Below are 1,080,162 nucleotides of genomic sequence, written 5' to 3'. Positions count from 1 at the left end.
TACCAGCTCTTGGAGGCCACCATTCCCACCCTCCTGCACCACCACCATGCACTGCCCTCTGCCTGGCATGATGGCAGCTGTATTCCCTGTGGCTCGGAGTCCCCCGTCTCCCAGTGGTTGGTCCCAGGTGACAGAGGCACCCCTGGGGCTGGCATCTTGTGTGGCTGTGTCTTTGGCAGGGAACTGACTTCATCAGAGAATGCAAGGCCCTGTCTCCCCTTTCTGGAAGTAGTGGGCTAGTCATTAACTAAAATACCTATGTTTCTGGGAATGACCCCTGGCAGGCTGAACGCTCTTCTCTTGAGAAGTGGCCCGTGATTGAAAGAGGGGCTACAGTTGGGAGCAGAATAAAGACTGAGAGGTGGAGGGAGGTGCGGGACCCCACGAAGGCTCATCTTGGCTGTAACAGAGCAAACAGGCCCAAGGGCCCGGCGTTCCTCTCTCCAGCCCGCCCTTACCTATGGAATGAAAGGCTTATCAGGGAAGGAGCCCAAGAGTCCACGATTGTATAGAGCCATGAAACTTGAGAAGCAGACGGCTGACTAGCCTGAAAATCTGAGTTAAATATGATTAAGGGCATAGGCGGTGAATTTGCAAGTTCCAAGAAACATCTCCACAGATTTACAAAAAAGATTGATAAGATTTATGTAAAAAGAATAGATGGGGAAGAATCTGAAGATACTGATTACCCGGTTTTTCCAGCCCATGGCAGGGTTTATCCAGTTCTCAATCTAGTTTTTTTCTTTTCATAAATCAGACACCTAATGGTTTGAGGTTCAAGTGTGGAAAGATTCAAGACTGGAAATACCGGTTGTGTCAGTCGGACCAGCGCTGTGTTCCTATAATCACTTAACATTTTTTACTCTCGTAAAGATCAATCTGAAATCCAAAGTCAGGCCAGTTATACTGAGCAGTGATGTTTCAAATAGCCGCTTATCAGCAAAGGCAGTTTGCTGGAGCCTATGAACAAGGGTGGGACTTTCCCAGTGGCTCAGCAGTAAAGAATCTACCTGCAATGCAGGAGCCAGAGAAGACATAGGTTCAGTTCCTGGGTCTGGAAGATCCCCTGGAGGAGGGCATGGCAACCCACTCCAGTATTCTTGCCTGGAGAATCCCACGGACAGAGGAGCCTGGTGGGCTACAGTCCCTGGAGTCACAAAGAGTCAGACACGACCGAAGTGACTTAGCATGCACGCACGAACAAGGGTCTGGGTGGGTCTAAAGCCCTTCTGCAGTTTCTTGTGAGGAGGCACCTGGATGAATTTCGGAGCTGCTGTGTTGTCTGCCAAAGTCAGTGATGCCGGATCCAGGCCCCATGGCATAGCAGTGATGAGCAAGAGGTGATGGTGAGGCTTCATGGGTTTTTGACCTGATGGGTTTTTGACACTTGAAGAGCCTTCTCACAGCCACTACCTGTCCCCAACACATCCCCTAACCCTTCCCAGGGGAGAGCTGCAAATGTACCGCCCCGGTGTGCCGCTGAACTATTTGAATGGTTCTGTTATGGGCTTCCAGGATCTGATCCAGCAGTCAAAACCTATGTGCCAAGTGCTAGCCTGTCCTAAGCACGGTGCCAGATAGGGGAATCGGTAAAAAAGCCAGAAGACAAGGCTTCTGCCCTCAGGTTTTCAGAGCAGTGGGGAGGATGTTGTTCCCCAGCTGAACATGACAAAGATTCCAAGTAGATTTCCATGAGGCTCCTGTAGCAGACAACCAGGATTATTGGGGTAAAAACATCACTTGGTTTTTAAAAAAAATTTTTTTTAAATTTTATGTCAGAGTATAGCTGATTAACAATGGTGTGATAGTTTCAGGTGGACAGCAGAGGGACTCAGCCATACATATGCATGGATCCATTCTCCCCCAGGCTCTCTCCCACCCAGGCTGCCACATACATTGAGCGGAGTTCCCTATGCTGTACAGGAAGACTGGTTCATTCATCACTCAGGTTTTTTTTAAATTTATTGATGTGATAGATGTATGGCTGGGCTGGGTCTTCCCTGTTGGGCAGGCTTTTCTTTAGGTGTAGAGAGTGGGGGCTGCTCCCTGTTGCAGGGTGGGGGCTTCTCATTGCAGTGGGCTCTCTTGCAGAACATAGGCTGCAGGCTGCCGGGCTTCAGCAGCGGCCACTCATGGGCTGAACTGTTGTGACTCTTGGGCTCAAGAGCACAGGCTCGGTAGCTGTGGCTCACGGGCTCAGCTGCCCCGCAGCACGCGGGATCTTCCCAGACCAGGAACTGAACCTGTGTCTCCTTCACCGGCAGATGGATTCTTGACCGCTGAGTGACCAGGGGAGCCCATTGTTCAGGTTTGAAGTGTCCCGCTCAGCAGCTGCTCTCCTAAAAGGCCCAGTGGCTGCAAAAACGTCCCAGGGTTGATTCAGGAATGCAACGCCCGGGGGAGGCGGCGTTTCTCTCCATCTCGCTCAGGCCCCTGGCCCCCTCCTCCCTTCCCCGGGCTCTGCCGTTGTCCTCTGTGCAAGGAGACTCAGAGATGGAGAACCCCGACCCTGTGACTGCGGCCTGTTGCCTCCATCCTGGAGTCAGTCTGCCTTGAGGGTGCTGTGGCTCTGGGTCATGCAGGGCAGGAAGAGAATAGATCATAAACGCGTGTGGACGGAGGTGGCGTGTCGGGGGATGTAAGGGCTGCTCACCAGACTGTCACCCCTCACCTTTACTTTTCTCCAGCTGATTCATTCAACTGGCTGTGTCTTGTGGAAGAGGGCCCAGAGACCACTGTCCCGTGTGGACTGGTGTATTCTTTTGTGTGTGTGTTTTTTTTTAAGATTTTTCTTTTGGATGCAGATCTTTTTTAGTCTTTATTGAATGTGTTACAACACAGCTTCTCTTTTATGTTTTGGTTTCTTGGCTTCGAGGCACATGTGGGATCTTAGCTCTCCAACCAGGGATCTGACTCTCACCCCCACCCCGCATTGGAAGGTGAAGTCTTAAATGGGCCACCAGGGAAGTCCCTGAACTGGTGTATTCTTTAAGAAACAATTCAGGTAGCCTTCAGATAGCGTGTGTACTCTGTGTGCCAGGCCCCACACGTCTCATAGCTAAACTCTCTGCGGTCTCCAAGTTCCAGATGACAAAGCTGAGTCAGAGAAGTTGCTTACCCAGGATCACACGGCTGAACAGTGGAAGAGCCGGGGAACTGATTCACCACGGGCTCCCAAGGCTGTGTCCTTAACCATTCCAGGTTGTGCCATCCTGGGATGAAAAAGGATTGGGCATCCTCTTTGTCACATTCCCCTTGAATCTGTGTCAACCACCCAGCCAACCGAAGTATGCTTGGCCTCCACAGGAACCAATCGAGCTGCAGCAGTGGCCTCCCGGACACAAGTCAACAAGCGTGACCATGAGCCAGTCACGGTGCAACCGTCTGGTGTAGTGTGCACCTTCTAGGCTGGGGAGTCTGAAAGCAAAGTTGTCCAACCGGCTTATCCACTGACCACACCAGCAAGCGATTTTTAAGGTGTCTCTGTACTTTTCTTAGCTTCCTTGAATAACAGTGTTATTTCAGTGGTTGTGAAACACGTTTTGAAAATTGTTCTTTGATTTAAATCCCTTAAGACGTCATGAATGAAGCCAGGTCAGTTTTTAGAATCATTACACAACGTGTTGCCTTCATAAAGTGCACTTTGTGATTTGGATTGTGTCCATCAGTATCATGCTTTTAATGGAGAAGGAAATGGCAACCCACTCCAATATTCTTGCCTGGGAAAGCCCATGGACAGAGGAGCCTGGAGGGCTACAGGTCCATGGGGTTTCCAAGAGCAGGACACGACTTAGCGATTAAACAACAACATCATGCTTTTTAAAGGGAAGCCAGTCTCTGAAAATCATAAGCAGATTTACATAAAAATCTCCTGCTTCTTGGCCTCTTGGGATGCAAGTCTATCTGCCTTAGGCTCTTATCTGATCATTTTAGGTGCTTCCATCTTGTTGCCACATCTAGATTTTAAACTCTTTAAGGATACATCAAGACAGCTGCAGATATAGTATGTATTCAGTTCAGTTCAGTTCAGTTGCTCAGTCGTGTCCGACTCTCTGCGACCCCATGAATCGCAGCACGCCAGGCCTTCCTGTCCATCACCAACTCCCGGAGTTCACTCAGACTTGTGTCCATTGAGTCAGTGATGCGTAATACCTAACAAATATTATTGCAAAACTGAACAGAAAATATATAGGCACTAACTAATCATTAAATACTAAAAATCAAGGCTTCAGTGACAAAAATTGCAGAATTTTATCACAATTTCGAAAACAAATATTCTCTTTCACTGCCCGAGGGACCACAGATCCCCTTTTTTCCTTCTGTTTTACAGTTAGAATTAGATGACCCACCTAGACGACCTAGATTGTGGATATAATGGAGTAGCTATTGCAAAAAGAGATCATCTTTCTTTTATAATTCCACTTGTTTCCAGGGGTGCTGGGGCTTCATCGCCGCATGGGCTTTCCTCTAGTTGTGGCAAAGGGGCTACTCTGGCGTTGCTGAGCACAGGCTTCTCATCGCCGTGGCTTCTCTCGGGGAGCACTGGCTGTAGGGCACGCGGGTGTCAGTGGTTGTGGCCTCTGGGCTCCAGGTTTTCAGAGACAGGTTTCCCTTTCAAAAGCATGGCACCAGCTGCCCTGTCCTGTGAGGTCCCCTAGTGGAGGACAGGGCAGAGCGAGTGCTTCTTGTGGGCAGGGGGCTCCGGACATGGGGCAGAGGCAGGCCTGGGGGTGCCCTGCGCCTTCCCCCCCCCCCCCGCGACGCCCCCCCCTTCCTTGGTCAGCGATCACTCCTCCCCTCTGAACTCACTTCCTGTGCTGTGCTTGGTCATTCAGTCGTGTCCGACTCTTTTCGACCTCATGGACTGTAGCCCGCCAGGCTCCTCTGTCCATGGGGATTCTCCAGGCAAGAATACTGGAGTGGGTTGCCATGCCCTCCTTTGGGCATCTTCCTGACCCAGGGATTGAACCCAGGTCTTCTCCCGCATTGCACGTAGATTCTTTACCGTCTGAGCCACCAGGGAAGCCCGAACTTGCTCCCTACTGCTAGATTACTATTTATTTACCGAATTCCTTCCTATTTGGATGAAAGGGGAGTTTTTTGCCGCACTTCCCCAACAGAAGCAGGGCAGAGATGGGGACCCAGGAAGCAGGTCCTGCGTCACGTGGCTCCATGCGTCCCACCTGCAGGAGGGCCAGTGGTCCTCTGGGTTCTGTGCTCTCATAACTTCTCTGGCACAGCCCCCTTCGCCACGCTGTCTAACCTTTTGGATGTTGTTGTAGGTCCTGGGCGCAAAGGCGAGTTTCCCACCCAAAACTTGGAAATTGGGAAAACTGCTACTACAAGAGATGAGATACAGTGTACGGCCATAGCAACCGCCTGATCTCGTCTGATTTCGGAAGCTAAGCAGGGTCGGGCCTGGTTAGTACTTGGGTGGGAGAGATGAGACACAGATACGTCGTCTGAAAGACAAGGAACTGCCAGGCCGGCAGTGAGTTCACTGAGTGAATGGTCAGCCCTGGGCTGCCCAGTACCGTGGCCACTGTGGCGGTTTAAGCCAACATTAATCAAAAGACAAAATAAAAATTTTGGTTCCCTTTCACTTGTTCCATTTCACGTGCTCGGGAGACCACGTGGACCGTGGCCATTAGTTTAGACAGGGCAGATCATGGGTGCTTCCATCATCAGAGGAGGCTCTGATGATCAGCGCTGATCTGGAAAGGCCTCCGTGAACTGGTCCGAGAGCTGGTCGGCTGGTGGGCCTGCAGGCAGTGGAGTCTCAAGTTAAATGCTGGCCGCGAGGCTGCATATCTCTGGGTCCTGGGAGAAGTCAGATGGCCCTTACAGGGTTAATGGAAGAGACGTCAGTAAACAGATTATTGACAAAGACAGGGCTATGCTGACCCAAGAGTGAAGCAACAGAGCAGGTGGAGCAGCCAGAGCTTCCATACAGCGGGGAGCCTCTGGGGGAGGCCCGACAGGGGAGGACGCCACTGGGCCCCTTAGCCGCTGCCTGACTGATGATGGCCTTGCCGTGGGCAGTTTGGGGAAACACCGGGCCCTTCCTGCCCTTCACCTGTCTTGCCAGTGTCTCCGGCTGGCATCCGACTGGAATCCTGCAGGCATGAGAGCCTGGGGGTCCAAGCAGATCAGAGCCTGGCAGGGAAGCAGGAGAAGGGAAACGAGGGGCCAGGAGTGGGGCCAGCCCTCCCTCTAGCGCTGCCCGGGGCCGAGGGGATCAGACCTGGCCCCGCGTGTTCCGGGCTTTAGCTGGGGTCCTAAAGCCAAGAAGGATGCCAGAGGGCTGTACCATGCCGCCAATGGTATGGTTTCCACGTGGGTCTGGCTACGGAGGAAAGACCGTCCGTGGCCTGGGGTTCTCATGCCTGTTCATGGGGCAGCTTTTTTTCTTGAATCTTTTTATAAATTCATTTATTTTTAACTGAAGGATACTTGCTTGACTGTTGTGCTGGTTTCTACCAGATAGCAATGTGAATCAGCCATAGATTTGCCCATGTCCCCTCCCACCGTGGGGCAACTTTCTCTCTCGCAGTGAATGAACGTATCTGCAGTTTGAAACACCTGGTTGAGTGTCTACACAGCAGCAGGGCCCCAGTGCTCAGGCTAGGGAGAATTTACCAAGTGACGGGCACTGCCCTGTGAAAGCTGTTGGGAAAATCCCCTGAGAAAGACTCGAAAACATCACGTGGGCTTAAGGACAAACATTTAGATTCCTAAAATAGCATCTGCCCCGCGGAACTGCTAAGAGGGCTCCAACGCATGACTTAGGCGAAGCACCTGGCAGGCTACGGAACGCAGGAGGGCCCTTGCGCACAGTCGCCCAATGACACCCGGTGACCGTCTATGACGCCTGCCAGGTTCTGGGCTTGTTCGAGGCTCCAGGGATGGGGCAGGAGCTAAACAGACAACATGTCTTGCCCTCGTGGGGCTTTTGCAGGGGAGAAGGATGGTAGCAATGTAGATAAATACACCCTATGCTCTGATAGACAGCAGCAGGTGCTGAGGGCAAAAATAATGCGAGGAACAGAGATCCGAGGGTGGGGGGCTTTTATAGAGAGATGGAATGGCTAGGAAAGGCCTTCCTCGGACCGTGGCGTCAGGGGAAAGCCAAAGGAACGTGAAGAACAGTCACAGAGGCGTCTACGACAGTGGGGGAGCTTGTATGGGGCCCTGGCGGGGGGGTGGGGGGGTGGGGGGCGGGGCCCTGGCACGCTGGGGAGTGGGGGAGGGTGTCAGAATGATGGGGGCAGGTGAGGGGCTGGGCGGACGAGGTCAGAGCCACGGGGGGAGGCTGGTGGAAGGTCGCCTGGCCTTGCTGTGGATTGGCGCTCGTGGCTTTGCCACGTGTCAGCTCTGATTCACCCACTTGCGCGCTCAGGACTGGGCTCCCTGTCTTTACTTTGGGTTCCCCCTGATCTAAGAGACTTGCTCAGAGCACTCTGGGAGCTGGGCTCCGGATGTGTGTGTGTGCAATATCTGTAGGTGTGTGCACATGTGTGTATTAACCTGCTTTGCCAGCATAGTGCATCACGTCAAGCTGATACCCTATGGATGCTGACTGACGGACATAGAAATTCCCATGTGGTATTCAATTTTTTTTTTTTTTTAAGGAAAAACCCAATGATGTCCCTGTGCCAGCGTCATATGAACTCTTGGAAAAGATAGCGCAGCTTTCTAATTTGACAGCAGGAGCCACTTATCTGCACAGTAATAAAAATCCAGGCCATATCCTTCAGGAATGATATCTTAGTTCATCATTCAAGCAATAAAAGAAGACCGGAATAATTTTAGCGTCCGTTTAAGCTTTCCAGTAATCTTTGACCCGGGGCCGAAGCCATGTTCAGCAGCCTGACAGTAGAAGCTGAGCGTGCCAGCCACTCGAGATTGATGGGCTCAGAGCCGGCAGGGCGGCGGGTGTGAGACGGGCAGAAGGCCCTGACTCCGCTGCTCACCTGTCCCCTGTATCTTCCAAAGAAATGACAACCCGAGTGTTGTGCTGTCCTGAGGACGTGATTGAAATTTCTCCCATAAACCAAAAGGAACAAGTGTTTGCCCTTGGATCAAAACGGGGCTTCCTAGTTCCCCCAAACAGAAAGCAGGACCATGAAGCCAAACCGAAGCTGTCTGGTTTCCAGTGATGCTCGTGTGTCCCTGGGGGTTCTGTGGCCCATGGGCTCCCTGCCTTCCCAGGACGTCTTTTTTTATGTGGATGGCTCTCCCCGTGCCCTGTCTTCTCATCTCCTTCTCCTCCTTTGCCTAGTAGAACTCTGGTCTCCGTCCATTCATTTCTTGGTTTATGTTTATCCCCTCATCTGCAGTCTCCCAGACCAACGTGAGGGCAGGCACCTTGTTGAAGAGTCTACACACACCTTTGATGGTGCTGGACATACAGTAAATTCTTGTTGTTGTTTAAATCTAGATGTCTTGTTATACAGGTAATCATCTTGTTCAGTGGGAATTTGAGATGACTTAAATGGCAACCCACTCCAGTATTCTTTCCCGGAGAATCCCAAGGACGGAGGAGCCTGGTAGGCTACAGTCCATGGGGTCGCAAAGAGTCGGACACGACTGAGCGACTTCACTTCACTTCATAGAAATATATAAAGGGCTCTCTGGTTGCTCAGTGGTTATAGAATCTGCCTGCCAATGTAGGAGATTCAGGCTCGATCCCTGGATTAGGAAGATCCCCTGGAGAAGGAAATGGCAACCCACTCCAGTTTTCTTGCCTGGGAAATTCCACGGACGGAGGAGACTGGAGGGCTACAGTCCCTGGGGTCGCAGAGAGTCAGCCACGACTCAGTAACTAAACAGCAATATAGAAATGCACAGAGTTCAGCAGGATGCTTTTGATGGGGACATTGTGGAGGCAAATTGGAAACACGGGTCTTTATCCCAAGTAGGGCTCTTCCACGAGCATCCTCTCATGATCCAGCAAAGCCTCGGATCCCCTGAGGCCAGTGTCCACCTGAGCACTGCCCTCCCTGAATCCACCCTTGGTGGGAAGGCAGCTCACCCCGCGCGCCCTAATGCTTGACCAGAGCCCCGTGGGCATGCCGCCCTGGCTGCTCTCTGCAGTGGTTGCTTTGAGGTAGAATGTTCACTATCATTTAATCGGTTCGATTTCCAAGATGTTCCAAAAATGTTCAAGAATTTTTTTTTTCCCTTCTTCAGCACTGTGTCTGCAATTAAGGGGAAACAACAACAACAACAACAACAACTAACAAGTGAACAGTGACAGCTGGCAGGCCAAACTTTCTCACCTTTCATTTTGATGTAGTTACTTCAGTCACAAAGATCAAAGTACACTTTTCTAATTCAACTTTGCCCTGGTTTTAATTTATCTTATTATAGCAGGAAAAGTGGAGCACATCAGAAAGGAGATAGCCACCTACTACCCCAACTTGGGTTCCCTGGTGGCTCAGATGGTAAAGCGTCTGCCTACAATGCGGGAGACCCAGGTTCGATCCCTGGGTCGGGAAGATCCCCTGGAGAAGGACATGGCAACCCACTCCAGTATTCTTGCCTGGAAAATTCTATGGACGGAGGAGCCTGGTTGGCTACTGTCCATGGGGTCGCAAAAAGACTTAGCGACTTCACTTCACCCCAACTTGTAAAGTATAATTTTTTTGAACTTTTAGCTTCTGAGATTTTTACCAGTTGTAACAATAGAGACTTGAATTGTGCTTTGTTCATTGAAGTTATTATGCAGTAATTCTAATATCTGCATAACATTCTTTCTGTAAAGTACCATGATCACTCTGTTAGTTAGCACTCAAACTGCTTCCAGTTTTTCATTGTTATTGCTACTGCAGTGAGCAACTGTAAGCATCCGGTTTTTCTTATAGTTTGGATTATTTCCTTAAGACAGATTCCCAGAGATAAGGTTACGGGCCAAAGGGCTTTAATATTTTTATGATCCCTTATGGATAGTGCCAAGTAACTTTCCAAAGGGTTGGACAGCTTTTCAAAGCCACCATTAATACAGGAGGTAGTCAACAACATAGCTACCTGCCAACTCTGGAACTGCATTAAATCTGTAAACTAACGATGGGGGAAAATATTACTAACTTCAGACTGCTGATGAAGTAGTCTGTCTATTGTATATTGGTTGCTGTGCAGTTTTTGTTTCTTTGTGTGCATATATATGCATAAGTGGTATATATGTGTCTATGTACAGCCAGATGCAGTAAACGAGACTCTGCTTTGGAGCACAAGTGTCCAGAGTGTCCCCTCAGGAGCTTGGCCACCCATCCTGTGGGGGGTGGGTGCAGGTATAGGTCTATTCCCCACGCTTCCCACGTTGGGAATCTGGTACCTCTTGGCTGTGAGCACAACAACGAAGCCAGCCCAGCAGGTGACACCCTGGAACTCAGCGTGGAGTGGGGAGGTCGATCGGGTCGGAGCCCAGTTACCTGGCAGGCCTCCCAGGTAACTCTCACTGAAGGGCTTCCCCGAATCACTCCCCAGAGGTTCCCCGAGATCTGGCATTGGTGGCTCCGGTACCCCTGTTTAGGAGCGTGGAGGACCCTGGAGCGTGGTGGCATTGCTGAGAGGCCCCAGAGGTCCCCACCTCTGGGCTGGCCTGTCCCTGTAAGTCTGAGCTGCGGAGACCGACTCCAGGAGGCCCGGGTGGTGAGTCACAGCCTGCCCTTGGGCACCGTGCACCGCAGGCCTGTGTGGACAGGAGTCGGCCCTGCCCAGCAGGCGTCTTCCGGCACCAGCAACCCTGCAATGGGCTTCTGATACAGAGCCAGGAGAGGTCCTCCCGGTGACCTCTGCTGGCCCTGCCGGCAGCCATTCTGGGCTCTGGCCTCCCCAGGAACTCCCATGCCATCCGCAATCCTGCGGGCATTGCAGGTTCCCTGATATTATGAGATACACGTTTGGGCGAATGGGCATCTTTGTTCGGAGCAGGCCAGACCCTGGCAGTGCAGTGTCCAGGAGCCCCTGCCTGCCAGCTGTCCTCTCCCGGCCCGGCCCAGACTCGGGCAGCTCCCGGGGGCACAGTGCACTCTTGCTCATCCCTGGGAAGCCCTGCCCCGGGGCCCACGGTCTCCTTCCCCGGCTCACGTCTAACCAGATGCTCACATCAGAGAGTCCCTGGGGCCACGCGTCCCTCCCATCTCCTTGCCTTCTGTGTGTTCCCTGACTCTCCTCCTGCTGTCTCCGCCAAGTACGCCCGCCCTGGCAACAAATAAAACACAGTAACTCAGTGGCAGAGGTGAGATTGCTAGGGGCTGACTGGCGTACACGCACCTCCTTTAGGTCACACCCGCCTGGGATCAGACGGGCGGGGGTGTCAGATTCGCAGCATCGGCTGGCTGTTGCAAGCTTATGGCGTGTCCTCCGGGAGGCGTCCCATAGACTCGACGAGGATCTGGGTCTCCCTGGTGTGTGTACCTGGCCCACGGGTGCTTGCGGACGGATGGAGGTGAACGTGCTTCCTCGAGCCACGCGCTAAACCGTGCTCTGTTGCCTGCTCTGGACCAAACCCTGCGTTGGGGAGATGAAGTCGTTACCGAGATCTGAAGGGGGCGCTCTCCAACCACAGGCTTCTTCCCTCGCTTCATGCAGGGCCTCCAGGTGATGCAGGAAGCTTTGAGCAGGGAGTGATGCAAAGTGTTTCTGCCCCCAAGAGCGCTGGTTATTAAGCTTAGGGGCACCCTGAGGTTGGAGAAGCCACTGGTAGAACAACACAAGCAACATGAAGCCAGAAAGATGAGAGAAATCATCTTACGATGATGAAGATAGCCAAAATGCTGGTGCTCATATAGTTTTTACCATATAATGTGCTGTGTTGAAAATATATCACCTCCCCTTGATGAAAGTGAAAGAGGAGAGTGAAAAAGTTGGCTTAAAACTCAACATTCAGAAAACGAAGATCATGGCATCCGGTCCCATCACTTCATGGGAAATAGATGGGGAAACAGTGGAAACAGTGTCAGACTTTATTTTGGGGGGCTCCAGAATCACTGCAGATGGTGACTGCAGCCATGAAATTAAAAGACGCTTACTCCTTGGAAGAAAACTTATGACTAACCTAGATAGTATATTTAAAAACAGAGACATTACTTTGCCGACTAAGGTCCGTCTAGTCAAGGCTATGGTTTTTCCAGTGGTCATGTATGGATGTGAGAGTTGGACTGTGAAGAAGGCTGAGCGCCGAAGAATTGATGCTTTTGAACTGTGGTGTTGGAGAAGACTCTTGAGAGTCCCTTGGACTGCAAGGAGATCCAACCAGTCCATTCTGAAGGAGATCAACCCTGGGATTTCTTTGGAAGGAGTGATGCTAAAGCTGAAACTCCAGTACTCTGGCCACCTCATGCGAGGAGTTGACTCATTGGAAAAGACTCTGATGCTGGGAGGGATAGGAGGCAGGAGGAGAAGGGGACAACAGAGGATGAGATGGCTGGATGGCATCACTGACTTGATGGACATGAATCTGAGTGAACTCCGGGAGCTGGTGATGGACAGGGAGGCTTGGCGTGCTGTGATTCATGGGGTCGCAAAGAGTCGGACACGACTGAGCAACTGAACTGAACTGAGCAACTGAACTGAACTTAATCTTGCCAACCTCTCTGTGAAATCATTACTCTCACTTCACAGACAAGCACCCCGGCCTCAGACGGGTAAGTGATCTGCCCGGGGTCAGCAGCTGGGCCGTTGTCCCTGAGTCCTATCCTGAGCGTCCAGAGGTAGCTTCCCTGGGTCTGGCTTTCACTGCTCAGCTCTGCACCCTGGACAAGAAACCCCATTTACCACGTCCCATGCGGCGCGTGAGGTGCCTGAAAGGACGAGAGGAAGCCGGGGATCCAGTGCTGGCCGCCGAGACCCCATCCTTTATCCTCATCTGGGACCCTTCACTTTTGAACCTGTTTTTCCCTTCACCTCCTCAGCTGCTGGACCAGTAAGCCCATGAGGGTAGAAGCCAGACTTCGGGGCAAGGTGAGAGCTGCTGCCTCCAGGGAGGTACCCGGAGGAGGCTCAGGGCTGAATGGAGGGGACGGCGTGGGCCCGGGTACCTTCCAGGGCCAGCGGTGCTCTGGCTGGGGTAGGTCCTCAGGCCCCAGCCCGACTCTTGACCTCTTCTGTTTCTTTGGCCATTTTGCCCAGAAAATCAGGAGAAGACCACTGCCAATTTCCACCCGCTGTCCTTGGCTAACCCTGTATCCTCAGGACAGATCCTACCCCTCTTCTATGAGCCTGGTACCAAGCTCCACATGTCATTTGCTTTCTCACTGATGTCCCCAGCTTGGAGACCTCAGGCATCATATTTTTCCCATTTTACATGTGAGGAAAGATCATGTTCAGAAAGATTAACTCGTTTTGCCTGAGTTATCCAGCTGTTAAATGTCAGAACTGGGATTTGAACCCAAATCTCCCTTACTTTCCTTGGAAGAAAAGCTATGACCAACCTAGACAGTGTATTAAAAAGCAGAGACATTACTTTGCTGACAAAGGTCCATCTAGTCAAGCTATGGTTTTTCTAGTGGTCATGTATGGATGGGAGAGTTGGACCATAAAGAATGCTGAATGCCAAAGAATTAATGCTTTTGAATTGCGGTGTCGGAGAAGACTCTTGAGAGTCCCTTGGACTGCAAGGAGATTAAACCAGTCAATCCTAAGAGAAATCAATCTTGAATATTTATTGCAAGGACTGGTGCTGAAGATGAAGCTCCAGCACTTTGGCCACCTGATGTGAAGAGCTGACTCATTAGAAAAGGCCCTGATGCTGGGAAAGATCAAAGGCTGGAGAAGAAGGGGATGGCAGAGGATGGTTGGATGGCATCACCGACTCAATGGACATGACTTTGAGCAAGCTCCAGGAGATGCTGAAGGACATGGAGGTCTGGTGTGCTGCAGTCCATCGGGTCACAGAGTCAGACACGACTGAGCGACTGAACAACTCCGACTTCAAAGCTCACGTCCGTTACATTACCTTAGGCCGACATTCAGACCTGTTGCTGAGGGGGACAGAGGAAGAAAAGGAGTAGTTATACACAAATCCAACCTTTAAGGTTACTTTCAGTGGTCTGCCCTTGCCTTTTCGTTCAAGGCTGAAATTATCCAGCCACCAGAAATAGGACTTATCCTGAGTTATTTTTTTCTTTACCATTAAAAAAATTGAATTATAGTTAATTTACAGTTTTGTGTTAGTTTCAGGTATACAGCAAAGTGACTCAGTTATATGTTTACATATCTATCTATTATTTTTCATATTATTTTCCATTATAGGGTATCACAAGACATATAGTTCCCTGTGCTATGCAGTAGGTCCTTGTCGTTTATTTTATATATAGTAGTGTGTATCTGTTAATCTCAAACTTATAATTTATCCACCCTCTCCTTCTCCTTTGGTAACCATAAGTTTGTTTTATGTAATATTTGTGTTTGTCTGACTTACTGAGTTTGATCATCTAGGTCCATCCATGTTGCCACAAATGGCATAATTTCATTCATTTTTTATGGTTGAGTATTATTCCATTGTGTGTATGTATAGTTGTTGTTATTTAGTCACTGTGTCTATATATATACACATACTATATATATAGTTGTTTAATCCTATATATTTAATATAGTAGTATATTTTATATATTATATAATTTATTTATAGAAAATGTAGTTTTAAATTATATTTTCTATGTATATATTATTAATTAATTATATTAATATATTTAATTATATATATAGTTGTTTAATCATTAAGTCATGTCTGACTCTGATGACCCCATGGACTGTAGCCCGCCAGGCTCCTCTGTCCATGGAACTTCCCAGGCAAGAATACTGGAGTGGGCTGCCATTTTATTCTCCAGGGGATCTTCCTGGACCAGAGAGTGAACCGGTGTCTCCTGCATTAGTAGGATTCTTTACCACTGAGCCACCGGGAAAGCATATATATATATATATATACACACACACACACACACACATATATATACACACACATACATATACGCACACACTACATCTTTATTCATCTCAGACACATCTCATTAAGTAATACCATGGAACCTGAGGGAGGCTCCTGATCCTTCTAAAGAAATGAAGTGGTGTGGTAGTCTGGGAGGCAGGGGAAGGTATCTGGAGCACATGGATTTCACAGGAATCTCAGTCTCTGTGGAAACTTTGAGTAACAATGGAAGGACCTTCGATTTCCCAAATGTGCGTTTGAGAGCCAAACAGCCTTTGCTTGGAAGAACTCTAACACTTTCCCTCCCCAAACCACTGCTCTCAGCGGCGTTCTCAGCCTTGAGTTTCGTGGAGATTTTGTTATTGTTGCTGTTGGAAATCCATGCTACTGAAAAGGCTAACGAGCAGTACCGGTGTGGATGCAGAGGGCGGCACCAGCCTTCAGCCCCTGCACGGAGACCCAGCGGCAGCAGGGAGTAACCGGCTGTTCCAGCAGGCCGCGCTGTAGGACTCCGGGACCAGGTGTGTGCCCTGCAGTCATGAAAGCAATCTCCGGGTTTGTTTAAGGACAGGGTCGCTGCCCGGGGCTTTATCCTGGGACCCAGCAGCGCAGACGTGTCATCCTTCTACAGACAAGGCACTCAGTAAGGGCCCCGCGAGGACGGGTGTCCGCAGCCCTCTGGGGCTGTCGTCCTGGGCGGGAAGGGCAGGTGAACCCTTCCCTCCTCTGGTGCCCCGAGAATAATCGCTGGGACGCCAGAGATGCTGCTTGGGCAGAAACTGCGCTAACGGGGAAACGACAGAGGAGCCGAGTAATCCAAACAGCTTCAGTGCGAGCGGAGCCCCTGGAGATCCAGTGGTTCTTGATCAGAGGTTCGCTTCAGTGACACGCTGGGAGCAAAATCAGCATCCCTGGACCGCGCCCCTGGGCGCTGGGGGGCGGTCCGGGTGAGCTGCGGAGACTGTGTCCTCAGCCTCCAGGGCGATGCTGCGAGGGCTCCTGGCAGCTCTGCAAAGGTACCCTGCGTGGTGTCACCCTTGGGCCTCAGTGCGGGAGACAGATCACAGCTAGTGAGCTTCCACTCTTCCGAGTCAGTTTCCTCATCTGCGAAATGGACCAAATGGCAGAGAAGGGCTAGCTGCTCAAACCCAGAGACCAGACTTGAGCTACAAGGAGGGCCCAGAGCTCTTGGTGTTGCTCCCCCTAACCCCTATCTCCATTCTCCCAAAGAAGTTCGGGGACCTACTGGAGAGACATATCATTGCAGTTGAGAGCCAAGCCTTCGCCGGTAACAGTCATAATACAATGACGTCAGCAGGATGAGCTTGGTACTTTCTTTGAGGCTGGAAAGTATTAGAAAAAGGAGCCTCTTCCGTTTTAAAACTAGACATTTAATTTCCAAACACATAGGATTTTGTTTAAAGTACCTTTAATATTAATTTCTCACTGTGATACTAATTTCTCATTTAAATGCCTTCTTCTCTGCGATCACCCTCTATTTTTTTCAGCCTAACTTTATTGAGGTTTTGATGGCTAAACTGAAGATCTCTTTTGGTAAACGTCACATGGTGTTTGAAAATATATGGGTTAGTTTGAAATATCTTTTGATATTGATTTTCAGCATAATTCCACAGTGATAAGAGAGCACTCTCTATGATTTCAATACCTCTAGACTGTAAAGTTTTTGCACCTTGTTTCATGTCCCTGGATATGTTCCAATGTCTCCTAGTTTACAGTCTATGGGAAATTGAATAGAATCCGTATCTTACTGTTGTGTGAAAACTGTATACATCTTAATTACATTGGATTGGTTCATAGCGCTTTTCTGGTCTACTATATTCTACTTCTCTGTATATGCATTCTATTAATTTTTGAGAGTTTGATATTGAAACTCCAACTAAAAAATTTTAACTTGTCTACTTAAAAAATAATTGTAATAATTGTATAGTGGAACTATATGTAGCCTTGTTTTGTATTTTCTAATACTCCTATAAATGTGTTATCATACTTTCCTAATTTAAAAAAAAACCTACAGAAATCAAAAAAAGGATAGCCTAAATAAGAAATTAGAGAAAAAAAATAAAGCTCATTAATGCTGTATCTTGGTGTCTCTTTGCCACTTTCATCTCCCAAAGAAGAAAACCAGATTGACAGAAGTGAATAATTATTCTCAAGGTTGAACAGGTAACTTGTGACAGAGGGGGGCCTGGGAACCAGGTGCTGGGGCTCCACGCCCCCAATCCTGCAGGGCTGTATGGGCTCAGAGGAAAGGCCTGAGGGAAGGAGACCCCAGGGCCTGCAGCAGTCAGCTGTGGAGGCCAAGATCCCCGACACGCCCTTTCCTTCGGTCTTGTTTGAATCTGTTCCAGTTATAAGCAATGCAGAAGTTAGGTTACCTGAAATCCTCCGCTTCAAATACTTCACTGGACGGTACTGCCTGTTGCAAACGGCCCTTTCAACACAGAGCTGAATGTGCAGAGAAGAAAGGGGAGCTTGGGTGCTGAAAACCAAACGGCTTTGCCTCTGCCTCACTGCCCTTGGGGGTGCTGGCCTGAGTTGAGGGGGGCTGCTTCTGGCCCCACAGTGAGCGGAGATCTGGGCGAGCCCCCCACACAGGCAGGCTTGGCAGAGCTGAACCCACTCAAGAAGAGGAACATCTCCCTGGGAACTTGCCGCCCATGATTTATTCAAGTGGAAATTATAATTTATTCAGTAAAATTAGAAATTAATAGCAAAGTTATGTTTAAAAAAAAATCCTCTGCGTGTGGAAAGCTAGTAACCCGTTCTTAAGTAAATCTTGGTTAAGAGAAAATAAAGAAAATGAACAGAGGCTCATAATCAAGGATAGTGAAAACATCTGTTAAAATGTGTGGACCAGCTAAAGAATTGCTTTTAGGTGGAATTATAACCTTCAATATGTTTAGTGGAAAATTTCAAAAGGTTAAAAATTACAAACTAATTCTCCAACTTAAGAGTTTGGAAAAGGAGCAATGGAATAAATACAAAGAAACATCATGAAAAAAATAAAAATAAGGACAGAAGTTAATGAGCTAGAAAAGGAAAAAATACCAGCAGAGATGAACAGAAGCAGCAGCTGGTTTGTGAAAAAGATCAGTAAGAAAGGTGTCTGAAGGGGACAAGAAGGGAGAAGACGCAAGTAGGCAAAACACGTAATGAAAGCGGAGATAAACCACAGACACTTGAAAAACTTAAAAAGGTGATTACGAAAGAACACATACAAATGAACTTTAAAACCTACCTGAGTCAGATAAGTTCCTAGAAATGTAAAACGTAAAAATTGGCATGAGAAATTTAAAAATTAAATAGACCACTAAAATAAATAAATAAACAAATAAATAGACCACTATGTACGCAACGTTTTCCAACAGAATTAGCCAACTGTCCCTTTCAAGGTGCATGTTCAAGTGCATGCACGCGCGCGCGCGTGCGCGCGCGCACACACACACACACACACACACAAACTCCGGAGGGCAGCCTCTGAAGCGGTTCCCAGTGGCCTGACTCCGGGGATTGGGGCCCTTGAGTGTAGACCAGACCCGGTGGCTCTCTTTAAGGAATCAGATATGGCAGAGGGGTCCGGTGTCGCTAGGCGACTGCCCACATGGAGACAGCGACCCCCCACCCTTCCCTCTCCTCCTCTCCTTCCCCGTCCTGCTCTGGGGAAGCCAGGAGCCTTGTCAGGGGTTCCCTGAAGGAGACGCCCGAGCTGGGGACTGAGTCTCCCGCCAACAGGCCGTGTGGACCGGTGGCTCGTAAACAGTGTGCGGTTGGGCTGGGACGTGGATTTCCAGGCCTGCCAAGACCCACGCGGGCGAAATGCAAAGCAGAGCCCTGAGCCATGAGGCAGTCCGTCACTACCCGGGCGACCTGGGTGAGAGGCAACGGAGCCGCAAAACTGTCAAGTAACTCATGCGTGTGGTTTGAAGTCACTAGGTCCTGGAGTAGTCTGTCCCATGGGGAGACATAACACACACACACACACACAGCAAACACACCCGACTGGTTTTACAGGTAAATTCCACTAATGTTCAGTAAGCACAAGTTTCCTGTCTTGCAAAAGTTGTTTCAAAAAATAGAGAAGGAAATAATAATAAGACTCCAAAAAAGAAAAGGTTAAACCATGCTGTTTCATGTAAAAGGAGTTCGCTGCTTTTTATTACTACATTCCAAAACAATGTGTGTGTCCCACTGCTTCTTACACACATCGGCATTGTTCTCATGTTTTGATCCTGATGTACAGAGCTGCAATAACCATTCTTGTGCAAGTCATTGTGCAGACGTGTGTTTTCATTCCTCCTGGATAAATTCCTAGGAGTTGAATTACTGATGGATCTGGTAGGTGTCTATTTAACTTCATAAGAAATTGCCAAACCTATTAGTTTTCTAAAGGGGGAAACCATTTTGCTTCAGCCAGTAAAGTGGCAGAGATTTGCGGTTCTTTAACTTCAAAACACATTGGGTGGTGTTAGTTTTTTAAATTCTACCCACTGCCATGGATATGAAGTGGCACATGCTTGCGGTTATACTCTGCGTTCCCCGGTGACTAACGATATTTAGCATCTTTTCACGTGTGTATTTGCCATCCATAGACCCTTCTATGTAAAGTTACGTCAAGTCCTTTTCCCATGTTTTAAATTTGGGTTGTTTTCTTTATATTCTTGACTTTTGAGTATTCAGCTCCTTTGTATACATGTTTGTATACAAAGTTTGTAAGTTCAATTTATTTCATAAAGGTCAGTATCTATTTATTAGTTTTTTTTTTTTCAGTAAGTTTTGAATACAATAGAATTTCTTTACCTTAGTCAAGGTTGAACCCAAAACATAATTACATTTAGTGGAAAAACTTTGGGGAACATAAATCCCTTCAAGATAAAGTCCACAATAATTACACTTAGTGGAAAAACTTTGGGGAACATAAATCCCTTCAAGATAAAGTCCACAATCCCCAGTATAGTTCTGGCCAATACTGAAAGGAGAAAAGAGGAAGTATAAACCTGAAAGAAAAAAGAGATAAACTTTTATTATTCAAAGATTGTATAAACTTTGAATTATACAATCCATTTACCCAGTGAAAACCCACAGAATCAACATACAAATTAACAGAACTGATAAGAGAGTTCAGCAAAAGCAAACACCAGTAGACACCAGCAATAAGAACTAGATTCTTTACACCACTGATACAGAACTAGAAAGACATAATAAAAATGAAGTGTCATTCACATATTAACAAAGATCAGTAAAGAGTCCAGGAACTAATCAATTTATTCAAACAGGGTCCCAGCATAAAACAGATGATACCGTCAAGTTTGATAATAGAGAACAAATTAACGAAATGATGGTTTATCAGGGTTGCAGTAGGGTGCAGGGAAACCGCAAGGCTTGGTGAAACATTTTGGAGCATGTCATATCAGCAGGCATGTTACTCCTCTGCCTACTGTTTTTGAAGCTCTAATTTTGCTTTTTGTTGCTGACATGGTTTGTGGTTTATTTCCTTGTGCGTTTTGTGGTTAAGTTCAAGTGCCTTAGAAATTCATTTGTGAGACTTGTAAAAGGCCAGGATTTGACAATGGTTTGTCCTTCAGAGCTTGTTTCTGATGGGCACCTGTCACAGTAAGATGTCTTTAGACTAAATTTTGACTTTTCTCCTCCCTGAGCACAGCGGCTTCTGGCCCCAGACCCACCGTGAGCTGCCGTGGTTTGGAATTCTGAGAGCAGGAACATTTTCTGTTCGTTTTCTCCTTCCCCTCAGAGCCCAGGCAAATACTCCTACCCTTGCTGTAGCTGTGACCAGTACTGTGTTTTGCGTTTTCCAGTTTACTGCCTGGGGGAGTGGCCCTCTGCGGTGAAGCTGCCCCGACGTGCCTTTCTGATCTGATGCCTCCCTTTGCAGAGATCAGCCTCCTGGCTCCTGGTCGTCCAGGCGCATGCGAGGCCTCCTCTTCCTGGCTGCCCTTTCCCAGCTTCTGCTCCTTCCCATCCTCCTGAACTCCTTCAACGATCTGATCCTGGCGCTCCGACCTGGCCTCAGTCTGGCAACCAGTTTCCTTTCTTCTTTCAGGCAACAAGGATATCTAGCCCAACACAGGCAAAAGTTTTACGGACAGGATGCATCATTTCCCCACACTGGAAACCGGAAGGCATGGTGAGAGCGGGTGTGCCCACTTCCTCCTCTTGGCTCTCAGACCCATGCATTCTAGCTCACTGCTAAGGAACAGCATCTTACAATGGCCTTCAGCTCAAAACACATGCCTCGTCTAGGAGAGCAGCGCTGCACTCCCAGCCTGATGCCTTAGCTGCATGTTTAAGAGACACTCTCACATTCTTTCAAGCCAGCATCTTCTGTGTACAGTGATGAATGAAAAGTCCAGTGGATTCCATAGACACAGATACATTGCAACAACTCATTTGCCATAAAGTAGGCCCCTTGGTCTGAGGCAATGTCATAATAGGTTCCACTGATACAGAACTAGAAAGACAGAGATACTCTCTGAGACCTCAGTGGCCTGGCCAAGACCCTGATCTGTTCCAGTTTTGCTCTTATTTCTAAGGCTTAACTTCTTTTCTTAGAGAGTGTGCCTTACTCCAGGAAAGAGAACTTGTAAGTGAAAAACACATCGCTGGCACTGAGTAAATTAAAGAGGGAAAATCATCCAGTGTAACTATTTGCCATCCAATGGCTGATTGTGACCTTGAGAGACGGAGCTGTACTGTGGGGACTGAAGGTGAGAGAGGCATACCAGACTTGCACAGCAGTAGGAGCTAGATCAGCCCTGGTGTGCTAGAGTGCCACCTTCTGGAAACAAACGAGCGGCCTCTGGCTTCTAACCTGTTGTATCTGAGAATCAAGGAAAAACAAAACTTTACCTAAAGAAGAAAAGGTGTTTGCAATGTCAAATGCACCAGCAGAGGGGTAATGCATCAAGCACCACGAAAAATTGCAGTAATACTGTGTAACAAAAAGAAAACGACAATTTTCCAGAAACTAAACTTAAAGTCATGGGATATTGCAATGTAATGGATAGGGAATTCAAAATAGCTGTTATGAAGAAACTCAGTAAGCTATAAGGAAACCCAGAAAGGCCGTTCAACGAGCTCAGGAATAAAACTTATTAATAGAAGAAAAACTTAACCTAAGAGAATGAAAATCTAAAAACAAACCAAACAGAAATACTGGACTGAAAGAACTCAATATGCAAGGTGAAGAATGCATTAGAAAGCTTTAGAAATAGAGCAGATCATATGGAAGATAGAATTACTGAATTTGAAAATAGAAAACTACAAGTGATACAGAGAGAAGAAGAAAGAGAATTAAGATCTAAAAAAAATAAATAGGAAATTCTATGACAGCTATCTGACACTTTCAGGAAGTACAACATTATAATAATGGGTATCCCAAATGAGAAGAGAGAAAAGGACAAATAATTTATATAAAGAAATTGTAGCTGAGAACTTCCCAAACCTGGGGAAGGAACTGATATATAGGTCCATAAATTTAAGAGAATAACTAATTATCTCAATGCAAAAAAAATCTGTTCCAAGACACGTTATATTAATACTGTCACAAGTCGAGGACAAAAAAAAAGAAATTTAAAGACAACAGGAGGAAAAGGACGGAAACTTACAAAGGAACCCCCATTAGGTTATCAGCAGATTTCTCAGCAGAAACCCTGCAGGCCAGAAGCGAGTGGAAGGACATTCTCAAAGTACTGAAAGATAAAAGTTATCACCCACGAACACTATATCCAGTGAAGCTGTCATTCAGATACAAAGATTTCCCAGGTAAACAAAAGCTGAAGGAATTCATCAACACTCACCTTCCTTATAAAATATATTGAAAGCTCTACTACCAGAAACAAAACAATCAAAATACATAAACCTTTGAGAAAGAAGATAAATAGAATCAGAAAACTGCAACTCTACATTAGAATAGGTTTTTAAGCACCTAATTTTTATAGCATAAAAATTAAAGGCAAAAAAGTAGGAAAAATAACTATAGCTATTTCAGTTTGGTAACAAACACAACATAAAAAGGAATAACTTGAGGATTCAAAAATGTAAAATGGGAAGAGAAAAAGGGTGAGCCTGTATAGGCAAATGAAGATAAGATACCTTTAGCATAAAAAGGACTGTTTGGGGACTTCCTTGGTAGGCCAGTGTTTCAGAATCTGCCTCCCAATGCAGGGGACGTGGGTTCAATCCCTGGCTGGGGAACTAAGGTCCTACATGCAGTGGGACAACTAAGCCCATCCCCCACAGCTACTGAGCCTACAGCTAAGACCTGATTCAGCAGAATAAACAAATAGATATTTCTTTAAAAAGGACTATTTTATCTATGATATATTTTATACAAACCTCGTGTTAACCAAACAAAACCACATAAAACGAGAGCAGAGACAAAAACTATACAAAAGAGGAAACTGAGAAAAATAATATAGAAAGCCACCAAACCAACTGGAAAACAAAAGATTAAACGGGAGTACTAAATCCTCATTTATGAGTAATCACCCTAAATGCAAGTGTTAGTTGCTCAGTCGTGCCTGACTCTTTGTGGCCCTAAGGACTGTGTCTTTGTGACCCAGGGACTGTATCCTGCCAGGCTCCTCTGCTCATGGGATTCTCCAGGCAAGAATACTGGAGTGGGGTGCCATTCCCTTCTCCAGGGGATCTCCCTCCAGGGACTGAAGCTGGGTCTCCTGCATTGCAGGTAGATTCTTTACCATCTGAGCCACCAGGGAAGGCTGGATTTAATTTACCAATCAAAAGACACAGAGTGGCTGGCTAGATATATGCTGCCTCTGGGAGACTGATCTCAGCTCTCAGGACAAATACAGGCTCACAGTGGGCGGACGGAAGATAACAGTGAGCACAGGGCAGTCAAGACAAAGGCGCTGCAGCAGCACCTGCCGTCACAGCAGACAAAATAGGCTTCAGCCAAAAAGAGTCAGCAAGTGACAAAGACAGACAGTGTGTAGTGGTAAAGGGAACAACTCATCAAGAAAACAAACACTGATATAAGTGCATGAAACAGGAACAGTCTCAAAAATGACAGAGTGATCTCGGTTCAACATCACAGCAATCCAAGTCTATGCTCCAACCGCTCATGCTGAAGATGCTGAAGTCGAATGGTTCTATGAAGACCTCCAAGACCTTCTAGAACTAACAACAACAACAACAAAAAAAGATGTCCTTTTCATCATAGGGGATTGGATTGCAAAAGTAGGAAGTCAAGAGATACTTGGAGTAACAGGCAAGTTTGGCCTTGGAGTACAAAGTGAAGCAGGACAAAGGGTAACAGAGTTTTGCCAAGAGAACACCCTGGTCATAGCAAACACCCTCCTCCAACAACACAGAGATGACACTACACATTGACATCACCAGACGGTCAAAACCGAAATCAGATTGATTATCTTCTTTGCAGCCAAAGATGGAGAAGCTCTATACAGTCAGCAAATATAAGACCTGGATATGACTGTGGCTCACATCATGAACTCCTTATTGCAAAATTCAGGCTTAAACTGAACAAAGTAGGGAAGACCAGGTATGACCTAAATCAAGTCCTTTATAATTATACAGTAGAGATGATGAAATGATTCAAGGGATTAGATCTGGTAGACAGAAAGCCTGAAGAACTATGGATAGAAGTTCATAACATTGTATAGGAGGTGACCACAACCATCCCCAAGAAAAATAAACTCAAGAAGGCAAAGTGGTTGTCTGAGGAGGCTTTACAAATAGCTGAGAAAAGAAGAGAAGCAAAAGGCACTGGAGAAAGAACTGAATGCAGAGTTCCAGAGAGTAGCAGGGAGAGACAAGAAAGCCTTAAGTGAACAACGCAGAGAGAGGAAAAGAATAGAATGGGAAAGACTAGAGGTCTCTTGAAGAAAATTGGAGATATCAAGGGAACATTTCTTGCAAAGCTGAGTGCAATAAAGGACAGAAACAGCAAGGAACTAACAGAAGTAGAAGATATTAAGACGAGGTGGCAAGAATACACAGAAGAACTATACGAAAAAAGATCTTAATCATCTGGATAACCAAGATGGTGTGATCACTCACCTAGAGCCAGACATCCTGGAGTGTGAAGTCAAGCGGGCCTTAGGAAGCATTACTACCAACAAAGCTAGTGGAGTTGATGGAATTTCAGCTAAGCTATTTAAAATCCTGAAAGATGATGCTGTTGAAGTGCTGCACTCAATATGCCAGCAAATTTGGAAAACTCAGCATTGGTCACCAGACTGGAAAAGGTCAGTTTTCATTCCAATCCCAAAGAAAGGCAATGCCAAAGAATGCTCAAACTACTGCACAGTTACACTCATCTCACATGGTAGCAAGGTAATGCTCAAAATTCTTCAAGCTAGGCTTCAACATTACATGAACTGAGAACTTCCAGTTGTACAAGCTGGACTTAGAAAAGGCAGAAGAGCCAGAAATCAATTGGCAAGATCCATGGGCTTCCCTTGTGGCTCAGCTGATAGAGAATCCACTTCCAATGTGGGACACTTGGTTTTGATCCCTGGGTTGGGAAGATCCTCTGGAAAAGAGAAAGGCTACCCACTCCAGTATTCTGGCCTGGAGAGTTCCATGGACTGTATAGTCCGTGGGGTCGCAGAGGGTCAGACACGACTGAGTGACTTCCACTTTCCACTATTGGATCATAGAAACAGCAAGAGAATTCCCGAAAAACATCTTCTTCGGCTTCATTGACTGCACCAAAGTTTTTGACTGTACAGATCACAACAAACTGTGAAAAATTCCTGAAGAAATAGGAATATCGGAGCACCTTACCTGTCTCCTGAGAAACCTGTATGCAGGACAAGAAGCAACAGTCCAGAATCAGAACCTCATAAAAGAGTTCCATCAGAATGGAACAACAGACTGGTTCAGAATTGGGAAAGGTGTATGTCAAGGCTGTATACTGTCACCCTGCTTACTTAACTTATATGCAGAGTACATCATGTGAAATGCCAAGCTGGATGAGTCACAAGCTGGAGTCAAGACTGCCGGAACCAAGATATCAGTAACCTCAGATATGCAGATGACATCACTCTATTGGCAGAAAGTAAAGAGGAACTAAAAAGCCTCTTCATGAAGGTGAAAGAGGAGAGTGAAAAACCTGGCTTAAAACCCAACATTAAAAAAACTAAGATCATGGCATCTGGTCCCATCACTTCATGGCAAATAGATGGGGGAAAAATGCAAACAGTGACTGACTTTATTTTCTTGGGCTCCAAAATCACTGCAGCCATGAAATTAAAAATGATTGCTCCTTGGAATAAAAGCTATGACAAACCTAGACAGCACATTAAAAAGCAGAGTCACTACTTTGCCAACAAAAGTCCATATAGTCAAAGCTATAGCTTTTCCAGTAGTCATGTACAGATGTGAGAGCTGGACAAAAAACAAGGCTGAGCACTGAAGAACTGACACTTTTGAACTGTGGTGTTGGAGAAGACTCTTGAGAGTCCCTTGGACTGCAAGGAGATTCAACTAGTCCATCCTAAAGGAAATCAGTCCTGAATAGTCATTGGAAGGACTGATGCTGAAGCTGAAGCTCCAATACTTTGGCCACCTGATGTGAAGAGACAACTCATTGGAAAAGCCCCTGATGCTGGGAAAAGAAACCTGAATGGGACCCAGCAGACCAGAGAAATGGTTGAAGTCCCTAGGACGTCAATAGGGGTGTGGCACTATAAGGACAAGTGGGTGGAAATTGGAAAGCTGGCTACTGGGTCAGAGAGCCTGATGCTGGAGTTTAAAGTTTATGGATGGAGTCGTTGTGAGGACATAGCACCCTAGTTTAGGAGGCTAGTTACTGCGGTGAGGATGGAGGCTCGGAGCGCCCTGCTCAACACCTCAGGGGCTTCTGATGGAAATCCGCCACACCAGGCACCAGTCACCTCCTCATCATTCTTAGGGAGCGACCTTGCCTCACACGTCAAAGAAAGAATAGATGAGGAGGAAACACCCATTTTGCTATCATCAAACCCATAAGCTAACTTATGACTTAGCCTGCTCACTCTGCTTTCTCCTCTGTTACAAGGAATGCCCTTTCTCCTCTCCAAGGCCAGCCTCTCCTCGGGGATCCTGTGTCCCCTCCTCCCTCCCTCTCCCAGGACTGTGCCCCTACATGGATTGTTTCCCTCTTACATCAACAGTTTCTATTTACTGGGCTATTCTGATACACACACACACACATGCACACACACACATCTTAATATCAACCACTATTTTTGAAGAAGGTGTTTTCCTCTATCCCCATCCCTCTCCAGCACCATATCCCCCCATCCCCTCCACAAGAAACCTCCTAAAAGAGTTGTGATCCTCACTTTCCACTCTTCGACCCCTGTTCCCACCTCCACGCACACCACCTGGGTCTCCGTTCCCACCTCACCTCTAACACCGCAGGGAGGACCACCAAGGACCACCAAGGACCTCCACCGCTCCAAAGCCCATGACCAGTTCTCTGATCTATTTCCCTGCTTCTCCCCACACCCCGCGTCTGGGGCAGAAGCTCCTGGGGAACAGGAACTTTGTTCTGCCCGCCGCTGTGACCCGGAGCCTGGACAGGGCAGACTCCCAGCAGGTGACAAAGGTGTGTTCACCGCTGGCTTTCCTGCATCTCTCCCTCCCCAAACAGACACAGAAATCACGGCACGGGGTAGACCAAGTCGTTTCTCCTCCCTCCGTGCCTTTATCCTGCTCCCCCGCATAGCAAAACCCCTGGTTTTCTGGACTCTGATCGAAATCTAGACACCAGAAGGTTCTGAGTTCAGACAACAGTAGCGTTAATGGAGTCATCTTTGCTGAGTAGTATTTATGCCATGTCCTTGGCTTTTATCAATGAATTGAAGGAGAAATTGCCATATAAAATCTCCTATTACATTTGGTATGCTAGCATTACAGGGGGCTTTTTTCCTATTACGGCTCTCAGTGGCATTCATAAAACTCTTCCTCGAAACCTTTATTTTAGCACATAGCGTGAAGAAACGCTGATTTTCCCTGCGATGAACTGGTTTGCTTTCCCCTTTATGACAAACATTATGCAATTGCCCACGACCCTGTCTTCTCTCTGACTACCAAAGAGCTCAGAGCACAGTCAGATATCAAAGAATGCAAAGTATGGTGGAATTAAACTGTTCCTTGGGGACTAAATTTATTTTTCCTCTGGTTTTGATTTCTGTATGATACTTACAGTTTCCTTGGTCCCCATCTATCGTTTCTGCTTTATCACTGCATTAATGTATTCAATGTTGGTGTCAGCTGGCCCAACCTCTTTCTGGAAGGGGGTGGGACAGACAGAAAGAATGGAGTGGCACTGTCTCAGTGATGTCATTTCCCCTGGCTCCAAGCCGATTGACCGTGTCCTTCATGCTCTCAGAAGACTTTGTTCTCATCAAGCACAGCCTTCTTCACATTATCAAATACTGTAGTTAAAGATGTGGTGATGGTTCAATTACTGGGTCCACCAAACTATGTGATCTTGGAAAACCACCTCTGTGGTTTAGCTGTGGAACGAGGATATTGTTGACACTGTGCAACTCAGATTGGGTCTCGAATGCAGGTGGACTGGTCTCAAATCTGGCCAAAACCCAGACTGGGACTTGAACTGACAGTGTTGTAACTGAGATCACACCTGGTCTCAGGACTTAATGAAGCTCAGGTTCTCGATGTCTCATTTCAGAAAGAGTTTGGTGAGAGACAAACGGATTGGTGAGAAGTGGATTTCTTTTGGGAGAAACACACTCCACAGACAGAGTGTGAGCTGTCGGAGAAGGTGAGAATGGCCCCAGGGTATCGGGTTGTCCATAGTTTTTATAGGAGTGGGTAATTTCACAGGCTAATAAGTGGGAGGAGTATCTCACAGTTTTGGGGAAGGAGTGGGAATTTCCAGGAACTGGGCCACTGCCTGCTTTTTTTACCTTTATGGTTGGCCTTGGAATTGTCATGGTACCTCTGGGTGTGTTATTTAGTGTGCTGATGTGCTATAATGAGGCTTCCCATGGGGCACTGTGGTAAATAATCCGCCAGCCAATGCAGGAGACCCAGGAGACTCAGGTTCAATCCCTGGGTCAGGAAGATCTCCTGGAGGAGGAAATGACACCCCACTCCAGTATCCTTGCCTGGAAAATTCCATGGAGAGAGGAGCCTGGGATGCACAGTCCATGGGGTCACTAAGAGTCAAACACGATTGAGCACAAACACACTGCATGTATAAGTGTATATCGAGACTCAAGGTCTAGCGGAAGTCAACTCATTCAATGTGTCCACCATCTTGGAATTATTTGGTTCTCATCAATTTATGTAATGTCCTTGCACTATATTATTCTTTTAAAGGGTTGTTCCCTGCCCCCTTCCCTCCTGTTTCACTGATGATACCTACCTGGTAGGTGTACTGTAAGAATTAAAGGAATGGGTATGAAATGCTTAGAATGGTGTCTGAACTATATGAAGCACTCAGTAAAGTTACTGATTATTTTTACTGCGATTATGTTATAGTTACTTACGTGTTTGACTCTCCTGATGTGTCCTAAGTCCCTTTAGGCTAGGGACTTTGTCTTATTTATTTGTAATACACACTGTAGTGCCTGGGGCATTCAACAAATATTTGTAGAAATGATTTAGACGGAAATCAGACTCTGATTTAGGATTGTAGAGGATTAGGAGGTGAATTTAGAGAGCCACTATGGGAACAGATTTTGGAAGGCTTTAAAAACGAAGTCACATTGAAATCATGCAACGCAGAATGGGACTTGAACCCATATGGCCAGGACTCAAACCTGCCCTTCTCCAGGTCAAACCCCAGATTGGGACTCGAACCCCTAATCTTTTAATTAGATTCACTTACTTGGTGTCTGGACTTACTGAGGCTCAGGATCTTTGTATCTCAGCACAGAAGGAATTCAGCGAGAGGCACAGAGACAGGCAAGAAATAGATTATTAATACATTTATTAATAAAGGATGCTTGTGAGATAGGCAAGCAGGCAGGTGGGTGGCTCAGCCCTGAGACTAAAGTGGGCTACAGTTTTATAATCAAAGGAAAGTGGGGAGAAGAAAAGACCACCTTCTTTGAGGAGACACAAGGTTTATATCACTAGTTCCTCCTTCATACCTCGAAGGAGAGTGTCTGACCCTCTGAAGTCAAACCAGGATTATGATAGCACTTACTCAAATCAGTGGAAGGGTGGTGGTATTTTTCTTCCACCTAATGATCTGGGACATATCTCATGCTTTTATTTATGGTTTTATAGTTAACCAAGCCTGTTTCCTTCCATGATATTCTGGTAGCCTTCTTGAATGATCACTAACTCACAGTGGTCTCCTAAAGTTTCTTGGGTTTCCCTGTCTATAATTCCCTACTGAGACTTCTACAGCCGCCTGTATGTGTACTAGTTGTTCAGTTGTGTCCGACTCTTTGTGGTCCCCTGGACTGTAGCCCACCAGGTTGCTCTGTCCATGGACTTCTCCAGGCGAGAAGACTGGAGTGGGTTGCCTTCCCCTTCTCCAGGGGATCTTTCCGACACAGGGATAGAACCCAGGTCTCCCGCGCTGCAGGCAGATTCTTTACCTCTGAGCCACCAAGGAAGCCCAGATACCTGTATAACTTTCCCATTCTATCCCTATCAACATTTCCATTTAATGTTTCAGGAAGCAAGATCCACTCATGGTCTTTGAAACCCTGGTAGGAAAAGGCAGCTTGCTAATGAAGACTAATCTAACAACGGGTGTCCATATCTCCTTACTCGCAGGGTGGGACTGATCACCAGGAAAGAGAGCTACAGTCCTTGTCCACGAGTTCCCCGTGGTGTTTCCGGGGTTCACTTTGGTGTTGCGCTGAACTTATCAGGAAGGCCTTGGCTCTACTGAACTAAAGTGATGCTAATTATTTTCCCAGTGACGCTGCCTCTGGAGATTGGAAGGCGTCAGTCAGGGACCAGGCGTCAGTCACAGTGGACAGGCTTGTGAACGAGTGCTCCCTCAAATGGACTGCAAGCTGAGGAAATCAGACTCAAATCATCTCCTGGGGCAATGCCGAGGGAGAGGAGAGGCCGCTCGGGGAGGAAGGCTAAAGTCAAGTCACCCAGCCACGGCGAGGGACGTCGGTCCGGGAGTCGGGAGGCCTTCTCTTCAATCCGCTGAGATGCTTCTGCCTTGGAACTGGTTCCTTGGAGTTACTGCTGGGCCTCTGGGATCTGATTCCTGTGGGCGAGCTGGTGGGGTCGGGGGTTGATGGGGAGGGGGGACACGGACGGGGTGTGCGCAGACGTGCCGAAGGGTGACGGACTAACCGGCTAACGTCCGGCTCTGGAGGGCTGGTGATGGAGCGCCCAGGCGGTTTGGAGGAAGAAGGGAAAACCCGAGGCAGAATGAGAGGGTGGGGGTCAGCGCCTCCTCCCCACCCGGTGGTTCTCAGGTGGTCAGGAGGCACCTCGTCTCCTCCCCTCCCTGCCCCATCCCGTCTCCTCTCCTCCCCCGTCCCCATCCCCTCCCCTCCCCCTCTCCCCATCACCCTCCATCCCATCCCCTCCCCCTCTCCCCATCGCCCTCCATCCCATCCCCTCCCCATTCACCCCGCCCCGCCCCCTCCCCCGCCCCCCTCCCCCGCCTCCCTCCCCGACCCCCATTCAGCCCCTTCCCCACCCCTCCCCATCCCCTTCCCCGCCCCTCCCCTCCCCCTCTCCCCATTACCCTCCATCCCATCCCCTCCCCATTCACCCCGCCCCGCCCCCTCCCCCACCCCATTCAGCCCCTTCCCCACCCCTCCCCTCCCCCGCCTCTCCTCCGTCCCTCCCCCTCCCCTCCCCCCTCCCCTCCCCTGCCTCTCTCCCCATCACCCTCCGTCCCATCCCCTCCCCTCTCGCCCCCTCCCCCGCCCCCATTCCGTCCCTCCCCCACCCCTCGCCCACCCCCCCCACCCCCCTCCCCTCCCCTCCCCTCCCCCGCGCCTCTCTCGTCAGCTCCGGGCTCCTTCTCCGCGCTCGGGCCCTCCGGACGCGGGCCATCTCCGAGAGAGGCTCCGGGCGCGACTCCCGGCGAGGCGCCCCTGCAGCGGCCGGTTAGCTTCCGCCGGCCACCGACCCCCCTCGCTGCGGCCGCGGCCATCACCGTCACCGTCACCGTCACCGTCACTGCCGTCTCCTTCGCCCGGCGCCGCACCGTTGCCCGCGGGGCGCGTTCCTAACCTCCTTCGCCTTTTCTCCCGCGGCCCCCAGGCTTTTACTTGCGTCCCAACGACTCCTACCCAAATGGAAGTGCCCGCTTCCAGTTCTAGGTCCGCCCCCCGCCCCCGCACCCCGCTGCGTCCTGCTTCCGTCGCAGGAAGCAGGGGGGACGCTGCAGAGCCACCCCGGCGTGAAATCCACGGAGACCCCCGCACCGCCACCACCACGCGAGAACACGCAGAGCTGGCGGCGGCGCGGGAGGGGCGCCCGCCGCTGACCTTAAGGAAGCTTGCATACACGGATCCACATCCTTCCCATCGATCGGGCCTGGTTGCTGGAGGGATTGTGGGTCAGTTCAGTTCAGTTCAGTCGCTCAGTCGTGTCTGACTCTGCGACCCCATGGACTGCAGCACGCCAAGCCTTCTTGTTCATCACCAACTCCCGGAGTTTACTCAAACTCATGTCCGTTGATTCGGTGATGCCATCCAACCATCTCGTCCTCTGTCATCCGCTTCTCCTCCCGCCTTCAATCTTTCCCAGCATCAGGGTCTTTTCAAATGAGTCAGTTCTTATCAGGTGGCCAAAGAATTGGAGTTTCAGCTTCAGCTTCAGTTCTTCCAGTGAATATTCAGGACTGATTTCCTTTAGGATGGACTGGTTGGATCTCCTTGCAGTCCAAGGGACTCTCAAGAGTCTTCTCCAACACCACAGTTCAAAAGCATCAGTTCTTCTGTGCTCAGCTTTCTTTATGGCCCAATTCTCACATCCATACATGACGGCAAAAGAAACCATAGCTTTAACTAGATGGACCTTTGTGGTCAGAGTTCTATATTCACATAGTCTGGCCAGGATCCCTTTGTATACTGGCTCCCGGTCTCATCCGCTTCTGCTTCCTCTGATCACAGACAGACACACAGCTTCCCAAGTGGAAGCTGTCAGTGGAAGTTCTCAGTAAGCCCCTCTGTTCTAAATAAGGGACTTCCCAGGTGGTGCTGGTGGTAAAGAACCCACCGGTCAGTGCAGGAGATACCAGAGACCGGGGCTCTGTTCATGGATTGAGAAGATCCCCTGGAGGAGGGCGTGGCAACCCACCCAGTGTTCTTGCCTGGAGAATTTCAGGAGCCTGGAGGGCTATGATCCACAGGGTCACAAAGAGTTGGACACAATTGAAGTGACTTAGCTCGAATGCATACTAAATAAAGGTCAGCATTTTCCTATGAGAGAAAGCTTCAGGCTGTAGGCATATGCCTAGGGCTATGTCTCCTGGGCCTTCAGCTCTGTAATGCACATGGCAGCTGAACTCTCTGATTTTAAAACTGTGAACACAGAATCCCGCCGCCTCTTTAGTTCTGTTGCAGTGCAGATACCCAGAGGTTACAGAAATGTGTACTGTCCCTAGAGTCGTCATCTTCTCACAAACGTCAACTAAAAACCACACAACCAGGCTCCCTGCTCCACGAGTGGACAAGACAGGATGTGGTGGACGTTCTGTGGCCACCAGTTTGGTATGAATCAGATTCTGCATTCAGCGAGCCCGCCAGTGTCTTGTCTGCTATGGTCTGCTTCTGTGCCCGAGTTGTCCCCCCGGGGGTGAGATGTGCGGATGTCCCTCCGCAGGGAGCTTTGGAGCATCTTGCAAAGCCCGCTGGCAGTGAGAGTGAACTTTTGTCCTGATCTGCTCGCTCCCTGTGTCTAGTTAACAGCCACTGAATGGTCAACTGCTGATTCACTGGATGCTCTTTAGTTTGTTCTGTCAGCTGTTTATTCATCTGTAACTTCCTGTTAAGATGCAGGGTGTGCTTTTTAAAGAAGCCTTGCACAGCATAAGTTTTATTTTGGGACTGGATGTGCTAATATATAAAGAGGATCTCCGGGAGTTATTTAGTCCCATGGGCTATTTTCTCTCAGCAAAATTTTGTGGGCACTCCCTGGGTGCCAGGCGTGGTTCAGGACAGCGGTGGTGCAGCAGTGAATGAGACTGTCTCAGCTTCCAGAAGCTTGCCGTCCACTCCTGCGAGACGAGCATAAGTGTGAGTGCAGTGAAGTGTGGTACATGTGCAAGGGGTTTGGGGTGCAGAGCAGGGCTGGAAACTCCCAGGAAGCAAACTGAGGGAGTCCCCGCGGCAGAGGCCCTGGGAGGGAATTTAGCAACATTTCAGCTGTGGGTGATAGTGGTTTGTGTAGTTGCTGAGCCGTTTCCAACTCTCGTGACCCCATGGGCTGTAGCCCGCCAGGCTCCTCTGTCCATGGGATTTCACAGGCAAGAATACTGCCATGGGTTGCCATTTCCTTCTCCAGGGAACCTTCCCGACACAACCACTGAACCGCAGGTCTCCTGCATTGCAGGCGTATTCTTTACTGCTGAGCCAGCAGGGAAGCCTGGTGGTCACATGACAAAGATGTCACGTTTGCTGACAATGTGAGGGGAAGAGCTTGAACGTAGGAACGTTAATAGAGAGCTATTTAAGAGGCTGCTGCAGTGATTTAAGCAAGAGATGATAAGGGCCTAATTGAAGATGCCGTGGAGATCTGAGGATTTCTGCAGCAGGAGGGGATGGTGGGAGGAGAGGAAGGGTTTGAGGAGGCTTTTGTTTTGGATCCTCAGTTAATGGTGTTGCCATTGAGGAGAATGGAAGAGAATGAGAAGCCGGTGTGCTGAGTGAGGGTGGTGGAGACAGGCTCACTCTCCAGCCAGTTGCGATTTGACTAGAAATCCAACTTTGTAGTTTGAGAAAGAAGTTTGGGCTGGAAATGCAGATGTGAGCCACATCGAACAATTTGGAGTGTGATTCTCATGAGAACAGCTTGTGTTTTCTGTTTATGGTGCTTGACAAATGACCAGCACTTCAAAAGTATATGGTGTTTATTTTAAAATATAGTTTGGGGATAAAATGTAAGTGGATTCCAGATCACAGCTTTTTTTCTTTAATGATGTCAGCTTTTCTGGTAGGGGTTCAGCATATCAGGAGGAGAAGAGGGCAGTACAAACTGGACACAGTCTACAAAATGAACTTCAGGGTGTTAATGACATTAAAAGCGGTACTTGCCTTTTCGGGATTGCTAGTGGCTCAGTTGTGCAATCCCATGGGCTGCCATCTGCCAGGTTTTTCTGTTCATGAATTCTCCAGTTAAGAAGACTGGAGTGGGTTGTCATTCCCTTCTCCAGGGGATCTTCCCGACCCAGGGATCGAACCCAGGTCTCCCACATTGTAGTCAGATTCTTTACCATCTGAGCCACCAGGGAAGCCCTTTTAGGATTAGAGAGTTAACCTTCACGCTACATCATTCCAAGATCAAATGCAATATACAGTTTTCCATAGTTCACCAGAATTTTTTTTTTTTAATTTCAGGATTAGAGATTTAAAAAACATTCTGATGAACTATGGGCAACTGTATATTGCATTTGATCTTGGAATGCTGTGGGGTGAAGGTTTTTCTAAAGGTACTGTACTAGTTCCTGGGAAGTTGGTAAAAATGTGTCCTTAACCATACAAAGTAGAATTTTAAAGCACAACTTTTACTAAAATTGTCCTTTATATCCAGGAATCTAGCTTAACCCTAAGCTTAACTCCAACCCTAACCTGTCGCCTTAACCCTAAGCCTAGTTCCAACCCCCAACCTGCGTGTCACAGTAACACTCACTCTGCCATGATTCTGCATCTATACTCTAAACCGAGTCCTCCCCCAAAGCAGAACTTTTACTCTGACACTAACCACACCCCAGGTGTAACCTGAACCCTAAACCCAAATGCAGTGCTAACCCTTAACTCTAACCTAAACCCCATTTCTTGTGACTAGCCCTAACCTTTACGCTAGGCCTGGCCTTCTCAGGGGTGGACCTATTAGGGGAAACTGTGCTTAGGTCTCTAGATAATCAAAGCTGAGGAATGAATCTCAGACTAGATGAGTAATTTACAAGCAGATCATCAGTGAACCATCTTTCGTGATTAGGTTCCCTGACCTTTCTGATAAACATATCCATGTTCTGGGTCTGGTTCCTGGATGTCTCCAGGACTTCCTTGCCTCTATTCTCTGATTTCACTAAGTGCTTTACTAAATAAGGGTTACTGCAAAAATGCAGTGAAAGTCTCTGAGAGGCAAGATCCAAAATGAGAGTACATTTCCACAGACTCACAAAGGTGGATACTACCCTTGACCTGTGTCTTCTAGGACTCCCCAAAGCGTAAGGCTTTCCTACTCCAAAAGACTGACAGAAGGCTGGGAGGCTAAGTCCCATGTGACGCGAATCCAGCTGGAACTCGAGGATTAGGCCAGCAGTCTGACAAGGACGTGCTGTGTTGGACTCTGAGGGTTATGGAGGTGAGGCAAGAGACTGCATGGAATTCACTTTACAGGGAAGCTGAGGGAAAGTGATCACCATACATGAAACAGTGAGAGAGTCTGACGGGACAGGATGTGATCAGTGCTAGTCTGGATGGTGCAGACCTGGATACTGAACTGGTTCAGAGTGTGGATGGTGGTGGTTTTTCAGATGCTAAGTTGTGTCCAACTCTTGTGACCCCATGGACTGCAGCATGCCAGGCTTCCTTCCCTGTCCTTCATCTCCTGGACTTTGCCCAAGTTCATGTCTATTGCATCGGTGATGCCATCTAACCGTTTCATCCTCTGTCACCCTCTTCTTCTGCCTTCAATCTTTCCCAGCATCCAGGTATTTTCCAGTGAGTCATCTGTTTGTATTGCTGCTGCTAAGTCGCCTCAGTCGTGTCCGACTCTGTGCGACCCCATAGATGGCAGCCCACAGGCTCCCCCGTCCCTGGGATTCTCCAGGCAAGAACACTGGAGTGGGTTGCCATTTCCTTCTCCAATGCATGAAAGGGAAAAGTGAAAGTGAAGTCGCTCAGTCATGTCCGACTCTTAGCGACCCCATGGACTGCAGCCCACCAGGCTCCTCCTCCCATGGGATTTTCCAGGCAAGAGCACTGGAGTGGGGTGCCATTGCCTTCTCCCAGGTGGCCAAAATATTGAAGCTTCCAGCTCCCATTTGCATAGCACATAGCTGCTCACTAAACTTTTATGACACACATTCCATCCTTCTTAGGACTCTGGGAAGTTGACAAAAGGCAGGTATTAGTATAACAGTTTACCTTTACATATGCAGAAATGACTCAGAAAAGTTGACTCCCCCTGCCCCAAATCTCTCAGCAAAATTGGCAGAACAAAGCTTTGAACTCAAGTTGGCCAACTTCAAATCCAATGGGATGCTCACTCTGTTTCACGGAGTAAATGAGACCTGAGCTGGTCCTTAGAAGACCAAGTAGAGTTCGAAGAGAAGAGGGGAAAGAAGAATATTCTGCTTGGGCTACAGAGTTCAAGGAGGTAGCAGGAAGCCAGGAGTGGGGTGGGGAGCAGATAAGGAAGTAGGCAGTGAATGAGGAAGAATGGAAGGGAAAGTGGGCTTTGGGAGCTGGGCAGTGTTCTTGTTTCATGCAGGGCTTCACTAAGGAGTCCATAAGGCTAGTTGGGTGAGTGGCTTAAAGGAAGACCCATCTGGCAGTGGTGTGTGTGGGGAGGGGGTGGGGTGGGGTTAGAACAATGGGGTCCAGCGGCAGAAGCCCATCGGAGGGACTCTGGGGTGTGGCTACAAGGAAGAGGTTGGAACCGGGTGGCAAGTGCTGGTATAGAATGAAAACAAATGGGTTTAAAAAAAGACAGTTCAAAAGGACAGATTTACTGTTAGAGCATGAGATAAGGAGAAAGCGGGGAAAAATCAGATTCTGCATTTCAGACAACTAGTTTTGTGGCCTCAGGCAAGTGACAGAATCTGTCTGGGCCCCTCAGCTGACGGAAGTGTGAAGGCAGCTCTCACCTCACAGGGGACTGAGGCATGTATGAACAGGGAAGGACTGGCTTGATGGCTTTTTGTTGTTGCTCTTGTTTTTAATGTTTATTTATTTGGCCAGTTCATTTATTTATTTTGCAAGTTGGGGCCCGCGGTATCTTTAATTGCGGCACCTGGGTTCTAGTTCCCTGACCAGGGATGGAACCTGGGCCCCCTGCTTTGGGTACAGCGTCTTAGCCATTAGACCCCCAGGGAAGTCCCAATTGGTTGTTTTGACGAAGATGAAGAGGGAACAATTTTAAAATGTATAGAAAGACATTCTCAACAAGATCATTTAAAATAATGAAAAACTGGGAATATTGTAAGTGACTCCCATGGGGCAGAAGTAAATTCCCTATGAGAACTGTGTTGAAATTAAAACCACATTTGAAAAATGTGGGGATGTAAATACTTACAAATATAAAGGTAGGTGGAGAAAGGAGGACACAACACTCTCCGAATCTTATGAAGAGTAAATACGTGTAGAGAAAAAGAACTGGGAGAAAACACTGAGAATGATTATCTCTGGTTGATGGGCATGTGGTGGATTTGCATGATCAAGTTTTGTACTTTGGACTTTCTGCAATATCCAAGTTTTGTACAATGAGCCTTATTACTTTTTTTTTTTCTTTAGAAGGTAGTCTTTTAATTAATTTATTGATTAGGCTGCACCAGGTCTTCGTTGTAGCACGTGGGATCCAGGTCCCCGGCCAGGGATCAAACCTGGGCCCCTGCATCGGGAGTGCAGAGTCTTAGCCACTGGACCACCAGGGAAGGCCTCAGTGAGCCTTGTTACTTTTAAAGAGAAAAAAAATATTTAGGAAAAAGAACAATAAATGAGTTCTACTACTACTGAAACCATGAAACTCGGACTTGAACCCACAGTCTCTTAAGTGAGATCTCACACAACTGGTCTTGGGACTTAATGAGGCTCAGGTCTTTGATGTCTCATCACAGAAAGAACTCAGTGAGACACAAAGTGACAGATAAGAAGTGGATTTGTTAGCGAGAAGCACACTCCATAGAGAGAGTGTGGACCATCTCAAAAGGTGAGAGGTCTGAAATATGGGGTGACTAGTTTTTATGGACAGAGTAATTTTACAGGCTAATGAGCAAGAGGATTATTCCAACGATTTGGGGGGGAGGGATAGATTTCTAGGAATTGGGCCACTGCCCACCTTTTGATCTTTGATGGCTTCGGGACTTTCATGGCACCGTTGGGTATCACTTAGCTTATGCTAACATATTGCAATGATGCTAATGTGTGAGGCTCAAGGTCCAGTGGAAGGCAACTCTTCCGCCATCTTGGGCCTCGATGGTTCTAGCCCGTTGGGCCGTGTCATATGGCTATGTCATTCTCTTAAAGGTTGCGCCCTTCCCCTTCCCTCCTGCTTCACTGCCGTTTAAAATCTTTAGGGGGTGTTGTCTCCCTTATAATTGCTTCAAAAGAAAATAGCATAGAATAAGCAGAGAACGGGCAAGAAGTGGCACCCTTCTCTATCTGACTTGGAAAATGTCAGTGAGTGGAATAAATCCTGGGACATGGCAGAGAGGGAGAGGTGACCTTCATAAGAAAAAGGGAATAGAAGGCTGAAGAAGAGAAAATACTGCAGAAACAGAGCAGGGAATCATGCCTTCACAAAGAGGAAATCAGAGTTCCTCACTGTGAGGTAGTCTGCACTTTGGAAGCTGTTTACAGCTCAGATAAATACAAAAGCAGATAAGAGTGTAGTTAAATCACAATTGCAAACAATGCTTCATTGTACAGTATTTCATTAGGTTTCAAACCTCCAGGAGACATTTGCCAAAATTCCTCTTGGTTTTCCACCAGGCCTGCAAAATGTTTTCAATGAACAACCTGCATTCAGGCATAAATAAGAACTGACCATCCAGTGACATCATGAAACATGTGTTGAGAATGTTTTATGAATTTTCATGTAACTAAAATACTTCTAGGAAATACGACCATAAACATGCCCTGAGGAAAATAATAAGTGAAAACCAATAGGATAATTATCTTAGAATCTTGATATCGATCCATGAAGATTCCTGGCTTTGTGCTTAGTAAACAGATAATGAGGCTTTACCACCGATGCTTGTGGTAAAGAACCTGCCTGCCAATGCAGGAGACAAGAATCAGGTTTGACCCTTGGGCTGGGAAGATTCCTTGGAGGAGGACACGGCAACCCACTGCAGTATTCTTGCCTGGAGAATCCCAAGGACAGAGGAGCCTGGTGGGCTACAGGCCACCAGATTACAGAGTAAGACAGGACTGAAGTGACTGAGCACACACTCACACGCGCGTACACGTGCACGCACACACACACACACACACACACACACAGATAATGTAACATGACAGGGCTACTGACTGGAGGCAACATGAGGGGTAAAATGGTCATTGATGCCAAGTCTTCTGCTAAGTGTGCGGCCTCACATGACCTTGTACTAGCGCTTAAATGGAAAACCGCAGGAATCATCTTTAACAGGTGAGTTTCCGACAGGCGGAGCCTTCGTTCGTTCTTATCTTTGAATTTATTTTCGTTTACCTGTGTGTTGTTTTCCACCAAAGGCATGCTACGCAAAGTTCAGGGAACGCTCCTCAAATATTTCTTCTCCTGCCTACTATTCCACTGCCTTTGTCCCTTCAGCGTCTGTTGTGGATTTCACTTGACCTTATCACAGGTGACACGCTGGGCTCTGCCTGGTGGAGGGTCTGAGTTCTCTAAACACAAAGTTCCCCAAGCCCCAGGAAATGCCAGGTCTGAATGGGTGGGGGGCAGCCTCTCTCGTTTTCGTTTGGATTAGCTTGTTACTAATTTCCTGGCTGTGCTCACATTTGTAAAAATGGCATAAAGGAAAATAAACGAACATAGTAAGGATTGGAAGAACCTGAGCTTCTCACTACCACTCACCATCTGCCTATTTTATGTGGCAAACGGGCAAATCTGCTTTGGGGAGAGATGGAAGTTTTTTGTTTGTTTTTTCCCCCCCCAGTTGTAAGATATTTTTCAAATAGAGGTTGTCAGAATAAACCCTGTTATATCTTTTGCTTATGATATCACTGTAGAGAATGTCAGAACATTAGGAAAACAAAAATTCACGTGTCAATACTGATTGTTTAAAAGTTAAACCTCATTAGAGTACATTTACAACGTTAAAGTGTCTGCGAGGACGAAGGTAACACTGGGGAATAAGAACAGAAGAGGATAAGAACAGAATGGTGCTTTTGGAGTTTACAAAAGTGAAATAATTAGGCCTGAGATGGCTTTTCAGTTGGGGCCCTCTCATTCCGTATGTTCCCTTGAGTGACTGTCAGAATAAGCCACCAGTTTCCACACCGCGTGTAATCAGTGTGACATCTGGGCTCCATCAGAGGCCACTGTTTCTCCAGCGTTAGCCAAACCAGCGCACTTCCTGTCGCTGGATTAATTGTCAGAGCCGCCGGGTCTGGTTACCCTCCGGCTGTTTTCTCTCGGCTGGCAGGAGTGCTCCTGCCCACACTTGCATGTCATTCTCATTTTTTGAAAAAGCTTACTCCTTTGACAAATACTCACAGGCAAAGCGCTGCGGGGTTACTGCAACTACTTGAGGAAGCTTCTACTTCCTTTTGCGATCGATGACTCCTGCTTTGCCTGACACATGTACGTTTGACACCGTTTCCTGCACAAGTAAACGGGAATTGTGTGGTTTTCATCGTGGCCTGCAGTGAAGAAGAGGAGAATGAGGGAGAAAGTCATTTGAAGACTTTGCAGAAAGAAGGGATTGGGGTTCCGGCCTGTCATGGAGCCACGGGGGTAAACCCAGTCATAATACCAGGCAGAGGAACTGGCTGAATTTTATGCATTAAGCGTCAGACACAACCTCAGAGCAAAGTGGAGCCTCTCCGAGGCGCTGGCCAGATGCAAGCCTGGTAAGTCAGTGCTTAGGATTGAAACTTTCCTGTGAGGCAAAACACCAGTGAGAACACGCTTTTAGGAAGGAACGTTTGAGCCTTTGAAAAGTTTTATCCTTTCTATAACTGTGACTGTGGGAAAATAAGAATCCTCACGTGGTGGGGCCTGTTATTTGGGGTGTTTTGCTGGGCTGCTTTGGGGTATGTTTTCCTTTGGAGGAAGAGGAGTCAGAAAGATATGTTTGGCTTTACCATCTAAATCTCTTCTAGCATAAAATCAAATTGCCAAAGACTTGGTGTTTGAGGATCTAGGCAAACTGATGACCTTGAATTATGCTTTTCTTTCAGTATGTTCTGAAATGTCAACCGATTGAATGTGTAGAGCTCCCATGAACATTCACTGAGGGAAGAGTTTATTGGAAAACTCAAGTCTATTGTGATTTAAGGAGCTCTAGTTCTATAAAAAAGAAAGCAAGAAAACTTTGCTTTTTGCCCTCTATTTAACAACATCTTTATCATTAAAGAGATAAAACCATAACCAAAGCAGTTGATGACAAATACGTAAACAGCAAAAATATTAGAATGAGATCATGTATTTCCAAAGAAAAGTTGAAGATGTAAATTAAAAAAAAAAAAGAAAAAGCCAAGTAAAAAATATAACTTTTTACTTTTTGCTTATCCATAACAAATTGCCTCTGTAATTGTCGTCTAAGATGGCCTTTATATGGTTCTTTGCCCTCATTAAGCGCGTGGGGGAAATAACTAAATGTGAAATCACTGCAGTTTATTAAATGTCAAAGAGGAACTTGTTAACCAGACAGATCAGATAACCAGCTGCTGTGCAGAGCAGTCGCCAGCCACGGGAAATGTCAGCGCTGCCTTTAAAGACAGCCAATGACTACACAAAATGCATAGCCCGTAAATAATTAGGAAAAAAAAAAGATTAGAAAGCATGCCGCTTGTGTTAACCTATGTGTTCCTGAGAAGAATAAGTATCAGAATGTGTCGTTAGTAACACTGATTACATGTGGTTGAGTTAGAAACTGAGATGGTCAACTTGCGGCCTGATTCCACAGTCTCAGGCAGACACACGGGCAGGGTATGAGCAGAGCAGAGCAGTGGAATTCCGAGGACGCATCTTGCAGGAGGGGAGTCTGTGGGATATGGGGGTATGAACTGAAAAGACAAGGGTCCCAGGAAGAGGTCTTTGTCATGAAATGGGACTTTCCCCTTCTTTGTCCTGGGGATTTCTCTTCCCTGAAATGGAGGCAGATGGCGTCTGCTTTCTGGAAGCTCTCTCTTTGTCTTTGGAACGGAAGAAATAAAATTCCATGGAAAGGATTCTGGACAAGTTAGGAAACCCTCAGAGGGCCCATGGAATCCTTTAAGAGGTCCGTCCTTAGCTGGACCTGAGAAGGCCCGTGACCCTCTTGCAACTTGGCTGAATTGCAGGCTGAAGGAGCACTGCTTTGCGCGAGGAGCGGGTTTGAGGGAAAGGACATGCGCAGTGGAGGAGAGACGCCGCCTTGAGAGCTGAGCTCGTGCTGCCCCAGCACCACGCTCGGTATCTCAGGATATTTAGAAGAGCCACCCCTGTCCAAGACCCTTGCACTTTGTGTGTGCGTGTGGGGGTGGGGGTGGGGGTGGGGAGGGAGCTGTCTGTGTAGAGAGAGGGCAGAAAATGCTTCTTGCCCTGTGCAAGCAGAGACATGTGAGACGCCTGTCACTAGGTCTGTCTCGCCCAAGTGATGGTGGAGAGGGTCCGGACCATGGGAGACGCCAAACTTTTGGAGGTAGCCCTGACCTTGATCCTGGAGGGCTGAGATGGAGATGGAGACGGGGAGCCAGAATCTAGAGCGTTACCGGGCTGTGCTTAGTTGCTCAGTCGTGTCTGACTCTGCAACCCTATGGACTATAGCCCACCAGGCGCTTCTGTCCATGGGGATTCTCTAGGCAAGAATACTGGAGTGGGTTGCCATGCCCTTCTCCAGGGGATATTCCCCACTCAGGGATTGAACCCAGGTCTCCTGCATTGCAGGCAGATTCTTTACCAGCTGAGTCACCAGGGAAGCCCTTCCTGAGCGTTAAGACCCCAGTAAGACGAGAGGTGCGTGGCTCTGAGGATCAAGGCAAGCAGAGAAGTAAAGCTGGTGACGAGTTCCGACAAAAGGGGCAGTGAGAAGGAAGGAGTTGTAAGGGCTGGTCTGCTCATATTGTGTGTCCGGGGCCTGGGTGAGCTGGGCATGGCTATGGTGACCTGAAGGTGCTGTGGCACTCGGGCAAACAGGATAGAACCTCACGTGTGCCCGTGTGCTAAATCGCTTCAGTCACGTCAGGCTCTTTGCCACACCATGGACTGCAGCCCGCCAGGCTCCTCTGTCCATGGGGATTTCCAGGCGAGAGTACTGGAGAGGGTTGCCATGCCCTCCTCCAGGGGATCTTCCCAACCCAGGGATCAAACCTGTGTCTCATGTCTGCCGCATTGGCAGCTGGGTTCTCTACACTAGCGCCACCTGGGAGGCCCACAGAACCTCATATTATGGACTAAAGGTCACCCTAGGAAATCTTCTGTTCTGTCTCCCTCTTTTCACTCACATGAGTGGTGCCCAGAGATGAATCCAGATTCCATAAGCAGTCATGGCAGAGCCCCACCAAAGCCTGCCTCCTCCTTGCGCCCACAGACGGTCAGCCTGTGCCTCGAGGCTCTCAAGATTTGTCTCAGTGTTCCTTTCCCCTCGTTTGTATCTGTGAGGGTGTGTGGCTAGCAGACCACCCTCTCCTCTGTCCCCGCGAGGGTCCTGTGTCCCACCCTGTGCAGCAGGGCCCCCTCCCCCAGCAGAGGCAGGGAGGGGCTCACGACACTCATGACCCTTCCTTTCGGGATCCTTTGAGCTCCCGATCACTATCGATCCTTTCAGCACTTTTTGCTTGTTACCTGCTCTTGATTTCAGGGCCCCCGTCCGTGATCCTTGCTGTGCCCTGGCCCTCGGGTCCTCTCATTCCTGTTCCCCGTAATCCTGTCCTCCACGCTCGGCCAGCCGCTCTCCTCCCTGTCCTCACCTCCCCTGGCCTTCATCACCTGCCTCCCACTTCCCACCTCCATCCCTGTCGACCTGCCCAGCACATTGAGCCCAACAATGCTCTGATCCCAGTGGGAACTTCACTCCACGGACTCGGCCACCTGTTCTCCACCCCCATGCCCTGTCTTCCCTCTTCGCCCAGTTAAAGTTCTGCCGCCAGTTGGTACAGTCACTGTCTTGGGGACACCCTGGCCCTCACCTGGGTGTCTCTTCTTCATTCTTCTCAGTCAGCAAGGCCACAGGTCCGCCCCCTCCTGCCCTCCCTGCCCTCGTTTTCTCTGCTCCGCGACTGCACAGCTGAGCGTGGCTCCTGCACACTCTCATCACACCCTCTCACTCTGTGTTCATGACCAGCATCCCCGGGTGGGCCTCGAGGCTGCCTGGAGAACATCCTGTATATCCCTGGGGTCCATGCGCTCTCCTGCTGCCTACAGAGACCTGCTGTGCCCTTTTCTCTCTGGAACCCCCCGGCATCTTTCCCCCATGTTCAGTCTCAGCTGATGGCTTTGGGTCTGCTCACTGAGAAAGTGGGTCATCAGAAGGGACCATGCAGGCCCCGCGCACACATCTGGTCAAGAAGCCGCTAACCCTGCGTGCCTCCCCCTTTTCCAGGTGTCCAGGGTCCTGGGGCCAGTGGCCTCCCTGGGAACTAGCCCCATCAACATCACTGTCACTTCTCAAGACCTGCCTCCGGCAGTCAAGCCCCTTCTCTACTGGGTCATTCCCACTGGAAAGCAAGCAAGCTTTGTTTCTCCCATCTTAAAAAAAACACAACTTTTTATCGATGTTATTTCTTCCCTCACTATTTTTCTGCCCTCTTTCACGAAGAAATTTCTCAAGAGTTTTCTCCACTTTCTCTCACCCCGTTCCCTCTTCAGACTTCACTCATCCACTTCCGCAAACCCCTCTGGACAATGTCAATAATAATACCTTCAGGCACGCCAGTCCCGTCTCCAAACTCATCTCAGCTGACTCGGTTGAGCTCAGCCTCCTCCTGAGGTTCCTCCTTCGCCTTAAACCATGAGTGCTCAGGGTTTCTTTCTGTCTCAATGGTAGCTCTCGGTCTCCTTGGCTGTTCCCTCCTGCCCCTACCTCTGTACCATGGAGCTCCCAGAGCATTGGACCTCCTCTCCTACATGAAAGCTCTCTTTGGGTGATCTAACCCAGGCTCATGGCTTTAAATACCAGTCACATGGCAACAATTTCCCAATTTAACACCCATCTGGGACCATTTCCCTTGAACTCGAGACTCACAGCCAGCACCTACTCGGTACCTCACTTGGGTGCTGTATCAGAGTCTCATCAGAAGGGCAGAACCACTACGAGTGATGGGAGCTATTGAAGCATCTGTGAAGAGCTGCTGGCTTTGCCCCCGGGGTGGTGGTAGGGGAGCCCGTGGATGCTGTACCAGCGCTTGGGAAGAAGGGCAGAACCTGGAGTGGGAGTGAGCTGGACAAACTGCGGCCACGTCTGCCTCTCAGGGCCTCCAGCCTGGACCGCAGGAGGGCCTGCTGAAGAGCTGCAGGCACCTGAGCCCGGTCGGCAGAGCGGGGAGGGGAGGGTGGTGGGGTGGGGAGGGGCTGCCTCCTGCCTGGGTGCCCGGTGTCCACGGTGCAGGAGGGCCCGTCCAGACCCCAGATGCTGCCTCATCTGCACCTGCCAGACGCGGCACAGACTGTCGGTGACCCACCCGGGAACCCGGGGAAGCGGTCCTGGGAAATGGGCTCCATCACATTAATAGCTCGAGGGATGCAGCTCAGCGCCCTCGTCACCTCTAGTGACTCACACCACGCGCTCCAAGCTCTCCCCTTGAATCTTCTCCATCTACAATCCTTCTCCATGCTTCCAAAAGCCTCAGTGTCTTTCTTGACTCTTCTTTATCTCTTCACCCCGCATACCATTTTCCAGGAAGTCTGGTCAGCTCTTGGAGAAGGCAATGCACACCACTCCCGTGTTCTTGCCTGGAGAATTCCAGGGATGGGGGAGCCTGGTGGGCTGCCATCTGTGGGGTCACACAGAGTCAGACACGACTGAAGCAACTTAGCAGCAGCAGCTAGTCAGCTCTGCCAGAATCTGACCCCTTGGTCCAAGTGCGGGGGTTTCCCACCTGGACCTCTGTAGGTGGGGGATTGTTCTCTGCCCCGTCACAAACCCCCTCCCCCTGAATTTTCCACACGGCAGCCTGGGGGGCTGCTGTGAAGCTCAAGGCAGGCCCCACCACTCTGCCGCCCAAACTCTCCAAGTGCTCCTTGTCATTAGAGATTGTTCTCGTTGTTGAGAACTGTTGTTCTCATTCTTGGTCATCCTCAATTGACTTTTTTTTTAAGCCTAGCTTAATTTTAGGGGAACGATTAAAATTTCATGTCAGTTAAACAAATGCTGACTAGAAAATTCAGGCATTATGTCTCAGAGTTGTAAATTGGAGTGTGAGGCAGTTAGGTAACTTTAAATTACAGATGATGTGTATTAAGTCAACCAACATCTCTTGTGTTCCAGAATACATTTCTAAAACTTGAGGTGTTTTTCAGCCACCATTCCTGAGGCTGTTTTATTTTGATTTAGTTTAGTTTAAATGTAGTAGAGGATTCGATTTTTTCTTACTTTTTGAACAGGGATCAAAATCTCTTCCAGCTCTCTCAGTCAGCCAGTTCAGTCGCTCAGTCATGTCCGACTCTTTGCAACCCCATGGCCTGCAGCACGCCAGGCCTCCCTGTCCATAACCAACTCCCGGAGTTCACTCAAACTCCTGTCAATCAAGTCGGTGATGCCATCCAACCATCTCATCCTCTGTCGTCCCCTTCTCCTCCCGCCTTCAATTTTTCCCAGCATCAGGGTCTTTTCCAATGAGTCAGTTCTCCAGCTTTCTAGTGCTATGTGATAATTAACTCTGAAACTTAGCATCTCAAAACAAAGGCTCTTGAGTAGCATTTCTCATGGGTTTTGTGAATCAGGAACTTGGAGAGGCTCAGCTGAGTAGCTCTGGCTGACACTGTCTGGTGGGATCAGCAGTGTGTGGAATGTCTGGGGGCTGGCCAGGCATTTCTTCCATCACGCCATCTCTGCTTTTGACTAAGGAAGCTTGTGCTTTCTCATAGCATGGGTGTCTCAGACTTCTCCCAGGTGGCACAGGGCTCCAAAAGCTAGTGTCCTGAGAGGGAGAGACAGGAGGAAATTATGTTGCCTATAATGACCTTGCCTTGGAAGTCATCCTGTGTCATGTCTGCCATTCATTAAGACAGTAATCAAGTTCCACTCAGGTTCAAGGTGAGGAGATCTAGACTCCATTTCTCGATTGGGAGAGCTAAAAAGTTCTGCAAGGGCATGTGAGGGTCAGGAGTGTCATAGTGGCCATTTTTGGAAAATACAATATGCCACAATTTGTCCTCTGGTTGCTGTCATCCACATGCCCTCCTTATGCAAAATGCATTCAGCCCCCGCCCCTCAGAACACCCCCAAATTTTGTGCAATATGATATCAGGCTCAGGCTTGAGGTTCAGGATCAAGTTATTCAAATCAAGCCTAGGACTTCCTTGGAGGTCCAGTGGCTAAGACTCTGAGCTCCTGATACAGGGGACCTGTGGTCAGAGAACTAGATCCCACATGATGGAACTAAGCTGTTGCATGCCGCAGCTAAAGATCCTGCTTGGTGCAACGAAGACCAAAGGTCCTGCACTCTGCCACGAAGACCCAGCAGGGCCAAACAAATAAACAAGTACTTAAAAATAAGTAAATCAAGCTTAGGTGCAGCTGAGACTTCTCAAGGGCATTTCTTCACACACAGTTCCTTGTGTAACGTTCCTCTCAATCTTGCAGACTAGACAGGACTTATCTGCCCTCTGCCTGTGCAGCTCTCACTCGTGGGGCAGCATGGCATAACCTCTGTAGATGCTCCCACTCGAAAGGGGGTCACAGGAGACACACAACCATTCTAAACCCTGCACATGCCACTGGGTCCTTGATTAGCTCTCACGCCCATGTCTCTAGAAACAGCTCCTGACAGCTCTTTATTCTGTCCTCTAAGCCCGTAATTCCTCCCTGGGATTAAAGGGTAGTCATGTTTACAGCTGAGTGGTCTTCCCATCCTGCTTCTTGCTTGTGGGTCCAAAGGTCTTTTTATTTTACGTTTCTACCCTTCTCTCGCCCCGTTGATGTTATCTTCTGCTGCCACACTTTTCTTGAAAGCTTTGTGGGTTTCCTATGAATCATACAGAGGTCTGTTTGGTAGGAAAATAGTAACATATATAAACAGAAAATTTCACAGAAAAAATTATAGATGGCCTTCAAATATATGAAGGAAAGCTTACCCTTGCTCAGAGTAAGAGAGATGCAGTTTGTAATTCAATAAGTCAGCAGGAGGGGGTTTCCACGCTGCTAGTCATGTTTTCTATTTCTTCATCAGCGTGCTAATCACAAGGGTGTGCTCATTTCGTGAAAATTCACCATCTCCGCGTTTCTGATAGGTACACCTTCTGTATATACATTATACGTGAATAAGATAACAAGCAAACTGCATGGAAATACCACATCTTACAGATAAGTAAATATCCCAAAGACAGACACTATGTCCCGTAGAGAAGGCAGCGGGGAAACAGGCCTGCTTATCCGGTGCTGGTGGAGATGCCAACTGCTGCCACCCCCGGGGTGTTTCACAATGTCTGGAAAAATTAGGTATGCCTTCTTCCTTTGATCTGGCAGCCCCATCTCTAGGAATGGATGTCAAAGATACGCTGGCATCATTCCAAAATGACAGCATGCACATGGCTGCTTATTGCTACCTTATTTGAAATAGCAAGAGATGGTAAAAAATCCAGATGTCGGTCAGTAGGAGTCGGTTGCTGTTCCTTCCATACAAAGGGTCACCCTGTAGCTGCAAAAGGGATGCGAATGGTCTGTACACATCCCCCTGGAGGAACGGTACCCAGAACCCTGAGCCATGGAACAGTGTTGAAGAGAAAGACCTGGTAAAACAGTATATGGGTTCACCTAGAGTTTCAAAAAGAAACAAGTGAAGAATAAATAAAACTAATTAAAAAAATGCTTACCTTTGGGGAGAGGGGGATTAGGGTGGAGGGAACCAAAATGAATCTTTACTTTGGAAACATGTGATGTTTTACATAATTTTAAAATTTCAAAAGCACCTTTAAAACAACACAAAAGGAAGCAAATGAACCCAAGAATCGTATAGCAAGTTTGTGAAATTTAGACTGAGGGTGAGTACAGTGAGTAGAACGTGGGTCATCCTAAATGGGGCACTTTGAGGGTGAAAAGGGGTGATTTTAATAATTATTCCCAGACAACAGGTGTCAACTGGACTGACCTGGGCCCATCAGGACCTGTGAGTACCCTAGTCATGGTTGGATGCTCTCAGGAATTATTCTTATTTCTCTTAGGTGCAGCGATATCATCTAGAAATGCATACTGAAGTGGTGACACGACCTAACGTGTGGGATTTGCTTGCAGACATAGCTTCTCAAGGGCTTTCCAGGTGGCTCAGTGGTAAAGGATTCGCCTGCTAATGCAGAATATTCGGGTTTAGTCTCTGGGTCCAGAAAAATCCCCTGGAGAAGGAAATGGCAACCCACTCCAGTGTTCTTGCCTGGAGAATCCCATGGACAGAGCAGCCTAGAGGGCTACAGTCCATGGGGTCACACAGAGTCAGACAGGCCTGAGCGTGGAGTACGATTGCTCCTCAGAGTGTGAGTGCCTCAGAGTCACCTGGAGAATGTGGGAAAACACGGAATACTAACCCTCACCACAAAGACTGATCCAGTGGGTCTGGCGTGGAAAATTGCATTTCCACCAGAGTGCTGAATGAGCTGGTATTGCTGGGCTTTAGGCTCATTTTTCTTGTAGCAACACTGTAAAACATTTCAGTTCAGCTAGAGCGTAGGTCTCTCCACTAGGAACACTATCTACACACACAAACACATCAGCTGCTCATCCTGGCTGTCCCTGTGAGAGGAGGCGTGTGTGTGTCTGTGTGTGTGTGTGAGAGTGTGTGTGAGTGAGTGTGAGTGTGAGTGTGTGTGTGTTAGTGGGGGAGGGCTGCAGTGAGATCACTGTCGAGGTCAGGCCACGAGTCCCGTGGAGTAATTTTACTGTTCTCTCCACCTTTGGATATGTTTGAGAATTTCCTTAATTATACATTTATGTATGGTTTTCAATTCAGGAGATCTGTGTCCAACTCAAAGGGAACCTCTTATGTTACTTTGATTCCCTTATTCAGATCACACTGATTTTCATTATTATTATCAGAATCATGTTTATACTTCTACCAAAGCAAAATCCAATAAAAATGAAACACATTTGAAAAATTTACTCTAAATGCTATCATCTATGATCCACATTTTATGATTTTACATACAATTGTGACTCAGTGAGATAAAAAAAAAAACTATAGCATTTGATCAGGCAGTGAACTTGAAAGTAGGTATAGAAAATCATCGTCTTATTTTTCTCCAGTGCAGAAGGTGCGCTTCTAATCACTCTCCTGTACTGCGTTGTCTAACTGTTCCTCCAGTTTCGCTTCCTTTTCTGACGCTGTGCCTCTTCTTGTCTCTTTTTTGTTCACCCTCTTCTGCTCCTTTGTCTTTTCCTTCATCCTTTCTGCCTTTCTAAAGTCATTTTAGATATTTTTTGGCTTTAGGTAAGGTCCTGTATCATTTGCAAAGTGATTAGGTTATTTTGTATTTTTCCCTTAAAAACTGAATTGCTTTGAGATTCATATGCGGTCTTTGTAAAAAAAAAGAAACCTTTTCATTTTGTATTGGAGTATCGCTGATTCACAATATTGTCATAGTTTCAGGTGGACAGCAAAAGGACTCAGCCAAACATACACCTGTATCTGTTCTCTCCCAAACTGCCCTCCCACCCAGGCTGCCCCAGGACACTGAGCGGAGTTCCCTGTGCCATACAGCAGGTCCTTGATGGCTACGTGAGGTCTTTAGTTGGCTTTTTTTTTTTTTTTTTTTTCATTCTTAACTTTTATTCCAAATGAAGCAAACGCTGCTTTAATTTTTTAAGTATTTATTTATTTATTTAATTTTAAAATCTTTAATTCTTACATGCGTTTAGCTGGCTTCTTTTAAAGCACCTGAGTAAGGCAGTAGCTCTTCACAGGAACAAACTAACAAGCACCGATGTGGTGACAGTCCGCACCTTCTGGCCTCTTAAGTGGTTTGGTTTCTCCCTACATAGGCTCCTGGGAAGCCTGTGGTCCGACTGGAACATGGACTTTTGCACTAACCTCCGAAAGGCCCACTCAAGACAGGCTTCCCTGCCTGCTCCCTGAGTTCTGTGATCTAGTTCAGTAAGAGAAGATGCTGCAGCGTTTCACACATACATATATTTTTTACAAACTTCATGTTTTGCAGCAGTTACAAAAGAGCAGACTGTGACTCACACCGTTTGGCTGGCGCCACGTGTACTTCAAGTGCGCTCATGAGTGACGTGAACTCACCCGGTTCTTTGGGCTGAAACAGCCACCAAAGCTGGCAATACAGATGCTGAGAGATCTGTGTAGGAGGTGATGGCAAACATGAAGGCCCTCTAAAGCTCCAGGCAATCCTGGAGTGGATTACCGTGCCCTCCTCCAGGAGATCCTCCTGACCCAGGGATCAAACCCAGGTCTCCTCTGTCTCCTGAATTGGCAGACGGATTCTCTATCATTAGCGCCGCATGGGCAGCCCTATAAAATGTATATGGTATGTCAATTACATCTCAATGAAACTGCAAAAGTTAAAAAGTAGTCTCTTAGGGTCTTTGGACTAAAAGCCGGAAGGTTAAGGAAGGGAATAGGGAATCATTCAATGCAACATACAATTTGGAAATAAGAAAGCAAGACATTCAAAAGGAGTTAGTCACTCCATTGCCAGGGCAACTCTTTTACGACGGAACAAAAGCAAGACATAGCAAAGTGCTCTCCTCCTTACGGCTAGCGGAAGAGGAAAAAAGAGAGAGAAAAAACCATGGCTAGCTACAAGGAAGAGAACACTCGGGAAGGAAAATAACTGTCTCCCAGAATTTAGATTCCTGGGATAGTTAGGAAACAGATACTGTCCTCACAATTAGAAGAAGGAAGTAATTAAAAGCATGACAGCTGAAACAATGAGCCTTCTTGGCAAGTGAGGTTGTTCTGTGTGTATAATGTGTCTTAGGTAATTTCTGACTTCAAGGAAAGGCTGAGTCTTATCCCAGCATCAGACGTGTTGAACTTGAATTCTAGTTCTCTTACTACACAAATATACCTGGATATTTGAGATATTCAAGTTTCTTTAAATCTTGCTCTGTATCAGCTCATGTTGGTTATGCCTGAGTTAGTGAACAGTTTTTCCCCTCTCAGTATATTTTTGGTAAAGAAGAATTGGCTGGCTTGTAATTGAGTATATTACTTCTTAGCTAAGAAGTAAAGCCAGCTCACCTGTGGACCCAAACTTAAACACCACTCTTTGCCTGATGGAAACATAATCACTACTCTAGGCTAGTATTTATGTACTCAACTCTTCTGGGATAAGGTACATTTTAGGCTTAACATTTTATAGAGGATAGTCACCCGTGTTGTGTCAGTGTCTATATGGTCAGCTGAATATTTCCTTTCTTTTTTTAAAAAGATTTATTGGCCTGTAGGTCTCAGCTGCAGCACGTCGGCTCTTTCCTTGCAGCGTGCCGGCTTCTCTCTAGGTGTGGGGCTTAGTTGCCCTGTCGCGTATGGGATCTTAGTTCCTGGACCAGGGGTCGAACCCGCATCCCCTGCATTGGAAGGTGCATTCTTAATCACTGGACCACCCAGGAAGTCCCTGACTATTTCCTATTTCTAATAAAGCCCTGGCTTCTGGGAGCTTGCTGTTTTCTGCATGGGGTGGAAAGTCCCAGAAAGCTGTCACCTGTTACCTGGGGCTCTGCTGACACTATTTCCACGGACTCACAGATTGAGATTGGCAGTGTTTCCCTCTTGCCTGGGCAGAAGCCAGGAATTAGCTCCTCGACAGAGCTGAACTGTTGCCCTGCACCTTCCGAGCCAAGCCTGCAGACCAGGGACACCCATGGTGAGGCTGTGACGAGGCTCCTCCTCGGCAGTTCTTGCTGAAAAAGTCCAGGAATGAAGACAATCACCACCTCGCCTGAGGGATGTCCCTTTGTCCCTGTGAGAGCAGCTGAGACAAACCCGTCCTGTGTTCAGGCCGAAGGCCGCAGTCAGCCACAGTTTCTCTTCTAGAAAAAGTGGGGCTTGTGAATATCACTCTGCCACTGCCTGAGCAGCACCCTTCTCCTTGTGTTAAGCCCCATTTTACCAGGAAATGCAGTGACTGAAGGGAGACGTGTTAGATGAGAACCAGTTTCCATAGCGTCTCTGGGGCTTGTTGGGTAAGCTCCGTTTCCTCCTGTTCCTGTCCCCATGAGCAGGAGAAACCTGCTCCCTGGCCACTCAGAAGTTATCAATGAAAATAGTCAATAAACCATCAAGAACAGGACCAGAAAAGAGTTTTACTTGCGCCAAACTGAGGGCTAGCCCAGAAGCCCACTTCCCGCAGTTGCTCAGTTTTATGTCTTGTCAGAACAAAGACCATTAAACAAGTCAGGGATACAGTTCTTCAATGTAAAACAAGACAAAAACAAACAAAAAAACCCCCAAAACCCCTACAGACCAGCACATCACAGGGAGTCAGCGTGGCCTTGGCACCTGGGAAGGGGGCCTTGGCACCAAAGGAGGAACAGCCCTGGTATCCCAGGAGGAACCACATTTAATTTTCGTTTTTAACAAGGGCATTCTTCACTTCTGCTCATGTGCCCTTTTCTCTAATAATTAAAACAGGTGTTCAGTGTACGTCTGATAGGCTGCACACAGCCCATCTTAGTTAGCATAACAGTCGCGGTAACTCATGGACAAGCCAGAGTGATTCCCCATCTCTCAGCTCGTGGACATTTCTTTTTGCAGAAGCTGGGGGGCCTCTGTGTGCCTCCAGTTTCCTCTTGTCCACGCCCCCGTGTCCGTCTCACTCTCCCTCCTACTTTAGAGGAGAAGGGATTCCTCACGTCCCTCCAAAGCCGTCTGTTCTCATTCTTGCTGATGGTTGCTGTCGTCTCCCACTATTCCTGGGGTCGTGTTGCAGCCGCTCCCTGCTCTGCTTGTCTCTTCCATTTACTCCTCTCCACCCCCCACGCCTATAAACGTGCACACACACCCTCCTCACATAGGCCTTTCGGTCGCTTCCTTCCCATGTATCCCCCTTGTTTCACTGAGGGGGTCTCTCCCATCGCTGCCCCCTCTCCTCGGCTGTGCTTCCTGGAATCCTGGTTTCTGTCCTCACCACATGACTGAACTGTCACAGCAGAGGTCATCTGTGACCTCAAATCCAGTGTCCTCCTAAGCGGTCACCTTCCTGTGTCCCTCGACAGCCCTCTTTTCTCAAACCTCCGCCGACACCTCCCATCCCGGGGTTCATGGAGCTGCCCTTCCTCAACCTCTCTGCTCCCTACCAGGCGTCACCACAGTTCTTTTTCTCATCAGGGCTGGGGCGATGGGCTGGTCACAGGCTCCTGCTGTGTCCCCTGCACTGACACGCCCAGGCGTCGTCATCCCTTGGTTCTATTCCTCTCTTCTTCCCGGGGGATGGTAGACCCAAGAAGCCTTCCGAATATCTGACACTCACATTCAGAAGCTGCCACTTTTGTGTCCCTGCCTTGCCCTCATGAAGGAAGGAAGTCGCTGTTGGTGAGAAAGGCCTGGGTTGTTCTCTGCCCTGCACTGGCTATTGACGAGAGTCAGAACAAAAGGCTGTTTTATGAGGGTGTGTTAAAAATCAGGTCGGCTCTTGCTTCTGGCCCTTTGGTTTCTGGAAATGAACATACAGTACCGCCGTGTCCACCTGCTTGGGTGCATCCCGGCTCCCGTGGGGCTGAGGTCCACACTCCTTCCTGCATGAAATAGTTTTGAGGCACGAGTGCATATTTTCACTTGGGAACAGTTGTCCTTACTACAAGGCACAGGACACCTCTTCACACGGCCTTGAGAACTGACCAGAGGGCTTCCTGCTGCAGCCCTTCTGTGGGCCTGGGGATGGTCTCCGGAAGGCCAGGGCTGCAGCATCGGGCTGCTCTTGCTGCGGGTCCTGGGTGGGGTCTGTCGTCACGTGCTCATTTCTCATTTCAGAAAACCTTCCTTCCTCTTCTGCTCCCCGCCCCGCCCCGCCCGGCTTTCTGCCCTTACTCCCTTCTTGCTCATGGGCTATTTTATTGGAAAATGCAAATAATCCCTTAAAAATTGCATTTTTCATCTCTTTTCTGAAGAACAGAGGACACAATTGTGCAAAAGCTGAAGTAAAAGTAGCAAAAAAGCCTGAAGTGAGATGTGATCTTTGTGCTTCCCCTGAGGGAGAAGGAAGCAGAGAACCTATGAGGGAGGCCTTGGGATCCCAAGGCCCTTCCTGCCCTTGACATTTCCAGGTAACCAGAGGCAACGCACCTGGCCCCCCAGGGAGGTGGCTGAGAGTTTCAGAGCCTCAAGACTCACTCATGGGGCACTGGCCCCACATCTTTGTGAAGTTTATTTCCAGCACTTGTTAAAACCCCGATGTACTGGTTTTTGAAGGAAGTAAAAATACTGATTTTGTTTCATACCACCTTCCCTGATAGCTTAGATGCTAAAGAATCTGCCTGCAATGCAGCAGACCTGGGTTCAATCCCTGGGTCGGGAAGATCCCCTGGAGAAGGGAATGGCAGCCCACTCCAGTACTCTTGCCTGGAGGATCCCAAGGACAAAGGAGCCTGGTGGGCAAAAGTCCATGGCGTTGCAAAGAGTTGGACACGACTGAGTGACTGACACTCTCACTTTCAAACAGTCTTTTGGTTTTCTTTCTTTTTCGTTTTTGGATTAATTTTTAGAAGGGTGTGAACACCTGATAATTTTCCGTGGAGCACTTGTCCACAGTCACACTGTGAGGCTGGAAAGGTTTATCAGAAGACTCACCCTTTTGTTTACCTTATCTTCCACTTTTACATATTCTAGACAATTTCAAAGGTTTACGTGGCATAAAACGTGGCTTTAACTTAAAATGGAGATGACCTGGAGGGGAAGAGGCTGATGATACGTCACACCGTTATTCTTCTTGCAGTCTCCCGAATATCCCAGCCATTTTTATCCAAACAAAAAACTGCAGAATTCCCTGCCAGTCCACTGGTTAGGACTGAAGAATTGATGCTTTCAAATTGTGGTGCTACAGAAGACTCTTGAGAGTCCCTTGGACAGCAAGGAGATCAAACCATTCGATCCTAAAGGAAATCAACCCTGAATATTCATTGGAAGGATTCCTGCTGAAGCTCCAATGCTTTGGCCACCTGACACGAAGAGCCAACACATTAGAAAAGACCCTGATGTTGGGAAAGATTGAAGGCAAGAGAAGGGGGCGATAGACGGTGAGATGGTTGGATGGCATCACTGACTTAATGAACATGAGTTTAAGCAAGCTCTGGGAGACAGTGAAGGACAGAGAAGCCTGGCATGCTACAGTCCGTGGGATCGCAAAGAACTGAACACAACTGAGTGATTAAACAACCACCACCATCACCACCGTGGTTAGAATTCGGTGCTTTCCCTGTAAAGGGCCTGAGTTTGATCCATGGTCAGGGAACTAAGATTCCACAAGCCATGAAGCCCGCCAAAACAAAAACAAAAACCTTTGGTTTGTTCCTGTGTTGAGTTTTGCTTCACGTTTCCTTTTGGAGTCAGAGCCCTCACCAGTCACCGCTCGGGACAACAAAGTGCCGTCCAGCATCTGAAACTTCAGGACACCCATCCTTGAGGATAATCCACATCATCGGTAGCTCAGCTGCAAATGTTTTTTGGGGGGATCTGCAGAAGCTGAAAGGCAAACCTCAGGAAATCCATGGTTTCAGAATTCCATGCTCAGGGGAGTGAGTCCAGGATTTATGTTTTAGATACAAGTGGACACAGATAGTCACAAAATTATCTCTCTTGCTGAATAGCTGGTATGAGAACACGCCCCCAAAAGTGCAATTCCATGGTTTCCCTTTGCTTACTTTATAATGGTGTCACGGCAGTCTGTAACAAACAGTGACAAGGTTTTCCTTAAACTCTGCCTTCTGTCCGGATCCACTGGGGGGCTTGCATGCAGATGGTGGGCTGCACCTCCCGGGCATCCGAGTCAGGGGTCCTGGGGACTCCTGGGAATCTGCGTTTCTCACTTGTTCCAGTTCCCGGGGTGGTACTGATGCTGCTTGTAGGGAGACTGTGCTTTGAGAACCACTGCTTGAATTACCGTGTTACAGTGTGATAATTCCCCACTCCAGTACTCTTGCCTGGAAACTCCCATGGATGGAGATGCCTGGTGGGCTGCAGTCCATGGGGTCCCACAGAGTCAGGCATGACTGAAGCGACTTAGCAGTAGCAGCAGCGTGATAATTACGCAGGGGCATTGAAATCTGCTTTATCTCACTCTGCATATGCAAGAGAAAGGGCTTCCCTCTGATGGTGAAGTATCTACCTGACAGTGCAGGAGACGCAGGAGACGGGGGTTCGATTCCTGGGTCAGGAAGATCCCCTGGAGGAGGAAATGGCAACGCACTCCAGTATTCTTGCCTGGAGAATACCATGGACAGAGGAGCCTGGTGGGCTACAGTCCACGGGGTCATAGAGAGTGAGACACGACTGAGCGCACGCACACACAAATACACACACGTGCAAGAAAAACGGAAACATTACTGCGGACTTAAACTTTTGAGGAGGAACACCAACTAAGAAAAGTTGTCCATTTTATTTTTTAGTCATGTGTTTACTTATTTTCGGCTCTGCTGGGCCTTCTTTGCTCCACGTGGGCTTTCTCTAGCTGTGGCGAGTGGGGGCTACCCTCCAGGGCTCGAGGCTCCCACTGTGGTGGCTTCTCTTCCTGGGGAGCACAGGCCGTAGTTGTGCCCGGGGTTCCGTTGTCACGAGTCACATGGGATCATCCCCGACCAGGGATCGAACCTGTGTCCCCTGCCCTGGCAGGTGGATTCCTAACCACTGGACCACCAGGGAAGTTTGAAAAGTTGTATTTTTAGAAACCCGCCATCTCCTGTGATCTCAGAATTATAACACAGCACACACACAACGCCTGGGACAAAGAAGCCAAATCACCTTTTTCTCAGAGGTTCGCTGCTATGGGTCTACTCTCAATGGTTTTGCCTTTTTGCAAACAGACCAAAAGATTTGGAGTCAGATAGTTCCCCTTAAGGCTGGATCCCTTTACATAGAAAACCTGTCCAATCAGCAGCGCTGTAGACCTATCTGACTTGACCGGGTTTAGTTAACTGTCCTCCTCCTCACAAGATTAAATCACTGCTTCTCTTGCAGCCAGAGGAGAGGGTGCTATGCGTCTTCTCTGGAAATTCCACCTTGGGAATTCAAACCCAACTCAGATTCCCGGCATCACCATTCAAGGAAATGGTAACAGAGAACCCAGGATGGACATATCTTGGTTTGGGCTTCCTTTTTTTTCTTTTTTTTTTTTTAAGTTGTAGTTACCTGTGGCTTTTGTAGACTCCTCACAACACCAGTTTTCTCTTTTAATAACCTCCACGTGGTTTAACTTTTTAAAGCCGAGTGTCAAAAGCGGTACGAGATGGGAGAGCTGTTCAAGCCCAGCTCAGACACTGTAAAGGAAGTGAACCAAGACCCCACAGCTGGGCGCTGGGGCTGTGGGCGCCCTCCCGGAGCGGGAGGACGAGGGCCAGGGTGTGGGAACCGCGCTCCCAGGGGACCCTGACCCCGCAGGGGCTGGGAGGAGCGTGGAGAGGGGCTGAGTGCTCACGCACGCAGCATAAACAGCCGCAGATGCGCCCAAGTCGCTTCTTTCTGAATGCATGGTGTCCTGTGTCCTGCGTCTAAGAGGGGCTGCAGCCCTGCTGGTGGAGCTAGGTCTGTGTTAGCGGAGTCATCTTTGGGGAGCGAATCAGCAACATCACATTCGGTTCCGATATTCAGGTGTGTTGTTTCTCGACCTAGTCCCTTCCCCTCCTGGGGGAGCTGAGTGGACGGGGAACAGTCTGCCACCGGAAAGGGCAGAGAGGGCAGGGACGTCGCCCGGCTGGAAGCTCTTCACTTTGCTCTCTTCTTCTCTGCCCTAATTCTTCCTCTTCCAACAGATAAAATGGCCACCGATTTTACACTGATTATCCCAGCTGCATGTGACTAGAATTGTGTGTGTGCTTGCTAAGTCACTTCAGTCATGTCCAACTCTCTGTGACCCCATGGACCGTAGCCCACCAGGCTCCTCTGTTCATGGGATTCTTCAGGCAAGAATACTACAGTGGGGTGCCCTTCCCACCACCAGGGGATCTTCCCGACCCAGGGATCGAACCCACGTCTCTTACGTCTCCTGCATTGGCAGGTTCTGTATCCCTAGTGCCACTTGGGAATTCCGACTAGAATAGACCTATTCTCAATTATGTTGCCCCTGTTATTCATTCTCATAGGTTATTTGTTTGTCTTCATTTTTTTTTTTTTTCTGTACTGCGTTTTCTCAGTCTCAAAACCAGGTTCCCAGCAGACTCTCAGGGAACTTTCTTTATTGCCCAACTTTATTGCTCAAATAATGTAACTCAATACTAGCCTCTCCAAAATATAACTTATAAAATAAATGACCAGCAAGCATTTTATGCAAAAGTCAATATATATATACATGACTTTTAATATTATCTGTGATTTTAGCTTATGAGTGACTGATCTCTACAATAATAATAGATATTGCCTCATTTTTAGTAGGCACTAAATTATTGATTTCTCTCTGTCTTACTAGTTTAATGATACAGAAACTGAAAGATTATGAGTATATTTTTATGACTGTCCTCAACCCAGAGTTTTATTTAGTAAGCCATTCACTGATGGCTCAGACAGTAAAGAATCCACCTGCAATGCGGGAGACCCAGGTTCAGTTCCCAGTTCAGGAAGATCCCCTAGAGAAGGGAATGGCTACTCACTCTAATATTCTTGCCTGGAGAATTCCGTGGACAGAGGAGCCTGGTGGGCTACAGTCCACGAGGTCACAAAGAGTTGGACATGACTGAATGACCAACACTTTTACTTTATTATAACAAAATTTCTTTTTTTAATTTTAAATGTATTGCAAAGATTCATTAACTTCAGAGTAGCTGTGCAGGGAATTCTCTGATACAAATGAAATTTATATATACATTACAGCACATTAATACTGTAGTCTACATGAAAGCCTAGGATTATTATATGAAGATTCCAAGTAAACAAGTGCTGGTACTGCAATTAACATTTGAGAACAGTTAATTGGTGACTCATTTATCTTTTTTACCAAAAAAAGAATTTTTTTAAATAGTTAAAAACAAATTTTAAAAATTGAAGTATAGTTGATGTACAATTTAAGTTACAAGGGTACAGCATAGTGATTCACAATTTTAAAAGTTTGTTAGTCGGTCATGTTCTACAATCTGTGACCTCATGGACAGTGGTCCATCAGGCTCCTCTGTCCATGGGATTCTCCAGGCAAGAATACTGGAGTGGGTTTCCATTCCCTTCTCAGTAGGATCTTCCCAACCAAGGAACTGAACCTGGTCTCCTGCATTGAAGGCAGATTCTTTTACTGTCTGAGCCATAAGGTAAACCCACTCAATTTATAGCTATTATAAAATATTCCTGTGTTGTGTACTATGTCCTTGTAACTTATTTATTTTATATATAATAGTTTATGCTTCTTAATCCACTACCTCTATTACCCCCTTCCCTCTCCCCACTGGTCATCACTAGCCTGTTCTCTATCTGTGAGCTGGTTTCTTTTTTATGATATTTACTAGTTTGTTTTATTTTTTTGATTCCATATATAAGTGATACCGTACAGCATTTTTCTTCCTCTGTCTGACTTATCTCACTTAGCATAAAGCTTTCCAAGTCTATCCATGTTGTTGCAAATGGCAAAGTTTTATTGTTTTTTATGGCTAGCTGAATATTATTCCATTGTGAGTGTGTATATATATTTATCTCTATCTCACATCTTCTTTATCCATTCATCTGTTGAGTACTTAGGTTGCTTTCATATCTTGGCTATCATAAATAACACTGCTATGAACATTGGGTTGCATGTATCTCTTTGAATTAGTGTTTTCACTTTTTTCAGATGCATACCCAGTGGTGGAATTGCTGAGTCAGATCATAGTTCTATTAATATTTTTAATTTTTTAAGAAATACTGTTTTTGCGCCAATTTACATTCCCACTTATAGTGTATGAGGGTTTCCTATCCTCACATGCTCAACAATGTTTATTGTGCTCTTTTGAAAACATAAATATGTTGTATTTGTTTATTTATGGCTGTTCTGGGCCTTCGCGGCTGTGTGTGGGCTTTCTCTAGGTGGGGCGACCGGGGGCTCCTCTCCAGTTGCGGTTCTTGGGATGCTCGTTTCGGTGACTTCTCTTGTTGTGGACTAAGGACTCTAGGAGCAAGGATTCAGTAGTTGTGGGGTGCTGGGTTAAGTCACTCAGTCGTGTCCGACTCTTTGTGACCCCATGGGTTTCTGCATGGCTCCTCTGTCCGTGGGATTCTCCAGGCGAGAACACTGGAGTGGGCTGCCATGCCCTCCTCTGGGGATCTTCCCCACCCAGGGATCAAACCTTCATCTCTTATGTCTCCTGCGCTGGCGGGCGGGTTCTTAGGCACTGGACCACCAGGGAAATGCCCATAGTGTTCTTTTAGATCGTGGCCATTCTGACAGGTGTGAGGCGATGTCTCATCGTGGTTTTCATTTGCCTTTCTCTAACGATGAACAATGTTGAGCATCTTTTCACGAGCCTGTTGGCCATCTGCATATCCTCTTTGGAGAAATGTCTCTTCAGGTCCTTTGCCCATATTTTAATTGGTTTCTTTGTGTGTGTGTGTTTTTTTTTATGTTGAGTTGTATGAACAATTTCAATATATAACAAAATTTCTTGAGCATGACAAAAGGATAAAATATTTTATTTACAAGCTTCAGAAGCTATGGTTTTTAGTTATTTAAAAGCCATGTCATTTGAGAGTGCTAAGACTAAAAACCAGTAAGTGAATCAAGATTAAAACAGAAATAACATGAATTCAATCTATTAACACTCTGTTAATGAATAACTAATACCACTGGACTCATATATTTGGGCTTGAGGTTGAAAAAAGTCAAGTCAGGAAGTTCTCTTTCTTTCTTCAGCATTCATCTTTGTGACTGCATAAATATTCTGTAACAAATTCCATTTATCTCCACACAGTTTATAACCTTGTTCTGACTTGACTTCATACCCAAACAGTGACCCCTGAAGGAGTGATTGCTCAGGAAGGAGACCCAGCATAAAGCTCTAGCCTGTCCTGACAGTAAAGCTGAGAAACCCTGAGCAGCGGTAGGTCACTCCTGAGGCGCACTGGGTGCTAGGAGGCCTCCCTGGGCTGCTTAGCTGTGCGTGGTACCTCCACCCCACCCCCTGCTTGAGAAAGACTACCCTTGCACTCTCATGGAAGAGGGGATCTGAGTTAGGCTCAGAGATACAGACCAAGATTCTTTGGGGAAAAATCCCCAAGCCTTAAGAACTCCCCGAGGTGAAGGAGGGCAGTGTCAGATAGCCTGGAATTTTTTCAGAAGAGATGTTTTGGAGAAGGGCTCCAGGTAAGGACCAGGGGCTGAGGTCTTCGGGACCAAGCTAGCTCAGGTCCTGCCAGCTGCATGTGGAAGATACTGCTGGTCCTGCCAGCCTGTCAGGGTGGTGGCTTGTGACCTTTATAAGTTTGAGTGTGGCTTGTCGGAATGAGATACCGTGGTGTGACGCATCAGTACATGTTTCCAATAGGAAGAAACATCTGATGAGATGAGCGTGAGGTCCTGAGTTGTTGGGGATTAGACCTGCTCTGGTGGGGATTCGAATCCGAGTTGCCGAGCAACCAACACGACTCATCCATTGATTTAAAGGTACCTTGTCAATCAAGAAAAAAATCTGGAGTCCATTGGTTTGATGGCCAAAAAGGGAAAGGTAGAAAGTTTTGTTTTTATTCTGGGCTCTAGCGTAGGGAGAGACCATGAGGCAGGCTGATGACAGTGAAGGACGAGGAAACCTAACCCTCCAGAACATTTACATCCTGTGTTTATTTCATCGAGATGGAGACTGATGCTCGGAAGTGTTGCAGGTGGAAAGGAAAGAGCAGATTTTGTGCACTCATTATCAGAGAACGCTGCACACACAAGAGCTCTGCTGGCTCTTAAAAAGGAAAAGAGAAGACGTAGACTCTTGTCTTCTCCAGCACCACAATTCAAAGCATCAATTCTTTGCCGTGCAGCTTTGTCTATGGTCTTAAATAGGGCCACCATATAACTTATGGACCAGTCAGAACACTTCTGGGAAAGGAGGGGCAGTGACCAGTGACCTCACTGGACAACAAGTCCTGGACCAACTGCCCTGCATGATTAATGATGTAAGATATTCATTTTCAGCAAATTAGTAGCCGCTGGTAAGTTTGCAGCTGGACCCACAACTCGGTTTATTAATTACAGATGTTCAAGGAGTTTGAGTGTGTGATGCAAACCCTTCAGGGCGTTTTTGTTAAACAATTAGAGAAATGCATACTACTGCTGCTGCTAAATTGCTTCAGTCCTGTCCGACTCTGTGCGACCCCATAGACGGCAGCCCACCAGGCTCCGCCGTCCCTGGGATTCTCCAGGCAAGAACACTGGAGTGGGTTGCCATTTCCTTCTCCAATGCATGAAAGTGAAAAGTCAAAGCGAAGTCACTCAGTCGTGTCCGACCCTCAGCGACCCCATGGACTGCAACCTACCAGGCTCCTCCATCCATGGGATTTTCCAGGCAAGAGTACTGAGTGACCTTTAAAATAAGGGTTTCTTGTTGCAAAAATCATGTGTGGATAGGGTTACAAAAGCAGAGCTTCTGACTGCTGGGGAAAGAGCTTTGGAAACCAGAGGAGCCACAGTGCCTGGTTGGGAAGTTCTGGACCGCTTCTGGGAAGTTCTCTGCTGTCCACAGACGTGGTGAAGCTGAGGCACTTATGGGTGTTTGTCATTCGTGGCAGCATCACCCATTCCGTCTAAGTCTCGCACTGTTTTAATTGTCCAGCAGCCTGAGGAGCTAGCATTTGGGTGAGAAAAGTAGAACAAAAAATGTGTTTTTCGAATATTAAGGAGTATGCAGAGTCCTGATTGGAATCCACTTAGTAGGGAAGGATTGAAACTTCATGCTCGTACAGCACCGTGTACGTTGGCTAGAATATTTTTAAATGGGACAATGAGTTTTAGATTTTGGTTTAGAAATCTAAGTTTATTATGACAACATAATACTTGAGTTTTTATTTTCTTAACATGATACTTTAAAGTTCGATCGTATGTCTGGTATCTCTCTGGTTTGAACTGTGATCATATGCTGTAGCAATGCTAAAAATGTTCTCTACAGGGTTCTAAGGGGTATCAGTGAGGAATATCTAAAGGCACAGCGATTCCATCAAAAGTATTTCTGTCCACCGGCTATGCGCCGGGGATGCACAGATGTGGGCACGTGCGCCGTCTGCCCGCCCCGCTCTGCCCCGGGAGACCGACCCTGGCCTCCTGGCTTCCGGTGGGTCGGCTCCCCTGGGCAGCTGCGCCCATACGGCTTCCTCTGTTCCAGAAGGGCCCCAGTAAGGGATCAGGTCTGCGGGGCATGGAGGCAGGGGGTGGGGCTGGAGGGCGGATACTGTGCGATTTCTTTCCTTTTCTTAGATCCTGCTCTCGTCTTTGTAAATAGTCCCTTTGTTAAACCTGCTCCAAAGTATTACTTTGAGGGGCCAGGGCCCTAACAGAACATACAGACCCGCCATCAAGGAACTCATTCTAGCCGAAGAGACAGACCTGTAACAGCTAACTCTACATGAAGTGGAAACTTCCAGTAAATTCCTGTGGGAAACATGTCAGGGCCTGGGGGTGGGGGGGTGGGGTGGGGTGGTGATGGGTCTTCCCTGGAAAGGGAGGGATGCAGGGTGGGGATGGGTGGGCGGTCTTCACCCAGAGGTGGCATTTGGGCTGATGGGGACCCAAAGAGCGTGGTATTTCCTCGCCCCTTTTTTAATTTATTCATTTAGCTGGGCTGGGTCTTCATTGCTGCTCGGGCTCTCACTCCAGTTCCGCGGAGTGGGGGCTCCTCTCTCGCCGCGGTGCGCGGGCTTCTCACCGCGGTGCGCGGGCTTCTCACCGCGGTGCGCGGGCTTCTCACCGCGGTGCGCGGGCTTCTCACCGCGGTGCCTTCTCTTCTCTGTGCCTTGCTGCAGAGCTCAGGTTCTAGGGTGCGTGACCTCAGCTGTTGCGATTCCCGGGCTTTGGAGCAGAGGCTCAGGAGTTGTGGTGCACAAGCTTAGTTGCTCCGTGGCGTGTGGGATCCTCCCGGATCAGGGATCGAACCCGTCTCTCCTGCGTCGGCAGGCGGATTCTCTACCCCTGAGCCACCAGGGAAGGCCTCCTTGCCTCTTGATGGACCTCAAGACCTCAGAGATCTTGGCCTGTTCGGGTGAAGATGGCGGCACAGGCAGGAAAGAAAGAGGAAACTCCTGGAGACAGCGTCACTGTGGGATTTACGGAGTCCCTGCTTTAGAATAATGTTAACAGTTACATGAGTCACAAGCCAACGCCAAAAGCCATGTGAGTCCTGAATTTGTTGCTAAATGACTGTGTGAAGAGAAGTGAAAGTCGCCCAGTCGTGTCCGAGTCTGAGACCCCATGGACTATGCAAGTCCTTGGGATTCTCCAGGCCAGAATACTGGAGTGGGCAGCCTTTCTCTTCTCCAGGGGATCTTCCCAACCCAGGGGTTGAACCCAGGTCTCCCGCATTGCAGATGGATTCTTTACCAGCTGAGCCACCAGGGAATCTGACTTTGTGGATGGAGGGGATTTCCCTGACCTCTCTGTCTCCCCTGCTCCATCTGCCTACCATGGAAGACGGTTCCTGCCCTTCCCCTGGGAGCGTTGCTGTGCGCTTCTAGAAGCAAGAGTGTTTGTAGATGTGTTGGTACCAAACCCTTCAACCAAGGGGGCACATGCATCATTTCATTTACCTCTTAGCATCTTTGCCTCTCTCAATTCTAGAGTATTTCCTCAGGTCCTTTTTCTCTTTGATTGTATCTGACTTGTTATTTAACCGAAATTTTGAGTTTTTAACTTTCGTAACTACATACTTCATTTTTAGGTCAGTTTAGATTCTCCTGTATTCAGTGCCCAATCTTTCATGTGGTTTGTATTCCCTCTTTTTAACTTTTAATGATTTAAACACAGTTACTATATAGTCCCCTTCTAATATTTCAGTTTGGTGGGGAACACACATAGTTTCCTGATGGCAGTTTATTTTCTCCCGTGGTTTGTTGCTTTTCACTGTGAGCTCATCTTCAGCTGAGGTTGTTTTTCTTTGTGGGTGTCCCATGAGCCCCGTAGGAAAATGTCCCTACATGTTTGCATTTTCTTTTGCCAAGTGCTCCATGGGTTTCACTGACCTGGGAACCATTTTTGTGTTAATTATACAGTTTATGAGCCCGTAAGTGAGGACTCCACACTTGATAAGGGCTTCAGGATTGGGTTTGCATTATCACAGAATTTTTGGGGGTTCATTTATTAGACTTTTATTTGAAAATCAGATCCCTTTCAAGAAACAAGCCACTAATAGAGTTTTTCTGGAACTTCTTTCCAAGGACTTAGCTCTATTAGGTATTTCCCAGTTTCAGCTCCCTCCTTGGCAGAGTTTAAGACCACGTCGCAATGCCCTACCTGGAGCATTAAAATCTCTTTTGGACCTTTATTCAGGTCTATGTCTCAGGGGCCACTAGAGGTACCTTGTAATTCTCTCACCCTGCCAAGACTTTTCTGCCTTTGCTGATAACTCACAAAAATCCCCCCCTCTTTTTTTTTTTTTTCTAATATTGGCTATGTGTTTACATTCTCAGTTATATTTTATGTGTTTGTAGGTGGTGAAGTGAAGTGAAGTGAAAGTTGCTCAGTCGTGTCTGACCTTTTGCCACCCCATGCACTATACAGTCCGTGGAATTCTCCAGGCCAGAATACTGGAGCGGGTTGCCATTCCCTTCTCCAGATGATCTTCCTAACACAGGGATCAAACCCAGGTCTCCCACATTGCAGGCAGATTCTTTACCAGCTGAGCCGCCAGGGAAGCCCATTTGTAGGTGGGATGGGCCTATTTTAGTTCAAATGCCCACATTGCTGGAACCAGGACTCTGTCAGTTAATATCCTATAGATCAGGGGTCCCCAGGCCCCGGGCCATGGACAGTATTGGTCAGTGGTCTGTTAGGAAGCAGGTCACACAGCGGGAGGTGAGTGGTGGGCAAGTGACTGAAGCTTCATCTGTGTTTACAGAGGCTCCCCATGGCTCACATCACCACCTGAGCTCTGCCTCCGGTTGGATCAGTGGTGACATTAGATTCCCATTGGGAGCATGACTCCTTCTGAGAACTGTGCTAGTGAGGGATCTAGGCTGCATGCTTCTTATATAAAAAATCCCAAACCACTCCTTCCCTGTTCTATGGAAAAATTGTTCAACCTTTTTGCAACCCTGTGGAATGTAGCCCACCAGGCTCCTCTGCTCATGGGATTCTCCAGCAAGACTAATGGAGTGGGTTGCTATGCCCTCCTCCAAGGGACCTGGGCTGAGAGTCTCAGCCCAGAACCCTGGAATGGGATGTCTGCACTGCTTGGGGAGTGTTGGATTCTGACCGGCAGCCGTGGTCAGGAGCTTTGCAGATGGCAGACAGACTGTCCCTGACTTGTTCTAAATCTTGGTAGATGTCCCTGATGGACCGTGGTGTTATCTTCCTCTAACCGTTCACAACCTAGAGCTCCAAGCAGACTCGACTACTAAATTGGTGTAGGCTTGGTTGATGAAACCGACTTGTCGTCCCTGCTCTCATCTTTTTCTTCCCAGCCTAACATTTTCATTGGATGGCATCAAATCAACTGGCTTGAGGAAAATTCAGCTCTTGTATGAGAGGACCACACTTTAATTAGGGCTTCAAGTAATTAAATTCCTTAGGCAACCGGCTTTGCATATAAGTATTATATCAGTGAAGAAATTTGTTCTCATAATTTAGCACTGGGTAAACAAAGATGCAGTTCCCATGGAATGGTGGCTTGTGGAGAAAGAAGGAATAAATATGTTTGGACATCCCTTTAGCCCCCTGGCAGAAGTGCGGTGCAGTTACTCATAACACATGCGGTGATAATATTGTTTTTTCAGTTCTGAGTAATGGTGTTATTTGCATCTCCTTTGGGAGATTTCCATAACCTAATGGAGCTTCACAACATTTGGCCCTAATTATCTTTCACTTCATTTAATTCATTTGATTTAATTTAGATTGCTTGGCACCAAGCTAAGTTATCCCTCCCTTTCCTGTGAGTAGAGAGCAGTTATTGGAAGGCAGCTGTGACATCCGCCTCAAATGTCACAGCAGGGTGGCAGATTCTTCGAGGTTTGCATTATGTCGCCTACGCGGATGTTTGCTGCTCTGCCCAGAAGCGCTTGCACTGTATCTACGCTAGGATGCATCGCGTTACGTAAAGAAAGTTGGGTACGTTCTTGTCTCTTCGTCAACATAAAAAGTTTGCATAGGTCCTTTGAACTTTGCTTGGGAAACCTTGTTGAACTTCTCATATTCTTCTCTTCATGATAGTTTCTTCCATAACTCAGAGCAAGGACCAAAGGAGCGCAGGCTATGAGAATAGGCCAGGAGGAGACGTGCTTGCGTGAAGATGCGGCAAGGGCAGCGCTGAGAATGTCCGGGGCTTGGTAATAGTCTTCTCCTCTCTGGTTAACACTCCCACACGTGAGGAAGACGAAAGTTGTCCACGTCTGGGTGAAGAGCTCAGTGACTGGCCTGGGACGCCTTGAGCCAGGGGAACACTGAGGCGTCTGGGCCCGTCCTGGAACTGGCTGGGGCTGCCTGACTCACTGCAAAGCTAGTAAATCCCATGTGTCAGGGACTCTCACCGTGTGGGGCTCTTCCAAGACCCCGGGAGGGGCCCCAGCAGTGTGCTCACGTGGTCAGATGTTCTTGTAAAGTACGCCTCCAAAAGGGAAAATCAGCTGCTGTAAGCACGGTTGCCCCAGCCCTCTGTCTCAGTCCCCTCTGGGCGTGCCTCTGTGTTTTCTCTTGTGTCCAGGGTGTGATGAGCACGCGTGGAGTCTGGAGGCTCCATGAAAGGGGAAGTTGAACTGGGGAGGCGTGCAGCTGAGGTCGTGGAATATGTTTACGAGGCTCACGATCACATTTGTGCCGGGTTAAGTGACCAGGAGCCGTCTCGTGTAGGGCCCCCTGCTGCCACCCTGACTTGCCTGCTGCAGTGTGAGGGTGCGGGGCCAGGGTCAGGCTGTGATAAGGGCATGTTCCCTGGAGCCCACACTGGTACAGCCAGCTAGTGGAGCAGAAACTAGGATTTAAACATGTGGAGACAGAAACTGGTCCTTGGGAAATCTCCCAGTTATCAGATATGTAAGACTGTGGAGGATTCCGCTTGCAATCGCACCTGGTCTGAAGAGAACGTTCTTCTCTCAGGAATAGACACAATAATTCAGTGTATAAAATGAGCAAATCCCTGGGCGGTATTTTTCTCTGTTGGAAGAAACCAGTGGGATGCATTGATCAGACTTCTTGAGTGTGAGGACACAACCCACCCTAGGGGAAATGTCTGTGTGTAAAGGCTAGTGCTCATCCATGGAAACAAACCTCGCCCCGTGTGCAGCATCTTCTTAGGTCCTGCCCTAGCAGAGTCTGGTGATGACAGAGGGAACCATGTACCAAGTAGTCAAGGTCACAAGTGGTCCAGTGACAAAGCTCCTGAGCTCAACCCTCAGTCAATGTCTTTGGCAGAAGAGTGATTTGATTAAACAGTTACACAGTTCAGTATAACAAAGCAGCATCATGACCATTTAAAACTGCCTTTGAACTGCTCCAGTGTATGCCTTGATTTCAAATAAATCAGGCATTTCTTCAGATTTATTGTTCACACTGAAATTCAAATACAGTAAGAAAGAAGTAACCCAGTGGAAGCCCACATTGTTAGAAAGAAAGACAGATGGATGGAGGTTAAAATGTCATTCATTCATTTCAGCTGTTTCATATTTCAGTTCTGGAATTTCCAAATTATTTTTTTACTTTAGATTTCAATTCTCTGATGAAACTCTCCATTTTTTCTATACATTTTCTCAAACATATTAATCAGATTTGAAAGTTCATTCTAATCATTGCAATATTGGTAACCTATGGATTTACAAAACCTGTGATTTTTCTTGGCTTGTGTGAAATTGTTTTCTGGCACACTTGGTAATTTTGGAATAAATCATGATAATTGTGAAAAAAAAAAAAAAAACCAAAAAATCACACACAAAAAACCTCTCCAATACAGCTCTTTGGAAACTAAAAAACTCCCCAAACTTTAATAGTTAAAACTGCTGAAGATGAGGATATGTTAATAAAGACAAGAAAATAAAGATAATGAAAATGACACAGAAGAATGTTTAAAGATAAAAAAAGGTCAGGACACTTAAGTGGGAAAGAATAAAAGCAGAAGGAAGATGAGAATAAGAACAAAGTGAAAGAATTTGTACAAACAGCACAAACAATTTGTACAAACAGCACATAAAGGCCGACAGCTGCTTCATTCCAATGAATCCTTGACTGTGATAAATTCTGTGACCTCAGCTTGTTACATCGAGCAATAATTTTGGATGCCATTTAATGAAAACACTGTTATTTCCCCCCAAACCCAAATTATTATCCCGATAATATTTACAGAAAACCAACCAGCATACATGAGCACACACGCAAAGATGTTTTGCAAACAGATATTCTGGGGAAAAAATGTTTTTAAGGTTTTATACTTTAGAGGATATTTTTCAATTATTATCTTCATTTATTACTGATTTGTTTATTTATTTATTTGGCTGCCTCTGGTCTCTGCGGCATGCAGGATTTTCATTGCGTGCAGACCGTAGCTCTGGTTCGAGGTCTTAGTTTCTCTGAAGCATGTGGAATCTTAGTAATCCAACCAAGGGTTCAACCGAGACTCCTGCACTGCAAGGCAGATTCTTAATTACTGCACCACCAGGGAAGTTCCTGGAAAAATTTTTTTAAATAATCCAAACTGGCATGAGATTCTGGTTGGCTATTCCAAGACCGCCTGTATCATTTTATTTCTAAGTTCCTTTCAGAGAGGCAGATATTCCTTATGTAAGATCAGGTTTTAGACTAGATGGATATGTTAAGCACCTTCAAAAGTCATAAAGATTCTATAAAGCACTAAACGGCTATGTTTACCTGAATTGTACATTAATCAAATAAAAATGTTCTATGTCTCAAAGAACAAAGAAATACAATATTACTTTGGCTGCTTGAAAGAGTTATGTTTATTATTTTTTCATGAAAAGTTTGTTTTTCTGATGTTGCTATGAAAAGTGGCTTTCCTCAAATAAAGGAACTTTCAGGGAAATTGTTGAGCTAATTACTGAATTTGATTGACTTTTGTAGGAGCAATTGACAGTAAAAAATTTTTAAAAGTGGCTTGCTTATCCAAAATAGCTTATATTATATGAACAAAACTAACTTGAAATGTATATATATATGTATATATATATATACATACATATATATAAAAGAGTTAAGACCATCAAATAAACCAGAAAACAAATGGACTCCATCACTGTAAATTCTCCATAGAGTTGACAGGAGCTTTATCAGCTGGTGTGTTACTCCTGTAACAGGAAACCGGATGGATGATTTTTGGCTTTTTTTACCAATTGAAAATCACTTATCTGTGACTTTATTCAATAAAGTAAAAGAAACGGTCAGACAACACAGAGAAGGGGAATTCAGCGACTGCAAGCACTGCTTCAAAATAGTGAGGCTTCCCCAGCGGCTCAGCGGCAAAGAATCTGGCTGTGATGCAGGGGACGTGGGTTCAAGCCCTGGGTGGGAAAGATCCCCTGGAGGAGGGCAGGGCAACCCCCTCCAGTGTTCTTGCCTGGAGAATCCCATGGACAGAGGAGCCTGGCAGGCTCCACTCTATAGGGTTGTAAAGAGTCGGACGCAGCTGAAGCGGCTGGGCCCGCACACTCAGTACCTGCGGCACACACAGCTGGCTCCCCGATGTCTTCAGAGAGAAGGCTGCTCCAGCAGCATGAGTCCCTAATGACGGCGGCATTCTCGTAATAGTGAGTCTGTGTGCTCCACTGGTCTGTCCGGTGCGATGTGAGCCACTGAAATGTCACATGAGCTACAGTGAAACGTTTCCATGAAAACAAGTGAAAAAAAGAAAAAAAAAAAAGTTCAAATTTTTCAGTGATAGATTTTGTTTAACCTATGAACCTTAACATGTAACCAATAAAAATATATTTGAACATTTTATTTTTCTAATTTTTAAAGTACATTTATTTAGCTATTTTTGGCTGTGTTGGGCCTTCAGTGCTGCAAGCAGGCTTTCTCTAGCTGCAGCGAGCAGAGGTTACTCTCTAGTTGCTCTGTGCAAGCTTCTCACTGCAGAGGGTTCTCTTGAAGGGGCTCTAGGTGCTTGGGTTTCAGTCGTTGTGGTGCTGGAGCTTAGTTGCTCCAGTCATGTGGGATCTTCCTGGACTGGGGATCGAACACACGTCCTCTGTATTGCAAGGCAAATTCTTAACCCTGATAGACCACCAGGGAAGCCCACAAACGTTTTAAATTCTTTTTTTTTTTTTTTGGTGCTAAGTCCTTGAAATCTGAGTTGTATTTTACTTCATTTCACTCTCAGTTCTGACCAGCCCCATTTCAAGTGTTTACAGCCTGTGAGGTTAGTGGCTGCCCAGGGGATAACACTCGTATAAGGGGTATTGTGTTTCAAGCACAAATGACATCTCAGATTCTTCTTTAAAGGGTTTAAATGCAATGAAATTGTTTTCTCAACATACACTTGCAACAGGGGTGCTAGGTAGCAGCAAGCTGCATCCCCTGCAGACAGAGCTGGCAACTGACTCTTGGGTCTGGACAGCCCCCCACCCCCAGTGAAGCCAGTGGAAAAGTACAGCTCAGTGGGGTCCTCAGAGGAGCCGCCAGGGGCAGGGGCAGCCACAGGGGCCTGGGGAGAGCTGGCAACCGCAGCAGTGTGAGCTGCAGGCTCTCAGAGGGCGCCCGGGGCACTGACAAGTGACCAGGCCGGGAGGAGATGCTAAGCTTCCAGGGACCAGCTGACTTAACCTTCCTGGTCACCAGTGATGGGGCCCTGGGGCCCTGGGTCCGGCGTGGATGTGACAACCCCCAAGCCTTAGGAAAGCCCGCAGTGAGGCGCCGTCATCCTGGACTGACTTTTGAAAGTCTATTTGGTCTTGTAGGAGTATTGCTTTCTTTGCTTTCCTCTTTGCGTGAAATATCTTTTTCCTTCCAGCCCTTCACTTTCAGTCTGTGTGTGTCTTTAGACCTAGGGTCTGTGTGTTGGTATAGTGTGGATTCTATGTGTCCAAGGGAGGAGGTGAACTCGGAGTCTCCCTATGGCACTGTCTCAGGCCCCTCCCGGAGCACTTACCTTAAGCTGCTTTACATGACATTCTGCTTGAGAAACATCAGCTTTACACACCAGAGACTAGGCAGTGTAGACTGACAGAAACCATAAATTCTGCTCCTGGACCACAGCTGTGGCCACAACACTAGGTTCCATAGAGAATGTTTATGCACGCCTATGAACTACCCTCGTGCTAGGAAAGAATAAATAACACCACCTTTAAGAACCCAAAGTGGACCTACAAATAAATCAAGCGGTAGGAGATTTCCAAAGAAAAGAACTTACCCAGCACTGTGGCAACTTGGCAAGGGAGCTGACAACGTTTTGGAGCTGGCTTCAACATCACAGATGTCATATTTGAATTGAGTCTTATAGGATATGTAACAATATGCTAAGTGAGAAATGCAGTGTCAACCAAGCAAAGGGAAACCAACATGAACAAAGGCCTGATAGCATTTAAAGGACGAGATGTGCCGGAAAGGTATGGCTTCCCTGGTAGCTCAGGTGATTAAGAACCCTGCCAGGGCAGGAGATGTGAGAGATGCTGGTTCTATCCCTGGGTTGGGAAGATCCCCTGGAGAAGGGAATGGCAACCCACTCCAGTATTCTTGCCTGGAGAATCCCATGGACAGAGGGGCCTGGCAGACTACAATCCATGGGGTTGCAAGAGTCAGATACACTTAGCAACTGAAGCCCATTCAGGAAATGGAAACTCGGGGAAGGATTTAGGAGTCAATATGGCTGTAATTTAGGCTCTAGGTTGGGGGTCAGAACATCAGGAGACAAGTCCACGAGGGTAAACTGAACCGGACAGGCTGCTGGGGTAAAGCATTTGGACCTCTCCATTTAGTGAGGCTAGCTCCTGATAATTTTCAAACAAGGAAATACTATGAGCAAGTCTTTATTTTTAAAGATACAAAAAGATCAAAGTACCAGCTGAGAGAATCCCTCCAACTGTGTTAGTCAGAATCTGCTGGATTGTGCTGCAGGAATAAGCCCCAAATTTTAAAGGCTTAAACGAACGTTCAGTCCTCTCTGTCACGTGACATGCCTCACACGAGTCAGCAAGAGTTCTGCGACACGTAATCCCTCAGATTCTGTCTCGTAGCTGCACCATCTGGGTGGAACACAAGGCCTCCTTGTCCGCAAGGAAAGAAGGAGCTAGTCACACAGCCTTGCTTAACTGCAGGAGAGCTGGGATTACTGAGGAGCAAACATAATCCTTGGTGACCCTGCCTGTTTCTGCCCCACCGGAGACGGTTTAAAGGGAAGCTTAAACCTGCCTGGATAGGGCAGCATACATAAGAACCCCTGGAGCGGTGGCCGGGGGCTGGGGGTAGCACTGAGGACTGGGAGAGCTCAGCCGGGGCGAAGCAGTCATGGGAGAGTCGGCCCTTCTGCATCCACGTGTTCAGTGCCGTTCAGTTGCTCAGGCGTGTCTGACTTTGCGACCCCATGGACTGCAGCACGCCAGGCCTCCGTGTCCATCACCAACTCCCAGAGCTTGCTCAGACTCATGTCCATTGTGTCGGTGATGCCAGCCAACCATCTCATCCTCTGTCGCCCCCTTCCCCTCCCGCCATCAATCTTCCCCAGCATCAGGGTCTTTTCCATCCCTGCCCACAGATGTGTGTCCTCTAACTTCTACTGAGATAGTTGTGGGAAATTACCAAGGCAGCTGATCAAGATTCTAGGTCCCTGGGGCCAGGAGCGCGTGGTGTGTGGAGCTCCAAGGCCAGGCATGTGGATCCCACGGCACTTGTTTCCCTTTTCACCCCCGCCGCCCCCGTCTCATCTATGAGGCAAGGTGAACAGGACAACCTCTGGATGAGAGAGGGAAAGAAGGGGACAGAGAGGAGAGAGCGGGAGAAAGAATGAAATAATTATATCGGGGGGGAAGCAGCATGTTGATAGTGGTTTTCTGGAGGTGCTGAGATTACGGGTCACCTTTTATATCTCTAACTGCCTTCCTTTTCTATATTTGTACATATTAGGCAGTTTTAAGTGTTTTCATCATTCAAAGGTAACTTGACTTATTTCAAGGCCTTCCCTAGTGGCTCAGATGGTAACGAGTCTGCCTGAAATGCAGGAGACCTGGGTTTCATCCCTGGGTTGGGAAGATCCCCTGACGAAGGGAATGGCAACCCACTCCAGTATTCTGGCCTGGAGAATCCCATGAACAGTGGGACCTGGCGTGCTGCAGTCCAGGGGATGTCAGAGTCTTAAAATACTATATAGAAGTTTTCCTGTTTATTCAGACAGCGGCTCGTGAGGTTGACACTCTCAGCATTTTGATTTAATCGTTTACATTATGCAAGTGAAGATTAGAAAAGATTAGCAAAGAATTCTCTCAGCTTCTCTGTGAGTCAAGTAGTAGATCTGAGCAAGGATCTGAGGACAGTTTGCACCATTGCCTGGGAGGAGGGTCTCCGGGGAGGGGCTGGAGCCCGGCTTCAGCGTGGAATCTGCAGGTCACTGACTGGGGTGACAATGTGGCTGAACCTCCGGTGACAGAACTAGCCTCTCCCTCCCTGTCACCACGGGCACGTTTCTCAGAACTGGGTCGACACCAAGCCCTCTATTATGCGGAGAAAAGCCCCTCCCCTCTGCTCATGGCTGAATAATGAAAGTCCTTGTTTTTGACTGTTAGAAACTTTACATTGATATGAATACTTTTAAAACCCCTTTGTAAAGGCAAAAAGGATATTAGTCATGCAATAATTAGCATCGTTGCAGGAGGTGGCCAGGTGGAGCAATATTAATTTGAATAGACAGGAAGCTGAGAAGTGCTTCCCAGGTGGCACAGTGGCAAAGAATCCACCTGCCAATGCAGGAGACCCAGGAAACTTAGGTTCAACCCCTGGGTCAGGAAGATCCCCTGGAGGAGGAAATGACAACCCACTCCAGTATTCTTGCCTGGAGAATCTCATGGACAGAGGAGCCTGGTGGGCTACAGTCTATGGGGTCGCAAAGAGTCTGACACTGCTGGGCATGAAAGCTGAGAATGGATGAGAAAGTTGGGGTTCGTAATTTGTTAATTCAGTTTTTCCCTGTGTGAGTCAAGCCAGGCTGGTGACTTGCGGTTCTGTCACTTGAACATTCTTTCCCTCTGCATCAGTGGAGAGATTACACAGCCGTTCTGATCTTCCAGCTGTTTCTAATCAAATTAAAAGAAAACTTGGAAACAGGCTCTGAATGAACCCATATCATCTCCAAACAGGTCTTGCTTCAAGCAACCCTGGGGGAGTGGAATCTTATCACCTGTTTACATGCATTTATTTCATTCCTGATGCAGAGAAGAACATACTTAGATCCCTTAGCTAAACAGAAGATCTACTCTAATCACTGTCTGGCCCCCCATCCTTTGTAGGTCTCCCGAGATGGTCTGTGTACCCAGACTGTTTGAAGCTGGCTGATCAAACATGATAACTAAGCCCTTGGGAGACGCTGCCAGAACCTAGACGTGGTTCAAACACCAGGGTTAGGAGACATGTCCACAAGGAAAACTGCGCCGCAGCCTCACTTTTGAGGATAGCTGTAGCATCTCAGATAGAAGGCTGGCAAAACATCTTCAAAGATATAACAAAAATAAAGCCATGGTGTTCCATGTATTATAAATCAGCAAAAGTGTAACTGGTAAGACCACAGGAGAACTGGTGTCCAATCCCAGCTCCATTTACTGGGCGCCTCTGCACAAGCAGTTTCCCCTCTGAATATCAGTTTTCCCATCTGCATAATGGGAGCATACTCCTCTCATTGCAGTGCCTGGCTTATACTTGAGAAAGCAGAGCAAGGAAACTCCTCACAGTCAGTGATGGGCAGAACCAGGATTCTATCGTACCTTCCCCGGACTCAGAACCTGGCTCTTCACATTTAAGCTGTAAGGGAACCAGGAAGCAGACATCCAGAAAGAACTTTTTTAGGCATGTAGACAGATGCAGAAATCATAACAGAAAATGTACAGATTTAACCACATGAATTTTTTAAACTTTTTAATATAAAACTGTTGGCTGTGTCATCCCCACCTCACTCGGGAGAAGTCCAGGGGCTGTCCTTGTTTCTTCCTGATGGTCCCCGCCCCCAGGTGGACTCTGGGCTTGATGCCAGCCAGGCGCAAATCCAGCTTCCTTCTCATATCCTAACAGCCTGTCTTGTAATTGAAATATCCTACTTGGAAAGTCAGCATCTTAATGTGTCTTTTCTTTTCCCTTTGACATTTGTGTTGCAGCAATTTAAATTCCCTCGAGGCAGATGAAGGAAGAAGGTTAAATACAGTCACCCTACCCTGCCCCCTACAATTCCAAACATCAGCCCCACCCCGTGGTTTGGTGGTTTGAGTTTGTCTCCAAATTCACCCTTGAGCTCCAGGGACAGACTTTCCTGTTCATTGGGCTGGGCTCTGTTGAGATTCGTATCCCAGCCCTGCCATTTACCCTGCAATCTGAGACAACTTACCTATCCCGTCCGTGTTTTCATCTGTAAGAATACTACTTTGTGAGGTTATTTTGAGGATTAATTGATTCACAGGATGTTTTCAGGACAGTGTCTGGCACCCAGTAAGTGTTCAAGAAAATTGTACACAAACGTGGACTACTAATACTGATGTTGTTTTCAGTCACTAAGTCACATCCTAGTCTTTGCAACCCCATTAACTGTAGCCCACCAGGCGCCTCTATCCATGGGATTTCCCAGGCAAGAATACCAGAGTGGGTTGCCATTTCCTTCTCCAGGGGATCTTCCAGAACCAGTGTCTCCTGCATTGGCAAGTGAGTTCTTTACCACTGGGCCACCAGGGAAAGCCACCAATACTGTTAGCTGCCCCAAACTCAATCCTACCTTTGAATCTGCCTGTAAAGCTCCATGGAAATAAAAGGATTAGGCAGTAGTCTGTACTTGGCAGTCTTTTCCGAAATGTTACTTCTTTTGCTGACCCCATGGACTTCCTTGTGGCTCAGCTGGTAAAGAATCCGCCTGCAATGTGGGAGGCCTGGGTTAGATCCCTGGATTAGGAAGATCCTCTGGAGAAGGGAAAGGCTACCCACTCCAGGATTCTGGCCTGGAGAATTCCACGGACTGTATAGGCCATGGGGTCACAAAGAGTCAGACACCACTGAGCGACTTTCACTTTCACTTTCTCTTCCTGATGGAAAATTCTGCTAACTCCCTCTTCTCACAGGATAAGACTTTTCCTTACTGAGTGACCTACAGTCAGTCACCTGTAACCTACGAGGTAGAGTTAACTGATCCAAGAGGCAAGTTTGCAGAGGATGGCGTGGTTCCTCCAGCATTAACACCCCATTTGTGTGTGTTTAACTATAAAGATAAGTTCTGAATCAACCTGTGAGAAGATGAATAAAATTAGCTCCACTGGACTTTGATCAAAACATACATTATTAGGAGAAAAGTAGCTTTTCAGTCTGCAGAATTCAATTGTCTGGGTATGAATCTAAAAATTTTATGGAGAAAAAAAAGTGGAATCAAAGGATGTGGCAGCTGGAAAGGGCTCAGAGGTCACCCAGAGCCCACGCATTTTAAAGATGAGGAATGAGCTCGAGAGGCAGGAGGGGACTGTTCTGGAGCCCCAGGGAACTCCTGGGGCAGCCCAGAGCAGACCCAGTGTCACCGGGAGCTCCCTCAGGAGCTGCTACAGATGCCAAAATCAATCTCCTAAACCTGTTAATGCAAGATTGTACTGAAACCTCCTGGAGACCTAGAGATTATCCTAGAATCAACTGAAAGAAATCGGAGAGCATGCTTTCCTATTATTTTGATTTCATGAAAATGTTCTAAAGTCAAAGTTAAAATTCAGACTGTCAAAAGCGTCTGTGTAATTTCACCGGGTGTGTGTGGCCTGTCTCAGCATACTGTGGTAAAGGTGCATTCAGGGTTTCTTTTTAAAAAAGCGGAGTGTGTGGGTAGAGATGTTTTCGTAGAGATGTTTGGAAGGAAATTCCTCATTTCCAAAGCAAGGCTTCAATATGGAAAAAAGCAAGGGTGTTGATTTTTCTTTGGGGTTTGATGTTTCTCCTTGGCACTTGGTCATTGCACTGCATATGGAAAACTTGTCGGCCTTTTTTTAGCAAATGGAATAGTTATCTAAGGGGGGCAAGACATCTGGTCGGGAACCCAAGCCCCTGGCTCTCTAAGATTACGCTCGTTTGGTGGAGCTGTTCCCTTCCTTTGTGCAGTGTGACACGCAGGGCCCAGAACCCTAACTGCCTATATTTTCCTATAATTGAAAGTCAAGTCTATCTCAGCACCCCATTCTTCCCACATCTAGAAAATTTAGTCAGTTTCAACTAAAGCTATCCCTGCAGGGTTGCTCCAGTCAGTTCACGATCTCCCTGCCCACTTCCTTCTGCTCCGAGAATGATGTCAGCGCCAGAGGCTTGTCCACTTCGCAGCCGGGGCAAAGGGCACATCTGGGGAAGTCTTGAGAATTCCAGCTGCTCTTCGTCTGCAGTAGCATCCAGGGAGGAGCACACTTTGTATACGACTGGGCTTTCTTCTCCTGAAATAACTGAGCATGGAAATGTTGGTCCCTTCTAGATGTTGTGATTCGTCTGAGTCAGAAATGATCTCTTTCTGCACGACAGCCCTTGTATTTTGTGTTTCTTGTATTGCTGACCACACATTTTGTGTTTTGTTGGTGTCTTTTTCCAGTTTACCTTTTAGATGCAAAGAGAAAAGATGGTCTTGTTCATTAAAAACACACACACAAAAAATCCAATGCGTGGCAGTGCTCTTGTTTTCTGAGTGAATGAAGTAATGATTGTATCAGTCAGGTTTCACTGTGATAACGGTGTGTAAGGAAAACACCGGCAACTTCCAGCACTTATTTCTCCCTTGGAGTCACGGGCAGTCAGGCTGCTATTGGCTTCCGTTCTGCCCCACAACCTCCGTCTGATGGACTCGGGCTGAGGGAGACGCTGCCTGGAAGGTGTAGTCGTCAGAGGCCGGCGGGAAATCCCCGTGATTCTTCAAACATCCGCTTGGGATGAGCAGGAGCCACTGCTTCCCCCACTCCATTAGCCGAAGCGAACCAGCCAGGCAAACACAGCTCCCTGGGAAATACACTTCTCCTGGCATGGGGAAGGAGCGAGGTAGGTCAGACTTGGAGGCGAGAGGGGGTATCTGCTGAAAAACAATGTAACCTACCACAAAGACATCAGGAACATGGAATGGGACAGAAGCAGATCCGCAGGAGAAGTTCCTGCTGCAGCAAAGCTACCACCCAGACAGCCCTGACAAGGCTTTTCCCATTAACTTCCCATCCACATGCAGCTCTAGGCTGAACAGAAAATATACGCTGAGGACATAAAAGACCTCTCAGCTGTAGAATGACACGCAGGCTTTCCCAGGACTGAGTAGCTCCTTCCCACCCAAGAGAAGAAAGAGATGAAATGAAGCCCATTAAAGTTTTTAAACATTTTTATGGAGATTTAATTCATATGCCATAAAATTCACCCATTTAAACTGTAGAATTCAATGGCTTTAATATACTGCAAGAATTCTGCAACCATCATCACAATATAAATTTAGACCGTTTCGTCACTTCAGAAAGAACCCCCTACTCATTAGCCGTCTCTCACGTCAATCATCTTTCACCTCACGGCAACCACAAATCTGCCTTCGGTCTCATTAGATTCTGGACATTTCCCAGAAATGGAATCCTGTGATCTGTTGTGATTTGCTTCTGGCTTCTTTAATCAAGGCTCATGCATGCTGTAGCATATATCAGTACTTCACATCTTTTGTGGCTAAATAATATTCCATTGTATGGATGGAGCACATGTTGTTTATCCATTCATGGGTTGATAGATGCTTAAGTTGGTTCCACTTTGGGGGCTACTGTGAACACTGTGTGTAGACTTTTGTGTGGACACATGCTGTCATTTCTCTTGATTACATACCAAGGAGGGGTTGCTGGGTTGTATGGTAGCTCTATGTTAAAACTTTTGAAGAACTGCAAACTGTTTCCCTGAACAACTGCACTAACTTACGTTTTTGGTGGTGGTGTACAGGGCTCCTAATTTCTCCCATCCTCACAGACACTCATAATTATCTTTCCTGAACTTGGCATCCTAATGGTTTTGATCTGCATTTTCTTAGAGGCAAAGGATGTTGAACACCTTTCCATGAGTTTATTGGCTGTTTGTATATCTCCTTTGGAGAATGATCTATTCAAAGACTCATTTTAATTAGGTTTTTTATTTCTTTCTTCTTGAGTTCCAAGAGTTCTTTGTGTATTCTGAATACCAATCCCTCACCAGATAAGGGATTTGGAATTATTTTCTCCCATTCTCTGGGCTGTTTTTTTACCTTCTTGGTGGTTTTACAGAACGAAGTCAGTTTGCCTTAGGTCTTAAGCTTCTTTCATGCCAACACCGCTGAACTTTCTTAACTGGACTTCAGTGTTGCCAGAGCCTTTCAGCTTGAAATAGAAGTCTCACTGCTAGTTCTCCCCGGGGTCACAGCACCGTGAGAACTTGTTTTCTGTTGTGTTAAGGAATGATTTAACTCTCCCTCCAGCCCCAGATCATCTCACAGGGAAGACGCGCATCGAATGGACTTTAAATCCAGGGCCTCCCTTGGAGCGGTTCCCAGGGACCCCAGAAATTGTCATCAATCCTGATAAATGTCCCATGACCTCACCTGCGTGTTCTCAGTGCTCCTGATCTGCAACCTACAGATGAGAGATGACCTAATTGAAAAAGCTAAGCCCATAAATCTCCGAGCATGAATGTGCCTTTGTAGACCGGGACTCTCCTGAGAGCCCTTTGTTTCCGACACGCAAGAGGGCCCTGGTGTGCAAAGCCTGCTTTTAGCGCCAAGCAGGCTTTCAAACAGGTTTCCCCTGTGGCTCAGTGGTAAAGAATCTGCCTGCAGTGCAGGAGCTGAAGGAGATGCAGGTTCGGTCCCTGAGTTGGGAAGATCCTCTGGAGGAGGGCATGGCAGCCCACACCAGTATTCTTGCCTGGAGAATCCCAAGGACAGAGGAGCCTGGCGGGCTACAGTCTATAGGGCTGCAAAAAGTCAGACCTGACTGAACGACTTAGCAGGCACACGAGCAGGCTTTCCATCAGCCAACTGTAAGCGCGCACAGAGCTCTTATGGGTCAGCTGTTCTTCAGGTCACTGGTAAACTGACCTGTGGCACAGAGGGTGCAGGTCTTGGCTATGGGGCCCTTGAAACTGTCCATCTGCCAGATGGATTCACAGGTGTCAGTTTCACCACGCTGGCCTCCCCGTCTCCCTTTTTAACACATGGAAACTTGCTTAAAAGCGTGAAGAGGTATGTGAGTGCCCAGACTCCATGGACCAGTACGCACTGTCTTAGGTAGGGTTTCCCAGATGGAGACCGTGCCCCAGGAGGGAGGTTTGTAGGGAGGCCCTTAGGGGCAGCTCCCGGGAGCCGTGGTCCTGAGAAAGCTCAGGATGGTGAGCAACGCAGGTTCATGCTGTATCCTCAGGGCTGAGCTATGCTGAAACGTAGTCACAGTTTTAGGATGAGGGGTCAGGAGGTGGCACTGAGGTCTGATGGCAGTTGTGTCCTGCGGGTGGAGGTCTCTGTACTCCCTACAAGCGGGGTGAGGTGGGATGCTGCCCTTCATGGGAGAGGGTGGCTCGCTGCTGCGGGCCCAGAGGGTCAGGGGCACTAGGAGTTTCAAGGCTGAAGGGGAGCTGAAATCAGCCCAGCTGTCCTTGGTGGGATGTTTCCCCTTCTTGGACTCTGCTGTCCTGGTGGTTAGGTCCTGAGCCTGGGGATGTCTTCCTCTGCCTTCTCCGCCTGGGAGGCAGGGGGCCCCCATTGTTGCTGTAAAGATGGCCTCTGGCTTCTCTGACTCTCAATCACTATAAACTGCTCACAGGCTTTCATGACCTTTTCCAGAGGGTCAGCTGAGCTCAGCTATTGAATTCCACTATTGTAGTTGCTTTTGCCCCAAAACTTGTCACACTTCTGGCACCTTCCACCATCTCCATAGTCCCTGGCAAAATTTCCCCAATGAGACTAGTTTCCCTGGGCAGTGATGACAAACTGGAATGGTTACACCACAAATGTGCATTATCTCACGGTACTGGAGGCCAGAAGTCTGAAATCAAGGTGTCAGCAGACCGTGCTTCCGCCAAGGGCTTGGGGAAGACCCTCCCTCACCTCTCGCTGCTTCTCGTGGCTCCTGGCGTCCTGGCCTTTGGCGACAAGACTGCAGCCTCTGCCTCCATCTCACATGCCTTCTTCCTTATGTCTCCCAGTTGCTGTGTCTCCCCTCTCCCCCTTAGCAAGGATTCCAATCACCGGATTTAAGGCCAATCCTAAATCTTATTTTGAGGTCCTTAGCTAATTCCATCTGCAAAGACACTATTTTTAAACAAGGTCCTGTTCTGAAGTTCTAGGTGCACATGAATCTTTGGAGACACTAGTCAGTCCACTATTGAGAGCCACTTTGTGCCAGGGGCTGTTGGTGCTTAATTTACCACCAACGAGGGGTGGTCTTTGCCAGCCAGGTAGCACGCGAACCAGTTCCCAAACCCCACGCTCTCTGTCAGCCCACTGCTGATACCAGCTTCACAGGGTGGGTTCCCCAGAAAACAGACCCTGGGCAGAGTTCAGCCTGCAAGTTGTTTATTCCTGAAATAAACTGATATTCAGGAAAAGTTATAATGCTGTGCATGGGTGTATACTAAGTTGCATCAGTCATGTCCGACTCTTTGCAACCCCATGGACTGTAGCCTGCCAGGCTCCTCTGTTTGTGGGATTCTCCAGGTTGCCATGCCCTGGAGTGGGTTGCCATGCCCTCCTCCAGGGGATCTTCCAGACTCAGGGACCAAACCCACATCTCCTGCACTGCAGGCTGCTTCTTTACCTCTGAGCCACTGGGGAAGCCCTATATGCTGCTGCTGCTGCTGCTAAGTCGCTTTAGTCGTGTCCGACTCTGTGCAGCCCCGTAGACTGCAGCCCACCAGGCTCCTCTGTCCATGGGATTTTCCAGGCAAGAGTACTGGAGTGGGGCCATTGCCTTCTCTCTATATAATGCTATGTGACTATAAAAATGCACCTGTGGAGAAAATGTAATGACATGGAAATAAATTAATGACAGAATCTTTAGTGAAAAAGGCTAAACTGGTGTATATATATAGCTTAATATTATTTTAGAAAAAATAAAATAATCTGAAAAGTTATTCGTTGAACTGTTAATGGTCATGAAATTATGAATGGCTGATTTTATCTTCTTTTCTGCAGTAATATGTCTTACCTTTTATAACAAAAAAGGAAAATTATTTGACAATAATCATTCCAAGGGTTGATTTGTGTGTGATTAATGAGAAATAAGTCACCTTTGTCAACTGGTACTACGGTTAGAAGATCGAAAGCCCAGAATATTCATGACAGAATGGAAGGCAAACGCCCTCCCCACCGCACATCTCATGTCCCATTGTAGGCCAGAGGATGTGATTCCCAGTTCCTGGGGGTTATGGGCGCTCAAACCACATGGAGCCTCCAGGCTGCGTTGTAAACCCTTTAAACCAGGTTTATTTTTACACAAGTGGGAATCAAACTTGTGCTGACCACAGGAGTGTGGAGGTAAATGTAGGTGTTCTGACAGCTGTGAAAGATGTTATCTTCTTGGAAAAGAGGCCAGAAGCTTCTTATTGCATCAATTCAGTTCAGTCATTCAGTCTTGTCTGATTTTTTGTGACCCTACGGACTGCAGCACACCAGGATTCCCTGTCCATCACCAACTCCTAGAGCTTGCTCAGACTCACGTCCATCAAGTCAGTGATGCCATCCAACCATCTCATCCTCTGTCTTCCCCTTCTCCTCCCCTCTTCAATCTTTCCCAGCATCAGGGTCTTTTCTAATGAGTCAGCTCTTTGAATCAGGTGGCCAAAGTATTGGAGTTTCAGCTTCAGCATTAGTCCTTCCAATCAATATTCAGGGTTGATTGCCTTTAGGATTGACTGTTTTGATCTCCTTACAGACCAAGGGACTCTCAAGAGTCTTCTCCAGCACCGCAGTTCAAAAGCATTAATTCTTTGGTGCTCAGCTTTCTTTATGGTCCAAGTTTCATACCCATACACAACCACCAAGGAAGCCCAAGAACACAGGAGTGGGTAGCCTATCCCTTCTCCAGGGGACCTTCCTGACCCAGGAATCAAACCAGGGTCTCCTGCACTGTAGGCAAATTCTCTACCAGCTGAGCCACCCGGGAAGCCCTCCTATTGCATAGGGAATGTCAGGCATGATTTGAGGACACTAGCTGCTGAGTGAGGCACTAAGCAGAAGGCCCAGAGTTTTCTCCCAACCCAAATGAACTGGGTGTTCTCAAAAGCCAGATAAAGCCTGACCTCCGGGTGGCTCTTCCTGAGAGACGTTCTATTTTTTCATCACCAGGCAGACACACATGCAGGGTGCTTTGTGCAAAAAGCATAATCCTGAAAATTAGATGTAGAATTTTAATTTTTATTTAAAAGTTCACAAGTTATTTTTGCATGACATCTTTTCACACAAGAAATAAAACGCTGTGAACAGTGTTGAAACCTCCTTGTTTCTCTCCACAGATCCATCTTACCTTCCTTCTCCAGAGACAACCACATCAAGAGTCTGGTAAGTCTTCTTCCATCACACTTTTATATTCTTACCACAAATATGTAGTCAAAGCCATACTCTGGTATGCTTTGCATACTCTGTTTTCCCAAGTGCTATCACATTGTACATATTGTTCACCTTTTTTTCTCTTCGGTATTCCACGATTTTGAAGTTTATTCATGCTGACGCATGTGGACGCAGCGTATCCAGTTTAAAGTTGATTGTGCTCAATTGTGTGAAGGTATCGCAACTTATCTGTCCCTTATTCCTGGACTGTCAGAGTGTTCTCAGTTTTGCTAATGGAAGTGAGGTTGGAACCGCCACAGAGATGGTCTTCATACGCAAGTTCACTGTCCCTAGAAGGGAAGTGAAGGCTGTAAAGGTGCTCATTTTCCGCATCAGTAATATTGACAAATGGTGTTCTGAATGGTTGTACCAATTTACGCTCCTGGCAGAACTATACATGGGTTTCCTCTTTCCCAGAGTCTTGCCAATATTTAGTATCATCGAACTTTAAAATGTTGCTAACTTTAGGGTATGAGATGGCATCTCCTTTCAATCTGAATTTCCCAGACCACTAGTTGGGTGGAACTTTGTGTTATTCAGGGTGAAGTTGAGGTGGTGGAACAAAGAGGCCTGGGTCCAGTTCCCTCTTGCATCAGCACCTTGCGTGGGCGGTCAGGCTGGTGGGTTGGGGGCCCTGCCCCGTGCTTGGTCAGGGGTCCTCCCCGTTGTCACGTTGCCATTGCTTAGGTCATCCTCCTCGTCCCAGTGGCTGAAGTTGGGCAGTTGCCACATACTAACTTTTGGGGAAAAAATTAGAGAATTTCTGGGAAAGCAATTTTCTTATTGGCAAGTAAGGCAGAAACTGCACAGACTCCTTCTGCTAACGTTCCGCTGGCAAAATCTCGGCGCATCCTTAGACGGCACGGCCAGGGAGCCGTGGTCCCTGTGGGCAGCCGTGAGTCCAGGAGGACGCGGAGAGGGGGACCAGCTTTGCTTCCCAAGCAGATGTTTGCTTGGCTTCTGTCCTTTTCCGTGACAGCTGGTAAAAGGTTTGGTCCATTTTTATTTTGTCTGCCTTTTCTTGTTGATTTCTGGGAATTCCTTACATCTTCCAGTTTGCTTATCTAATTCACGCAGTAGATCTGATCATTTAAATGTACCAGTATCCATACATCAGGAAAGATAGCTTAAACCATTTTAGTGGGCCTTGAAAGGAGTTTGCTATTTAAATAAGTCATATCATATTCTTTTGATAAATTAAGATTCTTTTTATAAAATAAATAATTACAACCTTACAGAAAGGACTTGGGGTTAATATAAGTTACTCAAAGTGAACGCTTAGAGAGAGCAGTTTCTCAGCTTCAGCTGAACCTACCGAGCCTGTGAGAGAATCTGACGACGCGTATGACATTGCGGTCAATTTCGTAACCACTCAGAGTTTCCATTTTCTCAACAGTGAGGATGATGTTATTTGCTCTGCTTCCTGTGAGGTTGCTATGGGATCAAGCAAGATAATGTTGCTATGGGATCAAGCAAGAGTAAATGTCCCAGAGGCTGCAAAGTTTATGTCATTATTAGGAATCTGAATTACATTGAATAGCAGATGCATTGGATTTCATCTGAAGGCCCCTGAATCTAGTTTCAGTTCCCTTGACACTGTGCTGTCTACACTTTACTTCCTGCTCCGGACCAGGGTCCTGGGCGTGTCAACTGATGGTCACTATGGTCCTGGGCGTGTGGGCTGGTGGTCACTACGGTCCTGGGCGTGTCAACTGATGGTCACTACGGCCCTGGGCGTGTGGGCTGGTGGTCACTATGGTCCTGGGTATATGGGCTGTGTGTTTGGAGCATCCGTGTGAGATCTGAGAGGGGCTCTTCTCAGAGCCACTACTTCCTAAGGGCAGCCTGGCTTTCTAGCCCTCTTGCAAACAGTTTTCAGCTAAGCCTCTCATTCCGGGGGGGCTGTGGAGTCTCTTTCTCTCACGGTTCAGGCCAACCCAGCTTGTCTCCCATTCCTGCCCTCACAGTGGGGACTCAGTTTCCCAGCATTTTGCACCCAACCTGGCACACCACTTGGAGCCCCACCCACTGATCCAGCAGCACCTCCGCCCGACTGCCCAGCTCCCCTGCCCAGGTCTCTGTCCCAGCTCTGGCCTGCGTGGGAGGCCTCGGGCCCAGCCAAGGGAAAGATGGGGGAGAGGGCAGAGAGCTAATGGAGAATGCCTTGGAAAGTGATTTTGCTTTATTCATGATAAATCAGGTTTTAAAAGTGAGAAGGGAGAATTTTAACCATGTGTTGAAGTAGTTACTACTCATTCATTGCCTAAGCGTTCGCTGAGCGGCTCCGTAGACCAAGAGATGTCCCAGGTGTTGAGACGCAGCAGAGGCTGAGCAAGTGAGGTCCTGCTCACACAGAGCTTAAACTGTAGGACCAGAGACATTCAAAGACACACAGAATAATGAAGATAAATGTGAGCACATCAGTGAGTGGTATAGACTCTGGAGAGATCTTGAAAAGAAGGATGAGACAGGGACTAGGGTCATCAGGGAAGGTCTTTGTGAAAAAGTGACGTGTAAGCTGAGATGTGCTTGATAAGAAGGAGCTGCTGCTGCTGCTGCTGCTAAGTCGCTTCAGTCATGTCCGACTCTGTGCGACCCCATAGACAGCAGCCCACCAGGCTGCCTCACCCCTGGGATTCTCCAGGCAAGAACACTGGAGTGGGTTGCCATTTCCTTCTCCAATGCATGAAAGTGAAAAGTGAAAGTGAAGTTGCTCAGTCATGTCCAACTCTTAATGACCCCATGGACTGCAGCCCACCAGGCTCCTCTGCCCATGGGATTTGCCAGGCAAGAGTACTGGAGTGGGTTGCCATTGCCTTTTCCTAAGAAGGAACAACTTGGGTGAAATTAGAGGAGAGAGCACAAGGGCAGAGGCTCAGCTCCTACGAAGGACTAGAAGTGGGGTTGAGGTTAACAGGTCCCTGTGGGATGAGGAGGAAGACCGAGGGGCCCCGGGTGAGGGCAGAGGGCCAGGAGATGCTGGGGCCAGACCACGCAAAGCTGCCAGGCAGGCCTGACTCACAAGTCCAGCAGTTTGACCCAGAATGGGGTCTGCTTTGGGAAGAATGGGGCCATGAGGAAGCCAGGGTTTTCAGAATCAGGGAGTTTATCCAGGTTGGTTCAAGGACCAGCCTTGGGGGTGAAGGGCAGACACCAGGGAGGTAGGAGCTCTCACAGGAATGGTACCCACCTGGGAGGAAGAGACTAGCAGGTATTGGGTGAGAGGTGATGGGCTCAGCTGACTGAAGGGACCCCCAGGACAAAGCAGGGCAGATGGACTCACCCTGGATGAGGACTGAAGTGGGGGGCCCTCACTCCATGAGCATTCTAGAAGCATCGGCTCTGCCCCTTGCAGCCCGTGCTGTGGACCCGGGGCAGCACACCAGCTCCAGAGCCCACTCGCTTGAGTGTGGAGTTCTGAGTGGACCACCAGCTGTGATGCTGGTGGGCTTGCATCCTCACAGGGCTGAGCCTGAAGCTCGCAGGTCACCCTGGCAGGGAGGCGGCAGCGAGGCAGTGCTGGGCAGACAGGGAGTCACAAACAAGACGGAAAGAACCCTGCCTCAGGAAGAGTTAGGGTCAGATTCAGGGCTCTACACCTTTGGGTTGAGGCACCACCCAAGCCAAGCCTTCCACATTCTTTGAGGTTGCAGAGCGGCTACCTTGTCAAGAGTCACCAGTGGATTTGGTCGGGCATCTCAGGCAGAAGCACAAACGGAGCTTTCCTTCCCAGGATTCTGGAACACATCTCTGCTTCCAAGGCGACACCGTCTAACTACGAGGTCCTGACTTCCTGCAGCCAGGAAGAACTCCAGGCAGACCTGAATGAAGTCCATACTCTTCTTACTAGACTGTTCCGTTCTCCCGAGTAAGCATGATGCTAAACTTTTTATTTACAGTAAAATTAGACCATGCTCTAGGAGCTCAAATGAGGCATCAGCATGGAAAGATACAATATAACATTAAATTCAAAGTATGTTCCTGTTTCGGAGAAGGCAATGGCATCCCACTCCAGTACTCTTGCCTGGCAAATCCCATGGATGGAGGAGCCTGGTGGGCTGCAGTCCATGGGGTCGCTGAGGGTCAGAGACGACTGAGCAACTTCACTTTCACTTTTCACTTTCATTGGAGAAGGAAATGGCAACCCACTCCAGTGTTCTTGCCTGGAGAATCCCAGGGACGGGGTAGCCTGGTGGGCTGCCGTCTCTGGGGTCGCACAGAGTCGGACACGACTGAAGCGGCTTAGCAGCAGCAGCAGCAGCATGCTCCTGTTTGCTCCATGGAAACCTCACAGACAGATGACCTACGTGACTATGACATCACCAGGGAGTTTCTACAGACAGTGAACAACACAAGTGTGACTTCTGTCAGCAGCTCTCACCTCTTGGTGCCTATGTTCCCGGCGCTGTGCTGAGCACCCTGGACATGAGCTCACACTCCCTCTCTCGGGCCATCGTTTCTGAGTGAGAGCCGGGTACTCCAGGAATCCCTGGGCTTGGACGGTCATCTGGTCTGGTTACATCATTGACTTAGAGCAGATTTTCCATTAGTGCAATCTTCTGCACCTCTTGGGACTTGGGTAATCACTTATTTGTGCTTCTTTCTTTTTCTTGGGAGGATGGGTGAAATCACAAATTAACTAAGTGCTTGGATCGTAGGCTAGAAGGGGCTGGGAGAAGGCCTGAGCTGGCCTTCTGCCTTCAGATAGTAACTGAAAGTGGGGTCCAGCTGCTCGCCACTCAAAAGGCATTAAAGAGGCCAGATTGGTGGGAAGGAACTTTTGTTTTATTTTGGATGCTAGCAACCTGTGTGAGGGGGGCTGGGTAGGAGGGATGCCTGTTCCAAGGCCGACTCCTGCCACTGATCGGTGGACAAGAGGTTTTATGGAGGGAGGGGGCTATGTGCTGAAACAGCATGGTGAGCTCTGCCAGCCATCTTGAAATCGGTCCCCAGTGGTTTGATTGGCGTCATCTTAATGGTCTTAAGTACAGTTGATCTTCAGTTCTGGGGTCAGTTTTTTCCCGTTTCCTTGAGGCCAGTTCTTGGAACTGTGGCGGCCCATGTCACGGCTGCAGGGCGGTCATCAAGTACTTATCCTCCTCCACGTGTTCAGCAGCTATGACAGCTCACCGGATGCGGCTCAGAATGCTATCTGTGGTCCTTGGGAAGGAACTAAATGTCCTTGATTTTGCTTAATGAGTAAACTTATTATTTGGTCTCCTTTGACTGTTTTCCTTTGTTTTTGCCTGTTCTCACTTCTCTGATTAAATGTATTCTTTGGCTAACATGTTTCCACAGACAAAAGGCAGGTGGGAAACATGAAGGGCAAGGACTGCGGGGTACTGCTCCGTTTCAAGACGCGCCTGGGGGCAGGGGTGGTGGGCAGGAGAGGCTAACTCACCTCCTCCAGGCCGCAGTGGGGTCTCCTCCTGAGATCCAGGCTCCTACGCAGACCTTCTTCCCCTAAACTGAGCTTCCATGCGGCGGCAAGCGTCACTGCGTGCTGGGCTAGAGCACAGCTGCGCTCTTGCTTCTCTTTGACAAGCTGCACTTTCAAAGGGTGGATTGAAGAAGTGGGAATGACATTTAAAAAAATGATTCCTGCAAATGGTATATTGTGCTTTTCACTGGCCAACTGGGAAGAGTTTAGGAAAGGAAAATTAAAGCCATGGCTCAGAATGAGCATCACCCGAGGGAGAGGATCAGAGCCGTCTTCTTCCAGCCCCACCTGCAACAACATGCTACCCAGATGGGGAAAGAAACACGCTTCCTCCTGTTTCACTTCTCCTCAAGCGTATCAGCTCCCATCTGCTAATACCCCAAACCACAGGCCAGGACGCAGCGCCAGATTCAGGAGGGAAGGTGCTGAGGGGACCCTCCTGCCAGTCTCACGTGGCTTTTAAATTGCAGAAATGATATTTGACATGGAGAGGGCCCATTTCAGTGTGGGTGTGGGTGTGTAGGGAAAACACTCTCTGATGATTGCACCTAAAAGCTAGTCTTTCCTAGCTTACTAATGAAGTTTCCTGAATGGCAGAGAAGTAGCCTCTCCCACCACAAAAAGAGCCAGTCCCAGAAAAGTCTCTGGCGAGACAGAAAGGTCTGAACAAACACAGACCAGACACTGATTTCATGCAGATGCCGACTCCACAAGGAACTTGAGGAGAAAAGGACAGTTTGGGGAGAAACAGCAGCATCTCCTGAAAGAAGGGAGAAAGCAAAAGAATCCAAAGGACCAGTAACTGGCAGCATGGAATTTATCTCGCACCGCTCAGAACCCTGTCAGCCAGAGCGCATGGAGCAGTGACTCTGGAGGGGCAAGGAGTGTGGGGCTTTAGCAGAGGACAAAGAACCCCCCTCAAACCTGAAGTCTGCTCTATGCCAGACTGTGCGAAGCTATTGTCTTCCTGCTAAGAAGCAAAGAGGCTCAAACTGCACTCACGCTGGTGGATTTATCTACAGATAAATCATAGCCCTGTAATTAAGCACGTGGGGCTTCCAGGTGGTGCACGTGGGAACGAACCCGCCTGCAAATGCAGGAGGTGTAAGAGGCTCAGGTTTGATCCCTGGGTTGGGAAGATCCCCTGGAGGAGGGCATGGCAACCCTCTCCAGTATTCTTGCCTGGAGAGTCCCATGGACAGAGGAGCCAGGCAGGCTACAGTCCATGGAGTTTCAGAGTTGGACACGAGTGAAGCAACTTAGCACACACAGCACACGCAATTGAGCACACAGACTAAACTGAAATCTGTAGTCACAATATTACGCATCCAGGCTTGATGGGTTATACTTAAATGACCCCTCTGCATTTAAAGTACCATTAGGGAGCTGGGTAGTGGGGTTGTGGGGAGGTGGGGTTGGAGACTCGCAGGGATGAGCTGCATTCTGCCCGGTGAAAGGCCATCCTAGGCTGTGACTCTTTACCAACCTGCTGGCGAGCAGGGTGGGACAGAGTTGACTCCTCGCACGGAAGTTCCATCAGCAGGTCTGGGGGCACAGTGGGGGCTGAGTCAGCGGGTGAGTCACATCCCCGCTCCACCCTGGAGCAAACCCACAGCAGAGCCTTTCAGGGCAAAGGTGTGAGTCAGGCCTGAGCGTGGAGCTGGCAGTGTACGCGGGAGGTCACCCCTGCGATCCTGCTGGCCCCTCTGACGACTGGGAGCAGTGACTGAGTCTGAATCAAGCTCAGCTCTATTAAGTGAACCTCTGCAAGGTCAACATCTGCTACTTGCCTTTTGGCCAGCCAGCAATTGCAAAGTGAGCGTGGATGGCTTGGTTAATGAGGCTTTGATAATGGAAACTGGGACTTGATTAAATTTTGCACAGCCCGGGTTTGTGGACACCAGTGTATCCTGCTGGGTTTCTCAGACTTGTCAATTACACATCAAAAATCATAACAGCAAATGCCCTTTTAAAAAGTATCCTACAGATAATTAGCATGGAGCCTATATATGAACAGCTTTGTGTATATATACACACATATACCTTATATATACATATACATACAAATACATAGAGTAATATATGTGTATACAAACACATACTGTCCTTAACAATAATGATGTATATGTATATACAGGTGTATATATAGGTGTATATATTTGTGTGTATACGTTCACCAAGTTATTCACTGTAGCATTTTTTTATGGCAACCATCCAACCGTGAATACTCAACAGTAGCATGTCTTAGATTACGGCCCATGTATACAGTGGGATGTTATGGAAGTGCTAAGGAGAAAAAAAGTATACTGATTTGTATGTTAGAATTGTATGTTATTGTTACATGCTGTAACTTTTTAAACAAGCTTGCTGCTGCTGCTGCTGCTAAGTCGCTTCAGTCGTGTCCGACTCTTCAACCCCATAGACAGCAGCCCACCAGGTTCCCCCGTCCCTGGGATTCTCCAGGCAAGAACACTGGAGTGGGTTGCCATTTCCTTCTCCAATGCATGAAAGTGAAAAGTGAAAGGGAAGTCGCTCAGTCGTGTCCGACTCTGTGCGACCCCATGGACTGCAGCCCACCAGGCTCCTCTGTCCATGGGATTTTCCAGGCAAGAGTACTGGAGTGGGGTGCCATTGCCTTCTCCATAAACAAGCTTAAGATACATTAAATTAAATAAAACTACATAACAAAAAAAATAATGCAGTGAAGTGAAAGTCACTCAGTCGTGTCTGACTCTTTCAGACCCCATGGACTGTATAGTCCATAGAGTTCTCCAGGCGAGAATACTGGAGTGGGTAGCCTTTCCACTTCTCCAGGGGATCTTCCCAACCCAGGGATCGAACCCAGGTCTCCTGCATTGCAGGCAGATTCTTTACCCTCTAAGCCACCAGGGAAGCCCAAGAATACTGAAGTGGGTAGCTTATCCTTTCCCAGCAGATCTTCCTGATCCATGTGACAGAAAAAATAATGCAGCAGGGGCCCATTTATGTAAAAAAAAAAAAAGAGAGAAGAAGGATAGACATAAACATATGTTAAGGCTAAGCTCTGACAAACAGGAAATGCAGAGAAGGACTGGTGGGCTGGTAAAGGGGGAGAGGTGTGGGGTGGAATTTGTGAAAATGAGTCTTTTACTTTACGTTCCTTTCAAAACATGCCAAACACTAAAGGAAGACACAATAAATGCATCCAATATTCAGAGGCCAAGCTATCATTACTAACTCACTGGCTGCCAAAAAGATACTACACGGTGGTTCCAATTTTCCATGCATAAGGCTTCGAGGACCCCCACACCAAATCCATTGCTCATGGTTTATACTGCCATGCCTCCTCGTCAGCACCATTTTCAAGGAATTGGGGCATTCCCTTTCCAAACAGTCCCTTTCTCAAGAACTCGATCATTGATCTAATAAAAAAAGGAAGCTGTTAGAGATTCTGTGTGCCAGATATATTACTCATGCTGGATACATCGCATGCCCAAGGGAATATGAAAAAAGCACACCAACAAATGTAGGATTTAATTCACATTGATCAAAATGATGTGTACCAAACGGCTCTTTTTGTGGGAGAGAAAAAAATAGTAGCGAGTATCAGGAAATCTAACAACTGAACGTAGGGGCCAATGGCCCCGAGAGACTTGAATTATTCGGTGGACTTTTCCTGATTATTTATTTTGTATCAGGCATTATGCTGAGGATGAGTAGCAGGATAGCGAAATGAAAGGAAGAGAAAAGATAACGATAATTACAGTGCAAGGCAATAAGAGGCACTGCTGCTGCTGCTGCTGAGTCGCTTCAGTCGTGCCCGACTCTGTGCGACCCCAGAGACGGCAGCCCACCAGGCTCCCCTGTCCCTGGGATGCTCCAGGCAAGAACACTGGAGTGGGTTGCCATTTCCTTCTCTGATGCATGAAAGTGAAAAGTGAAAGTGAAGTTGCTCAGTCATGCCTGACTCTTAGCGACCCCATGGACTGCAGCCCACCAGGCTCCTCCGTCCATGGGATTTTCCAGGCAAGAGTGCTGGAGTGGGGTGGTGTTGGCACAGTACAGGCCAAAAAGAAAGTGCCTTTAAACAAGTGCAAAATCCATGAGGTCAGGTTGGAAAGGTGAGAACGGCACTATTCCTGTGTGAAGGGGCACACCTCGGGCTGCCTCTTCAACAGGCCCCCAGGGAGTGTCTCACACCTGTTGTGTTCATCACTCAGTCGGGCCCAACTCTTTGTGACCCCATGGACATATTTCTGTGTCTCTACTGAATCCTTTCTGTACCTCATCTCCAGAAGTGAAGTGAAGTGACGTCGCTCAGTCGTGCCCGACTCTTTGCAACCCCGTGGACTGTAGTTTACAAGGTTCCTCTGTCCATGGAATTTTCCAGGCAAGAGTGCTGGAGTGGGTTGCCATTTCTGTCTCCAGGGGATCTTCCCGACCCAGGGATCGAACCCAGGTCTCCCGCATTGAGGGCAGATGCTTTACCATCTGAGCCGCCAGGGAAGCCCACCCCACCTCATCTGCAGAGTCTCAGCAAATCCTTTTGGCTCCACTGAAAGGATCACGGATAGAACCCTATCACGTCTTACCAGCTGTGTTGCTTCCAGACTCATCCAAGTCTACCGCAGGTTTTGTTGTTCCGTCAAGCTGAGTCTGACTCTTTGTGACCCATGGACTGCCGCAGAGCCTTCAGTCTGTTCTCAGCCGAGTGAACTGGATGATCGATCCGTGTAAATGCTAAGACGGGTCATGTTGAGACAGCCCAGGCCACCCCGGTGATCCTCATTTCACTGGGTAAATGCTGAAGTCCTCGTGTGGCTGCCCAAGACCCTGAGTGCTCTGACACTCTCCCCCATCTCTCCTCCCCACCTCTACGTCCCCCCTGCCCACTCCCCTCCAGCCTCCCCCAGGCACACTTCTCTCCCTCCAGTTTGTAGTCAATGACCCTAATCCTCTTACACGAAATTGCCATCTCTCCTCTTACACCCCATCCACTTATTTTTTATTTTCTCATATCACATATAACTTTCAAACATTCTATATTCTACCTGTTTAGTTTATTTTCTGCCACCTCCGACCCATCCCCAGAATAGATGCTCCAGAAGACTAGACATTTTCGTTTGTTGTGTTCACTGCTGTGTCTTCAGAACCTACAAGAACACTCAGCATATCATAGATGCTCAATAAAAATTTGTGAAAATCATGAATGAATGAGTGGGGTCTGAATAGAGTATGATAGTATCAAAATTCGCCTGCCAATGCAGGAGACATGGGTTCTGTCCCTGAGCTGGGAAGATCCCCTAGAGAAGGAAATGGCAACCCACTCCAGTTATTCTTGCCTGGGAAATCCCAAGGACAGAGGAGCCTGGCAGGCTGCAGTCCACGGTGTTGCAAAGAGTTGGACATGACGAGCATGCGCACGTGCAATATAAAAATTGAGGTTGAAGTGATAAACAAGGGCCCAGCTCTTGAAGGTGCTATGGTAAGAGCTTTGAACTTGATCAGATGATAGGAGAGGACAGGAACTAGAGAAGTGTTTATACCGTCTGTTTGTATGTAAATATGTATTCCACATAAAGAATGCAGCGGGGTGGGGGAAAGCACATCTGATATTTTCACCATAAGCATCTCTGCTGCAGGCAGTGTCGCTAACTGGCTGCAGGACAATTTTGCTCTAAAAGATAAAGCAACTGGTTCACAGTTTGATTTCAGTGCCGTAAAAGACGATATAAAGGATTCGACTGGTAATTCACAGCGGTCTTCAAGACTGACTGATCCTGTGGCCGATTTAGATAGACCTGCCTGTTCTCTCCTCTGCTTTTCACAAAATTTATCAACAGTAACACTATTAGAAGTTGGAGGCAAAAGAAGAACCAAGGTCCTCCTCACTCAGAAGAAAGAGGGTTATGTGATTCCCGATGAGTGTGAATTTCTGGAAAATATGAACTTTTTCGCTATTTGATAATGTAGAATGTGATGTAGATGGAATTTTGGTATTTGGCACAGAATGTGACTTAGATGATTTAGTGAAACGGGGCTTCCCAGGTGGCTCAGTGGTAAGGAATCTGACTGCCAATGCAGGAGAGGTGGGTTCAAACCCTGGATCAGAAGATTCGCCTGGAGGAGGGCATGGCAACCCACTCCAGTATTCTTGCCTGGAGAATCCCATGGATGGAGGAGCCTCCGTCCCATGGGGTCACAAAAGAGTCAGACATGACTTAGCGACTAAACAACAATGACATAGACTGGGTAGGTGACTAAACACTTCAGTGTAGCCCAGATATGTTCTAGCAGTTATATATGTTCCATGTACTGATGAGAAATAGCAGCGTCCCTGTTTGTTTTCAGTTCAGTTCAGTTCAGTCGCTCAGTCGTGTCCAACCCTTTGCGATCCCATGAACTGCAGCACGCCAGGCCTCCCTGTCCATCACCAACTCCCGGAGTCCACCCAACCCCATGTCCATTAAGTCAATGATGCCATCCAACCATCTTATCCTCTGTCGTCCCCTTTTCCTCCCGCCTTCAATCTTTCCCAGCATTAGGGTCTTTTCAAATGAGTCAGCTCTCTGCATCAGGTGGCCAAAGTATTGGAGTTTCAGCCTCAACATTATTCCTTCCAATGAACACCCAGGACTGATCTCCTTTAGAATGGACTGGTTGGATCTCCTTACAGACCAAGGGACTCTCAAGAGTCTTCTCCAACACCACAGTTCAAAACCATCAATTTCTCGGCACTCAGCCTTCTTCACAGTCCAACTCTTGCATCCATACATGACCACTGGAAAAACCATAGCCTTGACTAGACGGACCTTTGTTGGCAAAGTAATGTCTCTGCTTTTGAATATGCTATCTAGGTTGGTCATAACTTTCCTTCCAAGGAGCAAGCATCTTTTAATTTCATGGCTGCAGTCACCATCTGCAGTGATTTTGGAGCCCAGAAAAATAAATCTGCAGAGACTCGCAGCAGATTTTTTTATGTGGTAAAGAAATTATGTCTAACACTAGATCCGGAATCCTTAATGATCAAATTTGAGGAAGAATCATTGCTTTCTCTAAGATATACCCCCAATTCAACTATAACCTTGAATCTATGTATTTTAAATGTATTCAAATATTTTTCATAATTCTATATTTTCATAATAAAGTCTAAAATTTTGTTGTTAATTTTTCATGGTTTATTATGTCCTTTTAATCTTTTTTATTATGGCCGTCTCTTTTGCATCAAATTTGTCTTACGGCCAATTAGTTGCACCGCAAAACTGCTTACGGTGAGGAGTCTTACCACAAAAATGCCTGGAACCAGGGAAAAGACAAGAAAAAGAAAAGTTTAAAAATTATTGCAATGATATTTGACAGTGAGGATGGAAAATGTGACAGACATCTCAGAGGAGAACGCGTGGCAGGCAGTAGCTAAATTAACGTGGATGGTACAGCAGAGAGAGGACCCGAGATAACCACATTTGTAGCCCGGGTGTTTGGGAATGTGTTTAAATGCCATTAAGTAAAGGTAGAATGCATGGCCCGCAAGGAAAGTACTCAAGGCTAATCAGGAGGAAAAGCGGGCTGACTGGCCTCTGGACTTTATACTTGATCTCATACTCTGAATCAATTTTTACATCTTGCACGAGTGACTTCCTACAGCAGATGGTGGACATCTGTCTGTCCTTTGGGTCATTCAATTCATATTCCCTAACATGAACTGGAACCTAAGGCTGGAAATGTGGGGAGATTAAAAATAAGCAGTTCAGGAATTTCCCTGGTGGTCCATAGTTAGGACTGCAAGCTTCTACTTCAGGGGGCGCTGGTTAGAGAGCTAAGATCCCACATGCCGTGTGGTGAGGCAAAAAAAAAAAAAAAGTAAGGCATTCACACTTAAGTTGGAGAAACTTGGAACTTATTATGTACCACTATGCTAGGTGGTTCAGACAGTAAAGAATCTTCTTGCAATGCGGAAGACTCCGGTTCTATCCCTAGATCGGGAATATCCCCTGGAGACGGGAATGGCAACCCACGCCAGTATTCTTGCCTGGAGAATCCCATGGACAGAGGAGCCTGGTGGGCTACAGTCATGGGGTCACAAAGAGTCGGACACGACTGAGCAACTACCTTGAAACTGATTATATAACACTACAAAATGTTGTGATAAAGGGCTTCAGGGTTACAAAGGGATGCAATGATTGTAAAAGCAGTTCCTATCCTGCTAAGTAGAGAGGGCAGGAGAAATAATAGATGAGGAGATGCTGGCATAACATCGCTACCATTGTCTGACATGAGGAGTCGGGTCACAATATTCAGGCTGGGCTTGTTTCATAAAGGCATCTTAGGACATGCTTTGAATACAGATAGACTTGTTTGCATAGAAAACACATAAACATAAGCTTCTGCAAAGAAATGTGCTTCTCATTTTTCCCGAGCCTTGCAACCCTCTCAGTCTGTCTTTTTCTAGCTTTTGATGAAGACTTGAATCTAAGAAATGCTTTACTATCTCTTCACTCTATTACAAGAAACATTCCAGTGGAATTAAAGACAAGAGGCGGCCCGGTGGTGAGCGGCAGCCATCAGCCTGTCTCCACGGCAGATGGGCTGCCCTGATGCTCCTGCTCCCGGGAATGTCAGTCCAGGGCTGCCAAGAAGAGACAGAAACTCAGGTTCCGTACAAAACCGCCTTTCTAAAAAGGTTGTCAGTCAGTTCAGTTGCTCAGTCGTTTCCGACTCTTTGCGACCCCATGAACTGCAGCATGCCAGGCCTCCCTGTTCATCACCAACTCCCGGGGTTTACCCAAATTCATGTCCATCGAGTCGACGATGCCATCCAGCCATCTCATCCTCTGTGGTCCCCTTCTCCTCCTGCCCTCAATCTTTCCCAGCATCAGGGTCTTTTCAAATGAGTCAGCTCTTTGCATCAGGTGGCCAAAGTATTGGAGTTTCAGCTTCAGCATGAGTCCTTCCAGTGAACACCCAGGACGGATCTCCTTTAGGATGGACTGATTGGATCTCCTTGCAGTCCAGGGGAAGGTTAGCAGGCAGGTAAACAATGGGAAAGTGCGTACGGGCCAGCAGTGTCCTTGGAACCTGAACTGGCTTGAACACAAGCTTGGGTCTGCTTTAGAGTTTACAAATCTCCTTCAGCTACATTCTCTTGCTTGACTTCACAGCCACCTGGTGAGGCTGGAATGGTATCATTTTCCTTTGCTGATGCGGTGGTGGCCTGTTGGCGAGCAGTGACCTCCACTACGTAAACCCAGCCTGCTCACGTCCGCGCCCCCCGTCCAAACCGAGCGCTCTTTCCTCTGCTCCACTTTGCTGTTTCAAATGTTGAAGAAGCATGAGCCACGCTTTTCATTCTGGCTACTTCCTTTTCCTTTCCTGGTTCTACAAATTATTTGAGACCAAAATAAGCTGTATATAAAAAAAAATAAGCTGTATAAAAAAAATAAGCTGTGTATTGGGAATGTAAACAAAGACACTTTGGGAAACAATATGGAGGGTTCTCAGAAAAGCTGAAAATAGAGCCACTGTACGATCCAGCAGTCCCACTCCTGGGTGTGTCTCAGGAAAGCTGCAGCACTCCCTTGAAAAGATGCATGTACGCCAGTGTTCACAGTAGCACTATTTACAATAACCAAGGTATGGAAGACCTGGGTTCGATCCCTGGGTCGGGAAGATCCCCTGGAGAAGGAAATGGCAACACACTCCAGTGTCCTTGCCTGGAGAATCCCCATGGACAGCAGAGCTGCCGGGCCACAGTCCACAGGGTCACAAAGAGTTGGCCACAACTGAGCGGCTAAGCACACCACCTTCAAGGTACGGAAGCAGCCTCTGTATCCATCAGCAGATGAACGAATAAAGAGGACGTGGTATGCATACACAGTGGGTGCTACTCAGCTGTGAAAAGAACAGGGACATTTTGCCATTCGCAACAGCATGAATGAACGTGGAGGGCATTTCCCAAGTGAAATAAGTTGGGCTGAGAAAGACAAATACTGTATCATATCACTTATGTGCAGAATCTAAACAATGCAACAAACTAGAGAATAAAATAGAAATGGGCTCACAGATATTGAGAACAAACTGGCGGTTATCGTCGGGGGAGGGAAGGGAGGCGGGCAGCGCAGGCGTGGAGCGTTAAGACATCCAGACTGCTGCGTGTGAAATAAATAAGCTACGAGGATGCCTTGTACAGTACAGGGGGTGGAGCCAACATTGCAAAACTATAAATGGAATATAGCCTTTAGAAAATCAGTTGTGTATGTATAGTTTCATTGAATTCACTTTATAGATTGTGAGAAAAAAATTAGATTAATCATGAAAAATGCAGCATTTTTCTTTTACTATTCTTTTACTATTATTATTATTTTACTAATATTTTACTATTCTTATACTATTTTTCAAAATCTTAGATAACTTGATTGGTTAAGTGCTTGCTATTCTTGTCATTAGCTCCAAGTAGATAAGTTAAGTCTAATCTTAGGTGAGTGATATGTGTATTTGTCTCTTCCTGTAACTTCTACATGTAAACTTCTGCCTCAAAAAATCGGCACCAGAAAGTTAAGGTATAGAGCTATCTATAAACCCTAAACCTAACCCTAACCCTGTCAAAAAGGCAAATGAGAGACTTCATATTACATTGCACTTAAGACTTTATAAACCCTTTCTACTTACATGATTGTGTTTGATCTCACTGATCCTATCTGAGGGTACTGCTATCCACTAGTGTTAGCCCCTCAGTCGTGTCTGACTCTGCGATCCCATGGACTGTAGCCTGCCAGGCTCCTCTGTCCATGGGGATTCTCCAGGCCAGAATACTGGAATGGGTTGCCAGGCCCTCCTCCAGGGGATCTTCCCGACCCAGGGATCAAACCCAGGTCTCCTGCATTGCAGTCAGATTCTTTACCTTTGAGCCACTAGGGAAGCCGTGTCCTCTGTTGGAAGATAAGGAAGGTGAGGCTCAGATACACATATTTGCGGAGTTTATGCTGCTTGTGAGCAGAGACCAGGAGACCAGCCTCCAGGCTCGGAGTTCCATACAAGTTCTGCCACTAGGTAGCTCTGTGACCGAGGTAAGCTGCCTTCCTCTGGGCTTTCGTCCCTTTTGTAATGATACAATCAGTGAGCTTCTTGGAGCGCTGGCAGTGCCGGTTCCTACCCCCAGGACTGGCTCCCGGTCCAGCCCTCTCTCCACCACCCCATCCTGCCGTCGTCGCTCCAATCTGGCAGGCTAGCAGGGCTGCTGGGGCTCCTACCACACCTGCACCCAGGGCACTGTCCTCACACCTGAGGAGCAGGGAGGTCGGGCCCATAGGAGACGGCTCCTCCACTGGTCGCTGCATCTCAGAAGAGATGTAAGTAAGATCCAGAAGAATAAGGGAGCAGCTAAGAACACTGGGCTGTTATTGTCGTGTAGTCACTCAATCGTGTTCGACTCTTGTGACCCCATGGACTGTAGGCCACCAGGCTCCTCTGTCCGTGGGATTTCCTGAGCAAGGACACTGGAGTGGGTTGCCATGCCCTTTTGCAGGGGATCTTCCCCATCCAGGGATTGAACCTGCGTTTCCTACATTGGCAGGTGGATTCTTTACCACTGAGCCACTAGGGAAGCCCCCAAACACTGGGTTAGCAGCAGTCAAAACAAGACAAGCACCGAACGCCGAAGAGCTTCAGCTAAGGCCGACAGTCCTATGGAGCTGCCAGCCAGGAGCTGGACGGGGGTCAAGAAAGAAGAGGGTCATGCAAAGAAGGAGCCATGTGTCCCAAGTCGAGAAAGAGAAAGGGCCAGATGGACGCCAGGTGGGGAGCTGACCTGTGATGCCAACAGTTCGATGTGGCCAGGCTGGGTCAGATGCCGGATCAGGACAAGAGTGGTCTCCTCTCTGGTCCTTCATATTACTTTTGATTTTTCAGAATGCAGGGTATAAGCTAAAGTGATCATGGGACCTTGGGAGCCCAGACTGTCTGGATACAGGAGCAGTGGCCTTAAGGTGCGGGGAGGACTGGGATTGCTAAGGTGATGGGGTTCTTCTTGCTTCCCACCCCCAGGCACCCCAGCCCACAGGCTGTTACAGCCTTCACGTGGTAGTGGCACCGGGGTGTGGTGGGGGGCTTGCTTGCACTCCGAGCTGAGCGGAGCTTGCTGAGGGTTTAGCACTTGGGTGACCTGCTTCTGTGGCAAGGACAGTCTTCCTTCCATTAGGGCCTGTTTCACCTAAGGTAAGCAAGTGTGGAGAAAGGCCCTGAGAATTCAGCACCTTGGGTTTATGAAGGAAGATTCGCAGTGATTGTGCAGTTACTTATGTATGAAGTCTGCTTCTTTGTGGGGCCGGGGAGAAATATCCCACATCCACGGGACATGTAGGGGTGTGTGGTGCCTGAAGCAGGTCCCCAGCCCTGTCCGTCGGCCCCTCCCGTCTGGGATGGATGAGCTCAGCCCCAAGCTGAGAACATCGTCAGGAGTAGCTCCAGGTGCTCCCTCCCCAGACCACCAGCCTCCACGGGGGCAGCCTGAGCCCAGGTCCTGCTGCCTGCGTGGGGCAGCCCGTGTCCAGTGACTGGATGCTGTGGGAGTGTAAGGGTCCAGTCCCCTCACTGCCGCTGGGGCCGCTGTAGCCCCAGAGACCATGCTGCTCCTGCCCAGTCTGGAGAACTGGCCGAGGCCATGGGGCCCTCACATTCCCACTCTGTCTGGCTCTGCCGCACCGATTTCCCCACGCGATTCTGAGAGTAATTCCAGCACGTGAATCCAGTAAGTCCGGCACGTGAATCTCCACCTTAGTGCTGGCTTCCAGGGTCACCGACCTGCAGCAGACGCTCCAACATGTGGAAAACAATGATTTAAAACAACGTTGACTCTTGATTTGGGATTTATCCAGTAATGCGACAGCAATAAACAGTAGTAATAATAAGTGAAAGTGAAAGTCGCTCAGCCGTGTCCAACTCTCTGCAACCCCATTCACTGTACAGTCCATGGGATTCTCCAGGCCAGAATCCTGGAGTGGGTAGGCTTTCCCTTCTTCAGGGGATCTTCCCAACCCAGCCAACCTGGGTTCGATCCCTGGGTTGGGAACGTGCTTTAATTGAGCCCTTACTACATGTCAGGCATTGTCTCTTATCCCATAAAATCCTCCTAACAGTGCTATTAAATACAAAGTAGTATCCCCATTTACAAAGAGAAACTGACGTCCAAAGAGGTGGAAGAAACATTCCCAAGGTTACAGAATTCAGAAGACCTGGAATTTGAGGTCGGGCCTGCTGGTCATAAAGCCCGCACACTAGCTCAATTCGGGTGTCCACACTGGAAGCACTTCCGCCCTCAGGTAGAACCCTGACTCCAAACAGTTATCATGCGGAGATCACCTCAGTACTCAGAATCACATTCCCTGGGAAAGCAGGCAGGGTAGGAGGGAAAGGGAGGCTAGGCAGTGTTTCCTGGGCCTCATTGTAATTGAAATCAAAGGTAAGCAGCAAAGAGATCCGTCAGTCCTAGAGGAAATCAACCTTGAATATTCAGCGCGGAAGGACTGATGCTGAAGCTGAAGCTCCAATACTTTGGCCACCTGATGCAGAGTCAGCTCATTGGAAGAAATCCTGATGCAGGGAAAGACTGAAGGCAAGAGAAGAAGGGGACGACAGAGGATGAGATGGTTGGATGGCATCACTGACTAACGGGACATGCGTTTGAGCAAGCTCCAGGAGACAGTGAAAGGCAGGGAAGACTGGCGTGCTGCAGTGCGTGGGGTCACAAAGAGTCGGACACAGCTTAGTGACTGAATAACAGCAAACAGGGTTCATTAAGATCTTATAAGGAACTTACTTACCTAACTCTTTTCTTTGTTAGTAATTGTTACGAGTTGAGTCGTGTCTCCTCCAAAGATGTGGACGTTCTAACCCCCAATGTGTGACCTACTGGAAATAGGGTCATTGCAGACACAAACAGTCAGGGTGAGGTCACACTGAGGTGAAGGGGTCCTTAGTCCAGCATGGTCGGAGTCCTCAAAAGAAGAGGATGTGAAGGCACGGGGCGGGAGGGGACACACATGTGGCAACAGAGGCAAAGATGCAGCTCCGAGCCTTGAAGCCCCAGGGACCAACAGTTGCCTGCAGGAGCCGGAAGAGCAAAGGACTCGTCCCTGAGCCTCAGAGGGAGCAGGGCCCTGCTGACAGCTTGGTTCCAGACTTCTAGCCTCCAGCACTGTGAGAGATGAAGCTCTGTTGTCTTCAGACACGCAGTCTGTGGTCCTTTGCTACAACAGGTGCAGGAATCGTGTAATTATTACATGATTACATTTACAGGAATCATGTAAATGCAGATTAAAAAGGACAGGATGTAGCATTTTCTATCCATCAAGATCATGTCCAGCAAGCTTTTTAATTGGCAAAATTCATTTCTGATAAAACCACCACAAACAGTAGTATATCAGTAAATATTTAACAACCAGCCCTGACAATAAAAATGTGTTTATAGGTCAGTATCAGTTCAGTTCAGTTGATCAGTCGTGTCTGACTCTGTGTGACCCCATGAACCACAGCACACCAGGCCTCCCTGTCCATCACCAACTCCCAGAGTCCACCCAAACTCATGTCCATTGAGTGATGCCATCCAACCATCTCATCCTCTGTCGTCCCCTTCTCCTCTTGCCTTCAATCTTTCCCAACATCAGAGTCTTTTCAAAAGAGTCAGTTCTTCACATCAGATGGCCTAAATATTGGAGTTTCAGCTTTAATATCAGTCCTTCCAAAGAACACCCAGGACTGATTTCCTTTAGGATGGACTTGTTAGATCTCCTTGCAGTCCAAAGGACTCTCAAGAGTCTTCTCCAACACCACAGTTCAAAAGCATCAATTCTTCTGCGCTCAGCTTTCCTTATAGTCCAAATCTCACAACCATACATGACTACTGGAAAAACCATAGCCTTGACTAGATGGACCTTTGTTGACAAAGTAATGTCTCTGCTTTTTAATATGCTGTCTAGGTGTTTATAGGTATGTGAATGTAAATATATGTTTACAACTGATTAAAAAATAACATACAATTTGAATATAATAAAATATAGAATGCTCTTTATTATCAAATCCATATAGCTAAATGATACAGAAAACTTCTTGTTGGTTTTACCAAATTCCAAATCCATTGTCAAACCAGAGTTACAACTGTTGCGTGAGTCATGACGAGTGTCACTGGTAAGATGGCATTTCATTCAAATTCTAATTAGCAGTCATCTTTCACTGGAATGACAAGGGTTTCAATAAAGGGTCACTGTGGCTGCTCTAAGATAATAGCTGGTAACACATGTGAGTATGTACCACGTGCTGATCTTGATGCCGGGCGCAGAGCATGCGGCAGCCCCCGGACAGAGTTTGCTGCTGCTCTGCGGAGCGCAGTCTAAGAGAAGACACTCGCTAGAAGTGTGCCCGAGATTCGTGGCATCGTTCAGTCTAGGATGCTAGAGGTGCTGAGAGTTTCCTCCCCAGCTGAGGACTAAGCTGGGAGACTGACACTGCAGTCCTTAGGAGGCAGGATGGTTTTGAGATACGTTCAGTGGGTTTGGGGGCCATAATTTGGTGATTGGATACAAACACAAAGGCAAAAGAGGAAGGATTAAATACTCAGGCTTGTGGCTTAAAGCACTTTCCTTCAATGATCACTGTAACAAATATTTGTTGAGCAACTCCAAGACATCAAGGGTGCGGTGCTGAGCCAGAAAAGACACACACGGGCTGGTGTGAGATACGGTACCTCTAGGAGGCCACAGGCAGGTGTACTCTTTCCTGAAGCCATGCTCAAATCTGTGGCTGGCATGAAACTGGGAGATGGGAGAAGCGGAGCAAGACTCCTGCTACCACGGCAGCTCCACGGGGCAACAGAGACCAACCCGTCCAAAGACAGAGGGGCTTCCAGCAAAGGAGCGTGAGGGTGGGTCTCCACATCCCTGCTCGCCTGCTGTCGGTAGGCCCTTCCTGCCTTCAGGTGTTGCCTTCCTGGGGTTGCAGAGTGGCCCCGTCCGTAGGTACCCTTGTCTGGATTTTCACGGCACAACTAAGATGATCCGTGCAGGTGGGAAGGCGGAGGAAACACAACGGGCTGGCGTGTAGGACTTCTGCGAGGGACACAGGGTTTGAAAGGCATGTCGTGTCTTGTGTGTTACCTAGGCTGACGATCCCAGACTTCTGAGTTTATACTAAAGCAGCGATACTCGAGAGCAAACAAATGGTAATTTGACAGATATATGACTGCAATCATTGCATAGTACAAGCTCTATATAGATTTACATATTTACACCCCCAGGGAGAAAGAAACGGAAAGATTTCTTAAAAAAAAAAAAAGAAAAGTATAATTTTTTGATTAGTTTTCTCATGTTCTGACCACGCAAAATGAAATTTAGGTTCAAAGACAGTAAACATGAACAAATATGCAACTTCCATCTGGGGTGGGATATAAATAGTCCCGAAGGAAATGTTTCCAAGAAAGAAACCATAAATGCTTTCACCAAAGCCAGATAATTAGAAGTGTTGTTAAGTGTAGGATTAAGGGGGGATCCCTGGTTAAGGTAAAGCAGATTTGATTATATTTTCGTTGCCAATGTTCATTCCAATCCTTAAAATCTTTCATGAAAATGAATTAAAATCATAATTATTCATAGGAAATTTGAGAACAATCAAGCTCTCTCAATAGATTAGAATGCTGCATGGTTTCGGAGAGTAATGTATAATCTTAACAAGAACAGAACGTGTCACACACCAGTCTCTTCTCCTAACTCACAGGATGCTTTTTCTCTTGGCAGTTATACTAAAAAAAGGTCCTCTATAGCCTCTCTCTGTTTTAGTTAAGTTCAGAGAGGGTAAATTTCATTTGCTGTCATTTCACATAGACTTGCACAGACCGGCTCCCATCAGAAAGAGAACACGCACATTACCCCAGGGTGTCCGAAGCGTATCTGGCCATCACGGTTATCCACCAAGTGTCCTTTCAGTTGGGCAGGATTAACTAAAGCACAGACAGGAAAAGTCACCCCGGGGTAAGTGCCCAGGTCCGGAGAAAACCCAGGTAAGGGAACACTCTGGGCTGTCTTCCTTCTGGGCTGTGATGCCCACAGGTAGGCTCACACTCCCTTCTTTAAAATTCACGGGATCAGATGTGTTTCTAAATTCCAAACGTTTGGGGCTTCACGAAGGCAATCTATTTCAGATGTGCTGCAGGGTAACCTCCCGAGGAGGCTGGGTCAGCAGCTCACAGCCCAACACAGCCACACACGTGTCGTTTCCGTATGTTCATCACAGTAACTGAGATAAAAGGACAGAGAACGGCCTCACGTCAGTTCAGATCAGCTTTCACCTTCAAATGAATTCTGAAAATCTTTTGGTTTTCCGGAATTTCCATGAGATTGTGGGTAAAATACTGCGCGTGCGTGCGTGCTAAGTCATTTCGGTCGTGTCTGACTCTTTGCGACCCCATGGGCTGAAGCCCACCAGGCTCCTCTGTCCATGGGATTCTCCAGGCAAGAATACTGGAGTGGGTTGCCTTTTCCTTCTCCAGGGTGTCTTCCCAACCCAGAGATTGAACCCACGTCTCCTGCATGGCAGGCAGATTTTTACTGCTCCTGCCGACTGGGAAGCCCAGAAGACGGTGAACCTGTAATTCAAGTAGGAGCCTGTGTCCTCTTCCCCTGCACGGAGGGAAATCCTCTCTCTCTGAGCTCTGGGTGGAAAGGCCTCTCCAGCGGCTCCTGCGTTCTGTCCCTCTTGAGCTTCACAGTAGAGTTTTAGCAAGAGGCACAGAGCCCCGTCTGTGAGCCGGGGTGGACTGCCATGAGTCTTGTAAGACGTGCCCTTTGCCTTCAGTCAATGCACAGATCCCTGTTAGTTACCCCCCAAGAGGAGGATGTCGTATTTGCTGGATCTGGTGTGTTTGAGTAAATATAATTTATAATTTATTTATAAATATACTGTTTATAAATAATCTTGGGGACTCTTTCACTCTATCGCTCACCTTTACCTAAATTAAGTGTATCACTTGTCTACACAGTGCAAGATAGTCTGATGATTAAAAAATATCTTAGTTAGGGAATTCCCCCGTGTTCCAGTAGTTAGGAATCTTGCCTTTCCTGCAAGCCATGTGGTGCAACTGGAAAAAAAAATCTTAATTTCCTAGTGAACTTAGCTTGCTAAGGATCCTGTCTGTCCTTCTGTTTGCTGCCTTTGTCTCCCCTCTGAGCCCTCTGCTCCCAACCTGAGTTAAAAGAGATTAAAAGTAGAGCAGATTCTGCAATACCTTATTTGGGGTATTGAGGTAACTAGCAGTTTGTTTTCAAGCTTAACAGATGTAGTCAGTATGAATTAAGGTCATCTTTTTGTCATGAACCAGTTTTTAAGTTTGAACTGACCAGTTAACTGGGAAGGGAAAATGCCATTTTCTTGGTCTTCATATCTACTCAGTGAAGGGAACCAATAAAGGAAACATAATGTGAGCTATACTTGCCACTTAAAAGGTTCTAGAAGCTGCATTAAAAATGTAAAGAAAAAGAAAGTGAAATGAGCTTTAATAATATATTTTATTTAAGCTGATCCCTGGTGGTAAAGAATCCGCCTGCAAGGCAGGAGACACAGGTTGATACCTGGGTCAGGAAGATCCCCTGGAGGAGGGCATGGCAACCCACTCCACTATTCTTGCCTGGAGAATCCCCCACAGACAGAAGAGCCTGGCGGGCTCTAGCCTATGGGGTCACAAAAGAGTCAGCTTAGCAAGTAAACAGTCCAGGACATTAGCTGTCTGGGATGTAATCAATATAAAAATTAACAATGAAATTTTTTACATTCTTTTTTTCACACCAAATCTTCGAAGTCTTGTATTTTTTACTTAAAGACCACCTCAATTGTCCCAGCTGCATTTCAAGTATTCAGTAGCGGCATATGACCGTCAGCTACTGTGCACTTCAGTTCAGTTCAGTTCAGTTTAGTCACTCAGTCATGTCTGATTTTGCAACCCCATGGACTGTAACACACCAGGCTTCCCTGTCCATCACCAACTCCCCAAGCTTCCTCAAACTCATTCATGTCCATTGAGTCGATGATGCCATCCAATCATCTCATCCTCTGTCATCTCCTTCTTCGCCCACCTTCAATTTTTCCCAGCATCAGGGTCTTTTCCAATGAGTCAGTTCCTCACATCAGGTGGCCAAAGTATTGGAGTTTCAGCTTCAGCATCAGTCCTTCCAATGAACACCCAGGACTGATCTCCTTTAGGAGGGACTGGTTGGATCTCCTTGTAATCCAAGGGACTCTCAAGAGTTTTCTCCAACACCACAGTTCAAAAGCACCAATTCTTCAGCGCTCAACTTTCTTTATAGTCCAAATTTTACATCCATACATGACTACTGGAAAACCACAGCTTTGACTAGACAGAACTTTGTTGGCAAATTAATGTCTCTGCTTTTTAATATGCTGTCTATGTTGGTCATAACTTTCCTTCCAAGGAGCAAGCATTTTTAATCTCATGGCTGCAGTCACCATCTGCAGTGATTTTGGAGCCTGAAAAGAGTAAAGATTTACTGAGCATGACCCTGCCCATCAGAACAAGACCCAGTTTCCCCCTCAGTCAGTCTCTCCCATCAGGAAACGTCCATAAGCCTCTTATCCTGCCACTGTTCAGGGAATGTAAAAGTTTAAAAGAGCTGGCACCCAAACTCTCAGCAATTTATGCTCTCCTGGGAAAAGAATGCTCCTACTTTGACTTCCTTTCACATTTATCCTACTATATATCACAGACAAAAATAAAGACTGACAACCAGTGAAAATAATTCCTAGTACTTCCAGTAAACTAATGAAACACACAGGCTTCAGACTGTAAATCACGTGTTGCTGCTTGACTAAGCAGAAGTCACAATTTGAACCCCAAACTGGAGGAAACGGTGCAATGGAAAAGTTTACCCATCGATTTTTTTTTTTTTTTTTGCAAGGAACTTTGCAGAACCAGGTATCTCTGTTGACTTTAACCCTGAACTTCTGCTGATAGCAACAGTAAACCATCATGAGGAAGGCAAACATGAGCATAGTAAATAAGTGTTGCAATGGCTCCAAAGTAACATTCAAGCAGCGTTTAGGGACTTAGGCTTCTTCCCCTCTGGAGCTGGGGAATTTCGATTTTGCAACCTTTAGAGCAACCAGTTGCATCTAGATTTTCACCACTATAAAATGAGGATGGTATCCAGCGTTTGTTACAGGCATTGTTCTCCGTGTATGATATGCGCTGATTTGCTTAATACTCACAATAATTGTATAAGGAAGACACTGCATTGTATTCCTACTTGAAAGATGAAAAAACTGAGACCAAAAATGTAAAGTAACTCCTCTAAGATCACACAGCTGAGGAGAAACGAGTTGGAATTCAAACTCATGTTGTTAGGCATTACTCTCTACCCTACTGGATTTACGAGGTGAAAATAAGGTAAAATGCCAGTATCTTAAACAGAAATGATATTGTAGATGCAGTGTGTCAATATTCAGAGATAACTCTATTGATGAAAATGACCTTTGTTAAAGGGAATCCTATTTTATGTTTAAATTATGTGCAGTCTGTCTCATGTTGTACCAAGACAGTTAAAGTTTAAACTCATTAATTCATTTCTTCTGTTCAAATATCAGCTCTCAGTGAGACTTTCCCTGATCACTTCAGGTAAAATAGTAACAAAGTCCCAGTTGTTGGTAATCTCAGCCTTCCTTAGTTATAATTTTATACATATAGATTCCTTATTATAAATATATACATGATATGTTTGTACATAAACGTTTTATTATAAATTTACTTTTATGTTTGCACTCTCTCTCCACCCTTATGATGCATGCTACACACAGCAAGACTTTTTTCTGTTTTGTTCACTGCTATATTGTCAGTGCCTCAGAACAAAGTGTGTGTGTGTGTGTCGGCGCTAAGTTGGTTCCATCGTGTCCGACTCTTTACGACCATATGGACTATAGCGTGCCAGGCTCCTCTGTCCATGGGATTCTCCAGACATGCCTACTGGAGTGGGTTGCCATTTCCTTCTCCACAGAACAATGTTTGTATCTTAGCAAATTTTAAATAAATATTTATTAATTGAACAAATGACTGATTTTTATATGTATTCATTCATTTATGCTGAAACAACATATATAGCAATTATGTGCATAGACTTATGTGCAAAATATACTTGGGTTAGGGTTATAGCTGCCATTTACTATTTGTAAAATATACAAATAATAATAAACATATCGACCTTGTAAAGTTATTTGAAAGATTACATAGGATACCATTTCCTAAAAGTCACATAGAGGCTGGCACAATAAATGTAGCTGTGCTGTTGCTTTGTAACACTTTTATTACTTATCTATGCCTTTTATTTAAAAACTCTTTTCGGCTACTCTTTGTTGCGAAGCGTGGGTTTCTCACTGCAGGGTCTTCTCTTGTTGCTGAGCGCGGGCTCTAGGCATGCTGGCTTCAGTAGTTACGGCTCCCAGGCTCCAGAGCACAGGCTCAGTAGTTGCGGTGCACGGGCTTAGCTGCTCTGTGGCATCGGGGGTCTTCCCCAACCTGGCATCCAGCCCATGTCCCCTGCATTTAGCAGGCAGACTGTTTGCCACTGGACCACAAGGGAAGTCCTATCCACTCCTTAAATACAGGGCCAAGCTCTATGCTGGATGCCGAGGAAGTCTGAGTTAAAGGAGACACCTCTTTTGAGACAGAGCGTAGCTGTGACTTCATTGCTGGACTTATAAGAAGTAAAGGAACTCTTCAGGACTCCACAGCCCATGGGGTAGAGCCCCACTGCAGCTGCTACACACAGAGTGAGCTGAAAGCAGTCAGGAGCTGGGAGCAGTGAGCGAACGAGAAGTGCGGGGTTCCCCCGGGAGCAAAGGCCAAGAGCTGTCCTGGCGTCGGGAGTTCCAGGGGGTGACTGACGTCAGCTGGGGTCTTCAGAGGGCGCTCACGGAGACAGGGCCAGTTTCAGTGGTAGCAAAGGCAGGCGCAAGTTCTCTCGGAAGAAATTTGCTCTCAAGCAAATACGAGTTCAAAAAGCTCACCAAAAACATAAACAAACATCATAGAAGGAGGTAAACAGATTTAGACCCCAAAGGAGTTCATATTTTTAAATTATCAGATAAAGAATACATAATTCTTAACTATGATGTATTTATGGAAATAAAGGATAGGGTCATAAATTTGATCAAGAAGCAAAATGATGGATAAATTTACAAAACCATCTAGTGGAACTTTTTTGTTTCATTTATTTACAATGTTAACTTTAGGTGTACAGCAAAGAGATTCAGATATATATATACATATATGGGCTTCCCAGGTGTTGCTAGTGGTAAAGAACCCGCCTGCCAGTTCCAGAGATGTAAGAGACGTGGGTTCAATCCCTGGGTCTGGAAGATCCCCTGGAGGAGGGCTTGGCAACCCACCCCAGTATTCTTGCCTGGGAAATCCCACCAACAGAGGAGCTTGGCAGGTTACAGTCCATAGGCTTGTAAAGAGGCAGAAATAACTGAAGCTACTTAGCATGCATACATACCTATATATGAATATATATATACTTTATACACTTTTTTTATATACTTTTTTTCTGTGCTATACAATAGGTCCTTGTTTATCTGTTTTACATATGGTAATATGTATCTGCTACTCACAAGCTCCTAATTTATCCCTCCTCCTACCTCTTCCCTTTGGTAACCATAAATTTTCCATGTCTCTGAGTCTGTTTCTGTTTTGTAAATGAGTTCATTTGTATCCATATTTTTTTAGATTCCACATATAAGTGATATTGTGTGATATTTGTCTTTATCTGACTTCACTTACTATGATAATCTCTAGGTCCATTCATGTTGCCGCAGATGGCTTTATTTCATTCTTTTTATGGATGATAATATTCCATGATACACACACACACACACACACACACGCACATATGTCATCTTTTTATCCATTCATCTATTGATGGACACCTAGGTTGCTTCCATGTCTTGGCTATTGTTAATAGTGCTGCTATGAACACTGGGGTGCATGTATCTTTCTGAATGAGAGTGTTTGTCTTTTCCAAGTAATATGCTCAGGAGTGGGATTGCTGGATCATATGGTAGCTCTTTTATCAGTTTAAGCCTCTATTCTGTTCTCCATAGGTGTTCAGTCTCTCAGTCGTGTCCAGCTCTTTGCGACCCCATGGACTACAGCGCACCAGGCTTCCTTGTCCATCACCTACTCCCAGAGTTTACTCAGACTCATGTCCATTGAGTTGATGATGCCATCCAATCATGTCATCCTCTGTCATCCCTTCTCCTCCTGCCCTTAATCTTTCCCAGCATCAGGGTCTTTTTTAATGAGTTGGCTCTTCACATCAGGTAGCCAAAGTATTGAAGCTTCAGCTTCAGCATCATTCCTGCCATTGGATATTCAGGACTGATTCCTTTTAGGATTGACTGGTTTGATCTCCTTGCAGTCCAGGGGAATTTCAAGAGTCTTCTCCAACACCACAGTTCGGAAGCATCAGTTCCTTGGTGCTCAGCCTTCTTTATGGTCCAACTTTCACATTCATGCAAGACTGCTGGAAAAACCATAGCTTTGACTACGTGGACTTTTGTCAGCAAAGTAATGTCTCTGCTTTTTAATGTGCTGTCTAGGTTTGTCATTGCTTCTCTTTCAAGGAGCAAGTGTCTTTTAATTTCATGGCTGCAGTCACCATCTGCAGTGATTTTGGAGCTCTCCAAAATAAAGTTTGTCACTGTTTCCATTGTTTCCCCATCTATTTGCCATGAAGTGATGGGACCAGATGCCATGATCTTAGTTTTCTGAATGTTGAGCTTTTTCACTTTCCTCTTTCATCATCAAGAAACTCTTTAGCTCCTCTTCACTTTCTGCCATCAGGGTGGTGTCATCTGCATATCTGAGGTTATTGATATTTCTCCTGGCAGTCTTGATTCCAGCTTGTAACTCATCCAGTCCAGCATTTTGCATGATGTACTCTGGGTATAAGTTAAATAAGCAGGGTGACAATACACAGCCTTGACGTACTCCTTCTCTGATTTGGAACCAGTCCGTTGTTTCACGTCCAGTTCTAACTGTTGCTTCTTGACCTGCATACAGTTTTTTCAGAAGACAGGAAAGGTGGTCTGGTAATCCTATCTTTATAAGAATTTTCCACAGTTTATTGTGATCCACACAGTCAAAGGCTTTAGCACAGTCAATGAAGCAGAAGTAGATGTTTTCCTGGATGTTCTCCTTTGTGGCTGCCCCAGTTTACATTCCCACCAACAGTGTAGAAGGGTTCCCTTTCCACCACATCCTCTCTAACATTTATTGTTTGGAGCTTTATGGATGATGGCCCTTCTGACTAGTGTGAGGTGGTTCTCAATGTAGTTTTGGTTTGTAAGAGAACTTTTTAAAAGTGAAAACTATAATTGTTGAAATTGAAAACTCAATAGATAGATTACACTGTGTGTTAACAGTAGTTGAAAAGAGCATATATGATTGAAGACAAGAAATCCATGGAAAGAGACAGAGGTTGTGGAGGGTAGAAAGAGGACAAGTGGAGTCCCGGGGGAGGAAACAGAAGGAGGTGATGACTGGGAAGAAAGGGGGTTCTGATAAGAAAAAACTCACCGCACAGAACAAATCAAAACAAAATTATTTGGGCACGCCATGGTGAACTATAAAATATCTGAACAAAGAGGAGACCTGATAAGCAGCTAAAGAGAAAAGGCGGGCTCTCAGAGAGAAATGACAGCTAAACGTAGAACAGAAGCTTCAACACGCGAAAAGGAAGCCAGAACTTGGAGTGATATCATCAATCACTGAAAAAAAACATAGAAGAACTGTTTTAAGACTAAGAGTGAAATAACAACCCTTGAAATAAAGGCCCAGTGTTCCCAGGAGCAGATCTTTACAAAAGAAACTTTTAAAGCATCTACTCCAAGATCAAGGAAAGTGATCCCAGAAGGAAAATCGGAGACCCAAGAAAGAATGGCAGGAAAAGAAATTAGAAACCATGCAAGTTTTAATAAGAATGATGCCTAATTGTGGAATAAAGCATTCACAAATTCTTATATTTGCGGGGTAAGAATAAGATATTGACTACAGTTGGGTTTTGTTTACTCAAGAAAGATCATTGACAAAAATAGTGGTAGAATATTTAGCTTCCAAACCAGAAGAAGAAAAAAGAGGATAACACAGACAAATAAATAGAAGTTTTGTTAGTCTTTTTTAAAAGGCAACGAATGGGGGAAAGAGAGGCATGGAAAAAGTAAGACAAAAATAACAACATAAGATGGTATTAACAAGTCTAATTTGCTTTTGAACTGTGGTGTTGGAGAAGACTCTTGAGAGTCACTTGGAACCAGTGCATTCTAAAGGAGATCAGTCCTGGGTGTTCATTGGAAGGACTGATGCTGAGGCTGAAACTCCAATACTTTGGCCACCTCATGCAAAGAGTTGACTCATTGGAAAAGACTCTGATGCTGGGAGGGATTGGGGGCAGGAGGAGAAGGGGACGACAGAGGATGAGATGGCTGGATGCCATCACCGACTCAATGGACGTGAGTTTGAGTGAACTCCGGGAGTTGGTAATGGACACGGAGGCCTGGCGTGCTGCAACTCATGGGGTCACAAAGAGTTGGACACGACTGAGCGACTGAAATGAACTGAACTGAACTGAAATATATCAATCATCGCAATGAATATAAATGCTGTCATCCTACGAGTTAAAACCCAAGTAAAGCAAAGACAGGGGAAGGGGGAGAATTCCAAGTACATGTTATGTATGAGACGTGCCTACAACACAAGAGCACTGCAAAGCTGAAGTATAAGAACAGACAAGGATATAACGGATAAACTCTAACCTAAAGCAATACAATATTCAATAACTTTTTGAATAAAGAAAACAAGACACTACCCCAAATCTTAACAATTATTTTCAGTTTTATGACTCTATCTTTCATCCCAAGCTCCATATTTTTATATTACTGTATTTGTGATATGCATTTAATTTTAATTCTGTTTTGTTCTTTTAAAAATTACACCACCATAATTTCCCAAGGTTTTATGTAGTTTGTATAATATAATTTCATAACTATTTTGACCTTTTTATAATTCAATTACATTTCCTGCATGGCCTTTCTAGTAGTTAACTTTATAAGTAATAAACTAACTCAGTGAAGTAAAAATTCATTTTATTTGTTGCTTAATTGTTAAACTTTGGAACTGAGACTTCCCTGGTGGAACAGAGGTTAAGAATCTGTCTTCCGATGCACTGGTTGTGGGTTCGATCCCTGGTAGGGGAGCTAAGCTCTCACATGCCCCAAAGCAACTAAGCCTGTGCACTCGGGGGCCCACAAGTCACAGTGAAAGATTTCACATGATACAACGAAGACACGATGAAGCCAAACAAATATTTTAAAAGACAACTTCAGAATCCATGCATCTTGTGAGCATGTCTAGATCTGGGGAACCCATGTTCCTCTTACCCAGGCTGCTCAGACCTTGTGGTCCCTCATGCAGCCTCTTACCCAGGCTGCTTAGACCTTGTGGTCCCTCATGCAGGCTGAAGTCTTGCCTTCTTTTTCACATCCTCGGTTAGCACCACCTGTCCTGCTGATCGTCTTATCTGACTCTTCCTGTTCTTTTTGAAGCAGGAAAAAGGCTGCTCAGCTGGTTGGGAGATAGAGTGGGGATACCAGGCCTTTGGGACTCACTGGAAAAGACTCTGATGCTGGGAAAGATTGAGGGCAGGAGGAGAAAGGGGAGACAGAGGACGAAATGGTTGGATGGCATCACTGACTCAATGGACATGAGTTTGAGCAAACTCCGGGCGATGGTGAAAGACAGGGAGGCCTGGTGTGCTGCAGTCCATGGGGTCGCAAAGAGCTGGACACGACTGAGCGACTGAACAGCACCAGGCCTTTGGACAAAGTCTGAAGACGGAGTGGAGACTGAAGCAGAGGCAGTCAACACACCAACACGAGAGACAACGAGCGTCATCTGGGCAGGGCTTCTCGCGCGCCAAGCACTGTTGAATCACTTTAGTGAGCGTTGCTCAGTGTGAGTCCACAAGCGCCTTGAATACTTGCGTGAATCCTTTCTCCTCCTCTCTGCTTTGTGTCCCAAGAAATCAGAGCCAAGTGACTAGGCCTTCAGGCCTCCCGCCTGTTTGCAGACGCTATCAAGCTGGCATCAATGCTTGCATTCATCTGCCTCTCTTCTGGGTCAAGAGGGCAGGGTGACAGTATGGACTGTGAAACAAAGGGGTGCTAACTTGGGGGCAGGAGGCCAAAAAATATCCAAATAAATAAACACAGAGGTCAATGCTAATGAGCAGAAGACTGGCTTGTAACTAAGATCCTCCCAGGCTTTGAGGAACTTAATAAAATTAGGTTATGTTTCAATGACTGGCATTGCAGCAAAGCTAAATAATGATAATACAGTTAGTGCAACACACAAATTACTTGTGTGTGTAATTACGGGTTTACGAAAACTAACGGACCAGCGGAACTCCTCCCTTATCTCTGACTGAAAGCCTTTGTTTTCTTGGGAGCTGGAAAAAAGTCAATGTGTCAGCAGCTCATCTATTTCTGCCCGTTGGTTCATCATGTGGAAATTAAATGCGGTGCATAATGTGAATTTAGATGTCAACATTCTGTTGAATTCTAGAAAGATGCATTAAGATGTTTAGTTTGCATTACATTTTAACAAATTTGTGTCATTCTGAGTCTGTTAATTTTGGATTATGGGACACCGAAGATTTGCATAAATCTAAATTCTACTGGGGACCCTGGCTAATACTTCCTTCATATTTCTTTTTCCATAGAACAAGCTTGATCTGTTCAGCCTTTAAAACCTTCATTATATACTCTGGAAAGCAATATTCTCTTCAACCTCAAGTACACCACCATTAAATCAATCTTGTGAATGGCCTTGATAGTTTTGTCTGGCAGGGTAATCATTTGACAACAACGTTATCATGATATAATAAAAACCAAACTGGATCAAAGCAGAACAACAAGAAAAAACTAGGTTCAGGCTGCCAATCATACTGCTGGGCTCTGTTAGAGTCCCTCAGGGCCTCCTGATAAAGGAATACATCTGAGAACAGAGGCTGGCCAGGCCAGAGCTCTGGAGCTCAGCCACGCACGGGCTCGTCCGAGTGGGCTGTCCTGGGCCCTGCCCAGCTGATAACGGCAAGCATCATGAGGACTATTTAAAGCAATCACGTTTTGACGCTGTGCAACGCGATATGCAATGCTGGCTTATGAAAGCAGCCACCAGAGTGTGCTGCACGCGGGCTCACGAATGTAACGCCTACCTTGAAACGAGCCCCTCACCCTCTTCCCGTGCCCACCCATCTCACCTAAGCCCCAGCCCCAGCCTGCAACCCTTCCCCCGCCTTTTGGCTTCAGCCTCATCCCAGCTCACCTGCCCTCTGCTGTCAGCCTTCCTATAGGAATGCTACTGTCCTGTCCTGTCCCAGCAGACCTGCTGGCGTCCCCGTGACTGCCATGCTGGCTCAGGTCAAAGCACCCGCTTGGCTTAAACTGCTCTCCCTTCTCCCTCCCTTCCCTCCTCCCTCCCTCTCTTCTTTCCTTCTGCTTTATTGACTGACAGTGTACACACAAGAGTGGATGCATCAGAAGGGGTTTACAGCTCAGGGTATTCCCGCAAACTGGACACGGCCAGGTAACACCCAGGCCAGGCAGGAGAGCCTGCCTGTGGCCCCCGGAAGTCCTTCTGGCCCCCTCCCAGATCCCCCCCATGCAGCCCAAAGGGAACCACCGTCCCGCCTCCCAAGAGCCGCAGTGAATTTGTTCGGGCTTCCCTTCACTCACCTTCCCACACTCGAGGACTCGGGGCACACTCTGACTTGAGGCCCCCCAGGCCTTGCCGCCTGGCAGCGAGTCTAATTGAGTCCCCGCTCTGATGGATGTGGACGTCCCATCACCTGCCTTCATCAGGACTCGCTCTGGGACTGCCAGCTGGAGGTGTAGGGGTGACAGCTGATGGGAGCTGGGCAGGGAGGGGCTGGTGATGGCTCCAGTTTGATGAGGAGGACGTGGAGCTAATGTCGTGTGCAATGTGGTCCCCTCCCGCCTCCAGCCCTGCCCCTCAGTCATCTCTTGGCCTCCCACACCACTGCACACCCACGAGCGAAGTCACAAAAGGCACCTGCCACAGTGGCATTGAACCCCTAGAGTCCCCAACTGACACCCAGGGCTTTACATCCACAGGGGAATGCCTCCAGCCTGGGGGGAGGGGGTCTCCGATGCTGCTCCTACCTCAAGAACTATCTCCCTGTCTTCTGGGAATAGAGACAAGGAAAGATTGTTTACCTGTGATTTTTTTAATCTTTTTTATAAATTGGAGGATAATTGCTTTGAGGAGGGTATGGCAACCCACTCCAGTATTCTTGCCTGGAGAATCCCATGGACAAAGGAGCCTGGTTGGCTACAGTCCATGGGGTCGCAAAGAGTCTGATGTGACTGAGAGACTTAGCACGCACACGTACATAATTGCTTTACAATGTTGTAATGGTCTCTGCCGCACATCAGCACAAATCAGTCAAAATTTATATCCTCTCCTTCTTGAGCTCCCACCACTGTTTACACTAGCCAGGACATGGTAGCAACCTAGACGTCCATCGACAGGGGAATGGATACCTGCGACTCTTTTTAACAGCAACTCAACAAATGCTTAGTTGTTGTCTCACTGTATGGTTGAGATTTTCTTAGGCATCTATTGAAAATGCCACATAAAGATAACAAAGACTGAAAAAAATTCAGGGGCAGGGGGGTGGGGTTGGTTACTCATAATCCCAACCTACATCTACAAACACTTTCATCTGCAGACCACTTCTAGGCCCTGCCCACACTCATGCCCACCACCTCTTACCCTGTGGTTCCCGTAGGGTTCACACGCGGAGACGGTCTTTAAAGAGGTCTTTGTTTATGCAAACAAAACGGATGCTTGACAGAAAATGGCCTCTTTACAGAAAGGATCATTTTAATACAGCTCATTTTCCTTTAATCATAAAATTCTACCTTTCTTTCCTGACCTAACCTCAGCCTCTTTGTTTGGGGAAGCCCGCGGAGCTGAGCGAAAACAGATGCAGTGATGCTGGTCCTTGCAGAGGCAGAGCCTGGAGCCTGTCCCTTGTCAGTTACTGTTTAAGTAAACGTGGATATCTGCCTAACCTCGTTATGCCTCAGAATCTCCAGGAGTAAAAGGCCCAGGATGAGACCTACCCCCCGCCCCCCACGCCTCACCGGATTTTTCCTTCACTTGGGAAACCTACACAGAGCCCCTGCCACACAGGTGCCAGGCCCCTCCTGGGGGCCTCGGACGTGGTGCTCCCGACACCTGCATTCCTGTTGGACAGGTACCAGCTCCGGTCCAGACGGGCGATGCCCCTCAGGAGGGCCGCGGTCAGCCCCGGCCCGCCCTAATCCCCGTGTTCTCTGAGAGCAGCTCCAGGCTGCAGGGTGGGCGCAGGGGTCAGAGCTCTGAGCAGACCCCCATCCTTTCCCCGGGTCCCCCCTATGGCCCACTCCCACTGTTCTCCTCACAAGTCCTCAGCTCTCCTTCACCAAAGCCTCAGGGGGGCCCAGCTCCCACAGCCTGGAACCTCCATCCTGGGCAACACAAAACACATTTCCTTCCCTGGAAGGGAAGTGTGGTGGGCCTTAGAAACGCAGGGTCCCCTTGAAGATGTCTGTGCAGAAATGCACGGGGAAAAAATTCTGCTGAGCAGGCGAAATTGTTTTGAAACACTCCATTTCGAATTCTGTATCTCGTTCCCCTGACATAAATCCAGAAGCCAGAGCGGCTGTTTCTGATCCAAAGCGTCTTGCAGGATTCTGCAGAAACGGCGGCTTTTGTGTCAAGCGTTGAAGACTGATGGGACTGAAGAAGGGCCTCTCCCGTGGGGGCGCTGAGGGCGGCGGGCAGAGATGGAGGACCCCAGGCAGCCAGCATGTGCTGAAGCCCCCGGGCTGTCAGGTCCGAAGCCCATCCTCGCAGCGGCCAGCGGCTTGTGACTCTACCAGTGTGTGCGGCCCGTGTGCGTGGGCCCGTGTACCGGTGTCCATGGGCCCGCGTACCCGTGTGCGCGACCTGTGCGCGCGGCCCATGTCCCGTGTGCTCGGCCCGTGTCCCGTGTGCGCCGCCCGTGTGCGTGGGCCCGTGTCCCGTGTGCGCGACCTGTGTGCGCAGCCCGTGTCCCATGTGCGCTGCCCGCGTGCGTGGGCCCGTGTCGCGTCCCCATTCCCGTGAGCGTCACCCACAGCTGTCTCGACAGGCCCTGCCAAGTCCGAGTCTGCCGGCTGCTCAGCCCTCTCCCCTGAGATGGGGAGGTTCTTTGAGACACCCCGCCCCCGGCACCCAAGGTCTCCTTTTCCTCTGAATTCCTCCTAATCAGGGTTGGTGGGGGGCAGGGGTGAGCCTTGCCCAGGTTTGCCGCCTCCGCACAGCTGTGCCCATTTTCCGGCCTGACCTTTGCCCCTGCTGGTCATGTAACTTGGACTCGCTTCCCGCTGTCCCCAGCCTCTTCCCCGTTCCCATCATCTCTCAGTCCTGGGCTTGCTTTCACTGGTTCTCGGGCTTCCTTCCTCTCCAAACTCCATCCTCGCTGTGGCTTTGATATCTCCTGGGTGGATGTCTAGGTTCCCCAGCACCTCATTTTCTTCACGGTCATGTCTCAAATGATCTTTTCTTTCTTCTTCCGCCCCTCCAACAGCTGCGCCCTGGACGCTGCACCCCCTTGAAAGCTCAAGGGCTGGCCTTCAGCCCCCAGACCATCCGCGTCCTTCAAGTTGCACTATTCAAGCGTCCCTCCCAGAGGGCTTCCCGTCTCATCAGGACTCACACGTCACTGATCCCCACTTCCTCCTTGTCCATGAATAGCCTCATAAATCTCCCTTCCTGCTTAGAGTCAGCCTCATCCTCCACCATTCTAATCACCGTTCACAGATGCCATGAATCCCTCTCTGTCACAGCTCCATGCATGGGCCATGGGCAAGGATCCCTAGCAGCAGTATAAGGGGTGGGTTACATTAGAAGGGGACTGCAGGAGAGCTGCTGGGAAGGAAAAGTAATCCAGCAGATAAAGATGTGCCACAGATAAAGATGTGTACCATAACATACACATTCATATGTTATGTGTTGTCTATTTATATACACATTTACTCTTTGAGACTGAACCTGTTAGCTGCTCAGCTGTGTCCAACTCTTTGCAACCCTGTGAGCTGTAGCCTGCCAAGCTCCTCTATCCGTGGGATTTCCTAGGTAAGAATACTGGAGTAGGTAGCCATTCCCTTCTCCAGGGGTCTTCCTAACTGAGGGATTGAACCTGGGTCTTCTGCATTGCAGGTAGATTCTTTCCCATCTGAGCCGTCAGGGAAGCTTATTTTTTATATATACACACACACATATCACTTCATGACAAATAGATGGGGACAAAGTGGTAACAGTGACAGATTTTATTTTCTTGGGCTCCAAAATCCTTGCAGATGGTGACAGCAGCCACAAAATTAAAAGACACTTGCTCCTTGGAAGAAAAGCTATAACAAACCTAGACAGTGTATTAAAAAGCAGAGACATCACTTTGCCGACAAAGATCCACATAGTCAAAGCTGTGGTTTTTCCAGTAGTCATGTACGGATGTGAGAGCTGGACCATAATGAAGGCTGTGTGTGTGTGCTAAGTTGCTTTAGTCATGTCTGACTCTTTGTGACCCTATGGGCTATAGCCCACCAGGCTCCTCTGTCCATGGGATTCTCCAGGGAAGAATGCTGGAGTGGGTTGCCATTTCCTCCTCCAGGGGATCTTCCCGACCCAGGGATCGAACCTGTGTCTCTTATGCCTCCTGCATTGGCAGGTGGGTTCTTTACCACTAGCATCACCTGGGAAGCCCAAGGAAGGCTGAGTGCCAAAGGATTTTCTGGTGCTGGAAAAGACTCTTGAGAGTCCCTTGAACTGCAAGGAGCTCAAACCAGTCAACCCTAAAGGAAATCAATCCTGAGTATTCATTGGAAGGACTGGTGTTAAAGCTCCAATACTTTGGCCACCTGATGTGAACAGCCAACTCATTGGAAAAGACCTTGGTGCTGGGAAAGATTGAAGGCAGGAGGAGAAGAGGGTGACAGAGGATGAGATGGTTGGATGGCATCACCGACTCAATGGACTTGAGTTTGAGCAAGCTCTGGGAGATAATGAAGGACAGGGAAGCCTAGTGTGCAAAGAGTCGGACATGACTTAGAGACTGACAATCACATTTACACACATATTCTTTAAAATGTAAATGGACTATGCAAATATATGGTTGAACTAACATATATAGTAATTAACTATATTCATCATTAAGAATTAACAGTATTTGGCTTGACCAAATAGTTCAGCCATGGATTTGTCATGTTCAAATGATTAGTCTTTGAACAACTGTCCCAAATTATCTCAGAATGTATTTATGCCCACAAGCTGTAAAACGTATGTAGTTTGTGGTCTGGGGGCTAATGGGGCCTGAAAGTATCTTTCCACAGTAATTGGAAAAAGCCTCCCATATTTGGCTGGCTATTCTTAAACACAGACAACCTCTCACTCCTTCCAAATCAGATCGCTTTAAACTTGGAAAACAAGGGCTCTTATTCAGGACATGTGTGTACCAGCTCTACAGTCCAGTTCTTTCAAAGTATCTGGATCGAAATAGTGCCTGGAAAAAGTGATTAGCGCAGCTGTGAGTTTTGAAAACATCAAAAACAGCCACACAGATTTTAAAGATGTATTTAAAACCAAATAAACAGAAACTAATTCTACCCAAAGTACCTGGAAAAAGAAAGGTGCCAGGAACAGCGTTACTCTAAATACTAGAGAAATGAACAGTGGAGAGGAAAGGTATCGCTGAGCTGAGTCAAAGCCAAGAGGCCGCCTCTGGCCAAGGGCTTTCGATGGCTATTTTATTCCTGAGTTGTCTCTAAATCCAAAACTATTCAGTGAAGCCAGTGCAGCAGGAGGGTGCGGTTCTACGTGGCTGAGGACGAGGTGCCGACCGCAGAGCTTGTGGCCTGCCGCACGGTGGGGGCATCAGGAGCCCACCTCAAAGGTGAGAGGGGGCGGCTCCTCTCTCTTTTCACCTCCCCAGCATTCCCAGCATGGTGCGAACCAGAGGAAGTGCTGGAGAAAGAACAAATGTGATGGAGCTCTTGAGAAAGGCAGCTGAATAAATTAGCTTCTGTTCTGTTAGGACAGAAAGCCTTGTATGAATCCCTGGTAGTTCTAGGACAGGACTGGTTTCTGTGAAGGAACCGCAGTGAAGAGAAAGGGAACAAAGGGGTTCTAGTAAAAGAAACATGACCGATCTCTGCCAACAGATATTCACGATTGAAGACTGGGTGACTCTGTGTGGGTCTGAACTCCATACGAGGACATGCCTCTGCCAGGCACTCGGCCTAGGGCCACCTTCTGGGGCGTCTGGATGGCAGCAGGTTTGAGCCAGACCTCTCCCTCCTCTGACTCCAGGACCCGGGATGGACAACTTCCGTCCTGCGATAGTTCTTTCCTCTCCTTAGACTGCCGTGTTGCCCCTGCCCTAGGAAAGGAATGTGAAAGTCGCTCAGGCGTGTCCGACTCTTTGCGACCCCGTGGGCTAAAGTCCATGGAATTCTCCAGGCCAGAATACTGGAGTGGGTAGCCGTTTCCTTCTCCAGGGGATCTTCCCAACCGAGGGATCAGACCCACGTCTCCTGCATTGCAGGCAGATTCTTGACCAACTGAGTCACAAGGGAAGCCTAAGAAACCCGGAGTGGGATCTTCCTGACCCAGGAATCGGACCAGGGTCTCCTGCATTTTAGGCGGACTCTTTACCAACTGAGCTCTGCGCGGGAAGAGCAACGACCTCCCTGGAACTAACTAGGAAGGAGTCTGCAGGCGTGGATGTGTCAGGACACAGCTGAGGGCCGGCGCAGCCTGACCTCATCCTTTCGGTACGCTTGTTCCGAAGCAGGGCCCACGAGAAGGGAAAGTTTGGATGGAAGTCTGAGCGAACAGAGGGCCAGGAAAAGCTGGCAAAGCACAGTAATGATTACAAGCACAGACATGCAGAAAACCCAGCGCCAGCTTCCCAGAGGTGGCCGCGTCTCCCAACGCGCAGAGCTAGAGAATGGAGACCCTGGAGCGGCGGACTTTGCAGGGAGGGCAGGGTCAGAGAATGAAGAGATACGGCAGAGTGCCAGCCCTTATTGAAGATTCACGGAGCACCTTGGCATAGTAAGTGTTAGTCGCTCAGTTGTGCCCGACTCTTTGTGATCCCCTGCACTGCAGCCCACCAGGCTCCTCTGTCCATGAGATTTTCCAAGCAAGAATACTGGAGGGGGTTGCCATTTCTTTCTCCAGGGGATCTTCCCCAACCCAGGGATCAAACCCGGGTCTCGGGCACTGCAGGCCGATTCTTTACCGACTGAGCTAGGAGGGAAGCCCTCGCATAGTAAAGGCTCTGATAAGTCTCGCAGCAAAGAAACAGGATTTCCTCTTTCATTTTGAACTGGCTGGACAATCAAAATGTTAAAGCATACGTTCGAAACTTTAAACCATGGTTTTGTTAACATTGCACCGAACACAATAGATAAAACGCTGCGCTAGGGAATAAAAACCCAAGCTCCCCAACAGGGCATGTGATGCCCTGCAGGGTCAGCCCCCTTTGCTGCCTTACCAGGGAGCCCAGCCCCCTGCGGCTCATCTCTGCGGTGAGCCCACACAGTCCTCGCGCTGCACACCGCCAGTCTTAGGGTTTTGGGGGGTGTGTTTTGCTGATGGCAAACACCGTTTCTGGCTTTCCTCTTCCTCATTAGGAGTGGTGTGAGACTCACGAGGGGCAGGCAGCTGCCAGGGATATTCTGTAACCTTGAGTGGAGCCGTCTACACCTTGGTACCCAGCAAGATCCACCCTCCACACGGCTTCCTGACACAGCATCTTGCTTAGTCCTCGCCTCTGTTCTGCACTGGAGACATTACTCCCGTCATCATTTTATAGATGAGAAAACCAGGATCACAAAACCCAGGGCCTTGCCCAGGATCCCTCGTCAGGGTGGTGGTGGGGCTGTTGCACTGAGGTGGCTCCCTGGGCTGGAAACCCTCGGCCCCCAGGAGCCACTTCCATCACAACTCAGGAAGCTCCTCCCCCAACATGGTCCTGCCAGCACCGCGGCAGCTCTGCTGACGTGGAAGACAGAGGACAGAGTCTCTGATGGAGGGAAGCTCCTTTGTATCCAGTGCGCGCGTCCTTCTCACAGCAGCTGCTGTTCCCAGTTTTCCCCTTGGCTGGAATAGTTTAGTCTTAAATGTGTTTTTTTTTTTCCTCTCGCTAAATGAAAAACAAACAAAAAGTGCAGTCACGTGAGTGAACACATGCGAATGTGTTTCTTTTAGAAGCAAATATTTGTAATAACAAAGAGCTGGAAAGGATGAAACGTCTTTTTTTTAATACATCATTTTCACTATCTTAAAAGAAGAAAGTGACTAGGGGAAGAGCCTCCAACTGCAGCTGGAAACACTGAGTCCATGAAACCTCTATCTTTCTCAGCTGCCCATGTCCTTGGCCTACCCGAGCTCCCTGGCAGAGAGCTTGTGCCCCCGCCCCAGCTGGTACCCATGGACCATCCTACGGATGCAGCTTAAGAAAGCCTCTTGTGCCTGAGACACCAGGGGATGGTGGGTTTGTTCCTCCCAGAGTGATTCGTGTTTTAACAGAGAAGCCACCCTCACCCCCCACCCCAAGGCGATGATTAACCCAGATAAATGAATCCATGTGGGCACATCTCTGGAGTCTTTGTCACTCTGACAAGTATAACTTGCAGGCCAGTAAGGCCTTCCTGGCGTCTTCCAAGCTGTTTCCCATGCAGGGACCTTCTCCTCTCCCCTGAGGACCAGAGGGAGATAAGTGGAGCAACGTTTTGAAAGGGCCTTAATGCCCATGTGTGTTAAATGGAATAAACAGTCATTTTCCATTATTTGAGCAGCTGCACCGACCTAATGAAAAGCATTCTGTTTCCTAACAGTTGCACTTTTAACTGCTTCTTTCTGCCGTCTACCCCTCACTCTTCTTGTACGTGATGTGGCTTCTCAAGAAAAATCAGTTCTTTTTTCTGCTGTTGCAAGAATTCCCCCCTGAAAGGCAGACAGCATGTGTGAGAAGCAAATCCACATGTACCCAGTCGAGGGTGCGGATTCTGCCTGGTCCTCCAGGTGAAGGCGAAGCAGACTGGCTCGGCAGGGCTGTGTGCCCTCCACCGCCCGGGGTTCCTTGCTGGCTCTTCTCTTAGCTATTTAATATTTGGTAGTTCGCGTCTCTTAGTCCCTCACCCCCATCTCCTCCCACTGGCAACCACTAGTTTGCTCTGGAAGTCTGGGAGTCTGTTTCTCTTTTGTTACACGCATTCATTTGTTCTATTTTTAGATTCCACATACAGTAATGTCTTCCTCTGATTAATTTCACTAAGCATAATGCTCTCTAGGTCTACCCATGTGGTTGCAAATTTGAAATTTTCATTCTTTTCTTGTGGCTGAGTAACAGTCCATTGTGTGTGTGTGTGTGTGTGTGTGTATGCACCATGTCTTCTTCATTCATCTGTCAGTGGACACTTGGGTTGCTTCCATATCTTGATCATTGTAAATAATGCTGTTATGAACATTGGGGTGCATGTATCTTTTCCAATGAGTGTTTTCATTCTCCTTGCATATGTACCCCAAAGTGGATTTACAGGCTCATATAGTAGCTCTGGTTTTAGTGTTCGAGAAATCTCCAGACTGTTTTCCATAGCGGCTGCACTAATTCACGTTCCCACCAGCTGTGCACCAGGGCTCCCTGTTTCCTCCACATCCGTGCCAACATTTGTTATTTATGGACTTTTTGAGGCTGACTACTCTGACAGGTGTGAGATGGCGTCTCACTGTGGTTCTGATTTGCATTTCTCCGATGACTGGTGATGTGGAGCACCTTTCCATGGACCTGTCGGGCATCTGTGTGTCCTCCTTGGGGAAATGTCTGTCCAGGTTCACTGTGATGCTTCTTACTACCTGCAGTTCACACGCATACTAATCCACTTAACATACAACTGCCTGGCCACACCCTGGGTTCTCTTCCAAACACTTTCTCATTTTTTTTTTTTTTTTGTAAGATGAGATTTTTTTTTCTTTTCTTGGTTTATAAAATATTTATTAAAATAGGAAACTGGGGGATTCCCTGGGGGTCCGGTGGGTAGGGCCCTGAGCTTCCCCTGCAGCGGACCTCGGTTTGATCCCGGATCGGGGAATTGGGAATGCTCAAGCTGTGTGGAGCAGCAGCCCGTAAAGAAGCTTAAAAAAAAAACTGTTTGCTCTTCAGTCCCAGAAGCATCCATCCAGTTGTCTGTCAGCTGTTAAGATGTGTGATTGCTGTCGCAAATGCCCTTGAGATCTTCAGGATAACAGAGTATCAACCTTTGCTTAGAACTCCTTGTTCCCAGCATTGCATTACCTCTCTTCACACTTGCAGAAATTTAATGAGATTTAACAGGTTATAATAGGTAGATTCCAGAATACTGTTGGCACTGTGAATCTTCGAGTTCTAGTTCCTTTTTGCTTAGTAATTCTATCTTCAAACCATTTTTCTCTTCTTACTCGCATTTTACTATAAAAAGTCAGAAGGAGCCAAGTTGCTCCTCTAACAATTCACTTAGAAACCTCCTCAGCTAAATATCCAATATCATCACTCACATGTCCTACTTCCCACGAAACACTAGGGCAATAACACAATTCAACCAACTTCTTTGTCGACTTGTAACAAGGATTGCCTTTTCTCCTTTGTCCAATAACTCTTTCCATTTGCATGAGACCTTGCCAGAATGGCCTGTGCCATCCATATTTCTGCTGATGTCATACAGACATATAATTATTTATGTAACCTCTAAGGGAATGGATGTGGAACAATGGACTGGTTCCAAATTGGGAAAGGAGTTCATCAAGGCTATCTACTGTCACCCTGCTTATTTAGCTTATATGCCGAGTACATCATGAGAAATGCGGGGCTGGTTGAAGCTCAAGCTGGAATCAAGATTGTGGGCAGAAATATCAACAACCTCAGATATGCAGATGATACCACTCTAATGGCAGAAAGTAAAGAGGAACTAAAGAGCCTCTTAATAAGGGTGAAAGAGGAGAGTGACAAAGCTGGCTGAAAACTCAACATTCGCTTTATGGTATCTGGTCCATCACTTCATGGCAAATAGAAGGGGAAAACACAGAAATGGGGGTAGATTTTATTTTCTTGGGCTCCAAAATCACTGTGGAAAATGATGGTAATGAAATTAAAAGACATTTGCTCCTTGGAAGAAAATCTCTGACAAATCTAGACAGCATATTCAGAAGCAGATACAGGAGGAAATGGGGGCAACAGAGGATGAGATTGTTGGATGGCATCACCGACTCAATGGACATGAGTTTGAGTGATATCTCCCAACTCCGGGAGATAGTGATGGACAGGGAGGCCTGGTGTGCTGCAGTTCATGGGGTCGCGGAGTCGGACACAACTTAGTGACTGGACAGCAACAACAAAGGAGACGGAAGCTCTCTCTACAGGCCTCCTTTCCCTTTTTGAACTCTTACCAGAATTGCCTTTAAAAGTCCCTTTATTGCCCAGCTTCAAAGCTGCTTCTACATTTTTAGGTATTGGTTATAGTAACATCCCATTCATCTCTGCTCAGGCGTCTGTCACTGAGTACTGTAAACTGAGTGGCTTATCAACAACAGATGCGTATTTCTCAGAGCTCTGGAGGCTGGAAACGCAAGCTCAAGGTGCGGCCAACTTGGTGTCTGGAGAGAGCCCGCTTCCTGGGTGTGTCCTCATGTGGCAGGAAGAGCGTGAACTGCCCTCTGACCTCTTCTCGTGAGGACACTAATCCCACGAAAGGGGCTGCACTCTCATGAGCTGATCGCCTCCCAAATGCCCCACCCCCAAATACCATCCCACTGGGCCTAGGTTTCCACGTGGATCTTGGAGAGACACAAACATTCAGTCCATAAAGGCCATCTTCCATTGATCTCCCTGCTTTGAAGTCCCTTCTGCTGAGCCCTGGGGCCGTTCGGCTTCTCCGCCTCTAAGGCCGCTTACTTGCTTGTATGGCTCGCACCCCACTGGGTCTAAGCTGCTTTGGGCATTGATCTCAGACTCACCTCTGTGGTCCCTGGCACACAAGAGACAGACGCGCAATAGCATTTGTTAAAATAGGAACTTATGCCACTTCTTGGCATTGACGTAGGTGCCACTGATGTTAGACACAGCAGCTGTTCAATCGATCTGTCTTATTACCTTAAAAGAAAGCATCAGGATTCGAGTTCTCCTCCGTGGTCCTAACACGGTAATTATTTAGTAATACCCTACAGTAAAATATGTTCAGTAATGTTCTGAAGTTAAAAATCTAAAAATATAAATCATTAAAAATTTGTACACGCAGGAGTTAAACCCTCACCTCTGTGCCCCTGGTAAGGAGTGAGGCAAGCACAGCAGCCAGGTGCACGGCCTTTCCCTGCCATCGCTTTCTCCAAACCAGAGCCTAGGCCTGTCTCCAGGGACGGTGGGGGGGTGTTCCTTCAGCCAGAAGCTCTCGTCAAGAAGTACAGCAGAAGCTGGGAAATCCCGAAACAGAGGCAGGGAATCTGTTCTGGACACGTAGGCATCCCCAATATTATCCGGCCTCACTGGATTCTAGACTTCTCCTCCCTGAGCCTTAACTGATCACATGCCATCTCTGTGAAACAGAGGTTCTGTTTAACACTGGTCCAGCCCCTGGTCCTTGACTTCTGGATCAACCTACCGGTTCGAAAAGGAATGAGGGAGCAGAGGATCAGTGTGTTTTCCCTTCAAAGCTGTCATGCAGGGCTGTTGCTGGAGGGTAAAAAGAGTGTGCTCATCATACAGATGTGATTGTTCCTTTTAAAACCTGAGAAAACCTCCTTCACTTCTAAGTAAATGGTGCCTCACTGTGCAAATATCGCAGACATGTAGCTTTCCAGACTCACTGCTGAATTAGTCATATTTTGGTAGCATCTCAATACCTTTGACAGCCTGTGGCCATTAAAAAGTGACCAATAAGTAGTTCTGATCTGAGTTTACAATTGAGCCTACTATTTTACTTATGAGAGAAGAGTTGCAACATTAAAATATTTTGAATGACTTTGGAGACTGTGTCAGGAGTTAGAAAAAAGAAATTTTCTAAAGCCTTTTGAAAATGTCTTTCTGTCTTTTTCTTTCTTACTTCCACCATTGGCATCAGAATGCATGTGATTGGCCGAAAGTGCTAGAAAGGTGAGGATTACTGAGGGCCACCATGTCTGGCCAGAATATCAGAGAGATGGAGGGATCTAGCTGGGACTTCAGGAGGCGGGTTTGCACAGGTGGGGAGGGGAGGGAAGGGAGGGTTTGGCCAGGGTCCAGGGGGAGGCTTTGCAGGCTTGGGGAGTTTGTCCTGCCTGAGGGGGCCCCCACAGGGGAGCAGTGGGAGGAAACTCTGGAAAAGCAAGGATGGCGCAGGCAAACTGCTGGCTGTGGCGTCGACCTGATATTGGAGACAGCGGCGACCACACGTCATCAGTGTGCAGACCTAGGGGCTTGGAAGACAGGGCAGGGCGCCGGTACACGGTCAGCTGACTGGGACGGGGTGAGCGCTGCCAGGATGCGATGGGGTGGCTGGGAGTGCAGCCTGGGTGTGTCTGGGAGGCACCGGTGCCCTCGGCGCCCTGTGTGCAGTTAGAACTGAGGACTGAGGACCGGCTTTGCCTCTGGTCAGCAACAGCAGACAAGGTGACCCGTCTCCCTGGGCCTGAGCTCTGCATCCCCAGGGGTAAGCAGGAGAGCAGATGGGAGGCACTCGGCACCCGGGGCCCCAGGATCAACAGGATCTTAAAAATGTGCACTTGACGCCACCCCTGCTCAGCAGATCAAGTGTCTGTGAAGGCTGTTCCCAGTGAGGACAGCCTCCCCGAGGGACCATCAGAGAGACCAGGTGAAGTCCGTCCAGCCTCCGGCTCTGACCCGGGCCTCAGCGAACACAGACCCCAAAGCCACTCCTCCCCCAGCTTCCCCTTCCACGCAGCCCAGCCCCTCGGGGGAGAGGCCCTGCCCCCTGCAAGGCCCCCCTCTAACAGCCCAGCACTCCGTGGCAGGAAGAACCTCAGGACCACGAAGGAGGAGACAGCTGTCTGGGCTCGACACAGGACAGAGCGATCAAGTTTCTCAGGCCGGGGCTCTGATCTGTTCATGAACTTTTTCCTTTACTTCAAAAGTATCAGCCTGTGTGATCAGATGCCAGGGTAGACATATAGCAACTTAACATACAAAGAACCGCACAGAACACCGCCCGCCCCCATGTGTGTCTGGGGCCTGGTGGCGGGCAGCAAAGGAAACAGAAGCAGGATGGAATGAAAGACTTTCTAATCGGAGCATTTCCCAAGCGTCCCATCTGGTTCCTCCATAAATAGTCATCACCAGGGGATGCTGACATGGTGTCATCTCCTGAAAAAAAAAAAAACACAACAACTAACTTGGCTTGCTTCTGGAAGAGAGAAAAAAATAGTCACAGAGGAGAGGGTTTGGAGGAAGTAAGGGGTGGAGGAGTTGAGGGGACCACGTGTCCTGGAACTCAGGGAGGAGACGAGAAAAGTTTTCTTTTTTTACCTCTCCAAATCTCAAGTCTTTGTCTGTAAACTGGAAGATAATGTTGTCCTCTAAATACATTAGTTGGAAGGCATCTTGAAACAGGCATGGGCTGGAAAGACCTGGGTCCACCGTTGCTGTGTTGCTCTGGGAAAGTCATGTAGCTTCTGCACATTTCACGTCCCTGTCTTTGAGACAGAGTCTAATATTTGCTTTATTCTGAGGATGTGAAGTCGCATGTGTAAATTGCCCTTGGCCATGTCAGACATATAAGAGACATTCCATAAGTGATAACCCTCACTGTCACCAGCATCAGGCTCACTTTCAGGCAAACGTCTTTACAATAACGGAGGGAACCAAGCTCTGACAGTGCAGCTGTGTTTCTAACCAGTAGACAGAATGTCCTGGAAAGTCCCGAAGCCTTATTTGTGTGGCCCGAGCAGAAAGGCTTGGTGCAGATTCCCGGCATCACTTCCCGTCTGGTGGTTCACAGCTCAAAAATCAAAACCCAACGAGAGGCAGTTGCTGGTAGAAAGGGAAAATGCTTTCATCAGGAAAGCCAGCAACCTGGGGAGAAGGTGGACTCATGTCCCAAGACCAACTCTGAAGATTCTGCTCAGCCATGACAGTTTTTAAAGGGGAAAAGGTGGGGGGGGGCAGGATCTCAGTTAATCATTGAGATGGGGGGTCAGCTTTGTCACCATCCCACACCGCGTGCAGGCTTATCCGCTTCTTGTGATTTTCCTTAGACACCATCTTGTTCACACAGTCTGTTCACGAGGTTACTGAAGGGGAGGCTAGGCAAGAGACGTGGCCACCTGCTAATTATTTATTCTTCATTTCTACTTCTTTGATCTACAGAAACGATCAACAAGTTAGGCAAAGTATTGTGTGATCAGAAGATCTGGAAAGTGTGCTTGGACTGGAGATGAGCAGAGCCTGGGGGCACCTGCTTGAAAGTTAGCTACAATGAAGCTTTGCTGAAATGACAAGAAAGGGGGTTTCTTGCTGAGGACATGTTCCTACAAAGACCTGCTTACAAATCCACCCGTTAGATATTATTTCATTTCAAAGGGATTAGGGACAAGGTGCATCTTTTGTAACTTCTTCATGCTGAGAAAGGATATTGGGGTCTTAGAGTGGAAGATTTTGACATGGGTCTGTGGCATCTCTTTGCTGACAGTTTTAGTTGCCTGCTTATGTATATGAGCACAGCAAGCTACAATTACTTTGATGCCCACAAAAATATAGATGGTCATGAGCGACAGTGTTAATCCCATTCTCTGGAGGCCAGTTCTTGGAGCTGTGCTGGTCACAGACTCAGTCCTGTTCAAGACGGAGCAGCAGCAGTCACGGGTGTGGTCTGGTCATCATGCAGCCAGCTTTTTCCTTCCGGCGGAAGTTACAGTGTGTGTGAAGCAGCTCAGGGGCATGCAACACACATAGGCCTGTGTCTCTGTTGTCCTAATCTCTAGCTACTTGCGTGTGTGCTAAGTTGCTTCAGTCATGTCCAGCTTTTTGCAACCTTATGGACCATAGCCCGCCAGGCTCCTCTGTCCATGGGACTCTCCAGGCAAGAACACTGGAGTGGGTTGCCATGCCCTCCTCCAGGGGATCTTCCCAACCCAGGCATTGAACGTGTGTCTTTTGCATCTCCTGCGTTGGCAGGTAGGTTCTTCACCCCTGGTGCCACCTGGGAAGCCCCCTTTAGCTGCTTGAGCGTGCTCTCTAATGCTCAGGGAAATCTAGGAGACTTGAGATCTTCAACCAAGAGGCAAGTGACATGGAGGGGCCTTTGTACTTGGGGACCCCAGAGAGCTCTGCTCGGTTCCACTCTGACTCTGTTCAGCAAAGGCAGCACGTGTGGGCAGAGGGTCTCTCCGGGAGCCCAGGTCTGGAGAGAGGAGCAGAGGGGCTGGACCCGCTGTGTGTACTGACCACTGGTCTAGAGGAGAGAGCAGGGAGCCGGGCTCAGGTGACACCTCCTGCTGCTCCTGAGCCCCAAACTTGCTCTCAGCAAGTCCCCTCACCTCCCTTGTCTCTTTCTGCATCTCCGGAAGGGGGCTCAGCTGCCGACTCCACGAGGCCGTCATGAGATTGGAGCCAGAGATGTCCTGACGTCTCTCCCCAGTGCCCACTCCCCTCTCCGCCTGCACTAAGGTTCTAGAATCTTCTCCTTTCTGTTTACAGGTGATGAGAAGAGGTCATTAGCAGAAACAGAGTACAGTTTAAACTGTCCGTTATTTGCATTCACACCTTATGAATCTTGAAGGTCAGTGTGGTGAAGAAATATGAAGTCAACTTAGAATCCTTTCAGACAAAAGTCCTGAGTTTTCACAGAAATCAGAGACAATGGTTTAGAGTTGTTATTCATGCTACTGTATTATAACAGGCAGGCTGACATCCATGGGGTCGCAAAGAGTCGGATACAACTGAGCAACTAAGCAGAGCGCATCCTGACTTAAAGACTTAATAAGTATTAATTTTGTGTTTACAGAGTACATTCACATAGATAATCCCACTTGACCTGAAAAGCAATTTTGTAGTGCAGGAAGGGCAGAAATTAATTTTGCTCGGCTAGGTCCACTGAGGGTCAGAAACTTGCTGTGAGTCACACCTAGTAAATGACCACATCAGGACTCCAGACGCCAGGTTCGCTGCTGCCTCTTCCCTCATCCCAGTGACTTCTTCAGTTCTTACCCATCCGATAGGAAGCATACAAACGTGTATGTGATTGCCATTGTAGGTTAAAAAAAGATATCACGCAACAGCTCAAATTGTTCCATTGGGTCAACCTGGTTTCTTTTTTTTTAGACCTCAAAAGTGTGTGTGTATAAATTCTAAGAGTTGCTAGCATTTATCAAGGAACGTTTCCATGCAAGATAGTATGCTAAATAAGGTTTTGACAGATACTTCCACTTAATCCTCTCAACAACTCTATGCAGTGGGTATTGTTAACTCATCTTAGAGAAGAGGACACATTATCAGAGAGGTTAAGTGACTTGCTTAAGGTCACACAGCCACACCACGGACTCAGAGAAGCGTCTGCCTGGCACCAAAGCTCATGTTCTCAGTTCCTATGCTACTGTACATCAGAGCAGACACCCATGTTTTCCTGGCACCGGCCCCTATTTCTCACACGACCCCAGCTCCCTAGAGGACCCCCAGTACTGAGGAGGTGTCTTGTGCGTGTCCTCAGGTAAGCCCCTCAGCTCTCCTGCCGCTTGCGCAGTGGCAGCCCTGCAGTTTGTTTCAGTTGCTCAGTCGTGTCTGACTCTGCGTGCCCATGGACCGCAGCACGCCAGGCTTCCCTGTCCATCACCAGCTCCCAGAGTTTACTCAAACTCATGTCTGTCCAGTCGGTGATGCCATCCAACCATCTCATCCTCTGTCATCCCCTCTCCTCCTGCCTTCAATCTTTCCCAGCATCAGGGTCTTTTCCAATAAGTCAGTTCTTCGCATCAGGTGGCCAAAGCATTGGAGTTTCAGCTTCACCATCAGTTCTTCCAGTGAATATATTCAGGACTGATCTCCTTTAGGATGGACTGGTTGGATCTCCTTGCAGTCCGAGGGACTCTCAAGAGTCTTCTCCAACACCACAGTTCAAAAGCATCAGCTCTTCCGCACTCAGCTTCTTTATGGTCCAACTCTCACATCCATACATGACAACCAGAAAAACCATAGCTTTGCTTAGATGGACCTTTGTTGGCAAAGTAATGTTTCTGCTTTTTAATAAGCTGTTTAGGTTGGTCATAGAGCTTCTTCCAAGGAGCAAGCGTCTTTTAATTTTATGGCTGCAGTCACCATCTGCAGTGATTTTGGATCCCAAGAAAAGAGTCTGTCACTGTTTCCATTGTTTCCCCATCTATCTGCTATGAAGTGATGGAACCAGATGCCATGATCTTCGTTTTTTGAATGTTGAGTTTTAAGCCAGCTTTTTCACTCTCCTCTTTCACTTTCATCGAGAGGTTACTCTTATTTACTCTCCTCCTTTTTTTTTTTTTTGCCATTTGTTTGCCTTTTTTTGTTTGTTTGCCACTTGTTTCCGTGGCAAGGCTTGCAAATAGAAAGTCAAAAGAGAGGAGTGGCCTGAAGTCATCCCTCCACCACAGTCCTTTGGAACATTGTTCTTTCTGCAGGTTGGAAGTTGAAGTGAGACTTCTCATCTGATGGTTCCTGAAGCCCCTGCCCATCTGGGGCAGTTGTGGTAAAAAGGCAAATATTTCCCTTCCCTGGTGGCTCAGACGATAAAGAATCTGCCTGCAACGCAAGAGACCAGGGTTCGATCCCTGGGGCCAGAAGATCCCCTGGAGAAGGCGATCCACTCCAGTATTCTTGCCTGGAGAATCCCATGGACAGAGGAGCCTGGCTGGCTGCAGTCCGCGAGGTCGCAGAGAGTCCGATGTGCCTGAGGGATGAACACTTTCACTCCTCTGCACTCCACCTCCTCACCTGCGCAGTGGATTGGGCTGAACTGTGAGTGATGAGGCCTGCGGAACACCTGCTGTGATGTCCACACCCCTGAAAGCTAAAGCAAGACAGTGGTTCTTCTTTCCAAATCTCTGTTCTGTAGGAAGACAGAGCTTCTCCGCTTACCAGCAGTACATCAGTTAACCAACTAGCACTTGCTGAGTGATTGCAATGTCCAAGCAAGCTCTTTTATAGGAGAGTGAGCAAGTTACCCAGATATTACTCACACGGGATTTTTGTTGAAATTAAGTATAATCAGATCAACACATCATTCTTTCAATGGATGAATTTGAGACATGGAGGCATCTTTGGCTGAAATTCTCTCTGTCACGGTGGCTGTTATAAAGGGGCCACGGAGTCCACAGCCTGGCCCAGGCAGCTCTGGGCACATGTAGGCTGAGTGATTCGTCAGCTTGTCTGGAAACAAGGAGAAGCCTCCATAAACTTGGGAGGAATTGCTGTGCAAAGACGTTTAAGGAGGAGAACGAACTCCCCACCACCTCCTCTGAGAGTTTCCAAGCAGCCTCGCCCAGGCAGCGGTGGTCAGCCAGGGCGGGCCTGGCCACTGCAGGCGTGCCGCCCGTGTGATGTCAGGGGGTCAGGGGGCCGAGGCTCAGGCCCGGGCACTGCCTGCTCTCCGGGCCCCTGCCAGTTTGTCTCGGAGGATGGCTTCCTGATTCCCTTCCAGTCAAGCTCAAACTGATAAAGAAAAGATCTTTTCCACCCACTGCAGTCCTCTTCCCAGGGTCAAGGCCAGCGTGCCTTTCCTTTGGAAGGAATACTGAGCCTGTTCATCTCAGTTGCTCAGTTGTGTCCGACTCTGCGACCCCATGGACTGTAGCATGCCAGGCTTCCCTGTAGTAACCCTCTTAATCTGAATTACTGGATGAGTTTTCAGGTGATTTCCTCTTGTTCTCAGAGTGTAGGAAAACTGATTTTAAAAAATAATTTAGCAACCCTCCTGCCTGATTTGTCACCTGGATAGATTTTCTTATTTCATCTTTTTCTCTTTTTTACTTCTTTTTTATTTTCTCTTTTTCATCTTTATTTTAACTATTTGCATGTGTGTACGGATGCCTAGTATTTTTCTGTGGGACTCTGGGACTACCCTGGGGAATTCCTGAAAAATCACGGGATTTAAAGAGGAACTTGATGAAGACATCAAAGTTGTTTACAACTGTGCGTCACCGATGCAAGAGAGGTGGATGGAAAGTGAGCTTCTAAGTGTCCTGGAGATTTAACTTTCCATCACACCGGCCCCAGGGTCAGACGTCAAGCAAGAGGTGTCGCTAATATGGAGGTTAGGATAGACAAGGAAAGCAGTAACTTTAGTGTCATTTCAAACACGAGGAGGGGGCCGGATCACAGGACAGAACTCCTCAGACCCCGTCCCCAGGCAGAGGGCAGCCCAGTCCCCACCGCCCCTGCCAGCCGGGGTCCCCGCAGCCCAGTCTGTTCTTGCGATGCTGAGAACTGAGTGCAGAGCCCAGACCCGCGGCTGGGTCAGCCCCCTCCACACTCCCTGAAGACCCCCCGGGGCTGAAGGTGTGTCCTTTGCTTCCTCAGGGTCAGGCCGTCGTGGAGCCATGAGGCCAGGTCACGCCCGCCCACCGCTGCCGACCTTCGCATCCCTGGAGATCTGAAGCCGGCCCGGCGGGACCCAGCCGAGCCCCCCGGAGGCCATGGCCGAGCGGCACCAGCAGACGAAAACATCCTTCCTCTTCGTGCAGCTGCGGGCGCCCCCTGCGCGCGTGCGCCCCGCCCCGGCTCCAGCCCGGACCGCGGCCGCGGGGGGCCCGGAGGAGGGCCGCCCTTTCCCCGGTCCCGGGGCCGGCTCCTCGGCGGGCGGGGCCCTCGGGCCCCCTCCCCGGGCTGGCCCTCCCCCGCCGAGGCCGGGCCGTGGGACCGCGGCGCCAGCTGCCCCCTGTTGCTCGGCTCCCGCGCAGGGCGAGGAGAAAACCCGGGCCCTGGATGCGCGGAGGGGGCGCGCTCGCGGACCCCCCGGTCGCAGGCGCTCCCCGGCGCCCGCCTCCGGCGCGCGTGGACGGCGGCAGCCCCGGCCATGCAGACCCCCTAGCCCGGCTCCCGGCATGGCCGACGGCGGCCGCAGCCCCTCGGCGGGCTGGACTCCCTGGCCGGACGGTCCTGCCCGTCCCGGCCCGCAGGCTCGGGACGCCTCGGGGTGCTCCCTTCCGCAGGCCCAGGCTGCCGACGGCGCTCAGAGCCCGGGGTCCCGGGGCGGAGCCGAGGCGTCGGCCCGCAGCCCCGCGCGCCCGCGGAGCACTCAGGGCGCGGGCACCCCCGCGCGGGCCAGCCGCGCCAGGCTCTGCAGGCACCGTGCGCCCCTCCAGACCAGCAGGAGCTGCGCCGCCCCGCCTGCCGCCCTGCCTCTCAAGGTAAGAAAGTGTGTGCGGCGCAATCCCTGAGACCCGCGCTCTTCCCAGAGAAGACAAGAGTGGACGAGGCGGCCGATGTCCCGCAGGGCCCCCAGCTCCCCGCGCTGGGGTCGCCTGTTCGCTGTGCACGCCTGGCCTCTTCCCCTTTGCTCCGCCTGCACCAGCAGCTTATTGTGTGGAAGAGGAGAGTGAATAGCTCTTCCCAAGATTCTGCCAGGGAAAGAGCAGGAGAGCTGGGTGGGGATGGGCAACCTTTATGGGGAACCGAAAGGATGGAGGAGGCACTTGTTGAGCCTGAGCCAGCCTTATCCTGGGCGCTTTTGCCTATATCCACTTAGCTGCATAACCTCCTGGAAAAATGCAGGCTCCTATCCCCAACTTCAGATGAAGGAATTGGGAAGTGGCTAGGCAAAAATACTCCTCTTCCTTCCGAAGTGGAAAAGACAGAAGCAAAACCTATTCCCCAGAATGGGCATGGAGACTTGGGGAGGCTTCAGGGCGGGGGTGAGGGAGTGGGGGATGGTGGAGGTGCCAAGCACCCTCTGTACCTACTGGACCACCTTCCATCCCTGCCCACAGGTGGATGTTCGCCCTGGGCGTCAGCCTCCAGCCCCGCACTTTCCTTCCCACTAGCCAGGCCTCCTCTTTGCTATTAGCATTTTATTCTCAGCATCTCCACTCAGCCTCCTCACCAAGCTGGTGTCTGAGCCCCTCTTCCCGGCTCCACCCAGCTCAGGTGCCCCAATGCCAGAATGGGTGGACAGAACTGAAGGGTATGCTTCTGCGTTTCCTTTCCTGACAGCATGGACAACTTGCTATACTTTGCACACATACAGGCAGTGAGGGTGAGCGTGAAGAAGAATGTCGAGGGCAGGGGTGGTGGGAATGGGGTGGAGGAGGGGCCCTCCTGTTGGAGTGTGTGGATGGTCCCCGTGGAGGGGGCTCCTGGGGAAGTCACCGGAGAAATGCATGAAAGTCACATCAGAAGGCCCAAGACTTGGCCTTCATCTGGAGCCCCGTCTCTCTCCCGTGGGCTTCTAGGGGCTTCTCCTTGCCCCTTTCCTCTTAACAGGCAGCCGGTAGAGTCATGGTGGAAAATCAGGGAGAGGATGAGCTCAAGTTCTCTTTGGAGCGAAACTCTTGGAAGAAGAGAGATGCTAGCGTGCTTCCTTAGGAAACGGTTTACGTTCTATCCTGGTGCGTGTATCAAGCATTTCCTACAGGGATTTAAGAGGAATGGCATACCGCTGCGTCAGAGCCCAGGCTCTGAATCCAGGGTCACAGGCAGTTGTTTGTGTGCTTGGAGGCCGCTCTGATGACTTGAGAACTCCTCCTCCCCGCCTTTCTCCTCCATCTGCTGGGTGTAAGAAAGCCCCAGAGCTGCAGCCAGTTCTCTCGGGCAAGGCACTGAGGGAGCTGGTCCAGATGGGTCGGGTTCTGCCTCATCTGCCCCATTTAGCTACGTGTGCTAACGGGCCCCAGACCTCTGGTCCATCTAAAGCAAGGATGGCAAGATTCCTGGCTAAAAACTTGGAAACCCCAGGTTCAAGTCCTAACCTTGAGCAAACCACCAGAGCTCTCAGTTTTCCCATCAGAAAGCACTGTGGACCCACCTGCCTGGCAGTTGCTGTGGGGCCAGCGAGGGTCTCTCGGTCACCCTGTCTTAGGGGAGAGAAGGGAAGCAGAGTCCATGGGGCCGGGTAGGGCCAGGAAGCGTGGAGTCAGAGGGGTCAGTGAGGGACTCCAGGGTCGGGGGACAAAGCAGGGCTAAACTTAGCCTCGACCGAGCCGGTCACATGATGTGATGCTCTCTGCCCCAGGGAAGATGTGAAGTGTGAGTCACTCAGTCGTGCCCCACTCTGTGCGACCCCATGGACTGTAGTCCGCCAGGCTCCTCTGTCCATGGGATTCTCTAGTCCCGAATACTGGAGTGGGTTGCCGTTTCCTCCCCCAGGGGATCTTCCCGACTCAGGGATCATACCCGGATCTCCTGCATTACAGGCAGATTCTTTATCATCTGAACAACCAGGGAAGCCCAGAAGTCAGCCTTCAGAACCCCAAGATGCTTGGGGCTGTTACCAGCCAAGTGACTCTGCCTGGTCTTGGTGTTAGAGAAGGGAAGAGTCAGCAGAGTGAGGTTTCCACCTGCCCCGCCCTGGGCACGTGAACACGCCCTTGGGTCTGACAGATTAGTGCCTGAGCACTGCCCAGTCTGAATGCGTTGGAATTTAGCTATTCAGGTCACAGCAGAGTGGCAGCAGACTTCTTGTGAACCATCAGTTGAGGGGCCTTTCATTCGATACATACATAGAAATGTGACCAATTACTCTATTTATTGGGAATTTCCTGGTGGTCCTGTGGTTAGGACTCTGTGCTTCCAGTGCAGGGGACATGGGTTCGATCCCTGGTTGGGGAACTAAGATTCCCGTATGTTGCGTGACATAGTCAAAAAAAAATACAAAAGACTTACTACATTTATTAAAGCGAAAGGTTGCTTATATGGGAGCAAAAATCTTTTCCTACATGTGTGTCGTAGGATGGAGGTCCTGGTATCAAGCAGACAAGTCTAGATCCTAAGCGTCAAGTTTCTTCCTCCCTGCGCTCTAAATAGCCATGTCCATTCTTCCCTGGTGGCGCTAGTGATAAAGAACCCGCCTGCCAAGGCCGGAAACATAACAGATGCAGGTTCGATCCCTCGATTGGGAAGATCCCTGGAGGAGGGCATGGCAAACCACTCCAGTATTCTTGCATGGGGAATCCTATGGACAGAGGAGCCTGGCATGCTATCGTCCATAGGGCTGCAGAGTTGGACACAACTGAAGCGACTTAGGAAGCATTCTTTCATTGTTGAAACAAACGGAGTCCAGAGTAAGGAATTCTCATCCTGAGTCCAGAGTGAGGGACTCCCGTCCTCCCATCCCTGCTGACTTACATCTTTTCAAGGAGTGGCGGCAGCACCCAAATCACTTAGTTCTTCATTCAAACCATGACTGGGCTTCAGTAAAAATGACTACAGTGCTCTGTGCCCCACAGAGGGCTTCCAGAACATGGTCCCCTCTGATCAGAACCTTGCAACACTGAGGTTGTACTTTATCACTGTACCCACTTCGTGGATGAGGAGACAGAGGCTTGAGCATGGTCAGTGACCCAAGGCCAGGAAACAGAAGTGATGGGGACAGAGTTCCTGGGGTCCCCGCGGAGGTTGGAGCCCCGCTCTCCTTGCCTTCCTGGGCAGACAGCCCACTGCCCCTGGGACTGGGGGGTCTGGACTCACTCCTGGGGCTTGGGGGAAGGGGCCTCTGGATCCTCAGGTCTAGAGACCTGGCCTTGCCGACATGTGACTCAAGTCTGGGGCTAACGATATAAAGATGCAGAAAACAGACACGATTCGAATGAAAAGGGGAAAAAACCTTTCTCTACAATCATTTTGGAGATTTTCCATGCTACTGTTGTGTTTTACTAAGTCTTCCTATCTGACCTATTTTATGCTTTGACATAACAATTATTTTTGGTGTGTAGATGACGTTAGAAAATTGGTAGTTAGTAATATTAAAAATCTGCCCCCAAATGTCAAACCCCATGCCTACAAACCCCATCTGTACCTTTAAATTTTCCAGGAAATTTACCTCTTTATTTTGGTTTTCGTCTTTCTCTTCCTCTCCTCTCTCAAAAACAATCAGCTTTTTGAGTTTTCCTCACCAGCTGCTAGGAGTGTTTGGGGTTCAGAAGGGAGGGTGAGAGTGAGCAGGACGGACAGGGTCTCCCCTGGGGCTGGGGGTCAGGGCCTGGGAAACAGAGGACAGTCATTCCCTGAGGTGTTGAGGGCAAGGGGGAGGGGTTCCATTTATACACAGCAGGCTGGAAAGAATAGCTCTAACCCTCTGTGTCTCGCCTTGAAACAAAACCGGGGTCTGAAATATGTCTGTAAAGTATATTACATTTTAGATCGAGAGTTCTTATATAGAGCAAAGGTCCCTGCCCCTGAGATTTGGGGAGTGAAATGAAGCTCTGGTTCTGCCAACCAACTAGCTAAGCACCCTGACGACTCACTAAGCAAAGCAAGGCTACCCCGTCTGACCCCTGAGGCCTTTCCAGCTCTGACCTTCTAGGATAAGTATGAATCTTCAGATCCAGAAAGGGAATGAGGTAAAAGGATGAAACTAATCTAATTTCTCCTCGTCTCTAAAGTTTATTCTGTTAAAGGGCTTCACAGCAGGGAAGCTACATGCAGTGGGCTTGTACGTCTCGGGCGATGGGGAATTTCAGCCAGGGCTTGGGACCCTCTCTACAGGATCCGCAGTTCACGATCAGCTGAATGAATGAAACCTGGGAGCAGGGTTAACACCCAGTGACAGAGTCAGCGCCTTCTTTGGGCATTAACACAAATCCCCCGCAAAATTTAGGGTCATGGTTATTTGCCGCCTCTCCCCTAAAGACTAATGTTTCTTTCTCTGACCGGATGCAAGTTGAATGAAACTCCCTTCTGAAGTTGAATACTGACCCCCAGGTATACCTCACCCCCAGGAGGAGTCATTGATCTCATCTGGAGTTAATGTTTAATTCCTCAAGCCTGTTTGACTTTTTTGGCCTGTTGTGAGTTTAGAAACTGTTCTGCACACAGAATGATAAAAGTCTAGATAATCCTATCTTTATAGTCATCATTCTTGGTGAGCAATTTAGAATTTTTTTTAAAAGAAGCTAGAACAAAGAGAGAGCTCACACAAATGCCATATAGTAATTTGAACAGTGATGTAGATAAATGTGCAGTGGGGTCCCTTTTAAAGGGGGATTTTAGTGTTTAGAAGACTGCACTGACTGGAATCAAAAGCTTATCTTTGGTCTGTTTTACCCTGCATGGCTGTTGACATAGATGCCTTGATTTCTTACTTGGATAAACAAAGCCTGAGATAGCAGAATAGGTTTCAGCTCTGTTTCATCTTGTGGCCGCGTTCCCATGACAACCTCCTCTCACTCTTTTTCTCTCCTTACCCCTCCCCTTTGACGTTCGCACAGACGTCCTGTGGTCAGTGTTCGGGGCCCCTCTCGTGGAACCACACCCTTTTCTGCACTTTGATGGGAGAAGAGGGCAGAGAGCATGTGGACCACTTGACGTGGTTCCCCCCAAGACGTGGAGGGAAGATTCCCAGTGGGAGCTGGGGCCCAGGGTCTGGTTCAGATTAGCGAAGTGATTTGGCTCACATTAGCTAAGTAAAGGTGTTCTCTTCAGCCTGGGTCTAAATTCCTGAAACATGAAGAGATCAGACTCTGGTTTCCTACTCTCTAGCTCAGGATTCTAAATTCTTGCCAATCCATTTGCACTCATGTTTGTGAAAAATCCACCAAAGTATGGGTTTTAATGATACATCTCTATAAGTCTATCGTGTTTAAAGTCCTTACTGTTGGGAAATTCCTTTGTGGGTAAAATTAGATGCCTCCCCAGTATCCAGAGGATAAAGAGGAGCTAAAAACACATTTTAAAACATTATATGCCGACATATATCCTATTTTCCAATCTCAAGTGTTAAATTTTTTTTTTTTTTTTTATAAAATATTGGTAGCACTCATCAAGTATTAGGTTTGGCCTGAGAGTATTTGGAGAAAATATTAAATTGAGTTGGTTTTTTTTTGTCACTCAGTCATGTCCGACTCTTTGTGACCCCATAGACTGTAGCCTATCATGCTCCTCCATCCATGGAATTTTCTAGGCAAGAGTACTGGAGCAGGTTGCCATTTTCTTCTCCAGGGGATCTTCCCAACCTGGGGATCAAACCCGGCTCTCCCACACTGCAGGCAGAGGCTTTACCGTCTGAGCCCCAGGGAAGCAGAGGTTGTGTTTTGTTTTCCTCCCATGCTTAAGGGAAATACATCTGCTGAAAGGGATTGTTTGATGTTTGTAGTCCCATGAGTCAATTACTCAGCAAAGAGAATACTGGAAATGGATTCCAAAACTGAGACCCAGAATGACAAAGAGGCTGGCCCTCGCTCAGCCGGTTGGAATCTGTTCCAGGCGTTGCCTCACTGTAACTGCCACGTTTTGTGTCCTTGAACAGAAGTGCTCTATTGCTTGGGGATTAGCTAGGATCCTTGGTTGTGTGTGATAGAAACCCTCAAGGCCACTTCACCCCCGAGGGGGAAATTCATGAGCGGAAGCGTCCTTGCCTGCAAGTGTCGGGCGGGTGGACCCGCGTGGAGGTGCAGCTGGGCCTCCGACCCCCCGAGGGTCCAGGTGTCTTTGCATCCCACCTGCTGGCCTGTGCCCTCCCTGCCCTCTTCTCTGACTGGCTCTTCCTCCTTCTGCACGTCTGCTTCCTCTCCTCCCTACTCCCCGGGGAGGAACACGGTCCCCCGCCATTCCCAGGTGTGTGTCTCCTCTCGTTAATGATCGGGGTCCTCGGGCCTGCCTCCCTGTCCCCCTGGGCGGAGGCTTCTCAGCCCAGTGCAGGTTGGGGGTTGGTGCCCACCCAGCCTGCTCTGTGGGGGCAGGCCCGAGGCAGCTCCCATGGTGAGGCCAGCTCTACTGAGAGCTCAAGCCTGTCACAGCCCCGTAAACCTGCGGGAGGGAAGGTCCTAGAAACTGACCTGCAGCGAAGGGGGCCGCTGTGGCCAGCCAACCCAGTAGGTGACAGACACTCCCAGGGAGTCTCACCTACAACTTCTAGTCACTGCTTTGTGTAGGTGTCCTACTTGAGCCCTCTCAGATTTTAGGGAAGCCAGTTCTTATAGCTTTTAGAGAGATTTTTTAAAAAGAAACTCTGAAGTGAAAGTGTGAAGTGAAAGTGTTAGTTGCTCAGTGGTGTCCAACTCTTTTGTGACCCCATGGACTGTAGCCCGCCAGGCTTCTCTGCCCGTGGAATTCTCCAGGCGAGAATACCGGAGTGGGTTGCCATGACCTCCTCCAGGGGATCTTCCCCACCCGGGGATCAAACCTGCGTCTCCTGCGGGAGATCCTCCCTTGGCAGGTAGGTTCTTTACCCCTGTGCCACTTGGGAAGCAAAAGAATCCCTGAAGAAGCAATATATTAGATTCAGATTACTGCCTGATATGGCTTATAAATAGATTTATTTCTCTATAAATCTATTTGTAAACCTATGAATATATGCTACTGGGCATAATATGGCAAGTTTTCTCTTTCAAAGGCTTTTTTTTTCCCCTTTTTTTCCTTTTCCTTTGGATTTTTTTTTAAAGAATTGTGTACTTCATGTACACAACTGAGTCGTCTATGGCTGCGCTGGGTCTCAGTGAGGTGGGCTGTTCAGTGGTGGAGCACAGGCTGTTGGCATGCAGGCTCAGTCGTTGTGGCTCTCAAGCTTAGTTGCTCCGCGGCGTGTGGAATCTTCCTGGACAGGAAACTGAACCCGTGTTCCCAGTATCGGCAGCTTCTTAACCACTGGACCTCCAGAGACATCCTCCTTGTAGGTTTCTGGAGATTGTAAGATGCTACGAGATTCACACAAACCTAAGTCCTCAGGTGAAACCTCCTTAGGTGAGCTTAGCAGGGTTCCTTAGCCCTTCAGGTTCCATGTGTGATCGATGTCGCAGCAACTCCTGGATGCCCACAGGATGCCTTGAGAAGCAAGGACAGTGCGGAGAAGTATGGCTCCTTGAGCTGAACTGTATCTGAAGAGCTCCCACTCCCAGGGGTCCCCGCCCCGGGGCGCCGAGGCCTGCCCGGCGAGGAAGGCCGCTTCCCTTGGTTCCAAAGGAATCAGCAGCTGTGGCTCCTTTCTGGCTGCCCTTCGTGTTGTGCACATTTCCTGTGATTATTTTTCAGTCGATTTTAACTTTTCGGAATCTAACTTTCAATTTTCAGGATGTGTGATTTTGCATTAACCTTTCAATTACCAGTTCCAGCAGATTATGAGCTAAAAAGCCCCAGGGCCCTATTCAAGCACTTACCCTGTTCTGTCATTTGAAAATTCCATTTTATCTGCAGGGAGCTTGGTTACCCTTCACTGAGTACTCAGTCTGACTATATGACAAAGTAACAATTAAAACGTCACCCCATCCATCCCATGCCCTAAGCAGAGCGATCTCACTTAATCTTTGTCTGTAAAGGATTTACAGTGCCCGACAACCAGAGCATGATGAAGAATCTGCCTGCAATGAAGGAGACCCAGATTCGATCTCTGGGTCTGAACTATCCCCTGGAGAAGGGAATGGCAACCACTCCAGTATTCTTGCCTGGAGAATCCCATGGACAGAGGAGCCTGGAGGGCTACAGTCCATGGGGTCAAAAAGAGTCAGACAGGATTGAGTGACTATCACTTTCACTTCCACAATTAGAACATACAAAATGAAACTCTTGGTGAAGCTAAATTAGTGATAAAGAATCAGTTCCAGGAAAATATAAGTAAGTGGCAAGATGAAGAAAAGATCAGGTCGAGGTCAGGAAAAGAACCCAAAAAAACATGCCACAATGGCAGAGAGAGAGCCATGTTTGAAAGTCACGTTTGATCGTGTGACTTTCTAGCTGCTCAGCTACACAGTTATAACTGTGGGAAGGGATGGGGAGGGAGGGGGGAGGAAGAGGTCCTCTAACATGTTCCACAGAAATCAATTATCTTAGAAAACCAAATTTCGCTTGGCCTTTAAAATAGCACTTTGGACAAAAATTTTTCGAGGATCACTTAGCATTTCCTGTTTCCTTAGACACATGTACGTGTGTACAACGCAATTAATTTCCTTGATACCTTGGGCGGTCACCGTGACAGCAGTACTGCTTGCTGGCAGCTGCAGATCTGTGAGATCATTTGCTTCTATACATGATGCCCCAGATCTGCTGGCTGAGTTCTCTTTGCTTTTCAGTAATGCTTCCGTTTCTTCCATGCTGGCCTATCCCTTCTTGGTGCTATTAGCATCTACCTCTAATATAGGGCTTCCCTAATAGCTCAGCTGGTAAAGAATCCGCCTGCAGTGCAGGGTGACCCGGTTTGATTCTTGGGTCGGGAAGATCTCTTGCATAAGGGTTAGGCTACCACTCCAGTATTCTTGGGCTTCCCTGGTGGCTCAGATGGTAAAGAATCTGCCTGCAATGTGGGAGACCTGGGTTCGACCCCTGGGTTGGGAAGATCTCCTGGAAGAGGGCATGGCAATCTACTCCAGTATTCTTGCCTGGAGAATCCCCATGGACAGAAGGGCCGGGTGGGCTACAGTCCATGGCGTCACAAAGAGCTGGGCGTGACTGAGTGACTAAGCACTGCTCAGCACCTCTATTATACTTCTTTTGATCCACCAGAGGCAGGAAAATAGACAGCAAATGTTTAAATTGTAAGGCACATTTGTTAATTGTGTAAAGTAAAAGTAGAAAGACTATGTGAAGGGTTCAGTGGCTTATCTGACAGAAAATCTTGCAAGTTTCAAAAAGGATTTTTTTTTCCTCTGAATTTTGTGTGTTCAGAGATGAAACTGTTGTAGTCACACTGAAAGTGAAAATGAAAGTCTCTCAGTCATATCTGACTCTTTATGACCCCGTAGACTATACAGTCCATGGAATTCTCCAGGCCAGAATACTGGAGTGGGGAGCCTTTCCCTTCTCCAGGGGATCTTCCCAACCCAGGGTTCAAACCCAGGTCTCCCACATTGCAGGTGTATTCTTTACCAGCTGAGCCACAAGGGACGCTATGGATGGATAAAGTTGCTGGACAAATAACTTCTGGATTTACTTATTCAGTAAATATGTCTTGACCACCAGCTACAGGGCAGGCACTGTTCCAGGCAGTGAGTAGACAAAGTGCTTGCCCCTACAGGGAACGGTAAACAAGCAAATGATACGCAAGCATAGGATTTCAGGTCATCACAAGTACTTGGAAGAAACTATAACAGAAGCGGTGGTGAGAGGAGGGTGCACGAATGAATGGTTTGTCTGATGAGAGAAGGCGACCTCAGAGTTAAGCCCTGAGTGACAGGCAGGAGGCCACGTGGGGAGAACAGGGAGGGAAAGTTCTAGACAGGGTTAGCAGAAGAGTCTTGTGTACCTATGGTAAAGAACCCACCTGCCAATGCAGGAGACATAAGAGAAACAGGTTCAGCCCCTGGGTTGGGAAGATCCCCTGGAGGAGGGCATGGCAACCCACTCCAGTATTCTTGCCTGGGGACTCCTATGGACAGAGGAGCCTGGTGGGTTACAGTCCACGGGTTGCAAAGAGCTGGACACAACTGAAGCAATTTAGCATCCACCCTGTGTATTTTGGGGGCCATCAGGGGCATAAGTTACTGGGGAACTTACTCAGAGCCATAGGTAGGCAGGGCCAGAGCACACAGGGTCTCTAACTTCTCAATAAGGAGTTTGAATTTTATTCTAAATACAGTGGGAGACTTTGGTGAGTTTTAAGCAGAAAAGAAACACAGCAATTAAGGGAAGCCTGTGTGTGTTTATGAAGAGAGCTCCCTACTGTTACTATGTGGGTTATAAGATTGAATGCCCCTGTTTCCCACTTCCTAATCTTGTCAAAGAAGCCTTGAGGGCACACAGCTTAACTCCCTCTGAACATTGGGGGCTCTGTATTTTTTTTCAAAGTCCTTGAGTTCTGAACTATAGAGGTTTGATGAGGTCCTGGGGCCTTCAGTGGAGAAAGGTCCAGTTACTCAAGGATTTGAGATTTCCCCAAAGGAAGTTGCCTTCTAATGGTAGACAGAAGAGCAGATCTTTTCCATATTTGTAACCTCAGAAAGTTAAACTTGTTCTAGTGCATAGTGTTTAGGATTTAGATAGATACTCCCCTTTTTTGACTATTATAACATGTGTTGCACATAGTTGGTGCTCCCTAAACATTTCTCAACTTTGAAGTTATGACGAAACCACACTAAGCGAGCTTCTCTTTGACCAGTTCTTTCTCTTCTTTCCTTACGCGATCTCATTCCTCCCATTCACATTTGCAGGCAGTGAACTGTGGGGTGTCCACGCCAATGACTCAGCAAGCAAGGGCTGGTTGTCGACGCTGGAATCAACCCAAAGTAGAATAAAATTTCAAACTATCTTCGGGGTCATAAATTTAGCATAGTGGTGTTTTTATGAAAATGTATTTATCTTGTGACTTGGACTAATATTTAAGGAGTTCTTGGGTGGGCCCATAGCCAAAGAATTACAGTAATATTTCTGGCTGAGCTTGGTGACCTAGTTTTCTGAATCTATTTTGTGAGTAATGACCCCCCCACCCCCACCCCACCGACAATAGCAGTAACTGTTCTCCTCAAGAACTAGGTTTACTCCATGCTTTAAATAACCTCTAATATTTTCAACTCAAATAAGTCAGTCTACTTTTCAGGCCATTTTAGAAGCTCATGGCAGCATTTTCCCCTTCTCATCCTGTCTGTTTTAATAAGTGACAAGATGAGAACTGTCCTCACAGTTCTCTGCAAGCTGCGCTCCAGCCACCTCTGTGCTGTTTTGTGAGCCACTGAGGATCGGCCGCCTTTGTTTATTGAGTCAACTCGTTCCTAGCCTCTAGAGCCCTTTGAGAAAAAAGTGCCACACAAATCCAGTTACAAATAATGGTAGGACTTACACTGTTGACTACGTGTAACCTACTTTAAGCATTATTAAAAGAATTTACTAAATGTTTCCATGGGTCCTTTATAAAACATGAAACAGAGGCAGAGGTTTCTTTTCCTACTTTAAGCTTAATGTTTGAGGCAGACAGATGTGTATGCAAAGAGGCAGTTTTAGACAGATACATATGCAAGAAACATCAGAATTAAAGGTTTACTAGTAGGTCACCCAGAGAAGGCAATGGCACCTCACTCCAGTACTCTTGCCTGGAGCATCCCATGGATGGAGGAGCCTGGTCGGCTGCGGTCCATGGGGTCTCTAAGAGTCAGGCACGACTGAGCGACTTCACTTTCACTCTTCACTGTCATGCATTGGAGAAGGAAATGGCAACCCACTCCAGTGTTCTTACCTGGAGAATCCCAGGGATGGGGGAGCCTGGTGGGCTGCTGTCTCTGGGGTCGCACAGAGTCAGACACAACTGAAGTGACTTAGCAGAGCAGAGCAGAGTAGGTCAACAGTAGGGTAATAGCTGAATAGGCAGGCTGTGCAAGTTACTATTTGCACATCATAATTTGAGGAGAAAAGTTACCATCTCTGTTCCATTTAGTCAGGAGAAGATTCTTGATGGAGATGGGCCCTCTGAGTGAAAGGAGGAAGGCTTGGTGGACTGATAGAGAGGGTTTGCGTTTGTGGTTTCTCTGAGTCCGGAGTGAATTTTATGATTCATTATGAAGGAACATAACAATTATGTGATCATATATATATAGAGAGAGCGAATGTTTTCCCAACTGAAAAATTAAGATTTCTGGTTTGTTAGTTTATATCTTTTATTCGAAAGTATAAAAAAATAAAGTTAAAATAGTCAGCTCTATTTACTGAAAAGAGTAAAATACCCGTGAGAGAAGCACATATTCCAGCATCAAAAAAAAAAGTAGGCGTCATTTAATACAATCTTGGAGAATTTGAAAGCAGAACCAGAAAGTCTGGACACAGAGTGCCATGTCTATGCGTTAGAGGGGATCCTAACCTGCCCTGGCTAGTTCTTTTTCTCAGGAGGCAGGCTTGCCAGCAACTGAACACAGCAGCTTTGGGAGGCGTTGCTAAGAGACGCAGAGACGCAGGGAGGGGTGCTGGACCAATCAGTGACTAGGAAGCTCTTTCTAGTAGGGAAGTGGGGAGACGGATGCCTCTGGGAAAATTCTGTGAATGGACCAGCGTGCGGGGGGGTGGGGGGTGGTGGTGCTGCACCTGCCGTTGGCAAATCGAAGCAGGTGATCCAGGCAGGGAGCAGTCCCTATGTGGCTCCTGAGCAAAAGTGACGTTTAGAAATTTGGGGCACTAACACGACCTTCTCAACAGTCACCTGCAGACTGGCTTTCCCGCCTCTTTCCCTCCCAGACAGAATCCTCATGGTTATTAAGACCCCTCAGGCCTCTTAGTCCCAAGACCAGCTGGAGAACCGTTCCGCTGCCCCCGCAGTGTCCCTGGGCCTGTCTGTGCCGCTGGTGGTACTGTCTTCGCCTGATGAGAAAATAGGTTCCTAGACTGTTAGCAGCAGGAAAAGAACAAAATAAGTTATTCCTGACTCTAGCAGGCATCAAAATCCGTCAGCGTGCTCAGAGCAAGAGCCATTTCATTCTCGCGTTAAAATCACACTAAAAAGCCCGCTGCAAACCCCCATGCTCCTGGCCCTCAGCGGTTCTCAGGGCTTCCTGTAGAGCTGCCGCAGGAGCCAGGCTGGCGGGAGGGGGGCTCGGCCTGCACCTTCCTCCGGGCGGCCTTAGTGAGTTGCTTACTCAGTCTCTCTGTGCCTCCATTTGCTCCTCTGTAAAACAGAGGTTAAATGAGGGCCTGTTTGATAAAAAATGAGGATTAAGTGCCCATGGGCATTTAAAGTACTTGGGAGCATACCTGGCACGGACTTTGCAGATACTGGGGACCCCGTCTTGGACTAGTTCTCTGTCTTCCAGAACCTTCTCCAAACTGCGTCTTCCTCCGCAGCGCCACCCCGCCCTGTGCTGCTTCTGTGGCCCAGGCTAGTGAGGGGGGTTGGACTCTCTGCTTCTGGTGGAGGGACAGCCCAGAAGTCTCTCCCTCCCATGGAGGGGAATGGGGGCTTCCCTCTTTCTCCGTAGCCGAATACCCTCAGGCCATCTCTGCCTAGAAAGACAGGGGTTATGTGTTCTTTGCTTAATCATAATTTCTGTTATATATACACTCAACATCTGAATTCCCTGTGATTTCATCACTCACTCTCCAGAACCGATGGGACCTGGAGAAACAGGAAAATTTAAGCTTAGAAATGTAGGAAACAGGAGAGCTCTCTGTAGTTGAAAGAGTGATGTCAGGGGCCTCAGGATCCTAGAGACAAGGCTGGGAAGTGGTGGGCCGAATAGAAAAGCCTGGTGAACAGTTTTCTGGCATCGTTTCAGAAACACAACCGCCTCTGCTTCATCCCCGCCCCTTTATTCCCCTCCTGCCACTGAAAACTCCCCTTGCACCCACCCTCTCCCCGGGGCTGCCCCTCAACAGCCCCCGGGAGACACAGGGCTCCCTTCTTCCCTGTCCTCTCCCCAGACACCCAGAACCGCTCCTGAGTGTGTCTGACGGATGGGAAAGTCCTGACAGGACCTGGTTCCCAGCACAGAAAACTCCTGGGCACGAGTCCGTGTTAACAAAGGATCCTGCCCCTCAAGAATGTTTTGAAGAGGTTTTCATTGTTAGACCACATACTCAAAACACTTAGGCCTGGTCTACCTAGAGTTAAAAAAAAAACAAAAACACACACACACACACAAAAGAGTAAAAGAAAATTTGGATTTTACACAAATGCATTGGATAAAACTCTGTTGAGACTCTGGGTTCAACTCTGCTTAGTTAGTTCCAGTGTCCTTTTTGTTTTTATTTTATTTATACTTGGGTTCCAGTTCAGAGGTACCTTAGAATATATGGTGAAACAGGAAGAAGCACATATCCTGTGGTCAGGGCTCAGATTCCAAAGCATATTGACTGTGTGACCGCAGGCAAACGTCATCCACAATTTCTTCAGTAGAAGGGGGGTGCATCTCCCCTGCCTCCAGCGGCACCTGCCCTCCCCTCTCCTCCCCCCATAATATCCCGCAGGCAGCCCGGCTGTGAGAACGCACCTCTGCAGGTCTCCGCTGGCCAGAGTGGGACACAGGGGGTCCCTGCGCCTCTGAAGTAGCCCCTCACCCCAGTGCTCACCAAAGGCAAATGGGGGCTGGTGAACTGGTGCAAGGACCCCGGGAGACAACTGCGTGTAGATGTTCACTAAATCTTAGTGATTATGAGTCTTGAGAGTGTCTAGCAGTGTCCAGAGCTTCCCTGGTGACTCAGATGGTAGGTGAAGAATCTGCCTGCAATGCGGGAGACCTGGGTTCGATCCCTGGGTTCGAAAGATCCCCTGGAGGAAGGCATGGCAACCCACTCCAGTATTCTGGCCTGGAGAATCCCCATGGATAGGGGAGCCTGGCGGCTACTGTCCATTGGGGTCACAAAGAGTCTGACACGACTAAGCCCAGCATAGCAGCAGTGTCCAAAGTGGGTGGGCAGGACAATCCTTTGGGTATAGAAAGAAGGAGGTGCTACTCCGTCTGTACTTTTATATCTTACCTTAAAAATTTTTATTTTGTGTTTCAAAATGTGCAAGGTATATTAATATGAGCACATTAACACATCAATCATATACAAATATGTATATTTGGGGAACAGATGCTCAAATGATTTTGCTGATGGTGTTGAGGAGAAAGATTTAAACATGACAAGGCTTACCACCCTCAGAACTGTCAAAAAACAAGATTCAGTTTAGTCAACTGTAAAAATCTTAGTGTTTCGTTCAAGGATTTCATGAATCAGGCAGCATCCATTCTAAGCAGATAGGGTCTCCAAGGAGCTGCAGAAGATGAAAGACTTTTACAGTCACAAGGAGGTGAGAATGAGGAAGTGAGACCGGTAAACCACGGGCTGCGTGTATCACGGTCAGTCCTGAAGGGGGTGCAGGGGTCCCTCAGGCAGATGACCTCCACTAGTGCTGACCAGGTGATCGATGGACTAGTTTAAGACTCTATTGCTTGGAGAGGCTGAAACTGCAGTCAAGTCTGGGTTTGGTGATGGGAGGCTCAGCCTAAGTGATTCCATTTGGGGCCCCCTGCCTTGTGTTTAACAGAACAAATATTAAAAACAAATAATCTTTTACATGACAGTTTTGTCTATGCCTCGTAGCCACTGTGATTCATCTAAAACAGGGCTGGCATGCCTATTTTATTTAATGACAAGGTTACTCCTGTTCCAAATTCCACCGTGGGGAGGGTTTTCAATTTAATGTGAATGATACATCTTATACATGGGGTGGAACCTACTGGGCTATAAAAACTGAGCCATTCTTAGACACCAGCTGGGTGCTTACAATTCAGTTCAGTTCTGACGCTGCCTATGTGGAGATGGCATCAGATCCCACAGGTTAAGGCATGGGTCCTGTAAGACTGCCCCTGTCCTTCCTCGGACATACCTCACAGGTCTAGACTGTCACTGGTGCCTCTGACCCACCAGCTATAGGTGGGAGGTTCCACTGGGCGCCTGCCTCAGGTTCAGTTAATTTGCTCAAGTGGCTCACAGAACTTAGAGAAACATCTACTTGCTAGATCATTGGGTTATGATAAAGGACATAATTCAGGATCAGCCAGGTGGAGGAGATGCAGAGGGCAAAGCCCGGGAAGAGGGCGTGGGACTTCCATGACCTCTGGGGATGCCACTCCCCGAGACCTCCAAGTGTTCACCAACTGGGAAGCTGTCTGAACCCAGCCTTTTGGTGGCAAGGTGCAATTGAATAAATCATTGATTGAACTCAGTCTCCAGCCCCTTTCTCTCTATAGGTAGGGTGGGGGAGGGAATGAAAGTTTCAACTTGGATCAGTTGGTTCCTCTGACACCAGCCCCCTCTTTAAGAACATCCCCAGAGTCATCTCATTAACATAAAAAAGGGTGCCTCCTTGGATCTTCTGATTAGGAAATTCCGTGGGTTTTAGGCGCTCTGGGCCAGAAACAGGGCAAGATACATTTCGCAATCTCACATATCAGCAATAGTCCATATCACTCCTAACCAGAAATCCATTGTACCTAACAGTAGCTGTCAAGGATGAGATTTGGAGAAGAGTTGCCAAATTTAGCAAATAAAAATAACAGTATTTGAGACATACTTAACACTTTTTAGTATAAATATTTGTTGTTTATCTAAAATTCTGAAAGAGCTGTAAAAGGGCTTCCCTGGTAGCTCAGATGTGAAAGAATCTGCCTGCAATGAGGGAGACCTGGGTTTGATCCCTGGGTGGGGAAGATCCCCTGGAGAAGGGAATGACAACCCACTTCAATATTCTTGCCTGGAGAATCTTATGGACAGAGGAGCCTGGCAGGCAGCAGTCCCTCGGGTCCCAAAGAGTTGGACATGACTGAGCGACTTTCACTTTATCTGAAATTCAATCTTAAGTGGTATACTGTGGTTTACCCAGCAGCCCTTGTTTGGAGTTGGGGCTGGTGTTGAAGTCCACTAGCTGAGTGACCTTGGGCAAATGACTTCGCTTTCCTGGCCTTACTTTCTTTGTAACTTTCTGGCCTCCGTTGTTGTGAATTTTCTTTTTATGGTGTCTTCTTATGTGGATATCAGCAATTAGCATGGTTCTGCCCAAAGGAGATACCGGTCCAGATTACAGGTATTATGAAAGCCTACCCTGTGACTTGCAACTCAGATTCAAGTATTTATGTATGAATCTTACCTCCTATACTTGAAGGTGGGATCCACGTTTGCACAGCCTTGCTCTTAATGTGGACATAATTTGTTGAATTTTGCATAAGTCCAGCTCCTGCCCAGGCACTTCCATTGAGTCTGGCTGGCTCCTTGGCTGCCCTCTCTTCCTAATCTGTTAGTCCTCTTTCCTTCCCCCTTAGGAAGAATGAAGCTTTGTTCTTAAGTTTTTTCAAGCAGGCTAAGCCCTCGTGGAAACTGCTTCACATGGTTTCACAGGCCGGTAGGTCCCACGGCATGTATAAGATGTATCATTCATATGACATTGTAAAGCTCCCCCGTGTAATTCTTTGAAACTACAGATGGAAATGAATGGCATTGACTACAACCGTAGTAAAGATTTAATGACATTTGGATTCAAGCTGCTGAAAGTAAATAATTATGATGCCAGTGGCTATTCTTTTTGCTGAGTTTAGACCTTTTAGAACAACTTGCCCAACATTAGCTTGGTGTTAATTCAGGGTGTGTGACATGTCCCCCTGGGAGCTGTGGGCTGAGTATGATGCAAAATTAGACATTTCTACACAGTTATGAATCATATCCAGGACTGGGGGCAGGGGACCCAGGACAGCGATACGGAAGGTGGGAGAGACTCCCTGGAATGCTCAGTGGTCCAGAGCAGCCCTGAGAGGAAGCAGAGGTGCCAGAGAGGAGAGGCTGGCCCTTCCTCGTGATTACAGCGAGCCGGCCCAGGGGCTCGATGTGTGGCTGCACTGAGGTGCTTGGACTGCCTTTTGCTTGCTGTCCAAGACTAAGTTCAATCTCTCAGTGTTGTCTGACTTTCTGTGACCCTGTGGACCGCAGCACGCTAGGCCTCCCTGTCCATCACCAATTCCTGGAGCTTGCTCAAACTCATGTCCATCGAGTTGGTGATGCCATCCAACCATCTCATCCTCTGTCGTCCCCTTCTCCTCCTGCCTTCAATCTTTCCCAGCTTCAGGATCTCTTCAAATGACTCCAACACTAAAGCAAGAAGTAAAGACTCTCTGAGTCAGACTTTGTTTTTAAAAAGTCCCTGACCTTAGCGCCACCCATTTCAACTCTGCTATTATTGATACTAAGCATCCCTGGGGGCCACCCGCTCTGCTCAAGTGTTCTGGGGGCTCTGCCAGGTAGGTGTCCCCACATGAGGCTGCGGAGGAGCCAAAACGGGGGCACCTTTGTCCCCAGCGTATGGGCCTGAGTCATGAACGGATGGACCCAACGTTCAAGTGTGGGGAGGCTCATTTTCTTCCACGTGATTTTCAGAAGGTGTTTCCTGTGTGCCAACCGATGGAGGGATTTTCCTTTGGCCCTGGGTGTTCCCTGTTGGGAAGCTAAAGGGAGGTGTCTGCAGTGGACAGAAAGGATAGATTGCTGGCACGCTTCTCCAAGCTGGACAGACAATACACAGCGGGCCAAGTCGGTGGGCCCAGCAGTCACCCATTGGCTTAGATGGGGGAGATGAGTTGCCTGCTGGCAACTGCTGTGGGTCCCTAAAAGGCAACTCTTGCCTGCAAGGCCCCAGGGGTTGTGGTTCATGTCAGCATAAGATAAAGCTCTCACCCCGAGCCTGGAGCATCGCCACTTGTCTGGAACATCAAACTATTGTTCCCCCTTCTAGCTCCATCTGCCCATTTTTGTGCAATTTCTTTTCCCCTCGTGGGCTTCCACAGTGGCTGAGCTGTAAAGAATCCACCTACAATGCAGGAGACGCAGGTTCGATCCCTGGGTCGGGAAGATCCCCTGGAGGAGGGCATGGCAACCCACCCAGTACGCCTGCAAAACCCCACGGACAGGGAGCCTGGTGGGTTGCAGTCCCTGTAATCGTGAAGAGCTGGACACGACTAAGCATACAGGTGCAATTGTCCCCTCACAAGCTGTGATTCAAGCTTCTGAATCATACAACACGTGGTGAGAGTCCAGGGGCTTCCCCAGTGTCCAGTCTGTGGGAGGCGTTTGGAGGATGTGGTGACTCTGGGTGAAGCGATAGCCTTCTGCTTCCTCATCTCTCACATGAAGCTTTGGATGAGATGGCTCTGTGAGCCTCTGAGGTGTAGTAATAGGTATGAATATACTATAAAGCAGAGAGGGTTTGTAAACCTAGGTACCACTACTGTTATTAATTTTTTTTTCAAATTATGTCACAAACTGAGGTGTGGCACCCTACAAATTTCTCTCAATTCATAATTCCTGCAAATTGACCAGTTTTTAAAACTGACGATTGAACGTCTGTCCAAAGAACTCATCCATCTCACAGCTTCCGCAATCAACTTTCACTTAACAAATTTTCCGTTGCAGGCTCTGCACCAGACACTAGGGATTAAAAAAAAAAAAGACAGACCTACCTCTGCAGTATATAATCTAGCTGAAAAAACAGACATTGTATGGGTCGTTAAAATTATGATATGTGTTACTAGGAAGGTCAAGATGCTATAGACGTGTGTAGTGGGAGTACCCGACCTGGTCTGAGTGGGTGGGAAAAACCTCTTGCCCGGAGGGTTCTCCAGGTTAATAATAAGCGCTGACATGTACTGAGCATGTGCTATATGTCATCATACGTGTCATTATATATGCACAGGTGCTGTGTGGATTGTTTCATTTCATCCTCACAAGAACCCCATCAAACAGGCTCTTTTTTAGTTCCTGTGTGTGTGCGCTCACTCGGTCATGTACGACTCTGCGACCCCATGGACTGCTGCCTGCCAGCCTCCTCCATCCCCTGGATTTCCCAGGCGAGAAATGTGGACTGGGTCGCTCTGCTTACAGACGAAAGACATCAAGGCACAAGAGGTGACAGCCACGCCCCCACAGCTAGTTGGGGAAGCCCCAGGTGTGGGCTCAGGGAGCTGTTCCCTAGTCTCGGCTGAGTCCGTAGGAAGGGCACCGGGGCGAGCCGGGGACAGTGGTGGGAGGCAGGCCCCGGGCCAGCTCACAGGCCTCACGAGCTGGCACTGCAAGGCGCTCCAGTGCCGTGCGGCCCCTCTGTCCCAAAGATGGCAACATGTTTGCGAAAGGAAAACTGCGCTCTGAATCAGCAGTGGTTGCACAGTCAGAGGTTATTGGGATTTATGCGAAATAAAATCACCTTCAAGTCAACTTTTCTCAGAAATGAGATGGGTGTGTAACCTAATTTTCTAATAAGCCTCGACTTCCCTGGTGGCTCAGACGGTAAAGCGTCTGTCTACAATGTGAGAGACCTGGGTTCGATCCCTGGGTTGGGAAGATTCCCTGGAGAAGGAAATGGCAACCCACTCCAGTCCTCTTGCCTTGAAAATCCCATGGACGGAGGAGCTTGGTGCAGGCTACTCTCCATGTGGTCGCAAAGAGTCGGGCACGACTGAACAACTGAATGACTTCACTAAGAAAACCCTGTAACGATTTTAATGCAATTCCACCTGGTATCAATTGGGTGGCAATAAGAATAGATGTTCGCTGTTTAAATAATAGAATAATTCTAGCCAAAATCACAGTAAGTAAGTAAGTGTTAGTCGCTCAGTCATGCCCAACTCACAGAGGCATGGGTTATAGTAAGTTTTTTTTTTTTTTTACTCAATTCTAGGAATCACATATTTAGGAGAAATGCAGGAATAAGGAAATACTGTAATGGCGGGAAGGTGGACTTTTCGTCCTGACACCATGAGCAGTTGCTCACGGTTTATCTGGACGTTTTTTGGCTCAGGAAGACCTCCAAACATGCAGGAGAAGGGTCTGCTGGGCCACGCTTAGGTTCCTCCAGTGTTATTAAAACGTTTCCACCTTAACTTCAAAAGAAGCAATTTAAGCATGACCATGTCCAATATTACTTTTTCTGAGCGCACATAAAAGCATCTTTAATTATTAGGAATTACAAACTATTAAAGTTTAATTAGCTGGAGTTCAGTCACCTGGAGTTCTCAATGAACTTGAATAACTTTTTGTATTGTATCTAAGGCTTAAGGGAAATTGGCAGATTACAAAGTGTTAAAAGAAAAATAAAACCCAACTCAGTCATTTTAAGATGGAGTGTCATGTTGGCAGTGCACCTCAGGCTGGGTGCTGGGCACGCCCGTTCCACTACCCTTGGGATTAAGAAGTGAATTTTGAAATCAGATGGGCGTGGCTGAGAGTCCCTGTCACTTTTTGTCTCCAGACGAGTTATTGCATTCCTTGATGGTTCAATTCGTCCATCTGCATAAAGAGGATAGCAGTACCTATCTCGCTGTAATGTGGTGATTGCAGAATGAAACCCCGGCAGTAAAGCTGAGGGCCACTCAGAGCAGGTGCTCAGGAAATGGAGATCGTTGACAAGGTTTAGCCTGGGCCCCCACGGTATCACAGATCATCAGAGAAACATAACAAATTATTCCTTCATCTTTTCAAAAGTGTTTTTACCAGGCACCATTAAAATTAAACTATTGTCTGGTAACCCTTGGTTAGCTATAACTAAAGTCAGCTAACTAGAATGTCCAATTTAGAAAATACTCAGATTAGTAAAGACTTCATTTTTCCTGTATTCAGAAATTACTGTTTTTTGGTTCTTGCTGCATATCTGTTAGCACGTTTACTTTTGTAGGGCTAATATACTTTTTTCTTGACTAAGTTAGAATGGTAGAAAATTTTCTTTTCTCTGGCATTTGGGACAAAGCAGATCAAATCAGATAAATATGACTTCTTTAAAAAGATTGATTTTTCAAATGTGCGTCCCGACATAGGCACATAGTAACATCTGTGTGAAATGCAAGCTAATCTATCTTATTGGTCAGTGTGGATTTTGATGTAGTATGATGTTTTCCAATAGTGTGGACCTTAGGTAGTAACACAGCTTTATTATTTTCATTTTAAAAATTGCATACTAATATTTTACAGAATATTAGTATATCCCTTCTATTTCCAGGAAATGATACTGGTTTGCCATTTTTTGATAGTAATTCTAAAGATTCCCTTTAAAACCATTTACGTTAAAAAAGTGTTAGGAATTGAATAGATGTTATTCGTATGCAACAAAAACTGGGCAGAGGGTGTGAAAGAGGGTAAAGCTGGGGGAACAGCGGTTCGTTGCTGGTCTGTTGCTGTATCCTGAGGAAAGAGACGCCTTCTACCCATCTTCCCCTCCCACCTAGCAGCGCAGAGTGAGGACCGCAGCAGTGCAGCTGGAGGCAGGACCTTGAGATTCAGCGCGCAAGCTGGCCCCTCCCCTTCTGCCATTCGCGGGACCCCTGTGTCTAGGGTCGTCAGCTCTTCCGTTTTCTTTTCGGTTGTCTACTCAGATACATGGCGTAGTCACAAGCTTGAAGAGTTAACAGATGATTCAGTTTGTTTGTGCCCTGGATGTCTGAGGTGCAATGAAGGAGAAGTGTCAGGAATGGTGACTGTCCCCACGGAGTTTGCAGGTCTCTTGGGGAGACACGTTGGAGGGCAAGTTAGGTGAAGGTCAGCTCACATCACTGGATGCAGTGAATCTTACCCAGGATGGGGGAGAAGTTATGTCATTGGCAAGTTTGGGGAGGAGATGGGACATGACTTTGAAGAAGAGGTGTTTAAAATAAGGGAAAAGGTGATATCTCTGGTGGTCAGTGGTTAAGAATTCACCTGCCAGTGCAGGGGCCAGGGGTTTGATCCCTGGTCTGGGAAGATTCCACGTGGCACAGAGCAGCTAAGCCCACACACCTAGAGATGGTGCTCCGCAACACGAGAAGCCCCCACTTGCCACAACTAGAGAAAGCCCAAGCACAGAAAACAAGACCCAGCACAACCAAAAATAAAAATAAAATAAGGGGTGGGAGGACATTCTACGTTGTGTGAGCATTGTGAGTAAGGTCCACAAAGTGATGTTTTTAATGTGTATCTAACAAACTCACTAGCCGGCAAGCACAATAGTAATGACTGTCTCCTGACGGAAGCTCAATACTGTGATCTAACGTTGTTGTTCAGCCCTAAGTCATGTCTGACTGTTTTCGACCCCATGGACTGTAGCACGCCAGGCTTCTCTGTCCTTCAGTATCTCCTGGAGTTTGCTCAGATTCATGTCCATTGAGTTGATGATGCTACCTAACCATCTCATCCTCTGCCACCCTCTTCTCCTTTTGCCTTCAGTCTTTCCCAACATCATGGTCTTTTCCAGTGAGTTGGCTCTTTGCATCAGGTGGCCAAAGTACTAGAACTTTAGTGTCAGCATCAGTCCTTTCAGTGAATATTCAGGGTTGATTTCCTTTAGGATTGACTGGTTTGATGTCCTTGCAGTCCAAGAGACTCTCAAGAGTTTTCTCCAGCATCACCATTCGAAAGCATCAGTTCTTTGGCGCTCATCTTTCTTTATGGTCCAACTCTCACATTCGTACATGACTACTGGAAAAAATCATAGCTTTGACTATACGGACTTTGTTGGGAAAGTGATGTCTCTGCTTTTTAATATGCTGTCTAGGTTGGTTATAACTTTCCTTCCAAGCAGCATCTGTTAATTTCATGGCTGAGTCATCGTTTGAAGTGATTTTGGAGCCCAAGAAAATAAAATGTCACTGCTTCTACTTTTTTCCCATCTATTTGCCACGAAGTGATGATTCAACCAATAAGTATGTGATCTAATATACTTACTGAGTTATTTTGTTAATTTTGTCTTAATTAAATTATTGACCATGCTCTCCCCCCCCCAATATTCTGTATCTATATGGCTCTTGATCAACTAGATTACTCTGTCTCTTTGGCTGGTTTGTTTTGTAAGTGTGGTATGATTGTGTGTGTGTTTATTTATAAAGACTGCCAGCTATGATTTCACTTATTTTTTCTTTTAGGAAGTTCTGTGCTGTGATGGAAACGGGGGAACGGTGAGGACGGAGGGGCTGAGCATATGCCTGGTTGGGGCAGGCACCTGGCTGATGCCTGGGAAGCCTGCCAAGGCCATGGAGAAAGCCCAGGCTGATGAAAGTTGCCTACTGTGTTTCGCGGCTGATTGAAAGGGACCAAACAAAGTGCCAGTCAGAGCAGGTACAAGACAGGAGCCTGCAGCAAAGGGCAGTTGTCGCCTTGCCAAAGAGACATCTAGGCGCAGGGGTGGGCACCTCTGAGCCACCTGCCATTCCTCAGCCCCCGGTCTTTGCAGGCCTGTTGCTTCCATGTATCAGCTGTCCTGTCCCTCTTTCCTCCGGTAGTTGACTTTATAGTTGAGGAGTCATAAAGGAGAATCCCATCCTAGAAGTGAAAAATAGGAGTGAGATGAGGCGATGGTCAGTGGGCTTCAATATGGACACACATGTGATAGTGACAAGCTCTGCCGGTTGTATTAACAGGCTGATGTTGAGCTGCACATAAAAACCCAGGTCTCCATGACAACAGGCATGAGGAATCAGTTACCCTACACGTGAGGCTGCAGTGTTCCACATATTAATAAAAAAGAGATAGTGACAGAAAAATCCAGCTTCCCCAGTGGTTCAGCCGTAAAGAATCTGCTTGCAATGTGGGAGTCCTGGATTCGATCCCTGGGTCAGGAAGATCCCTTGGAGAAGGGAATGGCTACCCACTCCAGTATTCTTGCCTGGAGAATCCCACGGACAGAGGAGCCTGGAGGGCTAGAGTCCAAGGGGTCGCAAAGAGTCAGACACGACTGAGCAACTGAGCTTGCACACATGACAGCAAATTATGTAGACGTACCTACACCTCTTGGAAACTCCAACTTTAAACTTTTTTTTTTTTTTAAAAGATTTCCTCTATTCACCTGAAACGTGTATTCTTTAAATCTTCAAACATCAAACTTCGGGCACTTCCTTTGGCCACCATTATTCATGAAGAAAGTGGAAGACAAACCCCATCTCCACAAAACCTGAGGTTGCAGGAAATCAGGGCCCTCCATGCATCACCTAGAATGTAGAGGTTGTCACCTGAAGTCAGCGACACGGAGGACTTCTCTGGTTGAAGGCACTCAGGTCAGGCACGGGGGGGACACAGCCCATGCACCCTCATCCGCCCATCGGTTCTCAGGGGCGTGGCTCAGGATATGGTGCTGGGCACAGAGCAAGGCCAGAGGTTTCCATGGTTACAGGAGACAGAGGCTGGCTGGGTGGGTACCCTGGATGGAAGGCCAGCCACGGAGGGCTGCCAGGGACTTCAGCTGGCTGGAAACAAGGAAAATGATCCAAGAGAAAGGAAAACTGGGCGCTTGCCATGACTGGTTGTTTCTTTCCGATCTTTCGCTTCTTGTTTTCTCCAGAATCTCTTTCCTAACCTTTCTTCTTTCTGTCATGAGAGTGACTGAAGATCTCAACTCAGCATTGCACAAGCCTCGAACATTTTTAGTGGTTTTGAATAGCTGATCATAAACACGTTCTCATAATCTCGCTAGGTACTGGGGCAGGCAGGCAGGGGATTCTGTGTGATCTCATTGAATAAAGGACTTCCGTCTCATCTGATCCTGGTTTAAATCCTAGACTTTTCTGACAGCTTCAGCCTCTCTCCGTGCTGGTCAGGCTAGTTTTCTGTTCGGGAGCAGCTGCTGCTCTGTGTGGATAGAGTCTCAGAGCCTGGCGTGCCCTGCTTTCCTCGTTCTGCTTTTCCTTTGAGCAGCACCATCTGCAGAAGCAACGGTGGAGCTGGAGGGCAGGGGACCACCTTCCTACAGAGTCCAGCAGCCTGGGTGGCCGCTCCTCCGTTGGCCCTGCTTTGGATCTCGGCAGGGTGTGCAGACGCAGCCACAGTTGGGTACCGCCTGGGTGGAGGGACGTGCCTGTGACTTAGACCGCCATCATTCGGCTTTTAATGGCCTCTGCTAAAAGGGAGATTTCAGTGTCGGAGGCATACAGGGTTTTCAGCGTCAGCATTCAACTCCGATACAGTGAAACCTAAAGAGCCTTGGAGGGCAGTCAAACTTTCCCATGGCTCCTGCCAGCAGGATACGTTGTATCCTTTCAGACTGGCAACTCTGCTTTGCAAAATGATCATGAGGGCGAGCTGTTGGCTCCCATCCCTCAGTTAACCTCGCTCAGGTTTTTGCCAGGATCCCCAGAGCCATGGTGAATGGGACGGCCGCGTCCTCACTCTGCCTTCCGCAAGCGTGCCCCACCCTGCGTCCCCCGTCAGCCTCCTGGCTGAGGTACTGAGCAGTCACTCGCCATCAGAAACATGTAGGTGAGGAGCCGGCACCTTTCCCTAATTTCCAGAAACATCTGCAAACTTCAGAGACATTTTATAACAAGGTGCTTAACACTTCAGGGAAAAGGGAGGAGTGCTGCCGTTATTTCAGTTGGTCCTCCCTGCACTTAAAAAAATTATCAGAAAGTAAAATTAGCATGTTTGCATGTGTGTGTACGTGCGCAGTTCTGTGAATTTTTATGTACATGTATAAGTACAAGAGCTTCCACGGTGGCTCAGTGGTAAAGAAGCTCCCTGCCAGTGCTAGAGATTTGAGTTTAACCGCTGGTCTAGGATGATCCCCTGAAGAAGAAAATGGCAACCCACTCCTGAAAAACTGGAAAACCCCATGGACAGAGGAGCCTGGCAGGCTATAGTCCATGGGGTTGCAAAAGTCCGACACGACTTAGTGCCTGAACAACAGTACATACATAACACAAACACATACACAAATAATTGTGCAAACACACTCAAAAAGCACATGAGGTCCCTTTATACCTACACGTTTCTCCGCCCCTAGCCCCTGGAAACCATTTATCTGTTCTTCAGTACGATAGTTTTGTCTCTCCAAGAACGTCATAAAGTGTGTCGCCTTCTGAGACTTGCTTCTTCCACCCAACTTCCGCAACTCTAGGTTGTCCAGTTTGCTGGTGTATAATTGTTCATAGTATTCTCTAATGGTTTTTTTGCATTTCTGCATTTTGGTTGTTATTTCTAGTCTTTCATTTCTTCTTGGGGAGCCTCACCAGAGGTTTGTCAGTTTTGTTTATCCTTCCGAAAAAAATCGGCTCTTGGCTTCATTGTTTTTTCTATTGTTTTGTTTAAACTCTGCTTTATTTATTTCCTCTTCGATGATTTTCCTCCTTCTGCTGAGTTTAGGTTTTGTTTGTTCTTTTTCTAATTCTTTTAGGAGGTGTGTTAGGGGTTTTTTGGGTACTTACCTTTTTTTTTGGAAGAAGGACTGTATCGCTGTGAACATCCCTCTTGGGACCGCTTTGGTTGCCTTCAGTAGACTTGGTATGGTTGTGTTTTCATTGTCATTTTTCTCAAGATATTTTAAAATTTCCTCTGATTTCAACATTAACCCACTGTCTTATTTTAACTGCTTTAAAGTGTGCGTCAAATACATTTATGATATTGAACAACAATTAGCCGTCTCTATTTCTGGAACTTTTTATTACCCCCCAAATAAATGGTATTGTATTTAATAGTTCAGTTTTACATATTGTACATTTTATGTAACACTTGAAGTTATACAATGTGGAAATATGACTTGTGTGTGTATACTTTGAATCTTGTGATCTTCCTAAGTTCCCTAATTAGTCCTGAGAGTTTTTTATAGATTTCTTGGGATTTTCTACATAGATAATCATGCACCATACAAAGAAAGAAAGTCTCACTGATTCCTTTCTATCCGTTGAGTTTTAAAATTTAGATTATTTTACTTTCGTTTTTTAAATTCCTAATTGAGTCTGCTTTGATATGTTTGACTTACTATTCCTTTTGAGAATATTGCCAGTTACTTATTTGAGCACTTTTGTAATAGCTGTTTAAAGTCTTTTGTCAAATATTCCAAGGTCTGTGTCATCTTATTGTTGTCATTTGTTGATTACAAGTTAAGATTTACTTGGTTCTTTGGCAGTCGGGTAATTTGGGGTTGTATCATGGGCATTTTGAATATTACTTGATGACGCTTGAATTTGTTTGAATCCTATGGGGAACATTAGTTTCGTTTTAACAGGTAACCAACCTAGGGAAGTTCTGTCTGCAGATTCCTCTTTTTGCGGTCTGCGGTCGCAACGTCAGGTCAGTTTGCAAAGCCCCTGAAGTGATGCTGCTTGAATCTGTCCGCCTTGTGCGGCACTCGTATCAGTGTGGGATCTGGGTAAGGGCTGTCCTTTAAGTCAGCTCTCCAAGTCTTTGGTATGCTAATTAGCAGCAAACCTGGACACAGGCAAGTCAGGCTGAGCCTGAGCATTTGTAAATAACCTTTGAGGTCAGTTTCCCAAGATGCGCCCTCCTCACTCTCTCTCTGACATTTCCCATTCACTCGTCTCCTCTTTCGGGCCCCCAGCCAGAAGCTATCCACTCCCACAGCTGCACCGCATCTGGGCCAGGTGGCAGGGGGAATGGGGTGGGGTCAGGGAGCCCTGGATTTGGTTCCAGCTATAAGAGGGGGCTCAGTGGTGAGGAATCCACCTGCCAATGCAGGAGACTCGGGTTCAGTCCCTGGGTCTGAAAGTTCCCACTCCAGTATTCTTGGATGAAAAGTCCCTTGGACAGAGGAGGCTGGCGGGCTACATTCTGTTGGGTTGAAAAGAATCAGACACGACTGAGCAACTGAACACGAGCACGTAGACCCACCACTCCACTGAACAGACAGGTTCCTCTGCTTTTAAGTTTGAAGTTCTTTGAAAGCCTGATAAAGAGTGCGTCTCCCAGTCTTCCTGGGGCACATGCAGTTTCAGCTGCCTCACATTCAGGGCTGGGGGTGGGATGCTGAGGGGAAAAGAAACCAAACTCACCCTCAGTCCAGCTATGCTGTGCTTAGTCGCTCAGCTGTGTGTGACCCCATGGACTGTAGCCCGCCAGGCTCCTCCGTCCCTGGGATTCTTCAGGCAAGAATACTGGAGTGGGTTGCCAGGCCCTCCTCCGGGGGATCTTCCCGACCCAGGGATCGAACCCAGGCACTAGTTTGAATTCTAGCATTTGTTCCCGATCTGCCTGTGTGTGTATACTTTCTTTGTAAGGTCTTCAGACATCTGAGTCAGGCAGTCTGTCTAGGTTTAATAGTTGCATTCAGTGAGAGAGAGAGTGGCATGTGCGTACCCCATCACACCTGGAACCAGAACCTCTGGCAATTGTTTTTGTACGACATGATTTTTTGTTTAACCCAACCAATTTTGTTTTGAAGTATTGTTAATAAGGCATCATTATGTTGAATCAAAATAAAAAAACACTAGATCCAACTGGAAGCAAAAAACTACTTGATCTACAAACTCTTCATCCCTCAGCTTTCTCCTGTAAAGTGGGAATAATAGGAATTAGAGTTGCTACAAGGTGTAGATGAGATAATGTATGTGCAGCGCTTAGAACTGTAGCTTCAACATAGTGGAAAAGACCTTGATGCTGGGAAAGATTGAAGGCAGGAGGAGAAGGGGACAACAGAGGATGAGATGGTTGGATGGCATCACCGACTCGATGGACATGAATTTGAGCAAGCCCCAGGAGCTGGTGATGGACAGGGAAGCCTGGCATGCTGCAGTCCTTGGGGTCACAAAGAGTCAGACACGGCTGAGATACTTAACTGAACTGAACTGATAAATAGTATCATGCAGGCACTTGAAATCATCATCATACAGCATTAATCAGAAAGATATTAATCATTTTTGTAAGATGAGATCTATCTTTGATATTTCAAATATATATGCAATGAGAGATAAAAAGACAAGTTTTAAGCAACTAGATTACAATCTACATAAAATGTAACACAAACAAAATGTCAATTTTGTACTTTATGCGCGAAAGCTAAGCAAGTAAAATACAATGGAATGTATATGTGAAAGTTATAGCAACTAAAACTAAAATGTGGAGTTTTCCCTTTACTGTAGATGCTGATTTATAAAAACAAACCATGGTTTTCCTTGAACCTCGCTGCAAGTGTGTTTTCTTATTAGATGAATATATAAATTCCCATCATTTCTCTGAAGAATAGTTTAACCAGAACCCGAAAATCATTCAGTTCTAAATGCAGAAAACATTAGGATTCCCTGTTATCTCTCCTCCGATTTGGGAAAACAATAACAGACTTACTTTTCAAACCTCCGACAGTTGTATCTGCTTAGTTGCGTTTCCCTAAAGGTGGTCCGTCCATCTACTGTGCGGAGTCCAGCTCCCTCCGCCGATGCCCACGGTGAACCTGGACACGATCACAGCGACAGTTTTCTCTCTAGTCACTCCATCTGCCGCTCCTACGCTTTCCTGGGTGTTGATCTCAGCTGAGATGCAGAACGCTGATTCGCTAACCCATTAAATCTCCAAACTGTGCTTATAGTGTGAAATCGTAGTGGGAAAACGTGACCGATAATGGCAAAAACGCCCAGACACAATGTAATTTTGGAGTCTGAAGGGAATGCTTGCTGCCTGTTGAAATTTGAGAATGATACGCAAGTGCCTTGCTAACCTGGACTCTGCTTCACCGTAGCTTGGTCTGCCCATACATTCCTCTGTGCCCCCTGGATTGCATACATGGAATCTGTCCAGTCTTCACATCAAGAGTGTTCTCTTTACCTTGTAATTGTACAGTGAATCAAAATGCTGGCTTACTTCTCTTCTACTGAGAGGAGCAGTTCCAAGACACGTTTTACTTTCAGTACAAATATTCCCAGTAATACAGACATGTAGATTCTGCCTGGTCTGATTAATGATGGCAGATGAGGGTCCTGTTTCTTTCTTTCTTTCTTTGCAAAGCTGCAATACAGCAAACTGCCCAGAGACTGGAAAAGGTTTCCTTTGTGGCTCCTGAATTTTAGATTTTGCATTGAAATAACATCTTTTGTTGGCCTGCATTTGAAAAAGATGAAAGGGAAGGAAGTTATCCCATGAGAAAGTTGCTGTAAAGGATCACATTTGAATGAGATTAAAACTCAAAGTAACAGTCACAAGAAGTACAGTATTTAACATCAAGGAAGAAAAAAAAAATCAGACCAAGAAACACAGATTTTCAAGATAATAGAACTGCCTTTCATAGACTGTTTCTTTAATAAAACAATAGGGGGGGAGTAGCAGAGTCAGACACGACTGAAGTGACTTAGCAGCAGCAGCAGCCTTTTTATGAGAGCAGGTGATTTTGGGAAGCAGTGCATTCTCCTGCCACACTCATCGGCTTGGAGACTGAGGCTGACTTGTGTTGCGTTCTGTGTCTGCCTTTGTTTTCTGTGTCTGCCTTTGTTTGGCGGAACGGCTTTTGGTCATATTCAGTGTAATCTGAACACAGAACAGGGACCATTGAGACGATTAAATCTCCATGCCCACAGGTCAGAGGATGAGAGGTGGATTCCTAATTGTGTGGTTTTGCCTTGTCAACATTCTTTACCCTGAGCACCAACTCCACTTAACCCTTTCTGAACCCTTGCCTTTGCTTGCTGTCTCGGGATTGAAATACATAGCGTGGGGCTTTCAGCCCAGGACCAGGGCTGTAGGTCAGTGACAAGGCTGTAAGTCATCCAGGACTGGGGTCCCCATCTTCCGGGATCTCGTGCCTGGTGATCTCAGGAGGTGCTGATGGAATGATAATAGAAGTGAAGTGCACAGTGAATGCAGTGTGCTTGAGGGGCTTCCCTGGTGGCTCAGCAGCAAGGAATCCACCTGCCAGTGCGGGAGACATGGGTTCGATCCCTGGCCCGGGAAGATCCCTCATGCGGCAGAGCTACTGAGCCCCTGCACCATGAAGTCCTGAGCCCACACCCTAGAGCTCCACAGCGGGAGAAGCCACTGCGATGAGAAGCCTGTGCACCAAACTCGAGAGTAGCCGCCAACCACCACAAGTGGAGAAAGGCCCAGGCAGCAAGGAAGACCCAGCACAGCCAAAAGCAAACAAATAAATACACGGAAGGCACTGAAATCGCCCAAAAACCTGTCCCCTCCGCCACAGCCCTGGGCCATCTGTGGGAAAATTGTGTTCCATGAAACGAGTCCCTGGTGCCAAAAGGGTTGGAGATCACTGACCTCGGATGTAAATACATGTCCTAGGTTATGTATGAACTCTGTCTTCAGCTGTTGCATTAGTTAGGCCAGGCTAAGCCGTTCCTTTGGCAACGCAGCAACCCCTGAATCTCAGCGGATCCACACACTCGAGGTTTACTTCTTGCTCACGCAGAATCCAGTAGGCAAAGAGAAGAGGGATCAAGAGGTCAGGCAAAGGCTTTTCACTGACACACACCGGGGAGGGACACACAGCTCTTCCACTCACATGACCTGGGGCTCGTCCCCCGGAACTGCCTCCCCGGCAAGGAGCTGCATGGGGCGTCTTCCACGTGCCCGGGAAGGAGGACGGAACAGGGTAGAGAAGCTTTCAGCGTAAATCAGTGTATCGCATGCATCTACCATAGACAGTGTGTGTAATATCACATACATCTATCATGGACAAGGTACATACTATCATACATCTATCATGTACTATGTGTATAATATCACATACGTCTGTCATGCATAATGTATATAATATTGTATATATCCACAACGTACAGTGTTTGTGATATCGTGTATATCTATAGTGTATATACTGTTACATTCATCTTCAGTGTAAAATGTCTGTGTCACATACATCTACAATGTACAGTGTGTTTGTGCTCAGCTGCTCGTGTCTGACTCTTTGTGGCCCCACGGACTGTAACCGCCAGGCTCCTCTGTCCATGGAGCCTCCCAGGCAAGAATACTGGAGTGGGTTGCCACTTCCTACTCCAGGGGATCTTCCTGACTCAGGGGTCAAACCCTCATCTCTTGTGTCTCCTGTACTGGCAGGCGGATTCTTTACCACTGGGCCACCTGAGAGGTCCACAGCGTGTCTAATATCACTTATCTCTCTAATGTATATCATATCACATGCATCTGTAATGTACCATGTATATAATATCACATATGTCTACAACGTATAATGTATGTAATATTCTTGCTTTCTAAATTATTTAGTTCCAAAGATCTCAAGCCTAGAACTGCAGGTATAACAAGATTAAAAATTGTTTGCATTATTAGATGCTATTAAGGGGAAATTTTATTGTCATGATTCATGCTTGAGAATAGGCCTTTTTAAGATCCTATTTTTATAAAAAAGCTTTAGAGTCATTTAATTAGCTCATTATTAGAACTAAATATACCAAAAATATGAATTCTCAGACTGCATTTGGCCAGTTCCCAGGTGCAGATTCTCACTGCTTTATTCAGCATAAAGAGAAGTGGAGGAGAGGGGACGAAGCTAACAGACGCACAGGAGGCAGAAAAGCTAGATCCAGGTGAGATGGTCCCAGAGCTCTGGAAGTACAGTTTCCTCGCCTGCTCTCTCCCTCCTTTTTTTCCTTTCCTTTCTTCCTTCCTTCCTTCAGCAGATGTTATTCAGTCTCTGCCACATGCCCAAACTCTGCCAGGCACCAAGGAGATGCTCACAAACAAGTAATCATCATTCCTGGATGACTTAGGGTAACACTGGGTGTTTACCAGATAAATCCCCAAATCCTTGTGACTCAATCCCAGTAACATTTACTTTTAATTCATGTGCAATCCAGCATATACATGCAGGGCAGGGGGAGGCTGTTGTCAGTCATATAATCCGCTCAAATGGCTCCCTGAATATTACATAGAACTTGCAGATATTACGTGCATGATTACAACAAGCCAGCGGAAAGGGGAATAGCGTGGACAACCCCAGGTAGGAGATTTCTGCAGGCCTGGCCCAGCAGGACTGCACACCTCTCCCACATCCCAGCGTGAGTGGGAGGGTCAGAGCAAGAGACACACCCAAAGGAGTTTTGTTTTGGTTTAGGGAAGCAAAAATAAAATGTTATTCATTCACTTGTCCAGCAAACAATCATTTGCCTTCTTTTTTCTTTTCCCTGCCTCCCTCTCTCTCTCTTTTGTTAAATAGCATGTTTCTAATTTATTTTTCCCTTTATGTGTTTATTTTTGGCCGCCCTGGGTTTCTGTCTCTGCCCGTGGGCTTTCTCTAGCTGTGGAGAGTGGGCGCTACTGTCTGGTGGGGTGGCTGCTCTCACTGCAGCTGTCTGTCTGGTTGCGGACCCCGGATCTCGGTGTGGGCTTCAGGTGTCTCGGCTCCTGGGCTCAGTTGCTGCAGCTTGTGGGCTTTGGAGCACAGGCTTGGTAGTTGTGGTGCGCAGGCTTAGTTGATTCGAGGCATGTGGGATCTTCCTGGACCAGGGATCAAACCAGTGTCCCCTGCAGTGGCAGGTGACTTCTTAACCGCTGGCCCGCCAGGGAAGTCCCTCTCTCTCTCTTTCTTTCTTCTCTTCCAAGCAGTGGTCTCAGTACAGGGGCTACTACAGTGAATAAAACAGACAAAATCTTTCTACTGTTCTTAAATTCTGCTTTTAGGTCTTGTACATGTAAGTGGGGAAATCTTATACATGTAAGTGAGGACCCATGTACAAAATGTTCATGACATTATTGTTTGTAAAAGCGAAAAAAAAAAAAAAAAAAAAAGCAAACAAATGGCCATCCATGTAGGGAAAATGGATAAATAATAATACTTTCATTTCATAGAGTAATACTATAAAGCAGATAAATGGAGAAAGTTGTGCTACAACTATCAACATCTCAAAAACGATTTAAAAAATCAAAACAAATCCGAAAAACAATCTCAAAGAAAAATTCGAAACCAAAATATTGTGAGAAAAAAAGCAAATTGCGTTTTAAAAAGTTTTAAAATCCCCAAAAGCAATATCGCATACTCGATGGATGCAAATGTATAGTAAAAGTTAAAAGCACGCATGAGCAGAATGAACAAAGGATTCAGGATAGTGGCTGTGCCTCCGAGGAGGAAGCAACAGAGAGAAATGCGTGAGGAAGAGGTACGTAGAGGGTCTTGCTGCTGCTAAGTCACTTCAGTCGTGTCCGACTCTGTGTGACCCCAGAGACGGCAGCCCACCAGGCTCCCCCGTCCCTGGGATTCTTCAGGCAAGAACACTGGAGTGGGTTGCCATTTCCTTCTCCAATGCAGGAAACTGAAAAGTGAAAGGGAAGTTGCTCAGCTGTGTCTTAGGTTATCTATAAAGTATGGTCTCCCTTAGAAAAACCTGAAGCAAATATGGCATAACGTTTCGACTGGATAAACCTGGACCTTGGCGTGTGATGTTCACCATACTGCTCCCTAGTTTGTTATTACATTGGGAATGTTTTTGGTTCCCTTTTAACTAGACCCATTTCCTTCTAGCCTCTTCCCAAAGAGTCACCCCTCCCCAAACAGCATCCTCCATGTCTCCTGATTGCGTGTGTGTGCGCTCAGTTATGTCCGACTCTGCATGACCCCATGGACAATAGCCCGCTAGGCTTCTCTGTCCATGGGATTCTCCAGTCAAGGATACTGCAGTGGGTTGCCATGTCCTCTTCCAGGTGATCTTCCCGACCTAGGGATTGAACCTGCATCTTCTGGGCCTCCTGCATTGGCAGGCGGATTCTTCACCACTGAGCAACCTGGGAAATGCTTAACTATTGGTCCTGACCAGGTGAGGCATTTCCCCTTCTTGCCCTCAGGGGATGCATCTGAGGCAGTGCAGAGAGGCGCTAGTGAGAGGGAAGGGGGAGAGACCGAGAAGAGGGAGGCACTGGCTTCCAAGTGGGGAGATGGGGGAGGCGGGAACGGAGTCGTGCAGCTGACCTCCCCGTCTGGCTGTGAAAAGGATGGCTACCAAGGTCTCTGATGCATTTGTCATCCATCATCCAGCACTCTCCGTGCTTCTCAGTTCAGTGCAGTTCAGTCGCTCAGTCGTGTCTGACTCTTTGCGACCACATGGACCACAGCACGCCAGGCCTCCCTGTCCATCACCAACTCCCGGAGTTTACTCAGACCCATGTGCATCGAGTCGGTGATGCCATCCAGCCATCTCATCCTCTGTCATTCCCTTCTCCTCCGGCCTTCAATCTTTTCCAGCATCAGGGTCTTTTCAAATGAGTCAGTTCTTTGCATCAGGTGGCCAAAGGATTGGAGTTTCAGCTTCAGCATCAGTCCTTCCAATGAATACTCAGTCTGATCTGCTTTAGGATGGACTGATTGGATCTCCTTGCAGTCCAGGGGACTCTCAAGAGTCTTCTCCAACACCACAGTTCAAAAGCATCAATTCTTCTGCAGTTAGCTTTCTTTATAGTCCAACTCTCACATCCATACATGACCACTGGAAAAACCATTACCTTGACGAGACGGACCTATAACTCTTCTAATGCAAGAGACCCCATTAATTTTACTGTTTTCAAAGGGATTCAACAAATTCAAACCTCTGTGAGTTTAAGAGGAGCCAGGCACAAGCTTGGGTTCACATCACCAGGCTGTTCTTAGAAAATCTATCTTTTCCCTGGGCGGGTGTCAGACCACCAGAGTCACCTTGACTGGAGGTTAACTCTTGTATGAGCAAAGCGAGTCTAACTCCCCATCTCTGTCCCATAACCATTCTCCTTGACACCACACACACAAGCCAGGTGACTGAGGTAAATTTGTGGGCTGACCTCAACTGACCAGCCCCAGCTCCAGACAAGTGGACTAACTAGACTAGGATCAGCCAAGAAGATCTTGGTTCAAGCTGCTTCTTAGTAACATGGTTTCAGCATGGGATATGTTCTTGTTGATTGTGCTTTGGGTGTTTTCCATTGTACTATGTATCTTTTTGTTAACCTTAATCAATTTATTTGGCTGTGCCCGGTCTTAGTTGTAGCATACAGAATCTTTGATCTTCGTGTGCAGAATCTTTAGTGGTGGTATGTGGGATCTAGTTCCCTGACCAGGGACTAAACCCCAGTCCCCTACATTGGGGACTGGCCCACCAGGGAAGTCCCATTTCACTGTGTATCTCTTTATATCCTTACTTCATCTCTAAATCTTATAAGAAACTTGCCTTTCTTTGTATAAGTCTGTCCCAGGATTCCCTCCCATGAGAACCTCATGTTCTCCTTGTTCCCTCTGTTGGAGGAGAGGACTGTGTGTGTGTACGTGTGTGCATATGCCTGGGTGGCCTCCTCCCACTTCCCAAGGACCGTCTCTGCGCTCCTGGAGTCGCTGGACCCCTTCCCCAGCTTGGATCCCCTGATGAGCTGTATTAACCCTGAGGCTCCTCCCTGCTCATCCAGCTCTGAATTGAAGCACAGCTGAAGAAATCCCAAGAAACTGTACACATATGGCAAACCAGTTCTTGGCTCCTGACACTTGCTTTCACAACTTTCTATATTTTTTTATGAACTTTCTGGCTTTCTTACTGTAGCTTTCCCAGACAGTCTCTGCTCTCTTCAAGCCCCTGTCTTTCCCCATCCAACCTCCCTCCTACTCGAGGGTCTCCCCAAGGAGAGGCTGGAACGAGGCAAGGTGGATACGTGGAGCTAACGCCCCGTGCCCCGCTGCGTTTCCTTTGATTTCTGCATTGGCTCTCTCTTCCTCTGTTGCAGGATCAGAGGAGGAGATTTTTCCTGTTCCTTCCTGGAGTTCGTCCCGCTCCCTGTGCTCAAAGCTTTGTGACATCTGAGCTGAGAGGCCTTACTCCTGTATCGTGCCGTTTCTTTCAAGCACCTCCTGCAGCTGCCATTTTCATTTAGCTCTTTGTATTTTTCCTCCTTCAACAAATGTGTGCGTGCCTGCACTGTGCCGGGAGCTGTGCCTTCTAATAAAGCGTAAAATATGGCCCTTGCCTTCAGTCAAGTAGGGCAAGGTGGTAACGTTATATTCCGACCGTAAGTCAGCGGGACAGAATGACAAATAGCACAGGTGTTCCCGGGAAGGAGCAATTATTCCGATGGGGGATTTTAATTTCCTCAAGCCCTTCGACTACTCCAGAGCCAGTCTCCCTATCCCAGCAGCAGAATAAATAGAAAAGGAGAAAAATGCACACAAATGCGCTCATTAATCCATTCGGAAAATTTCTATTAAGTGCCTACTGTGTGTCAGCTCCAGTGGGGTGCTGGAGGCCCCCTAATAAGTGAATACAATCAAGGTTCCTGGACTCATGGAGTTCATAGACAATCGGAGAAGACTAGTCTCAATCACACATACACGTATGAGCAGTGGAAAGTGCTGGAAAGGAGATGCATAGTAGAGGATGTGAAATGGAGCGAGACTTTATGGTCCTTCCCTTCCCTTCCTCCCTCCCACCCCTCCCAACCCTCCATGTCCTCTCTCTGCTTTGTCTTTAGTCAAAGAAAGCTTAACACCTTAGTTTTACGTTTAGTCAAAGAATAAGTTTAATGAGAGAAACGAGAAATGCAGAAACAAAGGAAAACAGTCGAAGGAGACCAAGTGAAAATGGCGTGGTCACTGGGCACAGTCAGGGGCCTTCAGTTCCTTCTCAAGGGCCGTAGATAATATTCTGAGCACGGCTTGTGAGCTGTCTCATAGATGCTGAAACGCCAGGGTGAAGAAGCTAACTCCTTGATGACCAGACTGTACCCACGGCATACGCTGCCACAATCCTAAGAACTGGCCTCAAGGAAATGGCAACAAGCTGACCCTGGAACTGAAGATTAATGGTACTTAAAACAATTAAGATGATGCTGGTCAGACCACTGAGGACCAGTTTGAAGATGACTGTCAGAGCTGACTGCTGTTTCTGCACGTAGCCCCCTTCTTCTGTCTATAAAAGATCTTGCCCCACTGGTTGCCCGGGGTAGGGGGTGGGGTGGAAGTCAGCCTTTGGACAGATGTCCATCCTCCCTCCCCATACCAGTTACCGCATCTGAATAGAGCAAACTTTCCTTTCCACCAACCTGGCCTGTTTATTGGCTTTTGGGTGGTGAGCAGCCAGCCCCCATACACCTTTCGGTAACAGGTGTGGTTTAGTCCCAGGAAGCAGAGAAGTCTGCCCTAGGCCTGGGACAACAGAATTAAGACCTGAAGGATGAGTGCTGGTCATCAAGGGAAAGTGGGAGGCCAGAGGGCCGGCCTGCACAGAGCTCTTGTGCAGGAAGAGGGTTCAGGAAGGGGGTTCCACAGGCCTGGGAGAAGGCCAGTGAGCAGAGAGGGGTGGCAGAGAAGGCGGGGGTGCAGGCATGAAAGGTGAGAGATACCACAGAGGGGGACCTCACGGTCAGGACAAGAAGCTGTGTATTTACTCTTGAGCTGTGGAGCTATGGAAGGGCTTGAAGCGAAGAGGCGGCTTGGTTGGATGTGGGTATCAGTGAGTGCTCCAGCTGCCGGTGGGTAGAGGGTGGGGGCCTTGGGGTCAACTCTGGTAAATTGGAAGAGCACTGGGCTTGGAGTTGGGTATCATAGGTTGTATCCAAATCGTATTAGCCAATGTTATTATTTAGTCCCTAAGTCCTGTCCCACTCTTTGTGACCCCATGGAGTGCAGCACACCAGGCTTCCCTGTCCTTCACTATTTCCCAGAGTTTGCTCAAGCTCATGTCCACTGAGTCAGTGATACCATCCAACCATCTCATCCTCTGTTGCCTCCTTCTCCTTCAATCTTTCCTAGCATCAGGGTCTTTTCTAAGGAGTGTTTTTCGCATCAAGTGGCCACAGTATTGGAGCTTCAGCTTCAGCATCAGTCCTTCCAGTGAATATTCAGGGTTGATTACCTTGGGCAAACCCTTCGGTTTCATCCTCTGGACAGTGAAACGGTTGGGAGAGGAGGTGTGGGCCTAGGTCCTGGCTCACAGGAGGCCTTCAGCCCATAGGTTTAATCCTCAGCCTTGTCCAGTGTTTCCTAAGCCTCAGAGTCATTATTCATCTGCCAGGAGGGGATGTAGGTAAAGGGTGCATTTCTGTCTGGTTCAAAGAGCACATCCAGGCTCATCTCACAGGCCCAGGGGTGGCAGGATCACTTAAATTAGATCACTTTCTTTTTTCTCATTTGCAAATTGCTGACCTTGAAGACTGAGCTGACATGGTCTCCTTGACCTGCGTTCTAAGTAATGAGCTCTAGATCTAAGAATTATTTGTGGTCTCCATCACACATTGGCTGGCTCCTGTGAACTACACTGTTATGCGTTCAGAGTCCTGGCACAGATGGAGAGTTTCGACTCTGGGCTTGGTGCTGGCTGCAGCTGGGGATGTCAGTTGTTCCGTCCCTCCCTGGTCCTCACTGTTCTTCCTGAACGGGTTGGGTGTTAGGGATGGGAATCAAAAGTGGGCAGTCTGGCTTCATGCCCTGTGTTTTGCCAGGACACCCTGCTCTCCCACTGTTCAAAGCACGAAGGTTTCCACCTTTTAATTAGAAGAGGAAATAAAGCTGCTTTTGCCACTGTCTTCTCTCAGAGATCCCAGAGTCACAGGAAGGTCTTAGAAGCACCAGTGGACCACCGTGTACTCACATTTAAGTGTAAGGGGTTCCTGCTACGGTGATGGGGGTGTTCTCCCTTCTCCTCAAGAGTGTCCCCTGCTTTTAGGGCCTGAAGTATGTTTCCCCCCCCCCCCCCCCCCCCACCAAGTTCACATGGTGAAGCCCTGACTCCCACTGCCTGAGAACATGACTATCGACACAGGGCTTTAAAGTGGTGATTAAGATAAAATGAGACGATACGGGTAGACCCTAATCCAACTGGTGTCCTTAGAGGAAGAGGTTAGGACACAGACAACACAGAAGCAGGGGGCAATCTTAAGAGGACACAGGGAGAAGGTGGCCACCTCCAAACCACGGAGAGAGTCCTCTGAAGAAACCCACCCTCTGAGACCTTTGTCTGGGGCTTGCAGCCCCCGGGACTATGAGACCAGGCCTGTCTGTGGTCTGCAGTGCTTTCTCGCTGCAGCCCTAACTGGTACAGGGCCGAAGGTGGCTCTGCTGAATCTGTGGAAAGTGGGAAAACCTGGCTGTTTCCGTGCTTCCCTGCCCGTGTAGACTTGACTCTCGCCGTGCAATTTCTCTGTGTTGTGAAGGAGGCTGCTCAAGAGCTCACAAGCGCCTTCCAGCCTAGCGTCTCACAGGTCTCACATTTACCCACCACGTGGACGAGGTGACGTCTCCTCCCTTTTTCCTCCCTTCTCCACAAGGATATATGAGGACAGAGAGCATCCTGGCAGCTAAATTGCCTGGAGTACATAAAGTATTAATTCGGCAGTTGAACACCTTTCACTGTGTTATCCATTTATCTTTGTATGCTAAATGGTTTTCACATACTCAGGGCTATAAACCACTTCTCCAGGAACCTGACTTTCAAAGGCGTGGGCTTTAGGTGGGGAGAAAGTACACTCTGCCCTCATAAAAGATCCCATTAAAAAAAAACGTCTCCAACTCTGTGCCCGTGGGAGAGGCTGGGGCCACTTCGCTTTGAAGAGCCGAGAGGGCAGCTCCATCGTCCCACCTGGCCCACCGGCATTGACTTGGGTTCATTTCAGTCCTGGGGGGAGGGCGGCCATCAAGGGTGGCCTCACCCTGGCTGCCACTTCTGGCGAGGCTTTGGGGAATGAGTTAGAGGCCGTCTGCCCTGTTCTGTGGGGCCTCTGCATGTGCCCATGCTTCTTGCCTCTGGTTTGGGGCAGCCGAGGGTGCTGCTGAGTCCTTCAGTGGAGAGGTCGCATTATCAAGGATAGAGGGCGAATTGGCATGCAGCGTCATTAAAAGAAAAATCAAATCGCAGGCACTCAGTGACACCAGGCTGTGAGTAGATGCCACCCGACAGCAGCAGCTACAGAGCAGGGGGCCCACCGGGTCCAGCATCGGCCCCAGGGAAGCTTCTGCCCAGAGCATGGGCACCGTGGGATCCTTGTTCTGGGGGGCTCCTGTTCTTAGGCAGGAGAGGGCTGTTAAGTCACATTATTCAGCCCGTGCCTACTGAATACCTCCCTTGTGCCAGGTATTATGCGGGGAGTAGCTGATAGACGTGCTCCCTGCCCCTTGGGCTCAACAGCGAGGTTGTGCGGGCAGCAGAGGCTGTGTTTCCTTCCCCCCACCGCACTCCTTGTCTCCCTCTTTTTTGCCCTTTCACCCATCCCCTGAGCTCTCCAACTCCCGGAGGCCTGCATTGGAGGAAGAAGCCGCAAGAAGGATGCTTATCTCAGGGTAGGAATCCCTAACGGCAGGATTATATCATCTGGCTAGGAGATATTTTACTCTAAATGACCGGCTTGTGGCCTCTCCAGTGACAGGATCCTGAATCCCTTGCTTGCAGTGAAATCCTCACAATGCATCTTATTGCTGTAGCCTGGAGGCACATGGGGGCTACCCCAGAGGACCAAGAAGTGCAGAGTTAGAGAGAGACCTCCAGGCTTGCAAATCAGCAATGCATTTTGTCATTAGCAAATAAACAGCTGAGTGGCTCTGCGCTGCTCTGCTGAGGCTCTTAAGTACTTCATCCACTCAAGCACCTAGCTTAGTTCCTGCTTCCCACAGATTTATGTCCCCACATACAGGGCAATAAGAGGCCTGCTGGCAGTGAGCCCCAGAGAGGTAGTGGGGTTGCAGAGGATATGCTAACAAATGTAATTGCTGGCAGCTGTTGGTCCTGGGCTGCCAGCCCTAGGATTTAACCCCTAACTCTCCAGGTGCTATGTGAGTTGAGGATGGGCAGAGAGCATGCTCACCGGAGGAACTGGTCTCCATTCCTATACAGTTTAATGCCTTTTCTTCCATTGCCCGACTAACCAACTATTTCACTTCCAAGACTTGAACAATAGTAAGCTTCACTATTAAATACTGTTTAAAAATGTCAGCAGTATTTCTTTGAAACTTCTTTTGTCAGCTTTAACAAAACCCCACCAGATCTTACTAAAAGGATTAGCATCCTGGTGTTTTACTTGGGTAATCCAGTATTGTTCAAACTTGGAAGGAAAAGGAGGTTTAGCTTGCCCTGCAAATTCAAGGCAAGGTTACACTTGGGTGACTTAAGAGGCAGAAATGACAAGGGGTACAGTGCCAGGACTGAGTGAGAAAGAGCAGGCATGGCCCTTTGCTAAGTCTGACCTCAGCCAGATGCGCGGTGCCAGGAACTTAGCTCATATTTGCTGAGTGACTAAGTGATATCCCAAGAAAGGAAGTTGATACGATGCTAAAAATCAGAGTCCCTACCACATCCCACAGTGGAAGATCTAGTTATTTCATCCTTGTTCTTCACTAATTTTCTTATTTCCTGTGAATAATTCCAGTAGAAGTTTGCACCCAAATCAAACTTGAACAGAATGTGAAGGATGATGGTTATGGACAAAAAGAGGATTGAAGGAAAGTATTTGAGAAACTAGTTATTAGGCTGATAGTCGGGAATAAAAAGTGCCTACATGGCAGGTTATCATGAGGATTAGATGAGATCATGTGTATAAAGCATCTGGCACAGTGCTGACACCTAGGAGGTGCCCAACAATTGCTAGCTGCCTCTCTCAATGCTCCCTGCCCCTCCACACACACCTTAGTTGTTTTGGGGCTAAATCAGATGACTGGTTTCTTCTCCTGTCTTCCATTTCTAGGATTTCCTTCCCTTCTTAATGGAGAAATGTTACCAAGGTAAGGGATCATTACCTTTCTCTTGTTCTATAAAGAGACTTCACTCTTGCAAGAGTGAAGAATTTTCTAATCACTTGCGTGAACTTCTGTTGAATCAGTCCAAGAAAACAGCTTCTGGGAGCTACTATTTTCAGGAGCTTTGTACTGTTGCCTAGAAATGCTTATTATTTTTCCAGGAAAGGTACTTGGCTGTGTTCAAGGGAGGTTGGCTACTGTCAGTCTCGACTCCCTTAACATTTCCAGTATATTCAAAATAAAAGATATAGAAGAGAAATATCCATACCCTTTGGTGAACTTTTTCCATGGAACTCTAGTTTTCCGTGAATTTTCTGTGAATCTCTTGTTTTCATATCATTCTCTCCATAAAAGTAAGTAAGTAAGTAAAGTCACTTAGTTGTGTCTGACTCTTTGTGACCCCGTGGACTGCAGCCTACCAGGCTCCTCAGTTCATGGGATTCTCCAGGCAAGAATACTGGAGTGGGTTGCCATTTCCTTCTCCAGGGGATCTTCCTGACCCAGGGATAGAACTTGGGTCTCCCACATTGGAGGCAGACGCTTTAACCTCTGAGCCAGCCTGTAGGAAGCAGAGCCCAGTAGCATTATAATGGCATTTAAGGGTTTTCACAGTTGGAGCCTTGACTTCCTCAGAAGCCTCATCTCCCTCTCTCCCGGGAACACACCTAAGCCCCCAATTTTCCTGTTCAGTCTCCCCATTTCTCCACCAAACTCGTGCTGGTCCCTAGAGAACCTCTTCTGTGAATCTTTGTGAACCACAGAGCAAGGTTCTCATAGAATGTCCAAAATTCTTTTTCTCTTGTAGTATATTTCATGTTTTATTGTATTTCATGTTGATATAGTGGGCTTGTAGATATCTAGTATCCAGTTGACACTAACTCCATGTTTGTTGAATAAATGTTGTCTTGAACTTGGTGAAAAAGAGGGCAAATACACACCCCTCCTTTTTTTTTTTTTTAACTGCTTGCACCAGGCTGCAAACTCCTAGAGACCAAGACTTGGTTAAAGATCATGGAGTGAGTTGACAAAAGACAGTAAATATAGTGAAAAAAAAAAAGAAAGATGATTATTTACATTTATCTAATATCTGCTATGGGCTTCCCTGGTGGCTCAGATGGTAAAGAATCTGCCTGCAATGCAGGGGACCCAGGTTCAACCCCTGGGTTGGGAAGATCTCCTGGAGAAAGAAATGGCAACCCTCTCCAGTATTCTTGCCTGGAGAATCCCATGGACAGAGGAGTCTGGTGGGCTACTGTCTGTAGGGTTGCAAAGAGTTGGACACAACTTGCAGACTAAACAGCAACAAATATCTGCTATAAAATGGGTGCTAGATGCTTTCAAGGATATCCTTGATATAATATTATTTAATCTATTTGATTACCATGTGGGGATTTACACACTTCAGTTCAGTTCAGTTGCTCAGTCATGTCCGACTCTTTGCAACCCCATGAATCGCAGCACGCCAGGCCTCCCTGTCCATCACCAACTCCCGTAGTTCACTCAAACTCACGTCCATCAAGTTGGTGATGCCATCCAGCCATCTCATCCTCTGTCGTCCCCTTCTCCTCCTGCCCCCAATCCCTCCCAGCATCAAAGTCTGTTCCAGTGAGTCAACTCTTCGCATGACGTGGCCAAAGTACTGGAGTTTCACCTTCAGCATTATTCTTTCCAAAGAACATCCAGGACTGATCTCCTTTAGAATGGACTGGTTGGATTTCCTTGCAGTCCAAGAAACTCTCAAGAGTCTTCTCCAACACCACAGTTCAAAAGCATCAATTCTTCGGTGCTCAGCTTTCTTCACAGTCCAACTCTCACGTCCGTACATGACTACTGGAAAAACCATAGCCTTGACTAGATGGACATTTGTTGGCAAAGTAATATCTCTGCTTTTGAGTATGCTCTCTAGGTTGGTCATAACTTTACTTCCAAGGAGTAAGAGTCTTTTAATTTCATGGCTGCAATCACCATCTGCAGTGATTTTGGAGCCCCCCAAAATAAAGTCTGACACTGTTTCCACTGTTTCCCCATCTATTTCCCATGAAGTGATGGGACTGGATGCCATGATCTTCGTTTTCTGAATGTTGAGCTTTCAGCCAATTTTTTCACTCTCCTCTTTCACGTTCATCAAGAGGCTTTTTAGCTCCTCTTCATTTTCTGCCATAAGGGTGGTGTCATCTGCATATCTGAGGTTATTGATATTTCTCCCGACAATCTTGATTCCAGCTTGTGCTTCTTCCAGCCCAGCGTTTCTCATGATGTATTCTGCATAGAAGTTAAATAAGCAGGGTGACAATATACAGTCTTGACATACTCCTTTTCCTATTTGAAACCAGTCTGTTGTTCCATGTCCAGTTCTAACTGTTGCTTCCTGACCTGCATACAGATTTCTCAAGAGGCAGGTCAGGTGGTCTGGTATTTCCATCTCTTTCAGAATTTTCCACAGTTTATTGTAATCCACACAGTCAAAGGCTTTGGCATAGTCAATAAAGCAGAAATAGATGTTTTTCTGGAACTCTCTTGCTTTTTCCATGATCCAGTGGATGTTGGCAATTTGATCTCTGGTTCCTCTGCCTTTTCTAAAACCAGCTTGAACATCAGGGAGTTCACAGTTCACGTATTGCTGAGGCCTGGCTTGGAGAATTTTGAGCATTACTTTACTAGCGTGTGAGATGAGTGCAGTTGTGCGGTAGTTTGAGCATTCTTTGGCATTGCCTTTCTTTCTTTTTACACACTTACAGATTAGTAAATGGGTTTAAGCATAGAGTGACTTGATTAGAGACTTAATTAAGCATGGAGCCTAGATCTGAATCTCATCTGTTGCTCCAAAGCCCAGGCTGTCTGCCTTACACCAGTCTGGCTCAGAGAAGGGAAATGCTACCACTGAAGCAATTGGCTGGCATTACTAGCAGCATGGGTTTGAGAGGCGAGGGAAGGCAGCTAGGAGAAGAGTAGACTAATTCAATCGGGAGGTCATGAGGGCCTGGGTGAGAGTAATAGACAGAGAGCAATCAATACGAGTGATTGACAAGGAGGAGCCAAGCAGAACAGAGCATCTTACCTGTCTGAATGTGGTTGTCGGGGGTGGCAGGGGGGTAGGGGGCCCTGCAGTAGGGCCTGGGCACAGTGCTTGGCACAGATCCCCAGATGCAGCTGCTCTGGGTCCTGAGTGGGTGCCTGGCCAGCAGTATGTGGAGCAGGAAACAAAAAGACTCAGGTCCTGCGGAAAAATAATAACGTGCTTTACGCTTACGTGAGCGTCAAGCCCTGACGTAAGTGGTCAATATGGTCCCCCCTACCCACTATGAACCTAAAGGTGGCCTGCCAGAGTAATAGGTTGGATCCCCCATTATGCTCCTGGCTGGGAGGGATTTGTCAAGTCCACTGTCCCACAGAAACATTTCCAGATGACAGGGCTGTGTGTGAACTCTGTTCGGCCAAATATCACAGTATATGGAAAGGTTTTTGACCTTGAGCCTCCACTAAAACTTTGAAATCCTGTTTACGTAGCATGATTCCACACATGTGAATTCTTAGCACAGCCATTTGGGCCAAATATGCTGTCTGCCAGCCTATGAAATTTGATAAAACGTGCTGTCTGATGCTGAACATCGTATTGGCCTCCTGGTTAATGTACTTCAAGTCCTGGGTCTTTATTCTTTTTTTTTTTTTTCCTACTCTTTTTTGTCCCATCTATTTTCTATAAGGTCAAAGCTGTTTACACATCCTGGGAAAAGGCTGTAGAATAAGTAAAGACCTTTCTTTCTGAAACTCCCTCCCTCCTGCCTGCATTCCTGGCCATCTTGCTGGCAGAATATTCCTTTTTTCAATTTTACTAAGACAGAAGTTGTATTTAACTGGAGATGAGCGTCATCATTCTTCTCTTGTAAAGTTGTGCTTTCTTTTTAGGAAGTATGATTCCTTTATAGGCATTTCATTCAATTAAAAAGAAAGAGAAGATCAAACTTTTGGCAGCAACATCAAGTGTTATGAACAAAATTAAAACACCCAAGCCAGTGCTCAAGCCTATTACGTGGATTTATGATTCTCCTTTGAACTCTTCATAAATTCAGTGATTCTGAGTTTCAGTGACCCATGGAAAAAAAAAAAAACAACCCAGTTTCAAGAGGTGCTTTAATGTCCCAGACTCTTTTAAAGAAAACTAGAAATTCTACTGGTGTCTGGATATGGTCAACTTATAGACAACCTACTTTGCTGGCATTGAATGGAAGGTTTTTGATGTTTCGATCATTGATACTCTGCTGTGACATATGATTTTCTTCACTTTATATATTATAGACCTAGATCTATCATGCCTGGCATTTTGGTTTTGAACTATACACCTGGGTTTGCTTGGAGAAGAACATACTGGGGTTCACTCATCACTCCCCCTCACAGTTCAGGAAGCGTGTGGAGGGAAGTAGTATGTTTGCAGAATGTAATCCTAGAAGCTGGGTCATCTGTGAAGTCGCTTTAGAATCTGATACCCTTTAAAAGGTGGGGGGCGGGGTAGGGAGTGCTAGAGGGACGCAAAACCATATGTTAGGTGCATTGTGGGAATCTCGGTCTTTCCCTCTTTGATTGTGTAACTGTTTTGAAGCCACATGTTCCTCCAGCTGTTTCTCATCAGATTTGTTTTGTTCCCGTATAAACACATACACACAAAACAGAGCCATTTTCATGGAAAGAGAAATTCTTTTTTTCCCTTAAAGTTTCTTTGATGATGAAATTCACGTAAAGCTCTGAATTACGAAAACGTGCCAGTGAAAGGATTCAGAAGAGAATTAGAACAGAAGGCAATTTTGATTGTCTTTTGTCTCCCCTTTTCAAATATGTTTCTCCATTCTTTTTACTCTCTATCAACCCACATAGGAAAAGCCCAACTTTGGAATAATATTAGTAATCACGGTTTTTGGTTTCCGTCTCATGAGAGAAGATAAAATGGCAGAAAAATTGTGCTGATGACATCCAAACAGAGGAATACTGGCTGTTCCAAGCGTGTTGGGACACCCTTGCTTCTTACTTACTCTGACTCTTGTCTCAATTCTGAAAAGTTGCCTGGGCGCATGGTCCAGTGATTTATCTGACACGTACCGACTTTGTATACAAAGCTGTCTTTGGTTCTGGCCCAGCAAGTTCAAGAGTTGTAGCATTTCCAGAAGTTACAGCTTTACAAAGTGACAGAGCACATTATAAAACATCTTATTATACCTTCTGTGTTTAATTTCATTTAAATAAGGATAGTAGCTTAGGTTTCTATAAAACTATACTTTTTAGTAACTTAGATTTCTATAAGCTTTATAGAAGCTTATCTTTTATTTTATTTTATCCTCTCATTTAGCCTTCATAATTTATACCCCTTTGACCATGAATTTAGGGCTCAGGGGATTCTGACTCCATGTAAATAACTAAAATATGTGTCATACCAAGAGGCCAATACGCTATGGCGACGCATCCTACTACACCAGGAACCATGAGCTGGATAAAGATAGGATAACTTGCTAGACCAGCTCCAGTTAGCTCTGACCTCTGTGTTAATGCCTGTCTCTTTTGGCTTCTGACTTACAGGGTATACGGGGCCATAAAAAAGTAGATAAGAAAATAAGAAATAAGAAAATAAAATAAAAAGTAAGAAAAAATGGTGTCAAGTCTCACAGCCTGTAGATTTATGATATTAATGAAACCTTGCCTACTGTGTTGTCCAAGCCTGACTCATGGACACCACCCCTGATTCCCCACCTTTCTAGGATACTTCTAGTAATAAGGGGCACAGCCCCTTATAGGTAGCTTTTTTAGCAAGCTCACCACCTGCTGGATATTCTGGTCCGAGCCACGAGACCCTCTTACTTGACAGCTGAGTCTTACAGGTCTCCCTGCCATCACTCTTGTCCTGCCCCGAGCTCCATTTTCCACATAGCAGCAGGCAATCTCTTAAAGGGTCACCAGGCCCCGTTATTCTTCGTGAGGTCAGGACTGTGTCTGGTTCATCTTCCACTGTGTTCCCCAGTGTTGTCACCCATCAGGTAATCTATAGAATTAGTGAGCTTAAAATTAATTAGTTATTAGAAAAATCTCCTTTCCATTTCAAGACTGAATTTATGTGGGGGTGAAAGATGACACTAAGGTTCCATCCCCGGCTGCCTGGAAGAGTGATGGACGTGGGGTGTGAGGAACCAAAGGAATGCAGAGTGGATGGAATCTGATGTCACCACCCCACCCACTTACTCTGGAGATACGGGTGGATGATGACCTCAGGTTCACAACCAGTGAACTGGAGTGTGTCCGGGGTGGAATCTATGTCCTCTCAGTTCCCTGCCTTGCGTTCTTTTCAGGATGTGACACCATCTCATCTGCAGGAAGTGAGGTTGGGGTACAAACGAAGGAAAGATGATGAATTCAGCTTTGAACATGCTGAGCTTGAAGTATCCCTGATACATCCAGCTGTTAGAAGTAATAACTGAAACTCAGAAATGAGCTCAGATAACCTGACTGATTTTGTAATTGAAACTTATGGGAAAGGATGAGATTGCCAAGGTAGATAAGGAGAAAAAAAAATCAGAAAAGGGAGAGAAGAAGGAAAGAAAAGGTAGCAAAGGTCATGTGGAAGAAGTTTGCAGAGGAAAAAAAGGGACCATCCGGTCTCATGAAGTGAAGGAAGAAAGGTCAACAGAGGGAAGGTCAAGAAGGATGAGGCTGAGGCAGGAGGAGGGGCAGTTTCAGCAGTATGGGGTCAAAGGTCGGAGGTCCTGAGGATGAGGCCTTAGTGGTTAAGAGCACTGGAGTTAACCTGCCTGGGTTGGCACCCAGACTTCAGCATTAACTGAAGGCCCTCAGGCAAGATTTTTAATCTCTAAGCCTTATTGCCTCATATATTAAATGGGGAGAAAATTATCTATCATATTAAAATATTATAAGAAATAAATGAAATAATCCACCATAAATTGTTTAACCCCATTCCTGATACATAGCAACTGCTCAATAAGTTTAGACATTATTTATTTTGGTAAGAGTTTGGAATATAAAGGAGGATTAACTGAGTTCTGGAGACCTCCTAAGTGAACAAAATCCTGTAACGAAAGGAAGAAGAATCGTAAACGTAGACATCGGACTTAGGGAAGAGAAGGTAACACGTTGAGATAGGAGCACAGCATGGGTGGCAGGGATGAGAAGAGAGACGGGTGTTTGGACAAACAGTAGGTCTTCCACTGTCGCCCTGTTGGGTCAGCCCATGGCCCCAGCGAGTTGAGAGCTTGTGGGTGCCTCTTTCTCACAGTACCACCTGGGGCTGATAATTCCAACTTCCCGAACTTCTACTGTTCAGTAAGCACTGCCAGGGCTCAGGATGGTGCTCTGCAGACCCCATAAGAAAGCCTCTCCCAGTGGCCAATCCCCAGCCGTGAATCAAGCTGCCTTTCACTCAGCACAGTCTTCAAGAATCTCAGGGCTGGAGGCATCTGAAAGGCCACCTGGCCCAAGGTCACCTGAATTCCCTCCATGGTATCCCAGCGGGCAGTTACATATAAGCTGCATTTGAACAGCATCCCGTTTGGTATGTTGCAAGCCAGACCGTTCTTTCTCAGGTTAGATTCTTCAGCACAGAAAGTTCTCCTGCTGATCTGCCGTAGACTTGAAATTGCCATTTTCAATCATCCCTTAGGCTTAAGAGACTGAAGGATTTTTTTTGAACCACAAATACGTAACCTGGATATGGAGACCCTGGTGATGCCTTTTATGTAAGGGTCCCTTGTCAGTCGCAGACGATGACTCCCAGGAGGGGTGTATTGAACGTACGGTGGGAGAGCAGCAGATGGTAACATCGGAGGATGCTTAGCATCTGGGGATATTAGAGATCGTGAGACACTGCTAAAAAAAGGCAACATGCAAGCACAGAGACTTCAGAGGAAGTAAAGTATTGAAGTTAGGTTCATGCTTTGTCTTATTCTGGCCTCAAGTAGACACTGGGGTGAGCTCTTCTTTAGGGGAGCCCAGGCCTGAGCATTCACTCCTTGCCCTCATGTAAAAGAGGCCATTTCAATTACTGGCAATGAAGTGGTCTATCGAACCCATTTAGATGGACCCAGCCAGAGTGGGGCCAGATACCCAGGTGGCTCAGTGGTAAAGAATCTGCCTGCCAATGCAGGAGACACCGGAGATGTGGGTTCTGTCCCTGAGTCGGGAAGGTCCCCCGGAGTAGGAAATGGAAACCCACTCCAGCATTCCTGTGTGGGAAATTCCACAGAGAGGGGATCCTGGTGGGCTGCAGTCCATGGGGTCAGAAAGAGTCGGGCACGACTGAGCCACTGAACAAGTCAGGTCAAGAGATTCATGGATCTGGTTTAAGCTAGGATAGCTGAAGGTGTTCTCAGTCCTCCTTGAGGAGAAGACTTCAACCCAGCCACTTAACCTGACCTCGATCCAGACAGAGCCCAGCCCAGCACCCTGGGAGCTCAGCTAACTCTGAGCCTTGTGTTCCCTCACCTGGGAAATATCTTACCTGTTAGAATGCAGGGAGCTGAAGTAGAGGGCATTGGCAGGTCTTCTCATTTCTAAATGCCATGATCGTAGCTCAGCTGCTGGAGAGGTCATGGCAGGAGGCAGGTGGGAGAGGAACAACGGCAGCTCCAGAATTTCAATGTAGAGCAGGCCTGGGGCCCGTCTGCTTGGTGGTTTGACCGTCTGGAGAGCTTGTTGCGTGTAACAGCTCCATCTGCGTGCCAAGCGGCTGCTTTTACTTCAGTGGCATAAGCATCAAGGGGAGATAGGAGAGTTTGACAAGCTGTCTGCGAACAACCACTTGTGCCATTTTGGGAAATAGTCCTGGCAGGTGATGTGACCATTCCTCCCACTCCCACTCGGGGTGAGCTCCACCCTGCGCTCAGCTATCGGAAACCAAAAGGCTGAGCAGTGGCATTTGAGCTTCGTCACTGCCGTCAGAAGATATTTCATTTTCATCAGAAAACTTTGGTTATCATTATGCGTCAGTAATGCCTAATGTGGCTCCCGACATCCCAACTCCCTCTCCTCATCTCGCAGGCACGGCCCCTGGATGAAGGAATTACGTGCGTTAATTTTTTCTTCTGCCTGAGTGTGTAATGTCAGTTGGTTAGGATTTGGCCAAGAGAAGCATAAAAGAGAGACTAGACAATTTGTTAAAAATAAGAAGGTGATAAAACTCAATGATGAAATTATGGTGGTTAAAGGAAAATGAATTGGTCTGCTCCAGCCATAAGCACTTTGCTTTGATGTTTTTCACACTAGCATTAATACCAAACTCTGTGCATCTATTAATAGCAATTTTCATCTCCCCAGTGCTTTACCAACAACTAATTAATTAAGCTAACCTATTTTAATTGGTTGCCATGGTGGTGGAGATGCGCAGAAATGGTTGTATCCATCAAATGCACTCTTAGTTCCTGAAATATAATTCAGTTGGGGCCATTAGTGATCATTATGTGGCTCTATAATGTATTGAGAATGATAATCGCTATGTTAGTAATGAAAAGATTTGTACATACACATAAATACGTACAAGCAAATATCTGTAGAGATAATTATTGTGTTTGTCACCTCTAAAATCTTTTCCTTTACTGAATCTGAGAGCCAAGCATGAGAATTTCATCTGTAATTATTTGCTCTGTTTATACCTGATCTGCTGTGTCTGTTCCTTGGTACCCATCCTGAGAAGATGGTCCTCTGGATGAAAGAGGCTTCCAACACTTTGCTGTTTAATAATAGTGAGGAGTGGAGTGAGGGGAGGGCGGGGAGAGGACCGTCTCCACCTCCACGTGTCTGAAGGCTGTTGGGGTGGAAGAGGTCTGGGGGCTTGTCCTCTGGGGTCCGGACCAGAGTGAGTGGTGGCAGCTGCAGGGAGCCGGTGTGACCGAGGGCCCCACGGCACAGGGGAGGCATTGAATGCTCTGGGGTCGGACGGGACCTACCTCCAGACCTCATCCCTGCTGTGGTGGGGGTGCCTGCTCTGAGCACGGGAGGGCCTGCACTGGGTCATCTGGGGATGCCCAGCTACTGCACAGAGGCCTCTGCCTGGCACAGAGTAAGTGGAGCGTGAGCGTTTGCTCTGTGTTAGTGGAAGACTTTTGTCTAAAGAGTGATTAAAAATAGAAAGGGCTGCTTTGTGAAGCTGTGACTCACTTTTCTGTCTGCGGAAGTAATGAAGCAGAAACTGGATGACCACCTGTTAAAGCTGTTGTGTAAGGGCTTCCTGCCCTGAGGGTGAGGTTGAAATAGATGATTTCCAGGTCCATGATGCCGTGAATCTGGGGAGGAGGGGAAGGAGGAGGGACTTCGATTTTCATCCTTCAACCTTCGCTGCGCTGGACTCTCGCTGTGATGGGACATCTGGGGGAACCTATGTTTGTGACACGGTCGTCAATATTAGTGGTAAAACGGCATCGCATGGAGCAACCCCCTCTCTCAGACTTTTGCCCTGAGTTGGCCTTAATTCCAGGAAAAAACAGTCACTAATTTTGACTGTCCAGTCTCAGCCAAGTTTTCCTTGGAGACCTCTTAGGTCCTTTTCAAATGGAGATATTTTTTTCCAACCAGTTTCCTTACGCCTTTGGCTCGTGTGTTCTAACGTTGCGTTATGTCCTTATGCATATTGTTGTCTGTCTATAGTCACATTTCTCTAAATATTTATTTCTATCGTCGCCTTGTCCTTTAACTCCTCATCAGCGAGCAGGCAATGAACCAGTCTAGTTTTCCCCAGCGTGGAGTCTTTCTCGTTTTTCTTTCTTTCTCTCTGACAGCACTGTATGGTGACAGCTCCGGCCTAGCTGCTAAATGTGTGCGGAGAGCTGCCGGAATCCGCACAGTCACAGGCTGGGTTTTGGGACCTGGTGTCAGGGCCATCTGGACCACGCCGAGACTGCCGCTCCTGGGAGTGTGACTGTGACGGCAGCTGAGAAGGCGGGGATGGACTGAGAGCCTTAGAGAGAGGCTGCGGGGAGCCGGGGAAAAGGAAAGAGAAAATGACTCCTGGGGAGGTCACCAAGGCCAGCGTGCAGGGCTGGGTGTGAGCAGTGCAGGGGGAGAAAGGAGATGGAAGGAGGAGGGCAAGAAAGGAGATTTAAGATCTGTCCTGCTTCTCACTGTTAAGCCCTGCATCTACCCAGATCCTTCAAATGAAACAGAAACACTACTCCTTACAGGAGATAGAAATGAAGCTTTGAAAAATGAAATGTATTCTAAAAGAGAAAAGAAAAACGTTCCTTTATAGATGCCATTCTAGAATTGATTGTTTATTGTAGAAGTACTGTAACAGCGTCAACAGCATAAACTAGTATAGGAGCTTTCTTTTTTAAAAAAATATTTATTTATTCATTTATTTGACTTCACCTGGTCTTAGTTGCAGCTATATCTTTGATCTTTGTTGCAGCACGTGGGATCTTTTGTTGAGGCATGTGGGATCTAGTTCCCTGACCAGGGATTGAACCCAGGCTCCGAGCATTGGGAGTGTGGGGTCTTAGCTGCTGGACTGCCAGGGAAGTCCCAATAAAACACAAAGAAAAAAAAATTAAACAGGAAAACTATCTCGTATCCAAAAATATGATGATTGTGTATCTCTATTAAATAACTTTAAAAAATCACGCAGAGCGTCTTCTGTCTGAATAAAATAGATTTGAAGATAAGTCCTGTTGTTTGTTTGTGTTTGACATCAACATGACATTTTTACCAAATTACAAATTTTAGAGCGCTAAAATCTTGCTCCTTCTTAATGTTAAAAGTTTCAAAGTTCTTTAACTAGAATATGTGCATATTCAACTTATATTCACAATAAAACAAGAAGCGAGTTCTACAGTCTGACATTAATGTTGAATATCCATCAATTACAAATCACTAATACTTTTTTTGGAAAATAGTTTTCAGCTGAAAAAAATCAGTAGCAGGTTAATGTAAGCTTGTATTACAAAAGAAATCAACTTGGCTTTCAATTTCGTTTATAAGTGTTATGTTTAACAAAGAAACATAAAGGATAGATAAAGCCACATCTCATTTCTGATGTGTGTGGGTCTGAGGTTAGCATCAGAGGATGAAATGTTGATTTTTTTTTTAAAGAATATCAAATTGCTCTACAAATCTGAAAAGCATTTTATGTGTAACTCATTTGACAAGTGAAGACAGTGGCTGGAGTGAAAGGCCCAGACAGGACCCACTGGCCCCAGGTTGGCCTCCTCCAGCAGTCCCCTCCCCCAGGTGGCCTTTGCATCCATCCCCAAGTCACGCTGAGTGGCAGGAAGCCCCCCTAGAAGGTGACCACTGCTGCAAAATAGAGCAGATCATGGGCTGTGTCCGCCTAGGACATTAGGAGAGTAAAATACTACGATGACTGTCCTCAAGCAAGTGTCTTGCAAGCTGTGCCAAGAGTCTATGAAGGATTTCCTCGTCTGTAAGGTAAAGAGGTTGGTTTAGACCATTTCTAGTGTCTCTCCGGGTCCCGTCTATGAAGCTGAGACTTCTGCTCATGGTTTTATTTCCACCCCTATTTAGTTAACATGCAAAAAACAAATCTATCATCAGAGTGTTACCCACATTCCTCAGAGGTAGCACCCACCTGTACTATGGTAAGTCTAATATGCTTGCTGTTAAGAAACTTTCATCCTCAGTCTCCATATTGGAGAGCTTTTCAGCCCATTTGCCTGTCAGCAGAGAATACCCCCATCCACATATGTGTTTGGTACATAGTCAGCTGGTTGTTTTTAAAAATTCATTTATTTGGCTGTGCTGGGCCATCGTTGCCGCACAAGAGCTTTCTCCAGCTGTGGTGAGCAGGAGTCCTCTCCTGTCATGCCCCACCAGCTCTTGGTGCGCAGGCTCAGTGGTCACAGCACACGGGTTTAGGTGCTCCTGGGCATGTGGGATCTTCCCAGATCAGGGACCAAACATTGGTCCCCTGCATTGGCAGGCAGAGTCTCATGCACTGGACCACCAGAGAAATCCAGTACTTTTCTAGCTTGTTCTCAGCTTTGCTATGTCAAAAAGCAAAGGTCAATTCAGCAGAGTATAAAAGAATGACTTGAAAGTTGTTGTATTATTTTTCTGTTCACTGCGGTGCTTTTTCTCCAAAAAGTAGTACAAAAACGTGACCAAGTTGATTTTGCTGTTTTGGGGATGCATGATTCAGATATCTTTGAACAGCGGAATTCTCTTCCAGGTTTTAAAATAACATGCCTATTACTGATATTTGATTGTGTGTAGTCTGAGGTAGGCGTAAGTGATGTTCCTAGTGTAACAGAATAATCCATGCATTTCAATAGCTTAATAAGATACAAGTTTATTCCTCACTTTACTTCACAGAATATGTGTTGATGAAAGTTCTGCTTGCTCTGAGCATTGATGACTCTCCAGAAAACAGGAAGAAGAACATGGCAAGTGTCCTGGAGATTTTAGGTGCTGGGCCTGGCAATGGGCATTCCATTGACCCGAACTAGTAATACGCCCCACCTGCTGGGAAATGCAGCCTACCTGCTGTGCCCAGGAGGAGATCAAAATGGTCTGGCAAACGCATAGAAAGGCTTCTGCCATATATTCTATGGTGATGAGCCATGCTTAGCAGGGAGCTGAAGAAGAGAGACCGGAGGGAGAAGCCGCCCATCCAGGTGCATTTTCCGAACAGACAGTGGGACTGTCCTCAGGGATCACGACAGTGGCCACGTTGAGCTCCTTCTGTCTCAGTGACTCAGAAACGAAAGGGTGGGAGAAGAGCAGAGGCTAAGTCGATATGGCAGGAAAGAAGAGCACTGAGTCGGGAGAAGGTGCGCTATTCTTCCACGCATTACATGTATTGTAATTGTGTAATATTACATGTATTGTGTGTGTATTGGAGTATCTATAGAATCTGGAGGTATTATCTGCCAGGCCCCACATCTTTTTCTGGATGTCTAGTCAAGGCTATGGTTTTTCCAGTAGTCATGTACGGACATGAGAGTTGGACTGTGAAGAAGGCTGAGCGCCGAAGAATTGATGGTTTTGAACTGTGGTGTTGGAGAAGACTCTTGAGAGTCCCTTGGACTGCAAGGAGATCCAATCAGTCCATTCTGAAGGAGATCAGCCCTGGGATTTCTTTGGAAGGACTGATGCTAAAGCTGAAACTCCAGTACTTTGGCCACCTCATGTGAAGAATTGACTCATTGGAAAAGACTGTGATGCTGGGAGGGATTGGGGGCAGGAGGAGAAGGGGACGACAGAGGATGAGATGGCTGGATGGCATCACCGACTTGATGGACGTGAGTCTGAGTGAACTCCGGGAGTTGGTGATGGACAGGGAGGCCTGGCGTGCTGCGACTCATGGGGTCGCAAAGAGTCGGACACGACTGAGCAGCTGAACTGAACTGAACTGAACCGCATCTTTTCCGTGGTCTGGAGCTGCTTAGAATCTACCCTGTCTTCTTTGCCATTAGCTTAAGCTCTTTCTAGGCTACAACCTTAAGAAGCTAGAAGCAGAAAATCAAAAGAATCCAAAGGAAGCAGAAATATGGAAATAATATAAGAACAGATACCAATAAAACAGAAGACAGGAAAACAATATAGACAATCCATGAAACAAAAAGTCGATTCTGTAAGAAGATCGGTAAAATTGACAAGCCTCTAGCTAAACTCGGAGAAGGCAGTGGCAACCCACTCCAGACACGACTGAAGTGACTTAGCAGCAGCAGCAGCAGCTAGCTAAACTGATGAGGAAAAAATAGGCAAGACACAAATGACCAGCATCAAGAGCGAAAGCAAGTGCATCACTAGAGATATAAAGACATTGGAGGATAATAAGGGAATACTATGGAAGGCTTTATCCCAATCATTTTGACAATACGGATGAAATGAGCGAATTCTCCAGAAGCTCACTCAAGCAGAAATAGAGAACCTGAATAATTGCATATATGTGTATATTTTGTGTCTTATTATTGCATATACTTATATATGTATTTTTTAAGAAATTGAATTTGTAATTAAAACCTTCTCACAAGAAAACTGCAAGTCCAAAGGACAGCAAGGGTAAATTATACCACACAGTTAAGGAAGAAATAGTACTGATTCTACACAAATTCTTTTAGGAAGTAGGAGAGGAGAAAAAGTTTCCCAGCTCATTTTATGAGGTCAGCATTACTTTAATATTCAAACTAGAAAGATACATCACAAAGAAGGAAACCATAGACATAAGCATAGGTACAAACATTGTAAAAATTAATCAACAAATTGAATCCAGCAACATGTAAAAAGAATAATTGTTATGAACTGAATTATGTCCTCCACCCCCCAAATCATATATTGGAGCCCTGATCCCTCAATTCAGTTCAGCTCAGTCATGTCTGACTGTTTGTGACCCCATGGACTGCAGCACACCAGGCTTTGGGCTTCGCTGATAGCTCAGTTGCTAAAGAATCCCTTTATCAAGGGAAAGACTACCCACTCCAGTATTCTGGCCTGGAGAATTCCATGGACTATATAGTCCATGGGGTCGCAAAGAGTCGGTCACGACTGAGCAACTTTCACTCACTCCTAATCCATCAGTGTGACTGTATTTGTAGATGGGGACTTCACGGAGGTGATTAAGGTTAAGTGAGGTCATTGGGATGGGGTCTAATCCAGCGGGACTGGTGTTCTTATAGCAGAAGATATCAGAGATGTGTGCACGCAGAGGAAAGGCCATGTGAGGTCACAGAGGGAATAACTATGTATCTGCAGGCCAGGAAGAGAGGTCTCATTGGAACCTTGCTGGGACCACTTCTAGCCTCCAGAACTGAGAGAAAATAAATTTCTGTTTTTTAAGCCTCAAAGTCTGTAGTATTCTGGTATGGCTGCTTTAGCAGGCTAACACAATAATATATCATGATCAAATGAGGTTTACCTCAGGAATGTAAAATTGGTTTAACATTTGAAAATCAACCAATGTAATTTACCAAAATTACAGCATAAGAAAGAAAAATTATATGAATATCTTAATAGATGCAGAAGAAGCATTTGACAAAATTCAACACTCATTCCTTATAAAACAAAACAAAAAACAACCAAACAAGAAAAAAGCCTCTCTACATACTAGGAATAGAAGGGAACTTTTCTCAACCTGATAAAAGGCATCTACCAAAAACTTACAGTTAACTTCATACTTAATAGGGGATGACTAGATGCTTCTCCCTTGGACCATAAACTAGGTGAGGATATCTGTGTCAGTTCTACTCAATACAATTCTAAAATTCTGACCAGTGCAATAAAGCAATAAGTGAAACTGTATTTATTCACAAATGACATGATCAGCTATGTAGAAAATCATAAGAAATTTGTTTAAAAACTAGTAGAATAAATGAGGTGACAGTAAGAATTGGCAAGGTCATAGGATTCAAGATCAATACACAAAAATAAAATTTATTTCTTTATATTAAAAAAATAAAAGGATAAAATAATAACATTTAGAATAATATTAAAAAGCATGAAATACTTCTGTATAGAACTTAATAAAATATGTGCAAATTCTATACACTGTAAACAGCATAACTTTGCTGAAAAAAATCAAAAGAGACTAAATAAAAGGATGTAAGCCACATGTTTATGTTTCAGAAGACTAGATGTTGTTGAGATTGTCAGTACTCTCCAAACTTACCTATAGATTCAGTACAATCCCAATTGAAATCCTAGTAGGCATTTGAAAAGAAACATTACTTTGCTGACAAAGGTCTGTATAGTCAAAGCTATGGTTTGTCCAGTAATCATATATGGATGTGAGAGTTGGATCATAAAGAAGGCTGAGTGCTGAAGAATTGATGCTTTTGAGCTGTGGTGTTGGAGAAGACTCTTGAGAATCCCTTGGACTGCAAGGAGATCAAACCAGTCCATCCTAAAGGAAGTCAGTCCTGGATATTCATTGCAAGGACTGATGCTGAAGCTCCAATACTTTGGCCACCTGATACAAAGAACTGACTCATTAGAAAAGACCCTGATATTGGGAAAGATAGAAGGCAGGAGAAGGGGATAACTGAAGGCAGGATGGTTCGATAGTATCACCAACTCAATGGACATGAGTTTGAGCAAGCTCAGGAGATGGTGAAGGACAGGGAAGCCTGGCATGCTGCAGTCCATGGGTCACAAAGAGTTGGACATGAGTTAGCAACTGAACAACAAAATATACATCAATAAAGCCAATTTCGAAGGAAAAAAAAAAAACCTTTTCTCCTCGGTTACTGACTGTGGATTTATATGAATAACTAGGCTAAAATAGCTCTGCTCGCAGGACTCAGGAATGAAGTGATTTAAAAAGAGCCAGTGTCAGAATTCACCCCTAAGAACTTGTCACCTCTCGCAGGTAATTAGGCAGGTAATTAGGCAGGTATGTCCAGAATGAGAGCCTTTAGTAGGGAATAGAACGGGTAGATTTCTCACCTTTCATAAACATGGTTACGGAAACTTTGAAATGTCGGGGTGCATAAAGCTGGGGTTTTGTGGTGAGAGTTCTGTCAGAAGTCCTCCTACCTGCTTTGCTGACAGCGCTCGCCAACACTTCCCTCTGTAGAGCCGCTGACGTCAAAGGACTCCCTAAACACACGTCAAAGGACTCCCTAAACACACGCTAGTCCCTCCCAGGATGAGGAGAGAGAATTCATTCATCTGTGCATTCAGGGAGCATTTGACGGGCGCCTCCTCTGTGCTGGGCACCGTGCACTGGGCAGGAGGCACCTGAGGGGTAGTCTGCTCTGAGTTTCTTGGGGTCACAATTCAGAACATTTACAGATCCAGCTTCTGGGATCTGCCATTATCACTAAAACCCTGCCAGAAGGATGGTGAGAACTGTGACGATGGAGACTGCTTTTGAACGCCAGGGCGGTTTTGTGGTTCTTCTTCTTGACTGTGCTGAGTCTTCTTCACTGTGGGCAGGCTCTCTCTTGGTGAGGAGCACGTGCTGTATGTAGGTGCATTGGATTCAGGAGTTGGGCACGTGGGCTCAGCAGATGTGCTGCGTTGATTTAGTGCCCCCCGGCATGTGGCATGTGTGATCTTTCTGGACCAGGGATCTAACCCGTGTCCCCTGCATTGGCGGGTGGATTCTCGCCCACTGGGCCACCGGGGAAGCTCGCCAGGACACTTTTACAAATGTGAACACACGCGGGCATCGGTAATTTCCATAGGTCATTTCTACTCTGGAAAAAAACTACATGTGAAGTGCTTATTTCAGCAAAGTAGTTTTTATGTGGAATCCCCCTTCAATAAAAACACTGCTTTTGCAACAATTCCTTTTCACTGGAATAATCCTGAAGAAATAATTCGTTTTTTGAGGGAAGTGGGGACTTTTTCCCAAACATTTTCAGTAATTATTTGGATGGTAAAGCATTTGCTAGTGGAGTAGGAGGATGCAAATAGGTTTCCAAGTGTGAAATAGAAAAGCAGCCATACCCATGTACCTAAGTTTTTGTTCTTGATGGTTGAGTCAGTACTTGGTACTATACAAAAAGCTTTATATTTTCAGAAAATCAAACCAGGGCAATCGTATGGTATTGTTAGAGAACTGTTGACTGAAACCACCCACCTTGGCCAGGCATGATAATAACCACTTGCACGAGCTGTCTCACAAAAGGCAGTCTTAATAGGGAACACGGTGCTGCCACCTAAAACTAACCAGGAGAATTTGGGAGGGGCTGAAAGGAGCGAGGAGATGCCAGCCCATAATATGTCCCACCAATTGCCCAGAAACCCTCATGCAGGAAACCATCTTGTCTGAGAGATGCGTGTGCCATCAGGAAGGACCCTGAGTCAGACCAAATATGGGCACAAGCAAGATGACCGGCCCGAGGCAACCCCAAAAGCTAGTAACCCCGTCACCGTCAAACCCGAGAGACTGTGAGCCACGTGGCAGAACAGTCCTCCTGGGGTCCCTCACCCTGAGGCTTTCTGCCTGGGTGCCCCTTTCCAATACACTCTTTTCCTTTGTCATCACGCGTTTCTCCTCAGACAGTTCCTTTCTGGTATTAGACAAGAGCTCACTCCTGGGTCCCCCTTCTAGTAACAGCATCTTGGGACCAAACTGTGGCTTGTCATTTATTCAATGCCTCCGATATGCCAAACCCCGTGTGAGGCAGGGCTGCCCCACAAAACTCTGAGATGGTGAAAATGTTCTATGTCTGCTGTCTGACTGTAGTGGTCAGGCTCAGAAACTGGGCTTTAATTTAGTGGGATTCCTTTTACATTTAAATGGCTGCACATGGCTAGGATTCATCAAAGTGGACAGGACAGGAATGAGGAACGGGTCCTGTGAAATGTTGCAGTATCCACAGTGCAGTTGTGGTGGGTTGGGCGAGGTGTGGATGGAGGAATTTTTCAGTGGTTTCTGTCCACAAGGGACCCAGTCTTTCAGAATCATCACCTTGAAACATGTGAACCTACAGTGGAGGTGACTGAAAGCTATATCCAGAGATACAATACGTAAGGAAATGGCAACCCACTCCAGTATTCTTGCCTAGAGAATCCCAGGGATGGGGGAGCCTGGTGGGCTGCCGTCTATGGGGTCGCAGAGTCGGACATGACTGAAGCGACTTAGCAGCAGCAGCAGCAGCAGCATACTTAAATGTCCATGTAAATATATGTACTCATGTATTTATAGCAAGAAAAAAAAGGCTTTGACTCTTTCAACTCAAGAAGTACAAGAATATGATAAGTAGAATGGGGCTCTTTCTGTCTCAGGTTCTATACTGAGGTGTGAACGCATTAGATATGAAAGTGGATCAAAGTAGATGTGAAACAGACCTCCTCCCCATGTGCAGAGTTCTAAGAAGATGGTTCTGGGATCCTGGGCCACAATCTTGGATCCCACAATCAGATCAAAGCTATAAATGGAAGTGAGTGTGAGGAGATTGGGCTTTCCTGGTGGCTCAGATGGTAAAGAGTCTACCTGCCATGCAGGACACCCAGGTTCAATGCTTGGGTTGGAAAGATCCCTGGAGAAGGGCATGGCTATCCACCCCAGTGTTCTTGCCTGGAGAATCCCATGGACAGAGGAGCCTGGCGGGCTACAGCCCTTGGTTTGCAGAGTTGGACACGACTGAGCGATTAACAGGAACGCTATGAAGAGACTGGGAGCAGATGGTGGCTAGAGCTGTCGCCTGGTCCTGCTCCCCATTGGGGGAAGGTGGAAGGTTCTACTCTGTGACTCCAAGCCTAGTGAAGGGACCCACTGGAGACATTTGAAACTGTCCTCTGTAGCTGGAAAGCACTGAGGCTGGTGGTCTCACTCAGACCAGAAAGCTCACAGAGACTGTTGCCCCCCAGGAAACTCGGTGTGAGGGAGGGCTGAGTGCTCCTGGGGCAGGGCGTGAAACCCCCTGCTCTGTGGTTGGGGTTAGCTTGAGCTTCCAGAGTTGCTGAGCAAGGGCCACAAGTGTTCTCGTGGACCAGACATGGTCCACATGCGAGAGAGCTGGCCTGGGGTCAGCCTCATTGGGGTCTCTCCAGTGGGGTGGGCTGGAGCGTCTCAGGAAGAAGAGGAGGTGTCCCAGAGGTACCCAGAGCTGAAGAACAGGAGCAGAGCTTGTCACCCACCGTCTCCTTCCAGAGCACACTTGCTGTTGAGCAGCGAGGAAGATCTGGTGCCAGGCGAAGTCTGGGCACTCTTGGACAGGACCCTTTAATTACTGAATCGACCCTGTGTCTAGAGTGAGCTGGACGATTTCCGGCCCTGCCAAGTTTTCATTTAATGGAAGAGAAGAGTGTCTCCCACCGAATGAAACAATTGTGGAGGACAGTTCTGGTCACACCAGGATGGAACTTATTCAACAACCTGGTTTTAATGTGAATATTGATTCCATTAGCTTTTCCTTGTTATAATTCCTAGAAGCTGTGGTTGGCAGTTCTTTTCTTTTGTAACAAAAAATAAATTAATTACAAAATAACTAATAATTAATTTCTATCAGGTTGGAAACCCTCTGTATGAACCAAGTATCTTTTTAGTGAATTCTAGAAGTAATTATTTTTGTACAAAAATAGCAAATGTTAATTAACTAGGTCAGGTATAACAAATTAGCTTGAGACAAGGTGAGAAACTGCTAGTTTAAACACTCTCTTCCATTTCTCTTGAAAATGATGGAATGCACATGGTGATAAAAAAGAGAAGTGATGATTGCAGGGGGCAGGGCGTGAAGACAGAGAAACTACTAATTGAAAACTTGGGAGAGGAAAAAGTTTCATGTAAAAATTACCTGAAAATATTCCTTTGAAGAATATCTATTTGCTTTCCTCCTACTTTGTCAGCCTCCTCTGCTGGTTCTTACCCATCTCTCTAATTTCTTAGCTTTGCACGAGACTCTTCTCTTTTCTCTCTACCAATCCATTCCTTTGGTAATCTCCTCCCATTTCATGGATGTAGATACCATTTCTACTCTAACTTCCGAATCGCTCCAGCACCAGCCTCTTCCCTGAATTCTGATCTCCAGCTGTTTATGCAGCACTGCCGCTGGCTGTCAGTCTAAAAGGCGCCCGTAACTCACCCTGTCCAAAGCTGAGGGCTGACCTCCCTTGCCCAGTCCGGCTCCCCCTATAGTCTTCCCAGCTCACTTCACCAAATCCATCTTTTGAGCCGTTCTCTCCCAAATCCTTGTTGTCATCCTTGGCTCTCTTTCTCTTCCACCCTCCATCTATCGGCCAGTCCTGTCAGCCCAGCCTTCAAAAACTAACAGATTCTGAACATTTCTCATCACCTCCTCTGCTTCCACCCTGGCCTTTGCCACTCTCATCATTTGCCACTTGGATTGTTGCGTTAGCCTCCTAATTATTTTCCCTGTTTCCAACGCCCCATATAAGATAATCCTTGTGGTTGTTCAGTCGCTAAGTCGACTCCGACCCTTTGTGACCCCTTATGACCCCATGGACGGCAGCACGCCAGGCTTCCTTGTCCTGCACTATCTCCTGGAGTTTGCTCAGATTCATGTACATTGACTTGATGATGCCATCCAATCATCTCATCCTCTGTTGCCCCCTTCTCCTCCTGCCTTCAATCTTTCCCAGCATCAGGGTATTTAATGAGTTGGCTCTTTGTATCAGGAGGTAAAAGTATTGGACCTTCAGCTTCTGCAGGCATGAGTCCTTCTAATGAATATTCAGGGTTGTTTAAGGTTTATCTCCTTGCAGTCCAACGGACTCTCAAGAGTCTTCTTCAACCCCACAGTTTGAAATCATCAATTCTTCAGTGCTCAGCTTTCTTTACAGTCCAACTCTCACATCTGGGCGTGACTACTGGAAAAACCATAGCTTTGACTATATGGACCTTTGTCGGCAAAGTGATGTCTCTGCTGTTTAAAACGCTGTCTTTGTTTGGTAATCCTGGTAAAACACAAATGAGATCGCACTGCTCCTCTGCTCAAAAGCTTCCAAAGTCAGTTAAAAGCCCGGATCCTCACAGTGGCCCATGAGACCGCGCATATCACACCTCCCGCCACCACCAGTCACTCACACAGTGCCCTGACATCGTTGCAGTGGCCTCTGCACTGGCAGTTTATCCCCCATCTGCAAGGCTGGCATGCTGGCCTCCTTCTTGTCCTCACTGAGACTTCCCTTTCTCAGCATGGATAGCCTTCCCCAAACACCCTTTGCAACCATCCACTCCCCACACCCACACTCCTCACCCCTCGTTGCTCTTGCTTGTTTTCTTGTTCTCTAAAATACTTATCGCCATGTAATGTCCTATAAATATTAACCTACCTTACCTATTTTCTGTCTTCTCAAACTCATGAGACTGTAAGCTCCGTGAGGACAGCAATGTTTCATTTACTGCTAAAGTCCATGAACTATACCTAGTACAGTACACAGTAGATGTTCCAGAAATACTGGTCATAGGAATGAATGAAAGAATAGCTGTCCATGAGAAAGATCATAAAAAATAAGCTGAAATCTTTGTGTTTCTTTGTTTGTGTTTCTTCTTCTCAGAGATAGCTGACCTATTTGGATCCTGGGGAAAAGGTGAACTGGGTCCAGCCTGTGAGCTAACGTTTCTGTGCGTGCACCACAGGGGGTCCATGTCACTTCCCCATTGACTCCTCAGATTCCCTGCTCTCTGAAACCACCAGAGCAGACAGACCGCATTTATGTTCTTTGCTTCCTGTCTGCCAATCCTCTTATCCATCCAGCATCCATTCAGTGTTCATTAGAGTCAAATGCTCGTGAATTTCGTCCTAGACATACCCTCTTAGTTTCACTTTGGGCTACTAAAATTCAAGGACAACATGATTGCAGGCTGTGTATTTGTGATGAATATTTGTTGTGTATGTGTAATTGAATAGTACATAAATAACTGGATATTCTATCTTGGATAATGGCAAATTTCAACTCAACAGTTATTCACTGAACCTTTACTATGGACCAGACACAGTGCTAGAAACTATTTGATAGTAAACAAGATAATGTTCTTCAACCTAACATATCCGTTATATGTATACAATTGATAATATCATTAATGTATAAGATGTCTTTTAGTTGAAAATACTGTAGAGGTTAGAGTTGTTTCTGTATTTCAAATAAAAACAAAAAAAATGCACGTTCTAAGACTCTTTTATTGTTTGAGAATTCAAGTAATAAAGAGGAGTGAACCATAGATCACAATGAAAAATTTTCTTTTGACATGAAATAACTGACATCTAGGAAATGAAAAAACACAATAATATTAATAAAAATGGATTTAAGAGCACTTAATGTTAATCATTGCCTAAAAAACTTGAAATGTCCCCAAATTCTACAGTTCATATATGAAATAAGTATGAGATGTTTTCTTAAATTTGACAACACACTAAAATCATGCATGTTATTTTCAATAATGAATGTGAGACAGGAACTTTTAAAATGTAAAAGAAAAAACCCCAACAATGTTTGATCAATTATGCTGGAGAAAACACTCATTTTACCCATAGAAAATGTTGTTACAGTTATACTACTACCTCACCCACTGGAATGGCTATAATCAAATTCAGACAATAGTCAGTGTTGGCTTAGGATGCGGAGAACTTGGAACCCTCGTACATGGGAATACGAGATGGTGCAGCCACCGAGATGCACAGTTTGGCGCTAAAATTAAACAGAGTTACATATGACCTATGAATTCTCAGCAAGAGAAATGAGAATATAACATCCATACAAAAACTTGCAGGAGTGTTTATAGCAGCAGTGTTCATGAAAGCCAAAAAGTGGAACAACACAAATGTTCATCAGCTGATGGATGGGTAAACAAAATGTGGCCTAGCCTTACGGTGAAATATTATGTGGCAACAAAAGGAGTGAAGTTCTGATATATGCTGATCATGGATGAGTACTGAAAATGTTAGGCTAAGTGAAAGAAATCACTCATGAAAAGACCACGTAGTGCATGATTCCATTTACATGAAAAGTCCAGAAAGATGCAAGTCCATACAGATAGAAAGAAGCTTAGTGGTTGTGTGGGGCTGAAGGGATTAAAAGGAAAGAGCAGTGACTGCTAAGCATATAGCATTCTTTCTGGGGTGATAAAATTTTTCTAAAACTGATTGTGCAACTCTGAATTTACTAAAACACACTGAACTGTACGGTTTAGGTGGGTGAGGTGTATGAGTTACATCTCAATGCAACTGCTAAAAAGAAAAGTCATTCCAAAGAAACTGTCAAGAGTATGCAGCCAAAACACATGGGGGAAAAGTACTGCAAAGGTATTTTAGGAAGTTAATAAAAATATGTGATTTTTCTGGATTTGGTGGTGCGTGTGAAACTTGTCAAGTTTTAGAAATTTGTATTGAAGTTTGTTTCCATTCTAAACAGGCCTTCATTCTTGTACCAAGAAAAAAGAAAGAAAGAAAAAATATACAATCTGATACTTCAAACCGGTCTTCAGAAATAGTGGGGATTAACTGTATGCATGAATCATGCATGAGAGAATTTCAATTTCCTTTTCATTTCTTCTTTTGGCCTCCAGTACCTCATGCCTGGCCTGTTATCTTTTCTCTTTGCACAATACACCGCGGGGCTCATGGGCAGAGCTGGTGGAGGAAGACAACATGGGGTAACGGCAGAGCAGCCCCCGCTGCTTTCCTGCTGCTCCCTGGCTGGATGCCTCCTTCTACTTTTACAAGGTGGATGTTTGTGTATTCTGACAATGAACTTGAGCACCACTGTGAAACTCTGAGCTGGGTGCCTGGGATCTCTCGGGGCTAGAGTAGTGAAAATGGGAATTCATACTTTATTTCCAGTCTTTCAAGAAGCCTAACAAAACATTTACACACAAAATACAGTCTGGCAAAATGAGATGTCAACCTTTTCTTGATTTGCTTTGGAATTTATCAACTCAGAAGTGGCAACACTGGCTAATTTGTGCTGATCAGAATCTCCAGCCATTATGTCTTTGATCATTTAAGGTGGGAGAAACGAATGATTATTTAATAGAAGTGATCAGCTTTGTAAGTGAGATCTTAAAACATGTTGGATTCAGGGAGGAAAAAAGTTTCCTTTGTGATGACAATGTTTCTGTTGCTTAACTTTGGAAATACCTCTTTTAAAAAGTAATTTCATTAATTTATTTTTGGTATGCTGGGTCTTCACCGCTGCATGGACTTTGTTCTAGTTGCGGAGCAGGGTAGGGGGGTTGCTATTCTCTAGTTGTGGTGTGCGGGCTTCTTATTGTGCTGGGTTCTGCCTTTGCAGAGCAGTCCCCAGGGCGAACGGGCTTCAGTAGCTGCGGAGCGTGGGCTCAGTAGTTGTGGCTCCCCAGCTTTAGAGCACAGACTCAATAGCTAAGGCCCATGGGCTCAGTTGTTACGCAGCACGTGGGCTCTTCCTGGATCAGTCAAGCCCACATCTCCTGCATTGGCAGGTGGATTCTTTACCACTGAGCCACCAGAGATGCCCTGAAATGCCTCTTTAACACTTACCATGGACCAGGAACTTTACATAACTTGTCATGCTAATAACAATTCTTCATGTTATTATTACCCTCTTTCTATAATCGAGGAAACAGTCTCCGATTATGTGTGTCTATCCCCAGTTCCCTTAACTACTAAATTCCTGCAAATCTATGTCTGCTCTGCCTTTTCTATGAAGTTATGCCTGTGGTTTTACATTCAGCTCAAAATGCTGACTTTCTTCCATTTATGAGTGTTGGTTGATTTTCCAGGTAAAGGCCACTAGGTCAGTGTTCATGCCCAAGGTGGAAACTGCATTTCTTACTTGGTTTTACATCTGATTGCCAACAAAATCATCAGACCTCAAGGTTCAAGGAAGGTGGGAGTTTATTGAGAATAGGCACACAGGTACTGTCTCTGTGTCATTCTGTAAGAGGGGAGGATCCATAAGGGAGAAATACGACCAAGTAAGTAAAAGCGAAGTGAAAGTTGCTCAGTCGTGTCCAACTCTTTGCGACCCCATGGACTGTCCATGGAATTCTCCAGGCCAGAATACTGGAGTCGATAGCCCGTTCCCTTCTCCAGGGGATCTTCCCAACCCAGGGATCGAACCCAGGTCTCCCGCATTACAGGCAGAACCTACACATCTGATCAAACTTCTTCCCTGGCAGGGGAGCATGAACTAAGATCATTTTCAGACGCTGGAATGGATCTGTATAAATGCATGCACCCCCTCATTCTGGTTCCGCTGGTGAGTGCCACTGCTGACAGGTAGCTGTGGAAGGGGCGAGGCAAAGTAGGGGACGCAAGGGCCCCCTGCACCCTGACCTGGTGGGCGGGCTCCTCGGGCCACCAAAGAACCTGATCTTCCATGTCCGACTCACAGCTCGGCCACCTTAGTCATTCCCCTGTCTTTGCGCATCTTCTACCACCGGAGAAGCCAGACTTTAAAGCCCTAAGACTCTTACGGAGCACGGAGCCGCCGGCCGCGCGGGGTTCTTATTCAGGAGCCGAGCGCGGTCTTTGCAGGTAACAGACCTCGCAAAGGGGTTTAGGTCCGCCCCTCTCTTTCCCAGCGCGGGTCTCTGCCGCTCAAGGCTCGAGGGGAAGAGGAAGAGGGCCTCGGCCTGCGGCACTCCGGTAGGAAACTGCAGTTCAGGCCGGGATGCCCCGGGAGGCTCCCATTCGGGGCGGCACGGCCCGAGACCCGTCCTCCGTGGCCTGAGCGCGGGGTCCACCTCGAGGGACCGGACTCGGAAAGGGTTGGTGGGTCGCCGGCGAGCAACCCCCTACACTGACCCCCGAGGGCCCCCGCCCGGCAGCTCCGACCCAAGGGGGAGCGGGGCCGCGTCGGCGCTATCCCGGGGACCGCGCGAGACACCGCCCCCTTCGCGGCTCCCCTCACGGCGCCTCCTGACTGGAAACTCCGTCGGAAGCGCCGCTCGCTTTCCTCAGGGAGACGGCGAAGCAACAGGCAGGCTTCCGCTGGCGGCCGGCGACCGCGAGCGCCGCGCGGGACCCGGCCCGGCCCCCTCTCTTCCCGCTCCCGCTTTTCTCCCCCTTCCCCTCTTCTCTCCCCTTCTCTCCGAAAACTGCCCACCTCCCGGCACCCCTATCCCTTCCCGCCACCCGCCGGGCTGCCCCTCCACGGGCCCCGCCCACCTCCCCGCACCCAGCCCACCTCCCCGCACCCAGCCCACCTCCCCGCACCCAGCCCACCTCCCCGCACCCAGCCCACCTCCCCGCACCCAGCCCACCTCCCCGCACCCAGTCCCTTCCCGTCCTGCCCCACCCCCGCACTTCCCCGCCCCCGGCCTGCCCCGCCCCTTCCCGCGTCCTTGTGGGGCACGCCCCCACCACCCGCGCCCCTCCCACCGCCAGCCCCACCCCTCCCCACTATCTCCCCTCCCTCTCCTCCCCGGGGCCCCGCCCCCTCTCCCGCCCCTCCTCCTCCCCTTTCCTTCCCGGGGCCCCGCCCCCTCCCTGCTCGTCCCCTCCCTCTCCTCCCCCAGGGCTCCTCCCCCCCCCATTCCCCCGAGGACTCCTCCCCCTCTCCCGTCTCTCTCCCTCCCTTCCCCTCCCCCTTCCCCGGGCCCCGCCCCCGTCCTACTCTCCCTCCCATACCCCTCCCCCGAGGGCCCCGCCCCCTCCACGCTCGCCCCTCCCCCTCCCCCCCAGGGCTCCGCCCCTTCCCCGCCGTCCCCGTGCCGCTGACGGGCCGCAGCCTCCGCCAGGGAGCGCGCTCCTCGCCCGCAGCCCGCCGCCCGCCGGCGTCCCCGGAGCGCGACAAAGAGCGCGCCGGTCGCCCGCCCTCTCGCCGTGGCGCCCGAGGCTCCGGCGGCTCGGCGGGCGATGGGAGATGGAAGGAAGAGACGCCGCGGTGAGGCTCGATCCGGCGGGCGGGCGGGCGGCCGGCGGCCGTCGGGCCGGCGGTGCTTCGTGGCGGCTGGGTCCCGGGTCCCGGGAACGGCTTCCTTTCTGCCCCTCTTTGTGAGGGGCCAGGAGGCTCGCTTGCGGGGTGTAGGCTCGGAGGCTTCACGCCGAGCCCCGCTCTCCATCCTCGAGGCCGGGGCGGCACGGGAAGCGGGAGGAGCCGGTCGGCGGAGCGCCGGGCGCTCCAGCTCGCCTGGCTTGCGGGGAGCCCAGCCGCGATCGGCGCGGGACGGGGGCGGGTTCCGAGCCTCGGAAGGCGTCGCGGCCCTCAGGTTTTCCTTGCCTTTAACTTTGCCCGCGGGTTCATGCCGGGGGCTCCGGCAGATGATGCTGCGAGACGTGAAAAAACCGGGCGCCGCTCGGAGGACGTGGGTTTAGAGTGCTGTCGAGGGGCCTGGGGGGTAAATGTGTTGTCTGTTGGTCCGCCTTTCACGGACACGGGGGTTTCCAGGCCGGACTCACTCCTGAGTGGGTCCAGGCACTGGTGTAGGGAAGAGGAGGTCTGGAAAATGCCCCTCCTTGGGACGGATGCTGGCAGCACACGCTTCCATTCAAGAGCTGTACCTAGATACCTGCAAAAGATTTTGCAGAGCCCGGTAGCCGGGTGAGCGCGACTGGCTCTCTGCTGTCAGGGAGCTTGCTTTCTAGGACGGGAGGCTTGGGCGGAGATGTGAAGGAGGAAGCCAGAGGAAGGCTTGGTTCTGGGAGCCGAGTGCCTGGACGGCCTCTGCTGGCAGCTTTGGGTGGACCTTGAAGGGGAGGGTCGGGTGGGGGCGAAACGATGCTCCTCGCAGGAGAGCAAATGCGCTCTCTGGCTTCTTCCAAGAAATTACTTCACCATCTTTCCTTAGAGTATTAACAGATCAAGGGATATTCTTTTTAAAAGTCGTTGATTTCGTCCTCACAACACAATAAAGCAAAACCAGTGAACACCTTCCCAGACTATTTTTAGAAGCTCTGTCCTTCTATATCTTTCTATATCCACTTACGAATCATGTAAAAAATCTATGAGATTGTTTGTCAGATACTTCATTAATATACACTTCGTACTAAATAGAGCAGAGTGGGTTTGGTGAAAATTACTTAAGACACCTGGCTTGTAGATTTTGTCGCTGACACGGTGAGTTTCAGCCTCTGTCTAGGGCACATCGTTTAACCTCTGGAACTGAAATTTCCTCCTGTGTGGGATAAGAGGATTGGGTAGATAGATGCTTTCTCAGAGCCTTCCAGCCCCAGCATTTTATGGTTTCATGCCTAAACATGTACATGCATTCCTTATTCAGTGATGTACTCTCAGCTTCACCTCTGAACATCTCTCAGTTCTGTGAATCAACATTCATCCTGGTCATTAAATGGGGGAGATATTTTAAGGTGAAACTCCACAATTGAATGTTGTTTTTAAAAATGCAAGTGTAAGAAGCTTTATTTGCAATCTGAGTGAGTGCTGGCTTTATAAAAGGTTTTGTTGACACTGTTCATTTCATTAATGACCAAAGAATAATACATGCTTTGCTGTCTACGTTGTATTCAGTTCAGTTCAGTTCAGTCGCTCAGTTGTGTCCGACTCTTTGCGACCCCATGAATTGCAGCACGCCAGGCCTCTCTGTCCATCACCAACTCCCAGAGTTCATTCAAACTCACATCCATCGAGTCGGTGATGCCATCCAGCCATCTCATCCTCGGTCGTCCCCTTCTCCTCCTGCCCCTGATCCCTCCCAGCATCAGGGTCTTTTCCAATGAGTCAACTCTTTGCATGAGGTGACCAAAGTACTGAAGTTTCAGCCTCAGCATCAGTCCTTCCAATGAACACCCAGGACTGATCTCCTTTAGGATGGACTGGTTGGATCTCCTTGTAGTCCAAGGGACTCTCAAGAGTCTTCTCCAACACCACAGTTCAAAAGCATCAATTCTTCGGCGCTCAGCTTTCTTCACAGTTCAACTCTCACATCCGTACATGACTACTGGAAAAACCGTAGCCTTGACTACGTATTAAGAGGTTAAATTTTGCTTTTCATTAAATACCAGCTCTTATAAAAGTGAGATACCTTGGGAATTTGGAAATAAAAATAAGACAGTAAATTAGCTCGTTGAAAAAGAAAACTTCAGAGAAACCTTCCATCAATGGCTCTATTCACTTTCTAAAACCTTGGTATTTATCTGTTTGCTGACCGTGATGGAAAACATGAGTGGGATTTAGCCTGGCATTATATTTTAAAAAGTGTCCAAAGCATTATTCCTTTTAGAGTTGATTTCCCTGCCCCCCCACCCCCCTTTGGACATTCTGGAGTCATCTGACATCATTCATAAACTAAGACTCCAGTGGTAATGGATTAATCCCAGTCTTGGTTAAGAAGTGCCGAGGCAAAAACCGTGTGAATGTTAAAGTATGTATGTACTTTGGCCTCCAGGCTGGTTTGTTTGAGGTTTATCTGAGGTGATGTTGTCATTTGGCAATTCTGAAAAGATTATTTCTTTGGATTTGGGTTCGGTTAGCAGATGAGTTGGAGAAGGCAATGGCATCCCACTCCAGTACTCTTGCCTGGAAACTCCCATGGATGGAGGAGCCTGGTAGGCTGCAGTCCATGGATGGGGTCGCTAAGAGTCGGACACGACTGAGCGACTTCACTTTCACTTTTCACTTTCATGCATTGGAGAAGGAAATGGCAACCCACTCCAGTGTTCTTGCCTGGATAATCCCAGGGATGGCGGAGCCCAATGGGCTGCCGTCTGTGGGGTCGCACAGAGTTGGACACGACTGAAGCGACTTAGCAGCAGCAGCAGCAGGAGATGAGTAATGGATGGTAATCCTTCTCGATTTTTTAGAGATGAATTCAGACATGACTGAAGTTTAGACAGTCTGAGAAATAATCTAGTGATCAGGAGGTGACCAAAGCCCCCTCACCTGAACATGTGATTCAGGCTCATAGGCCTTGGGGTCCAGTCTCACGTCCCGTCGCTGCTGCTTCTGTGGTTCTCAGCATTTAGGACCCCCCTGTGCAGTCGTGGAAACCCACTCCAGTATTCTTGCCTGGAGAATCCCACGGACAGAGCAGTCTGGCGGGCTCCAGTGCATACAATCGCAAAGAGTTGGACACGACTGCCTCGACTTAGCAGGCATGTACCGCGTAGTTGGATCAGGCAGAGAGGCCCCTGGCTTCCCTTTGACGTAAGTGGAGGTGTTTCCACGTTGAGTACTGCCACTCAGCTCTTCTGGAGCTCTTTCACAGTTAAATCAGCTGAACCTCAGTGTCTCGTGGTGCACGGTCCAGATGAAATGGCCCAAAGCGTTTGTTCTTGGCGTCCCTGCCTGGACAGCTTGTGGTATTCTTTGCAGTTTCAGAGATTTGCTGGAAAGAATTTTAGCAGTAGCATTATTATTATTGTTTTTTGTGAGTGTGTGTCCCTTTGTACCTTTCCGTGTTTCTGAGTTACATGTCCATCTTCCAAAGACGTTTTTCACAGACTCCAGTTTAAATAGTGTTGGTTGTAGTGGTTGCAGCGGTACTGTGAACTGCTGTCACACTTTGCAGAAAGGGGTAGTGGGGAGACGGGAGAGGAAAGAGACTTCCATCATGTAGTGAAGTTGTTCTTAAGCTCGTTTACTGGATTCCCATGCCTCATTCGAAAATAAGGCGTTAACTCCCAACGCTAATAATGAATCTTTGCTTCTGCTATCTTATTTGTATAAAACAGCGAGTGTCCCTGCAATCCTTGTTTTCCACTGTGCCCAGAAGGTCAACTAACTGGGGCCCTGTTGGTGCCAGTGGATAGGATTTTGTTGACACTCCAGGACACAGAGGTGGCGGGGTGCCTTCCCTCTTGGGGACACCTGTGATGTAAGGAAGGGAGTTACCAGCTTCTCTCCCCTGCCTCTGTGGGAGCACCAGGCCCTGGCCGTGGCTGACCACTCATTTCTCCTGGCTTGTTTAACTGGGAACAGCCATCTGTTATTAATAGTTTGAAACTCGCTTTTCTCTGGTCACAGACCAGTAGATAAGTCAGAATAGTTTGTACATTTTGATGGACATTATGGGAAGTTTATCTTTGAGGTTAGGGTAAGTGGGAGAATGAACACTTTGACCTGAGCTGAAAGCTTTTTTCTTACATAGTAGTTTCAGGTAGGTTGTCTGAGAGGCAGCATTTTCCTTTAAGGTTCAAATGATGGCCTGACTTTTGGGAAAATGCTAATTTTATGTGATATTTTCAAGCATGATACATTGTTACAGTCACAGCTAATGTTTATTGAGATCTAGTCACTGTTTTAACACAGGTTACCTGGAGTCCCCATGGCAGCCCCATGTGGTCAGTAGTGTCTGCAGTCTGGAGAAGTTAAGTAACACAGCTCAGTAAGCGGCAGAACTGAGATTTAAACTTGGCAGTCGAGTGATCTTCACCACCACTCTGCTTCTATGTCCTCAAAGTTAGCACTGTGTGCTGTGGGACTTTGGCTCTCATATTCAGATTCTCTGGGTCTTGGAATCTGAAACTGGATGACTGATTTGTCAGCAAGCATTATTTTAGATGTCTATTGGCTTAAATAGTGGAAGCAGGATTGTTGTTTGGCTCAAGAGATGGAAATTGTATATTTTTCCTTCAAAAATACAGTGTCTAAAAGGATACTAAAGGGACTATGTAAGGAATTCCATATATTTATAAGTACTTAATTGGAATTCAAATAAAGCAGATTCACCGTTTAAAATTGAATGTAAAGCTCACTCATTTTGACTTACAGTTACGTCACACGATGGAAGTGACCTAGACTTTTCTATACGTTTGAATATCAGTATGCTTTTCCTTGTTTTTTTTTTGTTTTCTTCTAGGGAGCTGGGATTTAGGTTGTTGAGAGAGGGGTCTGAAACAATAGGAGGAGGGTGGGGGGCTGAGCCGAGGGCAGTCATAAGAAGGTCACGTGGCAGTTGCTCCCCGATTCTCTTGCCTTCTGTTCCCAGACCTCTGCTGAGAAAAAGCGACTTACAGAAATGAAGCAGGTTGGTTCTTCCTATGGCTCTTCAGTCTGTGGACAATGAAAGTGGAAACGTTTAAATAGACGGAGCTGTAGTTTCTTTTGCTTGGCCTTCACGTGACTACTGGTTAAGGACCAGTGGAACTGCTTTTCTCAGCGTATGATAACTTACAGGCTGTTTTGAATTTCATTTTTCAACAACTCTTACTTTCCAAGAAGTTGTTTGGTAAGCACAGTAGCATAATTGAGTCATAGGACTCTGGCGGAAGGGGAAATCTGGGCGTAGCAGTCGGCGGCACAGACAGTGTAATTGGATGATTGCTGCCTTTGTGATTATATTATTTTCTAGCAAAATTATATTGGGAAATGGCAGTAGGTTGTGTGATCTTCCAGAGCATGGTCTCTGACTGGACCTTCGTGCCTCTAAAAGGCACAAGTAGTGAGTGTTTGAAGAAGCAAGATGTGGGTCTGAAACTTCTCACTTGAATATCAAAGTTCCCTTTGGACAGATGTTTATGCTTTTCAGCTTCATTTCTTTGCTTCTTCTTCTTCTTTTTAATGTTTTGGTTTTTTTTGGCCACGAGGCGTGTCGGATCGCAGCCCTCTGACTAGGGATCGAATCCACACCTCTTGCGTTGGAAGGCCAAGTCTTAACCACTGGGCCACCAGGGGTGCCCCTCAGCTTCATTTCTATTGGCTCCAAAGGGCCCATGAGCTGCTGCCCCATCTCCTGATGCTTATTTCTTCCCATGAAAGTCTTCCGTGGAAGAAAAAAAATCCCATTGTTTTCCACGAGCATCTGTAAGTATATGATGGCAGAAACTGAAGTATAGATATTAATATGCTGTTCATTCATTCATTCATGCAGCAGATATTAAGTATTGATACTTACCATGTGCCAAGCTCTTTGTTGGGCTCCAAAAAGCCTTGTCTACTGACCGCTAAGAAAACCTGCCAAGAACATTTAGAGGTTAACCAGGGCCATATTTTTAAGTGTCAAACCTCACAGCATATAAATATTGAAACTACTGTATTTAAGAACTCTTTCATAGAATCCTCTCTTAGAATCAGTGAGTTGCCTCCAAATCAGTATTGTTCAACACGACTTTCTGCCGTGATGGAAATATTCGTTTATATCTGTGCCGTCTCATATGGCAGTCAGTAGCTGCCTGTCGCCACCGACAGCATTTGAAATTTGGCTAGTGAGAGTTAGGAACTGAATTTTAAATTTTATTGAATTTCCTTGAACTTGTGGCTTGTGGCTAATGTATCGGAACAGCAGCTGTAGAACAGAAATGCTTTACGCGGTGGCAGTGGTTGTCCTAGGCAGACATCTCCCACTTGACCATCTGGTAGCTTATGGTATGTTTACTGACTGGGCTTTGCTAAGCTTTTACTTCTGTACGTGTTTACGCCATCATGTCTGATGGGTCCCAGAGCAGGGAGAGGATACAGAGGCATGGGATTTTAATGGAAATGAAAGTGAAGGCAGAATCACTGCAAGTGAGAAGAAGAATGTATTCAACAGGAGGAACCATTCTGAAAAAAAAAAAAAAAAAAAAAAAGAATAAATTGTGTAACAGGTAGCCTGCAGTTGACAGCCCTCAGCAAGATGGAGGAAAAGTTTTTGATAAAATAGGAAAATGAGTGCCTGGCTGAGATTCACTATTATATACATTCAAGAGCTGGCTGTGAGTTGTTGGAGAAAGTAACAGAGGTACTGAGAGCACAGCCGTTGGCCTCTTCGTTGCAAGCTGTGGATCGCTGCATAGCTCCCAGCCCCCCTTGAACCTGCAGAGCATCACAGTCTGTCTCCGGGTGGGGGGTGCTGAACCTCCAAGTGGCTAAGGCCTTTCCTGGGATCCCAAAGCGATCTTGGAGGTCCAGTAGATTTTCGATGTAGATAAAGCTGAGTAGGAGAGAGTCTTGTATAGCATGGCAAGGGGTGTGCTTAGTTTTAAAACTGCATTGTTAGCAGAGGTGTTTCAGACCATAGATTAGAGAAAGAAAACCTTTTTTTTTTAAAATCCCCAAGCACTTCTCAGTCTGGAGGTAGATAGCCACATTTATAGACGCTGGGGTTTCTCCGGGGTCAGGCATGTGGGAGGTAGCCTTGAGTATAACAGCAGGTGTGAAACCATGAGAGGATTCTCAAGGCTATGCTTCTGTTGGAATACATGATTATTTTGAGTTTTCTAACTTGTGGTGAAAGCACGGTGATACCAAGGCATAACATTGCAAAAATGTGGGGATAGGAGGCGGAGAAAGAATAACATGCTTACATTGCGCCAGACACTGTGTGAAGCGGGGCGTGTGTTTGTGTGTCTGTGTGTGTGAATTTACATCTTTTTATATATGCTTTACAATATTGCAAGCTAGGTAGTATCCCCATTTTCAGAGTATGCATTTGAGGCTCATGGAGGTTAAATGGGATTCTCTTTTTAAAACAATTGTACGAGATAAAATTCCCATGCCACACTACTCGTCCATCTAAAGTACATGGTCCCTGATTTTCAGTACCTTCACAGAGTTGTGCGTTCATCCTCTTAGTCGACTTCAGAGTACCGTAGTCACCCCGAACAAACTTGGGATCCGTTAGCTGTTGCCCCGTAATCTCACTGGTGCCCCCATCCCCTGACCCAGGGATCACTGCCCTGTTTTCTGTCTGTGTGGATCTGCTTCCTGTGCACGTCACACGCACGGAACCACACAACATGTGGCTGTCTGTGCCTGGCCTCTTTCACTCAGCAAAATGCTTTCAGTGCTCAGCCGTGCTGTAGCATGTATCAGCACTGCTTTCCTTTTTATTGCTGAGTGATATTCAAATGAATAGCCAGGACATGTTTTATTTCTTTATCAGATAGTGGTCCCTCCCCTCCTGCTGTGAACGTTCACATACAAGTTTTTGTGGGGATGTATGCTTCCATTTCTGTGGACTATGTGGCTAGGAGTGAACTTGCTGGGTCGTATTGTGACTCTGTGTTTGACCCTTGGAGGAGTCACCGAACTGGTTTTTGTGGGGGCTGCACCACTTTCCATCTCTATCAGCAGACTCCTAGAATCCCCCTTTCTCCACACGTGTCATCATTTCCTGGCTTTCTGACTTCAGCCATCTTAGTGGGTTTTAAGTGGTATTTCTTCATGTTTTATTTCCCTAATGTTGTTGAGCATCTTTTCATATGCTTTTTGGCCATTTGTGTATCCTTCTTTGAAAAATGTCTATTGTGATCCTCTGCCCTTTTAAAAATTGGTTTGTCTTTTTTATTATTAAATTGTAAAAAGTTCTTCATATATTCTGGATGCAAGTCTCTTATCAGGTATATGCTTTGCAGATATCTTCCCCCATTCTGAGGGCTGTCTTTTCATTTTCTTGTTCCTGTCCTTTGAAGGAAGTGAGTTCTTTATCTTAAGCTTGGGTAGGCCTAACACACTTCTAGGTCCTCGCATATTTGCTGCAGTCCGTCAACACACTAACTTGTAAAGTGATTTGTGTAACGAATATCATTCTTCTGGGGTTTCTGGTTGGAAAAAGGGATGGATTTAACTTTTGTCTAAGCTACTTAAGGGAAAAGTAAAGCTCAGGATTTGAGACCTTTATGTGTCTTGAAATTTTGGAAGTCGTTTCTTTGGAGTCTTTTATGTACAGAAAACGGTGCTTTCCTCTTGGATTAGAGAATTGCTTGGAAGGAAGAGGACAGTCTGCCTAGAAGACTGCTCCTGGTCTTTTTGGGGCCTGTCATTTTATGGTCTGAACAGTGGTTCCCAAACTCGCTTGTCACAAGAGTCACCCGGTTTTAGATTGCTAGGGCTGCCTGCAGGTCTGGTCCCTTAGTTCTGAGGCGTTCCTTTTCATAACCACCCCAGGTGATTAAGATCGAGACACTTGAGAAACTCTGATTTAAGCTGGCGATAATCAGGACCTTTTAGTGGGTTCCCCCAGAACTTAATTAGACTCTTCAACGGGTGTGGTCCCCGGTGGCAAACATCCCTCACTGAGGGTGATTCTGGAAGAGCTGATCCAGCCTGTCTGACTGCTTTGCTTGCAGGACTGCTGATCTTGATCCAGCGCAACCGACATTCTCTTCCCTTCCTCTCTTAGAGTAGAGATGGTTCCACGATCAAAATTTAAACCAGCTTCACAGACACTTTCAAGTCATAGGGTTGCCACCACCCTCCCCTTTTCCTCCCCTTTAAGATGTGCTCCCATTGCCTTACCACTGCTGAATCCCTAGCGGCCTCCCATAGCCAGACAGATCTCCATATAACCCAGGGGGGAGAAAAAGTCATGGAAAGAAAAATAGATCAAAGTTTGTTGTTGTTTAGTCGTTAACTCGCGTCCAACTCTTTTGTGACCCCTTGGATTGTAGTCCGTTAGGCTCCTCTGTCCATGGGATTCTCCGGGCAAGAATACTGGAGTGGGTTGCCATGCCCTCCTCCAGGGGATCTTCCCGACCCAGGGATGGAACCTGCGTCTCTTGCTTGGCAGGCGGATTCTTTACCACTGAGCCACCTGGGAAGCCCTAGGTCGAATTTTACATAATCATTACTTACACTTCGCTTGTTTTGCATGGGTGGTCAGGGTCTCCTAAAGGATTTGATGACTGTGAGGTTGGGCTGGCTCTGTTTATCCTGGGCTGGGGAGACTCCCATGCCTAGGTCCCTAAATGAGAGGCAGGATGTGGTTAGACTGTGGCCTTAGTAATGCTCGAGCAGAGCTTAGTGCCTGTGGAAAAGCAGTCAGTGGACAATAAGTGTGACCTGGATGGCAGGCTATAGCGGCTTTACCTGGGTGCGAGGTGGACTTATCTTCGTTCTTAAAATCACACAGGTGTTAAATGGTAAAACTGGTCTTTCTTGTTCCCTATGTGTGATTGCCTGTAGATAACGCAGTGTTGCAGCCAGGAGGAAAATTCTGGCGCTTTGAATGGTGCTTTGGCCCATGGTAGTCACTCGATAAATGTTTGTCCAATGAATGAGTTAAACACCACAGGCGATTGAATTGCTAAGCCTAAGAGCCTTTCAGGAATGTATGGACAGACGAGGTGCTCTGATGTTGACCCTGTCACGTGGTGGAGTAGAATTTCCAGAGCTGGCAGGCTTCTGACCCGATCGGCGTCTGCTTTGCTGTGTGGTCTTGTTGCGTCTCCTGCTTCGGGGAGATGGAATTTTTCCCACTTTGCTGACAGCGTCCATGGGCTGCATTTAGTGTGCCAGGTGTGGCTATTATGACAGTTTCTTGCAAATAACAGCCTAGGGCACAGAAAATAAGAGTGTGTAACTGAATTTCCTCACACAGGTCTTTCCCTTTTGGCAGACACGTTTGATAGAAGTGGATTAAAGGTGTGGACTCGGTCTGCGTGGTGTGGTCATTAACGGTCTCAGGGACCTGATTCATTCATTTGTTTGATTTCATCATATTTGTTTTTCATTCTTGACTCATTTCTTCCTACCTTCCTTGTGTGGCTTATATGTCAGTTGACTGTCTTCTGTATTGATGAGTTCTATTTGGGGAAAAGAAATCTAATAAAACAGAGCATAATATTCTAAAGCTGGAGCTTAAGTAAAGATATATTTACTTTAAAAATACTTATATATTTACTTTTAAAATCCTTATATATTTTAATAAATATATACTTTATATATTTAATTATATAAACACTTATATAATTTAATTTTAATATAAAAATACTTATATATTTTAATACTTTAAATACTTATATTTTAATTTTATTTGCATACAAAGATATTTATATATTTAAAAGAACTTGATAGCTTCAGAGTAGTTAAGGTCTATATTTTAGAAACTCTCCTAAAATAAATATATCTGTGATTAGTTAGAAAATGTTTTAATTTATAATGTCATTATATATCAAAAGAGTTCACAGAATGATTAAAAGGATAATGGTAATAATTTCTTGGTATGCATGCTTGCTGACTTGCTTCAGTCGTGTCCAATTCTGTGTGACACTATGGACGGTAGCCTCCCAGGCTCCTCTGTCCATGGGATTCCCCAGGTAAGACTATTGGAGTGGGTTGCCATGCCTTTCTCCAGGGGATCCTCCCAACCCAGGGATAGACCCCGCATCTTATATGTCTCCTACATTGGCCGGCTGGTTCTTTACCACTTGCACCACCTGGGAAGCCCTATTCCTCTATTTAGTAAAAGCAATTTAAAAATAAACCATTTTTTTTGGTAGAATTCTCTTATGGTCATTGAATATCTTATTTCTAAAGCTTTTTAGAAATTTAGCTTTTGTGGAAACAACTCTTTCTTGTTATAGACATATATAATTGCTTTACGTACTATTTAATTAGAGTACTATTAATTTATTACGTACTATTTAATTTAATTAACAATTTCACAATATTGGCATAAATCAATTTCGTTCAATTCAGTTCAGTTGCTTAGTCATGTCTGACTCTTTGCGACCCCGTGGCCTGCAGCACACCAGGCTTCCTTGTCCATCACCAACTCCAAGAGTCTTCTTCAACACCACAGTTCAAAAGCATCAATTCTTTGGTGCTCAGCTTTCTTTATGGTCTAACTGTCACATCCATACATGACTACTGGAAAAACCATAGCTTTGACTAGATAGACCTTTGTCAGCAAAGTAATGTCTCTGCTTTTTAACATGCTTCCAAATCAGTTTGGAAACAAACACAGTTGATTCTTGGTAACCATCAGCTCAGTGATGGGAGCAGAATTTCAGAAGCTTGCCAAAGCCTCAGTCACTAACCATGAGCACTGAGTTATGACGGGTTTCGTCGGGGATGTTTTACAGGTGCCTGGGCATCCCAGAGTGGGCTAAGTGCAGGGCGGGGAGAGCCTCAGCTGTGTATGTAAGTTTAGAAACAAAGGCAGACCTGATGGAGGACGTGAGAAGTGATTAGGGAGAGAGGTTAGGGCTCTCTCCATTTGTTTTAGACTCACTTTTGGCTTTTATCATACTACTTCTATTTGTATACAGACTTACTAAACTCACGAATAATTTATTTCTGCATCTAAATTTTTTTGAAATAAAATTTTTTCCTTTTACCTGGAAGAAACTTTTAAGTACTTTAAAACTGTGGTTTATAAAAATACGACCCACCAGTGTCTATCTATTAAGTGATGCATTATCAAAGTATGGGCTTCCCTGGTGGTTCATACAGTAAAGAGCTTGCCTGCAATATGGGAGATATGGGTTTGATCCCTCGGTCAGGAAGATTCCCTGGGGTAGGAAATGGCAACCCACTCCAGTATTCCTGCCTGGGAAATCCCATGGACAGAGGAGCTTGGGAGGCTACAGTTCATGAGGTTGCAAAGAGTCAGACACGACTGAGCAATTAACACATTACTGAGGTACAATATAATAATAGAACAACTTTTTTCTGTCTCATACCCAAGTACAGAGGTTCACTGAAAACAGGTTACACCCAGATTTTATACATCATTAAAACATTAAGTGCCTTGTACTTTGGGTCATAGTTTCTGTGTCACTTAAAGAAATCAAAGTCCATTACATTGGCCTGCTTCAGCAAGGGTGTGCGTGTTGAGACCCATCTTTCAGTGTGTTCTAGTGAAGTAAGAGGTAGAGGTTGTATATCAGAGTGTTTTAGAGTATCTCTCAGTTTAGAGAACTGTTTCTTCACAGTTATTCGGGTTTTCTATGAGGTTAATTTAATTATCAAGTCTCGGCAGCTTCGTTTTTTTCTACAATATCTGAATATGTATATGCATACGAAGTGTCCTATTAAAATAAAACCGTTTTGTAAGGCTGCAAGATACACTACCCTAGATCATATGCAGCTCTGCATTACTGTTGTTTTCATTCATTCACATATTCATTGGACACATAGTGGCTGCTTCCTATGTGCCCTGCGTTATTTTCGTTTCCGAGGATGCTGTGGGCAACAGAGTACACCACAAATTCATATTCTTGCAGGGTGAGACAGATCGTATGTGTATGTGTGTGTGCACGCACACGCTCCTGTATGTGTGTGTGGTAATTTGGGGAAAAATAAAGCAGAGGAGGGGGGTTAGGAGTTGGGCGGAAGTTGAGTTTTTAAGTAGGATGGTCAAGAATGGGCTTCCTGTGGTGCCTTGGGATGAAGGCCTGAGGAAGGTGAAGGGAGTCATGTGACTGTCTTGGGGGAGGAGAGGCCAGCAGGTGCTAGTCTTGAGGCCTAGGCATGTTTCCCACCTTCTGGGAACTTGCAAAACTAGAGTGGCTGGAGCGGAGTAGGCAGGGAGGAGAGCAGATATCAATTCCTGTAAGGCCCCTCGGTCCTGTCGGCTGCTGCAGGGGCTTCGGCTTGTTAGAGTGAGCAGAGGAGCTGGCGGAGGATTTCACGTGAAGACGCGACAGAGTCTGGCTTATCTTTAAAGAGGACACCCTGCTATTGTGTCTCGTGAGATTAGATCTAAGTGGAGAAGGGCAGAAACAGGCAAAGCAGTTAGGCTGTTGTAATAATCTAGGTGAGCGATGGTGATGGCTTGGACCAGTGTGATTTGTTTTGAAGATAGAGTATGAAAGATTTCCTGATTGACTGGGTGTGAGATGTGAGTGAGAGGAGTCAGTGATGAATAGCGAGGTTTTGGCCTCTGCAGCCTGAAGCATGGAGTTAGATAGCATGGGTAGGGAGAAGCTGATTTGGAGGGAAAGACCAGGAACTCAGTTTTGGAGATGCCCCGTGGGCAGCAGTGATGCTAGTCTGGATTTCAGAGGAGAGATCTGGCTGGAGATAAACATTTGGGAGAGTTCAGAATGTATGAAATGGATGAAATTGGTTGAAACCCATAAGGGGGTGAGTGTAGATAGAAAAGAGGTTCGAGAGCAAGAACCTGGGCCACTTCTGTGCTGAGGTTGGGGAGGTGAGATGGAACCAGGAAAGGAGAATGAGAAAAAGCTGTTGATGGGATAGGAGGAAAACTAGGAGAGGGCCGTGTCTCAGGAGCCAAGTGAAGAAACTGTTTTAAGGAGGATGAGTCAGATACTGAAGAGGGAAGTACAGTGTCAGTCGAGGTCTAGAATTGACTTAGGGATTTAATAATGGGAGGTCATCGGTAAGCTTGACAGAAGCACTTGTGGTGGAGTCGTGGGGACCTACAGTTGATGGTGAGGAATCAGGAGACAATAGGAGTAGGAAATGGAAACATCAACTGTGACAAATATTTCAAGATTCTTGTAAAGAGAAGGTGATTAAACATAGCTGAAGGGAAAAATGAGGTCAAGAAAGGTTTTAAAATGGGGAACATAGCAGCATGTTTGCTGATAGCAAAGACAGTCAAGAGGAAGAAAGGAATGATCTTTCATGTAGTAGCATAATCCTTATCCAAAATCAGTCAGTTCAGTTGCTCAGTCGTGTCCGACTCTCAATCATGTCTCAATCTGTCCCCATGGACTGCAGCACTCCAGGCTTCCCTTTCTAACTCCCAGAGCTTGCTCAAACTCATGTCCATCGAGTTGGTGATGCCATCCAACCATCTTATCCTCTGTGGTCCCCTCTTCTCCTGCCTCAATCTTTTCCAGCATCAGCGTCTTTTCCAGTGAATCAGCTCTTCGCATTAGATGGCCAAAGTATTGGGAGTTTCAGCATCAGTCCTTCCAATGAATATTCAGGACTGATTTACTTTAGGATGGACTGGTTTGATCTCCTTGCAGTCCAGGGGACTCTCAAGAGTCTCCTCCAACACCACAGTTCAAAGGCATCAATTCTTTTCTTTATAGTCCAACTCTTACATCCATACATGACTGCTGGAAATGTTATGCCCAGAGTCCGGGTCCCCAAAACTGAGAGAATAAGACGTCCACAGCAATGCAAAAGCATAAAGGGGTTTATTGCCAGCTTGAGCCAGGACCCATGTCTCATCCAGCACAGTGGAATCAGACAAAGGCCCTGAGCTCTGAATCACATATACTTTTATACAGATGGTTCTTTGTTTCTGTAACAGCATAGCTGATTGGTTAAACCCTGCGCGCGCGCGGGACTTTTAAACCTCGCATCCCTATCCGGATTGGCTCAGGTCTGGCACAGGTGGGGGGCTACGGGGATTTTTTTCTGATTGGTCGAGCTACACTGCCTGCGGGAATTCCCAGAGCCTCAGCTTTTCTCAGGCCTAGCCTGCCCCTTAGAGCCTGTCCTGGCTTCAGTTTGGTCCTAACAGGAAAAACTATAGCTTTGGCTAGACGGACCTTTGTTGGCAAAGTAATATCTCTGCTTTTTAATATGCTGTCTAGGTTGCTCATAGCTTTTCTTCCAAGGAGCAAGCTTTTCTTCCAAGGAGCAAAAATTAACTCTGGTTTAATTTAAAATTGCTAAAATCATTTGGCTTTTTCAGTGTTTGTTAATATAGTCTGTATTTTCAGCATACAAAGTTATCTTTCCATCTCCATCAAAAATCAGACCTTTTACTATTTTTTAAATTTTTTTTTTTTTTGGTATGGATAGTGTCTGTTCTTCTTTTTCAGCCTAAGGGAGTTCCTAGTTGTGCACCAGTGAGCATGGGCTTGAGGTACACTCTGCCCACACACTTCAGTACCTGCTGACTCTTTTGTTTAGACTTCATTTTTTTAAAAGCAGTTTTAGGTTCACAGCAAAACTGAGAGGAAGGCACGGAGATGCCCCACGTGCTTCCAGCCCTACACACCCATGGCCGCCTCGTCACCAACATCCCCATCCCGTGGCACGCTCATTGCAAGAGATGAACCCATGCTGACACATGGTCACCCAAGTCCGCAGTTTACCTTCGGGCCCGCTCCTGGTGCTGTGCATTCTTGGGTTTGGAAAATGTATAATGACATGTACCCTTCATAACAGCAGAATGTTTCCACTGCCCTAAAAGGCCCTCTGTTCTACTTCTTCATCCCTCCCTTTACCCCAGCCTCTGGCAACCACTGATCTTTTTACCATCTCCATGGTTTGGCCTTTTCCAGAATGTTATTTAGTTGGAATCATGCACTGTATAGCCTTCTGCAGATTGCCTTCTTTCACTTAGTAATATACATTTAAGGTTGCTTTGGGCTTCCCTGGTGGCTCATCTGATAAAGAACCCGCCTGCAATGCAGGAGACCAGGGTTCTATCCCTAGGTTGGAAAGATCCCCTGGAGAAGGGAATGGCGACCCACTCCAGTATTCTGGTCTGGAGAATTCCATGAACTGTATGGTCCATGGGGCCGCAAAGAGTCGGACACGACTGAGCGCCTTTCACTTTCACTGCACATGTCTTTCCATGGTTCGAGTGCTCGTTTTTTTCAGCCCTGGATAATATGCCGTTGTCTGATGTACCCAAGTTGATGTGTCCATTCACCCAGGACAGTGTGGTTGTTTCCAGGTTTTGGGCGTTTATGAACAAAGCTGCTGTAAACATCCTTGTGTAGGTTTCTGTGTGGACATAAACACCAACGAGCATTGCATGGATTGCTGGATTGTCTGGTTAGAGAGTGTTTAGCTTTGTAAGAAAACTGCCAAACTGTCTTCCAAAGTGACGTTCTGCATTCCCATCAGCAGCGAACGAGAATTCCTGTTGCTCCATAGCCTCGTCAGCATTTGGCGTTGTCAGCGTGCTGGATTTTGGCCATCCAGACATGTGGGTAGTGATGTCTCACTGCTCTCCTGATTTTATCTCAGACACAGGTTTCCCCCCATCCTTTAAGCAGATATGGAATCCCCTGGGTTTTCCAAGAATATATTTAGTCAACAAAATAGTCACTGCATACACGATGGCCCTATGTTTACAGATAACAACCACAGGGCCACAGAGGGGTGATAAACAGTAAGAATTTAGGGAGATAAGGTCTCCGGCTCTTGTGTGGGTTGGTAGTGGCTTCTGTGCGTGCTGTGCAGATCAGTGCGGACACTGTTGAAAGACAGATTGTGACTCTTTAGGTTTGGGGGGGGCCTGGGATCCTGCATTTCTGACAAACTCCCAGGTGATGACCGTGCTGCTGGTGCATTTCATTTTGAGTAGAAAAATATCGGAGGCACTGCATCTGAGCTTGTTTTTCCCTTAGGTTTTTGTTCTCTTCTTCCTCTCTAGTGGGAATTCTCGGAAAACATTTCAGTATCTTCTGCCTTCTGGCTTTGCATTTTCATTGATCTCTGCAGAAAGGCTGCTGGCTTCTGGATGTGTGTTTAGTAATTAGGTAGTAATGAGGCAAGTGTCATTTGTTTTATGTGTGGAAAGCCAGGCTCCCAGTCTAATGTAGGCCGCGAGGCCCTTTGCTCCTGGGCCTGTGAGCATCAGCTTCTGCGCTTTGAAGGCCCAGAGGCTGGCCCCAGCACCGGCGCCCAGCTGCCAGTGTGAGTGCGCTCAAGCACGGTTTGCTCCCTGATGCTCTGGACACGTCCATGCTCCGTCTAGTTCTCCTGATGAAGGTTAGTTGCTAAATGTGTTATAGAGGTAGATTTTGTCAGCTTGTGGAAAATAAAGGAAATCTTTTAAATTCAGCACATGCTGATAAAAAAAGCTTCTCAGATGGCTCTAGAAATGAAGAGTCACTAATCAAAGGTAATTTGTGAGGGAAGTTGGGGAAGAGTTTGAAATTAAATATATATAAACTAAAAATTTATTTAAGTTCTACATAGTTTATGCTGTAATTTAGACCATAAATCTTGTCCTGAATTTAATTTTCATGAGGCATATTCTTAGGCTCATCTATATCATTGCTGCCCAGTAGAAATACAATGTGAGTCTTATGTGTATAATTTAAAATTTTCTAGTAGCCACCTTAAAAAAGTAGAAAGAAACAGGTGAAATGAATTTAAAGAATATATTTTATTTAACCCAGTTATGCAAAATATTGTCATTTCAATATGTAATAAATATAAAAATTATTGAGGAGATAATCTGATTTCTTCTTCTTTCTATTCTAAGTCTTAGAAATCAGACATGCATTTTATATTCATAGCACATCTGTCGTATTTCAGGTGCCAAATGGCTCCATGTGGTGCTGTTTTGGACAGTGCTAATATGCAGAGCAGTTGCTGGTGTAATAAGGGCAGTTTTGTTTGTACCTTTCTTTCATCATTCTCTGTGAATATCAGCATACTGTTTGCTATAGTGATAGCATTTGTGGCTAGCTAAATATTAAAATTAGGATGGAATTTTTTATATCAATTTAAAAAATCTACCCTAAAATGCATAGCTAAATGATATATGGAAAAAACAGAAAATTATAACTATGCAACCAATGCTGACCTGCTGACTGACTTGTGTGTCAGTCATGTCTGGCTCTTTGACACCACGTGGACTGTAGCCCAGCCGGCTCCTCTGTCCATGGAATTTTCCAGGCAAGAATACTGGCGTGGTTGCCATTTTCTCCTCCAGGGGATCCTTCCCATCCAGGGATCAAACCCACATCTCTCGGGCCTCTTGCATGGGCAGGCAGGATGCTTTCCTGCTGCGCCACCTGGGAAGCCCGTGAGCAGAGGAGCCTGGTGGGCCATAGCCCGTGGAGTAACAGGAGCGTCGGACACGACTTGGTGACTAAACAGCAGCAGAGGTGGGGGTCTACATCAGTTAAAAACGGCTGAGACTTTCAGACAATACGTTTAAGCAAAATTACTCAGGATGATTTGCTTCTTCAGATAACTTCTGAGAAGTATTTATAACAGCAACATCAGGAAGAGATTTGAAGGTGGAAAGCGCCCTTCTGAACATGCTTCATCGCCCTTTTCATTTGGTTCCCACAGATCCCTCTGAGATAGATAGATCTGTATTGTGATGACTCCCATTTTGCCGACGGGGAACCTGAGACCAGAAAGGTGTAGTAATTTGCCCCAGGGCGCCCGGTAGCTAAATTGTGGATCTAGGATTTGAACTCGAGATAGTTTGAGACCAGAGCTTAACTTTTTTTCAGGTCTGTGCCAGGCGGTTTCCTCAGTGTATCTCAGTGATGCCTCCTTAAATGGTGTGATTCAGGGGTAAAGAGTGGGGATTGTTGGGTTTACGAAATCCTTGTGGTCTGAAACCTTGAGTATAAATTAACTGTTTAAATAAATCCTTTGCCATTAATTTGTCTTAATTTCAAATTGCTTTATCTTGACTTCTGCTGATCTTCAGTTTGAGCTGAGCCTCAACGCTTTATTTCTCTGCTGAACCCTGGCTTGGAGGGAAAGCAGCTAATGATATGTATGGTAAACCTCCCATGTAGGAGAGAACTAGAGCTTACAGCTCTATTGGGGGCATTTGGTTCTAACGTACTAATAAAAGATTATTGTAACGTTGTTAACTGCAGTCTAAGCAGCAGTCATTTATTGAGTGATTGTCATATGCCAAGCATTGTGCTAAGACTTTACGCTCATTATCTTTTTTTAATCATTAAAATGATGCTATAGGGTTGGTTTTATCTTCCTTGATAAATAAGTGCCAAAAGCATTGCCACTTTATCTGAAACAGACAGTGCATTCAATTCTGGGTGTCACTTTCTAAAAGAGACATTAACAATGAAAGGACAGCTAGGTATCTGAGTGGTGGGTGAGTGGTCAGAAAATCGTGTGATGTTAGGAGAGATGTAGAAATGCTAGTCTTTGGTTTAAGGAAAGAAGATTTAATGGACAGAATAATTGCTTTTAAGTGTTTGGAGCAGGGATTGTGGTCTAAAGAGAAACCTGCCTACGAAAAAGGAATGTGTACGCTTATTCCATCTTTCTCCAAAGAATTAGAAAAGCGCCCAGAAAAGCATGTTTCTGCCTCAAAATGGTAAAGAGCTTTTCCCCAGATCTGTTTGAAAAGCTAAGCTCCTTTCTGTTTACATGTGTTTGGATAGAGACCAGGCCTCTACCTGGATATTTAGATTAAATGCTTACATTTGGAAGATTTGGATTATAGGAATTGGCTGTTGGGTGAGTTATCCAATTGGTCAAATGAGAGACCCTTTAGGTTCTTTCCAGTATTGGGGGTTGGAGTTTGTTATAAACTGTGTTCTAAAATTAGACTTTTTTGTAATGTAAATAATGACTACCTCAGTTGTTTTGGAAAATTAAGTTGGAGATTGTGATTTACTAATAGAATGTCAGAGCTAAGAAGGTCCTTAGAAATCTTTGCAAAATCTCATTTTGTAAATGAGGAAACTGAGAAAGTTAGAGAAAATAAAGACCCAGTTAGACAAGCACTCAGCTTGTGTTAATTTCAGCTGCACTGTGTTTGTTTGTTCTTTCTTTTTTCTCACTATATTACTAATGTGTAGGTGGAATAGACTGAATGACCTACAGCACATTTTAAAAGGTTCTTTTTAATCTGCTCTGGCACTAATAGAATGAAGCAGCCTTAAATTCATTTTGTTCTAATTGGGGCACATTCGAGTCCTTTTTTCGTTATCTCATCTGAACGTGAAGCCCAGTGATTTTCCTGTAGACAGGCTTTCTGTTTCTTCAACTTATTTAATGCCACGGTGTTTTATTTCCCTGAAAACATAAGCATCTTTCACTTTGAAGGCGGAAAGAAAGCACACAGTGGCTCTGATAATTCATCATTCCTTAAACACATGTTTACTGAAGGCCTCCTGTGTGCCACATGCTTTCCTAAACACAATTGTAGGGTTTTACTCTGAGCTGGGAAGTCATCAGATAGTGTGGAACAGAGGAAGAGGGGATCCGCCGTTCTTTTCAGTAAGTATCACTAACAGTCTAAAAGGATTCTCTGGGAGTTTCAGCCAGCTGTAGTCTGCTTTGATTTAGGAAAACACACACCTTTTGTCCAGTTGGCACACACTGGAATTACTGCAGTTACAGCTTTGATCCTTGTTAGTTATATAAGCAAGTTATTCTGCCATTTACTGATTTGGAAAACATCATAACTTCATGATGGAATCAGACAGTCCTGGCTTTGAATGCTATGTCTCAATGGTGCTCCAATTCTGAACAGATGTATTAATTCTGAGCTTCAGTTTTGTCATTGGTAAAATGGTGTTAAAACTGTTTTTTTTTCTTTTTGTGGGACTTTTTTTGATGATGAAAGGATTACAAGGAGACCGAGCTTGTGAAATGCTCAGCTCAATCATTGCATGTTGTAAACTTTCAATAAAAGCACAGCGATTACTATGATAGTTTAGAAAAGGGGATTTTAAGAGTGGGTAAGTTATTTTAAAGATAGATTTAGGGTGCTAACTCAGCCTTAATTTATGTTTAGTTTAGACTAAATGTCTTAAATGCCTTTGTCTAAAAGTCCTGACATTGAAACAGTTCTTAAAATAATACCTCTGTCTTAGCACTGTTTGTTTAACGTGTGTATGAATTCATTCTTTTAAATGTCACTGGCTGCTTCTGTAGCGTCACAGCTTGACACATTCTCAAACTCTCTTCCCATTCCACAGGCATTAGCAGTTTTGGACAATTCTGGAAATTTGACTGTTGATTAAAACAGGTGAAGAGGTTCCTGTCTGTGGGTCACCCAAGGACACCCCTGAAATGGTTCACTGTGAAGCTTCCCTGAGTTTTAGGGGCATGCTTGTGTGTGTGTGGTGTGTGTGTGGTGTGTGTACTCTGTTACCCAGAATCTTTCTCCTTCCAGAGTGAGCACATAGCACCTTTCGATTCTGCAGACGAGTTCACCTCTGCTGTTCTTTGTTTGCATATTTTTACGCTTGGAAATTCAGTATGACTTTTATTTAGTTCAGCATCATATCTAATAGCAGAGCCTGGGTAAAAGCATTACAGAGTCGGCTTGCCAGCCTTCAGGTGATGCCAGGAGACAGTGCTATGTGTAACTGGACTGACCTCCCTAAAAGTTGTCTTTATTGCTTGGGTGATGGCCTGCTCATTTCTGCATCGCATTTTCCTGGGGCTTTAGGTGTCACCTAGCTGATTTGAATACATCCAGGTTATTTGGAGAGGAATAGAGGACCGTGTAGACATTTTAACTGTCTGGGGAGGCGGTATTTTATTTCCCTCTCCTCAATTATTTGAAAGTACTCTGGCAAGATAAGGCCACTCTGTTAATGTGATATTTCAGCATTATTTTCACTTGGCCCATGAGTGAGTGTGAGCGTTATGAGAATTCTAAATCGTGGAAAGGGCAGGCCTCTGGTAAAGATGTGGGCATGTGCACCTTTCCTTCTTGGACTGTGTAATTAACTTCTTAAAATCCCTCTTAAAATGTAAAATTTGAAATGTTTTTCTGATTATGAAAAAGGGCCAGGTGACTGTAAACAGATTGAGATATACGGAAATATCTAAACAAGAAAACAAAAGGCATCTTTCATTGCTCTCAGAGATAAAACTGTTAACTTTTTGTGAGGCGTCTCCGTCTCTTTTCTTATTCTGAGCATGTGTGTTCTGTGTTTGTATTCATATAGTATATGTAGTTTTACATGTTGCTTTTACTTTGCTTAATACTGTATTATGGACATTTACCCATGTCCCTAAAACTGTTTGCAAATATGCTTTTTTAATGGCCGTCTAGTATTGAATGTTACTGCTCTTCTATAACTTATTCAACCAATTCCCTATTGTTGGCTACCTGGGATATGTCCAGGATTTCATTGTGGTTTTATTTCTACATATATGTATATTAAACACATGTACGCACGTGTGCACACACACACACACACGCACACTTCATATACAAACTTTTGTCTGTACTTCTGATTGTTTCCATAGAATTTTTTCCTGTAGGAGGAGTTTGAGAGTCTTAGATGTGAACTTTTAAAGTCCTCCACGTCTGTATTTCTATCTGTAAAGGTGGCACCATTTATATTTACAGTTTACCCACCACAGTATAGCCTCAGAAGGAGACTTTTGTGGTTTTTAAGTGATACATGTTAGGACTGGCTTTGTTGTAGCCATTATCTAAGTTCACATCTTTAAAAGGTTGTGGAACCACCGAGCTGGAATCTTGAGATCTAAATCTAGTGCAGATCGAATCCTAGTTTGATATTTTGCAGATGAGGAAACTGAGGCTACAGTAGTTAATTAATTGATTTCCCCAAGTGCATGTAGTTGGTGATAGGCTGAGCAGGGTTCCAGACTTTGACTCCTTGTCCTGAGTCTTTTCTTTTTCATTTCGATCCTGATGCACCAGAGATAGTTGGCCCCCAGGACTGAATTAGAGAGGAATAGAGCCTGTCGCCAAACACTTTTTTGCCGCAGCGTAGCCTCTGCTGGGTGTATGGTCCCACTCGTTACCCATCATCTGGCCCAGCACATGCCTCTTCCCTGTATCTCCCCCCAAATCTCTGGGCTTTGTTTTGATAGGCCTGGCTTGAGTTATGTGTCTATCCCTGTGGCCAGTGCCTTGGCTAAGTCTACATCACATGCCCAGATGCTTGACCCTGCGTGGAGATGAGGGAAAGATGTCAATTTAAGCCTAACTCATGGAGTGAGAATGGAGGAGAGATTATTTAAAGAAGAAAAGGTTTTCTGTTCTAAGAAGAAAGAGTGCTGGGCCGGCAGAAACAACAGCTGTCCGAGGCTGATGAAATGGGGCTGGCCAGAGGAAGCGTATGCCATATGGAGGGTTGGCAGTGTACAGGCCAGGGGCAGGCTAGAGCTGAGCGCAGGAAAAACCAAAGAGGCCTGCAGCCCAGCCAAGAGAGGAGGGAGGAAAGGAGGACAGGGAGGGAGGGAGGGGAAGTGGAAAGGTGAGCTGAAGCCAGACTGTGCAGTGGAGTAGGCTGCTTGGATTTTGTCCTACAAACATGGGGAGTCAAGTCGTTGCAGGGGCTTACACAGTCTGTGCCTGTGTGCGCGCTCAGTCGCTCAGTCATGTCTGATTCTTTGCAACCCCATGGACCCTAGCCCCCCAGGCTCCTCTGTCTATGGGATTTCCCAGGCAAGAATGCTGGAGTGGGTTGCCACTTCCCGCTCTGAGGGATCATTCTGACTGACCCAGGGATAGCACCCAAGTCCCCTACTTTGGCAGGCAGATTCTTTACCACTGCGCCACCTGGGAAGCAGTTTAGCCTTTAAAAACAACTGTGCTCCTCTCCTTTCTCCAAGGTGGGAAGGAAGAGAGAGAACACTTAGGAGGCATTTGTCGGAGAGACATGGAAGTCGTTTGGATGGGAATACAAACAAGTGGAAAAGTGAGTGAGCCACGGTCTGTGTAGGTCAACACAACCTGCTGAGTGGTGGGATGTAAGGAGAGGAGGGAGGACAGATTTCCGGCTTCCTTAGCCCAGCGGATGGAGCTTCTGGAGTTGAGATCCAGCTCTCCCGTTGCATACTGCTTCGTGTTACTTGGTTCTTCCCACCCAGCCTGTAAACTTCTTGAGAACAAGAATGAGACCTGTCTCCTTTTTCTTCTTGATTCTTGCATTGTCCTGCCACGTATAATAGGCACTGGTTGAACATATTAATAGATCAGGGGGAGCTGAGCCTAAACCCCACTCCCAGGGTGGGCCTCAAGAGGAGGTTTACAGGAATAACAGATCCCATTTGTTAGGGTTTTTTTTGTTGATGGTTTTTAAACTTGTTTAAAATGATATAAATTATGTGGGAAGAAGGTTTCGCAAATGGCATTTCATAGAAAATAAAGAAATCTGCCTTAGATAAATTTTTTTTAAGCGTTATTCTTTTCACTTTATTTTTAAATTAATTTATTTTTGTTTGCGGTGGGTCTTCAGTTGCTCGAGGGCTTTGTCTGGTTGCGGAGAACAGGGCCTACTCTGTGTTGTGGCGCAGGGCCTTCTGATTGCTGTGGCTTTTCTCATGTGGCACCTAGGCTTAGCTGCTCCTCCGCATGTGGACTCGTCCCAGACCAGGGATCCAGCCCGTTTCTCCTGCGTTGGCAGGTGGATTCTTATTCACTGCCCCTCCAGGGAAGTATATGCCCTCGATGATGTTTTGATAGAGGTTTACCATTTTCTAATTCCTGGTGGTTGTTGTTCAGCCATGTCTGACTCTGGGACCCCATGACCTGCAGCACGCCAGGCTTCCCTGTCCTTCACTGTTTCTCAGAGTTTGTTCAAACTCATGTCCATCAAGTTGGTGATGCTATTCAACCGTCTCATCCTCTGTCATCCCCTTCTCTTCCTGCCTTCAGTTTTTCCCAGCATTGGGGTCTTTTCCAGTGAGTCAACTCTTCTCACCAGGAGGCCAAAGTATTGGAGCTTCAGCTTCAGCAGTAGTCCTTTCAATGAATATTCCAGGTTGATTTCCTTTAGGATGGACTGGTCTGATCACCTTGCAGTCCAAGGACTCTTAAGAGTCTTCTCCAGCGCTACAATTCAAAAGCATCAGTTTGATGCTTTCAAACTGTGGTGCTAATCCCTGGTATTCTCATTAAATCAGCTACCTGCCTGAAACAAATTGTTTCTTTTTTCTTTGATGTTATTTATTCCAAATAGTGAAATCACAACAAAATGTCAGATAACTAGCCACGTCCTCTCTTCTGGGGTCTCTGCACCGTTGGTGCTGCTTTCTCAGTTCCTTGGTCTCTCTTTTTGTTTCTCCTTTACTAAAAATCTTACTCTGAAGTGCTTATGAAAAGAGGCCCAAACTGGGAGAAATCAGTCCAGTGGCCCAGCTCTCTGAGGTTACAGGGCAAACAAAGCCTCTTCCCAGAATGTGCTCCTGGCCTGGAAGCCCGCCTCACCGGGCTCAGGAGGCGCTTGGGGTACCGGTCTCTCTGACTCGGCTCACCGCTGTGTTTGCTTGGCCCAGCCTGGCAGGCGGCTCTGCAGGCCAGACGGCCGGCTCTGCCCCAGCACGTCCTGACCACCTGGGCTACAATGCTTTTTGTTCTCTCGTTTCTCCGTTTACTACAGATTTTAAAAATGGATGATTAAAAGATTCTCAGAAACCAGAGTTATTTTCCATACTCTTTGCATGCTTCTGGAGGCCTATTAACTGTTAGTCTGTTCCTTAAGTTTCTCAGGAAAAAAGCCCCTACACTTTGGGGTTACTTTTACATCAGTCCTTGCGTTTAATATGTGGTCGCGTCATTAAATGTTCCCGCGACAGAACTGTTTAAGGACCTAGAGCTGTGGAGGGGCTTGGCCTACGGGGGTTGGGTGGACATTCTTGACTTGGGTAATTAGGCGGCTACAACCATGTGGAACAGAAGTGGTGATTAGACTAATTAGTTAAGCCATTTTGTAAATGCCATGTCAGCCCAAGGGTAATGGCCTAGAAATGCTGCCTTCCCTGATTTATTTGATTGGTGAAAAGCAGGCTTTACACTTGGGAGTTTATTTTTAAAATTACAGATTTTTTTTTTTTTTTGCTCGATTTTCATGTTTCAATTTCGTTCCTCTGACAACAGAGAGGCGGGCTGACTTGGGAGTTTGGGGACGCCCTCCTCTGCTTTTGTTTCATCTTCGCACACTCTTCTAGTGGAGCAGGGTTAGCAGAGCACCTTTAGTCAGGTCTGTTTACCTACCATTCCGTGTTGCCTGCTGTGTGTCAGGCACTGTTCGGTGCAAAAGGTCCAGAGATATCTAGCAGTTAAAGACTTCTGTTTATTCAGTGTTACTGCCCCAGCTGCTTGGTGCATGGTAGGTACTATGTAAATAATTTTTGTAAGAATGAGAGGGTTTTGTTTGTATGCTCAGATTTAGCTCATGCAATGGTAGCTCCTTTTGCAAAACAGATTTTTTTTTTTAAAGAAAACATCCTGTAAAAATCCCATTTCCCTGTAGTTTTAAAATATAAACTAAATCTCTTCAAAGAGTTTACTTCTAAAAATACTTCATAATAGCAGGAATGCTGTAGATCCTTCAAAATAAAAATGCGAAGTGAAAATGTTTTGCCGGATTTTAACACGGTGCTAAGTGTAATCTGCCAGGTTCTTTTACCCATGCTGTGATGTTTGATCGTGCCATCAGCTCCGAGGTAGGCAGGGTGAGCATTGCCGTCCCCGCCGGGGCGCTCGTGTGGTGGACACGTTGTGTGGCTTCAGAAGAGTTAGCGGGTGTCCGCAAGTGTCCGCAGCCAGTACAGGATGGTGGCAGTGCAGCCCTCCTCTTCTCCCTGCTGGCCCCGTTGTCTTCCCTTCGAGGAACAGCCTCGCAGATGGCGGGATCAGGCCCACTGGGGTTAAGGAATCCTTTAAAGCAGGCACTCAGCAGCAAGTAAAGCGTCTAACTCTTCAAAAGAGCATTATATCTGTGTATGTGTGTATGTGTGTATGCACACTCTCACACACTAATCCGATAAACAGAATATTTAAAGATGGCTTTTGAGACTTTTTAAAATGTTGACTATTCTGTGATGATTTGACTACTCTCTTTACCTCAGATAAGAGCTGATGGGCTTGATAAAAATGTATAGTGAGATAAAGAGCCAGACAGGCCTGTCTGAACCCTTTCATCCCTGAGTATATTTTATAATGTGTAATGGGGTAATAATACCAACCATGCTGAAATGCTCTGAGTGTTAAAGGAGGTAATCCATGTAAGTATAGTACTACCATGCTACCATAGGCACTCAGGATCTGATAGCAGAAACAAAACAAGACAAAAATAAGAAAAGAATCTAAATACCAAAGGGGAAAATAAAACCATATCCAGGTGACTTTGTATATGTTGTAGTTAAATTTTTAATTACAATAACTTTTATCTACTTATTAATGCAGTTTCTCCAAGAAACCTAAGGACCTCTACTGTTAACTTAATTTCAGTTAGTCTATGTATATGAAAGGATCAAAATAATTTTCTTTTTAAAATAAAAACTACCTGATTCTGTGTGACTTTTCACAGTTAATTAGCCTTTATTGCGTTATTATAGTTGAGTATTTTAAAGACCTATTGTTGTACCTGCCCATGGGTGAGGGATTAAGGCACAGCTGGAATTTCTTCGTCTTTAAAAGAGAACTTTGGGTAACAAAATGAGGCAGATTATCGAGAACAAAGCTTGATAAAATGTGATTATTAACTCAGAGTCATAAGATATTCATTAAATCAAACTAATTAGGAAAATTTAATTAAATATGTGATTAATATTTAATTAGGAAGAATAGAAGATGTAATAGAATGAATTGTCATCCAAATTCAGGAACAGAATAGAGAAATAGAATTGACTCTGAGACCTTCACATGCTGTTAAAACGCATCATGCTAATATTTTATTATTTTAGAGAGAAAACTCCAGAATAATTCTTTAATTTGTCATCTGGTTCAATTCCTGGGTCGGGAAGATGTGCTGGAGAAGGGGTAGGCTACCCACTCCAGTGTTCTTGATTTACCTGTGGCTCAGCTGGTGAAGAATTTGCCTGCAATGCAGGAGACCTGGGTTCCATCCCTGGGTTGGGAAGATCCCCTGAAGAAGGGAAAGGCTACCCACTCTAGTATTCTGGCCTGGAGAATGCCATGGACTCTATAGTCCATGGGGGTCACAAAGAGTTGGACATGACTGAGTGACTTTCACTTGTCATCTGTCTTATGGGATAATAATGAATAATTTCACTATTTGGATAATATTTTTGGATAATGTAGAAATTTTAAAACACTTAACACTTTTTACGGGCTTCCTTGGTGGCTCAGATGGTAAAAAATCTGCCTGCAATGCGGGAGACCTGGGTTCGATCCCTGGGTTGGGAAGATCTCCCGGAGGAAATGGCAACCCACTCCAGTATTCTCGCCTGGGGAATCCCATGGGCAGAGGAGCCTGGCGGGCTATAGTCCGTGGGGTCGCAAAGAATCGGACATGACTGAGCCACTGAGCATAGCACATAGCATAACACTTTATATAGCTACAATTACGGAATTATAATAAAATTCAATAAGATGACAGAATTCACAAACATTATCATCTCAATAAAAAATTGAAATGTGTGTCTTCTAAAGCTCAAATGGTTCCTTTAGATTGTATTTTGATGGAATACTTTAAAAGATAAATTATTACTCCCTTTTTCTGTATTTTAATGCATGGACCTAATGTTGTTTAACTTCTTAAAGGATCTATGTTGATTGTTTTCCAGTACTAAAATACAGTGATATTGTCCTCATGGGCTGTAGGTCTGTACCTAATCATGTCAAGGCATTATGGTAAATTAATGTATGACCAGGTTTTAAATAAGAATCTAATCACAGTTTTAGTCTAATTATGCTGTTTAACAGCTAGACATTCAGCCTCTGTTGTAAACATGTAGACAGAATCTTAACAAAAAGTGTTTTAAGTGCTGCTCAAGTATTAGCTTATTTATTCCTTATACTAAAGTAATGAGGCTGTTTTGTTATCTTCCTTTTCCAAAGTCACAGGGAAGTTACGCACTTGGGGAAGGTTGCCTTCTGGTAAGCAGGGAGTCAGACTTTGAAACCTCTCTGTCTGGCCCAGAGCCTGCCTCCGTATCACCATGTCGTCTTTTTGTTCTGCAGGGAAGGGACTGTTTTTCATCTGTGGCCTGTTTTGCTTTCATCCTCATTTTTGTATGTTTGATACTTTTGTTCACTTTTTTGTTCATCCAGCAAATGTTTACTGAGCACCGGTCATAAGGTGCACAGTGAGCTGGGCGGCCCCGGTGGCCAGCAGTCCTCGTGCTGTGCCTGAATGCCGGGGAGGGAGGGCGGATGGAACAGAGCGAAGCTACTGTGTTACTGAGAGACAGGGACCCAGGGGGTAAGCAGGATGCAGCCAGACTGGGAACAGGTGTGAGGAGAAGTGGGGTCGGGGGGAAGGAGGGCATTCCATGTAAAGGGAGCTGCTGCTGCTAAGTCACTTCAGTCGTGTCTGACTCTGTGCAACCCCATAGACGGCAGCCCACCAGGCTCCCTGGAATTCTCCAGGCAAGAAGACTGGAGTGGGTTGCCATTTCCTTCTCCAGTGCATGGAAGTGAAAAGTGAAAGTGAAGTCGCTCAGTCGTGTCCGACTTTGTGCAGCCCCATGGACTGCAGCCTACCAGGCTCCTCTGTCCATAGGATTTTCCAGGCAAGAATACTGGAGTGGGGTGCCATTGCCTTCTCCGAGTACAGGGAGCAGCTGGGTGCAAAGGCCAGAGGGGCTGTGTAAGATCTTCAGGGAACTGCAGGCAAATCCACTATGGCTGAATTCCAGTGTCCGAGTTGGAAATGGAGTGATGAAGAATGTGTAAGTAGTGTTGAAAGAGTTTTAGGATCAGATGGAAGAAAGAAAGGATTGATGAACTTGATATATTTTATTGTAATTTCTGATGATAAAAGAAAAGAAACCAAGTGTATAGCTTTCAAACTTGTGGGGACATGGGATAATTTGCCATAGTTGTTCAGTTTCTAAGTCATATCCGACTCTTTGTGACCCCATGGACCACAGCATGCCAGGGTTCCCTGCCCTTCACTGTCTCCTGGTGTTTGCTCAAGTTCATGTCCATCGAGTGAGTGATGCTTTCCAGCCATCTCATCCCCTGTCGTCCCCTTCTCCTCCTGCCTTCAGTCTTTCCCAGCATCAGGGTCTTTTCCAATGAGTTGGCTCTTTGCATCAGGTGGGATAATAAATCACTTCAAAAGGAAGCCAGAAAGGAGATTAAAGTAAAATAGATGGGCAGACAGCACAGCATAAGTTGATAGATATAAACCCGTTGTGTTTGTAATTACTTAAGATGTGTATGGACTAAATTCACCAAAAAAAAAAAGATTTTCAGACTAATAAAAACCAACCAAACAAATCTGCAAGGCCCTGGTTTTACTTGACAGAAAAAACCGCAACACAGGAAATGGCCAGAGTTGACCGTGAGATGCTGTGCCCCCATCTTCTCACCTCTACCTTTATCCCGATGCCACCTCCTTCCTAGAAGGGCACCGGGCTTGCCCCCGTCAGCGCAGTGGAGGTTGTCCTGAGAGTTGGCAGGCTCGATGTACCTGGGTCCCGCGGTCCTGGTGCCCCACCAGCTTGTGAGAGCATTGCGGCAGAGGTGGGGTCTCACTCACATCCCTAGCGAATCATGTAGTGTTCGGCAAACATAAGTATGAATACCTAACCTAGACTTCATTTTGTGTATACATTGATTTTCCTGTGCGACTGTGAACTCTTTGCAGGCAGGGAACCTGTTATACTTTTGACTTTTCCCTAATATCTGCTACACCATATATGAATAAATAATACATATTTCTTATTTAATTAGTTGAATCAAGGCCAAATCTGATGTCTACGTAGGATATTATTCTACCTCTCAGTCCATTGGAGATTTGTTTTCATAGCGGAGAAAAAGATTTTTTTATGCAATTAAGGACATAATGACCTACTTTCTTCATGAATGCATTTTATAAGGTAGAAGAGAGTTCTTTTGTACTTTGAAAAGCGTGATTTATTTAATACCAAAGAAATGCTTTACTCATAAGAAACTCATAAAAAATATTAGTAGTAAAATAACACAAATATTTTTCTTGGAAGAAAAATTGGACAGAGCATATCAAAACAGTAGTTTCTCTCTTTTTTGGAGTGAAAGACATTCTTGATTCTATTAGTCCAAATGCCTGGACTTCTCTTTTCGAGGAAGAATATGCTGCTGAAGAAAAGACTCTGTTGACCTCACATAAGAGGTTCTCATTATGAAGAGAAAGAATGACAGAATTCTGTTTTTACTTACAATGTATAAAAAATAAAAATTAGAGCCAGGATCTAAATGGATATACTTCTTTGCAGTATATTTGGAAACATTTAGTGAGAAATAAAGAGGCTTTCAAACTGTGGTGCTGGAGAAGACTATTGAGAGTCCCTTGAAAAGCAAGGAGATCAAACCAGTCAGAGGAAATCAACCCTGAATACTCTTGAAAGGACTGATGCTGAAGGTGAAGCTCCAATACTTTGGCCACCTGATGTGAAGAGCCAACTCACTGGAAAAGAGCCTGGTACTGGGAAAGATCTAGGGCAGGAGGAGAAAGGGATGACAGAGGATAAGACAGTTAGATGGCATCACCAATTCATTGGGCATGAACTTGGGCAGAGTCCGGGAGATGGTGAAGGACAGGGAAGCCTGGTGTGCTGCAGTCCATGGGGTCACGAAGACTCGGACACGCCTTGGTGACTGGACAGCAACAGAGATGCTGTATGCTTTTCCCCTGGTTGGTTTTCTTGTTTGGTGACCTTAGTGAGCGGTGGTGGAATCACAGAATTTTGAAGGCAGTTACCAGCTGATACCCAGCTGCTGGGTATCAGTTGTGTTCTCAGGTATTAACATGGTATCTGACTTACAGGTCCTCAGGAAGACATATTCTGTTGACTTGTTTTTACTCTAAAGTCCATCTCTGGTTCAGTTCAGTTCAGTCGCTCAGTCGTGTCCAACTCTTTGTGATCCCATGGACTGCAACACGCCAGGCTTCCCTGTCCATCACCAACTCCCAGGGCTTGCTCAAACTCATATCCATTGAGTCGGTGATGCCATCCAAACATCTCATCCTCTGTTGTCCCCTTCTCCTCCTGCCTTCAACCTTTCCCAGCATCAGGGTCTTTTCTAATGAGTCGCCTCTTCACATCAGGAGGCCAAAGTATTGAAGCTTCAGCCTCAGTCCTTCCAATGAATATTCAGGACTGATTTCCTTTAGGATTGACTGGTTTGATCTCCTTGCTGTCCAAGGGACCCTCAAGAGTCTTCTCCAACACCACAGTTCAAAAGCATCAATTTTTCGGTGCTCAGCTTTCTTCACAGTCCAACTCTCACATCCATACATGACTACTGGAAAAACCGTAGCCTTGACTAGATGGACCTTTGTCAGCAAAGAAATGTCTCTGCTTTTTAATATGCTGTCTAGGTTGGTCATAGCTTTTCTTCCAAGGAGCAAGCGTCTTTTAATTTTGTGGCTGCAGTCACCATCTGCAGTGATTTTGGAGCCCAGAAAATAAAGTCTGTCATTGTTGCCATTGTTTCCAAGGAGTCAGATATGACTTAGTGACTAAACAACAACAACAACAACACAACGTAGTGATTTGCTATTTCTATAGATTACAGAGTGATCACTGTGATAGGTCTAGTTGCCATCTGTCACCATACAAGGATGTTACACAATTATTTACTGTATTCCCCACCTGTACCTTTCATCCCCCTAACTAATTGATTTTGTAACTGAAATTAATACCCCGTAATCCCCTCATCTGCTGTGCTCATCCTTCTCCCTCCCGTCTGGCAGCCAGATGTCTGTTCTCAGCATCTATGACTCTGTTTCTGTTTTGTTATGTTTGTTCATTGGCTTTGTTTTTTAGATTCCGCATTCAAGTGAAATCATATGATATTTGTCTTTCTTTCTGGCTTATTTCACTTAGCATAATGCCTTCTCGGTCCATCCATGTTGTTGCAAATGGCAAGATTTCTTTATTTTTCATTGTTTATGGCTGAGTAATATTCCGGGGTGTGTGTGTGTGTGTGTGTGTGTGTGTGTGTGTGTGTGTGTGTGCGTGTGCATCACATCTTCATCTTTTGATGGTACTTAGGTTGCTTCCAAATCTTGGCTATGGTAAGTCATGCTGCAGTGAACACGGGATACATTTATCTTTGAATTAGTGTTTAATTTTCTTTGGATAAGCATGCAAAAGTGGAATTGCTGGAGCATCAGTTCAGTTCAGCCGCTCAGTCGTGTCCGACTCTTTGCAACCCCACGAATCGCAGCACGCCAGGCCTCCCTGTCCATCACCAACTCCCGGAGTTCACTCAGAGTCGCATCCATCGAGTCAGTGATGCCATCCAGCCATCTCATCCTCTGTCGTCCCTTTCTCCTCCCGCCCCCAATCCCTCCCAGCGTCAAAGTCTTTTCCAATGAGTCAACTCTTCACATGAGGTGGCCAAAATACTGGAGTTTCAACTTCAGCATCATTCCTTCCAAAGAAATCCCAGGGTTGATCTCTTTCAGAAAGGACTGGTTGGATCTCCTTGCAGTCCAAGGGACTCTCAAGAGTCTTCTCCAACACCACAGTTCAAAAGCATCAATTCTTCGGCGCTCAGCTTTCTTTACAGTCCAACTCTCACATCCATACATGACCACTGGAAAAACCATAGCCTTGACTAGACGGACCTTAGTCGGCAAAGTAATGTCTCTGCTTTTCAATATGCTATCTAGGTTGGTCATAACTTTTCTTCCAAGGAGTAAGCGTCTTTTAATTTCATGACTGCAGTCACCATCTGCAGTGATTTTGGAGCCCCCCAAAAATAAAGTCGACACTGTTTCCACTGTTTCCCCATCTATTTCCCATGGAGTGATGGGACCAGATGCCATGATCTTCGTTTTCTGAATGTTGAGCTTTAAGCCAACTTTTTCACTCTCCTCTTTCACGTTCATCAAGAGGCTTTTTAGTTCCTCTTCACTTTCTGCCATAAGGGTGGTGTCATCTGCATATCTGAGGTTATTGATATTTCTCCCGACAATCTTGATTCCAGCTTGTGTTTCTTCCAGCCCAGCGTTTCTCATGATGTACTCTGCATAGAAGTTAAATAAGCAGGGTGACAATATACAGCCTTGACGTACTCCTTTTCCTACTTGGAACCAGTCTGTTGTTCCATGTCCAGTTCTAACTGTTGCTTCCTGGCCTGCATACAGATTTCTCAAGAGGCAGGTCAGATGGTCTGGTATTCCCATCTTTTTCAGAATTTTCCACAGTTTATTGTAATCCACACAGCCAAAGGCTTTGGCATAGTCAATAAAGCAGAAATAGATGTTTTTCTGGAACTCTCTTGCTTTTTCCATGATCCAGTGGATGTTGGCAATTTGATCTCTGGTTCCTCTGCCTTTTCTAAAACCAGCTTGAACATCAGGAAGTTAACGATTCACGTATTGCTGAAGCCTGGCTTGGAGAATTTTGAGCATTACTTTACTAGCGTGTGAGATGAGTGCAATTGTATGGTAGCTCTATTTTAAATCTTTTGAGGAGCTTCCATATTGTTTTCCATAGTGACTGCACCGGTTTACATTCCCACCAGCAGTGCACAGAGGTTCCCTTATCTGCACAAGCTCTCCAACACTTGTTTTCGTTGTCCTTTTCACGGTAGCCATTCTGACAGTTGTGAGGTGGTATCTCACTGGTTTTGGTTTGCAGTTCTCCAAATACTAGTGATGTTGAGCATCTTTTCACACACCTGTTGCCATTTTTATGTCTTTTACAGAAAAATGTCTACTTGGTTCCTTTGCAGTTTTAGATTAGATTGTTTTATTGCTGTTGGGTTGTATGAGATCTTTATATCTTTTGGATACTAACCTCTTAGCAGATATGTGATTTGCAGATAGTTTCTGCCATTCCATAGGTTGCCGTTCCATGAATGGTTTCCTTTCCTGTGTGGAAGATTTTTAATTTGATGTAGTCCCAATCGATTATTTTTGCTTTTGTTGTCTTCATTTTTGTTGTCAAATCCAAAAAATCATCACCAAGGCTGATGTCAGGAAGCTTACCCTCTATGTATTTTTCTAGGATTTTTATCCTGTTCATACAGCCGAGACTTCAGTCCATTTTGTTTGTTTTTGTGTATGGTGTAAGATAAGGATCTGATTTCACGGATAGTTTTTTTTCTTAATGATTTTTATGAGCTCTTCATAAAATAAGAGTATTAGCCCTTCAGCTTTCCTATGCTTTGTAAATATTTTTGCAGCATAAGCATTTTTAATGACTGTGTGTGTATTTTCCATTATATGGACTGTGTGTTTTCCATTATATGGAAATACTGAGATTTACCTGAATGGTGGGCCTGTGGCTTCCAGTTTTTCATTACTGTTCTGTCAAGAATATTCACTTAGTAGTTTCTTAGAAAATTTCCTAGAATTGTAAGTGGTGGATGAAAGGGAATCCACATTTTTAAGACTTTGATTCATATTGTTCTGTTTCTGTCTGGACAGATCGTGTGTACCTCGATGGCAGAATATAGAGTACTGTGTCCCAGCAACTGATGACAGTACTTGGTGTGATTTAAAAAACTTGGCTAAAATGTACTCCTCTGATTATTAGTTAGAGGTGCGATTACTTTCTGTATGATTATGAGGATCATTATTATTATTTCTTCTTTTGTGAATTGCCTCTTCATGCCTTAAGGAAGATTTTGACCTTGTATGATTTTTTCAATTCTGTACCCCCAGTGATGCAAGCTGCCTTCCCTTCCTATCTCTGATGGTGTTAGAGCAGACATCACAGATATTAGAAATGTTTAAGGCTGGGGAGTGAATCCTTATAAACTCACAATTAAAAGTCAGCCTTTAGGCCTGTTCCTTCTTTCTGTTTTAATCTTACACATAAAGCAAGGCTTGGATAGGCCAAGTAACTTATCCAGGCTCCCCTAGTTGTACAAGGCAGAAAGAGGATGTGTTCTGCCTGACCTCACAGCACAGGTTTCTCCCACTCCGGGGGCTACCTCACTCCGGGGGCTACCTGTCTAAGATATTCTTACCTTCAGTGGAAAGTTAGCTGGTTGAAACCTAAGGTGCGTTTTGACCAAACAGAATTTTCAGGAAATATCTAAGTAGAAATATTCTAATGTGATATAGAATACTTCGGAAATTTGGTGTTTTTTTAAGTCGGAGAATAATTGCTGTACTACCTTGTATTGGCCCCTGCCATACATCAGCATCAATCAGCCGCAGGTAGGTGTGTTTTTATTTTTACTTTTCTGCTGACTCTCCCATTAAGAACTCTGGTCTACTAGGAGCGTAGACAATGAGCAGGGATTAGGCTGAGACCTTTCCCTTAGTTCTGCGCTCTCCCGCGTCCCCAGTTGCAGCTCCTGTGACTCTGCACAGCTTTCCTTCCCTCCCGCCACCCGCCCAGGACTGAAACCTCTGTGCCCTTTGCCCTCTCCTGCTGCTGTGTCTCTCTAGGCTCTGGTGGTGGGATGCCTGCTGCTGGTTCCCCAGCGCCATGGCAACAGCGCACGGATAATGCCTTTCCTTGCCTTGAAAGACGAAGGCTTCACACTTTTCTTTCTCTTTGACCCCTCAGTTAGCGCTGTGGTCCACCCCTTCCTCCAGTGAAAAGCAGGGAAGTACTGAACTGTAGTCGGGACGACAGGACTTGCTGGATGTAACAGCTCGCAGGCCTGCAGTGCATCAGTCTGTTTAGTCTTTCCCACCAGGAGGAGGGTCTAGGTGAGCGGCATGTACTCTGCTTTCTGCATGTTCCCTGGAAGCGGAGCAGCGGCCCTGTTAGTATTTGTCAAATGGGCCACAGGACCTGGTGGAGGAAAGCCTGACTTTGTTTCCTAGGACTTGCTCTTCTTGGCTCTCTTGGCCTTGAAGGCAGGTTTGGATGATACCACCCCTCCCTGTGACTTGTGGTCCAACCCCCAGGTCTCAGGACCTGAGCCAAGGAGTGCGCTGTAGGAGTGGAGTATGCTGCTGCTGCTGCTGCTGCTAAGTCGCCTCAGTTGTGTCCGACTCTGTGCAACCCCACAGACGGCAGCCTGCCAGGCTCCCCCGTCCCTGGGGTTCTCCAGGCAAGAACGCTGGAGTGGAGTGTAGTTGACGTAAATGATTTGCATGCGCAATAGCCTAGGCTTTGGTTTCAATTCTGACCCCAGATGTTCTTAGTCCCGGTACAAGTTTGAGGAAGGCTTAATACCACCTGCCTCCTTGGTGTGTGGTGAGATGAACTCTGACCCTGTAAGGAAACAGCTGGTCTCTCGGAAGAAAAATAAGCATTGGTGATGATGTGGTTGCTAGTGTTTAGTTCTCTTCTGGGTGATTTTCTGGTGATCACTGGAGTTATTTCCTCAGTTGTACTTAACTATATTTTACTAATTTAGGGGAGGCTTTTCAGGTTAACGTTCAAAGCTGAGTGGGTGACTTTGGCATTGGACTGTTTGGGATCCGGGGCTCCTTCTGCCCCTGGCCAGCACTGGGACACCGGGCAAGAGGGAACCTAATTTATAAAGAGCAACGAATGGCCATAATAGCAGCACTTACCTCAGAATGGGTGTAAAGACTCAGTGAGATGGTACTTAGATCAAAGTTTGGCCCATCAGAAGTGCCCAATAACTTATCCTGTAAATGATGATCGTTGCCGTAAGTGTTAGAGTTGAGAGAAACTTAGACTTCATCCAGTCCAACTCTTGTCATCTTCCCCTGTTTCTCGTTTTGCCTTATAGAGTAATAGAGGCTAAATCAGGTTCACTTTCAGTTAGTCCTTCATGTACTTGAGGTTGGACTGAATGTGGTCGCCCACCAATTCATATGTTGAAGCCCTGACTCCTTACGTGACTGCGTTTGGAGGCAGAGCCTTCAGGGAGGGAATGAAGGTTGAATGAGGTCATAAGGGGGCCCTAATCCTGTAAGACTGGTGTTCAGAAGACAAGAGCCGTGGAGATTTCTCTCTGTCTGCAGGGGCCCTATGAGGACAAAAGTGAGAAGGTGATTAACTGCAAGCCAGGAATAGAGGCTTCGCTAGAAACCAACCGATGGCACCCTGATCTTGGACTTCCAGCCTCCAGAACCAGCGGGAAGTTCTGAAGCCTGGTTCTCAAGCCCGCAGCCTGGTGTCTCTTTGCAGCAGCCTGAGGGGACTCACGCTCGTCCTGTCTCTTTTCTTACGGCGCCGTCCTTGCCTTCTCTTGGGTCTCCTCCTACGGCAATTTTCACGTCTTACCATGCTGGTCACTACTGTCTAGACACTCACGTGTGCACGTATCCTTTTAAAATGGGCAACACCATGGTGAACGCAGGACTCCCATGTACTGGCCTCTGCCCTTCTAATGGAATCTAAGATTGGGTGGGTAGGTAGTCACCTGAGCAAGCCTTGAACACTCACGTCTACCCCATCCTCTGTTAGTTACTCAGTCGTGTCCAGCTCTTTGCAAGCCCATGGACTGTAGCCCACCAGGCTCCTCTGTCTGTGGAATTCTCCAGGCAAGAATACTGGAGCCATTCCCTTCTCCAGGAGATCGTCCTAACCCAGGTCTCCTGCATTGCAGGCAGACTCTTTACTGTCTGAGCCACCAGGGAAGCCCCATCCTGTATTTGGTCTATTACTTTAGTACTAATTCAGAATTTTATCTTGTTAATCCCACCCCTTTCCCCCCCATCCCACCCCCGAGATTATAGAAATCATTTTTTTAGAGCCCAGGTTGGATAGGACTTTAGAAGTCTGAACCAACTAGCCTGCCTCCTCAGTGCTGGCAGCTTTCATGCTGTTTTAGTCATTTGGGGCTGCTATAATGAATACCTACCAGGTGGCTTAAACAATAAACATTTCTCACCTTCCTGGAGGTTGGAAGTCCCAGATCAAGGTGCTTGTATGGTCGGATTCCAGTGAGGGCTCTTAAACTGGTTCACAGGGGCTGTTTCTCTTGCCTTGTCTTCATGTGGCAGGAAGGGAGCTACCTAGCTCTCTGGCCACTTCTTATAAGGGCACTGATTCCATTCCTGAGGGCTCTACTCTCCTGGCCTAATTACCTCCCAAAGGCCCCACCTCCTGATACCATCCCATTGGGAACTTGGGGAGGACACGACATACCACGTTGCGTGCCTAACAGTAGCTGCCTGATCTGCTCCTATACTTCCAGTGGTTGTGAGCTTGCTGCTTTGCCATGGAAGTTACTCATTCTGTCGTTGGGTTCCTTCGCGTATTTGGAGGAGTTATGAATGTTGAGTCAAACTCTGACTGTGTGGCTTCTATCTGTGGATTCCACGTTTGTTCTCTTATCAGAAAATGTCTGTTCTGCTTGCACATGACAGTTTCTTATAGATTCTCCCCTTCTCTCCTAGTCTTTGCTCTAAATATGATAGCGATATTTGACTTGGTATCATTGGGGAAAATCAATGCACTTGGTTTTCACGTGCCTAAGTTAGGTAGATAAATGAATCTAATAAATACATAAATAAAGGAGGAGCCTCACTGACAGATGAATCCTGTATTTCATTTGTTTTAATGAGTAGCTTTCATTAGATCATTCTCCGTGAAAACAGATTGAGCAAATAGGCTGTTCACCGTTTGTTGTTTGTATCAACATAATTCACACCTTTCTTCTCTGTTTAGTGTGATAAGCATTAAATCTTTATTGCAGCTCTTCATAGTACATTTGTACTGGAAGATACCATACACGTAATTTCTTCTGGACCCTTCTGTGGCCGACATTTGTCTTTCTGTGCCTGGTCTCCTTCCCTTTTCATGAGAATCAGAGGCAGGTGAGAAGTTGGCTGAAGCCCCAGGCTGGCAGACCCTCCCGGGCCTACCTCTGGCCATGGGGTTGCACGTGTTGCCTCCCCCTACATGGAGTTCTCAGGAGAGGGGTGCCAAGCTCCGGCCTGTTTAGCCTGTTGGGCAGTGGGGCCAGGTGATGGGCCAGTATCCTGTGGACTGAGTCTGTGGTGCAAGCCCCGGTGAACGAGGTGACTGTTCACGGTGGTGAAGCAGGGCTCTGTAGAGCTCCGCAGGGGAGGCTGCCCTGGGCTGGGACCTTGGCTGGACTTTGCCTCGCATGGCCCCAGCCTGAGCCTGAGTTTGCAGCCCTCCTGCAGGCAGTAAGCTACCCACAATCTTGCCGGTAAACAAATACTTTTCTGCCTAACCTGACCTGAGTCAGTTTCTTGCTTTTAATTGGGAACCTGGACAAGTGCATCCTTCCTTGACTGTTCTCAGGTCGTGGGAGAGGGTTCCGATGCTCAGTCCTCCTCCCCAAGCACATCTGAGACTTGCAGGTACTTATTGAGGGGCACCCTCCCTGGGTGGGTAATGCTATGTATGTGGCAGTTAGGAGTTATTTCTTCACATCCTTAACTGATTAATTTTCAGAGGACTCTTCTAGGAAAGATTTAACTTTTGACCATTTCAAAGCAGGTACTGTTAAAAAAAAAAAAGAGTTTAGACAAGGAACTTGCCAAGATGTTGAAAGCTAGGACGTGGGAAATGTTTATGAAAGGATAAAATCATCCCTGACTGGCTGATAGAAAGGTTACAATCTACTTAGAAATGCTGAAGGTTTCACTGAGCCCCACAGAAGTTTCTCTAATCCCAAAAGAAAATGAGAAGTATTGGCTTATCAGCGACTGGATAAACTGGGGGAAGAGGGTGGTTTTTCTTTATACTTACGTGTATTTGTATTTCTCATTTCAGAAAGCTAGATAGTTATGACTAATTAGGCGTCATGCGTATATATACATATATATGTATGTATGTGTGGGTATATACATATATATATATACACATAGTATTAGCAGTAATAAACTTAAAAATTGTTAAAGCTCTATATAATTTGGAGAGTTTAAAAATAGTTTCCCGTGGGCCATTCCTATGGAGACTATGTGGTGCCTTTAGATCCATTATAATAATCCATCCTTTCCACTTGAATGTTTATTCCTTGTGACTGTAATTTTCAAATTTTGGGGGATTCCTGGGTTTACTTTAAATTACTCCGATCTACTTTAAATCATGGGCTTCCCAGGCAGCCCTAGTGGTAAAGAACATACCTGCCAAAGCGGGAGACATAAGAGATGTGGGTTTGATCCCTGGGTCAGGAAGATCCCCTGGAAGAAGGCATGGAAACCCACTCCAGTATTTTGCCTGGAGAATCCCATGGACAGAGGAGCCTGTCCATGGGGTCACAAGGGTTGAACACAACCGAAGTGACTTAGCATACACACACGCAGTTTAAATTATAGGTAAGTTAACAGGGATTCAGGTCTATACAGTCCATGGAATTCGCCAGGCTAGAATACTGGAGTGAGCCTTTCCCTTCGCCAGGGGATCTTCCCAACCCAGGGCTCGAACCCAGGTCTCCCACATTGCAGGCGAATTCTTTACCAGCTGAACTCCAAGGGACGCCCATGGAGTGTTATAGCCAAGACTAGTAGTAATTAGAGAGCCCTTAAAACAATTTGGATTTTGAATTTTCCTTGAAGATGAACATTCAGAATATCAAATTCATTTAATTAATGGGGTTTTCACTATATTGCTAAAAATCTTAGCTGGAATTTTTCTTGCTTGCTAGTCCATTTCTGTGAATATCACACACTGAACAAATATAGTGTGATCTTTCTTTAGAAAAGGCCATGAATAAGATACCATTGTTATAAAATAAATTTTAAACAAGGCCTAAAACAAACATGGATCGTTTGTGTTTCATTACTGAGTCTGCCTGCACCAGGAATTGGTAATGTTTTGTGGACATCCCACAAATTTATATTGTGCTCTGGATTTCCATGCAGTTGAAAATAATACTGTAGTCATTTTTTTTTTTTTTTAACTGACTGCCTGTTGAATCTAAATTTAGCTGTTTAGTTTTCAGGATATAATTAAGATAGTGTACTTCATGGAACTTCATGGGCTTCCCTGGTGGTTCAGATGGTAAAGCGGCTGCCCGCAATGTGGAAGACCCGGTTCAATTCCTGGGTTGGGAAGATAACCTGGAGAAGGAAATGGCAATCCACTCCAGTACTCTTGCCTGGAAGATCCCATGGACAGAGGACCCTGGTAGGCCACAGTCCATGGGGTTGCAAAGAGTCTGACATGACTGAGCGACTTCATTTTCACTTCATGGAACACTTGAACAAAAAATATTCATGGGGAAGGGATTTTTAAAAGATTGTATAACTGTGATGTAACTTAAAAACTTAGATCTGTTAATAAATGGATCAAAATGGAACAAAAGCCACTCTGGAAGGCATTGCACATCCCAAGTTTATAAACTAAATACATTTTGTATTGAAACTTAAAGATTTAAATGAATGTTATCCTTCCAGAGTAGGCACTTTGGGAGACTGGGTACTTATTTTTCTGATGTGGTAGTAGCTCAGCATGTTAGTGATCTTTTCCCTTTGGAATTGCATTTCTATCTGCCATTACATTTTAAAGACTTATCCTCAGCGGTGACAGACCTTTAATTTTTTGTGGATGGATTTTATTTCTGAGTCAGGCCATAACTTTTAAAGCTTGCTCTGTAAGCCATGTGATAGCAAGCTGGGAAAAGTTTTTCTTCAGTGAGACATGAGGTCTGTCTATTAAGAAACTTCCTGTCTTATATGATGTGAAAACTCTTTTTGGAAGTTATTTCAAGATAGGATTTCTAAATGACTTGCTCTGGGTTCCTTGTGTGGTTTCCCTAGGGTGACTGTTTGAATGAGGACAGTTCCTTTAGACATAAGCAGTTTGGTTTTTGAAAATCAATTTCTGTACTTTACTGTCTTCTTGTGAAACCTTCCTCCAGGTCTGAGTGTCCTCATTGGTGAGAACTGGACTGGGCGTGGTTTCTCTGAGTTGGGATGGAGAATCTGATCTTAGCTGAGGAGTGTGGGAGTTGTGCTTGCTTTCCTGGCCCCTGAGAAAGGGACTGTGTGTCTGCCACCTTCTCTAAGGGGCCTGGGTGCGAAGACAGTTGAGGACCTAGGTCTTCTTCCTTCAGTTTCAGAACCATGGACGTGTGTTTCTGCCTCCTGGTTCTTTCATAAATCTAGAACTGTTTTAGGAGCCCAGATGAATGTCTCCCGAGGTCACACTTGCTCTGTTAGTTCCTCAAAGGGGTTTTCAGTTTAGTGTGGGTGATTCAGGCCTAGATCGTCCACTAGCTTCCTGCTGAACTTCTTGGATATGAGAAGCAGCTCCCCTAGCGCTTCAGGGAACATCTGAGTGGCCCCGAGACCTAATCCTGACTCTGCGTTTTCAGGTTCCTTTTACGTGCCTTCATCTTTGGTTACTAACCTGATGGTGTGACTGTTCGGCAGTTAGTGGGTGTTTTTAGTTGGTGTAAAGGAATTAACTGCTACCAGCGTATGTGGTCATTTGCCTTTCCTTTATTTACTAACTTTCCACTTGAAATAGAGCATGGTCCTGGGAGTCAAAGGCCTTGGCAGCTGAACCTGGCGTACATTAGGCATTTTAAAAATTGTTAAATGAACCAAATAAGTGGCTTTTAATGTCTGGGTTTAATGCGGGTAAGCACACGTCACTGGTAGTCTTAACATACTTTTATGAAGGGCTGAGGTGGAATTCTCCTCTGAAGATCTGAGTCTCTGTGAAAAGAAAGCCAAGTAAAGCCTTTGTGGAAAGATGTCTTCCCATCCACCTGGCATGTTTAGGCCAGGCAGGTAGATTTGGAAGAGTTTTTTTTTGAAGTCTCTTAGCTCTATTTTTCAGAGTTTCTCAGACATTCTTCCTGAACTGTCCCAATTAGCAAGATACCAGTGGACCCTCCCAGCCCTCCCGCAGCCCTGCTTGCCGAGAAGCCCTCAAGCAGTGCTCCTAAGGGCAGCGTGTCTTGTTTGACTCATTTAAGAAATTCTTGCCAATCTGGTATTCTATTTCCAAAAATGTAACAATTTTAACATAAAAATCAGGTTTTAAGTGACCGTCCGTTCAAATGGAGCTCCAAGAAAACATGCCTGTTGGTCGAGGCGTCGCGTACCCCTTGGCACGCTGCTGAGTCACGCTGAGGCTCGGAGGAGTCCCTGAGGAGAAGCGGCTTTAGGGCCTAACTGCAAGCTGAGCCGTCTGAGGAAGTGTGCCACTTTAAAGACTACTTTGTTTGAGAGTCCAGGAGAGCGGGTAAACACCTTGTGAGAAGTGGAACGGCAGTGGTCTGGAAAATGTATAGGCTGTAGCTGCCTGTTTGGGAAACCCATGTTCTCCCGGGGAGAGGCGTGTCCTTTGAAGTAACCAGCCCCGTGCACTCCAGCCACTACGGAGAGTCACGTCGGCGGTTCCCGGGCTGTGGGACTGTGTGCCGGCTGTAATCCTGGGAAGGGTTACACAGTATACTTTTCTCTTTTTTCTCATTTTAACAAAGAAGATTAAAATGCTTGCTGCCTCCTCCCCTTGTCAGGTGGTGTAAGGATTAGTGAGATCATGCTAGTAAGGTGCATTAGCCTCTTGGAGAGAAAGGGGCGTGGAGAACACCAAGTGTTCAGTCAGCAGGAGTTTAACCCATCTTTGGCCGTCAAGCTTCCATTGTTCTGTTCTGCTCTACACAGCACAGTGCTATATTAAGCCCGAGGGCCATCTATAGGCCACAGATAGCCATGTGTCGAAACGCAGAGGAGGCCTTGCTGCTTCGCATGTTTTAACTTGCCACCCAGCGTCCTGGGAGCTTGGCTGCTGCGTGTTGGACTGGACGCTTTCCCTGTAGACCTCCTACCGCATTTTACAGCTTCCTGTCTGTCTGTGGGGACTGTTTCTGCAGTAACTGTGTGTGTGCGTGTGCGCTCAGTCGCTTCAGTCGTGTCAGACTGTGCGACCCTCCGGACTGCAGCCCGCCAGGCTCCTGTGTCCGTGGGATTCTCCAGGCAAGAGCTCTGGAGTGGGTTGCCATTTCCTCCTCCAGGGGATCTTCTGGACTCAGGAACCGGACCCACGTCTCTGAGGCCTACCTGCTCCAGCAGTTGGGCTCTTCACCACTAGCGCCACCTGGCGAGCCCCTCAGTAGCTGTATGGGTGGTCCCAGTTTTTCAAACTGTAGTTTATTCCTGTGCCCTCCATAGGGCATTCAGACAGCGGGAGGGTCATTCTCGTCAGGGGGTATGCCGCTTGCTGTCCCTGCAGAGCGGGAGAGGACCCAGCCTTGCCAGTAAAGCTTGTGGACCCAGTTCTGTCAGTGGCCCGGTAGGGATGGTGGTTCCTGAAGGGTATGGCCGCCTCCTCATAGGTAGATGTCGCCTGATTTCAGTTGGAAAAGCTGCCCCTGGGCTTTGGCAGGATGTGGTAAGCAAATCCTGACTGTCATAACTGAGTTTAAAAGTCAGATGCTGGAGTGTTTTGAAAGACAGTATTTCTGAAGGACCAATGAATGAAGCTACTGTAACAGAAAACAGCAAAGTTTAAAATAATGTTGATACTCAGGATGGCAGAATTGGGGGAGGTGGAAAGGAGATGGGAGAAATATAATGTTAAACATTTAAAAGTACACTGAAATATAATGCTTAATTGTCAGTGGACTCTAAGCAGTGAATTAAGTACATTTAAAAATAGCTTTTTAACATGAATGAACCTTTTTATGAGCTGAGCTTCAATGACGAATAAGTTGGTCATGCAAATCGCTTTTTAGTGGTCTGCTTTTAACATTTTAGGGCTGGGATTTAAAAGAAATATTTTGAAGCAAAAAGTCTGACCTACAAGCAACACTAATTATCATAATAGTTATGTTATGTAGCCCAATGAAGAAATGGGCATCGTTTTGTAAAGTTATGTTTTCTTTGCATTTCAAAATAAGCCAGAGGGTGGCCTGGATGTAAAATGGAGACCTCTGGCACTGAGGGAGTTGGGAGTATCATAGACACAGGAGTCTTTTGTGCCTCTCTGGAAAAAAACAGCCAGTTCTGAGCCAGTCAACACTTGGGCAGCTTTGGAGATCAAGGGACTCGTTGCTGAGAGAAGTTAAAGCGTAGCTTGTTGCTCATGAGGTAGCTTTAAGGAGAAGCCTGTGCTATGACTTGGATCTGAGGCAACCCAACCCTTGAAGTAAGAAAGTAAGTGCTTCAGGTTTTAAGGAGTAGAACACTGTTTTGTTCAGTGTAAAGGAGTTATTAATTAGGATTAGAAAATGATGTTTCTTACAAGTAAGTCAGAAAGAGAAAAATAAATATCTTATATTAATGCATAGAAAGGTCCGTCTAGTCAAAGCTTTGGTTTTTCCAGTGGTCATGTATGGATGTGAGAGTTGGACTTTATTATAAAGAAAGCTGAGCGCTGAAGAACTGATGCTTTTGAGCTGTGGTGCTGAGAGGACTCCTGAGAGCCCCTTGGACTGCAAGGCGATCCAACCAGTCCATCCTAAAGGAGATCAGTCCTGAATATTCTTTGGAAGGACTGATGGTAAGCTGAAGCTCCAATACTTCGGCCACCTGATGCGAAGAATTGACTCTTTGGAAAAAACCCTGATGCTGGGAAAGATTGAAGGCAGGAAGAGAAGGGGATGCCAGAGGATGAGATGGTTGGATGGCATCACCAACTTGATGGACATGAGTTTGAGCAAGCTCCCGGAGTTGGTGATGGACAGAGAAGCCTGGCGTGCTGCAGTCTGTGGGGTGGCAAAGAGTTGGACATGGCTCTTTATGTGTATAAAGAGTCATGATATATAAAGAGGACACAATTCTATATATATATAGAATCTAGAAAAATAGTACTGATGAACCTATATAGAAGGCAGCATTGGAGATGGCTCAGCAGGTGAAGAATCTGCCTGCACTGCAGGAGACACGGGGGATGGGGCTTTGATCCCAGGGTTGGGAAGATCCCCTGGAGGAGGGCATGGCACCCCACTCCAGTATTCTGGCCTGGAAAATTCTATGGACAAAGGAGTCTAGTAGGCTATAGTCCAAAGAGTCACAAAAGTGTTGGACATGTCTGAATGACTGAGTGTGCATGCATGTGTTTGCACACACACACACACACACACACGCACGTGCACAAGAGATGCAGACGTAGAGGACAGACTTGCGGACACAGTGGAGGAAGGGGAGGGTGGGATGAATGGAGAGAGTGGATGGAAATGTGAATTACCGTGTGTAAAATAGATATCCAGTGGAATTTGCTGTATAACACAGGGCTCAAATCTGGTGCTCTGTGACAGTCCAGAGGGGTGTGATGAGGCAGGAGGGAGTTTCAAGAAGGAGAGGACGTATGTATACCTATGGCTGATGTGTGCTGATATACGGCAGAAACCAGCACATTAGAGCCCTTCTCCTCCAATTGAAAATTTTTTTTAAGATGAGGAAAAAAAGTACTTCTTAAACTCATTTTGAGTTATTTTGCCTGTAAATACAGGCATATAAGGTAGAAGCTGTGCATATATGTGCCATCTTCTCAATGAGCTATTTTTTCTTTTTTTTGGTAGCAAGTACTGAAATGTGTAAGTTCCATATTTTTTGTAACTTTCTTTCCTCTGTACATGAAGAAGGCCTACTTAGTGGGGCTAATTTGCCCGAAGCAGGTCTCAGCATCCACCCAGAGACAGCAGGCAGGCGCTCCAGGTATGGAATACCTGGGCTGAGCGGCCCCTCTGATGGGGCACCTTGACCTCTCCTGCTCTTTCCAGTGACACGTGCACATCATATTGCAGCGATGCGGCCTTTATGTTTTATAAGCAAAACCTTCAAACGACTGCTATCCCATTTAATTCGGAGTGCTGTTAATAAATTACTTATGCCTGGAATATTGCTACTGCCCGTTCGTTTCTCTTGTCCCCTATTTCTTATAAATTCCTGGGCAAGATAAATGTAAGGAACTAGTCACTGATTCTGATTTTTAAATGTTTTGATGGCCTTTAATTACCTTTCTGAGTAATTTTGAAAAAAAAGATAACTGAGTTTGTCTTGTTGATGCTTTGCCCTTTGTTTGCTGCTGGTCAGGTATGTGTAAAATAATAAGAAAACACGACTGAGGTTCATAAACTAGGGACACATGAGAACATGTTATGTTCCTAAGAAAAGCTTTGAAGGAACTTTTTTGTTTCAGATGCAGAATTTTGGGGGTCAAACTCTCTGTGGTTTGTAATGTATGGAAAAACATACCGTGTCTAAGCAAAGCTCTTTCAAAGGTCATGCAGATCTTGGCTCCACTGGTTGCCTGCAGTGGCCTTTAACCCTTTCATGTCTTCTTGTCTTTGAGACAGGAGTGACAATAGAACGCAAGGGTTTGTGAGGGTTAAGGTGATAAGACATTTAAAGTTATTAGCCTGGCTCATAGCTTGCAGTCATAAATAAATTTTTTTATTAAAAAAATCTTTTTAACCAATAAAAGCTGTCTAGGCTAGTAAGTTCTTCAGCATTTAAAGGTGTCTGAACTTTAGGATGCTGTGGAACGGTTCAAGTACCAACTTGATAGTCAGACCGGAATAACTGTATCACCCAGTTTGAAAAAAAAAAAAAAAGACATCTCTTCGGGGATCCATTAAGCAATATGACTTGCCACTTTTTCCCATGAAAACACTATTCCTCATCCCCATTCCCCCCTCATCCCTTTTATTGTATGTCTTGTATTGTCATAGATTCCCAGTTTGAAAGCAAAGCCAAGGTTTCTGGGTGTTTTTTTAATCTTGGAGGGTTTTTAAAAGGGAATTCCGGATAGGTATGGTGGTGTTTTAAGAATCGCAAGTGACCTGTCTTCATTTCGAAGCTGATATAAAATGTTTGTGAAATGAAACTCAGTGTTGTCAGTTTTACATGGTTCCTCAGGGAAGCGGGCCACGCCAGTGCCCTGAAGGCGTGAGCTCAGGGCCGTGGAGGGGCCGTACCCCACTGACTAGGACTTAGAAACAGTTTTGTGGGGCAGATACCTGATTTATCATGCTGTTTGACTCGGGACAAATAAAATGCCTTTCTGGCAATTTTAAAGACCTCTCCAAAGGACGGTTTATATCTACAGATACCGTCCGTATATATATAATTTTTAGGACTCTTCTGTTTTGTGTTTTCGTCTTTAGAGAGTTTAAATTGTAACCTTCTCTGTCTTATGTTGCTGTTCCATGGTATCGACCACCATGTAAAGGAGCTGACTAATTAAAAAGGATAGTTCTGTTTCTGTCACTGCTTCATTAACAGTGCTTACCCTTAGGGAGTTCTCTTTCGTGTTTAGCTGAAGTTCCTTTTTTGCTGAATTTTTCCATTTTTGAGTGGAGCTGTAAAATGTCTGTTAATATGTACTGTATTCTCTCTCTTAGTCTTTAGGAGTACGATTACCGCTCAGAATTTTTTTACATTTGCTAAGTCCTTTTACTCCCTCCAGAAGTCTCATTTTCAGCTTCTTAAATCATCTTCATTATTCTTTTCAGTTAGGCTTGGAACTCTAATATGGATCTAACTGAATGTGTTAGTTACGTACGTGGAGTGTAACAGTGGCTTAGCACCCTGCATTTGTAACAGCCCTGTTCTGTTAGCGGCGTCACGGAAGGAGCATTTGATTGTCAGCTAGTGATCAACGGTGATCCATAGTGTACACACGCATTTCCTGATCTGTGTTCATAATTTGTCTTTATTTAGGTTAGTTGGTCTGTATTGGACAGCTTTCCATTGTTTTATGATTTCCCTTATTTTATGATTACTCTGATATCTGAAGAACCTTTTGCAAATCACATCTGCACAGCTGCAGTTTCCCTCCCGTGTCATGACCTAAGACTCTTTGCCAGTGCAGAGGTCGCTGTGTTTCTCAATCATGCTGGCTGTACCTATTCTGTGCCCACGTGCCAGCGCATTCATTATTAACTGGGTGATCTCATGAGCTTCGGCAGGCAGGGATTTCCTGCTCGAGAGCCTCGTGGGAGCCTTGAAAACTGCTGGGTATTCTGAAGTATTGCTGTGAGGATGAGAGGATGTCCTCCACAGTGGTTGAGATCCATATTGAGTTCAGCCTACTTCCCCAATTCCGTCTCTCCTTTACAGCCCACCGCCCCCACCCCCATCTGTTCCCAGGCTGTCGTGAGGGAGTGGAAAGAAATTCTGCAAGAGCTGGCTTCTGGCCCAGTGCTCGTGATGGGTGCAGAGGGCAGAGATGGGTGGGCTGGCGTGGGAGGAGCTCTCAGGGATTTGGACCCCGCTGAGGCTCTTCTTACCTTTGTGTCTCCCTAGGTTAGAGTCATTTCTCCTTTGTGTGCAGTCGGTCAGCCTACTTTCCTGAGTCATTGTTTACTCGGAGGATTAGGCGTGTTGAGGTGGTCGATGCGTGCTCCGTATCGTTTCTTACTGAGTGGCGCTCCTCTCTCGCTGCATCTGAAGCAGCTGGAGTTGGAGTGGTCTGGGAGTGGGGACATGGTGAGGGAGACTTGGCTGTTGGTAAATCCTGTGCCATTTTTATAAACAGGACCCCTGGGTTGCCACCAGAAGCAGTGATAAAGCGGTGATCAGTAGCTTTAGAGGCATGCCCTCTGCTGAGTGGGCCAGACAAGGTAGGGGTGGGGAGGTCAGGGAAGAGCAAAACCCTCGTCCTTTTGTTTTTATTTGTTGATTGTCTTCCATTATTAAAACATAGTCTAGAGAGGGATGCATATGAAGCACTGATACTTGGCCAGAATCACCTCAGGTTCGTATACAACGTTAACCAAAGTTGAGAAAATATCCAAGTGACAGAACAGAACAGGCCATCTCCTAAGAAAGGCTTGGTAGGTAACTGACATCAGGACTTTTCTCTCTTGATTTTCCTCTGCTGATTAGATCTCTTTTGCTCAGAATCTTCTAGTATATCCCCCCACTTAAAACCGACTATCAAATAATTGAATACAAAAGTCCAAACTGCTCAGCTTGACATTTGAAACTCTTGAGTGCTAAGCTTCCTCTCTGTGTCATCCGCTTCTTTCCTACTGAAGTCCAGCCCGTGGGCCAGCAGCTTCGGCGTCACCTGGGAGCGTGTTAGAAATGCCCACTCTCAGCCCCTACGTGGACCATGGCATCAGCACTAGATTGCAGCAAGGCCCGCATGTGTGTGGAAGCCCGCCGCAGCGGGAGAATCTCTGATCTGCCTCATTCTCCTTAATCTCCCTTTTCGTCCCACAGTCAGGCTAGCCAAACATGTTCGGCACTTCCCCAGTGGCCTGCCTTTCTTCAAATGCTAACGATTTCCCAGAAAAGTCATTTTTCTCAACTTCCTCTCTTTAGTTCCATTCATCTGATTGACTCGGTGTCTAAATATGCCAAGAACTGGTTTGGATTTCAGACATGACTGGACACACAGACCCGACACTGTTTGTACAGGCTCCCTGGAAGACAGCTCCTTTGACCCCCAATTCTACTTCTAGAAGATTTTCCTGAAATAATTATCAGAAAAGAATGTAAAGAAATGTGTATAAAGTTGATCACTACAATATTATGTATAATAGTGAGAAATTGATAAATTAATAAATTTTGTTATAGTCATATGATATACTATTGCATATTCAAGATGGTAGAATATATTACTGAAATGAGAATACATCAACAATGTCCCTGAATAACAATTATGTTATTAAAACAAACACACTTAATTCCTGTGCTCCACGGGCTTATAGTTGAACAAGTAAGAGAGGTATAAACCAAGAAGTACAGAAATAATGTAGTAATACAGTAATAATGATAATGTTAACAGCGGCAACTGCCATCTCTTGGACACTTAAAATGTTCCAGACATTTCTAAGTGTTTCACTGTTATCTTCCTTTATCTTTTCCAAAGATAAACTGCTGTTGATTCTACATGAGAAAATTATCTTATTGTCACATATTTTAACCTTTTCCATTATGATGGGTAAAGTTTGGTAACACTTTAAAAATTGGTATTTCACTGGTTTGTTCAACATCGTTTAATATATTGATCATTTTAAAATGTGTATTTCTTAAAAAGGCTGTTTTTGTCTTCTGCCTATTTTTTCTATTTGTCTTTGACCATTCTGAAAAATCTACTTTCTGTCTTTTGAATACGTGTTTGCTGGATTATGGTGTTCCAAATAAAGGAAGTATTAATACGATCACTCCTTATGTTTTTAATTAATTTTTTCTTATACAGAAAATGATTATTCTCAGCAAAATTAGGGATCTGTAATCGGTGACATCAGTAATCTTTGTTCATAAATTGGTGTGAGCTATCGGCCTCAGGTGAATGTGTCAGTAAATAGAATATGTAGGTAATCTCTGACTTTTCTATGTGAATTTCAAGTTTGTAATTATCTGGAACTCTGCCTTTTTTTTTTTTTTTCCCACAGAAACAAGTCAGTTCCTAGGTTTCCAGCAAGCCCAAACAAGCATTCTTAAAACTAAGTCTTCATAATAATAAAGCACTAAATATTATTCGAACTCAGCATAAAAAATACTGCTTATCACATTAATTTTATATTCCAATTATAGGTGTAAAAATAGAACAAGCCTCTAATCTTCAGAAGCTCTGGTGATCAGACTGTGGGATACGTGGGTGGGTGGGTGGGTGGGGAGAAGGGTGAATGTCTTTAAAACTACAAAGTGCAGAAACCTTTGGTGAATCATTTATTCTCCAGCGTTCTGTGCCTAAGAACAGGAACAAAGGCAGTTTGCATTCACTCACTATTCTTCAGCTCACGCGCTATCTGTTGAGCATCCAGTGTTCGTGAGGATGGCTTGGCCTATCGAGTGCAGCAGGAGAGTTTACCCACGCTGTATTCCTTGCGTTACTTGGGTCCGAAAGCAGTGTTATGACTTTATTGTTCTCAGCCACTGCGCAAGTTTAAAACCACTGTTAAACCAACAGCTTTAACATCAGTTGTAAAATGCCCACGACAAGCCAGGGAGCCTCCGAGTGCCTTTCCCCAGGTATTCTGTGCTTGTGGTTTGTGTCGTAGGGGTGGTGGAAGCGGCCTGAGAGGGATGCGCTCCGTTCCTTGCTGTTGACTGTCCTGCTGTTACCTGGTCTTTTTGAGGGTTCACTTGTATACCCCACAGAGCTCCGGAACAGTAGCTCTCACACTTCCGCACACCTGAGCATCTGCTGGGGGCATTAGGTACAAAGTCAGCTTCCCCTGCGCCCCTTCAGGAGTGTGACCAGAGGCCTGAGGCGTTCCGCAGCCTGCGGTGTGTCCACAAGCACCCCGGGGACTGTGTTGCAGGCCCCCCTGGGCCTGCAGAAGTGCTGCTCTAGAGAGTGTCCTCCTCCGTGCTCTCTCTCTCTCGAGTGTGAATCAGACTAGACAGTTCTCACACCCCTGGCTCCTGTGAGCGAGCCATCACCCCGATGGACTCTGTCCCGGTACTGTGTGCAGCTCCATGTCCCTGAAGAGGTAACTGACCTAATGGGACCTAAAAGTCCTAAAGTCCTGGAGGAAATTGTTTACTTTGTCATGTTTCTGTAAGTAGGTGTCTCCAAGAAGCTCAGTCATGTTCGCTTATGATGAACAGTTTATCTTTGTAAAAACTAACTTAAAAAAATATAAGATGAGCACATTTTGGTTAGTGTTATGGATAGTATGGGTATCCTGACAGTGTTTAAGTTTAAAGAGTGGAGAGCTTCTGAAATAAAAAATCCAGGTCCCCTTGTCAGTTTGGGCCTTTTACCTGTTGACTATCCGTCAGACTTGCCTGAATCTGGGATGCTGAGCAGTCTGGAAAATTGGGCAAATTCCTAGTCAAGACACTGAAAAATGCCTCTACTGGTAATTAACAGGGCTATTAGGAACCTACATAATGTGTTTCACTTTTCTGTATCATTTTAAAATGAAAAATTTCTTTAGGATGATTGAATAACTAGTATTATTTATCTGAAATTGGACTTGGAATTTTTGTTCAGTGTCTGTTTTTAGGACTTTATTCTGTGTTATCTTTGGTGTTCTTTTCCTTGGCCAGACAGATACGCACTTTGTAGATCCTTTGACCGCAGTGGGTGTGCATTTCTTCACAGTGGGCATCTGCTAACACCAGGCAGGAGATGCTTGTGTCATCTGGTCAGGCTTTATGTCCTGCAGGCAGAGCCAGGTGCTTCCCACGGGGATGACATGACTCTTCTAATTTTCTCTGTGATGTCAAACTCATGGTCGTTCAGTGTCTTTTAAGAGGGGCCCATACTTGGAGATGGTTTACTTTGGTAAGATTTTGGTGGACCATATATTTTCTTGTAGAAATTAATGCAATGAATATATTATTAGTCTACAATAAAGACTATTATTTCTAATATTTCATGTGCTCACTAAACTTAAATTACAGGCCAGATTTTTAACTTTCAGAATGTTTGTATTTGCCCAGAGGCACTTTTTTCTCCATACATGCAGTAATTTTCTATATACATACAGATATAAATGTATTTATTGGGTAAATAACTTATGCTTGGTGTATAGAAACTGATGTATCTGATTGCTCACATATCTTTTTTGAGAAGAAAGTTATGGTTGGTTTTCTTACCTTAATCAAGAACAGTCTTTACCATGCTTATTGCAAGACCCAGTTCTAGGTATTACATTTTCCCCTAAAATACATAGCCACCATCCAGGGGTGACTTTCTACTTAAGGGAAATAAAGCTATAGCAAACCAGGTGAGAAAATACTTACTTTTTCATGATGCCTACCCTGAATTCACAGTTAGCACCTATTTTTCCATCTCATCAAAGTGCCAAATGACATTTAAAAAAAAATAGAGCGAATTTAATTTCATCTCAGAAGTTAGTGGAAAATTTGAAATAACTGAAGATAGCACCATGTTTGTGAAACTTAGTTTTGGTGATGAGGCTGATACTTCGTTTTCATTTATGCAATTTGTGGTTATTTCTGCCAAGGTTTCAGGGCTTTTTTGAGGTTGCTGAGTTTATAAAGACTCAGCAAAAATACTTAAGAACACTCGCCGTGAGCCTGTAGTCTCTGACGGCTTTGCTACCCGCTGTGATTGTTCTCAGTACCGAGCCTTCCTCCGCTGTGTGTTCTTGAGTCTGCAGAGAAGCATTTGTGAGTGCTGGTTGACTATTCAGAGTCTGGTTGATTTCCTCCCAGGGGTCCCAGTTATGCTGGGCTGACTTTCAAAGTTTTCTGTGGCTTTCCAGCTTTCCCTCTTCTTACCTAGCCTGAATCCTGACTTACTGTCAACATATGGAGGGTGAGACCTGTAGCAAGTAAGAATTATGTGTTCTGAGGCTTAACATGTGTTTTTCTTTTTAAAACCTGGACCTTTATGTTGTCCGTTTTATTTATTAGTTTTAAAGACTATCAGATCCAGAGCCCGAGGAAGGTAGGTGGGAGTCAGCAGGGCAAAGAGAAAGGCAAAAGGTAGACTTCTATCCCTGGGTCCGCACACTTGCCATCAAGGGTCTCGCCCTCTGTCATTACTGATTACAACGTGGTGGGAAAGGCAGAGGGTGTGTTGTGAACATGTAATGGTTGATTGCTGGTTTTCTTTTAAATTCTTTCTTTGAAGTTCTCCAACACCTTCGTTACTTGGTGCCTTCATGAAGAAGCAGTCAAGAAAACTTGATCCCTGTGTCTTATTTTAGTTTTATGGAGACTGTGTTACAAAGGAAGGTTTATTGTCCTAGTTTCTTAGCCCCTGACTTTCTACATCACATTAAAAAAAAAAAGGCACTGTTCCCATTTGTAATAAGTCATAATATATTGTGAATAAGCCAGGGCAGGCTCAGTTCCTAGAAAGGGCAGGTAGTATTTCCATTTGCTTAGAAGACAACTGAAGATGGGGCCCAAAGATACAGATGATCCAGGGAAGAGTCCTTTGTGTTGGCCAGCGCCTTGCTCACATACCCTTCCCTTTGCCTTCAGTTTTAGTGGCAGGCAGGGTGGGGACTCTGCGTCTCTGTGCTGGAGCCTCCTCTCCCCCTGGCCCTGCCCTTCCCAGGGGAGTGTGCTTTCAGGAAGACAGCTGAGTAGGTGGGTAGCAGGTGGTGGGAAAATGAGAATGGGCCTCCAGGGGCTTTTAAACGGGCCGTGGATTCAGCTCTTCCCTCTGCGCTCACACAGTTAAAGCAGGCTGACAGCAAGTCTGCGTGGTGATGAGGTGAGTCCTGCTCCCCGCACCCCCTCAGTCTTTTTCTTAGCCTGGTGGTCTATGCCTGCTTTGGCTTCTGGTTTGGATGTTCTTTCTAACCTTTCAGTTCAGTTCAGTCGCTCAGTCATGGCCTGCAGCACACCAGGTCCCCCTGTCCATCACCAACTCCCAGAGTTTACTCAAACTCATGTCCATTGAGTCAGTGATGCCATCCAACCATCTCATCCTCTGTCATCCCCTTCTCCTCCCGCCTTCCATCTTTCCCAGCAACGGGGTCTTTTCCAATGAGTCAGCTCTTCACATCAGTATTGGAGTATTAGAGTTTCAGTTTCAACATCAGTCCTTCCATTGAATATTCAGGACTGATGTCCTTTAGGATGGACTGGTTGGATCTCCTTGCAGTCTAACCTTTAGAAGATCTGTTGTCTCACTTGTTTCTTGGCTGTTTCTGGCCTCTCTCTGCTCTTGAGAGTCTGCCAGTCCCACTTTCCTTTGGTTACCTTTCCTGGCTTTTGGAATATCTATCCGATTAGCTTATCATGGGAGGAGGAGCTGGTTGTAGGGAATTGCAGATTATTTGGGCAATTACTTCCTCTCAAACACTGATGTTTTTTCCACTGGCTTTTGTGTAGGGACATGTCAAATATATTTCTAAAGGGAAAAATGCTGCACGTGACGGGATTCGAATCTCTCGCTATATAGCCTGGCAGGCTGAAGGAATGGGTGATTTTGCTTTTGTCTTTCAGCTATACAACTTTCTTAATTATAGTGGAAGAGCAAAGTATGTTTGAGTGAACTTCAGTTTAACAGAGGGCAGTATAGGTGGGACAACAATTACTCATTAAGTCTTTGATTATTTCATTAGTAACTCATTTGTAAGTGAAAGCATCAGAGATATACTTATGGCAAACATGTCCGTGTGAACTCATGGTTTTTTAATTAGATACAGAAATAAACATGGGCTTCCCAGGTGGCTCAGTGGTAAAGAATCTTCTTGCCAGTGTACAAGTTTGGTCCTTGGGTTGGGAAGGTACCCTGGGGGAGGAAATGGCCACCCACTCCGGTATTCTAGCCTGGACTGAGGAGCCTGGTGGCCTACAGTCCCTGGGGTCGAAAAGAGTCGGACATGACTGAGCGACTAAGCACGGCACAGCGTTTCTCTTGTATCTGAAGTGGGTAATTATCATCAGCAACATCCTGAGACTTGGATGATATTAGGTGAAAATTGTTTGTAAATTTGAAAAGCTGTGCAAAACATAAGGTTGAGTTTTTTTTTTGTCCTGTCCAATTAAAGGTGGACTGCTAACTTTAAATGTAGGTAGGGCATGTTTTGGTGACCACATCATTGTAACTGGATCACAAGGCAAAAGATTTGTGTTATTCCTCTTAATAAAACATCTGTGAAGGTGGTTCAGAAATGTGAAGAATCACTGTGTTTCCAAAATAGAAGGGGCCTTAGAGATGCATTGGAATAACTCGGTTTATCAATAGGGGAGCTGAAGTCCAAGACTGAACGTTAATGTGATTGGGTGGCAGTCTCACTTGGGATTCAAGCCTAGTTCAGCTGACAGTCTGTTTACTTAATGTTATTTCATACCCTAATAACATTTATGTTTCTAAAATGGCTGTGATAAAGAATGTATATTATTCAGTTAGTAAAACAGAAGAAAAAGTAGCGCTGAATATTTCAGCTTTTTTGACCTGCCGAAGTTTTGTAGAAGTAGGTGGCTGAAGATTTGTAACCCTTGACGTGGGAGCAGGATATGTCAGTGGGGCACCCAGCTTTAAGAATAGCTCATGTAAGCTGAGCACGTTTTGCTTCAGTGGGCAGGTCAGGGGAATGCTGGGTTCTGGGGTTCCCCACAATTGTCAGAGGATGTTGTGCTTAGCTAGGGGGGAGCCCTGGTTAGAGCATCCTTTTAACAGGTCTTTCTCTTCTGTGAGCGTCTGAGTGTGCTTTGAACACCACGTCACCTCCAGGCTTTAGCACAAGTTCGCCCTGTGGACCAGTGGTGTCAGCATTTTCTGGGAACTTTCTAGGAATGCAGTCTCAGGCCCCATCGCAGACCTGCTGATCTCTATTTTAACAAGATTCCCAGGCAGTTCATACAGCAAAGAATGAAAAACACTGGAACTGAGGTTAAGCATGTTGCGCGAGACGAGCATCTCTTTGGAGAATAGTTCCCAGGCTTTTAGTGGAGAAGGTGTGTCAGAAACTTACCTTCCTGGAATTTCTTACAACTGGTGCTTCATCAGTGGCATCTCTTCTTACTTTGTAGCACCACAGTAATGGAGTTCTGTTTTATTTTTTTTCCTTATCAACAGGGTAGACAGTTTCCCTTTTCTCGACATCCTTACCGACATTATTTGTATTCCTTTTGATGATGAAGGCCATTCTGACAGGTGTGAGGTGATATCTCATTGTGGTTTTGATGTACATTTCTGCTGATGCAAAAATCAGCATTTTAAGGTTTGATTTAATTGAAAAATTTTAAAATTTAATTTTAATTTTATATTAGGATATGATTGATTTTTTTTTTTTGCATTTCTTTTCCATGGGGATGGTCTTGATCCTTGTCTCCTGTACAATGTCACGAACCTCCATCCATAGTTCATCAGACACTCTATCTGTCAGATCTAGTCCCTTAAATCTATTTCTCACTTCTACTGTATAATCATAAGGGATTTTGATTTACGTTGTACCTGAATAGTCTAGTGGTTTTCCTTACTTTCTTCAATTTAAGTATGACTTTGGCAATAAGGAGCTCATGATCTGAGCCACAGTCAGCTCCCGGTCTTGTTTTTGCTGACTGTATAGAGCTTCTCCGTCTTTGGCTGCAAAGAATATAATCATTCTGATTTCGGTGTTGACCATCTACTGATGTCCATGTATAGAGTCTTTTCTTGTGTTGTTGGAAGAGGGTGTTTGCTATGACCAGTATGTTCTGTTGGCAAAACTCTATTAGCCTTTGCCCTGCTTCATTCTGTACTCCAAGGCCAAATTTGTCTGTTACTCCAGGTGTTTCTTGACTTCCAAAAGCAAAATGGCTGTCTGGGGAGGCCTTACAAATAGCTGTGAAAAGAAGAGAAGCGAAAAGCAAAGGAGAAAAGGAAAGATATAAGCATTTGAATGCAGAGTTCCAAAGAATAGCAAGAAGAGATAAGAAAGCCTTCCTCAGTGATCAATGCAAAGAAATAGAGGAAAACAACAGAATGGGAAAGACTAGAGATCTCTTCAAGAAAATTAGAGATACCAAGAGAATGTTTCAAGCAAAGATGGGCTCGATAAAGGACAGAAATGGTATGGACCTAACAGAAGCAGAAGATATTAAGAAGAGGTGGCAAGAATACACGGAAGAACTGTACAAAAAAGATCTTCACGACCCAGATAATCACGATGGTGTGATCACTCACCTAGAGCCAGACATCCTGGAATGTGAAGTCAAGTGGGCCTTAGAAAGCATCACTATGAACAAAGCTAGTGGAGGTGATGGAATTCCAGTTGAGCTGTTTCAAATCCTGAAAGATGATGCTGTGGAAGTGTTGCACCCAATATGCCAGCAAATTTGGAAAACTCAGCAGTGGCCACAGGACTGGAAAAGGTCCATTTTCATTCCAATCCCAAAGAAAGGCAATGCCAAACAATGCTCAAACTACCGCACAATTGCACTCATCTCACATGCTAGTAAAGTAATGCTCAAAATTCTCCAAGCCAGGCTTCAGCAATACATGAACCGTGAACTCCCTGATGTTCAAGCTGGTTTTAGAAAAGGCAGAGGAACCAGAGATCAAATTGCCAACATCCACGGGATCATTGAAAAAGCAAGAGAGTTCCAGAAAAACATCTATTTCTGCTTTATTGACCATGCCAAAGCCTTTGACTGTGTGGGTCACAATAAACTGTGGAAAATTCTGAAAGAGATGGGAATCCCAGACCACCTGACCTGCCTCTTGAGAAACCTATATGCAGGCCAGGAAGCAACAGTTAGAACTGGACATGGAACAACAGACTGGTTCCAAATAGGAAAGGGAGTATGTCAAGACTGTATATTGTCACCCTGCTTATTTAACTTCTATGCAGAGTACATCATGAGAAATGCTGGGCTGGAAGAAACACAAGCTGGAATCAGATTGTCGGGAGAAATATCAATAACCTCAGATATGCAGATGACACCACCCTTATGGCAGAAAGTGAAGAGGAACTCAAAAGCCTCTTGATGAAAGTAAAAGAGGAGAGTGAAAAAGCTGGCTTAAAGCTCAACATTCAGAAAATGAAGATCATGACATCTGGTCCCATCACTTCATGGCAAATAGGTGGGGAAACAGTGGAAACAGTGTCAGACTTTATTTTTTTGGGCTCCAAAATCACTGCAGATGGTGACTGTAGCCATGAAATTAAAAGATGCTTACTCCTTGAAAGGAAAGTTATGACCAACTTAGATAGCATATTGAAAAGCAGAGACATTACTTTGCCAACTAAGGTCCATCTAGTCCAGGCTATGGTTTTTCCAGTTGTCATGTATGGATGTGAGAGTTGGACTGTAAAGAAAGCTGAGTGCTGAAGAATTGATGCTTTTGAACCGTGGTGTTGGAGAAGACTCTTGAGAGTCCCTTGGACTGCAGGGAGATCCAACCAGTCCATCCTAAAGGAGATCAGCCCTGAGTGTTCTTTGGAAGGACTGATGCTAAAGCTGAAACTCCAGTACTTTGGCCACCTCATGCGAAGAGTTGGCTCATTGGAAAAGACTGATGCTGAGAGGGATTGGGAGCAGGAGGAAAAGAGGACAACAGAGGATGAGATGGCTGGATGGCATCACCAGCTCAATGGACGTGAGTTTGAGTGAACTCCGAGAGTTGGTGATGGACAGGGAGGCCTGGCGTGCTGCGATTCATGGGGTCGCAAAGAGTCGGACACGACTGAGCGACTGAACTGAACTGATGGTTGATTTATAATGTTGTGTGTTTCAGGTGTACAGCAAAGTGATTCAGTTATACATATATACATTTTTCTTTTCTTTCTTTTTTTTTTTTGCTGCAATGCATAGCTTGTGGGATTGTAGTTCCCTGACCAGGAAATAAACCCAGGCCCTCGGCAGTGGAAGCACAGAATCCCAGCCACTGGCCCCCAGGGAAGTCCCCACATATCCATTCTTTTACAGATTCTTTTCCTAAGTAGTGGAGTTTTAAAAATCTTATTCTCTGTTGTTTTCCTGAGGTTACCTAGGCCCAAATCCAAGCTATTGATAGTGTATCTTCTCCAGTCTCCCCCGTTCCAACACACCACCCAGCTGCTCAAGCCAGATTCCTAGGTGTCATTTTCTGGGCCACGGGTTCTAGATTCAGGATCTGAATCTGGGATCCACAGTTTACCAGCTGTGCCAGCTTGGACACGTGACTTATCCACTCGTGGCCTCCCTTTCTGTGCCTGTGAGGCTGGGATGGCAGAGTGCCCATCCAGCAGGACCGACCTGCGCGTTATGTGAGATGCCTCATGTTCTACATGGGAGCAGCCTGGCCTGGGGCGAGTGGTTAGCCAGTGTTAGCCCTTACGGCTGTGCTTGGTTTCTTCCTTTGTCTTATTCCTTAAACCCGATTTATTGGAAAGTTCACATAGGTTCTTCCTACAAAATATGTTCCGCATTTATCTACTTCTGTTCCCTTGCCATCATCTGGCCTGAAGCTTTCGCAAATTCTAGTTTATACTTCCAACTGGTATCTCTGATTCCTCCCGACTTACTCCAATCTGCTTCCCTTATTTGTTGTTCAGTCGTTCAGTCGTGTCCGGCTCTTTGTGACCCCATGGACTGCAGCACGCCAGGCTTCCCTGTCCTTCACTATCTCCCAGAGTTTGTTCAAACTCATGTCCACTGAGTCAGTGATGCCATCCAACCATCTCATCCTCTGTCACCCCCTTCTCCTCCTGCCTTCAATATTTCCGAGCATCAGGGTCTTTTCCAATGAGTTGACTCTTCACATCAGGTGCCAAAGTATTGGAGCTTCAGCTTCAGCATCAGTCTTTCCAATGAATATTCAGAGTTGATTTCCTTTAGGGTTGACTGGTTTGATCTCCCTGCAGTCCAAGGGACTCTCAAGAGTGTTCTCTAGCACCAGAGTGCTAGATCAGTTCTTTAGCATTCAGCCGTCTTTATGGTCCATCTCTCATATCCATACACGACTACTGGAAAAGCCATAGCTTTGACTATACAAACGTTTGTTGGCAAAGTGATGGAAAAATTTCCCTTATAAGAACCATATAATTTTTTTAAAGTGTAAATGAATGATCTTTTGAAAATGTTAATGAACCACCATAGGTTTAAAACCTTCCAGTGACTTCCTTTCAAGCCTTTCCTTGGCCTGCACATCCTGTGGTTTTGGCCCCTGGCTCCTCTTCAGTGTGTCTTCCTCCGATGCTATTCCCTGGTCCACCTCTGCGCTTGCACGTGAACCCACTGTTCTGTGACGACATTGGTCTCCCTCAGTTGTTGGGGTAACCTGGTGCTGTCATACTTTGAGGCCATTGTGTGTGACCCTCCCTCTGCCTACATGTATGTTTCTGTCCTTTCCCAGCTCTCATCCTTCTCGTATCTGCAGGTATATCTGCCTAATTCGCCTAAATTAGGCCACCAGGTTCCTCCTTTTATCAGCCTGAAGCTCCCTGAACACATCAAAAAGTTAATATTGCCTGTCCACTGGGGAAAAGGATAATTAACAGCCTGTGGTTATAAAACATGCAACTCCAAGAGGAGTGTGCACCTTTTCCAGAAAGAATAATTTTACATGTTGCGAACATTAAGTGATTATAGAGCTATTTTAAGAAACTGCTAGAGCTATTTTAAGAAACTGCTATCTTAAAACTGTTCAAGAAGGTCTTTGATATTGGTATTCAAGGACAGCTGTCCACTGAACCTGTCTGCAGAGGGTGAAGGTGCGTGCTAAGTCGCTCAGCTGTGTCTGACTCTTTTTGATCCAATGGACTGTAGCTCGCCAGGCTCCTTTTTCCATGGGATTCTCCGGGCAAGAATACTGGAGTGGATTGCCAATTCCTCCTCCAGGGTATCTTCCCGCAGAGGGTGAGGAGATATTCATAACCTAGCCATGGGCCTCCTCATTGCTGTCAATCATTTCTGCTACAAAAGATAAAACAGACATCGTGAAACTCTCCTCTTTGAAGTAGCTGCCTGGTTTCTGATAAAACTCTTCATGCTCCTCTCTCCTAAAGTGAGTGGTCAGTTGCTGCTCGGACGTGAGAAGGAAGATGTCTCAGAATTAGAAGACAGAGGTCACGTGTGATAATATCTGTATCCTGGTTAATTTTTGAGTTCAGAGTGAAGAGGCAGAAAGATGACTCCCTGGTTGGCTTCAGTCTCATTTCTTTGTGTTTTGAAATTGCTACCTTATTACTTATTTTTCATTAATTCTAGGCCAGAGAAAGGAGGCTCTCCCGAGTTTTGGCAGCTGCTTAAAGCAGCCAGGAAGAGAGTGATGGGAACTGAGAATCATGGTGTGAACCACTTTCAGTCACCTTGTAGTTTTCTTTCAAATGAGGGACTTTTAGGATTCCAGAGAACACGGGGACAGATGCTTAAATTTAGGATAACAAATGTAAGTGGGATGCTTGGGACTCCTGTTTGCCTAAATTTAGGCAAAAAAGACCCTAATATGGTTGCTTTTGGGGAAAGATTACTTTTTGTTGACATACTTTAGCAGAACCCATTCATAGAAATATTCCTGCTATGGGCTGTGGGTGATGATAATCGTTTGGAAAATGATGTGCCTAAAAATAAAATATAGTTTTCTCATTGCAAAAAAGTTATTAAGAACATATACTTAATTTTAAAAAATTCTACCATAATTGTGCCCTCCCAATCAAGCCCAGACTTTACAAGTTTCTCTTGTTCCCCTATAGATGTTTGTATGTTTCTCTTTTTATATGGTTGTAACCTTGCTTGTATTCCAATTTATGTCCTGTTATGTTTTTTCATGTTTCATTTTTAATGGCTGTATAGTATTCTATCCAGTGGGTCTGTCATAACCATTCTCTTGTTGGTTGATTTGCTTTGTGATGTATTTTGTATGATGTATTTTTAATGATGTCTTTGTTTTGCTCTGATTTTGCAGGCAGAGACATTTGTTTGGGTTAACAATGCATCAGCACATTCCCAGAGTGTTGCCAAGGCCAAATATGAATTTTTATTTGGCAGATCTGAAGAGAAAACTCCAGATACTAGTAAGTGTTTCCCTGCCTTCCTCTTTCAGGTAACAGATAGAAAGAGATATTAAAATTTCAAATCTCAGAAGCTGAGAATTCTTCAAACCAAGAAGTGACTTGAGATTATCTATCACAGGCTCCTAGAATCACATCCTGTGTTTGTGAATTCTACACTTGGAAAGATGTAGAATTATTTGATGAATAATGAAAGCAAACAGGTTTCACGGAAGTGGGAAGGCAGCTATGCAGATTGAGAGGTGCTCACTTAGTCCTCGATGGGAGGTGTTAGTCCTGGGAGCGAGGCAGGGAAGGGGTACTGCGTGCAGTTAAGACCCCGGGCTCTTGAGCTCGACTTCTTCAGTGTGAACCTAGCCTATAACTTAGGAGATGCGTGGCCCTGAGTGAGTTGTCTACGCTCTTTTTGCCTCAGTTTTCTCAACTGTCAAATGGGATTATAGTGAGACATATCTCAGAATCCTTCTGAGGATTAAGTAGATTGATGTATGTAAAGGTCTCAGAACCATGCTTGACATGTAATAAATGCTTTATGAGTGTTTGCTGCCATTATTATTTATTGTGATCATCATGATATTCCTGACCTTTGAAGCTGATGTTTAGAGAAAGTACAGTCCTTACTCTCCTCAGCTCCATCACTGTCTGATACTGATTTCTGTTTTGGGTAGACAGGGAATCTGACCTAATGTAGCTATGGTTCAGTTGAAGAAGTCAAATGATAGCTGTTCCTTTTGACTCATATGTTAGATAAGATTATATAATGGGCTCCATAATATCTGGGGATAGCAAGAATGCAGCGTATATTAATAATTCCTTTTACCTTAATAATGAATATTTCTTAAATATTTCAGTAGTTGGAAGTCTTAAACAGCTAAATTATTAAAATATTCTGCTTTTATTATGTAGCATAAATACTGTTCTAAGCTTGAGGTTTAGGATACTTAATCATTTATTCATTATTTCTCCAGATGGGAAATACTGATTGTGATCACCCCAAGACTGTTTAAATCTCCTTTTTGGCATAGCCTTAACTTTGTGATTTTGTGCTGACTAAAATTTTTTTCTTTTTAACTTTGATAAAACATGATTTTTACTTTACTATATAGAAGTAATGTCAGAGCTCTACATAGTCCTTTGACGTACTGGTGGGTGAGTTTGGGTCTTTGTTACTCATAGGTTTTGAGTAGTTTTCCCAGTTTACCACAGGTGAATCAAAATAACATTTTAAACCTTCTGTTCCTTCTTTGCCTTGGTAAAAATGGTTGGTATTGTTAGTTTCTAGTGTGATGTTATTTTGCAGGGGTATTAGGGTGCATGCATTTATTAAACAGATCTATGTAATGAACACTTCTTATGTGCTAGTCACCTGTGTTGGGCACTGTCAGGGTGCAGAGAAATAGAAGACAGTCCTTGCCCCCTGGGGGCTAATTCTTTGGTCAGAGCAAGGCAGTGATCACTTCAGCTGTGCTGGTGAAGGCTTCATGGAATAGGTAAAAGCTGCACTGTTCTCCAAGAATGACTAGTATTCTGGTTAATTGAGGTTTGGGGGAGGGCATTTCAGACTGGGGGAATGATGTGAAGGGTATGGTGACAGAAAACACAGATTGTTTGCAGAATAGGGAGGAAACTGGCCAGGTTGGTTTGCAAAGCTTATCAGTGAGAGAGAGATTTAGAAAAATAACCATTTAGAGAGGGGCAGAATCATGGAGAGTGAAGAGTTTGCATTTCATTTTGGTATGCAGAGACAAAGTGCCAAGTACTGTTTTAGAGAGATAAATCCAGATAATTGATCTGGAAATTGGAATGGGCAGCAGAAATTGTTGCTTATTGTAGCAGGGGTATAAGAGGCAAGTTTATGTTAATTTTTGAAAAGTACTTTTAAAAATCTTCAGAAAGAAATGGCACATTTTTATCACTTCAAGAATACTCTTGAAGTTTCTTTATATTGACCATTCATCTATCACTGAAACATGGCCCAAACTCAAAAGACCACAGGGGGACTTCCCTGGTGGTCTAGTGGTTGAGACTCTACCTGCCAATGCATGGGACATGGCTTCTGTCTCTGGTCTGGGAAGATCCCACAGGCTGCAGAGTTGCTAAGCCTGTGCGCCACAACTACTGAACTTACATGCTGCAACTACTGAAGCCCACGCCCCCCTCCCCACCCCGAGCCCAAGCTCTGCAACGAGAGAAGCCCCTGCAGCAAGAAGGCTGTGCAGCACAGCCAGAGAGGAGCCCCTGCTTACAGCAGTGACAACCCAGAGCAGACATAAATAAAAAATTATTGAAAAAAAGACCATGGGGAAAGGTAGTAGACAGAATAAGACAGCGATTTTATTTGCTTGATAGGCATACCTTTTCCCACTTGTTTTTGTTTTTCCAAGTGGATTAAATAAGTGGCTGAAACTGTCTAAGTGCTGCAGAAGCAGCCTGCTGGGAAAACGGAAACGCTGACAGTGCCTGCTGAATACATCCCCAGTATCAGTCAGGTGGTCGCCGGTAATGACTCAGCCAGGTCAGGGGCGGTCTGTTGGTCCAGGACCCCAGTGAGGCCCGAGGGAAGTGCCCCTGCTCTAGGACAGGAGGCTTAGGCTTTGTCAGTCAGCTGGGAGTTCACATGGGGTGAGGGTGGGAGGGTCCAGAGAAGACAGTTTAAGACAGTTTGCACAGTGTTGCTTATTGCAGGGGTTTTGCATCTGTGACAAGAGTTTAGGGTGTTGGATGGGGTATGGGGGAACGTGTGAACAGTGGGAGGAGTCCCTTGGCTGGGAACTAAGATCTGGATTCTGTGATCTGTTTATCAATATAGTGAAAGAAGAGAGTCGATCTTGCTTCTCTGGTGTCTGTTCCTTGCTGCTTTCTGGGAGCTGTCGCAACTTCATGAGCTTTTCAAGGGCGAGTCCAGAGTTGATGATTGCTGAGAGGCTTTGGGCTACACATGACATCCTTTATGCTGTGGCTTAATGAGGGGTTGGGGGTGGGGGGTCACCCCAGAGGTTGCCTTGCTTCTACTCCCGTCAGCTGTTGGAATATTTGTGGAGCTGCGCTGAGCTGCAAGGAGAGAAAGAAGGTGGCACACGAGCCCACCCGCGCCTCCCAGACTTCCCCGGTGTCACTCGTCCTCTCTTACTGGATGCAGGGGCTTCTCTCAGCCAGTCACACGGGGTCCACTCTGACAGGAGGGGCTTCATTTTTGGAAAGTACAGTCTTTGAAGTGTTCCTGAAGCGGTATCAGATGGCTGAGGTCAGTCAGTCTTTTGGGGGAAAACCAGAGGGAGGAAATGCTTGAGGTCTTTGAAGAAAAGTGAGACTGTTCTTGGCCTGGGGGGAGGACAGGTGACTCGTGGAAGCATATGAGGAAGCGAGGGGCCTGTGAGATGCTGAGAGCTGAAGCGTCCAGCAGTTAGGAGGTGACCAAATGCAGTAAAACAGAGACATAGATGTGTGTGCGTTTAGATATCTCCGTCTGCAGGTGTCAGATATGGGTGTGTGTGTATGTATGAAGTTGTCTAGGTCAACAGCACGATCTGAAATGATCATAATGACTGTTGAAATCACTCAAGGTAGATGGCTGCAGACCTCTACATGTGGGGTTTGCCTGCCCTGTGTCCCTCCCCGCCTGGCACCCACTTTGGACTTTTGTCGCTGTGACAGGACAGTTACTGGGTCTCTCAAGCTAAAATTCAGTATGTATTTACCGCTAAGTGAGGATGTTTTTATGGGTGGTGGGGAGGGTAGGTATTTAATTCAAGGACTGGCATGCCTTGAGCAACAAGGTATAGTTTAAAAACTGTGAGGGCTTCCCAGGTAGCTCAGATGGTAAACAATCTGCCTGGGAACCCTGTGCGGAAGACCTGGGTTCAAGCCCTCCGTCAGGAAGATCCCCCGGAGAAGGGAATGGCAACCCACTCCAGTATCCTTGCCTGGAAAATCCCATGGACAGAGGAGCCTGGCGGGCTACAGTCCATGGGGTCACACAGAGTTGGACATGACTGAAGTGACTAACACACACACACACACACACACACACACACACACACACACAGAGTGTGATGAAATTAGGGACCCAGCTGCCACTGTTCACCCGCTTCTTTGGACTCCAGCATTAGGCATGAATGAGGCTGGGGGTTGCTCAGGACAGTACCAGGCCTGGCCAGCTGGAGCTGGACCTGGTGCCCCTTTGTTCCTTCTCAGGCTGTCTTGCACCCAAGGGTGCGACAGGTTCTTTGGCACAAGTAATCTTGAAAGTCGCTCAGTCGTGTTCGACCCTTTGTGACCCCATGGACTATACAGTCCATGGAATTCTCCAGGCCAGAATACTGGAGTGGGTTAGCCTTTCCCTTCTCCAGGGGGTTTTCCCAACCCAGGGATCGAACCCAGGTCTCAAACCCAGGTCTTCCACATTGTAAGTAGATTCTTTACCAGCTGAGTCACCAGGGAAGCTCAAGAATACTGGAGTGGATAGGTTATCCCTTCTCCAGGAGATCTTCCCAACCCAGGAATCAGACCTAGGTCTCCCACATTGTAGGCAGATTCTTTACTAGCTGAGCCCCAAGGGAAGCCCTTGAAGATCTTGGAAAGGTGGACCATACTTTGATATCATTTTAAGCTAATTATGGATCCCTCATGGCAGATTTCTAGATTTTTCTTCAATTTGTTTATATATATATATATATATATATATATATTTTTTTTTTTTTTCTTGAAAGCTTGGAAAGAAGTTCAAGTACAAAGCTGCAGGTCTGAGTTCTGTTACTAGTTAAACAACACCTCTCTCTGCTGGACAGAGTGTGTAACACATTTTTGTAGCAGTTCTCAAACTGCCAAGTGCTATTTGCTTTTCCTGCTGCAGATTTCTTTCAGACTTGTTCTGGAGGTCAGTTAGTATGCCTTTGTTCTTTCTGCTTAATCTAATCTGAAGGTTTATAAAAATTCCAATGGTGTACAAATATACATTAAATCTGTGGTATTTTAATCTCATTATGATGTTACAAAATTAAAGATTTGGAATTTTCATGGTAAAAACATTTATGTTTTTGAAATAGAAATATTAACCAGCTATATTCTCAGATGGACACGCTCTGATAATAATAATGCTTGAATATAAGATGCATTAAATAATATATGAGAGCTAGTCTGGTCTTTTTTTCCTCATATATAAATTTTACAAAAAGTTTTGAAGAACTGAGTACTATTGTCATAATTGAAAGACTAATATGGAAGATCCATGAAATTAAAAGACACTTACTCCTTGGAAGAAAAGTTATGACCAACCTAGATAGCATATTCAAAAGCAGAGACATTATTTTGCCAACAAAGGTCCGTCTAGTCAAGGTTATGGTTTTTCCAGTGGTCATGTATGGATGTGAAAGTTGGACTGTGAAGAAAGCTGAGCGCGGAAGATTTGATGCTTTTGAACTATGGTGTTGGAGAAGACTCTTGAGAGTCCCTTGGACTGCGAGGAAATCCAACCAGTCCATTCTGAAGGAGACCAGTCCTGGGATTTCTTTGGAAGGAATGATGCTAAAGCTGAAACTCCAGTACTTTGGCCACCTCATGTGAAGAGTTGACTCACTGGAAAAGACTCTGCTGCTGGGAGGGGTTGGGCGCAGGAGGAAAAGGGGACGACAGAGGATGAGATGGCTGGATGGCATCACTGACTCGATGGACGTGAGTCTGAGTGAACTCCGGGAGTAGGTGATGGACAGGGAGGCCTGGCGTGCTGCGATTCACGGGGTCGCAAAGAGTCGGACACGACTGAGCGCCTGACCTGAACTGAATGTGGAAGATCATAAATTGGCTGTTTCTGGTAACTTTTTAGTGGTTGCCTTGTTTTGTCCTGTGTTAAATTATGGCTGACAAAGTGAATGGGATATTTCCCTTAATTTTTTGGTTCAGTCTTGAGTTGGGTGTGTTATATGTATGTGTTGTGTGTGTGCTCAGTCACTCACTCCTGTCTGACCCCTTGTGACCCCATGGACTGTAGCCAGGCTCCTCTGTCCATGAGATTTCCCAGGCAGGAATACTGGATGGGTTGCCATTTCCTTCTCCAGGGGATCCTACTGACCCAGGGATTGAACCTGCATTTCTTGCACTGGTAGGTAGATTCGTTACCGCTGAGCCACCTGGGAACACACACCTATTATGTAAAAGATACTCTGCCAGGAAATTTTTATATTGGTTGTTTTTTAACCCTCAGAAGAGTCCTCTGATGCTGGTTCTCCAACCTCTTTATTTCACAGATGAGGCTCAGTGAGGTTTAAATAATTTATCCTTAGGTAACACGTAAATCATGGAACTGGGATGTCCGTTTGAGCATAACTTCGGAGCCCATGTCTTCCCACCCCATCCTATAGCATCACAAAGAATCAGAGTGTGATGCCCTTGTACCCCAATTGCTAGCCTACTGACTTCAGATGAAATTGGATTGTGATTATGACTTTGTCATTAATCAGTAGTATGATATTGAGTAAATGACTCTTCTGGCTTCACTGTTTAAAAAAATCTTTAAACTATGGTCTTTGTGTTTCCCTGAGCATTGGGAAATGAGGTGATGGTGGTATGAATCCCTGCCCTACTCCAGTTAACCAAAGGCACCCCCTTTTTAAAAAAAAATGTTTACTTTTGGCTGCACTAGGTCTTCATTGCTGTGCGAAGGCTGTCTCTGTTGCAGTAACGGAGGCTGCTCTCTGTTACAGCGCTTGGCTTCTCACCGCGGTGGCTTCCCGTTGCGGAGCATGGGCTCTAGAGTGCGGGGTTCCCTAATTGTGGCACATCGGCTTAGTTGCCCCACAGCATACAGAATGTTCCCCGACCAGGGATAGAACCCATGTCCCCTGCGCTGGCCGGTGGATTTTTAAATCACCGGACCGCAGGGAAATCCAGCACCCTCTCTTTGTTTTACATATTGGGCTTCTGTGGCAACATCATTCTGAAGGCACAGTTTTACTGCTTAAAAAAACGAAGCTGTTGGTCGATAAGATTTCCAGTTCATTCTTTCGTTAGGGACGTAGATCAGCACAACAGCTCCTTGTAGTTTTTCTGTGGCAGGAAAAGCAGGTGTGGCCTGAAGCACCGGATTGCTTAGTACCTGTTCCTTTCGCTTGGCAGCATTAGGGCAATGAAGTTGGAGGAAAGCAGACGCTAGATGGGCAGCGTACTGAAGTGTCTACATTTTTTACCCACTGTGATCAGAGCACCCAGCCTGCTTCCTTTCCTTGGAGTATAATTTTCAACAACCCACTTCCCACATTTAGGCAGAGGGAAATTAAAATGCAAGGAAGATGACAGAAGTAAAAAATACATAAAACACTGAAACATAAATTAAAATTGCTATTTGCATTCAACATTGTAGAATTAGAGGTTTCTTGGCAAGAGGCAGGGTAACAGTAGACAAGACCTGGCACCCTTTTCCATGGCTGCCTTGTCTGTGCCTCCCCCAAACATTGCTTTTCTTTATGCTCTTCATATATTGCAGAGTACCTTCAGGCTTGGTTCACTGATAAGACAGTCGTGTCCTTGAGGCCAGGGTCAACTCTTAAACATTTATTTCAGTGCATCAGAAACATTGCAAACTATTTTAAAAAAAGTTTCTATTGGTTAAAAGGGGAGTAGGGACCAATACTTGGGCCACCTCATGCGAAGAGCTGACTCATTGGAAAAGACCCTGATGCTGGGAGGGATTGGAGGTGAGAGGAGAAGGGGACGACAGAGGATGAGATGGCTGAATGGCATCACTGACTGGATGGACATGAGTTTGGGTAAACTCTGGGAATTGGTGATGGACAAGGAGGCCTGGCGTGCTTCGATTCATGGGGTCGCAAAGAGTCGGACACGACTGAGCGACTGAACTGAACTGAGGGACCACTCAGCGCATAGTCCAGCTGTACCGGGAAAAGCAGTTTAGAGAGCTACCCCTTCCAATGATGGATTGTTAAAGATCTTAAGTATGGCCCCTCAGCTGTCCCTGGAACAGCTGTATGGTGAACTCTGAGTCCTGTCAAAATGAATACAATTGAAATTGAGACCCTGTTTTCATTTTCTGGTTAAGGAAAAAAAAAAAAAAAGATTAGAGACTTTGTTGTGGAAAGTTCCCCAGAATTCTTTGGGAGCTGAGATTCGTATAGGCTTGGTTCTTATATCTAGATAGTGTGCGGGAGAAGAGGAGGGGCAGGAAATGAGTTTTTCTTGTTTAATACATTTGGTTAATTTCTGCAAATAGTTACTGAGTATTCGCTATGTACTCGACAGTGCTAATCGCTGATTATGAAAAGCCAATGAACTTTACAGGTAAGATAACAGTCATGCTTGGAGCCATTAAGTAGATCATGTGTGATTGAGCGCCAGACAGTCGGTGTGAATCTCATGAGCCAGTGACTCACTCCACGCTGATGACCACGCGTAGGCTCTTATCAGGGGGCAAACTGTTGAAGGCAGGAGCAGCCTAGGCGGTCAGGGGTGTGTGGTCCTACTGTGTACAGTACAGGGCGAGCGCAGCAGGGCGTGACGGCGCGCGCAGAGGCTTCTGGGAGGGACGCTCGTTCGTTCTGTGCCTTGGTGAGGGCACGCGCAGAGCCTTCTGGGAGGGACGCTCGTTCGTTCTGTGCCTTGGTGAAGGCGCGCGCAGAGGCTTCTGGGAGGGACGCTCGTTCATTCTGTGGCTTGCAGGCTAGGCAGTGTTTGAATATATGGAAAGAATTGGGAGGATGTTCTGTTCTAGGAGGAGATTAGAGTGAAGTTGTGGAGGACGGCGGAAAGGGGCTCGGATAAAGTGAATTAAGCGGTGATCGTTAAAGTGAAACTCGCTGATTCGTGTCCGGCTCTTTATGGCCCCACAGACTATACAGTCCATGGAGTTTTCCAGGCCAGAATACTGGAGTGAGTAGCCTTTGCCTTCTCCAGGGGATCTTCCCAACCCAGGGATGGATCCCAGGTCTCCCGCATTGCAGGCAGATTCTTTACCAGCTGAGCCACAAGGGAAGCCCCAGAATACTGGAATGGGTAGCCTATCCCTTCTCCAGGGGATCTTCCCAACCCAGGAATCGAATACGGCTCTCCTGCATTGCAGGCAGAGCTGTGATCCTGGAAGGCTTTAAATAAGTTCAGCGGTCATGCTAAAGCTGAAACTCCAATACTTTGGCCACCTGATGCGAAGAGTTGACTCATTGGAAAAGACTCTGATGCTGGGAGGGATTGGGGCAGGAGGAGAAGGGGACGACAGAAGAGATGGCTGGATGGCATCACCGACTCGATGAACATGAGATTGGGTGAACTCCTGGAGTTGGTGATGGACAGGGAGGCCAATGGACAGGAAGGCCTGGCCTGCTGCAATTAATTCATGGGGTCGCGAAGAGTCGGACACGACTGAGCGACTGAACTGAACTGAACTGAAGTCACCGCCATTGAAAGTGTATATCTTGAGAAGCTTTATATAACCCCTATCAACTTGACTGATGACCACTGTCTTTGGTGGGGGTTCCCCACTGTACCTTACAGTCTGTCTCTGTCATTGAATTAGTGATTCTGAAAGGCTCAAGTTTATGAAAGGTTTTTCTTTCACTAAATGTTACTGAGATCATAGCTGGTTACCTTGATTGGAATCTGGTTGTTTTGGCAATTCCAAATTCATAAATTTACCTATTCAGAGTGGGTTATTACCTCTACAGACAGTTTGATTTTAACCATTTTATAGTGTAATAGTAATGGTGTTACTGAGTCCCAAGCTCGCTCCGCTCGCTTCAGGACAGGCCAAAAGAGAGGAGGTGTAGAAGCAAAGAGGAGACTTTAATCAGAGAGCAGCTGACTGAGAAGATAGCACGCTAGCGCCTCAAAATAACCGTCTTATTGGGGTTTGGATGTCAGGTTCTTTTATTGATCAGAGGGAAAGAAGCAATGAGGAATTCAAGTCGGAAGGCAGAATAGAGAGGGAGAGGCAGTGGGGAGGTAAAGTGAAAGGGTCTTCAGTCTTGCAAAACATCTCTGAGAGAATGGCCTGCCTTTGAAAAGGGTGTGTTAATCTCTTCTATTCACAGGTTGGTAGGGACAAGCTATCTCTGAGCTGAACAAAGGCTAAAACTTTAGTTTATAGTCATGCAGAGGGGCAGGATCCTCCAGGCGAGGCATTAAGTATGATTATAATAATAAAAGCAGCCAAAAGCAAGTTGAAGAAACAGTTTCCAATAGTCAGAATTGAATTGCCTTCCTCCCTGAATCAGTAGGGCGTGGCTGAGTGCAGATCTAAGAACCACCGTTGCTCTGTCTTTAATCTCCTCCCCACCCGCCCTCACCCCAGCCCCGCCCCTCCCCCGCCCTCACCCCACCCCCGCCCCGCCCCGCCCCTTACCTCGTAACAAGTATATATGCTGCTCAGTCAGGTCCGACTCTGCGACCCCATGGACAGTATCCCGCCAGGCTCCTCTGTTCATGGGATTCTCCAGGCTAGAATCCTGTATCAGGTTGCCATTTCCTTCTCCAGAGGATCTTCCCGACCCAGGGATCGAACCTGCATCTCCTATGCTTCCTGCACTGTCAGGCAGATTCTTTACCACTGAGCCACCTGGGAAGCCCCAGCTATTTTAATGTTCGGTCTTAAAATTTAGGTTTTTGTGACATCTTGCTCTCATTGTCGTGTGCTGAGTGCAAAAGATATAAAAATTAAATCCGATTTAGCAAAGCATTTAACAGATTAGTTTTACTTAAAAGGGAATTACAGTTCAGCAGCTATGTATGTATCATTAATATTATTTATTTACAGTGTGTGTGTGTGTTACTCCCTTGGTGTTTATTTCAAGAACTCATTTTTATTTACGAATTTGAATTTTAAAGAGACATTTTATAATTAGTTGCTCCTGCTGATTTTCTCAGCATGGGTGTTTTAGGAGGTGGAATTGCCGCTTCTGCTGTGCAGGGTCTTGTGGTAACGTGTGTGGCTCCTTCTGAGTGATGTGTGTCTAGTCACCACGCTTTTCTTGCAGGCAGTGACGTGAAATGAAATCTCTGTCATTGCTGTCATTTCCCCCTCCCCTCCAACATCTGCTAATTGGGATATAGTTCAGTTCAGTTCAGTTCAGTTCAGTCGCTCAGTCGTGTCTGACTCTTTGCTACCCCATGAATCACAGCACGCCAGGCCTCCCTGTCCATCACCAACTCCCGGAGTTCACTCAGACTCACATCCATCGAGTCAGTGATCCCATCCAGCCATCTCATCCTCTGTCGTCCCCTTCTCGTCCTGCCCCCTTGGTGCTAGGTCCTCTTGGTGCATTGAAATTTGAATAACGTGAATTAAAAGGAAAATTTCTTAGGTGAGTGAGGTCTGTGAGTGCCTAACATGAAGGGGGTTTCTTAACTTCAGAGGGTCTGTAAGCCCCCAGACATTTAATGCAAAGTTTGTAAAAATATTTATCTGGATGTTTTATTGGGAGAGGAGCCATACCTTTCTCAAAGAGATCCATAATGCCAAAAAAGTTAAGAACCACTTCTCTGAGGATTATATTTTCCTAGTCCTACAGATTCAACTATTATCCTAAATCAATGACATTAAGGGGGTGTTTCTCATAAAATAAGCTCTTTTAAGTACTTGAATTAGTGAATTTATAGTCATTATTGTTTTTGCAAGAAGTACCTCATACTGGAAAAGTCAAAGGGATTGACTTAATGCTTTTAGTTTCTTTCTCCATTAAGTTGATATATTTACTATACAGAGACCACCTGGTATAATCTGTATAAATGTGGGAATTGATGAGAATGATTTTAGGTCCATATATCCATGGATTGCCTTGTACATTAACATCACCATCCTAGTGAAGAATGAATGAATATGAATGAATATCTTTTAACTTCTAAATGCTGCAGTACTTACCTAGTCTGTGAAGATGCAGCATAAGTAGATGGGGAAGACAGTATGAGATCATGAATGCTTTGTTGTTGTTCAGTTGCTGAGTCGTGTCTGATTCTTTGTGACCCCATGGACTGCAGCATGCCAGGCTTTCCTGTCCTTCCCTATCTCCTGGAGTTAGCTTAAACTCATGTCCAGTGAGTTGGTGATGCCATCCAACCATCTCATCCTCTTTCTCCCCCTTCTCCTCCTGCCTTCAATCTTTCCCGGGGTCAGGGTCTTTTCCAGTGAGTCGACTCTTCCCATCAGGTGGCCAAAGTACTGGAGCTCCAGCTTCATTATCAGTCCTTCCAATGAATATTTAGGGTTGATTTCCTTGAAGATTGACTGGTTTGATCTCCTTGCTGTCCAAGGGACTCTCAAGAGTCTTCTCCAGCATCACAGTTTGAAAGCGTCAATGTATGAGGACCCAAAGAAAAGAAGCAATACCTACCTGCTTTAAGAATAGATGAGAGGGAGTGGTCACTGTGAGTTGGGTCAAGCCTGGAGGACTTCAGTGAGAAGGGGGATTTGCGTGGGGAGATAACAGATGGTCAGAGAGAGTCTGGGGAGGAGGGAATAACTGGTTGAAACAAAGTCCGCTGTGATTTTGCCCTTTGGGGGGACGCTGAGTTGACCTACAGAGAAGCAGCAGTAGGTCGTGGCTCTTTTCCTGGCTTCTGGTCCTGGCTGGAAGCTGCTTCGCCCCTCTGTTCTCAGTGTTTTAGTTTATAAAACTGTACTTTTCTTATAGCATCCTTAGTTTTACTTGCTATATGTTTGTTATGGGTCTTCCCTAGTGGCTCAGCGGTAAAGAATCCACCTGCAATGAGGAGACGTGGGCTTGATCCCTGGGTCAGAAAGATCTCCTGGAGAGGGAAATGGCAACCCACTCAAGTATTCTTGCCTGGGAAATCCCATGGACAGAGGAGCCTAGCAGGCTGCAGTTCATGGGGTCGCAAAGAGTCAGACACAATGTAGTGACTAAACAACAACAGCAATGTGTTTATTTTAAAAGAAAAATCTGATACTTAGTGCCATCAAGATGGCAGTATGGGAATAAGGTGAGGGTAGTTAGTGGCCAGGTTGCTAAGGGTCTTGAGTGACAGGGTTTATAAAGCAGGAGTTGGTAACCTATGGCCCTTGGGCCAAATCCTGCTTATTTCTTCTCTTTGTATTAATAGAAGACGTTTTATTGGAACACAGCCATGGGTTAATTTACGATCGTCTCTGACTGTTTTTGCTATAATGGCCGAATTGCGTATTTGCATCGAGACTATATGGCCCATGGAGCTAAAAATATTTGCTGTTTGGTCCTTTACAGAAAAAGTCTACCGATTCCTGAGTTAAAGAATTACAGCTTTAGTTTAGTTGCACTGGGGATCCATTTAAAATTTGTTTTGTTTGGGGGAAAGGATTAGATATATAGGGGACAGTAGTAACAACAGTACCATTGGAAGAGTGTGTTAGGAAGATTAATCCAGTGAAGTTGCTCAGAGTGCGTTAGTTAGTTAAGTCGCTCAGTTGTGTCCCACTCTTTGTGACCCCATGGACTGTAGCCCACCAACCTCCTCCATCCATGGGATTCTCCAGGCAAGAATACTGGAGTAGGTTGCCATTTCCTTCTCCAGAGGATCTTCCTGATCCAGGGATCGAACCCAGGTCTCCCGCATTAGAGGCAGACGCTTTAACCTCTGAGCCACCAGGGAAGCCTGAATTCATGTTGAGGAGGGTAGGCTGTTTAGGATCGGGAGTTAACTCCTGAAGCACCCTGGAGAAGAGATGGTATCTGTTGTAGGAAGAGATAGTAATAAGAATGGAGGGGTAGTTGCATGAGACTGTAAGAAAGTAATAGTCTTGGGGATGACAGATACGGCAGAGACGAGGACCTGAAGGACGGCACTAAAGTGACTGGAGGGGAAATGGTGAAAAGGAGAAAGGAATTCTCTCCCTGGAGCTCGTTTTATAGGGACGTCCGCTGGTTTCGGCATGCTGGGTGTGTAACATGGGACACGCGTCAGGTAGTTAGAAGTTATCGACTCCGCTTTTTTCTGCTTCTCTGCTGCTGTTGCTGCTAAGTCGCTTCAGTTCTGTCCGGCTCTCTGCGACCCCATAGACGGCAGCCCACTAGGCTCCCCCGTCCCTGGGATTCTCCGGACAGACCCAATTTCCCGATAATGGTAGGCCCAGTTCAGAGAGTAGGCTGCCCTTGATTGCTCACATGCCTTGCAGGTTCCTGAGAAAGAGAGAATCTGTTTGCTTAGTCCAGGTTCCTTCTTCTTGGCAGTGCCTTCCAGGAGTGACAGCGGTGGGTGAGGTGGTGTGGGTGTGTAGCACGTGGCTTGTGAATGGCAGGGACTTGACCCTGTCTGTGGAGAAGGGTAGGGCAGCTCCCAAGGGCTCTCTAGAGAGAGCCCTGAATCTTCCCTCCCACTCAGCCTGAGACACGCATCCCTTCTGGACTCCTGAGACCTCTACCAAGGTGAGCTAATTAGACTGTATGGGACCTGCTTCTAGCTGTGGGTATGTGGCATGTTTTTCTCATTATGTTTTCATTATCTTAAGATGAGTGGTCTTTTTGCCAACACAAATGGGAATGAAGCCTTGTTGACACCTAATTTTACTCGGTAAGATTTACTTTGTTTGGCTTTCTCCACGCTGTAGTTAAAGAATACCAACTGGCCTAGAGTTTGTTTGTCCTCCTTGTCCTATCATCCCAGTCCAGCTCTAGGCCTTTGCCTCGTGGTCTGGTTTGGCTGATGGCATTTTTCTTCTAAGATCCTGACGTCTTTCCCTTTTCCTGTGTGTGGACACATGTGCTCAGTTGCTCAGTTGTGTCCAGCTCTTTGCGACCCCATGAACTGTAGCCCGCCAGGCTCCTCTGTCCATGGAATTTTCCAGGCAAAAATCCTGGAGTGAGTTGCCATTTCCTTCCCCAGGGGATCTCCCCAAACCAGGGACTGAACCCAGGCCTCCTGCGTCTGCTGCTTCACCACTGGACAACCTGGGAAGCCCCCTTTTCCTGCCTGGTGGTCTGCATACGATGAGCATTTCCGCTCAGCGGAAGTGTGAGATGGACTGGGCTCAGGTGGATGTCAGATCTGGACACCGTCTTGTAGTTTTCAGGTAACTTTTCCAGGCAGCCTTCTCAGTGTAACCTTACAGCACCCCCTGAAGTAAACATCTTGTTTGTCTACAGTAATTAATTGTTCAAGTCATGTTCAAAATTAACTGCAAATTTTTATTTTATTGAGTACAAAAGGCTGGAAAACTTGACTTTACTGTTAAAGTAATACGTGAAAACTGAGGCTCAGGAAAGCAGAATTCCTTGTCCAAACATGGTGAGCGTTTATGAACAGTATCTCTTACTGAAAGAAAAAAAAAAGAAATAGGAAATAAGTAAAGGAGTTTCCAGGAGAGAGAATTACAGTCCTAAGTTGACTAAAGGCTGGCTTGATGAGTGCGGATCCTAGGGCCCTTCGGGCTACTTTAGTTACTCCCTTAAATGCCATTTGGATTATTACTGGCTTTTCTACTTTGGGGAAGGTTCAGTTCCTCCGAGAATTCGCTTTTAAGTTCCGTCTTTGGTGCGGTCACCGCTTTAGCTGGACTCTGAATCATTCCTTCTATGCTGGTACCCTGGGTCCTGTTTCACCGCAGCCCCAAACACGAGGAAGGCATTTTCCCAACTGACCATAGAAATTCTCCTTGTCTACTGCTTAAAAAAGTTCCCTTGAGTATTTTGCCATCGTGACCTGACTTTGCAGTCTGACGTTTATATTTCCTAGATGAGACTACAGGAGTGAACAAGACAGACACGAATCACTTACTTTGTGGAAGTTGCCTTTGAGGCAGCGAGGCTTATATTTTGATTATATTCTGAGTAATATTGATTAGCCAGTGTTCATGTAAGAGTCTACCTAAGATAATATTGGGAATAATCAGACTAGTCAACGATAACTGAATTATATTACTATTTATAAACGGCATGTTGGATATTCATTATAAATGATGTTTACATGGTTTATGTAATAAAAGACAAGGTAAGTATTATTGTAAATAAGCTAATGGGAGCAACAAGAGAAAATGTTTAAATTTGCACCATGTGGTAGAGTAACAGACAGAGATAAAGTACAGCCCAGTGTGAAGTAGAAGCTTTGTTTCCTTCTGCTCTCTGCATTCTCATGTTTGGGCTGCCAACTAAATTCCTTTTCCTTTTTTTTTTTTTTTTTTTTTAATTTTGGTCTGAGGGGTATTTCTTATCCTTCTTTTATCTTCTAACTGTGTGTTGGCTGGAGGCTTAAACTCTGTCTGTGCTCTTATCTGTAAAAGGGAGTTAGTATCCTCTCTATCCTGAGAACCCTCTTACACTGTAGCTGGGACTATAAATTGGCACAGCCACTCTGGAAAACAATATGGATGTTCCTCAAAAAACTAAAAATAGGGCTACCATATAATGCAGCAACCCCAGCCCTGGGCATATGCCCAGACAAAACTAGAATTTTTGATACATGCATTCATATGTTCACAGCAGCAATATTTACAATAGCTAAGACCTGAAAACAAACCAAATGCCCATCAATAAGGACCTCCCTGGGGGCTCAGATAGTAAAGCGTCTGCCTGCAGTGTGGGAGACCTGGGTTTAATCCCTGGGCTGGGAAGATCCCCTGGAGAAGGAAATGGCAACCCACTCCAGGACTTTTGCTTGGAGAATTCCATGGATGGAGGAGACTGGTAGACTCTAGTCCATGGGGTCGCAAAGAGTCGGACACGACTGAGCAACTTCACTGGTTCACTGGTCCATCAACAGACGAATGGATAAAGAAGATGTGGTACGTATATGCAATGGGATATCACTCAGCCATGAAAAAGGATGGCATAATGCCATTTGCAGCAGCAGCATGGGTAGACCTAGAGATTATCACACTAAGCAAAGTATGTCAGAAAGATAAAGACAGGTACGGTATGCTATCACTTATATATGGAGTCTGAATGACTCGCATGAACGTATCTATGAGCCAAAACCACGCTCACAAATATAGAGAAGAGATCTGTGGTTGCTGAGGGGGAGGAGGGGAAGGGAAGGCGTGACTGGGGGCTTGCGACTAGCAGATGCAAACTATTCTGTCAATGCGTAGGATGTTTAAACAGCAAGGTCCCACTGTATAGCACGGGGAACTGTATCTAATAGGGTCTGATAAACTGTAAAGGAAAAGAATATAAAAAGAGGATATTGCAGCAGAAATTAAACACAACATTATAAATCAACTGAACTTCAATAAAATTTAAAAAAATTCTGTATGTCCCCACACTAGGGTAAGGATGTTTTCCTTAGAAACTTATCAGCAAAGGAGTGACTTTGTATTCCGGTTTCTACCATTTCTGAATCAGGGATGTTCTGCTTGTTTTTGAGTAACAAAGAACTTTCGGAGAATACGTATTAGCTTGAAATAACTGCAGATAATTCTCATTGGGATGCTTACAGAGATCACTAAAATAAGTTAAAAAAAAGAGGAGAAAGCAAACTCAACACACAATTAGCAATTATACCTGAAGAAATAATCCTGGAGTTGTCTGTGTTGGATGTCCCTGTAAATTGGCTTTTAAAAGTGACTTTTACGGGCCAGACGGTGAGTTTAGCACTCTTAGTGAATGGATTCTGTGCATTAGGATAGAATTTCCAGCTATATCATCACACAGATTTTAAAATGGCTGTGTATCAACTTAAGGCAGAACCCAAGATGTAATATAACTCAAAATGATACTGTAACAAAGATCCTAATGACAAATTGCATGTGAAAAGCTTTACTAAGATAATTCTCTGAAACTTAAGTGAATAAAAGCAAGTGTTTTTATTTTGTGTAATATTTGATTTTGTATAGGTATACTATTAACATAAAATATTATGAGAAGCTACTTGGTTATTTAATCTACATCCCTAAAGTGTGTGTATTCAGTGTAGCCAACAACTTTTTGTCCTTTGGATTGCCTTATATTTAGATGTACCTGATCTCTACTTCTTAGTGGATTTTAAGGATTAAGTGAAACAATTAATTGGGTGTGTGCTTTGTAGTAAAGGGCTCCCCAGGTGGCGCAGTGGTAGAGAATCTGCCTGCCGATGCCAGAGATGCAAGAGACACGAGTTCAGTCCCTGAGTCAGGAAGGTCCCCTGGAGGAGGAAATGGCACCCCACTCCAGTGTTCTTGCCTGGAGAATTCCGTGGGCAGAGGAGCCTGGTTGGCTAACATCCATGGGGCTGCAAAGAGCCGGACACAGTTGAGCAGCTGAGCACGTGGTAGGAACAATAGACTAATAGGTAAAAACTAAATTTTTATAATCCTGAAATTGTCATGAGTATTTTTTGTAACATCTAACAATCAGAATTAAAAGATAAATAACTTGAGGTAGGAAAACTGACTTCTTATTTGTTGAAATTTGCTCAGTAAAAGAAAGTTATTTCAAATAAGAAACTATTGTTACCAGTTCTGATAATCTTGTTGACTCCTCATGGATTTAGTAATTAATAAAAGCAAATAATAAAATTTCATATGTAGTGGTGATAAAATTGACATTATACAATTTTTTACAAGTCTTAATTTGTAAAAATTTTTACTTCTAAAATCTTGGATTAAATTGGATAACAATTAGTTTGCTTGTCTATGTGTATTACTTTGTTAGAAATTTTTGAGAAATAATACGTTATATCAAATAGCAATTTATTACCTATAGAGCTTGTCAGCACTAGTGACTATAAAGTCTAGAAATACATTGAACTTACTTGAAATTTTGTTACTCAAGAATAATTGATTATTCATGTCTCCTAAAACTTTCTTATGGGATTTGAACTTAGGATTTCTTTGAAGTCAGGTATGGAAAGTCAAACGGACACATGTGATTTCAGGGGTTAAGGTCTATAGGGGTGCTTCCTAGTTGTCCAGCTCCAGGCCCCGGGGTGATTTAGAGCAGGGAATGACTCATGAAGGAGAGGCTGGGGGAGGAGATGCTCCGGCTGAGGCTCTGGGTTGGTTGGCTTGTGCATCAGAATTGTGCTTACTCCCAGGGGAGTCCTTCCCTGTCTCCAGGAAGTAGTTACCCTGGGAAAGGCTGCCTCCCAAAACCAGAGCCCAAAGTGCCAGAGCATCAGAATAGAACATAAGAAGATAGAGTCAGTATAAACTTAATGTTAGCACTCAAAATGCTCTTATGATTTACATTTCATTCTTCATTAAAAAACATTTGGTTGTGGTTGGCTGTTATATAGTTTTATTTAATGAAAAAGTACATTTTATAAATCTAGCTTTCTTGATTTTGTCAGTGATGTTTCTAGAAAAATGAGTTGCTATCTTTTATAGAAGACATTTAAATAGAATATTGGTTGATAAACTTTTTTTTTTTTTTAGAAAGCCTGTACAGTTCTTATTTGTTCTGTAAATTTTTTAATGGTCCTTTTGTCTGAATATTGTTGATACTATCTGTCTTTCAAGGGTAATGGCAGCTTTATTAGATTGCATTGCAGAAACAGATCAAAACCAGACGGTCGAGGACTTCAGCATCCTCTCTCTGTGCCCTGACGCTGCCTCCCACTAAACCCTGCTGCCCTTCTGCTCTCTGTGGTTGGCGCTGCCAGCCCAGTTGCAGACTCAGGTGCTGTTTCCATATGAATATTTTTTAAAGATAGTGTACACGAGAGACTAGAGACTGTGTAACTTGTTTATTTTCGGACTTTACTTTTTTTTACTAATAAAATGGTGGGTTTTAGGATCTCAGTCAAAGATACCGTTCATTAAAGCCTCATGTGAGATGCTAGACACTTGGAAATGAGGCCTTCATGTGGTTGAGATAGTTGTCCTTGCCTCACGGTCACTGGTAGTCCCATTCAAGGGGATCAGCTTGGTTATGTTGCGTTATGTGGTCAGAGTAACTTTATTAAGCGCCCTCAATCATGTATTTGAGTTTCTTCCCCCGTAAGGAGCTTTCTTGGAAAGCTCACCCAGCAGCTTTGGCTTGTATCTCACCAGGAGGTGGGGTTTCATGGACGGGTTAGGGTTTGTATAAAGCCAGCAAAGTTGTCCTTTCTTGCTTTTCCTACCGACTGGGGAAAAATTGCAGCCCTTCTTGAAGAAGTTTTAGAAAAGGGAGGAAGCTGCCAGTTGTAGTTTAAAAATGAGATAATAATGCTAAAAGTAATGATTTATAGTATAAATAATGATAATCTTGAGCTTTTATTGTATGCTAGTTATGATTGTGGGCGCTTTATATATTTATATGAATAGTTAATCTTCAGGACAACCTCACTGTTTTCTTTACTCTTTGGATGCGGAGACTGAATCCCCTCAGGGTCGTTAAATAAACTGCTAAAAGGACATAACTGGAAAGTGATGGAGCCCAGACTGCAAGTTTGGGTTGTATGCTCTAACTGTGCTTTTATAACTTAAATAAGAAGTGAGGAAACTAAAGCTGAAAGGTTTAGCCATTGGCCCAAGGTCACTGGAGCTGCGAACACTGAAATTCCTCTCCTGGGTGTCGTTTTCACTGTCTTCATGTGCTTCCTCTGGGTGTTCCCTCTGCCTTTGTCCTCTCATATTTGAGCCAGGCTTTTTGGTGTTTTTGACTTGCTGTGGTTCCATATCCTGAAAACTGTTCTTCCTCTGGAATTCTTTTACTTGACAAGGACGCCCTCAGGGGTCAGTGCTGCTTTAGGACCTGAAAGAGCGGATTTTGCAGCCTCAGTGTCTGCCTCTGAATCCTGCCTTTGGCCACGTTAGCCAACCTCATACAAGCTGCACACTGTGCCTCGGTAGCCTCACCTGTACAATGGGTTAGTTATGGCGGCTATCCCACAGAGCTGCTGGGAGGAACAGAGGAGTCAGTACAGTAAAGCGGCTTAGTGTGGTGCCTGGCACTAGGAAGCGTTTGATAAATATTTTCTATTCTGGTTATATTATTTATCAGAAATATATACTCTGAATTAAACTTAGCACATTATCTCGCACTTGTTAGGTACTCAGTTAATGTATATGGAATGAATGAAAATAACCATCAGTTGCTTTGTATTATTGGCCTTTGCTTTTTTAAACTGGTTGGAATATTAAGATTATAGAAGATGAGATATTTTTAATGTTTGTGTTATCCTCCATTACAAAGACCAAGGACCAGTATTATTACATTATGCTATGTGTCTTGTGCTGGTTTTCACCTTGCTTTTCTCGTCTGTAGAACTATTAGTTTTTACATTTAGTATTTTTATTGAGATTGAAAGGTACTGTGTCCATCTAAGTTACCATTAAGTGATGTACAAGTTTATGTCATTATATTTAAGATTAGATGTTAATGTCCTTGAATTTTATCATGTCACATTTTCCAACTGATACCAATTACCCGTCAAATATGAATTTAATCGCAGGAATCGTAATGCAGTCGTCAGTAAAATGACTTTAGTTGGCAGCATCATTTAGCCATGAGCCGAGGAGAAGGAACAAGCCGAGGAGCAGGAAAGCAGGATAGAAATCCTCCCCATGGCAGTCGTCCCACATGACATTGGCTTTTGCCTTTTCTGTTGAAGTAACACAAGAATTAGAGCCTTTCAAAGGGAGCTCCTCCATAGCCTTCCACGTGTCATCCTCGCCTCCGAGAAAATGCTGCGTGATCCTGATGACAGCCCCACCTCTGATGTCACCCGGGATGGTACAGTCCTCTCAGCCTTTGCTGGGCTCCTTGCTGCTGCACCGGGGAAATGGTTACATTAAAGCTCACTCCCGTCAGCTCCATTATCTCCTCGGAAGTAGTTTTCACAAATATAGAAAAGCCCTACGGTGCTTGTTTTCGGTAAGCTACCAAGGTAGAGAGAGCGCAGAGGCCGGCAGGGAGAGCGAGAGGGCAGGCTGCGTGCCTTTGTGAAGGGAGCGGCGGCCGCTGGCTCAGCCGGGCTCCTGAGCTCAGAGCGCCCGTGGACACCACCCCGCGCGGTGCGGGGCCCCAGGGCTGCCAGGACCTTTGAAACTCACTTGCTTCCAGTTGACTGGAACGGCAGATTTTGAATTAGCCAGCTTCTCTTCTAGCTAACTTTTCTCGAGCGTTAAGCTGATGAACGGGGCATTTTCTATGATCAATGGGTAACTGCTGGAGCTACAGTAATCTCTGTGAGTAACCTCTCTTTGTAGGTCTCTGCAGGCAAATTGATTTTATATATCGCTCTCTTGTAAAATGCTGCTGTAAAATGATCCATCTGTATGGTTGACTGCTTCTGCTTGCTGGTCTTGTCTTTCGACCATCCCAGTGCGAGACTGCTGGGGCTGGATGAGGTTCTGCTGAATCCCGACCAGAGAAGCGCCTTCCGCATTTATTCCGGGCTGCCCACGCCAGCTGTTCTTTAATTCCCCAGCCGCCCTCCTGCCCTCCGAGCGCCATCGCCCAGTCCCTCCCCTGGCTTTCACCTGGAATGTTTATTTTAGCATCTGAATTGGATTTTTCAAATTATTTATTTTTAGGTAGAACGCAGAATATTATGCTTACCTGTAATTTTATTTCCTCTCATTGTCCCTCCCCCCGCCCCGGGAAACACAGAGTGCCATCACCCCGTTTCTCCCCATTTTTGGACGTATTATATAGAAAGAAAGAGGAACCGGCTACCCCTGTAGTTTAGAGACCTGATGTGGAGGCTTTGGATGGGAGTAGGGGCGGAGCTTCTCTTAAAGAGCCCAGACTGCTCTCCTCCCGTTCTGCTTGGGTGCCTGGACAGACTCTAGCTTGCAGAGCACCTGGGCAGAGGTGGTCTCTGCTGGGGGTTTATTTTTCCTCAGTTTACACACCGGGGTGTGTTCTTCTCATCTGTTAAAGAGTGTCACCCTTAAGAGTAATTAAAGATTTATTTCTCTCTCATCAGGGAAGTTGACTTTGCTGAAATTTTCATTTTCAGAGATACTTGGAACCATTGCTCATGTTGACTTGCAGCCTGAATGCTTAGCACAGCTGTGGGATGCTCTTATTGAGCATAACTACTGACCGCGAATATGGACCTGCTGGGGCTTGTGACAGGCAGGAGGCTGACTGGAGCTGTTGTTTTCCACTGTGCCTGGCGTCTGTCTTGACACACAGCGGTTTAGGGAAGTCCACAGCTGTACTGGCTCATCATTGCTGGGCACTCCAGCTGCTTAGCATTTGTGATTTTAAAACAAGAATTAGTACTTCAAATGTCAATGTCTTAAGTATTAAATTTCTTTAATATCAGTTTCAAAATTAAAATATTTAATAAAATATGTAAGAATTGATATGAGTACTACCATACCATATCTGTGCTGACTTTAGCAGGAGAGAGCCTGCTATAAATAAGACTATGGAGTTCTTTAAAAGTTTAAACTTTATTTGCTTTCAGGAATAAAATTTTAAAAAGTGAAAGTCAGAGAAATTTAAAAATTGGATTTCCAGAGAGTAGAGTAGTGGTGACCAGGGGCTGTCAGGTAGGGAGAATGAGAAGGTGGCCCAAGGGTGGAAAGATTCAGTTAGAAGATGAGTGAGTTCTGGGGCTCTAATGTACATCGTCGTGATTACAGTTAATAATATTGTATGATATACTTCGAAGCTGCTATGAGAGTCGATCTTGAATGTTTTCACCACAAAAGAGAAGTAATGATGTGATGTGACCGCGGTGTTAGCTCAAGCGGTAGTGGTGATCAGCTTTCAATCTGGTGTGTCAAACTGGCATGCTGTACTCCCTGACCTACCCAGTGCTCTCTATCAGCTACATCAGCAAAGCTGGAAAAAATGAAAATGTAAAATTGGGTTTTTGAAAAGCATGAATTCCTAGCAGGAAGAAGTAGGAAAAGCTGGGATGTTTGCAGTCAGAAGAGCAGCGGTGATCAGAAGCGGCAAGTCTGGTAGGAGAAGCGCAAGGGCAGACGGAAGAAGACACAGGAGAGTGGGTGGTGTGGATCAAGAAGCTGCTGCCTGAGAAGAGGAAACCAGCTTTAGAAACAGTGATTTTAAAGTCAGACCTGAATTCAACTCCTGCAGCTTAGAATTTCGTCTTGGGGTGAGCGCCAGTGCTCTGCACGAGGGCGGAGAGCTGGGGTTAGGATCCCTGAGCCGCTCTTTAGCTCATGTTTTTCCCTTCCGGGTGCTGTGAGCTGCCATTCCCAGCTCATAGAGAGCTCCTCTGCAGTTGACCGGAATGGGAAGCTAGTCTCATTTCCCCCGGGATTAGACTCGAAGGAGAAACATTGGGCTCTGATTCATTAGTATATAAAATTGAGTTTGTGGTGAGCACAGCTGTAACTATTAATCACTTGGGAAGAAATGTCCAATTAATGGAGCAGTCTCTACTTGCGTGCGCATGCTAATAGTTTGTGTAGTGGTTGGGAGACCTTTTCCTGGGTCTTGTAGTACATAAATACCTTCTCTATCTGTGCTTTTTAGAGAGTTGCTAGCGACCAGATAATAGCCAGCAGCCTCAAATACAGCCTTCTTCAGTGTGACTTTTATTAGAGTGAAGCTGCTGCTGCTGCTAAGTCGCCTCAGTCGTGTCCGACTCTGTGCGACCCCATAGATGGCAGCCCACCAGGCTCCCCCGTCCCTGGGATTCTCCAAGCAAGAACACTGGAGTGGGTTGCCATTTCCTTCTCCAATGCATGAAAGTGAAAAGTGAAAGTGAAGTCGCTCAGTCATGTCCGACTCCTAGCGACCCCATGGACTGCAGCCCACCAGGCTCCTCCATCCATGGGATTTTCCAGGCAAGAGTACTGGAGTGGGGTGCCATTGCCTTCTCCGTTAGAGTGAAGGGTGTGTACCAAAATATAATATACTTAGATTACTCACTTAGCAAATTGTCATTACTCATACTCATTTTGTGTCATTTTCTCATACTGAATATGTTTTCTGTTGCTTAGTAAAAATAGATTATTATTCTGTTTTCTTTTTTAAATACAACTTTTCCTATTCCATTGCAAATTGAAATCCTAAATGCGTCTCTGTATTACTGGAGGGGTTTATTGATTATTAGACACAAAAGCATTGATCCTTATTATTCACAGTTATGGATTATAACTTGTTGTTGTGTTGTTCAGTTGATAAGTTGTGTCTGACTCTTTGTGACCCCTTGGACTGTAGCCCAATAGGTTCCTCTGTCCATGGGATTCTCCAGGCAGGAATCCTGGAGTGGGTTGCCATTTCCTTCTTCAGGAGATCTTCCCAGATCAGTGATGGAACCTGTATCTCCTGCATTGGCAGGTGGATTCTTTACCACTGAGCCACCAGGGAGGCCAAGAATTGTGATTACTTATAGGTAAAATGTATTTGAGATATTTTACTCTGCAAGGCTTATTATGTTGCTTTGTAAATTGGACTGTCTTCATTTTTTTTTATTAATTTATGAAATTTCAGACTAAAGGGGAAAAATCAGTCACCCTCTGTCTATGGGATTGAATTCTTCCTTGACAGGCCAAGGGCAGTGTGTCTTTAAGCCTGAAAGTTCTGTCCATTTTCCAGTGTTGAAATAACTTAAGAATTTATAGTTCTTTTATCATAATAACTAATTTTTAAGATGTTTGCTAACTGATATTCATTAGAGAACAGAGAGCACCATGGATGTTATTGCATTTATGAACAACCTACAGGGAAAGGAGAGAAGCGGACTTCTAGTGGCTAGGTTAGCCATGACTTAGAAAGGACTGAAAATCTGCTGAACCATGCTTACAAGAAATAGTATTCTCTTGAAAGTGCTGTACGAAAGTGAATTTGCCTGTGCATTTTTATTTCACAAGTGATCTGTTGGATGGCATGAACATTCAAAGTCTGGGAAAATATCCCAGTTTTTAAAAATAGAAAAACCTTACCTTTCCCTCAGCTCCTTTCCTTTCAGCTCCAGTGTAATTTCTTTCAGGCTACGTACAGATGTTAATGTACAGGCATTTACTAATGCTCAGTATTACATTTGTAGTCTTTTTTTTTTTTTTTTTTTTTAGAACTTTATGGTCTTCTGTGTAAGGGTAGAGTTGTTGACCATCATTCATTTTGAGAGAAATTCTCGGTGAGCTATAAACTAAAGACAGGGTCCCATCATGGTCTAGGTGGCTCTCTTCCTCTGCTGAAAGGATGCTGGATCAGCTGGAAGGCAAACCCAGACCAGAAGGCACAGCCTTTCTCTGCATAGGAAGGAGAGACTGCCTCTTTTCTTTACTTGTTTACTTAACTGAACACTTGGGCCTTTCAGTCAGGAGGTAGGAACTCTTGAGATTATCTTTTAGAGTAAAAACCTACTATTTAAATGTAGTCAGCACAATTCAGAGATATTGAAGTCCTTCTCTGGAGGAGTGTTTCTGTATTTTAAATGTATGCGGATCACCCAGGGTTCTTTTTAGAGATTCGGATTCTGATTAGGAAGGTCTGAAGTGATACCTGAGTCTGCATTTTGAACAAACACCTGGGTGCTGCTGCTGCTGCTGCTCCGTGGCCACACTTTGAGTAGAAAGGTTCTAGGTTAGAGCTTTCAAATAGACTTCTCCTGAGCATGGAAAAGCATTCTCTGTATCTGCTGCCATGTTGTAGCCAGCTACATATGGAGCACTGGATTTTCAATTTTATTTAATTTTAATTAATTTAAATTTAAGTAGTTTTATGTGACTGTGACTGCCATATGGAACAGCATAGCATTTGGAGAGTAAGATAATCAGCTGAGAAATTTAAGTTTAGTGGTAATTGCCCATGTAGGATTATGGTGAATTCTAAAACCATGGCCAAGTTGTCCCCACTTCACTTGACCTCTGCTTAAACTTCGTCTGAGTAGACAACACGTGCAGATGGAGTTGCTGGACTACAGACTCCGTGATGGCCTTGCTTGTCGCTCTGCTTTCCAGTGTCCAGGATATTCTTGGCGCACAGTAAATGCTGGCTGATGAAGTGGAAGAATTGGGTAGTTCCAAAGTTAGGAAGGACCTCCCCGCCCCCCACAGTGTCTCCAGCATTCTGTTCAGCCTGTCCTTGGGAGCAGGGGACAGAATTTGAGTGGCATTGGCATGTACTATTTTGCTTATGTTTTGGGAAGCATCTTTCCGTTTCTGTTTTGAAATTCTATTAAACGGTATCCTGTTGGTTATAGGACAGTCTTCATTCATTCATTGATTCAACAAATATCCATTTTGCTTAGTACTGTTATTCTAGGCTCTGGGGATATAATAGTGGTAAAGATATCAGACGGAGTTGTTTTGGAGTTTATGTTCTAGTGGCAGTACAACAAGACAGAACAAAGGAAGAACCTTTTCCTAAAAATGACTCGGCCCAGTTCCTCGGGAATGTGTGACGTGTATATTGCTGTTTCGTGGACGTGGCCATCATAGTCTTTTGGGAAGCCTGCATCCAGTTGCTCAGAATCCCTCATGATAAACTTCTTTACTTCACATTTCTACTGTGAAACTGTGACCAAGTCTGCAGTAGGCTTGCCAAATCATTCTTTTTCTTTTTTCTTCCTCCCCGCCTCCTCCATTTCAGCCCTTTTCTTTGAAGGAGTTTGTCACCCAGAGTAGAAAGAAATCCATTTCATTTGCTGATCCTCAGACAGGATCATTCTTAAAGGGCCAGGGCTTTTCTGAAGCTCATCTTTTGGAGCAGGCTTGTTTCCCCATGATCCTGAGAATTTTTTTGAGTCTTAATTGACATACACCATTAAATTAGTTTCAGACATACAGCATAATATTACATATTTTATAATGTTTGTATCCATCACCATCCATAGTTATAAAAGGGTTTTTTCTTGTGATGAGGACTTTTAAGATTTACTCTTTTACCCACTTTCAAATATGTAATACAGTGTTATTAACCATGACTCCCAGGCTATATATTGCATCCACTTGATTATTTTGTAATTGAAAGTGTGTAACTTTTTGAACCACTTCACCCATTTCACCTGCTCCTCACCCCTACCGTCTGGTAACTTCTAGTCTGTCCTTTGTATCTGTGATCTTGTTTTGCTCTTTCTTTTTAAGATTTCACAAATAAGAGTGATCATATAGTATTTGTCTTCCTCTGACTTACTGCATTTAGCGTAACGCCCTCAAGGTCCCCTCGTGGCTCAAATGGTGAAGAATCCGCCTGCAATGCAAGAGACCTGGGTTCCATCCCTGAATTGGGAGGATCCCCTGGAGAAGGGAATGACAGCCCTCTCCAGTCTTCTTAGAGGACTGTAAAATCCCATGGACAGAGGAGCCCGGCAGGCTGCAGTCCATGGGATCCCAAAGAGTCGGACGCAACTGAACACAACTGAGTGGCTAACACTTTCTGAGCTGCCTTGGTGGTTCAGTCTGTAGAGAATCCACCCACCAATGCAGGGAACCCGGGCTTGATCCCTGGTTGGGGAAGATCCCCTGGAGAAGGCAATGGCAACCCACTCCAGTATTCTTGCCTGGGAAATCCCATGGACAGAGGAGCCTGGAGGGCTACTGTTTATGGAGTCGCAACAGTCAGACATGACTTAGTGACTACACCACCACCTCAAGGTCCAATCATGTGTTGCAAATGGCAAGATTTATTGCTTTTTATGGCTGAATAATATCCATATTATTCCATAATAATATCCTTTTATGGATAAGTTCAGAGAAGGCAATGGCACCCCACTCCAGTACTCTTGCCTGGGAAATCCCATGGATGGAGGAGCCTCGTAGGCTGCAGTCCATGGGGTCGCTGGGAGTTGGACACGACTGAGTGACTTCCCTTTCACTTTTCACTTTCATGCATTGGAGAAGGAAATGGCAACCCACTCCAGTGTTCTTGCCTGGAGAATCCCAGGGACAGAGGAGCCTGGTGGGCTTGCGTCTCTGGGGTCGCACAGGGTCGGACACGACTGACACGACTTAGCAGCAGCAGCATGGCTAAGTTAATATATTAATATGTTAATATTATATAGACATATACTATGTGTTAATATACACACAGTTTCTTTATCTGCTCATCCATTAATGGACACTTAGATTATTTCCATTTCTTGGCTGTTGTAAAAAATGTGAACGTAAGGGTGCCGATATCTTTTCCAATTAGTGTTTTTGTTTCCTTCGGGTAAATCCCCAGAAGTGGAATTGCTGTATCATATGTAGTTCTGTTTTTAATCTGTTGAGGAATCTCCATAGGAGTTTGCACTAATTTATGTTCCACCGACAGTGTACTCAGTTCAGTTCAGTTCAGTCGCTCAGTCGTGTCTGACGCTTTTCGACCCTATGAATCGCAGCATGCCAGGCCTCCCTGTCCATCAGTAACTCCCAGAGTTCATTCAAACTCATGTCCATTGAGTCGGTGATGCCATCCAGCCATCTCATTCTCTGTCATCCCCTTCTCCTCCTGCCCCCAATCCCTCCCAGCATCAGAGTCTTTTCCAATGAGTCAACTCTTCACATGAGGTGGCCAAAGTACTGGAGTTTCAGCTTTAGCATCAGTCCTTCCAATGAACACCCAGGACTGGTCTCCTTTAGAATGGATTGGTTGGATTTCCTTGCAGTCCAAGGGACTCTCAAGAGTCTTCTCCAACACCACAGTTCAAAAGCATCAATTCTTCGGTGCTCAGCTTTCTTCACAGTCCAACTCTCACATCCATACATGACCACTGGAAAAACCATAGCCTTGACTAGACGGACCTTTGTTGACAAAGTAGTATGTCTGCTTTTGAATATGTTATCTAGGTTGGTCATAACTTTCCTTCCAAGGAGTAAGCGTCTTTTAATTTTATGGCTGCAATCACCATCTGCAGTGTTTTTGGAGCCCCCAAAAATATATCTGGTATAATAAAAAGCAGAGATTTGGATTAAGCCAGAGCAAACAAGAATCATTTGTGACAGGAAAACATGGGACCACTGGGACCATAAGGTTCTCTAGAATTGATTCAAATCATGATTATTGTGGTTTTAATTTGGATTTCTCTGAGGATTAGTCATGTTGAGCAACTTTGCTTATAGCTGTTGGTCATTGTATGTCTTCTTTGGAAAAATACCCATTCAGATCTGCTCATTTTTATTTATTTAATTTTTTTCCTCCTCATTTTTAGATCAGATTTTTTTTTTTTTTGCTAATATGTAAGGGAGTATACACAGGAAATATAAATAAATGTAAATTTAAATAGAGTTCTTTATACATATATTTACATTTTGTATCTATTTCTGTGGTGAGTCTTCATTGCTTTGTGTGGACTTCTGCTGGTTGTGGAGCGCGGGGGCGTCTCTTCGCTGTGATGGGCAGCTTCTCATCGTAGTCGCTTCTATTGCCGAGCCCTGGCTCGAGGCACGAGGGCTTCCGTAGCTGTACCACGCGGCTCAGTAGTTGCGGTGCGCAGAGGCTAGAGCTCAGGCTCAGCAGTTGTGGCACACGAGTTAGTTGCTCTGAAACCTGTGGAATCTTCCCGGACCAGGAATCGAACCTGTGTCTCCCGTATTGGCAGGCAGGTTCTTATCCACTGCACCACCAGGGAAGCCCTGTTTATATATTTTGGATATGGACACCTTATCAGATACATGATTTGCAAATATTTATTCCCATTCAGTAGATTGCCTTTTCATTTTCTTGATGGTTTCCTTTGTACAGAAGCTTTTTAGTTTGATATAGAAGAACTTCTTTTAAATCACATTGCATTTTATTACAGTTCTGTATCTGTGTTCCAGAAATGGATGGCTAATATACAACCCAAAACACTCCTGAAATTGTTCTTCTTAACTTTCAAAAGTATCCCATTTTTCTCTATATTAAATCAAAATGGAAAAAACTTAAAAAAAAAGGTGGATTTTGTGCATCACAGGAAAAGCATCAGGAAATAACAGAAAATAATTTGTTAGGAGTCTGACCAAATACACAAAGTAGCAGATACGACTCCACAGAAAAGGGAATATAAATAGATACCCCTTCCCAAAGTACATGTGTTTCACATGAGTGTGACAAGCTCTTCTCTCTCCCTTCCCTTCCCTCCTACGCACTTTACACTACATTTTAATTTCTTTAAGGGGGAAAATAAATGCAGAAAAGCTATAAAAACTCTTATTAATTCAAATTCTACTAGTGTGTGGTTTATATTTAGGTAAGTGCTAAAATCTTCTTTTTTTTTCTTTTTAGTACTTAGCAAATCCCATTGTCACGGATATGAGACCAAATTTGGGCAGGCCTAATTCAGCGAGACTTTCTAGAGGAGAAGCAGCTATTTTGCTTTTCAGCTAGATTCTTACATTAGTAGCAGATGCAGACTGACAGAAGGCAGGAGCTTCCACAAGTGAGGCCTAGAGCCCACAGCAGCGGCACAGGCTGGGCACGGCCTCAGGGCAGCAGGTGGACTTCAGAGAGGGAAGACGGAGGCTGGGAAGGTGGTAGCCTTCGCACCTTTGCCCTGTCCGTTTGCTTTTGTCCTGCCTGCAGGGTGCTCCATCTTGCCCGTGCTGTCCCCCGTGGTTGGTTCTGTTTGTGCCCGTACTTTACCCTGCTCATCGTTCACGCACGGCCAGCGTGAGCTTTTAAACATGGGAAAGAGACTAGTCACGCGCTAGCAGCGTTTAGTTCTCAATACCCTGTGTTCAGTACCTAGCAGGTAATTAATGAATGTTTGCTGAATGGATTTTGGAAACGGTGGTCATTTAATGGCAAGTATCCATGGCCTGGTTTTAAAAGGGAACAGAAAAAAAGTCTTAGGGTAAAAGAAGAATTTGTCCTTTCTTTAAATCTCCCTAGCATGAATAGCTTCTATGTTTTAAACATAAGGAAGACATCAGAAATTCTAAATAAGACAGTCAAGATTAATATTTTATGAAGCTTCATTTGTTGTTAAAGACAGTTCAACTGGTGAGAAGAAATGCAAATAGCAAAATTAGACCACTGTGCACGCTAACATAGAGGTACTTTAGGTGGAAGGAAAGATTTGATGTTACGCTGAGTTCTGTAACAAATGCTAGGATCAAGAGCCACCTGGCATTTAAGGCTATTTCTACCCAGAACCTGCAACTAGAAGACTTTTTGCTTTTTATTTTTTATGCTATTAGAAATGACAGTCTGACAATTCAGATACCTCTTAGTTTTCCTTAGGAATTTACTCCTGAGAGATAAAACACCAGGAATCTAGTTCTGACTTTTAATTCTTCTAAAATACCTTATTGAACATCAGTTTGTTTACCTTGGTCATGCCACTTAGCCTCTCAGAACATTTACCCGCCCTGGTCTGTACTAGTCCTTATCTAGGTGAAAAGTGAACAAAGCTCATTAGACCAGTTCTATAATGCAGGGCAGGAGGGCTGGTTGGAGTAGCAAAGCCGCCTGCCACTCCGGGCACGCTTTGCGCTCTGCCTTTACTCTCTGTCTTGACCAGATGCCAAGTTGCTTATCAAGACATCACGGGCTCGGTGGTTAAAGAATACGCCTGCCAGTGTAGGGGACATGGGTTTGATCCCTAGTCTGGGAAGATTCCTCATGCCCCGGGATGACGGCCCATGTGCCACAACTACTGAGTCTGAGCACCCTGAGACTGTGCTCCACAACAAGAGAAACCTCCGCAGTGAAAACCCCACCTGCGACAACTACAGAGTCCACATGCGTCATCAAAGACCCAGCGCAGCCACAAACAGATTAAAAGAGACATCATCACAGGCATTACATCTTAATGAAAAGTGTTAGAATGGGAGTGGAGAAATTACTTAATTTCTTTGCTGTCCCCCCGCTTTTTTTTTTGAATTTGTAGTCATTTTTCTTTGGGCCAGTGTGCCTATGTTTACACTAGTGGTTGTTTTATAGATGGCAATTTAAACTGTTAGGAACTAAGTGGGTTCTTAAATGATGAAGCTTAACTTTTCTTCCTTCTGTTGAATGGATTTCATGATAGTATGTTTTAATGTTAAATGCACATTTGACTTCAGGAATAAATGCCACTTGATCATGGTGTATAATCCTTTTTGATATTTTGCTAGATTCAGCTTACTAAATTTGGGTTAAATATGGACAGCTTTCGGAGAAGGCAATGGCACCCCACTCCAGTACTCTTGCCTGGAAAATCCCATGGATGGAGGAGCCTGGTGGGCTGTAGTCCATGGGGTCGCTAGCAGTCAGACACGACTGAGTGACTTCACTTTCACGCATTGGAGAAGGAAATGGCAACCCACTCCAGTGTTCTTGCCTGGAGGATCCCAGGGATGGGGGAGCCTGGTGGGCTGCCATCTCTGGGGTCGCACAGAGTCGGACACGACTGAAGTGACTTAGCAGTAGCTTAGCATGGACAGCTTTCATGGAACACTTCATCATAGATTAAAGATTATAGCCTTTTGAAGCTTTAAAATTTGAATATCCTGATAATTAATTTTATGTGTGTATACCAGATATAATATAAAGTTCCCTTGACATTTGTAAGCAGGTGAGTTCAGCAAGGGCTGATGATTAAGGGAACAATTAGTTAAGAGAGCAGATTTAAGTTAGATCTTGAAAGATGAAAATACTCTGATCATATAGAGGTGAGAAGAAAAAGTGTGTCATATGCAGAGAAGAGATGGACCGAAGCCAAAGGAAAAAGAGGCTCAGAGTGTTAGCTTGATTTCTGGTGTATATTAGAGAGGACCTTTCCAGAGCGTTCATGTGCTGCGTAACCCTCAGTTAAACAAAAGTGTATCGACAAGGTTGTTGAGTGAGAGGAAAGAGCAGATGGGAAAGATAGATCGGGGCTGGATTATGGATCTCAACTCCTGGATGAAGGAGTTTGAATTTTGGACTTTATTCTGTAGGTGGTGAAGAATTACTGAAAGCAAGTGAAGTTTTTGCTTTAGGAAGATTATTGTATGTAAGATGAAGTGAGAGATGAGGCTGGACTTTGGATAACTGTTTCGGAAGATGCTTTTAAATTTCAGGGAAAAGACTGAAGACGCATGCTAGGTCAGCTCACTTCCAGTAAAGATGGAGGGAAGAGGACGCTGTAAAGCTTAGCGGAGGTCGATGAATAAGCTCTGGTTTTTGTTATGTTGTGTTGGCAAGTCCATCGTTCTGATGGGCCTGTTTTCTTGCTGATCATGCAAGGTAACTGAATTAATTCTTTGATTCCTTTGACTTTTGCCAAAAGTGTACTGTATGATCTTCAAGTGTTTGTAGAGGCGTTTGTTATTGTTTGGTCGCAAAGTGGTGTCTGACTCTTTTGTGACCCCATGGACTGTAGCGCGCCAGGCTGACCTGTCCATGGGATTCTCCAGGCAAGAATACTGGACTGGGTTGCCATTGCTTCTCCAGGGGACCTTCCTGACCCAGGGACCGACCCTGGGTCTCCGGCATGGGCATGCAGATCCTTTACCTTTGAACCGCCTGTGAAGCCCCTTGTAAAGACACACTCTAACTTAAACAACACATCTAGAGGAAATATTTCCCCCTGTGAGCTAAGTACTTTTCTAGTAATTTAAAGCTATTTTACTGTGTTAAAAAAGCCCGTGCTTTTGGATTGTATAATTTTTTCTTTCTTTGTATTTTAGCAATAAATTTATAGCTTTTAAACTACCAGAAGAATTTTAAGTCCCCCATGTGATTAAGGAAGAAACAACTGTTAAAAGCCTAAAAAGTGTAAAATATGAAAACTGTTTTTAAAAACGTGTAAAAAGATGTAAGCAAGTGCCAGTACTTCCCAAATTATTTTGTGATGCAGATGTTACTGCCCAAACTAGATAGTGCTTGACAGTTACAGCCCAGTGTCGTTTATGAATATAGGTGCAAAGTCACTAGAAAGCTGAATCTAGCAACATGTAACGGAGAAGGCGATGGCACCCCACTCCAGTACTCTTGCTTGGAGAGTCCCATGGACAGAGGAGCCTGGTGGGCTGCAGTCCATGGGGTCGCTAAGCATCTGACACGACTGAGTGAGTTCACTTTCACTTTTCACTTTCATTCATTGGAGAAGGAAATGGCAACCCACTCCTGTGTTCTTGCCTGGAGAATCCCAGGGATGGGGGAGCCTGGTGGGCTGCCATCTATGGGGTCACACAGAGTCGGACATGACTGAAGCGACTTAGCAGCAGCAGCAGCAACAACAGGTGAAAAAGGATTCTATAGCATGAGCAAGTAGCATTTATTCCAAGAATGCAAGGTTGGTTCAGTATATAGAAGTCTGTTGACGTAATACACTCTTACCAGAATAAAAGACAGAATCCACATGGGCATCTCAACTGACAGAGAAAAAAACATTTGACAAAATGTGGTACCTTTTCATGGTAGAAACACTTGATAAACTAGAGATGAAAGGGATCTTCCTTATCCTGATTTATAGGGCATTTGTGAAAACCCTACAGCGAACATCATACTTCATGGGGGAAGACTGAAAGCTTTCTCGTAAGATCCAGAATAACACACAGACGTCTACCTCTTACCACTTCTGTGCAGCATTGTACTGGAGGTTCTGGCCAGTGCTATTAGGGAAGAAAAAGAAATAAAAGGCATCCAGATAAGAAAGGAAAAAAGTAAAACTTCCTCTGTTCACAGATAACATGATCTCGTATATAGGAAAGCCTAAGGAATCCGCAAAGAGACCATTAGAACTTGTAAGTTCGGCAACCAGCTGTATTTGTATATGCTAGCAGTGAAAGACCTGAAATGAAAAAATTCTGCTTATAATAGCATCAAAAAGAAAATACTTAGGGGAGTCAGTTTAACAAAAGTAGTGTAAAACTTGTACATTTGAAACAAAAAGATGTTAAAAGAAATGAAAGAAAATTAAATGGAGAGACATCCTATAGTCATGGATCAAAAGACCTGATGGTAATATTAGGATGCAGTGCTCTACAGATTCATCCCAGCCTCTGTGACAGTTTCCGCTGTCTGGTAGCTGATCCTAAAAGTCATACGGGAAATGCCAGGGGCCCAGAGTAGCCACAGCAACCGGGAAGAGGGAGAACAGAGCAGGAGGACACACACTTACTGATTTCACTTCTGCGCAGCTACGGTAATCAAGATGGCGTTACACTGGCTTCAGGCTCAGTGGAGTAGAATTCAGAGTCCAGACGTAAACCTTCACGTTTATGGTCAGTTGATTTTCTTCAAGGGTATTATTGCAGTTCAGTGGGGGAAATAATAGGTTTTTCAACAGCAGTGCTCGGACGAGTGGATAGCCGCATGCGACAGAGGGAAGTTATGTCTCCACACCCTGTAAAAAGTTAAGTCAGAATGGATCGAAGGTCTGCGTGTAGTAGCTAACACTGTAAAACTCTTCAAAAAAGAATAATAAATCTTTGTGACCTTGGATTAGACAATAAATTGTTACTTATGACACCAGACACCTAAGCAACAAAATAAAAACATATAGATAAGTTGGATTTTATCAAAATTTAAAAAAGAATTGTGCTTCAAAAAAGCACCATTAACTGGAAAGACAACCCGCAGAATGGAAGAAAATATTTGCAAAGTATATGTCTGATAAGGAACTTCTGTTCAGAATATATAAAAGACTCTTCAGTTCAGTTCAGTTCAGTTGCTCAGTCATGTCCAACTCTTTGTGACCCCATGAACTGCAGCATGCCAGGCCTCCCTGTCCATCAGCAACTCCTGGAGTCCACCCAAACCCATGTCCATCGAGTCGATGGTGCCATCCAACCATCTCATCCTCTGTTATCCCCTTCTCCTCCTGCCCTCAATCTTTCTCAGCATCAGGGTCTTTTCCAGTGAGTCAGCTCTTTGCATCAGGTGGCCAAAATATTGGAGTTTCAGCAGCAACATTAGTCCTTCCAATGAACACCCAGGGCTGATCTCCTTTAGAATGGACTGGTTAGATCTCCTTGCAGTCCAAGGGACTCTCAAGAGTCTTCTCCAACACCACAGTTCCAAAGCATCAATTCTTCGATACTCAGCTTTCTTCACAGTCCAACTCTCACATCCATACATGACCACCTGAGAAACCATAGCCTTGACTACATGGACCTTTGTTGGCAAAGTAATGTCTCTGCTTTTGAATATGCTATCTAGGTTGGTCGTAACTTTCCTTCCAAGGAGTAAGCATCTTTTAATTTCATGGCTGCAATCACCATCTGCAGTGATTTTGGAGCCCAGAAAAATAAAGTCTGACACTGTTTCCACTGTTTCCCCATCTATTTGCCATGAAGTGATGGGACCAGATGCCACGATCTTCGTTTTCTGAATGTTGAGTTTTAAGCCAACTTTTTCACTCTCCTCTTTCACTTTCATCAGGAGGCTCTTTAGTTCTTCTTCACTTTCTTACAACTCAAAAATGAAAAGAGAAGTTACCCAGTTATAAAATGGGCAAAGGATTTGAATGAGTATTTCTCTGGAGAACCGATACAAATGGCCAACAAGCATTTGACAAGATTCTCAACACCGTTAACCACTGTGCATGTATGTGCTAAGCCGCTTTAGTCGTGTCCGCCTCTGTGCGACCCCATGAACTGTAGACCACCAGGATCCTCTGTCCATAGGGTTCTCCAGGCAAGAATACTGGAGTGGGTTGCCATTCCCTTCTCACTAGGGAAATGCAAATCAAAACTGCAGTGAGTTGGCATTTCACACCCACTGTGACAGCTGTGATGAAAAATATGGACAGTATTAGAACTCTCAGACTTTGCAGGTAGAAATATAAAATGGTGCAATTGCTTTGGAAAACTGGCGATTTCTCCAAACATTAAACACAGAGTTACCATGTGACACAGAATCCACTCACAGGTGTGTATCCAAGAGAACTGAAAATAAATGTAGACACAAAAACGTGTGCACAAGTGTTCGTTGTTCATAATAGCCAAAATGTGAAAATAACACCAATGCCCAGCAGCAGATGAGTGGAAAGAAGGTTCAGGGATGAACCTGGAAACCACTGTGCTATAAAAAAAAAGGCAGTGTCGCATGTTGTGCGATTCTGTTGGCATGAAGTAGAACGTGCAGATCTATAGAGGCAGAAGGCAGGACGGGTAGTCAGGGCGATGGTTCTCCCAGTGGTCATGTACGGATGTGAGAGCTGGACTGTGAAGAAGGCTGAGCGCCGAAGAATTGATGCTTCTGAACTGTGGTGTTGGAGAAGACTCTTGAGAGTCCCTTGGACTGCAAGGAGATTCAACCAGTCCATTCTGAAGGAGATCAGTCCTGGGTGTTCATTGGAAGGAATGATGCTGAAGCTGAAACTCCAGTACTTTGGCCACCTCATGTGAAGAGTTGACTCATTGGAAAAGACTCTGATGCTGGGAGGGTTGGGGGCAGGAGGAGAAGGTTTCGACAGAGGATGAAGTGGCTGGATGGCATCACGGACTCGATGGACGTGAGTCTGAGTGAACTCCGGGAGTTGGTGATGGACAGGGAGGACTGGTGTGCTGCAATTCATGGGGTTGCGAAGAGTCAGACACGACTGAGTGACTGAACTGAACTGAACTGAAGAGAGGCAGTTAATGGATAGAGGTTTTCTGGTGGTGCTGGGAGGCGATGAAAATGTTCTGGAGGTAGATAGTGGCGATGCTTGCACAATTTTATGGTATATTAAAGATAACTGAATCTTAAAAGGGGAAAAATTAGAAGTCCTATCACATTCTTCATTGAAATATCTAGAGTGTCAATATACCACAGGAAGAGAAATCTTTATTGCTTTTAACTCCGTTCCTTTTCAAAATCAGAGTTTGAAACTTACTCCCTCCTCAGATTTCAGCAAGTCATGTCCTTTGAGGTCTGTTTTGTGAAGGTGTTATAAATGCTACCATCACAGAGAAGTGCTACTTGGATCTCATCAAGGTTGATTCAAATTTAATTTAAAAATATATTTCAAATTATTAAAAAATAAGATATGAAACAGAACACACTCTAAGATGTATTACTCTTTATCAGTTTTTCCGTGCTGTGTATACCAAATGTTAACTCACGTTTCCAAGTTAACGTCATTTTGCATATATGCCTTGGAATCAAGTCTTTCATGTCATTTCATTCTATATATTTAGACAGCTGTCAGATGTTTCACTGAATAGAAAGGTTGTCGCTTGCAGTGCTTGAAAAGCAGTAACAAAAGCAACAGGTGTCCTCTGTTATAAAGCCGTCTAGGCGAGGACACTGCATTTCCAGTGCACATGAGAATATTCTCAATTCAAGGTAACCAAAACCAAGTTCAGAAGGAAATTGGATCCTGGGGTGATAGGACTGTAACTGTTATCCAGAAATCCTCAATTTAAAATTGTGTTTGTCAGAATGTCTTCATCTTTCTCAATGACTGCCATTGTAATAAGAAAAGGTTGTTAATTGGATGCTATATAGTACATATATACTGCTGTTTTTACTGCTTCGTATATTGGGGTTCTACATAAGATGCTGCTTAAATTTCATGCAACTGGGATCCTGGAACTCTTTGCTTATACATTAAGTTTTGTATTCCATTTTGACTTCACTCGCATTCCCCAGAGATGTTCTGAGAGCATCTTTTTCCCCCACAGAAATCCAACAGCGCAGGGGAAGTTTCCAGCTGAAAAAAGTATTTACTGACTTTAAATAGATCATGTCTTTTTTCCTTGGGGCTCCGTCTCAGAGATTGCACGGCAGCGATCCTGTTAGTTCAGTCATAAGGCAATTTGTTGTTGTGCCCAGTATAAATATTTTAGTTGCTATTTCATGAGCGATATTTGGAAAGGGATGCATATCCTTATTTTAATCTGTTTTTGCATATGCAGCAACCGAGTTGCATGTGTGGGAAAGAAGCTGGGTTAGATTGGATTGCCTCTGTCTATGCCAGAACCTCTGTGGGTTCTCATGTGTAAGCCCAGTGGAGGGGACCCCCTGGCAGGGTGTCGAGCAGCTTGTGTTGCAGAGGGTGGGGGAGGAGCCAGTGAAAGGGTCACCTGAGGATGACTGAGCGCCTGATACGTGTGGGAATTGATTTACACACACGGGAATGTGCCGTTCAGAACAAGTCACGTGTCTCTTCTGTTCTCTTTGTAGGTGATCATGGAGGAAGCACTTTACTCCCCCCGAACGTCACGAATGAGTTTCCGGAGTATGGGACCATGGAAGGAAGTGGAGAAGGCTTGAGAGCCTCTCTGGAGTTTGATGCTGAGTCTCTGCTGCGCTGCCCAGGGGGCCCGCAGGGGGCGCAGCCCCTTGCCAGCCGTCACTCTGGGCCTGTCACTGTCACCGGAGGACCAAAAGACATCAGAGGGCTCCCATCTCAAAGTCACTTCAAGGAACCGAGTTTACAGCCCATTGACTCTCTGATCTCAGCTCTGAAAGCCACAGAGGCCAGAATAGCTTCAGGAACGTCGCAGGCTACAAAGGTACTGGATGGAGCTGCGGTTTCTACTTTTTCAGCTCAGCAGGGCGGGCAGGAGCCAGACACCGCCAGTCATAAAGCACGGAAGGCCCACGCGCTGTTCCCTGCTGGCTGCGAAAAGTCGCCCGATATACCTCTTTCAGCCAAAGTTCCGACTGAGGAACATTTTTATTTGAGCATCCAGGAGGATTTGACTGCACTATTAACTGGAGAGACTCAAGCAGAGCCATCCTTAAGAGCTAGTAATGGAAGAAAGGGGGCTGTCCACGTGCAAGAGCCAGCTGGTCCAGCATCCTCGGTGGGCAGCCCTGCGACCCCCAGCTCAGCAGGCGGTGCCAGTTTGTTGAGAGAGAGGAGGTCTGACCAGAGAGAGCACCCCGGGCAGTATGCTCGAGGACGCCCAGGCCAGGGCAAGCATGTGGCATTTCAAGGGGTGGAAACACCGTGGACTGGAGGGGAGGAGGGAGAGAACAGGCACCCTGAGGGTGTTCAGATGCCGCCGGGAAGGACAGCCCCTCCCGAGAGCAAAGAGTTTTCCAAAGTGCCCAGCCACCTCGTCTTGTCTGCCGCTCTTCGTGACTCTGCAGCTCCTCCCGAGAGGCCGTGTCCCGCCGAGCCTCTGCTTGAGACGGTAGAGGACGAGGTCTTCTTAAGGGAGGACAAGGAGCACCTGGAGAGGAGAGCTGAACCGGAGAGGGCTGGGGAAAGGTGAGTTCCCTGGGCCCTGCTGTCTGTGAAGTCTGCTGTGTGTTCTCCACCGTGAGGTTCACAGCATCCTCCGCAGAATGGAAGGGAAGTGACCATGTACTGCGGTGCTTCTAAGGTCTCAAGATGTGTAAAGTGGTTGCTATAAAGTTTTCCATATGGGGAGACCATGAACCTCAAGCTGGGCAGACCCATTTCTGATATATATATTTTCTTGTATTTGACAGGTTTCAAGTTCTCCAGCATCACTATAACAAAACACCCCACAGTTATCTTTCATAAGGAAAGATAACTGTGGAAAGGTCTGGACTCTCTTGACACATCCTGTAGTTGTTACTGCCAAGCTCAGGCCCTTCTTCTGGGTATAGCCCCGTTGTCTACAAACAGCCCCTGTGCGTGTAGGAACACAGAGGCTTTGGTGTGGGCTGCCTCAGTTTTCTAGGTTGAGAGAGGCCGTGAGGAGGTCAGAGTTTAGCTGTTCCGTGGCACTGACGTGGGACTCCCTTCTCGCAAGCAGCTTGTTTGGATTATGGCCCTGATGACTAAACCTGGCATCATATGGGATTTCCCAGGTTTTCTCTGCATTTCTGGCGTCCATACCAGCTGAGAGCCTGGAGAGATGGAAGCCGTGCCTGTCCGCCTTTACTTCTTTGGTCGTGGTCTGGCCGTAGAGCCCTCCTTTCCGCAAAGTCATTTCAAACGTGTGCTTTCTCGTCCCCCATCACGTGAGCTTTGGTAGTTCACGTGGGAGAATGTGCGTCAAGCCTGAAGGTCTTGCTTGTTCGCTGTAAGGAGGTGCCCTTTGCTCTGCAGTTGACTAGCAGATGCACTGTCGGAACTCCTCCCCCTGCCCTCCCCACCTCACTGCACAGAACGCCCCCAGACTCCGCTCGGAAGGCCCCCTGCTATGTGGCACAGGGCTCCGCAGTTACCCTCCCACTGGGGTCTGTGCGTCTGCGGTTCATTCATTCACTCCTCCTGTCCTTCCTGTCTTTCCACAAATGGTTTTCCGTTGTCTGCTGTGTCCTTGATAATGGCTAGAGATGCTGGGTGTGAAAGGAATGTTCAGAATGGACGTGGCCCTGGGGATCCCCTGGTGGCCCCGTGATTAGGCCTCTGTGTCTCCTCTGCAGGGGCGTGGGTTCCTTCTCTGGCTGGAAACTCAGATCCCACGAGCTCTGTGTCGTGGCCAGGAAAACAAACAAACAAACATGGAAAATAGACATGACCTCTGGCCCCTGACCTCATGAAGTTTACTGCTAAAGGTCGACACGTTAATAATGATAGGGCCTCCAATTGTGGTGGATTCTATAAGGGAAAAGAAGGGACACATTGCAGGAGAGAGGCTGATTCAATTGATGGCTTGGGGAAGGCCTCTCTGCGTAAGTGGTAATTAGGCTGAGCCTTCAGGATTCAGTAGGAGTTTGCGGGGCAGAGAATGGGGAGAATACTCTAAGCAGAGGGAGCCACACAGGCTGGCAAAGGGGGGCTGCTGTCGCTAAGGGAGTGTGCTTCCTGGAACCTGCGATGCGGAGGCCTCCAGGCTCCTTATAAGGTGCAGCACTCCACCTGCGGGTGGACTCTCGAAGCTGGGGGCGAGTAGGGGGTGAGTGAGCAGGGGTGGGGTGAGGGCTTCATCCCTGAGCTTCCCGCCGAGGACTTGGGACCCAGAATGCTATTTGGTTTGAGGTGGACCGGTAATTTGGCTCCCCTGGAGGCTCAGACGGTAAAGAATCTGCCTGTAAGGCAGGAGACCCAGGTTCGATCTGTGGGTCTGGAAGATCCCCTGGAGAAGGGAATGGCTACCCACTCGAGTGTTCTTGCCTGAAAAATTCTATGGACAGAAGAGCCTGGCAGGCTACAGTCCACAGGGTCACAAAGAGTGGGACACACCTGAGCAACTAACTCACTTTTCCAGTAACTTAGAAACAGCAGAGGCAACTGTAGCGTCGAATGTGAATCCTGGTGACACCTGGGAAGGTGGGTTACTTACCAGGTAGCTTTATTCCTGTTCTCTATTTTATTTCTGCTTACAGATATCTGAGGCTTGGCTAGTCCTTGGCACATCCAGATTCAGCTCTTTTTTCTATTTCTTATCTTCTTTCTCATACTGAGACTTAAAATTTTGTTTTGTTGTCTTAATGTTCATTTTTAATATTTGCAAAACAGGCCACATATTAATTAATGTCCCAAGGATATTAACTTGTATGTTCTTCCTAAGTTTTCACTGTTTAGTTTATTAGCTTAGTAGTAAACATGTTTGTGGGCTTTTTTTTTTTTCCTTCAAGGTCATTCACTGGCTGTTTCTCAACCTAACTCTCTCTGCAATGTTGTCTTATTGTCACCAGGGGGCAGCCCATGAGTTCTTGAGGGCTATTGGTCTTATTTAATCAGAAAATATTAACATATGAAAGCTTATGTACAAAACTTATGAAATATGAAAGCTTAGTGTATATTTTGGGCCTCCCTAGTGGCTCAGACGGTAAAGAAACTGCCTGCAATGCAGGAGACCTGGGTTCAATCCCTGGGTTGGGAAGATCCTCTGGAGAAGGGCATGGCAACCCACTCTAGTATTCTTGCCTGGAGAATCCCATGGACAGAGGAGCCTGGCGGGCTGCAGTCCATGGGGTTGCAAAGAGTCGGACCCGACTGAGTGACTGAGCATAATTGTATTTTTAGTCTGCCAAGTTTACGCAATATATTTATCATCTTCTGTTAAAATTAGGACTGATAGTAGCTGTTAATTTGAATTTGTGGAGTTCAGTTAGCTAAATGAGAATTTAATATTTTATTCAAATGTTTGTTGGACTTGGTGTATTCACATACTAGGAGCTAGCTTGAAAGTATATTAAATTGTATAGAGGATAGCCCAGCATATGTGTGCTAAGAGTTTTTCCAACCTGAACATGTTTCTGTGATATCTTCCTTCCCAAATGTATTGGCATTTTGTTGTTGTTGTTGTTCACTCACTAAGTTGTGTCTGACTGTTTGAGAGCTCATGGGTTGCAGCACGCCAGGCTTCTCTGTCCTTCACCATCTCCTGGAGCTTGCTCAAACTCATGTCCATTGAGTCAGTGGTGCCATCCAACCATCTCATCCTCTGTTGCCTCCTTCTCCTCCCACCTTCAATCTTTCCTAGCATTAGAGTCTTATCTAACAAGTCTAACAAGTCTTATCTAACAAGCTCTTCGCATCAGATGGCCAGCGTATTGGAGCTTCAGCATCAGTCCTTCCAATGAATATTCAGGACTAATTTCCTTTAGGATTGACTGGTTTGATCTCCTTGCAGTCCAAGAGACTCTCAAGAGTCTTCTCCAACACCACAGTTCAAAAGCATCAATTCTTTGGTGTTCAGCTTTTTTTATAGTCCAGCTCTCACATCTGTACATGACTACTGGAAAAACCATAGCTTTGACCATACAGACGTTTGTCGGCAAAGTGATGTCTCTGATTTTCAATACATTGTTTAGGTTGGTCGTAGCTATTCTTCCAAGGAGTAAGTGTCTTTTAATTTCATGGCTGCAGTCACCATCCGCATTGATTTTGGAGCCCCCAAAATAAAGTCTGTGACTGTTTCCATTGTTTCCCCATTTATTTGTCATGAAGTGATGGGACCGGATGCCATGATCTTTGTTTTTTGAATGTTGAGCTTTAAGCCAGCTTTTTCACTCTCCTCTTTCACTTTCATCAAAAGGTTCTTGAGTTCCTCACTTTCTGCCATAAGGGTGGTGTCATCTGCATATCTGAGGTTATTGTTATTTCTCCCAGCAATCTTGATTCCAGCTTGTGATTCATCCGGCCTTTCACATGATGTACTCCACCTATACGTTAAATATATTGACATAAACCAACTGAATACAGGTGCTAGCTCTACAGAATGCTGCCTTTTTCATATGGTTGGAGAGGAGAAAGTAAAATGAAAAAATTAACCTAATATTGAAATTATTCACTTCGATGTGCTTTCCAGGATTCTTGAGCAAGTGGAGCATTTTCGGGGTGGAGATGATGACATCCTTGGGTCCGGATACGCAGAAGACTCCACTGATGTGTACAGCTCCCAGTTCGAGACCATTTTAGACAACACCTCTTTATACTACAGTGCTGAGTCCTTGGAGACTTTGTATTCAGAGCCCGACAGCTACTTCAGCTTTGAAATGCCCCTCACTCCAATGATACAGCAACGCATTAAGGAAGGCGGGCAGTTCCTCGAGAGGACGTCGGCGGGAGGACAGCAGGATGTCCTGAGCATCTCGGCAGACGGCGGGATAGTGATGGGCTGTTCCAGTGGGATCGCCAACGGGCTGAGTGGCTCCAGTAACTCCATCTACTCGAAGGGCACCCCAGAGATCACTTTCTGGGGAAGGTACTGGTCCCGATTTCTTAATTTCATGCTAGCGGTTTTTGTAGCATTTTTTTTCCCCCTTTGGGAAATCTGAGTGTGGAACCTCTTTGGAAAGCACTGGGCTGGTTTCTGTGGATATAAGTGAATGATGTGAGTGAAAAGCAATTTGAGTTTTCAGTGCAGGTAGAGTACAGGGTAGTGGTTTGCCAAATTGGCAACCTCTGGACATTCTGTTTGGTGGTATGTCTTGTATTCCCACAGGTAAACTGGGTCTTGAGCAGATTCTGTGGGTGGTGAGTGGGTGTTAGTGCCTAGGAGGCGGCTTTGGTGGCCACAGCCCGGCCCGGTGCTGGAAGGGGCGTCGCAAGAGCTCTGCTTGCCTTCTGCCTCTGGCATTGCTTGATTGCTTGGGGTGGGTTTTTGACTAGGCCAGAGGTTCCCTGATTGTCGGTTGAGGGTGTTGGTTTAGACGGTGACTACAATCTCTTTTGGCCCTTGGCTCTGTGAGGTCCCATTCTTCTGGGACATCCTCCTGAGACAGTGCCAGAGGATCCAATGATAAGGAGGCTTGACAGGCTTGATCCCTTGGTCAACGCCATGTTTATTTTCTCTCTTTTCTTTATGTTTTAAGTCTGCTTGGAACACAAAATGGGAAGTTACGTAGGATTTACGTGTTGTGCTATCCTTTAGTGATTCCCTGTCTTTTTATGGATTATCCTGCATTTCATCTCTTCTTCTTCATCACTCTGGGGTCATTGACCTGTCCTTTAGCATCTCTGTAAGTGGGCCGAGAATGCTAAACCTCCTAACGATTTTATGAATTTAGTTTTACTATCTTTTTCCTGATTGGGGCGGTGAAGGGGAGGGTAAATGGGGATAAACTATTTGAAAATTGTATGAAAAAATGTCAGTGCTTTTTTTAGGAGGCAGTATTCATATTGAAATGGCACCCCACTCCAGTACTCTTGCCTGGCAAATCCCATGGACAGAGGAGCCTGGTAGGCTGCAGTCAATGGGGTCTCTGGGAGTTGGACATGACTGAGCGACTTCACTTTCACTTTTCACTTTCATGCATTGGAGAAGGAAATGGCAACCCATTCCAGTGTTCTTGCCTGGAGGATCCCGAGGAGCCTGGTGGGCTGCCGTCTCTGGGGTCGCACAGGGTCGGACACGGCTGACGCGACTTAGCAGCAGCATTCATATTGCAGCTTTCTCCTGAGCCTGTTTTGATGATCAGTCTGTCCTGTGTTAAGCATTTCCTATTAGCAGCTTATAGGTTTATCGCCCACTGGACGGCACATTGAAGACTGGCGCGCGTAGCACCGCAGCTGTGCTTCACCGTGTGAAAGGCCACGCGTGTTCGCTGTCTTCTTGGATCACACAGTCTCAGAGGCAGAAGACCGTGGTCTGAATTTCTTGGATAAGCCACTTATTCTCTCTGAAACCCCTTTTGTTTATTTGCATAGCGGGGTCAATGATATTTAGTATGCTGTGTGGCCATGGGATTTAAAGAGTTAATATGGATTAAAACACTAGCCATAGTACCTGCTACAGAGTAGGAGCCGGAGCAAATGCGTGAATTAGAACTGGCTGATGAAGCCGCGTTTAGACTTCCTGGATCTATAAGAGGGGGTGTCCATGAGGGAAGGGTGCATCTCTGAGGGGGATGTTTCCCGAAGGGGCCTGAGAGAGGAGTGTCTCTGGGGGGACCTCCCTGAGAGGGGTGTGTCCTTGGGTGGATGGTGCCACTTCAGTCCTTTACTTTCAGCATTGTCTCTGGTAACTATAAGTTGTGATAAAATGCAGATAATTTCACTGAAATTCTAATCCAGCTTTCTGGAGTGAGTTGAACTTATTGATATTACAGGTCTGAAATAGGTTGGAGCTGAGGTATTTTGGGCTGAGAGGCTTTGCTGCAGAAGCCACAGGGAGGGTAAACTCTGCAAGGAGATCCAAACAGTCCATCCTAAAGGAAATCAGTCCTGAGTACTCACTGGAAGGATTGATGTTGAAAATACTTTGGCCACCTGATGCAGAGAACTGACTCACTGGAAAAGACCCTGTTGCTGGGAAAGATTGAAGGCGGGAGGAGAAGGGGACGACAGAGGATGAGATGGTTGGACGGCATCACCAACTCAATGGACATGAGTTTGAGTAAACTCCAGGAGTTGGTGATGGACAGGGAGGCTTGGCATGCTGTAGTCCGTGAGGTCGCAAAGAGTTGGACATGACTGAGCGACTGAACTGAACTGAAACTCAGCAAGGGTTTCCCTAGTAGTTCAGCTGGTAGAGAATCCACCTGCCATGCAGGAGACCCTGGTTTGATTCCTGGGTTGGGACAATCCCCTGAAGAAGGGTTAGGCTACCCATTCCAGTATTCTTGGGCTTCCTTGGTGGCTCAGATGGTGAAGAATTCACCTGCAATGCGGGAGACCTGGTTGCAATCCCTGGTTTGGGAAGATCCCCTGGAGGAGGGCGTGGCAGCCCAATTCTTGCTTGGAGAATTCTGATGGACAGAAGAGCCTGGAGAGCTACAGTCCATGGGGTCGCAAAGAGTCAGACATGACTGAGCGACTGAACAGGGCACAGCACAAACTCAGCAAGGCAGTGGTTTGCAGAGACCTGGAATAAGAAGCAGCCATCGTTGGCGCCAGCATGAGCGCCAGTCCTTAGTACAGCAGAGCTGGGGGGTTAAGAGAGAGTACTGGGGTGGGTTCTATTATTTTAGTGCCCCAGATTGAGGCAATACTGTTCTTTAGGCCAACTTGAGATGAAGTTTCAGCCGCATCACCTGCATTGTCAGACTGTGAAATCTTGCCCAGCGATGAGATCCAATTCCAGTACTGAATGAGAAGCATGTTAGAGACGAGCTCTGGCACCGTCTTGACTTCCTTGAGCACAACCAGCAATGTGGATAGACGAGCTTGGCAGGAGGCTTTTTGGGTTGTTTTTATTTTGTGTGTGTGTGATTCAGGGTTAAAAAGCATGATGGACTCAGTGATTCTAAGAAAATTTAGGGAATCTGGAATAACTTGCCTATGTTTCTTTACCTTCTCTGCCTTCTTGGTGCTTTGGAGAAATTGTAGCACCAGAGGTCAGAGAGTCATAACATTTTCCAGCGTGAAGGGGGCCTTAGCTAGCCCTGTTTTGCGGTGAAGAATCTGAGTCTGAGTCGGGTGGGGTAGCATTAGCTGGTGACGGATCTTGTACCAGAATTCAATTCACCTGACTCCCAGTCCAGGCGCATTCACTGTTCTAGGCTGCCTGGTTTCATATGTGTATTCTTTCTAATTTCCCTGATTTCTCTCATGCCATATGTTTATGGAGCCAGAAGTCTGAGCTGGTAATTATAGATGTGGTGGTGGTGGTGGTGGTTGGTGGCGTGTGTGTTCAATTTCAGAAAAAAATTTTTGCAGATCGCTAATAAATGTGTCTCCATAAATTTTTAAGGTAATCAATGATCAGACTTCTAAAAATTTCTTCTGCATTAACCATCCCTCCGCAGAGGTAAGGCGTAGACAAAGGCATTGAGCTTGTTAAGGAAATCCGGCCTAGGATGCTGACAACACGGCTATCACCCCAGTTGGCCTTCCTTAGTCAGAGGCGTCAGGGCTTCAAGGAGAAAAACGTTCAAAACTTATTCAGAAATGTTGTGATAAAACAACACAGCAAAAATGGTACAGAAACCAAGTGTGTGAGCCTAACTTTCCATCTCTGCTCACTGGCCTCTCCTGTTTCCTTGGGAGTGGACTGAGGGATCTGACTCTGTTGGATAAAGTGAACTCTGAAGAAGGCAGGAAGGAGAGGGCCCGATAAGACTAAGCTACACTGATAACACTGCTTTGATTCCAGCTGGACCTGAACCAAAAGAATTAAGCCCGTTCCTGTTGAGGTATTGATGTGGAGGCATAAAGTGTTAGAGAATATTGCAAGCTGACTTTAGCTGGTCTCCAAACACCGTCTTGGGTGCTGTGCACCACATGTATGCCATAGGTTTTATTTCTTTAGTAAAGAAAAGGTTCTTAGTTCTCATAATAAGCTAAGAGAAAGGAGCATTAGTGTTCTGGTTTTCCACATAAGGAGACTAGGGCTCAGAGCAGTTGAGTAACTTGCTCAGTCACAGGAGTGGTCAGTACCACGCCCAGGATTTCCACCCAGGCAGTCGGGCTCCAGAGACTATTTATTTTCGGTCTCAAAACAGCAGTATTTTTGCTTGACCTTGCCTAGATGTATTTTTAAATACTTTTCCGTATCGGCGTATGCTTTTTCTCTGTCAGCCAAGATGATTTCAGCGGTGGTTTCTGACAGTGATTTCTCCTTCTGAACATCGGATGACGCTGTTCTCTGTTGTTTTGCTTCCTGTAGGAGGCAGCGTGGTTGGGGAGGGTGGCCGGGACGCGCGGCACTCCAGCCCAGCTCCGTGCCCTCTCTGGATCGCCGCCTAGGCCTGGGTATAGCCGGGCTTTGTGGCCAGAGGGGGACTGAGCTCCACTCACATCAACGAAGAAAGTACTTGAAAGCTGTAATCCTCTAGAATCAAGTTGGGAAGGACATAAAGAGTGTGTGTGCTTATGCACCTTTGTGTTATCAGATGGATCTGAAAAGGCCGCTTAAGATCCTGGAATCGCTCTGGCAGGAGTAGTTAGATCCTCTCAGGTGCTTGAACACTGATGTTGAGCGGACAGCCGCATGCCCGTCAGGAAAGAGCTCACCCCGTGAATGGAGCACGATATTTCGGTGAAGGAGCAAAGCGTAGCATCCCCTCCCTTTGTGGTCCAGCTGCGGAGCACCCGGGCTGACGGGGTCAGCGGTGCTGTGTGGAGTCCAGTCACATGGCTCCCAAATTAGAAGGGACAATTAGAGACTTTCAGTTACACGTGTCCGATGGGTTCCTTTGTGTCTGGGTGCTTCTTCACCAGCCCATCCCCTGAGGACTGCGGCTCCCGTCGGTGAGTCCTGATCCAAGGCCTGCGGGGCACACGTGTGGCTGCTGTGAGCATGAACAGGGCTGAGTGTTGTTTATTTCTGTTGAGCTTGGGTTCAGACAGAGAGGAAAAGAGGGACAGCAAATACAGCCATATGGCAGGAGCTTCTCTTTCGGTTCTCTGAAATACACAACAGAGCTGCCTTATAAAATTACTTTTTCGGTGTAACAGGTACGTTTGATGTCTGGCATCCCAGTTGTTCTATCAGATGGCGCTCAGGGTCCCAGGAGCCCAGCAGAGGGGTGGATGACATCTGTGTGCAGCTGTTATGCCTGGGGAGTGCTCAGTCGGTTGGTCCCCTCCAGCTGGACCTGTGGTTTTTCTGCCTGCCTCTTTCTCCCCTTTCTCAAATGAGATGCTGACGTTGGAAGTGCTTTTTTCTTCCTCAGTTTTTCTTTTTCTTTAGTGTCTTTCTGTCTAGGAAAAGGTCACATGAAACAATGTTTAGAGAAATTTGTTGAAGTAAATTTCAAATATTTTTTGACATTCAAACTTAAAACCTGCAGGTATTTAACTAATTAATTAATATTATTTTTGGCTGTGCCATGCTGCTTGTGGTGTCTTACCCAGGGACTGAGCCTGGGTCCCGGCAGTGGAGGGCTTTCCTGGTGGCTCAGGTGGTAAAGAAACTGCCTGCAATGCAGGAGACCCAGGTTTGATTCCTGGATCGGGAAGACCCCCTGAAGAAGGAAATGGCAACCCACTCCAGTATTCTAGCCTGGAGAATCCTATGGACAGAGGAGCCTGGCGGGCTACAACCCATGGGGTTGCAGAGAGTCGGACACGACTGAGCGCCTACCCGAACCTGGCGGTGAAAGTGCTGAGTCCTGCACTGGCCTGCCAGGGACTTCCCTGAAGGTATTTTAATATAATGTCAAATATTAAAGTCGCGTGACGCTAGTTAAGCTCTTGATCTCGTGAACTTGTCTTGGGGGATCAGGTGGGGCGTCCCTGCCTGCTGGTTCCTTACTCCTGCTCTAGTGATGTCTTCAGACTTTCCTCTCAAGTTTTAGAAGTTTTTCTGTAGAAAGTCAGTTTTCATTTTCTCTTTGAGCCTCCTAAAGCAGTTGTGATGGTGAGGTTTTCTTTGTTTTTGTTTTTAATTCTAAAGGAGTCCCTGCTCGGTGCTGAGGGTGGAGGCTCTCCAGGGTTTCAGAGCCAGTCATATTTGGGTTCAGATCCTATTTCAGATACTTACTAGGGGTGTGACCTTGAGTAAGTTACAGAGCATCAGGGAACCTTTCCAACTATAAAATGGAATGAATAACACCTATTTAGAAGCAAATGACATTAAGTGAAAAAAAGTCAAGAATAGATAATTAGGTGGTTTCACAATGCCTGGCATATAGTAGGGTATACATGTAGACTAGTAATACTGTCAACAGTAATAACCTGAAGAAGAGCTGTCTGTAACACCTGTTAATGGGTGTCCTGAAGCTTCACTTTCTCTCCTAAAATTCAGTGTACATTGGTGGGGTGGTATAACTGTGGGGATTTTGGACCGGAAGACAGGAGGTCAAGTCATCCTCTCTGCTGGCTGCCTGGTCCTGGGCAGACTGCTTCACTTCAATGAACCTCCCATTTCTTATTGGTCAAATGGAAATAACCTTGTTGCTCAGTTCACATTTCTCTTGTAAGAATGTGCTAAGTTATAGTTTGTGGATATTCATTTGAAACCTTTCATGAGCAGTAGTCTGAGTAGAATATAAGAAGGAATATAAGAAAATAAATAAGAAAAAGCCTGAAAATTAAGGAAAAGACCCAAGGATTTGGTGAATCTTTGAATCTAGGATGTGTGGGCTGCGTCAAAGTGATTGTGAGATGGTTAGATGGCATCACCGACTTGATGGACATGAGTTTGAGCAAACTCCGGGAGTTGGTGATGGACAGGGAGGCCTGGCGTGCTGCAGTCATGGGATCACAAAGAGCTGGACATGACTGAGCAACTGAACTGAACACGTCTGGATGACTTACAAAGTCTGGAGACGGCAGGAGTCAGGGAGAGCAGCAGGGTTTGTAGGAGGGCTCCTGGCAGTGGGGTCTGTTCACACAGATTGTTTGAGGAGAGGGAGGACCCTCGTGTGTGGGGACTTGGAGTCCCATCTAGAGGGAGGCTCGCCTGAGTTCAGGAGGGCGAGGGCAGGGAGGCTGGGCTGGAGAGGGGCTCACAGGAGCCCCGGTGCTGCCCATGTGGCTTTCTGAGGCCCCCCGGGCAGAGCATATGCCCGCCTCCAGTCCCTAGCAGGGTCTGATTGTCAGGGAGCTGGCGTGGTCGTCCTCTCGACAGGCCTCTCCCTGCTTGCTGGGGTCTCTTGTGTAGATCGGTGATGACTTTAGGAAATGGTCCTGGATTTGAAATGGGGCTTCCCAGAAGTGTTCTAAGTCTGTAGTTTAAACCGTATGACATACAAAGTAATGTCCCGGGTTTTGGTGTGAAGAGTGCTGGGGAGTGCTGGCTAAGTGGATGACCTTTCATCAAGGACCGTATTGAAAGACTTCAAATGACAAGGGACACTGGGGTTACATGTTGTTACACGGACAGCCGTAGCTCGAAATAAAGACTGATCGGCAGCTAGTTTAGCTGGTCAGGGTGATCCCGCAGTCTGTTCCTATATCAGTGCACTATTTCGCTTTTAAAGAAACTAACAGCTTCTCTCATCAGACCTCACTTAACATAGCATCTGCAACATCGAATGAGAGATTCTATCCATTGATCCAATGGGAAAGAAAGAAGACAGAAACCTTTTCCAAATAAAGTTCTTGGAAAGCATTTTACATACAAGTATCCATTTCTCAGATCCCCTCATGGGTGTGTTTCCAATGCTTTAATCTTGTTTTTCTTTTTCTCCCCTGGATCTTAGAAACTGTCTGTAAACTTCAGTACAGAGTCTTTGCTAAACTGGCACAGGCTCCTAGCAGAGGCCCACTGTTCAGTGCTTGAGTGGCCAGGTGAGGTGAGGGCCATCTTTCTCACGAGTGCTAGTGAGGATTGATGTAAACCCCATCTCCACCCTCTAATCCTGAACGTGAGAGAAACGCTTCAACTTCGTAATCCCCACACCTCACCTGGCGCTTCATGTGCCTGTTCCTGAGCCTCCGTCCGCGGGTACTTTCCTCCGAATCTGGAATTGTGGCAGGGAGGAGCTTTTTAAGGTGCCGACTCCCCATGCTTTACTTCCCCAGATTCCGATTCTGTTGGTTTAGGGTGGCGCCCGGCAATGCTAGCTTAGACCGACACAAGATTGTGTGTGATTCTGATGTTCAGCCTAAGTTGTCAGCCTCTCATCTTGGAGCTTGTTGGAAATGAGTACGCAGACCTCACCTCTGAGCTGCTCAATCGAAGTGTGTATTTTAACCAATTCCTGTAAGCACTTTACAGTTTGAAAAGCATGGGAAATTGTTAGCGGCAGAATGCAGACCCCAGAGAGTCAGTCCCTGTTCGCAGGGGGACAGGCCTGCTGTAGATCACTGCTGCTGGCAGGGAGAAATCTCTTAACAGAGGTTCATAAACGTGAGCGGTCCTGGCTGTGAACCTTGAAATGATTTCTTGTGCCACCTTTGATGCAGTGACTTCAAGGTGCCCACCCCTGCTCTAGAAATACAGAGAGCCATAAAATGAGTGTTACGAACTCTCTGTACTCCTGCAGGGAATCAGTGTGGTTTCCTGGTGAAGAGTGTGGGTTATGTCAGGCTGCCTTGACTCACATTTTGTAAATTATCACTACTAAACCTCAGCTTACTCACTTACGAAAAGGGGTAATAATTTACTACCCCTTGATGGCTACTCACACAACGTTGGCTATAATTATCAGTAATAACACTGCTCGAACTGTTGTCTTTAAAACTTCCTCAGAGTCACCTGCTGTGAGTGTGCCACGGTCAGATCAATGTAGGATGCTGTTTATCTGTAATAATAATTCTGAGAGCCTTAGATTACTTGAAGGTGAGGAGCTTTAATGATAGTTCATTGTCCGTATAATTACCCTAGCTAGCAGCCCCGCCTCGATGCAAAGAAGGTAACATTTTCTAGTCGAGAGTAGTAATATGAAGTCTTTAGTACAGAGAAATTAAGAGGTATTGAATGATTATTATCGTGAAACAAAATTATAAATGTTCCTCATTCACAGTCCATTCACTTAACATCCATTTTATGGTTCATTATATACTATTACCCTAAGTCAGCATAGACCTGTCCCTCCTATTAGTCAGTGAAGCTGGCAGGTCTTTGGATTTAAGGCTCAGAACCTCTGTATCAGAGTCCAGCACATCCTGGATGACCAGTTCTGTCGGATGAAGAGCTTAATTAGTTTTTCTGTACTAGGTACTAGAAGCCGCCCAAAGAGGAGGCAGACAGCTTGACATGGGATGCTGCATGAGCCGGACAGCAGGGCTCACAGGCCGGGGCTCCCAATCTGGGCTCTGGAGGACCCGCGGATGCGTGGGCGTGGTCGTGGGCAGGGAAGCTTGCCAGATAGAGGCACAGTTAGGAACAGCTGCTCGGGCCTGGGGACTTGGGAGTTATTAATCTCCTTTCCTCCTGGTGTGTTAATTTTCTAGGCCGAGCCTACTGAATACACTTGAAAGGCAGTCACGCAGTTGACTTTCACAACCTCTGCACATCCAAGGCACACCCAGAAGTGTTAATAAGCGCCTCTGATCTCCCCAGCCAGTTTGAGAAATAAAGCACTGCAGAGCCTGCCTCTCTCTGTGGTCCCATCCCTCTCGTTGTCTTCTCCTACTGAGGACCACATCCTGTGGGTGTGTATCGTGCCCTCATAGGTGTGAACCCATAAACAATACCGTGTTCATTCACATGTTTGGAACTTTATATAAGTGCCATCTTGTTCCCTTTTGTGACTCACTTATCTGTTCAATATTTGAGATTCTTTCTTACTGATTCATAAGGCCCTAGTATATTAATTATTTGCTAAATAGCATTCATTGCATGAATATGCACTGTAACTAATTTTCCCACTTGCATAGTGTGAACATTTTGGCCGTCTTGTATTTTTGTTGTTTAAATGGTGTGGCAGTGAACATTCTAATTTGTGGCTTCTCGTGCACACATGGAGCGTTTCTTTAGGTATATATTTAGGAATGAAGTTGCCGGACAGTAATCATTTTCTGGGTGAACCAAAGAATTCTTGAAAGGGCATATTGCATTTTCTTTGAGAGTATGTAATTTTATCTACTTGCATTTATAAAAAAGCTTTTAGTTATTTTACTTCCTCATCCTTATAACTCCCAAATCCCAACAAAAATATCAAGAGCCCAAGTGAAAAACACGGGAAGTGAAATGCAAAACCAGTGTCCTTTTTCTTCAGGAGCTGGGATGGGGACTCTGTCATCCACTAGTTAGGTCTGGTGCCTGTCCATTCCGTCCAGTCCCTCCGAGTCCGTTAGGTCCCAGTCTCTCAGATGCCTTGGTGGCAGTTGTCGCCTGCATCTGACGGCTGTGAGTGTCACCTGTCCACTGCTGGCAGTCTGAAGCAGGGTTTGAACACAAGGACAAAAGAATGTGTTCATTTCACAGGAGCAGAAAGACAGCAATAAAACTGGAAAATAGGAAAAACGCAAATCGCATAAAATTGAGCATGAATGTAAGGAGTTTTATTAACACAGCGGAGGTTTACGTAATAGAAGTGAATCAGATCTGTTTACTGCGTATTTCAGTGATTCCTTGATAGCCAGAACGAGTGCTGTAGGAAGTGACGGTCTTGCAAAATAGTACCTCAGAAACCCGTAGTGCTATTTAGGAAGGAAAAACAAGGCTGAGAGGAGCACTTTTTTCTTCTTCTTCTTCTTTTTTTTTTCTTTGCAAACGAGGTCGGACAGACTGTCTCACAGAAGCAGCGGCCACTCGGAATAAGCCAGCGCAGCTGTCTCCCCGCAGTCCGCGGGCCGTCTGGCTTCCGAAGAGTTAAGCTGGAGCTCTGTGAGGTCACGAGTGACCTCACTGGCCCCGGACTTTTGAAGCGGTCTTGGAGGGAGAGGGGAGGCAGGGCGAGGGGAAGTGACTCCCGCGGCTTCTTCGCGTTCCCAGCGCGGCCCTGAGGGAGCAGCGTCCCCCCGGGAGCATGTCTCCGCGGAGTCGGGGGGCTGCAGCCCGCGCTCCCAGAGGCAGCGGCTGGAGGCGGGCGCTGGAGAGCCCTGGCCCGTGACGGGGGTCTGCGGAACAGAATGCCCGTCGCGCCCCTGACAGCCTCGCGGCAGGCTGCGTGCTGGCGGAGGAGGTAACTGGAATCCGCTTTATGGTCTTTGTCTGGTCCCAGGCAGTGCTGGCTTACGTGCGGCTGTTCGGGTCAGTTCAGTCGCTCAGTCAGAGTGACTGTGGCTAACAGGAAACTCCCTGGATCTCCAGCTGTTTTGTTTCAAGTGGAAAACATCGTAAGAAGTCTTAGAAACTTAGGAAGATGAGAATCCCTGGATAGTGCTTTGTAAACGAGGACGACTGAAGCGCCCAGGGTGTGTTCCTGGGGGCCCTGGCGCTGGGCAGCGAGGGGCTCCCCTGATGGGCTCTGCAGCCCTTTGGGGCCACAGGCATTGCTCTGCGCTCCCGCCCCCAGGGCGATGCCGGCCCCCTCCTTCTCCACTTCAGGTGCCCGGAGGTCAGCAGCTTGAGCTTTGTCATCCAGACGGCCGCACCAGGCGGCCACACTTATTTCAGCGGTATCGGTGCTCTGAAGGGGAGTTGGCTGCGCTGTTAGTGTAGAAACACGATCTGTCTGAGAATTGGGCGTTGGTTTTGAAACTTCGAAGGCCAGTCAGTTATCTGTAGAAGAAAGTGTAAAGGGGTTTTTTTCTGGAGCTGAGGGAACTCCAGCGCCACAGCTCTCTCTGGGAGGGTCTCTGTTCATGTCAGGGGTTTCCCTGGTAGCTCAGACGGTAAACAGCTCCCAGTCTTCCCTGGCACCCGGGTTCGATCCCCGAGTCAGGAAGATCCCCTGGAGGAGGACATGGCACCCCACTCCAGTGTTCTTGCCTGGAGAAGCCCATGGACGGAGGAGCCTGGCGGGCTGCCGTCCACGGGGCCGCAGAGTCGGATGCGACTGAGCAACTAGGCACTTTACCCCCTGTGCAGGTTCAGGCCAGGGCACGTGCGGGACACCGTAGGGTCAGATGGTGGACCAAGGCCGAGTCAGTGTGTGGACGTGATTTCCATTTTTGAGGTGCTTGGAGTTGAAGCGTTCATGGACACTCCCAAAGCCGGTGAGAACCCCAGTGCTTGGATGTCTGGGGTAATCAGCTGAGTATGGCAGGTGTGTTGGTGAGTGTATATTGTGTAAGCTGGTATTTCTTGCCTTGAGTACAGGTAAGTTTTAAATTTTAAGTTCGTATTTCCAACATATCATCATGTCATTTATCTTACATAGCCTATCAGCATAAAATATTTGTCTCTTTCTAAGTGGCTATTTGGGGCTTCCCTGGTAGCTCAGCTGCTAAAGAATCCACCTGCAATGCAGAAGACCCTGGTTCTTTTCCTGGGTCGGGAAGTTCCCCTGGAGAAGGGACGGGCTACCCACTCCAGTATTCTTGGGCTTCCCCAAGTGGACATTTCCCCAAGGTTTCATAACTTTGGTAATAAAGGAGAAAGAGAATGCTTGGAAAAAAGGACGTAAAGCATATTTTTGGAAAGCGTCAGAGCTCAGCGGTTATGAGCCTGGGCTGAGGTTTCAGTTTTGCCTCCTTTTCTTGCAGGTTGACCTCTAGTGAAGCGCGCAGCCACGTTTGAATCCGTCTCTTCCTATGTGTGGTAGGGATGATGACAGTACTGAACGAGGTGGGTGGGTGGTGGTTGTGACTGTTAACGGAGGTGCAAGTGTGTGGGAGCATTTAACAGCATTTCTCCTGCATTAATAAAAAGCTCAGCGAGTGTGAAGAAAGCATGGCTGTCATTATGTGGAAGTTATTCTTCCTAACGTCAGCACACGAGAGGACTTGGCCTCGCAGACTGGTGGTCATGCGTGTGGGCTATGCAGTGTGGTCATTGCTCGCGCAGGAAGTGTCAGGACTTCCCTGTGCCGGCTTCCACGCAGCTTCTCCGCAGCGCCTGCCCCTGCCCCTCCCTGCTCGCTCCCCCCAGACACCTCCCGTGAAGCCTTTGGTGGTAGGAAGGCTGAGGGGGGAAGATGGATAGTGAGCACAAAACCATCAGCGCTTGGTGAACACGTCTTCGTGCTCACGTCCTTGTAGCGAGTGTGTGTTTCGTCGTGGTAGGATGTGGAGAACAGAGCTGTGCACACAGGGGCCCGTGACCCATGCTGGGGGCACAGCTGAGACATTGTCGGGGCCTGGCCGCTCCTTCTGGCTCTTCCCACAGGTCAGGTCATGCGTGGCCTGTAGCTCTGCCTGCTCTTCTAGGGTTCTCCTGTGCTCCCCGGGTTGGCCTGTTCTCTCTTTATGCTCCAGGACTTAGTAGCTGTGCAGTTGTGTGAAGCCTCTTAGCTTGCATTTCCTGGGCTGTAACTTGTGGATGATATCTTTTTTCCCATGGTTATTGAAGAGATTAAATGAGATAAAATATGTGAAAATGCCTAGCAATTTTTTGGCTCCTTTAAAAGTTACTTTTTTTTTTTTTTCTGTTACTATGAGGTGAAAAATTCTTACAATTCATAAATGAGTCTCTTTTCCCTATTTTGCTTTTATAAAGATTTCATGTCTAGATTCCTTCTTCTAAAGCTTTAGTAATTTAAAAGTGTCAGTTTCCATTTGCATCCATGATTTTCCAGTGCCGTCTACTATCCTTATAGCTTTTAAACTCCATTTTGAACTCGTTTTCAAGAATATGGAAGGAATGTGTGCTGATGGCAGAATTTACACTGAAGACCCCTTGGTCCCACTTTGCCGAGGGGACCTCCTGATGGTTCCGAGTGGATGCTTGCAAGGCATGGTCTGTGCAGCTCTGTGGGGACCGATTTTAAGCTGCCTTGCAGCATGAAAGGACAAAGGACGGGAAGTTCTGTGGGATCAGCCGGCTCCCTGAGGCGTGCGTCCTGTCTCCAGCTCTGCCGCTCGGCCCTGGCGTGTTTGGAAGCCCCTTGAAGGGTGCCCACCTGCACAGCTGGGTTCTGTCACCAGAGCTGAGTCAGGTGACGGGGCCGGCTCTGGCCACACCGTGGTTCCTCCCCTCAGGTCAGTGTTCCTGCGGGAGAGCTAGCCACAAGGGCGCTCTCAGCAGAGGCCGGGCTGACCCTGCTGCAGAAACGCCCCGTCCTGAAATTCTAGGGGAGGCAGGGCCTGTGCTGGGTTCCAGTGGGGATGTCAGTGATCCAGCGGGAACGTTCGTGACTGTGCAGCTGGCCTGAGGGTGTGGTTCAGTCCCTGCTCCAGTCTACCGTGGGGTGTGGCTTTTTGTCATTTGTGACGTCGGATGGAGGGGTTGTATGAGAGGAAGGCGTGGGCCTGGCTGCTGTGGTGGCTGCCCACCAGCTGTGGGACCCAGCAGAGCGTCTTTGGTCCCCAGTTTCTTTACTTGGAAAATGAGACTTGTGGGGGTGAAGGCAGGAGAAAGTGCTGGGGGGCCTGCAGGGTGCTCCGAGGATGATTGACGTCCCTCCCGTGTTTAATGGGTGCCCTTGACCGCCCCCATCGTCTCTGTGAGCAGTGTGTGTGCCCCCAGCTCCTCAGAGGTCCCGGCGTGCCTGCAGCCTGTCTTCAGAAGCGGGGCGGGCAGCAGAGTGTCCCTGCTCAGAATGCACTTCCCCCAGCCACTCCCTTTTGTTGGTTCAGCTGGTGCTCTGTGAAGGCCCTGCCTGTTGGCCAGGGGAGCCGGGACCGAGGCCCAAGCACCTCTGCTGGCCTAGTCCTGAGCTGGTCCCGAGACCCAGTTGCTTCCTCTCTTGCTGGTCCATTTCCTCGTCTGTCAGACATTTGTACTTGACATGGAAATGATGACTCTCTTCCTTTTTCTGTCATTTCTCCACCTTGCTGTATCCACCATCCACTGAACGATTTCTGCTTCCTCTTTTAAACAACTTAAGACAGTTATCTACAAGAAGGTAGGTAAGTAATGAGGCTGAACACCAAGCTGAGGGATGCTGTGTTGACTCTGAGTCCTAAGTGAGGAAAGGGTGACTGGGCGTGTTCAGGGTAAGTATCAAATTGCCCCACCCACAGCCGCTGACCTTGACATTGGTTTATTTGGCATTCATCCAGCCCTGGTCACCTTTACTTACAGCTTGCCTGTCTCAGGCCTGTTGTTATGGGAGCTGTGAGTACCTGAAGGGGTGAGAAAAAGGATGCCTGGCAGCTGAAATGGACATCCCCCCACTCGGGAAGATCTGGAGAGAATGTTCCTGCGGCAGGAGGCAGTCATCCCGGCGGGCCGGGGAGGGGCCTGTGGCCAGGCTGTGGGGGAGACGTTTGCATCCTGTGGTTTAGTTCTTGCTGTTCATCCCTCCTGGTTTCCTAAGTCCTTTGTCTAAATATTGTTGAAGAGAGGAGCTCAGCTACCATGTGTGGACATTTTAGTCCGGCTTTCCCAGGACAAGACTGTGGCTCCGGGTGACGGAATGACAGGGAAACATTTGTATTTCTTTTGTATTTCGCTGCTTAAAAGGTAAACAAAAAAGACAATTAAAGACTGTCTCTGCAGCTTACAAATCAGAAGGCTCAGGCCTGGCTGGGCAGTGGAGATGGTCGCTGACCACTGGAACATGTGTCTCTAGCCAGTCCCCTGGGGGACTCCTCAGGTGAGCCGGCTCTTAGGCTCATGATACGTCCTCTGGTTGACACAGTTCACCCAGAGGATTCCAGCACTCCTGGCTCCCAAGGTCGATGTGAGGAACACAGATTTGCATGTGATTGGTGCAAAGATCTGAGTGTGTGACCATGATGGAGGAACCACCTCTGGACCCTTCCAGTTACAATGTGGGGAAGGATCCTGTTGCTCAAGGCCTGACCCTGCTCGCCACATAATGCAGCGCGGGGTCTCAGATGCTGACCTGGTGTCAGCTTTGTGGCAAGCAGGTCAGTGTCTGTCCAAGTGTCAGGATCCCAGGTGGGCACGTGGCCCACAGGTGTAGCAGGCAATGGGGAGTCAGCTGGAGGAGGAAGTGGGTGGAGGGTGGGCTTTGCCTCAGATTTTCTGGCATCTTGACCTTGAGGAGCCAGGTCAAGGTCTAGGGTGTGGTAAGCAGTCCAGGGTGTGGTCCCATCCTTGGCTGCGACTTTGCGGTCACCATGGAAATTACAGAGCTGAGCATTTCCCGAAACTTGAAAATGAGGGAACTCAAAAGTCTCCACCTAGAACACAACCAAAGAATACCAGTTGCAGCATTCACCGTAGCGACAAACTGCCGAGTCCGCGGCCCCAGCTTCTCTGTGGGCTTCTGTCCTCTCGGGCTCCTCAGGGTGAACAGTGTGGACTTCCCAACCCAGTGCTGGGAAAGTCACTTCTTCTTTTCAAAGGAGAGCGACATTTTTGCTAACTGTTTCACTGGGAAATGTAGATTGAAATTTGTATAACACACACACACACACACACACACACGTGCACACACGCTCACACACATGTGCACACACACGCACACAGACACACGTGCGCACACACATGCGCATGCACGCAAGCTGCCGTGTGCCCTGCTGCTCCTCCTGGGAGCAAACCGCCCCCCCCCCCCCCAGCCCCTGCCCCGGATCAGTGGAGCCCTGCCTGTGGCTCCGGCTCTTTTCGGGAACCCTGAGGTCCATCTGCCGGAGCTGCCCAGGGTGTGGTGAGGATCCGGACCCACCCAGGGCTGCCTGGTGTGGAAGCAGTGTTTATCTTGCATTGAGCTCAGCTTTAGGAAAACAGCTGAGGACACAGCAGCCAGCGTGTGAGCCAGTTTCGCCAGCTTGGTTACGGACGCGGCGCTGAGAGGAAGCGACAGGGCTCAGGTCTCGCAGGACCGCGCGCTGTGTGGCCAGGAGGCTCCCTCCTGCGCTTGGAAGCCATGCTGCTCACGTGCCGCCCTCTCCCTCTGCCTTCAGGCCTGCTCCACTCGTCCCGGATCTTCTCCCGCCCGCATGTTTCTCCAGCCCCTGTTCCATCTGGCTGAGCGATGGGTGGACGGGGCCTTTGAGTGGCTGCTTGCCGTGGCTGTTGTGTGCATAAGGCCAGCGTGACTCTGACCACCCCGGGGAGACCTCCTGACCTGTCCGTGGAGGGAGGCCTCTGCGGTTGTGCCACGTCTGCCGGTGATCCCGGGGCCTTAGGAAGAGCTGTGCTGAGAGGTGGGAGATGTGGGCTCTGGCCCTAGTTCTGTTTACATTCAGAGTCTTAACCTCATGCCGAGGCTTTTATTTACTCTTTGGGAAAATAAGATTAAAGTAATTCACGAAGTGTATTTTCAACTCCAAAAATTCATTACTTGCTCTATGTTAGAGTGTTAGTTGCTAAGTAGTGTCTGACTCTTTGCAGCCCCATGGGTCCTCTGTCCATGGAATTCTCCAGGCAAGAATACTGGAGTAGGTAGCCATTCCCTTCTCCATGGGATCTTCCCAATCCAGGGTTGAACCCAGGTCTCCTGCGTTGCAGGCAGATTCCTTACCAGCTGAGCCACCAGGGAAGCCTTGGCTCTGTGAAATCATACGAATTCTGGCTCCTTAGGTTAGCTCTCTGTGACCAGTTAGGATCTTCTATACAAGAACAGATTGAAAAGCAGTTAGGAGCCTGGAGTTGGAGTAGGTAGAGGAGCTCCTGGGTTGAGCAGCCATGGGTGCCGCTGGCCGCATGGAGGCTGGATGGAGGCAGGCGGCTTGAGAGAGCTGGTTTCATTCTCCCACTGTCTGCCTTGGGCTGTTTCCACAGCCTGACATCCTGCCCTGTAATTCTGTGAAGGCAATAACGACTGGTTACCCTTCGTCAGCCTGAATTGGTTGAGAAGAAGCACTTATTTTGAAACCCAAATTCGCCTCTTCCAGGAAGCCGAATGCAGAGATGGCAGCAGACTGTAACTCTTTTCTTGGCTGCGTCAGCGGTTGAAGGTTGCGTCAGTGGCTGAAGGTTGCGTCTCCTCCAGCCCTCGTCAGAGGGTCCTTGTCTCTCACCTGAAAGCAGAAGCGGGAGCCCCAGCAGCTGAGGTGAAACCAGGCTGGAGAAACCCCCGTCCACAGGACCCTCTCCTGACTCTCAGCGTCCGGCGTGCGTGAGTGTGTGTGTGTGTTGCAGGCCTTCCCGACTCTCAGCATCCGGCGTGCGTGTGTGTGTGTGTGTGTGTGTGTGTGTGTGTGTGTTGCAGGCCTTCCCGACTCTCAGCATCCGGCGTGCGTGTGTGTGCGTGTGTGTGCGTGTGTGTGTGTGTGTGTGTGTGTGTGTGTGTGTGTTGCAGGCCTGTACGCGGGGCCACGTTCCCGCCCTTTAGAGCTGAAGCGGCGTGCAGGGGCCTGTCCCGAGGCTGGGCTTTCTGGTGCCTCTGATTCGCTCTGTGACTCTGGGCATGTCCCTTACTCCTTTCTGAGCTGACCTTGTGTTTCAAATGAGGGAGTTGGGCTAGCAGGGCAGTATTCAGGGCTTGTTCCAGAGCCAGTGTGTGCCAGGAACTTGAGATGCCCCTCTTCATCCTCAGGACGTGGGAGAGGGGCGGCCGAGCGAGGCAGGAGGGAGCAGCCAGCCTGTGCAGACGCCCCACGTCCAGCCTGGAACCCAAGCGGGCAGGGGCTGCCTCCTGACTTTTGTGCAGCACGAAGTCCCAGTTACCACAGAGTGCCTTGCAGTGGACGATGCCTCTGGTCAGTGTGCTGGTTTGGACATCTATTTATCGAGGCTTCATAGCCTGAGGCGCCCTGTTAGGAGCTGTGCCGCCCAGGAACAGGAGAAGCCTCCCAGTCTGAAAGGTTCCCTCACGGCCATGGCGCCTTTGAACTCTCTGTCCCTTCACAAGGATTGTCTCCGTCCAGGGGTGGCAGAGCCGTTTCTGCGCATCCCTCTCATTCTGTTTCTTTGTTTTGCCCCGGACAGAAGCCTCAGGGCCTCTCACCAGCCAGCCCTTGTTAAGTGTCTGTTCACATTCAAGTTGAAGACCCGCTGGTGCTTTTGAGCCTTGAGGGGAGGTTTAGCAGGAACATCTGTGCTCTTCCAGGGGACCGCCTGCCTTCACTGTCTTGTATTCGGTCTGTAAGCCAGCGCATGCATTGAATGGCTTATTGAGAATATTTTCTGCTCAGAGGGGATCTGAAAAATCTTCTTTTCTCGTCCATATACATTCAGTCCTGCAGGGCACCCTTAGAGATGTTGAATTGCCGTGTTTAAAATACATCCCAGCTTGGTGAGGGATCTGGCTCTTCCTATCCTGGAGAGGCTTTTATTGAGGCTCATCCCACTGACTTCAGTGAGGGGGTTCAGTTCAGTCACTCAGTCGTGTCTGACTCTTTGCAACCCTATGGGCTGCAGCATGCCAGGCCTCTCTGTCCATCACCAACTCCCGGAGTTCACCCAGACTCATGTCCATCGAGTCGGTAATGCCTTCCAACCATCTCATCTGTCGTCCCCTTCTCCTCCTGCCCCCAATCCCTCCCAGCAGGTGTTACAGCTGCTTTTAGTTATCTGTGCTATTGGGCAACAGAGATATAAAGGATTTCTTTATATAGTTTATCTCATTGAAAATGATAGTTTCAGTATTTCCTCCTGTCACAGTTTTAGACAAGGGGATAGTTTGATGTCATCCAAGTTCCTGCCTTTCGACGTTTCCTGGCTGAGGTAGCGATGAGGCCTCGGAACTTGCCCCTGTGGGAAAAGCAGGGAGGGGGTCCAGGGAATCCGGGGAGAGGAGTCCCCCGCCTGCCCCGCGGACACAGCTGGCAGGGAGCCGATGTGGGGACTCCAGAGCCTGTCCTTGGGGCGCTTGTCCCCTAAAACCCTGTCCTGTGAGCCCAGACGTGGCGGCTGAGGAGAGAGCTGCCGCCCTGCTTGTGCCACTGCCTGTGGGACCACGAGCAGGGCCGCATCGGTGGCGTGCCCGCCCGAGGAGATGGCGACAGTCCTGGCTCATTCCCACCTGTGAGCCTTTCCTCTCCCGTCCTCGTCAGGATGATGTCTGTCTACATGTGGACGGCATCACTGACTCAGTGGACACGAGTCTGAGCAAACTCTGAGAGATCGTGAAGGACAGGGAAGCCTGGTACGCTGCAGTTCATGGGGTTGCAGAGTCAGACGTGACTTAGCCACCGAACAACAACATCAAGAGGTGCCAAGCGCCTAGAAGTACTATAACCTCCAGTCAGAATGGTATTAGTAGAATACGATATTTACTCTTGAGGAAATGTTCTAATTTACGAAATCCTGTATTTTTATCTCATGATTTTTTTCCCTTTTGAACAAACTTACCCACAAGTGAAAACTTTATTTAAAAACAACAAGGTTTTAGAAAATCTAGGCTAGTTTCTGAAATTGTATGACACGCTTTGAGTCTCCCGTGGTTGTACATTGTTAGATTTGAGAGCAAAGTTTTCCCCACCAATTTGGAATGAACTGGGCATTGTAGCTGGTTCTGTATGAAACAGTTGTTTCGGATCCCGACTCTAACGACGTCATTTTCTTTATACCCAAAGTAAATGCTGTTCAGGCTAGATTATTTTGGAATTCGACTGCTCTATTTTTCTCCTGATTAAAATCTTCTGTTGCAAAGGAGCTCTGCTAGTTTCCCTTATAAGTTACTGTTTTTGTGCCTCTAACTTTTCTAGTAATAAATCTTATTTTTCCATGAGAAAGCAGCCCGTGCTATTTAAGGTGGAGTAGGATTTGTGGTTGAAACTGCAAACACATCCAGTGTTCTGTTTTGATTTTCTAACTTCAGAGTGTCTTTTCAGTGGAAGTGATCCAGTCTCAATCGTTATTATCTTCAGCCAAGATAAAGTATACTTTAAGTTGTTTACATGCAAGGCCCTGACGCAGAGGGAGAAAAAGTGCTAGAGCCCCAGGGAGTCTTTAGTAGAATTTTCAAGTTTCTGAGGGAAGATAGAAGTGTATCCACTTTTAATTTTTTGTGTGGGCATGAGAAAGAACAGTGGAGAGATGGACATGTAGGAAATTCCACCCACCCTAGAAACCTCATGGGCCGGATGTAGGGCCATTCCTTTCCTTTCTTTCTCTGACATCTCTAGATTTCAAGAATAATTATTTGCATTGTTTTCCCCTGTGCATCTTAGCTTAACTCTTAGATGATTATAGATAACTTATATGATTTAAAGTGTATTAGTGCTGGCACCCCACTCCGGTACTCTTGCCTGGAAAATAATATGAACGAAGGAGCCTGGTAGGCTGCAGTCCATGGGGTCGCTAAGAGTCAGATACGACTGAGCGACTTCCTTTTCACTTTTCATTTTCATGCATTGGAGAAGGAAATGGCAACCCACTCCAGTGTCCTTGCCTGGAGAATCCCAGGGATGGGGGAGCCTGGTGGGCAGCCGTCTCTGGGGTCGCACAGAGTCGGACACGACTGAAGCGGCTGAGCAGCGGCAGCAGCAGTGCAAGTCTTTGGGCTTCCCTGGCGGCTCAGATGGTAAAGACTCTGCCCGCAATGCGGGAGACCCAGGTTCGATCCCTGGGTCAGGAAGGTCCCCGGGAGAAGGAAATGGCTACCCACTTCAGTATTCTTGCCTAGAAAATCACAAAGAATTGGACACAACTGAGCGACTAACACAGTGCAAGTCTGACTGTGATTATATTAACATTTGTAATCCCATCAAGCCAGCTACTGGACCTCTTTTAGGGCCAGAACTACCTCTGCAGTGGGTGGCATTGTGTATAGAGTTAAAAGCCTGGTTCTTTACCTGTGGACTTGTCTTCAGAGCCTAACCTGACCATTGCCTGACAGTGTTACCTTGGGCAAAAAGCCCTCTTTTCTGTCCTTTATGCAGAGGTCACAGCAATACTAACTTCCTGGAGGCATTACCAGGATCAGTTGAGATGATGTTTTGAAGCGCTTGACACAGTGCCCAGAGCTAGGAGGTGTTCTGGAGATGTCAGCCACTGTCAGCGCCTCTGCTGCCACCTCCCTGCCAGGCCCTTCCACAGAGTGTGCACGCCTCTGCTGCAGCACGCCTTTCACACGAACCCCATCACGCCCAGAGCTCAGCTCAGCAACAAGCGGCAATGCTCCATGCCCGTCCCCTTTCTACTGTTCCGCAAGCTTCCACCCTTTTTTGGCATGCTCCTGTCTGGTGGCTCAGTTGGTAAAGAGTCTGCCTGCAATGTGGGAGACCCGGGTTCAATCCCTGGGTCAGGAAGATCCCCTGGAGAAGGAAACGGCAACCCACTCCAGGACTCTTGCCTGGAGAACCACCATGGGCGGAGGAGCCTGGTGGGCTACAGTCCATGGGGTCACAAAGAGTCAGACACAGCTGAGTGACTAACACTTTCTGTCAGGGGTCCTAGGTGAGCATGGAGGTTATATTTTAAAGCTGTTATTGGAAGAGGAAAAAGAACTACAGATCCTGAATACAGAATCTCTGCAGTATCCTTCCAGGATGAAGGAACTTAAAAATGCCTCTTTATTGTACGAAGAGAAGAAAAAAGAAATCCGAAGAATGTCTGAGTCTCTTCCTCAGATTTTTTGATATGGTGATTCTGATTCTTCATCCTGAAAGTTGGCTTATAGAAAATTAACTTTTACTAATGGATTCCTATGGGACTTCTCTTGTGGCACAGTGGTAAAGAATCTGCCCACCAATATAGGAGACACAGGAGAGGCAGCTTTGAACCCTGGGTTGGGAAGATCCCTGGGGAAGGAAATGGCACCCAGCTGCAGTATTTTTGCCTGGAGAATCCCACGGACAGAGGAGGCTGGCAGGCTACGGTCCACGGGGTCACAAAGAGTAGGACACGCCTGAGCACGCGCACATCCTTCTGATGATTTTACAGTTTAGTAACAACTATGGCAGAGACAGAGTCTTCTAGAGAGATGCATTGACAGTGGGGAAGCCAGCCTGCAAACAGCATCTCCTGATAAAAGTTAGACTAACAGGAGCATTCATGGGTCTCTGCTCAAGTGCAGCCTGTGCCTGGCCCCACGCGTCCTGGCAGAAGGGGTCCGTAGAGGAGGGCTTCACTGCCATCGTGCCGTGCCAGCCTTTCTTCAGCACGTGGCCTCTCCTCTGACGTAAGCATTGCTGAAGAGCGCCCGCTGACTGAAGAGCAGCAGCCTGTGATAAGTAAACCGCACCAGTTTTGTGAGCTCTGACCTCATCTTAGCCAAGGAGACGGCTTAGCATTCGACTGTTACCTTAAAAATTTGGTGACATACGAAATTTTAATCAAGTCGGATAAATACTTCAACCTCGTATTGTTTGTCTATTTAAAAAATCTTAATAGAAATTCTGTATATAACCTAACAAACTACATGCCTACACATGTATATACATACAAAAGTGCGTGTGTATACACAGATACATCTTTGGCCTTGAATGAATTTCTAAATGGAGATAAAGTCAAACCTCTTGTTTAAATATATATATACAATGTAATCCGGGCTTCCCTTGTAGCTCAGTTGGTAAAGAATCTGCCTGCAACGCAAGAGACCAGGGTTCAGTTCCTGGGTTGGGAATATCCCCTGGAGAAGGAAATGGCAATCCACTCCAGTATTCTTGCCTGGAGAATCCCATGGACAGGCTACAGTCCATGGGGTCGCGAGAGTGGGACACGACTTAGCGACTAAACCACCAACCTTGTCTTTAAAGAAAATGAAATGAAATACCCAGATGGCTGTGAAAAAGAACCGACAAAAGTTTTTTCCACTTAAGCCCCCGGTGGGGGCATTTTTATGTCAAAAATAAACTACCTCTGCTAGATGGCCTCTAAGCAGATTCTGCAGCCCAGAGGGATTACAGAAAGGTCTGTGCCTTTGGAAACACATGGCCTGGAGCGGGTTGGGTTCACGGGGATTCACACAGTGATGCTGTAGCCGTGGTTTAGGTCCAGGGAGCCCGGGTTGTGGGCTAAACCCTAACTGGATGATCCTTGGTCTGCCGGCTCAATACTCCGTGTGTGTCAGCAGTGGACTCCAGGTACTTACCCCTTTTTAGAGCCTAGGAATTTTCTTAAAATTAATTTTAATTGGAGGCTAATTACTTTACAGTATTGTGGTAGTTTTTGCCATACACTGACATGAATCAGCCATGGGTATACATGTGTCCCCCTCCCAAACCCCCCTCCCTCTTCCCTCCCCGTCCCATCCCTCTGGGCCATTCTGGTGCACCGGCTTTGAGTGCCCTGTTTCATGCATCGAACTTGGACTGGTCATCTGTTTCACATATGGTAATATACATCAGTTCAGTTCAGTCGCTCAGTCGTGTCTGACTCTTTGTGACCCCATGGACCGCAGCACTCTAGACCTCCCTATCACCAACTCCTGGAGTTCACCCAAACTCATGTCCATTGAGTCGGTGATGCCATCCAACCATCTCATCCTCTGTCATCCCCTTCTCCTCCCGCCTTCAATCTTTCCCAGCATCAGGGTCTTTGCCAGTGAGTTAGCTCTTCGCATCAGGTGGCCGAAGTATTGGAGTTTCAGCTTCAGCATCAGTCCTTCCAATGAACATTCAGTACTGATTTCCTTTAGGATGGACTGGTTGGATCTCCTTACTGTCCAAGGGACTCTCAAGAGTCCTCTCCAACACTACAGTTCGAAAGCATCAATTCTTCGGTGCTCAGCTTTCTTTATAGTCCAACTCTCACATCCATACATGACTACTGGAAAAACCATAGCCTTGACTAGATGGACCTTTGTTGGCAGAATAATGTCTCTGCTTTTTAATATGCTGTCTAGGTTGGTCATACCTTTCCTTCCAAGGAGTAAGTAATATACATGTTTCAACGCTATTATCTCAATTTTAAGTTCTGGCTAAACTGGGAGAAGGAAGGTGAAGCCCGCCGGGTTGTTGGAAAGAGCAGGGGAGGAGCCCTCTGCTGCCCTTCTGCTCCTGTGACTCGCAGGCAGGCTTCTTTATCAGATGTACCTGTTCTGCCCCTGTTTTGGTCTCGGGTCCTCTGCTCACAAATAGAGTAGTTCTGATTAAACAAAAGTAAGGACAGGTACCGCTCGTTTTAAGCTTTTAAATTCATTCTTTACCCTCTTACACTGAATCAGGCAGGGCTTTCCTCCTGGTGCTGCGGTTCATTTTGGTAGGTGGCCTGCCTTGCTCTTCCTGAGACTTTCTGAGACGAGCAGCAGGCAAGGGTCTCTCAAAAAACGCAAAGAGCCGCGGCCTTCTTCACAGTTGAGTCATCCAGGCATGGCTGGTTGATACCAGCTGGCCGGCTGGAACCCAGAAGAACCCACCCATTCAGCAGCGTCCTTTCTCCCACCCAGTTCAGACGACATCTGTACTGCCTCTCTTCCTCACACCTGGGACCCAGGGAACTCTTTCTCTTTATGGCAAATAAGGACGGTTTCTCCATGCTGGCGAGTGTTAAGACCCATGTATTTGTGTGCGTGTGTAAATAGACTTCTTTTTTTTCTGAACTAAGAGATCACAAAGAACTGTCAGTGTTGTCACTTGGTTGGAACTAGACCTGCTTTGTCAGACGTTTGACTGGGGGTGACACCGAGCTCTGCTCCGGGTATCGCAGCACTCCCAGGGGGCTGCCGTAGTGGATTGGCCTTACAAGAACACCCCCCATTTCCATGCTGGGCTGTGAGCGTGCACACACACAGGTACCAACAGGCAGGCCATCCAGCTAGTGTGCGTCCTACCTGGCTGCCTTGGGCATGGCCAGGGGTTCGCCAGGCCGTTTAGGTAGTAAACCTGATTTGTATCCGACAGAAATCACGAGACTTATTTTGCTTTCTGTTCCCTTGTTAGCGTCTTGACTGTGGCTTCGTAAATGTCACACAGTGATCTAGTAACTTTATCAGGCCTAGCAGACTGCTGCGGAATTTTAGAGGTAGAAGGGATATTCATCTGCCCCTCCCCCGCTCCTGCAGAGTTGTGCAGACGAATGAGTGTACTGAAGCCAAGGCAGTGAGAGGTACTTGCCCCGAGCCTCACAGTTAGTGACAAGAGCCGAACAAGATCTCACCTCTCTGCTTCCATACATAGCCGTGCCTTTCACATCTGACCACTGTTGGTGAGTGTGTGTGCAGCAGTGCACTGGACCACAGGTACCCCCAGGGGGATGGAGCAGTGGGTGGCGTATGGAGCCAGGCCACAGGTACCCCCAGGGGGATGGAGCAGCGGGTGGCGTATGGAGCCAGGCCACAGGTACCCCCAGGGGGATGGAGCAGCGGGTGGCGTATGGAGCCAGGCCACAGGTACCCCCAGGGGGATGGAGCAGCGGGTGGCGTATGGAGCCAGGCCACAGGTACCCCCAGGGGGATGGAGCAGCGGGTGGCGTATGGAGCCAGGCCACAGGTACCCCCAGGGGGATGGAGCAGCGGGTGGCGTATGGAGCCAGGCCGCCTGGACACACATCCCAGCTCTGCCATTCTGCTCACCTGTGCCCCAGCCACCCCGTCCAACAAGGGGACGTATTAATAATACCTGCTTCGTAGGGTTGTTATGAAGATCAAACGCACCGGTGTGTGTAAACGTCTCAGAACCATGCCTGGGACACTGAAAGTGAATACATACTGACTGTTGTTTTGGCCTGAATGATTTGAACGGCAGTGGAGAGGAATTACGCAGAGGCCATTATGGCCTAAACACAGAAATGTTTAGCTCAGCCTGGCAGACCAGCGGGGGATCATTTGGTTCATTTAGTGGCAAAATGTGCCCTCGCTGCCCAGGTCAACTCTGGGAGCCATCGTGCTTGTCACAAGCGTCTTGAGACGTTTTGGCTTAGCCTGCCCTCCAGCAACCCGCTCCGAGTGGGTTACTCAGGAGCGACTGGGGAGCCTGAGGATTCGCTGTCAGCATGAATCTGCGGGAAGTTTTTCAGGCGGAAGGTGGTCCTCACCGAGTTCTTCTGGTCCATTCCCTTAGTAGTGACATTCCTTTGAAATTATGCAGGCTGATTTGTCCACGACCCGGAGGACGAGGGCATCCTCAGTAGGATTCTTCAGGGTCCATGGGATGACTGGTTTCTGCTAAGCTCCAGCCCATATTTTGTTCCTCAGTGTAATAATGTAAATTACGGTGTGGAGTTGAAGAGCATGTGGGTGGAGAGGGAGAAAAGTTTTATGGAAGGATGGCCCTGCGTTGTCTGTCTGTGTGAATGACGTGGGGGTGAGATAACCGCGGAGCATTGCTAATAACCAGCCAGTCTGCCTGTCCCCTGCCACAGGCCGTGTGGGCGGCCGGGCCATGTCCCTGCCGTGTCGCGGGTGAGCTCCCCTGGGCTCCGGTCTTGCCTTGAGTGAGGTCCTCGGGGACAAGCCCGGCGGTACTTGGGGCTCAGCGTTGAGTCGCTCTCCCGTGGGTGCCGCCTCTGAGAGAGGATGTGTTCCAGGACCACTGGAGCTGCAGAACCTCCCCAGGAAGCGGCTTTTGCCTCCGGGTGAGTCGCCCTGGTTCCCGCTCCATTTGCAGAAGTGGGCCTCCTCTGGTGTTGGCCGGAGCCTGACACCCGCCTTGCCTTTCCGTGCCAAGCGGAGGCGCCACCTTTAAGGGCCCAGAGTTGTGTGAGGAAAAGCAGGCTCAGGGAGTGAGGTGAAGAGGTGACTGTCTGAGAGAGGCCAGGGGACTCTGCCTTTTGACAGAGGCTCTTTAAAAAGGAAACCTCTGCTCTACTGGTTTTGGTCTTTTTTTCCCCCTCTCTTTCATGCTTAAGAAAATATTTTCCCTCAAAAGTGCAGTTAGACTTGTGTATGGAAAGTTCAGGGAGAGAACGTATTTGGACTCGGGGTGTCTTTTCTGTTTATGCCCTCATAAAATGACAGTGTCAGAAACTGATGGATTAAGTGTTTCTTCTCGGGATTTGTGTTTCTTCTCCTGGTGAGAAGGTTGTTGAGAGAGCTGAGTGCAGGAAGTGGTGTTTTGAGATTTAGTTCCCTTTTCAAGGACCTCTCCCTTCTGTTTGTTTTAAAGTGGGTTTTCAGTTTTCCATTTCTATGATAAGGCCATTTCCTCTGGGTCATTTGTAGAATATTCAGAGACAGATTGAAATTGCTGAAAAACAAACAGGGCCTAACATCAAAACATTTTTGAAATGCAGTGAACTGAAATAGGTTGTCAGCCACTGAAAGCTTACATTTGTTTTACTGAACATTATCATTAAAAAAAAAAAAAGTTGAGCTTCAGCTTGCACATAGAGTTTCCCCAAGTCTTTAGTTTTTCTTTTTTTTTTTAATAAAGAGGCCAGGACATGTTTATCAAATAATGATGTTTAGACTTAATATCCAGAAGTGCTTATGGAGAACATAGGAACTAAGGAAGGGAGGGCCAGACCATTTCCTTTCCAGGAAATCCATGTTCTCTCACTTGTTCAGAATGGTTCGACAATGCAGACCTTTAGATCATTTTTCACACTTAATGTTTCTCAGTGTTACCATGAAGCCGTAGCTCTGTGTGACATCAGATCTGAAGCCCTAATATTATTTGCAAAAGATTGTTTTAGAAATGAAAGCCCTGCTCAGGGCTGCCAGGCGATTCCAGGTGTGAGCTTTGTCAGATGGCATTACAGGATTAACTAGCCGGGCTATATGATTCATCTGACACACGAGCCAACTTAAACCCATTCATAATTGTGCTCCTTATCAGAGAGACGGGAGAGCTGCGTCTAAACACGACAGGCCTGGAAAGGAGTCCTCTCTCCTGTCTCTCCCAGAGTGACTCTCCCACCCCAGCAGCCGCCTGTCTGCCCAGGCACAGCGCATGTCTGCAGACGGAGCCAGCTGTGGATCTGATTAGGATAGAGAAGAGTCATCACTGCTTTTAAGCAACGTGGAGGATTACTTGAAAACCTCAGAGCATGCCAGGGCCCTTTTAGTCTCATTTCATTTACGTTTGTGGTCTTCTGCAAGTTAATAAGAGCCAGGAACAGTGACACTTTGATAAACCAACTAAGTGGTATGACCTAAAAAGCTTCACTGAATCCTAGTTACCTATGAAATGACACCCTTGGGACAGAGATGGAAGACACAGTCAATTTCTTTTAGAGGCCATTCTGATTTTCATTGAAATTGCTCTATTCCTCTTGAGGTCTGTGTATGCATAGGTATGTTTATTTCACCTGGGTGATGTGTTAGGTGACATTTATGTAGAAACATTTGAGCAGCTTATTGAAATATGCTGTCATGGTGTTAAGATGTTCCGAGCAAACTTGTCTCCCACAGAGCAGCGGTGTCTCGCTGGAGCGCTGGTCCCCAGTCCAGTGAGGGCCCAGGAACTCGCTCGTGGCTGATTCAAGAGCGCCTCACGATTTCTAGCTTCTGCTTTCCGGATCTCGGTTCTTGTGTGTTGCATGCTAGCCACTGGGCTTCTAAGATTTTATGCACTATGGGTGTCGCTGCTGTCCGGGCCTCTGGTTTCGGTTTCTGAGCGTCTTTCTTCATTCCCGCCTGGTAGGTCTCTGTTCTCTACCTTTCTCTCTTTCTGAACGTGTCGCTAAAAGCCTTATGTCAGATCAAACCAGAAACTAAGAACTTGATCTGAAACTAAGACCTGGAGTTGACCCTTGAACAGCAATGTTTTTTTTCCCACTGAATATGTTCTGCAGCACGAGATGTCCTGCAGTTGAACCCACGAGCGTGGAACCATGGGTACGGAGGACCGACTATAAAGGTTATATGCGGATTTTTGACTGCTCGGAGGACTGGCACCCCTAACCTTCATGTTGTTCAAGGGTCAAGTGTGTATTAAAAAAGTCCCATCCACTTAAAGAGAAGTCTGATTATAGAATGAAAAACATACTCATTTAAAGACGATTTGAAAAGCACAAAGAAGTAAATAATCCAGGAATGATCACCTAAACGTCAGTTACTGTTGCCGTTTGGTATCTGCATTTTCAACCTGTGTGTGTGTGTGTGAGAGAGAGCGCGTTTAGTCACAGACAGGGAATGTATCAGGTTTCTTTAAGGAGTGCCTCCCAAAGGCTGGAGCAGACGCTACTGGTGGCACATGAAATAGTTTAGGAAATATGTGAATGAGCATGTTTTGGCAATGGTTCTGTATTCTAATACGTATTATAAAATGATAACAACACATCAGACTTATGATTCTATGGTAACAGTGCCTCTGGATGACCTTCAGGAGTAGGGGATCCTCAGCCCCTCTTCAGCAAAACACCTCATTCATTAGGTGATTTTACCGGGTCTTCGGTATCCAGCATATCAGCAAACTGGTCAGCTCTGCCTTCAAAATATGTTCGTAATTCACCTCTTCCCCACTCCAAAGGCCACCAGGAGTCAAGTGACCCAGGTCCCCATGGTTTATGTCCTTTTAACCAGTGTCCCAGGTCAGTCTTCTGTTGGTCTGATGGTTTCCCATCTCAGAGTAAGAGCCCGAGTCCTTACGCGGCCGGAAAGCCCCTGCACGATCTGCCTCGTCTCTGCCGCCCCCACCAGCGATCTCGGGACCCCCAGCCCCAGCCGCCTTGCCCCTGTGCTCTGTCGCGCTGGCCTCTGCCCGTCTTCAAACACGCCGAGCCTGCTCCCACCTCGAGCCCTTTGCTATTCTATGGAATAGGCCTGCTGTTCTGTCTCCCTGGATGCTCATCCCCAGGCCCTCCGCAGCCAGCTCCCAGCTTCAGGTCTGCAGAGGTGCCTTTCCAGCGTTTTGCTGTTGTTCAGTCACTTAGTCGTGTCCTGCTCTTTGTGACCCAATGGACTTTGGCCACCTGATGCAAAGAACCGACTCATTTGAAAAGAACCTGATACTGGGAAAGATTGAAGGCAGGAGAAGGAGGTGACAGAGATGGTTAGATGGCATCACCAACTCAATGGACATGAGTTTGAGTAGGCTCCGGGAGTTGGTGATGGACAGGGAGGCCTGGCATGCTGCAGTCCATGGGGTCGCAAAGAGTTGGACATGACTGAGCGACTGAACTGAAGTGGACTGCCACCTGCCAGGCTTCCCTGTCCTTCACCATCTCCCAGAGCATGTTCAAACTCATGTCCATTGTGTGGGTGATGCCGTCCAACCATCTCATCCTCTGTCGTCCCCTTCTCTTCCTGCCTTCAATCTTTCCCAGCATCAGGGTCTTTTCCAATGAGTTGGCTCTTCCCATCAGGTGGCCAACATATTGAAGCTTCGAGTGTTTACCTTCTTCAGAATTCTAACTTCTCCCCTCACAAAGCCACAGGTTCCTTTTGCCTGTTTTATTTTTCTCCCTAATCATGTCATTAATATGATTATCTTATTATTGTCCCCCTACTAAAATAGAAGCTCTGCCAGGCCAGGGATTTTTTTTAATTATTATTTTAGTCATTACTGAATCTATAGCACAGAGCATAGCTCCTAGGCATACAGTAGGCACTCAGTAAAAACTTGTTAAAAGAAAAGCTGAAATCCTCTAGAACCAGGGATCGAACCCCCGTTTCTTATGTCTCCTGCATTGGCAGGTGAGTTCTTTACCACTAACACCACCTGGGAAGCCCTGAAATAAAGGTAATGGGCTGACTTAATGAGCAATATTGAGTGAATCACTACCTATAGCTCAGGGATATGCAAAAGCTGTGAAAGTGATGAGTGAATAATGTTTGAGAAACACTGATTTAAATAGTTTTTGAGTCTGTTTATGTTCATTATAGATAGCACTGCAGTAAATATCCTTTTAGTAACTTTCTTGTATATATTTGTGATTATTTCCTTACAATAAATAGTTAAAAGTTTATTTACTTCTTCACGGGATCTCCGTAATTTTAAGGCTTACTGAAGCTAGAAGTCTTACCAGTTTACACCCCTCTGCAACCTGTGAGTGCCTGTATTTCTTCCTAACCTTGCTGTGCACCATCTCAGTGCCTTTTTGTCTTTGCCAGTTTGATAGCTGAGAAAACTGAGTGCCTGAAGAGCTTCATTGTTAACTTATATATATGAGCATTTCCCCACATGTTTAATTTTGATCTTTTTGTCCTTTGTTGTGACTTGCTTGCTCTTGTCTGTTTGAGCTTGCTCTGATTGCAGGGGATTAAAAACCTACATGCGCTGGTTTTATTGAATGGATGTCACAAGCGCTCAAGTTCACGTCCAAGGACAGGCAGGCCTCAGAGACAAGAACGGGAGGGTCTGCTTCCTGGCATATCCGCTCTCCTGCTTTTCCTTGCCCGCTGGGTTTCCCTCTTCTCGAGGCCTCTTCCCTTCCATAACTGTGTCCCACCTGGCTCTGGTCTGCTGTGTCCCTCAGTTGAGATGCCCACTATCCTCCAGGTGCCATGGGCACCTGAGGCCCCATTTTCCAGGAGTGAGCAGGCGGTTGGCTCTGCTTCACTGTGAGGTCACTTCTGGTCCATCCAGCTGAGATTAGGATGGGAGGTTGAGGCCCTTGGGGCCTGCTCTGTCCAGGGGACGGGGATGAAGCAGCTTTTCTAGGAAGGATGTAGTGACTCGAATGTTCAGTAACACGTCTTTTGACCAGTTTTTCATATGATGTGTTCATCTTTCTCTAATGGGTGCAGAGAAGTCCATTCACATGAAGACTAGTTTTGCCTTTTGTCTCGTGGCTGTTTTTCTCTCCAGTTACCATTTTAATTTTGCTTGATATTAAGCCATGTAATTAAGCCAGTCATTTAAATCATGATTTTTCGCTCCTGTAAAGTTTAGAAATATCTTCTCTATGGGGAAGCTATATTTTCAGCTATGCTTCCTTCTAGATCTCTTTGGTTTTATTTTCTTATGTGCCCCTTGAATAACATTAAATTTTAAGGGAATCTGAGAGAGAAATGGCATCTTTGCCTAATTCATTCTAGGAGGATAGTGTTTATTTAGTATTCTTTCAGCAACAGTTTTATAGTTTGCTTTATTGTAGTCCTGAACATTTCTTAAGTTTATGCCTAGATACTTTATAAGTTTTATTCTTATTTTGAGTAGAATTTTTCTCAACATGCTTTCTAACTTGTCCTTCATTGTTTATTAAAGCTGTTGTTTTTGTATTTTTGTTACTGACCGCCTTACCAGTTCTAATAACTTTTTTACTGAATACTTCTGAGCCTTGTATGTAGACAGTTAGAACATCTGCAAAGAATTATTTTTGCTTTTTTCTGTCTCTTCTTTTTTTCTCATTTTATTGTGGTGGATCTTTTCGGAAGAGGAAGATGGTGATTATAATGGAATGCAGGGCCTGTCTCACACTGCTGGGATTGTTAGGAATAATCGTTCCGATTAGATAGTCAGAATATTTGGGAACATAGAGTTAAATGGAACTAGTGGAAAACTGGTCTTTATCCAAAATGTTATCTCTACTGGTTCGTCTTGGAGCCCGAATGTTTCACTTGTTACTCCCTTTCTGACCAAACCATTGCTTCCAGGAAGTTCCTGTTAAGATGCCCATGTGACCCCTCCCATTAACACATAAAACTTGCTAGTATAGCAAATCACTGACGTGCTAGTGTAGCGGGTCATCGAGGTGGTTCTCTGACTCTCTGGGAATTGATACATACTAGTCTACCATTACGGAGAACGGGAACTAGACCTTGAACAGATGGGATAGACGTGTTTAGGTGGTGATGGCAGCCTGGGCCCCTGCAGTTAGCAGTTGCTTACTTGTAGCTTTATCTTTTTTACTCTCTGTTCTGTGCCCCTCCCGCTTCTACCCCATAAACTCAGCCACGCCGAACTTCGTTTTTCTTTGATGTGTTTTATTCTCTTACTTTGAGCTTTCTTGTTCTTACCCCGACAGTTAGAATCCTTGTCCTCAGGGTCAACTTAAGTGTCACTTTCTCCACGATTCTGATTTCCGTAGAGGAGCTTATGGTCCTGCCACGTGCCCTGGATGCGCCGTGTATTTTCTTTGAAATGACATTATTATAATTGCTTTTAAAAGTAATCTCTCTTAAAAATTGTTACAGCTATTCGACTATAACCTCAAATTGCGGTGCTAGAGAGCGTGTCTCGCTTACCGATCATTGTGTCTGACACCCAAGTAGTCGCTCAATAAATGCTTCTGAAATTAATGATGGACGGGGGAATGGAGGACAGTGAGCCGGGGTGAGAACGCAGGGAGCTGCCTTGATGAGCGGAAGTGGTAGCAGGAGGGCGTCAGAGGAGCTGGAAGGGAAGGCGCGCGATGTACGCCTGTGCCAGAAACGCCGAGTTTAATCTGGATCTGAACCTGTATAGAACTGAAGGGAAGGCCTGCCTCCTGTTACTGAACTCGAACAGAGTTTTGAGGGATTTGAAAGGCAGTTTCATACATGGGTGAACTGTGTACCCTTGGACACAGAGAAAAATACAGCCCTATACTTTATGCTCTTACCCTTTAATTTCTTTGCTTTCAGGGTTGAAGTAGTAGAGCCACTAGGCAATTTTTACAGCATCTAAACTGGCATACTGGCTCATAAAGTTTACAGCCGCACCTAGATAAAGACCATGTTTAAAAAGCTAGAGTGAAAAAAGGCAGGAGGAGGAAGGAACAGGAGCCTGTACCGAAAAAAATAGTACTGGGTGCTTTTCCACTGGCAAAAGAAAGTTTGCTTTTGTGAGCCTGGATACTACCAGTGTATAAAAATATTTCCATTAGTGAAGAATTATCATACCGTTTCATTGTTTCTCAAGTTAGAGTACACTTGCATTCCTGTACTTCTGTTTTCATATAATTATTGTTATAAATTATGAACTGTGAACTCAGAGCTGAATGTAAATAGAAGACCAAAAATATTTTTATTATTATTTTATCTCATTTATTAATCTATGTATTTCTGAGGAAAACTGCTCCTTGACATATGTTAAAATGAGGGTTGAACTTTGGGTGTTAATACTTGGAGTGTTAAAAACAAACCTGTGTCAGTTGAGCTGGTTTTACGTAAGATTACTACATGACTAATAAATTAAGGTTGAGGTGCTAATTTTGGCAGGTTGGGTTGTGCTGATGCTCTCTTTAAGTTTAGAGCAATCTGGCCATTTTTCATCCCCTTGAGTCTTCCTCTGCCCCCTGCCCAAGTCTTCACACTCCTACCTTTTTCCTTGCTCCCTGCAAGACGACGCTGGCCTCACGCGTTGCACAAACCCTGGGTTCTTGCCCCCCTGCAAGTCGCTGTGCGTCCCCTCTGCCGGGAGAGCCTTGCTGTCATCACTGCCCGCCTGGCGCGCGCCTCCTTTCGGTTTAGGATTGTGCGGGAGGTCATCTGCTACCTGCTGGAGTGCTGAGGGCTGTGTGATTTGTCTTGTTTGTAGTTGCCTCCACAGGGTTTGTCTGCGCTAACCTAGACATTAAATCCCTTGGTCTTGGGAGCTGTGCTTTGCTCCTTACTCTCTTTATATACGTTTTACCTACGGTGAAGTCTGCGTGCTCAGTAATTGATTTCAGGGAGGGACTTTTGTAGGTGGTTAGGCATCTTTGTCCTGTCAAGCCTCTGCTCTTTATTTGTTGAATTGCCGGATGGTTGGTTGACAGTGTTGTTTAGCTTCTGGTGTACAGCAGAGTGATTCCATTTTACATATATACATATGTATTCTTTCTCAGGTTATTTCCCGTTATAGGTTGTTACAAGATATTGAATGTAGTTCCCTGTGCTGTGCACTGGCCCTTGTTGTTTATTTTATACACAGTGGTGTACATCTGCTAGTCCCAAACTCCTAATTTATCCCTCCCGCCTTTCCCTTTGGTTCTCTAGGTCTGTGAGTCTATTTCTGTTCTGTTAAATAAGTTCATTTGTATCAGTTTTTAGATTCCACATATAACTGATAACATGACACAGGTCTTTTTCTGACTGACTTCACTTAGTATAATTAACCTCTGGGTCCATCCATGTGGCTGCAAATGGCATTTTTCCATTCTTTTTATGGCTGAATGATGTTCCGCTGTATATACGTAACACATCTTCTTTATCTGTTTTCCTCTTGATGCACATTGAGGTGCTTCCATGTCTTGGTTGCTGTGAATAGAGCTACTATGTACGTTGGGTTGCATGTTTTTGGATTATAGTTTTCTCTAAAAACGTGCCCAGGAGAAAGATTGCTGAATCATATGGTGACTCAGTTGTTTTTTTTTTTGTTTAGGAATCTCTTTACTCTTCTCTGTAGCGGCTACACCAGTTTGCATTCCCGCCAACAGTGTTGGAGGCTCGCCATTCCCCCACACCCTCTGGAGCATTTGTTATCTGTAGCCTTTTTGATGATGGCCATTCTGCCTGGTGTGAGGTGATACTTCACTGTAGTTTTGATTTGCATTTCTCTGGTAATTAGCAATGTTGACCATCTTTTCGTGTGCCTGTTGGCCATCTGTATTGGGAGAAATGTCTATTTAGGTCTTTTGCCCATTTTTTTTGATTGGGTTGCTTTTTTGATATTGAGCTGTTATGATATGCTTATATATTTTGGAGATTAATCCTTTGTTGGTCACATAATTTGCAAATATTTTCTCCGTCATGTAGATTCTTTTCAATTTGTTGATGCTTTCCATTGCTGGGCAACAGCTTATAGGTCTGATTAGGTGCTATTTATTTGTGTTTATATTTCTTTGTGTTGGGAGACTAACCTAAGAGAACATTGGTATGATTTATATCAGAGAATGTTTTGCCTGTGTCCTCTTCTGGGCATTTTATGGTGTCATGTCTCATATTTAAGTCTTTAAGCCATTTTAAGTTAATTTTTACGGTACGTGGTGTGAGGGAGTGTTCTAGTTTCAGTGATTTACGTGAGTTGTCCAGCCTCTGCAGCGCCACTTGCTGAAGAGACTTAACCTTTTCTGTATTGAATACTCTTGCCTCCTTTGTTGAAGATTAACTGATCATGGGTATGTGGATTTATTTCTGTACTGTCTCTACCGTCCCATTGATCCACCGGCGGTGCCAGTTGTTGCTGTTATTTAGTCCCTAAGGTGCATCTGACTCTTTTGTGACCCCGTGGGCGATGGCCTGACGGGCTCCTTCTGTCCATGGGATTTCCCAGGCAAGAATACTGGAGTGGGTTGCCAGTTCCTTCTGCAGGGGATCTTCCTGACCCAGGGATCGAACCCATGTCCCCTGTGTTGGCAGGCAGATTCTTTAGCACGGAGCCAGCAGGGAAGCCCAGCACCACCGTGCTTTGGTTACTGTAGCTCTGTAGAACTGTCTTAAGTCTCGGAGGGCTATGCCTCCAGTGTTGTTCTTTTTCCTCAGGATTGCTTTGGAAATTCTGGGACTTTTATGGTCCCATAGAAATTTTAGGATTTCTTGTTCCAGTTCTATGGAAAATATAATGGGTAATTTGATAGGGATCATATTACATATATAGATTGCTTTTGGCAGTGTGGCCATTTTAACAATATTCTTGCAATCCAAGAGCATGGGTTATCTTTCTGTTTCTTTGAATACTTGTTAATTTCTTTCATTAGTATTTTACAGTTTTCGGCATATAAGTGTTTCACCTCCTTGGTGAGGTTTATTCCGAAGTACTTTATTTTTCTGATGGAATTTTGAAGTGGATTGTTGTACTTTCTCCTTCTGACTTTTCAGTGTTAGTGTAAAGAAATACAATAGATTTCTGTGTGTTATTCTTCTATCCTCTACCTTACTGAATTTTTAAAATCAGTTTTAATCATTTTTGTGGAGTTTTTAGTGGAGTCTTTAGGGTTTTCTATATGCAGTATCATGCCTGCCAGGGCAGGAAAAGCAAGAGACAAAGGTTCAACCCCAGGATCAGGAAGATCCCCTGGAGTAGGACATGGCAACCCATTCCAGTATTCTTGCCTAGAAAATTCCATGGACAGAAGAGCCTGGCAGGCTAAAGTGCATGGGTTGCAAAGATTCGAACATGACTGAGCACAAAGAAACTGTATCGTCATCTGCATATAATGACAATTTTACTTCTTCCCTTCCAATTTGAATACTTCTGTTTCTTTTTCTTGTCTGATTGCTGTGGCTAGGACTTCTAATACTATGTTGAAAGCAAGTGGGTAGAGTAGGCATCCTTGTTTTCTTCCATATTTTAGTGGGAAGCTTTTCAGCATTGAGTATTGTGTTGGTTGTGGATTTGTCATAAATAGCTTTTAATAATGCTGAGATATATACCCACTTAGGCAAGAGTTTTTATCATGAATGCATGTTGAATTTTATCAAGTGCTTTTTCAGCATCTATTGAGCTGATCATGTGATTTTTATCTTTTTTGTTGATATGATTGATGCAATGTATCACATTGAGTGATTTGTAAATGCTGAACCATCCTTGGGACTCTGGAATGAGTCCAGCTTGACCATGGTGGATGTATTTTTTTAAATGTATTGTCAGGTTCAGTTCGATACTTTCGCATACTCGCGTGGAAAGAGAGTGACTCTTGGTCCTTGCTTGTTGCAAGTCTTGGTTAAAGAGCTGGTGCTGGACTGGGGTAGCCAAGGGCACACTGTGGTTGACTGCTGCTCGGGCCTGGGGTCCGTTTGTCTCTCTCAGGCGTCCATATTCACAGTCAGGTGTGTGGTGAACAAAACCTTCTGGTTCTCCTTTTTTTTGTGTGTGAACTGCTGCCTTCAAACACCACAGCTTTCTTTGGCACATTTATCGTGGATGATGAAGTGTGTGCTTTTAGGCATTGGTACTTGGACCCTAGATTTATTCTGGGGAATTGTGAGGAACTTTTCCCCTATTTTATAAAGTTAAGGATTCTGGAAAAAAGGAACCCCTGAAATCTTCTTAAAAATTTAACAGTAAATTCTGTTTTTGAATGCCTGGTTTTTTAAGGCAGGTATTATGATCTTCGTTATTTGCAGATGTGGAAACAGAGCCTTGCTGGGGCTGAGACCTGAGTCTAGGTCTTTTGGAGATTCCAGACCCATAAGTTTTTTCCTTAATGGCTTTGCCTTTCACTTTTATTCAAGGTTTATATGGGTACAATGGATTGTTTGCTGTGGAAAGTTCTTTAGGACTGAAGACAGGTCTTGGTTCGATTCCAGTTTTATATATAAGTATCTTTGTGTCTTTGGGAAAGTCATTTAGTCTCTCTCAGCCTCACTTTTTTTTTTTCCTCTATAAAATTGATATGTAGTGGTTTCCCAGCCTTATCCTCAGTTATTAGGAGACATTTTGAACATGGGTGTGTGTAGTATAGAGCACCATCTGTGACTGTTAAGGGAGAGGGCAGGTATCCTCATTTGTAATAATGAGCTCTCCCCAAACTTCGGCATGTGTTAAGTGGCATCAACGGGAATTACTTCTGCAGGTCTTTTGGTTGCTGTGAAGTGACTAGCATGTGACAGCACCGTGACAAGGTGCAGAAACGGCAGCTCTTGGGTGACTCGGAGCTGGGGGCATTGCAGCAAATTGCAGAGTCTAGAAACTCCCGTGGTGACAGGACCAAAGAGCTGGGCTGATCTCCAGTAGGGCAGGACCTTTAACACCTCTGGTTGGTAAAGGGGAGGGGAGAAGTCACACCTTCGCTGTTATTGCTACCTGACTGGTGTTTTCTTTTTTTAAATGGTTGGGGTAAAGATCTTTTGAGAGGACTGGCGAGACTGACTCAAAGTATATTTAGGTTTTATTTTACCAGCCCTAGTTTTAAGGATAGGAATTCAAAATGTGAAAGTAAAACCGCCCAGGTGATTTGGATACAGTCGAAAGACAAATTTTAAAATGAATTGTAAGAGTGGTGCCAAAGGGCATTTTCTTTTCTGCAGACCCCAACGGAAGGAGTGTATCGTCCGAATGGATGCCCCAGACTGGTAGGTTGGTTGGTTGGTGTTTCCTTTTAGGCTTCTTGGGAATTTTTTCTGGCTCTTGGCTTAGTCTTTCTTTTCTTCGTCCTCTTCTCCTCCCTCCTTTCACCTTCTCTCCCTCTTTCCTGCCTCTTGTTTTTTTTACTGCTTTATAAAACCAGAATAATATTACTTATCATATCCGCCAGAAACAAAACTAAAGAATAAAGTGAAATAAAACTTCATAGAGCTGAGTGACTGGGTTGAATGATCATCTTGGAGTGAGTGTATATGCTGAGATAGGAGCCAAGAGGTGCCAGGACTCAGGAGAAGGGTGGGTGACCACATGTTCTTGTTCTGTAAACTTTAAAATATCTGAACTTGGTCATCTGACATGTGTTTCTTTTTATTTTAGAAAAAAGACAAGATCTTTACAGAGTCAGTGTACTAGGGAGGACTGTATATATTATATTTCTCCGGTGAATTTCATTCTGAAATGGCTGTGTTCTCTGAAAGTCGCACAATGTAAGTGTCTGCTGTTTCCGGGTTCGTCTCTGCAGGGGCAGCTCCTTGCAGCACGGCGTTGGGAATTGCTGCGTGCATCACACCTGCACCTCATCGTCCTGGGTGAGGGGGCAGAGGGACTGTTGCTGGGGGATGTTGGCCCAGGACATCACAGCTGGGTCATTCCCTCTTGCCAGTTTACAAGTTGAATTTGAGGACGTTTCTGCCTTTTCTCCTACACTGGGCGTGGGCTGTTGCTCTTAAGAGCCTGTATGTCCAACTTGGGTTGGTGTGAAAGTGCAGTAGGAACATACCCTGGGGGATGGCTATGGCTTTTGCCCCCTCCTCTCAGTGGTGCCCTTGGAGGAACTGGGCTGGATAGACAGGTGCTGTCTGGGCTCTGCGTGGTGCTTCTTTTGAAAGGAGGTGTGTATATGACCAGATCATCTCCTTCTGTTTGCTTTTCTTCTTTGAAGTCTAATCCTGACTCAGTCTGGGCCACCTGGTGGATTCAGGCCACCAATGCCCCTCGTGGCTGCTCCTGAACCAAAGCTTCCCTGGTACAAAAGCATCTTAATTTGTAAATCTACCAGCTTCATGGAAGTTTGAATGCATGTTTCACAGAGTGTATATCATGCAGGATAGAAAGTAAAAGTTTTATTGTAAACCAAACAACAAAAGTGATTCTAATAAGGTTAAACAAAGTAATACGCTTTCTGAAGAACATCTAGGTCTTTAGTATTCAGAGTAACTCACCTGCCTTGTGAATCTACAGAGGGTGGGTTTAGAAGTTTAGAATTAGAATGCTCAGCTCACTTGCCATTCCTATTTTTATAGTATGAAGTGTATTTGTCCTTGAGAAGAATTTTCTTTTCCTGCTATGCCTTCCTTGAAACAAACATTTGAAGTCATGAAATAGATTATGGTTCAATAAAATATTTGAAGCCATGGGTATGGAGGTTCATAAGCCGTATGGAGTTATAGCTTTATTGGTATGTGTGTGTAGCTGAGGTATTTGTTTGTGTATATGTGTGTAGAAGTCTAGATTTTTGATATGAAAGGAGCGTAAATATTTAATATCTAGAGCAATGTTTGAATTACCTGGGGAAATATTCTTCATTTCCACAGAAACTGGTCAATGAGTGAGAGAAATTATTAACATTCAGTTATTGTAAAATTGAATTATAATTGACTTACAGGGTGCTAGTTTCTGCGTACAGCAGAGTGATTCAGTTATATTCAGTTATTTATCTTTTCAGATTATTTTGTGTTATAGGTTATCACAAGATATTGAATACAGTTCCCTTTGCTATAAGGAGGACCGTCCATCTATTTTATATATAGTGGTGTGCATCTGTTTTTTCGGGAGCCTTTAAATGAATTCGATTCCTTTACTTTTGGCTGTGCTGGGTCTCCGTTGCGGCGTGGGCTTTCTCTAGTTGTGGGGGCTTCCCTTCGTTGCGGTGCGCAGGCTCCTCATGGTGGTGCCTTCTCCTCTTGCAGAGTATGGGCCCCAGGCGCTGGGGCTCAGCAGCTGTGACTCAGGCTTAGCTGCTTTGCAGCGTGTGGGATCTTCCTGGACCAGGAATCTAACCCATGTCCCCTGCATTGCCAGGCGGATTCTTAAGCACCGGATCACCAGGGAAGTGCTGCTATGAATCTTTTAATCCCAAACTCCTGAGTTCTCTCTCCTCCTCTTTCCTCTTTGGTGACTGTAGGTATGTTTTCTGTGCCTGTGAGTCTATTTCTGCTTTGTAATTAGGTTCGTTTACATCAGTTTTTCAGATTCCACATCTGAGTGATGTCTTGTGGTGTTTGTCTTTCTGTGACTTACTTCACTTCGTATGATGATCTCTGGGTCCGTCCATGTTGCTGAAAACGGCTTTATTTCATTCTTTTTAAGGGCTGAATGATATTCCGTTGTGTGTGCACACACGCGCGCACATCGTGTCTTCTTTATCCACTCCCCTGTCGGTTGGGCCCTTAGGTCGCTTCCATACCTCGGCTGTTGTGAGTAGTGCTGCCGTGGACACTGAGGTGCATGTATCTTTTCAAATTAGAGTGTTCATCTGCATATATGCCTAGGGCTGGGATTGCTGGACCACATGGTAACTCAATTGTTAGTTTTTAAGGAACCCCCAAACCGTTCTCCATAGTGGCTGCAACCAATCTGCATTCGTGCTAATGATGCAGGGGATTTCCCTTTTCTCCACCCCCTCTCCCGCATTTATTAGTAGATGCTTTGATGATGGCCATTCTTACCGATGAGACGTGATACTTCACTCTAGTTTTCATTTGTGTTTCTCTGATAATTAGCGATGTTTAGTGTCTTTTCATGTGCCTGTTGGCCATCTGTATGTCTTTGGAGAAATGTCTATTTAGATCATATGCCCGTGCTTTGATTGACTTGGTTGCTTTTTTTGTTTTGTTTTCTTTTTGATATTGAGCTGTTTGTCTGTTTTGAAAATTAAGCCTTATTGGTCACAACATTTGCAAATATTTATTCTCGTTCAGTAGGTTGTTTTTACATTTTGCTTTTGGTTTTCTTTGCTGTGCAAAAGCTTATAAATCTGATTAGGCTCTATTTGTTTATTTTTGCTTTTATTTATTTTGTGTTGAAAGACTGACCTAAGAAAGCATTGGTATGATTTTTGTCAGAGAATCTTCTCTCCCAGGAGTTTTATGGCCATGTCTTAGGTTTTAGACCATTTTGAGTTAAGTTTGTGTATGGCACGGGGGAGTGTTCTAACTTAAGTGATTTACATGCAGCCCTCCAGATTAACATTCAGTTTTGTTAATGAAAAATCAAGAGTTTTTATTTGATTCTGTTAGTTACTGAGTATAAAGACCGGTCTTAAATTCACATAGCTCCCTTTAGTTTGTTATTTTTCTCATAAGGAATATTAACCTATAATCTTTAAGTTTAGCATTTGGAACTTGGCATGATTATGCTTTCTTGAAATTGGAGAAGTGAAAATTTTTAGTTAATTTATTTAGTAATTGAAGGATAATTGCTTTACAGAATTTTGTTGTTTTCTGTCAAACCTCAACATGAATCAGTCATAGGTGTACATATGTCCGCTCCCTCTTGAACCTCCCTCCCGTCTCCCTCCCCATCCCACCCCTCTAGGTTGATATAGAGCCCTGTTTGAGTTCCCTAAGTAGACCCCTGTTTGAGTTCCCTAAGTCATACAGCAAATCCCCATTGGCTGTCTATTTTGCATATGGTAATGTAAGTTTCCATGTTACTCTCCATACTTCCCACCCTCTCCTCCTCTCTCCCTGTGTCCATAAGTCTGTTCTCTATGCCTGTTTGGAGAAGTGAAATTTTAATACTAATTATCTTAAATGTTTTCTTGGTGCATTGGGATTTAGCAAAGTTTTAAAAATATTAGTAAACTTAAAAGTAGTATTATAAAAGGCATTGGTTAGAGAGTGTGTCAGTGATCTTTTGAATGGTGATGTTTGAGGAGTTGGCCATAAACTTCTAGAATTGAATTTAAAAACCAGGATTAAAAAAACAAAAACAAAACTCTAGTCTTCTCCAAAGCAGAGGAAATTGAAAGCAAAGAATCTTGTGCCATCCTTATTTTGCTACCAGCCATGTGGTGGGCGTGCTGGCAGGAGAGAGACCTGGGCGCAGATATGTGGTTCTGAGCACACCAGGGAGGTGCCGCCAAGCCTGGCACTGATAGGACAGTGGGGACGGGTGTTTGTAAGGATTTGAAGAGATGGCAGAAAGCATTATTAGAGATGGTGAAAACTCAACAGTATCTAACCACAGAAAGTATCTGTAAAGCGTCTTGTGCTTTACAAGATGGAAGAGTTAGAAGAGAAGAGAACAAGAGGGGAGCAGAACCCACGTGGTTCTCTGGCTGGAAAATGTTACTTAGAACTTGATGTGCATGTGATCAAGCTAACTTCATGCTTACAAGTCTACTTTTAAGCACTTGTAATGTTTTGAACTGTGGTGTTGGAGAAGACTCTTGAGAGTCCCTTGGACTGCAAGGAGAGCTAACCAGTCCATTCTGAAGGAGATCAGCCCTGGGATTTCTTTGGAAGGAATGATGCTAAAGCTGAAACTCCAGTACTTTGGCCACCTCATGCGAAGAGCTGACTCATTGGAAAAGACTCTGATGCTGGGAGGGATTGGGGCCAGGAGGAGAAGGGGACGACAGAGGATGAGATGGCTGGATGGCATCACTGACTTGATGGACACGAGTCTGAGTGAACTCCGGGAGTTGGTGATGGACAGGGAGGCCTGGCGTGCTGCGATTCATGGGGTCGCAAAGAGTCGGACACGACTGAGCGACTGAACGGAACTGAACTGAATGTTTGGTTTAAGGATACAATACTTACGTTAATGAGCTAATTTTTACTTGTTTACCCCTAATAATTGCTGTGCAGTGCTGTGCATAGCCGCTTAGTCGTGTCTGATTCTTTGCGATCCCATGGACTGCAGCATTCCAGGCTTTCCTGTCCTTCTCTATTTCCTGGAGTTAGCTTAAACTCATGTCAATTGAGTTGGTGATGCCATCCAACCTTCTGTTGCCCAGCTCTGGTGCCCAGTGAATATATACTAATACTAATTCTACTCAGCAAAAATGTGGACAGAAAAGAAATTTTTACATAAAAATTATTCACTGCATTCTAAAATGTACGGAACATCCATTAAATGTAAATATTAACAGAAGATATTTTGAGATCTGATGGAAGGTAATTTAGTGCTGCTTATTTTTAAAACTGAAATTGAGTATTTTTAATCCCCTTGGGGTAGGAAGGTCCAGAATATGGTACTTTAAAACCATTATTGTTTAGTCATAACTTTCTCTCAATAACATAACCATAGTGATAAAAAACTGATTATTTCAAGTATCAGATAGTCACATATGAAAAAAATCTTAAGAAATCAGAAAATTTTAGATAATTAGGATTTAACCAATAATAAGGCGTATATTGAGTTTCTAAATGGCTGTATGGGAATTTATTGTTCTTGAATGACTTTTTTTTAATGATAAACTGGGAAGCTTTAATGAGCAGCGTTGTTATAAGCACTACAGCAAAACAACCCCTGTCAGTAGTTTTCTTATATAGGAATTGCATGTGACCATTATTCATCTGTATACTCCTCTCGTTTTATTCGGTAAGGATTTCAGAGAGAAAAAGAGGAGCTAGCCTAGGCATTTTTTTACTTTAAAAACCTGTGATAAACCATGATGTAAAAGAATATGAAAAAGAATGTATATGTGTGCACTGTGTGTGTATATGTGTGTGTATATATGTGTGTGTGTATATATATATGTGTGTGTGTATATATGTGTATGTATATGTGTGTGTGTATATATGTGTGTGTGTATATATATATGTGTGTGTGTATATATATGTGTATGTATATGTGTGTGTATATATATGTGTATGTATATATGTGTGTGTGTGTATATATGTGTGTATATTTATGTGTGTATATATGTGTGTGTGTATATATGTGTGTATATATTTGTGTGTGTATATATATGTGTGTGTATATATATGTATATGCATATATATGTGTGTGTGTATATATGTGTGTGTATATATATGTGTGTGTGTATATATTTGTATGTGTGTGTGTATATATATATATGTGTGTGTAATTGAACCAGTTTGCTGTATAGTAAGAATTAACACAACATTATAGATCAACTATACTTCAATAAAATCAATTCTAAAAGATTTGGCATTTCTATAAATTTTCTTTGGGAGTTAAACTTGATCTCATTCTGTGTTACAGTGAGTATTCTGCCTGAGGGTATTAAGCTGTCTTGATAATAGTTGTATTGAATTAGGCAGCGAGAGGCAGTTGGACCTCTTGCATTCCTTTTTTCTTGAGTTGTGAGGTCAAGTAGCACCTCCTTTCTTCCTTCTTACTTGGAGGAGGGAGGTTTCCGGCGAATCTTTAATTAATTGATTGACTGGCTGATTTATTTATTTATGAATTACAAAATCTTCCTGTAAATAAAATATTTTAAAATTAGATAATTTTAATTGGAAGAGACAGGAAGGGATGCGGTACCTTGGCTTGGATGAACAAGTGTTTTTCTGTGTTGTCTAAATTCAGACTGTTTTGTTTCCTGCAGAGTATGTAGTATGTTTTAATCACATTATTAAATGATATAATCAACTGCAGACCGTCTGCTTATTAATTTACAAGGAAATGAAATGTAATTGCCTCTTTATTTTCTTTTGTCAGGATGGAGAGTGATATGATGTCATTAGAAATTTTAATGCCATACCGAGGCCGTGAAGTAACATAGCCAAAAGCTGTTTTTTATGAACGTTGTAAGCTTAGAATTCCAATTACATTTCAACAGTATTCCAGGAAAACAAGTTAGTCTCTCCGAAAGTTATCTAGCCTTCCTTTCCTGTCCCCTTGGATTGAGATTCTTTGATCCCACTTTGTACAAAGACTCTCCTGTGCAAATAGTGAATGAGTAAATGCTTTTGAATTTTTTCTCTAGCTTAGCCATCAAGTTCAACATCTAGAAATAGCTGCTTTACAAATGATTCATCTCAAATTTTTATAATGTGGTTGTATTAAAGTTGACTTGATAGTATTACAGATACTTCCTGCTCAGTTAAGAGCTAGCTGGCCCAGAAAAGCTGCATTTTAATACAGAAAGGCAAAAGGAAACGAAGAACCCCCCCAAAGCAAAATGTGGAAACCTGTATCTTCTGGATCATGCCCCTAGATGAGTCTGAATCTGTGGAAGGATGAGGAGTCCAATTATTTACTGAAATTCCTGTTGCTAAGGCAAATTCATGCTCTCGGTGAGTAGGGTCAGACTCTGTAAACCGCCTTGCACACTGGTGCCCTCTTCTGGAATACTGAATGCAGGACTGGTAAAGTGAACCAGGTTAAATTCTGAGGAGGCACAATCTCTTGGTGTCACTAGAATTCTTCATTGGTAAATACTTAATTTTGGCTTTTGTGCTGAAGAGAGAAATAGTGTTAAGGAGTTCTGATTATTAGGTTCTGTTTATGGTTCTCTTATAAAGGCCCCTAAATCATTTATATTAGTAGGTAAGAGGTAGTCCCATCTAGAGAATTATATTCTATATAAATGTCAAAAATGGGTTCATTTGAAGTAATTTTCTTTAGAAAAACCAAGTATTCATTTCTACTGAGAGCCAACATTTATATATGATTACAAATAGCACTTTACATTTAATAAAATACTATCAAATGTAATTATCTCAAGTAGTAATCTTAATGATGTGGGGGGGAGGGTGTTGTAGTGATGAAAATGGGTCTGATGATGGCAGCTGACATTTATTATTTACTGTGTACCAGACCCTGCACTGACCATTTATGCAAATCTTCTCATTTAATCTTCATAACCCCTCATTCTCTTCACTGTGCAGGTGAACAAACTTGAGTCTTACGGAGAATAATGGATTTGACCCAAACTGCTGATTGATGGAACCTGTGTTTGAACCACTCCAGTATTCTTGCCTGGAGAATCCCATGGACAGAGAAGCCTGGTGGGCTACTGTCCATAGGGTCACAGAGAGTTAGACATGACTGAAGCGACTTAGCACAGCACATACGCAGCACAGTCTAGGGGGAGCTTTGCAACAGATACTCACTTTTAACATCTTCTAAATACAGTTGTTCCTTACTGGCAAGCTGAGTGCTTGCATGGAGAATCTCATTAATGAATTAATGGAACCTCCTAATTCTTTCACTGCAATGGCATTGTATTCAGATGAATACTCTGCTAGACTTTTTTTTTTTTTTTTTTTGCTGTTGGCACATAGCAAGGTTCCTTGATCAATGGGTGGCTGCTGTGCCTGTGCTGAGTTCCCACCTGGATATGCTGTGGGATATACTTACCACGTCTTCAAGTCTCTGAAGCAAACTGAAGCAAACTCAGGATCTGTTCTGTCTCCTGTTTTTCTCCATATGCTTACGCACCCTCTGCTCGCTCTCTCCTTTTCTAACCCCCCCTCCCTTCTTATCCTTCCCACCGCTCCCTTCCCTGCTTCTCCCTCTCTTTCCTCTCTCTCCTCCCCCTCCCCCTGGTATGCATTCCTCCTTATTCCTGAGGGAAGAAGCCCTTCCTGAGGGAAGAAGAGTGCTAAGGCCTGCCTCAGGCCCACAGTTTGCCTGAGACAACCTCTGGGAAGCATTACTTCCAGGCTCAGCCAGAATTAGATGCTAGTAGGAAATAGTACCACTGGAGATGCTGTAGCTGTTCTGAACAATCTTACTGACGATTCCCTTGAGATTAGATTGGGTATAGAAAGCTCCTAAAGTTCAGCAATGAATTCAGTAAAATTGCAGAATACAGAATAAATAGATAAATCTCTTGCATTGCTATACATTAGCAATGAAAGATCAGAAAGATAAATTAAGGAAATAATCTCATTTACTTTCACATCAAAATGAATCAAATACCTAGGAATAAATATACCTAAGGAGGTAAAACTCAACGTTCAAAAAACTAAGATCATGGTATCTGGTCCCATGACTTCATGGCAAATAGATGGAGAAACAATGGAAACAGTTACAGACTTTCTTTTCTTGGGCTCAAAATCACTACAGATGGTGGCTGCAGCCATGAAATTAAAAGATGCTTGCTCCTTGGAAGAAAAGCTATGACAAACCTAGACAGTGTATTAAAAAGCAGAGACATTACTCTGCCAACAATAGTCTATCTAATCAAAGCTATGGTTTTTCCAGTAGTCATGTATGGATGGATATGAGAGTTGGACCATAAAGAAAGCTGAGCACTAAATAATTGATGGTTTTAAACTGTGGTGGTGGAGAAGACTCTTGTGAGTCCTTGGACTGCAAGGAGATCCAGCCAGTCAATCCTAAAGGAAATAAGTCCTGAATATTCATTGGAAGGACTGATCCTGAAGCTGAAACTCCAATACTTTGGCCACCTGACGTGAAGAACAGACTCGTTGGAAAAGACCCTGATGCTGGGAAGGATTGAAGGCAGGAGGAGAAGGGGACAACAGAGGATGAGATGGTTGCATGGCATCACTGACTCTATGGACGAGTTTTAGAAAGCTCCAGGAGTTGTGATAGACAGGGAAGCCTGGCGTGCTGCAGTCCATGGTGTCTCAAAGAGTTGGACCCAACTGAGTGACTGAATGGAACTGAAGGAGGTAAAAGACCTGTACTCCAAAAACTATAAAATGCTGATGAAAGAAATCAAAGATGGTACTAATAGATAGAAGTGTGTTCTTAGACTGGAAGAACTAATATTGTCAAAATGGCTATGCTACACAAGGCAATCTACAAATTCAGTGCAATGCCTATCAAACTACCAGTGGCATTTTTCACAGAACTAGAAGAAAAAGCTTTACAAATTGTGTATGAAAAAGCAAAAGACCCCAAAGAGCCAAAGTAGTTATAAGAAAGAAAAATTGAGTTGAAAGAATATGGATCCCTGACTTCAGACTATACTGAAAAGCTGTAGTAATCAAAACAGTATGGCATTGGCACAAAAACAGAAATAGGAATCAGTGGAACAGGCTGGAAAGCCCAGAAATACACCCACACACCTAGTTTTGATTACTATGACAAAGGAGGCAAGAATATGCAATGGAGAAAAGACTGTCTCTTTAGTAAGTGGTGCTGGGAAAACGACAGCTATATGTTAAAGAATGAAATTAGAACATTCTTTAACACCATACAGAAAAAATAAGCTCAGCATGAATTAGAAACCTAAATGTAAGACTAGATACTATAAAATTCCTAGAGGAAAGCCATGGCAGAAGATTCTTTGACACAAATTGCGGCAATATGTTTTTGAATCCATCTCCAAGAGTAACAAATATAAAAACAAAAACCAAATAATGGTATCTACTTAAAGTCAAAAGCTTTTGCACATCAAAGGAAACTGTAAACAAAACAAAAAGACAGCCTGTGGAATGGGAGAAAATGTTTGCAAATGATTGAACAACAAAGGATTAAACTCTAAAATATACAGATTATGTGCCCCAAATCGATAGAACAAACAACCCAATTAAAAATGGGCAGAAGATCTAAATACACATTTCTTCTTCTTCTTATTATTAGTTGGAGTATAATTGCTTTACAGTGCCGTGCTGGTTTCTGCTGTGCATCAACATGAGTCCCTCATGGGTGTACATACGTCCCCTCCCTCATGAACATCCTTCCTGCCCCCATCCCGTCCTCCTCTCTAGGTGTCACAGAGCCCTGGGCCAAGGTCCCTGTGTCCTAGAGCAGGTCCCCACTGGCCATCTGTGTTTGCACGCGGTAATGTGTGTCTCAGTGCCGCTCTCTCAGTTCGCCCCACCCTCTCCTTTCCCTGCAGCGTCCACAAGTCTGTTCTCTATGTCTGCATCTGTACTGCTGCGCCCAGAACAGGTTCATCAGTAACGTTTTTCTAGATTCCATATATGTATGTGCTAATGATATTTGTCTTTATGACTTACATCACTCTCCGTAGCAGGCTCTGGGTTCATCCACCTCACGAGAATTCACTCAAATTCAGTCATCTTTATGTCTGAGTAGTAGTCCAGTGTGTATATGTACCACAACTTCTTTATTCATTCATCTGCCGATGGGCGTCTAGGTTGCTTCCATGTCCCCGACTATTGTGAATAATGCTGTAATGAACATTGGGGTACATGTGTCTTTTAGAATTGTGGTATATGCCCAGTAGTGAGATGGCTGGGCCAGATGGTAATTTTATTCCTAATTTTTAAATAAGTCTCCACACTGTTCTTCATAGTGGCTGTATCAGTTTATATTCTCATCAACAGTGCAGGAGGCTTCCCTTTTCTCCAAATCCTCTCCGGCATTTATTGTTTGTAGATTTTTTGATAATGGGCGTTCTGACCAGTGTGAGGTAATACATCATTGTAGTTCTGATTTGCATTAGTCTAATAATAAGTGAGGTTGAGCATTTTTTCCATGGGTTTATCAGCCATCTGTCTGTCTTCTTTGGAGAAATGTCTGCTTAGGTCTTCTACCCATTTCACGATTGGGTTTTTCGTTATTCTGATATTGACCTACATGAGCTGATTATATACTTTGAAGATTAATCCTTTGTCAGTTGCTTCATTTGCAGTTATTTTCTCCCATTCTGAGAGTTGTCTTTTCATATTGTTTATTGTTTCCTTTGCTATGCAAAAGCTTTTAGGTTAAATTAGGTCTTCTTTACTTTTGTTTTTATTTTCATTACTCTAGGAGGTGGGTCATAGAGGATCTTGCTGTGATTTATATCAAAGAGTGTTCTGCCTATGTTTTCTTCTAGGAGTTTTATAGTTTCTGGTCTTGCATGTAGGTCTTTAATTCATTTTGAGTTTATTTGGGGGCAAGATGTTAGGAAGTGTTCTAACTTAATTCTTTTATATGTAGCTATCCAGTTTCCCCAGCCCCATTTATTGAAGAGACTGTCTTTTCTCCATTGTATATTCTTGCCTCCTTTGTTAAAGATAAGGTGTCCATAGGTGTGTGGGTTTCTCTCCTGGCTTTCTTTCTTGTTCTATTGGTCTGTATTTCTGTCTTTGTTCCAGTACCATTCTGTCTTAATGACTGTAGCTTTGTAGGATAATCTGAAGTCAGGAAGGTTGATTCCTCCAACTCCATTTTCCTTTCTCAAGATTGCTTTGACAATTTGGGATATTCCGTGTTTCCATACAAATTGTAAAATGTTTTGTTCTTGTTCTGTGGAAAATGCCTTTGGTAACTTGATAAGGATTGCACTAAGTTTGTAGATTGCTTTGGGTAGTATAGTCATTTTCACACTGTTGATTCTTCCAATCTAAGAACATGGTATATCTCTTTATTTGGTTATGCTGTCTTTGATTTCTTTCATCAGCATCTTATAGTTTTCTGTATACAGGTCTTTAGTCTCCTTTCATTGCAGTGGTAAATGGGACTGATCCCTTACTTTCCCATTCTGATTTTTCATTGCTAGTGTATAGGAAAGCAAGGGATTTCTGTGTATTGACTTTGTGATCCTGCAACTTTGCCAAATTTGCTAATTAGCTCTGTTAATTTTTTGGTAGTATGTTTAGGGTTTTCTATGTGTAATATCATGTTGTCTGAAAACAGTGAGAGTTTTACTTCTTCTTTTCCAATCTGGATTACCTTTATTTCTATTTCTTCTCCGATTCCCATGTCTAGGGCTTCCAAAACTATGTTGAATAATAGTGGTGAGGGTGGGCACCCTTGTCTTGTTCCTGGTCTTAGAGGGAATGCTTTCAGCTTTTCACCGTTGAGAACATGTTAGCTGTGGGTTTATTGTCTATGGCCCTTATAATGTTGAGTTACCAGGTGATGCTAGTGGTAAAGAACCCGCCTGCCAGTGCAGGGGGTGTAAGAGATGTGGGTTCAATCCCTGGGTTGGAAAGATCCCCTGGAGGAGGGCACAGCAACCCCCTCCAGTATTCTCGCCTGGAGAATCCCATGGACAGAGGAGCCGGTCAGGCAACAGTCCACAGGGTCAGACACAGTCAGACATAGCTGAAGTCACTGAGCACAGCACACACATAGGTTGCTTCTCTGCCCATTTTCTGAAGTTTTTTTTTTAAAATCATAAATGGGTGCTGAACTTTGTTGAAAGCTTTTCCTGCACCTATTGAGAGTATCATATGACGTTTATCTTTTAACTTGTTAATATGGTATATCACATTGACTGCTTTGGATATATGGAAGAATCCTTGCATCCCTGGGATAAATCCAACTTGATCCTGGTGTATGATCCTTTTAATGTGTTGTTGGATTCGTTTGCTAGAATTTTGTTGAAGATTTTTGCATCTATGTTTATTAGTGATATTGGCCTGTAATTTTCTTTTTTTGTGATGTCTTTTTCCAGTTTTGGTATCAGAGTAATGGTGGCCTTGTAGAATGAGTTTGAAATTGTTCCTCCCTCTCCAACTTTTTGAGACAGTTTGAGAAGGATAGATAGTGAAGTTGCTCAGTCGTGTCGGACTCTTTGCGACCCCATGGACAACCAGGCTCCTCCATCCATGGGATTTTCCAGGCAAGAATACTGGAGTGGGTTGCCATTTCCTTCTCCAGGGGATCTTCCTGACCCAGGGATCGAACCTGGGTCTCCTGCATTGTAGGCAGACGCTTTACCGTCTGAGCTACCAGGGAAGTTACACTTGAGAAGGATAGGTATAGCTCATCTCTGAATGTTTGATAGAATTTATCTGTGAAGGCATCTGGCCCTGGACGTTTGTTTTTTGAGAGATTTTTAAAATCACATTTTCAATTTCTTTACCTGTGATTTACTTGTTCGTAATTTCTGTTTCTTCCTGGCTCAGTCTTGGAAGGTTGATCTTCTCTGCAAACCTTTCCATTTCTTGCAGGTTGTCCATTTTATTGGCATATAGTTGCTCTTAATCGTCTGTTTTAATCCTTTGTGTATCTGTGTTGACTGTTTTAATCTCTCCCTTTGTGTCTCTAATTTTCCTGATTTGAGCCTTCACACTTTTTTCCTTGATAAATCTTGCTAGTGGTTTTGTCAATTTTATCTTCTCACAGAACCAGCTTTTAGTTTTATTGGTCACTGCTATTGTTCCCTTCATTTATTTTTCATTTATTTCTGCTCTGATCTTCTGTGATTTTTTTCCTTTTACTAACTTGGGGTTTTTCTGTTCTTCTTTTTCCAGTCACTTTAGGTGTAAGGTTAGGTTGTCAATTTGATGTTTTTTCTTGTTTCTTGAGGTAGGATTGTATAGCTATAAACTTCCCTCTTAGAACTCCTTTGCCTGCATCCCATAGGTTTTGAGTTGTCATAGTTTCATTGTCATTTGTTTCTATGTATTTTTTGACTTCCCTTTAATGACTTGTTGGTTGTTTAGAAGCCTATAGTTTAATTTTCGTGTGTTTCTATTTCTTATACCCTTTTTCCCCTATATTTGAATCTAATCTCATAGGTGGCTCAACTGGTAAAGAACCTGCCTGCCAGTGCAGGAAATGCAAGAGACATGGGTTCGAACCCTGGATCAAGAAGATGCCCTGGAGTAGGAAATGGCAACCCATTCCACTATTCTTGCCTGGAAGATTCCATGGATAGAGGAGCCTGGTGGGCTACAGTCCATGGGATCACAAAGAGTCAGACGCAACTGAGTGTGCACACACACACACTCATAGCATGGTAGTCAAAAAAGATGTTTTATATGATTTCAGTTTTCTTACATTTACTGAGGCTCGATTTGTGACCCAGTATGTGATCTCTCCTGGAGAATGTTCCATGTGCACTTGGGAAGAAAGTGTATTCTGCTGTATTTGGATGGAATGTCCTGAAGATATCATTAGGTCCATCCGGTCTAAATGTGTCATTTAAGGCTTGTGTTTCCTTATTAATTTTCTGTTTCATGATCTGTTCATTGGGGTAACTGGCTTATTAAAGCCTGCTATTATTATTATGTTACTGTTAATTACCCTTTTATGTCTGCTAGTGTTTGCCTTATGTATTCAGGTGTTCCTTTGTTGGATGCATAAATATTTATAGTTGTTATGTCTTGTTGGGTCGATCCCTTGATCATTATGTAGTGTCCTTCTTTTCCCTTATAATATTCTTTAAGATCCATTTTGTCTGATATGAGAATTGCTACTCCAGTTTTCTTTTGATTTCTGTTTGTATGAAATGTCTTTTTTCATTATCTCACTTTCAGTTTGTATTTGGCTCTGGTTCTGAATGAGTCTAATATAGACGGCATATACGTGAGTCTTGTTTTTCTATCCATTCAACCAGTCTTTTGTTTGGTGCATTTAATACATTTACATTTAAAGTAACTATTGATATGTATGATCCTATTAACATTTACTTTATTGTTTTGGGTTTATTTTTGTAGGCCTTTTCTTGTTTCCTGTGTGGGGAACTTCCTTTAGCATTTGTTGTAAAGCTGCTTTTGTAGTGCTGAATTCTCTTAACTTTTGACTATCTATAAAGCTTTTGATTTCTCTGAATCTGAATGAGACCCTTGCTGGATAGAGTAATCTTGGTTGTAGATCTTTGCCTTTCATTATTTAAAATATATCTTTCTGCAGAGATCTTTCTGCTGATAGATTGGCTGTTAACCTTATGGGGTTTTCCTTGTATGTTGCCACTGCTGCTGCTGCTGCTAAGTCGCTTCAGTCATGTCCGACTCTGTGCGACCCCATAGACCCTGGTGCAGCCCACCAGACTCTCCCATCCCTGAGATTCTCCAAGCAAGAACACTGGAGTGGGTTGCCATTTCCTTCTCCAATGCGTGAAAGTGAAAAGTGAAAGTGAAGTCGCTCAGCGGTGTCCAACTCTGAGTGACCCCATGGACTGCAGCCAATCAGGCTCCTCTGTCCATGGGATTTTCCAGGCAAGAGTACTGGAGTGGGGTGCCATTGCCTTCTCCTTACTTGTATGTTACTTGTTGCTTTTTTTTTGCTACCTTTAATATTTTTTCTTTGTGTTTAATTTTTGTTAGTTTGATTAATATGTATCTCGGCATGTTTCTCCTTGTGTTTATCCTGTATGGAACTCTGCATTTGATGGAATTGATTGATTATTCTTTTCTCATTTTGGGTAAGCTTTTGGCTATAATTCCTTCAAAAAATTTCTCAGACCCTTTATTTTTCTCTTTTTCTTCTAAGACCCCTGTAATTCGAATGTTGGTGGATTTAATATTGTCCCAGAGGTCTCTGAGACTATCCTCAATTCTTTTCATTCTTTTTTCTTTATTCTCCTCTTCAGCAGTTATTTCCCCCATCTGTCTTCCACCTCACTTATCTTTTCTGCCTCAGTTATTCTGCTATTGATTCCTTCTAGAATATTTTTAATTTCAGTAATTGTGTTGTTGCTGTTTTTTCTTTATTTCTTTTAACTCCTTGTCAAATGTGTTAAATGATTCTTGCATTTTTTTCATTCCGTTTTTGAGAATTTGCAACATCTCTACTGTAATGACTGTGAAATCTTTTTCAGGTAGTTTGCCTATTTCCTTTTCATTTCTTTTGTCTTGTGGGTTTTTACCTTATTCCTTCGTTTGCACAATATTTGTGTCTTTTCATTTTGTGTGACTTGCTGGGTTTGAGGTCCCCTTTCCCCAGGCTACAGGCTCATAGTGTTTCCTACTTTTGATCTGTGCTCTTGGTTGGTGACATTGGTCCAGTGGCTTGTGTAGCCTTCATGTTGGGCGGGACTTGTGCCTGCATTCTGGAGGCAGGAAGTGAGTTTTCTCCCCCCTCTGATGGGCAGGGCTGTGTGAGGTGGTATGTTTTGGGGTGTCCGTGGGAAGCCTGTCTGCTGCTGACTGCGCTTGTGTTGTCTCGCTTGTTGTTTGCATGAGGCATCCTGTGTGGGTGCTGTTGCCAGTTGGACTCAGGGTCCTGGATACAGCTGGAGGCCTTTGTGGGTGTTCTCACTGATTAATACCACCTGAGGTCAGGAGTTGTCTGGCAGCCTAGTGTCCTGGACTCAGCGCTCCCACCCCCAAAGCTCACGCCTGACCTCTGGTTGGGGAACCAAGACCCCACGAGCTGTTTGTTATGTCAATAAAAGGGAGTAAGAGAAACAAAAAACAGAAAGGAAAATAACTGATAAAATAAGAAATAAGCAGAAAACTCAAGAGCCAAAAAATAAAGCCCAGACAAATGGTAAAAGCAAAAATCAGACAAATAGAAACAGAAAGAACGGAACATACACCTGCACAAACCCCAAGCAGACCAAGCTAAATAAGGGGCAGGAGAGTGGCCCGGCGAGCACAGGGAGCCAAGAGTGACGCCAGCCAGCCGAAAACAAAACCGACAGCAGCATGAAACAGAAAGCGAGGCCACGATACAGAGCCAGCTGAGGAGCAAAGCAGAGAGAGCAAGACAACCCCGCGCCACGGAAAAAGGGAAAGACAGGAAGGCAAAGCGAGACCACGATATAGAGCCAGCTGAGGAGCAAAGCAGAGAGAGCAAGACAACCCCGCGCCACGGAAAAAGGGAAAAATAGGAAGGCAAAGCGAGACCACAATATAGAGCCAGCTGAGGAGCAAAGCAGAGAGAGCAAGACAACCCCGCACCACGGAAAAAGGGAAAGATAGGAAGGCAAAGTGAGACCACGATATAGAGCCAGCTGAGGAGCAAAGCAGAGAGAGCAAGACAACCAAGCGCCACGGAAAAAGGGAAAAATAGGAAGGCAAAGCGAGACCACAATATAGAGCCAGCTGAGGAGCAAAGCAGAGAGAGCAAGACAACCCCGCACCACGGAAAAAGGGAAAGATAGGAAGGCAAAGTGAGACCATGATATAGAGCCAGCTGAGGAGCAAAGCAGAGAGAGCAAGACAACCAAGCGCCACGGAAAAAGGGAAAGATAGGAAGGCAAAACGAGACCACGATATAGAGCCAGCTGAGGAGCAAAGCAGAGAGAGCAAGACAACCCTGCACCATGAAAAAAAGGGAAAAATAGGAAAGCAAAGTTAAGTAGTATATAAAAAGATCTATATTTAGTACAAAAAATATCAACAAGAATAGAACAAAAAAAGAAAAAAAATACACAAAACTGCAGAAAGCCAAAGTGGAACTATATAAAGGAAATTAAAAGTCTGATTAAAAAACAACAAAAAAGTTCTCAAAAGCCAAAATGTAGATAATAATCATAATGAAAACAGCAACCACAGCAACAGAGGAAAAAAAGAGGGGAAAAAAATCCAGAACCAACTACAGAATGAATCAAAATATAAGAATAATAATAAATGTTTTTCTCAGGTCTCAGCTGTCAGCGTTCTTTCCCCCACTTTGAGCCACAGCCCACTTCTGCTTCCCTAGGAAACCCTCCAGTAATGAGGAGTCTGGTCTCAGGACTTGCTGTAGGGACGGCTCAGACCCTAAGTTGGTGCTACTCCTGCGTGCCCCCACCTCCAATGCCCGCAGCTGCCAGAGCTAGGGCGTTTTCTTTTGTGAGAACACTCATTGTCCTTTTATATATTCCATAAACACAGAGTCCACCTACCTGATGGTGTGGATATAATCTGCAGCTTGTACAGCTGCCGAGAAGGTTTTTGATCCTTTCCCTTAATCACTCTGCCTCTGGAGCTCAGCTGTGGTTTCATCCCCACCTGGCCCTGAGGATCATCTCTAGGAGTTTGGGCCTGAGGCTGCCCTGGAGGGCTTGGGTCTGCCTCGGTGAAGACTGGGCCTGGAGGTGGTGCAGCTGCTCGGATCATGGGGACCCGGGCTGAACCAGGTACACAGGGAAGCACACACAGGCGCTGGACATGTGGTGCAGTAAGGATTCTTTCCTCGTCTCTGGCAGCTCTGCCCCAGTGAGGACCTAGCCTGGAGCTGGCATGGCCGCTTGGATCACGCAGACCCCATTGGTGCCTCGGGCACAGGGAAGCCAGCAGCCACAGTTGCCGGAGACAGGATGCTATAAACATTCTTCTGTAGCCTCTGTCGGCTCTGCCCCCATGAAGACCGAGTGTGGCAGTGGAGCTGTTGCTTGGATCGCAGGGACCCGGCAGCACCAGGTGTGCAGGGAAGGCAGTGATCATAGGTGTAGAAGATACGGCCCTATTAGAATTCTCTTCTGTCCTCTGGCAGCTGACACTCAAAGGGCCTTCCTGGCTGGTCCTTCTGTGTTGTTTGACATAGGAGTTCCTCAAGGGCACCCCTGGCCGGGGGCCTTCTCTAGTGCTCCTCAGGTCAGGCGCGCAAAGGGCCGCCCTCTCTGGGGTCTTTCACTATCGGCCAGCTGCCTGCGCCGCATGTGGAGGAAGGCCACAGTGACGGCTCCACCTGCTGCAGTGACTCAGCAGTGGCGCCCTGCCTCCTCGGCTGCCCAGCGTTCCTTCAAAGGCATTCCGTGCAGGTCTCCTCCCTCCTGTCCCCTTGGGCCATCATCTTCCCTCAGTTAACAGCAGTGCTGGCCCTGGGACTGCTCTCCACTCCCATGCTCCAGCTCCCAGCCGCCGCACTTTCAGGTGGACTTGTGTCCTCGTCCGGGGTATGTAGGACCGCAGCGTGGATTGTCCGTGCGGTTGTCGCTTCCTTCAGCCTGTCACTGGTGAGCTGCTGGTACTCTGACGGCCTCAGATGCTTCCCCTCTGTCTCAGCAGACCGCCTGGGATCTCACCCTTGCTTCACCTCCCCCACTTCCCGGTGCAGGTCAGGTCCTGCTCACTCTCCTCCTCTTTTTCTCTTCCTTCCTTCATCCCAGGGAGTTCTGCGTGCAACTGTATATTCCCTTCTGGTGGTCAGGGGCTCCTGTTAGTACTCAGCTGGTTCTCTGTGAGATCTTCTGAACCTGAAGATACATTCCTGATGCCTCTGTGAAAATAGATGTACTCCATTTTCACCTACTCCTCCGCCATCTTGTGTGTCTTTTAAATAGACTGTTCTCAAAAAAGACGTGCAAATGGACAGCAGGCACGTAAAACGATGCTCAGCATCAGTGATCACTGCTGCTAAGTCGCTTCAGTCGTGTCCGACTCTGTGCGACCCTGTAGATGGCAGGTGACCACTAGGTAAATGCAAATCAAAAGTACAGTGAGGTATTGCCTCCACAGTGATCAGAATGGCCGTCACCAGAAAGTCTACAAATAATAAACGCTGGAGAGTATGTGGAGAACTCTCCACATGTTGGAGAGTATGTAAGGCAACCCTCCTACATTGTTGGTAGGAATGTAAATTGTTACAGCTACTATGGAGAACAATGATCCTGCAATCCCACTCGGAGGCAAATATCCAGAGAAAACCACAATTCAGAAAGATAGAGGGACCTCAGTGTTAATTGCAGCACGCTTACAATAGTCCAGACACAGAAACAGTCTAAGAGTCAGCTGACAGAGAAGTGGATAAAGACGTGGTACACACACAGTGGAATGCTGCTCAGCCTTAAAAAGGATGAAATGATGCTATTTGCACCGACATGGACAGACCCAGAGATTACCACACTAAGAAGTAAGCCAGACAGAGACATATGTAATATCCCTTATACGTGGAATCTAAACAAATAAAAGTGATACAGATGAACTTAAAATATAAAACAGAAATAGACGGACAGACAAACAAAAACAAACTTAGGTTTACCAAAGAGGAAAAAGCAGAGAGGGGTGAATCAGGACTTTGGGGCTAACATATATACGACTATATATAAAATACATAAACAGCAAGGACCTACTGTACAGCACAGGGAATTAGACTCAATATTTTATAATAACCTATGAGAGACAAAAGCCTGGAAAAGAATATAGATATATGTGTGTGTGTTCCTGAATTGCTTTGTTACCTGAAACTAATACAGCTGTGCAAATCAACTATCAGTTCAGTTCAGTTCAGTTCAGTCACTCAGTTGTGTCTGACTCTTTGCGACTATACGTCAATAAAAAAAATAATAATTAAATTTTTTTGATAGATTTTTTGTTTTTAAAGATTAGTTGGTATCTCTGCTCTTCCTGAGAAATAAGTGCCATAGATAATGGAAGCCAAGCAGATGTCCTTTCCTTTCTCAGAGGATGTTTATGCTTCTGGGTTCTAAGTGTGTCTCACTTGTGCGATTGTCCTGAGAGCCCTTCCTGACCGCCTTCATTCTGACTCCCCTGAGTCCGATAGCCTCGGGCCTCGGTGACTGCATCCTCAGCCTACATGGTCACAGCGCCCCCTCTGACCTTTTATTCCACTTGTGACTGGAGTCATTTCCTCTTACTCCTTGGGATTCTTCTGACTTGCCTCTCTGACTTGCTTATGTATGAAACTGAAGTAGGTGACTGTTCATTGTTGTTTTCTAAATGCAGGAGGTGTACCTTGGCCTTCTTAATTTGTTTAACCTAGTTCTATTATCACAATTATATAAAAATTTAAAAAACATTTACAAAACTTAAAGTAAATATGAAATGAGATAGTGTATCTGGTACCCTCTGCTGATATCAGTCTGCTTGGAACTTTTCGGGATCAGTTGTATTGAACCGTTAGGTTGGTGCAAAAGTAGTTGAGTTTTTGCATTGTTAAACTTTGCCGTTTGATATTGGAATACGTTCTTAAGTGCGGTTATGTTATACATCATTTTAATGTGCGTTTCTCGCTTTGTGTTTTTTTGCTAATGACTTATTACTTGCTGTTTATATTTATTTTAGACTATAGAAATGATGCTAGACAAAAGCAAATTTGAGCAATATGTTTATTTGAGTTGAAAATGGGTCGTAAAGCAACAGAGACAACTTGCAATGTCAACAGTGCGTTTCGCCCAGCAGCTGCTAATGAACACGCACTGTAGTGGTGGTTCAAGAAGTTTTGCAAAGGAGAAGGGAGCCTTGAAGATGAGGACTGTTGTGGCTGGCCTGTGGAAGTTGACAACAACCAGTTGAGAGCATTATCGAAGCTGATCCTCTTACAGCTACACAAGCTGCCGAAGAACTCAGTGTCAGCCATTGGCATTTGAAGCAAATTGGGAAGGTGAAAAAGCTTGATAAGTGGGTGCCTCGTGAGCTGACTGAAAATTAAAAAAAAAAAAAATTTGAAGTGTCTTCTCTTATTCTACAACAACAAACCATTTCTCAATCAGATTATTAGGTGTAATGAAAAGTGGATTTTATGTGACAGCCAGTGATGACGCGCTCAGTGGTTGGACCGAGAAGCTCCAGAGCACTTCCCAAAGTCCCATTTGCACCAGAAAAGGGTCACGGCCACTGTGGTGGTCTGCCGCCCAGCTGATCCACTGCAGCTTTCTGAATCCTGGGGAAACCACACCATCTGAGAAGTATGCTCAGCAAACCGATGAGAAGCACGGAAAGCTGCAACATTTGCCGCTGGTATTGGTCAACAGAATGGGCCCAATTCTTCTCCCGACCACACGTTTCATAACCAGCGTTTCAATTGAATGAATTGGGCTACAAAGTTTCATCTCATCTGCCATTTCACCTGACATATTGCCAACTGACTACTGCTTCTTCAGGCATCTTGAAAACTTTCTGCAGGGAAAATGCTTTCACAACCATCAGGAGGCAGAAAATGCTTTCCCAGAGTTCATCAGATCCTGAAGCATGGATTTTTTTTGTTTTTTTTTTTTGCCTTATTTCTTCTTGGAAAAAATGTGTTGATTGTGATGGTTCCTGTTTTGATTAATAATGATGTGTTTGAGCCTAGTTATAGTGATTTAAAATTCATGGTCTGAAAACGCAGTTACTTTTGTACCAACCTAATGAAACTCCAGTACTTTGGCTACCTGGTGTGAAGAGCTGATTCACTGGAAGAGACCCTGGTGCTGGGAAAGATTGAAGGCAGAAGGAAAAGAGGGTGGACAGAGGATGAGATGGTTGGATGGCATCACTGATTCAATGGACATGAACTTGGGCAAACTCCAAGAAATGGTGAGGGACAGGGAGGCCTGGCCTGCCACAGTCCATGGGGTCGCAAAAGTCGGTCACAGTTTGGCAGTTGAACACGATAGAAAGTTAGTGTCCCATGTTGTTCCTGTTGGAGCACAGAAGACATCGAAAGGCGTGGATACAGTTGGTTGCTCAGTTCTATGTTCTTTTAAAAGATGGCTGTTGGCTAATTTCCGCCCACTCTTGTGGATACAAAGTGAAGTTTAAGATAGTGGTAGGTGAGAGAGGTGGGACTTTGAAAATGCAGAGCTGTAATAAAGAAATAACTAGGTTTGCTCTGAGAATGCAGCCAGGGAGTTGGAGGAAGATTCTTAGAATAGTTGTTATTTCCCTTGGGCTCTGGTAGGATCACGAGTTTGCAGAATTTGTGGACTACAGGATCTTGGGGTAGGGGTGATGGGAGTGGCAATGGGAAGGACAGGGAAAGGGATGAGAGCACGGCTGACGTCTCCGTGTGGCCCAAACACAGAGGCAATGGCGGTGACTAGTGTAAGCGGGCAGTCGGGGTCGGCTTGTGGAGGGCTTACCGACCTGCCACAGGATATGGGCTTTCATCTTGTGCAGGATATTTGTAAACAGGGGATTTTATTTTATCACACGCATGATGGCAGTGTGCAGGCTGGGGAAGAAGGGTGACAGTGCAGAGAAAAGAGGGTTTTCCTTTTGTATTTGCAGGACATTAGGGAGGAATCAGCAGATCACAGTCAACGGAGAGAAGATAAAACAATAGAAAAATAGTAGAATAAAAACTAAATCACAGAAGCCAGTCAAACAGACCTGGAAGGAATCTGATTTAGAACAGGCATTCATGAGATAGGGTTCTCAGGTAAAATCAGGATGCCCAGTTAAATTTGAATTTCAGATGAATAATGATTTTTTTTTTTAGTGTCCATATGCCCCATGAAATTATCAAGACATACTTTCAATAAAAACTATTTTTTGTTTATTTGAAATTCTGGGTATGCTATTAATTTTATTCGGGAAGTGTTTTAATCCTAGTATGCTACAAAGGTTGTGAAAAGGCTTGGTGGTCAGACTCAGTGATCTGGTCCTTCTTTTGATGATATTGAGATAGGATATAACCCTATTTGTTTTGTGGTGCGCGTTTATATATATCAGAGGGAGAACCTTGGGGGAGTCTTTTCTGTATTTAAATGACTAGTAAGGATTTTACCTTAGGAGATTTAAAGTTAACTTGATCAAGAAGAAAAAGGGGAGCTACAAAGAAGGGAAAATTCAGACTCCTGAAAGCACCTAACACTCAGCAGACTAGCTGGACAATGTCTTGTGTATTCCAGGAGACAAACGGGGGTGTCACCCCCGCCGAGAGGGGTCATCAGTTGCTTCGTCGAGTGTGAACAAGGCCGCGCTGCCATTGTTGTTTATGCTCTTGATGTACAGTGGCCCCTGTGTTCTGGCTTCTGTTTTTATTAGCTCTGTAAAAGCATTACACCCCCCCACCCCCACCCCGCAACAATAAACACTTCCAAGAGTGTGAGGTCATAGTAATATGACCTCATAGGGAGCCAGGTCCTTGGAAGCCCTGTGAACCAGCAGACAGTGGCTCTGGGGGCGTGGAGGGTCCTGGGGAAGGACCGGGGAGGAAAGGATGGCCTGGGTGCACCCTCAGCTCCAGGATGGCCTCTTGGTGTCTGTCATACTGCTGGTGAGTCGGTACTGCCAACACACTTCCAGGCTTTCTGAGTTAGAAAGCGCAGCCTCTGCTTGTTTGAGTTCTCTCATTAACTCTGAATGGGGTGGAATGGAGCCATCTAGGACTGGAAATGCTTATCTTCATTTTATTCCTTCCTTCCCTCTTCTCTGCATTTTTTTTTTTTTCAAGAAGATTCAGAGTATTCTGATTGGTACAGATTTTTAAATCACCTCTTCCTGGTGAATGTGAGGAAAATGAGGTGAAATAGACTGGCCAGGTCAGGAAGAGAGGCGGTAAACATGAGAAATGAGAAACGTAAGGAGTAGGAATCAATACTGCACTTTAAAAATTCTTGTATTTTTAAGTACGTGTAATGGATATATTTGTTAGGATAAGCCTCTTGTATCTGAACAGCATCATTGCAGTACCATGTATGTAGTATAATTACGCTGTTTTCATGGAGTGATTAAATGCACGCCCTGAGTTTGCCCTGAGAAGTAAGCAGTAATAAGTAGCAGTTTATTTGAGAAGAAAAATCCTTACTTTGACATTGTTTTCTTCTACACAGTCACTAATATGCAGAGTAAGAGAATGTATCGGGGCACAACTCCAGGGGTTTTCTTTTCATAATTATAAAGACTGCTTGACTGTAAATAAAAGAGTTCTTAGAGTAAATGTTTTACACTTCCACCATTTATTTGGGAAAACACAAAAGGTGAGGTGACCTTTAAAAGAAATAATTTTCGATGAATTTGCTTACAGGTTTACTGTATATAATAATTAAATAATCCAATTGTCTGGTAGGATACATTTCAGAAAACCATTTGGTAATGTGAGCTTTATAAAGGAAGGTTTATGATGAAAACAATACTTAAATGTATTTACATGAAGATTTTATTGTAATAAGGCAATTTATTTTAATTGATGGGTCCTTCTGTTGGAAAATTGTTTAAGGTGGCTGATTGTTTAGGGAGGGTTACCAAATGTCTTGGTTTGCCTGGGTGGATTTCTGTTTGTGTCTGTTGTCTTGGCATGGACTATGGTTTAGCATCTGACTTTGACTTTAGAAAAATGAAGTGTTATTATCAATGATTACAGTAAAAGAAGTCAGCGCAGGTTTGCACACCTCCACTTTAAACTTCCAGCTTCTCCACAGTCGCGTCTGAAGTGTGTGAGCTGATGTGTTGAACAGAAATTTCACATGGTTTTGGTGTAAAAGACTTGTGCAGTGCTTGCTAAGTGGGCTTGGCGAGAGGCTGAGAGGGACAGTGACCCCTTCACGTCCGGCAGTGGCTGGGGGCGCCGGGACCCTGCAGCCCCAGGAGCTCCTTGGGCTACTGCCGGCTGTGCAGAAGCTACCACGTAGCTGGTGGGTCAGTGCGGCATGGGATACTGTGACTTAGGTAGATAGGTGCCAAGGCAGAGCTTGAGCAGTTCTGCTTACAAATGTCTTCCCTTTGCTGTAAGGATTTTTTGTAAGTTTACAACTAGTTTTTTTTTTTTTTTTCTTGGTAACGCCTTTTGCCCCACATTGTAACAATTGCAACCACGTATTTAATGATTTTACCATCTCTGTTTCCTTCTCAGACTGTCCTGGTTTGGACAGTCAGTGATTCTCTGCTTATAATTCAGGACAAGTTAAAGAGCTGTGGAGTAGGGCTGGGCAATGCAGACTAGGATTCAGGGTCTCCTGGAATGGCTTTTACATCACTGAAAGGCTGTGGAAAAACAACAAAATCAAAAAAGCATGTGTGACAGCGAGCTTGTGTGGCCTGCAAGCCTGAGATATTTACTCTCTGGTTCTTCACAGAAAAAAAAAATTTTGCTTTAGAGTCTACAGTAAGTGTGCTGGAAGGCTCCTTAAGCACAGTTGTTTACCACGGGCATAGCTCTGCTTTGCTAGACGTCAAAATGAAGGTCTAGGAATCACAGCGTTATTGATGCTGGTGTTATAGTGTGTGCTGTGGCACCAGCGAGAGCTGAGGCTCTCACGGTGTGGTTGTGCAGCTTCCTGAGACCCTTTCAGTGGGTTTGTGAGGCCAAAATTATATTTTTATAACAGTGCAGCACTGTTCTCTTTCACTCTGTTGATACCAAAGTTGATACACGCTGACTGAACAAAAACAGTGATAGAAGCCCCAGTACCAGTTGAGGCAGTGGCACCATGCTGGTCCAGGTGTTAGACTCTTCTCAAAAATCTCATGGACGGAGGAGCCTGGTGGGCTGCAGTCCATGGGGTCGCTACTAGTCAGACATGACTGAGCGACTTCACTTTCACTTTTCACTTTCATGCGTTGCAGAACGAAATGGCAACCCACTCCAGGGTTCTTGCCTGGAGAATCCCAGGGACGGGGGAGCCTGGTGGGCTGCCGTCTATGGGGTCACACAGAGTTGGACACGACTGAAGCGACTTAGCAGCAGCAGCAGCAGCAGCAGCTGTGCATTCAGAATAAAAATGAAGGCCGGTTTCACCTAATGATGTCCTTGGTAAAGCAGTGCCAATTAATTACTTTTCAGCCCTTGGCTACCTGCTATTTAATTTCACGTGCTGTGAAATGGAAACTCTACTTGAAGCACTCTAGGAAAAGCACTCACGTAGTTTGAGTTGTGAGCTTTATGCTAGTCACTTTTTTCATGGAAATGCCATTTTCTTTCAAAGTCTAACTGATAAACTGGCTTTGGCAAACATTTTCTTGAAAACTAATGGAGTGAGCCTATTTAAGGAAAACAACTGTCATTTTTTGTTGTTGTTGTTGCCAGTGATAAAATTTAAGTTTCAATAAAAAATTAGAATTTTGGAAAACTTGTATCTACCACCACGTTTGGCAGCTTCCCAGTACTAGCAACTTTTCTGAGGATGTTAGTGGCAATGTTAGTAAGTGGGATTTCTCTTTTAAATAATGAAATGTATCAGCAAATATTCTTCAACTGACCGATTCCTGTTGCAGAATCATGCCTGGGTGAGATGCATTCAAAGTGTGGGACATTTTTAATGTAAGAGTACAAAAAACTCACTGATACAAGTTTAGATTCTATCAGTATATTACAACTAACTTTTAAGAAACTACCACTTGTTTTATTTTGGCATCATATCAAAAAGCAATATCCGCAATTAAGGATATTAAAGTGCTCCCTATTTTTCTATTTCTGTGGAGGCCAGGTTTTCTTGATATTTTCAGCCACAATGATGTATTGTTGATGATCTAATGTGGAAGTGGCTGTGAAGTCCAGCTGTCTTCCAGCTGCATCAGACATTAAAGAAATATGTAAAAGAAGTAAATCTCTGTTGCTTGTCTCTTTACAATTTATGCTATTGTTTTAGAAAATATAGTTATTTTAAATTAAATATGTTTGTCTATATTTGTGAAATGGATTTTTTATTATTAAATGAATATTTGAATTTTTCCATTTTAATTACTCATGCAATGAGTATAAGTAGACATAACCCATATACACAAAGGTCTTTGAAGTCTTCTATACTTCTAAGAATATCAAGGTTTGAGACCAAAAGGTTTGAGAACTGCTCATCTAGGGTTTAAGCAATCACTTCTCTAGTATGTCAAAATAGTGTAACTGAGAATATTTTTATTAATAATTAAGCATAAGGTATATCATTTAAAATAGTTTTTCATTTGTTCTACAATATCGTGATAATTTCCTTAGCTATTTTCCTTTTTGCCACACAAGAGCAATCTTTTCTATTTTGTTTCCTTCTTTATCAATTCTTACAGCAATGCTGGGGTGAAGACAGCTCTGCTAGAGGCTCATTCTGAAATGGGGAGCACTGAAATTCTGGAAAAGGAAGCCTCAGGGGGTCTCAGTAATTGTACCAGCAGCAACATCGAAGCAGCCAAAAGGCTGGCCAAGCGCCTTTATCAACTCGACAGGTTCAAAAGGTCGGATGTGGCAAAGCACCTAGGCAAGAAGTACGTTCCGTTCCAGGGCTGGTGTCTGAGTGCATCCTTATAAGCGTGCAGGCGCATGTATGTGTGTGTGTGTGTGTGTGTGTGTGTGTGTGTGTGTGTGTGTGTGTGTTCAGGTGGCTTCAATTTTAATAACCAAGTCTATTTTGTTTTCTTACAGCAATGAATTTAGCAAACTAGTTGCGGAAGAATATTTGAAGTTTTTTGATTTTACAGGAATGACACTGGATCAATCTCTCAGGTATGATTAAACATCGCCTGTTCTTTGCTTCTAAATAATTAATTCTAAGAATAGAAAATGATGTGCTGAAGGTAAAGTCTGATTTTTACTTTTTTAGACCCACAGTTACTTTGTGACCTTAGCTCAGAGTGTGTTATGGAGAGTAAACGTTGTGGAAAGTGGGGAAAATGTATTGTTTTTGTGAAATTATACATGAATCCATATTCTGCATCAAGTATATGACAGAGCAAAGGATGCTGGGAAAGTAGGGCTTGGAGAAATGGAATCTATGGGAATTGGGTTTTTGAATGATCAAAATTTTTTAAAGGCATAGTTTATAGACTGCAGAATTAAAGACTTTTTTCTCTAATTATTTGTTTACAATAGCCAAATAGCCTTTTCAAAGAGTACTTTGAAATTACCTAATGAATGGGATAAAAATCAGTATCAGGATAATCAGCAGGAAGTTATCTGTAAAACTATTTTAGTCAGTTATTACTTGTAGCTGATCTGTTCAAATGGGTTTGGAGACACACTGACCCTCACGTCTCACACCGTACTGTCCTGTCAATTTCTAAGCACAGCTGAAGGTAAAACCCAGGCCGCATTTAATCTTATAAACTCTGTGGTGTGTCAGAGCCTGGAGGAGCTCTGAGACCATCTTGGGTAACGCTCTAGTTTTACAGATCAGGAAACTGAAGCCTGGGAGGTAAAGTGAGAATGCAGAGCAGTGTGTTAGTCTCCGGCTCTTTGCATGAATCAGGGGTACTTAGAGGTTTTCTGATGAAAACAGGTAAAGGTAGGGGAAAGATCTGTATTTTTGCTTTGCTTTCTCACATGGTTTATAAAAAAAAGTTTAAGAGACATTAAAGTTAGGTCACTATAATTTAGATTAACTGCAAGTAAGGAAGACAGCAATATTTTCATCATCAAAATATGGTTTATGATATGTTTCTTTCAAAAGTAGGTTTTCTGAGGACATTATAAATAATTTTTTTCTGTCTCATCTCATGTTTAGGGCAGTGCATGTACTTTGTCGAGCAAGAGTCCTGGATACATCTCTAATAGACCATACTCTTAGTGACTCTGATCTAGACTAACATTCCTAATTTAAAAAATAAATTAGGGTTTTATTTTATAATCTCTTCCTCATGTACCAAGTTAAAGATAGTCTATGGTGATAATAGGCAAAATAAAATGAGCAGATGTCTACTGTGCATAAGACAGTATAATTGTAATTTTAATAGTGGGTCAGTGGTGATTACCGTCAAGTAACAAAATGACAAAGAAACCCTGTGATCTTTGTCAAGTTTTAAGACATAGATCCCGTGGTTATGTATCCAGACTTCAGTGTTCCTTAGTTTTTTCTGACTCGTCTTTAAAAATGGCTTCCTGACATCATGTGTGGAAATCACTCACCTTCCCAAGCCTGTTTTTTTGATGTATTGGCCACCATGCTGTGGCTCTGTCATCTTTTATATCGACCTTTCCTATAATATTAACATCAATATACATTTATGTTGAATAACCATCTAGTGATTTTTAAAGCATCACTGTAAAATATCTTACTTTGTATTAGTTTCTTAATTTTATATGAATTAAGTTTAACTGTCAGAGTATAGTCACGTTTTCTAAAAATTCACCTTTTCCCTTTTAACTCTTTTTTAGGTATTTCTTTAAAGCATTTTCTCTTGTGGGAGAAACCCAAGAACGAGAGAGAGTTTTAGTACACTTCTCCAATAGATATTTTTACTGTAACCCAGATACCATTGCTTCACAAGGTAATCTGATGGAAAGCTTAAATTACTTTTTTATAACAAGGGCTATTTTTCTCAACATAAAGGTTGCATTTTATTGTGGGAAATATGGAAAATTATGCAGAAGAAAATGAAAAGCATCGAGTTATGTCCAATTACTTAGAAATAACTGTTAACAGTTTGATTTACTTCCTTCTAGTCTATTTGTAAAATATTTTATGTCAAGTTGGAATCAGGACAGAATTTCGTTTCCTACTTTTCTTCCCTTGCATGGTGAGCATCTCTCACGTCATCAAATATTCTTTAAAAACCATGATATTTAATGACTGCTTGATGTCCTTTACTCCTGTGGTTTCACTGTATTTTCCATGTGCATAGTATGACAGTATACTTTCTTTAAATCGCTTATGGTTTGTCACTGAGATTTTAATGTCTGTGCACATTGTAATAAACGAAATGCTGCTGCTGCTGCTGCTGCTAAGTCGCTTCAGGCTTGTCCGACTCTGTGCGACCCCATAGACGGCAGCCCACCAGGCTCCCCCGTCCCTGGGATTCTCTAGGCAAGAACACTGGAGTGGGTTGCCATTTCCTTCTCCAATACATGAAAGTGAAAAGTGAAAGTGAAGTCGCTCAGTCGTGTCCGACTCTTCGCGACCCCATGGACTGCAGCCTACCAGGCTCCTCCGTCCATGGGATTTTCCAGGCAAGAGTACTGGAGTGGGGTGCCATTGCCTTCTCCAAAATGAAATGCTAGCTTTCCTCTTTCTTCTTCCCATACGCCTGATTTTCTAAGCTTCTTGATGAAGTGCACGTGTAGTTTTATGGTTAGTTCCAGAAACATTTGCAAATCTCACTGGAGTGTGTGGTGTCTATCTCTAGTGCTTTCTTTGGGCATTCATTTTTACAACACTGCCCACTGACTCAGGTTTATGACTTTAATGACCTATATTTGTGTTTACTATTTTAAAGAGCAACTTTAAGCTATTTAATTTTTGATATACTCTATGAAGAGAGATCATTTCTCCATTTCAATTCTTATAATAAGGCCAAGCTTTCAGGGTTTAAAATAAAAAAAAAATTCACTTCCAGTTGGAGTGTCTTTCATAAACTTAAGAATTCTAGACTAAGTCATTGAGACTGGATGCCCTAGAAATTATGATTGTCTCTTAAGTTCTGTGTGCCAGTTAACAATGAGTTGGTGTTCTTTATATTGACGAAAGTGATTGCTCCTGCTGCCTATGCCCTGCCGGCTATAGCTAAATTAATCATCTGATTGTTAAAGTCATATTGTTTTCTGTAAAATGGGAACTGTCTTCCTTTATTCTTATGATTCTGCTAAGACCATCTATTCACTGTATCACTGTTGGTCTTGACAAGAAAATAAAAGGTATAGAAGTGAATTGTTTTTCTTAGAACCTTCTTCAAATCTAAGAAGATACTGACATTCCTAAGTGAAGCAGGGACTATGGATTTGTGTACTCAGTTGGCTGTTGATAAAGATATTTGAGAGTTGGCTGCAGAGTTTTATAAATACTTTCAAGAACTTGTTTTTATATGTATTTAGAATACCGGAATAAATGAACTTTTAGGCATTTAGCAGCATCTGCTTAGAGATATTCTACTTAGAGAAATCACCTACTGAACTCAAAGGCATATTTTGGAAAATGAGGCATCTTTAATTCATAAATTCAGCAGTTGGACAAACTTTTTTGTACATTTAGTATAAATTAATAAGATGTTTCTCCTATGTGCAACTGCTGTATGATACTTGGATTGAGAATTGCAGGGAGACAATAGTGCTTTTTCTTTCCCTTTATAAAATAAGAAGAGAAAGTAATGTTTCCATGTAAGTGTGAAATGGTCTTGCTGGTTTGGGTAACTTATTTCCTTTAAATAGTTAGTTTTTACATCTTCAGTGATTATTTCAGTATTTCACTTTTGTCTGATCAGTTGTATCCTGGGCCAGTCAACCTAAATGTTGCCTTAGAGGACTGGTGAGTGAGAGGATAACTATTCCCGTCTATATGTTTTTAGCCAGAGAACTAATACCCAAAGGGTAAGCAGTGGAAGATACACATCTTGGTTTTCTTTACCTTTTGCTTCTTTCCTAATTCACTTTGTTTCTAGAAAATAAAATTCAAAAAATAAATTAAATAAATTAAATAATTTATTTTCTTTTCCATATCTTATAGAAAATTGAGAAACCATAAGTAAAAAGAGTAAAATTATAATTTTATTATCCAGAAATAATGATATCTTTTAATATTATATTATAGATCATTCTAGATGTATTATATTTAAATAGAATCATACTAGATATAATTATTGTGAAATATCTTTCCATTTCAATGTGTGTACTTGGACCACATTTTTAATGACGTCAGTGTAACAGAATTGTATCTTAGGTGGGTCATATTCACTCACTCCCATTGTCGGCAAGCTTCCTTTAGATATTCTTGTATTTTGTATTCTTCTTTTATTTCATGAGTATTAATATGAAGTCCCTGAAGTAGATTTGCTGTGTCAAGGCACACTGTTTCAAAGCTTTAGACATTTTCTGTCAAATTGTCCTCCAGAGGTAGGAACAATTGACTTCATCACCAGTAGAGTTCAAGTCTGTGCACTGAGATTCTTTTAATAATGTTTTCTTCTCTATTTTCTGTTTCCCCAAATGAATATGATTAATTGTGCCTAGCCACAGGATTGTGTTTTCATAGGTTCTTAACTAAGCATAGGTATGCTGTTTTGATAATATTGAGTGGTCCAACAGGAGCTAGTGAATTAATGCTTTCTGTCCTTGTCTCTCTTCCATTAGATGGAGTCCATTGCCTTACCTGTGCAATGATGCTTCTTAACACAGATCTCCATGGCCATGTAAGTGTAGGGGTGTGGAGCTGTCTTACAGAGAAAGCTCCAGAATTTCCTGGGCTTATCTTTGCTTTTGTGTTCATACATGTTTACTTTCTGCGTTCTTTTATCTCATTCTCTACATGGCAGGTAGGTAAACATAAATCTTTGGAAAAAGAAACAACTGTTTTACATGCTAGCGCTGAGCATAATTTTAAAAAGTACCATATTATCTGCGCGTCTGGAGTTGTTCTAGCTGTAATGCGTGTGGTCTGTTATCTTCTTTGTCCACTAGATGGCAGAGACTGTGCTTTTACTTTTGGTTTTGATTTTTGGTTAGCTATGAGGGTTGACACAGGATTGCAGAAAGAGGATGTTAAGTTAGATCTGAAAGTGTTGACTATGTTTTCACTAAATACAGTAGCAAGTGTTAAGAGCTAAGGTTTTCAAACACCCCTCAGCTTACCTGGTCTTTTGCTTGTTGAAATGTCAATATAGTCTACTTAAAGTATAGGATGAACTTATTAAATTTATGATTATAACTATACTTTCACCTTTCACAGAGGTGGAATTTTAGCTTTTACTTAAATTGTTCACATTAGAGAAAATAAATGTTTTAGTTAAATATAGATCAAATATAGATAGATCAACATGTACATAGCACAAAAATTATTTCATAGTCCCACGTCCATTTATTTTGAAGATAAAATCATGTTTCTTGTAATTAGCCTAACATCATCCCTTGATTTGCCATATGGTTTTTACCTTGCAATTAAGAAGTCACATTAAAAGAACTAAAACTTAGGTAATGGCCCTGATTTGTTCTTCTGTTCCAAAAGGTCACACCTTATTGTAAACAAGAAAAAGGATAACTCCTTTTCTTGTTCTCCTCTTTAAGAAAGGCGAGCGGAGCTGTATGGGGTCCTTAAGATGGACTGAGGGGGACAAGCCTCTGTTTAACAGGGCAGTAAAATGTCTTGCGGAAATGAAGGTACCGGGGTTCAGTCCCACAGCGTGAGCCTTGAAGTGAGTGTCAGAGTCTGACACTAATTCAGCTTGGCGTGGGGCCGGCCAGCCAGCATGCCGTCCTAGCCTCTGTTTTCCTGTTACCAGTGAAGCAGGCTCTCACTGCTTTCCTCTTTCATCCTGTGACCCCCTTCTCCCCTCACTCAGTTTCTTAATCTGACTATCAGCTGAAGGAGACACTTTGATTATGCTTGTCCACACGTGACATTGACCCAAGCCAGTGGGTCCCAGCGCCGGGGATCTTCTTCACGTCGGCTGTCCTGCGGTCCTAGCCATACACGATACTTGTGTGTTTACTCTGTTCAGACTGAGAAGATGTGTGAGAAAGAAGAAAAGAATCTAGTAACAGTCTGACTCTTTTTTCCAGGTTGAATATGTCATAGAACTTCTGGAGAAGTAGCCAGAGTTGCAGGCATTTGTTTCTGTTAAGGGGGCCTCCCTGGTGGTTCAGTGGTAAAGAATCCGCCGGCCAGTGCAGGGGATGTAGGTTCAGTCCCTGGGTTGGGATGATCCCCTGGAGAAAGAAGTGGCAGCTTGTTTCAGTATTCTTGCCTGGAGAATCCCACAGACAGAGGAGCCTGGCAGGCTATACAGTCCATGGGGTCGCAAGAGTCAGACATGACTTAGCGATTAATAAACTACTACCACCATTTCTGTTAAAACTGGATTGGTTTCTAAAAAGCTAATATTGTTTTAATAATACTTTCAAATAAACATGTATCTTATTAATCACAATAATTTGAAACATAGCATTAAATAAAGGTGTGAGGTTTGTTATTTATTCAGATAACTCCACATGCTTGATACACAAACAGGACACCCTGGGGTATCCTGTGCATGGGTTCAGAACCCCAGGTCTTGGATTCGCTCATCTTCCATGTTTAAAGAATTGAAAAGAGATTAAGAGATTACCACACTTCTTTTTGGCAATTGGAATATAAGAGAGAGTTTATATAAATGAATGGTTTAGTATTATCTTGATATATGCCAATCATACATAATTAACAACTAGTTATAGTGGCAGAATTACATATGAGGGAGAAAATGATAAATACAAATCTCTCTGTATCTTCAAAATCATGTTTTTAGTGATTATTAGTTCTCAGCTTTGTTTTGAAAAGTGTATGCTCCATATTGGAGATTGTCATTTAAGTTTTGTATATTAGACTTTTTAATTCTTGTATACAATGAATACTGTTACAAGACTGTTGAATATATAGTAGCTGTCATAAAAACTAACCGTGTGAAAATGTGTTTCTCTTCTTTTCCTCCTCTGGATTCTTTTTAAAAATAAATTTTCCTTCCAGGTGGTAAGTTTTTAATCCATAATTTTGGATGTAGTGTCTCTTGCATCATGATTACCTGAATTATGGTGCAGTGTCTGACTTACTAGCATGGCTCCTATGAAAGTGAATCATTCATAAAGACTATAAAGTGAATTATTTCTAATATCTCCACCTTTCACCCTCTCCTTATTCACCTCTCATTACTTAGTCCAGAGCCAGAGTAATCCTCTTGGGAATGAACTAATAATCCACTTCCCTTTTCTTCCCTGCCATTGTGTCTTAACCGCAGTGTAATGGCATGACCTTTCTAAGAAGTGCTGAGACAAGCCTGCGCTCACGCTCTCGGTGGGGAGGGTGTAACCTGGGAGGTTCTCTTAAGGCCGCTCATCGGGAATCTTCCTGTGCCATGGAACGACATGTTGAAAACGCATTGGCGTGGGCCTTTGTTCTTCCTGCTAATCTCACTAATGAAATGGGGGAAGGCGTACTAACAGCGAGTCTAATACCGTGCTGTATGTTGGAATGCTTTCCCAGCTTCCCCTTTTCTAGTTTATTCTGTCGTTAAACAAACACTTTAGTGTTCATGCTCCACTCCAAGTTTGCTGCCATCTGGGTAAGGATCAGAAGTCAGATCGAGCGGTGTTGGTAGGCTCACCACCCTTCGCCAGGTTGCCTACAGAGGTGGTGAGGGCTATCTGAGGTGCTGCGGTGGAGAAGCACTGGGGGAGGGGGTCTCTTAATTACATGCATTTCACTAAGTGGGCCGCAGAAACGCAGTCTGCAATATATACAGTATTTTTGGGAGAAATTCATTGCGATGTTATAGTCATTTCATTGGAACTAAAGAATAGTGATTCCCTCTGTACCTACTTTAAAAAATGTGAATGATTTTTATCATTATTATACCAATAATATGGACTTACTTTTACTTACCTGCAAGTGGTTTACTAACCTTTTAAGTAAGTATTTTCTAACTGTGGTCACTTTTGCCAAGTAATCTCTTTTTTTTTAAATGCCCCTTCGTCTATGAAGTCTGTATGTGAGTTAGACTTTTGTACATACAGATCACTTTCTATCAAAACAGTAAACATTTATTTTTCTCTTGTTCTGTTGGACAAGTTATACTGAGTATTGTTACTATCAACAAGCAGAGAATTGAAACTCTATTTTTTAAAGCCTTACATTTTATTGGAAATAGTGTGAATAAAATGATTTATCCTGTTAGAATACATTCATACCTTTTCCTTTTCTGGGCTACTCTGCAGGTATGCTCTATTAACTTAGAGTATCTCTCTTGTCCTCCATTCATATTCAAAATCCAGCCTCTTGAATCCAAGACTGAAGGCAGGCAGCAGGGCTGGGACAGTGGTCGGGAGGACTGGACCCTGAAATGGGAGGAAGTTTCAGAAGAAGAACTGAGATGCAGTAGAGAGTGGGGTAGGCGGAAGCATAGGAGTTGGCCAGTTTCTCAGCTGAAGGTCCGAAGCAATCCACAAGACAGTGCTGCCCAGGTCAGGCCACGGTCAGAGGCAGCAGCCAAGGCATTGCTGTCGATCAAGATTTTGCGACAAAATCCGCCCTTTAACACCACAGCTCGGGATTTTCAGTGACAATTTTTATCTGAAGTGTGTCTGTGCTTTGTGGCAGAGCCAGGCCCCCAACCACCCCACTCCACCCCGCCCCCACCATGCATGGGGGTGGGGAGGGGGGTGTGGTCCTTCTGGAGCCTGTCTGGGCTGGGCGCCTGCGGATGCCCTGTCCTTGGGATCCTCGGCCTGCTGCTCATTACCTTCAGGTTTGTTGCACAGGGCAGGACCTTACTGGTTTTTTGAGGGGTTGAGTTATGGGTTAGATAAGGGGTAAAACCACAGCAAGGACACTGTACTGGTATAGGAGAGAAAGAAGTCAAGGAATACAGTACAGCTTTTATGATAGGATAATGTCAAAAAGTTGTGTAGTTCCATTGGAGATAGCTCTTAGGAACTCATTATGTTTCAATTTGTAAACTGTGTGAATAATTGTGATAATTCAAAGATGGGCTCTCTAGGACACTGAAATTTTGAAGGCTGGGTTAAATAAATATTTGGTTATTATCAGAAGTGGAAAATGACTGTTGTAAGACTTGCAATTGAAGAATTTTAATGCTTTTCCTTTTCATGTCGTGCTGTCTCATCTCTCCACCCTCAGGAGCAGCACAGATCTCCGTGAGGTTGCTAGGTAGTCATTTTACACCTCAGGAAACCTCTGTGGGCGCCTGCGGTTGCCGTCCTGGTAGCTGACATCTGCCCCCTCCTGTGGTGCGGTGGTCTCTGTGGACCCCTCTTCGTGTCCCTGCAGCCTTGTTCCTCGGTCCCTCTTCCAGGAGAGCCAGCCCTGGCTGCAGTTTCTTTTTCTATCTGACCCCTGTCCCTCTGTGGACCTCCAGCCATGGGTGATCTTTATCTCCAGTAAGCCTCCTTGCCTTGGAGTCCTCTTTTACAGCCCTTGGTGCTGCGTCCTTCCTTTTCCGGTTGGACTCTGCAGCCGCAGTGACTCTTCCAGGCTCTCATCACTTCAGACTGGCAACTGCCTGGAATTTTAGTAGGAATCCTTACTTAAGTGCGTCAGAGTCAATCACGCACGGGGGCATCTTCCTGGCTTTCCTCACTCCTCAAGATGACGGCCTCCCTTTCCATTTTCCTTCCCTGCATTTCTTCCTCCCTGTCCCTACCCTCTTCTCTTTCTTTTTGGCAGTTCTGCTTTTCTTAGAATCGGGTCATACTTATAAAACACAGCGGGTGTAGCTTTCCAGTTGAGTCAGTGGGGCTCATTTAGGGACCTCAGATCCTCTCACTGGCACATTGTTCAGCCACTCCACCCTTCTCTCTCTTACCAGGATGTGTTTTCACATTTGCACAGATCATTAGTACAAGGTGATAAAGGAAAGCAGACTGAACTCTCATTAAGGCAGGGTTGGCTCTTTCCTCCCGCAGATAGTTTGGGGAAGAGGGGGAATGAGGAAGAGGAAGGGGATAGGAACCTCCGACCTCTGACCCTCTTATTTACTTTAATGTCTGTCTTTCTAGACAATCATGTTAGAAGCAGAGATCAGTCTTTGAATTAATAATGAGAACAGTCTATTCCTTTATCTTCTCAAATTTTAGAGAAACTAATTTTTATGAAGCAGTAATAAAGCCAGCTACTAAATAATTCTCAAGCTTTTTGTTCTCAGGTCCCTTTATACTCTTATATTTTGAGGGCCACCAAAAAACTTTTACTTATATCTGTTAATATGTACCGTATTAAAAACTAAAGTTGATGATTTAGAAAATTTATTGAATCACTTTAAAATAGCATTAATAAACCAATTAAATGAATAATATACTTCTGCCAGACCACCTGACCTGCCTCTTGAGAAACCTGTAGGCTGGTCAAGAAACAACAGTTAGAAACGAACATAGAACAACAGACTGGTTCCAAATCGGGAAAGGAGTATGTCAAGGCTGTATATTGTTACCCTGCTTATTTAACTTATATGCCAAGTACATCATGAGAAGTGCTGGACTGGATGAAGCACAAGCTGGAATCAAGATTGCCGGGAGAAATATCAATAACCTCAGATACACAGATGACACCACCCTTGTAACAGAAAGTGAAGAAGAACTAAAGAGCCTCTAGATGAAAGTGAAAGAGGAGAGTGAAAAAGATGGCTTAAAGCTCAACATTCAGAAAACGAAGATCATGGCATCTGGTCCCATCACTTCATGGCCAATAGATGGGGAAACAATGGAAACAGTCAGAGACTATTTTGAGGGGCTCCAAAATCACTGCAGGTGGTGACTGCAGCCATGAAATTAAAAGATGTTTGCTCCTTGGAAGAAAAGCTATGACCAACCTAAATAGCATATTCAAAAGCAGAGATATTACTCTGCCAACAAAGGTGTGTCTAGTCAAGGCTATGGTTTTTCCAGTGGTCATATATGGATGTGAGAGTTGGACTATAAAGAAAGCTGAGCACCGAAGAATTGATGCTTTTGAACTGTGGTGTTGGAGAAGACTCTTGAGAGTGCCTTGGGTAAGGAGATCCAACCAGTCAATCCTAAAGGAAATCAATCCTGAATATTCACTGGAAGGACTGATGCTAAAGCTCCAATACTTTGGCCCCCTGATGTGAAGAACTGACTCTTTTTAAAAGACCCTCATGCTAGGAAAGATGGAAGGTGAGAGGAAAAGGGGGCAACAGGATGAGATGGCTGGATGGCATCACTGACTCGATGGACATGAGTCTGAGTGAACTTTGGGAGTTGGTGATGGACAGGGAGGCCTGGCATGCTGCGATTCATGGGGTCACCAAGAGTCGGACACGACTGAGCCACTGAATTGAACTGATGAGTAATAATTATACTTAAACAAAATTTAGTGAAAAAATAAGCATTTAAAAATTTTTGAAAATCTCTTTCATGTTTGGTTTAATAGTAGACTGCTAGATTCTCTGCTTCCACATTTTGTCACAGTATATCACAAGTCAGGTAGCTTCTAGAATACTCCACTGTAACTTACGAGAGAGACTGAAAAATGTTTTTAATAATTTTCAGTTATTATGAAAATAGGTTTGACTTCATGGATATCCTGAACAGAATCCCTGAACCGTTCTTTGAGAATCACTGTGTTACAATAGTATTTTCAGTTGCCGTACATATTTCTTTTCTTCATGCTATTTCTGGCTCCTTTTTCAGTGGCAATGTATTATAGAAGTGCTGGGGGAAATCCCAGTAATATTTCAGGTATCTCTAAAGGTTGAACTTTTAGCACACTAGCTTTGTGTTTGGGGTTTATGAATGAGTACTTTGAATATCACAGTTACAGCTTCCTGGTTTGTAAATTTACAAAGGATCCTGTTTTTTGCCAGCTAATCATGTGCATTAAAAACTGGACACCTGAGGGCAGCAGAACACAGTTAAGCTTGTTTGATAGAGACGCACAGGAAACCCAAGCCAAGAAGCAGCTTTCAGCAGAGCTCCAGAGCTGAAGCCATTACCAAGTCAGCAGCGTGCTCTTTCAGCACTTACTGTAACATGCTGGAGGAGGTGGCGTTGCCATGTGGGAGGGTATGCCTGCTGTGTCTTAATATCTCAAGATTTATGAAGCCAGATTTTACCAATGGACCAAGAGAGCCTTCAGTTTCTCCGAAAGCATGTTTTCCAGAAAGCTTCCGGACTTTATACTATTAAAAATGAAAAATTCGAGGATTGCTTTGCTAATTCTTCAACCTTTCGGCCAGAGTGTAGACTGTGGGCTGCTTCCTGGTGAGTGCAGAGTCGAGATGCCACTTCAGCAGCAGCTCACCCTCAGGCCTGAGCGAGGGTCAGGTCTTGGCTGGAGCTGCATTCTCAAGGAAGCGGGCTCAAAGCAAAGCCGTGGTCACGCTTAGGCTGTAAGTCCAAACGTACAGTTTTGGACTGTAGCTTGTGTGGTGCCGAAGACGGTGCTAAGAAAGAAACTCTCCATCTTACCTTTCGTCCTTCACTCTCAGTTACCTCTGAAGTCCGGAGCTGATTATCTGCTGGGGTGGGGAAAAAATGCCACCACTTTATCAGAGGATAAACCCAAAAGTAAAGTCCAGAGTGTGTCAGATGCCTGACCCATTTGCTTACCCGTGACGCGTCCTTGGGACCGGGGCTGCCTCCTTCCATTTTCCTGCAGCCTCATGCTCAGACGCTCCAGTCGTGTGCAACTCTTTGCAACCCTGTGGAGCCTTAGTGCACCAGGCTCTTCTGCTGTGAGATTCTCCAAGCAAGACTGCTGGAGTGAGTTGCCATGCCCTCCTCCAGGGAGTCTTCCCAACGCAGGGATTGAACCTGTGTCTCCTGCATTGCAAGCAGATTCTCTTACCAATGACCCACTGGGGAAGCCCTTCTTATCGACTAAGGGCCTGCAAACTATGCCCCACAGTCCAGCTGGTTTTCCTGAACACGGTCACACACATTTGCAGACTAAAATGACAGTGTTGAGTAGTTATAACAGGGATCTTACAGCCTGTAAAGCCTAGAATATTTCTTATCTGATCCCTGACAGAAATTTACAAAACTTGTCTCTTGCCCTGGTCTATGAAACCTTCTACTTCCTCCCTAAACATAGTAGGTAAGGCTGAGGAGGATCCTTTTACCTAACGTTCTAAATGAGAAACGTGTTTACATCCAAGTTATATTTTTCATTCATCAAATGCTTTATCTCTAAAAGGAAACAAATGGAGAAAACACTCTTTATTTTTAAGAAAATATATTTTTAAATGACTATTTAGTCATTTTGGGAGAATAACCTTAAATTTATCTGGGAGTGAGAACCCCCAGTCTGGGTTTTTTTTTTTTTTTTTTTTTTTTTAACTTTTTGACTAATATTTTCTCTCAGTAAGGATAGTACCTTAATTGGCTAAATTGTCAAGATTCGGGCCTGACTGGTATTTTTGGGATTTCAGATAAAATTCTTTTTGTGGCTTCTCCATTTTAAGTTTGATTAAAAATGCCTCCAGATTTTAAAGATATGATCTCCAGATTTACATTCTTTGAACATCTCAGATTTGATTGGAAGTACTGTATTGATTCCAAAAAATAATTTTTGTGCCTTTCAGTGCATAGGAGGCCTTTTCAAATTTCTGTGCTTTATTCATTTAATGGGAAAGAATTCAGAATATCAGAAAGTTTTATGAAAGTGCTGCCTTGGCATGCAACTGCCAGCATTTGTTTCCGAGCAGGCCTCCTCTTGCCCAAAGTCATGATTCAACTTGAAAAGAAAACAAGACTAGAACCATGATGCCTGTGAACTGTTGGGATACAAAGTCAGTGATTAGAGTGAGCTTTGACAGTATTTGTTTGAATAATAGTTTTTCAAATTAACTGATACAAATTGGTATAACGAGGTCTCATAAGTACTTATAAGGACTGTTTCTTGATGACAAAGACCATTTTCCTTTGACTCCCTGATAAAAATAGCATAAAGACTTGGGGACTGTTTAACTATAGATGTCAGCAAGACACAAAGTGGACTGATCTGACCCTTTGCTTTTGCTCCTAGACCTCACCGGGAAGAATTACTAGTGAGGCAGAGGAGGACAGTAAGTTGCAGGTATAAACAACCTTGACTATTCAGGAAGTTAGCTTACAGAAATAAGAGGATTATAAGAGAATGCTGTCAACAATTGTATGTTAACAAAAGATCACGCAAGTGAAATGGACAGGTTCCTAGAATGATAAATACTGTTGAAACTGAGTCAAGGAGAAATAGAAAATCTGAATAGACCTATAGCAAATAAAGAGACTGACTTAATAATAAATAAAACTTTCCTCAAAGAAAAGCCCAAGACCAGATGGCTTTATTTGTGAATTGTTCTAAACATTTACAGAGGCTTTGGTATAAATCCTTCACAAAATCTTCAGAAAAAAATAAAAGGGGAGTGATTACTTTTCAAAGCACTCTATGAGGACTATACTACCCTGATACCAAAACCAGACAAAACTATCACAAGAAAACTGATATCCTTTATGAATAGCCCTGTGAATATAGACTCAAAATCCTTAGAGAAAGGAAAACATAGTCTAGCAATATATAAAAAGGACTATATGTTCTAACCATTTGAGATTTATTGTAGGAATGCAGGATTGGTTCAACATATGAAAATCGATCTAATCTCCTTATTAATGGAATAAAAGAGAAAAGCCATGATTATCTCAGTAAACACATAAGCACTGCTAAAATCCAACACCATTTTATAACTAAAGGGAAAATATCTAATATGCCAGGAATAAAAAGGAATTTCATTAATTCCTAAAAATGAACATTTATTAAAAACTCACAGCTAACATCATACTTTCTGGAAAAGTTGGAAGACTTTTTGTGCCCCAGATCAGAAACAAGGCAAAAGTGTCTACCCTTGCCACTTCTTTGTTACATACTGAAGATTTTATCCAGGGTGAGTAGGCAAGGAAAAATAATAAAACACGTCATGATTAGAATGAAATAAGTAAAATTTTCTCTGTTTGCAGAAGACTTGATCTTTTATATAGAAAATCCTAAGGAATCTACAAAAGGAAAAAAATGATTAGAGTCTAAAAAACAGTTCAGCAAGGCTGCAGAATAAAAGTTGAATATACAAAGATCATTTGCATTGCTGATACTGTCAATGAGCAATATGAAAATTGCATGTTTTGTTTACAGTATCATCAGAAATACTAAGATACTTAAGAATAAACTTAACAAACTAAGATGAATGCATTGACGTTGAAAACTACAAAACATTGTTGAAAGAAACCAAGTAAGTGGAAAGTAATTTAATGGTATTGGATTGGAACCCTTAGTTTAAAGTGCCATGCTCTCCAAAGTGATCTTCAGATTCAACACAGTCATCCTCAAAATGCTAGCTGACCTTTCTTCCCCCACAGAAAATTGATAAGCTGCTACTGCAATTCAATTACAATTTCTATCCATGTCCCAATGGCATTTTTTTGCAGAAAAGAAAAATTTATCCAAAAATTCACATGGAATCTCAAGGGACTGTGAATAGCCTAAACAGACTTGAAAAACAACAAAACTAGAGAACTCACACCTCCTGATTTCAAAACATATTACACATCTACAATAAAGAGTGTGATACTGGTGTAAAGACAGGCAAATAGACACATGGAATACAATACAGAGCCCCAAATAAACTCTTGTATATATACTTTTTAATGATCTTCAACAAGAGTGCCAAGACTACTCAATGGAGAAAGGATAGTCTCTTCAACAAATGGTGCTGGGAATAAAGGACATCCAAAGCAGAAAGTGAAGTTGTACCCTTATACCATATAAAAGATTAACTCAACGTAGATTAAAGGCCTAAAGTGACAAAACTATGAAAATAAAACATAGAGATAAAGCTTCATAATGTTGGACTTGGCAATGATTTCTTGGATCTGACATTCAAACCATAGGTAGCAAAATTCAAAGTAGACACATGGGCTTACTTCAAACTTGCAAACTTTTGCACACAAAAGGACACTACAAAGTGAAATGACAACCTACAGAAAGGGAGAAAATATTTGCAAATCTTACATCTGATGAGTAATTAATATTCAGAATATGTAACAAACTCCTACAACTCTACAACAACAGTAAAGTTAATTACCCCAATAAAAAGAGGGAAAAAGATTTGAATTAGACATTTATCTGAAGATATTATACAAATAACAAAGAAGCATATGAAAAAATTCTCAACTTTCACTAACTGTCAGAGAAATGCCAATCAAAACTACCTCATACCTATGAGGATGGCTACTGTTTTTCTTTTTTTAAAGCAAAATAACAGAAGGTGGCAAGTACAGGGAGAAACTGGAATCCTTGTATGCTGTTGGTGGGATTGTAAAATGGTGCACCCCTATGGAAAGTAACACGGCAGTTCCTTAAAAAATTAGAAATAGCGCATGATACCCCTATCCTATTTCTGGCTATATATCTAAAAGATTTGAAAGCAGGATCTCAAGGAGATATTTGCATACCCATGTTCATAGCAGTACTTCACAAAGCCGAGAAGTGGAACACCCCACATGTGCATCAGTGGATAAGCTGTTGAACAAAATCGTAGTCTACATCTAATGAAATCCTCAGCCTTAAAAACGAGGGACCTCTGACGTATGCTGCAGAATGGACAAACTTTGAGAACACTGTGATCTCCCTTTCATGAGTTATCCAACTATTCAGAGTCCTTAGAACAGAAGGTAGAATGATAGTTTCCAGAAGGTGGAGGGGAGGTGGATGGGAAGTTATATAGAGTTTAAGATTTGCAAGATGAAGTAGCTCTGGAAATCTGTTTCACCACAGTGTGAAAATACATAACCTTACTGAACTGTGCACATAAAAACCATCAAGACAGTAAATTGCTTGTGTTTTTTTAACCATAACAAAAAGAATGCAGAGGTGAAAACAACTTGCTACAAAGCTATGAGAGTCAAGAAGAGTGTTACAGTGGCATTAGACCGAACGTCTCGATCTGTTCAATGGAGTTAAGAGTTAAGCAGCAAACCCTTGCTTTCCAGTTTGTTGGTCTTTGGCAAGGATGCCAAGGCCACTCATTGGAGAAAGAATGCATATGGTGCGGGACAGCTGGATAGTCATATGCAAAAGAATGAATCTAGATTTTTCTTTGCTGCTCTGTACAAAAATTAGTGCGAGATGGATCAAATATCTAAATGTAGGAGCTAACAGTATAACGTCTCTTAGAAAACATAGGAGTAAGTTTTTGTGACTTTGGATTGATTTGACATTAATTGGTTACATATGACACCAAAAGCACAAGCAACCGAAAAAAAAAGTAAATTGAAATGTCATCTAGATTAAAAATTTCCTCTGCTTCAAAGAACACCATCAAATGAGAAAAACATAATAGGAGACAGTATCTGCAAAGTACATATATAATAAGGAGTTTGTATCAAGAATATATAAAGGACACAACTCAAGAATAAAAGATAATAATAAAAGGACAAAGGATTTGAATCAGGATTTCTCCAAAGAATATGTACGTGTGGCCAGTAATGCATGAATGTATGCTGAAAATCACCAGTCATTGCTGCTGCTGCTGCTGCTGCTGCTAAGTTGCTTCAGTCGTGTCTGACTCTGTGCGACCCCGTAGACGGAAGGCAGCCTACCAGGCTCCTCCGTCCCTGGGATTTTCCAGGCAAGAACACTGGAGTGGGTTGCCATTTCCTTCTCCAAAGCATGAAAGTGAAAAGTGAAAGTGAAGTTGCTCAGTCGTGTCCGACTCTTTTTGACCCCATGGACTGCAGCCTACCAGGCTTCTCCGTCCATGGGAGTTTCCAAGCAAGTGTACTGGAGTAGGTTGCCATTGCCTTCTCAGTCATTAGGGAAATCCAGATCAGAAGCACAGGACACCAGTTTACACCCACTAGGTTGGCTTAAATAAAAAGGACAGATAAGTGTTAGAGAGGATATAGAGAAACTGAAACTCTCACACGCTTTTAGTGGGTATGTAAACTGGTGCCTGCAGTTCCTCAAATGATTTAACACAGAGTTGCCATATGACCCAGCAATCCCACTCCTTGGTTTTACACATAGGAGGAATGAAAACAAGTCCACCCAAACTTGTATGCAAATATTTTTAGCTATATTATAGGAACCACAATGTGGAGGCAGTCCAAGTAGCCACCAGTTTCTGAATGGATAAACAGAATTTAGTATGTTCATATAATGGAATGTTGTTTGGCAATAAAAAGAACTTAAGTACTGGTTAATGCTACAGTATGGGAGAACCTTGAAAGCATTATGCTAAATGAAAGAAGCCAGTCATAAAAGACTGAATTTGTATGATTCCATTTATGTGACATGTCCTGCATAGGCAGCTCCGCAGGGCTTAGTAAATAAGAAGTTTGTTATTGGTGTTCAAGAGAATGGGTAATGAGGATGGGAGAGAGGTCTAAGAGTGACGGCTAGTGGATATAGAGCGGCTTTTCGGGTGATAAAAATGGTCTCAGTTTAGACGGGTGATGGCCATACTGCTTTAACAATATGCTAAGAATTATTGAATTGTATTGTTCACAAGAATGAATGTTATATGAATTACATTTTGATAAAGCTGGTGTTTTTTTTAAAAGTTATAGCAAGTTGACGCTTGTATAACTGACATATTGACACTTACAGGTAACTTACTGGCATATTTTTTAAAATCTTTTTTTTGCTCCTGGTATTTGTGATTTTGTCTACTTTTCCATAGTTTTATTTTTGTTTGTATAACATGTTTTTATATTTGGGAGTCTTGATATTGTTTTATTTGATACTTATTTTAACAAAAATTACACAAATTGAGATTAAAATTTCAGTTTCTTATTACCAAAAGACTCAGGTGTTTCAATATAAAGCATTCTAAAACAAGTTTTATCATTATTAACATTGTAAGGATTAAAAACAGATAATGTCATTAAGTGAACCCATGGACTGTAGCCTACCAGGCTCCTCCCTCCGTGGGATTTTCCAGTCAAGAATACTGGAATGGGTTGCCCTTTCATTCTATAGGAGATCTTCCTGACCCAGGGATTGAACCCGGGTCTCCCGCATGGTAGGCAGACGCTTTACCATCCGAGCCACCAGGGAAGTCCCCTGACAGGTCGGCATAAACCCCCGACAGGTTTCTGCCATGAGCTGTATGAGGTCACCATGGAACCGCAGAGCAGGGCTCCTCCCTTGCTTCGCGCAGAGCGTGTCATTCATTCACACAAGCACACTATAGAGTTAGTAAAGTACAGCAGAAAACATGTTCACTAGGAGAACAAAGAGCTAGAGCTCCAAGCATCCTTACCTTGTCCTCAAGGATCCCGGATGAGCCCCCAAGATGAAAAGTTGCTGCTGAACCATAAAAGACGCCAGGATTCTTGACCTCCAGAGGAGAAGAATTCAATCCGGGGCGAGTGATGAGGCTTGATCGCTCAGAGCTTTTGTGTAATAAAGTTCTATTAAAGTATAAAAGAGATAGAGAAAGCTTCTGATACAGACATCAGAAGGGGGCAGAAAGAGTGCCCCAGTGTTATCAAATCGCATATTAAAAAAACATTTTTGTTTTTAAGTGATGATTAAATTATGTCCGTTTTTAATTTTGTTAAAAGCAAACAATTGTAACCACCTAACTTGGAAAAGAATTTTTTACCTAGTCATTATTCATTCATTTTCTCAAATCCTTGAATCATATCCCGGAAAAGCCTTGCCAAATCATATCAAAATGACTGTTGATCATACTTGCTAGTTTTTAGCTTAGGTGGCACCCTGTTTGATCTGATACACTTGATAAGGGAAAATTGAGCTATTGTCTTTTTCAATATAATGTTAGGAAACAGTATTTTCCATTAAGGTTACTTTCTGTGCTTTAAATAAATTTCCACCGAAACTTGGGACTGCAGCTGCAATTTATTCAAGTTATAGGAAATATCTGCCAAATACATTAATTGGCAAAGCCAGTTCTCATTGTTAAAACATATTTATGCAGTCTTTCCTCTAAGTGTGACTATCTATGCTGTCTTTCCTGATGGAAGAGGCAAGGTTTCAAACAAAAGTTATAATTAATTAGCAAGCACTGGACAGATTGTTTCATGGTTTAAGGCAGAAGGGCAGTTGTGGAAAAGGAAGTGAGAAGCGGTGACTTTGAAGACACACAGGTGACTGTTCTCAGGCAGATGTATACTTTTTAAGTTCTGTATAAATATTCCCTCGAAACTGTCTATGGTTTTGCATTCCTTTTAAAGTCTTTGTCTCCAGAACATTCTGCACCAGCTTGCAGACTACTGTTCTACCCTACTCCTAGTCTCTGAATGAAATGAAATTGCGGGGCATGCATTGTCTTTGCCCACGTGTTGTGTGCAGGGCTGCATGGTGTTGGCACACTTTGCGTTCACTTGGACCACATTTGCCAGAGAGCCCCAATCTCTGCACTTTTGTTCTGCGTCCCCTACTCACGGGATGGGTTTCTGTGGGAGTCCAGACTCAACCTCAGAATCCTTCACAACTGGCAACTTTTATTAGCCAGTTGGAGCTGGCACTAGAGGCAATTCTGTCTCATAGCAATTTTATTAGTTTCCTCAGCATATTTGCATCTCGCCTCTTTTTACAGTTCACATTTTCTGTGTGTTTAGTCGCTCAGTCACGTCCAACTCTTTGCGACCCCGTGCACTGCCGCCTGCCAGGCTCCTGTGTCCATGGCAATTCTTCAGTCAAGGACATTGGAGTGGGTTGCCATGCCCTCCTCCAGGGGAATCTTCCTCACGCAGAGATTGAACCCAGGTCTCCTGCATTGCAGGTGGATTCTTTACTGTCTGAGCTATAAGGGAAGCCCTCACATTTTCTAATTTTTGTTTATGAATAAGATCATCTTTGGTTAAACTTAATATCCTTAAGTCAAGTTGAAAACGAGTTTGGAAACAGTTCTCCAAGGATCTCTTGCTTTTCTTACATTTTGTGAACTGAAGCTTGGTTGCCTTTGTTCTGGTCTGTCTTTTCAATGTTATTTCTGTGGTGAGCAGCATTGGAAAATTGACTTAGTGATTCCCAGAGCAGTGGTTAGATTTGTGTTTGACCTTGAAGGATACAAGCTGGTTTCTCTCTTTACAGCCAAGGGGTAGATGTACTTAGTTGTCCCGTTGTGAGGATTCAGGTTCCCAAACCGCAGCGCTCCTCCTCTGTGTGCAGGTGTCAGCTGGCCCCACTCAAGGTGCTCTGAGTGTTGGGACTCAGGGAAGTGGAGCAAGAAAGCGCTGGGGTTCTGGCCACTTCCGTTGTGATAAATTCCTGCGGTCCTGCTTCTGACTGCATTCGGCAGCCTGTGATAGACTAAGTTCTTAGCTTGAAGTAGCAGCCTGAAATCTCAGGTCCTTCATCACTCTTGGCAGTAGGTAGGAAATACAAATAAAGAAGCAAATAGCCATCAGAGTTCAGCTAAGAAATGTCATTTTATTCATGCTTTCCTGTAAAAACTACATTATATATTCTTTTCATAAATGTAGCAAAGGTTTTTCAGATTTTTTCTTAGGCTAAAATAAAACCTTGACATAATTTTGCTATTCATATTTAATGACAGTTTTCAAAGCATAATAAGCCATCTGGTTTTTTTCATATGCATATAAACTTGTAGGTATATATATACACACACATATATTGGAGTGTTTGTGTCTGGTTTTGAAAAACCAAATCAATCTTATTTTGTTTAATCATGTTTTCAAGAAATAATCTTAATTCCACCTATGTCATTGTGATGTGTTATTTGCCTCTGTTCCAGAATATCGGAAAGAAGATGACCTGCCAAGAGTTCATCGCAAACCTCCAAGGGGTAGATGAAGGTGGTGATTTCTCCAAGGATCTACTGAAAGTAAGCATTGAAATACTGGTATTTATGTATTTACTTACTAAAGTAGAGTTGATTTAAAATATTATGTTAGTTTCAGGTATATAACAATAATTCAAAATTTTTATAGATTATACTTCATTTGAAGTTATTATAAAATATTGACTATATTCTCTTTGCTGTATAATATATTCTTGTAACTTATTTTTTATACTTAGTAGTTTGTACCTCTTAATGCCCTACCCTGAAATACTGGTATTTAAAATATGTTTATATTTTCTATTTACCTTTTAATGTAAAATAGGCTACGATCACTTAAGTCTTTTGTTGTTGTTTTTTTTTTTAGTTTTTCTGGTGAGGTTTCTGTTGGACATTATCCTTGACATGTCAGACTGCAAACTACCCTTCAATTAATAATTCCTAGAAGTCCACATTATAATTTATAATACTGAGATAATCAGTAGATTTTGAATAATTTGTGATACAAATAGTGGGCATTTTTTAATTTATTTGACTGTCAGAACTTGAGAAAGATCACAATGGTATATTCACTATGGACGCAAAAGAGCATTTATCAGACAATAAAGGAAGCAGTTCTGACTATTCAGTCCTCAGAAATCCACTCAGGTCATCTTTGGAAAGACATTAAATGAAAATCTGAGTAATTGTGGAATGCCTGAATTACTTGCACTGAGCTTTATTATTGACAACAATTAGCATGTTTTCCCTCTAATCAGCTTTGGAATTCATAACATCCTGCAGCAGTATACATAAGATGTGCGTTTGACTCAAATACAAAATAGAGATTGATAATGGATATGGATATTTTTGAAGTTCAGGGTAAGATGTGTGTGTTGAGAATGTGATTTTTACAGATTTCTGTTTGATTCTAACTTTCTTTTTAAAAACTTTGTACACATGTATATTTCTTTTGACATCAGTTCCTTTGACTGAATTTGCTAAGAAGGGCAGCACATTTGAATCGTGGTATAATATGGAAATGTATGAGTAGAAAGTCCTTATGTTTTCTATGACTTTTAAACTACATAATATATAGAATTGAGTTCTGCCAGATTTAGAAAGACATATATACTCTGAAAAATGAAAAAAGGTGTAAAAATGGTATTACGAGATTCTGAGTCTGACTGGCTTTAATTGCAGCTCATTAAAAAATTATATTATGAAAAAAGCAAGAGGAAATGTATCTTCAGCTTACTATATAAGGAAGGTGTTTTTTAAGTCCTTTCTCTATGGAACAAATGCTGCCATTTCTGAAGCTACAGTTCCTAATGGGAATGGGAAGTAAAAAATGGTGGATTGGAACTTGATATATTCTGTATATCCATGAAAGGCAGACAGTAAACACATGGAAACAGGCCTTTTCTCATTCTAGTGGTGTTAGCGTGAAATGTAACCGTCTTTCCAGGAGAGGATTTGTGAAGCCTTTATCAAGTTAAGCCAGAAATGAAAATTGACAGGTAGAATTTCTATAGTAAGCTTTTAGACTTTTGTGGTAGGCTGTGGTAACATGCATGACTGTGGGTTCATCAGCGGGCAGCTTTAGAGCAGGTTTGAGGGAGCTTTCCGAACCGGATGCCGTGAATGTACAGTCCAGTGGCTACCATTCACCTTGGGCAAGCACATGTTCTTTGATTTACTCTGCCAAGAATTTGCTGGATGATGTGTTGCAGTCGTACAATTGAGATCATGCTTAAAAATCTCAGGGGGAAAAATAAGGGTTATACTTTTTTTTATTTACTGTGGGAAGTTGACAGTGAAACGATACTGAAAATGACAATGGCGTTTACATGGGAATTATCGAGTAAAGTATTGATCTCCTTCTATACCAAACCTCAGCCACTCACCCACCCAAGAGGAGGGTTTTCTGTTTCAGTAGGAATCTGGATTTTACTGCAGATTCTAGCAAGAAAAGATTTTCTTCAAACTGTTTGTTTCATTTCACTCTTCTCTGTGACCAGCCCTCTTAATTGCTTCTCCTTTCCTCTCTCCCTCTGCCTCCCCTTCTCTTCCTCTCAGTTGCTTTTTAATTCTGGCTATGACTTTCTCTTTTGTTTTCTCTTAGTCTCTTTCTTATCTTTCTTTCTCTCCTCCCCTCCCACCACAACACACACACTCTCTCTCTCTCTCTCTCTAGAATAGCTATCTATTCATTCCCTGTTGAGACAAATTATTAGGTGGGATATGAATAGGCCTTTAGGGAGGCAGTATTACACACATGCCACACAGATAGATACATATGTCCAGATTAACACACACACATTTGGTATCATCTTACAGGTTCTAGATAACTCCTTTCTCTCTTCTGCCACCCCTTTCCCAACTTAAACATTACAGGCATATACTCCATTCAGTTTAATTTATGAGGTGAGCCGTTTAAAGTTAAATGGACGGAACTGATAAATAGTTATTGCTACATATTGACCTTATTACTTTAAGATTTCTTTGGAAATCTTAAAATATCATTTGGATTTTCTTTTTGAACCAGAAGTAACATTCTGACCTGTATCTGTTGTTCAGGGTAGTTGCATAGTCAGGAATATTTATTGAAGACCCACTCTGTGTTCAGGTGTGGACTTGGAGAACATATCAGAACCAAATGGGCCCCTCGTCTCAGAGACCGCAAACTACTGAAAAAGATGGAGGGTCCTTTCTCCCTTAAATAGACAATTATTCCATATTAAAATAAAAATATAAAATGAATTCTGCTTGTTGTTAGTAGGAATGATAATAAAAAATAGACCTTAACATACTTAAAGGTATGCACCATGAGGGACTTGTTTCAAACTTTTAATTCAGAGACTTGAGTTAATATTTAGCTGTTAATTTGCCTTAGATTACATGGAAAGGATAGATAGTGGTATATTGAGCCCTTTTTCACACTTTACAATTTACTGCTGTTTCCCTGCTATTTACTCAAATGACCTAAACAGATACATGAGTGTATAAGTGCTTTGTGCAAATAAGAGTTTTCCCCAATAAGTTGCGTAAATGATGATAAGTAACAGGTATCTATGGTATAAAATGGAAGAAGTTGGGTATCAAAAGACAACCAGTGATAGAATATCATTTAGGTTCTTTAAACTTGAAATCTGGTTGGGAGGACGTGCTGTTTGAGAGAAGCCTCCATTTAAAATATTAAGTACAGTTTTAGTAGGAGACTGATTTTGATTTAGGTTAATATTCCACTTCAACTCCTATCCCCTTTCTTCTCCATAAACATTAATGCTCTTTCTTCCTTCCTTCTTCCCTCCCTCTCTCTCTTTCTCTCTCTCTTTCCTTCTCTCTTTCCTTTTTTCTTTCTCTCTCTCTCTCCCTCCTGCCTATTTCCTCACCAAATCAAGACCAGACTCTGCCAGACCATCTGATGTGTCTGTGGCTCCGCTGGGCGTGCCAGTCCCAATGCTTGGATGTGGTTTGCCTTCAGGTGTCATTGGGGGTGAGGGGGAAGCAAGGGGAAGAGGGAAGATCTGCTTTTAGTTCTGATGATTTAATAGGACATCCCTAAGAGTCTAATAAGTAATAAAGCTCTTAGGACTCAAATAGAAGGAGATGAGAATGTGAAATGCAGGCCAGCTCTGGGTTGGAGGATGAAGTTCCTGAGAGACATGATACATGAGGATTAGGACTATTGTCTTGGGAACTCTGCTGACTGGGTTCCAATCTCAGCTCCCCTGTCTGAGGGGTTATGAGCAAATTCACTTAAACTTTGTCTCTTGATTGCCTCATCTATGAAATGGAAGGCTTTATTAACACCTACCTCACCTAGTTGTTTTAATAAGTTAATATATCTAAAGACTTCAGAGTTCTAGTATGTGTTAGCTATTATAACTTTTTAAATTGAAGTCGCTCAGTCATGTCCAACTCTTTGTGACCCCATGGACTGTTGCCCACCAAGCTCCTTCATCCATGGGGATTTTCCAGGCAAGAGTACCGGAGTGGGTTGCCATTTCCTTCTCCAGAGGTTCTTTCCTACCCAGGGATCAAACCTGGGTCTCCCACATTGTAGGCAGACGCTTTTACCCTCTAAGCCACCAGGGAAGTCATTATAACTTTTTAGTATTGTTTTAGTCTTTACCTGTCTCAAAGTGGACTGGACAAGGACTCCACCCCTTCCTGCGAGTACTTGGACTCAAGGTATCTTACTGGGCAGAGTGGATTAGTGTCAATAGACAGGACTTCTGTCCCGAATCCCTTTTCAGCCTAAACACACCCATCATTTTGTTCTTAGAAGGGACCATCTGTGACTTTGACCTTGAGCATTTTCTCCTGTTGTGGTAAGATTTTTAATCCTCATCATCTGTGGCTTCTTTTCTTTCTAAAGACTTGCTGCTTCCAAAGAATGGCCGTTGAAATCCTTCACAGAAGGCATTTGTGCGGTGATGCCTGTCTTGACATAGTGTAGGCATGTGACAATGAACCTTGGTTAATCCGGTATTTTCTGCCTTCTTAACCTTGTTAAGCAACGTGCCTCTTATCCATCTTGCTGCATTTTTGTATCTTATCTTTGGTTTGGGTCTTTGATGCTGCAAGAGTGCAGGGACTAAGGAGAATTTGGTCTTAAACTGGTCCTGAGATCATGAAGAAACTTTGAGGAAGCAAATTAGTTCTGGTCCTCTTTAAAGATCCCAAGAAAATCCTGGGATATTCATGGAGATGTGGATTGTTTGAAGTGACTACAAACCCTGGGAAAGAAGAAGTATTGCTTGCTGTGTTCTCCAGATGGAGAGCTCCGGGTCAGAAGGCTCATGGGTTTATTGGTCAGCTTTTGTAGATTCTAGACTGTTATCCTGGGAATGAATCTCTTCCACACAGAAGACTGGAGTAGGTTGCCATTTTCTTCTCCAGGGGATTGTTTCCCAATTTCTCTTTCTGATCTTTTGTTGTTAGTGTGCAGAAATGCAACAGATTTCTATGTTTTAGTTTTGTATCCTGCAGCTATACTGAACTCATTGATGAGCTCTGGTAGTTTTCTGGCGGTGTCTTTGGGTGGTGGTGATGTCTTTTATATGTATAGTATCATGTCATCTGCAAAGAGTGACACTTTTGCCTGCTCTTTTCCTATTTGGATTCCTTTTATTTATTTTTTTCTTGTCTAACTGCTATGGCTGGGGCTTCCAAAACTATGTTGAATAAAAGTGGTGAGAGTGTGCATCTTTTGTCTTTTTCCTGATCTTAGAGGAAATGCTTTCAGCTTTTCACTTGTGTGTATGATGTTAGCTGTGAATTTGTCATATATGGTATGACCTTTATTATGTTGAGATATATTCCCACTATGCCCATTTTCTGAAGAGTTTTTATCAGAAATGGACATTGAATTTTATCAGAATCTTTTTCTGCATCTATTGGGATGATCATATGGTTTTTATTCATTAGTTATTAATGTTGTATATCATACTGATTGATTTGCAAATAACTGAAAAATCCTTGTCTATGTAAAAGAATGAAATCATAACATTCTCTAATACCATACACAAAAATAAAATGGATTAAAGGCTTAAATGTAAGACTGGATACTGTAAAACTCCTAGAGGAAAACCTGGACAGAACACTCTTTGACATAAATCGTAGCAATGTTTTTTTTTTGTGGATCTCTCTCCTAAAGTAAAGGAAATAAAAGTAAAAATAAACAAATGAAACCTTTAAACTTAAAAACTTTTGCATAGCAAAGAAAACCATTGAGAAAATGAAAAGATAGTCTACTAAAGGGGAGAAAATATTTGCAAATGATATGACCAATAAGGGATTGATACCCAGCCTTTATAGACAGCTAATACAACTCAATATCAAAAAAACTAACAACCTGATTAGAAAATGGATGGAAGACCTGAATAGATATTTTTCAAAAGAGGATATGCAGATGGCCAATAGGCTCATGAAGAGATGCTCAGCATCATAAATCATCAGGGAAATGCAAATCAAAACCACAGTGAGCTATCACCTCACACCTGTCAGAATGGCTGTCATAAAAAATAACACAAATAACAAATTTTGGCAATTATGTGGAAAAAAAGGAAATCTGTACACTGTTGGTGGGAATGTAAATTGGTGCAGCCACTGTGGAAAACAGTCTGGAGGTTTCTCAAAAAATAAAAACTAGAACCATATGACCTAGTACATTCGCTCCTGAGTAGACAATCCAAAAAAACAGTGATTTGAAAAGATACATGCACATCATTGTTCATAGAAGCATTATTTACAATGGCCAAGATAGAGAAGCAACTTAAGTGTCCATCAGCAGATGACTGGATAAAGAACAGGATGGAGTGCTACTCAGCCACAGAGAGAGGGAAAGTTTGCCATCTGCAACAGGAATGGACTTCAGCGAATAAAGTCAGAGAGACACATCCGAACACTGTATGATGTCACTTACATGTACAATCTAAAAATAAAATACAACAAAGTAGTAAGAAAGCACAAAAGAAGGAGATTCACAGATTCAGGCAACAAACAAATGGTTACTAGTTGGGGGAGGGGGGCCGCAGTGTAGGTGGGGGGAAGTGGGAGGCACAAACAGTTGAGTTTAAGAAAGACTCAAGGGTGTTTTATACAGCACAAGGGATATAGCCAATATTTGGTAATAGCTATAAATGGAAAGTGACCTCAAAAATCATATAAAATTTTTTTTAGAAATTAAAAAAATTGTTACATATTCTATTAAGTCAAATCCCAGGGAATGTTCTTGTTCAGATGTGTGTGTGTCTCCCTTGCTTTCCCCCAAATCAGGATTTAGATGTGGACTAGATTTTAGAATTTGAAGACGTTTCTGAAAATGCGTATCACCTGTATCTATTACTTAACATATGTAGTCGGCTGAAAACATTGTATGTTTTATTTCAAACATAATTTTCTTATTTGGTATTCTTAGGCAGCAGTAACCTGTGAAAATGATGGGGAAGTTAGCCAGGAGGGTAACATAAATGAACAGATCCTAAAGATTGACAACAGAAAAACACATTTTAAATAAAGATTAATGTATCTTGTAAAAAGAAAGAAAAAATAATTAGGAAATATAAGAATTATGCTAAGCAGGTGTATAACCATAATCACAGTTGTATATAGGGGTAAGCAAAAAAAAAAAAAAAAAAAAAACCACTAAAAAACCAGAAACAAAACACAACAACCCAGCCATTAAAGATTCAAGCAATTTGTTAAAAACTTGAACTCCGAAAAGTGCCTTTTTGCACAAAGTTGACAACAAGAGTTGTAGGCTTTTTCTTAAAAAGAGAGCAAAGCCAACTCAGCTTTCAGGGTTCCTTTGACCTATCTACTTTGACACTTTCAACCAGGAAGGAGATTAAAAATTTAATGCTGACAGTTGTTCTTTTCTTTCTACCAAAAGGCTGACCTTAAAAAACATTTCTCCCCCATTTTGCCCTCTCTTCTTTCATCTTTGCTCCCAGTATTATCAAATGAGGACAAGTATATAAATGGAGCAATCTGGTGAGAGTTTTCAAAGTCGGTGTTGTGGTTGTAAAATACTATGATGTACTGTAGTTTTGCAAATGTTACCATTGGAGGAACCTTGGTAAAATGTATTTTAAAAATCTCTTGTTTATTATAACTGCATGTGTTAAGTGTTAGTCGCTCAGTCATGTCCAACTCTTTGCAACCTCATGGACGGTAGCCCGCCATGCTCCTCTGCCAGTGAGATTTTCCCAGGCAAGAATACTGCAGTGGGTTTCCATTTCCTTCTTCAGGGTATCTTCCCAACACAGGGATCAAACCCGGGACTCCCGCATTGTAGGAAGATCCTTAACTGTCTTAGCCACTGCATGTGAATCTACAATTATTTCACTAAAACTTGCAGTGAAAAGGAAGTTCCATTTCTCTGCATTCAGCCGAAGATTTAAGCGTCATGTAATGAGTTTAATGAAGTTTTCATACCCTTTCAAACTTTACTACTCTTTGATTACTCTTCCCAGCAGTGAATATCATGATTGTTAAGCTCAGCTGCAATTGCATAGCAGTGGTGAAAACTATGGTTTTAAGAAAAAGGCAATAAGAATTATTTTAAAGAGTTGGAAAGCTAGAGAGTCACATGAGTCCATTTAAAAAGGTTATTTTTATTACTCTGGGGTCTGTGGAGAATTTATTGGAAGGAAGTTCTAGTGGAAATGAGGAGACGGTGAAGAAATGGTTGCAGCTGTGTATTTGAGAAGGGGTGACGGCTTGGGCGTGGCTGGTGACAGTTAATAACAGAACGATTTCATATTGTTTTGAGATACTAGCTTTTCTGTTGCTAAGTTATTTTTCAAATTGCCCCACTATCCCTTCCGATATCACCTGGGTTCTAAACTGCATGAAATGGAAGAGTGCCCAAAAGTAGGAACACCCTGACTGCTTCTTCCAAGTTAAGGCTTGATCTTGGTGTCGCTGTGCGCCGCTGTGCAGGCCACGTGTGTAACGCGGGTTGTAAGGCGGGTAGTAATGACTTCCTCCAAGAGTGACTGTGAAGATTGGAGAGTGCATCCCAGTGTTGGGGTCCTGGGTTCCGCGCCCGTCCTCTCGCTGCTGATGACAAGTGACGGTGCCTCAGTTATGGTTTCTTGGTTTGTAAAATGAGAGATGTGGGCCATGCCCATAATTTTCAGGTTTTCGGTTCAGGCTCCTAAAGCTGACAGTACCTGGCGCCCCTTGCCGTGTCCCGACTCCCTACGAGAGCAGAGCTACTCCCTCTGTTTTTTCTATCGGGCTCAAAGCAACTCATGAGCGATTTCTTTCGAGCAAAATATTTTGTGGCCAAAGAGAAAGCTGGATTAAAAACTATACATGGTCTTTATGGATCCTTTCAGTCTAAGTATTAAGAGTGTTCTTAATATCATTTTTTTCTTTGTAAACTCAAATTGCATCTCTCAAGTTTTAACTTTTCTGATGTATTTATTGGTTTAGACAAAGAAATGTGTGCTTAGTAGTGAAAGTTCAGATTTAAATCCAAGAAAATTAACCTCTGTTTTGTCAGTGTCCTCAAAGGATTACTCCTAAAGAATTATGTGAGAGGAAGGAACGGTCCACAGTCTGAAAAAAGTCGGCATTTTTTATAAATGAAAAGCCTGAAGTGAATTCTCAAAAATACTTGATCTGAGTTATATTTGGAGTCTGCAGTTGAAAATAGGAACTGAGGGGTGGTATTTAAGTGTAGCTAAAAAAAGAGCATCAACTGTTGCCTGGAGTAGGTGAGCTGTCTTCAAGAGAAGGTCCTGGAGACCTGGTAGCAACAGTCTCTATGGAGGAAACCGGCTTGAGTGCTTATCCTGGTAGAAGCAGGCGAGCCTTTCGAGAGAAAAGCTGCCTTCTCGAGCTTTTAAAGAGAAGCTTGAAACGTTTTGGCTTAAAATATGGGATGCAGCTTCGTTCAGTAAAATGCACCAAGCCGAGTTGTGATACAAGGTTCGTGGTGTGTTTCTGCTCCGCTTTCCCTGTGGAGATCCGGATGCAGGCTGTTGCTTCCGGTCAGGTGCTGGCCTGGACAGACAAAGCTGCTGCTTCTGGTCTGGTTCCAACCTTGAATGAAGACGGTGATGATGAGAAAGGGAATACTTGGAAACAGCTGAAGGTCTACATGTCATGTTCATGCTTTAGGAAAAAATCTATCAGAAAGAAGTCTGTTAGAACATTTTGACAGAACAGATGCTGCTTAAAGAGTACAAACAGATTTTTAACCAAAAAAAAAAAAAAAGAGAGAGAAGAGTTTGAGTAGGAGAGAGGGGAGGTAGTAATCATTACGGGTCCTGTAATGGAATATTAATGATTCCCACATAGAGTTCATTTTAATTTGATCATGAAGAAGTGCTACAGAATTTCACATTCAGATGCATCCATGGAGGTTAGAATGTTCATATGTTTGGAAGGTTTTTACATTTCATGATACAGTCCACCAGGGTTGGCACTCCTGTCCCTCGGGTATGGGCCTGTGGTGTTGACATGAATGTCGGGGGTCACACTGTGAATTTAAACTGTCCCCCTTTGCTTATGATGTACCAGACAGGAATGGCAATGATGGACTTCTTTTAACAAGCCTGCAAGTCAGTGGCTAATAAAGTATCACAGTGGATACAGAGACATGGATTTTAACTTAAAGGCATTTGTAGCTGTACAATTAAAAAAAAAATCACAGAGGAAAACAATTCGACTTGTGGTTGTATTAATGCTTCACTTATGTAAATGTCTGTTGTCTGAAAAAGACCCAAAAGCTGAAAATGCAAAAAATTTAAAATAACTCTGAAGGGCCAGAATAAATGGGTGTTGTGGAGTCTGTGTAACGCACATTACAAATTTCACTCAGACCCTCACTTATGGCCTATTTTAATGATAACCAAAATTGTTACTTTGAAATTTTGGCCTCATCTTCCTCCCTGGCTTTTCCAAGCCAATGGCCGTGTGGATGCCTTTTTACAGATAGCTGCCTGAAACTAGGGGTCTGGACCTGGGCACCTCCCACTGCTCATCTCCAAGCTAGCTCACCTTTCCTGAAAAAAAGTTAAGAAAACAGAAATATTCAGATTGCTATTTAAATTTTAAATTGAACTTATTTTGAAGAAACAGTTGTTTTCCCAGTTTAGCCAGGAACTAGAAGGGTGACTTGCAGGGAGTGCTATCAGTCAGGTAAATGGACCTTACCAGGTAGTGACTTGATAATGAGGCAAAGAGAAAGAGGAAACCCCAAAAGCCCTGGGTCTCTGCCTGGAGCAGCTGGAGTTGTTTTGGTGAGGGGCAGGCCCCCGTGGGTAGTCAGCAACTTCTCAGAGTGCGCTGTAGCACGGCGGAGTAATGGATGGGCTGAGTGAGTCATCTGAAACATTACATCATGTTTACTTAGTTTGATTAAGGGAGACCAGGAGTGTGAAATGGATTTGGGAAGATTGCCAGCAACTGTTTTATAAAGATTTTGCCTTTTGAAAAAATTAACTTCAATCAGAAAATCCATTAATATAGAATAATTCATTTCTCTACCAGGAGACATTCTTGAACTCCATTCTCTGTCAACGTTGGATTTTATTGTTGCTGTTTTAAAGTTTTTGTTTGCTTTAGCTGTTTTAACATTTACCCTTCTCTTCACACTTCCCACAGACAGCAGCGTCATTTTTGTGCCTCAGACACGCTGCCCTTTGAGGAAGCCACCACAGATGGTAGTCCCGTCTTCCGGGGCAGGTCATTTCACCATGAGGTCCCTTAATGCTAGAAGCATTTATCCCTTGAAAATGCAGCGTGGATAGATTGTTACTCTTCTTTCCTTCTTTTTCTTTCACTTCCAGAAACACAATTCAAAGCTAAAACCTCTTATACCCAAAGTATTACCTTGAAGGGTTATCTGTGTTTCAGTTTGTTGGTCATATGTTGTAGACTTGGGCAAGTAAGTCATCTTTAAAAAGAGTTGTCTGACTTTGGATTAGATGCTATTGCTGGTCAGTAGTATGTGACCACCCCCCGCCCCAACCCCTGTTCTTCAGCAGAGACTCTTGCCATTATACATAGCGGTGTTCCAGGACAAATCGGATATTCAACAAATATTGGTGGAAGAACTGATTGCAGTTTTATATAAAACCCAAGTGCTACGGCTTCTGACCATGAGCACCATGTGACCAACTTGATATGTACAGAATTCTGAATGTGTGTAGATGTATACGTACATCTGTCTGTTTTGGTTTGTTTTTTTTTGTTTTTGTTTTTTTTTGAGGGGGGAGATCCATAGTTTTAATCAGTTTTTCAGAAGGATCTTTATTTCCCCCCAGTATTGACAGCTGTAGACCTAGGACTCTCCCAGAGTGGAAACTTGTAGTTTGTTTTAATTAAAATACAAAAGCGCAGGAGAAAGGGTGTTTCCCTCCCCTGTGCATGTTGGTCATTCATAGAGGCCCCGATGGGCGTCTCTGTGCTGGGTGCATGTGTGCACAGGCCACACTCTCTTGGAGCTCGAAATTTGATAGAGAAAACAAGTATTGGACCCGTGATTATTCAGATAAGGAAATTCTTTACTCAGAATCACAGTACTTGTGTTTCATTATGGGAGACTAAAAAATGTTGGCCTAAAACTCAACATTCAAAAAACTAAGATCATGGCATCCAGTCCCATCACTTCCTGGCAAATAGATGGGGGAACGATGGAACAGTGTCAGACTTTATTTTCTTGGGCTCCAAAATCACTGCAGATGGTGACTGCAGCCATGAAATTAAAAGACACTAGCTCCTTGGAAGGAAAGCTATGACCAACCTAGACAGCACATTAAAAAGCAGAGACATTACTTTGTCAGCAAAGGTTTAGTCAAAGCTATGGTTTTTCCAGTGGTCATGCATGGATGTAAGAGCTGGACTATAGAGAAAGCTTAGTGCTAAAGAATTGATGCTTTTGAACTGTGGTGTTGGAGAAGACTCTTGAGAGTCCCTTGGACTGCAAGGAGATCAAACAAGTCAATCCTAAAGGAGATAAATCCCGAATACTAATTGGAAGGACTGATGCTGAAGCTGAAGCTCCAGTACTTTGGCCACCTGATGCAAAGAACTGACTCATTGGAAAAGACCCTGATGCTGGGAAAGATTGAAGGCAGGAGGAGAAGGGGACGACAGAGGACGAGAGAGTTGGATGGCATCACTGACTTGATGGACATGAGTTTGAACAAGCTCTGGGAGTTGGTGATGGACAGTGAAGTCTGGCGTGCTGCAGTCCATAGGGTCACAAAGAGTCGATCATGACTGAGTGACTGAACTGAGCTGATGGAAGACTCACTTAATAAATTTGCCATATATGGCAACAGTCAGAAGCTGGATCAAGATGAAATCTGATAGGATTCATGAGTTCCTGCTTTGCTAAAGACTATGCTAAATATATTGAGGAAAGCTAGGATGAGTAAGATGTGCATCCAGCTCTGGAGGAATTCTTAATCTAGTCTAGTGGTTCTCAAATCCTGCGACACATTCAGATCATTTGAGATGGGAGAAAAAGTGGGCTGACATATTCTCACTCATGTAGAAACTCTTAAAATGGCATAGACACTTCAGAGAATGATCTTTAACTAAACACACATTTACCCTATGATCCAGCAGTTCAAGGGAAAGGAGAGCACGTCACCAAAATATTCATAGCAGCTTTATTCATAATAGCCCAAAACTGTGAACCACCCAGTGTCCATCAACTGGGAATGGATAAGCTATAGTGTAGTGTTACAGTGTGTGATTCTGAATAAAAAGGAGTGGAGTGCCTGTATACACAACAGCATGAGAAAGAAACCTTACACCAGCATATGCAATGCATGGTTCTGTTATGGAGTAAGTAACCTTCAGTGGAAAACCAAAATCAGAACTGTGGTTAACTCTGGGGATGTGAGGATGGGAATTACCTGGAGAGGGGCTTGCAGGAACTTTATGAAGTGATGCTAGTATTAAAAAATGTTAGAGAAAATGTCAGAGAGCGATAAATTAAAATTTTGATGTTTTCTCCCTTTCTTGGCCTCATCTTCCTTAGAAATTTTATCTGGGAATAGATTATGTGCATTTTAAAAGCTTCTCGGGTGATTCTGATCTGATGTCCACTGAAATGTCAACTGGTAAATAGGATAAAGTACAGAAGAAAGCATTTTAGTTTTCCATTTCTGTTGTTAATAAATTTTGACAAATGTAAACAACACGGCTTGAATATCTTCACCATTGTATAGGTTGGAGGTTTGGGCTGGCCTGTATTCTTCTGGGTTTCACAGGAGCAAAATCAAGTGCAGAGAGGCCCGTGTTGCTTTCCGTAAACTCTGAGGGTGGATCTACTTGTAAGTTTATTCAGGTTGTTGACAGAAATAAGTTCCTTGTGGCTGTAGGACTGAGGTCCCAGTTTCCTTGTTGGCTGTGACCAGAGGGCGATCACTCCCAGCCTCTGGAGGCCACACACAGTCTTTGTCGTCCATCTTCAGACCCAGCAACGACGGAAGGGTCACGGGCCTCTCACTCTTCGTGTCTCTCGCTGCCTCTTTGGCCCCATTTTTCCTATTCCCTTCTTTTGGCACATCTCCAAAGTGACAGCTCTGCCTTCCTCTTTGCTTTGAAGAACTTGTTTAAATACTGATGCGTGAGCCCCACCCCCCCGTCCCCCACCATGCAATCCAAAATAACCTTCTGGTATTAAGGTCAGCTAATCAGCAGCCTTAATTCTACCTGCAGAGTTCCATCCCAGTAGCACCTAAGTGAACGTTTAGCTCAGTATCCAAGAAATGAGAACCTTGGGGGCCAGTGTCTTTCGAATTCTGCCAGTAGTAGAGAGTTACATGGAAAATGCTGTGGGTTTTCAGAATAAAGAGAAAAGACTTCCAACAGGAGAGCATCCAGGAAGCCTCTTTCGAGGAGGGAGCACTTAGTTGTCATTCAGGGCAGTTCTAATGGATGCTGCGGAGCCAGAATAAAAGAGAGGACCAGAATAAAAGGGAGGGGGTGGTGTAATGGTTTAAGTGCTGGAGTGGAGGCAGGAAGCATGACCACCACCTGTCATGCCCCTGGAGCAGCCTTTATCCCAGAACCTCTGCTGTGTGTGCTAGTTATTGTTTATGCTGAGTCATTCAGGCCTCTGTCAGATTAACAGGAGATAGTTTTAGGTCAAAGTAGAGAAATAGGAGGAATGTCAAAAGGTTGCACACTTAATATATACAAATATATATATTTTTAATAAACCTAAATGTAACACACACACAAAAACACAAATATTTTTAAAAGGCCTGGGGCAGTTTTGTAGTATGATTTTTGTATCACCTTCTGTCTGGCTATCATAAGCAGAATTACGTATGAAAGTCTAAAAACTTATTTAAGTATTTCTAAATTTTTTAAAACTTCGTCTAACTGATGCAAACCAGGGAATGTGGCCTTCCTTTGTATGTCACCAGAGTGGACCTTTGTGAGTGGACTTTGTATTCTGCTTGAGTAGACAGTGACATCAGTAACATTACAGCTTCTGTGGCGAGTTGTGGTGGGCCTGTGGCATCTATCTAAAAACTGTGGGCTGTCAACTGATTGTTATGCTGCTGGTGAGTCGCTTCAGTCGTGTCCGACTCTGTGCGACCCCATAGACGGCAGCCCTCCAGGCTCCCCCGTCCCTGGGATTCTCCAGGCAAGAACACTGGAGTGGGTTGCCATTTCCTTCTCCAACTGATGGTTATAACCACCCACATAAAGGAAAAATCCCATTTATAAGCATTAACTACTGTATACCACTTATCTTCTTCTGTATCTTTTTACCTATTGGAATATGATTGTTTTGCAATCTCTATGCCACTTATCTTCTTTTTTTTTTTTTCACCGATTGGAATATAATTGTTTTGCAATGTTGTGTTGGCTTCTGCTGTACAACGAAATGAATCAGCTACATATATCCCCTCCGTCGTGGGCCTCCCCCACCACCCCGATTCCATGCCTCTAGGTCATCACGGAGCGCCAAGCGGAGCTCCCTGTGTGATACAGCAGCTTTCCGCCAGCTGCCTGTTCTGCACCTGGGAGTGTATACATGGCAATGCTTCTCTCCCAGTTCATCTCTCCGTCCGCCTTCCACTTTGGGTCCACAAGCCCATTCTCTACCTTTGAGTCTCTGTTCATGCCCTGCAAACAGGCTGTTAGAAAGGATTGTGTTTTTATTTTGAAAGGAAGGCATACATCTCTACAGAAAGTCTTAACAATACTTCCTGCCAGCCTTTTAAAAATACAAAGGTTATAACTGCCTGTGGTCATTTTTATTCACCCTTCGAAAGCATGTGTACATCAGGGCTGAAATACCGAAACCAGCAAGCTAGCTGGGGTTTTTTTTTTTTTTGCCAAAACTGGATACGAGAAATAGAATGCAGATGGGAAGCCCTGGTAACAAAAAGCCAAGCAGTCTTTTCATGGGGATCAACAAATTATGCCTTTCTCTGGTGATTTGCAGTTTGCTCTTTAAACTTCTGGGGCCACAAAGCCTTCCAGGGTCTTACCAAACCTGTCTTCCTGTCCTTTGCCAGCATTTGCTTCTTTTCTTCTCTTCCCATCTTGGACCCACACCCAAAGTGTTGGTCGTGATGATCAGAGGTCTGCTAGGGGGTAGGCCCATCGTTTCTGGGAGTTGCTTTATGAGTCCTGACTATGCAATGGAGAGGTGACCCAACGGCGGGGCTGATGAGCCGTCTGCGCCTGTGCAGGAAGCCCTGCTTCCTCACCGTGCTTCTGTCCGCCATGATCCTGACCCCTGGTGCTCTGATTAAAGCTTTACACTTTCATACTCAAAGATTCCCCAGAACTGCTTCTGATTTCATCTTCTTCCGTTCATTTTCTGCTTTAGTATGCTCAAGTATATTTTCTGATAGCTCTAAGAGATTGCCACTGCTTCACTGATTTCTTCCTCTTCATATTTCCACATTACTATTGACTTTGAGGGGAGATATATATATATATATATATATATATATTTTTTTTTTTCCCCCTCCACATCAGTTTCATGTTTTTCTTTAGGAAAAACTCAGTTAAAAACATGTCAAACCAAACCTTTGGAAACTCCCCTACACAGATCGTTGAGGTTCTTATATTTTCCTTGTTTGTAGTACTAAGTTAAAAGCTTAATTTAAAGATCCTTCTATTAAGTGGTGTTAGTACTCCTAAAGGTACCCACCTATATTTTTATGAAAAGGCCAAACTCAGATATATGGTGTTTTTATGTTATTATTAAAAAGTAGAGAATTATTTGGCAATATTTGCATTTGAGGAGAAATTCCCAATCTTAAAAAGTCAATAAAACTTCACATTATTTCCTGTGAGCAGAGGAGGCTAAGAGCTGGCTGCTGCTGCTGCTAAGTCGCTTCAGTCGTGTCTGACTCTGTGCGACCCCATAGATGGCAGCCCATCAGGCTCCCCTGTCCCTGGGATTCTCCAGGCAAGAACACTGGAGTGGGTTGCCATTTCCTTCTCCAGTGCATGAAAGTGAAAAGTGAAAGTGAAGTCGTTCACTCGTGTCTGACTCTTCTCGACCCCATGAACTGCAGCCCACCAGGCTCCTCCATCCATGGGATTTTCCAGGCAAGAGTACTGGAGTGGGGTGCCATCGCCTTCTCCGAAGAGCTGGCAGTTGAGACTATAACTCTCTGCATATACTAAGATTAACACATAAGCAAATAAAGTACATACGGTAAGAGCCAGGTATCTATATATTCAGTCACCAAGTTGTGTCCAACGGTTTGCAACCCCATAGACTGCAGCACACCAGGCTTCCCTATCCTTCACTATCTCGTGGAGTTTGCTCAAATTCATGTCCACCCCCTTCTCCTTTTGCTTTCAATCTTTCTCAGCATCAGGGTCTTTTCCAATGAGTTGGTTCTTCGCATCAGGTGGCCAAAGTATTGGAGCTTCAGCTTCAGCATCAGTCCTTCTAATGACTGTTCAGGGTTGATTTTCTTTAGGATGGACTAGTTTGATCCCCTTGCAGTCCAAGGGACTCTCAAGGGTGTTCTCCAGCATCACAATTCAAAAGGATCAGTTCTTCAGCACTCAGCCTTTATTACGGTCCAGCTCTCACATCTGTACCTGACTACTATAGATTTTAATGTATAGATGGATGCAGAGAGGCAGCTGACTTGTAGGCATGAGTTAGAGATTTCCTAGCTCTGCCTGCTAAGGGGCTCTAGAAGCAGTGGCCCCCAGCAGCCATGACAAGTTGTAGCTAAACCTTGGTTTTTAAATACCATTTACCAATAAAAGGACCAGGTCTCTCTGAAGAAGTGTTTGGCTCTCCGTCTGGGGCAGGGAAAATACAAGAATCACAGAACATCTTGTGGTGCCAGAAAGAGGGTGGCCTGTCAAAAGGGCACTCCAGCCAGCTGGAGGGGCTCTGAGTGGCCAGCCCTGGGCAGTCAGAGCAAGAAGTGATAGTCTCAGATTATGCCCCACAGAGCAAAAGGAATGTCCACCAAATGTACTTAAATGGTGCAGAAGCGGCAGCTTTCGCTTACAGAAGAATTTCAGTTAATGCCTATAACAGCAAAGAGGGAAACTGAATATCATCATTAGGCAAATACCACAGTGATTGTTGCACAGGGGATCATTGATGGATGCTCAAGTTTGTGGGTGAAAGTTTGAGGAGAAACAGGATATTTGCATAGTCTCAAATTGTCTCTCCCAGATATTAACTACAAAGGGCAAAATAGGAACTTTGCAGTGTAGACACCAGCACATAGCACCTTGACCAAGTGATTAGGGTTAACCTTGCCAGTGGTAAGACGCGGATGTCACAAAGCCTATGATGTGAGATACTGAGAAGGACACAGCATCACATCTGTGCTGTCCTTCCCCAGATGCCTGAACTCGGTGTGAATGTAGGAAACACTGACCAAACTCCTACTGAGGAGTATTCCACACTACAGCCGACCAGCCCTCCTTGGAGTGTCATGCCCATAAAAGATGGACCAGGCTGGAGGAGACCAAGAGAATGGCACTGCTAAATAGAGCAGAGGATCTTGGAATAGAAAAGGGCAGTAATGAAAAACCAGAGAAATTCAAATAGGATCTGTAGTTTAGTTAATAATACAGTACCAATGTTAATTTCCTGGTTTTGATAATTATAGTACAGTTATATAAGATGTTAACATTAAGGGAAGGCTGGGTGAAGGGTATACAGGAGCTCTGTACCATTTGTATAACTTTTTTGTAAGTCTAAAATATTTCAAAATAAAAAGGATGCTGGATACTTAAATGTACAGAGGTACGCATGCAAGGACACTAATTGCAGTGTTGTTTACAAGAGCAAGAAATTAAAAATAACACAGATGTCCATCCCTCAGAGATTAATTATGTTATATTCATAGAATTAAGAGTTATTAAAAAGACCTGCATAGCAGGATGTGTCCTTGATACAGTTTTCACAGTGCTGAAAGGGGTGCAGAGTGTGACCCCACTGGGCTGCCTGGACTCTCATCCCATCTCCAACAGTTCATGTGAATTTTGTGACCCTGGGAAAGAATCATTCCTCTTCTCTCTGTTCATCAGTTTCCTCATTTGTGAGTTGGGAATAATAATAGTGTCAACTTATGGGCTGGCTATGAAGATTAAATGTGAAAGCCCATATAAAGCACTTGGGATAATACTTAGCATATAGTATTGATACAATATTAATACTTTGTTATCTTCTAGGAGCAAATGGGGAAAACCCCCAATATAACATGAAATAACAAATGATGCCATTTCTGGTAAATTTTGTATGTATGTATGAATCTTAGAGATTAGATAATAATGTGTTTAATGATAGTAGTGTTGAGGGGCAGGGAACTTCACTTCTGAGTTAAATATTTAAAGATTTATTTTCCATAGAATACACAGAGAAGTATATATGGCAGTTTTTAGAAGAAGCTTGCTATTCAATAGAAATAATTAAGAAATAAAATGGTACCTCTAAGGCTAACAGAATTAGATGGTTATCGTAAAAGAGTGTCCAAGATCATATGACTTAGAGGAAAGTACAGGGCCTGACTCTGCTCTTGGAAGCATCTTTAATCCCTTGGAACATGATTCTTGATTTGGAGAATGACAAACTTAATGACTCTAGCTTATAATTCTAGGCTGTGAAAGGTTATTGTGGGAAAGGGTATAACAAGCTCTTTGTCTCCATGGGAGATAAACCAAAAGGCCTAAATTGTTGATTAGTCAGAAACAAGTAAGTCTGGTAATTTCCATTTGAAGAATTAAACCCTGAGTAGGGCACCAACTTGATGTGCTCTCCAGGCTTATAGTCATAAATAGGAGAGAGATCAAATGCTTCTTGACCCCTGAGTAATGGTGGCCCACCTTAGTTAAGATGGGAGCCAGAATTCACTAATATCTTAACAAAAGCCATCTATAATTAGGTATAGCATAAGATAGAATATGTGGAAATGTATATGTACATGACTGCATATTTTAAAAGATAAGCCTATATCCTTAATTTGGTTATGACATCAGTTACTTGATGATTATAAAGTCTTGTTTTGTTTTTCCCATGCTTGCACCAGTGCCTGTGGTTCTTTGTAGTGCTGGAGCTCTAAGCCTGACCATCCTGATTTAACTGTGTTGAGGTGGTGGCTCAGACAATAAAGAATCCACCTGCAATGCAGAAGACCTGGGTTCAATCCCTGGGTTGGAAAGATCCCCTGGAGGAGGGCATGGCAACCCACTCCAGTATTCTCGCTTGGAGAATCCCCGTGGACAGAGGAGCCTCGCAGGCTACAGTCCATGGGGTCACAAAGAGTCGGATGTGGCTAAGCACAGCACACACAGGTCCCTGCCGTGGATTTCAGGCCCATCTGTCTGTGCGACTTTGAGCAGTCCGGGCTTTCTAAAAGGACTGCAGGTGGAAAAGGATGCAATGTCAAAAGTAAGTGTGTGCTCGGGATATAGGAAGACCATTCCAAGAATGAGGATAAGAGGTGAAAAACTCTTCTGTTCTCTTGTATTTGTAATTCTCTGTCATATCTTTCCTATTAATAGGCTGCTCAAAGTTGAATCACCAAAGCTTTCCAAGGAAAAAAGTGATCATGTTGAAAGCACATTTTCCTCACTTGACTCTTGATAATGTTTTTACAGATTATTTATCCTTTTTCCCCATAACGCTTTTGTTTAAATATATAATGCTGGTTGACCTATTTTTTGAAATCATTTAGATTTCGTTTAAGTTTCACATTTTCCTTTGGGACTCCACCTGCTTTTTTCTTCTGTTTGCAATCTTCACCGTTTCCTCGTTGGTAACTGGATGTCAGAACATTTGCCTTTTATGATTACGTTAGGTGCAATGCTTTGAAGCCCATATTGTTATATTGTAATCTCCGGAGAACTTAAGGTAGATGAGAGGGGCATTCCAACATTTATTGTGCTGCTAATGCTGCTAGATAATTTTAGCACAAGATTGAATTTTAGGATATTTTGTTTTAAAGGTACCGCTATATACAGCAAGTGCCAACATGTAAGTGTAGAGTCGGTACATTGAGCAGCACAGTTCCAGGGTTTGTGGAGTTTTTCCAGATATCTTAGTTTCCCAAATTCTAGAATTTTAATATCAGATAAAATTGGCGAGCTGCAGTGAGCACTGTTCTGAAGGTGGATCACGACAGTAACTAGCCCCGGGGAAAGAGCAGTCGACTCTAACCCTGCCGCTTGTTGGACAAATTAATGAAGCATAATCTGAGGCTCCTATCTCCAGCTGCAACATGGAGATGACATTACCTCCTTTGAACAGTTGTTATAGGATTAAGTTAGATTGCATATGTCAAAATGTTTAGCACATCCTCTGGCTTATCACTTGTACCTATAAGTCTTTCCCCTTTCCTAACTTGTTCTAATCGACTTTGTGCCCAGTGTCTTCTAAGATGTAACAGACGACAGAACACATTCTCTCATGTATCTGAGTCTGAACCTTTTTATGAGCTTTTCCTGTTCCTTTCACTCCTTTGCTCGTTGTTCACTGTACAGAACATCTTTCTAGAGGGTGGAGTCAGGCCTCTGCTCCGAGGAAGCACCTCAGCTTTTGTTCACACTCAGGAGACACTGTGGGTGGGGAGGGTGGCAAGCAGGAGAGCTGGACCCCACGGGCGCCCAAAGGTGTGGGTACGTCATGACCAGCTTCACAGGGGAGGTGGAAGTGACGACTGAGCAAAATCAGGAGGAGTCGGAGACAGAACAGTGGGGATGGAGGAGAGTAGTTTGTTCATTGGTTCTGGGGGTACATGAGTGAGAGGGTTTCTGGGTGACTCCTGGGACTCGGGTGTCAGGTGGGGCCATTTCTCTGAAGTCAGTAATTGTTGTTATTGCTTAGTTGCTCAGTCATGCCCGACTCTTTGCAGCCCCATGGGCTGTAGCCTGCCAGGCTCCTCTGTCCTGGGGATTTCCCAGACAAAAATACTGGAGTGGGTTGCCATTTCCTTGGAAATTCTTCCTGGACCAGGGATTGAACCCACATCTTTTGCATTGGCAGGCAGATTCTTTACCACTGAGCCACCAGGAATACAGAGCCCTTTTGTTTAGAGCTGGAGGTAATGTTAAAAAGAAACTTCCCTGTGGCTCAGATGGTAAAGAGTCTGCCTGCAGTGTGGGAGACCCGAGTTCGAGCCCTGGGTCAGTCCGTGGGGTTGCAAAGAGTCGGACACAACTGAGCGACTTCACCTTCTAATGTTAAAAGGTGGTCTAGTCTGATATTCGTGCATTTTTAGATGAGAAAGCCGAAGAACTCTTAAGGATTGGCTCAAAAAAGAATTGAGGCGTGTTCGGGGGTCACTCAGTTGGCCTCTCCCTGCTTTAATAGGAGTTCAGTGATTTGATTGCTAGAAGAGAGCCTGAAAAATAGGACTCAAGGTGTACTGCACTCTACTTGAGAATTTTACAGGGGAAACGGCAAGGCATTTCTGTCTTGGTAGCAGGAGAAGGTCACTGCAAGCTGTCAGAATTGAGGGGAATAGTGAAGTGGAAGAAAGGGATACAGCTGAGGTCAGATTCTGGGGAGACAATGAGTGGGTTGCCAGAACCTGGTCCTGGCAGCAGCCCTGTAGGGGACCCAGGCCGAATTAACGCAGCAGAAGCCTTCAGAGATCAAAGCTGGGAGCAGAGGACAGGCCAGCGGGGCCCGCTGTGCGATGAATCCGGAGTCGGGCCGCAGAACGGCCTGGACCGCAGCTGGGCGTGGCCTGAGGACCCCGCGAGCTGGCCGCCTTCTGGAGGCTTCCTTCTTTGACTCATAGCTTACAACCTGCCCTTTAGTTTCTCTGAGTTTTTTCATGAAGAAGAAATTTACCAAGCTGTCTACTATCCCAGATTTGGTGTTACATCATGAGTGGTGTCTTGAAATTTATTTTGGAAAGAACCTATGTTCTAAAATTAACTGATAGCATTGACTTCATCTCATCTCTTATATTCTTTAAAAGTACTTGGTTTACATTTTTACTAATAAAAATGGAATATTAAAGAGTTCTGTGACCATGTTTATTAATAGTGCAAGATTCTGTATTTGTAAAATGGACCTCTTATCTGTAGGTCATTAGATGCATGAAAAATGAAAGTTTAAAAAATAAATTTCAGGGTCTTCCCTGGCAATCCAGTGGTTAGGAATCCACCTTCCAACATAAGGGATGTGGGTTCAATCCCTGGTCAGGGGACTAAGATTCCACATGCCTTAGCTACCGAGATCATGACATGCTTGAGAACCCACACCCCACAGCTGGAGAGAAGCCCATGGCCGACACAGCCAAAAATAAATATTTTTTAAAAATAAATAAATTTCAAAGTATCTAGTCCTCTTCTTCATTTCCAACCCTATAATAAAGCACAGATGTTTTTATGTGTTCCATAGAGTTCAAACTTTAGGGTTCCATAGAGTTCAAACAAATGCACTGTATTTACATTTGATGTTTTCCAGGTTAGCCCAACCCTTTGTTTCTTTAAATACTCATGGTATTTCAACAGTGAGCCTATAACTAATAATTAGGCATAGGAACACCCATTTTTTCCTTTTATATCTTCGTCTTCTTTCTTCTACACAGATTTGTTTATTGCCTAAAGCTTTTATTTCTGCTGGAGAATCATGTGCCTCTTTGTTACTATTTATAACTGAACATAGTTTTCAATTTAAATGAATTTTTCAATTGCTTAATATTTTCTTTCTTAAAGATATTTATCACTAAATTTTCATCCATTTGAATTTTTCCTAGTTTTCCATATATGCCTTGCAAAATGATTTTTGAAAATTGAATTTGTTTATTAGATCACCAGATAAAACCAGCATTTAGATTGAGCTGTTCTCAATAATCTATGATATCTAGGTATCTAAGGACCTTCTTAAAAGGAAAAAAAAAATTCATTCTCAGGGTAGTTTTCACCTTGTGTGCCTGCTTAGTTGCTCAGTCATGTCTGACTATTTGTGACACCACGGACCATAGCTGACCAGGTTCCCCTGTCCATGGGATTTCCCAGGCAAAGTTACTGGAGTGGGTTGCCATTTTCTTCTCCAGGAGAACTTCCCTATCCTGGGATCAAATGGATTCTTTAGCGTTCTTTACCAACCAATGGATTCTTACCATTGAGCCACCTGGGAAGCCCAGTTTTCATCTTTCAAATACATTAAAATACACAGTTTTAGAAAAAAAATGGCTAGCATTTCTCATAGAACACTTTTTGGGGGGGGGGGCTGGGCAGGGGTAAGGGGATGGTCAGAGTTCTTGTTTTGTGTAGAGCTGAATATTGTCTGCTTTTTAGCAACCCAAGAAAACCATTTCTGGGAAATGATTTGATCACTAAAGGCTAACCCTAACCCTGTCACGTTCATATGTCTCTCATGGAGCCCTCCTCCTAGTATGTCTTCATTTGGGAGCTGTGAGAAAGGTGCCTTTTTGTCATTCAAATCTATTCATGTTACTGTTTAATCTGTGACAGAATTTAAATTTTCAAAATTTAATTGGCGGTATATGTGGCAGGTTACCTTTATAGTACGGGATACTGTATGGATTCAGATATATCACCTGGTGGATTGTGTCCCCAGAAGAAGCAGCTGTATGCACTAAAGCGTGCTAGACCAGCCCTGTTGATCTCGATAATGAGGGTTCCATCATCTTCTAACAGTGAGCCCTAATTTTCCCATTTGGGAGCTGATACAGTGTTTCTCAACTGTGGCTGTATGGTTGCATCTGGGGGAATTATAAACAGAACACAAAGCAAACTAACGAAGCAGTGCCAGCTCACTTCAGAAAGACCTGGTTCTACTTGCTCTGGGTTGGCACTGGGATTGTTCTTAAAACTCTCCAAATTATTCTGATGGACTGTGAGCCACTAGGCCAGATAACTTTGAAGTCCCTTTAAAGATCTAATATTCTGCAGATTTGAGAAGTTTTAATGTCGTTTGGTCCAACAGCTCACTCAGCATAACCGTCTCTGGTTATTTGAAAGGCAGCCTCTTTTTTTATGTCAACATTCATGTTGAAAGACTACTCATTGTTTTCAGAAATCTTATATTCTTTAAAAGTTTATTCTCCAGCCAAATTTGTACTTGGAGCAACAGATAATAAATCTGATCCCTTATATATCTGATGACCGTTCTGATATTTGAAGAATTATTTTATAATTCAGCCAAGTTATCTTTTAGGGCAAAATACCCCCAATTTCTCATCTCTGTTTATGTAACATTATTTCCATATTCCAGCATCCTGCTTATGTTCCTCTGGGGATAAACTGCATTGCCATCATCTCTATGAAGTGTGTTCTGAGAAGTGAACACAGTCCCTTGATAACCCAGGGGTCTTTGGTGATTGTCCTTCTGTCAGTCCAGTTCTTACTGAGCCTTTAGTTTTGGTAAATAGCTACTGATCTACTGATAGTCACTGGTCTGTAGCTACATCCACTGATAAATACAGTTGATGACATAATTCCTAGCATTTTTGAATTCTTCTTATGTACCAACCATGGTTCTAGTGTTTAAATATATAACACATTCGATTCTTGCAGTAATCCCATGATCTAGGTACCATTATTGTCTTCATTTTAGGGCAAAAAGAAGAAGCATGCCAAGGAGCGGGCCAGGCAGGTCTCTTGTCTCTGATTTCCCAGTGAGTGGAGGGCTAGAGGGTGAATGATGTGAAGTATCCCACTGCAGAAGGCGCCTCCTCATCTGTGGTATAAGAATGGCCATTTCTAAGTTCCTTGCCCCCTCCAGGTCCTTATGATTCTGTGTAAATATTCCAATAATAGTGTGTTTATAGCAGTCACTTTAAGGTACTATGTCCAAATAAAACAGTCTTCAGCCTCTTGGGCCTGTTTCTAAAGTAATAACAAAGCCAGGAGTTTCTCATTGATTTTATTCTAAATCACAAATACTACTGAGTGAATTTTCACAGGAAACTAGTCTTTTTTATTTCATAGTGCTACATACATGTGTACAGACATAAAATCACAGAATTTAGGTTCTGTTCATTCATCTGTCCTCTCAAAGTCTGAGAGAGTCTGGTTTGAGCATTGATATATTTTGTAGAATTCTAGAACTCCAACGTTTAAGCCTTGTGGTTTATGAAGTCAGTCACCATTGGTGCATATGAGTGGAAGTTGGAGGTTGGAGAGATTATTTGGGGGAATAAGGTTTATTACGCTTATGCTTAAATAGGTAAACTAGATTGTAGGAGATGTGCTCAAATTTGTTATAATTACATGCTGTTTTAAGAAACCTAAAAGTATTATGGAGGCTACTTTCCATAAAAACAATTTATATGCTAATTTTGTTGTTATTTATTCTTTAAAGTAGATTTTTTTAAATGAATTCTGCTAGACAATTTTATTTAATTTGCCAAATAAATTTCCTAAAGCATAATTTTATTATTCAGATGCGTGTTTCTTAAATTGACTCAAACAGAAAGTGTCTGACTATATCATTGCAAAACCATTTGATGAACCCATGTTGATAGCCAGTGATTCTTTGTGTTCTCACAGTTTCACCAGCCTGAAAAATATGTCTTGACTCCAACTCTTTATGAATATTATTTCTTAGTCCTTGTCTGGTTCATTCTGGAAGGTCAGTCTTTCTGTGTAAGACTTTCACACTTGAGGTTGCCAGTAAAAACCATGCTGCAGGCAACGTTTCAGAGGAGAACTGACCTGGTGGACCCTACTTTCCATCTGATTGCTTTTAGCTTCAGATATGTTTGTATGACGGATAACAGAATGTAACGTATACAGGCTGCAAATGAACCATGTCTGTCCTCTGTGAATCTTAGCCTGGAGGGCAGTGTGTCTGCCCAGGCTTGTCTGTGGTCCATTTGCCGGCTCGGCTCTGAGCCCATGCTGTGAGGAACTCAGTCATGAGCTGTGATTGTGTATGCTGAGGCTTGGTGGTCAGTATTGCTCTCTAAATTACTGGCTTCTGAGTCTAAAGAATAGCGTAGTCTTTGATAGGAAGATCAGATTTTCCCTTTAACTGCAGTAAGTTTTCCCTTTAACAGCAGGATTTTAGGTTTTCATCTCGAAGGAGGACTTGCTTTCGTAGTACAGACAGACTTTGTAATGACGCTGCTCTTCTTTGGAAGTCTTTAATTTTTAGTTTTAGGAAGGATGATTTAACATCTTACAAAACTTCAGAATGAGACATTATTACCATCGTTTCTTTTTGTTGACTTTCACTGTTACAGTCACAGATTCATGCACTTGGGGGGAGGGTTTGAGGATATCTAACCCAGCCACCTCATTCTGTAGATGTCAGTGTCCAGCACTATGTGTTTGTCTCTTTTCCATCTCCCCAGGATAGGGGACGCTCTGTGAGGGCAGGGACTTGCTTCACCTTGGCCACTGCTGTGTTCCCAGCAGGTACCCAGTCAGGATCACCAAGCTCTGAAGAGCCTAGGACTTGGGGAAGAAAAAGGGCCATCCTGTCAGCCTTCTGTACCGTGTGGTGTCTGGCCCCACACCGGGGGCCATCAGTACGTGTCTGTGAATGGGTGGAGAGAGGCCAGTGGATCTGACGGTCGATATGGCGTGTTTCTTTCTCTTCCTTCTGGGAATGGAGAGTGCGCTTTGTTAAACATCAAAATACTAGTTTAGATATGAACTATGGCAGTCTTACTAGTATGCATGCATACAGGGTCTTTATGTTTCTTCCAAACAGTGACAGAGATCAAAGCTGGATGCGTTTTTAGTTGTGTTGTGGAGTGTTGTGTTTATGTTGAAAAATACTTGCCCCTTACGAGCCTGAGAGAGAAACACGCTGACAGACAAGGCGTATGGGGAGGTTGGTGATCACACCACCCCAAAATGTCAGGTCCTCGTTTTGTTGTCCTGTGGTTGTGGAATTAATGTGGCTTTCAGAGTTGTTCCAGAGTAACATTCCATATTAAGAACATCTCAAAAGAAGTGGTACATTTGGGAAATGTACAGTGTACTACCTGTAATTAGAAAAAAACAGCACTTTATTGTATTTCTTACTTTTCAAAGTCAAGAGCTGAGATTCCAGATGAGGCCCCTATTTTAGGAAGAGGAGAGCTTCTGTGCTTTATGATGCTTTCTTTTCTAGTCCTCATGGAATTCAGGTTTTGCTATTTTATGAAAGAGGAAATGAGTAATAAGTGAGATTAATAATGAGAGTTGTTTTTACTGGGGGGAAGCATCATTTAATGCAAGGTAGTAACATTACTCAGAAAATTTGCATTAGCACCATCCTCACAAGGAAAGGTTAGCAGGGTTTTATTTCCCTCTCCTGTGTAGCATGCTGGAGACAGGGTATGAAGAATTTCTCCCCAGGATGGCATCTGTGGTTTTTCTTAGTGCTTTCTTCTTGTTCATGGTCCAAAGTGAATGCTGATTGTTTGACGGAAGGACAGTGTTTAAAGGTAATGTATGAGACCACGCTGGGTGGCTCTTCTTAATGTGCTTTACTAAAAAAATCACCTGAATAGTCATTGGAAGGACTGATGCTGCAGCTCCGATACTTTGGCCACCCGATGTGAAGAGCTGACTCATTGGAAAAACACCTTCTTGATGCTGGGAAAGAATGAAAGCAGGACGAGAAGGGGATGACAGAGGATGAGATGCTTGGATGGCATCACCGACTTGATGGACATGAGTTTGAAAGATAGAGGAGGACAGAGAAGCCTGGCGTGCTGCAGTCCATGGAGTTGCAAAGTTGAATGCAACTTAGTGACTGAACAACAGCAAAAAAGCATCTGGTTAAAATCCATGCCTTTTCTAAGCCATACTTAGAAAACTAATTTGAAGCAAAAAAGGAAGGGAAATCAAAACCAGTTCAAACTATTTCTTTAGCTCATTCCTTAAACTTTACAAATTGCCTGGTAATTTTAAGAACTTACAGGGCCGTGGATTCTGAGGGGAGGCCAGTTCAGAAATCTTGGCTGTTTAGCAAAGGAAGTTCAGAGTCTCAAACGGAAAAATAAAAACTTAAGGTTCATATGGTTGACTAAATCTGCACTTAAAATTGTTTATGGTCTCTGTTTAATGGCTACATTTTAAAATTACTCTCTTCCTTTCCTTTGGGATGGCAGGGGGCAGGAAGAATCAGAGTTTTCAATCAACTTTTTGAACACTGCGTCTTTTCAGCAAAGAGACCTAAGGAGTATATCCTCTGCCTTTTTAATGAGTTTATTCTCTGCACGAGAGACAAAATGGACACATAGGCCTTTTCCTGCACCCCTTCCCTGCTTTCTTTTCATATCTGTTTTGATGGCTGGTGCTTTTCTTCTTAGCTTGGGAAAGGGTCACCCAGAGGCGATGGCGGGCTCATCAGACTCTGGTTCCCAGACCGTCCCACTCTCCTTCCGGCCCTTCACCTGCGCTCTTCCCTCTGCTTCCGGCCCTTCACCCGCCTGTTCCCTCTGCTTCCGGCCCTTCACCCACCTGTTCCCTCTGCTGCCGCACTCCTCCCTGCTGCTTGCCCGACTCACATTCGCCCTGCACAGCCTCCCTTAGCTGGCCCCTCCTCTGAGAAGCCTTCCCTGTTGAAGATCAGCTTAGGCAGAGGCCCTGTCTGATGGCGTCACCAAACCACCAGTGCCCAACACAGAGCCCGGCACATACCTGGCCCCGGCTCCTCACTGGGCACTTGGAATGAGTGTTGAAATGTGCAGAACGGTGTGACCCGAGAAACCAGTGAGGGAAGAAATGGCCCGTGAAAGTGGGGACTGACCTGAGTGATGAACGTCTTCATGGGCGGATTTCAATAGGCATGCTACCTCTTCCCTTCTGTGTTTCCCTTTTTTTTTTTTTCACAATAACTAATTCATTCATCCAGCAAATACATTTTGAGGGTCTGATACGTTTCAGCCTTATTCTCAGTGCTTAGGATAAAGCAGTGACAAGTCCCAGCCCTTGTGGAGTCTACATTGTTAGTGGACTAGATGCATAAAAGTGGGTGAAAGGTGAATATAGACATTAGCTGGCAGGGCAGTGAGGAGGCCAGCTTGGTTGTTAAGGTAGGTTGCAGAGTCAGACTTTGAATGGTTCCCCATAAGAGCATAATTTTACTTTGGAAAGTAGGTGGGTAATGGAGAAGTATATATAGCTTTGAGCAAAGGAGACTTTTAGTCCCTAATTAGTATGCAAAAACTGAAAGCAAAAAGACCAGCTTACACAAGATTGCCAAAACAGGGGGAATGATATCCAGCTTGGAACAGGGCAGTGGCAGAGGTGAAGAGGACTGGGGGGGGGGGGGGGGGTTGTGGTGTGTGTGTGGGGAGGTGGGGGGATTTCTTTTAAATTCAACAATATAGTTTCTAAAGAAAATTTCCTAGATGGTGGACTGTCTGAATAGAGGTGATGAAGGAGACGTAAATGGAGATTCTTTAGAAACCAGAGGAGCAGCAGCAACACCAAGAAAGACAGGGGCAGTAGTTTTGGATGGAATTAAAATACTTTGTGTTAAGTTGCATCTGAGATTTCATCAGAGTACGTTCATTCAGTTGATGCTTACTAAGCTCCTGGGAACTTTCTGTCAAGCTCTGGAGTCGGAAAGACACTAGACAGACGAGGTCCCTACTGTCATGAAGTTTATGTTCTAATGGGCACACAGACAAGGGGATGGGCTAGCAGGTCAGAGCTGGGAAATCTTCTATGATAGCAAAATCTGAAGTCATGGGAATGGTTGGGGGGTTTGGGACTATGTCGCAGATAATCCTGTATGTGTAAATTGTTTTATCTAGAGTTTGGTATAATCGGGCAGTCACTGCCATCCGTTATACAGCAGTTGATAGCAAAATAAAGAGGTAAGAGAAGATCAGGGAGGTGCTGTGGATCTTTTAACCGGCTGTAGTCCTTTTCTGCATGTGGTAGAAAAAGCTGATTTCTTTGTCTTTAAATTCTAAGCTGTCATTTTATTAAAGTTCAGTAACTTAATGTTTCTGCCTGCTTATTACTTGGCAACATCTCCCTAACTCATTGATGTCAGTTTAGGCTGGTCTCCAACAAATGCATGAAGGGAACAGAGGCCAGCAATTGAGATGCTTTTTAAAGCAGGTTTAGCCTGGGAGAGCCTGAAGGGAGGTGGTGCTGAAGTCAGGGGAATCTTGAGTCAAAGCTTCTCCGATGGTCCCGGTCTCAGTAGCGGTCGTGAACTGTGAGGTTAGCGTCTTGGCTCAGAGGTAAGGATGATTTGGCATCAGCTCCTCTGTTGCCATCTCAAGCTGTTTTTTTCGTCCCCAAGAACAGCACTTTCAGTGGGTGTGGAAGTGGGTGGGCCGTGAAGCAATGGTTTGCATCGCATTGCCTGGCTACCGCTTGGCATTTCTTCCTTTTTCTCTGCGTCATCGCCACTGGTGTCACTAATTTTACCTTCCCCTCCGCCGTTGTTTCACCAGGAGTAGCCCAGAGTCTCAGCGTGATATTTTCTTTGGAATTGTGGCAGTGGCAGTGTTCTCAAGCTATAACCTGTCCCATCTTACAGGCTGAATGCTAGAGAAATTCATTAAAAAAAAAAAAAAAAGTCCCCCTCACTGGAACCCACTTTTGAATAGATCCTAAATAAATATGCACCAGGTGCCCCAGTCGCCAAAACAAGAGGTAATGGAACCTAAGATAGGAGGGCAGAGGAAAGAGTGCCCTCCCCATTGCCTCCAGTGATTCCAGAAATCAAAAGCCGGCCTCCGGCTTTTACCCCCTTAGGGCAGCCTGTGATTGAGAGACCTGGTTTTCATCTTTCTTCAGATCACAACCAAGGAAATCTGTCATGTTAGTTTCTTCCAAGCTCTGAGCCTACTTCCGTCTCCTCCTTTATCTATTTCTGTCCCTTGTCTGTTTGTAGTGCATCTTTTCAAAGCTGAATGTTTTCTGGTTTCCCAAAGAAGAAAGAGTTATTGGGGCTTGTGTTGAGTTAGGCCTTAAAGGACAGGTAGGATTGGGGTAGGGCGGAGGCTTCTGCCAGACGTGGTTACAAAAGAAATAACATGATTGGGAGCCAATAAGTAGAGCATGTTTTGTATCTTGAAAGCTTAATGAAAGGTTATTTGGCAGAAAAGAACTAGGAAATTAGGTTTTGCTTGATGATCTCCTGCATGGAAGAATTCAGTTCACTTTGTGTCTCCTATGATTTTTTAATATTTGTTTCCTCCACCCCAAGCTGGCACCTTTGCCCAAGCCCACCTGCCCCCTCCAAGTATTACAGTGTTCCTGTCTGCTGATCAGGGTGGCTCTTTTCTGCTTATTCCCCTTTTCTCAGGAGCTCATACTATTAGCCATTTGTCCCCTCACTTCTCATTTTATCCACATATTCATTTATTCTTGTCTTCATTCACCCATAAGTTCATTTGTTCTAGAGACACTTGCCAAGCAGTATTTATCTTTCTCACATTATCCTTTTTATGTCTATTATTATTAGCTTTCACATCAAACTTTTACATATCAAAAGAATGATTTTCTGTGTAACTTTCTTTACATGTATAAGTGTACAGTCCTTTACTTGTGTTAATGTGGTTGTGGGGACCACGAGCTTCCAGAGGTGTTCTGGTGTGTAGACACAGAAGTTGCCTTTCAGATTAATTCCTGCCTCAGGGAACACAAGAGATTTTAAAAACCAATAAACGGTTTTTCAGTGACAGTGTGTGGGAGAATCAACTCTTCTCCAGAAATTAAGTCAGAAGAAAAAAACTTGTTCTTAAAATATATTAATTTATTTTTATGCACTTGGCTTTCGTATGATTGTTTGTTTATAAAGGGCTCCTGTACTTTGCAGTGTTTATGCCTAGAAATTTCATTATTTTGTAAACAAAACAGTGCCCTGAAACACTGTGAGCTATTATTGTACCTGGAGTGCCAGAGGGGATGGTGTTGGACACACAGAAGGAAGGGACTTTGCTCCTTCCTCGAGAATTCTGTGTGTGTGTGCACACGAGTGTGTTTAGGTGTATGTGTTTGTGCTTCTCTAGGGTATGTCTTGTATACCTTTCAGGATGTTGCTTGGTTGGACATTTAATAGATCTTCAATACAGAAATGCCTATGGAGCTAACTTGTATTACACTGAAACAGCTGACTAAAGGATCCTCTTAACAGCCTTCTGTAAAATGAGAAAGTGCACTCGATGATGAAATCCAAGAAAGAAAGAAACATTACCTCCATGTATCTACAAAGGCATTTGAGGAATGAGCCTGACAGCTCGTGCCTAAGTGTTCCTGTTGGCACTTAGCTTTCTCTGCAGATGAATAACAGCCACAGTCATGTTGGTGACTATATCTAGTCTTTTCCAAGGGGCTGGAGCACAGAAGTCATTTATAGTCATATACCTTCCACCCTCACCTGAGATGGTGCACAAAAGAAGCGATGTTGTGGGTCAGTTCAGAGAGGCAGGGCTCTGTGGATTCGACACAGCAGGATTTTTTCCGCCTAGGGCCTATTTGTCCTCTTGCATGCCAGTGTGATGGAAAACATTTTAAAAGCATGAGTTATGGTGTATGCCCTTAATCTTACAGTTTGAGTGGGAAAACAAAACTGCTAACATGTATACAGCAACTAGCAAAGGACACAAGACATTTTGTAATTGGTGGAAATTATGGAATTTGCATAGCAGTGCTTAAGAGTTCAGAAAAGGAGAGCTTGGCGGGTGTACTGCACTCCAGGGAAGCTCTATGAAGGGCATACATTTGGACTGGGCCCTGCAGATAGCCGGGTTTAGACAGAGGGAAAGGCTGCCTGTGGCCAGGAGGGAAGAGAAGAGCAGGGTGGGGAGCTGTGAGCTCCCTGCAGCCACCCAGGGGATATGGTAGGGACCCTGGGGAGCCTGGGAGAGCCTGGGGACCCTGGAGTGCGGAGACTGACGTGGTCTTGCCCTGGGTACAGCTGCTGCTGCTGCTTCCTCCTTGGTGAGTGAGACTGAGGACTGTCTCATGATTTTTAAATACATTTATTCACATCTGTACGCCCTCTGGGGGCGGGTGGTAAGGAGGTTGGAGGGGGAGGGGAGGGAGGAAAAGATTTAACATTTGTCCATTTCTTAAAGATCAAGTTTGTTCTTGGTGTAACTCCATTCTTATCCAACTGAGGGGAAGCCTTTTAAAGGCCATCTAGAGGAGAGAAATCTCAGGTTATCAGCTGTGACTAGTGTTTTTACTGTGCTGGAAAGAGAACCTATGAGAACGTGTACATTTTAAAATTCAGATTAACTTTTTAATTGTACCTGCCACCTCTATAAAGTCGACCAAGCAAAAGAAGAGTGAGCGGGGTTTCTTTAAAAGAGGGAACAGCCCGCTCCTTGTCGAGTTAGAGCATCTCTAAGACACTGCCACATACATCTAAGTCCCCCTGACATATTACTCCCACATCCTTGTGGGTAGTAAAGTTAAATTTTAAAAAATGTTCTTTGATCTTCCACCCACTGATCTAGTAGACATTTAAGTTCAATACTGCAGCTGGGAGAAAGGGAGGCTGAAATATAATTTCTACTGTAAAAAAAAAAAAGCCTCAAAAATCACAGTCTGTATGTCTGCACTGGTTTAGAAATTATAACAATAAAGTGGCTTCCGTTTTAGAAGGTGTTGTTAGTCATCACGCTTTAAATTACATGGCATTACTATTTGTGACCTACTTAAAATGGTTGGCCCTGCTGTGGGAACAATAAGTGTGCAGCCCTGGGCTGACTTGTAGGCCTTTTTTTGAAGTTGTCTTTTAATTGCAACCAAGAGGCTAAATATGCATTGCTGTAATTTTCTATGGGCTGGATTTTATTGGGTGAAGACATGAAGCAAATCTTAGTCCAGAGGAACCACTTAGTAAATAGTTACCATAGTAGTTAAGTAGCTCTTCCCCGGAAGCTATCCTTAAGATAGGACCCATTGTCCAGAGGGATCACCTGTTTATGCAGAATGATTCCTGGAGCAGGAGTCAAGAAATCCAGGCCCATGTGTTGACCAGCTGATGCAATGCTCCATGGCCTCACGCAAGTCACACACAGCTTCATTTTCCTGGTATAAAATGAGACATTGCATTATCATCTTACTAAATATCATATTTTTTTAACTTCTAAGGTTTTTATGGTCCTAGCTATGCTGCAGAACTTGGAAGAATGTAAAAGGATAAATACAGTGGTCCTTGGTCTCCTGGTTTAGGGCACTGTTGATTCATCCAGGTAGACCTTTGTTAGGCATATCTCAAAATGAATCTTGTATCAGATAATTCTGTTGCTTCCCCCAAACCCTTTGGAGCCACTGTAGAACTTTGGCATATTTGATTCAGAAATAATTGATCCTGAAAAGAAACACATTAAGTTTACTTGACAAGCATACCAGAAATTGTGTTTACCTTGTTTTACCAGAGTGAGTGTTCTGAGAGGGCGCTTGCTGGTGGGTGGAAGTAATATGATTTGCTGGGACTCTTGGGCCAGGAGGGCTTTGCTATCAGAGGGTCATGGGGAGTGAGCAAGGGCTTCCTTCCCCAGGAAAACTAGCAGAGGTAGTAATCATGTGTATGTGAGTACACTACATGCGTGCGTCTGCACCCCTGCAAGGGGTTGTGAGCCATCTGCAGAGAACTCCAATACTCTGGCCACCTGGTGCAAAGAACTGACTCACTGGAGAAGACCCTGATGCTGGGAAAGATTGAAGGCGGGAGAAGGGGACAACAGAGGATGAAATGGTTGGATGGCATCACTGAGTCTATGGACATGAGTTTGAGCATGCTCTGGGAGTTGGTGATGGACAGGGAGCCCTGGTGTGCTGCAGTCCATGGGGTCGCAGAGAGTCAGACGTGACTGAGTGACTGAACTGAGAGTGCTGGGCGGGTGGTCAGGTGGGAGGAGGACTCTGTACTCAAGGCTGGATTCTTCCGTCAGTTTTCCTAGCAGGTTTAGTATGCACTTCCTCAAGAGTCTTTCACTGTTCATTTCTTCTTTTGATCAGGTTGCATATGATGTTTTAAATTTCTATCCCAGTCAGGAGCTGCTGAGTCTGGCTACTTTTTGTCAGTTGTGAATAGCTGTCAACATGCATAGTTCCAGGTAGTTTGAGGACGTGGATATAGTTTTTTTTTCTTTTTACTTTTTAAGAGTTGCTTCTAGCATTGCTTGTTATTTGCTCAGTAAAACTGTTTTTCCCCCCAGAAATTTTATTAAACACCTGGAAATTCAGAGTCTTCTTAGGAGGTCATAGAATGCCTTTGTGCCCAATTGTGTGATCCAGTAAACACCTGGTATCTCAGGTAGGAAGGAGTGAGAAGTATGTGCCTAGTTGTTTGATGCCTGGTCCAGTGAAGCATGGTTTTGTTTTCATACCACACCCAGAACTTTGAGCTCCCTGGGGTTCTCGGGCACACAGGCCCATCTCTGCAGGTTTTCTCTATACATATGAATTCTGCTCTGTGGGCATAGCAGTAGTCCTTAATGGACATGTCACAGGATACAGTCATAATCGTTTGTAGGTTTCTATTTTACACTTTTGGGTATTGAAGATGAGAAAACTTACATAGCTTTGCTCCTCTGACATTAATGTGAGATTAATGTACTACTTATATCAAGTAAAGAAATATGACTCGTACTTTTTAATCCTGTGTGTGAGGATACAGTTTATGGTATATAAAATACTTTCTGAGCTATTACCTTAAAAATCTTTGACAAAACAAAATATAAAATGTTGAGTTTTGCTGTACACATGTGCTAGATGCCAAAAGGCTGTTTGGTTAAAATGAAACTACGTGACCAAAAAATTGTGGATGTAGGCAGTTTTAGGAATGAACATCAAATATCTTGGAATAAGAAAGTCAGTCTTTCTAGAGCTGGAGGTGTCCATAGACGAGACGTGATTCCTTCGCCAGCAGGTGTCCAAGCAGTAACTGGGCAGTTAGTCTGTATATTGAACAAGGGGTTCAGCTAAAAGAATATTTGGACTAAATGACTTTTAAAGTCTTGTTCAAATGAGCTTCTGTGATATTTATTTTGTTATGGTTTAGCACAGAAAAGAATGTCATTTTAAAGCAGGATGACCAGTTCAGTTCAGTTCAGTTGCTCAGTCGTGTCCGATTCTTTGCAACCCCATGAATCGCAGCACGCCAGGCCTCCCTGTCCATCACCAACTCCCGGAGTTCACTCAGACTCGCGTCCGTCCAGTCAGTGATGCCATCCAGCCATCTCATCTTCAGTCATCCTCTTCTCCTCCTGCCCCCAATCCCTCCCAGCATCAGAGTCTTTTCCAGTGAGTCAACTCTTCTCATGAGGTGGCCAAAGTACTGGAGTTTCAGCTTTAGCATCATTCCTTCCAAAGAAATCCCAGGGCTGATCTCCTTCAGAATGGACTGGTTGGATCTCCTTGCATTCCAAGGGACTCTCAAGAGTCTTCTCCAGCACTACAGTTCAAAAGCATCAATTCTTCGGTGCTCAGCCTTCTTCACAGTCCAACTCTCACATCCATACATGACCACAGGAAAAACCATAGCCTTGACTAGACGGACCTTAGTCGGCAAAGTAATGTCTCTGCTTTTGAATATGCTATCTAGGTTGGTCATAACTTTTCTTCCAAGGAGTAAGCATCTTTTAATTTCATGGTTGCAGTCACCATCTGTAGCATATAGTAAAGCGATGCCTTTGAAGATGTCTTCTGCTTCTGCCCATGTTGCTTGTGTGGCTTGAGCAAGTGCTTTATCTTTGTCACTGTTGTTTAGTCACTAAGTCACGTTTGACTCTTTGCGACCCTATGGACTGTAGCCCGCCAGGCTCCTCTGCCCGTGGGATTTCCTAGGCAAGAATACCGGAGTGGGCTGCCATTTCCTTCTCCAGGGAATCAATGCATCTCCTGCCTTGGCAGACAGATACTTTACCACTGCGCCACCAGGGACTCTTAAAAACGAATAACATAAAGGCCTGCATTTGGTCATTTCTTCAGGCCAGATACTTGATTTCATATTTTTAAATTGTTCATAATTTGTCCTTCAAACAAATTGTCTTTCAGACTTTGTCTGATACCCAATATGGTCTGGGTCAGAGGAACTTTAGAAGTGCTACACCTCGAACTTACCACTTTGACAGTCTCCTTGGAGCCCATTTGTATTCCTCATCAAGTCCTTCCGGAAGCTGGTTGACCAGGCAGAACAGGGCGGCAAGTGTGAAGCAGGCTGCTTGACTCTCGGGAGTCGCAGCCACTTAACTTGCAGTCTCTGTCTTCATTCTCCCTTCGCCGCCTGCTCCTCCTGACCTAGAATAACTCTGTTATCACTCACGCTCCTTTATCCTTTATGCTCACGGATCTTCACGTCAGCTGCCTGACAGTTTTACAGATGTCTGTGGCAGTTGGGTGGATTCTGAAGGTCTGTGATATCTGCTTTTGCACATTGTCTAAGGATTTGTGCTAAACTCTGTTCTCGTCACTTGGCCTTTTTTCTTTAACTGCTTTTCCCATTTTAGGTTGTTTTTTTTTTTGTTTTTTGTGGTTTTTTTTGCATTAAGCCCCTTTGCTTTAAAGCTCATTATATCTCTAAATGAGAAAATTTCTCTGACTTGGTACTTTCTTGTCCTGTCATTTCCCGTTTTCCTCTCACCATCATCTTTCATCTCCTCAGGGCTTTTAGGGATTTTTATTCAGGTGGAATAACGTTTCAGGTCCTGGAGGAACTTGTACCCAAGGACAAGGCTAAGATGTCGATACATGCCATACCCAAACTGTTTTTCTGTTAATATTTTTTCTGATTATGAAACTTATTACATGTTTGATAAAGAAATTCTTTAAAGTTTTAAAAATGCTTTCAGGACTCCTATATCCCGGAGGTCATTAATATTTTTGAATATTTTCTTCTAGTCCTTTTTATCTGTCCATGAAGCTAAATGACCTGACCTCTGTAATCCCTGTTCTGGCCTGCTTCCTACTAAAACAGAAACGGCACACATAACCCGCATGCTGAAGCTAAAGGTCGTCTTTTGTAATTCCTTATTGGGGAGCAGGGGGCTGCGAGTGCGGGGCGGACCACATGGGGCACATGTAAACACCGCTCTGTGATTCTGGAGAACTGGACATGCGTGAGCGGAGGAGCCGATGAAATAGGAGGGTGAGGGTGAAAGGGTGTTACCTGCAGGATAACCTGTGAGGTGCTCTGTTGGGAGACAGAGGTGGCGGTGTGGGCCCCTGCAGGCAACAGGAAACGGCCCAGACCAGCCCACAGCGGAAGACACGCCAGCACCTCTGGAAAAGATGTGAAGCAGATCTCCTTTCTGCCAGATCCACTTACACAGAGTCTATCTGTTAAACCTGCTGTAGCAGTGGGGAGGGACATGCAAGGATGGAGTCCCCACGGCAGGCTTCCTGGTGCCTCTTGGAAGCTGACTGCCACTCACCCCTCTGAGCTGTCTCTGGCAGTTAATCCACCCCTGTGGAATATTACTTGGTGTATTTTTGTTTTGTTTGTTTACTGGATCTCTTAGGGGAGCTGAAGCAGGTGAAAGTTAGTGAAATGAAAAGAGAAGATTTGGTTCTGATTTTATTAATGTGTAAGCAAAATCACCAAGGCAGTCTGTATGGAAAGGAAGCAAAGGAATTAATTAAAAAAAACTTTTTTTTTTTTGTTTTTGTTTTAAAAAGGTTTTTATTATTTTTTTTAATTTTTTATTAATTTTTTATTTTTTTAAATTTTAAAATCTTTAATTCTTACATGCATTCCCAAACATGAACCCCCCTCCCACCTCCCTCCCCATAACATCTCTCTGGGTCATCCCCATGCACCAGCTCCAAGCCTGCTGTATCCTGCATCAGACATAGACTGGCGATTCAATTCTTACATGATAGTATACATGTTAGAATGTCATTCTCCCAAATCATCCCACCCTCTCCCTCTCCCTCTGAGTCCAAAAGTCCATTATTCAGTCACAGTGGTGGTTGTTGTTTAGTCACTGTTGTGTCTGACTCTTTTGCGACCCCGTGGACTGTAGCCCACCAGGTTCCTCTGTCCATGGGATTCCCCAGGCAAGATTACTGGAGTGGGTTGCCATTTCCTTCTCCAGGGGATCTTCCCAACCCAGGGATTGAGCCCGTGTCTCCTGCATTGCAGGCAGATTCTTTACCACTGAACCACCAGGAAAGCCTAGTCCTAGTGGTAGGAATTCATTAAATCCAGTTTGTGGCTGCTTCAGAGAAAAAAGTAAAAGAAATTATATAAATAGCTAATATACAAACACTTAAAGTAGACAAGGGATCGAGTATATTTAATGCTGACTACCTTTCTGCAATTTCACTTTACGTTTTCTTTTAAAATTGGAGTAAAATATGCTTGGCTCAAAAGTGCAAAACATTATTACTGTGAAAATAAAAGCACAATTAGAATGTTGAGACCACAGTTATGATGTGTGACCTTCAATCTGGCAGATGGCAATTGCTAAACTAGGTTCTATATTCTCACCACAAGTTCCCCTTACTCCTGTTCTGGAATGTTTTTAAAGATTTTCTTTTAAATGTCTCCTTATAAAAAGTAAGTCTGTTGTAAATGGACAACATGGAGTGAAATGCTTACTCTCTGAAGAATAGTAGGGAGAAAATGGTTTCCTTTGGTGATTTGTAGCTCAGTTGGTAAAGAATCCACCTGCAAAGGGGGAGACCCTGGTTCGATTCCTGGGTTGGGAAGATCCCCTGGAGAAGGGAAAGGTTACCCACTCCAGTACTCCGGCCTGGAGAATTCCATGGACTGTGTAGTCCCTGGGGTCACAAAGAGTCAGATATGACTGAGCAGCTTTCACTTTCTATTGTTTTGGTTTTATGTTATATATTGGAGATGAATTTTTAAAAAAATCCTAGATCTTGGGACTCTTTTTAAAAAATGCCTGATTTCAGTGCTGTTGGCTAACTTTCATTTTCTTTTCTAACTAGCAGCATTTTATTCACATTTGAAGACCCTCAGATTTTCTAGGTCCAGAAGTCTGAATTTATTTATTTAAAAAATTTTTAATTTATTTTTTGGCCATACCTCACACTATTTGAGATCTTAGTTCCTGGGTCAGGGATCAGACCCTTGCCCCCTGCAGGAGAATCACAGTGTTAACCACTGGACCACCAGGGAAGTCTCTGAATTTTGTTTTTAGGAGAAGGTGCATCTTTGATCGGCCTCATCGGTTTGGAGTCTGGAGGGAGGTGTGTGCCTGGGGCTGGCCCCCTAGCTGCGTCCTGGGGAAGGTGAAGATGGTTGTGTTCACACACTGTCTGCGCCAGCATGGAAGCCTGCAGTTACCTTGCCGGCCTTTCTTTTGATTTCTATAGTCCTCATTCTGTACAAGATCACATAAGCTGTTTTACTGATTTGACTCAAATTGGATGAAGAATAGTTACTATAACTAGACTGGTCTGTTCCAAAGGTTCGTCTGATCATGCTACTCCTCTGGTTAAAACCCATCTCTCTATAACTTGCCTCAACACATAGACAGTAAACGTCAGCTCTTCATCACGGCCTGCGAGGCTCACAAGGTCTGGCCCCCAGCGTCCTCGCCCCGCTCGTCCCTTGCCAGCTTTTCCCGCGGGGCCCCGGGGAGCCCCCAGCCTTGTTTCTGGTAGGTGAACGCCCCAGCTCCTTCCTCTCTCGCCGCTCCTTGGTGCGCAAGCCTGGGCCGTGCTCCTTTCGCTCGCGCTCCTCCTCCGTAGCCCGGGGCCCGCCTGCGTCGTGCCCCGCGGCTCTGCTGCGGCAGTGCCTGGAAAGGTGAAAGCCACTTCCCTCGCCCCTTCCGCTGTGGTTTCAGTTTGTGGTTTAGGTTCCGCCGTCAGACACACAGAGTGAAAGATACCTGGTGTAGGTGGGCCACATAGAGGCCACGTCCACTTGGGCTGACTGCTGTCTGCTGGGATCCCACTTCTCTGTGGCTTCTGTGGCAGACGTCCGTGTGCATTTCCGAGGCCGGATGCTTCTGGAGGCCTCTACATCCTGGTCGTGGGCTCCCCACCCTAGTCGTGGTGGGGCCGGTGGCTCCTGCAGCAGTCCACTTAGGCACTACAGCTTCGGGAGACTTTTCCGGCAGCCTTTCTGGCGATCTGAAAACTATTTACTGTGATAAATCACAGTCTTGAACTAGCTAAGCAGGTCCTGTTCTCCCTGCTGACACTGACCAGCGTTGGCACCCCGTCTCCCCTCCCAGCCAGCCCTTACCCCCACACTCCACTCCCTGCCATCTCCCCACTGTAGTTCTCATAACACATCAACAACCTGGAGTGATGAATGTTCTTGCTCATTCTCTTGTGGGCTGTCTCCTTCACTAAAATTGAGCTCCGAGAGTAGATGCTTTGTATGTTTGTTTATGGCCATGCCCTGCCAGACCTAGAACAGTGTCTGCACCGGGTAGGGTCTTAGTACATATTCGTTGAATGAGCTTATACACCTGCTCAAGCTTAAGGATAGCTGCCTAGAGAAATGAGATGGACACTGAAGACTGACTGCCTGGGGTCCAGTGGAAGAATGGGGTTATGGGTAAGCGGCACTTGTCCTGTGCTGTAGAGCAGCAGCCAGGCCGATTGTAAGCTCTGAGGCAGGGCATTGACACCTGTGTCCAGAAACACTTCCAAGTGGTTTTCCTTTTTAAAAGTTTTGTTATGTTTAACATCTGAGACTAAGACTAAATAGTCTCTAGAAATAAGTGGCATTTTAAAATTGCTGTCACTTTACAAGCTAGGTAATTAGAATTTACAGAGTGCTTACAAAGTGTCTGCCTGCAATGCAGGAGACCTGGGTTCGATCCCTGGGTCAAGAAGATCCCCTGGAGAAGGAAATGGCAACCCACTCAAGTATTCTTGCCTGGAAAATTCCATGGACAGAGGAGCCTGGTGGGCTTCAGCCCATGGGGTTGCAAAGAGTCGGACACAACTGAACGACTTCACTTTCACTTTCACTTTACTTTACCTTTCTTGAACAATCTGAATTAGAGTGATTCAAAGAATAACAAATTATTATCTTTCCTTAAAGTGTTAGAATTTGTAGATGGACAGTAGACACATACATGAATACATTCTAAAATAAATGTCTTAAAACTGAGTTTTTTTAGATCTGAGTAAACCAATGCTTCCCAAGTGACAAGTCAATATCCATTATTAATGATTCATTAAATTGATCTAGTGCCTTGTGGCTAGCATTTCTTTTATTAAAGTAAATAGAAAAAGCTGTAGTCTACATAGGACTGGTGAGTAGTATTTCCTAAAACTTTCATTTTAGATACATAGAAAGTGAAGTAAAAGTCACTCAGTCATGTCCAATTCTTTGTGACCCCATGAACTATACAGTCCGTGGAATTCTCCAGGCCAGAATACTGGAGTAAGTAGCCTTTCCCTTCTCCAGGGGATCTTCCCAATTCAGGGATCGAACCCTGGTCTCCCACATTGCAGGCAGATTATTTACCAGCTGAGTCACAAGGAAAACCCTTTGGATACATGTGTGTATCTTAAATGTACTGGGTCTTGGTGAAAATGTTATTCGTTACTGAAGATTGGAGTAAAAACTTGGAAAACGTAGAGACACAAGCAGATTATCTACAGCTCACTAGTCATGTCTCCACCCAGCAGTGCTGCTAAGGCTGAAAGTTACGATTTTGTCTATGGACAGACCTAATGTATTGTTTTTTAAAACCATGGGCCTAGAGCCAACACCTGAAACCATTCTGGACACCCACTCTAAGAGAACATATTTACTTAATGAAAAAGACTAAACATTACAAATAAACCCACTGCCTTTGAAGAAAATATACCTTGACAGACTGATGTGTATATACTTTTAAATGCCTCGGAATTTACTGTGCTCTATTTGGAAGACTTTTTTTTTTTTTTTGCATCTTTCTACAACAAAGGACTTCACTCACCTGGTGACGACTAGCACACATATATTCTATTGAACTGGCCGTAATATCAGTGATCAGCTGTGCTCTCCTGATGATCATCATGATTCTCTGTTGCCCGGTGTAGAGGTTCCTTGCGATATGCTAGGTTTTCACTGTGGTCCTCACATAGGGGCTTATTAAAATAGGTTGCTGTGCATGGGTTTAAAATTTCTGGCACGCTGAAGGAACCTTGTTTTGTTATTGAAATCATTTATGCCGACTCGAGATCTCTTTTTTAGTTCAGTATTTAAAAACATGTAAAATAATTTTGTGAAATCATAGAACTTGAAACATAGTGGAGGATCGTTGCTGCACAACATCGTGTGTGTCTCTGCTGTACAGCAAGGGGAGAGCTTTAAGGGTAAAGACGCCCCCTCTTTCCTTGGGTTTCCTTCCCATGTAGGTCACCACAGAGCCGAGTGGAGTTCCTGGTGCTGTGCAGGAGGCTCCCGTTAGTCGCCTCTTGTCTACAAGGTAGTGTGTACATCGTGTCCGTAGTCATGTCAATTCCGGTCGCCCAGTTCACCGCCCTCCCCCACCTCCCGCCTCCCTTGCTTTTCATACATTTATTCTATCTGTGACTCTCTTTCTGCTCTTAAAATCCATTCATCTGTACCATATTCCTGGATTCTGCTTAGAAGCAATATTACATTCGTCTCTTTTTGCCTGACTTCACTTTTATGACAGTCTCTAGGTCTACCCACATCTTTGCAAATGGCACAATTTTGTTCCTTTTTATGGCCGAGTAATATTCCATTATACATGCATGCCAGAACTTCTTTATCTGTTCCTCTGTGTATGGATACTTAGGTTGCTTCCAGGTCCTGGCTGTTGTAAACAGTACTGCTGTGAGCACTGAGTGCATGTGTCTCTTTTGAGTTGTGTCTTTCTCCAGGCAGCTGCCCAGGAGTGGAATTTGTTGGGTCATATGGTAAATCTTCACATGTCAATATATATTTCAATAGGATGTTAATGCTTGCACTGTACTTCATTATACATGCAATAAGTCATTTAACTTATAAGTTAGGATTTTTATTTTTTCTAATTAATGTCTAAAATTTGTACTTTAAGGATAGTTTTACTCTTGCCAGCAAATTTGGAAAACTCAGCAGTGGCCACAGGACTGGAAAAGGTCCGTTTTCATTCCAATCCCAAAGAAAGGCAATGCCAAACAATGCTCAAACTACCACACAGTTGCACTCATCTCACATGCTAGGAAAGTAATGCTCAAAATTCTCCAAGCCAGGCTTCAGCAATACATGAACCGTGAACTTCTGATGTTCAAGCTGGTTTTAGAAAAGGCAGAGGAACCAGAGATCAAATTGCCAACATCTGCTGGATCACAGAAAAAGCAAGAGAGTTCCAGAAAAACATCTATTTCTGCTTTCTTGATTATGCCAAAGCCTTTGACTGTGTGGATCACAATAAACTATGCAAAATTCTGAGAGAGATGGGAATACCAGACCACTTGACCTGCCTCTTGAGAAATCTGTATGCAGGTCAGGAAGCAACAGTTAGAACTGGACATGGAACAACAGACTGGTTCCAAATAGGAAAAGGAGGACGTCAAGGCTGTATATTGTCACCCTGCTTATTTAACTTCTATGCAGAGTACATCATGAGAAATGCTGGACTGGAAGAAACACAAGCTGGAATCAAGATTGCCGGGAGAAATATCAATCACCTCAGATATGCAGATGACACCACCCTTATGGCAGAAAGTGAAGAGGAACTCAAAAGCCTCTTGATGAAAGTAAAAGAGGAGCGTGAAAAAGTTGGCTTTAAAGCTCAACATTCAGAAAATGAAGATCATGGCATCCGGTCCCATCACTTCATGGGAAATAGATGGGGAAACAGTGGAAACAGTGTCAGACTTTATTTTTTTTGGCTCCAAAATCACTGCAGATGGTGCCTGCAGCCATGAAATTAAAAGACGCTTACTCCTTGGAAGAAAAGTTATGACCAACCTAGATAGCATATTCAGAAGCAGAGACATTACTTTGCCAACAAAGGTCCGTCTAGTCAAGGCTATGGTTTTTCCTGTGGTCATGTATGGATGTGAAAGTTGGACTGTGAAGAAGGCTGAGCACCAAAGAATTGATGCTTTGGAACTGTGGTGTTGGAGAAGACTCTTGAGAGTCCCTTGGACTGCAAGGAATCCAACCAGTCCATTCTGAAGGAGATCAGCCCTGGGATTTCTTTGGAAGGAATGATGCTGAAGCTGAAACTCCAGTACTTTGGCCACCTCATGCGAAGAGCTGACTCATTGGAAAAGACTCTGATGCTGGGAGGGATTGGGGGCAGGAGGAGAAGGGGATGACCGAGGATGAGATGGCTGAATGGCATCACTGACTTGATGGACGTGAATCTGAGTGAACTCTGGGAGTTGGTGATGGACAGGGAGGCCTGGCATGCTGCGATTCATGGGGTCACAAAGAGTCAGACACGACTGAGCGACTGAACTGAACTGAACTTACTCTTGCCTGTCATATATGCTGCTTATATTTTTCTAGCTTGCCTTTTAATTTTATACGTATTATTTTTAAAATTTTCAGCTCTTAAATATTAAGCCAGACAGAGATATGACGAATGGTATACTGCACAAAAGTAGAATAGGGTACAGTGGAGATAATGGAAGCAGCAGAATGGAGGTGGAAACTCAGAGAGAGCAAGGAAGCATGATGAGATGCTTTGGTTTTCCTTTACCCTTCATATTAAGGTTTCCCACTGTTGAAGTTCATCTTCCTGTAACTGGTCCTCTCACAAAGAGTAATTCTGCATTTACAGTCTAGTAAGAGGGAAAAATGATCAGAATAAAGCAAATGATCAGGACTTCCCTGACGGTCCAGTGGCTAAAACTCTGAGTTCCCAGTGCACGGTATGTGGGTTCAATCTCTGGTCAGGAAATAAGATCCCACATGCCGCAACTAAGACCCAGTGCAGTCAAATAAATATTTTTTTTTTTAAATAAAGCAAATGATCTTTATTTCAGTGGCAGTACAGTCAGTGTTTGAAGAGAAGACAGGAATGTATCTGTTTTCAGCTGGGAAGCAGCATTTTGGTACACGATGCTTTGCTTTGCTTTTTGCTTTTTCATCCTTTGGGCATCTTTGTTTTAGATCTTATCTGCCAGGAAGTTCCTTTTTGATGAATCAGCTACTTGTTGAAGTCATTGCCAGAGTTTTAAGAACAGACCATACCAGTGATGTTGCAGTGTTTTCAGGGTTAAAAACACTTTGATTAATATGAAATTCATTGTCAGTATTCTTCAGGCCAAATTCTGAAAATGATTGCTTTGATTCAGTTGAATTATTTTCTATTCATGTAGTTTTCAAATGCAAGGTTCACTTACTAATTTTTAGGCTTAGTGTTATGTATTCTTATTAGAAACACACTCATGTTGTTTTACTTTTTATGTTCAAAAAACCCCTGAAGATTAGCAACTGACCTTTTAGAAACAGCAGCCATTGTACTGTAGTCACCTGACCTTCTCTGGAAGTCATTTCATGTTGTTTATTTTAACCAAGAATTCTGCTTCCAAGGGAATTCTCTACGTGGGAGTCTATTTTCTGTGGGTGACTATTTCCACCAACAAAAACGGCATATAAATTGTTTGTATTATTAGAGGTTTGCTTTAAACTTTTCCTTGAAGTGTGTATGTTTGATCCCCTCTGAGTTCAAATAGTCTAGTGATAATGAAGGATTGAAGGAAAACAATTTTGATTTCAGGCTCTTTAAAGTCTGATGAAGCACCTTCACGTGCCAAGGTGAGGCCTTCCTGAGTCAGTGGTCTGTGTAACTGCAGGATCATTCACACGTTGGTCGGTGAGCATTACTCTCTCTTACAGGCCGCAGAATGTGCACCAGAAAAATCTCTGTCTTGGTCCGTTCTTCAAAGGGAGAGACCCTGTATCCAGGGGAACAGTGAGGGTACTCAGGCCCTGTGGTGGTATCATCTTCTGATTGGTGCCGTTCTAACAGCAGAGAATTAAAGGACACTTCACCCAGCTCTTGACACTGGCAAATGCCAGAGTTTCTCCAGCTAGGATTTCTTAGAAATCCTCAGAAAAAGCACCAAAATCAAGACAGTCTCAGAAAGGAAAGACCGTTTAGGAGAACATGAAAATTGCCCTGGCAAGCAGTGCATGAAACAGTAAAGCTCCTCTTATAAAGAGTGCCACCTAAGGTATAGGTGTATACCTTAGCATTTTACGTGATTTCCATCTTGTAACTCTGAGAACAACCCATACGTAGGTTACATACATATCCATACATGTGCACGTACAATTTCTCTGTTCTGTAGAATTGAAAACTGGAGCTTGGATGGTCTAAGTAGCGGGGGTTCCCCAGACAGTAGGTGGCATGACCCCTCTCCATCTTTCATCACTGCTGTACTCTGTGGCCTCAGGATAGTTTATTGAACTCTCTAGGTCATGTTTGAAAATTACTGGGGAGAATATGGATCAGAGAAGGAGACTTACTAGCAGTCCCATCTTTTTCCAGATGATCGTAAACAGGTAGAAAGAATGATTGGTTACAGGCCGGTTGTCTCAGCTTCCTCTGCAGATGATTGAGTGGTGGACAGCAACGTGCCTGAGAGAGGTACCCGGCACAGAGTGTACTGGAGATCAGCCTCAGAACTCCAGGAAACCCTCTGCCTCGGGCAATAAAATACTAATGGGATCTTAAAGAGTTTGTTTGTTTTTTGCTTTTATTTTCAGTTCTTTCACATAATTTTCATACAGTTTGTAGGCAAAAATCTCACACAATATACACGGTCCTATGAACATTGTATTTCACATCAGCGACATTTTCATGGTTGTTTTTTGGCCAGATAGAAAAAGACTGAGGTGAAATATCATTCATAAGTTTCTAGTTTGTAAGTAGATTTTTACACCCTTGGGAAAGCTGTTGGCTATGCTATTATAAAAGGTCTTACAGTTGGTGAATAATTCCACTTTAAGAGTAAATATAGGCTTAAAGAGGCACGCTATACATTACCAAATAAGCGCCGTGCATTTGAAGGAAACACACCTTAACAGATTGATATGTTTATCGTTTTAAACATATTGGAATTTACTTGCTGTAAATTCTGTGTGGAAGCCACTTTTTTGTGTTTTTCTACAACTTCACTCACATGGTGATGTCCTGGAGCAGGAAATGGCAACTCACTCCAGTATTCTTGCCTGGAAAATTCCATGGCCAGAGGAGCCTGGCAGACTACAGTGCATGGGGCCACAAAGAGTCAGACACGACTGAGCAGACACATGGTGAATGACATTCGCACACATATATTCGGTTTAATTGGACAGTAATGCAAGTGGTCAGCTGTGCTCGACTGACAGTCATGATTCTGTTTTACCCTGTGTAGGAGGTTCCTTGCAATATGCTAGGTTTTCCGTTGTGGTCTTCACATAGGGGATTATTAAAATAGGTTTGTGGGTTTAAAATTTATAGCAGGCTGAATGAACCTTGTGTTGTCATTGAAATTATTTATGTCAACTTCAGATGTATGTCATTTCCTGTGACCGACAAATCTTCTTAATACAATATTTAAGATAAAATGCAATTTGAAGAACTTGTAGACCTTGAAAGCTGCAAGGACCTTAGAGCCCATCCATCTGCACAGGTGAACACACCGAGGCCTGGGGACCTGCAGGGACCCTGTGAGCTTGTGCCGCGGGGGCAGTATGGCTACAGCCTCAGCAGGTCTGTATCTCAGGCCAGCACCCTTTCTGTTGTGCTGTGGCCTCAGACACGGGGAGGGAAAGACAGAAAAGAAAGACAGAAGGAAAGAAGGGGGCATGCTAACACGCTGTCCTGAGGGCCGTTGGTCTTGAAGCCCGGCAGCCTAGAGGCTTGGCTTCTTTCCTGTTTATGCCCTTGTTTTGGCGTTGTGGAATAATTATTTAGCTTTTTGTTCTGTTTTCCTCTTAAATAAAAATGAAACTGCTTTTTCTGCATCATATTATGTCTCTGTTTTTGTCTTTGTTTTTCGGTGAGGAAATGAGACTTTGCCATTCTTGTTTTGTGAAATGAAGTTTCTTTAAGTCTTTATGCTCCAATGTTCAAGCGACTTTTGAACAGGTAACGACGTCTGATGATAAAATTACAGACCTGGAAGCTCTCATTCCGTCCTGCAGGACTCGGGGGACTGAGCGACCACACTGTACCTCTGCTTATGGCTAGCTCCCGGAGCACATTGCAGATTTTCTCAAGTGTTGCAGCAAGGTGTAAGATGACGCACGTGGATATAGCCTCCAGGCAGTGCTCACACTGTTTCTGTGGTGTTTTATATCCTTAAAGGCTTGATCCGAAATAAAACACCATACTCTAGAAACTATACCATGTTTCCTATTATTAATATAAATACATACTCTTTTGATGCCTCATTCATGAGAATATAAAATAGGCAGGGTTCTAACAGCGTATAATGAATTCTTGGATATTAGGTCCCTTTTATATCTAATTAAATGCTTAAATTAAGAAGACAAAGGAGAGTTGCGGCATTTATATATATATATATATATATATTTTAAAGATATATTTTATGTTTAATGTTAATAGGAAGCCCAAAAAGATGGTGGTTGATTTCAGGTCCCATTTCGCTAATTCTTGGCCTAGGAAAATGAGGCAAGTTTGACTCAAGCAAGATTCCATCAAGTGCCCTTACAAATAATGAAGCCTCACAATATTGCAAGTTTCCAGGAATTTGGTTGTTGATTAACTTTCTGTAGGGAAAATTGTATTCTTGGGAAGAAGTCTGAAAAGTTAACCATTTGCCAGTGGACTTAGTAAAGAAAGGAAAAGCAAAATCTATAGCTTGATTTTTAAGGTCTGCTTATAATTTTCAATCTGTAGTACCAGGAAGAACTTAGATTTAAATAATGGAAATAATATAAAATTCCACATATTGCTTTTTCCCTGTCTTACTGTACACCCACTCTGTATCTCAGTATGCTTACCCAAAAGTTTATACACCATTTGAATTCCTTTTATTTTTCTCCTCTTATCATATGTTGACCAGTAGTCTTGACATTACCTGAAATCTTTACCAGGAATTACAAACATCTCAGCAAACATTTTCTGAGGAAACTCTGCTACATACAGAGTAACTGACCTAGTAAGTAGAAGATTTAGTCAGTTCACTACCTACAAAGCTACGATTTTTACCACATACTGTGAATTATCACCAGGGAAGTAAACTCAAGAACCAAGTGTTGGGTCATCTTTCTTAATGGTAAATATACTTGTCAGTCTGAGTGGGCTACAGTTGCTGTAGTAAATGATCCCAAGTTGTATTGTGGCTCAAACACAGCTGAGATGGATTGCTTGCCTGTCCGGTTGTGTGAGGCAGACATGCCTGGTGAGCAGGTTGCTTCCTTCTCTGCAGAAATGTAGCAGCCTCTCTCCATGCTGTGCCGTCCTCCCCCAGAGACATCTTCCTTGTTGTGTGTCTTGCTTGTAAAAGGAGGGGCAGGAGTTCTGAAGGACCTGCAGGAGGCTCGGGTTCTGTCACTTACACTCTGATGGCAGGTGGGGCTGGGAACAATCTTTGCAAGATATCTTCCCACAGCAACCCTGTTCCTGGAGAAGAAGAGGAGTTTGGGTTGACAAAAGGATCTCTCTGCTGTTCCTTGAATCTTTTTATCCATTTCCTGATGAGCCCTGTTTGAGTGAGGTTTTCGGCAGGGAAGGGGAATGGGGATCTTCAGAAGCTCACAGATGCCTTGGCGTTAATATAGACTTGCTGTCTTCATTAATGGTAATTTAAAATTTTAATATTTCTGCATATTTTCCAGAAAGAGAAAGTGCTGTTTTTTAAATTAAAACTTATATACTGTTCTTATTCTCACATATAAGAATCAACATAAAACCTTTCAACTCTAATGAAACAGGAAGGTGAGTTAGAAATCAATGCATCCACTTCTGATAAAGAAGGCACATGGTATGCCGTCTGGGATGAAGTTTGTATGGTATATAGATGTATTAGTCTCGTGTTGTGCTGTAACAAATTACCCTAATTCCAGTGTCTTAAGACAACACAAATGTGGTAAGCCCCGCCTCTGTTGTTACGTGTCCTCTGACTCCAACCTCCTATATCTCTCATGTAAGAACGCTTGTCATTCCACTGTGCCTACCAGGATAATCCAGGCCAGTCTCCTCACCTCAAGATCCTTAAGGTAATCACACCTTCAAAGTCCCTTTTGTTGTGTAAGGTAACATATTTGCAGTGTAAATGAACATCTTCTAATGCAGGGATTAGGATGGGAACTTTGGGGACCAATATTTAGTTTAACACTAATAGGTAAATAATGTGCAACTTTTTCTCAGGAAAAAGCAGGACAACAAAGAAATGAATTTTCGGCTGGTCTTCAGAAGACAGCTTACTCATCAGACTCTCCCAAGTAGTCACAAAATGTTGATTCTGGAAGGAACAGTAGAGATTTCTCATTTAACATCCATCCCTCATAGGTGAGGATTGCAGGTCTGTAAAGAATGGAGATTTGCTGAAGGTTATTCAGATCTCAGAAGCAGAGCTTTGGGATATTCTGAGTATTTTAATATAAAGGAAGAGAGAAGGGACCTTGTTTCTATTCTTGAAACTTGAAATGCCATTTAAGAAATTTTTGTTTTTTAATAATACTAATAAAGTGTGAGAGTTGGACTGTGAAGAAGGCTGAGCACTGAAAAATTGATGCTTTTGAACTGTGGTGTTGGAGAAGACTCTTGAGAGTCCCTTGGACTGTAAGGAGATCCAACCAGTCCATTCTGAAGGAGATCAGCCCTGGGATTTCTTTGGAAGGAATGATGCTAAAGCTGAAACTCCAGTACTTTGGCCACCTCATGCTAAGAGTTGACTCATTGGAAAAGACTCTGATGCTGGGAGGGATTGGCGGCAGGAGGAGAAGGGGACGACAGAGGATGAGATGGCTGGATGGCATCACCGACTTGATGGACATGAGTTTGAGTGAACTCCGGGAGTTGGTGATGGACAGAGAGGCCTGCAGTGCTGTGATTCATGGGTTTGCAAAGAGTCGGACACAACTGAGCGACTGAACTGAATAAAGCGTTCCCAAGTCTACTGATGGCAAAGACATGATGTCTTAGTCTATCATGGACCCCATACCTCAATAATATAAATAAAAGAAATATCTCTCTTGTTTAAATAGATCAGCAAGGAGACAGGCTTCAGGCTTCATATTTGAGAGAAGAGTTTTCATGATGAGTCTTACTGTCAAGTACTTTTATTGTTGCCTAGAAAGGAGTGTATTGTATTATAAAAATACTGGAAACTCTCACCTCTCGTCATCGGCCCTGTGTTTCCTGCTCTTTCCCCTTTGTGCTGAGCACTGAGTACGTGGCGAGGATGAGTGCCCACAACATAATCTGAATGCTGAAATGCTTCCAGATTCCAAAGACTTGGTACACAAAGAGGATTTTAATTTATTACGAATTTTTGTATCGATTATATGTTAAAATGATGATGTTTTAGATAATGTCAGTCTAAGTAAAATATATTATTAAAGTTAATTTCACCTGTTTTCTTTTTACGCATTTTAATAAGGTTACTAGAAAATAGTAAATTATATATGTGCCTTTCATTGTATTTCTATTGAACAGGACGGCCCTGAACTTTCCCATGTAACTAATGATGGTGTGACTTGAGGTTGAACAGCTCCCCTTTTATCCTGATCAGAATGAGTAAAAGTGGCACAGCCAGATTTTTCAGAGCTCGCTCAATAAAAATAAAATATTTATTATTTAATCTTACACTCAAAACCAGTAGACTCACCAAGACTTGGTGAGTGAGCGTGATGCTGTGTTACTGTAATATAGTAAAACCTTGATAATTCTGGGGGGAAATTACAATTAGGACTTAACTCAAAGAAGGCTTTAAAAGAAATGCACATCTCTTTGCTTCTAGGAATGTATAAAAATACAAGCTCATCTCAGGACACACAGAGTGATGGTAAAAACATAGTTTGTGGGAAACTCAGTAGATTCGGCAGTGACTTCAATTCCTGATTTCAGCTGAATGACTTTAGGCAATTCAGCTAACTTCTCTGAAACCCGTCTCTACAATGAGATTGACAGTATCTATCTAACAGCACTTATCCTAAGGATTATACGCGATAGTGTAAGTGAAGTCAGGGCCTAGGTCAAGATCCCTGGGCAGCAAACTCTGAGTCAAATATTAACTTGTAGGAAGTGTAGTGGGGCGTGACCTGCCCAGTTCATGCCAGGGAGGGGTAGGGAGCACTGTGGAAGGGAAAGGGAAGGAAGCTGGGCTCTGATGCAATCTGTATGGAGGCCTCTGTTGACGTTCTCAGAGGCCTGAAGCGGAGAAGTGTCCCTGCAGAGCTGTCCTGCAGGGCCTGAGGGAGCAGGCGACTCCCCTCAGCTCTGGGCGGCTCCCCTCAGCTCTGCGTGGCTCCCCTCAGCTCTGGGCAGCCCTCCGACGCGCCAACAGCCGAGGCCAACGTGTCCTTCCCTCCTGAGGGGCCAGCGGGGTGGCCCTCCACAGTGTCCACCCGGGCTGTCCCCTGCCCTTTCCCTCGCAATAGGAAGTACATGCTGTTGTGTTGCATAACGTCATCATAATTAATTTAGCCATGTGAGTGGTTTCCCATGCTCTCCTGTTACAAACAATGGCAGATTTTGAACTCATCTCCTGGAGCATATATATATATACACACACACACATATACACAAGAGAACTAGCAGGTCACGTGACAAACTCTACTCTGCAAGGTAATACCAGATTGTTTTTCAGGGCATTTAGATAGAGGAAGAGCATAGTAGGTGAGATGGGACCCCAGGAAGTTTTAATGGCCCTGTTACATTCTGTTTTACATATCGGGGATGGGAATTTGAAAGGTGTTTAGTTATTATTATTATTAGTTTAATTAATATACTAATTAGTATAATTAGTTAATTAGCATGAATATTGCTTTTATATTATTTTCTACATCAATTAGTACTTAGTAAAAATAACCCTGAGGAGAGAATAGACAGAAGGTGCCCAGTAGGCCTGTGAAATCCCTCAGGATTTTATCCTAAAGTATGTGGAAGAGGACTAAGAGTGTGTTTTTAGGTTATTTGGTGTCTTGCCCAGTTGTGTTTCTACCCTATTAGGTCGGGAGTCATGAAAGATGCTGTTAGCCTCCTTCTTTCTCTCCTCAGTCCTGCGCTTTCCTGGGGCTGTCCGGCACCCAGGCTGTGTGTCTGCACTTCCTCTGAGAGACATGAGGTTTCCTTCAGATTCTCAACCCAGGTTGGGGTCTCAGTCTCACTGTCACGCTGACGCTCCTCAGCCCTTGGTTGCTGCTCTTCTTTGTAAGGAGGTGTCTTCCTTCTGCTAGAGATTTTTAGTCTTCTTGGGGTGGTTTTGTCCTTGGAGAATTTGAGAATTGCACAGCCTAGCTCTGACCCCTTTTGAATGTTATTTGTCTTAGATTCTGTTAGATTTCCATTTATTGGTTCCTCTTACATAAAAATGTGTGCTGGACTGTCTTTAACATCCCAGAGGTAGCATTTTTATGGGGGATGCTATAAATTTCTATCATATACTTGACCAGCACTAAAGACCCCCCTATAGCATGGCTATGTTGAAAACCATTTCATTTATCAGAATAATTTTAATTTATTACCTAAGAAATAAAAGATTTCATCTAGAGGAGGGACCTCACTGTTGAGTTAGAGTTCTGTAGAATGTTTCCTCCAGAGACTTGGGGGGCAGTATGGTGGTGGGGACAGAGCAGCTGTGGGAAGTGGAGATGGGTTGGGAGCAGCAGAGAGATGTTTAAGGCACAAGAAACAGGAATGTTTTATTGGTGACCATTTACTATTCGGTGGCTTGGGCTTAAATAGGAACCAGGATCTTCTTAATCTTTGTTACTGAAGCAAGGCTCCAGTTGAGCTCTTGTATTGTTCATTTCGTGAAGCTTGGGCAGGAGTGTCTGGATCTAACTCTGCTCCCCAAGTATCACGAACGTGCCACTTACACGTCAGACGCGGTGCCAAGGGCTGCATCTGTGCTTCTTTCCCACCATCACCGACAATGTCATTTCTTGCAGCTGGGATTCCCAGCTACAGAATAAACGGAAACTGACACTGCATACCTGAAGGGTAAAAGGAATCTCCTGGGAAGTCATCACGTAGCTCACAAACTGGAGGGGGGAGGCTATTTGAGAATCACAGTGGGACAGCAGGGTCCCACCAAGAAAGGCTGACTGCAAAGGAAATGCCAAGTGGCTTCCATGGGAAAGGGGAGGGCAGCCACCACAGCTGCCACCACTTCTGCAGCGTGGATGTTCTGACCTTGTGTCTCTGTCACTCCCTTGGGAACGTCAAGTGGCCAAGCTCAGGTCCCATGGCCCCTGATGCAAACGTACAGGGACCGGGACGAGTGGTCCCCTCTCTGGCACATGGTGGGATTTCCTCTCAAATAGGAAGTTGTTTTTAGTGAATAACCTGAAATCAACAAATGGCCATTGAGTCACGTTTTCCCCATTTTTCCTTGAGATCTGGAAAATTTAAGGAACTTACCCAGAGGTGTATGTTCAGTCAGGGACGAAGCCAAGATGTGAACAGTCTGCTTGGCTCAGAACCGCTGCACTTTGCTGCCACTTTAGCGCCGTTAACCTTGGAGACGCCACCGCTACAGTCTCGGCCCCCCTGGAATGTGGAGAAGGCAGAGAGTGTTAAGTAGAAATCTACTGGGTTGGTTTGTTTAGGGTGTTTTTTTTTTTTTTGGTTGTTTTTTTTCTTTGAGGTTGCACATTTCCAGCTGATCTGGTTCCATAGAAACCATGCAGATGTTACTAAGGACTCCTTTGGGGGTGTGGCGATAATTTAACCAACAGTTTAGGGACACTGTGTTTGAAACAGTCCTGTATCTTCCCAACGTCAAAAAGTCTGACTCGGTTTGCGAAGCTAATCGTTTGATCCCCTATGGTGTGGATAGTCCAGCCTGTACTTGTTTTAGAATGGACCAGACTCCTGAATGTGCTCCCAAGATTTTTCTAAATCCTTCAGGAGTTCACTTGAGGGTAAGCTGCTGTCACTCCAGCCTCCTCCCTAGACCTTCTGTTCCTGGAAATGTTCTTCTGAAGCCGTGGAGTATAGCTTTGGTCTTACAGGGATTTACATGGTTTCTTTCTGTGTTACTTTTTTTTTCCTTTGGTTGGAATTCCAGAAAGACCTTGCTGATTGAGAAGTTTAAAATAATATTCATGTGGGATGGGCAGTTTGGTGAACTGTTCTTTCGAGAATGAAAGGCAGCGGTGAGTTTGGAAACACAAGCAAAAATGTCTCTGAATGAGCCCGCTCCCCTTGTGACCCACACAACTGCCGCGGCCGCTCCGAGGCTGCGTGTGCTGGTACCCTGGCCCCTTCCTGAGCACCCTGCAGGCCGCGGCCCAGTGTGGTCCCCGCGTTGCTCAGGGAAGCCTGCCTCGACTCCTGATGACCAGGCCTGAACCTGTGGAGACACGGCGTCCATCGTGGCGGCACATTACCGTTCTACATTTGCTCGTGTGATTATTCGATTATTTTTGATGAATAATTCTTTGGTCACTGTCTATCTCAGTGCAAGACCAGCGGGAGGAGGGATCTATCTGGTTTGGTTTAACATTGTATTTCTAGTGCCTGACGTCAGTAATGAAGGAGATCGTAGTGGCGAATGGACTTAAAGGGGTGTTTTGTCTTTTGCTCTATAGAGCTTATAGTTACTTCCATGTAACACCAAGCGGTGACCATTTTTGGTGAAATTAAATATGATTTGAAATTATTAAAGACTGATAGACACTGAGAAGTGACCCAGAATACTAAGTGAACTAATCAGTGAAATGGAAAATGAAAATTTGTGGGTTTACAGGACTTGCTGATAAGTGAGAGCGAGGCAGCAAAAACTGGTGCTCTCTCTGCCCTAGTCATTTTGGGGTTTTTTGGGGAAAAATGTACTGTGATTGGCTTTGCTTCTTACTTAGAGAATAATTTGTCATTGGTGTGAAGCTCCACAAGGGCAGCGATGTCTGACCTTTCATTTCCTCCTGGACACTGTGCCTGGCCTGCCTTAGGCACTTGGGGGATATTTGTTGAATTGGCACGAAATGTTATTAAGCGATTATCATGGCCAGGTTTATTGGACTGGCTTCTGGAGCAGCATGTTTTCTCAGCACTGACCATCGTGTCGGCTGCTTTACTCACTAGTGCTGGTTTGCTGACTGGCCCCATATGAGGAGGACGAGGAGAGACTGAAGGAAGAGGCAGCCACTGCGGGCTGGTAGGGGCTGGTTTAGTACGCAAGGGAACTCACCAGGCTTGTCTCGAGTGGCCGAGAGACAAGCCGATCTCTGCGCCTGCCCCCAGGATCTTAAAGCTTATAAGGAGACTTACCTGAGTTCATCAGGAAGGCTGTCCAGATGGTCCCAACACCTCCTGTCTCACGGCCAAGTGCTGGGGCAGCTCCTAGTGTGGGGAAGGCAAGCAAAAGGCACATTTCAAGGACCGGGGCTGGGTGAGGAGTCGCTGATCGCCTGGGCCCAGCCCCAGGGTCAGCCAGTAGACATGTGCTTTCGATGACCTCCTCCAGCAACTAGAAGAACAGCTCTGGGGGCTCCGAACTGATACCACTTCTGTACCTGCATTTCATATGTACTTTGAGTTGGAATAACAAGACCTCCCTTCCAAGGATTTAGTGTCTTAGTTACACACGGTAGATTTCTGCCCCTCCGGAAGGTCTAGTGGCTTTCAGACAAAGCGCTGTGTTTCTTTTCCCTGTGATAGCTTGGAAAGGTCCGAGCCGAATGTGGCAGCGTCAGCTACACAGAATTACGTCTTATGAACACAAGGATGCAGCTTTCCATCTTTGTTTTCCTGGGCTTCTAAATAGGAAGTGTAATAGATGACTCTTGTCTAAATGTCTTACGTGACTGGCTTTGGTTTATGAGGGATAAATAATGATTTTTTTTTTCCAAGGTTGGAACTATTTCATGCTTACAGGGTGTTTTCTTCCCCACCTGGCAAGAATGTTGTTTAATTTTAAAGGTAAGAAGTTTCTATTTAAAGACTTTTCCCCGTCCAGTTGCTTTGTATGTTCGAAGAACAGATGGAACTAAAGCCTGTGAATATACGGGCCAGGCTGAAGGCTGCTGGAAGGACGCAGCTGTCGTTGAGGGTCAACAAGTCAGAGGTACTTTGACCTCTGGCTGCCCATCCCCGGCAATTGTTCATTAAGTTCGAGCTTAGTTAATATTCCAGATAATGACTTCTGAATGAAGGAAATCTTTAGCCCCGCTTCTGGACAGAACTTTTTACTTTTGTGTCCACCTAAACGGGGGAAGGTAAGCACTCATCATGCCTCTATGAAAAGAGTCAGCAGGTAAAAGGAAGGGGCTGTGAAGCCAGCTCCGCAGGCTGGGATTGCAGGACGGAGGGGCCCGAGGGCAGGTCTGTTCTGGTGGGGGGTGGTGGGGGCAGTCTGTGAGGTGTGTCTGATCTGCCAAGGTGATAGATTGGTGACACGTGGCAGCGGGGTTCGGGCTCAGACTGAGCACAGGTGGGGGCCAGGGGAGCCTGCCTGAGGCCTCCTGTGGCCGGACCATGGGCCTCAGCATCCGATCCTGCCTTGGAGCGCTGGAAGCCTGCCTCCTCTGCTGGGTTCAGAATTGGTCCTCAGACTGGAGGAGGATCAGCAGGAAAGCCTGGAGAAATAAAGCAGGGAGTAAATTTTTATCTAATCTATTTCTGAAACCATTTGTTGTGGGCATGTACTCTCAGTGGCTAGGGTAAAATAGATACCATTTTCCGCAGGGTTCCCTAGCTTGGTGGTCATATTGCTGAATGGGAAGAAATAGGACCCGAGGATGGCAGGATGCCTCACTCCTGCCACATCATGGGCAGGAAGCTTCCACACGTATTCCAGAGCCAGGGCGAGCTCCTGAGCTGCTGGGAGAGTCGATTTTTCAAGCCTCCTCTCTGTTCTTATTCCATGAGTGGGCTGACCTCCATTCACTTCTAGAGTCAGTCTCCTCACACTGGATTTCCCATTTCAAGGTGACCATTTTAAGCTTTATGGCAGTGTGAAAAGATGTGTGGCTGTCGAATGTTTAGTATGAAGAAGCAGATGGCACAGGAGGAAAGCAGCTCATATTGGACAGAAGTCTCAGTTCTATTACTTGTTATGATGCCCCAGGCAGGCCAGCTTGATGTTTCCTGGGTCTCGGGAATCTCCATCTATAAAATGAAGAGACTGAAGGGGATCATTTCTAACGTTCCTTCCAGCTCTCCCAGTGACATGAAGTGCACATGAATGGTCCAGAAAATAAATCATTTATCAGCACCTTCGTGACAGTAGCACCAGCCTCTTGAAGATGTTGGACTCTGGGATCCTGGCTCCCAGATCGGGGCTCCACACTTTACTCTGCTCAGAACAGGCCAGTGTGATCGGAAGAACCTGGGAGAGCCCAGAGACCCTTTCACATCCATCACCCTGTTCAGAAAGCAAGCCCAAGCTGGTTTCCTTTTGTACCCCTCCCCCGCCTCTCTTCCCTCCCCAGCCCTCTGTGGGTTGAGGACAATTGGGATGTAGAATTCTCGGCCACTTTGGCTTCTCTCCGGAGTGCATAAGCCAGCCTGCAGCCTTTCCACTAATGTTTTCGCAAAGAGGAAGGCGCATCGGCCCCGTGCCAGTGTTGTCGTCGTCTGCCTCATCCGAGCTCTGTGAGCCCTCGGCTCGCTGACACCCCGAAGGCGCTCGCTGCTGTGCTTAGGCTGGTCGAATTTCCCATTGCCCCTGCCTCGCACCCCCAGCTGTGTGCGAGCTGTATGCTAGGGGCCTGGTAGCTTCGGTGCTGACTATACCCCGGTGCCTGGTACCTAGCAGGCACAGGTGAGCGATGTAGTACCGTCGTCGTTTAGTCGCTTCAGTCGTGTCCGACTCTTTAAGACCCCTGTGGACTGTAGCCCGACAGGCTCCTCTGTCGATGGGATTTCCCAGGCCAGAATACTGGAGTGGGTTGCCATTTCCTCCTCCAGGGGATCTTCCCAATCCAGGGATTGAACCCATGTCTCCTGCACTGCAGACAGATTCTTTACCGCTGAGCCACCTGGAAAACCTGAAGCAATGTATTAAATGGAGTTGAATTCTTGGGGGCTCTGCCTTTTAAGAGCTTTAGAGCTTTTCTGTTGACCATTAACTGAGATACTTTTTAGAAGCCTGTTAGGACTTACATACCCAACAGTGTCTTCAGTCAGAGAAAACCTCAGAAGATGAAGTATGGATTCACAGCCTTCCAGTTAATGGGCGTAATTAAATCTCTCCTACAATTTCTATTGGGTGTGGAAGTCACCTTTATTTTCTGCTAAAGCTTTTATGAAAAGCTCTTTTGTACTTTATAAACAGCTGCTGCTCTCCAGGAGGCCTGCCTCTGTTTCATGGCAGGCAGGCTCCTCTGAGAGGCTGGCTGATGTCTAAAGACAGTCAAGGCTTCTCAGAGCAGGACGGTCAGGACAAGGCCAGAGTTAAATACTGCATCTAGTTGGGAACCCCGTGTGTGCCCAACACTGCAGCTGTGTGTGATGGAACTGAGAGGGGAGGAAAAGTAGACGTGTTCAGAAAACAATCGGAAAACCACATTGTTTAAATGGTTTTCAAGACATGCTGCAGTACGTGTTCACCGTGTCCTTGTTTATGGAGCAAAGACTGCGAACAAAATGCCCAGGCTGATGCATCTGTATGCTGGAATACTATGCAGCTCTGAATCAGGGCGAGGTAGGTTTATGTGTGCTAAAGCAGAATGCCCAGTCTGATGCATCTATGCTGGAATACTATGTAGCTCTGAATCAGGGTGAGGTGGGTGTTTGTGTGCTAATTAGAACGTTTTTTGATGACCAGAAAAGAAAGGAACAATACCGTATCATGCTTTCAGCGATAGCCGTAGCCCATAAGAAGGAAGAGGGTGCAGGCACCCTGTCCATGTGCGCAGCGTGCATGGACGATTGATCTCGGAGAGGATGCCTCCGAGACCGGCCACATGGCGTGTTTCTGGGCAGAGGCACTGGGGGCTAGTGTGGGGAGGAAACTTCGCTGCCTGCTCTATTTTACCTTTAAGCAAGAAATCTGTTTTGCATCAACCGTATTCATTTTTCAGAAAATAAAAATTATGCTGAATTTTCTTAAAGTGACATGAAATACAGTGGAGAAGGGAAACGTCCTGTGTATTTAAGGAGTTTGTTCGACAAGTAGTCACGGAGCTCCTGCTCTCTGCAGATGCTACTGTAGAGGCTGTGATGCCAGGGCTGCCCTGCCAACAGGAGATGGCAGTCACGATGGACCGTGGCGGGGTGGAGGGTGGGGCTGTGTTAGGAGGGTGGCCAGAGAAAGTCCCCTGGAAAAGGTAACGTTTGAGTTGAACCCCAAATGATGAGAGCCGGGATCGGGGTGCAGCAAGAGAGTGCCGGCAGGAGGAACCCTGTGGGGACCATTCAGGGGAGCCTTGGCCGGTGGGCGTGTGCGGGTTGAGCGGAGGCTGCCATCTGCGGGGATGAGGACCCGGCCTGACTGAAGGGCTCCGTGGTGCTGGGCAGGAGCAGGATGGAGTCCCGGTTGGCAGGTGGGGCTGAGCGCAGGGCTCCCGCCAGCTTGCGCAAACGCCTACCGTTTGCTGTCCTGAGGCTCGGGAGGCGGGCTTCTGTGCTCTGTGTCCGCAAGGAGACCGGTGGAAGTACTGGGGGTGCAGGGAGGGCAGAGGAACGCCGTTCTCTCCAGACTCGGTGAAAACATCCGCCAGGCTCCTCTGTCCACGGAATGCTCCAGGGGTTCTTCCCACTGCAAGGACCTGCTGGGTCTAAAAAGCAGCCCCAGTGTGAGGAAACGGCGTGGTCTTGATGAGGGGTCTGCCCTTACCTCGCAGGCTGACTTCTCCCACCTGTGAGGTGGGGGTTCTAGAGTCCACACTAACCCGGCCCTCACGGAGTGGTTGAGAACCAAAACGAGGTAACACTTGCTGCCGCTGTAAAGCAGGTGTTCAACAGGGGAGGGTGGTTACTAGGAATGATGCTGCAGGAGTAATAGTACCAGCTGAGCCCTCTTTGGATAAAGATGACACATTTGGGCTGAGATAGGATATTTCTGCCAAACTCCCCAGAAATCAGGTTGTATTGTCACAGATTCCATTCCTGCCCATGCTAGCACATGGCTCCCATTGTTTTTATGTAACCTTTTCAGTGGAGCAAAGAAAATGAAGTTCATCGGGAGGCATGTTCTAACTCCTTATTATGGCGCCTGGCAAATACCCAGACCATGCGCTGCTTTTGCATCCTGTTCCTTGTTCGCGTTTGTGACCCGCTGAAGCAGGGTCTTGTGTCTTCCACCAGTACCTTAGACTTTATATTTAGGCTCTGCTTGTTGGTTCCTCCATGGGCTCCACCTCAAGATTTTTTGTGTTAAACGGAGACACTGGTCTATAGAATCATCATATGCTTAAGTTAGAATTTTGCATGTTCTAATCCAGCGACTTTATCATCACTTTTTATATCTTGGGAACATGCTTCGTAAAGTATAAAGTCACTGCAGGATGTTTTTAATTTAAAGGATTCAGTAGCTTCAGATTACCTGGGAAGAGAGGCAAGTTTACCTCAAAGTAGCCAAAAATGATGTCATAGACTCTAAACTCGGTGTATTCCTGAAGGAGAGGAGAGCTCCACGATCTTCCAAAATCTGCTACCTTATTTTAGACCAGATTCTAGCAAGATTCTCTGATGTCTTTGTTTTGCGTGTTGCAGAGTTAAAGCATCACATGCTTCAAGGGCAGGAGATGGGGAGTGAGGAGGCCGGAGCGGGCTGCAGGGAGCGATGCTGTGGGGCTCGGTCCAGGCAGCACCCGCCAGGCCCACTGCCAGCGGAGGCAGAGGCCCCCAGAGTGAGCACTGCTCAGGCGCCTTGGGGCTCTGCTACGAACTGGACGAAATTTGTGTCCTGAGTCATCAAAGGAAAGATCAGACTTGAGGAGGGGGGTCGGTTGAGGCAGCATTGTCTTTCCAGATTGGCATTTTACAGACCGTATTAAAATGGCATTTATATTAATATTAGCTCTGAGACCTCCTTTATTTGGAGGCTTCTGTGGCCGATGCTCTTAGCCATGGGATGTCAGATAAGTGAGGTGTTGCAGTCCTGAGTATTATACTCGGAACTTCACGTGTCAGGAACTATCATCCTCCGCTCTTCTGTTAGCTTCTGGGGTCTCTCACTTGGGGGGCTACTAGCTCTTGGGAAGGCCTCTTCTTATTGATCAGAGCTGGCTTTATCTGTCTCGTCCTAAGCCATATTTAAAGCTAACCTGTGCGAACCAATTGACTTTTTTTTTTTTTTAAACTTTCCAGTCTTAGAGGGAGGTGGCATACCATCTTTATTCTGGCTTTCTTGTACGGGCTGACCACATTCCTGGTTAAATGTCTGGCTGTAGTAGTAGTCTGAGGCTGTAAGAAACATTTAATTCTTCAGAAAGCAGTGCAGTTTGAGTTACTGTTAAACAGCGCGTGGCTTGAAAGAGGGAAGAGAGGAAAAGCAATGTTTATTGGGATGGCTTTGTGGCTGTCATCCTTGTCCTCACCTGGAACTGACTGACTGAGCTGCTCGATGCCCAGCGTTGTTTGTTTTTTTTTTCTTTCTGGAAATTCATTTCTGTTACCACCCCACACGGTGCCTCACATTACTCGAGACTTTGATTTGTGGTCTCTCTATTTTGTTGTTGACGTTAATGAGCTTGCTGCACAATCGCAGGAGAGATAGTGTTGCTATTTGGAATGTTAATGAATTGCTCGCCTGGCCAATTGCCATTTGTTCTAGTGTGTGAATATGAATGTGTGTGTGTGTGAGTGTGTGTGTAACGGGGAGAGACGAGTAGCGAGGCTGGGACTGCATTTTTTTTTTCCTGTTCGCAGCCAGTGACGTGAGCTGTGCCTGGAACAATCAGACCCGCTGCAAACGGGGTAGTTGAAGATGCTGGGGGAGGCAGCCTGGTGTTTCTTAGGCTGAGGCGATCTCGGCGCTCCGAGCTGCTCAGGCACGACCCGGCAGAGCTCCTCCAGCTTTCAGAGCCGTGCAGCGGCTGGAAAGTGCCTTTGTATTTCTCCAGACCCCTTCCCCAGGCAGCCTTCGACATGATTGGGGTGAACAGTGTTCAGAGTGCCAGCAAGGTGCGGGTGAGGACCTCGGGCTCTGTGAAATACTCCCGCGAGGATTCCATCCGGCGGCAGTCACACCGCTCAAAGTCCATGAAAATTTCCAACTCCTCAGAGTTTTCTGCCAAGGAGACCAAGGTAAAGACACACCGCGTTCAAGCGTGCGGACGGTCGCGTGTTAGGATAACGAAACCTGCTACGGTCTTTGCCAGCGTCAAATGTGCCGTGACAAAATGAGCAAGTAAGGCACCTAAAATGGCTCTAGAATGATCAGGTGGGATCAGGTGAGGGGGCAGGTGTCTGGCATGAAGACGGGGGCGTGGGTCAGTTTGGTAAAGAGCCAGTTGGTGGAAGACGAGGGTGAAGCAGGGCTCAAAATGAAACGAGAGCGGGGAAGTGCTGGTCGGCAGATCGATCGTGGCCTCGTCTCAGAAAGGTTGCCTTGACAAATGACTTGTCAGTGCAGGGTATTTTTAGAGCATCAGGAAGACAGAGACAGCGTGTGTGATTTCATCGTTCAGACAGGTCCTCCTGCCCTCCCTCCCCCAGCTCCCCTCTGAGCGTGTGGAGGGCAGACCTGGTCCTCTTGTACTCCATCCTGAGCTCGCCCAGAGCCTCAGGTGTGTGCAATGGGGAGGACGGTCCTCTGCCATGTTCCTTACACACATGTATGCCGATGCTGTGCTGCTGTGAATCACTTGTCTTCTTGCGACTGTCTGTAAGATAACATCATCTCTGCTCGGCTGAGATGTGAAGGGGGTGATTACGTAGTGAGATGGGCTTTTACTCCATGCAGTATATTCTTGAGAGTCTTCCCACCACCATCTGTGTGAGCAGGGTACTCAGAAACACTCCCACTCCACAGGTTTAAAAATGGAATCGTGGAATCATGGGATTTCAGAACTCTGGCTGGAGCTGTAGACGGTTCTGCTGGGGACTCTGAGGTTTGAGGTGTGCAGGGGACGCTTCAGGGCAGAGCTCAGTGTCAGTCTGTCCCCTCACAGAGCCTGCCAGCCCCCGTCTGTGGCGTTTACCTTCTGAGGGACTTTAACAGTAACAAATTCCCCTCCACATATGGCCAGGGTGGAGGGAGGGGGCGGAATACCTCATGCAACTTTAAAAACATGTTGGCTTCTTAACGTTCCCCCCAACCCCTTAGACTGTGGCACAATGGGCTTTAACCCCGGCTATCATCAGGAGATTTTCTAGTTAGAGTGTCTTCAAATGTAGCTCTCTCCTCCTCTGTATCTTTTTAAAGCTCTAGCTTTAGGTAGCAATGTGTCTTCTCCGTCGTGTTAATGTGACCTGCATGAGGATGTATCGCATTCCACTGGAGCTGTTAGGAGTGGTGTGATGAATCGGTTTCCTGCTGAGACAGACCTGGACAGCTTATTCTGTTGTTAAGTAACTTAATGTATGTGGGCAGGTATGTGACTCTTAACAAGCCTCTAAGACTGGCTTCTAATTGAGAGTGTTAAGAAGCACCTTTAGGTTTTGTTTTAACATGGACGTTACCCACAGTATCAGACCGTCGTCATCTGCCCCCAGTCCCGGTGATAATGTAAGCATGGACGTATTAGTCTGTGTGCCCAGAACTCTGGCTGCGTGCTGTCGTGTTGGAGTCTGGCATACATGCCAAATGGAAGGGCGTGCTATCGTCTCTGTATGTCACACAGCACAGGTTTTCCTGTTTGATTTGATTCTAGGCAAGAGAAAGCCAAGCATTATTTTTTTTTGTGGGGGTGGATATTGCAAGCATTTCAGAAAGTGGAGACTCTAAGAGAGATCTGGTAGAACTGTACACCATCACATGGTGCTTTGGAGATTAGAGTCAAAGTCGTTTAAATTATGCTTTTTGAGGCATACGAAGTTCTGGAGAGTGCCTTAAGAATGTTCCCACTATCTCACAAGAGATATTTTTATAGCATTATGATTATGTAGTCTTTTAAAATTGAGTCCCAGAAGTAGGTGGTTAGAAAGTCATTAGAATGGGAAATTAGATAGATGAAACTTAATCTTTCTCTAGCCATGTTTTATTCCCTACATGAAGTAAACTGAACAAGACTATAGGCTTATACCCTGAATATGCTGAACCAGACTACATTACAGATGTGTATAAATACATACCAGGATGAACTCCTGTCCACAGGGTACTCATTTTACTCCCGGGGTTAATAATCAGAATTCTCATCCACCTTGCCCTTTTTTTTTTAGCACTTAAAATCAAATCAGTGTTTCTTCCTGCTAATCATGTGAATAGCACCTTTTCATTATCTCGACTTCGTCACCCAAAAGGCAAGATGTCTAATCTAATAATCAGAAGAAATACCAGCAACCCCCTGAAAAGCAGCCCGTAAGGCACCATCAGCTTGTGCACGCTCCTGGGGTTTACCTTTGTGACTCTGGGACTCGGGCTATTTCTAGAATCGGTGCCTCATTGTTGTCCCTGGTCAGAGTTGGAGCTCTAACATATTTGGTGCAAGCTTTAGAAAAATGCGTATGGCATTCATTAAGTGTCCCAGCAAAGTCCGGCTTGGAGCCTGTTTCTCCTGGAAGGGCCTGCTGTTGGGAGGCACTCGCGAGGCTCCAGGCCACGAGGAGGCAGCGCAGGCCTCCCAGCTGTCGGCCCAGCTGGTTGCTCCGCTTTTGACAGAAGTAATGTTTCAGAATTAATTTCTTAAAGGCAAATACTGCAGAATTTGGTATGTGCCGTGAAAGATGATGCTGATGAAGCCTCTGCCCTGCCAGTTATTTCCACATTTCCCCCTGGATCCAGTCAGACCTCAAATGGAAATTATTTCACTATTGCTTAGTCTTTAACTTGAGTAAGTCAACCCTAGGCTTAAAACAGAAATCTGTAAAAGTTCATGCTAATAATATCACTTTTTTCCTTCCATATCTCTTGCCAAACTATGCCATACATCACTGTGTGAGTGAATGTGACATGCAAGGTTGAGCTCCTGAGGCATCCTTTAGAAATAGTATAGGCTGGAGATTAAACCAGGAGTTCTCTAGTTGATTATTGCCTGGATTCAAACGAACCGTTTAAAGCTATTCAGTAGTACTGCAAAGAAATAAACTTCTCCAAGAGCGAAACTGCAGAGTAAAGCCCCTAGTCCTTTGGGTGGTGCCAGCTGGAAATGGCAGCATTTGCTCTGTGCTGGGGGCAGTGTCCTGGTGGCTGGCTGGGGTTTTGCTCACTGGTTAGCAGTGTGCCCCTGGAAAGGTCACTTCTCTTCCCCAACACGTACCTGTGAGGAGCAGGGGTTGGTGAAATGATACCCTAGTGCTGAGCAGTGGTAACTTTTGAAATCTCATGGGCATTGCTGAGGGTTCTTCCTCTGAACAAGGAACCTAAAGACTTGTTAGATGCAGGGAAGGTGGGTTTATATGTATTTTGAATAAACTTCTCCTTTTGCTAGGAGTTAACCATAAAGGCATGAAAGGAAAATGGAAGTGCCTAACTCATGGCTTTGTGAAATGCACCGCAGTGGCGTGAAAGGCACGATCCATCCTGTCCTCTCCTTCTGCAGGACCTTTGCACTAGTGTCGTGAGATAGATGTAAATGTTCGTCCTCTCTCCCTTTGGGAGTCAAATCTATGCACAAAGGAACCTGTAAAAAATCATTACAGTGCCCCTTCGCGACCTGAAATTTTTCTTGAGAGGCTTGTGGATTGTTGTCATTCTTCACCCACTCTTTTCTTGTTCTTTAGACTAAGGCTTAGAGCCTTGGGAAGGAGATTGTGGTTAAATGGGTCATTTATATCTGTCTGTTCAAACATGCAGTTCTCATATAATACGGGGAAAATCCTTACTCAAATTGAAAATTTTCCTGCAAGTGTTTTTTTATACTTTTTAATTCTTATATGGAAGTAGCTCATCTTTTGACCTTGTAGATGCATCCTTCCAGTTGGATCCTCTCAGAAGGACAGTAGATCTAAGCTGTCAGAATTAGGGTCAGAATATGAGTAACATCCCCCGTTACTAGTTATCACCGTGGCACATGAGAGAGTCTGAGCGGACATGTCTTTTGCAAAGTCAGTCTGGTTGTCCAGAAATACAAACAGCTTTGTCTCCAGACTCTCTTTTTCTTATATTGGGTCTATGATCTTCACGCCAGAGTCACTTCTTGTGATTCAAGAAGTTCTGCTTTTCCCTCAGGTGTGATTCTGCCAAACTGATACATTTTGACGTTTTAATGTGATCTTTACTCAAAGGAGGTCTTAAAATAGCCAGCGCCTTCTGGAAGGTCGTTCTGCAGACTACATAATTATCAATAGCTGTTTAACCTTTTTAAAGACTTGAGTCAGCCTTGTCCCCAAATAGAAACTTCACCAGCTCTAGTTTTATTTTACATTATAAAGCTAGCACAGTGATATTGGTTTTTGTTGTTGGGTTTGCTTTTTGGATTTTCTTCCAGCCCCTACCTCCCCCTTCCATAAGCCCAAGTTGTTTCTGAATTCCTCTGATCCTGCCAGTACTTCCATGTAAACTAATATCTTTTTAAAGGATGGTTGTTTAGGGTGTTAAGCACACTGTGCTCATGAGGAGGGGACATTTGTTGACCCTGAATGAAATTAAGAGCAGATCTTCACTATTCTCCTGTCAACCAGGTTTCACTTGTTCAAGGTGCTGGTGGTTTGGACTTGGTTTGCACGTTGTTAGAATGATCCCAGTGTCTCACCGCATTCTTGCTCTGCTGCGTTTGTGCCTTTCTGTTTGAACACATTCTCCCAGGGATGGTGTACTCAGCAAGTGTTTCAGAGCTTCCAGGCAGTATCTGCACATTGTAAATGAGATGCTGGTCCGGGCCGTCATTCCTGGCAAGCTAGTGTAACACTCCTGTCAGAATCAAGGGGAAAGAAAAAAGAAAAATCTATGATATAGTGTTAAGAAGGGGGTTAAGGGAGACAAAAATGCTTGCATTTTTAAGATAGTCCTTGCTGAAGATGCTCATAGGTTAGTAGCGTGGTGATAACCTGAGGTTAACCATCAGGAGCTCTTGTGTGGGAACGTGCAAGGCAACCGATGTCTTCCATTCTCCAGGACCACGCCTTCTTTTGTTGAAACGTGTTGTTAGGTTGTGCTGGTGGCCTGCTTTAGATGTCAGGGGTTGCATTCAGCTTAAGGACTAATGGGGATGCTTTGGAGAATGTTTTTTATTTACTCATCCCTAGTGATACAGAAACCGTGAGGAGCCAGCAAGGTAGCTCCTCAGTAACTTATTATGGGAGTTTCTCTTCTGTCTTGGACTTGGACTTTTAGTTAAGGTTTTTAAGCCTTATCTTATCGTTCAAGCAATTCACTTTTTGAGAAAATCTGATCTGCCATGTTCTGACGGTACAGCCTTTAGGTTCACACACAGATCATCGTATTTCAGTGAGATTTGTTTTTTCTAGGCAGATTATTCCGAACGCTTCATGTCACAGTTTTTAGGGAAGTAACTAGATGAGGCCCTCTTCATACCCTGGCTTTCCTGACGTGACCCTGGATGTAGCTGGCGGTTAAGTGTTAGAATGCGATGCACACAGTGGAGCTGAAGACATTAGTGTCTCCTATACTCCTATCTGGCAAGCCACGTTTGTGTTTGATTCTGGTAAATCAGACAAGGTTCTATAGCCCTCCCACAGTTGATAATCTCCTCCTTGTATCTAGGTGCCGTGTAGTGGGTCAGCCTCAACTCCACAGCTGGAGAACCAAGCAGGGTGTCAAGGGGTTGACAGCAGGCAGCAGAGCTCCCCCCGGACACTGGAACCCCAGCAGCCCTAACGAGAGAGTTCTGCCTGTTGAGCTTTTATTAGTGTTTTCTCCTAAGACATCGTTGCATAAGTGAACCAGGAGGGTTGAGGTCTAGCTAACTGACTAGACCTGATAGACAAGGGGCGTGCTTTGAGAGAAGCAGCTCTTTTCTGCCACTTAGAGGCACTGATAAAGTGCCAGCTTTGTTCTGATTTATGACAGTTCTCTTCCTCAGAACGCTTTCTAAAAAGCAGGTGAAATAGAAAGGCTCTGCAGAATGCTTTTATTGTGATTGGGCAGTGCTTTGAGGGGGTTTTGTATGCCTCATCAACCCCCTGCTGTGATCTCTGAGATCATGATTAAATGGTATTTATATGCTGCAAAAGCGTAACTCTTAAAATTTAAGATAACAATGTGCTTTTATCTCTATGCCTACATAAATCCCACTAAAATGACAGTAGAAGGGTAAGTCTTCAAGGCCACAGGGAAGGAAACAGAGTCTCTCAAGGAGCCAACAAAGTTCAAAGGATGTGCAGCAGATAGACTTGTTAACCGCAGCTAGAGCTGAAACTCAGGGCCCGCGGACCTGGAAGCCCCACAGGACACAAGGAAGGCATAGGGATCAGAGTCATTTCTGAGGGCAGTGGGTCAAACACAAGGATCCCTCTAAATCCTCCAAAATTAGTAACTGGACCCTCTAGTCACCTCCTGCATCTTTGTAGAGCCTAGAGACCATGTCCCCCATCTTCTGAGGCTCCTCTCTGAGACTCCGGGCTTAGAAAGTCAGGCTCAGTTGGGCTCCACAATCACTGCAGATGGTGACTGCAGCCATGAAATCAAAAGACACTTGCTCCTTGGAAGAAAAGCTATGACCAACGTAGACAGCATGTTAAAAACCTAGACAGCATATTAAAAAGCAGAGACGTTACTTTGTGAACAAAGGACCATCTAGTCAAAGCTATGGTTTTTCCAGTAGTCATGTATGGATGTGAGAGTTGGACCATAAAGAAAGCTGAGTGCCGAATAATTGATGCTTTTGAACTGTGGTGATGGAGAAGACTCTTGAGAGTCCCTTGGACTTCAAGGAGATTCAACCAGTTTATCCTAAAGGAGATCAGTCCTGAATATTCATTGGGACGACTGATGCTGAAGCTGAAACTCCAATACTTTGGCCACCTGATGCGAAGAACTGACTCACTGGAAAAGACCTTGATGCTGGGAAATACTGAAGGCAGGAGTCAAAGGGGACAGCAGAGGATGAGTTGGTTGGATGGCATCGCTGACTTGATGGACATGAGTTTGAGCAAGCTCTGGGAGTTGGTGATGGACAGGGAGGCCTGGCGTGCTGCAGTCCGTGGGGTTGCAAACAGTTGGACACAACTGAGCGACTGAACTGAACTGAGGCCAGTAGTGGGATTCCCACACTGAAAATAGAAGGCAATGGCACCCCACTCCAGCACTCTTGCCTGGAAAATCCCATGGATGGAGGAGCCTGGTGGGCTGCAGTCCATGGGGTCGCTAAGAGTTGGATACAACTGAGTGACTTCACTTTCACTTTTCACTTTCATGCATTGGAGAAGGAAATGGCAACTCACTCCAGTATTCTTGCCTGGAGAATCCCAGGGACAGGGGAGCCTGGTAGGCTGCCATCTATGGGGTTGCACAGAGTCGGACATGACTGAAGCGACTTAGCAGCAGCAGCAGCAGCAAATGAAAAGTACACACATTTCACAATGTGCAGTGTCTTCCTTCTCTCCTCACCCATGTTACTTGAAGTTACTTGAGAAAGGGAAGGCATGGTATCCAGCACACAGGAAATTTAATGGCAGAGACACAGAGGGGACCCCTGGGTGACAGGAAGGGAAGCCTAGAACAGCAGCTGTGCACAAGACAGACACCCACTGGTTGAGCCTGGAAGGCAGACTGGAGGGTCCCCAGGATACTCCCAGCAGCACCACTCCAGTCTAAAGTGGTGGGTTTCTGTCTCCCGCAGAGCTGTTATACTAGAGCTGCATGGAGAGGCGATTCCTCTAGGCTCTTAGAAAATGAAGTCAACCACAACAGCAAAATGAGGTGATCATTAACTTTAGGAAAATCATAAAGTTCACAAAGAAGCGACTGTAGCCAGGTGCATGCATAGCTCCGGAGTGAATTGTGTCTGCATCGTCATAACAAGGTGGGCTCTGAAAATCGTTACACCTCTAAATTGTGATTGCGATATTATTTTAGTGGGAGGATTGGGGATGGAGTGGGGAGGAAGAATGTACTGTGTAAGAGAGAGAACAGAGAGCTAAATGCTCTTTTCCAGAGTTCCACAATTGAAGGTCAGTAGTTCATATTGAAGATAGAAAAACAAAAAAGGAATTGAAAGCGGTTAGCCCTGGGTAACAAAAATCTAAAGCAAATAAATCAAAGGATTGTTATTCATTACATGTTGTTGTTTAGTCACTAAGTTGTGCCCAACTCTTTGCGACGCCATGAGCTGGAGTATGGCAGGCCTCCCTGTCCTTCACTATCTCCTGGAGTTTGCCCTAGTTCATGTCATTACTCAGTGATGCCATCCAACCATCTCATCCTCTGCAGCCTTCTTCCTCTTTTGCCTTCAGTCTTCTCCAGCATCAGAGTCTTTTCCAATGAGTCAGCTCTTCACATCAGATGGCCAAAGTATTGGAGCTTCAGTATCAGCAACAGTCCTTCCAATGAATATTCAGGGTTGATTTCTTTTAGGATGGACTGATTACATTCATTGCATGCCTTTTGGTAATTTTGATTATGAAAATAATAAAAGTTTGAAAATGAACACGTGAAATGGATAACATATAGAAGTACACGTGAGACTGGAATAGTTTTCATTGACTAGAATGATTTATGTCTCTTACCTTTGTGTTTAGCAAATACTAAATAACAGGGGCTTCTTTTTTGAAAAGTACATCTTTCCCCAGAAACTATATTCTAGCAGTTATAGAACTAAACCATGTTCTGCTGGTTGCTGCCAGAATTTTCACTCTGTAGTGGAAATGTTAAAATACAGTCCTTTCTTGGGAAAGAGTGCATTGTCTTGAGGTTGCCCTTGTTACTTATTTTTATGGAATAATTTCCATAGAAGATGTGTTTTGTTTTCATGAAAATCCTGCAGTTCTAGGTGGGTTTTCCAAACCTCTTTTGAAAATTTTCCAATTCGTGAAATCCCAAAGCCTGGTAGCCAGTACGTTAGATTATTTAATTTGCCTGTATCGATTGTTTTGGATGAAATCTATTTCCATTTGGTTTGTCATTACTTTGTCTAATGCATGGAAATGACAGAGAACAAATGCCATGCCTGGGGTTCTATCTAAATGTCACAGTCCCCCAGGAATCATTTTTACAAGCCAATTATAAAAAGAACTCTCCATGTTACTCAGCAGTTTTTAAACTGCATACATTAACTTTATCATCATGTCCATAATTGTTAAATATAATTGATCATTTTCTCAAGTGTTTAAAAACATACTGCATGTAATTTACGAGGTCACTTAGAATTTATATTTTCTTTATGTTAGAAAATGATGAAGCTTCCTGCACTATGGTGCGTGCCTGCAACTTCCCAAAAAGTAAGGCTCACCAGCAAGGGGCTCCAACAGCAGATCTGGCCAGTACCATCCAGAATCCTCTTTGAAAATATTGGTTATTGTTACATTTTTTTCAAAAGCATGGCTTGGCTATCCAAAATCCAGACAAATTTTTGAGATGTAAATCAGAGGATTAGTTCAGTTCAGTTGCTCAGTCATGTCCGACTCTTTGAGATCCCATGAACCGCAGCACACCAGGCCTCTCTGTCCATCACCAACTGCCAGAGTGCACCAAAACCCATGTCCATTGAGTTGGTGATGCCATCCAACCATCTCATCCTCTGTCGTCCCCTTCTCCTCCCGCCTTCAATCTTTCCCAGCATCAGGGTCTTTTCCAGTGAGTCAGCTCTTTGTGTCAGGTGGCCAAGGTATTGGAGTTTCAGCTTCAACATCAGTCCTTCCAGTGAACACCCAGGACTGATCTCCTTTAGGATGGACTGGTTGGATCTCCTTGCAGTCCGAGGGACTCCCAAGAGTCTTCTCCAACATCACAGTTCAAAAGCATTAATTATTGGGCGCTCAGCTTTCTTCACAGTCCAACTCTCACATCCATACATGACCACTGGAAAAACCATAGCCTTGACTAGACGGACCTTTGTTGACAAAGTAATGTCTCTGCTTTTTAATATGCTGTCTAGGTTGGTCATAACTTTCCTTCCAAGGAGTAAGCGTCTTTTAATTTCATGGCTGCAATCACCATCTGCAGTGATTGTGGAGCACCCCCAAATAAAGTCTCACTGTTTCCACTGTTTCCCCATCTATTTCCCATGAAGTGATGGGACTGGATGCCGTGATCTTAGTTTTCTGAATGTTGAGTTTTAAGCTAACTTTTTCACTCCCCTCTTTCACTTTCATCAAGAGGCTTTTTAGTTCTTCTTCGCTTTCTGCCGTAAGGGTGGTGTCATCTGCATATCCAAGGTTATTGACATTTCTCCCGGCAATCTTGATTCCAGCTTGTGCTTCTTCCAGCGTAAAGTATAAGAATTAAAGCAAAATCAAGAGATGGCTGTGAAGGCAAAGAATTTGTAAATCATGGTACTTTAACAGATCAGAGTATATTTACAGATGCTGAAGAATACTTCGGTTATTAACCTAAACTCTTATGGAAGAAGGTGGTGATTTACTAAGACTGTCATTACATTAACTCTTTGCAAGCTATCAGGCTTTAAGAATTGCTACATTAAATCACACCTACATAATGTTTTTGGACATTAGTTTTTGTGGTTTTTTTAACTTTTTATTTTGTATTGGGATATAGCCGATTAACAATGTTGTGATACTTTCAGGTGAATAGTGAAGGGATTCAGCAGTAATATGGGGGAAGGGATAGTTAGGGGGTTTTAAATGGATATGCAACAAGGACCTATAGTATAGCACATGGAATTCTGCTCAGTGTTATGTGGCAGCTTGGAGGGGAGGGGACTTTGGGGGAGAAAAATTATTAGTTTTTAATGCCTGCATTGGTTTGAAGATGAGGGTCTTTTCAGAATACATAGTATAATCTTTCCATTTGGACTTCAGTGAATTCTGCTTGTGATACAGGTCCTCTTCCCAGCAGGGTTTTGATGTAGTCACAGCAAGTCCACCTTGGGAAGGACATGAGTGTAAAGCAGGGAATAAAAACTTGGGCTCTGGAGGCAGCTAGGCCTACGTGTGAGTTCCAACTTTATCGCCGGGACTCTTTCACTGTGGAGAATTGCCAGTTCAGCAAAGATAAAATATGAAATGCTCAATTAAACTTGAATTTCAGATAAGTAATAAGTAATGTTTAGTATATGTGTGTGTGTATACACACACAGCTGCACACACATATATATACACACACACACACATATATATACACACAGACATGTATACACACACGCATATATATACACACACCAGCTGCACACACATATATATACACACACACATACACACACATATATACACACACATACACACATACACACATACACACACATATACACACATATACACACACATATATACACACACAGATATATACACATACACACACACACACACATATATATATATATATATGCTGTATATGCTCAGTTGCATCTGACTCTCTGCAACCCCATGGACTCTAGTCCTCCAGGCTCCTCTGTCCATGGGATTTTCCAGACAAGAATACTGGAGTGGGTTTCACTTTCTCCTCCAGGGGATCTTCCCAACCCACGGGTTGAACTTGCATTTCCTGTGTCTCCTGCGTCTCCTGCATTGGCAGGTGGATTCTTTACCACTAGCGCCACCTGGGATGTTTCATGCCAAGTTTGGGGACATACTTATGCTTGAAGAAAGTAAGTCATTGTTTATCTGACTTCACATGTAACTGGCTTCCTGCAGCTGGCAGCAATGTGCCTACTCTAGAGCGCTGATCTCGCTGAAATGGAGTAAATCAGATGTTTCATAGGTTGTAGAGAGTTAAATAATAACATAAGTGCTCAGCATGTCACAGCTCAATAAATGTCATCTGTCTGGATGGTGTCCTCTCGCTTGTCAGACACCCATCCTGGCACGTCTGAAGCAGGACCAGCACTGCAAAGCGCTGTTCGCCGTCCAGACTGGATTTGTCTTGGGAGGAGAGTCTTCTAGCCTGAGTGGTCAGAGATGTGTACCCCTGTTGTTCTAGGTTTTGGAAAAAGAATTATATAACTGAGACTAGTTCCTCTGTCCCGAAGTGGAGACAGGAAATGAAAGCCTAGATTTTTTCAGGGGAAAAAAGGTCAAGGATGAAACTTTAAAGGCTTTGGAATTATATTTTGGAAAAAACTTAAAAGACTTTACAACCTCCCACCTAATAACACTGTCTTTACCCTCTCCGCCCTCCCTCCCCTCCCCCAACATCTGTAAAGCGGGAATAATACCCCTGGGTGGTAGTGAAGAGTAAACAGTCTAATACACTGCACAGGTCCCAGCACTTGCTAACTGCTCAGTACACGTTGGTTTTTGGTATATCTGTCTGTGATATCCACTTGCCAATTTGATTCAAAGGGAGGGATCTCCCCAGGCCCCGTGTGGGGTGGGAAATGGAACCGCTGGATTCTAGGTACTTCCTCTGTGTTCTGTAAAGCTGAGCGGGACAGGCACCAGCTGCACAGAGCAACATCCCTTTCACTATGCATCGCTTTATGAAGTGCAGATGTTTTCACGCTGACGGTTTCATTTCATCCTCATGATTCTGTGAGGTAGATTGTTGCTATCTTATTTTCACAGATGAAGCCACCAAAGCCCTCAAGTCACACAGCTGATGGAAGGGGCCGGTTTGATGCAGTGCCTCAGTTCTGGTCCATTGTCCCTTGCTCTGCACTTAGCCTCCCATCAAAATCACAGCGTCAGGCTCATCACCACCGAGCTATTGTCGTCTCAACACCTGTTCTTAAAACACATGCTGTGGTCAAGACAATCTGTGAGGCCTTGCGGAGACTAAAGAGAGAGAGGCTTGATCACACTTGCAAGGAGTACAAAATATAGTATCATCTAGGTTTTCCCTCTTCATGTTTCAGAGCCTTGTTGTGGCGAAGGGGCTTGCATAACGCAGTGAAGGTTTAAGCCATGCTCTGTAGGGCCACCCAAGGTGGACGGGTCATAGTGAAGTTCTAACCAAACGTGGTCCACTGGAGAAGGAAATGGCAACCCACTCCAGTATTCTTGCCTGGAGAATCCCATAACAGTATGAAAAGGCAGAAAGGTACAAAACAAGAAGAGGAGTCCGCCAGGTTGGAAGGTGTCCAGTATGCTACTGGGGAAGAGCGGAGGGCACTTGCTAAGAGCTCCAGTAAGAATGAAGTGGCTGGGCCAAAGCGGCAACAGTGCTCAGGTGTGGGTGTGTCTGGTGGTGGAAGTAAAGTCCGATGCTATAAAGAACAGTGTTGCATAGGAACCTGGAATGTCAGGTCCATAAATCAAGGTAAACTGGATGTGGTCAAATACAGGAGATGGCAAGATTGGACATCAACATCTGAGTGAACTAAAATGGACAGGAATGGGCAAATTTAATTCAGATGACCATTACATCTACTACTGTGGGCAAGAATGGAATAGCCCTCATAATCTGATGCTAAAGCTGAAGCTCCAATACTTTGGCCACCTGATGCTAACTCATTGGAAAAGACCCTGAGGCTGGGAAAGATTGAGGGCAGGAGGAGAAGTGGGCAACAGAGAATGAGATGGTTGGATGGCATCACTGACTCGATGGACATGAGTTTGAGCAAATTCTGGGAAATAATGGCGGACATAGGATCCTGGCATGGTACAGTCCTTGGGGTTGCAAAGAGTCAGACATGACTTAGCAAGTGAACAACAACTAGGTTTTTAGTTGCAGAAGTTAGACATTCGTGGTGTGGCAAACATTCAAATAGAACAGCAGCTTATTCACTGAAGATTCTGTCTCCTGCCTTGTTCCCCCAGTTGTCTTCTACACAGGAAATCACAGGCAGTGGTTTCTTCTGTATCTTTTCAGAAACATTGTGAGAACAAATGTATATACATTTTTTCTACAAAGTGGGAGCATAGCAAACAGACTGTTTTGCCCCTTTGTTCCTTTAACAATATGTTCTAATATACCTACCCTATTTTTAGCTTAAACGACTCAGATGCTAATGGATAGCAGTCTTATCTCTGGTGCGCCTGTTGAAACTGTCTCACCCGGTTTTTTATTTGTGCCTGAGGTATGCGGAAATGGGGCATCCTTCTCTTGCAGTTTAGGGAGATGATCTGAAGCACCCTCAGTCTGCACGCTGGCTCCCCCAGGCCCGGTCACACCAGCCTCACCAGACCCCCCAGTCTCACTACAGCTCCTGTGGCTCTCTTCAATCCTTCCCCCATTCAGTGCCCGGCAGGTCACCCTCCTGCTAAAATCCTCCAGTGGTTGCCCAGCACACGCAGAAATGACCCTGTTCTCTGGTTGAAAACCATGTGTGACCTGACACCTCTTTGCCCACGGCACTATCCCCGCCTGGCCCCGGTGCCCTGGCCACGCGGGCATCCTTGGCCCCAGACCCACCCGGCTGAGCGACACCAGAGTGCCCTCCCTGTGTCTCCCCACGCTGCTCTGTCTCTCTCACCCTCAGTTTCCTTGCAGGGAGGCTTTTTTAGCTATCTAGACTAAAGCTACTTTTTGAGTTACCTTATTTGTAATTACCTTATAATTATCTGGCAACCTCCCAGAAAATGAGAGAATCATTTTTTATATTTTTGTTTTCTTATTCTTCTCTGTTTCTACCCTCACTGAATCTAAGTTCTATGCCTGCGTTGTTCACACTAGGCTTTCAGTACCCGTGTTAATATCTGATGCCCTGACCACCTGACAGGTAGTAGAGACTCAGCTGACTTGAATATACAAGTGAATGGGTAAATAACTTTTTTTCTTTTTCAAGATGACTGCTTCTTTAAAAAAAAAAAATCCTTGTTGCATATCTATTTTATTTGTTTTTTCAAAACTTTCTGACCATACCACAAGGCATGTGGGATCTGAGTTCCCAGGCAGGGACCAAATCTGAGCCCCCTGCATTGGAAACGTGGATTCTTAACCACTGGACTGTCAGGAAGTCCCAAGTAAATAGTTTTAAGAGATTAATTTATGCAAGATCATTACCAGTATTACAACTATTATGTTATATTGCACTATTCATGTGGCAAACAGAAACTGGTCTTCTAATAGTTATGAAAAGTACTATTTTGTTTAAGTCCTTATAATACACTATATACAATACTATTATAGAAAAAAATGCGCTCTTATCACTGTGTAGTAGTTATAAAAATTACTTTCCCCTGGCCTACCAGCACTTGTTAGGATAAAATGTTTGTCGTGGTTACTGTACCCTGGAGCCCTACAGTAAGGGCAGGTCAAGCAGGCATGCCCCTGGGCCGTCGACGACGCAGATGGCAGACGCACGGCAAGTCAGAGGAGGTGGGAGGGCTGACTGTCAGCACAGGCACGCCGCAAAGCTCAGTTTTCTCAGCTAAGAATGCAGGATCATGGATATCTTTCCTGGTGAAAACATCACTTTTAAATTAGCTGAATAACAAGTCCTGAGCTAATAGAATTGAAACTAAAAGGCTATGGAATGAAAGATTGTGAATAACATTGTATTTAAGCTGGTAAACTCTAACATCTAGTAAGTTTATAACAACAAAGCATTTATTGAAGTTGTAAAATATATTTCTCAATTTATATTAACCTAAAGCATTACATGTATACTGCATATATTCTTGGTGCAATATGTCTGTGTATGTCAGTATTGCGTTGTGATTGGGCAGGCACAGGCACAGACTGGCTTCAGACAGGTCTGTCTTCAGGCCCTCAGCTCTGCGGTGTGATCTTCGACAGGATTACTTCACCATTAAGAGCATTAGGTGTGTCATTTCAAAGAGGAGGGATAATAATACCGCATTAATACAGTTGCTGTGAGATTAAATGGAAGCAGCTCTCTTAGCTCGGTGCCTCACGAAACACGGCCTCGTAGACAACTGTCTTATCATCATCACCGGGGCATCAGTACTGAGAAATGGCTTGAACATTATCACAGAGGCACAGAAATCTCTCCAAGGGAAGGATCGCATACTCGAAGCGTCAGTTTCCAATCACAAACCAGGACGTTTTGCTGTTATCTTTCTCTATCTAGGACTCCCATGGATCCTTCCCTGCAGTTTTCTAATAATTTCAGTGCTATCCGAATTTCAGCCCTGATGTCCTGTTAGATAACACAAGTTTCGTCTGCCCACAGTGGGCTTCAGCCCCGATGTCCTGTTGGATAACACGGTTAGTCTGCCCACAGTGGGCTTCAGCCCCGATGTCCTGTTGGATAACACGGTTAGTCTGCCCACAGTGGGCTTCAGCCCCGATGTCCTGTTGGATAACATGGTTAGTCTGCCCACAGTGGGCTTCAGCCCCGATGTCCTGTTGGATAACACGGTTACTCTGCCCACAGTGGGCTTCAGCCCCGACGTCCTGTTGGATGACACATGTTTGCTCTGGCCACAGTGGGCTTCAGCCCCGACGTCCTGTTGGATGACACATGTTTACTCTGCCCACAGTGGGGTGTTGTTGTTGTTGCTCTTTTTGTTGTCACACTTGAAAATTCGTGAGCCTTGTATAATTTATACTTCTAGCTACTTCTGAAAAACAACCAGAGCCAGCCACAGTGAACCCACATGCCCACCTGGGTGAAGCCAGGCTATAGCTGGGTCCCCTGCCCCTCGGGGTGTCTCTCCCTGGCTCCTGCACTCATCCATGTGACCTGCTTACTGATGAGGGTTAGTCAGGTTTTGATATTGGACCAGCGTTTAGACTTGATATTCAAATTAACTCATTAGGATATGATCACAGGTTTTTTGGTTAAATTGAGGTGTGACTGACATATATTATTACATTAGTTTCAGAACCACAACAATTTGATCTTTACATGCATCGTGAAATGATCACTGTTATAACTGTAGTTAAAAACCCATCACCTTAGCTTGCAAAATATTTTTTTTTCTTGTGAGAGGACTTTTTAAAATCTACTCTGTTAGCAAGCTTTCAAATATGCAACACAGTATCATTAACTCTAGTCACCATGCGGCACGTACCTCCCATGACATCTGTGTTAGGACTGGAAGGTTGTACTTTTTAACCCCCTTTGCTCATTTCTCCCAGTCCCCCATCCCTACCCACCCTCTGGCCAATCCTACCCATCTTTTCTTGGTAAGAACTTGAGGGTTTTGTGTGGTTTTGTTTTGTTTTAGTTTCCACAAATATGATATCACATGGTATTCATCCTTCTGACTCATTTCACTTAGAAAAATATGCAGAAAGTTCATCCATCTTGTTGCAAATGGTGAGATTTCGTTTTTATGGATGATTATTTTCTGGTGTGTGTGTGTATGTATGTTATATATATATATAGTTTTCCAGGTGGCTCAGTGGTAAAGAATCCATCTGCCATCACAGGAGACACAGGAGACATGGGTTCAATCCTTGGGTCAGAAGGATCCCCTGGAGTTGGAAATGGCAGCCCATTCCAGTATTCTTGCCTGGAAAATTCCATGGACAGAGGAGCCTGGCGGACCACAGTCCATGGGGTCATAGAGAGTCAGACATGGGTGAGCACACATGTGTGTGCGTGTGCACACACATACACACAGAGAGAGTAGTTTTTATCTGTTCAGGGGAATATGCATTGTTTCTATATCTTTAATATTATGAATATTATCAGTAATGCTACAGTACACATAGGGGTCCATATATCTTTTCAAGATATGTTATAATTAGTGTTTTTGTTTCCTGCGATAAGTACCCAGACATGGAATTTCAGGATCATCTGACAGTTCTAGTTTTAATTTTTCTCAGAAACTCCATACTGTTTCCCCTAGTGGCTGCATCCGTTTACATTCCCGCCAGCAGTGCACAAGGGTTCCCCTTTCTCCACATCTTTGCCACCACTTGTTATTTCTTTTCTTTTGATAATAGCCATTCTGACAGGTCTGAAGTGTTGTCTCACTCTGGTTCTGATTTGCATTTCCTTGAATTTCCTTATACTCAGTGATACTGAGTATATCTTCATTTTTTAAATTTTCATTTGCCTGTTGGTCATCTCTATGTCCTCTCTTGAAAAAAGAAAAAAGTCTATTCAGATGCCCTGTCCATATTTTGATTGAACTCTTGGCTTCTTGGTGATTGAGTTGTGTGAATTCATGGGCTAGTTTAGATATTGACTCCTTATCAGACATATAGTTGGCAAATATTTTCCCCATTCAGTGCATTGCTTTCTCATTTTGATGACTTCCTTTCCTGTGCAGAAGCTTCTTAGTTTGAGCAATCTCACTGGTTTACTTTTGCTTTTGTTGCCCTTACTTTTCGTGTCGAATCTAAAAAATCATCACCAAGACCAACATCAAGGAGTTACTGCCTGTGTTTTCTCCTAGGAGTGTTATGGTTTTAGGTCTTACATTCAGATCTTTAATCCGCTTTGAGTTAAATTTTGCATCTGGTGTAAGTAATTGTCCAGTTGCCTTCTTCTGCATGTGGCTATTCAGTTGTCCTAACACCACTTATTGAAGAGACTGTCCTCGCCCCATTGTATGGTCAAGGCTCCTTTGTCGCAAGTCAGCTGGCCGCACGTGTGTGGGCTTACTCCGGCCCTCTGTCCTGTTCCATTGGTCGGGATGTCTGTTTTCGTGTCACTGTCATACCGTTTTGATTACTGTAGCTTTGTAATATGCTTTGAAATTGGGGAGCATAATGCCTCTAGCTTTTTTCGTCCTTTCTCAAAATTGCTTTTGCTGCTTGGGTCTTTTTCAGTTCCACACAAAGTCTAGGATTGTTTATCCTATTTCTGTGAAAAATGACACTGGAATTTTGACAGGTAGTACACTGAATCTGTAGATTGCTTTGGGTATTATAGCACATTTTAATGATATTCACTCTTCTAATCCGCGAATACAGAAAGTCTTTCAATTTATTTGGTCATCTTCAGTTCTTTTCATGAGTTTCTTATAATACAGGTTTTTTACTTCATTAAATGTATTCCTAGACATTTTATTCTTAAATATGACATTACAAATGGGATTGCTTTCTTCATTTTTCTTTCTGATAGTTCATTATTAGTGTTTAGAAATCAACAGATTTTTGTATATTGATTTCATATCCTGCAACTTTATTGAATTTTTAAGCTAGTTTTAAAATTTTAACTAGGTTTTTTTTTGTAGAGTCTAAGGTTTTCTATATATAATATCATGTTATCTCAAAGTAGTGACAGTTTTACATCTTTTCCAGTTTAAATTCCTTTTATTTCTTTCCCTTGGCCAATATCTCTGGCCAGGAATTCCAATATGATGTTGAATAAAAACAGTAAGAGTGGACATCCTTGTCTTGTTCCTGATATTAGAACAAAAGCTTTCAGTTTTCTAATGTAAATTGTTACGACCTCTATGGGTGTTAGCTGCGGGATTGTCATGTATGGCTGTTTTTTGTTGAGGGATATGTTTACAGTATTAACAGGGGGAAATTATTTCTACTTAAATTTTGGCTCACCAGGGAGTTTAGTACAAATAATAAATCATTATGTTGTGTAGCTGATCCTAATGTTGTATGTCTGTTATGTTGTTGTTCAATCACTGTCGTGTCCAACTCTGTGACCCCATGGACTGTAGCACACCCAACTCCTCTCTCCTCCATTGTCTCCCAGAGTTTGCTCAGATTCATGTCTGTTGAGATGGTGATGCTATCTGACCATCTCATCCTCTGCTGCCCCCTTATCCTTTTCCCTTCAGTCTTTCCCAGCATCAGGGTCTTTTCCAGTGAGTTGGCTCTTCGCATCAGTTGGCCAAAGTATCAGAGCTTCAACTTTAGCATCAGTCCTTACAGTGAATATTCAGGACTGATTTCTTTTAGGATGGACTGATTTTATCTCCTTGCAGTCGAGCAGACTCTCAAATGTCTTCTCCAACACCAAACATTTTGAAAGCATCAATTCTTTGGCACTCAGCCTTCCCTATGGTCCATCTCTCACATATATACATGATATTCAAGCTGGTTTTAGAAAAGGCAGAGGAACCAGAGATCAAATTGCCAACATCTGCTGGATCATGGAAAAAGCAAGAGAGTTCCAGAAAAACATCTATTTCTGCTTTATTGACTATGCCAAAGCCTTTGACTGTGTGGATCACAATAAACTATGGAAAATTCTGAAAGAGATGGGAATACCAGACCACCTGACCTGTCTCTTGAGAAATCTGTATGCAGGCCAGGAAGCAACAGTTAGAACTGGACATGGAACAACAGACTGGTTCCAAATAGGAAAAGGAGTACATCAAGGCTGTATATTGTCACCCTGCTTATTTAACTTCTATGCAGAGTACATCATGAGAAATGCTGGGCTGGAAGAAACACAAGCTGGAATCAAGATTGCCGGGAGAAATGTCAATAACCTCAGATATGCAGATGATACCACCCTTATGGCAGAAAGTGAAGAAGAACTAAAAAGCCTCTTGATGAAAGTGAAAGAGGAGAGTGAAAAAGTTGGCTTAAAGCTCAACATTCAGAAAACTAAGATCATGGCATCCGGTCCCATCATTCCATGGGAAATAGATGGGGAAACAGTGGAAACAGTGTCAGACTTTATTTTTTGGGCTCCACAATCACTGCAAATGGTGATTGCAGCCATGAAATTAAAAGACGCTTACTCCTTGGAAGAAAAGTTATGACCAACCTAGATAGCATATTCAAAAGCAGAGACATTACTTTGCCGACTAAGGTCCATCTAGTCAAGGCTGTGGTTTTTCCTGTGGTCATGTATGGATGTGAGAGTTGGACTGTGAAGAAAGCTGAGCACCGAAGAATTGATGTTTTGGAACTGTGGTGTTGGAGAAGACTCTTGAGAGTCCCTTGGAATGCAAGGAGATCCCACCAGTCCATTCTGAAGGAGATCAGCCCTGGGATTTCTTTGGAAGGAATGATGCTAAAGCTGAAACTCCAGTATTTTGGCCACCTCATGAGAAGAGTTGACTCATTGGAAAAGACTCTGATGCTGGGAGGGATTGGGGGCAGGAGGAGAAGGGGACGACCGAGGATGAGATGGCTGGATGGCATCACTGCCTCGATGGACGTGAGTCTGAGTGAACTCCGGGAGTTGGTGATGGACAGGGAGGCCTGGCATGCTGCGATTCATGGGGTCGCAGAGTCGGACACGACTGAGCGACTGAACTGAAACTAAAACTGGAAAACCATAGCTTTGACTATACAGTCCTTTGTCAGCAGAGTGATGTCTCTGGCTTTTTAATATGCTTTCTAGCTTTGGCAATTATGCCTTAATTAAAAAAAATGGAATATAGTGGCTATTTTATATTTAAATACATTTGTACTTTGAATAATGTTATTCAACCTTACGTAAGACACAGCAGCCATATATATAATTGAAACACTTTGCTGTACACATGAAAATAACACAATATTGTACACTAACTATATTCCAAGATAAAATAAAATTTAAATTCAAGAAAATAAAAGGACACAGCAGACAGTCAAGTGGAAGGTAATTTTAAGGTGTAGCAAAGACATTTTAGGAGGAATGTGCTCTGTATAAATACTCATGACACCTTATTGACCAATTCTACCCTCATAATGAATGAAATGGAAAAATACATGTGCGTGTGTGTGTGTGTGTATGTGTGTATATTTATGTTTGTATGTAAGGGTTTGGAGTATTGTGTCAGCATAAATGATAATTAGAAGTTGCATCTTCATTCACTCTCAGGTTTGGTTTAGTACACCTCCAGAGCTGCTCGTCAAATCCTGTGGGAGGTGTCCGTGTTTAGAATTATCTGTGGCTGCATTCCTCCCCCTCTTTGGTGATAATAAAGTTTGATCAGGGTATGTGAGTGTTGGATGCATTTTCGAAACAGATTTTCTTTTAGTAATCAATTATCATAAAGCATTAAAAAGATTCAGGAAAATCCCTTTGTAATTTTGTCATTGAAAATGATAAGGATTAGATTTGTTGCCATATATATATATATACATACACATAATCACATACGAACAGGACTTTGGCTTCTGGTATAACAGGTTTGTTGAATTTTACAGGATCCAGTATAATAAATTTTTGTTGTGTGATGTATAGCTGACAGAGTAACAAGAATATTCCACTTTGAAACTGAGTTATCTCTTCAAGCAAAATATTCTTAAGAGCAAAACATTTGAAAAAGTTGATCTAGGGCAGAATTGAATTTATTTGACATTTTCTAGTTGCCTAGATATCATTTTCTACCTTTATAAATAGATAGTCTTTTATCTTTAACAATTGTTAAATTTCTCCGGTTAGTATTGTGTGTGTTAGTATATAAAGAACCATGAATGATCTGTCTCTTCTCAAAAACCCACTATTACTTGTGGGTTCAAGGCGGCTCTTACAAGTAGTAGAATCCACTTAAAGACACTTAGAGCAAGAGTCTCCTGAGGCTGGAGCCAGACATTGACCCTGAACTTCTGTACGTGCAGCCTCAAGAGACATTAACTAAGGTTGTCCTACTTCTTCAGTAAATTTGAGTTCTTTGAAAAGAGCATTCAATTTATAACACGGTCTCTGTGTCTTGATTTGCCCCTTATTTCCTTTTGCTGTTTTACCATTTCTGTATTTGATGACATGATAATTTCTGTATTTGATGTCCTGATAATGCTGAAATGTGTCCTACATTTTATTAGCTACCCAGTAGTTAAACTGACTACGATAGCCACACTGAAGAAATCCCGTGGAGTCCATCAAGACGTGGCTAAAGATGCACGTATTGCATCTTAAGTAACGTAAAATCTGTACCCAAGCATCTTTGTCCTGAATTGCAGTGAGTTTTGCTAGAAAGGGGCTTTACTACCTGTGTGCAGTCTTTCTGATTACACACACGTAGACTGCCTCTCCCACTTAGGCCAGACGTGTTAAAAGGCAGAAAATAGTCCACATGGCAGCTCTGCTCTGCTCTGCTCTGCTGTGCTACCCGGGGAACAGTCTGACCCTGCCATTTCCTCATTTGGAAGATGAGTTCTTTGATAGCATCTCATCCCGCTTTTCCCATCTTAAAGTAAATGAGATGAGCCTAATAAGTCCAAATCTCTCTTTAAAAAAAAATGCTCCGACTCCTCATACTGTTATTCTGCACCTATTTACCCTTTCTTCAGTGCAGTTTGCAGCTTTGGTTTTATGTCTTTGAGATGCACTTGTGTTTTCTTACATTATAAACATCTTACTCAAAATTAAGAAGCTAGAGGTGTGAGGCAGTTTTTTCTTAGGTTAGTTGTCTTGGTGGAACAACTTGATTACAAAAAGTTTAATGTGTTGATACCAGAGCTGGAGCCTGGTGAGGTGGTCTTACATGCTGTCTTGTCTATGATTGTCACGGCCCTAAGGGAACTTTCTGTCTCCCCCTCCACCACCTCACACACATCAGGGTAACACTCACTAACTGTAAGGCAGAATTATGAGGTGCGACCTACAAGTTGCCCAAGTCATCGATATAGAAACTCTGAAATTACTCTGAGATAGTTTCCCGTAATTGGGCTTCAGTCTCCCTTCCATTTCTCTTGCTCATTAAGTTGTTATGAAAACTGTTATACCTAGTCCATTAACGAAAAGGTATGAACTGCATCTTAAGTAACGTAAAATCTGTAACCAAGCATTCCAAAGGCAGTTTGGAAGCTGTAGTTTCTAAAGTAGTGAAGCTATATGACCACATTTTGAATAAGAAAAGTAGACGACGTGATGTAAAGTTCTAGTTCGTCCTGTGTTTTGCTGTGGTAGAACGCAGCCCGGTGTTGTGTGTCGTAGTTATGAAAGACGTTTTCTGCTTCGTGGGACGTCTCTGTGTAGCTCTGATGGCTGCCTGCCCTGTGTCTTTAGCTCACCTGTGTCTTCCTCGTCTCCGCAGCACCAACGGGATGACCTGCGAGGGCCCTGGGAGCCGCTGGCTGACTCAGTCAAGCCCTTCGGCTTTTGTCATTTGCTGAGTTACCAGTGTAGAGCAGGATGAAGAGAGTAATCCCATCTTGTTTTCTCTCCTTCCAGGCGCTGTACAACTCAATCAAGAACGAGAAGCTCGAATGGGCAGTGTGAGTATGCTGCATGCCCGCCTGGTAGTGAATGGACTGCGTGCTCTTTGCTTGCTGCTTCTTTGTGCCTCATCAGTGACCCTGGAGAAGGGTTAACTGCACAGCCAGTTCTCATTTTACACCACCAGGGTCTTATCCTTTCTGTATAAGACGCGTAAACCCTGAGTATTCCATGTCTTTTTCTTGGTACCAGCATGCTCCTATTCTTATTTTAAACTGTTTGCTATGCCTATCTACAATTAATTATCTTTTTATTTTAAAAAAAAAATGGCATTCAGAAAGAAAATACAAGTAAAGTAGGTAAAAAATTCCAAATTTTTTTCCGAAATCTAATATACATGATGTGGGTGCCATACACTTATTCTAATGATCTCCTTCTTATCATTATAGATCAAGATTTTCTAATCCTATTTCCTATGACACTAATTCTACCAGGATATTGATAGATAAGCTTTGGAGGAGTATAGTACTTGTATGTAATGAAGTCCACAGAAAGAATAGCAACAGCAATGCAAGAAGTCGCGTTTCCTAAAAGATTTCGCACAATTGTGTAAGTTTAGACAATAGTTATAGGAAAGGTGCTGCTGGAAAATTTGTAGGATAATATTCACTTGCATAGGAGGAACCTTGGTGCTCTTTTATTTTATTTTTATTCAAGTATACTTGATGTCCAATATTATATAAATTACAGGTATACAACATAGTGATTCACAGTTTTTAAAGGGTAGATTCCATTCTTAGTTATTAAGTTCTGGCTGTGTTCCCCATGTGGTACAATATATCCATGTAACTTATTTTGTACCTAGCAGTCTGTACCCCTTAATCTCCCCTTGTATTGTCCCTCACACCTTCCCGCTCCCCACTGGTTTGTTTTCTGCATCTATGAATCTGTTCCCTTCTTGCTGTAGTTAGTAGTTTGCTGTGTTTTTTAGGTTCCACATTTAAGTGGAATCACACAGTATTTGTCTTTCTCTCTCTGACGTGTCGCTTAGCATACTGCCCTCGCGGTCCATCCATGTTGCTGCAAATGGAAAACTTCATTCCGTATGTGGCTGAGCAGTATTCCATTGTGTATACACATCACATCGTCTTTATCCATTCACTGATTGATAGACACTTAGGTTGCTTCCATATCTTGGCAGTTGTTAATAGTGCTGCTAGAAACATTGGAGTGCATATATCTTTTTGAATTAGTGCCTTTTTCCCAGATATTTACCCAGCAGTGGGATTACTGAATCATATGGAAGTTCTAGCTTAAGTTTTTCGGGAAATCTCCGTACTGTTCTCACAGTGGCAGCTCCAATTTACATTCCCACCAACAGTGTCTGAGGGTTCCCTTTTCTCCACATCCTCACCAGCATTTGTGATTTGTGTTCTTTTTGGTGACAACCGTTCTCACAGCTGTGAAGTGATAGCTCCTCGTGATTTTGATTTGCATTTCCCATATGATTACTGGTGTTAACCATGTTTTCTTGTGCCTCTTGGCCACCTGCATATTCTCTTTGGAAAAACGTCTATTCAGGTCTTCTGTCCATTTTTTTTTATCATTTGCAAATATTTTCTCCCATTCAGTGGGTTGTCTTTGTGTTTTCTCAGTGGTTTGTTTTGCTATGCAAAACCTTTTAAGTTTAAAGGCTTCACGTGTTTATTTTTGCTTTTATTTCTTTAACCTTAGGAGATGGATACAAAAAAAATATTGCTATGGTTTATGTCAAACAATGTTCTGCCTGTGTTTTCTTCTAGGAGTTTTATAGTATCTAGTCTTCCATTGAGGTCTTTAATCCCAACGTCGACTTTATTTTTGTGTATGGTGTTCAAATGTTCTAATTTCATTCTTTTACATGTAGAGGTTCAGTTTTCACAGCACCACTTATTGAAGAGACTGTCTTTTCTCTATTGTGTATTCTTACCTCCTTTGTCATAGATTAACTGACCGTGAGTGTGTAGGTTTACTTCTGCGTTTCTGTCGTGTTCCAGTGATCCGTGTATCTGTTTTTGTGCCGGTGCCATACTGTTCTGATTACTGTAGCTTTGCAGTGTAGTCTGAAGCCAGGAAGTGTGATTCCCCAGTTCTGTTCTTCTTTCTCAAGATTGTTTTGTCTGTTTGGACTCTTTCTATATAAACTTTAAGATGCCATTAAAATGCCATTTAAGATGCCATATTTTGAGAGGATTTACATTGAGTCTGTAGATTGTCTCAGGTAGTATGATCATTTTAACAGTATTAGTTCTTCCAGTCTAAGAACATGCTGTATCTCTGCATCTGTTTCTGTCATCTTCAGTTCCTTTCACCATATCTCATGCTTTTCCAACTACAGGTCTTTTACTTCCTTAGGTAGGTCTATTCATAGGTTTCTGACTGGGTTCCATGGAGCCCTAGGGTTCAGGGAGATGTTTGGGGACCTCCCTAGGTGATGTGAGTGAGGGGAAAGGGAAGCATGACCGGGACCCACTTCTACCTCACACAAGCATGACACCTACTTCAAATAACCAAAGTAGCCCCATTTTTATCTTTTTAAAATATATAGAGTTCTACTGAATAGCAATCCATACTGAAGAAAAATTTTTTGAAAAGTACATTCCAGCATTCCCATTTCATGTACTAGGTAAATGAAGCCAAGAAGCATTTATTAACAAATCCAGAGTCACAGAGCTAGTGTAGAGACAAAGCTAGGATTTGTTTTTCTAGCAATCCTGGCTCCCCTTGGCAGTACCATGTTGCCTCACTCCTCTGTAGCCACACACTCCTCTTTATTATTATTATTTATTTTTTAATTGAAAGATAATTGCTTTATAATATTGTATTGTTTTCTGCCATACATCAACATGAATCAGCCATAGGTATACGTATGTCCTGGCTTCCCTGGTAGTTCAGCTGGTAAAGAATCTGCCTGCAGTGCCGAAGACCCTGGTTCAATTCCTGGGTTGGAAAGATCCCCTGGAGAAGGGATAGGCTACCCACTCCAGTATTCGTGGGCTTCCCTGGTAGCTCAGATGGTAAAGAATCCACCTGCAAGGTGGGAGACCTGGGTTCAGTCCCTGCTTTGGGAAGATCCCCTGAAGGAGGGCATGGCAACCCACTCCAGTATTCTTGCATGGAGAAACCCATGGACAGAGGAGCCTGGCGGGCTGCAGTCCATGGGGTCGGAAAGAGTCGTACACGACTGAGCAAGTAAGCACAGCACAGCACATACATATGTCTCCTCCCTCTCGAACCTCCCTCCCACCTCCCACCCCCTCCCACCCCTCTAGGTTGTCACAGAGCACCAGTTTGAGCTCCCTGCATTATACAGCAAATTCCCACTGGCCATCTGTTTTACATAGAATAATGCATGTGTTCCAGTGCTCCTCTCTCGACTCGCCCCGCCCCCTCCTTCCTCCACTGTGTCCACAGGTCTGTCCTATGTCTGCATCTCCACTGCTGCCCTGCAAATAGGTTCATCAGTACCGTCTTTCTAGATTCCATGTTAATGCACGATAATTGTTTTTCTCTTTCTGACTTACCTCACTGTGTTTAATAGGCTCTAGGTTCATCCACTTCATTAGAACTGACTGAAATGCGTTTCTTTTTGTGTCTGTAGCCACATACTCTTAGCAGATCTTTGCTAGGCAGGGATCACATCTGAATGTATATTAAGAGAGATTTATGTTAAATTTATAGTCTCATGAAATGCTTCTGGTCATTCATCTATTCCACAAACAACCTTTGAAGCAGCTGTTTCTGTGCCTGGCCCTGTGGTAAAACCTAGATACACATTTGAAAAGGACAGAGGTTCTTTAGCTAATAAGAACGTAACATGGGAGCAACTGGAGCGGGTGGACTGTACCCGGACAGACACATAAAAGCCATGGTGAGGGACACAGTCAGCTGGGTGCCCGTGGAAGGCCTCGGCGCCCTCCTGCAGGACAATCACTATTTCTTCCCCACTTCCTTTGTTAGGTTGTTCTTAATTCATAAAGCTTCTTTGTACTAGACAGTATGCTGGAAATTTACAGAAAAGAAACGGCAGTAAGACATTTTCCTTGGCCTAAGAAATCTTACAGTCTAATAGACAAACATGTATTTGGTTTTTTTTATTTACTTATGTTTTTAAACAAGGGGTGGTTACTCTTTCTGATTTGGATGGGATGGTAAGGTGAGTTGAAGTGGATAAGAGGCACTTATAACTTAAGTTAGAATTGCTTAAAATTTAGCTACCAGTGGGCCTTCAGAGAATATAGCAATTAATAGAAAACGGAAAATAAAATGACTGCAGTATCGTTCAGAAGGAAAATTAATGGTCTTCTTCTACTTTGGACCTTCATATGTGCTGCTCTTATTGTATTTAGGATTAAATGCAATACTTAATTGTAAGAAGCATTAAAAATTCATGTATCCAGCTTCGCTGTTAGAACACACAGTAGAATTAAATGTAAATAGTATACTTTTGGGCCCTCCACTCTCCTGCTTCCCCCAGGGTCTGGGTTGCAGCAGCACTGACCTTGCTTTCATTATGTATGGCTGTTCTTTAACTCTGAGTAAGCATTTTTACAACCTTGTATCATGGGATAATCTGTGCTATTTTATATGACTCTATAACTCAATTTACCAGAATAGTTCAATGCCTTTGTTTTTGCTTATAAATTAAATTGTTTTCTGTCTACCCTCCTATATCGGATTGTCCTGGCTGACCTGTGATGTCCCGGCACATGGACCTTTCTGTCTTTTGGATCCTATGTTGTGGAAGCCTTCAGCTTTCAGAGGTGTGGTTTTAAATACCAGTAGGCCATTGTTTGGGCTCTTTACCATTTTGTAAATGAACTTTAGTTTGGCTAGTGTTCTCTTCATGCATCCCAGCCTTGTTGTGGCAGAGGGGCTTGTGTAACTCCATGAAGCGCTGAGCCATGCTGGGCGGGGCCACCAAGTTGGGCTGGTCATAGTTTAGAGTTCTGACGAAACATGGTCCACTGGAGAAGGAAATGGCAGCCCACTCTAGTATTCTTGCCTGGAGAATCCCCAGACAGAGGAGCCTGGGGGGCTGTAGTTCATAGCATCACAAAGAGACGTATATAACTGAAGTGACTTAGCACCCACACCCCAATAAGAAAGAAGTGACTGGGCCAAAGAGGGAATCTTGTGGATCTATCAGGTGTATCTGGTGGGGAAGGTAAAATCCAGTGCTGTAAAGAGCACTACTTCAGAGGAACCTGGAATGTTAGGTTCATGAATCAGGCTAAATCGGATGTGGTCAAGCAGAAGATGGCAAGATTGAACATCGACATCTTTAGGAATCGGTAAACTAAAATGGAATGGGAGCATTTAGTTCAGATGACCATTATGTCTACTTCTATGGGCGAAAATACCTTACAGGAAATGGAGTAGCCCTCAGAGTCAACAAGAGTCCAAAATGCAGTGCTTGGGGGTAATCTCAAAACTGCAGAGTGATCTTGATTCATTTCTAAGGCAAACCATTTGACATCACAGTAATCCAACTCTGTGCCCCAACCACTGATTTCATTGAAGCTGAAGCTGAATGGTTATATGAAGACCTTCTAGAACTAACACCAACAAAAGATGTCCTTTTCATCATAGGGGATTGGAATGAAAAAGTAGGAACTGAAGAGATACCTGGAATAATAGGCAAGTTTGACCCTGAATACAAAATGAAGCAGGACAAAGGCTAACAGTTTAGTCAAGTGAACACGTTGGTCATAGCAAGCACCCTTTTCCAACCACACAAGAGATGACTCTACATATGGACATCACCAGATGGTCAATACTGAAATCAGATTGATTATATTCTTTGCAGCGAAAGATGGAGAAGGTGTATACAGTCAGCAAAACCAAGAGCTGACTATGGCTTAGATCCCGAGCTCCTTAGTGCAAAATTCAGGCTCAAATTGAATAACATAGGGGAAACCACTAGGCAATTTGGGTATGACCTAAATCAAATCCCTTATGATTATACAGTGGAAGTGATGAATAGATTCAAGGAATTAAATCTGGTAGAGCTCCTGAAGAACTGTGAATGGAGGTTAGTAACATTGTACAGGAGGCAGTCACCAAAACCATCCCCCAAAAAAGAAATGCAAGAAAGCAAAATGGTTGTCTGAGGAGGCTTTCCAAATAACTGAGGAAAGAAGTGAAGCAAAAGGCAAGGGAGAAAGGCAAACATATACTCAACTGAATGCAGAGTTCCAGAGTATGCGAAGGAGAGATAAGAAGGGCTTCTTAAAAGAACAATGCAAAGAAATACAGCTTAACAACAGAATGGGGAAAGTTAGAGATTTCTTCAAGAAAACTGGAGATATCAAGGGAATATTTCATGCAAGGATGGGCATGATAAAGGACAGAAATAGTAAGGACCTAACTGAAGCAAGTAAAGTAATGCTCAAAATTCTCCAAGCCCGGCTTCAGCAATACATGAACCGTGAACTTCCAGATGTTCAAGCTGGTTTTAGAAAAGGCAGAGGAACCAGAGATCAAATTTCCAACATCCGCTGGATCATGGAAAAAGCAAGAGAGTTCCAGAAAAACATCTATTTCTGCTTTCTTGACTATGCCAAAGCCTTTGACTGTGTGGATCACAATAAACTATGGAAAATTCTGAAAGAGATGGGAATACCAGACCACCTAACCTGCCTCTTGAGAAATCTGTATGCAGGTCAGGAAGCAACAGTTAGAACTGGACATGGAACAACAGACTGGTTCCAAATAGGAAAAGGAGTATGTCAAGGCTGTATATTGTCTCCCTGTTTATTTAACTTCTATGCAGAGTACATCATGAGAAACGCTGGGCTGGAAGAAGCACAAGCTGGAATCAAGATTGCTGGGAGAAATATCAATAACCTCAGATATGCAGATGATACCACCCTTATGGCAGAAAGTGAAAAAGAACTAAAAAGCCTCTTGATGAAAGTGAAAGAGGAGAGTGAAAAAGTTGGCTTAAAGCTCAACATTCAGAAAACGAAGATCATGGCATCCGGTCTTATCACTTCATGGGAAATAGATGGGGAAACAGTGGAAACAGTGTCAGACTTTATTTTTCTGGGCTCCAAAATCACTGCAGATGGTGCAGCCATGAAATTAAAAGATGCTTACTCCTTGAAAGGAAAGTTATGACCAACCTAGATAGCATATTCAAAAGCAGAGACATTACTTTGCCAACAAAGGTCCATGTAGTCAAGGCTATGGTTTTTCCTGTGGTCATGTATGGATGTGAGAGTTGGACTGTGAAGAAGGCTGAGCGCCGAAGAATTGATGCTTTTGAACTGTGGTGTTGGAGAAGACTCTTGAGAGTCCCTTGGACTGCAGGGAGATCCAACCAGTCCATTCTAAAGGAGATCAGTCCTGGGTGTTCTTTGGAAGGACTGATGCTAAAGCTGAAGCTCTAGTACTTTGGCCACCTCATGCGAAGAGTTGACTCATTGGTAAAGACTCTGATGCTGGGAGGGATTGGGGGCAGGAGGAGAAGGGGATGACAGAGGATGAGATGGCTGGATGGCATCACCAACTCAATGGACATGAGTTTGAGTAGACTCCGAGAGTTGGTGATGGACAGGGAGGCCTGGCATGCTGCAATTCATGGGGTCACAAAGAGTTGGACACAACTGAACTGAACTGAACTGAAGCAGCGAAGATTAAGAAGAGGTGCAAGAATACACAGAAAAACTATACGAGAAAGATCTTAATGACCTGGATAACAATAGTGTGGTCTCTCACCTAGAGCCTGACATCCTGGAGTGTGAAGGCAAATTGGCCTTAGGAAACATCACTACAAACAAGGCTAGTGGAGGTGATAGAATTCTAGCTGAGTTATTTCAAATCCTAAAAGATGATGCTGTTAAAGTGCTACATTCCATATGCCAGCAAATTAGGAAAATGCAGCAGTGACCATAGGACTAGTAAAGATAAGTTTTCATTCCAGTCCCAAAAGAAGGGCAGTGCCAAAGATGTTCACACTACTGTACAATTGTGCTCATTACACATGATAGTAAGGTTATGCTTAAAATCCTTCAAGCTCAGCTTCAGCAGTAGGTGAATCAAGACCTTTCAGATGTACAAGCAGTGTTTCAAAGAGGCTGAGGAACCCGAGACCAAATTGCCAACATTTGTTGGATTATGGAGATAACAAGGGAGTTCCAGAAAAATGTCTGCTTCATTGACTACCATAAAGCCTTTGACTGTGTGGATCACAACAAACTGTGGAAAAGTCTTAAAAGGATTAAAAAAAAAAAAAAAGGACCAGACCACCATACCTGCCTCCTGAGAAACCTGTCTGCGGATCAAGAAGCAACAGTTAGAACCGGACGTGGAACACCAAACTGGTTCAAAATTGGGAAAGGAGTACATTAAGACTGTAGATTGTCACCCTGCTTATTTCACGTATATGCAGAGTACATCATGAGAAACGCTGGGCTGGATGAATCACAAGCTGGAATCAAGACTGCCGGGAGAAATACCAACAACCTCAGATATGCAGATGATACCACTTTAATGGAAGAATGTGGAGAGGAACTAGAGAGCCTCTTGATGAAGGTGCAAGAGGAGAGTGAAAAAACTGACTTGAAATTCAACGTTCAGAATCTAAGATCATGGCATCCGGTCCCATCACTCCATGGCAAACAGAAGAGGAAAAAGATGAAGCAGTGACAGATTTTGTTTTCTTGGGCCCCTTCATCATCACTCGGCTGGTCACACTTACATGGCTAACGGAAGAATACTAATCATGCTGGAATCTTAATAATAGTTCTAATGTTAATATTAGGTGGAACTCACAAATTTAGAAGATGATCTATGTGAGCACTAGGTAAAAGTATAAAAGGATATTATTGGTTTGATTGTTCTGTTTAGAAGTTCAGTGAAAATGCTTTGAGTATAAGATAAGGAACAAAACAACAGCAATGTCTTAGTCATAAAAAGGTGATTATTAACTTGAATTAGATTTTGAGCTGGAGAGTTGATTTTGCTTAAAAATTTGTTGGCTAAAAATGATACTGAGTGTGAATCCTGGATTTTGATATTTAAAGGAAGATTTCAGGGTGTAGAATTAAGGAAATTTCTCTCACTTGACTTTTTGAAGTATAATTTTGTGAAGAATCTGAATCATGGCTCACGCTTAGCATTTAATCTGTAAGTAGCTATTTTTCTCAGCCAGCTCAAATATGTTGAACTCAGGTAGATAGGAAACTGGACACATTGTCACCCAAATTTAGCTTTAAAATTAAGAGCAAGTTAAAAAAAAAAAAAAAGATGTCAGCTTTCTATGTAAGTGGCATCTCAATGATGAGATTGAGATGGATACTTAGAATTTTTAAGAATTTTATTCTTATAACAGCTTTAATATCCAGAAAAACAAGATGCAAGCAATATAATTTACAAATATTATCTTTAACTGCAGAATATGCTGAGCAAACAGATTGGAGAGCAAATGGACTGTGGCTATAATGTCAGTAGCCCACTCATTCCAAAGTAACTTTAAATCCCTGAGATACAAAAAACTATAGAGGCTGGGATATAAGGAAAGATTTTTCCTAATATGCTGATGATTTAGAATTTTATATCATCTATATCAATTGCTAAGCCTTTGCTTAGAAGGAAATATAATAAATATAATTTCTACATGAATATGCACTCAATGGCTAACATAGTACCTGGGACATTTTAGACCATAGTTGTTTGGATTCTGCTGAGCATTTTGTATGTGTACATGGTAATATACACAAAAACCTACATTTTCCTAGGTGAAAAATTTAGCCTGATCAGTAATGAGGAAGTTATTTTTAGTTTCCCATTAAAATTTTCATAAATACATCTTTTGAAAACATCTAACATCAGTCTTGACCCCAGTATACTTCCAACTATGTTTTTTTTTAACTGTATTAATATCTGCAGTTAATTTTTTCTTAGTTTGGAAAGGATGCTATAGCAATGGTACATGTAGTCAGATCCTGTATTTCAGAAAACCTACCTCCTCCTCCCATCTGGCAGCATTCTTGTTAGTGTTAAAGGGCTAATAATGGAGCTTGACATTTTTAATAAAAGCATATTCTCTTTTTTACAGGTAAGATATCTGTGTCAGAATAAGGTAATTTTAGAAAACAAAATATATTTCCTGTTTTCATCAGAATTTTAAAATTGAACTTCATTTTTTTTTTTTTTTGGTCAGTGACAAAGACAGGTCCGTTTTAAACTCAACCTGCTTGTGCCCCAGGATGTAAATTCGAAGCCCCATGACAAGTCAGCACATTTTTTATAATATTATTCTTCACTTTATTTTCCAGCAATCACTTGATCACAGTATTGGGTTTATATTCAACTTAATGTTCTGTCCCTGTGCTCAACCACTGTATTCATTTTCTAGGAATGGATTTACTGAGGCGTGACTTTGTTGTTCACAGTTGCTCAGTCATGTTTAATTCTGCGCCCCTGTGGACTGCAGCACCCAGGCTTTCCTGTCCTTCACCACCTCCCAGAGTTTGCTCAAACGCATGTCCATTGTGTTGGTGATGGCATCCAACCATCTTGTCCTCGGGTGCTGCCTTCTCCTCCCACCTTCAATCTTTCCCAGCATCAGGGTCTTTTCCAATGAGTCAGCTCTTCACATCAGGTGGCCAAAGCACTGGAGCTTCAGCTTCAGCGTCAGTCCTTCTAATTTGATCAAGGTTGATTTCCTTTAGGACTGACTGGTTTGATCTCCAGTGTAACTTATATACTGTAAAATTCATCTATTTAAGTGTCTGATTTCATGGTTTTTTTATAAATTTACAGAGCTGTATGATGATCACCACAGTCATCACCCCACTAGACTCCATACACATTCTTGTTGCTTATTATTCAGCATGTTTGATATGAACTCTTCCCTTCTGGCTGGTCCTACACTGGTTTGTGCTCACCTCTATCAAAGTCTGTATTATAAGACTCCTTTTTATAAAAACTTACTGCTCATTATCATTTGTATTTTTCCCCTTGCTGGACTATAAGTCCTTCAAAGGGCCTTAATTGTTCTGATCTTCTCACTGCCTAGCACACTGCCTGGCAGGCAAAGCCTCCTTGTAATCATTTCTGAGCTGGCAGTGACTCCCTCCTGGAGACAAGCAAGGGCTTGGCTGCTCACTGCCTTCTGTGCTCAACAGGCATCCCTGTAGATGGGAACTTTCAAATCTTTTTAATCAGGGAGGCCCCCCATTACCTGCCCATGAGAGGCTGACCTGTCTGAACCTTGATTTTTCACTGCGTTGATAACCTGTATCTATTTTGGGTGGTTGTGGGATTAAGAAATTAAGTTAGGATGATGTTCGTGGTAATGACTAGATGCTCAAGGTGGAGGACCTAATTCATACCCCACTCCTGTTTTCAGTGTTCTGGCAAGAGAAGTATGAACACAAAATACTGAGTCAAATGAAGTGAGTCATCCACTTTATAACCCTAAGTTCAAGGCACCCTAGAAAGTTGGATTGGAAAATGCAGTGGGGATCTGAGTGACTGCCGGACGTGCTAGGCTCAGCACACCCTAACCTGAATGTAGGCTGAGAAACCAGAACTGAAGGAGCAGAGACAAGCCCGACCCTCTGGGTTTGCTGAGGGATGCTCGGGGTGGGCACTGAGAAGCACAGTGAAGTTCACAGTTCCCAGGCGCAGGCCGTTAAAGACCGAGACCAAATCCCAGATCTGTGGAATGCTTCCCTTCCCCACGAGAGCCCTGTTTGTAGCGGTTGTTTTTACTCAGTACATTGATTCTGACTTTCAAGAGAAAATTGCAAGCCATACTAAAAGGTGCATGGTTTGGAAAGACAGAGCCATCATCAAAACCAGACTCAGACATGGCTCGAAATTTGGAATCATCAGACCAGGAACTTAAAACAACGATTACTATGCCATGGGCTCTAATGAATACAGTAGACAGCATGCACAACAGATGGACAGCGTGAGCAAAGAAATGGAAATCTAAGAAGAATCAAAAAGAAATGCCGGGGATCAAAAACACTGTAACAGAAGTGAGGAATGCTTCTGATGAGCTCATTAGTAGACTGGTCACATCTGAGAAAAGACTCTCTGTGAGCTTAAGAATATGTCAATAAAAACTTCAAAAACAGAAAGGCAAAGAGAAAAAACACTTGGGAGAGGAGAAGGAACAAAATATCCAAGAACTCTGGGACAATTTCAGAAGATTACGAACATGCACATGATGAGTGCCAGAAAGAGGAGAGAGAGAAAGAGAAAGAGAGAGACACACACACGGCCTGGGGAAGAGGGACCAGGAAATACTGGAAGCAGCAATGGCCGAGAATTCTCCCCAGGTTCAGGCCAGACACCAAGCCATCAATCCAGGAAACCGAGAAAACCAAGCAGGGTAAAAATTGCAGCTGAGGGAAAAAAAAAAAGTACAGCCGGGCATTTCCTTTACATCCTGCAGAAAATCAAAGATAAGGAGAAAAGTCTTGAAAGAGGCTGGATGAGAAAAGCACCTTACCTTTGAAGGAACAAACCCAAGAACCTCTGACTCACTATGTAAGCAGAGAGTATAGCGAGACATGTAAAGTGTTGAGAGAAAAACGTCACCAACCTAAAATTCTGTGTTCTGAAAAATTGCGAACTCAAAAAGACGCATGCTGCCCACTGTGCTTAGCAGCACTGTTCACGGTAGTCAAGACATGGGTAGAGCCTGAGTGTACATCAGCAGATGGACGGATAAAGACGTGACACGCCCATGCACAAGCGTGCACACTGGGATAGTACTCGGTCATAGAAGGAAGGAAATCCTGCCATTGGCGACAACCTGAAAGGACTTGGAGGGTACTGTGCTCAGGAAAATAAGTCATACGGAGAAAGGGAAACACTATGTGATATGCCTTATATGTGGAATCTAAAAAATAAAGCAAACTAGTCAATATAACAACAACAACCACAACAGTCACAGAGAGAACCAGCTAGCGTTTACCAGTGGGGAGAGAGAAGCAGGGAGGGGCAACAGAGGGTAGAGGGTTAAGAGGCACAGACTACTCTGTATAAAATAAGCTACAAGGAAACATGGTGCAGCATGGGGGGAGGGTATAAGCAGTATTTTATAATAACTATAAATGGAGTATAACCTTTCAAATTGTGAGTCACTATATTGTACACCTGTAACTTACACAATGTTATACATTAACTATACGTCAATGAAAAAGAAGTAAGGACGTCATCCAGATGGCAGCGCAGGTTGTTCCCGACTTTACTCCCCCTCCTAAGAACAACAAGTAACACACAAAAAAGACACTCCTGAGAGATTCCTGGAGCAGAGAGGAACTGGAAGCACCCCTGGACCCCAGAGTCAAAGCAGCCAGCGCCAGAAGGGCAGGAGGAGAGCTGCGTGCTGACTGCATGGCCCCTTCTCCAGGCTAGTGCCTCCCGCCCCACACCATGCAGAGGGGTCTCCCTTGAGCTTGTGGTTCCCGCCGTGAGAAGAGGGAACCAGCTGCCAACCAGAACCGCCCCCCACCCAACCCCGCACTCAGCACTGTGCATGTCTTTATAGGAGTCCCTGCTCTGATCTCGCACTTGGGAATCACCTGGGAGCCTTGGAGCTTGGTCCTGGGTGTCTGACATGGGGGGAGGAAGAGGGGCTTGGCAGGCAGCATTCCTACCTGCATGACCAATTGTTAACCCAACCAGCAGCTGTGCTCATGCTGACCCAAGTCAGTGGCCCAGGCTGACCAGGGCAATTGAGCAGGGTGTAGGTCTGCCTAAACGAGGTCCCCGATGAGGAAGTTCTGCGCCCTGGAGCCTGGTTGACTCCAGCCCAGACAGAAGAGCGGAGTCATAGTCATCCCTGTTGCCGAGTATGGCCCCAGCCCCATCTGACAGGAAGGGCTGCTGTGAACTCCTGGAAGTTGCATAACCCAGCAGTGTTCAAGCCGAGAGGAGGGGAAGCAGAGTCGATCGCCCCTAGAGCCAAAGCTGTCTGGCCAGGGAACTTGAGCCACAGGTCAGCTGGAGTCAGGACCGCACACAGACCGCATCAGTGGCCTTGGAGCTGCTCTTCTGGCTGAGTTCAGGAAGGGGGACTAATTCATAGCCCCACTTTTTGCCACCTGCAGCTTGCACCCACCCAGCCAGGGAACCTTCCCAGCATGCCCAGGAAGCTAAGCTGCCCATCAACAGCCCTGTTCACAGTGGTGCTGAACACAGAGCACACCCCCAGGCTTCCTCCATCTGCAAGGCAAAAGCAGTAAGTTCACCTAACTAGGATGTCAGGGCACACTCTGGATGGATTCAGGGTCCCAAACAGGGAGCCTTGCAGACCCTGGGTCCCATCCAGGCAGGCAGCATCACACTTCCTGATTTCAAGCTACGCTTATAAAGGCAATGCAATGAAGACAGTGTGGTGATGGCATAAAACAAAGAGATCAACGGACCAGGACTGAGGTCCCAGCGAAAGCCAAGCGCATGCGGCCAACTGACACCTTACGAGGGACCCGAGAATACTCGATGGGGAAAAGTCTCTCTAATCTGTGTTGCTGGGGAAATCGGATCTTCACATGTAAAAGAATGAAACTAGATAACTATCTTATACCACTCACAAAAATTAGGTCAAAGTGGGTTAAAGACTTGAGTGTAAGACCTGAAACCATGAAATTCCTAGAAGAAAACATGAGAAAAAGATCTTGATGTGGGTCTTGGCAGTGGTTTTTTAGATACAACACCTAAAAGACAAGCAACAAAATGAAAAACAAGTGGGAATACATCAAACAAAAAGCTTCTTCACATCAAAAGAAATAACCAACAAAGCGAAAAAGCAAATATAATAAGGTAAATCGACTATACTTCAATTAAAAATAAACTTTAAAAATCAAAGATGCTAGAGTGAAGAACAGAGATTCAGCCACTTTATTTAGTAACTTGTTCTGAAGAGATAGAAGTAAAATAAAGTAAACCCCCCCCCCAAAAAAAGCAACCTGTGAGAGAGGAAATATTGTATTTTTTCTGATAAGGGGTAATACCCAAATATATAAAGAACTCATGCAATCCAATAGCAAAAAAACCCAAATATTCCAATTAACAAGTGGGCATAAGACTTGGCTAGACATTTTCCCAAAGAAAGTGTACTTAAAAGGCCAGCTGGCACACAAGGATATGCTCAGTATCACTAATCATGAGGGAAATGCAAAACCACAGTGAGAAGTCACCTCATGCTTCTTAAGGATGCCCATCATCAAAAAGGCAAGAGACAATAAGTGCTGACAAGGATGTGGGGAAAAGGAAGCCCTCCTGCCCTGCTGATGGGCTTGTAAACTGGTATAGCCACTACGGAAAATAGTATGGAGGTCTCTCAAAAAATTGAAAACAAAGCTACCGTACAATCCAGCAACTTTACTGCTGTGACGATATCCAAAGGAAATGAAAATAATAACTTCAAAAACTATTTGCACTCCCATGTTTGAAGCGGCACTGTCTATGGTAGTCAAGACCGGAAACAGCCTAAGTATCCATCCTGGATACGTGGATCAAGTTGTGGAGTATATATAATGGGATGTTATGCAGCCACCAAAAAATGAGAAAATCCTGTCATTTGTGATAACTAAGTGGACCTAGAAGACATTATGCTGGATGAAATAAGCCTGTCATAGAAAGACAAATGCTTTCCACTGATAACACGGTAGAAAGAGTCCTCCAATTCATAGAGACATAAAGTGGAGTAGTGGCTGCCAGTGTTTGGGGTAGAGGGAATGAGAAGTTGCTAATTTAATAAGTTTAGAATTTCAGTTTGAATGGCGAAAATTTCTGGAGCTTACCTTTATTGTCCAGCTCCAATATCATAGTCTCCATGATTGTTTCTGAATGAATTCAAGTTAAGTAAATATTCCAGTTCTGCTCTGGAGGTTTTTGTTTTCATTTCAGCTATTACTCCCTCCCTTCCCCAGATGCAGACACACATAGACATCCATGAAAGTCCCACCAATTTATATTTAAATTCAGAATTTAGATTTCATGTAACTAAGTCCCTTCAAGATAGCTTACTTTTTGAGTTTGGTGCTAGCGTAACAGCTTTGATATACCACTATGCTAAGACTTGCCAAATGGAGTAGTTCAAAATCTGTTCAGTGGCGGGGTCAGTGTAATGATGTTGAGCTCTTGCCAATTTTAAGAAGCAGTTGTTCCAGTGAAATATAAGACTTGGGTGGACTAGTATGATTCCTTATCTTTTTTGTTTAAAAATAAAAGTCATAAGTAATATAAGATACAGTAAATTTTTTCATTTACAGTCGATCTTAGGACAGAGAAATAGATTTATCTGCTATCAGCAACAGAGCTTTTGTTGTTCTCAAAATAAACTGCATCTTAAGTCCTGAACTTAGACCACCCAGTGGCACATATGATCACACAGAGGACAGAATGAAGGATGTGTTGGGGAATTTTGTAGGTTGTAAGGTATTGAGATGTCTGGTATCTCAGTAGAATATATTCTTCCAGGGTATTTAAATGTACAAAATATTCATATATGAATCGTTCACCTCACAAGTAAGACAGAGAGCCCTGCTATGTCTCGTCTTATTTTAACAGAACTATTTGTATGTCTTAGTGGTTCACTGTACACAGAAAAGTCCTAGATAGGTGGGCAGTTTTCTGTAGAAATGAGTTCACTTTCCCAACACATTCTTCATCCTGTCCTCTGTGTAATCATGTATGAGCCACTGGGTGGTCGAAGTCCAGGACTTCAGATGCAGTTTATTTCGAGAACAACAAAAGCTCTGTTGCTGATAGCAGATAAATCTATAGAATTCTTTTTATCAGTAAATTGGGTTAGTTTATATCTGCTCCGATCTGCAGGGGAAGCAGCCTCTGTCGTGGGAAAACACTGAGGTTTATGATGTCTGTAAAAGCAATGAAACTCTGCAGCGACACAATAAGGAATGAAGCAAATCTGACTGTAAGGTGCCGTGGTCTTTCCATTAACTTCTGTGATATGAAGAAGACCTGTTTTGCAGGCTTGAGTACTTTCAGCCCTCATTTTACTGTCAGGGTTTTACTGAGCGGTCTTGTGTTGAACATTTCTCAATTATCATTCTCCTGTTTTTGTGTTTGATTTTAATATGTCTTAGGATATACAAGCCTCTCTAACAACAGTCTTTCCAAACGAAATGAGATGCATGCCACATAAGTAATTTTAAAAAAATTCCAGTAGTTACATCATAAAAGTAAAACAAAAAAGATAAAACTAGTTTATTTTATAAATTATTTTTTATTTAGCCCAGTGTATCTAGAATATTATCATGTCAATATGTAATAGGCATAAAAACTGTTGAAATATTTTCCTTTTTTGTACGAAGTCTTTTTGAAATATGGTATATTTTCTTTTTTTTACTTGTTGTATATTTCGATTTGGACTACCCACACTTTAAGTTCTAAGTAGCCGTGTGTAGCCAGTGGCTCCCATATTCGTGTAACTACTTCTTTTGGCTAATGTTTATATACAGAGGAAAATCATACTTTCATCCAAAAACCTCACTATGTGCATGCTAAGTCACTTTAATCATGTCTGACTCTTTGTGACCCCGTGGACTGTAGCCCACCAGGCTCCTCTGTCCATGGGATTCCCCAGGTGAGAATGCTGGAGTGGGTTGCCACTTCTTTCTCCAAAAACCTCAGTAGAACATTTTAAAAAACACTGTATATGGACTGAAATAAAGAGGACTTCAAATAAATTAGAAGTGAAATAGAAATTATACCTGATTCCACAGAAATGCAAAGAATCATAAGAGACTTCATTATGGCAACAAATTGGACAAAGTAGAAGAGAAGGATGAATTCCTGGAAACACACAATGTACCAAGAGCGAACCATGAAAAAACAAAACATAAAACTGAAGGGACCAGTTGCTAGCAATTACTTGGACAGGTATTTTATTACTGATCAAATAGACAAAACAACAAATAAATGTCCAAGACCAGATGACTTCAGTGATAAATCCTACCAAACATTCAAAGAAGAATTAGTGCCAATCCTTAAGCTATCGAAAAAAAAATGATGAGGAGAATCTCCATCAGACTCATTTATGAGGCCATCTTCACCCTGAGACCAAAACCAGACAGGGACACTTCAGAAAAGAAAATCACAGATTAGGATTTCTGATGAACACAGATGCGAACAATCCTCGACAAAATATTAGGAAGCTGAGTTCAACAACACAAGCAACATACGTCAAGATCAAGTAGGGTTTATTCCAGGGATGCAGGGATGGGTCAAATCTGTAAACCTATAAATGTGATTCACCACATTAATAAAACAGAGGATAAAAATCTTATAATCTCAGTAGATGGAGAAAAAGCATTTGACAAAATTCATCATCCATTTCTAACGTCTGTGTGTGTATTAGTTGCTCAGGCATGTCCAACTCTGCAGCCCCATGGACTGTAGCCTGCCAGGCTCCTCTGTTCATGGAATTCTCCAGGCAAGAGTACTGGAGTGGGGTAGCCACTTCCTTCTCCAAGGAATCTTCCCGATTCAGGGGAACCTGGGTCTCCATTTCAGGCAGATTCTTTACTGTCTGAGCCACCCAGAAAGCCATTTGTAATAGACTCTCAAAAAACTGAGTATAGAGGGAACATACCTAACATAATAAAGGCCATGTGTGACCAGCCCACAGTGAACATCATGCTTAACCTCAAAAAATATTTCTTCTGAAATCAGGAAGAAGATAAGGATACCGTGGCAATTAGGAGAGAAAAATGAAAGGCATTCGAATTGAAAAGCAAAGAGTGACGTTGTCTTTATTTATAGGTGGCAAGGTAATATACACAGAAAACCCTATAGAGTCTACCAAGAACTATTAGAATTAATAAATTAAGTGAATAATATAAAATCAATATATAAAAATCAGTCACGTTTCTATATACCAACAGTAAACTATCAGAAATAGACATTAAGAAAACAGTCATTTTTACAGTAGCCTCAAAAACAATGAAATGCTTAGGGATAAATTTGACCCAGCAAGTTAAAGGTGTATACCCTGAAATCTATAAGGCATTGATACAAGAAGCTGAAGAGGCCACAAATGAAAAATATTCTGTGCTAATGAATTTGAATAATTAATATTGTTAAATGTTCGTAATACTCAAAACAATCAAGATTCAGTGCAGTCCTTATCAAATCCCAATGGCATTTTTCACAGGAATAGAACAGTGCTAAAATTTGTATGGAACCACAGAAGACCCCTGAATAGCCGAAACAGTCTTGTGGAAAAGAACAAAGTTGGATACATCACAAATTCCTGGTTTCAAACTATAAAACAATCAAAACAGTATGGTACTGACATAAAAACAGACACATAGATCAATGGAACCCAGTAACCCAGAGATTAATTTACAAGGTAGTTAAGCATGTCCAGTGCAGAAAGTGTTGTCCCTTCAATAGAGTTAGGAAAATGCGTATCTACACACAAAAGAATGAAACTGGACTACATCTTACACCAAACACAAAAATCAACTCATAATGGATGAAAGCCTTGAATATAAGACCTGAAACCATTAAACTCCTTGACATTGGTCTTGACTGATTTTTTTTTTAATTTGGCAGCAAGCAAAAATAAATAAGTGGGGCCATTTGTCAATGAAACCATTGACAAAATGAAAAGGCAGCCTATGGAATAAGAGAACATTTTTTGCAAATCTTATATCTGACAGTTGGTTAATTATTCCGCAGTATACAGTGACTTTCTGTAATTCATTAGCATAAAGTCAAATAACTCAAAGTTTGGAAAGGACCTAAGTAGACATTTTTTTCCAAAGAGACATGAAAGAAGTTGCATTGCCTTCTCCAAAGAAGTTGACAGGTGCATGTACAGGTGCTCAACATCACTTATTATGGAAATACATCAAAACCACGAGAGATATCGCCTGTTAGGATGTCTGTTATCAAAAAGGGAAGAGGTAACAAATGCTGGCAAGTCTGTTACAGAAAGAGAACCCACAAAAGCACTGTTGGTGGCAATGTAAACTGGCCCAGCCACTCTGGAAGAGATTACAGATGTTCCTCAAAAAGTTAAAAATAGAACTACCATATGTTCCAGCAATCCTCCTTTTAGATAAATAGCCAAAATAAAGAAGTTGTTTCAGAGGTTTCTGTACTCCCATGTTTAGAGCAGCATTGTTTACAATAGCCAAATATGAAAACAACCAAATGTCCAGCTGTGAATGAGTGGATGAAGATCCCACATACAAAGAGAGAGGTATACTATACAGCCCTAAACTAGGAAAGAAGTTCTGTCATTTTTTACAACCTGGATGAACTGGAGGGCATTGTGAAATAAATACAAAAATGAAGTGAAATGAAAAGGTAGATACCACAGGGCATCACGTATACCTAGAATTGCTTTTAAAGTTTCAGTTCAGTTCAGTTTGGTCACTGAGTCGTGTCTGACTCTTTGTGACCCCATGGATTGCAGCACGCCAGGCCTCCCTGTCCATCACCAACTCCCGGAGTTTACTCAGACGTCCATTGAGTCAGTGATGCCATCAACCATCTCATCCTCTGTTGTCCCCTTCTCCTCCTGCCTTCAGTCATTCCCAGCATCAGGGTCGTTTCCAAAGTATTGGAATTTCAGCTTCAGCATCAGTCCTTCCAATGATATTCAAGACTGATTTCCTTTAGGATGGACTGGTTGGATCTCCTTGCAGTCCAAGGGATTCTCAAGAGTCTTCTCCAATACCACAGTTCAGAAGCATCAATTCTTCGCCACTCAGCTTTCTTTATGGTCCAACTCTCACATCCATACATGACTACTGGGAAAACCATAGCTTTGACTAGATGGACCTTTGTTGGCAAAGTCATGTCTCTGCTTTTTAATATGCTGTCTAGGTTGGTCACAACTTTTCTTCCAAGGAGCAAGCGTCTTTTAATTTCATTGTGCGTCACCATCTGCAGTGATTTTGGAGCCCCCAAAATAAAGTCTGTCACCGTTTCCACTCTTCCCCCATCTCTTTGCCATAAAGTGATGGGCCCAGATGCCATGATCTTGGTTTTCTGAATGTTGAGTTTTAAGCCAACTTTTTCACTCTCCTCTTTCACTTTCATCAAGAGGCTCTTTAGTTTTAAAGTTTAGTTAAAAGTTTTGAAGTTAAGTTTAAAGTTTAGTTTTAAAGTTTAACTTACGGAAACAGCTTCCCTCATAGTTCAGTCGGTAAAGAATCTGCCTGCAATGCAGGAAACCCGGATTCGATTCCTGGTCAGGAAGATCTCCTGGAGAAGGAAATGGCAACCCATTCCAGTATTCTTGCCTGGAGAATCCCGTGGACAGAGGAGCCTGGCGGGCTACAGTCCACGGGGTCACAAGATTCAGACACAACTTGGCGACTAAATGGAAACAGAGTAGAAAAGTGGTTTCCAGGGCCTGTGGGGTGGGGGAAATGAGGAGAGATTGTTCAGAGGGTACAAACTTGATGCTGAAAAGTTAGTAAATTCTGAGCAAATAATGGAAAGCATGGTGACTGCAGTTGGTAACAGTGCATTGTATAACTGGAATTTACTGAGAGCTATACTTAAATTTCTTACCAAAAATAAATACATCTGTAAATATGTGAAGTATTACATTTGTTAGTTCGATATTGGGGAACCTTTTACAATGCTTGTGTATATCAAATGATCAGGTTGTATACTTAAAATACCTTAGTAAATTAGGTGATTCCCTGGTCTTACAGTGGTTAAGAATCTGCCTTGCAATGCAAGGTACACCAGTTCAATCCCTGGCCCGGAAAGATTCCCACATGCTGTGGGGCAGCTGAGCCTGCGTGCTACAGTTGCTGAAGCCCACTCGCCCCAGAGCCCCTGCTCTGCCACAGGAGAGACCGCCGCGGTGAGGAGTCCTCACACCCCAACTACTGAGTAGCCCCCGCTCACCACAACTCAAGAAAGCCCACACGCAGCACCAAAGACCCCGTCAGCCAGGAATGAAATAATAAGTATCAAGCTAAATAAATCAGTCTTGCCTCAGTAAAGCTGGAGGTGGGGTAGGGGAAAGTAAGTGCATAAACTGTATGTCTAGAAAATAAGATAGTACTCAGCAATAAATGGGGACAAACTATTGATTCTCGCAACAGTATGGATGCGTATTAAGTATGTTTTGCCAAGTAAAATAAACCATTTATGTGACATTTTAAGAATGCCAAAACTGTTGGAAAGGAAGACAGACTGGTAGTTCCAGGAGCTGGTCAGGGAGAGGAATTGACTAAAAGAAGGTAGCGAGGGAATGGGGGTGGCCGAACCGTTCTGTCTGGCCCTGTGATGGTGGATACAGGATGCGTTGCGCATTTCCACCGAACTGTGCATCTCAAGGAGTAGTAGGTTTCGTGTCTGTTCATTTCTTAAATATTGGCCACAGTATGGGGAATGCAAGATATAGTTCAGACCATACCAAATTAATTTGTTTTCCAAATGACTTGTGTAACCATTTTGTTATATATATTTATTAGGGTTGAACATATAAATAAATTAAGTATATTATAGATAAGAGAGCCAGGTTTCTCACTGTTGAAATACAGAGAAGCAAAGGGCAAAGGCTGGAATGAGTTTTGTCTTGTGTTGGAGATATCACTGTGTATTCACATGAACTCATGAGAGGGAGGGAGGGATAGATAGCTGGATGAATGTATATATATATGTTTTATATATTTATATATATATATGTATGTGTATGTATATTTATTACACACACATTTCCCTAGGTGTTTCTGTTGAGAGGACCTAGAGGCAGTGAGCACACCTAGCACCTAGATTTGGTTTCTAAGTACCATTCTCCAGTAAATAGGACTGGACTCCTTGGAGAGTGGTTTCTTCCAGGACTGAGACAAGGAAAATACAAGATGAGCTTGGAGGTAGCATCTTGTGGTGTCTGAAAGAAAGGATGTACTTACAAAACAGGAAAAATGATGAGACGTTGCTAGGACACGGGAGCCTATTTCGTAGGTCATCCAATGAGCAAAGCTGGAAAAATTTGAACAAAAGAGTAACTGTGGTATTTGACTATAATCCAAAGAATAAGATAAATATCTATGTGTCCATACTCACGCAAGAATTCCAATTAGTAATGAAGAAATTAGGGAAATTTTTAAAAAATCACCATTAGATGACTAAAATATTATTGTCATAGGCAAGATCCACAGATGAATGCTAAAATTAGTGGTCAGAAGCTTAAGGAGAAACAGGATGTTTTCATAGTCACAAGGGATCTCCCCAAAATCATTTACAAAGGAAAATAGTAACTTCACAGTACAGAAACTTGCCCCTAACCACCTTAAACAAGTAATCCATGTTCATCCCCCTAATGATAAAACACTTACCTCCTGATGTGGTGGGCTGAGAGGGCGTCACCCATGATATCCTTCTCAAGAATGTATAGCCCCAGTCTAATCATGAGAAGACATCAAACAAACATACAGAACCACCGACTAGTACTCTTCCAAGTGTCTAGGTCATGAAGGGCAAGGGAAAGCCTAAGAATCGTCACTGTCAGAGGTGACAAAGGACTCATGACAGTTAAATGTGCTGTGGGGTCACGGATAGGATCCTGGAAACAAAACATTAGTGGGAAAAAAAAAAAAAGGTGGAATCTGAATGAAGCCTGAAGTTCACTTCTTAGTATTGTATTAGCGTCTTAATTCCGACAGTTTTGTTTTGGTTATGTAAGGTGTTAACACTGGGGGGATTCCATGGGGTCCAGTGGCTAGGACTCCACGCTTCCACTGCAGAGGGCCTGGGTTCCATCTCTGGTAAAGGAGCTAAGATCCCTGCTGCTGTGTGGTGTGACCAAAACAAAGAGTATTCACACTGCAGAAACTGATTGATGAGCATAAGGGAACTCTGTACTTTTTGCAAACCCAAAACTGTCTATTAATTAAAGTTAAATTAAAAGTAAAATACAGTTACCTGAGTCCAGTGATATTTTCATATATTTCACAATTATTTATAAAATACCAATGAAGGAAAAAAAAAAAATGCTGTTTTTCTCTGACAACCAAACAAGCAACTTTGGTGATTATTAAGCTTGTGGTTTATTTTAAATATATTTTGGTGGTGGCTATTTTGGTTGAATTTCTTATCATTAGTTTTTATTTTTCATTGGAGGATCGTTCCTTATCATATTGTATTAATCTCTGCTGTCTAACAGCGTGAATCAGCTATGCTTATATCCACTCCCTCGTGAGCCTCCCTCCCACCAGCCGACCCCACCCCTGTCGGTCATCACGTAGTCGGAGCTGAGCTCCCTGCGCTACAGGCAGCCTCCCCCTGGTGTCTGTGTATCAGCGCGTCCCGCCCTCTCCTTCCTCTGCTGCGCCTATAGGTCTGCTCTCTATTCCTGCCCTGCAAGGCGGTTATCAGTTCCATTTTTCTAGATTCCATATTTTGGTAGAAATGTTCATGAAAAAAATTCAATATTCAAAGCTTAACAACAGTGAAACCAGAGGTGATTCAGGACACTGAAACAGGTGACGTAAGACAAATGCTCCTATTCTGGTTGTGTTTTTCAGCAGTATGTCAGAGCTTGTTAACTTTCTCCTCCTCTTCCCCCTCTTTATTAAGTGATTCTGACCGCCTCCGTCTTCCTTAATGTACATTGTAATGGCAGAGGTAAACCTTCCCTGCTTGGAGGAACAGGGGTTCCACAGGCAGGGCTGGGCAACCAGGGGCTTGCTCAGTTGGTGACGGGATGCGTGGGAAAGCCGAGGCACTGTGCGTGAGTTACCAAAGCACTGTGTGTGGTGCCCCGTCCAAACCCACTGACAGCTGTACCTGAGTGTTATTAGTAGAGATTACCTGGTTATCTGGCAGGCATAGTCTAACATTGTTTACTGGACTTAGTCTCTGCCTGTCATCTTCTACACGCTTGGCACTATACTAGGGCATCCAGAAATCAAAATCACGGTCTCTGCCAGAGAAGCTCCACTTGTTTTGAAAGCAGACAAACCCGAGGGTTCTGTAGTAGATGGAAAGGCCAGAGGCTTTGGAGCCTTTGCAGTCATATCCTCTCAGCCTCTTCCTGTAATTCCTAGGACTGTGCTTTGGCATATTTATCTAAACTTTAGGTCTGTTTCCTTACCTGTGGTGTAGGATACTAATGTCAGTCTGCCAAGCCTGCATGGTCACTGATGCCTGACACACAGGAGATGTTTTGGGAACCGCAGCTGTCCTTATCGTGGTCCTTGTCATCAGGACCCACAGGCCATTAGAAAGTATGATCATTTCTTACACCAGATAACCGTTCAGTGAATATTGTGTTACTCAACCCTTGTGTTCCATCTTTGTTTTATCCTTTTAGAGACGATGAAGAGAAAAAAAAGTCTGTGTCCGAAGGTGCCGACGAGAAGGCTAATGGAACGCATCCAAAGAGCATCAGCCGCATTGGGAGCACCACCAACCCATTCCTGGACATTCCTCACGACCCCAATGCCGCTGTGTACAAAAGCGGGTTCTTGGCTCGGAAAATCCATGCAGATATGGATGGAAAGAAGAGTAAGCATCATTTGTTGACATTTCCTGTCTCCTTTATTTCATCTTTAAGATAAGCTCAAAATTAAAGTGAATTTATCTGAAGCAAAGGAATAAAGACAAATGATCTTTATTTAGAGAAATATTATTGAAATTTGATAAAACCTCTAACCCTAAATCATAAATCCCTTATGTACTCGATCTTCTGCGAATAGAACTTTTCAGAACTTCAGAACCAGAAGACTCACAGATTATTCATTTCTAACCTCTTATTCATCTATTTATTCCTGCCTTCAGCAAATAACTTTGAGTACCTGCCATGCGCTAGGTGTCAAAAATACAGAAGTATATAGAAAGGACAAGGGCCTTATCGCCATGGAGTTTCCATTTCTGGTGGTTGAAGGAAAGGTTCAACTTATAACACATAGAATAATAAATGGCACGAGGCCCTGGAAACAAAGCAAGGAGGGACAGAATTGTGATCCAGGCACACACGTGGAGCGTGGACGTCTGTGGAGGAGGGACAGGTGTGTGTAGGCAACATGTGTGCTTGGTCCTGGGAAACGGAAGGAGGCCCATGTGACAGGATGGCCTGCTGACGTGTGATGTTGGGAGTCCAGGTGGAATGGAGTATGTCTGTGTCTAGAATGGCCTTTGCAGAGGGTGAAAGGGCAGTTGCATGTAGGCAGTACAGTGGATGGACTGAGATAGCTGCTGCGTATGCGCAGCTTTAGGCTGCTCCTGCAGACACAGGCTTGCGGTGTTGGGATGCACAGTCCCGCTGCTTCCGTCTGCACTGCGCATATTTTCCTTCATGTGCTAGCATATTCTAGCACGCTCTGCCAGGGTGCAGTCAAGAGAAATGTTGCGATAGTGTGGCTTTGACGCTGGCTCACAATGCTCCCCCAGTTCTGTAGGACTGCCCCACCACCTTTTCTAGGCGCCCTGCGCACTAGCCTCCCCAGGCTACTTCGTCTTCTCCAACAACATTGTGTCTGCAAGCCAGTTGCAAGTGAAACTTAAGCCTAACAGATTAGGAAAAAGGGGCAAGGAAACACCTGAAGATGAAGAATTGTCTCCAGGGCATTTCCTGCATTTCTTTCTCTTTATTATTTTGTGTATCATATTTATTCTTTTCTTATTGAGGTACAATTGATTTATAATATCTTCAGGTATATAACATAGTGATTCAAAAATTTTATAGGTTATACTCCAGTTATAGTTGTTATAAAATATTGGCTGGAATTCCCTGTGCTATACAATGTATCCCTGTAGTTTATTTACTTTATATGTAGTAGTTTTTACTCCTTAATTTCCCACCCTTATATTGCTCCTTCCCTGTCCCTCTCCCCATGGTAGACACTGGTTTGTACTATATATCTGTGAGTCTGTTTCATTTTTGGAATGTTCACTCATTTGTTTCTTAGATTCCATGAATAAGTGGTGAAACATAGTGTTCATCTTCCTCTGTCTGCCTTATTTCACTAGCCATAATGCTCTCCAGAGCCATTCATATTGTTGCAAATGGCAGAATCGCATTCTTCTTCATATCTGAGTAATATTCCATTGTGTGTGCATGTGTGTGTGTGTGTGTGTGTCTCACATCTTCTTTATTCATTTATCAGTTGATGGACACTTATCTTGGCTGAAAAGCTGGCTGATAGCTTATAGGAGCTCCTTTGTAAGTAACTCGTTGCTTTTACCTTGATGCTTTTCATATTCTGTCTGTAGTTTTCATTTTTGCCATTTTAATTGCAGTGTGTCAGTGCCCCCTTTGGGTTGGTCCTGTTTCAGACTGCGGATTTTCAACCACGTAGTCTGTTTCCTTTCCCAGGATGGGGAAGTTTTCAGCCATCATGGATTCAAGTATGTTGTCGTCCACGTACTCTCTTCTCCTTCTGGTGCCCCTGCACTGAGAACGCTGGTACCCTTGATGTTGCCCCCAGAGATCTCTTAAACTATGCTCATTTCTTTTTATTCTTTTGTCCGTCTTCTAGTTCACTGATCCTCTGTATCATTTCATCTACTGCTGATTCCCCGTAGTGTATTTTTCCATTTCAGCTACTGCGTTCTTCATCTCTGTTTAGCTGTTGTTTGTATTTTCTAACTCTGTGAAAAAGCTCCAACTTCTGCCTCTGTTCGTTCATTCTTCTCTCGAGTCCTTTGGTCGTCTTTACAGTTGGTACCCTGAACATTTCTCAATTAAATGGCGTATCTCCACCTAGTTCTTCTAGGGCGTCTACTTGTTCCTGTATTTGGAACACGTTCTCCTGTCATCCCATTGTGCCTTATTTGCTGGTTTCATTTCTCTGTATCTGATACCTTGGTTACGTTTCCTGACCTTGGAGAATGACCTTTGGCAGGGACTTCCCACGTAGCCCAGCAGCACTCAGGGCTCTGTGCTCCAGGGGTGCCTCCTAAGACGGCTTTGTGGGTCCTCCCCTTGTGGTGGGCTAGCTACGCTGGGTAGTCTCGTAGGCATGGCTGGCCCTGGTCTGGTTGCTTGCCAGGCCCTCCTTGTGTAGAGGTTGCTGCTCACTGGTTGGTGTGCCTGAGTCGCAGGGTGGCTGGCTGCCTCACTCCTGGTGAGCCCCAAGGTGCATGCTGGGCCAGTGACGGGCAGAGCCAGGTCCTGGGGTCTAACTGCGGGACCCAGTGTCCCTCAGAGCTGGCGTTGGCCTGAAGGTAGGCAGGCCAGGGCCCAGCTCGTGGGTGGGCTCAGTCTTCAGGCTCCAAGGCTACAGTTTTCCTTGGGTGTGTCTCTGCCTGCTGGTGGGTGATGCTGGTCCCAAGGCTAGAAGCAGGATCATGGGGAGTGGGGCCAAGGCCCAGGAGATGCTAGGGCTGGTTCCTGCTCACTCTGTGTGGAGCTGGGTCCTGGGGTCTATGGCTGCAGGGCCCTGGGGCTCCCAGGCCTGGGTCCTGGGCGCTGGTGTGTGCAGCCAGGTCCTGGACCCTCTGGTGGACAGGGTGTGTTCAGGGCCAGCTGTGGACTCAGGGAGGCCTTAAGGCAGCCTTCTGGTGGGAGGGACTGTGTCCCCACCTAGTTAACTGCCTGGCCTGAGTTCCTGGTTCCTTCAGGTTGGTGGGTGGAGGTGTAGCTGGCTCCCGAGCCTCGTCAGTCAAGAGGAGGACCCACAGGGCGCTTGCCAGCCCATGTCCTGAGGTAGAGCGGGCGTCTGCAGTGGCTGGCTCCTGTGTGTCCCAGGAGGGCTATAGCTGCCCCAGCCTCTCTGAGAGGCTCTCTGACATCAGCAGGTGGGTCTGACCCTGGATCCTTTCAAATGACTGCTTCAAAGCCTTAGTTATCTCCTTTGAGAATTTCTGGTTGTTTAGGACAGTTTTAAATATCACAGGCTTTTTCTCTTTAGCAACATAAGACGTTCTGCCTGGTACCTGCCTCTGCTTCACCCTGTTTCTGATCCCGCCTCAGAACCCAAAATAGGTGGGGAAACAGATGGCTCAGGTGAGATGGGGCCGACTGGGCCCGGTCTGCAGACTTGACTCCTACGCTTGCGTTGCCACTCAGGGCTCTTCACCTCTGCCTTTGAGAGAGGGGTTGCACAAGGAGCCTTGAAGGTTCAGGCTGTAGTCCTCAGGCTCGTCCCAGATATTCCCAAGTCAACTTTTCATGGATTTTAAGATCACCTTAGTATGGACAAGATGATTCAGTGTTTTTAGTACAGGAAAGTGCGTAATTTCTAACGATAATTAGATAATCAGTCATGTCTAATTCTTTGCAACCCCAGGCTCCTCTATCCATGGAATTCTCTAAGCAAAAATACTGGAGTAGGTAGCCATTCCCTTCTCTAGGGAATCTTCCAATGCAGGGATTGACCCATGTCTCCTACACTGCAGGCAGATTCTTTTATCAGCTGAGCCATCAACAAAGCCCAGTGATAATTTATATCCACTATTTGCCAACAAAGGTCCTTCTAGTCAAGGCTATGGTTTTTCCAGTGGTCATGTATGGATGTGAGAGTTGGACTGTGAAGAAGGCTGAGCGCTGAAGAATTGATGCTTTTGAACTGTGGTGTTGGAGAAGACTCTTGAGAGTCCCTTGGACTGCAAGGAGATTCAACCAGTCCATTCTGAAGGAGATCAGTCCTGGGTGTTCTTTGGAAGAACTGATGCTAAAGCTGAAACTCCAATACTTTGGCCACCTCATGCAAAGAGTTGACGCATTGGAAAAGACCCTGATGGTAGGAGGGATTGGGGGCAGGAGGAGAAGGGGACGACAGAGAATGAGATGGCCGGATGGCATCACTGAGTCAATGGATGTGAGTTTGAGTGAACTCTGGGAGTTGATGATGATGAACAGGGAGGCCTGGCATGCTGCAATTCATGGGGTCGCAAAGAATCAGACACAACTGAGTGACAGAACTGAACTGAACTGAACTGAAAGTTTATCAAGAAGCAGCAGTTAGAACTGTGAAACAACAGACTGGTTCCAAATAGGAAAAGGAGTAAGTCAAGGCTGTATATTGTCACCCTGCTTATTTAACTTCTATGCAGAGTACATCATGAGAAACGCTGGGCTGGAAGAAGCACAAGCTGGAATCAAGATTGCCAGGAGAAATATCAGTAACCTCAGATATGCAGATGATACCACCTTTATGGCAAAAAGTGAAGAAGAACTAAAGAGCCTCTTGATGAAAGTGAAAGAGGAAAGTGAAAAAGTTGGCTTAAAACTCAACATTAAGAAAACTAAGATCATGGCATCTGGTCCCATCACTTCATGGCAAGTAGATAGGGAAACAATGGAAACAGTGTCAGACTTTATTTTTCTGGGCTCCAAAACCACTGCAGATGGTGACTGCAGCCATGAAATTAAAAGACGCTTGCTCTTTAGAAGTAAAGTTATGACCAACCTAGACAGCATATTAAAAAGCAGAGACATTATTTTGCCAACAAAGGTCCGTCTAGTCAAAGGTTTGGTTTTTCCAGTAGTCATGTATGGATGTGAGAGTTGGACTGTAAAGAAAGCTGAGCGCCCAATAATTGATGCTTTTGAACTGTGGTGTTGGAGAAGACTCTTGAGAGTCTCTTGGACTGCAAGGAGATCCAACCAGTCCAACCTAAAGGAGATCAGTCCTGAATATTCATTGGGAGGACTGATTTTGAAGCTGAAACTCCAATACTTTGGCCACCTGATGCGAAGAACTGACTCATTTGAAAAGACCCTGATGCTGGGAAAGATTGAAGGCTGGAGGAGAAAGGGACGACAGAGGATGAGATGGTTGGATGGCATCACTGACGCAATGGACATGAGTTTGAGTAAGTTCCCGGAGTTGGTGATGGACAGAGAGGCCTGGCATACTGCAGTCCATGGGGTCTTAAAGAGTTGGACACAACAGAGTGACTGAACTGAACTGAAAGTTTATCAACTTCAAGCACATCGTCTGAGTTCTAAAAATGTATACAGTTGTGTGACTGCCATCACAACAAGGCATATAACATTTCCATTAGCTGAAAAAGTTCTTGTAGTTAATTCCTTCCACTTTACTCCCAGTGGCAACCCTTTCTTGTTCTTGGGCACTGAGCTTTCTCTTTCCTATAATTTCAGTGAATGGAATCCTGCATACCTTTTTGTGCTTGGCTTCTTTTGCTTGGTTGTGTTCTTTGCAGATCCATTCCATTGCTGGGATATCCCACAGTTTACACATTCACCAGTTTGGCTTTTGTGTTTTCAGTTTGGGGCTTTATAAATAACCTTGCTTTGGATATTCTCAAACAAGTCGATGCATATACAAATGGTTTCATCTCTTTTCAGAAGGGACCTTAGGGTGAGGGAGTGAGCCTGCTGGGATGTATACTAAGTATGCATTTAATTTTTTAATAAACTTCTAAACTTTCCAAACTGTACTGTTTTGCATTCCTGAAAACTGTGCATTTTATGTCCTCTTGAAAAGACCTTCCTTATTCCCGGTCACATTCCTTAGTTTGAAGTCTACTTTGTCTAATATTAATATAGTGACTGCTTTATTGACTATGGCAAAGCCTTTGACTGTGTGGATCATAATAAACTGTGGAAAATTCTGAAAGAGATGGGAATACCAGACCACCTGACCTGCATCTTGAGAAACCTCTATACAGGTCAGGAAGCAACAGTTAGAACTGGACACGGAACAACAGACTGGTTCCAAATAGGAAAAGGAGTACGTCAAGGCTGTATATTGTCACCCTGCTTATTTAACTTCTATGCAGAGTACATCATGAGAAATGCTGGGCTGGAGGAAGCACAAGCTAGAATCAAGACTGCCAGGAGAAATCTCAATAACCTCAGATATGCAGATGACACCACCCTTATGGCAGAAAGTGAAGAGGAACTAAAAAGCCTCTTGATGAAAGTGAAAGAGGAGAGTGGAAAAGTTGGCTTAAAGCTCAACATTCAGAAAACTAAGATCATGGCATCCAGTCCCATCCCTTCATGGCAGATAAATGGGGAAACAGTGGAAACAGTGGCTGACTTTATTTTTCCGGGCTCCAAAATCACTGCAGATGGTGACTGCAGCCATGAAATTAAAAGACACTTACTCCTTGGAAGGAAAGTTATGACCAACCTAGACAGCATATTGAAAAGCAGAGACATTACTCTGCCAACAAAGGTCTGTCTAGTCAAGGCTGTGGTTTTTCCTGTGGTCATGTATGGATGTGAGAGTTGGACTATAAAGAAAGCCGAGCGCCGAAGAATTGATGCTTTTGAACTGTGGTGTTGGAGAAGACTCTTGAGAGTCCCTTGGACTGCAAGAAGATCCAACCAGTCCATCCTGAAGGAGATCAGCCCTGGGTGTTCTTTGGAAGGAATGATGCTAAAGCTGAAACTCCAGTACTTTGCCCACCTGATCCGAAAAGCTGACTTACTGGAAAAGACCCTGATGCTGGGAAAGATTGAGGGTAGGATGAGAAGGGGTTGACAGAGGATGAGATGGGTGAATGGCATCACCGACACAATGGACATGGGTTTGGGTGGACTCCGGGAGTTGGTGATGGACAGGGAGGCCTGGCGTGCTGCGGTTCATGGGGTTGCAGAGTCGGACATGACTGAGCGACTGAACTGAACTGAATATAGTGACTCTAGCTTTCTTTTCAATTTTTGCATAATATACAGAAATTTTTTCTAGCTTTGTTTTCTTACTCCATGATCTTGTCTTTAAAATTGTTTTATACAGTGTACTGGTGGTTCTTTTCTACCAACTGTCTTTTAATTGGAGTGTTTACATTTATAATAATGGTGGATATTGTTGACTTTAATTCTGCCATCTAGCTGTTTGATTTTTATTTTTTCCTCTTTCTCTGCCTTTTATGGGATTGCGTGTGGATGTGTGTGGTTCAGTCTTTCTTCACTTGTTGGCATATTAGTTATACATCTTTAATAATTTTCATTATTGCTGGAGGGTTTACAGTATAAGGTTTAACTTGTCAGTTTGCCTTCAAATGTTACTACTTTATGAGTGCTTTGAAACCTTTATAACAGGTTTCCCCTTTCTCTTTACTAGCAACGTGCTATTATCATACATTGTAATTATGTTTATTAAACTCATACTACATTGTTATTATTTTTGCTTTAAAAAGAAATGTGTTCTTTTTTTTTTAGAATCATTTTGTTTTTTATTTACATAAAAGTCAGAGTGCAGACATCTGTTCAAGCAAGTTGCTTTTTTACACCCAACCATGCTTTTTTTATTTTTTTTTTAACTTTATACATTTTCTTTAAATTTTATTTATTTTTTTATTTTTTAAATTTTAAAATCTTTAATTCTTACATGCAGAGAGATGTTATGGGGAGGGAGGTGGGAGGGGGGTTCATGTTTGGGATCGCATGTAAGAAATGTGTTCTTTACATTTACTCACATACTGACCATTGCTGGTGTACCGGGTTCCTTTTTCCAATTTCGCATTTCTGTTTAGTATCTTTTTTTTTCCTTCCTGAACAATTTCTTTCAACATATCTTATAGTAAACTGCTGGTTCTCATGTTTTACTGGCTTTTAAAATAATTTGTGCTGCACCTTAACCTTAGGAATTTGTATTCACTGGTGTAGAATTCCTTGACAGTGCTTTCATTTTTGTTTAAAATTTTAATATATTGTTCTATTGTTCTCTGCCCTGTGTGGCTTAGACAAAGGTCTGCTATCATTTTTTGTTCCTCTATACATAGTGTGGATTTCTGCCCCTCTGGCCACTCTCAAAATTTTTCTCTTTATCTTTGATTTTAAGTAGTTTTATTGTGAGGTGTTTTACTTTATGTTTTCCTTGCCTGGTGATTATTTTTCAGTTCTTGGATTCATTGGTTTATGTTTTTCACCAATTCTAGAATTTTTCCAGTCATCATTTTTATAGTACCCACCCTTCTCTCTGGGACCCTAGTTCCGTATATGTTGCACCATGTTACATTTTTTCCAACTCTTTTTTTGTTTGTTTCTTCAGTACTTTATTTTAATAATTTTTATTGTTTTTTCTTCAAGTTTACCACAGTATTTTTATTCGACATATAGTATTTTTATCTTAGAAACTGCAAAGTGAAATTTTTTATCCTGTTTCTCTCCTTATCAAGTTTGTATCTTTCTTAATATCCTTGAGCATATTTTTCATGGTGACAATAGCTGTTTTAAGGTCCTTCTCTTCAGATTTCATTCTGTCTTTTCTGGGGCTGTTACAGTCTTTGCATCCCTAACAATTTTTGTTTGGATGCCAGACAGTGTGACATTTTTCAGGGTGGATTTGGTTCTATTTCTTTAAAGAATGTTGGATTTTATTCCATTGTCCAAATGAGTGACTGCTGATTAGGTGAGCCCGTTAAAGTCTTGCCTTTACCCTTTGTTCCAGGAGGGCCGGGCTCCACAGGTGGTGCCAGTGGTAAAGACCCCGCCTGCCAATGCAGGAGACTTAGGAGGCTCAAGTTCAGTCCCCGGGTCGGGAAGATCCCCTGGAGGAGGGCATGGCAATCCACTCCAGTACTCTTGCCTGGAAGATCCCAGGGACAGAGGAGCCTGGCAGGCTACAGTCCATAGGGTTGCCAAGAGTCGGAAACAACTGAAGCAACTTAGCGCACATGCACACGTGATAGGTCTGGAGCAGCCTTTGTGTGGGGACTCACTTAGCTGCATTCAGTTCAGTTCAGTTCAGTTCAGTTCAGTCGCTCAGTTGTGTCCGATTCTTTGTGACCCCATGAATCGCAGCACGCCAGGCCTCCCTGTCCATCACCAACTGCTGGAGTTCACTCAAACTCACGTCCATCGAGTCGGTGATGCCATCCAGCCATCTCATCCTCGGTCGTCCCCTTCTCCTCCTGCCCCCAATCCCTCCCAGCATCAGAGTCTTTTCCAATGAGTCAACTCTTCACATGAGGTGGCCAAAGTACTAGAGTTTCAGCTTTAGCATCATTCCTTCCAAAGAACACCCAGGGCTGATCTCCTTTAGAATGGACTGGTTGGATCTCCTTGCAGTCCAAGGGACTCTCAAGAGTCTTCTCCAACACCACAGTTCAAAAGCATCAATTCTCCGGCGCTCAGCCTTCTTCACAGTCCAACTCTCACATCCATGCATGACTACTGGAAAACCAGAACCTTGACTAGACGGACCTTTGTTGGCAAAGTAATGTCTCTGCTTTTCAATATGCTATCTAGGTCGGTCATAACTTTCCTTCCAAGGAGTAAGCGTCTTTTAATTTCATGGCTGCAGTCACCATCTGCAGTGATTTTGGAGCCCCAAAAAATAAAGTCAGACACTGTTTCCCCATCTATTTCCCATGAAGTGATGGGACCAGATGCCATGATCTTCGTTTTCTGAATGTTGAGCTTTAAGCCAACTTTTTCACTCTCCTCTTTCATTTTCATCAAGAGGCTTTTGAGTTCCTCTTCACTTTCTGCCATAAGGGTGGTATCATCTGCATATCTAAGTTATTAATATTTCTCCTGGCAATCTTGATTCCAGCTTGTGCTTCTTCCAGCCCAGCGTTTCTCATGATGTACTCTGCATAGAAGTTAAATAAGCAGGGTGGCAGTATACAGCCTTGACGTGCTCCTTTTCCTATTTGGAACCAGTCTGTTGTTCCATGTCCAGTTCTAACTGTTGCTTCCTGACCTGCATACAGGTTTCTCAAGCATTACTGAAGCATTATTACTCTTCTTTAGACTCTCTTCAATGCCCTGGTGTAGTAAAGTCTTTCCAGTCTGTCTGATGAGAATATAGACTGTTCTTAGCCCTGTGTGAGCTCTTAAAACTACTCATTCTACTCCTTATCTGTGATGCATCGGTCCATTTCTTTTCATGAGTGTTCAGATCAGTGCTCCGGCCAAGATCCTGGGATTCCTCCACAGATCTTCAGAGCTGTGTCTCTGTGCAGCTGTCTCTCTCTCTTTGTCTCTCTGTCTCTGCTCCATAAATTACAGCCACCTCAGCCCCACCAAACTTCCTCTTCAGCTCATCAACTCAGCACACAGCTCCAGGCACCCTCTTTACTGCTGGATCTTAGTTAAGACACCTCCTCCAAGCAGGAATCTGGGCTTACCTTAGTTGTTCCTCTCTCTTCAAATTTCTCTCCTTTCAGTTCAAATCTGCCTAGTGTACGGTGTTTGAAAACTATTGTTTTATATATATTGTTCTGTTTTCTAGTTGCTATGGTGTAGTTTCTGCAGTGGTTAGTCTTTAATGAGCATACAGCTACAACTACCCTGATTATTGATCCCTGTTGTTAAGAAATTTCTTCCTAGTTGCCTCAGTCCTCAAGGCCTAGTATTTAACTGAATTGAGAAAGTGACAAGGAATTCTAGGTGTTTAAGTGTGATCAGGTGTTTATGTGGAGTGCCAGAATGGGATTTGTCTTCTTCCCAGCTAATCTCTTCCATAACCTCCCCACCCCTCATCCCTTTTATTGGACTTCCAGTCATATCTGCTTTAACTGGTTAATCTCGCTCCTGGATGGCTTACCACACCATCGCCTGACCCACTTCTGAACGCATCCTTCTGTTTTGAGAGCTGGTCACCATAAGCAGATTTAAAATACGTTTTGTATTACTCATATCTACTGCGTTTTAAAACACATCCCTTGCATTTCTGATATCTTAGAAGAGTGAAAAGCAGTAGTGGAGCTTTCCTGGAAGGGAAGAGCTGAATAATTTTTGAGAAGTTTGCATAGTGATGCCTCTTGGGCACATTATTCTGCTAAGTCTGCAGAAACTTATGTGGATTCATCATATTCACTGTAGCCATCTCAGGTGGCCTGTAACGTCCTTGGAGCAGGGCTTGGGTTCCCAGCCACAGACAGGGGCCAGATCACAGCAGTGAAAGCCCCAGATCCCAGCCGCTAGACCAGTAGTCAGTGACAAGGGCGCTGGCCCTTCGGCTTTGCACAAAAGAATTTCCACAAAGACAGAAAGTAGTGAAGCCAGTGAAGTAGTTATTAAGAGGAAAGAGTCCGGTACGTCTGGATGGACAGACAGGCAGACTTGGAGCGAGCGTCCCTTAGTTGCACCCTCGTAGCAGTTTAAGTCACTTACATGGGGCGTTTCTTTCGGTTTTCCTTTGGCCCATCATTCTGATGTGCCCGGCTCACAGTCCGTGTTTGGTGTGTTATCAGGATCCTTCCCTGTGTGCACATACATCTCTTAGCCAAGATGGTTTCTACCGCAAGGGAGTACAGGTAACTTTCGTTAGTTGACATCACTCCCTTTGACCTCCAAGGAGCTTTTCTGCGCACATGTGGTTGAGGAGACCTCCTGACTTCAGGAATGAGAAATACGTGGGTCTGGGCAGGGCGCAGCCTCCTCCTTTAGTTGTCCTGCTGTTCTCATTTTGGAGTGGTCAATAGGGAATGAGTGTCCCGTTGCTTCACGCCGAGGGGTGCCCGTCTGCCTCCTGCCTCAGGACTCCGCTGCATCTATGCGTATGTGTATGCCTGGGTGGGTGCTCTGGTGAAAGTTTTCCATAAGTGAAGGTTTGGGTCAAAAGCCTGTGGAAAGATTAAAACCTTGGTTAACTTGTCTGTAAAGGACCACCTGTCCAACTCAAGATTTATTTCTTTCATTTTTAAAATTTATTCTAAAGTACTAAATTTGTCAGAGTATTTCAATTTCTCATATAAACATTTTTTTTTTAAACTTGGAGATTTTCTTTCCTCTTATTTATTTAGTCTTTTAAAGACATGCTTTCACTTTCACTTTAAAAATATGCTTAGCTCAGAAATTTGTCCAGGAAACAAATCATGATTAAAAGCAAATGTTCTGTCTCATAGAAGTATATGTGTTCACCAGACCCATTAAATCTGACACTGAGGGCAAGCTTTGAACAGTCAGGTTTAGAAAGCAAAGTGTATCTTCTGGATTTTGTCAAGCAGAATGAAAAATAAAGTTCTATACATGCTCTTAGTTTTATTAACCAATGCAAGATATCTGTGGAAATCAAAAAAAATGGAAACAAGGTACTCTAAATATGAATGTGCTAAATGATGATGAATTAAGAAAGATAATCAAGTGATTACTCAATATTAGTGCTTTTTCCTAAGCACTTCATTTAATCTTCACCCTATGAAGCAGGTATTACTACTATTATCCCCATTTTACTAAGGAGGAAATTCATCTTAAATTTATTAGCCAAAGCTATCGAATGTCAGGAAATCTGGTAGAACTAAAATCTGATTATACCAAACTAACTATGGCACATTATTAAAAGCAGTGCCCATGAGAACATATGCCTAGAAAACATTCAAGTTCTCCATGTCTGTGCCATCAGGACCGGGGCATGTATTTAGGTGACTAGAGGTCTCAGCCTGGGGCCAGCAGGGTCTAAGCATGCCTTTTATTGGGGCAACCCGGCACTGTTTGGTAAATTGAGTTGTGTGGATTTATCTGCATTTTCTGGCTGGCCATCCTTTCCACAAGTCCCCGTCCCATCGTGCCAGGCCTCCTCACACACAGTCACTGCTTCTCTGGCCCCCGAGTCTTCCGACATCGTGGACCACCTCCCCTGCCCCCCACCTCCCACTGAGACTGGCGCCGCCTGCAGGGACAGGGGCAGACAGAGGGGCAGAGGCCCTGCCTAGCACTGTGCTCCCACCTCAGTGTCAGCATGGCGAGAAATAAGCGCCACACTCTACATCAGTAGAGGTGCAAGAGATGAACTTTTTTTCCTCCGTGAATTAAACACTCCTCAAGCGCCTTAAACTATACACATACAAAGACTATCTTACATATAGCCTCTCTCCACTTAGGCGCTTCCCTTTAGGTGTACAATACATACCATACAGGTCATTACAATCTAGACCCCACAGCACAAATTTTTAAAGACGTATATTGTTAGCTAAGATACCGCATAAGATGTTCAGAATTGAGAAGTGCAGCTGGACCGTGCTGACCTTCTCCCAGATGACGAGATACCCAGAGGACAGTGGAGCAGATAGGAGGGTCCAGAAGTAGCTGTGTTAGTGTTTACGGTAACGTGGTCATGAAATAGAGGCAGTGAGTGAGATCATTTGAAGACTACGGAAGTGTTTCAGCAAACGGTGCTGAGGGTGTGTGTAAGTGTGGTAGGTGACTGGGTGATGTGTGTGCTGTGGGGGCATGTGGTTGTGTGTGGAAGGGATGAGGTGTGTATGGTGAGTGTGTGCGTATGGAATGCAGGTGGGTGTGGATGGGGGCTGTGGGGTGTATGTGCTTCTGAGTATGTTCCCCCACCTCAGCCCAACTGTAAAAATCAGTTTCAGATAGATCAAAGGTAAACATTTGAGAGACAAAATCCAAAATGTTTAGAGCAAAATGTAAACATCTTCATGACCTTTAGGTAAATAATGCTCTCTTAATAGCTGAGTAATATTGCAGTGTCTGTGGACCACATCTTCTTTATCCGTGGATCTGTTGATGGACATTTAGGTTGCTTTCATGTCCTGGCTATTGTAAACAGAGCTGCAATGAACACTGGGGTACACGTATCCTTTCAGATCCTGTTTTTCTCTGGGTATATGCCCAGGAGTGGGATTGCAGGGTCATAAGGTAGCTCTGCTTTTAGTTTTTTAAGGAACCTCTATACTGTTCTCCTAGAGAAGGCAATGGCAACCCACTCCAGTACCCTTGCCTGGAAAATCTCATGGACAGAGGAGCCTGGTGGGCTGCAGTCCATGGGGTCTCAAAGAGTCGGACACGACTGAGTGACTTCACTTTCACTTTTCACTTTCATGCATTGGACAAGGACATGGCAACCTACTCCAGTGTTCTTGCCTGGAGAATCCCAGGGACGGCGGAGCCTGGTGGGCTGCCGTCTATGGGGTCGCACAGAGTCAGACACCACTAAAGCAACTTAGCAGCAGCAGCAGCATACTGTTCTCCATAGTGACTGTACCGATTTACATTCCCACTTACCATGTAGGAGGGTTCCGAGAAAGCTCTCTTAAGATTTAGAGAAACAGAAACAGTGAAAAGGATATATTGTTAGAGTGACTCAGGCAGTAAAGAATCCACCTGCAGTGCAGGAGACCCGGGTTCAGTCCCTGGGTCGGGAAGATCCCCGGGAGAAGGGAATGGCAATGCACTCCAGCATTCTTGCCTGGAGAATCCCATGGGCAGAGGGGCCTGGCGGGCCACAGTCCATGGGGTCGCAGAGAGTAGGGCATGACTGCAGTGGCTTAGCATGGCATACGTAAATGTATGAAGAGATCCTCAGCCTTACCAATAATCCTCAGATCGCCAAGGATCCTCAGATTAAACATGCAGTGAGACATCATCTCACATGTCACATTGGCCAGAATTTGGAAGAGTAATATACCAAATGTTGGCAAGCATTTTAGAGCAATGTGAGTATTGATAGCCTCCTCACTTTGGAAGACAGTTGGCAATAATAAATAAAGTTGGAAGAATTTACATCCGTGTCTCAGTTAATCCCGTCCAAAGTGTGTATTTACAGAAACTCTTGTTGTTTTACATGAAAGGGATTGTTCATAGCAACCTTACAATAGCTCAAAATAAAACAACATAAATGGCCCTTGAAACCTTGGAAGGGTTTCATATATTTATGTAATAGAAACCTATGTAACTGTGAAAAGCAAATAACTAGAGTTACGATTTTTAACGTGAATGACTCTCACAAAAGGTAATGTTTAATGAAAATTTTAACTTGCAGAGAAATGTGTACAGATGGTAACATCCTAAAGCATGCAACACAGCACGGTTTTTAATGGGACTACATTCGTATACAGAAATTTGTTCTGGCAAGGGGAAGAACATGCAATCAACGAGGCGTATACAGCAATTCAGCTGTCACGATATTTCTTCAACGTTTGGTACGCGTGTGTTTATTGCTCCAGACAACCTTCTGACCTCTTAATGTTCCATCATAAAATTTTTAAAACTTTATAGCATATCTGATTGAATGGGAAGTTTAGAAACAATTGGTATTTTTCTTGAAACTTGTTCAGGAAAAATAACAATTATAAAACCCAAACCCCCAAATTAGTATTCACCAGTGTAACACTTTAAACCTTCAACACAGTAGTAAGATTGTGTTGATTTTTCACATTGAGAGATGCAAAAGATTTAATTACACCAGTGAGAAATCTTTTCACAAATGTCACATTGGCCAGAATTTGAAAGAGGAACGATACCAAATGTTGGCAAGCATTTTAGAGCAATGTGAGTGTCAGTGGTCTCCCCACTTTGGAAGACAGTTGGCAATAATAAATAAAATTGGAAGAGCCTTTATACAATGGGATGTGAATATGGTTTCCCTTAACCCTGTGAGAGTCACCTTAACGCTGTGAGATGCAGATGGAAGAATTTGGGATATGAAAGCAGAGATCAGAGAACCCAAGGGACACAGGAAGAGAACCATCATGCTACTTAGTTTTTTTTTAACATAATCAAATAGTTTTATTCATTTATCTAAGCCTATAACAGATCAAGAGGAAAAAGGTATAAATTACATTTACAGAAATAGTTTCTATGCATGACTGCATATATATATAGTTACATGTATAGATAGAGTTACACACACAATTCTACACATCATGCTGCTCTTAGAAAGAAGTAGAAACAGGCTGCCTAAGACCCAGGACATAGGAAATAATGCACGTGCTTGAAACTGCTGGGGCGACACATGGTGGTTTAGTCGCTAAGTCATGTCCGACTCTTGCTTCCCCAGACTGCAACCTACCAGGCTACTCTGTCCATATTCTCCAGGCAAAAATACTGGAGTGGGTTGCCGTTTCTCTAAGGGGCAACACCGTGATGCAAATAGAAGCCATAGACATGCACTGGGCAGGTGGGGTGGAGCAGTCACATGTGCTGAAGCCTCATCTCTCTCAGCAAAAGAGCAACAGGGAATTTTGCAATCTGTTAGCACACTGTTTAAGGGCATGGTGCAAATTAACTACCCTGTGTTAGTCGCTCAGTCGTGTCCAGCTGTTTGGGACACTATGGACTGTAGCCCACCAGGCTCCCCTGTCCATGGGATTCTCCAGGCAAGAATACTGGAGTGGGTTGCCATGCCCTCTTCCAGGGGATCTTCCCGACCCAGGGATAGAACCTGCATCTCCTGCATTATACCCTGAGACACAGTAAATGTTAAAAAGTGGTTCCTTTTGGAAAATGGATTGGCAGAGTTGGGAGAAGTGAATTAAAAGTGGCTAATTATGTGGACCTATCACTTTAATAATTTTGAAATATTTTAAATACATTTCCAGTACAGATTCTTCAGTGATTTTACCCATCTGAGATTTGTTTCTATTTGAAATATGGAAATGTTCATTGCTTTTTAAGAGTGTGGGAGCCATATTTGTTTCACATTTTAAAATCTCATTTTGAGTGCTTCGGATCTAAGGAGTGCTGGAAAGTGTCTTGAGAAGGTTAGGGGGTTTCACCCACTTTAGAGGGATTTGCACATTGCCTGTCAGCGAAGGTTTTGAAAATTCAGTCCCACACGTCAAATTTGAGGAAGCAGACATTATTCTGAGTCACCCATACTGAAAATAGAGTTGATAATGGCAATACAGGCAGAGATCTTTGCTATTGTGTAACATTGGGAACAGCGACACTATAATTAAGAGCTAATAAAAGTGGGATTTTTTTTTTTCCCCCAGAAGAGAGCGTCTCCTCCTGTTAGAGAAAGACTCTTGAAGTGGAGACAGTGCAAAGCAATTATTTTAGAACCAGGCTAAGGCGCCCCGCCCTCGCCACTTTGCCGTGCAGCGGGGCTGTTCTGTGGTGCGCTTTGGCATGGGGACACGGCAGTGCCATAAAGGCAGCCGTTCGCGTGCCCTACAGGAGTTTGGCAGCAGTCTAGTTCTGGGGACGTTTTATCTGTTTTCAATGAGGAGTGCCTCTTCACAGTTCTGCATTTAGACTAAAAGAATAAGGTTTCGGTTTTTAAGCTCCATTTCATGGGTCTTGTCCTTCCTTTACAATCCACTCTTTCCTGCAATAAAGTTGATTAAAACAGGTTACCCACCATTCTCAGAAGCAGTGCTTTTGACAAGGGCTGTGGAATAGAAACTGTAATCTTTCAGCACCAAAAAAAATCTGTTTGGAATCTGAATATTTCTTTCTGAAAGAATGCAGTCTTCATTACATCTGATTTTTAGAAATTATTCTGTGTGTACTGTTGATTCATCCTGTTTATAGTTTCAGTATAGTTGACATTTAGGAGAAAGAAGGAAATAATCTTGGAGTCTCTGTGTTTCTATATCGTAGTTTATTAAATTCCTCACCAGCCTGATGAAAATTTGAAATTAAAGGTACAATACTGATTTCCTCAAGGAAATATTTATGGTGATAGAAATTTATGTACAAAAATTTTATCACTGGATAGTACAGAATTAAGAATTTGAGCTTTGAAACTAGATAGATCATTGATTCATTTTAGAAATTCTTTCGTGCACCAGCTGTGTGCCAGTGCATTCACTCTTGACGGGGAATAATTTATGGAGAGGAAGGGGGTATATCTGAGCAGGTGTCATTCAGCTAACGACAAAAGGAAGTCCATACATCTTTGGACAGAGAGAGCTTGTGTAAGAATATTCCAGGGAGGGCATTGGATCATGCAGAAACCTCACAGTGGGAATGACCCCCTGTAAAGATGCTCAATGTCTGGCACACAGAACGAACTTAAGTGTTATTTAAGATCTTAATTTTTAAATTTTTGTTTATTTGTTTTGGCTGTGCTGGGTCTCCGTTGCTGCCTGCAGGCTTCTCAGCGCGGTGGTTGGTCTTGTTGCCGAGAGTGGGCTTCAGGTGCGTGGGCTTCGGTAGTCGGTAGTCGCAGCCTGTGGACTGTGGAGAAAGGGCTCAGCAGTTGTGGTGCACAGACTTGGTTGCTCTGCGGCATGTGGGATCTTCCCAGACCAGGGATCGAACCCAGCTCCACTGCATGGGCAGCTGGATTCTTAACCACTGGACCACCAGGGAAGTCCCTAATAACTTAATTCTTATTTTAGGGACAGAATATTAGCAGCAGCAGCACCATCAGTATCTTCAGTTCAGTTCAGTTGCTCAGTCGTGTCTGACTCTTTGCGACCCCATGAATTGCAGCACGCCAGGCCTCCCTGTCCATCACCATCTCCCGGAGTTCACTCAAACACATCCATCAAGTCAGTGATGCCATCCAGCCATCTCATCCTCTGTTGTCCCCTTCTCCTCCTGCCCCCAATCCCTCCCAGCATCAGAGTCTTTTCCAATGAGTCAACCCTTCTCATGAGGTGGCCAAAGTACTGGAGTTTCAGCTTTAGCATCATTCCTTACAAAGAACATCAAGGACTGATCTCCTTTAGGATGGACTGGTTGGATCTCCTTGCAGTCCAAGGGACTCTCAAGAGTCTTCTCCAACACCACAGTTCAAAAGCATCAATTCTTTGGCGCTCAGCTTTCATCACAGTCCAACTCTCACATCCATGCATGACCACTGGAAAAACCATAGCCTTGACTAGATGGACCTTTGTTGGCAGAGTAATGTCTCTGCTTTTGAATATGCTATCTAGGTTGGTTGTAACTTTCCTTCCAAGGAGTAAGCATCTTTTAATCAGTATCTTGTAAACAGCTTAATGACCACCAAGAGCTATATAGAGTCACTCTTGGAATCAGTTTTTAAATGACATGTGATTATATAAGAAGTAGTGTTTAAAGGAAACAAGTATGATATCATAGTTTTGTGGCAAGTGTGTACATAGTAAAATGATTAGAAGCTTATATACCAAACTGTTCTCTCTGATGTTTAGACTAATGATTTTATATATATTTTTCTGTGTGTGTGTGTATTTCTGTTATTTTCCTTATTCACTTAAAAATTTTTTTGCCATTAATGAGAATAGGTTGAATTAGAATGGCAGTAGTAGATTCTGCATGTAAGCGATATCATATGAATGAACTACTTACAAAGCAGAAACAGACTCCCAGACTTAGAGAATGAACTTACGAGTACTAGGGGAGCAGGCTAGTGGGAAGGGATAGATTGGGAGTTTGGGATAGATGTGCACACATGGCTATATTTAAAATAGGTAACCAACAAGGACCTACTGTATGGCACGGGGAACACTGCTCAATATTCCATAATATGTATAACTGGAAGAAAATAAAATAGATAACCAACAAAAAATTTTTGTTATTGACACTGGACAGATGTAACTTAGTTATCAGGAATAATCGATATTTTATGTTAAACATTTGTTACTTAAAATATAACATTAAACAATAGAATATTTAAAAGCTTAATGAAATATACTGATGTCTGAAATACAGAAAAATGTTTGTTAAACAAAGACAAATTGGAGAAGGTACAACAAACACATAGAATGATTATCAGTAAAAAAACAATGACTGTTCAATAACAAAAATACAATGAAACAAATTTATAGGTATAATTGGCTTTATTAAACCATCGGTCAGCTGGGCAGCATTCCGCCTTGCCAGCAGAGAGGAGCTCGGAGGAGCTGTATAAAACGGAAGGCTTTTCTAGGCAGGAGGGAAGGGACGAGGGGATGGTGGTCACCTCATGTTCCTTTGGGGGGTGGAAAGGGCCTCTGTAGCAGATTTCCTGTCGGTGCTGACAAGAAGCGTCCAGACTAGGTGGCGAAGACCATTCCTTGGGAGAGGTTGCATTAATAAGCCTTGGTCTGGTGAGGTGGGCTGAGCGCAGGTGACTCCATTTGGGGCCTGTTGTCTTTTTTAAAGATCACTTATGATAAGGTGGTGGGTATGAAACCTCCCTTTAAAACCTCTTAGCATAAGTAAGTTGCGGGTGGAGTGAGTTGATAAATGTTGCAGGTTGTTTTAACAGCACTTAGGCTGCTTGTTGCAGTCCTTGTTGGAATGCGGTCCTGTTGCCCGTGTAGAGTAAAGTGGGGATCGGGGGAGCTCTTCCAAGCACTGGCAGTCTAATCGAATGGAGGAGGTTGGCCTGACATGGAAGAGCTGAGAGCTAAACACTGGCGGCATCACTTCAGATGCAGTCCGTGCAGAGGGCTGTTAGCTGGCCTCTGTGTCACGGTCTCTACGGGTGGCCAGGGACCGCATTTCAGAAAGAGGAGCTGGCAGTAACTCCCGAGGCTGTCAAGTGGGGAGAACATCAGGCTGCTGTCACCCTGAGAACAGACTCTGCAGGCCGCTCTTCCGTGCCACTGGGAATTCTTTTTGTCTGACCTGCAGTAGCTTTTGCCCAGGGGCACTTTCAGGGTGCCAATGGGACTTGGGCTGTTTTATCATTACAGTAGCCTGTTTTAATTCTACTTCTAGAGATGCACTCTCAGCAGAATCTTTGACTGTGAAGTTTCCTTGTCAGAAGGTGCTTGTGAAGTTGAAGAAACTTGATTTGGTGTCACCTGGTGAGCCAGATTCAAGCTTCTCTGATTCTGCAGTTATCTGTGCTCCTCAGATGGGCTGTGATAATTTACCCTTACATTTTATTTTATCTCTTTATCAGTTTTTAAAATTTATTTTCATTGGATAATTGCTTTACACTGTTGCGTTAGTTTCTGCCATACATCAGTGTAAATCAACTACAAGTATAACATATCCCTTCCTCTTGAGTCTCCCTCCCACCTGCTTCCTGTCCCTCTAGGTTGTCATGGGGCTCCAGGTCGAGCTCCCTGTGTGGTATAGAAGCTTCCCACCATCTGTTTTACTTACGGTAATATGTATATATCAGTGCTACTCTCTCGATGCATCCCACACTCTCCTTCCCTGGCCGTGTCCATAAGTCTGTTCCCTATATCTGCCTCTCTAGTTCTGTCCTGCAAATTAGGTTCATCAGTACCATTTTCCAGAGAAGGCAATGGCACCCCACTCCAGTACTCTTGCCTGGAAAATCCCATGGGCGGAGGAGCCTGGTGGGCTGCAGTCCATGGGGTCGCTGAGGGTCGGACACGACTGAGCGACTTCACTTTCACCTTTCACTTTCATGCATTGGAGAAGGAAATGGCAACCCACTCCAGTGTTCTTCCCTGGAGAATCCCAGGGGAAGCAGAGCCTGGTGAGCTGCCTTCTGTGGGGTCGCACAGAGTCGGACACGATTGAAGTGACTTAGCAGCAGCAGCAGCAGCAGTACCATTTTCCTAGATTCCATGTGTATGTGTTAATGTATGATATTTGTTTCCTCTTTCTGACTTAATTCACTCTATATAACAGGCTCTAGGTTCATCCACCTCAGTTCAACTGACTCACATTCGTTGCTTTCCATGGCTGAGTGATATTCCATTGTATACATATACCACAGCTTCTTTATCCATTCATCTATCAAAGGACATCTAGGTTGCTTCCATGCCCTAGCTGTTATAACTAGTGCTGCTATAAACATTGATGTAGACATGTCTTTTTTATGGTTTTCTCAGGGTATATGCCCAAAAGTGGGATTGCTGGGTCATATGGAAGTTTTATTCCTTGCTTTTAAGATACATTTTATTTTAGTACATTGGTTTAAATACATTTAATAAATGAGTTCTGTAAATTGTGTACAACATTGTTAAAAAAAACAGTATGCTTGATATTTCTTGGAGTTTGGTGTTCATACCTTTCACATATAATGAAGTTATTGAACTTCAGTGACATTTTGCTATTGGCCAACTTTTTAAGATGGCCAACTATTTATTAAAAATAGCAAGTTCTCCAGCATCTTCCTCCAGTTTATAAGAATTGTGAGCATGGTGACTATAGTTAATAGCATTGTATTACATATTTGAAAGTTCCTGAGAGGGTAGACCTTAAAAATCTTCATCGCAAGAGAAAACAGCAGTGTATGGTGATAAACGATAAGCCTTATAGTAGTCATCATTTTGCGATTTAGGCAGATACCGAATTATTATATACCTGAAAATCAGATGTTTCATTAATTTTTGTTGAGTTGCATCACCTACGTGTCTGTTTAGGACGTCTGATTCTCTGCTTCGTCTTTTTTGAGCTTTTAATCTTCTCTCTGGACACAGTAACAAATCAAAGCACTTGCCTGGAGACCCACTTGCTTGGTCCCACTGCAAGTGCTTGCTTGGAGGTAGTATAAGGGGAACTCAGTGGTAAACATCGATAGTGGTATTTCAGGCGACTGTTGAGTGACCGAGAGGACAGTAAAGCCAAGATGGGGAGACAGTGGAGGAAGTGAGCAGCCGCAAACTGCAGCGCGCGTGGGGAGGCTCTGGGGAGGTGACGTCTGAGCAGAGACCTGACTGAGGCAAAGGGTCTAGTACCTGGAGCAGCTGGAGGAAATGGGAGGTGTCATTCATCCATCAAAATCCTAAAACAGTGTATGTGACTCTAGTGTGTGTTTGTCCTGGAAACATAACTGTGTTCCGAGTCCTTTCTGTCTTTGCTGCCTGCTGCCTTTCCGGTAACCGCTGGCTCCTGAGGATGCACGCTTTTAAGTCCTGCCCTCTTCTCCGCGCTCATCAGCCTGAGACCCTCACGCCCTCCCTGTGCCTCTAGGGATCAGGGAAGCCATCTCCTGGCCAAGCAGGGAAGGTGTTTGTTTGTAAGTGGGGTCTGTGCATTTTTACAGCTTTTTATTAACACTTGGGTAAAACTCCTCCACCAGCTTTTGTCCCTCCTGCCATTGTTCACTTTCACTGTTGGCATCCATGTTTGATGTCTCCAGTGTCAAGACAGGACAGGACCTGGGACAAAACAGAAACCACGGCTATGCTAATGAATGTGCTGCTCTCCATCCTCCCCCAATTAAATTAGGGGTGAAAGGGTACCCTTTTCTATTAAAAATGTGTCAGTAATGTCTGGGGCAGAGGATTTCTTCTCAAAATACTGATTCTAACAAAGAAAAATTTCTGAATACATGAAAGATATTTTAAAAAATTAAGTCTCTGTGTTTTAGCATAGAAATTGGGTGCATTTTCTTTTAGCAGACATTATCCCTAACAATAAAAATATATACTTTAGAAAGATTCACATACATTAACTCATCTAATTTTCAGAAAACCCTTATGAAGTAGGTATCAGTTTATTATTATTTTACCGAGGCAGTAAGTGACGTGTGGAGAGACTGACCTTGACCTGCCCACAGTCACTCAGGTGAAATCAGAATTTCAACTATGTTCTCTCTGTGAAAAATGTTGTGCTGGCTTTTGTCCAGAGGTCATCCTGATAAAGGATGGTGGTGAGCAGTGTTATGAGACTTATGTAATTGAGATCTATGCTTTGATTCAGTGTCTTAGTCCAAAGGTACTGTAGAGAAGGTGGAGGTCAAAAGAAAACTCCTCGTTTTTCCCCTTCAAAGTCTTGCTAAAAACTAAATCCTCACTTAAAGCCTTCTCTGACTCCTCAGTCCTACTCACTTGTAGAATCAGTGGCTTCCTCCCCTCTTTACCTGCTGCAAACCCCCGTGGTGATTTTTTGGGGTTAGTGCCCTGCTACCATTTGGTTTATATGGCTTATCATGTTATATTAAGTTTCACTGATAAGGTGAACTCTTTAGGGGTAGGGCTTGTGTCTTAATAACCTTAATGAACAACATCATAAAGTAATTATGGTGTGTTATGGTGTCATTTTAGATTGTATAACCAGAGATGTTAGGCAACTTGTTGAAAATCAGAGAAACAGTAGACATAAGGGTGTGAACAAAATCCGGGTTTCCAGGCTCTCGGTCCAAAGTACTTACTGCCATTCCAGAAAGATCGATTTAGGGTAAGAGTCTTGACTTCTTAAAGGAACAGAATAACATCCAGAGTCAACCTCAGCCTGCCAGGGGCATCCTGGGAGGAGCCTATTCTTCCAGTTCTTGTGTTTCAGGTTCTGTTCTCTACCAATCACATAAACCTGTTTCTGTTATGAAAAGGAGATATTTTTTCATGGAAAAACCATAGGTATCTGTTATACTTCTTGTTCCTTTAAGGCTGCCCCAGTTTTCCCTTCTATAAAATAGAGTTGATGGCATACAACAGCTCTCAGTCGTAAAGAAAGATGATAAAGATTAACTGATATTTTTGAAATGTGTAAATTGCCTTAAATGTTTCAAAGGTAAATTATTTAGAAATATAAGATAGTAATAGTACTGTTTTATTTCTACCACTCTGTTATAAACCTGGGGATAATTAACACTATCACTTGCTTAATAGTGTGAGTTTTCTCCCAAAGGTAACTTCTGTTGTGCATGGCTGGGACTCAATGCTTTAAGTAGAAATCTGAGTGTCTGAGTTACTCAGTTAAGATTTAATAATACTTCTTGTGGTTGGAGAAGGAACTGGCAACCCACTCCAGTATTCTTGCCTGGAGAATCCCATGGATAGAGGAGCGTGGTGGGCTATAGTACATGGGGTTGCAAAGAGCCAGACACGACTGAGCGACTAACACACACTCAGAAAAATTAAGTGACAGACTTTATTTTCTTGGGCTCCAAAATCACCACAGATGGTGACTGCAGCCATGAAATTAAAAGACACTTTCTCCTTGGAAGCAAAGCTATGATAAACCTAGACAGCATATTAAAAAGCAGAGACATTACTTTGCCGACAAAGGTCCGTCTAGTCAAAGCTATGGTTTTTCCAGTAGTCATGTATGGATGTGAGTGAAAGTGAAAGTACTCAGTGGTGTCCAACTCTTTGTGACCCCATGGACTGCAGCCTACCAGGTTCTTCCCTCCATGGGATATTCTAGGTAAGAGTCCTGTGAGAGTTGGATCATAAAGAAAGCTGAAGTGAAGTGAAAGTCACTCAGTCATGTCTGACTCTTTGTGACCCCATGGACTATATGGTCCATGGAATTTTCCAGGTCAGAAGACTGGAGTGGGTAGCCTTTCCCTTCTCCAGGGGATCTTCCCAACTCAGGGATCAAACCCAGGTCTCCCGCATTATGGGCAGATTCTTTACCAGCTGAGCTACCACGGGAGCCCAAGAATACTGGAGTGGGTAGTCTATCCCTTCTCCAGGGATCTTCCCAACCTAGAAATCGAACTGGGGGCTCCTGAATTGCTGGCCGATTCTTTACCAACTAAGCTATCAGGGAAGACCAGCTGAGCACTGAAGAATTGATGCTTTTGAACTGTGGATTTGGAGAAAACTCTTGAAAGTCCCTTGGACTACAAGGAGATCCAACCAGTCCATCCTAAAGGTAATCAGTCTTGAGTATTCACTGGAGGACTGATGCTGAAGCTGAAGCTCCAATACTTTGCCCACCTGCTATGCATACCTGATTCATTGGAAAAGACCCTGATGCTGGGAAAGATTGAAGGTGGGAGGAGAAGGGGATGACAGAGGATGAGATGGCTGGATGGCATCACTGACTCGATGGACATGAGTTTGAGCAAGCTCTAGGAGTTGCTGATGTACAGGGAAGCCTTGCGTGCTGCAGTCCATGGGGTCGCAAAGAGCCAGACATGACGGAGCGATTAAAGTAACTGACTGAACACATAAACAGTACTTCTTATGGTGGTGCCTGAGGATATTTTATGAAGGGAAATTAGGGATTAACATAAAAGGATTACCCTTAACTTCACATAATGGTTTGTAGGGAGGGCTGTCATCCCTGAATTTATCTAAATCCTTTGCACACCCATCATGGAAAGCAAATCCCACCCCCAGCCCTGCCTGGGTGGACCTCCAGCTGCCTCAGTGACGTAGAGCAGAACTCTGTGTCAGCTTGCTTCCTGCCAAGGTAGCATATCTCTTCATGCCGTAAGAAAGATACTCTAAGAATTCTGCCCAGTTTTCAGATAGTCACTAGGGAATGAAACTTTAGAAATGTCGTGTACCTTTTTCAAATCTCATACAGATGTGTCCCAGTTGTACAGTGTAGAAAGGCTTTTACTGAGCATGTCTTTGTCTCCAAGTTCAGCAAGGTACTAGATTTATTTTGGAATGGCCTCATTGGTATGCCATCATATATATGTGTGTGTATATATAAATATATGTATGTATAAACTTTATTTTTTTTTTAATTTTTACAATGTTGTCTCAGTTTCTTCCATGTGTGCAGTCAGTCCAGTTGTGTCTGACTCTTTTTGACTGCTTGGACTGTAGCCCACCAGGCTTCTCTGCCCATGGGATTTCCCAGGCAAGAATACTAGAGTGGGTTGCCACGCCCTCCTCCAGGGGATCTTCCTGACCCAGGGATTGAACTTGAGTCTCCCGCGTCTCCTGCACTGCAGGTGTGTTCTTTGCCACTGAGCCACCCGGGAAGCGCAGCAATGCAAATCGGCCATGATTATACATACATCCCCTCCCTCCCTATATTTTAAATGTATTTCTCTATTGCCATACGGAAATTAAAAATATTTTACGTGAAATTGTTACGTCCTTAAATTTCCCTTGTGTCCTAGCCTGGCAGGGCCTGCATTGTTATCCTTCAAGCCATAACTTAAGGAATTCTTTCTCATCAATGTGGATATGGCTTACTGACCTCCTCTACTATTTGGGGGAAAAATGATATTTTTGTCATTTTACTAGGGCAATGGAAGAACATTTTTCAAGCCAACAGACAGGAAAGAAAGGTTAACTGTATTAAAAGAAAAGAACTGTACCTACTATGTCTTTCTATGCTTCTTAAGTCTGTCTGATATTAAACTTGAAGAAAAGAAAAAAGTAGGTAGTCGGGGAACCCGCAGTGAGGAGTGGTCAAAAACAGGCCGAGATTCTGATGAAAATAGAAACAATGGAACAGTAAGATCTTAAGCGCAATCTGCTCCCAGTTGAGCTCAGAAGAAATTAGAGAACAGCATGCAGATAAAACCTCTGCATGAAGCTTACACCTTTTGGTGAATTAATAAAATAAAACAATAAATAAAAATACATAAATACATAAATAATACATAATATAAAAATACATGAAAAACAAATAACTATCTACCATCATTAATCTTCACTGAATATTTCATTGCTTGGGAGTATTTCATACCTTCCTCTTCATGAAAAAAATGGTGACAGCTGTGCTTTCATTCTGAATTGTACATTTAACTGGTTTTTAAAGATCACTGGTAATAACTGAAGCCAAAATATTGTTCACTGTACTTTGTATTTCCAAGAAGACTTCTTCAAATATATAATAGAGATGAGATCAGGACATTAAGAAGAACTGGTTTATAATGCTGAAGATTTAATGATAGTTCCACTACCACTTAGGTTTGGAGCAACTGCCAGTTTCTCTTTTGCAGTAGTGTGTGCGTGTGTGTGTGTGTGTGTGTGTGTGTGTGTGAGAGAGAGAGAGAGAGAGAAAGAGAGAGATGTAGAATAATCAGAGGCCTGTTGACTTTTTTGTTTCTTGTATTAATTTGAATATCACCCCTGTATCTCAGCATTAATCGAGTCGCTGTTGCTGAGTCTGGTTTGACCCGTCTTTCCCTGCACACAAACCAGAGTAAAAGTGAGCAGGGCACTGGGGCACCTAGTGCTACAAGTTAGTGAAATCTCAGAGTCCATGTCTGCGAAATGAAGAATATGTAGCCGTGGGCTTCAGTTTTGGACCGTTTTCCCACACATCCAGTTTTGGAGCAGTGCTTAAAACAGTCGTGTTCTCAACAACGTCAGCCGCTGCTCTCACTGCTGCTGCAGCCGTTACCGCTCTGCAGAGTGCTGAGCCAGTAGCGTCCAGAGCAGACGCAGGGCCCTGCCTCCGGTCCGAGCTTCATCGTGGTGAGCCCGGATGCTGTAAGGCGTCCGTGAGACCAGAGGACACACCTGACTCGCCCCCCACCCCCACCCCCGTCCTGTCTTCTCGGTCCCTGCCCACTGTGTTTATTTAACTGGGGTAGCAGCCCCGACCTTGCAAAGGATTGCCACCAGAAGTTTCCCCTGAATGTATCCATAGAGCATACTTTCTTGTCTAAACTGCGCTAATTGGCTGCTTTGAAATCCAAACACAGGTAGCCCGCTTGGTAGCTTCCTCCTCTCAGAACTGCAAATGTAGTTAATGGAAACCACAATGTAAAATAGAAGCAGGGAAACCTAACTGAAAGGATTGTTTGGATTGAATAGGGCATCTACAGTGCTTGCCCTGTGCTCAGAGCACGTGGTGTGGCTGCTGAGTTATCACTGCCGCCGCCTCTCCCTGTCCAGCTCTTCGTCTTGACTGTGCACCTCTATCCACACTGTGGGCTTTTTCTCTCGTGTGGGTGGTTATAGTAGCCTCCTCACTGGTGTTCCGTGTTCTAGTATCGCTCATCCGGTCTGCACCTCTTATCTCCTTCAGTTCAGTTCAGTTCAGTCGCTCAGTTGTATCCGACTCTTTGCAACCCCATGAATCGCAGCACGCCAGGCCTCCCTGTCCATCACCAACTCCTGGAGTTCACTCAAACTCATGTCCATCAAGTCGGTGATGCCATCCAGCCATCTCATCCTCTGTTGGCCCCTTCTCCTCCTGCCCCCATTCCCTCCCAGCATCAGGGTCTTTTCCATTGAGTCAACTCTTCACATGAGGTGGCCAAGATATTGGAGTTTCAGCTTCGGTATCAGTCCTTCCAAAGAACACCCAGGGCTGATCTCCTTTAGAATGGACTGGTTGGATCTCCTTGCAGTCCAAGGGACTCTCAAGAGTCTTCTTCAGCACCACAGTTCAAAAGCATCCATTTATCGGCGCTCAGCTTTCTTCACAGTCCAACTCTCACATCCATACATGACCACTGGAAAAACCATAGCCTTGACTAGACAGACCTTTGTTGGCAAAGTAATGTCTCTGCTTTTGAATATGCTGTCTAGGTTGGTCATAACTTTCCTTCCAAGGAATAAGTGTCTTTTAATTTCATGGCTGCAATCACCATCTGCAGTGATTTTGGAGCCCCCAAAAATAAAGTCTGACACTGTTTCCACTGTTTCCCCATCTATTTCCCATGAAGTGATGAGACCAGATGCCATGGTCTTCATTTTCTGAATGTTGAGCTTTAAGCCAATTTTTTCACTCTCTTCTTTCACTTTCATCAAGAGGCTTTTTAGTTCTTCTTCACTTTCTGCCATAAGAGTGGTGTCATCTGCATATCTGAGGTTATTGATATTTCTCCTGGCAATCTTGATTCCAGCTTGTGCTTCTTCTAGGCCAGCGTTTCTCATGATGTACTCTGCATATAAGTTAAAGAAGCAGGGTGACAGTATACAGCCTTGACATACTCCTTTTCCTATTTGGAACCAGTCAGTTGTTCCATGTCCAGTTCTAACTGTTGTTTCCTGACCTGCATATAGGTTTCTCAAGAGGCAGGTCAGGTGGTCTGGTATTCCCATCTCTTTCAGAATTTTCCACAGTTTATTGTGATCCACACAGTCAAAGGCTTTGGCATAGTCAATAAAACAGAAATAGATGTTTTCCTGGAACTCTCTTGCTTTTTCAGTGATCCAGCGGATGTTGGCAATTTGATCTCTGGTTCCTCTGCCTTTTCTAAAACCAGCTTGAACATCTGGAAGTTCACGGTTCACGTATTGCTGAAGCCCGGCTTGGAGAATTTTGAGCATTACTTTCCTAGCATGTGAGATGAATGCAATTGTGCGGTAGTTTGAGCATTCTTTGGCATTGCCTTTCTTCGGGATTGTAATGAAAACTGACCTTTTCCAGGCTTGTGGCCACTGCTGAGTTTTCCAAATTTGCTGGCACATTGAGTGCAGCACTTTCACAGCCTCACCTTTTAGGATTTGAAATAGCTCAACTGGAATTCCATCACCTCCACTTGCTTTGTTCATAGTGATGCTTTCTAAGGCCCACTTGACTTCACATTCCAGGATGTCTGGCTCTAGGTGAGTGATCACATCATCATGATTATCTTGGTCATGCAGATCTTTTTTGTACAGTTCTTCTGTGTATTCTTGCCACCTCTTCTTAATATCTTCTGCTTCTGTTAGGTCCATACCATTTCTATCCTTTATCGAGCGCATCTTTGCATGAAATGTTCCCTTGGTATCTCTAATTTTCTTGAAGAGATCTCCAGTCTTTCCCATTCTGTTGTTTTGCTCTATTTCTTTGCATTGATTGCTGAGGAAGGCTTTCTTTTATCTCCTTGCTATTCTTTGGAACTCTGCATTCAGATGCTTATATCTTTCCTTTTCTCCTTTGCTTTTCACTTCTCTTCTTTTCACAACTATTTGTAAGGCCTCCCCAGACAGCCATTTTGCTTTTTTTGCATTTCTTTTCCATGGGGATGGTCTTGATCCCTGTCTCCTGTACAATGTCACGAACCTTATCTCCTTATCCTGCTACAAATGAATTCTAGATTATAAAGTTTGTGAATAAATTCTTTAAATAAAGAACTAGAAAGTCCTTTGCTGATATGATGGCCTAAGAATTCCAAAACTCGTGCATTGTAAAACATCTCAAAGTGATTGAAACATTTTTAAACACCTTTTAAACCAGTAGATGAGCCAGTAACAACAAGGCGGGAATGAATGCAGATCTAGCAAGTGAGCTACCCCTGGGGCGGCTGAGCCCTCAGGGCACCTTTGGGTCTGGGTGCTCCAGGAGGACTGGAGGTGAAACCCGCAGCTTGTAGTACAGAGGACAGAAGGATTGGGAGTGGGAAGCTGCCGACGGGATAGACTGCAAAGTCAGCGTAGCAGAAGTTTCAATATAGGAGACAGTGGAGAGACTGTGTTCAACATATGGTCACTGCAAGTGTTTGGAGATGATAAATGGGAAGCCCAAGCAAGCTGAACCTACACGTGACAGAAAGTAATATCCTCATAGGAAAAGTTAATTGTCCACCTACAATTTTTAATGAAAGAAAGACATGTTTATATGAAAAATAAAAAATATTTACCACCAAAAGACTCTCACTAAAAGAACTTCTAAGTGTAGATTCCAAGAGGTGGGTGAAAATGGCCTCCAAAACCAACCCGAGATACAGAAGTAACAGATGAAGGTAACAGTAAACGTGAGGGGAAATCCAAAGAGACGGTGCCCATTCGTGGAAAGTGTCTATTAAGGTAGCCTTAAACAAAAGCAATAGACCCTGTTTTCATGTTAGGCTGGAGGCAGTTGATGAGAGTTAAAATATGCCACGATCCTCTTATTTTCGAGAAGGAAAGCGGTCTTTGGACTCCAAGTATGCATGTTAAAAATAGCCTTGAAAGCATAGACTAGTGCACAAAGTATCTTTTGATCAAGTTCAGCACACACCTTTTCACAGTAGGCACCCAACTATTTGTTAAAATACATCTGCCGACTGTCCTGGTGTTGGAGTCCATCAGTAGGATTCATCCAGGGCCGAGCCAGTAACCCACTCATTCCTCCCACCATGTTTGTTCCAAAATGAGTTACGACTCTTTCCCCAGCCTTCTGCACTTAATGATATGTGTGTTGTGACATCAGATTTAACTCTTTTGCGGTCATCATCTTGAGGAACAGTGCTCCTTGTGAGGATTTAAAGCCATAGCCACACTCTGTGCGTGTGTGTGTGTGTGTGTGTGTGTGTGGCTTTACAATCAGGGCCACTGAGGCTGCTTCTAAGCCTTTCCAGCCTGATCTCGTGCACCGTGGCCCCTTTCTTCCCTGAATTCCACCCATTTGCACCCATACTGTTCCAACTGTAAAATGGAAATAATAATAGTGTCTTATTCTTAGCATTGTGGTGTGGACTGAACAACTAAGTTATAACTGACCAAAAACAGGGTTAAGTTTTAAACCTCTGTGGGTACTGGACAAGTAGAGCATGGAACACAGGGTTACTGCTCCCTGACTTAGCATCTGTCACCCCCAGGTGACTTTAGATCGCAGTTTAGCTGGGATCCATTTCTGATCGGCTTAGTGTGGTAACGGTGAAGACCTGTTAAAAGTTTTCGTGAGCAGGTACATGAATTTGGAACCAAACTGGTGCGCTAGACCCACACTGGGTCCTAACCCAGATGGAGACTCCTTGTCTCCATCAAAGAGGTTCTTTATCTGCTTGGGTTCGCACAGCCGTTAGGACGTTAGGACAGCTGTTGGGACAGCACAGGCTTTATTCAATGGCCAAAGAATGGAAAGAAGCCAGAACTTGGCTAGCAAACCAACTTCTCAACCCCATTCAGGCAGATACGATGTATACAGGAGAGTCGAGGTTAAAGGTAAGACTGGAAAGAGAGGGAGGAGTATTCATAAACAGGGGTGTGGTTTGTATCCCAACCTGATGCAGCCCTCCTTTTCTGTCCTTGTAAGGGCTTTGCAACAGTTGTTGCTGTTAAGTCTTTCAGTCGTGTCCAGCTCTTTGCGACCCCATGGACTGCAGCACGCCAGGCTTCCCTGTCCATCACCACCTTCCAGAGCTTGCTCAAATTCACGTCCATTGAGTCGCTGATGCCATCCAACCATCTCGTCCTCTGTTGACCCTTCTCCTCCTGCCTTCAGTCTTTCCCAGCATCAGGGTCTTTTCTAATTGCAGTTGTTGTCATGGTGATTGTCAACTGTCCTGGCGCCGGTGGGTGTGTCATTTAGCTAATATGGCTCAAAGTCACTGGAAGTCAAATCTTCCACCATCTTGGGTTTACTTGGTTCTACCCAGTTCTGATTTTTGTCTTTGGAGCCTCCTCCTGAAACTTAGATGAGAAGAGTTGGTTTCCATTTGAGGGGAGGGGCAGAGGTCTGATTCTAGGGCAACAACCTTAGTAACAGATTAATAGATTTCTACCTGAAAAGCAGAAAAATTGATTTGTAAATCTTTGAATGGAAGGAATCTCAAAATGCCACTAAATTAGTTTTAGGGCTTTGGGAACAGCCTTTCAAATCCAGGCCCTCCATTCTTCCTGTAGAAAACAGAAGGGTTTGTCTGAGTTCTTTTCCAGCATTAAGCCAGTGTTTTATTTTAAGTTATATGAATTATCCGCATTTTAAAATGAAGCGGCTGAGGTCCTGAGAGGCTGGGGGACTGGTCAGGAGTGATCAAGTGAGGGCTGGTGGGTGAGAGGAGAGGTCTGAGACAAGGGCCGTGGACCAGCTGGTCGGCCTTCCAGCCCAACGGCCCAGCACACCAGCCGCCTCTCTCCTGCACTGCAGCAGCTCCTGCAACCGGCGGCCACTTCCGGGTGCACTGCTCTCACACGGCCCGGGTCAGAACCTGACGTCTGTTAACAGTGCACCCAGCCGTTACTTCATGTATACGTAGAGTGATCTGTGGCTTTCTTTATAGTAGCCACTCTTTCCTTTATAAAGAAGATTATGGTATACATTTTTTGATCATTTATTTTTGAGTGCACATTTTTAAACCTTACATGGTGGAGACATATGGGATGTTTTTTTTTTTTTTTAATTTCCCCTGGAAACCTGCAGAGCGGATGTTTTGAGTCCTTTTTTTTTTTTTTTTAAATTTTGCCAGGTGGATATCTCAGTATGGTATTGGCAGGAGCACCTGTATTCTGTAGGTGGCTGTTCACCTGGTTTCCAAGCTTAAGGTTTCTTCAGTCAAAGGACATTTAAAAGATATGGTTGAAAATAATGCGCTTTCTGATTTATTCACCATCAAGGTTAAAGGCAGTCAAATATTTGATAACAGAATAAGAATAAATACCCTTCCTGCATGTTGAGTAGACACGTTTAGAGAAATGTAATAACCTTAGAGAAAAGGTAGTAACCTTTTCTGGTTACAGATTTTAATTTTATTAAGATTAAGAATAAATAGTAAACTGTTTTGCTAATCTGTGCTTTTACTTTAGGATAATCTGTAAAGTTTTATGTAAGTCAATACAGAAATTCTACTTTATACTCCAGGAAAATACAAAGATGGGGATTGTAAGGACTTCTGGAAGAAAATTCGCTTGGAGAATTTTTATAAAGGTGCCTCATGTCTGCCTTGCATTATACTAGGTTCTGTGAATTCTGAAGATAAAGGATCTTGTTCTCAGGTTATTCACAGCCTACTCAGAGACATTTAGACAAAAAAAAAAAAACAACCCACAAAACAAAACCATGTTATAGTGTGGCAGCACCTGCTGGAGAGGTCTTACAGGTTACCACAGGAGTAATAATTAAAGTTACAATTGGGCTGGTGGATGTGTGGGAGAAAGGCCAGGAGGAGTCCTTTTGTATTCTGAGACTTTCTTCTTATGGCTCAGAAACTCTGATGAAGCCTTGAAGGCGCTGGTTCATGAGCCCTTAGATTAACATGTGTTTCCAACATGCCACTTGCTTTCCCAGTCGTTAAGTTATCTCTACCGGAGCACGAACCGCAGAGCCTTACTGCCTGGGTTCAGATTCCTACTTCTCTTCCTAGTCATGTGATCATGAGCAGGTTACTTCTCTGTGCTTCAGTTTCATAGAAAGACAAGAATAATAGTACCTACCTCACAGGGCTATTGTGAGGATTAAATAAAATAATACTGCCTGTTACACAATGAGGCTCAAGAAAATTTTAGTTATTATTAGTTTCGTGCATGGACGCTAAGTCACTACAGTTGTGTCTGGCTCTTTGGGACCCTGTGGACTGCAGCCCGACAGGCTCCTCTGTCCACGGAATTTTCTGGGCAAGAATACTGAAGTGGGTTGCCATCTCTTTCTCCAGGGGATCTTCCCAACCCGGAGCTCAAACCTGAGTCTCCTGCAGCTCCTGCATTGCAGACGAATTCTTCACCACTGAGCCATGTTAGTCTCGGTAGCAAATAAACCAGGAGCGTTGGAGAACAGTTACCACATTGATGTTTCAGGTTCTCTTTCTAAAATGCAAATTTCTGTCAAATTAAATTTTCCCATTTGTTTTCCTTTTCTAGCTCCAAGAGGCAAGCGAGGATGGAAGACCTTTTATGCTGTACTAAAGGGAACAGTGCTTTACCTGCAAAAGGTAAAAGTAGAGACGTACGAAAGGAAGCCCACAGAGCTTAATGGAGTGAGATTTAGACAAGTTGCCTAGAAAATGCTCACTTTGTACAAAGAGGCCACATCAAACAGAAAGACTGTTTAATTGATGTCTAAACTGTTTTGTAGATTTTTTTTGTTTCTGGTGAAAAAAGTTGTTTTGGAAATTATTTATTTATATGTGTATATATTACATTTTATAAATATAAAAGATTATATACATGTATATATGAGTGTGTGTGATCAGAGGAAATGGATGAGCTGTGTTCTAATACATTCAATTAGAAATGCTGAATATAAGTTGATACGTTAGACTTCATATTGTCTGTTCAGGTACAGATTGTGCTAACACTTGTTTCAATGGATATTTATAATATGAAATTATATCCCTTACATCCCTATTTAGTTATTTATCTTCGTTTGGATCCTACCTAAATCGAGAAACACATTTTCATTCAAGCCCTGATATTTAACAGTGCAAGCGTATTCCACTTACCTGGGTAAGTGTTTGACCAGACCATTTCCTGGCAGGATCCTTTCTGCTAGTCCCCAGATCTGGAAGTTAGTTTGGTATCCAATTGGCATGTTCTGGCCTCTACAGGATAGTCCCTGGAGCCCATCCTTGCTAGTTCTGTGTGTGGAGGTGGGGAAGTCGAGTCTTGACCCAGAGAAGGTGCATCCCCTCCCAGGGCCCAGCCGGACTCTAGCTCCGCAGTGAAGGGAGGCTCAGAAGTGTGAGAATACTGCCCTCAGTGGTGACTGTTAGGAAATATTTTTTCTTTTTAATGTGATTTAAAAAAACATAACATGAGATCTCCCTCAATCAAATTTTAAGTTAATAGTGCAGTGTTCTTAACTTTATAAGCACCGTGTCGCGCAGTAGGTCTCTAGGCATTTTCCGTCTTGCCTGACAAACACCACCAATGAATGGCCCCTGGCAGCCACTGTTCTACTCTCCATTCTGTAAGTTTGACTCCCTCAGATGCTTTACGTAAGTAGCACCAAGCTGTATTCATCCATGACTGGCTGATTTCCCCTAACACAACGTCCTTAATGTCCAGCCGGCATGTGACGGGATTTTCCTCTTTTTTGCGACGAGCAGCGTTCCGTTGCTCACTTCCTCTCCTTTTTCTGTACATCGTCTGTAGCTGTTTATGTTGTTCCCACCTCTCGGTTACTGTGAGCAGTGCTTCAGAGACCATGGTGTACAGATGTCTCCTTAAGATCCTGATTTCAGTTCCCAGAAGTGGAGTTTCTGGGTCGGATGGTAGCCCTACTTTAAATGTTTCTAGGAACCTCTGTGCCGTTTTCTGTAGCAGTTGAGCCATTTTAAATTTACACCAGCGATGCCCAGGAGTTGCAGTTTCTCCACATGCATTTCAACATGTGTTATTTTTAAAACACTTTGTTTAACAATGGCTATCCTGACGAGTGTGAAAGGATACTTGATCGTGATTTACACTAATCCTAATGATTAGTGGGGTTGAGCATTGTTTTCATATCCCTGTTGACCATATATGTGTTGTCTGTTCAGATCCTTTGACCATTTTTTAATCAGGTCATTTGGTTTTTTGTTATTGAGTCATAGGAATTCCTTACATATTTTGAACATTAATTCTGTATCATATATATGGTTTTCAGGCATTTTCTCCCATTCCATAGGTGGCCTTTTCACTCTCTCATTTGTTTCCCTAATTAGGGTTAGGGTTGGGCTTAGGGCTAGGGTTTAGGGTTAGGGTTAGTTGTACAGAAGGTTTTTAGTTCTATGTGCTCCTTTTCTCTATTTTTGCTTTTGTTGCCCGTTGTTTTGGGGTCATATACCAGAAATCATTGCCAATATCAATGCCAAGAAACTTTTCCCGTGTTGTCTTCCAGGAGTTTCTTAAGGTATTAAGCATTTAAGTTCACGACGAGTTCCCTGTTGTGTGTGGTGTGTGTTAAGGATGAACTTGCATTCTTTTTCACATGGATACCCAGTTTTCCTGGGACTGTTTGTTGAATAGACTCTCTTTTCTCCTTGGTGTGCTTTTGGGACCCTTTGGAAGATCAGTTGATGGCATTGTTTCTGGAATCTCTATTCTGTTACAGTGGCCTACATGAATGGCTTTATACCACTACCATAAGTTTTTATTATTATAGCTTTGTAATATGTTTTGAAGTCAGGGAGTATGAAGATTCTAAATTTGTTTTTCTTTCTCAAAACTGAGTATTTAGGATCCTTTATAGCTCCATATCAATGTTAATGTAAATTTTGCAGTTTCTTCAAAAACTGCCATTGGGATTTTGATAAGGATTGCATTGAATCTGTAGATGACTTTGGATAGTATAGGCATTTTGACAATATTCAGTCTTCCAATCCATGAACATGGGATGTCTTTCCATTTATTTTTGTCTTTATATTCTCTCAACACTGTTTTGTATCTTTTATTGTCTAAGTTTTTCACTTCCTTCATTATGTTTATTCCTAAAGTATTTGATTATTTTTGATGCTGTTATAAATGGAATTATTTTCTTAACTTCCTTTTCACATTGTTCATTGTTAGTTTACAGAAGTACAATTGTTTTTTGTATCCTACAACTTCATTGAATTCATTTCTTATTTATAACAGTTCTTTTGTAGAATCTTTAGAGTTTTCTGTATTTAAAGTCATGGAATCTGTAAACAAAGATAATTTTACTTTTTCCTTTCCAATTTGGATGCCTTTAAGTTTTTTCTTCTCTGATGGTGGTGGCTATATTAAATAGAAGTGCCAAGAGTGGGCATTTTTGTCTTTTTCTTTTATTAGAGGAAAAGACTTCAGTTTTTTTTGCCATTTTAAATATGATGTTAGCTGTGGACTCTTTATCATAGTGAAGTAATTTATTTTTATTCCTAGTTTGTTGAATGTTTTTTACCATGTGAAAGTTTGTTGAATTTTTATTAAATGCTTTTTCTGTATCTATGGAGATGATCATGAGATTTGAACATTTATTATGTCAGTGTGATTTATCACACTAATTGATTTTCATAAGTTGGAGCATCCTTGCATTCCAGGGGTAAATCCCACTTGGTCATGATGTATGCCTCTCTCATAATATGATGTTGGATTTGGTTTGCTGGTATTTTGTTGAGAATTTTTGAATTTATATTCATTAGAGATATTGACTTCTAGTTTTCTTTTCTTGTAGTATCTTTTTCTGGTTTTTATATCAGGCTAATGCTGACCTCATGAAATGATTTTAGAAGTTTCTCTCTGCTTAAATGTTTTTTGAAGAATTTGAAGAAGATTGGTTTTAATTTAAATTGGTCCCATTTTAAAAGTTGGATAGAATTTATTGTGAAGCTGAATGGTCCTAAACTTTTCTTTGTTGGCAGGTTTTTGATTACTGATTAAATCTACATGCTTGTTTTAATTCCACTCTGATTTTTATTTATTCATGATTCAGTTTTGGCAAATCATGTGTTTCCAGGGATTTATCCATTTCTTCTAGATTGTCCAGTTTGTTGGTATGTAATTGTTCATAGTTGTTTCTTATGTTTTTGCTTCTCTGATGCTAGTTGTAATGTCTCATTTTTCATTTCTTATTTTAAAGGATTGTCATTTTTATTGTTATTTTGAAAAAAAAAAACCCTCTTAATTTCATTGATTTTTTTTCCCCTCTTTTGTTTTCCAGTCTCTATTTCATTTATTTCTGTAATAATCTCTTTTTTGAGGGAAATGAATTTTATTTAGCTGCTGGTATTTTGAAGATTTACTCTTCTTCTGCAAAAATGTTTTTAAGACAATTTCATTAAGATGGACACACTTGAAGTATGATACTAAAATTAGTGTTTTCACATCTAAGACATTATTTGTAAATCAATAAAAATTACCACTATTTAATGTTTTTATTTTAGCACAAAAAGATAGGTTTTTGTTTTTAAGACAAGTTATCTCAAATGCGTGTTTTAAAAATATAGTTCTACTTTATGCCAAACTTGAAATTTTTAGCAAAAATTAGCTTAAAGATCAGTATCCCAGCTTATTATGTCTTCATAATTTGATTCTGTGGTGCAAGATGTTGATGATTTTTTTAATGTTATGTTGCAATGAATCCTTTATGTGTATAAAGTCCCCTTGGTAACAAGGGCTACAGTGAAGCTATGTAAACTCCCTAATGATTGTATCTGTGTCATTGTATTTGGCACCAACGTTTTATAGAAAGGGCTCTGAGCAACTTTGACAGATATTGGTTGCTGTCCTGATTTTTCTTTTGCAGTTCTCCCACTTACTATTTTTCTTTTGTTTGTTTTATTTAAATATAGTTGACCTACAGCACTACGTTAGTTTCTAGTGTTCAATAGAGTAAGTTGATACTTTCTGTATATTACAGAATGAGCACCACAATAAGTCTAGTTTCTGTCACCCTGTAAAGTTATCATATTTTATTGACTGTATTCCCCTTGCTGTACGTTTGATCTTCGTGACTCGTTTATTCGGTAACGAAAGTGTTACCCTCTTAATCTCCCCTCCACCCTTTGTCCCTCTGGCAACCACTGGTTTGTCTTCTGTGTCTGTGACTCTCTTTCTGCTTTGTGATGTTGGTTTTGTTTTTTAGATTGTACATACAACTGAAATCATTTGTCTTAAATATTTCAGTTAGCATAATAGCCTCTAGGTCCATGCATATTGCCACAAATGGCAAGATCCCATTCTTTTCTACTGCTTGGTAATATTCTGTTCTGTATGTTTTTGTACATGCCACATTCATCTGTCAGCGCACCTTCAGGCTGCTTTCACATCTTGGCTATTGTAAATAACGCTACAGTGAATCTAGACGGGCATGAATCATTTTAAAATAGCCTTTTTGTTTTCTTCAGAAAATTATCCAGAGATAGAATTGCTGGATCTTATGATCGTTCTAATTTTTAAATTTTGAGGAATGTCTGTACCGTTTTTCATAGTGGCTATACCAGTTTACATTCCCACTAGCAGTGCCCAAGGATTCCCATCTCCACACCCTTGCCAACATGTATTTGTTGTCTTTTGGATTACAGCCATTCTGACAGGTATGAGGTAATATCTCATTGTGATCTTGATTTGCATTTCCTTGATGATTAGTGATGTTGAGCATCTTTTCATCCATCTGTTGGCCATCTGTATATCTTCTTTAGAAAAATGTCTTTTTAAACCTTTGTTCATAATTCAGTTTGTTGTTTTATTTTGTTCTGATGTTGGGCTATATGGAATCTTTGTATATTTAGGATATTAACTCCTTATCAGAGACTATTGCTTCAGAGATCTTTTGTAGTTCTTTTTTGTTCCTTTTTCTTCTTTTGCTTTCTTCCCTTGTGATTTGGTGACTACCTTTGTGTTATGCTTAGAGTCATTTCTTTTTTGTGTGCATATATCTGTTACAGATTTCTGCCTTGCAGTTACCATGAAGGTCATATAAAACATGTCTATTTGTGTTTGTGTGTGTGTGTATGTTTGTTTTAAATTAATGATCACTCAAGTTTGAATATATTCCAACAGACCTGCAGTTTTAGTCACCTCTCACCACGTTTTATGTTTTAGACATTTCACATCTTTTCGTGTGTGACTCCCTTAACTGCTTCCTGTGGATGTAGATGACTTTACCACTTTTTCTTTTAGCATTCCTGCTAGTTTTATAACTGTTTGATCTACTACCTTTACTATCTGTTTGCTTTTACCAATGAGAATTTTCCTTTCATAAGTTTCATATGAAACTCATGTTTTCTTTTTCACTTTAAAAATCTGTCTGAGATTTAAAGCCAGTTAAGTGGTGATGAACTGCTTAACTTTATTTGTCTGTAAAAGTCTTTATCTCTCCTTCAAATCTAAATGAAACCCTAAAATATTCTTGGTTATAGGGTGTTTTCTTTCTCCCCTTTCATTACTTTAATTATCTCATGCCACTTCCTTCTGGCCTGCAAAGTTTCTGATGTAAAATCAGCTGATAGTCTTATGGGAGTTCCTTGATACATAACTGGTAGCTTGTCTCTCTCTGATTTTAAGAATCTCCCTTTATCTTTCATCCTTGCCGTTTTAATTACGATGCTTCTTGATGTGTTTAGGTAGGTTGGTTACACTTCTTAATCTTAGAGAAGGGCCTTATTTAGGAGATGTTCTTTGGGGCTCAGCGGCATACTCCTCTCGTCATGAGAGCTGTGTGCTCTAGGGGTACCCGCTCTGTGAGCTGTTGGGCCCTTCTTTAGTCGCAGAGTCGGGTACTGTGGGCGGACTGGAAGGCAGGGCTACCCCTGGCCTGGTTGGCTGCCAGCCCTGCCTTCTGTGGTGGCTGCCTAACTGCTGGTTTGTGGCCAGTCCCCAGTGCAGCTGGCTGGAGGGCTCGGAGGTGGTCCTAGGGGTTAGTAACATCGGCCTGCTGGTGGTGGGGCTGGATCTCAGGGTGGCTGGCTGTGGGACCTGGGTGGCCTGATTTTTTGCGCTAATCTTAATGTTTCCTTCCTTCTACTAATTTGGGCTTAGTTTGTTCTTTTTTTAAACTTCTTGACACGTAAATTTAGGTTGTTTGTTTTTTTAATCTATAAAGTTGCTTGTACTATAATCTCATAAATTTTGTTACGTTGTGTTTTCATTTACCTTTATCTCAAGATATTTTCTGATTTCTCTTATGATTTCTTTTTTGACCCATTGATTATTCAAGAATATATTGTTTAATTTCCATATACTTGTAATTGCTGTTTTCTTTCAACTATTAATTTCTAGTGTCATCCTGCTGTGATTAGAACACACTTGGTATGATGTCAGGTGTCTTAAATTTGTTGAGGCTTGTTTTATAAGCTAATTTGTAATCTGTTCAGGAGAATGTGCTGTGCGCACTTTGGAAGAACTTGTATTCTGCTGCTCTTGGATGCTTTGTTCTTCATATGTCTTTGAGGTCCCTTTTGTCTACAGTGTTTATTTTATTCTTTGTGTCCTTGTTCATCTTATGTTTGGATTTTCTGCCTATTATTGAGAAATTCCCCAATATTATCGTATTGCTATCATTTTCTCCCTTCAGTTCTGCCCGTATATGCTTCATATATTTGTGTGTTCTGGTATTAGGTATATATGTGCTTTTAATTATTACAGCTTCCTGGTAATTAGATCCTTTTATCATTATATAATAACCTTCTTTGTCTTTTTTTGCAGTTTTGTCTCTAATAAGTATGACTGTCTTTTGGTTACATTGTGCATGAATATCCTTTTCCATTTCTTAATTTTCAGCCTATAAGTACCTTTAAGCATAAAGTGAGTGTTACAGACAGCAAACAGTTGGGTCTTTTTTTTTTTTCTTTTAATCCATTCAGAGACTCTGTATTGATTAGGGAATTTGGTTCATTTACAGTTAAAGTAATTATTGATGCAGAAGTACTTACTATTAGCATTTTGTAAATTATTTTCTCTTTCATAGCTTTTTTGACAGTTTTCCTTTGTTATTCTCTCCCTTTGTGTTTTGTTGATATTTTATAGAAGCATAATTTGATTGCTTTCTCACCATTGGTACTGTCATTGTGGTTACCATGAGTCTGACGTAGCACAGGTTATAGTTCTAAGTCATCCTTTATAAGCTGATGACAGCTTAACTTTAATCACATATAAGAACTCTACACTTTCCTTTTCCGTCCTCTCACATAATTTATCTTGGTGTGAGAGTGTATTTCTTTTTATACGGTGTTTCTGCTAGCAGGTTTTGTATTTACAGTTGCTCTCATACTTTCCTATTGTAGCGTTCGTGCTACAGTTAGATGTGACTTGCTCACTGCTCCTACCGTATTTCATTATCCGGTCTGTGTCTGTATTTACCTTTACCAGTGAGATTTATGTTTTATCTTCTCTCCTTATATTTCCAGTGCTGCTGCTTCATTTCCTTTCATTTCAGTCTTCTGTCTTCATTACACTTTCTGTAAGTCAGATCTAGCAGTGACACATCCCTCAGATTTTGCTCACCTGGGAAATTCTCCGTCTGTCTCTCCCTTTTAAAGGAGTCGTTTGCTGGGCACCGTGTTCTTGGTTTACAGGTCTTCCGTCTCCACTCACCAGCTTTCTGAGTCTGTCCTCCTGCTCGCCTCTGCTTGTCTGCAGGGTGTCTGCTGAGCAGCCCTACGACCCTCTTAAGAACGTCCCTTGAATATGACAAGTCTCTCTTTTCTTGCTGATTTGAAAACTCTGTCCTCACTTTCTCCTTGACAGTTCGATGGCAATGTGTCTTTGTGCAGATCTGTGGGTGAGGGTGTCTTAGCTGAGACTGTTGGACTCCTGGGATCTGGATGTCCATCAGGTTTGCTGAGCGCTTGACCACTGTTTCTTTCAGGAAGCTCTCTGCTGGTTAGTTTTCCTCTCCCCCTTCGGGGACTCTGCTAATAGGTATTTTGTCCAGCTGATAGTGTCCTGTAAATCTCTTAGGCTGCTTTTACTCTTTTATGATTTTTTTCCCATTTGTTCCTCTGACTGCCTAATTCCAGTTTTTCTGTCTTCAGTTACTGATTCTTTCTTCTGTGTGTAAGTCTGCTGATGAATGATTCCCGTGAATTTTTCAGTGTGTCATCGTATGCTTTAGGCTCAAATTTTCTGTTTTAGATTTTTAAATATTTTCTTTGTTGATATTCTCATTTTGTTCATGCATCATTTTCTTGAGCCAATTGAGACTCTTTATGATGGTTATTTTTAATTTTTTATCAGATACATTATATACCTTTCTTTTTTACAGTCAGTTTCTGGAGATTTATTTTGTTCCTTTGATTGGGCCTGGACAATGATTGGGTAATATCCAAATGACTGGACATTTTGACAATCCTTGGACAATGATTTACTTTTTCTTTTACTCTACTTATTAACAGAAACATTTTAAAATTAAAAGTTCTTCAGAAGCCTATTTTTTGGTCAGTCTACTATCTGATGACTATGAAATTGAAAGTCAAATGGTTTTATGTTTTCCTCTTTACAGAATTTGCAAAAACATTCATTTGCAATTGCTTACAGTATTTTCCATTAAATAGGTTTATCATAATTTAATTTTTCCTATTTTCAAGCATACCCTCATTTCAGCTTTTTACAGTTACAAATAATGATATACTGTGCACATCTCTGTTTATTTCTTAAAAATAGATTCTTGGAAGTATCATTGGTCACAGGGACAAGTGGGAACTGTTTGAGATTATTGAAACCTATTGCTAAATTAACTTCAAGGAATACCGAACAGCTTCCTCTCTCAAAGTAATTTCTGACAATATCTGTCCCACCACAGCCTTTCCTCACTGCAGTAATTATTAGCATTTGGATATTTAAACATAAAGGCCTCATTTGTTTTAGGCTTTTTATTTTCAGTGCACAAACACATGCCCTTACACACTTGCCACACTCCAAAGCTGCCTTTCCACACTTGTGTTTCAGTGGGGAAGAAAATACACCTGAAATCATGTCGGCAACACTGAGTTGGGCGGCAGCCTATGAGAGGGCATCCACATTTGCACCGTTGAGATAATAACCTGCTTGGGATGGAAACAGAAGTGTTGAGGGGACATATGTGATTTATTTTCATTTTAAACATTTCAAAATGTTATCATAATGACCTATATAATAAAATTGAAAGCATTATTCTTTTTTCAGACCACTCTTTCTTAGGAGTCACCCAGATCAATATTTAAAAGGACCTTGACAGTCCTATATCAACATTTTACATACCGCCAGAGCAGCTTTGTAAGGAGCACTGTTATAATTCTCTTCTATGGGCACTTTCATCCAATGTCTAGATTGAGAACTATGTCTAATGTTAACAAAACCTTTTGTTTTCTTCCTTTTGGGATAGGTTAGGTAAGGAATATTAGACTATGGGATACTTCACCTTGGACTAGAGCTCTTTTTGTGGTTAAGTTCCCTTGCAAAGATAGGTATGGAGACAGCTGAAACCCAAAGATTGTAAAGAAAGTAATCTGGGACATCCTTCTAAAAGGTACCCATTACTTGGTGGGATCAAACAGCTGGAGGAATGGAGACTCTGATGTTAGGTGATTATTCATGTTCTTAGGGGGCCAGATATCTTTGTCTTCATTTCCCTATGGAGCCAGCACGGCTTCTAATTTATAAGTCAACTGCTTTGGCCTTTGCCAAACCACGGTGTGCATACATGCTGGGCCCACCCTGGTCCTTTCAGCTAGATTTGTCTCTGCAGGGAACGGCCCTTTGAAATTAAATTTCACATATCACAGCTGTTTCCCCAGCATCAATCCTATTCTCTTGGCTTATTTTGTCATTTTCTCTAAAACCTCTATGAGGGGCCGAGTTGTCTTTGGCAAATCATTTCATTGAATACCTAGTCACAGGATTTCCACCCACTCCATCCCAGGGTGAGCCTGGGAAGAGAGAAAAACATTCTTGCATTCAGCCTTTGACAGAGGTGATGCACAGAGAGAGGCTGTTTCCAAGTCAACAGCGCTGCCTTTCTCGTTGTCCTCTCCCTCGGATAAGGGAATTGAATTGTTTGACTCGTCCAGACATCAAAGAGAAAGGGCTATATGTTGACAAGGAACTGACTTTGTGAGTTTGGAAGTGTCAACATCAGTTGGATTAAAGCTACAAAAGTAGGTTGCACCTCCATATTGATGGTGCCTCTGGAGTGTGGCAGATGGGCACTTAGGGAAAACTGGGTGAGGTTCCTCTCGTAAAGTGGAAAAGGGGACCCAGAGGCAATGATGCGTTCGTTCAGGAGCATGCGGATCGCGCTGTGGTCTCCTCTCAGGCTGCACTCTGTGCTCAGACGGAGAGTAGCCTGAGAAAGGGCACCCTGTCCTGTATCCAGGCCGAACTCCCTTCTTGTTGTTGTGACTGCTCTTTGAAAGAAAAGGAGGGGCTGAAAAAATGTGACAAGTGTTTAAAGTCTCATCATAGCAGTGATCTAATATCTGTGCCCAGAACTTTGCACAGATCCTAGAGCCCAGCCTAATGGTGATGGTTCCATTCATCAACCTGTGGAAGCGTCATCACAGTAGGCCAGGTTCTTGGATGGATATATCTGCTCTGGTGTTTTATTAGTTTCTTCCTAACTTGTAAGGTTAAAAAAAAAAAAAAAAAAGAGGCTATGCCAATGTGAAGACCCAGTGGGCCTCTACATCTGGAAATGCCAAGCACTGTAAGGTTAACAGGGAGCTGTCTGCTGTCCACTGCCCCAGGGGGAACCCGCAGGACACTCAGCTGCCTGCCAGCATCAGCATGCGCCAGCTCCTAGACCTCTCCCTCTTCAAATTACCTCCAGAGGGTAGACTGTATTGGAGGCTCCACACTGGTACCACATGTGTCTGACAAGGGGCTCCTCTCGTCCCGTTGCTGGCTAATCCTGAGCCTTGCTGGAGGCCTGACCTGCTAGCATGGGGTGGCAGATGCTGCACAGAAAGAAAGTCACATGATCACAGGGTAATCAGGGGTTTGCACAGTTTGGGGGTTATGTCTTCACACAGCCGTTTAGAGCTTGGTACTCTGCTAAATGCTGCACTTCCAGCGATGATGAAGATACAGTCTCTGCCACACAGAACCCACAGAGCAAGACAAGGAATGGCGAAATTGAACCTTGACCTTCAAACAGTGTATAAACTAATAGAAGAATGCAGAGTCTCACCGAATAAGGCCCCGATCACGCTTGCAAAGGTCAGAGAGTGCCTCCCTGAGGAGTTAACACACCTTGAACCCACCATACATCAGTGATGATCAGGCATTTGCCAGGCAGGCAAGGTTAAAGAAAAAGGAAGTAGGGGGGTGGAGGGGCACATTTTTAACCAGTGGAAGGGGAATAACAGTTTGGGGAGACTTGGTGTGGTCCGAGAATGGCAAAAACAGCTTTTTTAAGATGACTTTTTAAACGTGGACCATTTTTAAAGTCTTTATTGAATTTGTTTCAGCATTTCTCCTGCTTTATGCTTCGGTTCTTTGGCCTCAAGGCTGTAGGATCTTAGCTCGCCCACCAGGAATCATACCTCCACCCCTGCATTGGAAGGCAGAGTCTTAACCACTGGACCAGTAGGGTGGTCCCAAAACAGCTTTGGACATTTGTCTCACAGGCTGGACAAGAGGGTAGCCAGGAGTAGAAATATAATGAAAAGTTATGCTTCAAGTAGCTAGTGAATCATGAAGGTGAAAGAAATGGTGTCACGGTTCAGTTTGTGAACTGTCTGTTTTACCAAAGAAGCAGTTTTCTCCCCCAGAAGAATGCCAGACCCTTTGAGGGTGAGCTATGTGCTGCCCTCCCCAACACCCAGGCCCCCAAAGGATCCAGGCAGCGCCCCGCTGTGTGCCAGCTAGTCCCCCTCGCAGGACCCGCTGGGTGACTGTGCTCCCAGGAGGCATGGTGCTCTTCCATGTAACCTGGGATTCAAGTACAGCTGAGAAGACAGCTCACCCCTTCCTCTCCTTACCTCCTGTAGCCACTTCTCTGTAATCTGGATGAAAGATTATGAAAAAAAGGTATATTTTCCTCCAGCCCCAGACTGGTTTGGTTCAGCGTGGCAGAGTCTCGCTCAGCCTGGGTCAGGGTTGGGGCCATGCCTGGCGGGTGGGGAGAAAATAATCAGACAGAGCGTGTTCTCCAGGGTCTCGCCAGCACACACATTCTACCGCCATCCTCATTTTCCACGCCTTGCTTGCCCAGATCAGATTCTCAGCATCAGAGCTTCCCATCCAGAGGTTCCTCCCGTGTTCTCTAGGTGGGCAGCTGCTGCACCTCAGCCCCCGCCCACCGTGGCTGCCAGACCTTGGCTCCTAAAAGGGGGGCAGCATTGTGAGACGAAGGAAGCAGGGCTTCTGCTCCCCTAACTAAAGGAGTCAAATAAGTCTCCCGAAGACATCGAAGCCCACCCTGCTTTTACTCTGAGCACGTACACACCTCACACACACAGATCGCCTCTGCCACTGCAGGGCGGGCGGCTTGGGGTCCCATTCCAGTATCGATTGCTCATCAGTTACTTGAAACTTTTCAAGATTGCTCAGCTAAGAAATAGCTTAGGGACCTCCCTGATGGTCCAGTGGTTAAGAATCTGCCTCCCAAGGCAGGGGAGTCGGGTTCGATCCCTGGCCGGAGAACTAAGATCCCACATACTGGGGGGCAGCTGCAATGAAAGATCCCACGTGCTGCAACTGAGGCCCTACATGGCCAAAAATAAATAAATAAATATGTAAAAAAAAAAAAAAACCTAATGATTTTTACCCAATTAGTATTTCCTCATTAAGAGTGAGAATAGTAGTAAAAATCACCACCACCACCATCCCCCCCCCCCCAAAAAAAAACCCATAGTCACCAGAAGGAAAGCCAGGCACGGCTGAGCCTACACCAGGCAGATGCTCCGAGCCTCTCCACCCCCACTCAGCCAGGCTTCCCCTCCTCCTGTCCCAGCACAAACAGGCTCACGAGGGTTTTCAGTGACTCCTTAGGAAACTGAAGACTTGACGAAGATCTCATGCCTCTAAGGTGCATATCCCTGCCTGTTTGCTTACAACTCTCTCTGTTGCATGCCCCCTGAACACACAAAGACACACACACACACACACACACACACACACATCTTTACAGGGCATTGCTTTGGATATAATATCTAAGGGAACAGTCATCCCAAATCAGAGCATCCCACCTCATTGAGGCAGGAAGGGACTGGCAGGCTTATTGAGCCCACTTACTGTAGTGACCATTCAGCCAGAAATAACATGGGTTTGTTAGTATGATGTAGTTTTGGGGGTACTTTTTATATTTGAGCCCTACAACTTTATAGGAGGATATTGTCTCCATTTTTTAAATTAAGAAGCTGAGGCTCAGAGTTTGATTTGCCTCCTCAGGCTTCTGAAGGGTGGTCGGAACCATGCTAGGGTTTTTTCCATTAGACTCCTCTTGTATAAGCTGACTCATTGGAAGAGACTGATGCTGGGGAAGATTGAAGACGGAAGGAGAAGAGGGTGACAGAGGATGAGAGGGTTGGATGGCATCTCCGACTCGATGGACATGAACTTGGGCAAACTCTGAGAGATGGTAGGGGACAGGGAGGCCTGGCACGCTGCAGTCCATGGAGTTACAAAGAGTCAGACACAACTTGGCGACTGAACAGCAAGCAATTCTTACATAAACACATAGCTCTATTGTATGTCTTTTTTAACTACTAGAATTTTAAAACAAGTGATTTTGGAGAACTTTTTGTTACCCTTTACCATATCAACCAGATTCCACTAACTTCTGGCTTCCTTTCATCGTTTAGTTGCTAAGACATGTCTGACTCTTTGCGACTTCATGGACCGTAGCACATGAGGCTCCTCCGTCCATGGGATTCCCCAGGCAAAAATACTGGAGTGGGTTGCCATTTTGTCCTCCAGGGGATCTTCCCCAACCAGGGATCAAACCTACGTTTCCTGCATTGGCAGGCCGATTCCTTACCACTTGAGCATTAGAGAACCCCTAACTTTTGGCTAACACTCAGCAAGTATGCAGGAGCTTCTTTCTGAAGGCAGCTTCCTGCTCTGATCAGGACCATGATCCTCCTCTGTCCGTCATGGTGCTTACCTGATGCCACCTCTCCTCTGTGGGAATGTGAGGCTATCTCTATTACCTTCCATACTTCGTGTAACTAACCTTTTAAGATTTTCTAATTCAGACCCACTTTCAGATAGTCTTCCTTTTTGTCACCAGGAAACATGAACAATCATAGAATTGTCAGCATTTCAAGCATTTCATGATTCCCAGATCAGCACTTAAAAGCCAGGCGTCTATTATCAGCTGAGCTTAGGTTGACAAACTGTCATCCTGACTCCGACCCTCACAGGAAGCAAACCAGTAGTGCACGCATCTTCAGGTCCGGAGTGCCGTAGTTTTCTAGAACGCTTGCACTGCACTCATGCCTGAGAGCAAATAAGCCTCTAGAGGAGCTTACGCTCTGTCTAAAAAGGTCAACAAATAAAGAGCCATTTCAAGCTCTTCTCTCAATTCGTCCCACCCTCCCCTCCCCACACTGCGTCCAAAAGTCTGTTCTCTATGTCTGCGTCTCCACCTCCGTCCTGCAGATAAGGTCATCACGATCATCTTTCTAAATTCCATATATATGCGTTAATGTATGGTATTGGTCTTTGTCTTTCTGACTTATTTCACTATAACAGGCTCTAGGTTTATCCACCTCATTAGGGCTGACTCAAGTGCGTTCTTTCTTATAGCTGAGTGATATTCCATCGTGTATATTTACCACAGTTTTTGTAGCCATTCTTCTGTCGATGGGACATCTAGGTTGCTTCCATGTCCTAGCTGTTGTAAAAAGTGCTACAAAGAGAATGGCATAGAAACATATATATTACCATATGTAAACAGATAGTGAGTGGAAATTTGCTGTCTGACCTAGGGAGCTCAACCTGGTACTCTGTGACAACTACAGGGGTGGGGTGGACTGGGAGGCGGAAAGGGGGTTCAGAAGGGAGGGGACCTGTGTTTCCCTGTGGCTGATTCAGGTTGATGTACGACAGAAACCATCACAATATTGTAAAGCACTTATCCTCCAATTAAAAAATAATCCCAAAAAGTGAATAAAAGAAGTAAGAATGGGGAAAAAAAAAAAAAGCCATTTCAGTGCAATTCAGTATGTGCTACCAAGAAGGCAATGTGCCGTGGAAGGACAGTTCACTGAGCCTCAGGAAGAGCAGAGATGATCATGGAAGGATTCACGAAGGAAGTGATGTCTAGACCTCCCCTGAAAAGACACACAGAGGTTAGTCGCGTGAAGGATTCAGGCAGGGAGGAACGTGTACGGATGCCCAGATGTCAGAGACCACGGCGCGTCCAGGGAGCTGCAGGTGCTCCAGAAGGCCGTGCTTGGGAGCTGAGCTTTTCTCCTGGAGCAGTGTGGGAGTATCCAGGGATCTTTAGTGGGGCGTGACACAATCAGATGTATATTTTAGAACGATCAGTCTGGCTCTAAGATGGGGTGTGGGTTGGGGGCGGTGTCGGAGTCATAGAGACCAGAGTAGCTTGAACTATGGTAGGAGTCGCGGGAAGGGGGAAGCACACTGCCTGGGCACTTCAGTTCCTGGTGCTGAAATCAGCGGTCTGGCACAGAGATGGATATGCAGATCAGGGGCCGAAGGGTTTCTGGAGAGTCCTCCAAAAAAAATACACAAGAGGTGATGTTGCTCAGAGCTTGTAAAGCAGGCAGAACAGTGGGACACAGACCTTTCATGTGTGCCTGGAAGGGAGGGACCTTGAGAGGGGCCGGGCAGTGTGCTGGACCTGGGGGACAGTGCGGGGCGGCAGGAAGAAAGAGAGATGGGGGGGTGGGGAGGGCTGCCCAGACCTCAGGGCCTGGAGCCGCACTCTGGGCTGGAAAGAGGTAGCCTAAGGTGGGGATCGGAAAGTCACTCTGGAATCCAGCAACAAGGAAGTTATTGACAAGGCAGCTCCAGTGGAGTGGCAGGCTTGGAAGCCGGAGGGGGTGAGTGAGGACACGGGCAGAGAGCCTGCAAACAGCTGCTTTTAGGAGGTTCTTCCCTGATTGCCCCTCCGTGCCCCTGTGACACCCCCTTTCCTGTGACCTGCAAATCCTGGATCCCCAGTGTCTGTTCTCTCACAAGTGAAACAGATCCGTTTCTTTCTTCCTCTCCCCTGGACAGTTCCTGACATGGTCCTGAGCCCTGGTCTTGCTGCTCCAGCTTGTACACCACCTGCCAGCCGCATGACCACCTCCTTCCCATTCTGGCCCCTCCCCTCCCCCTACTTCACCGTGTTTGCCTCTGACTTTCAAGCAAAAAGGAAATCCACAGAAAATTGCAGTAGTGACATCAGAACCATTTACAAAATGTCATATTGGGAGGAACGAGAAACCGACTTGGTGTCTACCCCCCAAAAGAGCTTGGGCTTACAGTGATAGAGGTGTTATGCAATGAACGGCAAGTAGCACAATAAAAACCAAGTGTATGGGTGAACTGGAGAAGACCGGGTGAAGAGGGGAAACGCTGTGTGAGTAACGGACTACGGTTTCTAGAACTTCTCTTCGGCAGAGCACAGTGCAGCGTCTGTGGTGAAGCAAGTGGTTTTGTCTGTTTTCCAGCTGAGCAGAAATGCACTCCTGTCCATGTTTGGTTATGGTACTTTCAGTGCCCCTGAGACCGGGCTTGAGAAATGTATTACCTGATAGAGTGCTATTTATTTTTATTGGAATATAAAGTGTTCGCAGCAGAGGAGTCTAATATCATTTTAATATAACAGTTTATATATGCTTTGAAATTTTGAAATTTCTATGGATTAATGATAAAGCGATTAAATTCTTGGTGGGGAAATTCCATCACTTGTCCACATACAGGTATCAGCTTTCTCCCGTTTTGTTATCCAGGAGTGAGTCATCTGCTGATCAAATGCTGAGATGCGTCTTTGCTGTCACACAGCTTCAGAAGATCTCTGTGGGTTTCAGTCAGGGCTTTGTGTCTGACCCCACTGGGTCTGTCCTTTTCTTGCAAGTCTTTTTTGGTAAGCTTTATGATGGTATTTTTGTGACAGGTCTGGTTGTGACAAAAGTGAATTATGTTATCCTTAAAATAAATTGTCAGGTGATTGATGGAATGGTTAAGGGAGAGGGGTGTGGGTGGCTGCTGAGTGCGTGGCTCTGAATTAGCAGACTATGATAGCCTCTACACCAGGCTCTGGAGCATGTTCTGTTTTAAAAACAATAGTGTCTATCTGGCTGCATCGGGGCTTGACTGTGGCCCGGGGGTCTTCGTTGCCTCGTGAGGGATCTTTTGTTGCAGTGCTTGGATTCTGTTGTCAGTGCCTGGACTTAGTATCTGTGGTTCATGGACTTAGTTGCTCTGTGACACGTGGGATCTTAGTTCTCCAGCCAAGGACTGAACCTGTATGTCTTTTTTATTGCAAGGCAGATTGTTAACCACTGGACCACCAGGAAAGTCCCTAGAGAATATTCTAATGTCTTTTATCTCTAGAGTCTAGAAAACAGGTATTCAGACCAGAATATATTTGCCTTTGGCATGTCTTTCAAATGTAAAAAGAAAAAAATGTTGGTTAACTAAAAATTTAGTTTCCTGTCTTGGTTCGCGGGGAACCCTCTGTTCTTAATGCAGTCTTCCATTGTTTCCTTGGATATCTTGAGAGAGAGATTAGTTCCAACTGCATGTAAGCGAAGGGAGTTGTTTCCTGCAGTGTCTGAAGTACAGGTGGCAAGTGCGGAGTGGGCCTGGGCCAGGCAGAAGGAGGCCCTGAAGACCAGGCCCCCTGACTGATGCCAGGTGCCGGGAGCTGGCCGACCTGACCGGGACCCTGAGAGCAAAAAGCTTTCCTATGTGCTCAGGGCACTTTTATTTATTAATTTATTTGGTGAAACTGCTGGTTCTGTGCCCTCTCACACCCTGAAGGGGCCATATGGACCCCTCTCTCATTCTCTGAAACAATGGAAAGTGCATGAAACAAAAGTTCACTGGGTTTTGAGGTGTTACATGACCATATCTGATGTTAGTTATAAGTCAGATGAATGACCCATTTCAGCAGAGCAATGTGACCATTACATAAGGCATATTTCAAACATAAGCAGAATTTTTTAGGACTATCAATTCATGAAAAGGCATTGCAACTGAAAACACATGGTATCTGGAGTTCAGGACACAGGCTGTGCTCTGAAGGTTTGTTAAAAAACACGTTCAGAGGGTCTGGCAAACAGAAACTAGTTTATCCTATCAGTTGGCTGTGCCCTTTTCCAAGCCACCCGAGTGTGAGACGTGTCCAGAACGCAAACCTCTCCTCCTGTTTGCTCCCTGGGGCCTAAGCAGTGCCTTTCTCTCCCTGTCTCCCTCCCCTCCTCCCTCCCTTCCTTGCAGTAAATATTATACCCACACCAGTCACATGAAAATCATAGCAGGAAACACGTATTCAACACTAAGTTGCTTTCCAGGGCTCTGCACTGAGGGGTAGTGGGTGGGTGATGATGGGCACGCAGCACACAGTTGCAGACAGTGCCAAGTCAGCCTTTCGCAGGAACCCAGAGGAAACCCTGGTCACTGTGTTAGTTAGAGATATTCAAGGAGTAAGGATGAGCTTCCCTGGTAGCTCAGCTGGTAAAGAATCTGCCTGCAATGCAGGAGACCCCAGTTCAATCCCTAGGTCAGGAAGATCCGCTGGAGAAGGGATAGGCTACCCACTCCAGTATTCTTGGGTTTCCCTGGTGGCTCAGCTGATGAAGAATCTGCCTGGAATGCGGAGACCTGGGTTCGATCCCTGGGTTGGGAAGATCCCCTGGAGAAGGGAAAGGCTACCCACTCCAGTATTCTGGCCGGGAGAATTCCATGGACTGTATAGTCCTTGGGGTCACAGAGTCAGACGTGACTGAGCAACTTTCACTTTCAAGGAGCAAGGAAGGTGCTGAGATGTTTCTTCTTTTTAAAAATGTTAAGACCTTTTAAGTTTCTTCAGATACCGAGTCACAGAATCCTATATGCTTTTTCAAGGGGCTATTGTTGTTTAGCCACCAAGTCTTGTCCAACTCTTTGTGACCCCATGGACTATAGCCCACCATACTCTTCTGTCCAAGGGATTTCCCAGGCAAGAATACCAGAGTGTGTTGCCATTATTTCCTCCAGAGAATCTTCCTGACCCAGGGATCGAAACTGCCTCTCCTGCATTGCAGGCAGATTCTTAACCTCTGAGCCTCTTAGGAAGCCCTTCCAAAGGGCGACTCGTGGTTAACTGTCTGCTCTAACTCTCTTCTGGTTCAGTTGTGTGATCATTAAAAGATGGATCCTCACTTGCTGGTTCACTTACCAGATTTGTCCTAGAAATGTCCTGTGTGTCCCTGAAGTCAGAGGCCTGACTGAGAAAGCATCCCAAGTGCTTCCAGTCCCACCAGGCCTGTGAGTGTCCCCCTTCTCATGTCCGTGCAAACAGGCCCAGTCCGCTGCTAGGGCCCATGTGTCTTCATCCGCACAATGTGGAGACGGCGCAGTGTCTGCTGTGACCAGACAAGCTAATATGAATGAATATAATCCTTTCAGTTTAAGTTGCTTATTTCCTAATTCTCCTTACAGAAATAGAAGACATTTTCCTGACTTTAAAATCACTTAATCTAACATGAGAAAATTAGTTGAAATGATCCTTGAAGCTCCTTTCAGTCTTAACATTCTATGAAAAAGTGACTTTCAGATATCTGATTATTTGAGTGATGGGCTAAAGCATGCCTTCATCTGATTTCCCGTTATGCCTTCCTCCCAGATTTGTGGGAACACAGTGTGCTCTCTGGTTAAAAAAAAAAAAATGAAACTGACTAATTTTTAGAATGACATCTAACCAGAAATACACAGAATTTTTTAAAAAGATAATCATCAAATTATGAAAAATGTTTTCAATGCCTTTTTAAAAATCAAGAGTTAATACACAGCTTAGGGTCCAGTTTAACTATGGACATTTTTATTAAATCCTCATAGGGTCTCAAGAACGTCTTCACTTCTCTCACAACTATATTCTCTCAGTGGAAATCAAGACTATTTCCACTTTATTTTAAATTGTTTTAATGAGGTAGAGCACTTGTGCCTTGTACTCTGTAAACTGGAATCTGAGCATTTTTAAATCGACATTGGTGAATATCAGCTGGCATTTGGTCACTTTCCAAGCTGGACTTTATTCTCACCTGAGGGCACAGATTTTCAGACTTGCCGCCAACCTATTGTTTGTACATATGTAGATAATCTTTGCGTTAGTGTGTTATGATCCAACTTCACATGACGTTTAATTAACAAGCTTCTTAAGAAAAAGGAGAAAGCTTTTAATTTCATGCTTTAAGTGCATTTTAAATAAACAGCATTGTGAAATAACATGGTTGGTGCTCATTAGGGTGGTAGAGAGCTCCAGTGAGTCATCCTGGATAAAAGACGTAGATTGCAGTGAACACAGAGGAGTAGTAATGTGTTTTTAGGCATCATTTTCACCCTTCATTTGTTTGAGAAAATAGCTAGTAATTATTAGGTGTCATAGAGCATTTTATTTTTTCATAGAAAATTTCTTGATTGAATTTATCTTGCTCTCTTTTCTCATTTAGTTTGCATAGCCAAGAGTCTTAGGTTTGAAATGGTTTGATTACGATAATTTACCCCTTATTTCTTCTTTCCCAGTACCGTCATTAGACACCATCTTCAACTTTAAGAAGTGAAAAATAAAGATGTCAGAACGAGCTCTGCAGAATAAAGTTTCTTCCTTTTATTCAGGTGTCAGCTCTAACTTCTCCAGTCTGTCCTGAGTTTTCATTTTGTATGGACTTGGAGCTACATTTTCTAATAGGAATTCAGAATCCCAAACGTGTTTTGTTTGTATTTTGCCCTTTTTTTATAAAATGATATTACTATTAACTAGAAGAGCGGAAGCCCATGTTGGACTTGAAATCCCTAGACTTTGGTGTCATCCTAGTTAAACAGATCGTATCTTCCATTTCTGTAATCTGTGCAGTATTTTCCTTCCAGTATCAGAAACCTTAGGGTTTAGGAAGCTGCCTGAGAACAGAGTCCTCTTCAGAAACCATGGTGCAGGTCTCCCAAGCTGATAATTACTGTCCGCTTCTACTTAGAGCTGTAATAAATGTTCATCTTAAACCTCTTAGCACTTTTAGAGTGTTCCAGGAACATCATCCTTTAAGCTTGGTTTTAAGCTTGAAGAATGAGGTCAGAGAGGATATGCCCCAGGGATAAGTATAGTTGCTCCAAAGGTCCGAGTCACCCAGTGCTAATGGCTAAGGGTCGGCCTTTCTCTCCCTATCCATCCGCAGCAGTGCGTCAGGCATTGTGATGTAGATAGGACCTACACTGCCGAGAGGAGAGTTTACCCCTGAACACCGCAAGTTTGAACTGCACAGGTTCAATTGTTGGCGGATTTTTCAGCCGTGAGCTCTGCATACGGCGTGATTCACGGGAGACTGAATTCGCTAATGTGGAACCGTGGACACAGCGGAGCGGAGGATGGGAAGGAACTGCATAAACGGGGGGCAGACGATAAGTCTCGGGTGGATTTTCAGCCCCCCGCCCCGCGCCACGCGACATTCCAGGGTCACGGGCAGTCGTGGTCATTCCAGGGGGCACCTCCGGGACGAGAAGGGACAAAGGCCAACAGCTGAATGGAAGCCTGGTGTACGGCCGGACGAGGAGGTGCCGGAGCCGCGGTCAGAGCGGAGAAGAGGCGCCGGAGAGAAGTGGGAGGCGGAGCCGTGGAGAATTTCCAGAGAATTGCTGACTCCCTTGGTTGCTGTGAGATGAAAACGAAAGAATCTGTAAAACTTTGCAGTCGGGAGGTCATTTCTGACCTTTGCTAAAGCAGATTCAGTGAAGGGTCAAAACGGACTCCAGGCCCCAGTGGGTTAAAAGGTAAACTGGAAATTAATGTATAAAAATAGTTCACGTGGACCCCTGACTAGTTGTATATAAAGGAAGAAGATAGGTGAGGGCTAGAGGAGGAAGTGATACTCAGGAGGGACTATGATCTTACAAATATGAGAGAGACCCTGAGCCCATAGACAAACAAGGATTTAAAGTATAGTGGAAAGATAGTAACCAGGGAAATAAGATCCTAGGAGGGGTTGGTGGAGGTGGATCTGGAGTACAGGGTCAACCCTAAGCACGATTCCTCTGTGTAAGGAGGAAAGACGGTAAAGGTGGTTACGAATGTGTGTTTACAGTCTATGTAAGCAGAAAGTTTGATACTCACAAGTTTGTCCTTATGAAATACAGGTTCAAGCTATATGCTACTAAAAATTATTATTAGAAACTATATCAAGTAACATCTAAGTGCTTACTCTCCTCTTTGAACATTATTTAAAGTTTAAAAAATAGGATCTCATGGAATTTCATCCTACAGCTCTATGAAGAAGATATCACTCCTTCTCAAAGAAAATGAACTTAATGAGTGAATTAATTAATCTAAGGTCGTGGAAATGAGGAAGAGATGGGTCCGGCTCCAGGCACCTACCTGTGCGCTTAACCTCCGCTGGGGTAGGACAGGCGTACTGAAGAGAATAGGGGACGCTTGGCAGAATGGAGCAGAGAGGTCACTGTGGACGGGAAAGCCATGACCGTTGGCTCTGGCTGCAATTACTGTTGATGTCAGTTCTTAATTGCCAAGGCTTAATAGAGTTGTAGCAATCTTAGAGTAGTCATTTTACCATTTAGTATTATAAACTGTGTGATTTTTATGTTGCTGTTGGTATGTACTGAGTGTCGTAGGTTTCCCCACCTTGGTGTCGACACCATTACTGACATCAGCAGCTGCTGTTTCTTTCTGACTCACTTTGAACTGACGGCAAGAGTACCCCTGAAAAGCGTGATTTGTGCTGGGGCCGCGGGGAAGGGAGGAAGAGATATGGGAGAGTATAATTATTTTTTTGAAAACTTGTAAAATGAAGCTGATAATAGAATATACTATATCTGCCTTTTACTACTAAAAGGCTTTTGCTACTAATTAGAAGGAGTATGTGTTCTTTATGGAAGAAGTGCAAGCTTATAGCGTTATGTTTGATATTATAAAATACGGGAAGAGGAGAGAGGAACTTAATAGTAAAAAATACCTCCTATAACAGTTTGTAATGTCTACTATACTTAGACTGGTTTTCAGGTCTTTTTTATTCTTATGGACCCACGGAAACGACTAGATATAATAATAATAGTACAATAATAATATCACATTTTTCTACTAGTTGTGCTTTTTTCCCAGTTATGTTTAGGTGGAAGCTATACAGAAGAACCTTTGTAAACTCTATGAATTGTGTCTGGGTCATGCTCAAAGATAAAATTGCATCTATCCGTTGCACCTTCCTTTTTAATATAATTTTACTCATTTTTCAAATTTGACAATAGAACTAATCTTTCTCCTGACTTAAGATTAAGCTGATTTTTCCTCTTGTCTTTCAGAGTACATCTGGAGAAATTATTTCATTTTACTGTTCATTTTTTCCTTCATGTTATTAGCCTCAAAAGAAAGTAGCAGGAAAGCGTGGAGTCTTTAGAGCAGACACAGTGGCCCGGTTTTCACCATCAGTTCACTTCTGCTGATGGGTGTCCATCTGTTTCTGAAACTAGATCGCCCTATGAGACCTCGCTTCATTTCAAATCACTATAAAACGTGTATGATAGATATTTTATCTTTGACCTTCCTTAGCTCTTTAATTATTATATATCAGCTTTTGCAAAAGTGAGCCTTTGGTAAATGTACATTTTCTCATTCTGAGAATACTTTTCTTTTTTTTTTTATTCAGATTACTTTTAATACTTTTCAAAGAACAGAATGTTTGGTGACATTAATGAAGTAGCATGGAGTTGTTTTTACCCGCCATTCACTTCAGCTTTTTTCATGCACCTTCAAGGATTTTCCAAACTTTTTCTTGCAGTTAATAGGTTTTATAAAGAGAAGAGAAGATGAAGTCTGAACATGTCTTTGCTTTCTTCGTATCTGCCTACAGGACGAATATAAGCCAGAGAAGGCCCTGTCGGAGGAGGACCTGAAAAACGCCGTGAGCGTGCACCACGCGCTGGCGTCCCAGGCCACCGACTACGAGAAGAAGCCCAACGTGCTCAAGCTGAAGACGGCTGATTGGAGGGTCTTGCTTTTTCAAGCCCAGTAGGTTTCATTGGTTGGGTTGGTTTGGGTTTTTAGTTTGCAGAGCACCACTTTACACCAAGAAAGAGAATCGGGATCTAGAGTGCACACTTGCTGAGTCAAAGTCATTAACCGGCTACAATAGAGAGACAATGATCTAAGGAAACTAGACTGAGAAATGGAAACCCTGGGGCACGCTTTCTGTTTCCGTGGAGTCACCCTGTGACCCTCTGTCAGCCCCTTCCCAACTCTGGATATAACATCCTCATAACGGAAACCAGGGTTTTAGTTTAGCAGCAGGCTGGGACTCAGATAACTGACCGTTGCCTGAGTCTTTGTCACGGCCACAGCTTAACCTCTGTGAACCTCAGCTTGTCCCTGGCGCACCTGTCACAGGGTTCTGGTGAGAAGCGAAGGAGATCAGGTATGCAAAGAGCCTCGACACAGTGCCTGGCACATAGAGGCTGAGCAGTCAGTGTGGATTTCATTTCCTTCTCTCTCCTCTCTGCATCTGAGCTCTTAGAGTCTGTGATCAAACTAGAAGGAAAAGGTAAAATCATTCTGTGGGCACGGAAGCAGGCTGGATTGCCTGTGTAATAAGTCCGTGACAGCCTTCAGATGAGGGATGGAACACTCCAGGTGGAGAATTCTGGATTTATGAAGTGAGAAACTCGGGATTTTTGGAACTGAGCCTCTAGAACAGGCAGTTTAGTCGCACACGTCTCATCGGTGTCCGTGGCAGGCACTGTTAATTATTCACGGCGTGCCTTTTACAGCCTGAGCTTGACTTCAGAACCACTCTCAACCCAGCCCTGCCAGGTGAGCGCATTTGGCGCTGGCATGACATTTGACGTCAAGATAGTAAACACGGGTGTCTGCGCACTTGTTGATGAAAACAGTGGAAGATGAGAAAGGGGAATGAGAACAAGAGCAGGTTCTCTGGCGATCTGTGGATGCTGAGCTTGCAAAGGTGTAAAACTGCTGACATCCGGTGAGGAGGAAGTTGCAAGGAAACCCAAGTTACATAGGATATTTTTAGTGTGGGAGTAAGACAGTTAACACCCGAGGGAACCACAGCCAGATGCGTAATTACGGCTATTAGTCATAAATGTCCTTCAAATTATTCTGTTCCCCAGCATTATTGTTTTTAAATGTCTAAAAGTGCCGGATATGATAACTCGGGAGATCTGATTACTCCAAATATAACTGATGAAGAATTGAGTCCAGTGAAAGAGATAGTCCAGTGTGTGGGGGGCACGGTGGGGGAGACCCCTGGTGTGCGGTCAGCTCAGCGTGATTGCTGTCAGGGGAATCACGCAGAAAGGGACTTTTAGATGGGCTGGCTTTTTGTCCAGCTTTGTACTGACTGTGTAGCCGGCGGGTATCTCACCTAGTTTGGATCTGTTTCTTCCATTCGTTGACGAGTTCACAAGCATTGGCAGTGCCGGGCTCTGCCAACATGGCGTGCAAGTTCACAGCGTGACACTGACCTCAGGAGATTGCCACGTCCTCTCAGGAGGATATTTTTGTGTCCTATTGAGGTGCACCTCACATACTCAAAGTTCACAGTGACATTTAGTAAGTTTGCAGAATCGTGCAACTCTGTCCAGCTTTAGAACACTTCCGTCACCCTGCAGAGGCTGAGCCCCTGTGCCGTTCTCACCCCTAGCCCGGACACCACTGGTCTCCTGTTTGTCTGCATTGCCTGGATTTCCCATAGTCCTGCAGGCGGAGAGCATGTGGGCTTTCCTGTTGCTCCGCATAAAGGTCTGGGGTCGTCCAGACTGAGGCCTGGCTCGGCTCTCCACGCCTCTGCTGCTGGGTGTGATGCTCTGTTAGGATACAGACTTCACCGTGTCTATTCCTTCACCAGTCGATGCGCAAGAGTGTTTCTCCTTTTTGACGCTCATAAATAATGCTCCTGTGAATGTGCACATACAAATCTCTTAGGGCCCATATGTCCTTATTTCCCTTGAGTAAATATATACCTAGGAGTAGAATTGCTGATAAATTTATAGTTAATTTTGTAAAAAAAAAAAAAAAGAACTGTCCAAATTACTTTCCGAAGTGGGTGTATATACCTCTTTATATTCTATCAGTTTATCCCTCAGTTGCATTTTAAAATCAAACTATGTGATTAGAAGAGATGAGTTAATTTTTAAATTAATTTCTGACTAGCCTAGTATCAGCATCAACTAGAAAGCAGGGGGTTTAATGAACACTTGCTGTGGAGTGAGTGTGCTTTGTTTCCCCTATATCCTCGGGCGGTAGTCACAGTCTCACTCCTTGATGATCATGGGTTCCAGGGCCTTTTGTTGCCATGGCGAGTGCTGTTGAAAATGTTCCTCTCCAGTGAAGCTTTGCCAGGGATTAATTCGTCCCAAGAAGAGTGAATGATTTTATATGTCATTTTAGATCAGTGGTGAGAAATGGGCAGGATGTCATACATGCAGGTGTGGAAATACCCCGACGTAAATATACCTGTGTCTCCTAGGAGCCTGGAGGAAATGCAGGGGTGGATAAGCAAGATTAACTGTGTCGCAGCTGTGTTTTCGGCACCGCCGTTTCCAGCTGCCATTGGGTCTCAGAAGAAGTTTAGTCGCCCGCTGCTGCCTGCCACCACGACAAAATTGTCTCAGGTAAAGGCGTTTTGATCTTTACACCTTGTCATTTCCCGCTTTGTAAAGTAGTCTTGCTACGTGTATTTGAATGATGCCCCCTATTCTGGGGGCAAGGATGAGACCTCGCCCCGGAGGGCCGTGCTGTCAAGGGGGCAGACGCAGCGCCCGTGGCCTCTACACGTCCCCTGGGAAGCAGACACGGCGGACTCGAGACGGGGTGGATGCACGTGGGCACACGCTGTGACTTCGTTTCTCAAGTTAGGTTACTACTCAGTTACACCAGCCTCACTTTTACTTGTGTTTTTTGTTTTGTTTTTCCTAATAGTTCATATTCTTTAAATACCTGGCTAAAGGTAGATGTCCTGCCTTGGAAACCAGCTTTTTATTCACTCATTGACTTAACTCTTCATTTCATTGAGCTTTCCCCATATCCCAGACTGTGTGTGATGCTGGAAGCATTCCCAGGGACCCACTGCGAGGCAGGGCCTTCCCCACCCTCGGGAGGATCTGAGTGGACCCTGGTGGTTTTCCCAGAGAATGCAGGCAGAGCACACGAGAACCCTCTTGGGAGGTGTTCACTTGAGCTGCTCTCCTTTTATCAGGTCGATGTTGCTGAAGGTCACATTCTATGGCGCTCCTTTCCTAGTTACATCTCTGTTCTAAGGACACCGCATACAAGCCACTCTACCAGTTCTAAACCTGTCTGCAGGGCCACTATTTCCACTGACTTGTTAAGGCTTTTGGAAGCTACTTTGACATCTTTGTGAATTTCTTATCGGTACAGTAATAGAGAGAATTTCATCTGGCTGTGATCAACCAGGTCTAGATATTAACTAGCTCCTCCACACACCTGACATCGTGGTCATCAACAGGACATTTACTAAAAAGAGCATATCGTGTGCCTATGGTACCTCAGAGACTATTGTTGGCTCTGGAAATAGAAAGGCAGGTGAAACCCAGGCAGTGTCTGGGATCCAACTGGCAAATGTAAACAAGCGAGTAACTGTGACAGTTTGAGCAGAGACACAGGTATGATAAGTCCAGGGGGCTTCGGGCTCCAGGCAGGGCCTGGCCTTGGGGGTGAGGGAGACGCTCCCAGGACGGGCGGCAGGAGGGGTGTGGGAAAGGCGGCCGCCCAGCAGAGTGAAGCCGAGAGAGAGGGGGCGGCGCAGGTGTGGGAGCCGCGCGGCTCGAGCACCCAGTGCCGTGAAAGGCGGGAAACATTCCTCTGTGGAGCTGTGTGTGTGTGTGTGAGTGTGTGTGCGCGTGCGCTGAGTTGCTTCAGTCGTGTGTCCGACTCTCCAACCCCATGGACTGCAGCCCGCCAGGCTCCTCTGTCCATGGGTTTCTCCAGGCAAGAATACTGGAGTGGGTTGCCGCGCCTTCCTCCAGGGGATCTTCCTGACCCAGGGATCAAACCCCCACCTTTTTAAAAATAAATTTATTTATTTAATTGGAGACTAATTACAGTATTGTGGTGGGTTTTGCCACACATTCACGTGAATCAGCCACGGGTGTACATGTGTTCCCCGTCCTGAATCCCCTCCCACCGCCCTCCCCACCCCATCCCTCAGGGTCACCCCAGCGCACCAGCCCTGAGCACCCTGTCCCACGCATCGAACCTGGACTGGCTGGCAATCTGTTTCACGTATGATAACATACGTGTTTCAGTGCTATTCTCTCAAACCATCCCACCCTCGCCTTTTCCCACAGAGTCCAAAGTCTGTTCTTTACATCTGTGTCTTTTGCTGTCTCGCATATAGGGTTATCGTTACCATCTTTCTAAATTCTGCGTATATGCGTTAGTATACTGTATTGGTGTTTTTCTTTCTGACTGACTTCGCTCTGTGTAAACTCCCACCTCTTGCGTCTCCTGCACTGAAGGCAGATTCTTTTACTTGCTGAGCCGCCAGGGAAGCCTCTGCGACTGGTGCCGAGCAGAGGCCAAATGATGAGAGGTCTCACTTGGTCACATGGAGGATTTGGGATGCCTCACCAGTCCCCAGCATCCTTAGGAAAGTAGTGTAAGCAGGGAATTAATGTGATCAAATCAGTGTTTCAAAATTTTTTCTTTTTATAATAGGAAGAAAGTATCAGAGGTGGAAACTAATATAAGAAAAAGGTGCTTTCAATAGAAAGAGGGAAAATGAGTTAGTGAAGGAGGAGATGGACGGAAGTAGGAGGGGTTGGGACCTCCTGATGGCCCCGTTTTCTCCCTGAAGTGAGGGACAGGGCTGTCCTTGGGCGTGGGCTCTGGGCACTGTGCTGTCCCCTCTGGCTTTGGGTTCCCCCTCATCTCCTGCTTCCCTCTTGACGCTTCTTTCCAGAGTCCTTCCCTGTGTCCTTTCTCTCTTTTTACCTCCAGATGTTGCAAGGAGTGCTCAGAAGCAGAGCCAGACAGATACTTGAGGAACAATAGTTTTTAAGTTAGTCAAGAAAAACACAGGGAAAATGTTAGGCCAAGAGAAGGGGGAGAAGATCGGGTACAAACAGGACAAAAAGGATCTCCGGTGAAGTGGCAGGAGGTGACTGGCCCCTGCGGCGAGAGCAGCGTTAGGGGCTCCGGCTGGAGCAGTCACGGTCAGCTCCCTTGGGGGGATGCAGGCAGTAAGGACGTGGAGGAGGGACGTGTGGGGGTCCTGCCCAAGTGCGTAGAGACAGGCTGGTGCAGAGAGCAGAGGAGACGTGGTTTCAGGAGACATTCTTTCATTTCTGTAAGTTCATCATTATTATTGACGTGGTTTGGCTGATGCTCCCCACGTAAGCACTGCTATTGCTGTCTAGTTCATGGACTAACTACCAAAAAAAAACTGTTAGGAATAGGAAGGACCAAACAGCTCACTTTATAAGGCAAAATGGCATTTAGCGTTCAAGGACAATAAATATCCTAAGAGAAAAGGAAGGCTTTACTGCTTATTGGCCCGACTTCTTCATCCACCCAACTAAAATATGAGCTCTCAAACCAAATGCATTTCCCCACTTTAATTTTGGGTACTTAACATAAACAGTAAGCCACATTATACAAGGTTCAGTTCAGTTCAGTTGATCAGTCATGTCAGACTCTTTGCAACCCCATGGACTGTCCTGTCCATCACCAACTCCCAGAGTTCACTCAAACTCATGTCCATCAAGTCAGTGATGCCATCCAACCATCTCATCCTCTCTCATCCCGTTCTCCTCCTGCCTTCAATCTTTCCCAGAATCAGGGTCTTTTCAAATGAGTCAGTTCTTCACATCAGGTGGCCAAAGTATTGGAGTTTCAGCTTCAGCATCAGTCCTTCCAATGAATATTCAGAACTGATATCCTTTAGGATGGACTGGTTGGATCTCCTTGCAGTCCTGGGACTCTCAAGAGTCTTCTCCAACACCACAGTTCAAAAGCATCGATTCTTTGGCACTCAGCTTTCTTTATATTATTATATTACACAAGGTTAGAGGAGAGAAAAACAGATGAACAACTTGAGGCAAAAATGCTTTCAAAACTTGAGTTTTATTTTATTAATTTCACTAGGAGTTTTCCAGTTGGTATTTTTCAATAGATTGGTTTGGGGTAAAAGGTGGTCTGAAGTTAAAGAGGAACATTAGTAACTTGAGAGCAACATGTGAGCTTTTCCTTGCTCTTTTCTCACTGTGGAACCTACATTTCTATTTATTTTCTACTTGGAAAATGTGAGTGAGTGAGTGAGTGAAAGTCGCTCAGTCATGTCTGACTCTTTGCGACCCCATGGACTGTAGCCCACCAAGCTCCTCTATCCATGGAGATTCTCCAGGCAAGAATACTGGAGTGGGTACCTGTTCCCTTCTCCAGGGGATCTTCCCAACCCAGAGATCAAACCTAGGTCTCCTACATTGCAGGTGGGTTCTTTACCCTCTGAGCCGCCAGGGGAAAATGTGCTTCTGTCCTGTCTGTGTATGGACTATACGTTGGTAGGGCTTCCCAGGTGGCTGTAGTGGGAAAGAATCCACCTGCCTGCCAGGCAGGAGACACAAGAGACCTGGGTTCGATCCCTGAGTCGGGAAGATCCCCTGGAGGAGGGCCTGGCAACCCACTGCAGTATTCTTGCCTGGAGAATCCCATGGACAAAGGAGCCTGGTGGGCTACAGTCCATGGCGTCTCAAAGAATCAACGGCTAAAGTGACTATGTATGTACGTACAATGGCTAGTCACTCACATGTGAAAATGAGTGTGTTTATTCATCTGTATATTTTTACCAAAAGACCCAACCACCTTTGTCATGGCAGAGTCTCTTATTTTAACCAAGTGCCCTACATTGGAATTTAAAATGAAATGCATAACACTTTTTATATTCTTCCTCATTTTGAACACAGAAGTGTAAAAAATACATATGTAATGTGATCAAAATGGTGAGTTCACAATTTTAAACAGGCAAGTAGTGACCAGCAAGAAGTATTCTCTATGTCTCGTAAGATGACCAAACCCTTTCAGGAATTTAATTTCTTTGTTAAAAAAAATTTATATATATATACGATGATGCCACCCCCCTCCCCCAGACAAGTGAGTCGCTGAGACTTTGTGAGCCTCAGTTTTCCTTCCGGAAAGTGAGGAGCTTGTCTAGAATGTTTTTTAAGATTCTTTCCATCCTAGCTGTCTACATTTTCTGCCCAGGTCATCATGTTTGTTTACTGTCTATGGAGAATGTGCTTTGCCCTTGAGAGTAACAGGAGAATTAGAAGCAAATATGTGGAAGCCAGCTCGTGATCAAGAGCAGGTTAGAGAGGGGGAGGGTGCTGGTGTGCAGACTGTCTGCTCCAGGTATCTGGGCACCTTCCTCTTTGCTGAGTCACAGTCACCCTTCGCGACCCCGGGAGGCATGTCTGGATGCCCCCGCAGGCCTCCGCGCCTTCAAGGCGAGGCTCCCCCTTCACCGCAGGCAGGTTCTCAGCCGCAGCCCTGCCGACCTGGGTCCTGAGTGCTGCATTGCTGTGGGTTGTAGGGTGCTGAGCAGTATTCACAGCCTCTGCCCACTCGATGCCAGTGTCACCCCGCTTTGTGACAACCAGGACTGGCTCCGGGCACTGCCCGGCGCCCCGCGGGGCCGCGGCCCCCACTGTCTGCAGCCACCACTGCAGCCCAGCCATCTTTCCCTCCTCCACAGCCTGCTGCCCCTCCCCGGCACGCCGGACCACTTGGATAATTTCAGTCTACAAAATAGACACATTACCAGGGTGAGAGCCCTGCTGGGAAAAAAAAAAAAAAGTTAACCAGTATTAGGAAAAAATGAAATATTCAATTAGAAGATAGTTTGGTGCTTTTAAAGACACTGTTCATCACCCTGTCATTTGCAAGCTTCTCTTTAATTTTATTCTTGTCTCCTCTCCAAAGCGTATTAGCCACCGTTCCTGAAACTGATGATTCTCAGTGCGGCATGGTTCTTTCCGAGCAGCTCTGCTGTGTGGGAGGAGTTGCCTTCTTGTAGTTGTTTTCGCGGCCGTGTTGCCAGAGCTCATTTCTCTTCCTGTCGCAGGTGGAGAGACTGGTGTGAAAGTGTTCTTAGTTTTGCTTCTCCTTCCGTGTAGCACTCCAGACCTAGGACTTCGTGGCTGGCCGTCTGTAGGATCTTTCGGGCCTCCTCTTCTACTCATCGGGTAGTCATTTTCAAACATTAACACACATAGGAATTACCAGGAGACTTATCTAAAATCCACCTTTCTCATCTCCGCCCACTCCTCCATCCATCAGGTCTGGGCCGAGGTCCCCAGGAGTGTGTGTGTTTCTAAGACCCACCCTGTGTCCAGCCACCTGCCCTGTAGATCAGAGACCCCGCCCTGCCACACACCTGCCCCCCTCCCGCCGTCCCCTGGAGACCCACCTCCTGCAGGGGTGGCCTCCCCCACTGTCTTGTCCTGTTTCCCTCTTTGACTCCCAGCCATGGTCCCGTTAGAGGCTGGCTCTGGATGGCCAGTGAGTGCTCCCTGTGGAGGGCCAGGCCTCGCGTTAGCACAGAGCACAGACAGGGGAGTGCTGTGTTTGCTTCCAGCCTCGTGTTATCCATCCCATGGTTTGACCACGGGGCAGCCGTGCGGAGGCCCGGGAGAGGGGGCGGCGTTGGTTCACAGACTGGCCCTGCGTGAGGATGGCCAGGGGAGGCCAGAGGCAGGGGCAGCCACCGTGGGCTGCTCGGGGCGGGCTTAACGCGCACGGGAGCTTACTGATGAGTCTGGAGTGGCCGAGAGACAAGCCGACCCTGCACCTGCCTCCAGATCTTGAAGTTTTTGAGGAGCCTTGACTGGATTCAGTCATTCGTCCAGATGGTCCCAGCACCACCTGCTGTCTCAGGGCCATGACCTGGGGCAGCTCCTAGCATGGGGAAGGCAAGGAGAAGGCACATCCCAAGGTCGGGGGCTGGGTGAGGAGCCTCTGATGGCCCAGCGCCAGCTCCAGGGTCGCCGGCAGACCCGCCCGCCCTCTCGGTGACCTCCTGCACGGCGGTCATGAGGAGCGGAGACCCCCGAGGATGGCGTCCTTCTCCGGGCATGTTCCTTGCTGGCTAGAGCCCTGCCTGCCCGCCCACTCGGGGTCACGCTCTCAGTCCAGCCACTCCTTCTTCCTAAACATCTTCCTACCATTCCCATGTCCCTCAGTCCAGACTCTGGTCATCTTGACCTCTGGTGTTCTGATTTTTTGGATCCTCTGCCTTGTCAGTACTAAATATTTGAGTAGGTATCCTTCAATATGCGCATTGAATCTTTTTAATAAAATGTCTTATGTGTCCTACTATCAATATAACATAAGAGTGCTGAACGGCATTAGTTATCAGTTCAGTTCAGTTCAGTTCAGTCGCTCAGTCGTGTCCGACTCTTTGCGACCCCATGAATCGCAGCATGCCAGGCCTCCCTGTCCATCACCAACTCCCGGAGTTCACTCAAACTCACGTCCATCGAGTTGGTGATGCCATCCAGCCATCTCATCCTCTGTTGGCCCCTTCTCCTCCTGCCCCCAATCCCTCCCAGCATCAGAGTCTTTTCCAATGGGTCAACTCTTCTCATGAGGTGGCCAAAGTACTGGAGTTTCAGCTTTAGCATCATTCCTTCCACAGAAATCCCAGGGCTGATCTCCTTTAGAATGGACTGGTTGGATCTCCCTGCAGTCCGAGGGACTCTCAAGAGTCTTCTCCAACACCACAGTTCAAAAGCATCAATTCTTCAGTGCTCAGCCTTTTTCACAGTCCAGCTCTCACATCCATACATGACCACAGGAAAAACCGTAGCCTTGACTAGAAGGCCCTTAGTCGGCAAAGTAATGTCTCTGCTTTTGAATATACTATCTAGGTTGGCCATAACTTTTCTTCCAACGAGTAAGCATCTTTTAATTTCATGGCTGCAGTTACCATCTGCAGTGATTTTGGAGCCCAAAAAAGTAAAGTCTGACACTGTTTCCACTGTTTCCCCATCTATTTCCCATGAAATGATGGGACCAGATGCCATGATCTTCGTTTTCTGAATGTTGAGCTTTAAGCCAGCGTTTTCACTCTCCACTTTCACTTTCATCAAGAGGCTTTTTAGTTCCTCTTCACTTTCTGCCATAAGGGTGGTGTCATCTGCTTATCTGAGGTTATTGATATTTCTCCCGGCAATCTTGATTCCAGCTTGTGTTTCTTCCAGTCCAGTGTTTCTCATGATGTACTCTGCATATAAGTTAAATAAGCAGGGTGACAATATACAGCCTTGACATACCCCTTTTCCTATTTGGAACTAGTCTGTTGTTCCATGTCCAGTTCTAACTGCTGCTTCCTGACCTGCATACAGATTTCTCAAGAGGCAGGTCAGGTGGTCTGGTATTGCATTAGTCATCAGGGGAACACAAATCAGAATCATGAGCTACCATTAGGGTGGCTATACATCTTTAAATTTTTTATGAAAAGTAATGTAGTGGTGAGGTTATGGAGAAACTGCAGCTCTCATATATTACTGCTAGGGGTGTAAAACACTTTGGTGGTTTATCAAATGATTAAATATAGACGTGTTTAACAGCAGTTCCGCTCCAACTCTGATAACAAGAGAATGCAAACGTGCACTCACATAAAAACTTTATACAACTGTTCACAGCAGTGTTTTTCTTAACAACCTAAGGTGGACATGGGCACCGGCTGATGCTCGGATGAATGAGACGTTACATAGCCACACAACAGGGCTTGCTTGATTCAGCCGTTAAATAATGCAGCGCTGACACCCCAGTGTGGACGAGCCTTAGGAACCATGCTACGTGAAAAGCCAGCCACAAAAAGAGCCTGTCATGTGATTCCACTCCAAAAGGTTCCTTTTAGGAGGACTAAAATGTCATAAAATTAAATGCAATGGTTTCACAGCCCTGGGAATATATTTAAGAGCTCAAAATTGTACATTTCACATGGGAGCTTTGTCTGGTAAAGTGTGAATTATGCCTAAATGCTCATTTAAAAAATTTCTCCCCAGTAGGTCACCTTGTCTGGGGTGCACACACCCTGCTTTGGAGAGCTCTGGCAGCCTGTTCCTAGAACCGGTTGAGGTCCCTCTTGTCCAACTCTTGTTTCTCTCCAATCCATCCTGCACAGTGCTGGCTAAAATAGGATTCCTTCGATGTCATGTAACCAAAACTGGCTCACTATTAGCAACAAGACACAGTCTAGACTCCTTGGCATGAACTTGGACTACAGTGTTCCACACCTTTTCAGAATAGACGGCTGTCATATTCATTTATTAGAGAGCTGTATGTAACATATGGGTGGGCTTCCTCTGTGGCTCAGTAGTAAAGAATCCGCCTTCCAGGAGATGCAGGTTTGCTCCCTGGGTCAGGAAGATCCCCTGGAGTAGGAGATGGCAGCCCAGTCCAGTATTCTTGCCTGGAAATGCCATGGTTAGAGGAGCCTGGCTAGCTATAGTCCCTGGGGTTGCAAAGTCTGATACAACTTAATGACTAAAACAACAACAACAATGTAACATATACCAAGTCCTCAATCAAACAATTAGCTTATTATGCTGAAGCTCAGTAAACACTCCTTAAGGTCTTAAAAACCCCTCTTAAAAGTGAAACAATGAAACAAAATCTTTCTGATGGGGCTTTCAGCAATTGTCCCTTTGGACCACTTTGAAAGCAAGTGTTCTGTAGTCTAAATTCCTGCAGCTCAGGTTTGATGAAGCTGCAGCACTTGGCAATTTGAATCGTTAATTGCCGGGCAGATTCCTAGAAATGCCATTATCTCCTAAATCGTGTCTACTTTAAAACAGCACGAGCACACAGTCTGAGGTCTCCCTCTCTACCTTCGCCCTTAAAAAAAAAAAAAAAAAAAAAAAAGTCCATTTATTCAGCTCTTGTTTCCGAAGGGGACCAAATGGCAGGTGCCTTGTGAGGTGTGTGGACATTATAAAACGAGCTAAGACTCATCCTCTGCTCCTAGGTGCTGGATGTTGGTTAGGTGACCTCTACAGCCAGAACCATGCCTCTTGCTCTCCCCCAGCCCAGCACCGTACTAGACCCCCAGGAGCTGAGAGAAGGGGAAATGACCTCTCTCTGACTTCAGAGAGCTTGTAATCAGTAAGGAAGATAAAAATTTACAGAGGTTCGGGTGTGTTTTGTTAATAAGCATGTGGTGTGGACATTTAGGGCTTACTCCAGTGGTTCCGTGGTAAAGAATCTGCCTGCAATGCAGGACCCATAGGAGACACAGGTTCAGTCCCTGGGTCAGGAAGATCCCCTGGAGGAGGGCATGGTAACCCACTGCCGTATTCTTGCCTGGAGAATCTCCATGGACAGAGGAGCCTGGTGGGTCACAGTCCAAGGGGTAACAAAGAGTTGGACACGACTGAAGGGACTTAGCATGCACACACATGGACATTTAAGTGCTACAGATGGAGAAGTGGAAGAGGCTGTGACATCTGAGGATTCTGGCTTTGAATGGAATTTGGAGAAAGGATCTGGGTTAACACCTGGGTGTCTGGGAGCTGCAGGAGAGAAGGCAGATGAGGACAGATGAGTTTACTGACAGCCTTGACAGCTGAGGTCAGCGCTGATCCAGGAGGGAGCAGACAGTTTTGAAGCTCGTGTTTTCAGCAGCTCTTTGGGTTTTAAACAGTTGTCTAGAGGCTCAGAGTTGGGAGAATGGGGCTGCTGCTCCTCTGCCTTTACAAACCCTGGGGCCTCCAGCAATGACTTGATCTTTTTGGATCTCCACAGCTTCCAAGAGGAAGAGGTTAGAAGGGTGATGAAGGCCAGGGTCTCTTTCACTATCGAGTTCCTGGGATTGTATATTCCACAGAGAAAAAGGCACTGAGCACAGTGCAGGAGACACAAGAGATGCAGATTCAGTCCCTGGGCTGGGAAGATCCCCTGGAGGAGGGCATGGCAACCCACTCCAGTGTTCTTGCCTGGAGAATCCCATGGACAGAAGAGCCTGGCGGGCTACAGTCCATGGGGTCACAGAGAGTCAGATAGGACTGAGCGCATGTGCGTGTACACACACACACACGTATACACACACACAGTGTGTGTCACCTAGTAGGTGTGCAGCTGGACAGCTATGTCCACCTCAAGCTTCCCTCCCCTCCCTGAGCCTTGTGCTTGATATAAAAGGAGGCAGAGCTGACTTGTGCCTGGCTGGCAGCAGAACCGTCCAGCTGAGCCTCAAAGGGGAGGCTTTGGCCCTACTCAGCCCCGGACTCACTGCAAGGTCGTGAGCAGCTAGGTCACCTGTGTTCATCACCTCATCAGCTAAGATGTCTCTTCATGAGATTAGAGTTTGATGTTTTAAAGGAGAATATGAAATTTTCTTCAAACTACTATAGAAGTAGGAAAAAATTCGATATTAAGTGACGTCATTTGAAACTTGCCTTTTGGATAAAATTTCATTGTATGTGCGATCAAAAGTACTACCAATGTACATCTGTTGACAGATAGCAGTGGTTTTTCCTGCACCCTTTATTTAATGCCGATATTTAAGTCGTGACTTCCTAATATGAAACAGTTTCAACAGGTGCCTGCCGTTCCCTCTCTGTTCCTTTTTTGTTGAACTGTGTCTGGTGTGTTTCTGCCTTCTGTGAAATCCCTTTCATCAGTGTTGTCCCATGAGAGTGGCCTGCCCGCTCCCCTAATGGATTGCAAGGGCAAAGATAAAAGGGAAGAAAACAGGGAGGTTCCTGCTGGTCCGTCTTCCCTGTGGATATCACAGATATAACCGTCCGTGTGAGGCTGGGAACACGCTGCACCTTGGCCTGTTGCCTTCCTGCTCCTCTGTTTTTACCTCTGTTTTTATCAGGAAAAACCCTCTGCTGTGGGATTCTAACCTTGGGGTAATTTGCAGTCTGTACCTATCTATGCCCATAAGAGCCACTAGGAGTTTTTATTTCATTAGTTAAAATAAGATTTAAGGAGCATAATTTTCTTTTCTGCTTTCCCCTTGACTTTAATGATCTTGACATTTTTAAAGATTACAAGCCATTTATTTTATAGAAAGTCTCTTAATATGGATTTGACTGATATTTCCTCATGATTCTATCTAGGTTTTGCATCATTGGCAAGAGGTGATTTTAAAATATTGTTATTTTGAGATCATTTCCTTGATTCTTCATGAAGTCAGTGAAGTTGGAATAAAGCACTACACATTGAATTTTGACATTTACTTGACTGGGAATAAATTATACACTGGCTTCCGTTGTAGCTCAGTCAGTAAAGAATCTGCCTGCAATACCAGAGACCAGGGTTCGATTCCTGGGTTGGGAAGATCCCCCAGAGTAAGAAATGGCAACCCATGGCAAACCAGTATTCTTGCCTGGAGAATTCCATGGACAGTGGAGCCATGGGGTCACAGTCAGACTGGACATAGCACCTAAACCACCACCACCACCCAAACTATCCACTATAAGCTATAAACTACAAATCACTATCCTTTACAAATCCGGACTCAGTAGAAAAATGGGTCCAGTATTTCAGCAGCCAGATCACAGAAGAGGAAGTCCTGTAAACATATGAAAGTGTTCGTCCTTACTTGTAATCAGGAAAATGTAAATTCAGATCATTTTATACCCATGAAACTGGCAACAATTTGCTAGTTTGATGTCACATCAAGTTTTGGCAAAAGGGTGTAGGACAATGGGAATCGTCAAGCCTACTGTGGAAATCTAAGCTGGTAGAAACCCTTGAAAAACTGTTTAGCGTTGTATTAAAGATGTGCATGTTCTAAAACCCAGAAACTTCACCTCTTGGTGACCACAGATTTCAGAGACTTTGTTGATTTGGTTTCAGACCATTGCAATAAAACAAATCTCTCAATAAAGCAAGGCACATACATTTTTGGTTTCTCAGTGCATACAATGGTTATGCTAACCCTATACCCCAGCCTATTAAGTGTGTAATAGCATTGTGTCCAGAAAAACAATGTATCTACCTTAATGAAGAAATGTTTTATTGCTCAGTATTAACCCTCATCATCCGAGGCTTCCATGAAGCTGTAGTGCTATCAGCAAGGATCACTGATCTCAGACCACTGGAACAAATTAATTATAAAGAACAGGTTTGAAATTTTTTGAGAGGTACCAAATGCGGCACAGAGACCCCAAGTAAGCAATGTTAGAGAGATGGCATCAGTAGACTTGCTCCACACAGGATTTCCACAAACCTTCTGTTTGGAAAAAACGCATTATCTGTGAAGTGCAATAAAGTGAGATGTGCCTGAATGCTATAGGAACACCTTGCACATATTCGCTGGGTGACATTTATAAGGATGGAGCATCATTTATAACAGCCCATAGAAACCAGAAAACAAGTTAAATGTGCCTCAGTAAATTTGTAGTTGAATCCCGTCAGAACCTCTACTATTTGGGAGGGAAAAGCATAGGTTACTAGGTTACTACAGTTTTCAGAATAACAGTCTTCAGAAAATTACTCTTGAAGGCATTGCTTGTCTCAAAAAGGAAAATATTGGGGTAAGTCTTCACCCATAGTGACAGGACGGCCCTGCTAAGGTCATGGCGTGAAGTCTGATCATGCGGCCGCTTAGCACGGGTGGTCCATGCCGCGCCTGTTGCAGTCTCTCTCGGGAGACCAGGGGCCTGGCTGGGGAGGCTGGCCTTGGCCCTGAATACCATTTTTCCAAGTGAGAAATGAAATATTTCCTGCCCTGTCAGTAAACAAGGTTGTCACAGTCATCAGCCATCCAAGGTGAGCCTAAGGATACTCGGCAAAGAGAAGAATGCCTGTGAAATAACAGCCATCAGAGTACTGCCACTCCCTACGGGGAGCCCAGGGTTAGCTCAGGATGTGAAAAACACAGGATCTTGGCCCAGGATAGCTGAGACGCAATGAAAGAAATGATGTCAGTGGGTGGAGACGCCCGCATCTTCCCATACCTAGAAAAGCGCTAAATTCCTTAACTTGAGATATCTGGTTTCCTTTAACAGTAATCTTTTGATGATAAGACTATCTGTCCTTTGTTGCAAAACTTGTATATGACCTGACTCCTCCCCTGACCTCCTCGGAGCAGTTCTCTCAGGGTCCCTTGAGATGCTGTCTCCTGGGCTTGGAGTCCTAAAAATTCCCACCAACTCTCAGCTTTTAGGTTGTGACTATCTTTTTCAGTGGACAGAAGGTGCACGTGGACCCTGGCTGAGGAAGCTGGTGGAACGTGGCAGCAGAGGCACGTTGGATGAATGAAAGTCATTCATCCTGAGGGGTCTTTTAAAACTGCACTGCAACTGTTTACTGATTTCATTTTCTGCATGCTCAACGCCTTAATGCTCCCCTGCAGGAGGAGCAGCTGAAATCTCACGAGAGCAAGCTGAGGCAGATCACCACGGAGCTGGCGGAGCACCGCTCCTACCCGCCGGACAAGAAGGTTAAAGCCAAGGAGGTGGACGAGTACAAGCTCAAAGACCACTATCTGGAGTTCGAGGTGCGTTGAGCCTAAATGTCACAATGCCTGTCACCTGAGCTGTCTTACAGTGCTTCCAGGAGGCAGGTGTTTTTTTAGCTACCGTATCTGTGAGCAACGCACCTTGACCGTCCCTCTCCCGGAGCTCCGGCCGGGGTCTCGGGCACGGTGGCCCCTCCTGTTCATGGTTCTATTTAAGCATCAAAGAGTAACTGTCAGTTTTTATGCTTAAAAAGCAAATCGCCTGCTGGTTGGAATAGCATGTGCTGGCTGTGAGACAAAAAAAACAACAGTCGCTGGACCTGCCGGGGTGGGCAGCCGCTTCTCTATTTCTGCATGTCTTCCAGCAGAGTCTGAGTCAGAAAAAGTACCGCGGAGGAAACGAGCTGCGGGGTGCCGTGGCGCATCTTCCGTGCGCGCTCTGGCTGCTAGGCAACGGAGGCAGCTCTCTGCCGCTCAGGCCCTTCGCGCGGAGGCTGGGGAACCAAGTGGCGGCACAGTCAGTAAGCCAGCACGTGTGGCCGCTGAACGGAATGGGGAGGGTCCGCGCAATCTGGAAAGACAGAAAATGTAAAAGCGAAGTGAAAGCACTGTGAGCAGTAAATGTGACCTTTGGCTAAGGGGCTTCCCAGGTGGCGCTAGTGGTAAAGAACCTGCCTGCCCCTGCAGGAGACATAAGAGACGCAGTTTCAATCCCTGAGTCAGGAAGACCCCCTAGAGGAGGGCAAGGCAACCCACTCCAGTATTCTTGCCTGGAGAACCCCATGGACAGAGGAGCCTGGCGGGCTACACAAAGACATGACTGAAGTGACTTAGCATGAACGCACCTTCAGCTGCATTTTCTCCCCAGTGAGTGTCAGGGTTAGGTTTTAACTGTGACTACCCCAACAGCTGCCACTTGAAGACACTGACAGGATCCTTGAGGCTAAGTACATGGGCTTAGTTCAAAATAAAGAACAGTTATCTTTTAATTTTTACATCATTTTTTTTCTGCGGAGTGTGTTGAATCTGTCTTTAGCTCTTCTTTTGCTTTGTAGATCTGGTCTCTTCATATTCATCTTCTTTCCCATCTTGCAATCATGCTTCTTCCTTGGGCTTGAAACACAGCATCATCTGAGCGCCCTCGCCCTGACCCACTGCCCCAGACCTACTCAGACACCAGCGCCCAGCGCCCGGCGCCCAGCGCCGCCGCCTCTCCCGCCCCTCTCAGCTTTCCCTTTCAGCCCCCTCTGCCCAGGACCCAGGGTTTTCACTGCTCCTGAACCCAGTGGTGCTTCTGTCTTCAGCCCATCCTACACACTCCTGGCGGTTTCCTAAGGCATGCTTCTGTCAACTGCTGCCCTTGGTTTTCCCCTTCCCCTACCCCAACAATTTACCTTCAAATAAAGTCCAGTCCTTAATCTGAGAGGATCTGGGTTCCTTCTGTCTGTCCACAACACAGGTCTCCCCACCACGACCTCCATGAAATCAGTCATTTTTCTGCTACTTTGCCCTCTCCAAACTCGCTGTTATGCCTTTGTTCATCTACTTTGAAAAGAAAAAAGGAAAGTGAGCTGCTCAGTCGTGTCCTTCTCTTTGAGACCCCATGAACTGTAGCCCGCCAGGCTCCTCTGTCCATGGGATTCTCCAGACCAGAATACTGGCGTGGGTTGCCATTTCCTTCTCCAGGGGGTCTTCCTGACCCAGGGGCTGAGCCCCGGTCTCCTGCGCTGCAGGCAGATCCTTTACCCTTTTTGAGCCACCAGGTGCTTCATTCTGCCCCAGCTGCTCTTCCCTCCTTTCATTTCTGAGAGGCCTGTTTGTCTTTCAGGGTGCAGCCCAGACCCCTCCTGTGAAAAGCCTGCTCTCAGCCTGCTGGCCCCCATCCTGCTCGGGGCCTCCTGTTGGGGTGGTCTCAGGGTCTTTGCATCTGTGGCCAGTCCCACAGCGTATGCCCCCCGAGACTGTGAGTCCTCGAGAGCAGGGGCCTCGGGTCCTCTTCACATCTCTGCCCTGTGCTTGCTCGTTGAATTGGACAGGGTTTCATGGAAGCTTTTAAAAGTCTTAGATTTCGGAGTTATAAAATGTGGCATTTGGTGCCATGAAGATCCATGTACCAGTTTTTTTCATGGTTAAGTAAGTCCTTGCTCTGTTCAGATGAAGAAAAATCTTCCTTTTGTTCAAGATGAAAGTTTATTAGCTAAAACTTTGGAAGCCTTCCCAGCCAAAGACTTCTTGAAAAAATACTTAAAAAAAAAAAACAGATTTACTAAGCGGTTCATCTTTGTCCACACCTGTTCGTTCTAGGGAAATGGGAGACCTCAGAAAACTATCACAATTCTTCACACGTCTGGAGTGGCTTTCAGCTGCCAGCCTGTTAGTTTCACACATGCTGATTAATTTCCCAGCTCCTCAGGCCCCTGCTGCCAGCCCGCAACACCTCGCTCTGAGCCCTTGGCTCCAAGGCTGCGCGTCTGCACCCAGGAGGCCGGGGTGGCCGCACGACCAAGGAAGGGTCGCCCCTGCTAGATGCTCCCCCTGCTTTGAACCTCCTGTTGGGACCCCTTTTCCAAAAATGTAACCCAGCCAAAGCCAGCATTTCCATTTCCTGACATGAGCTTTAGACCAGCCTCTGTGCGGGTAAGTCTTACTTTCATCAAATCATCACGTCAAGCAGCACGAAGGTTGCGTTCCAGGACTTTGGCTCATGAACACCTTCCCATATGGTGACACATCGGGCATGTTGAAGTGTCTGTCAAGCCTCACTGACCTGTGTACCAGAAAGGCGGATGGTCCCCTCGCTTCTTAGAGGTTATCTAAAAAGGTAACTATTTCACTATTTGTGAAATAGTCTCTCTTTTTTAAGTGAACCGTTACTTCTCAGTAACTGAAGGTTGAAGTAGTGTATCTCGTGGGGTCCACTCTGCTGTTATTTCAGCCACAGGCTTTGTCTTGTACAGGTACCTGCAGCCCCGCCCTCAGAGCATCCAGGCTTCCCCCGCAGGCTGCCCTGTTCCCCGGATGGGGGTTCTGAGCGTGGCGGACCATCCCCGCGGGGTAGGGGCCAGGGTGTCTGAACATCAGGGACCTTCCTGTGTACTTGTTCATTGCTCTTTCCTCAGCTTCTAGAAGATGGGCCGAGTGCTTGTACATATTTGTTGAGTAAATGAATGGAATAAGGCAAATCAGAGGAAAGCTTAGTAGCTCCCCTGAAAACAAAAGTGATACACAGACAGCAGTGTCTGCAGTTCCCTATGACCCCAGACAGGCAGGGACCGGAGGGCATCTTGAGTCCCACCGATGTCCCTATCTCCGGGGAGGAGCCCCAGCCAGGCCCGCTCTCTCACCTGTTCCCGTGGTAGGGACTCCCTGCGGTCTCAGAGCAGCTCTTGTAACTTTCACACCTTGGTAAGAAAAGCACCTTCCTTCTGTTAGAATATTAAGCCCTTAGTGGTAACACAGTTGTTTCTAACTGGATGCATTTCAGGTGTTTATATCCCAGGTTGCTCTGAGTGCAAACAGTTCTTCAGGTGGGCCAAATTGGCAGCACTTAGAAGTTCTCTTAACCCTGACTGCCAGTAAATAATCAGAAACTCGTAAATAAGAAGGTTCAGGGGTGGTTTTGCTTGTTTGTTTGGAGTTGAACTTTACTGAATTACACTGTCTGTTTATTTGGGGCTGTCCTGGGTCTTCACGGCAATGTACGGGCTCTTCTCTAGTTGCAGCGACCCGGGGCGCCTCTCCAGTTTCAGTGCCTGGTCGTCTCACTACAGGGGCTTCTCTCATCGTGAAGCTCAGGCGCTAGGGCGCGCAGGCTTCAGTAGTGGTGGCACCGTGGCTCAGGAGTCGTGCCTCCCGGGGCCTAGGCACGGGCTCAGGAGTTGTGGCACACGAGCTTAGTTGCTCCTCAGCGTGTAGGATCTCCCTGGACAAGGGATAGAACCCACGTCTCCTGTACTGGCAGGTGGATTCTTTACCACTGAGCCACCAGGGAAGCCCTGTTTATTTTTGAAGTCTATAAAAAGTCTGCAGAGAACAAGGAGACTTACACCAACTTCAGCCTTAGCCTGTAAGAAGATGGCGCACTATTCCTGAAGACGGCAAACTCCGCTCAGAAAGCCTGTAGTTAACCAAGTTCGCATCTCTCTCTTTACTGCCTATGCAATGGGAGGTTGGTGGGGGGTGGGGGCGGGGTGGCATTGCTTTGTTCTCGATTGAATTGGTTCCCCAAAGTTGTGGCTATCGATTGCTTACAAGGGTTCACGTGGAGCCTAGTCTCACCTTTGACAGGGTTGTTAGGCATCACAAGTCTATGTAAGAAACTCACTGTCATTTCCCAGTTTTCAAAACACAAATATCAGAAATAACTCCACTTCCTTTTGACTTATTTCTACTCTATTCAGTTCCATTTTCACTTAAAAATGTTGAATCAATTTCCGTGTTTTTGGTACATTTGGAAATTTATCAGGATGTGGGACAGGTGGGTGGTGTTTGCCACATAAAAACTTACAAAGCTCCAGCCGCTCGGAGCACAGGAGCCTGGGCTCTGCCCGATGCCCCTCGGCCCTTAAAGGAACAGCCCTGATACAGGAGTTCCCTCGCCAGCACTGAACTTGGCCCCAGAAATTTGGCTTTTTGTTTCTTCGCAGTTAAAGTGAAGATACTGTTTGCTCCAGGATGTTTTTCAAGCGACAGTTAAGATGTTTTCAGTGGCATAAGTTATTAATAACTCTTAGATGTGGGTACGGAAAGTGTAACTCCAGCGGTTCAAACCTATTAGAAGGGCTGGGCTTCTTGAACTGGGCTGTCAGAGGCTGACTGAGGAGCGAGTGCCGAGGGCAGGCTCCCAGCAGCTCCCGGGTTCACTGTGGTGCCATGGCGACCTGGCGGGCAGCACAGGGCACTTCACGAGCCAGCAGACCTAAGGCTGGAACATCGTCTTTGGCCCTCGCAGTGCTGGATTTGTTGGTGCTGAGATTTGAATGCGTTTAGGGAGGATCAGCAGGGTCCTCCCCCCACCCCCAGTATACCCAGCCTGGCAGGGTCCACATCTGTGTTGTCAGCCTGGCTCCTGAATGCGGTTGACTTTGCCATTCCTGTATAGATGCTGCAGATGCTTGGATGTGCTTTATGCCTTAGATCTTTGAATATGGGCTTTGAATCAATTGTCTCTTCATGGTTAGAAAATGGGTACTTGCAGGTACATGCGTTCCCAGGTTCCAGTCCAGCAGGAAGAGAAGTCCGTGTCCCTGAGGGCTCAGCTTTGTTCTGCTCAAGTGCAGAACCAAGGCCCCTTGCTGAATGGGCTGGAATTCAGCCGCATGCTCACTCCTGAATTTCAGCCTGGAGCAGAAAGTGCTTACGGCTTAAGGCAGGCAGGACCCACACCAACCACATGGCTGGAAGTGCAATTTTAGCAACAGCAAATGTCCATTCTAACAAGACATGTAAATCTCTCTAAATTTTAAATCAGAGAAAAATCTAGGACATTCTTGAGGCACGCTGCATCTTTTTCTGAATTTCTAATTTTTGGTGGCATGTGAAATGGCATGGTTCCTTCTGAAACTGATGTGCCTGAGCACAAGAGCACATTCCATACCGTGCCGTGAAGGAGACGCAAGACAGCTCGTATAGAGAAGTGCATGTACATACGTTTCTGGTTGTAGGCCCTCAGCCTTACTGTGGGGTTATTTGTTGGCTGGAATGGTGGGTGGGCGGTTTGATGTATTTCTTTTTGAACAGATTCTCTGACTGTGATCTTAGCTCTGTTCCTTCAGATGGCACAGTTTTTATCTGTCAACATCACATAAGTAATTTTCACATGATGGGCCGCTTCTCCTCTCACAGGAGCAGTGAGTGCAAGGACCTGTCTCAGGGCCCTGCCAGCTGTCCCCGAGCAAATGCGTCACTGAGACAAGACGATCTGGCTGCTAATTTGTGAGTGGACTTGGTTGTAAATGTACAGAGATAGCCATGATCACTTGCTTCCTCCAGAGTGAAAGTAAGGGAAATTTCCCCACCCTCCTAGGAGATTAGCAGCCAGTCTCAGTCTCAGGAGCAGAGTCTAGCCTAAGTCCAGTGACATCTCCTTTACAGAAAAGAGCACAAAGGTGGTTATGTATGGATCTGAGAAGCTAAGATGTGGCAGGTTGACTGACTTCTTGGGGAAGTTTAGGAATTTTCTTTTTCTTGTAGAAGACTAAGTGTTAAAGAGTCCAAAGCTAGAGACCCAAGTCCAGCAGTTGCCCAGACATACAAGTCCAGTTCACATCAGAGGCAGGGGTTTTGCTTTGCCATTTGGAAATGCATTTTGTACAGCACGCTGAGTGAGGGCTGCAGAGCTCTGGGTTTTCATCTGTAAAAGATGACGCACGCTTTTGAAGGGAGGAGAAGCTTAGCAACAGGGAGCCTTTGAATCACATTTTAAACAGATGATTGAGAAGCAGAACAGAGAGTCAGTCATGGGCCCTGCAGTGACTGTCCTTAAATCCATCCTCACGCCTGAAATGTCTGCTCTGAGGAGCGTCACTGCTTGGGGTAAAGGTACTGTCTGCGAGAAAAGGGCACAAAAGCTTGCAGTTATAAAACAGTGAAATGAGGAAAAGGGATGGCCTGGAAGTTAGGCCACTTTAGTCTCGTCCTTCTCTGGACCTTGGTCTCTAGCTATGAAGATGAGATGAAACTGGGTGAACTAACCTTAAGGCCCCTTCTGCCTCTGTATTTCTGCTGTAACATACTGACCCTGATGCTGGGGAAGACTGAGGGCTGGAGGAGAAGGGGGCGACAGAGGACAAGATAGCTGGATGGCATCACCTACTCAATAGACGTGAGTTTGAGCAAACTCCCAGAGATGAGGGACGGGAAACCTGGCGGGCTGCAGGCCATGGGGTCGCAGAGAGTCAGATACGCCTGAGCATCTAAGCAGCAGTGTACTAACATCAGTTAATGTGTGAGATCAACTCACTCTCACGGTATCTCCAAGGGCGTTATTAAACACAAAACAAGAATATTCAGTTTGGGGCTCTCAGGGGATCTAGACCATCTCTGTCCGATAGAGATACAATGCAAACCACATGTGTGATTTTACGTATTTGGTAGCCACATGTAAGAAAAAGAAATTCATTGTAAAAAGATTTTTCAATTTAACACAGTCTGTCCCAAATGTTGTCATTTCCATGTGTAATCAATATAAAATATCACGACGTCTGACACGTTTTTTTCTCCCTAAGCCTTCAGACTGTAGTGTCTCTGTACACTCGGGGCTCAGGAAGCCACGCGAGGCGTGTTCTCTGGCTCCTGCTCGGCTGGTCTAAGAGCCAGGAGCGGAGGTGCGCTCCCGGGATCACACTGCACGTAGGTTTCTCGCGTAATCGAAGAGGCCCGGCTGTCGCGTAAGACCTCTGTCTGTCCTGCTCTGGCCGTGCCTTGCTTACTGTTTCAATCGTTACTTCTGGATGGGGCTCTGGTGTGAGCGCTGTCACCAAGGGACCTGGGAGAATAGAAACCGCTGTCAGTCGCCCCTCAAAGCAGTTCTCACGGGAGCAGCGGGGGTGGCCCGCTTCCTGCTCCCCTTAGAGCCTTCGGTACGTGACCCTCCCGTCCGTCACTTTTTGCTGAGTGCTGGTGCCATTGGCCCTTTCCTGCGCAAACTATGCTCTTCTTTTTCTCTTTTTACCCAGAATGCTTTATCTCTGTCTAACTACATTAGGTTTCTTCCTACTGTTGCCTATAATAATCGGTACGCGTTTGACCTAAGAGTTTTAAAAACTCGTTTGCTTGAGTCCCCAGTCTGATTCAGGGACTTCTCCGAGGGAGCAGGCTTCTCCAGTCCTTTCGGTGGGTCTAAGTTCAGAATTACTCAGTAGACTTATAGTGGAAAACTAATGTTTTCAGAAATGTTTTTCTGAAAATATTAGAGAAAACTCAGATGCAAAAAAAGCCTGTGTTTATACCAGGACCGTCAGCCCAGCCCTCCCTGGAAGGCTGGGGGCCATTCCCCAGCACAGGCTTGTTGCAGGAGCGCCCGTCCGCCCGGCGGTCCCGGGGGCTCGGCTCACACGCAGGACGGACGCGTGGGGGCTCGCACGGGACGTGTCCGCCCTGTGGCCGGGTCACCACGCCGGCTTTCCATGTGCTTCCGCTCCCTGGAGCGGTCCTGTGTCCTCGTCCGTGAGTCGCGATGCCCTCCTTAGGGAGGCCTGGGAGTTTCCCGCTGCCGCTCGCTCCCCACGTGGACCGGAGGCTGGAGGGAGTGAGCAGCCTGCCGAGGCCTGGTCACTCCTCCCTGGGACCTCCGACTCCACGGGTCGAAGATACTTTACCATGGGGACAGGCTCGCCATTGGCCACGGAGCCCGAGAGGGTAGAAGGACGTTTGAACCGGGCCTGCAGAAGGTGCAAAACAGCTTTAAGCTCAAAAGCCGTCAATATAGTTAGGGATGACGTGTCCTGGAAGGTCGATGGGGAAGGTGGTTTACCTTCAAACTTCCTCAGATCCTACTTTAAAAATTTTCCTGGAAAGACCGGCCTGTCCCCTTAGGACTGGCATTGCCATTTTGGGAGCCGCGGTGTGACAGGCCGCCTAGTGTGAAGAGTGCCACGAGCGTGCTCCTGAGGGAATCCCCGGACAGCCAGAAACACAAACAGAACAGAAACCAAGGCCGAGGAGCCTGGCCCGTGCAGGAGTGCTGTCACAACAGACTAAAACTTTGTTTTAGATGCGAGGTCCCGAAGGAAAAACTTAGAGACACGCTTTATCCCATGGGAGTTAAATTTAGCTTCTCATCCAGATAAGTAGTGTTTCTTCAGCTCAATTACTTATCTTAGGTTTGTAGAAACTCGACTTCACATCTCTGTGCCTCAGAGGACAGATTTTTTTTTTCCATTTTGCTGAGCAGCAAATTTGTTAATCCCACGGATGTAGAGTCAATTTTCTTCTTCCAGTTAATTTCCCACTCAGCTGTTGTAAAAGCCCTCACACAGGGCCACGCCGGGCGGGGCCCCTGCGGCAGGAGCCCTGTGCTGGGCTGGTCAGTAGGACTGAACCCCCGCTGGGTGGGAAATGGACAATTTCCGCCAAGAAAGCAAATTGTGTTCTCTTTGCTGAGTGAGCTCTGTGGACTTTTAAATTGAGGATTTGGGGGTTTCATTTCTTAAGAAAAAAAGTCTGGGTACTGATACAGACTGGGTTTATAGAAAGAGTTTCGAGAGCTCGACAAACCAAGTGTGAAGAGTGAGGGAGGCAGCAGCATTTCACAGGCTAGCTTTGGGAACTGGGGACGCTCTCCTGGACGCCCGCTTCTGTCTTCTCACAGAGACGGGGATGCTGCAGACGTGAAGCGCTGCAGGGAGACTGCGTGCCCTGCCTGGGGAGGGGTCCTGGGAGGGGGAGATAGGATGAGGGTGGCCGATTGGCCCTCGTTGCCCCGCCTCTGAGGGGCCTACGGGGCCTCTGGGGGCAGCGGCCTGGGCTCACCTGTCACCTGGCAGAGAGCGGGCGCCTTAGGATGGAGACCAGGACACTCCCCAAACACTCTCTACAACCCCAGTGCTTTCTGTCTGTGTTAGAACTTTTTTTTTTAACCTCTTCTGCTTATATTATTATTAGAAGTAAGCTTTTTATTTAAGTTTTGTTTTTAATTGAAGTCAAAAAGTCCATTCAGAGAACAGTCAAGCCAGAAGGCAGATTGAAATGAAACAGTAGAATTCACATTGCCTCAGGTTTTTCCAGAGAGCCACGACTACAAACTGTACAACCTAAAATTGTGTCTGTCTGCTCTGTCTTGGCAGTGGGTTACCACTGCATGCAGAAGCCTGATAGGGGAATGGCAGAGGGGGAAAACGTTGAAATTTTCTTTTTAAAATGTAAGTCCTAGCATAACTTTCAGGTAAGAACTTATCAGAAAGCTCTGTTTTGAATGTATTGCTTCCCTAAATTAATAGGTAATAGAAGGTGAGCCTTGGAGAAGGCAATGGCACCCCACTCCAGTACTCTTGCCTGGAAAATCCCATGGATGGAGGAACCTGGCAGGCTGCAGTCCATGGGGTCGCTAGGAGTCGGACACGACTGAGCGACTTCCCTTTCACTTTTCACTTTCATGCATTGGAGAAGGAAATGGTAACTCACTCCAATGTTCTTGCCTAGAGAATCCCGGGGACAGGGGAGCTTGGTGGGCTGCCATCTATGGGGTCGCACAGAGTCGGACACGACTGAAGCGACTTAGCAGTAGCAGCAGCAGCAGAAGGTGAGCCTACTGATACCTACCTATTAATACCTAACTACTGATTTACATAGCTTTCAGGTAAGAACTTATGAGAAAGCTCTGTTTTGAATGTATTGCATCCTTAAATTAGTGGGTAGTAGAAATTGAGCCGGAGAAGGCAATGGCAACCACTCCAGTACTCTTGCCTGGAAAATCCCATGGACGGAGGAGCCTGGTAGGCAGCAGTCCATGGGGTCGCGAAGAGTCAGACACGACTGAGAGACTTCACTTTCATGCATTGGAGAAGGAAATGGCAACCCACTCCAGTGTTCTTGTCTGGAGAATCCCAGGGACAGGGGAGCCTGATAGGCTGCCGTCTCTGGGTTCGCACAGAGTCGGACACGACTGAAGTGACTTAGCAGTAGCAGCAGAAAGTTGAGCCAGCAAGTTAGGGAGAAAGTCTGCAAATCCATTCGGCATTGTCCTATAGAATGCAGAGCCTTTATTTGAATAATCAGTTCCTTCAACAGCACCCTGTTCTGTTGGCTTGTTTTAATTGTTTTGGTTTCTTTGTTTTCCAGTGTGAAGCTCTAGGAGCAGAAACTGTTTTGCTATGTGTACATCACTTTATCGCTGTTCCTCTCATTTCATCTTAAGCTGGCCTTTTACCCTGCCTTCATGAGAAAGGGAAATGTCAGGAGGAAATGTATTCAGGATTTGATTGCTGGAGCAGCGAGGTCTGAATACTGATGGCAGTGCCCAAGTTAGGATTGCCATCACAGTTTTCATTTAGCCTGTTACTATCATATTCATGTATCAGAAGTCAAAAGGAGATAGTGTTATATTAAATGAAATGAAAAATGGTATGCAGAGCTCAGGAGAAATGAAACTGCTCAATCAGATGCCTGTACATTTATATGTAGATGTGGTTAAACTTCTTTTCAAATAATAATGTTACATATATAATATATATGTATATATATATATATATATCTTAGCACTTAACATTTAACCTGAGCCAGAACTCTTGTGGCCTTAGACACTGTATTTTTCATTCCCCTCTAGTAGGCATTGCTGCTAGTGAAAGGGATGTTTCCTACCTGTTTGAGAAGTACTCTTACAGGTGATTGAAGACCCACTTAATAAATTTACATTGCACAAAATGTAGTAAGGAGGTTTCCAAGCGAAGAAAGAACTTGATTTTAAGAAAGAAAGAAGCTGTTTAGCATTTGAATTGTCTTTGGCTCTTGGTGATCAGGGAAGGCTTCATGGAAAGAGCAAATCTTAAAAGGAAATTAAGGGCAAAAGCTTGCTGAATGGACAAGGCCTCAGAAACAGTGTTCAGGTGCTTCTCTGCAGAGAGTAGCCACTGAGCTTGGATTTGGTCAAGTCCCATCTCAAGTTTTCTGACAGTGGGACCAGCTTACACAGCTGTCCTGCGAGAAATCTGCTCACACTGTTGGAGATGCCCGAGCAAGGAAGCTGAAGCACGTAGCTCTGAGATTTTTAAGAACTGACCTGAGAAGGATCCACAGAGACCAAAACAAAACCTTTAAGAAGGTGACCAAAGGCAGCAGTTGCCCCCAAGTCACCTGGCATTCTCAAACTCCCTCTGTCGTTCCATGAAGGACACGCCCCAGAAAGGCCACATCATGACTGCCAGCCAGGATCTGGGAAAGTGAATCAGTGCCATCCTGACCCCAGGACAGCACTTGTCACTGCCAGCTTGCTTCCCACAGACCCGCTTTCTGCAGCCCGTCTCATGGTTCATCTGGAGCTGTGTCCGCTCTTACGCAGTGGTTACTCTGAGACGTGAAATGTATTAATTAAACATTCATTTTTAATTAATGAATTTTTTGTTGTTTACTCTTGCCTTTTTACCATCTGGTTATAAACACTTTTGTCAGAGCAAAGGTGTAACACCTACGCAGTGTTACTACTTTACTTACTTTACTTGTTCATCGTCAGCAGCAGATTGAAAGTGAAAGTCGTTCAGTCGTGTCCGCTTCTTTGCAACCCCATGGACGGTACAGTCCATGGAATTCTCCAGGCCAGAATACTGGAGTGGGTAGCCTTTCCCTTCTCCTGGGGATCTTCCCATCCCAGGGATTGAACCCAGGGCTTCCTTGTAGCCAAGCTGGTAAAGAATCTGCCTGCAATGCGGGAGACCCTGATTCAATTCCTGGATCAGGAAGATCCCCTGGAGAAGGGCTGGGCTACCCATTCTAGTATTCTTGGGCTTCCCTGGTGGCTCAGCTGGTAAAGAATCCACCTGCAATGTGGGAGACCTGGGTTCAATCCCTGGGTTGGGAAGATCCCCTGGAGAAGGGAAAGGCTACCCACTGCAGCATTCTGGCCTGGAGAATTCCATGGACTGTGTAGTCCATGGAGTCACAAAGAGTCGGACACGACTGAGAAGCAGATTACTTCCCATAATAATATTGATGAGACTGCTGCTCTGACCCACAGAGCTCAGAGTCTTGGGTGAGCACTGAAGGATTTACCCAAGGGTGAATGTGATCCTGTAAGTCACATGCAAGAGTCATCAGGCAAAGAAATTCACATAGAAGTGGCCATTGACAGACACTATAATGAGTACTTTTGTTAGAAGGTAGATTCAGAGGCTGCCCTTCACATCAGAATGAGAGCTAGTAACTACCAGCTGGTAACCACCACGCTCCACATACACTGGTCCAGTTTCTGTTTTGTTTTGTTTTTTTGCCAAGGACAATGCTTTTTAAACAAAGTTTGGCTGTGCTGGGTCTTAATTGCTGCACAGGGGTTTCCCTCGTTGCAGCGAGCAGGGACTCCTCTCTGGTTGCAGAGCACAGGCTTCTCATCGCGGTGGTTTCTCATTATGGAGCCCAGGCTCTTGAACACACAGGCTTCCATAGTTGTGGCACGTGAGTGCAGCAATCACGGCTCCCGGGCTCTAGAGCACGGGCTCAGCAGTTGGGGCAGGCACATGGGCTCAGCAGCTGGGATCTTCCTGCACTAGGGATTGAACCCATGTCTCCTGCATTGGCAGGTGGATTCTTTACCGCGCTGAGCCACCAGTGGTGTGGTCTAAGCTGCTTTTCTTTCTCTGTAGAGAGAGAGCCCCAGTCTTAAGCAGGCAGCCTCAGCTCACTCTGCAGGGTTTGCGTGGGTGGTGTCTTGACAGCCGTGGTTGACACGCGTGGATGAAGGGCATAAACGAGTCTCTGCTGAGTGGTGTCCCTCAGGGCCAGACCATAGCATATTGACAGAAAATGTTGAAATGTGGACCACTGGAGGAGAGAGAGTGTCCCCAGAGGCAGCCAGCGCAGGGCTCATCAGGCGTCTACCTCTGCATCTATATCCATGGTTTTATTTTTCTAGAATTTGCCACACTGAGAGTTCAGAATGTTTTCATTAGATGTGAGAAGTGTTGTTTACTCCACGTGTGCTCCGTGTTCTCCGTGCTGGGGATGTATTAACAGACAAAAGCCAAGTCCTTGCCCCCATGTGATTGCCTTCTAGGACTGGCAGGGGAGAGATAAACAAGGTCGATCCATAGGCAAACTCTGAGGCTCATGGTGAGAACGCCAAGGAGAAGAATAATTCGGTGACCGGCAGTCAGAGCAGACGTGGCCGTTTTCGGTCCGGGTGGCCAGGGAAGGCCCCCACGTAAAGGAGACGCTTGAGTGAAGGTGGAAGTGGGTGAAGAGGCCAGGGAATACGCCCTGTGGGTTCCTGGGGGCCATGGTTCTCGGGCAGAGAGAAGGCTCCAGACGTCTGGAACAGCAGCCTGTCTGCTGTGTTCAAGGACAGTCAGGAGGCGGGGGACCTGTGCACAGCATTCCTGGGGAGGGCAAAGACCCCAGGCGGATGGAGGGGGTGTGGGGCGGCACTGGTGGAGGTCTCCTAGGCCAGTGTAAGAGTTTGGGGGTGGGAAGCATTTTTAAGGATAAGAAGCCATTGGAGAATTTTGAGCAGAGATGACACATTCTAGCCTGCAGTTTAGCCCATGACTGTCTTTGGAGAAGAGTTTGCTTGGCGGGGGGGGGAGGTTGCAGAGAGGGGCAGGGGAAGCTGTCACAGTAACCCAGGCACAAGATGACTGCAAGTGATAGAAGCAGAGACATGGTGCGATTCTGAATTTATCCTGAAGACAGAGGGACGGGAGAGCTATTGGAGAAAGTGGAGTCAAGGAGCAGAGTCTTTCTTGTCAAGTTTCCCTCCTCATGTTTGTAGACCCATCTCTACGCTGCTCCCCTAGTCATCACTGGCATACTAACCAACCATTACCCAGACCCAGAAGCTGCTATAGGATAAAGTGAAAGTGAAGTCGCTCAGTTGTGTCCGACTCTTTGTGACCCCGTGGACTGTAGCCCACCAGGCTCCTCCGTCCTTGGGACTGTCCAGGCAAGAATACTGGAGTGGGTTGCCATTTCCTTCTCCAGGGGAGCTTCCCGACCCAGGGATCGAACCCAGGTCTCCCACATTGCAGGCAGACACTTTAACCTCTGAGCCACCAGGGAAGCCCAACTCCAGGGTAAGTGCTGGCCAATTATACTGGAGTGGGTAGCCATTCCCTTCCCAGAGGATCTTCCTGACCTAGGGATCAAACCTGGATCTCTTGCCTTGCAGGCAGATTCCTTACCATCTGAGGCATCAGGGAAGTCCAGTTTCCTGGGGACAAGAGCTTTGCAGCTGGAGCTGTAAAATGAGTGGATGAAATGTTTTTTCTTCATGTATTTTTAGGTGAATTTCCCCAATAGTGTCAGTGTCTTCAAAAACTAGTAGAAAATAGCGTAGTCACCTTTTTTCCTTTTGTCCCCTTTCAAGTCATCTCAGAAAATTGTCCTTCATACCCCTTTGATTGTATAATTGCCCTAGCTTTGTGAAACAGTATGCCTTACATTGATTTTCTGAATCTATTTTTAAACTGTCTTTAGATCATTTTATTAAACCTTGTTCATATCAGGAGTAGTTCTTTCTTGCATTTTAATCTTGCCACCAAAGCAGTTTATAGAGACAGATTAACTCTCTAAATTCCTAGAATGAATAGATTTAGATTTCACTGATGATAGACTACTATGTAATACTGATGATGTATTTTTATTAGCAAATGCCCTTATTAAACCCTTGTGTAGCTTTCTGAGAAAAGAGTAGCATTTCGTTCCTTTGTTACTTCTTTACTAAAATTGGAATATGTATCAATTAGTGATGCTTTCATCAGCAATTAGCAGGACCTGATGCACTTGAAAAGGTGCTCAGCATCACTAATCATCAGGAAAATGCAAATTGAAACCACAGTGAGATACACCTCATACCTGTCAGAATGGCCATCATCAAAAGGAACACAGACAACAAATGTTGGCAAGGATGTGGAGCAAAGGGCACCCTCCTACGCTGTTAGTGGGATTATGCGCTGGTGCAGCCAGAGGGGACGGATAAAATGGGAGTTTGGGTCTAATAGGCACAGACTACTGTAAGTAAAATAGACAAATAGTAGGACCTATTGCATAGCACAGGCAGCTGTGTTCAGTATCTTGTAATTACCTATCAAGAAAAAGATATTTATATAAATATATAATTATAAAATATATTTATGTAAATGTATTTAGGTAAAAATATAAAGATATTTAAATAAGTATATATAGATATTTTGGTAAAATTTATATGATCATAGCTCAGTTGGTAAAGGATCCGCCTGCAATTCAGGAGACCCAGTTTGATTCCTCGATTGGGAAGATCCCCTGGAGAAGGCATAGGCTACCCACTCCAGTATTCTTGGGCTTCCCTTGTGGCTCAGCTGGTAAAGAATCCACTGGCAGTGCAGGAGACCTGGGTTCCATCCCTGGGTTGGGAGGATCCCCTGGAGAAGGGAAAGGCTACTCACTCCAATATTCTGGCCTGGAGAATTCCATGGACTGTATAGTCTATGGAGTCACAAAGAGCCAGACACAACTGAGCAACCTTCACTCATATAAAGATTTATATAAAATATTTATATGAAATGGAATCACTTTGTTATAGACCTTAAACTAACACAAGATTGTAAATCAACTCTACCTCAATTAAAAACAATGGGGGCAGCCACTGTGGAAAGCGCTAGGGCAGTCCTCAGAAAACTAGAAATAGGACTACCACGTGATCCAGCTCCCACTTCTGGGTGTACATGCGAAGAAAATGAGCACACGAACTCAAAAAGATAGTGCGTGCCAATGCTCATGGCAGGATTATTCGCAACTGCCAAGACAGGGAAGCAACATCAGTCCAGCACCAGACGAACGGACAAGGAGGTGTGGTCCATGTACAGTGGGAGACCACCCAGCAATAAAAGAGGACGAAGTCCTACCATCCCTGACAGTGTGAACGGACCGAGAGGGTGATATGCTTGGTGAAATAAGTCAGGAAGACACATACTACGTGATTTCACTTATAAGTGGAATCTGAAAAAAGCAGAACCAGTGAAAAGACGAAACAGCAGAAACAGAGCCATAGAAACTGAGAACTAACAGGTGGCTGCTGGAGGAGGGAGGGCTGGGGTGCGGAGGGAAACAGGTGAGGAGGGAGGGCTGGGGTGCAGAGGGAAACAGGTGAGGAGGGAGGGCTGGGGTGAGGAGGGAAACAGGTGAGGAGGGAGGGCTGGAGTGAGGAGGGAAACAGGTGAGGAGGGAAACAGGTGAGGAGGGAGGGCTGGGATGAGGAGGGGAACTGGTGAGGAGGGAGGGCTGGGGTGAGGAGGGAAACAGGTGAGGAGGGAGGGCTGGGTAGGGAGGGAAACAGGTGAGGAGGTCGCGAGACACCGACTTTCAGTTGCAAAATAACTGAATCAATAATTGTGTGATATCTTTACACGGTAACAGATGGTAACTAGACTTATCATGGTGATCATTTGGAAACGTACAGAAATGTTGAATCACCGTGTGTGTATAACAGGAACTAACAGTGTTGTAGGGAATTTCTACATAGAAAACAAACAGATGAGCAAACAAACTCATAACAAAAGAGATCGGCTTTCTGGAGCTCCGTTAGGGGAGGGGAAATTGGACGAAGGCAGTCAAAAGGTACAGACTCCCAGTTACAAAGTGAGTGAGTGCTAGGATGCAGTGAAACACAGGATAGATAAAACAGCACTGCTCCATGTTGTATGTTAAAGCTGTTAGGAGGGTCAATCCTTAAGGGTCCTCATCTCAAAGAAAATCCTCTTTCTTCTATTCCTTTAGTTTTGTGTCTGTATGCGACAATGGATGTTCACTAAACTTCCTGTGATCACTCTCTCATGATGTATAGACATCATATCATTATGCTGTACGCCTGAAACTTACACAGGGCTACGTGTCAATTATATCTCTGGGGAACTGGAAGAAAAAAATGTGGGGAAAATACCACTACCTGATGAACCGTGGAATGTACGATTCACGCCTAACGAGACAGTCGGAGGAGGCGGGGACAGTGAGCGCTGGATCCAGCCACTTGTGCTCAGGAGCCGGGGCGCGCTCTGTCTTTGCCTCCCCTCAGGCCTTGCATGCCGCCCCTCTGCGGCATGCCTGCTGCCCGTGTCATGGGTCGCAGCTTTAGGAGTACGAGGGAAGGGCTGACACCAGTGATTCTCCTCTTAGCCCCTCTTTATCAGAAAGCAGGTCTCTCCCCCAGGCATGTTCTCCTTACACCTCAGTGGCCAAAGCGTCACACAGCCCGTCTTAGCTGCAAGAGAGTCTGGGAAAGGCAGTGTTTGGTTTTATCAACCTTTGTACTGGGAGGGACGTAGGAGAGGAGGGGGGTTGAAAGTGGCTTTTGATTGGCCAAACCTTCAGTGTGTGTCAGAGTTGTCATCCTAAAGTACACGCTCACGTGTGTGTTTTCATATCCAGGGAGGACATAGAGCTTCAGACTGTGGGTTCTAAAGTCAGGTTCCTGAGTCCAGATCCTGACGCCACTTTTGTATCTCCTGGACTTATCGCTGCCTCTCTTTCCTTTCCTGTAAAACAGGGATGATAATGGACCAGTTGTGTATGATTCTTGTATTAATAACCTGCAGTTAGCGTGTGGGTACCTTATAAATGTCATCTTCACCAACCAAAGCTTGGCACCCCAACATGGATGCTGACCAAACCCAGAGCAAAACCTAAGGGCTAGTGGCTTTTCCCTACTTTGGAACAAAACAACTTGAAAAAGTAGCTTCCAGTAGCTTCAGCTTCATAATTATTAATTTAAAACTGAGATATACAAAATCTCAATCTAACCTGACAAATCTCTAAAAGATTTATTGTTGTAACAGACTTTGCCTGCCTTTGTTGAGACAGTTTATAACCGATGTGTTCTTTTGTTTAGAAAAAAAATACTTTAGGCCTCTGCAAATCCTTCCTGTGTTGAATCACTGTGATGGGAGACTTATTTTACAGTCTATCAAACTGAGAATCTGAGACCCTTCTATAATTTGCAATGTATATAAAAAATAGTTCTATATAGTGATTTGGATACAAACTTTAAAAAACAAAAAGCAGCAACATCAATTAGGATTAGAGAAAAAAAAATCTCTACAGTGTTCTTCTCAATTATTCTTAGAACAAGATACTCAAGACAGGAAAATCAAGGAGTCGTTTAAAACATAGCAGACACTCAACGAACAGTTGATGAAAAAAATATAAATGTGCAGAATGAAGAAAAGCGTCAGGGAATAATTTGAGGTTTCACAAGAAGGCAGCTCTGAGAAGTTGGTAATCCTAGCAGAAACGCAGCCACAGGAAACCAGGGCAAGCTTCCAGGAAGTGTGAGTGGTCCTGTCAGGTCAGGAGCTTAAGTACCAGGAAGTGTGAGTGTTTCTGTTGGGTCAGGAGTAGAAGTCCATCACCAGCTGCTTCCTCAAGCTGGGAGTGGAGAACTGGGAGCCCCCGCCAGGTTCAGGGGAGGCTTTGCCCACGGCCCACGTGGTGGCCCCAGTGGCTGCAGGCCTGAGCAGCTTCTGGCCCCCAAAAGTCTGGTGCTGAGAGTTCAGGAAGCACGCTTCCTCCATCTGCACGCCATTCCTGCAAAAATGCAGAACAAAGGAGAACCCACAGTCTCTCCTCAAATCGGTGAACCCCTCGGTCAGTCTCCCGAGAGCCAGCCCTTTCCCGGGCCGCGGGCTGGCTTGTGCCCTGCGCTGTGGCAGTGTCCCTGACCCCTCTTCTCTGACTCCCCGCAGAAAACCCGCTACGAGATGTACGTCCGCCTCCTGAAAGAGGGGGGCCTGGAGCTCCTGAGCGGCGGCAGGGGGGGCCCCGCGGGCCTGAAGAAGTCGCACTCCAGCCCCTCGCTGAACCCAGACACGTCTCCAGTCACTGCCAAGGTCAAGCGCAACGTGTCGGAGAGGAAAGAGCACCGACCTGAAACGCCGAGCATTAAGCAGAAAGTTACTTAGGATCCGTCTGCGGCCAGGAAGTGCTGGTCGTGGAGCAAAACAAGAGGTTTTCAAGATCTTTCTGGTAAATCCATGAATATATTAAAAAAAAAAAAGATGTCTGTGACTAAATGGTGCGTTGGTAACCTTTCCCACTGTATATTTCTGTTAGTTTCTGTACAGGTCATCTCTGTGCTCCTGACTTCTTTGCTCTGATGACTTGCTACCTGAGGCCTAACGCGCCTTTCGTGGGGGGCGCGATTCAGGCCGATCGTGGGTCGCTGCCCCTCCGGTTTCTCTCGTTTGCACTCTGCTCTGTTCTTCTGTGTGCTCTCAAATCAGCTGTTACACTTTTAAGAAAACAAACAACATCGAATCCATTGTGAAACACTTAACTGGACAAACCTTTGTAGTTTAGGAAATTCTAGCCAGAGTTGGTAGGAGCCTTTTCTTGTGAAACCTTGCCCAGTCGCAGAGGCGGAATCACGCTCAGAAGTCTGCTGAAGAGCTACCGTGGAGGGAGGCGCCGTTGCCCTGTGACCCTGGGCCTCTGAGCACTAGGTGTTGAGTCCCAGCCCGCCGGGGGTGGGCAGGGGGCGAGGACCTCAGGACTGGGAATGCAGGAAGCGCACTAGCTCGCTGCAAGCGTGGATTCCATTTCAGCCCCGCAAGGAGGAGGGAAGTGGAGTCTCAGAGGCTGAGGCAAGACCGCCGCAAGTCCATTGTGTTTTCCAAACACAGCGTCTCAGTGGCGATAACGGACGGACTCTCGGGGCTACAGCAGCAGGCATGTGTTTGGTCCGCAGGAAATCGTTACCTCACCCCCGCAGCGTCCAGACAAGGGATCCGGAGCCATCTGCGATGGACAGCCTGCCAGCCAGGAATTAGATTCTTTTATATTCATGAGCACGGCATTATCTCCTGGTTGTAAGAATTGGGGGTCTTCCTAACAATATCAAAATAGAGCCCTTCTCTCCTTAATCAAAGCAAAATAAGAAAGGGAGAAGGAGCTTTTCCCTAGAGTTCCTTGGCAATAGGATGTTGCTTCTCCAAAGTTAAATCTGAAAGGAGTAAAGTCTGAAGGAATTATGGCTGCAGAGCTGAGGACTCTGCCTCCTGGTGGCAACGCAGCATCCCCTGGTCTGGTCTTGCCTCTGCCCCTGTGACCACCACTTTGCCCTCTGCTCTGAACTGTCCCCAGAGCAAATCCTTGATTCTAAATCATTTCTTCGCCTCTGCTTCATACGCTTGTTTGAGGGACAGTCCCTTTGAAAACCAGGGCGATAAACAGAAGAGTATGTTATTGAGGAGGAGAGAGGGATGAAAAGTGTGCCCACTCTGAGTTAGAAGTTTCTGATTGTGAAACTTGAAACCTTGGCGACCCTTAGCCCTAGAATCTCCGCAACTTCGGAACTAATAGAATCACTCTGAATATTCTTCTCTCTCCCACGGGCGTTTGCTCTGGGTGTGCTCAGTTTCCTAGTTAAGGTACTATGACCGGAGATGCAGGGACTCTGTGCGGATAGCCCAGTTCCAGGGAGTCAGAGAAAACCCACCTTTGAACCCTGCAGTTTCTAGTGGTATCTTGTCCTGATACACGAGCATTTACACGGGACTATTTATTAGCACTTCCGTCTGCTGGAGAAATGCCCATGTTTGTTGGTGCCCAGAGAGAAGCCCCTCTCTAAGGTTATAGCTGCTTGCTTTGTGGCATTTTTGCCACGTCTTTGAAAAGCTCCCTCTAACCCTCTTGTCTTGTTTAGGTAAAGGCAGTAACTGAATTTGTTTCAAGAAACCTAGAAACCAACAGGGTGGTTACCAGCATGTCCCATGTACCTGACTCTTTCTTTGTAGTGCTTCTGACTGAACCCACGGTTTCTACAAGGGACTAGTCTTTCTTCCTAGAATTGGAACCATCAGCGTGTGTGTTTTCTGCCTAGATCTTTATCCTAAGCAGAGGGGAGAGAGGTGCCGAGACCACGTCATCTCTTCAATAACTAAAGAAAAAGAAAACACTTGACTGGCTTGAATGTGTGTGCTCCCAGTCCGTGTGTGTCTGTGTGTGTCGAGTGTCTCCATGTGTGTCCCTTAGCGTCTGTACCGGACGTGGAATGGTACTTGCTGCGGCATTTAGGCAGCGTCGCAGCTCTGAAATCCTGGTCAGTATTGGCACTCACTGCGTGACTCGCTGACGCATCTCCAGAGCTCCTGGACGTGCTGACGGAGAGATAGCTGAGCGGCGCGCTTTGCAAGCTGCCGTATGTGCTGTGTTCCCACAGTTGGTCCCGGGAAACAGCTGCAGAGGTCATGTTGTGGGCCAGGATCCCAGACTGTCGTCGCTAGCTCAAGAGCTGAGAGCCGCCCCCCACCCGCCCCGAGGCCTCTGGACTGTCTGGCGCAGCACCCCTTGCAGGCCAGGAGCTCGTCCTGTGGGAGGCAGGGCCTCTCCTGAGACTGGACTCTCCGAGGCTTGCCCCTAGCCAACCGTGACTCCTCTGTGAGCACTACTTCCCTGGGGTGTCTCGTCAGGGGACACTGAAGACCTTCCCCTTCCCGGCTCCCCGTTCACGGTACAGGGGGCCCAGCTTTCTCCTGAAGGTCCTGCCCCCAGCCTTCACCCATCCCCTTACCCATCCCAGCACCAGAGCCTTGAGGTCAGCCTCCATCTAAAGGTCCTTTTTACAGAAATACACCTCATATCAGCTTTTAGTCTAGAAAACCTTGAGAGTCACCAGAATACCTTGGTGACAGTCGTGTGGCAGAATTGCCTCTTTGAGAAGCGGCTGTCTCAGGGTGTGTACCCCCACCTCATGTGTTGGCATTTCCAGGGAAGGGCCAGGAATTCTCTTTAGCAATCAAGACTGAGTTACTAGGGTGCAGGGTCCTTATCTTACTACCAGCCGTAGACATCATTTGAAGTACGCTTTTTTAAAAACCCATCATCTGCTGACTCTTAGTAACGCCTGATTAGACCAAGCAACATCTCTGTGCGTCTGATTAACCTCAGTGAAACCAGCGTGTGGAGAGGCGTCTGGGGACTGCAGCCCTGCGGACCTTTCCTGTTGATCTCAGCTAGAGAGGACGGGCGACCGTGAAGGGCCTTTGTGTTTCTCCAGCTGCAGCCCTCGTTCCGAACACGAGGCGTGTTTCCTAGTTAGCAGGGAGGTGAAGGAGCTGATTCTGGGAGAGAAAATACACCCGGCTCCCCAAGGCCAACCAAGGATCAGCCTCCAGAGGGTATGTTTCACCCTGTGGCCAAAGCAGGACCCCCGAGCCTGGAGAGGGAGGCACCTGCCCAGCAGGGGAGGCGCCTCCTGCTGGCCCTGGCCTGCCCCCCCTGACCACAGAGACTAGGAGATGCTCTCACATCAGGCAGGGCTGGCTTTGGCCGCCCACTGCACCTCTTCTCTGCCTTCACCCCAACCGTAGACAGCTGGGGAAAAGTTGACCTTCGAGAGGCTGCTCCATGGTCTTACTTAGAACCCTTCCTTGGGTTTAGTTACTAGGTCACTGGAATTGGATTCTTTTGGTGTTTTTCCTTGTAGTCACCCGTCAAGCTTTTTTAAGCCTGAGTTCACAGGGCGTTTCCCAGTCTTGAGGGTCCGGAGCTCCACAGTGGAGCTTCTTGGGGACCCAGCGGGGGCTCGGCGGTCGGGGAAGCCCGCTTCCTCGGCTGCACCAGCGGTCAGCCCCTGCTCTGCTCGCTTTTCAACTGAGAGTCTTTGCCGTTGATGCATTCGCGCTGTTAAGGGGGAACCAGAGTGTCAGTGAGGACTGGCTCAGCGTCGAGCCTGGCTAATGACGAGGGTGGCCGGGCCTTAACCAGCACCCGCTTCTCTTCACAGAGCATCTGAGTTCCTCTGACAGAAGATCAGTCGGCTTGTAAGGAGCCGGGCCTCCGCGCCGTCCCAGTTCCAAGGCTCTCTGGCTGGCTGTCTCCCAGGCCAGCAGTCCGCCCCGGGCAGTCACCCCCGGAGGACCTCTGAGATGAGCAGCTCACACTGTGGAATAACCCCACGGCCGTGAGGGGGCTCTGCCCCGCCTCTGCTCTCTCACCCGTGTCTCACTCTCTAAGGACCAAGGTCCAGAGCCATTGCCGCTTTCCTCCTATGCCCAGAGCACCCGCAGCCCAAGTGGGCCACCTCTGCCTGGGGCCGCGAGCGGCCAGTGCCTAGGGAGGGCATCCTCAGAGAGAGAGAGAGAGAGTCAGGAAAGGCGTGGCTCTCCAGGGCGGGCTGCGGGCCTGACTGCCATGGCCTGGTCATATACACCACAGGTCAGGAAGTTGTATATACGGAAGGTTTCCTAGGTCCCTCTGGCTCATCCTCTGTGATTTACATGCGCATCTGTAATGTCGCAGGCTTCTGGAGAATGTTTATATTAATAGTACGTCCGACATTAAAGAGTATGCTTCCTGTCATCTGCCAGTGTTGTAATTGTGGATATTTATAGTTGTTTGTACCTATATGTATCAATGTGTAGGTTGTACATCAGTATACAGTGTATGTACATCAAATTTATTTTTGTCCTTAAACAGTGTGATATGACAAGCAAGTAAAAACCTCATAGGATTGAATATATAATGCAGTTTTTTGAGAGTCTATATTAGTGGTACTGTTTTATTAAACTTAAATTCAAATGATATTTTGATTAATTTTTTTTAATAATAAGATTTTATGCTAGAAAATTTCATCTTTGAGCTTTGACTCACCAGAGCCAAAAGGACTCTGAACTAACTTTGTTAAACTATTTCAGTGTACTGTGTACAATACTGGGGTGGGGGTAGCTCATTATAATTTGAAATATACAGAAAGAAAGAAAAAAAAAAAAAAACAGGCAACCTGTGCAGTCTTAGCAACTTCAGTATTAAGAGCACTTAAAGTCAAACCGACAATTTGGGGCTCATTACAAAATGTGATGCTTTAGAGCACACGTTCTTTATTGTTGTAATTAGTCCAGAAAAATAGAGCTTTCAGAAGAGTCAGCTAAGTGCCCGGCATATCACTTACATGCCTGTGACTATTTTACAGCAGCTCACACCACCCACCCTCCCAGCCCTGCATCCTCGCCCTCTTCACCCTGAAGAACATCACCAACCCCTGCAGTAGGTCAGGCTCCCCGAGACCCAGGACTGCCCTCCGGGTCTACGGCTGCACCAGCTAAGCATCAAGTCACAGGTAAAAGAATGTCAGGACAGACTGTGGACCAGGTGAAAAAATATTTTTATACTTAGGTCTCTTTTCCTGCCTCTCCCCAAAGAAGAGCCGCCGGCCTTAGTTGTCTGAGCTTACTGCTTATCTTAACAGTATATAAATAGATCACTAGAGCGTAAAACTTTATTAGCCAGCATGTTGGTGTAATTTAAAGCAAAACTGAGTGTGTGTGAGTGAGTGGTTGAGTGCAGTGCGTCTGTCTACGCTTGCCTGTCGTCCCGCGGGTCCGATTCAGAGCGTGGGAGCCGTGGGCTAAAGGGCTCAGCCTCGGCCCCTGACCGCAGTGGTGGTGGTTTCACTTGAGTCGTTTTCTTAATTAACTGTAGTCTCAAACTATTTTTGCAGTTGTATCCCATTTCCTCATCAGTCCTTGACGTGCAGGGCACTGGCCCTGCGTCCCTGCGGGGTCTCTGTTCCACTAGGGTGTTTCCTCCTGAGAACCACAGTGATTTGCAGAAGCATCCCTTTGATTCAGAAGCCACATACAGAAAGGAGTAGCAACCTTTAAAATTTTAATGTGGGGTCTTAGTCATTTGGACTGTTGGGACTTTTAATGTAAAGTCAAGTAACCCTTTGACCTGGATAATAATATCTCCTTCGGGGAGAGTATGTATGCACATCGACTCTAACGCCCTTTGGATACTTTTCTAAGTTGTAGGAACAAGAGTTAAAGGGGAAGGTGTAAGCCGCCGGCCTCTGCCGGGGGGAGGCCTGCTGTGGCCTGTCCTCTGCCCTGAGAGCTCTGGTACACGGGGGCCTCCGGCATGTGTACACACGCTTGCACACGTGTACACAGTGAGTGCCCCAAGTCATGTAAACTCAAGACGCAGAGCGCCGGAGCGTAGCTTCGGGTATGGACCGAGGTGGCCGCGGCCTGCAGGCCCCTCAGGGCAGGCAGGACCTGGAGAGACGCTGCGCGGGGAGGGGCTGGCTGGCAGGTGGGGGCCCTCGGCTCCCCAGCATCCTGGGTGGCGGGGCGGCTGCTCGGTCGCGGGTTACGTTGTGAGGGGGTCACGGGGAGGAACACAGCCCTCCAAGGCCCGAGCTGTGCGGAGCCGCTGGACAGGGGAGGAGCCTGGCTGTGATGGGTTTCCCTTTGCAGGCTGGAGGCTCAGCTTTCACCAACAGTGTTATAAAAGAAAAAGCACCTTAGTGTCAATTCCTGGAAAATGTTGGTTACCAGGGAGAATTCTGGAGGTGCCCTCCGGGAGCCCCAGGCACAAGCTCGGTTCGGGCCCCACTGGGGCCTGGGCTCCTGCTCGGACCCCGCGGAGGCTGGCAGGTGACTCTCCGCAAAGCTCCTCGGAGCCCAGGGCTGGTCCGCGGGCGCCTTCCCGGGCTGCAGGGACCCAGCTGTTCACCCGGCCGACCCCGCCAAGGGTGCCCGCGTCCCCGCGGTGACACGTGACCAAAGTCAAGACCGCGTCCTTTGTCTTGGCGAGAAACAAGGTGGCCCTCTGGCCAGTAACCGGGGACGGATGATATCTTTTCCTTTGCATCCGCGTTTCTGGAAGCGGATAAGGTTTCATTTCCGCGGAGGGGTAAAGGGAGGCAGCCCTCTGCGGCGAGGTCCCGCTGGGGGCCCGTGAGAGCTGCTGGGCAAAGGCCCCAGCACGGTCCTCCGGCTTTCTCTTCTCCCGGGGTTCTCCGAGGCTGTTTCCAGAGCGGAATTGACGCAAGCGGAGAGCTGGTACCGCAGCCCCGCTTCCCCTAGGGCAGGCGGAAGGGCGGTGATGTGCAGCCTTTACCACATAAAACGAGCCTTGAACTTGGCCGGCCTATGAACCGGGTTATGTTTACTGGGGCTCAGATCCTCCCTTCACCGTCAGGGTTTCCTTCCCGGTCCCTTCAGCTTCGTCGAGGTCCTGGTGCCATAGGTCCCTGCACATTGTGAAAAGTAGTGATCAAATGGCAGCCTACTCCTTTTCAGTGGCCAGACCGTCACACTGGCAGACTCGGGCGAGCTCGTGGTCCCGACCCCTGTAGGAAACCTGTTCCTGGTCGCCCACCAGACTCAAGAGACGCTGGCTCCCCGAGGAGCCTGGCGCTTGTGGTGGTCACCTTTTGAGGGGAACAGTGATTTCTGTGGATATTGTTAAAGTGTTGGAAGAATATTTTGAAAATTAAGTTTACATTTTACAATCACTTAATTTTTTATTAAAATAGTTGTATATAATATTGCCCTATTTCACTGTTGTTGCGGTAAAGCTAAACCATGCAGACCCGTGAGTCACCTGAAGTGTATAGAAGCTGTGATGTGTAGAGTACATTTCTCTCCTGTGTAAATGTTCATGAACATAACTGTTCCTGTGTTTTTCTAAGTTGGAGATAATTTGTTGTTTCACAACAACAGAATTTATTGCATTTAAATGGTTTTTATGTAATAGAAATCATGCAAAATAGTGAAGGATTTAAAATATGTATATGCTATATGTAAATGTACAAACTTTAGAGAGAAATAAATCCAACCGATTTCAGTCATTTTGGAGGAATGTTATTTGCTTATTTAGTAAGCGGCTGGAATCATAGCTAATAATCTTAACAGCTAACACAACACAACACACCCCGTCACATGAAAAGCCAGCCACAACCCCACAGCAAGAGCTTTGGCCTGGGTAGCTGGCTGGACGGGTGAGACACTCAGACTGTTCACCCCGCCACACCCCCGCCGGGCTCTGTGAAAGTGTGCTGAGAAGCCTGCCGCCTTCATCAGGGGCTCTGGGGACAGAAGGATGACGCTGTCTGAAGTAATTCCAAGAATGCGCGTGTTCCTGTCCACTCTAGCACTTCTCATCAAGGCGGAGGGGCCAGGAGGTGACTGCCGCCCCCCCCCCCCGGGCAAGAGGCTCAGATGTGCATGCGGGCCCTGGGAACCTAACTCAATGCCCAACATAACATCTGTTGACCTGGAAAACGAGAAAAATAAAATTCCACCCCAGTCACTTAACTTCTGAATGTTAGAGATGGAGAGGACTGAATCTCACAGGGGCGGGTGGCTGGGGGTGGGGGAGGGCCTTGGCTGCCACCAAAATTCCTCCAAATGTGAATCCTCTTGTACAAACACTGAGTCATATCTACACATGAAACTAACGCATATGTGTTGATGAGATCTTGATTTTAAAAATCCAAAAACAAGGCAAGAACCCTCATTGCCCAGCTGGGTGTCTGCTGGAGGTAGGGGTTTTGTGTATCTTGTCATATTCTGGTTATTGCACAATTAATATTAGAACCAACAGAACTAAAGAGACCATTTCTGAAGGATGAACGGAGGAAACTAAAATGCAGGGCCAGTTAAGATATTATAATGAAAACAGCAACAACTCTAAAAACATCTCTGGACTAAGTCTCTTCTGCGCTGTGGGCGTGTCCAGAGAGACTGCTGAGTCAGACCTTATTGAGCACCTGTGAGCAGCAGCAAGTCTGGGAGGCAGGCCCAGACCCGTCTCCTGCTGGAGCCGGCGGAGCTCCGGGCACCCTGCGCAGCCAGCTTGCCTTTAACTCCAGCCGCGGCTTCAGAGTGATAAGGAAACAGCAGGTCTTGGATGCCGACAGGGTTTGCCAAGAACAAACCACTTCAGACACATTGATTTCAGATTTTGTGTTAATAAAATTAGGCAGATAAGAAGACTACTGTAGGCAGAATATCTGAGCCCTAACAAAGAATTTAACAGGGTCTTTAATGAAATATGTCCGGGCAAAATGGAGAAGTCTGATCTGGACCTTAGTACAGCTGGTGGGGTGTCACCACTTGAATGGTGCTAATTAAAGGCACAATAACACCTAGATGATCCTGCTGTAAAGCTTGCCTTTTGGCCCCATCTGTTCAGCATTTTAATGAATAACTTGACTAAAGCTACAGAAGGCAAGTTTATTAAAAATGTGTGTGTCCTAAGGCTGAGAGAGAATGATTATACTAAATGACAGAATTTTTCAAAAAAAATCTCAACAGGCAGAAAAAAATGGGGCAGATGAACTGTGTAAGATTGTAGGATCTTACACTGCAGTTATTAAACAAACAAACAAAAAATTGTACAAGGTCAAGATAGACCCTGGTGCTGCCTCGTGTAGAAGACACCGGGGAAGGAAGGCCTGCGGCCTCCGTCCCAGCAAACAGGGTGACAGCACTTGGGCCTGGGGGTCTTGGGGTCCCGTCTCCCCGGCAGCCTGTGCGGAAACAGCGTGGTTCCTAAGACGCTGCCCTAACCTGGAGGCAGCCGCAGAAACTGCCCTGAGGCTTGGGAGCGGACGCGGCAGAAAAAACGGTATAAATGCAGCAGGCGGGAGGGCAGAAACATGAACAGCGAAGCGAGAGGAGCCGGGGGCACGGATGAGCTGGGGGCGGCCGCCCAGCAGACCAGGCCGCTGGTTTAGAGCCTTTCAGTGAGTCGCACTTACGAGACAGAAAGGGAACCAGGCTGTAGCAACCCAAGGAGAGCGGTGTCCAGGGTGGTGAGTGAGCCTCCGGGAGGAGACACGGCAGCGCACCCAGAGCTTTCCAGGCAAAGCTGCCTCGATGGACTGGTCCTCCGGCCTCAGGTGAGTGGGGAGGTGGGCTGGGGGGTCGCTAGGGGCACCGGGGCCCGAGAGAACTGCCCGCAGAGGCCGGCCTGTAGCGACCAGAGAGGGGACACCGCTGTTCCGGATCCCCGCGCTCAGACGCCCGGCGCCCGCCCTCCTTCCGTCCCCCCCGGGCGGGGGCCCAGCTCCGCCACCGCGAGCCCCCAGGCGCCCCGGTGGTGCCGCGCAGCCGGCTTGAGAACCGCCCCACCGGCCCGGCCGCGCGGACGAGCCCGGCCTCCGACCCTCCAGGCCCAGGGGTCCCCGGGCTCGCGCGCTGGGGCCTGCGAGCCCGGAGGCCGCCCCGGAGCTCAGCGCCCGGCCGGGCCCAGGACGACGCCGCCGTCACCCGCCAGGCCGCACAGGCCCCTCTCCCCCGGGCCCGGCGGTCGGCCGCGGCCTGCTCGGTGGAGCGCGGCCTGGTCCACGCATCCCGCTCCCGTGCCCTCGAGAAGGGCGGCCGCCGGGCTGCACCCCGCGAAGGGAAAGGTGTGCCGGCGGCCCCGGGGGTGGGCCCTCGGAGGTGGACGAGGGCCCTTCTCAGCGCTGGCGGCCTCAGACCTGAGCCGGGCCTCCCTGTCCCTCCGTCAGGCCCCTTTCCCACTCGCCCCGTCAGGACCACCGGCCCCTCCTGCATCGACTAGAGTTACCTCCACCCCAGCTAGGACGGGGTTCTGGCCGCGCCAGCAGCAGCCTTGGGAGGAGTGTGGCCTGGAAGAGGGCGTCGTCAGGGGACCCTTCATCCCCACGGGGTGCGCTAGAACAGAGAATGCCCAATTATATCCGACTTGCAGATAACTAACAATACTTTTGGGGTGTAAGCAGTATTTGGGACATAAGCTGTAAAATGTTTTGATTGTTTACCAAAAGTTGAAATTGGTAAAGACCCTGATACTGGCAAAGACAGGGCAGATGGAGAGGGGGCGGGGACAGAGGATGAGATGGTTGGGTGGCATCAGTGACTCGGTGCACATGAATTTGAGCAAACTCCAGGAGACAGTGGAGGACAGAGGAGCCTGGAGTGCTGCAGTCCATGAACTCACAGTCAGACACGACTGAGCTACTGAACAACAACCAATACACCTGAGCATCCTGTTTTTTTAATCTGGCAGCCCTATCCAGGGACTCCCTCTGGGTAGCATTTCCTCATGGAATTTACCCTTTCTTGGCCCAAAGCAGGATCTTGCCAATATCTTTGAGTTAAACAGACTTGTGGAAACTCATCCATGCTGACCAAGCTCGTGAAGGTTAGAAGCGTAAAGCCGAGTGCTCAGCACTGTGTGAATGAAGATGAATCCCATGGCCGGAAATGTTGCTGCAGTGGAGACAGGGCTTCCTCACTCAAGGATCTGCTGTGGAGCCAGATTATAACCCTCATTGCACTTTGCTCCTCGGGGGCAGAAGCTATACCTTGCTCAGCTGCCTGCCAGGTGCTGGCCATGAACCTGGATCCCGACCAGCTGTTTAATGAGTACGTGTCAGATGGACTCAGAGAGAGAGGCAGTGAGTACCATTAGGTGTTCTCAGCCATGGGCTCCGGCCCAGGTCATTTTCAGCGCTTCTCCCCGCTGAGGGGTCATCTTGCCAGCAGAACCACAGGGTCTGAGGTGGACGCTACCCTGGGCAGTGCTCACTGTACGTGGCCTCACAAGACCCCTGCTCTTAAACAGATACGAACAGGGATTCTGAGGTCCAGAGGGGCTTAACTCCTTTGTTGTTGCTTAGTTGTGAAGTCATGTCTGACTTTTGCAACCCCATGGACTGTACAGCCCGCCAGGCTCCTCTGTCCATGGGATTCTCCAGGCCAGAATACTGGAGTGGGTTGCCGTTTCCTTTTCCAGGGGATTTTTCTGACCCAGGGATCGAATCCACAGCTGCATTGCAGGCAGATTCTTTAGCACTGAGCCGCCTGGGAAGTCCCTTGAACGCCCTACTCTGCCCCTCACTGGCTGTGTGACCTTGAGAGACTGGCCAGGGAACAGTTACGTTTTAGCATATATCTTGGTTCCTCCCCTAGGTGCTGATTTTGTCTTGTGACTCAGAAGAATTTTATCGAGGGCCGCTTAGACAGCCCCCAGCCTGCATGTAGAGGTCAGCAAGTGTCACTTAGCACGCCTTCATTAGGTCTCCATCCTTAAGAAGAGTGGCTACTGATGTGGTGGCCACTAATCACACGTGACCATTTAAATTCAAGTTAAATGCAATGAGAAATCCCGTTTCTTAGCTGCATGACACACGTCTCAACATTTCCGCCATCTATTGGATAGCACTGCTCTAGACTCATATTAAGCTGAGATTTTTCCACACATTCACACAGCACATGATAGTGGATCAATGAAAAGTCATCTACAGGTCAAGTCTCCAGCACACCAACCACCCAGAAATGATTCATTTACCCAATAAATACGTTTTCTTCCGACAGTAATAGTGCTTCCCTGGTGGCTCACCTGGTAAAGAATCCGCCTGCATTGCAGGAGACCCTGGTTTGATTCCTGGGTCAGGAAGATCCCTTGGAGAAGGGATAGGCTACCCACTCCAGTATTCTTGGGCTTCCTTTGTGGCTCGTGGGTTCAATCCCTGGGTTGGGAAGATCCCCTGGAGAAGGGAAAGGCTACCCACTCCAGAATCCTGGCCTGGAGAATTCCATGGACTGTATAGTCCATGGGGTCACAAAGAGTCGGACACGACTGAGAGACTTTCACTTTCACTCCCAATAATACCCACAAACAGCATAGCCAAGTATTACTTCAACCTGTATATGTAAGACAGTACTGCTGAATAGCTTCAGAGAAAAATTCCAATAAAAATAATAAAAAGTATGACTGGGAGCTAATTGAAAGTTATGAATTAATGAAAAGAGTGTGGTTCAACCCAAAGAGCAAGTCTGTGCTGAATTTTTGTTTTGGCCTCTTCCTTTGAATCAGAATCTTAATTCCTCTCCACCTGCTCCCCCAGAGCTGTTAAAAGCAAGGTGATGGGATGGCAGCCTGGGTCTCCTTCCTGCTTGTCCCCTGGGTGACCTGGAAGCAATCTGCCCCCTGCAGCCCTGTTTTAGAGTTTACCCCATGGAGAGCTTGGCTGCTGGGCAATCTGTAGTTGGCTGATGACACCTTGTCGATGACCTCAAGATTTCCAAATAGGTTCTACCCCCATAAGAAGGGATATGCCCATGGACAGGAGGCTTCCCCTGTGGCTCAGTGGTAAAGAATCCACCTGCAATGCAGGAGACGCGGTAGACTCTGGTTCCATCCCTGGGTTAGGAAGATCCCCTGGAGGAAGAGATGGCAACCTACTCCAGTATTCTTGCCTGGCAGGCTACAGTCTATGGGGTCACAAAGAGTCAGATACCTCTGAGCAACTGACCACACACACACACACACACACACACACACGCCCGCACGCACGCATGCACACACACACACACATGCTCAGGGGTAGGTGAAAGCTCAGATCTGGAAATTTTGGTTCTCCTTGAAAGCACAGCCTGGGGTGCCGCAATCCATGGAGTCACAAAGAGTTGGACACAACTGAGTGACTGAACTGAACTGAACTGAAAGCATCCATAGCCCACCTTCCAGGCAGCATATTCTCTTCAAAGCCCTACTCAGTTCTAGAACTAGACAGTTGTATCTGCCTGGATGCCCATTTACCTAACAGGTGCTTTCAGTTTCGACTTTTGAGGCTCAGTAGGCTGGTTGGATAAAATAATGGTGCAAGCAACAATGGTGAAAACTAGTGTTTGTTGGAAACAATCTGTGCCAAACATTCAGATACATTATTTCTTTTAACCCTGATAAATGACTTGCCCCAGGTCGCACTTAAGTGATGGAGCCAGGTTGTGAACCCAAGGTCCATGCCCAGAGCCACAAGGCTAATTATTATATCAGTCAGGGTTCAATCAGGAAAGAAAAGACATAGTAATTCCATCAGGGAGAATGTAGATTAAAAATGACTCACTGTAACAGAAGGTTGGAATAATACGGAAAAGGCAAGGAAAGCGCGAAAGAAACCAGAAGTAGCAGAGGGAAGGTGGAGCCGCTACCCTGAGGCTGAGGAAGGGGAGGAGTCCTTCTCTCCCCCGGGGTTTAAATCCAGACCTTAGGGAGATACAGCGGTCTGCTCTGTGCCTATGGAAACTCCTGGACTTGCGTGTCTAGAACGTGCTGGACAGCTGTCCTTTGGGCGAGCCAGGTAGAGTGTCTCATGGGGCAAACGGCCCAACAGGATTCTCGAAGAAGCTGCTGCCCACTGCGTGCTGTGACCACCGTGGGCTGTAGGAGCCGACACTGACGAGCCACCCGTCCCGCAGGGGCCGATGCAGCCACCCCGGAGCCAGGCTTCCGCGGAACCGGGAGCTGGCGGGGATTCAGGCCCTAGGAGGCGGGCGCTGGGCCAGCACATGGCCCGGCCTGAGGGAGGAGCTCGTGGATCCAGAAAGAGTTCTCTCTCATCTTCCTCCAGCTCCTCCACGGAGCTTCGTGCCAACCTGGCAAGGAAAGCTGCTTCACAGAGCGGGCAGGGGAGGTGCGCTCCGAGCTGGAGCATGCGTGATGCCTCCCGCACTGCTGGGTCAGAAACCGTCTCCCCGGAGAGCGGAGGAGTGACATGGCGTGGGGGCCAACAGCTTGAGCTCGGAGCCCGAGAGACCCCGGCCGGATGCCGCCTCCGCCGTTCTCTGTACCCGCTCTGTGACTCTGGACAGCGCTTCCCTATTGCTTCAGATCCTTTTCTCCCAACATTTGATTGCTATGAAACCTTATATCTTTGAAAAATTTGAAGAATTAATACAGTGAACCCCTATCATTTCTTCCCCAGCTGTCATGCTTCTGCCGGTTTTCTCTTGCCTGATTTCATTGGTTAATATCCACGGTTGCCAAGACTGAGATATAGGATGCGTAATTAAATTTCAGGTAGCAGATAGTTTCTCAGTGTGAGCAGGTCCCATGCAACGTTTGGAGAATTCTAATCAAAGTGGGTGTCTTGTATTTTATCTGGCAGCTCTCCTTCCTAGAACACAGTAACGCTGCCCGTGGGCACCTCCGACTTTCCCCTCACAAACGTTCCCACAATAACTCAGACTTTGACTTCAATCCCAAGGTGTGTGTTTTCTATCATGTTAAAGTTTCTGCAGTTCCTATTTTATTAAGTCTTCTTATCAGCAAGAAATTTTGTTGTGAAGCCTTTTGTGTAACCATGGAGATAATCATAGAATTTTCCTCCTTAACTTTATTTACATGTTGTATTATGTAGACAGATTTCCTAATTTGTAATCATTTTGTATTTCTAGGACAAACCTAGATAACTTGGTCACAATTCATTCTTTTTAAATAAGTTGTTAGTTTCTATCTGCTAATTAAAAAAATAATTTTATCAATGTTTATAAGTGAAATTGGTTTGACTTTCTGTGTTTATTTATTAGTGTTATTCTTGGTTCACAGAAATAATTTGAAAACTCCTTTTTTAAAATATTTTAAAATATTAGAATTATCTGGACTTTGAAAAATTCCTGATAGAACTATTTGGATCAGTACTTCTTGTGGACTAGATCTTTAAAAAATTCCTCTATTTCTTTTAAGGACACTGGTTACATACAGTGTTGGGGTCAATGTTAATAAATTGCATATTCCTAGGAAATTATATATTCGGTCTGCATTGAAATTTTTATTTGCATAAAATTATACAAATTAAGTTCTTACAGTTTTTTTTTTTTTTAACTGTCTTTAATGGCGTTTTCCCCCTTAACACTTCTTATTTTATTCCCAGGTGTCCTTTGATTTGGTTAGATACTGGTTTTTATATTTCATTGCTCTTTTCAAATAATTTGTGACTTGATGTATGTTTTTCTGTTTATTTCCTCTTTAATTTTTTATTACCATCTTTCTTTTGCTTTCTTTAGATTAGTGAATTTTTTGTTTTCTACCATTTGAGCTGGAAATATAATTACTTTTATTCTCAAGTATTTACTCTTATTTATTAGGTATTTACCCTTATTTATTAAGTATTAATGTTATTACTTTTTCCTCCTATCCTTTTTCCTTTCCTAAGTGTGAAATACAGTGATATATAGCATTTCCATCATCATAATTTAAAAGACATTTTGCAGTTAAGATTTCCATTTCTGCTCTAACCAAAGACTGACTTACCATCGGTATTTATAATGATTGAAGGGCCTGTTGAGTGACTGTGAATGCTTGGTGTCAGTGTCCTGCTTCTGCTTATTAGCCCCTGTGACCATGTGAGCAGTCTCCACGGCGGTTCCCTGCGCTCCTGAGAAGAAGGGATTTTTCTCTATTATAGTGTATACATTAAAAATATATATATTTTAATTTTAATACTGTTGATTTGCAAATTTAAGTTAATTTCAGGTGTCCAGCAATGCAATTCAGTTTTGTATGTATTTTTTCAGATTCTTTTCCCTTATAGGTTATTACAAGATATTGAATATAGCTGTCTGTGCTATGCAGTAGGTCCTTGTTGCTTATCTAGTTCATATATAGCAGTTAGAATCTGCTAATCCTGTTCTTACAATTTATTCCTTACCCTCCCTCCCTCTGTTAACCACAAGTCTGTACGCCACACCTGTGAGTCTGTTTCTGCTCCATAGATTTGCTCATTTGTGTTGAATTTTAGATTACACAGAAAGGTGATATCGTATGGTGTTTGTGTTTCTTTGTCGGACTGACTTCACTTAGTATAGTGATCGCTAGGTCCGTGCATGTTGCTGCCACTGTAGTGTTCCGTTCTTTTTTATGGCAAGTGATATTCCGTTGTATACGGGTATCACGCCTTCTTTATCCATTCCCCCAGCAATGCACACTTAGGTTGCTTCCATGTCTTGGCTATTGTACATGGTGCTGCTGTGAACATATGCAATTTTTAGTTTTTTATTAGGGTGTAAATTTTGATATATAGCTATGCCTTCTACCTGATTGACTGTGGCTTGTTTTGTTTTAGTTCTTCTGAATTTTTCAGTGTTTTCCACTCATGATCTGTCTTGGACTATGAGTAGCATATTACAGTCACCGACCAGTGTAGCCTCTGCTTGGTGAAGGCAGTGCCATTTTATTGAGACGCAGTTACTGATAGCCCTGTCTCTTGTGCATGTCATAGCACTGGCTTTGTTTTGTAAGCCACATGGAAACCCTTCTCCTTTTAACAGATGAGCCCATTCCATTTATATTAGTTGATGTGAGTAATATCTTTGGTGTCAAACCCGTCATATTATTTTAGGTTATATTCTTTGTGTGTATGACATTATGTATTTACTGTTTCTTTGATCATTTTAGCATTTAATTTATAGGTGCTTTTAAAAATTGAGGTAAAGCTCACATAATACAAGCTCAGCCACTGGAAAGTGACGGTCGGGCGGCATTCACTGCCTCTGCCCAGTCCCAGGAGCTTCCTCCCCAAAGGAAGCCCTGAGCTCAACCAAGCGCTGACTCCCCACCCTGCCCTCTCTTGAGTCGATGGCAACCTGCAATTCAGTTTCTGTCTGGATTTTAAGTTGCTTCTGTGAGCGCCTGGTAAAATTCCTACCAGCAGAAGAGCTGCCGTTGTAGTGGCTTTAGGTGTACAGTTCAGTGGCAAGCGTGCAGCCCTCCCCACTACTTCTGAAGTTCTCTGAAGCCCCAGATGAATGTTCTGTGCCCTGGAGGCAGTGGCTCCACTTTCCCCTCTGCCCCAGCACCCACTGACTTCTGCTCTGCCTCTGTCCCCGTGAGCACGCCCATCTGAGCACTCGAGTGAGTGAGTCACAGCGCCCGTCCTCTGTGTCTGATTTATCTCAGCACGATGACTTCAGGCTTCACCCTGCTGTGTCACAGCTCTATTCCTTTTTATGGCTGAATACTGTTCCATTGTATGTATGCACCGTGTTTTGTTTATCATTCACTTCTTGATGGACGCTTGGGTTTTTCTCACTTCTGGGCTGTGGTTCACTGGCATGAACATTTGCATGTGAATATCTGTTTCAGTTGTTTAGTCGTTTTCAATTTATTTGGACTTTCCTGATGGTTCAGATGGTAAAGAATCTGCCTGCAATGCAGAAGACCCAGGTTCAATCCCTGGGTTGGGAAGATCCCCTGGAGAAGGGAATGGCAGCCCACTTGCCTGGAGTATTCTTGCCTGGAGAGTTCCATGGACAGAGGACCCTGGCAGGCTACAGTCCATAGGGTCACAGAGAGTCAGACATGACTGATTACACTGCTTTGCTGCTACTAACTCCTATGGTAACTCCATGTTCAGCTTTTTGAGGAAACAGTTTCTATGGAGGCTGCGTCATTTTTATATTCCTGCGCTTAGTCTCTCAGTCATGTCTGACTCTTTGCAACCCCATGGACTGTAACCCACCAGATGCCTCTGTTCATGGGATTCTCTGGGGAAAAATATGGGAATGGGTAGCCATTCCCTTCTCCAGGGGATCTTCCTGACCCAGAGATCGAACCCAGCTCTCTTGCATTGCAGGTGGATTCTTCACCATCTGAGCCACTAGGGAAGCTTTTGTTTCTATAGGATCCTTCATTTAGAAAAATCCTTTAACAGAAAGATCCCTTAATAGAAAGCTTTGTTTCAATGAGATCCTTAATTTCTACCTCTTGCTTCATCCTCCCCCGTTACAGCCAAGTTCCTCCCCGCTTCTAGAAAGTGCTTTCCCCAGATTTCCATCTCAAATTCTGGACACTCTCACGTCCTTCCTTTCCCGTCCCTTTGAGCCAGCGCTTAGCTCCACCAGGTCTCGGAGCGGTTCTCAGAATTTCCTACCAGATGGGCCCCTCACTCGGGTGCTGGTCTCTCCTGTGTCCCCCACAACTAGCCCGGACCCCACCCCTCTCCTCTGTTCCCTGAGCAGTTTCTGATTCTCGCCTTCAGCAGGGATTCTAGAGCTGCCTCACATTTGTCCTGATACTTCTTTTCCTACTCAATGTGCAATTTAAAGTTTCAGATCTCTCTTCTCCTTTCAAGGACAACATGCCGTATCGTGCTTTTAAGAGTCATTTCACTTGAACTCCCTTGTTATTTGAATGGTTTTGTAGGATGTGTGGATATACTCTTATCTGGATGGCTGACATTATTCCATGAGAGCCAGGAAGGCTGTCTTCTTTACCCTTTATCTTGAAGCAAGGACCCTCGGCACTTAGCTCTCGGTGTTATTTCAGGGTCAAATGAAGTAACAGAAGAGACAGTGTTCCTAGCCTGGCACATAGCACACGAAGTGCTCAGCAAGTCTTCGCTGCTGTTTTCATTGCTGTTGTTATTCTGATTCACTGCATGAGTCATCCCCAGAGAGGATGCTTTCCCAGGACTCTTCATGTGACAAGGATCCCAGAAGAAGGAAAGTCTGAGTTTTAGTTCTTGATTCTCTCTTACTAGCCCGTGTTTTCCTTCCTGATTCAATTTGAGCTCGGCAAACATCTACCATTTCTAGAAATGTATTTTTAATACTCTGATATTTTTTTCTAGTGAGGCTAAACGCTTCTGCAAAAGCAGTTAGCCGTAAAAGCAGGCGGGGTGGTGATGGACACGAGCGCCAGTGGGCTGGGGGGTGGGGTGGGGTCGGGGGCGCCCTCCGTCGGCCTGAGCCGTCTGCACGTGGTCCCCAGCCCTCCGGTGTTTGGTAAGATTCTCTTTTCCAAACCGAGCAGTATCCCCAGTCCCCTCCTCGCCTCCGTCCCTCCCGTCTCCCGATGGCCCCTCCTTTCCTTTCTGTCTCTCCCATTCTCTCCCGTTCTGCTCTCTCCCCCACACGGGGGACTGCTGCAGCGCATCACTTGCGTGAACAGCGTATATTTAGAACATCCCTCCTCCCAGACTGGAGTTAACATGGCCCCTCTCGCTCCGTTTCCACCTCGCTCTCCAGCTGCCTTCGCTAAACCCCGGGAGCGCTCTGTAGGACACCGGACGCCTGCCGGCCAAAGGCCTGGCTCGGGGCGGGCCCCGGAAACGCTGGCCCTGGACCGCAAGCCTCGAAGGCGCGGCAGCGTTGATTCTCGCATCACCCCTCGGGCTGTGACACGCAACAAGTCAGGAGCCGCCGTGGCCACACAGAAATCAAGAATACCCAGTTGTTACAGTGCAGGAATCCATGGAAATTGCTCCGGTCAACCTGCTGACTTCAAAGCGGGAGGGTCGCTCTTTCCCCGGGATCAGGGGAGGGGGGCAAACAGCCTGAGTCCCTGGAAACGTGGGAGCTGAGCCAGGGCCTCCGAGATGCCCCGTCCTAGTCCTGGGACCTGTGGGTGTTGTCTTACACGTCAGAAGAGATTACTGCAGGTGTGATTAGGAGTCTGGAAACGAGATTATCCTGGCACTTGTGCGACCTCCGGGGCCTGATCAGGTGCGGGGGAGGGACGGGGGGCGGCGCTCAGACAAGAAGCGGGGTATGGATGGAAGCAGGAGGAAACGGTCACAGCGAAGAACGTGAGTGGCCTCCAGAAGCCAGAAAAGCAAGGAGACCGGTTCTCCCCAAGGGATTCTGGAAGGAGCCAGCCCTCAGTTCAGTTCAGTTCAGTCGCTCAGTCGTGTCCGACTCTCTGTGACCCCATGGACTGCAGCACGCCAGGCTTCCCTGTCCATCACCAACTCCCATAGTTTACTCAAGCTCATGCGCATTGAGTCGGTGATGCCATCCAACTGTCTCATCCTCCTGCCCTCAATCTTTCCCAGCATCAGGGTCTTTTCCAGTGAGTCAGCTCTTGACATCAGGTGGCCAAAGGATTGGAGTTTCAGCTTCAGCATCAGTCCTTCCAATGAATATTCAGGACTGATTTAAGATGGACTGGTTGGATCTCCTTGCAGTCCAAGGGACTCTCAAGAGTCTTCTCCAACACCACAGTTCAAAAGCATCAATTCTTCGGCACTCAGCTTTCTTTAAAGTCCAACTCTCACATCCATACATGACTACTGGAAAAACCATAACTTTTACTAAGACCTTTGTTGGCAAAGTAATGTCTCTGCTTTTTAATATGCTGTCTAGTTTGGTCATAACTTTTCTTCTAAGGAGTAAGCGTCTGTTTAATTTCATGGCTGGCAGTCACCATCTGCAGTTTAGCCCAGAGAGACTGGTTTGGGACCTTCCAGACCTCCCAACCTCAGACCTGTAAGGGATCCATCTGTGTTCTTTAAAGCCACTGAATTTTTACTGATTCATTGCAGTAACAACAACAACAACAACAAAAACTAATACTGTCAGTGATAATTCTCTCTTAACAAAATGTATTTACTTTACACTTAACATTTCACCCCAGTAGTTAAGGGACTCGCCCAAGTTCACAGGGATGGTTACAGGCAAAGTGCCGATTAGAACTAGGGTGACCATATATGTTTGTTGGCTTCTGACACATAACCAATAATCCTGAACTTACTGCTTTAGAACAATGAGCCTCTGTTCGGCTAACAACCCTACTCAGCAACCATAGCTGCCTCACCTGGGTGGGACCTCTGGTGTTGGTTGGACTGAACCACACGTCTCTCCGCTCACTAGATGAAGGGTTGGTGGGCTGGGAGGGGTCCCCTCTGCGCCACCTGCCCCTTCAGCTTCTGTCAGACCGTCATCAGGGCAGCTGGGCGGGGCCCGAAGAGAAGCCCTGAAAATACATGAGGTGGGCTGAGGCCTGGGCTTGGAAGGCACACGCCACTCCCACAGGAAGGGGCTTCCCTGGTTGCTCAGACCCTAAAGTGTCTGCCTGCAATGCAGGAGACCTGGGTTTGATCCCTGGATCAGGAAGATCCCCAGGAGAAGGAAATGGCAACCCACTCCAGTACTCTTGCCTGGAAAATCCCATGGACGGAGGAGCCTTGTAGGCTACAGTCCAGGGGGTCGCAAAGAGTCAGACAAGATTGAGTGACTTGGCCTCTTCACTTCACTCCCACTGCAGCTTATCCGCCTCAGCCGGGTTGTATGAAGAGTCCAGATTGGAGAAGGGGAAGAAGTTTCCTCATTTTGTGCAGAAGCTGCAAAGTCGCACTGGAGAGGACAGGGGCAGGCCGGGAAGGGTGTGGGTTTTTGCAGAGTATCTCTTGGTATAATTCACATCTTAAAACTTTGAAAATAAAAGGGGGTGACTTTAGGAATTCCCTGGGAACAGCAGATGGAAACCAGGGCTGTGCCAGGTATCAGGCTGCTAGGGGCCTCACCCTCCCTGTCACTCCCACCCCTGGGCGGAGTTCTCCCCTCCCACACTCAGTTAAGATTAAGATGCTGCTTCGCTGACCTGCTTGGGGAGGGGTATAGTGCAGAGGTCAGACCTGGGATCTGAGTCCAGGCCAAGATAAGCATGACGGCTGTTACTGGTGTCCAGGGAAGCACCCCAAGAGACGTTGTTTGCCCACCTCTCCCTGTAACCAGGGGGGGTGTCTTTTTCTCCCCCGGGACCCCCATGTCCACATGGTCGTGAGAGTCACCATCAGCGCCCTCAGTAGCCGCTGTCACATTCTGTGCTGGCTGCTCCTATGAGTGTGTGCACCCTGCAACCATACATTTATAAAGAAAAACAATTTACAGAGTCCCCACTGGAAGCTTTTCCTGGAGGCTTGAATGTAGCAAGCTCACCTCAGGGACTTGGAACCTCGTCACAGATTTCTGTTGACCTGAACTATGAGGGATCTGGCCTCTTTTTTTTTTTTCTAATCCTGCCAGCCTTTTCAAAGCTTATTTCAAAAGCCCATTTTATGGCTTGGTTTATAAAAAGCTCTATTTTCCCTTCAAATAATATAATATCTTTGAAACATGAAGACTTTCTCTATCAAGTTTAGAAATGTTTGTCCTATGGTTTGAAGTCAGGAGCTGGAGCATTTAGAAATGTATTTAGAAAGTTAGCAATCCTAATATATGGGAGGTGGCTTTTTAATAACCTCCCAGCAAGCAAGCCATTCTTGGAGGTCATTCAGCGGATAGCAACTGATTGGCCTGCTTCCGTCTTAAATAGTCTTGTTAAAAACTTTCTCTCTTTGGCTGTGCTGAGTCTTGCTGCCACCCAGGCTTCCCTCTAGGTGTGGCGAGCAGGAGCTTCTCCCTGCAGCGGCTTCTCTTGTTGCAGGGCGTCTTGCAGGGCTCTAGGGTGCGAGCGCTTCAGTTGTTGCCCCGCGTGGGCTCGGGAGGTGCAGCCCCTCGGCTCTAGAACACAGACTCAGCGGTTGTGGCCCACAGGCTTCGTTGCTCCTTGGCGTGTGGGATCTTCCCGGATCGGGGATGGAACCCGTGTCTCCGGCACTGAGGCACCAGGGAAGCTCTGTCTGGTTCCCTCTTAACGTTCCCAGATTGGGTTTCTAGAAGCACTCCCCTCCCTTTTGGTGAAGTCTAGAGCCCCCGTTTGGCTTTGCAGCGCCTGTCTTCACAGCCCACGTGGGCAGGGGGCAGGGGACTCCACTTTGCCCACAGGCTGCACTGGCCTTGGCGTGTCTGGGCCCCTCAGCTCTTGCCTTCCCTCTGGTTCCTGCCAAGCCATCGTCCCTACCTGTTCCTCAAATGTTTGTCTTCACACCCCCTAATGTGCAATCTGGGCTGCCCTGGTGGCTCAGCTGGTGAAGAAACCGCCTGCAATGCAGGAGACCCCGGATCATTCCTGGGTCGGGAAGATCCCCTGGAGAAGGGATGGGATACCCATTCCAGTATTCATGGGCTTCCCTGGTGGCTCAGATGGTAAAGAATCCGCCTGCAATGCAGGAGACCTGGGTTTGATCCCTGGGTTGGGAAGATCCCCTGGAAGAGGGCATGGCAACCCACTCCACTACTCTTGCCTGGAGAATCCCATGGACAGAGGAGCCTGGTGGGCTACAGTCCATGGGGTCCCAAAGAGTCAGACACGCCTGAGCGAGTACGCACACACACTGAGTAAGCTACGTACAGAGCATACAGGCATCATACATGACGCCCCTTCCCAGGTAAGCAGCACCCGGGCTGAGAGACAGACGCTCGCTGGAGCCTGACGCCCCCTCGCACCCCTTTCCACCCTCTCTCCCCTCGCCTCCAAAACTAACTCCTCTGCGGGTTTCTACGTTTTGTCAGTTTTCCTCTGACATCGTGCAGTCTGTGCTCTTTCGGCTGGCTTCTCCCGTCGTGGTCCTGGGTGTGGGCTGTTCATCCCTTCCCCGCACGGTGTTCCTTTCTGCAGATGCACCGCAGTATGGGCTGTTTCTGTGCATGGCCTTCCCCGTGTGGGGCTTTAGGGGCGGTGCTGCTGGGAGCTTCTGTGTGGTGTTGATGGGCATGTATGTGCGTTTCTGTGGGTGCAGGCCTGCAGGGCTGCAGGGTGTGGGGCTTCTGGGTCACCTGGGCTGCGGGGCTGCAGTTTTATCAGATTCTGCCAACAGTTTTCCAGGGTGGTTCTACCCATTAGGCAGCGGGGGTGGGTTCTGTGTGGCCCACATCTTATTGATGCTGAGTATTTTCTCTTTATTACAACTGCCCTGAAGGATACGAGTGGCGTGACATAGTGGTTCTAGTTTTCATTTCCCTGTTGACCCAGGAAGTTGGGCCAATTGAGCTCTGGTGGGCCCAGAGCTTGCCAGCTCTCCGTCATGTTGGGGCAGTCCCATGGGAGTGGAGGGGCCAGTCATCCAGGCTCAGCTGTGGTTGGGAACTGAAAGTGTTAGTTGCTCAGTCGTCTCCGACTCTTTGCAACTCTGTGGACTGTAGCCCGCCAGGCTCTTCTGTCCGTGGAATTTTCCAGGCAAGAGTATTGGAATGGGTTGCCATTTCCTTCTCCAGGGGATTTCCCTGGCCCAGGGATCAAACCCAGGTTTCCTGCATTGCAGGCAGATTCTGTACCATCTGCGCCACTAGGGAAGCATTCATCCCAACTCTAGGACCCAGAACACTTCAGACAGCCCTGGAATCTTAGGGAAGAGCCAAGTCTGATTCCATGATGGGCCTGTTTCTTTGACTTTAACTTTTGCTTTTCATTGCTTTTGTTATTATAATCATACATAATGACCTGCTTCAGGGAACCCTGCCTGTCTATCTGAAGAGCTTAACACAAACTCTCCCTCAGGTTGGGGCTTCCCTGGACGTTCAGATGGCAAAGAATCTGCCTGTAATGCAGGAGACTGGGGCTCGATCCTTGGGTCAGGAATACTCCCTAGGGAAGGAAATGACTACCCACTCCAGTTTTCTTGACTGGAGAGTCCCATGGACTCAGGAGCCTTGTGGGCTACAGTCCGTGGGATCACAAAGAATCAGAACGGCTAATGCTTTCGCTTTTTTCCCTGAGGTTTGCCATTCCAGGAGATATTTGCAAGATAAGGTCTTTCCTTCCTCAGCTCCTCCCCCTCTTTGTCCTATAAAAGATCCTGGCATTCAGACCCTGACAAGATGGTTATTTTGAGACATTGGTCTGCCATCTTCTGGGTCAGCGAATTTTCCAAATAAAGTTGTATTCCTTGCCTCGACACCTCTTCTCTAGGCTAAATGGCCTGTCCGTGCAGCAAGAAGACCGAGCTTGGACTCAGTAAGAGCAGGGGCAGCAGCCAGGAAGACCAGAGGCCACTCCAGACAGATACTGGGGCTAGAGGGCAGGGTCCCCGTCAAGGTGCCTGCCCTCCCAGAGAGCCTTTGGATTAGACGGAGATGGCTGCTAACCAAGACGTCATCAGCACAGGCTCCGCTGCCCCTGGAAATAGCTAGTTCATCCTCTGACCTCCGTCCTAAGGCTCCCCCACGGGGTGCCCTCAGATAAATTTCCAGACAGTCTTCCTCATTTTGCAGAGGAAGAGACCCAGCTCAGAGGACTGACTCCATTTAGCTCTCAGTGGCCCTGTGAAGTAGGTGCTGTTGTCGTAAGTACCCGGCAGACACAGCTCCATCAGAGTAATTGCTACCATTCCAGCAAGGCTGCCGTGCTCAAAACCCCGTCAGGCTCCTCTGAAGATGGATGAGCAAACTGGATAATCATCTTTGCAAGAGAAACTTGAAGTGCTAAGCTTGGGTTTTTTTGGATGGGCCCAAAAGAGCCACTAAACTTTTTTTTTTCCCATGCTCTAACCCCTGACCCATCCACCCACCACCACCACCCTCCATTTCCACTGCTCTGGAGAGTGGCTCTCTTGCAGCTATTTGATGTCCGTATGTCCTTGGAAAGGCATCAGGCTCCCCCTTCCTGGGTAAATCGTCTTGTCTGGAAGCAGAGGCAGCACCTCCCTGCTGGACACCTCACGTGGCTGCCTTGTCCTCCTGTGGGTCGGACCTGAGCCCTTGATTGTTCCCAAAGCCCTCGGCCACCTTCCCTTTTCCTTGAGGATTCAAATGGAACAGTCTAGCTCCCAATGGCCTTCTGTCCTGAGCACATGCCTCTTTGTTTTCTGGTGTTGGTGTTTTCACAGCCAACAACAAGATTATGAGCCCTTGTGGGTTGGAGCATAGCACTCAGCCGCATGCCCACTCAGGTCACAGGACAGAGAACCCTTTCCTACTGATTATTTCAGCTGTGTCCTCAGTCTTATGAGCCAGAACATTTAGCTTTTACAGTGTTCTGATCATTTGGCATGATCATTTGTGTGTGTGCACCGGCTTTTTCCCTTACGGAAAATCTTTTTCTCTGGGTCTCAGGGAAGGGGGTGCATCCTTGGGAAAGGGGGTGTCTGCCATAGTTGTATGTGATGTGTATTTTCCCTTTAACTCTGGACACAGCTCTAATTCTTCTCCTTGTTTCTGGGAGTCTTCCACGCTGATGGTTCAGAGTCTTGGAAGCAGAACTTCGTATCTGTTCTGCAGATCTTAAGCTCCTGTGTGAGTTCTGAGGAATAACAAGCTTACACCAGTTGGAGTCAGTTCACACAACTGTCAAAATCCATGGTGCTATTGGAAAAGCAAACACTCTTCCCAGCTCTCCAGGCCCTCAATCTGAAAGGCTGACATTTGACTGAGGTGCCCTGTGTATAGCTGTTCACCACCATGAGCAACAAATTCCCCCAGATGTAGGAAGAACCAGGACGAGAGGCAAGGTCCAGATCATCCAGCCCAGCCACTGGCTCCGAGATATTTGAAAGCTAACCTCTCTACCTCTCTTTGGTTCAGTTCAGTCGCTCAGTCATGTCTGACTCTTTGCACCCCCATGGACTGCAGCACACCAGGCCTCCTCATCCATCGCCAACTCCTTGAGTTTACTCAAATTCATGTCCATCGAGTCGGTGATGCCATCCAACCATCTCATCCTCTGCCATCCCCTTCTTCTCCTGCCCTCAATCTTTCCAAGCATCAGGGTCTTTTCCAATGAGTCACCTCTTCGCATCAGGTGGCCAAAGGATTGGAGTTTCAGCTTCAGCATCAGTCCTTCCAACGAACACTCAGGACTGATCTCCTTTAGGACAGAACCTCTACCTCTGCTTTCTCTGTCTCTCTCTTTCCCATTAACTGTAGTGGATGCTGTCATTTTTCAGAGGTGTAGACCTAGGTGGCCCACGGCAGTTGACGACAGTTCTGTCTCCTGAGCACCTGCCTCAGGAGGGGAGCCCTGGGACTGGGCCCCCAGACGCAGCGTCTCTGCCCACCCAGCTCCGGAGCCCATGTCACTTCTCTTCCATTTGTCCCTCGGCTTTTCACTTCATTATAGATTTCAGTTTTCCTTGCACTGACTTTAACAGTCATGTTGACACACCAAGCTTTCCCGATAATTCCATTTCCTCTGCCGTGGAAGAGACTGTCCTCAAAGTCACTCTGACCTTGAATAATCACCACGTGATGGTTATTTGATTCTGTTTGCATGTGGTGATTTCTGTTCTTCACAGACACAGTAGCCTTTTCCCCTGATTATGTTTTCCTTGGGCTGATCTTAATAATGTAAGCGGGAAAATTTTTAGATGTTCTCATCTAAGAAGAGGCCAGTTCTATAGAATGAAAGCTTGCTACATCAGACCCCCCCCAACCTCTCTTCATCTCTCTCTACTCCTCCCCAAGCAGCTTGCAGGGAGAGAAAGGGGTCTGAGCAAACTCAGTGCTTTGCTTTCTGAGGGCAGTGTGGCAGCTGGAGCAAGAGTGGAATGACTTTGGGGGTGATCAGAGGGGAAAAAAATTCCATCGTTAAATTGTTAAAACAAAGTCAGACTATCACTTGTGAAAGATGGCAATGCAGACTTTACTTGGCCATCGCCATGGATATCGAGGTCACTGTAATGGGACTTTACGGCAGGGAGACAGCGGGTTCCCAGGGAAATCACGTGGTCAGTTTACAGCTGAGGAGCAAAGGTCAGCGGATGGAGAATTCCTAAGAGGAAGCAGCTGGAGTCGGGGGATTCTGGCCAGAAGTCAGGGTGGTCAGAGATGAGGGTGGTCAGATACTGAGGGGGGCGCTCCATAAACGCCTGGCAGAGTTGGGCGCTTTGGGAAGCAAATAGTTTAGCACTGGGTATGACCTCAGGGTGGGCACAGGGCCTGGGGTGAGTTCAGGTAAACTGCCCCCCGCATGCAGGGACGGAGCACAGTGGGAGCTGGCCTGCCACAAGTGCCTTGCTGTCCCCGAGGTTGCCGCGGGGGGGTTCCGAGTCCCCTCCCTGTGGCCGGGCCACGATGTGGGGTCTGAAGGGTCCCCAGGAAAGGGTGCTCGAGCCAGGCCGGTCTTGCTCACCAACATGAATCACCCGTTTCTGGCTGAGCCCGAATGGCTGGACTTGGTTGATGTGACTTTCCCGCCACTTGCTCTGTAACCTTTCTACACGTGCTGGCCAGATGAAAGGGGAAGAGCTCCAGGGCAGCGCTGTCCAGCGGGCTGTGACCTGGATTCCGGTCTCACGTGCTTGGAGCGCCTGAGACTCAACAGTGAGAGCCTGGGGGGCAGGAGGGGGTGCTGACGTGCATTTCTTGAGGAGCAACTATGGTGCCATGACCCTTAAGTCCGGGCTCAGAGCGGCCTGGCACCCTGTCACGTTTCCGTGTTTCATCAAGCAACACAATTCAGACCCACGGGGTGGGGCTCAGCCTCCAGCCTTGATGGGAGGCGGGGCAGTCACCTGGCCAAGCGCGTGGCTCAGGAAGTGCTGAGAAACAAGGCCACTGAGTGGGGGAGCTGCTGGAAGGCCCGGGCACCACAGTGATCTCAGCCAACGGGATCATCAGGATTAGCCCGACGTGTCTCGGGGTTCCGGAGCCTCTCAGAGGCTCCTTGATGTCAATAAGGGGAGCTAAGCTTATGGGGTGAGCTGGAGTCTGTCCCCAAGACTCCTAGGGAATGTGATGCCAGAATTTAGCAACAGCACCTCTGTCTGACATTTTACCTGGAGCCCCTGAGGTGAACACTGTTTTAATTGCACAATAATTTAGCCCTCCCCCGCATTAAAACATTCCAGGTAGAACTGGCATCTTCTGGAGATGAACCAGCCTCCCGGGTGGTTCCGTGGGCAGCGCTGCAGCCTGTTGCAAGCTCCGAGGGTCAGGCTGTATGGAGTCTGGACCCAACTGAAGGTGGCAAATAGTTCCCTCATTTTTCCCCGTAGCTGGAGTAGTACAGTTATAATCATTGGTTTTACATAGAACCAGATGTTGCCTACTCACCATCTTATCACAGAATCAGTCACATGCAAGAAAGAGCAACCTTGTAAAACAGTATACGAGTTGCGCAGCTAGTGGCATTAGTAAGGTAAGAATTAGCAGGACTTTAAGCCAAGAGCTTCTATTAGGTGCGGCCTGCTATGTTCACAGGTCATCTGCCCCAGTCTGTCCCATACCAATCCCTGTCTTTCAGGGAAAGGATATATAGGCATTGTTCGTAAGAAACCCAGTCCTATTTCCTGGTTTTAGTAGGCTGATTATCCTTAGTATGGTTTAATTGTTCCCAACATAAGGAGGGTAAGGTTAAATTGAAATGACTGTAGCCTGGTGTTAACCATATAAATTCATCCCATGACTGAGAGAGGTTATAGTCTTTGACTAAAACTTAACACATTGCTCTGATGGAGCTTGAGTAAGTTTAAAACAAAATTCACATTTATAGACATGGTCAGAGCAAGCGTGATTAATTAGCCAAGTGAAGGAGTCCCATCTAGTGCTATTGACAGTGGCCCAAACAGAACTGTAACTTCTTTCTTCCAAGATAAATTTCCTAAGGGCCATCCAGTTAGAGCCTTTGAGAGGAGAAATCCACTAAGGTAACCCAGAAGTAATGAAAGTTGGTACGTGATCATAAACCCAAGGGTTGGATTAATTTTTATACTCTGCATGGGATTGTGCTCATGACAGGAAAAATATTAGATTCATATGCAAAAGTTCAAGAAATTAAGACAACACTATAAAGTATCATGTGGGCCAAGTCCAGCTTCTTGGGTCTGCTCTCTGCTCTTGATGCTGTCCTCTTGCTCTGGTGTGTGTGTGCAGTTTCTCCTCTGTTTGAGCATTGTTTCACTGTAATTTTGATGCCAACAGTCCTTTCTAGATACCAGTCTAGCTTTCTCAATGGGAAAGAGTCAACTCACTTCAGTTTTGTTGTGCTCAAGCTAGTTAATAGAACCTGGTCAGGGTCCTTCCATGTAGTTTGGAGGTAGTCTTTGAGTGATGTCTTTTTCAGTATCCTAGTTACAGGCCATGGGGCATCTAATCTTCATCCACAGATTACTGGGATAAGCTGAAGAAACAACCTTACAGTGTCTTTTAATAACTCAAACTTTCCAATGATGTAACAGCAGCAAGGAGCCTTCTAAGAAGTGGGTCTTAGACAAAAAACACTAGAATTTAATATCCACAAAGATATATTGCTGAAACATAATTCTTTATCTCTAAAATTGCCCTGATTTTTTACCAGCTATCACCAAATTAAGACTGATTTGTTTGCGAAGTAAGTCTGACTTCAAGAAATGCCTGATTATTTACATGCGTGTAACTGAGCATGTATGGATATGAGAGCTGGACTGTGAAGAAGGCTGAGCACTGAAGAATTGATGCTTTTGAACTGTGGTGTTGGAGAAGACTCTTGAGAGTCCTTTGGACTGCAAGGAGATCCAACCAGTCCATCCTGAAGGAGATCAACCCTGGGATTTCTTTGGAAGGAATGATGCTAAAGCTGAAGCTCCAGTACTTTGGCCACCTCATGGGAAGAGTTGACTGATTGGAAAAGACTTTGATGCTGGGAGGGATTGGGGGCAGGAGGAGAAGGGGACGACAGAGGATAAGATGGCTGGATGGCATCACTGACTCAATGGACGTGAATCTGAGTGAACTCCGGGAGATGGTGATGGACAGGGAGGCCTGGCGTGCTGCAGTTCATGGGGTCGCAAAGAGTTGGACATGACTGAGCAACTGAACTGAACTGAACTGAACTGAGCATTTCCTGTTGCCCAATCTCTTAAGTTGTGTCTGACTCTGAGGCCCCATGGACTGCAGCTCTCCAGACTTCCCTGGCCTTCACTATCTCCTGGAGATTGCTCAAACTCGTGTCCGTTGAGTCGGTAATGCCATCCACCCATCTTATCCTCTGTCTCCCCTTTCTACTCCTGCTCTCAATCTTTCCCAGCATCAGGGCCTTTTCCAAAAAGTCGGCTCTTCACACCAGGAGGTCAATGTATTGGAGCTTCAGCTTCAGCATCAGTTCTTCCAATGAATATTCAGGGTTGATTTCATTTAGGATGGACTGGTTTGGTAAATAAAGCCTTAAAAGAGATTTAAGTCATGTGCTTCTGGAGCCAAACCAACTCCCAAAGTTACCACCAAGATTAAGAAATGAAACATTTAAGGTAGAAATCTGATTTTTTTTTAATGTGTCATTAAATGCACAATATTAGAGGATTCTTCTGGTATGAAAATGGAGCATTTAGTCCGAATTATAATACAGGTGCCTCCTTGAGATGCTGTCAGGGTATGGAGGGCCATGTGACTTTGTAACACAACTTTCTTTGTCAAAGAGACCTTGCCTGGTTACTATCATTTAAGGTCTTTTGGGTGAATTCTGTTAAGGCTTCAGTGTGGGCATGGATACATCCATGTACACAGACAGAGGTCTCACGGGTTTCAGTTTAAAATGTAGTCATGAAGCGGGTGTTACAATATAAAACTCACTGATTTATAAATAATGGTTTGAATAAATTAGGTTTGCATGCCTGAGTTTAAATTAAAAGCCACTCCCCACCCCCAGCCCTGCTTTCGCCCCTCAGTCTGAGGAATCAGGGTTGGCCCTCTTCACAAAGTCGTGTATATGCTGGTCTCCCCTTTATCCCTTGGCAGAAGTTCCCAGGGCTCTCTGAGAGGCCGTCGCCTGCACCGCAGCCCTCAGTCAGGCCCCAGTAAAACTGAAACTCATAGCTCTCATCGTGGCTTTGTTTTCTCAGTATTGATTGATTACAGACCAAAAGTGTTCCAAGTGAAAATCAACAGAGAATGTCCCAAATATGGTCATACTGTGGTGAAATCTTTCCAATGGAATATCAAACAAAAAATCCTGTAAGGAACTGTGGTGAAATCTTTCCGATGGAATATCAAACAAAAAATCCTGTAAGGAACTGTGGTGAAATCTTTCCGATGGAATATCAAACAGAAAGTCCTGTAAGGATTTAGGCAGGAAAAATAGTTTTTTAATATATGATCAAAATCAGACTAGTTTCAGACATCTTTAGAACATTTAGCACCTGAAAAAATTATGGTAACTAATAGTTTAAGAAGAAATGATACTTATCTGAGAATTTATTCCTTAGTCATGTGATGTGTGAAGGCAATTAAAAGATGGACATGAAAGCATCTTTTATTTTAAAGAGGTAAAGCAGTTTTCCTTCAATTAAAACACAAATTTAAAAAAAAATGAGCATAAGAATATATACCAAGAAAAAAAACAAGAAAAGCCAAAGTTGCTTGGAGACGCACCACTTAAGGAATAGTTCAAAATTAGCTCAAGAACAGAAAAGCGCATATAAAAGACGCATGGTCTTCTCCTTCTCAGTTCAAATAAAAACCTAGTGGATCGCATTGTCAGCGTGAATTCTCCTGCAGTGCTTCTTTTGGGATTTTCTTTGATTGACTGTATTTGTTTTGCCATCTCTGCTTTCTTAATACAAGTAAATTTCTTTCTTGATCACTGCATTCAGTTGGAATTTTCCCCTCACATTTGATTACTATTTGAAACATTAAATGCTAAATGACACTAGGGCAGCCATTCCAGATTGTGCTTACAACTAAACCTACAAGCTTGAAATGTTTTGCTAGAGGAATCACTAATCAGAAAGATTAACAATTTGATTTTTTGCAGTATCAGAGTTTTCCACAACAATTTATTTTAAGCTTGGGATAGGCCAACGTTTCTTAAGACCCAAAGAGTGCTTAACATAAAGGAAATGATCAATAGACTGGACAACATTTAAAATCAGGAACCTGTTTTCATTGAAAAACACCATGAAAGGAATTAAAAGACAAGTCACAGAGTAGGGGGAGAGTTTTACAACACAAATAACTGACAATGGGCACACATCCAGAATATACAGAGATTTTATTTCAAATTAATAAGTAGGAAATTGCCTAATGTAAAAATGGTCAATAAAGGTGAACTGGACAGTTCACAAGAAAATAACCAAATGGCCAGTACATATATGAAAAAATGCTCTCCTTCGTTAGTAACAAAGGAAATGGAAATTAGAACCACGGTGAATACCACTGCAGATTCCAAGCACAGCAGCAACTGAAGACGGCCTTGGTGGAAGTCTCCCACCTGAGAAGCGTGTGGAATCATGGAGCACTCACATCCTGCTGAGAGTGTGCAAACTGTTAGTATTTACTGAAGATGAAAATGCAGATACTCTGTGGCTGACACTTTCACCTCTAAGTTATTGTGTTGATACTATTGGGTGAGGGATGCCGGAGATGTAAGAATGGTAGTCTGATTCCATTCACATAAAATCAGAAGACCAGAGTTCAAGTCAAGGGGGCTAGGAGTTGCCTTGGAGGAGGAGGCTGTTGTAGGAGGGTTGGGAGAAGCTCCAAATACTGTTAATATTTTCTTTCTTAAACTCGGTGGTAGGTATAAGCTTGTGTTCACTGAGTTCTACGCTTGGGATTTGTACACTTTAATTTATAGGTATACTTCAATAAAGAAGCCAAAGAGTAAAAGCCAAATATGCCTAGAAAAAGCTATCCACTTTCTTCTTCATCTCTCACCCAAACGTCACCCTGTCTTCCCCAATGGTGCTCCTGCAGGTGTCATCTTTGAGAAGCACAATTCTAACCTCAAGGTCTCACTGCTCATCTGCCTTCAGGGACCCCCATGGCTCAGGGTCCTTGGGGTGGCCAACTAGGTCCTCCTCACACTGACCCCACAGTGATGTACTCAGCTCCTTCTCCCTTCACACTCCAGGGACCCCTAACACCTTGTCATAAGTGTAGCACGGTGCAAGGCCTAGCTGAAGCTTTATCATGCACACGAAACAGTTCAGTTCAGTCACTCAGTCGTGTCCAACTCTTTGAGACCCCGTGGACTGCAGCACGCCAGGCTTACCTGTCCATCACCATCTCCCAGAGCTTGCTCAAACTCACATCCATTGAGTCGGTGATGCCATCCAACCATCTCATCCTCTATAGTCCCCTTCTCCTCCTGCCTTCAATCTTTCCCAGCATCAGGGTCTTTTCCAATGAGTCAGTTCATTACATCAGGTGGCCAAAGGATTGGAGTTTCAGCTTCAGCATCAGTCCTTCCAATGAATATTCAGGACTGATTTTCTTTAGGATGGACTGGTTGGATCTCCTTGCAGTCCAAGGGACTCTCAAGAGTCTTCTCCAATACCACAGTTCAAAAGCATCAATTCTTCAGCACTCAGCTTTCTTCATAGTCCAACTCTCACATCCATACATGACCACTGGAAAAACCATAGCCTTGACTAGATGGACCTTTGTCAGCAAAGTAATGTCTCTGCTTTTTAATATGCTGTCTAGGTTTGTCATAGCTTTTCTTCCAAGGAGCAAGTGTCTTTTAATTTCATGGCTGCAGTCACCATCTTGGAGCCCAAGAAAATAAAGTCTCTCACTGTTTCCATTGTTTCCCTATCTATTTGCCATGAAGTGATAGGACAGGATGTCATAATCATAGTTTTTTTAATGTTGTGTTTTAAGCCAGCTTTTTCACTCTCCCCTTTGACTTTCATCAAGAGGCTCTTTAGTTCCTCTTCACTTTCTGCCATAAGGGGGGCGGGTTATTGATCTGAGGTTATTGATATTTCTCCCTGCAATCTTGATTCCAGCTTGTGCTTCATCCAGTCTGACATTTCGCATGATGTGTTCTGCATATAAGTTAAATAAGCAGAGTGACAATATACAGCCTTGACATACTCTTTCCCAATTAGGAGCCAGTCCATTGTTCAAGAAGCAACAGTTAGAACCGGACATGGAACAATGGACTGGTTCCAGATTGGGAGAGGCTGACGTGAAACAGCTTCTAATAAACTGGGTAGGTGCAAGTAATGTCTTTCAAAGTGTTTGTCTTTCTGGTTTCATAACACTTGGTATCTGTTTCATGGCTTTCATCATGTTCTGCAGTTATACTTTATTTTTTATTATTTTTAATTGAAGTCTAGTTGCTTTACAACATTTGCGTTAGTTTCAGGTGTACAGCGTATGTTTAGTGTTTATTCTGATTACATGATTTTTTTTATTATAGTCCATTATATATTATGACAAGATAATGAAATAATTCCCAGTGCTAGAAAGTAGATCCTTGTTGCTTATCTATGTTATGTGTAGTAGTTTGTATCTGTTAATTCTGTACTCCTAATTTGTCTCTCCCCACTTCCCTCTCTGCTTCAGTTACATTTTAGACTCTCTGATAGATGAAATACTTTTGAAGGTCAAGTGCTGTGTCTTTTTTTTTTTCCTTTTAAGTCCTGAAAATTTTTGAATTTCATTTATAGAATTATGTATTTCATTCTTTTGAGCCTGGCAAAATTAACTAATATTTTTTGTATCTGTCTACCCACCCCCAAGTCTCTTTGCAAATGGAAAGAGAAATCATTAAAGCCCTTTCATCAGGATGTAACACAGAAATATAATTTCATTCAGAGTACTCCTTAAAAGAAAACTATATTTTAATTTAAATTTTAATCCTTGAGGAGACATTAGATGTTCCCACTGTTTAATTGTTACAGCTAATGTCACCCTCTGTGTAATTTATTTTTCAAAATTGATTTAACCATTTTACTTTCCTTGCTTTTAAGTTTTAAATTTTGCAAACATGATGAGTTATTGAGTTGTTTTTCAGCCGCAGTAGCCGTATTTCATTTCAGGCTCTAGTCATTATATGATCTAATCACACGTAAGCACAAGCACTACAAAGACATTTGTTTCCTTGGACATTTGTCTTTAACCTGCTGGCTATTCTAAACCTTTTATGCTTTCTTTTTGGCTCAAACTGGCCATTAGCCCACTGTTCTTCACAGATGACCTTGTCTTCTTTCTTGAAGGGATCAATGCCATCTGTCTTGACGTCGCCCTGTTTCTAAATGTCCCAAACTTCATCCATCCCAGTGATCCAGGAAACAGTGCATTTGTCTAAGGAAGCAGTCCTTTATCCCTGGCTGCACAGGAGATCATCCCAGCGCCCAAGTCAGAGCCCACAGGGCTGCTGATCACATGGACTAGAGTGGAGGCTGGAGACCTACAGGTTTGCTGTGTGATTCTGTGGCAGCCAGGGCTCAGAACGCGAGTCTGAAGAGAGCCCTTCCACTCTCACCTGGACTTACCCCACGGAGGACGTGTTCCACCTGATCGCTTGGCCTCTCATCCTCTCCAGACTAGAACACTTTCCCTCCTCAGGCTTCTCTTAAAGCTACCATCTAGCCCTGTTCTTCCCTTCTTGCCAAAGCGAAAGAGTACACTCTTGCTACCACGCATGGACTCCCGGATTCTTGCTAACGACTCCACGCCCCTCTAGTGAGAATGCTCCCTCAGAGCCGCCAGACAGCCTCTGAATCATCGCTGATGGAGTGGTTCTGTTGCAGTTCTTACTCATCCTGTCTGAAGCACTCCACGCTGTATGTTAGTTAGTTCGCTCTTTTCCTGTGACTTCCTGGAGTTGGCGTCTTCTCCTGACCCACTGACTTTGCATTCCGTCTTTTCTAACTGACAGATTGGCTTTTAAACAAGGGTTCGTGGCTAGCTATAGGGATTGCCAAGTGCTCGGTGGTAATAGAATTTGCCTACTGGTGCAGGAGCCACAGGAGACCCGGGTTTGAGACCTGGGCCGGGAAGATCCCCTGCAGGAAGAAATGGCAATCCACTCCAGTATTTCCCCAACAGTAAAGCTCTTTCGGGGCCTTGATAAAGCCTCGTGCCCCCTCCCCACCAGCAGCCTCACTAAAGCCAGTGGGAAGGCACAGTCCACACAGGGAACCACATGAGGTCTCCTGACTCGGGTGCTCAGAGGGGCTTGTGCTTCTAGACCCTCCGGGACTGGAACAAGTGGAAAGATGGCCATTCCCAGGACGCAACAGAACTCTTGATGTCCTAGAAGAAAGCTTACGTGTTAATCTCCTCAATGTCAGGCTGCGATTGCTGTCACTCAGTTGCTCAGTTGTGTCCAACTCTTTCTGACCCCAAGTTTCAGGAGCCTTGTCCAGCACCACAGTTCAAAAGCATCAATTCTTTGGTGCTCAGCTTTCTATATGGTCCAACTCGCACATCCATACATGCCTACTAGAAAAACCATAGCTTTAACTATATGGATCTTTGTTGGCAAAGTAATGTCTCTACTTTTGAATACACTGTCTAGATTTGTCATAGGTTTCCTTCCAAGGGGCAAGTGACTTTTAATTTCATGGCTGCAGTTGCTATCTGCAGTGATCTTGGAGCCCAAGAAAATAAAATCTGTCACTACTTCCACTTTGTCTGCCTCTATTTGCCATGAAGTGATGGGACTGGATGCTAAGAATTTAATGTTGAGTTTCAAGCCAGTTTTTTCACTCTTCTCTTTCACCCTCATCAAGAAGCTCTCTAGTTCCTCTTCACTTTCTACCATTATTGTGATATCATCTGCATATCTGAGGTTGCTGATATTCCTCCTGGCAATTAGTAATTGCCCTCCCCTCTTTCCCAGTAGCATATTGGTATCTTCTGACCGGGGGGGCTCATCTTCTGGTGCCACAGATCCCCTTCTCCTCTTGTCTTCAATCCCTCCCAGCATCAGGGTCCTTTCCAATGAGTCAGCTCTTCGCATCAGGTGGCCAAAGTATTGGAGTTTCAGCTTCAACATCAGTCCTTCCAATGAACACCCAGGACTGATATCCTTTAGGATGAACTAGTTGGATCTCCTTGCAGTCCAAGGAACTCTCAAAAGTCTTCTCCAACACTATAGTTCAAAAGCATCAATTCTTTGGTGCTCAGCTTTCTTTATAGTCCACCTCTCACATCCATACATGGCTACTGGAAAAACCATAGCCTTGATTGGATGGACCTTTGTTGGCAAAGTAATATCTCTGCTTTTTAATATACTGTCTAGGTTGGTCATAACTTTCCTTCCACGGAGTAAGCGTTTTTTAATTTCATGGCTACAATCACCATCTGCAGTGATTTTGGATCCCCCCAAAATAAAGTCTGTCACTGTTCCAACTGTTTTCCATCTATTTGCCGTGAAGTGATGGGACCAGATGCCATGATCTTAGTTCTGCATGTTGAGCTTTAAGCCAACTTTTTCACTCTCCTCTTTCACTTTCATCAGGAGGCTCTTTAGTTCTTCACTTTCTGCCATAAGGGTGGTGTCATCTGTGTATCTGAGGTTATTGATATTTCTCCCAGCAATCTTGATTCCAGCTTGTGCTTCCTCCAGCCCAGCATTTCTCATGATGTACTCTGCATGTAAGTAAAATAAGCAGGGTGACAATATACAGCTTGACATACTCCTTTTCCTATTTGGAACCAGTCAGTTGTTCCATGTCCAGTACTAACTGTTGCTTCCTGACCTGCATGCAGGTTTCTCAAGAGGCAGGTCAGGTGGTCTGGTATTCCCATCTCTTTCAGAATTTTCCACAGTTTATTGTGATCCACACAGTCAGAAGCTTTGACATAGTCAATAAAGCAGAAGTAGATGTTTTTCTGGAATTCTCATGCTTTTTCAATGATCCAGTGGATATTGGCAATTTGATCTCTGGTTCCTCTGCCTTTTCTAAAACCAGCTTGAACATCTGGAAGTTCATGGTTCATGTACTGCTGAAGCCTGGCTTGGAGATGAGTGCAATTGTTTGGTAGTTTCAGCATTCTTTGGCATTGCCTTTATTTGGGATTGAATGAAAACTGACTTTTTCTAGTCCTGTGGCCACTGCTGAGTTTTCCAAATTTGCTGCCATATTGAGTGCAGCACTTTCACAGAATCATCTTTCAGGATTTGAAATAGCTCAATTGGAATTCCATCACCTCCACTACCTTTGTTCGTAATGATGCTTCTTAAGGCCCACTTGACTTTACATTCCAGGATGTCTGGCTCTAGGTGAATGATCACACCATCATGATTATCTGGGTCATGAAGATCTTTTTTGTACAGCTCTTCTGTATATTCTTGCCAACTCTTCTTAATATCTTCTGCTTCTGTTAGGTCCATACCATTTCTGTCCTTTATTGAGCCCATCTAGGATATTGAAAAGCAGAGACATTACTTTGCCAACAAAAGTCCATCTAGTCAAGGCTATGGTTTTTCCTGTGGTCATGTATGGATGTGAGAGTTGGACTGTGAAGAAGGCTGAGCGCCAAAGAATTGATGCTTTTGAACTGCGGTGTTGGAGAAGACTCTTGAGTGTCCCTTGGACTGTAAGGAGATCCAACCAGTAAAGGAGATCAGCCCTCGATGTTCTTTGGAAGGAATGATGCTAAAGCTGAAACTCCAGTACTTTGGCCACCTCATGTGAAGAGTTGACTCATTGGAAAAAGACTCTGATGCTGTGAGGGATTGTGGGCAGGAGGAGAAGGGGATGACAGAGGATGAGATGGCTGGATGGCATCATCGACTTGATGGATGTAAGTTTGAGTGAACTGCAGTAGTTGGTGATGGACAGGGAGGCCTGGCGTGCTGTGATTCATGGGGTCGCAAAGAGTCGAACATGACTGAGCGACTGAACTGAACTGAACTTACATGAAATATTCCCTTGGTATCTCTAACTTTCTTGAGGAGATCTCTAGTCTTTCCCATTCTGTTGTTTCCCTCTATTTCTTTGCACTGATCACTGAGGAAGGCTTTCCTATCTCTCCTTACTATTCTTTGGAACTCTACATTCAAATGGGTATATCTTTCCTTTTCTCCTTTGCTTTTCACTTCTCTTCTTTTCATAGCTATTTGTAAGCCCTCCTCAGACAGCCATTTTGCTTTTTTGCATTTCTTTTTCTTGGGGATGGTCTTGATTCCTATCTCCCGTACAATGTCATGAACCTCTCCATCCATAGTTCATCAGGCACTCTGTCTATCAGATCTAGTCCCCTAAATCTATTTCTGTGTAGTGTGTACAAATATCAAATTATTATGTTGTACACCTAAAACTAATGTTGCACACCAATTTTACCTCAAAATAAATAAGTAAATGAGCAATTATTTAGTGAAAGCATATTAGAAAGCTGTTTACAATTGGATACACACACACACACACACACACACACACACAAGTATATTCAGACATGTTCTTATTTAGGAAATTGACTTAAAATCATCAAATGTTTACAGTGGTTTTCTCAGGATGGTAACATTATGGGTGCTTAATTTCAACACTAAACATATATTTTATATTAAGAATAAGTAGTATGAAAAAATGGTGAATGATTCTCTCTTGCCTTCAAAAGAAAATTTCATCATCTTAACATTCTCTCCAAACTTTTCCAGTGACTCTGAAGTGTCTTTTCCTACTACTAACTTCTCTGTTGTCCACACTGGTGATAAACTGAGCCACCTACCACTCCTAAAAGCAGCACAGTGGCAGACTCTTAACGGTATTTGTTTCTAAAGCTCCTGTCCTTCCCGTCTCCACCTGTTTAGAAAATGTCCTCTTGTCAGGACCTAGCTATCCTGACACCAACTGTTCTGCATGCGCGCATGCTCAGCCCAACTCTTTGCAGTCCCGTGGACTGTAGCCTGCCAGGCTCCTCTGTCCATGGAATTTTCCAGGCAAGAATACTGGAGTGGGCTGCCACTTCCTACTCCAGGGGATCTTCCCCACCAGGGATCAAACCTGAGTCTCTTACATCTCCTGCATTGCAATACAGTTCTGGCACTAGACACGAGTTAGTGTGGACCCCAGAAGATAAAGTGTGTGCTCCCCTGTAGGGAACAAGGTATAAGGAAGGTTGAGAAGTGCTTGCAAACGAGACTCTCAACCAGGGCTGAACATTCTTGCAAACGAGATGTTCAGCTAAGAATCCTCTGTTTGTTCCCGTGGGAAAAGAACATTTCTTGCACACAAGGATGTTTCTCTGATTCCTCAAAAGGAACAGACCCAGGGACAAAACGGATTCTAAGTTGATAAGGAAGTTCCCCAAAACAAAGTCTTAGCTGCAGTAAATAAGTTAAGGTAAAGGTTATCTCGCCCTGCGCCTGCGCACTGTATAGTCGCTGAGTTATGGTGTTTGGCAACTTGCCCTGTAGATTGTTGTGCAAAAGATATAAAATAAAGCAGCTGTAAGAAGCGAGAGTTAATATACAAAGATTAAAACCACTCTGCAGTGTCGCCAGCACTCCCCGACAAGAATGCCGTATATCAGACACCAGCCACACTAAAGGGTTCCCAGGCCACCGCATTTCTTGGCCAACTGGGCTCTAAAATCTGAGGTTCCCACAGGTTTGGCAATTTGCTAGAATGACTCAGAATTCAGGCAAGCACTGTTCTTGGGACTGCAGGTTTCTTTCTAAGGATATAAATCAGAGCTGGGCAGGTGAAGAGGGCGTCCCGGCTGTGGAGCTTCCATATCCTTTCTCCATGGAAACAGTGCATGTTGCCCTCCAGAGTGTCGAGTGCTCACCAGCGAAGAAGCTCCTCGCAGCTCTGGTGTCCTGACAGTTCAGTGGTGTTTCATTACACAGGCATGACTGGATCACTGGCCACAGGGCTAGACGCAGTCCCCGGCCCCACCTTCCCGGAGGCTGGGTTGACGTGCTCTAATCATACGGTTGGTCCTTCTGGTGACCACCCCATCTTGAGTCATGTCTTTAGCACAAATGCAGGAGTAATCCAAGGGTTTAATTTAATAGTTTACTTTAATCATAAACAGCTTAGGAAATCCCAAGGGTTTCAGAAACTCCATGCAGGAACCCAGGACAAACACTAGACAAACCCTTCGTTCTGTGATGCCTGCTCAGAGGCCAGCCTCTCCTGTGACGTGTCCCTGGAAACACTCGATCCAGTAGCGCTTTGCCCTCATCACCCTCTCTTACTGATTAGTTAGTCCTGTGTATGTCCTTTTTCCCTTTAAGCTGAAAGTTCTTTGAGGGCTGAAAACATAACTTGCCCATCTTTCTAATTAGCACCAGTGCAGTGGCACTGTGGTTCATTTTCGACCAGATTTAACTTGGAGGCAACATTTCTCTGAGAAACCTTCATCTTTTAACTTTTGTGAAGATCTGTTCTTGTCCAGGAATGTTATGAGCAGACATGAGAGCCATTGTTTCTCACCTTCTCGAGGATTACTTGTGGATGAGAAGATTTTCATCCATACTTTATACTTTGTCAATTATTAAGCTAGATATGCAGTCAAATGCTCAAATCAATGTAACTGAAGCCATTCTTGTGTTTCCTTTTGAAGGTAATATCTTGACAGTCATATCCTTTTCATTTCAAAGCTTTCTGAGCTGTTCTTGATTCTCCAGTTTTAGGTAACTCTTCGTTTAGGCCTCTTGGATGAATTCCTAGATTTATTGCAAGGAATTACTAGTCTTTAGAAAAAATATATATATTCTTGGGGCTTCCCTGGTGGCTCAGTGGTGAAGAATCTGCCTGCTAATGCAGGGTACAGGGGTTTAACCCGTGGTCCAGGAGGATACCACATGCCCCTGGAGCAACTCAGCCCAGGTGCCACAATTCCTGATGCCCACGTGCCCAAAGCCAGCGCTGCAGAACAAGGGAAGCCACCGCGGTGAGCAGCCTGCACACCGAGCCCGGATAGTGTGTTCCTAGAGAAGCACTCGCTGCAACTAGGGAAGACCCACGTGCAGCAATGCGGATTGAATGCAGCCATAAATGAATGAGAAGAAGATTCCCAAAGCAATATACAGCTGCAGTGCAGTTCTTATCAAGATCGCAATGTCATTTTCCAAAGAAATAGAGGAAAAGCCATCCTAAAATTTTTTTCGAAGCACAAAAGACCCCAAATAACCAAAGCAATCCAGAGAGGTCTTGCCACCTTTGTTCCTGTCAGCTTGTCACTTCTCTAACTTAAAAGCGCTAGCCATAAGTAATGAGAGAGGAGAAATTCCTGTGTTCTCGCCTCCAGATCATGTTCATAAATATTAAGTATTTATTCTTTGTGCCTTGTTCACTCGTTCAAGACATGGGGAGCACGGCGAATTCCTCCAGCGGCAGGAAGTATGTGAAGGAGAGAAGTGCCCGAGGTGGGATGATGGGGGTGGGTGGGTCTTGGGGGCTGCAGAACTGGGGCCAGCTCGGCTGCTGGGAGCCAGCATAGGGAATCCCGCCCGTGGCAAAGGTCATGAGGAAGGGGGCCTGACAAAACGCAAAGGCAGGATCAGGCCTCAGGGGTCCCCCCTGGATTTTCTCAAGCATCTGCCCCCAAAACCAGAGTCTGCCTGCTTTACTGTGTCATGCTTTCCACCTACTCTTCTGACATTAACAGGGGGCTGTCCCTCCACCACCTTTTTCTGGAAAAAGTTAATTTAGAGCTTTTAGATAATAAGTCTCCTGGGCATAATAAGAGTGTTTCAATCCAAAAACCCCTCTGATGGCTTTCCAGCCTGCCTGCCGGACTCTTACAGATGCACATGTGATTGTTTGCAGCCTCCCGACCTCAAGAGGCACAGGAAGCTTAAAACATCCTAGGAATGTAGGGGCTTCCGAGAAGTCAAAATCATTAGAATAGGACTGATTAAGGGTTTCATTGTTGAGCCAACACTTGCTGCCAAGTTTTCATATCGTTTATTTGTTGATATAGTTGGTATGTAGAAAAAACAGGTAGTAGCCCTGATATTAGCAACATTAGATCTTTGAGTTAAGTACTTTCTTTGTTATAACCCACTGCACCTTTCTTCTACGGGAATGTAACTTTATTTAGTACTTTGAGGGTGATGCGGATTAAAGAAAAAACACTTCAAGGGAAAATGAGTTTTCTGGTTGATAGAAATTTATCTAGGAAAAGAGCCATAAAAATGTTAACAGGCCGCCTGGCCAGAAGATGATGTAAAACCACCTAAGACCTTTTGTATACAGGAAGGTATGCAAAAGGAAAGCCTGGTCTCAATAAGGGTCAGGACTGCTGCCCCTGCATAACTCTGCATATTCCATTATTTCTTTATGTACAACTTGGGGTATATAAGCTGCTTTTGAAAATAAAGTTGTGGGTCTGGCACCAGTGCTTGGCTCCCCCATGTTGTTCTTTTCTCCCCTTATCAGGCTGAATTCCCATCTGGAGCACAGAGGCTCTCCATGTCTACTTATTTGCCCTGGCTTCTAAGACCCATGTGAGAGGGAGCCCAAGGTGGGGCACTCTCCGCTATTCAAGCGGGCACCGGTGGCATAACATAGATGGTGCAAGCTCCTTGTCTCGGAGCTTTATTGGTCTCCTGTGTAAACCAAGTTATTCAGCCTCTTTTCTCCACTAATTTTCCTACTACACTATTCTTTCCTAATCTCTCTTTATATCTCTAATAAATAAGTCTCTCTTCACCGACTCCATCCCCGCTTCGAATTACCCTGGATCCACCGGGGCTGGACCCCGGCACCCAGACCCTTCTCATTTTTCAAGACCAACCCAGATTCAATTCTTTAAATAATTTTTGGAATTTTTAGGATTCTGTCTGAGGCAAACTAAAACATCTGCAGGCAGATTTGACCTGTAGTTTCCAACCTCTGATTTGAACAATTTACTTATCCTTGACAAAATTTGCAAGCCCTATAATAATTTAAAGGTTTAAACAGCCTTTTTTAAATGAAATCCTGTAACACATTTTTTTCAAGGCTGAATATATTATGTGTACGTCTTTGCCAAGGTCTTCAAGGTAACTTTTAAACTTCTAATGAGGTGAAATTCCTTTTATCAAAACAACATGGCCTTTATTTTAATAGATATGTTGCTTTGTGTTAAACATGTAAGTATTTTTCAAAAGATAGGTAGCAAAGATTTAGAAGCTGTCACTATAAAAGGGCTTATAATTTGCTTTGGCTATGGCTGCAGAGACACAAGAAGATTATTTTCCTCAGCTTGACTAATGTAACTAAAAGGTATGAATCCAGTGTCTGTGTAGATGTAGCTGAGTGATAGATACCTTTTACATGATAAACCCAGCTAAAAAGTATTTAGGCTCTTAAGTAATTGTCCTTAATGTATTGCTTTTTGATTTGTGGGTAAAATCACATAATAGTGGGCTATGAGAGAAAGTTATTGAACTCAATGAGTGCAACTCACTTTTCAGCCACAGAAAGTGAGGTCCTGATGGGGACAATATGTTTGTCAAATGATGAAGGCTAGTCCTAGAACCAGACTAGAATCAGCCTGGAACCCAGGCTTCCTGGGTTTTGACTCTCCTATGTCTGAAAATGCAGGCTTATATTTATGTAAAACATAAGCATATATCATTCATAATTTTTGGAAGGCAATTTATTGAGATGTGAAAGTGACTTTTTTGATTAATGCTTTCTGATTATTCCATTTAAAATTTTGAATATAAACTCAAGATATTGGGGTCTACTGTGTCTAGGAATGGGAACATAGGGAAGAAATTCCAGTTCTGATGATTCTCCAGTCCTCCCTGCTACAAAAACATTCAACAGAAAGCAGAGTTTTGTAGATGGATGTCAGGGTTCCTAAATCAAAATTATTTTCACTCTGAGTCATTTGTAGGCCAGAATGTCTTTTTTCTGCTGCTCTGAGCTCACGTTCAAGCACTGTCATCATGCCCCTTGATGAATATGGACAGAACTGAACTGGGTAACTTTAAGGGCACCACGACATGGAAGAGAAACTGGGACTAGTTTAGAGGCACTGTGTGCCAATGCTGGTCAAGGGCCTTCTTCGGCCCAGAAAATCACCAGTTTCATAAGGAAAAGTCAAATGGGGTGAAATGTAGAAGTATAAAAATCTTTCTGTTAAAGTTAGTGAATCTCAGGGTCTTTCCTGGTGGCTCAGACAGTAAAGAATCTGCCTGCAGTACAGGCAACCTGGATTTGTTCCCTAGGTTGGGAAGATCCCCTGGAGAAGGAAATGGCAACCCACTCCAGTATTCTTGCCTGGAGAATTCCATGGACTGAGGAGCCTGGCGGGCCGTTGTCAGTGGGGTTGCAAAGAATCAGACATGACTGAGTGGCTAACGCTTTCGCTTTTTTCTTTCAGTGAATCTCAGGAGTTCTCTGGTGGCCTAGTGTTTAGGACTCCAGGCTTTCACTGGTGTGGCTGGGGTTCAATCCCTGGTAGGGGGACTGAGATCTTGCAAATCACATAGTGCAGAAAAAAAAAAAAGAAGTTAATGAAATCTCTTAAGCATATGTGAGATGACAGTGGGCACAGATAGACCGGGCCTGGGTGTAGAAAGTTGGGGTGCAGTTTTGCCTGCTGGACATAGAGAATGAGTTTGTTCTTGTACCCCAGTCTCTCCATCTCTCAAGGTCACTCTCCCACCTCAAAATGAGTGCGTGGGATTCAAGCTTCCTACCTGATCTCCTTTCTTATACAGTCTCATCTGAGGGGACCGCCATGGCACCCAGGCATGCAATTTAGAGGGAGGCCTATTGCCACTTGTCGCTGTTTCCTGTAGTGTTTGCAGACACTCTCGAGTGCTGAGGACGACTGGCAGTGCCAACACAGGGCTCAGGATGCAGTGGCTGGATGCTTAGTTGCGGCTCTCTGGAGCCTGCACATGTTACCTTATATAGTAAAAGAGTCTTTGCAGATGGGATTGGGTTAAGGGTCTTGCAATGGGGAGGTCATACTGGAATACTGGCCCTGAATACAACTGGATGTGTCCTTCCGAAGGAAGGCAGAGGCATATTTAATTAGACAGAAGGTGGCAAAGTGACCACGCATGCAACACGGCTCTGAAGGGACCACGAGCTGCAGAGTACAAGGACTGGAATCTGTAAGAAATCGGAAAAGGCAAGGAAGCCATTCTTCCCTGGAGACTCTGGAGTGAGTGTGGGCCTGTGAAACTGATGCCAGACCGCCAGCCTCCTACTGTAAGGGCAAAGGCGTGTGTCGTGTGAAGCTACCAAGCTCGCAGTAATTTGTTACAACGATCAAAGGAAGTGAGCACAGGAGTATCCTGGTTTTCAGGAATCTTGCCCGAGAGAGAGAGAAAGATTTTCTGAAGGAGAGCATTATAGATTCGTAAAGATTAACTGTGGGGCTTCCGCGGTGGCTCGATGGTAAAGAATCCACCTGCCGAGGCAGGAGACGCAGTTTGGTCCTTGGGTTGTCGGAGGAGCCTCTGGAATAGGAAATGACACCCTGCTCCAGTCTTCCTGCCCAGAGAAGCCCATGGACAGAGAAGCCTGGTGGGCTACTGTCCACGGGGTCGCAAAGCGTCAGACACGGCTGAGCACACATGCGCACATGACACCGGGGCTGGGCCCCAAAGGGGCCTGGGGCTGCACTTTTGTGCTGGTTTGACGTTTTGTCCTGATGCGTGAGCACCTTGCTCAGAGGCTTGGTCAGCTCTGAAGGGTTTGGAGCCGCACTGCTAAGCTGGTTTTGCTCGCTCCCGTGTGTGCACGTGGAAGCCTGCACTGGCCACGGCTGCCTCCTCGCTGGTCAGATTCCATTCTGTCTAAGCGTGCGTGGAGGTGCGGTTGGCAGCGTAGACTCTGCCTTAGCGCGGAGCAGCACCAGCATAAGAGGGTCCGGAGCAGAAGCCCGGTGCTGGGGCGGGCCTGGCCAGCTGGCCGGAGCACCAGGCCGTTTGCAGTCGGCTGCCTTCATGCCATGACTTTAAGCAAGCGGGTCTCAGTTTCTTACAGCCCTCCAGTAAACCCCCTTGGTTTTCACACCGGGTTGATGGGCTTGTTTACTGGATGTCTGGCTGCAAGGCTGGGTTGCCTAATATGTGGTTCAGATCCCTTCATCCTCAGGGACACTCCCTGAGCCTGCGATACCCTTGCTTGTCTGGGTCACGCACTAGGTGTGTGAGTCCCAACCAGATCGCCTCTCCTCTCTTCCTACCAGACTCTGTGTGGAGTTTTCTTTACAGCTGTGATTTTAGAAGAGTCATTTTATGAGTCTTCAGGCCAATTTCCCTGAGAGTCGTTCTACATGTCGTAGTTTTGATGAGGGCAGGTGAGCTTCGCCTCCTCCCGCTCTGCCATCTTGCTCCACGTCCAGGCCAAAGATGGAAACATGAACTAAGTACAATTAATTCAACGTGAGATTAAAAAACAAGACTGACCCCTTTCTCTTCCGTTTCTCAATATAATGAGTGCATTGCTTCTTTTTTTTTTTGGTCAAAATTAAGTCAAAAGCGACATTTCCCCTGATTATTTCTTTTTCTCTTTAAATCTGGCCCTATGGCATAGTTGGTAGCTGAAAACATTCAGCATTTGTCGACCTTATATTTACATCAGATAAAAACAAATCTAAAATATTGTCTATAAAATATTATCTGAATTGAAACTTGTGCTTGAGATTCTTGGAGCACACATGATGTCCCCTAATGTCTAAGAATCTCTTAATGATAATTCTCTTCACTGTTGTCTATGCTAAGACGCCCTACATTTGGGTAATGAAAAAGAATGTCAGTCGTACTGGGGACAATGGGCTTTCTAATGTCATGGCAAAAGCAAGAAAAACAGACCTTTGTAACTAGAAGGTTTTTACTTTTTGAATCCGGAGATCAGAGTACACTGAATGAGCTTGATTGTGACAACATTTGCTTTCATTTTCTTGTGTACCAAGTTTTTTTTTTTTTTTTTTTTTTAAGTGCCCCACCTATCATTCTGGGTCCTTAGCAGACAAGGCCTGTTAGGGAACGGTCTGGAAGGTTTCTGTGATTTCCTCTCCCCTGCCCCTCCCACATCCTGTCTTTGAGACTGTTTCCTTCTGATACACGGTGACTTAGTCAAAGTTCTCCAGTTTAGATGAGACAAAACAGTCCTTTAGATCTCTACTACTTAATGTCTGCTCAGCACAGTGTGACAAAGAATTGATAGAGTCCCACTGTTTGCAAAATTCAGATAAATCTTATGGATCTAGAACTTAGTTTCTTTAATTAAAAAAAAAGAGCACATTTTCCTAAGTCAGGCAAGATTCTGAAGTTTCAAAGTTGTTATTTTTTCATGAATCTTTCCAATACTAGGAAATCCAATGTTCTTAATAACCATCACCGTATATGCATGAAGGGAATGTTTTGATCACAGCCTCGAGTCTTTCACTCTAGGTTTTCATTCTGAGGTGACTAGCAGGTCTAATCACCACCTTTAAGTGGACGTGGCCTACTTGGCTTGGCCAGATTGCAAAAGGAAAGATGGATTAAACAACAACCCAACTGGGAATTTGTAGTAATTTTTTTTAATTAAAATATAGCTGATTTGCAAAATTAGATTACTTTTAGGTATACAACATAGTGATTTTTACAGATTATACTTCATTAAACGTTATTATAAGATAATAGCTACAATTCCCTGTGCTATATATTGTATCCTTATTGCATATCTATTTTATACATGGTAGTTTGTGTCTCTCAATTCCATACCCCTCACCTCCCGCTCTGGTTCCCTCTCCTTTTGATAACCGCTAGTGTGTTTTCTGTGTCTGTGAGTCCACTTCTGGTTTGCTACCTACATTCATTTGTTTTTAGATCCCACATATAGGTGAGGTGGATAGTACAATATCATCTGAATTGATACTTGTGTTTGAGGGTCCTAGAGCACGCATGACCTCTCCTCATGTCTAAGAATCTCTAATGATAATTCTCTGACTGCTATATTTGTTTCTCTCTGACTTATTTCACTAAGCATAATATTCTCTAGGTCTACCTATGTGGCCAAAATGGCAGAATTTCAGAAATTTTTACCGCTGAGTAATATTCCATTGTGTGAATGTGTGTATATGTGTATATGTGTATGGCTGTGTGTGTGTGTATATGTGTATGTCTGTGTGTGTATGTGCGTATGGCTGTGTGTGTGTATATATGTGTATGTCTGTGTGTATGTGCGTATGGCTGTGTGTGTGTGTATATATGTGTATGTCTCTGTGTGTGTGTATGTGTATGTCTGCATGTGTATGTATGTGTATATATGTGTATATCTGTGTGTATATGTGTATGTCTGTGTGTGTGTGTATATATGTGTATGTCTGTGTGTGTGTGTGTCTGTGTGTGTGTCTGTGTGTGTGTGTGTGTGTGTGTGTGTGTGTGTGGCTTCCCCAGTGGCTCAGCAGTAAAGATTTCACCTGTGACACAGGTTTGATCCCTGGGTTGGGAAGATTCTTGCCTGGAAAATCCCACGGGCAGAGGAGCTTGGTGGGCTCCAGTCCATGGGGTCACAAAGATTCGGACACAACTGAGTGACCCGCCACCACCATCAATATATATAACACACTAAAGGCACGAATGAGTGACTTCACTTTCCCTTTTCACTTTCATGCATTGGAGAAGGAAATGGCAACCCACTCCAGTGTTCTTGCCTGGAGAATCCCAGGGACGGGGGAGCCTGGTGGGCTGCCATCTATGGGGTCGCACAGAGTCAGACACGACTGGAGTGGCTTAGCAGCAGCAGCAGCAGCAGCAAGCAGAAAGTTGGACCATAGACCTTTGAGAGCTCTTCCAGTATTGAGTCAATGAAAGCCATGTATTGAAACTGGATTATAAATCCGGTTGAATCCACTTGAAACTGGATTATAAGTATATTTCATCAAGACCAGAGATTTTTCCCGAGAAGGAATGTGGAAGTGTAGTCATGGATCACAATTTGGTCTCAAATGGCTTCATGCTGGGGAAGAAAGAATATGTGAAGACGGCATGATGACAGGCAATAATCCTGGAGAGCAGCCCCATGGCCCTCAGAAAGGCTGTGGACAGTCACTATTCTCACCCTTCATGGGTTGGAGGAAGCTGGCAGGGCTGAGAGTCCCAGGTTGCAGGGCATTGTGTGGGTATGAAAGACAAGGCTTGCTGTTGTTGCAGGAAGAGGGACCCTTTCCAGGACCTGGAAGTGGGCTCTTGTCTAACACTTGGAGATGAATTGTCCAAGGAGACACATCTGCTGACAAAGCAAGAGATTTTAGTGGGAGCGGGCGCCCGGGTGGAGAGCAGCAGGGTAAGGGAACCCAGGAGGACCGCTCTGCCATGGGGCTCGCAGCCTCAGGTTTTATGGTGATGGGATTAATTTCCGGGTTGTCTTTAGCCAGTCATTCTGACTCAGAGTCCTTCCTGGTGGTGCAAGCCTTGATCAGCCAAGATGGACGCCAGAGAGGATTCTGGGAGGTGGCTGGACGTGTGGTGTCTCCTTTCGACCTTTCTCAAACTCTTCCGGTTGGTGGTGGCTTATTAGTTCCGTTTTCCTTACCAGGACCTCCTGTCTTAAAACCACACATGCAGATGGTTACTATGGTGCCTGGCCAGGGTGGGCGGTGTCAGTCAGCGTGCTTCCTCTAACGCTATGGTTTCCACGGTGACCAGAGGGTGTAATTGTGGATAGCTCTTCTTCTGATGTACAAATATCTGTTCTGTCTACAACCACAAGCAAGTTAATTTGCCTGGGTGTTCAAAACAGGTTTTTACAATCACTCTCCAGGGCCCCAGACCCTTCGTTTATAGATTTTAGGGTTAATCCAGAGAAAGCTAATGGTCTTGTTTGCCTGTTTTATTGATGTGGGTATCTTGGTTATGTACCTGTTATGTTTTCCTGTGATTCCTTCTTTCCTCCCTTCTCTCCTCCTCACTTTGTTCTCTCCTCCTTTTTCTCATTCTAGGAATCAGAGAAGGATCTTTCAAAGGAGGGAATATATAAGAGGATATATTCATTAAAGTAAAGATTCAAAAATCATTAAAGATTTTTGAGAGCAGGGGATTAGGAACCACTTTTCAGTTTCATTTGCCTCAGTGGTGAATTCATGGTGGAACTGTCAGAAAGTGAAATGAGCAGGCACTATAAATTTCCTTGGTTGAATACGTTTAGATGTCTTATCAAGAAGCCGTGATTGAATATATATATGGAGGAGATATTGAGGAGAAGCAGTTAATTTTTAAATAGTTTGAGAACAAAGGGAACCTGACTTTGTCCCTCTTTGACACATGACTATTTGTTGTTTGAGCTTGGGAGATGAGCTTCACAGATAGTACTCATTTCATAGGAATATTGTGAGGATGACATGAATGTGATGGTTAATTTTATGTGTAAAATTGAGTTGGCCATTGGGTGCCCAAATATTTGCTCAGACTTTATTCTGAATATTTCTGTAAGGATGTATTAGATGAAATTAACTTTTAAATTGGTGGTTTTTGCATAAAACAGATTGATCTCCATAAATGTGGGTGGGCTTTATTTAGTCAGTTGAAGGCTGAATAGAAAAAAAATTCCTTCTTGCTCTCCCCTGAGCAGAAAGGAATTCACCAGCCTGCCTTCAGCCTTCATCTGCAGCTTTAGCTCTTTAGTCCCACAGGCTCAATCTAGCACACTGGCCCTGCTGGGTCTCCAGCCTGCCAGTCCGTCCTGTAGATTTTGGACTTGTCAGGCTCCATAATCACAGAAGTTAATTCCTTATAATGCTGTTCTCTCTACACACCCACACACACACCCACACACCCACACACACCCAGACACACACCCAGACACACATACACAGCCTATTCATTCTGTTTCACTGAAGAACTCTAATACAATGAGGTAATATTATTATCTAGATTTCACAGCTATGGAAACCGAGGCTCAGAGAGGACAGACAGCTTGTGGCAGAGACAGGATTCAAGTCAGATGTGTCTGACTTCAGAACTGGGCACTTATCCACTTTCCTGCCTCACGGGAGAGGGAACCATCAGAGACATGGTAGCTCCAGAATTACATAGCCAATAAGTCCGGGTTTCGAGTTCTGGCTTCCAGTCCCGGCTTAAACTCCATCTGCTGCTGCTGCTGCTAAGTCACTTCAGTTGTGTCCGACTCTGTGCGACCCCATAGACGGTAGCCCACCAGGCTCCGCCATCCCTGGGATTCTCCAGGCAAGAACACTGGAGTGGGTTGACATTTCCTTCTCCAATGCATGAAAGTGAAAAGTGAAAGGGAAGTCGCTCAGTCGTGTCCGACTCTTTGCGAGCCCATGGACTGCAGCCTACCAGGCTCCTCCGTCCATGGGATTTTCCAGGCAAGGGTGCTGGAGTGGGGTGCCGTCACCTTCTCCTAAACTCAGTCACGCAGCCTCTATCATGTCTTGCTGCCGTATTCCTTTTCCTCCTTCCTTTCGGTTTGGAGAGAACCGGGGGTGCCAGTTCAGTAAGGCCCAGGGCAACAGAGACAGTCCAGCCCCACCCATATTGATAAGGATCCTGTTTGTGGTTGACTGCATCACCTGGGTCCTCTGTCACCTGTATAAACAAACACAGTGGAAGTTCCTCTCAGGCATTTCCAAGCAGTTTGCAGCCTCTGTGAGGTTATCAGTCAAACAGTATATTTGGTTTACAAATCAAGACATCTGTGAAAGCCGATTTGTAAGTCCAATAAGTGCAATTCTGGGTCACAAAGCCCTTCGAGAGAATTGGAGCTTTGAATTAGTTTAAAGGCTTCATCTCCAGCCCCCAGAGGAAAAGCCCTTTCCTCCCCCTCAAGGGTAAGATTCATATTCCTGTGATTCATATTCATCTTTCAAGATACAAGGTTTTTTCACAGTTCTTTCCTTTTTGAAAGTGGGCGTCATTTTATCTCAGGTTTAAACAATAACTGCATATCTCCAGTGCTTGACTGTTTCTGGAAATCTATTTAATTTCACAAAACAAGTTACCAAAGCATACAGTCTTGCACAATTTCCATTTTAATAATATTAAGTCTACCTGAAATTTAAATTTAGATGACTGTAGTCCAATGCCTGGAACGTTCTGTCTTTTGAACGCTGCTCCTTTGTGGGAGGAATACCTATTGGACTAAAATAGTTTTTTTATTTAGGCTTATTTGGGGGAAATATTAAAGGGGGAAAATATAAAACTTGAAAATCATTCCCACCCCTATTGCTTTGCGTTCGTCAGAGAAATAGATGAGTACAATCAAAAAATGACTGAAACCACAAGAAATTCATTTTGGATAAAGAGTTATATGTTCTGCTAGATCTTAAGAAGGAGCTAAGAGCCAACAAATTACCTGAGGGTTCTACAGCTTTTTTTTCCTGCCTCGATTGCCTTGCCTAAAATTCTTTCCAAAATCAACTATTCTTTTCAACTGTGTCTTAACCTAGATCACTTGTGTTCAGCCATTCACCTCTCTCTTACTCCTTTAAAGAAGAAGGATGCATTACTTATCTGTAAGTGCATTTCTTTTCTGTTAGTGAGCAAGTAACTTCTCAGAGAAGATATTTTAGTGATTTTGAAAAAGCATTTGCTTTTTACACTGATGGGATCTCGTGGATAACAGATGGATGATGGCATTTGCAATCAGTTCAAAATTTTGCTCTACAGCTTACTAATCAGGTGCAGATTCAGCTCACCAGTTCCAGCTCTGCGCTCAGTTCCACCTGCGGCAGTTCCTCCACACCATCAAGCAAGTCCCTGACACCAGCTGGGTACCCTACAGTTCAACACAATTCTGACACGACCTAACTGGAAACAGCGTCAGACTTGGTAGGTGAAGGCTGCCCTCCCTTTCAAATGTCAATTACAAGTCCAGGTTGTCACTTGCGCTTCTGACCACCGACTATAAATCAGAAGACCCCATGACCCTCTCTTTGGGTTTGGTTAATTTACTGGAGTGGTTCACAGAACTGAGGATTTTTACTGAATAAAAACTTACTCACTAAATTGTAGATTTATTGCAAAGGATCGAGATGTACAAATCAGCAGCCTGATGAAGAGTTACATGGGATGAGGTCCAGAAGAGGAGAACTTTTGTCCTCATGGAGCATGGGTCCGGCACGGTGGCATGGGGACACATTCTGGCTCTCCAGCCTGGAAGCTCTCCAAATCCAGGCCCTTGGGGGTTTTATATGGAGGCTTCATTACACAATTGACTAAATCACTGGCCATTGGCGACTGAGTCAACTTCCAACCCTGCTCAGCTTCATGGAAGTCAGGGGAGTGGACTGAATGCGCCCACCCTCTAATCACATGGTTGGTTCCCCTGGCAACCAGCCCCCTTCCTTAGCGTTTTCCAAAATTCATCTAATTTACATAAACCCAAAGGTCATTGAAAGGGGCTTACTATGAATATTGAGACAGCTTTATTGTTCCCATCACTTAGGAAATTCCAGGCATTTTAGGACGTCTGTGTCAGAAACTGCAACAAAGACCTAATATACATTAATCACTTACTATTAATCACAGTACCACACCAGGTAATTTTAAAATTAAGGTAATGAGTCCTCTGAACCTCAGCCTCCTCAATTGTACTTTGGGTGTAATGATACCTCCCAGGATAATTTTGAGGAACAGATGGACTTACAAAGTGCTTAGTACAGTGGGTCTTGAATGGAGGTACTCGATACTCCACAAAACACATTCAGACACATCATCTCATTTTTACCTTTACAATATTTCTGTAGATAAATGCCTCTTCTCCCATCATTCTTTTTACTGAGAGAGGAAACTGAGGCAGAGAGGGTTTAAATGCATTGCTCAAGGCCACAGTAACTAACAGGTCTAAGTACGACATCCCAGCTTCTTCCTGGTTTATTTCTATGATTTGCTTCTGAGTCCTTTTAATTAGGAAAAGAGCCTGGTCCACTGAAGGAAAACCCCTCAGTGTGTCTTTATCCGGAAAGGTCTGTTGCAGGAAGGGGGACCCCTTCCAAGGCCCGAGAGTGGGCTCTTGTGTAACACTCTGAATTGAATTGTCTGCGGAAGCACAGAGTCTGACAAAGCAAGACTCTACTGGGAAAGGGTGCCCAAGCAGAGAACAGTCAGGTAAGGGAACCCAGGAGGACTGCTCTGCCTTGTGGCTCACAGTCTTGGGTTTTATGGTGATGGGATTGGTTTCCAGGTTTTCTTTTGCCAATCACTCTGACTCAGGGTCCTTCCTGGTGGCGCACGCATTGCTCAGCCAAGACTGATGCTAGCGAAAAGGAGCACCTGGTGTTGCTTTTTGACCTTCCCCGAACTCTTCTGGTTGGTGGTGGCTTATTAGTTCCATGCTCCTTACTAGGACCTCCTGTCATGAAATAACTCACGCCATGGTTGATATGGTGCCTGGACAGTGGACAGTTTCATTCATTGTGCTTCCCCTTTCAGGTCCAATAGACCCAGGTCTGTGAAAGGGAAACTAACTCTAAATGTCTGTTGTGATTATTTTGTAACTTTTCAAGATTCCACATTTAACCAATTGACTTCTGCTTCTCAGTTTCTGCCCTTGGTTTCTACGATTATGTGTATTGTTCTGTTCACCTTTCCCCCTGGATAACTTTCCTATAAAAGTTTCTTAGTTATTGACCTTCATCCTAGCTTCCCAACTCATTCCCTCTGTGAGAAGATAATTGTTTCTTCGATGCACAAATAGGTACAAAATATTTGTGGATTAAAGCAATGGATGGATTGATCATTAAAAAAAAATATTACAGCTCGTTCAAGAGAAAACTTGCAGAGGAAAATTGAGGTGGAGAAGGTGATGGTGTAAGAGTGAGACATGAATACCAACATAAATATGATCCGGTTCTTGCCACCAATCAATTTACAGTTCAGTAGGCAGAAAAGTCATAAATATTTAACATCTTGAATATCTTTTGCATCTTTGCTCCTTTAATAAATACTCCTATATTAGAGAAATCAGCAGAGATGCTTGTTATCCTTAAAGGGTTTGTTTCTTAGTTGGGGCAGCCTCTTGAAACAACAGTGAGTGTAAGTACTTGCAGCTTTTGAGAAACTGGGCTTTTTGTTGTTGTTTATTCATTAATGAACTTTCACATGATGGATGTAGTGTTAGGTGCTCAGGGTGCTGGGTGGCTGTTGGAGTCATAATCATCTTTTCTTGTGGTGGTGTTAGGGGAAGCACGCTGATTGAAACCGCCCACTCTGGCCAGGCGCCATAGTAACCATTTGCACGAGCTGTTTTGTGACAGGAGATCCTGATAAGGAATACGGAACTAATAAGCCTCCGCCAACTGGAAGAGTTCAGGAAAGGCCTAAAGGAGACACCGTGTGTCCGTCCACTTCTCAGAATCCCTCTCATTAGCATCCATCTTGGCTGAGCGATGCGTGCACCACCAGGAAAGACTCTGAATTAGAATAACTGGCCAGAGACCACCCGGAAACTAATCCCATCACCATAAAACCCGAGACTGCGAGCCACGAGGCAGAGCAGTTCTCCTGGGATCCCTTCCCCCACTGCTCTCCACCCGGGCGCCCTTTCCCAATAATCTCTTGCTTTGTCAGCAGATGTGTCTCCTTGGACAATTCATTTCTGAGTGTTAGACAGGAGCCCAGTTTCGGGCCCTGGAAGGGGTCTGCCTTCCTGCAACAGTGGTGGGCTCCCACTCAACATGGGTCATCTGGTGGAAATAACAGATACGATATGGCAGAGGATAATTTTTTCTTTCTTTCTTTTTTTTTTTAAGGAAAGAAGCTTCAAGCTGCTGTAGATGTAAGAATGAAGAGAAAATCTGCTTAAATGGGTCTTTGTTCTAGGAAGAATCATTTGCATTGCCCTTCTTAGAAATGCAAATGTCAGGCAAGTAGGCCTTGGGAAAAGATGTAATGGTTATGTAATTGTCTTGATAAATACTGTTTCAAATAAAATCTCTTAGTAGGCACAGGAAGTCTGAGAGTTCAGCTGGTCAGTTCACCTAATACCTGAGGCTCTTCTGAGATGGTGGGACATAGAACCCAAACCCAGCGATTTGAAGTCAGTGAAAGCCAACTTCTTAGGTGGCTCGGCCTTAGCCAAGACACTGAAGGTGGAAAAGGATGCCGAAGACCCTAAACAAAAGAAAGGGGAGTCTGGGTTGGTGATCGAGATTCACACCAAAGGCCTGGGTTCTTGGAGGAGGAATGATTTGGCTGACATTGAAAGCACCTGTGAACCTACCTTTACTAACAGTGATAGTACTTTGTGGAACAATGGCTGATCAAGGGAATGTAAACTGAAATGATCCAGTGTTCGTATCATGAACTCTTTGTTGCAAAATTCAGACTTAAAGAAAGTAGGGAAAACCACAAGCTCATTCAAGTATAAGCTAAATCAAATCCCTTATGATAATACAGTGGAACTGACAAATAGATTCAAGTTATTAGATCTGATAGAGTGCCTGAAGAACTATGGTTTGTAACATCGTACAGGAGGAAGTGACCAAAACCATCCCCCAAATAAAGAAATGCAGGAAGGCAAAGGGGTTGTCTGAGGAGGCCTCGCAATAGTTGAGGAAAGAAGAGAAGTGAAAGGCAAGGGAGAAAGGGAAAGATATATCCAACTGAAGGGAGAGTTCCAGAGAATAGCAAGGAGAGATAAGAAGGCCTTAAATGAACAATGCAAAGAAAGAGAGGAAATGTTAGAATAGGAAAGACTAGAGATCTCTGCAAGAAAATTGGAGATGTCAAAGGAGTACTTCGTGCAAGGATGGGCACCATAAAGGACAGAAATGGAAAGTACGTAACAGAAACAGAGGAGATTAAGAAGAGGTGGTAAAAAGGCACAGAAGAACTATACAAGAAAAGTCTTAATGATCCAGATAACCATTACAGTGTGGTCAGTTACTTTAGAGCCTGACATCCTTGAATGTGAAGTCAAGTGGGCCTTAGGAAGCATCGCTATGAAAAAAGCTAGTGGAGGTGATGGAATTCCAGCTGAGCTATTTCAAATCCTGAAGGATGCTCCTGTAAGTGTTACACTCAGTATGTCAGCAAATTTGGAAAACTCAGCAATGGCCACAGGACTAGAAAAGGCCAGTTTTCATTCCAGTCCCAAAGATGGGCAATGCCAAAGAATGTTCAAATTTCTGTACAATCCCACTAATGAATACTATCTGCACATGCTAGTAAGGTTATGCTCAAAATTCTTCAAGCTAAGCTTCAGCAGTATGTGAACCTGAACTTCCAGACTTACAAGCTGGATTTAGAATAGGCAGAGGAACCAGGGATCAAATTGCCAACAATCATGGGATCATAGAAAAAGCAAGGGAATTCCAGAAAAACGTCTACATCATTGCTTACAAAAGCATTCAACTCTGTGGATCACAACAAACTGGGAAATTCTTTAAGAGATGAGAATCAGTTCAGTTCAGTCGCTCAGTTGTGTCTGACTCTTTGCGACCCCTATACCAGACCACTTTTCCTGTCTCTTGAGAAATCTGTATGCAGGTTAAGAAGCAACAGTTTGAAACAGACATGGAACAACAGACTGGTTCAAAATTGGGAAAGGAGTACAACAAGGCTTTATATTGTCGCCATGCTTATTTAACTTGTATTCAGAGTACCTTATGCAAAATGAAGGGCTGGATGGCATCAAGATTGCCAGGAGAAATATCAACAACCTGAGCTATGCAGATGATACCACTCTAATGGTAGAAAGCGAAGAGGACCTAAAGAGATTCTTGATGAGGGTGAAAGAAGAGAGTGAAAAAGCTGCCTTAAAACTCAGCATTCAAAAAGCTAAGATCATGGTATCTGGTCCTATCACTTCATGGCAAATGGAAGAAGAAAACATAGAAGCAGTGGAAGATTTTATTTTCTTGGGCTCCAAAATCACTGCAGATGGTGACTGCAGCCATGAAATTAAAAGACTCTTGCTCTTTGGAAGGAAAGTTATGACCAACCTAGCCAGCCTATTAAAAAGCAAAGACATCACTTTGCCAACAAAGGTCCGTATAATCAAAGCTATGGTTTTTCCAGTAGTCATGTACGGATGTGAGAGTTGGACCATAAAGAAGGCTGAGTGCCAAAGAATTGCTGCTTTTCAACTGTGTTGTTGGAGAAGATTCTTGAGAGTCCCTTGGACTGCAAGGAGATTCAACCAGTCCATCCTAAAGGAAATCAGTCCTGGGTGTTCATTGGAAGGACTGATGCTGAAGCTAAAGATCCAATCCTTTGGCCTCCTGATGTGAAGAGCTGACTCACTGGAAAAGACCCTGATGCTGGGAAAGACTGAGGGCAGGAGAGTGGGTTTTGACAGAGGATGCGTTGATTGGATGGCATCACCAACTCAATGGGCATGAGTTTGAGGAAGCTCCGGGAGATGATGAAGGACAAGGAGGCCTGGCATGCTGCAGTCCGTGAGCTCTCAGTGAGCTGGATATGACTTAGCAACTGAACAAGAATTTGTCCTGTTGTCCTAGACAGAAACTGAGGCTATTCATGCACTAATTCAGCAAGTATTTACTCAACACCTACTTGACAAGTGAATATGGCAGAGCCCCAGCCAGCTGTGAACCTGGTCTGAACTTCCATCAGGAGGGAAACTCTGCACTTGAGTCTAGGGTGTCTGGGTATATCTTGGGAGGCCTCTGGACAAAACTACCCTCACCGTGAAGGAAAACCCTTAGATAAAGTTTTGTTAGCTCCCATGGGGCTGTAGTCTTCTATAAGAAAATAAGTCTGTTTTTTGGTCAATTTTAACCATTATGAAAATCACGGCAGAGGCATGTGGGGAATCCAAAAGCCCGGAGAATAAAGGCCAGAAGCATGGAAAGAGCGCCCGTGAGATGGGACTGAGGCCCCCCAGGACCTGGCCTCGGGCCCTGCTGGGCTGCAGACCTTTGATGGACCGAGGCGTGCTGTGCGCTCTTGCTCGCCCAGTGGTGAATGGACCCGGACACAGTGGTGATTTTTCACTCGTTTCACTGTTGCCTGTGGAGTATGTCGGGAAAGGTAATTTGTTATGATGGTTTACAAGGACTCCCACCAAGAAGAAAGGTACTCAAAGAACCGTACTCACAAAACTGCACCTGAGAAGCCTTCTCTGCATCTGCCCTGGGGACACGATCCTGGACTTCAAGGCTGAGCCTGACGCCAGATTGGAAGGAGACACGAATGTAAATTTTTGCTGCCAGAGGGTTGACTGTCAGATTATATTTTCCAAAGATGCCTGTGAGAATATCTTTGAAACTTTCCATTTCCGCATCAAGAAGTGAAGTCTCGGGGCTTCCCTGGTGACTCAGTGGTAAAGAATCTGCCTGCCAATGTAGGAGACACAAGTTCGATCCCTGGTCCGGGAAGATCCCACAAGCCGTGGACCAGCTAAGCTTGTGTGCCACGACTGTTGAGCCATGCTCTAGAGCCCAGGAACCACAACTACTGAGGCCCTCAGGGCTAAAGCCTGGGCTCCACGAGAGAAGCCACTGCAATGAGAAGTCCGTGTACCCCAACTAGAGTAGCCCCCACTTGTCCACAGCTAGAGAAAAGCCTGAGTTACAACGAAGACCCAGCACAGTCAAAAATAAATAAATGCATGAAAAAACTGAAAAAAAAAAAAAAAAAGGTCCATGTAAAGCAGATCTTTAAGAAAAAAATAAAAGTGAAGTCTAGTTCTTGCCCCTTGAATCCGGAAGGCCTCGTGTCTTACTTATAACCAACAAAACGTGGCAAAAAAAAAAAAAAAGCTATGTGACTCAGATGCTAGGTCATGACAGGGAATTTAAACTCCTCAGCGTGTGTGGGGTCTTATTTGGGGGGGAATGAAAATATTGTCAATTAGATGGAGGTGGTGTTTGCCCAACATTGTGATTGTAGAGAAATTTCACTTCACCTGAAATCATCATTCTTTTTTAAAGGTGCTTTAATTTCCACCGTATAAGCTAGAACCCTCATACCTAGCATTCCGAGCCCCTGGTTGAGACCTGTGACTGCCCTGAGCCTCCCATGCTGTGAGGACGCCCAGACCACTTGCAGAGGCCACATGCAGCTTGTCCCTTTGTGGGCCCAGCTCAGCAACACAGTGCCAGAGAAGGCGCTTCTACATGGTTCTAGCATGCGGCCATCCAGTAACCACAAGCCACTGGAGTTCTCTCAGCTGAGATGGGACACTGGAGAGCAGAAAAGAACCATTCCTCTGTGCCCTTCCTAAAGGACAGACTCACAGGATCTGTGAGCAAACTAAAATAATTGATTTAAACCACTAAGCTTCAGGGCAATTTGTTATGCTGCAGTAGTAACAGGATCAATAATCATTAATCCACAGAGAACACTCATTTAAATTTCCACTGGAGAGAAGTTAACATTGCACAGAAAGGCACACCTGTTCTCTCTGGAAGCTAAATTTTATATCCCTAAATATCTTTCAACTATTTTGCCACCCCCCCCGCCGACCCATGTCATCAATGTATCCAAGAAAAAACAAGTGGGTTCCTGGATGTGTGTGGATATGTTAGGTCGTGTCCAACTCTTTGCAATCCCATGGACTGTAACCCCTCTGTCCATGGCATTCTCAAGGCAAAAATACTGGAGTGGTTTGCCATTTCATTCTCCAGGGGATCTTCCTGACCCAGGGATCGAACCTGGATCTCTTGCGTCTCCTGCATTGGCAGGTGGGTTCTTTACCACTGAGCCACCTGGGAAGCCTGGGTTTTAGGATACTCATACAATGTGACTTGGACTCATTTGTACAAAACTGCACCTTGTTTCTTGAGCCACAGTTTGATCTGGGTAATGTAACTTGCCACCACCTCCTCCCTTGGCATGGTCTTTTCAGAATGTGAGAAAACCCTTTCCGCCCAAGAGTACCAGGCGTGAGTGACCCTACTGCAAGATAAGGCGGCAGAGTCGAACGAGGCCCATCGGGAGGGAGGGAAGATGGTGCTGTAGGTCTGACACGCATTTATCCAGGCAGGGCCCCACTTGACCCCGAGGAATAGCAGCCACAGGCTCATCAAGTGATTCACCTGGTGTCCGCAGGATTGAACTCAGAACTACATACTTTGAAGCGCATAGCCTTTCTCTTACCATAAAGAGTAAAAGGAAGTAAAAGAAAGAACTGGGAGACAAGAAAGATGATTCAACAAAGACTCTACAGCAAAAAAAGAGCCCCATTAATAACCTAACTTTTCAAAAAAAAAACTTTGAGACTGATATTGTATTGGCCAGTAACATTTTAATTAACATATTTTTCAACATCTAGATCTTACAGGTAATACGTTTCAACTTTTAGTACTAGACAAAAATACCTAGTTCCCAAACTTGAAAATTCCAAATATCAGTGTTTGAAAAAAGGTATTAAGAAAAAAAAAAAGGTACATGTAAAAAGCTTACATGAAGAAAAAAAATTTTTTTAAGAAATTAATTAAAGAAAAAAGGTACATGAAGAACTGTGGTTGCAAAAAGAGCCCTGTAAGAAATTACTGGCTGTGTCAATCTCTCGGTACTTGTGTTGACAAGTGTTGGTTTATGCTTTGTCTTGAGAACTATTAGGTTATTTGGAAGCAATATCATTTCTCATTTTTCTTGGTTGAATTATAATCCCGTTATACATGTGGTATTTCTGCTCAGATTTGACATTGGATATATGCTGGGAGAATTTAATAAAAATTAATTCCTCTAATTCTAGTTACTGAATGATGGTTAAACATGTCTATGAATTCAACATTCAACCAACATGTGAAGTTTTCTAACACATATCACTTTTTCCTCAAGAAAACCATAGGCCATCATTAAAGCGTTTTAAACCTTTGCTATTATAAGTCTGGAAAAGGCCCCGTTCAGTTCAGCCACTCAGTCCTGTCCAACTCTTTGAGTCCCCATAGACTGCAGCACGCCAGGCTTCCCTGTCCATCACCAAGTCCTGGAGCCTACTCAAACTCATATCTATCACATTGATGATGCCATCTAACCATCCCATCCTCTGTCGTCCCCTTCTCCTCCCGCCTTCAATCTTTCCCAGCATCAGGGTCTTTTCCAATGAATCAGTTCTTCACATCAGGTGGCCAAAGTATTGGAGATTCAGCTTCAGCATCAGTCCTTCCAATGAATATTCAGAACTGATTTCCTTTAGGATGGACTGGTTGGATCTCCTTGCAGTCCAAGGGACTCTCAAGAGTCTTCTCCAACACCACAGTTCAAAGGCATCAGTTCTTTCTTTGGTGCTCAACTTTCTTTATAGTCCAACTCTCAGATTTTTTAAAAAAATTTTATCTAATGATACATGCTGACATTTTTAAAGGGTGAAATGATCTGATGTCCATGTTTTTCTTCAGTAAAATGTGGGAGTGTTGAGAAAATATGATAGATAGGCTTCTAGTTCCTAGTTGGTAAACTGAGTGATAAGTAATGGAGATTTATTATTTCATTCTACTTTTATAGACAGGCTTCCCTGGAGGCTTAGTGATAAAGAATCCATCTGTAATGCAGGAGAAGCAGGTTTGATCCCTGGGCCAGGAAGATCCCCTGGAGAAAGAAATGGCAACCTATTCCAGTATTCTTGCCTCGGAAATCCCATGGGCAGAGGAGCCTGACAGGCTATAGTCCATGGGGTCGCAAAAGTCAGGCACAACTTAGTGACAAAACAAAAACAATAACAAAAACAACTTGTATGGACATTTTAATTTTTTGTGATTAAAAAGTTATAGCACCAGAAGTAATCATGAGACCATTTTTACTGCTTCCTCTAAATGGTAAAAGATTTATCACCATGTTTGGGGATAAGCTTTTTCTCCAAGGAAATATTAAATATGCTTTTTAGATTTTCTTCTATTTCTTTCTCATTCAGTGTCTTAAACTCTACCAAATCTGTATTGTCCTTATAATTGAATCTCCTGTAGGTGAGGGTGAAACCCACTAAGCAATGAACACCTTCTGGGGTCTGTAAGGAGCAAAATGACTTACTCGTAAACACAGATGCTGGAGACTCTTGGAGGTATGTATTCACAGACTCAAAGTCTTTAATCGTTCGAGGTTCAAGAGTGAAAGAGTAGATTTTCCGATACTCGTTCTTTTCCAAGAGGTCAGAATCCAGAAACTCTTGGTTTGGGATGTACTGCTCTCTTCTAATTTGGTCCAAGTACCAGGTTCCTCTCTCTTCAGTCAAGCGGAAGATGCAAGGCATCTGGGGCTGGTACTTCCCAGAAATTAACTCTAGAGGCTGCCACATCTGGTAAGAGCGTCCAAATCCAGCATCAGCTATGTAGTCCCTGCCATCGATGGTCACCTTCAGCAGAAGGTGAATCATGGCATTGCTGTATTTGTCGGCGAACGTGTTGTAAACATATCCTCCCAACATGGTGGTCTCAAAACCAATCGTGGTCAGAGCCCAGTACAGAAGGTGGTTGACTTGGAGACACCACCCACCCCGGTTCCTCCTGACAATTTGATCAAAAATGGCCTCTAAGTCCAATTCCATGGCTTCCCCACAGTGGATGTTAAGGTTCTCAAAGGGAATGGCTTGAACCTGATGCTGAAGAATATCAGCTAATGTTTCCAAGTCCAGTTTGTCCCTCGAGTTCTTATAACCAATTCTTTCAAAATATGCTTCAATGTTCATGGTTCCTTAAGGAGAGGAAAACAAAACAAAAGCAAATATATTACTTTTATACTTGGATTTCTTCGATTAGCTTGATTATAAGAAATGTATTTTAAATATTTAAATAAAATATTTTAATATGCCTTTAAATATTTAAGGCATAATTATAAGCCTTTTGTGTGTATGCTTTTGCTGTTTTAATGCCTTTTGCATGTACGAGTTCACAAAGGAAGAAGAAAAGTATCCTTTCTTCCATGTTTCGAGAATGAGAAGTTAGAAATCCAGATGAAGTGATGAGCAAAATCATAAAGAGCTTACATGTGGTTTTCTTGGTGATGAGTAAGGAGAGGTACCAATTGGCATCAATTAAAATAGAGTTTACAAACCATTTCTCATATAAACAGGAGAATGATATAATAGGGTACTTGACCCACTCAGTTTCCTCTTTAGCTGAACTTTACAGAAATTTCCCTACTCAACAAGTCAGTTTGTTCACAAACTGATTTATTCATTTATTCAGTAAATGGTTTGCTTAAATTTTATTATGTATAAATTTCTAACCTAGTGGTTGCTTGTCTTAAAAGAAATCCTACATTTTATGGGGGCTGGTATGACACAGACAACGAAATGAACAAATTTTAAAAACACATACAGTTTCTTAGATTGGGATCAGTGCTCTGGGGAAAATAAAGCGAAGAAGGAAGAGAAGCCACGCACAGAGAGACCTTCAGTTTCCAGTAAGGCGGGCAGAGAAAGCTTCACTGTAATTTCAAGGATGGGAGAGAAGGAGCCGCGTCCATATGTGTGGGAGGATCACTCAGGAAGAACCAGAGGATTTTTAAAAAGTCTTAAACTGGAACCTGCCTAGAGTGTCCAAAGAACATTCAAGGAAGCCGGGAAGAAGGGGGCAGAGGGACGGAAAGGAAGCGTGGGCCGAGATGAGGCCTGGCCTTCCGGCTCTTCCTCTGAAATGAGGAATCACTGTGAGAAGGGCAAGGGGAAGCCTGCGGGCTGGGCAAAGCGCACCATCGTCCGGTCGATACGTATGGACAGGGACCCGCACTCACGGAGCTGAAAGAAGGCACGTGGCTCAGCCAGGAGCAACTCAAGCACCTTTGCTCCAGGACCAGCGCTTTGCTCACGGATGGCGCGTGGCCCAAGGCAGCTCTCTGAGACTCTGCTGAGGGACTCTGCTGGAACCTCAGCAGGTGCTTTTCCTGCGGGGCCAGAAGCTGGTGGGATATTTGCCCGAAGTAGTGGGCTGCCGTCTATGGGATCGCACAGAGTCGGACACAACTGAAGCGACTCAGCAGCAGCAGCAGCAGGAGATCTTGCTGAACAATAGCACCCACCAAGAATTTAATGAGCTGAGGAACGAGAAGCAGGAGAAGGAAAGAAGAGAACAGACATCCATCAGGTCTTAAGCTAGATCATGCTTTTCTGGTAAGGTGAGTCAAACAAAAAGTCCTTATTTTGTAAAATTCCATGTCGAAAAGGTTTCTGTCCATTAATCACTGATTGTAGCAGTGGCGTATTACCGTTGGTAAGATGACATGGCCTGAGGTGAGAGGCTTCAAAAGGCCTGCCCTAGGTTAATGGTGATAAGCTATGTATTTCTGTTGTCCTTCTTAATGTCTTTTCTTTCAGATTCACCTAGTTCTTTTTTTAAATCAGTTATTCTTCCCATTTTGCTAGTGTGTCAACTTTATTCTTGGTATCTATAATCTGATCTCCAAATCTCTTAAGCTTATTTCGTTTCTTCTCAACGTTATATCCATCAGTTTCCTTTCTCAACATCCATAGAAGCCCAAAACTCGACGTCAGACAGGGAACGAGCAACTGGTACTGAGCCAGACCACCATAGACCCTCTTCCGCTTCTATATCCAATCAGTACTGGGTAAGTAAGGAGGGCAGGTGATGTGGAACAAAGACATATGATTTGGACCTGCCTAACCATTTCCTTTATGGGTGGGTTAACCCACCTTCTTTTATTTGGAAATTACTGTATACTTTTTAAAGCTATATTTTGATTTTCAAGTTTTTTTCTTTGTTCCTTCTTTATTTAAAGATATGATGCTAACTTAGAATTTAGTAACCTCAAGTCCATTGAGAAGAACCCAGTATTGGAACCTGAATGCAAGCAGCATGTGATAGCCAAATTATACGTCCATGACTAAGTATAAGAATGATGTACTACTGAAGTTGAGATACAAGGTGAAATATGGAGGCCCTAGAAAGTAGGTGTCAGGATGAAACTGGATGAGAACTCTGCAACGTTTACACATTGACTTGTAACTTAGATGTGCACTGATATATTGATTTGTTTCACTTGATCATAAATACGAGAAAAGAGTAAACGGAGGCAGAGAGAACACGCTTGGGGAGTCAGCTGAGATGCCCCAGAAAAGCAAACCTTTCTTTGGAAGTTCAATGTAGATGGAGTCTCAGCTTTAATTCAAAAGACTTGGAATGCTTCTTCTTCCTGGTTCACAGTCTAGAAATAATAGAAAAATAGTTTTAAGTATATCATAGTCTTCCTTGAAAACAAGAGCAGTAGTTCTGCTGGGACATGAATAGGAAGAATGTTTTAAAATCACGAAACAGAAGGAAAGAGAGTGAAATGGCCATCTGCACTACACAGGGGACAGAGCTGGATGTACAGTCACAGGCAATGGGAGCAACATGGGTGGGCTCTAGGCCCGCTTCCTGGGGTTTAGGTCACAGGAGGACCCGAGCACAAGGGCCAGGCAGTCAACAAGGATGGGTGAACCCTGTTCCAGGCCCCTGATCGATACTACAAGTTTTACCAAACCCATCAAAGACCAGCATTAAGGTAGCACCTGTCTTCCCTTAGCTATTAAGTATAATTGCGATGGCTTTCCAACCCTCTCCAGTATTGCCTGGAAAATCCCATGGACAGGGGACCCTGGTAGGCTACAGTTCATGGGGTCGCAAAGAGCCAGACATGACTTAGTGACTTCACTTTCTTTCCTTCCCAGTGGTGCAGCGGTAAAGACTCTGCCTGCCAGGGCAGGGCGCTCAGGAGACCCAGGTTCGATGCCTGGATCAGGAAGATCCCCTGGAGGAGGAAATGGCAACCCACGCCAGTATTCTTGCCTGGAGAATCCGGTGGACAAAGGAGCCTGGCAGGCAACTGTCTGTTCAGTTCAGTCCCTCAGTCGTGTCCGACTCTTTGCGACCCCATGGACTGCAGCACGCCAGGCTTCCCTGTCCATCACCAACTCCCGGAGTTTACTCAAAGTCATGTCCACCGAGTCAGTGATGCCGTCCAGCCATCTCATCCTCCATCGTCCCCTTCTCCTCCCGTCTTCAATGTGGCTACAGTTCGCGGGGTCACAAAAGAGCTGGACGTAACCGAGTGACTAGACGGCAGCAGCAGCCGACACACACACATTTACAGGGTTAGCTCCCCATAGCCTGTGCAGATGCAAGTCACAATGAAAAACTAAGGAAGAGAAAGGCAGAATCGACTCCTTTCATTATGGGACAGAGTAGAAAATGGGTAAGAATTGTGGCTAAAGTACTTTAAACACATATTTTACAGGTGACTGAAGTGAAAGCCGTTCTACCTGCTGACCTCTGCCTCGGGTGCGGAGGGTAAAGAACAGAGCGTGCTCAGAGCTCTCTGCTCGGGCCAGGGCACCGCGGAGGACTCGGGACCGAGGCTGGTGTGGGTGGATGCTGAGTGTCGGCCACAGGGTCCCCTCAGGTCTCTCTGACCACCTGGCTGTGCCCCTGACCAGCCTGGCTTCAGGACCAGCACACAGACTCTTTGGCAGACCTCCTGGGGGCTCCTGGAGTGGCTCTGCCCTCCTGTGTGGAGAATCAGACATGTCGGGGACTTCGTGTCCTCTCAGGACTGCCCTTCATGGGGACTTACCGGCGAGATGTTCTGAAAACCCCGGTGCCTTGCCTTGAATCGAGAAAAGACTTTTGAGTTGTGATTCCCACCTGGGCTGGCACTGGGGCTTGCCCAGGCACCCTTCCTTCATGAGGCACTTGCTCACCAGGCTGGACTCAGGTCTGAACCTGCGGAACCTGACAAATCACGTCAGTGGCCACCGGGGAGAGCTCTGTGGGAGAAAGCTAAGATGGACAGGATGAGGCAATTTCTAGAGGGCCCTGAAAGGCAGGCCAGAGAAACTTCTCTGTCACCGAACAAATGCCTGTTGCTTCACTGAATGGACAAAGGCCAACAGTCACCTGGCTGCTGCAATGTACCCCTAAGTGTCACGGTTCTTCAGTTACCGATTACCTCTTTGATGTAGCCCCGGAGAGCGGGTTGAGATGAAGACCTCAGCTCCCAGCCTGGGGTCTCTACATCTTTCATGTCCTGCAGTGGTTTCAATTTTATTTTACTGTATATTTTATTTTTGAGCTAGAGAAATCCTGATTCTTTCCCCAAACAAAATTGTAAGCCAAAGTATAAAATAGAATAATTGAAAACAGGTTGGTCCAGAGGCCATCCGGCCCTGAGATGCTGCCCTCATGGCTCAGGGGTGCAAGCAGCCGGGGCGGTCACGGGCCGAGGTGGTCATGGGCCGAAGTGGCGTCTTCCATCCCAACTGCCCGCATTTCAGACATGACCGCCTGGAAGAGCCCGAGACGGTGCGAGCGAGTGGATTTTCCTCCTGTGTGTGTTTCATATCCTGTCTGTTTCCTTTGCTCTGTTTCAGTGATGGCATCCCACTGGACTGACACTAAGACTCACTCCCAACCCCAGGGCAGAGGGGCGTCTGCCTGACTCTGGGATGGAAGGGAGCTGCAAGGCCAGCCCTGCTCAGAGGCCGTCGGACACCCCGCCTTAGTGCACAGAAGGCCCGTGGCTCCGCCAGGGCCCCGCGCTGGAGCCGCAGAGTCTGGCAGGTACTGCGGGGACCGCTGAGCAGGCCCCTGGAGCCCGGCTAGACGGCAGAAGCCGAACAAAGCCAGACTCCGGGACAGAAGTACGAGGGAGTTGATAGTTTAGAAAAACAACCCTCCTTTTGAGGGAAGGAATGGAGGAGGAACTAAAGTGAGGTCCCAGGGGCAGGGAGTGAGGCGCCGAAGTCACACTCTGGGCCACAAGCAGGGGCAGTCTCTCCCACCAGCCTTTCTGCCGTGACTGAAAGTGTTAGTTGCTCAGTCGTGTCCGACTCTTTGGACACCATAGACTGTAGCCCTCAAGGCTCCTCTGTCCATGAGGTTCTCCAGGCAAGAATACTGGAGTGGGTTGCCGTGCCCTCCTCCAGGGCAGCTTCCTGACCCAGGGATGGAATCTCTGTCTCCTGCATTGCAGGCAGATTGTTTACCGTCTGAGGCACCAGACGGGAAGTCCATCATGACTGAACAAATTATTAAAAATTGGTGTGACAATCACACGACCTAAATAAACTATTTAAAGTGAACAGTTCAGTCCTTTGGTACCTTCACAACTTGGTGCAGCCACCCTTCTGTTCAGTTCCGAACTCTCTCACTCCCCCAGTAAGACCCCAGACTCGTGGGCAGGTACTCCCCAGCCCCTCCCGCCTCTGCAGCCACCAGGCACCTTCCTGTCTCTCTGAGGGCTTCCATCTTCAGCCGCTGCGAACAGTGCTGCAGACAGAATCTGTGCCCAAGTGCATTTTCCTGTATCTGATTTCCATTCACTGGGTATGTGCTTAGACTAGAGCTGCCCAGCTGAAGAGCTGGATTTAGGGACGCTTCCATGGCTTTTCTTTCCCTGTGCTCTGGGTTTCTTTTCCTCTCCTTCCCACCCCCTTCCCTTTGATGTTCAGTCGCTCAGTCGTGTCCGACTCTTCGCTATCCCATAGACTGTACGCCACCACACTCCTCTGCCCATGGGATTTCCCAAGCAAGAATACTGGAGTGGGTTGCCATTTCCTTCTCCAGGGGATCTTCCCAACCCAGGGTTCGAAACTGTGGCTCCTGCATTGCAGGTGGATTTTTTTTTTTTGCCGTGAGCCACCAGGCAAGCCCTCCCTTCCCTTTTCTTACCTGTTTTTTTTTGGTGTCGAAGCTTACTGCAAGGACCTGTGAACCAGCCCAGTCCTAGGGGGTAAGTGGCCAGCCCAGTAATCTTCTGGATGAAAAAAAAGAGGTTGCCTGGCAAGCCAAGCCCACAGCCCCTCTTCACAATGCTGAGAGCGCAGGCAGCCTGCAGAGCCGCCCGTCCAAGGAGAACAGCCAAGGAAGGTCAGACTCCGTCAGTGGAAAGGTCTGAGTGTTTGTTTCGCCTTTTATTCTCTTTTGAGGAGAAGTAGAAACTCAGATTTGTGGCTGTAATCTGCCTGTTTTTACAACTGGCTCTGAACAGTTGAAACCTGTCAAGGCCAAACAAAATAAGTCTCTGGGTGGGATGGAACTATATATACAGTTGGCAGGTTTTCTGAGTGTGTGTGGGGGGGTGGGGTCAGCTTTTGTGTGGCTGACAAGATAAACAGTGACTCAAGGGAAGGGAGAGTTCGGTGATCAGAGAGCAAGCAGACATATGGTTTTCGTGGGTGCAGGGCAGGGCAGGGGAGCAAAGTCCAGAGCAGGGAGCTCACAGGGCCCCTGGCTTCAGAGCCGTCCGCCTCCACAGGCTCCTCTCTCCTGCAGAACTCTGCGCATCAGTGCCCAGGGAATGCTGTCGCCTGCCTGATGGTGAGACAGTTGTTCCTGGCGTCTGTGGCCCCTGGAGACCCTTGGGCCCCTCCTTCTATCCAGAGAAAACCTCCCCAAGAATTCCCTTATACTGTGCAGACGACGCAACCCAGCCTCCTTGGGTGTTTTGGGACCAATAGAGAACTTCTGATCCCTTAATGCCAGAGGAGCCGGAGGGGTCCTGAACTTGCAGCCTGCAGGACCGACTGAGCCCTTTGGGACACGCCCAGTTAGGTTCAGAGAAGGTGGACATCACTGTGGCAATTGTCCGAGAGGAGGACCCTGTCCTCTGAAACACGTGTTGTATGCATTAGCCATCTTTTATATATTCCTTTAATCCCCACAACAGACTTTGTAAGAAAGCTCTCTTATTAGCCCCAGCGTTCTGAGGGATAAACTGACATTTAGAGATGCTTCTGTGTCCTGCCGAGTCTTCCCAGCTGGCGTGTTGGGTGGCTGTGACGCTAACCCTGACAGCTGCAGTGGGGGTCTGTGACCCCTCTGTGATCCTGCACAGCACTTACGGCGTGAGCACGTGCCAGGCAAACTTCCTGAACTGTCCCGAGACCTGAAATTCAGGCCTGTGGAGTCTCCAGTCTCCGGGACTCACATTTGAAACAGGATCAAGCCCCAATTTCCAAGCATAAACAGGTCACTCACCGAGCTCTCTGGGGCCCACGACCAGGAACCAGGGTGACAGCCACCCTCCCACTTCCTGGCCCAGCCCAGGAAGAGCCCTCCTTCCTGCCTGCGAAGTGCTCCGCCCCCTGAGTCTAGTTACCGGCACCCCGGAGCTCTGGGAAATGTAGTCTTGGGGACTTGGGTTGACCCTGTGCCCCTCCTGTTCCAATGTACCCTGGTGAGCCAAGGCCCCAGGGTTCAAAGGGGAGGGACCTTGTAGTCCAGACAGTTCTTACTCTCAGGCAGCCTGAACATGGATGTCCTGTGTGTGCTGTGGGAGGTTAGGGTTTTGAGAGGCTCCAGGAAGTGCAGACCCATTAGCCTAGAGGAGCAGGAGGACATGGATGTTTTAAATCACCATCCCCCCAGGTTATGACAGCATTTCCTCATCAATTGCCAGGAAGCCCCTAACTTTCTATTCTTTCTCCCCCAGAGGCTCTGTGTAACGTGGTCTACATTTGTCCACATAGAAGTTATGGGAGTGACATACAGAATATACTTTCGCTTCTGTGTTTCTAATTTATGTTAATGACATTAGCCTATCACTCTTGCTGTCTCTAATGCATTTCCCTCTGTGTTATTGTTGCTTAGTTGCTAAGTTATATAAGACTCTTTTGAGACCCCCATGGACTTGTAACCTGCCAGGTTCCTCCATCCATGGGATTCTCTGAGGCAAGACTACTGGAGTGGGTTGCCATTTCCTTCTCCAGGGGATCTTCTGGATCCAGGGATCGAACCTGGGTCCCCTTCGTTGGTGGATTCTTTGCCACTGAGCCCCTCAGGAAGCTTCATTGCCCTCTACGCTTTATTTCTGTGACTATCTTCATGACACAAGTGTTGCCTTCTGCTCTCTCAAGCACTGAGAGTTCTAGTCCGTGCCTCTGGTATGACTTAACATGAACTTGGGACTCTCTGCCTGAAGGCTTTCTCTTGGCCTCTGCTTGGGCAGGTCAGATGGGCCTTCGACTAACAGCCCTGGAATACCACTCAGCCCTGAAATGGGAGTGGGAGCATCCGTTTCTAAGCGTAAGCAGGGCCTGGCACTGATATTTCCGCTGCTCTAGACAACTGCATGGACACTGCATCCAGAGCGTGTGTGTGTCAGTTGCTCAGTCGTGTCCAACTCTTTGCGACCCCGTGGACTGTAGCCCACCAGGTTCCCCCGTCCCTGTGATTCTCCAGGCAGGAACACCAGAGTGGGGTGCCCTTTTCTTCTCCAATGTCTATTCTATATGAGGGTAACCCCATTACTTTTGGATGCCTCATATCCACAGAGCATCTGCATCAGGTATAGCAGTTAAAAAAAAAAGAAAAAGAAGTAGCTTTAATGTGTTACTGACAAAGCACTGTGATTAAAATGATGTATTTTATACAAAGCAGAATCTCCTGAATTCGCAGCTTATGTTACTCAAAGTGTCGCAGACTCACTTGCATCATTATCACCTAGGGTTCCTGTTACACGTGTAGGTAAGCGGTAATCACTCACAGCTGGTGAGCCAGAATTGGATCTGCAGGTTTAACAAGCTCACAGGCTGAAGCTGATGCACGCCGATATCCTTTGGTGGTTTCCCTTTAAGACGGCTAACGTTCAAGTTCAATCCAGATTAAGTGTTAAAAAAAAATACATCTCAAATTCTTTGGAGGGTTGACGGAAGACCTTTCCACATCCTAAGATCTGGGTGTTTATTTCCCCCAGTATAATTAGCATACCTTAATTCAATGATGAATAATGGCTGCAGTCTCTACCAGCAGGGCTAAAAGTATGCAGTTTCTGTCCTGTGTGAGTTAACACATGTGGAGTTAAAATTGTTATAAGTGAAATTCCTTGTATTCATTACATTCAGTGGGCTCTTCTCCAGTGCAAAATCCTTGTTATTGACAAGGAAGAAGAGACCTGTGAAAAATCAGTCACAGAATATTCATGCAGTCATTTCTCTCCATGTGAATTCGACGCGGCTCCTTCAGTGACGGTCTTCATTTGAAATCTCCCCATGTTAGTTGATATTCACAGGCAGTGTTGCTTTGCTAATTCACATAGATTGTCTATCTTGTAGCCCCTCAGTGGTCATAGCTTTCTGATTAAGTTTTAGATCTTCTTTATGTTTCAAACTCTTTCATATCCATGAGCTATGTTAAATCAATTACCCTTTTATTGAAACTCAGGTCGCACTTTGACAAGAGTCCTCAGATTGTTCCTTCCTTCATTCAGTTCAGTTCAGTTGCTCAGTCTTGTCCAACTCTTTGTGACCACATGGACTGCAGCACGCCAGGCCTCCCTGTCCATCGCCAATTCCCGGAGCGTGCTCAAACTCATGTCCATTGAGTGGTGATGCCAGCCAACCATCTCATCCTCTATCGTCCCCTTCTCCTCCCGCCTTCAATCTTTCCCAGCATCAGGGTCTTTTCCAACAAGTCAGCTCTTCACATCAGGTGGCCAAGGGATTGGAGTTTCACCTTGAGCATCAGTCCTTCCAATGAATATTCAGGACTTACTTCCTTTAGGATGGACTGGTAGAATCTCCTTGCAGTCCAAGGGACTCTCAAGAGTCTTCTCCAACATCACAGTTCAAAAGCATCAATTCTTCGGCACTCAGCTTTCTTTATAGTCCAACTCTCACATCCATACGTGGATCCTGGAAAAAGCACAGCTTTGACTAGACGGACCTTTGTTGGCAAAGTAATGTCTCTGCTTTTTGATATGTTGTCTAGGTTGTCCAGCTCTGTTGGTGTCAGCCATGTGACTGGGGTCTAATTTTAAGACGATGACACTGCTGCTTGCTGATCGCTACTGCGGTGTCCGTGTCTCTTGGGTAACTGTTTCTCTGCGATTCATTTCATCTAAACCTCTGTCTTCTCTCATCTAACCTGTGTCTGCTCTGAGGGAGATTCCTGGATTCTCTCTTTAGGGTCTTTGAACCTAATATTTAGGTCTTCCCTGTAGCTCAAACAATAAAGAGTTTGCGTGCAATGCAGGAGACCTGGGTTCAATCCCTGGGTGTTGGGAAGATCCCCTTGAGGAGGGAATGGCAATCCACTCCACTACTCTTGCCTGGGGAGCCTTGGACAGAGGAGATTGGTGGGCCATAAAGGGGTGACAAAGTCAGACATGACTGAGCAACTAACACTAACCTAATGTTAATCAAGAGCATCCTGTCCCACACCCTAAAGGGAGTCAAAGCGAAAAGAGGAAGTTAGTCACACAGTCGTGTCTGACTCTTGGCGATCCCATGGACTGTAGCCCACGAGGCTCCTCCGTCCATGGGATTCTCCAGACAAGAGTACTAGAGTGGGTTGCCATTTCCTTCTCCAGGGGATCTTCCTGATCCAGGGATCAAACCCGGGTCTCCTGCACTGCAGGAGGATTCTTTACCATCTGAGCTACTAGGAAAGCCCGACTTGAATTCAAATTCATGACCCTGATGTACAGGCCTCAGGAAAACTTGAGAACTAAAAATTGTTCTGTTTTTAGAGGTGGGAGGTAAGCCATTATGGTCTATAGGGAAAATTATTGGGCTGGGGGTAAGCAGCTGTATCCTACCCAAATCATTATAGATATTTCCCTTCTCTTAAAACCAACTTCCAGTTTTCCTGTAGATTTTAACAACCTCAATACTGGAGTGATGAGTGGTGTTACCCACCCTGGTGATGTGTGGAGACCAGTTCCCACGGGCTGGTGTTATTTATCACGAACATCCAAAGTGAGCCTGGCTGACGTCACCTGCACTGATCTAACCAGCTGTGTCCTCCCACTGACACAGGCTATTTGGCCTCTAAATCCGCTGTGATAAAACCACTGACCAGGTCAACAAGGTGAATTTTAAAATGTTCTGTAACAGCCCACGTGGTTTGCCTTCAGTCAAGGTTTGACCCACTGGGGTTCAGGCCATGCTTTCTTGTCAAGGTGTCCTTGCCTGTGGGGTAGGTCCAGACAGTTACCAACTCAAAGGAAACATTATCTTCTGTGTAGCCAACGCTTTTCACCTTCTGCTTGTGCAGCCTTTTCTTCAGCTGCTGTTACATGTCCAGCCCGGGTGCAGCGTGGGAGGAATCCTTTTAGACAACAGTAATAGTTTGCATGAAGTGCATAAAATAAAGAATCTGTTCATTTTGTTAAAAACGGAACATTTGTTTCTGTATAACTGTCATTTCACAGTGGATTTTAGGTGCAGTCTTTGAACCAGGAGGACAGTTTGTAGGTCAGTCTTCCTTACATAGTTTTAATTTAAAAGTCCTCCCCTTGCCACAGTTTCCTCCTCATCCAATAAACACACAGAACAAGGCATTCGTTTTCCAGAGAGCTATGGGTAAAACAGTTTGCTGTATGTGTTAGGAGCTCAGTTGTGTCTGTTTGCAACCCCACGGACTGGAGCCCACCAGGCTCCTCTGTCAATGGGATTCTCCTGGCAAATATAGGAAGGGGATTGTAATGTCCTTCTCCAGGGGATCTTCCTGACCTAGGGATCAAACCTGGGTCTCCTGCCACTGCAGGCAAGATTCTTTACCATCTCAACCACTGGGGAAGCCCAATTTTGTCACAGATTAAGGCTTTTTTAAATTGCTTTTTTGTGCTGGATTTTTTTTTTTTTCATCAAATGAATGAAGAAAGTAGTGTTTCGACCTTTGGAACTGTAAGTTCGTATACTTGGTCTTTCTGTGTGAGTTTAAGCTGGTTTGAATCTAGCAGACTGGTTCCTGTGTCTGCTAGCGGGGCTCTCATCACTCAGGCCCCACAGCCCATACCTGAGACTCCTCCTGGACGGCCCCGCCCCAGACTCCTCCCGTCCAAACACCGAGTCCTATTGATGCGTCCCGTCCGTTCACCCAGACAGTTTGCCTTCTGGATCCGCTGTCCTGAGGCCACTTTTCCTCCTTGCTTCTCTCTCGTTCTCCCCTCCCGCCTTATCTCACACTCTTGTCTCCAGTGTTGACTCTATACTGGGCACTGCCTGTTCTTCCAGCGCTCGTTATCAAAAGCGTAGGTGGTGTTTGTGGAAATGGTGCCAGACAGGAGACCAAAATTTTGGTGAAGTTCCTTTATCCCTAGCTGTGATTTGCTCTGTGGCCTTGAAAAAGTAAACCCCTTACTAGACAAGATGCTTTTCTATTCATTGGCCATTTCAGTAACTTACGCACAGGTCTGGGCCTTCCCAAGATTCATTAGCGGTAAAGAACCTGCCGACCCATGGAGGAGACAAAGATGCAGCATCAATCCCTGGGTCGGGGAAGATGCGCTGGAGGAGGAAAGGGCATCCCACTCTGGTGTTCTTGCCTGGAGAATCCCATGGACGGAGGAGTGGACTACACACAGTCCATGGGGTTGCAAAGAGTTCGGACATGACTGAAGTGACTTAGAGTGCACGCGCAGCGTAGGTCTAACTGTTGACTGAAGTTGGCTGATCTAAACCGGACTTGGCTGGATTCGCGCGTCTGCAGGTCAGCTCATCCGGGCCGGGCTCCGCTGCAGCATCTCTCCTTCTCCTGTCTTTGTCCTCCTCGGGAGGATGGTCAGGATTCAAGTTCTCAGGGTTGATCTGTATTTTCTCACTTGTCGAGTCCCTGACCTGGATTACCATGTCTCATTTTCCATCTCTGCCCACCCCCTAAAGTTGTTCTTTCTGTATCTCCCTCCCAATCTATCCTTCCAACAGTAGAAAATGTTACTTTCTATAAATGAAGGCCTCACCCTTAGTTTCTCCTTACCATCAGGCTCAAGGTTCCTGTCCTTCCATGAATGTTCTTTCCATCCCCTCACTCGCCTCCCAGCCATCCAGGACTGCTTTAGCTCCTTGCCAATATGGCTTTCCTCTGATCCCAGGGCCTTGTATATGTTCTTCTCCTGCCTATAGAGTTCATCTCCCTACCCCTACTTCAGCCACCTCCCCATCAGATTTCAAGTTCAGTAACACCCTTTCTTCAGGGAAGTCTTCCCTAACTCTCCCCACTGAAAGGGTGCTGCTGTGAGCCATGTGTTATATCAGGATTTGTGATCTCCGCAGGAGAAGAGTTCGATCTGGGGTCAGAGATGAGGCTGACATAGACATAAGTAGGGAAAGAAAGTGTGTCCGCTTGCTAGTTTTTAGCAAGGCATTTTATGTCTGTTGGCAAGCTGCTAATCAGATAAGAGAGACCACAAAGCTGAGGGAATTTCACCCGACCCTTCTCCCACAAAATGCACTTTTGAGACAGCATGGCACAAGGTGTCCCACAGCCATAAACAACTGACATGAATACTGGTTTGTTGAGCCATTATCAGCCCAAGGTTTGAGAAAAGGAAAAAAAAAAAAGGTTAGTCTTAGGCAGAACCGAATTCATCAACAGAGAAGGAAATAAAGCATCTGCCCCTTGCAATTTATTTCCTCCTGCCACTTGGACACCTCTGGCCTTCCTGCCCGTTAGCCTCTCACCATCAGCTCCCAGAGCACCTCTGTAATTCACACGTATACTCATCAGGCTTCCTAGGTGGTTCAGCTGTGAAAAGTCTGTCTGCCCCTGCAGGAGAGGTGGGTTTCAATCCCCTGGAGAGGGGAAGGCCATCCACTCTTTATCCTTGCCTGGAGAACCCATGGACAGAGGGGCGTGGCAAGCAACAGTGCACAGGATCGCAAGAGAGTCGACACTGCTCAGGGGCTGAACAACAGCATTCGTCAGGTGGTCAGTTCCTATTTGATTTCACTGCTGGGCTGAAAACTTCATGAAAGCAGGGTTGGTGTCTCGCTCATGGCCCTTTCCCAGTACCAAGAGCAGGTGGCTTCCAGTCACTATTGACTGGATGATTGAAAGGTGGTGGAAGGGGCCTGGCTCTGGGATAATCCCAAGATGCCGATATTTCCTCAGGATTTGGAGAAGGTCTGGACTGCAAGGAGATCCAACCAGTCCATCCTTAGGGAAATCAGTACTGAGTATTCCTTGGAAGGACTAATGCTGAAGCTGAAACTCCAATACTTTGGCTACCTGATGCGAAGAACTGACTCACTGGAAAAGACTCTGATGCTGGGAAAGATTGAAGACAGGAGAAGGGGGTGACAGAGAACAAGAGGGGTTGGATGGCATCACTGACTTGCTGGACCTGAGTTTGAGCAAGCTCCAGGAGATGGTGAAGGACAGAGAAGCCTGGTGTGCTGCAGTCCATAGCCATAGAGTTGTGCATAACTTAGCAACTGAGCAGCAATCTCTAATGTTCATCTGCTCTGACTGATGTGTTTAGTTAGTCATGAGGGCTTTCCAGGCGGCTCAGTGGTAAAGATCTCCCTGTCAGTGCAGGAGACGTGGTTCGTTCCTGGGTGGGGAAGATCCCCCCGCAGGAGGAAATGGCAACCTATTCCAGGATGCTTGCCTAGAAAGTCCCATGGGCAGAAGAGGAGCCCAGGGGGCTACAGTCTTATGGGGTTGCAGGAAGTTGACCCCATAATAGACAATGGATGCACTATTGCTCGAAGTTTTAAGGAATTTGAGACAGGATTATAGAAGATGTTAAGAGACCACAAAAAGCACTTGATGGACTGGGCTTTACACATCCACTTTAAAGAAAATTTATCTCTGAGAAAATAGAAGCTTTTAAATTATACATAAGTGATTGAGGAATATGAGATAGAAATGAAATATGAACCTGGATATGGTTATGCAGAATCATGGGGTTCTAAAGAAAGCTTTTTATATACTAATATCAAATTATCAAACAGCAGTGGAAAACCACCCCCCACACAGGACATAGTGGCACCTCAAAGTCATACTATTGTTTAACAGAAGCTAAATATTAAACTGTGTGTAAATAAATGTGGATGTGAAAATGTTTAAATTATCCAGTTTTTTAGGTACTTTTAATGCAGGATGAACTTGATCAACAGTGTATATTGTCTGTATTTAAAAAATCACTTTCCATGTACAGAGCCAGCTCGTCATAAAGACTGAACAGTATATTTCAGAGTCAAACAAATGGTAAGTTACGTGGGAGGGAAGAACAGATCTCCATCTAAGGGTTGAAGACAAACATGCCCCACAAATAACGAAACCCTGGGCGCACTGTTTTCTATTCCAGTCACTGGAACATTCCTTGAGCACTCTCTGGGTTTAAGCCAGTCTGGAAATCAGTTTGTCCAAAGCAAGTCATAATTTATGCCAAACTCATAGAAAAGACATGTTTTAATTAACTTGGCAGACAGTATTCTCTCAGGAGAAGAAAATGTACATTTTATTCTCAAAAATCGGTCTGGGCCTGTTCTATCATGGATGTTCCATGAAAAACCAAACGCCAAAACCATACAAAAAAAATGAAACAAGTTTTGCGTACCTGAAAGCTTCCACTATTTTAGAGCTTCCTCTTTTTCTGTCACTGTTCAACAAGCTCTAAAATAACTACAGTCAAGTCTGCAGTAGGAGCTGCTGCTCAGGGTGCTCTGGGCTTCGGTCATTACTAGGAGTTGAAGTGGCAAAGAGCATCTTTGCTCCAGAACCCTGCAGGCATTTTGGCATTGGGCAATTGGGATCTAATGGAAATCACGCTAACCCGACACTGTCTTATAATTTTAAATGATTTTCAGTGTCTTATTCTGTAACCAGAGGTTGAAGAATGTCAGGGAGAGAGCATAAAATATAGCTACGTAACTCATTACAGACAGAATATAACTCGGAAGATAATTAGATGCGAAGACAATTGGAGTCTAACTTGCCATAATACCCTAGTTCCTCTGGCTCTCAGTCAGTAAGGCCGACTGCATTCCTTGGGCAGTTTCTACAGGTGGGGCAGCAGGTGGCACCTTCAACCTGTTTAAGAATCAGTTCACTGGCTGGCTAGTTTGCTTGCTTTTTAAACCAGACACAACTTAGTGACTAAACAGCAAACAGCAGCAAACCACACTTGGGCAGAAGACAAAATCGCTGCTATTTAGTTGTGTCTAAATAGACTGTAGCCCACCAGGCTCCTCTCTGTCCCTGGGATTCTCCAGGCAAGAATACTGGAGTGGGTTGCCATTTCCTCCTTCAGGGGATCTTCCCAAATCCAGGGACTGAACCAGTGTCTCCTGCATTGGCAGGTGGACTCACCACTGAGCCACCAGGGAAGGCCTAGAAAGCAAAATAGTTAGATGCCTAAGTTCATAAAGCAAGGCCATTGCCACCAGAAAGTCAGTTTAGCAGAGCACAAAGCCATTTAAATAGAGCTATATAAAGAAGCATTTACAAATAACAACAGAAAGAGACGCTGCCTCTCTAGACCCAAATTATCCGGTAATAAAACACTTTCGGGCTTCCCAGGTAGCTCAGGAGATGCAAGAGGTGCAGGTTTGATCCCTGGGTTGGAAAGATTCCCTTGAGGAGGAAATGGCAACCCACTCCAGTATTCTTACCTGGAAAATTCCATGGATAGAGGAGCCTGGCATGCAGAGTCCATGGGTTTGCAAAGAGTTGGACACTCAGCAATTGAGCGCATAAAATGCTTTTAGGGTTTTACAGAAGTCTGCCTGGGACTGGCCTTAAAGCAATTTGTCCAGTGACCCTGGCTGGACACACAGATTTTATAAAGTTGGGTTTGATTGCCTGGAAACTACCTTACCTAGCTTCTCACAAGTGGAAAACAAACTGTTGCTGTTCAGTTGCTCAATCGTGTGTGACTCTTTGCAACCTCACGGACTGCAGCACACCAGACTCCTCTGCCCTCCGCTGTCTCCCAGAGTTATTCTGGGAGACATTCACTGAGTCAGTGATGCTATTGAACCATGTCATCCTTTGCCACCTGTTTATCCTCCTGCCCTCATTCTTTCTCAGCATCAGGGTCTTTTCCAATGAGTCAGCTCTTAAGATAGCCAAAGTATCGAAGCTTCAGCTTGAACAACAGACCTTGCAATTAATAGCCCAGGTTGATTTCCTCTAGGATTGACTAGTTGGATCTCCTTGCAGTCCAAAGGACTCTCCAGAATCTTCTTGGGTGCTGAGTCTTCTTTATGGTCCAACTCTCACATCCATACATAGCTTTGACTAGAGAGACCTTTGTCAGCAAAGTGGTGTCTTTGCTTTTTAATACATTGTCTAGATTTGCCATAGCTTTCCTTCCAAGGAACAAAAAGCATCTTTTAAAACAAACTACTGAATTTTAAAATGATCCCGTAGAGTGCAGGTCAAATACTCCTGATGCTAGCTACTTGATGGGATCTTTTTAAACCTTTTCAGCCATCAGACTCTCTTGATTCCAAAGGCTTAGTTTACTAACCGCTTTGGGCATGAGGAAATCCTGCCACCCTGTGGCCACACCCCAAAACAGCAACCATAGTACTTTTTGCTCATCAGTACTTAGTATCCTGAAAACTTGTTGAGATCTAAATGACATGACCTCAAGAATTAGACATGGGAAAGTCAAAATGACACAGTGGTATATCACCATGGAAAAGTCAAAAACATCACTCTCAAAAAATTTACGAACAAGAAATGCTAGTAAGTTGAAGGAAAAAGACACTTGAGGTGCTGGTACAATTTTTTTGGTAACAGTTATTATGAGGACCTTCCTAGATGTGCATTTGAAAAAAAGAAACAGACTTACCATATAATCTGACAGTCCCACTAGTGAGAGTATATGTGGAGGAAACCAGATTTTCTAAAACTTATGCAGCCGAGCATGCACTACAGTGGTGCATAAGCAATAGGCAAGACATGGGCCGAGTAGGCGAGCACAGTGTACACGGACTGATGAATGGTGAAGAGAAAGCCATGTGTGTTCACAGCGAAATATGGCTGACTGAAAAAAAGGAAGTCATGCCGTTTGCAGGGACTTCAGTAAATGAAGGAAAAATGAAAGTGCCAGTTGCTCAGCCAACTCTGTGAGACCCCATGGACGGTAGCCCACCAGGCTCCTCTGTCTGTGGGATTCTCCTGGCAAGAATACTGGAGTGGGTTGCCATTCCTTTCTCCAGGGGGTCTTCTTGACCCAGAGACTGAACCCAGGTCTCCTGCATTGCAGGCGAATTCTTTACCGTCTGAGCCACCAGGAAAATATAAAGTAAGTCAGATTGAGAGAAAATATTGTGCGATGTCAGGTACAGGTGGGAAACAGGTACTCATTATTTGAAGCTTATTTTCATGTGAAATAAATACACAGTGTAAGGTAACAAACTTATGGTCACCAAAGGTAAGTGGTGGAGAGAAAGAGGGTGGATAAGGAAGAAGGAATTAACTCACATCCACAAATACATAAAGAGTAATCAACATGGACCTACTTTGGAAAGGGGTGTACCAAATGTTCTATAATAACCTACATGTGAACAAACTCCAAACATCAATAAAAATATAAATAAAACTGGATAAGATTTGGCTACCTACCAAAGAAAACCAACTTTGTAAGTATTTTATTTTAATAAAAAATACACATTACTTTGGAGGAAAACAAGTATGAAAGCTTTGGGTGGCTTCTGCTCACACATTTCACCCTAGTTTACAACCAGTAGCACCGCGCCTCGAGCCCCAGACACCAGAGTAACAAGAGAGAGCATGAAGGCCTTCTGTCGCCCTGAGCCCGTTTCCAAAAAAGCAACATCAAAACCGTTGTTCATGGTGACTTCATATTCCAAGGACGCTGGGCCCTAAATGATACCCGCACCTCAAATTTTAAGGGAAATAAATTGAAAATCACAAAAACTGGGCTGACAATCAAGAAAATTTCTAAAGTAATTCAACTCATTCTGTTTTTTAAAAAAAGAGTCCACGAAAAGTTGTAAACTTGGTGAATTATGACAGACATGCAAATCACACCTTCCACAAAGCATGACTTGGCACCGCTGTGAAAGGCTGTCGTGAAAAATCTTCAAAGGATAAGTGTCCAGAAAAGAATCCTGTAATGGTGTCTGTGACATGGAAATGGTGAAGGTCCCTGGAGAGAAGTATGGAACCCCTTCACATGACAAAAATAGACCGACATAAAAATCCCGCAGAACCACACTGAAGAGTGTTTGGGGAGGAAGCAAGACTTGCAAAGGGCACATGCAGCCAAGTGTGGATTTGCAATAGACAACCAAGGAGGCACGCACAGTATTTCTGGAGAGGCGAATGGATGAAGAAGATGTAATACGATTCAGCCGCAAAAAAGGAATGAAATGACGAAATTGGCAGGAACACAGACAAAACTGAGGATAATCAAAGTAATCGAAGTCAGAATCAGAAAAAAAAATATAAATGTCATATTACATAGTTAGAATCTAAGAATGCACACCAGTGAACTAACTGAGAAAACATAAGCAGGTTCAGAGACTTAAGAAACAAGCTCGTGCTTTCTAAAGGAGGAAGAATTGGGCAAAGGATAAAGTCAAAACTGTAGATGTAACAAATATAATCATTCCATATAAAATCAATACTCAACAAGGACCTACCTATCAATGGAGTTCTATTGACAATTTATAATAACCAATATGAGGAAAAGTCTGAATGTGAGTATATATATATACATATATTTAAAATTAAAGAAGACATTTTGAAAACCTATAACTCACAGCACCTTACATTGTAGAATGAGTATTTAAATATATTTAATGAAAATTACAATGAGAATTTAAAGTATATTTATTTTTAAAAAATTGAAAAAAGGGCGCAACTTTTGGGTGTTGTTCTGATAGACTCCACTCTATCAATACAACCCCAATGTCGTCCTTTCACTAAGGCTCTTGACAAAATTTTCTGGGCTCTAAACTGCATTAAAAAAAAAGAGGTAATTATTAAAAGAATGTAAAATAGGGCAAACTATCAGAACAAAATATCAAAAGGCAAATAAATTTACAACATTTTTTAAAAATGAAGAGCAGATGAAAAGTTACTCAGGGAAGTAAATTATTAGAGATACGAAAATCAAGACAACGAGAAGACCAATATCAAAGGAGAGTCAGCAAGACCAATATCAGAAACATCCACATTCTGGAAACGCTGGGGTCGGGTTGAGAAAAGAGGAAACGTTTATGAGGCTGGTGGGATGCAGTTGGTAACAGCCACTATAAAAACCAACTTTTAAAAGTGAAACTAGAGCTGCCACATGATCTGGCAGTCCCATTCTTATGCATATAGGCAGAGATATCAGAATCTGAATAAATTATGCACCAAAAAGTAGACTCACAGGGTATCCACTTGCCAAGGCAAGGAAGGAATCAAAATGTCCATGAACACAGGAGTGGATGAAGACCAAGTCACACGTGTACACACACAGTGGAATCATGACTCGGCCAGGACAAAATGGACTAATGTCATTTGCAACAATAGAGATTAATCTAGAGACGATCATAGCAAGTGAAGTCAGAGCGAGAGAAAGAAATACCATATGATATCACTTGTAGGTGGGAATGAGAAATTCTTCCCAAAGAACTCATTCACATATGAAATAACCAGACAGTCTTAGGAAACAAGCTTACCAGGTGAGGGCAGGCGGCTCTCTTGCTGGGTCAGATGGTAAAGAATCTGCCTGCAATGCCGGAGACCTTCCTTGGGTCAGGAAGATCACCTGGAGAAGAATATAGCTACCCACTCCAGTATTCTTACCTGGGAAATCCCATGGGCAGAGGAGCCTGGCGGGCCACAGTCGAAGGGGTCGCAAAGAGTCGGACACGACTGAGCGACTGACACGCTCGCAAGGACGGGAGGAGGGTCTGCCGCTACTAGGCAACGCTAGTGGTGAAGGACCCGCCTGGCAGTGCAGGAGACGTGAAAGGATGCGGGTTCGATCCCTGGGTCGGGAAGATCCCCTGGAGGAAGGCATGGTAACCCAGTCCAGTATTCCCCCCGAGAGGAGCCTGCTGGGCTACAGCCCATGGGGTCAGAAAGGACTGAAGCAACTTAGCACAAGGGTGGGTGGAAGGATTCAGAGGCTGGGATTAAGTTATAACAATGAGATCTATAAAATATATTATCAACACGGATCCACCTTTCCAAGGGTGTTTTACCAAACACTCTAATAACCTAACTGTGAAAAACAAAAATACAAACCTGCGAGGATATAAGTGAAAAAGACTCCATACCACTAGAGGAAACACACGATCGTAAGTCAAAGTTACTCCAGTAAAGGATACATATTACTTAAAAAAAGACAAAGAAGAAGTAATGAGATCCCAGGTTTGGTGGCTTCTACTCTCATATTCCCCTCCAGTTTACAATGAGAAGCCAGGACTTATCCAAGGCTCCGGTTACCATAGTAACAAGAGGACGTCATGAAGTAATTCTGCCACTCTGCGGCCCTTTCCAAAACAGCAAGCATAAAACTATTGTTCATGAGCACTTCACATTCACAAAATGCTGGGCTCTCAATGATACCTGCACTGAAATCTTCATGGGAAACAAATCGACAATAATTAAAAAACAGGACAGACGATCAGGGAGAAATTTTTCTACGATACATTGTACTCACAGTGCTTAAAATCAGCCCATGGAAATCTGCCTAACCCTGTGAATTATGCCGGACATAAAATCAAAATCACAACAGGAGAGCGCTCTGCACCAACATGAGAGGCCATGATGACAAACTTAAAAGAAAGAAATGGTAGAAAAGGCAGGAAGGAAAGCGAACCCCGTCATGGTGCTGGTGGCTTGTCACTGTAGAGGTAAGTATGGACCTGCGTTTAGGAGAAGGAGGTGAAGTCCCATAGATGCCTGCAGAACCACTCCAAATGAGCATTTGAAGAGAAAACAAGATTTTTAAAAGGCTCGTGCAGCCAAGTGCACCATGGACTACACTTTATAGTATATAACAAGTGGAAGCATACAGAACGTTTATGGAGAGAGAAATGCATAAAGAAGAAATGACATGTGTACATAGTCCAGCATGACTCAGCCAGAAACAAGAAGGAAATAATTCTGTTTTCAGGAACACAGACAAAACTCAGGACGATCAAGCTAAGTAAAAGTCAGAATGAGAAGAAAAAAAAGAATCATATCACTTATAGGTGGGACCTAAACTTTCACACCAATGAATTAGTTAAGGAAAACATAAGACTCAGAGACATAAAAGATATGCTTAAAAAAGGAAAATGTAGAGGCTAAGATTGGAGAAGGTGATGGCACCCCACTCCAGTACTCTTGCCTGGAAAATCCCATGGATGGAGGAGCCTGGTGGGCTGCAGTCCATGGGGTCACGAAGAGTCGGACACGACTGAGCGACTTCCCTTTCACTTTTCACTTTCATGCATTGGAGAAGGAAATGGTAACCCACTCCAGTGTTCTTGCCTGGAGAATCCCAGGGATGGGGGAGCCTGGTGGGCTGCCTGCCGTCTATGGGGTCACACAGAGTCGGACACGACTGAAGTGACTTAGCAGCAGTAGCAGCAGAGGCTATGATATAAGCTCAAAAATTTAGATGTAACTAATATAATCATTCCACGTAAAATAGATAATCCACAAGGAAATAGGTATACCAAGGGAATATTCCATCAACACTGTAATAACTTATATGGGAAAAAAATCCAAATGTGAATGCATATATGTATTTTTAAAATTAATAAAAACATTTTGCATACCTGCAACCTATATCAACTTGTATATCAAGGTTACTACAATGAGAAATAAAGTTATACTTAATTTAAAGAAAGTGGGAAGGAGACACAGTCTTTGGTTGTCTGTTCTAGTACCTGCATGCTTGCTAAGTCACATCCGACTGTTTGCAATCCCATGCACTGTGGCCCATCAGGCTCCTTTGTCCATACAATTCTCCAGGCAAGAACACTGGAGTGGGTTGCAATGCCCTCCTCCAGGGGATCTTCCCGACTCAGGGACAGAACCCACGTCTCATGTCTCTTGTATTGGCAGGAGGGTTCTTTGTCACTAGTGCCACCTGGGATGCCCCATCCTGACTATACATATAAAATACATAACCAACATGACCTACTTTGCCAGCGGTGGGTACTAACCACTGTAATAACCTTTATGAGAAAGAAACCAAGCATGAATAGACACGTGCATGGGTAAGCGTGAGCAGGATTCTGTACTTCCAGGGGAGGCACAGCGTTGCAAGCCAGATTTACTCTAATAAAAAGTGCAAATTAATTTAAAAGAAAACAAGTATTAAAGAGACAAACGTTTTTGGCTTCCGCTGTCACAATCCACTCTAATTTGCAACCAGGAGCTAGGACTAACGGTAAGACTCCAGTTATCACAGTGATAAGTGTACAGATAGAAGACTTTCTGCGGCCCTTTGAACAGCAACAGGGATCAAGTAATGCCATTTCCAGCCCCAGGGAAGAAAGTAGAGATGACCATTCTAACTGAAGTAAGGTGGACAGGAGAAAACAAGAATCGTACGACATCACGTCTAGTGAAAAGTCGCTCAGTGGTGTCCAGCTCTTTGCGACCCCACGGACTGTACAGTCCATGGAATTCTCCAGGCCAGAATACTGGAGTGGGTAGCCTTTCCCTTCTCCAGGGATCTTCCCAACCCAGGTCTCCCACATTGCAGGTAGATTCTTTACCAGCTAAGCCGCAGGGGAAGCCCACTTCTAGGTGGAATATAAAAATGGATACAAATGAACTTCTTTACCAAAAAGGAATAGCCTCACAAACTTAGAAATTTATAATTCCCAAGAGGAAAGGATGGGGGCAGGGAGAGATTAGCTGGTTTAGGTTAACATAAAAAAAAGGTGAAAGTCGCTCAGTCCTGCCTGACTCTTTGTGACCCCGTAGACTAGGGGACCACCAGGCTCCTCTGTCCATGGAATTCTCCAGGCAAGAATACTGGAGGCTGTAACCATTCACTTCTCCAGGGGATCTTCCCAACCAAGGGATTGAACCCAGGTCTCCTGCATTGAAGGCAGATTCTTTATCACCTGAGCTGCCAGGGAAGTCCAGATTAACATATACAAACTACTATTTATAAAATCGTCCACAAGGATCCACTGTATAGCACCCTACTCAACTCAAGTAACCCTACTAAACTCTCTGTAATAACCTAATTTGGCTCAAAAAAGAAAGAAGAAGAAGAAGAAAAAAAACAGTCACAATCTGAAAGTAGAGTGTCTTTTTTTCTGTGGGAATGTTCAAGATTTCAGGCCCGGGGGGCAGCGTCTCAGGCAGCCCTGAGAAACTGCTCCAAGGTGGTGTGAAACGGGTCAGGATAATAGAAGTTGGTAGCAAATCAGGGCAGACCATCTGAACAAAGATTATTGTTGATAGGGCCTCCATGGAGGTTCTTGGTTGAAATGGCTCATGATGCTGGCCTTGCAAACAAAGAATAAAATCTCAGTGACCCTTGAGACTGACCAAATTGCCCAAACAATCTGTCCTCCAGCTGGTGCCTACCTTCTCAAAGTAACGAGACCATTGGATTCCAAACCTCTGGCTACGTGACTTCAGGACTCAGCGATAGGCTAAAAATTAACCACGCCTTCAGAGAATTTTTCATTGGCGGGGTATAAGAAAGACCCTGTCAGAAAGGGAGGACACTGGCTCGCCTTAAGGGCCAGTCACCAGGAGTTGGTGATGGACGTGGAAGCCTGGCGTGCTACAGTCCATGGGGTCGCAAAGAGCTGGACATGACTGAGCAACTGAACTGAACTGAACCCTCCCATTTTCCTCTCTCCCAGCTCCCAACACACCTCCCTACCTGTTCCAGAAGCAAGTTCTGAGACCTCAGCCCCACCCTCTACCCCGAGGGTCCCAAGGCTTTACCCTGACCTCCCTAGATCCCCTCCCTGTACCCGGTCTGAACAACTTTAAAGCAGGAAGCTTCACCGCAGGACCCCTCTCCTTTCCCAGCTCCAGGCCTCCCTTTAGGGGAAGCAGCTGGAACAGAAGGCGTTGTTCTGTTCAGGTCCCATTCCCCCTCACCGGTCCATCTCAGATTGAAAAGCATCTTGGCTCCTTCTCCTTGGACCCTGATATATATCTAAAAGAATTCCAGTATCTTCAGTCTTAGGACTTAACCTGGCATGATATTTACATCATCCTTCCCTCCACTCCTCTCCCAGAAGAGAAGGGATGAGTATGGCAAGCCTCTCGGACACACGCTGATGAGATACACAGGACGGACGACGCTGAGCCTGTAGGGGCCACGGCTTCCCCCCAAGATGATCCCAACTGGGATTTTCAGGCAGGGAGACTGGGACAAGCAGCCCCGATTACTCATCTGGTCGCTTGCCTCAGTGTGGGCCTTCAAAAGGCAGCACAGACAGCCGCCAACTGTGATAAGCTCCAGCTAATAACTCAAGGACTAGATGAAAACCCGGCACAATTTCTAGCCAGGTTAACGGAAGCCCTACAAAAATATACAGTATTAGACTCCACTTCAGCAGAGGGCACCATTGTCCTTAACATCCATTTTATCTCCCAATCATCCCCAGACATCAGAAAGAAACTAAAAAAGGCAGAAGAAGGCCCTCAAACCCTCAACCCCTCAACAAGACCTTTCAAATTTAGCCTTTAAGATTTTCAATAACCGGGAAGAGAAGGCAAAGCTAGAGAAGGCCCAACAAGATCAGGCCAAATGCCACCTTTTAGCCACTGCCCTACATGGCTCGAAACCTCCCATCAACCACACAGACAGGAAGCCCCCTGGGCCCTGCTTCAAACGTGGCAAAGAAGCCTCCTGGGCCTGCTCATGCCTAATGCCGAGGCCGCCTCCAGGCCCGTGTCCCAGCTGTGGAATAAAGGGACATGGAAAGTCGACTGCCCAAATCCCCTTCCAGGGATCCAGACATCCCCTCTTGGTCCTGAGCAGGAGTCCTCTGACCCAGCTCTGCCCAGCCTCCTCAGACTCGCCACTGAAGACTGAAGGTGCCCAGGGCCCCAGGCCCTGACTTGCATCACCTCTACAGAGCCCAGGGTAACTCTCACAGGGGCAGGTAAGCCAATCTCTTTTCTCATTGACACGGGGCCACTCACTCTGCTATTGCCTGCCTGCTCTGGAAAAACTACGGTCTTCCAGGTCTCTGCAATGGGGGTTGACAGTTATCTACACCACGGATAACCGAGCCTCTACTTTGTGCACTTCAAGATATCCCGTTTTTCGGTTCTTTTCTCATACTCCCAAAATGCCCCACTCCTATTCTTTGGAGAGACCTTATCTCAAAATTCAAAGCCTCTGTTACTGTTCCAAGCCCACCCTCCGGCCTAGCCTGGCTGCTGCTCCCCACCCCATTGTCCTCCTCTTCCATAAACCCCATAGTCTGGGATACAGACAACTCATCTGTAGCCTCTCACCATGCTCCAATTCATATCCATCTCAAAGACCCCTCTAAATGCCCCAATCAACCATGATACCCCTCTCCGGAAAACATCAACAAGGGTTAAAGCCTACTGTCACTAAACTCCTACATCCGGGCCTCTTGCGCCCAACTCACTCTCCCTATAACACCACTATCCTACCCGCCAAAAAGCCAAATGGCTCCTACAGCCTGGTCCAGGACCTGAGACTTATCAATGTGGCTGTTATCCCCATACACCAGTAGTGCCAAATCCCTATATTCTCTCTCTCATTCTCCCTTCACTGACTTCAAAGATGCCTTCTTTACCATCCCTTTACACCCAGACTCTCAAGACCTCTTTGCCTTTACCTGGACTGACCGAGACAATCATCACTCCCAACAGCTGACAGGGACAGTCCTCCCACAAGGCTGTCGTGAAAGCCCTCATTTCTTTGGCCAGGCTCTCGCATCAGACCTAACCTCTCTTGACCTTACTCCCAGTACTGACCTCCAATATGTGGACGATCTCCTCCTTTGTAGTCCTTTGCTTACACACTCTCAACAACACACTATACAACTCAATTTTCCAGCTGATCGAGACTATCGAGTATCTCCCACCAAAGTTCAGCTCTCTCTTCCTAGAGTCACCTATCTCAGAGTCCTTTTAACACCAACGAAAAGATGTATTACTAGCGATGGAAAGTCCCTTATATCCACCCTGCCACTCCCTGCATCAAAAACAGAGATCCTGTCCTTCTGGGGGTTAGCTGGATATCTACACCTCTGGATTCCTAATTTCACTGTCTTGGCATAACCCCCCTATCAAGCCACCCGAGGAGGTCTTTCAGAACCCCTAGAGCTAAAATCAGATATCCGTTCAGCCTTTAACAGCCTTAAGCAAGCCATTCTCTCAGCCCCAGCTCTCACACTTCCTGACCTTTCTCACCCCGTTATACTCTGCTCTACTGAGAGACACAAAGTTGCCCTAGGAGCTTGGGGACAAAATCAGGGCCCTTCCTTCACCCCTGTCGCTTATCTCTCACAGCAAGTAGGTTCCACAGTCTGAGGATGGCCAACCTGTCCACGTGCTCTGCCGCAGGGAGCTCCTCACTCAGGAGAGTAAAAAACTCACTTTTGGAGCACCCACTGTCATTCGTCCCCTGCATGACTTTAAAGGCTTACTTTCTCACAAATCCATGACCCTTCTAGCTCCTTCTCACATCCAACTAATTCGTGTCACCCTTCTCGAATCTCCCGAGTTCTCCTTTGAACGCTGTCCTACTCTCAACCCTGCCACCCTTATCCCTAATTCTTCTGAGCCCCCATCCATAAATGCAAAGAGGCATTAGAAGACCGAATGCCCCCATTTCTCCCACATTTCCTCAACCCCTTTAAATACCCTGACTTTCCTTGCTATATCGGTGGCAGCTCCTCTCTGACCTCAGAAGGGAAAAAAGTAGTAGGATATGCAGTTGTCTCTGACATGGAAATTAATGAATCCCAACTTCTCCCCTCAGGAACCTCTTCCTCAAAGGCAGAACTTGCTGCACCAACTAAACCCTTATCCTTGCAGCTAACAAGAGAGCAAACAACACACTGATTCTAAATAAACTTTCCACATCATACACTCACATGCTGCCATTTGGAAGTGTTAGGTAGTTAGAATAAGAAAAAGGAGTCCAGAATGGCAGTGGCTAAAAGACAAAAAAGGGAAAATCCCATGAAAACAGAGCAAAGGAAGGTCCAAGGCCTGGAGTGAGGACCTCAGGCAAAACAAACAGCACTCCTGGCTAGCCCAATTTACGCAGGACAGGCCCAGGAGGAGGAGAGAAAAACATACAGAAAGAGGGGCCAAAACTGAGCTGGGGGCTTCTCTTCTCTTTGAGTCTTTTGGGTTAGCCCACCCTCATGCCTTGAGGATGTGTTTTCCTTTACTTTCTAAAGAAAACTGAGCTGTAATATGGAGCTGTAACACTGATCCATCCAAGGAAATTCCATGGGGTTGTAACACTGGTCCATCCATCACTTCAAATTTTTGTTGCAATGAGACAGAACCGAGGAAATTACAAACTCCCCCGACAGAAGGAGCGAGGGCTCCTATCTACTAAAGACTCTCCCATAACTACCACCCTGCTTAGACTGCGACTTTTAAAAGCAGCTAACGTCACCTGCAGCAGGTGTCGTACATTGCCGAGGTCACCAGGTGGCCTCAGATCCCATTTCACAGGGCAAAACACCGCAGACAGAGGAGCAAAATGAACCTCACTCCGATCTCCAGCTCAACGGCTCACATAATCCCCAGCCTAGAGCCCCTTGGAAGAAAAGCTATGACCAACCTAGGCAGCATAGTAAAAAGCAGAGCCATTACTTTGCCAGCAAAGACTGTCTAGACAAAGCCATGGTTTTCCCAGTGGTCATATATGGATGTGAGAGGTGGACTATAAAGAAAGCTGGGCACTGAAGAATTGATGCTTTTGAACTGCAGTTTTGAAGAAGACTCTTGAGAGTCCCTTGGACTGCAAGGAGATCCAACCAGTCCATCCTAAGGGAAATCAGTCCTGGGTGTTCATTGGATGGACTGATGGTGAAGCTGAAACTCCAATACTTTGGCCACCTGGTGCAAAGAACTAACTCATTTGAAAAGACCCTGATGCTGGGAAAGATTGAAGGCAGGAGGAGAAGGGGACAACAGAAGATGAGATGGTTGGATGGCATCACTGACTTAATGGACAGTTTAAATAAACTCCAGGAGCTGGTGATGGACAGGGAGGCCTGGCGTGCTGCAGTCCATGGGGTCGCAGAGAGTCGGGCACGACTGAGTGACTGAACAACAACAACCCACACCAGGATTCTTACCTGGAGAATTCCATGGGCAGAGGAGCCTGCTGGGCTACAGCTAATGGGGTCGCAAAGAGTCGGATGTGACTGAGTAATTAACATACTTTCACTGTTTAAGAAGTCATCCTCAAGGAAACACTGGATAGCACCAGAATGCCTATTCCACAATTGTAATAACCTATACGGGGGGAAAGAACATGCACACGTCTATGTATAGGTGAATCACGTTGCTCTACATCAACAAGAAAGAAAAAATAAGAGTATACTAGTAAAAAAAAAAGAGGGCAAGAAATCCTTACTGTATTCCCCTCAGGCCTTGGTGTCCTGGGCTGGTGTCACAGCCCTGGAGCCTGAGCAGGCTTGGGTCCCAAGGCTGGAGTGTCGTGGGGCTGGGGAGGGTGGCTGCCATGTGCTCCTCCGCCCCCTTGGGCCTGGAGTGCCTGCTGTCCTCTGCATGAGCCCATTACCTCCGGATCCAGGCGGGCGCGCCTGCAGTGAAAAGAGACTGACTCCTTCCCGTGGTGGAGTCTCTGGGCTGGAAGAGCTTTGAAAAGTCCCTGGTGCTCTCTGGTTCCTGGTGGTGGGATTCCCACCTTCAGCCTCCTTCCTTAGGGTCACCCCACCTATGGATGGGAGCCCACGCCCCTGAGACGGTGTTGCAGGAATTGGGGTGCCCCAGAGATAAAGGGTGAGAGGGAAGAAGGAATGAGACACAAGCCTTGGGTGTTGCTTTGGGCACATTCCTCTCCTGTCGACAATCCAGGAACAGGCTTTCCCCCAGGCTCTGATTGCCAGGGGAACCAGACTCGGGTGTGAAGAAAGGCTGTCGCTGTGTGGCCATTTCCTGTAACAGCAACTTTAATACTAGTACTCATGGGCTCTTAATATTCACAAGGCCTGTGAAGCTGTGAGTAAAAAACAGCTGCCCTTAATTAATGCCTGGGGTAACATCTGAAAAGAATTCATAACAGCCGACTTTCAAGAGGCCAATTTCAAGAGGCATATTTTACTCACAACTGTGCAGCATCAGAAAGCCCCTGGAAAGCGACTCCTCCTCTCTCAGTGTTAAGTTCTCAGTCACTTCAATCGTTGTCTTTGCGACCCCGTGGACTGACTATAGCCTGCCAGGCTCCTCTGTCCATGGCATTCTCCAGGCAAGGATGCTGGAGTGGGTCGCCATGCCCTTCTCCAGGGGATCTTTCCCACCCAGGGGTTGAACTTGCGTCTGTCATGTCTCCGGCATTGCAGGTGGATTCTTTAGCCACTGAGCCACCTGGGGTCAATGCAAATCAAACCTACAGTGAGGAATCTCGTCTCACTGGTCGGAACGGCGAACATCACAAAGATCTCTAAAGAAACTGCTGCAGAGGGTGCAGGGAAAAGGGAGCCTCCTACACGCCGGGCGGGGGTGTAAATAGGTGGAGCCACCAGGGCCAACAGCGTGGAGGCTCCTAGTCACCTGAACACAGAGGAACCGTCTGACCCGGCAATTCCACTTCTGGGCTGAGATTCGGAGAAACGAATAACTGGGCACGATACGCGTGCCCCCTGTTTTCAGGGCAGCACTGTTTGTAATAGCCAAGACATGCAATCAACCAAAACGTCCAGTGACCGAGAAATGAGGACTAACTGGTACACCTATACGTCGAAATACTACTCGGCCAGAAAAGAGGACGAAATAATACCCACGGCAGCAGCCTGGACGGGCTGAGAGATTATCGTACTAAGTGGATAAGTCAGAAAGGTAAGTTTCAAAAGATATCACTTCCAGGTGGAATGAGAAATTCATACAAGTGAACTAATTTAACAAAACAGAAGCAGACTCACAGACTTGGAAAAGCAGCTTATGATTGTCCAAAAAAAAAAAAAAGTTGTGGGGAGAGGTAATTTAAGAATTTGTGATTATGGGATTAGTATATACACACTCTGTCTGTCTGTTTAGTCACTCAGTTCAGTTCAGTTGCTCTGTCGTGTCCGACTCTCTGCGACCCCATGAATCGCAGCACGCCAGGCCTCCCTGTCCATCACCAACTCCCGGAGTTCACTCAGACTCACGTCCGTCCAGTCAGTGATGCCATCCAGCCATCTCATCCTCTGTCGTCCCCTTCTCCTCCTGCCCCCAATCCCTCCCAGCATCAGAGTCTTTTCCAATGAGTCAACTCTTCGCATGAGGTGTCCAGAGTACTGGGGTTTCAGCTTTAGCATCATTCCTTCCAAAGAAATCCCAGGGCTGATCTCCTTCAGAATGGACTGGTTGGACCTCCTTGCAGTCCAAGGGACTCTCAAGAGTCTTCTCCAACACCACAGTTCAAAAGCATCAATTCTACGGTGCTCAGCCTTCTTCACAGTCTAACTCTCACATCCATATATGACTACTGGAAAAATCATAGCCAGACTAGACGGACCTTTGTTGGAAAAGTAATGTCTCTGCTTTTGAATATGCTATCTAGGTTGGTCATAACTTTTCTTCCAAGGAGTAGGCGTCTTTTAATTTCATGGCTGCAGTTACCATCTGCAGTGATTTTGGAGCCCCCCAAAATAAAGTCTGACTCTGTTTCTACTGGTTCCCCATCTATTTGCCACGAAGTGATGGGACCAGATGCCATGATCTTCGTTTTCTGAATGTTGAGCTTTAAGCCAACTTTTTCACTCTTCTCTTTCACTTTCATCAAGAGGCTTTAGTCCCTCAGCCGTGCCCAGCTCTTTGTGACCCATGGACTGTAGCCCGCCAGGCTCCTCTTTCCGTGGGATTTCCTGGGCAAGAATGCTAGAGTGGGTTGCCATTTCCTTATATCAGATAGATAATCAAAAAGGACCTACTGAACAGCACAGGTAACTCTACTGAACACACTGTAATAATCTATATGCTAAAAAAAAGCCGTAAAAAAGAATATTCACACTTCTATGTATAACTGAATCAAGTTCCTATATACCTAAAACACAACATCTGAAATAAAATCTGCTCCAATATAAAGTAAAAATTAAATTAAAATGGAAGAGTTGGAGAAGGGATTAAAGGAAAGAGGGCCAATAATATTTAAACTTATTTTAACCATGATCGCTCTGCCACTTTCGTTTGAGCTGATCTACGAAGTGAAGTGAAAGCCTCTCAGTCGTGTCTGACTCTTTGTAGCCCCATGGACTATACAGCCCATGGAATTCTCCAGGCCAGAATACTGGAGTGGGTAGCCGTTTCCTTCTCCAAGGGATCCTCCCAGCCCAGGGGTTGAACCCTGGTCTCCCACATTGTAGGCAGATTCTTTACCAGCTGAGCCACCAGGAAAGCCCAAGTCTACAAAGTCCTAGCCATATTAATTAGGTGAAGAAAAGAGTTGAAAGGAATTTGATGGCCCAGGAAAATGCAACACTGTCACTGACTTTAGATGACATGATCCTAAAGACAAGACTCACAGCCCAAGTGCTTTAGCTCTGCCCACGTCACAGGGCAGTTCAGAAACAGACCTGGGGGCTTTGACTCCAACAGCAATGGAGCACCCCCACCTTCAACACGGCAGGGAGGGCCACAGAGCAGAGAGGAGCCCCGCTCAGTGTCCAGTCCAGGCGCTGATCATCAGAACGCCGGCCACAGACAGGAGAAGAAGCGGCAGGCATCCGTGCTAAACAGCCCTCACCCCAAAATCATAAATCCAAGCAGTCTACACCCGGATGTTCCCACATGAACACAGCCCTCCAAGACCACAGCAGCTCATTGGTTCTCCTAAACTCACAGAGTAAGACACATATAGGTAAAATAAAGCAGAGGAACCACTCCCAACGGAAAGATCAAGAGGATTGTTCCAAAAGAACAAATGATGAAACAGACCTCTTCAGTGTAACAGACAGGGAGTTCAGAAAGGAGATAATGAGAATGCCGAAGGAATTAAGAGGGGCTATTTATCGAGATGCAGATTATTGTCAAAAAGCAACTGGAAGCCATAAGGAGAAAACAAGAAAAAGTGGAAAACTCGTTCACCAAGGCAAAAGCTGAGCAATAGACAGCAGAATGAGTGACGTATAAGAGCAAACACATTATCTGGGAGACAGGAAATCCCCCATCAGCACAGGAGCCAGGAAGCCGATGTTTCTTTAAAAGATTGTAATATAAGAGACCTATGGGGTAATATAAAGCTCACTGATCAATATATAACAGAGGCCCCAGAAGGAGAAGAACGAGAAAACGGATCAACAATGTATTTGAAGAAATTATGGCGAAAACTTCCCCAAACCAAAGAGGAAAGCAGATACACAGGTATAGGGAGTTCAGGCCCCCCGAAAGATGGACCTGAAAGGACCTACACCAGGGCAGAGCGGCGTTTTTCTTTCTGTAGATAATACTGCATGAACAAAGGCTTCTCTGACCACCACATGAGCAAATATTGGGACGTTTCAGTATTGTCTGTGACATCTGGACGGCAGATGTGCATATCGAGGGCTGCAAGAAATCCAGCCATTTGTATCCGTCAATATTCAGTTTTTATCACAATATTTTCAACTGTCCTACCTCCTTTCAAAGAGAATGGGCTGCCTTGCTGGGTGCCTGGTGACCTCCGCCAGTGTTCAGAAGCTGTTTTGTGGAAGTTGCTCAGCATTCAAATGATCTTTTGTTGAATTTGTTGGGGAGAAAGTGGTCTCCCCGTCCTACTCCTCCACCATCTTGAACTGCAAGGAGATCCAACCAGTCATTAGTCCTGAATATTCATTGGAAGGACTGATGCTGAAGCTGAAACTCCAATACTTTGGCCACCTGATGTGAAGAACTGACTCATTGAAAAAGACCCTGATGCTGGGAAAGATTGAAGGTGGGAGGAGAAGGGGATGACAGAGGATGAGATGGTTGGATGGCATCACCAACTTAATGGACATGGGTTTGGGTGGACTCCGGGAGTTGGTGATGGACAGGGAGGCCTGGCGTGCTGCGATTCATGGGGTTGCAAGGAGTTGGACATGACTGGGTGACTGAACTGAACTGACTTTCAACTATAGCAGTTAGTCTTGATGTCATATAAACTTTTAAAAATAAAAAAACTAGCTTTCTCCCCCACAGTTGTCTAATTCTCAATCAGAAATAAACTTTTTAGTTTAGAAAGATGTATTAGCTTTCTCCTGCCCTTCTTCACTTACTGATACACAAGTTACTCTCATGGTTTACTTGTGAAGGTTTGGAATAAAGCTGCAATTCGTTGAGCATGTAAAAAATAGGCTGCGGTGTGTCTATTTGTGCTCCGGCAAACACACACACGTGCAAGCATATTACCACAAGGGGGCAGCTTTATCATAGTTTATTTTTCTCTTTTCTTGTCCCAGAAAAGGAGCACAGAATTGCCAAGTGATGTTTAAGCTGCATGAGACAAAGTGTATTGAAAATGTAACCAGAAATAAAGGTCTATTCAGATCTGCCCATTATTAAATTGGACTACTAGTCTTTGGTTGTTGAGCTGTGTGAGTTGTTTGTATATTTTGACCTTAACCCCTTATTGGATGTATGCTTTGCTAACACTCAGTAGGTGGGCTTTTCTTTTTTTTTTTAAATTTTGTTGATGGTTTTCTTTCCTGTGTAGAAGCACTTTAGTTTGATGGTGTCCCACTTGTTCTTTGGTTTTGCTGCTTTGCTTTTGGTTTCAATTCAAACATTTATTCCTAAAACTAGTGTCAAGGAGCCTATGTTTTCTATTAGTTTTACAGTTTCAGGCCTTACATTCCAGTCTTCAATACATTTTGAATTAACTTTTGCTTATGGGGTAAGATAGAGATTCATTCTTTTCCGTGGGGCTGTCCAGTTTTCCCAACACCATTTGAAATGACAATTTTCAGATGCTTGCGTGTCAAGGGATTTTCACTAACCCTTGTATCTGGTTGGTAGTTTGGCTAGATGTACTATCCTTAGGTTAATGTCATGGTCCTCCCAAATTTGAAGGCTTCACTTTAGTCTTCTAGTGTCCAGTTTTGCCCTTTAGAAATCCAGGGCTGTTCCTGTTTTCATTGCTTGATGAGTGAGTTGTTCATGTCTGTGAAAACTTTTAGTGTGTTCAGGGTGTTCCCTTTACCCATTGCTTTGGGTAAAATAAGTCTCTCTTTGTCTGTTAGTGACAAAGGGAACTCAGTTGGCTGGTTTTGCTCTTTTCTTTTATGGTGTCTGGAACTAGGTGTGCTCTTCAATCTGAAGACTTAAAACCTCAGTCCTGGGAATTTTTCCTGCATTGTGTCTTCACTGCTTTTCTTTGCTCTGCTTTCTCTTTCTGCTTCTAAAGCTTCTGATAGTCTTCAGCTCAGTTCAGTTCAGTCGCTCGGTTGTGTCTGACTCTTTGCAACCCCATGAATCGCAGCACGCCAGGCCTCCCTGTCTATCACCGTCTCCTGGAGTTCACTCAGACTCACGTCCATCACGTTGGTGATGCCATCCAGCCATCTCATCCTCTGTCGTCCCCTTCTCCTCCTGCCCCCGATCCCTCCCAGCATCAGAGTTTTTTCCAATGAGTCATCTCTTTGCATGAGGTGGCAAAAGTACTGGAGTTTCCGCTTTAGCATCATTCCTTCCAAAGAAATCCCAGTGCTGATCTCCTGCAGAATGGACTGGTTGGATCTCCTTGCAATCCAAGGGACTCTCAAGAGTCTTCTCCAACACCACAGTTCAAAAGCATCAATTCTTTGGCGCTCAGCCTTCTTCACAGTCCAACTCTCACATCCATACATGACCACTGGAAAAACCATAGCCTTGACTAGACGGACCTTTGTTGGAAAAGTAATGTCTCTGCTTTTGAATATACTATCTAGGTTGGTCATAACTTTCCTTCCAAGGAGTAAGCGTCTTTTAATTTCATGGCTGCAGTCACCATCTGCAGTGATTTGGTATGGTATATTCCAAATTATTTGATTTTTTAAATAATTCTTCTCTTAGTTTTCAGTTCTTAGTACTTCAGAGTTATTTTTGCAACTTTATTTTCTAGTGATCGTACTGACTCTTTAACTTTGATAATCATATTTTGAATTCCCCCACTTTGTTCTTTATTCCATTCTCATGGAATTCTACTTTTATTCTCTCTCAGGTTAGTATATACTTTCCCCTTTAGCATGCTGCATTGCGTCTGTATCTTCTGGTGCATCTCCCCGCCCCCCGCCCCAGTTTTATTTGTTCTATATTTTTTATTGTAGATTTTGCTCAAATATCTGTTGATCTAAGCTGGCCCTTGATACTACTTATAAGGACCCTGAAAAGGCTGTTGAAAGCTCTGTGTGTTCCAGTTAAGGCTATTATCTGGTGGACTTCATTAGAGCACAGTGGAGATTTTCCTTTGGAAACCCAATCATGACTTAAACTTTTTCAATATAATGCACCCCCAACATCTTGCCTGAAGACCCTGATGCTGGGAAAGATTGAAGGCAAGAGGAGAAGGGGATGGCAGAGAGCATCATTGACTTGACGGACACGAGTTTGAGCAAACTCTGGGAGATGGTGAAGGACAGAGAAGCCTGGCTTGCTGCCGTCCATGGGGTTGCGAAAGTCAGACACGACAGCGGCTGAGCAAGGATATCTTGCCTGAGATGATGGCCATGTGTCGGCGGTCATTCGGTGTGGATGAAGGGGTCTCAAGGAGCCACGTTCTGTTGATAGATTTTTACTGAGTTTCCACAATTCAGCCCCCATCTGCTTGATGTCTTTCTGGTCCATTTTTTTTTTTTTTTTTTAGAAAATAAATCACTGTTTTTCTCTTAATGACAAAGGGAACTGGGTCTACTGGTAACGCCATGTGTGGGTTTGGAGAGGGAACTGAGGATCTCACCTTAATTTCATGTTTTCCCCTTTTTACTTCTTTGGGAAACACCCTGGGCTCTACCTGGGCTGCTTTTGACCCTTCCATTCTCAGACACATGAGTTGGGAATTCTACTCTTTCGTCTGTTTCCCATCTTCCAAAAATTCACTGGAATATCTCATCCTCTGTTGTCACTAAGAATATTCTCATGGTCCCTCTGAGTAACTTTTCAATGAAAATTTCTTTTCCTTCATTTTAGCAAGGTTTTGAGAACTAGACGAGATAAATGCATAGAGTCAAACTACTCTTTAACCCAAATGGGCAGATAAGTTACATTTTTAAGTCTACACGTTAAACTCAACAAAATGTCCCACTTTCATGTTTACCTTCAAACGTTAATAAAAACATATATTTTTATTTGTACTCAAGTTGTAAAAGCTTTTTATAAAAAGTTACTTTATTTTACATGGAAAAGCCGACTTAAAAAATTTTTTTTATTTTGCCTTGCCTCTCTCATTGTTATTCTGCCTAACCTTATTCTTATTACTATTTATTCTTATTGCTATTTTATACTTAGGGATTATTCACTTAAAATTTAAGTTTTCAAGACTTTATAGCTTTAAGTGTGGCAGTATTTTTTTAGTTTTAAATAAAGAAGCTGTAATAAATCTCAGAACAAAATCTTATCCTGGTCCAGTTTCTCTCCACTAAAGCAATTATGTGGACGGAGCATTGATGAATTGCTATTACTTTCAATGACTATAGAGCAAGATGATAACCCACAGACATCTGACAAGATTTTTACAAGATTTTAAATAAAATAGTGATGATACATGTTTTTCAGTATCTATCACTATTGATAGTGTCCCCTATCACTGTGGACATCATAGACTCTTCACTTTAAGAGAAGTTATGGTTAAATTAAAATCTTACAGCACTGATTTGAAACCAAGTATTTAAGATTCCCAGATTTGAGGGGAGGTTTAAATAAAGTTTAAATTTATAGACACAGTAAAAATAGGCTGTGGTGTGTGTGTGTGCACATGGGCACGAAAGCCTATTTCCACAAAGGGGCAGCCTTGTTATATTTTATTTTTCTTTTCCCCTGGGCTAGAAGATTCACTTATTCCCAGCAAAGAAGTACAGAATTGCCAAGTGATATTTTATCTGCATGAGACAAAATGTATTGAAAATGTGATCCGAAACAAAAAAAAAGTTTTGAAAAAACTAAAATTTCCCTGTTCTTTTTTCTCAGTGTAGGTAAAGTAGATCTTTTAAGAGTAAGGTTAGTTTGCAATTATTTACATTTAAGTGTACCAGCTGGAGTTTGACCTCAGGCAGCAGAGGAGAAGGTCATAACATCGTTGTGGATGTGTGGATTTACAGATATGGTATCTAACTTAATGTCCAAATACATTTTCCTTTAAAAGACTCTTCCTTTTAATGACTTGTGCTGTGAAGCTTGCCCTGAATTTCCCTGCAGCCTGGGAGTCCACACAAAGCAATGGGTCCTGACTGTGGCACAGAGGACACTGGCACATTGGGCAAAGCAGAGGGTTTTCCCCAGTGCCACCACCTGCCCAGTCAGAGCCACCCTGCGCCATCCCACCACAGGGGAGGGACTCTGAAGGAGGGGCTCTGCTGACAGTGAACTTGCCTCTGAACCCTCCGATTTACATTCAAGATCTTTTCAGATACATGTGTTAATGTAAAACTTGCACGCTTCCTTTCTCCCCTGATCCCAAATAAAAAAGAAACAGGAAAAAAACATAGCTTATTCAGTTGGAGATAATAGACTCCACGCATGAGCTTTAGCGCATGACTCAAGAGGTCACATGTTTATCCTGCAACCAAACAGGTCGTGCATATTTCTAGATGTTTCTCCAGTGACACGTGGCTGTTGCTCCTGGTCATCACAACAGGGGCAAACTCAAGTCAATGGAACATTTATCAAAGGTTCAAATGCTCACCAGATGCTCTCGTATGCCACGCATACAGGGGTGGATATGAAATGAAAAACATGGCCTCTGTCCCCTGAGTCTTATGGGAAAGACTTTCAATTCTTCACTCAGAAATTATTTTCTGAGCTGCCACACATCCTACGGCGAACAAGACAAGTGTGCCAGACATGATCACTATCTTCAAGGAGCTTATAGCTGTCCCACAGGGTGATAAAGGCTAAAGTATTGTCTATGCAAAATACTGTTACATTAGACAGGATGGGCCATGTAATGCTGTAGTAACAAGTAACTCAGAAGTCTCGGCAGCTTAAAACAGTGACAGACTACAGCCTGTGGGTCATATCCAGCTGTATTCAGAAACCAGGCTGGCTGAAGCCCCGCATACCTGCTTCCGCATCGGAGGCAGGGAAGAAAGAGCCTGGAAAAGCATACCTTGGCCCTTAAAGCTCTGCCCAAGAACATCACATGCTACTTCTGCTCAGGGCTCAGTGGTCAAAGCAGGCCGAGTTTCCCAGGGTGAGGCTGTGTTCCTTCTTCAGAGAGAACGTGAGCGAGCAGCTAGATTTTCTCCCGTGATTCTCACACACAGGGAGAGATGTGACCAGCTCTGCCTGCGGGCGCCTTCTGGTGTGGAGCTGGGCAGGACAGGTCACAGCGTTTCGGGCGTCAGTACAGCAGACTCAGAGGATTGGAGCTCCAGAGCAGCACAGTGTGCCTGGGGACCAGCAAGATCCTCCGTAGAGGCTTGGCGGGTGAGAGCTGGGGCCCTGGACTCTGTTCCAAGACGTAGCTTCAGGGTTTCAGACTGGAAATAACGTGATCAGGCCTGGGAAAGGGAGATTGTTGTATGGCAGGTGGGGAACGACCTGAGACAGACCTCCAACTTAGGAGATGGATCAGTTAGGGTGTGTTTGGGTGTGCAAAAAAGCCAGGATACCAATGATTTCATCCTTGAGAACATGTGGATATCTCATAATGAGAGGACTGAAGATGGGTGGTCCCAGGACTGGCTCAGCAGCTCAAGGAGGTCAGCCACAGTCTAGGGTTTTAAAAAATCATTTCTCTATATTTTTCTCTGCATCTTGGCCAGATCTCCAGGCATCATTACCAAATTCAGAGGCAGGAAGCAGGGAGGCAGCTAGAAAGAAGAAAAGGTTCTCTGCTTTGACCAACTATCCCTTTTATCATGAAAAAAAAAAATCTTTCACAGCGGTTCCTGTGAGACTTTTTGCATTCTGCTGGCCAAAGCTGAGTCATGTGACCACCCTGGCTGGATGGAGACTCTGCAGGTGACCTCCCAGCCTCTGCAGCTGGAGATGAGAAAGGGAGGTGAGGGTGGCCAGCGGCTCTTGGAGAGTCAGCTCGTGGTATTTGCCACTAACAACTGTTACCATTGTCTGCAAAGACATGGTGTAGATTTTACCTGTAGCAGCAGGAGAAGAGGATATGGCAGAAGGATTAGATTCAGCAGTTTCTTTGTGGGGACCCAGAATTAATAAAGATTTGCTGGCCAGTTAATGAGGTGTGAGAACAGTTGGGAAGGAAAGAGTCTGAGTTTGTGAGATTGTGATATTTTTGGCAGAGAATTGGGAGAGGAAATTTAAGGTGTGGGATTGTAAACATACTGATTTAGAAATCTCATTCTATCCATTCCTGGTTAAAGCGCTTCACATCGTGATAGCTCCCCTTGATGTTTAAGAGACAGTTTAGATTCCGTAGGGCACTGAAGGGCCTTTCTTCCTGATCTTACCTTTGCTCTGGATTCATGGAACAGATGGCTGTTTCCTGAGCAGACCGGGCTGTGGTTGTAGTCCTCTGTGGCTTTCAACCTGTTGCTCTCTGTCCAGAAGGCCCTGTTGCCACTCTCTATGAATGCCAGTCCTTCAGATGGCATTGTCAATGTCCCCATCCAGTGGGTTCTGAGTCTGTGCTCCCTTCGTACACTGAGCTTGCCTTGTTCATAGCACAAAAGACATTGGTTTATTACCATCCCCTCCTTGAAGTAAGGGAAATCAACTTTCTTGACACTCTCCTGTGAGGATACAGATTTCTCAGCAGCAGTTGAGCCAAACAACAATTCAAATTCTCTAAACCCTCTAGAAACAAAATGCTAAGGATTCTGGCAATATAAGCCAGGTCTAATTTGATTGTCCCTCTGAAGAAGTGAAGTGAAAGTCTTCAGTCACATCCAACTCTTTGCAAGTCCATGGACTTTAGCCCGCCAGGCTCTTCTGCCCATTGAATTCTCCAGCAAGAATACTGGAGTCAGTTACCTTCCCTTCTCCAGGGGGTCTTCCTATCCAGGGATCAAACCTGGGTCTCCTGCATTGCTAGCAGTTTCTTTATTGTACTTAATAAATATGTTTTCAATAAATAGATAGAAGAATGAATGAGTAAATGAATGAATGAAGTTTAATATTGATAATATCTTAATATTGATAGCCAAGGGGTTTCCCAGGTGGCACAGTGGTAATGAATCCTCCTGCCAATGCAGGAGACATGGGTTTGATCCCTGGGTCAGGAAGATCTCCTGGAGAAGAACATGGCAATCCTCTCTAGTATTCTAGCCCAGAGAATCCCATGGACAGAGAAGCCTGGTGGGAGTCTGTGGGATCGCAATAGGTGGACATGAATTAGCAACTGAACATCAACAGTAATAGCCAAGATTGCCTGAAGTGGGTGATTTAATGCAAGAGCAATTGGGGATAAATGTGGAAATCAGGTCCATAAATGGAGAAAGATGCATGCAGGTCCCCAGGTCATGTCAGCAAACAGTGTAACCCAAAGGTGTTTAAGTGAAAGATGTTACTCTCTTGAATGCCTCCAACGTTTGAGAAATTAGACCTTTCTTGTATTGCCAGAATCCTTGGCATTTCAATGGTTTCTGGAGGATTAGAGAATCTGAGTTGTTACTGGTTGGCTCCACTGCTGCTCAGATATCTGTGTCCTCACAGGAGAAAGGAATTAATTCTGCTCTTCTGATAGGGAACTCAAAGTCTTTACATGGACATTATCTACAGGCCGGTAAAAAATATCCTGGTAAATATGTATATGATGACTTCAGCTGTGCTTTTTGTGGGTCTCTTGACCCACCTTGCTTTGAACCTGTTCTGTGGTTTACTTCCTATTAACCAAATAGTGTCTACTTGAGTTTGAGCTGATACAGAACTTCGAGTGCTCTCAAAATACTACAGAACATTGAGTCACTTGTTTTGCGTACCATCAGAGCATCTGTTGTTGGAAGGGCAGCCACAGAATTTCTGGCGTTTCTCTCATATTGCTTTCCTGTTACTAAAAAGAGCAAGTTTCCTTATATTACCATTGGGTCATATAACACGAAGAAAGGCTCAAGCAAACTCAGTCAAATCCAACTTCTAAAAATGTCGTATAATATTCTCACACTGTTAGTGGGTCACTCTGAAATTTGAATAGCACTTGCTTCAAGGAAAAGATGAGAACAATAGTGGAGAGAGAGTTAGAGCAGGGCAGGTCCCTAACCCTGGGCTAGTTGATTGATAGGTTTTTCTGGTGAGCCAGTGGGCTGAGAGGCAGAATTGAAGGTATCAAATCTTTACCACCTCGGAAAAAATTTGGAAATAAAAACTTCCCAATGTTTGGGTTATAAAAGCTTTTGGGTATATGTGGCCATATAAAAGCACTGAAAATGAGGGATAATAAAGCAGAGATTATTTCAGTGTGTGTGTTCATATGGGCACAATGGGATATGGTTTAGTCCTCTGAGAACTTTTTAACGTAGGGAGTAGAATCTGATGTGTTCTGGACACAATATATATATATATGTTTTTCATTCTGTGAATTTTCCCAAAGCGTGTTCTTTGAAGCAGCATGGTGAGTAGGCGGGAGTGTCTATTTTTACAGAGACTAATTCAACAATGTGTGGTACTACACATCTGATTGTCTGATCAGTCTGCCCGCCTTCATAAGGAAATAACCAGAATTAAAATGGCTGGATTGTAGGGCAGTTTAATTTTTAATTTTTTTGATGAACCGCCATACTGTTTCTGAAGTAGATGTACCAATTCACAATCCTGCCAAAATTGCTCAAGGTTTCCCTTTTCTCCAGATTCTTGTCAATGCTTCTTATCCTGGCAGGTATGAAACAATGTCTTTTATGGTCTAATTTACATTTCCCTGATGACTATTGATGTTGAACATATTTTCATGTGCCTGTTGGCCATCTGTATGTCTTCTTTGGAAAAATGTCTATTCAGGTCTTTGGCTCATATTTTAATGGGGTGGCTTGTTTTTTGATGTTGAGTTGCCTGAGTTATTTGTATGTTTTGGACAGTAACTCTTTATGAGATATTGTTGGCTTTGTCGCTCAGTCGTGTCCGAGTCTTTGCGACCCCGCGGACTGTAGTCCATCAGGCTCCTTTGTCCATGGGGATTCTCCAGGCAAGAACAGTGGAGTGGGTTGTCATGCCCTCCTCCAGGTTATGAGATATATTGTTTGCAAATATATTTTATGTTTTGTTGATAGTTTCCTTTGCTGTGTAAATCTTTTTAGTGTGATGTAGCCTTGCTTATTTATTTTTGCTTTTATTTCCATTGCCTGATGTGCTGTGCTAAGTCAGTTCTGTTGTGTCCAACTCCTTGTGATGCTATGGACTGTAGCTGGCCAGGCTTCTCTGTCCATGGGACTCTCTAGGCAAGAATACTGCTGTGGGTTTCCATTCTCTCCTCCAGGGGATCTTCCTGACCGAGGGCTTGAACCTGCACCTCTTAAGTCTCCTGCAGGTTTTGGTGGATTCTTTACCACTAGTACCACTTGGGCAGCCCTTTTGACTGAGGAGACATGTAAAAATATATTTCTAAGACCAGAGTCAGAGTGTCCTGCTTAAGTTTTCTTCTATAAGTTTTATGCTTTCAGGTCTTGCATTTAAATCTTGAATCCATTTGGAGTTGATATCTATATATGATGTGTGAAAGCAGTCAGGTTGATTTTTTTTGCATGTCATTGTCAAATTTTCCCAACACTATTTATTGAAGAGGCTGTCTTGTTTCCATTATGTATTCATGTATTTCCACGTCATAGATTAATTGACCATATAACCATAGGCTTATTTGTAGGATCTCTAGTCTGTTCCTTTGACCTACTGTTTGTTTTTATGCAAGTAGCCGACTGCTTTGATAACTGTAGTTTTGTAGTATAGTTTGAAATCAAGGGACATGAGGCTTCCATGTTGTTCTTATTTCTTAAGATGCTTTGACCATTTGGGATCTTCTGTGGTTCCAAATAAGTTTTAGAAGTATGTGTTCTAGTTTTGTGAAAAATGCTTATAGTGTGTATAGGAATTGCATTGAATCTGTAGATTGCCTTTGGTATGATTATTAATAATAACATACTTGGATAGTATGTTAATTGATTCCTCCAATTCACGAGCATGGTATATCTTTTCATTTGTTTGTGCTGTCTTCAATTTCTTTCATCAGTGTCTTACAGTTTTCAAAGTACAAATCTTTCACTTTTTTAGTGAGATTTACTCTTAGGTATTTTATTCTTTTTGATGCATATGTAAATGGAATTATGTTCTTAATTTATTTCTCTGATAGTTTACTATTACTGTATCAGTTCAGTTCAGTTCAGTTGCGTCTGACTCTTTGCGACCCCATGAACCGCAGCATGCCAGGCTTCTCTGTCCATCACCAACTCCCGGAGTTCACTCAGACTCACGTCCGTAGAGTTGGGGATGCCATCCAGCCATCTCATCCTCTCTCGTCCCCTTCTCCTCCTGCCCCCAATCCCTCCCAGCATCAGAGTTTTTTCCAATGAGTCAACTCTTTGCATGAGGTGGCCAAAGTACTGGAGTTTCAGCTTTAGCGTCAGTCCTTCCAATGAACACTCAGGACTGGTCTCTTTCAGAATGGACTGGTTTGATCTCCTTGCAGTTCAAGGGACTCTCAAGAGTCTTCTCCAACACCACAGTTCAAAAGCATCAATTCTTTGGCTCTCAGCCTTCTTCACAGTCCAACTCTCACATCCATACGTGACCACTGGAAAAACCATAGCCTTGACTAGAAGGACCTTTGTTGGCAATGTAATGTCTCTGCTTTTGAATATGCTATCTAGGTTGGTCATAACTTTCCTTCCAAGGAGTAAAAGTCTTTTAATTTTTTTTTTGGGGAGGTGGGGAGGCAAGAATACTGGAGTGGGTTGCCATTCCCTTCTCCAGGAGATCTTCCTGACCCAGAGATTGAACACAGGTCTCCCGCATTGTAGGCAGATGCTTTACCGTCTGAGCCACCAAGGAAGTCACTATTACTGTATAAATATAACCAATTTCATATATTAATTTGTATCCTGCAATGTTGCTGAATTCATTTTTTTAGTTGTATTAATTTTTGATAGCATCTTCCCTGATAGCTCAGTTGGTAAAGAGCCTGCAATGCAGGAGACCCCAGTTTGATTCCTGGGTTGGGAAGATCCACTGGAGAAGGGATAGGCTACCCACTCCAGTATTCTGGCCTGGAGGATTCCATGGACTATATAGTCCATGGGGTTGCAAAGAGTCAGACACCACTGAGCAACTTTCACATCTGGAATGAGTAACATTTTTGCTTCTTCTTTTCCAACTTGGATGCCTTTTATTTCTTTTTCTTATCTCATTGCAGTAGCTATGACTTCCAATACCATGTTGTATAAAAGTGATGAGAGTGGGCATCCAGGTCTTTTTCCTAAATTTAGAGGATAAGCTTTCAGCTTCTCATCACTAAGTATGAGGTTGGATATAGGTTTGCCACATATGGCATTTATTATGTTTTGGTATATTTCCTCTATACCCATTTTTTGAGAGTTTCTATTACAAATAGATGTTAAACTTTGTCAATAACTGTTTTTTGCATATTTTGAGATGATCATATGATTTTTATTCCTGAATTTGTTAATGTGTGTATCGTGCTGATTGTTTTTGGGATATTGAACCATCCTTTCATCCCTGGGATAAATCCCACTTGTTTATGATTTATGATCCTCTTAATGTATTGTTGAATTTAGTCTGCTAATTTTTTGATGACCTTTTTGCTTATGCTCATCACTTACCTTGGCTTGTAATTTTCTTTTCTGTGTGTGATATCTTTGTCTGGTTTTAGTATCAGTATGATGTTGGCCTTGTAGAATGAGTTCAGAAACACTTCTTTCTCATCACTATTTGGGAATAATTTGAGAAGTATAGGTTTTATCCCCTCTTTAAATGTTTTGTAGAATTCATCTATGAAGCCATCCTTTCCTGGACTTTTGTTTGTTATGAAGCATTATTACTATTATTACTCCTGGTTCAATTTTATGACTAGTAACTGGTCTATTCACATTTTCCTATTTTTCCTTGTTTCAGTTCTGGGACGTGGTGTGCTTCTAGGAACTTACCTATTAATATATTTTCTAGTTTGTCCATTTTATTGGTGTGAAATTGTTCATAGTCATCTTGATAATCCTTTGCATTCCTTACGGAAGCTTGGTAAACAGTGCCATGAGCAGCAGCAGTGAGAGAAGCAATGAGATCTCAGTGGGTTTGCCTGCATGGCCGTGCCTCTGCCTTAGGGACCAATATAACACAGTACAGCCTGTAGAACTGGACAGCCTTGGTCTAATCCTGACTCTGACTTCCTGTTTGGATTTGAATAACTTAATATTTATAAGCCTCCATGTTCTTACTTGTAACTGAAAACTTGGTGGTGATAATGATAGTTCCTACCTCATTGGGTTGTTATGAGGATTAAAAAGACAGATGGATAGATAGATAATAGAGATACATAGGTAGATGAAAGATAGAAGTAGATAGCAATAGCACTGGAGTATAACAGTGATTCAGTAAAGATTAACTGCTATTATGTTGGGAGCAACAGACTCATTTTTTAGGAGAAAAGCTCTTCTGCTCCATACCAAGTGAGTCCCATGCTTCAGAAACCTTGCCTCTTGGGCCATATTTGCTTTGCCCAGATTCACACTTGTCCCCAGGTTGGCCGGCTCTAGCATTTCTGCCCTTGTTGCCAGAAATGCCAGGAGTATTTCGTTCATTCAAGCAGATCTAATTAGAAGACTTTGCTGAGAATGCATTTAGCAGAACTTAGTAAAAAAATAGAGCCGGAGGTTATAAGACCCAGGGCTGTTTGGGGGCCGTGTTTGTGGCCGTGGAGGAGGTCCGCCTGAGATAAGGAGGCTAGCACTCAGGGAAAAGAGGTGAGGGAGTGAGACCGCGTGCTGCCCTAGATTCCATCGTCCTCCCCACGAGACCCAGCTGCAGCTTTCTTCTTCCTGCACTGGCAGAAGCCTCTCGGTAAGTTTCTTTATTGGGCTGACGTGGCTGGGCTCCTTTCGCTTGTCTCTTCGTTCAGGTTGCCCCCCCACAGCACACTCAAAGATTCAAGGGCAAGGAGTTTGTATCCTAGAAAGCAAGGATGGGGGGTGGGACCCGAGACAGGGAAGGGAAGGCAATTGACAAGGAATCCCTTGCGGCAAGCTACATCTGTGAGCTCAAACCTGCTGGAGCCAGTTTAAATGCATAACTCAGTGACCCACCTAAAAGGAGAGAGTGGGGTGGTTGTACAACAACTCATTCCCCTCACTGGGTAAGGGCCATTTTAAGGCTACATGAATTCACCGACATCTCAGGCCTGCCGAGGGCTTCCTTGGTGGCTCAAATGCCAAAGAATCCATCTGCAATGCAAGAAACCAGGGTTCCATCCCTGGGTCAGGAAGATGCCCTGGAGAAGAGAATGGCTACTGCTAAGTCACTTCAGTCATGTCCAACTCTGTGCGACCCCATAGACAGAAGCTTTTCTCCTCCATCCCCGGGATTCTCCAGGCAAAAACACTAGAGTGGGTTACCATTTCCTTCTCCAATGCATGAAGGTGAAAAGCGAAAGTGAAGTCGTTCAGTCGTGTCCGACTCTTAGTGACCCCATGGACTGCAGCCCACCAGGCTCCTCCATCCATGGGATTTTCCAGGCAAGAGTACTGGAGTGGGGTGCCATCACCTTCTCCAAGAGAATGGCTACCCACTCCAGTACTCTTGCCTGGAGAGTCCCATGGACGGAGAAGCCTGGTGGGCTACAGTCCAAGGGGTCGCAAAGAGTCAGACACGACTGAGCGACTAGCATCTTCAGGTCTGTCGAGCTGTAGACAGAGAAGGTCCAGAGAGAGAAAATCCTCAGACAATACTGCTAACGACTGGCAATCAGGCCAGTGTGCTCTGAAGTTTTGAGGGTAGGGGATGTGGGCAGGAGACCTACAGCACCTGCTTGGACTGACCAGGTGAAAAGCTCTAACTGCTGCATTTCAGGCGTTCTTACAACATGACCTCACAGCCTCCGAGTGAGCCAGGCGGAAGCTGTTTGTCTCATCCTCTTCAGTTCTCTAAAGAAATCTAAACTTTCCCAAGTCCTTCTGGACATCTTCTTCCATGTTGATAATTGGAAGTCACTAAAGAAATCGCTGACAATTCTTTTTAGAACTTCTTACAGATAGATGGAGTTGAGAACTTTTTCTTTCAAGGTCTCATCCAGAGAAATTTTCTGCCGCCTATAGCTCTGGGCTGCTGCTGCTGGCACTGACTTTGCAAATAAGATGGCAATATGAGCTTGATGATATAATGGTCACTTAAAAATAGATGTGAGAGTAATAATTGTAAATCACCAGTAGATAAGAACCTTCCCCCTGTGACAGCCTCTGCTCATAGACTATCCATGGTTTACTTGGAAGTTGCCTGACTCCTTTAAAAAAAAAAAATCAGTGTTTAATTATTAAGGAACCAGAATTTGGATTTTTATGTGACTTTATTTTTAGAGAAAGACAGTTGTATACTGATGTATTGTAATTGACAGATTATATTATCCTTCTTTGTAAATCAGTGTAATTATTTAGTTATGTACTTGAATTTTAAAAGCTGATGATATTCAGTTTGAATACAGATATAAAATGTGTGACGTCAACCTATATGCCAGCTATTTTTTAATACATTGTTAGAGATAAGCAAATGGAAGTTGATGTACAATCAGAAATTTCAAGGCTGTTGGATCTAAATTTAATTTGTATTTGTGACTCAAAGTAGGCAGTGCCTGATAATCATGAGGGCTAGAGTGTAATCACTGGGTAAATGTAATCCATTTGTTTAATTGCCCAGACTCCTCACTGTATTTACAGTTAATTGGTTCCCATTATAGGCCTCTTAATAGAGACTATAAAGCAGCAGGATTAGAGAAACCTGAAAAAGGCCATTTAATTTGTGCCCTCTCACCACAGATCCTCAACTTTCCCTACAGCAGTTGAGCTTCAGGCAATTTGGAAAGAAATGTGTTTAAAAATAAATTGGTTGTGGTGATAATGTAATCAAAATAAGGAAATTACTATAAATTAATATTTTTATCACTGATTTCTAAAATGTATTGGTAATTTGCAGAAATTTTTACGTTTTTTGGACACAATCTTCTTTACTTATATTTAAATTTTCCTTTTGTTCCTCTGTGTACTTAATATTTTGTTTAATTCATTTTCCACTATTGTGGCCATTTTATAGTGAAATGGGAAGCTGATTAGGCTGATTAGATAAATAATGGTAAGGGGTAGTATATTGCTGTGTCTGTTGAAACATATCTGCAATATATTATTAAGTGAAAAGATAAGTTACTGGTGGTATATAAATTATGATCCTATTAAAAGCAGAATTATCTGAAAATATTTCTAGAGGCTTCATGGGCAAAATGTTAAATTAAAACTGAAGGATGATAGATAAAGATGAACAAAACAAACCGAAAGGCCTCAACAAAACCCCTATATCACAGAAAATTTCAAAACTTGCTGATTAAAGTTTCTTTTGTTGTTTCTTTCTTATCGAAGCAGTACATTCCATTGACCTGTAACAAATCGACTGCCATATGTTTCGCAGCAAAGATAGGTTTATTTAGAATCAGCAGAAAATTTTAATTCAGGGTGTGCAACAATGTTGAGCCACACAGAAGTCCCCCTACAGCAAGGGAAGGAGAAGAGTTTTATAGCAGGGGTGGGGTGGGGACAGGAAGTTGAGAGGGCTATGGTAAACGAAGAGTCCCTGGCTTTTCATGGGCCTGGCCAGGCAAGGAGGGGAATCTTTCTATTTTGGGGGGTCTACTATTGATGAAGGGTGTGAGTGTATCCCCTTTTGGTCCTCTGACACTATTTTAAAATTTTTATTATTTATTTAGTTGTTATTTAGTCTACACATTCATTTTATTACTAAAGATAACTGAGGCCAAATAAATTTAATTCCTATTTGAGGTCTCATCTTGGTTAGTCTAATCTACAGGGACTCAAGTCTAATGAGAATAAATAACAATTGCTGTTCAGTCGTGATGTCTGACTCTTTACAACACGCAAGACTTCCCCGTCCTTCACTGTCTCCTGGAGCTTGCTCAAACTTGTCCATTGAGTCAGTGATGCCATCCAAACAGCTCATCATCTATCACCCCCTTCTCCTCCCATCTTCGATCTTTCCCAGCATCAGAATCTTTTCCAGTGAGTCAGCTCTTTGCATCAGGTAGCCAAAATATTGGAGCTTCAGCTTTAGCATTAGTCCTTTCAGTGAATATTAAGGGTTGATTTCCTTTAGGACTGACATGTTTGATTTCCTGTTACAATAATAAACACAAATTGATTGTCAAAATGAAGTGTCACTGCAGTTTCTTATAAAATTGGGAAAATCGATATGTTTGTGATTCGTACTAAAAGGATGCAATTGGCTAGCTCAATGGTTCTTCACAAAACAAGCAACACATTAGTATCACTTGAGAGCTTTTAATATAGTCCTGACTCTATTAATTGAGGCCTCTGTTTATTAACTTTTTAAAATAAATTTATTCACTTTAATTTTATGCTAATTACTTTACAGTATTGTAGTGGTTTTGCCATACATTGCCATTATTTATTAACTTTTATACTCTCATTGCCAAAAATAAGAAAAAAGTTCAGTTAAGAGAATTCACAATCCTTCTAGCCCAGAGTGTGGAGAAAACTCATGGAGAAAACTTGGTATGCTAACTTCAATTCTTTTTCTATGCACACACATGCACACACATTGGTGTTAATAAATGCTTCCTTGTGTCTTTAGTTTTAATATCTGTATTAACTATAATTAAACTGTATTAAAATATTTGTATACATCAGAATTATTCAACCAGTCTCCCTTTTAAAGATATTCAAATTATTTCTGGCTTCTCCATAATTCGTACAACAGAAGATATATATGAGTGGCTAGAAAAAAATTATAAATAAAAAGGCAAAAGTATTTTTTTCAGCAAAATAATTAGCAATATGTGGAAAATCCAAAGGTTGTGAATATTAATTGCTGATCAATTTCATATTTTCTTAAATTTTTATTTTTACCAGAGTTTTTTCTTGACCATTGAAATAAAAACAGCTAGCTCAAAGTTTCTATACATTTGTATGTATCATTTAAATGTATCCTATATATTTATATCTAGCAGTCAGAGTTTAAACTAGGTCAGTCTTAACTTGAATGCTTTTTGTCTAAGTAGTTTTGACCAAATTCTTAGCCACTGGCAAAGTAGCCATCCCTATGACACCTCTCCAATTAACAAGGTCTCTCCCGCTAAACTGGAGAAGGCAATGGCAACCCACTCCAGTACTCTTGCCTGGAAAATCCCATGGACTGAGGAGCCTGGTAGGCTGAAGTCCATGGGGTCGCTAAGAGTCGGATACCACTGAGCGTCTTCACTTTCACTTTTCACTTTCATGCATTGGAGAAGGAAATGGCAACTCATTCCAGTGTTCTTGCTTGGAGAATCCCAGGGACAGGAGAGCCTCATGGGCTGCCATCTATGGGGTCGCACAGAGTCAGACACGACTGAAGCAACTTAGCAGCAGCAGCAGCTCCTGCTAAACTGTTCAGATACAATTAACAAAAGATTTTAATTATCCTCTGTCCTCTTGTCATATGAATAAAATTATGTTTTCTTAGTTATGGATATCACCTACCTAGGGATATATATTTTCAAGTTTTGCATTAATGAATCAATGGCAAATAATCTGTGTTTTGATGGAATCCAGTGTTTATAGCCACCCTCTCTCTGACACGTTGATGGGGTATGGAAGAACAAGCCTGGTGAAGAACATGAGTGGTTGAAGGGGCTTCAAGAGGTTAGTGAAATGAGAAACATGTGCTGGAGGCTTGTGGGAAGGAGATGTTTGACTAAGGAAGGTTTGGACTAACAGCAAGAGGGAGGAGTTTCAGTTTTACCCTTTACACTAGTGACTCTGCTCCCTGCTTCACTGAGAAACTGGGAGCTATCAGAAGAGAACCTCCATGAGCCCTGGGCCACACCGGCCCAGCTGCCTGCAAGGTGCCCTTGGGTGCTCAGCACTCCCCCCAGGTGCTAATTGCTCCCCCGGGTGCTCAGCACTCCTCCCAGGTGTTCTGTGCTCCCCCTGGGCACTCAGTGCTCCCCCCGGGTGTTCAGTGCTCCCCCCGGGTGCTCAGTGCTCCCCCTGGGTGTTCAGTGCTTCTCCTGGTGCTCAGCACTCCCCCTTGGTGCTCAGTGCTCACCCCTGGGCGCTCAGCGCTCCCCCCGGATGCTCAGTGCTCTGCCTTGGTACTCAGCGTTCCCCTCTGGGTGCTCAGCGCTCCTGCAGGCCTGGGTGGGGACCAGCCCTCCTCCTGGGTCTCCATGTCCTCCTGGCCCCACTCTCAATTCAGTGTCACTAATTTCTCTGCCTGCACTGACTCATTCCTACTAACTGATGAGCATACTGTCGTGTTTTCCTTTTAAACAAATTCATATTCTCCTCTCTCTCTTCCAACTACTGACCCACTTTTCTCTGCTCTTTTGTAATGAAATTCTAAAAGAAAGGACTTGGCGCATAGGAGGTGCTTAGTAGACAATTGCTCAGTGAATGAACAAATGAAACACTAAAGGGAGTGAGGCTTTTGTGATGACCCAGGTGTGGGCTGATTTAAGCCTGCTGTTAATAAGAGCAAAAGACAAAGGGAGCCTGGGGGCCCAGCTGCGTGGGAAATCCCCACGACTTCCATCCAATTTGTGGTAAACTAAAAGTGATATAAAAATAGTCTTTTAAAAAGGGAGAGGTGGGATATAAACTCAGTGGGAAAAATTTTAAATCCATGGTGACTTATTTTATATACAGTTGACCAACTACATGGGTTTGAACTGAATGGGTCCACGAAGGGGTGGATTTTTTTTCAACAGAAAGCATTACATCACTACACAGTGCAAAGCTGGCTGAATCTGCAGATGTGGAATTGTGTATATGGAGGAATCAAGTATCAGTTCAGTTCAGTTCAGTCGCTCAGTCGTGTCCGACTCTTTGCGACCCCATGAATCGCAGCACGCCAGGCCTCCCTGTCCATCACCAACTCCCAGAGTTCACTCAGACTCACCTCCATCTAGTCAGTGATGCCACCCAGCCATCTCATCCTCTGTCATCCCCTTCTCCTCCTGCCCCAAGTCCCTCCCAACATCAGAGTCTTTTCCAATGAGTCATCTCTTCGCATGAGGTGGCCAAAGTACTGGAGTTTCAGCTTTAGCATCAGTCCTTCCAAAGAAATCCCAGGGCTGATCTCCTTCAGAATGGACTGATTGGATCTCCTTGCAGTCCAAGGGACTTTCAAGAATCTTCTCCGACACCACAGTTCAAAAGCATCAATTCTTTGGTGCTCAGCCTTCTTCACAGTCCAACTCTCACATCCGCACATGACCCCTGGAAAAACCATAGCCTTGACTCGACGGACCTTTGTTGGCAAAGTAATGTCTCTGCTTTTGAATATGCTATCTAGGTTGGTCATAACTTTTCTTCCAAGGAGTGTCTTTTAATTTCATGGCTGCAGTCACCATCTGCAGTGATTTTGGAGCCCCAAAATATAAAGTCTGACACTGTTTCCACTGTTTCTCCATCTATTTCCCATGAAGTGACGGGACCAGATGCCATAATCTTTGTTTTCTGAATGTTGAGCTTTAAGCCAGCTTTTTCACTCTCCTCTTTCACTTTCATCAAGAGGCTTTTTAGTTCCTCTTCACTTTCTGCCATAAGGGTGGTGTCATCTGCATATCTGAGGTTAGTGATATTTCCCCCAGCAATCTTGATTCCAGCTTGTGTTTCTTCCATCCCAGCGTTTCTCATGATGTACTCTGCATAGAAGTTAAATAAGCAGGGTGACAATAAACAGCCTTGATGTACTCCTTTTCCTATTTGGAACCAGTCTGTTGTTCTATGTCCAGTTCTAACTGTTGTTTCCTGACCTGCATATAGGTTTCTCAAGAGGCAGATCAGGTGGTCTGGTACTCCCATCTCTTGAAGAATTTTCCACAGTTTCTTGTGATCCACACAGTCAAAGGCTTTGGCATAGTCAATAAAGCAGAAATAGATGTTTTTCTGGAACTCTCTTGCTTTTTCCATGATCCAGCAGATGTTGACAATTTGATCTCTGGTTCCTCTGCCAAGGAATCAAGTATATGGAGGACCAATTATAAGCTACGTGAGGATTTTCAACTTTGTAGAGGCTCGGGCTCCTAACCCCCGCATTGTTCACGTATAAACTATATATGGCTGTGAGAGTTGGACTATAAAGAAAGCTGAGTGCCAAAGAACTGATGCTTTTGAACTGTGGTGTTGGAGAAGACTCTTGAGAGTCCCTTGGACTGCAAGGAGATCCAACCAGTCAATCCTAAAGGAAATCAGTCCTGAATAGTCATTGGAAGGACTGATGCTGAAGCTGAAACTCCAATACTTTGGCCACCTGATGTGAAGAGCTGACTCATTGGAAAAGACCCTGATGCTGGGAAAGATTGAAAGCAAGAGGAGAAGGGGACGACAGAGGATTAGATGGTTGACAGCATCATCAACATGATGGATGTGAGTCTGAGTAAACTCTGGGAGTTGGTGATGGACAGGGAGGCCTGGCATGCTGCAGTCCATGGGGTGGCAAAGAGTTGGACATGACTGAACTGAACTGAACTGAACTGAACTGAACTGAAACTATATATGTTGTAACATAAGGGAGGGAATATAGGAGAATTATAGGAGGGGGAATAACCCATAATTTTAGAATTCTATGTTTGAGGAAAGGATTAATTGGTGGTGCAATGGATGGATATACTTGATAGAATAATTTTTTTTTTTTGCTTCAAGTATTTTCATCTTTTATATATCTTTTCCTTCTAAGAATAAAAACCCTGTTACATTAAAACATATTTATTTATGGCTGTGCTGTGTCCTGCTGCTGGGCTCTCTCTGGTTGTAGCAAGGAGGGGGGGGTCACTCCCCAGCTGGTGCGCGTGGGCTCACATGCTTCCGTTGCGGAGCACGGGCTCTAGGCATGTGGGCTAGAAGTTGTGGTGCACAGGCCCAGTGTCCCCAAGGCACGTGGAGTCCTCTTGGAACAAGGATCAAACCAGCGTCCCCTGCATTGGGAGGCAGACTCGTAACCACTGGATGACCAGGGAAGTCCCAACCCCCTATTATCTTAGAATTACGGATACTTGATTACCAGGTAATCTAAGATTTCTAACTACTGATTCATGCTCAGAAGTGAAGGGTCCCTCATCCAGGAAGATCTGGCAGAGCTCCCTTGACTGTATTTTACCACTAATGGCCAAGTTCCAAAGCTCTCCAGTGGAGACCTGCTGCACCAGCTCTTTTGCGTTCCAACTCCTGACTCATAAAGGTTTGGCCAAACCCCAAATCTGGTGGATTTTAGATCTTTGCCTCCTGTCTCCTTGCTGTCAACCTGTCAATAAAGCTGTTTTTTCTCCCCCCTCAAAATCTGGTACCATGATGTTTGCTTGTATGCATGTCCTTCCTTGGTAACACCAGGAGTTAGAATTTCAACATATCTTTTGGGGGACACAATTAAACTCACAGCAGATGCTATGTAATTAGGCAAGACATTGGGAAGGACTGGCGAAGAAGGGGAAGTGATTAATCTAGTTTTGAGTATGTTGAATTTGAGTTGCCTGCCTTCCCAGGTGGCACTAGTGGTAAAGAACCTGCCTGCCAATGCAGGAGACTTAAGAGACACAGGCTCAATCCCTGGATCGGGAAGATTCCCCTGGGATCCCACTCCTGTTTTCTTGTCTGCAATATCCCATAGACAGTCATAACCTGGCAGGCTACACTCCATAGCGTCGCAAAGAGTTGGACAAGACTGAAGTGACTTAGCACAAGGCAGTAAGGTTGTCATGCCCAATAAGCCATCCAAATAGGAGTTTTGGCTGGTGGAGGAACATAGAGTCATAAGCAGCTAGGTGGGTCTGGCTGTGAAATGGACAAGTGCTGAACCAGGGCCTGAGAGGCCCGGCATTTAAGGGGCAGACATCAAGAGAGGAAACCTTGGGGAGACGTCAGCAAATAGGAGGTGGAAGAAGAAAAAGCCAAGAGGAAACGGTGTCAGATGAGACAGGAGAACTCTTTTGAGAAGGAACTCAATGCCTTTTTTTTTTAGGTCAGTAGCACCCTAGGCTGCAGGAAGACTTAATGAGGATTTTCATTTTCATAGGATGATTTCGTGGCTCCGTGGAAAGAACTGATGAATATCCCTTGGATTTGCAGATAGGCATGTCAAGAGTAGTTTTGGGGGAACAGCAGGGTCTGAGGCAAGACTCTGGAGGGGAGGGGAGGTGACAAGCCAGGGCAGACAGAACTACAGCGAGTAGAGGAAACGGCTGTGGAGGAATGTGAGCGCGAGAGGCATGGCTAGAAATCAGGAGGTGTGAGCAGGTTAGTGCTCAGAGGGGAAGTTACAGGTGAGAGAGAGCTTCGTCTGTTGGGGTGAAGAACTCGGAACTCAAACCTCCTACTTCAAACAAAATGCCTTCGTTTGGATCTCTTCTATACAGTGGGTTTTTACACATTATTTAATAGGAAGAGAGTTCTGAAACATCTTTGAAAACTTGAATTAGATGTTTCAGCTCTAAAAAACAAGTCTATTATTAGGTATAGCTCTACGCAGGGTAATTTATGGTAACAGCTTGAATGAACTCATTCAGACAATCTTGGTTTATTTAAGGCCATGTTTTCAAAAGGACCTTAACCACAAGAATAACTATTATAGCTATGATGATTTGCATTTCAGTTCCTGACTAGCACTGAAAATTTGGGTATATGTAAATTTCACCTTTAAATATTGGCTTGCATTTTAAAAAACAGCTGAGCTATCAAAAACACCTGTGAAGATTTAACACTGAAATGAGATTTTTAATAGTGGTTTAATTTTTTTTTAAAGCCCTTTGTTTAGGTAAATTCATTGGTCATGACAGACTTTGGAAAAACATATGTATTCTTTATCATTATAAATAAAATTATGATGGTTGGAAGAAAAAAAGTTATAACTCTACCATCTAGCACTAACCAGTACTTCCATATCTTAGATTCATTTTTATTGTGAAATGTTTCATAAGTTAACAAACATCTGTTTATGCACACTGGCTTTGATACAATAATAGCTTTATTATAGTTACTTAAATTTTTTGAAAGAACTATCTTAAATGTTGAATTGAAGGCTCCTCCTCACTCTATTTTTCCTTCCTTCCCAGAGGTAACCACTATTGGAAGGTTGGTGTATATCATTATTCTCTATGTTTTTATACTTCTACAGTGTGTAACTGTTCACTAAGAGTATGCAGAGAGTCACCAGCCCCGGAACATCCCTCCTCAAGTCAAGGCTTCTCACAAGATGGTCTCTGCTGGGGCTTCTGGAAAGTGCAGGAATGCAGCTGTGTATGAGAGCATGGCTGATTGGGGTTGGCAGGCAAGCTGAGCTCTTCACTGAAGCTCTCTCTAGGAACTGTACCACGCTGGCAGGGCACCGAGTCTGGTGTGGGGAGGGCAGCTTCTTCGGCAAAGCCTGTGGTTGGACCCGAAAGACCACATAGAGGATTTTGGCCTTGAGGAGCTTTACTCTTCAGTATGCAACGGCACTCCACTCCAGTGCTCTTGCCTGGGAAATCCCATGGGCGGAGGAGCCTGGTGGGCTGCAGTCCATGGGGTCGCGAAGAGTTGGACATGACTGAGCGACTTCCCTTTCACTTTTCACTTTCATGCATTGGAGAAGGAAATGGCAACCCACTCCAGTGTTCTTGCCTGGAGAATCCCGGGGACGGGGGAGGCTGGTGGGCTGCAGTCTATGGGGTCGCACAGAGTCGGACACGACTGAAGCGACTTAGCAGCAGCAGCAGCAGCATGGTAACTCCATGTTTAACATTTTAGGAGTTGTCTTCTAAATTGGCTGCACCATTTTACCTTCTCAGCAGCAATATCTGAAAATTCCAACCTCTCCCCATGTTTACCAACACTTGTTATCCGTCTTTTCGACACTAGCCCTCCTAGTGGATGCCGTCTTGATCTGCATTTCCAACCAGTCCATTCTGAAGGAGATCAGCCCTGGGATTTCTTTGGAAGGAATGATGCTGAAGCTGAACCTCCAGTACTATGGCCACCTCACACAAAGAGTTGACTCATTGGAAAAGACTCTGATGCTGGGAGGGATTGGGGGCAGGAGGAGAAGGGACGACAGAGGATGAGATGGCTGGATGGCATCATGGACTCAATGGACGTGAGTCTGAGTGAACTCCGGGAGTTGGTGATGGACAGGGAGGCCTGGCGTGCTGTGATTCATGGGGTCGCAAAGAGTCGGACACGACTGAGCGACTGGACTGAGCTGAATGGCGCTGAACGACTTCCTCTTTGCCCATTCACAGCTGGACTATTTGTGTTGTTAGTGAATTGTGAGAATTCCTGTCTGCATGTGTGCTTGTGTGAGTGTGTGCTCAGTCGCTGAGTCGTGTCCAACTCTTTGTGAACTCCTCCATGACTGTAGCCCGCCAGGCTCCTCTGTCCATGGGGTTTTCCAGGCAGGAATACTAGAGTGGGCTGCCATTTCCTCCTCCGGGGGATCTTCCTGACCCAGGGATCAAACCCGTGCCTCCTGCGTCTCCTGCATTGGCAGACAGATTCTTTACCATGGGGCCACCTGGGAAGCCCACTTATTCTGATGCTAGACCCTCACCAGATGTATGTTTTTCAAACATTTTCTCCCACTCTGTGGATTCTTTCCTCCATTTCTTGATAGCGGTCTTTGGGGTGCAAAAGTTTTTAAGCTCAATTTGGATGCTGTGCATAAGTGTCATATTTAAGAAATAGTTGCCAAATCCAAAGTCACAAAGACACGCCTATATTTTGTAGTTTTAATTCTTTTTTGGTTCAGGATCCACTTAGACTTAATTTTTATGTGTGATGTAAAGTAGAGGTCAAATTCATTCTTTTGCATGTGGGTGTCCAGTAGTCAGGGCACTATTTATTGAAAAGACTATCCTGAAATAAGCTCTGGAACTTGTGAATATGTTATAAGATAAAGGAAAATTAAGGTAGCATATGGATTTGAGACTGCTAATCCCAACATACAATAAGTGTTTTCAAATATGAAAGGGAATCAGTGGAGTGTCAGAGTGATATACTGTGATAAAGACTCAGGTGGCCACTGTTGGCTTTAAAGATGGAAACGACCATAAATCAAGGGATGTGTACAGTTGGTACAAGCTGGAAAGGGAAAATCAAAGAAATGGATTCTCCCCTAGAGTCTCAGAAAAGAATGTACCCTACTAAAGTTTAGATTTTCGCCTACGAAGAAACATTTTTGAACCATCCAGAACTGTAAGATGATGAATTTGTGTTTTAAGCCACTGTTTGTGATAACTTGTTACAGCGACAAGAGGAAAACCTAACCCAGCTATCTTAAGAGTATTAATTCTTTCAATAATTGAACATAAGATGACTTTTATTTATTTAGGTCCTCTTTCTTTCAACACTATTTTCTGATTTTCAGTGTAAGGTTGTGTACTTCTTCTGTTACATTTATTTCTAGTTTTTATTATTTTTGATGCTAATTTAAATACAATTGTTTCCTTAATTTAATCTTGGATTGTTTGTTGCTAGTGTATAAAATATAATTGATTTTTGTGTATCGATCTTATGTCCTGCAACCTTGTGGAACTTGAATATTATTGGTAAATTTTTTGTGGATTTCTTATAATTTTTAAATTCATCTGTGAATAGAAATAGTTTTTGCTTTCTTTTTACCCCAGTACAAATGCCTATTATTCCTCTTTCCTAACTGCCCTAGAAACTTCAGTACAATGTTGAATAGGAATAGTGAAGTCAGATACCCTTGTCCTATTCCTTTTCTCGGGGGGCTGTTAGGAAAATCTGGATTAAAAAAATTTGCTGCAAACCTAGACAAACACAAAAAAGTAGAAGAGAAAGAAGACAATTTTATTACTGAATAAACTTAATGTTTCTTGGACTCCAAAATCACTGGAGATGGTGACTGTGGCCATGAAATTAAAAGACACTTGCTCCTTGGAAGAAAAGCTATGACAAACCTAGATAGCATATTAAAAAGCAGAGATATTACTTTACTAACAAAGGTCCAACTAGTCAAAGCTATAGTTTTTCCAGTAGTCACGTATGGATGTGAGAGTTGGACTATAAAGAAAGCTGAGTGTTGAAGAATTGATGATTTTGAACTGTGGTGCTGGAGAAGACTTTTGAGAGTCCCTTGGACTGGGAGGAGATCCAACCAGTCAATCCTAAAGGAAATCAGTCCTGAATATTCATTGGAAGTACTGATGCTGAAGCTGAAGCTCCAATACTTTGGCCACCTGATGTGAAGAGCTGACTCACTGGAAAAGACCCTGATGCTGGGAAAGATTGAAGGCAGGAGGAGAAGGGGACGGCAGAGGATGAGATGGTTGGCTGGCATCACTGACTTGATGGACATGAGTTTGAGCAAGCTCCGGGAGTTGGTGATGGACCGGGAGGCCTGGTGTGCTACAGTCCAGGGGTCACAAAGAGTCGAACATGATTGAGTGACTGAACTGAACTGAACTTCATCACAAAAGAGAGTTGGGTTTTGTCAAATGTTTTCCTGCATCTACTGAAATGATTTCTTTCATCCTCTTCATCTGTGTGTTATAGTTATTGTCTTATGTTTTGAACCAATCTTGTGTCCCTGAGATAAATCCCACTTTGTCACCATGTATAATCCTTTTAGATGTGGCTTAGTACAGTATGCTAGTATTTTGTCGAGAATTTTTGCGGCTACCTTCATAAAGAATATTGGTCTGCAGTTTTTTGGTATGTCTTTGTCTGGCTCTGATATCACGGTATCTTATCTCAGGCGCTTCCCCGGTGGCTCAGTGGTAAAGGATCTGCCTGCAGTGCAGGAGTTGCAGGAGGTGCAGGTTCGATCCCTGGGTCGGGAAGATCCCCTGGAGAAGGAAATGGTAATCAACTCTAGTATTCTTGCCTGGAGAATCCCATGGACAGAGGAGCCTGGTGGGCTACAGTCCACAGGGTCACAAAGAACTGGACACGACTGAAGTGACTTAGCATGCTTGCAAGCATCTTATCTCAGACATTAAGATGCAAGTCCTATTGTTCTTCTGTTTCTTAAAACAGTTTGTGAAGGACTGGTGTTAGTTGTCATCCTCATCTCCCTCCCCCCTCCTTCTCCGTACTGTACGATTTCATTTCATCTATGCTGGTAGATGGTTGTTCTTGGGGTAGAGACTGATGAGGAAGGGATATAATTGATCATGCAGGGGATTTTCTGAGGTGTTGGTAAGCTTATGTCTTGGTTAGTCTCATATATTTTTAATTTGAGTGTGGTTGGTTTACAGTATTCTGTTAATTCCAGGTATGCGGCAAAGTGATTCAGCTATGTACATATTTTTCAGACTATTTTTCATTATAGGTTATTGAAAGATATTGAAGATGGCTCCTGTGTTATAAGTAAATCTTTGTTGCTTTCTATTTTGAGTATATCTGTGTATCTGTTAATCCCATACTTGTAATTTATCCCTGCCTCCTTTCTCCTTTGGAAACCATACATTTGTTTTCTGTCTGTGAGTTTATTTCTATTTGCATATAGATGAGCTTTATTTTTTTCAGATTCCACATGTAAGTGATATCATATATATCTTTCTCTGTTTGACTTACTTCTCTAAGTAGAATTTTTTTACATCCATCCATGTTGCTGCAAATTGTTATATCCCATTCTTTTTTTTATGGCTAATATTCCATTGAAAATGTGCAGGACTTTTGGGTTGCATCCCTGTCTTGGCTATTGTAAACAGCTATGGATATGGGGGTGCATGCGTCTTTTTTTAATTTAGAGTTTTTATTATTTCTGGACACACATCTAGGAATGGGATTGCTAGATCATATGGTGCCTCTGTTTTTAGCGTTTTGAGGATGTTCCATACTGTTCTCCGTAGTGGCTGCCACAATTTTCATCCCTACCAACAGGATACGAGGGTCCCCTTCTGTGCACCCATTTTTGTTTCAGGATACCACTGAGGAGGCCGCATCACACTAGCAGACTTGTCTCCTTAGGCTCTTCTCGGCTGTGACGACTTCTCAGATTATCCTTATTTTTAGCAACACTGACAGATTTGAGGCTCACTGGTTAGCCTTTTCATACTTTTGTCAATTGGGATTTGCCTGGTATTTTTCTGCAATGTGTTTTGGGGAGGAAGATCACAGATGTAAAGTGCCATTCTCCTTACAACGTATCACAGGTACATACTATCAATATGACTGATCACTGTTGATGTTAACCTTGATGAGCTGGCTGGAGACAGTGTTTGTTAGTTCTATTATTAACTTACTTGTTTCTCCCTCTTTTTCTATAAGCTTCTCTTTGAAAGAAAGTACCTACATGTACCCCAAACATAAGGGAAGTTATAGCTTATCATCTACATTGTTTTTTGTTGCATTTTTCAATATATTTGTCTATTTGTTCCCCATTTACTTACTTATTCACTCATTTATTTATGTTGCATTGCAGGCGGATTCTTTACCAACTGAGCTATCAGGGAAGCCCTTATTTATATTAGCATTGACTACTAAATATTTATTTTATACTCTGAGTTGTAAACTAATAATACTTTCTAGGGACCAAATTGTGCCCCCCTCCCATTCATATGTTAAAGCCCTGAATCACAATGTAATGGTATTTGGAGATGCGCCTTTGGGAATTAATTAGGTTTAGATGAGGTCACAAAGGTGGGGCCCTCCTGATGGGGTGAATGGTCTCATAAGAAGAGACTCCAGAGCGCTTGCTCAGCCTCTCTCCATCCCCCTCTAACTCTGCCACGTGAGGGCAGAGCAACCATCTGCAGGCCTGGGAGAGGGCTCTCACTGGGGAACAGAATTAGCCAATGCCTTGATCTTGGACTTCCAAGCTTCCAGAATTGTAAGAAACAAATGACTGTTTATTGATGTTTAAGCCACCCAAATTTGTATCAATCTGTTATAGCAGCACAAACTGACTGATTCACTATTTCCTTTTGTTGCTCGAATTGGTCTACATTGGGCCGCCGGAAGCCCTGTAAGTTGTCTTCTGTATCCTTCTGACACACAGTTCCCACTGTGAGCTTTGTTTTGTTTTGAACACTACCTTTCTGGAACTACAAGGTGCTGCAGGTCATTTAGAGTATTTCAAGCCCCAGCCCTAGAATCAGCAGCTTCTCCCAAGGTCCTGATTCTTCTTATTGGATAGTGGTACTAAAGGCCAAACTCTACTTCATCAGGACTGACTCAGATGTGTTCTTTTTTGTAGCTGAGTAATATCCCGTTGTACACATGGACCACAGTTTTTGCATCCATGCGTCTGCTGATGGACCTCTAGGTGGCTTCCACATCCTACCTGTTGTAAAAAGTGCTGCAAAGAACAGTGGGGTGCATGTGTCTCTTTCAATTATGGTTTTCTCAGGGCACGTGCCTAGTAGTGGGATTGCTGGGTCGTATAGTAGTTCCATTCCTAGTTTTTGAAGGAATCTCCATACCGTTCTCCTTTGTGCAGGGCAGCGATGGAGACATGGACATGGAGAGCAGACCTGTGGGCCAGGTGGGGGAAGGAGAGGGCGGGACGAGTTGAGAGAGGCGCCTGGAAGCGCATCCATCACCGTGTGTGCGATAGACGGCCGGTGGGGATTCGCCGTGTGACACAGGGCGCTCAGCCCACTGCTCTGTGGCACCTCGAGGGGTGGGGTGGGGAGGGGCGTGGGGGGAGGTCTAAGAGGGAGGGTATATGCATACCTCTGGCTGATTCATGTCGATGGATGGCAGAAACCAGCGCAATATGTAAAGCAATTATCCTCCAATAAAAACAAAAAACAACCACTATTGCCAAGTGTGTTCATTGCTACCAGGATATCATCATTTCTAGGCCTTTTCATCCGACAGAACAAGGAGATATATGTGCATACCAACCTGTGCATATACACACATCCATAAATATTTCTATATGTAACCATCTCTATCAATATTAAGCTAAACATGAGTTTACACTGTTGTCTCCAACTCTAATTTTTATTACCCCCTTATAGGGTAATATAATAGTTTTCTCGAGTACTACTCCTTGAGTATCTGTAATTTTCCATTTTAATGGAGAGAAACCTGGCTTTTGCCTTCTGCCATCCATTTACTTAATTGTTCAGTTTTGGTATACATACATAGCAGCATCAAAGCTGTTAGTCTTTACCCCTAAGGGGAACAATTTTATTAACTAGAGTATACCAAAGAGTGTTCTGCCTATGTTTTCCTCTAGGAGTTTTTAGTATCCAGTCTTACATTTAGCTCTTTAATCCATTGTGAGTTTATTTTTGTATATGGTATTAGAAAATGTTCTTTAATAGCTTTTTGGAGTCCTCTCCTAGAGTAAGGGGAAATAAAAACAAAAATAAATGAATAGAATCTAATTAAACTTAAAAACTTTTGCAAAAACTTTTGCAAAGCAGGGGAAAGCATAAATAAAGCTAAAAGACAACCTATAGAATGGGAGAAAATATTTTCAGATGATGTGGCTGACAAGGGATTAATTTCCTAAATACACAAACAGCTTATACAGCTCAATATTAAAATCAGCCCCATCAAAAAGTGGGCAGAAGATCTAAATAGACATTTCCCCCAGAGAAGACATACAGATGGTGCAACATGAAAAACGTTAAACATCACTAATGATTAGAGAAATACAAATTAAAACTGCAATGAAGTGTCATCGCACACCGATCAGACTGGCCATCATCAAAAAGTCTACAAATAATAAATGCTGGAGGTGGTGTGGTGAAAAGGAAACTCTCCTACACTGTTGGTGGGAATGTAAATTGGTGCAGTTACTATGGAGAACAGTATAGAGGTTCCTTAAAATCCTAAAAATAGAGCCACCACAGGATCCTGCAACTAACGAGAGTGTAGCCCTCGTCCACCACAGGATCCTGCATCCTCACCTCTTGCTGTCCTGTTATTGCCTCTAAAGTGTGGAAGGCTTTGCACATTTGCACGTCGTCTTTGTGCAAAAGTCATTCTAAATCTTCATGGTCATTCTAGATTCTGTTTGCTGGATCCTCCCTGTTGCTAATGAATCCGGATAAATGTAATTAAACTGCTCACCTCCACGATATGTTCCTGTGCTTAGTCGCTCAGCTGTGTGCAACTCTCTGCGACCCCACGGACTGTAGCCCGCCAGGTTCCTCCGTCCATGGGATTCTTCAGGCAAGAATACCGGAGTGGGTTGCCATGCCCTCCTCCAGGAGATCTTTCCAACCCAGGGATCGAACCCAGACGCCTGTATTGCAGGCAGATTCTTTACTGTCTGAGTCACCAGGGAAGCCCATGATATGTTCCTATTCTCTGCTATTTCTTTTTTGGAAACGGCCTTAAAAATTCAGGAAGGCTCAAGAGATGTCAAGACAAGGGTGCTAGGTTTACTCACCTAATTTCTCTCTCTTTTGGGGGGCATTTGAGCGCCACAAAGAACAAGGGATGGTAGTGCAGAGAAAAAATATGGGACATTAATTATTCTGATTTTGTGGTGTTGGGCAAACGGGACAGTTCCCTTGGCTACTGGTCTCTACAACTCTGGGGCTAGGAAGTTAGTGAAGGTGTCAGTTATCAGCATCACCATGAAAAGGTTAGAACGTCAGTTGGTTCCAGAATTGAGTTGATTCTAATCCCCACTCTTCCCCTTACCTTAACTTTCCCAAGTCCTGCTTTCCTCATCTGTGATGTATGGGTAGTAATAGTAATGGGCTTGCTTTGAAGTCTAACTAAGATAATGCTTCTGATGCTCTTAGCATAGTACCCAGTGTGTAGTAAGCCCTCAATAAATTAGGTATTGTTAGTAATAATATTTTATTTATGGAATTAAGTATATTAAAAATAATGGTGAATTTGATGAAGGATGGTAAAGGAAGCAATGAAAGATTACAGTTTTGAATTCACCTCCAGTACTGAAGAGAGTACTGAGGGTTATTAACAAGTTGAGACATAGTGAACATTTCTTCTTTAGCAAAATTCATGCTGGCTGATGTCTGGGAAAGACCGGAGGGAATAAGAGTGGGAGGGAAGAGCAGGTCCAACTGTCCACCGAGAGATGATGGTGGCTTTGACTGGACCAGTGGTGTTGATGGAGAGAAGTAGACTTGTTTCCATTGTGAGTGGGTCCAAGTTGAGTCAGGTTTTGGAGTATAATCATAAGAGGGTTAAAAATAACTTCCATTAACTGGGATTATTTAATGACATTAAAAATATAAAACAATTGAATTTATTATGTGGAACTTCAGCAAATGGAACCAAGACTGTGGAGTGGAAGTTCTGGAGGTGGGGGCAAAGTCAGGTCACCACGAGGAAGCGTGTGTCAGGAATAGAGACATACACAGCGGAGCTGGCTACTGGAAGGGTGATGAATTTCCTATCACCCGAGTGCTTAAAAGAATGAGTGATCGCTATTAGGGGACTCCAGAAGATATTTTTGAGTATGCTTTTAATGTAAAATTCCTATGCCATTTAATTTTATAAATGACTAAAAATTAAGATTGTAGTGTGCAGTCTATAAAGATGTAGGTATCATTTTAAATTATTCAAGACTCATTTTTCTGGGTCCACATCACAAATAAAGTTTTATCTTTAGACAATTTGACAAAAAAACACAAAATCATTCATGAGTTGCATGCAATTACACATTTAATTTGCTTTGAATTTTTAGACTTTAAAAATTTAAGTTCCAAGAGAATTAGAGAACAAATTTAATTTCCTGTTTTCTTTGTTTCCCATCTTCTTCAGAAATTGGTGCAAGGGACACCTAAAGGCAAAAGTCTTCTTAATAACCAGGTATGACTCAGCAGATCAGGCTCAGAGCCAGCCGCTGGTAATGTTGTGGAGCCTTTGAAATATAAGACAACCAATGATAGAGAGGTTCACTAGACTTATGATTAATTTTAAAGTAGGTGTTGTACTCAGTCTTCCATATCTTCTTTCTCCTTCTGCCTTACTATCTTTTCATTTATTTTTCATATCCTTGTCAGGAAGAGCTCACACAGTTTGATTATCTAATAGGCATCATTTTTCCTTTTTCCTTTCATGTGGTGGACAAGTACATCGTCATTGGAACTTTTCTTTCCTAGCAGGCTTTTAAATTGGGAGAATAACTTGGTAACCCTGAAGAGTTGGGGGCAGAAAAAATAGATTTTGTTGCTCTGCCTTACACCAGCATTACTATTTTTACCTTCCAGCACACTGTTAGAGAGTCTTATCTGTTTACTTTTAAAAGAGAAAGAACATTTCCCTTCATGCACAAAATATTCCCATTGCCTAATTTTTTGTACCTTTGCCTAGTTGCATAAGCTGTCTGGCGCATTGTTTCAGAGACAGTCATAATGACTAGCAAAGTTAATGCTTTCCGCTAGCTCTAAGGACAAGGAGATCTTTACATTTTTCACCCTACTTTTGACTCTTTGTTTCTTATGCAGTTGGACATTGTATTGCTCTAATTCTTTCAAAATGAAGTGCAAAAATGAGTAGAAAATGAAGCAGGGCAAAGGCTAATAAGGGGTTCTGACAAGAGGACACACTTGTCATAGAAACACCCTCTTTCAACAACACAAGAAAAGACTCTACAAATGGATGCCGCCAGATGGTCAATACCAAAATCAGATTGATTATATTTTTTGCCGCTGAAGATGGAGAGCTCTATACAGTCAGCAAAAACAAGACCAGGAGTTGACTATGGCTCAGATCATGAACTCCTTATTGCCAAATTCAGACTTAAACTGAAGAAAGTATGGAAAACCACTAGAACATTCAGGGGTGACCTAAATCAAATCCCTTACAATTATATAGTGGAAGTGACAAATAGATTCAAAGGATTAGATCTGATAGAGTGCCTGAAGAACTATGGACAGAAATTTGTGTACAGAAGGCAGTGATCAAGACCATTCCCAAGAAAAAGAAATGCAAAAAGGCAAACTGGTTGTCTGAGGAGGCCTTACAAATAGCTGAGAAAAGAAGAGAAGTGAAAGGCAAAGGAGAAAAGGAAAGATAAACCCATCAGAATACAGTGTTCCAAAGAATAGCAAGTAGAGAAAAGAAAGCCTTCCTAAGTGATCAATGAAAGAAATAGAGGAAAACAATAGAATGGGAAAGACTAGAGATCTCTTCAAGAAAATTAGAGATACCAAGGGAACATTTCATGCAAAGATGGGCATAACAACGGGAAGAAATGGTATGGACCTAACAGAAGCAGAAGATATTAAGAAGAGGTGGCTAGAATACATGGAAGAAATGTACAAAAAAGATCTTCATGACCCAGTTAACCACGAAGGTATGATCACTCACCTAGAGCCAGACATACTGGAATGTGAAGTCAAGTGAGCCTTACGAAGCATCACTAGGAACAAAGTTAGTGGAGGTGATGGAATTCCAGTTGAGCTATTTCAAATCCTGGAAAATGATGCTGTGAAAGTGCTGCACTCAATATGCCAGCAAATTTGGAAAACTCATGACTGAACGACTAATACTTTAACTTTTGGGCCATGAGGGGCTATTGAGGAATTCTGAGCACAGAAGTGATGTTGTCAGCTTTGGAATATTTTGCTGGTAGCACTTTACAGTATGGATCAGAGATAAACCAAAGACATGCCTGTTATCTAGGACACTATTTCAATGGTCTAAGCAAGTGCTTATGAAATAGGCCAATAGCCAAGGCATTAGAGAGGAGGGGTATAGATTCAAGAAGTATTTAGGAGGCAGAAGCCACAAAACTTGGTGCTATTTGACATGATGGAGGGCATGGAACAGAAACACAATTGTGAATTTTCTTTTTAATTTATTAAACTGTTACAATGTGCCAGCACTTTGCAGTCATGGCTTCATCTAATCACCAAACAAGCTTGATGTGGTAGAGACTATTATTACTGAACATGGGGGTCTGGCTACCTGCCACTCTGAAGCCAATAAAGAGGCAAGATTGGTGGAAAGGAAAGTTTTCTTTATTCAGGAAACTAGCTCCTGAGGGCAGGTGGAGGGTGGACTCCTGTCCAAAGGCTGACTCCCCCCACTGACAATCAGCGGACAAGGGCATTTATAGATGGATGGAGGGGGTTCCATGTAGAAACAGCACAGTCAGTTCTAAGAATCATCTTGAAGGTAGTTGTGTGGAGGTCTGATCAGCGTCATCTTGATTGTTTTCGGTACAGTTAGTCTTTAGTTCCAGGGTCAGCTTGCTCCCATTTCTTTGAGGCCAGTTCTCAGAACTGTGGGAGCGCATGTCACAGCAGTCTAGTCATCATGCGGTCAACTTCCTCCACTTGGTGGGGGGTTTTAATATCTACAATGCAACTCACAGGACAGGGCTCAGAATATTACTTACAGCTTTTGAGGAGGAAATAAAAGTCCTTGACTTTGCTCGGTGGCTAAACTATCATTATTTGGTTTTATTTGACTGTTTTCCTTTGTCCCTACATTTTCTCACTTCTCTGATTAAACTTACCATTTGGCTGAAGTTTTTCCACAAGTGAAAGTTGGGGCAAGAACATTATTAGGAGGGGAGGACCACAGGGTCCTTCCCAGTTTCAATCCCACTTTTCTTTGGTACTCCTCAATCTTGAGGAGGGACAGGTCCACAATGAGAAAGGGAATAAGGGTTTCTTTTTTTTTTTCAGCTTTTTATTTTTTTATTTACTTTACAATACTGTACTGGAATAAGGTTTTTAATAGAGAGGTTAATCAAACTTGGCAGAGGAACCTGGTTTATGTTCCATTTCGGTTCCAGTTTCCCCAGCTCTTTGAGGGAATGGGGTGATGATCACTGGCTACTTCCTGCTGAAGTGGGTCATAGCCCTGCCTAATTTGGGGAGTGAACAGAGAGTTGAAAACAATCTCAGGTTCCACGCTTAGCATCAATATTTTGTATTATGAAAACATTACTTCTCTCTTTGATTATTTTATTTAAAAATTTTTATTTTTACTTTATTTTACTTTACAATACTGTATTGGTTTTGCCATACATTGACATGAATCCACCACGGTTGTACATGCGTTCCCAAACATGAATCCCCCTCCCACCTCCCTCTCCATAACATCCCTCTGGGTCATCCCCGTGCACCAGCCCCAAGCATGCTGTATCCTGCATCGGACATAGACTGGCGATTCAGTTCTTACATGATAGTATACATGTTTCAATGCCATTCTCCCAAATCATCCCACCCTCTCCCTCTCCCTCTGAGTCCAAAAGTCCGTTATACACATCTGCGTCTTTTTTGCTGTCTTGCATACGGGGTCCTGGACATTTGAAAATTAGTGGTCATATTGCAATGAGGATAATAATCAAAATGCATCTTTTTATTATTCTTGAATGTATTTTTTCCCTTAATGGTTAAAGCAGTTTACAATGTATGTTTAAGAGGCCACCAACAGGCTGTCTTGGTTAGCCTAAAGTTCAAATTAAACCACTTATAAGCCAGAATGACTTTCACATACCTCACTATGTGAAAATTTCTTCCATCATTTTCCCATTTTATTGGCAAATCTTTCAACAGAAGACACTGATAATCAATACACTTTTTAATCATGCCAAAGTGTCTCAGTTGCCTGCTCTGAGTCCATTTGTGTCCCTTGAATAGAGGTTTTTGTTTATATATTAGCCTAGTTATCCACATGGAAGGAAAAACTAATCAGACATAACAAAGAAGTACAGAGGAATGCTGATGTGGAATTATTTTATAGGCTAAGCATTTTATCACTTACACCCAATTGTCACAAAAATGCTAAAGCCAGTGGATATGTGCTATGAGTAGTTATACTCTGTGAAAACTTCACTAGACAACTTTTTTTCCATCCTAAATATTGGCATCAAAAATACGGATAAAAATCAAGGTAATAAGTTTCCATTGGAATTTAACAATTTTTTTTTTTTTTGCTCAGTTTAGTAGTATGATCTGAAATTTATCAAAACCCTGTATTTAATAACTTCTAGAACATTTCTATTAAGGACATGTATCCATACAGTATAACCTAAGAATGTTTAGTATTATCATTTAACAAAGTTTTTCATGTGATTCTCTTTACCAAGTAATCCTAGCTACTTTAGTATTTCTTCTGAGATGCCTCAGGGGCCTTCTAGAATGCTCTAATTTAGCTAGAGAAGAAACTTACAACCTGTTATCAGAAGCAGTGTAGGGACTTTCCTGATGGTCCAGTGGCTAAGACTCTGCACTCCCAATGCAGGCGGCCCCGGGTTCCACTCCTGGTCAGGGAACCAGATCCCACATACTGCAACTAAGAGCTCATGTGCTGCGGCTAAAAATCCCACACGTCACAACTAAAGATCCTACATGCTGCAACTAAGACCTGGAGCATCCGAAGAAATAAATGAAAAACTTAAAAAAAAAAAATAGCATTTTAATTTTCCAGGAAAACTGTGCTCTTGAGAGAGAAACCAAATTCCAGTCTTGTACCAGCTTATTATTAATAACAAAATTCATTTATTTAATTAAATTCAATCTAATCTTAATCAATGCTGACAACATACAAAATTCTTTTCTCAAAGTTCCTTTTGACAAACCTTTTATCACTCTCTGGATCCATATTAATTTGGCCCTTACTTTCCCCACACGTAAACAAAAAGCTCTAGGACAAAATTCTTCTCCTTCTTCAGCAAAAATATCTCCAGTCTTTATACCTTCTCTCACTGACAATATGTACCATACTTGCTTTATACACTGAAATGTTTCCTTCATCATTCTAGTAGCTTTAATTATATATTACAACTTTCCACCTTTAAAAGACCTTAACAAAACCAAGAAACAAGTAGTTGCATTGTTACACCAGCAATTTTTCACTGGCAAACTTAAGAACACTCTCCATAACCTCTAAAAACATACATTTTTCTCATAGCACAATTTCTCTTTAATGTGGTACAAGATGCATGTTTAGTGAACTCAAACATCTTGTGAAGTCCTACTAATTAACCCAAAGCTGAAGTCTCAGGCAAAGTGGTCTGTGTTTATATTTCAAGGACATGATAAGAGTTAACTTCAAGCTTGCTCTTAGGTGTATTTTTGTTCTCTCGGGGTCAGAATTCTGAAAACAGTATTTTATCAAGCTAGCTTTCTTCAGCTCCATAAGTAAAAGAGCCAGCTGGGGGGCTTTAAGAGAGTTTCATTTTAACCCATTTTCTCTGGAGTCTAAAGAATACTGTCACCACACGTTGTCTTAAAAAATCTTTCTTTTTCTTTATGAATTTTTCTAATGAGTTAAACCTGAATTTCCCATTTTACAAAAGACAGCAAAGATACCAATCACACGAATGAAATATACACTCACACACAGGAAGACAGAACTGTCACAAATCCGCCAAGAGGATGAGTAATAAGGAGTCCCCAGCAACCACTTCCCAACACAAAGGGTCTGCAGCGTCAGGTGCCCATCATAACCAGCAAGCAGCGTGCCCCAGTGACACTCAGTGCTCACAAACGGTCCTCAGTGGCAGACACACATCTCAACCAATTGGCAAAATGCCCAAGCAGCGCTTTGGTCTTGGAGCTTCATCAGCTTGTCCAGGTGTCTGCTTCTATACCACCAGGGAAAAGCATAGTTGGCAGCCAGTGCCGAGCAGGGGAGAAACAGAGGGGGATCCCTGAAACAAGTGGTTTTGGCAGCTGCTAAGAACATCCCCCTAACCTCGGCTCTCAAGCCCAGTGAGCCACCTGCCTTGGGCTCCTCACAGGCATCCCGGCCAGCCCAGCGCCATGGCCGTGGGCTGCTGAAAGAGGGGAAACCCAGGAGGCAGTATCATGAGAGCACAGCAACCTCACGTTGGGCACCAAAAATCTGAAAGGGGGGAGTCCAGCTGCCTCTTGTTTTGAAGCCGATAAAGAAGCAAGATTGGTGGAAAGGGACGTTTGTTTTATTTCAGAGGCCAGCAACCGGAGGGAGGGGAGCTCCTGTCCAAAGGCCGACTCCTCACGCTGACAATCAGGGGGTTGGGGGGGAGAAGGGGCTACATGCAGAAACAGACAGTCAGCTCTGGGAGTCTTCTCGAAACTGGTCCTGCAGTGGTCTGATTGGATGCTCACGTGGTACTCATGACCAATACTGATTAGCCAAGCATTTTTTAAATCAGCTTTAATCCCTTTTGCTAATGAAGTGAAGGTAAAGAACCTGATTTAATTAGACAATGCAACTCAACTCTCAGCTTCTTTTGTGGTTACAAGCCAAGGGAAGAAACTTTAACACAGATGGGTCACCGTCACCCAAGACGGATTTGCACGCTATGAGCACGGCACAGGGGCTCTGTTCTCAGAAAGGCCCTGTGCTTGGGCTTTTAGGGCTCTGTATTTGAGCTCATGAACTTCTTAGTAATTTAACCTTGGAGTCTGTGGTTTGGAAGTGGAGTCTGGTGGGTCAGGGAGTATGTACCTAGGGGAGTTGGACCCTAGCCCATGCGTGGTCCCTCCAGGGTCTTCCCTCCCTGGCTTAGACACTCAGCAGATGGCTTCCAGGCCCCGGGGCCTCTTCCTGGCCTTCAGCTCCATCTCCCCATCCCTGTCTGGTTACTGCAGCCGCCCTCCACCTGGTGTGGTGATTGGGTGGGTGAGCAGGGGAAGCCTGTCTGATTACCTTAGCCTCCTCCACCTGTAGATTAGGGGTGCTGGAGTGGAGAAAGTCAAGGTGGAGCATGTGTCCTGGGTTGTGACATCTTGGGATGGGGCAAAGAGGCCATCCCTGAACAAGCGGGCAGCACCATGGCCCATATGGTGAGCAATTCAGTGGTGGCTTCTTGCCCGCATCCTGCAGGCAAGGAGGCTGCAATTTCTTGGTGGTGAGGTGGGGGGAGGTCTCTCATTTACTGCCAGTTGGGATGCTGGATTGGATTGTGGGAAGGGGAGACTGTCTTTCCCATTCCCTGTTGGGGCTCCATATTTTTATTTTGTATGGGGCACCCACAAATATTGTAGCTGACTCTGTTTCCATTACCTCTTGCCTTACTTTGTATGTGATAAATGCATAGACTGAACTTTGTTAAATGTGAATTCAGCAAAAGTAGAAGTGCCTGTCATAACCATGTATAAGCCTACTGCTTTAGAACTTAAAAAGAAATAGCATATAGATAAAGCATGAAATGTTAAAATAATGACTTAAAATCTGATTATGATGTGTACATTTTACTTATGGTTAGAAAACTTGAAAAAGAACAATTAGGAAATTAACAAGTTAGAGTCCTATTTTGACATCTGTTATGAAGAGTAGTTGTGTGTAATAATTCTTAAATCTTGCCTAGAGATATCAGTATAGGTGAAAGTTATATTAACTATGGGTTGTGAAATGAAAGACGTGAAAATTAGATCTTTTTCTCAAAGTCCAAATATGTTAAATTTTATCAAGAAGTACACATGACTTCAGTTAGAAGTTAGAGTATTTGAATTAAAAATAAAATAGACAAGATATTACAGCAAGTGCCCAAAATATTTAAAGCATGATAACCAGTGGTCTTGATAATTGGTTCTACAGGCATTTAGTATAGGCTTCTACTAGGGTTTAGCTGTGACAGGAACAATACTCCCTTTGGTAGGCTGACTGGTGTTGTCTGCCTCCAAAATCCCAGAGAATGTTATTAGATAACATGTAATGTGGTCCATCTAGTCAAGGCTATGGTTTTTCCAGTAGTCATGTATGGATGTGAGAGTTGGACCATAAAGAAAGCTGAGTGCCAAAGAATTGACGCTTTTGAACTGCAGTGTTGAAGAAGACTCTTAAGAGTCCCTTGGACTGCAAGGAGATCCAACCAGTCCATCCTAAAGGAAATCAGTCCTGAATATTCATTGGAAGGACTGATGTTGAAGCTGAAACTCCAATACTTTGGCCACCTGATGCGAAGAGCTGACTCATTGGAAAAGACCCTAATGCTGGGAAAGATTAAAGGCGGGAGGAGAAGGGGATGACAGAGGATGAGATGGTTGGATGACATCACTGATTCAATGGACATGAGTTTGAGTAAACTTGAGGAGTTGGTGATGGACAGGGAGGCCTGGCATGCTGCAGTCCATGGGGTTGCAAAGAGTCGGACATGACTGAAAAACTGAACTGAATGTGTCAAATTAGCTACTTTAAAAAATTACTATACACATCATAAACCTCTAGTAACTGGGTTGAGTTTTATTTTTACGACTTCATGTTTGATAAGACCCACTAATCAAGTTGTGTTGACTTTTTTCCTATACAGCTGGAAAAGGCCGGTAAGTCATGCTGCTTGCTCCCCGAGAATCCTTCCTTCCTTTTGGTGCATCAGGTGTGATCATCAGGACCTGTGTTAATGAGATCCCTCTCTGTTTTACTGTCCAGAGAGAAACAGACCCATGCACCCATCCTGAAGCTGGGAGCAGCCTCCTGTGCAGCCTATAACCCTTGCCCACCAGCCCAACTACCAAGAGATTAGTGCTGCTCCCCCTCCTTCCCAAACTTCCCAAATGCCTTTTGAGAAGTCCTGCATTCAAAACTAGGCTTGATGTCCATCGTACCTCAGATTCTCTTGGGTGCAGACACCTTGGTGGACACAGAGCAGGATTTAACCTTGGCCCTTGCACCCTGTGGAATGGTCTGGGCTTTGCCCAGAGAGTTGTAATGAGCTTATCTTCTCTTAAATGCTTTGCTCCTGAAGCAGAAGCCTGCTCAGATATTGTAGAAGTCAGCTCCATGATATCAGACATCATGATGAAGTGTGTATGTAATTCATTCAATCATAGCCGCCCTTGGAGAAGAAGCTGGAATGGGAACAGAGGTGCACGCATGGAGGTGTTATATGGTAGCCAACAGGAACGCAGTCACACGTCAGCGCCAGCCAGTTCTGCCGTCTCATGTAAGCGGGAACGTTTCAGTCTCTTCAAGATGTATTCTGATAGGCTGTCTGAAGCTGCTCGTGTTTGTCTTAAGGAAAATGCACCCCAAGTTAGAAAAAATATCCTTTGCCACACGTGATATTTCGCTGTTATATAATTGCATATTTGCATTGATTTTGATATCTTATAATTAAAATTAAGTCAATGTAAGTGATGCTCCAAAGATCTAACCCATAATTTGTTGTGCATAACAAAACCAGAGGTGTCGAAAAGATCTCTTAGAAATTCTTTGTTTATAACATGATCTATGCATAAATAGCATGTGGATGCTTATATGTAATTTCTTCAGCAGTCTGAGTATCAAAGTACAGATGAAAATACTGTATGCTAATTTAGAAGAGAAGGAAATAAATTTGCCTTAAATTGTTTTTGTTAGTGTAATTGCTTTCATTACTGTCTGTGGCGGCAGTGATGTTACCATGTTTCCAATCAGAATATGTGTTTTTGCTGCCAGTAACCTCTGTATTATTTTGATACTTAATGTTATTTTGAGGTAAACTTAGGGAAGGAAGGGGCTTCCCTGATAGCTCAGTTGCTAAAGAATCTGCCTGCAATGCAGGAGACCCCGGTTCGATTCCTGGGTCGGGAAGATCTGCTGGAGAAAGGAATGTCAAAGCTGCACCTTCCCTCATGTGCAAGTGGGGGTGCTGGCGATGCTCTTGTTGCTATGCCAATCTTCCTTCCTCTGTGTCCTTGGTGGATCATGACCCATGACTCCTTCTTTAATCAGCCCTGGGCTTCCCCGGAGCAGGGATCTTATCAAGGGCCCTTCAGTTTACACACTTTCTTTCCTTCCCTCCTGAGGCTGGGGCCCAAGGCAATAGGGTTAATGCCATTCTTGATCAGAGTACCTGGTTATTAGATTCCTTTTCAAGATTCTAAGGACTTGTTCTGCCTCAGCTGGGAAAATTATATAAGAATTTGATCTCAAAGAGAGCCATTCTGATATACTGAATAGAAAACTCCATTAAAAAAAAAAAATAAGGAACGCACTATTGTTTGGTGGGTTTGTCTTGGCATACTTGGGATCCAGAAATTGAAGCTTCATATAGTTTCATTTTGGGGGAAAACTCTTTTATCTTCATTATCTTATATGCTGATCCCAGCTATAATTTCACTGAACAGTCCATGATGATTATCCAAGACCCAGGTTTATGTTGCTAAAGTCACTTCAGTTGTGTCTGACTCTGCGTGACGGCATAGACGGCAGCCCACCAGGCTCCCCCATCCCTGGGATTCTCCAGGAAAGAACACTGGAGTGGGTTGCCATTTCCTTCTCTGCAGGTTTATGTTAGGAGCAGATAATTTGGAGTTTTAGCTCTTGCAGAGCTCAGTTAAGTATTAGACAAGGGGAGTCCGAGGGAACATTGCTTTTTATTTTACTCCCAGACTTTGTAAAAACTGGGCAACAATGAGACACACACCATTCTCTGGATGTTAGGTTGCATTCAGAGTATAGAATTTCTAGTAAACCCCAAAAGCAAGAGACTTAGATATTTCTATATCTGAAGTATTTGGGGCCTTCTATTCGATTCTGCACTGCAGAGCTACTTAGCAAATTTCCAATTGGCTATAAAAAAGGAGATTTATATTAGATTCATGTAGCTGATGTGGGAATGGGTAGAGTTAATCTAAAATCGAACAGCAGAAACCCTCTTATCTTTAGCAAAACACCTTGAGAAGGACTTTTGTATTTATTTATTGGTCTCAGCTTTTTAAAAAACTCCTGTGTTGTGAAAAGTTTCATACATTTACAGAAGTTAAGAGAAATGCTTTGTGTACCCATCCTCCAGCCCCCAAAATTGCTACTCTGGACCATTCATTTATCATTGCCATCCCGAGATTATTTTGAAACAAATGCAAGATTTGTTTCATCCATACCATCTCATCCATCAGTATTCCAATATGTATTTGCAGGGACGTTTTAACTGCAGAAATCTAGCCTCCAGGACTAGATCTACAGTCTTGACAGGATTTTTTGAAGTTCTAGAGGCTTTGTATTCATCTTTAAATTGAGGGGAAAATATTGTCTATTGCGAAGGGCATTAGAATTTAATAAATTAATGTGTTTAAATGTACTGTGAAAATTTTAAAATGACATAAACTGTAATATAACATCAATGTATAAAATGATCAATGCATATGTTAGAAAAATAATATTTTTAAAATATTTATTTATTTGGCTGTGCTAGGGCTTCCCTGGTGCCTCAGATGGTAAAGAATCTGCCTGCAATGTGGAAGGCATCCCTGGGTCAGGAAGGTCCCTTGGAGATGGGAATGGCAACCCACTCCAGTACTCTTGCCTAGAGAATTCCACGGACGGAGGAGCCTGGGGGGCTACACTCCAAAGCGTTGCAAGGAGTTGGGCAGGACTGAGCAGCTAACACACGCACACACTGCTTTGGCTGTGCTAGGTCCTCGATGTTGCATGTGGGCTTTCTCGAGTTGCAGCCAGCAGGGGCTACTCTCTAGCTGCGGTGGGCTGGCTTCTCACTGCGGTGGCTTCTCCGGTTGTGGAGCACAGGCTTTAGGGCACGTGGGCTTCTGGAGTTGTGCTCAGGCTTAGTTGCCGTGTGGCATGTGGATTCTTTCAGGAGCAGGGATTGAACCTGTGTTCCTTACATTGGCAGGTGGGTTCTCCACCACTGGACCACCAGGGAAACCCCAGAATAGTTTGTTGATGCAACTTGTTAAACTAGCACTAACTGGCCCATTAGTACTAAATCTATGTATGTGGTTTAATAAGATTTCTTGAGCATCAGCATCTGGCCTGCATGAATGCCTCATGGAGTGTTCCATCTTAGAGGGACCCTGGAGGACTACTTTGCCTCAAAGAAAAATTTATACTCCTGTTCAAAGGAGGGGTAGAATACCTTCTTCTCTTGCACTATGTTAGGTATACTGATAAGTTTTCATTTTGAGATTAACTGAATGTTTTCTGAAAGGAAAAATGTAGCTTTATTAAAGAACTGAGAAAAAAGTATGATTACATTGTATCAGAAGACAGCATGTAGTTAATTGTTTCCACTGGGTACCAATGATTACTTTTTAAAACTTTTATCTACACCATTGATGCAGAAAAATTACAAGTATCGGATGTGATGTTTCTGTTTTCTTCAGCGATGTTACAGTATTGTGATTGTTTCATTTCATATGGAGTGAAATGTTCTCCCAGAGCAGTTCATATCAATAGTACAATTACATAATCCAATGATAAACACTTAACAAAAGAAAGAAAAGCTGGTGGATTCAGTGGAACTTTATAAATTCCCAGCACTGACAAGGAGATCCTTTAGTGAGAAAGCCAGCAATTGATAAGAAATTTTAAAGGCTCCTGTCTCATAGAATGTATGCTGCTTATTTTTATATGTTATTTTATTCTTAATAATAGCAACTTACATAACAGGCTAGTAAAAAAATTTATATATATCTCAAAAGGACAGAGAAATTTTCACTAATAAACTTCACACCTGTATACTGTGATTTACCCGCTACACAAGTGAAATGACTTTTATTTTGAAGAATGTTAGGCTTTCTAATTTTTATAATTCAGAATGAGACATGATAAGGAGAATATAGAGTCAAAACTGAAACGAATATAGCAGAGAAAAGTGAGGTACACTGTTTACTTAAATGTGTAATGATAAAAGGTTGTTGTAATAGAGAAGGTCCGGTGACATTGTAGAATCAAAATCATGATTGGTGTTTTGGCATTGTACACATCATGTTAAACATAAATTTCTTTTGGGTATTGTCTTACAGCCCAGACAGTGTAATTGGTTACAGACATTTCTAAAGTGTGTGCTACATAGAACTCGGCTCAAAGTCATGTGGAAGCCTGGATGAGAGGGGAGTTTGGGGGAGAATGGATACATGTATATGTATGGCTGAGTCCTTTCGCTATCCATAGGAAACTATTACAACATTATCAGTCTGCTATACTCCAACACAAAATAAAAAGTGTTTTTAAAAAAGTGTGTTACTTAGATCTTCACCAGCAAATGCAAGAATGGGTGTTAAACAAAAACAAACACCCAGCCTGGATAAAGCATCTTTCTATGTGTACAAATGAAGCAGACTTGAATGTTCCAAGGAGACTGGGGAGTGATTCTGAGAGAAGCATGTTTCCCTGTGTGAGATTTGTGGGATTAACCACTTCTCTCCCAATGATGCTAAGAGATTTACTGAAGGTCACTGAGCTAATGCTACTTAGTGACAGATCTATGGCTGAAAGTAGGGCCTCCTGATTCACAATGCATGTTTTTACTTACAACGCATCACAGTTATATATATATGAAAGCTGAGCACCGAAGAATTGATGCTTTTGAACTGTGGTGTTGGAGAAGACTCTTGAGAGACCCTTGGACTGCAAGGAGATCCAACCAGTCCATTCTGAAGGAGATCAGCCCTGGGATTTCTTTGGAAGGAATGATGCTGAAGCTGAAACTCCAGTACTTTGGCCACCTCATGCGAAGAGTTGACTCATTGGAAAAGACTCTGATGCTGGGAGGGATTGGGGGCAGGAGGAGAAGGGGACGACAGAGGATGAGATGGCTGGATGGCATCACTGACTCGATGGACATGAGTTTGGGTGAACTCCGGGAGTTGGTGATGGACAGGGAGGCCTGGTGTGCTGCGATTCATGGGGTCACAAAGAGTCGGACACGACTGAGCGACTGAACGGAACTGAACTGAATTGATATATATATATATATATATATATATATATATATATATATATATATATATATAATGTAATAGCAGGCTGGTGCTAGATGGCAGATGTTTGTGAATGTCTAAATTAAGGTGTTTGGATTCAATCCTGGATCAGTTCAGTTCAGTTCTGTTTAGTTGTTCAGTCGTATCTGACTCTTTGCGACCCCATGGACTACATAGTCCATGAAATTCTCCAGGCTAGAATACTGGAGTGGGGAGGGTAGCCTATCCCTTCTTCAGGGTATCTTCCTAAGTCAGGAATTGAACCTCCATTGCAGGAAGGTTCTTTACCATCTGAGCTATCAGGGAAGCCCCCACATTATCAGACTGAAAGCTAATTCAGCCTTCATACACCTTCTTGATTTTTTTTTTTTTTACTGTGGTTTCCACTATACTCCTCTATCCTGGTTTCCATCTTACCTTTCTGAATACACTCTTATTTTTTCTTTCAGCCCTGGCTTCTTAAATTTAGATGTTTGTTTCTCTTCCTGCTCTTCCCTTCATGCGCTCCATTCAGTCCCGTGGTTTTCAATTTCATATGAATTTGGGTGAAAATCAGTTGTGCAAAGTGGGAACTTTTTTTTATAATCATATATCATTTTGCTTTGAACTCACCTTCCTGCTGATGGCAGAGAATGATGAACGGAGTCAGCATGGCTTAATCACTTGTATTATTAGTCTCTTTGGGCTTCCCTAGTGGCTCAGATGGCAAGGAATCTGCCTACAGTACAGGAAGTGTTCAATCGCTGGGTTGGGAAGATTCCCTGGAGGAGGGCGTGGCAATCTACTCCAGTATTCTTACCTGGAAAATCTCATAGACAGAAGAGCCTGGCGGGGGGGGGGGGGGGGGTGGTGGGGGTGGGGTGGGCGGGGTTACAGTCCATGGGGTCGCAAAGAGTCAGACACTACTGAGCGACTCACACTACTAGTCTCTTTTGACCTAAAAGTCTCTTTCCCATTTCAACAGCGCTCCTCGTCATCTCTTCCTCCCTAGATGGCAGCTGGTGCAAGGGGAAGCTCTTGCCAACAGTTTTAACTTGTGCTTCAGGTTCCAAGGATTTGTTAACAAAAGAAACCACTTGTTATACACAAATAAATAATTTCAGTATTTAATAGAGAATTATCTAGCTTACTTTCAATATACAATCATTAAGAGAAAAGAAAGAAATAGTAGAGGAGAGTAACCCACATTTGCTGCTGTTCCGTCGCTCAAGTTGTGTCTGACTCTTTGTGACCCCATGGACAGGAGCACGCCAGGCTTCCCTGTCCATCATCAACTCCCAGAGCTTGCTCAAACTCACGTCCATTGAGTTGGTGATGCCATACAACCATCTTGTCCTCTGTTGACCCTTCTCCTCCTGCCTTCAATCTTTCCCAGCATCAGGACCTTTTCTAGTGAGTCATCTCTTCACATCAGGTGGCCAAAGTAACCCACATAGATCACTTAATTGCGCTGACAGCATCCAGACTCAAACAGTCTGGCTGGAGTCCCGATTGGGAAAAGGTCATGGGCAGTCATCCGCTCCACGGAAGCGGCTTGGAAATTGCACTTTTGGGGGTTCCCTACTTTAACCCTAGGCTGCATCATCAGTTTGCCAGCAAATTGCAGCTCTGATTTTGTTAAATCTTTTTTTACAATGCTGTTTGTTTTGTCTTGAGTGTCTTGGAAGGTTGTTAAGCCCTGGGCCAGACCCCCTCTAGGGGCTCAACAATTCCAAGATCCACCCACCTCCTTATCTATAGTGCTCCTGGCTTCAGTCAGTTCAGTTCAGTCGCTCAGTCGTGTCCAACTTTTTGCGACCCATGGACTGCAGCACGCCTGGCTTCCCTGTCCATCACCAACTCCCAGAGCTCCTGGCTTACTGGTGTGTGCTCAGGGCAGTGTCCAGCCAGATCAGAGGCCTTCTCTGCTGTTCTGCCTCTGAAGCCTGATCAAGACTGCTTTTATTTAGCTTCCCTAACAGCATCCCCCCACAGCTGGTAGAGGGCCAGGGGCTCTGCTCCTCCTTCTGTTGGTGTCTATCGACCTTACGTGGGGTGAACCCATCTCTGCAGCTGTGGAGCACCTGCCTTGGCATTCACGGGTTGAGCTGTCTTCTCTGTGGCCCCCCATGCCACAGTGGCCTGGTGAACTTGCTGGCTGGCACCACAGCCGTCTTCTATGCTCCCCACCAAGGCACAGGGGAGGTTTAGATTCCTATCCTTCCGCCCACAGCCCGTGGGGAACCAACTGGCCATCAGGGGCACTACTGGCCCAAGCACCTTTTTCATATTTTCCAACTCTTCTGTCCCATGCGCCATTCGGTTATCCGTTCAATAAATACCAATAAATACCTTCTAGATGTCAGGCATGAGTCTGTGTGCTGAGCCACAGTGAACAAAGCAGAAAGCAGTCGACCCTCAGGGGCTTTGTGTTCAGCGCGCCTACTGACCGCAGAGTGCGCAATGGCATGTGACCACAGAGTGCGCAGTGGCGTGTGACCACAGAGCTTCTCTGAAGCTTCCAGCCTTCTCTGGATGCGCCTGGACCACCCTCTTCCAACCCTCTCAGTGTTTCCACCACCTGGGGCTCAGCCCGTGTGGGCGTGGGTGTGTGGAGGAAAATAAGATGGCTTGTACCTGCTTTCTCATCTCCTTCCCATCAGGTATCTTCTTCGCGTTTCATGAAGTTCCCTAGGCCCCTTTCTGCTCTGCCAGAAATCCCCCTCTGTCAAGTGCTTCTCTCTCCCTGGGTGTTCTTTACCCTCTAGTTTATAAGCCTCAGCCTCTTGGCATGGTCTCATAAGATAAAGGCTCTGGGAAGAGAAGAATACAACATTTTCTAAGAAAAGAAAATACACTGGGATGTGTTTTACCAACAGTTTCCGTACTCATATTCTGAAGACTTCCAAACTACCTGTCTGACCTCAGCCTCCCCTGTGGGCCAGACTTCAGTTTTGAACTGGGTGTTTACCTGCATGTCAGTCCCCCATGCTCAGCAGCTCCCGCAGTGGATGGCTTCTCTTAACCTAGTCATGGTCTACACCCCAGCACCTTAACTACAACATTGACATCTTCAATTTACTCTCCTGCAAATCCTCCATCCATCTCACTAGCAAGCTTTTTACAAACTCTGTCTTTGAAATGTCTGGAAATCCGCCTTCGCCTTTCAGTTCTCATTCCCACGGCTCATCTTGGATTGTTACAACGTCCACTTTGCTTGCGTTGAGTATCTTCCTCATCCACAGTGGGGATTTGGGGCAGCACTTCTGTCCTATCCAAGAGGGGCTGATAGGAAGTGGGTGTACATGTTGACAGGTGTCCTTTTGTCTATCACAAGGACTTTGAATGGTACTGATACTTTAGGGGCAGCAGCCCTGGGTGCTAATACCACATCTGCTACACCTACATTGAGTAGGACAATCCCACATGAAATCTGTGAGGCAAAACCAGCAGGAGATGCATATTAAGAAATGTATTGCAAGGAATTGGCTTATATGATAGTTGGGGCTAGCTTGGCAAGTCCAAAATCCCTAGGGAAGGCTGGAACTTCGGGGACAGGCTGAAACGGCTGTCCATGGATATAATTTCTTTTCATCTAAGAGAAGCCTCAGTTCTGCTTTGAGGAGCTTCCAAATGATTGAATCCATTCCTCTCAGTTATTTAGAATCATCTCCCTTCCTATGGATGTGCCTACCAATATCATCTTTTAAAAAATTACACCTGATCTGGACAAATTGAATCTTCATATAGTGAGTCCTAGATATTTATCTAAGGTATCACTGAGTTGAGAAAAAATATTTTAATAATAATCTGTTATTGTCACCCTATTCAAATATAATAAAAATAATAATCATCTTAAATTCCATCGAATCTGGGGACCAAGGCAACTAATAGAGTACTTATCATCAAAAATTATTTTCTAAATTCACAAGCCCTTCATAATAATTTCATAATTTTTTTGAAAATGTTGAAATTCTGACTATAGTGTAATAATCCAATTTATATATGTTCTTAGCAAACTTTATTCACAGGCAGTTGATATTTTTTCCTTAATTTTTCAAATATCCTAAAGTTGGCCGATTGAGAATTGAGCAAATATGTAAACACCTGATTCTCATTTTCTTAGTGCAATTTTTAAAAAACACATATTTTCTATGTGGCTGTGCCAAGTCCTAGTTGCGGCATGCGGGATCTTCAGTTGCGGCATGTGAACGCTCGGTTGCGGCATGTGAACGCTCGGTTGCGGCATGTGAACGCTCGGTTGCAGCATGCAGGATCTTCAGTTGCGGCATGTGAATGCTCAGTTGCTGCATGTGGGATCCAGTCCCCCGACCAGGGATCAAACCCAGGGTCTCTGCACTGGGAGCAGGGAGTCGTAGCCGCTGGACCACCAGGGAAGTCCCTCTCAGTGCAAATTTTTAAAAATGTTTTATCTGCATTGCTTTATTTTTATTATGCTGTATGTCATTTAAAATTGCTGAGAATCCTACTAAAGGCTTGTATCCGCAATTCTCTCCTAAGAGATTAAATTAAGCCATGTAGAAAATGATATATTCTAAAAGGACAATATTTTTGTGAACAGCTTTGTTTTTATTGTCTGGTTAATTGTTGGCTGAATTTTCCCCAAGGCTGTGAAAATGCAACAAGCAATGATGTACTCGAAGTGTCAGGAAAAATCGTGATTTGCCTTAGAAATGTTCTGTACTTGTTCTGTTGTAGAAAAATAAAACCATGCTTTATAGGCTCCCACACAGCTTTACATACAATTCTCACATCCATGCTACACTCCCTTTTATTGAGATCTAATTTATGTACAGTGAAATGTACAACGTGGCTTCCCTGGCGGCTCAGACGGTAAAGAATCCACCTGCAATGCAGAAGACCTGGATTCGATCCTTGGGTTGGGAAGATCCCCTGGAGAAGGGCAAGGCAACCCAGTCCAGTATTCTTGCCTGGAGAATCCCATGGACAGGGTGGCCTGGTGGGCTACGGGCCTTGGGGCTGAGGAGTTGGAATGACTGAGTGAATAAGCATAGCACACAAAATGTACAAATCTTACATTTTAGTTCAATAACTTTTGGTACATTTATAACTTCTACCCAAAACAGGGTTCAGCACGTTTGCATGACCTCAGAAAATTCCCTCCTGCCCCTTCCCATACAATCCACAGTCCTTGACAGACTGCTAATATTTCTGTCACTATAGGTTAATTTCACATATTGTTTCACTTCATGTAAATCCAACAGCCTGTACTCTTCAGCATCTGGCTTCTACTTGACATAACATCTCTGAGATTCCTTTGCATTGTTGTTGTGAATATCAGTAATTTGTTTATACTTCTAGGTAGTATTACGCACATGACTGGATCTCAAATTGTTTATTTTCCCATTGATGAACAGTATGTCGTTTCCAGATTTGGGGTTTTCTAATCAGTAAGATTGCTTTGAGTTCTCTCCCATAAGTTTCTTGTGGAGATATTTTCATTTTTCTTAGATAAATACCTAGGGATAGAATTTCAGGGTCATAAGGTATTGTATGTTTAAAAGAAACTACCAAACAGTTCTCTAAAAATATACTGTTTAAAACCTTCAGGAACAGTATGTGAGAGTTCCAAATGTTTCACATTCTGGTCAACGTTTGGAATTGCCAGTCTTTTTTATTTTAGACTTCGTAGTGGGTGTAAAGGGGTATTTCTTTGTGAGTTGTGTTTATATTTTCCTGATAACCATGGATGTGGTCCATTCATGTATCGATTTATGTGTGAAAGAAGTCTCTGTTCAACTCTTACCCCCATTATTTTTAATGAATTATTTGTCTGAACTGACTCATTGGAAAAGACCCTGATGCTGGGAAAGACTGAAGGTGGGAGAAGGGGACGACAGAGGATGAGATGGCTGGATGGCATCACCGACATGATGGACATGAGTTTGAGTAAACTTGGGGAGTTGGTGATGGACAGGGAAGCCTGGCGTGCTGCAGTCCTCGGGGTCACAAAAAGTCAGACACGATTGAGAGACTGAACTGAACTGAGGAGTACTTTATATGTCCCAGATATGAATTTGTTGTCAAACATATGTATTGAAAATATTTTTCCCAGTCTATGACTTGATTATTTATTTTACTAATGATACTTTTATAAGCAGAGATTTTGAATTTTGTTAAAGTCCGATTTATTCACTTTTTGTTGTTGTTAATGCTTTTTTGCATCATGTTAAAGAAATTGTCCCCTATATCAATAGCTGCAAAAACAAGCTCTTTTTTATAAATAAATTCTTTATGGCTATAGTTTCTATGTTTATGTCAATGATCCATTTTGATTTAATTCTGTGCATAGAATAATAAAGAGAGTATCCATATGGGTATCAAGATTTTCTGGCATCATTTCTTAAAATGTCTAATCTTTTTACATTGATTTTACTAGTCATCTTTGTTGAGAAAATAATTTAACTGTATATGTGGATTTATTTCTAAGCTCTGTTCTCTTCTATTGATCTGTATGTCTGTTCTTAGGCCAATTCCATACTGTCTGGATTATCATAGCTTTGTAATATGTCTTGAAATTGAAATCTGTAAGTTCTCCAATTTTGTTTGGAGGGTTTGATTTAGCTCTTTGAGGTCTGTTGTTCCTTATTAATTTTAGAATCAGTTTGACAACTTATTTTTTAAAATTACACTATGATTTTGATTTCTACCTCTTGTTTTAACATGGAGAATATCTTTGCAACACTTTAAAAAAATCGGTCTCTTGTTTCCTTTATTCAACACAATTTATTGAGCAACTACTCTCTTCTGGGGACTATTCTAGTTTCATACTAGAACACTGAAAAAATAGTTAGAAGACTCCTACCTTCCTAGTGAGGGGAGACACATAGCAGGAAACAGGAAATATATTTAAAGTGTTAGGGACAAAAATACTTTAAAAGATAAGGCAACAGAGGGTGAGATGATTGGATAGCACCACTGACTCAGTGAATATGAGGCTGAGCAAACTCTGGGAGATAGAGAAAGACAGGGAAGCCTGGCACGCTGCAGTTCATGGGGTTGCAAAGAGTCAGACACAACTTAGTGACTGAACAGAAATGGAAAGTAATTTGTAGGCTTGGAGAGATCGGCCATTTTACATAGAAATGTCAAAATGGAATGGAAAAGTCTCTAATTATGTGACATTTGAGCAGAAACCTGATTACATCAAAGGGGCAGTCATGCAAATATCCAGATGCCCAACAATGATGGCAGATCCTGAGGTGTCATGATACAGGCAAGGGATATGAGTTGAGAGAAAGGGTTGACATGACGTTTTAAAAGGTGCACCTAGCTGCTGTTCAGACGGCAGAGAGCCAAGAGGGGAAGCAGTGACGCTGGAAAGGAGAAGACTACACTAGACCAGGCAAAAGATGGTAGTAATTTGCAAAGTTTTCCGTAATTTTCGATTCTTTCTCCGCTGACAGTTGGATGTTTATACATCCTGCACCACGTGTGCAGTGTAGCAAGATCTGGACCTCATGTAATCCTGTGTTTAAAATGGAGCATAAGTGTGGCATTCCTTTGTCATGTCCATGCCTAAGAGCAGGCCAGGTAACGCCTGAAGTAGGCACTGCTGGTTTTCAGTGGCATTGCTTGTTTTTGAGCAGTCCGAATTAGAATATCTGAAACCTTGACCACGTGATGATTCTCTGCATATTGATTCCTCTGTAGGTTGAGAGGAATTACCTGATTCTGGCCTCTTGAAATGCTCTTAGAAACATTAACATACACATTCAGTTATTTCCCTTTTTTTACATGCAGACGGCAAACAAAATGGTGATCAGTAACTCGATACCGACTGTATCTTCTGTATTTTTAACATGATCCTTTCAGATTATGACACCGTTCTCATCTTTATTAGTATCATTGCTTCTTGAAAACCAGTCTTTGAGTTAGTAATAAATAGAGAACCCACTGTGGATACTACATTAATTATGAGATGATGGTGAAACATTATCAAGTACTATAAATCTGATACTCAAATTTTAGATCAAATTGTAATAATTAATGCATTCCCTAATTTATTTAACTCAGTGACAGTTCATTAGTATATTCTTGTGTTTTTAAGAAGTTCTAATTAAGAAAGTATTATCATAATAGCAGGATCATAATCATATGCATTTAATTATATTAAAGCAAAATATCTAGCTTGGTATAATGATTTTTAAGTTCAAAATAAAGTAATTCTTGATATCTAAATTTGAAGAGGACATTTTCCTTTATTATAAATATTTATGGATTTAGCTATTTTCAGGGCTCCAGACATCAATTTTTCTGGTTTGATGTGAACATATTGCTTCTCTGCTTGGTAAGTAGGGCATAGAAGGAGAAGCGTGCTTTAGGGTTTCATAAATAAAATTAGGCAATAAAATGATTCAGACGGCATTGGAGCTAGCAGATTTCCATCCACCACAGCGAAGAACCCTGCCCCAGGCTTGCTTCATCTGCCCACTGGTCAGTGGTGGCAAAACCAGTTTTCCACCGTGGCCCCTTTAAGCGTCTGATCACACTGGCTGATATTTTTAGTACCTTGAAATTTAGGGATTGGGTTTATGTACAGTAGTATGCAGGCAGGGATCTGTCTCCTAGTTTGAATTTTCTTTGTGCTATCACTCATGAAAAGCGTGGAATGTGGTTTGCCACTGAGAAGAGATTCCCTCTGTGAGATGAATTTCCATCCAGCACCAAAGATCCCTAAATATACGTATTTAAGGTCATGGTTATTAACTAGGCGAATGGAAGAAACTCAAAGGTATACCTGAGATAGAATACGAACGTCTCAGACCACAAAAGAAATAGTGCATTGTTTGTGGTTCCAAAGTAAAGCTTCTACAAGATATACCTGATGTTACACTTTTTATTTATTTCTTGCTTTTCTTTCGCTCTCTTCTGATAAAACTAACATTCTAGACAATTTAAAACATTGCAGTAGTCTTAATAGGCTCTTTTAATTCTTCCCCTACTGCCTCAGTTAATCTGGGCAGTGTCAGTCTGTTACTGTTAGAATTACTATTAACTGAAAATGCATTATGAGCTGCTGCACACATTAAAAAAAATGGCATTATAATGAGTAAAACTGCACTAAGCATAATCGTGCCAGCGCTGTGCCAGCACCGTGACATCCTACAGTGGTGATGATTTCCACGTCAGTGATGATTTTCTTGTCTGATTTACATTGCCTTCTCCTTGCTGCTATATTGATACCCAGAACGTGTCCATCCTCTCAGTGGGCGCAGATGCTAGTTAGCTCCTTCTCCCATTCCTGGAAAAATCTTAAGCAGTTAGGGAGTAAAAACGATGACCGCAGCCAAATTCCACCGTTCAAGGACGCACATTTCCCCCACTAACTCCGTTTAATAGCTTGGTGTATTTGCTGGAGGCAACTTTTGCAAACATCGTAATGGCCTCAACTCTCAAACTAGAAGAATAAAAAAAAGGTCACAGGAGGAGAAATCCTTAAGTTTCAAGCTAATTTTTGTTCAGATTTGAATTTTTTAAAATTTCCAGATGTCCTAAGGTAGAAAGCCAGTTGTATTCCTTAAATATAGCAATGCATCACTTTCCAGAAACATTATGATGAGCAGAAATAACCCACAAGGATTTATTTTACAGTTATATTCCTGAAATTTCTATTGAATCACCAAGGGGAGATTGAAATTCTTTTAAATAGAGAAGTTGTATTTCTTCAAGTAGTAGTAGATAGGCCTGTATGCCACCCCACTCCAGTACTCTTGCCTGGGAAATCCCATGGATGGAGGAGCCTGATAGGCTACAGTCCATGGGGTCGCGAAGAGTCGGACATGACTGAGCGAATTCACTTTCACTTTTCACTTTCATGCATTGGAGAAGGAAATGGCAACCCACTCCAGTGTTCTTTCCTGGAAAATCTCAGGGACAGGGGAGCCTGGTGGGCTTCCATCTATGGGGTCACACAGAGTGGGACACGACTGACGCGACTTGGCAGCAGCAGCAGTGGCAGACCTGTATGCATATCCTGCCTCTGACACCTAGGAGCTATCTCTGTAATCTTGAGCTAGTTGCTTCTTCTTGAGCTAAATGTTTATTTTTTAAAGTGAGTTTCTAATGATCTCAATTGAGGATAACTTAAGGAAGAAGGATCTGTGGTTTGGGACAGGAAAAGGAGGAGCGTATGAAAAAGCTTGAGTGAGTCTGGCAAGAAAGTTTTGAGCCTCAGAAGGTGCTCCTAGGTTTGTATCAGGGCTGGGGACGAACACAAACGAGGCTGGGATTGGAAGCCCCTTAGAAGAGCATTGGCCAAATTTCTGAGCAGCATACATTTTGCTCTGCCAAAAGGTATCCAAAACATTTCTCATTTCAGATTCTAAGTTAACAGACCAGGGTGGACCCGAGAAGCAGGAATGATCAATTTCGAGTCACAAAACCAGGAAGACTTTGAAAAGCCAGCAGAGGACTAGGCAAAGAATATTAAAATGTTCATTCACCTGTGTGTTCTCTTCAACAGATAGCTAAATCGACTTATGTTTAAGCTCCATCTAGTGAGTAACAAAAAGAAGACGAAAGTTAACCTCATGGTGTCTTTTTCATGTATTACTTTCAATGAAGGTACACAGATCATATGATGTTCCATTTGAGTAACTTTTCTAGAGAATGTAAGAAGTTATTTTAACAGAGTCAATGAGGTATAATCCACAGAAAATAAATCGCATTCTTTTAAAGTGTGAAATTTCTGTTTTTGCATCTTTGTATCCCTGCGAAATCACAATCAAGGTAGTGAACATATCTATCTAAGTGTCCTGGTGCTCCTCACCCCTCACCCCAGAGGGTCAGTGCTCTGCTTGCTGCGCTCTGGATTAGTTTGCATTGGAGTATTTAACGCTAATGGGACTAATGGAGTATTCAGTACATATCTCGTTTCCCTGACTTCTTTCAGTCAGTGTAATTATTTCAAGATCTGTCTCTGTTAGTGTGTCATAGTTCACTCCTTTATATTGATGAGTAGCTTTCCACTGTGTGGCTATACCGCAGGTTGTTAATCCATGCATCTGTTAATGAACTTTTGAGTGCCAGTAATAAAGCTGTGATGAACATGCGTATCTGTACGGACACACACTTTTTTTCCTCTTTGGGGTAAACGCCTAGAAGTGAAATGTCTGGATCACAAGGTAGATATATAACTAAATTTGAAGAAACCGAGAAACTATTTCCTAGAGAAATTGTACCTCTTACATCCACAGTTTGAGAGATTTGAACTCCATGTGTGTATTGAGAGGGATTGAAGCATGTGTGGAAACCATCTTTTATTTTGATATGTGCCTCTCAAAAATCATAACAAGAGGGAAAGTTGAATTCACTACTCATAGTCAAACGCACAAAAAAATCTACTTCCAAATAATCATATGATATAAATATTCTTATTGTTAATGTTTGATGTTTTGTGCATATGGACAGAGTTAGCAAAAATCTGAGTTAATGCGTCAGGGAAAAAACAATTAAAATTCAATAATTAGTACTTTCTTTGAAATTTCCAGTTTTAGTCATTTTCTTAGTGATCTAAGTGATCTAGAATCCTCTGCCTGCATTACCACTTGCCGGGAAAAAATTACAAGTGGGCTTGGCCTTTACCAGTTTCTGTCTAGGCTTTACACTCTTACTCAGTTGACATATATGTTGATGGTTCTAACTCAATGTCATAGAATTTTATTTCAACTTAGAAATAAATTGTCCGATAGAGTGGAATTTGATAATATACACAGGGGCTTCACTCTATCACATACACTCCAGAGCTAGTAAGTTTAGGTCACTGTCTGATGATCTTCTTAAGAACATCCCTGGATTAATCAGTTAATATTTATTCCTGCGTGTTGGCACAAACCAGACTATGGTCCGTCTTTGCATCCCTCATTGTATCAAGGTGCACTGCTTGGTGTTTAACACCTAGGGGCCAGTCCACAAATATTTGTCAATTAATAGATAAATGACTGTATCATAGCATAAATTCTGTATTTTTTCACTGTAATTGGACTAAAATCTCACCTATCAGCTTGAACCTACAGCCTTTGCCATAGTCACAGCTTAAAGCCTCTACCCTCTTTTTTTGAGATCCTGTTGCTGAGGCAACAGGATTTTTCCATGCCTGCTTGCATCCCGTTGCCAAGGCAACATGGTACAGTTGGCAGGCTGGTTTGAGACATCGGATGTTTGCGGTATCCTGCGGTATCCGAAGATGCCTATGGTTTACAACTTCTTTGATAAAACAGTGTGTGCATAATTCAAGGATGTGTCCTGACTCTAGTCTTTGTATATAAAGGTGATGGTGGGTGTTTGTAATCGTCCAGTATCATACACGTTACTGGAAATACCTTGTGTAATCTCAGGACCTAGGGATCTTTCCTCCCTTTAGCAGAAGCCTTGGCTGATTTTGACTGCCTGCTATCCTCACTCTTTTTCCATAATCTAGATCTACTTTCACTGAAATTGAATAAATACTCTTGACCAGTGCTTTCCAGCTTCAACCTGGCCTAACAGACATTGCCACGATCAAGCAGCCTTACAAAAACTATTTATTGTCAGGAAGATCTTTGTGTTCCTTTTCTGTGGCAGTTCTAAAATTTCCTGGATTATTGCTTATTAGTTCCTAACTGTTACTGGAGTATGAATGGAGAGACTCAAGAGGACCATGCCACCTTCCTGCAGTGATGCCACCTCCGTCAACATTACAGGTGGACAAAACATCCTTAGTGAGCAGGAGAAGGCAACCCTACGTAATGTCCCTTATTCACAGGGGACATGTTTATGACTGTCACCACCTGAAAGAGACTTTCAGGCTGTAAAACACCGGTGGCTCAGATGGTGTGGTTGCACCATTTATGGTGTAATCCACACCTCTCATTTCATGAGATTAGCTGCTTCTTCTTTTTATCAAATTTTTTTTTTTTTTTTTTTTTTTGTGATTGCCAATCAGATTCACAGAGTTTAGTCTCGGAGACAGGAATAAATAAAAGTGAAAGATTTCTTTTGGAGTTGAGTCTAGGGCTTGACTAGGACTCTGGAAATCACAGAATCAGTGACTGCAGAGGCCATCTGACCCAACCCCGTCATCTTACAGAGGAGGAAGCTGAGGCCTGTGAGGTTACCTTGTTGTCTCACTGACATGCAAGGCCTGGGGAATTCACCAAGACTTCCACAGCTGTGGTGGGCAATTTCATCAGGGATTCAGCTGGAAAGCTGGGTCTCCGTGTTTCTACTTGTGTTGGAATAGAAGCCCTCAGTCTTTCAGGTCACATCCTGTGAGCACTTGTGGTAGCTGAAGGGAGTTACTGTGATATTATTGAGGGATTGCTGATACATTTCAGGTTTATAACTGGTACTGTGGACTTGATGTAGACAGACCATGTGTGTGTGTGCTAAGTGGCTTCAGCTGCGTCCAGTTCTTTGCAAACCCAGTAGCCCAACAGGCTCCTCTGTCCATGGAATTTTCCAGGCAAGAATACTGGAACAAGTTGTCATTTCCTGCTATAAACCAGTTATATGGAAGGGGAATGTAGACTCTCTCACCACTGGAGGAACTTAACAGGGGATCTCAAACAAGTCTGTTCACCCATCCTGGTATAATCCTTGCCCAACTTCAGCGTCAGCAACTTTCTAGGCACCCAGCTCCCCAGTCTCAAGCTTATGGGCGCCCAGTGGTCCTAGGTCATTGACAAGGGTCTACTGACCCTTGCAGCAATGCAGATAGACCGAGCAAATCTGGGTGAGCACTCAGAGGTTTCCTCCTCAGCAGTCTGGGTGTGTCTGACTGAGCTCCCCTTTTGGGTTCCTGAAGCCTCGAGATGGATGTGAGAGGTGAGCACTTCAGTCCATTTTAAAACTAAGCAGATGACCTTCTTGCTGAGAAATACTGGATTCAGAAGCCACACCTAGCTTTTCTAGCTTCTTCTCTGAGCCTTTTAGGTGGAAGAGGAAAACCTGCCTTGGTCTAAGCCATGACATATTTGTCTGGATAGTTTGGACTGGATTCCGGGATTGTACACAGTGTTAACGGTAACTTTGATGGCTTCCTAAAATAATAAAAAAGAGGGAGAGAAATGAGAGAATCTCAAAGTAAATCTATTTATTTATATATGGGAATCGTGGGTTTTGTAGACAATATCATTTCTCTTGACTTGTGTTTGTTTCCTGCACCTAGACTTGTCTCCCATGTGTATCCCAATTGGATTCTTCTTTTTTCCTTCTTGCTCATTCCTTAAGTTTCAACTGGGAGGTGTTCACTAAATGATGGAATTCCTGTATGTAAATATACAGAAATCCACAGACACATACTTACATATGCTTGTGTGCCTGCTAAGTTGCTTTAGTCATGTCCAACTCTTTGCAAACCTAGGGACTATGGTCCACCAGGCTCTTCTGTCCATGTGATTCTCCAGGCAAGAATACTGGAGTGAGTTGCCAAGTCCCTCCAGGGCATCTTCCCAGCCCAGGGATGGAACCCCATGTCTCATTTGTCTCCTGCATTGGCAGGGTTTTTTTTTTTTTTTTTTTTTTTTACCACTTGTGCCACCTGGGAAGCCCACACTTAAATATATGTATCCTTTTACCCCAGCCAGTATTAAAGAAGCATAAAATAATTTTCTGCAATCTCACTGTCCAAGTCCAACCCCACAGGAGGCTGACACCATCAACTATGCTTGAAAACTATATATTGAGGGAAGACCAGATTCCTGAACAACAAAAAAAATAAAGACAACCTCTACTTTAGAGCTTTTATTCCAGAGTTTCTCAAGCATTTTGGTCTCAAGATGCTTTTATGCTATGCTAAGTCACTTCAGTTGTGTCTGACTCTGTGCGACCTCATAGATGGCAGCCCACCAAGCTACCCCGTCCCTGGGATTCTCCAGGCAAGAACACTGGAGTGGGTTGCCATTTTCTTCTCCAATGCATGAAAGTGAAAAGTGAAAGTGAAGTCGCTCAGTCGTGTCCGACCCTCAGCGATCTCGTGGACTGCAGCCTTCCAGGCTCCTCCATCCATGGGATTTTCCAGGCAAGAGTACTGGAGTGAGGTGCCATTGCCTTCTCCAAGATGCCTTTATACTTTACAAAATTATCAAGGACCCTTGAGAGCCTTTGTTTCTGTGAGATATAGCAATGTATATCATATTAGAAAGTAAAACTGAATTTATAAAAGGTTTATTATCAGTGAGGAGGTATGAGAAATAATCTCTGCACATGAGGTACTTAAAGGATAATGCCAATAGTCACTCTAGTGGTATTTTAAAAATGAATGACATACCCTGTAATAGAAAATCTGAAAATATATATAAATGTGTAAGTGAATCACTTTGCTGTACACCTGAAACTAACACACTACTGTAAATCAACCACACTTCAATAAAAATATTAAAATGTCCAAGGGAAATGTAAAAAAATAATGATAAGTCCAATGCTTATTACTGATAAGTCTAATACTTATGAAGCAATAATGACAACTAGCATTCATTTAAAACTTCCCATATGCCTAAGAATTTTCATGTATCATTAAACTTAACCTTCACATCAATTCTGTAACTGGCTTGGTTTCTGGGGCTTCTGTTAGCAATGTAACACCATCTGAGTGGCTTGAAACAGTAGAAAAGTTAATGTGTAATAATTTTTCAGGCTAAGAACCCAAATTAAAATGTTGGGAAGGCCATAGTGTGTGTTCAGATGTTTAGTCGTGTCTGACTCTGTGGCCACCCCATGGACTGCAGCCTGCCAGACTCCTCTGCCCATGGGATTTTCCAGGCAAGGATACTGGAGTGGGTTGCCATTTCCTCCTCCAGGGGATCTTCCTGGCAGAGGGATCAAACCCATGTGTCTTATGTCTCCTGTGTTGGCAGGTGATTTCACCAACAGCATCACCCAGGAAGCCCTGGTAAGGCCATACTTTCCCTGAAAGCTCTGGGGGACAGTCTGTTTCATCCCATGTCTTAGCTTCCAGTGTTTTTACAATCCTTGTCATTCTTTAGTTTTTAGACACATCTGCCTCCATCATCAAATGGCATTCTCTCTGTGTGTCCCTCCTCTTCTTTTAAGGATACCAGTTGTACCAAATGTGGGGCCCATGACCTTGTTTCCAAACAGGGTCATCCTCCTGGAGTCTGTCTTTGGCTATGACTCTTCTTCATCTATTAAGGCCCCTTTGAATGACACTGGGCTTACTTGGATAATTGAAAATAATCTCTGCGTCTGAAAATTATTAACTTGATCACACTTGCAAAGTCCCTTCTGTCCAGTGAGAGTCACAGATTTCAGGAATCAGGATGGGCTTCTCTGGGGCCATTGCTCTGTCCACCATAGGGACCAGGAAGGATAGGTCTGTTGGGAGGAAGCAGCCAGCAAAGGTGAGAGCTCACAGAACAGAGGAGGTGCAAGTTAGGGCTTGAAGGTGTGAAGTTCGCAGGAGGTGGAGGGGCTCCCAGCCAGGCTGTGCAGCACGCAGTCGCAGTGAGCCTGGTGTGAGCATCCTGGGCAGGAAGGGGACACGTCTGACTGAAGAAAAGAGGCAGGAGCTGGAAAGTGATGGGAACCAGAGCTGTGCAAAGTTTGGGATGAAGCCTCAATTATTCACCTAGGAAACTTAGAGGATGGGGCCTCGTTTTCCACAATTAACATGTCAGTATAATTTATGGATGGCTTTTGCTGGAAATTAAGAATGGATTAAGTACGCTTCTAAGATTCTGTAACAGGGCTTTTTTTCTTTTTAAATTTCACTGGTGTGTAGTTGATTTACAATGCTGTTAGCTTTAGGTGTGCAGCACGTATACATATGTGCTTAGCTGCTCAGTCTTGTCTGACTCTTTGTGGCCCCATAGATTGTAGCCCGCCAGGCTCCTTTGTCCATGGGGATTCTCCAGGCAAGAGTACTGGAGTAGATTGCCATAGGTGTACAGCTTAGTGATTCAATTATCCATATGCTTATATTCTTTTTTTTCAGATTTTCTCCCCTCATACATAGGTTCTCTCACAGGAGTGAGAATCCTGAGCCCCATTTCAAGTTCCCCAGCCTGGGGGTCTGGCACTGGGAGAAGGAGACCCCAGAGCATCTGGCTTTGAGGGCCAGCAGAGCTTGAGTGCAGGAGCTCCACAGGACTGGGGGGAACAGACTCTGCTCTTGTTGGGCCCACAAAGTTACATGCACACTGGGACCCAGCAAAAGCAGTGACTCCACAGGAGCCTGAGTCAGACCTGCCTGCTGGTCTGGAGGGTCTTCTGGGGAGGTGGGGGAGGCTGTGGCTCACTGTGGGGGCAAGGACGCTGGTGGCCAAGGGACTAGAGGAAATTGATGGGCGTGAGCTCTCCCTGAGATCCTCATTTTGGCATCAGGACCTGGCCCCTCCCAACAGCCTATAGGCTCCAGAGCTTCTTTCCTGATTAGCATCTTTCTCACTTTGTTTTCCCAATGCCTTTGCGTCTTTTCTGCTTTGACTGACTTTTAGCTTTGTAGCAGACACTGTCAGCACCCTTTTCCCCACTCGTGGCTTCTCACCCTCTTACCTTCCTATTTCCAGGATTTATTTAGCCTGACATCTCTCCCTAACATGAAACTCGGTTTGCACACCTGCCAGATGACCAAACATTTGTGGAATTCACCACACCCCTTCTCCTCAGCAGCTCTCCCCCATGACTGGGTGGTGGAGGGGCGGTAAGCACACACACATACACACGCACACGCACGCACACACACTGTTTCCCGGAGGAACTACTGAAGCAAGTGTCCTACGCTGGCTCCCAGAGATCCTTGGCTATTTAAACTCTCATCACATTCAGAGACGACTTGCTCGACCCTGAACCTTTCACTGCCTCCTGTCCTTACTTATCGCCCTTTCCCATTCGCTACAAGTATTGGAATTGTCTTCCATAAAAACTACTTTTCACAGAATCCATGTCTTGGGGGGCATGAATGGTGGCTGTGGGAACCCAAATACACTATGCTTTCGGTGAGGGGGAAGTGTTTCCTAGAGAAAAGTAGGAGAAGACACAGGTGTCAGGAGGAAGGGGTAAACACACTGATAGAACGTGGCTCTTATTAGCAGTGTCCCAGAAGACAAATCACATGCTTGTTGTCAGGGTCAGAGTAGGACCCAGGAAATACGATCTGTAGAATCTCTGGGAAGCAAAATTTGTGGTCCCTAACCAGCCCCAGTGACCTCCTAGGGTGAGCATTCATTAGCAAGAGGGTCCTTTGGGCTCTGGCTTCTCATGATTCAAACATCCATCACTATTATGGAAGAATATAGCACCAGAAAGGCCAATTTCCTGCGATACCGATTGCCTGAGGAACTCCTAGAGGAAGCCCCAACATGAGTGTCCCCACCTAAGCTTCTGGGAAAACATTTCTTCCTCCGAGGAATTCCAGGTGGTACTGCCCTGGGAGAGGCACCGTTGTCAATTTCCTCAACCCCATGGAAGAGTCCATGGACTGAGGCTTATCCTGTCATATTCCTCCTTCTGTGGGTTAAAGATCAAGTAAGTTACGACTATTTGAACAGAAACCCAGAACTGTCTTTTGAATTTGTGAGGTCAGTTTCAAATAAATATTCAGGTTCTAGAAAAAGAAGGTCAATTTCTTCATCACACTTTGATTATAGTTATCTTTTGCTTTTTGGAAGACAGGTTACATTGACTGTGTAAAAGAAATGGAGACAGGTTGGAAGCTTTGCAAACAGTAGTGACGTACACTGAACTTCAAGAGGTGGAGGGAGAGAAAGGTTTGGAAAGTTTGCAAAGACAGATTTGAGTAGGTGCTGGGAAGCAGGAATGGGTACTATTGATCAGTAGGCTGAGACCCTTGAACAGGTCTTTGCTTGCCACTGTGATGGATGTGAACTTGATGGTGACATTAAGGGGGTTTCCATTGAATATTTTTGAGCATGGGAGTGATGCAGTCAACATGATGAATGGAGGTTTTCATTTACTGGCACAATTTCCCTGTCATTTAGAGACGCAATACAGGATAAATTAGGTTGACATGCAGGAGATTGGGTTTGGCCATTTTTTTGTGGTTTGGCCATATTTTGTCAAATATTGGCAATTTCATGAGGTTTCACCTAATATTGGAGAAAGGACTGTCAACCCACTCCAGTCTGGAGTATCCCATGGACAGAGAAACCTGGTGGGCTACAGTCCATAAGGTCACACAGAGTCGGACACAACTGAGCGACTAACTTTTTTTCTTCTTTGCCTGATAGATTCCAAGTGAGGTAACTAGAACTAGCTCGAAGCTTCTGGTTTGGGAGTAGGATCTGTAATGTGTTCTCCAGCCTGTCCACTGGCAGCTGCTGTGTCCTGCCCCCGGAAGATGGGCAGCACCCAGGGGAGGACCCCCCAGGACCATGGATGTGCTTCCTTCCTCGCCCCCTGCCACGTGGAGTAGGTTGCAGGTGAGCATCAGAGGAGCCTGCTGTGTACTCTCCTCCCAAAGCCAGCTTCCTGGTGGGAGGAGGCAGCAGCGTATGCTGCTGTCTCTTTCAACTTCCCAGGAATAGGAAGGGCCACTGGTGTCTTCAGAGGATGGCTGCTATTCTGCAGAGTCTCCTGGAGTGGGGACCAGAGGTCACACAGCCAGATGCCCACAGTGAACCCCTGGGAGAAGGGGGAGGAACAGACCTGTCCAACTTCTTCTCGGACTGGAGATGAGGATGGAAGGAAGGAGGGAAAGAAAGGGAACAGGAGAGGGAGAGGGAGGGGAGAAACTGACAAAGAGCTGGGATTGGAAGCGTGAAAGAGAAAGCTAGTTTGCTAAATGTATGCCTGAAAGCAAGTCTTCCGCGAGGAAAACGAAGGCAGTTGAACTGTCCAAATTCCAAGCAAGAAACACTTTGTGGGGCTTCCCGGGTGGCTCAGTGGTAAAGAACCCACCTGCCGGTGCGGGAGACACGGATTTGAGCCCTGATCTGGGAAGACCCCACATTCTGCGGAGCAACTAAGCCCATGCACCACCATTATTGAGCCTGTACCCTAGAGCCTGGGGGCCGCAACTGCTGAGGCCCATGAGCCCTGGAGCCAGTGCTCCACAACGAGAGAAGCCGCGGCAGCCAAAAGCCGCCCATCACTGCCAAGAGTAGCCCCTGCTCATCGCGGCAGAGAAAGGCCCACACGGCGGTGAAGACCCAGTGCATCCAAAAGTACACCAATGAAGCTACTTTTAAAAAAGCAACAGCACGTGTCAAAAGATCTGCTGATTTGTTTCCTGCGTCTTTGTGTATCTGAAGAAATTCTAAGTATGTATAGAACTTGTTGTTAAGTCACTAAGTCATGTCTGATTCTTATGTGACCCCAGGGACTGTAGTCGGCCAGGCTCCTCTGTCCCCGGGGTTTCCCAGGCAAGAATGCTGGAGTGGGTTTGCCATTTCCTCCTCCAGGGGATTTTCCTGACTCAGGGGGTCAAACCTGTGTCTCCTGCATTGGCAGACGGATTCTTTACCACTGAGCCACCTGGGAAGCACTGTAACACTTATTACCTATGTTGAAAAGAATAAAATTATATTTAATCAAAGGCTGAGCAATGATTTAGAAAGATCGTTGTACTTCTGGGTTACCATTTTGGCTGTCTTTCTAGCTTGCTGTAGGCCCCCCTCCCTCACTTTTTTTTTTTTTCTTTCTGGCTTGGTCATATAGATTAGTCGTTGAAGGCCGGTGGGATTTGGGAAGCTTGGTGGGCAGTACTTTGAACTCACATTCCATCTCACTTAGACCATAGCAGTGCTGAAACATTTCATCTCTCTTTTTTTTATGGCCTATCCCTCCATTTCGTGAAGCTGGAGCCATTCTGGCAAGGTCGTTCTCTGTCCGTTTCACAACTCACCTAGTAGAGACTTCCAGACCCTTCCATGATTCCAAGAACCTCTATCAGATTTCTTACTTACTAGACTTCCCTGGTGTTCCTGGAGTTAAACCTTCGTGCTTCCACTGTAGAGGGTGCAGGTTAGATCTCTGCTCAGGGAACGGAGATCCCCACACAACACACAAAATTGCTTACTTTAGATTCTGTGACCCTCTTTCAGTGGAAACATGTTATCATTGATGGTAAAAACCTGAGAACAAGTCTGCCTCCAGTAAGAAGCGTTGCTTCTTCCCAGAGGATCTTGGCGGATATGGTCAGATTCAGTATTTGAATGTAATGGCCTGAACATAAGACTTCAGACAACAATAAATGAGATTGATGGAAATACATCATCAGTGCACACAGTGCAAGGCATCTGGGAGATTTCTATTCCCCATTTTTCCACTTGGGGAGAAAGATTAGTTTCTGCTGCTTTTTCTGAGCGCAACAGAGGGCCCTTTGTGGATTTGGTTGAGAAAGCACTCTTATTATCCACCCCTATTTTTAGAATTTTTAGACATCTAACTTATTGACTTGAGTTTATAATTTAAGCCTGTAACCTTTAGGAAAAATATGATCCTCTTTGGAATTTCTCATGCATGATTTCAGCCCAGAGGAAGGAAACTGGAGGGGGAGGGGGCAGCTTAACAAAACCTGCCTTATCATCAGAGTCACAGAGCCTTTCAAAGAGGAAAGTGTGATGTTTTATCTATAATGTCCTGGTGCGCTCCCTGGAACCCCACTCCCCGAAGTCATAAAAGATTCAGAGTGCATACATAAAAGAGAAGTTCTGAGTTTCTCATACTTAACATTCGTTCATCAGAATACACCACTCGATTTCTGTCTTCTGTTTAGAGGGCGCATTTTGACTCTGCGCTGGGGGTCAGAGGCACCCGTGTGAAATGTTGCAGACGGCCCTGCGGAGCAAGCTAGAGTAGCTGCAGTAGGTGACGGCGGTCCCCTTCATAGAGGGTGTACGCCTATCCCCGAGTGGCTTGGAGCATCCTCCTAAGGGGTGAAAGCTGCCTCCTTCTCCAGAGACTTGCTCTCCATTACTTTGCCGACAGAGGTCCATCTAGTGAAAGCTATAGTTTTTCCAGTAGTCAGGTATGGATGTGAGAGTTGGACCCTAAAATAGACTGAGCACCAAAGAATTGATGCGTTTGAACTGTGGTGTTGGAGAAGACTCTTGAGAGTCCCTTGGACTGCAAGGAGATCCAACCAGTCCCTCCTGAAGGAGATCAGTCCTGAGTGTTCATTGGAAGGACTGGTGCTGAAGCTGAAGCTCCGATACTCTGGCCACCTGATGGGAAGAACTGACTCATTGGAAAAGACCCCGATGCTGGGAAAGACTGAAGGCAGAAGGAGGAGGGGATGACGGAGGACAAGATGGTTGGACGGCATCATCAATTCAATGGACATGAATTTCAGCAAATTCCAGGAGATAGGGAAGGACAGGGAAGCCTGGTGTGCTGCCATTCAAGGGGTTGCAATGAGTCAGACATGACTTAGTGACCGAACAACAGCTGAATGAGGAGTGAGAAACTGGAGTGTAAGATGTCGGCTGAGAGGTTCTAGCACCCGCCAGGCACCCTGCTGAATGTGGCTGCGTGAGTCAGCTCAGCTATACCACACGGGGTGGAGCAGCGTGTCAGAGCCTAGCCAACCCACAGACTCAGGAGAAATAATGCTATTGTAAACCGCCGGGTTTTGGAGTGGTGTGTTTTGCAGCAGCAGATTATTGCAACAGTGTACTGTGGCCTGAACCTTGTGGGTCCTGATGCTTCAGTCCACCTGCAAGCTTACTCCCCTCCCCCCAAGACCATCAAGCCACGGTTATTAATGGGATTCCATGGCATTCACTGGCTGTGTTTGCTAGTGGGCCAGGGATTGATGAAAACGTGGTGCCCAGGTAGTCCCTTATGTTGTCTCTCCTCATTCTATGCAGGGAGATCCGTAACTCAGACCTGGCTTTCCTTCCTGCCTCTGTGCGCCTGCCTAAGGACAGTGTCTGCTTTTGGCTGCGGTGGGGAGACAGAAACCCCACACAAGTCCTCCTTTCACCCAAGAAAACTCATGGACCGACTCAGCTAATAAGCTGCTGCTCCGTGTACTATTTGGATTTGTTCCTTGCTGTTTTCTTCTTTGGGAAAATTGAAAGTGACAAGGAAATTTGGCAGCCAGCCATTCTTGAGTTTCCTGACCCAATTAATGCCATCAAAACCCTATCCCCCTTTTCACCTTACTTTGCTTTTACTGAAAATAAAATCATAGTTTTTCTAATCTTCTTTTAAACCAAAATGTGCCACAAGTATGTCTTTGAAACAAGGAAGAAGCTCTTCAATGTCATTTTCAATGACAAAATGGCATTCCATGATACGGATAGAAACAATATCTCACTGGATACAATTTAAAAATTGTAGGTTCTGCTTTTTCACTGTCACAAAAGTTATTGAGCTTAATGTTCTTGAAGTTGACTGCTTATGCACGTCCATTATCTTGTTAGAATACATTCAAAGCAGCGGAATTTTGGATTTAAGGGGCATGCGAATTTTTTAAGCGTTTGCTAATTTTGCCAGTCCTCCTCCCTCCCACAGAAGATGTGGACCATTCTTCATCGTTACTAGCAGTATATGCATATGACTACTGTCCATGAGTGAGTGACTGAAGTTGCTCAGTCGGGTCCGACTCTTTGCGACCCCATGGACTGTAGCCTACCAGGTTCCACCGTCCGTGGGATTCTCCTGGCAAGAATGCGGGAGTGGGTTGCCATTTCCTTCTCCAGGAGATCTTCCTGAGCCAGGGATTGAACCCAGGTCTCCTGCATTGTAGGCAGACGCTTTCCTGTCTGAGCCGTCAGGGAAGTCCATGGTCTTCACCAGCTTTACCAATTTAATGGGAAGGATGCTTTCCCAATGTCTTTGTTTTTATGTCTTTGATTATGAATGAGGTTCAGTAATTGTCATGTGTGTGTTGGTCATTTTGCTTCTTACTCTGCAACTTGACGATTCATTAAACATTTGTAAATATTCTTAAAGTCCTGTGTTTCATCACGGATCCACAAAGCATCTAGTCAGCTGCCAGTTTTGTGAGCTATGGAAGAGATCATGGACTACTTTCATCTCATGTGGTTGAAAGGGGAGGATAAACGGCATTTGTCAAAGACATTCGGTCTCATGACGGGAATCCAATGCAAATAAGTCCCAGTTTCCACTCGCAAGTCCTCTGTCATCTATAAAGACAATGGTGATATTCTTTTAAAATCATTTTTGATGCAAGACATGATCAGGGTCTAATAAATGATTTCCTAATTACTTGGAGAAGTACCAGACCTGGGAAACTGCTGAAGAAGAATTTCCATGAGAACATTCAGAGCAGTTGGGACATCCTTTCCATAACCTGTTACCCCTGGGGTCTCAAGGTTCAGCCGTTTGGTTCCAATGTGGAGAGGTCATTCTAAGGGGATGTGTAGTGTCTATGAAAGTGAAAGTGAAATTTAGTTGCACAGTCATCTCTGACTCTTTGTAATCCCATGGACTGTAGCCCACCAGGCTCCTCTGTCCTTGGAATTCTCCAGGCAAGAACACTGGAGTGGGTTGCCATTTCCTTCTCCAGGGGATCTTCCCAGCTCAGGTCTCCTGCATTGCAGGCAGATTCTTTACCAACTGAGCTACTGGGGAAGACTCATTTTCCAGATCTCTCCACAGCAGGGGTTGACAAGAGGCTATCGTGAGCACAATTTCCTAATTGTTTTCTTTTTTCTTTCCTCCTTTTAATCTCCACCTCTTTTTTTTTTTCTGGCCTTTTTAAATTTCACTTTTATTTTATATTGGCGTATAGTTGATTTACAAGGTGGTGTTAATTTCAGTGGAGTGGAGTGTGAGTGAAAGTCGCTCAGTCATGTCCAACTCTTTGCAACCCCATGGCCTGAATTCTCTAGGCCAGAATACTGGAGTGGGGAGCCTTTCCCTTCTCCAGGGGTTCTTCCCAACCTAGGGATCAAACGCAGGTCTCTGGCATTACAGGTGGATTCTTCACCAGCTGAGCCATAGGGCAAACCAGCAATACTAAAGTGGGTAGCCTAACCTTTCTCCAGGGGATCGTCCCAACCCTGGGATCAAACCGTGGTCTCCTGCATTGCAGACAGATTCTTTACTGGTCGAGCTACCAGGGAACCCCGAGTTTCGGGTGTGCAGCAAAATGATTCAGTTACATATATACACGTATCCACTCTTTTTCAGGTTCTTTTCTCATATAGGTTATTGCAGAGTATTGAGTAGAGTTCCCTAAACTATACAGTAGGTCCTTGTTGATTATCTGTTTGATATATAGCAGTGAAAGTTGCTCAGTCATGTCTGACTCTTTGCAACCCCATGGACTATACAGTCCACAGAATTCTCCAGGCCAGAATACTGGAGTGGGTAGCCTTTCCCTTCTCAAGGGATCTTCCAAATTCAGGGACTGAACCCAGGTCTCCCGCATTGCAGGCAGATTCTTTACCAGCTGAGCCACCAGGGAAGCCCAAGAATACAGGAGTGGATAGCCTATCTCTTCTCCAGGGGATCTTCCCAACCCAGGAGTTGAACCGGGGTCTCCTGCATTGCAGGTGGATTCTTTACCAACTGAGCTCTCAGGGAAGTCCTATATAGACTAGTGTGTATATGTTAATGCCAAGCTCCTAATTTACCCCTCCCTCCACGTTCCCTTTGGTAACCATAAGTCTGTGTTCTAGGTCTTCTAGACAGCTCTGTTTTCAGCTTTTCATCTGCAGAGTGAACCAGAGAAGATCCTGGAAGGCCAGCAGTCACGTCCTGCTTTGTGTGAGCAAGTGCCAACCGTACATCACAATATGATTCTCATACTTCACTTGCTTCTGATTTTAATCATAAAGCTTGCAGTGATCACGGAGCCTGAACAAAGGCAAATTCCATTCAGATAACCCCTTATGATGTTGAAAGCAATTATGCTTTACATAAAACATCAAAAATCTGTCTTTTTTTTCTCGCTTATTCTTTTGTGTGTCCAAGAAACTATGAAGGCAGCAAAGGGATCAGTCTGTGATGTTTTGCTTTTCTGACGGTGTCACCAAGGGACATTTTGGGGGATGTTCCTAACATGTATTTCAGATTTTGTGAACATTTAGAAGACCTCTGAGGTTGATGATTCCTATGGGTCTCCCATCCACCAATTTTTCTGAGCTTCTTTGTTTAAGTTCAAGCCAAATTTCTGGTAATGAATTTGTTAGGTTCTTACTTTCATTTTTCAGTATAATTTGGTATTTCCTTTACTTCTCCTCTAAATACTTCTCTCATTTTTTTTTTCATGGAGGGGGAGTTGCCTTTTATTTTAGTGACTTTTCTAGGGCTTCTCAGGTGGCACAGTGTAAAGAATCTGCCTGCCAATGAATGAGACAGAAGAGACGCGGGTTCGTTCCCTGGGTTGGGAAGATCCCCTGGAGGAGGAAATGGCAACCTGCTCCAATATTCTCACCTGGGAAATTCCCTGGACAGAGGAGACTGGCAGGATACAAGTCCACAGTTGGATATGCCTGAACACAGACACCCTCATTCTCTTTCAAAAAGCAGTCCCCTCTTTGCCAAATAAATGGCAGTGCTGGGGGTTGCTGGGCAACTTTCTTGAAAGGTCTTTTCAGCCAATGAGAAAGTCTTTCTGGGGTCAAGCTTTTTAATTGTCCATATTGAGTGTGAGACTCTGAAAAGCAAACTCTGGAACTTCGTTTGTTTACAGCTCTGCTTGGGCCAAGAGGGTGCATTTTGGCTGTGCTGCCCCTGGCTGAAGCAGCTCAAACACAATAATTTTTTAAAGACTTTTAAAGCTGGCAAGCAGCCTCCTATCCTATGACTTCAAAAGAATGACATCTAGTCTCTGGAAATTATTCAGAACAGAGCCTGAGAAAGACTGGCTTTAATAGTGAAAAGGACAGAATATACTAGGGACAAGTTAAAGAATGGACAAAAATCATGGTGTTTTTTTTTGTTGTTCTTTAAGCCAGATAAGGGATTATGAGTGTAGTGTTCATCCCTCCAGTGTCCATCCTCTTGGCATCGACCCTCTTGCTGTTGGAGCAATGATGATGGGAACAGGAGAGGAGGACGTGCCTCCCCCGCAGACATGGTTCCACTGCATTCTCCTCTCAACCGCACATTTGAAAATGTGCTTAGTAACCCTCTCAGGCTTTCTGAATCATCTCGGAAGGGTCATAATAGGCGCTGAAAATAAATTGTCCCTAATGCACTCCAGCCAAGAGCTTATAACAAAGGCAACAATGAGCACCGCTACCGTTTTTGAGTCTTTGTGCTGTGCTGTGCTCAGCAGCTCAGTCGTGTCCGACTTTGTGACCCTATGGACTCAGCCCACCAGGCTCCTCTGTCCATGGGGATTCTCCAGGCAAGAACACTGGAGTGGGTTGCCATGCCCTCCTCCAGGGGATCTTCCCAACCCAGGGATTGAATCTGGGTCTTTGGCATTGTAGGCAGATTTTTTTTTTAATCATTTGAACCATCAGGGAAACCCCACGTTGCATCTTAGTACTTGTTTATCTTCTAACTAGAAATCTGTATCTTTTGATTATCTTCTTCCAATTTCTCCCTTCCATCACACTCTACCTCTGGTAACCAAAAGTCTGATCTCTTTTTCTCTGAGTTCAGTCTGTTTGTTTTTATCTTCCATATATAAATGATATTATATGGTATTTGTCTTTCTCTGTGCGACTTATTTCACTTAGCATGATGCCTTCAAAGTTAATTCATCCATGGTGTCACAAATGGGAAGATTTGCTCAGTTTTTACTGCTGAATAATATTCCATTACACACATGCACAGACTGCTTCTTTATCCATTCATCCATCAGTGGACCCTGTGGCTTGGCCATTGTAAGTAATGCCGCTATGACCACAAAGGTACAGACCTTTCTGAGTTAGTGTTCTTGTTTCCTTTGGATGTGTTTCCAGAAGTGAAACTGCTAGATAATATGGTAGCTCTATTTTTAATTCTTTGAGGATCCTCCATATTATTTCCCATAATGATTGTATCAATTTGCAGTCCCTACAACAATTTGCAAGGGTTCCCTCTCCTTCACATTCACACCAACTCTTGGCTTTTGAATGGTGGCCAATCTAAAAGGCATGACGTGGCATCTCATTGTGATTTCAACTTTTGTTTCCCTAGTAACTAGTGATCCTGAGTGTATTTTCAAGTACCTGTTGGCCTTTTGCATTATCTTTGTAGGAATGTCTATACAGGTCCTTTGTCCATGCTTATTAGATTACTTGGTTTTATTTTCTATCGAGTTGTATGAGTTCTTTATATATTTTAGACATTAACCCACTCATCAGATAGACGGTTTGCAATTTTTTCCCATCCCCTAGATTGCCTTCTCACTTTGTTGATGGCTTCTCGTGCTGCGCAGAAGCTTCTAGTGTGATGTAGTCTCACTCATTCATTCTTTATTTTGTTGCTTGTGCTTTAGGGGTCATATTCAAAAAACCAACGCCACCGCCTATGTCAAGGAGTTTTATTGCAATGTCTTCTTTCTGAAAGTTTCATGGTTTCAGGTATTAATATTGTTTTTCATTCATTTTGTTATTTTTGTGAGTGGAATAAGCTATCTTTGTTATTGTCGTTTAGTCACTAAATCGCGCCCGACTCTTTTGTGATACTGTGGACTATAGCCCGCCAGGCTCAGGTCTAGTGTTATTGTTTTATTGTTTTACAGGCAAATATCCAATTATCCCAGCACCATTTATTGAAGAGATAGTCTTTTCTGAGTATACTCAGCTGTCATCAAATTTCAGTTGACCATGTTATGATTGGGTTTATTTCTGAACTCTCAATTCTCTTCCATTGGTCTGTTTATCTATTTTTATGCCAGTACCATACTGAGTTAGCTTGAAATTAGGAAGTGTGATGCCTCCTGCTTTTTTCTTCTTTCTCAGGATTGATTTGACTCTTTGGGTTTTTTTGTGGTTCCATATAAATTTTAGGAGTGGCTTTCTACTTCTATAAAAACTGCCAGTGGAATCTTGATAGGGATTTCATTAAATCTATAGATGGCCCTTGGTAGGATTGACATTTTAGCAATATCATTTGCAAATATTGTCTTCCATTCAATAGGTTGTCTTTTCATTTTGTTACGGTATTTCTTTGCTGTGCAAAAGCTTTAAAGTTTGATTATGTCCCATTTATTTACCTTTGCCCATATTTCCTTTGTATTAGGAGACAGGTTCAGGAAAATATTGCTACAGTTTATAGATTGCATACATACATGTATGTATGTCAATGACAGTATTGACATTTTAGCAAAGGCTCGTCTGCATACTCCACCACGCTGGGGGCTGGATGTCAGTTTATGACTGGGGGACCAGGGGAGGCAGACACTCAATCTGTATCAGAGACCTTCTCACCACATGGCAGTTTCCTTCAAGGCCCGGGGGAGATGCTCACTGTTCCATCTGCTGTATGTAATGTGGCCTAATCACAGAGATCATTATCTCATCACCTTTTCCAGACACAAGGCAGTTTCCACCTGCACACAAAGGGAGTGGACACAAGGACGTAAATCCCTGAGGATCGTCTTAGAATTCCTCCTTCCACAGAAGAGCAAGTTCAGAGACGATGGACATTTCCAACGCGATGTAAAGCTCAAAGTGACGAAACATCCACCCAGTGTAAACACAGGAATACCACGGCCTTGCGGGTTTCAGCCCTGGCTGAAGTCAGAATCACCCAAGGAAACTGACACACATAATGTTAGCCCCTGAGAGTCTGATTTAATTAGTCCAGGATAATGCCTGACCATCATATTAAAAAAAAATCCTCCCAAGTGATTCAAATATGCCCAATGCTGAAAACTACTGATCTGGTCTAATTACTTTATTTCCTAGATGAGGGACTTGAACTCCAGGAAGATCACGTCCTCTTGAAGCAGATACGTTCAGTTAGTGACAGAGCCGGGGTTAGATCCAGGTCTCCCATCTACGGTCAGGTCATCCTGAAAGAAAGTGAAGTCGCTCAGTCTTGTCTAACACTTTGTGACCCCGTGGGCTGTAGCCTACCAGACTCTTCTGTCCATGGGATTTTCCAGGCAACAGTACTGGAGTGGTTTGCCATTTCCTTCTCTGGGGAGCTTCCTGACCCAGGAATTGAACGGAGGTCTCCTGCGTTGTAGGCAGACGCTTTACCGTCTGAGCCACCAGGAAAGATAAGCATTGAACAAATATATGGTACCTTGTGGAGGTTGTCTAGTTTATAACGAGAGGCTTTTAAGGCAAAAGTCCTGAAATTGTTGGTAGATTTGACCAAAGCTAAGTCAAGGTCTCTGTCGTATACCTGAGTGGTTGAGTGGTTGACAAGATAACAGTAATCTGAAAGGGCAACTTAGGACTGACCAGCCCTGATGTAAGTGACTAGTGGATAAGGCCTTTTTCTAGTTTTGGTCATGACGTTCTTGAACGAGTTCTTCATCATCCCTTGCCATTCACTCAATAGATGCTTGTCATTCAGCCCTAAGGTTCTCTGAGTTTGGAGAGTAAAGTTCCATTCGGCAGAGAAAGAAAGACCCTTACAGAACCGGGAACTTGTCGAATTCCCCTGTCGTTAGCTGGTTTCAGTGACTTATGTCTTCACTTTGAAGGGACAGAAGGTCGCCAAAGCTCTGGGCACAGACTCTCATGGGTCCCAGACTAGTCAGGAACTGTCTGTCACTTTAGCTGACAAGGAAAGTCTAATTGTGCTGTATCAAAGATAATATGAACCTACCAGGAATCTGGCATTAGCTTCAAATTCTTTCCACCCAGTAAGGAAGAAGGATTTAGCCTGGCCTCTATTTCCTCTCTGGACTAGCCTAGTACTAAAGGTCAGGACCTAGACTAAATGATCCCACAAGGCTTTCCAGATGGTGACAGTGATGACTGGGTGTCTATCCAATATTCCCCATGAAAAATCCCAAGGATATGATCATATATTTAAGGTAAATGTAAGATATGGTGTTTATCCTAGCATAAGGAAGAGTATTCCTTATTCTCATAAGGAATATTTACTGAAAGCTCCTCTAGCAAAGCTGAAACATGTCCGCAATTTCTGTAGAGATCTAAATACACAATTAAATAGCATGTAATCATGATAATCACCATAGTAAGACAGCATGTGTCCCCAGGAGCCTAAGGGCAAGAGTAATTACCGCTCCTGCAGTTTATGCAGATTTTTTTAAAGTGACAATTTGCTTTCCCCTTCATTGAGAGAAATTGTTACCAGTTACTGAGAAATGTAGCCCTTATTCTAAAAAGCTGCAATCAGCAGATACCTGAGTCTGAGAAGAAACTAGTTCATAAAATAGTTCTCTGGCCTAACAAAAGGCGCCAGATATTGAAAGGCTATATTTTAGAAGATTGGGCTATTATACAAATGCCACTATCATTCTTCACTTCTCATTTTGTGTCCAGCATTGCCCTGGACGTCTCACTGTATCATGGATCCTGCCACTGCCAAAGGCTTGGGAGAGAGTCGTTTCCTGTTCTCTTGCTTTTAGATTGCTTTATACAAAGTCTCCAAAACAGAAGAAAACAATTCAGATTTGAGGACTTTGTAAGAAGGAAAATCTGTAACCTTCTGATATTGCTTATAGGTCAATTATATACTAACAATAAAAACTACAGGTAACACATCTAGTTTCATGTTTAGCAAATAATAAATACTTAATAAATTTTGGTGATTGTTGATTTTCTCTATCATTAAGGTGCTGTGTGGTTTTACCTAGATTTTTTTTTTCTCTCTCTTTTCACCCTCATAACAAACTTGCCAGATGAGTATCGTTATCTTGATTTTACAAGGATTGAGAGTTAGGATCAGTTCAGTTCAGTTCAGTTCAGTCGCTCAGTCGTGTCCGACTCTTTGCGACCCCATGAATCGCAGCATGCCAGGCCTCCCTGTCCATCACCATCTCCCGGACTTCACTCAGACTCACGTCCATCGAGTCAGTGATGCCATCCAGCCATCTCATCCTCTGTCGTCTCCTTCTCCTCCTGCCCCGAATCCTTCCCAGCATCAGAGTCTTTTCCAATGAGTCAACTCTTCGCATGAGGTGGCCAAAGTACTGGAGTTTCAGCTTCAGCATCAGTCCTTCCAAAGAAATCCCAGGGCGGATCTCCTTCAGAATGGACTGGTTGGACCTCCTTGTAGTCCAAGGGACTCTCAGGAGTCTTCTCCAGCACCACAGTTCAAAAGTATCAATTCTTCGGTGCTCAGCCTTCTTCACAGTCCAACTCTCACATCCATACATGACCACTGGAAAAACCATAGCCCTGACTAGATGGACCTTTGTTGGCAAAGTGATGTCTCTGCTTTTTAATATGCTATCTAGGTTGATCTAGATAACTTTCAGGGAAGTACAATTAACATGTTCAAAGTCACCTAGTTAGTGAGCAGAGGTGCCTAGATTCGCATTTGTCTCTACATGATTCTGTAGACATTCTCGGACATTCTATGTTACCTTACTTTTTCTTTCTTTGTTTGTTTTTCTGAAGCTATTTTAATTATGAGCCTCTTCCATCATTCTGTCTAATATCAATAATATAAGGTGATTCTTTTTTCATCTTTTTCATCTGAACCTAGTCTAACTTCTATCTGTTACCCTCTTCATATCTCTGTGAAGCCACTAGTCACTGCTTTGGAAAGATCTTTGGGGTCTTGTGACTTTGAACCCCAAGATCGAGTTTCTGTCTTTTGGCCAAGAGCTTCCTCAAAGGGGGTATGAGGCTTGCCTCTCATGGCTTTTGGTCCTGCCCAGAATCCCTGTCTCATGCAACACTGGGGGCCTGTGGATGTCTAACTTCCATTCACAATGCTGACCTAAGCATCTTTGGAAATGAGTTGAGTTTGTAAGACTAAAGGCAAAAGGAATTGCACGTAAGGCCTGTACCCTTGTTGCTAAAGGTGTTTCCTGTGGGGTGCAGGTTAATTCTGGTACTGCCCTGCACATTGGAATGGAAGAACCCATTAAATGGATGGCAGATGATGAGAGCCAAGTTTCTCATTGTTGGAGTGGGAGGTTCCAGAGAAGATAGGAGAGGAAGCCAGAGTGAGCCACGGAAAGCAATGAATTAGGACTGGAGACAACAGTATGAACTCGATTAGTGTTGTATAGATATAGATGTTTATATATAGGAATATTCATAGTTTTCTGTATATACATGAATTAATATAAACACATCCTGTTTTTCTCTACTAGCTGAGAGGGCCTAAAATAAATGACACTCCAATAGCAACTCACACACCTAGACCCCAGATCTTGGTTTCTAATACCATTCTTCAATTTTTAGAAAAAAACAAAAACAAAAACAGTTACTTGGAACAATGACTGATTCTACAACTGGAAGAGGAAATACACAGGATGAACCTTATCATCTTGTAGCACCAGAAAGTAAGAAAGCAATCCAAGAAAAAAAGAAAGAAAGAGAAGGAAAAAGGACACACCCCCTACACATAGTGATGGGAATATGGGGCAGGGAAATAGGAGCCAACGAAAACCGTTCCCAATCGCCATGAAAACTTGAGCACCCACTCAATCAATCAATATCAGATTTTAATTCAAAGTATAAAGTAAATATGTGGTTGGTGGCTTAGTCACTAAGTTGTGTCTGACTCTCATGACCCCATGGACTGTAGCCCACCAGGCTCCTCCGTCCATGGGATTCTCCAGGCAAGAATGCTGGAGTGGTTGCCATTTCCTTCTCCAGAGGATCTTCCTGACCCAGGGATTGAACCCATTTCTCCTTTGCAGGCAGATTCTTAACTGCTGAGCCACCAGGGAATCCCAAAATAAATATACATGATTCTGTATTGGCATAAATAAGGTATTGCATAGATTGGTGATGGGGGAGAATTGACAAACCTCCCACACAGAAGGATTCCAAATATTTTATGCAGATCTATGTCGTCACAGAACTGGAACATAAACCCTCACCCCTTGGATATAGGTTTCACATAGTGAATTTGTTTCAAAATGCACAGCATGGGAAGAGTAAATAAGAGAACTTTACAGTGAAAAAACCTAAAGAACACTAACTCAGCCAGGCATTCAAGGCCAACATTAGGGCTTACAAATCACGTCACAGTATGTACACTTGACAGAATGGGGTGAAAATAGCCCTTCATTTCTCTGGCCTTCTTTCTAATAACCCATAAGCCCAGTATCAAACCGTAGACAAATTTAGATAGTGGGGCATCCTACAAAATACTTGACCGCTGCTCCTTGAAACTCTCAGGATCATCTAAACAGTCTGAGAAATAACCACAGCCAAGAGGTGCCTAAAGGAACATAATATCAATGTCCTGTGGGACCCTGGAGGAGAAAATGGCCACGGTGTGAGAATGAGAAAACAGAAAAGCAACAGAGAAAGAAAAACAACAAAAACAAAAAACCAGGAAATTTAAAGAACTATGAACTTCAAGGCTCTGATGCTGGGAGGGACTGGGGGCAGGAGGAGAAGGGGATGACTGAGGATGAGATGGCTGGATGGCATCACGGACTCGATGGACGTGAGTCTGAGTGAACTCCGAGCGTTGGTGATGGACAGGGAGACCTGGCATGCGGCGATTCATGGGGTCACAAAGAGTCGGACAGGACTGAGCGACTGAACTGAACTGAGCTTCAGTGAATAATGTATTACTATTGGTTCATTATTTGCAACAAATGTGTCATACTATTCTAAGATGCTGATAATAGGGGACACCAATGTGAGGTCAATGAAAACACTGTGCTGTCTTAATTTTTCTGAAAATCTAGCCCAGTTCTTCCAGACCGACAGCTATTTTTTTTCAGCTGTATGATGAATGAAGTCTGGATAAATAAATAAATAACATGAATGAATAAATAACATGTAACATGACCAATAGAGTTGATGTGTTATGTTGCATAATTAAAATGTTAAAGAGAGTAAATATTTTCCCATTAAATAGTACATATTATATATACTTTTATATATTATACACATATAAAATGGAAGTATGATGTATGCTTCAAATACGTTACAATTTTACTGGCCAATTATGTCTCGAAAAAGCTGAAAAAAATAGTACAGTGAGAACTAAAAATATATACATAAATAAACCAATTCTAAAAAATAATGTTCATTAAAATATGCAAAAAAAAAAAGAGTATCTCCCATCTTTCCACTCATGGTGTCGTAGAGCTCTTGGTCCCATCCCTTCCTGGCCCCTGCCATGTTTCAGGATACAGTTAGACAGACGTCCAAGAATTTGGTTTGAAGTGTCCCGGGGAGAGTGGGTTATTTTCCGCCAGGTGCATAACCGAAGTGCGGCAATGGCAGGAGGGAGAGAGCACTTAGATCGGAAAGCCACCAGATTTCAGTGTTGGAGCATCTCGGACAAGATGCCTGTGAGCTACTGGGAGCACCTGGGGCAGAGGAGGCCGAGCTGCCGTCACCTTTGCAGGAAGATGGCTTTTTTGTTGTCGGAATAACCACAGTCGTTCTTCATTCTCATTGAAAGAGGGGTGGATAAGAGGATGGATTGCTCCAGATCTTTTCAAATCTTTATTAGCTGAATTTCTGATGAGCACACACATTATGCCTAATGAGATCCCAAGGAGCAGCTGCAAATACAGCTCAGTTTAACATTCTGCTCCCGCGGTGCTTCCCATGGAGAGATGTGCCAGGGGCCAGCGTGAGGAACTCCGCCCATGGCAAAGGTCATGAGGAAGGAGGCTTGGCATACGCAAAGGCGTGATCAAGCCTCAGGAAACCCCCTGTTCCCGAGCATCTACCCCAAAACCAGAGTCTGTTTTATGCTCTCACCTACACCTCTGACTTTACAGGGGGCTCTCCCCCATAACCGTTTCTCTCAGAGATGCAGCTCCAAGGCAATAAAAATTCCTGGGCCTGACAAGAGTGTTTCAGCTTACGGACTCCTCTGAAGGTTATCTAGCCCGCCTGTATAGGTTCGTCCGGCCACATGTGATTGCCTACAGCCTCCAAATCTGAGAGGCACGAGATGTTTTAGACTTACTAAAGGCAAATTCTTTTGGGGAGTTAGAAATTATTAGTATGATGGGTTGGTTAGGAATTATATTGGTGAAGGGTTTCTTCATTTGTTGTGTCAATAATTGCTGCTAATTCCCTGCTCTGGGTGGGACAAGGATGTTTCAGGTCAAACCTCTCTGCTGACAGACCAGCTTGTGTGACAGGATTATCCATACTCCTGCCACTAGCACATGATTGTTTACTACCTCTTAACCATAAACAGCACAGAGAGTTTTGGAGTATTTTGAGAGTCTTAATTAGCATAGGGCTTTTTCTTCTTGTTGAGTCAATGATTGCCGCCAGGCCTCCATATCCTTAGGCACCTGGGAATATATTAATCAATGTATTTGGAATATAGAAAAGGAAATATAGTAGTTTTTGATGTTAGCAATACTAGACTTTTTGAGTTAATGGATTTTCTCTTTTGTAATAGATCACTGTACTTTGTTATAAATCACTGTGTCCTTGCTATGTAAGAATGTAGCTTTATCATATCTTAAGACTAAACAGATCTTAAGGGGAGTATTGGTGAAAGGATTTTCATTTGTTGGGCTGATGTTTGCTGCTAAATCTCCATGTTCCCTACCCTTATGATGAACATAACTAGCATATAGGAAGAAATAAGTATTAACCTTTAAGATTAATCTTGTTAACCTTGGGTTAAATAAATTCCTTCCTTGATTGTAACTCACTACACCCTCACCCTATAGGAATGTAACTTTATTTGGAGGGTGGTGCCTGGTTTAAGAAAAAACACCCTTGGAAGAAATAAGTTTTTTGGTTATCAGAAAGAAAGGATCACAAAATGTCAGCAGGTCTCATTCATGGCCAGAAGATGATGTACCTTTTTTATACATTTATGTGAAGCATCTGATTTTGATAAAGGTCAGGACTGCTGACCCCCGCGTGACTCTGTATTCATCCCTATGTGTAACAAAAGGTATATAAGCAAACCCAAAAATAAAGAAATCGGATCAGTTTCCGGAAAGACTGATTCCCCCATGTCGCTTCTTTCTTGCTCCTCGTTTTTCTGGCTGAATTCCCATCTGGAGCATGGATGCTATTCCACGTAATCCAAGTTATTCAGCCTCCTTTTCTCCACTAATCTTCCTACTACACTATCCATTTCTAATCTCTCTATATCTGTGATTAAATATGTATTTTTCCAAAGACGCCGACTCCGTCCCCCCACCTTCGAATCACCCTGGATCCACCGGGGCTGGACCCCGGCAGAGATGGGTGGGGGGACAGGCAGTCATGGAAACGGCCTGGGCGCCTCGTCCTGGATGCAGTTGGTATCAGGAAATGAGATGAGTGGCCATTCAGCACAGGGATTACAATCACTCTCAGGGTTTATGCTTCTTCGTGTCACTTTCCATGCGCACCTCCGTTTGTGGAGTAAATTGCTACACTTTCTCCTGCTAGCACTTAGAATCATAGATGCGGGCTACTGTGAGAGCGCTGAGGCCAGGGAAGCACAGCGGCTTGATCGGGGCTGTGTAATATAATAGTCACACGTGGTTTAGCACCTTGCCGTTCAAAGCAGAGTGCATATCATCTGCAGAGCAGGAGCCCCAATACCACCTGCTAGAAATTCTGATAGAAAGGCAGAATTTTAATCCCCATCCCAGGCCCGCTGAATCAGAAATCTGCATTGGGACATCCCTGGTGGTCCAGTGGTTAAGACTCCATGCTCCCAATGCAGGGGACCCATGTTCAATCCCTGGTCAGGGAACTAGATTCCACATGCCAAGACAAAGATCCCGAGTGCTGCAAGTGAGACCTGTGGTAGCCCAAAAAAAAAAAAAAAAAAAAAAAATCCACGTTTTAACAAGCTACTCTGGGGATTCATATGCACATAAAGTGTAAGACAGCCATGTACTAGTTCAGAATCTGCAATTGTGGGGTAAATTTTTTAGGTCACTGTTTTATGTAGGATGTTTTGGGCTGCAAGTTGGAGCATCAAACAAAAATAACACAAATAAATGCGTCCTCATTGTTTTCCACAATATAAAGTCAGAAAATGGTGGTCCCACAACTGATCTCATCAATGACCAAAATTCTTTATTGTCCTTCGATTCCATCATTTTCAGTGCGTTTACTTCCTCATTGCGAGAAAATGGCTGCTTCAGTTCACACAGCTGAGTCCAAAGACGAGTAATCGGATAGGGAGAGAGATGGAAGAGGGAGCCAGAAGACCAGTCCTTACACATTCACCGTATAGTCTGGTGGAAAATCTTTCTCAAACGTCATGGCATACACTTTTCCTTGGGTGTCCTTGGCCAAGGTTTGGTCACAAGATCGTGCTCTAGCTGGGAAAGAAATTTAGAAACCTCACCAGGTTTTGGAGTGGGACCTGACTTCTGCCAATAAGAAAGACAAGAAGGAAATAATTCTTGGGTGGGTGGACAGTGTCTACCCCAACAATCCTGCCTTTAAATTATCCTGGGTATAGATAGTCCTAGAGTATCAGAGATCTATTTCATTGTTCCATTTTTTAATGGGAAAACTGGGGTCATGGAGGTTAAAAGGCTTTTCCATGATTAGACACTTCGTTAGGTTAAAGGATTAGATAGACACCACCGCAGGTTGCATGACTCCTGGTTCACTACGATGGCAGACACTATCCTTTGGTAACCAATTGTCATTTACAACTTCCATCCTATATTTTGCCTAGCTCTACTGGAAAGCTAAAATATCACTTTGATTTGTTGTAGCCACGTGTAAAAGCTTAATATAATGTAGACAGAAGTCCTTGAGAAGAGTTTTCTTTTTGTCATACAAAGACAAATCCTCCCAAGGAGAAGGCTTGTGATGCTTCCATTCTTTCTGACCTGGATGTGGATATGGTGCCTGGAGCAGCAGCAGCTGTACTGAAACCATGTGGATAAAAGCCACATAGGAAACTTGGTGGAGTCAAAAAAATAGAAGAAAATTGAATCCTTGAAGAAATCATAAAATTATTAGCTTGACTGTTCTGGCAACCATTGGACTTCTTTTTGCATAAGAAAAAAAACCCTTAGTTATTTGTCATAATCAAATATGTGCTTACATGCTATAGAATGTAATCAAAATTGGTACGTGTGAATCACGTTTTCTCAAGGGAAACTAAATTTTCTTTGCATCAGGACCATTTTTGTGCAGTAAGCATCTTCAGAGAAATTATCATACTGATTTTCTTCCACTTGCAAAATACACACAGGAGACGGAATGAAAGTATGAAGCAGGACTCTACCAGGAGGGTCTTGATATTGCTCTAGCAGTTATAGGAATTTTGTTTCTCTTTCTGAGGCCTTTCCTGTATCTGATATTTTTATCTTATTGGTTAATCTCTTACTCCATGCTGAAGCAATACAATGCCTCCATCTTCACAAAGACCATTAGACGATGCTGTCTAAACCTCAGGAGTCTTGTCTACATGTGTTTCTCCCTTGAATTATGAAGAAAGTGTCCTGTTTCTTGGAATATGTGAGACTCCCTTCTCTTTGCTCCTTTCAAGGAGTATTCTTTGTCAAAGAATGTGGTGCTCATAAAGAACATCTTACCTTCTGATATTCTCTTTTTTTTCCCCCACGTTGATTCTCTTCCCCGCCCCCCGCCCCCCCACATTGTTCTCTGTAGTCTGCAGAGAATGGGCCCAAGTATCATTTACTTCTAAATCTGAGTGAGCAGACAAAACTCCTTTCTAAAGAAGGTAGAAGTTAAGGTTCCTGAGGAATCAGTGCCTTTGTCCTGACTAGCAGAGGAAACAGGATCTGGGAGAGACTCGAACTCTTCTGCATAGCAGAGGGAGAAAAGCTCGGAGCTCTAAGAGAAGGTGGGAAGCAGGCAGGAAAGAGCCAGGACAGGAAAGGGAAAAGAGAGAGCAGCCAACAAAATGATGAGACTCGCCATGACATTATTCCTTTCTAGCAAACTGTACTTTCCAAAAATTAGCACAAAAATGTCTGTTCTCTCGCATGCTCTTTTAGAACCCCCCGAGACCCCCATTAAAAGGCAGTAGTCTATCTTTCCTCTTAAAACTGGTGGGACTGTGGAACTTCATTGACAAATAGAACATAGTAAAAAGGATTAGTGGGTGACTGCCAAAGCCAGATTACGGGAGGTATTAATATTATCAGTATTGTCGAGCTCTCTCAGGACACTTGCATTGGAGCCTTCAATTGCTGTATAAGAAGCCTGGCTACCCTTAAGCACAAATGCTCAGACAGACCATGTAGAAAGACCGTTAAGGGAACTTCCCTGGCACTCCAGTGGTTGAGACTTTGCCTTCTAATACAGGAGCGATGGGTTCAATCCCTGATCAGGGAGCTAATAGCCATCTCACATGCCTTGTGGCCCAAATCCAAAACGTTAAACAGAAGTAATGCTATAACAAATTCAATAAAGACTTGAAAAATAGTCTACACCCCAAAATCACCTAAATAAAATATGCTTCTTAACAAAAAGAAGAAAGACCCTTAAAATGAGTTCTGCTACAGACATAAGGACATGCCCAGACCAGCCAGCTGGACTCCGTCTCTGGAGCAGTTACTCCCAGTCAAGCCCAGCTTAGATCAGTCAGCCCCCAGCCAATTTAAGATTCGAGAGAAATAATAAACAATAGTTCTTTTAAGCCAGTGAGTTCTGGGATGGTTTGTAACATAGTAGTATCTAACCAATACATTCCTTCATTAAAAACGCACCCCTGTTTGGATGATACATATATAATCACGGTATGTGAGGGACTTCCTTGCAAGGGTTTTCTCCCTGACTTTTCTGGTAGCATCTTCTGGTTACTTGGCATGGTGTCTTTTGGATATAGCTCAAAACGAAGCATAACATCGGTCACTTGGCTTACTGAATCATCTCTGCTTGCTCTCTGTCAGCTTTCAAGTCTGTGGAAGGGACAGCAAAATTTATGGAGGTGATGGCTGTATCTAATGAATTTTCAAAAGAAATTTCCCAGTAGGGTAATTATAAATGGAAGGGGCATTTCTATTTGAAAATCACCAGTATTTCGCATGTCTAGGAGCATCTGCCTGACTACAGTGAGGCCAATCAACAGAGAACCCTCTCTTATCAGGCAGTCTTATTTGTAATCAGTTATTATTTCCCTAATACATTGTTCGTTGTTTTAGTGTTTACAGTTTGGGGAAAGCCAGCAGGGACCACACAGGTAGGTGGTTTCTCTTTCTGCCTAGCTTCTTCCTCTTCCTAGGAATTGTCTATCTTTTCTCTTATAAACAAATGAAATATTTTGGGAAGGCAGAAAGGAACGCTGGGAAGGCAAGTCTTCATTACAGATGAATTCCAGATGTGACTCGATAGTGCACCTTACTGGGCGGAGAAGAGTCAACAGTTTCCTTTCACTGTTTTGAGCTGTGTTGTGTTGATAGGCAAATATTCCTCCCCCCCCAGCGTTTGATCCTAGTCATGGGGTACGTTGTTCTCAGCTTCAGGGAACTGTTAACATTGCAGGTGAATCATGCACCATGCTTTCCTATGTTCTGATTGTTAGTGAATTTGAGTGGGTGAGGACTGTATTACTTATCCATTATCAGTATTCACCATGGGCTTCCCAGGTGGCTCAGTGGTAAAGCACCCACCTGCCAGTGAAGGAGATGCAGGTTTGATCCCTGGGTCAGGAAGATCCTGTTGCAGGAGGAAATGGCTCCCCACTCCAGTACTCTTGCCCGGGAAATCCCATGGACAGAGAAGCCTGGTGGGCTACAGTCCATGGGGTTGAAAAAGAGTCAGATGTGACTTAGCAACTAAACAACAGTATATGTCACACACACACACACACATTGCTGAGCACTGCTTAAATGCACATAACTTTCGGCATCTTAATAGGTGCATTGCCAAAGCGCGAGTAGGAACATTTCCATAAAATCAAAGGATCAGAAGGAGCCCTCACAATATTCCAGTTTCAGTATTCCCTAAAGTGTGGTAGTTACCACTGTTGTTGCTGTTCCTTTGCCAAGTTGTATCTGACTCTTCACAACCCCATGACTGCAGCATGCCAAGCTTACCACTGGGGTCACCCCAAATGCTCTCTGGTGACATATGAGATGATTGGAGCTGGCAAGCTGGACAAGGCATTAGTAAGTGAAGCCGTTCAGTCGTGTCCGACTTTTTGCAACCCTGTGGACTGTAGCCTACCAGGCTTCTCCGTCCATGGGATTCTCCAGGCAAGAATACTGGAGTGGGTTGCCATTTCCTTCTTCAGGGGATTTTCCCAACCCAGGGATGGAACCCGGGTCTCCTGCATTGGAGGTAGACACTCCCTGAGCCACCAGAGAATGATACTAACTCATGTACTGAATGGTGTTCCCTTTTCAATACTATAGTATTGTTCTGATTATGTACAATAGAGAGTTCCAGGTTGATGCTAAAGTGTTTACCACTTTTCTAATGTTTTTAACTCGTTTCCACATAAAGACAGGACATATGGATATAGCTAGTGTGTAAGGTTATTGTTTAGTTTTCATCATATCTATTTCTACGGCTGCCTTCTATCTGTGGTAGGTAATGACGGTGGTTCCTTGCAAGTGTCACTTGGAAACAGCAACAGTCAAGCTGGTGGCAGGCAAGTGCCTGAGGACTGGAAAGCCTGAATCTCGTCCCGCACATGTGAGAGCTCCGCTGACCAGTCCGGAGGCTCGGTTCCCATGCCAACACATCCTACAGAGGAAACTTATGGTGATATTAGCCATGTACCTAACCATTTACACTCATGGCAAAGAACAGGGGTTGTCTATTTTTCAAATGATACACAATCCATGTGTGTTATTTTACTGGGGATTCAGCATCATTGACAGGCAATAGTTTAGACTTTTAAAGTCAGACTGGCCTGGGATGGAATCCCAGCTCTTCTGATGTATGACATGGATAAGCTGTTGTCTGTGGTTTAATTTCTCCTCCAGAATGTGATGAGAACGATGCTAACTTAACTTCACGGGGATGAAGCAAGATAACGTAAATGGATCCCTGTTGGTGGCCTGAGTGACCTCCTGAGCTGGCCCCTGGTAGCTTGAGGCTCTCTGGCCCTGGCGTGCACCTTCATTTGATTGGCTCCATGTTGATAGAGTTAATCTTTCGATTGTATTAATGTGTACAAAGTCACATTTACTATCAGGGCGATCCGTTTCCAAGTTGGAAATCTACAGCAGGACCCTTCCCTGACTTGTACTTTACAGGTCTCCTTCAATGGAGTCGGGACTGAATAGTGGTGGTGGGGCCCTTGTTCTGCAAAGTGTTTCTTGGAGTTTTATTAACCTTCTATGTACCGAGTGCTGCAGATACTTCACCTTATTTTCATGCAGCCTTACAAACTAGAAGAGAAAAGCTTGGCTGAGTGACATTAGGTACTGTGCCTGCATTCTCACAAGTAATAAATGGCAGATCCAAGTCTTATCTGCCCAAAATGTCAAATGCATTTTAGGCAGAAAATGGGCAATCTGTGTGCAACAAGAAGAGGTTATATGTTATTATAGACTAAAATATAAAACACTACCAGTTTTGTAGGGAGAAATACAGTGTCATGCTTAAGAGATCAGATAATACACTGCCTAGGTTGAAAACTTGGTTCTACCACTTTCCAGATAGGCAACTTGGGGTGTTTATGAAGGTCAGTTTCCTCTTTGAAATGGGAATAATAATGGTATTCCAAAGATAAACTACCATGAGGTTTAAATGAGAAAATCCCTATAAGTATGATATGACTGATTTGTAAGAAGGTATATGACACATTAGCTATTCAATATATTAAGGTTGTAATGATGCTGGTGCAAGTAGTTAAGTGAAAGTCACTCAGTCACATCTGACTCTTTGCCGCCCAATGGACTACACAGTCCATGGACTTCTCCAGGCCAGAATACTGGAGTGGGTAGCCTTTCCCTTCTCCAGGGGATCTTCCCAACCCAGGGATTGGACCCAGGTCTCCCACATTGCAGGCAGATTCTTTGCCAGCTGAGCCACAGGGGAAGCCCAAGAATAGTGGGGTAGGTAGCCTTTCCCTTCTCCAGGGCATCTTCCCAATCCAGGGATTGAATTCAGGTCTCCCGCATTGCAGGCGGATCCTTTACCAACTGAGCTAAATGCAAGCTGAACAAATGAGTTCTATTGGGCAGACCTGTTCTTTCAGAAATCTGAGACACTGGACTTGTGTCATCCGCTTCGGATGGATCCTCACTGTAGCTTTGCACTTACTTGCACAGTGATGCAGGATTAAAAAAAATAATTTTACTGAAATACAGTTGATTTACAATGTTGTGTTAATTTTTGCTGCGCAGCAAAGTGATTCAGTTATATACATATATGTTCTTTTTCATTTTCTTTTCCACTATAGTTCATCACAAGATATTGAGTATAGTCCTCTATACATAGGACCTTGTTGTTTATCCATTCTCTGTATAACAGTTTGCATAAGCTAAGCCCAATCCTTCCCTCCCCCCACTTCTTGTACAAGTTTTAATAAACAGAGGTGTGTGTTGTGTGCAGGGCATGGGAGGGAGAAACATTCAGCTACTTTTTCATGCAACAAACCACAGGTTTCCAGCTCATATGATAAATAGTGCAATTGTATGGCTTCCAAAGTGACTCAGTGGTAAAGCATCTGCCTGCCAATACACAAAGCACAGGCTGGATCCCTGGGTCGGGGAGACCCCCGGAGAAGGAAATGGAAACCCACCCAATTATTCTTGCCTGGGAAATCCCATGGACAGAGGAGCCTGGCAGGCTACAGTCCATGGGGTTGCAAAGAGTCAGACACATCTTAACAACTAAATAACAACAACAATGGCTCATATATAGAAAACCCTTTCCCTGGATTCTCAGGGGTCCAGTGAAGAACCTAAGTAACTTTTAAAATCAACTGCATGTGCATGATAGCCATGGTCATGATATTTCTGTGACATGTGTGAATAAACATGTTTTTGTACTCAGCTTTCTTTTCACCTGGCTTCTTAATGGGCGTGTAAAACTCATGCCAAAGGAGGCTGGTGTCATTTCCTGCGAGCCAGCTGTGTCTAGATGACCCTGTATTTGGTCCAGACTTCTCCTAGTTCAGATCCTGTCCTGCCCTCTGCCTGAATCTTCTTTTCCAAAGCTGAGATTTTGCTCATTTGCTGCCTTCTGATTTGAGGACTTGTGTCAATATTCTGAAATATCCTTCACCCGTGGTTCTCACGCTGTGTCAACACCACCTAGAAGGCTTGCTAAATGAGGACTGCCGGGCTCACTCCACGGATCTGATTCAGCAAGCCTGGAATGGGGCCTAAGAATTTGTGTTTCTAACCAGTGCCCAGGTGACGCTGACAACAGTCAGTCTAGAGATCACAGTTTGAGAGCCATTGTCCCACACTAAAATTTTAAACATCCTCATTGAAGAGAATGTTCAGAAATATTGGGCTTCTGAAACATGCTCAATACTATAAAGACTGGCTCTTTATCCAGAAAGAGAAATTATAATCAGGCCAAGTGGGCCTGGATGATATTTCTACCTTTGGATTTCTGTTTTCTGGAAAACCTATTTTTCTACAGTCTACCCTGACTCTGAATTATATTATTCTAGTGGTTCTGAGAGTAATGGAACTGGTTTATGGTATACAGAGAACTTCTTTTTATTATTACTATTGTTTAATTGAAGAGTAGTTGATTTACAACATTGTAGTAATTACTCTTGTACAGAGAAGTGATTCAGTTATATATATATATATATGGTTGCTGTTGTTGTTCAGTTGCTGAGTCATGTCTGACTCTTTGCTGCACCATGGCTGGCATCATACCAGGCTTCCCTGTCCTTCACTATCTCCCAGAGTTTACTCAGACTCATGTCTATTGAGTTGGTGATGCCATCCAACCACCTCATCCTCTGTCACCCTCTTCTCCTCCTGCCCTCAATCTTTCCCAGCATCAGGGTCTTTTCCAATGATTCAGTTCTTCGAATCAGGTGGCCAAAGGATTGGAGTTTCAACTTCAGCATCAGTCCTTCCAGTGAATATTCAGGACTGATTTCCTTTAGGATTTCCTTTAGGATTGGCTGGTTGGATCTCCTTGCAGTCCAAGGGACTCTCAAGAGTCTTATTCAGCACCACAATTTGAAAACATCAACTCTTTGACGCTCAGCCTTCTTTATGGTACATCTGTACATGACTACTGGAAAAACCATAGCTTTGACTAGATGGACCTTTGTTGGCCAAGTGATGTCTCTGCTTTTTAATATGCTGTCTAGGTTTGTCATAGCTTTTCTTCCAAGGAGCAAGTGTCTTTTAATTTCATGGCTGCAATCATCATCTGTAGTGATTTTGGAGCCCCCCAAAATAGTCTCTCACTGTTTCCACTGTTTCTCCATCTATTTGCCATGAAGTGATGGGACCACATGCCATGATCTTAGTTTTCTGGATGTAGAGTTTTAAGCCAACTTTTTCACTCTCCTCTTTCACCTTCATCAAGAGGCTCTTTAGTTCTTCTTCACTTTCTGCCATAAGGGTGGTGTCATCTGCATATCTGAGGTTATTGATATTTTTCCTGGCAATCTTGATTCCAGATTGTGCTTCATATAACCTAGCATTTCACATGACACACTCTGCATATAAGTTAAATAAGCAGGGTGACAATATATAGCTTTGACGAACATATGTTTATTCTTTTCAAAAATATTCTTTTCCATGATGGCTTATCATAGAATGTTGACTATGGTCTGTGCTCTACTGTAGGACCTTGTTGTTTTAAGAATATGCAGAAGTTCTGAAGCTCAAGTTCACAAATTAAAACATAAATTTATTTTCGTTTTCCACCATCTCTTTTAAATTTATTCAAAGGAGATCGTTTTCTTTTCCAAGTGAAAACTCTGGCAGGTCTTGGCTTTTCTGTTCACTATTAGGCAAGTGAAAATACAGTTGTTTGTTTGCGTGCTTGGAGTGTGCAAAGATACTACTCAGAACCCTGAGCTGGTTGTGATGGAGACTCCCCCTCCGGCCCCGGCGTTGGCTGGCTTCTGGCGGCCAGTCTGCAATGAGGAAGTGAGGTGTGCTGGTCCCGTCTCTACTTCTCGGCCCTCTGCTTCCCCTTTTCCCTCTCCAGCTGCTCTTTGGGATTCCAGTGGCGGTGAAAGTCGGTGGGAGGAGATTAAGAGGGTAGAATGATTCTTCTTAAACTGGTAACTTCATCAATTTGGCTACAAATCGGAGGTTCCCATGACCCCTCCTCAGGTTCGATTAATTTGCTACAGCAGTTCACAGAACTCCGGGAAATGCTTACAGTTTATTAAAGATAAAGATATAAGATATGGAGGAATAGCCAGATGAAGAGATATGTGGGGTGAGGTCCCTGTGATGGAAGCTTCTCTCCCAGTGGAGTTGGGTTGCTTTACGCTCCAGGGCCAGAAAAAGGAGCTAGTTTGACCTCTGACTCTGCATGGCTTTTCTCTGCTTTTTTCTTTTTTTCAATGAGAAACTTGCATGCATATAATATAATTACTAGTAATCAGTAAAGGAGAGAGTTGCCAAACTCCAAATGGAAAATTAACGACAAAGGATGCAAAAAGGAACGTGTCTCCGTAAAGCCCAGGAATGAGGCAACTTGGAGGAGAAATCGGAGAGAAGAGTCCAGACAACCAGAAAAGGTCAGGAAAGGAAGAGACATTATGAAACACCGAGCAGTCCTGTGACAACCTAGAGGGGCGGGATGGCTCAAGGGGCAGGGACACCTGGATAGTTATGCCTGATTCGTGATGCTGTATGGCAGGAACCAACACCGCATTGTAAAACAATCATCCTCCAATTAAAACACTGAAAAAAATATTTGAAAATGACTCAGAGGAGAAGTCTCTTCCCGTTGGGGCAGGGTACCCAGTCTCTCCTGTTGCAGCCTTTTAACTTGAGCAGTAAAACTGCAGGCCCTGATTTAAAATTTACAAATGGCAGGTGTCAGCTCAGAGAGGTCATTGTTAGGCCAAGCTTTTTAAATCTGTGGGCAGGGTGCGAGATAAAAGACCAAGGGATCCAAAAAATTAGCGAGAATTCACTCAGGGCTTCCTGTGAGGCAGAGTCAAATGTTCCCAGAGTCTGTCCAGCAATAAGTCAGTTGGACTCTGGGAGTTCCTACTCTGACCTTTTTAGGTTACTTCCCTGTTTATTGAAAAAATGTTTTAGGATGGATTCTACCAGTTACAGCCATTATGTGCATATTACTTACGTTCAGCAAAAGAAACCCTGAAGTCCATGGACTTAGGCAACTTGGATCCTAAGTCTGTCTTGGTGTTGGCCATATTCTGTGACTCGAGCAAATCCTAAGATCCTCTCTGAATCCTTGTTTTTCATAGGTAAAATAAAACAGTATTGGGGAAAAAAAGAAAAAGGAAAACAGTATTGAAGTGACCTGTGTCTCAAGGGTCCTTGAGATCTCTACTTCGGCCCCTTCCAGTGGTAGGGTTCTAGGGTCTTCTTCTGAGTCCCCAGGTTCCTGCTGCACTGCAGGGAGTAATTAGAGGTGGGCTGTCGTTCATGATCAAATGTCACTCTTGGTGGGCAGTCCTTGGGGCGATAATGCACATTGACAAAGTTCCATTCTCACTGGGCACCCATGGGAGGCACAGTTGGTAAAGACACCCAACCTGGGTGGTGCAATGTTCACCCCCAGGTGAAGACCTGGTAGCTGGTGGTGTCAGATCAGCCCCCATGTCTCTCCTGGACACCTGACTCCTGCAGGGAACTTGAGAAGTTTCACTCACCCAGCTCTTACTATGTGGTTGGCCTGTCCTGCTATGGAAACTTCCTTAGGATCTTCTCCCTTCTCTCAATAAAGCTTGACTATTTAACTTGATCCCCTTGGACAGCAAGGAGATCAAACCAGTCCATGCTAAAGGAAATCAATCTTGACTATTCATTGGAAGGACGGAAGCTGAAGTTGAAGCTCCAATACTTTGGCCACCTGATGCGAAGAGCCAATTCATCGGAAAAGACCCAGATGCTGGGAGAGATTGAGGGCAGGAGGAGAAGGGGGTGACAGAAGATGAAATGGTTGAATGGCATCATTGACTCAATGGACATGAGTTTGAGCAAACTCTGAGAGATAGTGAAGGACAGGGAAGCCTGGTGTGTTGCAGTCCATGGGTTGCAGAGTTGGAGAAGACTGAGTGACTGAGCAACAGTTTAACTTGGTAACTTACGTAACCATGAAAACAGAACAAATTGTTGCTTTGTTCTCATGTGGTTCAGTTCAGTTCAGTTCAGTAGCTCAGTCGTGTTTGACTGTTTGTGACCCCGTGAATCGCAGCACACCAGGCCTCCCTGTCCATCACCAACTCCTGGAGTTCACCCAAACTCATGTCCATCGAGTCAGTGATGCCATCCAGCCATCTCATCCTCTGTCGTCCCCTTCTCCTCCTGCTCCCAATCCCTCCCAGCATCAGAGTCTTTTCCAATGAGTCAACTTTTTGCATGAGGTGGCCAAAGGAGTATTGATCTCCTTTAGGATGGACTGGTTGGATCTCCTTGCAGTCCAAGGGACTCTCAAGAGTCTTCTCCAACACCACAGTTCAAAAGTATCAATTCTTCAGTGCTCAGCTTTCTTCACAGTCCAACTCTCACATCTATACATGACCACTGGAAAAACCATAGCCTTGACTGGATGGACCTTTGTTGGCAAAGTAATGTCTCTGCTTTTGAATATGCTATCTAGGTTGGTCATAACTTTCCTTCCAAGGCAGGGAAGGCTGAATTTTCAAAACTTCCTTAGAGGTGTGGGGAAAACTGACCTTTCCATTCTTCAAAGAAAATGAAGAAAGCAGAACATATTAAGTTTCCATATGTAAACTATCAGAACCAGCACCAATCTAAACGATTGGGTCATCTCTAATTTCTCTTCTGGCTCAAACAAACTATGAATTAAAAGCCAGGATCAACGGAATATTCTTTTTGCTCCTAGTACTACTGATTACATGGAGAAAATCTTACCCCCTCTAGGCTCTGGATCTATGAAACTTTTGTCTCCAAAGCACAGAGGGTATGAACGGCAGCCTGTAACCTGAACCTATACGGCCATGGCTTAATGGATTTGTGGAAGATGGGCATGAACTCGGAAAGCCAGCCTCTAAATATATATTACTTATGAATTCGATGGTTATCTAAATTGATCAGCATGCTGATTCCTTACCAGTAGGAGTCCTTGGACTTGTTCAAAGGGATATAGCTGGGCACATGAGTTAGGGAAAATGGCAGAGCAACCACAATCAATTGCTTCACATTTGGAGAGTCATAAGCAAACATCTAAGACCTTCCTCCTATGTGGACTGACATTTTCCTTGGTAGCTCGGGCTGTTTAATCAAGTTTTATGCTGGTGCTTGACGCATGACAAGCATTGCCATTCTGAGTTTGTTCAAGTCAACTAAAATATTCCAGAAGCCTTTCCGAGCTGCTCAGAGGCTAGGCTCTAGGCCCAGGCATCTGACTGTGCCTTATGGATGACTTGATGAAGAGAGCTTAGTTTTTCATTCATTTATTCATATTTCCATTTATTCATGAATCCATCTGGACATCCATACCTCTATTATTGGGACATTAATTATACAGCAGGCACCATGAGAGGCAGCACAAGATTCTTATATACCTCTGTTTGGAAATAAAGGTCAGGAAACAGGAAGGGGACCCTTCTGCGTTTTACTCTCAGGTGGCACTGAGCCCTCAAGGGGGTACACATTGCAGCCAGTATTTCAGTTGTTATGGGGAAATCGCTGCTGTGAGCAGTGGTCTGGGATCAGACTGCCCTTCCTGCCTCCGCAGGACACAAAAGAGTCTTCATACTGATCCTGCAAGGAGGCAGGCTCTCCTGGGGAATGAGGAGGGCTCCCCACTTTCTCTTTAAATCCCAGGCTCACAACAAAGAGCATTTAGGACTCCACATGGGGTACACATCTCCCCAGGCTCCTCTTTGCCCCTGTTGTCCCCCTGCACACGCTTAAGGGAATTAGATGCTGCTCCAATATAACCCAGAATTCATTAATAATCCAAGCACGTGCTCCCTCCAAGGGAGGCATGCAGATGAAATGACCTAAACGTGTCTACCTGAAATTAAAGCAATTAACCTAGACATTTTCACCCCCCGGACTCCATTCTCTCATCTATTTCCATCCTCAGAAGGGCTCAAAGTTTATACTCAAAATTTATCGCTCAAAGTTTATACTTTTACCAGGGATAGCAGATCTCCCTTCTTTTCTCCAAAAGTCAGAGAGCCCTTCGCTGGCCAGCGGGAGAGGTCCTGGGAACTGTGTTCATGACCTTTCTGAATGGAGATTATGTGAGGCGTCTTAGAAAACTTGAAAAACTCAAGCTGCAGGACCAGAGACAGACCACGTGCCTCACCTGAAAGCCCGTGTGCCTCCTGGGCCGCTGGAAGGAGTTGCTGTGCAGGTGATGCTCACAGGCTGGGCTCCAGAGCGCTTCTGGAAAGCGTCCCAGGGGCGCTGGTGGTAAAGAACCTGCCTGCCAATGCAGGAGATATAGGAGACGCAGGTTTGATACCTGGGTGGGGAAGATCCCCTGAAGAAGGGCATGGCAACCCACTCTAGTATTTGTGCCTGGAGAATCCCATGAACGGAGGAGCCTGGTGGGCTACAGTCCAGGAGGTTGCAAATAGCTGGACATGACTGATCAACTGAGCACGCATGCACACACTAAAGAGAGAAGGTGGGCCAAGGGGGAAAGTGAAGGAGACGAATGAGGCCTTAAGTGGTCCTCGCCCCCCATGCCCACAGAGGGCTGTTCCAGGCTCCTGTGGTTCTCACAGTGTTAAAGCCGCAGGAGCCAAGATTCACAGGCCAGGCTGGGTTGAGCAGAATGCCCCCCTTCTTGGGGAGGCGGGTGTCTCTCTCCTGTTGGAAGGAAGCCTGGTGTTCACTCACTTCTTCCTGCTCCAGGGCTCTCTACGGAGCCAGGTTTTCAGGCTTCTGTCTTTCCAGCACCAGCAGCCCCTGGAGTGCAGCCTGTAATTCTGGACCAGTGACATTGGAGGTGAACAAGGCTGAAATGAGAGGTCTAAACTCATTCCTCCCAACACAGCCCAACCAAACAAGGGGGGTGGAGTGTGTTTTCTCTGGAGTGTATCTAACTGGATTCAAGTCCCAGCTCTGCTACTCACGAAACCTGTCTAAGCCTTAGTTTCCTTGCCTTAACATGGAAATAGAGGTACCTAACTTGTGGTATTGTTAGAGGGTAATAATGCTTATCCAGCAATGAACCCAATGCTTGACTCATGGTAAGGACCCCATGTGATGCCTGCTAAGTCACTTCTGTCGTGTCTGACTCTCTGTGATCCCATGGACCATAACCTGCCAGGCTCCTCTGTCCATGGTATTCTCCGGGCAAGAAAACTGGAGTGGGTTGCCATGCCCTCCTCCAGGGGATCTTTCCAACCCAAGGGCTGAACCGGCTCCTCTTATGTCTCCTGCATCGGAAGCTGGGTTCTTCACCACTAGCACCACCTGGGAAGACCCTGTGTAATAGCTATTATTTGAGGGTCTCCTTCTTCCTTTCATCTTTCCCCTGGGCACAAAGTCTTGGCAATGAACCGACTCCATGGACGTCATTAGGGAACATGTGTGCGGAGTCCCCTGAAGAGGTGCTCATTAATATGGAGTTGTCCTTGAGTTGCCCTTTAGCGAGAGATTTCCTTTTCCAGTTCAGATGAGACTCTGGAAAGTCTGCAACCACCCAAAGCCAAGGGAGGGGGAGTTTCTGTCTGAGAACGTAGAGCACGGCCATCTGTGCTCTCTGATGTCCCGGCGGCTTCTCCACGGCAGTGCTCTTCAGCTGAACCCCAGCGGCCCACATCTGCCCCTTTCGCAGAGAAGCGACGTGACAGAAAGTATAGAAAGCTTACCTGAGACTCATGGGGCATGGAGTTGGAGACAGTAATCAGAGAGGTAGATCTGAAGCCTTAACTGAAGAGATAATGGCCAAACTGTTCCCAAGGCAAAAAACAAAAAAAAACAAAAAAAAACAAAAAAAAAACTGAGCCTCATCTTCAAGAGGAACAACGAACTCCAAGCAAAAGAAATGGAAAGTAAAGCAAGCTAAGAACATCGTAATAAAACTGCTGGAAATCAAAGACAAAGAGGAAGTACTTTAAAATAGCCGGAGGAAAAGGACAGACTTGCTCCAAAATAGCGAAAGTAAGGCTGACTTCTGATTTCTGCTGACCTCTCTACAGAGATAAAGATAAAGCAATGAAATGATGTTTTCAAACTGATAAAATAACATAGCTGCTAGTCTTGAACTGTATGGCAAGAAGCAATTTTTTTTTTCAATTAAGGCAAAATAAAGGAAATTTTGAAAAAGAAAAATTATCCCAGGTGGTACAGATAAAAATTTCAAGGATGAATGATTCCTGATAAGGTTAAATATATGGGTGAATAAAAGCAAATATTGGTTATTTATAGCAGTAATATATCTCCTGAAGTTTAAACTGTTAATAGAATGAAAACTCATGACAATAAAGTAGGACATGTTGAAGAATTCTGGAGTTTTTCTGGGAAATGGATTGCATCTTAGGAGAGCATGACTTGAGAGAGTCCTGGGGGACCAGGGTTTAGGGTCTGAGAGGGTGACTTTAACATGGGTCTTGCAGGTAGTCGCTGTTTGGGGCTGAGTAGAGTTTATGACGTAGTTGCTTTAGATGAATGGTAACAGTGGGATGGAAATGGCACCCCACTCCAGTATTCTTGCCTGGAAAATCCCATGGACGGAGGAGCCTGGTTGGCTACTGTTCATGGGGTCTCAAAGAGTCGGACATGACTGAGCGACTTCACTACTTCACTAACAGTGAGATGGAGATCTTGAAATGTCTCAATGAGCAAGTCATCTGTTCAGATGTGTTAGCTGTTGAGTTAGCTAATAGCCTTAACTATCACGTTCAAGGATTTCCTGGAACAGGCATTTAAGTCATTGCATGGTACCAATATTGGGTTATTTTTTCAAATAAAGTAGAAGCTATTATATTTAGTCTAGCAAGATTTTGATTCAGGAATAAATGCAATAAGTTATTCTTGAAAAGGGGAAAATACTCTCCTCCTACAAACAAATAAACAAACATGTAACATTCTAGTGGCCAAAATCACTCAATAAGGCTTTGCTTTTCTGAAAATCTGGTTTGATTTGGTCTTGTAATATACAGAGAAATTTCACTGAAGAAACAATTTCAGTTATTATTAACATCATTCATATTCACATGCATAAAACCCACATCTTACAATCAAAGTATCCTCTTCTGTGTTGACAGGAGCCATACTTTAGACATCATTAAGACCAGGTGTCCATTCAGCACTCTTTCCTAAATCATTATGCCCAAATGAGAATTTATAAGTGAGTTTTATCCTCCTCTCTGAATAATTTTGCAGACTCAAAATCTGTATAAGTGTTTTATCCTCCTCTCTGACTGATTTTCCAGTCTGTTATATGACAAAACTCAATTCCTCTAAATAGATTTTTGTGTTCGAAGTTTCATACTGATAAAGACAATCTGAATCTATATTCTGGAATAGCAGTGAATCCAAATGAAAAAAATGGTAGCTAATAACTTGTTTCATAAAATCTAGCTAGTGGCTTTGTATCCACACACCTATAATCAAGACATGAGAAGGAGCGGCCCAGTGATCTGCCGCCCACGCATGCCAGCATTGTTACCACAGAGGCAGAAGAATGTCTCAGTTCAGTTCAGTTCAGTCGCTCAGTCATGTCCGACTCTTTGCAACCCCATGAATCGCAGCACGCCAGGCTTCCCTGTGCATCACCATCTCCCAGAGTTCACTCAGACTCACGTCCATCGAGTTGGTGATGCCATCCAGCCATCTCATCCTCAGTCGTCCCCTTCTCCTCCTGCCTCCAATCCCTCCCAGCATCAGAGTCTTTTCCAACGAGTCAACTCTTCGCATGAGGTGGCCAAAGTACTGGAGCTTCAGCTTTAGCATCATTCCTTCCAAAGAAATCCCAGGACTGATCTCCTTCAGAATGGACTGGTTGGATCTCCTTGCAGTCCAAGGGACTCTCAAGAGTCTTCTCCAACACCACAGTTAAAAGCATCAATTCTTCGGCGCTCAGCCTTCTTCACAGTCCAACTCTCACATCTGTACATGACCACAGGAAAAACCATAGCCTTGACTAGACGGACCTTTGTTGGCAAAGCAATGTCTCTGCTTTTGAATATGCTATCTAGGTTGGTCATAACTTTTCTTCCAAGGAGTAAGCGTCTACTCAATCCCAATTAATTCTGTATAGGATGCTTTCAATTATCGCTCCTCTTATTATTAGTTTGGTCCTACTCTTTAATCTACGGAGTGTATATGGCTGTAGAAAAAGTCCTTGTAGAAAGTGGCAGGGGGTTTTTGTGAACAGCTCTTTGTGATTATCTTGTCTGTTGTAATACACTATGCCTTTGATGGCTTTTCCCCTCAGAAAACTTACTAGCAATACTTCTGTGTATTCTTAGAACTTTTTTTATGAAAGAAAATGACAACAGGATCCTCCAGAAACCCCCAAACATCTATTAGTTCAATCACTCCTGTGTTCTGCTACTGAAATGTGGAGCCCATATCAATTTCTGAACTCCCTGCTTACAGAAACTTGTAATCTCTCAATTAGATCAAATTGCATTTAGCACTGCAACAGATTTGAGTCAGTTTTTGCTCTTCTCTGGATATCATCACTGGGGTATGCTGAGGGATATCACTTTATCATGTTTGATGTTATTCTTTGGAAAAAGTGTTCTGGTCTACTAAAACCCAGGAACCATGATTTGATTTCAGGAGTCTCTTCTCTTCTGGGATTTAAAAATCACTTAGAGACCCAATTCTGCCACACGCATATTAATCATGAAGACTGTAAGGAGGACTGGGAATAGTGTCATTGACATATTCTGAAATAGCTCCATGTCTAAAGTCTGGGGAAGATGCAAAGATTTTGTTTGTTCATTTTTTCCCCCCACATTGAATTTATTTGGAAACAAGGGACAAATAAGAAGGTTTGGGTAACCACTGACCCAGGTAATTTCTGGAGGAGAATATCTTATCAGAGATGTGCCCCAAATAAGGCTATATTAGAAACAATGTCATCATCTACTGGTGATGATCTTGCCAAGTTGGATGGGAGATCAATGGTAATGACTGATGGACTGAGCCACATGGCGCAGAGTGAAGCACTGTGTTTGCTAATAGGAAAATGGATGCAGAAAGTAAACAGAAAATCTTACTTCAGTCCCCGTTGTCAGTTCCCTGGAAAACAGATGACAGTGGCTGAATTCCTTTCTGTATTGCTAGCAGTCTAGATAACTTCCAAGAACAGTAACCTCCTTACAAATATGAATCATTAAACTGCTTAGATTTCAGTGCTTGTTATTAGGCATTATTCTGTCAAATACAAAGCTTGAAATTTAAAAAAAATTAATGAACTGATTGAATTTGGTGTCATATCTGGACTTCTTCAGACCCATCAAATACCGAGGGGTTTTTTCAGGCTCTTGAATTGGTATCTTCTTGACTGATAGCGAGCAGCATCTGTCTAAGATTAGAAAGAGGGATTTAAATGCCAGCTCCAATGTTTACTACGTGGTTTACTCTAAGCAAGATGCTTAATATTTCAGTATTTGAAATATTATAATATAAATAATTCATAAGATTGATTAGACAATTCAGGGAAAGATTTCTAAGTAAACGAACTGCGTGTGACCTAGGATGAGGATTCTTTCCTGTTTTCCTTTTAAAATAAAATGGGATCATCAGTTCAGTTCAGTTCAGTCACTCAACTGTGTCCGACTGCTTTTGACCCCATGGACCACAGCACCCCAGGCCTCCCTGTCCATCACCAATTTCTGGAGTTTACCCAAACTTATGTCCATTGAGTCAGTGATGCCATCCAGCCATCTCATCCGCTGTCGTCCCCTTCTCCTCCTGCCCCCAATCCCTCCCAGCATCAGAGTCTTTTCATAGAGAGGTACAATTCCTTGGCCAGAAAGACAGCTTCTCCTCTGTGGGAATTTCAACTCATATGCTTGTTACTGAGCCAAGGCAGGTGCTCACTTCAGAGAGGCTGATGGGACAGCATCAAATAGGGGAAAAGGGAATGATCCCAGTCCTGTTATGTGCCACAGGATTTGAGCGAGATGCTTCTTGAGTCTCAGTTTGCTCATCAGTCAAGAACAAATGAAGATGGGGAAGAGGAGTTACTAGAAAATCTTAGTTTAGGAAAGCTACCCAGACACATATCTTCCATCACAGAGTTCAGCAATATAGCATTTTGCCCCAGCCCAAACCCACAGGACTCATCTCTAAATAAACTAAAAATCCCATGGGAAACTAAGTTCACCTTAAAATTCTTCCTCGTTCCTTAGCCTCACAGTCAGCCCCATGCCCATTTGTGCCAAACGGAAGAAAGTACATCTCCTCCCTTGGTTCAACAACAGAGTACTTGACTTTTAAATAGGATTATACAGAGATCGGGGCTTCCCAAGTGTCTCAGTGGTAATGAATCTGCCTGCCAATGCCGGAGACACAGGAGATTTGAGTTTGATCCCTGAGTCAGGAAGATCCCTTGGAGGAGGAAATGGCAGCCCACTCCCGTATTCTTGCCTGGAGAATCCCATGGACAGAGCAGCCTGATGGGCTACAGTCCATGGGGTTGCAGAGTCGGATAAGACTGAGTACGCACGCACACATACAGAGATCACCACACGCAGGGAGGCCGAAGTAAACACAGGCCAAAAATGGAAAGGCAAAGTGAGAAAAAGGCAGAGGAAAGAGGCCTGGGATCAAAGGGACCTAAAGCGAAACACACAACAAAATCTACTCGAGCGTACAGACGGGAGAAATAGTGGGTTTATCAAGAACTGGATAGTCTCTTACTGATAGCTATTTTCTTCACTTATAATAATAAGACAAAAAAAAAAAAACCATTCTGATAAGTTCTAAGTGACAGCAGAAATAAAACATCAGAAGATAAAATCGAGGTGCTCTGCTGTGATAGAGAGAAAATCAGAAAGAAACAGTGCCTGCTCTAGGCCTGTATTTTCACATGTAGTAGCCACTAGCTCCTTGTGGCGAGTCCAAAGTGCTGGAATTATTAAATACATACCAGATTTTGAAGACTTAGTACAAAATAAAGATTGTAGGCTAGTTCAGTAATATTTTTATACTGGTTACATTTAACAATAATATTTTATATATAAACAGTAGTAAAATTTAATTTGCAAGTACTAGTATTCAACATTTATTAATAATAAGATGCTATTGATGTAAATGAAACATTTTGAAGAAAATCTTTTCTGGCACTTGGTAGAGAAAGCAGGATCTATTGTGTATCTAAAGTATATGTGTTTGGCCTTTTCTGGCCCTCCCACCAGCTCTGGGCGTCTTGAGAACCCAGCCTGAAATTCATAAGCTTGGGTAAATTGCAAAGTCTTTCCACGCCCAAGCACTGAGTTCTTATTTCTGTTTAACGGCTCAGATGGGCTCTGTTTCCCTGTTTTCAAGGCTGGATTTTAGATCCCTCATTTGGTCTGAAATCCCTTTAAGACCACAGCAGGATACTGGCTGCGTCCATCTCTGCTGTTTCTCTTCTCTATTCACGACTCCAACCGTCGTCTACTAGAAGTCACTCTTAGACTCCTGGTTCATTTGTGTGACTGCCGTTTATCGCTTTGCTTGTTAAACAGAAAACTGGGTTGCGTTTCAAAGCGTGGTTTCCCTCATTAGAGGTTCTTGGTAAATCTGCTGTTTTGCATTTGTTTGCTCCTACATCCTTTCCTCCAACCATCATGCATTTTTCAGTGGCTGGACCCCTAATGAGACAGAATCAGAAGATGCCTCCAAGTGATCCAGCTTCCCAGGCTGCAACAAGGCTGGCTTGGATTTTCAATTAAAAGCAAGTTGAAAAGAGAAAGAAGAAAGCAAGTAATTAAGCAGCAACAAGGTCTTGGCAGAAGTTGTCAAATGAATAATTTAATAAAGCAATTTGGAGCGAGTGGTCCTGGCTCCCTCTGGCTCCTGCTTCCTGTAAAAGCTGGGTGCCTGCCTCCCATCCTCTTTGTCCTGCTCAGACAAAAGGGCCAGCTGGAACTATGGGATGTGAGGGAAGTGGGGGATCGTGTGTAACAAATGTTTTATAGTGAGTTGGCAGCTGGAGGGAGGCTCTGCCAACCAGAGGATTGCTGGGAGGGGTGTTTGTTTAAGGATTCCCACCATCCAGAAGGAAGGTACAGAAAATAATCTTTTAGAAGCAGCCTGGTCTGACATTGAGGTTTCAAGGTCCTATGCACCCCAGGGCTGGGAGGGAATCTGCAATTTCAGAGTTTCGTATTTAATCCTCCTCTTTTTAGCAACTAACCCAAAACCTATGATTACGCCCTTCTGGCCATCTGCTGGCTAGATTTAACATCTGAGCCACCAGTTTAATTTGTAACTTCTGGGTTCAGGAATAATGTGAAGAGAGGGAGAATTATAAAGAGACAGGGGGATGATGGTCAGAGACCACGCGGCTGAGCCTGAGCCTCCCTGAGGTCAGCCACCCATGACCCCGTGTCTCAGCGCCCCCATCAGGAGCACCCTGTGGGTGGCCACTCTTGCTCTTGATTCAGGATTGATGTCACGGGAAAGGTCCCTTCCGCTTTGTAGCCCCGGGATCACCCATGCTCACTTGAGGACTGCCAGCGGGTCCTGAGGTATGTCTCCACTTGTAGGATTTCTCACTGATGATACCGATTTGTGTCCACTCGTGTGTGTGTGTGTGCACATGTACAACAGGATGCCCCAGAGGAAACAAATATATGTTTGAAGAATGCAAGGGGTCGTGAAAGAGACTGGACGATGTTTCCCGAGTGGATAAAAGTGACCTCAATCTTCTAACAGGAAGCCTTGTGTGGTGGAAGGTTCTGAGTATACAGTAGGTGCTCACGAAATGCTTATTGTCCTTGAGAAACTGTTACTAAGTTAAGCACCAGCCATGGGGCTGAGTTAAAGACTTCCATGTGAGTCTAGGAGTGTGGGAACATATTTAGCCAAAGGAGGAAAATGAAAAAGGGGGTGTGTTTGCAGAGAAAGACCATTTCTGCACTGAGAGGGGATGGAACTAACTGGAAAATTAAGTGGCCACGTCCGGGGAAAGAGGAATGTTGGAAGGGACATCAGTGAAGGACTTTCATGTCTGTTTACCTCCAGGTGCCTTGACAATGAGGCAAGTTGTCAGCTCTTTCCAGATTCTACCTTCTAGGTAAAAGGAGGCTACTAGTGGTCTTTTAGGTCTGTCTCTAGTTTAAGATCAGAATAAAGTCAGTATTGCCAAGAGAACTCTATAAAATGGAGCCAGGAAGACATTGAGGAAGCATGACTAAGGCATAGCCTGGATGGAATCTGAACTTTGACTCTTAACTGTCGTTACACAGGCATCCAGAACCTCTGCCAAGTTCCAGAAACTCAGGACACTCAGCAGACCCTTCCTCTCGAATAGCTCATGACAGCCTAGCTACTTATTGGACATTTGCCCTCAATAACTTGTGAGAACTTATCCCTTAAGGACAAATATTGCCTTTCTTGCAGTAGAGTCTATAATAACTCTTACCAGACAACTTTATTAACCTTTTGGCTTTTGCCTTTATAAGCCCCTAGCTCCTCCTCTTGCCCGTAGCACTCTGGATTTTATAGAAAGTATTGTGTCTCCCAAATTGCAATTCCTAAGCCCCCAAATAAGTTCTTTTCTTATTTGCAGCCTTTTGTGTTGCTTGGTTATTACTAGTTAAAGACACTAGCTAATTCTAAGACTGAACATACGGCAGTTGGCCATCCTGAAAGAACAGCCAGGGATGGGGAGGCCAAAGGGCCCATGACATCAGAGAGTGTCCCCAGGATCGGAATTTGCAAATAGGTCATGACTAAACTTCTTTTTTAAAAAATTTTGATTTTATTGGAGTATGATGGACATACAATGTTGTGTTAGCTTCAGGTGTACAGCAAAGGGAATCAGTTATCCATATGCATACACTCATTCTTTTTCAGATTCTTTTCTCATATAGATTATCCCAGAATATTGAGTAGAGCTCCCTGCGCTATCCAGTAGGCCCTTGTTGGCTATCTATCTGATATACAGTCGTGTGTGTTCATCCCAAGCTCCTGATTCATCCTTTCTCAAGTGTTTAATTCCCTGGTTAGTTAGTGAATTTTCTCCCTGAAAGAAGAAGGAGATCATAAAAACATTCATGGTTACATACACATGTAACAGAAGTTTTTTTTAAAACAATGCTAGCGATCTCTCAGGGATCAAACCCAGCATAGTTCTGATCAGGGCAAAAAGAAATAGCAACAGTAATTTTGGTAAGCCATAAGTGGAGAGTGAGCTTCAGTAATGATTTAAAGGTGGACTGGAGTCAAGGCAACGAGGAGGATGACCGGAACTATGACAGTCACTGACTGACAAAGAGCAGATAGTAAGGTGGCCAAGTGACAAAAAGAAAATCTTGAATGAAAGACCAGGAAATGAGCACCGTGAGTATAATCCAGCAAACATTTACTGAATATAATGAAACATTGTGGGCGTTTCTTTTTTTAAGGCAGAAATATTTTAAACTACAAATCCTTGATATAAGGAGAGTGCACCGCAAGAAGAAGCCAGAATTTCAGGAAACGTGTTAAAATGAAAATAGTGATGATACTCACAGTAGTATGCAGTGGGAAATGACAAGTGACAGATTGCTTCGTCTTGTCTAACAAAAAAGGATTCGAAGGGAGCTTCCGCTCCCGCTGGCTACGGGAAGGTGGTCTCTTTACTTTTGTTTCTTTATCTGAAAGATGAAATAAACAAGAGCTATTTCCATGAGAAGGAGAGTCTTCATGTAGTCAGCACACCTAGTTGCCTGACGCGCAGCAAGTACTGACTCTAGGGGTAGAATCAGCATTGGTGTTAAATCTGGAGCTGAAGTTGGTGTAGCTGTTCACTTTTCTCAGTCCCATTTCTAAACCTGTTTAGGAGCGTGGAGATGCGTATGGACCAGTGTGGCCTCAGACAAATTACGCGTCCGGGTGTGAACACGGACATGCTGATTCACACGCATGGCAGGCGAACAATCCTGGTCTTGATCATTAACCCGCATATGTGTGCTCAAAGTGGTACAAATTTTGATAGATGTATATCCTCAATGCAGAGATCTAGAAGTACAGGGAAAGGTTTTTGCTATCAGTTATTGCTATATTTTCAGTAATAGGAATACCGTTAGAAAGAAATGGATAATTTTCTATTGAAAAGAAAGTAGAATGCCTAATTGAGACGTGAACATATGTTTAATTCACTGACTATATCTTTCTTGATTAACTTGGCAAGTAAAAATAGTTTGAATAAATCTAATTTTAGTCGGTCTATCATTCAACAGATATTTTCTAGATAAATATTTGCTGGTTGATAAACATTGTGATATATAATCACATGATAAAATTCAACATTTTTAATGCTCGACAGAGTTTTCAAAACAGGTTCTCCTTTTCATGTTTTGCACAGATGGATTTAAAGATTCACCAAAGAATGGGAAGTCCCCTACATATCAATGAGTTCCATTCCAAGACTATGTTCATAAGTCCAATTTGTTTGTAAGGCCAACGAAGTTAGCCTTGGTAACCAACAATCGGTGGTATAGTACTGTACTCTAGTAGGTTTAAAGTACTTTTCATAAAAATAATACATAAAAAGCAAATATGAACAAAAATGAAAGAAAGCATTTTCCATCTTATGTGCAGTACCTTGAAAAGTACAGTAGTTCAGTACAACAGCTGGCATTCAGGGGCTGGCATTGAGTGTGCAGGCGAGAAGGGTTACTCTAAGTGGAGGAGGGAGGGGGGATGGAGATTGTAGTGTTGAAGGACCGTCAGCAATAGGAGAGAGAGGGCACGCTGCAATGTCACTCATGCCTGATGCTGATGGCACAGTTTCTGGTTCCTTGCTGGTTTCAATTCTATCTTCCTTCTTGATAAAAATGATTCCATGGCATCTGGGTAGTAGCTCTTCTCCCCTCCTCATAGATGACATGATAGCGTTGGATTGCATTCTGAACAGCTGCTGCAACCTTTGTGTACCATTCTAGGTTCAGGTCCTGCATCTCAAAAGCTAACAGTGCCTCCTCAATCCCCTGGCCATCTCTTGCGTTGCAATCTCTCCTGTTCTTCAATTCCTTCTGCTTCCTCTGTCTCTCTTCGTCCTTCCTCTGGGCCCCCAATTCCATCAGGGCTTCATTAGTAAGCTCCTTGCGTTGCACAGCAAGGAGGTCAATGAAGTTGTCCTGGAGGGTTCACATCTTTGAAAGTCTGCAACTTGAAGGTTCATACGTAGGGGACGTCCCATATACGATTCTATCAGGCGCAAATCTAAAACTGAAGTGGGCTCATATGCCATATTGTAAAGTGAGTGTGTTGAACTATACATATGTTTGTGTATGTGTTGAGCTATGCGTATCACTCTGGAAGCTAAATGGGTGCTCTATCAGTCAAGAATTCCTTGACAAGGAGGAATTAAGTCTTGCACAATTTATTCCATAAGGCTTGCTATTCTTAAGAGACAGATAATACTGTGTTATGTTCTATAGAATATCAAGGTTGTCAGGTACTTGAATCAAGGCCTTAAAGCGAGATGGCAAGTGAGCATCAGATACCGCTAGCAGGCATTCCGGTCCCAATCCTTGATGAATTTTGTGAGATCGGGCTGTGGAGACGGCACACTGTGCGTTAGGAGAGAAGTCCAGAGTAATTTAAGTCGTGCCCGTGTGTGCTCAGTCGTGTCTGACTCTTTTGACCCCAGGGACTGTAGCCTGCCGGGCTCCTTTGTCCATGGAACTTTCCAGGCCAGAGTACTGGAGTGAGTTGTCATTCCCTACTCCAGGTGATCTCCCTGACCCAGGGATCGAACCCTTGGCTCCTGCCTTGACACACGGGTTCTTAACCACTAGCGCCATCCGGGAAGCCACAATCTACAAAGGATAGCATACAAATCCCATGGCTTCGTCCATGTTCTCGAAAAATAAAAAAGAAAACCTCCTTGTTAAAGGAACCCTGGGATGATTAGGCCATCACAGTCTCCCTTTCTGAGATTCTCTGCTTCCCAAGGTCTCAGAAGAATTTACCCCTGTTTCCTTAACTTTTAGCATCCACTTTGCACCTTAATCTCATTATGTACCTTGAATGCGTAAAGTATATATTTTTTGATCTTGCGAAGTTTGAGTTACAAGTAACCTTCTAAAATAGAACAACTGAATAATTGGGGAAATACTTCTGTAGCTCTCAAATAGTGAACATTAGCCATAAAATACATAATTTATACGGTGGTAAAATGTAGGGGAAGGGAAATTTTCAGTACATTGACAAGTTGCCCGGGGCAGCCTGCATAGGAAATACTGCATAAAATGGAAAATATCCATTTAGCTTTTGGGCAAAAGTTGAACATTAGCAATGATACACATGCTTTTACTGAGGTAAAATTTTTATGAGAAGATAAAATTACTGTACATTGACAAAATAGGGTTCTTTTCTCTTTGGGAAATTAATTCAATTCCGACAAAATTCTCATCCCATTTCTGTAATCTATTTTTGACACTGGCCTCTAATAAGGACATACCTCAATAAATTATTTAGCACTTTCAGAATTAGACCATCATTCAACCTTTTATCAGCTCTCACACCACTCATCTTCACTCTCAGTATCTCATTTCTAATGATGACCGTGGAAAGCGATGTCTTCTTTCTTTGAAAAGACGCTAACTGGGAGGAAAGCGTGCACAGTCTTTGCAATCTTTTGGCAGCCTTGGGCCTCTGAAATAGTCTCAGTAAACAATAAAGTGAAAGTTTGGAAATTTGTTGCACTTTCATTTCCCCTGTGTTTAAGAGTCATGTGACAGGCATGGTTTTTAGAGTGAGAGTCATAACAAGAAATCCACCACTTCCTGCCTGTGCAATTTTGTGGTTTGTGTTCCTTCCCTCAAAAAAGTGCTAGAGCTCATGGATTAGATGTGAAATTCTTTGATATTAATTATCTTAACCTTTTCTGACACACTTCATCGACACTTAAGTACAGGAGAGTATTTAATGTGGGGGACAGTGAAGAAGATTCTACCATTATATGTACTAAAATTACTAAGAGGATATTTTCAGTCTTTGCCCTATTGTTTGACTAAGCCACATACCTGATGTGACATTCTAGACTAGAAAAAAATGTTCATTTCTCCATTTTCAGTGGCAAAATAGAGTCACTTAACATATAGCTCAGGCAGCAGTGATATTCTTCTCTACTGCAGGAAGAAATTCATACTGATTTAAAGAGATAGTTGAGGAAGCACAGAAACCTGAGTAATGATAGCAAGAGAACAGCCAGACTGAGAAGTATTTTCAACACTACTACACATTTCTCATTTGTTCCAATGAAGTTGAAGCTTAGTAGAGAAAAAGTCTAGAAGGACAATGCCAAATTGAAAATCAGCAAAAATTCCCAAACACAACACTCAAAAGTCAATAGTCTGCGGGCAAATCAACAACAATAAACCATCTGAGAGCAAATGAAGTGGAATGAATGAAAACGTTTTCTAAAATTCAGAAATGACCCCAAATAAAATCTAGGTTTTGCATCATCATGGTTGTATGATTAAAACAACCTTGTGCCTAAATTTTCTGTAACTCAAAGATGATACATTGATACTCAGAGTTGTTTAATGTGGTTTACGCTTTTTATTTAACCCCTTGCAACTTAAACCCAAAATTTTACTGAACATTTCAATTGTTTTAAAATGCTTCAGGGTGAGCCAAATGTCATGTATACTCTTTAGTTACATCATCATTGCTGTCGGCTCCCTAAAGAGGAATTCTGCTCAAGACAGAGTGAGCAGAAAGTTCTCAGAAAGTTCCCACTCAGGACTTTGCTGTCTTTATTTCTGATCAACACAAGAGGCACGTGTTAGGAAACCTAACACAATGGGTTTCCACTGGTGATATGGCTGGCTTACTAATTAGCATAATGGATGAGCTTTCGAAGGTGGAGTTGGTGGTGTTCAGGGTAGGTGGATTAGACAGTTATTTCACAGAAGCTGTATATTGTACAAATGTAACCTTCATCTGCCTGTATGCTTTTTACTTTGTCCCTTGCTTCCTCCCTCCCTCCCCTTTTCTCTCTTCTCTGTCTTCTCTTTTTCACTGCATTTCCAGTCAGTTTAAGAATGTTTCAAAATGTGACAAATTTATTAAAAGTACAGAACAGTTTTTTGGAGTAAATTTTTATAAGTCTTTAATTTCTTTCCAGTTTTCTTTGAGGTATAAATAATAAACAAAAATTATATATGTTTAAGGTATACAATGTGATATATATTCTATGAAATGATTACCACAATCAAGTTATATAACATATCCAACACCTCATCAATAGTTACAATATTGTATTTTGTGGTAAGAACATTTAAGATCTACTTTCCTAGGAAGTTTCAAATATACAATAAAATATCATGAATCATAATATTATTCTGTATATTAGATCTCCAGAACTTATCATACATAACTGAAACTTTGTACCCTTTGACCAATATCTCCCCATTCACCCATCTTCCTAGTGCCTACCAAGACTGAATCATAAAAACAAAATTCTATCCATTCAATTAAAAAAGGTTGAACGTGAAGAAATAGAAAAATCTGAGCAGACCAATAGGGAGTACAGAGACTGAAGGAGTCCCACCGAAAATTTCCCTGTAAAATAAAGATCAGGACCAGGTGGTTTCATCAGTTAATTTTTTCAAATATTTAAAGAATTAATGCCAATTCTTCTCAAACTCTTCTAAAAATGGAAAAAAAAAAGAGGAAACACTTCCAAACTCATCTTTACAAGCCCAGGACTATCCTGATACCAGAGCCAGATGAGAACTCCACCACAAGAACAGAAAATTACAGGCCAGTATTCCTGAGGGACAGTGATCAAAATCTTTAGTCGGATTATGTGCATGCTCGGTATGTGTCACCAGAGCGGAGAATGAGTACTTCTAGATTCTACATTAGTAGTCACCATGAGTGACACCACTTAGAGTATGAGTTTTGAGGAGAAATAGCTGCTGCTGCTGCTGCTAAGTCGCTTCAGTCATGTCCCACTCTGTGAGACCCCATAGACAGCAGCCCACCAGGCTCCCCCGTCCCTGGGCTCAAATCTTAACTCCATTGCTTACTAATTCTGTGACCTTTGGAGCTGTAACCAGCAGGAGCTTACAAGGCCTTCCCAGAATAGAACCAAACCTGCGTCCTCTGCCTGCCTTTTGTATTTAAAAAACAAAACAAAACAAAACAAAAACTTAGTCAAAGAATTAATTCAATCAAAGAAGCGAGAAAATGCAGAAAGAACACAAGACAAAAATAATAATAATTTACTCATTAAACAGAGTCAAAGACTTCTAGCTCTTCCTCAAGGACCATAAGCAATATTCTGAGCCATGTCTTTTGAGCTGTTTTGCAGTTACTGAAACCCCGACCAGATGGAGAAGTTAACTGTACACTGCCCACAGCACGTAGACACTAGACGGGTTAGAACCAGTAGGTTGATGATGCTGGCTCCCCCTTACCTCACTATCAACCAATCAGAAGAATGTCCATGAGCTGACCACGCCCCGCTCCTTAACACTGTAAGAGTCCTCGCTACCCCTCCCAGGGTGGGACACACAGTCTTGTGGGCATTAGCTGGTTGTGACCCCCTTTGCCTGGCAAAGTAATAAAGCTATTTCTTTCTAACTCACTCCAAACTCTATCTCTGAGATTTAATCCAGCACCAGTGCACAGAGGCTGAATTTCAGCAACAGAGGTCAGCTCTGAGTTTCAGTTTCTGTAAATGGAGATGATATCGTCTCTCTTGCATGGCTGCTGTGCGACTAATTGAGGTAGCCTGGATAAAAATCTCTAGCACTTTGTTTTTCCCTTAGTAAGATTTAAGAAATGTTAGCTCATTCCTGTCACGGCAATGTTGCTGCCTTTGAGAATATAAATTAGGCATTTATGAAGGCCCACTTCCTTTCTGCTCAGGTTTCCTGCTGTATAATTGAAATACAAGGCACCTCGCTCCAAGTGTAAAACTTGATGAATTTTGACATACATACATGTCATGAAAGCTGCTTGCCTTTACAAGTTACAGTTTTTCCATCCATAATGTTTTCTACAAATTGTGCTTAGTTAAATTTCTCCACTCCGCCTCTGATTATATCTACATAAATGGCACCCAGTGTATATAGAATCAGATCTGAAGCTTTGATTCAGGTCTTTATTTATTCTAGCAGGTAACCCTTATTTTCTTTTCTAGCTTCATCTCCTTCGGGCTGTTACAGAAAATGGTCTGATCTTCATTCTTCAGACATGCCTTGTACCAGGGTTATATTCTATCTAGAATAGGACCCGGTCCCATGCCGATCTTACCTATTGAAATCATACCCTTCTTTTAAAAATCAGCTGAAATCTGGACTCTACAGCTCCATCATATCTCCAGAATCCACTGAGGCCTTTGCTGTAAGTACACTGAAGTTCAGCTTCTGTCTCCTATGGGTACCCATGCAGAGGGCACCTCCCCCAACACAAATGCATTTTCTGCTCATAAATCTTCATTTAAGTGTCTGTTTCTCAGGCACTGCAGTCTCATATCATTTATGAAGGAGACTCATCATGTCACCTTGCTGCTACTGCTGCTAAGTCGCTTCAGTCGTGTCCGACTCTGTGTGACCCCATAGACAGAAGCCCACCAGGCTCCTCTGTCCCCGGGATTCTCCAGGCAAGAACACAGGAGTGGGGTGTCATTTCCTTCTCCAATGCATGAAAGTGAAAAGTGAAAGGGAAGTCGCTCAGTCGTGCCCGACTCCTAGTGACCCCATGGACTGCAGCCTACCAGGCTCCTCCATCCATGGGATTTTCCAGGCAAGAGCACTGGAGTGGGGTGCCATTGCCTTAGCTTCCTCTAATTTCCATAACTACTCTGGACCATGGCTATGCCGAGTTTACTGCCTGATTGGCAGGTGCCTGAAAAGCTCCTAGTGCCTGGGGTAGAGTAGGAATTCAATAAATGCTCTTTTAACGTAAGTAAAAGTAGATAACATGACTACCTATATTTATTCATTCACTCACTTCATAAAAACATATTAATGTTTTAATTGGTAGATGCTGTGTAAATCAGGGTGGTAGGAATACAGGTGTAAAAAATACCAAACCAGCCTCACCTCACAGTCCAGTGGAAAGATAGGTGAACACAGAGGCAAGCACGGCTCAGTGTGATCAATGTGGCTGGAATGACTAGGGGTCAAGAGAGAGAACTCCTTGGATTCGGCTCCAGTTGCTCATTGCCACAGGGGAAGGTATTCTACTCTGATGTCCAATCTGGCCTCTGTACCCTGACACCAAATTAAATCTCAGGGACAGAGTTTTGGGTGAAGTATAAAAGAATACCTTGATCCAGAGAGATGATATGGGGTGGGAAGTAGGAGGGGGATTCAGGATTGGGAGCTTGTATACAACCGTGGTGGATTCATGTCAATGTATGGCAAAACTAATACAGTATTGTAAAGTAAAATAAAGTAAAAATAAAATTAAAAAAAAAATAAAAAAAAATAAAAGAATACCTTTGTTGCTTTGCCAAGAAAATGGGGCCACAGCCATCTAATGTCCTCAAAATTGTGTCCTAACCCAGAGTGGGTAGTGAGGAGTTTTACAATAATGGTTCAAAGAGGAGGGTGTGGACAGCTCATGGACATTTTTCTGATGGGTTGGTGGTGAAGTAATTAGGGGTCAGCATCATCAAGCATCTGCTTCCAACTCGTCTGGGGTCTAGCGCTTGTGGGCAGCAGTTAGCTTCTCTCACTTAGTGGGGTTTCAGAGCCTGCAAAGCAGCTCACGGATGTTATTATGCACATCCTTTGTGGGGAAACAGGGCCCTGCCCCAGGGCTGCACTAATGTTTCTTGGCTGCCCCTGCCTTGCCTCTTCACCCTCTCCTGTCCCTAATAAACAGTGGCTCGAACCTGCCCTTTGGAACTTAGGGAAGGTCATGGAGACTCAGTGAAGCCTATTCCCTGTAATAAAGAAATGAGGGACACAGAAAAGCTTTTGTGCCCAGGAGTCCCACAGTGTTTTCAGACTTTCCTATTGTCAAGCACAATTAGAGATCCACATTCTAAAATGTACTCTCATTTTCCAATGTGGGTTCAAGTTTCTTAAAACACAATTTTGGCCAAACTAAATGATTTTGAGAGGTTGGTCTAGCGTGTAGGACATCAGTTTATGAATTCTGCTTCATTGTCTCATGCGATGCAATGCCACCCTTACCTGCGAGATGGGAGTGACCTACGATGCACACGAAAACACACCAGTGCTGGAAAGGATGTTATTCCTCACGGGACACAACTTCCCAGCCGACTTGCCCTCTTCCTCCTTGGCTGCCCCTACCCTCGGGCATCATAGCATCTCACCTCAAGGCTCCTGTGTGACTTTCCCACAGTCCACACAAAGCCTCACTCATGTCCCAGGTGGTGGCCAATTGTTAGGGTCCAATTAGCACCATGTTAGTGATAGGGACAGAGTAAAGGGACAAAGTAGGTGATTAAATAGCTAATCCCATAAGGGATCATAAGCAAAGGAAAAACTATGGGAGACCCTGTAAGTTAATGATCACTCAAGAAAGCAGGTTTGCTTAACTACAAAGCCAAGCAGACTCGCTTAGCAAAAAGTCATGCAACAGAAGACCCATGGACATGTCCTCAAAACAATAAAACAAAGGTGGGAAGAGACCCACAGCCTGCCCAGTGAGCTCAGCATGTTCACGATTCCTGGGACACACTCCGCTGTGATCATTAAAAACAAAAATATAAGAAAAAGGGTGACATCATGCTGAAACCTGAGATGATTTACCATACTTTAGTGCATATACCGCCTTTATGCCCATTTTCATTGAACCATGACTATACAGGGGCAAGACAACTTTCCAGCCTGACATGGAGGAGGAGCTGACGATGGAAGCTTGACATCTATTCAAGCGTGAGGAAGAAGCTAGTCTTCCTGCCCTCCCTACTTTTCCTTTGACTATAAAACTGCAGCCCATCCAGTTCTCAGAGCATCACCTTCCGGCCCGCCTGCTTGTAAACCTCACAAGAGTCCTATTCTAATAAATCACTTCTTATCCATCACTTTGCCTCCCACTGAATTCTTTCTGTGCTAAGATGTAAAGAACTGGAGCTACTTGGAGCCCCCGAAACACATTTCTGTAGCTTTGTTTGCCTAGTCCTTCATAGTCTTAGTACAGAAATAGTTCTATGATGTGTCTGTTAAAAAGGACAAACTAAAGATAGGCCAAGAATACATTCTATTTAAAAAAAAACATATAGTCTGAATTATTGCTTAAACGTGAAAACCACTCCTAAGTGTTTAGTACGCAGCATGAGATCCTAGTCGCTTATTCACGGCTCCTTCTCTGGACCCTTACTTGAACCATTGCTCAGCTGAAGATAACAGAAGCTCTTCTGGCATCTTAAAAAGGGTGATTTAATACAGAGAATCTGGTGTCGACAAAATCACTGTCAATCTGAAAAGCCAGGTCTCCAGGATTGATTCCTGGCCAACAGCAAAGAGCTGAGTCCGCAGGAGGCACCTGCTGTGCTGGCGTCAGTTGCCTCCACTGGGATCTGGAAATCAGGAAGCATTGCCCGTCTGCTCAGCTCCACACTGTTTCAGCCTTAGCTGAAATCCGGAGGTAAGGAGCTGCTAACAGTTCAGAGCCAAGCCTGGACTGTTAGGTCTGTATCAGCAAAAGAGATGCTTTGCCTGCCGCTGTCCCCTCTCAACCCAAGATATTTCTGAATTCAGAGCCATGAAAGTCAGAGGGGCATCTAACTGTAACCGAGCAGGACAGACTCCTGCCCCCATCCTCTGCTGTAGCTCTTCTCTAAAGAACCTGGGTAACAGTGTCATGGGCATACTTCCTGAGTTGCTTTCCAGGTGCTAAAACCCCCACCAGATGGAAAATGTTAACTGCATGGTGATGGGAGCGTGTGGCCCCCTGGAGCCTAAGGCCTGATAGGTTAACCCCTGTGACAGGGCCCTGTTCCCTCACCATCAGCCGATCAGGAATCTGTACATGAGCTGATCACATACCCTGCAATCTCCTTCCCTCACCTGGCCTTTCTAACACATTATTGACCAGAGATGTATTAATTCATCCTTTGTTCCCCAAGCTCTTTGGAGTGCCTCCCACCCCCAGATACATTTCTGTGGTTTCAGTTTTAATAATGTTGTTAATGCAAGTTCATGGGCCTGATATATCAGTTCAGTTCAGTCACTCAGATGTGCCCGACTCTTTGCGACTCCATGAATCGCAGCACCCCAGGCCTCCCTGTCCATCACCAACTCCCGGAGTTCACTCAGACTCACGTCCATCGAGTCAGTGATGCCATCCAGCCATCTCATCCTCTGTCCTCCCCTTCTCCTCCTGCTCCCAATCCCTCCCAGCATCAGAGTCTTTTCTAAGGAGTCAAGTCTTCGCATGAGGTGGCCAAAGTACTGGAGTTTCAGCTTCAGCATCATTCCCTCCAAAGAAATACCACGGCTGATCTCCTTTAGTTGAGGTCAAACTACCTAGCCAAAACAAACCAAAGTTTGGAGCAGAGGGCAGTTTATTGCTGTCAAGCAACAACATTCACTTCATAACAAATCACCAGCTGTGGCATTAGTTTCTGCCAAAACCCCCTGATAAACAATGTGTTAAAAATTCTTTGCAGAAATCCTTTGAGATTTCAGGATATGAGGGGAAGGGGGTGAGGAGCCATTCTTCTTGTATGGCCCTGCAATAAACCTTTCTCTGCTCCAAACTCCAAGCTTTGGTTTGTTTGGCTGGGTAGTGTGACCTCAACTGTGTCTCAGGCCCATGAACTTGGCCTAAAACATTATTAAAACTGAAACCACAGAAATGCATCTGGGGGTGGGGTGGGAAAAGCTGGGAAAGAACCATATGATGGGAAAGAACCATACGTGGTTTTTTGTCTCAGTGCAGAAGGACATCCCTATCAAAGCTAATGTTTTAAATCCTTTTCCTGGTTTTCATCTTCTTTTTTTTTGATGATAGTTTTAAAATATTGGTTAGATTTTTGTCACGTGAAAGTCACTCAGTCGTGTCCGACTCTCTGTGACCCCAGGGACTATAGCCCGCCAGGCTCCTCTGTCCATGGGATTCACCAGGCAAGAGTGCTGGAGTGGGTTGCCATTTCCTTCTCCAGGGGATCTTCCCGACCCAGGAATTGAACCCTGGCCTCGTGTACTGCAGGTAAGATTCTTTACCGTCTGAGCCACCTCCATGCATCAACGTGGATTAACCATAGGTGTGCATATGTCCTCTCTGTCTTAAACCTCCACCCCACTTCCGGCCCTTTCCCACTCGTCTAGGTTACTGCAGAGCCCCACTCTGAGTTCCCTGAGTCACACAGCAAGTGTCCACTGGCTGGCTGTTTATGTACGCTGGTGCGTATGCTTACAGCTATTCTCTCCTTTCATCCCACCCTCTCCCTCCTTTCCCTGCCCTTGTCCGTAAGACTGTTCTCTATGTCTGCGTCTCCATTGCTGCTCTGCAACACAATGTTTTATTACTGTCTGAAATAGCTGGCAGAATTTCAAGTTGCTTGGGGGTTTTCTAGGGCTTTCTGGGACTCAGTGGAACAGTTTGGTATTTTCTGGGGCCTCAGGGTCTCTCCTGAGGAAGCTAGGAATCTTTGAGATTTCAATAATACAAAATCAAACTTGTAAAAGAAGTGAGAATCACTGTAGCATCAGAGGGAGGTAGGTGTACTTTCACCTAGTTAGTTGAAAGTAAAATGATTAGTCAACTCAGTCTGCGGGGGTTATATTGAGAAGCTACAAGCATCTAAGTTCATGAAGGTGGCTTTGCAGGTAGCTCAGTGGTAAGGAATCCACTAGTTCAATCCCTGGTCAGGAAGGTCCCCTGGAGAGGAAAACGGCAACCCACTCCAGCACTTTTGCCTGGAGAATCCCATGAAGAGAGGAGCCTGGCGGGCTACAGTCCATGGGGTTGTAAAGAGCTGGAGAAGACTGAGAGAGGAAGCACACATGCAGGCAAGGCCATAAAAACCTGTAGCCTTTACTTATTTTCACCAGTTGGGAATATGAATACTGGTCTCACTGAAGTTCCAAAGGTTGGCGTTTTGTTGGCAATGTTGAAAACGCAGCAGTGAACTGGCTGGTTAATTTGAGCAGCTACGAGACTGTTTATTTGCTCAAGTCAACTTCATTCCCTCTAAGGCCAATTGTGGGGCCGAGAGAAACAATCATTTCTTACTTCTCTGTGTATGCTCAGCTGCTAAGTCATGTCCAATACTTTTGCAACCCTGTGAACTATAGTTTGCCAGGTTCCTCTGTCCATGGGATTTCCCAGGCAAGAATACTGGAGTGGATTGCCATTTTCTTCTCCAGGGGATCTTTTGGACCGAGGGACTGAACCCAAGTCTCCTTTGTCTCATGCGCTGGCAGGCGGATTTTTACTGCTGAGTCACCTGGGAAGCTCTATTTCTCAGCAGCCACCCCTGTAATTAGCACAACCCTATAAGACCTTCCCAGAACAGACTTTCCCACTCCTGTCCCCCACCTGCCTTTTGTATGTATAAATACTTTAGTCAAAGAGTAGATTTAATCAGAGAAGTGAGAAAATGCAGAAAGAAAGGAAAACAGTCAAACAAGATAAAATAATAATACTTGAGCCATTAAACAAAGTCAAGGACCCTAACCCTTCCTCCAGGGCTATAGACGATATTCTGAGCTATGTCCTTTGAGTGGTTTTGCAGATACTGAAATCCCCACCAGGAGGAGAATTTAACTGTATGCTGGCCACAAGCACATAGACCTCTTCCCTCCCAGAGGGGTTGGAACCAGAAGGTTGAAGACGCTGACTCCCAGTTACCTCCCCACCAACCAATCAGAAGAATGTCCATGATTTGACCGCACTCCTTGAACCTGCTTATGTTCCTCCCTGCCCCCCTCCAGTGTGGGACATACAATCTTGAGGGCATTAGCCGGCTGTGTCCCCCTTGGCCTGGCAAAGCAATAAAGCTATTCTTTTCTACTTCACCTCAGACTCTGTCTCCAAGATTTAATTTGGCACCCGAGTACAGAGGCTGAGCTTTAGCAACACCAGGACCACTTTTCACACTCTTGCTGCTGCCACAGCCCAGCCACGTTAGCACCACCTGGTCCTACCTGGACAGGTAGACCTTCAGCCCCGCCCCCACCAGGCCTCCTGAGCCAGAATGAGCATTGAATGCAATCTTCAGGTGATTCAATTCGTGTGCATGCTACTGTTTGACAAGCACTGTTGTAAGTACTCGGCAGAAGAATCTGCCTGAATATATTCATTCTCATTTCTGTGACATCTGCCAAGTTACTCTACCCTGTAAGCCTGAGTTTCCTCATCTATTAACAGAATTTCATTTTAGAGCTCTTGAAAGAAAAACATAATATGAGTCAAGTGCTTAGCTTGGAAGATAGTATTAATAGTATTATTCTCAGGTAGCTCGGTAACGAATCCACTTACCAATGCAGGAGACCCTAGAGACTCAGGTTCGATTGCTGGGTTGGGAAGATCCCCTGGAGGAGGGCATGGCGACCCACTCCGGTATTCTTGCCCTGAGAATTCCATGGACAGGGGAGCCTGGGGGGCTACAGTCCATAGGATCACAAAGAGTCAGACACGACCGAGCGACTGAGCATGCACGCACGCTTGTGCTATAAATCAAGCACTGCAGCTCCAAGCTGCCGCTGAGTGAAGAATGCTCTGTGCAGTGTATTGCCTGGCGTGTAATGTGTGGCATTAAATCCATTATTATTTTTTTCTGCAAAGCAAATATGAAGGAACCCCACTTCACTGATAAACACTGAGATGTCAGAAAGATTAAGCGACTTAACCCAAAGCCATAAAACTGGCAAATAAGGAAGCTGGGATTTCAACCCAAGTTTATATGGCTCGAATCCCTACCTCCATCTTTCTGTTTCAGGCTGAAAACTGTTCTTTCTCCTCATTATGGAGAGAGTTTCTGAGACTACCAAATGATGCTGACGACCCCCGACCCCCGCCCTTTGTCAAATGGGTAAAGGGACCTATGGCCATTCTTCCCACCCTTGACTATGAGTGTCATGTTCTTAAGGCTGAAAGTTTAAAACCACCCAACATTCGTAACTAGTAAGTGTGACATATACTTTGTGAATTTAACTTCTCACATAGCAATCATTATTCAACATCTGCGCATGTTTCAACCCATGTTAAAACACGGGAGGAGGTTCAGAGACTACTGACCTCTGGGAGGCAGTTCAGAGACCACTGGGCTCTAGTCCAGGACTGTCTGGGACTGGGACTGTGGCTGCATTGAGGCTGTGAATGCTTTCAGGTGGCCACTTTGATGGACCAAGATCATCCGGAAGGGATTCAATCTCTAAGCCTGGGCAAGATGAGTTTTGACAAATCTATGAAGACCTATGAATAGTTGACCCATTCCTCTGGTGGGTACAAAAGAAAACTGAAAGTATTTTCTGCAAACCAAGATGCTGTTCTCAGTCACTCAGTCATATTCGACTCTTTGCGACCCCATGTACTCTAGCCCACCAGGCTCCTCTGTCCATGGGATTGTCCAGGCAAGAATACTGGAGTCAGTTGCCATGTCTGCCTCCAGGGTATCTTCCCAACCTGGGGATCAAACCCTGCATATCCTGTGACTCTATTGCTGTTTGTAAAAAAAACTCATTTTTACCGCTTTTGTAAGATCCCACATATAAATGATGTAATACAGTATTTGCTTTTCTCTGACTGACTTCACTTAGTATAATAATCTCTAGGTCCATCCTGCTGCAAACGGCATTATTTCATTCCTTCCAGTGGCTGAGGATTAGTCCAGTGTGTATGCATTCCACATCTTCTTTACCCATTCATCCGTTGATGGACATGTAAGTTGCTTCCTTGTCTCGGCTGTAGCGAATAATGCTAGATGGGGTGCATGTGCCCCTTCAGATTATAGTTTCTAAACATTCTCAGATTCTTTAACAATCTTCCTTTTAAGAAATAGCGCACACTTCTCACCTTATGGGTGGACAAGACTCAGTGACTCATTTTTGACACATGGAATGAAGCAGAAGTAACAAGACGCTGGTGATCAGAGAGAAGAATCAGAACGCACGAGATGGGGGAGAACCTGAAGTTCGCTAATGCAGAGAATTTCCTGCCCTTCTTGACCTTTCCCAGACGTTCCTGTGCCCAGTCTCACTGCTCGCCTCTCACAAACAGTGGCCTGTGTTGAGGCTCAGTAAGACTTTAGGGTCCAGATTCTGGGCAGAGTCTGGAACCTTCACGAAACTGTACACCCTTCAGATCCAACCAGTCCATTCTGAAGGAGATCAACCCTGGGATTTCTTTGGAAGGAATGATGCTAAAGCTGAAACTCCAGTACTTTGGCCACCTCATGTGAAGAGTTGACTCATTGGAAAAGACTCTGATGCTGGGAGGGATTGGGGGCAGGAGGAGAAGGGGACGACAGAGGATGAGATGGCTGGATGGCATCACGGACTCGATGGACATGAGTCTGAGTGAACTCCGGGAGATGGTGATGGACAGGGAGACCTGGCGTGCTGCGATTCATGGGGTCGTGAAGAGTCGGACCTGACTGAGCGACTGAACTGAACTGGACTCTCTCAGCCCTGGACGATGCGCCTGGACCCCAAAGCACCCGGAAAGGTAGTGTATGGGGCAGGACAGTCATTACTTTTATCCCTACCATGTCAGAATTTCTCGACAGCCAAGAATTAGGAATCCTTATGATTCATGTCAGCCACAGCGCTTTCTGTCAATAAGCTAAATATACAAGCAAGAGAGGTGAGAACCAATCAAGGTTTCCTTTGGAAAAGTACCAGAACTTAATTTACAAAAATTAAACACCTTGACACAGATGGTCACTAGACATATCACGGTGACCACTTTGTAACCTATAGAAATACTGAATCACTATGCTGTGTGCCTGAAAATGAAAGTGTTATAGGTCAATTACACTTCAGTTTCAAAAAGCAGACACTGGAAGCAATGCATCAAAATACTGATGGTGGTTATTTCTGGGGTATGGATTATGGATGACCGTTTTATTTTTTACTTTTCTCTTTTATGTATTTCAAGTTGTCTTCAATGAATATGTATTGTTTGTAAAATTAGAGAATAACCAATCATGTCATTGAAAGTGAAAAATATTTAAAATTAATATTTTTAAAAATATTGAACACATTGAGGCTGACTTCCAGCTTCAATGTGAATTGAAATTTTTAAAAGCTCCCCAGGTCGTTCAAATATTCCAACCCAAAGGAGAACCATGATTCATTCCCACCTAATGTCTAGGATTTCCACGTTATGGTAGACATTCTGTGCAAGTCTTGTTAGTGAGGGGATGGCTCTTATTATTAGTGACTGTGACCATGAGGGCTAGGACAGTACCTGGCACTTAGTAAGAGCTCAGTAAGTATCTGTCAAATGAGTGAATGTTACATAGAATCTTCATGCTTCATCAGTTCAGTTGCTCAGTCATGTCCGACTCTTTGTGACCCCCTGAACTGTAGCATACCAGGCCTCCCTGTCCATCACCAACTCCCAGAGTTTACTCAAACTCATGTCAGTTAAGTTGGTGATGCCATCCCACCATCTCATCCTCTGTTATCCCCTTCTCCTCCCACCTTCAATCTTTCCCAGCATCAGGGTCTTTTCAAATGAGTCAGTTCTTCGCATTAGGTGGCCAAAGTATTGGAGTTTCAAATCCAGCATCAGTCCTTCCAGTGAATATTCAGGACTGATTTCCTTTAGGATGGACTGGTTGGATCTCCTTGCAGTCCAAGGGACTCTCAAGAGTCTTCTCCAATACCACACTTCAAAAGCATTAATTCTTTAGCGCTCAGCTTTCTTTACAGACCAAACTTCTCTTGTGCTTCAAAAAGTATATAAAATAGTACATTGTGGTATTTAGTATTATATATTTTTTAAAGAATATTCAAAAACTTTGTCCCAAATGAATTCAGATTGCCCCAGGTAATTCTTCTTTTGAGCCTTTGCTAAATGGTCGCCTATGCCTCTCCTGAGTTCTCCTTGTCTTCCAAACACTTCCTGGCTAACTTCTACTCATCTTCCAAGTCTCAGCCTTTGCTTCCTCCCCTGGGAAGTGGGCCTTGACTGAGAAGTGGTCAGGAGATAGCCTTGACATTCTCACTGCATCTATTGTTTATCCCTAGAGTTTTTCCTGAGCTCATGCAAAGAAACTGCCCTTTTACTTGGCTCTTGATCTTCACTGGCCCATGGCCTCCTTAGTGGCAGTTACTGCCTCTTCCTTACCTGGTACCTCCAACCACAGAGTCAGTACTTGGCACAAGATAGTTATCCAATAAACAAATGGACGTGGATGGACCTAGAGACTGTCATACAGAGTGAAGTAAGTCAGAAAGAAAAGAACCAATATAGTATATTAATGCATATATAGAGAATCTAGAAAAATGCTAGAGATAAATCTATTTGCAAAGTAGAAATAAAGACACAGGCAGAGAGAACAAACATATGGCCACCAAAGTGGGGCAAAGGGGGAAGGGTGAATTGGGAGATTGAGATATATACATATATATATACACACACACACACTATTGACACTTTGTAAAAACAGCTAATGAGAACCTACCGTGTGGCACAGGGCATGCATGCACATGTGCTCAGTCGTGTCCGAGTCTTTGCGACCCCGTGGACTGTAGCCTGCCAGGCTCCTCTGTCCATGGGATTTTCCAGGCAAGAGCCCTGGAGTGGGTTGCCATTTCCTCCTCCAGGGGATCCTTCCAACCCAGGGATCAAATCTGCGTCTCCTGTGTCTTGTGCATTGGCAGGTGGATTCTTTACCACTCTGAGCCACTGATACTGTGTAAAGATAGATGACCAAGGAGCTCCAACCAGGCCATTCTGAAGGAGGTCAGCCCTGGGTGTTCTTTGGAAGGAATGATGCTGAAGCTGAAACTCCAGTACTTTGGCCACCTCATGAGAAGAGTTGACTCATTGGAAAAGACTCTGATGCTGGGAGGGATTGGGGGCAGGAGGAGAAGGGGACGACCCAGGATGAGATGGCTGGATGGCATCACGGACTCGATGGACGTGAGTGTGAGTGAACTCCGGGAGTTGGTGATGGACAGGGAGGACTTGTGTGTTGCAATTCATGGGGTCGCAAAGAGTCAGATACAACTGAGCGACTGAACTGAAGGAGAACCTACTGCACAGCTCAGAGAGCTCTGCTCAGCTTCCTGCGGTGACCTAAATGGAAGGAAATCCAGAAGAGAGGGCATATCACGTGCGTATAGCTGATTCACATTGCTGTACAGTAGAAACTGCGGAGGAGGCAATGGCACCCCACTCCAGTACTCTTGCCTGGAAAATCCCATGGACGGAGGAGCCTGGTAGGCTGCAGTTCATGGGGCTGCTACGAGTTGGACATGACTGAAGCAACTTAGCAGCAGCAGCAGAAACTGACATAACATTGTAAAGCAACTAAACTTCAATGAAAAAAAATTTTTTAAAGAGTGAATCATGTCTTTCCTCAGGGTTGTCTCGTGTGAGACAGTCTCCGATCACCTAATCAGCTCTCCTCTGGTCAGTTAATATGACCATCTGGTCTACGTCACGGACACTGACATTGGTGAAAGGTGCTCCTTTTAATTGCAGGTCATTCCCGGTACCAATATCTAAACCCCAACTGGGCTGGCTGCAGTTCTTTGGTTCTCTTTGATTCTGTTTTTTTTTGTACAGATGAGCTACTTGGAAGCTTCAGTCTCAATCCTGACTTGTTAAACCTGACCATCTGTTGGGGAGGATTTTACTTTCAAGGAGAGCATCTGGGTCCCCGTTTAGTTACGGAGGTTAATAGACTTGATAACCTTTCTCTGTTCTTAGCAGGAAGCACTTCCTGGCACAGCTAGGAGGAGGAAGCTGAACTTTTCACTGGTTGTTATCAAATGCACGACTCCCCAGTTGGAGGCACTTTTATGTCCCATCTTAATACTCTTGTCTCTTAAAGTCAAGGCTCACAAGTTCATAGATGACATGCAGTCAAGAAGCTATCTCAGTTAAGATGAGGTTGTCATAGGTGATGAGGCAGGAGAATGAAGTGTAGCCCCAAAGATCCCAGGGCCAATCCTGGTTACGGACACTTAGTAACTAGCTGGGTGACCTGGGCCAAAATGTGGACCTCTGTTAGACTAGTTTCCTTACTTGAAAATAAGAAGAAAATATCTATCTTGCAGTTTTGGTGAGAACTGTAAAAGGCTTATTAAAGTGCCTAGCACAGTACCCAATCAGTGGTCATCATTATTCACAGCTTTCAGTTGGTTCCACTTTAGAGATTCTGCAGGAATTTCATGTACATTTCACTTGGTTCTCATAGCAATCCTGTTGTGGGTTGCATTTGCTGGGAAGCAGATTCTGTGATTAGTGGTTTAGTGGTTAGGATATTTATTATGAAGTATTCTTGAGATCAGCACCCAGGGAAGAGGGAGAAGAAAGCAGGATGAGGCAGAAGGAGAAGTTGAAGTGTGATGCCTGCCCTATGGCAGTTTTCGAAGACTCCACAGGCACTCTTGGAGCTGGAATTTGATGCTGAAGATTTGTCCTGAGTTGAGCCAAGAGGGCTGGGGTTTGCCCCATCCCTGAGTGAGGGTGCTTTGTGTTTGATGGGCAAGGGATCTTAGGCATGGACACTCTCTGCAAATGAGTGAGGCGATTGCCGAAGGAAATGGCAACTGAAGGGCTTCCATCAGCTGCCCTCCCAGCGGCTGGTCACAGTCCTTCACTACAGGAAGGTCTGGTTGCTGTGCCACACCCCTGGCTCAGAGTTCCTTTCCTAAATTAATGAGAAGAGCAAGTACATCTTTCAAATGAGATAAAAAGAAGTGTGTGTGTGTGTGTGTGTGTGTGTGTGTGTGTGTGTGTGTGTGCGCGCGGTATAGTGTGTTGAAATAGAAAGAAGAGAGAAAAAAGAGGAGAGAGAAGAGAATGCAATCTAACCCTTTTCTCACTTAGAAGCCTTTTGGAAACAAAGGAAGCTTGTTTTACAAATCACAACTTGCTTTAGGCAAGCCCTCTTTGAGCATGCACCTAATTCATCTTTCTCAGCTTCCCAAGGAGATGAAAGAGTCAGTCAAGAATCATATTTATCTTTGTTAAAAAATATTAAAGATTCATAACTATAGGATGAGCCCAGGAGGGAGGAAGCAGGTGTCAAACTAAGGACTGCACTGGAAAAAGTTAAACAGGAAAGGACGACTTTATGCAAGACTTCCAAGTGGAGAGAGACTATTCAGCTGGGTGTCGCAGGTGTTGAACATGAGTTTACAGAGATTTCTCTGGGGAATAAGATCTGGGATGGGGACACCATAGCCGTCTGTGTTTGCTAACTGACTTTACCCAAAGGAGAAGTGAACTTTCTCCTATCTTCATGACAGGAGGTGCTTTTACAACATGGAGTGAGTCACCCGCAGAAGTTAGGCTCCTATCCTCCCCCGAGACTGGAAGGTAGGAAGCTATCTCCTTGTGTGCACACTCAGTCGCTCAGTCATGTCCAGTTCTTTGTGACCCCATGGACTGCAGCTCACCAGGCTCTTCTGTCCACAGAATTCTCCAGGCAAGAACACTGGAGTGGGTAGTTGTTCCCTTCTCCAGGGGATCTTCCCGACCTAAGAACTGAACCCAGGTCTCCTGAATTACAGGTAGATTCTTTACTGTTTGCCACCATGGAAACCCAAGAATACTGGAGTGGGTTGCCATTCCCTTCTCCAGGGGATCTTCCCGACCCAGGGAATGAGCCAGAGTCTCCTTCATTGCAGGCGGATTCTTCACTAGCTGAGGTACAATGAAAGCCCGAGAGGCTTCTGCTGCTGCTGCTACTAAGTCGCTTCAGTCGTGTCCAACTCTGTGCGACCCCACAGATGGCTGCCCACCAGGCTCCCCCATCCCTGGGATTCTCCAGGCAAGAACACTGGAGTGGATTGCCATTTCCTTCTCCAATGCATGAAAGTGAAAAGTGAAAGTGAAGTTGCTCAGTCACGACCCCATGGACTGCAGCCCACCAGGCTCCTCCGTTCATGGATTTTCCAGGCAAGAGTACTGGAGTGGATTGCCATTGCCTTTTCCATGAGAGGCTTCTAAGGAGAATTAAATATATTTTTCAAAGGAGACAGAGAAAAAATTACAAATACTAGTTTTCTAAAGTAAATTGTCTAAAATAAGGGAGATAGGGACCTCTAATTAGGAAGAAAGTTGCCCAAAGTTCAGTCATGCTAACAGGAGCATTAAAGCTGCCTCGGTCAAAGATTTTCAAAGATCAAGAATCACAGTGGAATGCTTGGTTTTGACAAGTTGGGCCAATTAAATCTGCTCATAGCAAGCAGCACCCTGGGAGATGGGTCCTTGCTGAATTGCCTCAAGATGGATAATCAGCTGCTAGCCGCCCGAAAGGGTTTTTGTGAGTCAAGGTCCAACCAGGAAAGCAGAAAGCAGCAAGTATTCTAAATAAAATGGGTTATGCTACCTTATTTTTAGAAACCTTAGAAATAATAAAAGTAAATTACACTCATTGCATAAATTTTAGAAAATACAGACATGACGCTCACTGCTGACATTTTGATGTATATGTTTTAGTTATCCGCATCAATAATCTGAAGTTTCCCAGGTGTTGGAAGTCTGGAGGTACTGCTAGGCCTTCTTTATTATGAGAATGATTGAAGTTTCACTGACCTCCACTCTTTGAGTACTGGGGGCCCTTTGGCATCCCTTTTCTCTACTTCTCCCTCTTCCCTATGTCACTCAGGTATTTCTGGAGTCCCCATCAGAAAGGGGGCATTGCAGCTGTCAAATACGAGTGCAGAAACGATTCTCATGGGCATTTTCACTTCAAGCCCATATGGCTGCTTCTCATCCTGGAGAGGGGGTGGCCTGGGCTTGTGAAAGGGTGTTGCACTTCAGGGTGCCTTTCATGCAGCTCAGTGCTGCAAGGTAAGATGTGAGCTACATGATGATGAAACAGCCCTTTTGCTGGTCCCTTCCACAGTTTCCCAGAGACCAGAGCATGGGAAGGGGAGGAAGACAGAGACCTTTCCTACCTTCTCTGCCTAAGCTTTACCGTCTTCATGGCTCCAGCTCAGGCTGGACAAGCCCACTGTGGCCCCAGTCGCCTTGAGTGACCCAGTCCTTGGGCTCTGGTGTGGCCACGCCCCCTCCACGCGATCCTAGCGGTGCATACGGCATCCTGATTTCCTGATCTCCAACTGTTTCATCATCTCCTGTTTTCTCACAGCTGCTCTCTCTCTTATGCCACCAAATAGGAATTAAATGTCTCTGCTTAAAATATTTAGTCATTTCTCTTTTCCTTATTGGACTCTGACTGCTACAGACCATCTCTGGATAGCCAAACTGAAATCTAAGATGACCTTCATCTTTCAGGCTAGCTCTTTTTATCTCTGGGAAATCACACAGGGGAAATTTTTCTATAGCTTTAGAATCCCTCAGAATCCCAGCCACGAAGTGTGAGGGAGGTAGCTGTGTTTGCTGAATTAATAGTCTCCTCCTGGCTTTGCAGCAGAGACCGGAAGAGGAAAAGCTTGGGATCATCTGCGAACCTGTGCAGAGTTTCTTCTCTTTATTCAGTGGAAAAGGGGAGATAGCAATTTGATGGGCTACCCTAATAACTTTAAGATCCATCTGCAACAGCTATGGTTTAGACATAAATGCCATTTCAAATATGAGTGTGACTAACTTTTAAGAATGTAAGTAGCACCGTAATACTTAAAGGGATATATGAAAAAACAATTCTTTCTTATGATAGAAAAACATTCACTGTCACAAATACTGAAGACCACAGGAATATGCTGCAGTGAATAAATGGCTTGAATTTGTGCCCAGGTTTTAGTTCCTTCTTTCTGATCAATTTTCAAGGCAACTCTGCGCTTACTTTTTCCCCACAACATAATGAATACATTAAATTCAGTTCAATAAATAAATAAACTAGAGTTCAATTACGGAAAACTACAAGTAATTATTACTGCAAACGAGTTCTCATCATTTGTGGTGAACCAAGGCAAATGGTATTCAGGGAGGTTTATATAAAGTGTTTAACATAGTAGCTCTTGGTAAACATTAATTTCCTTTCCACTTAGACTGAAAATGCATCTTCTTGTTTTTGTTTTGCTTAAACCAATATTGAAATTATTTTTGTGTGCTCCGTCTCTTCTTTGCATATCCCCGCTGCCATAGCTTTTCTCAAGACTGTCATCCTCATAGCGGAGCATGGATGCGTGTAACCAATGCTCCCTTCTGATGCTCCTCTTCCCAGGCTTTCCTAGAGCACTCTGACCTGCCTTTCAGGGCCATTCATTTTGTGTGCATCACTTTGCAATATGCTTTTCTCCCTTGGGTGATCAGAAAAATCCCTCTGTTGTCCTGAAATTGGGAGTTTGCGGTTGACACATACACCCCTGCTATATTTAAAGTAGATAACCAGCAAGAACCTGCTGAATGCAACAGGGAACTCTGCTCAGTACTCCGTAGCAGCCTAAATGGGAAAAGAATTTGAAAAAGAATAGTGACATGTGTGTGCAGAGCTGAACCACTTTGCTGCACACCTGAAACTAACACAACATTGTTAATCAACTGCTTCGTTGTTGTTGTTCGCTAAGTTGTGTCCGACTCTTGGTGACCCCGTGAACTGCAGCACGCCAGGCTTCCTTGTCCTTCACTATCTCCTGAAGTTTGCTCAAATTCATGTCCACTGAGTTGGTAATGCTATCCGACTATCTCATCCTCTGCCACCCCCTTCTCCAGCTATGCTCCCATAAAGAAGAAAAATTAAAAATAAAATAAATGTGAAAGAAAAAAACAGGTTAATAGAAATTCGTTATAATGTAATAGCTAAGACTTGGACATAAATGCCATTTGAAATATAAGAGTGTGGCTGTCTTTTAGAAATGCTTTTTAGGATTAATGGATGTTCTCTATCTGAATAGCTGAGTCTGGAAGGCCTGACCACCCACTGTAAGAATCAGGAGGCTTAAAAGTGATTGGTGATTGTCTCTTTGGGGCTTCCTGAAGTTACTGGGCATGAGAAGAAAATTTCAGTTAGAATTGCTCTGTTTTGTTGGGGAGTATCATAAGAGTACCAGCCACATTTTCCCATTTACTTCGTGTCAGTTCCCTCAGACGTGGGTCTTGCTCTGTATGCACGTGTTTAATGAGTGAGTATCGCCTTTGTGTGCTTCTTCTTTGCTGCCTCTGGAGACAAGAGCCAAGATCTCCAGTGTAAGAACCATGCTTGGCTTTTGCTCTCCTGAACAGATCATCAGGCTAGAAGGACCTGGAGTTGAGACCCAGCTTCCGATCTTACTGACCCTGGCAGTCTTCGGCAGAACACTCACATATTTGTTTGACTCTTGGTACCTTTGTTTATGCCCCGGAGAAGGAAATGGCAACCCACACTGATATTCCTGCCTTGAGAATCCTATGGACAGAAGAGACCATGGGTCACGAAGAGTCAGACACATTTGAAGAACTTTGTTTATAAAATGGGAATAATTAATGTATTCCAAGTATTGCTGCTGCTGCTAAGTTGCTTCAGTTGTGTCTGACTCTGTGCGACCCCATAAAGGGGTCTACCAGGCTCCCCGGTCCCTGGGATTCTCCAGGCATGAACGCTGGAGTGGGTTGCCATTTCCTTCTCTAGGTATCACTAGATGCCTTCAGGATCTGGTCTGGTAATTACATATGCAAGAGTCATGTAAACTTGAGGAGTACAAAATCAAGTATAATGGGACATTATTAATTGGCAAAGAGCAAAATGTAAGATGAAAGATTGAGCAGTACCTACTGAAATAGTTTCTAATTCTTCGGACTGTCTGCCTCGTACTTCAGGGTCGTCTATACCGTCTTGTTTTTACCCTGGATTGAGCTCAGTGTCATTGAGCATCTCAGTGAGCATCTGTTTCATCTGCTTCATGGCCAACAACTACAATTTACATAAAAACAAGAGGGAATTCAAGGCAAGGAGAGGGTAGGTCCCCAAATCCCATGTCTCCCCATGGAAAACAGCCTCTCACTGTCTATCCACTCAAGGCCCCTCAGCCTGAGTATCCCTCTCTTGAGCCAGCCCCAAAGATAAATGCATTTGAAGATGAAAAATAATCACAAGGAAAAAATTGAAAACATTGAAGAAAAGAAAAACCAAAAATAAAATACCTGTACTGTGAAGAAAATTAAAGAAAAAAATCCCATTATCTCATTATCTAAAAAGTCTAACTCAAGCGTATTTGTTCACTTCTTTCAAAGTTATTGACAAGTTTTGAAGTATCTCAGCCTTCATCTACCAGAGAAAGAGTCTATGTTTTTAAGGTGAAGAATGCATATACAGCCCAGGAATCATAAGACTGTTTTATGTGTGGGAGAATTCTTTGTGATTTATCAGACAAATCCAGGCAACAGTTTATAGATACTCTATCCATTGTTAATAACAATTGCATATTTATTGTCTGTGTGTCTCAGGCATTGCTGGTGTATATAACACCACAATAACATAAATAAGCATTTACTCTATTAATTGGCTATTTTCTCTATACCTTGAGGAACCCTCTGGAAGAATTGTTGAGGAACAGCACATTGACAGAGTAAATCTTGACTGAATTTTTCACATAATACAGACACCACCAGCCAAGTTCATGAAGATATTAAAGTATAACCTCATATAAGTCATACACTTTTGAATTTTCATCTTATCTGATAAATGAGAATAATAATTAACTTGCTGATGATCACATTCCGTTCATCAGTTATTGAGACATTGATGAGACAGGATTATAGTTACAGGATTAAATGAGATTTTATTTCAAATCTGCTAGCACTGTGGTACCTTGTAGTTACCATATATGATAATTCTATTTTCTGCCATGATAACACACCCAGCTGATGTTTCTTTCCTCTCAAAATAACCCCTAACAGTCATTGGGCATCGATTGTATGGAACCATTTTGTTTTGGTAGTAAATGGGCAGGGTCTTTAGCAGCATATATAAGCTGCCCCATGTGTGTTTGACTCTGTGCCACCCCATGGACTGTGACCCACCAAGCTCCCCTGTCCATGGAAATTTTCAGGCAAGAACACTGGAGTGGCTTGCCAGTCCCTTCTCCAGGGCATTTTCCTGACCCACGGATTGAACCCGCGTCTCCTGAGTCTCCTGCATTGGCAAGTGGATTCTTTACCACGGCACCACCTGGGGGCCCATACAAACTGCATGGTGGGTAAACACACAGCTAGCATCCTGACTTTGACGACTAGCTCAGAAGATACCAAGGTGTTACCACAACTAGGGAATACATGCAAAAAGAGGAAAACTCACTCTTTATTGCCTCAGTCCCAAATCTTCATCAAATCCAATCTGAGCTTGACTATGGCAACACTCAAAAGCCTCTGTTTGGTACTAGAAGTTCTGTGTCCCTTTGTTTGAGTATTCTTGGGGTTTGTTTTGTTTTGTTTTGTTTTTGGCCAGTGGGGAGCAGGAAGTGGGTAGGCATGTCTGCCATTGGCAGTCTCTCTCCAACAGCCATCATAAAAGAGGGAAAGAGTATAGAAATCAAGCAGCTCCAAGAAGAGAGGATTGTGGTTCCATCTTTTTCTATTTAGAGTCTCTTTACTTCTCTCATACACACAAAACCAATGCCACCAACAAATGCATCTTCTGACAGACAGTGAAATGCTCTTTTTTCAGTGGTAAAGGAATAATGTTCTAATTTCTGCTTAAAGAAGCAAAGAGAGTGTGCCCTCCTACAGAGAAGTCTCACCATGGGCTGCTGCTGAGCTCACTGCTACCGCTCTGCCTGATCCCTTGGTAATTTGGATGGCCCAGCCAACCTCAACTTCCTCTCAAATCATTGTCTTTTGCAGAGTTGGCAGTTATAAATCCAAGTTCTTATTGAAATAGGACAGCATTTAAATGAAAAGCACTGCAAAAGTGTAAGCATACCTTTAACATTTCAAGTTTCAAGAACTTATTTTGCCTCCTCTGACATTCAAATGACGTATTTTTTAGAACAGTGATTTTCCACTCCCTTTGCATTTTTAAATTACCCGAGGCATTTGAAAAAATACAGATACCTGGGTTCTTCCCCTAGGGGCTTTTGCTAGTTGATCTAAGTGTGATCTGGTTCCATTTTTATTCCTCTGATATGATCAACCATCATCGATATGACATCATGGAGCTGGGGGCTGGGGTATACCTAAGACAGAACTTTAACGGCAGACAGCACCACCTTCTATCACATGGTCTTATGTCCATCTCTTAGCATCTCTGAACTTTCCTTTTCTCGCCTTAAAAATGAGAATACCAATATCTACTTGTTCTTTGACTGTGAGTTTCTTTGTCAGACTCAAACAAAATAAGAACTTTGAAAATACATTTTAAAACGTAATTAATGAGTGCATGCTCAGTGATGTCCAAAGCTTTGTGACTCCATGGACTGTAGCCCACCAGGCTCCTCTGTCCATGGGATTCTCCAGGCAAGAATACTGGAGTGGGTTGCCATGCCCTCCCCCAGGGGATCTTCCCAACCCAGGAATCAAACCCACAACTTCTGCATTGTAGGCAGATTCTTTACTGCTGAGCCTACAGGGAAGCCCAGTCTTTTAAAATGTAATACATGTCTTATTTGAAGATGTGTGTGGAAACTCAGATATTTTTAAAACATGCTGAGGCAGCTATCTGTTTCTTTTAACTACCCACCATCTATTTTTTTTTCTTGGAACTATAAGCATGAGAGGGACTTCCCAGGTAGCTCAGTGGTAAAGAACCTGCCTGCAATGCAGGAGACACAGGAGAAGCAGCTGTGGGAAGATCCCTGGGTCAGGAAGATCCCCTGGAGAAGGACATGGCAACCCACTCCAGTGTTCTGGCCTGGAGAATCCCATGGACAGAGGAGGTTGGTGGGCTGCAGTCCATAGGGTCGCAAAGAGTCAGACACGACTGAGCATGCACACAGATAACGTATTTAAGCAGGCAGCCAGACCTTGCTTTCACATGTGACCTAAACCGGGCCAGTGAGAGGGTCCCTTGCGAGAAAACTGGAGCGTTTCCGTGGCTGCGTTTCCCATCAGTTCTAGCTGCGGAGCTCCGATCTCTCTGCCCCGATCTATCCTTGTCGAGGTCTTGCTCCCGTCTTCAGAGGTGCTCCAGCTCCTCGGCATTTCCTAGCTTCACTCTCCACCCTCCTTTTGTCCTTACGTAACTGCAATGACTGTTCTTTACACTAAACTGAAACAATTCAGCCTTGGCCTTTAACAAGTGCCTCGTTTCCTTGGCGTATCTTCAAACACCTCTGTTCCCTGCAGACTCAAGCAGACTGAGGGCGCAGGGGGGTCCGGATGCTCGGTCCCCTTCACACCTGCTGGCTGACCTGACTTGTCTTCATTTCTTCGTTCTTCAGGGGCTTCTCTCAGCAAGGGACCTCGGGCCCCTCTTCTTAAAAGTGCCCACCTAGAGAGACAATGATTTCTTGGAAGCGGAGATTAGGAAACATCAGGAACTTCCTTGGTGTGTTTGACATTCAGTCAAGGAAAAATCGCTGTCGAGGTGACAGAGCAACCAGTAGGCACCAGTTTCTGACCTTAGACCCATCACTGCGTGACCTTGGACAAGCAACTTAACCTCTCTGGGTTCCGGCTCCAACCTCTGTAAGTGGAGCTCGTGAACTTATTGTATTTAAAAATTGACTGTTACAAGGTAAGTATGGATAACAGAAAATTTTAAGTGCTGAGTACTGATGCTGATGGTAAGAAAGGAGAAACTCAGCTCTGTACTTATTTTGAAGAATTGTTTTGTTTTGTTTTGTTTTGCTCTGTTTTAATTGGTTCCAGTAGCTGCATCAGATGGCCTGGAAACAAATGCTTTTTCAAATCAAAGTTCATTCCCCACACACACCCACTCAGGAGACAAGACACAGAGCTGTGTGTTGCTAAGGACTTTCCTATTTTATGTGTCTCCCTTTAGGGAAGGGATTTATTTTGTGACAAAGAGGATTTACAATTTGTAGGCTGTGGCCATCTTGGTTGAGAAAACTGTTCCTTTTTCTTGTTCTTTTGCACATATGCATTCATGGAAACACACACACACACACACCTGAGTTAATGTTAAATCTTTCACTAGTACCAATAGCAGAAAACTTCAGCACTTCCTATGCAAAAGTTGCCCCTTGTTAGCCGGCATAACACATCTTTGTGGACTCCTCAAAGAAAAGCTTTGCTTTAACAGCTGTGGCACTATATTTGGAGAATAGTAAAAGGACATGTCCTCAGTTTTCAACTTCCACACTTACAACCTAGTTTTTGTTGATTCTTATTCCAACCTGGAGAGAATACATGCACTGCAAAAGCCTATCTGAGTTTGATAAGGATGTATGGTGGGGTTATTAGTGGCTAACCCTCTCTACCTCCCCTGACACTTGCCTGGTAGAACATGTATTGATTCTGGTTGTTATTTGACAAGATGGTGTAACGGTTGCAGAACAGACATTGTTAGGAGCGTGGGGCTTAGAGAAATGCCCAGAGGGTTCTTTTGTCTGGAATTTAATTGGAGGGTATGGCAGAGTAGTCAGGAATTTGGGAAATGTGCATTTTTCTTAGGACAATGTTAATGTCTGAATGGCCTTGGGGAAAGAAAAGAGGCTTAAAAATGGAATATAAGAGGTTGTGTGGGCTTAATTTACCTAAGATTAAGCAAAAATCTGAGAGTCTGTGAAGACAAGAGACAGGAGGACTTGCATCTCAGACTGGTCTGCCAGATGTGTCTGACTTTATCTAGACATAATAGTTAATGTTTCTGACAGATGAAACATTTGGCTTCTATTGGCTTTGAGGCCTTGGAGGGGTTACATTACCAGTTTGAAGCTTTAAAGATGAGAATATACTATGTAAAATGCAGGTGCATTTCACCTAAGAGGAAGTTTCATAAATGTTATATACTACGAAGTGCACAATACCTCAAGGCTAATCCTGGAAAATGAGGTAGGTATTAATTAAGCCTGAATCCAGGCTCCTCGAATTTAACTTCCACTGCTACTTAACTTTTCCTCATCTGCAGAGTGGGGCTAAACGTGGTTATGCCGCATAAAATTTTTTGCATGAAAAATAAAGATGATACCTATGAAGCATTTAGGTAGTGTTCAGTAAGCATTAACTTTCATTCTAACAATTTTTTTTTCCCAGCAAACATGGCACATCCTCATGTGACCAAAGCATAAATATTATTTCAAATTCTTGTGGTTTATCATTTAAATGTGGAAATTCTTCATACTTTTTCAAATTAGGAGACATTTGCTAGGCTTGAAATTTTGTAAATAAAGTGAGAATGTGTTGCTAATTTGTATTAAATTATTTCAGATTTGCATAATTAAATTTTGCATGATTCCAATTTGCACAAAATGTGAGTTGCCCTGGATCTCACTGGATTGTCATGAGCATTAAGTATGCTGATAGACAGCAATTGGACACAGCCCAGAGCCTGGGGTTATTAATAACCATCTTCAGATAAAGAGGGTGTGGCACATATATGTGTTGGGACCAAACAGGAGCAAAGACAGGCTCTAAGGGACAGGCTAGGCCTAAGTTTTTAGTCTCTAGGAAAGCTGAGGCACTGGGAACTCCCACAGGCAGTGTAGCGCGGCAAGTCAGAAGGAATCCCCGTAGCCCCCGCCTGAGCCAGTCAAGAAAACCCCGCCTGCGCCAATCCGGATAGGGATGTGAGGTTTAAAAGTCCCACGTGCATACGGTTTAGCCAATCAGCGATGCTGTTACGGGAACAAAGAACCGTAGGTATAAAAGTAGATGTAATTCAGAGCTCGGGCTCTCGTCAAGACGCCGCTGCGCTGGATGAGACCAGAGCCCTAGCTCGAGCTAGCAAATAAAACCCCTTTGTGCGTTTGCATTGCTGTAGATGTCTTATTCTCTCAGTTTTGGGGACATGGCCTTTGGGCATAACATATGTAATAAAATGGAATCTTACTCAGTCATCAAACAGAATGAAATAATGCCATTTGCAGCAGTGTGGATGGACCTAGAAATTACCATGCTAAGTGAAGAAAGTCAGAGAGAAAGACAAATATAACTTATATATGGGATCTAAAGTGCAGTACAGATGAACTCATCTATCAAACACAAACAGACTCATAGACATAGAAAACAGACATGTGACTGCCAAAGGGCAGGGAGGTAAAGAAGGAAAGGACTGGGAGTCTGGAATTCAGTTCAGTTCAGTTCAGTTGCTCAGTCGTGTCCAACTCTTTGCAACCCCATGAATCGCAGCACGCCAGGCCTCCCTGTCCATCACGATCTCCCGGAGTTCACTCAGACTCATGTCCATCGAGTCCGTGATGCCATCCAGCCATCTCATCCTCGGTCGTCCCCTTCTCCTCCTGCCCCCAATCCCTCCCAGCATCAGAGTCTTTTCCAATGAGTCAACTCTTCACATGAGGTGGCCAAAGTACTGGAGTTTCAGCTTCAGCATCATTCCTTCCAAAGAAATCCCAGGGTTGAGCTCCTTCAGAATGGACTGGTTGGATCTCCTTGCAGTCCAAGGGACTCTCAAGAGTCTTCTCCAACACCACAGTTCAAAAGCATCAGTTCTTTGGTGCTCAGCCTTCTTCACAGTCCAACTCTCACATCCATACATGACTACAGGAAAAACCATAGCCTTGACTAGATGGACCTTAGTCGGCAAAGTAATGTCTCTGCTTTTGAATATGCTATCTAGGTTGGTCATAACTTTTCTTCCAAGGAGTAAGCGTCTTTTAATTTCATGGCTGCAGTCACCATCTGCAGTGATTCTGGAGCCCAAAATATAAAGTCTGACACTGTTTCCACTGTTTCCCCATCTATTTCCCATGAAGTGATGGGACCAGATGCCATGATCTTTGTTTTCTGAATGTTGAGCTTCAGGCCAACTTTTTCGCTCTTCTCTTTCACTTTCATCAAGAGGCTTTTTAGCTCCTCTTCACTTTGTACCATAAGGGTGGTGTCATCTGCATATCTGAGGTGTTTGATATGTCTCCCAGCAATCTTGATTCCAGCTTGTGTTTCTTCCAGTCCAGCGTTTCTCATGATGTACTCTGCATATAAGTTAAATAAGCAGGGTGACAATATACAGCCTTGATGTACTCCTTTTCCTATTTGGAACCAGTCTGTTGTTCCATGTCCAGTTCTAACTGTTGCTTCCTGACCTGAATACAGATTTCTCAAGAGGCAGGTCAGGTGGTCTGGTATTCCCATCTCTTTCAGAATTTTCCATAGTTTATTGTGATCCACACAGTCAAAGGCTTTGCAATAGTCAATAAAGCAGAAATAGATCTTTTTCTGACACTCTCTTGCTTTTTCATGATCCAGCAGATGTTGACAATTTGATCTCTGGTTCCTTTGCCTTTTCTAAAACCAGCTTGAACATCAGGGAGTTCACGATTCATGTATTGCTGAAGCCTGGCTTGGAGAATTTTGAGCATTACTTTACTAGCATGTGAGATGAGTGCAATTGTGCGGTAGTTTGAACATTCTTTTGCATTGCCTTTCTTTGGGATTGAAATGAAAACTCACTTTTTCCAATCCTGTGGCCACTGCTGAATTTTCCAAATTTGCTCGCATATTGAATGCAGCACTTTCACAGCATCATCTTTCAGGATTTGAAACAGCTCAATTGGAATTCCATCACCTCCACTAGCTTTGTTCTTAGTGATGCTTTCTAAGGCCCACTTGACTTCACATTTCAAGATGTCTGGTTCTAGATTAGTGATCACATCATCATGACCATACTCACAGAAAACTAGTCAATCTAATCACACTAGGACCACAGCCTTGTCTAACTCAATGAAACTAAGCCATGCCTGCAGGGCAACCCAAGACGGGTGGGTTATGGTCGAGAGGTCTGACAGAATGTGGTCTACTGGAGAAGGGAATGGCAAGCCACTTCAGTATTCTTGCCTTGAGAACCCCATGAACAGTATGAAAAGGCAATATGATAGGATACCAAAAGAGGAACTCCCCAGGTCATTAGGTGCCCAATATGCTACTGGAGATCAGAGGAGAAATAACTACAGAAAGAACGAAGGGATGGAGCCAAAGCAAAAGCAATACCCAGTTGTGGATGTGACTGGTGATAGAAGCAAGATCCGATGCTGTAAAGAGCAATGTTGCATAGGAACCTGGAATGTCAGGTCCATGAATCAAGGCAAATTGGAAGTGGTCAAACAAGAGATGGCAAGGGTGAACCTCGACGTTCTAGGAATCAGCAAACTAAAATGGACTGGAATGGGTGAATTTAACTCAGATGACCATTATATCTACTACTGAGGGCAGGAATCCCTCAGAAGAAATGGAGTAGCCATCATGGTCAGCAAAAGAGTCTGAAATGCAGTACTTGGATATAATCTCAAAAATGACAGAATGATCTCTGTTCGTCTCCAAGGCAAACCATTCAATATCACAGTTATCCAAGTCTATGCCCCAACTAGTAACGCTAAATAAGCTGAAGTTGAACGGTTTTATGAAGACCCACAAACATTTTAGAACTAACACCCAAAAAAGATGTCCTTTTCATTATAGGGGACTGGAATGCAAAAGTAGGAAGTCAAGAAACACCTGGAGTAACAGGCAAATTTGGCCTTGGAATGAGGAATGAAGCAGGACAAAGACTAATAGAGTTTTGCCAAAAAAATGCACTGGTCATAGCAAACACCCTCTTCCAACAACACAAGAGAACACTCTACACATGGACATCACCAGAAGGTCAACACCAAAATCAGATTGATTATATTCTCTGCAGCCAAAGATGGAGAAGCTCTATACAGTCAACAAAAACAAGACCAGGAGCTGACTGTGGCTCAGATCATGAACTCCTGATTACCAAATTCAGACTTAAATTGAAGAAAGTAGGGAAAACAGCTAGACCATTCAGGTATGACCTAAATCAAATCCCTTCTCACTTCAGTGGAAGTGAGAAATAGATTTAAGGGCCTAGATCTGATAGATAGAGTGCCTGATGAACTATGAACTGAGGTTCGTGACATTGTACAGGAGACAGGGATCAAGACCATTCCCATGGAAAAGAAATGCAAAAAAGCAAAATGGCTGTCTGTGGAGGCCTTACAAATAGCTGTGAAGAGAAGAGAGGTGAAGCAAAGGAGATAAGGAAAGATATAGGCATCTATAGTGTGCAGAGTTCCAGAGAATAGCAAGAAGAGATAAGAAAGCCCTCTTCAGCAATCAATGCAAAGAAATAGAGGAAAACAACAGAATGGGAAAGACTAGAGATCTCTTCAAGAAAATTAGAGATACCAAGGGAACATTTCATGCAAAGATGGGCTCGATAAAGGACAGAAATGGTATGGACCTAACAGAAGCAGAAGATATTAAGAAGAGGTGGCAAGAATACACGGAAGAACTGTACAAAAAAGAGTCTGGAATTAGCAGATACAAAATATCATACATAAAATGGATACACGACAATGTCCTAGTATATATTTAACAGGGAAATATATTCAACAAGAACGTGAAAATTATATATATAATAATACATAATGTATAATATATACTATGTAATTAATATAATATAATATATAATATTTATATATTATGTAATTAAAATAATTATGATTATGAACATAATTATGAATAATATATGTTATATATGTTGTATAACATATACTACATATTATATAGTATACATACATACTATATATACAACATTATATATCATATATTACATATCCTATATAATTATATGTCACATATAATATATGACATATAATTAATATATAGTTAATATATAATACAATTAATTTATAATTTATAATGTATACTATATAATTAATATATTATATAATATATACAATATATAATATACCGAATATAACATAATTATAATTATGAATGTAATTATGAATATAATTGCAAATATATAAATTCTATATTATATAGTATCATTATAGCCTATATTATATCATAGTATATTCTATATTCAGTTCAGTTCAGTCACTCAGTCGTGTCCGACTCTTTGCGACCCCATGAATCGCAGCACACCAGGCCTCCCTGTCCATCACGATCTCCCGGAGTTCACTCAAACTCATGTCCATCGAGTCCGTGATGCCATCCAGCCATCTCATCCTCTGTCGTCCCCTTCTCCTCCTGCCCCCAATCCCTCCCAGCATCAGAGTCTTTTCCAATGAGTCAACTCTTTGCATGAGGTGGCCAAAGTACTGGAGTTTCAGCTTCAGCATCATTCCTTCCAAAGAAATCCCAGGGCAGATCTCCTTCAGAATGGACTGGTTGGATCTCCTTGCAGTCCAAGGGACTCTCAAGAGTCTTCTCCAACACCACAGTTCAAAAGCATCAATTCTTTGGCGCTCAGCCTTCTTCACAGTCCAACTCTCACATCCATACATGACTACTGGAAAAACCATAGCCTCGACTAGACGGACCTTAGTCAGCAAAGCAATGTCTCTGCTTTTGAATATGCTATCTAGGTTGGTCATAACTTTTCTTCTAAGGAGTAAGCATCTTTTAATTTCATGGCTGCAGTCACCATCTGCAGTGATTTTGGAGTCCCCCAAAATAAAGCCTGCCCCTGTTTCTACTGTTTCCCCATCTATTCCCCATGAAGTGATGGAACTGGATGCCATGATGTTCATTTTCTGAGTGTTGAGCTTTAAGCCAACTTTTTCACTCTCCTCTTTCACTTTCATCAAGAGGCTTTTTAGCTTCTCTTCACTATATTATATCATATTATATTATATATAATTATATATATAATGTATTATATTATATATTATATAATATATATTATATAATTATATATATACAATATATACACATTATTATGTATCATATATAATATATAAAGTATATAATTACATATGATATATAATTATATAATGTATAATATATTATAATTATATTATACATTTTACATAATAAATATATATTATATAACATTTGTAATATATATAAATATATAATATAAATATATTATAATTCATATATTATATACACTATAAATATATATTATATATTTATATTATATATTATATATTTATATAATACATTATATATTTTATTATTATATTATAATATATAATCTACTATATTATATATAGTAGATTATATTATAAGGAACAAGTAATTCTAGAGAAGTTGTTTGGCTTCCAAAGTTATGCAAACCATGTTATATTATATTATATATGTTCATTATATTATATTATACATATTATTTATAATATATAAGATTATATATTATATATAATTATATAATATATAATATATTAGTATTTAAAAATATTATTATTATTGTATACATACATATAAATATTATATAATATAACTAATATAATTATGTGATATTATTTTAAATATAAAATATTATCTTTATTATTAATTAATATTATATTAATATTATTATTGAAATGTATAAGCTTCCTAGGTGGCACAATGGTAAAGAATCCATCTGTCAATGAAGGAGATGCAAGCAATGTGGGTTCCATGCCTGGGTTGAGAAGATCCCCTGGAGTAGGAAAATGGCAACCTACTCCAGTACTGTTGTCTGGAAATTCCCATGGATGGAAGAGCTTGGTGGGCTGCAGTCCATATTGTTGCAAAGAGTCAAGTGTGACTGAGTGACTAACACTTTCACCTTCATGTTAGAGCTACTGGGAAAACAATGACCCCTCCAAGATTCCAGAAAAACAAATGATTTTTAATGAACTATCATAGTCCCATTGGTCTATATCAGTTGCCAGTTGCAAAAATTAAAGACCAAAATGCATTTTATCAACAAAATATCAAATATTAGCCCATGTTCAGTTCAGATAGTTTTAAAAATAAGCAGTAAACAGTTTGCAGCAAAAATGCAACCATCAGATAGTGAAATCAAGCATACAAGGATAGCGAAAGCAGATTAATTCAAAGCCTAGGAGTACCTAGAAAATTTTATGGAAATTAAGTCTGGTTCTTGAAGAGCTCTCTAGTCTTTCCTATTCTGTTGTTTTCCTCTATTTCTTTGCATTGATCGCTGAAGAAGGCTTTCTTATCTCTCTTGCAATTCTTTGGAACTCTGCATTCAGATGCTTATAAATTAGAGATACCAAGCGAGCATTTCATGCAAAGATGGGCTCGATAAAGGACAGAAATGGTCTGGACCTAACAGAAGCAGAAGATATTAAGAAGAGGTGGCAAGAATACATGGAAGAACTGTACAAAATAGATCTTCACGACCCAGATAATCATGATGATGTGATCACTAGAGCCAGACATCTTGGAATGTGAAGTCAAGTGGGCCTTAGAAAGCATCACTAAGAACAAAGCTAGTGGAGGTGATGGAATTCCAGTTGAGCTGTTTCAAATCCTGAAAGATGATGTTGCGAAAGTGCGGCACTCAATATGCCAGCAAATTTGGAAAACCCAGCAGTGGCCACAGGACTGGAAAAGGTCAGTTTTCATTCCAATCCCAAAGAAAGGCAATGCCAAAGAATGCTCAAACTACTGCACAATTGCACTCATCTCACATGCTAGTAAAGTAATGCTCAAAATTCTCCAAGCCAGACTTCAGCAACACATGAACCGTGAACTCCCTGATGTTCAAGCTGGTTTTAGAAAAGGCAGAGGAACCAGAGATCGAATTGCCAACATCTGCTGGATCATGGAAAAAGCAAGAGAGTTCCAGAGAAACATCTATTTCTGCCTTGTTGACTATGCCAAAGCCTTTGCCTGTGTGGATCACAATAAACTGGAAAATTCTGAAAGAGATGGGAATACCAGACCACCTGACCTGCCTCTTGAGAAATCTGTATGCAGGTCAGGAAGCAACAGTTAGAACTGGACATGGAACAACAGACTGGTTCCAAATAGGAAAAGGAGTACATCAAGGCTGTATATTGTCACCCTGCTTATTTAACTTAAATGCAGAATACATCATGAGAAACGCTGGACTGGAAGAAACACAAGCTGGAATCAAGATTGCCAGGAGAAATATCAAACACCTCAGATATGCAGATGACACCACCCTTATGGTACAAAGTGAAGAGGAGCTAAAAACCTCTTGATGAAAGTGAAAGAGGAGAGTGAAAAAGTTGGCTTAAAGCTCAACATTCAGAAAACGAAGATCATGGCATCTGGTCCCATCACTTCACAGGAAACAGATGGGGAAACAGTGAAAACAGTGTCAGACTTTATTTTTTGGGGCTCCAGAATCACTGCAGATGGTGACTGCAGCCATGAAATTAAAAGACGCTTACTCCTTGGAAGAAAAGTGATGACCAACCTAGATAGTATATCCAAAAGCAGAGACATTACTTTGCCGACTAAGGTCCATCTAGTCAAGGCTAAGGTTTTTCCTGTAGTCATGTATGAATGTGAGAGTTGAACTGTGAAGAAGGCTGAGCACCAAAGAACTGATGCTTTTGAACTGTGGTGTTGGAGAAGACTCTTGAGAGTCCCTTGGACTGTAAGGAGATCCAACCAGTCCATTCTGAAGGAGCTCAACCCTGGGATTTCTTTGGAAGGAATGATGCTGAAGCTGAAACTCCAATACTTTGGCCACCTCATGTGAAGAGTTAACTCATTGGAAAAGACTCTGATGCTGGGAGGGATTGGGGGCAGGAGGAGAAGGGGACGACCGAGGATGAGATGGCTGGATGGCATCACGGACTTGATGGACATGAGTCTGAGTGAACTCTGGGAGATGGTGATGGACAGGGACACCTGGCATGCTGCAATTCGTGGGGTCGCAAAGAGTCAGACATGACTGAGCGACTGAACTGAACTGAACTGAAGTCTGGTTCAGTCCATAATTTTGATTCTATAAGAGTAACATGGTTTGCATAACTTTGGAAGCCAAACAACTTCTCTAGAATTACTTGTTCATTTATCTACTCAAGAAATATTCTATGCTTTTCTGCTATGTGCTACGTGCTTCTGCTAGGGATATAGCAGAAGTCAAGAAGGATATTCTCAGCAGCTGGCCAATGTTACCCAGGACACCAAACCACTCACTCTGTTGTGTAAACATGGCTATACAGGAAGGCAAGTGTAAGTTGCTCATGTTGGGTGTAGAAGAAAGGCATTGGAGAATAACTTAGGGACATGCGTAGCTGACCCTTGAGTGCAGAGTAGATGAAAACTGGCTGACGTTGGGTAGGTTAGTGTAATGAATAAATCATGGTGAAATAGCCCAGGAGACAGACAGAATGATCTGAGAGTCTTGGATGGGTTGTCTTTGGATTAGAACATCTGAACAGGCTGCTGTTTAAGTATCAGTGTTTTTATTCTCTGAGTGGTGAGAACAAGGAGTCAGTCAACAGGGAAACACTCCAAAAAGCTTCATCTTGATGTTAAACATCTTGCTTAGATGCTAAACATCTAAACTCCAAACGAGTTTCATTGTCTAGAGAGCTCCCATTTCTGAAGGATGGAATAGGCTTTCCAGTGACTTCTGGCTTCTTGGTAAGCAGGACATCCTCTTAAATGACAACCTGGGATCCAGTGGCAGAATATGAACACTGATATAGTTTTCATTTGAGAATAGCTCTCTTGTATGACATTAAGACCTCTCTGAAAACGTTGACTTCCCTTCAATGTAGAGACCAGACAGTATGTTTGATTTCCAGGACTAATGAACAGTTTTCTTTTCTCCTCCTTCTCTTGTTACAAGAATCTTAAAAGGTATTTTCAAACCAAAGGATATAATAGAAGGCAATCTTGCAAATAAATTTCTGGTGCATGTTTCATTAATACCTTTTAGTGACAATGGAAAAGAATGGTGTCAGAGTGTAATTTCACTTACAAAGTCAAGCAGAAAATGAAGTTCTCATCAGGGGAGTCTGTATCAGTGTGCATGACTGTTCAGAGGCCAGCTTTTGAAACCACAGGAGTCAGTTCAGAGGAGCATTAAATTACTACCAAAAAAAAAAAAAACCCCCACAATTTGCTTCAATAAATAGTGGTGGGGAGGCTATTGCATGACACCCAAACTTTTAAAAAGGTTTTTTTTTTTAATAAAAGATAATTTTAAAGCCATTACAATGCTATACTAGTCCTAATTTCCTGGGTCACCATTGGTAGCCAACTACTCATCACTAAAGGTTTTAAAAATGTGTAAGAATATTTATATTAGTGATGGGAAAGTGGTTAATAATTACTAATAATTAATGCATATGACAAGGTTTGCTAAAGGCAAGGCAGAACTCTATCTGAGTTTCGCTTATAGCATGAAAAAGTCTTTTTGGAAATGGTTTTGGTTTTTCGATCCTTACTCTCCGGATTGAAATCTCACCTCTGACATTTATAGGCTGTGTGGCCTGGGACAGTTTGCCAAACATTTTGAGTCTCAACTTTCTTATTTGGAAAATAGAAAAAAAAAAAAAAAACACCTAGCATCTATCTCATAATTTTGCAGTTGAGACAAGTGAGATGGTCCATAAAATACTGTAAGGGCTCTCCAGCAGCTTAGTGCTTTGGTCCTCAGAGAATGAGGCAAACGGCTTACGGAGCATCTCCACGCCCTCAAGGACAGTTCACATAAATGTAGAATAAATGATCAAAGTCAAGAGAAAAGAATGTGAAAATGAGCTAGATTTAGAACAGAGTGCATGTATGTTCACATTAAGATTCATTTCTGTGACTTTCACGAAACTGATTTTGACCACATAGTTTTTACCATAAGTTTTAATGAGCTTCTTCAAAGTTCCGAGATTCTTAGACTATACTGGGTTGCAACTATCCTTTTCTGTGACTTTTTTCCCCCAGTTGTTTGGTCAAAATCATGTTCAAATAATTCCAGTTATATTTTGCCTTGTTTATTTGCTTAGGTTGTTTTTTGCTCCTTTGCATGTTGTGAAACATAGACCAAATTTTAGGGGCATCAGAGCAGCCTTTCTCCACGAATGCCGTCACAGCACTCTAAAAAGCTGAAGATCAGTTGAGAGATCTTGCCCCGTGGAAAGCCTTCGGATGGATTCTTTTACACTAGGGATAAGATCTGAGCTTCGTATCCTGGACAGATGGGGCTCCTGCCTCTCCCTGACCTCATCACCTCCCACCTCTCCTTCAGTCCCCACCCTCCAGCCACTCTGACTTTTCTCCAAAGTCTTGTTCTGGCCACAGGCTCTTCACCTCCACACCCGAGACTGAGCTGTCCTGGAACCTCACATAGCCACTTCCTTCTCAGGGGGAATCTTCCCAACCCAGAAATCGAACCCACATCTCCTGCGTTGGCAGGTGGCTTCTTTACCGCTGAGCCACCTGGGAAAGCCTCATATGATGGTAGATATTTATATACATTTTACATGACAACATGGATGGACCTTGAGGGGATTGTGCTAAATAAAATGTCAAACAGAGTAAGACAAGTACTGTTTGATCTCACTTATGCATGGAATCTAAAACAAAGCAAACAAACAAAACCCCAAACTCATACATAGAACAGGTTAGTGATTGCCCTAGGCAGAGGGTAGGGGGGTTGGCAAAATGCATTACGGGGCTCAAGAGGTGCAAAATTCCAGTTATAAGTCTTGAGGATGGAATGTACAGTGCGGTGACTAGAATCAACAATGCTGTATTGCACGTTTTAAAATTGTTCAAAGGGTAAACCTTAACATTTTTCATCACAAGAAAAGATGTATATGATCACAGATGTTAATTAAATTTAGTGTTGTGATCATCTCACAATATGTGTAATAGGGAATTACAATGTATATACACTTGAAACTAACATGATGTTAATAACACGTCAAAAAAGCAAGTTACCTGTGAATATCATATAGTCTGGTCTTTAATTGGAATATCTCAGATTTTTATACGTAAAAAAGCTTGTATAAGTTTGAAGTTAAAGGACAGGTTAGAATTACTGTTGCAGTCTCTGAAGGTCACTGTAGGTTTCTGTTACAAGAGTTTCTTACAGTTTTTGTTTTGTGTGTGAGTGTGTGTGTGTGTGTGTGTGTGTGTGTGTGTAAGAACTGGGGACAGGGAGCTTTAAATTCCCCTACCATCTTCTGCCTGGAGGAGACAGCCAGACTTCAGAGACAGTATCTGCAACTTATATTTCATCTACACAGATAACACTGTAACTTAGAGCCATTACCTATATACAAAAGTGCTAGTGATTAAAGAAGCAATCTTGCCACTTTTCCACTGACTGCTCTTCTACTATGCAGATAGATCAGTGAAAAGATACTCACACTTGTGGTGCACTCTGTGAGACCTGGGTTCACTGATGAGTAATCGCATGCCCTCAGACACTTCAGGCTGCAGAGACTTCATCTTGGAAACAATCGCACTGACTCTCTAGATCCCTTAAAATTTCTTAAAATCTTACCTCATCTTGGAAAAAATCCTACTGACCCTGAAAATTCTGAAGCAAGCTTCATTTTAAATATATTCATAAAAATCTACTAAAAAAAAAAGGCAAAACTGGTCACAAATGAAAGCCGCAATAGACATTTTAGAGAAGAAATGATGTCTTAATTGTGTTCATTAAGCAAACTAGCCTTCAGGGTAGAGAAGAGGTTGAGATGGAATGGCTGGAGTTTCTTCCTGATTCTCATGAGAGGAAATTTAGCACAGAGCACCCAGAATGCAGGATCGTTACAATGGGCCAATTGTTCTGTGGCCTGTATGAAATGAGTTGGTTATTGGTCCATGGAGTGATGTCCATTGATTTTATAATTTATTAATTTTTTATTCCTAGACTAATGAAAAATAGATTTAGAATCGTAGCTGAACAGCACTGAGAGCCTAGAGTCATGTTCACATGATTGCATGCTTGAATGCAAGTGTGAGGATTGTAACTGCCAAGAAAAGTCAGGAGAGTTAGATTTGAAGATAGACTTTCAATGGCTTTATCAATGTTGTGAGTAAGGATGACTTATGGGGATGTAAGCCTATGGTTATCTTTTGACATATTTTCAATAATTCTGAAAGATGTTTCTGATCCCAAGTTCTTATCCCACACCACTGCATATTAAACTAATTGATTGTTATGGATTGCTCATCAGTATCTGCTATATTATCTATTGCTTTATAACCAATCAGCCCAAAATGTAGTGGCTTAAAATAACTGCTTATTTATGCATTTAAGCTCATGAATCTGCTACATTTGCTAAGTTTAAATGGCTAAATTTCTTCCCTGCTATAGGTTTTAGCTGTTGTTTAGTCTTTGTGGCATGAAATTATTGTACCTAAGGAGTAAAGTAGTCTGTCACAGGGGAAGACTTAACTCTACACAGTGTAGTCACATCTGCTAGATGACCCTTGATACTGCCACATGGCCTTATTCGGGTGGACCTAGCTCCTAGCAGGTGACACTGATGGTCGTGGGCTTCCCTTGGCGTGTGATTGTTTGCCTTGTTTAAGCATAGGTGGCACTTCTCCATAGTTATTAACTCTTACTTTTTAAAGAAAAGCTCATGAAAGAGTTCAAAGATCCTTATCACTTATACTAAACTTCTTAATAAAGCTCTACCATTTAAAGTTACTGAATCCTAAGCCTATATTTTATAATAACTATAAAGGGAATATAGCTTTAGAAAATTATAAATCCCTATACAGTACACCTGGAGTTGATTATAATATTGTATATAAACTCTACTTCAATATTTTTTTAAAAAATTACTAAATCCTAGGCGGAACTGAACATTTATTTTTAAATAATTAGGCAAATTTGGCACAACAGGAGCCTCCTCTTGCTCATACTTTCCCTAAACAAATTCTCTGTTTAAATTCCAGATTTATTAATAGCATTTATCTATAAAGTGCAAGAGGCATTCTCTCGCTTTCTCTCCCTCACTCTCCTATATGTTGTTCAGTCCCTCAGTCATGTCCAACTCTTTGGGACCCCATGGACTGTGTAGCACACCAGGCTTCCCTGTCCTTCAACATTTCCTGGAGTTTGCTCAAACTGATGTCCATTGAGCTGGTGATGCCATCCAACCATCTCATCCTCTGTCATCCCCTTCTCCTCCTGCCTTCAATCTTTCCCAGCATCAGGGTCTTTTCCAACGAATCAGCTCTCCGCATCAGGTGGCCAGAGTATTGGAGCTTCAGCTTTAGCATCAGTCCTTCCAATGAATATTCAGGGCTGATTTCCTTTTGGACTAACTGGTTTGATCTCTTTGCAGTCTAAGGGACTCTCAAGAGTCTTCTCCACCACCATAGTTTGAAGGCATTGATTCGGCTGTCAGCCTTTTTCAGCCTTTTTTATTGTTCAGCTCTTCTACCCTTATGTGACTACTGGAAAAATTATAGCTTTGACTATATGGATCTTTGTAGTCAAAGTAATGCCTCTGCTTTTTAATATGCTGTCCAGATTTGTCATAGCTTTCCTTCCAAGGAGCAGGCATCTTTTAATGTCATGGCTGCAGTCACCATCTATAGTGGTTTTGGAGCCCAAGAAAATAACATCTGTCATTGTTTCCATTGTTTCTCCATCTATTTGCCATGAAGTGATGGGACCCCTATATATCCATTTCTTAATCTATCTTTTCACTGGTATTAAATGCTTCATTTAACTCTTTAACTAAGTATTGTAGAAAATAATTGGCATTTGTTCCTATTGTAAGACTCTCTAAATATAAAATGTATGACACAGCATCCTCCTTTTGCCCCTCTAATTTTGCAGTTCTAGTAGGAGCAATATAACAGAGAAGCTAGAGAAAGCCAATCCTAATATTTTTCTTGCATATTTTAACTGTGTTGTTGATGAAACATGAAGAATGTACCATGTGGAGCCTGTATATATACAATGCCTACCTTATTGTATCACCTTCATCATACTCTATAAGTAGTTTAAAACCCGAAAGAAATTAGAAATCAAAAAAGGAAATAAGCACATCAAGACTGAACCACGTTCAGTAGGTTTTTATTTTTATAACGTGTTACCTACTGTTAGATAAAAATTTCTGCCTCCCAATGCAGGAGACGCAAGAGACGTGGATTCAGTCCCTGGGTCGGGAAGATCCTCTGTGTAGGAAACAGCAACCCACTCCAGTGACCTGGCCTGGGAAATCCCATGGACACAGGAGCCTGGTGGCTACAGTCCATGTGGTCACAAACAGCCGGACACGACTGACTGACTTAACAACAAACAGCAACAGCACTGATCTGCCACCACAGACAGACTGACTGCGTGACTGGCACAGAGAGCCACTGCGTGAGTAGACAGTCAACTCTCAATGTTTCTATTTTTCCTTTAAGACAAAAAAAATGCCATTTGGCACAAAATAAACTGTGGAAAATTCTTCAAGAGATGGGAATACCAGACCACCTGACCTGCCTCTTGAGAAACATGTATACAGGTCAGGAAGCAACAGTTAGAACTGGACGTGGAACAACAGACTGGTTCCAAATAGGAAAAGGAGTACGTCAAGGCTGTATATTGTCACCCTGCTTATTTAACTTATATGCAGAGTACTTTATGAGAAACGCTGGGCTGGAAGAAGCACAAGCTGGAATCAAGATTGCCGGGAGAAATATCAATAACCTCATATATGCAGACGACATCACCTTTATGGCAGAAAGTGAAGAGGAACTAAAAAGTCTCTTGATGAAAGTGAAAGAGGAGAGTGAAAAAGTTGGCTTAAAACTCAACATTCAGAAAACTAAGATCATGGTATCTTGTCCCATCACTTCATGGGAAATAGATGGGGAAACAGTGGAAACAGGGGCAGGCTTTATTTCTGGGGCTCCAAAACCGCTGCAGATGGTGATTGCAGCCATGAAATTAAAAGATGCTTACTCCTTGGAAGGAAAGTTATGACCAACCTAGAGAACATATTCAAAAGCAGAGACATTACTTTGCCAACAAAAGTCCATCTAGTCAAAGCTATGGTTTTTCCAGTAGTCATGTATGGATGTGAGAGCTGGACTGTGAAGAAAGCTGAGCACCGAAGAATTGATGCTTTTGAACTGTGGTGTTGGAGAAGACTCTTGAGAGTCCCTTGGACTGCAAGGAGATCCAACTAGTCCATCCTAAAGGAGATCAGTCCTGGGTGTTCACTGGCAAGACTGATGTTGAAGCTGAAACTCCAATACTTAGGCCATTTTCATGTGAAGAATTGACTCACTGGAAAAGACTCTGATGCTGGGAGGGATTGGGGGCAGGAGGAGAAGGGGACAACAGAGGATGAGATGGCTGGATGGCATCACCGACTCGATGGACATGAGTCTGAGTGAACTCCGGGAGTTGGTGATGGACAGGGAGGCCTGGTGTGCTGCGATTCATGGGGTTGCAAAGAGTCGGACACGACTGAGTGACTGAACTGAACTCGTGCTTGATTCATGCAGATTAAATGAAACTTTTTGCTACTGGCTCAAAAACAGCACAGCGTCCACAGAAATGTGATGGGCTTTTATGTCTTGAACATGATTTTTTACAGAGAAATTGGATACTTTTCTGCACATCTTGATTCTTCCCTGTTATAAAAATGAAACGTCTATGTAGAGAAGCTGAACAGGACTCACAGCACATGCTCAAATCATGCACTTTGCAAAACTAGAAAGACTGTGGGACTAGTGATGGCAATGATAACCTTAGTTGACATTTTTTTTGCAAAAAACCTCCCCAGTTTACAGCTTCTGTGTAACCTAGTGGTTTTAATCTCAACGTTTCTTCTTTTCATACTGAAATCTCACTAAAATTACTTAAAAGGAATAAGGCTATAAGGAAAGAGAGAACTGGAAGCAGAACAGCAGAAGGGGAAACGTGGAGTCAGGCGGGGGAGTGGTAACAGGTGGCAGAGAAATATGAAATCTGAGAGTGCATAAGACAGATACTAAGGAGAAGCCAGGGTCCCTTTCTCCTCCCTGGAAAGTCCCAGGAATTGGAGAACCAGCAGAATGTGGGTGAAAGCCTGGGGCTGGAAACAAGGATTTTGGTTAAATCAATGTTTAAGGTATTTACCATTCTCACCTTCTGCAAGTATCTCTCCCCACCCAGGAGAAAAAGTGGAGATTTATTGCCAAGGAAAAAGTAAACAGAGTCTGGAGGCTCTGAGACACACAACCTGGGTCAAGTTAAAGGCTGCAGGCCAAAGTCAAAGCAGGGAGCCTGCCTCAAGCAGAAACTCTCAACAATATCTCTGTCTTATCCCCAGAATGCCAGCATCAAGTCTTATAATTCCCTGAAGAGGAGATGAGAGAATTCTTGTCTAGGAAATAATGGGTCACCCAGGAAAGCTTTGCAGATAATGACCTTTGGAACGCCATAGTGAAAGGGTGGTCTTGTATGGTAGGCTGACATTGAAACCAAGCCCTTGTCTCCTGCGTCCTCAGCCTGCCATTTGTTTGTGGAAAAACTTTAGCCAAACAGTCAGTTTAACCAACAAGTGAGAAAACGCAGAAGCAAAGGAAAACAATCAAAAGAAACCAAGTAATAATGAGTTCAGTTCAGTTCAGTTCAGTTGCTCAGTTGTGTCCAACAATCATTAAGCAAAGTCAGGACCTGTAGTTATTTCTCAAGGACTGTAGCTGATATCCTGAGCAATATCCTGTGAGCTGTCTTCTAGAGGCTGGAACCCGCACAGGTGGAAGAAGTTAACTACGAGATGACATGAGCTGTCCCGATTACAACAACCGGCCTCAAAGAAATGACTAAAGATGCCTGAAACAATCAGGATGATACTGACTAGACCACTGCATGACTAACCTCAGGATGACTGTGAGAGGCAACTGTGCTATCTCTACATGTGGCCCCCTCCTTCCACCCATAAAAGCTCCTGTCCAGTGATTGTCAGCGGGGGGAGCTGGCCGTTGAACAGGGGTCCTCCTGCCTCCCGCCCTCATTGCAGGCCACCAAGATAAAGCAAACATTCCTTTCCACCAACCTCCCTTCTTTAGAGGCTTTTGAGCAGCGAGCAGCTGGACCCTACTTTTGATAGCAAAATTATATGCAATCTGCTCTGTTATTCACAACATAATTTTGTAATGTAGTCTCACTGGCTAAGGCTTTTTTGACTCAGCCACTAAAAAAGTCACTTTTATAACTGAAGTCAAGAAGTGCTGATTCACTCCACTAGAGAAAATTGAACCTCTGAACAATCGCAGAGTAGATGAGCAATGCCTCCAGAATGCCTTTGTTTGGGTCCCCTGGAAGAAAATCCTGAGACACAGGACTAGCGAACAGAAAGCCTACGTAGGTGGTGGTTTCAGAGATGGCTAGGAGAAGAGTGAGGAAATGAGACAGCAGAGGAGGCAGCCACTGAAGGGTTTAGTATCATTCAAGTGAACTGTAGGAACCGATGTGGACCACGCCAGAGAGGGATCCCTCCTTAGGTGGGAGTGAGCTGGGATGTTCACACAATGGCTCCAACCTAGGATGATGGAAGCTGGTCCATGGGACACGTACTCCCTGGCACTTCCATCTTGTCATGAAGGCAGTGAAGTGAGCTCCAGGATCCAAGGGGAAAGGCTTCGGGTAAAGCGGGAACGCAGCTGAAAGTCTAACAGGTGTGCACCGAGTGGAAAGTGCCAGGGAATTTGTACGGGGCACCGGTAGCAGCTACGACCCACAACAAATTACTGATTTCCTTAAATTTGCTACAAGGATAATGACACACTTGGACACTACATCTGGCTAAAGAGCTTAACAACATACAGTTGGCTTGTCTTGTTTGGATTTTTAGACAAATAGATGATCTTTGCATAGGAATCCTAATGAATCTACTCAAGTTTCATGAAAGAGACTGATTTCAATTACCTTCCATGAGACTTTATGCAAGGATATTTGATAGTATATTTTAAAGAACCCAATATTAAACTTTCTCTTCCCTTAACTGGATCCCAGCATTATTTCCAGAAAAACGATCTTTAAGATCAAAGATGCTGCTGCTCCTAACACTGAATTTATTTTCAAAAGAAAACCTTGGAAATTATTATCAATAGAGGCAGGTTCTGAGTGTCAAATGAAACTAGAGGAGGAAGGAATATATATCAGGGCCTAAAGTACACAGAAGGAGAATTAGTTAGAAATCTTTGCTGCTTTTGAGGCTCTGAGACAAACGACCTACCTGGAAAAAAGACCGACTTCTTATGGTCCACACATACCTAAAAGTGAAAGAGAGTGGCTCAGCTGTGTCCATGGACTGTATAGTCCCTGGAATTCTCCAGGCCAGAATACTGGAGTAGGTAGCCTTTCCCTTCTCCAGGAGATCTTCCCAACCCAGGAACCGAACCCAGGTCTCCCACATTGCAGGCAGATTCTTTACCAGCTGAGCTACAAGGGAAGCCTGAGAATACTGGAACGGGCATCCTATCCCTTTTCTAGCGAATCTTCACGACCCAGAAATTGAACCGGGGTCTCCTGCATCGCAGGCGGATTCTTTACCAACTGAACTATGAGGGAAGCCCAACATAGGTAAGACATACCTAATTTTTAGCTGAGGGTGATACTGTTTCCAGCACGTATGCACACATTTATTTCTTGTCGTTGGTTACATCCTTGGTATACAAGTGCCTTTTATTTTTGTTTTCTGCCAGCAGAAAACAAACAAACAAAAAAAACAAAACATTTCCTGGGGAAAGTATAAAAGGTCACCAGACACGTTCCTTTCTCATATTTTCAGCCTTCTAGTGTATGCCCTGAATATCTTAGATACAACCCTAGAAAAATAGGCTACCTTCTTCTTGAAATTGAGGTCTATTTTAGGAGTAAGGAGCAGCCTGTATATGTCTTCAGATTAATTTTTCTCCCAAAACATTTTTCCCATAGAATTCTTTCTCTGAATCTTTTCAAGACAGTGTCTGATTAAGTCATTATTTTTCATTATGGCCATGTGATTTTTCCATATTTCTCAAAATGAAATTGATCATTTGGCTTAGTTGGTGTTTGGTGTCTTTTGCTCCTATCTTTTGAGTCAGGATGTTAAAGCATTATTCCATGAAATTCTTGGAAGTGTCACAAATGTTTGGAATTATTCACATCTTCCTAACTGAAAGGCTATTACATAAGCTTTTCAATTTGCTGAGTTTACTTGTCTGTTTTGCATTGGGGGAATTATTACCAAAAAAAAAAAAAAGACAACTTTTTTTCAGCACATTCTAGATATTTTTAAACTGAAGACTCATGCTTTAAAAAAGTTTCTTTCATTTAACTTCATATTCTATGGAAGAGTATCTCTAAAATAAATAAACAAACAACAATAAACCTATCCATCTACTTTCATTTCCCTTCAGCCTGAAGAAATTAATTGAATATTTCTTGCAGTGTCAGTTCATTTCTGACAAATTCCCTACTCATTGTTTCTTTTTATTATTGAAATGTAGTTGATTTACCGTGTTGTGATAATTTCTGATGCACAGTAAACTGATTCAATTGTATATGTTCTTTTAAAAAATATTCTTTTCCATTATGGTTTATCATAGAATACTGGATATTGTTCTCTGTACTCTACAGTAGGACTTTGTTTTGTTTTGTTTTAAATTTTTATTGGAGTAGAGTTGACTTATAATGAGCTTCCCTGATAGCTCAGTTGGTAAAGAATCTGCCTGCAATGCAGGAGACCTTGTTTCAACCCCTGGGTTGGGAAGATCCGCGGGAGAAGGGAAAGGCTACCCACTCCAGTATTCTGGCCTGGAGAATTTCATGGACTGCATAGTCCATGGGCATCGTAAAGAGTGTGCCAAGACTGAGCGACTTTCAATTTCACTTTGACTTACAAAGTTGTGTTAGTTTCAGGTGTACAGCAAAGTGAATCAGTTTCACTTTGGCCACCTCACGTGAAGAGCTGACTCATTGGGAAAGACTCTGATGCTGGGAGGGATTGGGGGCAGGAGGAGAAGGGGACAACAGAGGATGAGATGGCTGGATGGCATCACTTGATGGACGTGAGTCTGAGTGAACTCTGGGAGTTGGTGATGGACAGGAAGGCCTGGTGTGCTGTGATCCATGGGGTCACAGGGTCAGACACAACTGAGCGACTGAACTGAACTGAGCTGAACTCTTTTTTAGATTCTTTCTCCATGTAGGCCATTATAGGGCATTGACTAGCGTTTCCTGTGCTACACAGTAGGTCCTTTTTAGTTATCTATTTCACATATAGTGGGCTTCCCTGGTGGCTCAGAGGTTAAAGTGTCTGCCTGGAATGCGGGAGACCCGAGTTCAATCCCTGGGTCGAAGGAAATGGCAACCCACTCCAGTAAGTGTCTACATGTATTTTGGGGGCTTCCCGGGTGGCTCAGCAAAGGATCTGCTTGACATGCAGGAGACGTGTGTTCAGTCCCTGGGTCCAGAAGACCCCCTGGAGTAGGAAGTGGCAACCCACTCCAGCATTCTCACCTGGGAAATCCCTGGCAGCTCCATGGGGTCACAAAGAGTCGGACGCGACTTAGCGACTAAACAACAACACGTGTATCTTTTAATGTCTTTATTTCATCTTCCTTCTTTAGCACTAGTGTTTTTACTGAACGTAGAATTTGGGGGTTAGCATTTTTTTCCGTGAGCATCTCAGGTGATGTTCTTTCTGGACCATTCTTTTTCTCCTTGGAAGCAAGACATCACTTTCACTGTTGTGCCCCTATGAATACCTGACATTTTTCTCTGGTTATGTTGATAATATTCTCTTTATCTTTGGCTTTCTGTGGCTTGACTATGATACAGTTCAGCATACTTGACTTTTAATTTGTCTTGATTGAGGTTTACTTGAGATTATTTTTTGGATCTCTGAGTTAATTTCTTTGATAATGTTTGATAAATTCTCAGTTGTTGTCTCTTCAAATATTTCTTTTGCTTCATTTTCTCTCTTCTCTCTTGCTTCTCCAACTGTTTGTATATAAATTACCTGATATTTTCCCACAGATATTGATCCGTTATGTTTTCTTTGCAGTTTTTTTTTCCTTTGTGTTTTCCAGTTTGAATAAACTACTGACCTATATTCAGGTGTCTGACTCTTTTTTTTGTGCTATGTCCAATCTGCTCATTTCATTAAATGGATTCTTCATTTCTGATATTGGATTTTCATTACTAACATTTCCATTTGGTTAATGCTGTAGTTTCCACACATCTGCTCAAATTTCCCATTGACTGTTCTCACCCCCATGTTGTTTGCTTTTTACAGTGTATGTTTTAATACATTCATTTAAAAAATTCTGGCCATTCCAACTTCTGGCCCATTTCTGAGGCTATTTCCATTGAGAATATCTTTGCTTTTCCATGGTCTCATTTCCTTGATTCTTTACGTGTCTCATAATCTGTTTTAATGCTGAATCTTGTGTGTGTAGAGAAATAAATATGTTTCTCCAAAAAGGGCTTGTACCTTCTTCTTTCTGTAGGGCTGCTGGTTTGGGGAGCTTGGATAACGTTTTCTGTAATTGAGGAAAAGGCTGAGATTCGTGTCACTTTTGTTAGATTCAGCTCGTCACTGGCTTAGGATATTTTGATAATAGAGTAGACACAGTTTCTCTTTAGCAGGGCTTAGGATCTGAGCATCTTCGAGATTTTAGGAACCGTTTTAAGCTTTGTAGCCCTGCTGCCATCATATTACTTTGGATCACGGTTTAGTTGTCATCTGCTCTCTGGGTTGCTAAAGAATTTTCTTCATTCTCCATCCTCACCACTGCCTTTCTGCTCTTAGAAAAGTGTATTCTGCTGTGCCACCTCTAGCCTCAGAAGGTATGCAATCGCCACACACTGGGTGAAGTGCTGAAGTTTTCTGGGAGTGGGAGGGGTGTTTTCTAGCTTCTCCAGCTGAACCCAGACTTCAGCCTACTACCCCTGCTCTTATCAAAGCTTTGAAGGGGATGTTTAGTAGGTGAGTTTAGACTGCTCTGTAGCTGAGGCTGCTCAGGATTCCAGTTTATCATAACATTTGACATATGACTTTAAGAGTTCATTAAATTTTTTTATTTCTTTTTATCCTTAAGGTAGATTCTTCCTTCTTTCACTGCTTTGCAAGTCCTGAAAGTGATCTACTGCTGTAAAGAATTGTCATGTTCCAGAAATTCTTGATTTAGCTTTCTTTGCATCATCAGGTCTCTGATATATCTTTTAAATTAATATTTATTGGGGTATAGTTCCAAATAGGGAAAGGAGTATGTCAAGGCTGTATATTGTCACCCTGCTTATTTAACTTATATGCATAGTACATCATGAGAAATGCTGGGCTGGATGAAGCACAAGCTGGAATCAAGGTTGCCAGGAGAAATATCAATAACCTCAGATATGCAGATGACACCACTCTTATGGCACAAAATGAAGAAGAGCTAAAGAGCCTCTTGATGAAAGTGAAAGAGGAGAGTGAAAAAGCTGGCTTAAAACTCAACTTTCAAAAAACAAACACCATGTCATCTGGTCCCATCACTTCATGGCAAATATATGGGGAAACAGTGGAAACAGTGGCTGATTTTATTTTGAGGGGCTCCAAAATCACTGCAGATGGTGACTGCAGCCATGAAATTAAAAGATGCTTGCTTCACGGAAGAAACGTTGTGGCAAACCTAGACAGCATATTAAAAAGCAGAGACATTACTTTGCTGACAAAGGTCTGTCTAGTCAAAGCTATGGTTTTTCCAGTACTAATGTGTGGATGTGAGAGTTGGCCATAAGGAAAGCTGAGCGCTGAAGAATTGATGCCTTTGAACTGTGGTGTTGGAGAAGACTCTTGAGAGTCCCTTGGACTACAAGGAGATCCAACCAGCCCATCCTAAAGAAAATCAGTCCTGAATATTCATTGAATATTGAAACTGAAATTTGAAACTCCAATCCTTTGGACACCTGATGTGAAGAACTGACTCATTTGAAAAGACCCTGATGCTGGGAAGGATGGAGGGCAGGAGGAGAAGGGGACGACAGAGGAGGAGATGGTTGGACGGCATCACCAACTCAAATGGACATGAGTTTGAGCAAGCTCCGGGAGTTGGTGATAGACAGGGAAGCTTGGCGTGTTGCAGTCCGTGGGGTCGCAAAGAGTCGGACATGACTGAGCGGCTGAACAGAACAGATAGTTGCTTTACAATGTTGTATTAGTTGACATATTTTTTAAAACTGACTTTATAGCTTATCTAGCTTGTGTTTTGTCAGAAGAGAGCAATGTTTACAGGTGATTTTCCTTACTCTCTTTGGAAGTGGAAGTTTCCAACCGTTTTAAAATACAGTTTATTAACTGTATGTTGATATTAGTTTAGACATTCACAGTGGGATTTGCTAACAATGATCTGCTATCTACTGCTATCTATCTACTTTCTTTTATGCTTAGCTAACATTTATCAACTGGGTGATATATTCCAGTGATTGACAAATCAGTTGAAAATTATTCTACTTTCAATAATGATCCATTTACTGGAACATAGACATTAGGTCAGAGAAGGCAATGGCACTCCACTCCAGTACTCTTGCCTGGAAAATCCCATGGGCAGCAGAGCCTGGTGGGCTGCAGTCCATGGGGTCACTAAGAGTCGGACACGGCTGAGTGACTTCGCTTTCACTTTTCACTTTCATGCATTAGAGAAGGAAATGGCAACCCACTCCAGTCTCTTGCCTGGAGAATCCCAGGGACGGGGGAGCCTGGTTGGCTTCCATCTATAGGATCGCACAGAGTTGGACACGACTGAAGTGACTTAGCAGCAGCAGCAGCAGACATTAGGTTAAGCCAACCTGGCACTTACTGAAAATTATTGTCACTGCGTGTCACAAGCTATTTATTGGTCCTTGATCTGTTATGATTTTTCACTGAAGCTGTTCCATATCTTTGACTGAAATGTCATCATCTTACTGTCTGACCACATCTTTAATAATTTCTTACACATATTTGTCTCTATTTGGAACCAAACAGGATTCTGCAGCCACCCCTCTCCAAGTACAAAGACTTTTCTTTGCCCTTGTTGTAGGAGAGCTAAAATCTCTCAGGCCTCCCTGAGTCACAGAAGATCAGGCTCAAGCAGTTTATGATCAGGACGGAAGAGAGATTCAGAATCTGATGCACATCCCTGAATCATTTTATAGATTCTATTACTGCCGCCAGAGGGGAAAAGCTAACTGCACGATGACCAGACTGTAGTCATGATATCAGATGCTCAGTCTTGAGCAGCATGAATCTAGGGCTTCACAAATTCCAAGAACTGGCCTCAAGAGAAGGAGATTAACCCTGTTGCCCACAATAATCTATGACTGTGTGGGCATCAAAATAACTGTGACTTGTACTGCCTGTATATGCAAATGGGTAACTAAAATTATCAGCGAAGAGGTGCATCAAACTCATGACAGTACTTTTTTTATTCTAAGGTCTCAGTGCCCTTTTTCAGCATGAAGCAGTTACTGGAAATGGACCTTCATCCCTGTCCCATAGAAATGGAAGATGTCTGATGGGGAACTGGTTGTAGGGAGCTCTTTGCAGGAAACTGCCTTCAGCAGAAAACTCTTTTTTCTCATCGTCTTAGCTCAGCTACACTGTTAACTTTTAACTAGGCAGTCCCATGCCCTCCTTGTCTCTGGCCCAAGCGCATCGGTCAAATCTTTTGCCCACATGATGCCTTGCCCAACAAGTTGGTTCTTTTCTTAGATCAAAGAAGTAGAAATTAAGAATTAGTAATTAGTGGATGATCAGGTCTCTTTCCCAGCTTCCTCTTCAGTAATCTCACAAGCAAACTGTGTAAAGAAGACAGCCTCTGCAGAAAGATCATGAGGAGATGAAAACCTGCATAAAGTGGGTTAGGAGTTTGACCCCTTCCTCCATGATTAACTGAGACGAGTTCCACTTTTCTCTTTAAAAAATTTCATGACTGAGTAAAATCTTCAGAGTCAGTTTTAGGGGGCACAAGTCTGCTTTCTCCCCAGACTGCCAACTTTCTGATTAAAAGCAACTTTCTTTTCTATCAACAACTGCCTCTTTAGTATTGGTTTTTGTTTTGTTTTACTTCATTTTTGGTTTTTTCTAAATTTTTATTTTATATTGGACTATAGTTGACTTACAATATGGTGTTAGTTTCAGATGTACATCAAAGTGATTCGATTATGCATATACATATATCAACTCTTTATCAAGTTCTTTTCCTATTTGGGTAATTACAGGATATTGAGCAGAGTTCCCTGTACTATACAGTAGGTCCTCATCGTTTATCTATTTTATGTATGGTTGTATGTACATGTCAACCCCAAACTCCCAATCTTTACTCCACTTCTAGGTACCAGTAAGGGCAAAGTGGAGACGATTCTTCTTGTAGAAATAGACTACACATGAATGCACTGGGTGTCAAGTGAAGACTTTCACAGATAACTCAGAATCTTTGAGGGGAGAACACACATCAATTGTTGGTTTTAACTTAAAAATCAGATAGGTTAGCCCATAAATCTTTTGGAGAAAAGCAGAGAATCATTTACTATTAACATCCAAGGTGGAGGCTAAAACAAAGGAAGACGTCTGTGTGCCTTGGAGGTCACATGATAAAAAGGCTATTTTAATTTTTTTTTTAACTTGGAGAATAATTACTTTACAATGTTGTGGTGGTCTCTGCCATGTACCAAAAAGAATCATTCACATAGGTTCCACACACACACCCTTATCCTCCATTTTGAGCTTCCCTCCACCCACCTGTTCCATCCCTGTAGGTCATCACAGAGCATCAGGCTGGGCTCCCTGTGTTATACAGCTTAAAAATGCTGAGTTCTTGAAAGGAAAAAAAAAAAAAAGCCCAAATTTAGAGAATCATTTCCCATGACATTGTCTCTGGAAAAACCCAAGAATGAGCTACAAATATACTTTATATCATGTTTCTATGCCTGATTTAGTGGTTAATTACATCCTACAATGTTTGAAATTAGCTAGAAAAGTAAATGGACCCATGAATATTCAAGCTGACTAAAACAGAGGGGAGAAGGCACCCTAAGTATATTTCTGGTAGAAAGAGAGACTGCAAGCTGAATTTCCTTTCTACATCCACCCACTCTGTGAAAGAACCCTTGATCTTTAATTATAAGCCTTTCTATTTAGCATCCCCTCACCCAGATATCTTTCTCTTTTTTGGAGCTTGACATGATAATGAGAGTATATTGCCTGGCTCTTGAGTTACTCCACCAGCCTATTGGAAGCCTGTGGCAGGCTTACAGCAGGAATCCAACAACTCTGAGGGGTTGTAAACTGATAGTTCATCTGTTTATTCCATCATCTTAGATATTTTCCAAAATTCACTGATCACTGCAAGAAAGGATGAAATGCTCTCTTATCCTCAGTTTCCAAGCCAGAATTTCAATTTAACAGACATTCACTGAAAGCCTAAACTGTGCCAACTAATGAGGTAAGAATTGACCATATGAATGTTGTTTAAATATCTGTTATGACCTAGGCATGGAAAACCTGATTAATCTGAATTGCCGTTTCAGTTTAGAGTTCTTCCAATAATTCCTAGCACTTCTCATTTTTGGACTTGACATTCACACATCAGTGTGCACTTATTGCTAAAGACCTGTAACAATCAGTAGACAGGTGTAGGTCATTTGGCTATTGTGTGAATACTCCACAAATGTATTTATTCATGCTATTTTTGAGGGATACATGAGTGGTTTCCAGTGTTGTCTATTTAAGTAAAATTGAAATGGAGTTGAATGCCCCTAAATAGGAATGAAGTTCAGATAATTTGAGAAGCAAGTTCCACAAGTTTTATGAACCCACAATTTCTATTTTCTATAAACTTCTCCAGGCTGTTCTTATACAGGCCTTTTGGAATGGAATTTCTGGATCACAGTGTATGAGTGGGTTTAAATGCTTTTCTAAAGTGGGGTATCATTTAAACTCTCATCAGCACAATTGTGATATGTTCTTGCCAACATTGGATATTCTTAGTTTTTCTCATTATAGCCAGTCTGGTGGTATATAATAGTTCTTTACTGTGTTTTCATTTATTTATGAATAATGATATTGAGCCCTTTACGTTTATGTATGTATGGGTCACCTGGATGTCTTTTGTAATATATTTCCTTCATATTCAGTTCTAAAAAATATATATTCTAGATGCGAATCTTTCATTCCATATATACAGAACAAATATCTTTGTCCGCTCAAGGTCTTACCTTTCACTTTGGAGGAATAGAATTTCTTCTTTAATTTAGGCCAATTTATCATTGTATTTTTTCCTTTATGGTTTTTGCTACGCTTGTGATTTGCTTAAAATGTCTTTACCTTACACAGGGTTTCAAAGACATCCTTGCATATTTTCTTCTAGAAAATTAATGTTTTACTTTTCTTATCTATGTAATTCATGCAGAATTGTGTGTGTGATAAGGTATTGTCAAGATTTCATTTTCATTTTCTTATGGGGTATTCTATTGTTCTGGCACCATTTATTGAAAAGACAACCATCCCCCACTTTCTTTGCAATGGTGCCCCTTTCGTAAATCAAGTACCTATATGAGGATGGGTCTGTTACTGAACTCATTTTCTGCGACATATGTTTTACTGTGTGCACTATCTTAAAAATACGTATTCAGTTCAGTCTTTCAGTTGTGCCTGTCTCTTTGTGATCCCATGGACTGCAACATGCCGGGCCTCCCTGTCCATTACCAACTCCCGGAGCTTATTCAAACTCATGGCCATTGAGTTGGTGATGCCACCCAACCATCTCATCCTCTGTCATACCCTTCTCCTCCTCCTTCAGTTTTTCCCAGCATCAGGGTCTTTTCAAATGAGTCAGTTCTTCACATCTGGCAGCCAAAGGATTGGAGTTTCAAATTCAGCATGAGTCCTTCCAATGAATATTCAGGACTGATCTCCTTTAGGATGGACTGGTTGGATCTCCTTGCAGTCCAAGGGACTCTCAAGAGTCTTCTGCAACACCACAGTTCAAAAACATCAATTCTTTGACTCAGCTTTCTTTATAGTCCACCTCTCACATCCATACACGAGTACTGGAAAAACCATAGCCTTGACTAGGTGGACATTTGTTGGCAAAATAATGTCTCTGCTTTTTAATATGCTGTCTAGGTTGGTCATAACTTTCCTTCCAAGGAGTAACCGTCTTTTAATTTCATGGCTGCAATCTCCATTTGCAGTGCTTTTGGAGCCCCAAAAAAGTCAAGTCTGACACTCTTTCCACTGTTTCCCCATCTATTCTCCATGAAGTGATAGGACTGGATGCCATGATCTTACTTTTCTGAATGTTGAATTTTAAGCCAACTTTTTCACTCTCCCCTTTCACTTTCATCAAGAGGCTGTTTAGTTCTTCACTTTCTGCCATAAGGGTGGTGTCATCTTCATATCTGAGGTTATTGATATTTTTCCTGGCAATCTTGAATCCAGCTTGTGCTTCATCCAGCCTGGCATTTCACATGATGTACTGTGTCTATAAGTTAAATAAGCAGGGTGACAATACACAGCCTTGACATACTCCTTTCCTGATTTGGAACCAATCTGTTGTTCCATGTCCAGTTCTGTTTGTTGCTTCTTGACCTGCAAACAGATTTCTCAGGAGGCAGGTAAGGTGGTCTGGGATTCCCATCTCTTTAAAAATTTTCCACAGTCTGTTATGATCCATACAGTCAAAGGATTTCGCTTAGTCAATAATGCAGAAGTAGATGTTTTTCTGGAACTTTCTTGTTTTTTCAATGATCCAACAGATGTTGGCAATTTGATCTCTGGTTCCTTTGCCTTTTCTAAATCCAGCTTGAACATCTGGAAGTTCCTGGTTCACATATTGCTGAAGACTGGCTTGGAGAATTTTGAGCATAACTTTGCTAGCATGTGAGGTGAGTGCAACTGTGCAGTAGTTTGAGCATTCTTTGGCATTGCCTTTCTTTGGGATTGGAATGAAAGCTGGCCTTTTCCAGTCCTGTGGCCACTGCTGAGTTTTCCAAATTTGCTGGCATATTGAATGCAGCACTTTCACAGCATCATCTTTCAGGATTTGAAATAGCTCAACGGGATTTCCATCACCTCCACCAGCCTTGTTCATAGTGATGCTTCCTAAGGCCTACTTGACATCACATTCCAGGATGTCTGGCTCTAGGTGAGTGATCACACCATTGTGATTATCTGGGTCATGAAGATCTTTTTTGTACAGTTCTTCTGTGTATTCTTGCCACCTCTTCTTAATATCTTCTGCTTCTGTTAGGTCCATACCTTTTCTGTCCTTTATTTTGCCCATGTTTGCATGAAATGTCCCCTTGGTATCTCTAACTTTGTTGAAGAGATCTCTAGTTTTCCCATTCTGTTGTTTTCCTCTGTTTCTTCGCATTGATCACTGAGGAAGGCTTTCTTATCTCTCCTTGTTATTCTTTGGAACTCTGCATTCAGGTGGATATAGGTTTCCTTTTCTCCTTTGCCTTTAGCTTTTCTTCTCTCAGCTATTTGTGAGGCCTCCTCAGACAACCATTTTGCTCTTTGCATTTCTTTTTCTTGGGGATGGTTTCAATCTCTGTCTCCTACACAATGTCATGAACCTCTGTCCATAGTTCTTCAAGCACTCTGCCTATCAGATCTAATCCCTTGAATCTATTTCTCACTTTATCTGTATAAACGTAGGGAGTTTGATCTGGGACATACCTGAGTGATCTAGTGGTTTTCCCTACTTTCTTCAATTTAAGTCTAAATTTTGCAATAAGGAGTTCATGATCTGAAGCACAGTCAGCTCCCGGTCTTGTTTTTGCTAACTATATAGAGCTTCTCCATCCTTGGCTACAAAGAATATAATCAATCTGATTTTGGAATTGACCATCTGGTGATGTCCATGTGAGAGTCTTCTCTTGTGTTGTTGGAAGAGGGTGTTTGCTATGACCAGTGTGTTCTCTTGGCAAAACTCTGTCAGCCTTTGCCCTGTTTCATTCTGTACTCCAAGGCTAAACTTGCCTGTCACTCCAGGTGTGTCTTATCTTCTTACTTTAGCATCCCAGTCCCCTATAATGAAAAGGACATCTTTTCTGGATGTTAGTTCTGGAAGGTCTTGTAGGTCTTCATAAGAACCATTCAGTTTCAGCTTCTTCAGCATTACTGGTTGGAACATAGTCCTGGTTTACTATGATGTTGAATGGTTTGCCTTGGAAAAGAATCGAAATCATTCTGTCATTTGTGAGATTGCTCCCAAGTACTGTATTTTGGACTCTTTTGTTGACTATGAGGGTATTTTATTTCTTCTAAAGGATTCTTGCCCACAGTAGTAGATGTAATGGTCATTTAAGTTAAATTCACCCATTCCAGTCCATTTTAGTTCACTGATTCCTAAAATATTGATGTTCACTCTTACCGTCTCCTATTTGACCACTTCCAATTTACCTTGATTCATGGACCTAACATTCCAGGTTCCTAAGAAATATTGCTCTTTACAGCATCAGACTTGACTTCCATCACCAGTCACATCCACAGCTGGGTATTGGTTTTGCTTTGGCTCTGTCCCTTCATTCTTTCTGGAGTTATTTCTCCACTGATCTCCAGTAGCATATTGGGCACCTACCCACCTGGGGAGCTCCTCTTTCATGTCCTATCTTTTTGCCTTTTCATACTGTTCATGGGGTTCTCAAGGCAAGAATGCTGAAGTGGTTTGCCGTTCCCTTCCTCAAATATATATATGTATATATGTATGTATATATAGCTATATATACATAGAGGCCTTGGTTCAAACCCTAGTCAGGGAGCTTGATCCCACATGTGACAACTAAACCCCAAGTCCCACATGTCGCTTGTGGGATCAAGTTCCCCAGCTAGGATTTGAACCAAGGCCTCCTGCATCGGGAGCACAGAGTCTTGGCCACTGGACCACCTGGAAAGTCCCTGTCTGTACCATCTTAATTCTTGTTGCCTTGAAGTAAAGTTGGTGCTTGGCCCTAACTGTTTCCCCTCATTGTCCTTCTTCAGTAATGTTTTGGCTCTTCTTGTCCCTTTCCATTTGCATGTAAATTTTCGAATCAGCTTGTCAATTTATACACGCATACCTCTGTGGGGTTTTAATTATATTGCTTTTATAGACCAATTTGTGGAGAATCTTCCATGAACACCATCTCACTGTTTATTTAGGTAATTTTGAAGTTCACACACTTACACCCAACAGCTTTGAGTTTGCAACACGTTCTACTTATTCTTAGTGACTTGATTTCTTATGCTCTTGTGTATTTTAGTATTGGCGCTTTCAGTTTGTTGCTGGTATACAATTCTACAATCTAGCTAAATTGTTTTCTCTATTTTATCTGTAATTAGTTGACTTCTATACGTAACTGTTTTCTGATGTGTGAATTAGGGACACTGTCTATAATACTAATCACATATAAATGTGATAATTAGGTGAGATAGTACATATCAAACACTTAGAATCATTTTTAGCAGATAATAATTACTAAACGTTAGATAGTATTATATGTACTAATATAAAATAATCCCCAAGAAATGGGCTTCCCTGATAGCTCAGTTGGTAAAGAATCCACCTGCAATGCAGAAGACCCTGGTTCAATTCCTGGGTTGGGAAGATCCCCTGGAGAAGAGATAGGCTACCCACTCCAGTATTCTTGGGCTTTGCTTGTGGCTCAGCTGGTAAAGACTCCACTTGCAGTGTGGGAGACCTTGGCTTGATCCTTGGGGTGGGAAGATCCCCTGGAGAAGGGAAAGGTGATCTACTCCAGTATTCTGGCCTGGAGAATTCCATGGACTGTATAGTTCATGGTGTTGCAAAGAGTCAGACATGACTGACTGACTTTCACTCTCACTTTCATGGTTAACACAATATCATAAATCAAGACACTATGATTCCATTTATCTTTGAATATCTATGATTATGGGTCTAAATGCATGTTTCCTTAAATGCATACAAAAAGATCTGGGAAGACACTAATTAATATGCTAATCATTGTTACTTCTGGAGATGAGAGTGAGGTGGGGAAACGTCTGGGAATTTATTATGTATACTGCTATGTCTTTTTGCTTTTTGTTGTAATGAGACCCTATAAGAACTTTATTGGCATCCCCCAAATTCTAATTTAAAAGTAATTAAGTTTTTAATTAAAATTAATTTAATTGAATCAATTTTTTAAATTGTAAAGCAACTTTCCAATTAGCAGTAGCACAGGGGAGGGAGAAGATTATGAGGATTTAGGGTATACTGCACACGTGGGATGAACAGGTCTCACTGATACATGGATCATCCGGGTACAGATCCTGAATAGATCTCAGGTGTGAGAGGGAGGGAGCGAGGCATTCACTGTGAAGTCTGAGTTTCTGGGTTTGGTGACTGTGTGGATGGTAGTGCTATTCACTATGGAGGAGGGTAGGCTGGTTAAAAAAAAAAGAGATGGTTTGGGGTGCACTAAATCTGAGATATCTACACAGCCCTCGGGTGGACCTTGTCCGTAAGCAACTGGGGACCCAAAAACAGAGTTCAGTCAAGTAATTTGGGCTGGAGATTATATTTTGGGATGGTCTGTGTCTAGCTGATGTTTAAGCAGCACAGGGTGCCCAAACAAGATGAGTAGGGGTGGATGAGAAGGCTGGGATCACGAGCCTTCTTTCACCTCTTTCTGTAAGGATTTGAGGTACAGGACGGAAAAGTGAGATGCTCTGATAGCAGGCATCGTAATCGTTTCTCTTCCTTGCAAGATCATCATTCTATACACATAGTAGAATATTAAGTGCCTTTTTAAAAATTATGGCCTGCTTTCTTACAAAGCTTAATTGCCCTTAAGAAAAAGAAATTCTGAATGCTTTTCTGTTTCTACATGAACTAATAGGAAACTCAGTGGCTGAGAACATACTCTCCTTCCTCTTTTTCTCCATAATTAGGTCATAAGGACTCTTGATTCACCAGCCAGCCATTCAGAAACGAGTGTAGGTTCTGAGTCCTGTAGGCAGAGTCCTTTTCCTGGCCTGCCAGAGGTAAAACAAAATGTTGCTAATTTGTCATTTTAGCTAGTTGACACATTTATTAGCTAGTTGACCTATTTATTTTTCCTCTCAATGAATAGATTGTAGCAACAACTCATTATTCAGGAAATTTTCATTAAATTCTCTGCAAGTTCAGGAAACTGGACTAGGCCTAGTATCTTGGATTTGAGTTTTAGATGGTCATTGTCATTTTTATAGTCCTCAGAAGGCAATGGCAACTCACTCCAGTACTCTTGCCTGGGAAATCCCATGGACAGAGGAGCCTGGTAGGCTGCAGTCCTTGCGGTCGCAAAGAGTCAGACACGACTGAGTGACTTCACTTTCACTTTTCACTTTCATGGATTGGAGAAGGAAATGGCAACCCACTCCAGCGTTCTTGCCTGGAGAATCCCAGGGACAGAGGAGCCTGGTGGGCTGCTGTCTATGGGGTCGCACAGAGTCGGACACAACTGAAATGACTTGGCAGCAACTTAGCAGCAGCAGAAGGGCCTTAAACATTTTTTATGTGTCTTGACCACAACTTACAATAGAATAGTGAATTTGTTGCTGTTGTTGTTCCCTTGCTTAGTCATGTTCAATTCTTTTGCAACCTCATGGGCTGTATTCCAGGCTCCTCTGTTCATGGGATTTCTCAAGAACACTGGAGTGGGTTGCCATTTCCTTCTACAGGGGATCTTCCCGACCCAGGAACTGAACCTTTGTCTCCTGCATTAGCAGGATTATTTAGTGCTGAACTACCAGGGAAGCAGGATAATGAATTGAGCTTTCAAATATAGACTGTGGCATTTGCAGTGTTCATTTATTTGATATATATGTTTTTATAAATTAAACAAAATGACAGATTTGATACTTTATCAGCTTAAATCAGTAATATCTCAGGCCTGAAGAGACAATAGGGTTTTTCTTCTAGTTACCAAGAGGCAGCATCTCTGTCTGGTTTAATTTTCTCAGCAAAAATTCAACAGCACTGACATTTCCTGAAAGCTTCCTTTGTGTTGAGACATGGCCTAGGTAAGAGGATTTATGATAATTAGTCAAGCAAATATCAACGGAAGCTATTATTCAGTATGTGTGATCAGGAAACTGTAGTTGGAGGGGGAATATGGCTAGATGATTATATTTATTAAAAAAAAAAAAAAAGAATGTGATAGTGTCTCATAAAATCTTGGCAATGATTTGCCAGAGATGATATCTTAACCCCAAAGAAGGAATCTACTGCTGATTTTCTGACACCACTTCAAGCAATCAGAATGTCCGAATGAACAATTGGCTTCAGACAGATGCACCGCCACCGCCCCCCCCCACCAACACAGTCTGGCATAAATGTATGGTATAACTTAGCCCTAGCTGATTTTTAAAGTTGTTTCTCTCTAGAGCTACGTCACTTTGGTGGATGTAATCTGACATGACCCAGTACTATCAGAGTACCTACTCTATTCTCTGATTCTTCCCTTTCTATTTCACGTTTTCCATCCCAACACATTTCAACTTCTTTCCCATGGATTTATAAATGAAACCATACCATTTAAGTAGGAATCTCCCCTGACATTTCTTAATAACTTTTCCCACACTGTCCATGGAATGTGTTTCCCCCAGGACTGTGCTTGCCTTTTGAGGTAGTTTGCATTCTGTCTATGGAACGTGTATCTAAAGAAACCCACTTCTTACCTATCAAAAAACAACAAGCTGAGATTGCTGGTGGTTCAGACGGTAGAGAATCTGCCTGCAATGCTGGAGACCTGGGTTTGATCCCCAAGTTGGGAAGATCCCCTGGAAAAGGGAATGGCAACCTACCCCAGTATTCTTGCTGGAAGATTCCATAGACAGAGGCTACAGTCCATGGGGTCGCAAAGAGTAGGATATGACTGAGCAACTATCACTTTCACCCATCAAAAACAGAAAAGAAAATTCCTAATGCTATAGAAGTTTCTTAAAATTTGATCCAAGTGTAGTGGAAGTCCCTAGATTTATAGCTAACCCACACCTCCCATCTGTGTGTGTGTGTGTTATTTTCTCAGTTGTGTCCAACTCTTTAGATGCCATAAACTGTAGCCCACCAGGCTCCTCTGTCAGTGGGATTCTCCAGGCAAGAATACTGCATTGGGTTGCCAGTCCCTTCTCCACGGGATCTTCCAGACCAACAGATCAAACACTCACCTCCTACTTTGCAGAGAGATTCTTTACCATCTGAGCCACCAAAGGTCTCCCCATCTCTAGGAGAAGTCATCATTTCCTTTGCTTTGTTCCCAAGCACGCTGCGAAGGCTTCTGTTAGAGCGCTCACATCTTTGTGCCAAGGGTTTACCTTTATAAACAGGTGAATCCTTTAGGTCAGTAAGTTTGTGTATTTCAAGAAACTCTTGCCAGGCATGATTTAGTCCAGTTACCAAAAGTAGAGAGATGATGAAACTGCATCTCTCAAGGGCTGTGGCTTTGTGATGGACAGGGAAGCCTGGCATGCTGCAGTCCATGGGGTCCAAAAGAGTCAGACATGGCTGAGTGACTGAGCTGAACAAACCTGCAAGGAATTCAGTAAATGTAAATTATTTGTTCTTCAGATGCACTGTCTTAACTGGGTTGGCAAGAAGGCTGTTAAATTGTGCTGTATTATTAACTAAAGTAAAGACTTTGTTCAAATTTCACAAAATTTTATGCGTGTGTCCATTATCTGTTTTCATACCTTATTCAAGACTCCACATTGTTTTTAGCTGCATTAAGCAGCTTCAGCTGCATGTGACAAATTCTGGTAAATTCTCTTTTCATTTTTATACTATTACAGATACTTTCTAATTAGTTGCTCAGCTGTGTCCGACACTTTGGAACCCCGTGACTGTGTAGCCTGCCAGGCTCCTCTGTTCATGGGATTCTCCAGGCAAGAATTCTGGAGTGGGTTGGCATTTCCTTCTCCAGGGGGCCTTCCCGACCCAGGGATCAAACCCCGGTCTCCCCCATCGCAGGCAGACTCTTTACCGTCTGAGTCATTGGATACACTCATCATTTAACAGCAGACATTTAATTTCCAAACACATGGGATTTTGTTTAAAGTATCTTTAATATTAATTTCTCATTTAAATGCTTTCTTCTCTGCAATCAACCTCTGCATTTTATTCAGTCTAACATTATGGAGGCTTTCAATGGCTAAGTTGAAGATCTCTCTTCGTAAATGTCACATTGCACTTGAAAATATATGGGTTATGGTATGGGGAGGGAGGTGGGAGGGGGGTTCAGGATTGGGAACACGTGTACACCCGTGGCGGGTTCATGTTGATGTCTGGCAAAACCAACACAGTATTGTAAAGTAATTAGCCCCCAATAAAATAAATAAATAAGAAAATACATAGGTTATTTTCAAATATCTTTTGATATTGATTTCTAGCATAGTTCCACAGTGATAAGAGAACAGACTCTGTATGATTTCAAAACCTTTAGACCATGAAATTTTCACACATGGTTTTATGTCTCTGGATATGTTCCAGTGTCTCCTAGTTTCCAGTCTATGGGAATTTGAATAGAATTTGTATCCTACTGTTGTGTGAAAATGGTATAAATCTTAATTATGTTTGAATTGAGATCCACAACGCCTTTCAGGCTTACGATATCCTTCTCTGTATGTTTATTCTATTAATTTTTGAGAGTTTGATATTGAAACTCTAACTGAGAGTCTTAATATATCTACTTAAAAAGTAATTGTAATATAAAGGAGGACTATTTTAACCTTATTCTGTATTTTCCAAGTCTCCTGTAAATGTTGTTTTATACTTTCATAATTTATAAAAATAATAATGAAAAAAATTCTGTTTTCAAATAATTGTATTCTACCCAAATTAAAACATATTTTAAAAGTTCAGAAAATGGAAATGCTAAAACACCTTTTAAAATTCTGAGCCTTCCCTTTCTTTATTTAAAACAAAAGTCTGTTGGAAGAAAACTGAAAACAGTGTAATCTTTAGTAACAGATTATTAAACACTAGCTCAAACACCAAAGAGAGATTAGTAGAAAAGAAGGATGTTAAAGCAGGCTGTTTCTGGTTTCACAGTGACACCAAACTAAACAAAATCTTCGAAACACAGTCTCTAGTATATGTACATAGCGTCATACTTTTCTGTAGGATATTTCCCTGTAGCAGGCTTCCCAGGTGGCGCTAGTGGTAAAGAACACTCCTGCCAATGCAGGGGACGCAGGAGACCAGGGTTCAATCCCTGGGTTGGGAAGATCCCCTGGAGGCGGCTGTGGCAACCTACTCCAGTATTCTTGCCTGGAGAATCCCATGGGCAGAGGAGCCTGGCAGGCTACAGTCCTAGAGTCGCAAAGAGTCAGACATGACTGAAGCAGCTTAGCACACACGCATTTTCCTATAGCATACCTTCCTGGATTTAACCCCGGGATAAGTAGGAAGCCAGACTGAGACATGTGGGCCCCCAACAGGCCATACTCGGCACACCATTCAAGTTGACATTCTTTATTTTTGTTGAATGTTTATTAGTGAGGAGCTAAGTGCCCGTAAATAAAATTGTATACCCTATTCCATATATTCAGAGTAAGACTTTTCTTATATGTAATATAATACAAGGCTATGCTTTATCTGAAATTAACTTTGATGTCAGCATATTCTGGTATTTGTAAATGATTGCTGGTGGTCGTTTTTACTCACTATAGACAGAGGTAACTTACATGCAGAAAGTAGCAGAATACCTTCTGAAATACTTTCATGCAGGTTAAATGCTTTCCATTTTTCTGCAGCTCCTGTCTTCACTCCACTTTTCTTTTCTGTAATGCGTATGAAATGGCTTGACCTTTAGCTGTTAGGACCCATCACTCCTTCTCACGCTGGAATGACATCTTCCTTTATGCTTTGCTTTCCGCTTGAAGGTACCCAACCTCAGACTCTACTTTTCCACCTGGAAACAGTTTTAGGGGAACTCTTTTCCCCTAAGACGGTGGGCATTTCTGGGAGAGGAGACTCTATTTACTCTTTGCCCGTTATAGACAACATTGTGTGTGGAAACCTAAGCTACATAAAGTCATTTTCCTGATTAACTTAAGACTGGTTCAGAACCCCATAACACGACCCCTCTGGTGACTGACATTCAACTCCCCAATTTATTGCTGGGATAGTCACCAAAAAAAAAAAAAGAATGAAAAAATTAAGCTTAATAAATTGTTAGGGTAAGACTTGGGATTTCCTAGGAAGACATTCTTGCCTGGAAACTCTCATGGACAGAGGAGCCCAGCAGGTCCAAGGGTCACAAAAAGTCAGATACAACTGAGCGCCTGAGCATGTATGCATGAGCAGGAAGACATTTACAGAAAAGATTATCCAGATATCATTTAATAATAATATAGAATTTATTTAAATTAATTAAATATTCCAGTTTTTTCTTGTTTTAAATTCTACTTACAAATCTTTTTATTTTACTTGCAAATTTAGCAAAATTTATCACTCAGTTTTAAAGGGACTTCAATTCATATTCTGTCCTTTAAAACGTGAAATTTTTAACTCTTTTGAATCTTTTAAACTCAATTTATAAATTTAACACATTAAATTTCTTTCTAAAGAACTTTAAATGCCATGTGAAAAGTCTTCTCAAGCACCCAAGTCACTTTCAAATCTAGAAATTGAACTTATAAAAACAGAAATTTTAACTTTGACAGCTCAGACAGTAAAGAGTCTACCCGCAATGAAGGAGACTCAGGTTCGATCTCTGGGTCGGGAAGATCCCTTGGAGAAGGAGAGAACGGCTACCCACTGCAATATTCTTGCTTGGAGAATCCCACGGACAGAGGAGCCTGGCAGGCTACACACAGTCCATGGGGTCACAAAGAGTTGGACGCAACTGAGTGGCTAGTACAACTGAGTGGCTAGTACAAGTCTAACATTGTATATACACATAGTGAGATTTCAAACTCAGATCACACATTCAAATCAATCACTGCTACACATTTCACACTAGAATCATACAGCTGATCTGTCGCTCTCGAAGGTAAACTTATTTTAAATATTCCAAATCCTTAAATACCAAGCACATAGTTAATACAAAATGCTATACCAGAATTCTCTTAAGTATGTCTACATTTATTTCCAAATTTTCTCAGTGCTGATGGACTCTTATTTGATAACAAGAGTTACCTTATCAACTAGTAAAGGTTACTAATTAAGTAACTAGTGAAGTAGTGGAAGGTACTAAGGTTACTAAGTAACTAGAGATACTGTCTAGGATTAAAGTGTATTTGCAGACTTTTTCTGATCTCTGTGACAGAGACTTTAAAAGTTTAACAAGGCAGAGTGCCTACCATCTTGAGTGGGAGTCCTATTGATATCTTATTCTTTTGTCTATTCAAGGAAATTTGCAGTCCATGCTATCTTAACCTTGATTGGATTCAACTGCTTGGTTTTATTCTGAATTATTTTCATCACCTTCCTAGCTATTAGATCCACACAGCTCACAGTCAGTCCACATGTCTATAGAGTCACGCATGCCATTATATTGGCATGAACAAAAGGGAATCAAAACCAATACAGTATTGTAAAGTAAAATAAAGTAAAAATAAAAATTAAAAAAAATAAATAAAAGTCATTGTAGCAAAAAAAAAAAAAAAGGGAATCAGATGTGCATTCAGTAAAAAGACAGAGGAAAGAAATCAGGTAAGTAAGGGATCAAATCTAGTTAACTAGTGTACTCAGGAGATGTCTTTACTGTGTCAAGCTCAGAATCATTGCTATACACTGAAAATCCATCCTCTTTCATTCTTAAAAACATTCAGTTATCTCATGAATATCTACCACTGTCCATCCTCTAGAGCTAAGAAAGAAATGGGTGAAGGAGACTGATCCTTTAAACATGTTATGCCCCAGACATTTGGTTTGTACCCAACAACACTGTGAAGTTGAAAGCATCAGTTGTACTTTACAGATGAGGAAAATAAGGCTCAGGGGGTATAAAAAAAGAAATCTCCGTTTTCCACATGGGCACAGTTAGTAAGTGGCCATAACCAATTACAAACTTAGTAATGGCTGAATGGAAAGTGTACAGACTTCGCCTCCAGAGCAAGAGTTCATCTCATTTAGGGAATGGGAGTGAAGGAGCAAAGGAAATGAATAGAAAGAATGGTGTAGATGGACCCAGGGCAGGAACAGAGACACAGACATCGAGAACAGCCTTGTGGGTACAGCGGGGGAAGGGAAGGGCGGGATGAACCGAGAGCCACGCTGACGTGCACTCTTTACCGTGTGCAATAGCTGGCGGGCTAGCAGGAAGCTGCTGCAGAGATAGGAGCCCAGCCCAGCGCTCTAGAGGGGTGGGTGGGACGGGAGGTCCAAGAGGGAGGGAAAAATATATATGCTTACGGCCGAATCACTTTGTTGAATCATACAGCAGAAACCAACACACTATTGTAAAGCAATTATACTCCAACAATAAATAAAATTAAAAAAAAATAGAAATAACAGAGCCAGGGAAATGGAATGCTAAGTGCTTATTGAACTTGAGGCTGAGATTCAGACTGAAGTGTGAGTGTGTGTGTGAGCGCGTGGGTACTGAAATGAGGATGTTGGAGATGAGAGAACTGGGCAAAATGAAAAAAGCTTCTTTAAAGCAGGCCTCTGTCTCTGAAAGGAATTTAAGAATGTTTACCACCAAAGATGAACACAAAATGAGTATGAAAGAGGTGGACAGCACTGAGATAAACTAATTTCTTAAAGTTGCCACTCATGATCCTCAGTGTCTCAGGGAAAGCATTAAACTGTTTCACATTGTTGCTTCTAAGGAGAGGGTTATTCTATTGACAAATTGTATTCAGTATATGACTGTGCATTAACCTCTTAGACTGTTCTCAGATCCGTGTGTCTGGAAACAGCCAAACCCTGACCACGACCACAGGAAATTCTCTAACCATGGCGTAGCACCTGCCTGGATTGCAGGAAAGTACCTTGCCTTTTGCTACACTACTCGGTAGAGTAAATGCTCTTAAAATATGACAGATGCCATCAATCTGAGCCCAGTTCCAAGTGGGCCCCTCCCTTACGTTTCAAATTTGTACTCTCAACTTCTTTTTTATGTCTCTTTTTATGACTTTATCGACCTTGTAATGTCTTTCCTTCTGACTACGTCACCATTTGCTGCACTTTGCCAGTGAGGTGACGAAGGTGAAAGTCTTATGCATTAGCGCTGTATTAGCTAAGAGCCTCTGTTCTTAGAATGTCTTTGGGGCTTTAATTTGCATGACTGGGGTGGCCACTGATTTGGTTTAAACAGGGTCAACTAGGCTCTCCCCTGCACCTGTCCGGTCAATCTGCTCTGTCTGATTTTCTAATATGTCAACCTTGAAACTACCTCAGAACTATAAAAGTTCTGCTGTTTACAAGCTGGTTCTCAGCTGTAATCTATTTTGTTCAGAAAAGCTATATAGCGTCATGATTAAACTAGACATTCTGAAACTACAGGATCTCAACTCTGCACCTTCGTTTCACACTGTCAGATGGGAACATCTCATAATACCACCGCTTAAGTTGACTGTGATGATTAAATGAGCGAATCTATTTAGAGCCTTTGGAAGCCTTCCAATGGCATAGCTTGTGCTAGACAAATGTTTGTGATCATTCTTATTTTATTAGTGCAAGGGCTGAAATGAGTTGAGTCGAGAATGTAAACTTTGGGCTAAAAGGGCGAGGCAGTGGATTTTCCATTGGGCCCACTCTCTAGACCCTGAGGCTGTGATTAAATGAGAGTAGGCTGTGGCTTCAGCTGCACTCCATCAGGATGAAAAATGTGCAAGGATTATTTGCATTTGGCCTGAATCCCCACATCCTTCTAACAGTGCCCCTTTCCTATGCTCGGAGCTCTCCTGACTCAAAAAAGTAAAATGCCAACAAACCCCTGGAGTAACCAAAAGTCAGCTGTGCTCAAGGGGAGAATAGGAGCCAAGTGGCCAAAGGACAGGAGCTGAGTGGCCAGAAATACTGTGACTTGGTTCTCTGAGCGCCACGTTCAGAGACCCAGAGAGACAGCACTAGGCTGCATTTTCTTCCTAGTTTGCTGTGAAGTTGTCTATGATACTAGCTTCTGTGCACTCAGGCTCCTTTGGACTTTAGTTCTAATAACATTCACCAGGTTCTAAATTGTGGATTATCCAGCATCAGCTGGTTAAGGGTAGGTATACAAGGAAAAGGGGCTTCCCAGGTGGCCCTAGTGGCGAAGAACCTGCTGCCAACCCAAGAGATGTAAGAGACATGGGTTCGATCCCTGGGTCGGGAAGATCCCCTGGAGGAGGTCATGGTAACCCACTCCAATATTCTTGGCTGGAGACTCCCATGGACAGAGGAGCCTGGAGGGCTGCAGTCCACAGGGTCGCAAAGAGTCGGACACGACTGAAGTGACTTAGCATGCACACAGGCGTACAAGAAAAACCCTTGTTCTCTGAGGGCTGGGTCTCATATTTCTGTCCCTTTTGGAGGTTTGATCACGAGGGAGGTTTGGGGATGGGAATCCTGGCATGCTGTCTGCCAGCCCCTCTCTCTTCCGTTCCCCTTTGGTGGGTTTTCCATCGTGTTTCATGTTACATCTGCTTGGTGGGTGAACAGTGATCCCAGCCAATACTTTCCAACCCTGCTACAAATGCCACCCTGATGATCATGTTTAGCAGACAAGGGCTACTGTTCCAGGGCCAGGAGTCCGTGCTTTATCATCCTGCTTTCCACAGATGGCATGTGGGAATGGATTCCAAAGTTCTGAGTCAGAATAGAACAGACACATCATCTCTACTGGAACTATTGGAAAGAACTTTCTGTAAGGATGAAAACGCGTTCCAATCTGCACTATCAATACCTAGCCACTAACCACATGTGCCACTTTAAAGTCAGCTAGTGTTACTGAGAAAGGATATTTTCATTTGATCTGCACATGCTTTGTGTGGTGTGTTGTGTTAAATTGCTTCAGCTGTGTCCAACTCTGCGATCCCATGGACTGTAGCCCACCAGGCTCCTCTGTCCATGGGAATCTCCAGGAAACAATACTGGAGTGGGGGGGCATGCCCTCCTCCAGGGGATCTTCCCAACCCAGGGATCGAACCCACGTCCTTTGTCTCTTGCATCGGCAGGCGGGTTCTTTACCACTAGCACCACCTTATGGCCTGTCATACTGGATGACTTGGAAGTCTTTAGTTGCTTTATAGGGGAGAAAGCCAACGCTGAGAGAGAGGGAAAGTGAGTTGTCTAGTCACAGAGTTGGTGCAAAGCAGAAATGGAACTAGATATTAGGCCATACACTTTCAGTTTAGCGCTTTCCTCATTTCATCATCCTGAAGTTACCAACATAGTTATTCTGACCTCTAGCAGCTCTCTTTTGAGAACATTAGTATTCATTGAACGGTTCATTTTAAAACACTGGAAATTGGCATTCAAGCCAATTGTAGCTAAGGGCTCCACTCCAGGATTTTCTGCTGCTGAGTGGAGGAATGCAAGACAAATAAATAACTTAAAAAAATTATTCCTTCGTTTTTTAAAAAAAGACTCCTGTGCTTAGACACACATCTGCCATGAGGTGGGATATTTCTCATTAATCTACTCTCTGGGACACTGAAACCATCACTCAGGGCCCTCGCCCCTGAAGCAGGAGCCTCTGCATTGTACGGACAAGTGGATCAGAACAGGAAGGCACCAGAGCAATTGGTTTACACCTCTCCCCTTTGCTCTCTGCTCTTTCAATGATGCACTGCAACAAAATCAATCATATCCTCCCGCTCTCTCTTTCCCTTGCATAATCTTTTCCTTCTGGGAAACTTTTAAAGGCAAACTTTCTTTTTCCCTTTGCATTCAGTAAGCTCTTGGTAATGTGCTTTTAAATGTTAGACTCTTATGATGATTCTACATATGTTTTCCATCTTTTTCTGGGAATCAAGCAGGCATGGGGAATAGAAAACGTGCCCTGCGGAATTTCTTTCTCAACAAACAGGCCCTTAGCATCATAACAGACTCACTAAGTCATAATTCTGTGCCAAATGGGATCGTCTGCAAAGGCCAACATATGGAGAAGTCCTTGTTTCAATGGCGATGAAGCTTTAGTTACAAAGATGAATAAGTTCTAGAGATCTGCTGTACAAATAGCGCCTGTAGTTAATACTATATTGTGAGAGGGTACACCTTGTGTCAAGTTTTCTTACCTCCCCTTACACACACAAAGTAAAAAATAAAGGGACCCAAGGAAGCTTTGTAGGGAATGGTGATGTCCATTGCCTTGATTGCGGTCATGCTCCCACAACTGGGTGTGTGTTTATGTCCAAACTGTGTATAACAATATCAGTATACATTAACATCCAATATACATCAACATCAGACTGTATGCACTAAATATGTGGGGCAGATTCTTTACTGTCTGTGCCACTAGGGAAGCCCAGACATCAATTCACCTTAATAAAATTATATTTTTTAAAAAGAATCTAAAAAGCATGAGGCAAAACGTTGACCCGCAGTTAAAAGGAAATGGAGTCCTCTCTTCAGTTAAAAAGACGGTCCCTCTGAAGTATGAAGGGTAAAATGCTCCTTGCAAAGATAAATACGTATCTGTTTCTTACTTGAGAAGCCAGGGGAGGGGTTTTCTTCCTACTTACAAGCATCTCAGATGCAGATGTAAATGAAGAAGATGTACATGAAGGGGCGGGCGGGTGATCCAGAGCCCCAAGCATCACTTCACCGGGCCAGTGATGACTCAGTTCTCCACGGACCATGAGACTTGGAGAAGCATATTCAACCCCAGATTTAATGGGCTGTTTCAGAAATGCTGTGACATAGATCATGCACCAGAAGGCCGAGGAGATTACTGATGATCCACATGGATAAGCAGCAAAAATTGGCCTTCCCAGGTGGCTCGGTGGTAAAGAATTCACTTGCCAGTGCAGGAGACACAGGCAGTGTGGGTTTGATCCCTGGGTGGGGCAGATCCCCTGGAGGAGGGCACACAACCCACTGCAGTATCCTGGAGAATCCCATGGACAGAGGGGAGGTGGGCTACAGTCCACGGGGTCTCAAAGAGTCAGACATGACCGAAGTGACTTAGCATGCATGCAGCTGATATTAAAACTGTACAACATTCATCAGCATTTATTCAAAACCAGAGTCTCATCTGCTGATATTCTCAGAACTTTCCAGCCTGTGGGTGCAGAAGCAGAAAGTAGCCGTGACATTCACATTCGAATTCCCTGAGCTCCTGCAGCTTTTTCTCAGGCCCTGAGGAGCGCAGATTTCTCAGAGCCCTCGGGAAGGTTGGAAGAAGCCTGCAGCCCCAGGGCTTTCTGGGGCATCTGCCATGCACCAGGCTCAGGAGTGCTTGGCGTGACACGGCTGACAGGACATGGCAGGTCTCAAGCTTTCTCTAACGCGTGGATAAAAATAATATCGCACTTCCCATCGAAGTCACTTGAATCAGTGAAAAATAACCAGTCAAATCATTTTGGAATGTAGTTTTACAAAATGATACTTGTTTCCTCATCTGCTATGCTTCCTGGAGGGGTGACATTGCCTCCAGTTAGAATCATCCCCACTGTCAGACGGCAAATGATTTCACTTAAATATGGAATCTAAAAAGATGATACGAGTGATCTTATTCACAAAACAGAAACAGACTTCGAAAGCTAATTTTGGTTACCAAAGGGAAAAAGGTGGGGCAGGGGACAAATTAGAACTTTGGGATTAACATACATACACTGTTGTACACAAAATAACAAACAACAAGGACCTCCTGTGCAGCCCAGGGAGTGCTCCTCAATTGTCTGTAATAACCTCTATTGGAAAACAATGTGAAAAAGAAGGAATGTGTGTGTATGTATAACTGATTCACCTGGCTGTACACCTGAAACGGATACAATACTGTAAATCAACTATGGTAGTGCTGGTTTAGGCTCTAAGTCATGTCCAACTCTTTGTGACCCCATGGACTATAGCCCACCAGGCTCCTCTGTCCACGGGGTTTCCCAGGCAAGAATACTGGAGAGGGTTGCCCTTTCCTCCTACAGGGGATCTTCTATGCCCAGGGATTGCACCCGAGTCTCCTGCATTGCAGACGAATTCTTTGCCACTGGGCCATGAGGGAAACAAATCAACTATCAGTTCAGTTCAGTCACTCATTCATATCCGACTCTTCGCGACCCCATGGACTGCAGCATGCCAGGCCTCTCTGTCCATCACCAACTCCCGGAGTTCATTCAAACTCACGTCCATCAAGTCAGTGATGCCATCCGGCCATCTCATCCTCTGTCGTCCCCTTCTCCTCCTGCCCTCAATCCCTCCCAGCATCAGTCTTTTCCAATGAGTCAACACCTCTCATGAGGCAGCCAAGTACTGGAGGTTCAGCTTTAGCATCATTCCTTCCAAAGAACACCCAGGACTGATCTCCTTTAGGATGGACTGGTTGGATCTCCTTGCAGTCCAAGGGACTCTCAAGAGTCTTCTCCAACACCACAGTTCAAAAGTATCAATTCTTCAGCACTCAGCTTTCTTCACAGTCCAACTCTCACATCCATACATGACCACAGGATAAACCATAGCCTTGACTAGACAGATCTTTGTTCACAAAGTAATATCTCTGCTTTTGAATATGCTATCTAGGTTGGTCATAACTTTCCTTTCAAGGAGTAAGGTTCTTTTAATTTCATGGCTGAAATCACCATCTGCAGTGATTTTGGAGCCCCCTAAAATAAAGTCTGACACTGTTTCTACTGTTTCCCCATCTATTTGCCATGAAGTGATGGGACCAGATGCCATGATCTTCGTTTTCTGAATGTTGAGCTTTAAACCAACTTTTCCACTCTCCTCTTTCACTTTTATCAGGAGGATTTTTAGTTCCTCTTCACTTTCTGCCATAAGGGTGGTGTCATCTGCATATCTGAGGTGTTTGATATTTCTTCTGGCAATCTTGATTCCAGCTTGTGCTTCATCCAGCCCAGCATTTCTCATGATGTACTCTGCATATAAGTTAAATAAGCAGAGTGACGTACTCCTTTTCCTATTTGGAACCAGTCTGTTGTTCCATGTCCAGTTCTAACTGTTGCTTCCTGACCTGCATATAGGCTTCTCAAGAGGCAGGTCAGGTGGTCTGATATTCCCATCTCTTTCAGAATTTTCCACAGTTTATTGTGATCCACACAGTCAAAGGCTTTGTCATAGTCAATAAAGCAGAAACAGATGGTTTTTTTTTTTGAACTCTCTTGCTTTTTCAATGATCCAGGGGATGTTGGCAATTTGATCTCTGGTTCCTCTGCCTTTTCTAAAACCAGCTTGAACATCTGGAAGTTCACCGTTCACGTATTGGTGAAGCCTGGCTTGGAGAATTTTGAGCATTACTTTACTAGCGTGTGAGATAAGTGCAATATGAAATGAAAAACAAACTAAAAACAGAACAATAACAAAGCAATCAGCCTGTCTGTTCTGTGGCAGGAGGGGAAGATGTGTTTGTTCTGTGGTATACTGACTCACTGGAAAAGACCCTGATGCTGGGGAAGATTGAAGGCGGGAGGAGAAGAGGACAACAGAGGATGAGATGGCTGGATGGCATCACCAACATGATGGACATGAGTTTGAGTAAACTCTGGGAGTTGGTGTTGGACAGGGAAGACTAGCGTGCTGCTGTCCATGGGGTTGCAAAGAGTCGGACACGACTGAGCAACTGAACTGAACTGATTACATGCTGTTAGACAGCGCCTCATACAGTGCTGCTTGGATTACAGAGCTTCTCAGAAAACAGCCAACCCCACACAAGGCTCTGACATAGATCCGTGGTCCCTGGTGCTGCAAGGCCATTACACAGACGTGTGAGTTAATGCAGCCCTAGGGGTGCCATTCACACGTCAATCTGCCTACCTCTGCCTGATGCTCCTGCCCAGGCCCGATGGACAGCAAGCTGCCCTCTCCTTTCCGGGGTCTGCCCCCTGGTACCAGCACACACACCACCTCTAGAATGGCCTCTTCTGAGTGGAAACCAGTCCACGCAAAGAGATGCTCCAGGCCGTCTGCCATCCTCAGTGCATCAACAGACACAGAGATGTCCCCACCCCCCACTGCTAGTAAGGGCCGTGCCACAAATGCCCTCCCCTGCCTCCCGAAGAGAGGCATCAGCTGCTGACCCGCCGCAGAGTGTGGCCTGTGGATGTGCCTTGTTTTGTCAACATAATGTGTTCAGAATTTGGAAACCGGATTTCTTAAAGCAGGGCTTAATTTTCACATTTTCACCTGTGCCCACAACTCACTGTTTTCTTATTCCATATGCATTTATGGTGCTTGCCTGGTCCTTGAAAGCCTTGTCTCTCTCTCCCTCTCTCCCTCTCTCTCCCTCTCTCTCCCTCTCTCTCTCTCTCTCACACACACACACACACACACACCACCCTTCCCCCCCGGCAAGTGTGAGAAGAGGGCTAGGTCCATGTGGTCTTTGGTTGCACTATAACATTCTATAAAATAAGAATGTTCGTATAACATTTTGAACAAGGTGCTAGTTTTCAAAGGCTACGCTTTTCATCCAACTGTCCTTTGGAAATCTTATTTTCATGTTCAGCACTAGATTTATACTCAAAAAGGCTCCCTGCAAAGAGGTTTAGAATTTATACGGATTTTCCAATCCCCTATAGCATCAGAGTATAGAATAATCATAATGAGTTTTTTATGAAGCTACTCTTTACTCTGTACTTCTAGGGAAGAAAAATAATACTACTATGTATTGAGTACATACTTCATGTCAGATCTTTTATTATCATATTTAATCTATGACATAATCCTATAAATACAATCATGTCCCCATTCTATGTGAAAAGAATCTAGCGAACAGAGAATTTATGAGTTTACCTAAGTTCACACATTAAATGAAGGTTCACAAAGACTAATTAGCTTAATTCTAGAATCTATATTCTTAATAAGCACCCTATTTTTATATTATCCCATTTATCTTCAGGATAATTCTGTAAGGTTCATATTATTACACTCATGTGAAGAAACTAAAGCTTAGTAAAATTAATGTATCCAATGTGTGTGTGTATATATATATACATTTATATATAGACACATATACAGTGCCTAAGGGAAAGGCAACCCACTCCAGTATTCTTGCCTGGAGAATTCCATGGACAGAGGAGCCTGGCAGGCTATAGTCCATGGGGTTACAAAGAGTTGGACATGACTGAGCAACTAACACACACACACACACACACACACACACACACACACAGTGTTGAATATGTATTGAAGCCTAAGTCTGTCTGATTCCAAAACTGACGCTCTTGATCACAATGATAGATCCCTTGCTTAATCTCTAGCCCTCTGCAGTTTCTATTTCAAGTCTTCCATTAACTTGAAAGACATTAACAAGACAGGAGGGAAATGCACCATCTCATTTAGAATCTGCTCTAACACATAGAACCATAAGAGAAAAATATATTTCTTTGCACTGCCTCCACAAAACCATTCAACTGGTTGGGCTATGGACGGGTGCCTGTAAAGGGCAGTGAAAGAGCAAGTGCATAAACAGGATTTTCTCTCGTTCACACCCCACTGAGCTATACAGTAGGGAAAGCAATCTACTGAGAGTGTAACAGACCAGGGTGTGAATTTCACTGTAAGCACTCATCTGTTGTGTCATGCTGGGAAAATTCTTTTTAACCTCTGTAAGCTTCAGGTTCTGTATCTACAATAAAGCCTTGTAACAAAACTCAGCTACAACAATGGGCATTTATTCTTGTGTTCATAGTTTGTAGGTCCACTGCAGGTTGGCTGATTTGGAGAGGCTCTGTTTCAAGTGGTTGGTGAGCTAGGATTGCCTCCTCATTGTGGGTTTAACTCAGAATTTCTCTGCATGGGTCAGTTCTGGGGTTTAGAAGGAAGGCACTCAGCCACCTCGGGGAAGCTCTTCACATTAGAATAGGCGCAAGAAGACGTGTGCAACATCACAGACCAGGTCCCTGCCTTTGATTGCATCACAGACACTGAGCATTCCATTGGCCAAAGTGAGTCACATGACCAACCCCAACATCACTAGAGATGGGCAACATACAAGGGGGATTGAAATATTTGACTATCATGATTTCCTTTTACATAAAATGGGAATAAGCGTTAATTTTAAGAAATGTAGCTCCTTCCCAGCTGGAACCATGGAGAGCGCAGAAGAGAAGAAAAGAGAAGGTCCTTGCTATGCCAGAAACCATTAAGAAAAAGCAAAAGAATTTCACAGAGCTTAAGCTCTAGCACCTGAAAAAGAAGTTCGTCCAAAAGATGCTTCAAAAGGCAAAGAGAAAGCTTACCTAGGAAAAAGCTAATCACTTTCATAAGGAATGCAGGCAGATGTACAGAACCGAAAGTCAAAAGACTAGGATGATACAAGAAGCCAGCAACTTCTACGCACCTGCAGAACCCAAACTGGCCTTTGTCATCAGGATCACAGGTATCAGCTGTGTGAGCCCAAAGATTTGAAATGTGTCAACTTCTTTGCCTACATCAGATCTTCAATAGCACCTTTGTGAACTGCCAACAAGGCACCTTCGTGAAGCTCAACAAGGCTTCAGTTAACACACTGAGAATTGTGGAACCATACATTGCATTTGTTGCTGTAATTCAGTCACTCAGTTGTGTCTGACTCTTGGCAACCCCGTGGGCTGCAGCATGCCAAGCTTCCCTGTCCTTCGCTATCTCCCAGAGTTTGCTCAAACTCACGTCCATTGAGTCGATGATGCCATCCAACCATCTCATCCTCTGTTGCCTCCTTCTCCTTCTGCCTTCAGTCTTTCCCAGCATCAGGGGCTTTTCTAATGAGTCAGCACTTCACATCAGGTGGCCAAAGTATTGGAGCTTCAGCTCCAGAATCAGTCCTTCCAATGAATATTCAGGGTTGATTTCCTTTAGGATTGACTGGTTGGATCTCCTTGCAGTCCAAGGGACTCTCAAGAGTCTTCTCCAGCACCACAGTTTAAAGGCATCAATTCTTTGGTGTTCAGCCCTCATGATGGTCCAACTGTCACATCTGTACATGACTACTGGAAAAGCCATAGCTTTCACTATACAGACCTTTGTCAGAAAAGTAGCATCTCTGCTTTCTAATATGCCGTCTAGGTTTGTCATAGCTTTTCTTCCAAGGAGTAAGCGTCTTTTAATTTCATGGCTGCAGTCACCATCTGCAGTGATTTTGGAGCCCAAGCAAATAAAGTCTGTCACTATTTCCATTTTTTCCCCATCTATTTGTCACAAAGTGATGGTACTGGATGCCATAATCTTAGTTTTTTGAATGTTGAGCTTTAAACCAGCTTTTTCACTCTCTTCTTTCACCTTTGTCGAGAGACTCTTTAGTTCCTCTTTGCTTTCTGCCATTAAGGGTACCCAAATCTGAAGTCTGTAAATGAGTTGATATACAAGCATGGTTATGGCAAAGCTAAAATAAGTTAATTTTCCTGGCAGATAACGTGTTGATCAGTCTCATGGGAAATATGGTATTATCTGCATGGAGGATCTGATTCATGAGATCTGTGTTGCTGGAAAGCAGTTCAAAGCGGCAAACAGCTTGCTGTGGCCCCTTAAATTGTCTTCTTCATGCAGTGAAATGAAGAAAAAGACCACCCATTTTGTAGAAGGTGGAGATGCTGGAAACAGGGAAGAGCAGATCAACAGGCTTATCTGAAGGATGAACTGAGGTATCTACCGAGATTAGTTTTACAATCTGATCAGTTAATAAACAGTGATTGCTTAAAAAAAAAAAAAGATGTGATAATAGAATGGTTTGTAAGGTATGAAGAACCATCTAAGAGTAAAGTACTGTAATTACTTTTTCGAAGAGAAGCACTAATAGTCCGCAGAATGTGTTTCTATTTCGAGAGATGTTGATATTTTGCAAAACAATATGCCAGTTCTTGCCCAGGGGATGATAGCTGCTCAGCCCTTTAAAGTAACTGGTGAAAATGTCATTTGCAGACAATAGGCTGTGTCTGCCAAGCTTGGCATTTTGATGGTTATTTTAATGTCTTGGGCAATTAATTGCTGGCAGTAAATATTCACACATTTCAGTGAAATGGCTAGGTGGCATGAGATTTTAACTTCAGTTTAGGAAGTAGGCAGTCAAATCTGACAATACACATATGACTCAAAGGGTGCCACGGAAATAGCTGGAAGGTGAAGACTTAGAATCAAATGAACTAAATCAAGTCTTAGAGAAGACAGAGTAAGTAAGGATAATTCACTGCTTTCCTCATCAATCACGTGGCCAGGGCTCTCTTCTGTGCTCCAGATCAAATTATTCTAACTGTTCTCCTGTGGATTATGATGTATGTCAGCTGAGGAAAAAAAAAAAAAAAAACATGGCTCATCAATAAGGATTCTGTTGATAGACCACTCTATGCACTAATTGTTTTAGTAGGCTTTGTTGAGAATCTAAAGCTCTCTGGATTTGGAGTATAAATCCAGGGCTGAACGTGACAGTTCTCTGGATTGCCTGTTTTACTAGTCCATTATGATCCAGGAAATGTTCCCCTTGCTGCTTTTTCCCATAAATAGAGTTGTACTATACAATTATCTACACATATATATATGTATAAATCAGTTCAGTTGCTCAGTTGTGTCTGACTCTTGGCAACCCCATGGGTTGCAGCATGCCAAGCTTGCCTGCCCTTCACTATCTCCCAGGGTTTGCTCAAACTCATGTCCATCGAATCGGTGATGCCATCCAACCATCCTCTGTTGTCCCCTTCTCCTCCTGCCTTCAATCTTGCCCAGCATCAGGGTCTTTTCTAAAGAGTCAGTTCTTCCCATCAGGTAGCCAAAGTGTTAGAGTTTCATATGATATATGTATATGGGCTTCTCTTGTGGCTCAGCTGGTAAAGAATCTGCCTGCAAAATGGGAGACCTGAAGTTGATCCCTGGGTTGGGAAGATCCTCTGGAGAAGGGAAAGGCTACCCACTCCAGTATTCTGGCCTGGAGAATTCCATAGACTGTGGGGTTGCAGAGTTGGACACGACTGAGGGACTTTCACTTCACTTCACTTCACATATATATATATGACCAACTTCCTCAAGACGTTTAACCATCACTAATTTTATTGGAGGCCTGGTTACCCATCAGGTAATGTAAGAGACAGCTATCTCATGAAATAGCATGTAAGTAATACAGCTAGTAACATTAATAAAGCTTTCAGGGTGATTTAAGCCATGAGCTTCTGGAACCAAATCAACTCCCAAAATGATCACCAAGACTAGAAAGTGAGACACTTAAGGCAGAAATCTAATTTTTCATGTGTCATTAAATGTGTTATATTATGGGGACGCTAAGAGTCGGGCACGACTGAGCGATTTCATTTTCACTTTTCACTTTCATGCATTGGAGAAGGAAATGGCAACCCTCTCCAGTATTCTTGCCTGGAGGATCCCAGGGATGGGGGAGCCTGGTAGGCTGCCGTCTATGGGGTCGCACAGAGTCGGACATGACTGAAGCGACGCAGCAGCAGCAGAGGATTCTTCTGGTGTGAAAATACATTCAGTTTGAATTTTAAGTCAATTTCAAGTGCCTCCTTGAGATGCTGTAAGATTATGGAGGGCAATGTGACTTTGTAACGCAACTTCATCACAGGGACTTCAGAATTCAGTAGGCTAATAGCCTGGTTACTATCATTTAAGGGTTTGTTTCTGTTAAGGCTTCAATGTGGGCAATTACATCTTCTAATTCTACTGAAGGCACAAAAGGAGCTGCTAAATGGTCATACCAGTGGAACACAGATCTCTGAGTCCACCAGGCTTGTGTTAATGGCAAATTTGCTAGATTCACACCTAACTTAGCACTCAAGTGGCCTGGAGAACAAGGGAATCCTAAAGTATACATTCCTATCCATCCTGGTGGAAGCCAGGGCTGTAGATAGGTGCTTCACAGCTATTGAGTTTCATTAGGTGTGACCCTGTATATTTCTGATTGCCTGACCCAATTTGTTCCATACCAATCACTATCTTTAAGGGAAATAAGATTTTGGCATTTTTCATAAGGCACCCAGGCCAATTTTCTAGTGTTATTAGACTCCTTATTTTTTCTGGGTGCTGTTCTCAGTCATGTTTGACTCTTTCCAACCTCATGTGCTGTAGCCCGCCAGGCTCCTCTGTCCATGGGATTCTCCAGGCAAGAATACTGGAGTGAGTTGCCATTTCATCCTCCAAGGGATCTTCCTGACCTAGGTATTGAACCTGTGTCTCTTGTATCTCCTGCATTGGTAGGCCAATTCTTTACCACTGGCTCTACCTGGGATAGTGCAATTTAATTGTTCCCAACATAGCGGGGTCTTTAAACTTAACCACACCCTGGTGTTAGCCATATAAATCCATCCCATAACTCAGGAAGCATCCCATGTAACAATCGGAAAGTTACAACTTTCTATTGAAATATAGCTCATTGTTCTGACTGAGATTGAATAATTTGAAAGAAAAGCTCATATTTACGGCCAGAATCAGAGTGAGTATGCTTGATTGTCTGAGTAAAGGTGTCCTTTCTATCAGTAGCATTAGAGGCTTGGATAGAACTTTTTGTTCAATAGTTGAAAAGCAAATTTCATGTATTCATGCCAGAGGAAATTTTGAAATAACTTTATAATTTCCCTAGAGATAAATTACAAGATCTTTGTCATATGAGAAGGCAATAGAAATGTATATAGTTAAAAGCATTAAAAATGTATTAAAGGACCTCACATATATTGGCAAGAATGATAATATAACCTTTTTTCTGGGTTTCTATTTCTCAGCTTAATCCTTTGGTTAATGTTTGGACCACTTCCAGAAAAAAATAAACTTATTGAGCCTCAAAGCAACCCTTCTTTCCCACAGAGGGGAACCCTTTTGGTAAATTACTTGGAAAACTTTTGCTCCCCTTTTCACACAGCTTTTCTAAACAGGACAGGCTTTTTCCTTTTGCTCTTCTGCCTTGGCCCGTTCTCTTTATCAGCTTTTAAACTGGACATTTTTTCTTGCTCTTCTCACTGCTCTGACCACACAGTATAGTCAGTATAGACGGTAGTTATAGAGGGGGAAGCGGGAAAGACCATTACCTTTATGTACCAGGAGCTACTGTATACATTGAGCCCGAATATAAATCACTCCTAGGCAGCTTGGTCCTGCCTGCCCAGTGGAGCTGAAGACCAGGCAGACACAGAGAGCTGTCAGAGACTAGCAGTAGCTGCAGCGGTCCCTGCTGAAGGCTTCCCGGTGGGGAGCCATTCTGGGGAAGAAAACGCCCCACCCCCGCTTCTCTGCAGTTCAACCCTGAACATCACAGAATTGCATCCAATTTCCTTTGGGTCAAAGGCAAGAGCTGAGTTAATCACCCAGTGCAGTCACTCAAAAGCAAAATTTGGCTTCTCCTCCAGGGCAATCCCAAGGGAAGCCATGTGCCCTCCAACACTGCTGTGGGGGGCCTGGAGGGGAAGGCAGAAGGCAAGGGAGCTGCTTACACCTGCATGGGTTTTTGTTTTTTGGTGTAGAAACTTCCCCATGTTTAAAATTCCAAGGGAGAAGGGAGACATGGGAAAGGCTGTGGTGGGAGGCTGACTTGCAGGCTGTGCTTCCTTCATTCTCAAAGTCGGCAACATAGCATCTCCAACCTCTGTCTCTCCCTCTGATCTCAGCTCCTGGCATCACACCACCTTCTCTTACTCTGAACCTACTGCTTTTATCACATACGGACCTTTGTGATTACATCTGCTGGCACAGATAATGTAAGATAATCTTCCTTTCTCAAGATAATCCCATCTGGAGATTTCCTTTCTTTTTCTACGCAAGCTCACATATCTTCACAACCAAGATAATTGCAATGGTGTGATCACTCACCTAGAGCCAGACATCTTGGAATGTGAAGTCAAGTGGGCCTTAGAAAGCATCACTATGAACAAAGCTAGTGGAGGTGATGGAATTCCAGTTGAGCTGTTTCAAATCCTGAAAGATGATGCTGTGCAAGTGCTGCACTCAATATGCCAGCAAATTTGGAAAACTCAGTAGTGGCCACAGGACTGGAAAAGGTCAGTTTTCATTCCAATCCCAAAGAAAGGCAATGCAAAAGAATGCTCAGACTACCGCACAATTGTGCTCATCTCACATGCTAGTAAAGTAATGCTCAAAATTCTCCAAGCCAGGCTTCAGCAGTACGTGAACTGTGAACTTGCAGATGTTCAAACTGGATTTAGAAAAGGCAGAGGAACCAGAGATCAAATTGCCAACATCCACTGGATCATCAAAACAGCAACAGAGTTCCAGGAAAAACATCTATTTCTGCTTTATTGACTATGCCAAAGCCTTTGACTGTGTGGAACACAATAAACTGTGGAAAATTCTGAAAGAGATGGGAATACCAGACCACCTGACCTGCCTCTTGAGAAGCCTGTATGCAGGTCAGGAAGCAACAGTTAGAACTGGACATGGAACAACAGACTGGTTCCAAATAGGAAAAGGAGTACATCAAGGCTGTATATTGTCACCCTGCTTGTTTAACTTATATGCAGAGTACATCATGAGAAACGCTGGACTGGAAGAAACACAAGCTGGAATCAAGATTGCTGGGAGAAATATCAATCACCTCAGACATGCAGATGACACTACCCTTATGGCACAAAGTGAAGAGGAACTAAAAAGCCTCTTGATGAAAGTGAAAGAGGAGAGTGAAAAAGTTGGCTTAAAACTCAACATTCAGAAAACGAAGATCATGGCATCTGGTCCCATCACTTCATGGCAAATAGATGGGGAAACAGTGGAAACAGTGTCAGACGTTATTTTTTGGGGCTCCAAAATCACTGCAGATGGTGACTGCAGCCATGAAATTAACAGACACGTACTCCTTGGAAGGAAAGTTATGACCAACCTAGATAGCATATTCAAAAGCAGAGACATTATTTTGCCAACAAAGGTCTGTCTAGTCAAGGCTATAGTTTTTCCAGTGGCCATGTATGGATGTGATAGTTGGACTGTGAAGAAGGCTGAGCGCCGAAGAATTGATGCTTTTGAACTGTGGTGTTGGAGAAGACTCTCGAGAGTCCCTTGGACTGCAAGGAGATCCAACCAGTCCATTCTAAAGGAGATCAGTCCTGGGTGTTCATTGAAAGGACTGATGCTGAAGTTGAAACTCCAATACTTTGCCCACCTCATGAGAGGTGTTGACTCATTGGAAAAGACTCTGATGCTGGGAGGGATTGAGGGCAGGAGGAGAAGGGGACGACAGAGGATGAGATGGCTGGATGACATCACCAACTCGATGGATGTGAGTTTGAGTGAACTCTGGGAGTTGGTGATGGACAGAGAGGCCTGGCATGCTGCAATTCATGGGGTCGCAAAGAATCAGACACGAATGAGCGACTGAACTGAACTGAACTCACATATTCACACATTCTAGGAATTAAGATATAGACATCTTTGGTGTCTTTAGGGGGCTTATTCTTTCAGTCACAAAGGGAAACAGTTTGTGGTGAATATGTGGAAGATTAATGAATTAATTAACTATGAGAAGAGGCGTTACATGGGAAGAGGTTTCTACACGTTACACGGGGTAGAAAGGGAGACCATCTTTGACTTTCTTCAACAGAGTATTTGACAGAGTACAGCTCCCCAGCAAAGTGATTAAAGGTTTAAGCAACTTTAATCTGGAGAATTCAAACAAAAATAAAATAGGGCTCCAATTTAGAAGAAATGGGATAAATGCCCAGCTCCTAAAAGTAGAAGGTAATATGAAATTTTCTTTCTATCTTTTATTCCTTCTTCATTTTTTTTTGCAAGAATAAGCCAATAGCCAGTTGCTAGAATAACCTTTGCTTGACTCTCTTGTCTAAAATAAGATGTCTCTGCCTCTAAAATTTCTTCTAAGACTCAATGATTTATATATAGAGCCTTAAGATCTTAGACTGGAAAGCTAAAAGTCCTCCAGCAGAAGGTCTCCAGAAGGGTAAAATATGGTTAATACTGTGCTAATCTCATAAATCATAATTTTAAAATATTTGTGTTTGCAAATTAGGAAACTTCCCAAACATTAATTAAAATATTTTTATTAACTTTTGGCATGAAACTGCTATTCTTAACTTGAAGAAAGCACATTTAGAAGAAAAGTTTGGAAGTATTAAACAAAAACGGACTTTATCAAAACCAACAACAGACTTTATGACTGTAAAAATGTCACATACCTTGCACAAAATTGATTACAATCACAGAAAAAAGAACTCTAGTTCTCACTCAGCTTCATAATATTAGAGATATTACATAAAACTAAGTTTTAAAAATAAAACCTCTTTTTCACCTTTTCCAAAAATGTTTTTTCAAATCTGAATTTCATGGTTCTTTTTCATTCTCATTAGAGTGTTATGATGGAGCAGTCTTGGTTGAGGTTGTTTGTCACTGACAACAGAATCCACCATAGCTATTAATCAGACAAAGATGTGATTTGGTACAAGAAGTTCATGGGGATTCAGTCGTAGATGGTGTTCAGCGAAGAACAATGCAGCCAGATGGCATGAAGCTCTCCACTAGAAACATCACTGCTGACACTGCCTACCAGATGCCAGGGCAGAGCTACCCTTTTGTATATGCCGTATGCCTAGACCTTAGAACATTCCCTGTGGTCCAAAATAACCATACCCGTGACTGTCAAAAACTGGATCTTCTCAATGTTGGGCTCTGCTTCAATGTTTTCCCTTCCCCACTAAGAAATGCGGGATTGTGTCTGTGTGCGCAATTCTGTTTCCTTGTAGATTTCTACCTTTGTAAGAGCTCTGTTTTGTTTTTGGCAGCACCACGAGATGTGCAGGATCTTAGTCCCCTACCTAGGGAGCAAATGCAGGACCCCAGTGAAAGCGCAGAGACCTAACCACTGGACCAGCAGGGAATTCCTCAATAATTTCAAAGGATAATGTTTAGTGTGACAGTATCTATAGCTCTGGAAGGCAAGCTAGGATCTGTTGAGTCAAGCAGCTATAGTATCTACCATAAGCATTAGACTTTCTTCTTTGGAGTTTTTTTCCCCGACATAGAAATGTAGGGGCATGTATACAACACCCAGCATTGTGCACTTCTGCTAAGACAGAAGGTCAGTACTAAAAGTCACATGGACCCTGGGTGCCCTTGACCTCTGCCAGACTCAGTGATCCTAGGCTGTGAAACTTAGAGGCTTACTGCTGCTCCAGGCCGGGTGATTCTACTTTCATTTCAGTGCAGTATTGTGCTGATCTCACGCCTGAGTTTCAGAAATCAGGCGGAGAGGAGTTTTGACCCCAAATGTTACAGAATCTATGTGTCCTAGGATGGGCTTCCCTGGTGGTGCTAGTGGCAAAGAATCTGCCTGCCAATGCAGGAGACGCAAAAGATGTGGGTTTGATCCCTGGGTCAGGAAGATCCCCTGCAGGAGGGCATGGCCAACCACTCCAGTATTCCAGCCTGGAGAAGCCTGTGGGCAGCGGAGCCTGGTGGGCTGCAGTCCATCGGGTCACACAGAGTCGGACCCGACTGAAGCAGCTTAGCACGTGCACGTGTGGCGTACGGTGATTGATGATAGTAGCCCGTGGCAGTGCGTGCTTGGAGTCTGGGTGTGATCTTTTTCCCTCTGGTCTCTTGTGGCCAATGAGGACATGAATCAAGCATGAAGCCTGCCAGGAGGAATGGAGGTCAAAAACTGTGCTCATCTGTATTCACTGAACACTCACACCTTCACAAAGCACTTCTTCACACAGTCTTAAAAGTCTTGGAAGTCAAGTAATTGCAAGGCAGGAGGCCTGATTATCTTCATTTTAAAGGCAGAGGAAGTTCGACTTAAACCGAGTTGTCTAACTTCATAAAACTAACAAAAAGCTAACCTAAAACTCAAATCCATATCTTCTAATTACAAGTGAACCACTCTTCCGACCACTCATATTTGCATTATATTGAAGAGAAGGGTTGGAACCTGAAATACTCTTTCTGTTCTGTGTGATGGACCCTGTTTCACACTCTTTCATTTGTTACCCATCATTTCTTCCTAACAGTTTCCTAGGAGAGGTGTTATTATGAGTGAGGACACAGGCTCAGAACCGCATTGTGCAGGTGCTAATTCTGGAGACTATGGAGGTGGGCTGGGGGTGGGGGAAGTGGGAATGCGATGTATATCAGACTTAGGACCCAGTCCCTTGAAGAGGACTCACAGATGACTCCTGCCTCTGCTGAAATTTCCTGCCCCATCAGCATCATTATCTCAAGTGGGGACCAGTTATGGTGCAGCTTCCCCTTCATTCCACATCATTCTACTCTCAACTCAGGCCCAGGGCTCCCCTCAGGGTCTTGCTACCAATCAAGTGTGTCACTAAGCTGCTAGGTTATAAGAGTGGAGGGATAAGCCAGAACATATCATTTGGGGGCAGCATCATTAAAACATGGCTAATAGTCCCCCAGTATCTCAGTTTTGGGAAGTCGCTCACTAAGTTAAAAATTAACCATCTGACCCAATTTCCCCCCCACTACACAAAACCTAAAGATGTTCACAACAGCAATTTGGCTATTATTCAAAATAGCCAAAACGTGGAAACAACTGAAATACCCATCAGCTGATGGACAGACAATCAAAATGTCCATCCACATAACGGGAGGTCATTCAGTTGGAAAAAGCAATGAAGTGCTGATCCAAGTACAAATGGATGGAGCCTCAAAACGTGTGAAAGAAGCCAGACACAAAAGGTCACGTTGTGTGTGACGCTATTACCACGAAATGTCCAGAGCAGGCAAGCCCAAGGAGACAGAAGGCAGTTACGGGTTGCAGAGGTCAGGGAGCGGCGCGGTGCAGACTAACAGCAAGTGGATATGGAGCTTATTTGGGGCGTGATATTGGGGTTCCCTGGTGGCTCAGAGGTTAAAGCGTCTGCCTGCAATGCAGGAGACCTGGGTTTGATCCCTGGGTTAGGAAGATTCCCTGGAGAAGGATATGGCAGCCCACTCCAGTATTCTTGCCTGGAGAATCCCATGGACAGAGGGGCCTGGTGGGCTACAGTCTACGGGTTGCAAAGAGTTGGGCACGACTCTAGGCTATAAACGCTCCAGAATTAGAGAGTGATGATAAATATACAATTATGTGAGTATATTAAAAGCCACTGCATTCTACCTTCTAAAAGGATAAACTTTATGGTATGTGATTATATCTCAATAAAGCTGTTATTTAAAAAATTAAAAATAAATGCTACATGCAAAAACATCCAGTCTCAGTAACTTAATCATACAGAGTTCATCAAGCATGCGCGTATAACCTTCTGGTAGCATTTAAGAGCTTTTCATCATCACATTGGATATACAGAATTCTTTCTAGAGAAACCTACATGTAAGTCTTAGAGACTGAAGTAAAAATAAACTCTTGAAAAAATTCACTGTGAAAAAATAAATTTGTGTATTTCTTTCAATGTATGTTGATGTCATATAAATGACTGTCTTCAGAACTTTTCAAAATTTAAGTCTTTTTTACATGGTTAAAAGTCATATAATACAGAACATACTGTTTTATCAATGTTTAACTGTGCAGATCAGTGACACCTTTCTTCATTCAAAATACCTTAATAGAGTAGCTCCTACGTGTGGGATATAGAGCAAAGGCCTGCAGGAGGGCCCTTGTCAGAGAAGAACCCTTATCAGAGAAGAGCCCTTTCAGAGAAAAATAAGGCAAAGAAATGCCAGCGCTCACAGGAAAGATGACCCATGCCCAGATACTCCCGAACTTTAGTCCTGGGTCTAGTGTTCAGATGCGATTCCTACTCTGGCCGCAGCGAATGTTGCAAACTCAAGTCTTTCCCACTAATCCCAAGGACTGTATTAAAAATCTGTACAGAACCCTGCTCCAGATGGATCTTATCAATCACTAAGCACAAAGGTTGAAACTTCTTTGGGGGCAAGGTTCATCTAATCCCCTCGTTAGAGTCAGTGAAGTAAAGACACTTATTCATAATTTCACAGCTGGATAGTACTGGCTTAGGACAGGAATCTGAGTCTCCTGATCTCTGTCCTTTTCCCCATGAAGTATTTAAATATTAATAAATAAACCCTGGATGGTAGCAATATATGACTTTAGGAGAGGAAAGACGAATACAGGCCTGGAGATTGAGAAGCTTTTGGGGATGGTACAGGGCTTGGGAAAAAGAGAGACAGAGAGAAACAGACCCAGAAAATGCATGAAAAACAAAAAGAACTGAGCATAAAGGAAGAATCTTTATACGGAGGGTATACAGGCGCCCTTGAAGGATATGAAGGACTTCCCTATTTTTCAGAAAAGTGCCTGCTAGTTACTGGTATTTGGAAATTTTACAGCAATTTTAACCTTTGTGCATCTCCACTTGATAAACGACCTTGGGAAAAGCAACATATTGAATTCTCTCATTTTACAAGTATTTATTGAACACTTAGAAAGTGCCAAGCTCTGGGCTAGCTTGGGTACCCAGTGAAGGGGAAAAAAGGCTTACCTCCCATGAAGGACTTGGGGTGGGGTCAACAGATATCACAGGATTTGTGAACCTGTGATGGTCATCACAAAGGACGACCACACACATCTCTTCCCTTTATTAAAAAAAAAAAAAAAGCTGTTTTGGAGTATATCATCATAAAATGGACAAACAATAAATGCTGGAGAGGGTGTGGAGAAAAGGGAACCACCCCCCGCCATACTGTTGGTGGGAATGTAAATTGGTACAGCCACTAGCCAGAACAGTATGGAGGTTCATTTTTTAAATTAACAATAGAACCTCCACATGGTCTGGCAGTCCCACTTATGGGCATATATGCAGAGACAACCAGAGTTCTCAGCTCCTTTAAAATAGGTTGTGTGCTGGATGTGCGTGGAAGAAGGAGCTTGAGTACAAGTTGGGGCCAGGTGGCTGCACAGTGTATAAAGCCAAGCTGATACACCTGAACTCTGCTTCATAAACTGCAGAAAGGAGATGGGACTTGTGAACGAAGTCTCCACAGGCTCTGCTAAGGGAGGAGGCCCCAGAATGACTCTGCCTGCGTCTTTGTTTCATGGAGGGGCCACTTGGCAGACAAGCCAATGGTCTGTCTGAGGCCACCCAGCTGGTGAGAAGGATCCAGGGCGTCCGGTTCCGGGGCTTCCTTGTCCTGTACCCTTCACATTTCTTCCCAAGGGCCCGATGGGCTGGAGCTAGAATTACAATGAGGGGCGGTGTGTCCTAGACAAAGCTGGACCTTGGCTCCTCACTGCCAGGGTCTGTCCACTTTATCGGCTTTCTGTGCCCTATCAAAACAAACAAGGACTACGGCCAGCATGTGGACTAACACGTCAGTGAGTAAGGAAGGGGATGTGGCCACACACGGGGCCACCGGAAACTCGCCCCGTCCCTCTGCCTCCGAGGACTGTCTGGCGGGCAGTGGGCTGGCCTGGGCTGGAGGTGACCCGGCCCATCCGGTGGTGCTGTTTGTCATGAATATCAACACACTGCTCTGTACTAGAGATGGATGCTCCTTAGAAAAGACATGCTGTGTTCTCGGTGAAAGAGTAGTTCTTTTTCATTTTATTTATTCTCAGAAGAGAAGGTCATGAGCTGGGGAGAGTGAAATGGGCTCTCTTTTTCTCCTTCATCCTATGAAACTCTGATAAGCATAAGCAGGATTTCTTGAGAAGCGGTCAGGATGGGCAGAGGGTATAGAGTTCAGCAACAAAGTTAGAAGTAAGCAGAGTCTAAACTGAATATCTTAAATACACAGCAGTATTCGCAAAATAAGGGCCTCCCTGGTGGCTCAGGCGGTAAGAGAGTCTGCCTGCAGGAGACCCGGGTTCGACCCCTGGGTTGGGAAGATTCCCTGGAGAAGAAAATGGCAACCCACTCCAGTGTTCTTGCCTGGAATATCCCAGGCAGACAGCACAGAGAGCCAGACTGGCTACAGTCCATAGGGTTGCAAAGAGTAGGACACGACTGAGCGACTTCACTACAAGGCTTTACGCAGACTGACTTTTATCTGGCCACTGTGCATTTTGTTAAACTTTTAAAAATGATTTATCATGATTTTCCCAAAACAATTAGTAACAATTATAGTCTATGATGCATAATAGCTTCAACGCCTGGCAACTTTTAAAAATACACATGTTATTCCTGTGTGTATGTGTGTGTGTGTTGCCACACATCACAGCTCCCTGACCAGGGGGCAAACCCACGCCCCCTGCAGCGGAAGTGCAGAGTCCTAACCACTGGACCGCCAGGGAATTCCCAAGGCAGTTCTGGAAGCAGGTTTGAAGGCAGATTTCTGTGCCTGTAGAATGTGAGGTTCTTCCATCGTTCCCAGGGCTCTGGCCCATGGGTCACCCCATCTAGAGGTGCACCTCCTTCAAGAAGAGTGAATTAAAAATAGAACTTAGTGAAATCCCAACCTGAGGCCTTCTGGGCAAAATTGAGAAACAGCCATGAGACAGAAGCATCTAGTTAACACACTGTCAGTTCAGTTCAGTTCAGTGGTTCAGTCCTGTCGGACTCTTTGCAACCCCATGAACTGCAGCACGCCAGGCCTCCCTGTCCATTACCATCTCCCAGAGTTCACTCAGATTCACGTCCATCAAGTCAGTGATGCCATCCAGCCATCTCATCCTCTGTCGTCCCCTTCTCCTCCTGCCCCCAATCCCTCCCAGCATCAGAGTCTTTTCCAATGAGTCATCTCTTCGCATGAGGTGGCCAAAGTACTAGAGCTTCAGCTTCAGCATCATTCCCTCCAAAGAAATCCCAGAGCTGATCTCCTTCAGAATGGACTGGTTGGATCTCCTTGCAGTCCAAGGGACTCTCAAGAGTCTTCTCCAACACCACAGTTCAAAAGCATCAATTCTTCAGCACTCAGCCTTCTTCACAGTCCAACTCTCACATCCATACATGACCACAGGAAAAACCATAGCCTTGACTAGACAGACCTTAGTCGGCCAAGTAATGCCTCTGCTTTTGAATGTGCTATCTAGGTTGGTCATAACTTTTCTTCCAAGGAGTAAGCGTCTTTTAATTTCATGGCTGCAGTCACCATCTGCAGTGATTTTGGAGCCCCCAAAAATAAAGTCTGACACTGTTTCCACTGCTTCCCCATCTATTTCCCATGAAGTGATGGGACTGGATGCCATGATCTTCGTTTTCTGAATGTTGAGCTTTAAGCCAACTCTTTCACTCTCCTCTTTCACTTTGAACAAGAGGCTTTTTAGTTCCTCTTCACTTTCTGCCATAAGGGTGGTGTCATCTGCATATCTGAGGTGATTGATATTTCTCCCAGCAATCTTGATTCCAGCTTGTGTTTCTTCCAGTCCAGCATTTCTCATGATGTACTCTGCATAGAAGTTAAATAAGCAGGGTGACAATATACAGCCTTGACGTCCTCCTTTTCCTATTTGGAACCAGTTTGTTGTTCCATGTCCAGTTCTAACTGTTGCTTCCTGACCTGAATACAGATTTCTCAAGAGGCAGGTCAAGTGGTCTGGTATTCCCATCTCTTTCAGAATTTTCCACAGTTTATTGTGATCCACACAGTCAAAGGCTTTGGCATAGTCAATGAAGTAGAAATAGATGTTTCTCTGGAACTCTCTTGCTTTTTCCATGATCCAGCAGATGTTGGCAATTTGATCTCTGGTTCCTCTGCCTTTTCTAAAACCAGCTTGAACATCAGTAAGTTCATAGTTCACGTATTGCTGAAGCCTGGCTTGGAGAATTTTGAGCATTACTTTACTAGCATGTGAGATGAGTGCAATTGTGCAGTAGTTTGAGCATTCTTTGGCATTGCCTTTCTTTGGGATTGGAATGAAAACTGACCTTTTCCAGTCTTGTGGCCACTGCTGAGTTTTCCAAATTTGGCCGTGGCCAGCGCACTAAGCACGGGCGGCTGCGGCCGGTGCACTAAGCACGCACTGCCGAGAGGAGCTACCCCGCATCGGAGGTCAGGGGCGGTGGCCAGGAGGAGCAACCCCATGTCCAAGGAGCGGTGGCTACGTGGGCGCAGGAGGGCCTAGAGGAGCCATCCCACGTTGAAGGTCAGTAAGGGCGGCGGTGAGAAGATACCCCTCACCCAAGGTAAGGAGCAGTGGCTACACTTTGCTGGAGCAACCGTGAAGAGATACCCCACGCCCAAGGTAAGAGAAACCCAAGTAAGATGGTAGGTGTTGCAAGAGGGCATCAGAGGGCACACTCACAGAAAACTAGCCAATCTAATCACACTAGGACCACAGCCTTGTCAAACTCAATGAAACTAAGCCATGCCCACGGGGCAACCCAAGACGGGCGTGTCATGGTGGAGAGGTCTGACAGAATGTGGTCCACTGGAGAAGGGAATGGCAAACCACTTCAGTATTCTTGCCTTGAGAACCCCATGAACAGTATGAAAAGGCAAAATGATAGGATACTGAAAGAGGAACTCCCCAGGTCATTAGGTGCCCAATATGCTACTGGAGATCAGTGGAGAAATAACACAATGTAACACAGTTAAAATTTTCCTCCCTTGGATGAGAAGAGTCAATTACTTTGTAAAGCAGTAGCAGAATTCTGCTGTATACATTCAGCCTTAAGTAGGTCTTAGTTTCAGTGAATCCAGTGTAGGAAGACCCTGAATGAAGTCCAGAGGGAAAGAACCACATAGTAATCTTTCAGAAGACCTATCAGCAGCCCAAAGATGCAAGGATGATAGAATGAATGGGGCCGTGATGAAGTGGAGGGAAGGCAAGCAGAAGGTGGCTTGCTGTTGCCCCTGCAGCCACGTGGAAACCGTCATCTGAGCCCTTACTTCATCAGAGATTTTGAAAAATGTGACTCCCCTGAGATCTCTGAAGACTTCCAGTCAACACACCCTATGCTGACCCTATGTTTTTGATGTTCAATTTAGGCCCCACTTACTTCTAGCTTTGCTGCTGAACTCGATCTTCTGCCCATCCTGACAGCTTCTTAAGAACGCCAGCTTACATTTGTTCAAGTTCTGCAAGACCACAGGAGGAAGAGGACCCATTCCACACTCACCGCCTCGTGACCTCCGCTTCTGATCACATGGCCCGTGTCTCCTCCCCTCATGCCATCTACCATCTTGTTTCCAAAGAGCTGCCCTTCCGAGGAGACAAGGGAACCCACACAGAGGAGGAAAGGAAGTCAAAGAAATTTCCTTTTCAGGAAAGGAGGCACATTCCTTTTATTTGATGTACAGCGTTTACACTGTTTCTCCTGCCTCTTCTCAGGAAAGACCCCTATTTGGTGACTGTCAGTAACCTCACTCAGTTATTTCTGTCCAGTAATATATCCCAACACTAAATCAGTAAACATTAGATAATATATTGTTATACAGTATACATTATATATATATATATATATATTATAAAACATTACCTTTGGTATTGTTTGGATGTTTTCAACCCTCCTTTAAAGTCATTTAGGAAATGACAGATGTTATAAACGAAGAAAAGGATGAATGAAAGACATAAAGCCAGAAAAATGACCACTTCATCCTTCCACCTTTGTCTACCACATGGATTTGTAATTAAATATTCAATGTATTATTTAAGAAATCTTATAAAAGTGAGGTCAGTTTTGTTTCAGGAATTTTGTTGTTTATTTGTGTTGAAGTAGAGATGCTTTAAATATTACATTAGTTTCAAGTGTCCAACATAGTGATGGTTCAGTATTTTTATAAATTGTACTCCATTTAAACCCGTCACCCTCCAGGGAGGATCACCTCTTCTACGTCCGTTCTGACCGGATCACGTTCTTCCCTCCCCTCTGACTCCATGTGGATCTTTCTTTACAGTCTTAGCTGTACAGGAAACTTTCTGCCAGTCTCCAAACTGTTTTCAAAGAGGACTGTTCCACATGTACCGTATTTTTGATGAGTTCATGGGCAGAGGTGAGCTCAGCACCCTTCTGTTTCACCATCTTGGTCTGGTCACATATATTTGTTTTTTTCTACAGTCTTTTTCCTCCCCACTTCCCAAAGCACCATGACATGAACCATAAGTATGCTCAATATAGAGAAGTCAGTCTCAACACGTATCCTAATTGATATTTTTGTCCATCTGGGGTCATTGTATATTTTATCTCTGTGTGGTTTGAGAGCTCTAACCCTTTCAGTATTGGTACTTTATCCCCACTTCTGGATACACACACACAAAAAGATTTTTTCCTTGGTATTTAAAACCCTTCAGGTGCTTTATACAATTCAAATTTTAAATAACTTTCTGCTTTAAAACACATATAGGGCTTCCCGGGTGGCTTAGTACAGGGGACACAGGTCTAATCCCTGGTCCGGGAAGATCCCAGCTGTCACAGAGCAACTAACGGGGCATTTGTCCATGCGCCGCAGCTGGAGAAGCCGCCGCAGAGAGAAGCCAGCGCACCACGACGAACAGCAGCCCCCTGCAAGAAGAAAAAGCTTCTGGAAATGACAGCACAGCCAAGAATGAATAAAGAGAATCAAAGCAAAAAACACACGCACATAGAGAGAATCTAGAAAAAATAGTGCCGATGAAATTACGTGCAGGGCAGAAATAGAGGTGCAGATGCGGAGAACAGACGTGCAGACGCGGGGAAGGGAGAGAGTGAGGTGAGCTGAGAGCGTGGCAGCGACGCGTGTACACTGCCGCGTGTAAAGCGGACAGCTGGTGGGGAGGCGCCGTCGGAGGGAGCCTAGCCCGGAGCCCTGCGTTGACCGAGAAGGGTGGGATGGGGGTGGGAGGGGGTGTACCTATGCATGCAGTGAATTCACTTTGTTTTACAGCAGAAACCAACACAACATGGTAAAGCAATTATATTCCAATAAAGAAAAGAAAGAAAGCCATCAGAAAGTGACTGCTCAGTCACTGAAGGTGACCGTGGAAATCTGCGTCTGTGGCAGGTTTTACAGGGTCCCGGGGCTCCCACTTTACAAGGCTTTGGGTGTCTTCAGAGAGTTGCTTGTGAGGTGGACCTAAGACTATCATTGCTGGCGTCATGCCATGGGGAACCACTCAAGTCTGGATTTATATGAATGGTTTTCCCTTTATTCCTTCACAATAAAAAGAGTCCCAGTAAGCACTCCCTCAAAAAAGTGCTTGTTACTTAAAAAAAAAACAAAAAAAAATATTTATCCAGAGTCTAGACTGAGCCAGGCTGTTAAGTTCAGCACTGGATAAATTAGAAGAAAAGTAGAGTTTGTAGAATTAGCAGGAATTCACTCATACTGGCTGTATCTCAACCCTGAATTGAGCCACAGCCCTTGGCTAAACTGAGGACAAATGCCAAGTTCCAACATGGTAGATCTTTCTAGAGCTGATCACTTATCTTTCCTGGTGGATGAACTCTCATCAAGTTATAACAATCTCCATCCTATGGACATCCGCTCATTTTTCCAGAAAATGCTGTAGAATTCCAGAAACCTTTCAAATAAAATCAGTTTGTCCTTGAGAGATCATTATTTCTACAAGATTATCACAATCTTTGGAGATTTTTTTCTTTAGAAAAGAGGTGGATCAGTCTTTGTCTTCCTTAAACTTTTAAAGTGATTTTAAAAAGTCATCCACAAGCAGAGCTGTCAAGTGGAAGTTTCACAGATAAAAATAGAGAACTTTTCTCCCTCATCTCCAGGTCCAAAGAGGCTGAGAAGTCTAGAGGTGTTCTATAACCCCAATGCACATCCCATTGCAAACGAGGTATGATTGTGGAAAAAGAATCTGCTTCTTTGAAAATTCATGAAAAATCTATTTCTCTAGAAATTTCACACAGAATATATGCTAGTGCGGCTCTGCCCTGGGAAGCAAAAGAGGTGAAGGAAGGACAGGCTGATGAGACAGAGAGCAAAGAATAAGAACTAAAAAACTAAAAAGATGATGATGAGCATAAAGAAGGGAAGTAATGGGGTGAATTGATAATTACAGGGATCAGACAGTTTTTCAAATTGTATAAGTACCTGTTATTACCATGACACTTACTATTCCTTGACCTTATTTTTTAATGAGGCAATGTCTTAAACAGGTTTAAAAATGCTTTAAATCATGTAGTGTGTTAGGCATCTTCACAGAAGGTATCCTTCTTTTTGAGAATAAGGTGGTGAAACATTGTGGCAGAGAAAAGTTTTCATGAAAGGTCCCCTTTGTGTTGATTGAGGTTTTGCAAATCTGCTCCTAACAGAAGGATTTGCAATCGGATTATCCAGATCAACTCGCTAAGCCAAGGAATGGCTTCTTATTTCATCCTGATTGTTTTTTTGTTGTTGTTGTTGTTAAACCTAATGTTTAAGCCACAGTCCTAGAATGTTCAAATAAAGGTTGTTGACTAGTGATTTAAAGAGAAGGATTCAATGAGTGGGACTCAAAACTGGGCTCCAGTAAGAATTTTTTAAAAGACTGCTACTCTCAATTCCTCTGTGTGAGAGTAGCATTGACTTATACACACCTCCATGTGTAAAAATGATAGCTAACGGGAAGCTGCTTAGAGTGCAAGGAGCTCAGCTCAGTGCCCTATGATACCTAGAAGGGCGGGATCGGGGTGCAGGGTAGAAGGGAGGGAAGCTCAAGAGGGAGGGGACATTTGCATCCTTACAGCTGATTCATACTGTCGCATTGCAGAAACCAACACAGTATTGTAAAGCACTTATCCTCCGATTTAGAAAAAAGATACACATATGTATATATACACATATATACAAAAGAAAAAGAAAACATTTTTAAAGGCTTGATGAGTTGGGTGAGGGGATTCGTTATTAATTCTAGTGAAAATAGTACTATTTCCAGAATAGTTTTACAGTAATTTCAAGGACTTTTTGCAGATTGTCCGTAGCATCACCAGAGACCTGCATGTGATAATAATGAGAACTGGAGTGGGATGTCCTGAGCACCCTTCTGGGGGACACCCAAGGGGCGACCCCAGCCAGCCCCAGTTCTTGGTGAGTAGGTTGGATGAGAGAGCCCACACACCGCCTGATGGGGCCCGAGGGCCTGCCTGGCTACAGATGCCACTTGATCCTTCTCATTACCCCAGAGGATTCCTGATTCACCCTTGATGTGGCAGGTAAAACTGAATTTCCTGTGGATACTGGAGCTGCCTGCTCTGCTCTGACTCGCCAGCCGGCCCCCTCTCCATCTGTGGACCACACTGTGACTGGAGTTGGTGGACAGCCCAAGGGAGGGCGACCTACATCTCTCCTTGGCTTCCCAGGTGGCACAGTGGCAAAGAATCCGCCTGCAAAGCAGGAGACCTGGGTTCGATCCCTGGGTTGGGAAGATCCCCTGGAGAAGGGAAAGGCTACCCACTCCAGTATTCTGGCCTGGAGAATCCCACGGGCTGTATAGTCCATGAGGTGGCAAAGAGTCAGACAGGACTGAGCAACTTTCACTTTTGGCTTCCTAGGTGGCACAGTGGTAAAGAATCTGCCTGCAATGCGAGACACAGGAGACCCGGGTTCGATCCCTGGGTCGGGAAGATCCCCTGGAGAAGGAAATGGCACCCCACTCCAGTATTCTTGCCTGGAAAATCCCATGGATGGAGGAGCCTGGCGGGCTACAGTCCATGGGGTCGCAAAGAGGCAGCCACGGCTGAGCACATCAGCTCAAAGTGGAACAGGATATTGTTAGGAAATTCAGCCTGAGCTTCCCTCATACAGAACGAGAGAGATGTGAAAATAACACAAAGGATGTTAAAGTGTAGAATCCGTTCAAAGGTGCTATTTTTTAGAAATGAGGAAATTGATTCTTCTTTCCCAACCAGGCCAGCACCAACTACTGTCCACGCTGGAGCACAGCGGGGGGCTGGGTGCTCTAGTTATCAGCCCTGGCTCTCTGGTTGAGAGTCACCAAGTCTGTGAGTAGCTAAAGGAGGGAATCGCTGCCACCGGTCACAGCCCATGCCCTGGAAGGGGCGCAGAGAAACCGGTTCGCCTCGGTCACCTCCCCATGGACACAGGCCTGGGCGGGGGTCCCAGGGTCCGGGCTAGGGCAGCCAGGGGGCAGCCAGGGGGCAGCTTTAGTAACACAGCTGGCTGCAAGGAAAGAGGCCCAGTCGGCTCCAAAGTCATTTACCCGAATCCATCCTCACGCATCCTCCTCTTCCATTCTCCTGACCCGGAGGGGCGGCAGGGGACGGGGTTGGGTGGTGCTGATCAGCTTTCCAAGGCTGCATTTTTGCCTCTTGCACTTTATTTTTCAGCTCCCGCTTCTTTCTGCAGCCTTGCTTTTCATTCCTCGCTCCTGACTGCAATCCTTTCCCCCTCTGAATGTCCCCTTGGGACAGTTTGCCTCCAAGGCTCTGAGTGGCTCCTGTCAGTCATACCCCAGTCTTTAGTTGGACACCTTAGGAACCCTGCCTCCTTTTATTGATTTATTTTAAATTAAATTTTATTGGAGTTGCTTTACAACGTTGTCTTAGTTTCTGCTGTGTAGCGAAGTGACTCAGCTCTTCGGACACATACCTCCCCTCTTCTTTGGATTTCCTTCCCATTTAGGTCCCCACAGAACATGGGGTAGAGTCCCCGTGCTCTACAGCTGGTTTGCACTAGTTATCTACTTTACGCATGATTAGTGTGTCTATGTCAATCCCAGCTTCCCAATTCATCCCACCCGGACCCCTGCTTCGTTTTCGATGTCTGGCTTTATAACTAAAAGAGGGTCTGGGAAATTTGGAGGCATCTTAGAGTTGTTCTTTTAATCACAGATAATACACTGACCATGTAGCCTTTAATGCGGTCATGCGTGTGCAGATTTGGAAGTTCTCTCGAGTGTGTCATTCTGTGCTTCTGCCCACAGCCACGACCCTTCCCAGCTGCCCCTGTCGATCTGCACGTTACCACAGGGGTTCCCAACACTCCCAAGCTGCTAAGGGATTGAATCTGTGCTTCCTGCCATGAAAATGTACCAGTGCCGTGATTCATGATCTTGGCTGCACGTTGGAATCACCCGAGGATCTTAAAACATCCTGATGCCTGGGTCTCACCCGTGAAGATATTGACATACTTGGTCCAGACATGAGCACCAGGACTTTCAGCATCCTCCCAAGTGATTCTACGGTGCAGCAAAGACTGCCTCCCTGAAGGCCACAGAGTTCTCATCATTTGCCCTAGTCACTCTTCCCTGCCTCCCTCTTACCCAACTCTGTGTGTGGGTGTGCTTAGTTGCTCAGTCATGTCCCACTCTGCATAACCCCATGGCGAGTAGCCCATCAGGCTCCTCTATCCAAGGGGTTTTTCAGGCGAGAATATTGGAGTGGGTTGCCATTTCCTCCTTCAGGGGATCTTCTTGACCCAAGGATCGAACCTGCATCTCCTGTGTCTTCTACATTGCCGGTGGATTCTTTACCCGCTGAGCCATTGGGAAAGCCCCTGTCTCTATCCCCTGCTAAATTTTCACAAGGGCTGACATGACAGACATGAATGAGGAAATTGCTCCAGAGGCCATGTCTCCATCTGGAGTGAGCTGGCACTCAGTTCAGGGGGCTGACATCAGACCCTGGCTGCCAGGTGTGGTGGCCCCTGGCTATTTGACTTGGCCGTCACCCCATCCATCATGCCCAGATTGCTTTTCCTTTATTTACTCTCTCCTGTGTGCATGCTTCTGTAACGACAGAAAGTGACTGAAATATTAACCGAAGAAGAAGCCCCGCCCTGCTCCCGTTTTTCTGCTCTCAGTTGCCTTTCTGTGGGAGAAGTGGTGGGTTGTAGGGACTCAACCTTCCAGGGTCTTTTACCAGGTACTTTGTCTTAGATAGAAGCTCCTTCTTTTCCTGTGTTGTGTCTGGGGAGCTACATCTGCCCAACAGTGACCAGGGAGGAAAGGAGTGTCTTCTGCACCCAGTGGATCCCAAAGAGGGCTTAGAAGTCCCTTAGAGAAGGAGTCTGGGGGATTACCCCAAGGGAGGCGGGTGGAGGGGATGGCCGCCCAACCGGCACCCACTTTGGGAAATGCAGATGGAACAGTTTGTGCTCTGCAAGCCTCTGAACAGAGGGTCAGCCATGACCTCCCTTTTACTTCTTTGCTTTTTAGTTCCCACTTCATAAACATGTCCACACTTTTTCATTTGTGTCCCCATTATCTAGCTTTTCTTGGGGAACCACAAGATTTACCAAGAACACAAGCAGATCTTAGTCTCCAAGTCTCTCTTCACTTTTAAGAAATTTTATTGGCGTATAGTTGAACAAGTGAGTCGTTATACGTGCCTTCGTCCTGTTTCAGATTCCTCTCCCGTACAGGTCACTGCAGAACATTGAGTGGACTTCCCTGTGCTGTTCAGCAGGCCCTTGTTCTTGATCTATTTTATATATAGTAGTGGGTGTATATTAATCCCAAGCTCCTAATTTATCCCTTCCCCCCGCATCTCTCTTCTAATGGCCCAGAAGTTTTGTGATCTTGGACACTGGTTGGCAGCCCTTTTCCTCCTCTGCTAGTTGCTATTGATCTGGTCTTGTGTCCAAGGCTCACAGAGCAAGGAGATTGATCGTGGCCCCCATGCACTTAGGGTAGCGAGGTGGGGAGGGAAAGAAGGAGAAGGATGTTCTGCTCTAGGAAATGGGTGGCTGTCTCTAGGAGTATCTAAATTCAAGCACATCACACTACTGCAAAGTTTCATGCCCTTCCTGGACTCTCAAATCTGAACAACTTGAGAACAAAAACCCTGTTTTTCATATTAATTTGACTTTCTTTCTTATGAACTAATAGCTTAGCCATATATGGCTAAGAAACCATTCACCACTTTCCCTGAGTTCTATTGAAAAGCATCCCACATTACCGTGACAATGAAACTCTCTAAACCTGAATCACAAACGCCTAAGTCCTGGATAATGCTCAGTCAGCACCTCAAAATGTTAGTCCTCCAGAGTTTCTAACCAAAGGAAGGAATTGGATTATTTGGAATTTGTGAGATATCGAGTCGTAAATGCATCAGACATGAACAGAAAACATGGTCTCTTTGGCTTAAAAATGAGACTCTGTTCCAAAATAATAACTGAGGAACTCTCTGTGTGTACATATGTGCACGCTGATACTCAGAAGCTATTTACATCAGCCAAAAAACATTCTAAAAATATCAGTAAATGGCCTATATCTTTCCCATTTACAATGGATTTGGGATAATATTGCAAAATGTAACTATATTCTTTTGAAGTTTAGTAGCTCTTTTCAGGTTCGTAATACGATTTTGCCCATTAATCCAGGCTTTTAAGACTGTATCTCAATTTCTAATTCTAATATTTTGACATAGAACCACACCCTCTAGAGAAGGAGAGAAAGAAATTGGCTTCACATCTTTTCCTAAAAGCATAGCTCCTGGCTTCCTATTTCTATAATGGGATTTTGGGGGGTGGAATTTGAAAGGTACCATTATTTCCCTTTAGTGGTCATATTTTATGTCATGTCTATTTGTTTCAGATATTTGTCACAACAACATTGTTTTGCCAAGTCTTTGTTACACAGTAGCTCCTATTTTATTCTGTACACAATGAAAAAAAATCAAAGGAAAACTGACACTTTCCATGGGTTTATGGTAATGTGGTTGGAACTCATTTACATCATGTGAATAATACTTTAGTAGCACACCGAATACAGTAAATTTCACAGATGAGAACAATCAAAATTGATAATGTTGCTGTTCAAAAGAAAGCAAAATGGGGCAAAATTGCTGTCTCCTTGTCACAAGAAATTCTTTGATTTAATTTGCATATGTAGAGAGTGACGATTTGTTTTAAAGGTGCACCAGCATTTCCTACCCAACGGTGTAGGCCCATTCAGCTTCATTTTTGCTTCCTTCTGGAATTAGGAGGCAAGAAGCATGGAGGTCAGCCTTCCATGACAGCACAGGCGTCAGCTCACCCTGCCTACTTCTGGCTGACTCCTTGCTTTGCTCCTCTTCTCCTTTCAGACTCAGTCAAATCCTCCACCCTCTTTAAGGAGCCATCACCCAGTCTTCCTTCCCAGTTACTGTCTCTTCAAACCAGACTGCAGTCTCCTGAAGTTTAGGGATCTTGGCTCATGATTCTTACAACACTTACAAGTTCAGCTGACTTTTGAATTGAATGATTGAGCATCAGTCAATAATACATTCAACACATGTCTGTGGAGAGTCCTCTGAATAGGAGGCATTCCTCCGAGCACAGTGAAGGCAACAGGAGATGGCAGGTCACTGCACCTTACTTGGTAGCATGACTGAAGCTCCAGGAAGAAGAAGCCCTTAGGGAGCAGCAGCAGTCAGTGACAGAGGATGCGCCATCTCTGCTTCTGTCCTGCCAAGAACTCTTCACACCCAAGCTTCTCTCGGGGTGTAAGTCCAGGCTCATGGACCAGGAAATGCCTGGGATGCAGACACAGCGAGGCATGTGCCTGGGGCCATATCAGATCTCGGTGGAGTAGGACACCCTGGGAATACTGAGATAGTTGAGGTGGCTATGGAATCTGACTTTCACGCCGACTCCCTTCACACTGTGGGTCACATGCAGGGAAGAATCAATTGCATAGGCCCCTCGGTTTCTCCCCAGCTGTGTGCTTGCTCCCCGCCCTTGGTCCCAGTTTCAAATGTCAGCTCTGAGTAACAGAAGATGGGGGCCAAGGCTCTCTATGCCTTAGGGTGAGACAACTTTATTAAAGGGGTTTCTAAGAGGCTGAGAGCAGTTGGGGGTTTCTTTTTCTTGAAAATTATGACATCATTTACCACTGATTATGTGCAATGTGCCAGGGATTTGCTTTCACTGTCTCCTCTTTACCACGTTGTGCAGGGACATTCCTACCTTGAATGGATGGCCAAGCAGAAGACACCCGGCAGCCGGCGGATCAGGTGGATGGACATTACTATTAGTCACGTGTACTCACAGCCCAGGGGAGGAGGCTCCTGCAGAGCTACACGGGGTTGTGCTGAAGAGCAGAGTGAACGGGAAGTGGGGGCAGGCTTTGCAGTACCAGTGAGACAGGCTGGGACCTGGGGCCCTCTGCCGCAGTGCTTGCACCTGGACAAACGTCTCCTCCAGCAACAAAATATAAAGAATCTCTAAGGGACTAAAAATAACAGTGTGCATGTGCAGTTGGGGCAAATTCTGGACAAGATACACAAAGCCCGAAAACCCAGCCGCCGCTTCTGAAGAGCCAGGAGCAAGACTAGGCGGTCAGGAGCAATAACGGGGCACTGTGCATGCCCCCGGGCGTTCAACACCACCAAAGGGGTGGGCACCCCTCCAGCCCAGCCCCTGGACCCGCCCAGACCCTTACTTTATGTAAGGAACTAGCTTGCCCCCACCTTGGGGAGCAGATGAGCAGGGGAAACTGTTCCTTGTTCTTGCTCCCCTCTGGGGCAGTAGGGGCCTCAATAAAGCCTTGCCTGAATTTCTTGTCTGGCCTCTGATCAATTTCTATTGATTGGGGAAGGCCAAAAACCCTGGTTAGTAACACCAAGAAGGTGAGGTACCCCTACTTCCCACAGGAGAAAGTGATGGGCTTGTTGGAATAATTCTGTGGATTGGCAGGGAACTGAAGCCTGCTATTCAGGGGTAAGCAAGGGCTGTGACTGGCTCCCGTAATAAGGAAGGTTGTTTGGTCCAGGGAACTTGTCCTTGGGAGCAGAGGGGTAGAGAGGGGAAAAGTAGGTAAGCCACTCATACCCTTACGATTTCATGAGCCATCAAAGGGCAGCACACACCACTGAGCCTTACTTGTACTTAGGTTTTATATCTAAGTATTATAGCATGTACTTGACACACAGTATCTTATTTAACATTCATAATAACCCATGCAGTCATTGTTATTTGTTAATTCACAGTAAAGAACTGAAGTTCACAGTCATCTCGGGTGACTTCTTAGGAAAAATGGCAAAATCCAAGATTCAGAGCTGGATATCATACCATAGCTGTGATCTGTGCAGTGACTCAGCTTTGAGGGATTCTCTGTAAATAATCCCAGGCCATGCTGCCAACTGACAAACAATGCACTTTGACACCATGATGTGGATGAGAAGGTGAAAGGTAGATTCCTGATACTTCTGCCACCTACACTGGGAACTGTGGCCCTAGTGATGGGAAGCCTTTGGGTACAGTCCATACCTTGGTCCCGAAGAGAGTGCAAGTGAGTGAAAGTCGCTCACTTTCACTCTTTGTGTCCGACTCTTTGCGACCCTGTGGACTGTAGCCCACCAGGCTCCTCTGTCCCTGGGATGCTCCAGGCAAGAATACTAGAGTGGGTTGCCGTTCCCTTCTCCAGGGGATCTTCCCAAACCAGGGATTGAACCCAGGCCCCCTGTTTTATCTTCTTTTAGGTTTCCTTCCTTGTGGTCTTTACCCTCGTGGGGTCTTTGGGATCTGTGTGTGTGTGTGTAACAGCACCTACCATACCTTTTCATTTTAGCTTAGGCTGGACTTGAAGAGCCAAAACAGGAAAACACTTAAGGAGCCCTGAGACTCTCACAGAGACATAAATCAGAACTGCTGTTTCTTTTAGCTTTGCTTTCCTGTTCTTTATTTAAAAAAAAAAATGTAATCTCTCCTTTTATCAGCCTTCATCATTTCATACTGGAAGAAAGTGAAATCACTAAAGGCAATTAACCTTAAATCTGCCGAGTGTGAAGAGAAAAGGCCATGGTATATACAGATGAATGGATTAGGAGAGAGACACTTAACTCTAGGGGTTTCCAGTTGATAAAAACTCAGGCTTTGTTGTGCAGTAAGTATCATTATGTATTAGACAATGACTGGGGACTGATTGCTTGCAGTGACATACACATAAGCAATCCTTCAAAATCGAGCATAAATATAACAAGCAAAAAAGCAATATGGAAAAATTCAGAAATGTCCAACTATTGCTATTTCTTGGGTGAAACTCTACTGATCAGTAAGTTGGGTTCCCCAACAAAATGTGAGACCAAGACACTTTTAGAAAGTAGCAGTTTTAAAGAAATGAAAGCTATGCAAAATGCATTGTGGTCCTTCATTATATAGCTCATATGCATGAAAAAAAATTCTAGGCTGGTAATTAATTCATAATTCTGGAAAATATTTTTCCAGGCAGTGAATCTATAACAATCACTGTCACGCCGCCTCTTTCCCTCACTCTCTATATGAGAGACGCTTGCCACCGAGTCCTCCCTGGAGAGGCTCTGGGTCACCATTTGCTTCCAGATGCTTCACAAGCCACTCTTAACCCACCCCTGGAAACTATGCAGAAAATCATTTAATGTGTGCTAATGGCGGCACTTACACCTCTACCCAATACATATTGAACCAAGATAATCCTTTAAGCCATGATCTTATGAGAAAGTGACATTACATCAATATTACAGACAACTATTTTTCCTGTGAACTATGGAATATTTTTTCCTCTGACAAATTCATCTCTTCCCAGAGAGATGCAAAATTCAGTGCAAAACAGTAACGGTACAAGGTGCTAATTATCTTGTATAAACCTTCCTTCCATTCCCCTGGGTTCTGCATCCTTTGAGTTTTAAGACATTTCCAGGCCAATCTTAGGAAGATGCTTCAGACTAAAATGCAAACACATGGCTTGGCGTGGATCTAATCAACCTCATCTATGGAGAGTTTTGGAAACAAGCTAAACATTTACTGCCATCTTATCTGCAGCTATAGTTATTTGCCTTTCCCGGAGAATCAGGTTGAACACAGGAGAGTGGCATTTTGGTATTGATGAAAGGTTTGCTTACAGAATTTTACCAAGTAGAGATGTGACTTGTCTCTACGCACAACACACACATAAGTTATTCCCCTTGAAATAAAGTGTGCCCTTCAGGCTGGGAATAAGGCAGCACTGATCCAGTTCTTCCCATGAATCTTGGGAACCACTCACTAATGGCAATAGGCAGAGTCCTTGTGCTGTTCCCCACTGGTACATTTTTAGTATCATTTCTCATGGATTGTAGTAGTCAGCTGTTGTGCCATAATACCACATAACAAATACCTAACAATCTCAGTGCCGTAGAGGAGTGTTATGAACTGAACTGTGTACCCTTAAAATCCATAGGTAGAAACCCTAACCCCCAATGTGATGGCATTAGGAGGAAGGGTCTGTGGGACACAATTAAGATCAGATGAGGTCACAAGGGCCCAGCCCTCATGAACCAGCATAGCGCTGTTGTGAGAATCCTGAAAGACTCTGCTGCCCTCTGCTCTCTGACCACGAGAGGTTGCTTGTCTACGGACCAAGAAATGCTGCTGCTGCTGCTGAGTCGCTTCAGTCGTGTCTGACTCTGTGCGACCCCAGAGACGGCAGCCCACCAGGCTTCCCCATCCCTGGGATTCTCCAGGCAAGAACACTGGAGTGGGTTGCCATTTCCTTCTCCAATGCATGAAAGTGAAAAGTGAAAGGGAAGTCACTCAGTTGTGTCTGAGTCTTAGTGACCCCATGGACTAAGACATGGGCTCCCACCAAACACTCACTCTGCCAGCACCTTGATCTTGGACTTCCCAGACTCCAGAATGGTAGAAACCACAAACACTGTTTGTTGTTTAAGGCAACCTACACAGGGTGCTCTGTTATAGGAGCCTGGACCAAGTAAGACGAGGAGGAAACATTTGTTTCTCTTGCTCCCAGTTCCAACAGTCAGCAGACTCTGCCTCCAGCTAGCGGCTGATCTGTTTCAGGGAGTTGAGGATGTCCGCCTCACGGTCTCGCATCTTCCTTGGACCAGTGGCTACCTGAGGTCTGTGTTCTCATGATGAATAGCAGGAGCACAGCAGCGTGAACGCAAACTCCTGATGCCTTTTAAGGCCTAGACCCTAAATCGGCACATTGTTACTTCTTTCCAGAAAGAGGCAGTGCTGGTCACGTGGCCCTGGGTAAGACGTGATGGTAGCATGGTCTGATGTACCACAGGAGTATTTATTTCCCCCTGATTGACTTTTTAAAATTCTGCCTTCATGGGACTTCCCAAGTGGTGCTATTGGTAAAGAACCTGCCTGCCAATGCCGGAGACATAAGAGACACAGGTTCGATCCCTGGGTTGGGAAGATCCCCTGGAGGAGGGCTTGGCAACCCACTCCAGTATTCCCGCCTGGAGAATCCCCATGGACAGAGGAGCCTGGAGGGCTACAGTCCATAGGATCACAAAGAGTCAGACATGACTGAAGCAACTTAGCACCCAGTAATATGTATATGAAAGACCATTTCAGAATGGCATTTGGTTTAGGCAAGGCTAACACCGTAGGTGTGGTTCATATATACAATGGAATGTCACTCAGCCATAAGAAAAAGAACAGAATAATGCTGTTTGCAGCAACATGGATGGACCTAGGGATTGTCATCCTGAGTGAAGTCAGACAGAGGAGCACAAATACCACATGACATCACTTCCACGTGGAACCTAAAAAATGATACAGATGTACTGATTTACAAAACAGAAGTAGACTCATGAGTGTAGAAAGCAAACTTATGGTTACTGGGGGATAAGGTGAGGAGGGGGTAAATTGGGAAATTAGAATGGACATATACATACTACTATATACAATCACTGCAGATGGTGACTGCAGCCATGAAATTAAAAGACGCTTGCTCCTTGGAAGAAAAGCTATGACCAACCTAGACAGCATATTAAAAAGCAAGACATTACTTTACCGACAAAAATCCATATAGTTAAAGCTATGGTCTTTCCAGTAGTCATGTACAGATGTGAGAGTTGGACCATAAAGACAGCTGAGAGCCGAAGAACTGATGCTTTTTTTTTTTTTTTTTTAAAGAACTGATGCTTTTGAACTGTGGTGTTGGAGAAGACTCTTGAGAGTCCCTTGGACTGCAAGGAGATCCAACCAGTCAATCCTGAAGGAAATCAATCTTGAATATTCATTGGAAGGACTGATGCTGAAGCTGAAGCTCCAATACTTTGGCCACCTGATGCAGAGAACTGACTCGTTGGAAAAGACCCTGATGCTGGGAAAGACTGAAGGCAGGAGGAGAAGGGGACGACAGAGGATGAGATGGTTGGGTGGCATCACTGACTCGATGCACATGAATATGAGCAAGCTCCGGGAGTTGGTGATAGACAAGGAAGCCTGACGTGCTGCAATCCATGGGGTCACAAAGAGTCAGATACGACTGAGTGACTGAACCGAACTGATAGGCAAAATGGATAACTAATAAGAACATGCTGTGTAGCCCAGGGAACACTACTCCATACTCGGTAGTGGCCTCTATGGGAAAAGAATTTAAAGAACAGAAGAGTGGATCCATGGATATGTACAACTGATTCACTTGCTGTACACCTACTAATAAAACATTGTAAATCAACTATACGCCAATACATTTTTTTAAAAAAGAATAAAACTCTAGAAAAAGGAAGACTGAAATCACACAGGGAGTACTTCATCTCCCAAACTGCTTATTTTCCTTACTTTTGATTTATTTTTTTCTAGATGAATCACAAAGTTATGTTTTGATGATCTCTCTCTTGTTCACAAAAAATCAGAAACTAAGTTTACCGCATACATTCCCAAAGAAAAAGAGTGTGATATGGCTAATAGCACCCAACTTGTCATGGAGAAGAGCAATGGAAACATTAATAAATTGGGATTCAGCATGCACTGATAATGTAATACATTTATTAGATTATTAATTTATTGTCTTAAGCCGTCTTACCTTAACTATAGCTGTCAACTCAAAATGGTTGGTACTTTCTCAGTAATGGCAATATACTCTAACATGTGAGTGAGTGTGAGTCACTCAGTTGTGCCCGACTCTTGCAACCCCACAGACTGTAGCTCACCAGGCCCCTCTGTCCATGGAATTCTCCAGGCAAGAGTCCTGGAGTGGGTTGCCATTCCCTTCTCCAGGGGGTCTTCCCAACCCAGGGATCAAACACGGGTCTCGTGCATCGCAGGCAGATTCTTTACTGTTTGAGCCACCAGGGAGCCCATACTGTAACGTGGTGAAAATCAAATATCCCTGTAGTTATTCCTGTAGTATAGCCCGTTCCTTATGATGAGCAAGATTTATTAAATCATGGCAGCTCAGTTAAGACATGCAAATTGTTAACTTGGACAAAATCCAATGTCCCTGAATTCACAAAATGTCCAGTTAGACATCCCTATGACAGGTTGGCTTGGAATGACCTAGATTGAGACAAGAGGAGCCAACATAGGCACCCCCTCAACATGTATCAGAAGACTGAGGTGGAGGCCCCCATTTTTCCTACCTAACTTGGGAGACCTGGTAAGCCACTAGAGGTTTTGGGGTATAGACCCTTAGGTAGGGAAGGAGGATAATAATGATACATAAGGTTCTCAACCATAAATGAATTAACCCAAGTGTTAGTTAATATGTTGATGACAAATGTGGAGACATGTGTTCTCCTGACATGGAGCAGCGTCCTGAGGCTGCTGCTGGAGTCAGCTCAGGGAACAGAAGCCCTGCTGTGCTTGGAGAAGGTGTGACCTCTTCAAGCTGCAATTCCCTCATCTGGAAGTGTGAACTGTAATAGGATCTCCTTCTGAAGGCTGTCCTGAAGAGTAACCGAGGAAGGCCAGAAAGTACACAGCATGATACCCAGCACATAGTCACTGCTTAATAAGTGGTATCAGCTGACAGTGATTATCTTCATCATTTTATGGTAGATGTTAAATTTCTGCAACACAAAAGGGCCCCAGAGGGCATTTTATTATATTGAATCTCAAAAATATTGTACTTAATTTTTGGCAACTATTATTACTTTTATAATAGAGTATTTTGGATTAGGCTTTTAGACTCCATGAGATGGCATTCGAGTGGTAAGGGAACATCTCCTTTTGTGAGCTTAAGGCCCAGGCATCTCACACCCTAATCTCCTGAACGAAAATATAGAGGTTGCCCAGGTCTCCCAAGAAGCAGGTCCCCACGTGTGTGGAGATGCGGGAGGAGCTGTAAAGACAGAGATTCCAGCTGATTTCAGCTCTCAGGTCAAGTGTCATTCAAGGAATTTAATAAATGGCACCAGCCTGCACGGTGACAAGCAGTTGCAGCTTTTGATTTAAAACCTTCATTAAAAGAAGCCTTCAGATGAAATGAACTTCACCCTTTAATGACAACCAGAAGGGAAAATGTAAGACCATGTAATCGGCGATGCGGTTGAAATCAAACCTATTTTTGGCTACATCAGGTTGAACTTGACAGTGAAATCATGTAGCCTGGCTAGAATAATTAGGCTGGTTTTATGAAGCCTCTTCATCGATTCCATTCTTTTCATGGATAATCAAATCTTGCTTTGATTTCGTGTATAATCTCCCGTCTGAATTATCTTGGAGCACAGTCACAACAGTAACAGCTATGATGACAGCTACGATGATGGTGACCGTGACGATGGTGGCAAGGATGCGATAGGAGCCAGACCACGTATCTGATCGCATCTCCTGAAAATCTCTGCAAGTCACTGAAGCTCCATCTTCACGGCCACATCTCTGCCCAGCCTTTTCTACCTGACTCTAGGGCAATAAACACCCGAGTTCCACATCCCCACTCATTCCCCACTCCTGACTGCTTCTGCCAGTTATCTTTCAGAAACACAAAGCATATCACATACTCATCTGGGCTTGGGACTCCCCAAAGATCCCGTGAGAGGCAGCAGGAGTTTCTAGGAACTTCAGGATGAGAGAAGCAGAAGCCTACTGGGTTTGGGGGATAGAAGCAAGAGATCATTCTGGAAATCTGGACAGAGTTGGTCAGGAAGGGCTGTGTTAGCATCTTGGCATTGTTGAGGGGAAGAGAGAGACCAAAAGTCCAGAAGAAAGATGAAAATATCAACCATAGTTCTGAGTGGTGGGGCTTGGACTACTTTATACTTTTTTCTTCATGGTCTTTAAAGTACTCCCATTTTCTGCATGATTCTGTCTTCTCAGATGTTTAAACACAAGTTATTTTTACTTTGTAAGCAAAATAAATCCTGTGCTCTTTTTGCCACACTACAAGGCAAATTAAAACACGCGGTTAATTGGGCCTCTCTGCACTTGATGCCTTCACAGTACCTGCATTTGGGCACAATTAACTGTTTTCTAATGGGCTTCCTGCTGTCTCTGGCTTTTGAGTGTCTTGTCCGTAGAAGTCTTTGAGCTAACTGGAGCCAGCTGTGTGCACCATCAACCAAACGTAAGTCAGTTGGGGTGACAGTGTCTGTATTGCTCTGTGAAAGGTGGGAGTCATTGGGTATACTGCTGGACGAAGTGATCATTGAAGTTGTAAACTGAGCCAATTGTTGGAAACTGTGTGAAAACTGCTGGAAAGGAATTGATAAAAAACTCTCAATTTTTTATGAGTTTTTAAAATGTTAATCAATTTTTAAAATTGAAGTACTGTTGACTTACAGTGTTGTGTTAATTACTTCTGGACAGGAGAGTGATTCAGTTATACACGTATATTTGTTGTTATTCAGTGGCCACGTCCTGTCCGACTCTTTGCAACCCCATGGACTGCGGCACGCCAGGCTACCCCCTTCATGATCGCTGCCTTGTCACGGGGAAGTGGCTTGAGTAACTCAATGAAGCCGTGAGCCATGACATGCAGAGCCACGCAAGACGGACGGGTAACAGTGGAGAGTTCTGACAAAACGTGATCCACTGGAGGAGCGAATGGCAAACCACTCCAGTATACTTGCCATGAGAACCCCATAAACTTAATATAAAAAGGCAAAATGATGCATGCATATACACTCTTTTACACACTCTTCTTTTTCATTATGGTTTATCATAGGATATTGACTACAGTTCCGGGTGCTATGTATATAGTAGGACCTTGTCGTTTATCCAAAGAACTTTCCACTTTTGAACCACTGCTCTTAAGGACAAATATTTTAATAGTTGGGATTTTTAGCTCTGGGGAAACTTTCTACTGAAACTGGGACAGGAGGTGTAGTAGGAATTCAGATGTGATTAGATATGGGACACACAGATCATTGTATAATTTTTCTAATTAAACTGTCTTATTACCTATGGCCATTTTCTCCTTTAAAAATTGTCTTTGCTTTCTGGAAAGGAAGCCAGCACAAGCTGATCACATAGTCACTCTGTCTCTTGCTCTTGTAATTTTACACGGAAGTCCTCATTTCTTAGAGCTATTATACTTACTTTCCAGCCCTGAGGCTTCTCAAGAGGACAGAAATAGATTTATTTCACAAACAAAATTCTCCCTGCAAACCAGGAGCAAAACAGGAAGATCCAGATATGCAATGGCATTCAGTGATTGATTGCATTTCCTGAAATTTCTCATAACTGATTCTCTAGAAAATCTCCCCAAATTGTTAACCCTGGAAATTAAGGGTTAACATGATGTATTAGTTTGTTAGGGCTGCCGTAACAACATACCACAGACTGGATGACTTAACAGAAACGTGTTTTCTCACAGTTACACATGTCCAAGATGAAGATGTCGGCGGGTCGGTTTCTCCCGAAGTTTTGGCTGCAGATTGCGCCTTCTCTCTGCACCCTCAGTGGTCTTTGTCTGCACGAGCATCCTGGCTCTCCGTGTGTGCTGATCTCTTCTTATAAGGACAACCCTCAGACTGGATGAGGGCCCATCGTAAAGACCTTGTTTCAACTTAATTATCTCTTTAAAGGTCTGTCTCCAAATGCAGTTGCATTCAGGGGATCTCCTGGTGGTCCAGTGGTTAGGACTCCACTGCTCCCACTGCCAGGGCCCCAGTTCAACCCCTGAGCAGAGAACTAAGGTCCTGCGAGCCAAGGAGCACAGCCAAAGGAGCCAGGAAACAAAAACGAAAACCCCCAATGTCGCTTCATCTGAGAAGCCACAGCCACCACACTGGCGGTCAGGACTTAAACACAGAACAGTAGAAGGGGACGCCACTCAGCTGATAACACTCGGTATCAGCTGGAAAGAGCAGAGGGAAAAAGCAGCAAAATACCAAAATATTACCCGTCCTAAAATACCATCAACAATGACAGTATGATCCGCCAACTTTGAGCAGAAGTGAACATGGACTTCTTTTCAAAAACTCCCAAAAGCCAAGTGTTATCTTGAAACAGATCATTGCCCTTCTTCTTGCAAAGATGGGGGACGGATGGAATGGGAATTTGGGGTTAGCAGATGCAAGCTATTATATAGACAATGGCTAAACAACAAGGTCTTACTGTAGAGCACAAGGAACGACATTCAATATCCCATGATAAACCATAGTGGAAAAGAAAATTTTAAAAAAGAATGTGTGTATGCATATATATATATATACATGTGTGTATCTATCTATCTATCTATCTATCTATCTATCTATCTATCTATCTATATCTGAATCACTTTGCAGTACAGCAGCGACTGACACATTATAAATCAACTGCGCTTCAATTTTAAAAAAAGGACTGAGTCTCCAACAATCTATACATTTCGTCTAAGGGAAGTGTGTTAGGCAGCACATAAACACTAATGTCTTCCGTGTTTAATTACATCAAGGGCTGGAGGGGTCTTAAGGAGATTCTTAAAATAAAAATTGTGCAAATAGTAAATGAAACCAGTCAGAATAACTGACAACCTACTTGTAACAGCAGGTCAAAATAAAGGAAATTAAACTGCAGCTAGATGGATTATAAGATCGTACATAGTCACTAAATTAGAAGCAGGGATATTTTTCTCCTGATTTCCTGGCAAGGAGGCCAAAGAACTTTCTTTTAGGCTGATATGACGCTCACTCTGCAGGAGGGGAGAGCGGTTCCCTCTTTGTGGCAGCGAAGTCTTGCTAAGCACAAACTCTGAGGACCCAGGGTGGGTCCCACTTGCCAGTGAGTGAGGGGCCTGGTGTGTCCCCACCAAATCCCCGGAGTCCTTGCTTACATGTGACTCACAGGTGGCAGCTCCCTGGCACCCCCAACCTTCTGTGTAAGTGCCAAGTGTGCTGTGGAAGCCAGAGAAACCCCCCTGGTGAATGTCTGCAGAAGCTGCCAGGGGAATCCGCCCGGTGTGGATGGCGCTGGTGGGACTCACAGGGACATGACTCCACAATGCAGCATCTTGAGCCCCACCCTCAGCATCACCCCAGCAGGAACTGGGGAACCAGGCGTCATCTTCATTCCCAGGACTGAGAGCTACACACACATCTGTCCTGCCAGGAGCAGGGTTTACTTTCTGTGTCCACGGGATGCCAGGGCTGGGCACAGAGAGATGGGTGCGCAAAGGGGTTGAATTGACGCAGTGCCCAGGCACAGGCTCTGCTAACTGGCTGAATGAAAAAGCTTGCTTCTTTCCCTTTGAACTTCATTTCTCCCTTGTGCCTAAGAAAAAATATCTTGCCCTATTCTACTCCATTTATTCTCATGAGCTTTAAGGTGCAACTTCACAGAATGAAAGGGTACAGGATAAATAAGCATGTGGCTTTGCAAGCTGGGAGACCTGAGCTCTGCTACAGTACATGAGCTGAGTGAGCCTGGGTCACGCTGAGCCTCAGTCTCCTCGTCGGTATCAGAGGAACAATGATGATGCCTTCTCGGCACGGCTGTCGGGAGAAGAAAGGTGCGAACAAAGCCGCTTCCTATGCCAAGTACATGATAACTGTAGTGAGAGAAAGGTGAAATTAATTGATGGAAGGGTCTTCTACTTTATATAAGTTTCTTTGTCTGGGACTTGTACACAGGGATTCCTCGGCCTATGTTTCAATATGAGATGAAAGTTCTAGTCAATGTCAGTTTCAGTTAGTCCTGTGTGTCCCCCCCAAAGCTTCGTTTCCAGGCAGCACTTTCCCGAGATTTTCTTCATGTGTCATTCTCTTCTTGTCACTGCAGCTTGCTCCCCAGAGAGCCAGAGAATCAGGACGACTGTCAGTGAGGATGAAAGATTCTGAGGTCAGACTAACGTCTTTCCTGTATCTTTCCTCCAGAAGAAATGGGGACAACCCTAAGGAAGCTGGATCTGTATAAATTGGCACCATTCTCCTCCCTATGAGCTACTTTATTTTTTTTATCTTACATGAGCAGAGTTGATTTATAGTATACTTGGTTATAGTTGGTTCAGTATGGTTGGGTGGCTCAGTGTTAGAGGATCAACCTGCAATGCTGGAGTCTTGCAGGACATGAAGATTCGATTCCTGGGTTGGGAAGATCCCCTGAAGAAGGAAATGGCAACCCACTCCAGTGTTCTTGCCTGGGAGATCCCATGGACAGAGGAGTCTGGTGGGCTACAGTCCATGGGGTCACAACAGAGTCAGGCACGACTTAGGGACTAAACCAGCAACATGGTTGGTTTACAGCTGTTGTGTTAGTTTCAAGTACAGCAAAGTGACTCAGTTACACCTGTGCATCCACCATTAATTTTCAGATTCTTTCCCATATGGGTTATCACAGACCTCTGAGTAGAGTCCCCTGTGCGATGCAGTAAGTCCTTGTTGGTTATCTATGAACCATTTTCCACGGAGGAGGAAATGGCAACCCACTCCAGTATTCGTCATGGACAGAGGAGCCTGGCTGGTTACAGTCCGTGGGGTTGAAAAGAGTTGGACACGAGCGATGAAGCACAAGCCACTTTATTTTACATCTATTCAACAAGCTCAATAGCTGGCTTGTTCTTCTTTAGACCAACAACCAGACTTTAGATTGCCTTTCATTTTGCAAACGCTCCTCTGAGAGAAAAACAATAAATGAAATGTAAAAAGAAATAGATTTTTGGTCTCAACCCCAGAGAAACCCACGATGTATTCATTTCAGGCTTAGTTTTCAAGGTTATATCTGGAAACGTCTCATCAGTTGAAAGCTCATATGGCCACAGGCAAATAAAGCAAATGAGCCGATTCTTTTTTGAAAATAGTGAGCAAAGTGCAGATCTGTCAGCCAGAGAAAGAGCACAGTTCAGAAACTTGATTGACTCAGTTGGCATTAGTGACAAGTGTAAATGATTTTCAGTGAACTTGGGGACAGTCTTGAAAATACATCTAATCATTTCCCCGGAAAACCCAAAGCTGTGCTCTCTCTAGATCAAATGACAGACAGATTTTGTTTGCATTATTCCCATGATCTTGCTTCCTGGTGCTTTGGGGACCCAGCTCCCCATGTTACCCCAGTGTGCACGTAGATACACACACACACACTTCTTAAGTGATTCACACCAGCTTCTGGTCCTTTTCAAGCTGGAGAAGTTAGAGTTATGAAGATAGACCTCCTTTCACTGTCACTCACCCATGAAACCTATGAAACACAGGGCTCTACGTGGCCCCCTGAGGACCCTGTGAGGTCTTCTGTCTGCAAGATCATAATTGCCCTAGTTGCAAGGAGAAGGTCTTGGACCTTGAGGAGTGCCCCCTGCTGGGCCCCTGTGACCCACTAATTCATTTGGTGCATTTGGGACCATCCATGTAATGAATTTGGGCCAATGTGAGATATAGAACTCAAGCCTCCCTTTTCCCTAAACTCTGATTCATTTGCTGGAATTCAGCAAAGGGTCGGGGAAGGCCTTTGCACATGTGCAGTAAATGAGTTGCCTCTAGGTCACTTTGGGTCTGGCCCAGCCAGCTTGATCCATCAGTGGTGCCACTTTGGGATGCCAGGCTGACAAGAGCTCTGAAAACAGACCAGTGTGTGTGGGTGTGTGTTAGCTGCTCAGCTGTGTCCGACTCTTGGCGACCCTGTGGACTGGAGCCGGCCAGGCTCCTCCGTCCATGGAACTCTCCAGGCAAGAACACTGCAGTGGGTTCCCAGAGCAGAGCATCCTCTAGAGGTGCTCACCTGCCTCTCGCCTGCAGGGTGGCCCTTGACCGCGCTGTTTTTTTGTGCTGCCCCTCAAAGCAGCAAGTACCGATCACCTCTCCTGACACAGGAAGTTGCATTGACATCAGTGTCTCCATCTCTCCACCGGGAAGCCAGGTCACACACGGCACAGAGCCCATTCGTGAAAGAGAAACGAGCCCCCTTGTCACATGTTGAGCGGACAAGAAGCCTTTTTGAATCATAGGTATTCTTGATGACAACTCGGTGGCAATGCAGGAAAGTGCCTTCTGAATCCCGAGAGAAACTTATGGAGAGCCACGGATGCTCTCACGGCGGGGTAATGTTTATGTTGCTCTGTTTCTTTGAAAACGGCGGCCAGTTTATCAGGACAGTTCATTGGTGTTCTACTAGGGACACAGATGGTTACGTGGAGAGGCGAGTGCAAGTCCCCAAGCCTGCAAAGATTTCAACACCTGACAATCAGTTGGTGAGCTCAGCTCTCGGACATTTCCATTCCTGCCATTCTATGAGTTCACGTATCTCTAGTAACCTGAACATTCAATTAAGCAGAATTTTCCACTTGCCAGCTGTGCCAGACAAATGAGAGGACTCACTGTGTGAGTCAATAAGAAAACCTACCCCAGACTGCCTTCCGCTAGAGAATGTCAGAGCAAGAATTACTGTGGGCAGTCAGAGAAGGACATAGAAAAGAACAAAGTGTCCCTAGCACGCTTTGTATATCAGAGCCTTACAATTTGCCGACATGTGCCTGGAAGTTAAATCTCCCATTACATAACTTTCTATCCCTTTCTTGAAAATGTTCCAGTTGCATTGGCATGTTTTATGATTTGCCTTGCTTCAGAGATAAGCACTTCGCAAACGATTAAAGTTCTCAGGTGTTTTTCTCATTGAAAAGGTTGTGGTTAGGGAGGGGTAAATTAGGAGACTGGGGTTGACCTGTATAACACTACTAGGTATAAAACAGATAACTAATGAGAACCTGCTGTGTAGCACCGGGAACTCAACTCAGTATTCTCGAATGACCCATATGGGTACAGAATTTGAAAAATACTGGATGCTTATATATGTATAACGGAGCCTGCTGTACACCCGAAACTGACAGAGCACAGTCCATCAGATATACTCCTGTATGAAATAAGAATTAAAAAAACTAAATGAATAAAGGCGGAGGTTAGAAGAGTGATGCTAAACGAGGTGCTGAGCAAAGAAGCTGTTTAGGTAGAACATTCAGAAGGGAAGGCGGCATGTGCCTCAGATAACAGTTCGTTTCCCAAACTGTACAGCCCTAAAATAGGTCACTCTCCATACACGTAAATGTGTGTGAGGGTTCAGAAATTATGGAGCTTGCTGGGCTCAACCCTGAGTGTGCACTGGGGGCCTTTTCCTGTACAGCCAGCTGTGAGCTTCAGGCAGCTCTTTCCACTCCCTGGCATCACGCCCTGTCGGGCCGGTGGCTCAGACATCCCTATAAGCTGATGGGAAGGGTATTTCTTTTCCATTCTGGCCCCAAAGGAGCCAGGTAGCCTGTTATTGTTTGCAAAATTAGAATTCATTTTTTCCTCCAATGGCTTATATCCTCCAATCCATGACAGTTTTAAAATGTGATTTTTTTTTTTAAAGCACTTGCACTTTCAATGTTTACTAGAAATGTACAGGCAGGGAACGGGATTAACCTAGGATGCTCTCTTAATTCCCTGTACGTGGAGAATTACACACTAAAATGTGAGGATCAAACTTGGCCACATCTGGATGAGACCAAGACTGCACGTCAAAATCTGCAGACATTTTGCCTGGACAGGTGCTTTCACTAGACTAATGTAATTGATCAGAAGGAAAATAGGCTCCCATTTGTAAGAACCTAATGATTAAATTATATCAATTCTTTACAACACTAATGTTAATTCTTTATATTCTTTTATAATTGATGCTTTCAAACTGTGGTGCTAGAGGAGACTCTTGAGAGTCCTTTGAACTTCAAGGAGATCAAACTAATCCATCCTAAAGGAAATCAACCCTGAATATTCATTGGAAGGACTGATGCTGAGGTGAAGAGCCAACTTATTGGAAAAGACCCTCGTGCTGGAAAGATTGAAGGCAAAAGGAGAAGGGGATGACAGAGGATGTGATTGTTAGATAGCATCACTGACTCAATGGACATGAATTTGAACAAACCCTGAGAGACAATGGAGGACAGAGGAGCCTGGCGAGCTGCATTTTATGGGGTTGCAAAGAGTCGGACACGACTCAGCGACTGAACATCATCAACAGGAACAATGACAGGAACAAAAGATTATCTGGAAAAAGCAACCTGAAATGGATTACGTGACTTGTGAAAGCGTCTCTAAAATGAATGTAACTCACACACACAAATAAATACAATGAACTAATCGAATATTTTAAAAGGTGATCTAGCAATGATCTTATTCTTCAGGGGAAGAAACTGTATTCAGTTAGGCATCTTTCTATGGTAATACTTACAGAGATATATTATAAGGTCGTCCTCCAGGGGGTGTTAAGTCTTCAGCAATGCTCCAGGGCTGCTGAAAGGCATTTGAATCCAGTTAGCACAAACAGGCAATCAGGCTTCCTTCTCTCTGGGATGCAGGCATTCTAGGACCCATACCCTGAATTTCACATCTCAGGAACTGTACGGACAGGACAGGCCCCATAGGGCTTTCCATGGGCAGAGATGTGATTCTTGAAGGCCCCCAAATGCTCTCATATGAGTTGGAGGAGGCCATGTAAGTCAAAACGGCAAAGGATCCCTCCTTCCTAGTTAAACCCACAAAGGGGTATTTTTGCTGTTCTTTCTTAATTAAACTGTCGCCTGGGAGTCTGCAAACCTCTAGGCCTCCGGAGCCAGCAACTTGAAGTAGTCAAGTCCACGACTGCAAAGCACACAGCAGGACAGCTGTGAGGTCCACAGGTTCTGCAAGAGTGACAAGCTCTAGGATCTTAAGTAAGCTCTCACACCTCTGATTCCTCTTTCACAAAAGACTACATCATAGGGCTATGGGAGGATTAACCAAGACAACCCAGAGGAAGTGTCTGGTGTGCAGGAAGTGTCCCATAAGCACTATTAGTTGCTTTTATTCCAGAGTCTGGGTCCAGTCCTCAGCTGGTCTCTCTCCTCCCCCTAGGCAGACCCCTTCATCCCACCCACCCCTCTACACGCTTATCCCCATGTTCACTCTGCTTCCTCACCCGCCTCGCCATCTGATGAGATCTCACCCGGTCTCTGATGTTTAACTGCAGCTGAAACCGAAGAGACACAATTTCCTCCTCCAAGAACCAGACGAGGTTTCTCCTATCTCTGAACAATATCAGGGACAACGTCTTGATGCTGAGGTGTATGTCTGTCAAATGTATGGAACTGGATGCTTAACACGGGTGTGTTTTTTTTAACATGTGAGTTGTACCTCTATCAACCAACCCAGTCAGAACATAATGAGAAGACCTCAGTCTCTGGGGACAGGGAAACTTGGTTCAAGTTCTGAAACTTTCCCCTTGGCAGGACGCTGGGCCTCTTTCACACTCAGCTTCCTCCCTGTAGATGGGGTGGCTGTCACTTTCTCCTCTAGGAGTGAGGGTTTAGAGGTCTAGTGTACATTCATGCCGAGTTGCTAAGACGTGTCCAGCTCTTTGCAACCCCATGGAATGTAGCCCGCCAGGCTCCTCTGTCCATGGGATTCTCCAGCAAGAGTACTGGAGTGGGTCGCCATGCCCTCCTCCAGGGGTTCTTCCCCACCCAGGGATCGATCCCGCATCTCTTATATTACGGGTGGATTTTTTACCACTAAGCCGCTGGGGAAGCCCTAAAGCCATAGTAACAGTAGGCAAATGCCTTGCCCTGGGCTTGCAAGCTGATGTGTGCGTGACTACTAGGACCTTCGTTTATGGCACAGGCATTTCTATGCTGGTCAGAGACCTCTGTTTACCACAAGGTAATCTTGAGGACAGAATATGTGTGGTCTTTTTCTTTCCCATGTGTCTAGCAGAGAGTGGACATGCTGTGTTTAGCTAAACACACTAACTTTTAGGTTCCAAACATTTAGAAGCATCAGAACTTAAGGCTCTGTAGGATGTCACACTACCTCTTATCACCCGGGTTTGCTAAGCCTTACTCTTTTGAAGTCTGACAGACACTTTACTTGGCTGATAAGTCAGCTACGGCTCCCCAGTGTACAGGAGAACTTAATAACATGTCTCTCATTGGGATCGCTCTTTGGGTTCACACGGGTTGTCTGTTTTTCTCTCTAAAGCAATGGAATGACTGTAGAGTTTTCTGGACCAATAAGTCACTCTGTTTTTCATGATTCAAAGTTAGGCTTTTATTTGGTTTCAAATTAAAAAAATAAATTTCATTATTAAATAGTGAGATGGATCTAACTGAGGTTCAGAGAAGTAGCCGACTCGGGAATATACCGCCAGGGGTACAATTCAGGGGTGGATTGCCTAAACGAAAATGAGTTGTTAGGTTGTCACGTTTGTTCAAAGTTCGACAGTGGCATAATTCAAAGGAGACTGAGATACAAAGTTTCAAATGTTTACAATGGATGAGAGAAGTAAATCAGCTTATTCTACCGCAATCCCAAACGGATTTCCTTTTCGATGCCAGGCAGCTCGGACGCTACACCACGGTGCTAATGTCGTCGGGTTCGTCAGCTTTCTTTTGCCTGCTCGGCAGGGACTTCAAGTATTCGAGGTGTCTCCGCGCGTCCTCCTGGTTCTGCCTCACGTAATACACTACGTAAGAGATCACCATGGTGAACCAGCCAAACATGGTGACCAGCATGGCGTAGTCAGTTGTTTTTTTAGGGAGGTTACAAAGGTCGGCGTCATTGGCAGCGTTGAGGAACGGCCTCCCAGCATGTTCGTCCAGCACGGAGGTCTTGCAGATCACACTGTGGGCTGTCTCGTGATTGGACACCATGCTCCTCAGGACTTGCTGGAGCGTACAGTCACAGTGCCAGGGGTTGTTGGCAATTCTGGCCCTGGCCTTCAGGTTATTGAAGGCGTTTTTGTGCACGCTCTGAATCCGGTTGTCAGACAAGTCCAGAGTCTGCAGAGTTTCAGCGACTCCCTTGAAGGCGTGCTCGTCGATAAACTCGATGCCGTTTTTGGACAGGTTGAGAACTCTTAGTTGATGGAGGTCCTTAAAAATCTCATTGGGGATGGATGTGATCTGATTGGAGTCCAGGTACAAGAGGACTGTTTCAGGAGGAAGATCTCTAGGTATTTCCTTGAGATTTGCATTGCTACAGGTGACATTTAAACCCCCAGAGGAAGAACAGAGACAGCCCTTGGGACACATACTGGCGGAATGAAAGCACAGTATCATGAGAACAAAACTTTGGAGGAGGAGACACATGGAGAGGGAGCGAGTTAACCACAGGTCCACCAGATTCATGCTGGAATGTCAGCATAATCACAAGCCCAAGCCTCATCTACTCCACAAGCACGTGTGCTCACGGTCCAGCCCTGTCCACACGGTTGGTCTCCTTCCGGCGTGGTCCAAAGGCCTGCTACTCACACACGCATCTCTTCATCGTGCTGGTCCTTGCGTGGGCACCTAAGGGGAAGAAAGCAGACGTAATGAGCTCTTTTGCAAACGGGGAGGGGGGTGCATCGCAATGAAGCAGGCATCTGGCATTTTATGTCGGCAGGCACGCTGGTTACGCAGGCAATTTCCATCAGCACCACTGGGAGTTATCTGTAATCGGAGTCTCTGCTCAAATCCCAGGTGCTGGGGGAGCAGGTCAACAAATGATGACATTTCCAAGTGACAACGCCTTGTTGTTCCTGGTGCGGAATCTGAGCAAACGGCCCAGATTCCTCTCCTCTCCACTGGCCTGCGCCACACCCTGCACCCTTCCTAAAGTCAACAGCAACCAGACGGAGTCAGCCTTCTCCCTCCTCCTGCAAGAGGCATCCATGCGAACGAGCCTTTCACATGAGCGGCAACGAAAACTCACCCTGATATTTTACAGTTGATGACTGTAGATAACGACGACTTTCATGGCTTTTGAACAGTTGTCCAATTTTGAGTATTTTCCCTAAAGAAACCCCTTACTTGAATTATGAATGGGGTGAATGGGTACATCCCAACCTCCCCAGCACAGTGTTTCCAGGGACCTCCAGCCTGGAATCTCCAAAGGAGCTGCCTCCCTTGGGACCTCTGGGGACTACATCGCACCCGGAAGGATGTCCTTATCTGAATTTCCAAAAGATTCTCTTTGTTTTCTAAACAGTGTAGCCCCTCTCCAATAGATCTTTGAATATGACACACAGCTCCAAGTCTTTTTTTTTAGTATAAAAAAGAGTTTTACGAAATACTAGCCTCTTATATGTAAGTCAAATCATTAAGCTTATACAGTGCTATATGAAGTTATGTCAGTGAAGCTGGGGGTCGGGGGTGGGGAATGACATAATTAGCAGCCAAAGAAATGCAACTGTAAAATGAGCTATGAATGTTTTTTTTCTATCAATATAATTTTTAAAAATACCATCTGTATGCTTATAAGAACAGAATAATACGGCATCCTCATAAACACATATTTTGAGAATATGTTTTGGAAAGAAATTTGGCAATATCTATTGAGAACATTAAATTTTATATATATACACGTATATATGTATATATGTATGTGTATATATATATATCTCTTTTTTGACATTGTAATTTTCTTTCAAGTAATCTATTCTAGGGAAATGTTCTAAAATAAAACAAAAATGTAATGCTCCCCCAGAACAAAAATACTAGCCGCAAAGTCTTCCTCAATACCCTATTCTTTTCTTTCCAACTGTGTGTGTAAAATCATTTATATACATGAAATCATATTTATGTGCTTTGTCCCTCAGTCATGTCTGACTCTTGGCGATGCTATGGACTATAGCCCACCAGGCTGCTCTGTCCGTGAGATTTTTCCGGCAAGAATACTGGAGTGGGTTGCCATTTCCTTCTCCAGGGGATCTTCTTGACCCAGGGATTGAACCCATGTCTCCTGCGTCTCCTGCACTAGCAGGCAGATTCTTCACTGCTGAGCTACTGGGGAAACATTATATATATAATATATGCTTTATACATATATGTACATATCCCCTAGAGAAGGGAATTCTGGCCTAGGGAATACTGCGGACTGTATAGTCCACGGGGTTGCAAAGAGTCAGACACGACTGAGTGCCTTTCACCTTTCACTCACACACTCACACACACACACACACACACACCTTTTATATATACTTATATAAAATATATGTATATATCTTTATATATATATACATATATCTTTTATATCTATCTATCTATCTATTTCCTGTTGAGCTGTTGTTGGAAAAAGGCCTAAGAAATTGCAAAGCTTTAGTGATATGAGCAAGATTATGAACTTACCCCAAAATAGAGATGTGAATATAAGTTTACGCTTGAAACCGCTCACTCATGTGAAGAGGACAGGCATTTTCACAGACTAGGGAAGTGGCTCTCAGACAGACTCTGGGCCTTGCCCACGGTCACAGAGCTCATAAGTGGTACAGACGGCAATCAAGCCAAAGCGTTTGTTCTGACTGGTGAATCTCACAATTCTTCTCACTACCCCTACAGCTTTTTCCCGATTCCATCTGCTCCATGGGGACAAACAAAGTCCAGGGACTGCTGCGGCTTCTGATGCTGATATAACTCAATGCCACACGGAGGACCCCATGAGCCCCAGGGAGGGGGCTCCCTGCCCTGGGAACCCGTGCCTGACTTCAGAGGATTCTCTCTCAGGATCTAAGGAACCAGGAAAAGGTTCATCCCTCTGACAGCCAAGAGCAACAAAAGACTCTGCAAACTTGTCTTTTCTAAAGATCCCAGATGGATAAATAGAGAGGGAAATGACTCCAAATGTTACCAAACTCACAGAAAAGATTAATGTGAGCTGAAAACATAACGAACTGGGTTGTTCATCACGGAAAAAAATCAGATTAGCAACAGCAGAATGAAATGAATGTGCTTTTGGAATCTCGAGTCCCTCAAATGCCAGAGAGGCTGCAGCTGAACCCCGAGGCTGACTAAGCCACCCGTCAACAGCTCGTTTCATCTGCAGCGTAGGCTCACCTCCCTCCCATGTTTCCCTCCTGCAAACCTTCATCGTGGGGCATTTGGGGACTGCAGTCATTGCCTAGATGGGGGAGAAAAGACAGAAAAGGAAGGTACTGGAGGCTACATCAGAGAAGAAGGAGGGTGGCGGAGGACAGGCACAGGTTGCTGGGCGGAGGACAGGAGATGGACAAACGAGTGTGAATAGAGAAATCAGAGGTTCCTGTCATCAAGCGACTTCCACCAATTGAGTACGTGCCACCTCCACCCGCCTAAATCCTGGGAACCGGTGCAAAGCCTGCTCTGGAGGACACTCACGTCTCTCCAGAGACCGACTCCATCTGGACTCTAATTCAGACTATGGGCCTCCCAGGTGGCTCAGTGGTAAAGAGCCCGCCCCCCCAAGGCAGGAGACTCGGGTTTGATGCCCGGGTCGGGAAGATCTCCTGGAGAAGGAAATGCAACCTGCTCCAATATTCTTGCCTGGGCTACAGTCCATGTGGCTGCAAGAGAGTCAGACACGACTTTGGTGACTAACCAACAGCAACAGTTTCAACTATAAGCCCTGTGAGGGCAGGGACTTGTTTCTGCTTCATGTAGAAATAATAGCAAACAATTACGAGGCAAACTCAGTGCCCTGAGTTTGCATTTCAGCTTTCATCCTTACGATCGTTGTGCCCATGGGCAAGTCATTAACCTCTCTACACCTCACTCCACTTCTCCTCATACAGAGATTATAAAAGCATCTGATGACAATGTTGACATGAGAATTGTACTAGATAATCCATGCCAAGCATTTAGTACAATGCATAGTAGGTACCAAGTGCTCAACACGTGTTAGCTATAGTTATTATTCTTATTCCAGAAGCATTTCCAACCCCTAGCATAGTGCTACATAAACATCTATCTTCTTGTGAATGAATCAATGAAATATTCAGCAATCTAGCTGTGCTTTTTCTTCCCTACGGTAATTATTTTCATCATTTTGACACATAAACATTGGCTGGTCAAATGGCTGTTGGTTTTACATGTCAAAACAGTAGTAGCCTCCGGAAAAATCACAAGTGTAGACTCCTACTTGAAGAATAGAACTTTTTCTCAGCACACATCTCCAGGCTTTGTTTCTCCAGAATGGCCAGTCCAGTGGTCACGGTCACAGACAAGAGATGGTTAGGACGCATCTTTTCAACATCAGAGCACAATTTGTCTTGAGATGAAATCCTTCATGCCCTAAATGGTCCACCCATTCAAACACAGGATGAAATGCCTGTTGGGAGTATAAATCCTGCATATTCCTTGCACTCAGGGAGGCTGGACTCAAAACTATTTCATTTGCTCTCTGTGATTCACAAAAAGGGAATGGAACCTTCTGGGGCTGGCTACATCGCTATTGCTGCAACAGCCTCCAGAGCCATCACCCTCACACAGGACTTTGAAGTGACAAAAGGCGCAGCACGTAGAGGCGCCCAAAGACATCGCATCAAGGTTACCTCCAGCGGAGAGGACAGAAGAACTGTCTCTCCGCTCTGTCGCGCTGACTGATTGTTTTCCGAAGGGATTATCAGCTTGGCATCGCCTGCAAGTACTGGTTAGATGAAAAGCGATTCCCAGGAAGGGAAGCTGTGGGGAGATGTGTCTCTCAGAGTAAAAACCAGGCCTTCTGCAGACACCAGTGCTCCTACAGCAGAGGGCAGAGCTAAGGAGGCACCTAAATGCCCTCTTGTTCTGACCCTGTCAGGTCTAACCACAAACCCAGACTAACAAACAAGCCACCCTTCTGCAGGGCTGGGGGCTAGGGGGGAAGCCTCCTTGCTAACTTCAGAACGAGTGAGTGGGACATAAAGGAGCGCCGGGGTCACCTTGGTGCGGTGAGAGGGGCGCAGGAGCTCTCCGCCTGCCCTCTCGAGGAGGAAGGCGACCCAGCAAGGGGACAGCCCCAGTGAAACAGCATCCCTTCTGCCTCCTAAATTCCCCCTCGCATCCCTCCACTCGGTACTTCTGCCCCACCCTCGCGCCCTCATTCCCTTCCAGTACATCTGGGGCCACGAGGAAGCCGCAGGGTCTCTGGCTGTGCTGGCAGGTCTGAGCTGCGCCCCCACAGAGGGCCGTCTGGCCCCTAGACCCGAACCCCCATGTCCCTGTCACACAGGTTTCCTTTCTTCCCCTGTGGCAGCACCTCTCGGCTTGCAGAACTTCCCTGAGCAGGGGGCGAGCTTGTGCCCCTGCAGCGGAAGTGCAACCTGAACCACTGGGCACTCAGGGACATCCCCCATCACACAAGTGTCTGAGCTATAGTAATTAATGCTGGGATCGGGTGGCAATCCTCAAATACTGTTTCCAGAAAGAAAAAAAAAATGTACTTAGCAGCCTACTAAGTGAGAAGGCAGTTCTTTCAGTGGCTGATTAAAAACTCTGTCTTGCATGGAAGCAACCTGAATGTCCCCGGACAGAGGAATAGATAAAGATGCGGCACACACACGAAATGGAATATTAGTGTTTTTAGCGCTTGCTGCTTCGTCAGGTCCAGCTCTCTGACCCCATGGACTGCAGCCCACCAGGCTCCTCTGTCCATGGGATTTTCCAGGCAGGGATACTGGAGTGGTTTACCATTTCCTTCTCCAAGGGATCTTCCCAACCCAGGGATTGAACCTGGGGCTTCTGCATTGCAGGGGGATTCTTCACTGCCTGAGCTACTGGGGAAGCCCCTATGATGGAATATTACCCAGCCATTGAAAAGAATGAAATACTGCCACTTGGAGCATTAGGATGGACTTCAAGAGTGACACACTGAGTGAAGTGAAGTCAGACAGAGAAGGAGACATCCCTTATGTGTAGAATCTGAAAAGAAATGATACAGATGAACTTATTTACCAAACAGAAATAGACTCACAGACTTAGAGGACAAATTTACGGTTCCTGGGCAAAAGGGATAATTACGGAGTTTGGGATGGAAAGTACACTGCTGTGTTTAAGATGGATAACCAGCAAGGACCTACTGTATAGCCCAGGGAACTCTGCTCAATGCCATGTGGCCGGCTGGATGGGAGGGGAGTTTGGGGGAGAATGGATACATGTATATGTATGGCTGAGTCCCTTCACTGTTCACCTGGAGCTATCATAATATTGTTAATTGGCTATACCCCAGTATGGCAGCCTGGATGGGAGGGGAGTTGGGGGAGAATGGATACATGTATATGTATGGCTGAGTCCCTTCACTGTTCACCTGGAGCTATCATTATATTGTTAACTGGCTATACCCCAGTATGGCAGCCTGGATGGGAGGGGAGTTTGGGGGAGAATGGATACAGGTATATGTATGGCAGGGTCTCTTTGCTGTTCACCTGGAGCTACCCTAATATTGTTAATTGGCTATACCCCAGTATAAAATAAAAGGCTAAAAGAAAAAGAACCAGGGACTGTATAACCCAGACACTACCAGTTCACTTTTGCTTTTCTTTAACCCTCTGAAACGCCCCAACTTAGACAAAAATACAGCTCTGCTTTGGTGTAACTTAATTATCTAAGTTTAAATACAGACTGTCAATTATTTGTGACCTTGGTCAAACCTTTCTGTGCATTGAAATTCTTTGTCTAAAACGCTGGCATAATAGGGGAATTCTCTGGTGGGCCAGTGGTTAGGAAATTACATACTGATTTCTTTATTTGCTCAAGGTTTCTGTCAACTAAGTTGCTGCTCAGTCTGATGTCCAATCACACGTCTGGTGTACATCATTATACACGTGGATGCTCTGCAAGTGGCTGGGCTTTTGTGCACTTCACTGTATGGTGCTGTATAGAATACATTAGTGCAGTATTTTTATTTCAAGCCCAGAATGTTAGGAAGCAAGTGAAAAAGCAATGCTGATGTAGCTGGTACTAGTGTACTTTACAAGGTACTGTCCTGTAAGATTGGAAATGCTTCTTTATTTTTTTGTATTTTTTAATGTATTATTTGTGCAAAAAAAGGATTATAAGACCATTACAGAATAGTACTATATAGTTGATTGCATTAGCTGGGTATCTAGGCTAACTTTGATGGACTTACGAACAAATTGGACTTATGAACATACTCTTCGAAAGGAACTCATTGCAAGGGACTTACTGTATATCCTGGCCCCTCCGTTTCCTCTCCAGAGCACTTCCTTGGAGCTAATAAGAGGCTGTCTCTTTCAGGCTACAGTCCTCACTAAGGTCCCAAAACAAAACTTATCTGAAAACTTTCAGATTGTTGTTGTTTTTTTTTTTTCAGTCTGCACTAACAAATAAACAACACTTTGTTTTTTGAACTCTCTCTCTCTCTCTCTTTCTCTCTGGGTACTAAATAAAGAATAAAGATAAGATTATGTCTTCCCTGACATCTGTATTTATTATTCATCATGCTGCAAGGTTATAGGAAGGCTGAGTGGGAACCCATCTGTCTCAGTTTCTTTCTTCTTCTCTGTTAATATTATTTCCCACTAAGTGCCTAAGGTATTTACAACAGTGAGAGCTTTGCAAACTCTTAACACACAATCTACATAAATGTAGGCTCCCAAAGATACTCCAAGGTCCTGAGGCAACTTGAAAACTGCTTTTAGAAAGCATTATCCTTGCTGAATTCAGTTGCATTTCTGACTGGGATGGATGACTCTTACCACACAAAACAAACAAACAAACAAACAAACCACACAAAAACAAACAAACAAACAAAACAACTTATCATAATCAATGACTTGGTGGGGAAAGTACAGGATTCAGATCTAAAATCAAGGAAATGAAAACACTGATTTAAATAGACACACATACCTCAGTGTTCACAGACACATTATTTACAGTAGCCAACATATGGAAACAGCCTAAATGTCCATTAACACTTGGATAAAGAATGGATAAATAAATGTGGCATATGCATAGATGATGAAATACTATCAGCCATTAAAGAAAAATGAAATCTTGCCTTTTTCAACAACATAGATGGACCTGGAAGATATCATGCTTAGTGAAGTAAGTCAGAGAAAGACAAGTACTGTATATTTTCACCTGTATGTGGAATCCAACATATGTAGAAACAAGCAAATGGGTACAATAAAACAGAAACAGTGTCAAGAAACAGAAGACAAACAGGCGGTTAACAGTGGGGAGAGGGCTGGGAAAAGAGGAAAATAGGGAAAGAGGATTAAGAGGTAACGAACTGCCAAGTATTAAAAAAACAAGCTACAAGGAGGAGATGTACAGCCCAAGGAATACAGCCAGTGTTTTATCACTTTAAGTGGAATATGATCTATAAAAGCATAGAATCATTACAATGTATACCTGAAACTAACATAATACTGCAAATCAACTAAATGTAACTATGAGTAATGATGGAAGTTAACTAGACTTATTGTAGCAAAATTTTTTGCAATATATACAAATGCTGAATCAATGTTGTGCACTTGAAATTAATATGCCATTATATATAATTACATTTAATAAAAGATGTCAAATAAATATTAAGTGAAGATATACATATATGATCCCCTCAGCAATCAATGCAAAGAAATAGAGGAAAACAATAGAATAGAAAAGACTAGAGATCTCTTCAAGAAAATTAGAGATACCAAGGGAATATTTCATGCAAAGATGGGCTCAATAAAGGACAGAAATGGTATGGACCTAACGGAAGCAGAAGATATTAAGAAGAGGTGGCAAGAAAACACAGAAGAACTGTACAAAAGAGAGCTTCACAATGTAGATAATCACGAGGGTGTGATCACTCAGACTCACCTAGAGCCGGACATCCTGGAATGTGAAGTCAGGTGGGCCTTAGAAAGCATCACTACGAACAAAGCTAGCAGAGGCGATGAAATTCCAGTTGAGCTGTTTCAAATCCTGAAAGATGATGCTGTGAAAGTGCTGCCCTTAATATGCCAGCAAATTTGGAAAACTCAGCAGTGGCCACAGGACTGGAAAAGGTCAGTTTTCATTCCAATCCCAAAGAAAGGTAATGCCAAAGAATGCTCAAACTACCGCACAACTGCACTCAACTCACACGCTAGTAAAGGAATGCTCAAAATTCTCTGAGCCAGGCTACAGCAATATGTGAACCATGAAATTCTAGATATTCAAGCTGGTTTTAGAAAAGGCAGAGGAACCAGAGATCAAATTGCCAACATCCGCTGGATCATTGAAAAAGCAAGAGAGTTCAAAAAAACATCTATTTCTGCTTTATTGACTATGCCAAAGCCTTTGACTGTGTGGATCACAATAAACTGTGGAAAATTCTTCAAGAGATGGGAATACCAGACTACCTGACCTGCCTCTTGAGAAATCTATATTCAGCTCAGGAAGCAGCAGTTAGAACTGGACATGGGACAACAGACTGGTTCCAAATAGGAAAAGGAGTATGTCAAGGCTGTCTATTGTCACCCTGCTTATTTAACTTCTATGCAGAGAACATCATGAGAAACGCTGGTCTGGAGGAGGAAACACAAACTGGAATCAAGATTGCCGGGAGAAATATCAATAACCTCAGACATGCAGATGACACCACCCTTATGGTAGAAAGTGAAGAAGAACTAAAGAGCCTCTTGATGAAAGTGAAAGAGGAGAGTGAAAAAGTTGACTTAAAGCTCAGCATTCAGAAAACTAAGATTGTGGCATCCAGTCCCATCACTTCGTGGCAAATAAATGGGGAAATAGTGGCTGACTTTATTTTTCTGGGCTCCAAAATCATTGCAGATGGTGATTGCAGCCAGGAAATTAAAAGATGCTTGCACCTTGGAAGGAAAGTTATGATCAACCTAGACAGCATATTAAAAAGCAGAGACATTACTTTGCCAACAAAGATCCATCTAGTCAAGGCTATGGTTTTTCCAGTAGTTATCTATGGATGTGAGAGTTGGCCTATAAAGAAAGCTGAGCGCCAAAGAATTGATGATTTTGAACTGTGGTGTTGGAGAAGACTCTTGAGAGTCCCTTGGACTGCAAGGAGATCCAACCAGTCCATCCTAAAGGAGATTAGTCCTGGGTATTCATTGAAGGGACTGATGTTGAGGCTGAGACTTCAGTACTTTGGCCACCTGATGCAGAGAGCTGACTCATTTGAAAAGACCCTGATGCTGGGAAAGATTGAGGGCAGAAGAAGGGGATACAGAGGATGAGATGGTTGGATGGCATCACCAACACAATGGACATGGGTTTGGGTGGACTCCGGAAGTCGGTGATGGACAGGGAGGCCTGGCATGCTGTGGTTCACGGGGTTGCAAAGAGTTGGACATGACTGAGCGACTGAACTGAACTGATGTAAAACAAAAGAGAACAATCTACACACACACACACACACACACACACACTCTTGTGTAATTAAAACATTATGGAAAAACATGTATATAAAACATTATTTAAAAATAGATAATAGTCTTTTCTTCAGAGTATGTTTCTAGAGCAGATGGTGTAGAGAATTTTGACTTTTTATCTTATAATCTTCTCTACTATTATAATCTTTGCCGTGAGCACAATCATAGTATTAACTAGGTAAGAAAAAAAAGGGGTTGGTCTGAAGGTACTGATTGGTAAGCTATTTCCTGTTAGGAGTTACAGAAAGTACAAAAGTATGCAAGACATGATGTCTCTTCTGACCAGCTGAGTCACCCTAAAAAGTCGCTTAAACTTTCTGAGTCTTATATAAGGGTACAGCACACCATAAGCCTGAGGTTAGATAAAACCAGGGTCAACTCTCAGTCTGGGTACCAGCTGGGGGTGCTTGGGAAAACAAAGTGACTGTTTGGAGCCCAAGGTTTCTCAGCTATAAATAAGAATAATTCCAATTTCACAGGTTTCATGTATGGTTATAACTGTGCCCACTCTCATAGCAGATGCCTGACAAAATATTACAGACTCTGAACACACTTTCAAAGGCATCATAGTCAAGTTCAGATTTCCAAAGGGTTCTGTGGAATACCATCTGTGAGTTGCAGTCACGTAAGTCTGAGAAACACCCTCTTTGGGAGTTACAATGGTCATCAGCCTATTTAAGGTTCTGAGAAATCACAGCAAAGGAACCTATTAACTCAGAATTATCCAAACATACTTGGTACCCCTGCCAAAGGCTTGTGGTGCCCTGTAATTTTTATAGCATAACACCCACAGAATATGATAATTTACAGTAAATTCAGATCTAACTAAAGAACATTTAATATTATCTCTACCATTTCTCCTCTTACTTCATCCAAATATTCTGAAGTAATACGAGGTGACATGTTTTGCAAATGAGAATTCAATTTGCCACTTGATCCTTCTCAGGCCAAATAATATTACCATACAGAAATAATCACCACCAACTATTAATAACATTCATTGCAGGTAGCGATGAAAAAATGACTAATCAATAGCTAGCACAAAGGATCATTTTGTTTAATGAAAGACATATCTCAATTAAAACTTACATGTCCATAAATAAATTGCAACAAATGGGATATTACTATGTTTCCATTTTAGGCTTTCCGATTTCCTCATCCTGCCTCAGGCACCACTTTTGTTTTTGAAAAAATCATTAATAACATGATCCTTAAGGGCTTTGAAACCTTGTGCATGCGTACTCAGTTGCGTCCAACTCTGGGTGACCTCATGGACCATGGCCTGTCTGGCTCCTTTGTCCATGAGATTTAAGAGGTAAGGATACTGGAGTGGGTTTGACATTTTCTTCTCCAAGAGAGCTTCCCAACGCAAGGATGGAACCTGCGTCTCCTGCGTCGGCAGGCAGGTTATTTACCACTCCTGTCAGCTGGGAAGCCCCTTGAAAACCTTAGAGAGTGGTAACTCAAAGAGAAGGCTTTGGAGTTGGCCATATCTAAGCCTCTAACTTTGACACTCAAGTGCTAAGTCACGTTAGTCGTGTCTGACTCTGTGTGACCCTATTGGCTGTAGCCTGCCAGGCTCCTCTGTCCATGGGATTCTCCAGGTAAGGATACTGGAGTGGGAAGTAGTTATTAAACATATATAGCTATAACTCTTATTAACCCATATCTCAACAGGATTAGATTTTAAGAAATGTGAATATGAGAAATAGAATATTTAGACTATGGTTTTAAGAAAATTGTTATAAATGGCACGTTACATTTGCCTTCTCAAAATTTATATCCTCTTTCTCATGCAACTTATTGACACAAACTGACAAATTTATGCATATTTCCACTGGAAGCTGTAATTAAATTGGAACTTTTTAAATTAGGGAAACTGAATTTTCAGAGTAATTTCTTATCAAATTCTTGGAAAGTTCTGTTTTTATTATTTAAAATGAATAAATATGAACTCCTGGAAAAAAAAAAAAGAAGTGGCCTTAGGGTTTGCTTTGATCGCAGAAGAAGCAGAAGTTGTATTCTGCCTGTTCTAAGCCTCAGCCTTTCCAAGAGTCAGCATGTGCCTTTGCCTTTGCTCTTGGAATCTCCCCAGCCACTATGGCCAGCACGCTGGGTAGTGAGTGATCCCATGAAGGGAAGGCCCACTGTCCCAGCCTAGACCCAGCCACACTCCTGACATGTGGGAAACCCAAACCAGAGCATCAGAGTCAACTGTCAGATCTGCGGGTTTTGGATTCATGGACTCATGAGTGAGCCCACGTTAGACCAGAGGACCATTCAGGTACTCATGAACTTGTATGCAAATGCCACCAGGTTTGGGCACACCATTATCTCAAAAAAGCTAGCTGATACACAACTGTTACAGCTGATACAAATATTTAAACTGAACATTTAACAGTTTAAAAAGTTAATATATTTATGTTAATTATCACAAGGCCCGATTGACATTTAACAGACTCATACTAACAGCTATTAGAAAAAAATGCTTCTTAAAGTTTAATAGAAACCTCATTCAAGAAGGTTGTAATGGCTCAATGCTGAAGGGCATCAGCACTTACATTATCAGTAGAACTCTATATACTGACCATGAGCGTCAATAATGTTCCAAACTGCTATGGCATCCCCCAAGTAGCTCAGGAAAGCCAATCCATAGATGAAAGACATTCATTCAAGACCCAGATCAAATCTGGATAATACATTTTAAATACTGGTTGTTCCCATATCCCTGGTGCCTACGCCTCAGCGCCCAGAGTGGGGTCAGAGCTCCGTCTGTGTAGCCAGGACCAGGGGCTCGGGAGTCATACTGTGTCTGACACTGAGTCCCAGCTCCATCCGTGACCTTGCCTTGCCTCAGTCTCCTCCTGTATAAACAAAGATCACAGCAGTAGCTATATTTCTCCTATTTGTGGGTGCGTGCTAAGTTGCTTCAGGTATGTCCGACTCTTTATGACCCCAAGGACTGTAGTCTGCCAGGATCCGCTGTCCATGGGATTCTTCAGGCAAGAATACTGGAGTGGGTTATCAGGCCCTTCTCCAGAGGGTCTTCCCAATCCAGGGCTCAAACCCGGCTGTCCTGCAATGGCAGGCAGATCTTTTTTTTTTTTTTTTGCCACCAACCCACTTGGGAAACCCTCTTCTATTTGTAGTGAGGATTAAAGGAGATCATTTAGGTGATGCACTTGAAACAGTTATGTGGCACTAAGTCAGTAAATGTTAGTTATTCTTGTTTGTTGAGCGATTTCTGCTTGACACATACTCTTGGAGACAGGGCTTCAGAAGCCACCATGCAAACACAGACAAACGTCAAAGGGACAACTAAACTACAGGGAAAACCAAGTTGCTAGAGATTCAGTGAAGAATGTTTTTTTGAGTGTTCCTTGTACTACTTTTATTTTTGCAACTTTTTAAAAGTTCGAAATTATTTCCAAATAAGTTTTGAAAAACTTAAAATATATATATATATATTTAGAGTGTCACATACAGATAAGAAACTCATACTGTATGCATACCATTGGCTGAATTTTTCACTTTATCAATAGTTACCCATGTTATCACATAATCTTTTAATCTATCATGTTTATTTTTTAAGATTTTTATTGCGGTAAAAGTCACACAATATAAAACACTATTTTAACTGTATTGAACCGTACTGTTCACATAGCAATTCTCACCATTATCCGTCTCCTGAATTTTTCACCTTCCTAAACCGAAACTCTGTCCTCATTACCTCATTAAACAGCAGATCCCCACCCAGTCTCTGGAATCGACCAATGTACTTTCTGACTCTGAATGTGACTGTTCTAGTCACCTCATATAAGTGGAATCAAACAGTATTTGTCTGTACCTAAAGTACATTGGAATGCACTTCTAAGTTAACATAATCTATGTCCTGCACACAGACTGTGCCTTCTTTTTACCCCCAATGCCATGCAGCAGGCTCTCATTGGTTATCTATTTTATACACAGGAGTATATATATGTCAACCCCAATCTCAGTGAAGAATTTAAAGGTCATGCCTTAGCAACTGTGGTGAAACAGAACTGGAATAAACAATATTTTGTTAACTCAGGCACTATGGCCAGCATGCAGTTACTCTGAGGTGCTCACCTGTTGTTTGGTCTGCAAAAGGTGTCCATCAGATGAAACCTGCTCTCCACTGCAGACACCTAAAGGTTGACCCCCCAGGGAAGGCTTTCTCCAACTTCATTTTGGCCACTCACCCACCAGCATGCCTGCCCAGACCTGTGACTTCACACAAAGCGTCACTGAGTAATCCAGGCTGATAACCGGAGGCTGACGTCTGGACCCTGATTTCACTTGCATTCAAATGATCCTTCCTTCTAGAATCTGACAATTTTTCCTTTCCAGAATGCCTGTGTGACAAACCAAGTAGAAATGCCACCCCTCCAACCTGCGAGGAGCAAACAAGCAGTGGATAAATTACCCTGAACCCTCATATGGTTTGCCTTCAATTTCAGGCCGATTCTTCATCCCACTAAGGACCCTAACATACACTGTCAAATTCCATTTTCTCGGTGACCACATGGGGATCAGGTAAGATCAAACTTTTCCTCACTGATTTTATCCTGTGATACATGCTTTTCAAAAAGCCATGTCCTCTACTGTACAGTACAGGGAACACAGCTCAACACGCTGTAATAACCTATATGGGAAAGGTATCTGAAAAAGAATGGATACATGTGTATGAATTGCTGAATCACTTTGCTGTGCGTCTGAAATTGACCCAGCATTGTAAGTGACACTACACTCCCATTTAAAACAGAATAAATAAATAAGCTAGCATGCTAATATGCACTAATTACGTATGCTAGTAAACAAATATGCTAATATACATTTTAAAAAAAATAAACCAGACTTAAGTCTTCCTTAGAGAAGAGGATAAGGTGGAAAAACAGTATCTGCAGAATTATAGAGTCACACGGAAAGCTTGCTTGGATACTACTGATGGCAATTTAATTGAAGGATCCTCAGACAGGCAGTCTCCTGTTCATGAAATTATGCCCTTGGGTGAACAAAGCCGGGATTAATGGCTTGGGTCTAGCCTAGAGCTGTTCTCACCTCTTCCTGTTCTCCACCGGAGTCCTTTATCTTCTCAGTGAAACGTAGGCTTCTTCCCCCCAAACTTCCTTTTACGTAAGGAAACTCAACAAAACAAAAAAAGGAAACCAGAACTGAGTTTCCATACTACGGAGTTCACGGCAGGTCCATGGGGAACTGTGGGGCCCTGTGTTGGCTTGACTTGCCTCGCCTCTGGGAATCACCCGGAAAAATTAACAGCTATCCAGGGACTTAGCTTTTGTCAACAACCAACCAAATAAAACTTTCCAAACTCACTTAATTGTCTGCAGTAAGACTTCCTCAACACCTCGCTCAGACGTAAAATGCCGATTGAAATAAAACCGAATGTGTATTCTCCATCCCAGCACGTACTCTATCTTGGAGAAGAAATCAGCCAGGTAAGATAAGTAAGAAAGGTAAGAATCAGTCCAGGTGAAGATAAGAAAATTAGGCAGAGGAGAGAGCCACTCCCAGAAAAACATAACAAATTCCCATTTCTGTCTCCTCTGAAGGCTTGCACAGTTTTTAAAAAGTACATCATCAGAATATTAAGAAGCAGTCACCGGCTTGATTGCCCATTGGACAGCTTCAGAAGCTGTGACCAAATTGTTCTTGTTCACTCACTCAGTCGTGTGCGACTCTTTGTGACCCCATGGACTGCAGCACACCAGACCCCTCTGTCCTTCACCATCTCCCAGAGTTTGCTCAAACTCATGTCCATTGAGTCGATGACGCTATCTAACCATCTCATCGTCTGCTGCCCCTTGCACCTGTGACCAAGTGGCCTATGTATTAAAGCAAGTCTCATACACAGTCAGCTCCAGTAATGACTGGTCAGGAGAAGGTGTGTCGTTTTTACGACACCTTGGCGTTTTGCTTTGTCTGAGGATGTGAGAACGGGAGAAACGCTGGGTCTGGGCTGGCCTCCCAGCTCCCTGACGTAGTGACACTTGACTTAAGCATGAGGACATCATTCTCCCCACTGCCCCCCCATGACCCCGCATCCCACACACTTCTTTGCACCTCAGCAGTTCCTAAAGTAACAGGTAGGAGGGGTGGACAGGGTGGTTGTGAGCAGCCCCAGGGCTGACTCAGGGTCAGGGACCCAGGAGGTGCTCAGGACCTGCTTGCTCAATGAAGGGCTGAATAGCTGAAAACAAAGCAGACATTTCTCAAGAACCAAAGAGCCTGACAGGGTGCAGACGTGCCCCCTCTTTCATCCAGATGGTAGCCAAGAAACCAAGGAAGAGAGAGCATCACTAATGGCGACCTGCTTCTCACGCAGCCAGGACCCAAATCAGTGTGAGTAGCCTTCCACATTGAGAAAGTGAGGAAGGCAGCGTCCAGTCCAAGAACACCAGCATCCAGCAGGATCAGCAGGCTGATGCCCCGGCATGCCAGGTGGGCTCACCGTGTTTAACATGCCAAGATGGGTCCCAGTCTCTCAGATGCCACGCCATCAAGACAGTGACGTTGGCCTGGCCTATGAGTTTCAGAAACACATAGTCAAAACATGAAGGTAAAATATTTATGGGGAACCCACTCCAGCATCCTCGCCTGGAAAATTCCATGGATGGTCCCTGGCAGGCTACGGGGTCGAAAAGAGTCGGACATGACTGAGAAACTTCACTTCACCTTTAGAGGCAGAGAGGGGCCTCTCTGGTGGCTTGGTGGTAAAGAATCCACCTGCCAATGCGGGAGATTTGGGTTTGACCCCTGGGTCAGGCAGATCCCTTGGAGAAGGAAATGGCAACCCACTCCAGTATATTCTTGCCTCGAAAATCCCACAGGCAGAGGAGCCTGGCAGGCTACAGTCCAAGAGGTCCCAAAAGAGTCAGACACGACTTAGGGACTAAACACCACAAGTGAATCTGTACCAAGTGGGTGTCTCACTCTAACTGTGCAGCATTTCTCTCTTTGCCTGTCCTCTGTCTCAGCTCATCATCGACCCTTAGGGAGAGGGAGCGTCTATGAGTCTATAAGGCCTCCTGGTGCTTAGCTGCAGGGAGCTCTCCGGAGGCGAGGCTGTCCTGGCAGGACTCCAACACCGAGTTCTCTTCACTGGAAGAAACAGATGGCACTCATCTCATGATGGGGAAGCCGAGGCCTTGACCACATGCAGAGCTGACTCTTCTATCATCCAGGTAGTAGACTCTTATCTCTTTGGGCATCCAGGGAGGTCTGTTCCAACTGATTAACAGGTATCTATGATTGGGACCGTGCTTGCCTTTCTGTAGGCAGAACTAGGAGAGAGAGGTTGAAAAGTCTGCACTAAGCAGGGATGATGAGGGTGGTTTGGAAAAGGTCATTATTCTCTTTTGGTACAGGCAAATATGCCCTGATGAGGCTGGACTTCCCATCTCAACAAAGAACCAGCAAGCACTCTTACCTCTGTGGCCCTTTATTTGCAAGATGTGTCTGTGGAAATGACCTAAATGTCCATCGGCAGAACGGATATAGGATGTGTGGTATGTGTATATGGTGGAATACTAATCAGCCATCAAAAAGAACGAAATAAGAAGAAAAGAATGAAATAATGCCATTTGCAGCAACATGGATGAACCTAGAGATGATCACATTAAGTGAGATAAGTCAAACAGAGAAAGACAACATCATGTCATATCACTTATATGTAGACTGTAAAATAGGACACAAAGGAACCTATCTGTGGAGCAGAAACAGAATCATGGACACAGAACACACTGGTGGTTGCCAAGGGGGGAGGGAGTTGGAGGAGGCATGGAGGGGGAGGGTGGGGTTAGCACGTGTTAGCTGTTACATAGAGAATGGATAAACAACAAGGTCCTATTATACAGCACAGAGAACTACATGCAATATCTTATGATAAATCATAATGGAAAAGAATAACTGAATCACGTTGCTGTACAGCAGAAATTAACACAATGTAAATCTACTATGCTTCAATTTAAAAAAAAATACATGAAATGTATGTCTGTTATGTTATCTGCTGACCTGAGAAGGGTAGTTGCCTGGGTGTCTGGCTGTGGACATATTCATAAAGGTCTCTTTTCTCTTAATTTATCATAAAACTTCCATGTTAAGTCTTCCCAGGTGCACGTGAGGTTCTTGAGCCTTTTTCTGAGATGACCAAGGTGGAAGCTTCAGAGAGGCGTGTTTATAATGTCAACAAACGAAGCACTCACAGTGTTCCCCGAGGCCACCGTGGGGCCGTCTCCTTGTTTGGAGGCTCTGCCCCGTGGCCACAGGCAATGCTGCTGCTGCTGCTGCTGCTGCTGCTGCTGCTGCGGGAGGTGGAGGAGCCTCGGGCTAATGTCTGATGAGTCAGACTCTGGATTCTTCCAACCCCTGGGTTCTTTCTCTCTCTTTCATCCACCTCCTGGGTCCTGGGTCATTTTCACCACTCATTATCGCCAGCACCAGAAGGAAGGTGGAGGAAATGAAGGGAGATGAAATTCAAATGAATCAATCCTGCCACTTGTTTGCAGCTCAGCTCGCGAGCGTACAGGGGGGAGGCAGCGGCTGCTCTTCTGTGGGTTCCGATTCTCTGAGCTATTCCTGTGCCCCTTGCTGCCAGGCAATATTGAGGGGGCTAGATGCAAATAAGCTGTTGGGATAGAAGCAGAGAGGCGGGGGGGAAGCTCACTTCGGCAGCAACTTCTTCAAAGGAAAGGGAAAGGATGTCACACAGAGCAGCCCAAGTTTTATTAAACAAGCTCATGTTTGGACTCATCTCATTCCCTTAGAAGTAGAGGGAAAGGGATGCGAAGACCACATTGAGAGCGATTATAATGCGGAAGATGCACTGATCGTCATAGCAACGAAAAGGACGTATTCTGCAAAGAGTATGCCGAGGACAACAAAACCAGACACAAGGAAGAACTGTACGAAAACCCGAAAGAAGAACGAAGGGAAAACAAAACACGGGAGTATCTTTAACCCACCGTCATTCACACAGGTAGGCTGCAGGAGAGGGCGGGAAGCTGGAACGGCCGGGCATGTCCTCTTCACTCTGAGCTCATGTGATGGCAAGGGACTGGACCCTGGTTCCCAGTGTCCTGTCCTGCTCTGAGGCCGACCCTGCAATGTGCCACCCACGTGGCCCTGCAAGGAAGAGCTTATGTAATAGGAAGGGCTTGTTCCAGATCCCGGGATGCTGAAGGGGAGGACCCCTTTCAGGCACTATCTCCAAAGCAGAATTACTTTGCCTCTCAGGAAGAACCTACACCCAGTGACTGGCCAGGGAAAAGGAGAAGGTCCTGGCCACACTGGACCATTCTGGGACAGCTCTGAGCTGCCTTGGGGTGGGCTGAGGTCATCTCAAGGCTCTGCATCACAGGGTAACTTCCTCTCGCCAGTCCATCCCTTCCCATCCACAAATGCTGATCCCAAGTGTACTACTTCTTAATAAACCTCTTGTTTGCAGAGTCCCATTCCCAGTTGTCTCCCCTGAAAGCTTGACAAGTGATCATTCTGCCTGGGATGTACAGTTGAATTTTTTTTTTTTTTTCCTGAGCTAAAGATTCACTCTTGGTTGTGATATTGGTATGTACAAGAGTAGCTATGGAACACATCCAAGCTGAGGAGGTGGAAGTTGCAAGAGACAGAAAGGCTGTGCGTGAGCCGAGCGGGGCTAGGACAACGAGACTGGGCTTCAAACTGAACTTTAAAGAAGCAGCAGAAGGGACCCTAAGGAATAGGGAAAACCAAGAAGTCACAGGCACATCACTCAGCAAAGGTTACAGCGCCCAGATCAGTTCATCACTCAGCAAACATTACAGCAGCCAGGTCAGGTCCACGCTTGCGGGAGGGGGGCAGCGAAGGGGCCCAGGGTCGTGCTCAGCTGGTGAGATAAGGGGTGGAGTTTGGATGACTCCTACACCACAGCTGAGTCCACTAGTGGGCAAGTGACCATCTGAGGCTAAATCTAAGAACAGGGTGCTTTCTACTTGGGGGAACTTTTGCCAATACAATCTGAAGAGAATGTTTGCCACCAGATTAAGAGGTCATAACATAGAGACTGGACTAAATTATCACTGCCACTGAATGGCACCAGACACAGCCTTTAGACCCTATGTCTGCGGGGAATAAAGCAGGAAACAGCTCAGTGAATGGGGATTCATGAAACCAAGGTCTCCTTGAATTCTACTATAGCAACTGAACTTCAATTAAGATATGGCAAAAATTAGGAGAGTATGGAGCTGTTTTAAAACACAAGAACACACACACAAACAAGCACCAATATACACACAGAAATATACATAGGTGTACATGCAGAAATACACATATACATGTGTACACACACGGGCTTCCCTGGTGACTCAGCTGGTAAAGAATCCGCCTGCAATGAGGGAGACCTGGGTTAGATCCCTGGGTTGGGAAGATCCCCTGGAGAAGGGAAAGGCGACCCACTCCAGTATTCTGGCCTGGAGAAGTCCATGGACTATACAGTCCATGGGGTCACAAAGAGTCGACATGACTGAGTGACTTTCACAAACAAACAACACACACACACACACACACACACACACACACACACACACACACATAAAGTCTACCATGTCTTAATATTAGAAGAAAAAAGCCAGTTGTCTAATTCATGCAATAAGCAGATACATCTGTGGCATCATTCACTACATCTGATAATCTTATAATCACTCACGTTTAAAATGCATAAACACCTCTGGAGGAACTGACAATTGCCAATGGCACCCCCATTTTCCAGGTGAAGAAATCAAGACCCAGAGTTGTCAATTAATCTGCCCAAGGTCACAGAGTTAGTAACAGGCCAAGGTGGGATTTGAACTGGTGTAGAGTCCCTGCAGGTCACTTCTTTCTCTCCCTCCTTCCCTCTCTCTTAACATGTCGGGGTGTGTGTGCACATGTGTGTGTGTGTGCACACGTGTGTGCGTGTGCTCTGCCTCCCTCACCACCACGCTGAAGCTGGCCCTGCAAAGAGGAAGTGTAGTGACCCCACCTACGTCTGTATGAGACCCTCGGGTACTGACGGAGGTGTGGTTGTCACTACAGTGCTTCAGAAAATCTTCAGTGCTCCTTGGTGGAGCGGGAGGGCTGCACTTCCCCACTCCCTTTGAAGTTAGCTGTCTCCATGTGATCACTTTGGCTGATGAATTCTGAGCAGAACTTAGCTGAGTTTTAAGGACCCTTTTAGTCTCCTCCTCCGTCTTCCTGGGTCTGTAAGTAACTCAGAAAAAGCAGATCCCGTCACTAACACACTGGACACACAGCAGGAATAAGAATTAACCAGGGGTTGAACCCACACTCTGGACAGTGAAAGCTTGGAGTCCTCACTAACTGGACTGCTAGGCAACTCCCCAACTTTTGTACTTTGAAGCCACTGAGATCTGGGGATCATTCATTACTGCAGCATTACCAAGCCTATCTTCACCATTCTGAAGTGCTTACCCTCCCTTCTACAGATAAAGAACCTAAGGTTCAGAGAGGTTTAGCCATTTGTCCATGGACACACAGTAGTAAGATGGGAAACCCTTTGACAAGCAGAGGTTGAGGAGAGAGATCGTTTTAGGGAGCAAACACACACATGCATGAACCCCAGCAAAGTCAAGAAGGCCGCAGAGAACACTGGAGCCACTGCAAATATTCCAGTGTGTGTGTGTGTGTGTGGGGTGGGGGGATGGATTGATGCCAACAGGGCAGAATCGGGGTTCTGAATTCCACAGGAATATCAAGTTCCCTCTGAGCTATTAAATATGTTTACATAAGGTCCGTAAGAAAGCTGGAGCAAAGGACTGGAAATTGTCAGAAAAGACACACAGAAGTGTAAACAGAGACACAGCTCATGTCATGCTCAAGGCCAAGACAGCATCAAGATTTTCCACCACCAAGGCCCAGTTTCTGACCTTGGCTGGTCCTTGAAATGCCGTCTAGATTGACTCTCTGACTTGATGCCATGGCAACCGGCTCTACTGACCAGTTCCACGCAATCTGCTTCCACCTTTGGCTCCTTGGCTGCTATCACAAAATGCAAAGCTTCACAGAGAGGGCTGAAACTTTACTTTTTATTTTTCAATTGAAGGATAATTGCTTTACAGAAATTTGTTGCTTTCTGTTAAACCTCAGCATGAATCAACCATAGGTATACATGTATCAAAACTTTATTTTTTAAAGGGTGGGAAGCGAGAGGCTTCCAAAGGAATTGTTCATCCATAATCCTACTGAATTAGGCAAACTGTCTAAACTGGCTGATTCACCAGCAGAAATGGGATGAGATGCGCCAGCTAGAAGGAGCCTGAGAAAAACGCTGAGAGGTTGAAGCCGTGTAGTCGGAGGATCAGCCTCCGTCAGACTTCACCACGACCAAGAGCCCAGAGAGCCAGCGCCGAGGCGTGTCTGGCAAGCTGTCCTGAAGGTAAGAACGGAGGTTCATTGCTCAGGAATTCTGTTTGCACGTATTTCAGGAAAAGTGAGCATCCCAGCTCTGTAAAATAAGCAAAGAAGTGGAAAAGACTGCCTGCCAAACAGGAGATGTGGGTTCAATCCCTGGGTTCGGGAAGAACCCCTGGAGAGGGAAATGGCAACCCACTCCAGGATTCTTGCCTGGGAAATCCCATGGACAGAGGAGCCTGGTCTGTCCCATGTAGCCTGGGCTACAGTCCGTGGGGTCGCAAAAGAGTCGGACACGACTTAGTGGCTAAACAGCAGCAGAAGCATCAAAGGAATCCTGAGTGATTCCTCTCTTGGCCCGGAAGAACTGATGACCACTGGGCTGGACAGGGTGGTAGAAGCAACCAGGAATCTTTCCAGTGAGTCCCTTGGACTGCGAGGAGATCTAACCAGTCAATTCTAAAGGAAATCAATCCTGAATATTCACTGGAGGGCCCGATGCTGAAGCTCCAAAACTCTTGGCCACCTGATGTGAAAAGCCAGTGTTTGCCATGCCTCTATTATAGGTGTGACCTGACCTGCTGTCCCTTTCGTGGATGGGTCAAGGGAAGCCTCATAACCTCATGAATTTCCCTCTCCCAGATCTTGACCTTTCTGAACCTCCTCCGATTCTCCAAAGGGGCAGCTGACTTCTCAGCACATCTTGGAACTCAGCATGACTAGAATATAAAAGATCTCGGAATTGCCTGCCCAGGTTTAACTGATATACATATATGCAGCCGGAATTGTTTTAGTCTGCCATTTTTAATGCATGGGGCAGAATGCTCGTGTAGAGAAACACAGAGTGCCAATCAGGTCACCTGAGATCTGGCATCGTTTGGGGTAAACACAAAGAGCGAAACAGGAAATAATTGATATAGAAGGAGGAAAAATAGTAATCTTTTGACGCTGATGTTCTGTGGGCGGACACCACGTGCAACTGCAATGGACAGGAGTAGACCCACCCCAGGGGGACAGCGATGCTCCTGGTATGAGCACCCTGAGTGGGGGTGTTGCAGGGGCCCAGGGAGCAAACAACGCCCCACCAAAGCAGCATCTGGCTTTTCTCCAGGCTGGGGACCGTCTTTCTGGAGGCACTCGGCCAAAGCGTATTTTCCCATTTCAACAACAGGACTTCCTGGGGGAAAGTAAATAGCTCTTCCCACCAGGAACAGAAGCAAAATGAAATGTAGTCACACAGTAAACCGGGTGATGAGACAGCAACCAAAGACGTCCTCTCCTGCAGGTGACACGTGTGTATACCTGGGGAGGGGAAAGCCAGGGAGACAGAGAGTCTGCGGGGGAAAGGGGGCGATGACCAGACACAGCTAGTGTCCAGAGGGGTCTAAATTCTAGGCAGCAGGTGAGAAACGAAATGAGCATAAGATATGTGTGTTGGATAAAGAAGGAGGAGTGACTACAGAACTCTTGCCAATGGGCTTCCCTGGTGGTCCAGGGGCTAGGAAGAGCCTGCCAATGCAGGGGACTCGAGTTCAGTCCCCAGTCGAAGATCTAAGATCCCACGTGGGAGCCTGTGTGTTGCAACTACTGAAGCCTCCGCCCTAGAGCTGGTGCTCCAAGAGGAGCCGCTGCAACGGGAAGCCTGGGCGATGCAGCAAGGCGTAGCTCCCGCTGTCTGCAACGACGAGAAATGCCCATGCGCAGCTGTGAAGACCCAGCAGGGCAAAAAAACAAAAACAAAAACCCAGCTCTTGCCAAGTCCCGAGTGAGACTTGGTCACTGCAGTCTTACTGCAGGTTAATGGTGTAACTTGGCTATGGTGTAAAGTGGGTCTGGTTAAACCCTGCTCAGGCTGGTAAACACCTTGCATCGACCGGGTTATTAAACGAATCATTTTGTTTACATTTTCAATTCAAGAGCCGTGGCCCACTTCAGAAATACTTTTGTTTATAGCAGGTTCATCAGCCATCTGGTTGTTACTCTCACACCAGGCAGTGATTGACATTCATGATAATCTAGCGATGAGAAAGATGACTGCAATTGTGGTGGCTAAGAGCTATGTAGACCTTCCTTTGGACCAGATGTTCTGTACACATCGCATCATCCTATCCCACCCTCAGAGCTACCCAGAGAGGTGCCAACCACGGTCTTCCCTTTCACAGATGAAAGTCCAAGTGCTCAGAAAAACCCACTTCAGTCCGTGGCACAGACTGACCTAAGTCTGCCAATTCAGAATCTTGGGTCCATCAGCATTATGGAATACCATCTCTTGCTGAGTAGAACTAACGGGGCTTAGCTTTATTCTTGCCGATGAGACTGTGAGGAAGGGAGGTTTCACGTGCTACCGCGTGTCCCTATCGTGTGTGCGTGAAACCTGAGTCACTTCAGTCGTGTCAGACTCTTTGCAGCCCTATGGACTGTAGCCCACCAGGCTCCTCTGTCCATGGGATTCTCCAGGCAAGAACCCACCGGAGTGGGTTGCTGTGCCCTCCTCCAGGGCATCTTCCCAACGCGGGGATCAAACCAGAGTCTCTTGAGTCTCCCATGTTGGCAGGCGGATTCTTTACCATTAGCACCACCTGGGAAGCCCTGTGTGTTCCCATCAATATAATTCAGCCTTTGTTTTCAAAATGCTTTCCCTGTTACAACTACATATTCAATATTACTTTTTTAACCATAAAATCAACACCTATAATTATGTTCATTTACACAATTTGCTGTCATCTCAGGTTACCTGTGGAAAAGAACTTCCATAAACACAAAAGAAGAAGTACATGCCAATGAGGACAGAAACTTCATAATCTCACTCTCCAAACATAATATCTCACTCTCCAATCATAATATCTCACTCTCCAATTGTTGCCTGCTTCTTTCTCACTCCCTTAAAAGCTTTTTTTTTTTTAAAGTAGGAGGGGAAGGGGCAACAGAGGATAAGATGGTTGGATGGCATCACTGACTCGATGGACATGAGTTTGAGCAAGCTCCGGGAGATGGTGATGGACAGGGAGGCCTGGCGTGCTGCAGTCCATGGGGTCGCAGGGTCAGACACGACTGATCCAGACCATAGTATTTAAATTATCTGGTGTAGCATGTGAGTGTCAAAAACACATTTTGGCGAGAACAAAACAACAGGCTTTCTCTTCTCTATCTAATGTTACCTTTGGGTTTTAGTTTCCAAAAGAAAAACTCTATGATTAATAATGAAATAAGAAAGATAAAGTCCTCTTTTTGGATTAGAATACTGTCTGAAATATTTGGAAATCTGTGTTTTAAGAGATGCCAAAACAGGTTCTCTCTGTGGGCTGGAAGATCGTTTGATTCTTTTGATCACAATGAAATGAAAAGTCTTGGAGACCAAGACGGAGAAGCCGGCTGTAGTTTCCTCGGCCAGACGCAAAGCCCAACAACGTTTGCATATTGCCCAAGGGCTGTCAGTAGGACTCTTTTTGAAGGTGTAAAACATCTATTGCTTGAACAACTCTGGCTTGCAGAGTAGAAACTGCACATTTGTGAGTTGGGGTGACACAGAAGCTTCAGGAAACTAAAGAAGTACCCTATGTGTGACATTTCTGGGATAACCTTCCAGCAAATGGATAAAATGTAAAGTCCTAGTTCTCAAGCTCATTGGGAAATTTACAGTCTCTTGCCAGTGGCATTAGACCAAGTCCAGAAGAAATACCATCAGAACTTCATTTGTAAAATAAATAAATAGTCAATCCCTAAATAGATTAAGGAGACTCATAAGTCAAAACGCAATTTAGTAGGATTCCTAAACACAGAATCTTTAATAAAAAGAGCGTGTGCGCATGCCATTTTTTTTCTCCCTCTGTGAATATCTTTACTGAGAACGCTCTTGAAACTCTGGGACAATAATCACAATTTATTGATACCTTTGGATATGTATAAGAAGAAGAAGAAAAAAAAAAAAAAGCTGAAATTCCAGTACTTTGGCCACCTCATGCGAAGAGTTGACTCATTGGAAAAGACTCTGATGCTGGGAGGGATTGGGGGCAGGAGGAGAAGGGGACAACAGGGGATGAGATGGCTGGATGGCATCACTGACTCGATGGACGTGAGTCTGAGTGAACTCCAGGAGTTGGTGATGGACAGGGAGGCCTGGTGTGCTGCGATTCACGGGGTCGCAAAGAGTCGGACACGACTGAGCGACTGAACTGAACTGATGCTGCGAAAGATTGAGGGCAGGAGGAGAAGGGGACGACAGAGGATGAGATGGTTGGATGGCATCACGGACTCGATGGACATGGGTTTGGGTGGACTCTGGGAGTTGGTGATGGACAGGGAGACCTGGCGTGCTACGATTCATGGGGTCGCAAAGAGTCAGACACAACTGAGTGACTGAACTGAACTGAAGAAGAAAAAAACTTGACATGTCAAGAACCAGGAGATTCACATTCTTCTGGAAATGTCCTGAGGTTTTCCCATAAATTTCAGTTAACACTAAAACTCTGCATTCCTTTCTTAATTAAGAAGAAATGGGCCATTTAAAATAAAAACTACAATGAGCTATTACTTTACATCAGTCAGAACGGCCATCATAAAAACATCTACAAATGCTGTGGAGGGTGGAGAGAAAAGGGAACCCTTCTCCACTGTTGGTGGGAATCTAAACTGGTGCAGCCACTATTGAGGACAGTATGGCGGTTTCATGAAAAGTTAAAAATAGAACTACCACATGAGCCAGCGATCCCAGCCCTGGGTGTATATTCAGAGAAAAACATGGTCTGAAAGGATATGGGGGCCCCAGTGTTCACTGCAGCACTGTGTCCGATAGCCAAGACATGGACGCAACATAAATGCCCATCGACAGAGGGACGGGCAAGGACACGCACGCAATGGAATACCATTCAGTCATTAAAAAGAAAGAAAAAATGCCATTCACAGCAACATGGGTGGACCCGGAGGTGACGCTTATTCCAAGTGAAGTAAATGAGACGGAGAAAGATAAACACCATATGACATCACTGATGTGCAGAATCTTTAAAAATGATACAAATGAACTTACTTACAAAGCAGAAACAGACTCACAGACTCAGAGAACAAGCTCGTGGTCACCAGTGGTGAAGAGGGGGTAAAGGGAGGGATTAGGAGCTTGGGACTGACATGTACACATTGCTCTATTTGAAATAAAATCCCTTTCCATGAAAAAAAAAAGGGGGGCTATTTAAGCATATTTGACCTTTCTTCCATAAAATAATAAAGCAGAATAAAAGAAGTGTCCTGGAGTGTGATGGTGCTTGGTTGGCAGAAGTCTACCCAAGGAGGTATCTTTTGAGCAGAGAAATGATTTATAAAGCTAGTGGGGGGAACAGTGTTCCAGGCAGAAGGAACAGCATGTGCCAAAACCCTGAGACACCCTCAGCTTCTTTGGAACAGTGAGAAGTCCAGTGTGGCTGAAGACACATGGGCAGGGTGGAATGGTGGAGAAATGTTTAGGGAGGTCTTCTTCAAAGAACATGGCAGGGGCTGGAGTTTATTTAAGCATGATAAGCCACTGGAGGATTGTAAGCAGAGAAGCAAGATGATCTGACCTATACTTTAGAAAAATCACTCTGGCTGCTGTGATTGCAAGAAGGCCATCACCTGCTGTCAGCTCTCCTACAGATACCTCCAATATCACAGAATGTCCATCCTTGAGGGCTTTGTGGCTTCATGTTCAAACCTTTGATGGCTGAACGAATAACTGAATGAATCTGTCAATGAAGGGCTCTGGTTGTCCGAGTTCTGGCTGCCCAAGGCAAAGAATCCTATGCTATCCCATACTTATTACAGTCCTTTCTCATTAAATCTATCCGGACTTGTTATAAGCCAGCAGACATGTTGTCAACAGAAAGTCCACCCAGATATTTATGGAAGAGGAATTCTAGTTTTTACTTAGTTTCTAACGGGAGATCAGAAAAATATACATTTTTTTCCTCATAGTTAGAATTTAAGAAATTAAGTACCCTTCCTCCCAGAAAGCTCTTCTTTCCTCTTCACTCTCAGAGGCTTTCATGCCGAGCTTCAGCAGAATGTAATCTGGGTATTAGATGATCTCCAAAGTCACTTTGATCTCTGGTTCTAGGAATCTATAATTTTACGTCCTCCAATGGTGGTGCTTTTCCAACCCTTCTTCCAGAGGAAGAGTCAGGAACCCGCATCACCCTTGTCATTAGCACGAGGGTCCCCAGGATCCCAGGGGCAAAGTCTGATTCCTCAGCTGCCAGCACTAGCCAGCAACCTCGCTGCTTCTCAGGATGGTCTGAGTTTCATCAGGAGGGCCTCTCTGGAGTTTCATAAGTGCCTAAAACAATTTAAAAACACTAATTGGCAGCTCAGTGTTGGCTAACAACGAGAATGTGTTTCATGGGTACAGTGTGTTTCTTTGAAGTTATAGAACTATGGTCTTGATAACACCCTGAATAGCCATCAAAGATCCATGGTGTTTGCCCATGCGTTCTCCCAGGGTCCCTCAACCAACTGGTCAATCTACTTTGACTCACACAAGCTACCCCTCTGCACACACAAGACTGCCAGTCCCTCCAGAGGAGGTGGAGGAACTTGCCCTGGGCAGGGCGACCTTCAAGACAGCTGGGTGCCCTCCAAGACAGCTGGGTGCCCGCGGGCCTGGCAGGGCCTCCCTCAGCTTCGCCCCCATGTGGACGACGAGGGGAACACAGTCTCTGCAGCACATGGCCCGGGGTGGGTAAATATTTTCCCTAACAACCCACACACGTTCCCACTTCCCCAGAGGAAAACATGGCCTCCTTGTATGATTAACGCTTTATTTTTGTACAGCCCCAGGCGGCTTTCAAAGTGCTTCCTGCAGTTACTTTCTTGGATTGTTCAACATCCCTGTGAGTAAAGGGGATGTGGTCCAGGTTGCAGGCGAGGAGACTGACGACTCAGCTCTATGCCTAATCAGTGATGGAACGGGGGTGAGCAGCCCTGTTCTCTGACACCCAAACTGGTGGCACTCCTAGTCCAGCTCTGACACCTCACCGGGCTCTGACTGTATTCTGTGATTCTGAACGGCAACCATGTCTATCGAGGGCATTGCCTGCCATGAAGTCTAGAACCCCACCCTCCAAAACCAGGCTTCCAGCCCCACTTTCACGGCCATGCCCAATTGCAAAATGAAACAGACAGAGAACTGACACAGGGTTGTCACAGCTGGTTCTCCAGCCACCACCGTCATATCATAATAGAAGTGATGTGTTCACCACACAAATCGGGTGGGAAACATCTGTGATTAAGGGTTAAGTCTTCTCTAGGAAACAACTGTGAAAGCATTTTCCATCACTCTTTTAAATTATATTTTTGAATTTACATGCAGAAAAATTAAAATAACTTTTCTGCACACTTTGTACATTTTTATTCATTGACACAAGTTTGTCAATCTTGCTACATGTGTTTGTGTACAAATATATATATGTATGTATACACACACAAACATATATACATATTTATTCAACAATGTGAGAAAAACACAGTCATCCAATTAACCTTACTTTTATACACATTGTTATTAAACCTCCAGTTTTATTTCTGCTTGGCAAATATGGAAGCAACATTCACTTCTTCACCTGGCTTGCAATATTCTGGGCAAACAGAAAGGTGGAGGACTAACTGCTTCCATGCCCCGAGCCGTCTCTCTCTGGAGTGCCGGGGAGGTAGCGGGTAGTTCAGCTACAAGTTCTGGACCACAGCTTCACACTGCAGACCTGACGGCGAGCATCACTGGCTTTGCTCCCACACCATATCTGCAAGTCTCCATTTATTAAAAAAAAAAAAAAATTACCCTAACAGTACCTACCAACCTATACAGACATCTGCTTATCTGCAATAAAAGTCAGGGAAGAGCCCTGGAGAGAAGACATTCTCCTACAGCGCATGGAAAATACCCATGAAACGCCATTAAGAGAAGGATTCCTGTCCTTTCTGCTTATGGTAGGTACCTGAGGGTATTTCCAGCTATTTCTAGTCAAGTCATGGAACATCAACAAAACACTTGATATAAACTACTTTGAATACATTCGATATTATATTTAAGCACATGCTATTGGAGAAACAGTCAGGAGGGCGAAGGAAGAGGCCTTAGGCCATGCTGACACTCGGGTCAGACCTGGTGACTCTTTGGTGAGAAAGAAAATACGGAAGGAGCAGATAAGAAAGGGGCAGACTTGAGCTCATATTTATAAATGCTCAGTTTGAAGTACTCGTGGGACTTGCAGGTTGTGAGGTCTGGTATGTATTTATAAATCCACTCACTTATCTAAAAATATTTATTTACATACATCATCTGAATGTCGAACTCTGTGGGAGGTGTTATGGGTAAGAAAGAAAATGGCATTGCTTCCACAGTGAACCTAGACTTTCACAGCAATAATTTCCGAGGTAACTGATAGAGCGCTTTTATTCTCTAAGAAAGCTTGTTTTAAAACATGTGATTCATTTGGAAATTTTAAAGAGCATCCTTCATTCTTTCTTATGAGAAAATAGAAATAGAAGCCAAGTGCTTCAATTTGCATAATCCCATATTTTACTTTTCTTCTGTTCATCTGGCTGCATTAGTCAAGAGCTTACATTTTATTTTAGTCCATTTCATTTCATCTTAATAGTTTTCATTCATCTGTTAGTTTGTTTGCTCTTGTCCTGTGACAGCATGACAAAATATATTGACCAAATGTGAGTAATTAACCTGCTGAATTGGAGACAGTTTTCCCACAGACTCAGAGAAATCTCTATTAACCTTCAGTTCAGTTCAGTTCATTTCAGTCGCTCAGTCGTGTCCGACTCTTTGCAACCCCATGAATCGCAGCACGCCAGGTCTCCCTGTCCATCACCAACTCCCGGAGTTCACTCAGACTCATGTCCATCGAGTCCGTGATGCCATCCAGCCATCTCATCCTCGGTTGTCCCCTTCTCCTCCTGCCCCCAATCCCTCCCAGCATCAGAGTCTTTTCCAGTGAGTCAACTCTTCATACAAGGTGGCCAAAGTACTGGAGCCTCAGCTTCAGCATCATTCCTTCCAAAGAAATGGTAAACCTCACAGCCACATTTCTGATGGCGTTGCACCATTAATCCAAAGTCTAACTCAACATATCTTCTCCTGTAAAATGTAGAGTATGCTTGCTCTAAAAAATTCAGTGGGTTAAATGACTCCCTCTCAAATCACGGAGTAAACTTAGTTCAAAATCTTCTCATCAGCAGATCTTTTGGTTTGCTATTTGTTATTACTTTTTATGGACAGAGGAGCCTGGTGGGCTACGTCCATAGGGTCACAAAGAGTTAGATACGACTGAAGTGACTAAACGCACGCATTCGCGTGCGTGCGTGCACACACACACACACCATCTACACTAGGCCAGGAGCTGAGATGGTGTCTCCTGCAGCCTGTCTAGCTTTCTAATGCAGTGTATAACCCACAAACAAGGAATTCAAAACAGCCAAGTGGAGAAGGGTAAGTGTCACTCATCAAGTCAAGCGGCTGCATTTAGAAAACGCACTTACAGCTAGCAGATCTCATACAGACTTCACGTCTGAAATCAGGTGGGTAAGCAGTCCATAAGGAAGGCATCCCACGCAAGACACAGGAAACACACACCCAAACTAGAGCATGACGAGAGGAGGATTCTTGTTCTTTCTGCTGGGAAATCCCAGGGTGTTTCCAAGGATCTCAAGGCAGGTCATGGGACATCAACACTGGAGACAGTATGCACTGCTCCGAATCCATCCTGGATTGTACCGGCGCGCACCCTCTCTGACAAGCAGTCAGGAGGGGCCAAGGGTAGGACCAGGCCGGGTGACTCTTCACTGGGAAGGTTGAGAAGGACGTTGTTCCAGGACTGAAGCAGGGACGGGGACATTCTCAGGGAGACGGTGACCGGGACTTCACAGGGCCTGCGACCCCACAGCAGGAAGAGCAGCCGGAGCGACACAAGCCGGGAAGGACAGAGAGGGCACTGCTTGCAGCGTCTCCCCATCACCAGGGCGCTGGGACCCCCGGGTTCTTCTCTGCTGAGTGACATCCAGCCCGGCAGTGGGTACAAAACAGGCACACGCTCACGAGTAGGTCTGGGCAGCCACCCCACCTCAAGGGGCAGCCCCGCTTCCTAAGCCTGCCCCTCAAAAACCACCCCCAGAAGCGGAGAAAACCTTAACAGAAGGGCATCTTCATTGCCTTGTGGCTCAACTCCAGGGCCAAGTTTTTCTCCCCGTCTACAAATTCCACCAATACCCGCTTCCACGTCGGTGGTCTTTCGTCTCCCACAGGGTACATCTAAAGACACAGCGTTGCGGGTACTGCTTGAGATGAAAACCTTGGCCCAGGAGAAATGAAAGAAGGTATAGGCTCGGTTTTAGACACTTCATGTTCTGTTTCTTTAAAAAACTTATGATTTCTAGGAAGAAATGAAGGCAACCTACGAACACTGATTTTTTTTTTTTAACTTGACATTTGTACAAAAAGATGGCTCAGCACTACAACAGACCTTTGTCTGGACAGTTCAGGAGTGGTCGCTAAGGTTTATTTCACATGGAAACATCGACAGATGCTGAGGCTAGAAGTGGGCTCCCAAGTGCTGTGAGCCGGGGCAAGTGGAACTTCCGAGCAGCGAGTTACACTGGCCCACCTCCCACTCAGCACCCTCACCTCACTTCACCTCATAAGCGGCTTGCTGCTCTCCCAACACCACACTGAACTCTTTATGGAGACTGTTGCTTTCTGCTCCCCTAATGAAACAGTTACTAGGATAATCTCTGTTTTATGCTTTGAGAAACTGAGATGCAAAGAGGTCAGATAACTTGCCCGAGGTAGCAGAGTTAGCCCGCAGGACTGGGAATCCACGCCTGGACTCATGAGCTCCTTCTACAATAAAGAAATGAATAAAAACTAAGAACAGGGCTACCATATGATTCAGCAATCCCATTCCTAGGGGTACATCCAGAGAAAATTGTGGTGCGAAAGGCTACATGCAGCCCAGTGTCCACTGCAGCCCTCTTTACTATAGCCAAGACATGAAAGCAAAACCTAAATGTCCAAGACGAACTGGGCAAAGATGGTGTGGTTCATGTACACCATGGAGTACTGCTGCTGCTGCTGCTAAGTCGCTTCAGGCGTGTCCGACTCTGTGCGACCCCATAGATGGCAGCCCACCAGGCTCCCCCGTCCCTGAGCTTCTCCAGGCAAGAACACTGGAGTATTACTCACCCATAAAAAGGGATGAGAATACCATGTGCAGCAACATGGACGGACCTGGAGATGATCACGCTAAGTGAACTGTCAGACAGAGAAAGACAAATATCATGTGATATGATGCTTATATCATATGATATAAGCACATGATATGCTTATACGTGAATCTAAAAAAAAAATACAAATGACCTTATTTACCAAACAGAGACAGACTCATAGCTTTAGAAAACAATCTTATGGTTACCAAAGGGGAAACATGGAGGGGAGGGATAAATTGGAAGTTTGGGATTGACATATACACACTACTGTAGATAACCACCAAGCACCTACTGTATGACACAGAGAACTCTGCTCAGTATTCTCTAATAACCTAAGTGAGGAAAGAATTTGAAAATTCAGTTATACATGTTTATGTATAACTGAACCATTCTGTGTCATGCCTGAAACTAGCACAGCATTGTTAATCAACTAAAGTCCAATGTAAAATAAAAATATCAGAAACCACTCCAAAAATAAAAGAAATAAATGGCTTTTGCCTTCAGCTTGTTCATAAAGTCTTTGATGCGGTAATAATTCCTGATATTTTCACAGCATATGTGATGCTCCATGACCCCAACGACCTGGGAATAGCCTCAGCTCCACCTTATAGGTTAAGAAGTTGAGAAACAAAAAACTATTGGCCCAAGGATCTAGAGGCAGAGTGAACAGAACTCCCACTTTCAGAATCGTCACTCAAGGAACATTGCCGTCTACTGCCCACCATGTGCTTCTAGCAAATAGGAAGGAGGGGATGGGCGTCAAAACTAAGTCCTGTTAGTTATTTTGGGAAACACGCTCCTGTGTCTCCACATTCTGCCTCCCTGGGTCTCATCATGGAAAGGAAAAGTGATGGAATGTCTTCTCCTGGGAGTTGGGCATCCTAATAGGAAATAGGCATCCTTCCCTAAACCACCCTCACTGCTCCTATGATCAAAAGTAGTGAACGGCACACAGGATAAAAGTAGATGGGATGGAGAGAAATGATCAGAATGAGGTACTAAACTTAGCAAGCTCCATCAGGCACAGGGAAGGATGGGAATAGTAAGTCAAGTCACTTACAAAGAGAAAGCTAATCAGGGTGTGTAGGGGGGAAAGAGAAGAATTTTACTAAGCTCAAAAATGGGGCTTTAAATTGGAATTTCCTGACATGGAAGAGAAGGGTTTGATCTTTCACCTGGGAGCCAGTTTCCACCCCAAAGTAACAGACTGAACCAAAGCAAACTAAAACAAGCTAAAATAACTGGCTGGGAAGGGCTATCTGTGAACACATCCTGCTTATGGAAAAGCCAAGAAATCATCTTTCATCAGCAACCATATGAGTTTAAGTAAGATTCAACTTTGGGGCAAGAAAAGTAATGAAGTGTGAAATAGTTTTTTCTTTAGAATGGCAAATAAGAAACCTCTTTTAAATATTTTCCAAGTTACTGGTTTGTTCTCTTCCAATAAGACAGATTTTACTAAGAGACTAAATTTTAAAGAAAAAGTTTCAAGCAAGTAGAAAAGGTTAGGGTTCAGCTATAGGACTCTTGGGGTCACCATGGAGTAAAAAGATAAAATTCACCCTCTCTATACTTTACAAATACTAGCATATTGACATAATATTTTTGCTTTGATAATCAAGTCATTCATTTTCTGGATTTAGCTACGCCAGTTGAAGGTTGTTAATCCAGAGTTGGAAGAAGGACCACCCAACAATGTGATCTGCTCACTTTTTATGAAAGGAGCTAAATTGTAAAACCAAAAGCAAAAGAGGTATTCTGGGCCCATGTGACCAACATGGGCTGAAGTGTGGTGTGGTAGAAACAGCAAGGATTCTGCCAGTCACTCATCTCCTCATCACATTTTTGTTTTCACCTTTATAAGCATGAGAGCCCTCTGGAACATCAGCACATCTGCGGACCTTCCATTAAAGAGCTGAGCTTATTTAATATTCATTGACTGAAAAAAGTAACTATTGGCAGCAAGCTACTCTAAATTCGGTAGGTCTTTTGAATGCATTTGCATGTATTAATCTCAATGAAGAGCACACTTGTATGTTTACCCAAAGGTTGAATGTGTGTGTGTGTGACATGGTAAGTTGTTCAGCCTACAGGCAACGTTTGATAAACATGTGGATTTGAAGACCCTTATAAGTAATCCATGGCTCCTTGGGATTCTTCAGCTGCCAGATGGGAACTACTGAACCCTTTCTCTCCTGCTAAAGACTCCATGGTCTAAAAACAGACTTTGGAAGGCATTTCAGCATGTTATCCTGCAAAAGTTTGCAGCCTATATGCATTGATAAAGAAGCAGCATATCACACACTGAAATGAACAGTATTCACTGCCGACTAGAAGAGCTTAGGGAGGCTTGTTTGCTTTTCTGTACTTTCCAAATTCTCAGCAAAAATTATTCATCCCTGTTGTAGTGAAAACAAACTAACAAAAAAACCTAACAAAAGGTCTCCATGCCCGTTCATCAGGAAGGCCCCAGCATTTGTCTGCAAACTTAAAACCGAAATAGAGACACAGATGTAGAAAACAGTTATGGTTAACCGTGGGGAAAGGACAACTGGGAGACTGGGATCGACATGTACACACTACTGTGTGCAAAGTAGATAACAATAAACCTACTGTGCAGCACAGGGAACTCCAGTGAGTGCTCTGGAATGATGCACAAGGGAAAGGCTCTGTAAAAGAACAGGCACTAACGCAGGGATATGTATGGCTGTGGCTCAGACGGTAAAGAGTCCGCCTGCAATGAGGGAGACCTGGGTTCGATCCCTGGGTTGGGAAGATCCCCTGGAGAAAGGAAAGACTACCCACTCCAGTATTCTGGCCTGGAGAATGCCATGGACAGAGGAGCCTGGTGGGCTACAGTCCATGCGATTGCAAGAGTCAGACATGACTGAGTGACTTTCGCTTCATGCGTAACTGATTCACTTTGCTGTACACCTGAAACTAACACAAGATTGTAAGTCAACTATACTCCAATACATTTTTTGTTAAAAAACAAACAAACAAAAAAAAAACGACCTCAGATTCTTGGAAAATGTCCCTAATATCTGCTCCCAGTCTATCCTGGGGACCCATTCCAGCAAAGTGTCATAGGAAATTATGGAAAACTAAACATTCATTCTCCCATGACAACCTAATCCACAAAAGCAGTTTCGGGCAAGAACAACTACCTTGTCATTTCCTCTCCACCACAATGATGCCTCTTTTCAGCAGAAATTCCTATCTTTGATGAAAATGTTACAGTCATTGTATTTAAAAAAATTTTTTTAATTGGCGGTAATTGCTTTCCGATGTTGTGCTGGCTTCTGCTGTACAACAAGGTGAATCAGCCGTGAATGCACCTGTATCCCCTCTCTCTCGAGCCTCCCACTGCCCATGCCGCCCCTCTAGGCCATCACAGAGCACCGAGCGGAGCCCATGCTCTATAGCACGGCCCCGCTAGCTGTTTCACACACAGCAGTATATATATATCAGCGATACTCTCTCAGTTCCGCTCCCTTCCAGTTCCCCCCATGTACCCACAAGTCTGTTCTCTGTCTGTGTCTTTATTCCTGCCCTCCAAATAGGTTCATCTGTATTATTTTCCTAGACTCCACATATACGCGCTAATATATGGTACTTTTCTCTCTCTGACTTACTTCACTCTATATAATTTTCACCCGATGATATAGCTCATCGTAATCCTCAAAACTGTCAAGGTCATGAAAAGCAAGGAAGGACTGAGATATTGCCCCAGATCGGAGAAGGGGAGGCAGGACGGTGAAAGGTGAGCTGGATCCCGGATTGGACCCGGAAAAAGCAAAGCATAGGAGTGGAAAACAGGCAGCACCCAAATAAAGTCTGGAATGCGGTTGACAGCGACGTGCCCGTAGTTGTAACTGTGACAAAGAAGCTGACGGCAGATGTGAGCAAGCGGGGTACTGGGCGATGCTACACAGAAACTCTGTGTTCTGCCTTTACAACTTTGTGTATGTCGGAAAAAATTTAAAATTTTAGATTAAAAGATTTCATTATGTATTGCTAAGTAGTCAGAAGCGTCGGTTGAGATAATTTGTGTAAAAGCTCATGGAAGGAATCCCGTAAGTGCTCATGTGCTTCTTCTCAAGTAAACCCTTAAAATCCCACCATCACTTTTGTTATAAATCCTTTTCGGGGTGTTTTTTTTTTAAACTGGGTGTGTTTTAGTAAAAGAGCATATTCTCCCAAGACAGCCTCATGCTCCCTCAAACCAAACTTTTTGTGTTAGAATAAGGTAGTTTGAGATGTTATTTCCAAAAAGGAAGTAGTCATCTTTCTCATGTGCCATTCAAGTATATGGTTTACTATGACTAAATGAGGATTCCCAGGGGGCTCAGTGGTAAAGAATCCACCCACCAGTGCAGGAGACAAGGGTTTGATCCCTGGGTCAGGAAGATCTCCTGGAGAAGGAAATGGCAACCCACTCCAGTATTCTTGTCTGAGATTGCATGGACACAGGAGCCAGGTGGGCTATAGTTTATGGGGTCGCAAAGAGTCAGACACAAGTGAGCCCACATACACACACACACGAGTGACTAAATGGGATTAATAGTCCATAATCTGTCCAGCAGTACATGACATTATGCATACGTGCATACCTACTTGAACATTTTTCTTAGCTCCACTCCTGGCTCATGGTAAGACTCAGAACTGGTTAACTTCCTCCCAGCCCAGGGACAATCACCCAACAACCTCCCTGAGACAAAGCCAGTCGGTCCTCACCACACCCTCCCTCCGATCCCACAGAAGGAACTTCATTTGTTTCCCTCAGGGGGAGACTATTGGGTCCATTGTAAAGTAAGTGAATCTAACTGATGCAAGATGAACAACTTATTTCATTACTGAGCTGAACTGATCAGACAGGTTCTTTCACATGCACTTCTTTTTAAATTTTTCTTAATGTTTTTTATTGTGGTAAAAGTCACATAATATAAAACATACTATTTTCATCACACTGAGCTCTACAGGGGCGCTAAGGACACTCACATGGTTGCATACCTCTATCATCCATCACCTCAATTTTTCATCTTCCTCAACAGAAACTCTGTCCCCATTAAATACTAACTTCCCATTCCATTCCCCACCCCCTGACGCTTGGCCCCAGCATCTACCAGTATACTTTCTGACTCGATGAATTTGACTGTTCCAGGTATCTTGTATGCGTGCTGTGTGCTAAGTCGCTTCAGTTGTATCCGACTCTTTGCGACCCCGAGGACTGTAGCCTGCCAGGCTCCTCTGTCCATGGGATTCTCCAGGCAAGCATACTGGAGTGGGTTGCCATTCCCGTTTCCAAGTTACCTCCTATAGGTGGAATCAAAAGGTATTCTTTGACACGTACTTCTGTCTTGGCTGAGCAACTTACCCTCTTGTCCTAAATTTTCCTGAATGAAGATGGCTGTATGTTTTCCTGCCCTTTCCTTCTTCAACATGACTAAGGTATGTGTCGTCAGCTGTTTCTCACATACTTTCTTGAAGGCTTCTCTCTGTAGACTTTCAAACGTCCACATCTACGACTAGATTTAGGAGCCACATCATAAGAGGTGCATCCCATAGGAACCCTCAGGACAGAGCTCCCCGTTTCTCCATGGGACTCTGTCCCACTCCTCTGGGTCTCCCTCCTTCTGGACCATGAGGTTGTGGCCACATTCCAGGAATGACAGAATCGTTTTTGCACAGAGGAGCTTCTCAGCAGTTCTCTGTGAGCATGATTTAAATTACTGAACATCATGTACAGTGAAAGGACCGTGTCCTGATTTTTGAATGATTTATTAACTTCACAAGTCTTCCAGCCTGATGCCAGGTCTCATTATGAAGCTAAACTTTGAGCTCTTTCATATGTATTTCAAAGCACCTGGTTAGACAGGCTTTCCAGTACACAAGCTCCTCTTGTGAACATTACGTGCCTCTGGGAGTTGTGTGAACTCCTTCAATCAACCAAGGAAGGAAAAGTCTTAGCAAAATAAAAACATACCTTAAGGTTTTGACTATAAGTCCCACAGCTGCCAAAAAATTCTCCCTATTTCCAAAGAATGTCTGGCAACTGAACATTTTTTTCCCCCTCTAGGTTCTTTCTTGCCCATCTGGCCATTTTGGTATCTGGTTATTTATCTCTTTCACTGTACATATTTTTTATGATTTACTGCCTCAGCTCTCTTTTCTAAACTACTGGGACTGACTTCTACTCTTGACTAATAACAACTTCTTGAAATTTTGGTCGATTATAATACCAGAATGCACAAAGGGTCAGCTGGGAAGAGAAACATGTCAACAAGACAAAGCAATTGTGCTTCCAGGAAATACTTCGAGCAGAACTGAATGGGAAACAGAAGACAGCCAACGATGTTACGAAGAAATAGTTTAGTATGATTTTCAATCACAGCAAAGCGAAGCTTGGTTTGAAGTTAGATACGCGGCTGAGTCAGTCCTGCAAACTGCGACCCGCCTGGGATTAGAAATGGGGCCGGCAGCGGGGCTCAAGTCTTCTTGGACACTAGCCAGGGCGGTGCCTTTATCGTAGGGTGACCCCCGGGCTGCTGTAAATGCTTTTGCTTAAATCAGTGCTCCTCAAGGTGTGAGCCACAGACCAGCAGCCACAGACAGTCAGGGTTATGACAGCGGCAGCAACATCTCGTGGGAACTTGTTAGAAGTGCAAACTTGGGTCCCACCCTGACCTGCTGAATCAGAAGCTCTAGGAGAGGGGTTCTGCCATCCATATTTTATTTTATTTTATTTATTTATTTATTTTATTTATTTTTATTTATTTTTATTTTTTTGTTTTTTTAAAATATTATTTTATATTTTTATTTTTTTAATTTTAAAATCTTTAATTCTTACATGCGTTCCCAAACATGAACCCCCCTCCCACCTCCCTCTCCATAACATCTCTGTGGGTCATCCCCATGCACCAGCCCCAAGCATGCTGTATCCTGCGTCTGACATAGACTGGCGATTCAATTCTTACATGATAGTATACATGTTACAATGCCATTCTCCCAAATCATCCCACCCTCTCCCTCTCCCTCTGAGTCTTTTAATAGGCCCCGTAGGCTGTTCTGACACACGCTCAATGCTGACATACTCACCTCTCCATGTAGACAGCTGAATGACTTGGAGTTTGCATTTTGGGAAGAGGCAGCCCTGCGCCAATGCTGACACAGTGGGTGTTCCAAGATCCCCTGCCTCACTGCAGGTGGGACCCTCACTGTTTCCAGAACCCCCTGTAGAATTCAGCCACACTTGCCCTCTGCAGGACTCTTCTGAAAACACAGCCTCACTTAGCCTCCTTCCTTTCACCTCCCTGTCTCACCTTCCCACCCCCCCAGCTTTTCCTAGGACCACTTTCTAATCAATCAGTCTCACCGAATCCTCCGCTCAGAGTCTGCTCCTAGAGAACCAAGCCAAAACTATTTTCTTCTGTGAAAACTTCAGCCTCACTGGGGACAGGCCGGCAGCCTGGAGTCACATTGTCAATTGTTTCTAGACTCCAGGTACTAACTAGAGTCTGAGGATAACAAGGTCAGGACTTGTCATGAGGCAATTGGCCAAGCTACTGCTGAAGTGTGGTTGGGGTTTGGTGGGTCAGGATATGGAAAGCAAACAAAATATTCCAGCCGAAGTCATGGACCAGAACGTGCAGGTGAGGAACACGGAAAACACTGCATCACTTGGCATCCCTCTGGTATTAAATTCAGACTGAAGAGGGGTAGGTGATGAAGCTGAAAAAATGGAGACATTCTAAAGCACAGAAAGACTTCTCGGTCCCGCTAAGTAGTGTGGCCTTCCTTGTGTGGGTGATGGGCACGGGATGATGGATTTTCAGCATGAGGATTCTCCTGGCTGAATTACATAGACCATTCTATCAGCAAGGGGACCGAGTCAATGACTACAGTGACAGTCTAGGCAAGATATAACAAAGGCCTGAACTTGAGGATAGTGTGGAACCCAGGAAGGATTTAGCAGGTGGAATCGGTAAGACTTCCACTGAACAGCTGCAGTTGTGAGTGAGGGAGGGTGTGGTGAGGACAAAGCCAGGTTCCTGGCTTGAGTGACGCAATTAACATAGAGCCGTAGTCATTTCCATCTTGCCACTTCAGGGTCAGGATGAAAAGAATCATGCTGAGAGTTGCGCCTAACCTTGTGTGCATTAGTCACGCAGTCGTGTCCAACTCTTTGTGACCCCAGGGACTGTAGCCTCTCAGGCTCCTCTGTCCATGGGATTCTCCAGGCAGGAATACTGGAGTGGGTTGCCCTTCCCTTCTCCAGGGGATCTTCCTGACCCAATGACTGAACGTGGGTCTCCTGTATGGCAGGCAGATTCTTTACCATCTGAGCCACTAGGGAAGCCTGCACCTAACCTTGGGAAAGTTAAATGTGACTAACATTTTAAATTAACGCAGTCAATTTAAAACTTCATCAGTGCTGAAAGACACAAGGCAGCTCTGATTGGTGCTGGTACAGAATTGCCTAATCAACAGAAGCACCAGGCACAATTAATACGCAAGTCCTTTCAGCTCAACACAATTTAGGCATGATTACTTTAAATGGGAAGTTTATGAAAGGCTCCAGTATTTAAGTAATTAATAAAATTCAAAGTTTTGATAAAAGTAGACGGAGAGACATGCAGACGTTTACCAGGAGAAGAAATGGTAAAATGAACAGTAGCATTCAGGGAGCAAAAACATAATCAGTATAATCTGTCAACAGGCAAACTGCAGAATGAGACCCATGGATTACTATTTGGACAGAAGCAAAGCACAGCCCCAACCCTAACCCAACCTGCGGTTCATAAAGACTACCCATTAAACGTGCCCCTTTGTCAGAGACAGAACCTGATCAAGCCAGAAGCTGTCTGCCAAAAGGGAGAAGCTTGGGGAAATGGCTTGGAAGAGGTTGTTCACTGGTGTCGCTGTGTGTGTGTAGGGGGGGCGGGGCTACGGTCCAATCCAGTCCAGCCCCCTCCTCCTGTACCTCATGCACTGGATCAAAAGGGACAGACGACCAGAGCCAGCGTGAGAACTCAGTTCCCCTCTGCCCAGGGGTCCCGTCTCTCTATTCTTAGAAAGGCTCCTTGAGTAACAAGGATGCACTCCTTTCCTCCTTTCTGTTCTGACTTCAACTACTTAGGATCCAAAATGAGGGAAATGGCAACAGAAATGACCAGTTTCAGGCTTTCCTAAAAGTAATGGAGATGCCAACTGGCTTCATCAACCTAAGGCTTCCACTAACAGATCCATTGAGAGCATTGGGCAGGGGCAGGAATCAAGCAATGGCACCACCTCCAAAGTAGGTACACTCTCTCCAAGAACTCTGCAATTAGAGACTCTAATTCCAATGAGCATAAAGCAAAGCGTGGCGTTAACAAGCACACACACGCCTGCTTATCCTTAGACACAAGCAGAAGCCAGTCAGCCTGGACAAGGCCATAGCCACCTCAGAGCTGAAGAACTGGATGGTAGAAAGCTTCAGAGCACAGGCTGGACGACCAGGGGGAAGTTAAAGGGCCAATGCGGGCCCTTCAAAGGGACTCAAGGTCAGAAACTATTCATCAGTACTAATGGAGCTCCATATTTGAATAGCTGGTGCCACACCTATCAGATGGCTATCAGTCCTGGAAAACAAGAATATTTTTCTCGTGTTACACTCCACAAATCCCAGCATATCAGCATGAGTAGGGCATGGTAGACAGTCTAAGAGTAATGAATTACACTGACAATAATGATGTTTCCAAAAAGTTAGAACAGGCTAGCTTTAATAGGCAGAAGAAAGGACTTCATTATCTAACTCAAAGAGATGGACAAAGGAAGGATTTCACAAAATGACCTGAGATGTTTCTTTCTTTGACGGTGAGGTGAATGTGACTGGTTTTCTGGGACAGATAAGGATTCCAAGGAGATATGTTAAGGACAATAGCATTTCTCAAAGGAGACTGTAGATCCTCAGATAATTACTAGAAGTTCCTGAGGGGTCCCGGAGATGCGACGTGGAACCCCAGCCAGGATCACAGTGATCAGCAGGATGGGGACCCCCTCTCCATTCTCAAACTTTCTGCACTTTCCTGGCCTTCCAGCCTTTCAGAACCAGCAAAATGTCAGAGAGCAACTCTGGGCTTTGATCTTAAGCCTGAGGAATCTAAGAACCTCAGGAAATGCAGCGTGACTGTGAACCTGATGGCGGCTTATCAACCAAGGGAAACGGAGCAGGACCCGGGGCCTCCGGGGCACAAAGGCCTCTCTGAGTCCCCCATGTCTCGATTACAGGAAACAGGCTTCATTCAGCCTCCTTGACCCTCCCTGAGCTCCAAAGGGCAGGTTCAAACAGTTCCTACTTGAGAAAGGGAGGGCAGAGATAAGCGGTCTTCCAAGGTGACGCAGTGGTAAAGAATCTGTCTACCAATGCAGGAGACACAAGAGACACGGATTCAATCCCTGGGTCAGGAAGAAATGGCAACCTGCTCCAGAAACCCATGGACAGAGGAACCTGGCGGGTTACGTCCGTAGAGTTGCAAAGAGTCGGACACGACTGAGCGAAAGACCACACCAAGAAACAATAGTGCAGCCTTGGGGCAGGATCCTGCTTTCCCATCAAGGGATACACACGACTACATCTTTGAGCTGTTTTGCAGATACTGAAATCCCTACCAGGTAGGAGAAGTTAACTGTTTGCTGCCCACAAGCATGTAGACTCCAAACTGGTTGGAACAAGAAGGTTGATAATGCTGGCTCCCGAATAAAGCACCATCAACCAATCAGAAGAATGTCCACGAGCTTATCACACCCTCTTTGAACCATTACTATAAAATGTCTCATCAAATCCTCCCATACTGGGGACACAGGTTTGAGGGCATGAACCTGGTGTGGCCTTCTTTGCCTGGTAAACCAATACTCCATCCAAAACTCTGTCTCAGATTTAATTCGGTGTTGGGGTGCAGAGACATTACTTTGCCGACAAAGGTCTGACTAGTCAAGGCTGTGGGTTTTCCAGTAGTCATGTATGGATGTGACAGCTGGACTATAAAGCAAGCTGAGCACCAAAGAACTGATGCTTTTGAACCATGGTGTTGGAAAAGACTCTTGAGGGTCCTTTGGACTGCAAGGAGATCCAACCAGTCCATCCTAAAGGAAATCAGTCCTAAATACTCATTGGAAGGACTGATGCTGGAGCTGAAGCTCCAATACTTTGGCCACCTGATGCGAAGAATTGACTCATTAGAAAAGAACCTGATGCTGGGAAAGATTGAGGGCAGGAGGAGAAGGGGATAACAGAGGATGAGATGGCTGGATGGCATCACAGACTCAATGGACATGAGTTTGAGTAAGCTCCAGGAGTTGGTGATGGACAGGGAAGCCTGGTGTGCTGCAGTCCATGGGATCGCAAAGAGTCGGACGTGACTGAGCGACTGAACTGAACTGAACTGAACTGAACTGGGTTCGGCTTGATGAGTTCCAACTCTACTGACCTTCACAGCTCTGGCGCATGCAGGGCTGGGGGGCAGGGGCGGGTTGCTGCCGTAAATGCTACAGTATCGGCATCATACGAGCAGAGGTTCAAGGCCACAGTGTGTGTGACAGCCAGGAATAAGGAAAGCATCAATGTTTACTCTACAAATGTGAGCAAATAGTCAACAATACATCCTTTCGGTGTGATATCACATAGCCATAAAAATATATATACATATGTATATATGTAAAAGGGAGGAGATAAAATTAGCGGTATAATATGATCACGACTAACAACAAAAACCACCTAAAGTCATAAAAATCACCAAAATATTATAACAACAGTATTTAGGGGTGAGGATTGGGATTTTGAGCGTCATTTCTTCCTCCTTTTATCTATTAGTATTTTCTCAGTTTACTTTAAATAACCATGCAATAATGAATTGAAAGCAGGAGTCTGCTTTGGATGAAGTGTAGGCACTTCCACTTATTCTGTGGTTAGTAAGTGTGGTCTTCAGAGAGGAATTACCCTTTTGGCTCCATATTCAAAGCTACAACACTTTACATCTCTCCATGTTCTTTGCACAAGACATTCCCACAAGCAAAGGCCAATGAATGCATGTGTATGTGTGTGTCTGTGTGTGTTGTAGTCGTCAGGGGATTTCAGTTAACAGATACACAAAGCTCTGGGGTCAGCATTTCTATGGGATAATTTGAAAGACACTCATAAGACACTTGGGCTTCCCTGGTAGCTCAGTCGGTTTCAATCGCTGGGTCAGGAAGATCTCCTGGAGAAGGAAATGGCAACCCACTCCATATTCTTGCCTGGAAAATCCTATGGACAGAGGAGCCTGGCGGGCTACAGTCTATGGGATCACAAGAGTTGGACATGACTTGACAACTAAATGACCACCACCACCACCATAAGATACTTAATTATCCTTTCAGGGTGTTTTTGAAATTGTTCAAAGGTCTACAAAGATTTATTGGAGCTGTTAGGGTTTCACTTGGATTAATAGTAGGTCAAGGATAAGATCATATCAAAATTAACTTTTTTGTGTGGGAGAATAGGCTCCCTGGGGTAAGAAGCATTTCTTAAAATTTGATTTTAGTTGATTTACAACGTTGCATTGGTTTCAGGTATACAGCAAAGTGGTTCAGTTATATATTTGTTGTTAAGTCACTCAGTCGTGTCAGACTCTTTGCAATCCCATGAACTGCAACACGCCAGGCTTCCCTGTCCTTCACCATCTCCGGGAGCTTGCTCAAACACAGTTATACATATTCATATATCATTCATTCTTATTTAGATTTTTTCCAAGATTAACTCTTCTTAAGAATTATAAGTACTTTTAAGAGACGCCTGTGTATGATACGCTACACAGCACAAAGGCCTAAGGTCAGCACTAGTATCATCCCAGTTGTACAGACGAAGAAAGAAGTGCTTAGGCAAGACAGTGACTCACTCAGGGTCACACAGCTAAGACATGGAGCTGCAGATTCTCTGACCTCAGGTATGCCTCTGAGACTGCTACTCTATATTGTCTGCCTATTCTGACACCAGAAATACACACCCAGATATTTTGGAATTAAGTGGTCTTCATAGACCGTCCTTCTCTTACCCATGTTTGCTCTAGAACAACACCAGAGAAGGCAAGCAATGCTCTGGAAGACATACGTGGAGCAGCTACAGGAGTTGCTTATACCAGCCACTCCAGAAACCTAAATGAACCTTCTCTTAGAAGCCAGTTAAAAGAAAATGGTGGTGCCATTATCTGTGGTTTGCCTTTGATTAAATCAGCTTAAATGTCACCTGTTTGCATATATAAAATTCCCTGCATCTTTGGTCTGGTTTTAGTTTGCTACTTGACTTAGGAGAGAGCTAATAACTGTATCCAGCTCTAAGAAAGACTTACCATGATCTAGCGCTGAAAAGGAAACAGATTCTGATCTGGCTAAATTAAATGAAAAAGAATTAAGTTCTGGTTTAAAACTGACTTGCTTTCTGGAGGAGGGATAAACTGGGAGTTTGAGACTGACATACACACACTATTATATATAAGATAGATAACCAATGAGGATTTATTATATAGCACAGGGAACTCTGCTTGGTATTCTGTAATAAACTACATGGGAAAAGAATTTGAAGAAGAATGACTGATGTATATGTACAACTGAATCACTTTGCTGTACGCCTGAAACCAACACAATGCTGTAAATCAACTCTACTCCAGCATAAAATGCAAATTTTAAATAAATAAAATGTCCTTGCTTTACTTCCATGGATTTCTGACAAAAAGAAAAGGAAAGGAATCTCTAATCATAATTTTCATAATTAAATAATTAGGAGGCACTTCTATCACCTGCACCCAGGAACCCAAGACATAGATATCCTGGCGCCAGCAACACAAGCTGAACCCCTATAATCCTCCTTTATCATAATTCCATAATCTCGAGTCCTCTAAATTCTCCGGCTGAGGAAGAATGCAATAATGTAATGATGGGGGTGGGGGTAGAAATCTTACATTAACTCCTGCTAAAATTCAGAGGAGGAAAAATGTGTGCAGCTGCAATATTAAAACTCTAAGAAAAGTGAGGGCTTTTAAAGAAGGATAACTATGCCGCGATGAGGCAAGGTAACAAGAAAAATCATGGTTTATATCCGAGCACCAAGTTCTAAGATGAAATTGATTTCATCATAAGACACTTTACCAAATGAATAGCAAAATGCAAGAGGCGTTGGAAAATCATTTCAATTCAGATGGGCTAACACTGCCGAGAAGAACCTCCAGGGCACGATATGGAACAAAATAGGGACGATGAAATCAGCAGATTGGCCATCTACTGGTGTTTAGCCTCTACAAAATATCCTATTTTCAGAAAACCTAAGAAAACAAATCCAAAGAGATGTTCTTATTTTTCATTTCAGGATTTCAGGCAAAACGAGTTCTTCCTGAGGAAGCAGCAGAAATATAAACATAGAGACGAAAGAAACAGAATTTGGCTATTTACACAATACTATTCAAAATACAACAATAGTAATCAAATGCATCCATCTAATCTTTGAATCTGTCTGTACAGTGGCATATAATTTACTAAGTTTCACATGCATTATCTTATTTCAATTTCCCAACAGTTTTCAGAGGTTCCCGGGGCATCATGAGGACAGAGACCAGAAGATTTAATCAAGGGCAAGTGCAATGGCAGAATCTGACCTTGAACAACTATGTTCTCACTACACACGAGTCCAGGAAAAGCCCAGTAATAGCCAGCCTCATGCACGTCCTCAATCACTAAGTCATGTCCGAATCTTTTGTGACCCCATGGACTGGAGCCCGCCAAGCTCCTCTGTCCATGGGGATTCTCCAGGCAAGAATACTGGAGTGGGTTGCCATGCCCTCCTCCAGGGCATCTTCCCAAGCCAGGGATCAAACCTGTGTCTCCTGAGTTGGCAGATGGATTCTTTACAGCTAAGCCACCAGAGAAGCCCAACGGCCAGCCTACCCAGATTCAAAACCTGAACACTGCTGCTTTGGAGAACATCACCTTTCTGTAACTCAATTAATCTATAAAAGTAGAGACAATAATAGTATCTACTTCTTAAGGTTGCTGTCGGGATAAAATGAGTTGATATTTGTAAAGTGCTCGGCACCCAGTAGGCACCATACACGTGTCTGTTATTAACATAAGTACAGCTAGCTGATTCTACCTTCCCTTTAAAACATACAAATATATTTGTCAAGTCATGTTCCCAATATTTATATTTGGATATCCCCAAACTCCCAATGTTCTGTGCAAAATCATTAGCAAGTTAGCCTCTGACTACAGCCCAGATCCTCAGTTTCCTGTGACCCTGATACACCCTTGCTCTTAATTAATAGAGCAAGGGTAATTAATTGGTGGTAGTGACACCCACCCATGCCATCCCTTGAATGGAATGGGATCTGCCACCCTCCTGCTCATTGTCAATGTAAATGCAAATAGAATTGGAGCTGTTCAACTATGGAAATTCACAACTGAAAAGACATCAAGATCCCACTTTCCTCCTGGTTACAATTTCTTATCCATTTTGACAAGTGCATCCTGGGTATTTCTCCTTATTCCAGAAAGCCCATCATCTAAAAATATGTGTGAAGAATGAGACCTCAGTAAGAATGGGCCCACCTCAACAACTCCTCCCCCTCCTCAAGTATGGTCGCTGGATCAGCAGCGTCCCTAGGGAGCTTGTTTGAAATGCCAAATCCTGGGTCTCACCTCTGATCGAACGTGTCAGAATCTTTGTGGCAAGAAGATCCCAGGTGGTCCCTGTGCAGGTGAAGGTCTGAGAAGCAGAGGGGCCGCTGTGCAAGGGCTTCACTTAGTCTCTCTCCCTGGAGGGGCCGTTTAAAGAAGGACGAGCTGCTAGCTGTTCAGTGGGTGGATAAAGTTGAGATTAGCCTAAATTGGATAGCTGGTGCTACACTCTGGCAACCATTCTAGAAGGAAAGGAAGCCAGTCCCTCCCGGATTTTCTCTACTGTCTCTGTTGCTTTTTTAAGTTTGAAAAAGCAGATGCAACCTCACCTGCAACGAGCCAGAAAAATGGAAGAGTGACTCATCGCACACCGCGATTAGCAGCGCAAGCCCGTCACTTCACAGCTGGCTGAGCCCAGACATGAATGGAGAGCCAGGTCAGACAGACGATCCCCCTTCTGCACAACTCAGCCCCAAAAGACAGCTTGGAAGAGAATCAGCGTCTTGGCTGGAATGAAGAAGTTTCAGGAGACAACAGGAAAAATAGGAGAGAAAGGAAGACAGCCTAATGAATCACTCTAATTGTGGAACTGAATGAAGAAAGAAACGGCGAGTCTGAGTGACTAACACCAACAATTCAGAGAAGTGACTTTGCAAATCAGAAAGTGGGAATGTGATCAGTTAGGATAAACCCTTGGTTCAAAGACAAAACAAACAGTGGGGAGAGCTCCACGCTCTGGGCCGGAGCCACTAACCATTGCTGTGCCAGCCACGTGGTTCCCTTGCCTGTAGCCAGACAGTCTCTTTGAAACCTCAACGTATCAATCCCAAACTCCCCGTCTATCCACTCTTCTCCCCCCACCTCTCCCCTTTGGTAACCATAAGTTTGTTTTCTAAGTCTGTGGGTCTGTTTTGTAAATAAGTTCATTTGTATCATTTTTCAGATTGGGCTAACCAAAAAGTTCATTCATATCCCATAAGATGGAAAAAACCCAAGTGAACCTTTTTGGCCAACTCAGTATTTTGTTATTTAGATTCTCACTGCTATACATAAAATGGACAACCAATAAGGAACTACTCTATAGCATAGGGAATTCTACTCAATATTCTAAATAATAATAATAACCTAATAAGTAATAACCTAAATAGGAAAATAATTTGAAAGAGAACAGATCTGCATGTATATATAAAGGAATCATTTCGCCGTATACGTGAAACTAACACAACATTACAAATCAACTATATTCCAAAAAAAAACCAAACGCTATTTCCATTTGACTTGTTTACATTAAAAAAAAGAAAACAGAAAGAAACTCGAATGTAATTCAGTGAGTATGAATTTCAAACATGGCGATGACTCAGGCTGTTCCCTCAGGAGTTTATAGTCACTCATGATGTGTGCTGAGACATCTATCTCAATCTTTTGAAAAAAAGATTATTTTGTGCATAAATACTCTACTTCATTTAGCCAGGAAGAAAGGACAAAGCAGGGAGTTTGGGCTCAGAAAGAAATCTCTAAAACTCCCCTGGTGGCTCAGTGGTAAAGAATCTGCCTGTCAATGCAGGTGACACAGGTTTGATCTCTGGTCCAGGAAAATCCCACATGTCAGGGAGCAGCTAAGCCTATGCACCACAACCATCGAGTCCAAACTCTGGAGCCTGGGAGCCACAGCTAGAGAAAATCCCTCACAGCAACGGAGACCCGGCAGAGGCAAATGATAATAATAATACATAGCAATTAATTAACTAATTGTTTAAAAGAAAGAAGTCTCCAGGTAAAATGATTCCCAGTGATACCCAAAACAGAAATTTGACATTAATGGCTTTCAGATACTTTCACATAGGTTACTGATTTGTACACGCTCTGGATCCCTATAAAGAAGATAAGGCAAGTGCTTTTCCTCCTAAATTACCAGAAAAGCTTCCCAGCTCAGAAAGCATGAGGCAGACATGTTTGCACAGCCACAAAGAACTAGAGAAAAGAATCTGAACTCCATGTCTTAATATAGAGTTTTTCCTACTCTCCCATGCTAGTCCTAAATTGCATGCCCAGATATCTTATTTAATGCTAATTTTGATCTTAAATTACCCTATGGAGTAGAAAGGGCTTCCCAGGTGCCAGAGTGGTAAAGAATCCACCTGCCAGCGCAGGAAGCATAAGAGACATGGTTCAATCCCTGGGTTGGGAAGATTCCCTGGAGTAGGAAATTGCAGCTCATTCCAGTAAAATTCCACAGGCAGAGGATCCTGGTGGGCTATAGTCCATGGGGTTGCAAAAAGCCGGACACGACTGAGTGTATATGCACACACACAGAGCAGAAATCAGTAGGTGGTGGTGATTCTGATTTTCAGATAAGAAACTTGTCAAGTAGCCCTACAATGGGTCATCAGACCAAAACCTCAATCTTTGGATTTTTAAGCCTAGGGACCTTTTCCCTGTTTTCCTGTATGAATACTCTCTAACATCTATCCCCTCTTCTTCTTGGACACCCAGCTTGACTACCTTCCACAGCGTTCCTTGCAATTAGCCATAGTCACACTATGAATTTTAGCCAATGAAACGGGAATGCACGACGTGCGTGCCTCTTCTAAGACTTGGTCCACAAAGTCTCCTAGGCACACACCTCTAAGCTTGCTCTGCTCCTGGCTGGGCTGCAATGGAGATGACAATGACCAGTTTGGAAACTACATATTGATGATAACAGAGCCACAGGTAGCCTGGGTCCCTGAACGACTGTGTGGAGCAAAGTCTGCTTCCCACCTCACCACCACTGACCTCAACCGCCCTCAGATTGGACAATCACATGGTTAAGAAATAAACTTTCATTGTACTGAGTCATGTCACATTTGGGCGGGTCAGTTGGTGGATTTCCTTGGCTGTGACACACAAGCTGTCCTGCAGGCCAGCTCGTCTGGGGTGGCACCCTGTCTCTGGCTCTACTTCACACAGACTATCAAACCATCTCCGCAGTGGTTCCCAGGGCACTGGGGGAGCCAGGCCTGCAGGCGGAGCCACTGGAGGCAGGGCAGAGAGGCAGATGAGACCAGGCTATGTGAACACACCTCAGTCTGAAGTCCCGCTCTATCATTCATGAGCTATGCAAATTCTGGCTGGTCCCTGAGCATCTCTGAGTCTTGGTTTCCCCATGTGTAAAATGGTGATCAGTTCAGTTCAGTTCAGTTCAGTCCCTCAGTCGTGTCTGACTCTGCGACCCCATGGACTGCAGCACACCAGGCCTCCCTGTCCATCACCAACTCTCAGAGTTTACTTAAACTCATGTCCATTGAGTCGGTGATGCCATCCAACCATCTCATCTTCTGTCATCCCCTTCTCCTCCCACCTTCAATCTTTCCCAGCATCAGGGTATTTTCCAATGAGTCAGTTCTTTGAATCAGGTGGCCAGAGTATTGGAGCTTCAGCTTCAGCATCAGTCCTTCCAATGAGTATTCAAGGCTGATTTCCTTTAGGATGGACTGGTTGGATCTCCTTACAGTCTAAAGGACTCTCAAGAGTCTTTTCCAACACCACAGTTCAAAAGCATCAATTCTTCAGTGCTCAGCTTTCTTTAGAGTCCAACTCTCACATCCATACATGACTACTGGGAAAAACAAAGCCTTAACTAGACAGACCTTTGTTGGCAAAGTAATGTCTCTGCTTTTTAATATTCTCTCTAGGTTGGTCATAACTTTTCTTCCAAGGAGCAAGCGTCTTTTAATTTCATGGCTGCAGTCACCATCTGCAGTGATGCAGAGCCCAAAAACATACTGTCACTGTTTCCCCATCTATTTGTGATGAAGTGATGGGACCAGATGCCATGCTCTTAAGTTTTCTGAATGCTGAGCTTTAAGCCAACTTTTTCACTCTCTTCTTTCACTTTCATCAAGAGGCTCTTTAGTTCTTTGCTTTCTGCCATAAGGATGGTGCCATCTGCATATCTGAGGTTATTGATATTTCTCCCGGCAATCTTGATTCCAGCTTGTGCACTTCTCATGAGGTACTCTGCGTAATACATGTATGATCATGATAATAATACATGCATGATCATGGTAATAAACAGCAATAATGTTATGGTCAATTTTAAGCTATATCACGACTTAGGTGACATGCTTGGCACAGACCAGGGCGTGAAGGATATTTGGTCACCAGTGGACATTTTTCATCTTCAGGTGATGCACTGCTGAGCTTTCCATCACCACAACATGAACTATGTTGTAGTTGAGGGTGATATGGGTGCTTAATAATGGAGAAGCAGAGACTGCAGCTCTCCATCTATTATTCCAAAGAGGACACTGCTAGGAAAGACAGTTAAGACAATTAAAAAGATAAAGGTTTCAGTGCTGTTGACGTAAATGGGCCAATGAGTTAGTGACTAGAGCAAAAGCGTATCTGTCTGCAGTACTTCTGGCTTCACTAATAATCCTAGGTCAACCTGTCAAGTAAGATCTACTCATCAGCAAAATGCCTTAGTCACTCGATCTCGTAGGAGGCTGTGGATTGGATTTCACTAATAGTCTACATAATCAAGCAGCATGTAACCCAAATACAGACATTATTACGCCTCTCAGAGTCCTTAAGAGAACATCAGAGTGTTAGAGAAAATTACATTTCTTTATCCGTTGCCCACAGACTTTAAAGACAGGGTCATAATATTTGTTCTATAACTTCGGGCTTACTTCTTTCATTACTTTCTTTGCCTAGTAATTTCAGAACTTTGCTTTGGAAACTTCCCATTTACCCTAGTGGTTCATGAACATCACACATATACACACACATAAAGTGAAAGTCACTCAGTTGTATCCGACTCTTTGCGACCCCATGGACGACAGAGTCCATGGAATTCTCCAGGCCAGAATACTGGAGTGGGTAGCCTTTCCCTTCTCCAGGGGATCTTCCCAACCCAGGGATCGAACCCAGGTTTCCCACATTGCAGGCAGATTCTTTACTAACTGAGCCACAAGGGAATTCCAAGAATACTGGCGTGGGTAGACTTTCTCTTCTCCAGGGATCTTCCCAACCCAGGAATCGAACCGGGGTCTCCTGTGTTGCAGGCAGATTCTTTACCAACTGAGCTATAAGGGAAACACACACACACAGGGACACCACAATTTTTCCATTGCTTCAAATCTCATTCAGTGATCACCAAAGTAAAAGCCACCATATAAAACTATAGCCATGCAGTACATTCTTTTCAAATTCCATGACATTTCAAATTCTCCTGTTATTCAATATTGCATTTTTTAAAATGACATTCTCCAAATCCAGGTATGTTTAGTGAAATTACATGTTACCAGTTCAGTTCATTCACAGTAAGAACAAACACATTCTTCCTAGGATTATCAAACCACCAGGAGCTGCCTTTTCTGTAGGCAGGATATAACAGAGGATCAGATCTAAAAGTACTTTCAGAGATATGCTGGTGTGATTTGAACTATGTTTCTCAGCCAACCCCGTGCAGGTATTTTAGCACGCAAGCTGACACACGGCAGCCTCTGACTGCATCCTCTGGGACGCCACTGACAAAATCCCCTTCGCCCTATGCAGAGGCCACAAGGGCCACTGGCCAAAGGCTGCGTGTGTCTGTCTCTGAGCTGCCTCACCCCAGTCCCTCCCCTCCATCTTCGCCACTCCACTCCGCTGGGCGCTCAGCGCTACTCTATCTATAACACCCCTTGCAAATCTTTGCTTGTGCAAAGCGTTAAAGGTGTTAAAGAAAAATCACCGGCAGGGGAGGGCATCTAACAGGAAACACTCTGTGTTATTTTATGGCACTGGTTCCTCAGGTTAAACTTCTATTTGTGAAAATTGATACCAGTTTTCCACTAAGCCTGGCAACCGAGCCCCTTCTTTCCAGCACATTCTAACGCTCCCTGGCTTTCTCTTCTGCTTTTCCTTTATGCTGCCACATTCGTTCTAGCCAAAAACAATTCCGCACTGGGCCACCACCGCTTTCCTATTTCTGCTGTGTCTAGGTAGTTCGTCCACCTAGCACCCTCCATGCTCCCTGCCAGAGAAGGCTTTGCTATTTCTCTTTTCTGTGAAGGACCCCGAGAGCAATCTGCACGTCTCGTGAGCATGATTATGCCTTACCTTATGTTATAGCCATGTGTCAGAGCTGCCTGGGAGACTTCAAATTACTGACACCTTGCGTACGTGCGTGCACATTCAGTTGTGTCCGACTCTTTCTGTGACCCCATGGACTACAGCCTGCTAGGCTCCTTTGTCCATGGGGTTTTCCAGGCAAGAACACTGGGGTGGGTTGCATTTCCTACCCCAGAGGATATTCCAGACCCAGGGTTCGAACTCCTGTCTCTTGAGTCTTCTGCACTGGCACGGGGATTCTTTACCACTCCGCCACCTGGGAAGACCCATGCCTTAGCCCCAGCCTTAGAACTCTTGTTTGTGGTGCACAGGAGACAACCCAGGCCTCAGAGAATCACTGAAGCTGTGCAGCAGACTCCAGTCTGCAGCAAAGTCTGAGAACCACTGCTGTAGAGACTGGGGATCTGCTCACCTTGGCACAGATGGAATGGCCCAGAAAGCCTCAAGCATCCATTTCAGTGTCTGAATCCATCTAGGCCTAGGCTGGCTAAGACAGCCAAATCGCTGATGGCTTTTCAGTCATGACTTTACTACATAATTGCACAGGTTATTAGAAATAGACCACCAGGAATAAGAAGGCATGACAACGATTCAGCCAGGCACTGGACTGCTTCCGCATCTAGGAAAAGTATCATGCAGGCCATGTTAAGATGCTACTTAAACGTGGAAAGAAATATCTATCTGGCGCCACTGAGTAAGAACACGAAAAACTTTTCCTCCAATATCCACGTGGTATAATTCAACTCTGTAAACTAAATCCTATCAACTAGAGGAACCTTTGTTTTCAGTCTGGTGTCTTTCAGCATGGCTGTGCCTGGCGACACTATGGCACACACGTAGGAGAGGCTGTGCTCCAGAAGACAACAGTTCAGAGTGAGTTTAAATGCCTGCCATTACTTCCTGGGTGGCTCAAGTATAAAGATCCACCTGCAATGCAGGAGACATGGGTTCGATCCGAGTCAGGAAGATCCCCTAGAGGAGGAAATGGCAACCTACGCCATATTCTTGCCTGGAGAACCCCATGGACAGAGGAGCCTGGCCGGCTACAGTCCACGGGGTCACAGACACAACTGAGCAGCTGAGCACGCATGCTATCATTAGGAAAGAAAACAGTGAAAGCGTTAGTCGCTTACTCAGGGTCGGTTCCCTGCAACCCGATGGACTGCAGCCCGCCAGGCTCCTCTGTCCATGGAATTCTCCAGGCAAGAATACTGGAGTAGGTTGCTATTCCCTTCTCCAGAAGATCTTTCTGACTCAGGGATCGAACCCAGGTCTCCCACATTGCAGGGAGAAAGCAAAATTTAACATTTGGCCATGAGCTGTAATTGGAGGTATGATTTAAGAACCTAGAACACTCAGCACAAACAAGAGCTCTCAGAATCTCTTGCTAGGGTTTAGGGTATCTTGCTGTTCAGCCACTAAGTCGTGTCCGACTATTTCCGACCCCTTGGACTGTAGCCCACCAGGCTCCTCTGTCTATCTCTAGGTTATCTTACCATTGTCTAAATTAAAATAAATAAACTTACATTAAAAAAAAGAGAGGTTGTGACCTTCCTACTCTCTGAGTTTTTCTGACATGTTTTGTGTTATTCACCATCCCTCTCAGCCTCCCAGGTTCTAAAATCAGTGAGAAATGACATGTCAGTTTCTCCTAAAACATTATTAATGGCAGAGCAGTGTCCGCCACATCTGAACTCACATGTGTATCCAAGCCCATCTCTGAGGATATTTTCCATCAGTCCTTTTGCCATCTTGTTACTCTGCCTGTAGAAAAATGACAGGCATTCCAGATTTCCTGGAGAAGCTGTCCAGACAGGGGCTGGCAGCTGAGCTAAATGTCAGGGAGACGCACATCATTTTCCTTTCATTAATCCCCACTAATGTTTTCTCTACCCCTCATTATTCTCTGCCCCCCACTACGGTCTATGCTTTTTATCTAGTGTTTTAGGCATTTTTTTTGTTCTCTCTTCCTCGGGATCTTCTCTGCTATCTCCTCCATCCTTTTATCTCACAAGCTCAGGCTTTGGTTTTGGGGTGACTCGTCCCTAAATGTGAACCTACTGGGGATGCAGTCACCCCCTCACCTCTTCCTTGGCCCTGGCAATGCCTTGCCCACACTGGTGGTAGTGGAAACAACTCTGTCTGGAAGCACGTTAAAGATACAGGTGTACACCATAATAAAAATGGGCATGCCTAAGAACCAGGACTGGAAAGGGGAGAACACAGGAAAAATTGAAAATATTTTGTAGGGCCATGAAATTTAGGGAGATGCTGTGTTTTACTTTTGCTAGTGCTGTTACTCCTTTGTTAATCGAATTTTAAACTTTTTAATAAAAAAGCATGATATTTTTTAAAAAGTGTTGTTAAGTCACTAACTCATGTCTGACTCTTTGTAACCCCATGGACTGCAGCACGCCCGGCTCCTCTGTCGTCCACAATATCCTGGAGTTTGCTCAGATTCATGTCCATTGACTCAGTGATGCTATCTAACCATCTTGTCCCCTTCTCCTCTTGCCTTCAATCTTCACAGCATCAGGGGCTTTTCCAATGAGTCAGCTCTTTGCATCAGGTGGCCAAAGTATTGGAGCTTCAACTTCAGCAGCTGTCCTTCCAATGAATATTCAGAACTGATTTCCTTTAGGGTGGACTGGTTGGATCTCCTTGCAGTCCAAGGGACTCTCAAGAGTCTTCTCCAACACCACAATTCGAAAGCATCAGTTCTTTGGCACTCAGCCTTCTGTATGGTCCAACTCTCACATCCATACAAGACTACTGGAAAAAACCATAGCTTTCACTATATGGATGGACCTTGGTTGGCAAAGTGATGTCTCTGCTTTTAATATGCTGTCTAGGTTTGTCATAACTTTCTGTCCAAGGAGAAGCATCTTTTCATTTCACCTTCTGCAGTGATTTTGGAGCCCATGATTAAAGTGACTTATCTCTAAAATACCTGCGGGTTGCCTTTTAAAAAGTGGGCTCATAGAGTGAGTAATTCAAAGAGTGAGGCAGACAGTAATGAGTGCCTTGGCAGAGGAGGGCTTAGTGCGCGGGTGTTTGAAACGGCTTAGTCCTCCCGGAGCAGAGCGCACTGTCTGGACTGAAGGCGTCCCACGCATCCCTCCCCGAGGCGGTGCTCATTTTCTTGCGGACCTGGAGCTGGCCCGGCTCAACCTCTCTGCAGCCTTGTGTTAGTCTCCCGGGCTCCACCGTGCTCTTCCTTTAGCTTCCCTCTTCCACGCCACTGGCCAGCTTTGTGGCGACACCTAACACGTGGCGGCGACAATGCTGGGTGAGTAGACAGGACCGAGAGGGACGCTGGAGCCGCCGAGGGGCCGCCAAGGGCCCGCTCCACCCTGAAGGCCGGCCGCTCTTCCTGCCGGTGCCCAGGGACCCAGCCAGTCCGGGGGATCACACTGCTGGCGTCCTGTTCTCATCTATACGATGGCTTTTTGAGAACCCGTTGAGGAGAGGAGACAAAGTCAAGGGCCTAACTACAGTGAATTCTCAGTATGTGGTCATTTTTGTTACACCAGCACCTTCTGAGTTAGATGCACAGCTTCCATGGATGGGGAGGGCAAGCCGGAATAATTTTCCATCTATTTCGGGACAACCACGTTCTTAACGTTGTAAAGCAACTATAAAAATTAATTTTAAAGTTTGTTTGAAGTATATATAGAAAGGGCTTCCCTGATAGCTCAGTTGGTAAAGAATCCGCCTGCAACACAGGAGATCCCAGTTCGATTCCTGGGTCAGGAAGATCCGTTGGAGAAGGGATAGGCTACCCATTCCAGTATTCTTAGGTTTCCCTGGTGGTTCAGCTGGTAAATAATCTTCCTGCAATGTGGGAGACCTGAGTTCGATCCCTGGGTGGGGAAGATCCCCTGGAGAAGGGAAAGGCTACCCACTCCATTATTCTGGCCTGGAGAATTCCATGGACTATGGGGTCACAGAGAGTCCAACAGGACTGAGCAACTTTCACTTTCACTTATAGAAAAAAAAAGAAAACTATATTCTTTAAGATGGGCAAAAGGTACTTTTGTAACTCATTTGAAGGCCTGTTCATCCTCCCCACTTCAGAGGGGCTCCAGAGAGAAGAAAATGAATAAAGGGTCTGTGTGGAATTTGTTCTGACAATTCTCTCATTCATTCACTCAGCAAATACTTAACTGAGCATCAACCATAGGCTGGACTATCTGATAGGTGCCTGGGATACAGTTTGGATAAAACAAATTTATTGACCCCATGGAACTCAAGACTAGAAAAAATGACAGACGCTGACTAGTAAGGGAGCACACACACATGCTCACGTATGATGTATCGGCAGGTGATGAGTGTATGGAGAAAACTCACGGCGTGAGGATGCTAGAGCCGGGTGTGCGAGGGGACGGAGTGATCACACCTCACAGAGGACCGACAGAACAAGACGCTCTGACATCTGTGTGGGATCTTCTCTGGACACCTCCTTGGAAACCGTTCTTCAGGAAGACGGACCCAACTGATGCACAGGAATTCTTGGTCTACACGACTCGCAGAGTAATCCGTTTTCAACATACCCCTCCTCTATCTGAAAAGGTGATTTTCAGCGATAATCATGAAATGTGCCCTCACCAGATGAAATCACACACATGAAGGAGCCAAATGTTAAACACAAATAAAAGCCACAAATGGTCTCAGGGAGTGACAGGATTCACGCAACTCGAAGTCTATTCCTTCTTACAGTCGCTGTGTTCTTGTGGTTTATTCCAAAGCTGCAGCTTCAGTGCGAGGATAGGGACTTCCCTGGAGGTCCAGTGACTGACTCCATGCTTCCACTACAGGGGGCGTGGGTTCAGTCCCTGGGCAGAGAACTCAGATCCCTGCATGCTGTGAGGTGGCCAAAAAATTTAATAAATAAATGCAAGAATATCAGAGGTGCTGGAGACCCGAGCTATGCGTGAAGCAGGAGAAGGGTCCCAGAACAACTGTGTCCTTGTTGACTGGATGGCTGAAATCATGTGAGCAGTCTGCGTAACTGGGACTTCTCCCTTGGAATCAACTTTCATGCAGAATACAGCCTTTATTACATAATAAGAATGTGCAGGGACTTCCCTGGTGATCCAGTGGTAAAGAATCTGCCTGCCAGTGCCAGGGACACAGGGATACTTGATCCCAATCCTGGGAAGATTTCACAAGCAGAGGAGCACCTAAGCCTGTACATTACAACCACAGGGCCTGTACCTTAGTGCCCAGGAGCCGCAATTACTGAAGCCCACGTGCTCCCGAGCCCGCGCTCCACAACAAGAGAAGCCACCTCTATGAGAAGGCCACACCCCACAACTAGAGAGGAGCCCGCAGGTAGCAACGAAGACCCAGCACAGCCCAAAATAAATAAACTTTTTTTAAAAAAAGACTCTGCTAATCTGGAGCTCACATGTATTATTAAAGTTGAATGGTAGCCACAGCAATGCATATTTTGGGGAGGAAAGAGTATTTTATCACTGACATTATTTAGAAATGCTAGTGTTGGTCATGATGAGAAACAGAACCATTCTAAGCCCATCCACAACAGTTTTAAACTCAAAAACACCCGCTACTCCCGCTGCCTGCTCCCCCCACCCTGCAGACATGCCACCGATGGGCGTAAGAAAAGAGCAAGAGGAGAGAAAATGCGGAGTGGGTCAGAGTCAAGCAGTGTGGACGATGGTCCAGCATGAACGCTGAGATGCACCCCAAAATACATCCGGGGGAGCAATGTGGGGCCATGGGGGGCCTCGCACACCAGGTTCAGGAATCTGACTTTATAGACAACTGTGCTGTGCTAAGTTGTTCAGTCGTATCTGACTCTTTGCAACCCCGTGGACTGTAGCCTGCCAGTCTCCTCTGTCCATGGAATTCTCCAGGCAAGAATACTGCAGTGGGTTGCCATTCCCTTCTCCAGGGGATCTTCCCAACCTAGGGATCAAACCCAGGTCTCCCACATTGCAGGTGGATGCTTTACAAGCTGAGCCACCAGGGAAGCCCAAGAATACTGGAGTGGGTTGCCATGCCCTCCTCCAGGGGATCTTCCCGACCCCTAAGTTAGCCAACCAAAGGTTGTCAACCGTTTTAAGCAAACAAGTAACCAACTCAAAGTGGTGTTTTTGAGACATGAATGTGGTGGAATTATAAAGTAAGAACTGAGCTGGAGGAAGAGGCTGAAGTAGGTGCAAATTTGGATGCATAAGGTGAAAAGCAATCAAGGCCTGAACTGAGGTGATTCTCCTCCAAAGTGAATGGAAATGTCTGACTTTAGGGGCTTCCCAGGTGGCGTTAGTGGTGGAGGAACCTGCCTGCCAATGCAGGAGATGCTAGAGACAAGGGTTCCGTCCTGGATCCAGAAGATTCCCTGGAGGGGGGCATGGCAACCCACTCCAGTATTCTTGCCTCGAGAATCCCATGGACAGAGGAGCCTGGCAGGCTACAGTCGCTAGCTAGGGTCACGACAAGTCAGACACGACTGTAGTGACTTAGCAAGCACGCACACATGTGTGATATTAGAGCAGGGATCAAACGCCACAAAATTAAAACTCATAGGGTTTGCATTTATTTTTAATTTGGAGAATATGAAGACACGGGTGTGGGGGAAGCAGTCTCACAAGCGTCATCTAGGGAATTTCTCTTCAGTTCGTGGATGTCGGATTCTGAACTGAAGATGAAATGTTCTGACATGAATGTTCCGGAAGAAGCAGCACAGAGAGGCCAGAGGAACGAAGGATTCCCTTTGAAAGTTAGAGCTCAAGTGTTCAGTTTTTCCACAAAAGTCACTAAAAGCTTTCCATCCTCCAAAAGAAGAAAACCCCCAGAAGAATCACTCGCATGGTGTCCAAGAACATTCTGTTGTTCTCAGCCCCACCGAGACAACCAGCCTTGGCTCAGATGATGTCAAAGGAAACCCTGGCTCCTTAGGAATTTAGCATCTACCTTCTATTTCTTTCTTTGGAAAACGTGTGTGTACTCAGGCCCTCAGTCCCATCCGACTCTTTGTGACCCCATGGACTGTAGCCTGCCAGGCTCCTCTGTCCATGGAATTTTCCAGGCAGGAATACTGGAGCGGGTGGCCGTTTCCTCTTCCATGGGATGTTACCCACCCAGGGATCAAAATCTCGTCTCTTGCCTCTCCTGCTCTGGCAGACAGATTCTTTACCACTGCACCGCCTGGGAAACTTCCCTGAAAACATAAGTAACTTCAATCGAAAAAAGAGGTATACTTTAATCCTTGGCCTGAATGAGTGGTATTTCAGAGCTGTGATTAATCTGTGATTTCTCCCATGCTAATTAATTCACCTGTCCTCTCTCTCTCTCTCTTTTTTTTTTTTTTCCTTTTGGTGGAAATGCTGGGGAATGAATCACCTCTCCTCTTTAAAGCTCCCTTCAGGAACCCTTAAAATTCTCCAGAAGAGAAAAGTGCCCTGTTCTTCTTTATGAGTTGACTTAAGGGAGGAATGAAAGTTTAAGAGAATTTTGTTGTTTAGTAACTAAGTCGTGTCTGATTCTTTTGTGACTCCACGGACTATAGCCCGACAGGATTTCACAGGCAATACTGGAGTGGGTAGCCTATCCCTTCTCCAGGGAATCTTCCTGATCCAAGATTGAACCCTGGTCTCCTCCTTTGCAGGCAGATTCTTTACCACTGAGCCACCAGCAAAGCCCTTAAGAGAGTCTGTAGAGTCAATATATTTATTACAGATAATTTGCTGATTTAAGTCAGAGTCCATGTTAGAAATTTGGTGTTTCCACAGCCATAACCTGCGATACCCCTGGATTCTCCTGGCTTCTTATGAACACCAATGATCTGTCTAATGGTATAATGTTCACAAGAGAAAATCTGTAAGCTGTAATATCTAAGCCTCCACTTAGTAGGATACTGATAATAAATGTAATCACTTCTCCCGTGGTCAGTTATTTAGTAGGATAGCTCAGAATCAGGATGCTATAGGTGAAGCAAAGTTCAATCATAAGAACTTTATAAGAACAGGTAAGGTGCATTCTTCAAGTTTACTCATTGTATGGGGAAAATCGGTGAATGTATTCAAAGGGTTAGGGTTAGGGTTGTAAGAGGAAAATATTTTGGGGAGGCAATGTACAGCTGGTGACGATAGTTAATACTGTATTGTCTATTTAAGAGTCATTAAGAGAGCAGATCTTAAAAGTCCTCAAAAATTTTTTTTAACTGTGTGGCAAATGGGTTAACTAATCTTACCGAGATAATCATTTCACAATATGTACATATACTAAATCATTACATTGTACACCTTAAACTTACAGTGTTATATGTCAGATATAGCTTTATATTTCTAAAAAAGCTAGGGAAATTTTTGCTTAAAAAAAACTGGGTGTTGCAACTATTCATTCTTCAAGTCATTCAAATTAAGAATGAAAAAGAATATAATGAAAATAGTTTTGCATCGAGCTTCCAAATCCTTATGCTATATACTTCCTATATTGGTAGGCAGTTGCCTTTATATAAGGGTTTCTCTTTCGAGTTTGACAAAAGAAAATGCACATTCCAGGAAGAGGGCAGGACCTGGTTTTCTGGAGAGGGGGGAGAAACAGACGCAATGTGGAATTTCCTTTTCTGACCCAGTTTACCAAAATCTTCACATTTCAATACAGAGGGAGACCATCCATTTTGAGAACCATAGGTAAAGTAATTTTTTCCCCCGAATTCAATATTTATTTTCATTTTCCTAAACTGGATATGTCAATTTCCCCAGAAACCTGAGCCCTTGTTCATTTCCTGCGAAAACTGAACTTGGGGAGGGGAAAGGGCGCAGGACCCTTGCGTGCTGTGTCTACAGCGAGGGGGCCGCCATGCACGGCTCTGGCCATCTGAAATCTGGCCAGTCAGCCTCTCTGGGGATGATCGCCACACTTCCAAAAATAAAAACACATCTTTCTAGCCAGGAATCATGGACTGAGATTTCTGAAAGCCCCTCTTCTCCCTCCACAATTTAAATTGAGCTCTTTCAAAGTCAGCATACTACATCTTAATGGAAGCCTGAAAAGGTTATCAATAGTAAAGACTGAAAGTTTTCCACAAAGGTAAGCAGATGGGGAAAGAAAGAAAAAATGTTTACACTGAACCGAGGGGGTGGTACCCAGAGGTTCCTGATCAGCACCTCCCTTGAGGACCACCGCACTGCCATCCTGAAGAAAGGCAGGGAACGAGGGCTGTGCTCGCCTCCGAGCTGACCCCTCTGTGCTTGTCTCCACGTCCCAGACCAAGGACAGGAAGCCCGTTTCTTGAAGCGAGCCGTGGCGCAGGAAGCTGCGCCGGCCACGATCGAAACGGCGCAGGCTCTGCGTGGTCCCCTGCACTCCGGCTACACCTGGGAACGGCCTGCTGACGACCAGTTTCCAAGCCGGAGGATCTTTTCCCTCTTGCTTCAAATTCCTCAGATTTCATTGGAAACTGGTGCTAATGAGACGTATCAGGGGTTAAGGCTGATGTCAGAACTGCCGGGATCTTTACAGAAAGTGCTGCGAGAGTGCGAAAAGGGTTCCTGGGTCTGGGTGCTCCCCACCAGGGAGGGGTTTTACGACTTTACAAGTCCTCTCAGAAATCTCTCACCCAGGCTTCCCAGGCTTCCCAGGCGGCTGAGAGGTTAAGAATCTGCCTGCCAATGCAGGAGACCCGGGTTTGATCCCTGCTCCGGGAAAATCCCACGTGCCATGGAGCAACTAAGCCCACGTGCGCCACGACCGCTGAGGCTGCGCTCTAGAGCCCGGGACCCACAACTGCTGAAGCCCATGCTCCGGAGCCCGTTCTCTGCAACAAGAGAAGCCACAGCGTGGAGAAGCCTGAGCACGACAACTAGAGAGTAGCCCCTGTTTGCTGCAATTCGGCAAAAACCCGCAGAGAATTGAAGACACGGTACAGCCAAAAATAATTCAATAAATAAACATTTCAAGATAGGAAACCTCATACCATCTGACCTGCACACAGGCTCTGCAAGGCTCTTCCATCTCTAGCGGAGTCTCCCATAACTCCTGTGCAATTAATATTTAGCGAGCCACTTGTTGAGATTGAAGGCGGGAGGAGAAGGGGATGACAGAGGATGAGGTGGTTGGATGGCATGACTGACTCAATGGACATGAGTTTGAGTAAACTGCAGGAGTTGGTGATGGACAGGGAGGCCTGGCGTGCTGCAGTCCATGGGGTCGCAAAGAGTCAGACACGACTGAGCGACTGAACTGAACTGAACATTACCATGCCCTGGGCAATCAAGGCAGTCAAGGCCGCTGTTCCCACCAAGTTCAGGGTGCACAAGGCAGAGCATCAAAACCAGCAAAGAAATTATCAAGGTGACTTAGGAGAGGGAGAGAAGACCTGAAGAAAACCCATCAGGGTACCATGTTGCAGTGACCAAGGTTGGGAGCTACTCTGAGTGGTGATGCTTGAGCTCAGAGCCGAGCGTGAGGAGGAGCCACCGGGAACCCAAGGGAGGGACATGGGGCCGCAGCAAGTACAGGCTCGGCAGCTTCCAAGCAGGAACACGCGGCGGCATCTTCTGCAAACAGAATGAAAGCCGGCAGACTGGCCGGGCCAAGCGCAAGAGGATGGTGAGAGGTGGGCTGGAGTGTGAGCCGCCAGGCGTAAGGAAGCGAGATGGGAGGAGGGGAGGAGACCGGCTCGTGTCTGCTGGGTGTTTACTCTGAGCCAGGCCTTGAGCCAAGTTCAGGGTTGTGAGTAGGGAGGGTGTGCCTCGCCCAGGGCTCCAGACCATGCCATCCTGCCCAGCCCACACTCTGCCATCTGCGACGCCAGCTTCAGTTCACCCAGGTGGAAGCAGGGCACATAAAGGAACGAGGAGATTTTGAATCCTTTTTACCTGCCGGCCTATCCTGGAGTGATTTCACATGAAGGACATCATCTGGGCCTGGATTTTAAAAATTGGAATTTCTCTAACACTGAGGAATATCGTCCTCACTTCCTGTCTTTGGTGGCCTCTGGGCTGGAGAATCAGCTTAATCTACGCTCTGGGATAAATTCAAGCACTGCAGATAGAATATAATTATCAGATGAAACTGAAAAGATGACTGAAAAAGAAAAAGAAAATAGAAAACAGATTTAATGCCTCCAGGAAATGAAACCGAATGGATCCTGCTCGGTGCTACAAGGAGATGATATCAATTCTGTCCCCCACCCTCCTTTACGCAAGTTTGAATAATCTCCCTGTCACCGCTTTTACATGAACTCAAATTGCTTTAGAAACCTGTCACAGTGAATTAGCAAAAGCAGATAGTAATTCAGAGGGGTGCCAGTGTGGCGTTACTGAACATTGCTGGTTGGAAGGCTTCCTGCAGCATTATTCGGGGACAATAACTCACTTTGATCACCTAGTGTCAGGGTGAGCAAATGATGGGTTTTCTGTGGTTTTTAGATTTAACTTTCTTAAAAGTCCATCATAAAGATGAAAAGTGCACAGAGAACATCTGCCTTCATCCACACAAGAATGAAGACACGGGCACAGCCAGGGTTGGTCCCTCCCTGCAGTCATTGGGTGTGGATGAACCGGGAGACAGACGCCATGCAGCCCAGCAGACACGCAGGTTTCAGAAGACCCTCGACCTTGACATCAGGGGCAGACTCGAAGGCTGGGAGAACGAGGAATGGAGGAATCCATCACGGAGATGTGTAACATGGAATATTCTTCCCAGTGATCTTAGCAATGGGTCACCTCCTCAGAGAAGCCTTCAGGTTGCCACCATCCTGTCACACGCCGCATCACTCTCCGTCACGTTCCCTCGTGATTTTCTTTTTCTTCCCAAGACTTAGCGATTTTTAAAGAATTACTCAGTTCATCTCATTCCTTACCTAGATACTTCTGTTTCCCCACCGAGAGCACAATCTCCACGAGGAACAGGATTCCGCAGTCTTCCATGAGCCCCTAGGAATGATGCCCAGAGCCTGCAGGCCCTCAATGAATGTTTACGGAAGGACTTTTGAATTCACAAAATTCTTATTATACCAGAGGCTATTCTGTATTAACAGCGTTGTTTGATCAGCTGTCATAGCAAAGCCTGTGCAAACAAGAACCTGGGCTGTCACCATGAACCATCCTTGGCTCTGCTGACCAAAGGCTGACTATGACTAACGGTTACTTGGAGGAATGAGTCTAAGCTGGGGAGCAGCTGCAAAAATTTTCTGCACAATGTAAGTCTACTCCTTACTGAAACTGTGTATAAGCCCTTGTGTCCCTGTCTTTTCAAGTAAAAAGCTGACTCAAGAGTTAATGATTGGGAAATGCAAACAGGTAGAAACCAAGAATAGCTGTTGGGCTAGGGAACTGGCTACGATTTGGACTATAAACCTGCCACATGGCAGATGGGGGATTCACCACTCCCAGTTCCCTGAAAGATACAGAAAAAGGTCTGACACAGGTCCCTAAGTTGTTTTCACAGGAAGCAGACTCCCTCCAGGTGAAAACTGCTGACCACAAGAACACAGACCCTAGACTCAGTTGAAACCAGAAGGTTGACGATGCTTGAAACGTCACCTTAAAGCCAACTAGTCTGAGAACCATGCTTGAGCTGAGGGCCCACCCTGTAGTCCCTCTCTCACGCTGCCTTTAAAACCCCTTCCCTGAAAGTCATCAGGGAATTCAGGACTTCTGAGTGTGAGCTGCCCATTCTCCTTGCGAGCGCCCTGCAATAAAGGCTGCATTTTCCCTAACCCTAACCCAGTGTCCGTAGACCAGCTTTACTGTGTTGGGGGGAGTGCAGGCAAGTCTGGTTTGGTAACATTAATAAGACTGAGAAAATGTTATCCAAATTCTCAACACTTACTCTTTGATCTGTTTTGTGGAAGACTTAGCTTATCGCTGAGATTTCCCTACTTTACAAAGTCTAATACTTTCTCCAACTTTGTATTTCAAAAAATATTTAAGTCTAAATCTACCAAGGAGTACAAGAATTGCTACCCTGGGCATTCGGGATGGACTGGCAATTTTCTGTCATGTTTTCTTTCCCTCTCCTTGTACGTGAGTGTGTATGTATGAAGGTGTACACGTGTGTCTATGTATGGGCAAGCATGTGTTCATGTCGATGTCTGTGCATATGTGTCTGTGTGCATACGGGCATATGTGTGTGCATGTGTGTACACATGTATGTTTTTGTGTTTCTGTATCTGTGTATATATGGGCGTGTATCTGTGTATGCCCCTGTGTGTTTTGTGTGTGTATGTATCTGTGTGTGTGTGTGTGTGTGGGCATTGTGTGCACAAGTGAGTATATGTGAATGTGCGTATATTTTGGCTTGAGCGATTCGGGAGTTAATTATTAATGTGCTTCATCCCTCAATACTTTAGCCTGGATCTCCCAAAACCAAGAACAGTCCCCTATATGATGATTACCACACTCAGGAAATTTAAAATTGATAACTCTACTATTGACTAATCGGAGAAGGCAATGGCACCCCATTCCAGTACTCTTGCCTGGAAAATCCCATGGACGGAGGAGTCTGATAGGCTGCAGTCCATGGGGTCGCGAAGAGTCGGACACGGCTGAGCGATTTCACTTTCACTCTTCACTTTCCTGCATTGGAGAAGGAAATGGCAACCCACTCCAGTGTTCTTGCCTGGAGAATCCCAGGGATGGGGAAGCCTGGTGGGCTGATGCCTATGAGGTCGCACAGAGTCGGACACGACTGAAGTGACTTAGCATTAGCATTATTGATTAATAAGCAATTGGTTTCCAAATCTCCCCAAGTGTCCTAACGTTCTTTATAGCATCTCATTTTTGATGCAGAGCCAACCACGAGTCACACGTCATGTTTAGCTGCCATTCCTCTTTAGCCTCATTACTCTAGAATGGCTACCCAGCTATGCCTTTTTTTGGGGGGGGTGTGTTTTTTTGAGGGGGGGCTGGTGTTTTATGACAAGACATTTTTGTACACTAGAAGGGCCGGTTGTTTTATAAAATTTCCCTTCATTTTAAGTTGCCTGATTTTTCTCCTCTAGTTAAATCCAGGTTAAAGTCTAATGTTTTAAGTACCTAACATGACCAGTATAAAGTAGATATAAAAACTCAGGTCCCCAGAGGAATTCCCTGGCTGTTCGGTGGTTAGGACTCCATGCTTTGACTACTGAGTGCCTGAGTTCAGCCCCCAGTCAGGAAGCTAAGATCCCACAAGAGTCATAGGATGGCCAAAGAAAACAAAAAGAGGTTCCCCAAAAGGAATTTTTAGGCTGAAATACCAAACCCATGATGAATAACACTTCCAACTTAAGTATCAGAGTCAAGGATCCCCTGATAAGACTGTCTCCTCTGAATTGTTAAAAGACTCATTAAGGCAATTTAGTGTTCCCCACATATCAGTCACTCACATCGTGCCATCGAGAATTTTGCTACTAATACATCCAGTTTTACAGTACTAGCATTTATGCTATCTTTTTAAAAATTCAGTTTGTCTATTTAAACTCTTTCTTATCCTAAGAAATGATACCAATATAAACAGTTTTGCCATTCTTGCTCTATCAAAGTGTACATAAATACCAAAAAAAAAAAAAATTGTGCATACCTAAAACACATCTACACCTTCCATTGTACACTGGGGAAATACGACCAGAGTGGGGTCCAACAGCTCTGTGTGTACTCGTGGGCATGTGTGAGCACTCGTGGGTGTGTGTGGACACAGCACAAAAAGCTCTTTCAAGTACCAAGGAAATAAGACTCCAAGGTTGCCAGGCCAAGCTGGGGGTCACATTCAAACACGACAAGACCTGCCGCTCCTGAGAGATAGCTGCTGTCCCTCGACCCCGGACGGATGGCCTCTCCGTTCATTTCCCAGCCTCTCAGCAGGCAAGGCTGAAACCGGGGCTGGGAAAACACTGCTTGCACACACGCTGACACCGATGGAGCCGCTGTGTCCTCTGGAAGATGACTCTGCTGTGTAAAACACCTGGACTGGATCACACGACTTTCGCGGTTTCACCCTCTACCTTTCCCAGACTGAGACCCAGACGTGCTTGGTGCTGTCCAGCGCCACACTGGGAGTTGCTGGTGAATCAGGACCTTCATCCACAAATTCAGATGCCCGGGGCAGTTCATTCCACCCCTTGGAATTCCCCATGCTAAGAACACATAGCTATATACATGTAAAACCACCCACACACACGCCATATACACACATAAAACCATATTTATATACACGTATACACATGCATACTTACATTATGTGAAACCATGTCCCTGCTTCCTGCATGCCTCCTGAACACCTTTCACCACCACCATGTCCCAGAGAGAAGGGCATTCTCCAAACCTCCCCTCCTCCCCACTGTGTTTGCTACCCACCAAACAACCATCTCTGCCTGTAACCCTGTTTCCGTGAACCACACAACCAGCCTAGAACGCTTTCAGGATCTCTGCCCATTCAATATTCCTGCCAGTGTGTCATTATACCACTAATATTTGTTGTTGTTTACTCGTTAAGTCATGTCCGACTCTTGTGACCCCATGGACCATAGCCCACCAGGCTCCTCTGCCCATGGGATTTTCCAGGGAAGAATACTGGAGTGGGGTGCCATTCCCTTCTCCAGGGGATCTTCTTGCCCCAGGGGTTGAACCCACATCTCCTCATAGGTAGGTGGATTCTTTACCACTGAGCCCCAGGGAAGCCCTGATCAGACTACAGAAGGCAGCTTTAGACCCACAGACAACAGGGCTGGGCCTGCTGCTTCCTTTCTCCCACCTTCTATGACCCTGTGAACTAGAGGCCTGGCAGGCTCGGGGCTGGGTACCAGTGGCTGGTGGATCTCCACTGATCCAGGACACCCTCAGGGCCTCTCCCCTCCTTCATCCCCACATCAGCTGGTTCATTCTGTGGCGTCTGTCTCCTTGAGCTCTCTCCCCAGTACCCCTCTTCTCATCCCCGCTGATACCCCTTGAGACAGGCCCTCACCTCCCTACACACTGTTACGGGGTCTCCTTCGGAGTGTCCTGGTCACACTGCCTGCTCACCAGTGGCTGTGTGGTCCATGGGCCCCCAGGACTCTTCCCAGGGATGAAGGGGGATGAGCCTCTCCATACTCCTGCAGACATGACCTGACTGTGGATATGATGCAGACTGTTTCCACAATACTACAGACACGATCCATCTTTTCTGCTCTTCCTCTGTCACAAGTGGATTGTGGGGTTTTCCCAAGGCTCTCCACCACGGGCTCTCACAGCAGTGAACCAGGAGCAAGTGGAGGAACCAGATATTCACATGGTGTGCAGAAACCTAAAGTGAAACCACTCTCCTTGCGGAATTTTTGTTTCGGAAAATAAATTCTTTTTCATAAAAAATTGTTTTTACACTAATATATAATGTTCTTATTGTTGTTAGTTTTAATGCATTAGTTCAGTTCAGTTCAGTTCAGTTCAGTTCAGTCGCTCAGTCGTGTCCGACTCTGCGACCCCATGAATCGCAGCACGCTAGGCCTCCCTGTCCATCACCATCTCCCAGAGTTCACTCAGACTCACGTCCATCGAGTCCGTGATGCCATCCAGCCATCTCATCCTCTGTTGTCCCCTTCTCCTCTTATCCCCAATCTTCCCAGCATCACAGTCTTTTCCAATGAGTCAACTCTTCGCATGAGGTGGCCAAAGTACTGGAGTTTCAGCTTCAGCATCATTCCTTCCAAAGAAATCCCAGGGCTGATGTCCTTCACAATGGACTGGTTGGATCTCCTTGCAGTCCAAGGGACTCTCAAGGGTCTTCTCCAACACCACAGTTCAAAAGCATCAATTCTTTGGCACTCTGCCTTCTTCACAGTCTAACTCTCACATCCATACATGACCACAGGAAAAACCATAGCCTTGACTAGATGGACCTTAGTCGGCAAAGTAATGTCTCTGCTTTTGAATATGCTATCCAGGTTGGTCATAACTTTTTTTCCAAGGAGTAAGCGTCTTTTAATTTCATGGCTGCAGTCACCATCTGCAGTGATTTTGGAGCCCAAAAAATAAAGTCTGACACTGTTTCCACTGTTTCCCCATCTATTTCCCATAAAGTGATGGTAACCATTTCTAAAACTTCTCGGTTTTAATTTCTAATTTACAGTATTCAGTAAATATGGACAACATAATCCATGTAAACAAAACCTCTTTGAGATCCTCCATCAGAGTTGAGAGTCCAAAAGGTTTCTGATGCCAGAATGTTTGAGAACCACTGCCTGAGGTATTTTCTTAAAGAACATTCATTTATCATGCTATTCCTGCAAGGTATGAGCCGTTGCTACCCAGAGGTAAAGTCCTTATGAATTTAGCAGGGCCTTGAAAACTAAGATCATGGTATCTGGTCCCATCGCTTCATGGCAAATAGATGGGGAAACAATGGAAACAATGAGAGACTTTATTTTGGGGGGGCTCCAAAATCACTGCAGATTGTGACTGCAGCCATGAAAAGACACTTGCTGCTTGGAAGAAAAGTTATGACCAACCTAAACAGCATATTAAAAAACAGAGACATTACTTTGCCAACAAAGGTCCATCTAGTCAAAGCTATGGTTTTTCCAGTAGTCATGTATAGATGTGAGAGCTGGATTATAAACAAAGCTGGTGCTTTTGAACTGTGGTGTTGGAGAAGACTCTTGAGAGTCCCTTGGACTGCAAGGAGATCGAAGCAATCCATCCTAAAGGAAATCAGTCCTGAATATTCATTGGAAGGACTGATGCTGAAGCTGAAACTCCAATACTTTGGCCACCTGATGCAAAGAGCTGACTCATTTGAAAAGACCCTGATTCTGGGAAAGATTGAAGGCAGGAGGAGAAGGGGACGACTGAGGATGAGATGGTTCCATGGCATCACCAACTCAATGAACATGAGTTTGAGTAAGCTCCGGGAGTTGGTGATGGACAGGGAGGCCTGGCATGCTGCAGTCCGTGGGGTCGAAAAGAGTCAGACACGGCTGAGCGACCGAACTGATTGACTGAGGCTGGACATCCCACCCACCGCCGACTTCCTTCCTCCATGGAGCCACCCACACACAGGTGTCCTAAGCCAGCTGCAGTGGTTTTGTGTTGTGTTGACTTTGCTTCGTTTGCCCGTGTTCTCTGGAGTTCCCTAGCCTGGGGGATGCGAGTGAAGACTGGCCACTGCGGAAATCCGTGTGAACCCCGGCAGCGGAAGTGAAGCCACGGCATCAGACTGGATAGCCCCGTGGCAGCTCCCAGGCGGCGGCTCCCCCGGTGCTGAGCGTGGAGGTGGCCCACGGTTCTGAGTGTGCGTGTTCAGCTCCTCCAGCTTCTCCCACGGGCAGGGGCTCCAGTTCGTTCTCCCAGGCTCTGGTGGTCCCTGCTTCCCTCACCTCAGGTTTCCCCCTCCGAGCCCTGCTGACCTACAGCAACTTCGGGCCCATCACCAGGGGGCGCTGTGCTTTCTGGAGGTCTCACCGGCTCCCTCCCTGGGCCCTGCGCGGTGGCTCTCCTCTGCTCCCTCCCGTGCCCTTGTGGACATTGGCATGCTGAGCTTCTCCCAGGACTCCGTGAAGCCTGATTCCTGCGATGAATGCATTAGGCCACGTCATTTGCGATGGCCCAGCTCCCCTTCCCAGTTTCTAATTCATACTGAGTCATCAGGGTGCCCCTTTCCTCCATCTGATGGAAAACCCCCCAATGGTACCTTTCCTCAATTAACTCTGCGTCTGAGCCAGGCTCCCAGGACCTGGGACCCTTTGCTGCAGTGCTTGCCACCTGGAAAATCTCCTCCAGCAACAAAATACAAAGGAACCATCAGAGACTAAAAACTGCCTGCATGAGCAGTTGGGGCAAATTATGGACAAGGTACACAGAGACCACAAACCCAAGTGCCACTCGTGAAGACCTGGGGACAGGAACGAAAGCAGGGCACTGCGCATTGCCCCCTGCACTCAGTACCACCCAGGGATGGTCAAACCACCTAAGTCACCCCTCCAGCCCGACCCTTGGATCCACCCCTGCTCTCACCCTGCAGAAGGAACCAGCTCACCCTTGTCAGGGAGTGAGTAAACGAACCTGTTACTTGTTTTCACTCCCCTCTATGTAGCAGGGACCCCCATAAAGCCTTGCCTGAATTTCTTGTCTGGCTTCTGATCAATTTTTATTGACTGAGGAGGCCAAGAACCCTGGTTGGTAACAGGTCCTGAAGCCCTTTTGAAGCCATCCTCATCAACTCACAGCCCAGGCGCATATGCGTGACTTTCTCCCTGGCGTCCAGCACGTTTATGTAGCACTCCACCTGAATTCCTCTGTGACCGCAGTTTTCCACAGATCTGTCTCTCCCCTCCGTGTCTGCAAGCTGTCTACAGTCAGAGACAGGATCTCATGGTCTGTATTTTTCTTTCCTCAGTCCCTGGAACAAACGCATATTCCTGAAATAACCCTAAGACAGGGGAGGTGGAATAAAAATGGCATATGTGTTTCTAAAGGTCAGACATGAGGGGAAAGGCTGAGTGAGAAAAGCTGGAATTGAAGAAGTCCATATTTCTAAGCAGGAGGGTCTGTATAAGGTTTAGTAGGCATAAGGATGACTTAGGGAGCTTGTTCAAAATGCAGATTCCTAGTGCCACACTTCCAAATATTCTGATTTAGCTGGTTTGGAGCAGGGCCTACAACTCTTCAGTTTAAGGAGACACAAGGGCTCCTGAGGAAGAGGGTCCTCAGAGCACACCTCTGAACCACCAGCAAAAAGAATACAGCGGTGGGAAGGATGCTAAGGTCAGCAGTTCTTAGACGAAGCTGTTCTGAATCACTCGGTGGGCGAAGGTAGGGAGAGCGGGGAAGACTTGATAAAAATGCAGTTTCCTGGGCTCCGCCCAATTTCTCAGAATCAGAATCAGAGGTACCTCAACAGACATAGGCATCAGGGCGTAGAGTCAGGAACTAGACTCTCAGTCTTGAGACCCTGCAGCAGAGGTCTCCCTGGCACCTGCCCCACCCCTGAACCTTCCTCCTAGGAAGCAGAGGGTACAGGTGTGGGTTGTCCCCAGATGTAGGTGACCAGTAGTCTCCTTTGGTTACAAGAGAGATCCTAGAAAAATGATCAGGAGCTTTTGGAAAAATACTAGATTAAGAAAAAGATTAATAGAACAGATTCACAGAAAGAACAAAGAATCGGAAGGACAAGGCTCTCTCTGTAGTTTTCCCAAGTTTTCCCTGTGGGCTCTGTGTCTAGGGACCCCTCTCCAACGGTGCTCCGTATAATCTGGACCTGCAGCATCTAGTACGGTAACCAGCTTCCAGCGCTTGAAATGGCAAGACCGAGAAGCCAAAGGCTGAATTTCAATTGTGATTTATTTAAAACTCAAAAACTAATACCTATTCAGTTATTGGAAGATGTTTAGGTATATTTGAAACAACTTGAATATGCAAATCTGGTTTTCAACAGTACATTTTATGAAATGTAAATGTAGGTCAAATAAGTCTGATGAAAATTCAAGTGTCCAAAATGCAATGGGCTGCGGGGTATAAAATACACATGAAATTTCAAAGACTCGGTGTGAAAAATGTTTAATACATTTTAATTTGGTTTTATGTTTAAATGATAATTTTGGAGATATTGGGTTTAAGTGAAATAAATTATTAAACCTAATTTCACCTTTTTCTTTTCAGATGTGGAGTGTAGCTACTGGGAAGCTGAAATTAAGTAAGTAGCTAGCATTATGTTCATATTGGACGGTTCAGTGCAGTCAAGATTGTGTAAACTGTGACCCCGAATGTTGTCACTGAATATTTTTAAACCATCTTGGAACATTACTCTATAGAGAGAAAGGCTTGTATAAAGTTGTCATTCCAGAGGACCACAGTCTGAATCCAAAGATGCTACCATTTTGGAAACTCAATCTTTTCTGGATCTCACCTCTACCCCACCTCCACCCATGATGGAGCAGCCTTCAGGGAAGCTGACAAGTCCCTTCGGAAAAGAAGCCTTGGGATTTTCAACTCCTAGTCTGGCATCTACATACCTTGAGCACCCTCTACCTCCAGCAGCATTCCTTTCAAATGACTTTGGCTTATTTTAAACCAGCCCAAATAGTTCAAGAACTAGCATTGATAAGAATATTCAAAATATTATACTACTGGCTCTCAAAGAAGACCCAACACTATTTTAAATAAAATCAATGGCATCTCTCTCCAAAGGGACCAGTTACAAGGCCAACCGCTCCTTAGGTTAAATTCTGGCATGTTTGCTAAATAAACTACCAACAGAAAATGACATTCTTTTAAAACTTCCTTCTAACAGGTCTCATCCATCCGAAAACTGCTGTGTTTGTTATCAGGTGTTTACTCACACCTTGAGACAGAGGTTTCTCACTCAGGGTCCACCCAGCCCTCCTCAATATTACAGCTGTGGCTAGAAGAAAAGGGATCCACAATCGTGGAAGATCTTTCGGATTTTTTTTTTTTCTTTCTCCACTGATTTCCAGCTGAAATTTAGCATATCCTTCAAATTTCTGGGCTTCCCTAATAGCTCAGCTGGTAAAGAATCTGCCTGCAATGTGGGAGACCTGGGTTCGATCCCTAGGTTGGGAAGATCCCCTGGAGAAGGGAACAGCTACCCACTCCAGTATTCTGGCCTGGAGAATTCCATGGAGTGTATAGTCCATGGGTCACAAAAAGTTGGAAACGACTGAGTGACTTTCACATCACCTTACTTAAATTTCAAGGCAAGCAACAAACTACATTACTATTATCAGGACCTATGATATCAGCAATAAAAATCACAGCTTTTTTTTTCTCATCACAACACAATTATTTCAGAAATCCTGAAATATGATTTATGCACATCATAACTTTATGGTAGTTAATTCTGCGTGACTGTAGCACCTCATGCGCTTCCCAGGTGGCGCTAGTGGTGAAGAACCCACTTGCCAGTGCAGGACACTTAAGAGATGTGGGTTAGATCCCTGGGTCGGAAAGATCCCCTGGAGAAAAGTATGATGACACATTCCAGTTTTCTCTCCTGGAGAATGTCATGGACAGAGGAGCCTGGCGAGCAACACTCCACAGGGCTACAAAGAGTCGGGCACGCCTGAAGCGACCCAGCATGCACATGTGCATAGCACCTCATAACACAGAGGCAACGCTTGGTCAATTTCTAATCTGGCATTGTGGATAAGGTGCATTCTCCACCTGGCAATCCAGTCACGGAACATGCTTTATGGTCTTACCTGTCTATACTTGCTTGTCCTTCATGGATGCATGGGAAGGAATCAGCTATTTAAATTATTTGTTAGAGTTTTGCAAAAATGAGAATTTGTAACTCTTTATAAGTTAGCATTGTTTCTTGAAATATGATAGGTGAGTCAGCTACAAGTCTTTACCAGGCAAATTCAAACACATCTGATGGTTAAGCTAACTATTAAAGTGTGTTATTTAAAGTAATTTTTAAAATATGGTGACAGATTGGGCAGCAATATAGACCATGCATAAGGTTGTAAGTTCTGTGAAAATCAGTGTGTTTCTGTATTTTTTTTTGTTCTTAGTAATTCTAAATACCTTTTACATTTTGAGTCTTTTTACATTTTATTTAAACAAATAAAATTATTAATGTTAACATTAATATTTATTAATATTTTAAATTTTATTTAAGCAAAATAAAATGTAAAAAAAAAATAGTAAGTGATACATAGCTTTCACTAGACAGCCAAAAGAATACATAGCAGGAAAAAAAGTTAAAACCCCCTTACCCAAGACTTACAGGACTCCAATACCCCATGTGTTTTTAACTCAGGGCACCTGCTTCTGGTAGAATCCACAGTGTTACCTAGCGCCCACAAATGCCTTCTCGGCCCACAAATGAGTAGCAGGAAGTCTCTCTGTATTTCAGTCCCTATTCCTGCCAGCACACAGCAAAGGCAGAGAAAGGAACGTGGCTGTTTACAGAAGCGATGGTGCACAGCTTCACCTGAGAAAGCCCTGGAAGCTGACGATGACTGAGAGATTTTGGAACCTGTGGAGCAAACAGTAACTTCCTAGTAATTCAGTAAAATGCCATTAATTGTTCTTAGAAACCAGCTGGCTCTTCCACCCTCAATATGAAAAGTGAATTAAAATTTTACCTGTTATTTCTGAAGCTACTTCCCTTCATCGGTTGAGTACAACATGAATGTATATTTAGAAGCAGTACAGCACCTTCCAATTCAAAAGAAAGTTGAGTGGGACTTCCACAGTCAAACCAGGCTGGGCAGAAGAAAGCGATGCATGCTGGAAACCCACATTTCTCAGCTCTGTTGTCCCAACATTTAGAAACACCCCTGGCTTAAAAACGATGGTGTTGCTTTTAGAAATTTTATTCTTCTTTTTTTTTAAGCACCAAAAACAAGATTCAGCCTACAATTCAACATTGTCAATACATAGTCTTCATTACACAACTGACACGCCAACTGTTACCTAAGCATGTCAGACTCTTCAAATCCCACACCCACACACTGTGAACTCATCTGCACCCAGATATGAATAAAGATGAACAGCATCTTGAGGAGCCAGCATCTCCATTCTCAAATGGCAAAAGCCGTGGAGCAAAGTCCTCCTAGCGTCTGACGGAATCTCTGGGAAGAACAAGAAAGACCCCAAGAGCCACTGTGTTCTCAGAAAAAATTCACATCCTTCTATGACAATCTGCCCACTGGGTATTTAAAGTGAAAAAGGACCTTGGAAGTCCTTTCCAATTTTGAGGTCCTAAGATTCTCTTATAAAGAAATGATCTTTCTTTGTTACTTGACTAAACTAAAGGTAATGATGTGTTGGTAGGTCAGCAGCTTAACTCAGCATTTTCTTATGGAGAATCGGTCCAGGAGACCTTATGTGGGGTGAACAAGGAAACAACTCAGACTACTCACAGCTTCTTCTCTACAAGAATTATTTTTCCTTCATCTCCAAAACCACAATTGCAGGAAATTTCCAACACTCAAATGACCTGTTTTCCAAATGTTCGTTTATCAACTGAACGTTTCCCACTTCATTCATCAGTGTTCATTCATTCTTTCATTCGACAAGAAGTTACTGCGTGCCTACTAAGCGCCAAGCTGGCAGTGAGCAGGAGATATCATGCTATGAAGAAGGCACATCTTTTCCCAGAGATGTTTCACAAAGTGGCTAGGTACCAGGCTAATCTATAGCAACCTCCTACCATAGACTGGGTGCAACAGGAATTTTGTTTCTCCCAGTTTTGGCGACTGGAAGTCCAAGATCACATGCCAGCATGGGCAGTGTCTGGTGAGGGCCCTCTCCTTGGGTCACAGAAGACCCTGTTCTTCCTGTATGCTCACGTGGCCCTTCCTGGGTGTATGTCCGCGGAAAGAGAGGAAGCGAACTCTCACTGTCTGGCACCATCCTCCTGACCTCTCGCAACCTTAATCACCACCCAGAGGTCCCATCTCCAAACAACATCACATTAGGGGTTGTGGTTCCAACATCTCCTTCACAGTAAATATGCTATTTGACCCATAATGTTAATTTCTATAGACCTAAGTGTTTCGTAGGGCTTCCCAGGTGACGCTGGTGGTAAAGAACCCGCTTGCCCATGCAGGAGATGAAAGAGATGCGGGTTCGACCCCTGGGTGGGCAAGATCCCCTGAGGAAGAAATGCTGCTGCTGCTACTAAGTCGCTTCAGTCGTGTCCGACTCTGTGCGACCCCATAGATGACAGCCCACCAGGCTCTGCCATCCCTGGGATTCTCCAGGCAAGAACACTGGAGTGGGTTGCCATTGCCTTCTCCAATGCATGAGAGTGAAAAGTGAAAGGGAAGTCGCTCAGTCGTGTCCGACTCTTAGCGACCCCATGGACTGCCGCCCACCAGGCTCCTTCGTCCATGGGATTTTCCAGGCAAGAGTACTGGAGTGGGGTGCCACTGCCTTCTCTGGAAGAAATGGCAACCCACTCCAATATTCCTGCCTGGAAAATCCCATGGACAGAGGAGCCTGGCAGGCTACAGTCCATGGGGTCACAAAGAGTCGGGCACACTGAAGCGACTTAGCATGCACGCACGCATGCAAGGGTTTCATATCCACCTCAGAAGAGTAAGCCCTTGGCCTCCCGCAGAGGTTGGTGAGGAAGAGGCACCGACAGGGGGTGAGAGCCACAGTGGCATCGGACACCTCAGTCCTGAGAGCCCAGGTGGCTTAGAGCTTGGAGACTGAGGCAGACCAAGGCACAGGTCAGCTCCCAGAGCGGAGGTGGCAGTGTTCTGCAGTGGGGCCAGAATCTAGCTCTGATACAATTTTCAAAGACAGCTGTTCTGACTTCAGGGCCTACCTGCAACTCTGAAGCGCCTCCTGATCAAGTTCAATTAGGAAATGCCACGAAACTGAATATAGATAACACAAATTCGGAGTAACAACAGGATTCAAGGCATATAATCAGCCTGAAAAGAAAGTGTTAGTTGCTCAGTCGTGTCCGACTCTTTGCGACCCCATGGAGTGTAGCCCACCAGGCTCCTCTGTCCATGGAGTTCTCCAGGCAAGAATACTGGAGTGGGCTGCCATGCCCTCCTCCATGGGATCTTCCTGACCCAGGGATAGAACCTGGGGCTTCTGCATTGCAGGCAGATTCTTTACCATCTGGGACCACCAGGAAAGCCAGTTTTCACAAAGCTGCAGTGACAGAGTGCTTTTCACCAGGCCTGATGAAGTAGGCTGGGGGCCTGGCCACCTCTCTGCTGTACAGAAGCCAGCATCCACCAAGCTCCCTCAGCTAGAAATAATTCTGCTCTCCTCTTAAGGTATGATCATTTCCGTAAACGCCTGCGTCGCCAAAGCCAACCTGGAATCGAAAGGACTCGAAAGAGAGGAAATGGCACACGTGTAAGTGCAGATCCTGGCATGACCCCGACTGACACCTCGCAGGGCTGACTGCACCTCGAAGGAACAGTCACCACACACGGCGTGCAGGCCGCATGCCCCCTCTTCCCCACACTCTTGAATCCAAGCAGAAGCAATGAATAGCTCTCAGCTGGATCTGTGACATCCAGCCTTTCCAAATGGCATGTCAAGCTCCTTGCGAAGTTTTTAACAGAATGAAGGAGAAAAAACACTCCTACATTTCTCTTCCCCCATCGATCGTTAAAATTAAAAAGGCAGGTGAGGATACCCAGGAAGCTCTGGATGAATGAGATGGGATCAGGCTTGGGGGTGCTGAGGGCGGGGCTCTGTCCACAGCACGCAGGGCCCGAGGCCCAACTCTAACCCATGTCTGGTACTTTGCAAGGGCTTTTATCTCCGTAGTCCAAAAGGTTCCTCACTGCAAGGCCAGTAGGAAAAGAAACAGCAGAGCCACGTGGCAGAGAACCAGAGCTCCGAGACCTCGAGGGTCTCTCACCTGTGGCCACATAGCGACTCTCGGTGTTAAGCCACTCAGTCCTGTCGGACTCCTTGCGATCCCATAGACTCTAGCCCTCCAGGCTCCTCTGTCCGTGGAACTATCCAGGCCTGAATACTGGAGTGAAGCGCCATTCCCTTCCCCAGGGGATCTTCCCGACCCAGGGACTGACCCGGGTCTCCTGCACTGATGGCAGACTCTTTACCAGCTGAGCCACCAGGGATGTGACTGTCAGAACCATGTTCAAAATCGGGTCCAGTGTTCAACTGCAACTTTCTGGGGGCACAGTTTGGGGATCTGGAGTCACCATCTCTTACAGGAGATTGGATACAGCCTCTGGATATGCTTTGCTTTGTTTATTTTGCTTATGTTTTAAATTGAATTAGTTCTACCATTAAACATTAGGAGCTTTTGCATGTGAATCCAGAAGTCTGACTTTTTTTTGGAAAATCCAAAGCTTAGACCTGTGCTGCTGCGGGCAACAGGAAGGCAGGGCTAAGAGGAGACCTTGAGGCACTCCGCCCATAACCCAGATATGATCAAAGCCCTACTCATCCCACCAGCTCACGCTCAGCCACACAAAGCCTCACACACCGTGCTGCTCTCTCTTCGGCGCCTCTGGTCACGGGACCCTCCTTCTCCTGAGAGGCTGCCACCTGTCTTGCCAGTTACACGGGTTTTTATCATGTCCTTTTTAGATTCGCTTCAAATGCCCCTGGCTCCGTAAAGTCCATTCCGATATGCCTGGAAGAGCTAACCAGGCTTTGTTTAAGTCTCTCCGACAGTTTCCTGTGCTTGTTTTATTGGACCATACGTGCACTATTCAGTCCTGGGGTACAGAGTAAGCAATCCCCAAGGTGGTGATCGACACTAAAATCAAAGACTTACCATGCATCAGAGACTATTCAAGGTGCCTTATGCATACTAACTCACTTTAGCCTCACGACGACCAGTTATACCCATTTGATGTAGAGAAAACTGGGGTGTGTTAAATGTTAAAAGTTAGGACAGCCTTCCAGATTTCCTGACTCAACCGTTAAGCAGCAGAAGAGGCAAGAGAATGGAGTCTGGCGACCTCTGGATGAGAAGGTGGATTAGATGGACACTTAGATAGAAGGAAGGGAGGGAAAGAAGGGAAAGCAAGAGAGAAGGAAAGAAAGACAGATGAGCTGTCAGGAGTTGGTAACAGCAGATGGAGGCGTTTTCGTGGCAGGAACTGTAGTCTTTGGGTGGGGGCAGGGACGTGGTGTGAGCTAGTCATTTTTAACAGTAGACTCTCCGGGAAGACTGCCCTGCTTTAGAATAGCAGTCAGTTTCTGGGGTGTAGCTGGCTGACCACAGCTGACGGCAAGCTACCGTATGACCCCACCCAGTGCAGAGCTTGAGAGAAGAGGTGTGAAGCCTAACATACTTACTATCTAGTACTAAGTAGTAGGAGCACACCAGCTTGAATGCCTCAGGGTGCAGAAATGGAAAATGCCAGCTGAAGACACAGGCAGGTGAGGGAGGACCCACAAAAGCATCATAAGGATCTACTTCTTCTAGAGGCAACCCGGAGCACCTGAGCCATTTTCAGCAGGGAAAGTCGTGACTCCATGGTTATGAAGGGTTCGATGCAGATGAGCACACACTTCAGGAGCTCCTCCTCTGTCTCTCCTGAGCGATGACTCTTGTTTCGAGAACAGTTATCAACCGTCCCACTCCTTCCCGGCTCCATCCCTGTCCCTGCCAGCTTCCTCTCCTCCATCCCCTCACTCCAGTCGCAGCCCCTCGGGGTGGTGGGGAGTCTCCACCTGTCACTGCTGGATCTGTGCTACCTAAGGAAGGCGGTGCAAAGCAGTGAGCCAGAACCCTCTTACAGAGGGAGCCTGGTCTGGGGAGTATAAACTACACGGTGCAGACCACAGTGCCGGGAGGGGCTTTAGAAACCAGCTGGCTCCCGAACACCCTCTCACCGAGGAAGGAGAGCGGAAGGCAGTCGTCTTAGCCAGCCCAAAGACCCCGAGCTGGTGAGGTCCAAAGCTGGACCGAGAGCCAGCTGCCCCGCTCCCGGTCTAATACTCTGCTGCTGCTGAGTCACTTCAGTCGTGTCCGACTCTGTGCGACCCCATAGATGGCAGCCCACCAGGCTCCGCCATCCCTGGGATTCTCCAGGCAAGAACACTGGAGTGGGTTGCCATTTCCTTCTCCAATGCAGGAAGGTGAAAAGTGAAAGTGAAGTCGCTCAGTCGTGTCCGACTCTTCGGGATCCCATGGACTGCAGCCCACCAGGCTCCTCTGTCCATGGGATTTTCCAGGCAAGAGGACTGGAGTGGGGTGCCACTGCCTTCTCCTATCGAATAATCCACGTGCACATAAAGACAAAGTTTCTGAGATGCTGTGTACCCCCTGCAGAGTCAAAGGTTTTCTTAGAAGAGTCTTTTTTTTTCTACCGAGCTGGTTCCACTTCACCAGCTGGAACAGACAGACACAAGGCAATCTCCAGAAGCAGGGACCTGCTGTCACTTCCCCCAGCACAGGACAACACGAGCCATCTGCTCAGGGAACACGCTGTGACCTCGGTCCACCTCCCTCACTCGAGGTCTTATGATCCAGTCTAAGAACTCTCCAGGTCCTGGCCTCTTCCCACAGGCCCTCCCTCCACCTGCCTGCACTGAGGCCATTTCCTGGTAAGTAGGATGGGCAGGGACAGGAAGTGAACCTTGCAAAGCCATTGTGGCAGCTCTGCTTTGGGAAAAAAAAAAAAAAAGATTGTTGGAGAAGGTGAAACTTTCTGCTGAACTGCACCGTAGTCTAATAATTCAGCCTCGCTTCAAGTGAAATTGGCCAAGGCTTCAGGACATCTGGCCAAGGCAGCAATCGGGAACTGAAATGCAGGCCAGCGTTCACCCAGCCAGGACCCAGAGGCTGCAGCTATTCCAAGGAAGCCCACTGTCCAGTCCTTACAAAGGCTCCCTCCAGCCTGGCTGCGGCCTGCCTCGTGGCTTCTTTCAGCTAGAGTTGTTCTCCACTCCCCAAAGCCCATCAGTAGCCACCACCATGACCCCTGGGAATAGGGCAGATAATGACAATCCCTTGGGCCAGAGAAGGGAAAACTGATCTGGGAAGAGAGACCCTGGGGAGGTGATGGCAGCTGAAAGAAAGAAAAGAGAGAAAGTGAAGCTGCTCAATCATGTCCGACTCTTTGCAACCCCGTGGACTGTAGCCCACCAGGCTCCTCTGTCCATGTGATTCTCCAGGCAAGAGAACTGGAGTAGGTTGCCATTTCCTTCTCCAGGGGATCTTCCCAACCCAGGGATCGAACCCGGGTCCCCCAAGTTGCAGGCAGACACTTTACCATCTGAGCCACCAGGGAAGTGGTGGATAGCAGAGGAGGGACCTTCTGTCACCATTTGCCCAGGCCCATCCCAATTCACACCCACTTTGTACAGCAACAACTAGGCTCCCTTTCATTCTTAAAAGTACCCGATCATCTGTGGTCACCCTAGCCACAGACCTCTCCAAGGCATCTATCAACAGAATTCCAAGAATCCATGAACTTGAATACGACAACAGTCATGAATGTGCTTCCCAACAACAAGCTACAATGTAGCATTTCATTCTCTAAAATGCAAGCCACAAACTTTAGGCGGAGTACGCTTACCAGCGACACTGTCACCCAAACGTACTAATGGGACGTTTTCCTATCATGGTTCAGGCCTGCAGTTTCCCAAGGCAGCATCACGCTCACCCAATTATTGGTCTATGTCCGATCTTGTTACACTGACGCTAGTAGGTCACAGTGGTTTATGTAGCATGAAAAATGGTCTCAATAAGATTTGTGTTATAATCTTACGTATTGCAATGTGTACGTTGAAACGCATCATTCTAGGGTCCCTATACTTGTCAGACCGCCAAAGGGCACCATGGCATAAATAAGATTAAGAGGCTTTGGCCTGGTGTTGCAGAAGCCACCTTCGCCAAGGACAGAGGACATGGGAAAGAAATTCTGACCTCTGGGTGAGCTCTCAGCCTGCCACTAAGTTGATCCAGACCTTGAGGAATTACGCAGGCGCACCCTGACAGCTTGTGCACCTCCTCTCCAGGCCTTGAGCATTCCCATTAGCTTTCTTCATCTTCTCTTATTTTTATGCCTTTCTTTATTCGTCGGGTTTGGCTTAAACCAAGTATCTGTTCATCTTCCTCTGCTGATCGCTGGGCCCTCTTCCTTTGGGTGGTCCATTTCTCCTGACGCTTGCCCCCTCCCACCCCTGTTTTCTCCTACCCCCTCCTCCAATGCTTCTCCAGGACCTCTCTCCTGGGCCTCCTGACCCAGCGGGCCCTCAGCCTTCCTTTTTTCATAGGTCTTGTAGCAGGTGATTTGTGCACCAAGGGTCTGCCTACTATCTTTCACTGGGGCAGGGTATTCATTCTGTTGATAAGAAATGCTTTTGAGAAGCAACTGAAAAACAGACTGCCCACCCAAATAAATGAGTCTCCAACACTCCACGGCAGGAGATGCTATAACTCTGACAACCCAAGCTTAAATGTACTCTGTAGAAAGGATGGCAAGCATTCCTGCTTGATAATCCCTCATGACCAGATGTCTAGGGAAGGTCAGCAAGCTGGGGCCAGGATTCCTCGCAGAGCATAAATTCCCAGTGTAGCCACACAAAGGATCCTGCTTAGTCACTGCTACCCGGGTGAGCCCTCTGTATGCAGGCCTATACAAGCACTGCTTTTCTAGATCAGAACTGAGGGCAGACTCGAGAAGTCAGTGTGACTTAAGCACCTTTGTGCTATAGCTCTGGACAAATATACAAGGGCCCTGGTGCCTTCTTCCTCTTCCCACCAGGGGAAATTTGTGTCCTGAAATAGCCATCTCCCACAGCAAGGGACTGACTTATATGCAGACTGAAAAGTCTATCAATGATCTAAAGAAAAGAAGAAGAGGGAAAGAAGGCAGGAAAAAAAGAAAGAAGGAACCGATCTAGATTTGTGTTACTCCATGCCTAAAAGTGACTCACAATATTATATTTTTATTTTTTATATTTGTTCCCATTTTACTTCTACTAAAAGGCACAAATCCTTTTTCAAACACTGGCTCCAATCCTTTTTTCAAAACCTGTCCCTGGACAAGTATTAATATAAAAAGCAGCTCAGAGAGTTTAGGAGAAATTGAAACCATAAATTTTATAATATCTGTTAATTTATCCTCCAAAGAAAAAAGTCATTATCAGAGTGGTTCTTTTTCTGTACATGCATGCATGCATGCATGCTAAGTCACTTCAGTCGTGTCCAACTCTGTGCGACCCTATGGACTGTAGCCCACCAGGCTCTTCTGTCCATGGGAGTCTCCAGGTAAGATTACTGGAGTGGGTTGCCAGGCCCTCCTCCAGGAGATCTTCCCAACCCAGGGATCGAACCTGCGTCTCTTAAGTCTCCTGCATTGGCAGGTGGGTTCTTTACCACTGGCAACACCTGGGAAGCCCTTTTCAATATTTAATTCATATTTTTTTAAAAAAATTTAAATATTATACAGTCCTTACCCTTAACTTACTCACTTTGGGAAAATATAGTCCAAACTTGTTGGGTATTGAGAAGGCTGCAGACTTCATTCTTACCTCAAATGGCCATTTCATCATGTTGTGATGCATTAATTCACCAAGTTTTTACAAAGCACAGATAGGTATATACCAGTATGTCAGACCTAAGAGCTGCCGTTATGGTTCCCAACCACTTGTAGGATAAAGCTCATCATGCCACAATCTGAAGATAAATCCTGTGGATTATTTAAATCTAGATTAAGATATTATATTTTTATTTAAAATAAAGCCAATGAAGAAATAGCTTCTCAGGTTCTACTTGGCTATATTTTCTTTTCCTTATTTTCCCCCGTCATCACCTTCAAATTCCACAGATCCTTATTATTCGGATTCTCTTGTTAATAAACACAGGTCAAATTCAGATGCTGTGGTTCTTAATTCTCTTATTTTTAACTATCTCACCAACACTGAGAATTTTAATTCTTACTATGTATTGTGTAAAAATAGTTACTCGTTGTGTTCCAAGTAAAAAGGTTCATGTGTTTCATAACCTCTTCCCAGAGCATATTGCTCAATAATAATAGTTATTCTGTCAACAAACTTGTGTTTATATGGTTTAAGATAACTATACCCCCAATGAGCTGTCCCTGTAGAAGCGCTGTGTGGGCCTCGGGCAGTGAGTGCATGAGTTAGCAGAGGGGATGTGGACCACATACGCGGGACAAAGAGACAAGGAACTCCCCTGGCACGCCTGAAAAGCTAGGAACTGGAAACCAGGATGTCCGCCCAGGGGTGAGCAGCGTCTGCCTCCTGTGGTTCCTGAGAGAGACCCCTTCTCTGGGAGGCTGTCGCGCCTGATTTCAATGCCACTGCTCCAACACTGCGGGAATCCAGCTACAGCAGCTGCCCCTCCTTCAGAAGATCACCCTTCTGGGATGATTTGAGGTTCAGGGCGCTCCCTGCGGACATCGCGACATACTTTTCCCTACTTATAGTAAAAACAATATGTGTTTCTAATGAACTCTCTAGAAAGCGAATGCTTCCCTTGAGATAACAGCGGACTCTGGGATTCAGATCAGTCAGACCAGCCCTAAGGGCGGACTGAGGAGATGGGCAGGAGGGGAGGCCGGAAGGACAGCATCGGGCAGGGCCCACAAAAGCCCTCTCTCTCCGAAGCCTCTGTCCATCCCCCCACCCCTGCCTCACCCCCACATGGCTGTCCTTGCTGCCCAAGGGCCTCCATCCTGGCTTGTCACAGCAACAGGGGTGCAAAGCTTGTTCCAGGGGACATAAAAGGCACCAAATCTCCACCATCTGCCTGCAACTCTTACCTCCCCCGCCTCAGTGTGACTCTGAGAAACAGGCTTTCCCAATTCCCTCTCTGTTTACTTTTTGTTGATTCAGCTCCAGGGGAAGAGCATCTTGATACTGTAGCTGCAGGGGAGAAGACAGGGGATGTTCTTAGGAATCAGAATTCTGTCCTACAAGAACACCGAGGGGCATAAGGAATGCCCAAACTGCTAGAGAAAGTCCCCTTTGTTAAAAGGGCTCAGTGAGTCAGACATGGCAAAGAATAATTTCCCATTTCTGAGCCCCAAGTATGTCTATTTCTGAGCCCCAGATATGTCCACCAGAAAGATGTGGTTTTTGCCTGAAGTTGACAGCAGCCTAAAGTTTAGGATCAGAAATCAGAAACCAATGATCAGAAATCCAAGAGAAATAATACCAAATAGCTTCATAGGAAGCAAAAGGATTTTTCCCTCTGAGGTCCGACATTTTCTCTTATTTTCACAAATACTCGCGGGTGGGGGAAGACATACCCACTCCACTGGACAGAAGGACCTGGCTAAAATGACTGAGAATGCCTTTAATTTTCTTTAGAATTATTGAAAAGGCTGCACAGTTAGTCTTTTACCAGAAGACTTATAAATGGTCTACTGCATTTTTGGCAAAAGACATACATTTGTGGTGGTTTAACCACTCTACAATCGCGGCTTTTTTCTGGTTATGCAGATGGAGGCATTTATGTCAAATTAGCAAAGAGCTCTACTTTTTAAATAGTTTTCCCCTAATCAATTTTTCACAAATTAATTTTAAGATGCTGAGAAACAACCGCAGTGAACCCAATGCATGTGTGCACCAACATGGGCTATTTCAACCAAGGGTCGGAAGACAGTGGTTCTAGTACTAGCGGTGCTAGAAACACACCAAAATGACCTTCATCAGGGAATATTCTTCCGCCTCTGGGCTGGGAGGGACAGATCTGAGAAGGCCCTCGCTCTGATACTCTGTGATTCAGTCATGAGAAATAGACTCTTGCAGAATCCAGTGCCTACAATTTGTGTCTCTAGAGCAGACCCTGCTCACACTCATATCCCCCCTTCCATATCTCCTCACTTTTACAAAAGGGCTTCCCAGGTGGCACTTCCCAGTGGTAAAGAACCTGCTTGCCAATGCAGGAGACATAAGAGACACGGGTTCGATCCCTGGGTCTGGAAGATCCCTGGAGGAGGGCATGGCCACCCACTCCAATATTCCTGTCTGGAGAATGCCATGGGCAGAGGAGCCTGGCGGGCTACAGTCCATGGGGTCGCAAAGAGGCAGACGTGACTGAAGCGACTTACCACGCACACTCTCCAAAAGAATCAGAAAAGAAGTCCAGTGCCGGTGGCCAACTCCCTGAATCTGCTTCCAGAGCCAGGATCCCAACCTGCCGAGGTGCGCCCCAAGGGACCCATCAGTGTCACAGCCCCAGGAGCCTCACAGGCCAGCATGGCGCTGCCCACACGGCCCCGGGGTGAAGTAGAAGACTAGGGCCTCACACACGTCCTGTGGCCAAAGGATCTTTGGGAACAAGTGGGGCTCAAAGCAGGGACACACCAACTGTCCTCCACCCAAAACTAACCTGTCCAGCTACTTACTGGCTGGGTGACAAGGAGCGAACCGATTACTTTCTCCACCGCTTGGTTTTCAAAATAACTCTCCTCCAGGGTTGTGAGCAGGGTTGTGCCCAGGAAACCATCAGAGCCTGGCACAGGGTAAAGGCCAGTGTGGACCATTGTCCCTGCTACCTGGCCCCTCAGAAGAGCTCCCCAGCAACCTGCACAAGCACCTTGGTGCGAATTTTAAGTCCTCCGTCAGCAGTTGCCAAGGGGACTTTCCTGGTGGCCCAGGGATTGAGAATCTGGCTGCCAACATGGGGGACACGGGTTCTCTCCCTGGTCCAGGAGGATTCCACACGACAGGGAACAACTGAGCCCGGCGCCGCAACTTCTGAAGCCTGAGGGCTCCAGGGACCCGACACCTTGGGAGGCAAGCCCTGATCTCCTGCAACTAGGAAAAGCCTGCCCACCACAAGACCCACAGCAACCAAAGGACATGTTCCGTCTCTTTCTACAAGCAAAGCAAGGGAAGCAGAACACAAACCAGGCCATAAGCATCCAGTGAGAAGCAGGTCCTGGGAGTCAAAAGCTCAATGGTGAGCTTGAGCGAGGGACTTAATTCTAGGATCCTACCTGACCAGCCGGGGAATTCGGAAGAGACCAAAGCGGCCTGTGGGGTGTGGCTTTGGCGCTCAGAAGCTGCACCCCAGCCCGGTCCCAGGGCATCCCCCCCCCCCCCCCCCCCCCCCCCGTCCCCGACAGCTGCCTGGGGCTCTGGAGCTTGCCTTCCGGAGGCAGGGAGCGCGAGGCCACAGGGGGACTCTGGATGGAAGGGAATGACCCAACTCAGAACTCCTCCCTGAGGAGGAGTCTCTTCCAGGAGGGTCTGCAAAGCCTGGGGCCCAAAAGAGGGGTCTGCGCGGAGCTCTGCTTTCTCCCAGCTCGGATCCAGAAATGTCTGCAGGGGAACCGCAGGGACGAGAGGAGGGTCCCCCTCCGCGCCTGCACGTGGGAGAGCTGCTTAGGGACGACCCGAGGGTTTCGGGCGCTCCAGACCCAGGCAATATTCAAACCCCTCTTCTCTGCAGCCGGGAGGAAGCGACCCGGGACCGGAGTCTCAGCCAAAGGCGCCACTTTGAGAGGGGCGTGCACTCCTCAGAGAGGAAGGGTTAAACCAGGAGCTGCCAGGCCTTTGATAGCCTAGAGAGTTCCCCAAGGGCCTCCAAGGGGCCGCGGGGTGAGGGGGGCTCCCCTTCTTCACAGCACTCTAGGGACCCTCCTCCCAGTGGCCTTCCCCACCAGATTGCTGGATGCCAAAGAGGAAAGGGGCTCGCCTTCCCTCATCCACCAAGACGTCTGAAACAGCCCAGAGGGTCTACCTGGGAGCAGAGAGGTGGACCGAGTTCCCTCTGCCCGGGGCCCCGGGTCTAGGAGCCAGGCCTCCCCTCCCCGGAGGCCCGCACCCCCTCGCCCCGCGCCCCGCCTTTCGCCGCATCCCCTCCGGGATCAGTGCTCCAGAGCCGCCCGGGGGGCTCGGGGCTCCCCGGGTCGCTCGCTCCGCCCAGGGGGGAGGCGCGGGAGGCGGGGGAGGGGGCTGGCGCTGCAGCCGCGGCCCCTGCGCCGTCCTCCCACTGCCTGGGACCCGGGTCTCCAAGCCCAGGCGCCGGGGACACTCCCCAAGCAGCACACAAGCCTCCCCCCGGAGTCCCGGAATCCCCTTCCCACCCCGCGGCTGCGGAAACACCCCGAACTCCCAGGCGCCGGGCTGGAGGGTGGGCGTGGGCCGGCCGGCCGGGCTGCAGAAGGGGAAAGGTGCAGCCGCGGGTGCTGGGGAACAGGGGACGCGGGGTCCTCCTGGAGCTGGGAAAGCGCTCCCTCCCCCCCACCCCCCGACCACTCAGTCACCGCCCAAGACGCCAACGGACACGGTCTGTTCCACCCGGAGACGGAGATCGCCCCAGTCCAGGCATCCAGAAGACGGCCTTCCCACGCCCCCCACCCCCGGGCCCAGCATTCGGCGGCTGGGGTCGGCCCCCCGGCGCTTCCCCGGGTACCTGCCCCCTCCCCCAGCCGTATTTACACACCGAGTCGGTGCCCTCCACACTCAGATTCCCAGAAGACGGCTGGGGAGCCGGCCCCTCGCCCACTTGAGCCGAGCTTTTGGTCTCCCCTCAACCCGATCCGTCTCCACCTCCAGCTTCCTCCCACCGCCCCCCCCAACACCCCGCCGGCCACCTTTGCCCCCCCAAAACCACTTACTTCACCCACCCGGATCTGCACTTGCCTTCCCACGGCGCACAGCCGCAAACCACTGCGAGGGTTTCATGACCGAGTTGGGGGTGGCACACGGGAGAACCGACCGACTCCCGCCGCGCCGGACGGAGCCCCGGGGCGGGGGGAAGGGGCAGCCTCCCCCCCCCCCCCGCCACGTCCCACCGATTCTATTTCACCCTCTCGGCTCCTACTCAACCCCTACAGGCAGGATGAGCACCTTTGGGTCCCAGACCCTGGCCCCTCTGCAGGAAGCGAAAAGTCGACTGGCAAGAACACACAGAGAAATAGACATGCCTCCGGCGAGGCGGGGGGTGGGGGGGATGGGGGGAAGGGCGCGAGCGAGAACTAGCTGTGCAACTTGCGCGCACTGGCTGAGCGCCGCGCAGCGAGGGGGCACAAAAGTTTGCAGACTGTGGCACTGCAGCCAGCGGCACGCGAGCAAAGAGGGTCGACACCCCCCACCTCCCGCCACTAGCCAGGAAGGGGGTCTCTCCAAGGATCTGCGCCAGGGAGCCTGGGGGTTGGACACGGCTCAGAAATGGGGTGATGATGGTTCTTCTCTACGGGTTCCGGAGAGGGACGGCCTAGGTACCCGGGCAGAGGGGCCAACGCGGCGCTGGGCGAAAAGCAACAGGCGGCTACACCTTACCTTGCGCCAGTCCGCGGCCGGGGCGGCTGCTCCATCCTCGCAGCGCACGGAGGAGGCGTTGGGTGCGTCTGCGGGGTGGCGTGCGCGCTGCCAGACCCGCAGCAGCCGCCGTCCCCGCCCGACTGCCCGCCGGGCTGCCTGCCTCGGACCGGGCCGGTTCTCCCGCGGCGGCGGCGGCGGCGGCGGCGTTGGTGCGCGGGACGCGGGCGGTGAGTGGCTGGGCCGCCGTCCCCCGGCGCCTCGGCAGGGAGAGGGCGCGGCCCCCGGGGGCGCGAGAAGGCGCCGCCGGGCTCCCGCTGCAGCGGCGGCCGCTGCAGACCCGGCGCCGGGCCCGGAGCCTCGCTGGAGGGAGCAGACAAAGCGCCGCCCGCCCAGAAGCGATCGGCTCGGTCGCTAGAGGGGAATCGCCTCCAAAGCCCGGCCGGGGAGGAGGGAGTGGGAGGAGGAGGAGGCGGCTGGGGACGGCCAGAGCAGCAGGGGACGAGCGCGACAGCCCGAGCCCAGCCTCGGCGGCGCGGGCGCTGCCCTCCCGCCTGCCGGGCGGGGGTCCGCGAGGGAGCGAGGGGGCGGGGGCTGAGCGATGGCCGCAGGAGCCGCGGAGCTGGGGCGCGAGCGCTCGCTCGGTGCGCCGCCCTCGCCCCCCTCTCTCACACCTCCTGGCATAGCTCCACGCTCAGCATGCTACGGCCCGATCCTTTCTCCTCTGTTTTTTCTAACTCTCGAGATCAGAACCGAATTTAGCTGGCCGGAGCAACACAACGTGGGGATATGGGTGGATGAACCTCTAAATGGGAAGAAAGGAGGATGCTTGAAATCCTTTCGACAGATGATGGTCCACTGGGTGCAGAATATCGCGCTCGGCTATTTTGCCGGAAGATGATTAAGTGGGCTACCACCCCCGCCTCCCCACTCAAGACTCCAAGATAAGACCCTGGAAAGGCCCCCTGCAGTTCCGGAAGCCCAAAGTTTTGGGCTCAGAGCCCTTCCCCCCCCCAGCCAGTCCAATCAGTTTCCCAAAGCAGAAGGTGTTAGAAAATTAATTTTTTCCTTCCTCTCCCGGGGAGGACTGTGCATGTATGTGCAGCCGAAATGGAGTCTGTAAGTCCCTTAAGAAAGTGTGTGTAAGATTAAAGCGAATATCTGATTTTCATAACGGTATTGTTTCATGATGTAAATTATTTATCAGATCTATACCAAAAGGAAAAAATAAAAAATTGGGCCAGAGGACCTGGCCTCCCCAGGGTCTACAGATAGCACCTTCTTTTATAGCCCATCCTCACTCTCACCCCAGGCAGAATTAACCTTCCCTTCTCTTTGCTGTCTCCGTTGTATTTGCCAATCACTTGCAGGATTTACATATATTTGTTTTATGGATTTGTTTATAGATTTCTATTGCTTCATTCACCTGTGAGTATTGTTCATTTTTCTTTCTCCACTGCAACATCCAGCAATGTGTTGTGTCTAACCGGTAGGGTTCTCAAGGAAAGCTTAACCAGTGGAAGGTCAATTTCTCCTTCAAGCTGCTAAATCCCTGTGTCTCTAGAACCCCAAGGACTCAGTGATGAAATCTGTAAGAGTTTGGGTGGGACAGAAGACACAGACAGTTAAACTCACACCTCTGTGAGCTAGAAATGTACAACTGTGTACCTCATTCTTGTTTCTAAATAATCTTCTCTCACTGATCACCCCACCTCTGTCTGCAGAATTCCCAAAGGCAAAGAAAACCAAGCTGTTGCACAGCTGCATAGGGTGAGAGGTACATAGCCAGCACTAACACCTAGAGCAAACCCATTCCAGGTGAGAAGGACCAGACAATTTTTATCATTTCATGACCCGTGTCCAGTCTGTTGGAAGCCTGCCAAGGTTTCCTCATTTCCAGTGTGGCTCTCTTATTCTGGATGCATCTTCAAACTGAGCAGTATTTCATTGCCGAGAGAGTTTGTGCTTTGTGGCTTAGGGATGTATTAAATAATCCTTTATTTACTGCGCTCACTTTCTATCAACTATAGGACAGATACCCCAGATCAGGGCTGCACTATGAAAAGGGTCCATAAATGTGGAGGAGATTGGGGTGGGGGGAATGACTCCTAAGATATTTTCCAAGATGATACTATGATTAGAAAGGTTGTAGTTTGAAGTTTTGTTTATTTATTTTGTTTTGTTTTTTAGATAAAGTCACAGGTAAATATGGATGGCAGGTGTGTAATTTGGTATAGTTTTTTTTCTGAAGGGAAATTTGGCATTACTATTGAAAACATAAAATATTTGCATGTCTTTGTCCTCATGACTCTATTTCTAGAAAATCATCCTCAGGAAATAATTGAGGATGTACAACAAGATTTATCTACCAGGATGTTTATTGCTGTGTTGCTTTTACTAGTAGAATATCAAAACCGAACTCATATCTCACAAGAAAGAAATGGTGAAATAGTTTGAAAAACTATTTCAATATTAGTCAGACATTGAACTGTTGTTGTAAGTGGATAGGTGAACATGGTCAGGAATGATGGTTATAATACAATTTTAGTTGAAACAATCAGATGCAGAAGATGAGAAAATAGTGAAAATTAAAATCTGAAATGGACAGATCTCGGTTTGGAGTCAGACATTTTTACTTGCCAGCTGTGCTATTCCTCTCTAATACCTTGGTTGTATGATTGGATTGATGTTATTTACCTCATAGTGTCTTCGTGCTTTAAATTAAATAGTATTTATGAAAAAACAATGCAATGCCTAAGGCATAGTAAAATCTCAATATGTTTTCCTTTTGGCCATTATTAACTGTTAAAGAGTTTAATACATGTTTTGTTGCATATATATGCATTTAGACTCCTGTGTAGAGTCATATGCACTCTAGGTAATAAATATGCAGTTGAAACGATAAGCATTGTTTATCCCTCTTAATACTGGGATTATGGGTTTCTTTTTAAAAATTTATGTAGTAACCAAAAGCAGTGGAATTAGTTTTCTCTTAATTAAAACAAACAATTTCTAACTATTGACACAGGAAATCTCTAGACTAGGATGCTTTGTGCTCTAGTCGATTCACATAATCAACAAGACTTGCTGACTGTTGGTGTCACCCAGGCTATAAAAAGGATGAATGACAGGGCATGGAGTTTGTCACCTTCCATATAAACTTGAATTTGTTTTGTAGCAACCAGGAGTCAAGTCCAGCTCAGCAAAATATGCTGCTTAATATGAAGAGCTGACTGGTTGCTGTTCCCGCCTTGTCTTAAGAGCCAACACAAAAAAAGGAAGAGGAGAGAGAAGTTATATTTGTAACTCTTGATTAGTGAATTAGGGAAGAAAGCCTGGCATTGAAGGGCCATGAGTGTCTGTGACCTTCACATGTACAGCGGTAGTCCCTGTGGGTTGGAGGTGAAGCTTTTGTAAAACTTGTCTGTGTATATTACAAATGTTACAGAAATGTAAAGGCCAACAATATTTACTGGTGTTCTTAGTGCAATTTTTTTTAAACATGGGGTCAATTGTTTTAAAAGGAATATATTTCAGTAATTTTGCATGTAAAGGAAAGTCTTGGAATTTTGAATTGTCTCCCTTTGAAACTCTCAAGAGAAAGAGCCCTTGAGTTGAATTTCTGAAATCTGAAGAGTTGGGGGTGTCAAAAACTCTGGTGTCTAAGGAATGAATGGGATCAAGCCGAAAAGATGTCACTGTCGTGAATTCTTTGTGGAAGTTGTGCCGGCTAACCGCCCTTGAGAAAGGACCACCCTAGAACTTCTTGGCTTAAAATAACAACCCTTCCTCTTGCTGGATCTGAAATCTGGACGAGGCTCAGGGAGGAAGGCTGAGTTCTGGCCTGTGCTGTGTGAACTCAGGGCCTCTGCACTCAGAACGGACACTTCCTCTGCCTCCCAGATGGCTCACCCTGCCACCTGGCGGGCTACAGGCTCTCAGGAGTCACCAGGAGTTGAGGGCGGGGTCCTCACTGTCCTTCGGTGTTCACCTCTCCGTGTGTCTCTCTCCACAGCTTCTCACAGATTTCCTCATTTCATGGCAGTCTGATTCACAAAAAAAAGGAACGTCAACAGAGATCAGATCTTCTGTGAGTGTGGAAAATCTAAACTAAGTGTTGCCCATTCCACAAACAGTCCAGTCTTTACACAATAGTATACATTTTGATCTGAAACTCACCAGGCAAACTATTTAAAAAGATAATCATTTGAATAATTTAGGCAAGTAGATCGATTTTCCTTCCATGTATGGAGAGTTTTCATTAAGAATTGGAGTACTAGCTAGGAGTGTAAACTGGTGCAGCCACTATGGAAAACACGGGTCCTCAAAAAAATTCAAGAGAACTCCCATATGACCCAGAAGTCCCACTTCAGGGTGTTTATTTGCAGGAAACAAAACTCACTCTCTTGGAAAGATATTTATACCCCCATGTTCATTGCAACATTATTTGCAAGAGCCAAAATAGGGAAACGACCTGTGCTTATCAACAGATAAAAGGATAAAGTAAAAGTAGAGAATATATGTGTAACGGAATAATACTCAGCTGTGAAAAAGAAAAATCCTTCCATTCGTGACAACATGTAGTATCTCGAGAGCATTATGCTAAGTGAAATAAGTTAGAGAAAGACAAACACTGTATGAGCTCAACGTTTGTGGAATCCGCCAAACAAAACAAGACTCAGATACAGAGAAGACATTGGTGGTTGCCAAAGGAAGGGGCTGTTGGGTGGGAGAAATGAGTTTATTGTTTAACACCAAAAAAACAACAATAATTTGAAGAGTATCCATATAAATGAATTCAAATTAATTAAATATACACACACACACATACTCACTTGAGAGTTACTTAGACGGCAAGGAGATCAAATCAGTCAAACCTAAAGGAAATCAATCCTGAATATTTATTGGAAGGACTGAGGCTGTAGCTGAAGCTACCTGATGCAAAGAGTTGACTCACTGGAAAAGACCCTGACGCTGGGAAAGACTGAAGGCGGGAGGAGAAGGGGACGACAGAGGATGAAATGCTTGGATGGCATCTTCAACTCAATGGACATGAGTTTGAGCAAACTCTGGGAGATAGTGAAGGATAGGGAAGCCTGGAGTGCTGCAGTCCATGGGGTTGCAAAGAGTCAGACATGACTTGGTGACTGAAAAACAACAAATATATATGTAGGTATACATACATAATCATTAATAATGGCTCCATATAGTAAAAGACCAAATTCCTAATCACGGTTTTCATAAACCTCTGCAATTTCTTTCTTCCCAGACCTATCTTACACACTATTTCATAGCCTCCTCCAGCATCTCAATGTTTATCCTTCTTACCTGGGCCCTTTGTTTGGATTAGAGCCAGCTGTTGACAAGTTCACTACCCTCCCCCAACTCGCCCCACCCACCAACTAGGCTGCAAGCTCCTTGAGAGCAAGGACTTATTTCAATCCATTTATGTGCTCACAGCCCTCAGCCCAGAGCCCACATGGTGTGGATGCTTGATGTACACTTATTGCAAAGATGAATAATTCAGTATCACTCCCCTTTCTGACTCAGTCAGTCTATGTCCAGCATGGCGGTACTGCTCGTGAGCTGCTCCACAGGGGAGCTAATTAATTCTCTGAAACCAGAAAATGTTTTCAAGTTCCACATCACTTTGGAAGCACTCAAGAACACCTATATGTGCAATAAAGACGTTATTATTGCTTCCCTGACACATAAATAGTGAGTAATCCCTTTTTAATGTGTTTGTTTTGAACATACTAGATAAATTTACGGGTGGTAATGCATTGTTGGTTCACTTCTACTGATGGACATCTTGTGTGGATGGAATAAGTTGTGGCTTCTTCTAGCTCTGTTGTTTGTCTATTTCTCCAGCTTTCAGAGTTGCTGTTTATATGTACTTCCTGCCAGGAAGGTGACTGTGATGTGAGAACCAGCCTCCTGGGGATTCTATGTCTTGATAGGTAGTGTGGGCACCTATGGAGGTCTTAGGAGTGCCCTCTTTTTAAAAAAGTTGTCTTGGAGTGTAGCTGATTTACAATCAGCTAAGGCTAGTGATTTATGATCAACTACAACAAACCCAACTAGTGTTGAGTATCAGATGCAACGAAGTGATTCAGTTGTAGATGTATCTATTCTTCTTCAGATTCTTTTCTCATATATATATTATCCCAGAAGGTTGGGCAGAGTTCACTGTGCTATACAGTAGGCCCTTATTGTTAATCCATTCAATATCTTATGTATAGTAGTGTGTGTTTGATTATCCCAAGCTCCTGATTTATCCCTCCCGCCCCCATCCTTCCCCTTTTCCCTTAGGTAACCATAAGTTTGCAACATCTGTAAATCTGTTTCTGTTTTGCAAATCAGTTCATTTGTATCACACTTTACAATGAGATTCCACCTGTGAGTGATATGCCCTCTTAGTCCCCCAGCCATGTAATTGCCATAGGAAATGTCATGTGACTACAAAGCTCAATGACCCAGTAGGGAATCCCTGTTCCAAGCTGGAATGATCAGAATGTTGGACAGGAAAACTGCAAGGAATGTGTTAGTGAATTGTAGGAGCCATGGGCGGGAATGCTATCTGCTACATGGAGAAAGTCACACTTCCACGTGACATAAAGCTGCCCCCCAGGGACAGATTTGAGAGGAAGAGCAATTGAGTTCCTGGTTCCAGTGGTTTGGAGGTCCAGCCACAGCTTTTTATTCATCCTCTCTTCAATAAATGTGCCTCTTGGCTTCAACAAGCTCAAATTTGGTTTCTGTCACTTGGGACCAAAAAGGATTCAACCAATGCAGCATCAAAGAGAGATCTGAGAAATGCTTCCCAAAATACACTTGATTAAAGCTGGAGAGAGAACAGTTGGGGATACTTTGATATGAAGCTTCTGTTTTGAGAAGTTAAAAGCCCAGTGAGTAACATAAATTGAACCCTATTTTTTCAGGCAATAAAGATAGGACCTGACATGCAGAAACAGGATCCGAGTGTCTATGATTTTTTAGAATGGTGGCTTCATGAGGGCAGAGGTTTGGATTCTTTGCCATTTTCTGCAGTGATGAAAATAGAATTCTGCACATACATAAGGGTTTAATAAATATTTGTTGAGTGATGACAATACGACCACGTATTGAACTTACTTTATAAACCAGCCATGGGGCTAAGTGTCATCAGACGTCTGATGTAATTTGTTACCCAGCTTTGGCGTGGGGGTGGGGGGCAACTTTGCAATGTCTTTCATGCTCAGAGATTAAATTGTTTGCTCAGTTTACACACAGATGATATGTGTTGAGGTCAAGATCTGAACCCAGGAGCATCGGGCTCTGAAATGCATGCTCTCTTTACCTTCCACAATCATGCATCAACCTGTTTATCTATAGGCAGAAATATCTGCAGTAGACTGAAAGAGGGTAGGAATACTAGACTGAAGTATTGCTTCATATATGATTTCAGCCCTAATTATCAAGGGGGTAGTGAGCACAGAATGAGTCCTCATTCTACAGACCAGTTAACGCAGGCCTGAGATCCTGCCTCCCATAGTCACCAATCAGCATCTCCGTGGAAAGTCTCATCATCAGGACGGAAGCCCTCCCCTTCCTCCCCCTGCTTTTCCATGAGGGGCTGTCAGAAGATTCTGAGTCCCTGGTCACTGTTGGCCCTCCACCACCTTCCGGTGGCATCCGCATCCTCAACCCCACATCTCCCAACTGCAAGCACCTGCTACTCTGTGCCTGGTCCATGGGGGGCAGCCTGGGAGTGCTGGGGACAGACTGCCCCTCCCCTAGTGACTCATGCTGGGTGATGGGTAGAAAGTCTACATGACTCCTCTGCTGATGTGACGCTAAGGCATGTTCCACACTGTCTCCCAGAGGCTCTCAACATCACTGTGCCCCAATTACCAACAACACTAACTTGCTCAAAAGGGAAGCTTTTACTGGCTTCCTTGTTTCGCTTTCCCAGACCTCTAGGAAAACTTTCCAGAGAAACTGAACTCCCATCTCTATCTCGAGTCTGCTTCTGGGATAATAAGTCCCTAAAGGAGAGGGTCAGATTACTGATTAATTTAAAGGGAGAAAGTGAGCATCACCCTTTATCTCCCCTCTTCTGGCGACGGCAAGTCCATAGGCCACGCATATTTGTCCTGCCTCCGGCCATGGGTGAGGTCTTGCCCCCAAGGGAAAGTCTTTAATTAGCAACTGGATGGATAAGTCAGTTTAATTCAAGAGTGATGTATGAGGATACCCTCTAGGTCCTTACAGATCTAACTAAAATCATGTGCTCCAATCAGCTTTTCTAGCAACATAGTGGCATTTAGATTCTGTTTAGAATAGGGCCACATGATTCATAAAAGCCAAAAAGTGGAAGCAACCCAAATATACATCAAGTGAAAAATAAAGTAAATATATTATATCCATGCAATGAAATATTATTTGGCCATTAAAAGAGATGAAGCAGTGGTACATGCTACAACATGCATGGACCTTGAAAAACTCATGGTAAGTGAAAGGACTCAGTCACAGAAGTAGGCATATTATATGATCACATTCAGATGCAATGTCCAGGAGAGCTATGGAGACATAAACCAGATTAGTGGTTTCTTAAGGTTAGGATCGAAGAAGGCAATGGCAGCCCACTCTAGTACTCCTGCCTGGAAAATCCCATGGACAGAGGAGCCTGGTGGGCTGCATTCCGGGGGGCAACTAAGAGTCGGCACGAATGAGCAGCTTCACTTTCACTTTTCACTTTCATGCATTGGAGAAGAAAATGGCAACCCACTCCAGTGTTCTTGCCTGGAGAATCCCAGGGACAGGGGAGCCTGGTGGGCTGCCATCTATGGGGTTGCACAGAGTCGGACACGACTGAAGTGACTTAGCAGCAGCAGCAGCAGCAAGGTTAGGATGGGGAAACCTGAAAGTCGCTCAGTCGTGTCCAACTCTTTGTGACTGCACAGACTATATGGTTCATGGAATTCTCTAGGCCAGAATACTGGAATGGGTAGCTTTTCCTTTCTCTAGGGGATCTTACCAACCTAGGGATTGAACCCAGGTCTCCTGAATTGCAGACAGATTCTTTAGAATGGAGGAAGGAAGAGAAAGTGATGGATAAAGAGTATGAAGTTTCTATTTGAGGTCCTGAAAATGTCCTAGTTACTAGAGTGTTGGTTGAACATGTGTGTGCTGTGCTTAGTTGCTCAGTCATGTCCTACCCTTTGTGGCCCCATGGACTATATAGCCCACTAGTCTCCTCTGTCCTTGGGGATTCTCCAGGCAAGAATACTTGGGTGGGTTGCCATACCCTCCTTCAGGGGATCTTCCCAACCCAGTGATCAAACCCAGGTCTCCTGCATTGCAGGCAGATTCTTTACTGTCTGAGCCACCAGGGATGCCCTGGTTGCCCATATGTGCTAATATACCATTGAAAGTACACTTTAAAGAGGTGAATTATATGGTATGTGAATCACATCTCAAGAAACCTGTCTAAGTTAGGACTACCTGGTGATGCCAAATGCTAAGATTAGGGGAAACTGGTAAAAGGTCTATGAGAATACTCTGTGCTAAAGTGGCAACTCTTGTATAAAGGTGAAACTATTGAAAAATAATTTTTAAGTGGGTCTAAATTTGAGAAGAGGGCTTCCCAGTTGGCTCAGTGGTAACGAATTTGCATGCCAACACAGGAGACGCAGGAGACGTGGGTTTGATCCCTGGATTGGGAAGATCCCATGGAGGAGGAAATGGCAACCCTTTCCAGTATTCCTAACTGGAGAATCCCATGAAGAGAGGAGCCTGGCAGGCAACAGTCTATCAGGTCACAGAGAGCTGGACAGAACTGAGCAGTTAAGCACGCACACACACAAACTTGAGAAGGTCCAAACCTGAGAAGGTTCAAAACCCTTCTGACTCAGTTTTTCTACTTATGAAGTGAACTGAAGTGAAAGTCACTCAGTCGTGTTTAACTCTTTGTGACCCCGTGGACTACCCACTCCATGGAATTCTCCTGGCCAGAATACTGGAGTGGGTAGCCTTTCCTTTCTCCAGGGGATCTTTCCAACTCAGGGATTGAACACAGTTCAGTTCAGTTCAGTCGCTCAGTCGTGTCCGACTCTTTGTGACCCCATGAATGGCAGCACACCAGTCTTCCCTGTCCTTCACCATCTCCCAAAGTTTGCTCAAACTTGTGTCCATCGAGTCTTTGATGCCATTCAGCCATCTCATCCTCGGTCGTCCCCTTCTCCTCCTGCCCCCAGTGCCTCCCAGCATCAGTCTTTTCCAATGAGTCAGCTCTTCGCATGAGGTGGCCAAAGTACTGGAGTTTCAGCTTCAGCATCATTCCTTCCAGTGTAATCCCAGGGCTGATCTCCTTCAGAATGGACTGGTTGGATCTCCTTGCAGTCCAAGGGACTCTCAAGAGTCTTCTCCAACACCACAGTTCAAAAGCATCAATTCTGTGGCACTCAGCCTTCTTCACAGTCCAACTCTCACATCCATACATGACCACTGGAAAAACCATAGCCTTGACTAGACGGATCTTAGTCAGCAAAGTAATATCTCTGCTTCTGAATATGCTGTCTAGGTTGGTCATAAGGAGTAAGCGTCTTTTAATTTCATGGCTGCAGTCACCATCTGCAGTGATTTTGGAGCCCAAAAAAATAAAGTCTGTTTCCCCATCTATTTCCCATGAAGTAATGGGACCGGATGCCATGGTCTCACATTGCAGGCAGACTCTTTACCAGCTGAGCCACCAGGGAAGCCTTTTCTACTTATAAGAAGCAGCGCTATACTAATGGTCATCTCATCAGGGGGCTGTAGGAGTTAATTGAGATAGTGTATATGACATCAATGTATTTGGCAAATAGCCTCTCTCTGAGCAAAATTAAATAGAGACCTGGGTGCATAAGACAGAATCACCATTGTGTCTCAGGTACTCCATTTCTTCCCAAGATTTCCATTATCCTCCATGTCCCCTTGCTAGTTTTCTGATATAAGATCTGGCCTGACAAGATGTGGTCAGAGTTCCAACTGTGAGGTTAATATTTCTTTAGTATTTTATTTCTTTATTTGTCTGTGCCAGGTCTGAGTTGCAGCACGTAGGATTTTTAGTTGCAGCATGTGAGATCTAGTTCCCTAACCCAAGATCAAACTCAGGCCCCCTGCATTGAGTGCACAGTCTCAGCTGCTGGACCACCAGGGAAGTCAAGGTTAATATTTTTATCATATGACTGCAATTCAGTAGATGCAATGAGCCAGCTCAGTTTGCAGTGTCAGAGATTTAGGGGGGAAAAGCAGGGTGACATTGACAATTGATACCCAAGTAGCCATCCTTAGGAATTAGTTGTTCTTGTTTCTCTTGAATCCCATAAGAGCTATTTTTGTCATATTTGGCTTTTATGAACATGGTATCATTCTGTCAGACCTACACGTGGGTCTCAAGTTGCTGATGCAGGCTTTGTTTTCTTCCTTCTATAGTTTTTATGGAAGCCTACACAATATTTCCGCTAGTTGGTCTGGAGTCATTGCTGTATCTAATTATGGGGTTGATTTTCTTCTTTTGTATTCAAGTCTCCTCCACCCACTGGGGGGTGTTGGGGATTTGACAAGGAGGCTTTTCCTACCATCCCCGTTTCTTTGCAAGAAGCCAAGGGCATAGGGGAAATGCCCTCGTTGGAGTGCAGCTCGGGTGTCAGGCCTCTCTTCTAAATTTAAGCCACAAAGGAAGTCACAGTCAAGTCATTTAATCCCCCAGGCTTCAGTGTTTTCCTCTGTACCTTGAGAGAATTGGCCTAAGTCATCTGCAAAGTTCCTCTCAGACCCGACATTCTCCAAAACACAAGTATTTCCCTGAAGTTCACTGACAAGTAATTGCCAGGCAGCAAGAGTCCGGGAATGGCGTTAGCTAATATTCTCTCTCATCTGTTGGCGGTGTCTTGAGGGGAACATCCCCGAGAGCAGCACCGTGTTCTGCCGGCCGCTCCGAGCAAAGGCTTAGCGACCACAGGCAGAGGGACTGGCGGAGACAGATGGTTCTTCCGGTGTGGTCAGGGTGGTGCCGTTCGATTACGATGCTGAGACGGACACAGAGAAACCAGAGGCGGGCTGGTCTCTGTGCCTAGAAGATGAGTGTTACATAAGTGCAATTTTACTTTCTGCGTTAATCTTTGCTGAGGTAATTGCCTTCTTTCTATTTTCAGCGTGTTGTTGGCAAAGCTGCATGGTCTACTGACAGTTGTTCAATAAAAATAGAGATCATACCCAGGAGGAAGAGTGCACTATTCACACGCGGCCAATGTTCTGCCTCTGTGAGCGATGGTATTCAATTCCTTAGGAGTCAAACGTGGAGAGGCGTTTGCTAGGGAGTTTGACCAGCAATCAAGCCTGAGTTACAGCTGCGGGCTGCGAGGTGTGCCTGGCACACACCTTTGTACACAAGAAGCCGGGCGGCGATTCCAGCAAGGGAGATCTTCTCAAAGTAAAAGAACCTGAAAGGCATATTCTTCTCTTGCATATGAATCACCTGATTGAACCAAGCGTACCTCCCTATGGCTCTCTAACAGTCCCCACCACACTATCAGGTCCCCTCCACTGCTGGCTTCACTTTGGAACACGGTCATTCCTCACCAGAACCCTGAACTTCCTGTTGAAAGGCTCACTCTCTGATTCCTCTCTTCTCGGCACAGCAGCTGGAACGACCCTCGAACCTGCAAATGTGAGACACACGTGCTCAGAATTCTTCAGTGGTTCAGGATTAAAAATCTTGACTTCCCTGAACAGCCTCCAAGTTCATTATCATTTCTGCTGCCTATGTCATTAGTCTCACCCTCTGCCACACCCTCTTCTTCTGGTTCGGTCACGCTTAGCTGCTCACGGTTCCGTCAAATTCCTCACCTGCTGGTGCCCCTCAGTGAGGTCCTGCCAGGCATCTCCATCTCTGTAGCCAGGTCCTCCTTGCTTGTAGGTTTCTGTCACCAGCACCCTCCCCAGACTGTCTTTCCTAATTCACTGGAAGACCTAAGGGCTATTTCTGCTCCCCTATTGTCAGTACTCCGTGGAAACTCTTTTCAAGGTGGCGATCATCAAACTAGCATGGTCATGGAGGGCACACACATGATCATCTCTAAGCTGGAGCCATGTGTCAGATGTTTAAGTCCCTGGCATCGAACAGATAAGAGGTGTCCATGCAAACAAGGCAGGAATTAGTTAAAAGGTAAATAAAACCTCTCTGCTTCTTTTATTAGGAAATTAGCTTACTACAGAAAAGTTTTATGACTATTGAATTACAGTATTATTTCCTTTATGTAAACTTTGTTCTGTCTCAGTTCAGTCAGTTCAGTTCAGTCCCTCAGTCATGTCTGACTCTTTGCGACCCCATGGACTGCAGCATGCCAGGCCTCTCAGTCTATCACCAACTCCCAGAGTTTACCCAAACTCATGTCCATTGAGTTGGCAATGCCATCCAACCATCTCATCCTCCGTTGTCCCCTTCTCCTCCCACCTTCAATCTTTCCCAGCATCCGGATCTTTTTAGATGAGTCAGCTCTTTGCATCAGGTGGCCAAAATATTGGAGTTTCAGCTTTAACATCAGTCCTTCCAATGAACACCCAGGACTGATCTCCCTTGTTCTGTCTAGTAAGCACATCATTTCACTGTTGATAAAATATGACCATGGTGTGTATTTATTATTTTAACAGTATAAAATCACACACACACACACAATTCAGTGAAATGTACATGTACAGGAAAACAGAGTAACTCCCATTGTATGTTTTTAAATTAAATTTTGAGCTTGGGAAAAAAAGAAAAAGAAAATGAAAAGAGTGTTTGCTAAGCACCTAAGATGTGACCAGCTCCATGCTGGGTTTGGTGCAGTGGGGAGGGCGATGAGGGACAGGAAGGGGAGGAAGCAGTCTATGACCCACACCTGACGGAATAAAAGAGTGATCAGAGGATAGGCAGAGACATCAATAATGAAAAACCATGCCTAGTGAGAAGTCAGTAAGCGGGAAAGTCCTCCGGTCTTGAGCAGCACTTACTCATGAAACGGAGAACATATTAAGGGGAGTGTTAAAGAAGTAAGAACGTTGGCTCCAAGACTTTTAAGATGGCTCAGCAGGTAGAGAATCTGCCTGCAATGCAGGAGATGTTGGTTCGATCTCTGAGTCAGAAAGATCCTCCCTGGAGGAGGAAATGGCAACCCACTCCAGTATTCATGCCTGGAGAATCCCATGGTCCGAGGAGCCTGGCGGGGTACAGTCCAAAGACACACCTGAGCACACACGCATACTCCGTGCACTCCAAATGACTTCGACTCCCTCAGGGAGTGAAAAGGCCCTGGATTCCTGACCTTAAAGCCTCCTGGTATATTTGAAGATGACCTTGATAATTAAGCATCTAGCATATGGAGTAGATCAGAAAAATGCCGATGTTCCAAATCAGAGGAATCCCAGTAATCACTTTTCATGATCTGCAGGGATATTGAAAGAAATTATTAAGTAGATGATTTTAAACCCAGAGTTGGTTCTAGCAAAAGTAGTATTCTCTGTAACACCGAAGGTGTTGACTTTTTTTTTTTTGGCCACCCTGTACAGCTTGTGGGATCTCTGTCCCCGGGAATCTCAGTTCCCTGACCAGGGACTGAGCCTGGGCCATGGCATAAAAGCCCAGAATCCCAACCATCATTAGGGCACCAGGGAACTCCCTGCAGACGTGGATTTTTAATGGGGAGTATTGGGAGGGGAGACAGGATAAGTGGTAGAGAGGAAATTATAATGAGATTTGAAGACTGTGCGATACTATGGAGTTAACATTTTAATATTAATATCTATCATGAATGATATGAGGAACCTTTAAAATTTTTTGAACAAGGTATATCACAGTCACATTTGCATGCTAGAAGTATCTGACTCTCTATGCAGAGCAGATGAGAGGTGTAAATGGAGGGATGGGGTGGTGAGATCATTTAGGACCCTATTAAATCCTCTAGGTGCGAAATGTTAGGGCTCTGAGTCCAGACAATGGAAGGCAGTGTGGTGTCTGCCTGGAGAGGGAGATGGCTCTGGCATCATCTAAGTGACACTTGACAAGACGGTTTCCAATTTCCCTGCCCTGCATGAACTCAGCAGGGTGTTCCTAGCCCTGCAAGATTTCCTTAGCCAAAAGAACTCTAACCCCACTGACGAATGTGGTTGGCTGTCCAACAAAATGATCATTCTCCTTCCCACCATTCTTCTAACAGAGCCTATATCTCACTGTAGAGGCTGAAGATGTGCTTTCCCAGAAGGCTTTGCAGTGAAGGATGACATCAGACATTATTTCAGTCAATGGAAACTAAGTGGATGCTTGTAGCCAAGAATTGTTTTAGTGAAAGCCTTTCTTTGTATGAAAAGAATAAAAAGAGGGATAAATTTGTCTTCTACTTCTCATGCACTTTTTCATGCCTGTGTTTGATGCCTGGAATCCCAGCAGCCGTTTTGAGACCTTGAGGGAGAACCCTGAAGACAAAGCCAAAAGGCTGAGAACAGGCTGGAAAGCACCTGGGTCCATCCTGATGTTGTTTGAACTTTTGAATCAGCCCTTTCATCACCTAACTACCTTCAAACTTTTGTTATGTGAGATAATAGAAAGTCTTGTTTTGAAAGTTCTTTCAGCTCAAAGGGTGGCCAATGGACCAACCATATCAGCAAAATCCAGAACGTGTTATAACAGCAGAATCTTGGGCAATACCCCAGAAATGCTGAATCAGAATCTGCATGTTAACAAGATGACCAGCACCAGTATAAGTCATTTTTAATTGCAAACTGTGTTCTGTTACTCATGGTTGAAGAATCTAAATTAAGATACTAAATACAGCTTTCATAATCATAATAGTTGCATTTTTTTTGTTATTCTACATATGTGCTCATCCCACTGTCACAGGATGCATTTTATTTTGTCGTGTGTATGTAATCCATTTAAAACTATCCATTACAGTCTGATCCATACAACTTCATGAACTCCTCAACAGAAGGCCCTGTGTCCTACTGACCTTTGTCTTTGCCTAGTATTAAGCTCCGTGAATGTTCAAGTATTTGTTGAATGAAGGAATAAAGGAAGTAATCATTTCTTTGCAATTCCTCTAGCCAACAAAAATGTTAGAACCTCCAACAAGCAGAGCTAGCGGCTTCTCGGGGATGCTGATGACCTGCCCGGGGCTATCATGTATTCTGTTTTCTTATACAACAACTTTTCTGGGTAGAACCCTGATTGATAGAGCTCTTTAGGGTTCCAGATGCTCAAATAATATTGGGTCTTCCTCATGTTGGACCACATCACTGCCATCTCTGCAGAGCTTAGCTGTTGGAATAATGAAAGTCATCTCAAGGTTACCCCCATCAATGTCACCAGATTCAGTCCTCTTGGGACCACTCTGTACATATGCTGCTTAATTAAAAGTAATCAATGCCAAAAATCAATCCACCATTTAGTATCAAGCCTTGACCACCGACTACAGCCAGAAAGGAAATCCCTGGCCATATAGAATTCAGGAAAAGCCAAAAAGGGCAGGCACATTCAGCTGATGTTGCTTTCCTTAAAAGTTTCTGGCAGTGGCCAAGCTGGGAGAAGCTCAAATGCAGGGATTAAATATAGAAAATTGATTTCTCTTTTTCATTTAATAAAAAGCATCCATAGATTTCATAAAGTAGAAACCCTGCATATAGGTCATCCAAATAAAGAAAACACACACACACACACACACACACACACACGAGACTAGCCTTCAGCCATCTTACAACACATACATAAATATATAATAATGTGATTTGACTTCCTGTTGGAGCCACAGTTTTGCAAATACACCTTCAGAACCTGCGGTGAATCTGTGTGCTGACCTGCTTCCTCAACATCTGGCAAAAGAGCAGAGCCTGCAGGTGTGCTGAGCAAGGCCCAGACCTTGGAAGAAGAGATCCAGTCTGCGGTTCCAACTCCTTACTGTTTAGAGGGAGACACAAGCCCATCTCAGTCTCAGTTTACTCAAATGAGTACCATCCTTTTGATGATGAACACCTCTCAGCCACAGATTTCAGGGTGGATACAGGAAAATATACAAGTATTACCTAGAGCTCTAATTGGGCAAAGAAATAGACGTGATGTAGCAAAAGAACCCCCAACAGCACCAGCCATAATTCAATATTGTCAGCTGAAAGCTAGACTTTGTTGGACCAAATTACCCAGCAAGAATCACAAGAAACCACATATGGACAGCTGAAGTTACAAGTCCTCAACTGTCCTTTGCAAACAAGGAAATTGCAGATGATTTTTCAGAAGCTGGGAATGCCTATTAGCAAATTTTGCCTGCTCAAATTTTGGGCTACATTGAAAAAATCAGTGCTATAATTGGTGGGGGCATTTTGTTCACTTTCAGAAGAAAAACTAATGTTATGTTTTTACTAAGATATTTTTGAGACACTGTGCATGTGAAATTCAGTGGAAGTTAATTTTTCAGAAAGACAGAGTTGGTTCACCAAAGTATATGGATTCCAACCTGGGCTAACATCTAACTCACACTTATGATGAACATACAGAGCCCTAAGAGGTTGAGTGACTTGCCCAAATTCATCCCATTAGAGGTAGAACCAGGTCACAGCCTCAGTGAGATTTTTGCTTAGAGCAGTGATTCTCTACTGGTGGCCGTTTTGCTAAGAAAAATTCCACAGTGTCTGAAGACATTTTTGGTTGTCAAGACATTTTGGTTGTACCTTTGGAGGAAGGTACTCTATGCACACACTGCCTTCTTGCATTTAGTGTGTAAAGGCCAGGAATGTTGTCAAATATCCTACAGTTCACAGAACAGCTCTCCAACCTGGTACGGTTGAGGTTAGGAACCCAGGGATAGAAGTGACATTCAAGTGTAAAGCCTTGGAGACACACACACACACACACAGCATTCAGAAGAGGATAAAATAGCCATCTGCATTAATTTTAACATGATGAGCAAAACAAGAACGGTCATAGCAACAGCCCACTGTGATGCTTTCCATGGCATTTCTCTCTCACTCATTTCACTCCCAACATCAGCATATCCTCCTAGCTCCACTTTCCCCTTCTGCTCCCAAATGGGCTGCTTCTCACCAGCTCCACTGATACCTCCTAGCCTGGCCATCATTGTCTTCCACCTGGACCATTGCAATAACCTCCTAAAGGTTTCTCTTCTTCAACTCTCCAGTGTTCAATCTCTTTCCTAGGCACACTGATCTTAATTGTGTGAAACTGATCATGTCACTTCCTTGCTGGAAAGCTTAGTCTCCACTGGGACTAATCCCACATCCCAGTGTGCCTTTGGAAATGAGTGGGCATATTTTTTATAGTTATGACAAGTGAGGCACTGCTAGCCTTTAGTAATGGGGACAGAGAAAGCTGAATGTTCTCTGCTAGGAGGGATTATGAAGAATTGACTTGATTGGAGTGGGAGGTTGGGGTTAGCAGATGTTAGATAAAGGATGGATATAGGATGGATAAACAAGGTCCACACGGAGAACTGTGTGCAATATCCTATGATAAACTATAATGGAAAAGAATATAAAAAGAATATATGTGTATGTATAACTGAATCACTTTGCAGTGCAGCAGCAATAAGACAACACTGTAAATCAACTATACTTCAATAAAAATAATAAAATAGAAATAATTTAAAAAAAGAACTGACTTGCCCATACTCTTTATCATTTCTGGTAAAACACAGTGGCCTCCCTGTCAACCCCATTGCCATCCGGCTGTCTGTGCTGCAGTCAGCACCACCGATCCTCCTTAAATCTGCCAATCTTATTGGCATCTCAAGGGTTTGGCACCAGTCATTCCTGGCCTCAAAGCTCTTCCCCAAAAACCCATAAGCCTCCCTCTCTCACTTCATCCAGGTTTCAGCTAATTTGTCATCTGATGAGAAACAGTGTCACAGTCTTATCTAAATTAGCACCCCCTTTGTTCAGGTGAGATGCTATTTTGCTAAATGTTTCTCCTTTTCCTTTATCGGCATCTATACCATAGTAAAATATATATTTATCAGTGTACTGTGTCTCATGTCTCCCCACTAGAAACTGGGCTCCGAGAGGGCAGGCTTTTGTCTGTTTTACTCATCTCTGTATCTTCAGTACATAGAACAGTGCCTGGCCCACTGACTGGTGAGAAATAGATAAATACATGTGTGGCGTGTGTTCACTTAGAAAAAAAATCCATCCGGAAATGTGAATGTGGTAAGGACCAGTTCAGTCACTCAGTTGTGCCGACTTTTTGCGACTCCATGAACCACAGGACACCAGGCCTCCCTGTCCATTACCAATTCCCAGAGCTTACCCAAACTCACGTCCATGGAGTCAGTGGTGCCATCCAACCATCTCATCCTCTGTCATCCCCTTCTCCTCCTGCCCTCAATCTTTTCCAGCATCAGGGTCTTCGCAAATGAGTCAGCTCTTCACATCAGGTGGCCAAAGTATTGGAGTTTCAGCTTCAACATCAGTGCTTCCAGGGAACACCTAGGACTGATCTCTTTTAGGATGGACTGGTTGGATCTCTTTGCAGTCCAAGGGACTCTCAAGAGTCTTCTCTAACACCACAGTTCAAAAGCATCAATTCTTCAGCATGCAGCTTTCTTTACAGACCAACACTCACATCCATACATGACCACTGGAAAAACCATAGCCTTGACTAGATGGACCTTTGTTGGCAAAGTAATGTCTCTGTTTTTCAATATGCTATCTAGGTTGGTCATAACTTTCCTTCCAAGGAGTAAGTGTCTCTTAATTTCATGGCTGCAATCACCATCTGCAGTGATTTTGGAGCCCCAAAAAATAAAGTCTGACACTGTTTCCACTGTTTGCCCATCTATTTCCCATGAAGTGATGGGACCAGATGCCATGATTTTTGTTTTCTGAATGTTGAGCTTTAAGCCAACTTTTTCACTCTCCTCTTTCTTTCACTTTCATCAAGAGGCTCTTTAGTTCTTCTTCTCTTTCTGCCATAAGTGTGGTGTTATCTGCATATCTGAGATTATTGATATTTCTCCCAGAAGTCTTGATTCCAGCTTGCGCTTCATCCAGCCCAACATTTCTCATGATGTACTCTACATATAAGTTAAATAAGCAGGGCGACAATATACAGCCTTGATGTACTCCTTTTCCTATTTGGAACCAGTCTGTTGTTCCACATCCAGTTCTAACTGTTGCTTCCTGACCTGCGTACAGATTTCTCAAGAGGCAGGTCAGGTGGTCTGGTATTCCCATCTCTTTCAGAATTTTCCACAGTTTGTTGTGATCTACACAGTCAAAGGCTTTGGCATAGTCAATAAAGCAGAAATAGGTGTTTTTCTGGAACTCTCTTGCTTTTTCATTGATCCGACGGATGTTTGTAAGGATAAAGAGGAAAAAAGCATAAATTTCCTTTGCACTTGATGGCTGTGTATGGTGACCATAACCTGTCTTTGTGAACAGAGTAGTATAAATGGGTCAAAGCTGTTTCTCAATTTCTCTAGAACTTCAGGAATCATGGAAGAAAAGAATAACATTCAGTTAGATTTATTCATGTAAGATATGACTACTAGTATTGTTAAGGGATGCAGTCTCATGGACTATTTTGTGTGGATAATCCTAAATTAGTAAATTGAATAGGAAAAGTAAGAAAAATTCCTCCCCATTAATTTGGATAGGACCTGGGTGTCTGGTAAAGCCCCAATTGCCTTGGGCCTGGTTTCGGGCCAAAGAGACAAACTGCTCTCTCAGGGAAAAGTTTGAGTTTAGAGAGACAGCCTTCCAACAGGCCTTCGCCCAGGTAGAGCTTGGCATCTTCTCCCGCCACACCTGCCTGAGCTACAGATCGACGCCTACACATGCTTTCGGCCCCCACACCTGCTTCAGGCCCCCGCATCTACTTCCGGTCCCCCATCTACTTCCGGCCCCACGTCTACTTCCGGCCCCTGCATCTACTTCCGGTCCCCCATCTGCTTCCGGCTCCCGCGTCTACTTCCGGCTGGGGCCAAGGAGCCTCAGGGAAGCAGGAGACTGTATTGCGAAGAAGGACGCCCTGGTGCACCACTCATCCCTTGGATTTGCTGACCTCACGTGCTTTGGGGCCAGGTACTATGGACCCAGATCCCGGCGGGTCCTTTTGTGAACTTGGTATATTGGGGGCTGCTCTCAGGAGACGGGGCAGGAATCAGAGCTGGAGTCTGGCCTCCAGCAGCTCTCAGGGGAAGATCTCTGGATTACCCGGGGTGGTGTTCCTTCAGGCAAGGGTGCCATCCTCTCTTCCCTGTCAGTCAGAGCCAGGCTGGGACCTGGGACCCGGGACCCGTTGGTGCAGGGCCTCCAGCTGGACAGACATCGCCTCCAACAACAAAATACTAAGAAACCCTAAGGGACTAAAAGTAACTGCCAGCGTGCTGCAGTTGGGACAGATTATGAGAAATAAGATACAAAAAGAACAAAACCACAACTGTCAGTTGTGAAGAGCCAGGAGCAAAGGCAGAGTACAAGGGGGTGGGCAGACACGTAAGCCACCCCTCACCCACTCTGAACCCACCCTTAGTCGCACCTCATATAGGAACCCTCCCAAACCCTCCCCGTCAGGGAGTGAGCAAGGGCCCCTGTTACTTGGTCTCCCTCCTGCTGCAGCAGAGACCCCAGCAAAGCCTTGTCAGCATTTCTTATCTTGCCTCTGATCAGTTTCTAGTGATTGGGGAAGACCAAGGACCCTGGTTGGTAACCAGTCTGTCTTGGGCCTCTACTCAGCAGGATGGAACATGACCTCCGTGGAGTCGGCAGTGACCCCAGCAGTAACTGATCACAGAAGCTGGATGTGCTGTCCTGTGAGGGGACTGGGATGAGGCACCAGCAGCATTTGCTTCTTGTCTGCCTGAGTCCCAGAGGGACATGAGTCAGAGCTTTTAAAAGAATTCCCCAGAGCCCTTCCCCTAAGCATCCCTGCTGGCCGCAGCATTATTCACAGTGGCCCCAAGAATCATGCCAGGTCCCTTGAGTTTCTTCTCAGGGTATTCTGCTGATGTAGGGCAATGTCCACATGGTATTTGCAATGTTGAATAACATCTCCTCTCCTTGAAATGCTCCACGCATCTTCTAGAAAAGCCATATTAACAAGTCTCAGAGAGCAGTGGAAGAGGTTATAAAAATAGATGTTAAATCATCTAACTTAAAGATTTTTTTAAAAAGAATCCCATTTCATCAGCAGCTTTGAATAATAATCAATTTAAACCATTTCAGCACGTTCTTTAGAAATATTATTGCTACCAACAAGGGCCCTTGGCCTTGCCCGATCACTAGAAATTGATCAAAGGCCAGACAAGAAATTCAGGCAAAGCTTTATTGGGGCCCCTGCTACACACAGAGGAATGAGAACAAGGAACAGGTTTCCTTGCTTGCTCCCCTGAGGCAGGGAGCTGGTTCCTCTCTTGGCAGGATAGTAAGGGTATGTCCAGGGGTTGGGCTGGAATGGTGGCTTAGGTGGTCTGCTCACCCCTTTGGCAGTGTTGAGTGCAGGGGACATGGATAGTATTCTCCTTTTGCCTCCCATCCCCTTCTTTTGTTCCCGGCTCTAGACAAGCAGCATTTGGATTTTCAGTCTTTTTGTATCTTCTTGTCCATAATTTGGCCCAGCTGCAGGTGCATGCAGTTATTTTTAATCCCTTCTAGTTTCTTTGCATCAATATTTTGTTGCTCCAGGCGATGTTTTTCCAGGGTACAAGCACTGCAGCAGAGGGTCCCAGGTCCCAGTCTGTCTCATTACATGCATGTATGTTCTTTTCACTAATTTTCTTTAAACAAAGCGAAAATATCTCTGAGGCAACACGATCTTGCCCAGGGTTCTCAGCCTTAGCCCCGTTTACATTTGGGATGGAAAACTGGAGGATGGATAACTGGAGGGACAGATAATATTCTGGGCATTGTAGGATGTTTCCCAGCATCCCTACCCTCTGCCTACTAGAGGTTAATGGTATCCCTGCCCCACTACCATCCCCTCACGTGGCCGAATGTCCCATAGACAGCAAAATTGCTCCTGGATGAGACCCGTCAATAAGGCTGAAGCAACCCAGATGGCATTTTGAGTCCTGGTAGGAGAAGGCGATGGCACCCACTCCAGCACCCTTGCCTGGAAAATCCCATGGATGGGGGAGCCTGGCAGGCTGCAGTCCATGGGGTCGCGAAGAGTCAGACACGACTGAGCGACTTCACTTTCACTTTTCACTTTCATGCATTGGAGAAGAAAATGGTAACCCACTCCAATGTTCTTGCCTGGAGAATCCCAGGGACACGGGAGCCCGGTGGGCTGCCGTCTATGGGGTCACACAGAGTTGGACATGACTGAAGCGACTTAGCAGCAGCAGGACCAGTGGCTAACTCTGCAGCTTGACCTGGCTCGTCCATCCATATGGGCCACCACTCTCGTTTTCCTTCTGGACTAAAGTATTTCCAAAAGCATTCTTATGGGTATAGGAGTGATTGAAGGTCCATTTAATACCAATTAGGATGGGAAGCACAATTTAACTTCAAAAGATCTAAGAAAGATAGAGAAAAAACTAGTTGCTTCTAATTGGAAAAGATGTCACTCTTACTTCTCCCCTTTCAGCTTTTACTAAATATCCTCTGGGGAAAGTATGTTGGAAAGTTAAATAGGAATTTAAAATAACATTTTCTGAACACTTAAAACATGCATCAGACGCTGTTCTAAGAACTTTATGCAGATTATTGGCCATCTATCCTCAGTGTATAGATGACAATTCGGAAGTAGAGAGTGGTTAACTAATTTCCCCAAAATAGCAGAAAATGATGGGGCTGGAATTTCCACTGAAGCAATCTATGGTATTGGAAAGGTCAGTTTCTAAAAAGACAGTTGGTGGCTTGGGAAGAGAAATACCCTAAGAGAAACAGCCACAAATAGTTGACAGCCTTTTGTTGGCCTGCCTGTAAAGTCCAGTCCTCAAGGCACAATTCTTCCTTGAATTAAGAGCTTATGCATGCTCAGTCACTCAGTTGCATCTCTTTGTGACCACGGGCTGTAGCCCACCAGGCTCCACTGTCCATGGGATTTCCCAGGCAAGAATACTAGAGTGGGGTGCCATTTCCTTCTCCAGAGGATCTTCCCAAGCCAGGGATCAAACCCATGTCTCCCACGTTGTGTTGGCAGGCAGATTCTTTACCATTGAGCCACTGGGGAAGTGATTTATACATTTTAAATGGTTAAGAAGTTCACAATAAATATAGCACTTTACCTTGAATGAAACCTGAAGTTTGTCTGTAGAAATGTGCTTTGGAATCATAATATTTTGTGAGCTACTGAAAAGTGGTAGAAAGAGGGTTATTATGAGGTCATTCAGAAAGATGTAGGACAGAAAGCCCCCGGGAGAAGGGAGTGGCTACCCACTCCAGTATTCCTGCCTGGAGAATTCCATGGACAGAGGAGCCTGGTGGGTTACAGTCCATGGGGTCGTAAAGAGTCGGGCACGACTGAGTGACTAACAGCACACAAAACATTATCACTCATCGTGGTTTCACCCATACATGAATGCGATTTGCTGGATATAATTTTCCTGTGAACATTCAGAGAAACTGACTCAATCCCAGTCAGCTATTTATTGCATTAATAGGGCATGAAACAGAGGATTATGTTGCAATTTCCAGCTAACTAGGTACAAATTGTAGATAAAAAACATTAGTCCTAGTACTTTCTTCTATTTATATCAAACACTTCACTGTATAACATGATTGGATAAAATCATGTCCTGAATGTGTTTATTGTATTTAATTATATTTTAATTAATTAATTTCATATATACCCATTTTCAAAAAGATTTAAAAACTAATAAATACATTTACTAGTGAAATTTTGGGCTTCCCTAGTGGTGCAGAGGTTAAAGCGTCTGCTTGCAATGTGGGACACCTGGGTTCGATCTCTGGGTCGGGAAGATCCCCTGGAGAAGGAAATGGCATCCCACTCCAGTATTCTTGCCTGGAGAATCCTGTGGACAGAGGAGCTTGGTGGGCTACAGTCCATGGGTCGCAAAGAGTTGGACACGACTGAGCAACTTCACTTTCAGTGAATTTTTAATGAATATGAGATCATTTTGTCACTGATAACTTGGGAAATACTTCTGAACTTGCAGTTATACCAAATTGTATGATTATTAATAATAATTATCTCTGCATTGGTGAAAATTCAAAGTGTTGGAGAGTAGCCTCCATATAGTCAAAGGCTTAACAGAAAAAAAAAGAAGAAAGAAATGTGCAGCACTAGATGTGATGGATGTGGCTCATAACACATGCGACCTGAGGTGGCTGGTACATGTGTGAAGTGTGTGTGTGTGAGAGAGAGAGAGAGAGAGAGAGGGAGAGAGCGTTCTGATACTCCTGCATGGCTTGGTCCAGCCAGGCGCCGTTTCCAGCATTCACCTAACACTCCATGTGGATGAAATCACACATGCACACACACAAAATTCCTGCTATGTTGAAACTGTTCCTTAATGTATTGATAACACTGGAAACAACTCAAGTTTCAAAACAAGTGTCAGAACAGAACTGACACCTCACAGATGTCACAGTGTCAACACATCACACCAGAGAATGTCCAACTATTTTTCTTTGCAAAGTCTTGCTTTCTCCATAGAGTCTGTTGTTGCCACCAACAGCTACTCAACTGCCTCAACAGAAGCCTTGAGAGGATCTCCAATTCCTTCTCTGTCACATGCTGTATGGAATTAGACATCAGCGCTGGGCCTTGGAGTCACCCTCTCTTCACTGTGGGAACAGCTCACCTGCACACCCACCGCCTCTTGCCAGGACTCATGAGAGTCTCCCACCTGGTTTTCCTGCCTCAGTTCCCATCTCCTTTCATCTCACCTTCTGTGTCACAGGGATCTTCCTTAGAGCAGCGATTTCTGAGATTGAAGGCACTGTCCCCCCGTCTGTATGAACTTGGGTAACTTACCTAAACTCTCTAGACCTTAGCTTCCTCATCTAGAAAACGGGAATGAGAATACATCTTGTGTCATAGGATTGTGATGAGAAGGAAATGTCTAAAGTGCTTCACCATGTGTCTACCTCACAAAGTGTCCATATTGCAGGTGCTCAGCGAATGGTCGTCCTGATCAAGGTCATCATTAGAGTTGTCAATAGCATCATCAGCAGCAGCATTACAGCCCTCATCAGGACATTGTCATTGCTGGGGAGTTTCCCCACCCTGAAACACTGGACTTGGACTCTTCATGTCATTCACTTTAATTCAATGCAACGTTAACACTCTTTGAGGGCCAACGGCACCCAAAGCAGTATCAAGAGAGATCTCAGTGAAACCTGAGTAATACCTCCAAAGCTAACAAAATATCATATTAATACTTCCACTTTAAAGTGATTGTCAGGATGGCGATGAATAAAATGCAAAGGGAGTATTTAAAAATGAAAATTCTAACAGAGGATTTGGGAAGTCTTTGGGGAGAAGATCAGATTTGACTGGCCCCTGAAGAGTGGGAGATGCCTTGAGAGGCAGTAATGAGGAATAAGGTCTATTTTAGAGCCATGTGGGGGTTGGATGTGGCTGGAGGAAGAGAACTTTGTCTGTTGCAGTGAGACGTGTGTAGAGGGGTGAGGAGTTGGGTGAGACCTGAGTTACTGATGGGTTGGTGAGGGGTGAGCGGTCTAGAGTCCTGTCCACTCTACTTTAAAAGAAAATTTGTATCCATTCATTTGTCTCCATGTCCACCATCCAGCCCAGGACACACTGCTCCCATGGAACACTGCAGAGGCTTCCTGTGGACCTTCCTGCTTCATTCAGCCTTTGCCCTTAGCGCCCAGCTCACATGCTTTTCTGTGTTGGTCAAAGTGGAAATCGTGCCATCTCTTCCCCATTGCTCTTATAATAAACTTAAACCCCTTTCTGTGGCCTGTACAACTTCCCTCCATCTTGCCTTCACTGTAACACACCTGTGTGAACCACACCTCCCGTCCCAGCCCTATGACTGTGTCCCTGGAACAGGAGAAGGTTGTCACCTCCTCTGGGCTTTATTTCAGGCCGTAGGCAACATTGAACTTCTCTGATGGCTCAGAAGAAAAGAACCTGCCTGCAATGCAGGAGACCTGGGTTCAGTCCCTGGTTTGGGAAGATGCCCTGGAGAAGGGAATGGCCATCCATTCCAGTATTCTTGCCTGGAAAATTCCATGGACAGAGCAGCCTGGTGGGCTATAGTCCATGGGGTCACAAAGAGTCAGACTGGACTGAGCAACTAACACACCGGGCTTTACCTTTCCTGTTCTTCTGGCTAAGGTTCTTCCCTCTTTCTTTGGATGGTTACCTCCTCATCATTCAGGACTCAACACAGGGCTTCCCAGGTGGCTCAGTGGTAAAGAATCCACCTGTCGATGCAGGAGACATGAGTTCGATTCCTGCTTCAGGAAGATCCCACATGCCAAGGAGCAACAAAGCCCGTGCACCACAACTCCTGAGCCTCTGGTCTAGGGCCCAGGAGCCCCAACTACTGAAGCCCGAGGGCCTCGGGCCTGTGCTCCACAATGAGAGGCCTCCAAGCCCGCACGTGGCAGCAAGAAGTAGCCCCAGCTCGCTGCACCCAGAGAAAAACCCACACATCAAGGAAGACCCAGCACAACCAAATGCCAATCAATAAATCCATACATAAAATTACATATAAAAAAGACTCAACACAATGACTCTTTTCCAGAGAAACTCCTCCCAACAAACCTATTCAAAAGACACCACCCTAACCACAATCTCGAATGTCACCTTGGCTAACCTGTCAATGGATCCATCACTTTCTATGCCTTCTGGGCACAAGCTCCCCCCATCCAGTTGCCTGTTGTATCTGCGGTGCCCAATATACCAGCCATGCAGAGTACAGTCATCCCTTCAAATCCGCCAGTTCTGCATCCATGGATTCAACCAAGCACACGTCAAAAACATTCAGAAAAAAAATTTCAGGAAGTTCAAAAAAAGAAGACCTTGAATTTGCCACATGCAGGAAACGATTTCCAGAGGTTTGCACTATATTGTTCTCTGCTATAAGCAGTATAGAGATGATTTAAAGTGTCCGGGAGGGTGTGCCCAGGTTAGTATAAGGGACTTGGACACCCAAGGACTTTGGGCCTGTGGAGGTCCCGGACCCAATCCCCTGAGGATGCTGGGGGGAGACTACATGTTGAGAGGTTCTAGGATCAGGACAGGCTAGCCAGACGGATAGGAGAGGCCCCACGTGACTGACCGGGAAGTCCAGGCTTTGCCCTGTGATGGTGGGGGCTTTCTGGGTAGGTATGTTTTATCTTCCTTCTCAGCTTCTTCTTGACCTACCTCAGTCCCACAGACCTAAATTTCGAGGCTCAGCTTGGACCCCACCTTATCATGGTGCTGAACCTTGGTCACATCAGCTGATGGACTCTCTCCTCTTTCTCCTCTGCATCCTGAGGTCATTTTTATTATCTGCATTTTTTCTAGCACAATTCATGTTGCAGAGAATTGCTGAGTATCTGTCCATCTGTAGATGTTTATCATCTCAGATAGACTTCTAGCTCCTTGACGAACTCTAGGTACGATCCATGTCCTGTAGCTCTTAGCATGTCTCTTGTGGGTTTGAGGTGTTCCCATGTTTTCCAAACCAGTTGCAACCAGGACCGCCTTGAAGTAATGAATCCCCAGGGGTAATGGTGTTAAATTGACCTAGCGGGCTACCTGCCCCCATCCGAGTGAGCCTCCAGCCTGTGAGCAGCCCAAGCTGGAGCTGGCGGAGCCGGCTCTCATCAGTCCTGTGTCCTCCCATCTTACACTATCGTGAAGCAAAGGAAACC

At 44.7% G+C, this 1,080,162-nt stretch overlaps 3 protein-coding genes, 2 long non-coding RNA genes, 1 other non-coding gene and 1 pseudogene across 19 annotated transcripts; 4 read left to right on the top strand and 3 right to left on the bottom strand.

The window, feature by feature from the left end:
• Nucleotides 38,655-38,726, bottom strand: TRNAG-CCC. Its single transcript has one exon. It is a non-coding gene; the product is annotated as a tRNA-Gly (tRNA).
• Nucleotides 141,266-630,970, top strand: PSD3 (pleckstrin and Sec7 domain containing 3). 7 transcript variants are annotated; one of them, XM_018041858.1, is made up of 16 exons: nt 141,266-142,075; nt 278,080-278,188; nt 317,926-318,961; nt 322,926-323,321; nt 391,102-391,296; nt 391,454-391,534; nt 393,182-393,294; nt 396,086-396,144; nt 413,212-413,301; nt 502,088-502,131; nt 527,400-527,593; nt 562,619-562,689; nt 587,128-587,285; nt 589,759-589,903; nt 603,622-603,765; nt 623,082-630,970. In XM_018041858.1, the coding sequence occupies exons 1-16, from the start codon at nt 141,362-141,364 to the stop codon at nt 623,295-623,297; spliced, it is 3,765 nt and encodes a 1,254-aa protein (XP_017897347.1). In that variant the 5' UTR covers nt 141,266-141,361; the 3' UTR covers nt 623,298-630,970. The 7 variants fall into 7 exon arrangements, with proteins under 7 accessions (XP_017897347.1, XP_017897350.1, XP_017897348.1 ...); XM_018041859.1 differs by lacking the exon at nt 141,266-142,075 and adding an exon at nt 213,694-213,825; XM_018041861.1 differs by lacking the exon at nt 278,080-278,188 and having other exon boundaries at nt 142,007-142,075.
• Nucleotides 335,753-362,919, top strand: LOC108634082. Its single transcript, XR_001917361.1, has 2 exons — nt 335,753-336,065; nt 362,875-362,919. It is a non-coding gene; the product is annotated as an uncharacterized LOC108634082 (long non-coding RNA).
• Nucleotides 658,295-681,122, top strand: LOC108634100. Its single transcript, XR_001917378.1, has 3 exons — nt 658,295-658,380; nt 677,704-677,865; nt 680,787-681,122. It is a non-coding gene; the product is annotated as an uncharacterized LOC108634100 (long non-coding RNA).
• On the bottom strand, nt 686,229-695,984 carry LOC102169935 (arylamine N-acetyltransferase 1). Of its 8 annotated transcripts, none has more exons than XM_018042098.1 (5): nt 695,916-695,984; nt 694,608-694,933; nt 692,156-692,444; nt 691,024-691,104; nt 686,229-688,635 (listed from the first exon to the last, which is right to left on the bottom strand). In XM_018042098.1, the coding sequence occupies exon 5, from the start codon at nt 688,628-688,630 to the stop codon at nt 687,758-687,760; it is 873 nt and encodes a 290-aa protein (XP_017897587.1). In that variant the 5' UTR covers nt 688,631-688,635; nt 691,024-691,104; nt 692,156-692,444; nt 694,608-694,933; nt 695,916-695,984; the 3' UTR covers nt 686,229-687,757. The 8 variants fall into 8 exon arrangements, with proteins under 8 accessions (XP_017897587.1, XP_017897585.1, XP_017897588.1 ...); XM_018042096.1 differs by having other exon boundaries at nt 692,201-692,444; XM_018042099.1 differs by having other exon boundaries at nt 692,209-692,444.
• On the top strand, nt 912,511-914,146 carry LOC106503678 (annotated as a pseudogene).
• LRRC3B (leucine rich repeat containing 3B) lies at nt 957,222-1,051,524 on the bottom strand. The gene is made up of 2 exons (XM_005698922.3): nt 1,051,375-1,051,524; nt 957,222-958,487 (listed from the first exon to the last, which is right to left on the bottom strand). The coding sequence occupies exon 2, from the start codon at nt 958,323-958,325 to the stop codon at nt 957,546-957,548; it is 780 nt and encodes a 259-aa protein (XP_005698979.1). The 5' UTR covers nt 958,326-958,487; nt 1,051,375-1,051,524; the 3' UTR covers nt 957,222-957,545.

This window comes from Capra hircus, chromosome 27 (genome assembly GCF_001704415.2).
Source record: "Capra hircus breed San Clemente chromosome 27, ASM170441v1, whole genome shotgun sequence".
NCBI classification, from domain to species: domain Eukaryota; kingdom Metazoa; phylum Chordata; class Mammalia; order Artiodactyla; family Bovidae; genus Capra; species Capra hircus.
Note: the sequence above shows the minus strand (reverse complement) of the source record. Positions and strands in the feature narration are given on the sequence as shown.

Coding starts and splice junctions, on each gene's coding strand:
- PSD3 (XM_018041858.1), top strand. CDS start 141,362: ATGGCCGAGCGGCACCAGCAGACGAAAACATCCTTCCTCTTCGTGCAG. Junction 278,189..317,925: donor AGAGAAAACTCCAGATACTA/GTAAGTGTTTCC, acceptor TTCTCTTTGTAG/GTGATCATGGAGGAAGCACT. Junction 603,766..623,081: donor ACCACTATCTGGAGTTCGAG/GTGCGTTGAGCC, acceptor GACTCCCCGCAG/AAAACCCGCTACGAGATGTA.
- LOC102169935 (XM_018042098.1), bottom strand. CDS start 688,630: ATGAACATTGAAGCATATTTTGAAAGAATTGGTTATAAGAACTCGAGG.
- LRRC3B (XM_005698922.3), bottom strand. CDS start 958,325: ATGAATCTGGTGGACCTGTGGTTAACTCGCTCCCTCTCCATGTGTCTC.